The 1,120,378-nt window shown below is 44.0% G+C and overlaps 8 protein-coding genes across 9 annotated transcripts; 5 read left to right on the top strand and 3 right to left on the bottom strand.

Moving 5' to 3' along the window:
* Positions 1 to 12,837: 12,837 nt before the first annotated feature.
* Positions 12,838 to 39,238, top strand: LOC311186168 (leukocyte elastase inhibitor-like; the record flags this gene model as incomplete). The annotated part of the gene is given in 7 exon segments (XM_084257050.1): positions 12,838 to 12,891; positions 12,893 to 13,006; positions 14,820 to 14,957; positions 35,040 to 35,157; positions 36,417 to 36,559; positions 36,656 to 36,823; positions 38,831 to 39,238. Coding segments are annotated over 7 exon segments (1,143 nt in total).
* Positions 39,239 to 58,606: 19,368 nt separating this feature from the next.
* LOC311186190 (leukocyte elastase inhibitor-like) lies at positions 58,607 to 64,997 on the top strand (the record flags this gene model as incomplete). The annotated part of the gene is made up of 6 exons (XM_084257072.1): positions 58,607 to 58,774; positions 60,561 to 60,698; positions 61,069 to 61,186; positions 62,428 to 62,570; positions 62,666 to 62,833; positions 64,596 to 64,997. 6 exons carry the CDS (start codon positions 58,607 to 58,609, stop codon positions 64,995 to 64,997), a joined length of 1,137 nt encoding a protein of 378 aa, XP_084113198.1.
* Positions 64,998 to 75,890: 10,893 nt separating this feature from the next.
* Positions 75,891 to 81,747, top strand: LOC311186243 (leukocyte elastase inhibitor-like; the record flags this gene model as incomplete). Its single annotated transcript, XM_084257129.1, has 6 exons — positions 75,891 to 76,070; positions 77,870 to 78,007; positions 78,492 to 78,609; positions 79,428 to 79,570; positions 79,654 to 79,821; positions 81,343 to 81,747. The coding sequence occupies exons 1-6, from the start codon at positions 75,903 to 75,905 to the stop codon at positions 81,745 to 81,747; spliced, it is 1,140 nt and encodes a 379-aa protein (XP_084113255.1). The 5' UTR covers positions 75,891 to 75,902.
* Positions 81,748 to 105,900: 24,153 nt separating this feature from the next.
* Positions 105,901 to 125,416, bottom strand: WRNIP1 (WRN helicase interacting protein 1; the record flags this gene model as incomplete). Of its 2 annotated transcripts, none has more annotated exons than XM_084259610.1 (7): positions 105,901 to 106,176; positions 106,627 to 106,706; positions 107,226 to 107,381; positions 111,177 to 111,406; positions 120,890 to 121,131; positions 122,292 to 122,483; positions 124,595 to 125,416. In XM_084259610.1, 7 exons carry the CDS (start codon positions 125,414 to 125,416, stop codon positions 105,901 to 105,903), a joined length of 1,998 nt encoding a protein of 665 aa, XP_084115736.1. The 2 variants fall into 2 exon arrangements, with proteins under 2 accessions (XP_084115736.1, XP_084115737.1); XM_084259611.1 differs by having other exon boundaries at positions 120,890 to 121,056.
* Positions 121,138 to 214,346, top strand: MYLK4 (myosin light chain kinase family member 4; the record flags this gene model as incomplete). Its single annotated transcript, XM_084259612.1, has 12 exons — positions 121,138 to 121,193; positions 141,408 to 141,678; positions 190,683 to 190,761; positions 194,515 to 194,620; positions 200,887 to 200,980; positions 201,050 to 201,159; positions 202,172 to 202,313; positions 205,124 to 205,194; positions 205,907 to 206,035; positions 206,606 to 206,758; positions 210,244 to 210,322; positions 214,302 to 214,346. The coding sequence occupies 12 exons, from the start codon at positions 121,138 to 121,140 to the stop codon at positions 214,344 to 214,346; spliced, it is 1,335 nt and encodes a 444-aa protein (XP_084115738.1).
* A 338,081-nt stretch (positions 214,347 to 552,427) lies between these two features.
* Positions 552,428 to 1,106,537, top strand: GMDS (GDP-mannose 4,6-dehydratase; the record flags this gene model as incomplete). The annotated part of the gene is made up of 11 exons (XM_084228918.1): positions 552,428 to 552,700; positions 669,731 to 669,775; positions 677,043 to 677,130; positions 678,576 to 678,685; positions 784,104 to 784,296; positions 785,130 to 785,234; positions 819,276 to 819,403; positions 992,317 to 992,435; positions 1,017,784 to 1,017,880; positions 1,106,168 to 1,106,236; positions 1,106,475 to 1,106,537. Exons 1-11 carry the CDS (start codon positions 552,599 to 552,601, stop codon positions 1,106,535 to 1,106,537), a joined length of 1,119 nt encoding a protein of 372 aa, XP_084085044.1. The 5' UTR covers positions 552,428 to 552,598.
* Positions 554,187 to 554,663, bottom strand: LOC311167551 (large ribosomal subunit protein eL37). The gene has a single exon (XM_084228643.1). It carries the CDS (start codon positions 554,651 to 554,653, stop codon positions 554,360 to 554,362), a length of 294 nt encoding a protein of 97 aa, XP_084084769.1. The 5' UTR covers positions 554,654 to 554,663; the 3' UTR covers positions 554,187 to 554,359.
* Positions 1,106,538 to 1,118,142: 11,605 nt separating the features above from the next.
* FOXC1 (forkhead box C1) lies at positions 1,118,143 to 1,120,037 on the bottom strand (the record flags this gene model as incomplete). Its single annotated transcript, XM_084227761.1, has 1 exon — positions 1,118,143 to 1,120,037. The coding sequence occupies one exon, from the start codon at positions 1,120,035 to 1,120,037 to the stop codon at positions 1,118,370 to 1,118,372; it is 1,668 nt and encodes a 555-aa protein (XP_084083887.1). The 3' UTR covers positions 1,118,143 to 1,118,369.
* Between the last annotated feature and the right edge of the window lie 341 nt (positions 1,120,038 to 1,120,378).

Below are 1,120,378 nucleotides of genomic sequence, written 5' to 3'. Positions count from 1 at the left end.
CGCTACAGAGGCTGCGGGCAGCTTCGCAACCCAGCGCTCAACCACTGCGCCACCGGGGAGACCCTTAATTTCTCTTGTAAGTGCAACCCTGTTGGATCTTCACATCCATTTACCTTGGCGGGGTATTGATTTTATTCCTTTTCTATTGAAAAACTCCAGTGGTTGTTTCTGAAAGCATCAAGTTCTAACAAATACCCTAAATGAGTAGATTCTTGACGAACAGTCATCTGTGTAGGGAAACATGAAGATGCTGTGATTTAGTTAATAGATAGAACTCATGTCTGCAGTCCACACCAGTGAGAGAGTCCCCAATGACCCCCATTTATATTCCAGCTGTCCCCACTTCATTCTGTTATTTGGGGTACAGCTGCCTCTCACCAGTGAGGGTCCTGCCAGCTCCTGCAGCTCCACACCAGCCCCACCCTGGGGACTGGGACTGACCCCCTCGCCTCTCACACAAAGGGAAACTGCAAGTGGATCACTGGTTTACATGGGAGATGCAGAACCCTAAACTCTTAGAGTAACCCAAGGGAACATGGTCAGGACCAGCACTTGGTGAAGAGTTCTCAGGTGTGACCAAAAAGCACATTCCATAGGAAGTAAATTGGATAAATTCACATGCAAAGGACTGATCTGTCTGCCCCACCAGCAGGGGCACCACAGAGGAAGATCTCCAGGTCCCTAAGGCGCTGAAACGTTCATATTCTAACTGTCACGGTGTATTGTGCCAATGAGAGCCCCGCTCAGAACCTATTTTAGACACAATTCCAATAAGATCAAGAACATAATTGCCAGAACCCCTAATCCCTGTTCCTGCGTCCACAGGGACCTCAGGGCTATCCCTGTAACACACGAGACACAGACTTGGCTCCAGCCTTTCCTTTCAAAGAAGCCCCTCACTCTAGGCCAGGACAACCCTAGCTTCACTGTAAAGGGGGCATGAGAGGGTCAGGGAGAACAGGGGTGCAGGAGAGGGCAGGGGTGAGGAGCGACCAAAGAACCTGAAAGAGTGAGAGCTTTTGTAGGGATTTGGGGCTTGGGCACTCATTGCCCACCTGGCACAGCATCTCCCTGTACAAACCGCCCTGAGGAAGGGCCTCCCATGCGTCGGGGGGTCAGGACCAGCCTCCTGTGAGAAGGCAAATCTAGGAGTGAAGCGATGGCAGCTCTGGGCACTCCCAGCTGGGCCAGCCTCTGAGTTGGGGGTGTATGTGACTGTGGAGGCTACGGGTCAGGCAGAGATGCCCATTGGGTTACCACCTCTTCCCAGGGATTTTATTCCAGATTCTCGGAGGGCAGAGACCTGAGATGACCCCTAGAGCAGTAGCCGCTGGCCCAGTTCAGGGCTCCCAGGTGGAGCCTCTGCGTGGGGAAAAATCCCTGTGGGATAAGAGGTGAATCCATGCCAGGGGATGATGCCCTCCCACATCCCCACGAATGTGGGTTTGGTGCTCTCAGACCCAGTCTCTGCTGGGTCGATGGTACAACTAAGAATCAGGCCTGTTCCATCAGATGAGCACCCTGTCCCCCAGCATCTGGAAATCACACGTTACCTGCCAGAGTGGACATCTTCCTAACACTCCCCACTACTCCTGGGGTGGCCCCTGAGACAGGGAGGGGAAGATCCCCACAGTCATCCCCCACCCGCCAGTGCCACCGTGTGGCTGGAACAGGAAGGAGCCCTCGCCAGGGTCTGGGCCCATGGAGGCCTGGCTGGTCAGCCCTTTGCACTGGCACTTGGCTCTTTTATCTGAGGTGTGGACAGAGAGGGGTGGACGGTCACGGATTAGTCCTGGTGGGGACAAGGGTTTCACCTGCAAGAGTCTGAGCTGGTCCCTGTTGTCCTTGGCTCCTGTCCTCTCCCGGCATCGGGAAGCTGGTGTCCTAGTCAGTGGGGAGCCCTGGCTGTGAGCCCCCAGGAGCCACAGCAGGTCAGTGCACATAGAGCGCCCTCTGCCGCCCCCAGGTGGGATGGCGGGTCCCCATGGTGCCTGGTCACCCTTAAAGGACACTGACTTGGGTAATGTGGTATCAGCCTGTCCTGGGTGTTCTGAGCAACCAGTAGCCGGGATAATCGCCAGGGGAATGAGGGTGATTACACTGGCCCCCCTGCCAGAGGGGGAACTCATGGAGATACCCAATGCTAGGAAGGATGAATTTGTGGGACATAGCCATTTCCCCCACTTCCTAGGTTCACTGCATGCGATGAAAGCACCAAACATAGGGTGTCATCTACTCAGTGGGCAATGAGCCCTTAGGGTGGTTGCTTGGCACTGCCGGGTGGGAGGTTTAGTGGGTCTGCTATTTGACTGGCCTGCTTGGCTGCCATTCTGGTTTCATGTGGTCCATCCTGTAATACAAGGCCAGAACAGCCTGCTATATGTTCAGTTATATGAAGAGCAGAATGTAAAATACCAGACCCTACCTGGTTCCTTTCAATTAAACAAGAGCAGGGATGGCCCTGGGACAATGGGTACACATCAGAGGTATGACAGGGATGCCGGGGGCTGTTGACTAAGGTATGACTTTGCATCCCAGAGACTGATCAGTGCAACACCTTGTTGATACGATTGGAACCATGGGTGAGAGTCTGAGGGATAGTTTTGTTATTTTTTAAGACTTATGTTATTTATGTACACAAGAGCTGGGGTACAGGCCAGAGGTGCAGGTAGAGACCAGAGAGAGAGTTGGGAACAGAACAGGCAGATCTACTGAAACACACTGCTGAGGGGAACAGCAGCGAGACAGGAGAGGTCTGCTCTGCCATTGGGTAGCTCCCTGGCTGGGGATTGAACTTGTGCTGCAGTGGCTACAGATTGCTTCATAGTGCTGACACTTAAGCCCTTGTGACACCAGGGAGGCCATGGGGGAAGGTTTTGATTACAACACCTGATTGTCAAGCTGATAAAAAAATACCTGGTCAGCAGACTCACCTCCCCCTGAAGCCCTAGATGATGTAATCACATTTTCCATTTTGACCCACCCTTCCTGCTTGTCCTCCCACCCCACGTAACTGAAACTGTAGGATTATTCGGTCACTAAAAAGACCAGGTTCTTGCTTTATTAGCATCACTTGCATTGTGCCGCCCGCACCATGACACTCGTTTCTCTTTCAGCGCTGTGCAGCTGACACAACAGGGAACCACTCAACCCGTCTCCTGTTGCACGCTGGGTCTGCTGAAGCCACCAGCCTAGCGTGGAGCCAGACCATGAAATAGGGGTCCTGGTCTGGCAGAAACACCCTCCCAACTCTCCCTTCATGCCAGATAGTGTGGCTTCCCCTGTCAACACGGAGGATGTGGAAACCAGGTCAAGGTCATCCAGCAGCGGCCACGTTGACACGCGAGGGCCCCAGACGCAGCCCTCACAGAAGGGGTCCTCCTTACCAAAAGGGATTCGTGGAGAAAGGAGTCCTCTGTCCAGTCCCAAGACGGGCCCCCGGGATGCCTCCAGCTGGCGGTGTGTGGGCAGCGCCTCCCTCGACAGCACCCGACGCTGGACCAGACAGCAATGCAGCAGCCGCACCCAGAGGTGGTCCCGGATGGGCAGGAGGAGTTACCAGCTCCCAGAGGTGGCCCGGACGGAGTGTCGGTCACCACCCGTCACCAGCGCTACAGCTGTTTGTGAGTCGTGGGCTCACCAACACCAAGCAGCTCACTGAGATATTGGGTGTGGGCCGGCTGCAGGCCTGAGGGCAGTGGCCTCCAGACTCCCACCCCAACCTCTGAGAAGCTCTTTGGTGTCTCTACAATCCTTTTTAGCTTCTTTTCTTTCCTCGGAGTCAGCTGTTGTCTTTCCTTCCCCTTTGGAGGTCGAGAGCATAGTAGTGTTCTTTCCCGGGAGGCCAGGAAGAGCATCAGGCCCAGAGAGCGTGTCCCAAGCTGGGGCCTGGCCCGCCTCGTCTCCTGTCAGGGCGCCCACCTACCAGGCTGATTGGACCCTTCTCAACCCACTGACTATTGGACCATTTGCCAGTCAGCCCACGGCCGGCCCCTGACCCATCACCCTGCATCCTCCATGGGCCTCTCTACTGCCTGCAGCTGGAGGAGCCTCAGCGCTGGGGCTGGCCCCGTGGGGCACCATGCTCCTCCCTGCAACCCTGAGCCAGGGCCACTGACCATCACTGCTGGCCTCTGCCTGCAGCCTCAGCGCCAGTGTGGTCTCTAGTGGCGGGCAGTGAAATGCCCCCACCTGCTGCCGCTTGCATTGCTGCAAACAGCTTCTGGCGCCAGACAGAAAATAGTCACTGCCTCTCCAGTTGCTCCCTCTGCTCAGCCAGGGGCAGGAGAGCTGTCTCTGCCTCCCGCTGGGGCCCGCTGTCACCAACACTGAAAAGAGCAAAGCTGTTCTCCAAAGCAGAATGGCCTCGGACCCAGAGTCCCTAGTCACTAGAGCACAAACACTCATGTCAGGTGGAAATAAAAATGCAGAACAGGGCCTCCCTGGTGGCTTAAGGGGACAAAATGCAACCTATGAAGCTCTCCGCAGCCCCTGCAGCACGAGTTTGATCCCCGGGCAGGCAGCTACCCCCATGGAGCAGCAGACCTCTCCTGTCTCCCCGCTGCTCCCCTCAGCAGTGTGTTTCAGTAGATCCGCCTGTTCTGTTCCCCACTCTGTCTCTGGTGAACACCTCCACACCTCTGGACTGCAGCCCAGTTCTTGTATGAATAAATAAATTAATTAAAAATATGCCCCTGGGGGAGGGCTGCCAGCTGCCAGGGCACTCCCTTTGCAGAACTATAAGATCCTCTGCAATCTTCAGCACAGATTTCGCCGTTCCTCAGGATCCAACCAGCACAGCAGCAGGTAGGATCTGGAAACAGAGGCGCTGTATGCAGTCGGGGTGAGCAACAGAGGCCAGCAGGGGCTCCCATGCTGAGATTGCCAGCAGCCCAAGCCCAGATAGCCTTGGCTGGGTGGAGACTCGGTGCTCCCCTGGGAGCTCCCCATGCTGCCTGCACTGTGCACCAAGCTCAGGACCCCGGTGCAGCCTGGGGTCCTCTGCACCCCGGAGTCCTGGGCCAGGCGGGTGGGGAGGGGAGGAAGGCCAGGCTTGGCGACTGCAGGCCTGAGGTCAGGTTGCTTCATTTTCTCCCGGGACCTCCCTCCTTCCCCTTACTACTTGCGAGTTTCCAGGCAGGCTCGGGTCTGTGTTGCAGCCTCGCCATGGAGCAGCTGAGCGCCGCCAACTCCGCCTTCGCCCTGGACCTGTTCCTCACCCTGAGTGAAGACAGCCCCCGTGGGAACCTCTTCTTCTCTCCTCTGAGCATCTCTCGGCGCTGGCCATGGTCTTCCTGGGGACCAGAGGCAACACTGCGGCCCAAGTGTCCAAGGTCAGCAGACACAGAGAGAGACCCCTTCCCTGCCAGTGTCTGTGCTGAGGATGCAGAGATCCAGCCTTGGGGCTCTCCCAGCACATGTAAAATCTGTTTCTGGGCTCAGAGCCCTACTGAGGGGGAGACTTTCAGGGCAAGCCCCAGGCACAGTCCATTTGCCTTGGGCTTTCCCTTTGTCCCCTGTTTAATGAGAACCTACTAGGTGCCAGCTCTGTGGTGTGATTGGCTGAGGATGGGGGAGCAGCAGGCCAGGACCCCTGGGGCAATGCAGGCTTCTGCTGTTCTGGCTGCAGACCTGGCTCTGTGGTCTCAGCCTGTTTTCCGGGAATCAGCATTTCGTGGGTCAGCTTTGCATGTGCAGACCTGCTGGGAACACGGAATGCCTGTCATGGAAATTAATTCTGAGCAGAATGACACCGGAAATGCACTGCTGTGGAAGGTGGTGGCCTGGCTTGCTGAGGGCGACCAGGAGACAGGGGAATTCTGTTCTGAGGCCCCGCCTGTGCCCAGTGCTGGGTGTGGCTCTAAGTTCTGATGTCCTGGGCCCTGTGGGCAGGAGGCCCTCAGAGAACAGAGAGACTGAGGCATGTGGCTTCAGGGGAGGGAGAAGCCCTGGGTGACTCTTCCAGCAGGAAAGGTGGGTGATACTCACCTTCTGCTCCCCTTATAGGTGTGGGGGACACCTGTGCCAGGTATGTCTTATTTCTGAGAGAGGGACTCTGGCTTTCCCTGATTCTGAGGGAAAGGAGTGGCTGCAGAGAAGGGCTTTCTGCCACTCCAGTCACACCTGACACTCACCTGCAGCCAGGATGGCCAGCCCTGGGGTCAGGGTGATGGTCCTTCCAGCTGCAAAGCCTCTATGATCCCACTTAAAGGAAACATCTCTAAGTGAATGAGACCCGCATCTGCAGAACCACAGGGCAACTGAAAGTGGATCGTGGGTTTACATAGGAGATGTAGAACCCTAAACTCTTAGAGTAACCCAAGGGAACATGGTCAAGACCAGCACTAGGTGAAGAGTTCTCAGGTCTGACCCCAAAGCCCATTCATGGGAGGGAAATCGGGTAAATTCACATGGAAAGGACTGATCTGTTTGCCCCACCAGCAGGGGCATCACAGAGGAAGATCTCCAGGCCCCTAAGATGCTGAAACGTCCACATTCTAACTGTCACAGTGAATTTTACCAATAAGAGCCCCGCTCAGAACCTATTTTAGACCTAATTCCAATAAAATCAAGAACACAATTTCCAGAACCCCTAGTCCCTGCCCCTGCATCCACAGGGCCCCCGGGCCTATCCTTGTAACACACGAGACACAGACTTGGCTCCAGCCTTTCCTTGCAAAGAAGCCCCTCACTCTAGGCCAGGGCAGCCCCAGCTTCACTGTGAGGGGGAGGGAGAGGGCCCGGGAGAGGAGGGGGCAGTAGAGGGCCTAAGAACCTGAAAGGGTGAGAGCTTTTGTAGGGATTTGGGGCTTGGGCACTCATTGCCCACCTGGTACAGCATCTTCCTGTACAAACCGCCCTGAGGAAGGGCCCCCATGGGCCCGGGGGTCAGGACCAGCCTCCTGTGAGGGCAAAATGATGGCAGCTCTGGGCACCTCCCAGTGGGCCAGACTCTGAGTTGGGGGTGTCTGTGACTGTGGAGACTACGGGTGAGGCAGTCACCCCTTGGGGAGACTACCTCTTCCCAGGGATTTTGTTGGGGCTCTGGGAGAAGCAGAGACCTGAGATGCTCCATACAGCATCCCTAGGACATACTCACCCCTGTGGAGCCTCTGGGTGGGGACAACTTCCCTGGGGGCCAAGGGGTGGATGCTCTCTCCACTCCTCTCTGTAAGTTCATCATGACACGAAGAATCAGGCCTCCTGGCATAAATGAGCACCCTGCTCCCAAGTTTCTAGATATGAGGTGCTACTGAGCCCTGTCCTGTGTGGGCATCTTCCTAATGCTTCGCCCTATTCCTGGGGTGCGCCTAGAGAGGGGCAGGGGAAGTTACCCCGATGCCTGCCCTGTTGATGGGTCTAGTGGGGACCACAGTCCCTCCCAGCTCGCCAGCGCCACCGTGTGGCTGGAACAGGAAGGAGCCCGCCCCCTTGGGCTGTGCTCACTGTTCCTGAGTGCAGGCTGGTGAACCCTTTGGGAACTGGCTCTTTAGTTTTAGGTGTGGACACAGAGGGGTGGACGGTCATGGATCAGCCCTGGTGTGGAAAATGGATTCACCTCTAGACTCTGAGCTGGTGCTTGCTGTCCCTGGCTCCTTTCCTCTCCTGGCATCGGGAAGTGGTGTCCTAGTCAGGGGGGAGCCCTACTGTGAGCCCCCAGGAGCCACAGCAGGGGAGTGCACAGAAGATGCCCTCTGCCACCCCCAGGTGGGATGGCGGGTCCCCATGGTGCCAGGTCACACTTGAGACACCCTGAGTGGGGTAATGTCGTGTGTTTCCTGAACAACTTGTAGCCAGAACCAGTCCACAGGTGCAATCCTTACAGAAGGGGTTCTAAGGCACAAAAGGGGTTCCTGTTCACAGAAGTGGGCCCTCCTCAGAGAAGGCTCCATGCAGACTTGGCTCATGTGGGTCATACAATATCATGGACTTACCAGCACTTGTGCACCCCAATTTGGGAGTAGACAAAACCACTCCCAACAGGCCCCACCCAGCAGCCCAGGGTCATGGGATGGTGTCACGATCATCACCTGTCAAATAAAGGGCAGTGACTGTGTTGTCATGGCTGGGTGGGCCACTCTGTTACTCACTGGTGGCCCAGAGCGGGACCCAGTGCTCCTGTGACAGAAATCCATGGTCATGGCTCCCACTTGGTGGCTGATTTAAAATCAGCCCAGGTCTGTGGCACCGTTGCTTTCCCTGAGCCCGGGCAGACTCTGCCTCATAGTCAGAAAACTGCACCTGCCTCTCCCTGAGACACGATGGACGAGCTGTGTCCCAAGGTCTGGCATTAACCACTGTCTCTGTCCTCTAGGTGGGGGGGAGCACAGGGGTCCATACAAGCCTCTACCACATTCACCCTGGAGCCTAAACCACAGCCCGCAGGCTGGTCCTCACTGATGGGAGGGTGTGCTGTGGGGGCTACAGCAGGCCCAGAGGACAGGGCCCTTAGGGGGCAGGTCAGTGTCTGTAGGTTTCCCACCCCCTTGAACAATGCATGACCACTCCAGCTCAGGGAAAAACAACAATGGGGTGTATTTAACAAATGGGGGAAACATTCCTTAAGCTCAAGAGCGGAGGCTCTCTTACCCCAGATAGTGACCACAGTGTCCAGAAGTCCCAGGATGGAGCCACCTGGCCAGCGAGGGCCTGGAGCTGGTGGCCCACGAGCAGCTGCAGCCTGGATCCAAGTCCCTGCAGCTGGGGGTGCTCACAGGCGAGGCTCTGAGATGTCGCAGCAATCGCTGTGTGGCCTGGAGGCCGGGACAGCAGCACTGGATACCGGACCAGACAGCAATGGAGCAGCCGTGCTGGGAGGCTGTGCAAGATGGTCAGGAGCATCACCTGCTCTCAGGGGTGACCCCGACACAGATGCTGGTCACCTGTCAGCTGTGCCAGGCCGACTGGGCAGCAGTGGTCACCACAGTCACCAGGAGGGGGCACTGTCAGAAACACCAGCTTCACAGCTGCCTGTGGGTTGTGGGCCACCAGCACCACCAAGCAGCTCCCAGGCCCAGGGCGGCTGCTGCGCCTTCAGGGGATGTCAGAGGCAGGGCCTGAGGGTGGTGGCCCCAGACTCTGTGAAGGTTTTTGGCTTCTCTTCTTTCTTCAGAGGTTGCTGCTTGGGGTTTGTTCTTTGCTCTTCTGATCTCAGGAACAGTTAGTCTTTTCTAGGAAGCATCAGGGCCAGAGCATGGGTCCCAAGCAGCCGCCTGCCCTAACTCATCTCCTGTCAGAGCCCCCTCAACCCCTACCTGTCTGATTGGACCAGTTACCAATCAGCTCACAGCTCACACCTGGTCAGCCCACTCTGCCCTCCAGGCCACCAGGGGCTCTCTACTGCCTGCAGGTGGAGGAGCAACAGCACTGGGGCTGCCCCATGGGGCTTCATGGGCAGCATGCTCCAGGGGCAGGGTAGGGGAACCCCTCTGCCTCCTCGGGCCAGTGTGATCTCTGGTGGCAGTAGTAAGATGCCCACCACTAGTGGCTATTTCCACTGGCCACAGGCAGCTTCTGGGCTGGAGGGAAAACTCACTGCTCTTCCAATGAAAAGAAAAAAGCTGGTCTTGCCCCATAGCTTGTGCTGTGGGGACCCGCCTTCACTGTCACGGAAATGAGAAATCTGTCCCCAAAGTACAATGGCTTTGGATCTGTTACCTCCTCACAGGGAGCCAGCTGGGCAAAACCCGAGCAGAAGGAGGTGGCCCATCCCCAGGATCTGCGCTGTGTCATCTCTAGGAAATCCTACCTGGACACATGAATGCGTCCTGGTTTCAATCCCCAGCCTGCGGGTTGGATAAAACCTGGTGTATGGCACATGATTTTACTTCTGTATACACACCTGGGTGGTTTACAAGCCATCCCTTTACATTCTGTGCTTCTGGGTGTTTTTCTGGTAATGTGTGTAAGCGTCATTTGCTATATTGTTGGTTCTATGAGAGGTAGATGTTCTACTTCACATACTGAGAATGTGCAACAACACATTCAGGCTTTTAACTTAGCTAAGCAACAACAAAATCAGGCTCTTGATTTAACTATTAAGAGTATGAGGGTAAGTATAGGAGGAGGGATTAAAACAAAGGTAGAAAGAGCATAAAAGTCTATGGTGATGGGCCTCCCTGGTTGTGCAAGGGGTTAAGCACGCACTGCGAAGCTATCCACAGCCTCTGCAGCACAAGTCCCACCTGGCTGGCCAGGGAGCTACCCACATGGTGCAGCAGACCTCTCCTGACTCACCTGCTGCTCCCCTCAGCAGTGGATTTCAGTCAGTCTGCCTGTTCTGTTCTCCACTCTGTCTCTGGTGAATCCTCTCACCCTCCCCCACGCACTTCTGGCCTGCACCGCAGTTCTGGTATGCATAAATAAATAAATCTTTAAAAAAAATAGTCTATGGTGATGGTTCATGGGTGACTTAGCAGTTAAATTTTATGGGGATTATACCTGAGAGGAGAAATCACACATTGTTCAAATATGAACATTGTGTGGGATTCAGCTGTGTGGGGCTAGATAATGCTGAGGTCGATACTTTTCTATTGTCACGTGTTATCCTGCTGTATTCATTATGCATCCTTCAGGATTGGCGCTATGAGCTTTCCGGGTCCGGTGTCATTCCAAGAAGGGTGTGCTGAGCATGTCTCACGTTCACACACATGTCTGCTGGTGTCTTCCCAGGGTGACATCCCTGGGGATGGTCAGGAGGAACGTGTTTTGGAGCTGAGTCGATACAGCAAACACTGCCCCAAACTGGCAGCCCCATCCCAGAGCTCCAGAGTCTCCCCCTGACCTTGGGGAGTGGCCCCTCATGTTTTAAAGCCACAAGATGATGCCCAACTATTGGACGGAGCAGTGACTTCCCTTTGACATGACAGTGCAGAATGGGTTGATGAAGGACGTTCAGGGGGCAGTGTCTGAACACTCTACAGTGTATGTGTGGATTGGGGAGTGTTGGTCTCTGTGGTAGACCCAGATGACTAACTCGCGAGGGCACCACACATGGTGTCAGGGGGAAATAAAAATGCAGGGCACTGTGTCTTTGGTTCATACAGTTCAACATTCAACGATTTTTCCAGGCAGCAACTTTTCCTGACTTTCTGACTTTAGCCCCTAGTGGAAGCTGAGAGTGGACCTCCCGTTCCATGGGACATGATGGAGAAGTAACAGATTTACTCAAAGGACTTCAATATAGCTATGACAGGCTTTCCACAAATGATGGTTACTCTGTTCTGACAAGCTGGCAATCAGTCTACAGTCCTAGTTATCAAACTCCTGTTTGTTTATTTTTAAACAGTGGAGAGAATTTCACTCTCATTACTGAGGCCTTATTTGCCCCCGTGCATTATAAAGGGTCTTCCCTCTTCCCCCTTCATGTTGAAAGTTGCATGAGAGCAGGTGGCCAGTTTTGATGGCTGGGGAATTACTTCAAAATTGCTTCAGGGAGAGAGTTTGGAGTGTATCTGTAGGGTAGATTCTCTCTATACTGTGCTGGCTAGCTTGCCTTCTAAGAGGTGATAAGTGTCATTTCTCACCTCTTAGTTAGAAATAGTCCATCAGGTCCTTGTCAGAGATCCCAATTTGCCTAGAACTCAGGAATGTGTTGATCCCCTGCGGAGGGCGCTGTGTGGCGCTGGTCTTGGGCTCCACTAGTCACCACTAGCCCTGGCAGTGCAGACTCAAGGAAAAGCCCTGGGGGAAGAGCCTCCCTGTTGACAGGACACTCATGTCCCCAGTTATAAGGGTGGCAGGAGAGGACCTGCAGCACAGGTCTCACACTTCTGCAGGATCCTGTCCAGCCAAGAAATCAGTAGGACAAGAATCAGGGGGGCTATAGGGGGATGGGGCAAGCGGGAAAGGCCAGCAAGGGGCTCACAGGCTGAGATCAGGAGCAGTCCCTGCCAGCATCTCCTTGGCAGGGAGAAGACAATTCCCTCCAATCAGGACAGCTCCCCGCACTGCTGGTGCCCAGCTCCCAGCTCTGGGCAAGCAGCAGTCCTCCCTGATGCTTCAGGGCAGCCCTACCAGGAGGGCGGGCTGTGGAGGGTGGTTTGGGTGTGGCTGCTCCAAGGCCTGAGAACAGATTGCTTATCCTTTCTCTCTGGAACTCCCTCCACAGCTGTTTGTGAGTTTCCAGGCAGCCAGGCCCTGTAGCCACTTCTCTCTGTGGCTGGGGGAAGAGGGAGGAGGCAGGTGTGGTCTAGAGATTATAGATCAACCAGAGAGGATCTTTGCATTACTTACACACCAAGCAGCCAGCACCCCCTGTAGTCATCCTGACCTATATGTGGGGAAACTGGGGGACAGAGAGGGGACAGGATCCGGTGACCAGGCACTTAACCATCGTCCTGGGCATTGTGCCTTCCGCTGGAGGGACAGAGAGGATCTCGTGTCCCTGGCGGCTGCCCTGACAGACCCTGGGCACTGTAGGGTTTTCAAACTGCAGCTGCTACTGGCTTGGGAGCTACCCTCTCCCCACATTAGGGCTGGAACCTCAAAGGTGCACATTATATACCTGCTTTGACGACTTTTGCTTTAATGCATTGGAGGTGGCTGTGGTTCTAGAGTGGACACCTTCTTACTTTCGGGTGCACGCTGCTCCTGGCTCAGCTGTCTGCACGCTCAGACGTGTCGGAAAGTGGAGATCATCACTTCTCGGGCCGTCACTGGATCCACGTTGGTGTGCTCTGGAAAGTGTTCTTACCCTTCAGGAATAAAAAAGAGGAAGTGACAGGTTTGCAGCAGGGCTTCAGTGGGGTGGCTGGGGCTGAGGATGGGGCTGGGGAAATGTGGTTCCTAAAGGCCCATGTGCACAGGAGGAACCAGGCTTGAGGTTACAGCCTTGCCATGGAGCAGCTGAGCGCCGCCAACTCCGCCTTCACCCTGGACCTGTTCCGCACACTTGAGTGAAGACAGCCCCCGTGGGAACCTCTTCTTCTCCCCCCTGAGCATCTCCTCAGCGATGGCCATGGTCTTCCTGGGGACCAGAGGCAACACTGCGGCCCAGCTGTCCAAGGTCAGCAGACACAGATAAAATGAGAGAGACCCCTTTCCTCCCTGGCAGTGTCTGTGCTGAGGATCGGAACAGTCAGCCTGGGGGCTCTCCCTGCACATGTAAAATCTGTTTCTGGGCTCAGATCCCCACTGTGGGGGAGACTTTCAGGATAAGCCTGAGGCACAGTCCATTGGCTGCAGGCTTTCCCTTTGAGTCCTGTCTTTAATGAGCACCTACTAGGTGCCAGCTCTGTGGTGTGATTAGCCTAGGATGGGGGAACAGCAGACAAGGGTCCCTGGCACAGGGCAGGCCTCTGCTGTTTTGGCTGCCAGACCTGGCTCTGTGGCCTTAGCCTGTCCCCCAGGAGTAGGCCTTTCCTGGGTCAGCTTTGCATGTGCAGACCTGCTGGGAACAGAGAACGCCTGCCATGTAAATTACTTCTGAGCAGAATGACACCTGGAAATGCACTGCTGTGGAAGTTGGTGGACTGGCTTGCCAAGGAGGACAAGGAGACAGGGGACCCTGTATTCTGAGACCCTGCCTGTGCCCAGTGCTGGGTGTGGCTCTAAGTTCTGATGTCCTGGACCCTGTGGGCAGGAGGCCCTATGGCAGGGGACTCTGTGGAGCCTGAATATGGGGGGTTGCAGGCAGGGACAAGGCCTGGGTGACTTACTGCAAGTGACTCTTCAGCAGGAAAGGCGGGTGATACCCACCTTCTGCTCCTCTTATAGGTGTGTGGGGGGGCACCTGTGCCAGGTGTGTCTTATTTCCGAAAGAGGGACACTGGCTCTCCCTGACACCGCAGGAAAGGAGTGGCTGCAGAGAAGGGCTTTCTGCCACTCCAGTCACACCTGACACTCACTTGCAGCCAGGACGGCCAGCCTTTGTGGGTCAGGGTTATGGACCTTCCAGCTGCAAAGCCTCTATGACCCCCACTTCTGGAAACATCTCTAAGTGAATGAGACCCGCATCTGCAGAACCACAGATAGAAAAGCCTTTTCAAGTTTCCAAGAATCCACTGGTACTAATTTGGATTTGCTTCTTAAAAAGTCACCCCAGCCTCGATTCTGTGGCTTTCTGGAATGTGTGACCTCAGGGAGAAGAGTTTAAGAGCCTTCCTCTGTGTTTCCATTAAAACAGATTGATCACAGCACATATTCCATTCTGTGAATACCTTTGTACTCAGTACCCTTTGTACTCAGTTGGGTTTATTCTTCTGTGTCTTAAAAGGCAGGAACAACCTAGTCCTCATAAACCACAAAAGCATTCTTGTTTTAAAACTGATATGTCGGGAATTAAACTTTTACCAAATATTATGTTTAAAGAAGTAGTTTAAATAAGTGAGTTACTGTTGCTCATGGTGTAATTAGAAAAAAGTTCACTATCCATAATATCTTTGTTTCCACAGAGGTGATGATTCTTAGTTTTCAGGTTTATTTCTCAGAACATTCAGGAAAATCATAGTTGATAAAATTTTATGATGATACAAAATTAGATTTCAGTATTCATATTTACACACCGTTTATGATTTTCTTGGGGAAAGGAAAGACTTGCAGAAATATTTAGTTTACCAACTACTCATATTTGCAGAACTAGAATGATAACCCAAAAAACTGATATAATAGCAGTTTCTAATGTTGGGATGATTAGGTCTCACAAAGGTATAAGTTTTGGGTTCTCCATCATCTGTTCTCCAAAGAAAAACTAATAAGGTTATAGGCTGGTGTCATCAATGCTTAGTAGTGACAACACATTCCTTTGTGGAAACAAACTCTTGGGAATCACTTTATAATTTCAAAGTAAATGTTTCTAGAAAATGTTTTCTTCATTGTAGACTCTTCATTTTGACGAGGTAGAGAAGGTTCATTCCAGATTTCAGAGTCTGATCGCTGCTGTCAACAAGCCTGACGCCTCCTATGTGCTGAAACTGGCTAATAGGTTATACGGAGAGAAAACCTATAATTTCCTCCCTGTAAGTTCTTTCTCCTGGAGTTCTACTGCACACTAGACAGTGTGTGCTTTTCCCCAGCAAAATCAAGTCAGTTTAAATTTTTATAAACTTTCTGAAAAATAATACCAAATGAAAATATACGACTCATGGGCCTCCCCGGTGGCGCAGCGGTTGAGCGCTGGGTTGCGAAGCTGCCTGCGGCCTCTGCGGCGCCGGTTCGATCCCCGGCTGCTCCCCAGCCACCGGAGGAGGATCCCACATGGTGCGCAGACCTCTCCTGCCACCCGCTGCTCCCCTCAGCAGTGTACTTCAGTCCCTCTGCCTGCTCTGCTCCCCACTCTGGCTCTGGTGAATTCTCTCACCCTCCCGCGCTTCTGACTGTACCCAGTGCATGTATAAACAAAACAAACAAACAAAATATAATAAATAAATAAAAACATGCCTCTATAAAAAAAAAAAAAAAGAAAGAAAATATACGACTCATGATGTTCCCTTGGTTTTCACAAGTGAAGAGATGGTCCTGGCTGTGTCGCTTTAAAACAAGAGTGACGCCATTACTCCCTTCCAAGTGCAATCAGTATTTGTTATTTGTGCAGAAGTTAGGAAAGAATCTGTATTTTATACAATTCCAAACCTACTGAAATTTACACTTAAAAATGGTTAAGATGAATAATTTCATATAATTTTCCCATGGTAACAATCATATAATTGTTAGAATCTTTAGGTTATAAGAATCAGATGTCTTGAAGTCAATTTCGATTGCTTTTAAATATCTTAGAAAATGACTTCTGTAGATAGTGAGAGTCACTCAAAACATTGATTTTCTTTTTTTAAATTTTAATTTTTTAAAAAGATTTATTTTTATACAAGAACTGAGATATAGGCCAGAAGCATGGGGAGTGAGAAGATTCACCAGAGACAGAGTGGGGAACAGAACAGGCAGACTGAGTGAAATACACTGCTGAGGAGAGCAACAGGTGAGACAGGAGAGGTCTGCCCCCCCATCTGGGTATCTCCCTGGCTGGCCAGGAATTGAACAGGTGCTGCAGAGCCTGCGGACAGCCTCATAGTGCTGTGCTCAGCCCGCTGTGCCTCCAGGGAGGCCCTCTTCTTCTTTTTTTTTTTAATAGGAGTTCTTAGCTTCAACTCAGTAGCTGTATGGCGCTGAGCTGGCCAGTGTGGATTTCCAGGGTGCCTCTGAAGGTGCCAGGAGGTTGATCAACCAGTGGGTCAAAGAGCAAACAGAAGGTAAGAGGGTGGACAGACCGTGGTCCTCATGCAGGGTCCTGCCTCTGCGTCTCCAGCTTCCCACCTGTATGGGATGCCCTCCCCACACCCTCTCCCTACCTCCTCCTCCCAACTTCACCCTGAGGGTGAACCTGTTGTCCAGTGCTGAGCAGCTATCAGACACAGAAATTCTGGGACTCCCTGGTGGACAAGGGGTTGAGTCTCAGCACTATGAAGCTATCCCCAACTACTGCAGCATGAGTTTGATCCCTGGCCGGGAAACTGACACACATGGCGCAACAGACCTCTCCTGTGTTCCTGCTGCTCCCCTCCACAGTGTATTTCAGTAGATACCGTTGTCCTGCTCCCCACACTATCTCTGGGAAATTCATCTGCACCTCTGGCCTGTACCCCAGCTCATGCATGCATGCAAAATAAAACAAATCTTTAAAAATTTAGATTCCATCAAGTGGAATCGTAGACATGATTGAACCAAAGCAGCTAAATATTTTCCCCGATGTTCCCGAAATTTTATTTCAAAGTTAAAGCTAATATTATCTGTAGAATAAAAGGAATAAAATTTAGGGCCATGGAGGGTAATCCAGTCAGTCCAAATTATTTAATCCACCATTGGCAGGAAATACCCTGAAAGTGTGATCGGGGTTCACACACTAATACTCATAAACCTCTTTCCTGCATCCTGGCTCCAGGTGCGGCGTGGCAGGTGGGATGTGCTGTCCAGCTGGGCATCTCTCACTTTCCCCCCATCATAGAATGAAAAGAGGCTACTACAGACAACTTGTGTGTAGGAGGGGTGCTTGGTCGAGCCTGTGATCAGTAGAGGAACCATCCTACCATTGCATAGTTTGAGGGTTGCTGCCACCCAGCAGATTTGAAGGACTGACTTTCTAGTGATTCAAAACCCTGTCATGTAAGACTATCTATATTGTTATCCTGAAAATAATGGCCAATTACATACAAAGCTCCTTGTGATCACACTCCAGAAAAGGGGCATTTTCCTGTTTTCTGCTCTTCAGCACATTAGACTCGTACTGAAGTACAGGCTCTGGTGGGGGCAGGGTTGTCATCATCAGCCTGGTGAGTTGGTGCAGTCAGACACACCACGGGGGTTTTCACTTTGACACAATGTTCAAGGGAAATGAAATGGAAAAGGTGTGTTTGAAATGCATTTCTGTGCTGACCAAATGTCAGTTTAGATTTGGAGTGCTGAAAAGTGGATTAACAACAACAAAAAAATCTTACTTTATCATCTTTTTTTTTTTTTAGATTACATGTGTTTTTTGTTTTTTTTTTTAAATAATAAATTTTATTTTTATATTCCCCCATACAATTGCAACCCCCCATTCTGACTCCAATCCCTCCCCTCCCGCTCCCCACCCCCCCAAAAAGTGTCTCTGGTTCATAGTTTTTTGTTGATTTTCATTTTCACTATCTTATAGTTATTCATTTTCCTGGTCCCTTATTTAAGTTTTCTAGATTCCTGCTATGAGTGAGACCATCCGGTATTTTTCTTTTTCTTTCTGGCTTATTTTGCTGAGCATGATCCCTTCCAGCGCCATCCATGTTGCTGCAAATTGCATGTGTTTATCTTTTTTGAATGCTGAGTAATATTCCATGGTATATATGTACCACATCTTCTTGATCCAGTCATCTATTTTTGGGCATTTGGGCTGTTTCCAAAGCTTAGCTATTGTAAACAGTGCTGCTATAAACATAGGGGTGCAGGTGCTCTTTGGAATTGATGTTTCTGTGTCCTTTGGGTAAATACCTAGGAGTGGAATTGCTGGATCATATGGAAGCTCTATGTTTAGTAGGTCCAGAAATCTCCACACAGCTCTCCATAGTGGTTGGACCAGTTTGCATTCCCACCAACAGTGCAGGAGAGTTCCTTTTTCTCCACACCCTCGCCAACATTTGTTGTTGCTAGTTTTTTTAATATGTGCCATTCTCACTGGTGTGAGATGGTATCTCATGGTAGTTTTGATTTGCATTTCCCTGACTACAAGTGATGTTGAACATTTTTTTCATATGCCTCTTGGCCATTTGCATTTCCTCTTCAGAGAAGTTTCTTTTTAGCTCGGCTGCCCATTTTTTGACTGGATTCTTTTCTTTGTTGTTGTTGAGTCTCATCAGCTATTTGCAGATTTTTGTGATCAGTCCTTTATCATTAGTGTTGTGGGCAAAAATGTTCTCCCAGTTGGTGGGGTTTCTCTTTGTTTTTGTTATTGTCTCTTTGGCTGTGCAGAAGCTCTTTAATTTGATGTAGTCCCAGCTTTTATCTTTGCCTTCACAGTCACTGCTTTGGGTGATGTGTCTGTAAAGATGTCTTTGATGTGCAAATCCCGTAGTGTTTCGCCTAGATTTCCTTCTATGTATTTTATGGTTTCAGGTCTTATGTCTAGTTCTTTAATCCATTTTGAGTTGATTTTTGTGTATGGTGTGAGGTAGTGGTCAAGCTTCATTCTTTTGCATGTAGCGACCCACTTTTCCCAGTACCTTTTATTGAACAAACTTTCTTTGCTCCAATGCATAGTCTTTGCTCCTTTGTCAAAGATTAGTTGACCATAAATCTGTGGGTTTATTTCTGGATTTTCTATTCGATTCCATTGGTCTCTATGTCTGTTCTTGTTCCAATACCATGCAGTTTTGATAATTATGGCTTTGTAGTAGAGTTTGAAGTCTGGGAGTGTGATGCCTCCATTTCCTTCTTTTTTTTTCAGGAGAGCTTTGGCTATTTGGGGTTTTTTGTGATTCCATATGAATTTCATCAATAAGTGTTCTATTTCTTTGAAGAATAACATTGAAATTTTGATTGGAATAGCATTGAATCTGTAGATTGCTTTTGGTAGGATGACCATTTTAATAATGTTTATTCTTCCAATCCATGAGCAAGGGATGTCTTTCCATTTCTTTGTGTCTTCTTCTGTTTCTTTTAACAGTGTTTTATAGTTTTCTTTGTATAGGTCCTTTACCTCTTTTGTTAGATTTATTCTCAAATATTTGATTTTTTTTGTTTCAATAATAAAAGGGATTTTTTTTTTATTTCTTCTTCTTCAGATTTATTGTTAGTGTATAGGAAGGCTACTGACTTTTGTGTGTTGATTTTGTATCCTGCCACTTTACTGAACTGATTGATTAGTTGAATTAGTTTTTCTGTGGAGTTTTTGGGGTTCTCTATGTATAGTAACATATCATCTGCAAATAGTGATAGTTTGACTTCTTCTTTTCCTATTTGGATTCCTTGGATGTCTTTCTCTTGTCTTATTGCTCTGGCTAGGACTTCCAGTATTATATTGAAAAGCAGTGGTGAGAGTGGACATCCTTGTCTTGTTCCAGATCTTAATGGAATTGCTTTCAGCTTTTCACCATTGAGAATGATACTGGTTCTTGGCTTGTCATAGATGGCCTTTATGATGTTGAGGTATGTTCCTTGTATCCCAAGAATTTCAAGGGCTTTTATCATGAATGGGTGTTGCAATTTGTCAAAAGCTTTCTCAGCATCAATTGATATTATCATATGGTTTTTATATTTCTTTTTGTTGATGTGTTGGATAACATTGATTGATTTTCGGATGTTGAATCATCCTTGTGTCCCTGGAATGAATCCTACTTGGTTATGGTGGATTATCAAAGAGATACATTGTTGGATTCTGATAGCTAAAATTCTATTGAGGATTTTTGCATCAGTGTTCATTAGGGAGATTGGCCTGTAGTTTTCCTTTTTTGTGTTGTCCTTATTCGGTTTTGGTATTAGTGTAATGTTGGCTTCATAGAACGTGTTTGGTATTGTCCCTTCCTTCTCAATATTTTGGAAGTGTTTGTGAAGGATAGGCACTAATTCGTCTCTGAATGTTTGGTAGAATTCATTTGTAAATCCATCAGGTCCTGGGATTTTGTTTTTGGGGAGGTTTTTGATTACCATTTCAATTTCGCTAATTGTAATTGGTCTGTTTAGGTGTTCTATTTCTTCTTTATCTAGCTTTGGGTGATTGTAGAGTTGTAGGAATTTGTCCAACTCCTCTAGATTGTTGAACTTGTTTCCATATAACTGTTCATAGTAGTTACTGATTATTCTTTTGCTTTCTGCTGTGTCCGTTGTGATTTCTCCTCTTTCATTTATGATCCTGTTTATTTGTGCTTTCTCCCTCTTTTCCTTTGTGAGCCTGGCTAGGGGTTTGTCTATTTTATTGATTTTTTCAAAGAACCAGCTCTTGGTTTCATTGATCTTTTGGATTGTTTTTTTAGTTTCAATTTCATTTATTTCTGCTTTGGTTTTTATTATTTCTTTTCTTCTACTGGTTTTGGGGTTTTTTTGTTGTTCTTTTTCTAGATCTTTGAGCTTCGAGATTAGGTTGTTTCTTTGAGTTCTTTCTTGTTTCTTGATGTGAGTTTCTATTGCTATATATTTTCCTCTTATTACTGCTTTTGCTGCATCCCATACATTTAGGATATTGGTGTCCTCCTTGTCATTCAATTCAAAGAATTTTTTAATTTCTTCTTTGATCTCCTCGTTAGTCCAGTGGTCTTCCAGTAGTGTGGTTTTTAATCTCCATGAGGTAGGATAGTTCCTTGCCTTCTTTTTAGGGTTTATTTCTAGTTTGATGCCTTCGTGGTCAGAAAAGATGGTTGGTATGATTTCAATCTTGGTGTATCTGTTGATGTTTGTCTTGTGCCCCAGTATGTGATCCATCCTAGAGAATGACCCGTGTGCGCTTGAGAAAAATGTGTACTCCGTTTTTTTTTGGGTTTAGTGTTCTATAGATGTCTGTTAAGCCCAAATGCTCTAGGTCCTTATTTAGAGCTTTAGTTTCTTTACTTATTTTTTGTCTTGTTGATCTATCCATTGTTGATAGCGGTGTGTTGAAGTCTCCCACTACGTATGTGTTTTCTCTGATGTCTGTTTTCAGAGAGGACAACAGTTGTCTGATATATTTTGGTGCTCCTTCATTTGGTGAGTATATGTTAATGAGTGTTATTTCTTCTTGAAGTAATGTCCCCTTGATCATAATGTAGTGACCATTGGGGTCTCTTTTTATTTTTTTGAGTTTGAAGTCTGTTTTATCTGATATAAGTATAGCTGTTCCTGCTTTCTTTTTTGGTCCATTTGCTTGTAGGATTGTTTTCCATCCTTTAACTTTGAGTCTATTTTTATCTTTTGTAGCTAAATATGTTTCCTGGAGACAGCAAAAGGTTGGGTTTTGTTTCTTAATCCAGGCTGCAACTCTGTGTCTTTTTATTGAAGAGTTTAGTCCATTTACATTTAGAGTTAATATTGATATGTTAGCATCTGTATTTGCCATTGTGTTTGTCTTTCCTTTGATTTTATTTATTTATTCTTTTAATAACTTTTTTTTTTGGTCTTCTTTCATTGTTATTCATCCCTCTGAGGTTCTGGCTTTAGGATTCCTTGTAGTATTTTTTGGAGTGGGGTTTTAGTCATAATGAAATTCCAGAGTTTCTGTTTGTCTGGGAAGGTCCTTATTCTTTCTTCATAGAGGAAGGAGAGCCTTGTGGGATAGAATATTCTTGGTTGGCATCTGTTTTCTTGGAGTCTGTTGAGTATGTCCCTCCACTCTCTCCTTGCCCGTAGTGTTTCTTCAGAGAAGTCTGATGTCAGCCTGATTGGTTTTCCTTTGAATGTTATCTGTTTCTTCCCTCTTGTCAGCTTCATTATTTTTTCCTTGTCCTGGATTCTTGGGAGCTTTACTATTATGTGTCTTGCTGTATTTTTCCATTCGTTGTGGAAGTTTGGTGTTCTTCTTGCTTCTTGTATATCAATTTTCAGCTCCTTCTTCGCGTTTGGGAAGTTCTTTTCCATTATCTCCTGGAATATTTTCTCTGTTCCTACATCTCTCTCCTCTCCTTCTGGAATTCCTATAACTCTTATATTTCCTTTCCTCATGGAGGCAGATAGTTCCCGAAGTCTTTCTTCATTCTTTTTCCTTTGTACTTCTCTTTCCCTTTCTGTTTTGGTTCTTTTTATTTCTGTGTCTTCAAGAGTACTTATTCGTTCTTCCATTTCATCTATTCTGCTTTCATTGCTTTTCCCAGAATTCTTTAGTTCCTTCATTAATTCTTTGATCTCCTGTGTTTCTTTTACTTCCCACTTTAGGGAATCAATTTCATTCTTCTGACCATTGTTTTCCCTCTTTAGGAACTCAATTTCCTTCTTCTGATCATTGTTTTCCTTTATGAGTTCTGTCATTTTTTTAATCATGGCAATTTTAAATTCTCTTTCTGGAAGGCTCAGAAGTTCTTCCAAGTTACTGTCGTTGCAATCTGGGGGGTGGTTTTCTTTTTGTGGTGTGCTTCTTTCCTGAGGAGTTGTTAGGTTGCGTGTGGTTCTTCTACTCCCTACTGTCTGTTTTCTAATTTGTCGTTGGCATTGGGACACTGTGTTGCTTGGACTGGCTGGCATCTTGGTGAACTTCTCCGCTCCCCTCTGGCTCCTCCAGGAGACATCTCTGGCTTCTGAGGGAGCTTTCTGCTGGTTTCAGGCAGTCTTTACTGAAGAAATGTCCCTGTTCTAAAATGGGAAGCGGGATGCAGTCCCTGCGCATCCGGTCTCAGGCACACTCTTCTGCGCACCTGGTCTGCCCCGGACGTGGGTGTCTGCTCCCTCTGTGGGCTCAGACTGCTGGTAGAGAGGGGCCTGGCGTGGGCTAACTTCCCAGCTGGCCACTGGGTCCTCCAGAAGCCTTCTGCCCTTTTCAAGAAGTCTTTTCTTAAGAAATTTCCCTGTTCTGTGGGGTGTTAGTGACTTTTTTTTCTGGTCACTAGGTGGCGCCAGAGATCCCTCCTATTGTCCTTGGGGGGCTGTTTTTCGACACCCCCTCCCCCGTGGGACAGGGAACAGAGTGGGAATGGTAGGGTAAACCTCAATGGCTTTGGGGTGCTGTGTCTGCCTTGTGCCCCACCGTCGTGGAGAACCCACGCCCCGAATTTCATTCCCCGGGTCTCAGTTCCAAAGCCCTCAGGTCCAGGACGCAGACTGTAGCCCAGTTCAGTGGCGTGGGAATGGCGCCTTTTGCACCCCGCTCCCGTGTCTGGGCACCTGGTTCCTGCTTACTCAGTGAGGGACTTTCACCTCAGTGAGGGTCCCCGCGTGTCTCCCCGCAAGCCTAGGTCGCAGGCGCGGGGACCTGGGCAGCCGCAATCCAGATCCGCGTTTGCTTTTCAAGCGTGCCAAGCACGCTGCTTTTCGGCGCAAGCTTACTGGCCGGGCCCGGGCTGTGTGCAGGTCTCCTCCGGTGGTCTTTGTTGTTCTCTAATGGCGCCCGGAGCCGTTCGCTCACCACCACGGTGAATCCTGCAGGGTTCTCCACAGCTCCCGTTCACGGGGTGTGGTGGCTGCAATAGTTCCTTTCCACTCACAGTCCCGCTTGATGCGTTGTTTGTTCTTGTTGGTCATTTTAGTTTGTTTTTTAACTCCTCTCTGCTGGTCGGAGAGTGCCGACTCTGTGGGTGGGGGAGGGGAGCAGGGTTCTGCGCTTTCCTCCCTTCTAGTCCTCTTTTATGGCAACTTTCTTCTTCGGGTAGTTTGCTGAGTCACCCGTTTATCTTCTGTGTCCCAGTTCTCACTGGGACCTGCCGCTTTTCCTCCCTATTAACTTTTTTTAATGGGAGATCTTACTCGCAGCGTCTCCTCGCCGCCATGTTGCTCCACCCCTTACTTTATCATCTCAAGGAAGATTCCGGAAATGTTTGCTGCAGGTGTGGTGGGTAGCATGACTGTGCTTGTGCTGGTGAATGCCATCTACTTCAAAGGCTCCTGGCAGGACGAATTCAGAAAAGAGGAAACCAGGGACGCCCCATTCAGGTTGAATAAGGTGAGTCCATGCACTGTCTCTTTTGCTCTACAGGAGAAAACGTCCTCTTTGCTCTACATGAATGCAAATAATAGTGAATTTCCTTTGAAACTTTCAGCGAGAAACAAAAATGGTGAAAACGATGTACCAGAAGAAGAAACTGCCATTCGGCTACATCCATGAGCTCCAGTGCCGCGTGCTTGAACTGCCGTTCATGGGCGGGGAGCTCAGCATGATCATCCTGCTGCCCGATGACATGGAGGACGAGTCCACAGGGCTGGAGAAGGTGATGCTCCTACACTTTGTCCTTCCTGTCTTCTTTCTTGTATGAGTCCTCCTGTGTGTGTTTGTTATGTTTTTGCTGAGGTCACTTCCTTCCCCATTCTTTTGTAATCTAGCACGTCACATTTACTACCTGGGAGTCCTTCATTTAAAATTTCAGGGACTCTCAGTAAACAGTTGTGAGGACCATGTAAAGACCTACACTAGATGTAATGCTGGTCACGGGCAGCTCATGCAAACTCTCTAATTAAACTTTAGAGACTGAGGGTTGTTTTATTGAAATGAATTTGTTCACAATTGAAAGCCCCTAATGTATGGCTTATAGCTTCATCCTATGCTCTTAGGGATCTTTTATGATACTCTCCAATCTCCTTTCAATGCACACAGATTGTGAATTCAATTCCCAGTAACTCTATCATAGAAGAAGACTCATGAGACAAGTGAGCTTGAGGGTTAAGCCCGTTTCCTAGTGTGAACTTTGTCTAAAGTTCTACTATAAGGACTTGAAGGCTATGGAATCTCCTGCCAGGACTGGGACCAGGCAAAACCTGGAGATTATGTTTTTTTCTCAGTGTCACTAGCCTTCTGTGTTTCATTGCCACTCTCTCCTTTCAAATCTTCCTGTCTGGAAGGGATCCTAATGTAGTATATTTGCAGAGGATGGCAAAATCAGCATGCCCATTTTCAATTGTATTTCCACCTTCATCTGTTCTCTGGTTATAAAAAGAGTCTCATGAAAGGGATGACCAACAGCAATAGAACAAGTGTCATGACAGTTCTGTTCTAGTCCCATCATGTAATAAAACAGCAGTGATAACAGAGGACACTTACATAGTCCTCACTGTGTCCCAAGTCCTTTAATTCTAATGACAATGTTAGACTAAAGGTGGGTGCTGTTATTACCCCATTTCAGATGAGGAACTAAGAATTTTTTTTATTTTTCCCCAGAAGCTAAATCTATTAGACATTATTTCAGTTCTGTGTGGTTCACAGATCAACACAGTGATTGTGGGTTCAGAATAAATAGAATAGATAGAAGAAAACTTTAACATTTTCCCTTTCACCACACAACCAATTAGTTAACAAGTATGTATCCTTCATGGTAATAATAACCCTCAGAGCCCATCACAGTGATTCAGTATATAAGGTGGAGTATTACTGAGTCCTGGAAGAGTGGGTAGATAAATGGGTAGGATGAGGCTGTACTCTGGGTGCTGTATGGGTGGTGTGTGGATGGATGCATGGATAGGTGGGTGGATGGAGAGATGGATGGATGGTTGTTTGTTGGAGCTGATGTCAACCTCCCTGGACTGGGGCCCTTGATGGCTTGGAACACACACTCTCTCATTATCACAATTTTTAGACAGAACTGGCACAAAACAGGAAGGAAACAAAGTAGCAACTGACATTAGGGTCTGTTCCTTAAACAGACTGCAGGAGCATCACCTTCTCCAGCCCTGTGGACTCATCCTCTATGTCACTGCTGCTTTAGTACTTACCTGTATAGAATTGTTTTCTCTTTGCACATTCTAATTCCAGATCGAGCAGCAGTTGACTCTGGAAAACCTGCGTGAGTGGACCAAGCCCATGAATATGCGTAGTCATAGGGATGTCCACGTGCACTTGCCCAAATTCAAGCTGGAGGAGACCTACGATCTCAGCTCCCACCTGACTCGGATGGGTGTGGAAGATCTCTTTAGCCACAGCAAGGCTGATCTGTCTGGCATGACAGAAGCCAGAGATATATTTGTATTGAAAATTATCCACAAGTCCTTTGTGGAAGTGAATGAGGAGGGCACAGAGGCAGCGGCCACCACATCTGTCAAATTCATGTATAAATCGGGGATGATAAAGCAAAATTTCATTGCCAACCATCCATTCATCTTCATGATTCGTCACAACCCCTCTGGCAGCATCCTGTTCTTAGGCAGATTGTGCTCCCCTTAGAGGGTGTACAAATATATGGTCAAATTAGAGTTTACTCATCTGACTTTTAATGCAGCTATAACGTCACCAATAAAACTACTGTCCAAAACCAAATGTTTCATTTCCTCTGTAATTGCAGTTCTGCTGGGTCTTGACATTCAAGTAGGTTGCCACAGGTGTCATATTTCCTCTCTTTGCATTGTAAAGCTCCAGGACTGTTTTTGAAAGCATTAAGTTGAAACAGATCTCCCAGATGTGTAGATTCCTGACAAAGCAGTTGTCAGTGCAGGGAAACATGAACACACTGTGGTTCAGTGAATAGAACGTTAGACATTATCATAGACACTCTGGGAGGTGCAGGGAGCCTTAAAAGCAGACAATCAGTTGAAATAGAGGAGAGAATCCCAATGAAGCCTCCATTTGGCAAAGATAACCTACCCTGATCTTTGTCCTAAAGAGTTATGCGTCATAGGACTAGTTTTCAGGCTATTACTTTTTTTTTAATTATGAATATAGTTCTCTTCCATCTTTGTAGCCCCCATTGTTCTCCCACCACCCTATCACCCATGAACTATCATCATATTACCTTGTGTTGATGCACTCTCCCCCCACCTCCTCCTTTGCTGTGTACCTCAGAGTTATGGGCAGCTTGCTAGTTTTGATGTTTTCTTGACCTTTTGTTTGGTTTTTGAATATTCAAATAAAAGTGAGACCATCTATTGTTTTTCTTTTTCCTTCTGACTTAGTTTTGCTGGCAGAATCCTTTCCAGCTCTGTCCATGTTGCCACAATTGGCATGAGTTTGCCTTTTTGATTGCTGAGTAATATTCCACTGTGTAAATATACCACGTTATTTTATTCCATTCATCTATTTTGGGGTATTTTCATAACTGGGATATTATAAACTGAGTTGTAAAGAACATCAGAGTGCAGGTTTCCATTCTATTTAGTTTTCTTTTAATGTCCTTTGGGTAGATCGCTAGGAGTGTAATCCCTAGATCTAGGGTAGATCCAGTTTTAGTGTTTTTAGGGTCCTCTACCTAGATTTCCATAGTGGCTGGAGAGTTTAGCTCCCACCAGCAGTGGAAGAGGGTTCCTTTATCTCTACATACTCCCAGTATTTGTTGTTTCTACTTTTTTTAATGTGGGCAATTTTCACTGGAGTGAGGTAGCATCTCCTTGAGGTTGTGATTTGCATTTCCCTGATAGCCATTTGCGTTTCTTTTTTGGAAAAGGATCTTTACATTTTCGGCCCAATTTTGACTGGAAATTTTGCTATGTGGAGAACACTAAATTTAAGAGCTGCCTGGGGATGCCCTGTTTTCCCTGTTGTGTTCTCCTTTATCTGACCCCATGTGTAGCTCTGGTGAGGTCCCAAGGAGTCAAGAAGTGGGGTCTCACATAAAGATGCCAAGAAACCAGTGAAAGAAAAATGGAGTAGGAGAGACTCTTAAGCAAAGCAGGGGGCAAAGATCTCAGCGTTCCCTGCTACTTGGCTGTTTTCTCATAAAGACTCTCCACGTCCATTAAGACACCAGTTGCTATGGCAGTGGCTGGCTTATGTGGGCTGTGGTGTGAAATGGGCTCTCTCTGTGGCTATCCTGGTGGAACCAAGGGAGAAACTTCCCAAGGAATAGTTCTAGGTCATTTGGGACCATATATGGAGAAAAATTCAAGTTAATTCCTGCCTTAAAAACATTCTACAGAAGGACTGTAGAACTAAGGCAAGCCAGCATTTTTTTTAAAGATTTAATTATTTATACATACAAGAACTTGTGTACAGACCAGAGGTGCTGGCGGTTAGAGGATTCACCAGAGACAGAGTGGGGACCAGAACAGGCAGATTGACTGAAACACAATGCTGAGGGGAGCAGTGGGTGAGAGAGGAGAGGTCTGCTGCACCATGTGGGTAGCTCCCTGGGTGAGAGAGGAGAGGTCTGCTGCACCATGTGGGTAGCTCCCTGGCCTGAGATTAAACTCATGCTGCAGTGGCTGCGGACAGCTTCATAGTGCTGGGCTTAACCCCTTGCACCACACGGAAGCACCAAGCCAGCATTTTTAGAAGATAATGTACAAGTATGTCTTCATGAGCTTGTGGAGGGAGTGATAGCTGAGCAGGAGACTCACATGCACTCAGCCATTGTTCAATATTTCCTGTCTTTTGAACTTTTTGAAGGTAAATTGAACTAAGTTCTCTGAGGTACAAAACACAGTGAGACAGCATCTCACACCTGTGAGAATGGCCCTATTAAAACACCCCCAACAGAAATGTTGGAGGACAGGGAGAGCCAGGAACCCCATTCCCCTAGACAGAAGGTGGTGTGGCCATTATGGAAAGTGGGCGGCATTTATCCTTATGAAATAACAATGGAAATACCATATGACCCACAGTCCCACTCTTGGTCATCTGTCCTTACATCATCAAACTATCAGCCCAAATAGCCATATGTTGTGCAGTGTTTGTTCCAGCCCCATGACAACAGCAGCCCGTGGTCCCTGGAACAGCCTGAATGCCTGTCCATAGGGGACAGGGTCAATGTCCACACTGTGCAATAGTTTCACCGCAAGGAGCCATGACAAGCAGCGATGGAGCAATGGAGCAAGTCCAGGGAAATGCGAGCAGTAAAGCAATGAAAAAGACAAACACTGGGTTTAGCTAGTGGACAATAAGACAAAGTAAAACAGGCACTGGGAGATATTAATAAACAAGGGGAGGTGTAGGGGAGCATTGAGGAACAACACACACCAATGAGAGAGTGAGAAGAGACATGGAGGGAAGTTTGAGGGGGGCAGAGCCCCAAGGAGAGGTGACAGCTAGGAGTGGCCCCGATGACCGGATTTATATTCCAGCTATCACCTCTTCATTCTGTTATTCCTGGTACAGGGTGCATCTCTCCAATGAGGGCCCTGCCAGCTCCTGCAGCTCCACACAAGCCCCACCCTGGGGACTGGGACTGACCCCCTCGCCTCTCACACAAAGGGAAACTGCAAGTGGATCATGGGTTTACATGGGAGATGTAGATCCCTAAACTCTTAGAGTAACCCAAGGGAACATGGTCAGGACCAGCACTTGGTGAAGAGTTCTCAGGTTTGACCCCAAAAGCCTATTCTTGGGAGGGAAATCAGAAAAATTCACATGCAAAGGACTGATCTGTCTGCCCCACCAGGAGGGGCACCACAGAGGAAACTCTCCAGGCCCCTAAGGCACTGAAACGTCCACATTCTAACTGTCACGGTGTATGGTGCCAGTAAGAGCCCCGCTCAGAACCTGTTTCAGACCTAATTCCAAGAAGATCAAGAACACATTGCCGGAACCCCTAATCCCTGTTCCTGTGTCCACAGGGACCCTGGGTTTATCCCTGTAACACACAAGACGCAGACTTGGCTCCAGTCTTTCCTTGCGAAGAAGCCCCTCACTCTAGGCCAGGGCAGCCCCAGCTTCACTGTGAAGGGGGCAGGAGAGGGCCCGGGAGAGGAGGGGCTGGAGATGTCAGGGGTGAGGAGAGACTTAAGAACCTATGGGTGAGAGACTGTGTAAGCTTTTGGGGCTTGGGCACTTCCATTGCCTGTCGCTGGAGGAGCCACCGTGCTGAGGCTGGCCCTATGGGGCCCCATGGTCCTCCCTGCAGCACTGAACCAGGGGCTGTGTGCTTGGGAACCACAGCCATCCGCCATCACTGCTGGCCTCTGCCTGCAGCCTCAGCGCCAGTGTGGTCACTGGTGGCGGGCAGTGAAATGCCCTCCACCTGCTGCTGCTTACATCGCCAGAAACAGCTTCTGGGGGTGGACAGAAAATGGTCACTGCCTTTCCAGTAGCTCCCACCGCCAGCCAGGGGCAGGGGAGCCGTCTTTGCCTCCCAGCTCTGCGGCGGGGCCTGCTTTCACCAACACTGAAATGAGCAAAGCTGTCCTCGAAGTAGAATGGCCTCAGACCCAGATTCCTAAGTCACCGGAGCACAAACACTCATGTCAGGGGGAAATAAAAATGCAGAACAGGGCTCCCTACTGCAAGAGGTTAAGATGCAACCTATGAGGCTGTCTGCAGCCACTACACCATGAGTTCGACCCCGGCCAGTAGGCAACCCACGTGGCACAGAGGACCTCTTCTGATTTGCCCGCTGCTCCCCTCAGCGGTGTATTTCAGTCAGTCTGCCTGTTCTGCTCCTCACTCTGTCTCTGGTGAATCCTCTTGCCCCCCACACCCCTGGCCTGTACCCCAGCTCTTATATGCATAAATAAACAAATCTTTAAAAAAATGCAGAGCACTGTGTCTTTGGTTCAAGCAGCTCAACTTTCAACTTTTGCAGGCAGCTCCTCCTCCTTTCTCATTTTAGCCTCCTGGGGAAGCCTGTACATGGGTCTCCAGTGCTGTGAGACATGCTGGACAAGGAACAGATTTCCTCCAGGGATTTCACTGTAACCATAACAGGCTTCCCATAAATATTGGTTCTTTATTCCCACAAACTCACAAAAGCTACAGTCTCAGTTATAAACTCTTTTTTTTACCTATGGAGACCATTTGTACACCTCATTACTGTGGTTTTCTTTGCCCTTTTGCATTATAAAGGGTCTTCTCCTTCCCTTTTCAAATGGAGACTTGCCTGTCAGCAGGGAGGAAGTTCTGATGGATGCAGAATTACTTCACACTTTCAATTCCTATACAGTTTGGTGAAATACAAACCTACGCAGTTCAGACCAGATGACCCAAGCCAACATCCTCTCCCCAGTAGTTACTTTAATATTCAACCTTAGACATTCTATTTTTACATACAGGGAGTAAAAATTATATAAGGACAATAGTCAAGAAATACTTCATTCACACCATTGTGAATCATCATGGTGACTGGTGAGTCCACCCAGCCTCGTGAGGGGAGTGAGGGGTCTGAACTCCCTTTGGTACCTGAAAGGTATCAAGGACGTCTTCACCAAGTGCCATCAAGGGTGCTGTTTAGCTGATTCTTTTTTTTCCACTTTGAAAGAGGTTGCGAAATTTACTTCAAGGAGAGAGAGTTTGGAGTATATATAGATTGTGGATTCTCTATACAGGTCTGGCTAGCTTGCCTTTTAAGAGGTGACAAATGTCATCTCAGTCACTCACCCCTTAGTAAGAAATAGTCCATCAAGTCCTTGTCAGTGTCCCAGTTTGCCTAGAACTCAGGAAGGTGCTTATCCCCTGTGGAGGGCGCTGTGTGGAGCTGGTGTTGGGCTCCACTAGTCATGATTAACCCTGGTATTGCAGACTCATAGAAGCCTCTGGAGAAGGGTTGCCCTGTGTACAGGACACTCCCCTTCCGCATTTATAAGGGTGGCAGCTACAGGACCTTCAGCTTAGACATCACACTTGGAAGGATCCAGTCCAGCCAAGAAATGAGTAAGACGAGAAGCAGGGGTGCTGCAAGGAGGTGGGTGAGCAGAAAGGCCAACAAGGGGCTCATGGACTGAGATCAGGAGCAGCCCCCCTGGCATTGCCGTGGCAAAGTGGAGACAGGCCCCTCTGACCAGGTCTCTGTGGGGGAGCTGTGGTCCTTAAAAACAGTTTTGGGGCCTGGCTGCACTGCCAGGAGCTTTGGCTGGGGAGGATGATGAGGACTGGCTGCTCAAAAGCCTAAGATCAGATTGCTTTTCCTTTCTCTCTGGAACTCGCTCCCCAACTGTTGGTGAGTTTCCAGGCAGCCAGGCCCTGAAGCCACTTCCCTCTGTGGCTGGGGGAAAAGGGAGGAGGCGGGTGTGATCCAGTGATTATGCATCAGTCACAAAAAGAATTCATTGCATTATATACACACCAAGTAGCCAGAAACTCTTGTGTTCATCTTGACCTATATGTGGGGAACCTGGGTTTCAGAGCAGGGACATTGGGGTGACCGGGTGCTTAACCATCCTAAGCATTCTGCCTTCCACAGGCGGGACAGAGAAGATCTAGTCACCTTAGCCCTTGCAGCTGCCCTGCCAGATGGGTTCTCAAACTCCTACAGCAGCTGCTGGCCTTGGGAACTTACCCTCTCCCAACACTAGGGCCGGTGCCTCAAAGGTGCACATGACTGTACCTGCTTTGCTGAAATTTGCTTTAACGCATAGGAGGTGGCTGTGGTTATGGAGCAGAAACTTCCTTACACTCAGGGACACGTCCCTCCTGATTCAGCTGCTGCAGGGTCAGACCCATAAAAAACCCAGACAGTCACTTCTAGGGCCATCGCTGGGGCCACATTTGTATCCATGGGAATGTGTCTGACCCTCCTGGATAAAAAGAAGAGAGGAAGTACCAGGTCTGGAGGGTTCAGGGTGGGTGGCTGGGGCTGAGGATGGGGCTGGGGAAATGCGGTTCCTAACGGCCCATGTGCACAGGAGGAACCAGGCTCGGGTCTGTGTTGCAGCCTCGCCATGGAGCAGCAGAGCGCCGCCAACTCTGCCTTCGCCCTGGACCTGTTCCTCACCTTGAGTAAAGACAGCCCCTGTGAAAACCTCTTCTTCTCTCCTCTGAGCATTTCCTTGGCGATGGCCATGGTCTTTCTGGGGACCAGAGGCAACACTGCGGCCCAGCTGTCCAAGGTCAGCAGAAACAAAAAAAATGAGAGAGAGAGACTCCTTCCTTCCCTGTCAGTGTCTGTGCCGAGGATGGGGAGAGCTGGCCTTGGGGCTCTCCATGTGCATGTAAAATCTGTTTCTGGGCTCAGATCCCCACTGTGGGGGACACTTTCAGGAAAAACCCCAGGCACAGTTCATTTGCTGCAGGCTTTCCCTCTGAGTACCCTGTTTAATGAGCACTTACTAGGTGCCAGCTCTGTGGTATGATTAGCCTAGAATGGGGAAGTAGCAGGCCAGGACCCCTGGCGCAGGGCAGGACTCTGCTGTTCTGCCAGACCTGGCTCTGTGGCCTCAGCCTGTCCTCCGGGAATCAGCCTTTCCCGGGTCAGCTTTGCATGTGCAGACCTGCTGGGAACAGAGAACGCCTGTCACATAAATTACTTCTGAGCAGACGGACACCAGGAAATGCACTGCTGTGGAAGTTGGTGGACTTGCATGCTGAGGGGGACAAGGAGACAGGGGAATTCTGTTCTGAGGCCCCGCCTATGCCCAGTGCTGGGTGTGGCTCTAAGTTCTGATGTCTTGGGCCTGCGGGCAGGAGGCCCTGCATAGAACAGGGAGCCTGATGTGGGGCTCTGTAGGGCAGGGCCAAGCCCTGGGTGATTCTTCCAGCTGGAAAGGCGGCTTATGCCCACCTTCTTCTCCACTTATAGGTGTGGGGGGCACCTGTGTCAGATGTGCCTCATTTCCGAGAGAGGGACCCTGGCTCTCCCTGACAGTGAGGGAAAGGAGTGGCTGCAGTGAAGGGCTTTCTGCCACCGCAGTCACACCTGAAACTCACCTGTAGCCAGGACGGCCAGCCCTGGGGTCAGGGTTATGGACCTTCCAGCTGCAAAGCCTCTATGACCCCACTTCACGGAAACATCTCTAAGTGAATGAGACCCGCATCTGCAGAACCACAGATAGAAAAGCCTTTTAAAGTTTCCAAGAATCCATTGGTACAAATTTGGATTTGCTTCTTAAAAGGTCACCTCAGCTCTATTCTGTACCATTCTGGGACTCTGTGACCTCAGCGAGAATAGTCTTAAGAGTCTTCGGGACATTTCTATTAAAACGGGTAGATCACAGCACGAGGTAAATGCCCCGTATCCATGATAACCTGAACTTGTGCACTGTGTGGGTTTGCTCATCTGTGTCTTCAAAGCAGGAACAGTTCAGGCCTCATAAAGCCATAAAAGCATTCTTTATTTGCATTGGCATATGGGGAATTAAACTTTTGCTAAAAGTTATGTTTAAAGAAGTATTTTAAATAAGCGAGTTACTGTTGCTCACGGTGTCATTAGAAAAAAAAAAAAATCCTCAACCTGTAATAACTTTGTTCCTGCAGAGGTGATAATTCTTAGTTTTTAGGTTCATTTCTCAGAAGTTTCAGTCAAATAATATTGGATAAAATTTTATGACACAAAATTAGATTTGAGGATTCATGTTTACACACCGTTTATGATTTTCTTGGGGAAAAGACTTGTAGAAATATTTAGTTTACTAACCACTCATCTTTGCAGCACCAGAATTATAACCAAACAAACTGACATAAAAGCAGGCTCTAAGGTGGGATGATTAGCTCTCACAAAGCTGTAAGGTTTGGATTCTCCATCGTTTGTTCTTCAAAGAAAAACTAATAAGGTTGTAGGCTGGGGTCATCAGTGCTTAGTCATGACAACACATTACCCTCATGGAAGCAAATGCCGGGAATCACTTTATAATTTCAAAGTAAATGTTTATAGAAAATGTTTTTTCCGTTTTAGACTCTTCATTTTGACGCGGTTGAGAAGGTTCATTCCAGATTTCAGCATCTAATCGCCGCTGTCACCAAGTTGGACGCATCCTGTGTTCTGAAACTGGTGAATAGGTTATTCGGAGAAAAAACCTTTATTTTCCTCCCAGTAAGTACTTTCTGCTTCAGTCCTACTGCTCACTAGACACTGTGTGCGTTCCCCCCAGGAAAATCAAGTCGGTTCAAATTTTTATAAACAAGGCCTCCCTGGTGGTGCAAGGGGTTGAGCACAGCGCTGAGAAGCTGTCCACAGTCTCTGCAGCACAAATTTGATCCCTGGCCAGGACGGTGACCCACATGGTGCAGCAGACCTCTCCTGTCTCCCTGCTGCTCCCCTCTGCCGTGTATATCAGTCAGTCTGCCTGTTCTGCACCCCACTCTGTCTTGCCCCCATTTTTATTGTTGAAAGATCTTAGAAAATGACTTCTGTAGATACCAAGAATCATTCATAACATTTATTGTCTTCTTTTTTTTTTTTTAATAGGAGTTCTTAGCTTCAACTCAGGAACTGTATGGCGCTGAGCTGGCCAGTGTGGATTTCCAGGGCGAATCTGAAGGTGCCAGGATGGTGATCAACCAGTGGGTCAAAGAGCAAACGGAAGGTAAGAGGGTGGACAGAGTGGTCCTCACAAAGGGTCCTGCCTTTGCGTCTCCACCTGCCCACCTGCATGGTATTCACTCTCCACACCCTCTCCCTACCTCCTCTGCCCTACTTCACCCTGGTGTGTACCCCCCATTTCCAGTTCTGTACAGCTATTAAAAATAACATCAAATTTCCAGGCATCCCTGAAACTCAACAAGGAGTTGAGTCTCAGCACTATGAAGCTATCCCCAGCCACTGCAGTACTAGTTCTATCGTTGACCAGGGAGCTGACCCACATGGCCCAGCAGACCTCTCCTGTCTCCCCACTGCTCCCCTCAGCAGTGTATTTCAGTAGATACAGTTGTCCTGCTCCCTACTCTGTTTCTGGTGAATCCTTTCATCTGTTCAACCTCTGGTCTGCACCCCAGCTCGTGCAAGCATAAACAAAATAAATCTTTAAAAAAATTAGATTCCTTCTAGTGGAATAGCAGACACGATTTAACCAAAGCAACTAAATATTTTCCCCCAAGTTCCCTCAAACTACTTTTTAAATTTAAAGCTAGTATTGACTGTAGAATAAAAGGAATAAAAATTGGGGGGGGGGGTAGGAGGGCAAATTCAACCAGTCCAAATTATTTAATACACCACTGAGAGGAAATACCCTGAGATTTGAAACAGGGCTCACCCACTACTGGTCATGAACCTTTTTACCTGCATCCTGGCTCAGGGTGTGGCGAGTGCGTTGTGCTGTCCAGCTGGGCATCTGTCTCCTCTCCAGGTCATGGAATGAGACGAGGTGTCTACAGATACCTGACGTGTGGGAGGGTTAGATGAGTGGAGCTCATGATTCAGGAACCAACCTGCCTTTGCATATTTTGAGGGTTGCTGAAAGGAATTGAAGAAGGACTGACTTACTAGTGACTCAAAAACCCTGTCATGCAAGACTATATATAGTGTTATCCTGAAAAGAATGGCCATTCACAAACAAGACTCCTTGTGATCACACTCCAGAAAAGGGGCATTTTCCTGTTTTCTGCTCTTCAGCACATTAGACTCAGACTGAAGTATAGGCTCTGGGGATGGGTGGGTGTGTCATTCATCAGCCTGGTGAGTTGGTGCAGTCAGACACACCACGGGGGTTTTTACCTCACACCATGTTCAAGGGAAATGAAATGGAAAAGGTAAATTGAAATGCATTTCTGTGCTGACCAAATGTCCTTTTAGATTTGGAGTGCTGAGAAGTGGATTAACAAAAAGCAACTTACTTTATCATTTTAGGGAAGATTCCAGAAATGTTGGCTGCAGGTGTTGTGGATAGCATGACTAAGCTTGTGCTGGTGAATGCCATCTACTTCAAAGGCTCCTGGCAGGATGAATTTAGAAAAGAGAAAACCAGGGTCGCTCCATTCAGGTTGAATAAGGTGAGTCCATGCATGATCTCTTTGCTCTACAATTGCAAACGTCCTCTTTGCTCTACATGAATGCAGATAATAGTGTTTTTACTTCCATCCTTTCAGCGAGAAACAAAAATGGTGAAAATGATGTACCAGATGAAGAAACTGCCATTCGGCTACATCCAGGCGCTCCAGTGCCGCGTGCTGGAACTGCCGTACAAGGGCGGGGAGCTCAGCATGGTCATCCTGCTGCCAGATGACATGGAGGATGAGTCCACGGGGCTGGAGAAGGTGATGTTCCTGCGTTTCGTCCTTCTCCCTCCTTTCCTGTGTGAGTCCTCCCGTGTGTGCTGAGTGGTCAGTGCTCCTTGTGTGTTTACTGATGTCATGTCACTTCCTTATTCTTTTGTAATCTAATCATGAACATTTAACCCATGAGAACCCTCCATCTAGAATTTCAGGGACTGTCAATGAACAGGTGTGGGGACCGTACAAAGACCTACACTAGATGTCATGCTGGTCACGGGCAGCTCATGCCAACTCTCTTAAACTTTAGAGACTGAGGGTTTGTTTTATTAAAATTAATTTCTTCAAAATTAAAACACCCAAACATGGCCTATTGCTTTATCCTATACTCGAGTTCTTTTATGACACGCTCCATTCTCCTTACAATGCACACGGATTGGGAATTAAATTCCCAGTAACTCTATCATAGAAGAAGTCTCATGAGGGGCTGCCACTGTTGGCGCAGTTGGTTGAGCACAACACTGTGAATGCTCTACAGCATGGGTTCAATCCCTGCTGGCTGGTGAGAAACCCACATGGCGTGGCAGACCTCTCCTGTCTTGCCCGCTGCTCCCCTCAGCAGCGTATTTCTGTCACCCTGCCTGTTCTGCTTCCTGGTGAATCCTCTCACCCTCCCACACGTCTGACCTGTATCCCAGTTCTTGTATGTATGAACAAATAAATCTTTAAAAAAAAAAAAAAAAAGAAGTCTCCTGAGACAAGTGAACTTGAGGGTTAAGCCTGATTCCTAGTGTGAACTTTGTATAAAGTTCTACTATAAGGACTTGAAGGCTATGGAATCTCTTGCCAGGACGGGAACAGGCCCTCCTGGAGATTATGGTTTTTCCTCAGTGTCTCTAGCCTTCTTTGTTTTATAACCTCCTTAACCATTGCTGTCTGGGAGGCATCCTAATGTAGCATCTATTTGCATATAAAGAAGATGTGAAAATCAGCATGTTCCTCTTTCAATTATATTTCCACCTTCATCTGTTTTCTGATTATAAGAAGAGTCTCAGGAAAGGGATGACCAACAGCAATAGAAGAAGGGTAATGATGGTTCTGCTCTAGTCCCATCATGTAATAAAACAGCAGTGATAACAGCGGACACTTACATAGTCCTTACTGCGTCCAAACCCTTTTAATTCTCATGACAATGTAATAAGGTAGGTGCTGTTATTACTCCATTTCAGAGGAGGAACTAGAAACTTTTCTATTTTTCTCTAGGAGTTAAATCTATTAGAGATTATTTCAGCTCTGTGTGGTTCATTATCCCATTTGCTGGAAAGAACTGGCGCAAAACAGGAAGGAAACAGAGGAGCAACTGATATTAGGGTCTGTTCCTTTAAATAACCCTTTAGGAAGCTGCCCGCAGCCTCTGCAGCACCGGTTCGATCCCCGGCTGCTCTCCTGCCACCGGAGGAGGGTCCCGCATGGCGCGCAGACCTCTCCTGCCGCCTGCTGCTCCCCTCAGCAGTGTACTTCAGTCCTTCTGCCTGCTCTGCTCCCCGCTCTGACTCTGGTGAATTCTCTCGCCCTCCCGCGCTTCTGACTGTACCCAGTGCTTGTATAAATAAATAAATCTTAAAAAAAAAAAAAGAATTTAAATAACCCTTTAGTACTTACCTGTATAAAATTGTTTTCTGGGGCCTCCCTGGTGGCGCAGCGGTTGAATGCCCAGTTGCGATGCTGCCCACAGCCTCTGCAGTGCCGGTTCGATCCCCGGCTGCTCCCCGGCCACCGGAGGAGGGTCCCTCATGGCGCGCAGACCTCTCCTGCCACCCGCTGCTCCCCTCAGCAGTGTACTTCGGTCCTTCTGCCTGCTCTGCTCCCCGCTCTGGCTCTGGTGGATTCTCTCACCCTCCCGCACTGCTGACTGTACCCAGTGCTTGTATAAATAAATAAATAAATAAATAGATAAATAAATAAATAGATAAATAAATAAATAAATAAATAAATAAAATAAAATAAATCTTTTAAAAAAAATTGTTTTCTCTTTGCACATTCTAATTCCAGATCGAGCAGCAGTTGACTCTGGAAAACCTGCGTGAGTGGACCAAGCCTGAGAATATGTGTAGTTATAGTTATATCCATGTGCACTTGCCCAAATTCAAGCTGGAAGAGACCTATGATCTCAGCTTCCACCTGGCTCGCATGGGTGTGGAAGATGTCTTTAGCAGCAGCAAAGCTGATCTGTCTGGCATGACAGAAGCCAGAGATATATTTGTATCAAAGATTATCCACAAGTCCTTTGTGGAGGTGACTGAGGAGGGCACAGAGGCAGTGGCTGCCACAGCTGTCAAACTTATACGTCAGTCGGGGATGCTACATGACTATTTCACTGCCGACCACCCATTCATCTTCATGATTCGTCACAACCCCTCTGGCAGCATCCTGTTCTTAGGCAGATTGTGTTCCCCTTAGAGGCTGTAGAAATATATGGTCAAATTAGAGTTTACTCATCTGGCATTTAATGCAGATATAATGTCACCAATAAAACTACTGTCCAAAACCAAATGTTTAATTCCTTTGTAAGTGCAGCTCTGCTGGGTCTTCACATCCAAGTCTGCTGCCACAGGGGTCATATTTCCTCTCTTTACAGTATGAAGCTCCAGGACTGTTTTTGAAAGTGTCAAGTTGAAACAGATCTCCCAGATGTGTAGATTCCTGACAAAGCAGTTGTCTGTGCAGGGAAACATGAACACACTGTGGTTCAGTGAATAGAACTTTAGACATCATCATAGACACTCTGGGAGTTGCAGGGAGCCTTAAAAGCAGACAATCAGTTGAAATAGAGGAGAGAATCCCGATGAAACCTCCATTTAGCAAAGATAAACTTACCTTGATCTTTGTCCTAAAGAGTTATGCATCATAGAACTAGTCTTCAGGACATTACATTTTTTTTATTAATATAGTTCTCTTCCATCTTTGTAGCCCCCATTTTTCTCCCACCACCATTATCACCCATGAACTATCATCATATTACCTTGTGTTCATACACTCTCCCCCCACCTCCTCCTTTGCTGTATGCCTCAGAGCTATGGTCAGCTTGCTAGTTTTGATGTTTTCTTGACCTTTTATTTATTTCTCAATATTCCACATATAAGTGAATATACGTTTATCTTTTTCCTTTTGACTTACTTTGGCTGGCATAATCCTTTCCAGCTCTGTCCATGTGGTCTTTTTGGAGTGTTGTATAATATTCCATTGTGGAAATATACCATGTCTTCTTATTCCATGCATCTATTTTGGGGTATTTCCATAACTGGGTTATTGTAAACAGAGTTGTAAAAAAACATCAGAGTGCAAGTTTCCATTCGATACAGTTTTTTTTTATTTTTTTTATTAGATTTATTTATTTATACAAGCACTGGGTACAGTCAGAAGCACGGGAGGGTGAGAGAATTCACCAGAGCCAGAGCGGGGAACAGAACAGGCAGAGTGACGAAGTACACTGCTGAGGGTAGCAGCGGGCGGCAGGAGAGGTCTGCATGCCATGTGAGACCCTCCCCCGGTGGCCAGGGAGCAGCCAGGGATCGAACCAGCGCTGCAGAGGCTGCGGGCAACTTCGCAACCCAGCACTCAACCGCTGCACCACCGGGGAGGCCCTCGATACAGTTTTTTTAATGTCCTTTGGTTAATCTCTACGAGTGTAATCACTAGATCTAGGGTAGATACAGTTTTAGTGTTTTTAGGGTCCTCTACCCAGTTTTCCATAGTGGCTGGAGCACTGGCAACAGCAGTGTAAGAGGGTTCCCTTATCTCCACATCCTCCTAGTATTTGTTGTTTCATTATGCATAAAAGAACAGGGGTAGAGGCCAGAGGTGCGGGGTGGGGGGGGGGCAGTGAGAGGACTCACCAGAGACAGAGCAGGGAACAGAACAGGCAGACTGAATGAAATACACTGCTGAGGGGAGCACTGGACGAGTCAGGAGAGGTCTGCTGCGCCATGTGGGTAGCTCCCTGGCTGGGGATGGAACTCGTGCTGCAGTGGCTGCGGACAGCTTCCCAGTGCTGACACATAACCCCTTGTGCCACAGGGAGGCCTCAACCCAGCATTTTTAGAAGAATATATGAGTACAGCTTCATGACCTTGTGGAGGGAGTGATAGCTAAGTAGGAAACTCATTTGCACTCAGCCATTGTTTGAGATTTCTAGTCTTTTGGACATTGTTGATGGTAAATTGGACTAAGTCTCTTAGGGTCAAAACACAGTAACACACCAGCTCACACTTGTGAGAATGGCCCCCAATGAGAAGTGACCCCCAATGAGAAGTGTTGGGGGACAGGGAGAGCCAGGAATCTTATGCCCTTGGATGAAAGCGGGTATGGACACTACAAAAAGTAGGCTGCACTGACCTTTACAAAATAACAATGGAAATACCATATGACCCAACCTCTCACTCTTGGTCATCTGTCCTTACATCATCAAACTATCAGCACAATTAGCCATATGCTCTGTAGTGTTTATTCCAGCCCCATGACAACAGCATCCCATGGTCCCTGGGAACAGCCCGAATGCCTGTCCATAGGGGACAGGGTCAATGTCTACACTGTGCAGTACGTTCACCGCAAGGAGCCTTGACAGGCAGCGATGGAGCAATGGAGCGAGTCCAGGGAAATGTGAGCAGTAAAGCAATGAAATAAAAAATACTGGATTTAGCTAGTGGACAATAAGACGACCAAGTAAAACAAACACTGGGAGACATTAATAAACAAGGGGGGGTGTAGGGGATCATTGGGGAAGGGGGTGTTCAGGACAGTGGCAGAGAATACAACTGAACTTCATGTCCACAACACACACCAACGAGAGTGTAAGAAGAGACACGGAGGGAAGGTTGAGGGGACAGAGCCCCAAGGAGACGTGACAGCTAAGGATTGGCCCCAATGACCGGATTTATAGTCCAGGTCACCCCACTCCATTCTGTTATTTCCGAGTACAGCTGTTTCTCCCCAGTGAGGGCCCTGCCAGCTCCTGCAGCTGCACCCCAGCCCCACCCTGTGGACTGGAATTAATCCCCTCGCCTCTCACACAAAGGGAAACTGCAGGTGGATCGTGGGTTTACATGGGAGATGTAGAACCCTAAACTCTTAGAGTAACCCAAAGGGAACATAGTCAGGACCAGCACTAGGTGAAGAGTTCTTAGGTCTGACCCCAAAAGCCCATTCATGGGAGGGAAATTGGATAAATTCACATGCAAAGGACTGATCTGTCTGCCCCACCAGCAGGGGCATCACAGAGGAAGGTCTCCAGGCCCCTAAGGCGCTGAAACACCCCAATAAGAGCCCTGATCAGTGCTATTTTAGATGTAATTCCAGTAAGTTCAATAACAAAATTTCCAGAACCCCTAATCCCTGTTCCTGCATCCACAGGGACCCCAAGCTCATCCCTAAATCACACAAGACACAGACTTGGCTCCAGCCTTTCCTTTCAAAGAAGCCCCTCATTCTAGGCCAGGGCAGCCCCAGGGGACGGGAGAGGGTCAGGGAGAGGAGGGGACAGGAGAGGGCAGGGGTAAGGAGAGACCTAAGAACCTGAAAGGGTGAGAGACCTGTAGGGATTTGGGGCTTGGGCACTCCTTGCCCACCTGGTACAGCATCTCCCTGTACAAACCACCCTGAGGAAAGTCCTCCTGGGGGTCAGGACCAGCCTCCTGTGAGAAGGAAAAACCAGGAGCAAAGCAATGGCAGCTCTGGGCACCTCCCAGCTGGGCCAGCCTCTGAGTTGGGGGTGTCTGTGACACTGGAGGCTATGACACCCCATAGGCGGTGAACCCCCACCCAGGGATTTTGGTCCTGCCTCAGAGGGCCAGTAAGGACATCCCCAGAGGGCAGCAGCCCCTGGCCTGACACGCTCACCCCCCAGGTGGAGCCTCTCATGGGGAAAACTTCCTTTGGGTCAAAGTCTGCCTGTTCTCTCCACCGTCTTGCCAGGTCGAAGTGACACTAATGGTCACACCTGTTGGCTTAAATGAGCACCCTGCCCCCTAGGGTCTAGAGATCAGGCGCTCCTGAGCCCTGTCCAGTGTGGGCAGCTTCCTGATGCTTCACCCTATTCCTGCTGTGCCCCCAGAGAGCAGAAGTTTCCCCTTTGCCTGGCCTGATGATGGGTCTAGCAGGGACCACAGTCATGCCCAGCCCGCCAGCGCCACCGTGTGGCTGGAACAGGAAGGAGCCCTCGCCAGAGGCCACTGCTCCATGGAGGCCTGGCTGGTCAGCCTTTTGCACTGGGACTTGGCTCTTTTGTCTTAGGAGAAGGGGTGGGGGGCAGACGCTACCAAACAGGACCCCCATTTAATGGCCAAGGTTCCATCGGGCATAGAACCTTCAGCCGACCGAGCCTGGAGCAGGACTACAGGATCCCAGTGCAGGTTGAATTATTTCCCCCCCCTCCTCATGCCTGACATGCCACCCCCACCGAGGGTGCAGAAACCAGGTCAATCCTAGATTGTGGCCACATTAACATGCGAGGAGCAGCCACTTCTCACAGAAGGAGTTGCTCCCCACAGAAGGGTCCTCCTCACAGAAAGGGTTGCAACCCACTGAAGGGTCCTCCACACAGAAGGCTCGGGGAAGATTTGGGCTGTGCCCTTGTGGCTCACATGATGTCATAGATATATAAGCACTGTGCACCCCAATTTGGGAGCAGACAAAACCACTCCCAACAGGCCCCACCCAGCAGCCCAGGGCTATGGGAGGGTGTCACCATCATCACCTGTCAAATAAAGGACAGTGACTCTGTTGTCATGGCTGGGCGGGCCACTCTGGTACTCACTGGGTGGCCCAGAGCAGGACCCAGTGCTTCTGTGGCAGAAATCTATGGTCATGGCCCCTACTCAGTGGCTGATTTAAAATCAGAGCAGACTGTGGCACCATTCCTTTCCCTGAGCCCGGGGAGACTAGCCTCATAGTCAGAAAACTGCACCTGCCTCTCCCTGAGACACAACGGACAAGCTGTGTCCCACAGCCCGGCATTAACCACTGTCTCTGTCTTCTAGGTGGGTGGAGGACAGGGGCCCACTCAAGCCTCTACTACATTCACCCCCGAGCCTAAACCACAGGCCAGAGGCCGGTCCTCACTGATGGGAGGAGGGTGTGCTGTGGGGGCTACAGCAGGCCCAGAGGACAGGACCCTTAGTGGGCAGGTCAGTGTCTGTGGGTTCTTCATCCCCATGAACAATGCCTGACCACTCAGCTCAGGGAACTACAGCAATGGGGTGTATCTAACAGATGGGGGAAACAAAGACACCTTTAAGCTCATGAGTGGAGACTCACCCCAGATGGTGTCCACAGCATCCAGAAGTCCCAAACGAAGGCTGCTCAGCTAGGATGGAGCCGCCTGGCCAGTGAGGGCCTGGAGCTCATGGCCCATGGGCAGCAGCGGCCTGGATCCAACTCCCCGCAGCTGGGGGTGCTCACAGGCGAGGCCCTGAGATGACGCAGCAGCAGCCGCCACAGCGCGGCCTGGAGGCTGGGAAGGCAGCACCAGACGCCAGACCAGACAGCAATGGGGCAGCCGCACTGGGAGGCTGTGTGAGATGGTCAGGAGTGTCAACTGCTCCTAGTGGTGACCCAGTCAAGGATGCCAGTCACCTGTCAGCTGTCCTGGGTCGACTGGGCAGCAGCAGTCACCAGAGTCACCAGGAGGGGGCACTGTCAGAAACACCAGCATCACAGCTGCCTGTGGGTTGGTGGCTACACCAACACCAAGCAGCTGCTTGAGACCCAGGCCGGGGCAGCTGCTGCCCCTTCAGGCGATGTCACAGGCAGGGTCAGAGGGCAATGGCCCTGGGCTCTGCGAAGCTCTTGGCTTCTCTTATTTCTTCAGAGGTCACTGCTCAGGTTTGTTCTTTGCTCTTCTGATCTCGGGAAGTTAATCTTTTCTTGGAAGTGTAACAGGGTGGTCCCCAGGAAAGGGGGAGGTTCCCTGCCCCACCCGAGGGTGGGTGGGAATGGCCCAGAGCAAGGCCCCAAAGCCTGCCACAAGTCTAAAGCATCCTCCAGTGGGGACCCACAGAAAAGGGTCAGAAACAACCAGACAAGCCCGGAAGGAAAAGAGCAAAATCAACATCAAGATAAAAGCTGCCATTGTCACCTCCCCATGGGTCTCACCCACATCTGTGTCACCCAGTCCACGACCAAAAGACAAGCGCAGTTTCTTCACGTGTCTCTAGGCTCCATGCGCCTCCTCCAGGTCTCCTGGCTCCATCCTGCTTCCTTCCTCAGTCTCCTCTGCAGCTTCTCCTCTTCCTGCTCAGCTCCACCCTCCCTTGGGTGGGGCAGGGAATCTCCCCCTTTCCTGGGGACCACCCTGTTACAGAAGCATCAGGGCCAGAGCGCGCATCCCAAGCTGGCGCATGCCCTGCCTCATCTCCTGTCAGAGCCACCCCCAACCCCTACCAGTCTGATTGGACCAGTTGCCAATCAGCTCACAGCTCACACCTGGTCAGCCATTTCACCATCCAGGCCACACGGGGCTCTCTACTGCCTAGAGCTGGAGGAGCCACAGCCCTGGGGCTGGCCCCGTGGGGCCTCAGGGGAAGCACGTTGGGGGGGGCAGTGTAGGGGAACCCCTCTGCCTCCTCAAGCCAGTGTGACCTCTGGTGGCAGCAGTAAGATTCCCACCACTTGCACCTGTTTGCACTGGCCACAGGCAGCTTCTGGGCTGGAGGGAAAACTCACTGCTCTTCCAATGGCTCCCGCCACTCAGCGGGCACAGAAAGGGCTGGTCTTGCCCAATAGCTTGTGCTATTGGGGACCCGCTTTCACTGTCACTGAAATGAGAAATCTGTCCCCAAAGTACAATGGCTTTGGACCTGTTACCTCCTCACAGGGAGCCAGCTGGGCAAAACCCGAGCAGAAGGCGGTGGCCCATCCCCAGGATCTGGGCTGTGTCATCTCTAGGAAATCCTACCTGTGAAAGGTCCTTGCAGCAGGCCGGAATGCAAAAGCCTACCCAGAAGCCCACCTGGGGGGCAGGAATGTGGATACCTGCCTGGAGGACTCAGACAATGAGCCTCTCCCTCCCCCTACCAGTCTCTTCTCAAAGAACCTCTACCTGCCATATGAACCTTTTTGCGCCCTACAAACTTTTCCCGCCGTAGGAGCCCAACTTCCCTCCTGACCTCTCCTCACCCTATAAAACCCTGCTTCCCCCTGACAACGTGCGCGACTCCACTGACCCCCGCCTTGGGTCTGTGAGGTCCGCCCGGGGCGCAATAAACTTTCCCTCCCTTTGAGAAATGTAGCCTGGCTCTCCTTGTCTTTACCGCGCCGAACCTTTCATCTTGGTGCCGAAACCCGGGAAGGCCGTGTCCCCTGGCGCCGGGGCCGCCTTCCCGTCCCTGGGACCTCTCCTCTCCATTGCAGACATCTCACACCCACCACTGCCCTTAATCCTTGGGGTAAGTCACTGCCTGACCTTCCTTCCTGGGAGGCCCTCGCCTCTGGCAATTCGGCTCCTCTCCTGACCCCGTACCGTGGTTGGCTGTTCCGTAAACCGTGGGCCCACGTCAGCCAACTCCCGTACACCTAGACCCTGGATCTGGGGACGCCCTTCCAGACTAGGTGCCCGAATCCTAGGCGCAACCGAGCGGTGGAGACGTCCCCCTCGCTTGTCTGCCTCCGTTCCGAAGGCCAGGACCGAATCGGGGGACGCCGCAATTCCGGGCCTGCACCCCCAACGGCCAGTTCAGGTTCGTGGGACGCTGCGTCCTGACTCTGTGCTCCCATTAGTTGGGAAAGGAGCTGACTTGGTCATGGGGTCTGCAAATTCCAAGCCAAATTCCAAGCCAAGTTCCGGCCACTCCCCTGGGATGCCTTCTCTCAAACCTCGGTCCGTTGGGACTAAGGCCACATAACGCCCTAAGCGTCTCATTTTTTACTGCAACAGATAATGCCCTAACAGTCTTGCCTTTCACTGCAACACTACGTGGCCTCAGTATCAGTTGGACAATGGCTCCCACTGGCCCAAACATGGCACTTTTGACTTCTCCGTCCTTACAGACTTAAACAATTCTGTCACCGCAATGGAAAATGGTCAGAGATCCTTAGGGCCAGGCTGTCTTTCTCTTGCGCTCTGCCCCTTCCCTCCCTCCTGAAAACCTGCCGTACTTTCTAAGTCTCAAGACTCCTCTCACTCTTCGCCCTCTGCAGACCCCTCTTCAAAATTCTCTAATTCTCTAAATTCTCAGTCTTCACCTCCTCCAGCTCCCCAATCCAGCCCCTCCCCCCTTTCTTTTTTACCTCCTAGCCGCCACACCTTCTCCCTGCTGATCCTCTTCTCCCTCCCCGCAGGGAAGTGGGGGGGACTGAAGGAGGAGTTAGAGTCCATGTTCCTTTCTCTGTCTGATCTCTCCCAACTTGAAAAGCGTCTTGGCTCTTTCACAAACTATCCCACTACCTACACCTAAATTTCATTATCTTATCCAAGCCTATGACCATACATGCCATAATTACATGTTATCCTCTCTTCCACCCTGACCCCTGACCTGTCCCCTAGCTGGTCTCCAACCGGCAGCGCCTAAACCTATAAACTTTCATAAGCTCAAAAACATTACCCAGTCTTCCTCAAAAAATCCTCCTGACTTCCAAAGGCTGAGAATGGTCCTCAAACCCCTATCCGGGATCTGCTGAACATGGCCTTTACAGTATTTAACAACTGGGAGGAATGGGACAGGGCAGAGAGGGAACTCCGCAGTCACCAGAAGGCTGAGCTTCAAGCTCAGGCCCCAGTAGCTGCCTTGAGACTGCCAGGCCCTGCTCCTCCAACGACCGCAGCGCCTGCTGCCCGACAGAGGACGACAATGGGCCCCATGGGCCGCAACCAACCGACCGCCACCGAAGCCTGCTTCAAGTGTGGCCAAGAAGGCCACTGGTCCAGACAATGCCCCAACCCCCGCCCTCCGCCAGGACCGTGCCCCATCTGCAACGGCCAGGGTCACTGGAAAAGTGACTGTCCCTCCATGCCTGGCTGTGGTGGGCCAGTCCTTCCAGCCCCTGCAACTCTTGCCACCGGCGGTCTTGGGTTTGGTGGCTGAGGACTGAAGAGGCCCAGACTCAGACTCTGATAACCTTTGAGGAGCCAGGGTAACAGTCAAGGTAGCAGGTAAGTCCATCTCCTTTCTGGTTGACACGGGGGCTACCTTCTCTGTCCTCCCCTCCTAATCCGGTCAAGTTTATCCTTCTCAGGTCTTGGTTACGGGAGTTGACGGCCTTCCTTCTCAGCCCAGGACCACTGGTCCGCTCTTTCCTAGTCATGCCTTCTTGCCCTACACCACTCCTGGGTCGCGATCTTCTGACCAAACTCAGGGCTACTCACTCATGGTTCCACCACCCTAGCACTGCTCTCATCCTCCCACGACTCCAAACATCTCCTCATCCTTCTCAGGACTCCCCGCTGTCTCCTTCCACTGTCAACCCCATGTTCTGGAATATCTCTATCCTGATTGTTGCCACCCATCGTACCCCAGTCCTCATTCGCCTTAAGGATCCCTCTTCTTTTCCCTCTCACCCCCAGTTTCCAATCTCCCTCACTCACCGTCCGGGTCTCAAACCCATCAGCCAACGACTCCTGGAAAAGTAACTCCTTACTAGTATCAACTCTGTAATACTCCCATTCTCTCCATTAAAAAGCCTGATGGTTCTTATCGCCTAGTTCCAGACCTTCGCCTCATTAACGAAGTGGTGGTGCCTATCCATCCTGTAGTGCCAAACCCCTACACCCTTCTATTTCATATACCGTCTCCTACCACACACTTCTCTGTACTTTACCTCAAAGGTATTTTTTCATCCTTCTAAATTCTCAATGTTACTTCCTATTCGCTTTTACTTGGGAAAATCCGGACACACACCTCCCAGCAACTGGCCTGGACAGTCCTGCCTTAGGGTTCCCCAGACAGCTCTCATCTGTTTGGTCAGGCATTAGCCAGTAATCTCTCGGCATGTCATACTCCACCCAGCACTCTCCTGCCTGTCTCTGGTCCCCTTTCTGCCGCCCATTTCTGTCCTGAAATCCTGAAAAAAATATAAACCTCCAAACTGACTCTCCTTTGTCAGATGCCTCCTGTGTTTGTAGACTGGCAGCTCTTGCGAAGATGCGCGCGGTCAGCGGAGGGCCACCTAGGCCACTGTTACCATCGATCAGGTAATCGACACAGGAAAACTGCCTGTAAGAACCACCTCCCAAAAGACAAAACTCATAGCACTTAACTAGGGACCTAACCCTCAGCAAACATAATAAAGTCAACATCTATATAAATTCAAAATATGCCTTCCTTATTACTCACAGTCATGCTGCGATTTGGCAGGAAAGGGGGTTCCTTTCCACCAAGGGGTCCCCCATCATGAACGCTAAACTTATCCTTAAACTTTTAATAGCCTTGCAGCGTCCAACTGAAGTCGCCATGACCCACTGAAAGGACACCAGCTGACAACTCTTATGTGACCACAGGGAATAACAAGGCGGATGCAAGGGCTTTTGCTCTCACAACTGACTCTGCTGCAGACCCTTCCCCTATTCTCTATCAGTCCCCTCCATCACTCCGACTTAGGAGCCTAATGAGCGCCAATTCCGGAGTCTGCTCTTCTTCCACCCCTCCTTGAGTGCAAAAGTCTAACAAATATGTTCCCGTCGTCAAACCTGTGCTCGCATGTCACCTCAAAGGGGAGTTCGCCTACCTTCTTTTGCAGCTCACCAACTGCGTGGACACCTACCCGGACAGGATTGACCTCTCCCTACCCAGGCAACTGCTCCGGGAACACACAGACCGGTACTTACCCAGTCCTGCCTCGGATCTCGACCTCCTCAACCAACCTTCCCTACCACTGCATCCAGGAGACCAAGTCCTGCTCAAATCGCTTCAGCCAAAGCCACTGCAGCCTCGGTGGACCGGCCCACACACGGTTATTCTCACCACGCCTACAGCGGTAACACTTCTGGGACACCCCTCCTGGCACCATCTATCACGGGTCAAACGTGCCCCTGAAGACAAACAGTATGTATGTTATAACCTGGCTCCTACTAGGATGTGCCTTTCTTGTCAAAATCTCCCCTAGCTCAGTGTCATGTGTATGGAAATTCAAAGTTAGGGAGACCTTTGTCTCAGGATCCACTGAGACCATCCACTAGGTGGGTACTGCGGAGTGCCCACAGGCCGGATGCAAAGCACCCATCACTCTCACCCTAACTCTTTCATCGATTAATAACCCTATAAACTTTTGTTTCTTTACCATCAAACCTTAGATCACTACAAAAACACCTATAGAGAATATGGGGGTGCCCTTACCAGTCATGCACAGTGCACCTTCCAGACAAAGGCCAAATGTTCTCTCTGGTCCGTCATAATACGGGCTTCAATACGAATCAAGTTAGCTATGCTATTTCAGATCCTTGGGACCACCGTTGGGTACAGGGAGTCCAAGCCGCAGTGTGCACTGGCTGGCATTCCTATCCAGTGGCAACACTGTCCATCTCAAGGGAATATGTCCCGACACAAAGTCCAAGTCTCCCAGGACATCCTCCATTCAGAACAAATCCTATAAAATCAGCTAACATCATCAGAAAAGACCGAGACACCCTCAACCTAAATTCATATAATCCAAAACGCTATAACCTTCCTAAATGACTCTTTTGGGACTAACACCTCCTCTTGCTTCCTCTGTGCTTCCCTTCGGAGGCCTCTACTGGCAGCAGTCCAATTAATCTCAATACCACTACGACCAAGATAACGGACGCTGCTTGCCAGACTCCCCAACTCTCAGTCCCCCTATGGGACTCCAATCACAGCTACCCCTGCTAGCAAACTGATGCCCTTGTCAGCTTTCATTCCTGTGCTTCTAACATTTCGGTTACTTCCGTGCTCCGAACAACACAAAGAGAAACTTTTTCTGGTGCAATGACTCTCTCTCTCAGTGTATTAATTCTGCTACTTCAGGCCCACGTATCCAAGTCCTCGTCATCCCACAGTTAACTCTGTACTGACGGTCTGAGCTAGGTTGGTTATTCTCACCACATCGGACTAAGTGGGCAGCCTTTCTTCCAATCATGGTTGGAATCAGCCTGGCATCATCGATAGCAGCTGCAAGTATGGCAGGTGGGGCCCTGGGACACAGCCTGATTTCTGCCCAGAAATTTCATGAAAGAATAGATACCTCCTTAGAGAAAACCTATGTGTCTTTAGCATCATCACAAAGACAGCTCACCTCCCTGGCACAGGTCATTCTCCAAAACCGGCGGCTCTGGACTTGTTAACAGCTAATAAAGGGGGTACCTGCCTGTTCCTCAGGGAAAAATGTTATTACTAGTAAAACCCGGGACTCCAACTCTCTGCTGACATGGTTTCAAAATCCTTTAGTCACATGGCTCCTCCCACTCTTGGGGCCAATACTAATGATAACCTTATTTTTTCTTTTCGCTCCTTGCCTCCTAAAATTCATACAGGCTCGCATTCGGGAAATGTCTCCTACCACCTTTAACCGACTCCTTCTCCACCCATATTCTCGCATCCCTACAGAAGACCCTCATAACCAGGCCTGAGCCACCCCCTTGATCTTTTGCCCCTTTTCAGCAGGACATAGCCAAGGAAAGAACCATCGCCCCTTTTCCTATCAACAAAAGGCTGGTATGAAAGGTCCATGCAGCAGGCCGGCCTACCCTGAAGCCCACCTGGGGGGCAGGAATGTGGATACCTGCCTGGAGGACTCAGAGGATGAGCCTCCCCCCTCCCCCTATGAGTCTCTTTCAGACAAAGAACCTTTACCTGCCCCAGGAAACTCCCCCCCCCCAACAAACTTTTTCCTGCCATAGGAGCCCAACTTCCCACCTGACCTCTCCTCACCCTATAAAACCCTGCTTCCCCCTAACAACGTGCATGGCTTCACTGACCCCCACCTTGGGTGCACGAGGTCCGCCCGGGGCGCAATAAACTTTCCCTCCCTTTGAGAAATGAGCAGCAGACTCATCTATGCAAGGAGGAAATAAGAAGGGGTTAGTATTAAGACTGGTGGGCGGCAGCCTGTTTTATTCATAGCTGATGTTTAGTGACCAGATGAATAACTCTGTGACTGGCTAACTGGAGAGAGATCCCTTGTTTGAGCAGAGTAATTCTCATTTGTAACTGAAGGTAATACCTCTTGCTGACTAGATAGATGGTTTAGTGTCTGATTTTCAGAGGTCATGGTCTTGTTATAGGACAGGGAGAGGGGCAGCCCAAACCCCGCAAACCTGCCTATTCTAAATGGGTTCTGCCATCCGCCGCATCAACACAAAACATAGGAGACTTTAATGGGAAGGAACTTTAATAAAACTAGGAAACAATCCAGGTAAGGCAAAGAGTCTAGTTTCTAAATGAAGCACCCAAAGTTACCCGTCCCCTCGTGGGTAAAACTCCATCCAAATGGGATCGGCCCAGAACAAGGCCCCAAAGCCTGCCACAAGTCTAAAGCATCTTCCAGTGGGGACCCACAGAAAAGGGTCACAAACAACCAGACAAGCCCGGAAGGAAAAGAGCAAAATCAACATCCAGATAAAAGCTGCCATGGTCACCTCCCCACGGGTCTCACCCACATCTGTGTCACCCAGTCCACGACCAAAAGGCAAGTGCAGTTTCTTCACGTGTCTCTAGGCTCCATGCGCCTCCTCCAGGTCTCCTTCTGGCTCCATCCTGCTTCCTTCCTCAGTCTCTTCTGCAGCTTCTCCTCTTCCTGCTCAGCTCCACCCTCCCTTGGGTGGGGCAGGGAACCTCCCCCTTTCCTGGGGACCACCCTGTTACAGTCTGAGATGACCCAGAAAAAGTCAATTTTTTTTTTTTTAAAGATTTATTTATTTATTTATGCAAGCATTGGGTACAGTCAGAAGTATGGGAGGGTGAGAGAATTCGCCAGAGCCAGAGCGGGGAGCAGAGCAGGCAGAAAGACCAAAGTACACTGCTGAGGGGAGCAGCAGGCGCCAGCAGGAGAGGTCTGCGTGCCATGTGGGACCCTCCTCCGGTGGCCGGGGAGCAGCTGGGAATCGAACCTGCGCTGCAGAAGCTGTGGGCAGCTTCGCAACCCAGCGCTCAACCGCTGCGCCACCGGGGAGGCCCAAAAAGTCAATGTTTTGTATAAGGATGGCAATTTCAAATTTTCCTGTACCTATAAACCTGTGAACACATTATGTGGTTGAACTTAATCATAATTCTGAGACTGACTAACGGATAAAAGGCTTGGTAGCTGTTGTTTTCTTAGCTGACTAGCCGTTTTCAGGAAAAAAAAAATGGGGGAATGTGGAACCAAGCTTAGCCAAGGTTTCGCCATTTTGTATATCTTCCACTTTGATATGTTAGTCCTTGTCCAGCCGCATTCTGGAGATAGTTTCAGCAGTCACAACCCTCACTCCACTTGGTGACGAAAAAGCAGACCACCCCAGCTGCCAATGAGGGCAGTCCTGTCCATAAATGGGACAGCATCTCTAACCGTCCAATCAGTTTGAAACTGTAACCGCGCGCGCCAAAATGCCTTTGTAGTAGCCAGTGAGTAATTGCCAGCTTCTTTCAAAATTCGCGCCACTTGTGACCCTATAAGATACCCCAGCTTCCTCTGTTCGGGGCTCTCGACCTCTGCCGTTGCATCGGTGCGTGTCGAGGGCCCGGACTCGAGCCTGTAATAAACTCCCTTTTGCATTTACATCAGCTGTCTTTGGATTCTTGGAGGCTATGCTCGCCGAGTCTGCTGAGCTTGGGCACAACAGGCTCTCTTTTTCTTTACCACGCCGAACCTTTCAGCTTACAAATAATATAAACAGAGACTAAAAGTGAAACTAAAAAACTATTAAGGTGCCTGCGAGCGTGGTTAATCGGCTTCAGTCGGAGGCTGGCTCTCAGAGAGAATTTTATTCCTATACTGGTCACACACACTTAAGTTCATACAGGCAGGTCAACCCAATCCAAGTTCCCAAGTTCCCCTTTGACTGAAGACAGTAGCCACGACGTGTCTTGGCCTAGCTGTTCCACGGGTGGGAGTCCTCCGGCCGTGGAAGGTTCTAGGCTCAAGGGTTTGCAGTCCAGATGGTCACGCAGGGTGTTGAGCTGATCCCCAGCATGTGCCCCTGTCAGGGAGAGAGCCAGCTGTTGGAGCGTGGCAGAACCTGGGAGTGAGTATGGTTCGCTTTTGTATGCTGAGCCTAGGAGAGGTTCTGGCTGGGGAGCAGTCTGAGTCCAAAGGTGGCCAGCGAGCTGGACTCCGGAATAGCAGCCTCCGGCAAGTCCTTCACTCAGAGCCAGTTTGGGACTCTGCTGAGTCTGCTTCATAAATCCGCTCCTTTTATACATTCTTGTCGGGTGCTGACTCAGGCACAATCTGCTTTATCCGTCTTTAACACTCAGTGTGTGGCTGCAGCCACTTTCACTCATGGCACTTGCAGGCACCTTAATATCACTTTCAGTTTACATGGTTTTATTATTTGTAAGTCTTTATGTTCATTGCACTTTTAAAATGCTGGTGGGAATGCAAACAGGTCCAACCACTATGGGAAGCTGTGTGGTGCGGCATCCTCTGCCGCTGAATGCCAGTGAACTTACTGGAAAGAGGGAGGCTTTCACTCAGACACATCAGAGTGAATAAGACCCCCATCCCCTGTGCGCTGGACTGGACAGTCAATGACGGGTAAGATCAGGGGCAGACTAAAGAAGGCACTGGCCAGCCTCATGTCTGTGACTCCTGACGACCCAAGACAGGCGCAGTCCCCGAGGGGCTTCATCATGATAAACTTTGGCGTTCAGATCAAACAAGGTCTACATGCCTATAAGCCTAATTTAGGCAACAAGCCCGCAGTAAATAACCCCTCCTTTGATGGAAAAAAGGCTGCTAAGAACGTCACCTGCAAACAAGCCTGATGGAATTACCTACAAAGCAGTTAAACCATCAATCAGATAGTCATTGTTTCAGAATAAGTAGCAACCTAGCAGCCTGTCTATAATCATACTACTTTTTCGCTTACTTTGCTTTTTCTTTATATGTGTACAATCAGTTTCAGGAAATGCATGATAAAGAAAATAGTGTGTGGCAATAGTAGTTTTATAATAATCACAATACTTCTCACATGAGACAACACCATTAAAAATCAAAATGCTTACGTAGAGAATATATTGCTCGTGATCACTAAAAGTAGAAGGTGCCAGTAGGTAAATATCAATATTTTTGATCATTGTGGTTTTGGGATACGAATCAAGAAAAGCTAGCTTAAAGAATGCTGTTCTGTGTAAACAAAACTGATTGTGTAGATTCAGTACTTTGAGATTGTTTGCTGTGCCATGCCATGGAACATCGATCACATGAACATGAATAACAAAGTAGATGTCTTATGCTGAGAAAGAATTAAATTGTATGTAATCATCTATTGTTAGAAAAGGTATAAAAGTCTATGATGATTTTGAGCACTTTACATTCAGATCTTCACTCTTGAAGTATGTCTGTCTGTCATTTATGTGTCTGTCTGTCATTTATGCGCCGATTCCTTGAGCATCCTCACAGTTTCTCAATCCTGAGACAGTCCTGCAAGTCTACCACTGCGCTGGTCCACAGCAGTGTGGGGGACCCTCGAATTCCTAAAAATGGAGCTCCCATTTTGACCAGCAATTCCCATATGACCAGCAATGCCACTCTGAGGGATCTACCCAAAGGACACAAAAACATTAATTCAAAAGGAAACCTGCTCGCCTGTGTTCATTGCTGAACTATTTCGACAGCTAAGATATGGAAACAACCTAAATGTCCAAAAACAGATGACTGGATCAAGGAGATGTGATCTATATATATAAAGGAACAATACTCAGCAATCAAAAAAGACAAACTCATGCCATTTGCAGCAACGTGGATGGAACAGGAAGGGATGATACTCAGTGATATAGGTCAGAAGGAAAAAGACAAATACGGAATGGTTTCCCTTTTAGGAGGAATATAGTGGACTCAAAGAAGGGTTCAGGAATAAAAAGACAAAACTAGCTGACAAACTAGTTCGAAGACAATCAGCAGAGTATGGGTAGGAGGAGGGATTAAAACAAGGGTGGGAAGAGTATAAGAGTCTATGGTGATGGGCCTCCCTGGTTGTGCAAGGGGTTAAGCACGCACTGTGAAGCTATCCACAGCCTCTGCAGTACAAGTTCCACCTGGCTGGCCAGAGGGAGCTACCCACATGGCACAGCAGACCTCTCCTGACTTCCCTGCTGCTCCCCTCAGCAGTGTATTTCATTCTGCCTGTTTTGTTCCCCGCTCTGTCTCTGGTGAATCCTCTCACTCACCTCTGTGCACCTCTGGCCTACAACCAGTTCTGGTACGCATAAATAAATAAATCTTAAAAAAAAAAAGTCTATGGTGATAAGTTCATGGGTGACTTAGCAGTGCAATTTTATGGGGATTATACTTGTAAGAAGAAATCACACATTGTTCAAAAATGAACATTGTGTGGGATTCAGCTGTGTGGGGCTAGATAATGCTTAGGTCGATACTTTTCTATTGTCACGTGTTATCCTGCTGTATTCATTATGCATCCTTCATGATTGGCGCTATGAGCTTTCCGGGTCCGGTGTCATTCCAAGAAGGGTGTGCTGAGCATGTCCACATTCACACACATGTCTGCTGGTGTCTTCCCAGGGTGACATCACTGGGGATGGTCAGGAGGAGCGTGTTTTGGAGCTAAGTCAATACAGCAAACACTGCCCCAAACTGGCAGCCCCATCCCAGAGCTCCAGAGTCTCCCCCTGACCTTGGGGAGTGGCCCCTCATGTTTTAAAGCCACAAGATGATGCCCAACTATTGGACGGAGCAGTGACTTCCCTTTGACATGACAGTGCAGAATGGGTTGATGAAGGACGTTCAGGGGGCAGTGTCTGAACACTCTACAGTGTATGTGTGGATTGGGGAGTGTTGGTCTCTGTGGTAGACCCAGATGACTAACTCGCGAGGGCACCACACATGGTGTCAGGGGGAAATAAAAATGCAGGGCACTGTGTCTTTGGTTCATACAGTTCAACATTCAACGATTTTTCCAGGCAGCAACTTTTCCTGACTTTCTGACTTTAGCCCCTAGTGGAAGCTGAGAGTGGACCTCCCGTTCCATGGGACATGATGGAGAAATAACAGATTTACTCAAAAGACTTCAATATAGCTATGACAGGCTTTCCATAAATGATGGTTACTTTGTTCTGACAAGCTGGAAATCAGTCTACCCTCCTAGTTATCAAACTCCTGTTTGTTTATTTTTAAACAGTGGAGAGAATTTCACTCTCATTACTGTGGCCTTATTTGCCCTGGTGCATTATAAAGGGTCTTCCCTCTTCCCCCTTCATGTTGAAACTTGCATGAGAGCAGGTGGCCAGTTTTGATGGCTGGGGAATTACTTCAAAATTGCTTCAGGGAGAGAGAGTTTGGAGTGTATCTGTAGGGTGGATTCTCTCTATACAGTGCTGGCTAGTTTGCCTTTTAAGAGGTGACAAGTATCTTTTCTCATTCATCTCTTAGTTAGAAATAGTCCATCAGGTCCTTGTCAGAGATCCCAATTTGCCTAGAACTCAGGAAGTTGCTGATCCCCTGCGGAGGGCGCTGTGTGGCGCTGGTGTTGGGCTCCACTAGTCACCACTGGCCCTGGCCTTGCAGACTCAAGGAAATCCCCTGGGGAAGGGCCGCCCTGTGTACAGGACACTCCCCTTCTGCATTTATAAGGGTGGCAGCTAGAGGACCTTCAGCACAGGCCTCACACATCCGCAGGATCCAGTCCAGTCAAGAAATCGGTAGGACAAGAAGCAGGGGGGCTGCAGGGAGATGGGGTGATCAAGAAAGTCCAGCAGGGGCTCACGGGCTGAGATCAGGAGCAGTCCCTGCCAGCATCTCCTTGGCAGGGGGGAGACAGACCCCTCCAATCCGGACAGCTCCCCGCACTGCTGGTGCCCAGCTCCCAGCTCTGGGCAAGCAGCAGTCCTCCCTGATGCTTCAGGGCAGCTCTGCCAGGAGGGTGGGCTGTGGAGGTGTGGCTGCTCCAAGGCCTGAGAACAGATTGCTTATCATTTCTCTCTGGAACTCCCTCCACAGCTGTTTGTGAGTTTCCAGGCAGCCAGGCCCTGAAGCCACTTCTCTCCATGGCTGGGGGAAGAGGGAGGAGGCAGGTGTGGTCTAGAGATTACAGATCAACCAGAGAGGATCTTTGCATTACTTACACACCAAGCAGCCAGCGCCCCCTGTAGTCATCCTGACCTATATGTGGGGAAACTGGGGGACAGAGTGGGGACAGGATCCGGTGACCAGGTGCTTAGCCATCCTCCTGGGCATTGTGCCTTCCACTGGAGGGACAGAGAGGATCTCGTCTCCCTAGCGACTGCCCTGACAGACCCTGGGCACTGCAGGGTTTTCAAACTGCAGCTGCTACTGGCTTGGGAGCTACCCTCTCCCCACATTAGGGCTGGAACCTCAAAGGTGCACATTATATACCTGCTTTGATGACTTTTGCTTTAATGCATTGGAGGTGGCTGTGGTTCTAGAGTAGACACCTTCTTACTTTCGGGTGCACGCTGCTCCTGGCTCAGCTGTCTGCACGCTCAGACGTGTCGGAAAGTGGAGATCATCACTTCTCGGGGCGTCACTGGATCCACGTTGGTGTGCTCTGGAAAGTGTTCTTACCCTGCAGGAATAAAAAAGAGGAAGTGACAGATTGGGGGGAGGTTCAGGGTGGGTGGCTGGGGCTGAGGATGGGGCTGGGGAAATGCAGTTCCTAACAGCCCATGTACACAAGAGGACACAGGCTCGGGTCTGTGTTGCAGCCTCGCCATGGAGCAGCTGAGCGCCGCCAACTCCGCCTTTGCCCTGGCCCTGTTCCGCACCTTGAGTGAAGACAGCCCCCGTGGGAACCTCTTCTTCTCTCCTCTGAGCATCTCCTCATCACTGGCCATGGTCTTTCTGGGGACCAGAGGCAACACTGCGGCCCAAGTGTCCAAGGTCAGCAGAAAGAAAAAGAGAGAGAGACCCATTCCCTGCCAAAGTCTGTGCCAAAGATGCGGAGAGCCGGCTTTGGGGCTCTCCCTGTGCATGTGAAATCTGTTTCTGTGCTCAGATCCCCACTGTGGGGGAGACTTTCAGGAAAGCCCCAGGAACAGTCCATTTGCTGCAAGTTTTCCCTTTGAGTGACCTGTTTTAGTGAGCACCTACTAGGTGCCAGGCACTGTGGTGTGATTGGCTGAGGATGGGGGAGCAGCAGGCCAGGACCCCTGGCACAGGGCAGGCCTCTGCTGTTCAGGCTGCAGACCTGGCTCTGTGGTCTCAGTCTGTCCTCCAGGACTAGGCATTTCCTGGGTCAGCTTTGCATGTGCAGACCTGCTGGGAACAGAGAACGCCCGTCATGTAAATTACTTCTGAGCAGAATGACACCCGGAAATGCACTGCTGTGGAAACTGGTGGACTTGCTTGCTGAGGGGGACAAGGAGACAGGGGACTCTGTATTCTGAGGCCCCGCCTGTGCCCAGTGCTGGGTGTGGCTCTAAGTTCTGATGTCCTGGGCCCTGGGCAGGAGACCCTGTGGAGCCTGATCCTGGGGGCCTGAAGAGCAGGGCCAAACCCTGGGTGACTTACTGCAGGTCACTCTTCAGCCAGAAAGGCGGGCGATGCCACCTTCTGCTCTCCTTATAGGTATGGGGGGCAACTCTGCCAGGTGTGCCTTGTTTCTGAGAGAGGGACACTGGCTCTCCCTGACAGTGAGTGAAAGGAATGGCCGCAGAGAAGGGCTTTCTGCCACCCAGTCACACCTGACACTCACCTGCAGCCAGGACGGCCAGCCCTGGGGTCAGGGTTATGGACCTTTCCAGGTGCAAAGCCTCTATGACCCCACTTAATGGAACATCTGTAAGTGAACAAGACCCGCATCTGCAGAACCACAGAAGAAAAGCCTTTTAAAGTTTTCAAGAATCCACTGGTACTAATTTGGATTTGCTTCTTAAAAGGTCACCTCAGCCTCTATTCTGTAGCTTTCTGGGATTGGGTGACCTCAGAGAGAATAGTTTTAGAGCCTTCCGCTCCATTTCCATTAAAACAGATCGATCACAGCACTTGGCAAACATCCCATTCTGTGAATACCTGGACTTTGTACACAGTTTGGGTTTGTTCTTCTGTGTCTTAAAAGCCAGGAACAGCCCAGGCCTCATAAAGCCATAAAAGCATTCTTGTTTTGCAATTGATATGTGGGAAATTAAACCTTTGCCAAATGTTATGCTTAAAGAAGTATTTTAAATAATTGAGTTACTGTTGCTCATGGTGTAATTAGAAAAAAAAATTCTCAATCTATAATCTCTTTGTTCCCACAGAGGTGATGATTCTTAGTTTTCAGGTTTATTTCTCAGAACGTTCAGTAAAATAATAATTGATAAAATTTTATGATGATAGAAAATTAGACTTGAGTATTCATGTAAACACACCATTTATGATTTTCTTGGGGAAAAGGAAAGACTTGTAGAAATATTTAGTTTACTAACCACTCATATTTGCAGAACTAGAATGATAACCAAAAAAAAACTGACATAAAAGCTGCCTCTAAGGTGGGATGAGTAAGTTTCACAAAGCTGTAAGTTTTGGATTCTCCATCATTTGTTCTTCAAAGAAAAACTAGTAAGATTATAGGTTGGGTCATCAGTGCTTAGTAATGACAACACATTCCTTTGATGGAAACAAACTCTTGGGATTCACTTTATAATTTCAAAGTAAATGTTTCTAGAAAATGTTTTCCTCATTGTAGACTCTTCATTTTGACGAGGTTGAGAAGGTTCATTCCAGATTTCAGAGTCTGATCGCTGCTGTCAACAAGCCTGACGCCTCCTATGTGCTGAAACTGGCTAACAGGTTATACGGAGAGAAAACCTATCATTTCCTCCCTGTAAGTACTTTCTCCTGGAGTTCTACTCACTAGACAACGTGTGCTTTTCCCAGCAAAATTAAGTCAGTTTAAATTTTTATAAACATTCAGAAAATAATACTGAATGAAAATATACGACTCATGATGTTCCCTTGGTTTTCACAATTGAAGAGATGGTCCTGGCTGTGTCGATTTAAAACAAGAGTGACGCCATTACTCCCTTCCAAGGGCAATCAGTATTTGTTATTTGTGCAGAAGTTAGGAAACTTTAGGTTATAAGAATCAGATGCCTTGAACTCAATTTTGATTGCTTTCAAAGATCTTAGAAGATGACTTCTGTAGATAGTAAGATTCACTCATAACATTGATTTTCTTCTTCTTTTTTTAATAGGAGTTCTTAGCTTCAACTCAGGAACTGTATGGCGCTGAGCTGGCCAGTATGGATTTCCAGGGCGACTCTGAAGGTGCCAGGAAGGTGATCAACCAGTGGGTCAAAGAGCAAACGGAAGGTAAGAGGGTGGACAGAGTGTGGTCCTTGTACAGGGTCCTGCCTCTGCGTCTCCAGTTTCCCACCCGTATAGGATGCCCTCCCCACACTCTCTCCCTACCTCCTCCTTCCGACTTCACTCTGGGGGTGAACCTGTTGTCCAGTGCTGAGCAGCTATCAGACACAGACATTCTGGGCCTCCCTGATGGCCAAGGGGTTGAGTCTCAGCACTGTGAAGCTATCCCCAACTACTGCAGCATGAGTTTGATCCCTGGTCGGGGAACTGACACACATGGCGCAACAGACCTCTCCTGTCTCCCTGCTGCTCCCCTCCGCAGTGTATTTCAGTAGATACAGTTGTCCTGCTCCCCACACTATCTCTGGGAAATCCTTTCTGCACCTCTGGCCTGTACCCCAGCTCATGCATGCATGCAAAATAAAACAAATCTTTAAAAATTTAGATTCCGTCAGGCGGAATCGTAGACATGATTGAATCAAAGCAGCTAAATATTTTCTCTGATGTTCCCTTAAACTACATTTTAAAGTTAAAGCTAATATTATCTGTAGAATAAAAGGAATAAAATTTAGGGGCATGGGAGGGTAATCCAGTCAGTCCAAATTATTTAATCCACCATTGGCAGGAAATACTCTGAGAGTGTTAATCGGGGCTCACACACTAATACACATGAACCTCTTTCCTGCATCCTGGTTCCAGGTGTGGCGTGGCGGGTGGGATGTGCTGTCCAGCTGGGCACGTCTTTTCCCTGGTCATGGAATGAAAAGAGGCTACTACAGACACCCTGTGTGTAGGAGGGGTGCTTAGTGGAGCCTGTGATCAGTAGAGGAACCTTCCTACCTTTGCATAGTTTGAGGGTTGCTGCCACCTAGCGGATTTGAAGGACTGACTTCCTTGTGATTCAAAACCCTGTCATGCAAGACTATATATATTGTTATCCTGAAAAGAATGGCCAATCACAAACAAGACTCCTTGCAGAAAAGGGGCATTTTCCTGTTTTCTGCTTTTCAGCACCTTAGACTCGTACTGAAGTACAGGCTCTGGGGGACTGGGTGTGTCATTCATCAGCCTGGTGAGTTGGTGCAGTCAGACACGCCAAGGGGATTTTCACCTCGACATTATGTTCAAGGGAAATGAAATGGAAACGATGTGTTTGAAATGCATTTCTGTGCTGACCAAATGTCAGTTTAGATTTGGAGTGCTGAGAAGTGGATTAACAAAAAAAAAATCTTACTTTATCATCTTAGGGAAGATTCTGGAAATGTTGGCTGCAGGTGTGGTGGGTAGCATGACTAAGCTTGTGCTGGTGAATGCCATCTACTTCAAAGGCTCCTGGCAGGACGAATTCAGAAAAGAGGAAACCAGGGACGCCCCATTCAGGTTGAATAAGGTGAGCCCATGCACGGTCTCTTTGCTCTACAAGAGCAAATGTCCTCTTGCTCTACATGAATGCAGATAATAGAGATTTTTCTTCCAACCTTTCAGCGAGAAACAAAAATAGTGAAAATGATGTACCAGAAGAAGAAACTGCTATTTGGCTTCATCCGGCCACTCAAGTGCCGCGTGCTGGAACTGCCGTACAAGGGCGGGGAGCTCAGCATGGTCATCCTGCTGCCCGATGACATAGAGGACCAGTCCACAGGGCTGGAGAAGGTGATGCTCCTGCGTTTCGTCCTTCTCCCTCCTTTCCTGTGTGAGTCCTCCCGTGTGTGCTGAGTGGTCAGTGCTTGTTATGTGCTTATTGAATCACTTCACTTCCCCATTCTTTTGTAACCTAGTCCATCACATTTACTACCTGGGAGTCCTTCATTTAAAATTTCAGGGACTCTAAGAGAACAGTTGTGGGGACCATGTAAAGACCTACACTAGATGTAATGCTGGTCATGGGCAGCTCATGCAAACTCTCTTAATAGAACTTTAGACTGAGGGTTGTTTCAGTAAAATGAATTTGTTCAAAATTGAAACCCAGTAATGTATGACTTACAGCGTCATCCTATGCTCTTAGAGTTCTTTTATGACACTCTCCGATCTCCTTACTATGCACACAGACTGTGAATTCAATTCCCAGTAACTCTATCATAGAAGTCTCCTGAGACAAGTGAGTTTGAAGGTTAAGCCTGTTTCCTAGTGTTAACTTGGTATAAAGTTCTACTATAAGGACTTAAAGGCTATGGAATCTCTTGCCAGGACTGGGACCAGGCAAAACCTGGAGATTTCGTTTTTTCTCAGTGTCTCTAGCCTCTGTGTTATATCGCCACTTTCTCCTCACCAAAGTTGCTGTCTGGAAGGGATCCTAATGTAGTATCTATTTGCATATATAGAGGATGGCAAAATCAGCATGTCCTTCTATCAGTTGTTTTCCACCTTCATCTGTTCTCTGATTATAAAAAGAGTCTCATGAAAGGGGTGACCAACAGCAACAGAACTAGTGTAATGATGGTTCTGCTCTAGTCCTATCATGGTAATAAAACAGCAGTGAGGGCCTCCCCGGTGGTGCAGTGGTTGAGCGCTGGGTTGCGAAGCTGCCCACAGCCTCTGCAGCGCCGGTTCGATCCCCGGCTGCTCCCCGGCCACCAGAGGAGGGTCCCACATGGCGCGCAGACCTCTCCTGCCGCCCACTGCTCCCCTCAGCAGTGTACTTCGGTCCTTCTGCCTGCTCTGCTCCCCGCTCTGGCTCTGGTGAATTCTGTCACCCTCCCGCGCTTCTGACTGTACCCAGTGCTTGTATAAATAAATAAATAAATCTTTAAAAAAAAAAAAATAAAACAGCAGTGATAACAGCGGACACTTCCATAGTCCTTACTGTGTCCAAATCATTTAATTCTAATGACAATGTTAGAATAAAGGGAGGATCTGTTATTAGCCCCATTTCAAATGAGGATGTAGGATCTTTTCTATTTTTCCTTAGGAGCTAAATCTATTAGACGTTATTGTAGCTCTGTGTGGTTCACGGATCACCACGGTGTTTAGTGGGTTCAGAATAAATAGAATAGAAGAAAACTTTTACATTTACCCTTTCACCACACAACCAATTAGTCAACATGTAATATAGCCTTCATGGTCATAACCCATCACAGTGATTCCGTATATATGGTGGAGTAATATTGAGTCCTGGGAGAGTGGGTAGATAGATGGGTAGGAGTGAGGCTGTGCTACGGGGTGTGTGGATGCATGGACAGGTGGGTGGATGGAGAGATGGATGGATGGTTGTTTGTTGGAGCTGATGTCCAGCCTCCCTGACTGGGGCCCTGGATGACTTAGAACACACACTCTCTCATTATCCCAATTGCTGGAAAGAACTGGCACAAAACAGGAAGGAAACAAAGGAGCAACTGATATTAGGGTCTATTCCTATAATAACCCTTTAGTACTTACCTATATAAAATTGTTTTCTCTTTGCACATTCTAATTCCAGATCGAACAGCAGTTGACATTGGAAAAACTGCATGAGTGGACCAAGCCCAAGAATATGGTTCATAGGGATGTCCACGTGCACTTGCCCAAATTCAAGCTGGAGGAGACCTATGATCTCAGCTCCCACCTGGCTCGCATGGGTGTGGAAGATCTCTTTAGCAGCAGCAAGGCAGATCTGTCTGGCATGACAGATACCACAGATATTTTCATATCAAAAATGATTCACAAGTCCTTTGTGGAGGTGAATGAGGAGGGCACAGAGGCAGTGGCCATCACAGTTGGCATATTCATGCGTAAATCTGGGATAGAGCAAAATTTCGTTGCCGACCATCCATTTATCTTCATGATTCGTCACAACTCCTCTGGCAGCATCCTGTTCTTAGGCAGATTGTGCTCCCCTTAGAGGCTGTAGAAATATACGGTCAAATTAGAGTTTAATCATCTGACTTTTAATGCAGATATAACGTCACCAATAAAACTACTATCTAAATCCAAATGCTTCATTTCCTTTGTAAGTGCAACTCTGCTGGGTCTTGACATCCAAGTCCGCTGCACAGGTGTCATATTTCCTCTCGTTACAGTGCACAGCTCCAGGACTAATTTTGAAAGTGTCAAGTTAAAACAGATCTCCCAGATGTGTAGATTCTTGACAAAGCCGTTGTCTGTGCAGGGAAACATGAACACACTGTGGTTCAGTTAATAGAACTTTATACAATTTTAAAAAATATTTATGTATACAAGAACTGGGTATAGGTCAGAGGCACGGGAGGGTAAGAGAATTCACCAGAGACAGAGTGGGGAACAGGCACATGGACCGAAGACACTGCTGAGGGGAGCAGCGTGGGAAGAAGACGAGGTCTACTGCGCCATGTGGGTTTCTCCCTGGTTTGATGGGAATAGAATCCGCACTGCATAGACTGTGGACAGCTTCATATCACTGTGCTCAATCCACTGCACGACAGGGGAGGTCCTTTAAAAAAAAAAAAAGGATATATTTTATCCATACAAGAGCTGGTGTACAGGTCAGAGGTGTGGGGGGCCGGCCTCAAAGGACAGAGTGGGGAGCAGAACAGGCAGATTGAAATACACTGCTGAGAGGAGTAGTGGGTGAGTCAGGAGAGTCAGGAGAGGTCTGCTGTGCTATGTGGGTTGCTCCCTGGCCAGGGATCGAACTCATGCTGCAAAGGCTGCAAACAGCTTCATAGGTTGTATCTTAACCCCTTGCGCCACCAGGGAAGCCCCAGTTAATAGACCTTTAGACGTCATCATAGACACTCTGGGAGTTGCAGGGAGCCTTAAAAGCAGACAATCAGTTGAAATGGAGGAGAGAATCCCGACTAAGCCTCCATTTAGCAAAGATAACCTTACCTTGATCTTTGTCTTAAAGAGTTACGTGCCATAGGACTGGTTTTCAGGCCACTAAATTTTTTTTATTAATATATTTCTCTTCCATCTTTGTAGTCCCATGTTCTCCCACCACCATATCTCCCATGAACTCTCTTCCTATGACCTTTGTTCAAGGCCCCTCCTCCCCACCCCTTCCTTTGCTCTGCACCTCAGAGCTATGGTCAGCTTGATAGTTCTGACATTTTCTTGACCTTTTGTTTGGTTTCTCTATATTCCACATATAAGTGTTTATCTTTTTTCTTCTGACTTACTTTGGCTGGCGTAATGCTCTCCAGCTCCGTCCATGTTGCCACAAGAGGCACAAGTTTGCCTTTTTGACTGCCGAGTCATAGTCCATTGTGTAAATATATCACGTCTTCTTGTTCCATTTGTCTATTTTGGGGCATTTCCATAACTGGGTTATTATAAATAATGTTGTAAAAAGCATGGGTGTGCAGGTTCCATTCGATTTAGTTTTTTAATGTCCTTTGGGTAGATCCCTAGGAGTGTAATTGCTGGATCAAAGGGTAGATCCAGTTTTAGTGTTTTTAGGGTTCCTCTACCCAGCTTTCCAGAGTGACTGGAGAGTTTAGTTCCCACCAGCAGTGTAAGAAGCTTCCTTTATCTCCACATACTTCCATATTTTTCTTTCTAGATTTTTTTAATGTAGGCAATTTTCACTGGAGTGAGGTAGTATCTCGAGGTTTTGATTTGCATTTTCCTGATAATTAGTGATGTTGAACATTTTTTCACATGTCTATGGCCATTTCCGTTTCTTCTTTGGAGAAGTCTCTTTTTCTTTTTTTGCCCAACGTTGACTGGGAATTTTGCTTTGTTCAGAACATTAAAGAGCTGCCTGCCAATCCCCTGTGCTCCCTGGTATGTTCTCCTTTATCTGACCCACATGTCACTCTCATGAGGTCCATGGAGTCAAGAAGTAGGGGTTCCCATAAAGATGCCAAGAAACTGCCAAAAGAAAACTGGAGTAGGAGAGACTGTTAAGCAAAGATCTTAGCTTCCCCCCCCACTACTCGGGTGTTTTCTCATAAAGACTCTCCACATCCATTATGACACTGGTTGCTATGGCAGTGGCTGGCTTATGTGGGCTGTGGTGGAAGATGGGGCTCTCTGCGTGGCAATTCATGGTGGAATGAAAGGAGAAACTTGCCAAGGAATAGTTCTGTGTCCTTTGGGATCATATGTGGATAAAAATTCAAGTTGATTCCTGCCTTAAAACCCAAGCAAACATGAATAACAGAAGGACTATAAAACTAAGGCAAGCCAGCATTTTTTAAAGATTGATTTATTTATGCATACAAGAGCTGGGGAACTGGCCAGAGGTGCAGGGTGTGTGTGTGTGGGGGGGGAGGTGAGAAGATTCACCAGAGACAGAGCAGGGAACAGAACAGGCAGACTGACTGAAATACACTGCTGAGGGGAGCAGTGGCTGAGTCAGGAGAGGTCTGCTGCACTATGTGGGTAGCTCCCTAGCTGGGGATGGAACTCAGCTGCAGAGGCTGCGGACAGCTTCCCAGTGCTGACACTTAACCCCTTGAGCCACAGGGAGGCCTCAACACAGCATTTTTAGAAGATAATATAGGAATATACCTTCATGACCTTGTGAAGGGAGTGATAGCTGGGCAGGAGGCACACATGCACAGTCATTGTTTGATATTTCTAGTCTTTTGGACATCGTTGAAGGTAAATTGGACTAAGTTCAAAACACAGTGAGACACCATCTCACACCTGTGAGAAAGGCCCTATTAAAAAGACCCCCAACAAGAACTGTTGGAGGACATGGAGAACCAGGACCCAATTCCCCTGGACGTAAGCTGGTGTGGCCACTGTGGAAAGTGGGCTGCATTGATCTTTATAAAATTAAAATGGTGATACCCTATGACCCAAAGTCCCACTCTTGGTTGTCTGTCCATAATTCATCACACTATCAACCCCAAAAGCCACATGTTGTGCAGGGTTTATTCCAGCCCATGACAACAGCTGCCCGTGATCCCTGGAACAGCCCGAATGCCTGTCCATAGGAGGCCGGGTCAAGGGTCCACACTGTGGAATACTGTTCACCACAAGGAGCCATGACAGGCAGTGATGGAGCAATGGAGCGAGTCCAGGGAAACGCATGCAAGAGCTGGGGTAAAGCAATGAAAAAGACAAACTGCCGTGGACCAGCACAGCGATGGACGATGAGGCCGTCTCAGGGTTGAGAGATTGCGCAGGGTGGTCAGGGATTCGATGAATAAATGACACACAGACACACTTCAAGAGAGTGAAAATCTGAGTGTGTCTTTATTAAGCTAGTGGTCAGTATATATGTTTTTCTAAAAGCATAGGAACAGTGAACATCAAAGAGATCAGTTTGCTCATAGACTTAGCTTAATTGACAGGGCAGTGATTTATGTCCGAAGTTACATCTGGACCTAGCCTCATTCCTAATTGGACAGGCTATAAATTCTTTCTACTGTTTTATATAATTATTTTCTAGTTGCACTAACTATCATTTTTACTCATAATTAATTGTCATGGGTGAATTTATTTTATAATGCAGTTAATATCAAAGGTACTAAAGTTAAGCACATAATAGAAAGATTATTAAACTAACAATTCTATTATAACACAGTGTTTAGTAATGTTTCATTTGCATTAGCCTAATTATTAAATTATGTATGTTTTTTAATTAGCAATCAATGACCAGGAAAAGGAAAGATTTTAGAAAGACAGTTGTAGCAGAATAAAGTTTGTGGGCCTTGAGAAAGCGAGATAAGGTTCCAGGTGGTCAGCATTTCTTTTAATCATCTTTGTGGCCGCTTTTGATGGTCATTATTTCTTGGCAGGCATTCAGTTTCTCTGCAGCTTAGGGAGTTTGCTGTTCTCCCCCTGCGCGCATGGTTCCTTGCCCACGCCAGACCTCAGGGACCATGGCAACAGCCATTAGCCCTGAGGGTCACTGCAGGGGGGGGTGCAGCAACAAACACTGGGTTTAGCTAGTAGACAATAAGACAAAGTAAAACAAGCACTGGGAGACATTAATAAGCAAAGAGGGGGTGTAGGAGAGTATTGGGGAAGGGGGTGTTCAGGACAGTGGCAGAGAATACAACTGAACTTCATGTCCACAACACACACCAACGAGAGTGTGAGAAGAGACACAGAGGGAAGGTTGAGGGTTTACTTGGGAGATGTAGAGCCCTAAACTCTTAGAGTAACCCAAAGGGAAATCGTCAGGACTCAGCACTAGGTGAAGATTTCTTAGGTCTGAACCCAAAGCACATTCATGGGAGGGAAATTGGATGAATTCACATGCAAAGGACTGATCTGTCTGCCCCACCAGCAGGGGCATCATAGAAGATGATCTCCCGTACCATTAAGGTGCTGATAATTCCAATAAGAGCCCTGCTTAGAAGCTATTTTAGACCTAATTCCAATAAGTTCAAGAACATAGTTGCTGGAACCCCTAATCCCTGCCCCTGCGTCCACAGAGCCCCCGGGGCCTATCTCTGTAACACACGAGACGCAGACTTGGCTCCAGCTTTTCCTTTCAAAGAAGCCCCTCACTCTAGGTCAGGGCAGGCCCAGCTTCACTCTGAAGGGGATGGGAGAGGGTCAGGGAGAGGAGGGGCAGGAGAGGCCAGGGGTGAGGAGAGGACCTAAGAACTGAAAGGTGAGAGCTTTTGTAGGGATTTGGGGCTTGGGCACTCATTGCCCACCTGGTACAGCATCTCCCTGTACAAACTGCCCTGAGGAGGGGCCTCACCTGGACCCAGGGATCAGGACCAGCCCCCAGTGAGAAGGCAAAACCAGGAGTGAAGCGATGGCAGCTCTGTGCACCTCCCAGCTGGGCCAGCATCTGAGTGGGGTGTCTGTCACTGTGGAGGCTATGATACCCCATAGGGGGTGAACCCCCACCCAGGGATTTTGGTCCTGCCTCAGAGGGCCAGTAAGGACATCCCCAGAGGGCAGCAGCCCCTGGCCTGACACTCACTCCCTCCCCCAGCTGGAGTCTCCTCGTGGGGAGAACTTCCTTTGGGTCAATGTCTGCCTGTTCTCTCCACCATCTTGCCAGGTCGAAGTGACACTAATGGTCACACCTGTTGGCTTAAATGAGCACCCTTCCCCTGAGGGTCTAGAGATCAGGCGCTCCTGAGCCCTGTCTAGTGTGGGCAGCTTCCTGATGCTTCGCCCTATTCCTGCTGTGCCCCCAGAGAGCAGAAGTTTCCCCTTTGCCTGGCCTGATGATGGGTCTAGCAGGGACCACAGTCATGCCCAGCCCGCCAGCACCACCGTGTGGCTGGAACAGGAAGGAGCCCTCGCCAGAAGCCGCTGCTCCGTGGAGGCCTGGCTGGTCAGCCTTTTGCACTGGAACTTGGCTCTTTTGTCTTAGGAGAGGGGTGGGGGGCAGACGCTACCAAACAGGACCCCCATTTAATGGCCAAGGTTCCATTGGGCATAGAACCTTCAGCCGACCGAGCCTGGAGCAGGACTACAGGATCCCAGTGCAGGTTGAATCATTTCCCCCCCTCCTCATGCCTGACATGCCACCCCCACCGAGGGTGCAGAAACCAGGTCAATCCTAGATGTGGCCACATTAACATGCGAGAAGCAGCCATAGTCCACTTCTCACAGAAGGGGTTGCTCCCCACAGAAGGGGTTGCTCCCCACAGAAGGGATAGCTTCCCACAGAAGGGTCCTCCACACAGAAGTCTCAGGGAAGATTTGGGCTGTGCCCTTCTGGCTCACACATCATAGACTTACAAGCACTGTGCACCCCAATTTGGGAGCAGACAAAACCACTCCCAACAAGCCCCACCCAACAGCCCAGGGCTATGGGATGGTGTCACTGGAGCCATCATCACCTGCAAATAAAGGACAGTGACTGTGTTGTCACGGCTGGGTGGGCCACTCTGGTACTCACTGGGTGGCCCAGAGTGGGACCCAGTGTTCCTGTGGCAGAAATCTATGGCCATGGCCCCAACTTGGCGGCCGATTTGAAATCAGCACAGGACTGTGGCACCGTTGCTTTCCTTGAGCCCGGGGAAAATCGGCTTCATAGCAGAAAACTGCACCTGCCTCTCCTGGAGACACAACGGACGAGCTGTGTCCCAAGGTCTGGCATTAACTGCTGTCTCTGTCCTCTAGGTGGGTGGAGGACAGGGGCCCACTCAAGCCTCTAGCACATTCACCCCCGAGCCTAAACCACAGCCCACAGGCCGGTCCTCACTGATGGGAGGGTGTGCTGTGGGGGCTACAGCAGGCCCAGAGGACAGGGCCCTTAGGGGTCAGGTTAGTGTCTGTGGGTTCCTCATCCCCTTGAACAATGCATGACCACTCAGGCTCAGGGAAAAACAACAATGGGGTGTATCTAACAGATGGGGGAAACAAAGACACCTTAAGCTTATGAGCGGAGGCTCTCTTACCCCAGATGGTGTCCGCAGCGTCCAGAAGTCCCAAACGAAGCCTGCTCAGCCAGGATGAAGCCGCCCGGCCAGCGAGGGCCTGGAGCTCATGGCCCATGGGCAGCAGCGGCCTGGATCCAACTCCCCACAGCTGGGGGTGCTCACAGGCGAGGCCCTGAGATGACGCAGCAGCAGCCACAGCAAGGCCTGAAGGCTGGGATGACAGCAACGCACACCGGACCAGACAGCAATGGGGCAGCCGCACCAGGAGGCTGTGCAAGATGGTCAGGAGCATCACTTTCTCTCAGTGGTGACCCAATCAAGGATGCCAGTCACCTGTCAGCTGTCCTGGGCAGACTGGGCAGCAGCGGTCACCACAGTCACCAGGAAGGGGCACTGTCAGAAACACCAGCGTCACAGCGCCTGTGGGTTATGGGCCAACAGCACCACCAAACATCTCCCTGAGACCCAGACCAGGGCGGCTGCTGCCCCTTTCAGGGGATGTCAGAGGCAGGGCCTGAGGGCGGTGGGCCCGGACTCTGCGAAGCTCTTTGGCTTCTCTTCTTTCTTCAGAGGTCGCTGCTCATGTTCTTTTTCCTTCAGTCCTCAGGAACAGTCTTTTCTAGGAAGCCAGGAAGAGCCTTAGGGCCAGAGCGCATGTCCCAAGCTGCCGCCTGCCCTGCTTCATCTCCTGTCAGGGCTGTCCTCCCCCACCCCCCACCAGTTTGATTGGACCAGTTACCAATCAGCTCACAGCTAGCACCTGGTCTGCCCATTCTGCCCTCCAGACCACCCTGGGGCTCTCTACTGCCTCCAGCTGGGGCTGGTCCCGTGGGGTCATCTTTTATCCTGTGCTGTTAGTTTTGAGTCTCTCAGCCACTGGGTGATTATGAGCTTTCTAGGTCCCCTCAAATACAAATACATGCTCTGGGGGCAGAATAGGGGAACCCCTGCTGTCGCCATCACTGCCTGCCTCTGCCTGCAATCTCATGCCTGTGACGCCTCTGTGGTGGCAGTAAAATAAAAATGCCCACCACTCGCAGCTGTTTGCACTGACCACAGGCAGCTTCTGGACTGGAGAGAAAACTGCCACTGTTTTTTTAATGGCTCCGCTACTCAGCCAGAGGAAAAAGGTGTGACTCACACCTTGCGGAGTGGGGCCCTACATTCACAAACGCTGAAATCAGCAATCTGTGCCAAAGTACCATGGCGTTGGACCTGTCACTGCCTCTAGGGAGCCAGCTGGGCCTTACCTAAACAGGAGAACTTTGCCCATCCAGAGGCGTCTACCACTGTGTCATCTCTAGGAAATCCCACCAAGACATGCATGAACGCCCTGTGCTACCAATCCCCAGCCTGGGGTCTTCATTAAGCCATGGTCTGATCTCTTCTGACTTAAACCCGTGGAGAGTCTGCCAGCCCTCGAACGTGTTATAACCAGATCGTTCAGTTCTGTGGGCTTCTCTGTGTCTGCATTTTTTCATTAAACAGTGTGGGATTCAGGTGCGTGGGGCTGGGTATTGCTGTCATTGATTCAATTTTATTGTCATCTATTATCCTGCTGTATTAGTTTTGTGTCTTTCAGCCAACGGGTGATTATGAGCTTTAACAGATGTAGTCAAATACAAAGAAGGGTGTTCTGAACATATCATATTCACACACGTCTGCTGGTGTCTTCCCGGGCTGGTATCACTGGGGATGGTCAGGAGGAGCGTGTTTTGGAGCTTAGTCGATACAGCAAACACAGCATCAAACTGGCTGCTCCATTCCATGGCTCCAGTGTTTGCCCGTGACCTTGAGGAGTGACCCCTCACATTTTAAAGACACAAGAAGATGCACAACTATTCAATGGAGCAGTGACTTTCCTTTGACCTTGACAGTGCAGTATGGATTGATGAAGGATGGTGTTCATGGGGACTTTGTCAAACCCTAAAAAGTGTGTGGATTTGGATTTGGGAAATGGTTTTCTCTGTGGCTGACACAGCTGACTAACTCACTGGAGGACAGTGAGTCCCATGTCAGGGGAAAATAAAAATGCAGAACACTGTCTTTGGTTCATGCAGCTCAACATTCAACAAGTTTTCCAGGCAGCTCCTCCTCCAGACTTTCTCACCTTGGCCACCTAGTGGAAGCTGCTGAGTGGACCTCTGTTCTATGAGAAATGATGAAGTAAAAGATTTACTCAGGTGAATTCAACATAACCATGGCCAGCTTTCATTGACCCTTTTCCCCCTTTCATGTTGAGACTTGCATGAAAGAGCAGGGGAAAGTTCTCATGGATGGAGAATGTGGAACCAAGCTTAGCCGAGGTTTCGCCATTATGTATATCCTCCACCTTGATATGTTAGTCCTTGTCCAGCCGCATTCCGGAGATAGTTTCAGCAGTCACAACCCTCACTCCACTTGGTGACGAAAAAGCAGACCACCCCAGCCGCCAATGAGGGCAGTCCTGTCCATAAATGGGACAGCATCTCTAACCGTCCAATCAGTTTGAAACTGTAACCGCGCGCGCCAAAATGCCTTTGTAGTAGCCAGTGAGTAATTGCCAGCTTCTTTCAAAATTCGCGCCACTCGTGACCCTATAAGATACCCCAGCTTCCTCTGTTCGGGGCTCTCGACCTCTGCCGTTGCATCGGTGCGTGTCGAGGGCCCGGACTCGAGCCCGCAATAAACTCCCTTTTGCATTTACATCAGCTGTCTTTGGATTCTTGGAGGCTATGCTCCCCGAGTCTGCTGATCTTGGGCACAACAGAGAATTACTTCAAAATTGCTTCAGGGAGAGAGAGTTTGGAGCATATGTATAGAGCGGATTCTCTCTATAAAGTGCTGGCTAGCTTGCCTTTTAAGAGGTGACAAGAGGTTAAGTCATAGCACTATGAAGCAGCCACTGCAGCACGAGTTCGATCCCTGGCCATGGACCTGAGCCACATGGTGCAGCAGACCTCTCTTGACTTGCCTGCTGCTCCCCTCAGCAGTATATTTCAGTGCATCTGCCTGTTCTGTTCCCCACTCTGTCTCTGTTCCCCCCTCTTACCCGCCCCCCGCACCTCTGGCCTGTCTGTACCCAGTTCTTGTATGTATAAATAAATACTTAAAAAAAAAAAGTGATAAATGTCATCTCAGTGATTCACCCCTTAGTAAGAAACAGTCCATCAGGTCCTAGTCCGAGATCCCAGTTTGCCTAGAATGCAGAATGGTGCTGATCCCCTGTAGAGGGAGCTGTGTGGAGCTGGTGTTGGGCTCCATTAGTCATGACTAAGCCTGGCTTTGCAGACTCAAAGAAATCCCCTGGGGGAAGGGCCGCCCTACGTACAGGACACACCCCTTCTGCATTTATAAGAGTGGCAGCTAGAGGACCTTCAGCACAAGCCTCACACTGCCGCAGGATCCAGGCCAACCAAGAAATCGGTAGGACAAGAAGCAGGGGGGCTGCAAGAAGGTGGGGCGAGAGGAAAGGCCAGCAGGGGGCTCAGGGGCTGAGATCAGGAGCAGTGCCCGTCTGGCATTGCCTTGGCGGGGTGGAAAAAGCCCCCCCACCCCCACACCAGGTCGCTCCTGGCGAAGTGGGGTCGTCGGAAACAACTTCCGGGCTGCTCGACCTGGAGGGTTGGCTGTAGAGGATGGTTGGGGCGTGGCTGCTCAAAGGCCTGAGATCAGATTGCTTTCCTTTCTCTCTGGAACTCTCTAACTCCCCAGCGGTTTGTGAGTTTCCCGGCAGCCAGGCCCTGAAGCCACTTCTCTCTGTGGCTGGAGGAAGAGGTAGGGGCCGGGTGTGATCTAGTGATTATGCATCAATCACAAAAAGGATTCATTGCATTACTTGGACGCCAAGCAGCCAGCACCCCTTGTATCATCCTGACCTAAACTTGGGGAAACTGGGGTTCAGAGTAGGGACACCATGGGGCGATCTGGTGCTTAACCATCCTGGGTGTTCTGCCTTCCCCTGGAGGGACAGAGAGCATCCCCTCACCTTGTTGTAGAGCAATCCCGATACAAAACAGGGTGCCTGACTGTGGGTCCTCACCCGCGCGCTTAAAAGGACTTATCAATGCTTTACTGTGGGCACATGCAAAAGGTTACTGCCCTCCCAGATGGGTTCTCAAACTCCTACAGCAGCTGCTGGCCTTGGGAGCTTACCCTCTCCCAACACTAGGGCCGGTGCCTCAAAGGTGCACATGACTGTACCTGCTTTGCTGAAATTTGCTTTAATGCATAAGAGGTGGCTGTGGTTATGGAGCAGAAACTTCCTTACACTCAGGGACACGTCCCTCCTGATTCAGCTGCTGCAGGGTCAGACTCATAAAAAACTGGGACCACTGCTTCTTGGGCCATTGATGGTGCCACCTTTGTACGCTTGGGAAAGTGTCCTGACCCTGCTGGAAAAAAAGAAAAGAGGAAGTGACAGGTCTGGGTGGTTCAGGGTGGGTGGTTGGAGCTTAGGATGGGGCTGGGGAAATGTGGTTCCTAACGGCCCATGTGCACAGGAGGACGCAGGCTCGGGTCTGTGTTGCAGCCTCGCCATGGAGCAGCTGAGCGCCGCCAACTCTGCCTTCGCCCTGGACCTGTTCCGCACCTTGAGTGAAGACAGCCCCAGTGGGAACCTCTTCTTCTCTCCTCTGAGCATTTCCTCGGCGCTGGCCATGATCTTCCTGGGGACCAGAGGCAACACTGCGACCCAAGTGTCCAAGGTCAGCAGAAACAGACAAAATGAGAGAGAGAGAGAGACCCCTTCCTTCCCTGGCAGTGTCTGTGCTGAGGATGGGGAGAGCCAGCCTTGGGGCTTTCCCTGCACATGAAAATCTGTTTCTGGGCTCAGATCCCCACTGTGGGGGAGACTTTCAGCAAAAGCCCCAGGCACAGTCCATTTGCTGTGGGCTTTCCCTTTGAGTGACCTGTTTAATGAGCACCTACTAGGTGCCAGGCACTGTGGTGTGATTGGTTGAGGATGAGGGAGCAGCAGGATAGGCAGGGCAGGCCTCTGCTGTTCTGGCTGCCAGACCTGGCTCTGAGGCATCAGCCTGTCCTCCGGGAATCGTCCTTTCCCAATTCAGCTTTGCATGTGCAGACCTGCCAGGAATAGAGAATGCCTGCCATGTAAATTACTTCTGAATGAATGACATCCTGGAAATGCACTGCTGTGGAAGTTGGTGGGCTGACTTGCTGAGGAAGACAAGGAGATAGGGGAATTCTGTATTCTGATGCCTCGCCTCTGCCCAGTGCTGGGTGTTGCTGTAGGTTCTGATGTTGTGGGCCCTGTGGCAGGAGGCCCTGCCTCGTGGAGCCTGATGCTGAGGGGCTACTGGGCAGGGCCAAGCCCTGGGTGATTTATTGCAGGTGAGTCTTCCAGCTGGAAAGGCGGATGATGCCCACCTTCTGCTCCCCTTATAGGTGTCATCTGTGCCAGATGTGCCTTATTGCTCAGAGAGGGACTCTGTCTCTCCCTGACAGTGAGGGAAAGGAGTGGTCACAGTGAAGGGCTTTCTGCCACCCCAGTCACACCTGACACTCACCTGCAGCCAGGACTGTAAGCCCTGGGGTCAGGGTTATGGACCTTTCCAGCTGCAAAGCCTCTATGACCCCACTTAACGGAAACATCTCTAAGTGAATGAGACCCGCATCTGCAGAACCACAGATGGAAAAGCCTTTTCAAGTTTTCAAGAATCCTCTGGTACTAACTGGTACTAATTTGGATTTGCTTCTTAAAAGGTTACCCCAGCCTCTATTTGGTGGCTTTCCAGAAACTGTGTGACCTCAGTGAGAAAAGTCTTAAGAGCCTTCCACGGTATTTCCATTAAAACACATCGATCACAACACTAGGCAAACATTCCATATCTGGTGAATAACTGGACTTTGTACTTGGTTTGGGTTTGTTCTTCTGTGTCTTAAAAGCGGGAACAGCCCAGGCCTCAGAAAACCATAAAAGCATTCTTGATTTGCAATTGATGTGGGGGGAATTAAACTTTTGCCAAGTTTTGTGTTTAAGGAAGTTTTCTTTTTAATAAGTGAGTTACCGATGCTCATGTGATAATTATAAATAAACACTCAACCTGTAATAACTTTGTTCCTGAATGGTGAGAATTCTTAGTTTTTTTTTTTCTTAGAACTTTCAGTAAAATTATATTTGATAAAATTATATAAGGATAGAAAATTGGATTTGAATATACAAGAAAACACACCATTTAAAATTTTCTTTTGCAAATATCTGGCTTGTAGAAATACTTGATTTAATATCTACTCGAATTTGCAGAACTAGAATTACAATGAACTTCTAATATTGGCAACTTCTAATATTGGGATTATGTCTCATGAAGCTATAAATTTTGGATTCTCCATCATTTGTTCTCCAGTGAAAAACTTATAAGGTACTAGGCTGGGGTCATCAGTGCTTAGTAATTAAAACACATTCCTTTGATGGGGAGGCAAACACCTGGGAATCACTTTATAATTTCAAAGCAGATGTTTATAGAAAATGTTTTCTTTGTTTTAGACTCTTCATTTCGATGCAGTTGAGGAGGTTCATTCCAGATTTCAGAGTCTGAACGCCGATATTAACAAACGTGATGCCGCCTATGTGCTGAAACTGGCTAATAGATTATATGGAGAGAAAACCTATAATTTCCTCCCTGTAAGTACTTTCTGTCTCATGTTCTAAAACTCATTAAAGAATGTAGGTTTTTCCCAACAAAATCAAGCCATAGAAATCAGTTTAAATATTTGTAAAGATTCAGAAAAATAATACAGAATGAAAATATAGGGCCCATGAAGTTCCTTGTGACAAGACTTCACCTTAGTGGCTGCTTAACTGGCAAGAGTGACACCATCTTTCACTTCCAAATGCAATCAGTATTACTATTTATGAAGATGTTAGGAAAGATTTGGTAAATTTTATAGAATACCAAACCTACTGAACTTTACATTTAAAAATGGTTAAGAGGAATAATTTTTGTTACGTATTTTTTTTACATATTAAAAAATTATAATAGAATCTTTTGGTTATAAGGAAATGGATGCCTTTGAGGTCAACATCTATTGCATTTTAAGATCTTAGAACAGACTTCTGTATATATGGATGGTAGGAGTCATTCATAACATTTTTGTTTTTTTAATAGGAGTTCTTAACTTCAACTCAGAAAATGTATGGCGCTGGGCTGGACAGTGTGGATTTCCGGGGCGCCTCTGAAGATGCCAGGATGGTGATCAATGAGTGGGTCAAAGGGCAAACTGAAGGTAAGGAGGTGGACAAACTGTGGTCTTTGCACAAGGTCTCTTTTACCTGTGCATCTCCACCTTCCACACCTGCATGAGATGCCCTCTCCACACTCTCTCCCTACCTCCTGCTCCTCACTTCACCCTGGGGTGTACCCCCATTTCAAGTGTTGAACAACTATCAAACATAGAAATTTCTTGAAGTGGAATCTTAGAGATGATTTAACCAAAGCTGCTAAATAGTTACACTGTAAGTTCCCTCAAACTACATTTTAAATTTAAAGCTAACATTGACTATAGAATAAAGGAATAAAAATTGGAGGCATGAGAGGGGAATCCAGCCAGTCCAAAATATATAATATACCTATAGCAGGAAATACCCTGAGAGTATGAATCTGGGCTCTCACACTACTGGTCATGAACCTCTTTATTTTAAAAGTTGCTGCCACTGAGGGGTTTTAAAGAAGGACTGACTTACTAGTTACTCAAAAATACTGTCATGCAAGACTATATATATTGTTATCCTAAAAAGAATGACCACTCACAAACAAGACTCCATGTGATCACACTCCAGAAAAGGGGCATTTTCTTGTACACCACCTGTTAACACATTAGACTCGTATTGAATTGTGGACCCTGGCGGGTGGTTGTGTGTCCTTTGATCAGCCTTGAGAGTTGGTGCAGTCAAATACACAAGGGTGTTTTTACCTCATCATCATGTTCAAGGGAAATAAAATGGAAAAGTTGTTTTTGAATTGCATTTCAGTGCTGAACAAAATCAGTTCAGAGTTGGAGTTTGGAGATGGGAAGTTACAAAAAAAATCACTTTATCTTTTCAGGGAAGATTCCAGAAGTGCTGGCTGCAGGTGTGGTGGATAGCATGACTAAGCTTGTGCTGGTGAATGCCATCTACTTCAAAGGCTCCTGGCAGGATGAATTCAGAAAAGTGGAAACCAAGGATACCCCATTCAAGATGAATAAGGTGAGTCCATGCACTATCTAAACATACTCTTTGCTCTACAAGAATGCAGATAATAATGAGTGATTTGTCTGCCAACCTTTCAGAAAGAAACAAAAACAGTGAAAATGATGTACCAGATGCAGAAACTGCCATTCGGCTACATCCAGGACCTCAAGTGCCGTGTGTTGGAACTGCCGTACAAGGGTGGGGAGCTCAGCATGGTCATCCTGCTGCCGGATGACATAGAGGATGAGTCTACAGGGCTGAAGAAGGTGATGCTCCTGCATTTTGTCCTTCCCATCCCCTTTCCTGTATGAGTCCTCCTGTGTGTGCTGAGTGGTCAGTGCTCGTTATATGTTTACTAATGTCACTTCACTTCCTAATTCTTCTGTAAATTAGTCCATCAACATCTACTACTTGGCAGTCCTACGAGTGGGGACCATCCAAAGACTGACACTAGATGTAATCTGGTCATTGGCAGCTCATGGAAATTCTTAAGTGAGCTTTAGAGATGGAGAGATCTATTATTAAAACAAATTTTTTTTTTTAAAATTAAAGCGCCCAAGACCTGTAGCATATAGCATTATCATGAATTCTAAAGTCCTTTTATTACACTGTTCCTTCTCCCTACAAGTCATACAGATTGTGAATTAAATTCCCAGTAACTATATAATAGAAGAAGTCTCATGAAGCTTGAGGGTTAAGACCATTTCCTATTGTGAAGCTTGAGGGTTAAGACCATTTCCTGTTGTGACCTGTGCAAGAAGTTCCTACTGTAAGTACCTTGAAAGTTATGGAATTTCTTGCCAGGGCTGGGACCAGGCAAAACTGTGAAGATTATATAATTTCCTCAGTGTCTCAGATGTGCTGTGTGTTTTTTCTCTATCTCCTCCTTAACCAAACTTGCTGTCAGAAGGGAGTCCAATCTGTCATCCACTTGCATGTATAGAGAATGTCTTAAAATCACTGTGTTTCTTCTTTCAACTGTATTTCCACCTCTATCTGTTCTTTATTGAAAGAGAGTCTCATGAAAAAGATGATCAACATCAATAGAATAAATGAAACGATGATTTTGGTCTAGTCCAATCATGTTATTAAAACAGCAGTGATAACAGCAGATATTTACAAATCACTTACTATGTGCCAATTCATTTAATGCTCATGACAATGTTATAAGTTAGGTGCTGTTATTACCCCCATTTTAGATGAGGAACTAGGAATTTTTCTATTTTTACTTAGGAGTTGAATATCTTTGAGATTATTTCAGCTCTGTGTGGTTCACAGATCACCACAGTGATTAGTGGGTTCAGAATAAATATAATAGAATAAATAGAAGAAAACTTTTACAACACTCAACCAATTAGTTAACATGTAATTACATGTTACACCACTCAACCAATTAGCTAACATTATAACTCTCAGGGCCTATCACAGTGATCCAGTATGGCAGGGCATTATTGAGTCCTGGATGAGTAAGTAGATAGATTGGTAGGAGTGAGGCTGTATGTATGGGTGGGTGGGTGGGTGTATGGATGGTGTGCCAGCAGATTAATGGATAGATGGGTGAATGGAGAAGTGGATGGATGGTTGTTTGATAGATATGATGAAACTCTTACTTGGGCCCTTGATGACTTGGAACACACATTCTCATTATCCCAAATGCCAGAAAGAACTGGCACAAAATAGGAAGGAAACAAAGTAGCAACTGACATTAGGGTCCGTTTTAGGTATTTAAATAACGCTTTAGTACTTACCTATATAAAATTGTTTTTCTTTGCACATTCTAATTCCAGATCGAGCAGCAGTTGACTCTGGAAAAACTACGTGAGTGGACCAAGCCTCAGAATATGAATCATATGGATGTCCACGTGAACTTGCCCAAATTCAAGCTGGAAGAGAGCTACAATCTCAACTCCCACCTGGCTCGCATGGGTGTGGAAGATCTCTTTAGCAGCAGCAAGGCTGATCTGTCTGGCATGACAGAAACCAGAGATATTTTCATATCAAAAATTATCCACAAGTCCTTTGTTGAGGTGAATGAGGAGGGCACAGAGGCAGCGGCTGCCACAGCAGGTATTGCCATGTTCTGCATGCAGCTGCCGGAGGAAAATTTCGTTGCCGACCATCCATTCATCTTCATGATTCGTCACAATTCCTCTGGCAACATTCTGTTCTTAGGCAGATTCTGTTCCCCTTAGAGGCTGTACAAATACAAGTTCAAACTTAGAGTTTTATCAATAAAACGACTATCTAAAACCAAATCTTTAATTTTGTTTCTAAGTGCAACTCTGTTGGGTCTTCACATCCATTTACTTTGGCAGGGGTATTGATTTTCCTTTTTTTACAATGAAAAACTCTAGAACTGTTTTTGAAAGCATCAAGTTCAAATTTACATAACAAATACCCAGATGTATAAATTCTTGACAAAACAGTAAACATAAAAATACTGTGATTTATTTAATAGATTGAACTTTAGAAGTCATCATAGACACTCTAGTTATTGAAGGGAGACTTAAAAACAATCAGTTGAAATAGAGAAGTGTACCCCAATTAAGGATCCATTTTGTAAAGACAAACTTACCTTGACCTTTGTCCTATAGCTGATGTTCTACAGGATTTGTTTTCAGACCATTAAATTAAAGAGCTGCCTGGGGATCCCCTGCATTCTCTGTGTTGTTCTCCTTTATTTGACCTCATGTGTAGCTCTCAAGAGGTTCCATGTATTCAAGAAGTGGGGGGTCTCAAATATGGATGTCAGGAAATGATCAAAAGAAAAATGGAATAGGAGAGACTGTTAAGCAAAGAGGGGGTGAAAAAATCTCAGTTTCTCCCCACTACTTGGGTGTTTTCTCATAAAGGCTCTGCACGTCCATTATGATACCGGTTGCTATGGCAGTGGCTGGCTTATGTGGGCTGTGGTTGAAGATGGGGCTGTCTGTGTGGCAATTCAAGGGTGGGAATGAAAGAAGAAATTTCCAAAGGAATAGTTCTGGGTCCTTTGGGATCATACATAGACAAAAATTCAAATTGATTCCTGCCTTAAAACCTAACCAAATTTAATATTCAATGCACTGTATACCTAAGACAAGCCAACAATTTTTAGAAGATAATATATGAATATATCTTTATGAGCTTGTAGAGGGAGTGATAATTTAACTGGAGGGGACACACACACACTCAGCTTTTGTTAGATTCATTTCTAGACTTTAGGACCCACAGGTTAATAACAGAAGAGAGGGCCTCCCCGGTGGCGCAGCGGTTGAGCGCTGGGTTACGAAGCTGCGCTCAGCCTCTGCAGCGCCGGTTCGATCCCCGGCTGCTCCCCGGCCACCGGAGGAGGGTCCCACATGGCGCGCAGACCTCTCCTGCCGCCCGCTGCTCCCCTCAGCAGTGTACTTCGGTCCTTCTGCCTGCTCTGCTCCCCGCTCTGGCTCTGGTGAATTCTCTCACCCTCCCGCGCTTCTGACTGTACCCAGTGCATGTATAAACAAAACAAACAAACAAATAAAATAAATAAATAAATAAAGCATGCCTCTAAAAAAAAATAAATAAAAATAACAGAAGAGATCATTTCACACGGGTGTAAATGGCCTCTATTTAAAAGACCCCCAACAAGTTTTCTACATGCTGGAAAGCATGTAGAATCCTATTCCACTGTTGGTGGGGATGTAGGCTGGTGTGGCCATTCTGGAAAGTGGCTGGATTTAGCTTTACAAAATAAAAATGGAAATACCATATGACCCAGCAATCCCACTTACAGTCCTCTATCCAAAGAACATCAAATTATCAACCCCCAAAGCCATATGCCATGCAATGTTTATTATAGCACAATTACATTAGCAGCCCGTTGTGAATGGGGGCAACCTGTCAACAGGTGACTGGATTAATAGTCCATATTGTGGAATACTGTTTAATCACAAGGAAAGATGAAACGCAGCCATTTACAGCAAATGGAGTGAGTTCCGGGGAAATATGTGTAGTAAAGGGAGTTAGAAAGAAAAAGGCAAATACTGCACATTTACCTAGTGGAGAATCAGACAAGTAAATTACAAACAATGACACACATTAATAAACACAGCGAGAGGGGAAAGTGGGTGGGAATGAGGCAAAGGGTGTAAGGGATAATGGTGGAGGAAAAAAAAAGGAATTTCATGTCTGCAACATACACCAATAAGAGAGTGAAAAGAAGGTTCTGGAAGGTTGAAGGGGGCCAAAGCCCCAAGTATAGGTGACATCTAAGAGTGGTCCCAATGACGGGATTCCAACTCTAGAGCTTTTCCCACTTCATTCTGTTATTTTCTGGGCTACAATGAAAATCCAACCCGCGGGGCGGGGGCGGGGTGGGGGAGCCTGCAAGGGGTTAAGCACAGCGCTGTGAAACTATCCGCAGCCTCTGCGGCATGGGTTCCATCCCTGGTCAGGAAGCTACCCACATGGCGCAGCAGACCTCTTCCGCCTTGCCCGCTGCTCCCCTCAGCAATGCATTTCAGTCAGTCTGCCTGTTCTGCTCCCCACTCTGTCTCTGGGGAATCCTCTCACCCCCACACCTCTGGCCTATACCCCAGCTCTTGTATGCATAAATAAATATTAAAAAAAAAAAGGAAAATCCATTCTGTGAAGGCCCCTGTCAGATCCTGTTGCTGCCACTCCAGTTGGCACCTTGGTGGGTAACTGGAACTTCTTTGTCTCCCCTCTTCCCTTTCCTCATTCTCTTTTTTGCAGCACCAAAGGCCCTTTCGTTTGCATTGCAGTAGCAGGTGTCCCAACTCAGAATGGGTGAGAGCAGTTCTTTCTGACTCGGGGTTAGTTTCCAGACTCTGCCCACAGACTATAATTTTGGAGAACAGGCTTCCAAATGTCTTTAGAATCTCTCTCTCTCTCTCTCTCTCTCTCTCTATATATATATATATATATATATATATATATATATATATACATACATACATACATATATATATGACTTTATATTTATATATATATATAAAAGCGTGAGGACAGTAACACCTACTTCATGAGGTCGGTGTTAACGCAAATGTCACATCTAGGCCACCTCGTTCATTCATTACTAAGTTTACCCATACCCCACACACCTGCCCCCAAAGTGGTAGCCCCTCTTGAAGACAGAAAGAAGGGGACTCTAGTTGAGTTTACACAGTTAATTATGCTTTTCTAATCATTACAATAAAGTCAAATGTGTCACGTGATTTCTGCACTGGTTCGTTTCTTAAAACAGATTACTACCTGTTTATTTACCATTGTTGTGATGTTTTATTGTACTTTGCACAAGAGTAGCTTCCTGACCAGGGATGGAACTCGTGCTGCAGAGGCTGCAGATAGTTTCACACAATTAATAATCATCCTGCTCTTAATTTAAAAATAATAAAATGGTTAATATAGCTTCATGAACTTGTGGTGGGAGTGATTTCATAACAGGACATGCACACACACGGAGGGTCAGTAAAACCCAGTAATGAATGAACGGGGTGGTCTAGACATGACATTTGTGTTAACACCAACCTCAAGTAGGTGTTACTGTCCTCATACTGTGAGAATAAATGATCTGCCTGGGATCTCATGGCAGAATGGGGACCCCTACTCACAGCTGGGCAGTGCAGAAGCCTCCAGAGTCCATCTCCAACTGAGGTCCTTAGCTTCACCATAAAGTCCCATCAGCAATTCACTCTAAGCCATTCTAGGGGATTCTCGCCCATCAGTATTTACACTGTGCTTTCATTCTTGGCTGGGAATCTTGGCCAATTAAAACAAAATGTTCCATACTTTTATAATCCAGAGTCTACTTGCCTGGGAAAGGCAGAAGTTACCCAGGCAGGAAAGGCTTGGAAGCAGAAAGTGGTGGGCACTTCAATAAGGCTGGGGGGTCACCATGTTTCCCTGGCACAAATTCCACACCTGCTCCCCTCCAATGTCACTGCCAAGAGCTGAGCCTCAGAGACCTGTAATCAGAGTAGGAATAAGAAGTATTCTAGAGGGTGAATACGTCATTTTGAAAAACAATTCAAGGCAAAGGAAGGATCTACTGTACTCAACCGTGGACAGGTCAGTAGTTGTTAGGCCTGTGCAGATTCTAGAATGTAATAGCATTTCTTCAACACAGAGTTCAGGGGTCTGATGACACACATAGAGTTGCCACACCAGAGACCTACTAATCTGAAAACCCAGTCAGTGGCACAGAACACAGGGTGTGGTCAGAGTGACGTGGAGCAAATGAATCAGTGCAGGATTCCTGTTCCATAGCAAGGGGATGTAGACAGAGTGGTTACATCAAAAGTCACATGGAAGTGACTCAGAGACTAGAAAACACAGTCTTGGACTCTGAGATTGTGGCATTATAGCTGATTAGCTTTCTTTTTTGTTTTTTAAGATTTATTTATTTATGCATTTATGAATACAAGAACTGGGGTACAGGCCAGAGGTCTGGGGGTGAGAGGATTCACCAGAGACAGTGGGGAACAGAACAGGCAGATGGACTGAAAAACACTGCTTGAGGAGAGCAGTGGGTGAGAAAGGAGAGGTCTGCTGTACCATGTGGGTCAGCTACCTGGCCGAGGATTGAACTCATGCTGTAGTGGCTGCTGATAGCTGGTCTTTCCTTATCAATCCGCCTTATGGGGCATAGTTTACATAGAATCACTCATTTTAAGCATCACAGTGACAAAAGTTGATACCCATGAAACCTCCATTCTGATCAATACATAGAACACTCTGTCTCCCTATATCACTGATTTTTATGTCCCTGTGCATTGTTTCTGACTGCTGGAGAATTTTGTATAAATTCACAGAATCCATGCCTTTGGTGTTTGCCATTTTTTGCTCATGTGTTTGGGATTTATCCATGTTGTTACAGTGCCACATAACCTCATTGTACGGACATCCAATAATGCACATATTCATCTTTGAAGGATATAATTAAGTTGAATCTATGCCATGAGGCCAAGAGTAATTCAGCATAGGTATCCCAAGAGGAAAACAATATGAAGAATACAAACAATATAGGAAGAAATATGCTAAATAAAAAAAGGACTGAATGAGAGAAAACCTAAAAGAATACCAAGAAGGAAAAACATACAACCATTTTGATAAAGAGCGCAAAAGCATTTAGCAATATTTAACATCCTAACCTGATAAGGAGTTTCTGTTAGAAATCTACTACATCTTGGATAGTGGAAAAATATAAGTATTTCCATGAAAGCCAACACCAAAACAAACCAACCTGCCATCACCAACACTATTATACATTTTCTAGACATTCTAGAAAGTGAAAAAGTATGAGAAACAATAAGTCAAAAAAAGAGAACTCAAATATGAATATTAAGGGAAAAAAAGAAAGAAAGCAGCTGAAAGATTAGAGACTCAATAACCAAAACCATTTAAACTATTTTGTTAGGGCCTCCCTGGTGGCACAAGGGGTTAAGCACAGCACTCTGAAGCTATCCACAGCCACTGCAGCAGGAGTTTGATCCCCAGCCAGAGAGGTGACCCACATGGCACAGCAGACCTCTTCTGTCTCATCTGCTGCTCTCCTCAGCAGTGTATTTCAGTCAATCTGCCTGTTCTGCTCCCCATTCTGTCTCTAGTGAATACTCTCACCCCCCACACCTCTGGTCTGCACCCCAGTTCTTGTATGCATAAATAAATAAATGTTTAAAAAAATTAAAACTATTTTGTTATAAGATCAGTAGGATAGCAAGATTCCAGGTAAATTCCAGGTAAAGAAAGAACAGCTTTCTTATATGGCTACAATAGTAAATTAGAAATTATAATAAAAATCCCATTTACTCTATCAACAAAGCAGAAAATATCTAGAAATTAATGGAGGTACCAGAGTGGAAGAAAATGATGAAACGTTGGGTGCCATTTAATAAGGTTAACAACAAAGCGCCCACTCCTGGCCCAGCAGGCAGGTTTGGAAGCCTGGAATAGATAAGGGACTGGATAAGGCTGCCCCAGGAACCAGGCCATAAAACTGACCACTATAACTAGAAAAACCAGCCCAGCTCCAGGAATGTAGCTCCAGGAATGCAGTAACAGAGGCCAAAACATGTTTCTGTGTCAAAGGACAGTGCCTGAGATCAGACATCCCAGCAGATACTGGTGCAGAGTGGTGCCCCAAGTTAGCAAGCCTGTGAACACAGTATAACAGAGCCTCAAATCCTCCTTTGGGCACAGACTTCTCCCGTCTTGCACTGCTTCCCTCAGCAGTGTATTTTTTTTTTAATTTATTTATATATGCATATGGGAGCTGGGGTACAGGCCAGAGGTGCAGGGGATGAGAGGATTCACCAGAGGCAGAGTGGGAAGCAGAACAGGTGGATCTACTGAAATACACTGCTGAGGGGAGCAGCAGGTGAGACAGGAGAGGTCAGCTATGCCGTGTGGGTCACCTCCCTGGCTGGGGATCGAACTCAGGCCACAGTGGCTGCCGATAGCTTCATAGTGCTGAGATTTAACCCCTTGCACCACCAGGGAGGCTCTTAGCAGTGTATTTCAATAAATCCACCTATTCTGTTCTCCACACTATTTCTGGTGAATTCTTTTACCCCAATGACTCTGGCCTCACCCTGATATTTCTCCCCACTAAATGGAGCACGACATTAGAAGAGACAAATTCAATACAATGAAGATGCAAATCTCCCTTAAATTCATCCTTAATTCTAAAATAATCCCAATCAAATCCCATTTTGATCAACTGACTTTAAGGCCTTTCTGGAGGAGGAAATGAGTAAAACAGGAATACACTTTTGAAAAGAGCAGGGACATGGGAGAGTAGTCCCCTGAGGGTGATGAAGGCCTGTGGCTCTGACTCAGAAGTAGACACACAAGTCGACAGAATTAGATGAAACAGGTAGGGGTTACTTGTATAACTGCTGTGGTATCCCCAGCAGGGAAAGGGTGAACTAAATGATGTGGGGCCATTGTCTGTCTTTCTGGAACAGATACCTCTCTCGTTCAGACCCTGACCAAATTTCAGGGAGATTAAAGGTCTGAACTTAAAAAAACAAAGCTATACGTTAATAACAGAAAGCCACAAAAGTAATAGAATATAATATTAGAGGATACATTTAAAATCCTTGAGAAAGGACTTCTTAAACAAGACAAACAATCCCAAACCATAATGCAGAAATTTACAGATTTGATTCTAATTTTTTTCATTTTAAGGATTTATTTTTGCATGAAAGAACTGGGGTGCAGGCCAGAGGTGTAGGGGGTGATTCACCAGAGACAGAGTGGGGAGCAGAACAGGCAGATCAACTGAAATACACTGCTGATGTTGCAGAAATAAATTCTAACATTTTACCCAGGCAGGGGAAGAACAAGCGGTACTTCAGGAATGGTGAGGTCAGAAAAGCTTTATTACTCATGCATGAGGTCTCAGACCTGGGTATCCCATAGGGTCTGAGCACTGGTCTAGAAACAAAGAGTTTCTTTTATACACAACTACTTTACATTGATAAAGCTGGCTAGATAGCATACAAATTCTTGACACAGAAAAAAGGGAAGGATACAGATCTTCCAGGATGGCCTGGGAGATCAATCAGCCTAGCAAGGCTGCCAGACCTTGCTTAGATATGCTTATTAAGGAAGCAAACTTATTATTTACTTTACATTTCCAGGTCTATGACTCTTTAACGGGGAAAGATTTCTTTTTCTTAACAGTTCCCTTTCACTGAGAGGAGCAGAAGGGGATACAAGAGAGGTCTGCTGTGCCATATGGTTCAGCTCCCTGGCCGGGGATCGAACTTGTGCTGCAGTGGCTGTGGATAGTTTCATAGTGCTGCCACCAGCACCTTGTGCCACCAGGGAGGCCCCTGTATAGTTTTTTTTTTTTTTTCTACCAGTAGAAAATATTGTCAAGGCAGGTAAGGAAGGCGCAGTGTCCCTGCGACTTGTACCCTGAAGGCAGTCACTCTGCACAGGCACTAGGCATCAGGACAGGGGCTGCCTGGACAACCTTTCAGATGCCCCGGGGTCCTTGTCTCTACAGGGATTAGGAAGCTCCCAGCCCGGGACCCAAAAGGTACGTCCTCTGTCCACCGTCCATTCAACAGGTGGAAAGGAGCACAGAGAAGCTTCCACTTAATGTCCTCGATGCTAAAAATCAAAAGATAAATAAGACAGGCCTCCCTGGTGGTGCCGGCGATAAAGACAACACTGGCAAGCTATTGCCAGCCACTGCAGCATGAGTTCCATCCCCAACCAGCCAGGGAGCTGACCCACATGGTGCAGCAGACCTCTCCTGTCTCACCTGCTGCTCCCCTCAGCAGCGGATTTCAGTCAGTCGGCCTGTTCTGCTCCCCACTCTGTCTCTGGTGAATCTTCTCACCACCCGCATCTCTGGCCTACACCCCAGTTCTTGTATGCATAAATAAATAAATCTTTAAAAAAATAAAAAAGATAAATGAGTCAAAGGGATTCTTTGGAAGGCGTCTATTTAGAAAGACAATCAACACAAGCAACTTAGAACAGTAAAGCACAGGGGTGCAGGTCAGAGGCAGGGGCCAAGCATTTGGCAACTCAAAGGGCAAAGTGATTCATTTTACCTTGGGGCAAGGGTGGGTAGGCTGTGGTCAGTTAATCCACACACGGGTGACTTATCTCCCCCCCTCCCAGCATTGCCATTCACTGCTCTCTATTGCTTTTGAGTAACATTTGCTTTGTTTCCTGGTTGCAACCATTAACTTTCCCAACAGGGATTGCCTCTATTTGACTTTACCAAGGGTATTAAGCTCCTTAAGAGCATTGTCTACATTTCCATACATGACATTTGCTAAAAATTAACTCATGTTTTATCCAGTGACTTCCATAACTTGAAGCAGAACAGCTCAAAAATATTTCACTCTGTGAACACACCCTGCATGCAACAGCCAGGTGAAGCAACAGAATTCTCCCAGCACTTACAAGGCACCAGCCCCTGCAGATATCCTGTGAATTCTACTATGGCCGAGTCATCCTCGAATCCGGAAATGACAGGATCAGCAGAGGCAGAGGACCCTGAACGGGAAGACTAGGTTCTATTTGAAATGACTGGTTCAAAGTGCAAAGGAGGAGGGTGTTAGTATATCAGGTGCAGAAGCCTCATTTCCTGTCTGGGAAAATTAAGAATGTGGGTCCTTCAGCTGTAACATCTGGCTGTCCTTGTGAGTGGCCTGTCTGTGAACAGGACTCACCGGGTGACCAGTTAGTGATGATGTCGGCCAAAACTTGCCAGGTTCAAAAACAAGATATGGGGTGCAATTTGGGTGTATCCTGTGACCACAGCCCATTGTGTGAGTAAAATTATAGAGCTGGGAGTACAACCATAAAACACACACACACAAACACACAGTGCTCCAGTTAGCACGGAGGTCATACTCCAACAGAGAGATCTTACATCAACAGTAAACATGAAGCATGTTGATGGCATGAAATGGGAGAGTTGGCTCTTTCATTCTCTGGGAAAGTATTTGCCTTAACCTAGTCATGACACAGGCATTTTCAGTTTGGAGACTTACGGGTTCAGATCGGAGATGGCTCATGTGTCATTATTGATGAGTATTCTGTCTCTGACGACCAAGTACGTTGCCTGGCAACTATTTCCTTGTTGATTTCCTATCTCCTCTTATCATGGTTCCTGTAACTTCAGCAAATCTAGCCCTGTTCCCTGCTATATATAATAAAGTCCCCGTGTTCCTGAATTACCAGGTAGGATAGAGTGATGGATTCATCCGGCTTAATGATACAGAAAAGAGACTGGGTGTTTCGCTGCTCTTATTGGAATTGTTAGAGAAAGAATAAGGAGCAAACTGGAGGCAGTGAATGAAAGAAGCTTCACTCTAAGAGTCTGCATCCTTTGCCTTTCTGCAAGAGCTTGCATCTCTTTATAGTTTGGGGACTCTAGATGCCTCTCAGTCACCTGCTAACAATTGCAGTCTCAACTATGGCTAGAGTTTAAAGTATTATGAGACAAAATTCTTGTTGATTTTTTTCAAACATCGCCTGCAAGACCTGCGGTGACTTTTGCTTTACTGGAAGACAGCAAAGGAGAAATTTCTTTTTCAGGTTCAGATTCAGGTTCTATCAAGAGTTTGGTAAGAACAGGGTTTTCCCGGGTCTGGTTACCTAGAAATCTTCCACACCAAGCAATATGTGACGCTTCCTTTTTCTAGTGGTAAAAATGTTGGAAGAGTCTTAAATAGTTGTGATTCAAACATGGAGGACATGAGAACTTACCGTACCTGAAACCAGGTTGGTGGAAGGTGAACAGAAATGCTGATCACCTGCAGTTATTCTATACAGTTTAGGATGCCAGCTCTCCAGCCAAAGGGGTCTGCTTCCTCGATGCCTGAAATTTCAAGACTAAAAGACATCCTATTAAATTTTTAAGTGCTTTTTTTAAAAAAAAGAGGTGCAGGGACGGGGAGAGGATTCACCAGAGACAGAGTGGGGAGCAGAACAGGCAGATCCGCTGAACTACACTGCTGAGGGGAGCAGCAGGGGATCACGAGAGGTCTGCTGGGCCATGTGGTAGCTCCCTCGCCAGGGATCGAACTGCAGTGGCTGCGGATATCTTCATAGTATTGAGACTTAACCCCTTGCACCGCCAGGGAGGCCCTTAGGTGCTCTTTTAAAACATAAATGTTTGCCACAGAAATAATAGCCTCAGCTACCATTTACATGGTAGAAAATATCTGTCATATATATATTTTTTTAATTTAAATTTTATTTTTATATTCCCCATACAATTACAACCCCTTTATTTTGTCCCCAATCCCTCCTTTCCCCGCCCCACCCCCCCAAAGAGTGTCTCTGGTACATAGTTGTTTGTTGATTTTGATTGTCATATATATCTTCACAGGACTGAGGATCTGAGAACAGAGTTGGAGGGAGGGCGAGGCCACGAGGACACTGGGCTCTGGGGAAATGACAAAATCGTGGACCCTGAACACAGACTTTGAAACATCATTGGCTGGAGGCTGATTCTGACCGGGGCACCCCTGCCCGGTGACTCACGTAAATACCTGATGACGGACTTCACATCAAAGCCTATTTTGATGCCTCCTTCTTCCTCACCAGCCCCAGACCTATCAAGAATTACAGTTTTGTCCCCACACCCATTCCTGTTTATGCACATAACAGAGGATCAAAATGCATTGAGCAGAAAACTGGTAAACTGAGAGGAGAAATAGCTTAACTCACCATTCTAGCTGGAGGCTGTAACATATCTCACACGTGAGTGGTGGAGCTTGGCACATTGCGCTCGCCGGTGGAAGGAGGCACCACATCTGGATGGGCCCCAACAACGTTGGTCACTGTAGTGATAGGAAAGGCACAGAGCAGGGTTTCTATGAATGGAGCAGACGGGTAAGGGAGGAGTCCTGGAGCCCTCAGTGACTTTTTCAGGCTTTTTTTGAGTTTACCAGGTACATGGCAAGCCGGGGTGCTGGGGGGGGCCAGGAGGCTGGCAGGCCTGCTAGCCCTCGGCGAATCTTCACTCTTTACTGGGCTCTCTCGCATGTTCTCTTGGTAAAGACCTATAAACAGGAACCAACCTACAAACCAAAATACTCTGTCTTTCTCTGTCTGGCCTATTTCACTCAGTGAGACATCCTCAAGTCCAGCTCACGGTGTCTCCAATGGCAGGGGGTCCTGAGCCCTAATATATAAACCACAGTTCCTTGATCTATTGAAGCAACTTAGGTTGCATCATATCTTGGCTACTCTGGAGCAGGCTGCAGTGGACATGGGGTGCATGCAGCGCCTCAAAGACCCTGTTTTCATGTCCTTTGGACCGATGCCCAGACTCGAGATGATGCATCAGATGAAATGTTTATGTTGAAGTTTTCCTTTCCTTTTTGACAGGAGCCCTTCTGACAGGTGTGCCGTGATGTCTTGTGCAGCTTTGACTTGTATTTCCCTGGTGCTGAGTGGCATTGAGACCTTGTCAGTTCTTCTTGACCTCTTGTATGTCTTAGGGAAAATGTCTTTTCAGTTTCTCTGACCGTTTTCAAATCAGACTCTTTGGGATTGTGTTTACTGACTATATTAATGGAGAAAGTTGTGATTGAACTAGCGATCCCCCACATTGTTGCTGCGAGGCTGATCTTTGCCTTTCTTGGTGCTAGAGCTGAGTCTCTGTCACAGAGTGGGGATGAAGCACATTTGCTGTAGGAATTGGATGAAATGACTCAGAAGTTCCTTTCCAGTCCTATGACACCACATGAGATAGTGTTGATTATCTTTAAGTCACCTGATCTTGGGGCTCAAACAGTTTGCCCCCCCCCCCAGCTCTGTGTATATATGTGTGTTGCAGCCACACAAGGGCAGATGCAGTGAACCCAGATGCAATGAACCCCGAAGGGGAGCTTGGCACACTTGGGTTCACCAGAGGAAGGAGGCACATCTGGACAGGCCCCAACAACGTTGGCCACCTCTGAGGATGCCAAGGATCAGAGAAACAATAAACTTGACTTCCAGCAGAAATGGGGTATTATTTAGGTGACTTTCAAGACCCAGACCATTTGCCAAGCATCTTTTGATGCCTCCTTCTTCCTCACAAACCCCAGACCCGTCAAGAATTACAGTTTCTCCCTCACACCTATTCCTGTTTATGCACACAACGGAGGATCAAAATGCATTGAGCAAAAACTCCATTTGAGAAGCATCTTTTCGGCTTTATTTTGACTCCTCTCTGGCCCAACAGGTAAGTGCCATTTGCTCAGTTTGACCAAGGCAGAGACTAAGGTAGAGAGTGGCAATCATGTGGGCCAGGGAGGACTCGAGTCAGGCTCAACTTCCGACCGCTCCGTGTCCTCACCACCCCTCTGCGCCGCTGGGTGAGCAAAGTGGTAGCAGGGTGCGGTGTGGAGACAGACGACTCCAGAGGGAGGAGGGACAGAGGGAGGCCCTAGCCTTAGTGAATCAGCATTTCTAAAGGGCTTGGACTCAGGATCACTGGAACAAGTTCTCCAGTGATCTCTATGCTGCTAAATTGAAATGTGAACGTTCTACCATTCCAGGCCCCTTTGGGGTTATAACACAAGGGAGTGGCTCGTGGCTTGGTGAGTAGGAGTATCAAATAACTTTCAGGTGTTTTTTTTTATTTATTTATTTTTAATAGAGGCATGTTTTATTTATTTATTTCTTTATTTGTTTGTTTTGTTTATACAAGCACTGGGTACAGTCAGAAGCGCGGGAGGGTGAGAGAATTCACCAGAGCCAGAGCGGGGAGCAGAGCAGGCAGAAGGACCGAAGTACACTGCTGAGGGGAGCAGCGGGCAGCAGGAGAGGTCTGCGCGCCATGTGGGACCCTCCTCCGGTGGCCAGGGAGCAGCCGGGGATCGAACCGGCGCTGCAGAGGCTGCGGGCAGCTTCGCAACCCAGCGCTCAACCGGTGCGCCACCAGGGAGACCCACTTTCAGGTGTTTTAGATTCTTCTCTGCTCCCTGGGGAAGCCAGAGACCCTGCTTATCTCTTCACTGTTCTGGAATATTTGCAGGGCAAGGAGCGGCCACCTGCAAGCCCCAGCCAGACCCTGGTCTCCAAGAGCACCCACTGGCCTTTCCCCCAAGTCCAAACCTCTTTCTAGAAGGACATCCAGGACTCCCCAAGCCTGGCTACCCCTCAACGGAAAAGAGCCCCACTCAACTCCACCCCCTGAGTCTTTGTTCATAACGTTTGAAGATGTGAAAATGTGTTTCCTGCTTCATGAAGAAAGCGGGGATGAGGAAACCACTGACCCTGGGGAGACCCACGGCCTGGACGCCCTCCCTGCCTTAGCGAGGTTGTTCTGAGCCCAGCCGCACCCTACCATTTCTACGGTGTCTTCAAGCTGCCAGTAATCCCCCTTTCTTTGCTGCTAATCCCGTCTAAATTGGGTTTCCATAGTTTGCAACCTAGGATTATGACAAATGAGCCGCTGGCCGGAGCAGGCCAGAGTGGGCACGGCGAGGCGTGGGGTCAGGTCAGCCTGACTCCCCTCAGGTGCTGGGGAGGGGGCAGGCGAGGGCACCCTCATGCCCACTGGCTGCTTATTGACAATTTGGGACTTCAGCCTTGCTATTTAAAAAAAGAACATAAATAAAATAAATATAAATAAAATGCCCCCAATCTATTTTGTAAAGGGGGAGGGGGCAAAGGAGAGGGTCTTTGTCCCCCAGTCCTATGAAATTCCAATGGGAAGGACCTTCTTTTCTGTAATTTTTTTAAAGATTTATTTATTTATGCATACAAGAACTGGGGTACAGACCCAAGGTGCAGGGGGTGAGAGGATTCACCAGAGACAGAGTGGGGAGCAGAACAGGCAGATCCAATGAAATATACTGCTGAGGGGAGCAGCGGAGAGACAGGAGAGGTCTGCTGTGCCCTCTGGGTCACCTCCCTGGCTGGGGATGGAACTCGTGCTGCAATGGCTGTGGACAGCTATAGGTTGTGTCTTAACCCCTTGCGCCACCAGGGAGGCCCTCTTCTATAATTTTTTGACATCTCATTACAAAGCAGCCAGGGGTGGCTGCTGCTCCCCTCTCTGTCCCCACCCCATGTTGCCCACCTAGTGGTAAAGAGGGGTTGTGAGGAGACCAAGGGGTTTGAAGTTGAGCCTCACTTGAGTCCTACCTCAAGTCCTCCCTGGCCCATACCATTGCTGCTCTGAACCTCAGTCTCTGCCTTGGTCAAACTGAGCGAATGGCACTTACTTGTCGGGCCGGAAAGGAGTAAAAATAATGCCTGGAAGATGCCTGACACATGCAGTGTTTGGTCTAGGTCTTGAAAGTCTCCTAAGCAATACCCTTTTCTCCTGGGAGTCAAGGTTATTGTTTCTCTGATCCTGGGTATCCTTGGGGATGGCCAATGTTGTTGGGACCCGTCCAGATGTGACGTCTCCTTCCACCAGCGAAGCCAAGTGTGCCAAGTGCCCCTTCTGGGATTTACTGCTTTTGGGGCCCTTTTCTTTGTGCTGTTAAAGCATGAATGAATGAATGAATAAATGAATGAATGAGTGGAGCAGGATGACAGTCTGAGTTTTTCATGAGCTTTAGCGAAACCCACTGGAATATCCCACACTTAGCGTTCATGGCCCGGCTTCCTCCAGAGTCTTGGGCAGTTTGTCACCCACCCTGGAGTCAGCCATGCTCCAAGGTATTGTCTCACCTTCCCCAGTCTCTTCCCAGGTCTGCCCTGAGGTCTTGGTGACACTCACCTGGCTGAAGAGGGAGTTTCCTGGCAGGAAGTGGGCTGAGGCCTCCTCTCCCTGATGGCTCCTTCAACACCCTCGGGGCATTGCAACACCATCACCAGCTGCTTGTTAGGAGAACAGCGAGGTGGAGGAGACAAAACCCTTTCTCTCCCTCAGAGGAAGCAGGCAGGATGGCGGGAGGAGATGACCAGGAGTGTAGGGTTAAGGCCCTGGCTCTCCCTGGCGTCCCTTCCCTTCCTGCTTGAAGGTCGAGCAAGCTGATGAAAGTAACCTGGTTCCACGAGCACCAGGCCTCCAAAACGCGTTAATATACAGGTGGGGGAGCCACGGGAGCCCCTCACTGGCACCCAGGAGGCCTGGGTCTCGTCACTTTTGAATCATCTGTCAAGCAGGGGGCAGGGGGTGCGGGAGGTTTAGTCAAGGCCTGTGTGCAGCTGGTGTTAATGGTGAGAGGGTGCTTAAAGGTTAGGGTAGTGGCTAAGTACACACACCCATACCCAGGGAGGGGTTATATTTATGTGCATGAGTCAGGGAGGGACCAGGACAACGACAGGGCAGGACTCAAGGAAGAACTTTGCAGCTCTTCCGCCTTTCCATTTTCCCGTTCCCACGGGCAGGTAACCAAGCTGTAACAGACCTGGTGACCCTGGACCCCAACACCAGCTGCCGTAGCTCCGTTGGCCCATAATCTCTCTTCATGAATTTTCCCCAGCGTGTGAGTCCCTGAATTGTTTCCATGGCTTATCAAGCTGGCGGCTGTGGGGAGAGAAAGGGAGTTGCAGGCCTGGAAGGAAAGAGACACAGACCCTGAGACCAGGCAGGTCCACACTGGAGCTGCAGGCCCGGCCTCCCTGAGCTGCTCGCCTGGAAACCGTCTGGAGCCTACGAGACCCCAAGTCGCAGCCCCTCGGAGCTCACAGCCAGCAGCCCAGTGCGCTTCAGCAGAGTCCACGCTCCTTGCTTCCTCAGCCAATCTGTTAGGGGGGAAAAGGATGTCCCAAAGCAAATTCCATACAGGCTTTGTGGACTCCACCCCCACCCCAGGCCAAAGCCAAAGACACTGGGAACTCCAAATCCCATCACCACCAAAGGGAAGGTGGCTGGGACCCGAGGGTGGGGTTAAGCAGCCAGGTGGATACAAAAGGTAGACACGTGGGCTTTGGGGGCTCTCCATTTTTGGCTCTCCGCCAGCTCGCAGCGTCAGGCCAGCTCTGAGGGTGACTTTGGGTTTCCAGGTCGTGGGATCGGGTAGGACGCATTAAAGACTTTATTTCCCTATTTTCTCCCTGAGTTGTACATTTTCCTTATTTCTTTTTCTCTTGTAAATAAACCTTTTATTAACCCTTTTGCGTGTGTCTGTAGTAGAGTATTCATAAGTCCCTTTAAAGCGCGCGGGTAAGGACCCACAGCCAGGAACCCGTTTAATATCGGGGTTGCTCTATAACAAATCGAGTAGCTCCTCTGGTCTCAGCCCCGGCCCTAAAGCCTCTCCAGGCCCCGCACTTGCCGTGTCTCTCATGCCTGAGGCCTCCCCAGGTTCTCTGTCCTGCTCTTTCCTAATCAACCAACACCGACTCATTGCCTGCGCCCACCAAGTCAGTGGAGTCCCCTTTTCAGGCCTGACCTGGGGTCTCAAGAGCCCTTTCCTGCTTCCTAGCTGGAGCAGGGACAGCGGCCAGCTGGCTCCCAGCTTACCCACCTGTGCTGTTGGAGGGAGGGGTGGGGCTGGGGGCCTCCCCTGTCTGGTGACATGTATCTTCTAGATCTTTGCCATCTGTTTCACATCTGTATATTAGAGCCGTATCTATATATAAGTTTGCACTTCCAAATATATTCCAAATATACATATTCACTTTCACATGTATGAAGATCTCACCATTTTGATGAATTGTGGGGTAGGATTTCAAAAAATTCATAATAGAAGAAACATGGGGTCCAATCAGGTCCCCCGTGCTGCCGAGGGAAGCGAGGTGGTCCTGGGCTGCAAGGGGTGAGCCCCACCTGCAGGCAGGATGGGCGAGGACCTGGCTGCTCGCTCGGGCACGTGGCTCGTAAGCGGAGTGTGGCCAGCGGGAGGGACGGCAGCCCATGTCCAGGGCTAGCAGGGCCCTCTGGTGCTCGGGACGGAAGCAGGGACATCTTGCTTTCACTGTGACTGTTCCCACTCACCAGGATAGCAGGCAGAGGCGAGGCCGCTGAGGCTTGCGGGTGCCAGGGGAGGGCCGCGCAGCCGTTCCTCTGCAAGAACAGGTGAGTCAAGTGTGTTTTCAATGAAAGTTAATCAGAATAGGTGAGAAGTACAGAAATTGGCTTGCTCAAAATTGACTTGCTCCCCACCCCATCAGCCTCCCTTGTCCGTGGGGTGCTCTGTGAGGCCTCCTCTTTCCTCTGGGTTTCAGCCTGGCTCACACTTGTGGCTGGCTGCCTCGCTGTTCACTGCAGGTGTGGGTGACCCAAGCCAGCCGCAGACAATGCCAGCAGCTGCTGCTTCAAGGACTGAGGGATAACAGTGGTGAGCAGGGTCTCCCTGGTAGCACAAGGGATTAAGATACAACCTATGAAGCTATCCGCAGCCACTGCAGCACAAGTTCGATCCCCGCCAGGGAGCTACCCAGATGGTGCAGCAGACCTCTCCTGTCTCACCTGCTGCTCCCCTCAGCAGTGTTATTTTGGTCAATCTGTATTGTATGTTGTTTCCCATGCTGTGTCTGGTGAATCTTCTCACACTCTGCCCCCCACACCTCTGGCCTGTACCCCAGCTCTTGTATGCATATAAATAAATCTTTAAAAAGTGGGGAGCAAAAGGGGAGAGGCCCAGGTGACACAGAGACTTCGGGCCCCTCACAGATTTAGGGGTATAGCGCCAGCAACACACAGAGCGGGATCTCTATGATCCGGGCAGATGGATAAAGGAGAGTCCTGGAGCCCTCGGTGGCTTTTTCAGGCTATATTGAGCTTTTTACATCATTTGTAGTGCGGCAACCAGGTACACGGCAGACAGGGGTGCCGGGGCCAGGAGGCTGGCTAGTCCTCACTTTTTCTGGGCTCTCCGGCTCTCTGGCATTCTCTCGAGGGCTCTTCTCTGCTGCTGCTTTTGCTGCCGTTGCTATTGCTGGCATCCCCATGACACCGCCCTTATATGCCCAGTCCCTCAGCCCGGTGTGCCCACACCCTACTGCAGGTGCCCGCCACCAGGCACACCTATAGAACCACAGGAGTCTATCATTAATGCTAATGGCGGGAGGGCCGAAAATCCTGACAATTTTCACTTACCCTTTAAGGGGCCACTGAATGTGCTGGAGCAAGCAAGAAAGAGAAGTGCACTTGGTGGGGAGGCAGATGAGGAAGCACTGCCATTTTATTCTGGGTCTGAAATGAGTCAGTTTGCCATTGAGAATGCCTTCCAGAACATCGATGACAGGTGTGCAGCGCCGTACAGAGGGTCCCAGAGTGAGGACTGCAGGGACCAGGAGCTTAAGTATCACCTGAGAACTTACTAGAAGCCCAGATCCTTAGGTCCTGTGGCTGTGTGACTGACCAGAAATCTGGTGTTTCCACAAGGCCTCCGGGTGTTTCTGAAGCATGCAGTCTGAGAAGTCCGGTCAGGGGCCCACCAGGTCAGGTGGCACAGCTTCACCTGCCCCGGGGGCCTGGGAAGTCACTGCACGTCAGTAAGTCCCACAAGCCAGTTCTGAACTCCACTTGGCCCAGGGGCCAGAGAAGGCTTCCCTAAGGAGCTGGAGCTGAGGTCAGAAGAATGAGTAAGGGGGACAACTGGCCCTTCCTAAGCACGTACTACATGCCATTGTTGTAAGCCACTACCTGTTTCAAATCAGGTGATCCCTGTTGTGATGAGGTCATACTTTGATCCCTGTTTTACAGAAGAAGAAAGTGAAGAACCATAATCTAGGGCCTCCCTGGTGGCGAAGGGGTTAAAGACAGCACTTGATATCAAGTTATCGCCAGCCTCTGCAGCACGAGTTCGATCCCCGGCCAGGGAGCTACCCACAGGGTGCAGCAGACCTCTCCTGTCTTGCCCACTGCTCCCCTCAGCAGTGTATCTCAGTCAGTCTGCCTGTTCTGTTCCCCACTCTGTCTCTGGCGACTCCTCTCACCCCCCACACCTCTGGCCTGTATGCATAAATAAATAAGTCTTTAAAAAAAAAAAAAAACATGATAAACTTGACAGGAGCCCGTGTTGGGCACAGAGCACAGACAGGATTCGAACCAGAGCATTCTCCACGCTATTCCTGTGGTGTCACTGGCATGAGGGTTGAAAGACTTGGGGAAGGGGCTGTGGGCAGAGAGGCAGGGCCGAGAGGTGCATGGGGCAAGGAGATGGTCTGGCCACGCCATGCAGTCCCGAGGGCTGGCAGTGAACTTGATTCTGCGCTGAAAGCAGAGAAAGACCACACGTGGGTTTTAAGCAAGGGAGAGGGTGTCCAGGAAAGAGTGGAGGGCAGTGCAGCCCAGGGGGCTGGTAAATAGGACAAGAAAGCAGATGGAGGCCCTGAGGTGCCCCCCCCACCCTGCTTCTGAGACTGTGTGGATGGGCCAGCTGGTGTCCCGCAGCTCAGGAATGGGAGGCCCCCGGTGCTCCGTATGCAGCCAAGTCACACCCTAGAAGACTAACCCAGGATGTGAAAAGCAAGCTGTAAGGTGGATAATGTGTGCTGTCATTTCTTAGACGCACACACACACACACACGCAAGCATGCAGAATCTCAAAAAACACCCATGTACACCGTTAACAGTGGTTATCGCTGAAAACAAAAGTCAAAGTTGCTTTTTCCTCTTTATTTTTTGGTACACCTTCTGGCACAAAGATCTCATATACTTTTAGTTCTTCAAAAATAAGTTCTTTTAAAAAACTGTTCAGTATCGGAGTTTCATCACCAACACTGAAACTCCCTGTGGCTGAGGGCGGGTCAGCGGGACCTCAGGTGGAAGCTCAGGTGCTGGTTCTGCAGGGCGGAGCCTGTCCCCTAGTGGACAGAAGCGCAAGGGCGCCTATTTCAAGGCATCTACATACATTCTGTCATTCACTCAACAAGTATGCACCGATCATATCCTAAGTGTCAACCAGGATGGGACTCTAAAAACATTTAAATGACGTTTATAATCAGATCATGTTTAGGAGTATGGTCTGTCTCTACTTTTGTACAAGTTTTCTTTGCTGTCAATTGTACGGTAGGTTCTTCACATCAGTCCTGCCTATAAAATACTAGTTTATTTGTGGGAGGTTATTAAGAACAGAAAATCTTTTTCTTGGTATATTTCCTGAGTCCTCTGGAAGCAGTTGGGTCTATATTGTTTACACGTGATCTTGACTGGTTTTTCAGACGGTTCTCTTTGGCCCTCAGGGTATACACGATCGTGTAGAATTTTTTTTCTTCTAGAACAGGGTCGTTATGTCACAGATCTGGGGTTCCCTCAGTTCCCTCTGCCCCAGCCTTGTCAGGACTTGAGGCATAACTGCTTCTGCCTCAAGGTTGTGGGCTGAAAATATCTCAATTCTCTTAAATATCTTACATGTTAGTAAAGACGATCTAGTTAGGAAAGATGGACCCCACCCTGATTTCATTTCCTTCCAAGCCCCCAAACTACAGTAATGAGCCTTTGGAAACCATCAACCCTTAAGGTGGGGAGAACAGATGAGGTGATCACAAGGTGACGTTGGAGGCTGGAAGGATGAGGGCCAGTGGTTACTGGGCAGATTCCAGAGGGGAAGAGTCGAGAATCTCCCATCTACAGGACACCTGTCTCACGGGCCGGGACAGCGGCAGGTACCCTCACCTCCTTGTAGGGTAAGTAAATGATATCAGGCTTTTCTGCTCTCCTGCCATTAGGATTGATGATGGATTCTTGTGGTCCTGAATGCATGCCTGATGGCAGCACCTGGAGTCGGTTGTGGGCATGCGTAAGTGGGTACACCTGGGCTAAGAGACTGGGCTTATAAGGGCAGCGTCACGTGGATGCCGGAAGAACGAGAGGAGCAGAGAACAGGGCCACCAGAGAACACCGGAAAGCCCAGAAAGAATGAAGACTTGCTGGGGACGGGTAGACAGACCTGCCAGCCTCCAGCCCCCCTGGCACCCCTGCCTGCCGTGTACCTGGTAAATCCCAAATAAAACCTGAAAAGCCACTGAGGACTCCAGGACTTCTCCTTTACCCCGTCTGCTCGGGTCATAAGAAAACCTGCACTGTCCCTTCCTGCCCAGTACGTTCCTCAAAGCCCCTGGAGGATCTCTGAAGTGGCCCTGGGGGAGCCGAGGGCCTGGGAGCCACCTCAGAAATCAGATGGGATAGGCCTCCCCGGTGGTGCAGCGGTTGCGCACTGGGCTGCGAAGCTGCCCGCACCCTCTGCAGCGCTGGTTCCATCCCCAGCTGCTCCCCGGCCACCAGAGGAGGGTCCCACATGGCGAGCAGACCTCTCCTGCCGCCCGCTCCCCTCAGCAGTGTACTTCGGTTCTTCTGCCTGTTCTGCTCCCTGCTCTGGCTCTGGTGTATTCTCTCACCCTCCCACGCTTCTGACTGTACCCAGTGCTTATGTAAATAAATAAATAAATCTTAAAAAAGAAAAAAAAAAAAAGAAATCAGATGGGATACTGCACGTGGACTGCTGTGGCAGCTGCTTCCTCCCCACCCCGTGGAACCAGAGTGCAGGGAGCCAGGCTTCACCCTGGGCAGGACAGACGTGTCCCGACTAGTCCTGGAGGGAGGCCCTGAACACATGAATGGGCTTCTGGGATTCGGACAAATGCCTCTGAGAGGGTCAAGGTCAAAGGGTGGCACCCCCTACCCTACCCCCACTCTTGTGCTCCCAGCTTCCCGTCCGCTCTTCCTGTCTACATGTCTACACACGAGCACAGGACCCAGTTACCGGACAGACTGAGAAAACAAAAGAGCACAGGAGGAAAGACAGTAGTATGTAGGGAGACATTTCAAAATAAATTTAATACCCCTAGGAGATAAGCAGAAGCCATAAAGCAGCCAATAAACACAAACCTTTGCAAGAAAACGAACATGAAGAGAGGAAAGCGAGCTCTTAGAAATTTAAAGGTGATGACAGCAAACATGAAGCTGACGCATCTGCCAGAAAAGAGAGGACGGGAGACGGGAAAGGAGCAGTAACAAGGGCTGTTCAAGAGGGCAGACCAGGAGTCCCCGCAGGCGCGCGGGAGCCGGGAGGCCACCAGGTGAGTGAGGACGCGACTCTGTGGCAGGGGTCTAAGCCCCGTCCTCGCAATGTGCATGTCAAAACTTGTTGGGCTTGATGAGGATTGCACAAATGAGCCCATGAAATCTAAGAGCCAAGGTGGTATCTATTCCATCCTCGGTAGTGAGACAGCCGCGGTCCCATCCTCTGATGCAGAGGCCCTGCGATCTCCCCCCAGGGTGGTGCTCCCCGTGCATATGTTCATGACCAAACCCCAGGTCACCGCCTCCCCTGGAAGGCGGCAAAGTCTCACCCCTCTCCCACCTGTAGCCTCTTGACTGGTCTCAGCACCACAGCAAGTGATCCTTCTAAAATTAAGTCCCACGTGACAGCCTTCCCCGGAAGCCTTGAGTAAAAGCCAAGGTCTCTGCCATGACCAAGGTCTGGTCATACCCACTCAACTTGGGCCACCTCCTCCCCTCAGTACAGTTAGAGGAGTCTCCTTCCTGGACAGATCGGACACCTCCTCCTCCAGCCTGTGTGCTCCCTGCGCCCTCTGCTGGCAACACTCCTCTCCCTCCTCCCCAATTCCCCATGGCACACTTGCTCCTCTCACCAAATCCTTGGGTCTGCCTGGACCATTTCCTCTCCATCCCATTATTTTCTCCTTAGCACTTAGTAACTGACATTAAAGTCCTATTTCCCACACCGCCTCATGAGCACTTAATTTTTGGCACCGCCTGCTCACCAACGAGCTGCCCACATGGTGCACTCAGCATGAGGCCAGCCTTGGCACTGACTGCATGGCTGTAAACACCAACTTCACTGGAATGCGAAGAAATACACTTCCAGATTGAAAGGGCCCAGAAAAGCCACTGAGGACGTTCTGAACACCAGGAACAGAGAGAAGACCCCAGAAGCTCGCAGAGGCCACCAGTCAGAATGTCTGAGAGTTTCCTGACAGCATCTTAAGATAATGGACATTTCATTTCTGAACTAAGTCTGCAGGCAGGATGAATGCATTTCCCAACTCTCCAGTCTAAGGACATCTTGCTCCTGTCCTGTAAAGCTGCTCAAGGACGAGTGTCACCTGAGCAGAGAAAGCTCAGAATCCTGCAGTCAGGTGAGGTGCTGGTGGAGGGAAGCTCTGGGATGACCAAAGTGGGGAGTCTCAGGATGAAAAACTTTACTGTTGCAGGAGGGTTTCCTGCCAGGCTGGTGAGCACCATCACACTGTCCCTGCAAATGGGTAACACAGGAGGCACGGGTGGCACAGAACCCTGGAGTAAGCCAAGCAGGCGGGACAGACTAGTCAGGCACAGGAGTTCTCATTCAGAAGAAAGGCAGAGGCCCCAGGATGCCGCTAAGAAGGGGCAGCGCCCCCAGGCCGAAACAGAGCCCACAGGTGAGTGGCTGGCACCTCCAGGAAGGTGCTGCAAGGGAGCTGGAGGGGGCCCACCTAAGGCTGATTTCCAAAGCTACGAGCACTTGTAACTCAGAGCCCCTATCTTCTAATTCTTCTTTCACAGTATTTTTCCACCAAAATACGCTGGTGACAGCAGCCCTGGTGGGAAGGACATGAAAGATGTGAAGATACTTTGAAATAGTTTTATTGGCTTGTAAGACCTTTGCATATAAAAAAAATACCCAAAACACTATGCAGTATTAAATCACAATTACATTTTTTTACCAATTGAAACTACCCAGAATATACATTTTTTTAAAGAAAAAAAATCCTACAGAACTTAATTCTGAAATGACATATGACTTAAATACTATGACAAAATAGATAATTCCTTATAACATTGATTCATTGCACGAAGCTGCCGGGGGTTCCGTGAGCGGGACCACCGCGGGCGCGCGCGGCACGACCGGCGGGGCGACCGGGCCTCCGCCGGGACCCTCACGTTTCCGGCACAAAGTGTCTGAGCTCCCACCGGGCAGCCGCCCCGCGTCCTCCCTGGCCCTCTTCGCGAGGACAGCGACGCTCTCGGCCCGCCCGGGGTCAGCAGCGCCTCTGCTTGAAGAAGTCCGCGCCGCGCAGCTCGCCGGGCAGGTACTCCTGCTCCACCGGCTCGCTGTAGGCGGGGTTGTACTTGTAGCCCTTGCCGTAGCCCAGGTCCTTCATGAGCCGCGTGGGCGCGTTGCGCAGGTGCAGCGGCACGGGGGGCAGTGGCCCCTGGTGGCTCCGCAGGCAGGCCTTGGCGTTGTTGTAGGCGCTGTACACCTCGATGGACTTGGGGGCCCTGGCGAAGTAGACCACGCACTGGGCCAGGAGCACCTGCAGGCACAGGGAGACGCCGGGTTAGGAGGGCCGGGCGGCCACTCTGCAGAGCTGCGAGGGCGTCCCCCGCGGGGCCCTTAGAGCGCCCTTCACCTACATAACCCGTGGGGTGGAGAGAACGGCTCCCTGCGCAGACGAGTGGTTTGCTCCTTTTCTCTTTGGAGCTAACAATTTTTAATGAAATTTGTCTTAAAACCCCAACATATAAAACATAAATAGGAGGCTGTTCTGTGCAGGGCTGACTTGCAGACTCCCTGTGGGGCACCTTCCACACTGTGCCCCAAAAGCCCTGAGCTCAGGACATCTACCGACGACAGCGCCTCCTTGAGACCTCGGGCCCGCCCCCTCAAGAGCGCAAGCTTCCAAATGGGGGCCGCGGGCCGAGCGGCTGCGTCGGTGGCCCAGCCCGCCCCGCGGAGGCAGGCCTGCGGCCGCGAGCCGGCGTACCTCGCACTCGGGCATGCCGATGAAGTGACAGCCTTGGTAGGCCGCGACCGCCTGTGTCAGCGCGGAGGGGTCGGCCAGTCCTGCCGGAGACAGAGGAGGGGTCAGAACGTGCCCTCCCCACCCGCCCACGTGCGCGTTCTGGAATGCTCTGCGCCCTTGCCCGTGGGTCCAGAACCGCTTCCCTGCGGTGACACGATCTCCAGCAGGAGAAACGTGTGCACCACCAAGGAGCAAGGACACGAAGCCAGCCACGAAAGAAGACATTTACTAACACCAAAGCTTTTCTGATCTTTCAAATTACATCCAGAATCGTCTATATCCACCTCAGGCGTAGCCGACGAAAAGCTATGCAACCGACTGCGAAGCAAATTTAAAATATTTCTTGTTTTCATACTCAGGTGGGTAAAATCGTGAACAGAAAAAACCGAAAATGGTGATTTTAGCCACAGGAACGCTCCGAAGCCACACACACAGCGAGAAGGGAAGCGCCGAGCTGCCCGCGCGGGTCTTCGCGCCAGCATCGGAGCGCAGCCCTTTCCCGCCCCTCCCTGAGGTGCTCCCCGCCCGCCCCCTCCCTGAGGTGCTCCCCGCACACTCACCGATGTCCTCGCTGGCGAAGCGCACGAGCCGCCGCGCCACGTACAGCGGGTCCTCCCCGCCTTCGAGCATGCGCGCCAGCCAGTAGAGCGAGGCGCTCTGGTCCGAGCCGCGCATGGACTTGTGCAGCGCCGAGATGCAGTTGTAGTGCTCCTCCCCTGGAAGCGCAGAGCGCCCGCTCAGCCCGCAGGCAGGAGGGGCCTTCGCGGCTCACGGAGGTCCCCTCAGCCCTACCTCTACTTCACTTGGTGGCAAGCGTCCCGCGTGGGGTCTACGTGGGGTGAGCAGACCCACTGCAGCAGGAGCCAAGGGAACGCGCTGTCCATGCGGGCGTGAGCAGAGCTCGGGAGAGGCAGACATCCACTCCCCAAGGTGGCCCTTCTAGACCCAGTGGATCCGCCAGGTACCCCACTATCAATGCGAGGAATATCAACCCTGGGCCTGGCCGGAGCCCTTGGCACAGAATCAAGTGGCAGGGACAGCTGCGGCGGCCCACTTGCTCCCCACTGTCACTGCCAGCTGCCTCTGTGGTATGTGAAGCCCGCCGCCCCTTAAACCCGGGTGGGGACACCTGTGTGGCTGGTCCCAGAAGGACTGACATGGAGTCACAGCTCGCCCCCTCCAGTTCTGTAGCCCCTCTCCACCCTCAGGCCTGCCCCATGTTTACCCTGGATGCCCAGTGAACAGCAGTTTCTCAGAAATGCATTTAAGGAGAGAAAATTACAGTTAAACATCTGCATCTGCTCAAATCTCACTATCTTATCTTCCACTTCCAGAGGCCCAAAGTCAGGGTACCCTCCCCATGAGAAGCTGGGGGCGGTATTGTATTAGCATCAGACTTTACAGAGAAACTCCTGCCTGTGCTCCTCAGCTAGCCGCAGGCATTAGCAAGACCGTGACCTGCTCTGCACAGCTCCTGGGCCCCGGGAAGGAGGCCTGCCAGGGACCACACCACTCAGTGGCAGTCCGCCTTCAGAGGGAGAGGGTGGCCAATGGGGAGACCCGAGAGGCTGCCCATGGGGCCCTGAGCACCTCTCCACGTCAGAGGAGGGCCGATCCAGGGTCCCAGCCACCTAGGTGGACAGACTGAGATGCCACCTGCTCCAGGGCTGCCTCAGTAAGTCACAACACCAGAGACGGGCTGACTGGTTCACATGCCCCCTCCACAGGCCCAGGCCTCTCCGGGCTGAGGCTGGATGTGGATGAGGACTGGGCAGTACAGACTCCACCAGCACAGAGATGCAAAGGGGACAGAGAAGCCGTGCGTACTTCACCTTCTGCCACATGTAAAAGAGGAGATGGCAGCGAACCTCCCCGCATCAAGGCTGCTCGCTGGCGCCCACCTCAGCTGGGCATCGATGCTGAAAGGCAGTGTGGCGAGGACACCGTTCCAGGCCTGGTGGTCTGGTCTGAACGCCACAGGCAGATCATGGATGCGCTCGCGCCTCAGTTTCTCATCTGAGAAATGGACTGTGAGCCGACTCAGCTCAGTGCTACTCACGCCGGCCTGCTTGGCAGGGCCCCTAGGAACACCATTGTCAGCAAGCTCCCTGCTCGCTTCCAGCTGTGCTTTTCCCAGAGTAGAACCCTAACCTCAGTGCACGGCAGGCAACTGCTCTCATTCGGAAACTTCTTCCCTTTGATGCAGAAAAAATCTGAGCTATTGGATCCCACCAAGTGGGCAACTCCATATGAGATGACATGAAGACATCACTAAGATTCTGGGGGTGGAGGGCTCTTGGCCTCATCATTACAAAGGCCCAAGGTTAAGCTGGCAGGTTTCTAGGGCAACACTTCTCTCACCCGTTTATGGAACAAGGCCAGTAAGAGCACGACTCTCTAGGACCCAAACTGTGTGAGGGCTGATGGAGCCACCCTGGAGGGGACAGTGTGGCAGTGGGCCACCCAGACATGGAACTTACACAGTGCGGGGTCCGCCACAGCCCCACACCCCATGGACAGCACAGAGGGTGGACCCAGTGACCCCACAGTACATGGCCCATGATGAAACTCAGCCTCTAGAAGGAGGGGCCTTCGGCTGGCCATGTCTGACACACAGTGGGGGTAGCATGCACTGCGGTGAGGCTGGGCACACACACGGTGCGGGCAGCATGCACCATTGGTGAGGTGGGGGGCTGGTGCAGAGGCAGCGGGGGCTGGGACTCTGGGGTTGGCACAGAGGTGCCAGGGGCTGGGGAGGGACCCGTCCCAATCCAGTCAGACTAGATCTGAGGACAAGTTTCCCACCTTGCTCTGTGAACTCAGGCAAGTTCTGTCATCCCGGCAATGGAGCTAATAGAAGAGCAATGACATTCTCTCCTGTCCCCTAATTATTTTGAGAATTAGAAAAAGATGTTTATATCTATATGAACTGACATTACATGGTGGTTCTAAACTGACAGTCTGACAGGACATGGAATAACAGTCCTGGTGGGTCCCTGCAGAGTGTCTGTGAGGACACAGAAGGTGGAGAACTACAGTGCAGGCTCCAGCCTTTGGGCTATTTTTAATCCCTTTAAATTTTAAATTTTGTTCCTATCTCCAGCACTCGTATTTAACTAAGAGTAAAGCAAAGCGCTGTCCTGAAAGCTTGTTTTCCAGACTCCTGAGCTTTCCCATGACTTGGGGTGACAGACAGCGCCAGCACCTCAGGTGCTGGGAGGTGCCACGGGGACCCTGCTGGGAGTATTAGGCCAGGAGAGAGGCAGGACTGCTGGATCCCGGTGCTCCTTGGCCCCACTGCAGCCGAGACACACCAAGATCATAGCTTCAGTCGCCCTCTGCCCAAGGCTGCGCAGGTGTTCTGCTCACTCATCAGATGGCAGAGCCAGAACCACCGGGGTTCTTAAGATCCTCCACCCCTTCTCTACTCAGGAAGTGCTCCCCATCAAAAAGCCTCTGGAAATAGTGTGGAAGTGGCATGGCGGGCGTGGTAACTGGAATGTTCAATTATCAACTTCCTTTTCTGGCAGAGCTTTGCAATGGGTGGAAATTCTGTTCCAGTTACAACATGGCCCCATCCAGAATCACACAATCGTCAAGCCCAGAAGTCCTGTAGATCTACTGGGTTCTCTCATCATCACCCACCTCTTTTATAAAAAGAGAAAAATGTGGGCACCGTGGACATTTCATGTTGCCAGGGCATGGATTTAATAAGAGCTGATATCAAGTCTGATATCTGTAAATCAGCTTTAGGAAAACAGATAAGTGCACACAGCAAAATTAGTATTTTTGGAATGTAGGGGAACCAAATAAGGGATAAGAGAAAAATAATTACAATAAATTAAAAAACAAAATCAACAAGCAACTATAAATCAGAGACATTCTGCGGGGGGGGGGGGGGGGGAAGGGATCAAAACCGGGGAGGGAAGAGCACAGGGGACTGCACCTGAGAAGAGAAAGCATACACTGTACAAAAATGAAGAATGATGTAAAATACATATAAAATTAAAAAAAATGAAAAGCTATTATTACAAAAGCATCAAGATCGATGTGAATTTAATTTTTAGTAGAGAACCTAGAAGTTAAGGATTTTTATTCTCATTAAGTAAAAACAAGTCACTATTGCCAAGCCTGTTACCCACATTCACCACCGCAGAAGCGCACTGGTAATTGAAAGCATGGGCGCTGAAAAACGCCTGTGTTCTGGAAGTGCTACCAGAGAGGAATGGGAAAATATCTACCTTCCAAGTAAGTGGGAAGCTGCCACTTCAACCTGAAAACTCCTGTCCGTTCTAGGAGGGAAGCTTCTGTTCTGTGACCCCTGAGATAAGAAAGGCTGGGAAGCGGGTCCCGGAATCAGGCTCTCCTGGAGGCCAACTCTGCCGCTCACCAGGAGCTTCCGCTGAGAGCCACATGCACCTCTGGCCCACACGGCGGAGTCCGGGCAACGAGACTGGCGGACCCAGCCCACCTCCATCAGGTCTCACTCTCTCCCCCTCTCAGCTGCTTACCTGCTCGGTCATACAGGATGTGAGAGCGCTGGAGGCCTTCCTTCACATCATTTTCTGTGATCAGAACTCTACTGGAAGAATAGGGCTGTCCGCTCTTCTTACAAAATATCTTCCGAGAGCTTAGCCTGGCCAGCACCGCCAGCTGCAGTCCATTCAGTCCAGTCCGGGCGTCCCCGTCGCTGAGGTAAGCCAGGGTGTCCACCGCTTTGTCCTCGATAAACACGGAGGGCCTGCAACACAGCCCGTGTTAGTGATGGCTGCACCTGTCATTCCGCAGCACTCATCAGTGCGCCTGTGCATCTCAGCAAGGTCACCAAAACCGGTGTTAGGTAAAGGCTTCTACCTTTATGCTTCACCCACATCATTAAGTGTCATCAAGCCCAAGAACTGACCTGACGCTGAATCATAAGGGCATTTTGCTAAGCGCACCCGTGGGCGTGTATGGAGGCTGCATGGAAAGTTTAGAAAGTCCCTGTTAACAACTGGCCTCTCTGGTTCTTGCCTATGGAATAGTAAAAGCCACAGAGCTGTTGGCTTCTGGCTGGAACACACAAAACAGAGATTTCCCACAGGCCACGTCCTGATGAGACTGGGAGGCCAGACCAGTTTCCACATAGGGAAGAGACAGCCCCACCCCAGGGCCATCCGAGTCCCTCCATCACAGCAGCCTGAGGCCCGAGTTACTCCAGCACAGCAGGACCTAAAGGCAGGAGTCTGGGATGCAGAGGCCGTGAGTGGGCCCGAGTGGGAGGTGGGAGGAGGGAAGGAGGGAGGGAGGGGGAGTGAAAGGAAAGGAGGCCCCCGAAGGCCCCAGAATTCCTTACGGTGCCCCACTACTTTTGTTAAACAGCTTGAATAAAAGCAAGTCGCATTTCATTCACTAAAAGATTTGTTCCTAGCATCTGAAGACTGCCTTACCTCCGCCCCTTCTGTAGCAAAGCCAGGCCTTCCAGTGTTCTCTGTGGGTGTCCGCCTACACAGAAGAGGCCTGTTTTTCCCTCAGGCTGACAATATCAGAGTCCCCACTGTGCGGAGCCCCAGAGGCGTCCCCCTCCTGACCAGACTCACAATACACAGGGAGGCCTCATTCTGGCACTCTGTAAAGCCAACAGGCCATTTCTCAAGCAGATCTCAGATGATCTGGAAGGAACGGCGGACGACACGCAGTGAAGGAAAGGTGAAGGAGGGACCAGCATCAGACCCGTGTGCCTGCAAGGGAAGGGTTCGCCCGGCTCATCACTGCACATCATCTGTGCGTGTGTGTGTGTGTGTGTGTGTGTGTGTGTGTGTGTGGTGGTGGGGGCAGGGGCGGGGGGGGGGTGGTGGTGGGTGGTGATGCTGCCCGAACATCTCACTTTGGCCTGGGAAGGAACACCAGCAGCCGAGAGCAGCAGGGTCACGCGCAGGAAGAAAAGGGAGGCAAGCAAGCAGGAGCCTGGTCAATCTCCAGGGCCTGTGCCATCACCAGGTCAGGTAGGTCCACCACCCCCAAGCCACTCAGCGCCGAGCTCCTCGAGGACAGGAATGGGGTTTTAGTCTTTGTCTCCCCTGTCCTGGCAGAGAACAGGCATTCAGTACGTGCACAATGACTGAACGTACTTCAATTTTCCCACAATCTCAGTGAACACGTTTTTTTAAAGTGATAACATGTGGAGAATGTCAAAAAAAAAAAAAAAAAAACCAACCCTTAGCTCCACCACCAGGACAAAACAGCTGCTACAATGCATCTGTCCAGTTTCTTGATGGCCCACCCATCCACCCAGAGCCAGCAACCCCACATCAAGTTTTTTCAGCAAAATGTTACCATGTAGAGTTCACATCCTTAACAAGTAAACAGTTTTTTTTTAAAAAACAAGTACTCAGAACTCTGAATATTACTTTTTAAGAAAATGTGCACTATATTAAATTCAGAGCGAGACAAGGGGGTAGAGGTCCCCGATGACCGTACTGCATTGTCTTAGTGCTGCGGGGCACTTCTCCTTCCTCTGCCTGAAGCCTTTGTACATATTTAGAGACCTGAAGTGCTCTGGGACAGAGAAAAGACAGGCAGCCTCCCATTCCCTGCACATTGTACCCGGCCCTCTTTCCAACAGTTCTCAGACACGGTCAGCAAGCAGGCCTCGTTAACATGAGATGCCCACCAGCAGGTGCTTCCGCAGATGTACAAACGGCACACTGCGAGTCTTTACAAGCGGGTATATATTTTATGTGGCTCCCTTCCTTCGAGTTTTAAACTCTGAACTCCAGTCCCTGTTATCCTGCTGCTGCCCTTTACAAGCAGGCTGGGGTCTCGGGTGGGTGGGGGTGCTGTTGCTGTCCATGAAACGAGAGCTGACGCTGCCACCAGAGCCCCCCTGCTCCCTTCTTCCTCGTCTGCCACATGATCCACATTCCAAATTTCACCCTGTCCACACCACGGCAGTATTTTTAAACACAAATGAATCTGTCAGCAACTCCGTTCAAGTAACAAAAGGGGACTTGCTGATGGCACCGCAACAGCCACACAAGTCAGTCATCAAGGGCAGGGCTGGCCCCAGAACACAACGCCCTCCCACACCCCACGCAAGTGCTGTGCCTCCAGCTCACCCCAATGCGCACACAACAGCATCATTTTCTTATGATGAGTAGGAAGCAGTACACCAGGACGCCGGTTCCCGAGTGCCTACACCTGAGACCTAGATAATGTTATAAAGCGACGTCACGTCAATAAAGAAGTCGCTTCTTAAAAACCACCCCACGTAGCCATGCACAAGACCCTCCCCGCCCCCCCACAGGCTGTGAAGTCCAGCTAGCCCTGGGAAGAGCCACATCAGCTGTGCTCAGGAACCGCGACCTCAGGAGAGGAAGTTGAGAGCTCAGGCCAGGGGCCAGGAGAAAGGGGTGTTTGCATGGATGTTTGTAGCGTCCCGCTACACAAAGTACCCCAGGGGGCCTCCCGGGCCAGAGCAATGAACATTATTTTTAAATTTGAGTATAAACTTATAAATGCTTTCTTGCAAAGTTAGACATAAATGAGGGCACATCTACTTTGCGGATGGAGTGACTGGAATGTCACAGCATCCTATAAAGAAGAAAGCAATAATAGGTAAGTTGTATCAGTACAATGGGATTTTTTCCCCTGTTCCACAAGGGAAAAAAAAAGGTTAAAATTGATGCATCGGAAAAGACATTCTAGTTAACAAGACCCAGTGGTAAAGGCCTTTGAGGGGCTCGTTTCCCCAAGTGCAGAGACAGCCTCAGTCCTGAGGAAGACGGGGAGCCTTCTGCAAAGACAGCGCCCACCTTCCTCTCTTCCAAGGGCCTGACCGCCCTGCACACTGTGGGGTTTGGAGGGTTCTATTTAGATGACGGGATCAAGACCATAAGGAGGTGCAAGGGGAGGGAAAGGTACCTGTTATTTTGTGGTTCCATTAAGCTCTCCCTAAATTATGAAACAATCCTCCGTGGAGCTCGTCACTAAGGACAAGGCACATTCCACGGTCAGGCAGTAGGTGCTACACACTGTTCCTAAGCTGAGGCGGGAGTCAAGGCCCAGAGAGCTTCTCCACACGCAGATGTGCACACCCGGCCGCCACTCCAGGTTCTGCAGGCCCAGACCCCACGCCTGTTTACAGCACACGCCTGTCCGTGTGACGGCAGAGGATGGAATCTTTTGTCCTGGTTCCTTTAGCAATCAGCACAGAGCTGCCTCTCACACACATCCACAGAGAAAGGTCACACTGTGAGTCCTCTCCCCACTGTTCTTAGTACCAAGTATAAGCAGCACTTCCCACCTGCTAACTCTTCCCCTAACACCTGAGGGGTTTAATGGAAACCCCATCTGACCTGCTCCCTCCCATTCCTGCTGTGTGATCTTGGGCACATCACTTCATCTCTCTAAGCTTGTTTAGTCATGTCTTTTTTTCTTTTCTTTTTGCATAGAAGAACTGGGGTATAGGTCAGAGGTGTGGGGGGTGAGAGGACTCACCAGAGACAGAATGTGGAGCAGAGCAGGCGGACTGACTGAAATACACTGTTGCTGAGGGGAGCAGCGGGTGAGATAGGAGACGTCTGCTGCACTGTATGTGGGTCAGCTCCCTGGCCAGGGACTGAACTTAGTGGTGACGGCGCTGAGACTTCCAAAGCTCAGATGCTGGACTCAAGTCCTAGGTCACCAGGAATGCCTGTCAGTTTGGTCATTAATAAAAAGGAGCTAGTGAGACTTCACAGAGAAGTAAAACATGTGAAATGCTCAGAGCAGGGCCCGGCACACACACGCACACAATCAAGGCCGCTGTTGCCACCAGCGGCGAGAACCCTTCAGGAGCATCTCAGAACCCCCAGTCTCCAGGCAGGGTCCTAAGCCTGGTTGCCTCCAGGATAAGCAATCAGCGAAGGTAAATCAAACAAAACCAGATTTACTCTTCCCCAAAAAAGCAAACACAAACTTCACAGATGCGCCCTTCTGTTTACTCCCACGAGGACGCACTCCTCCCAGGTGATGCCACACCACACGACGTCTAAAGCCTAGTGCCGGAACCTGTGAACGGAACCATGTTATGGATCTCAAGATGAGCTCACAGTGGGGTTGGGGGGGGGGGTGCCTACATCCAAGAACAGACGTCCTCACAAGAGACAGTGAATGAGAAGATGGAGGGATACGGGCTATGGCCTCGTGAAGATGGACAGAGCTTGGAGTGACCCTGCCACCAGCCGAGGATGACGGGAGCCCGGGCAGCCAGAAGGAAGGCCTCTCTGGAGCCTGGGTGAGAGCATGGTCAGACTTCAGGCCTCCATGATTGTGAGAGAAGACATTTCCATTGTTTTAAGACACAGCTTGTGGTCATTTGTTACAGCAGAAACAGGAAATAAACATGAGGTTCGTGAGATCTGTTTCTGGTTGCCAGTGTTTATTTTTAATGCCACCACTTTAATAGCCTATGTTAATATACATTTTTCTTTATAGCAAAACATTTTAAAGGAAAATTATTAAAATTTACTCTAAAACTATATCTCATTCAGTCATTCTGGCCAGTAACTTCTATTCTGGTGCCTCATTACCGTTCTATTCCATGTTAGATAAGATTGTTCTCAGTAGGCAGGCAAAACAGTTGATTAAGAAACAAAACAAAGACCAAAAAAACAAAGAGAGAGAGAGAAAGAAAATGATAGCCCCTTTGTTTCAGCTGATCTTATTCTGGGACACCTGTCTGAGCCCCTCCCCAGGACAGAAGCCGCTGCCACCACCAAGGGTCCAAGCAGCTCTGCACTGCAGGCCAGTGGGGCTGAGCCGTTCCCGCTTCTCCTTTCATCCTCCATGTCCTCAAATATGTGCCTTGTTATCTGCTCCACAAACAGTTGATCCTTGAGGGGTGCTTTCGACTCTGTGTCCTGTGATGTGGAACCTATAACCCTCCAGAGCACCCACTGCTGCAGGGTGATTAAACACTAGTTTATTTTCTCAATTCCAGCAGCACAAATTCAGACCATGCATTTTTTGCTCTGGCCTCCAAAACTAACCCTGTGCACAGATAACACGCCTCACTGCTGTGCCACACGTGACCAAAATGCTTAGAGTAAAATACATGGGAACCGGTGATTACGCCTATCAACTGAAGGAGCTGCTATAGAGAATTCACCATAAATCACCAGCTTACCCCTAGCTTACTCTTCACAACCAAATCACAACTGAGCATGGAATGCTCTTCTGCAGCTGTCTCACTAAGGCTGGGTGGCGAAGAGGAGCAAAGAGATGCTCTTCTTTGGCTTTTTTCCTGTTGCCTGGAATGCAGACCTAAGGGCCAGAGCCCCAGTGGCCACCTTGGGCCACGAGGTAGACACCATGTGCTGAAGGTGGCAGAGCAAAATGACAAGGGCTCAGGTCCTCGATGACAACACGAAGCTGACCAGGAGCTGCATGTTTATGCCCCTCTAGTTTCAGCTGCTTTGGCGGCAGAGTTCTACCTGGTTTAGAGCAGCTAACTTGATTTTCCTGTTATACAGAATAAAAACAGCCGGCCAAACCCACCCTGAGTGGGGAAGTAGCCTGAGTGTGCACCTCTCGCTAAGCGCTTCTCGGTGGGCACCCCTGGAGCTGTCCTCTTACCTTATCTGGACTTGTCTCCTTGGGCTCTTCCTTCCCTACCCAACAAGAAGCTTCTGGCTTTCCTGGGTTCCCCTGGTGGGGAGGGGGGATTATTCCAATGAATGGGCTACAGGATCTCTAAGATGCTGGTGGCTCCCAAATCTCCACCTCTTATCCACTCTCCTGTTCTCCTGACCTCTCTATGTAACTGCTGGGGCCTCTCCATATGAACACCCAGAGGACCCACTAACTGAACATACCTGGACTGGGCCGTACCTCTTCCTCTGCTCTGTTCCTGTACCTTTCTTGCTCAAAAGTACATCCATGTGCCCAACCACCAGTGAGAGTCATAGTAGACCGACCGTCTTTCCTCCCTCCTCACACACAGGCTTTCAGACCTAACTCTGCAATGTCACAGGGCAGCTCTGCATGCTCAGGCTTCAGCTTCACCCACCCTGCCGCCCAGGTGGGGGCTTGATTCCCTCCACCCACCCGCTCCAATTCTGCACTCATCTTCCGAAAATGTGCATCTGAGTATGTCATTCTGCTCAAGACCTGTGGCTTCTTATAATCTCCACAGGTCATTCAAACCCAGCCCTGCCTCCCTTCCTGACTATACTGGCCGTCAGCTCCTGTGCCCATGGTCCTGCCTGCTCACGGTGAACAGGCCAGGCTGTTCACCATCATTGTCCTGTCACGGGCTCTCTCTCCCTGCTGAATCGAGCCTTCTAGTTCTTCTAAATTCTGCTTATCCTTTAAAATTCAACACAGTAGCCCCTTATCGAGGAAATATTTTGATTTCACGTGTTTCACATGCTGCTGTGCCCACTGCTCCTTGGGCAGCCAGGGAAGCAGATTTATTCACCCTGCGCTTTACCACCTGGAGCTCTCTAAGAGCTCTGGGACGAGGTGCCTAATACATGCAGTGCCTTCAATTATAATGAATATAGGGGGGAAATCTGAAAAAGAACATGTTTATCTCACCATGCCTGGAATTTATCATGCACATGTGTACACTCTATGAAAATCTGCAAATTCTTCAGGTAAGATCAAGAATGCCACAGGCAACATTAGTTTCTAGACCCAGTCCCAGCTCAGCCCCTCTTTGCACAACCTTAAATAATCTAGGATTTCTCTGTGAATGCTCTAGGTGCTGAGGCATCAAAACATGACCAAAGAATAAAAATGCATACTCACTGTTTCCCAGAAAAAGTAATTATCTGTGGTTCAAAGTCTTTCCTTCCAGCTAGATTAGTATAACCAAATCTAATTTGTGTCCACAAGAACCCACATGGGGACTTTGAAGTTCAATAAGGACTCTGACAGACAATAAAATATACCCCTAATTATCCACGGCAACTGGGCGCCTAGGTGTTTCCATAAGGAAGTCACTTACAATGCCAGAGTCCTACCACGGCCATCTTCCAACTTAACTTCTTGTCAGAAAAGCTACCAAGCAGCCAGTCAATTAAGCTCAATAATCTTTAGTTTCACTCTGCTTGCTGCTAGTTTGCTTAAGCAAAGGTACTAAGAAAAAAGGGTCTTGATAGCCTGCAATGGGGCAATCACTGGAGCAGTGCTTTAAATTGGACTCTCCTTCCCTTTACAAGCCCCAAAACTTAAGACTTTTCCTCACAGTGAAAGCTAGGATTATCATTCACAAATCACTTGCTGGGCACAAGGTTTATGTGAGGTACTGTAGGTGCCGGGGATAGCAACGGAAGGACAAGTTCCTACCCTCCTAGCCCTGTGTGGAAGGTGGGGCTATCGAGAATCAAAGGAAGGCCTGATTAGGATCGATTCTCAATGACGGTGGAAAACACAAACCATCTTTTAGATACAGGCTTTTCTCTGATAGTAATGCAATTTTAGGTTAAGAATCACCAGCTCATTTTTTAAAAAAGTCAGGTACTCAGTTGCAATAAGAGAAACCTTAATTCCTTCACTTGATCCTCTCAAATATGAATGTGCATGCAAGTGACCTGGGGAGCCTGTACAAAATGTAGACATCCTTTGAGAGCACCACAGTTCAGCATCATTTCACTTCCACTGTGGCTTGTCACTGATTATGGGGGCAAAGTCAGAGGGGATCTGAATTACAGTTCTGAGAAATGGTGATATGAATGAAATCAATAAAAATTCTCTGGGTAAAAAAAGCACAGGATATAAAGCTGTAGGTATGTCAGGACAGCAACATGCAGTGTTAGGCTGCCCCTCGTTTTTCTTCTCCTTCAGCTCTAGGAGTTCTGCAGTGAAATGCTAGTGAAAGAGAAAGTTGCACTAAAGGCAGAGCGGGCAGTGGCCCCGACCCTGGCGATGACAGGACATGGGGCAGCAGGAGGGCCCCCAATGACGAGAAGCAGGATCTTACTTCTCCACAGCCACAGTTCTGACGGCCATCCCGCCACCACCAGCCACCACTCACAACTCGTCCCACCAGGGGTCCTTGGCCAAATGTTTCTAGGCTTTCACGGGGTACATCTGAGACAGGAGCAAATGGGAGAGGCCAGACACATGGGGAGAGACAGTTGAAACCTAAACCCTGAGCCTAAAACTATGCCTCGCTTAATCCTCGTAGCAGAGTGACTCCAGAGTTTGGCCTTGGGGCAGGCACCAGCAGCTGTGGAGGCCACAGTGCCAGGGGCGGCCATCAGCCTCTCCTCTCACCAGATTAGGTTCCACCGCGTTATTCCAGCTGACACACAGGAATACATGACATCTGAAGAGTATTTTCTAATTTGAAGAAAACTTATGACCCACTTAGCCTAATCGATTACCCCACCTACGGCCACGCGGTGCTCCTGGAGGGAGAGACCACCTCCTCCAATGTGGTCACCACTGAATGTCCTTTACTTGCAGGAACTGATTTTGATTTTGGGGGGGGGGGGCAGGGGGTGGGGGAAGAGGTGCAAAAATCGCTCTAAAAAGATGTTATGGTAACACTGACATTGACTTTTTTTTTTTTTTTGCTCTACCACATCTCCAATTTTCAGAAAACACTAATGTATACAAACAGAAAAATGCCTTGACTGTTTATCTGCATTTTGCCTTAACTATGCTATTTCATAGTTACAGGAAAGGCTGAGGGTGAAGCTCTTGCCTGGTTTTGAATCGCCAAGTCCTTCTATGCTATGAAGCTTCAGGGCAAGTTTTAATTTTCTCAGCTCACAGAGACACTGACATTGATTTTTAATGATTTTTAGAGTATACACTGCAGATAAAGCACTTGGAATTTGAATATAAACTTCGAAAGATTTATAAAAGTATATCGCAAGCAGGAAAATCATTAATAAGACTTCCCAAAATCATGCAAGCCTTAAAAAAAGAAAGCGTGCTAGGAAAAGAACCAAATCCTTCAGCACTAACACAGACACTCAAGAACTGAAATAACAGGGCACTCAACGTGAAAGCCCCGAGAATTACAGGTCACCCACAATAGGCCGTACAATGTATCCACAGGAATGGTCTGTAGAGAGGTACTGTGTTGACTGATAGAACCAAGCATTTCCCTCCTCCCATTTTCACTCCGGAGACCATCATTTCTCCTCTGGCCCCACCCTCTCCTGATTGCAGCCAGCCCTTGCTGGCCCCCTGCCAGGAGATTCTCAGGGAGGTGTGCGCCTCCTAGTACTGCCCACTGTTAACTTACTCGGAACTGCTGTTGCTGCTGTGGCTCAGAGGGTCAGTGGCACGGCTGGAGTCTAGGACGTGGATTCCCAGTGAGTTGACTGCTCGCATTAAAATAGTCACCATAGCCTCTACTGGAAGCTTCTCAAGAACAATAACCCGACAGCGGCTCAGAAGAGCAGCATTGACCTGGAAGGACGGGTTTTCCGTGGTTGCCCCAATCAGAGTGATCGTCCCACATTCCACGTGAGGAAGGAAGGTGTCCTAACCATGGGAGGAAAGCAGAAGAAATTGATTCCGGTCAACGGCAACCTGCAGAATCCCACGTAAGTTGGCTACCCGGCACCCCTCCTTGCTACTTTTGAGTCCCGGAACAGCAGCTTTACATTCACTGAGCACGGCTGAGTGTTGGCAGAGCCCAGCTCTCTAAGCCAAAAACACATCTTCTATGCAATGTCAGTGTGTAAGCCTGGTCCCCTAGGCTGGTGGACGAAAAGTGCTAAGTAGAATTTAGTTTCAACATAAATGGTTTCTTTACTTAGAAAGATATTGTCTAGCCCAGCTACACTTGAACATAGCTGCTTTTTATTACAGAAGTCTAGGAAAACACAAAAACAGTGATACTCCTAACATTCTCTTGTACTGTGAGCACTCAGTCATATTGTTTGTTATTCTTCCTAACAAACCTGGTGACCAGGTAACCACCAGATTCAGTCTAACATGGAAGAAATGCCAAGCCAATGGACTAGTATGAAATTTGAGGGGCTAACGTTCAGTCAGGGATCGAAAGAGTCTACATAGTCAGAAGTCAAGAGAGATTCAAATGGGGGAAAAGCTTAGTAGGTTTTATAAATTGATTGTTTCTTGATTAAAAAGCTGTAGCAGATAGCTCAAAGACATAAGAATTACTAAATATGAAAGTGGCTCTGTTTATAAATTGTTCTGTTACTTTTATTTCAGAACGACAACTAAATATGTAAATTCAATTAAGTATTAGATCTTCAACATTCACTTTTGGAAGTCATAGAAAATACACTCTTTAATTGTGAAAATAAAAAGTAACATTTATAGTGAAGTTAAAGAATATTAAAATAACAATCTTATAACCAAATTAAACCGTTTACTCTGACTCTTAATACTTAGATTAAAAATTGGGAAGGAGTCAAAGCTGATTTTCTGATCTCTGCGGTTTAAAGATAAACTAAGAATTCCATTAGCCTCAAAAGAATTTTTCATCATCAAAAAACACCCCCAAAAAGGGGGTAAATGGGCTCAAAAGCGATGAGGTGACAGTCCTTTGCTTCTATGTAGAAAGGGGTGAAAACAGTAGCGTTTGTATAGGGCTTTATGCTTTTCAAAGTGACTTCACATCTGTATTCTATTGGCCACATTCAAGGACGAAAGGTAGAACAATATTAATATACCTGCTGAGATTTATTGAACCGATGAATCTCATCAATAAACAGGATGGTTTTCCTTTTGAAAAAGCTCTTTTCATTCTGAGCTTGTTTTATGACATCTCGCACGTCGTTTGTCTTGGCATTTGTTGCAGACAGTGTCACAAATCTTATGCTGTGTTTCTTGCTGTTGTTGGCTATAATATGAGCCAGGGTGGTCTAGAAAAGATGACACAGAGTTTGGGGGGCTCATCAGACACAGAGTAAAGCACCCATGGGTTCCAACACGAGGAGCACCAGTTACTACTGACCAGCAGTCTGAACGCTGTAGCATGCTCAGCAGCACAGACACAATCTGAAATACCACAGCAGTTTCAAAAATTTAAAAAAAAAAAAAAAGTTATAAATAAAACAGGAAAGTAGCTAAACCTTAGGCTAATCCTGACCTCTTCTCCTTTGTATCTAAACCCCATTTGATTCCTTTTTTGGGGACTCTAAGATCTGTGGAATCCCATCAGAAAGCGGTTGTCTTGATTTAGAAGAGCGTGGTTGACAGCTGTGAACCCCTCCAGCCAAGAAAGCCTTGCTGCTGAGGGACCAGGCATGCAGCTGGAGAGCAGAGCTGCACACCAACCCTTTCCCACTGGAAGCTCACCAGCACAGCTTAGAGGAGAGTGAGCATCTGAGTTGAAAAACCAAGGACAACTTCTCAAATTTGAGAGGCCTGCATGCCACTTCTAAATGTCTTCCCGGGAAGCGGATGGAACAAGAGCATGTTGACTGCGTTACTATGTACCAGACAACAATGACAAGATCCAAGAAAAGCACGTAATTTAACATTATTAGTAGTAGTGGAAAAGTACAGGATGGGAATAAAGACAAAGGGAAGACTTTAACAAGAGAGGTATAAGACTGCTCGTGAGTGATTGGAAAGGTGCCACTTTATTCTGAAAAGCTGCACAGAACCACTGTTATTTAGGCTGCTGCTTTAGCAAATTCCCATTTTGGGCTTGCGAGCCGCACACAAGCAGGCTAGCAACCACCACCAACCAAATCACCCAGCAGTCCAGACCATAAATGTCTTGCCTGGCCCCTCCCTGAGTTCATCCTATTCATTTGTGTAGGGATGTTCTTCTTGCCACCTGGGACCAGCAACAGTTAGCTGATCAGCCACGCACAGGATCTCATGTAAAGAATTCATGGACAACAATTAAAAACGCTACTGTTCAATCCCCTAAAGGGGTAACGACTAAATCTACCACGGTGGGAACATGTCACGTGGGACAGAGCGGGCTTCTTCCTCACCAAAGGGAAAGGAGAGCATGCAAACGAGGCGCACAATCAGGGAGCTGCACGCCAGGAACTGGAGTAAATGGGAGCTGTAGTCAAATGGTGGGAGGTGAAGCCTGAAAGAAAAACTGGAGGAAAAAAAAAAAATCCCAAGAGCCCTGTGTGCTAAGGAGTGTGAATCTCAAAGCTGCGACAGTGCCTTTACATTCTACACTGATTTTTTTCTTTCACACACTGGTGTTATTCTCCTCCCTGTTCTATAGATAAAAACTAAACAAACCGTTTATCAAAGACCTCTGGGCCTTTTATTTTTGCAGTCAGAACTCCTCCACTGTTTCAAATGTTCTCCCAATGCCATGTTTTCTAGACCCTCAGTGTCCTAAGTCCCCTCCTCTGGACTTTTGTGACTCCAACAAGTTAGACTGGACACCAAAATACACAGATGGTGCATCTCTAAAGCACAAGGCATTCTGAGAACAGTTATGGGCACTCTAGGCGAAGATGAATTGCAGAAGAAGAGTTAAATATCTTCTCAAGGAAAAATAAAAATCGGTGTGTGAAACCAAAGGCATAGAAGGAGAGGAAGGAAGCACGACGGAAACGTTTGGATTATAATTTTTGGATTATAGATTATGGTTTGGGTTATGGATCTCATACACCTACAAACATACAAATGTTGCCCTGCAAATTAAGGCATACTGTTTCCTTGAGAATGTGTCCTAGGCGGGTCAGTGGAACACAAAGGTAGATGGCTTCTTAACAGCCCGCACATTCGTATCAGCCTAAGGATTCAACCATCTTCACGCTGAAAACAAGGAGAAAAGCTGTCCTGTAAATCTGGGGGGTGTGTACCTGTTCCACACCCACCCCAGACTCCACCTGCGCACCAGGCAGTGCCCGCTCGATGGCACCCGAGGCCCTGCACTCTTAGGCCTCGATCGACATATCCAGGGGGCCAGGGGCGGTTTCCTCCGGGGCGGCCTCAGCCACAGCTCTGGGGCTGCGCGCGGACTGCGGGAACCCGCCGGCGCGGCACTCACCTTGCCGCAGCCCGGCGGCCCCCACAGGATGAGCGAGGGGATCTCGTTGGCCTCCAGCAGCGACCGGAGCAGGGTCTCCTGCCCCACGGCGCGGTTCTGCCCGATGTAATCCTGCAGCGTGTCGGGCCGCATCTTGTCGGCCAGCGGCTTGCCCTCCAGCATCTGCCGGATCTCGTCGGCCGCCAGCGCCCGGGCGTGCGGGCGGCCGGCCCCGAAGGCGGCGGCGGCCGCGTCGGCCGCGTCGGCGTCCCAGTGGCCGGGGTCGTCCTCGCCGTCCGCGTCGGCGTCCCCGTCGCCATCGCCGTCGCCGCCCGCCTCCTCCTCCTCGGGCGCCTCCGCCTCGTCCCAGCTCCGCGGGGACGCGCTGCCCGCGGCGGCGGCGGCGGCGGCCGCCGGCCTCTTGCCCGAGCCCTTCCTCGCGGGGCTGGGGGCGCGCGCCACGGGGAAGTCGGGGATGAGGCGGGCGCCGCTGGGCGTGGGCGGCGCGTCGTAGCTCTCGCGGCTCTCGGTCTCGCCGCCGTCGTCGGGCTCCTCGCCCTCGCCCTCGCTGCTCTCGGCCGCCGTCGGGGTGGCCGGCTGCTTGAGCGCCGAGCTCTCCGACAGCCGCCGCCGCTTGGCGCCGGGCGGCGAGAGCCCCTTGGGCCGCTCCCCCGCGCGGTGCGGCCCGGCCGCGGGCTCCGCGTGCCCCGCGGGGTGGAGCAGCAGGCAGCGGTCCAGGTGCGAGTTGATGTGCGCGGCGGGCATCATCTGCTGGCACACGGGGCACTGCACCTGGTGCAGCTGCGACAGGAACGGGTCGTCTTCCGGCCCGCTCACCTCCATGATGGCCGCCGGCGCCCGGCGCGGCCGCCGCAGCCCCTGCTCGCGCCGCGGGTCGCGATGCCCGCCGCTAGGCCCCGCGCCGCGCGACCCGGGCTCGGGCAGGCGGCAGGACGCGCGCGGGCCGGGGGAGGGCGCCGCTCAGGCCTCACGTCCGGAGCTGCCTTCCCGCGTCGGCCCGCCCTCGGCCGCCCGCCCGCGGCGCCTCGCGCGGCGCGTCGGGAAGGGTAGTCCGCGCGGGAGCCTGGTCGTCGCGAGCGGCGTCTCGTGCGGCCTGCTGGGAAATGGAGTCCGCGCGGGAGCCCGGCCGCCGCGGGCGGCGTCTCGCGCGGCCTGTCGGGAAGTGGAGTCCGCGGGCGGCCTCCCGGGCCCCGGCGCGTCCACTTCCGGTCGGCCGAGCGAGCCACCTTTGTGTGGGGCCGAGGAGGCCTGCGGGTCGCGCATGCGCAGGTCTCGCGCGAATGGACGCTCCTGCCGCGCCCTTCAAGGCTGGGGTCTCCCGGGCGCAGAGGATGAAAGGGCGCTGGGGGGCAGCCGTTTACCCCCCCCCCCGGAACCGGCGGGCATAGGGGGAGGCGGAAGGACGGGAGGACCTCAGCGGCGGGATTTTTGTAATTAAAGGGAATTATAAAAGGGGAAAAGCTAACCCCGAATGCTCCCCTAGGACACTGGACAAAGGACCTGAACAAAAGAAATAACAGAAATGACTGGCGGGTGGGGATGAAGTTCTCTCTGGAGGGGTCAGAGAAATGCAAATAAAGAGGAGCACCCATCCTCTGCCCCCCCACACATACCACTTTTAAATGTTTGGCCCTTTGCGGTGTCTTAGCTGCTCGTCTCACATCTGCTATTTAGTGGTTAAAAATGGGAGACATTTAATTCTAATAAGGGTTAGGCAAGTACTACAGCTGTATCTGTTTACCCTCATCTCTAAAATTTTGTGAGACTTGACAAAATCGTATAGTGACAGGAAATGTCCCCCTTCAAATAAAAAAAATCAGATTAAAACATAAGTGATATTCTACACCTTTGAATGATAGGATTAATCGTGTCTGCTTTTCTCTAAACCTCGCCTTCAAAAGTGGATCCTAAACACACCGTTTGGATACCCAGAGGAAGAAAAGAGTGGGAATGAATGAAAGGCTTGTCTGAAAATGGACGAGAATGAGATGTTTATGGACTGCACGAGAACATGTTGAGGGTTATCCTAAAGCCTCATGAGCCTCTTCATAGGTGATGATTCTACAGAGAGGAATTGTTGGGCATCATTTAATAAGGTTAAAATCTAAACCGCCCCTCCCCCCCGCCCCACTCCTTGACCAGCCTTTGGAAGGCTTGTATAAAGGGAATTGATAAGGTCACCAGGCCATAGGACTGGACACTCTGTACGTGAGGAAGCAGGGCCAGGACACATTCCCAGTCTAAGGTCAACACCCAAGACCTGACATCCCAGCACTAACTGGCCCAAATCGACTCCCCTATCATGAAAAGTCCATGAAGCCAGATTATAAAAGGAAGCACCAAATTCTTTTTGAGGCACAGACTGCCCTATCTCCTGCTGCTTCTCTTAGCAGTGCATTTCAGCAAATCGCCATTTCTGTTCTCCACTCTGTCTCTGGTGAATTCTTACACCCCAATTCTTCTCTAGAAGAGGAACGACTCACAAAAATTAGAATTAAGTAGGGGATAGTAAAAAAAAAAAAAAGAGAAAAGAAGCAGTTTTTCCTTGACATTGAATGGTAGGTTTGCCAACCTCCTGGAAATGGTTAAGAGGAATGAGATTCAGATTTTTTATGTTTTTTTTTCTAACTAGAAATACTAGGTTTGAAAATAAAATCATTAAGAAATTTAAACAAAAATTTAAAAAAGCAAACAAGCATGGTTGTTCTTGGCCATCTTATAATTTGAAATTGGGCAAAAACGGAGGATTATGATATTTTGTATTCTTTTACTTCTCTCCCAGAGCAACTATCTCAGGAACTACAGGGAAGCAAGTAGTTTTGTAACACCCTAAGGAAGGGAGGAGCTGGCCAGGGAGGTGAAGCTAGAAAAGACTGAGACAAGGACTGGAAAAGGGAAGACCTGGCTGAGGAGAAGTGAAGCGAGATGGAGATCAAAAAAGGAGACCTGCCTGGAGGAGGCACATGGAGCAGAGAGACATGTGAATAAGCTGCACTTGCTTTCTGGTCCTGGACTGGGCGAAACAGATGTGGGTGAGAGACCCGTGGGGAGGATAACAATGGCAGCTTTTATCTTGGTTTTGATTTTGCTCTTTTCCTCCCAGACTTGTCTGGCTAGTTCTGACCCTTTTCTATTGGTCCCCCTCAGAAGATGCTTTAGACCTGTGGCAGCTTTTGGGCCTTGCTCTGGGCCAACCCTGTTTGGCTGGACATTTATCCACAAGGGAATGGGTAACTTTGGTTGCTTGATTTAGAAACTTTAATTCTCCATTCTTCCCCGTTCTATACTGCATACTAATTGATGCCCTTTTTGGGTCAGTGGGTTTGGAGTGGGGGGTCCTTGGGTTCACTCTGGGAAAGGTTTCACCAGAGCTTCCCTTTCACCAGCACACAGCGAGTTTCCCAGGCGAGTTTCTCCAGGAGGCAAACATGTTAGTTATATTTAAAGAGCAGGTTTATTAGAGAAAGGGACAGCAGAGTAAAATACACTTGCATAGGCACAAGCGGGCTGAAAGAGCTGCCCCGAAAGGAACAGGTTTGCTGAGAGAGGCCTGCATGGTTGCAGGCAGGCGGCCTTGAGGAGAGCTGCCTCCACTGAGGGAGGTCAGTGAAGAGAAGCCCCGGCTGGTACAGGACACAGGCAGGGAGGCTGCTGCCCTGTGGAGGGAGAGAGTTGGTGAAAGGAAGCACCTACATAGTCACAGGTGGGAAGAAAGACTGCAATCCCGTTGTGGGGGCAGTATTAATTTTTATCTTCACGGAGGGGCTCATCTTTGTGGGAGGATGGTTTGTGCCCCGGCATTCCCTATAGCAGTCTGATAGTTTCTGGGTATTGCGCCTCCTGATCTGGACATTGATACCTAAGGGTCTTGGTTTCTGTAACTGGGTTGATGGCTGAAGCTAATCCCCTCTACCCCTACCTCCTTGTGTGAGTTAGGTTCTTGACCTTGTGTTTCCTTTAAAGTTTTTCTATTCTTATCCTCCATCTCTAATTGTATTAACTTTCCTTTCCATTGAAGGTCTTACGCACTAGAGTATGTTTTGTCTTGATGTGGTGGATGGCAGAACTTATTCCGAGCGGTCAGGTTTGAGGGTTCTGGGGCACTCCTCTCCTTGCCCTCTAACAGAGGGAGAAATTTGAAAGAGACAGAGGGGGCCTCCCTGGTGGTGCAAGGGGTTAAGCGCAGCACTGTGAAGCTATCCTCAACCTCTACAGCCTGAGTTTGTTTGATCCCTGGCTGGCCAGGGAGCTACTTACATGGCGCAGCAGACCTCTCCTGTCTCTCCTGCTGCTCCTCTCAGCAGTCTATTTCAGTCAATCTGCCTGTTTTGTCCCCACTCTGTCTCTGGTGAATCCTCTCACCCCCTGCAGAACTGGCCTATACCCCAGCTCTTGTATGCATAAATAAATAAATAAATCTTAAAAAAAAAAAAAAGGAAGAAACAGAGATGTGGATGAGAGACCCTTAGGGAGGCTAGCAATGGCAACCTTTATCTTGATTTTGATTTTGCTCTTTTCTTCCAGACTTGCCTGGTCCTTTCTACCCCTCTCCTGTGGGTCCTCTCCAGAAGGTGCTTTAGACTTGTGGCAGGCTTTTGGGGCTCAGTGGTCCTGATCTGGGCCAACCCTGTTTGTCTGGGCATTTACCCATGAGGGGATGGGTAACCTAGGGTAATTGATTTGGAAAATATATTCTTTCTCTTCTCTTTATTGCACATTAATTGTGTTTAAGTTCTTGTTTATTGAAGGTCTTACGTACGTTTTGTCTTGATGTGGCAGATGGAAGAGCTCATTTAAAGCTGAATTTTTGGGGGTCCCGGGATGTCCCTCACCCTGTCTTGTAACAGTTTTTTGAGAGAGGTTTGCAAGGGAGGGAAAACATCTCTTTCTTCTCTTCATCTTAGAGTTATTAGTGGGGGCCTTGTAAATTAAACTGTTTAAAAAGAAAAATTCATTAGCTCCTGCAGGGAATAGCCACAAGGTAGGGCTTAGCGATGAATAACTCAAAGGGTTAGAACTTGTGCCTATTATAATGACTTAACAAAACAATAAATATGTAGAGAAGCAACATGATGAAAAGGAGTTTTGAGTTTCTAATGTGGCAAATTGTGGGAAGATGAATATGTGAGAGAACTGGGTTGATAACGGTCCCTTATCAGTGTTTCCAGTGATTAACTTTCTTGGTAGAGAGGGGAGTAGAGGCACCTTTTCAAATTTATGTCCTGATTTTGGGTAAAAAGTTGGTAAGCAGAGAGCTTGTCTTGTACCTAATGCTTCTCAATTGTTGAGCTCAAAATAATGCTTATACCACTGGAGCATATTTGGGTGAGGCACATTCTGCTCCCCTGTGTGTTCTAGCGCTGCCTTCCAAGCAGGTGTTAAAGGAAAATGTTACTGTCCTGCAGGGGAGGAAGAGGGAGAGGGATTGGGGAGGCAGGGAGGAGCACAGGGGACTGAGGTGATGGTGCACGGGTGTATGGGTGAAGGAAACTCTATGGGGACTACACCTGAGGGAGTGGGGGGAAGCAAATATTGTTTAAAAATGAACAATGATGTAAAAAATAAGTAAAAAGAATTTAAAAAAAGAAATGTTTTTTAAAATTTTGTAAAATGTTTTTTACAAAAATGTAAAATGTAAAAAAATGTAAAAGAAATGTTAAAAAATGTTACTAAATATGGGAATATAACATGCCACATCAACGTCAATATTAATAGAAAAACATGGCCATGTGGTCACCCTTAACACAAGCAAACTATTTTAAAATATGATGCAAATTAAACAACAACAGTGAAGTGTCTTGAGTCTCTTGATAAATGTAAAGCTTACGTTTTTTACAAAAAAGAAATACACACTTATTATGGGAAGTGGACTCAGGTCATCACTGTATGTATTCCAGCAACCTTCCCCAGCTTTCAAGATGAATATCAAGATGACACTGTGATTTCACATATAGATGTATTCTATTTCTGTCTTTATTGGTACCCAATAATGTATTTTCAGAAGGAGTAATTGTAATGGGAAAATAGTCATTAGATAATATGGAGTAAAAATCGAAAAAATGCAAAAAACTGAATTTTACGGTATAGTTCTGTTTCCATTTTATACATGTCCTTTTCTCAGATATACGAGAAAAAATAAGCAAAAGGAAAAAAATAAAGGAAAAACTTCTCCACATGATTCTTTCCATATATACATTTATGCAAATTATACATGTATACATATTTGTGCACACATCTATCTTTTTTATTCACATGGTCACACACATGGATAAAATTGAGTTATTTTACCATGAGGTGAGAATAGCACTCGACTTGGATTTCAACAATCTGGATTTGATCCCTCTCCCTCCTCCTCCCCATAAATAAATAAATAAATCATAAAAACATAAATCAGAATGTCTCTGATTTATAGTTGCCTGTTAATTTTGATTTTTAATTTATTATAATTACTTTTTTCCCTGATTGCTTATTTATTCCTCTACATTCCTCCTATAAGTGAAACCATCCGATATTTTTTTTTCTTTCTGGCTTATTTCACTGAGCATAATCCCTTCCAGCTCCAGGGACTGCACCTGAAAGGAGAAAGCATACATTGTACAAAAATGAAGAATGATGAAAAATATATATAAAATAAAAAAATCTGGATTTGAGTTGGCCACAGCATGACCTTAATTGAGCCATTTAACTTCCCAGACTCTATTTCCAAATCTGAAAGGAGAACAGCCATGTCTCCCTCACAGTCTGTGAGAATCAATGGCTCTTATAAATTCAAGAGTGTTTAGCATAGTGTCCGGACCTCTATTTTTTTGTCCTGAACCCTAACTCATTCTGTCTGAAGTTCAGAGTCTCCTCCACTAGAGAGTGATGGTAGAAAAATAAAACGATTAAGCTGTACCAGCTTTTCTAACTAAATTTAAATTTTCTCTTTGAAGCAGGATGAGTATAAATACATTTAAGCTTTATTAGAACATCACAGGAATTGAGACTGACAGAAAGCAACAAAACCGAGGCTTAGTTTTTCTCCTTTAATGCCTAACTGCCTGGTTGTTTTCAACTGGGCTTTGGCCGTTTATGTTAGGTGGATACTTCTGGAGAGGCTGTGTTCACTGGGTGACTCAAATAAGCCTGGTGTCTGGCGGACAGAAGTCAAGTGTTAGCCCACTGCAATGCCTAGGTGCAGGCATGTAACATGCCTCCTCCTATTATCACCCCTCCCCCCAGGCATCATCTTGGCTCTCCTAGTTCTACCCAAGGTACAATGGACTTTTCAAGTCCAGCTAATCCCACTGTGACGCATATCCCTTTAGTCACCACCCTCAGAGTTAGCCCCACGGCCATCTGTTCTGCCTCCTGCTCTGTCACCCGTCTCTCCTAACCCAACATCACATTCCTTTCTTTTCCTGATGTTCTCCCTGTATGCTCTGGAATCTCTGCCATCTCTGCCATCGTCCTTATTAAGTTTGTTCTACTAAATTATATGTCCCTGCTATTGTAAGACATTTCCACGGCTGTATTTTCTTACTGGTCTTCATTGACATAAAAGAGATACACTGATTTTTATTAATTTATTTCGTATACGCCCTCATGGTAAACTCTTGTTTTAGTTTCACAAGCTTTTCAATGGATACTTGGTGTCTAAAGGGAATAAACTGACCTTTGTCCCTGGTTCCTGGCACAGAGCTTCAAAAAGCTTTGGCATTTCCTGAGTGTAGGAGGAGAGCCTTCATGATGCCAATGAAGCTAGTCCCCATGCACCCCCGAGATGGCTTCTGGCTGGTCACCAGAAAGTCCAACTACATAATCTGAGGGTGGAAACTTCAGGCCACCATCTTTGGAGAGGGGAGGTCCCATGACCAGTGATTTAATTGACCCTGCCTGCACAATGAAACCCCAGTAAAATCTCTGGACACCAAGGTCTGGTGGATCTCTTGGTGGGTGAACACAGGGATGGACAGGGAGGGTGATCAATCCTGTGTCCCTGGGGAGAGGGCATGGGAGCTCAGCAAACTATAATCGTAAGTAGATATTTCAGAAAGTTCTGTGATTTGTTCTAGTGAGTTATGAGACCGGAGGGGGTCTTGGAAACCCACAACTTGGTAGCTGGTTGGATAGGAATGTGACTGACTCAGGACTTGAGGTCTGAAGTGAGGGTGGTCTGCCTTCACCCCTGGAGTCAGATCCTAATTAGGTAGTTGGCATCAGAACTGAATTGAATTCCAGACTGCCTGTGGGTGTCAGAAAATCGATGCCCGAACATTAACTTTGCCTCTTCCTTTCCAGTATGTTTATCTATTTTCTTTTCTTTTCCTTGTGCATTACACTGGCCAGTCCCAGGCATTTTTAAGTTATTGGAGAAAAGCAAGTCTCTGTGGCTGATAAAATCAAATGGAAATAACAGAAACAAAACTCTACTTCAATCCCTGATTTTAAAACACTTCTAGGAATATAAAGACATGTTAACAAGGTTATTTTATTTTTTGGACCCTGCAGCCATTATTATGCTTAATGGTTAAAACACTGACCATATTAATTCATCGTATTCTTTACCTCTCACGCCTGAACATCTTATATCTTCACCCTGCAGTGATTTCCTAGCTTTTCGCTAAGTCCTGGTGAGTATTTACTTTTCAGCTTACATAAGTCCTGTGAGCTTTTGACCTTCAGGCTGGCTTGGTGTCTTTTCCCATGTGCTTATTTGTTACCTTGTCTAACTCCTAAAACAGATGTCCAAGAGTGCTATAGTTTCTCATTTACAAGTCTGCTTTCACTCTTTCCTCCAACCTTCATCAGAGCGGGGAGTCTTCGCTGTGTGCCCTCATGTGTAGACCATGGGAATAGCTTGAATGGAATCGGGCCATGAGAACAATCAGACAGACTTAATAAAGTGCAGGCTGACCTCCTTCCTTCAAGTTCACCTGGAACATTCTGCTTCTTATGGAAAAACCATGAGGCTTTCACTTATGGAAAGTTTAGATTAAGATTTCTGCTAACATGGAGATCTTTAGAGAACTCTTTCAAGAAGAAAAAAGATGTTTTTATTGGGGAGGTGAGGATAAAACAGTTCTCTAGGGTGAATGGGGAGCAAGACAGAGCTGCTTTGGGGGAGGATGGATTTTTTGCATTGAAGAAAAAGGAGAAGGTGGAGCAGCTAATAAGATGTGTTTTTTTCTTGTTCGTCAAACTAAACTTGAAACCCATGGTTGAGAGTGCTGAAAACCCCAAGATGAAGGAGCTGTTTCAGAGAAACCCTGACTTTTGTGCTTAAATGAGCAGCTGGTTTCTTCTTTCTTGGTTAGATGACGAGGATAAAAGTGGCTAGGTCACATGGGAAAAAACTTTTTAAGAAACTTCCAAATAGTTTGTAAAATACCTGCACTATTTTACATACCCACAGACATGCATCACGAAGATTCCAGTTATTTCACGTCCTCACCAATATCCGTTCTCCTTGTCTGTCTGCTGTATTATGGCTCTTCTGGGTGTGAAATGTGATTTTGTTGTGATTTTAATCTGCATCTCCCTAACAACTGACTTTCAACATTTTTTCTCCTGTACTTATTACCCATTTGTTTATCTTCTTTGATAAGAGGTCTATTCAAATTTTTGCCCATTTAAAATGGGGTTGTCAACATATTGTGGGGTTGTAAGAGCTTGCTGTGTATTCAGGTACAAGTCCTTTATCAAACATGGGATTTGACAGTGGTTTATCCAAGTCTGTAGCTTGTCTTTTCATTTACTTAGGGCAAGTGCTCCGAATTTTGATGACATGCAAATTAACAGTTTTCCCTTCTATGGATCTCACTTGACGGTGCTTTTTGAGAGGGAGAAAATCCAACGTGATGCCAATAACAAGGTGTCCTTTCTTTGCACTTGGGTATTTGTGAACGTTGCTCTACTTTTATGTGTCAACACTCAAGAGAACTTGCCCTTCTGCAAACATCCAGAATGCTGTGTACAAATAGAACCATTAGCAATTTCTGACTCGCTTTTAATGCCAACTTGTACATGCTGTTGGCAGATCCTCTGAGTGGCTCCTTTGATAACATAATCTCTTGCTAGTTATTGGAATCCCTCAAAAAAAGTCACAATTCCATGACTCTGCAGAATGGTATTTTTCCTGAGGTTAGTTTATTTTTTTTAAAGATTTATTTATTTATGCATGCAAGAACTGGGGTAAGGCCAGAGATGTGGGGGGTGAGAGGATTCACCAGAGACAGAGTGGGGAACAGAACAGGAAGACTGACTGAAATACACTGTTGAGAGGAGCAGCAGGCGAGTCAGGAGAGGCCTGCTGTGCTATGTGGGTAGCTCCTTGGCCGGGAATCTAACTTGTGCTGCAGTGGCTGCGGATATCTTCATACGTTGTGTCTTAACCCCTTGAGCCACCAGGGAGGCCCTGAGGTTAGTTTTTGTATTTTAAGAATTATAGCTTCAAGTTTTGGTAATTCTTTTCATAAAGATGGATGCTGAAAGCAAACAAGGAACTCCCTGCCTCCCCTCCCCAAGCCAAAGCCAAAGCTAAAACTTTAAAGGTCAAATAAGCCATGCTGAAAGGCATTCACAGCTGAAGAAGGAGAAAGAGAAGGTCCCTAAGCCACCCACCTTCTGATGGCCCAAGACACTGCAGCTCTGAGGGCACCCAAATATCCTAGGGAGAGCACCCCCAGGGGACAGCAGTATGACCCTGTGTTCATTCTCCCGACCATGGAGTCAGCTGTGAAGAAGAGAGGAGGCAGCACACTCAAGGCCAAGGAGCACCAGAACAAACAGCTGTGGAGAAGTTCCATGACATTGACTTGGCCAAGGTCAACAGCTGCTAAGACATGATAGAGAGAAGATGACATGTGATTGACTGGCTCCTAACAAGGGAGCCAACAAAATCGTTGCCAAAAAATTGGGATCCTCTAGACTGAGTCCAGCTGGCTAATTCTAAAGATAATTTTTTTCATCATTAAAAAATATTTATAGGGCCTCCCTGGTGGCACAAATGGCACAGCACTGTGAAGCTATCCACAGCCTCTGCAGCACGAGTTCGATCCGCAACCAGCCAGGGAGCTACCCACATGGCTCAGCAGACCTCTCCTGTCTCACCCGCTGCTCCCCTCAGCAGTGTATTTCAGTAGATCCACGTGTTCTGCTCCCCACTCTGTCTCTGGTGAATCCTCTCATCCCCTGCACTTCTGGCCTGTACCCCAGTTCTTGTATGCATAAATAAATAAATCTTTAAAAAATATTTATAATGCCAAAGTATTAAAGGAATCTAGGAATAGTATCACTGTTTACCTTTGTCTCATTGTGAAGGTTTCCAAACATAAGATCTTCTTTAAGACATTCTGACTATTTTATGGGTGTGGATTTGGGTGCCCATGCTAGACAGACAGACTGTAACAAGTATGTACCAACTACCTGGGATTTTAATGGCTTGTCCTCTTTGTCATCAGAAGTTGGAAACAGTATGACATAGCAGAAATGGACGGCAGTGAAATTATTTTAGAAGACAAATTACATGGATTCTTTTCTTTTTTATCAAAGATTTATTTATTTATGCATACAAGAACTGGGGTACAGGCCAGAGGTGCTGAGGTGAGAGGATTCACCAGAGACAGAGTGGGGAGCAGAACAGGCAGACTGACTGAAATACACTGCCGAGGGGAACAGTGAGTGAGACAGGAGAGATTTGCTGTGCCATGTGGGTAGCTCCCAGGCTGGGGATTGAACTGGTGCTATGGAGACTATAGATAGCTTTATAGTGCCATGCTTACCCCTTTATATCACCAGGGAGCATGGATTGTTATTTTCATTGGTTTTTCTTTTCTAGGACAAATAGATACAATTGAAAACCTTCTCTCTCACTAGTAATGACAAATAATTATTGAGTACATATTGTGCATGGAACTCTCTATATGGGAAGACTTCCAAATTTTTATCTCCAACGTGGACTGCTGTCCTAAATCCAGATTTCTGTCTCCATGTCCCATTCAACTTGAATGTCTAATGGATTTGTCACAAACTGACCCTTTGACCTTTCCTCCCAGATTTGTTCCTCCACGGCCTTCTCCATCTCACTTAGAGTCAAATTTCCCCTGTAAGTGTTCAGGAAAAGAAATCAGGAGAGCCATTCTTGGCAGCTCTCTTTCTTTCACCCCCAGATTTCATCTGTCACAGTCCTATTGGCTCAAAGTAGAACAGGAAACCCTGGATGCGATTCTGGAATAGAAAAGGGAATTCAGGGGGGCACTCATAAAATCTGAATAAAGTATGGAGTTTAGTTAATAATAACATATTAGAATCTGTTCATTCATTGTGGGAAGTGGACCGACCCCATGAAGAGGTGAAAAAAGGGGAAATTGGGCCCGGAGCCTGGAGGAAGGCTTATGCCACCGTCACATGGGCTACTCGGGCTCTTTTTTGCCTCTTGCCTCCAGCTTCCACAGCCACTGCTTGTGGCCTTGCTTTCCCCCCGGTTGCAATACCCACACATGTACCATGTTAATGCAAAAAGTGCTTGGGAGCTCAAGCATGGGGCCTGTGTATGGATACCTGGGCTGAGGAGCGGGGAGTAAAGGGAAGACTAGGACATTTGGGTGCCCGTGGGGATAGGGCCTTGGTTGCTACCTGCCTGCCTCCCTGCCTGCTGGTCTGCCTGTGAGTCTGTTCCCCTGATTTTTTTTTTAAAAAAATTTATTTATTTATGTATACAAGAACTGGGGTACAGGCCAGAGATGCCAGGGGTGAGAGGATTCACCAGAGACAGAGCGGGGAGCAGAACAGGCAGATGGACTGAAATACACTGCTGAGGGGAGCAGTGGGGAGACAGGAGAGGTCTGCTGCGCCATGTAGGTCACCTCCCTGGCAGGGGATCATACTTGTACTGTATTGGCTGTGGATTGCTTCATAGTGTTGAGACTTGTGCCACCAGGAAGGACCTGGTGCCCTGGTTTGATAGGGTTAAAGGCCTGTCAAATATACTGAAAACTCCAAAATTCTCTTTTCATCTGCCTGAGTCAACAGTGTCCCTGCCCAATTTGCTATGGTTGCACAACAGCTACTTTTTCAATGTTCACCTTTTCGGTGGTGCTAAAACTATTCTAAAATAATGTATTTATTATTAAAAAGAAAAAAAGCAGCAGCAGCAGCAGCAGCAGCAAAGGAGCAGAGTCCACTGGCTTCTGGCTCATTGGAGCTTGTGGTGAGTTCGCTGGAGCTGAGAGGATGAAAAGTTCGATTCTGTGGTTTGGACAGTCTGGGTAGATAGAGGCTGTGGTTCAGTCAGTAGAAGGTCACACCGTTGTTTCCAAAGTGGAAGCTGGGTAAAACAAGGGGACTGGGAATTGACATTTCAATTATTCTGAGCCTGGGGGCATTTGTCAGCTTATCAGTATTTTTCCAACACTTAGTTCTGCTAAGAAAAACTGGTGACCTCGTCAGTTCAGTCTTTCCCTAACAATTTTGTTGAATCATTGATTTTTAAAAACACATAGTTTTGGGGCCGCCCTGGTGGCACGTGGGTTAAGTTGCAGCACTATGAAGCTATCCGCAGCCACTGCAGCACGAGTTCTATCCCCAGCTAGGGAGGAACCCACATGGCCTGGCAGACCTCTCCTGTCTCCGCTGCTCCCCTCAGCAGTGTGTTTCAGTCAGTCTGCCTGTTCTTTTCCCCACTCTGTCTCTGGTGAATCCTCTCACCCTCCACACCTCTGGCCTGTACCCCAGCTCTTGTATGCATAAATAAATAAATCTTTAAAAAACGAAACAAAACAAAAAACACATACATAGTTTTGTTTACTCTTTCTGAAGAACAAAAGTCTCTAATCCTAGAAAAAAATCCCAAATTCTACTTTTTAAAGATATTGCTATAATTCCCTATATGCTATTTAAAATATAAATATGTGTTTTTATTTTACACGGAATGCATTGAAATGCATTGAAATGCATTAAAAATAAAAACTTTAATTTTTTTTTTTTTTATTTTGGGAAAATCAGAGGGTGATAGAGGCTGGTGTGGGAGCGGGGGCGGAGGGATCAACAACTGCTCTAAAGAGCTGAAGGTTTTGTTTGGACCTTAAAGATATATGGCTTGTCTATACTACCAGTTCTATTTTCTAAGCAATGAAGATTTTATGCTGCTTGAGTAAATTAGAATTGTAACAGGGTGGTCCCCAGAAATGGGGAGTTTCCGGGTCCCCTGCCCCACCAAAAGAGGGTGTTGCTGAGCAGGGAGAGAAGAAGCTGGAGAGGAGACTGAGGAAGGAAGGAAGCAGGATGGAGCCAGAAGGAGACCTGGAGGAGGCACATGGAGTTGAGATACATGTGAAGAAACTGCACTTGCTTCTCGGTCTTGGACTGGTTGGAAAAGATGTGGGTGAGAGATGTGGGTGAGAGATGTGGGTGAGAGATGTGGGTGAGGAGGTTAACAATGGCAGCTTTTATCTTGGTTTTGATTTTGCTCTTTTCCTTCCAGACTTGTCAGTTTCTAGCCCTTTTCTGTGGATCCCCACCCATAGGTACCTTAGACATGAGGCAGGCCTTTGGCCTCAGTGGCCCTGCTTTGGGCCAACCCTGTTTGGCTGGGCATTTACCCACGAGGGGATGGGTAACTTTGGGTGCTTGATTTGGAAACTGTATTTGTCCTCTTTTCTCCATTGCACACTAATTGTATTAAAGTTCCTTCCCATTGACGATCTCATGTGCTAGAATATGTTTTGTCTTGACACGGCAGATGGTAGAACCTATTTAGACTGGGCAGTTTTGGGGTTATAGGGTGCACCTCTCCCTGCTCTGTAACAGATTCAGGCAGGATTTTTGCTTGTGGGACTTTCTTTTCTTGGCCTGGGAGAGGGACAGAATCACCTGTAAGGAGAGTTTATGAAAATCCATTCCTATCTTTTGTTCCTCCTTGATACTGTGCCTTTGACCTTCTCTAGAACTACAAACAGTTGGAGATATTACAAGTAATTTTAAAGATCAAGACCATTAAACTGCCTGAAAGTTTTCAGAAGGTCTTTCATTCTAGTTGGAAATGTTCAAAGTCAAGGTAACATGAGGTTCCTCCTCCACCACCCCAATGAACACTTGGTTCAGCTTGACACAGGAGAGGGCAGGAGGGCTGAGCATATGATCACCCCAGTCAAAGGCAGCTTTGTAATTCAAAGATCTTGCTGCAGGCATGAGAGGAAAAGGTCGAGGTGATATTTTATCCACTGGTCCCAGCCGGTCCTCTCCTTACCTGACCTCTGAAATGGATCCACTGGCTTAAAAAGCCCGGTGTCTAAAATTAAAAGTCTTCCCCATCTGGCTGAGAAGGCGACAGCTGAGCAACATGAGACAAGGACCATATTAGTTTAAATAGGGGCTCAGAGAGCCATTTGAGAGAGAGGCTGCTTCCTTTCTTAGGGGACACTTGTCTTTCCAGAAGTCTGATACTGACCAGGAGGCAAGACTTTCACCAGACAACTGAGGCTGGATTCTGTAATACTTCCCTTTATCTGCTGGAATTTATACCCGCCACCGGGAGGGTCCAAATGAGGATGTCCTCTTATAACTGGTAATTACTCTTTCAAAAAAAATTGTGAGCTCTCAAAATCTCCTTCTCTCTCTCTCTAGATTGCCTTATGACAGGTTACAGCAAACTCCAGGTAGAGCTTAGCATTTAATATTTCCTTAAAAAATTATTGCATCTTGACTTGAGCTTTTGTTTGAATTTGTTCATTGTTATGTTTCTCCCCGATCCTTCTGAGTACCATCTATGGTATCGGCATCATAGTATATTTCAGTTGTCCTTTGCCTTAAAAGTAGACAACCGTCAGCCTCCTTTCTGGTATTAATGATCCCCCCCTCCACCCCGGGCAATTGGAAATAACCCTCTAGTAATATCCCAGAATCTGTCCTACAGAGCTGAGGTTCAAAAATGTTTGCATTTCCATGTTTGTGGATGTCAGCACTTTAAGGGGTGAAGCAGAATGTTGACCAGCATTGGATTTTAAATAATTGGGAACTCAAGGGTATCCCTTTACTGAGTGAGCTCAGAAAATGAAAGATAAAGCTTGGTGGAAATGATTGCAGACAATTTTCAGTTGAGAAACAGCTGAAAGAAGCCATTTTCAGAAAATCCCTGGCAGGAGGCCTGAAGCATTGGCCATGAGAAGCTGCCCCAGGTTCCATTACTTTCTCTCTCTGCCAACCCCCAGCCCCCAGCCCATCACTAAGTGATATCTAGATATGAATGTGGGGGGGCTTTCTAGTATGATCCAGGAGGGTTATGTGTCTTAATTTGTCAGGAAAGTATTTCAAGGAAAGCACAAAGATTTGAACACCTTGGTACTTAGCCACGGCAAAGATGCAAACAAGGGTATCTTCTCCACAGGACTTTGTAAGATGTAAACAGCTCTCCTTGGTGGAGACCACCACCCCCGCAGAAGGGGGAAAAGTTGCCAGATCAGAGAATTCCAAATACAGGTAGCCCTTCCCACACAGGGAGCACAGAAGCAGGAATTCCCCCTGAACCCAAAGGAGCTCCATACTCTATATTTAACCCAGCCACTTGATATGCATCTTACTTATGTAAAGAGGGAGATATTTCGTCACCCAGTGAAACTTCAGGTTGCTTCTCAGAGTTTTCTTTGGTAGAAAGAAGTGGGGAATAAAAACTCTTTTTATTCAGAGCCCTTTCCACAACCCACTGTGTGAAACTTGCCCATCACGCCAGCATTTCTCTCCCATTGAAAAAGAGACTTCAGGGGTCTCCCCATCAATTTCCCGAATGTCAAGTACAGGAGGAGGTACTGAGAACTTTCTGTGTCTCCTTTCCTTACAGTCAAGAGGCGGGGGCCATTAAAAGTCACGGCTGTGTCTTGATTTACCAGTCGGAGACGCAGGGCGATGCCAAGCACCCAGCCGGCAGTGGCTTCATGGGACTCAGCACCAAGATGTTCCAGGTGAAGAGACTGGAAGAGATCAGCGCGTGTTTCCACGGTGACCGGCTGGAGAAAATGGCCTTTGTGCAGTGCATGGGAAAGGTGGAGGGCGTGAAATGCTTTCTGGAGGAGGGTCCTAGTGACCAAGACTCCAGATCTGGAAAGAACGAGGTAAGCGTGTGCTGATTCACTCTCCCTAAACAGATCAGCGTGGTCTTCTGTTTCTCCATTGAAATCAGTCCAGATCCTTTGCAAATCCCAGTTTGTCTCTTGTGTTTGGAATGAAGGGCCGTTTAGGAACGGGCTTGCTGCAGACCCCGCCGTAAACTGTCTAGCCGGGTCTGGTAAGTGCACTGTGCTCACTTGTCCTCCATGCAGGTGCTTGGAAACAGTGGCTTTAAGTCTAACAAATCGGTGCTGCAAAACGTTTTTCGTGCAGGGTTGACTGTTTTCTCATGGACGTTTTAACGAAATGACATTGTATCTGCTGTAACGAGGAGGCCTTGGAATAGCATGTCCACTGCAGGTGGTACCACAGAGTAGTTAGGGCAGAAACATTCATTTCTTTTAAAAAAATTAATTTATTTTCTTACATCGTTGTTCATTTTTGTATAGTATTTGATGCCACGTCTCACGTGTGATCCCTGTGATTCTCTCACCACCATAGCAAACGTGATCCATCACCATTGGCCCATGCACTCATCCCCTGTTTTGAAACCCCCGCATTGCCCTCCCCTGTTGATGCCTCAGATCTATCTATGGTCAGCTTGCAAGTTTTGTCTTTTTCCTGATCCTTTGTACGGTTTCTCTATATTCCATCTAGAAATGAGACCATTGGATATGTATCTTTTCCCTTCTGACTTATTTTGCTTACCATCTTCCCCTCCAGTTCCAACCATGTTGTGGCAAAAGGCACAGTGTATCCTCTTTGACTGCTGAGTAGTATTCCATTGTGTATACATACCACATCCTCTTGATCCACTCATCAGTTTGGGGCATGTAGGTTGTTTCCATATCTTGGCTATTGTAAACAGTGCTGCTATGAATGCCGGGTGCAGGTTTCCTTTCAGATTAGTGTATCCATGTCTTCTGGGTAGATTCCTAGGAGTGGGATCACTGGGTCATATGACAGATCCATTTCTAGTCTTTTTTTTTTTTTTAAGATTTATTTATTTATACAAGAACCAGGGTACAGGCCAGATGTGCGGGAGGGTGAGAGGATTCACCAGAGACAGAGCAGGGAACAGAACAGGCAGACTGACAAAATACACTGCTGAGGGGAGCATCAAGTGAGACAGGAGAGGTCTGCTGCGCCATGTGGGACCCTCGTTGGCCGGCCGGGATCGAACTGGCGCTGCAAAGGCTGCGGGCAGCTTCACAGTGCTGTGCTCAACTGCCTGTGCCACTGGGGGAGGCCGCATTTTAATTCTTTTGAGGACCCCCCACACAGCTTTCCATAGTGTGGGACTACATCAAACATCTTAAGCAGATGGTATAGAAGGACGGGTTTGCAATCTGGAGAAACCCAAGAGGGCACGATTGCTTGGAAGCAGAAGCTGCTGACCCTGAACTCCCTCTGGGGTGGGTGGCTGAGCTGTTTAAGGTGTGGGTCAGGGACGTGGACAAGCAAACCTTATCTGATAGCCCCCCGGTGTCCTCACATCTGCAAGATGGGGGCCTAAGCCCAATGTGGGGGCTTGATCTTTGACAAGTCACTAAAGTTAACCAAGAGATTGCCTCATGTGAGAGGTGGGATGATAGCCACTGTGAAAATTTAGAGTGGTAACCACAGGAAAGTACCTGCCACCACAGGGGGCACCCATTAGATGTCAGCCCCCTTACCCCTGTGCCCAGCATGAACCCCTGTGGGGCTCTGTGGGGGTCTCACAACATTACCAATGCCTTCATTCTAGCACGTACGACTGTTTTAAACATGCTGGTCATCTTGCTCTCGACAGTGCCCCATGAGGTCAGGACATGGTGCTACCCATCCTTGTTGTCTCAGTGTCTTTCCCAGTAATGGAGACATAACAGACACCCAGAACCATTGAGAGACAATTCTCCATTCTGGTTCAGGGCTGGGATCTTTATTTTTAACCATCAGACCCAGTGGATCTTATCAGGTTGTTTGGGAAACACCCTTCCTGTCCAGCTACTGGTCTGCTCAGGTAGGAAGGGCATTTTCAGGGATGCAACAGACGGTGGGGAGAGGAGGAACGGAATAAACTGCAGCAGAGGCTTTTCATTGCACGTGGCTAAGAAGTGATAGAATGTCCTGGAGGGGAGACATGCAGCTGAGGCTTGTTGGAGACCCGCATTTTCCTTATGGGTCCCATCTTGTCCGGTATAGACCAAGAAGAAATTTCCACAGGCCAACTGAAGTCAGACAGGCAGGACTGCCAAATTAGGCTGTTTATCAGACCCACAAACACACATAAGGGCTTCTTTTTCTGTTCATTAACCTTTATGGGACAGAGTAGACACAGCGGTCTTCTTGGGTAACATGGAAACGGCCAACTGTCTGTAATAACTTACATGGATTTGATTGTTTTCCACGACTGTTTTCCCTCCAGTAGGATATGACTTTTATAAGTAGACAATCTCTTTAAAGAGGGGGATGGTGCTAAGCCGAATGTAAGTCTTTTATTTTGTTTTTAAAGATTTATTTATTTATGCATACAAAAACTCGGGTGCAGGCCAGAGGTGCGGGGGGTGAGAAGAGTCACTAGAGACAGAGTGGGGAACAGAACAGGCAGACTGACTGAAATACACTGCTGAGGGGAGCAGCGGGCGAGACAGGAGAGGTCTGCTGCGCCATGTGGGTAGCTCCCTGGCTGGGGATAGAACTCGTGCTGCAGAGGCTGCAGATAGTTTCACAGTGCTGTGCTTAACCCCTTGCACCACCAGGGAGGCCCCAGAACATAAGTCTTTTAAGGAAGCATCGCTCTTGTGATAGCTGGTGGTCGGCAACGTCAGTGATTGAATGATTTGGAGGGTGAATATCTGGGGATGTCTGGGAGGGGAGACTGAGAATACCGCTCCTCAGTAACCCTAAAGGAACAGCCTTGGTGACTAGTCCGCCCTCCCCCGTGATGTGGGTCTCTGCAGCTGCTGTGTGTGTGGGCAGAGAGGAGGCCAGCAGCCTTGTGCTCCATTCACATTCTTTGCAAATGGCCAAGGGCCCAGGGATGTCAGTGATACACATCCCTGTCCCTCTGTTGCCTGGTGGGGAAAGGATGGCCACGCACGAATCTGAGATACAGATACGGGCCTGCCTGTCACTGCCAAGACCATGGGGCTGGACGCCCTTGCTCGCCCCTTCAGCAGATTCCAGGGCCGCCAGCGGCTTGGCAGTGGGCACGTGCCAGGGGCCTTCCAGAAGCTCAGCTCTCTCAGGTGTGCAGAGAACTGGAAGACACCGCTCCTTTCCCCTGGGCACACCGGGAACCTCTAGGGGACCACTCCCTACACTTCAGGGATTATTTTTTTTTAAAAAAAAGCTTGCCATAAATTTCTCTGTATACTCTTCTCTATATCCCTTCTCTCTTCGAGAGGATTAGCACAGCCGATCATATGCCCGGAAAGGAACTTACCCTGAATTTCAGATACTCTGATGATATTGAAGCTCTGTTTTGAAGACTTGATGTGCAATTTATTTCTCTTAGATTCATGACTCTCCGGTTCCGACAGGGAACCTTACCTATGCGTTTAACAAGTTGGACGTATTAGATTCGGTAAGGCTCAGATTCTTTTTCTTTCCATGTCCATAACTGGGTGTTTCATTTCACGTATTTTCTCCTCCACTAGATTTATTCTTAACTGTCTTCTATTTAAAAAAAATATTGAATTTATTTAACTGTCACATAGTCTACTTTTTTCCTTTGAACTTAATGTCATTTTTGGTTTTACTTATTTTGCCGCCCCCACCCTCTTATCCTCAGTGCCCTCAGGATGTGTATTTATATCACTTTTTTTAAAGTATTTTATATTATTGAATAATCTGCTCTGTGCATGCCCAGTATTTGTTATCATTCTGACTTGCTTTACTACCTGTAATTCTTTCAAACTCCTGTGATTTTGTTGAAAATGACTCCATTTCACCCTTTTTTTATGACTGAATGGTATTGCACAGTGTGGCCAGACCACATCTTCTTGATCCAATTTTCAGTTGATGGACATTTAGACTGTTTCCATGTCCAAGTTATTGCAAATAATGCTGCTACGAGCATTGGAGAACATGGATTTTGTGCGGTTGGTTCAGATTCTTTGGCTAGATGCCCATGAGGGGGATTGCCAGGTCATATGGTATTTCCATTTTTAGTTTTTTAAGATAAATCCAGATTGCTTTTCGTATGGTTCCACCTGTACACACTGTCTCGTTCATTCAGTTCTACTTTTCCTTTTATTCTGTTTCCAAAGGTCTTTTCTCATTCTATTATATCCAGAGGATGTTTAAACCACCAAAAGAGTATAGAATTTCAAAAGCTTTTAGCAAATGCTCCATAATAAGCTAGGTCTAAACCCACAGAGCATGGTGTTGACATCAAGTAAAGCTAAGAAATCAATCTGATATGTGAATGATGTAGCTTGAGAGCCACTGTGTACGCACCATTAAGCCACGAATGACAAATAACTCTCAAAACTAGGATCACAATTACTTCTATACAATCAAATCCAGGTTTTCTCCCTTTGCTCATTCTTTATTACTTACTTCAATTGCTCCTGTGCTGCATTTCCTTCAGCTCTAACACATACACACACACACACACACAAAGACAAACACACACAGACACACACACACTATGCTTAATGAAGACAAAGGATCCAGATGATGCTTCCAGACAACCAGAGGTGTCCCAGTATCTCATTTGGCTCTTTCTGCCCCCTCCATACTCTGTGTGTATAATTTGTATTACATATATCCTTGATTTTTTACCTAAGATTACCTGTGCTCACCTAAGGATACCTGCCTTATACCTAAGATTACCTGTCCTTGGCTCTGCCTCACTTTCCTGTGCACCCCTGGTCACCTAGTCTCCACCCTCAGGCATGGTTCAGCCAGGGGGCATCAGGCAAAGCTGAGGGGGTCATGATGATAAGAACCACCGCACAGGGTTGGGGTTCACAGCTCCTGCAGTGTTTTAACTCCTGGCATAGAGGCGTCAAAGCCCAAATGAAATAACATCTCTATTAACAGAATGAGCAGCGGATAGAGTGGGCAGGAGCAATGCCTGCCTCTTCCAATTTTAATGCAGTTGGTGCATTTAACAGCAGGTGGCATTTCTTCCCTAACCACTGAAATTGTACTACCAGTGCCGTTCATAACTACAACTTAGGTCTCAAAATAACTTCGCTGAGGGCGGAGGTTTTGAGATTTTTCAAGTTGTTCTTCTCCACCCCCGTCCCTTGGCTCCTCACCCGGCGGGGCAGGAGAGAGAGCTCCCTGGCAGTGACCCAGCGGTGGCAGCAGATGCCAGGTTGTTGCTGCCAATTGTCCTTGAACTGGGGACAAGAGCCTTGGCATTGGTGTCAATTGTCACCAGCAGGTCGCTCTCGCACCTGTTTCAGATCTGTCACACAGGCCATCATATTTTTCCTTTTAAAGAAGCAGGTTATGTGTAGATCATGTAACTGGAAACATTTATGGCAGGACCCTACAAGCGCCTTCTGCAATTCGGCAGCAGCTACGGCCCAGGCCACAGCGTAGAATAGGCTTATGGTTGGAAACGAGCTTACCCTGGAACAGGGGTGGGAAGGAGCTTTCCAGCCAAGCGGCTTCTCCAACTGCTCCCTTAGAATGGACGTCTCCCCTAGAAGAAAAGACGTCTGGCTCATAGGTAGCGTGTGCCTCCTCTCGTCCTCCTTCCTCTGGCTGGTTTTCCGGACGCTGATGACCCGGGGAGGGCCTGGACAGGCTCCCGCTCTCCAGGATGCACAGGTAGTAACTTTGCTTTGCACACATGTAGATTCACTTGACAGTGCTCCCCCAACACCTGCAGCCAGGCAGCGGGCTGTGCCAAGAGAAGGCACACCCAGCCCTTCTTACTCCCAGCTCAGGGTGCCAGCCCCAGGAGAGGGGGGGACAGTAACTATGGCATGCAGTACTGGGCAGCCTTTCAGACACTTGCACTAACTTTTGGGGAACCTCCCAGCTGCCTTCCTGGTGCAGGTTCAAGTGGGCAATCTAGTTTTGTTTGTAGAGCAACAGATAATGTCCATGTTTCTTCATTCTCTTGCTCTTTGTGTGACTTAATGATGCAAATAAGAGCACAAAAGCAAAACTTCTCTTCCCTTACTAAGAGGACGGTGGCAAAAATAGATAGTCTGAAAAGTGACCTCGTCTTCTGAGAAAGCTCTCCAGCCCAGCTTCTGTGCTTTTCTCCTGCACTGCTGCCTGGTACGCCTTTCAGGTGATAAGGTAGTTATTCCAGGATTGGAATTCAGTCAGGAAAATAGGATTCTGGAAGGAGAGAAAATCATTCAGAGTAAGGATTTTAGTGCTTTTTTCCAAGTCCATAAAAGTATCTGGGAAAACAGCCCTTTTCACACATTTAATTCTTTTATCAATTAGTACATGATTAAAAAAATGATCCAAGACATCTAGAACATACTAGAATATGGTATGAATCACTGCTCCTCTAGGAAGTGGATTGGCAGTGATAATCCCCAGACTATTTTCATTATCATCTACCCCCTAACTTTTTTCCTGCCAGTTAAACCTCTCCCATGGAATTTTATTACTGTAGACACTCTGCATTTCTCTTATATATTATAGATATATATCTGCTTAATACATAAAAAGAGAGAGATATTTTCCTTCCTCCAGCACAGTCCATCGTGCTCTATGTAGAATTCATACATATCAGCAAAAAGAAAACAAATAACCCAATTAAAAAGTGGAATACTACTCAGCAATCAAAAAGGACAGACAATATCTTTTTTTATTCATTTGTCCTTTGAAGATTTAGGACATGCTTCCATGTCCTAGATGACATTTAAAAGATTTTAGCAAAAGCAGTAATAGAACAAAATGATGACCTTGATGTGTCTACTCCAGATTTTCAAATACACAACAAATGCACACACATATGCAAACTTTTTAAAGGGCTTATTAGTTTTCAACCTACAATCACCCTAAATCCCTATCAATGAGGTGAGCCCACATCAGCCTCAGGACAGCCAGATTTAGGAAGCTATTTTCAGATCTTTGCTCTGTGCTGTTTCTCATTTTCTGTCACTTTGTGGTGATAATAACGAAGACCTGGGTGAAGAGCAGATAGTACAGGAGAGGAGAGAGATCTCTTGTTTGCACTGTGATAGCAGAGACATAGAACACTGATAACAGAATTTAAGCCATGCTTCTTATGTGCCTGGTGCTGTTTTCTCCAAATGGTCACGCATGAGGACTCATCAGAAAGCAGAGCTGAGCTGAGGCCACGCAAGGCGACATACACGGGACAGGAGCTTGCAGGTGGTTTGTGTTGGAAATTGACTTCCAGGAAACAGAATCTGGAGGAGGAATGTGAACTAGGGGAGGAGCGAAGTCCCAACAAAGGTGTACTGCTTAGGTGACCCCTGCCTAGGGCAGGAGGCCCTCAGAGCTCTCCACTGCAGTTCTGAAGGGGACACTGACCCACTGGTGCTATCCCTTCTGGTGAAGGGCCACCTGGTGGGTTGATGACCCCTGGCATTTTTTGATGCATTTGTGGCTGGTACTCAGAGATGGGGACCTCAGAGGAGCATACTTCGGGAAGGACCAGGGAGGCTGCCAGCTCCTCCAAACCCTTCTTGGAGGAAGAATTCAAAGTCCTTGCAGAAATGCCTTCTTCCCTCATCTTCCATGTTGCCCTGCACACATTTTGTGTGGCCAGATCCTGTCCTCACCAGTGTGGGTGGAGGAAGGATGGTGCTCTGTGTGGCTTCTGTCCAGGTTCCCCGTTGTTCTCATGGGGACAAGTGTAGTGGCGGCCATTCAGGGTCAGGGTTAGCGGCTCAACAGAGAGAAGTCCTACTAGTCCCGCGGATGAGGCTGACTGTTCCTGGGGTGCCCGGCCCATGCCTTTGCTCCCACTCTTTGCAGCTGGGCAGGCACATCCACTCCCTCACTTCCTGCTTCTTCATGTTGTTTCATGTCCACTTCCACACACCCGGGCTCTTCCTCCGAGAACCAGTCCCCCAAGCCCCCTCTTTGGGAGACCAAGAAGAAGACTCAGATTGAGACAGGGACAGGGCTGAGGATCCTATTGGTGGCTGCTGCCAGACAATTCTGCAAAAGGCAGGGACCCGGTAGAAAGGAGGAGTGTGTGGGCCCAAACTTTGGGGTTTCTAGTTTACCTTTTCCTTTGCTTTGCAAACATGAGTGGTGAACAAGATGCAAACTACTCCTCGTCCTACACATTATATATGATTTAGGGCTCAGCTGAGCTAAATTAGGAGAAGGATCCAATAGAAAAATGAATTAGAGGGCCTCCCCGGTGGCGCAGCGGTTGAGGGCTGGGTTGCGAAGCTGCCTGCAGCCTCTGCAGCGCCGGTTCGATCCCCGGCTGCTCCCCGGCCACCGGAGGAGGGTCCCACATGGCGCGCAGACCTCTCCTGCCGCCCGCTGCTCCCCTCAGCAGTGTACTTCGGTCCTTCTGCCTGCTCTGCTCCCTGCTCTGGCTCTGGTGGATTCTCTCGCCCTCCCACGCTTCTGACTGTACCCAGTGCTTGTGTAAATAAATCTTAAAAAAAAATTAAAAAAAAAAAGAATTAGAAAGACAGGACTTTAATTCCTAAATTCCTTTCATCAGCCTCTAGCAAAGTCCCAGTATTCACCGAGATCTTTCTGAGTAGATTTTATATTAATCGACTCAATAAGGAATCGTTGAGTTCCAGGGCATGAGGGATGCTGTGTGGGTCCTGTGGGGAGCTAATAATTGTGACCCTATACTACTTTGCTTTGGAGGGCAGATATTTGAAACCCGAAGACACAGGCAGTTTTACTCCTTGATGGGTACTGGTAACCTTAAAAGAGGCCAAATTTGATGAAACAAGAGCATTTATTTAAAAGGCAAAAGGGTGACATAGTTAGATTGCCAAATATGCCAAATATCGCTATATTTAGATGGCTCTTTTCCTTGACTCTGCAGCCCAACATATTAACTCAGAAACATTTTATGTTAGTGTTGTGTTAAACCACATGGCAACCTCAGTCATTTAGAAATCCAAACATTGATAATGATAACTGTTAGGTTTCCTTTCTTCCCAATCCTCTGCAATGAGCATGTTGTGTTGCTATGCTAATACAGATAAATTTCAGCCTTCTTAAAGGAGTGTTTGCTTTTCATTTATAGAGGACTTAATGCTTGATCCTTGGGTCTGTGTATTTACTTGTTTCTTCTGACAACCATGTCAGTGGTCCGCCCTTGGGTGCAGTGTATGAATAACAGCTCCTTTAAGTCGTGTGGCCACGGCTTGTAACAGGAATCGCGGACATTCACATGCTGCTTTGCGTGTTCCTGACCCTGTCCTGAGGCTTTCACACAGCGTCCCAGCTAATCCTCACAACGACCTCATGAAGTTGGTATAGTCATCACCTCTGTTTTATAGGTGAATAATCGGAGGCTTAATGAGGCCAGGAACTTGCCCCCAAAGATGGAACTATTTATCACGCTATCACTTGTTGAGTGAATTAGCTTGTCTGACTTGAAGGCGGTAACTATGCTTATTTGTAGAAAATGTTCCTGGAATCTACTTAAAAAAATCAAACATTAAGTATTTGATCAGCAAGTTATGGCTGATGAATGTGTTAAGGAAAGTCAGTGTTATTTTCTCCTTATCTGAAATATAGCCCAAACTTGGGTTTTGGTGGTTGCTTGTTCTATTTGTTTATGCAAACACAGAGCTGGTCTGGAGAGAGGAAAACTGTTCAGGTTCTTTGTCAGAGGAAAGCAGGTGCATCCATAGATCAGCGAGGCAACAGTGCCCTCTAATGGGGACAGGTTGCAAGTGAACTCCCGTCTCTCCGGAAGAATTCTACAGCCAACCCTCCGCCCTCTGCTCCAGGCAGGGGAGAGGCCAGGAAAGAATTCACTGAAACTGAATGAGTCTCTCAAACATACAATAACCATAGTTATACATTATAATTATAAATTATATATTTATTTATATATATTCTATAATTATAATTATAAACAATGCTCTTTGTCAGCCTGCTGTAAAATAATAATAATAGTTATTATTATTTTTGCTTCGGATGGATGTGCAGCCACACTTCTTACACCGAATGGAACTGGCTTCCCTCAAGACAGGGCGGGAGGCCGGCCATCCAAAGGCCATCTTGTCCACCTTCCTGTGGTGTTTGTGCAGGTTTGCACGCTCACCTGTTTTACCTAACACCGAGACGTGACAGTGTGAGAGGTGTTTTCTGTGTGAAAGAGGTCATGTGAAACCACATGACGCCCTCTGTGATGCCAAGTGTGGTCGGTAGTTTCTGTCTTCCAGCCATTTCCTCATGGGGGGCTAGTAACCCCATCCCCACAGTGTTGTTGAATGAAGCAGCCGCCATGGTGCTCGCACCAAAAAGCAAAATATCCTTTGCCTTTGGGTGGCAACTAAACCTTCACAAAGCTCTGGGCATCTTTTCAGTGACCTGACCCCCCTCCTCCCATGATCCCCCAACCCAGATCTTGTTTCCTGAAGGACTTTTCTCTTTCAGGTCTTTGCACCCAACAATTTCCTTCCACATTTCCCCAGCACCTGGCTGGGGAACCTCCTTTGATCTTGAACCTACAATCTTGGCCCTTCCTTCCGCATCGGGTTCTGTCAGATGCCACATTCTGTGCGTAGCTTCTGGGCCCAGTGGGGTGATGGGTCTGCTCAAGGGTAACTTCGGAGACTCTTAAGAGGGAGAAAAGCACCCCATCCAGTGGGAACATCAGAAATCACAAGACGAACTTGAAAGCATGCAGTAACACGAGCTTGATAGAACATGAGCGATGGAGAGACACTACTTATTTTACTGGACATGAGCGACCTGATATGTGATCACCCTAGCAACTCAGGCTCAAGAGAACATGAGAAGAAACACTATGTTATGGGATATAAGAGCCCTGATGTGCCTCATAACTGCCAGTGCAGCTAGTTCAAGCCTATCACAGAATCAAGGAAGCTCCATAAACTCTCCAATGATAAAAACGGTTCCAAGATGACAAAGGGGCAGGAGCATGTCTTTTATCTCCTGCTCAGAACCATTGTCTCTTATATTTCAAGTGGGGGTGACCAGGCTTGACTGAGGGATGAGCAGTTTCAAGTCACTGGGGCGGGTGCATTTCCCAATTCCCCACCCTGTCCTTGCTCCCTGAGGGTGCTCCCTGCTCAGAAGCTAGAGGATCGCACACAGTTGATTCCTGCACTGTGTGTTCTAGTGAAATTGGTGAGGGATTAAGGGAGGAACAGAAAGTCACAGGCGTCAGGTGTAAGGCAAAAGGTCTTGCTTAGCCTGCCAGATATGATACTGTGGAAGCCCCCCAGGGCTTTCTTCCAATTATTCTATTCTATTGTTTTTCTTTTATTATTTTTTTTTACATTGTTGTTCATTTTGCATAATACTTGATTTCTCCTCTCAGATGTAGTTCCCATAAATATCTCACCACCGCATCACCTGTGACCCATCACCATGGTCCCTCATGCTCTTCTCATCCCTCGTTTGATCCCTTTTCCTCCCCCTCCCCTGCTTGAAGCCTCAGATCTACAGTTAGTTGTCTGCAAGTTTAACAAGAAAACGTTTTTAACCAGGCACATGGCAAGTGTCCAGTAAGTGGGCACTCATATCTGAAACATCATGAGCATTATCATTTACTTAGCATTATCATTTACTTATCATTTATAAATAAACTTTCAAAATGTATTTGCCCATGGATTTTTTTCTGTTTCCTCACTTCTATGAGCATCTCAGAGGGTCAGGAGCTGTGTTTTGGGGATGCTGGTTTAATGGAGGCCGGGGATGGACCCACTGTGTGACCTTATCATTTAATTAGTCTTGGTGCTTGGTTTACAAAATGGTGTGATAATGCCAGCCTTGCAGGCAACTGGGAGGATTAAATTAGCTAATGTAGCTGTGGCCAGGAGTCTACCACACAGAGGTCAACCCCCCCCCCAATTTAATTTCTGTTCCCATTTCTTTATTTTCACCACACTTTTCCTCACTCTTCACCCCTTCTGAAATTCTTCCCGTCTGACTGCAACTGCTCCTAATCTCACCTCCCCAGGTTGCTGCCACCACATCAGACACTGTTTAGATTCCCTGTGCCATTTGTGCACAGAGTATTGACATCCTTTCTGTAATCATTATTATAGAACTGGAGGCCCTTCCCTCGGGGTCCATGCCCCATATCCCTTGCGTGTTCACTTCACGTGTGTTCTAGTTGTTGCCAACACATTTTAGGACCAATGTCATATTTTAAGTCTTCAGAAATGAAGATAATTATTAGTATGTGGATTTCAAGTATTTGAATAAAGTAACAAGTAGGGTCATCCTCCAAGGAAAAATGGTATTGAGCTTTTCCGTGAGTCTCTAAGAGCATGCACCTGCACGACATTTTAATCATTTCTTAGGCGGTTGAGTCAGTTCTGAGAGGTCGCTGTGATCTGGCGAATCCCAGCTTTCATTTCCCTGCAGATAAGAGAGCATGCAGTGAGAGGGACACCTGTACTCTGGGTACACTCTGCCCCTCTGCAGAATCAAACCAGCTTCCTTTTTCTCCCATGTCAAAATAGGTCTATGTGGCCTCCCTGGTGGTGCAGCGGTTGAGCGCTGGGCTGCGAAGCTGCCTGTAGCCTCTGCAGCGCCGGTTTGATCCCCCGCCACCGGCCAGGGTCCCACATGGCGCGCAGACCTCTCTTGCTGTGCCCTCTGCTCCCCTCAGCATTGTATTTCGTCAGTCTGCCTATTCTGTTTCCCTCTCTGGCTCTGGTGAATTCTCTCACCCTCCCGTGCTTCGGACTATACCCAGTGCTTGTATAAATAAATAAATAAATCTTTAAAAAAATTAAAAAAAAATAGGTCTATGGACTTGTTCTCTGTGATAACTGTAATCACGCAGAGCGAACGCTGTGCATTATCATAGCCTGAGACACTAGGTTCTCAAGTCGCTTCTGGAATTAATTATCCAAGGAAGAGGAACTTACTTCAAAGATGGTTTATATTTGCTTATTTGTTTCTTTCACCCACATCCTTATCCTTGACAGGGGGTAATTTTCTGTGTGAGAGGAGGCTAGTTGGCAGAGCATCTTCTCACCCAGATGGTTTATGATGGATCAGCCTCACCTGGGGGCCCTTGAGCTCTACTATGCAGGGAGCTGCAATTTCATGGTGTCCACTCGAGTTTGAGAAGCTCTAGCATATTCCTTGGGACATGAAGGGTTGTGTTGATAACATTTCCTTTCATTTATAATAGTTTATAAATTTGTCAGGGTTTTCTAAGTTGGCAATGATATTGCTTGCAGGGTACCATGGATTTTGTTTATTCCTTTGCTATCCTCTGCTTTAAAAAAACTTTTTAGGTTGACATGTAGTATGCATACGGGAAAAGAAAGAAAAATGAAGGGTTAACTAAGATTGACTGTAAAAAGTCATTAAAAGAAAAATAAGCATTCATTGGTAGACTTGTGAATATGTTTATCTAAGTAATATATGTGTATATTATATATATGCACACATATATTAGAATATATATAATTTTATACATATCCTATATATATTTATACATCACATATAATTTTATATCTATTCTGTATATATATTTCTGTATATATATTCTGTATATATATTTCTTCTGTGTTATACGCTCTCATTTTTTCTGTATATATATTCTGTGTGTGTATATATATATATATATATATGTTCTGTATATATGTTCTGTATATACATAGGATATCCATATACTCCCAGAGTCTCTCAGGCTGTTCCTTGGGAACCAAGCAGTATCCTTTTAAGAGCATATTTTCCTTGACAAAATAAATATGTCTAATAATAGTTCTTTCCATTAGATTTCTCAGGCAGACAAAATACAAAACTTGAACTCTGGCCAGCTAGATAAGCTGGGCGAGAGCAGATGTGAAGTGGCCAGCGAGGCCTGCTCTCCCTCCCCGTGATGTCCACGCTGTTCCAGATGGGTCTGGACATTGAGTTCCTCACCCGATTGGAAGGCGGTGGCCCTGGAATGAGATGCTGCATCATGGAAATTCTTTGGTTGTCCTTGTTGGTCAAGCAGCCAGGGTTTAGCTGAAAGCCAGGAGTCGCCTGTGAGATTCTCTTAATAACTGAGTTACTCCTGCAGCTTTTAAACTTGTGTTTAAATCCAAGTGGCTGAACCTACCATGTCTACTGTTGTGGGTGTTGGGGCTGCTTTTGGTTCAAAGCACCCACGGTCAAGTGATAGGGTTGCTGGTAGCTGGATTTTGTGGGTCCCTTGGGGTTTTGCCAATCCTATATCATCAGTGCCCTGGATTGAGACTTGGGGAGGAGAACCACAGTCCCAGACAGCATTTCTCAAACTCCACTGCAGATGAGAATCACCTAGGGTACTCCAGGAAAATGCAGGGGGTTCTTTTTTTTCCTACTTGAACAGCTTTAAAAATGTTTATATTGAGGGCACATTGGTTTATGACACTGCATGTGATCCAGGAGGATAGGATCATGCTCTTCAGAGGCCTGTCACCTCACCCAACACCCAGGCACCCGCAGTCCATACCCTGCTTTCCACCCTCCCCCTCCCCCTATGGTAACCTCAGGTCTAGAGTCAGATTTATAGGGTTTGTTATTGGTTTGCATTTGTCTGATCTTTTGTTTTATTTTTCTTTATATTACCATCTTGTATTTGTCATTCTCCTTCTGACTTATTTCACTGATTTTATCATCCTTTTATAGCGGTCACCACAAATGGCAAGAGGTCATTCTTTTTCTTTTAATCACAGAGCATTCCTCCATTGTGTATGGAGACGGTATCTCTTTAATCCACTCTGTCCTTGGGCACTTAGGTTGTTTCCATAACTTGGCTGCTGTAAATCACACTGCAATGAACATAGGTGTGCAGATATCCCTTGGAACGAGTGTTTTTGCATTCTTGGAGTAGACAGGAGTGGAATTGCTGGAGCTCATGGTAGATCTATTTTTTAGCATTTTGAGGAAACTCCATACTGTTTTTCACTGGGACTGGACCAGGTTGTGAGAACCGTGGTTAGTTAGCATCCTAGGGAAACTGTTTGATTCCTTTCTTTTTCTGCCCCTGAACTTGCTTAGATCAGGAGATGGCAATTGACAGCTCTCAAGATGACATTGTGTCATCCCCCGAGGCTAGTTAGACAATAAAAATGGTATTCACCTTTGAAATATTTGACCTCTCTATAGGATGAGTACTTCTCACCCCTGCCTTTTACATGAAATGAGTCTTGTGACCACTTGAGTTTCCTTAGGCTAAGACAGGTAACAAGACACACATTCTAGTCTTGGTTCTGAATCAGCACTACATGGATGTCAGCTCCCATCGCTGAGTTTCCAGCCTGTCCTAATGTTTATTTCATCTCTGGGAATTGTGGATGCATGGAAAATTGTGGGACATGGATTTTCCTGTATGTATTTCCATTTCCCCCAAAACTTTCCTATCTTTGCATAGGAAAGTTAGTCTTAGTAGCACTAAGACTAAAACCAGAAATGGTTCCTGGGATTACATGTGCGGTTCTTTCATATCCTGTGGATTCAGAGATCTTTCTCTGAGAGCAGGCTGGTCTCTTTCATGGTTTGGTAAATGAGGTTGCAAAAGAGGATGCAGGCGGGCTGAAACCAGCAAATTAAAAGTACTTTTAAAAGAATTTAGAGAGAGTGGAGCTGAGAATCATTTTGCATTCCGTAAAGCAGGCGGAAGGACCTGTGTCTGTCAGAACCATTACAATAAAGCGAACCTTCCTTGAATCTATTTGAGACTCTGAATGAAACCTAACCCCAGAGTCACTGGCCCACAAATAGACGAGAGCAGACGGGGATAGAGGGTGAGGGCAGGTTGTACGTGGGGCCGTGCTGGGTGGAGCAGCAAAGCGAGGTGGAGGGAAACCCACATTTCCTGCAGTCTCAGCAGAAATGAAGCACTCCTGCTGTCCCTCTGGGCATTTCTGGGAAACCTTCTCGGTTTTCAGTTTTATGGCACCAGCGGAAGACACGGCTAACCTCCCTGAGCCGCCCTCTGGCTGGATTCCATGCTTGCAGCCTCCCTGCAGTTCCTCACGACCCCTGGAGCTGCCTGGTCAGTTGTGTCAAGACCTGGAACCTACTCGGTGGGTCTGGCTGCCCGTGTGGGCCCAGGCAGGAACCAGGATGGCCAGAAATGCCAGGGCCGGTGCCGTTTTGCCCAGGCCAAGTGGGAAGGATTGATCAATGCCCCGAGTGCCCAGACATCCAAGAAGATTGTAGAGTGGACCAGAGACCTGGCATTTCAGTGCCCACATGATGACCTGCCGGACCCTACCCACCACTATGCCGGTCCCGGCAGCTTGCCTTGCGAGTGTCTAATACGCCATTGTGACGAGTAGGACCTATATTATTTATGTGGAGTCTGAGCAGCTTATCATTCAGCTGAAGTGGAAATGTCTGATTACATGAATCAAGCAGAACCAGACAAATTCATGTATGGTCCTGGGAACGTGATTGTCCAGGGGCAGCGGCAGGGGGTCTAGTCTGGCCTCTTGGGACAGACCTGCTGCAGCTCAGAGCGTGGTCTTCTCTCTCTGAGGTGTATGCAGAAGCAGGGTCACCCCCAGGCTGTCGGTTGCATTGCTTGGGGAGCACCTCTCTGTCCTGTGGGAGACCCAATGCCACTTGGCCGCCGACGGTCATGGCTGCCGCTTGCTACCACTTCCCCTTCACCCCCCAGCCCCTTCCTCAAACTTGCACTTCAGAGCTGTCTCCAAAATGCTCTTGGGATAAAAAGTAGAGTAGGGGCTGGCATTGTGGCTGGCATTTATCCCACCCCCTTATATTCATGGAGCAGTCACTGAGGGGGTCCCATATAGTGATGAGTATAGAAAATAGTGCCCCCCCAATATGATAGAGAAGTGGGTCTCGGATAGGATGCTGTGGGCTAAGAGAAAGGAGGTGCAGGGGTCTTGCCTAACCTTCAGGGCTTCAGGATTTCAGTTAATACCTGAAGGGTGAATAGGGTTGGGCCGGGGAGGCACTGCGTGCAGCCTTGCCCAGGAAGTGGGTGAAGGAGGACCTGGCAGCAAGACTTGGGGAGAAGCAGCTGGGCTCAGTGGTGATGGTGGGGGACCCTTTCACACCCACCGGCTGGAGTTGAGGGAGAGTGGCCCCTCCTAGCAGCCCCGGAGTGCAGATCCCAAACGGTGACCGATTTCCATGCCTTTGGCTGGTCTGATTTCCTGTAAATACCCCCTATTATTTTTGTCACCCCTCCACGTTAATTCTGGCGGTTCCAGGGCTCAACCTGAGACTTCTTAGAAATGAAATTATTCTTGGTGCCATTTCCCTCCCTTCTGAAATTACTATGGCTATATTTTTAGTATGTTTTAGGGGAGCAGAAAGCACGACTTACCTTTCATTTTCCATAGAAGCTCAACTAATGACTGCCCCTTTTACATACCGTGTTTTTTTTTTTTTTTCCAGGCTACCCAGCCTGAATTAACTTTTCTGTAAGAAAAGGCCTTTCGTGGTTTATAAATTTTAATGCAGGATGCTAGCTGCCAGGCTATTTTTGGACCACAACCAGGGGCTCAACCCGCCTCCCTTCACATGAAACGAGGGACCCAGCCCGCAGCTGGACACAGAGCCTCTTTCATCGGTCACTTTCAAAGTCGTGACACCTCTTGGCTTTAACCTCAGGACATCAAGAATTCTCTTTTAAAACCTGTTTCCTGGAAATGGGTCTTTGCTGTGCTAATGGATAATTTTTCACTTCATATTTTTTTAAGGTGCATAAATTTTATTTTTTTTTCCTCTTGCAAAAAAAAATCCAACACCCCAGGGTATGTGTTTGGGGGGGGCATGGTAAGCAGTCTCCTTGGTATTCAGTAGTACAGGCCATCCCTGTCCTGGATTTTTAAATATTTCATTAGCGTCAGGGGGTTGGTACACTACTCTATTCATTCCCTGTTCCTCCACAGACACTGGGCTGATTATTTGGATTAAAAGTGCTGAGTAAGAGAATGTGGCCTGAAAATTAGCCTCTTCAGTCAATGTCTTTAATCATGTGGGGACCTGCTCCTGGCTGGTTTAGGGTCTCCTGTGCAAGGTTGCCCTGAGGAACACTGGGTTTGGGGTTGGCTTCTATCTGTTCTCTCAGCCTTTCTACCCCTACTCTGGGTAATTATCTGGGCACAGGGGAGCCACGCCATGTTGGCAAAGTATTGATGCAAAATTTAAAAACGTCTTCCCGGGCATCGGATTCGAGGGGGACACTTTGCTATGCACCCTGTGTGCTGGCATCTTGGTCAGCTGACAATGCTGAGACAGTGGATGGCTTCAACTGTAGAAATGTGTAATGCTCCATCACAAGCATTGCACTCCCTTTTGTGAATTGATTTACAAACATTTAAAATTGTGTTGCAATTATGATATGTCTTACTGTGTGATGAAAAGCTGACTCAGAGATATCCACTCTGCTCTACAACTTGACAAGTCACATTGGGGTTGTCTTTCTGTACCTTGGTTTACTTGTGGAGGAAAAAATGAGCACTTATAAGGTTGAGGTGGAGTAAATAAGGTCAGTGCTAGATTTTAATAACAATAACAGGATGTAAGCCGACCCTGTTATTCTAGTTTTTAAATTTCTGAGCCTCCCCTCTTAGGAAACTTTCTGCTCCTTGTGTTTTGGTGCAACCCCCAGTGACTCTTGGGCATTCTAAAATTTTGGAAACTCTGACTTCTGTTTTTGTGACTCCCGGCCTCTTCCTGCCCACTTTTGGGAAGGTTTTGCACCTGAATTAGTGGGGTCTCTTGTTCTCCCTGCCCTGTGCAGGGGAAGCCCCTTCTCCTGGCTTGCCTCTCCCCTCCTCCTTAATTTCCTTGTTTACCCCAAAAGCTTCCCCAGGGTCTTGTCCCTTCCTTGAGGTCAGAGCCTTAACAGTGTAGGAGCCTCTCTGGTGGCCTAGTCTCAGCACTATCATTGCTATCAGCTATCACAGCTAAGGCCTGCATTGGATCCCCAGCCAGGGAGATGATCCACATGGTGCTGCAGACCTCTCCTGACTCGCCCGCTACTCCCCTCAGCAGTGTGTTTCAGTCAGTCTGCCTGTTCTGCTCCCCAATCTGTTTCTGGTGAATCCTCTCACACATCCCTCCCCGACCCCGCACCTCTGGCCTACACCCCAGTTCTTCTACGCCAAAAAATAAAAAATGTTTACAGTGTAGAATCCATTGTAGTCCTGTATTAGGGAGAACAGGGGATCTGTTTTGTTAAAGGGCAGCAGCCTCTGACTTGGGTTAACTCTTTAATGTCCATGAGGATCAAGGGAGTTACAGTTGACCAGAGTGCACCAGGACCACTGTTAAGAGGGCATCGAATCCGACAAGTATTTACAGTCCCAAAGTACCATGTATCACGACCTTGGTCTTTTCTGCTACAAGGCAGTCATCCAGTTTGAAGACAGAAATTTGTCTTAGCCCAAGTTATCCTTTGATGAATTACATAGGAAGCAAATCCGAGGATGTGGGGGTCACTTTGGTCTTGGCTTCCTGTGAGTCATGCCTAAATTTCCCCATCTCCAGCAGTGTCTTCAGGACAATGGGTATGACCTCAGCATCCCCTGATTTGGAGGAGTGGTTTTCTCTATGGCCTGAAAGGAGAGTGCATCAGAGATAACATGAGACCTGCTGCTGAGACCTGGTTTCACACAGGCTGTCACCTTCAGTCTCCAAACACTCCAAGCCATGTCCTAGCCCATTGCATTGGTTTCATGTGCCCAGAGCTCCTTCTTCCACTATCACCTCCTACATCTTCCCAGCTCTTTATTACAGCTGTAACTTGAAACCTTTTCCTTTTTTTTTTTTTTTTTGGTCTTTGCAATTCTGCAGCTATCCAGTCTCAGCGCCATTTAAGAACTTTATCAAGCAGAAGGCATTTCCTGAATACAGTGGGTGTGCTGATGATTCCTCAGCCTTTTAGAAATCTTTGAGTGCTTCTTCACTGCATGAGACAGTCAGGACTGTGTGCAACTGCTGATGATGAGAAAAATCAGCCAAGAGTAAGGGGTGAGCACAAAGTCGTGTCTGGAAGGTTGGAGACCTGCAATGTCAACCTTGGTGTATAAGGCTAGACCTTGCCAACATGGAGGTGGCCCTGTCCTGGAATGGGCTCATGAAGCTGTGCACTTGGATAATAATTTTCCTGGTGGTATAATTTGGGTTGCAAATAATTTCTTTGCAAATTTGGACTGTCTGATACCATTGGCTTCTGACTTCCATGTGGCTGTTGAGAAGTCCCCATAAGTTCAGAATCCTGATCCTGTGTAGCTGGTATATGTATTTTTTTCTCTAGCAGCTTGGGACTTTCTATTTGTCCCTGATATTCTGAATTTCACAGTGATAGACCTTGTGCATGTTTTATTCCTGCACAGGACATTTGCTGGGCTTGTATTTCCTTTCTCTTGGGAGATTTTCTTGGACAATTGCATGTCCTCTGTCTTCCTTCTAGAACCTCTATTACAGCTTCCCTGATGGCACAAAGGGTTGAGTACAGCACTGTGAAGCTATCTGCAGCCTCTACAGCACAAGTTCGATCCCTGGCCAGGGAGCTACCCACATGGCGCAGAAGACCTCTCCTGTCTCGCCCGCTGCTCCCCTCAGCAGTGTACTTAAGTCAGTCTGCCTGTTCTGTTCCCCACTCTATCTCTGGTGAGTCCTCTCATCCCCCGGCCCCACACCTCTGGCCTACAACCCAGTTCTTGTATGCATAAATAAATAAATCTTAAAAAAAAAAACCTCTATTATTTGAATGTTGGCTCTCCTAAATGTCTTATCTTTTTGCTTCTCTTCTTCCCTCTATGTGGTTGCTCTGTTTTCAGGGAGACTTCTTTGTTATGGAAGATTCTTAAATTTTCTTGTCTATGATCATATTCTTAATTTTCAAGAACTCTTTATTTTTATTTTTAATGTGAAACCCATTTTTGTTATATACATTTGGTAAGCTTTCTTATTTCTTTTTTTCTTTAAAAATTATTTATTTATGCATACAAGAACTGGAGTACATGCCAGAGGTACTGGGGGTGAGAGGATTCACCAGAGACAGAGTGGGAAGCAGAACAGGCAGACTGACTGAAATACACTGCTGACAGGAGCAGCAGGCGAGATAGGAGAGGTCTGCTGCATCATGTGGATAAGCTCCCTGGCCAGGGATCGAACTCAGGCTGTAGCGGTGATAGTGCTGAGTCTTAACCCCTAGGCCACCAGGGAGGCCCCCTTTCACTGTATTTTAAATGAGTATAAAGGAGCAGAGCATAGAATAAGATTAGGTAGGAAAGGATACTTGGAGGAGGTAAGTTTTGAACTGAAAGTTTCCTATGGACATATATACAAATAACAGCCATGGTAATTTCAGCTTCATTTCCTTTTTTCAAAACTGAGCTACAAGCTTAAAAAGAACCCAAATATAAAAATCATGAGTACTGTGTAACTGGCATCCTAGTCACATATCTAAACCTCATGACACTGACTTTACTAATTTATAATTAGTGATAGTGGACTTGGTTCAAGTTTACCTTTGTTCTATTTGGCAGGGAGAAGATTCCACTAAAAAAATTAGCGTAAACAAGATTGCAGATTGGTAATGTAGGCCAGAGAGAAAATATCCAAGGGTATTATTAGAACTCATAGGTGAGAATATAAACTAGTTTTTCCAATTATAAATACTACTTGTCAATATGCCTCTGTCAAGACACCCATTTGACCCCCATATTACTAGCTGTTAATTTGTATACTGAATTAAAAGCTGGAATAAAATGTCTGTTTCTTTTTAAACAAATTTAATTTTTAAAAAAAGATTTATTTATTTATGTATGCAAGGACTGGGGTATAGGCCAGAGGTGCGGGAGCGGGTTTGTGTGTGAGAGGGTTTACCAGAGACAGAGTGGGGAGCAGAACAGGCAAATTGACTGAAATACACTGCTGAGGGGGAGCAGTGGGGAGACAGGAGAGGTCTGCAGCGCCATGTGGGTCAGCTCCCTGGCCGGGGATCGAACTCATGCTGCAGTGGCTGCTGATAGCTTCATAGTGCTGAGACTTAACCCCTTGTGCCACCAGGGAAGCCCCCAAATTTCTTAATTTTTTTTTTTTGTGTGTGTGCAGACCTCTCATCTACCTGAACTTGGAAATGTTGAGGGCTTACTGTTATGCAAATAATAGAAAGACAAAGTGTGAACCATAATCTCCCATTTATAATTAGTAAATCACTAAACACAGGGCCTCCCAGGTGGCGCAGCAGATTTAGTGCAGTGCTGTGAAGCTGTCCACAGCCTCTGCAGCGTGGGTTCGATTTCTAGCCGGCCAGGGAGAAACCCACATGGCACGGCAGACCTCTCCTGCCTCGCTCGCTGCTCCTCTTAGCAGCGTACTTTGTCAGTCTGCCTGTTCTACTCCCCACTCTGTCTCTGGTGAATCCTCTCACCCTCCTGTGCCTCTGGCCTGTACCCCCCTTCTTGTATAATAATAAATAAATCTTAAAAAAAAAAGAAACCCAAGTGTTTAAAAAAAATAAATCACTAAACACAGGCAGGAAATTCAATACTGTGGTTTTATTTCCCTCCCCCCTGCACTTTTAACTCTGTAGCTCAGTGAGAAATGACTATTTTAGTTGCTTTCTAATTCACAATTTTACCTGTGAAACAGGGATCGCTCTTTGGATGCTCTCAGGACCGTGACAAAAGAGGGGAAATTGTGTTCCAGCCTCCCAGTGCAGGGAAGTCTTGGTTATTTCTTCTCCCTCCTTCCTGCCCTCCCTCCCTCCTCTCTGATAAATATCCAGTGTGTTGGTCACTGAGTCTGAAGGTGCCTGGGGTGTTTTCTCCTAAGTGTGACTCAAGGATGAAACCCAACCTTCAGCAGCATGTCCTGCCCTTTGAAGGGCCATTTTCGGGAGAAGAGTGCTGGTTTTCTTCAAGAAATCCTAGGACTTATTTTTGTCTTATTCAGTTCATCTGTTTGTTTTCTTTATATGACTCCTATGAGTGAAATCATGTGGCATTTGTCTTTGGTTTATTTCACTGAACATAATTTCCTTGAGGTCCATCCATGCTGTTGGAAGTGACAGGATTTCATCTTTTTTTTAATAGCTGAGTACTGCTCCCATGTGTGCACATACACATCTTCCAATCAGAAGGGAAGGGAGGAGGAGGAGGGGAAATCAGGGCAAAGGTGGTAGGTGAAGGGCAGATTTAGACACTTGGTGAGTTGAATGAAGTACATCCCCATGTGAATGCTCAATGATGCACACCTGAAACAAGCGTTATCATTATAAAAAGTGTTATCTCAATTAAAAAATTTAAAAATGCTTCAATTTGGTTAAAAAAAAAGAAATCCTAGGACTTTTCTCAAAATGAGCCTCCCATTTGTGCTCACTCTTTGCTTGTAGGTCCTGGTCCTGTCTCTGACAGCAGGGCAAGGTGATGTCAGGAGGATGATGGAAACAGAACCACATCATGAGTACCGAGAACTAACTGGCCTCAGAAAGTCCCTGTAAGGGTCCAATGAGACAAGTCATTTCCAGTCAACGAACATAACAGAAAACATTTCACAGACTCCCCTGTAATAATTGCTGCTATACTGCTATTATTTCCTGTTAAGCTATTTTTATTCAGTAATTCTTTTTTTTTTTTAATAAAGATTTATTTATTTATTTATACAAGCACTGGGTACAGTCAGAAGTGCGGGAGGGTGAGAGAATTCACCAGAGCCAGAGCAGGGAACAGAACAGGCAGACTGATGAAGTACACTGCTGAGGGGAGCAGTGGGCATGGCAGGAGAGGTGTGTCACGCCATGTGGGACCCTCGCTGGCAGCCGGGGATAGAACCGGCACTTCAGGGGCTGCGGGCAGCTTTGCAGTCCAGCGCTCAACCACTGTGCCACCAGGGGAGGCCCTTCAGTAATTTTTTCAAATAAATTTGACCATATCAGTCCAAACAATCATTTGAACAATACTCGAACATTTAGCATGTGCTAATATTTTGCCAGCGTATGGCTTAGGAATTGTACGTGGCTTCTAGAAAAAGCACTCGAACCCTGGTGGATTAAATATGTAAAGATGTACAGCCTCACAATAAAGAAGGCCAGAGGGATTGGCTTAGAGCAGGGCTCTGACATTCACTGGCCTTTACTTCCTGAGCCCAAAGTGGCTGCTGGAGCTCCAGCCAGGACATTTGCTTTCCTGGCCTCCTGTATTTAAAGCTCCCAGAATTGACGATTCTTTCTGTGGGCTGCAAGTTCCTGATTCCAGCTTCGTGCAGAGGAACACCTACAAAAGGGACATCCACTTCACAGGAGCCCAACTCAAATACATGACCAGACACAGGCCAGACAAGAGCCTTCCTGCTTCCCCTGATGTAGGCGTCTTTGTTTCACAGGTCCCAGTTATTTACAGATAACTTGTCAGTGGGGACTGACTTGTCTTTTTCTTTTTTCCCTTATTTTGTCTTTCTTCCCATACTTTAAATTCCTGCTCTTATGATTTGAGTCCACCAAAGCCCTACAGCCCCCTACCCTCAGCCCCAGTAAAAGCAGGGCCCCAGGACCATTCTCTCTCTGACCTCATGTGGCCCAGATGTACTGTGTAATTTTCAGGTCTTATGGGGGATAAACCTCTCTCTATTCAAAGTTTCCTGATGGTGATCGTTGAAGGGCATCTTATCACTGTAAGAACCCCAATGGCTTAAAAAGTTTCGGAAATGTCTATGGGAAATTTACATGAGCCAGGTGAGTATGCCCTAAGCATTGGGGTGCCCACTAAGCATAATCATGAGGAGAATGAAATGTACACAAAACACCACTTCATCTGCAAAGGAGGCTGAAGAAGGTGGTTTTTCAGCAGAGCACACTAGCCAGGCATCTGTTAGAAGAGAAGGTGGGAGAAGGATATTGGGTAGGCTGCTGGCAATTTCTAACAAGATCAGCCTGTGGGCAATGCTGAGTGTGTCTGGCTTGCGGGCAACAGGGGGCTCCCAGTGTGTGGGTTGGGGACACAGGGCTGGATATCTGGGACTTTTTACATCACTAACACTCTAATTCTATGAGGCCAACAACTTCTAGAGCTGAGTTAAAGCATCTATCAGAGGAGGCAGCTCGTAGCAATGAAAAGAACACTGAAGGTGGCGTTGGAAGACAGAGATACAGGGGCCTTCCTGGTGGCGCAGGGGGATAGGATGCAGCCCTATGAAGCTATTGGCAGCCACTGCATCATGAGTTTGATCCCCAGCCAGGGAGGTGGCACATGGTGCTGCAGACCTCTCCTGACTCGCCTGCTCCTTCCCTTGGCAGTGTGTTTCGGTGGATCTGCCTGTTCTCCCCACTCTGTCTCTGGTGAGTCCTCTCAATCCCCCACGTCTCTGGCCTGTGCCCCAGCTCTTGTATGCATAGATGGTCTTTTAAAAAAAAATAGAAGTCAGAGCTACAAAAACTGGTCCACTGTCCAGGGACTTGGGGAACCTGCTTAACTTCTCAGAAGCTCAGTTTTTCGTCTAAAAAAGGAAACAGTAATATCTGCTCATGGCTCTTGGTGAGGGCGGGATGAGGTGAGGTTTGCAAAGGCCTCTGAGTACAGAATCTCAACAATGACTTTCATTTGAAAAGTCCAAGGTCACACATTCTGATCCTAAATGTGGGGATAGCCACAGAAATGTGAAATGTTGTAACTTCACCCCGAACCCCATGGCGATGGCCCCATCATCAGGTCTTTCCCCAGTGCAAGCCGTGTACTGTCAGCGACGGCGCCACAGAAGCAGGTGTGAATGGCACCAGGAGAGGTGTGAGGCCTGCTCTGCACGCGTGTCTGTGATCTGGAGTTCTGCACAGGTATCTGCTTTAGAGTTCAGGATTTTCATTTTTTATACTAGCTCATTTACAGATGTTTGATCAGGTGTGAACTTCTACCAAGAAGACCATAAAAAAGGAATTTAACAAGTGAGTCTGAAGGGTCAGACTTTACACAAATTACATACTGGACTTTAAAAACGAACAGAGTTGCTCTTTCTTTTTTCATTTCCTTGAGACACTCCTGGAAGGAAAGTTCAGGAGTTCACCTGGCCTGCTTTGGGCTGCTTTTCAGGTCACTGTATCTCTTGGAGTGTCTGTTCCTTCCTATTCATCTGGCAAATACCTGTTTATCTTTTAAATCCTGGTTCAAACATCATCTCTAGGAACCAGGCAGAAGAAATCCCTCATCTTGGTGTGGCTGCAATGCCTCTCCTGTATTTTGATGATAGCAGCAGGTATTTACTGAGAACCTACTATGTGCCAGGTACTGGTCTAAATGCATTACATATGTCCATGCATTTAATAATCACTAAAAACCATAGAAGGTAGGGCTATTATTGTCTCCTTTTACAATGAAAATCGAGGGACAGAAAGGTTAAGTAACTTGCCAAGATCACACAGCTAGAAAATGGCCAAGTCAGGACTGGGAGTCAGATTTTTAAGTAATTATAGCACAGACATGATAATAATTTTAGTAATGTCCTTATCAGTTTCCCCTCCTAAGTTAGAAGGAATTTTCTCCCAGGGACTCTATCTTATTCTTCTGAGTATTACACAGCACTCTGTCTTGAATGAATGTGTGAATGAATAAATGACTGAATGAATATGTGTATGCACATACTAGTGTGCCTGGAATGTCCACACTGTGCAGAAAACTCTAAAATGAAGAGAGATTATGTGGCCCCAAATGCATTGTCGGTAGCTCCTTGTGATTTCTTCTGGAAGTTTTGATGTAAGGGCAGGCACATATGTATACACTTTACAGGATTTATCTCTACAGGGACACACGTAAGCACATTCTGGTCTTTACTGCTGCATACTAGTCAATTTTCAGCTTAGATAAAATTGAAAACCAGTAAAAGGGAAGATTCATGATATTTTTAATAAACTATGATCCCTTGATAATGCTACTGATTTTATGTCCTTAAAAACAGTTGGTGATTTAAAATGGTGATCATCGCCCCAAATCCAGTTTTTACAGCGTTCTAGCCACATGGTAGTAACTTCAGATCCTTTAAGGAGGAGGGAGAGAAAAAAAGAAAGAGATAATTATCAATCATCACCCATGGCTTGTCCACAGTGCTTCCTCAGCCTCTTTCTATTTCTGTTACTCTTCTGCATTGAAAGGCGGCATTCGCTGGCGTTCTTTTGAAAAAGTTGGTGAGTGGAGAGCTTGGAGCAAGAGCGAAGCCTTTAAAATCCGTGGCGGCAGCTGTCCTGGAAACCTGGGTGTCGGGGTGCCTGCAGACCAAGGATTCCTGGCTATCACGGAAAAGTTTCCATGCATCTTGCATTTTCCAAGGAACTTTCATTTCACACATATTCTGAGTTCTACTGTGCAAACAATTCATCTCCTTTGGCAAGAGAAAACACCTCCATTTTCCATATAGTTCATATGTGCACCCTTCTCAGAAGTGGAGAGAGCAAGAGTTTCTGCACAAATAAGTTCCTGCAGAGAACTTATTTGTTGGTGATTATCGATTCTTACCTCCTTGCTGGACAACTGGAGCAGGACTAGCTCATCCTTAGAAGTAGCAGAAAGGTTTGGACTCAGACGCCCTATAGGAACATGTGCCTTTCTCCTGAGTCCGGAGAATCTTTTGTACTTGGGTCTTAATACAGCAGGGAAATTTTTTTTTAAAAAGATTTATTTATTTATGCATACAAGAATTGGGATGCAGGCCAGAGGTGCAGGGGGTGAGAGGATTCACCAGAGACAGAGTGGGGAGCAGAAGAGGCTCTGAAATACACTGCTGAGGGGAGCAGCGGGGAGACAGGAGTGGTCTGTTGTGCCATGTGGGTAGCTCCCTGGCTGGGGATCGAACTTGTGCTGCAGCAGCTGCTGATAGCCTCATAGTGCTGCATCTTAATCCCCTCTTGTGCCACCAGAGAGGCCCAAGCAGGGAAATCTTAACACAGCAGTTTTCTGTGCTGCAATTATTTGGCTTATCCTATTTTCTCTTCAGAAAGTGCCCAGGACATTCAAAGTAAATGAACTTAGTTTTTAATACCTAAAAAAAAAAAAATTGGGGTAAATTACATACAGCAGAAACATTGCCTTCGGGACCATGCTTGAAGTGTCCAGTTCAGGGGTGTTAGGGCCATCCCCATGTTTCCCGCTCCAGAACCCTCTGCATATTGCAAATGTGACACTCTGTTTCCATGGGACACTGGCTTCCCATTTTCCTGCCCTGATAATTATCATCCTACCTTCTGTCTCTATGAATTTGGTGTTTCTAGGCGTCTAAGTGGAATGATACAGTATTTGTCTTTTCGTGATTGTTTTATTTCACAGTGTCATATCCTCAAGGTCCATTTTTGTTGTAGACTGTATCAGAATTTCCTTCCTTTTGAAGGCTGAACACTATTCTGCCATATGCATGCACCAAATTTTGTTTATCCATTCATCTGTTGATGGACACTTGGGTTGCTGCCATCTTTTGGTTGTGAGTAATGCTGCTGTGAACATGGGTATGGAAATATCAGAGTCCCTGATTTTAACTCTTTAGAGTGTACACCCTGAAGAGAAATTGCTGGAACAAAAACAAATTGTAATTCGATGTTTATTTTTTGAGGCACCACCATAGTGTTCTCTACAGTGGTAGAATTTATGCTGCCATCAACTGTGCCAAAAATTCGTTTCTCCTCATCCGCACAGCACTTGTTCGTTATAATTTTTGATAGTTGTCATCTTAATGGGTATGTTTTGGTCTTTTGTTGTGTCTTTTTTATTTTTCATTCAAGAAAAATCATTCTTCATCCTGGCCTGGGGTGAGAGTGGCTGGGAGTTATTTGTGTTTGGAAGAGGGATGTACTAGAAGCAAAGCTCTGTACTGGGTGGTAGCTCAGGAATCCTTTGCAGTCTCTGCTTGGGTCTAAATATGGGATCCGACCTTTCAAAGTTGCTGGCTGGGAAACCCTGCACTGCCTGGCCTACTGGTCCCCAGTGCTCTCTCCAGGGGATTCCTAATGGTTAAATCCTGTCTGACTCTTGGGTGGGGCATGCCATTCTCTAACATAACACCAGTGGCACCTCTGTCCTGAGTCTTATGTAAAAGGGAGAGTGTTCCTCCAAGAGTTAGGGTCACGCATGGACTCTCCTTCTGTTTCAGCTGTGGTGATAGACTCAAAGGCACCTGTGAAGGAGCTTCTCATTTGGCCACAGAAGGAGGATCTCGAGTGGATCCCGTTTGTACAGACATTTGAAAACACATGTTGGAGGACAAAGAAGTTGAGTTTGTGTTTCTGTTGCATTTCTCTTCCCAACACCATGTCCACATTTGTCATGGTGTCCGGGCCTCACGTTAATCTCTGGACAGAGTAGAGAGTAAAGCCATGTGATAGAAAGCAACAGAGTTGCTTAAACATTAATTTTAGATGTCAAATGCCTTCCACAGGGGCACATGGTTAGTACAAATGCGAGCAGAACCGACATCTTGGTTGCACACCAACAATGCACCTTGCTGGACTCTGTCTCTCAGAATAACTGTCCCATGGATTTGAATCACCTGTGCCCATCAGGATGTTTTATGACTTGGCGTGAGGGCTCTGTTGAGCAGTGGCAAAGGGTAACTTGTGTCTGGCCCCATAAATTCATGGTCAAAGTCCAATTCAGGAGCCTACTCTGTACAACAGGTGTCACAGTGGGTGCCATTCAGTACCCCTCAGATCCTTAGAGATTCATGTAGCTTAAGTTTAGACACCATTGTTTATGCTTTTCATGGTCATAATCAACTACGCAAACATGAGTGTCACAGATGAAGGAATTTGGTGGATTTTTGTTGGTGTTGCTCTCTTAGATTTCATTTGGAATTTTGCATTGCAGATGATTTCCTTGGAGTGATGGGTGGCTTCTTACTGGATTTTAAATGTCTGAAAGTAGACACTCGGGTGTGGACAGAACTCATCAAGCTATCTGCAAATACCCATGTGTGTTTTATTTTCTGGAATTTGCTTGCTAGGACTGTGGTGTCAGAGGTAGCACATATAGGGTGTCAGAGGTAGCACATATAGGGTGCGAGAGGTAGCCCATATAGGGTGCTCAAGCATTCAGCAGGTGAGGACAACTGATGGACAAAGAGCCAGCTGAGATGTGTGGCTTAACTCCACTGAGGTCATCCATCAGCTCAAGAGGCCTCTGCTGTATATGAGCCTCAGGACATGGTGAAACCATGGTAACAGAGAGAGAGGGTGCGGGTTTTAGATTACCAGAGTTTAGTGAGAGCTTGTTGATGGTTTCTTTAAATAAACCAGTTAACTAGTCTCTCTTCTGCCTTAAAACTAAAGATGAGAGAAGCCTGTAACAGGTGGCCCACTCTGATATGGATTCTGATGTAGATTTGTTTGATTTTTGTGTTTATTATTTAAATCATTACCTAACAAAAGACCTTTTGTCAAGGATATCAGGATTGGAGGAAAGACCTTTAGTCATGGACAGCAACTATCATTCATATGCTGCTCCTTGGAATGAAATCTCAGAACTTACTTTAAAATCATGTACCTTAAAATCTGCCTTAATTCTTTTTTAAACCAAAGCTACTCAACTTTAGCATCACTTAAAATTATTTTAATCAGTGGATAATGCTACATATTAAATGTCAGTCTCAGATATCCTTTCAAAGCATCTTTGTAGCTCATAATTTCTCAGAAAATACCTTTCTGTTAAAGCTTCTTCATTCACAATTAGATTGTTCCATGGAGCTGAATCTCACAGCAAAGTTTGTGCAGGATAACCAGAAAAGTATTTCCCAGAAAAAAACTTCTTCCCAAAGCAAAATCTGAAGATAAAGAAGGGACTCTTCTTATTTTATTTCATCTGGAGTCTTCTCATCTTATTTCATCTCTGCCGAGTCATAGGCAAGATAATATAATGAGAAAATTTGGAAGGAAATAGTTGCTGAGAATCTTTAGGCTGTGTGGCAGGAAGATAGGGGGCGCTCACACAGCACACACTAATGAGTTTGTAACTTGCATTCATCAAGAAAATGTCATGCTTGACTCATATTATGCCTTTATCTGCTGGGTGGCTAAGCTAGTTGATGTGGTAACGCCATAACTAGATTTCCACACTCGATGTTTGTTGTTGTTTTTTTTACCATGTTGTGGTAGGAAATTTGGAGACATGTAAAGTGATAACAGAAGAGCTTGGTAAAGTTGTGGTTAATTAAAGATACATGTCAATTAATGGGCTGATGCAAACCGGGAGTGATGGTTCTCAGCAAGTCTTTTCTTGTGCACACTCTTCTGTCCTGGACTCATGTTCAGGACTGTATTCAGAGTCAGGCAGAGCTCAACAGAATGAGCACACACCCAGCCTGTCTCCCACTCGAAGCACTGGAAACCCTTGGCAGGATTGTAAATTGATGTAGTCTCTGTGGAAAACAGTATGGAGGTTCCTCTGGTAGTTAAAAACAGAACTATTACATGATTCAGTAATCCCAATTCTGGGTATTTACACAAGGAATATGAAGCTATTAATTCAAAAAGATATTTATACTCCTCTGTTCATTGCAACACTATGCACAATACTCAGGAATGAAAGCAACAATAGTCACAGTGAAAGCAACCTAAGTACCTGACACCAGATGGATGGGTAAAGATGTACAGATATCAACAATGGAATACTACACGGTCAGAAGAAAGGTGAAATCTTGCCTTTTTTTTTAAACCTTGCCACAACATGGGTGAATCTTGAAGGGATTATGATAAGTGAAAAAAAATTAGGAGAAAGACAAATACCATATGATTTTACTCATTTGTGGAATATAAAGAAAATCCAAAAGAACAAACAATTCAAAAATCAAGGCAAACCCTTAGACTTTGATAATAGAATGGGGGTTACCAGAGGAGAAGAAGGGGTGGGGTGTAGGTAACAGATTAATGGGGCCAATTTCATGTTCATTTCTCTGTTGTCAAATCCTAGCCTGTCTTCGGCACATACTATTAAAGCTTGGTGAGATAAACCCTAGTTAACCCAACCTGAGGAGAAGTCTTAACTGGGAAGCAGGAGTCACTTTCCACTTAAGACAAACTTCACAAACGAGAGAGCTAGAACCTTACAAACTAATCCAAAGGCAATTGTTCCCTTCCTGGAGTGCACATTGGAGTCACATAAATTGCCAGTGAAAAAATATAGGACACCAGTTAAAATGGAATTTCAGATAAACAATGAATGGATTTTTTTTTTTAGTAAAAGTATATCCCAAATAGCACGTGGGATATACTTATACTAGAAAAATTACTGGTTGTTTATCTGAAATTAGAATTTGATTAGGCAGCCTATGTTTTCCTTTGCTGCATCTGATGACTCGAAACCTTTAGAAAACACCAAAGTGCAGATTCACTCCAGAGAGTGGCATACAGTCTGTTTGGGATGAGATACCAGAAATTGGTATGTTTCAAAGTTCCTGCAGGCACAGCTAGGGTTGAGAGCCCCTGCCTTGTATAGTTGTGTGTCATGTGACAGTGAGAAATGTGTTGTTAGGTGACTTTGTGGTTGTGTGAATGACATGGAGGGTGATCACACAGACCTGGGGGATCTACCGCATGCTAGTCTCTAGGGCATAGCCTCCTGGGGCTCCTTGTATGCTGTCCATCAAGTCTAATGGTGTCTTGATTTAGAAACTTGTTTCCATAACTTCCAAATGTTCCGCTTCCCCTTCTTTCTTAGGTATCTTGTTCCTTAACTTCCCATAGGTTCCCCTCAGAGCTGTGGACTCATAGCCTTGCTGTGAAGCCTTAACCACTCTATCCTTTCTTAGACAGGGGAGCTTTTGTTTTAAGAATTATTCCCTGTGTAATTTGCAAATGTGTAGCTCACTCCCAAGGGCATCCTGAATCCCCCACACCAGATCACACTGTCTTCCAGGATGCCCTAGATAGCAGGACCAGGCTCTGTTGGTCCTTATTTCAAGCTTTGGTTTTGTGTGTGAGAACTGAATCTAGATCTTGAACTTGTAAAATTTGTTGAACTTGTCCCCTAGAGACCACAAATCCAAATCCATCCTTGGTATCTGGAACCTTTTTTTTTTTTTTTAAGATTTATTTATTTATGCATACAAGAACTGGGGTGCCAGCCAGAGATGTGGGGTGTGAGAGGATTCAGCAGAGATAGAATGGGGAGCAGAACAGGCAGATCTACTAAAATAAACTGCTGAGGGGAGCAGATGGTAAGACAGGAGAGGTCTGCTGCTCCATGTGGGTAGCTCCCTGTCTGGGGATTAAACACATGCTGCAGTGGCTGTGGGTAGCTTCATAGTGCTGTGTCTTAACCCTTTGCACCACCAGGGAGGCCCCTAGAATGAGCTGGTTAGCCTTGTTAACCAAGGTTCACAGTGAGTGGTTAACCTTGTTAACCAGGTGCCAACCATTCAAAACTTAGTCTTTCTGGTTGCAACTCAGAACAATAGCTCTCTGAATTCCCATTTGTTACCCTTTGCTCACTTGCTGAAGGCCTGTGCCATTCAGTTTAAACCCTGGAACTGCATGACCTTGGATTCTATGGTGGGGGAAACTCCTTCGTGAACTAGGCCCAATGGAAGCATGAGGGACTCTAGTGCCAGGCACAGGTCTGGCCCTGCCTTGCTCTGAATGGGACCCAAGCCTCACTGGCAGATCTACAAGTAAGAGACAAATGTCATAGCACTATTGATAGAAAGTGGAACACAGGAAGGCAAGCCAATCTGGGGTGTAAGATGTTGAGTCTCATTTCAGATGGGTGTGAGAGTTGCCCATTTAGAAAGAAATCAGAGAGTGTTTTCAAAGATATGAACTGGGAAGGACAATATATTGAGGTGTAGAAGGCAACCCAGGTCTTCCTATCATATGAACACATCTATACTGAGGGAACCATGCAGAGAGGAGACCAGATTGTGCAGTTATAACTTGGAGTGCAAGTAGGAAGCCAAAAGATGAAGTGATCCAACAACCCCTGTGAGAAGCTGAGGGCTTCCGGAATTCCTAACCATATTAGGAAGCCAATTCCCTCCTAGGTCACCAAAATCTAATGAGACTAAAAGCACACATTGTCAAAGCAAACATACATTTTTAAAAAATTTTTGCATAGAAGAACTGGGGTGTAGGCCAGAGGTATGTGGGAGAAGGGTAAGATGATTCACCAGAGACAGAATGGGGAGCAGAGCAGGCGGATCTACTGAAATACACTGCTGAGGGGAGCAGCGGGCAAGACAGGAGAGGTCTGCTGTGCCATGTGGGTAGCTCCCTGGCATGGGATCAACTCAAGCCATCACGGTGATAGTGCTGAGACTTAACCCCTGGGCTACGAGGGAGGCCAAACAAACAGACATTTTTGATATTGGATAATTCCTTCTGCTTTGCTAACAGAGAGAATGAAAAGGTGAACTATTGTTTTTTTGTGCAGACAAAACTCATGGCAAAGAAGACTTCATTATATGACAAATCTATGAAATTCAACTCTGATGAGTTAAGATCAACTCTTTGGTATCCTCTGAGGAATAATTCACAAAATTGCTCGAGAAGGATGTAACAAAATAGAATGCTTAAAGGCAAATTTTAAAAAATGGAGTCTATCAAAGGATATCATTGATAAGCACACATTTCTGTTATTTTCTAAGCACAAGTGTTTATTGACTCACTGTCAACTTTCCCCACTTTCTGTTTTGGAGCTGGTGTTTTGGGCTAGTGCTTGAATTTAGTAATGAAACTTATTTTAACATTATTAGCTATTAAAATAAAATGTAGCTTACATCAAATATATTTAGATATTAAGTTGGGATTAATTCTATCAAAATTCCTGTTTTTAAATTTTAATAAAGATATTAGATCATTTAGGGGAAAGAAGGGCTAGGTATACTCTGCAGACATGGATTTGGTTCAATCAGTATTGATGGGGACAATATTTAATAAAATATATGGGTGATTATGAAATATATTAAATGGTATGCTATTTTATTAAGACTATATTAACCATATTATGTAATAAATCAGTCTTTTTAATTGCATGAAAAATAGAGATTTTAGGATTTTGAGTCGAGGACTGTGCTTTGCAGCTATCATCCCTACTTTATAGAACATCGATTATCATAGAAGCTGTAATCCTCATCTGGTTAATTTTCTTTAAACTTCAAAAGAAAAACTAATTACATAAACTTTCACATTTATTGTCACAAGTTTTAGTAGAGAAAAATTTTGAGGGGATACTAATTACAAGTAGAATTCGTAAAATATACATAACACTTTTCATAACATCTACCTGGAAACCAAACCGATTTGTTTTTGAATAACACTTCTTCTCTATTACATAGGAAAAAATGGAGCCAACCTGAATAATTGTGTGAGAGTGATTAGAAAATGAGCAGCAGCAAAGTAAGAGCACGTGAGGAACATTTTATGTTCTGATCTGACCGATGTTGCTATAGTAAGCTACATATTTGCGTAAATTTACTCCACCAGTAATGAGGTCAGTTTAAAAAATATATTGCTTATAACTGAATTAAATCAAAATGAAAAATTTTATAGAGATTGTTAAATGCCAAATTGAACTGATCTCATTAAATGTGAAATTCAAGTATATTTAGACTATCACCTACATTTTAATACATGAAAATAATGAGATAGGACCAGAATAGTTGGAAAAAGTTACTTCTAGCTTTCTTTTTTCTTTTAGCAGTTTCTCATTTCACAGGTTAGCTTTATTTTCTGGAATTTGATGAAACAGCTTAGCACCTGAGTGTGAAGTACGGTCCTACTACTCATTTAACAGAGGAGGAGCCGGGGAATGTCGACCTTGTTGCTTTATTCCAGCGTTTGACTGGTATTTACTGAAGGTGGTTACCTCTGCCTGTACGTCAGTGTTTGCAAAGAAGAAAAAGTTCATTAAGCATTTTGAGAAAGGCACAGCTGCATGTAGTAAACATAGAGGGAGCGTGGTTTTATAGGAGGTCCCTAACTGAAAACAGACTTTAATTCTGTTCTTGGAATACCCGCGGTTGAACTCGCTCCATCTGTGATTGTGAGTTCCTGCTGCCAAGCCAGCTGTCACCGTGGGCAGACATTTATTTAGTTATTGCTGTTCTGAGGTTAGGCTAGCAACAGCCCCAGAAAAGCAGAAGAGCAAGTCTGCATCATCATCATCACCATCATCATCATCATTATTGTTTTTGTTTCCTGTGGCGATGCGGATGTGGGTTCTCCTTTCTCTTCCACAGAGAACTGCAAGTGGTGCCCTCCATAAGCCAAGGAGAATGAGCCAGCACCTTCTAGTTCTCAGATGCCATGAGCCTCAGGCTAAAGATCCTCTAGGTACTTACTGAAGGTGCTAACAGAGTTTTCTTTTCTCCCCCATTTTATTAATGAACTAATTAATTAATTCTCACACCATCATTCATTTTTGTGCAATATTTGATTTCTTTTTTAAAAAAAGATTTTATTTATTTATTTATATAATCACTGGGTACAGTCAGAAGCGTGGGAGGGTGAGAGAATTCACCAGAGTCAGAGCGGGGAACAGAACAGGCAGACTGACCGAAATACACTGCTGAGGGGAGCAGTGGGCGCGGCAGGAGAGGTCTGCGCGCCATGTGGGACCCTTGACGGTGGCCGGGGATCGAACCAGCACTGCAGAGGCTGTGGGCAGCTTCGCAGCCCAGCACTCAACTGCTGCGCCACTAGGGAGGCCCACAATATTTGATTTCTCCCCTAAGATGTAGTCCCCATAATTCTCCCACCACCACAGCACTCGTGACCATCACTATATTCCCTTGTGCTAGTCCCTTCCTGTTTTGACCACTTTCTCTCCCACTCTTCTGCTATGAGCCACAGATCTATGGTTTGTCTGTAAGTTTTGACTTTTTCTTGATCCTTTGTTCATTTTCCCTGTATTCCTCCTGTAATTGGACCTTCTGATATCTTTAATTTTCCTTCTGACTTATTTCACTGAGCGTAATCCCTTCCAGCTCCATCCTTGTTGCTGCAAATGACATGAGTTTATCTTTTTGATTGCTGAGTAGTATTCCACCGTATAGCTAGACCATATTTTCTTGATCATCAGTTGTGGCATGTAGGTTGTTCCCATATCTTAGCTATTGTAAACAGTGCTGCAATAAACATACGAGTGCAGGTTTCCTTTTGGATTGGTGTTTTGTGTCCTTTGGGTAGAGTCACAGGAGTGGAATCATTGGGTCATATGGTAGCTCCATTTTTATTGTTTTGAGGGTCCTCCACACAGCTTTCCATAGTGACTGGACCAACTTGCGTTCCCACCAGCAGTGTAAGATGGTTCCTTTTTCATCCTCGCCAGCATTTGTTGCTACCAGTTTTTAAAATATGGGTCATTCTCACTGCTTTGAGGTGGTATCTCATTGCAGTTTTGATTTGAATTTCCCTGATTATAAGTGATATTGAACAAGAAACTAACAGAGTTTTTTTAAATTTTGTCCATTATTATTCTTATTTGAAAAGGATTTTCCCCCTCCAAACAAAAACAGTCATTTTAAAGGTTTTTTTTTTGACTTGTGTACTTCTCATTATAGCAATCCGAAACCAAACATAGATTCAACTCCAATTAAGCCAAAATCTGACATAAAGGAATCAATAGTTGCCTGCTTCTTCCAAACATTATAGGAATCTGTCACACAAAGGGAATATTGAGAAGTATGTGTACATTTCAAAAATATATTGTGGTGGATGGATGGCTAATGAGAGAATATAACACTAGCAAATGCATGCCCAATGTCCTGTCTATGTCTGTCTATATATGTGTATGTATATGAAAATTAAAATATTTTTGTTTACATAGTCCACTTCATATGTTTATTTATTTAATTGAGGCAACATTGCTTTACAACATTGTATGAGATTTAGAGATATAGGATCACACCTCTTTAGATTTACCTTACCACCCCCCACACACCACCAGGCACCCATAATCCTCTACTATAGACCATCACCCCACCACCCTCCATTATATTTTTAAGGAAAAACTGTTATGGGAAAGAGTCCACCAGGATTATCAACACCCTTTAGCATAAACCTTTCCAACATTATTAAAATCTCCTATAATTAGGCGAATTAGTGGGGTTGAACCTCATTTTCTCATCTCATCCGTTGAGCTGCTTGGGTGACCTACCCTTTCATGGCGCTTCAAATTCAAGAGGGTTTTTATGGTTTAGTAGGTTTTCTAGTTCTTTGTATGATTTTGAATCTTTAAAATATTGTGTTCTTTTGTGGTAAATGGTATAGTTGGGGATCCAAAACCAAGTATGTATCTGACTAACTGGGTGTTGAGGCAAATTTCTTCCTTTATCATCTTTTCTTCCTAAAACTTAATTTCAATCTGTGGTGTTAAGTCTCAGATGATTTTTCAAATGTTTTTCTTTTTCTGTGTCCAGTCAGCATGGAAAGTAAATAGCTGATTTCCATCATTAAAATGCTACCCTTTTTGTTGTGTTTTGCTTTAGAATGAGAGCCTATTTTTATTTGAATTAGCAAGTAAAGCTCCCTGTTTAAAGAGAGAAGACACACTGATGGTAGGAACTGATGGAGACCATGAATTTGAAAAGGAACAGGAGAGCCAGGTCTTCTAACCCCATCCCCATGTCACTGTCACTCCCTCTGGGCATGGTCTGAGAAGAAATACCAGAAGAACCCCACCACTGTGCCCATAACACCCTCTTCCCTTTGAAGTAAGTGCAAATATGAAACAGTTGATGGGGTCCCTAAGAGAACTCCCTCCATGTCATCAGCACCCAACACTGTAGGGGGACCCCCAAAACTCTGCAGAGGCAAAGTCCTCACCTGCTGAGGCAGGACACCACAATGAACAACAAACAACAAACAATTTTCTTGGAGGTTGAGTTTGGGCAACTGGTAAACCCTAGAGAGAAGTGGAAAGTACTGGTAGATGACATTGAGGTGACTCAGTCACCTTCTCTCTGTGTCCTCACATGGGTGAGGGAGAGAGTAAGAGGAACACCCTGGTTTCTCTTCTTCCTCTTTATAAAGTCCCTAATTTCATCATAGGAACTCCAGCCTCATGACTTCATCAAAACCTAATTACCTCCTAAAGACCCCACCTTCTAATAGCATTCTATTGGGACTTAGGGCTTTGATATGTGAATTTGCAGGGGATACAACTCTTCAGTCCATATCCTAATTATCACAATACAGCTTTTCTTGGAGGCTGAGTTTGGGTAACTGATAGACCCCAGTTCTGGTCTGGTACATGATATTGAATCTTGCATTCTCTTTTGAGCCCCTATAGGCCTCCTGGGTCTGTGTCAAGATCCTGGACATTCTGTGAAGCTCACTGGCAGTCTACACAGTGGCACTGCCCTGGCTATGCCCCTCAAGGGCACATCCAAACCAGCTTAGGTTGCCTTGGTTCCTTCCTCCTTCCTGCCCTGTCCTTCCCTTAACAAACCTAAAGCAGATGGAGGCAAGATTTCATTAAACACAGGAGGCCCTGGCAAATAATATCCCTTCTTCCAAGTTGTTGCATATGTTAATCTAGGTCAATGCTTCTGGAGTGCTCCTGTGCACAGGACCAGCTGGGCATTGGTTCTGACTGGATAGGTGTAGGGGAGGGGCTGATATGTCTCACAAGCTCTCAGCTGCTACTGTTGCAGCTGGTCCATGGACCCTACTTTGAGAAGAGACTAGCTAGTTAAATATTTGGGGATAGGAACACCAGATTAGTTCCTATCTGCAGAGTTTGTATCAGATCTTCCAAATTTAGAGACTTCTGAAGAGCTTGGGAACTTCACATTTTTCAGCTTTCAGAGAAAGCTTCTAAAAACCAGTCTGCCAGTGCTGTGCAGTGTGCATATAGAATTTGCTGTACTGGGGAAGATGTGGGGAGGTCAATAATTAGGAGGTTAAATATTTTGCTCAGTGAATCAAAGTTCAAATCTCTGCACTCACTTTACAACCCAAGGGGCCTGCCGTCACCTCACCTTAGGAAACAGTGAATTCCCCTGGAGCCTTCTCACCACCTCCACAAGCCAGCCTGTGGGGAGAGACTGAACTAAACCCTGGCGACTTTCCTGGAGCAGGAGACAGGAGATGGAGTGATAAAAGCGAACTTAAAATAAAAATTAAAAAGCATACTGAGAACACCATGCGAAATGAATGCTTATAAAACTGTCTGCGGCGGGAAGAAATCAAAGCGTTTTATTAGGTGATGAGAAAACACTGTAAATTTCATGTGCAAACATTCCAAGGTTTGGTCTTGTATGGTGTAAAAGAGGAATTTTACCAAGTCAGACTCACTGGAATCAAAAGAGTATCAAGGAGCTGTAACCCCATTTCGCCACACTTTTGAGATTGGGTCCTCTCACCCTGTCTCTCTCTGCCTCTTTGTCTCTCTGTCTCTGTCTCTCTCTCACATACACACACACAGAGTTGTCATTTCTTAGCAACCTGGCTGCCTGCATTTTAAAGTGCTCAGGGACTATTCTGGAGACAGAATTCCAAGAAAGCCAAGTGGCCTGGAATGACCAATGGTTTCAACATAAGTTTTTGTGTAAAGTGTTGTAAATAATCTTATGCACTGGAAGGTGGTGTTTCTCCACCTTAAGGCTAAGGTTCACCTCCATTTTGATGGAGGAATTAAATCACTTTCAATCACTAAATTTTGACCAGGATGAAGGCAGGGAATTTCAGGCTAAGGACGGGGGCAAGGTTGGCAGATTGTATTTTTACTGGTTTGTCTGGAGTCATTTTGGGAGATATTGTGGTCTTGGGGGCAAATGGTGTGAGACTCACTTCTGCATACATGTCCCTGGGGGGAAAAGAGGGGAGGTGGCTGGATAACCCACCCCAGACACTTGCTGGTGGGTGGGAGGAGCCAAGGACTAAGAGAAAAACTGAGGTGTCTCTAGTGTTATTACTATCATTCCAAATGGTTGTCAAGCGTAATAATAATTTATAATAATAATAATAATAATGCCACCAAAATGATGGGTGCCAGAGCTCCAGTTCTTTCAGTTGATAGAACCACTTGGGTGTGGAGCCTTAAAAAAAGAGTGTCTAACCTGAGTGGGGGAGACCCTATGCTTGAAAACACAAATAATGGTGTAAACCAATGTTACTACAATTTAAAGTGTCCAGGCTCAACCCCTTCCTTAGGGGTAGACCCCAGGCACCAATAACTCTCTGGCAGCCCTCCCCAAGGCAGCGAGGACCCACCATGTCAGAGCAAAGGAGAGTTTAAGCTGAAAGGTGGGGGTGGCAAGCCGGACCCGAGGCCAAGCCAAGCCATGCATGAAAAAAAATGTGGGAAATTTAAAAAAAGCAGTTGCAAACCAGGGGGTTCAGCATTTTCTGTTTGGGGAGGACAGGAAAGGTGGCAACAAGCAGGAATGAAAATAATATGAATCTGGTATAAGACATCATGGGTAAGTCCATCCATCTGATAGAAGATGAAGGAAAAATCATATCTTATGCCCAAAGTAATCTCATGTGACTAGTGCAGAGGCTTAATTTTCCCCAGGTGAAGTCTAACTAGTTAGTTTAAAATTGAGAAAGGCAGGCTGGAGAGCAGAATGGAGGAGAGGGAAGAGTTTCCATAATCTGGAGCTCTGATGCGCAGCCAGCCCTGATGGAGGCTAAGCGGATGGAGGGGTCAGCGGCTTGGGTCACAGCTCTGTCCTTCACCCTGCCCCTCGACCTTGGCCTTTCCACACCTCCTCAGGAACCCAACACGTGGCCCATATGATCTTGGCCATCACGGGGGGTGGGGGGGCGGGGGTTATTGGGGTGAGACAACCTGCAAGTATATGGGGACAACATGGTGAACCTTGTGCCCAGTGAAATAAGTCAGAGAGGGAGACAGCTCCCTGCTTGGGTCTCTCATTTGCAGGATGTAAATAACTAAAGAGAACAAACTGGAAAAACAAGAATAATTCTAAGACTCTGAAAAATTGGCTACTGGAGAGGAGAGAGAGAAGGAAGGGGTGGGAAGGGGCGGGCAGGGGGCGGACATGGGCTCTGGGGCCTTGGTGGAGGCTGAAGTTGTATTTCCCCAAATTATTGAGCTATGTAGACTAGTGGCAAATCAATAAAATATGAGAGGGAAAAAGTCCACGGTCACTAAAGGAACCATCTGCTTGAGTAGCTCTGACAGGCATGTTCTTCGTCTTGTCTCACAAGAGGAGGCTGTTGAATGTGGTAGCAGTTTTTTTTTTTTTAATGGCATTGCTCATCCATTTTATAATAGAAGTAGCATTAGCCACGTGTCTTCACCTGCCAGATGGCCCACTTAGACTTTCTAGAATCAAGGCTTTCATTTCCAGCTTTGTTGATCTGTATTCTTGGGGAGTCCGCGTCCTTGGTTTCTGAATGAAGCACTGTCTATGTGATTGTGGGTGCCTCGAAAGCCTTCCATTTTCCTGGCGGGATTATTTTCTCAGGTGACTGGTCCTTTTTGATGTTTCAGCTGCCCAGGAGGGCTGCTCACTATGGCCCAAGGTCAAGGCTAACACTCTCTGTTCCTGGATTCGGTCCATCAGATCCTATCCTGCCTATTTCATGCCAGACCCCACAGACCATGACACAGGTGATGATTTATGAGAATTCCTCTCATCAGCCAGGGATCTGAGGGTGCTTTCTTGCTTAATGCACAGAGAATTTGAGTGTGCGCTGAGAATGAAGAGAAATAGATTTACGGTACCAGGGATGTCTAGAATGGTCTTCTGTGCTCAGGCAAGGAAATGCAGCTTGAATATTTCTTCTGAGAATTCTCCTTTTTGTGTTCTTTTATGATTTAATTTTCCTCTGCCCATGAGGAGCTGGATCAAAGCTTAACCAAGTCATTATCCATTGCTATCATTTTGTTCTCCTATATCTAGGCATTAGATTAAAATCACTAGAGTGTTCGTCTTGGCATCTCCATAAACAATAATATGAACAGTCCTTAGCTTGGGGTTTGTAATTTGTCCAGTCATGTCCCATATGTCGTGATAAATGAACAATTTTCTATAATCCCCAAATGCCTGACTGTGAGCTCATTTAACACCAGTTAAGTGATGCAAAGAATAACAGTGTCAGCAACAGACACGCATTTCAGAGGATGCTGGGGCTTGTCTGTCTTTCTTCCAGTCTTATCAAAAAATAATTGACATTCATCACCGTTTAAGCTCCAGATGTGCAGCTCAAGATAGTTTGATTGACATCGATGGTGAAGGGAGGACCACAGAAGTTTCACCTAACATCCATTTCCTCCTATAATTACAATTTAAAAAAAAGAAAGAAAAAGGGGAAAGATCCTAGTGGTTAAACAACTTTTCTGTAAGTCATGCAGCAGGGTCAGCTAGAGTCATCATTTGCTCTCTCATCTCACAACTGGAAGTTCGTTCCTGTTGGCCACCTGCCTCCACGTCCCTCTCACTTAACCCCCTGCCCCTGGGACCCACAAGTCTGATCTCTTTTCCCAGTGAGTTTGTTATTATTTTTTGATTCCACATATAAGTGAGACCTTCCAGTATTGTCTTTCCTTGTCTGACTGACCTCAATCAGCATAATACTTTCCAGGTCCCTCCATGTTGGTTGTACTTACATCCTAACTTCTTTTTTTATTATATTTTTTATTTTTTGTATATTTTTACATTGTTCTTCATTTTTGTACAATGTATGCTTTCTCATCTTGGTTATAGTCCCTGTGAAATTCCCACCACCATTCACCCATGAACCATCACCATAGTCCCTTGTGCTCTTCCCACCTCTGTTTTATCCTACTCTCTTCTCCCCTGCTGCAGAATGTCTCTGGTTTATAGTTGCTTGTTGATTTTGATTTTCACTTTATTATAATTACTTTTTCCCCCTCTGATCTCTTATTTGGATCCTCTACATTCCTCTTATAAGTGAGACCATCCGATATTTCTGTTTTTCTTTCTGGCTCATTTCATTGAGCATGATCCCTTCCAGCTCCATCCAGGTTGCTCCAAATGGCATGAGTTTATCTTTTTAGATTGCTGAGTAATATTCCATTGTGTATATGGACCACATCTTCTTGATCCAGTCATCTATTTTTGGGCATTTGGGTTGTTTCCATAGCTTAGCTATTGTAAATAGTGCTGCAACAAACATAGGGGTGCAGGTGTCCTTTTGAATTAATGTTTTTGTGTCCTTTGAGTAGATACCTAGGATACACCCCAACTTCTCTCATTCACCCATAATGGGCATGGAGGATGTTTGTTCTCAGTCTGATTTTCCAGTGATGAATGTTCACACAGTGAAAGCCAGTCCTGGAAGCACATCTTCCCTTGCTCATGGGCTTATCAAGCATTTTTGGAATCCTGACCACCCTGTGCGGTGTCCCCAGGGCAGCAAAAGTCAAGATCTGGGCCCACATTGCAGGGGAGGGGCAGGCATGTCAGTGGATGGTGGAACAACCTAGAAAATGGTGACAGCACTATGGGGGCTTCAGGGAGCAGCCAGTATCTTGGCCTTTTGGTTCTTTTATGGTGAAATCTAGTTTAGGATTTTTTCAGAATTGATTTTTATTGAATGGGAATGAAAGAAGGACAAGGAAAAGTTGTCCAGTTGAATTCCTTTCCCTTTTGGTTATTTCCTCACTTTTAGGAAGAACAGAGTTTTGGAATAGCTCTGGGATGGGCTAGTGGTACAGGGGTGAGTCACCTGAGAAACCTACCCAGCACACACCTGAGGACTGATGTTGTCTTACTAATCCAGTCTTGATTCTATGACAGTAAGTAAAATTGAAACACATGTATACAATGCATGCAGTTGTCAAAACAGTCATTGGAGCTATGAATCCTGAACCCTCATAAAAACTGTTGGTGGGAATATAGACTTGTCCAGCCCCTTGGAAAACAGTATGGGGGAGGGCGCCTTCCTGGTGGTCTAGGGGTTAAGTCTCAGTGCTACCACCGAGAAGGACCACTGCAATGGCCTGAGTTCCATCCCCAGCAAGGGAGATGACCCATATGGCACAGCAGACCTCTCCTGTCTTGCCCACTGCTCCCCTCAGCAGTGTATTTCAGTAGATCTGCCTGTTCTATTCCCTACTCCGTCTCTGGTGAATCCTTTTACCCTCCACACCTCTGGCCTACAGCCCAGTTTTTCTATGCAAAAATAAATAAAATAAATCTTAAAGAACACAGAATGGCAGATTCTCAAATTATTAAGAATAGATCTACCATATGATCCAGCAATTCCTCTCCTAGGTATGCACCTAAAGAATGTAAAAACACTAATTTGAAGGAATAGATGACTCCTATATTCATTGCAGCACACTTTATAATAGACAAGTTATGGAAACAACCTAAGTGCCCAATGACAGAAGTGTGGATTAGGAAGATATGCACAGTGGAATACTACTCAGCTATAAAAAAGATGAACTCTTGCTACTTGCGATTAGGATGGAACCAGAGGCAATTATGCTAAAAAAGAAAGCTAAATACCAGATGGTTTCATTCATATGTGGAATATGAAGAAACAAAACAAAGGAACTGAAAAAACAAACCCTAGAAATCTGACTGTAGCATTGAAGCTACTAGAGGGTGAATATGTGGGTATGTGGAGCACAAACGCCGGCCTCTGGGGTCCCCCTGACTTCCTTTATATTGTTCTTGTGTCCCTTTACTATTTTCTTGAGGTCTTTCTCTTCCTACAGACCGTGCCTCTGTCTGGGTTCATTCTTCTTTGCATCAGCCAAAGGATTGTAAATCTTGCCAAAGCCAGCTGTGTTGCCACCTCCAAAATGGGTTCCAAATCCAAAAACAAAGGTGACAGCAGGGTTGTGCTTGCACATTTTAGCTAGTTTTCCCCGAACTTCTATTGTAGGTGCTGTTGCCTTCAATGACCATTTATTGCTGCTGAATCAGTGGTTGCTCCACCGGTCACGAATATCTTGGTCCTGATAGTTACTGTGTCCTTCACGGTGGTGGCGGGACTCCAGGTGGCCAGGGAGGAGAGAGCGATCAATGTTTTTAAAGTGGATGAATTAATGAATGCGTTTGATGAAATGAGACCCCTTGCTCATCTCAGTCATCGGTGTGAATCTTGCTGAGGAGCACAACCTGATACACTTTATCCATCAACATAGGATGAGCACAATCTTTCAGGCTCTTCACACTACACAGTACGGTCCTGTGCCCTCCGATCACTAGGAAATATTTTCATTTTTGGACAACAAACAGGATGGCCCCACAGACTGAGGCTTCCTGTTTTAGCAGCTGCTACGCATCACTTAGAAACACAAAGTGAAAATTCTTCAACTGGAAATTGCTGTCCAGAAACAGCAAAGGAGAAAGACAACTTCTGTTTTTGGGAAACTCTTTGCTCAAGTTCCTCTAGATGTCAGTGTTTCACAGGGAAATGAGAAAATAACAGTCCATGGCCATGAAGAAAGACCTCACCTAATTTTACTGGCCAGACAGATGTGAAATACAGTCAACAAAGGAAAAAACAAAAACAACAAAACACCCTCGTTTGGAAACTGGTTTCTTTTATTTCTTGGGAGGGATACTTCTCCTGTGGGTCAAGGTAGACTGCTGTCCCCAAAGCTGGCACTTAGCTTGTGGACACGTAGCTTAGACACTCAGATGACTGTGTAAGCAAATGCCATCAGCACACCACGGAGACTTACCGCTAAGTTCTCTATTCTACATATTTTGACAGACTGAAATTGATGGATGCACACAAGTTTTTCTTATTAAGCCCACATGTGTTTACTGTTGTGGTCCTACCATCCAGAAGTACAACTCCTATCCACCACGAGTTTTCATTTCAAATGAGATGCATTGAGTGGCAGGGCTATAAAATAAACACAGTTTGTTCAACTATCTTAACTGATTTGGATATATGCTTTCAAAATTAGACTTCAGTTTAGCCTCTCTCTGCCTCCTGTCTTTCATTAATTCTAGTCTTTTGACCAATAAATGTTTATTTCTTTACTAATTGGTTTTCACCTTCTATCCTTCCTTCTTAATCTTTCTTATCTACTGTGATGTTGACTACATGGTAGAGAGTCAATAAATGTTAACAATATAACTTGGCTTCACTTCTCCCAAACCGGCTTTATTTTTTCCATATCTTTTATTTATTTATTTATTTATTTATTTATTTATTTATTTATTCATTCATTCATTCATTCATTCATTTATTTTTATAGTGACATATATAGTTAAGAGCACAGACTGGAATAGGAAACAGAATCCTGGTTCTACCTTTTCTGAACTATATAACTGGGTAATCACTCAACTTCATTTTATTTTATTTTATTTTTTTAAAGATTTATTTATTTATTTATACAAGACCTGGGTATAGTCAGAAGCTCGGGAGGGTGAGAGAATTCACCAGAGCCAGAGCGGGGAGCAGGACAGGCAGACTGACGAAGCACACTGCTGAGGGGAGCAGCTGGCGGCAGAAGAGGTCTGCGCGCCATGTGGGACCCTCCTCCGGTGGCCGGGAAGCAGCCGGGGATTGAACCGGCTCTGCAGAGGCTGCGGGCAGCTTCGCAACCCAGCGCTCAACCACTGCACCACCGGGGAGGCCCTCAACTTCATTTTAAAATGAAAATGAAGAATTTAAAATTTAAAATGAAAATTTAAAATAAAACCATCTATCCTAGAAAGTTGTTATAAGAAGAAACTAAGTCAATTGCATAGTATACTTAGAATATATTACCCACCACCACTATCATCATCACCATCATCACCTCCACCATTACCATGATCTCCATCATTGTCACCATTAACACCACCATCCACTTCTTCACTATATCCCACCTCTGGGTTCAGTGCCAGGAATTCAAAGATAAACCAGCCTTTTTGCCAACTTGGGATACACAATCGAGTGGGAAATTGACAGGGGAAAAGGTGTAATAAAGTGCTGTGAGGGCTGCAGCGAGGGCTTGTGTTGAGCACTGTGCAATCATAGATCAGGGAGCAACTGGCTTAGCCTGAGGATGCTGAGGAACATCCCCCTCCACCCTCACTTTCACTTAAAAGAGAAAGTTACAAATGCATAGGCTCTAATCTTGGTTTTCCACAGATTTACTAAACATGCCTCTGTGTTTCAAGGTCCCTATCTGAAAAATGGAAATACTTTGAATCCTATGGACTTCCCTTAGGATTGTTTAAAAGCACATTTGCAATTTGTCTTGATATCTTTGCACCGCTTTCCTTCTTGCAAGTCACCTTAGGGCAAATTGAAGGCAATTCTTTTGGCCACCTATTCACTTGCATTAATTGGCAATGCACAACCACAGAATTTGTGATAAGGTAGGAGGATTGGGCTAATGCATACCTTTTATGTGGTATTTTAAAAGGTTCTGCTCAGCTAATTCAGAGAAACCAAGGCTTTGAGAAGAATGTTTATCTGCTTAGGAAAAGGACCATCTGTGCTAAGAAAAGTGAAAGCTCCATTTATAAAAGCTAACTTTGGTCTCCACTTTCTGTTTTACAAAACCCATTCCCATATACCCTCTCATTTTTCATTTGATTCATACGTGAACCATATCAAGAATATAAATAGAGGTCCAGGGTGACAATCACATTATCAACATCCTTTAATCTATTCATGAAGATGGGTTTTCTTCCATAAACAATACCAGAGTTTTAACAAAATTTCATTTAAAATGGTGTGTTTGTCTGTTTGCAAATACTGTAGTCCATTCAAGATGTCATTAATTTGGACTGCTCTCAATTACTATTACTTCTTGTGTGTGTGTGTTTTCTGTTTGAATCATGTAATATAGTAGTTCTTAATCAGGGGTGATTTTTCCCTGACGGAACATTTAGTAATTTTTGGAGATGTTTCTGGATGTCACAACTGGGCTGGAGGGCATTACTGGCATCTGGTGGAGAGAGACCAGAGCTGCTGGTAATCATTCTGCAATACTGATGAAATCCCCTACACCCAGGGATTATCCAGCCCCAAGTGTCGTCAGTGCTGAGGTGGAGAAACCCTGTTGTAAGAGGTAACCTCAGTGACTCAATTGTGTATCCATAGGCTAAGGAGAAGCTTTGGTCCCATCCCGACCTGGAGGAAACAACGTGTGTCAAAGGCAAAAGGACCTCATCTCTCACAGGTAATGTCTTTAGAAGACTGGATATTTAGTGAAGGTGCTGTTGTTGCTGTTCTTTAGAGGGAGTCATGTGTTTGTAATATCCTGTGTTGTGAGCAGTGCAGTTCACATACCTTGATATGATTGGTTTTGGGTCCTACTTGTTGCAAACTAGAAAATCTTTGGGAATCCAACTGTCAGTCAATTGGCCGTGTCTACTTTGCTTTTTAAAAGCTAATATCTGCAGATAACGAGAAACATTGAATAGTGATCTCAAAATTAGACCGGTCATATGATTCCTCCATTAAAACATTTTGTATCCCACGGTGGCTTTTAGAGAGATCTTCCCAGAAGCAGCAGCCCTCCTCTGAGGAAGAAAAGGTTCACAAGCTCAACAAGAAGAATGCGGAGAAGACCAGCTTCCCTCTCGTTGAGAGAGGTTTTGCTGCATTTCCAACAGAAAGACCCCAAGACATGGTAGAAGATTCTGGTCCAAGAAACACCATAGAGCTAAGAGAAAACACAGAGAGAAGAGACACTTTGTGCACCGAGAGACCAAACAGAGGAGAAAAGAACAGCGCTGGAGGTGACAAGCCAGGCACTGTGGATGAGAGTGAAGGCTCAGTGTTCAAAAAGGAGAAAAATGGGCTGGTTTCCAAGGAGAAAAGTGGAAGAGAAACTGGGAAAAAAGGATCCTCAGCGAGTGCTAGTGAGACAGTGCAGGGCACGTGTTCCGATAAAAAGCAGCACTCTGAGGGCACCGACAGTGACAGCGCCTACAGAAGGTAGGGCCCCTGCATCCCATGGGCACCTCGTGTTGGCTGCAGAACCTCGTGCCTCTGTGCCCAAGGCCGTGTTCAAAACCTTGCAGAAGTGAGATTTTAAAGAATGATTTACAATCCAGCTTCCCAGCTAGTGTGGATTTTTCTTGGCCACTTTTTTTTTCTTGCCTGTGCTGTTCAGGCATCTTACTGTTTTCTAAGCCTACTTCCTGCTCACATCACTCAGTATCCTCGCAAAATTACAAAGTCCTTATTTTTAGCAACCTAGAGCAATCTTTTCTGAGATCAAGAATGAAATAATGATCAGATTTATCTGAGTGCTAAAAAACGACTCCTGAAAATGTTCACCTGCCCTATTATACTTGAAAAATATAAATTTTTGGCTTCAAAATGTTGTGGGGGGGTGGTAGGAAGTATAGTATAGAAGCATTTCCTCAAACCATAAAGTTTCACATGTACATTCAGATAATGATGCAGCTAATTAAAATTAATCACTCTACAATTAGGATAAGCTACCACAAGCTGTTGTAACAAGTTGTAATAAGCTACAACAAATAGTTGTGATATCCAAATATCTTTGGGTTTTTTTTTTAAAGGGAATTAATTTTTTAAAGGTTTTTTTTTTAAGGGAATTAATTTTTTTAAAGGGAATTTTTTTTAAGGGAATTAAGATGTAATTCTTCTTTTCCTTCCCTCTCTCTGTCTTTTTTTTTTTTTTTTAAATAATTTGCAACCTGCTTGGGGAGAAGTCTATTTTCCCACTGTTAAACATAAATACTAAAGTTTACTAAAAAGCCCATCACAGCAGAGCTGTTCCTAGTCAGGGCTGGAGCTGCTGCAAATCTGTAATGAGGTCTATTTTACCACCCAGTGAAGGTTTATTCTTTTAACAGTCAGAGAGATTATTTCTTCTATTATTATTATTATTATTATTATTGCTTTAATAATTTTGTATGGGGAAAGGGAGTGAAAAAAAGAAGAGCAAATTAGGTAGGTATTCATAAAATGTCTACTTTTGAAAAGCATCCCTGGAATAACTCGGGGTCCCATGAAGTCATGAGGGAGACTGGCTGGGTCTTCCTTCCCTTTGCCCCTTATCGCCCAGCCTGGAGTGGATGGGCAGGCATAGCACTCCGTGTCACCCCCAAACGCTGAACTGTCCAGCCTGTTCCAGAATTTAGGTCCCTTCACCCAAATGCCAGAAACTGGACCACGGGAAAGCTCTCCCCTGAGACCCAGGGAGCTGCAGCTGGTTTTATTTCCAGGGGCACCGGCAGCGGGCAGGCCATTTCTCCATCGCCAATTCCGGGGAACTCCGCGGCGGGACCCGAGTTCCAGAACACGGACCCAGCGGAGCACTCTGGCCTCAGCAAGCGGAGAGTGACCGAGGAGTGCGCCACCAAGGAGGACCACAAGAAGAGCAGAACCGAGGCCGCAGGGGCTGGTGGAGAAAGCGCCTGCAGGAGGACGCAGGAGACCGCGTGCGCCCAGGGCGCGAGTTCCCAGGGCCAAGATCAGGAGTCCCCTGCGATGGAGTCCCCCAGACATCAAGTTCTGGTGACCCCACTGGGTAGGAAATGGCTTTTGCTTCAGCCCTTTAAAGCTTCCTACCCTCTTCTAACAAGCATTTCCAACTAAATTTCACTTAGCCTGCCAGTCTGAAGGAGACACCCCACATCGATGCTGTCTGCCTATGTAATTCCAACACTTTTTATTTTATTTATTTTTTTAAAAGATTTATTATTATTTATACAAGAATTGGGGTACAGGCCAGAGATGTGGGAGGTGAGAGGATTCACCAGAGACAGAATGGGGAACAGAACAAGCAGATTGACTGAAATACACTGCTGAGGGGAGCAGCAGGGAGACAGGAGAGGTCTGAGGCGCTGTGCTCAACCCACTATACCACTGGGGAGGCCCCACTTTTTACTTTTTAAGAGATGAGGGCCCCCAGGGAATTCTCTCCCGCCTTCTCTCTTTTTCAGCATATTTGTGATGTGAGACATGAAGGACTTTATCAAATCAGATTTCTGGAGATTTATAACATCTGAATTTTTAAAAATATTAGCTCTCAGCAGAGTGCTCTACACAAGATAAATGCCCAGAAATATATGTTGCAGGACTGGGGATTTTTTTTTTAAAGCTAAAATTGTTATCTATGCACCTCTGTTGGGAGCTCTGAGTACATGTGAGAAGCTGTGTGCTCTAGATGCTTGAATAATGAATAAATGGAGGGAATAAATATGTCCACGTAAACAAATTTTAGCAGCAGTAATCATGGGAAAGTAAAAAGAATACCAAAAGAATATTGTTGAATAATTATGCATTTTAGAACAGACCTTGAGGTAGATAAAGAGTTTAAACACTCAGGCTGGAAGGAGCAACAGGGGAGGAATTTGAGAACTGTCGAATATACACTTTTACTGGGTGTGTTAATTCCAGCCAGCTAGGAAAAATTCATCTTTGTGTCTGAGCTGTCTTAAATAAAGCCTAAAATATTTTGAAAGGTAAAAATAAATACATAGAGCAAACATTTTAATGACATGAAGAAACTTCTCATTTTCTGTTTTCTCTCCACTTTAATAAAACTAATGAATTTTTTAAGTGATGCCTTTAGAGAAAAGGATCAAATCCTAGCTCACGTTTGAGCTGAAATTGTTGCAGGCTTTGGCAGTGTGATCTGTTTTGATAGTATTGGGGTTGGAGATTTTTGATTTGACAATTCTAAAAATAAACTTTGCCCTGAAGATGGAAGAAACCATTTTTGTGGCCCTGAATTTCTTCCTCAAAGATGTCAGATTGTCACTTTCAGGCATGACGGATGCTAACCTAAAATGCAAGTGTATATTTCTGAATCATTAGCAATAATGAAAAAGAAAAAGGCCCACTGTATTTTATTAAATTTAGAGCAGATTTTTACTCCAAGGCCCAGTGTTGAGTGCTCCCGAGAGGACTGACTACGTACAGGCTGACCTTTCTTTCCCTCACTTTCCAGATGACGCCCCGGCGCCTCCTGCCCCTTTTAGTCACCGGATCGTAACAGCAAAACCAGCATCCGTCAATAGCTTTTATACTGTGAACAGGACAGAAATGTTAGGAGGGTAAGTAATACTCAGCTTGAGCGATCTTTCAACAGAGATGGGAGAGAGCTTTCAAAGAGACGTATCCTGAGGATTTCATCAATGTTTGCGAGTCTTGGCCTGAGAACCAGAAAAGCCTTAGACACTGTAAGGGATCTGAGCCATTTCTGAAAACTGTCAGTGATGCAGAGAGGTGGATGTGGTGGTGGTGACTAAGCGCCCCATTTTTGACCTGCTTTGCTTCCTAAGTGGTGATGTCTGCAAGTGAGGGAGACCCAAGGTGAGTCACCAGGAGGTTCCAAAGCTTAAACCCTGCAGAAGGAATGTAGAAAGGAGCCAACACTGCGTGTGTTTGCTGCTCATGTTCCATCATTTCTTTTTTTCAAGTATTGTCAGTTTCCATGTCTGTGGTTTCTGTCCTCATCATTGCTATCCTTTACAATCAATGACCTTCTCGCTCAAGAACAGATTTGGGGGCCTCCCTGGTGGTACAAGGGGTTAAGTTGCAGCACTATGAAGCTCTCCACAGCCAATGCAGCACGAGTTCAATCCCGGACCAGGGAGCTAACCACACATGGTGCAGCAGACCTCTCCTGTCTCCCCGCTACTCCCCTCAGCAGTGTATTTCAGTCAGTCTGCCTGTTCTACTCCCCGCTCTGTCTCTGATGCATCCTCTCACCCCTGCACCTCTGGCTTATACCCCAGCTCTTGTATGCATAAATAAATAAACCTTAAAAAAAAAGGAATGGACTTGAAGGGCATCTAAGTGCACACTATTTCTGCAAAAGGTAAAAAAGAGTCCATCAGAGAGCAGGTTCATTGCTGGGGGTGGGCCTTACTCTTTATTTCCGTCACAACCCCGCACCATATCCCTTCATTTGAAACCCAAATCAGAGACTCCACTACCACCAGCGTGTCCACGCCAAGTAGGAAGAGAGCAGAAAACATACCCAGCATCTACAGAATTTACTGTCCTGCTGGTTTTGTACGTGGTGCTCCGTGGGCATGGGGCAGAGTTGGTAACTGCGCGGTCCTCCTGCTCCCATTCCACAGCTCTTTGGACCTGTGCTTTGTGGAAACTCTTTCATTTTTTCCTCCTCAGCTGGCTGACCTCGAGAACTCTCGAGACCATGAGTGTTGCCTCCCAGAGGGGCAGCGTTGGGAGAAGCACGAGGCGAGGAAAGATTACTCAGAGTCCAAGTTGGTCTGGAGCAATGAGAAGCTGAGAGAGGCTACACCGAGAAGTGATGTGCAGCCCCCAATCCAAAGGCATCTCTTATTTATTAGAATCAAGTACAAAGGTGTGGCGAGTATGTAGGCAGTGTACATGCGCGGGGGATGCCTTTTCCTCTGCTGCAAGCTAAGGTGGAGTGACCAGGGGCTATTGCCTGGGGGGCTCCATTGTTCCTGCTGTTCAAAACATATTCTAATGTCTGCCTGCTGTTTTCAGCAGGTACTTCTTTCCCAGTATGTTCTGATGTCGTTTTTTTGGAGTCTGTGGGTTTGGAGAGCGGGGTCCTTGGGTTCAATCTGGGAGAGGTTTCACCAGAGCTCCTGTTTCACCAGCATGCAGCAAGTTTCCCAGGCGAGTTTTTCCATGAAACAGAGATGTTAGTTATATTTAAAGAGCAGGTTTACTAAAGAAAGGGACAGAAGAGTAAAAGACACTTGCATAGGCATAAGCGCCCTGAAAGAGCTGCCCAGACAGGAACAGGTTTGCTGAGAGAGACCTGCCTGGTTGCAGGCGGGCAGCCTTGAGAGCGGCCTCTGCTGAGGGAGGCCAGTGAAGAGAAGTCCCGGCTGGGACAGGTCACCAGCAGGCAGGGAGGCTGCTGCCCTGCAGAGGGAGAGAGTTGGTGAAAGGAAACACTTGCATAGCCACAGGTGGGCAGAGGGAGTGCTGCCCCGTTGTGGGGGCAGCATTATGTTTCATTATCTTCAGGGAGGGGCTCATCTTTGTGGGTGGATGGTTTGTGCCCCTGACACTCTCTATAGCAGTCTGATCGTTTCTGGGTGTTGCGCCTCCTGATGTGGGCGTTGATGTCTGAGGGTCTTGGTTTCTATAACTGGGTTAATGGCTTACGCTAATCCCCTCTACCCCTACCTCCTTATGTGAGTTAGGTTCTTGACCTTGTATCTCCTTTCCTCCATCATTTTCCTCATACCAGGACTCTTGTCCTTGGGGAGAGGCTTCCTGCTTCACTGTATGCCTAGCTGACTAGCAAGACACTGGGTACCAAGACAAAGCCCTAAGAATAAGGAGGGCTAGGGATCCCACATGTGAGGATGGGCTGAGGAAGAAATGGGAGTTCTGAAACATGATAGATTTCATAGGTGTCTGCAGAATTACGGCACCAGCAGCTCACTCAGGTCTGCATGGACTTGAGGGCCAGCCAGTGCTGATTCTCTAATGGAGGAGACTTTCCAGCAACCCCCAGGGTCTGTGCTGCTTCTGCTCATGGTTAGTCAGTGGCTCCTGAAGAACTTCCTTTCTGCCTCTTTGGGCAGAATTGGATCTTCTTGGTTGTCTTCTGTCTGGGCCAGCTGCTGTCTATCTCCAGTCCTGGGCTCTACTCAAAATCAGCAGCCAGTCGGGGAGCACACTGAATTTGTATTGTGGCCTAAAATGCTCACTGATCATCTCTGCAGTTGTAGGAGATTTGAGATTGTTACAGAGCAACTCCAAGATGAAATGTGTTGCCTAACTGTGGGTCCTCACCCGCACGCTTAAAGAGACTTATAACAAGGATCAACTGCAGGCCTATGTGTTGGGACACTGTGTCGCTGGTACTGGCTGGCATAAAAAAAAAGAAAAAGTAAAAAAAAAGTAAATAATCCAGTCAAAAAATGGGCAGAAGAGCTAAAAAGAAACCTCTCCAAAGAGAAATGCAAATGGCCAACAGGCATATGAAAAAATGTTCAACATCACTTGTAATCAGGGAAATGCAAATCAAAACTACCATGAGAATGGCATATATTAAAAAAACTAGCAACAACAAATGTTGGCGAGGATGTGGAGAAAAAGGAACTCTCCTGCACTGCTGGTGAGAGTGCAAAATGGTCCAACCACTATGAGAAGCTGTGTGGAGATTCCTCAACCTACTAAAGATAGAGCTTCCATATGATCCAGCAATTCTACTTATAGGTATTTACCCAAAGGACACAAAACATTAATTCAAAAGGGCACCTGCACCCCTATGTTTATAGCAGCACTATTTACAATTGGTAAGCTATGGAAACAACCCAAATGCCCCCCCCCCAAAAAAATAGATGACTGGATCAAGAAGATGTGGTACATATACACCATGGAATATTACTCAGCAATCAAAAAAGATAAACTCATGCTATTCGCAACAACTAGGATGGAGCTGGAGGGGATCATGCTCAGTGAAATAAGCCAGAAAGAAAAAGAAAAATACCAGATGGTCACACTCATAGCAGGATTTTAGAAAACCTAAATAAGGGACCAGGAAAAAGACTAATTATAATAAAGAAAAAATCAAAATCAACAAGCAACTATAAACCAGAGACACACGGAGGGAAGGGGGAGGAGAGGGGGGATTAGAGTCAAAATAAGGGGGGGTGGGAATTGTATGGGGAATATAACCAAATTGAAAATACACTGTGCAAAAATGAAAAATGATGTAAGAATTATATAAAATAAAATATAAAAATATATATAAAAATAAGACTCAACTGCAGGCACACAAAAAAGGTTAATAAAGGGTTCATTTACAAAATAAGGGGAAATGAAGAAATGAATAACTTGGGGAGAAAGAGAGGGAGATAAATCGGCGAATGCATCCTTCCAGTTCCACTGACCTGGAATCCCAGTTGCATGCTGAGAGCTGGTGAAAAGCCAAGAGTCAAGCCAAGAGCCAAGAGGCAAGAGGACCCCCAAGGCCCACACGTCTGGTTTTATACCAAACCTGGCTACTTAACTCCACCCTCAGGTCCTGGCCCCCTCCCTTTGGTGATGATGGGATTTGTAGTTCTGAGTGTCTTGATGGCTTTGGTCTGGAGTGGGGGTGGAGTCCTCAAAACCTGTGTGAAGTTTGCTGAGGACATGCTTTCCCCCTAACAAGATGAGGCAAATTATCCTTCACTATTGGCAGAGATGTTACAAATGCCGAAGGTCATTGATTCCTGAAACCATGCCCCTGGTGGCAGGCCCCTGAATTTTTCTAGACTTCAGCAACCACGCTGGCTCCCAGGTAGAGTATCCCTGCTTCCAGGTCTAGTCAGCTTGAGGCATTCAAGAGGGTGGAGTAGTGGGAATCCTGTGAGTGAGTGGCCTGCACACTCAGCTCCTCGCAGAATAAACCACGCCAGGAGACAGCAAGGATGGCCTGAGGTCAAAAAGGGACATAGCACCAGTGCTGGACAGGCAGTTCTTGAGCCATTGGTAATTAAGAAAAAAAGGCATTTTCTTAATCAGTGGCCTCCTGTGAGGGTCTTGGCTGAGGCTCATATGCTTCAGTAGAGACAAGATCTGGAGCACTGGCTGGAACTGAAGTCTCCACTGGCTCTGTGGACAGCAATGTCATTCTCCAAGACCCATCTACTTCTGCATAGGGATGTGGCTGAAATCATAACAGGGTCATCCCCAGGGAAAGGGGAGGTTCCAGAGTCCCTGCCCCACCCAAGGGAGGGTGGAGCTGAGCAGAGGGAGAAGCAGCTGCAGAGGAGACTGAGGAAGGAAGGAAGCAGGATGGAGAGCCAGAAGGAGACCTGGAGGAGGCACATGGAGCGGAGACATGTGAAGAGGAAGCTGTGCTTATTTCTCAGCCTACTAGTATTAAAGTTATTTTCTACTGACGGTCTTATGCACTAGAACATGTTTTGTCTTGATGCGGCAGATAGTAGAACCCATTTAGAACGGGCAGGTTTGGGGGCCCTGGGGTGACCCCTTCCCCTACCCTATAAAAATCTAGGCGTGATGTGGTGGCGGCACCATTTTATGCCTCTTAGTGGATGTGGATTTTGCAGCCCCCCTTGTTCTTGGGATATTGTCTTGGTGCCCCAAGTTCCTGCTGGTCAAGCTAAAATGTAGAGTCAGCCAGGGGGGCCTCTCACCAGGACAGAAGTCTTGTCCTGAGGAACAAACTGGAAAAAACAGTTATCTGTTGAAAACAGCAGACAGACATTATGGCCAGATTAGCCTAACCAGCTAAACACCTTGACAGAAAGTTAAGTGAGAACAGGAACTAGAGATAGGATGTTTTGATCAACAGCAACAATGGAGCCCCCCCCCCCCCAGGCAACAGCCCCTATTCACTACCCCCTAGCTTGTGCCAGGTAGTTATGCATCCTCAATCCGCATCCCCACCATGCACGTTCCTCCCCTACTTGGCCACCTTCCCTAAATCTGATTCCCAGTGAATGCGAGACTGGCCCAGGACATAGGCACTGCATCTCCAGAGGGGCAGGCCCCTCTAGGTCTCTCTCTGCTTGGATTTTGAGTTGTCTTTCCTCCACCCCACATCACTCCCAACACTGCCACCTGCAAGGCGACAGGTGGACACCATGGACCTCACCTCTGCGGGCTTCCAGGATGCAGAGGGTCTTCAACTTCCAGTGCTGCTGTGTTATCATGGCATCTATATTCCATCTATTCGACTAAATTACGAATCAAAGCCAGAAAGTCAAACTTGAAAATTGCTCATACATGAAATTACACATATAAGAAGCTGCCCAGCAACATCTATCGAAGTGTCTTTCTATGCAAGCCAAACTGTCAAATATCTATCTCATCAGTGACGGTATAATTTGGATTTTTGATTATGGGCTTCTCTATGCAATATTTCTATTTATTTATTTACATGAGTTTCCAAAATTAATTTGATGGGCCTCACCCACCCACAGTCTGTATTGTTCACCTGTCTATAAAGCCTAACTTACATATTTTCAGAAAGGTTCTATTTTTTTCTGTATAACAGAGGGGCTCAAATATTAGGATACGTATGAATCACCCAAAGAATGTTGTTAAAAAGCAGATTCTGGGGCCTCACACTGGATTCCTGCCTCCCTAAATGTAGGAAACATGTATTCCCAAGAACAACACCCCCACCCCTCCCCCGCCGTGAAGCTGACACCTGTAACCCACACAGCACACCTTGACAAACACTGTGCTAGAAGTTCAGTGCAGATGCACGAATAGATTTGCTTATTCAAGTTCAAAAAGAGACGTGCCCTGGGTCTGGCATGTCCGCATGGCGGTGGCTGAAGCCCAGCCCCGGTTGGGGAGGGACAGAGCCTCAGCTGCACTGCCTCCTCTTCCTCGGCAGGGGGCGCTTTGGCCAGGTTCACAAATGTGAAGAGAAAGCAACCGGGCTGAAGCTGGCGGCCAAGATCATCAAGACCAGAAACAAGAAGGAAAAGGTAACAGTTGGGATGTGGAGCTCCCCTGGCAGCCAGCGTTCCCTACACTAACGCATCTTTACCTCTCAGGAGGAGGTGAAGAACGAGATCAACATCATGAATCAGCTGGACCACGTGAACCTCATTCAACTCTACGATGCCTTCGAGTCTAGGAACGACGTCGTCCTGGTGATGGAGTAGTAAGTGTCCCCCTGCCCCCTCCCTCCCTGCCAAGCCATGCGCACAGGTCCAGAGCACCCAAGCACCCATAACCCAGGTCCTGTCTCAGAAGTGGTAGATCCACGCATGGTGCTCAACTGATTTTGCATTGAGTTGATTCGATGATCACATCAGTTTCAGAAAGGAACTTACCTAGGAATAGACATCTCTATTTGTGATGTTATTAGTAAGAACTAGAATGGCAAGTTACAAACTAGAATAGAAAGCTATAAGCTAGAACGGTAAGGTATGAGAACTAGAATGGCAAGAAAGATCTAGCGTTCACATGGAAATTACACCGTTGGAAACGGTGTTACTGTGGTTAACCTGAAGGAAAATCATTACAAACTTGTTTCTAACTGGGGAAGTGATTTTTCAGCTACATTTCACTTTCAGCCTGATTGCTAATACAAAGTTCATGTTAAACTGCATGATTAGGGCTAAGAAACTTCTATTTAAAATCACCTTTACTAAATAAGTGTTTGGTAAGAACGAGTAATAACACCGAATTGGCATGTTATTATTAACTACACTGAATTGGCATGGTGATTCAGTTCATTTTTTTCCACTACACATTGGGTTTTGTTTATCATTGCGCAATAAGGAATTTAAGATAGTAAAATATCTAGCACACAGAAGCACTTTATCACTGCAATTAGCATGAGGAGACCCTACCTAATCTTCACTCGGTGTTTGGAATTCCCCTCCCTGTGTTCTCTTGCTCTCCCCATACGTTAGAAGATGGCAGATGTGACTCCCTCTAGGGTGGGAACTTTGAGAGAGAGACTTTGAGTCTTTCCATTTGTATGTGGACATATGACATTGAGGTAGCGAAAATAGGGCCTCAGCTAGCTGATTCAGCAAAGAAGGCAGAGAAACACAGGGGACACACAGATTGTGGAAGAGTTACTGGAGTCTCAGTACCAAGCTGGATGGCAAACACATGTCCATATCGAACCATGACTCAGGACTTCACCCCTCTTCCCTCTGCAGTGTGGACGGAGGGGAGCTGTTCGACCGCATCATTGATGACAACTACAATCTGACCGAGTTAGATACTATTCTGTTCATTAAACAGATTTGTGAGGGCATAAGACACATGCATCAGATGTACATCCTCCATTTGGACCTGAAGGTAGAGTGTGTTTGTATCATGTGAAATGTAAGCCCTCCCCAAGTCCCTGCCTCATGTGGATCAGTGGGTCCTGTTGGATACTATACACCAGCTCAAGAAATTTATACTGTCACTAGTTACAAGTTCAGAATTTAATAAAAACCATCTTGCCATTCCCAACTTCCCCTAATATTTGCATCTTTAGAAAGACTGTGATTCAGATAGTAACTTGTGTGTGTTGAAAGAATTCACATGGGAGATGGTCTCCCTAAAAGTTTAGAATTAAAACCCATCACTATCACCACCATCACCACCCATCACTGTCACCACCACCATCACTACCAATATCACCACTGCCACCATCAACCACTATCACCACCATCACCACCACTACCACCACCACCACCACCACCACAGCATCCACCATGGTATCCTTGCTGTTTCCCTTATATTAATATAAGCAGATGTGAGGATTTTAGGTAACCCAGTTCCTTTACAGCAGCCCAGCTTTCCAGCTCTCTATGAATCCCCAGCACTCTCCTCCCCTGAAATCTTGCAGAAAGCTCTAGACTTTAGGGATTTGTTTCTCTGTGGATATACTAGCATACCGAGGAGAACCCTATTGCAGAGTGGGATAGAGGGCACTCAGAAGGAAGTTGCCAAGATGCTCAGGAGCAGAGAAGGGTACCACACAGGAGATGGCAGATGCCTCTGTGAGCAGGGGAGAGCCAAACTTGCCTGCTCTTCTTCTATTTAACGGCCCTTTGATTTTGATCTCTCTCCGATTATGAGTCTCTAGATTTGGACTGTATGTACTTAGAACCAATGAAAGACCCAGGTCCAATAGCTGACCTGCTCTAATATTGAAGCTCAGCATCCTAAAATGTATCATCTTGTGTGCCTCTCCCACCTTCTCATGTTCCTGTTTGTGTAGCTTACCAGAGTGATGAAATATATATCTGACATCATATACCATAGATGGCAAGTCACCAGGGATTGCACAGCGAAATAAATTTAACTTCCTTAAATAGTTTTCCATGGGCCTCTTTTCCAATAACTTGGCTTCTCTGAGTGCCTTGATTCATGCACATTGGCTGGCCCATTCACGGGGCCGGGGGTGTGGCATGTAGAATGGCACATGAAAGGTTAGTCGTCATTAGCAAAGCCCTTGGTTATGAGCCGAATTTGAAGATGCCTATTTTTGTGGAGCATTTTCACGGAGTGTGGATTCTCTGCAGATATCCCTAGAGGGACTCGATTGGCAACTGAACCTGGCTGGTCGTAAGTCAAATAGCTCCACCTGTGGCTTCTTGACATTGATGGAGGACTTGCAATAGCCGTTTTAGTTATGACTGTTACGTAGAGATAATAATAATAGCAGCAGCTGGATGGGCCATTAAGGCCAAGTCATCCCCTTCAGAAAGCTCCTTGGGAGGAGAAGAGTCAGCAATATTAGGGGTGCTTGTCACTTTTGGAGGAGATTATGCGTGACTTAAAAATGGCCTCCTTTCTATTTTCTGGTTTGCACGTCTTATGCAAAGAATATACTTCAATTTCACAATCAGAAGGAAAATTCACTTTTGAAGGGTCCTCCAAACTGTTTTTTCACTTTCTGCAAACAAATTTTCACGTCCTAGTCATCTTTGACAATCGAGCAGCTTTATACGTGATTGATCAGTTATTTAAGTATGAAACCAAATGTTTTTATATATCACCCTCTTCTCTATAAATAGCCTTTAGTTATAGACATCTGTTTTAGAAATATTTCAGAAAAGGGCTTTCAGAGTCATTATATGCAACCGAACGGACTATTAAATATTGATTGGGAGACACTATGTCATTTCATAAGTGTTTCTGAGTTCTGGTCTCATCTGAACTTCCTCTTCTCCCAGACAGGTAGGAGAGGGGCCCTCAGAATCCCACCTAGAGATGAGAAACGGGGGTTCGGTGACTGAGCTAACATCCCCAGCATTTAGGGCAGAGCTGGGAATAGAGTTTGAGAGTCCCGGGCAATTTTTGGACAACTTTATTTCTTTTTTATGGATGACCTTGACTTTAAATAAAATCCCTTATTGTTCCCAGACCTCAGTTTTTCTGTCTTAATAAGTGGAGGCACTCTTGTAAGACGTTCTGTAAAAACTGGGTCACAGGGCTACTGTCTGCGTCTCTCCCCTTCCTGCCAAGGCTGTCAGATGGGCTGGGTGAAGCCAACTCCAGGGGAACACCTCGTCAAGGAGTTTAGGCGTTGAGACCGAACTCAGCAAAACTTGGGTATGGCCGAGAATGAAGAATGAACTGGGGGAACCTCCCTTCGAGTGTGACTATCCCAGAGGGGCAGGGCAGAGGGACAATCTGGGGGTTAGAAGTAGTCACATTATATTGCATAGTCAGTGAGACTGTTTAAGAGAATCAGGCCATTTCTCTTGGAACTCATAAATCCTTGGGAAAATACTCCTGCAAGAGGGGGAAATTCATACTTAATAATTTTAGGGGGGCAGATGTCAAGTGTGAGCCGGCTTCCACCAGTTCATCTGGAAGAGGAGGAAAGCAGCCTCCTTTTACTTCTTTCCTCCAGGAGGCCTCTGCCTGAACTCATATATAAACTGCAGAGGCAGGAGACGGACAGGCAGGGTAATGCCGGCTTGGCGGGCACCCACAACCTCATCCACCACATAATTAAAGGAGAAAATACCCCCACAGACAAGCCAGTCCTAGAGTAAAAGGTCTGATATGTTTTTCCTGAGCATCGCTGTATTTTTAGTTGTGGCTCAAGGACAATTTGAGTGAATGATGGTTGTTTTCATTGCTAATGTGTCTCTTTCTCCTGGCAGCCTGAGAATATCCTGTGTGTGAATCGGGATGCTAAGCAAATAAAAATTATTGATTTTGGATTGGCCAGGAGGTATGTCTACTTGGAACTAGCGTGTGAATGAAGTTAAGGAGCATGATGGTGGGCTTTGCTTTGCAAAGATAAATCTGATATACCCCTTGGTTCCATACTCTCATTTAGAATTCACTTTGTAAGAATTATGTCCAGCCTTACCTTGCTGACTTGGGGATTAGAACATTTAGAAGTTTCTACAGTGCACATGTGAAAAAATACAAGAAATTGAAAGTGTAATAGAGTGGTTATTAAATTCAGAGCCATAATTTAGACTTTGCAGAGTTTATCTGAGTCATTTATATTGGTTCTACCTACAAAGAGTAGATTTATTTTTCAAAAAGGAATAACGTAAACAAAATCACGAAGGGTTCTGAAACATTTGTGAACATAGAATTTATGAACATAGAATTTGCATGAGCTTCTGCATAGTGACAGTAATTACAAAATGGATGTTGTAAATTACTGCATTTGGTTCATTCATTCATTCAGTCTCATTCAAGCCATCTAATAATGTCAAGTACTGTACCAGTTTTCCTTTTGTCTTATTCTGTAAGTGTTCTAATTAGCCTGAAAAAGCACCTGGAACTTCTATATGAGTGTTTGTCACTATCTCTTAAAGTCTATATATTTTAAAATTGCTGTATGCTGAAGTTATCTTGTCTGATAGGCTGTAGCTGCTCAATTTCCATTTTTAATTGGCACTTTCTCTCCTTTGTCTCTTAAATTTCAGATACAAACCCAGAGACAAGCTGAAGGTGAACTTTGGCACCCCAGAATTTCTTGCCCCTGAAGTTGTGAACTACGATTTTGTTTCCTTTCCCACTGACATGTGGAGTGTGGGGGTCATCACCTACATGCTGTAAGCAGATATCCAGCCTCTGAATTTGTTTCCAAGTCTCATGCACATCAAATGAGTTTTTGCTATTTTGAATAAAAACCCTGATTTAGGTCTGCTAAAAATAAAGAACCCCACATCATCTCCAGTTACGTACTAGGCGCTATTGTATTCTGTGGGGGAAAAGGGCACACTCCTTCCCAGCCCATCACCTGAGAAAGCAAATATATGCCTACTTCATGAATCAACAACCAGGACACCACCTAGTGCCCTTAAAATAATGTAAAAAACCTTTGTGTCCTGATCTCCTAAAGACTCCTGGTAGCCTTCCCCCTCAAGGTGACACTCCTGGTGTCTGTCATCTGAGTACATGACGGCACTTGGCAAGGATTGGAGTATAGCTGCTGCCGTCATTGCTGCCATTGTTTTATGAGGAGTTGGGGTGGGAGAGGTGAGCATTTTCATGATTGCAAAAACATATCATAAAATCATGCTGTATGATCAAGTTACTTGCTTATTTCAGTTTTAAATGACAGAATCAAAAGAGCAGCCCATGTATTGCAAAGTACTCACTCTGGATCCCATGTGCTGTAGGCTTAGCGGTCTGTCTCCCTTCCTGGGTGACACTGATGTCGAGACCCTGAACAACATCCTCGCCTGCAGGTGGGACTTGGAGGAGGAGGAGTTTCAGGACCTCTCAGATGAGGGCAGGGAGTTCATCTCCAAGCTTCTGATTAAGGAGAAGAGGTAACCCAAGTTCATTTCATGCTCTGGATGTGGTAGGGGTGATCAGGAAGCAGTACCCACTGCCCCAGTTTATCAGGATGCATGCCAAATAACTACTGAATTCCCTGTGACAGCTACCACACCCAGGCAGAGTTGCAGATAAAATGAGCTTGCCACTCTTGACCCCGTTTACTGAGATCTAGGACTGCTTTGCTCATGAAGCTTACAAGGGTTGTGAAAACTTCCTTCCTTCTGCCTTTTACAATAAGGCTCCAGCAACTGGGGGCTCCTCCTGGGTCACGGTGGAATCACCCTCAAAATGAAGGGTTTTAGATAAGTTTCCATGATCCCTTTTGCATCTACAAGCACACATGGCTATGTGTAGCTGCACACTTAATCATCACTTCATTTGAGAATCTGTAAGGACCAGGCAATGCCATGTGTGATGAAGGCATGATATTTTAACCCTCTGCCTAACTCCACGTGGTGGAAGCCACCATTACTAGTTTATGGATGAGACTAAGCAGTTTGTCCACTATCATCTGGCTGGGATGTGGTAGAACTGATTATCAAACTCAACTTGTCCTTCCACTAGACCCATGCTCTTTTCTGTTCTATATCACACGACCTTCTCTTTTCTGTCATGCTAAAACCCTATACACTGAAAATTCAGTGGATGAAGTGGTTTTGAACTACAGGGGTTTACAGCTTGGAATTATGGGGTGGGGAGGAGAAGACATTGTGATTAACTAGCCAAATGCATTGCTTCAGATGGTTTTATATCTAAAACTTATAATAATGTATTTCAGGGCCAAAAGGGCCAGTAATACTTGCCTTATTGTTTTTATTATCTTTGTGGTGTTGAATTATTAATTAATAAACATGGCCACAGACCAGCAGATAGGAGGGTGCAATGTGAGGGGGGGAGGAGGGTATGACAAGGGCAAAGAGTCTGGCTTACAGGAAGTCTTCTCACTGTAGCACTTAACTGATTACCTACAGTCCTCCAGGAGATGTTTCTGGGCTATTGAAAACAGATACAGAAAGGCTAGTACCTGCCTCTAGGTAACTCAGGATCTCATGGAAGACTTGATTATTTTTTTAAAAGACATAATACAATGTGGATAATGCAAAGATGGAGTGATAGACATGGCCTAGCGGGTAGAAGAGGACTGAAGCCAGGCTGCAGGTGTTAGGATCAGAAGAGGCATTAGGAGAGCTGACATTGGTTTTAGCTTTATTGGAAAGGCTCAGCAGCTGATGATGCTATTATTATTACTATTAATAATAGCTGATGACATTATTATTGCATGTGACTGTGGGTCAGGCAGTCACAGGTAGAAAAAGCCATCAGTAGTGGACTCCCTTCCTGTGGCTGGCTTCCCACAGGGATTCTTCCCTATATACCTACAGTTTTACTCCCTTGATGTGATTGGCTATATCGTGTTCAACCTAATGGGCTTGCCCTACACAGAACTAATAACTAGATGTTCATTCTGCTCTTCTCCACCCATGTGGCCATAGATTTACACTGATGCAAATTTAGACAATCCCCGTAAAAGAAGAAGGAAATATCAACTCTATCAAAATCCTTGATGAATGAGAAATCCATGCTTAGTGAGAACTTTTTTACAGTGGACTGTTTTTTAAGATTTATTTATTTATGCATACAAGAACTGGTGTGTAAGCCAGAGGTGCGGGGGGTGAAAGGATTCACCAGAGACAGTGCAGGGAGCAGAACAGGCTGATCTACTTAAATACACTGCTGAGGGGAGGCAGGAGAGATCTGCTGTGCCATGTGTGTTGCTTTCTGTCTGGCTGAGGATCGAACTTGTGTTGCAGTGGCTGGCAATAGCTTGATAGTACTGTCTTTAACCCCTGCACCACCAGGGAGGCCCCTACAGATGTACTTTTAAGTATTAACTGATTTAATCTTTCTGCAAGTCCTGCGGGGTATGGATGTTATCAAGTAGCATTTTGCTGATGAGAAAATCGAGGCTGAGAGCAGGGAAATGGTGATATAGCAGCTCTGGGCAGATTCAGGGCCAGAGAGTGGGACTGCCCACCCACTCCCTCACCTTAGCAGCAACCAGTACACACTGGGCAGGAGGTAGACAAATTGACTCTTGGATGAACAAAGACCAGAGTCAAATACCACTACCACAGAATAAATTTCTGGGGTCCAAAAATAAACTTGAAATTGTATTAAAAATTTAATTAGTAGTACGATGTTGTCAACTTTTGATAGATCTGAAAAGTTTGACATTGGCACATAGGAATACTTTTTCAGCTCTGTCAGCTATTGGGATACTTCTAGGGAGGTCTAATACTGAAAAGTCATGATATTCAGAACAACCAAGAAAAAAATAACACTCCCAACTGAGGTTGGTGGAAGTCAAGAGTTTTCTTGTTTTTATTTAATTATATCTGCCTATATAGGGTCCTTATAATTGTGATTTTTTAAGCAGTTGTGTCTTTTATTATTGACTAAGGTAAAGGCTTGTCTCCCCTTCAAGTCTAACTCATGAATATTAGGTGAAGCAGTTTTATCAAAGCATTCCTACAAACTGAACCTTCCTGATGTAGTTTCATTAGCTTATAGTTTTTAGTTTGAAAGGTCATTTGGTTTGATATGATGAAACTTAATACACAAAATAAGTTTACAGATCATAGTATTGGAATATAATATGACCTTTTTTCTTTTTCTTCATTTAAAAAAATTGCATAGAGCTTTGTTGGGTGAAAAGGAGATAGTTTCTTTATAAAGGTATCATATATTCTCTCTCAATAGTCATATTAAGGGCCTCCCTGGTGACGCAGGCAGTTGAGCGCTGCACTGTGAAGCTGTCTGCGGCCTCTGCAGTGTGGGTTCAATCCTGGCTGGATGCGGAGAAACCCACATGGTGCAGCAGACCTCTCCTGTCTTGCCTGCTGCTCCCCTCAGCAGTGTATTTCATCAGTCTGCCTGTTCTGTTCCCCGCTCTGTCTCTGTGAATCCTCTCACCCTCCCGTGCATCTGGCCTATACCCCAGTTCTTGTATAAATGAGTAAATCTTAAAAAAATAGTTATATTAAGTCTCCACCTATTTCCTGATTTATTTAACTCTTCAAAACTGAATTCAAAAGTTAGGAATACATATTTTTCTTAAGTCTTAATACCTTAATTGCTTTTGCCACTATAAAAATATTGTAACATTGTGTTCTTACAATTATAAATATACATTTATTATTTAACAGTCTGACAGAAATTTAATTAATGAAGATTTGACATATTAAGAATAGTTACTTATTAAGAATAGTTAACAATTTTGCTTGGCTCACCCGTGTGGTTATCCTGATTTCTACACAATCATTGGTGACACAATCCAAGGGGAGGTAAAATTGTCTGTGTTCTTGACATTCAGTCATCTGGTATACCAAAGACAGTGGTCAGAGTTGAGGTTGGATGAAGGACGAAGGCCTCATTTGTTGTGTCCTTACTAATAACTTTCTGACTTTCCTGTTAGTTGGAGAGTAAGTGCAAGTGAAGCTCTCAAGCACCCTTGGTTGTCAGACCACAAGCTCCACTCTAGGCTCAAAGCACAGGTAAACAAAGCTTGATGTTTGTCCTCTTCATTTCTAGATGGTCTCAGTCTTTTGATAATCAGATTGCTATGCCTAATTATGTGGTGGTGTTAAACTGCTTAAAATGTGTTTGTTGAGCAGTTTGTGTTTCTTAAAATAAATGTTTGCCCTCTTTACAATAGCCAAGACATGGAAACAAACTACATTCCCTTAAACAGATGACTGGATCAAGAAGTGTGGTCGGTCACAATGGAATACTACTCAGTCATCAAAGAAGATAAACTCATGCCAGTTGCAGCACCATGAATAGAGCTGGAAGGGATTATGCTAGAAGGAGGAGGATAAACACCAGATGGTGTCACTTATATGTGGACTGTAGAGAAACCAAACAAAGGGTCAGACAAAGATAGGCTTTAAAACCAACCTTTGAAAGCTGATAGATCTGAGGTATTCCAAGGGTGAGGGTACAGGGTGAGAAGAGGGTAGGGAGAGCACGCAGTGGGCCATGGTGGAGAACTATGGGTGCTTTGGTGTAGGTGAGCTACAGTGACTACACCTGAGTGGGGAAATTCTATGCTACCAAATACTAACATGATGTAATGTAAACCAATGGCAGTTCAATTAAAATTATGCTAATTATCAATATATTGTTTAGTAGAGTATTAGTTTTGGCACAACTATTTATTATGCCTATTATTAAATCATCATGTTCTAAAATGAATTACCTCACTGTTCCATGTGCATGTGTGTGAGTGCACATACACATACATTCCAGGGTACATAAACATATCAAGTTTTGGAGAATATAGGCTAATGTATATTCAGGATAAATATGTTTGCATTAAAACAGAATTCAGAACTCTAATAACTGTGCTAACCTGCTTTCGTCTCTTTGGGCACCAAAAATCTTTAATACTCAGCTTGGTTCCCACTCTAAATGATTGAAAAATTTGTTGAGTATAATTGAGTCCACACTCTGCAATTACTTCTTCAATAAAATCCTTGCCTGCTCTCTTCACCTTAATTACCATTTATATGCCAACCCTTTCATCTGTCCCTTCAGCACAGATTTCTTTCCTCAGCTTCAGAGCTATATACTCACCATGCATTGGATCTTCTCAGTGCTCGACTGAAATCTTCCCACTCTTTCCCTCATCCTCAACTATCCTCCCAGAACAGAATCCACCAACAGCCTAAACCGGCCACAGAGAACCCTCTTTGTCTCTTCCTCTCTCTCCTCCATCTCTTATCTAACTTACCTCCAAGTTCTAGACATGACTTTCCCTAATAGCTCCTGAGTTCTGGCCAATCCTCTTCATCCCTATCATTATCCAGGCTTGTGACACCTCTCACATGAATTACTACCATCGCCCCCACCTCAAGACCATCTGCATCCAAATCACTGTTTCTTGTGCAAATAACACAGATGCAGAAGTGTAGCTCTGAAGCAACTTCACTAAGCATTTAGGCTGTCCAACTGGGCAAACACACAGAAAGGCCTCACTGAGGAGAGGTCTGACGTGAGCATCGTGGCTGTGATGTGCTGGACATGGTGTGCAAGGCGCACTTTCATTTCCTGCAATTGCTCCTCATCCTCACCACACCCTGGGGTTTGGGGACAGAGCTGTTCCATGGACCAACAAGCCTTGGAATGCCTGTGCTTCAGGTACTCATTTTTTCCACATCCAGTTTTTATTGAAATTAACTTGACTTCTAAATTCAGCATCAGCACTAAGTTTTATTTGTGCTTGAATATACCTTTCCTTGATAATTGGTACTGATGTCAAGTAAAAATAGACTTATTACCTAGTATGTACCTCACCCAGACTACATAAACTGCTTATTAGGGTTACCAACCTATTTTGGGCCAATTTTCCACCAATGTATTTTTACCCAAGCTTATTGGTATCCAAATACATTGGACACCTAATTGACATGTTAGGACACTATAGAAACCACAGCAGATAATTAATGACATTTTGCAGCTTCAAAAGTGTTTAAAAATAGTTTTAAAACCATATAACAACAATAACACAAGTCACCTTTTTGTTATTCTATCCAACTGCTGTTGGTTCCGAAGGTGAATAGATATTTCAAGAATGGTGAGGATTTAAAAAATAAAACAACACAGTCCATTGTGTGAATCTAGTTAGTGATCACAAAAGTCGTCATTACATGGCATACTGCTTTACAAAAAAAAAAAATTCACTTACTCCTCATACCAGCCCTCAGACACAAGACCTTGTTATTGTCCTCGTTATGTAGATGAGGACACTATGGATGAGGGTTATACACTTGCCCAGAATCCCACCAGGAGTAAGCAACAAAGCTGCACCCACTGCAGACACAGGAGGGCCCTGGGATCTGGGTGGGGCTTTCTTCCTTCGCTATCTTAATGAGTGATGGGCTGCTGGGTAGATTCTGGAACTTTCCATTTGGGTACCGTTCGTGATAAAGTTTCTGGAAACATTCACGTACCGTTCATGGTGAAGTTTCCAGAACCTTTCAAATACTGAACATTTCTGGTGTTACACAAAGTCAGTATTCAAACTTAGTATATTTTATTTCTTAATGAAACATCAAGACTAAGTTTTTTCTCCAGAAGACTCATTTAGAGAATAATCATGGTTCAGGTAATTATTATAAAATCAGAATTGGACTTTTACATTGAGACTTTAACTCATCCCAAACTATTTACTGTTGAAATCTAAATTCTACTTTAAAAAAGTCTTTTATAAACTTTTGTTTACCTCTTTTAATCATGTCATAATTAAAAAGTACTTAGACTTTCTTAGCCACTGAGCAGGCCTAAAACCAGTCACTACATTTAAAAAGGATTTTTTTTTTTGTCTTAGAAGTTAAGGTTCTGAAGTTCTCTGCCCTCTGGATTATACTGAAACTGATATATTATTTATACCAGTATATTGTGTATTTATAGTATGTTGTATATACTGAAACTGGTATATTGTGATTCTGTTGTTCCTACATCCCCAGACCCAGACAAAACCCACCATTTATCAGAAATGACTCTCAACTGTTAGAACTCAGCACATGCCATTGTGGACTTAGCAAATGCTTTGGGTCTAGAGGAAGGAAAACTGAACAAATTGACATGGTTTCTTTTCTCCAAGAACTAATATGCCCTCTACCTCCCCTTCCTGTCCCCAGGGTGACGTCCTTAGCTCAGGTCCTTCTTGCAATTTACGGAACAAATAGACACCTGATGAGCTGATATTGAACCTCCATGCACGCTATTCTCTAAGTGATCAAGTCATTACTTGATTCATTACAGTTTTGGTCATATTTCTCCTCCTTGATATAAAACAAAAATCTGCAGGTGTTCCCCATCATCCACTCCAAGCAAACCCCCACTGAGGTCCAGCTCTGCTCCTCACCATCTGCCTCGCAGTCTTTTCTCCGTGACTCCGTCCAGATCAGCCTGAATGCTAGCGATTGTCTAAGGCCTATTTTAAATGCTCTGACTTAACTTCAGATTAACTTTAAAATTAGCTTGAATTTAAAACTGTGCTCTGAACCCCAAAACTGGAGGAGCATTCCCTGTCTTGAGCCTCTCAGTGGCACATCAATCATGCTTGTCTTCTAGATTTAGAAGCAGCAGCTTTTGTGTCTAACTCAGCTTTGCAGCTGTGCCCCAATTTCTGTCTTGACTCTTGTGCTTGTCAAAGTGGATGTTGGTCTGAGTGAGTTTTGACAAAACACAGGGGTGTAACAGTTGCTATTAGATGCTGAGCTCTTGGTCCCTGACTCTGAGAGGAAGGTTGGGGGCCATGGGAGCATTAGGGGGCACACTGGAGCTGGACTCTGAAGGTGGGTCAGTGTATCTGCTGGGACCATCAACTGTTTAGGTTTCAGGGACTTCTCTTGAAGAGTATTTTCCTTTCAGTAGCAAGTACTTACTTTTCAAGTGTTCTTGCATGCTAAGTCAGGAACTAATGCCAGATGTTCTAATCCATCACCAAATGTACTCTGGTTTTTCTAGAAGAAGAACTGCCGCTCCGATGCTCAGGACCCTGTGACCAAATAGTCTGTGGAAAGCACCCGTTTGAAGGTTGGTCTTGGGTCTTTTCTTGCAGGGGTGTTTCTCAAGTCCTAAGAGAGGAAAAAGCAAGAGATGAAACGTGTTCCATTTTGTGGGAAGCAGAGGAGTGTTTCTGCCAAAGGCGAGGTTCCTGAAATCAGACTCATTCTGCCATTTTCTAGCACAGAAACCTTGGTTTTCTGACTTGTGGGTTGGGGAAGGTTCTTACCCCCAAGCTTGTTGAGTGACTCCAAGGAGATAATCCCAGCAAAATCTTGAGCTCAGTGATTGGCACATAGTAGGTACTCAATAATTACAATTGTGCATCACATAACAAAAATAATCTGTTCTGAGAAACATGTCATTCCATCACCATGCAAACATCATAGGGTGCAATTACACAAACCCAGGACATGTGACTCACCTTTTTGGACCACCCTCGTCTCTACGGTCCACCGCTGACCAAAATGTCATTAAGTGACAAATGACTGTAGCTCACTAGGCGCCAGTGATTGAACAGAAAGTATGTCTGCTAGTCTTTACAACTGTGTGAAAGCTGAGGAAGTGAGACCTTTTCGGTATAGATGGGGAAACTGAGTCTCAGATTCAACTGATTAACTCACCTGGAGCATACTACTAGAAATGGTGGCGCAAGGCCCTCTCAGGTGTCACTGGGCCTAAAGTCCAGCTCTCTCTCCCCCTCCCTTCAGTTGTCTCCTGATCTTGGTCCCCCAAGGAACTACCACTTCATACAAAGCCTAGACTCATGCTCTCCTTCACCCTGCTTAGAAGTCTGTCCGAAATTTTAAGAGGCCACTTAACACACAAATGCTATCAAGAAGCTAGCTCGATGCATGCCCCGGGGAAGTGAACTCAGTACAGAGGACTTTAGGAAGTCCCAACCTTTATGTCCTTATTGGGGGACCAGTCACCCTCCAACAAGTTAGCTCCCTAATCTTGGGCAGTAATCCCAGGGCCATTTTTTTTTTTTTAAGATTTATTTATTTATTTATACAAGCACCTGGTATAGTCAGAAGCGCGGGAGGGTGAGAATTCACCAGAGCCAGAGCAGGGAACAGAACAGGCAGACGGACAAAGTACACTGCTGAGGGGAGCAGTAGGCGGCAGGAGAGGTCTGCGCGCCATGTAGGACCCTCGCCAGTGGCCAGGCAATGAACTGGAGCTGCAGAGGCTTCGGGCATCTTCGCAGCCTAGCACTCAACTGCTGCACCACCAGGGGAGGCCCCCAGGGCCATTTTTGAAGCTCAGTTTTAAGTCTGCATCCTTGCTGCCCGCTGGTCTTAGTCTTTCATTTCAACTTATATTTAGCCTGGTCCTGAGATTTTTTTGTTTTGTTTTGTTCTGCTTTTTGACTCATCTTGTTTCTTGTAAACAAAAAAACAAAACTTGCAAAAGGAAAAAAAAAAAACAAAACACCCTTGAATCTACCGTAGAAATCAATCAGTAGATCATAACAAAAGTCAGAAACCTGAGTCAGGTAAGCAATCAGCCCTTGGTGGAAAGATCCCTTAATTTGGAGTCTATCACTTATTACAAAATCTGTGGAAAGCAACAGGAAGTCTTGTGCTTTCTATTTATGAAGACCATTCCCGTTGGTCTAAAAGAACAAGGACACTTAGAGGCAGCTTTGTGTCTTGTGACAATGACAATAAAGAAATGACTGTGTGCCTGGGCACTGGCCCTGGGCTCAGCCTCTGCTGAGCGAGTGTCTACGGGCAGCCCGTCTGTGTCCCCTGTCCTTCCGTCTCTGTCTCTCCCCTTACCCTCTTGCCCAGAAGCAGCTTTGTCCTTGGCTACCACAAGCCTCCAGGGTTTGCCACAAACCACCTTCCCACCATAAGCACTGGCGTCACTTGGAGGCCTGCTGGGAATGAATGTTTTGGATGACAGGAGGTTGCGATGGGAGGCCAGCCTGTCGCCTGTGTCTGGCGGGAGGAAATGGCGGTGGGAGGTGGTAGAGACCTACCAAGACAAGTTGGCACTGACCCTGGCATGCTGGCAGACAGTGGTGGCCCAGGCAGAGGACAAAGGCAAAGCCTCGGAGCTGGTCACAGCAGGGTGATGAGCTACTTGCTGGAGGAGACTTGCTCAGGGGCGCCCCCTGATGGCCACTAGGGCGTCTTGCCTGCCTTTCCTGAGTACCTCTGGCATGTGGGCCTCAGAAATTCACCTGGGTGGCATCACAGTAAGGGGAAACATCCCCTCCAGATCCAGGCCACATGGATGCGTCTTACTTTCCCTTTGCTTTTCCAAAATAAGATATAAGTAAGGTATTAACTCTAGGAGCAGCCTCATTTGCAAAGAATGCTTAAAAGAAAAAAATTATTCCTCACAATACTATTTCCTGCCAGGATAAGATGGGTTCTTGGCAAGATATATTATGAGTAAAACCAACTTTGAGATAATATTGATTTTTAAAATCCGGTGGTTGAAAATTATTCCTGTGGAAAAAGAACAACTTCCAGGTCCGAAGAACAGGGCATAATCCACCATGTAAATTGAGGCCTATAAATCGCCTGCAATTTGTTAGAGGCTTTTTTGATGCGTTGGGGAAATGCTCAGAGATCAGTCTGGTGGGATTCCATTTCCCGTTTCCATGGCATCTTTTGCCAACCTGCGAGATAGACGTTTGTGGTCCCTCCCAGATCTGAAGGAGTGATGTGCATTTGAAGTACGGGCCCCAGGTCAGATGTGGTCACAAAGCAAATGGAAATATCCCCACGTGCTCTGCCGTCCGACTTTGATGCCAGATCAGACTGACGGAACGGATGGGTGGCAGCTCGGGAGCTGGCCGTGCTTCAGATGAAACAAAGAGACCTTGTCCTTCTTTGGTGCACAGAGCACTAACCTCTCTTGCATAAACTGAAAAAAGCAAAAAGCCAACTCGGGTAGGCGGTGGGGTCCTTCAAGGGGTTTCTCTTTTTCCCCTCTTGCATACACACATACATTATAAAAACTCATTTGTGGTTTCCCTATGGGGCACAACCAACTAATTACAATTTTAAAAGCCCTGCTGAATTAACCAGAGTCATATTTTGTTTGCTTTGCAGGAAAACTGCTGCGGTTGCTGCTGCTTTGAGAAGATTTTTGGGAAAATCAGCAATTCTGATGCCTTGACCCCTATGAGGACTGTGGCCATGGGTGGGGAAGGTGGTGGTGGGGGGGTGTCAGTGTGCTTGAACTCAGAATGCCCCCTGCCACGCTTGCAGGAGATGCCCCCTTGCTATGGTCCTGGGTGCAGGCGAGCCCTGTGTCCCTTCCCCCATATCCCTACACCCCCCTAGTCCACACCTGGGAGATGCTTCCCTTCCACATTGCATTTTTTTCCTCTTCTACTTTTATTTTTTGATCTTAGTTTCTGGGGCCAGGGGTGAATTGTTTCTGCTATTTCTGAGATCACTAGAGCTTTCATACTTGCAAAAGGAAAAAAAAAAAAAAAAAACACCCTGCTTCTAGTCCTTCAACTGTGTCTTTCAAAGGGATCACTAGAAGAATTTCTTGATGTGGTAGCCCTTTGAGCACTTCATTTCTCAGACTTTATTGCTTTGATTGGGGCTGAAATCAGGTGACTCAAATCCATAGATGATTTGCTTTCTGGAACATAAGCTTCCCTTGGATTCTGAGGCAACAGAATCGGGCATTGTAGCTTCTGTTTATTTTGAATTCTCCTCCAAGTGCATCTGTTTCTTCCAAGTTGCTGACCCACTTTCAAGTGCGCGAGGTGTGTGCTCACCATACAGTTCCTGCTCCCTTCGGATGGGACACTCGTGGCTCGAAACACACTGGTTTTGAGGGGCAGTCTGAAAGGTATCTGCTTCTGGTTGGTCTTTGAAATGACAGCCTTTGAGACAATGTCAGGAGTGAAGTACCCGAGTTGCACTCATCAAGGACAAGAGATGGCTTTTGTGCATTTGGGGGAAGGCGGCGCTTTGCCTTCAAGTTCGAAGTGACCCGAGAAAGAATGCTCAGTTTTCTGGGCAAATGCATACATTCATTATGACCAGTGATCTCCCTGCACAGTCTCCTTTGGCTCAGTGGATGGGAATAGAGAAGGTTCAGAACCCAAAGATGAGCCATCTGGACATGAGACTGGTGTGACTTTCCTGTCTTTTTGGAGACAGGAGTGATTTTCAGTTGGAAGCTTCATCTTGTTCCTGAGCTCTTGTGCCTTTTCGTCATGCATATTTGATAAGGGAAGGAGCCTCCAGGACATGGCACAGAAAGATACAGGACTTCTAAGGAGTGGCTGGGCACCATTTCTTTAGGAAGACGAGTGGATGCAAAGCCCCAGTTAACTCCTTCATCTATCTCCACGCTCCTCATCACCTTCTTCAGCCTTTCTCCAATTTTCCATTTGCAAATAAAAGTGGTGTGGAGATCAGCTACAGTCATGCCTCTGTTTTGAAGCATCAATCCTTTGAGGCTCCTCTTGTCACAATAGCAATGAAAGGAAATAAGAACAACTCGGCAGTATTAGCGAGGGTGGATTTCACTGCTTTGGTTTTTCTCCATTCCTTCTCTTATCCGCCTAGTGAGTCCTGCTGCATGCCCCTGAATAACTATCTGCGCAAAGTCCTTATTCTCATGTGTAGGGAGACGGGGAAGGAGAGACAGAAGATGTGTAATTTAGCTATAGCCACATGCCAATTTCGTGGTCATGCTAGCTATAAAACTGACTCCTTCCTAGCCTCTGCTCTTACATTATGATGCATTTCTTTTTTCCTTAGGCCCATGCATTTATCCAACATTGGTTTCCCCTGTTCCTGTTATGTGACTGTACTTAAAATGTTTAATTTAGTTTCTTAAAAAAACAAAACAAAACAACAAAACCCCGTGACTGAAGTGTTACATTACCTTGCTATCTTTAGCTGATGGTATTCATTGAGTCTGGAAAAATACAAGCCAGTGCATGCATCAATTCTCAGCCCGCAGAGAGCTGGCATTCATTCAAATGCTAAATAAGACACAGGGGTCTGATTTGAAACCCCTCGTGAAGGGCGTTTTCTGTCCTGTGGTGTGGATTCTCTACCAGACTGAACAGCAGGTTTTTTTGCACTATTTGCAATTTGCCTCCATCTTCCATTCTGACTCACGTTGGCAGATAAACTTCCCCCAGGGTCTGCCACGCATGGAAGAGACAGCTGAGGCCAACGGAGGGAGTGATTTCTTTGCCAAATGAATCCACTGATGAAACCCACCCCCACCTACCCCCACCCATTGTGGGTGTGATTTTTTTTTTTTTTTTGAAAGGAAGGTTTAGAAATGAGGCTCTGCTTTGCAAATAGGTCTCCTTTGATTGCAGTTAAATTTCTACATTTGGATGGGGAGGCACCCCCTATGCCAGCAGGGTGCCTTTTATAAGAGAGCTGAGGGTAGTTTGCGTTGTAGAGCTGATTATTACAGTCTAGAGTTACAGTGAAATGGGAGTGTTTCCGTCTTCTGTTCATCCTGCTGCTCCCTCCACGCCCATGCGTGGCTGCTCCAGCAGGAACCCATAACTTGGTGGATGGCTCCTCCAATGGAAAAGGGGAATTTGCAAAGGAGGAATCAAACCAGATACAAGCATGGGCCTGGAGAAGCAGAGTCTGGCTCAACTGGGGCTATTGTCATCAATTTTTCCAAGAAGTCATTAGGATTTGAGAATCTGTATTTCTCCTCCACCCTCTTAATGGACGTTATGGCTTTGCTCACTCCCATTAGGCGGTTGCCATTTCTTTAGCAAATGGAGAAAATTAAGCACTGAAGTGACCCTTCCCACTGCCTGGAGAGAAATAAACCTCACAAACTGTTAAGGGAAAAAGTAATCTTAATCTGGGAATTCAACTTCTGTCATTCGAAAGATACCGACATGCCCACACATGTCATCTGTGAGATACTGACACTTACCCAGAATCTGTTGCTACTGAAAAATCAGTTTGTGTGCCCCAGTTTGTGTGACATACAAATCTCCAGAATGGATCCTCACCTGGACTCTGTAGAAAGATTTCTAGGTTGAGATGCGGTGACTGATATCTGTGGGATAGATCTGTTTGTTGTCGCTCCTTGTCTGACTTGATATTATTTGCTTTCTTTCTTCTGAAATGTCAATAGGCATGCTGCCATCGTCATGGCAGACTTGGCTGTGAATGTGTTTTGATATATGTGTGAGTGCCTATTTTCACCATTTTGATGGAAACCAATATAGCACATTTGTTTCTTAGTTTGGTATCACAATAGAGATTTTTATAAGAGTCTTGCTCTTTATTTCATTCCCTCCTTGGGCCTTTTGCTACCAGTCCCTACACAAGGGATGCTGGTGTGGTATGTGGTTGGATTTCAGGCCAGCGGAGAGGGAAACTAATTTGGAAAATTCACTTGTGAAAGTGTAACAAGAGGAAGAGGCGGGACACTCACGGGTGTGATTATCAAACTCAGTCCCTCCCCTGCTCCCTGGCACTCCCAGGGGACACTTGCACTGAAGCCCATGTCTCCACAGACATGACCTTAAAATTTCTTTTTTTCTTTTTCTTTAGTTAAAATCAAAGTCTCTCTTCTTATCTACCGCAGTGCCCTCCTACAGCTTTTTGAGATGAAAATGAAATTTCCAAAAGGCAGTTGGCTTTCTGTCCTAAAGGAAACTTGATCTTGGGCTTATTAGATGTTGAATTCCTGGATTAAGAGGACTTCCTTGCATAGCATGAAGCCTGCAGTTTTTCATATTAGAAGTTCTATATATTTCTTCTAGTTCCATTTTCGTCAGGTGGGTTTTCCATAAGTGGTTTTTATTTGGGCAGTTTCACCTTCCATGAAGGCTTATTAACTCAACTATTTGTGCCCAGTCAAATAAACAGAAAACACTGATACCCCAGAGGGCACATGCTGACTTAAATGTATTCTGTAGTTGTCTCATATCACAGCAGTGAGTATCTGTGGAATTTTATCAGTGCAGATAATAAAAATGGATCCAGTGTGGTGATTACATTTATTGTGTGTATTTTTTACTTCCAAAACCAATTCTGTTCCTCAAAAAGATGTAACAGCCATGTATGTGTATTATGCTTAAAAATGAACATGAACCTATTTATTCTTTGGCTAGTGAGCTAAATTATTCAATGAAGTGGACTTGGAAAATGCAATACAAACTCTTTTACAACATATTCTGATATGTTAAATCCTAAGATATTAAGAAACCAAGCTACCTTAAAAGAGAATGTCATTGATGGGCATTCTAGAACCACCTGCAGGAATACTGGCTAGCCCTTTGGGGGAAAAACAATCCCCTCCCCCACCTCTATTTGAAAACACAGTGGGTACCATGTACCAACACAAAGTTTAGTGTTTTTTCCCTATTGATATAAAAATATGGATAGAGATGTATGTAAGGAGTTTAGTGCTAAAACAATGTTTAATAAATTATTTGGCAACTAGCAGCAGTTCACCCCTATAATGTAATGTACCTTCCTGGATTTTCCTCAGACCCTGGGATGTGTCTGCTTCAGGTAATCTATCACTGAACAGCTTCAGGAAAAATAGCCACCATGTCTTAGGCAGCCATATTGCTTTCTGGGGCCAGCCTCTTGGCCGGAAACGCTGCTGAGATGTTCGGCTTTGAGACCTGCATGTGTAGTCGAAGATGGGATCTTGCTCCACACAGACATTTCCATTTTAGTTCATCTGGGTCAGCTCTCCCATGGGCAATGAAATCCTCCATCCCAATTTGTCTTTAGAAAACTCTCTGACTTTTTTTAGTGTCTCAAGAGCAAGCAAAATGGTGGTGGCTCTTTTTGTTCTCACACACTGCGATCCTGTTCTCTTTTCAACCTCACAGTCCTTTCCCACTTAAACTTCCAGGTGAGGCAACCTACAGTGAGATCCTCATGGACCATGGACCTTCTGTGATATGGTGATAGCATGAGAATTATGTGTTTGGTGTTGGTCTCCTGCTCCTGGTACAGAATTCCTTGGAATTTCCTGAGTGGTGAGGTGAGAGGAGCATTTATTGTTAATCATAATAAGCTCCTTCCAACCACACCTGAATTTACATTATGGAGGTGAACCTTGGGGGATGCAGTTGCCTATTAAAAAAGGGTTCACACCACTTGTGCTATTATTTCTCATTATCAAGGACAATCAGTGTGAGGAAGGACCATAACCAGGGTGGGAGGATTCATTCTCCAGATGGTTGACTTGCATAGTTAGCACATTGAGGGGTGGCTAGCCAGCTGGCCATCTAGGTTCCTAACCAACTGGACCTTTTTCTATTACTGTTTAGTGACAGCTGTCTTCTCAGAGTGAGTAACTCAAGGAGAGCAAGACAACATCTCAGCATCTTTTATGATCGCAGTCACTCCCTAATTTCTACTATGACCTATTCAGTGTGGGAAGGAGTCCCATAAGGCAAAAATGATATGAGGTGAGACTCATTGGGGACTATTTGGGAAGCTAGTGACCATAGTTTATGCTGCGGTTCCTCCTGATACATGTCCCTTTTGCATGCAAAATACAATCACCCATTCCAAATATCCATCCTATCACCCATTCCTTCAAAAACTCATCCTAGGACATCAGCTCAAAGTCAAGAATCTAATTTCTGAATGAAGTCTAGTTATAGACACCTCATTTTCAGTGAAATTAAGTAGAGTTCCACCTAGTGGAGGACAGGCATGGGGCAGTCACTAAAATGTTCCTATTCAACAGGAGGGAAAAGGGACGGTGTTCAGGAATCACTTCTGTGTGGAAAAGCCCCAACAAAGGGTCAAAGACAAACTTTAAAACCAACCCTTGAAAAGCGACCATTGATCTAAAGCTTTGAGGGGAGGGGTGAAAACAGGGGACTAGAGGGGGGTTATCACAATGGATTATGGTGTAGAACTTTGGTGGAAGGAGGCCTGGTGACTATACCTGGGCGGGGGGTGCGAGGGGAGTCCCATGCTGTCAAAACACTTGCAAGGATGTAAAATAATGGTCCTTCAATATCAATAACAATAGTAATAAAGAATCACTAGTCCATCACAATTATGAACTTCAACAGGGCAAAAGTTGGGATGTTTTCATTTAGCACTCAGTCTAACTCTTTCACCTTGACTCTTGGCTCCACCCTTTGCATCTTAGATTCACCCTTGGAATCATTCTTCGTTGCCCGTGAAAGCTGGTCTGTGTATGCAGCTGTGCATGCTTCTCAGTCTACTTCCTGCCAGTAGAAGTTTGAGAATACAAAGGCTTCTTTCCTCTTTGTGTTTTCTCTCCCCATTTCAGTCCAAGCTGGTGGTGCACCTGGCAGTACAAATCTTTTAAAAACTTTATAGGGCTACTGTGAATTATATTGGGGTTGACTCCACTAGACAAAGACCACACACCCACCATCTCTTAGCAACATGCTCTTCTCTTCCTTGGAATTCTGCTGAGCCTTTGTGGGAATATCTTCTTAGAAGAATGAGTCTCTGATGCATTGTTTTGGGCCTTGGTAAAAATTTTGAAACCCTTGGTTTCAAGATTAGACCATGTTTTCTTAAGCATGTCCTGGAAAGCCTGGAATTGTTTAATTCCCTTTTTAAAAGTCCTTCCTTTAGTTAACTCTCTCTTCTCATACCATTTTTTCCCAGTGAGGAAAAAATAAACAACAAGGAAGGACTTTCAATAGCCTGTGGAAGTCTCCTTGGGTAGCTCACATGGTTCATTGTGTCAGTTTTTTACTTGTCTCTTTATTGCAGGTGACAGTAACTTTCTGTCACACTACAATAAAGGTTATTTTCCTCCAGTTTTACATGGCATTTTATTCACTGTCTTCATCCCTCACTAACAACTTCCTCAAAAGTTATTAGGATTTTACAAAATGCTCTTCAAGTTTTCATGAATACTCTTCCCAAAGTCTTTCCAGCTTCTTCCTTAGACTGTTTCCTAAACCTTTCCCTTCTTTTGGGTTTTTGCTGTAGTAGTGCTCTACAACTTCTGACATTACCAGTATCTCAGTCTTGTTTATAATTCTGAAGCTTACACCTCCTTTCTCTCTGTTGGGAGTGTTTTCTGTTAACGTTGTCTACCTGATAAACACCAAATCCCACCATCTTACCCAAACCAGGGCAAAGTCCTTGTGTCCATATGAGGAACATTCTTGGGATGTTTCTCTTCTAGGTGGTGTCATATTAGTTTGCAATCTTTTGCTTTTTGGGTCTGTTTTCCTACCATACTGCAAATTTCTTGGACTTGAAGTCTTATTTTGGAATAATTTGCCATTTCCCTCCCATGTTTCAACAGTGATAGTCTTTGGGTACGTGGCTCATTTTGTAAGAATTGGAATGAGAACATTTCAACACTATTAGCTAGACTTACTGAGTGAACTTCCAAAAATATTTAGAATCATAACTTTTTTTCATTTAGACCCTTTTTTTGTTTTCCTTCCATGTCTCATCAAATGACTGATGGCAAAAATACAGAATATTATGAATAAGTAAGATTATATTTTCCATGTGTATTCATAGTCAAAAATGATTTTCTCTATACATATGCTTAGAAATATGTCAACTTGAGAGAAAACAATCCAACAAGGACATTAATAATTCTTGCTAATTAATGTCTGAACTTTTTTTCCCCTCAATTATTTCACACACCTGTTCACAGTAAATTTCCTTAGCAATTTTTATAACATATGAACATTGCCTAGAACTTGGACACAGATCTCGGGTTTTTCTGAATTTTAATTATTTTCAAATTAATTTTAATATTTTGAATAATTTCAAGCTTACCCATATGTTTAATAAAATTGGGTTTTATATTTAAAAACATTATGAAGTTTTCCTACGGTTTCAAAAGACAATGTATGGTCTGCTTTTATAAATGCTTATAATGTAGTTTAAAAATTCTTTCACTGAAAATCTATTTGTCCCAAATCTTATCATTCCATAGTTCACTCAGCAGCCTTTCTCATATACAGTAGCTCACAGCTTTCCAAGGTAAAAACATGGTTTTTGCTATCCTGCCAAGTCTTCCTTCTGCTGACTTCTCTTAAGTCAGAGGGCACAGTCTTGATTGTGCTTTTTAGATGGTGATTTTAAATTCCCTTCTGTCTCACTCAACAGTCCTTTATGCTCTAGGTTGTGTGAACTGAGTTGCGTTTCCAAAAACATCAGCTATGTGGTTAAGTTTTTCCATGACATGAGGACATCACTAATAACACAAAGAGGAACAAATCAGGTAATGATTGCTCCTGTTGGGATGATCTACTGGGACTTGTAAATTTTAAAATAGTGCTCTTTAAAGTATAGAATGAGAAGAGATCTTGTTCATTTTGGCAAAATAAGGTTTCCATTTTCTCACAGTAAGCAGTAAATACTTCTTATATTGCAAAGTAACTTAGTAGTCATTTTTGTTAGTTATTGGTAGTTAAAATATTGATAGTTATAATATCTATTGCATATGTTACATATAATATATATATAAATTGGTAGTTATAATACTAGAGAGGAGTCTGGGGAGAACAAAGAATTAGATGGAAATAGATGGAAAGTTCATATATTGCACATGAACTTTCTGACTTTAAAATTGTCTATTATGTTTAGTATGTATATGTGTGTACACACACACTCAACGTCAAGCTTTTATGAATGGATTGTCTATTGTCAAAACAATGGAAGAATCTGAATCAAATATAAACTACTTCAAGAAATAAACTTCTAGGCCAATTCTTGCCTACTTACCATTTCTAGTTTTCTTTTATTGCAACAAAGAAAGATATCATGACCACCACCTGGAAACAATAGGATATATAAAGTAATTAATGAGGTAAAGCCATTAATGAGGTAATTATTGAGAAAACTTACTCTAGATATACTCCTAAAACATACATTTGAATGACTGCGTATTTGGAATAATCATCTTCTATATGTGTATTCCAATCAAGTTTACTTAACTTCCAACATGTTTGGAATTTTCTCATAAAATACCCTTTATAAATACACCATCCTGTTTTGCAGATGCCTCTATGGAAATCAGTATTATTTCTTTAACTACCATTTAGTAGTTAAGCCAACAGTAGGATCACTTAACCTGACCGATTACTTTATTCACTAATGTGGTCCCAAGTGACTTCTGATTTCAAAAATTAAATAAAACTTTTAAATTTAAAAGAATGCTGGCATCAAAGTATTTTTTAAAACTACCCTAAAAATTATTCCAGAAAAATTCTAAAATGGTTTTGAGATATATGAGTACTATTGAATGAATGCCCAAGTTATTTCCATGACAGTAACCACACTTATATCCAATATATGTGTTAACAGATAAAAATTTGGCTATAAACATTGCTTTCACTGCTTCCCGTAAATTTCAATATTTTGTTTTTAGTTTTGACTTACTGGTTATTAAGGAGTGTGTTGCTTAATTTCCATATGTTTGTGAGTTTCCCAAATTTCCTTCTGTTTTTGATTTCTAATTAAATACCATTGTGATTAGGGAACACAGCTTGTATGTTTTCACTCTTCATGTTACAAAGATATGCAAAGGATTATAAGAGACTGCCAACAACTAGATTTGAATAAACTTGATAATTCTGAAGAAATGGATATTTTTTAGAACAACACAGTTTTTTTTTCCCAAGATTTATTTATTTATGCATACAAGAGCAGGGGTGCAGGCCAGAGGTGTAGGGGGTGAGAAGATTCACCAGAGACAGAGCAGGGAACAGAGCAGGCAGATTGACCGAAGTACACTGCTGAGGGGAGCAGTGGGTGAGACAGGAGAGGTCTGCTGTGCCACGTGGGTTGCTCCCTTGCTGGCTGGGAATCAAACTTGTGCTGCAGTGGCTATGGATTGCTTCGTAGGTTGCGTCTTAACCCTTGCACCACCAGCGAGGCCCCTATGAACAACACAGTTTACCAAATAGAACTAGGAAGAAGTAGAAAATTTGAATATAATGATGCAATTATGAAAATTGAAACAGTAATCAAAAATATCCCATAGGTCAAAAATTCAGAGGTAGATGGCTTTACAAGTAAATTATATCAACGCTCAAAGCAGAAGTTATGCCTATTTTGATCAAATTTTCAAAAAATTGAAGAAAAGGGAATATTTCTTAACGCATTCTATGAAGTCAATGTTAGCCTTAAACCGAAGCTAGATAAGGACATCACTAAAAAAGAAAACTACAGTAATATCTCTGCTGAACGTAAACACAAAAATTCTCAACAAAATACTAACAAACCAAGATCAACAGCATATTAAAAAGGTTATACACCTGACCCAGTGGGATTTATTCCAGGGAGACAAATCTGTTTTAACAAATGCAAATAAATTATGTAATATACTTCATTAACGACAGGAAGGACAAAAATCATATGACTAGATGCAAAGGAAGTATTTGATAAGATACAATACCCATTTATGATAAAAGCTTTTAACAAAATGGATACAAAAGAAACCTACAGTCATTATTATACTCAATAGAGAAAAACTAAAAGCTTTCTTTTAAGATCAGGAAGAATACAAGGATGTACATTTCAACACTTTAATTTAGTATTATAAGTCTTAGCAAGAGCAATTAGACAAAAACCAGAACAAAAGAAATGCAGACTGGAAAAGAAGCAAAATTATCTTAATTTGCAGATGATAGGATAATATTTATAGAAAACCTTAAAGATGCCACCAAAAAAAAAAAAAAAACCTATTAGAAACAGTGAATAAATATATAAATATGCTAAACTGGCAGATTACAAAATTAATATGCAAAAATCTATTGCATCGTTATATGCAAATAAAGAGTGAGGAGAAAAATAATTGAAGAAAGCAATCCCATTTACAATCATATCAAACCAAATGAAAAAATTAGGAATAAATTTAACAATGGAAGTGAAAGATCTATGAGGGGAAAAAAAAACTTCCCTTAATTCTGAAGACGTGGTTTTCTTAATAAATTTGTAATTGTTACTTAAAAGATTTTTCTTATGTTAGCAGTAGGTTTTACATAAATCCCCTTTATCAGATTAAGGAAGTTTCCTCCATTACTAGTGTTATAAGTATTCATCAGGAATAGATAGTGAATTTTATCAATATTTTTGCATGTACTTATATGATTGTAAAGCTTTCTTTTGAAACTTATTATTATGTGAATTAAAGTGATTGATTTTCAAATATTAAATCAACCATGCATTATTAATATAAACTCAACTTGGTCAAGATTTATTACCCTTCTATGTGTTTTTGGAATCGATTTAGTAAAAATTTATCTAAAATGTTTGCATCTATGTTTTTGCAAGATATTATGTAGGTTTATTATATTGTTTCTTGGTTTCAGGACAATGCTGGTCTTATGGAATGGACAGGACCATAGTTCCTTCTTTCAATTTTCTCCAAGAATTTGTATGGAATTGACATTATTGGTTTCTGCAATTCTTCTTGAAGAATTCGTACAATATACCAGTGATCATATGGGCTGGAGTTTCCTTTGTGGGAAGACTTTTGACTATGCATTCAGTTCAATTTCTGTAATAGACATAGAAATATTTAGAGTCTCTATTTTCCTATTAAGTTAATGTTTCCAGTTAGTGTCTTTGAAAGAGTTTGTCTAAACAGAAACTCTGGAATTTCATTACGACTAAATCCCCACTCCAAAAAATACTACAACGAATCCTAAAGTCAGAACCTCAGAGGGACAAACAACAATGAAAGAAGGCCCAAAAAAATTTATTAAAAGAATAAATAAATAAAATCAAAGGAAAGACAAACACAATGGCAAATACAGATGCTAACATATCAATATTAACTCTAAATGTAAATGGACTAAACTCTTCAATAAAAAGACACAGAGTTGCAGGCTGGATTAAGAAACAAAACCCAAATTTTGCTGTCTCCAGGAAACGCATTTAGCTACAAAAGATAAAAATAGACTCAAAGTTAAAGGATGGAAAACAATCCTACAAGCAAATGGACCAAAAAAGAAAGCAGGAACAGCTATACTTATTATATCGGATAAAACAGATTTCAAACTCAAAAAGGTAAAGAAACCCCAACAGTCACTACATTATGATCAAGGGGACAATACTTCAAGAAGAAATAACACTCATTAACATATATTCACCAAACGAAGGAGCACCAAAATATATCAGACAACTACTATCATCTTTGAAAATGGACATCAGAGAAAACACATACATAGTGGGAGACTTCAACACACCACTATCAACAATGGATAGATCAATGAGACAAAAAATAAGTAAAGACGCTAAAGCTCTAAATAAGGATCTAGAGCGCTTGGGTTCAACAGACATCTATAGAACACTAAACACAAAAAACTCTGAGCACACATTTTTCTCAAGTGCACATGGATCATTCTCCAGGATCGATCACATACTGGGACCCAAGACAAACATCAACAGATACACCAAGATTGAAATCATACCAACCATCTTTTCTGACCATGAAGGCATCAAACTAGAAATAACCCATAAAAGAAGGCAAGGAACTCTCCTACCTCATGGAGATTGAAACCCACACTACTGGAAGACCAGTGGACAAATGAGGAGATCAAAGAAGAAATTAAAATATTCTTTGAATTGAATGACAAGGAGGACACCAATTTCCTAAATGTATGGAATGCAGCAAAGGCAGTAATAAGAGGAAAATATATAGCAATAGAGGCTCACATCAAGAAACAAGAAAGAACTCAAAGAAACAACCTAATCTCAAAGCTCAAAGATCTAGAAAAAGAACAACAAAAAAAACCCAAAACCAGTAGAAGAAAAGAAATAATAAAATCCAAAAGCAGAAATAAATGAAATAGAAACTAAAAAAACAATCCAAAAGATCAATGAAACCAAGAGCTGGTTCTTCGAAAAAATAAATAAAATAAACAAACCCCTAGCCAGGCTCACAAAGGAAAAAAGGGAGAAAGCACAAATAAACAGGATCACAAATGAAAGAGGAGAAATCACAACGGACACAGCAGAAATCAAAAGAATAATCAGTGACTACTATGAACAGTTATATAGAAACAAGTTCAACAATCTAGAGGAGATGGACAAATTCCTACAACTCTACAATGACACAAAGCTAGATAAAGAAGAAATAGAACACCTAAACAGACCAATTACAAGCAGCAAAATTGAAATGGTAATCAAAAACCTTCCCAAAAACAAAAGCCCAGGACCTGATGGATTTACAAATGAATTCTACCAAACGTTCAGAAACGAATTAGTGCCTATCCTTCATAAACACTTCCAAAAAATTGAGAAGGAAGGGATAATACCAAACACATTCTATGAAGCCAACATTACACTAATACCAAAATTGAACAAGGACAACACAAAAAAAGAAAACTACAGGCCAATCTCCCTAATGAACATGGATGCAAAAATCCTCAATAAAATTTTAGCTATCAGAATCCAACAATGTATCCATAAGATAATTCACCACAACCAAGTAGGATTCATGCCAGGGACACAAGGATGGTTCAACATCCGAAAATCAATCAACGTTATCCAACACATCAACAAAAAGAAATATAAAAACCATATGATAATATCAATAGATGCCGAGAAAGCTTTTGACAAAGTGCAACACCCATTCATGATAAAAGTCCTTGAAATTCTTGGGATACAAAGAACATACATCAATATCATAAAGGCCATATATGACAAGCCAACAGCCAGTATCATTCTCAATGGTGAAAAGTGGAAAGTATTTCCATTAAGATCTGGAACAAGACAAGGATGTCCACTCTCACCACTGCTTTTCAATATAATACTGGAAGTCCTAGCCAGAGCAATAAGACAAGAGAAAGACATCCAAGGAATCCAAATAGGAAAAGAAGAAGTCAAACTATCACTATTTGCAGATGATATGATAATATACATAGAGAACCCCAAAAACTCCGCAGAAAACCTAATTCAACCCATCAATCAGTTCAGTAAAGTGGCAGGATACAAAATCAACATGCAAAAGTCAGTAGCCTTCCTATACACAAACAATAAATCTGAAGAAGAAGAAATAAAAAAAAACCATCCCTTTTATTATCGAAACAAAAAAAAAACAAATACTTGGAATAAATCTAACAAAAGAGGTAAAGGATCTATACAAAGAAAACTATAAAACACTGTTAAAAGAAATAGAAGACACAAAGAAATGGAAAGGCATCCCCTGCTCATGGGTTGGAAGAATTAACATTATTAAAATGGCCATCCTACCATAAACAATCTACAGATTCAATGCTATTCCAATCAAAATTTCAATGTCATTCTTCAAAGAAATAGAACAATTATTGATGAAATTCATATGGAATCACCAAAAACCCCGAATAGCCAAAGCTCTCCTGAAAAAAAAAAGAGAAGGGAATGGAGGCCTCACACTCTCAGGCTTCAAAGTATACTACAAAGCCATAATCATCAAAACTGCATGGTATTGGAACAAGAACAGACACACAGACCAATGGAATTGAATAGAAAATCCAGAAATAAACCCACAGATTTATGGTCAACTAATCTTTGACAAAGGAGCAAAGAATATGCATTGGAGCAAAGAAAGTTTGTTCAATAAATGGTGCTGGGAATACTGGGTTGCTACATGCAAAAGAATGAAGCTTGACTACTACCTAACACCATGCACAAAAACCAACTCAAAATGGATTAAAGAACTAGACATAAAACCTGAAACCATAAAATACATAGAATGAAATATAGGCAAAACACTGCATGATATGCACATCAAAGATCTTTACAGACACATCACCCAAAGCAGTGATAGTGAAGGCAAAGATAAACAGCTGGGACTACATCAAATTAAAGAGCTTCTGCACAGCCAAAGAGACAATAACAAAACAAAGAGAAACCCCACCAACTGGGAGAACATTTTTGCACACAATACTAATGATAAAGGACTGATCACAAAAATCTACAAAGAGCTGATGAGATTCAACAACAACAACAATGAAAATAATCCAGTCAAAAAATGGGCAGAAGAGCTAAAAAGAAACTTCTCTGAAAAGGAAATGCAAATGGCCAACAGGCATATGAAAAAATGTTCAACATCACTTGTAATCAGGGAAATGCAAATCAAAATTACCATGAGATACCATCTTACACCAGTGAGAATGGCACATATTAAAAAAAACTAGCAACAACAAATATTGGCGAGGGTGTGGAGAAAAAGGAACTCTCCTGCACTGTTGGTGGGAGTGCAAACTGGTCCAACCACTATGGAGAGCTGTGTGGAGATTTCTTGACCTACTAAACATAGATCTTCCATATGATCCAGCAATTCCACTCCTAGGTATTTACCCAAAAGACACAGAAACATCAATTCCAAAGAGTACCTGCACGCCTATGTTTATAGCAGCACTATTTACAATAGCTAAGCTTTGGAAACAGCCCAAATGCCCAAAAATAGATGACTGGATCAAGAAGATGTGGTACATATACACCATGGAATATTACTCAGCATTCAAAAAAGATAAATACATGCAATTTGCAGCAACATGGATGGCGCTGGAAGGGATCATGCTCAGTGAAACAAGCCAGAAAGAAAAAGAAAAATACCGGATGGTCTCACTCATAGCAGGAATCTAGAAAACTTAAATAAGAGACCAGGAAAAAGAATAACTATAAGAAAGAAAATATCAAAATCAACAAACAACTATGAACCAGAGACACTCTATGGGGGGGGGTAGGGGGCAGGGAACGGAGGGATTGGGGTCAAAATAAGGGGGTTGTAATTGTATGGGGAATATAAAAATAAAATTTAAATTAAAAAATGAAAGAGTTTGTCTGTTTCATTTAAGTTTATTGTCATAAAATTGTTCATAACATTCTCCATGATCCTTTTAATATCTGTAGTATATGTGATTATGTCGGCTCTCTTGTTCCTAATTTGAGTCTTGTCTTTGTCTGGTTAATCTCACTTGAAGTTTATTGATTTTTATTGATTTTTGTCAAAGGGCTATGATTTCTTTCATTGCTTTCCTCTGTGAATTTTCTGTTTTGTATTTCATTGATTTCTGTTCTTATCTTTATTACCTCCTTTCTTTACTTTGGTGTCAGTTTGCTCCTCCTTCTTCTAATTTCTTGAGGGGGAAGCTTAGTCTATTGATTTGAACTATTTCTTCCTTTCTAATATAGGCATTTAGTGTAAATCATTTCCCTAAGGAGCATTTTGGCCATAACCCCAGGGAATCCCGTGACACAAGTGGGAGTTTTAAAGCACCCATCAGTCTGCCAATAGCACTGCATATGAGATCCAGTCCTTTGGATATCCTTGTAGGCAAACTGCATTAACTCCTTCATGGCTCTATCCCCTTGGATACAACCCATGGAAAATGTTACTGAATATTATCTTATTATTTATCATCTTAAAGTGAGATTCCAAAGTCAAAGAAACAGACTGGACCCAAGACAGAAACAAATAGAGGAAGTATTCAAATTTTGGCATTTATGTGAAAAAATGTGGCATACCATGTCCATTGTTAGTGGTCATTTATTGAACACATGGTCATTTATTGAGCTCATTTAACCTTCACAGGATTCTGAGTGAAGTGGGATGTTCTGATGTAATAATAGTTTTCCATATAAGGAAATGGAGTCTTCTACAGCTAGAGGACTTAATGAAGGTCATTCAGTTAGAGTGACCAAGTTGGGGTTTACTCTGAGGTCTTTCTAACCCAAAGCTACAATGAAATACTACTACACTGCCCCCAAAGCTTGTTCACAGGCATGTCTTGATGATGTGGGAGCTGATCTGGTAAGGATGGCACTAAGCCATTGGGATGGGGGAAAACAATGCCAAAGAGCCTATTTGAGAAATTGTGAAATTCTTTCCATTGTAGAATACTACTCAGCAATCAAAAAAGATAAACTCATGCCATTTGCAGCAACATGGATGGAGCTGGAAGGGATGATGCTCAGTAAAATAGCTCAGAAGGAAAAAGGAAAATATCAGATGGTTTCACTTATAGGAGGAATATAGTGAAACCAAACACAGAGACATACAACAGAGGAGCAGGGAGGGAGAGGGGTCAAAACAGGGAAGGGAAGAGCACAAGGGACCATGGTGACAGTTCACAGGTGGTGTGGTGATAGGAGATTTATGGGGATTACACCTTAGAGGAGAAATCAAATATTGTACCAAAAAATGAACAGTGATGTAAGAAAATTAAAAGAAATAATTTTTTATTATTGTGAAAACTGCATCATCTCCTTAGGGGATGCCGAGGAGCTGACATGGGATTGCAGCAATAGCAGCTGTGGTCATGGACATGGCCAGCCCTAAGCAGCACTTACGGCTTCCTGAAGAAACTTGCTTATGGCTATCTTCACTAGGATTATTATCCATTCTTTATGATCTCACATACACATGTGTGCACACATATACATGCATGAACACACAGAGCTTTTCACCTTCAGGGGACCCTAAAAGGATAAGATAAATAATCAAGAATTCATATGTAAAACATCAGTGTAGTCAAGTTGACTTAGGATGAAAATTGTTTTAAAATATGTGTCCACACGAAAACACTCACAAGCAGTGTTTACTATGTACCATCTTGCAGCTCTGGCTGTGAAAGCGCACACATCTAAACAGAAGACCAGGAAGAGTATTGGGATAATTGGATATCCCAGTCTGCTTTCCTAAATGAAGTTAGTATTTACTATATATTGTAAACATGTTTGTGAACTTGACTTATTAGATACTCTAATATATCAGCGCTGTTTTAAAATCAACCTGTTCATTCAAAGAGAAAGTGGCTCCATTTATTACTGTTATTATATTTTTTAATTTTGCTTTTGCTTCTAGTCTGAAGCTTTGTTCATATTTGTCAGCCATTCTGGAAATGTTTAAATTAGCGCAGACTTTTTATGGAGTGCCAAATAAACTCTGGGGATAAGCTGGCCTTGCATTTACCCAAAGTGTTTGACCAGGTCCTAGAAATTTGTGATACAGGGAAACACCACTGTTATAAATAGGCTTTTGTTATTAAGAGCTTATCTGCAATCCCTCCTCTTGCCTTCTGATTTTCTCTTTGTGAACTGCTTAAGGTTTGTCTTCCCTCCTGTGGGAGACAAGAGTTTCAGTCCAGGATGTGAGTTTCTCAGAGAATTCGTGACATTGACTCAAACCTGCAGGATGGCGTGACCTCCACAGAGTGGCTGGGCACACTCAGCTGATATTTCACAACAGGCAGACACCTGCTGATCATCCCTTGTCTCCAAAGAAAGGCTCAAAAAGCACAGATAATCCCACAGGTCACTTGGCCAGTCACTGGTCACCCCCAGAGCTTTTATTACACAAGTGCCTATTATGTCCTACTGCCTCAGGAAGAAGCCAGGGTATCAGATTATCCCCACTGCACCTCGCCTTCCATCCAGACCTGGCCATCTGTCGCAGGTGCGAGGCACAGGGCAGGAAGCGTGCCCTCATCTTGCTGTGGAGGAATCGGATACCATTAAAGGTAAACCTTTAACCCTTTTCCACATGCCCATGTGTGCTGTGCTTAGTCTAAGTTTAGGATGAGCAGCACGTCGGTACAATCTCGCACCTCTGGTTCTTCCAGAGTCGGGGACCCACAGATCAGATCAGAAGGTCAGTGGTAACCTGAGAGTGGTTCCAAATTCAGCTTCCTGTATTGGAGCAGCATGGAGGGGGCATCACTGAGAGGGAACTGTCAGCCTCGCCACTTCAGCATCTCAAGGGATGATGGTTTGTGTTTGCTGGACCAGGAAGATGGTCACTGCCTGCCAGAGGTGGGTTTGGAGCTGGCCATGGCACCTGCGGCCAGTGCCGCACACCTTCAACTCACTGCATGCTATGGGTTGAGCTTGGGCAGTGCCAATGTGCCCAAATATGTGTCCCGCTGGCTCACAGCTCTCAGCCACAGGGCTGCTTCCTAAGTCACAGAAAGCAGCTTTGCCAGGACTGCCCAGCCTGGAGCAGGCACCCCCAGGGTGGTGGGGGGTGGTGAGGTGGGCCCAGCTTGCTGACCTCGGGGAGAGGATGCTGAGTATGATCCCACAGCTGCCTGCTACAGTGCCAGCCCAGTGTCACCATCCCGTGCACTCTTCGCCATTCTCACTGCTTTGGGGGGTAACTCTCCCCATCCAAATTCATGTTGCATCCAAACTCGTGACTCAGGCTCTGCTTTCAAAATAACTCAAACCAAAATGGGTACAATCCCAGTGCTCCTGAGGTTGGGTCTATGCATGAACAAAACCAACACTGGGCTGGGTCCTTCAGCTATTTCTCTACCACTTGCGAAGGGGGGAGAGGGCAGCTGATTTGAGTGAACAACCCCCAAGCTATTTGAATGACTCGATGGCCTTGTGGTTATTTGGAAGCCATGGGAGGATGATTGCTGCTTCCTGCAAAGGGGTTTCCCCAGGGCACGTCCCCCACTGGATTTGAGTCCTCCTGTGGGACTCTCTCTTCCTCAGGCCAGAGCCTTCTGTTCAGCCTGCACCATCTCTCCTGTGAGGATCCACCATTTCTGCAGTGGACGGGGCTCCCTGAGAACAGCCTGGGACACCAGGCAGCCTGTCTGGTCCCCAAGCTCTGTCCCCAAGGGCAAGCAGCTAGCCTCTGCAGCTGTTTGCTTCTCCTACTGGAAACAGGTTCTCATGTTTCTGTTGCCCCTCTGACCAGTGAAAGCAGCAGCCATCCCCTTAGAAAGCATGGAGGTGATGGAGCCTGGCTCCCCAGTTCAGCCAGGTGTCCCGTTAGGTGGTGACTCTGGCCATGAGTGGGGAATATGCCTGTCCAAGGACAGTGCTATGGTGATAGTCTTCAACTGGGGGTGCATGGGGGATTTAAGGTTTTTCTAGTCCACACTGTGGAATCCTATGAGTCATAAGAAAGGATGAAGTGCAGCCATTTTCAGCAAAATGGAGGGAGTTGGAGAGGATTATGGGTAGTAAAGTAAGTGAGAATGCTAAAAACAGACACTGGACATTACACAGCAATGTCCATTACACACCAATGGACATATAATTAATTCATAAACCCCATGAGGAGAGGACTCTGAGGTTTAAGGGGGAGATTTAAGAGGGACAGGGACAAAGGAAACAAGGTTGGTGGGGGGGGGGAAATAAGTGGAAAAAAGAGAACTCGTGTAACTCAATAAGAAGAACCCAAGTTAAAAACAGACAAACTACTTGAGTGAGTAGACATTTCATCAAAGATGGCACATAAATGACTAATAAGCTCATAAAAAGTTGCTCCACATCGTTAACCTTTCAGGAAATCGCAACAAAAACCGCTACACAGCCATTCAAGTGGCTTTAATAAAGACTCGTGCTGGTGAAGAGGTGGAGCAACTGAAAGGCTGTGCATGGCTGCAGGGAACAGAGTGGCCACTTTGGAAAGCAATTTGCCAGTTTTTTTAAAAGTTAAACATAACTTACCATAGGACCCAGCAATTTTATTTCTGGGAACCTACCCAAGACACATGAAAAAATATGTCTACAAAAAAAGGAGCGCTTTTTTCTAGTTTTATGGAAACATTGTTTACATACACTAAAGTCATGCACTTGAAAGACCCACTGCACACTTGACATCCATGGGAGAGTATGGAGGGTTGGATCACGGGGCTTTTATACAGCAGCCATCACCACCATCAAGCTATGGGAAATTACTATCACCTTGAAGACATCCTTGTCTCTCTACAGCTGAGCCCCTGTCTGATCTCCACCCACCTCATAACTACTAATTACCTTTATGTCCCTGTAGTTTTGCCTTTTCTGCTCTTTCCTATAAATGGAATTAAGCCAATGACTGTTCGGTGAAGGAGGTCAACCTCCTTCACTCAGAATGCTTTGAGTTCCATCCGTTTTGCTGCCTGGGCCAATCTATTTATTTTTTGCTTGAGTTAATAGTCTGTTCCTTTCTATGGCTCAGGCATTTTCAGTGGAAGGATATTCCAGACTGGTGTAGTCATCCAGCAGCTGAAGGGCATCTGAGTTGTTTCCAGTTCTTGGTTATCTGAATAGCGCTGACGCCAATGTTGAGTCTTTCCATGGTCCTGTGATTCACCCCCCTTGGGGAAATATCTTTGCATGGTGTTTGCATTTTCAAATACAAGTACAAATGCTGCGATGTGGTTTCCATTTTGCAATCCCACTAGTATCTGAGAGTTCCGGTTGCTCCCTGTTCTCGCTACCCCGCGCTGTTGTCAAAGTGCTATCCCAGGTGGCTTACATTTGCATTTTTCTCATGAATAAGGATGCCGGGCACCTTTTCAGGTGCTTATTGTCCAGGTAACATTGCTGCTAAGCCACAAGCTATGGGGAAGTACATAGATTTTTTTAACTGTTAAGTACAAAGATTTGAGACCTTCGTTGGCTGAATGACCGACCAGAGTTACTTCTGGCAGAACTGGGGTTGAGGTTTTCTAGAACAGTGTAATCTCCACTGAGGCACATGCTCCCAAGTGCTTAAAACAAGTGTTCTTAAAGGGTCTTGTGGATATATTGGTGACTTGAGATTTTGACAGACTGGTGGCACAGTTCCTCACTAATATTTTGTCATATTTTGACACACATAGTCAGCTACTCAACACTGCCTAGTATTTTGTTCTTTTAGGCCGTTGAGCCTCTAGCCATTTTGACCAGATTTATAAATGGCCTTGTCACTGAGGGTTGCTTTTCTGTGAAGGCTCCCCTCTACCAGCTTGACCCATTTGGGGGCCATGTGGGGAGCAGGTGGAAAAGAGCCTATGTCCCTTGATTCTCTATCCCCTGTTCCTTGAGTCCCCAATTTCTGTCCTGGTAGAGCTGGCCTTTGAACTTAAGACTTACAGGTCCATGGGAGTTCATGTATAATGCACACCTGTGAACAGAGATGCTAAGAAGTGATCTGGTGACACAGAAACCTGCAGGACATAGGGGCGAGTGCTGGGGGAGGGAGGTATGAGATTTGCCCTCAGGAATGAAAGCCAAGACCTGAGGCGCACAGGCTTCACAGGCCAGTCATGGGGAAACACAAGATAGAAGCTGGGGGTAGAAAAATATTCCAAATCCCTTAGAAAAGGCGATTTGGTTCCAGACTTTTCTATATATTTTTGCTCTGTTTCCTCTTGTCCTTGTTATTTCTATGACCTCATGTACTCTGTATTTTTTAAAATGAATTCTCTAAAATCAAAAGGACTGGTAGATTTATTTTTAGAAAATAGAAGGGCCCTGGGAAGTGGCTAATGGGAGGGATAGAGAAGGTTTGAAAAAGCAAAAAGAAAATGAATCTTCTGTGACTTGAAGGAACATGGAGATTCACAATAGAGATGAGTGTGTGTATACTCCTGAGTGTGTATGGGTGTGCACAGACCTTCCTGTGTGTGCATGTACATGTGGGTGCCTGCCTGTTAGGGTCCCCTGGATGCCAATGCTCTCTGAGTCATGGGCGTGTGCCCCCGCCACCTTCCAAGGTACTTTTAGATGGGGAGGCTGAAGAGGTGGGGAGACGATGGAGCAGGAGAAATGGAGACTCCTCAGGGAGGCTGAGCCCCGCATACTGGGTCGACAATTAACTAACTACATCCAGCAAATTGCTGTCATGTCTGAGACACAGGAAAAGAAGCCACCTGTAAAACTCCCAGGTGGACCCACAGGGTCACATTCATCAAAAGGTGACAGCGCTACCTCCTCCCACCTACCAGCATGAGTCCTGTCAATGAAACAGAAGACCACGGATGTGGGAGGACATGGTGGGCACGTGAAATGGTGCAGCTGCTGTGGAAAACAGCACAGAGGCACCTCTGAAAGCATGACACGTGGCACTACTAAATGATAAGGCAGGTCTCCTGGGTCCACCCCAATGAACAGAGAGATGTTTGCTCACTGCCAACAGGCAACAGAATGTGATCCAACCTCTAAAAGGAAGGAAATTCTTTTTTTTAATTATTTTATATTTTTTTACATCATTTTTCATTTTTGTACAATGTATGCATTTTCATCTCAGTTATAGTCTCCGTGAAATTCCCACCACCCGTTCATCTGTGCACCGTCACCATTGCCCCTTGTGCTCTTCCTGCTCCTGTTTTGATCCAACTTTCCTCTCCTCCCTGCAGAATGTCTCTGTTTATAGTTGCTTGCTGATTTTGATTTTTACTTTATTATAATTACTTTTTCCTCCTGATCCCTTATTTGGATCCTCCTATAAGTGAGACCATCTCATATTTTTGTTTTTCTTTCTGGCTTATTTCATCCCTTCCATCTTCATCCATGTTGCTGCAAATGGCATGGGTTTATCTTTTTGATGGCTGAGTAATATTCCATTATATATCTGTACCACATCTTCTTGACGCAGTCATCTATTTTTTGGTATTTGGGTTGTTTCCATAGCTTACAAATTGTATATAGTGTTGCAATAAATATAGGGGTGTCTAAAAGGAAGGAAATTCTGGCCCACAGTCTAACACCAATGAGCTGTGACAACAAAATACTCAGTGAAATAAGACCGGCACAGGACAGGTAGCATGATGCCATTTCCATGAGTTACCCTGAGTGGTCAGAGTTGGAGACAGAAAGCAGAAAGGAGGTTCCTGGGGGCTGGGGGCTGGGGGAAGGGAGTCAGTGTCTCTTGGACACAGGGTGTCATTTTGCAAGATACAGAGGGACTTGGAGGTGGATGGTGGATGGTGGCCCAGTGATGTGAATGGACTGAGGCCCCAGAGCTGCACACTGAACTATGGTAAGATGGTAAATTTCACGTTGGTGTATTTTATCACAATTATAAAAAGAAAGAGGCAGTTTTAAAACCTGTGAAAGATCAGCTCTCAAAGTGAAAAAGAGCATTTTTCACTTCATGGGGGCAGGCGCCGATCTCCAGTGCACACACTTCATGGGGTCACTCCATCACCAATCACCCTACTGACCTTCTCTCCAGCAGGGTGGATCCACTGGGAACATTTTCCAGGGTCTAAGGTGTGTTTGTACCAAGTCTGCGCTGCACAATTGCCTGTTTCTCTTTCTGTGTTTTTTGTTTTTTTTTTGTCGTGTGTGTGTGCAGTGACTTTTCTAAGTGTGATCCTCTTAACTTCATTGGAAAAATGGTACTTTCTTCAGACTAGCAGGGCTTTCATCAGGTCCTTAAACACTATAACTTAAAAGCACGAAGTCACTTTCATGGATTTCCCTGAACTTGTATCCATTCATTTGGGGGGTAGATTTGATCTATTAAAATTTAGAGCCTCTGCCTACTCTGGAATAGCATATCTGTATATACATTTCTGCTTTACTGAAGTTACTTTCTTAACAGTGTCCCCTTGAAAGAAACACAACACTTTCTATAAAAAACAATCCTATTCGTCTTCCCCAAGCAAAACTAGGGTGAGTTCTTGCAGTTACCAGAGCCGAGGTTCAAGATGACATGCAGAGCCGGGAAGTGGAAAATACCAGGAGGAATATGCCTTCTTGGACGACAATTCTCCACCCCAGTTTCCAAGTCCACTCCGACTTTTTCCTCAGTCTAGACTGGAGATATTTACAGCGGGTGAGTGAAACTTTAATGAAATGCCCTGTTAAACACAGACCTCATCAAGCTTGGATTATAGGTTCAGCTTGGAGCCCGCCGTTCTCACGGGCGGTGTGGATGAGCGCAGAAGCCAGCTTCCTGGCTCACGGACAACCGAAATTCTGAGTTTATATAAAGTTCCCAGTCAGAATAAACAGAAAATGGCATTTTTACTTAATGCAAAGGAGGCACAAACTTGCATTCCTGCTAGAGCGTTTCACAAGCGGGTCTGGTTCACAATAACCCTCAGGAATGGGGGTAATCACGGCTCAACGATTTTGTTTACCAAAAGCAACACTATAAAATGCCCTAAAAAGTCTTTCTCAGCGAACTCTGAAATTGCAGAAATTCGATTCCCTATCTGAGGACGACTCTACCCCGCATCACCAAAATCCAGACTATGCTTCTTCCTAGATCTCAGGCTTCCTGGGAAATTCTTCTCATGCTCCACGATGGTTTTGATGGGATTAGTGGGCAAACGCTCCTGCTTTGTGCACAGAAGCCCAGAGGCTGCTGGGGACAGGCTTCCGCCGGCCCTGGCCAGCAGAGGGCAGTGTTGCCATTCACTAGCCTCGAGCCGCGCTGCTCCCCGGCGCGCCTTGGGGATGCCAAAGGCTTTCCAGCCTGCAGAGCTCGCAGTACACGCCATTATTGTTTTTTGATTTATAAAGCGCCATTCCTCTGCAGATCTCCCTTTCCCGCCCCCCCCGTGCCCCTCCCATCCCAGCTGCTTCAGGAGAGCTCTCAGAAGCTTGCTCCAGCGAGGAGAGCCGCCCCTGCAAAGCTAAGGTGGGCTGCTGGACGCGCACAGGTGGACAGCTGGACGGAAACCTGCTGACCCAGCGCCCGGGCAGCAGAGGCACCGGCCAGGGTGGGGAGGGGTCAGCAGCAGGGCGACACGTGTCCGCAGCAAGCAGGGAAAGCAGCCCCACCGAGTGGGGCGCAGGAGTGAGTGTGTTCCCGTAAAAGACAGAGGGAAGACCAGCTTTGGACGTGCGCCATGCAAACATTCCCAGCTACGACCTGCTGGGCCCCAGATCGGCCTTGTTCTCAGTCCAGCGCTGTGACTGGCTCCGGAAAGGCCGGGCTCGGTCTGCAGGGAGCAGAACGTGCTCCTCATTGTTTGGGGAACAGATGCAAATGCACCCCCTGAGCCGGGACTGGGGGCGCTGGGGAGGCTGGGGCCAGCTGAGCGGGGCGGAGGTTACAGATGGAGCCTTTTTAACCACAGCTGAAAGAAATTATAAATACAGAGTACTGGGTAAAGGGGGTAAGTCAGTAATGGGGGTGAATCAAAGGGAGTATGTTGATGGGATAATAACAAAAATAAAGAAGCCGGATAAAAAGGACAGGAGATCCCAGGGAAAGCCCCAGACGGTGCGAGGCGGCAGGTTCCTGTGAGGGAGTCCTCCGCCATTTCCAGCACATTCTGTGATCGGGCGGTTTTGTTCTAAGTCTCCTCGTAAATCCAACATACTACCAAACACCACTTTTAAGCCATTCTCCTTAGAGTCTAGCCAAGGAGGCTGTGTCTGTACCATTTTACAGGTGAAGAAACTGAAGGTCATGTTCAAGGTTAAGTGGCTGATGAGCTACACCGAGAGGAGAGTTAGGATGAAGCCCCTGTGCGCCCAGGTTCAGCGTCCCTTGGCCACGGATTGTGAGTTTCCCGAGAAAACCCAGATGAAGATGCGCGCAGAAGCTCGCAGGGACCTGATCCCAGAAGCGTCCCTGCCTGGGAGGAGAGAGAGGCGTCCGGGGCTGGAGCGTCGTCTGTGCTTCCCCTGGGGCTTCCAGAACCGGGCGGAGTGGCCTCCTCTGAAGCGAAGACCCTGGGCCCGGAGGTTCTCCCCTCCCCCGTTTATCCTTGACCCTGTTATTGCCTGTCCTCATTTTGTATTGCTCCTCTTCTGCAGGAGCGCGGGAGTCTTGAGAACTCCAGACCCCATCGACCAACAGGGTGAGACCTAGCCAGAGCCCACATTCTGTTGGAACAGGGCTCGGAGGCCGGTCAAAGCCACCGTCCCTGGGGTAGTGACAGGCTGCACATGTGGTGAAAGGGGCCAGTTACAGACAGGAAAACGCTGCTCTCAGGACTGTATGGGCCTCAATGTTTAGAGCACCTTATTCTTTTTTTCTTTAAGATTTATTTATTTATACAAGAACAGGGTACAGGCCAGATGTGCGGGAGGGTGAGAGGATTCACCAGAGACAGAGCAGGGAACAGAATAGGCAGACTGTCCAAGTACACTGCTGAGGGGAGCAGTGGGCGAGACAGGAGAGGTCTGCCGAGCCATGCGGGATTCTCGCGGGCAGGCCGTGATCCAACCCAGCTGCAAAGGCTGCAGACAGCCTCACAGTGTGGGCCTCTACTGCCTGCGCCACCAGGGAGGCCCAGAACACCTTATTCTTTTTAAATCAAATCTCTCCACATCCTCCTGGATTATAACACCCTAAAACGTTCCGAAATACAGTTTTCCACCTCTATATTTGCATACACCTCAGTCACCCGCCAGCAAAGTTTCAGTGACGTCACATTATTATCTTGACCTTCTCCATCCTCTCTGCCTTCTTCACCACGTTTTTCAGTCTTAGTTATTTTTATTGTGTTTTGTGAGTTTGTCTTCGTTGGTTATTTATATTCAACAAGTGAGTGGAATATCCCGTAATTGTCTTTTACCTCCTGACATAGTTCACTCAGGATCATCCCTCCAGGCCCACCCAGATTGCCCCAGATGACATGCTTTCATCTTTTTAATCACTGAGTAGTATTCCATTGACTATAAAGACCACAACATTTTCGTTGTGTCATCTGTCCATGGACATTTAGATTACTTCCGTATCTTCGCTGTGATGAATGGGCTGCCATGAGCACAGGGGTGCATAGACCTTTTCAGGTTACTGTTTTCATATTCTTTGGCTAAATACCTAGACATGGAGAATAACTTATTCTTTTAGTTTATTGACATTTTTGGAAAATAATGCCATCCTGCTTTAGATAGAAACTCCTTCTTTGCCACACAATTGTTAACCCTCAGAAGGTCTCCAGGAATGACTTGTCATGATAAACTAATGTCTTCATGGCTGTGGCTGACAGGAGAGAAAGACTGAGCCCTGGGAGAATGTGGATGGCAAGGTGGAGAAGCTGGAACCCCTCAAGCAGCCAGGTACTAGTCTCGGCTAGCCCTGCTGATGCAGGGGGTGAAGAGGGTCCGGAAGAATTTGCTGATGAAGTTATTGATAAGCCAGAGGGGATTACCAGCCCTCGCACGAAATCTGGTTGAAGGATGGCAAAGACAGAAAAGCTGGCTGGGGGAATGTGTCTACAGCAAACCTGCCAACATTTGGACAAAGATCAATGCAATGAATGGAAAGTGTGGGTGAAGAAAGAGGAAGTGGAGTGACACCTGTTGGTAGACTGTCCTGCAACTGAGCCAGGCCAGTGTCCATAATATCTTCTCTCAACAGTGGGACCCTGGCAGAGAAGTACAGGTGGCCAATTCGGCCTTTCCTATTCATGGGATCTATTCAAAGGCTCCGGCATAACAAGTTCAAAAGGCGGTGATGAGTCTGAGCATGGCCGCCTCTGGCTTGGGGCCCCAGTGGGTGGGACGCCGAGGTCCAGGGTTGGGGTGGTGTCACCTGGGTGGGGTCTGCACAGCTGCTGTGGCTTCGATACCTTCTGTGGGGGCTGAGTCTCAGTTTGGCTGGGACCACTGAGACCTGAGAGGGTGGATCCTGCCATTGTCCTTGGGTTTCAACAGCTGCCTCTCCCCACTCTCTCCCCATTCTCCCCAGGCCAGAGTGGGAGGCTTTAGGGCCTGAGCAAAGCATGCCCCTTCTCCAATTTCCCTGGGCTCAACCATGACAGAGGGGGTGGCCAATCTCCACAGTCAACACCTTCCCTGAAAAATGGCTTTGCCAGACAGATTGTTTGAGGTGTTCCAAAAAAATTCAAAAAATCATCGCCACTTCCTGAGTCCTACTCTAGATGTGTTGCAGACCACAGGCTATCCTCTCTAAGCTTCAAATAATCCTAGGAGTAGATAATGCAGATGTGGAGACTGAGCCCTCAGTGATCACCTGACTCGCTCAAGGTCACACTGGGCTGTGAATTTGACTTAGAACCTCAGGTGTTTCTTTCCAGTTCCCATTGGTTTTGAAATACCAACATCCAGGAATAACCAGGGGTTATTACCTACTTCACGACATCCCCCTGCTGAATTCATTATAAGATCAGTCTGTCAGTGGGTCCAGGTTGCTCCTACTTGATAATTAATCACAGCACATTTAATTGAACCCAAGAGGTGGTTCTTTGGTCTGGAGATTTGCCTGACTGTGTGAGCTTCAGGTTTCTGTGAGCAGAAGCACCTTCCTGGGTGCAGGATTTTCTTTCTCAGGCCTCTGAGGTGGACCTGGCCACCTCGGTAAAGGTGTGGTTCTAACTTCTGTACCTCCAAAAGAGCCTCATTGGCTCATGCAACTTGGTCCCTGGACACCCTGGATGCCAACTTGATAAGCTTCCACTAATATAGTTTCTGCCTCTAGGGGGCAGGATTTCGCTGAACAGTGGCAGCCATCTTCATCTTCATCTTTATTCACCCTTGTTCAGTGGGTTAGGGCACTGCTGGGAAGTTCTTTCTTGTTGGTTGGACTCTAGTAAGAGCTACTTATGACAAATTCCTCAAGGTGATACGATTAGGCCATTTTCAACATGAGGAAATCGAGAAGTTGTGTAAGTTCCAAAGCACATATGACTGGTAAGTGTAGAGATTTACACCTGGGTCTCTCAGGCTTCAAAGCCTGTGTCTGCATCACCACACCTCACTGGTTCTTTAAGTCACATCTGCCTCACATATGAGAGGCTTTGTGTGAGAGCCTTTGTGTGAGAGGGGTTTGCAGAAAAATGCCGATTTGCACCCGGGAGAATTAAGGCTGAGGAAAACTTAATTGGTAACAAAGAAGCCAAACATGCACAACAGCACACACAAGTACTTGCAAACAAGCACACACACATATACATAACACACACAAGTACACACACACATACACACTAACATACAAGTTCTTATAAACAAGCCTACATACCCATATACCAACATGTGGCATACGGCCTATCCCCTTCTTTTTGAAGTGTGTGTCCATAAACAGACATGTGCTGGACAGAGGGCTCAGCTGCTTAACCACACTTGGCATCCAGCACAATTGGCAAAAACAACTTTGTTTTCATAGTTGTGTAAAAAGCTTCCTAATTTTAATTTGCTTTTCTGAGTCAGATGAGAGAGGTAAACTATTTGGCTATGAAATAGTATTTGTGAAATTCCAGAGAAGAGGCTATAATTTTACTTTCATGCATATTTACTAATGGTTTAATAATCCTGAGGAGAATTGACTGAGCAATAATAATTAAGGGAGCATGTGGATGGCAGGACCCGGATATGCTGATGTTCAAGGAGATAAAAAGATTAAATGAGGGCCTCCCTGGTGGTGCAAGAGGTTAAGACACAGCCTATGAGGCTACCCATAGCCACTGCATGATCTCGATCCCTGGCCAGGGAGCTACCCATGTGGCTCAGTAGACCTCTCCTGCCCGCCTGCTGTTCCCCTCAGCAGTGTATTTTGGTCAGTCAGCCTGTTCTGTTCCCCGTTCTATCTCTGGTGAATCCTCTGACCCCCGATACCCCTGGCCTGTACCCCAGTTCTTGTGTGTATAAATAAATAAATCTTAAAAAATAAAGATTAAATAAGGCAGCTGCAAATAATACAAGTCTCAGGCTTATATTAGTCAGGCCACGCAGCTCATGCTGCAGAAACAAAGAAACCCCCAGGTCTCAGAAACTCAATAAAAGTTTACTTTTTGCTTTTCAGTGTCCAGTTCTACCAACCCTCAGCACTGCTCTCTTCCAAAGGTGGGCAGGGATCTTGGCTTCCATCCTGTAGGGAGTGGGTTGTCTTCTGGAGCACATGGCTTCCAGAATCCTTAAGGTGTGAAAGAGAAGTCTTGAGGGGAGGTCGGAAGCTTTGAAGATCATATTCTAGTGTACAAGGCCATGTTCTAATGCCGAGTTAGACGTTAGTTAGGTGCCATGGTGCACATCAGGTCTTACCTTCACACTTAAAAATTTGTATTGAAATAATATTGTTGATAACATTACACACATTTCAGATGCACAAAATTACAATTCAACATCTGTATAAACTACATTATGACTCTCACCAAAAGTCTAGACTCCATCCATCACCATACAGTTGATCCCTTTTACTTGATTTCTCTACCTTCCATGCCCCTTGCCCTTTGATACCCATCATTCTGTTGTCAGAGTCTAAGACTTTGTTTCTGTTTTGTCTTGTTTGTCCATTTTGTTTGTTGTTTGTTTGTTTGTTAGCTTCCACATTTGAGTGAAATCATATGGCATTTATTTTTCTCCTTCTGACATTTAACCTTATGTGATACCCTCAAGATCCATCTCTATTGTGGCAAGTAGCAGGAGTTCATCTTTTTTCATTGCTGAGTAGTATTCTACTATGTATCTATGCTTGCTCTTCTTTATCACATTCATCCTTTAATGGGCACTTAGATTGTTTCCAAATCTTGGCTATTGAAAATAGTGCTGCATTGAACATAGGAGTACATAAAACTCTTTGAATTAGTGTTTGCATATTCTTTGGATAAATACGCATGAGTGGAGTAGCTGATCATATGATATTTCTATTCTTAATTTTCTGAGGGAAATACCAGGTGATCTAGTTATTTCACACTTTTAAATGCATTTATTCTCTCTCAATGGAGCAACATATTTTTAGACTAATCCAGAATTTTGAAAGTAGGATTGACTTCTGACATGGTCAGGACTTGTCACTGGATTTTTAAAGCCACACATATATGGATAACTAATCTTTGACAAAGAGGCAAAAAAATATGCAATGAAACAAGGGTAGGATGTTCAACAAATGGTGTTAAAATAGTCTGTTCAAATCCTAATGCAGGATGGTTTAAGATCAAGATCCTTAACTCAATTGCATCTTCAAAGACTGTCTTCCCAAATAATGTTACATTTAGAGGTTCTGGGTGGGTGTATTTTGGGTCACCATAATTAGAAAGAACAAATATTATCATCGTGTTATATATATCTCAGATATTTTTATGAAAAAACTAAACATTAATAATAAAATTGAAATCTTGTTTCACTCTATGGGGACTAAACCTGAGGGGGGTAGGGGGAAGCAAATATTGTTTAAAAATGAATAATAATAATGATGTAAAAAAATTAAAAAATTAATACTAAAAAAAGAAATCTTGTTTCATTTTTTCCCCATACTCTCTTTATTCCCTGCATCTGCTTTCCTCCACAGAGTCTTCAAATCTGATTAATTTGATATGTAGTCTTCCAGTCTGAGTTATTATATTTTCATTACACTTACATTTTCTATAATAAAAAGCATAGTATTCTTTGATATTTTTAAGATTTACTTAAGTGGCATTCAATTGCCTGTTGATGTATATTCAACATTTTGTTTTCAAGAGCTGTGGAAAGACAAACTTAATTGTTTACTTAATGAATGTTTTGTATTCCATTATATGAATATGGTATTTTTTATTGCTTGGCTCCAGTGATGTTGGGAATTTAAATTGTCTTCATATTTTTCAAGCCACACATATATGGATAACTAATCTTTGACAAAGAAACAAAGAATATGCAATGGAACAAGAGTAGTCTGTTTAATAAATGGTGCTGGGAAAGCTGGACCACCACATGCAAAAGAATGAAACTAGACTACTACCTCACACCATGCACAGAAAACAACTCAAAATGGATAAAAGACAAGAACATAACACCTGAAACCATAAAATATATAGAAGAAAATATAGGTAAGATATACATGTACTCCATGACATACATCTCTAAAACAGCTTTTAAAACTCATCCCCCAAAGCAAAGAAAGTGAAGGAAAAGATAAACAGCTGGGATTACATCCAACTGAAAAGCTTATGTAGAGCAAGAGTCAATAACCAAAACAAAGAGACACCCTACTGATTGGGAGAAAATGTTTGCACTCCATACAACTGATAAGGGACTTATTTCAAAGATCTAAAAGATTTCACATTACTCAACAAAAACAAAGCAAACAATCCAGTCAAAAGATGGGCAGAGAAGCTAAAACAACACTTCTCCAAAGAGGAAATGCAAATGGCCAACAGATATATGAAAAAAAAGTTCAACATCTCTTATAATCAGGGAAATGCAAATCAAAGCCACAATGAGATACCACCTCACACCAGCGAGAATGGCACATATTAAAATGGCAACAACAGGGTCTCCCCTGGTGGCACAGCGATTGAGTGCTGGGCTGCAAAGCTGCCCGCAGGCTCTGCAGCGCTGATTTGATCCCCGGCCACCTGGTAAGGGTCCCACATGGCACGACAGACCTCTCCTGCTGCGCCCGCTACTCCCCTCAACAGTGTATTTCGTCAGTCTGCCTGTTCTGTTCCATGCTCTGGCTCTGGTGAATCCTCTCACTCTCCCATGCTTCTGACTGTACCCAGTGCTTGTATAAATAAATAAATAAATCTTTCAAAAACAAATTAAATAAATAAATAAATAAATAAATAAATGGCAACAACAAATGCTGGTGTGGATGTATAAGTACTCTTATACTGCTGGTGGGAATACAAACTGGTCCAACCACTATGGAAAGCTGTGTGGAGGTTCATCAAATTACTAAAAGTGGAGCTTCCATATGATCCAACAATGCCACTCCTCTGAATCTAGCCAAAGGACACAAAACAATTCGAAAGGAAACCTGCACTCCTATGTTTATTGCAGCATTATTTACAATAGGTAAGATATGGAAACAATCTAAATGCCCCAAAACAGATGACTGGATCAAGAAGATGCAGTATATATGCACAATGGAATACTATTCAGCAATCACAAAAGATAAACTCACGCTATTTTCAGCAACATGGATGAAGCTGGAAGGGATCATGCTCAGAGAAATAAGTCAGAGGGTAAAAGAAAAGTACCAGCTGGTATCACTTAAAGGAGGAATATAGGGGAACCCAATAAGGGATCAGGAAAAATAAAAGAGAAAAAACTATCAGGAAACTATAAATCAGAGACATTCAGCAGGGGCCGGGGTGGGAGAGGGATTAAAACAGGGGCAGGAAGAACACAAGAGATTATGGTGATGGTTCATGGGTGATTTGGTGGTGGGAATTCTATGGGGACTGCACCTGAGAGGAGAAATCAAACATTGTACAAAAATGAACAATGATGTAATATATATATATGCATTAAAAATAAATTGTCTTCATTTTTTTTCTGACAAACTAGTGTTAGTTAGGGTTCTTCAGAGAAATAGGACTAATGGGGAGTGTATGTATATATGTAAAGTTGATTTCTCATAATAAATATATCACCATAGATATATATAGAGAGAAAAATTTTAAAGAATGAATGCACATAATATGGAATTTGTCAAGTCTAAAATTTGCAGGGTAGACCAGTAGGCTGGAGTCCCAGGGGAGAGTTGAGGTTCAAGTGCAAAGCTTGACAGAATTCCCTCTTGCTCAAGGTAGGTCAGTCTTTTTCTTACAGCCTTCAACTGATTAGATGAGACCCACCCACATTATGGAGGCTAATCTGCTTTACTCAAAATATACTGATTTCAGTGCTAATCCTATGTAAAAAGTACTTCCACAGAAACATTTAGAATAGTATTTGACCAAATCTTTGGGTATCATGGCCTCACCAAATTGACATCTAATATTAAACCACACATAGACCACCCTTTCACATCCTCACACATTTCCTTGTGCAACTTCCTCAAGGGGAGTGTTTTTTTCAGACCAAGGGTAATGGACATGAATGGATTACAACATAAGTGCAGTTGGTCATGGCCAGCATTTCATATTTGTGAAACTAATTCTCAAATGAAATGATGATTGCTTTGTTACATAAATGGAATAGATGAGCATACACTTTGTGAAAAAAAGTTGATGTTGTCATATTTTTAAAATGTGGTTACTTGAAGGGTGAAAGTGGGCACTCCATTATTTTAACCTGTATTTTCCTAAGAGGAGCTTGAGCAATTTTTAAATTTTATTGACTAAGGGGGTTTCCTCTGAGATCACACGATGAAGCTGGAGTCAGTTCCTTTCTCTAGAACACACCACTTCTGCCCCTCCCCTTAGGTGCAGATACAATGGCAGCCATCCTCAGAGGGCTCAAGGTCAACTCATCCTTGAAGCCTCATCTTCTGAACAGGATCATTCACATTGTGTAGGATAAAACCCAAATACACAATAGTCCTCTAGTTTCAAAACTCCCTTTTCTGGAAGTCTTTCTGCTTATCCACATTTCATGAAACACTAAGCACTATTCTTTTTTCCCTTAGCTCTATTTACAGTGGAGCTGACTAATTCTTTGCAATGGGTCCTTCTGTGCACTGCAGACTATTCCACATACTCAGTAGCACCCCTCCCCAGTAGTGACCATCAAAAAAACCTTTGAGCCTTCCCAAATGTCCCCTGGGGGCAAAGTCACACAATTGAGAACCACTGACTTAATAAAAACACCAGAATAAAGACCTGTAACAGATACTTTCAGAGAGAATACCTACTTGCTCACTCCTCCAGTAGGCAAATGGGCAGAAAGGAGAGCCTTGGAGATTGCCGCCTCCCCACTGGTGTTTACTGCATTGCCTGATTTCTGACCACTCTGCATTTTCAGGTACTGACCAGGGTTCAATTCTCTGCCTGCTATCTTTAGGAGGAATAATTTTTATGGTCAACACCAGTTGAGAGCCGATCTAGAAGGACTCTGTCTTGCATTTCCATGGCAAGAAATGATAGTGACCTAAATGGAAGTTGTGCTTAAATTTTGCCCTTCCTGAGGTCCACTCACCAGATTTCGACTCTTAACTTGAATTCAGTAAATTTAAACAGGTGGAATTATCGGCTCTCCCTGTAGTAGATTAGCAAAAGAAAGACACCAAAAACAAGAGCCATAAAAATGCCATCTCAGTTCCTCGAAGTCTGAGGTTCCATCCTATGTGGGTAAATAGCCATCGATAGCTCAGCCTACAAGGAGTTCTATCACAAGGTCATCTGGGGCTGGATGCTTCCAGTAAGGACACTGGGCCATCAAAGCCAGGTTTACTTAGGTTAAAAAGAGCAGTTCTTATGGGTGGTCATGATAGGCGGGATCGTGCAGCCATGTATATATGTCCTTCATGCCACTGAGCTGTATACCTACAAGAGATTAGAATGGTAAGATTTTATGTTATGTATGTTTTATCACCATAAAAAAATAGAGTTATTAAGAGGACTGGGAGTTTATCACCTATGTCAGGGGAAAAAAGAACAAAATGGTTAAGATTAAAAATTAAAGAGTGCTGCTTGCAAGGATAAGTGAGAGCTATCTTGATTCACTCACGGAGTCGGTCTTTATCAAAAAAGCTCAATATGGGTGATGTCAGTGGAATTCGTTCAGAAACAGCCAGCCATCGTGTTCTAATAGAAAGAATTGAATGTTATGGTTTTTATTTTTAACTCTGACAATGAAATATGACTACAAATCTTGTGGTTTGATAATGGAATTTAAAAAAAGAAAACCACCCTGCCTGGGAAGGCTGGACTCTGTGGCCCAAGCCCAACCTGGCTCTTCCGATGAGTGTTGGCTTAGGGTTTCCACATGGGCAGCTGGGTTGATGGATGAAAACATTCACTGTCTGCATGATAACAGCGACCAGATTCCTGGGCAGGCACTGAACACAGGCTGCCCTCCTGGTCCTGCGGGAAGAACTGCTTTTATTCAGAGACATGGCTGTTTAGAGTGAATTGTGGCCTTCGAGGCAGTGGATGAAGAGCTGGCACACAAGCCCAAACCATATGTCATGTTCCCAAGAGCACGCCAGGTACATTCTAAGGCACTTTGTCATGTCAAGCGAGAAGGCTGGACGTCGCCTGTTCCTGCTGCCTGGTGTAGTCAGATATTTTACTTGACATTTCTGCTTTTCCACTTGAAAATGGAAGGAATTCTGAAAGGAGTGGGTACACGTGGTTGGCAAAGAGGGTGCTGTGTTTGGAAACTACATGGATTGGTCCTGACCCCTAGCCCAGCCCCCTGAATGTTTTCTAAGTAGGAAGTTCTAACCTTCTTTTGGGAAAATGAAATGAAGCGGTTTGCATTGGAATTCCTTATTGCTTTTTCTTTCTTTTTGCACAGTGAGAACCCTAAGGTTCTGTAAATGAGTCTTAAATAGATATCATTATTGATGTGGGCAAGGAGATTCACTGGAAACCAACTTCCATCAATTGTAAATCTCAAAGCTCATTTCTCAGCAAGGATAAAATGTGCCAGGCACTGGCCACTCAATGGGTAAATAGAACTAGGACCAGAGTGACAATGCCAGGCCCGGACCACTTAGGAACTTGGGGGAGAATTCAGCTGACATAGACCTTTAAAGAAAGAAAGGGCCTTACTGAATCATTTCCTTAGCAGGGAAATAACCAGACCAATTTTAGCCTCAGAACTTTCTAAGTTATTTCTCATAGTCTTTGGAGGCTTTTCAAATCAGTCCCAAAAGTTTGCACAAAGTCAAAAACTGAAATCTCCTATCCAAGTGCAGAGACCCTGGCTGAATGGATAGGGTGTGAGTCAGTTTTCTGAGCGCTTGTTTGGATTTCAGGAAGTGAACAAGATAAGTTGAATGGCCTCTTCCTGCTCTGAGTCTTACAAAAAAAAAAAAAAAGTCTCACCCAAACATGCTTGAAAGAAACCACTGACATTTTCTAGCTTCAAAAGAACAGAAACCTAGTGGGGGAGACAAGGAAATCACAATCAGAGACCCGGGATGGGGCAAAGACACCCCAAACAATAATGGAAGTCCCCACAATTTAGCATTGAACCCATTCTTCTGGAGGCTGATGTTTACTTGCCATTTGCTCCAAGTGATGCAGTTAAAACACACCTGCACCTTCTGGACTGTCTCCCTTTCCTTCTCCTGCTTCTTTTCTTTGCAATTCAGCATCATGACTAGAAGCCTTGGAGTGGTGAGGAGCACGGTTTCAGCGACGTTCTATGGTTTCATACGATGGCTTGGCGCTGACATGCACCTTGCTGTTGTCATTTTAAATGAAGAGGCAGAGCACATTCTTCTCCAGGTGGAAGGACCTCAAGGCTGCCTGCTGGTGGCACCAGGTGAGGGTCCACTGAGAAGATGCGAGTCCCTCATGTTCACCTTCTTGGAGGTGTCTTCTCTTTGGACAAGCCCCCCAGCTGTTTTCAAGCTCAGGGATATAGCACCAGTCTTGCCTTTTGGGCATAGAAATGAAGAGTCTCTTTCTGCCCAAACTCAGGCAGAGAATCTGGGGCCCCAGTTCCCTCATTTAGTAAGCCCCTTGTGGCTCCATGAGATGACAGGTGACCTGTTTTCACCACACAATCCTGGCCATGGAAACCTGTGCTCAGGTCTCGGACTGATGCCCCAACAGGTCTGAATGCCACGTCAGCCATCACCCCATGGTATAGGACTCTCACCTCCTGTGGTCAAGAGCATAGATGGAGCGGGGGGGGGGGTGGGTGGGAGGTTGGGGGTCTACAGCTCATGTGGAGCCGCTGGGTGGGTGAAGGAGGAGGGGTGCTGTCTCATTGCCACAGGCCCCTAAGGTGTCCCTCCTCTCCAAGGAAGGAACAGGGGAACTTGAATCCTGAGCGTCCCAGGGTGACCACTCCTGGGAAGATAACACTGGAGCCCAGCTTCCATTTTTAACTTTACCCTACACAGGCTGGCAATATGCACCCCGTAGAACATTCCATTTCTCTAAGAAGACTTAGACCAGTGGGGACGGACCATGTCTGACTCCACTTCACACACAAAGTACTCCACCTCCCACCCCACACATGATCTTTGGTCTGTGAAATCCAGTACAGTGAGAAGGTGGGGGCTGCCTGACTTTGCTGGAGTCTTACATCCTTTAGGGGTCTGTTCCCTCATCACTGAAATCCAGAGACAAGTCTCTCTCTAAAGCAGGTGAACACAACTGAAGTGAGTGATTTACTGGCCCTGAAACTCATATGATCTTATCAACTGATGTCAGTTCAATTGAAAAAAAGAAGGGGGTCTCCCCTGGTGGCACAGGCTGTCCACAGCCTTGGCAGCGCTGGTTCAATCCTGGCCTTGGCTGGCGAGGGTCCCACATGTGCTGCAGACCTCTCCTGTCTCACCCACTGCTCCCCTCAGCAGTGTATTTTGTCAGTCTCCCTGTTCTGAATCGTCTCACCCCCCCCCCGTGCCTCTGGCCTGCACCCCAGTTCTTGTGTAAATAAATCAATCTTTTAAAAATAATTTTTAAAAAAGAAGGGAGGGAAAGAAGGAATGACGGAGAAGGAGAGGGGGGAGCAAGGAGGAAGAGAGAGAGAGAGAGAGAGAGAGAATATACATGAATGCCCCAAAAGATCTGACCCTAATGGACACCAGCCTCCTCCTTCCCAGAGATGCTGCCTCTGAGGGCCCTGCCGACTTGCTGATGGATGTGAGTGTTGCTCTCCCAGCGCTAAGAGTTCAACCACTATGGAAAGCTGTCTGGAGGTTCCTCAGTCTACTAAAAATGGAGCTACTATATGACCCAGCGGCGTCGTAGGGATCCACTCCTAGGGATCTACCCAAAGGACACAAAAACATTGATTCAAAGAACACCTGCACCCCTATGTTTATAGCAGCACTGTTTACAATAGCTAAGCTATGGAAACCACCCAAATGCCCAAAAATAGATGACTGGACCAAGAAGATGTGGTACATATACACCATGGAATATTACTCAGCAATCAAAAAAGATAAACTCATGCCATTCACAGCAACGTGGATGGAGCAAGAAGGAATGATGCTCAGTGAAATAAGCCAGAAGGAAAAAGAAATTTATCAAGATGGTTTCACTTATAGCAGGAATATAGGGGAACCCAATAAGACATAAGTGTAAAAAAAAATAATAACAGTACAAAACACAACAAAGCAAAAACAGACAATTATAAACCAGAGACATCCTGCAGGGGAGGAGGCGGGAGAGGGATGAGAGGGAGGGAGGGAGGAGCCCAGGGGACTGAGGTGATGGTGCACGGGTGCACTGGGGAAGGAAACTGTATGGGGACTACACCTGGGTGGGGGGAAACAAATATTGTTTAAAAATGAACAATGGTGTAAAAAATTTAAAAAATTAATTAATTTAATTAATTAATTTTCCCAATCAAGGGGCAAAAATAAAAAGAACAGTGAGAGGCGAGGTTTTCAGCCATTCCCTTCACAGAGCTTTACAATTGCAGCAGCCTCTGCTCTGGAAGCTGAGAGCTGTTTCAGGCTGACAATTCTCTGTTTTCCTGTTAAGCCGGCATATTCCTAGCAGACACAGGGGGATAAGTGGAGGAAAGCACAAGTGCTGCTTTTCCACCAGCTGAGGTTTTCCTCGATCTGGTCTGGAATGTTCCCTGTCTCCCTGAGGCAGGATGGGCGCCTTTTAATCACTTGAGGAAACAGCATCTAACCCACCTGAGGGAGCAGGTGGTGCTGGGTTGGGGGCCGGGCCGTGAACCAACAGGTGCACCCCTTCCCTGGCCCGGCCTCACCCTTACATTTCTCCTCCATCTCCCCAAACCTGGGGCAGTTCCTCCTTCTCCCCTGGGTCCTAAGCCCGCAAACACCAACAGTGGACAAGTCACGCCTGGGTATGGGCGCGGAGAGGGATGTCGGGCGCGTCCATTCTGGCCTCCTCGCTGGACCGGGAGCAAAGGGAAGTCCATCTTCCCTGCCTGCCTGCGGCGAGAGCTCGGGGGCTCCGGTATGAGGCTCAGTCCCGGGAATCACACATCACTCAGGGTGCCAGGCTCCTGGCTGCCTCCCCAGAGGGTTACCTGAACCCCTCGTTAAAGTGGGGGGCGAATAGGCGAGGCGAGCTGCAGATGCACGGTTGCAACCCCTTTTCACCCTTGGGTGGGGAGCTGGCTGGAATGACACCGAGCTTGTGAAGGGACAGGGCGGCGCCCCCCCCCCCCCATCACAATTCTCTCATTCCTGAAAACCCTTTCTGTTGAAATTCAGAAAGCAGCTATTTTGAAGCCAGGCCAGTAAAAGCTCTGGAAACAGCTACGGGAGGTTGTGCTGGAAGCCGAGGACAGACGCTCCATGCTGGTTCTCCATCCCTCTTATTTATTTGCATGATCTGAACTAATTTCGCAGCTGTAATCTACACCACCCACCACCTAGGAACTTCCCAGAAAAGTCCTGCGGGGAACAGGGCGGGACTCTCGGCAGGGTCTGCGCAGCCGCCAGATGGTCACGGCCAACTTAATTCACTTAGCTTGTCTCCCCGAAATAAGCAAAAAATATTGGCAGCAAGCAGCCAATGGAAAGTGACCCAAGTTGAGCAGAGGACAGAATTCGTGACTCGGTCAGATTGCAGAGGGGGTTAAAGTGGAGATGGTGGGGCTGTCACTAATAGTATGAACTAGTCTTTACAGTTTGATATTTTGTGCATCTGGATTTTTATTTTTTGCATGGATTCTGGTCTTTAAAAAAATATATTGTATTATAAAACTTTTTTAAAAAAAGATTTATTTATTTATGCCTACAAGAACTGGGGTACATGTCAGAGGTGTGAGTGTGTGTTTGTGTGTGTGTGCTCGAGAGAGAGGATTCACCAGAGACAGAGTGGGGAGCAGAACAGAGGACTGACTGAAATACACTGCTGCAGGGAGCAGTGCTTGACACAGGAGAGGCCTGCTGCGCCATGTCACCTCCCTGGCCTACTGGGGATTGAACTCCTGCTGCAGAGGTTGTGGATAGCATCACAGTGCTGCGCTTAACCCCTTGCACCACCAGGAAGGCCCCGTATTAGAAAACTAATTACTAAGTAAAAGATGTGCATCTGAATCGGACGTTCTAGAAGAGGCAAAACCATGGAGGTAGTAAAAGGATCCCTGGGAGCCGGCGGGTGGGAAGAGAGATAAATAAGGGGGATCCTGGAGCATTTTTAGGGAGTGACACTACTTTTCATGATATTTTCATGGGGCATATTTGCCACGAAACCTTTGCCCAAACCCATGGAGTATATAGCAGCAAGAGTGAACCCCAGCGTCAGATGTGGCCTTGGGGTGATGATGTGTCAGTGCAGGTCCATCCTTCTAACTGCTCTTCTGGGTGTTCCCATCACGTAGGAGACTGTGATATGTGGGTGTGCGGGTTTAGGGGAACTTTCTCTACCTTCCTGCTCTGCTCTGAAAAATAAAGCCTAATAAAAGAAGTGCATCAAAATGTTATCGATTTGGGAAGTGGCTGTTGAATGGGTGGAATTTCTTTTTTTCAAAATGAAAATGTTCTGGAGCTGCATGGTGGGGGGCAGCAGTACCACCAAATTGTATATGTAAAGATGGTGCAGGGTAAATTTTAGGCTCTGGGTGTTTCAGCACAATGAAAAACAGTTATTTATCTTGATAACCAGGTTCTGGGATTTCCTCTTAAACTTTGCCTTCACCCTTGTCGCAAATATCTACATCACTGGGAATGACCTGTCTACATTAAGTCATTGAATGTTTTTGATAATAAGTTCTTAATTACTTTTTTCAAATTACGTTTATTAAGTTAAAGTGTTTTACATTTTATAGGTTTATATCTCTAAAATGTATGTTTTCATCATGCCCACCACCAGCACTCCAATAATCCTTCACAACTCTATTGGGTGCCCTCCCACACTCACCCCCACCCTGACTCCCTCCTTTTCTGGGTACCCAGTTCTGCAGTCAGATGGCAAGAGTTTATTAATGATTTGGTTATGACTGACCCTTTGTTATGTTTCTCTCCTCCCCTCTCCTCCATTCATCCTCTCCCCGAGAGCCCCTAAGCACATTTGTCATTTCATAGCAAGCCCTATCTTGACAACTACATTCTGGTTCTCCCCCAACCCTGTGGTTTCATTATTTGGGATCTTCTCAGCTCCATTTTCATCCTGGCTTCTCTGCCTTTTCACCACACTGAATTTTACTAAATGTTCTCAGTCCCTCTAAAATTCTAAGTCTTTACCATTGGGCAAGGTTAGTACATGACTAGTCAGTGTATCCATCCCTTACGGTCTGTTCACTCCATCAAGCCTCCCTACTAGAATAATCTGTTAGGAAAGAGGAGCTCTTGCCTGGCCACAGTAGTGTCCTGGCTCACTGTGGCTTCCTCCTGCAGAGTTGAGCTTGGAGACGTCACTGCCTTGCAGGCAGCGACGCCGGACCAAAAAGAAAAAACAATCTAGGAATGCCCTGGCTTCTGAGCACCAAACATGTAAGCTGCCGGGGAAGAGAAGATTTAGGATACTGGTTAGTGTGCTGGCCGAGGGCAGAGGCTAAGACCGGAGGAGAGATTCCCTGTGGCTGTGGACATAGCCAGCAGGGCGGTAGGCAGGTTCCCTGGGGAGAGAGGCTGAGGAGCCAAGTGGAATGGTGCTCTTGGTCCTCCCAGTTAGTGACACCTCACCAGACTCTGGGGCCCCTTTATGCAGGAAGAACTGGAGCTGCACACTAATCCTGAGGCCCCAGAGGGAACTGCCAACCCCTTCCCAGAAACTTTTATGGGGCAGAGGTTGGCTGCAGTATTTAAGGCCTTAAGACAAATGCCGTTCGGCTGTGTCTAATGGCTGCTTAGCTTAAAAGCAGTACATTGCTTCTTTGTGGAGTATAATTCAGAACTTTCATTAATTTAAACCACCCTTCCTGTTAATTGTTTGAAAACAACATCTTTTTCCTGTAGTTTTCTAGCAACAGAGATTTCAGAGCACATTGACCAACATCCCTTATACCTTGGGTGTCTGGGTTATGAGGGGCCCACCTTGTGAGGTCAGACTTTTTACCAAGCATCCTAGAAAATCCAGCCTGTTCATGCTGGAGAAGCATGAACTCAAGTTGGATCATCTTAGATACTGAGGACATAGGCCAACTCACTGTAGTCAGTTAAGAATGTCCACAAAGTTTTGAGCTGAGAAGGGAAACTGCATGTCCTCTCTTAGGATATGGGTTCCCACTAAGTCTGGGAATCTTTTTTGCGTAGAAGAACTGAGGTGCAGGCCAGAGGTGCAGGGGGTGAGAGACTGAGTGGAGAGCAGAACAGGCAGATCTACTGAATTATACTGCTGAGGGGAGCAGCGGGCGAGCCAGGAGAGGTTCTGCTGTGCCATGTGGGTCAGCTCCCTGGCCAGGGATTGAAGTTAGGCTGTAGCACTGAGACTTAACCCCTAGGCCACTAGGGAGGCCCAGTTTGGGAAATTTTTAAATAAAAATTAATGAACTAATTTTTTCAGAGCAGTTTTAGCTTTAAGGAAAATTGACTGGAAAGTGCCTAGTTCTCACATCCCCCTCCCCTGCATACAGTTCCTGCCCTTATTTACATCTTACATGAGTGTGCTGACAATTATCACAACTCATGGATGAATAGGGATACATTTTATTTATTAACCTCTGTAGCTGACATTTCCTGTTGTCTTCTATTGGGTTTGACAAATATGTCACGTGTCCACCATCATGTGTTGTACAGAAAAGCTTCACTACCATAAAAATCCCCTGTGCTCCAGTTATTCATCCCCTGTGATATTTTTATGTAGTTGTTGGTATCATACCATATGTAGTCTCTGACTTTTGCATTCTGACTTATGCATTTAAGGTCTGGGAATATTACTTCTATGCAGCAAAAGATAAGCAAGACACTCGCTCTATCAGGAACACTAGCATGTCGGCCACTTAGGTGGCCCAGAGGGTTCTATGCACACAATTCTATTAGCAAGGCACATGAACTGCAACCTATAAGAAGAGGATTCTTTTCTTGACATTTCAGTTGTATTGATTATGCACAAGGTGTGTTTATCTGGAGACATGTTTCAAGTCAGTAACTTGTCTGGAGGTACAGAAATTCTACTCAATGTCCAGCAACGTCAACTATTGTGAGCACTTCCTGTGGACCAGGCCCTGGGAGGACAAGGAAGGTTTAGATCTGGTGTATCAATGGACACCTACCTGGCAGGTGGAAAAGTTGGGGTGTGACCCCAGATTGTTTCAATTCCAGCCTCTATGTGCTTGACAGCCTCTTACTGAATGTGTGTAGAAAACATGATTTTGCACATCTGTGAATAGAGAGGAGGGCTTCTCAAGCCCAGATAGATCTTCCAGATATAAAGTCACTGAGAGAATTCTACCTTATGTGTTCTGTCCTGAGGCTCTGACCTACACCTCCACCCCTTGGTAGGTTGGGGTGTCACAGCGCCTGTCCTCCATGAATACACAGTGACATGTAAGTGCTGCAAAGAAGAAAGCCTCGAGAGCCCAGACAGGCTTGCTTCCTCTGGATGTTGTTTCCATTTGGAACTGCTGGTGGCATGAATTCAGGCTCCCCACATCAGAGAGTTCCCAGAGTTAAGGTAGCAGGATGCTCTGAGATGTCCTACTGCCCTCAGAGCACCCTCATCCTTTGCAAGGACTGCTGGTTTAACTGAGTTGATTCCTCATTCCAACCAAGCTGTATGCCTCAAACTAAATTCAGAGGCTGCTCTAAATTCATTTTTACATCAAATATGGCTTGAGCTCCTCTAGGCATTAGACCCTGAGGGGTGTACAAATAAATAAAATAACTGCGATGAAAGGGCATCTGTACCAGAGGGGATAAATTTGGGTCAATGGTCATGCAAAGGCAGGCTTAGTTTATGATTTTGGGGGCAATTATGAATACTGTCTGCACAGCCAGGAAGGTGATGCCTAGGAAGTGAAACTTGAGCTGATTCTTTCATGCAGAGGAATGGGTATTGGCAGTGGCACAGGACTGAGTCTGGGAACCCTTGGTCTGGGGGGAGAACAGGGTTATGGCTTGAGAGGTAGTGGCTAAGGAGCAGGGTCTTAGTTTGAAGGCCCTAGTGTTGAAGACTATCTTACAACATTGCAGGGGCATGGAGACTTTTAAGGGGCGAAATGAGGGACCACCTAGAGACAGGGTAAGCAATTAGGTCACTGGGGGGTGATGATAAGGCCTGGGTGCAGGTGGTGGCAGTAAGGGGGAGTAGAGGAGTGAATGGAGTTTCTACAAATTTAAAATGTGAACTTGAGAAAGCATGGTATTTGTATGTTGAAACCTTTACTTACATGCAGAATCTTTCAAACCTAATAATATCTTTTCCTGGACCATTACTCTTGCCCTTGATAACATCATTGAACTCTCAAATGGCACTTTGTTTATAAGAACACTTTTTCTTGGCTCCACTTCCCCACAAATGTGTTAGTCCCCTTCCACAGGAAGTTCAGTAGCTTTGAAGCAGAAAGATTTAACTTTTCAAACCAAGAGTGTCCTCCAGCGAGCCCTGGAAGTGTTGATGTGAGTCACCGACGACAGGCATGTTCTGGAGCTGCCAATAATTGGAGCGGACGGCCCCCTTCATCACCTGAGTCCTCTGACTCATCTAGAAGATGATAAAGCTAGAGCAGAAGATCACTGAGCTCTCTTCCAGTTGTTGAACTGAATGGTATGCCAACAATTTACTAATTTACATACTAAATGCCCTTGAGAACTAGTCACTTGATGGAATTTTCTACATGTTACAGCCTGTTCCTAACTCAGCCAGGGTCTATGCAAGGAAGAAAGTCAACTCCCATCTTCCCAGAATCATCCCAGTTAACCAGTGGGAAACAGCAGTGTGATTATAGCACCACCGAGCAAGATGGCAGATGTGGTTCATGAAAAATCTGTCTACTCTTACTTAGTGTTTGGAGAGAAGATCAAGTGATTCTGGTGTTTCTTTAGCAAGAATGCCCTTTTAATAGTAGTGGACGAAGAGGGAATTATGGGAAGTGTAAGAAGTATACTGAATGACATGGCTTTTCAGAGATTTTAAACCACAGCAGGAGGGCTATTACAGAAATGGACATTGACTTTGTAAACTTTATTTTTATAAGTCCTGTTTGATGACATTAACCATTAGCCGAGGAGATACTGTTTTTCGCAGACACTCTGAAGTTTCAATATTCTGGTGTCCAAGCTCAATAACACCACAAACAAAAGAATATGATGTGTTCCAACAGAGAACCTTCTACAGGTACCAGGTAATACAAAAAAACCACTGCGATTTATGATGGGGACCAGGGGTGGCTCGTGTGTGCATTTAAGACAATTGTAGGACAAAGGGCTTGAGGTTGGTTTTAGGCTTTTCCAAGTAGGAACTTTGTAATGTGAGAGCTAATTCACCTAAATTAATAATTTCAGTTGTCTTTTCAAAATATTCCTGAAATAGTATCTCCAGAATTAATGAGTCAACAACATATTAATATTGCATCATAAGTTTAGACAGATAAAAATAAAGATGAGTAACTAAAATATCATAATAGACATTGTTAGCAACAATGATTTCCTTTTTCTTTTCTTTCTTTTTTAATCTGAGCTATGATTACATTTTTAGAGAGGAACCTTAGGTGTTTCGTAACAAACTCACTTTCCCAAAATCTTAGTCGGACACCCTTGGCACACCAACCATTCCAGAGGCCTCTGTAAACAATTTCATCTCTTATTTCTAATGTTTCTCAGCTGGAAACAGGATCAGAAGTAAACCTCATTGAGTCAGGGAATGTCTGGTTTATCATTCAGTATAGATAAAAGACTGGCCCCAAAGACATCTATGTCCCAACTCCTGATGCCCATGAAGATTTTACCTTCCTTGGCAAAAGGAACTTTGCAAGTGTACTTAGTTAAGGTTCTTTGGGAGTTGGAACTAGATTGCCTGGGTGGGGCCAGTGTAATCATGAGGGTCTTCTAAGGGAATAGAGAGGAAGCTGAGTCAGAGAATATTATAATGGAAGCCAAGGTCAGAATGATGACTCAACCTGTTATTGCTGGCATTGAAGATGGACGAGCCAAAGAAGGCAGGTGTCCTTTAGATACAGAAAAGACAATGAAACTCATTTTCCCCAAAGTCTCCAGCAGGATCACCTAGATTTTAGCCCAGCTAAATTCATTTTGAACATCTGATCTATGAAGTTGTAAATAACACAGCTCATTGTCTTGGCAACAAAGGAACACTTATACATCATTGTACCTTCAGTGTCAGTCCAGCACCTGCATATAATACAAGCTCTGTGTTTATCAAAAGAGTAGTGACCCAAAATAAAAGTCGTAGCTGACATCTATTTAGCACATGGCAGGAACTGTGCACAAATGATGTCATTGGTTCCCGACAAATCCCTGTGTGATGGGTATTATCCTCATTGGAAGATAAGGGGTGAGGAAAAAGTTAGATAGCAAGCTGAAGTTCACCCAGCAAGGGAGAGGCCAAGTAGGGATGTGGACCCAGGCAGGGCAGCAGAGCAGATGTGAGTACAAGTGTATATGCTTGATCTCCTCTGTAAATGGGAGATATGAACAGTTTCTACCACGGGTTATCAGGAGGTCAAGCAAAATGGTGAAAATCAAAGCCAGAGAACAGAACTTGCCACCAGTGAAGTCTCTGTAAATGTTAGCTCAGTCAATACATACAGTTTGAGGCCAAAGACAAAGGTTGTACAGGTGTTATGAACACAAGATGAGATGATTTGTGAACACTGCACATTCTCAAGTGCGACAGGAATGCAAGCCAGTGGTATTCTGAAGTCAATCATTATTGCCCTCGCATGTGAGCAAGAGGCATAGGGACTTGTCCCTTCAATCAAGAAGATATTAATCTATACTATAGTTATGGGATTTATAATCTTTAATGCAAAAACTGAAAATGTACTTTTGTTTTTCAGGGAAGAGGAGAAAACATATCCTGAGCTCACTGATGAGCTTTTTTGGGTCTATTTTGAGTAGACTCCTTTATCACCAGCACCTGAGAAACACAGTGGCATCCAACATCCACTGTCTGCTGAGGCCCCTTGGCAATTCCACGTGAGGTCCATCAATGAGAACGAGGACCATTTACATAATATCAGCAGAACATCTGGGTCTCACCCCAGCAGGAAGCTAAGACACTCAAACAGTGTCTGTGATTAGTGATTTAGTGACTGAGGCAGCAACAGGGAGGGCCTGGCTTCATTACAACTTGTTGCCACATAAAACTCCATGAGAGAAAGTGGCTGTTGTTTTGGAAGTTGAGTGAGGGTAACTTATAGATGTTTGCAAAGTTCTCAGTGAAAAGATTATAGTTTAGCAATCTTATAACCAGCCTCTGTTTGGTGGACTCTGTGGGAAGCAAAGCACCAGTGAGATTGTCTCAGAGAATGCAGAATGTGGAAGGAACACAACTGTGGCTTAGGCGAAGAGAGATGGATTCCATACTTTAGGAAATAATAAAGCAGTCAAGTGCTAAATTTATATTTAGCTCTCAGATTTAAAACTAAAACATCCATCTCTCCAAGCTTTTCTTTTTCTAAGGCATATCCCAGGAAATGTATTTGTTTTGTGCAAAGCACCGTGCAAGATTTGACCAGCGAGAAACTGTGGTTGGTAGTGACTGTGCCTGGAGAACATTTAAACCACAACACAATTATTCTGATGTTGTTAATATCTATGTTTTTCTTCTGATTTGGGGAGACATGTTTTAATTGCACTAAGAATTAAACATGCCACAGCTTCTGGTTTGGTTGATGCGTGAAGGCTTCGGGGAGGATGGCAAATCTGGAGAGGGTGTGGAAGCCCCATGTTTCCCCCCCCCACATCTCCCTATGCCTCTCTTCCATCTGGCTATTGATTTCTGTCCTTTATCCTCTATGATAAATTGGTGTGGTGAGTGGCACACACCTGTTGATTGCATGTATTAGTAATACGGCTCCTGTGCAAGTGCAGAAAAAGAGACTGTGATTTTGTCCCTAAAGGCACTATTTCATCTTTTTAATAGCTGAGTAATACTCCCTTGAGTATATACTTCACGATTTCTTTAATCAGTCATCCGTCGAAGGGCACTTAGGTTGGTTCCATGACTTGATACTTGTGGACGGTGATGCTATCAATATGAACAGAGGTGAATGCAAGTCTTTTCCTATTCATACTTTTTAGGTAAATATCTAGCAGTAGCTGGATCATGTGGGATTTCCATTTTTATTTTATTAAGAAAATGCTATACCATTTTCCATAGAAGCTGTACCAACTTGCATTCCCACCAACAATAGATGAGCGTTCTTCTCTTTCCATAACTTTGCCAACATTTGTTGTTTCTGTTTTATATATATATCTATATCTATATTGATCTATATCTATAGATATATATAGATACCTATATATATGTATCTACCTATTTCTCTATGTCTGTATATATGTATCTATATCTATATGGCTGTTGTCACGGGAATGAGTGCTAGCTCATGGTTTCTTTGATTTGCATTACTTTATAATTAGTAATTTTGAACAATTTGAAAATGAAAGGCAGAGATTAGATGGTTTCACTCATCTGTGGAATATAAATAACCAAAAAACATACTCTGGCAAAATACAGCAAAAAAAAAAAAATCTTGGACTTAGTGAAAAAAAATTACTGGTTACAAAGGAAAATCAGGGATGGGGGAGTGGGTGGGAGAAGGAAGTAAAAGAAGTGGCACAGGTGTTTGGTGGGGGGGAGTGGAGTGTGCGCACCAATGGAGGAGAAGAAATGTCACCCCAAAATTAAAGTTAGAGAAATTTTCTATCAAAATGAAAGACAAGGAGAGGGAGAGAGAGAGAGAAGAACAAAGGCACATAGTTGTGTGATGAGCTTTGGATCTGCACAGAATGCCAAAATGACTATCCCAATCAATCAAAAATTCAGCTAAGTCAATAGAGTAGCATTGACATATGTATAAAGTATAAAGTATAAAATAAATATCCATGAATCCACATGGATATCCACAAATGATTGAATAAATAAATGGGAGAAAAGAGACATATGTTCTATGCAGGAAGTTCCAAATAATTTATATGGATATTTGTGTTCCTCCTTGATGTGTATCCTGTGTGCCAGCCTTCCTTCCAAAGAGGACAGAAGGGAAAGAGGAACGAGTTACCTTGCAGTGGCAAAACCTGACAGATACTGCATAAGCCAGGTGACCAGGTCATGTTGATAGAAGCACCTTTGAGATGATGTAACGAGAATGCACTTCACCTATATGGTCTTGCTACCCCCACCACAATTGCAGTCTCATCATGAGAAAAGAAGACAAATTCTGGAGGACGGACATTCTATGAAATGTCTGCCCATCTTCCTTAAAGCTATTGAGGTCATCGAAACAAAGAAACTCTGAGAAACTGTCATAGCCATGAGAAACCAAAGGACACTTGAGGATCACATGCAATTTGGGGTCCTGGATAAGATCAAGGAACAGAAAAGGGACACTAAGCAAAAAATGAAGAAACCTGAATAAAGCATTGAGTGGGGTGAATAATAGCATATCAGTATCGGTTCATTAAACTGTAACAAACATTCCTGAGTAACAAAAGGTCCGCAATAACTGGATGTGGGACATGGAATATTCAGAGCTAGTTTTGTAACTTTTCCATATATCTAAAAAATATCCAAAAATTTAACTGAGCATCTAATGTCCAAGTCTGGTTTTGTGTGATTTGATTGAACTCATCAGACATTTTGGCATCTTGGTTACATGGTGATCGTGACAACTTTTCCTATTTCAGAGTGAGTGTAGAATATGAATGTCACCCGATTTGTGAGAGGTCAGAGTTTCGTACCATGAGCAGAAAAACAGACTATAAGTCCATGAAGTCAATTCAGCTTCAGCTCTTGCAGGGCTGATCTGTTCATCGACACAGACCAGAATCTTCTTAGAGCCTTGATCTTCTCAGCATTTTCCTGCTTATTACATAAACTTACCTTTCTTCTTTAAAAAGAAAAATGTGTGGTAAGAAGGCAAAATGGAAAAAGAGCAATTCCATCTATGAATGACCTTCCCCTTCACATCACCAGGGTGGGTGTGAAGACAGAGTCAGGGTCTAGCACCCCCTATGGTTTTTTTAGTTTCTTTCTATAGGGTAAGGTAGAAGTATCAGGTTTTTCTGCCCTCCCGCCATTAGGATAGATGACAGAAACCTGTGGTTCCGAATGCATGCCTGATGGCGGGCACCTGGAGTAGGGTGTGGGCATATATAGATGGGATTCACCTGGGCTGAGAGAATGGGCTTATAAGGGCGGCATCACGGGAATGCCAGCAGAAGCCGAGAAGGAGAAGCAGAACCACGAGCGAAGCAGAGAGAACACGAGAGAAGGCCGGAGAGCCTAGAAAGAGTGAAGACTTGCTGGGGGCTGGGAGGCCTGCCAGCCTCCCGAACCCCCAGTACCCCTGCCTGCTGTGTACCTGGTAAATCCCAATAAAAGCCTGTAAAAGCCACTGAGGGCTCCAGGCCTCTCCTCCTTCACCCATTTGCTCCGGTCATGGAAAACCTGCACTGTGTCCATTCCTGCCCCTTATACTTTCATTTTCAAGAGATGAGCCTAACTGTGGCTGCCTTGTTGATAGAAGTCCCCTATCTCCTGAAATTCTGTGTGGTTTTAGAAAGTTTATCTGAGCCATGGTCTAATAAGACCTACTTCATTTCCTCTTGCTTTTGGTCAAAAAGTTTTCAGTCTAGTTATTTCCTTAATAGACACCACGTTTATATGGTTCAGATTTGAATAACAAAGGGTATGCACTGGTCTTCTGAGCTGTTGTAATAAGTACCTCCAATGTGGTGGCATCCAACAACAGCAATGCAGCCACATTTCTGGAGGTCGGAAGTCAGAATCGTGGTATAGGCAGGTTGCTCCCTTCTGCATCTGTGAGGAGGGGAGTGTCTTCCAGGTCTTGCATAGAGTCTGGGAGTTGCCTGAGATTCTCAGTGACTTGGCTTGTTGTCGCGTCACTCCCATCTCCACCTTTATCTTCACTTGACCATCTCCAGTGGGTGCCCCAGTGTATTTTTTTTCTCTTCTGCACAGGACAACATTCATGTGGGATTAGGGTCACCCTAAGGCAGTAGGACCTCATTTTAACTTGATTACACCTCAAAGGATCCTATTTCGAAATAAGATCACATTTGCAGGTTCCAGGGGTTTGCTGTCAATGCGTCTTTTGGGGGGGCACAATTCAACTTCTACCAGGGTATTTTTTAATATCTGTGCTCTTGTCTATAAAATTTCTCCTTCTAACCTAGTTCTCCAGCACACCTACTCCTTAGCCAGCTACCTACATATCTTATATAGGATCCCAGAGCTATTTTATATTGTTACAAGCAAAAACCCAGTGGGTGCCAACTAGCTCTGCCTATACTTCTCACCACTATCACTATCTACGTCTATCTCCAATTATTAACAGACACTAGCTTTTTTGCCATTTAATAATTTGTAATGGTGGCTGCTGAATCTTAATGTAGAGATTCCTGGTTTTTAATGACTATGTAGGATTACATTGTAGGGTTATAACAAATTATTTCACCAGTTCCCTAATGATGGAATTTAGGTCGTTTCTAATCTTTTGCTATTGCAGCCAATGTCGCAATGAATAATCTGGGGTGTATTTTATTTCTCCCCTAGGTGAATACAGTTATAGAATACATTCTTAGACAAATAACTTAGGGTCAAAGAGCATATACATTTATAATTTTAATAGATATTGCCAAATTCCCCATAGAAGTTGAAAACAATATATATTCTCAGCAGCTTTTTACAAATGGCTTTGTCCCTACTTCCTCCAAACCACAGCCTTTTATCCTTTTCATTCTGTTTAAACAACCCAGGAGCTAGAAATGGATTCTTGGTGTGGTTTGTTTTGTGTTTTAGATGTCACGAGTGGGATTGAGCCTTTCTCATATATTTTAATATCTGTGCTCTTAATCTATAAAGTGTTCTTTTCCTCATTTTCTGATGGGTAGCTGATCTATTTCTTTTCAACTTGCAGGATCTATTTAGGTAGTAGGTGTATCAGGTCTGACTAAATTACACATATTGTTTCCCTTTGGATGTCTTATGAAGTTATTTTATCATGTAATTTGGGTTTATTGTCAATCCACTCTGTTTTGCATACCCCCAGGTACCTTATTTTTGAATTAGAAGTAGCTGGTGATTTGTACTGTTTTGTCTTCTGGAGGACTTGTGGGGACAGATGTGAATGTGAGCTGACTTGTTGGGTAATGACTAAGTAGGCCCCCCATTTTGTAGAGGCTTTATGGGTGTTTGTAAACATCTCTATCAGTTATAAAAATAGAATATTTGTCCTACATAAACCGATACTTATTTCTCCAGCAATAGCTATAAATGTTTACTAATAACCTTGCTAAAAATAACATGTTACACATACCTAAGAAATAGAGTTTTCACAGAATCTTTTGGTCCAAAGAGATGTTGTGTTAGGGCTTAATAAAATTTTACTGAAAAAGATACACTGTCCTTCCTGGGAGTAAGGAAGCATCTGGCTGACTTTGCATTTCAAGGGACATCATTGCCAGCCCTGGTCTCTGATGTTAAGAGGTGCCTGATGACATCCTTCTCCCCAGAGCTTTGCAAACATTTCATTCAGTGGTGACCTTCCCAGGCTCTGTGTCAGCTCGCTGAAGAGTTTGGGCTGGCCATTGGGGAGGGAGGCTCTGGGGGGCAATTGTGGCTCATCACCACATCCCACCTGTCCTTCGACCCCCACCACCGCCTACCTGGCCCTCAGGTCACAGGGAAGCCCTCCTGCCTTTACCCTCCCAGCCTCCACGGGCAAGCACTCCATGCCCTGGGGGTAGAGGTTGCCGAGAGTGAACATTTGGAAAGCGATTTTCTGTTGCTCCAAGAGTGTGTGGTTTATCACAACCCTAAGAAATGTCAACCGATTGGAATTATCCCTTCTCCCTTCCTGTGTGCCTTCAATTAGCTGCATGAAAGCAAACCCCGGGCTTTCGACCCAAAAATAGCTGGAGAAAAGTGACGCAGATTTCACCGAGATGAAAGCGTGGAACCCAGAAGCCTAATTAAAAGCAACTGAGAAACCAGTATTCGATACAGAGTTTACTCACCTGAAAAAATAAACCAAGAGCTACAGCCAGGCTTTGCTGGAGGGTTGTGGGAAAGGGGCTGAGAGGTCTCGGGCGGGTCAGAGGAAGGCCCGGGCGGCGAGGACACAGAGCTCACTATTTCTTCCCTCTTGGAGTCAGGGGAAGGTCAGCCAGCGAGGGGAGGCCACCACCACTCGGGGTGTCCCCAGGGAGAAGCTCTGGTACCAGCATAGTGGGGGGTGATGTGGGGGGTTTAATATTTCTGTACCCCAACCCTGTACTTTCTGTTCTGCCTTGAAATGTGCGTGATTCCGCAATATCATCCCCACCCCCAGATTTTTCCAGGCTTCTTTTCCTTCTTGCACCTCCTTGCTGCCTCCCGCACCACCTTCTTAAATTCAGAGTCTTTCTGTGCATTCAGCATATGCTGTTGAGGGCAGGACTTTCAAGGACTTACTGAAAGAATCAGACCTCCTTCACCATGAGGAAAGTTCTCTTGGTTTGGAGATAAATCAAGGCCCAAGGTCAGGGGAGAAATAAATGAGCTTCTCATTCATACACTGCATATTTTTCACCTACAAATCAGTCCCCGAACAGAATGCTGGCAAATAAAACCAGCTTCGCCTATCCTTCTCATGCCATTACCATCTTGCCCTAGGTTTTATTTGGAGGCAAAGAGAAAGGACTTGATCTAATTTTTCTTGGCCCTTCACTGCAGGAGGAGACGTCCTTCATGCTTTTCCTGTCCAAGTGTGATATTCATGGACTGGGCTAGGGTGGGAGGTGGGGAGTGGAGGAAGATGTATGTGCTGTCTCTACATAAGCAGTGATTTAGCTACTGCAAATAATTACAAGGACAGCGGTGCTTTTGGAGCTGAGGGAGAGCTGGTTGTTTTCACCTCCCTGGGTTCACGACCAGCTCTTGTCTACTTCATGCTTTGTCAAATAAAACCCATCACCCAGTGAGACTCTCAACACTGGTTCTCCGCTACCATTTCCTTAAACCAGAATGGACTCCACCAAAGGTATTCCAGAAGAGGATTTTATGTGGATGTTACTTCTGTCATCTCTTACTTTGGCAACAGCAAGTAGCTATTGCCAAGAAGCTTTATATTTGCATTCAAGATATGGCCCTTCTCTGTCAAGGTTAGACCTCCCCTGGGGACTGGTTTATATAAATACCACAACATTCGCTTCTGTCTCCAAGAGCTGTTCTGTTTTGTTTTCTGTCTCCCTTTCACCTTTGATAGAGAGGATACTCCTCTCTGCCACTATCTCACCTGCCATTTTTCCACCATGAAACCTAGCTGGCTGAGATGAAGGGTCAACATTTAAAGACTGTTACCCTTTGTCCAGTACATTGAGGCTACTTCTCCGTCAAATGATTTCTTACTTGTGGTGTCTATTCTGGGACCTCACCTCACTGAATCAATCCTCTTTCTCTGCCTGTGCAAGCCTACTCTCTTACTTTATCCCCCTGCCCCCCACCTTTTCCCTGATTTCTCAGCTGTTTCCCTACTTCTACCCCAAGCCCACGATGTTTTATAGATGTTCCTCAATAATCATGTATTCTTTTGATACCATTTAGTGGCTTTTTTTTTGTAAGTATATGTGCTTTTACTTATGCCACAAATATTGTGGTGTAAATGACATTCCTTTTCTTACTTTCTCCATACAACACTAAGATTTTCAGGTCTGTCTGTGTTGCTGGATGCTCATCTCTTTGCTCCTGGAAGCTTCCCAGGGCACCAGAGAGGAGGCCCCCTTGGTCTCCGCCATTACGCATCTGAACATACTAGGGAAGGTGATGGAAAAATAGAAACCATTTGTCTCATGAGGGACAGTTTTGTAAGTAGCAGATAATAAGGGGCAACTGCTGTCCTTGAATAAAGTGTCATCTTGTGGGAGGGAGGTTAGTGCATCCAGAGCACCCTCCCCTCCCCTTTGTAGTCACAGCACACCTGTGACGATGCAGTTAGGGGTGGTTGTGGGTAAGTATCTCAGATCTCCAGTGCCCATGACTGTGTCTGTGGCATCACCAGTGCCTGGAAAATCTTGCATTTAGTGGATGAATGTAGTAGTAGTGGTAATAATAATAATAATAATAATAATAATGAATAAGTAGTATTATTAAATAATAGTAAGTAGTATTAAATAAGTATAATTAAATAATAATGAATAAGTTGATGAATTAGTAACAATAATAATGTATAAATAGTATTTTCAAATTATAAGTATTATTATTAAATAAGTATTATTATATATAATAATAATGAATACATTGATGAATTAGTAATAATAATAAATAATGACTGTCTATGTTTAAAGGCATGGGTGGGTCATACCACTGGGCCACAGAGCAAACCTCTCTGAACCTGTTATCTCTTCTGGCAGGTGGGATTCCAGTGCTGTCAGGATGATTATGTGATATGGTAAGGACAGTGTAGCTTGAAAGTTATTCCACACTTAGTGCTCTGTAAAAGAAGCCATTATTTAAGCCAGTACTGTAAGGGTTAAGGGTTAGACTGGGGCTATGGCAGAATTTATGAGCAGCAAGGGGTATAGCCATTCAGGAGGTGGTGGGATTAGACCACTTCCTCCTTGCACTTGAACTTGTGTGTGAGTGTATTTCGTGCAAATCATAGCTAGAAGGTGTGGATGCACAAATGCTCCTAATAACCGGCCACAAAGACAATTCAACTCAGGATGCTATGGCTGGCAAATTGAGTAGCACGGGTTGTTAGGCCCCCTCACTGCGGCCAGTATGACATACAGACTGAGAAACACAAAACAGACATTTATGCAAATACCCAGCTTGGGGACAGGAAACCAGAGGAAGGGACACACTCAGAGTCATCAGGTTCAAAGTCATTCAAAGCCCCAACTTTGTGTGTTATAAATGTTGGGTGAAATTTAGACGATGCAAGATAAAGAGATTGGCAAAGTGGAAAATCAGAATTTTAAGATCAGGAGTTTTGACTAGAATAGGGATCAGCAAACTCTGGCCTGAGGGCCAGAGTTGATTTTTGTCAATAAAGTTTTATTGCCATGAGGGCCAGAGTTGATTTTGTCAATGAAGTTTTATTGGAACCCAGCCATGGCCATTGGTTTGAGGATTGTCTGTGGCTACTTTCAAACAGATAGTGAAGAGCTGAATAGCTGGGACAGATATTGTCTTTCCCCACAGAGCCTAAAATATTTATTACTTGGACTTTTATAGAAAAATTTTGCCTGAGCTTGGGCTAGGAGGAAGGGCCTAGAATATCCAGTCCATGTCCACTTTGATTTAATATCAAATCAGGTGCCTCCTTGTAGGGTGGGATAGAGAGGAAATAAAGGCTAGAGAAGCAGAATCTAACCTCCACTTTGGTGATCTTTATAAGTCAATATGAGTGCTCTCTCTCTCATTCTCTCTCTCTTTCTCTCGCTCTCCCCCTCTCTTAATCTTTCAAGAACCCAGTACACAGTTCACATCAAGTAACTCAATCCTGACAAATTTTCATTCACAAAGGTCTCTGCTGAGGACTCAAGGTCCTCAAAACCCAACTTTCCATCTCTCAGTAAGGGAAAAAAACCAACAGAAAAACAGAAAGAAACATATTTTTAAAGAATGTGGGAGGCCTCTGTGCACCCCTAAATCACCTATTACTGGTCTCTACTTGCAACTTAGTGGCAGGACCTGTGATTTATTAAGGGGAACCCAGAATGCACACGAAGCTGGCAGGACTGCCAGGTGAAATCTGACCTTGAGCACACAGAGCTCCCCTTTCACTCTCCAGACCTCGGGGATATTTCTGGAAACAGTTAATGGACACAGTCCAGAGGCCCATGAAAGTAAGAAATGCCTCCATAAGAAAGTCTACCCTTACTAGGCTTGATTTACAGGTTTTCCCACCTATGATTCTACAAAAGTCCTTTCCCACTGTCCCAGGAGAAAGCAAGAAGCAGAAACACTTCTTACAGCTCCAGGACAGAAGATGGACTAAAACAGCAAAAAAGATGAACATGGAGTATCTGGGTTTGATCTGTTTCCTCTTTTTCAAGAATGAAAGCTTGGGGAGCTGATTCTTTCACAGCTTTATTCTCCTGAATGTCACACTGGGGAGATGCCAATACTAACCAGGGGCCATGGGGATGTGTAGAGGATTATTTTTCACTATAGTGTTTTGAAATTGAAATTGCTACTTTCAATTTTTGATCGGATCCCCAAAATGGGGGATATTTGTTTTATATTTGGACACCCACATGGCCTGGCATCCCTCCCCGCTTTATTCGATGCCCTCTTTCATTCCCTAGAACCCCATTCTCCAGGAATTGGTCACTGGTCATTTCACAGTGTTATATCCATGATACCCACCAGGTGCTAGACTTGTATCTAAAATTCCTTCTTTCCTAAGTAAGGTGGAGCCCCCTGGGATGTGAGGTTAATTTCCAAGCTAATTTCTCTGGGATAAATTTCAGGAAGTAGAAATGGTAATCAAAGAAGTTGTCTTTTACATACTGGTTTGCAAGAGCTCTTTATATATAAAAGGTACTGGTCCTTTATTCTGGAATTTATATGGTAACATTTTTTTCCTTCTTTGTGAAGTGACAAAGCAGAAATTCACTTTTGCTTATGGAATTTATAAAATTCATTGTATAGAATCAGGTCCATGGATGACTTATTTTACAAAGCTTGCCTTGGGTGTTTTTTTTTTTTTATTTTTGAGAAAAGGCATTTCAAACACCAAAATCATACAAACATCGATTTGATTTTTTTCTACTACTCCTGTTTTCCATTTTAAACATTTTATCTCTTTCACCCACCTAGAATTTATGTAGAGTAAGGTAAAAAGCTCATTTATTTCCAGCTATATATTTCGTGTTCCCAATACATTTGATAATCTAATTTTGATTAATCATATACAATACTATATTTATCATATGCTGAATAATTATACACACGTGTGTCTGTTTTCAAAATATCAAAACTGACATCTGCATCGGGCTGCTAAGAAGCGGGAACAGGGATGGTAAGGCACCCTACGGGGCCTGCTCTCCATTGTTGGGGGGCTCCACACACAAAACTTTTTTACGTCACAACGGGCTTGTGCAGAGTCTCAACTCCCCACGGTTGGGTATGGCTGGGTGGTGTACACTGACTTTGGTTGCCTTGCCTTTTAGTAAGTATAGTGCCTGTCATTCTAGAAGAGCTAGCTGATCCTGATAATACTCACAAAATCCAAAATGACAGACCGATATTTTTTCCCCCATAATTGAGAAAAAGAACAGAGAACCGAAACAGGTTTCTCAGCATGAGCGGAAGCTGGGGCTAGAACCCAGGTCTCCCTGAGGTTCGTGTAGAAGTAAACCAGTTTCCCAGCCTGACAGCCTGGCTCTGGTATGGACTTTGTAATCCCCTCTAATTCCTGAATGTGCTTTGCAGAATATTTTGGAGTTTGGTTTATTTTCTTAAACCCGTCAAGGACCCACTAATGTTTTCATTCACTGTAACAGTTCTTTTTTTTTTTTTCTCTTAATGATTTCTTTTTTTTCTGGGACCGTTTCTATGTGGAGGAAGGTAGAGGGGTTTGTGGGAAAGGCCCTGGATCTGGGGTTCATTTTCTGGGACTGGAGCAGTTAGTGGTGCAGCGAGGAGTCAGGTCTGGGTGCTCCCCACAGGCACCTAATCTCTGTCCCAGACATGGGACCTTACTATAAGGTTGCGTGGAAACCTGCATTTCTTCAACATAACACTTCTCTCAACTCAGCGAAATAACTTATTATGGAATGAACAGCTTAATACAGTAAGTCCTCACTTAACATCCTCCATAAATTCTTGGAAACTTCCAATTTGAGCAAAACGACAAGAGATCAATTGCACCAAAGACCAATTGGTATAAAGAAGACTTAAGGGGCCTCCCCGGTGGCACAGCGGGTTGGGAGCAGCACTGTGAAACTGTCTGCAGCCTCTGCAGCGTGGGTTCGATTCCTGGCCGGCCAGGGAGATTCCCACATGGCACGGCAGACCTCTCCTGTCGCCCAGCTGCTCTTCTCAGCAACGCTTTCTGTCCGTCTGCCTGTTCTGCTCCCTGCTCTGTCTCTGGTGTATCCTCTCACTCTCCTGCACCTCTGGCCTGTACCCCAGCTATTGTATTAAAAAAAATGATAATACTCACAAAATCCAAAATGACAGAACTGGGCCTCCCTGGTGGCGCAGACGGTTGAGCGCCACACTGGGAAGCTGTCCGCAGCCTCTGCAGCGTGGGTTCCATCCCTGCTGGCTGGCGAGGGTCCCACATGGTGGGGCAGACCTGTCCTGTCCCGCCCGCTGCTCCCCTCAGCAGTGTATTTCGTCAGTCTGCCTGTTATGTTCCCCACTCTGTCTCTGGTGAATCCTCTCACCTTCAGCGCATCTGGCCTGTACCCCGGTTCTTGTATAAAAATAAATAAATCTTTTAAAAAAAAAGCCAAACAAAATGACAGACCAATATTTTTCCCCATAATTGAGAAAAAGAACAGAAAACCGAAAAAACAAATAAAATTTAAAAAATTTAGAAAATAATAAAATAATAAAAATAAAAATTAAATAAAAATTTAAAAGATTTTTAAATAAAAATAAATAAATAAATATAAATAAAAAATCTGTTCCTTAAAAAAAGAAAAAGAAGACTTAAGTTCCTACAGCATATTTTTGGACACAAAACCATCCCCAAACTTCTAAATAAAGACCCAGAACATATCTAAAGTGAAATCATTTCCATTCATTCATTCATTTTTCAATCTGCTTGTTCTAGATCAGAAATGGCCATAGAGGGGCCTGGAGTCTCTCCCAGCTGCAGCCCAGGGTCAAGACTGGAATCCACCCTGGTGAGAAAACCCTTTTGGCACAGGACACGTTCACACCTGCACCCACACTTACTTCTGACAGGGACACCGAGACATGCCGATGACCCTGCCCTCTACTTCCTTGGGATGTGGGAGGAAACCAGCTTCCTCAGCATCCAGCTCCGAAGGTCCTCTTGCAATTTCTTGTAGCTGTCTTTAGGTGTGATCCCTTACCTGTTCTCACAGCCCAGGTACACCTGCATGCAGGTGATGTGACTCTACTCCTAGTGGTCTGGGGTGGCCAGAGGAGAGGCGAGCTCCAGAGAGAGGTGCTATTGTCTTACTAGTGAAACCTCTACCTAGTTCTCAAGGGGTAAGAGCAGTAGCCTCTAAGTTATCTAGTGGTTACCTGGACAAGTGGGTCACTCCTGGAAGTCTGCATGGTTCAGAGGGATTTAGTTCATAATCTTGAAATCTCCAAATGCCAGAATCATGAAGGCCAATATCCTCAAAGCCTGAAATTCTCAAGATCATACTCCCAAAAGACTGAAATCCCCAAAACAGAATGTTGGAGGAGACCCTGAAACTATTTCAAAGTCATTTCTTGACCTGGTGAAAAGGGGATGTCCTCTGAAGTGCATCTGAGAACACACATCCTCACTGGGGGCCCAGAAATCTTGTACGTCTGCAGGTGCCACACCCTCAAAAGCACCCTGAGCCTCTCTGCAAAGGAATTATGTCAGACTGCTCAAAAACACTCTCAGTACAGCATCAGGCCAACAATGATCTCTATGAGCAAGGAGAAGACCCACCAATGACCAGTTCAGCCTCTTCTCTTAAATCACCTTTTCCTTCATACAAATAGTGATTTTTAGGATTCCAGCTTTTGGGATTTCCACCTTCAGGGTTTTGAATTTTCAGGGTTGTGTCTTTGGGCTTTCAGTTTTGATCTTTCAGGATTTCAACCTTTGGGGCAATGGTCATCCCTGGGTTAAAGGAATCTGGAGACTCAAACTTTCCAAGTGCACCCCCGGGTGTCTCAACCCATGACTCAGTGTTCATCCTTTCCCTAGCAGGTCACAGATCCTGGCTTAGAGGACCTGCCTCCATTGGGAATTCAACATTCTCCTGTCATTCTTTTGCTTAATCCTGAGCCTGGTGTTCACCTCTTCTGCCGTCCAGCTGCAGGACATGGGGGTCCCTTTATATTTAGCCAAGAAATCCTTTGGTTCTCATACTCAGCCTTGCATTGCTGGGTAATCCCTGCCAGGTTTCCCAAAGAAAGACTCTACTGTTTTTGTCTTCCAAAGAATCTAACAATAACCTTCCTATCTCACTGCCATATGCATCTATTTCCTCCATTATTAATCATGTACAATACCATGGCCCCTCTAAGTGCATTTCTCTTTATCACTATGACACCCCAGTGAACTTGAGTGTAAGTTTCACTGCTGCCATGACTATGAGATGGGGGGTTCACAATGCTGGGTGTGGGGGACCAATTTTGAGGCATCTTCCTGCTCTGGCCTGGTTCCAATAGCTGATACTGGCTTCATCTGAGATGCACATGAGCATGAGGGAGCTTAGGGAGTGCCCTCAGGAGCAACAGGCATGAAAGGAGAGAAGGAAGCAGGACTGGGGAGAAGAAGGTCTCAGCTGCCTCACAGGAAGCTCTTTGTACTGCAGAGTCATCCCGTGTTTTGGGGTCAGGGGCTCAAGTTTTAATACCACCACATTCACCAGTCATTTGGATGCAGGCTGTCCTCAGAAAGAGGGCAGGGACCTTGGGTGAGGTGAGTGACTTGGATCAAGAGCAATTCCTGGAGATGGGTGACCAGCAGCACCAACAGCACCTGGATAACCCAACACAGCCCCTCTCCTGCTGTCTGTCCTTTCACAAATGCAGACTAACAGAGTAGAATAGAGTAGAATATCCTCATATTAATACATAATTCTTATGCTAACCTATAACTAACACATTTTATTAATTACTAATATATTCTATAACTATAATAATGTAATACTCATCATACTATATGATATCCTGAAATTATTGTGATTGTTGAGGCAAAAGACAGGATCCCCAGGATGTGACAAAATGGCAGATGATTATTTTTAATCAGAAGTTAAGAGCCAGAAGATCTGGAAATGATGCTTTTTGCCTGATTACCTGCCTCACTAACATCAGAAAACAGATCTCTGTTTCCAGAGGTGAGCGATGGCCTTGCTATCCCAGACAGGTCTGCAGCGTCTGTTTTCTGTGTCTATGTAATTAAGCTGGCAAAATTCTTTTTTCTTTCAAGTACAAAGTTATTTAGTTCTCCTTTCCCTCCTAAATGTATTTCCCCCATCTAGAGACTGTGCACCCTCACTGCAGTGACCAGATGGGAGGCTCATTACTCTATGTATGGGCCTCTGTGTGCACGGATTTAAAGTGTTTCTTTTCCTCTTGCTAATGTCTCATGTCAATTTAATTCCTTTCCAGTGGTATGGCTCTAAAGAGTAGAGGGAGACTAGCCTCTGCCCCACCACACACACACACACACACACACACACACACACACACACACACACGACAATGACATGTTATATCACATTGGCTTTTCTTTTCATTTTTTAAAAGTATTATTTATTTATGCATACAAGAGCTGGGGTACAGGCCAGAGATGCGGGGAAGGGGGTGAGAGGATTCACCAGAGATAGAGTGGGGAGCAGAACAGGCAGACTGACTGAAATACACTGCTGAGGGGAGCAGCGGGTGAGACAGGAGAGGTCTGCTTCGCCATATGGGTAGCTCCCTGGCCGGCCGGGATCAAACTCGTGCTGCAGAGGCTGCAGATAGCTTCATAGGGCGGTGCTTGCACCATCAAGGAGGCCCACATTGGCTTTTCTTAACACATATTTAATTATTAAGAACCAGACCCTCCAAGATCTTTGGATCAAGGATGAACTGGGGTTGGAGCCAGAGTGACCACAACAGCATAGAACCTTGGCAGAGTCAAAAGGAGTATCAGAATTATTCCCCATTTTCCATAAACTCAGGGACTGGATACTCGCAGGAAAACTTTGGGCAAAGCTTGTGCCAGGCAGGCCACGGGAAGGCAATTTTGCACATTTCCAGACACTCCTGTTGGCTCCAACATTGGCAGCTCATGGCTGGATCATGGCAGTAAACGCCTGGAGAGCTACCAAGCACATGTTTCCCTGTGACCCGTGAAAGGCAGACCTCCACGGTCACTGGCAATGACCCTGAAATGGCAATTTTGACACAGTCACTTCTGAACATGCCTGGGAGTCTAGCAGTTGTTCTAATAGGCAGCACTGTTTGCTCTCCAAGGCATTGTGTGTGGGGCAGGCAGATTCGTGGTTTTGATAATTTTATTTATTTATTTTTTATAGATTTGTCATCTCAACAAAGTTTTCCTTAAATGAATTGTAAAGCTGGGCTTTGTTCCCAGGCATTCCCTGACTGAATGATGGAGCCAGTGGCCTGAAGCTAGCTCCAGACTAGTGTTAGATAAAGAGCAGATCACAGACCTTCTAATAACCAAAACTTTGCTATTTAATTTCTGGGATTAGCTCTCCAGGACAGGGAAAGATTATTTTAGGATCTAGAGAAGATCTGCCTGTCTCAAGCCTATGTAACACAGGGGGGTGAGAGGATTCACCAAAGACAGAGTGGGGAACAGAACAGGCAGATTGACGGAAGTACACTGCTGAGGGGAGCAGCGGGCGAGTCAGGAGAGGTCTGCTGCATCATAAGTGTTGCTCTCTGGCTGGCTGGAGATTGAACATGTGCAGCAGAGGTTGAGGATAACTTCATAGGTTCTGTCTCAACCCTTTGTGCCACCAGGGAGGCCCATAGGCTAAGATTATTTAGAGTCAGTAGTGGCACCACCCCTCGTCCCTCCTTGCCCTCCAGGTAGGCCACAGCCAATTTCTCCACAGTTCTTATTTTTGCGCAGGGGGACAAGGCAGTGGGTGCCAGAGACTCAGTTCTCATTATCATGGCAGCAAACTTGATCCTGCAAACTGACACCTTTTTTTTTTAATAAAGATTTATTTATTGATTGATGGATTGATTTATACATACATACATACAAGCACTGGGTACAGTCAGAAGTGCGGAAGGGTGAGAGAATTCACCAGAGCCAGAGCGGGGAGCAGAGCAGGCAGAAGGACCGAAGTACACTGCTGAGGGGAGCAGCGGGCGGCAGGAGAGGTCTGCGCGCCATGTGGGACCCTCCTCCGGTGGCCGGGGAGCAGCTGGGGATCGAACCAATGCTGCAGAGGATGCGGGCAGCTTCGCAACCCAGCGCTCAACCGCTGCGCCACCGGGGAGGCCCTGCAAACTAACATCTTTAAAGGCAGACATGACCCAGGGAAAATGGTTTATATTTCTTTCACTGTGGATGGCTTCAGACTGACCGGAAATTTGCACACATAGGCCAGGGTGCAAATGCTCCCGCTTCTATCTTCTACCAACCCAAACTGCTGTTTTAGTCCTGAAACCAAAACACTGCACCTAGATCCCACAGAATCTTGGACATTACAGAGTGACCAGTTAGCCAACCACTCTTTGCTCTGTCTTGTTTGCATCTTAGTGGAGAGGCATCTCCTTTGAAGGTGCCTTTTCCTCTGCCTTTCTGGTCAAAGCTGACACCATAGATCTTTATACCCTAAATGTGCCTTTGTGGTTGGTTTTCACCTCCCTGCGGTGTTGCTGCAGTGGAAGGAAATGGAGGAGATGTCACTGATGACACGATGGGATTTGTGAAGCGTCCTGAGCTTAGAGAGTAGGAGAGAGGGCAGTGTGATTAGTGATTAATGTGGGCACTGTTGAGAGAATGGTGCAGTCACCTTTGTAACCAGGCCCAGATTCTATACAATGGTGCAATTTAGAGATAGGAAAACAAGTAAGGAAGAAATGAATAAATCAGAAGAGATAAAATCAATGCCCTGGGGCTTGATTCAAACAATTATGGGACAGGCAGCAACACTCACTGCAAAAGTCCCAGACTGGAAAACCTGAGAGGGATTTGAGGGCTGTTGCTGCTTGTCTTCTCATTTCATTTTTTTAAGGCATAACTTGATAAAAGAATTTTTCAATATCTGAGCTCATCTTTCCTGTCCTTAATTCCCTGTTATTGGTTTCCTATTTCAACTTTGCCTTTGGTCCTGTTTTGTCTGATGAAAAATGGTTTTGGAATTATGAGAGGAAAGAGTTGCTGAAGCGTCTTACTCCTGCATTAAATCAAATCATCCAGTGGGCATCTTTTTGCCATTCTCCTTTCTTCTAATTCCTCTGACATGACTGAAATCCAGACTCTAGAACTGGTCGTTACTCTACCATTGTTCTTTACAAATTCCCCATGTGTCAAACCTAAATGCTACAAGCCTGGGGAATGTCACAGTTTGTGGGTCCTCATCCATGTGCTTAAATGATTCAAACTCAGGGTATAACAACAATGGGGTTTATTTACAAGGGGGAAACTGGGAGAGATAGAGAAAAAGAAAAGAGTTTTTAAGGACACAAATGGCCAGCTGTCCTACCCCAGATAGCGTCTACAGTGTCCAGTTGTCCAATTCCAAACCTGCTCGTTAAGGTTGGTGTTGTCTCTCTAATCAGAGCTTGGAGTTGGTGGCACATGGATAAGCAGTAGACCAGGACCCAACTCACGGGGCAGCTGGAAGTAATTACAGGTGCTGTTCCCAAGGCAGCAACAGAGCAGCCAGCAGGAGCAGCCTGGAGGCTGGGCCAGCAGTGTAAGAGGCAACAGCAATAAGAGACAGCTCTAGGGATGGCGCTGGCACAAGTTAGCAGTGCCAGTCAGCAGGTAGTACAGAGGATCAGGCAGTGGTGGACAGCTCTTAGAATCCATCTGCTCCCTGGCTTTTATGGCTTTTGGGGTCTGTGGGTTTCAAACCTGAATGGTACACTTTCAAAATTGGTGCAGACTTCAAAATCTGAACTCCATCGGTGCATGAAACCTGACCTGCACCAAGGCTGGCATTCCTGCTCCACTTCTGAACAAGAAGCTGTAGAGCTCCTTGTACAAAATCACATTATTCTATTTTTTCCTAGAGGTGATATTTGGTTAAATAACTGTCTCCTAAGAGATCATTTCCTCACTACCCTCTTTGGAGTTCCTTCCTTGTTAACTGAGGGTTCATGTTTCATTGTTACAGAGAATGAAGGTCCCAGTTCGCCTCCCTCCTCATACAGATAGGACAGATCAGTAGTCTATCAACCCACTATTTACTCAGACCCAGTATTTGTCCCTCAATGTCCAGTATGTCAGTGTGTGTGTGTGTGTGTGTGTGTGTGTTGTGGGGGGAGAAGGGTTATGGAGAGGGGCCAGCCAAGGAAGAACAATTTAGCTGGAATAGACAAAATGACCCCACAAAAATCAACAAACAGTAGAAAGGTGAAATGGGAGAATAAGAAAAGGCACAACCGTGATAAGAATTTATAGAGTGATTATTAGTTAACTGCCAGACTTCTTGTAAGCTCATTGTGTACAATCTCCTATTTAATTATCTCTACAACCTTATAATATAGTACTACATTTAGTTTTACCAGGGCAAAGTGGAAAATTCCTCCAACGCATCTTGGTTCTTCTAAGACTAATGGATGAACAGATTAACATTTGGCAGATTAGCAGGAGAAAAAAAAATTCAAAATTTAATAACATCAATATGCAGAATTTACATAGTTGTAAATTCTAAAGAAGAATGGGGCAGACTGGGGATATTTATCCTGTGGGGGAGGATCTGGGCATAAAGGAGAGGGGATTCACATGACACACAAAAGGGTGTGGACTCAATCTCATTCTGAGTAAAGATGAGATTCTCAGAGAGGACATTTCCATGATAAACCAACACCTGGGTGATATCCTTATAAACTATATTCTTCTAGTTCAAAAAGGGGACAGGGGCCTCCCTGGTGGCACAAGAGGTTAAGACGCAGCACTGTGAAGCTACCCACAGCCACTGCAGCATGAGTTCGATCCCCAACCAGGGAGGTGACCCACGTGGCACAGCAGACCTCTCCTGTCTCACCCACTGCTCCTGTCAGCAGTGGATTTCAGTCATTCTGGCTGTTCTGTTCCCCACTCTGTCTCTGGTGAATCCTCTCACCCCCCTACACCTCTGGCCTATACTCCAGTTCTTGTATGCATAAATAAATATTTTTTTAAAGGGGGTGAAGCTTCTTTATTTAGGAAAAAGGATAAAGGACAAAACGTTTCTAAAGCTATCAAGGTTCTTAATTTAAAACTATCTGTACTATTTAAGTAATGGTAACAGATTTCTTCAGGCTTATGGTGTCTTTTTTTTTTCTTTTAAAGATTTATTTATGTATTTATACAAGAACCGGGGTAAGGCCAGATGCACAGGAGGGTGAGAGGGTTCAGCAGAGACAGAGTGGGGAACAGAACAGACAGACTGACAAAATACACTGCTGAGGGGAGCAGAAGATGAGATAGGAGAGGTCTGCTGTGCCATGTGGGAACCTTGCTGGCCGGCTGGTATCGAACTGACACTGCAGAGGCTGTGGACGGCTTCACAGCATGGTGCTCAACCGCCTGCGCCACCAGGGGAGTCCCTTATGGTGTCTTGATTGACCTCTAGTTCATACCAAGGTGATAGAGGAAGAGGCTGCTCTGGGAGCATATTAGAATAGCTTACCTGTCCCTTTTGGGGCGACTGACCCTAAAGTACCATTTTACAGATAAGACAGCAAAGGCAACATTAAGTAACTCTGCCCAATTTGCAATGCCACCAACTCAATAGGTAACAAGTAGTTCTGGGTGTCTCAGGTCCTTGCTGTGGTTGCAATAGGAACTTGGGGCAGGTATGAGTGAAGAGAACCCACTCAAGGCACAGGATGAAAAGCTGAGCTAGGTTTTGAAAGATAAGCATGTTCAGGGGCCAAAGGGCAGGAGTTTCAGGGGGCAGCCAGTAGAATGAGTGAGCAGGTCTTGAACAGGACTAGCAAATGCCAGGAAGGGTCAGGTCAGGGGCCAGTGCTCCAAGCTGGAGAGATGTGGCTCTGGAGGCCCAGGAGCCGTGGAAGTGCTTTCCCTGGGCTGGGCTGCTGCCTGCAGGATGAAGCAATGGGAAATCCCCTGGTGGATTCCAATTTGGGGTTTAGTTCTCCGTTTTGACATTCCTTTTCTTAGGTGGTCACTTTAATTTCGCTCACTTTTGTGAGTAATGCCTTAGAAATCATGACTCAGGAAGGTTAGAGAAGGTGAAGGAGACATCCGGAGTCAGATGGGCGCCAGCAGGGCCTGGGACAGATTTGACGTGAAGAAGGGAAAGCAAAGGTTTTCCCAAAGGCCCTGGGCTGGGAGTCTGGAAGTGTGGTTTTGCTGACAGAACTAGGAAAAGGAGCCAGTTTGGGGGAGGATGATCTCAGTTTTGGATCATTTGACTCTGAGGTGACATCAGAAAGGCCAAGTGGAGCTAGCCAGTCGGCAGCCCCAGTCCAGGGAAAGGTCAAAGCTGAGGTTGCCAGCTTGTTATTTTCTTTCTCTTCATTTCCAAGAAGTTCCATACTGCCACCCCCACACCTTGATGTTTTCTTTTCTCTATCTTTTTTTTTTTTTTTCCTGTTAAATATGGCCGCCAGATTTTTCCGGAACCACCCAGCACTTCTCAGTCCCCACACAGTCCTGTGATACAGCCCTGTCTCCATCGCAAGGTTGGGAAAGCTGACCTCCCTGCCAGTCCCTCCAGCACATCTCTCTCTGGCAGCTGCTCACAAGGGACACCGCCCCGCGTGGGTGCAGAGGGACCTCTCTTCAGTTTGGTCTGACAGATGCACTGTCCTGCCAGAGGCAGCTGCCAAAACCCAAGCAGGAATAGACGGTGACAGTTTCCACTCACAGATAATCTCGTGTGTGGCTGACAGCTGACTGGAAATGTGGGTCCTGTCAGGGCCACTGAAGTCACTCCGAAAACATGGCTGCAATGCACAGCCGCCCAGGCCCGGCACTGGCCAGAGGCCGGGGCCTTCCCTGAGGAGATGGAAGCTGCGAGCTCGCTGACGGGAACGTGGGCCCTGTCACAAACACTTCATCCACTCCGTGAGGCCCGCTGGGGTCTGTGGACTCTGTGAAAGGCTAGGCCCTGCCCTGCACTCTATCCGGTGCTCACAGCCTGAGGCACCAGAAACCAGCGCGCCCTGTGTTCCAGGGCCACCGTGTCCTCTGCAGCTGGGCAAAGGCTGGGATTCCTCCTCTGAAGTGAGAGAGGGATGGCAGGTTTTATGGGGTGACCTGAAGTGGAACGAGAGGATAAGAGTGGCTCTACAAACCCTGATGGGCTGGACTGTTTGGAGCACCTTGGTGCTGCCCCCTGCTGGGCCCTGCTGGGTTCTAGGTTCTCCATGGGACCATGGCCCCAGAGGGTGCCTCACCTAGTCTTCTCATTTTGTTTTTTATTTTCAATTTTATTTTAAAATTGTACCTTTTTTTAGTGATTTAGGGGTTTCAGATTCACACCTCTTCAGGTGTACCTTAGCACACCACACTCACCATCCTATACCACAGTTCAGTGGGCTTCCCCCCACTTCTCTCTACCTCCCCCTCTGGGGCCTCAATTCTACAGTCAGATTTCCAGAATTTGTTTTAGTTTAGTTTTGTCTCTTGCTTAGTTTTATTTCTTTATATTCCGCCTATGAGCGAAGTCATTTTGCATTTGTCTTTATCATTCAGTCTTCTCATTTTAAAGGAAAACTCCCAAGACCAGAATGGTTGTGTAACTGGTACAAGTCAGAATAGAAGTAAGGACTTTGTCCCAAGTCTCTGGAATTACTTCCCAACCCCAACCACCTTTTCATTTTTTTCCCAGAAGAATCCAGAAGGGAGGTTGATGATTTGTGAGATGGTATAGTTGCTGTGTGAAAATGGAACTTCAGATGTCTTGTGACTCAGGGACAATTTCACACCCCCCTTCTCTGCCAGGTTATTTACAAACAGTAGATGCCCTTTGTTTTTTGGGTTTTTTTTTTTCCTTAAACTGGTATGAAGCAACATTTTAGGCAGGGTTCCCACGTAGGGTGTCAACTTCTGTTGAAGGCAGCAGCTGTGGCTCCAGGTGGAAGAAAAGCTTACTTCACACATACTTTTCTGACTACTTTTCTTCTATATAAAATGAAAGAATTATATTCAATGAGTTCTAATGCTCTCCTAGCCCTCACTAAGAGTTACTTACTCCCTATAAGCAAAATGGGCCTACAGTTTCCTTGGGAAGGTGTTATTCATGGCAGATTTGCATGTGACAACATTCAAAGCCAACACTGAAAACAGTTTCTCCTGCTCTGGTGGACAGCACATGCATTTAATCTTTCTAGAAATGAACATGGAAATGTGGATAAAGAAATTTAAAATGGTACATATCTTTCTTGTGAGAATCTATCTCAGGAAAATATCTAAAGTGCAAAACAAGGTATAAATATATTTATTTCAACATTATTTAGTGATAAATGTTAGTAGTAACATTTACTAATATTTGTTATATTTATTATAACATTATATTGAGAAGCAGAGAATTAGACATAATTTGTGTCTAAAATAGGGTAGTGTTTGAATCCACTCATACTATAATGTTATGCAGTTATTAATAACTGGTTCTGGACAATATTTATAATAAAATACAATATTTTATTTAATATTTTTATATTAAATATTATATAGTAAATATAAATATTGTATATTAAGTATAAATATACAGTTAGATGTTTTATATTAAATATAAGATATAAAAATAAATTCACAGTAATCCTTTATTTAGAAAAAAAGGTGTGAACTTGAAAAAAAGAAATGAAAGAAAGTGCTAATATAGTGGACATACCATTAAGCACAATTTTTTATAAGTTCCCCATAATTTTCTGAATTTTCCTCTGAACATGTATATCTTTTATACTAAGAAAATAAACCATAAGACAAAACACGACTCAGTAGGACTTCTGCTTCTAGAGAGATATAGTATTTCCCCCATTCTACTTTTTAAATACAAGTAATCTTGGACTTATAAATAAAACAAACAAAAGAGAACTCTGAGAGATGGAGAGAATAGATTAGAACAGTTGGTGGCATAGAGACCTAAGAAATAGCATAGCAGAGTCCCTTGGATTTTATTTTTGCCTCATATATTCCAGACTTAGAAATGAATAAGGCAGCAACCAACATTAATCAGCATGGGGGAGGGAGCCCCAATAAAAGTCTGCTTTCCCTAGCTAAAGAACCAAGAAAGGAGTGTCTAACAAGGCAGAAAAGTTTTAGACATTAACCATTCTACTCTAGTCAAATACCACAGAAAAATCTTTGGCCCCGTTCACACTAGCAAAGGCCAAATGCAGAGTTCAATTTTCCACCCTTAGTGAGCTGTAATGAGCCCCTAACCTCCCACCATGGTGGCGTCAGAGATGGCTGAGAGGGGAGCTAGGACTTTCATTCATGCTGGAGGGTGATGAGGTTTTTCCTCCTTTCTCCTGACATCCCGTGTGGGGTACTGGATTTCTATCTTCACCAATCAGTAATGCGATAGTGTCCCTTGCTTTTTTTCCCTGCCTGAACAGTGTCACAGGAAGTTAGATAAGAGAGAGCATTTAAATAATGTATTATAATGTAATACCCAAAATGTCCAAGCTTCAATCAGAAATCACTCAGGCAGGGAAAATACAATTTGAATGAAAAAAATAAGCAATAGATGCCATCACTGAGATAACAGAGATTATAGAAAGATATGAAAATATTTTGAAGTGACCATGATAAAAATATGTCAACAGCAATTACAAACTCACATAACAAATGAAAAAATGTTTCAGAAAAGAAAGAAAAAAATTAAGGGGGGAGAGAACTAAATGAAAAATCTTGGAATGGAATTTACTAAGTCAAAAACTTAAAACTCAGTGAATGGGTTTGATTACAGAATAGAGGGGACAAAAAAAATCAGTGAAGTTGAAGACAGGACAGTAGAAATTTCCTATCTGAAAAGAAAGACTGAAAGAATTAACAGGAGCCCATAGACTTGTGGGACTATAATAAAGCTTTGTATTACCAGGGTGTCAGAATGAGAAGTCAAAGAAAGCAGGGATGAAAAAGTACTTGAAGAAGTAATGGTTAAAATTTCCCCAAATTTGGCAAAAGACTGAAACCTACAGATTTAAGATGCTGAGCAGATCCTAAACTGGATAAACCCAAGGAAATCTATACCAAGATGTATCAGGTCAAATTCTGAAAATTAAAGACAGAGAAAAAATCTTGAAGACAACTAGAAATGACACTTTGTTTTTAGGGAAAAAAATAAAAATGTCATTATATTTTCATCAGAAATCATGGAGGCCAGAAAGAAGTGGAACAACATTTTTAAAATACTGAAATAAAAGAATAGTCAGATCAGAATCATATATCAAGTGAAAATATTCTTGAAGTTTGAAGGGAAATGATGATATTCTCAGATGAGGGAAAGGAAGATAATTTGCCATCATCAGACCTACTCTAAAAGAATAGCTAAGGGGAGTTCTCTAAATAGTAAGGAAACAAAGCAGAAATCTGGATATATCAGGAAGGAAGGAAAAACACAGAGAGTAAAATATGGATAAATACTATATATATAAAAGATTTATTTATTTATACGTACAAGAACTGGGGTATAGGCCAGTGGTGTGGGGGGTGAGAGGATTCACCAGAGACAGAGTTGGGAACAGAACAGGCAGACTGAGTGAAATACACTGCTGATAGGAGCAGCAGGCAAGTCAGGAGAGGTCTGCTGCACCATGTGGTTAGCTCCCTGCCCGGGATCGAACTCATGCTGCAGTAGCTGGAGATAGCTTTATAGGTTGTGTCTTAACCTCTTGTGCCACCAGGGAGGCCCAAATACAATATATTTTTGATCTCCTCTTGAGTCTTCCAAATTATATGTGATGAATTGATGTTGTACTTAGAAGAAATGTTTGAAATAAACTTATTGTAAAACCCATAAAAGTACTTGGGGAAAAGTAAAGAAGCAAATAGAAATGCAACTCCATATTTAAGCTGGGAAAATGTTTGTGCCAGCAGGCTGTGATGTTAGTCACCAAAACAGGTATAAAAAGAGTTATACTCAGGGCCTCCCCTGGTGGCGCAGCGGTTGAGCACTGGGCTGTGAGGCTGCCCACAGCCTCTGCAGTGCCAGTTCGTTCCCCGGCCACCAGCAAGGGTCCCACAAAAAAAAAAAGAGTTACACTCAAAATCATAAATATATCAGTTCTAAAGAATATTCAGGAGAAAGAAAACAGAAATAAAAAGGGAGAACAAAGAGAAAACAAGAAATGTAATGTTAAGCCTTTTACATGTTAAGCCCTAACATATAAAAAACTACACTAAATATAAATGGTTTTACACATTGATTAAAAGATACATAGTGGCAGGCTAAATTTTTTAAATTTCCCTGAAAATAAAATGCAAACATTAATCAAAGTAAATCAGGAGTGGTTATATTAATATCAGATGAAGTAAATCAAGAAAATAAAATCACCAAAGATAAAGATAAGCATACAAAGATCAACCTACCAAGAAGACATAGCTGTAATAATGTGTGTATCAAACAACATAGCTACTAAACACATGAAGGAAAAAACTAATTGAATGGAAATATAAATAGAAAAATCCATAATTACAGTTTGAAACTTCAACAATGCTTATTTTAATAACTGATGCAACTTGATAATCATTAATGATACAGAAAAAACTCAATAACAACATCAACAAGATCTAAGTGACATTAATAAGCCACTGCCCAACAGTGGCAGAAAGCACCTTCTTTTCGAGCATCCCCAGAAATGTACCAAGACAGACTATATCCTGGACCATAAACAAACCTCAAAAAGTTTCAAATAATTTAAATTTTTTAGAATTTGTTTCTGACCATAATGGAATCAAATAAAAAATAAATAATTTTGGAAACTAAATAATGCACTTCTAAATAATCCACGGGTAAAAATGGAAGTTTCAGGGGAAATTTAAAAAAATATATTGAAATGAATAAAATGGAAAATATAACATAACTGAATTTGTGGGACACAGTTAACAGTGCTGACAGGGATATTTATATCACTAAGTGCCTAAATTAGAAAAAAGAAAATGTATCAAATCAATAATTTAAACCCCCACCTCAAGAATATAAAAAAAGGAAAGCAAAATGAACACAAAGCACTCAGATGGAAGAAATAAAGATTAGTGTATCAACCAATAAAAAGACAAGGGAAAAAAATGAGAAATTCAATGAAGCAAAGAACTAACTAACTACTAAGAAGACACAAATTCAACAGATTATCACTAGAATTATTAGATGTACCAAAAGGATAATGAGGTGACACAAAAAAGGAGGGAAGAAGAGAGAGTGGGGTGGAGACAGAGAAAGAGAGAGAGAGAGAGAGAGAGAGAGAGAGAGAGAGAGAGAGAGAGAGAGAGAGAGAGAGAGAGAGAGAGGTGTCATGTAGGGCCAGGAACAAGAGAAACTACATTGAAATGATATTTTCAGGAGCCAAATCAGAATGTAGAGATCACCCAGCCTGCACTAAACCATTGACTCCTGCCCTACTCCCCATCTTAGACACTCTGGAAAGTCAGAGAGGCAAGAGAACGCCTGCCTGCAGCTCATTTAGAATCCATTCCGTGTTCTTGCCTGGCCAACAAGCAGGCACTACATTAGGTGCCTTACTGTTGGCCTCTCTGTCTTTCAGGAATCTGAAATCCCCCTTAGATTGATCCCTTGCCTCTATCCAGCCAAAAGGAGGAGAAAGAAGGCATGGAGAATCATAGGGAAGGTTTGAGAGGCCAAACCTGGAATGGGGCCTGTATCACTTCTGCCACATTCTACTGGAGAACCCAGTCATGTGATCCTACCAAAGTGTGAAAGAGGAGGAAAAGAGCTTAGCTGAATGCTCAGGAGAAGATACGTTAAATGTATGAGCATGTATAAGCATGGGGGAGTGTGTTTACCCCAGAGGGCCTATTAGTATGTTTTACCCAACTAAAAGCATTTAAAAATATATTTTTTAACTTTTTAATTTTCTTACATCATTGTTCATTGTTTTTTGTTTATTTTTAAAATATTTGATTTCTCCCCTCATATGTAGTCTTCATAAATTTCCCTCCACCACATCACCTGTAACTATCACCATGGTCCCTTGTGCTTGTCCCTCCCCTGTTTAACCCCTGCCCCTTCCCCTCCCCTACTGTATGCCTCAAATCTATAGTTTGCCTGCAAGTTTTGTCTTTTTTTTTTTTTTTGGTCCAGTTTCCCTGTATTCCTCCTATAAGTGAACCCACCCAATATTTATTTTTTTTCCTTCTGACTTATTTCACTGAGCATAATTCCTTCTAGCTCCATCCATGTTGCTTCAAATAGAATGAGCTTATCTTTTTGATTGCTGAGTAGTATTCCATTGTATATATAGACCACATCTTGAGCCATTCCTCTGTTTTTGGGCAGTTAGGTTGTTTCCATATCTTGGCTATTGTAAATAGTGTTGTGATGTAACATGGGAGTGCAGGTTTCCTTTCGAATTAATGTTTTTGTGTCCTTTGGGCAAATTCCTAGGAGTGGAATTGCTGGGTAGATGGTAGATCCTTTATCCAACTCAAAGCATTTTATACAATAGTGACATTAATGTTTCCTAAAGCTCATATTTGGTGGGTGTCTGAGTGTGGGATTTTCTGCAGTTTTCTTGGCCGCCTGCTCATGTTTGAAAGAAGGTTGCCCTAGCTCCAAGCATTACAACTTCCAACATTCAAATACAGGAAGGAAGACCTTAGAGTTTCTCAAGGGGAGTTTCTCCCTTTTTAGCAAAAAGGGAAATCTCTGCCAGAAGTTCCCAGTAAACTTGCCCTATTGCTTATTTGGTGAAATTAGGTCACATGATCACTCCAAAATTAAAAGAGGAAATGGGACTATATGGTTGGTTTTTATAAGTCAAAATTCATCTCCTGAGGCTGTGTCCAATAAGGTTCAATACCTGAACAAAAGCAGGTTTCTGTCACAAGAAGTAGGGAGCAATATTGGGAAAGGTACATGTGGGAACCACCATGTCTGCCAGGAGTACAAGCAGAAAAGAAACTGAGAGGTAGAAATAATTCCAAATCTGTGTAACTTCAAAATAACGGAACAGGCCAAACTCACTTATTAAAAGAGTGGTGACAGTTTTTTTTCAAATAAAGCAAAGCAATGCTTAAGAAAGACAAACAAAAATGCACTGAAAAATCCCATTAATAGTCATGAAACTGGGACCTCCCTGGTGGTGCAAAGGGTTAAGTGTCAGCACTATGAAGCAATCTGCAGATACTGCAGCACAAGTTCGATCCCTGGCCAGGGAGTTGTCCCACATGACACAGCAGACTTCTCCTGTTTTCCCTGATGCTCCCCTCAGCAGTGTATTTCAGTTAATCTGCCAGTTCTGTTCCCCTTTCTGTCTCTGGTGAGTCCTCTTACCCCAGCATCTCTGGCCTTACCCCAGTTCTTATATGCATAAATAAATAAATCTTTTTAAAAAATCATCAAACCAATTAGAATTTTTTTATATTTTATTATAATTAGTATTTCTCCTGGTCCCTTATTTAGGCTTTCTAAATTCCTACTATGAGTGAGACCATCCGGTATTTTTCTTTTTCTTTTTGGCTTATTTCGCTGAGCATGATCCCTTCCAGCTCCATCCACCCAAATGCGCAAAAATAGATGATTGAATCAAGAAGATGTGGTATATATACACAATGGAATACTACTCAGCAATAAAAAAAACAATTAGAATTTAAAGTAGGAAAGGCTTAGCATTTATTTTCAGAGAGCATTTAACCATAAAAACCATCTACCAAAAGGTGCACAAATCATTAATTTTCATGCAATTAGTAACACAATTTAAAATACATGAGCTAGTCCTACACAAAGAGAAACTGACAAGTTCATCATGATGTAGCATATTTTGTTTTTTAGCAGAAGCTAACGGATTAATTGGACTTAAAAACAGGATAAACATATTGGAACAAAATAGGCAAGTATGATTAGCAGATTAGTTTATGTGTATGAATAAGCTTGAACCCAACAGAATAACATTCTTTCCAAATACAAGTAAAACATCATTTAAATTGACTATGATCTAGGCCACAATGAAATCTTAGCAAATTTAAAGTTCTTTCCTAAGTGATTCACAGTAATCAAGACCATGTGGTTTCATGGGATGATAAGTACATAAATCAATGGGACAGAATAGAGAAGACAGAAATTGATGCCCAACTGATTTTTGACAAAGGTGCAAAAGTAATTCAATGGAAGGTAGTCTTCAATAAATAGCACTGAAACAAGTGGGTATCAATAGATAACAACAAAAAAAAGAGTCTTGACTAAACCCTTACATCTTACACAAAAAGTAACTCAAAATAATAATGGACTTTAATGAAAAATTACAAAACTTGTACAAAAAAACAGGAGAAAATCTCTAGGAACGAAGACTAGGCAAAGAGTTATTAGACTTGACATCGAAAGTATGATCCATATAAGAAAAAAATGGTAAATGCAGCTCATCAAACTAAAAAAAAAAAGCTTTTGTTATGTGAAGGTCCTCTTAAGAGAATAAAAATACAAGCTATCAACTGGGAAAAAAATTTGAAAACCACATATCTGACAAAGGATGAGTATCTATGAACTCTAAAACTCAATGGCAAAAAATATATATAAACAATTCAATGAGAAAGTGGACAAAACTCATGAACAGACATTTCACAGAAGAAGATATAGATGGCCAATAAGCACATGAAAATATTTAATATCATTAGACTCTAGGGAAATGCAAATCAAAATCATACATCTGTCAAAATGACTGAAATAGAAAATAGTGATAACACCAAATTCTGGTGAGTGTTGAAGAAGTGAATCACATCTATTGCTGGTGGTAATACAAAATGACACAGATATTCAGGAAAACAATTTGGCAATGTCTTTAAAAAAAAAAAAAGCATGAAACTACTGTATAACTCAGCTATTGCATTCCTGGGCATTTATCCCAGGGAAATGAAAATTTATGTTAACAGAAAAACCAGTAAGTAAATGTTCATACAGCTTAATTTATAATAACCCTAAACTGGAAATAAACCAGATGTTCTTAAATGGGTGAATAGTTTAACAAACTATGGTATACCCATACAATGGAATCCTGCTCGACAATTAAAAAAACAACTATTGATACATGCAATAGCTTAGGTAGCTCTCCAAGGAATGTAGTGAATAAAAGAAATTCATTCTCAAAATGTTACATACTATATGATTTCATTATATAAAACTCTTGCAGTGACAAAGATACAGAAATAGAGAACAGATTACTGGTTCTCATGGTCCAATGGGAGTGGGAGGAGAGAAGTGTGTGGCTATAATAGGGCAATATAAAAGATCCTTGTGAAGAGGAAAATGTTCTGTGTCTAACACTATCAATATTAATAGCCCAGTTGCAATATTGCCCTATCTAGTTTTGCAAGATCTTACCATTTGGAGAAAACTCAGCAAAAGGTACACAGAATCAGTATTATTTCTTAAAACTGCATGTGAATCTATAATTATCCCCAAATAAAAAGTTTGATTAAAGAAAAACAAGTCAGGATTTCCAGTTTCTGACATGTCAAGAGTTTGGAAGTCATAACTTCCACCGCTACATTAAGAAAAAGCTGAGCAAACTGAAAATCACTTTTTGTGGATCCATCAGGGAACTGAGGTTTGGATTAACACTGCCCCGAAATCTGGACAGACAGGCACATCCAGAGAGACACAGCCAGAGAGATTTTCTCAGTAGACCAAAAGCTGCCAAAGTAACAAACTAATAGAAATTGTTAAACAGTAATTTTGATGAATTACTGGAGAATGAGGGTTAACTGGTATAACAGAAGTTCCTTAGTTTCACCTAATCTTAGGGTAGCCACTGTATTTTCATGGATTTTTTCTCTAAGACTCATACCAGTTTTTCAAGGTGAAGATCCAAAAAAGACATAATCATGGCTTTGGTATGGAAAGGGGGAGGGCAATCAATTTGAAATAAATGCATAGGCTTCTCTATAATAAAGGCCTAATCTCCAGGAATAAAGAATTTCCCAGAGTCTTATTTCTCAGGGAAAGGAAATTCTCCCATGCAATGCATCTGCAACTTTCCTGTCTGATCTATGGGGACAAAACATAGTGAACCAGGTTACAGAATGTAAATGCAATAAATAGAAAGAGTTAAAAGCATGACAGATATTGACCCAACTACATAGTAATAAGTTTAAAATTTTTAATTTAAATATACCAAGTACAAGACAGAGATTGTCAGGATGGATAAAAGCAAGCACAAATATATGTTGTCCACAAAAAACCCACTTAAATATTGACTCAGGTTAAAATACAGGGGTGGCAAGAAAATGCCATGTTAACTCTAATTAAAAGAAAACTCAAGTAGACTTCAGAACATGGAAGATTACCAGGAGTTAAAGGGAACATTACAAAATGATTAAAAGGGTCAATCACACAGTACAACACAATCCTAAAAGTTCATACACCTAACAAAAATACATCAAAATAAATAAAAAATACATCAAAATAAATGAGGCAAAGGGAAAAACTTAAAGAAAAAAAGACAAAAACACTATCATAGTTGAAGACTTTAACAGTCTACCAGTAATTAATAGGCAGAAAATCATAGGACATAGATGAATGAATAGAATTATCAATCAACTTGATTTAATTGGCATTTATAGAAGACTCCATCCAAAATTAGCAGAATAGACATTCTTCTCAAAGTCACCAAGATTCTAGGTCATGACACACCCTTTCACAAACTCAAGAGAATAGAAATAATGCCAAGTATGCTCTTACTAGAAGTCAATAACAGAAAAATAACTGGAAAAATCCCCCAAGTACTTGGAAATTGAACAATGCACTTATAAGTCAGGGCCAAAGAAATCTCAAGGGAAATTTTTAAGTATTTTGAATGAAGTAAAAATACAACTTATCAAAATTTGTGGGATGCAATGAAAGTTGAGAAAAGAAGAGAATGCTAAACTCAGTAACTTAATATTCAACCTGTGGACATTAAAGAAAGAAGAGATAAATTAAGCCCGCTGTCAGAATAAGAAACACTTTCCAGCTCTTTCTGAGGTAAGTAGTACACTTATTCCAAAATAGACAAAGGCAATATGACAAATACTACAATATAACAATCACTATCTCATGATAACAAAACACAAAAACACCCAACAAAATATTAACACAGATGATCGTGGAACATCTTGTAGTGCAAGAAAATTAATATGTGCTCAGAAATAAAACCTCTAATGCTGGGAATATGTCAAAAGTGCACAGGAACTTTTGAAAGATTACTCAGAGTCCCTTCTGTGTCCCAGGATCCCATATAAGACACCCAGTAGCTAAAGTTGGAACAATTAGAAAAAGATATATGTAGTACTAAATTAGAACTCTGTTCACACTGATAGAGATACTTGATTTAATGAATAGATAATTAAGGGAGAAGTGACCAATCTTGCAGGCAAAAGAATTTCAAATAATTTATGTAGATACTCTGTCCTTAAGGAGGGGAACAAAGCCCCTTGATTTCCTTCCAGAGAGTACAGAATGCAAATAGGGAAAAACAGAGCAACTTTGCAGTAAGGCAACCTGACAAATACTGCACTAACCAGATGATCAAGATTGATATCACAGTGGTAAGTCCTGTTGATATCATATACCCTGGATATGGCAATTTATTTCTGTGGGTTTCCTCCTCAAAACACTGGAGTTACCCAGTCTAAAGAAGAGAAACATAACAGACAGATCCCAATCAAAGGACTGTATTAAAAGTAGCAAATAAACACATGCTCATTATCCCTCAAGATAGTCAAGGTCAGTCAAAACAAGGAAAACTGAGAAGCTTCTGCTGTCAAAATGCACCTAAGGAGACTTCATACAACATGCACTGTGGTGTCGTATATGGGATCCTGGAACAGACAAGGGACAAGGAGTAAACCATGAACTTCAATGAAAAATAATATATCCATTTTGGTTCATTAATTGAACCAATATAGATTAAATTTATATATACATATATTTATATATATAATTTACATATACATATATAATTGCATATAAATGATACAATTATTTGTATAAATGAATATATAATACTATTATATATTGTTAACATAGAGGAAACTGGAGGTAGGTGTATGTGGACTCTGTACTAGCTTGAGAAATTTTCTGTACATCTGCATCTGTTTTACTGGAAAAAAATAATTCCAAATTTGAAATAAAAAAGAAATTAAATGATCCTTTTCTGAGAAGACTTGTTATATTCCAGATCAGCAAATAAGATGACTTTTAATGAACAGATGATTACAGTCAATCATGAAACATCTTTATATGCACATTAACAGATTTTCTACATATCATGCTTTTCTTAACATATACATTGAACCTGATCCTGAACTCAGGCACTATAAATAAAAAAAAAAAAAATGAGTAAGAAATGATCCCTGCCCTCAGATTTCCTTGCCCTCATGTCCAAGTTTCCAAAACTCTATTTGGTCAGGGTTTAAATGATACATGTCCCTCTTCTCTGAAAGGTCATAGGCACACAGCATTCCAACCCTGGATTTAAAACAGTATGAAAACTGGGGCCTCCCTGGTGGCACAAGGGGTTAAACACCATACTACAAAGCTGTCTGCAGCCTCTGCAGCGCGAGTTCAATCCCCAGCCGGCCAGGGAGCAACCCACAAGGCGAGGCAGACCTCTTCTGTCTCACCCGCTGCTCCCCTTGGCGGTGTATTTTGGTCAGTCTGCCTGTTCTGTTCCCCACTCTGTCTCTGGTGGATCCTCTCACCCACCTCATCTCTGGCCTGTACCCCAGCTCTTGTATGCATAAATAAATAAATCTTTTAAGAAAATAAAAATAAAACAGTATGAAAACGGTACCAAAGGACAGTGCCAAGGGGGAGGGGCAGATCACTCTATGTGGGTTCTCACCCATGTGCTGACAATTGCAAGACCACCCAGGCATCAGGGTACAAGTACAATAGGGTGTATTATTTAACAAAGAAGAGATTGAGGAAACAAAGAGTTTCCAAAACCACAGTAGCAAGCTCTCTCACCCCCAGATAGTGTGACGCGCCCAGTAATATCAAACAAAAGGCCACTCCTGTGAGACAGTGATGTCCCGTCAACGAGGGCCTGGAGCTGGTGGCACACTGGTGCACCAGGTTCCAACTCATGGTAGCAGCCGGAGGTGGTAGCAGCCAACAACAGTCTCAAGATCAGGCTGGACAGCACCAAATGTCAAACCCGACAGCAACAGAGCTAAGAGCACTGGGAGGTGGTGCCAGACAATCAGTAGTAAACAGCTTTCCAAGGTGAGTGGACACAGAGTGCTGGTCATCTGTCAACAGTTCTGGTAAGCACTTGTCAGTGGTGCTGGTCACCACCTGTCACCAGGAGGCAGTCAGAGACACCAGTGTTACATCTGTCTGTGAGTTGGGGGCCTACACCAACAGAAAACAGCTTATGTCAGCTCTTTTTGAGACACCGGCCAGGCCACCAGTGCTCTTTGCAGGCAGTGTCAGAGGCAGGGCCAGAGGCTGGTGCAGCAGCTGGGTCTCTGAGGCCTGGAGATCTACAAAGTTCTGCGTGTCTGCTGAATCCCACAGAGGATGTCTGTGGGGTTCTTCTTTGGAGGTTGTCTGCTGAATCCTCCTCTCTTCAAGGCATGGAACAGAATGAATCAAGCTGGTTCTTGCTCTGCTTTATATCCTCTTTCAGGGATCTCCAACACCACAAGCCTGATTGGACCATTTTCAATCCAAAGCACCTGATTAGTGCCATTTTCCAACCTGAATAATTAGCTCACCACCACCATGAATGAAACTGAGCTTGAACTTGATTGGTCTACTTACAATCCAGGAACCAAATCTAAAAGGGAAAAGCCCAGTGCCTGACAGACTCAACCTGTCCTGAGATCTGGGCAGCTTCATGGGCCAGTGGATTCCGAGGGGCTACAGCTGGAGCTGGCCTCAACTAGACGGGAAGCACACTGAACCAGGGTGAGGGCGAGGGGGAGCCCGAAGCAGCACTGGGACACAGGCCCAGCCACTGCAGGGTAGGCTCTGCAGGGGCCTACTGCAGGGGCCCAGTGCTCCTCCAGTGGTCCCAGGCCAGGACCATGGGGTTTGGGGTTCGTCTCCACTGCGGGAGCCTGCTCTGGCATGGGGTGACCATGTTGCAGCCCAGGGGGCGCTGCAAGCCCTGAGGTGGTATGACTGGGAACCTCTGCTGCCTGCTGCTGCTGCAGCCTGAGCCCCAGGGGGACTGCTCACACAGGAAGCTGTGTGGCCACAGACTGAATATGCTGGGACCTTGGGGGAGGGAGGCTGGTGCTGCCACTCAGCCTTCAGGCGCCTCTGCTCAGGCAGCAGGCCTTGGTGAAGCCTCTCATGCCCCTTGGCCTCTAGGCGCCCTGGGGTCCCTGCTACATAGTGAACACAGGATGGCTTAAAGGTGGGGAGAGGAGAAGGGAAAAGATGGCCCAGGCAAGGTAGAAAAACCCAGGAACACAGCTTTCAAAAATGTTCTAAAGACATGCAAATCTGTGTCAAGACCACACGTCAGCTTTCTTTAGAGCGTGTGCCTGTGGCAAGTCTGAGACGTGGCAGGAACGGCCTGAGCAGGTCAAGGTGTCAGTATGTGAGCTTTCTATCTGGACACGCAAACATGTGCTTCCACTTATGGTGAGGCTACCCTCCTATTTGAGGCTTATTCTGTAATGTTTGATCCACCACAATATAATTGAAGGAGAAAAGCATCTCATTTTAGAACCACAAGCTGATACCGAAGCACAGCATCCTTCATACGGAGGAGTGTGTGAGCAAGAAGTCCCGCTGCTGCCATCGGGAGCCTGGGGTTACATGTCCCACACTCCCTGTAGGTCCGGGCAAAGGCTCTGGAAAATGTAATTCCAGGCACACTTTCCGTTTATCGGCAACAATAATTAATTAGTGTTAAAATGGGAGCAACACACAGGGTTTGTTTGAGGTTTGTTTCTTCATCCATTTTCCATGTCCCTCAATTAGGCAAGACATGTGGGTGGGAAGTACTACGCTTTAAGGAATTAGCTTGCTTATATTTTTTAAAGGATCATTTTGCATACTGCAAGGAAAAGCAGTCTCCACCTCCCCCCAACCCCCAAAAAAACAATCACCTCATACATTCCCGTTGCCGACTGCTGGAATCACAAGAGATCACGCCAACTGCAGCCGTGGGTGTGCATTTTTAACTCACTGGGGAGTGAAGCAAGGAAAACATTTTTATAAGGCTGTTTAAAAATTATTTGCAAGGGAAACAATTAAAACAATGTGTGGCCATTTTCTTGATGTTGAAGAAATGCTCTAACCAACATCCAAATCCATTGGGCCAATTTTCTCCTACAAGATTTATGAAACAAGCATCGCCAAGCATACAGAAATCCAAATAGTAACATGTTTCACTTTAATAGAACTTTAATTTAATAAGAATAATACCCAAAATACCCAGACAGCTTTAAAGCTCTCCAGTCATGGTAACCCGCTCGCCACAGCACCACCAGGAGCTGCCTGCTAACCAGCTGTCAGGATGGCCTCGGCTGGGCCTTCAATCTTCCCCATGAGTGTGGAATTCCATTTCTCAGCATGCACACACCCCCTAGCACAACCCTAGGTGGATACCCCAGCTTCTACTCTGAAGTCCCCTCTTCTTGTTGGGTCAAATCTGAAGTTCTCAAATAATCCCTTGTCTACACCTACTGAAAGGCCACAGCTCACTTTCAAAGTCTTATGGTAATGCTGTGGGAAGGTTTTCTTTTTCTTTTTCTTTTACTTTGGGCTAGGGTATCTAAACAGAGCTGAGAGCCGTAGGAAAACCACAGAGTGGGAGGTCTAGATGGGCAGCGATATTCTGATGTGGGGTTCTGATATTTCCTTCTTTGTTTTTTTTAAATTTCAGGAATTAGCTTTTGACTCACAAATAAGTATCAGAAGGATTCTTGCCACAAAGGGATTTTGGGGGCAGAGAAAGTCTACATGTTGCCGTTTCTTTCCACTCTGCGTGGATTCCTACCTGGGCTGTACCTACTTGGGGGCTGGTATACCTGTGGCCTGCCTGCTCTTCCTCCCTCCAGACCAGATACCAATGAAAACCAGCCGGCCACAGCACCATCCTCACCAAGACTAAATGCAGCCTCAGAATCTTTTTCGACAGTGTCCCAGGGAACAACCCCCATCTGTTAAGTGTGCTCAGCATGGAAAATAACTTGCCACTCCCTGATCTGTGCAAAACAAACTATTCTCTAAGACAACTGGCATGCTGGGGGCAGCACTCTGTAAGATCCATTATTTTATTTTATTAAAAGATTTATTTATTTATGCATTCAAGAACTGGGGTACAGGCCAATGGTAGAGGGGGGTGAGAGGATTCACCAGAGACAGAGCAGGGAGCAGAACAGGCAGAAGGGCTGAAATACACTGCTGAGGGGAGCCGCGGGAGAGACAGGAGAGGTCTGCTGCACGATGTGGGTCAGCAACATGGCCTGGGATTGAACTCGTGCTGCAGTGGCTGTGGATAGCTTCACGGTGCTGACATTTAACCCCTTGTGCCACCAGGGAGGCCCAGTTGCATTATTTTAAATATAAGCTGTAATCTTTACTTTCATTGCAGTGACCTTGGTTTAGAACTTTCTATAGGTTTCAGGTGTACAGATCTAAGTAACAGCATCTACATATATTTCATTATGCTCATTACCAAAAATCAGTTCCCATCCAGCACCACTCATTGACCCCTTCTGATAATCACTTTGTTCTTATGGTCTAAGAGTTTGTTATGGTCTAAGAGCTATTAACTTCTGATGCATCCCCAACATGTCCATTTGTTCCCACTGGACTCAAAGAGCTGTTAGTGCTACTTATATGACCCAATGAAAGTGCGTCTGCATTTTTTTCTGCAAGGTTGAGTCCCTTGTATTCACAGTTATCAGACAGCACCCCGAGCTCAGTGCAGATGCCAAAGAGATACCCACGGTTTTGGACCTTGGAATGAATTGAAATGATCTACCCAACCACACTCCAATATTCCTGGAAGGGTTAGTGGAACACGTTTGGAGTCCAGAAGGCAGTAACACTCCCCCAGACAGGAGGGGGGTGGCTACAGAATGCAAGAGGAGGGGGTCTAGCTTCCAGGCACTTTCATTGCAAATAGAACCAAGAACCAGTGTCTCCCAGCGCAATTGCTAATTCAAAGTTTATCCAAACCAGGGGAATGCTTTGGTCAGCAAAACTGGATGGGGAAAAATCTCCCGGGAACAAGCTGTCTCACAAGATTTCCGTTACCTGCTGCTTCCAGTCGGACTGAAAATACCTCCGGGGCAGCCTTTCCAGTGGTGGTTTTGGCACCTCTTCCCCCAGATGGGCTGGAGTGCACAGAAATCCAATGTCCTGGGAGGGGAGTTGATTCAATGTTTTCAAACCTCAAAAAAGAAAAAAAAAAAAAAAAGGAAAAAATCAGTTCAGGTAGAGTTCAAGTTTTGGGGTCAAGCTTCAGGGACCCCTGGGACTCTTTTGTAGTGAGGCCATTAACTTAACTCCTTGAAATCGTACCCCGGAGAGCTTATCAATAGCAACAGTCTTAGTTGTGCACTGCCCCCTTCTTTGTTTCGTGTGGTCCGTTTGTCACAGAGTCAACCCAGCATCACGCTGGACTCTGTCTGCTGGAGAAAAATGTGAGCCAAGTCACATAAGACTTTTGCATTCACCCAGGGTCGGTGCCTTCTTTATTTTCCACACTTCCTTCTACTTTCCTCTTGAAATCAGAACTTCAAATGGCTGACCTCTGCGCAGAACTATTTTTCCTGCAGAGATAGTATCATTTCAAGCTGCTTTTTCACATGAAAAACCTTTAAAGGTCCTTGATGACACCACCCTCACCCTCCCTAGATGCTGACAGATGAGGCTGGAGAAAACAATCCACTGTGTGTTTGAAAACGAAGAAAATCCAAGACTTTTACCTACTTCTGAGTACTTTCCAGATGTTATCCAGCTTGGTGGTTGACTTTGGGGATGGATTGCTATTTTTTTTTGAAAAGGAAATCAAGCTTCATTTTCACTTGCGTGCAAGAATAATTCATGAAATGACGGTAGGGGACATTTTAACTGCCCTGTCACCACGGGGTTCCCCCTTTGGTCCCCCACTCCTGGCCTCTTTGCAGGACTGTCTGATTTTTGTTCTCTAAGAAGGAGCTAAGTGTTTTGATTATTCCTGATAAAATAAGGCTAACAACTTTGCTTTCTAAGATAATGACAAAGGCAAAGAACAGGAAGGGCCAGAAGTTGCCAGAACCTTCACCTGACAGAGAGACTGTCACTAGTCAGAGCTGGGAGAGAGACCCCATTAGGTGATGGGGAGGGACCCTATCAGGGCTCCCTCAAATGCTGCTACATGCTCACTCACCCAGCGTTCACCAGATGCTTAGGGAGAGCTGAATAAATGCACTTTGTGAAAATTACAGAGAGGAGTGTACACACCTCTGCCCTGATCAAGTCATCAAAAAGGAAAATAATCATGGTTGGGTCAATGTCAGAAAACGATTCTTCATCTTGTTCTATAGGAACGAACTTAACCAAACTGGAAAGCAGATAGCAGAGTTTGTCCAGTTCTTAGAGCTCTGCTTGATCACAAAGGGGGAGAGAGGGAGGTTGCTGACCTGATGTTGGTTCAAATAGACTGAGAGATTAGGAGGACATTTTTACAATTATATGTAACAAAGTGTGTGTCTACATTTATACCAATATCTGTATATCCTTTGATATCTCTGAGCATCAGTTCCAGTACTCCCTGCAGATATCCAAATCTGGGGATGTCAACTCTCTCATATAAAATGGTATAGTATTTGCATATAACCTATGCTCATCCTCCCATATACTCTAAGTCACCTCCAGATTATTTATAACAGATAATACAAGAGACATGCTAATATAAATAGTTGTACTATACTGCTTAGGGGAGAGTGAGCAAAAAAAAAAAAAAATAAAAGAAGACTGTACATATTAAGGAGAGAGGAAACCATCATAGCCCTAACTTTATAGTAGGTATTTTTGACCCCTGGTTGGTTGAATTCTCAGATGGGGAACCTGCAGAGACAGAGGGCTGATTGTATATAGAACATTTACCAAATACATGGCGATATGCATGTGTATGTGTGCATGTATTTTTGTACCTAAAGACCATAAAATGTGATTCTAGCAAGAAGGGAAAAGGAATATATAACAGAATGATTTTTTTTTGACATAGCATTGCATTATTATCTGAGTTTCAGGTGTTCATCGCTGGGAATCAGCACTTGTCTACACTGCCTCAGGTCCAATTCTATCATTCACTACACCATTGTCCCCTTCGCCCCAGTTTACCCATGCCCTTCCCCCCTCCCCTGCTGGCAACCACTAATCCATCTTATATTGCAAAAGTTTTACTTTGGTTTATTTAGTTTATTCACTTGTTTAATTTCTGTATAGTCACAGAGTGAAATTATATAGTCTTTGTCTTTCTGTCTGGCTTGTCTCACTAAACTAAACCTCTTGGTCCATTCATGTTGTTGCAAAGGGCAAAATTTTATCCTTTTTTAACAGCTGAGTAATCTTCCATTGTATAGATGTGCCACAACGTTTTTATTCATCATCAGCTGATGGGCACTTAGGCTGTTTCCAGCTCTTGGCTGTTGTAAGTAACGCTGCAATAAACATGGGGGTGCATGTATCTTTTCAAATTAGTGTTTTTGCAAAGAGAAACCCCACCGACTGGGAGAACATTTTTGCACACAACACTAATGATAAAGGACTGATCACAAAAATCTACAAAGAGCTGATGAGACTCAACAAAAACAAAGAAAATAATCCTGTCAAAAAATGGGCAGAAGAGCTAAAAAGAAACTTCTCTGAAGAGGAAATGCAAATGGCCAACAGGCATATGAAAAAATGTTCAACATCACCTGTAATCGGGGAAATGCAAATCAAAACTACCATGAGATACCATCTTACACCAGTGAGAATGGCACATATTAAAAAAACTAGCAACAACAAATGTTGGCGAGGGTGTGGAGAAAAAGGAACTCTCCTGCACTGTTGGTGGGAGTGCAAACTGGTCCAACCACTGTGGAGAGCTGTGTGGAGATTTCTGGACCTACTAAACATAGAGCTTCCATGTGATCCAGCAATTCCACTGCTAGGTATTTACCCAAAGGACACAGAAACATCAATTCCAAAGAGCACCTGCACCCCTATGTTTATAGCAGCACTGTTTACAATAGCTAAGCTTTGGAAACAACCCAAATGCCCAAAAACAGATGACTGAATCAAGAAGATGTGGTACATATATACCATGGAATATTACTCAGCATTCAAAAAAAGATAAACACATGCAATTTGCAGCAACATGGATGGCGCTTATTTCGCTTAGCGAAATAAGCCAGAAAGAAAAAGAAAAATACCGGATGGTCTCATTCATAGCAGGAATCTAGAAAACTTAAATAAGGGACCAGGAAAATGAATAACTATAAGAAAGTGAAAATCAAAATCAACAAAAAACTATGAACCAGAGACACTCTATGGGGAGTGGGGGGCGGGGAGGGGAGGGATTGGGGTCAAAATAAGGGGGTTGCAATTGTATGGGGAATATAAAAATAAAATTTATTTAAAAAAAAACCTAATTAGTGTTTTTGTATTTTCAGCGTAAATCCCCAGAAGTGGGATACCTGGATTATATGAAATATCTATTTTTTGAGTAATCTCCATACTACTTTCCATGATGCCTGCACCAATTTACATTCCTACCATCAGTGTACAAGGGTTCACACAGGATGGCTTTTAAAATGTTCTATTTGATCCAACTCACAAACGAGGGAACAGAGCTCAGATCTTCTTAAAGTCCTCTCTTACATTCCAAGCACAGTAAAGCTTTGCCTTCCATGTTAGGTACATTTAGAGAGTGTGCCTGCAATCTATACCTTCATCTTGGAAAGAGACACAGGGGATTTGGTGGAGAGAATAAATTGGAATTTTATAAACAGTGGCTAACTTGCCATAGATTGTTACCATACCAGACACATGAAGGAGAAAACTGAGCCTGTTGTTTCATTTTTGGCTGGTCTTTGCACTGTTGCTCTTGGGTACCATGGAGGACCCATGGTATAATACATGAAGGGAGATGGGATTGAGCTCAGAGCCTCCTGGGAGTGTGGAATAAGGAGACCTGCAATGTGAGGTTGGGGAAATGAAGCTCAAGCACTGCCAAGAAGTTGTGGACAAGACTTCCCATGTGATGAGGTCTCAAATTGTGAATATCCTCACGCACATGGAAACTTCTGAGGTTTGAAAGGAGGGCATTTTTTACAGAGAGAAAACAAGTAGAAATGGAAGAACAGTCCTCAAACTGCCCACCAAGTTCATTAAGGTCTCTGCCTGATCATTTTCTCAGGTGCTTCAGACTTGTGGGACCTGAAAACCTCTGGATCAGTCTGGATAACATCACTCACACTGGGGGAAAAGTTCAACAGAAGGAAAACAACAGAACCATAAGATTTTAAAACAGGATGGACACAGAACAGATGGTAAATATTTTCAGCTTTGTAGTCTCTGTCATAACTCTTGACTCTGTCCTTGATAAAGCAGCCATGGGCACTCTGGAAACATGGTGTCTCTGTGTGTGTGTGCCAATAAAACTTTATAGATATAAACAGGCTGTGGGCCAGATTGGCCCACCCACCATAGTTTGCCAATCCCTGTTGCAGAAGTTTCAACTTCTGTTAGTTCATTTGATTTGTGGTTTTAATAAAGAAAAGTAACTGATGACAAATTGAAATTCCCAAGTATGTCCAGGTAGCACCTCATATAGGAATAGCCCCATCTCTAGAGTGTTTTGGCAGGTGTGAAAACTTGATCCTGTCTCCTGTGGAGACCCTGACTCATGGTTTCCTCACCCAGCTTGATGACATGAGTGATGTTTTCAAGACCTGACCTCTGAAACGGGGTGGCCAAAGTCTAAATGATGGTCATTGGAAGCCTTGCTCCCTGATCCAGCAGCCTCAGGGAAGTTTTAATTTTAAGACTCAGACTCATAAGTGTCCTCCCCTGGTAAATACACCACTTCCTTGTCCCCCAATCCTATCCAGTTGGGATGTAACTCTCTTATCATATGCAGGATGACCCTGTGTAGGTTGGTCTGAGGACACACCAGGAAGGGAAGGGACAGGCCCCAACCCCCATCCTCCTCACATTGAACCCATGCAGAAGTTGTGATGGTTCCAGCCATTCTTTGTGCTTATTTAGCCCAACAGGTGAAACTGATTTCTACCAGGCTGGCAGGGCCAGGGGCTGCGGGAGCAGAAGGGGCTTTGTGGGAGAAGATGGGATTCTTCTGGATTGACATTTGTGAGAAATTCAATTTGAGTGCGCACCCTTTTCACCTCAGAGGCAAGCCTGAGGCTACCTGAATCAAAACCAGATGGGATCTCAGGCCTCAAGACAACCCACAGCGGCTCCAGCCGAGGATGATCTCCGGAGCTCTGGGAGAGAGGCAGTCCGCGCAGGGCCGCTTTCTAGAACTCCACAGGATGCACGTTACTGCTCCCCAGATCTGGAGCGGAGCCCCCTCTGCTCCCCTGCACCCCCGGACCCCACACCCCAGGACATGGCATCCTCGCAAAGTGGTTATTCGAGCTGATTTCAGTGCAACCCAGAGCTCCGGCCCCTCCTCTCCACGCCCTCACAATAATCCATCGAGCCGGGCCCGGGCGTTTGTTTTGGCAAGGCGGGCAGGTGCCCTCCCAGCGCGGAGATCTGAGCGCTGTCGGGAGTGTCAGCAGTGACCTGGAGACTTGGGTGGCCGCCTTCACGCTCTCGCTTCCCCCTGTCAGCTGATACATCTACCACCCACACACCGGACGGTTCCGGCAGGCCGGGAGATGCTCGGAGGGGGGAGTGCTGACCTCCAGTGCTCCCCGCCCCCACCGGCCAGCCCTGGGAAGAGCCACGAGGGCTTGGAAAGCTGCGGCTTGGCTTTTTCATAAACAGTGAGGGAGGTGAGCATTTAAACATGTGGCCTGTGAAACATTAGCTTCCAACTGTTCGCTGAGAGGGCCTTGTAGACACACGATGACTTAGATGTCTCCAAGTTTCTTCTAAGTTCCCTTTGAAGAGAAAAAGGATCTGTGGGTTATTTTTTGGAGACAGGGCTTGAGTGGGGACCCCAATCCCCGGGGCATCCCCAGAGAGGACGTTTTCTCCAAAGCACATTGTTCAATTCCCAAGCATCACAGTGGAGGCCAGAAATGCCCCCGCCAGTCACTGCCACAGTCAAGCAGAGAGGCCTCAGGGACAGCTATTCAGGTTATGGACCCAACGGCCCCGTCTTGACTCACACCTGTCTCCACACGTTGCCCAGGCTCTGACCTGAGTCACGCCTCTGGACCTCATCCCGAAATTCCTGCAGCCCCGGCCTGACGCTTGTGTGGGTGCCTCACTGACGACCTTGCAGCCTGTGTGGCCTGCGCTGCGCTTCCCCTGGAGCGGGGTCTCGACCTAGGAGAGAGTGAGCTCTGGGGTCTGTCTCTGTCCAGTTCACCAATTTGTGAGCAATGAGAAAAGGATAACAGAAGAAAGTGTGGGGGCTGGGGGCGCCCAGCAGGTGTCCACAGGAGGCCTTGCTGCAACCCCCTCTCCTCGCTTCCCCCAGGCAAGGTTTCAGGGAGGCAGTGGCTCTGGGGGTGTTGAAATAGTCCTTCTCCTGGGGGTTTCACTCAGTCTTCCCTTGGGTGGGGCATTAAAAATCATTCCAGGAATTAGGGGTAAATGGACTCCCTGACCCACAAATGAGGACTAGGAAGGGAGAGGTGGGCAGAAGTGGGAGAGAGCCCACAGGGGTGGAGAATTCCTATTCACATGTTGATGAGTCTCAGGGCATTCATTTATTTATTTTTAAAGATTTATTTATTTATGCATGCAAGAGCTGGGCTGTTAAGCCAGAGGTGTGGTGGGTGAGAGAATTCACAGAGATAGAATGGTGAACAGAACAGGTGGATCTACTGAAATTCACTGCTGAGGGGAGCAGCAGGCGAGACAGGAGAGGCCTGCTGTGCCATGAGGGTCACCTCCCTGGCCTGGGATGGAACTCTTGCTGCTGTGGCTGGCAATGGCTTGATATTGATAGGCTGTCTTTAACCCCTGCGCCACCAGGGGGGCCCCTCAGGGCATTCATTTGTGCTCAATTCCTGCAAGGTACCTTACTAACACTTGCAAACAAGTCGTCCATCCTCACAGCACTGTTATCAGGTTATCAGACCCACTCACACAGGAATGACTGGCCCCTCAGATGGGGCACTGAACCACAGGCCAGGGGGTGCTCATCCCACAGCCCCGGCTCTCCTCCACTTCCCTGTCATTAGCTGTTCACCTGAAGCAGCCAGTGTGGCATGGGCTCCCACATTTCTGACATAGTTTTCTTGTCTCTAAGGTACTGATCCAGTAGAGAGAACCGGAGAGGCCGCCAAAGGGCTTATCCCAGGGAGTTAGAGGTACAGTTGATATCGAATCTCCCAGAACAGAGAGCATGAGGGCCAGGAAGCAAGCAGACAGACAGACAAACACACACACTCAGAGAGGGACAGACACACAGACATACAGACATATGCAGGCACACACACAAACACATACCTACAGAGACACACAGACACTCATGCGTGCGCACACACGCTAACCACTTGATCAGCCCGAGGGGTCAGTCCTGAAGAAGAGGACACCTGCTGAAATGATGACTCTGCCCCTTTTTGCTCCTTTCTTCTCCACATCATCCCTTGAACTGGGCCTTGGGGGTGCAGCGGAGAGGAAAGTTTGGGTGGTGTGGCTGGTGGAGTGTGGCAGCTTGGGCAAGGCTGGCAGGTCAGGGAGGGTGGGTATGGGGTGTTTGCAGCTCCCAGGGCCCCCAGTCCTAGTTTCACAGGCCTGTACCTTCCATCCTCTGAGTTCTGCAGGGGAGAAACAGATGAGGGGCCACAGTGTTGAGACACCGCACCCACCCTGGAGCCCTCAGGCCAGGGAGGCCCAGCCCAGTGGCAGGCTCTCAGCCTGAAGGACTGTGTTCTTAGTTTCAAACCTCCCTGCAACTTGTCCCCTTAAGTCTTGGGGTACATAATAAACTAAAGTATGGGCTGAGGAGAGAAACAGAAGAATGGTAGCTGTGAGCCCCAGTCCCCCTCACCACCCACAGGGGAAAGATCCCTTGTACCATCCAGAGCCAGTCCTGGGACAGACTTCTACCCCACACCACCTCATGCCACTGGAGACTGGGGGTGCTAAAGATCGGTGCTGCAGGCAGCAAGGAACGGGGACAACATGGGCTTTGGGGTAAGGAAAATTTCGATTTGCAGCAAATCTTAGAACTTAATTCAGAAAATCTGACTGCAGAATGAGAAATGAGAGAGAGGTTGTATATTCAACATATACACGTGTGTACATATAAATAATATATATATATATTTTATTTCTGTTTCTTTGAGGCTATTTCTTTCTTGACTAAAATTAGAGCAAGCTTCCCAGTTTCTAAGTGGGAGACTCCAGGAAAATCAGGTCATCACCCCACTTAAGCTACAGAGGGCACCAGTGAGCCTATAGCCAGCAGCAGGACAAAAAGGATCACTCAGGAGATCTGTTATTTTTCACTTTTGAAAGAAAGAAAAAGGGCACAAGGGAGGGATGAGAACGATTCCTTTTTAGAAATCTTCCAGCCCAGCAGGAGTCGGGACTGTGGGGCTGTGTCTGTCCCCTGAGCCTTCAGGGATCCCAAGGGAGGCCCATCTGGCCCCGACTTGAAGGCTAAAGAAGCCAAATTTGACAACTTTTGAGACTTCCCTATCAGGTGTTGTTTAGAGAGGTAACATCTGTCAGAAAGGATTCTGTTATACTATGCGGTCCGCCGCCAGGCTCAGCGCCGTGGGGTTGAGTCCCAGGCAGAGCTGGCAATTTGTCGACATCGCCTGTGTTTTCATCACCCATCACGAAGCATTTCTAGCGCACTTTAGATTTGCTCTGTATTCCACATTGTATTAATTTTCTCCGGGTTCATGGTTTTGAATGACGCCGCTGGGTAAAATACAGAAGGAATTTAACAAAACGGTTTCATCTACACTGCCCACATTTTAAATAACAGTTTGTAAAATATGTTTGCTTCCTTGTTGCCAATAATGAAATTGGGTCCAGGAGAAGGAAATCTTCCCATGGTATCTACACAGGTTCTTTTCTGAGCTGGACTTTGGGGACATTGGTCCCTGTGTTCGTACTTTATATTTTCACCCTCTTTCTACTGGAAAGCCAGTGTCCTTTCTCTTCTGTTCCTATTATTTTACAATTCTCAAAATCAATTAATGTACAGCATCCTTTATCTTTTGATGCTGTTTGGATCTTTGAAATGTCATTGAGGAAAAGGAAAATTCTCTTCCCAGACATTGAACATGCATTATATAATAAAGAAATCATAGACACTCTGTGATTTTAGTTTTTAAATCTTCTTCCGCTGTTGTCTTTTGAGTGCCCCTAATATGAGTGTCAACCACCTCAAATCTCTTTTATAAATAAGAGGTGCGTATGCATGTACTATTTTCAGGCTAATTTCTTTATCTGCATATCTCTACAAACTCATTGAGAGAAGGAAAGAGTCATCTTAGTCTTCTGCAAGATGAAACAGAAACCAAGGCTGAATAATCATTCACCAAATTCACAAAGGGTGTTCAGGAAGCCTGTAGCAGCGGGGAGTGAGGTTGGGGAGGGCTTTGGAAGGTGTCAGGGCCAGTGAGCCAGGCAGACCAGCTTGGACAACTTATTTAACCTTAAGTTTCTTATTTTTATCAGCAGAACTGGTTAAAAAAACCTGCTGTGTTATTATGACTATCAAAAGAGATTATAGTTGGCAAATATTTTGTAAACCAAAAATTACTATCTACTTGTGTGTATAATTATATAATGGCATATTTGTACACACATGTATTTTATAAAAAACATACATACATTAGTAATGCATTGGAATCTGGATTGAAGTCACATCATTTCAGAAAGGGCAAATGAAATATATTTTCTACATTTGGTAAAAGCAAACTTTGCTCTAGACCTCTTGCACAACATAACTGATTTTTTAAATAATTTTGTAACAGGATTCTCATTTAAGTCAGAACGACTTATGAAAACAGACCTCTAATACCTCCAACAAAAGATCGTTATAAGGAAAAAAATCCATTTTATGAACGTGAACAGACTTAGATTACCATCAACCCTTCAGCAATGTGTGGGGTGAGGTTGCATTGATGGGAATGCATTGCTTTCTCTTTCAAGGAATAATGTATTTTTTGCCCTTCTTCCCTGAGTTAACAGAGTAAAGATTAGAGATGTTCTCTTTCTTTTAGGAACCTGGAAACCAGGAATTCGATGATGAGAGCTTGTGTCCAAGCATAGTGGAATTTTGCCCTGCAAAGGTGGGCTGGAATGATGCTCACCTACCTCTTTTCTCCAACCTCACCTGAAGATATAAGTGTGACGCTGCTCTTTTGAAAGTCTTTTCTACTGTCTTGGAAACTACCCCCACAAAAATAAACTGAAATGTGGACAAGATTTACATACAACAATAGCTATCTGAGTATTGTTTAGAAGAGCTAGAAATACTAGAAGGATATTTCTTCTAGAATATTTTTGTGTAGGCATATGTATAGTTATTGATATGACATTTTCAAGGGATGTTCATTAACACAGGAAAATACTTCATGCTACAATGTGAGGTAAAAAGGGTAAAAATCTAAAAACAGAAATGCAATAATTCTGATTTTACAAATGTCTATGTGCATAAAGGAAAAGATTAAAAGAAGGCACAGCCTTCTTTAACCATGGTCATCTTTCAGTGATGAGTATGAGGAAAACCAGTTCCTCTTATGCTTTGCTTTAATTTACACAAATTTACACATTTTCTGCATAAGCATATGCTATAATCAGAAAATATTTATTTTTATCAAGAATATCTTTTCCAGGGATAGGAGTTCCATTTGGGCTCTGCAATAAATCTGTGTAGAATAAGAACTTATCTTTTCAACTCTTGTCACCTTTCTATAGTTCTTTTTTAGAAAAAACACCCAGTTCTTGGTTGTAATTTCTGCTGGACTTGGTGTTATATCTGTACCTAGCCCAGCAACATGATGCCTTGCCACATGGATAGGATTCAACTTCACAAGGGAAAGTAAAGGGATTTGAAATGATAACTCTACTTGTTCATCTGGTGCTCTTCCAGGCATATCTTCAGGCACTTTAGGCCATATTGTTGCAAATGATGAAATTTCTTTTTAATGGCTGAGTAGTATTCTACTGCATATATGGTGTACTTCATACTGTCGTCCATCACTGGAAACTCAAAGTTATCTTTCAGAGAATTTTTGTTAATCTATCCAAAGAAGAACTGACACATTTGAGAAATATTTAGCTGGACACATCTTCCAAGAGGAAGGAAGCCTCAACCCAAGACCCTAGATCTCTTCTTCCAGGCCCATAATACTGAATTCCTGATGAATTCAGGATGAGTCTCTGAATTCAGGATGAATAGAATCAGCCAGGCAAAGTGTGGAACGAGTGAAATCATACCACTCAGAGGAAAAGATGTATCCAAGGCCCATGCTGAGACTAGCTTGACATGGACATATCTTTGCACCTGAGCCAGGAGAACCAGTAAGAGTCAGGTGGGGAAGGTAAACAGAGACCAGATGATACTTCCCATGTCCAAGGTCAGATAGAAACTCCACACCACATTCCCACCACTCTCTTTCCTCTGGAACAATAATCCCTGGAATAGTCTTCTGTGTTTTTTTCCCCAGTAAAATCTGAAAATCCTCAGGCCCTTTATCTCCCACCCTATTATCTTCCTGCTCTTGTAATCACTGTGCAATATACAAAATATCCTAATTGGGGAGGTGTGAAGAGAAGGAGAAGAGCTTGGCTCTCTCTCTCCTCTGAAGCCATAAACCTTTTGTGAACAAGAAGTGCTTGGCTTCCTACTTATAAAACATTCACACACATGAGGTATCTCCACCAACACTTAGTAAATACTGCGCTCTCCTGCCCCAGGTAAATGCAAGAACACCATGGTCTCTTTTCTGCAGTCAAAGGTTTGGATTCCAATTTAGGAGGAGCTGACATGAAAGGTCTGAGGGGACAGTCCAGAGAGTGGTTTCTTCTGAATGTAGAAGTTGGTAACAGCAAGCCCCTTGACATGGTGAAAGAACCCCAAGATAACATCAGAAATGACCTGATAAAGGAGCAACTGTGGCAGCAACGGGGCTCAGCACCCCATCCTTCACAAAATTTAACATGACTGTCCAAGCAAGAGAAGTTATTACTGAGAAAATATGGAAGTCCAGCCAAGAGTTTGGGTGATGGAAAATTAACTGTAGTTGAGACATAAAATTTTACAATGTAGTGATTGTAAAATGATTGACTATCTTTCATAGTTTTAGAATGCAGTTCAATGGACCATCTCTTAGCATTATCCTGAAAACTTATACTTTTGATTAAAACCATAAAATCTATCTTAGAGATCCAGGAAAAAGTGTGCACGCCTTCGACCTGAATGTTCTACCACCTGGATAATGAGTATTCTCATTTTCCTTCTTTCTTTAAATTTCTTTAAAAGAAGTCATGGTCAAACCAGAATACTTCTAGGTGAACAATGTGTAGAAAAATCAGACAAATTAGAAATTTTGAAAGATAATTTAAGAGTTGACACCTAGGATTGTTTTCAAGGGGATACAAGACTAGACACAAACTCAGTCACAGTTCTTGGTTTATAAAGGACCCATGTTTTGGTGTTGCTACTTGGAGGGCTGGAGGTTGGCAAGGGACATAGTCTGCATGGCTCACATGACATCGCACGTGGATTTCGAGGACAGCAGTGATGGAGAGGGACGTGGTCAGTGGGTGACAGGCTCGATTGGAATCCTGGCTGTGGTCCTCTCCAGATGTCACTCTGTTCATTTCTACCTTGTCTACTTCACTTACACCAACTTGCCTGACTCAGCCAGAGCCTCAAGTACTCACATAATTGCTCTGGGCTAGAGAGCACTGAGGTTTGGAATTACCAATGCCAAGACTTGTCACACTAGAGAGCATTGTGTGCGTGAACAAGAAGCCCAAAGGAATCAAGAAGTAATAAAATAATAACTAGTTATGAGGTGTTTAACAAACCCAAATTTCCATGATATGCTAAATAATAAAAATGCTTCTCAAAAAACATCTACCTTAATAGAAAGGAATCATGTGGTCTTAAATCAGCCGAGTTCAGTTCAGTGAGAATTTATTGAGTTCTCATATTTGAGGCACTCTGAAAAACAATGGGAATAGAGAGATGAATCACATGTGATCACCTTGGTGACAGTTCTGTCCCTCTGTATCACCAACATAAACATTGGAAAGAGAACATGTCAATTGATTACCAGCTCTGGGCCTCTGAGCCATAAGGTTAATGATTAAGACAAAGTTCTTATCCCTAGGAATAACTCGTACGCCATGCAGCTATTGCATTTTTTTTTCCTGTTGATTTACCAGATACTCTCAATGAAAAGTATAGACATAAAACTCTGAAAGATACTAAAACCTGGTCTAACTATTTGGAAAGAATTCAAGAGGAAAAGATGGTGTTTCCAGCAAGGCAAATGGAGAAAAAAGAACTCTAAGTTACCACATATATATTCTGAGTAAGGACATTTTTCATCTTTTGTGGCTGTTTTATTCCCAGGTATTTCAAATAGGGTTGTATGATTTAGCAAATAAAAATACAGGAAATGCAGTTGATTTTCAGAGAAGATGGAATTTCAGATAAGTTATTCCCTCTGCATCTGAAATTCAAATTTAAATGAGTGTCCTGAATGTTACCTGGTATTAAATAAATCTGTATTTATTGAGATTATATAGCCAGTTCCCTGGGGGGAGTACCCATTTTTAAGTCTGAGCAAGCTCTGGCCTTGAAGTTGGCTCTGGAATCCTGAATTGACTTAAACTTGCTGTTCAAGACCTTTGTTTTTATCAAACTTTAAGCCAAAAATTCTTTGCCTGTTTCTTTGAAGAATTTTATTAGATTTAATTTTTTTTTCTAAACTTAGCTAGCTATTTCTCAGCCCCTTTCAATTTTCGTTTGACCTCCACCAGAATCATAATTCCATTTTTGGTCTATTTTCTGAAAACTATTGTTACATATCCTGGTGTCACAGGGAAATCAGTGAACTTTATTTAGGTGATGTGTTGCACAGTACATCCTGGAAAGTCACTAACTGTTGACCAAAATTGGAAAAGGCAATGTTAGAGATGGTTGGGTTTGGTGATCTCAGCTAGTGAGTGATGCACTGGCCTCCATTCCCCACCATTGGGCCTCCCACATCTGACTACAATGCCCAGAATGCCATGAAACAGACTTCCTGAATGGGGAAGTAGGGTCTGCTGGGAACTAGGGGCAGATTTAAGCAGCTGTGTTGGACTTAAGACACTGAATACATACGTGTCCCTCGCCCTTCTAGCTTGTGCACTTTGTCAAGGGGTATGACCTGGCTCTCTTTGGAGACTCTGGACTCTGTCATCTTGGCTTTGTGGTGGATTATCCAACTGGGATAGTACATTGTATATTTTGGGTCTCTCCTCCTCTCTGCACCTACTGGCCTTCCTGCTGGTATATGTCTGGGATTCATTCTGGGAAATTTGTTTTCCGGCCTTAACCATAGTGAGTCTAGTTAATAGCCATCCTTAACCATAGTGAGTCTAGTTAATAGCCATCACTGTACACAGCTATAGAGACACCTTGTCTCACTGTTCTGGACACTGGGAGGTTAAAGATGGGGATGTTGGAAGGGTTGGTTCTTTCTGAGGGCAGTGGTGGTAGGGGGGAGATCAGTACCTCAAAATCAGTACCCCTTGCGCCACCAGGGAGGCCCCAGGAAGTTTCCAACAAGGGTCAGAGTTGCCATTAATTTGAAAGTCAACAAGCTAACTCATGTCATTGGCCCAAACTCTGACCCAACCAGGAACCAGAGAGACACATACAACTGGAGAAAGACATACATTAGAAGAACACTCCCTACCCTGCAAGTCTTCTGGCCACAAACTCTTTAAAAGGAGTTCAGTGACAAGAAATGGGGGGGGGGGCGTTTCAGTGAAAGTGAATGCTCTACCAGAGGCACAGGCTGATGCTATCAATTTCAGTGACCCACCAAGTCCTTCGGGCAGAAGATTTTTTGATATCAGATCCATAGGGTCTTGACTTCAAGCCTTAGTAGGACTTTCTCTTTGGGAATGGCCTTGTCAGAACACTCTACTTTGCTGGTTGCTGCCAAGTTAGATACCTGGAGGTAGTGAAGTTTTGCAGGAGGGCTCAGTTTCCCTCCTCTGTGGTCCCATTACACCCTCTACCTTTTCACATGTCTGATGCCCAGAGAAGGCATTCTGCAAACATCTGGATAGTGGGGCTCATTATGTCTTTAAAGGCATGAAAGTCAACTTGCACCTAAAAAAGTCATCCCCCCTGCAAGCTCTTCCAGGATGAATGAGGTCCAATGTAGTAGAAGCCACCAAGACTTTGACTGGTCTCCTTGAAAAAGAGTGTCCACTGAGAGTTCAGCTTAGGTCTCTGGTGCTGGCAGGTTGGATGCTCAGAGGCAGCAACCTGGCTTTGCTAAGTAAGAATTTAAACACTTGGGCCCATTGTGGCCACTGTGCCAGCTTGGAGGGGGTCAGGGACGAAGTCTGGTCAGGCTAAACTGGCTGAGCTGTCTGTCTGCTTCTGCATGTGTGATTGATAGCAGGCATTAACATGGATACAAAACACCCCGGAGGGAGAGAGCTTCTCCTCTGTCCATGTAAATGTCTATCACAAGAGCTTGGCTTCCATCCAGCCTTCAGAGCCTCTCCCATGAAATAAACCTTTTAACCAAAAAGGCATATTTTGCATCCTCCACTTTTTGAAGCTTATGTGTCTTCCCAAGACCTTCAGCGTATTAGCTGCCACTTGCTTGTTCTGTCCAATCAGTATGGTGCCATCAATTTAATGAGTTAAGATGATATTTTGCAGGATGTCCAATAGTCCCTAATTCCTCCGACTGCTGCAGAGAGAGGAAAGGGGAGCTATCACAGTGCTGGGGCCAAACTGTCAACACACATTGTTGTCTACTCCTTATCAATGCAACCTGTTTCTGATCTTTTTTTTTTTTTTTATGGTGGAGTTAGAAAAGAATACAACCACCAAAAATCACTAGCGTCTGCTCTAGCAACCATGCCACAGTCAGTCTCCAGTGTGGCATTTGCAAATGGAGCTAGTACTTGGGTAGTCTACACCAATGCAGAAAAACTTGTAGGAAACCTACAAGTTCGTATTCATATGAAAAATAGCTGGGCCTGAAATGGTTACAGGATTCCTCCTCAAGCAATCGTTTAGTAAGGCAAGTCTGTGTGCTTACTTGGAGATAATGTCTGAGTCTCATTCTGTTTCCCATCCTTTCTCTGTAGTCTATGGAAGGGACATGGTCATTAGGACTTCCTAAGCTGACAATTCCTTTCTAACAGGAACACCTGCCAGGCGTAAGTTAGCACAAGTTACCTTGGTAAAAAGCGTAAGAAAATACCATGCAGCCAAAGGGCAGTAGGGTGACACACAACATGATTTGTTGGAAAATGTGTTGTTAGTGCTTTAAAAAATACCGATCCCTAACATTTACTCTCTCAGTGCCGGCTACTTGATCCAATGTCATTCTCTGGTGTGGTTTCAATCCAATAGAATCAGGACACTGAGTGGTCATTTGATCTCCATCACTTGGATCAGGTGGCATCAGGGAGCAGGTCAGCGCCAACCCTGAGGCGGTTTGGAGTCAGGGGGCCTCCACATTTGCAGAAAGGGTCCATCCCCTTGTCTCCGGGAAGCCTTGAGTAAACAGAAGCTCCCAGAGAGGCTGAGCTGTCTATGTTCCTATCCTCCATTTTTCTATCATGTTACATAGGCTACTGCCTAGCACCCTGATACTGACTTCTTTCCCTCTGCCAGGGAGAAAATTATTAGGTGCCAGCATTGTCAATAAATGGTCACTCGAAAATGTTCATTTACTGTAATAGGCTCATTATTCTAGGAATGTAATTGGAACCCAAACTGTTATGACTTCAGGAAATAGAATGTAGCATAGCTATGCAGAAATATTAACTCTGCCTCCAAGCAGGGCAGGCCTTTCCTTGGGGAGAACAGAGGAATCCATTCCCTCCTTCCCTCTCTCTCTCCAACTCACAGATGGTTGGGTCTTTGGGAACTTTAGAAGACTTCCACTCAACAATCCTTAATTGACCCCTGGAGCAACTGAAGCTTATCAAGTAAAAAAAGAAATGAACTTGTCCTATCCCAGAGATTGTTTTTTTTCTAGTGACCACTGAAATTTGAATAGTCGAGAATGAGGCAAGGAAGACAGGAGATATGTTGACTTATACAGCTTCACGCAACGTGGAAGCTGGGAGGACTTGTCTTACAATCAGTGATTATAATGAGCATTGAAAACATTTAAAAAGATGAAGAAAAATAAAGAGGGGGTGGCAAGAAAGCCAATTTTATTGCAAATAGAGGATTAATGCAAACGACAACTTTGGCATGGTTCTTGATGTCTATTGTGCTTTTAAAAATTATTAATAAATGGAATTTAATGGAAACATAAGGCACAGCACACCATCCAAATCACCGTGCAGGAAATTTATCTTGATATTAATTATTTAGACTGGAAACTGTTCAACAAATAGGCTTCAGATGATTAGAAATAGTATCCCCTACAGTGTGAGCAATGCTTTGTCTAATCTAGGACCTTACTTTTAAGCCTCTGAATAGCACTAGTCCAGAGACCTCATTTGAGTTTGGTTTCCATTTTTGGAGCAAAATTCTATGACTTCATGTGACTTTCTAAGAAAGACATCATTATGTACACACACACACACACACACACACACACACACAGGAGCCATGTTTGAAACTTCTTATTTCAAGCTCTGAACAAAGAAACTATTTTTTGGTATAAAAAGACATATTTACTAGTATTAAAATGGTGGGCTTACTGTAAATTTTACATTAAAAATGCAATTGGATTTTTCAGACCCCAAATAATTTATAGTGCTTAGCATTTCTCACATTAAGAACACAGAGCCAAGAACAACAGTCCAATAGAAAAAAGGGCAAAAGAGAGGAGCAGACAATTCACAGAAAAGGAAAAATAATTATCTCTTGAACATATGTGAAGATGCTCACTATACTTAGCATAAGAGAAATTCAGATTAAAACTACATTTTTCATTGATCATGTTGGCCAGAGTTCAAAAGTTGTTAATGGTTTTCCATTGGTGAGGCTGTGGGGAAACAAGTCCTCTCTTACTTACTGGTGGGAGTGTAAATTGCCACAGTCCCAGGGATGGCCTATTTGGCCAGAGCCAGCAGAATGACAAATGTATATCCTTTTTAACCCATTAATTCTGCAGCTTTACCCTACAGCTACACTTGCACAAGTGCAAAATGAAGTATTAATGAGGTTATCTACTGCAACATTGTTAATAATAAAAAAAAAACACTGGAAACACCCATATTATCTTTAGGAGGGACTATTTAAAGTATGGAACGTAACAGTTATTTGAGGGAAAACGAGGAGGCTGTTCAGATGACATGAAAAATTCTCCAGATAAATAATTTTGAGAAAAAAGTCTAGAACAAAAGCTGGATGTCTTTTTTGTTGTTTTTTGTGTTACAATGAAAGGAGAGATAAGGTGTTCGTGTTTGCTGGTGTTTGTATTTAAAAACTCCAGAAAGATGCACGAGAAACTAACAACAGTTTTATGGGAATGAACTGTTCATTCAGAGAGTTCCTAAAGATGGGAGGATGAGTTTTATACATATCTTTTTATTTCATTTTGAAAATCATTTGAATTTGTTACTATTCAAAAAGATTAAATGATTTAAAAAATAGGGACATTAAGGAATTATTCTGCCAAAAAAAATCAAAACTTTGAATATGTGTTTGGTTTGGTTCAGTTTGAGTTTATATTGCAATATAATTATGATCACCTACTAGAAAAATCAACATGTATTTCATGGTGATTGATTTTTTTGACTGTTCTTTAAAAATACGCTTTATTCCTAATTTAGACCTAGACTTAGCAATGATAGAGTTAGCCAAGATAACATAATAGCCCCAAGAAAAATACTTTTATTACAGAAGAAATGTTTCAATAACCTGTTAAATTCTTATTGTAATAATCTCCTAATGGGTTTCTACCTTGTCTCCTTCAACCCAGTAACCAGGACCATCCTATTAAAAGTATGAATAAACCCTCTAATGACTTCCATCTTGCTATTAGTGAAAGTCCTTTAATGGTCTATGAGGTCTGATGAAAGCAGCCTCCTAGAGCCTCCTACACAGATATCACTGTGGCTTCTCCATGTGTAACATGTGATCCTTTTTTGCCAGCCTTGAGATATTGGAGCAGGTCCCTGTCTAGACAGTCTCCTGGCACAGTGTCTGGCTTTGTCAGTAGAGGGTGTTGCAGCATGAAGGGTCCTCCTTCCAATTGTAACTTGTGACCATGCTCTTAGCTCAACCTCCAGTGTTGCACAGGTATCCAAAGATGTCTGCCTCTGAAGGATTTGCTGGTATCCCTATGTGTGGCATCTGCCCTACGTACAATTCAACAGTGACTTTCTCTGTTACCCAACGGCCCATGCTATGCCCTCTCCAGTGATGTCTGAATCTGCACCTTCATTGCGAGTGAAAGACAACTGACCAAATTTAGCCCTTCCTTGGGTGCTTCATCTCAGCCCTAAATCTGCTCTTCCCATATTCTTTAGACTTTTCTCTACCCCTTGGTAGATTTTTATTAGTTATTGTTTAGATTAAATTTCCCTATTCAAAAAGTCAGTATGGCAATAATCAGTTGCATTTTTATACATTAACAGTGAACATTCCAAAAAGGATCTCAAGAAAAGAATCCTACTTAAGTTAGAAAGAAACAGTAACAAACTTAACTAAGGAGTTAAAAATGCAAAAATTACAGAAAGAGGGCCTCCCCGGTGGCACAGCAGATTGAGCACAGTGCTTTGAAGCTGTCTGCAGCCTCTACAATGTGGGCTGGATTCCCAGCCAGCCAGAGAGCAACCCACACGGCACAGCAGACCTCTCCTGTTCCTCCCGCTGCTCCCCTCAGCAGTGTATTTTGGTCTGTCTGCCTGCTCTGTTCCCCACTCTGTCTCTGTGAATCCTCTCACCCTCCCGTGCCTCTGGCCTGTACCCCAGCTCTTATATAAAAATAAATAAATCTTTTAAAAAATTACAGAAAGAATTGGAAAAACACACACATAGAAAGATAGTCCATGTGATTACATCAAACTGAAAAGATTCTGTACAGCAAAAGAGACATTAACCAAAACAGAGAGACACCCCACTGATTGGGAAGAAATCTTTGCACTCCATTCAACTGATAAGGGATTGATCATAATGATATACAAAGAACTCACACGGCTCAACAAAAACAAAATAAACAATCCAGTCAAGAAATGGGCAGAAGAACTCAAAGGACATTTCTCCAAAGAGGAAATGCAAATGGCCAACAGGCATATGAAAAAATGTTCAACATCCCTTATAATCAGGGAAATGCAAATCAAAACCACACTGAGATACCACCTTACACCAGTAAGAATGGCACATATCAAAAAAACAAGCAACAACAAATGTTTCTGAGGAGGTGGTGAAAAAGGAACTCTCCTACATTGCTGGTGGGAGTGCAAACTGATCCAACCTGTGTGGAAAGCTGTCTGGGGTTTCCTCAGTCTACTAAAAATGGAGCTGCCATATGACCAGCAACTCCACTACTAGGGATCTACCCAAAGGACACAAAAACATTGATATAAAAGAACACCTGTTCCCTTATGTTTATTGCAGCACTATTTATAATAGGTAAAACCTGGAAACAACCCAAATGCCCAAAAATAGATGACTGGATCAAGAAGATGTGGTACAACGGACACAGCAGAAATCAAAAGAATAATCAGTAACTACTATGAACAGTTATATGGAAACAAGTTTAACAATCTAGAGGAGATGGACAAATTTCTACAACTCTACAATCACCCAAAGCTAGATAAAGAAGAAATAGAACACCTAAACAGACCAATTACAATTAGCGAAATTGAAATGGTAATCAAAAACCTCCCCAAAAACAAAAGCCCAGGACCTGATGGATTTACAAATGAATTCTACCAAACATTCAGAGACGAATTAGTGCCTATCCTTCACAAACTCTTCCAAAAAATTGATAAGGAAGGGACAATACCAAACACGTTCTATGAAGCCAACATTACACTAATACCAAAACCGAACAAGGACAACACAAAAAAGGAAAACTACAGGCCAATCTCCCTAATGAACACTGATGCAAAAATCCTCAATAAAATTTTAGCCATCAGAATCCAACAATGGATCCATAAGATAATTCACCACGACCAAGTAGGATTCATTCCAGGGGCACAAGGATGGTTTAACATCCGAAAATCAATCAACGTTATCCAACACATCAACAAAAAGAAATATAAAAACCATATGATAATATCAATAGATGCTGAGAAAGCTTTCGACAAAGTGCAACACCCATTCATGATAAAAGCCCTTGAAATTCTTGGGATACAAGGAACATACCTCAACATCATAAAGGCCATCTATGACAAGCCAACAGCCAGTATCATTCTCAATGGTGAAAAGCTGAAAGCAATTCCATTAAGATCTGGAACAAGACAAGGATGTCCACTCTCACCACTGCTTTTCAATATAATACTGGAAGTCCTAGCCAGGGCAATAAGACAAGAGAAAGACATCCAAGGAATCCAAATAGGAAAAGAAGAAGTCAAACTATCACTATTTGCAGACGATATGATATTATACATAGAGAACCCCAAAAACTCCACAGAAAAGCTAATTCAACTCATCAATCAGTTCAGTAAAGTGGCAGGATACAAAATCAACACGCAAAAGTCAGTAGCCTTCCTATACACAAACAATAAATCTGAAGAAGAAGAAATCAAAAAGACCATCCCTTTTGTTATTGAAACAAAAAAAATCAAATATTTGGGAATAAATCTAACAAAAGAGGTAAAGGACCTATACAAAGAAAACTATAAAACACTGTTAAAAGAAATAGAAGAAGACACAAAGAAATGGAGAGACATCCCCTGCTCGTGGATTGGAAGAATAAACATTATTAAAATGGCCATCCTTCCAAAAGCAATATACAGATTCAATGCTATTCCAATCAAAATTTCAATGTCATTCTTCAAAGAAATAGAACAATTATTGATGAAATTCATATGGAATCACCAAAAACCCCGAATAGCCAAAGCTCTCCTGAAAAAAAAAGAAGGGAATGGAGGCATTACACGTCCAGACTTCAAACTATACTACAAAGCCATAATCATCAAAACTGCATGGTATTGGAACAAGAACAGACATACAGACCAATGGAATTGAATAGAAAATCCAGAAATAAACCCACAGATTTATGGTCAACTAATCTTTGACAAAGGAGCAAAGACTATGCATTGGAGCAAAGAAAGTTTGTTCAATAAATGGTGCTGGGAAAACTGGGTTGCTACATGCAAAAGAATGAAGCTTGACCACTACCTCACACCATACACAAAAATCAACTCAAAATGGATTAAAGAACTAGACATAAGACCTGAAACCATAAAATATATAGAAGGAAATATAGGCGAAACACTACGTGATTTGCACATCAAAGACATCTTTACAAACACATCACCCAAAGCAGTGATAGTGAAGGCAAAGATAAACAGCTGGGACTACATCAAATTAAAGAGCTTCTGCACAGCAAAAGAGACAATAACAAAAACAAAGAGAAACCCCACCAACTGGGAGAACATTTTTGCACCCAACACTAATGATAAAGGACTGATCACAAAAATCTGCAAAGAGCTGATGAGACTCAACAACAACAAAGAAAATAATCCAGTCAAAAAATGGGCACAAGAGCTAAAAAGAAACTTCTCTGAAGAGGAAATGCAAATGGCCAACAGGCATATGAAAAAATGTTCAACATCACTTGCCATCAGGGAAATGCAAATCAAAACTACCATGAGATACCATCTTACACCAGTGAGAATGGCACATATTAAAAAAACTAGCAACAACAAATGCTGGCGAGGGTGTGGAGAAAAAGGAACTCTTCTACACTGTTGGTGGGAGTGCAAACTGGTCCAACCACTGTGGAAAGCTGTGTGGAGATTTCTGGACCTACTAAACATAGAGCTTCCATATGATCCAGCAATTCCACTCCTAGGTATTTACCCAAAGGACACAGAAACATCAATTCCAAAGAACACCTGCACCCCTATGTTTATAGCAGCACTGTTTACAATAGCTAAGCTTTGGAAACAACCCAAATGCCCAAAAATAGATGACTGGATCAAGAAGATGTGGTCCATATATACCATGGAATATTACTCAGCATTCAAAAAAGATAAACACATGCAATTTGCAGCAACATGGATGGTGCTGGAAGGGATCATGCTCAGCGAAATAAGCCAAAAAGAAAAAGAAAAATACCGGATGGTCTCACTCATAGCAGGAATCTAGAAAACTTAAATAAGGGACCAGGAAAATGAATAACTGTAAGAAAGTGAAAATCAAAATCAACAAAAAACTATGAACCAGAGACACTTTTAGGGGGGCGGGAGGGGAGGGATTGGGGTCAGAATGGGGGGGGCTGCAATTGTATGGGGAATATAACAATAAAATTTATTATTAAAAAAAAAAGAAGATGTGGTACATATACACAAATGGAATATTATTCAGCAATCAAAAAAGATAAATTCATGCCATTCACAGCAATGTGGATGGAGCTAGAAGGAATTATGCTCAGTGAAATAAGCCAGAAGGAAAAAGAAAAATATCAGATGGTTTCACTGATAACAGGAATATAGGGGAACCAAATAAGACATCAGTGTAAAAAATAATAATAACGGTACAAAACACAACAAAGCAAAAACAGACAATTATAAATCAGAGACATCCTGCAGGAGAGGAGGAGAGAGAGGGATCAGAGGGAGGGAGGGAGGAGCTGTGGTGATGGTGCATGGGTACCTTGGGGAAGGAAATTCTATGGGGATGCAACTTGAGGGGGTGGGGGGAAGCAAATATTGTTTAAAAATTTAAAAAATATATGTATTGTAAAAGGTTAATGTAAAATTAAAAAAAAAATTAAAAAGATAGCCCATGCTCATTTATTGAAAGATGTAATTAAAATGTTAATGTCAAAGGTTTAAATTGTTAAAATGTTCATATTACCTAAAGCAATCTAAAAATTCAGTGCAATCCCTTATAAAATGCCTTAACATTATTTTTCCAGAAATAGAAAAAAACTCTTAAAATTCATATGCACTCTGGGGCCTCCCTGGTGGCACAAGGGGTTAAGTCGCAGCACTATGAAGTTATCTGCAGCTACTGCAGCACAAGTCCAATCCCTGTCCAGGGAGCTACCCACATAGCACAGCGGACCTCTCCTGACTTGCCTGCTGCTCCCCTCAGCAGTGTATTTCAGTCAATCTGCCTGTTCTGCTCCCCATTCTGTCTCTGGTGAATCCTCTCACCACCCCCACACCTCTGGCCTGTACCCCAGTTCTTGTATGCATAAATAAATAAATCTTAAAAAAAAACTCATATGCAATCTTAAGGAGCCCCAAAGAGCCGAAGCAATCTTAAAAAAGGTCAAAGTTGGAGGCATTGTACTTTCTGATTTCAAAACATATTACAAAGCTGCATACTATAACAGTTGGTACTGGCATAAAGACAGGTATTAGAACAATGAAACAGAAGATAAAACCTAGAAATAACTCTCCCATATATGGTCATCTGATCTTTAATAAGGATGTCAAGACAACATGATGAGAGTAGGACAATCTCATCAATAAATGGTGTTAGCAAAATGCACTACCCACTACCCAAGAATGAACTTGGACCCTTATCTTACACTATATAACAAAACAAACTCAAAGTGGATAAAAATCTAATCATAAGACCTAAAACTGTAAAACTTCTAAAGAAACAGGGGGATGCTTCAAAACATTGTATTTGGAATGATTTCTTATATGTGACACCAATAGCACAGGAAACAAAAGCAAAATAGACTAACAGGACTACATCAAACTTTAAAACTTCTACACATCAAAGGAAACAATGAGCAGAGAAAAGGCCAACTACAGAGTGGGAGGAAGTATTTGCCAGTCAAACATCTGTTAAAGGGCTAATATCTAGACAATATATCAAACTCTTACAACTCAACAAAAGCAATAACAGACATAGAAACCATAACAAAAAATGGGTAAAATACTTGAATAGACATTTCTCCAAAGAAGATATACAAATAACCAAAATGTATATGAAGAAATGTTAAGAATCAGTAATTCTTAGAGAAATGCATATCAAAACCATGATATTATACCTCAGATGCATTTAGGATGGTCACTATATTTTTAAAAAACATGAAATAACAAATACTGTGAGGATGTGTAGAAATTGGAACCCTTACTCACTTTTGGTGGGAATGTAAAATAGTATAGATGCTGTAGAAAACAGCATGGTGGTTCCTCAAAAATTAAAAACAGAGTTACCATATGATCCAGAAATTCCACTTCTGACTATCTATACAAAAGAATGGAAAGTAGGATTTCAAAGGGATATTTGCACATCCATGTTCATAAAAACATTATGCCAAGCTTCACAGAGCAATATCCAAGATGTGGACGCAACCTAAATGTCCATCAACAGGTAATGGATAAACAAAATTGATATATACAGAAAGGGAATATTACTCAGGCTTGATAATGGAAATCCTGTCATGCTACAACAAGGACAAGCCTTGAGGACATTATACTAAGTAAAACAAGTCAGTCACAAAAGGACTAATAATGTATGATTCTACTCACATGATTTACCTAAACTAGTCAAACTCATGAAAACAATGTAAAATGTTCATTACCAGGGGCTGGTGGGAAGGGAAAATGGGGAGTTGTTCAGTGGGCATAGAGACTGTATTCTTCAAGACGAAAAAATTCTAGAGCTGTTGCACAACAATGAGAACATAATTAACACTACTCAAAAATATACTTAAGAATGGATAAGATGGTAAATAACAAAGAATGTGATTAAACTTTGATGTAAATGTGTGATTACGAAATTTTATTTTGGAGACAAGGGAATGAGATTCAAAACTGAAAACATTACAAAATTTCTCAATCATAAATGTCTTGTAATATTTTAAAAAAATATGATTTTCATTCTCAATCAGATCCTGACTAAACCTCATCTCACCTAGTACTTTCCCCATTACTTATTCTACTGACCTGCTTTCTGCTCTTAGCAGACATGGTCCCACCTCAGGTTGCTGGCATGTGAGTTCCCTTTGCCTGAAATGCTCTTGCCTCAGATAACTCCTTCAAGTCTTGCTAAAATATCACCTTCCCAGTGACACCTTCCCTTGATAGTATATCTAATATAAAAACCTTATGCCTCCAAATTATCCCTCTTTCCAACTTCATTCCTACTCCAGTGTCAATTATCAGTGTCAACAAGATATATATCTTGTTGTATTTGTTTATTGACCATGATATATATGTTTCATTCATTCATTCATTTGTAGTAATCTGTTTATTGCTGAGTCCCTCAAATTTAGAATAGTACTTAGCCCATATTAGGAGCTCAATAAATATTTCCTGAAATGTTGAATTAATTCATGAGTGAAATAATAACATTTCAGGTTGACAACAGAGTGTGAGTGATTAAGAACCCAAGTCATTTGATTCCAGAAACTGCACTTTTATTTTCTTCACTTTGCCACTTCCCAACTGCAATAGGCAGTTGACAAGAGCCACTTGACAAGAGCTATTACCAAAACTGTTTAGGCAAAAAATATTTATTACATTTTGGAATCCTCTATCTATATCCCCATTCAGGTTGGGCTTTGACAGCTATGCGGGAAGAGAGAGTTGTGTTTTGCAGCAATTCTGATGTGAGGTCCTCAACCTTTGTCCTTCTCCATGACTTCTTCATTGCAACCCCAGTAGATAGAGGAGCAATGGGGAATTCTCGAATTCTCTATTCAGGGGTGATCTCTACTGACAAATATTAACTTACTGATCTGTTCTAGAATGTCACAGGGTTTGATTTCAGGCTTATAGGTTTATATTTCCAAAATTCAGCCATTATATTTAAACAAATAAACAGGCAAGTAGGACCTGTGCCTGCTCTATTCCCCTGGTACTACTGCTGGCTCTCCATGAGTTAACATAAAGAAAAGATCCTGAAATTATATTTCCAAAATTGTTTTTTGGCAACCTGGATATTTAGTCATTCTTCATTTAACAGCTTTCTGAAGAGGGGAAAGGAATGAGATTCTATACAAAATGGAAACATTACTACATTCTGAAGTAAAAATTACAATATGAAATATGCCATAGTCAAATAGTAAAACATCTATAGTTTTCTATTACTCGGAGTTTTTTTTTTAAATTAGGCTATTTTCCATATAGAATACATTTGTAAGTAGTAATCATAAACTCTAAGACACTGATTTTGCAGAAAATCCATGGGTCCCTGAGCTGATATGAGGAAACTTTGAACTATTCTGGATCTTGTTCTAATATCTATATGTCTTGGTGGGGCCTCACATCTTGCAGCAACAGAGAGGTAAAAATAAGATTAACCCCAACCAGTGGCCTTGGCCCTTCTTGTATGCACTTCAGTGTTCTGAAGGACCTGTCTTGATACATGTGTACCATTTCAGAACATTCAACCACTGGGTCCCAGGCCAAACATGTGTTAATCTAAGGGATATTAACAGTTATGACACATCACTCTTTCTTCATTTCCAGATTTCTCCTTTTTGCTTTCACAGGTTGGCCCTGTGCCTTTGCATGTCAGGTCCAAGTCGTCGCTCTGAGCTCATCTGATCTGGATGGAGGATGACCTGTCAGACTTAGAGTTTGTTGCATTTGCAAAATGCATGTATGAAAAATGAGCAACACACAGTAAAAGCAAAAAAAAAAAAAAAAAAAGAAGGGAGAGGCTGAAGGGTGAGAAGTAGAATTGTGAAGTGGTAGTGCTTCAAGATGGCAACATATCGGGCCCATATCGGGCTTCTTCCCACTTTTGGGAGCTCATGCCTAATAATCAGTGAATCCAGTGTTCCAGGGTTCAAAGGGTCATCAGCTGCAAGAGAGCAGGAGCCAAGGGGCGGTTTCTTTAGAAGGAACACATTTCTTCAAGGGTGCCATGTCAAGAGGCAGAGGGAGGGAGGGAGAAGTTGTGAGGGGTGAGAATGGAGAGGAAAAAGAGAGATGTTGGAAAAGGGGAGGAAGGAAATGAAGTTTCAACTGTAGTTTCATCATCAATTGTGAATAGTAAACTCTTTATATCATTTTGTTCTGTTTTGAGGAAGGTTCCTCCACACATGGAGGATTTTTTCTAAATGACACAGCTACAGAAACTGAAGTCATCTCCTGTGACCTACGAAGCACACTATTTTATAGTAGGAATTTAAGTTGTATCATCATAAATTCAAAAGAATCAAGGTCTTGTCTTTACTTGGCCTTGGTTGGCCTGTAATTGCAGAACAGCTGTGAAATAAAAATAAATCCTCAAGCACATGTGCTTTAAGTGGTAGGATCATAGAGTTCACAAAAAACACATTTTATACTGATTGAGCTTGCCATCCTCAACATTTATGAATATGCACTGTATTGCACAACACTAGCATTCATGCAGTAAAATCCACAAGAAATGCAAGAAGAAATCTGCCAAAATTTACTGATGGTAGATGACACAGTTCATGTTACATCAAGCGCACACACACACACACGCACACACACACACGCACACACACACAGAGACATAAATTATAATGAGGTAATTCCTATATACCAAACTCTATACCCTAAAATCAGAGAATGTCTTTTTTTCAAAATGACCTAGTAGTAGTCACAAAATGATGAGGAGAGAAATACAAATAGGAATATGAAAATTGAATGATAATACAAGCAGTGAATTTTTTAAATTTTAAGAGGCTACTTTTAAAACTCCATATAAATAAATATGTATTAATTAGTAAAAATTGATGCAGCACAGAAAAATCTACTCAGATCAATTAACATAGTGCATATCCCCCAAAATGCACCGTCTGAATGGTTTCAAAGATTTCCACCAAATCTTAATAGTGCTATTTAATGTTTCAGAGCATTCCTATGCTTTTAATGCTAGTATCATAAGATTGATTAAAAAAAACTTCTGATGTATTATCACATAAAAGAAAACTACGGAAGGATATATTTCACTTACGAATTTCTATGGAGAAAACATACAAGGTGATGCAAGCAAGCACATGGCCTGTAGGGGGCAGTGTGTGCTTGGGGACACTGAGAGAGAGAGTGTCCCTGCTGAATAGGTGGTCCAGTGATGTCCATCACACTCTGAAGTACTGCTGAGGACTACAGCAGACCAAAACATTATTCCTGGGTTGAGGAGCATCTAAGCTCGTTACTATCTTTTGCCTGGTGTGATCAGGGACAAAGATGCAGTACCAATATGGGACAATGTAACCTTAGCTTCAACTTCATCCCACCTATCCAAGTTTCATGGCTGGGGAAGGGAGAATTCAATCCTTTCTCTGCTAAGAGAGGTATTAAAGTTCAAACCTTGCAGCCATTGGTATATGAGAGAACAAGGCCATAGCAGGATTGTGGCTTTCAGGTTTGGGGAAACACCAGCCCCTATTAGTGTGATCGGGAGCAGGGAATCACTCTTTGCTATTGACTAAATTAATGCCCTAAACACTGGACTGTAGCCAGTTGGAAGAGTAGTTCCTTTTTCAGAAGGTCAACTTTCCAGTGATGAGTCCCTGACAGATTAACCCTTACTTGTCAATTAGTAAATAAAATCCAGAAAAATACTGAAAGAAAATGCCACAGTCATACAGACTTATCCCAATAATTCAAGGACGGTTCAATAATCAGATTATTCACCATGTTAAAATATCAAAAGAAAAAAAATTATCTGATTTATGAATACAAAATGTTAAAATGTAATACAAAATGTTAAAATCTAGCATCCAAAATTAATTCTTGAGCAACAATAATTTAGGAGGCAATGAATTCTTTGGTAAAAATATTCCTTTCAAATTCATAAACAAACACTGTCCTTTATTATTACTTATTATTTAGGATTGTTCAACAGGTACTGGAAATTATAACAGACAAGAAAAAGTCATGCAGGCGTAAAAAGCTGGAAAACAAAAAGCAAAACTATTATCATTTGCAGATGATTTCTAATATGGTTGAGTAGAAAATTTCTATATAAAGCACATTTTAAAAATATGAGGAAAGGACCCCATTTGTGAAAGTAAAAATAAATGCCAATATAAGAAATTTGCAAGATCTAAATGCTACTAAAGGGCAAAGATAAAGATTGAACAAACAAAAAGTCATTTTCCCTAAGCTAATATATAAATTTAATAAGATAAAAATACCAATAGAATAGTTGTACTAAATAAGCTAATTTCTAAATTAATATGAAAAACAAACCAGCCAAGAATTTTATAAACAAGAACTAGCACTACTTGACACTGAAACATATGAGCTATAATGTATAGATTAGTGAAACAGAATAGAGTATCCCTAAATAGAATGAAATAAATACAAAAATATAGAGTTTGAAAAATGTATCATTTTTCAAATGGACAATGTGCACAATTTTTTTTTTAAATAATTAAGTTGGATTTTCACCTTACATGTAGGTCAGCATAACTTTCAGGAAATTGAAAATTTAAACAAGAAAAATTTAAAATAAAAAATACTAGAAATAAATACATGATATATTTTTTTAAATAATTTCAAGGACAAGGAGTTCTAACTACTAATTACAAAATTTAAAACTGTGTCCCCAGGGGTGAGGGGGAACTTTCCATAAACAAAATAAAAATGCTGAACAATCTGGGAGGAAACATTTGTAACTCATGACACAAAGGACTAGTCTCCCTAATATCCAAGAGTTCCCCCAAAACAATAATAATTTAAAAAATATCAATAGACCAATGGAAAAATTAGCAAAGACTATTAATACAGAATTTAATGATAAAGGTTAGAATTTAAGTGACTCTCAAATAGATAAAAGATGTCTAACTTCACTCAAAGTCAGGTTAAAAGGTGAATTAATACTATAGTGAGGTCCAATGTTTCACTTAAGTAGTTGGGAAGGATAAGAATAGCGTTCACTTGACGTGTTGCTGAGAAGGTGGAGGATGAGGGATTCTGCTGTATTGCTGCTGTTAGTGTTTGCTGATACAAACAGACCTTCTGCAGGAGAATTTGGCTACAGCTAGGAAAATTTTAAATGGGTGGCCTTTTTCTACATTAGATATTAATTCATAATATAGAATCATGCATGAAAATTATGTATTGCAAAGATATTAATGGCCTATTGTTTGTAAAGCAAAGTATCATAACCAACTCAATAGAAGGCTGGTTAAATGAATTATAATTCCTGGTTGTACCATTTTAAAAAGGCACTTCTCTGATTGGACAAAGATGTGATACACACACACACACACACACACACACAGAAACAATGGAATACTACTCAGCTATTAAAAAGATAAAGATGAAATCCTGCCGTTTGCTACAACAGGAAAGGACCATGAGGCTATTGTGCTGAGTGAAGTAAGTCAGGGAATGACAGAGATCATGTGATTTCACTTAGGTGTGGAAGTAAAGAATCAAAGCTAATGAACAAGCAAAGCAGTACAAACTCTTACGTCTACAAGAACAAAACTGGTTATTGGAAGAGAAGGAGACCAGAGGTAAGTTAGGTGAAAGGGATCAATTGTACAGTGAAGATGGAAACTGTTAATCACGACACAGATGATGTAAGCGTAGATACCTGAAACCTGCATAATGTCATAAACTAATGTAACTGCAATAAAGAATTCTTTTAATTATAAAAATTAAAAGGCATCTCTGTATCCAGATAGAAACCATTCTTAGGATAAAATTTAAAAGCCAGGTAAAGACCAATGTCTGATGTGCTAACAATTTAGCCAAAGGGAAAATTACACCCATGTGGGCTTCTATGGAAAACAAATCTTGAGAAGTCTTTGATGGGATGGGAGAGACTCACTTTTAACTGCAAGTGGCATTGTAGATGTTGACTGTTAACAAACAGATACAAGACATTCCTTCAGAGAGAAAAAGCCTCCCCTCTCCCCAAATCCCCATATTGGCCTCTGTGCTCTGATGTGTCAGAGCAAAAGCTTTAGCAGGGCCACATGTTGGGAGAGGGCTATGGGAGGGGCCAGCAGCACAGGCACAGGGGATGGGGGAACATGGGGAGGGAAAGCACATTCATTCATCTATCCAAATATTACCAGACTCCTCATGTATTTATTCAGGGCTTTAGAGCTTGCCGATATTTCATCTACATCACCTCCTCCAGTGGCCACACAGCTCTGAGAGTCTGTTATTCATGGCCCTTCCCTTTGGAACTCAGCAGGGTACGTGGAGTCCTAGCAGAAACCTGGCAGGCACCCCCTGCCACTGCCCAGCATTTTTCACAAGTTCCATGCACACAAGGAGTCAGGAGGAGACACGGAAGGGAGATGCATGTACTGAGACACAGGGTCTGGGGCCCACTCCTGTCTGCTAGTTCACCCTGGTGGAGTGGACATGGCGTGACCATGCTCAGGCAGCAGGGGCTGAGGTCCCAGGGGACAAACAAGCACAGCTGGGTGTGGACTTCCTCCAGAGACTGACACCCTGATCAACCTTGGCACCCAAGGGCTCAGGCTGCATAGTCAGAGCACCCACAGCCCAAGCAGGGCAGGCTTCTAACACAGAGCACCTAGCACTTGGAGCTAGGATCTCAAAGGGCAGCACAGGACACCCAGTGTTATGGACTGAAGATTTGCATTCCTCCCCACAAAATCGTGTGCTAAAGCCCTAACCCCCAATGTGGTTGTATTTGGAGATGGGGTTCCTAAGGAAGTAATAATGGTTAAATGAAGTCATAACGATGGGGTCCCAATCCTATAGGATTAGTGCCCTTGTAGGAAGACCTCGCGCTCTCTCTGTCCACATAGGAAAAGCCATGTGAGGACATGGAGAAAAGGCTGCCAGCTGCAGACACAGAGACAGAGTTCACCAGAAACTGAATCAGCTGTCACTTTGATATTGGAGTTTTGCCTCCAGAGCTGTGAGCAAATAAATCTGTTGTTTTGGCCGCCCTGTCTAGGGTATTTTGTTATGGCAGCCTGCGCAGATGAACACAGACGCCATCCTGGAGCTCCCATTCATCTACCTGCGGACAACCCTAAGAGCAGAGTTGGGGTCCTGTAGTTATGCAGGCAGAAACTTCACACCAGAGAAATTTGAGAATTAATGCTGATATATCATTGGAAACTGCAGGCTGGTCAAACACAAGGAAATATAATATGCTTAATATCAGACTTATCAAAAGCAAAGGAAGACTTGAGTCCAATTTTTTGCATTCAAAATTCTGTGCTCTCCTTAATATGCATATCCATAAATGGTGTGTGTGGGGGGAATGTAAAAGAACACACAAAAATAACCTGCACTATTGCTAGCCTCCAGTTCCTCAGCTTTTTCTACCCATGAACACCAGGCCCTCATCCCGTCCCTCAGAGACCCAACTAGCTCTAACCCCTGTGAGTGGTGTGTCAGCTTCTTTCTTACAGCTCTGCTCCCATCATTCAGACAAGGCAGCCAGGTCACCAAGGAGAGTGACAGGGCAAGACTTGTACCAACACCCATGATGTGGGATACATGATTGACATCTCTGTGACACGCAGTGCGGGTAAGGGCTGTTGGCAGTATAAGAGAAAATGCCTAGACTTGTAGGCCAAAGAGAAGGTTTTTAGCAGGCAAATTTCAGAAGTCATGACTGTAAGTCGGGGCCCCCCAACTAACTAGTTCCCAGCGTCCCCCAGTCACACCTCATAGAGTGCTCGTTCAGCCAGGGTCCACATAGGTAGCAAATGCTGATGATTTACCTGGAGAGCTTCTGATAAAGAGATTGTTTACAGAGGTTTTGGCAGGTTAAGGGGACAACCAGGCATTCTAGGAGCACCACTAAATAAAAGGTAAGGCTGGGAATGCTCCCCATGGAGGACACAGTCACTGCAGAGTCAGGGCAGGTGGGTAAACTCCCAACCTCTTTCTGCACCATCCTCTGATAACCCACTGTTGTTGTCCACTGGTAAAACGCCACTGGATGTCAGCTTGCCTGGCCACAGAGCTGGCTTAGAAAAGTGGACAATAAATATGGGTTTGAGGCCAATTGAGAATAAACATCAATTATAACAGAAGGAAATACAGCACTTTTAATATCCTCATTCAGTCTCACACAACTACCATGATCTTGTGTGTTATGTTTTCAGGGACACAGTTCAAGTCTAGTAACTCACATGGACCTTTCAGTTAGTTTCACCTCCCATCTGCACCCAAGGCTCATCTGACCCCACAGATAGTATCTATTCCCTTCAGAGGTGACACCACTGACAATATTTCCAGAGTTCATGCTCACTTCATGTTTACAAGGACTGATAGAATTTAGTCTCCTGCCGGATATGAGCTAAAGTCACCGAGAAACTAAAACGTCTTATGGATACATTAGTAAGTGACCAACATCACCTAAAACACTTCCAAAAGTAAGTCAAAATTTAAAATAAAGCAAAAATCCAGGAGGTCATTTTCTATCGGGTAGTTAATTGGACACTACAGGAAATCAGTGCTCATATGATGTGTTCACAAAAGCCAAAACGTCTCCCAGGCTAAATTTCATCATCCATAAATCAGTCGTGTTCCCTGCAGATGTCACCAGCAGGGAGACAAAACTAAGTGGTGTTTGTGAAAGTACTTTTCTGCTATAAATAAGTAGGCAGATAAAAATTATTATATTTATATAATACAATGTCATTATATTAGGCTATGCTATTAATAAACATGCATTATTATATTTTTATGATAGATTTAGAAGAAATTCTTTAATTTTCTCTTTTATTAAAAAAGTATTTATTAAGTACCTGCCATAGTTCAAGAATACATAAACAAGAAAAGTCCCAATCCTCAAAGAATTTATACTCTGCTAAGTACAGGGCTCAGGAAGCTGTGGTCAGTGGGTCCAATCCAACTCCCTGCCTGTTTATTTACAGCCTGTGAGCTGAGTCATTTTTACAGCTTTAAATGGTTTTTGAAAGTAAAAAGAATAATATTTCGTGTGAAAATTATATGGAATGCAAATGTTAATGTCCATAAATAAAGTTTTATTGGAGCACGGCCACACCATTTATTTAGCTATTGACTATGGTTGCTTTGCGCTAAAACCGCAGAGCTGAGTAGCTGAGGCAGACTCTGTAGCCTGCAAAATCTAAAGCAGTTATTATCTGGCCCTTTACAGAGAAATGTTGCTGGGCCCTGGTTTAGCAGAAGACAGATCTATAAACGAGGGACTGCAGCAGGTAAGAATCAAGTATCTGTGGGTGGAGTCAGGGGGTGGGGCGGAACTAGCAACAGACCACATCCGCCTGTAGGGGGCTCAGAGCCAGGGGAGCCAGGGCAGACTTTATGGAGGAGGTGGTGTTAGATATTCAGGGCAGGGAGGGCGATGCCTAAAGAAAATTAAATGACCAACTCTACCCAGGACCCCAGGAAATGCATGTCAGAAGGTGACAAAGCAGCCCCCACCCCAACCTACAGGTCTATAAAAACTGAGGGGATAAAAAAGCACCCAGTGGGGGAGAATTCCTTGATTTGCAGGTGTCTGGACTACAGGGCAATTCCCCTAAACAGGATAAGCATTTAACTGCCAACCCAAGCCCCTAGATGCTCTTCCCCTTCTAAGGGAAGGTTAGAGCTGGTTGATGCCATGGCAACTCAGGCCAGATGCTCTCCCTGTCCAACATGCTGCTGGAGCACAGTACATGGGGGAGTGACTTAGCAATTATTGGCTGATCAATAAACCACAGCCCAGTAGCACCTGCACAGTATACCCCTGGAAGGGATGGAGTGAGCAGTTCCTGCATGCCATTTAAGACAAGAGGCCCCTGTCTCTCTCCCCAGTTCATATTCAGGATTCTGCTTGCCTTGACCTCTCTCTGGCCATAATTTCATTCTATCTCTAAATAAACTTTGTGTTTGCTCCTGATAAAGAGGTGGCTATGAATTCTTTTCACATCATAGTCAAGGACTGAGGAACCCCTAAATTCAGAAGCTCCAAAACCCACTAACAGTGGGACTGTCCATTTACAAGTAAATTGGATCTTCTCTATTACCCAGTAATTCACTCCTAGTTATCTCCCAAAGAATACAAAAATACTAGTTAGAAGGGAAACATGCATTCCCACATTCACTGCAGCACCATTTACAATAGCCAAGCAATGGAAACAACCTGGTTGCCCAAATACAGATGAGTGGATCAGGAAGATGTGGTATAGGGACACAGTGGAATACTACTCAGTAATCAAAAATGATAAACTTTTGCCATTTGCAGCAACATGGATAGTACTGGGGGCGGGGATTACGCTAAGGGAAATAAATCAGAAGGAGAGTGGCGAATAAAGATGGTGCCATTTATTTGTGGAATATAGTGAAATCAAACAAAGGGACAGATAACACCAAACTAACAAGTCCTAGGAAACCCACTATGGAACTGAGGCTACCAGAGGGAGAGGGGGAGGTGGTGGGGGTGACAACAAAGTGGGGAGCGAGCACAATGGACTATGGTGGTGACTATGCGTGGGCTGGTAGGTATGGTATGGAATGGTATGGCATCAGCCCCTGAAAGAGGGACATCCTATACTTCTAAAGCATAAACAACATTGTCAACCAATGTTACCCCAATAGAGTAAAATAAAAAGAAATAGAGCTTTAAAAGTGAAAAAATAAAAAGAGCAAGTTGGTATTGTCTGAGCAACACTGATGGATATATTCAGAGCAGGACTTCCTCCAGAAATGTTTTCCCGATGCTGGTGGTTAATCCATTACAGAGATCACCAATGGTCTTTTTCCAAGTGCTTGTCACACTTGGGTTAATAAATGTCTGGGCATTTTAGAGATACCCTATCTGGCCATAGTAGGACTGCCTCGCTCAGAAATTGAAGCTGGTCCAACCTATGGTCTTATTGTCCCTGGTTTCCATCAACTACACTAACCAGCCACACAGAGGAAGGGGGAATTTGTGGTTGGAAATGATTCAAAGATGAAAAATGATAGAAACAATCGGTTGAAAGCCAGGACCCATAAATGGAGGGGTAATTGTGAAAAACCACAGCACCGACTGCAGGGCGGAGACAAGACACTAAGAGCAAGGACCAAGGCTGAGGTGAACAATGGGTCCCGATAAACAGCAAGTCCCAGAGGACGGGCTTCCGGGCAGCAACCAGGGAAAACGACACCGCAGAACACCAGGCCTCGAACGGCCAGAGGGTTGGAGAAATTCACTTCCTCTCCCCCATTCCAACAACGCAATGCAGTGTGGCTCCCGGCAGGAGCGAGAGGCCGTGCCTCTGCTCACTTGAAAGGGACTCAGCGTTCTGACCAACCAGGTCTTTTACAAGCATGCTTGTCACGATGGAGCGGAGCATCCCTGGTCCTTCCTCTTACTCCCACCTGTCCGTCATGGTCTTGGCACTGGGTGCACCTGGTGGTGGAAGTTGGTTAAAGGGCACACCACCAGCTGGGGTCTGGGAAGGCCTGAGAAGAAGGGCGGGAAAGCAGGGGGATTTGCAAGACTCGGGTGCCCTGGTGGGGTGGACGTGGCTGCTGCCTCCTCTCTTTCAGGTTCAATCAGAAGGGACCCCAGGCATTTGGAAATGGCCCTGGAGCAGGCCAACCTCTGTCACCACCCCTTCCACAATCTGGTTACCCCGCAGGGAGGGAGCTGAGTCCTGGCCTTGCAGTGGCTCATGTTTCAGAGGCAGTGGCATTTTGTAGGCCATTTTTCCAACTCCCACCCCGGCAAAGAACTAAGAGCATGTTTGCACAGTTCTCAGCATCATTCCTGTTTTTCTGGAAGATACGTTTGCCCTCATCCTCATGCTGTGTCAGGCCCTTTGCCAGGGATTGTAAAAAAGCTGTGATCACACGTGGTTCTTGCCTAAAGGGGACTGATGTCTCCTTTATAGAATTTTTGCTCATTTAAAATGCTTTAGACAGCCTCATAGCAATGCTGGGGCGGGGGGAGTGAGAGGTAGGGAGGGTCATTTTGTTTCCACTTTACAGACCAGACAGTGGAGTCCTGGAGAGACACAGTATCTTGTCCTAAAGGCCAAACTCTGGAGCCAGTTAGAGGCCAAGGTCTCAGCGTGCCACTGGCCCAGGCTGCCTGGATATACACTATTTAAAATCACTGACTGAAGCCAGCTTCTCCCCAAATGAGTTAAGATTGCTTAAGCCCATCCCAGGACAGCAATGGTCTCCTTTAAGGAGTAAGGGCCAGAGAGAAAGTGAAGAGATTAAATATAATATAATGTTGCTCATTTTGAGCTAAGATATAGAAACAACCTAAGTGCCCTACAACAGAAAGTGGATCAAGAAGATGCGGTCTAGGGGCCTCCCTGGTGGTGCAGGCAGTTGAACACAGCTCTGTGAAGCTGTCCACAGCCTCTGCAGCACAGATTCAATTTCTGACCAGCCAGGGAGATATCCACATGGCACGGCAGACCTCTCCTGTCACCCGCTGCTCTCCTCAGCAGTGTTTTCGGTCAGTTTGCCTGTTCTGTTCCCGCTCTGATGAGTCCTCTCACCCTCCCGCACATCTGCCTGTACCCTGGTTCTTGTATACATGAATAAATAAAAACACTCTTAAAAAAAATAAGATGTGGGCCTCCCCAGTGGCGCAACAGTTGAGCGCTGGGCTGCGAAGCTGCCAGTAGCCTCTGCAGCGCTGGTTCAATCCCTGGCTGACGGGCGAGGGTCCCACATGGTGCGTAGACCCCTCCTGCCGCCTGCTGCTCCCCTCAGCAGTGTACTTAGTTGGTCTGCCTGTTCCGTCCCCGCTCTGGCTCTAGTGAGTTCTCTCACCCTCCCGCGCTTCTGACTGTACCCAGTGCTTGTATAAATAAATAAATAAATCTTTTAAAAAAAAGATTCTTTAAAAAAAAATGATGTGGTCTGTATGCACAGTGAAATACTACTCGGTGATGAAAAAGGTAAACTCATGCAATTCACAGCAACATAGGTGGAGCTGGAAGGGGTGATGCTCAGTGAAATAAATCAGAAGGGAAAAGAAAAATATCAGGTGGGTTCATTTATAAAAGGAATATAGGGAAAACAAATAAAGGGTCAGAGGGGGAAAAAAGGCAAAGCTTGCAAGGAGAACATAAATCTGAGGTATCCAGCAGGGGAGGTGGAGGCAGAGGGGTCAACACAGGGGTGGAAAGAGCACAAGGGACAATGGTGACAGTTCACAGGTGCTGTGGTGGCGGGGACTACACCTGAGGGAAGAAATCAAATACTGCAGAACAATGAATAGCAATGTAAGAAAATGAAAAAGTTAATACACATACGGACACCCCAATGAAATGGCACCATAAAAACCTGGGTCTCACATGTTCTAAAGGGCTGGGGGAGGTGAGAAATAAATTGATGTAAGCAATAAATTAAATCATTAGGTGTTTCCTAACAATTTTCCCACTGGAAAATAAACAAAAAAACAAACAAAAAAAATGTTGCTCATTTTGAAAGTGCTTGTGTGCATGTGTGTAGGATTTGGATGTGGGAGAATATGGACTTCTCTATAGGAAAAAATATGTGCATTCTGAGTGCCTTTGTGTATGTGTGATAGAGAGAGAGGCCAATGCCTCGACTCGTCCATTTTGCACACATGTGCGTGTGTACACAGATCTCCACCATGAGCGATATTTGAGAAGAAGCTGAAGAAGCAGGTGTTTGGAAAGATAGTTCTACAGTGAGGGCCATGCAGGTGACATGCGGGTTTTATTCACCATTTCCTGGTGACAGTTTCAACCCCACCGGCATTCCCTGCCTTGCTCTTCAGAGAAATATTCTTCGTGAAAAACAGCAAATTGCTCATCCCTGAAACCCTAGATAGTTTTGAGACTCGGAGCGTATTATGAAAATTATAAATGATAAGGAAACTCTGGGCCAAATTTTTTTATAGGGCTCTCCAAGAATTATAGAGGCTGGGAATCTGACCCTTTGAGAGTTAAAAATGTTTCTGAAGATGGAGAAGACTTGATGCAGCGGCGCCAAAGTGCATTAAATCATGTTGGTAGGGCAATTATCTCCCAGCCCAGATCCTTGGAGCTGAAGTTCAAGCTGGGGGTCAGGAGGATGGTTGGGGGAAATAGGGTGTCCCTTGTTAAAATAAAGCAATTAGTTTAATATATACTGTAGGGAAAGGGGAGAAGGAAGGGAAATTCCCCTTGTCAAATGTTGAACATTCAGAGCAGTGCTCACAGCAAAAGTAATAAGGCCCTCTTCTGGAAAAAAATTGGCCAACTACCATGTCTAAATGCAAACATGTGTGTTCTTTATTTCTTTAATTCATTTAAATTTCTGTTAACTGGGAATATTTTTGTGCATTCTTAGCCATTCCCTTTCTCACTCACACAAAAATATGTGAGGGGACAGCAACGGCGGTGCCCTTGGTGGCAAGTGTGTTTAGACAGCATAACATATTTAACAGCTCGTTCTAATTTGGTTAAACAGCTAAACAAACTTAATTTACACTTTGTGGGCTGGAGCATTCAAAGGGCCGTAATATTGTGTGGCTGATAATTTATCTCTCTTAGAGAGACATTAAATTTAAAATGGGTCAGATAGAAATTCCAAAACCCACATAGGTTCCTTTTTGTGAGATGAAGACATGTCTTTACTCTTTGCCACAGGAGGAACAGCATGGCTTTGATGGTGTTTGAGGTCTTTTCTCCCTGTAGACAATTTTAAAAATCAGCCTTCAAAATAGGTGATTCTCACATAACTGGGAAACAGAGTTTATTCGGTTCTGAAAGGAGTAGTGAAGTAAAGAAGCTTCTGTAACGATGTATAGAATGACAGGGGTGACTCTCAAAAATAGTTTCCTGCGTTTTCACTCACCCAAAAGCCCTACCCAAAAGAATACCTACTGTATGACTCCATTCATCTGAAGTCCTAGAAGAGGTAAAATAGTCTATACTGAAAAAATCAGAGCAGTGGTTGTCTGAGTGAAGGGAAGGGGAACTGACTGGGAAGGGGGATCAGGGAGCTTTCTGGGGTGATGGTAATGGTTTATATCTTGATAGGGGCTTGGGTGACCTATTTGTCAAAATTCCACAAACACACAATTAGTACATTTAGCTTTTTGTTCATTTGATCTCAAAGGCAAATACACTGTAAAAAAAAAAATTTAGAACTCTGGTTAATGGTGTAGTTAAGGAGAAGTGGACTAGGTCTGCCATTAACTCTGAAATGCATCCCTCACAAAGATGGATGGATGGATGGATGGATGGATGGATGGATGGATGGATGGATGGAGAGATGAGTGGAGAGACAAGCCTAGGAAATTGTTAATGGCAGGGCTGAGGGAGCAGACATATAGGTATTCCCATAAAGTTGTTGGGATTTTTGCACAATAACATGACATCTTCTTGTCATGACTAGTTGGGGAAAAGGTGACTGCAGGGACTAGGAACCAATAGGCAGGAACACAGTTGGAACCCCCTGAGACAAGCTCAGCCATATGGTCACCCCACGCAGAGGTAATCCTGGCTCTTAATTTAAATCCTTCTTGAGTTCACTTCCATGGAGCCAAGATATGTATTTCCTCTGGATTATTTTACACAGTGTTAAAGTCTTGACAAAGCTACTCAAAAGTCATAAATTCCCCCTTCCCCTAATATAGAAGCTACAGAATTTGTGCAGCAGAGTAGAGACAAGGGCCAGCTCTGGACTATGAGGAATGAGAGAGATTTTGCAGCAGAGGGTCTCAGGAAGCTTTTATTTATTTTATAAAAAAAAAGCATTTATGTTTTCATATACATAAAATCATTCAAATTATAAGGATAAGATTTCATAATATCCCCCAAACACAAAAATAAAGAAATAATGTTACTTCAGAATAGACCAGAGACATTCTGAAGGGTCGAGGAGGAAGAAGAGAGATCAGGACAGGGGAGGAAAGAGCACAAGGGACTATGGTGTTGGTGCACGGGTGAATTGGTGGTGGGAATTTCCCAGGGAATCATACACTGTACAAAAGTGAAGGATGAAGTAATAAATATATTAAAAAAGAAATATGTAAGACCTACATGACACTGAACATATAGTATAAACATATAAACAGAGAAACCTGCTATAAATCTGGATGGGAAGACTTAACTAAAGATTTGAAGACTTTTACCAGAATCCAACTTCTAAAACCCAAGGATTTTCTTTGCAATTTATCAAAATGAATAGGTAGAAAATATGTAGGAAGAAACAGTAAAGAAAAATAGCGAAAAAGGAAATTAGTGATGGTGGATTATCATTTCTCCTGTAGTATAAATTGAATAACAAAGTCCGCATGAAAAAATATATAGACCCACCCATGAAACAGATAGTATTTTAAAAAGAGAAGGCTCCAGAGGCCTGCCATTCCAAACCTTTGCTCTTTTTCTTCCATTCATCTCCTCTCTCCCTGCCTGGAACACAGTGCCTGAAGGCACAGCAGCCATTTTGCAGCCATGGGGATAAAAACCCCATACAGGAAGGGTGGTAGAACAGGAAGATCTATGGAGCCCATGTGCCACATGGAGCTTTCTTGTTAACTGACACAAATGAATTCCTTATTTTTAAAACATCTTCAGGTTTTCTGCTATTGTCACCCAAACACAGGCCTAACTAAAGTTCAGGGCTCAGCTCTGGAAGATAGTTTACTTTAATTCACATTAACTTGAGTAATGGATATGCTGTGTTAAGAATATCGATTGAAAAGAGGCCAGGTGGAATGGCATGCAGGTAAAACTAACAGGGAGGGTCATGAAGACCCAGTGCAGGGGCTTGGGGAGAGTTTCAAAGCCAATCAGTCTTCTTGCTCCTCTTCTTTTGTCCTGAATCTGGTTTCTAAAACACACAGGGAGGCTGGAAATGAAGAGAAGCTCTCCCAGAAAGCAGGATATGGCAGCCTAGAAGGGGTTATGGAAAGAACAGGGCCCCATGGCCAGTGTAGACTTATATCCATGCTGTGTCCATGTGGACCCCTGGCGATTCTCCAGCCCAGCTTGTAACTACCTCTCCCCATTCCCAGCAGGTGGCTCAGCCCACTAGCCCACACCATGTGTGCCTCCAAACGTCAGGGTTCTGGGGTCACTACCATGAAATGCTAAGCCCAGGGACATCTTGGTGATTCTTGGTGACAGCGGTGGAGGGGCGTCCCTTCTACATTGAGGGTTCCTGCATTGAGGGACAGGGTTAGCTACCCAGGTGATGGGACCCCTGAGCTATTCTACGGGCCTTGCTGCTACTTGCCAACCCCATGTGGCCAGACTGGTTTAAATATAATAATTTGAGCAGAATAAATTCATGCTACGTGGACATATAAACAGAAACAGGACTGGGCCTTTCTGGTGTTTGCAGAGATGGCTGGCTTCCTGCCCTGGGCTCAAGTCACACTTTAATCAGTTCAGCATCAAGATAGGATGAGCTCCCTTCACACTGGTATGTAGGGCACTTTAGATAAATGTCACTCCATGCCTCACGGAACTACATCCCCATGTCCTATTGATATTTTCTGAACCTCCCCTCCCAGGAAGGCGGCAACACAGTGCTGATCGCTCAGGCAGGGCGCTAACAACAGAACGCGGCCAGGCGGCCCCCTTCCTGCTGTCCACATGGGGAATTTCATGAGACACTCGCTCATTACAAAACTTAAAAAATATTGTAAACAGCGTTCAAAGCCAAACCTCGCCCCACTTCAGCAACTGAGGCGAAGTGAGTGGCCTGTGAGTTTATAAATCTGGAAGTCACATCCAATCACAGCTGGGAAAGAGCGTTTACTTTCATGGCCAAACCTGCCTTCTGCTTCGTGACAGGCATTTTTCCACCGCTGGTGGGCCTTGTGGTGGCACAGATGGGGGGCCCCAGATGAAGGCTGGCTGTTTCACTTCGTGCCCACGATTTTGTTCTCTTTTGTTTTTTGAAAATTGCAGCATTTTTAAAAATAGAAAATCCTATTTTCCAGTGATCTGTATTTTTTTTCTGCCTTGGCTACACATAAACTTTAAAACAAGCTATTTCGAGTACTACTCAGTTATAAATATTTAAAAAATGACACCTTTTCATTTGCGACAACATGGATGAAATTGAAGGGAATGACACTAAGTGAAAGAAGTCAGAAGGAGAGCAACAAATACTGGATGGTTTCACTCATACGTGGAATACAGAGAAATGAAACAGAGGAGCTAATAAAACCCAAATCAAAACAAAGCTTAGAAAGGTGACTGCAGAGTTGACGCCACAGGTTGGGGGGACAGTGTTGAAGGGGCCCAATGGACGAGGGTAGAGAATGAAGGGGGTTTTGGTGGTGGGCATGGTAAGGTAACACACACCTCAAGAGGTACAAACCTGTCTTCCGGAACCAATGTTTCTGCAATGCATACAAGATGTGGTATATATACACAATGGAATACTATTCAGCAATCAAAAAGATAAACTCATGCCATTCTCAGCTACATGGATGGAGCTAGAAGGAATGATGCTCAGTGAAATAAGTCAGAAGAAAAACGAAAAATATCGATGGTTTCACTTATAGGAAGAATATAGGAGAACGAAATAAGACATCAAGGGAAAAATAATAACAATACAAAACACAGCAAAACAGAACAAAAACAGACAATTATAAATCAGAGACATCCTGCAGAGGAGGAGGAGGGCGAAACAACAGAGGGAGGGAGGGAGGAGCACAGGGGACTGAGGTGATGGTGCACGGGTGCATTGGTGAAGGAAATTCCATGGGGACAACACCTGGGGTGGGGGGGGGGGGCGGGGAGGAAACATTGCTTAAAAATGAACAATGATGTAAAAAATATATAAATTAAAAAACTGAAATAAAACAAGCCATTGTGTTCCAGGGAACGTGCCTATTTGAAACAGGTGTAAGTGAATGTGAAAACAGTTGCCTCCCTGGTTGGCTCGCTCCAGTTCTCACTGGTTTTAGTGGGCGTTACACAGACCTCTGGGCATCTGGTCTTTGGGCAATTTCCCCTCTTAGTGAGCAAGCCCCTCCTCCCATGGATAGACTTCAGCTCCATGTCGTTCACACCAGCCCGGACCCCTTGCCACCATTTTTGACAAGGTGTTGAAGGCAAAGGAACACTACCTGGCAACCACAGTTTAATTAGAAAAACAATTAAAATATGTGTGGCTGGAGTCTCTTTAAAATGCAAGAGGGGGTTCTGTTCATCAACAAACAAACATAAAACATCTCTGGAAAGTCTGTCGTTCCAAATGGCTTTCTTTGAATGTGTCAGTCACACCTCAGCTTCCCCATAAACCTCTCCCCTGCTTCTCCCCATGCTCTTGAGAAACACTTCTGGTCAGTCTCCCCTTCACCCCTGCTTATCTGTCCCCTTCTCCTCTCCTGTAAATTTCTGGTAATCAAGCTTTCCTACACCCTCTCAGCCTTGGCACTTTCTCATTGCCCTAACTCTGCCCTTCAGGGGCTCAGAAGTAGAGCAGGTAAAGACAGAATCCCCCTCAAGGGCAGTTCGAATGCATATACATTAATATCTTTCCCCATATAGTCCCATATTTTCCATATTAAAAGTCTACATTTAAGACAAACACTCAAAATGCTTCTTGAGCCAAATTCCAACCTCTTCTGTAGTCCTTGATGGTAAATCCCAAGATCAGTCAATATGAATCCAGTTCCTTCATCCAGTTTCTTTTTCTACTTGTACTGCAGAAGGGGTGACCATGCAAAGGAAGTAGAAACATGCCCCCCACTCCTACATCTGAAGTCAGCTCCACACAACCAATCAATAAGCCACAGCCACTGTCACCAAGACCTGGGCAGAAGTGTCTGCAGGTCTGTTCAGATGCCTCAACTCTGCCTTTTTGTTAAAGCTTCCATTTGTTGAACTGGAAGAGCTGACTTCCTAGCCTGATGTGTAACTCAGAACAAGGATTTTCTTAGACATAATCCACAGTCTGCAGAACATCCACAATGGGTTGTACAGACTCTGCGTGTGTGCATGTATTTGCCACTGGAATATACAGGATCTACTCAATAAGAAGGACACAGCAAAGAACTCGGAGAGTCAATTATATCTTTTACTCCTTGATTTTCTCCTGTGTCTGGTTCGCAGAAGATGCATAATGAAGAAAGAGACATCGAGTTGGAAATGCAATTGGAGTATCATGTTTTCATCCTCTTAGGATACAGACAACTCACTGCCATGTGGGTAAGTAATGCCAGTGAGAAGTGGGGGGGCACGTGAGACCGACCCCCTGCTCTAAGGGCTGGGCAGTCACCTGCCAATCGTTGGCCCCTGGCTCCACCTCCCTGGGATTGGTGAGCAGCCAGTGGCTCTCTGCTCTCCTGAGCTTTCTGTCATCAATGATCAGCCTTCCTTCTGGCAGCTTTCTGGCTTGAAACTGAACATTTTCTACTTGTTCTACAAAGGCTTGAGTACTTAGCCAAGGGGCCCGACTGTCAGTTGAAACATTTCATCCCACAACTACCGCTGGGGTTCTTCCCAGGGCCACGAGGTTCTTGTTGCTGTCTGGATCTCAAGGAAGAAGAGGAAAAATGTTCGACATCTGAAGTTATTCCGTCCATCACAGGAAAGGCAAATTCTTACCATCTCCACTTGCTCAGAAAGGAGTCAGACACACACCAGGGCATTTCTCTACTGTCTCACGGAATTATCTAGACAGCCAAGGCAAATAAATCAGACTTAAGATACCACTTTGGGGTCCAAATTGCCCAAATTGGCTGTCTAACCAAGCTACTAATTCAGAATGATTCTAAGTCACAGGAAAATTGTTGAGACTTCTGCTTCAGCTGTTGAAAGCTGGCCTTGAGTTTCTTAATATTGTCAACATTGTATCATAACTGCACAGACCTGTTCCCCAGGTTCAGATACTTCTTATCACATATGTGACTGAAATTCAGTGGCAGAAGTATGAAATGGTTCTCTGTGGCTTTTTGCTGCCTCCTTCACCACTGACCATTTAGTAGAAGACACCAGGCTTTGTTCTAATGGTCTTTTTTTTTGTTAAAAATATTATTTTACACTGCTCATATTTCCTTTTTTGAGATGATTTTAAAACTTTAATAAACTGTAATCCAAAAACTCTCAGGGAAGGGTTCTTTCTGCTCTTCTGGGAAGAAGACAAGTAGATGAACCGGGGCTGAGACAGAATTATGTTCCGAAAATCCACAGGCCAAGAGGTCTGGGGTGTCCTTGGAGCCAGAGTGGCTGATTTACAATCCCACCCAAATCCCCAAGATATGTAATCACTGCTGGTTCCCACTGCCTTTGTAAATGGTGTGTAATTTAAGAATGTTCATGCAGATAGGGGAGGAGGCGCCAGCTGATACTCACAAATTTGCTTTACCCCAAACTCGAACTTCTGCTTGCTAAATGCCTCTGGATGGAGGTTAAAGTCTCTCTGGCAAATTAGGGGGATGGTGAGCTTTGCTGACCAATTGATGGGTTTAATTTACAAAATGCCTTCACAATATTTTAGGTGCGTGATGTGAAACACTTGAGTGAAAACCGACAGGAATCATGAAGAACAAGTGGAGCTGAATGACCTTGGACTTGCAGGTGTCATAAAGTGTTCCTCAGGCCTGGCGCTCTCCAAATCAGGGAGAATTCTTCATTGCACAGAGACCCCAAGAATGATCTGATGTGCAGTGACAGCTACCAACAAAAACCCAAAATGATAACAGAAAAAGCAAAAGAGGATAAAAATCACCCCAAAATGAGGAAATGATAGATGTAGAATATGCTTCTGTCTGTCCTCGTAAAATGATGGAAAGGGAGGATGGGAGAGGTATGGTTAAATGTTTTCAAAGCTAGTTTCTACAGAACTGAATTATATTAATAACATCACAGTTCATTGGCCAGAGTGACTTTTTACATCACCTTTCAGGTGTGCACCTCAAGGATATTCTTAGCACAGCCTTGCCTGCTTCTTAGCTTGTCTGCTAAGAGCGAATAGCACAGAGAGCGACAGCAGCCAGGCTTTCCTTAGGTACCATGGTCCCTGAAAGCCATTAGCCATTTCCTGCTCAGTTTGGATTTCACTTATTATTTATTCTTTCCATCCAGAATTCTAAAGGGCAAAGCTAGAGACTTCCCAGCCTGTGTGGGAGGCAAAGATGGTCACTCAATGAGCACATGGATATAAGTTAAATTACAACTATAAATGAAACTTTGTTTTTATTTGTTTAAAAAATTTTTTAAGAGGACTAGGTTAACTTTTTTTAAAAAAAGATTTATTTATTCATGCATACAAGAACCAGGGTGGGCCTCCCCGGGGGCGCAGCAGTTGAGCGCTGGGTTGCGAAGCTGCCCGCAGCCTCTGCAGCCCCGGTTCAATCCCCGGCCACTAGGCGAGGGTCCCACATGGCGTGCAGACCTCTCCTGCCACCGCTGCTCCCCTCAGCAGTGAACTTCATTAGTCTGCCTGCTCTGCTCCCCGCTCTGGCTCTGGTGAATACTCTCACCCTCCCGCGCTTCTGACTGTACCCAGTGCTTGTATAAATAAATAAATCTTAAAAAAAAAAAAGAACAGGGGTACGGGCCAGATGTGCAGGAGGGTGAGAGGATTCACCAGAGACAGAGCCAGGAACAGAACAGGCAGACTGACGAAATACACTGCTGAGGGGAGCAGCAGGTGAGACAGGAGAGGTCTGTCGTGCCATGTGGGTATCTGCCCAGCTGCTGGGATTGAACCCTCACTGCAGAGGCTGCGGATAGCTTCCCAGCGCTGCACTCAATCACCTACGCCATGAGGGAGGCCTGTTTGTTTAATTTTTTTTTTTGGTGTAGAAGAACTGGGGTGTAGGCTAGAGATGCAGGGGGTAAGAGGATTCACCAGAGACAGAGTGGATAGCAGAATAGGTAGATTCATTGAAATACACTGGTAAGGGGAGCAGCAGTTGAGACAGGAGAGGTCTGCTGTACCACATATGGGTTAGCTCCCTGGCTGGGATTGAACTCAGGTCATAACCTTAACCCCTAGGCCACCAGGGAGGCCCCATAAATGGAACTTTAAAAGAGAGTTCCAGGGAGCTCTGCAATCTCACAAAGAGGGGTTTGACCCCCTGAGGATGTGACCAGGGCCTTAGAGGGGAAGCAGGGCCCTGGTGAGGTCTGGAGAAGGAGGAACTGGAGTTGATTAGACAAAGCTGGATGGAAATAACTGTCCAGATAGAGACAGCACCACAGGTTTCCCCTGTTCTCTGAAAGGAGAGCATCTGTTCCTATGCAACCTTGTGTGAACCAAAATGGCATAAAGTGAAGAAGCAATGACTGTTCATTTATATGGAAAAACTTTTTGAGAATTTCATTGGCCCCCAGAAATAACCTACCAAATCATACCAAACAACACATAAAACCTAAAATAACACTAATGTATAGTAAAAGCAGGAACAGTGGGATAAATGCATCAAGAAAACAGGTAGTCATATTGGCCTTTCATAAAAGCAAAGGGGCATAACTCAAACTTTTGAAAAGCGGGAGATACCTGTATATAAAGGGAAACCATAACAAAAGGTGAGGGCTGGAGCCCAAAATGCAAGGGAGAGAAACCCAGTAGGAGGCGACTCCAGAGTCAGGGCAACGTGCACTCAGAGGGCAGGGAAAGTCATTGCTACAGTTTAGGATTCCCTTTTAACAAGATCATCCTGGGATGATCTTGGACAACAATGGAAGATGAGGACAGAACATATTTTTCTTGTGGACTGGAATGGATGGGAGGGGATAATGATGGGGATTCAGTGGGTGGGGAGTGAGGAGAGAGACTAGAGATGACCCCCATTTGCTCCCTGCCATGCCAGGTAGCTGGTGGTGCCATTCCATGGGATAATGAGCTGGGAAATCACTAAGCTTTCAAGGGAAAATAGGCCTTCAGTTCTGCACACATCCAAATTGAGCTATTCTGCAGTATCTCAGAGGAAATGCCCTGTGGGCAGTAGAATACACAGGACTAGATCTCAAGGGAGGTCCAGATAGAGTTGGACGGGCGAGTTACAAAACACAGGAATGGTTGAGCATAAGAGTCCCTGGCATTGCTAATCTATTTGCAGACACAATGCTGGGAGCAAATTTAAAGCCATTGACACATCTGGATTCCTCCAACCATTATCAATCATCGCTCACACTTCCCCCTTCCTTCCCTTTCCTCCAGGCTTGACACTTCATTATCGCTCCCCAGCCTTCATCTTGCACATGGAGTTCTTCTGGGAAATTTAGCATACTCTGGGTTTTGCACATCAGAATTGTGTTCTTGAGTCCTGAGTGGGATGATTCGGGGTCTTCAGTTCAGCAGAAGTTGCCATATGTTGTTCTCCCTCACAGCCTGTTGCTAAAACCTCCCCCTGCCTCAAGAACTTGGGCTGCATGCCATTCAGAGAATTTCCCTTACTATTAAGCATTGCAGGCACAGCTTGAACAAGAGAAAATGGTTAAGAGGAATACGGCTTTTGTTGGATAGAAAAAAAAAAAAAACCCTAGACCTTTTCTTTTTCTGCTAAAATGGGAATTTTCTAGGCTCTTGCCTAACTCTTCCAACTTGCTTACTTGTCCTTCCTCCCCTCAGTGTCAATGACCAAAACCCAGGAGATACACTAGTATTTTGCATTGCAAAAATTATCCAGAGCACCTGAGATGCACACAGACTGTACCACCAGGGAGGCCCTGCTTATTATGTGTGTGTGTGTGTGTGTGTGTGTGTGTAGATGATAGGTGACAGATAGATGATAGACCAATAGACAGACAGATGATACATATATAGATAGATGATAGACAGATAGATAGATAGATAGATAGATAGATAGATAGATAGATAGATAGATAGATAGTTAGATGATAGGTAGACAGATGACAGAGCTAACGTGGGTTTACCATGTCTGATTTAGAGGCACAGAATCCTATCTTCTCATTGCCTGTCACAATGTCACACCCACCACCACACACCCACAGTCCCCAGTCACAGTGTATTGTGCTCCCTCCATTGTGGTTTCCCCTGGCCCCTCTTGTAGCCTCAATTCCACAGTCACATTTTCGGGTTTTTTACTATTTGCTTTTGTTTGATCCTTTGTTTGATCCTTTTGTCTCGCTGTTTTTCACATATGAGTGAAACCACAAGGGATGATTTTTTAAAAAGCTACATCTGTATATAAATTGTTAGGTTTATGTATAAAATCTATCATTTTATTATTATATGAATGTAAAGTATCAGGACTGCTAAAACTTGCAAAAAAAAACCCTTTTTAAAGAATAAATTATTTATAATGACAAGATATGACCAAGCATAGGAAAATATAAGTTCCATGATGTTGCCAAGAACAGGTACCATACAATTGAAGTTCCTGTGATAGAACACATTTTTTATTAAGTAACAATAAAATAGTTTTAAGTTATGAATTTTTTTCAAAAACTTTTAATGTATAATAACTTTTAAGTGCCTTTTTTTTTTTCTTGAAAGGATCTTGTATAAGATCCTAGGTACCTAGGTACTTGGTTAAACATCATTCTGGGGGTAGCTGCCAAGCGGCTTCTGATGAGGTTAACATTTGAATGGGTAAATTGAGAAAACCAGGGGGCCTTCCAAATGCACATGGGTCCCTTTCAATCCAATGAAGAACCAAATAGAAGAGGCGATGTAAGACACATTTGACTCCCCACCTTCTTCAATTTGCGACCTTTGTCTATTCCTATGGTCAGAATTGCATCCAGACTAGAAATCACTCTGCTGGCTTTTCTGGGTCTCCAGCTTGAGAAACACCCATCTTAGGGTCTTGTCAGTCTCCATAATCATGTGGGCCAATTCCTCATGGTAAATCTCTTTCTAGAATGGGTAGATACATGTGTTTTAAGTAAGTGGATGGACAGACAGATCTATCTATATTGAGCAGATAGATAAATAGATGGTAGAACATACCTTAGATAGATGGGTAGAGAGATGAGACACACAGATAAAGTTACACCTGCAGAGGTAGCTCTCTCTCCAGCTAGATATAATTACAGGTGTTTATCTATAGCGGTCAGGTAGGTATGGTGTTGCTGGTGTTTCTGGGGAGCCCTGAGAACACACACCCCTGGATGGAAGTCCTCAGAGAATCTGAGCCACCTTGGAACACCATGTGACTTAAGAGGGTTGTGTGTGGAGTCACACATGGGCAGCAGACCCACCCCAGCAAGGTATCTAACCATGCCCCTCCCTGCTCCCTGGACGTTCTGGCAGTAACCTCATCTCTCAAGACAAGGTGGCTGGCACAGGACAGGCTTTCCACGAAGCTTGGTTTTTGTCCCTTTCTCCTCTGCTTCCCCAAGGCTCTCTAGCCCTGGCCAGCACTCATGGCTTAGCGAGAGCTGTTTCCCAAGGCTGGCGGCCAAGGAGGCTGGCAGCCGCCAGAGGTGGGTACCGCGATGTGAAGGCATTCCCACTGCGACCACAATTTCTTCACATCGTGCTGCTGGACCCTTGGGAAGCCCAAGAGCCCCGCAGGCTCCCAGGGCAATTCTAGATCATAAAAACAGGAAACATGAGAGTTTGTTTTCAGAGAATTCCTAAATGTTTCGCACTCTGGAGAAAGAGCCCACCCTTGCGCACGCCCTCTCCCCCCAGCATGGCCCACAGCGGTGGGGGCCGGTTATAAACCACCAACAGGCAGCAATGGAGGGGACACTGCGCCCCTGGCCCCGCAGGGGCATCACCTGCGCCAGAGTCCCGCGCCTCCTGCCTCCCTCCAGGGGGCAGAACAAGCATCCTTATCTGTGATGTGCCCTCTCCTCTGCCTTGCTGGCTCAACCCGGCTCGGTTAGTCAGGACTCTGGCAGCACGCAAATAGGTGTGAGCCATCGTGGATTGGTTATTTTTGGGAGGGTACTGTTATTTACTTTGGAGGAAACTTCCCGCGCTGGGAATAACAAAAACGTTTTCCTTTGGCTCAAAGATCATTTCATTGGGGGTCATTTGGCAAAATTTGAGATGATTTTTTAAAATACCAAAGGGGAGCAGTGCAGAAGTGTGGGATGCTCCCCACACCACTCCCAAGAGGGATAGAGAAGCTGGGGCACAGAGTGCCACAGAAAATGCAGAGGCCACAGAGCAGGCCCTCCCTGTGGGGAACACTCATCTGAGCTCCCGTGATTTCCCGCCTGAACCCCCAAATAGCCTTGCTCTCCCATCAAGGTGAATCAGATAGCCTCCCTACCAGGATTGCGACAAGTTTCAAGATGTCCCATAATTAGTCACCTCAACCTAATACCTACTTTTTAATAACAATCAAAGCTGCTTAATGGGAGCAGAGTTCAGCTGGGGAAGATGAGAAAGTTCTGGAGATAGTCAGAGCCTGTCTTATGTTACTCAGTGTAATGAACTGTACCGCTAAAAATGGTTAAAAGCATAAATGTTGTGTTGTGCTTATTTCAGCATGCTCAAAAAGGAGACAAGAGCTGCATTTGCAGAGTTGTCAGGGGATGGTTTGTCCTTATGTCTTGGTGTAAAACTCAAAATATTTTAGTCTCAGGAAAAAATTTAAATAATCACCTTGCAGGTCACCCACTCAAGTATCTCTGCCCACATCACCGTCTGACGCTGTGATTTGACAGTGTCTTCTCTACCAATATCCCATCCATCCAAGCCAGTCTCCCTGTGGATTTCACTCTTTTTTGTTCCCACACACAGATAACACCCCAAGAACTATGGTGGACACAAGAATTATCCACAGAGATGAAACAGAAGCTAAGTACCTATGCCGAGGACCACAGCTGGTGTTTTTCAACAGATGTGCATCAATAAGCTAGATAATAAATGCTTTCCTCTGGAGACGGCGGACATACTAAGGTGCTTTAATGCTTGCAGGTCTTTCAAACATCTCAAGAGGCTGCTTAAACTTATTATTTGCTGTCCAAGTCCTCCAGGAACCGTTAGCGGATATTAAATGTAAGGCCACTAAATTCTTTCCTAATGACAGAGTCATTCAAAGTGACTAGTTTGAAAGACGTGCAGCTTACTTTACACCAGGGACCTTTTATAGAGAAACCGGAGCTGGGTGAAGCCTTCTTTGGGTTCCCTCCTCAGTCACCCCATCAAGAGCTGTCTTGGGGCCTTTGGGAATGAAATGTACACCAGTGAAAGGCAATGCTTCTCATTTTCCCTCCAGAACTCTTGCTGGCACACCCAGGATGAGCTGTCTTGCTTTTGAATTGCGGCAGCTAAGACTCATTCACCAGAGACAGCGAGGGTGGCATCTGACATTCCCCAAATGCTTGGCAGTTTCAGAGAAATCATTACTGACCACTTTTCCTTCGTGCAGTTTGAGAAATTCTCCAAGAAGTAATTGTTCCTAGCGGAGCAGCATCAGAGGAGAAGTGAATGTGGGTATCATTCCTACCTATGTGCTGGACCGCGCTTTTATACCTTCCCATCTGAATGGCACCAAGAATAAGAGCAGCACAAATCATACCTATTTGAGAGATTCAAAAAAACACAACGGAGGCCCTGGAGAATGAGGACGACAACCCACATCTCTGTCTTAACTGAGTCCATGCTCAGATACACGCCTTGAATCTGCAACATCTCCCCAGAATCTGTCATTTCTCAGGGACATTCAGGGTTTTCATGGGCAACCCCCTTACCCCAGAAATCACCCAAAATTTAGGTGTTGCGAGAGGAAAATACAGCAGGGAGAGGGCTCTGCTCTTCCACCCAGAAGCAGGTGCTCAAGGTCAGCAGCTCCTCTGAGAAGTGGAAGGAGGCATCTGACCCACCACTTCCTTGGCGAGGGTGGCTACCGCGGCTGACCTTGAGCAAGCACTTAGCATGCACCATGACATCCCGTGGGGTGGGTAGAATCAGGTGGATGCTACTGGAAATGGGAAACAGGTGTCACAGAGAGGCAAGGGTCCGGTTTGCCCCACAGATTATGTGTCTTCGCAGCATGTGACACCTCTGCTGTTTCATTGGCTCTAAATGCCAATCATGCGCAGTTGTCAGAGCTCTTTTCATCTTCCCCCCTCTGTCTTCATTCTTTGGAGCTCAAGAAGGGAGAGTAAGGTCACACACACACAAACAGGCACAAACACACACACACCAGAGTTTCCTAACCCCTGGAAGAGGCAGAGAAGATGCTTGTGCATTTCCAGGTGAGCACACTGCTGTGCACACGGGTGTCCAGAGGAAGCGAGTGGTGTACCTGGTATCCAGGTTACTTTGTGCATTAGTCTACTTTATGGACACCTCAACTCTGTCTAAGCATCTGGCATAGAAGTAGAGACAGAGCTGGGGGCATTTGTGGGGGGGGGGGCTTGGTACTCTTCAAATCAGTGTCCATTCCTTTGTTTACCTAACGCCAATACCTCCTTGTTTGTTTGGCTTTTTTTTTTTTTTCCATTTGGATGTATTGAGGTCAAAATGGTTTATATCATTGGATTTGTTTTAGGAGTTATAAGTTCAGGCCTGTTCAGATGTTTGCTCCCAGACCATGACTCCATGTCTTCAACTCAAATGTCCCTTCCTCTAAATAAGATTTCAGATTCCTGAGGCCAGGTCAGGACTTCCAGGCACAAGGCGACAGAGGAACAGGTTGTTTATACAAAGGTAGTGGCAGCAATGCCAGGCGTTAGCAATGTGTGGGTCAGTGGGCCTAGTGTGAGAGGCCCCTCAGGGGCGGTTCTCCATCACTAGAGGACTAGGGCAGGATGAACACCTGGGCAACAGTGGCCAGGGCTGCTGGCACCCATCATGCACCTCAGAGTCTGTTCAATGGTAACATTACTCCTGGTGCATCGAGATCCTGAGTTTCTTGGTCCCTGTGTTAGCCTTTGGCTAGGGAGTGCGGCATGGAGATTGTGTAATATAAGAATCAGTTCCTCAAGGAGTCAAACAGAATTGGCTAAGCCTCCTCCCCACATCCTGTGGTAAGCCAGAGCCCTCCCCAAGATTTCAGCAACCCCATGGGGTGACATTCCCACACTCACATTCCAACCTCCTGTCCCGCTCACCTCCTGGGACGTCTCTCTCTCCACCCTACTCAACCCCAACCTGGCTAGTGCCCTTTGATTTCATCAACTCCACTCATTCTGTCAGTGTGTCCTTAGGAGAGCTTTGCACAAAACGAAAGATGTGATCCTCCCTGGTGGTGCAGGGGTTAAAGACACAGTGCTATCAAGCTACTGCCAGCCACCGCAGCACAAGTTTCAGGGAGCTACCCACATGGCTCAGCAGACCTCTCCTGTCTCGCCCGCTGCTCCCCTCAGCAGTGTATTTCAGTACATCCACCTGTTCTGCTTCCCACTCTGTCTCTGGTGAATCATCTCACCCCCCACCTCTGGCCTACACACCAGTTCTTATATGCATAAATAAATCTTTAAAAAAATTGAAAGATGCACAGGTGTGTCCCCAGCACAGCAGAGAGGTGATTTCACATGAAAGTGAGGGTCCCCCCTTCCATCCAGCCCCAGGACCTTTTTGTCGTCTCTGGTCTCCAGCACGCTGGAAATACTCTCACCATTTACTCATCTCTCCCTTGTTGCTCCTCTCTTCCCTGTCCTTCTTAACAGCCCCCTCACATCCTTCTCCCCCACATCCTTCCTAACTGGTATTGTCTAATACCATGACATCTTTTCCATCTTTGTCATCCCTAGAACCTTACTGGCCGGGCCCTCATCTCCAGAAACAAACACGCCCACTTGCATATATTCCTAAGGAAAATCAGCTCTCTCCACGAGAGGTATTCTGCTCTCAGTTCTTAAAGGAGCAATTTTGCTTTTTCATATTCTCTATGAGTTTCTTCGCAGGGAACAGCACACCACTGCCCGGAGGGAGCAGCGGACTCACTCCTGACTCTGCAGTATTGAGCCAGGGTGGGGAGTGCAGTCTCATTCTTAGAACGACTCTCCATAGGCGACGGTTTTGTTTTGATGGTTAGGATCTGCTTCTCTGTTATCAGAAGACTGAGAATCCACACTGTTACAGCAATTCTCAGAGAAATCCGATGGCATTCAGAGAGGTGGAGAGAGAGATTTGATTGTCACACCAGCAGGCTCAGGGGGATAGCTCCCAAAAGGCCGAGCACCCAAGAGTAAAAATGGCAGGGTTTTATACAGTTTTATACTTGCTACCCCATCCATCATAGCATAAACATTCTTTATTTCTTTATTGTTCAGGAAGGAGGTCAAGGCAGCCATGACTACCACTGTGAACAAGCAGTGCAGTACACCCAGCAACTTCTCCACTCCAGCAAGCAGCAGAATCTTAAGGAGTAGAATCTAAATAGGAGACTTAGGAAAATTCCTGCTTCAATATGAGCAATCTCCCTTTTTCAGGAGTTGGGAAGAGAATTCTAGATGGTTGCTAGAATGTGGGCTCATGAAGAGGTAGGTCACAGAAAAGGAAAGATGATGCCAAACGCATGCATGTGCACACGTGTGTGTGTGTGTGTGTGTGTGTGTGTGTGTGCGCGCGCATGAAAACTGGCTAGGAATCAGAGTTAACAAGCTTTGGCTCCAACAAACAGATCTGACATAAATGCTGTGATGGCTGGAAGTTCATTAGTGCTCTCCTGTTGAACAGGGTTTGGCAATGGGTTTGTTTTCCATTGGCATGAGGCAGAGAAGGAAGAAACTGCCAACAAGTGTTTTAGCCAACCAGATTATAATCAGCCTGCTCCACCTGAATTTGGTGCCTACACAGCCTTTTCAATTAACACCTGGAAGTCTCCAGCACTCAGTGGGAAGCAGATGAAAAGATTCAGAGTTGGGAAAAGTGTGTTAAGGCCCTGGGCCTTGAGCCCACAAAGAGAGACTCAGGTTGCAGCCCCGGGAGATTGAGGCAAACCCACGTGCAATGAGATTAGAGGCATGTGCTATAAATCAGAGTATCTCTCCTATGGATCCCCCCATCCTCCCACCCCCATTCAGAGGGAGGACATGGGAGCTTTCCAGACATCTGGGCTGTGGCCTGGCTTGCAGGGAGTTTTGCCCTTGTGGGGCTGAAGAGAAGTTAGTCTGTGGAAAATTCCTCCAATCATCTCTATGTAAAATTGCTCAGGATCAATACCTGTCAAAACAAAAGTTGGGTATGTTTTCCTTTTTGATGGGAGTGGAATATTTGATAAAGTATGCATACATTTTTAATTCATTTAGAAAGATGAAACATTTTAGTAAAACAACTGAGGAATTATAGGGGCTCGATTTGGATATATATAAAGGGCATCTTTTAACAAACTTACAATTATTAAAGAATTCAGAAAATTGCACTTTAAATACAACAGAATATGAAAAATGGTTAAAAAAAAAGATGAGATATGTAATGGAGTGGGTAAGAATTTTTTCTACATCAAGAACTGATTTTTAATTTCAAAAAATCAGATCGTTACCCCAAATAGTAATTCATCAAAGGGAAGAAATAAATTCTCAGTAAAAAACCATGAATAGGATTGGACTATGGGAAAATCAAATCAACAAAGATGCAAAAATCTTATGGAGATTTAAAGGTCTTATTGATTTGAGACAAAAGTTACATCAATGAAGACAGCATAGAACTCACAACATTGCTCTTGCTAGCCATCAATAAAACTAATTTGATGCAAATCGCCAACTCAAAGAGAATTTATGATTAGTCACTCTGAAATGAAATTTGAAATGCCCTGAAATCTGTATGATTCTTATATGATAAAAGTTTTACCAAAAAAAAATTTTTTTTAAAGATTTATTTCTTTATTTATACAAGCACTGGGTACAGTCAGAAGCGCAGGAGGGTGAGAGAATTCACCAGAGCCAGAGCGGGGAACAGAACAGGTTGACTGACAAAACACACTGCTGAGGGGAGCAGCAGGCGTGGCAGGAGAGGTCTGTCATGCCATGTGGGACCCTCGCCGGCTGCCGGGGATGGAACCGGTGCTGCAGAGGCTGTGGGCAGCTTCGCAGCCCAGTGCTCAGCCGCTGCGCCACCAGGGGAGGCCCGTTTTACCAGAATTTGACAAAAATACTAAACCTTACTTAATATGACCAATAGTGCTTTGAAAAGTAAAAGGAAATTTTCTAAATCTTCAATAATAAAAATTAAAATTTAATGAATCATGCTAGAAGAAAATGTGAATTATCTTTCTATCTTTATAGAAAACAGTACTACCAAATGACCATTTTAAAGAAAAGTGTTTAAAGGCTACAGCCAAAACACGTAGGAGAAAAGTGTTTCAGGGGTATTTGGGATGTTTGTAAATAATAAGTATTATTTTCCTATATTTTGAGGTTTAAGGTGTGGTTCATAGTTTTATACTTGTAATCTGTATAGAAAGATCTCCTCAGTCAATTTCCTTCCAAAATGTCTTTGGCATATTTTCTCTCCTCTTCTCTGATATTAAACTATTACTGTAACCTTTGATGTTAAACTATTACTGTAAGCTCCGTCTTTTACCAGCTCTTTTGCATTTTCCAATCTTATCTTAACATGTTTTTTTTAAAAAAAAATTTTCTTCTAACCTAACTTCTAGTTTATTAAATTTCTCTTCAGTTCTGACTAATCTGCTATCAAATCCATCCATAAGTTCTTAATGTTGATTACTGAATTTTTCACTTTGGGAATTTTCTTTTGTGTGTGTGTGTGTTGTAGGTACTTTTCTGCCAAAATTTTTGTATTGTCTTTTTTTTCTTTGAACACAGTAAGAATAGTTATGTTAGCAATTAAATCTTCTACTTGATTTTTTTTTCTGTGTCTGTAAACCTTTGTCTTTCTTTTCCATTAGTGTTTGTAATTCTACCATCTGGAGTTGTGTGGCCCACTGCTCTTATTAGTTGTTCTAGCTGATGCTTGTACGTGTTGTCTCATCTACTAAGAAGTCTAATTATTTTTTATTGAATACTAGACATTGTAACCCCAATTTATTTGTGGAAATCATTTGAGATTCAGGTACTGACAAGATTGTGAAGAATTCCTAGGCCAGGATCCAGAAGAGACCTGAGCCCAGCATCTGGGGTCCCTTCTTCCTGCAAACACTTGCCTATTTATGAGGGAAGAGCTGAGAAGCTGAATAACTCTGGGGCCAGGGGATATTTGGAGTCCAGGGCCTGCAAGGTGTGAGTGTGTGTGTGTGTATCTTGTATATAGTCCTTTGGGGCCCCCAATCAAAATGGCAAATAGGGGTACAATTAGTTTGGGCTTAATGGATTTTATTTATGTAGTTCACCACCACTTCCAGAAACAGTTCATTGCATGAATGCATGGATTCCGGGAGTGCTCCTGTTGCCCACTCTGCTCATGCACCCAGCATAGTCACCAGAAGGGACAAGGTCAGAGGTCATTTCACAGTCCAAGGTGTCCTATAGCTCCTGGCACTAGAACGACCATAGGCAGGTGAAGAGAAGCAAGTATGACAAACATGGAGTTGGAAGCCATGAGTTTTTCCCAACCTTATGTCTTACATAAGTTAATTGAAGTTATCCAAAATCCAAGTTACATGATGTCATCATCAGTGAGTTGCAGAACTGAAAGAAATTTTCTAAACTTTTCATGAGAAATAACTTGTGATCAATTGTGATAGAGGAAAGACTGAATCATCTCCTTGTTCTTTCACAAAATGGTTGTAATAGGAAAAGGCAACCAAGCCATTGCAGTCAAAAAATATAAAGAAATAAGAATTACAGAGTTGGGCCAGACAGATATTATTTTCCATGCATTTTATGCTGTAGGTGGTATTTCATAAGTTTTGGAAATTTATAAATCATTGTGATTTCTTTCATCTTTCTAAATGTTAAAAATTTCACATTTAATTTTGTATTTATTCTTTTTGAAAGAAGTCCGGGGGCCTCCCCTGGTGGCACAGCAGTTGAGCACTGGGCTGCGAAGCTGCCCGTAGCCTCTGCAGCGTCGGTTCCATCCCCGGCCACAGGCGAGGGTCCCACAGGGCATGCAGACCTCTCCTGCTGCGCCTGTTGCTCCCCTCAGCAGTGTATTTCGTCAGTCTGCCTGTTCTGTTCCCCGCTCTGGCTCTGGTGAATTCTCTTACCCTCCCGTGCAGTACCCACTGCTTGCATAAATAAATAAATAAATAAATCTTTAAAAAAAAAAAAAAAGAAGAAGAAAGAAAGAATCTCTTCTTTAAAAAAAAAAAAAGAAGTCCATTGTGTAAACTTCAGGCCCTCCTCAATCTGAATGTGTGCCAATATAAGTGTTATAAAGCTTCTCTCTAGTTATTTGAGAAGAGATTCTCTGGTTCTTATGCCCTTGACACACCGTAGATTTCTTTTTAGTCATGTGTAAAATGAAGAAATTGGCCTAAGTCTTTCAGCGCCTATTGCAGTCCTAAATGTAGTAATCCTGTGATGCTAGAGTTGTAGAGGCAAGAAATTTAATGACACATGTGCTCACTCACTTAAGAGTTGAGGAGATAAGGGGGGACTATCCAGAATGAAAAAAAGCACACACACAACCACAGAACTACTGAAAAGAGCAGTGAAGACAAGTGGGAGGGATGAAGACCAGTGGCCAGAGTGTCCACTCTAGCAAGGTCCAGGGTCACCTGGGCAGGACCTGCAGGTAAGATAACCAAACCTTGGCAACTCTCAACCCAACACCATCTCAAGTTTGTGCAATGGTTAATGATGAAGAAAATGGAAAAGGGAATTTATGTGGACAGGGCTTCTAGAATTCTATGGAATTTTGTTTCCCTAGATCCAGAAGTTTGGAGTTACTATTTTTTGTATTGAGATGGATCTTTTAATTATTAAATGAAAGTGCTTGATCACAAGAAGTGACCAGAAAAGATTTTTGAATGAAACATGACTAGAAAATATCACAAGGTGTATCCCACATTTTATCCAGAGTGAAGAAAAAGATAACAAAGTGCTATGCAGGGACAGCTATGGAAAAGTAGAATTATATGGTTGTTGCTAAGTTTCCCTTATTAACTTAATGCTTTAAAGACACTAGTTACAGATAATGTATGCAAACTATACAGTCCTTTAAAAATTTTAATTTAGAGAGGGATCAGAGGGAGGGAGGGAGGAGCACAGGGGACTGAGGTTATGGTCCACAGGTGCATTAGGGAAGGAAATTCTATGGGGACTCAACCTGAGGGGGTGGGGGGAAGCACATGTTGTTTAAAAATGATTGATGATGTAAAAAGAAAATAGTATTTAAATAAATAAATAAATAAAATTTTAATTTGGATCACATTTGGTGATACAAAGGTTATCCTTGGATGTCATAGATAAATAAAATTATAAACTTTTTGAGAGGTTGGTATTAGATTGCTGAATCTTCATTTGCCATGTAAAAACATTTTAAAAATATCACCATCTAAAATCACTAACATTTCATAAGAGCAAGAAAAATGTAATACCAAAAAAGTATGAAATGGGGGCCTCCCTGGTGGCGCAAGGGGTTAAGCACAGCACTATGAAGCTGTCCGCAGTCTCTGCAGCACAAATTCGATCCCCGGCCAGAGAGCTACAAACATGGTGCAGCAGACCTCTCCTGTCTCCCTGCTGTCCCCCTCAGCAGTGGATTTCAGTAGATCCTCCTGGTCTGCTCCCCACTCTCTCTCTGGTGAATCCTCTTACCCCCTGCATCTCTGTCCTGTAGCCCAGTTCTTATATGCATGAGTAAATAAATCTTTTTTTAAAAAGCATGAAATGATCTAATGCTATATTATCAGAAAAAAGTAATTGAAATTTAGTAAATTTAAATTTATGAAGTCACCTCCTAATTGTTTTCCCTCATAGATAAGTAAATATCTTTTAACACACCTGGGTTTAGGAGCCATGGGTCCAATGCTTGCTGAGGCATTTCTTTGTAGCATTTCATAACCCAGAAAGAAGAAGCGATAGTCCTGCCCATGTCAAATCAACTTAAATTGACACCAACTACAAGTGGCAGCACAGATTCAATCCAATCTCTTTGATTTATTCACATAATAAATCTAAACATGAAATTCTAACACCTATCTTTTAAGACCCCCTTCCTAGAAATGCCCATGAACCCCCAAGATTTACTGTGGTCCAAGGAGGAGGTGGGCCAGGCAATGGCAGCTGGAGAAAAAATGGTCAATCAACACCGCAGTTACTTCCACTGCCACATGGTGGTGCTGTTGGAGCTTGGTCCTGCACTGCCTGAGCCTGGCAGGGCCTGCCCAGGCCCCTGGGGGTCTCCAAGGAAGAACAGCCCCTTCCTAAGTATTGTTGGCCCCCAAATGAGTTCTGTATTTGAGCCCCCAATTTGCAGTTCTTACAGATGCACTCTCCTTTCACAGGCAGGTAGTTTGCACACTATCAGTGGCTCAGTCCCTGTTCTGGCATTGAGCAGCAGCTCACAGGTGCAGATATGACCCCCCTTTCCTCCCAGGCATCACCTCAGAAGGGTGGGTTGGATTTTCTTTCAGTTTTTTAGTTTCATCAAATGTTTTTTGTGCAATTAGTGAAATTTTATAAGTCTTTCCATCATATGATGGATGACAGTGATTGTCTTCAAGTTTTAAAATAACTGAATTTTTCAAATAAATCCCCTTGATCATGGTGCATTACCCTGTGACTAGTTGCTTGATTTAATTTACTCTTATTTTGTTACAGATCTTGATATATGCGGTCAGGAGAGAGCTGTAGTTTTCTTTCCTTGTATCTCCTTGGTTTTGGGATCAGGGTAATGTTGCCTTCATAAAATGGTCAAAAGGTCAGAATTTCCTTTAAAACTCTCCAAGCACAGAGATACTCACTGCATTTCCTCCCTGACATTCTAATCTCATGCTGAAGGGGGTCCCAGTGCCCCCTGACCTCACTTCCACTATCATTGGTGCCATAGACCCATAGCAGAAACTGTAAGAACAGTGAGCAAGCCTGTCAGGGGAATGGCCATGAAGACACAGCCTCACCTCTGCAGGTGACCACATGGGAGAGTCATCTCAGCTTCACAGTCACCAGTGGGCAGGCTGAAGCCCTACTCCCCACCCTTCTACAAAGAGTTACCCTTGAAAGGATGCCCCAATAACACCCCCACAGGCCCATCTCAAGGTCAGCTTCCAGGGATGTCAAACTACAATCCTGGGCCATTCTCCAGTTCTGGTCCTTCCTGTGGATTCCTCTGGACCACAACAAGGATATGAGTCACTGACTTGGAGAGGTGAGCGACTATGGCAAAGAAACGTGCAAATATGCAGCAGGCAGTAAAGGCCTGGCAGCCGTGTGCTGATCCAGTGCCCATCCAAGCTCCTTGAACTGGAAAGGAAGCAGTGTGGCATGATGCAGACAGCAAAAGCGGCTTCCCCACCGGGCTGGCATTGACACTTAGTAGGGTGAGGGATCTGGTTGCGCCCTTAGGTGTCATGGGAATGGTGTGTGCCCACCCACATACCTTGAATGTGGCCCCTTCATAGCAAGAGCAGTTGTTCCTGCAAAGCCAGGTCCGGTTTTGCCTCTCTGATAAGCCTGTTGCCCAAGTAACAAGTAGTAAATGGGGAAAAGACCAGTGGGGAGTGACTTTCTCAAAAGGTGGCTGTATTCTGGAGTTACTACGGACCTCCAGAATTCTCTTCCTTCCCAGCCAGTCACATGAGCAGCAGGTGGCCCAGAGCGGTGGCTCTCTAGGCAGTCCCTGCACCAGCCTGCCCTGGGAAGTTGCCAGAAGACAGGCAGCCCTTCTAGCCTGCTCCAGACCCACTGACTCGCCACTCAGGGGCTGCATTTTTGCAGCCCCCCAGGAGCCCTGGTGTCAAGTAGGACTTGGTCAACTTGTTCTAGAAAGGGCTGAAGAGTAAATATTTAGGCTTTGTGGCAGTGGCTCTGCCATTGCAGTGTGAAGGCAGCCCCCCCAGGAGCTGGAACAGGCAAGTGTGGCCACAGGGCCTGAATTACACTTCATTTTCCATGGGTCACTAATGTGACGCTTCTTCTCCTCATTTCATCAACCACTTAAAAATATAAAATGCACTCCTGGCCTCTGGTGTGGATTCTGAACTGGAATTGGAAACCTCTGTCTCTCTGAACTAGGTGTACTGGGAGGCAACCTTGGACAGGTACTTCCTCTGTGGGTCTTGGGGTCCTCAGAATTGGAGAGGGCAGGCAGTGGAGACTGTCCCTTGAGTGAGCTGAGCAACTCAAGGCTTATGGGGGCAGCAGGGACACAGCTCTGGTTGTGTATTGTGTATCTGTGCCTAACTCGGTTCCTTCTCACCAGCAAATTCCATCTTTGTCCAAAATAACCCAATTTGGGGTCCCCAGGGGGTCTTATTTCCTGGCTTCCCCAAAAGTGCCACCCCCCCCAAAAGGGGTGGTCCTGCCTGCTAGTGTTGCTGCTTTCTTTTTTCCTTTTTCTTTTGTTATTTTTATTTTACATTTTGTTCAGGATGTCTATGAAATTGAAGCACTAAGAGGGTCTGGGGAAGCTCTGCTGCCTGTTTGCTGGAGGGCCGTGATGCTTCTGGGAGAAAATGTTCCAGGAAGAGCTTGGCATCAAATTCCATCTGAATTGTGAGACATAAGGACACTGTCTATGGAAACGGCTTTCTCTGACTGGAGAAAGAACACCAACTTTTCATCTCTAAATCCTGTCAGTGCTATTACATTATCTTACTGCTTATTTTTCATTGCTTTGAAATAAACTCAATTTTTGTCTTTACCTTTGGATCTCAAGATTTCTCAATGTCGGCAAGTGCTTCACTAGATGATGCTTCTTCCAAGTCCTCTTCCTCTTCCTTTTCCTTGTTCTCAAAATGTCCTGAGGCTCTTGCTCAAAGGAGAAGAGTCTGGGACTCCCAAAGAAGGCATTGGGGGTGGGTGAAAAGACTTCTTCCTGCCCCCCCCACCAGTCTATGTCCAGGCTGCTAATCTTGGGGTGCACAGTGATGCAAGAGCTCCAAGTTAAGAGGTCACTGTATCATCCAGCCCTCAATTGATAGCGTGGTCTGAGGTGTGCCTAAAACCACTTTGAAACAATATGAGGGTGAGTTGCCTGTGTGTGTACTGGGGTGGGAGGTGGCAGTTTGCAACTTGAAAAGTGACAAACACAGGAAATTGGCATTCCTGTCACTAAATGACCCTGCTGAGGGGAAGACAAGGAACACCACACAGCGTGACGGTGGCCTTGGCTGGATGTCTGGGATAGTTGAGACTCGGAGCCAGGGCTAAGTCCCAGGCAAGGGGAAGCCGGTGTCTCTCCTGGGTTGGGACTGCACCAGTGACCCTTGTGTTGACCCCAGGAGTTGTCCTTCCATTGCAGCCTCTTTCCAGGGTTTGTGCTGCTGAGTGTGCCTGTGCTCTCATGTCAAAATGTAAGTTTTTCTTTTGCTCCAAATCTACAGACTTACTGCTGGTGGCAGCAATAGCTGCCCTCAGTCATGTCCACTAAGGAGGTTGTAGGACACAAAGAATCCCACGGCTCTCTGGGTTCTTCTAGGCTGACAAATAACCAAGCCAGTATCAGGTTGATAATAGAAAAAGCCAAAAGGAAGTTTAGTAATAACATGTCTTTCTCCTATATACATGGGAGGTACACAGCATGACTTAGTAACTTGGTTTTAAATGGCTTCTTAAAAAAAAAACTTAGCTAAGACAGGAGTGTTTGGGGATAGGGGGGTAAGAAGGGACACTCAGTTAGGGGGTTTATGGGCAAAGGCACAGTAGTCAAAGACTTGCAGATTTAAGTTCCACCATCTCCACCGAAAAGAGATAAGGAAATCATATCTTCCTGGGAGAGAGAAGTTTACATATAAATAACAAAAGCAACCTCCACTCAGCCTTCAAAGCTCCTCCCACGAAATCAAACTTTTGCCAAAAAGACATATTTCAGTCAGCAGACTTTTGCTCTGCTACACAGTTAGTGGCCCTGACATAAGATACCAAAACATGCTACTGGGTTAAATGTGAAGTAGTTGCCTCTGGCAATGAAGAGCTTTTGATGCAAGAGGCAGAGAAAAATGAATGGTTTCTCTGGTTTAGCACTGTCCTGTTTCCCTGACAAGAGAATCAGAGCCAGTCGCAAATTGCAAATAACCACATTGTATCAAGATATCAACTTTATCTATCACAGACACTCCAAAGACACTCATCACTTCCCGCTCACAAGCGAATCCACAGATGCTCACGGAGAGGAAAGGAGACCCACAGACCAGCAATGGGCAAAGCTAATCTTCTGCAATATATATTGCAGGTGACCCCATGCCAGTGAGCAACAGGTCCACAATGCTCTGATGAGGGAGAAAAGGATGAACGATGACCCCTCCAGAGGGCAACCCTGAGATAAGGGCAGCCCCAAAACACCACAGCAAGAGTACATAAGGCCAGGGCCTCCCCGGTGGCGCAGCAGTTGAGCGCCTGGCTGAGAAGCTGCCCGCAGCTTCTGCAGCACCGGTTCGATCCCCGGCCACCGGCCAGGAGCCCACATGGCTCACAGACCTCTCCTGCCGCGCACACTGCTCCCCTCAGCAGTGTACTTTGTCAGTCTGCCTGTTCTGTTCCCCCCTCTGGCTCTGGTGAATTCTTTCACCCTCCCGCACCTCTGACTGTACCCAGTGCTTGTATAAATAAATAAAAAAATCTTAAAAAAAAAAAAAAAAAAACCAAGCATTAAGAGTACATGAGGCCAGGGCCTCCCCGGTGGTGCAGCGGTTGAGCACCGGGTTGCGAAGCTGCCTGCAGCCTCTGCAGTGCCGGTTCAATCCCCGGCTGCTCCCCGGCCACTGGAGGAGGGTCCCACATGGCGCGCAGACCTCTCCTGCCGCCTGCTGCTCCCCTCAGCAGTGTGCTTCGTCACTCTGCCTGCTCTGCTCCCCTCTCTGGCTCTGGTGCATTCTCTCACCCTCCTGCACTTCTGACTGTACCCAGTGCTTGTATAAATCATAAATAAATAAATCTTTAAAAAAAAAAAAAGAGTACATGAGGCCAGGTGTCAACTGTCATTTCTGTGTGAATTTTCCCCCAAATTAATTTTTCCTTATTAAGATAAGTTTTTCAGAGCAATGCTTTTCTTATCTTTTGGTTATCACTTAAGATCCAGGTGGCATTTTCTTCCATGGAGATCACAATTTGGGCTGAAATCTCTGTTTCATCATATGAGAGCTTACGAGCCCTCCCCCTGGCCTAGTTAGGTTAAGAGTTAGGTTAAGAGACCAACCCTTAACCTAACACCTTGATTTTCTCCTCTCTTCTACATCCACTCCAGCCCTATCTCCTTGTCACTCTAAGTTGATTTCGACACCTGCTTGGGCCAAGGTCAAACTGAGTCATGCAGACATAACAGAGCTGAGACATAACAGATCTTCCAGAGATCATCTTATTAGAGTCTTGAAGTTTCCCCAAACCTCTTTCTTATCCTGGAGGATTTTTTTTTCAAGATTTATTTATGCATACAAAAACTGGGGTACAGGCCAGAGGTGTGGAGGGGTGTGTGGGGGGGGGGGGGTTGAGAGGATTCACCAGAGACAGAATGGGGAGCAGAACAGGTGAATCTACTGAAATATACTGCTGAGGGGAGCAGCAGGTGAGACAGGAGAGGTCTGCTGCACCATGTGGGTAGCTCCCTTGCCAGGGATCGAACATGTGCTGCAGTGGCTGCGGATAGCTTCATAATGCTACATCTTAATCCCTTGTGGCACCAGGGAGACCCCCGCCCTGGAGGATTTTTAAATGAATATGTGTTCCAATATGGTGACCTCCAGTAACAGCTGGTGAAGAAATCAAACCAGGCAAACATTTCTTGGTGAACAGAGCGGGGCACTGACCAATATGGCAGCCAGTCCTGGGTGAGGTAAGTGTGTCATCCCTGCTTCCCTTGGTAGAAGCCAGTGTGTCCGGTATTTGACTAGAACTCATACAAATTCTTAACCGTCTTTCTATGCTCTACACTTTATCTTTCAAGCTCTCTACTGTGATGCTCCAATTTATCCCTAATTCAGAAAGAATCTATGATGAGCTGGACTCCAGTCCTCTGTCAGTTGACCCATCAGGATCTGTCTGAAGATGTGCAATCATAAATAGGCTTCCCCAGCCAATGCTCTTGAACCCCCGGCCTCCTACCCTGGCGCCTTTCATGCCCCGAATAGTGTGAAAAAGATTTTCTCCTCAAAGGCCTTCACCCTGAGGCGGCCATCAGCCCGTGTTCCTCTCCTCCACCGCCCCATTATTCACGCTGACTCGAACCCACCAACTCTCCTCATCTATTTTGCTTCAAAGCCTGTCCTACAGGCTGTGAGTAAAATCTTGGCTTCAGCATTTTCCTCACAGCTCAGGCGGGGAGAGGGAGACAGCTGGAGGACAGTGTCCCGCTGCCCCTGCCCGGAGCCTGAGGGGGCGCCCCGCTGGCGGGCAGGGGTGATAGATGGAGGCCCTGCCCGCGTGTGCAGGGGAGGCCGCCTTGGCCTGATTCCGTCCGGTTAGCAAAACAGGGGGAGCTGCCAAGACAAACAGCCGAGGTATGAACGTCAACAGCTCGCGACCACTGCGGTGTGAAACGGACCCAGACATCAAGGATGCTGCTCGGAATAGCTGGGATGTCGAACATTCTTTCCCAGCGAAAGGACAGACGGCGGTGTGGGAGGCGCGGGCCTGGCCTGCTCGCTCGCATCCCAGGGCATGAGGAGAGGAACCCCCCTCAGAGGCCTGGTGCTGGGGTGGGGGTGTCAGGACCAGCACCCACTTCTCAGTCACCCCCTGCCAACACTCCTCGCCCATCATAAAAACGCGTGGCTCTTAGGAGGCCATATCCAAACCGCGTTGTAGCTTATAATCATTTTCATCTGACTTCAGCAGAAAATCCACAAAATGTCTGTGGGGTGAGTGCTGGGGGGAGGCAGGATTCCAGTGAGCTGGTTCTCAGAGCCAGGTAGCAACTGACAGACCGGGTGAGAATGGTTTATGGTCCTTAATGCCTGTGCTGACATGGAGGATTGGGACAAGATTTACTCCAGCCTGGGGCCTCGCAGAGCATGGAAGCCAGTCATTACCAGCCGGAGGACAACTGGAATGCAGGCATCGCTTGAAGGGCTATTTATTTGGTTTTTAAGTTTGGGGATGGATGGTTTTCAGAAAGAAAGGGCCCGATGCCATTATTCCATCCAGCCATTACTCATTCACTCGCCAATTGTGTAACCCTATATGCAAAAGCATACCCAGAAAGTGGGATCAGCCCAAGACATGAAAGCTCCTTACCACAGGCCTCCCCACCATCACTTCATCTGCGTCTCCTGTACACCCTCAACATTATTAATGGATCCAGAGCATCTACTACTTGTGAAGTCTGGTCAGTATCATTCAGTCCCCGGCCCAGCGTGACAGGGAATTTGATGGAGTGGCAACACAGGTCAGGGTCCACCTGCCAAACAGCAGGCGATACACAGTGGGCATTTTTATGAAATCCATTGTCAGCCTAAAGCCTTAATTAAGTTTCTATAAACAAGTCTTCTTCCCACTTGACCATCAGCCCCAATGTCAACATGCCTTACTTCCCAGCGAGTTGAATTTACAGCGTTCGCGTCTGCCATTTTTAATGGTTCTCGCTTCATCCAGATAAGGGAAGGAAGCTGGACACAGATGACGGATAGGCCCCTATTTCTATAAAATATGGCATAACCCTTCCTGTATAATCTTCCATTCATCCCGTCCCACTTAACTATCTTGTTTTTCTTTCCTCTCTAGAACTCTGAGCAAGCATTTTTCTCTAATAATTTTTCTCCTCAGGAAAATCCATCATTTGCCGAGTACACCAGAAAGAAGCCGCGTCTAATTTATGGCTGGCTCACCCTCCTGGTAGCTGTCACCTGCCACCTCACACGTCCCTGCTGTCTGTGCCGCCGTGTCCGTGGTGTAAAAATTCACCAGCAATTTGCTTGTGTGGGCACATTTCTAAATATGTCCCCCCCAAAAAAAAATAGATACATGGTTTTATTGTATATAAACCATGTCCACAGAAGTGCCCTCACTGTCTTCTACATTATGAAGTCAGATCAGTGCAAAGCAAACCCTCCAGTGTATACTGAGAGTGTATACTGCAGTGTGGGGGTAGATCACCTTATGGTTGAGAGAAAACAGCATGTCCTTCTCAAAGGCAGGCAGATCCTGGAAACCCAGTCACTTAATTTGCTCTGTCCAGGGTCTGTGCTGGATTCCAGGACACCTCTCTTCATCCACCCCCCAGATCACTCAACACCTTCTGCCTTGCAGGTTTGAGATTTTGTTACACTTGTGTTCAACAAAACTGAAGACAAGAAGTTTCAAAAAAGAAAAAGAAAATCCTATTACAGTGTTTTTCTTTCAGGCTAATCCTGAGCAAGGGATTCACTCCATTTCTGATTTAAGCCTCCCTTTTTTGACCACATCGGTAAGCAAAACAACCATAAGATGGTGTTTAAAGCAAATGATGCAGCTAAATGCAAACCTATTTTGTTCTCCAGTCAAAACCAGGGGCTGCCCAGATTGCAGACAAGGGCCTGGCCCACAGCTGCAGCTGTCTCCACTGCCCTTCAGAGCTCCACAGCCTGCCACAGGCCTACTCTGGGGGTCCCTCTGGATCTACATGGTAGCCTGTATAGACCTCACCAACAAAGTCCCCTAACCTCCACTCTCCATTTGAGTTTAGCAAGGGAGAATTGCCTTCCACTTGAAACCACCCTTGAACTAGGCTTACAGCTCTTTTCAAGGTGGCCCATTCCACAGTCCTCTCTTGCCTCTAACTACCCTCTCCCTTTTTCCCTTGGAAGTGGTCATAATCCTCACTGTTGCTGGTTGCCTCCATACACTCCAATGTCAAGATTTTAAATAGCCATCTCATTAAATCCGCCTAAAGCCATTATAATTGGAATATGCCATGTATTTCCTGGGAGACTCTGACTTAATTTGGGGCTTACTAGGGAGCTGTGGGCAAATGAGGAATGGAGTCACCCCCTTATGTTGGACTGTAGGGTATCTGTCTGCCAAGCCCAGTGTTGCCTTTGAGTGCAGCTACAGGTCTGTACACTCAAGAGGTTTTCCTAGGTAGCTCTTGTCAAAGTCTCTGGAAGTCCATTTCATCACTCTGGTTGTCTTGTCTCTATTCCATGGCTGAACACTACTAGCCTCCTGTCTGGAGGGTTGATAGAAGGAAGCTTACACATGATGAGTCCTGAATGAATACATTTAGCCCTTGAACAATCCTGGGATTATGGGTACCAATCATCCACTCAGGCAAAGATCTGAGTGTAACTCACAGTAACCCCTCTGTTTACCCACTTCCAACATCTTCAGCTGGTTCAGTCCATTTATGCCAACCTATGGATAGGAATTTTTTCCCTGGCATCCCAAACCCGTGTTGTTCAAGAGTCAACTGTACTGTTGATTGTGCAACACTCATAACTGAATAGTTTGACAAATTATCAAAAAGAAAACTCCTGTATCTCAACAGCACCCATATCAAGAAACAGAAGCCAGGAACACCCTCTAAGCTCCCTGAGGATCCCAGTTACTTCACCTCTACAGTGGCCTTTCACTTACTTTTTTATTTTTATTTTTATTTTTTTTTTATAAATTTTATTGTTATATTCCCCATACAATTGCAGCCCCCCATTCTGACCCCAATCCCTCCCCTCCCGCCCCCACCCCCCTAAAAGTGTCTCTGGTTCATAGTTTTTTGTTGATTTTGATTTTCACTTTCTTATAGTTATTCATTTTCCTGGTCCCTTATTTATGTTTTCTAGATTCCTGCTATGAGTGAGACCATCCGGTATTTTTCTTATTCTTTTTGGCTTATTTCGCTGAGCATGATCCCTTCCAGCGCCATCCATGTTGCAGCAAATTGCATGTGTTTATCTTTTTTGAATGCTGAGTAATATTCCATGGTATATATGTACCACATCTTCTTGATCCAGTCATCTATTTTTGGGCATTTGGGTTGTTTCCAAAGCTTAGCTATTGTAAACAGTGCTGCTATAAACATAGGGGTGCAGGTGTTCTTTGGAATTGATGTTTCTGTGTCCTTTGGGTAAATACCTAGGAGTGGAATTGCTGGATCATATGGAAGCTCTATGTTTAGTAGGTCCAGAAATCTCCACACAGCTTTCCACAGTGGTTGGACCAGTTTGCACTCCCACCAACAGTGCAGAAGAGTTCCTTTTTCTCCACACCCTCGCCAACATTTGATGCCATAGTTCTCTCTTCTGACTTGAATTGCTAGAATTGTACAGAGTGTGCTTTTTGTATTTAGCTTTTCTTTTTGTCACCCATGATGTTCATGAGATCCATCTATGTTGTTACATGTTTTTCATTTACCTTGCTGTATAGTTTTCCATTTTACAAAGACATGACCAATAATTTATCCATACTATGCTAGAGGAACATTTAGGTTGTTTCCACTTTGGGGGGCCATTATGCTAGGGTCATACTCACATGTGTCTTTTTGAACATGTGGTGGTATCTGGAATTGCCAAAATATAACATTGTTGATTTTCTATGTTCAGCTTTATCCAACCAAAGAGTTTTCTGGAATGGTTGTGCCAACATTCACTCTAGACAAATTGATATTTTTAGTCATTTTATAAGTATATGTATATGTTGGACCTCTTCTATTAGGATTATGAGCCAACCCTGGTGACTTAAGGTCTTGATGAAAAGATTTTTTTCCAGAACCCCAGGCAGACTGGAGAAAACCTTTAACAGCAAAGCCTGTGCAATCAGAATCCATTGGTGATCTCAAAGATGCAGGGACAGAATTCATCTAGACTGTAAAACTGTCCTATTCCACTTACATACAACTTTATTCTCACAATCCAGTAGAACCTGGTGGGGGGAATGTCAGGGGAAATACTTCTTATGAGACTTTATCTGCCTAGACCAGCCTGCACTCAGGTCAGGGAAGACTCATGGGCTCTGGTGTCAGATCCATTCATCTGTTTTTGGGCACTTAGGATATTTCTTTGTTTGGCTAAATAGTTCTACAATAAACAGGAGTACAGGTTCCCATTCAAATTAGTGTTTTTGTGGGTTTTTGGGGGGGTAGAGTTCTAGGAGTGGAATTTCTGGATCATATGGATGGTGGTTCCTCAAAAGACACAGTTCTCCTTTTGATAAGGACACCATTCATTTTGGATTTAGGGCCACCCTACTCCAGTGTGGCCTCATCTTAATTTGATGACATCAGTAAAGAATGTATTTCCCAAGACACATGAAGTTCACATTCACACATCCCAGGGGATATGAATTTGTGAGGCCACTCCAGTACAGTGCACCCTCTGCATGGCTGTCCCCCATAACACAAAAGCTTTTCCTCCTACATAGAAGTCAGGGGACTTACTTCTTATGTGGTGAGAATCCACATGTCTACAATGTAGATTAAGTCTTGTGTGGGAAGAAGAATGTTAGCTGGGAGGAGAGGAGAAGCTCTCCACCTTCCCTTGATGCTTGCAGCTCTCTTGTCATAACTGAGGAGATAGGACATCTGGGGGAGGCTCAGAGGACAGCTTCTGGGACTCTGGGCCAAGGTTTTCCAGCACACTGAACTGTCCTACCAACCTGGAGCATCTAGCAAAGGGGTAAATCCACTATTCCTCACCAGAAAGAAACAGAGACTCCCTATCTTTAGGAACTAACTCTGCCTGCCAGGGGCTGACTTCCAGGCAGCCCAGAATATGCACCTTCCTGGAGAGCAGGGCTTCTATGACACACACACTGGCACATGTAGTTAGAAACTATGTAAGATTCTTAGCTTTGCTCTGCAATGCAAGTTTTATGCATGTCCTGCATTTCTTTTATAAATTTCTCCCTTTTTGTCAGATTTTGTATAGCAGGGTTTCCCATGACACAACTGCGGGGCATGTTGCTGGGAAGTGGGGAAGCTGTGTGACTCCACAAAATGGGGTTCCCAGTGGTGCTGAGCAGGTCCAGCCAGGCCAAGGCCACAAGCTGGGAAGCCCCTGAGAGATGGGGAAGGGGCTGCGAGCCAGTGCTCGGCTTCCAAGCTGGTGTCAGCAGATCCTTCACCAGAACTGGCCAGGCCCTCATGCCATGCCTGGGTCACCCGTGAACTTCAGATTTCAGGTGACTGTTGAATAATCACCCAAAAGGAGAAAACTGGTGGGTCTCAATTTGTCAGGTCATTTTTCTTTTTCATAAATAGGCATGCCAGGTCATTTTGCCCTCAAAGAAATGCATGTTTGGAAATGCCTAGATTCACTCTATAATCTTGAATGGTGTGTTTTTAACTGAAAGACTGAAAAAAATCTGAAGAGCTGCTAAAGGCAATTAACTCTAAGGCCTAACAGCTGTCATCAAGGATGAAACTCACAGGCTAGCTCAGTTCAGGGTGGGTAGATTTTCTCTAGAAGCTGAAACTGAAAAGAAGTGGTTGGGGGATGGAGAATGTTGGGAAGAAGCTGCCTGCTCCTTCCAAACCGTGAAAAGGAGGCCTGGGAGATAGAGATTTCTTTGAGAACCATTTTTGCTGAATGTGGGTGCTGCCCGAGCCACAGAAAGGCTGACAAGCTTTGTCTTGAACACATAAAATCCTCCCCTTAGAATTTCTCAGCTGGTGATAGGCACACACTGCCTGCAGGTGGAAGTTCAGAGAAGGGTCACAGGACAACAGCGGACACAGACGTGAGAAAGAAACAACCAACCAGGAAATTCATACTTTGGGGAAAATAGCCTCATCTGTCATTAATTTTGTGGTGGGGTTCATCTCCTCTGCAGTTGTGTTTTACAGTCAATACATCCGAGGGAAGTAGGGTGTCACCTCAAGTAATCCTTTAAAGGCCTCACATTGGACATTCCTTTGGGTTTTCCCTTCATTGTTGCCAAGTGCTGACTGTTTCTGTGGTTGGACGTCAAACAAAGCTGTTAACACAGGTTTAGACACCGTTATCCTGTGAGAGACACGTGTGGGCTCATAATATGGAGGGCCCAGTGCATTTGGAAGCACACTTAGTTCACTTTGGGGTACACATTTGTGAATGGGTGTGGCTGGCTAGTATTGAGCACTTTTTTCTTTTTGCTGAACTGGTCAAGTTGAATTCATAAAGTGGAATGTCACTTTGACACAACCCCACTCTATTTCAAACACTTCTGAGTGGTGCTGTAGAAAGGCAGGTAGGTGACCTGCCCTCACCTGTGGTTTCATTGAAAACCAACAAACAACACCAAAAGCAAATATAACCAAGTGGGACACCATCTAACTAAAAAGCTTCTGCACTGCAAAAGGAAATCATCAACAAAATAAAAAGGAAACTTACAGAATAGAAGAAAACATTTCCAAATCATAATCAGGGGTTAATATCCAACATATATAAAGAATGCATGTGCCTCCATAGCAAAAAACAACCAGGTTGATTCAGAGGATCTCAGTAGACATTTTCCAAAGAAGAAATAAAGATGGCCAGAAAGTCCATGAAAAAAAGTGCCCAACATCACTGATCACCAGGGAAATGCAGAACAGAACTGCAATAAGATATCAACTCACACCCATCAGAATGGCTATTATCAAAAAGGTAAACAATAGCAAGTGTTGGAGAGGATTCGAGGAAAAGGAAACCCTTGAGTACTGTTGATGGGGATGTAGATTGATGCAGTAATTAAATTAAAAATATAATTACTATATAATCTAGACTTCTGAAATTTATCAGAAAAAAATGAAAACACTAACTGGAAGGTATCTCCATGCCTATGTTCATTGCAGCAGTATTTACAATAGCCACGGCATGGAAACAGCCTAAGTGTCCATAGAGGACGAACAGACAAAGAAAATAAGATAGATGTATAGATACAGATAAAGATATGGAGATATAGACAGACATAGTCAGTCATAAGAAGAAAGAAATTTTGCCATTTGTGACATCATGGATGGGATTGACAGCATCATGCTAAATGAAATAAATCTGACAAAGGCAAATACAGTATGATGTCACTTATATGTAGACTTTGAAAACAAACCAGCTAATAAATACAGAGAACAAATTGGTAGTTGCCTGAGGTAGGAGGCAGGGAAGGCAGAATGGGATAAAGAGATCAAAGGCATAATCACCCAGGTATAAAATAAATAACTCAAAGGGTTGTAACATACAACATGATGACTATAGTTAATCATACGGTATTGCATATTTGAAAGTTTTTGAGAGTAGATCTCAAAAGTTCTCGTGATAAGAAAAAAAATGGTGATTGTGAACGCTCACTGGACATATTCTGGGAATCACTTCCCAAAATATACAAACACCTCGTCATTATGGTGTACACATGAAACTAATGTAAAATTCTATGTCAATTGTACCTCATTTTATAAAGAAAGAAAATGAATGAACAGATTAACTCATGGTTTAATATGCTTCTTAGTGATAGAAACACCTAGAATTAGAACTAATAATTTTAAATAATTCATGGTTTTATGAAGATGTAAATTACCAGCTATAAAACATAAACTTTTAAAGGTAGATTTCAGGAAAGAATATGTTACCTCAAGTTGGAAACAAGCAAGAACTAAATAAATATTATCACCCTAAGATGATGGAAATAATCAAGTGTTGGAGATATAGATAGATAAGATAGATAGATAGATAGATAGATAGATAGATAGATAGATAGATAGATCTATGTATACATTGATTTTGTTTTGGGATACTGGGCTATAAAATAAACTCCAATATAATTTATTTTTAACAACAATTATTTTCAGACACCAAACAATAAATTATGATAAATGGAAGAAGTCCAGTGAAGAGTGCCAACAAATAAAAGTAAATAAAATAATATTAGTAGAGATAATACTTATACTAATAATTAATAACAATATAAAAATAAAAATGAATAGAAGGTATATTGACAATTACATTGGATTCTTTTCTTTAAAATATTGCCATCTTAAAGCAATAGATAATTAAATATTAAATTTAAATGTTAAATGTATATGACTTTAAACAAATCCCTCACTTAACAGATGCAAAGTCTGGCAAGCCCCATGATCTTTATAGTATGCTGCACCCCCAAACAGACATAGGAGAATCAAAGGCTTGAGTAGACATTGTCTTTTTTTCTTTTTTTTTTCCAACTAGATTCCTTTCCCGGAATTCTCCCTCACCTTTTTCTGCCTATCTAAAACTGGCTCCTCTTTCTTGGTTGGCAGGCTCCATGGCTTCTCCAATTTCCCTTGCTCTCTGCATCCTCATGTATCCACTTAGCAGCCTTATCAACTCTTCTATTTCTTATCTCCCCTTGTCCCTCTGCTCTCCCCCTTCAGAAACCGCACTTCATTTATTGTCAGCATGTTGCTTTGTCGAATCATCCACTGTTCTGTCATTCTGTCTTGCTTTATAACATGTAGTTCCCTCATCTGCCTTTCAGTTTGTTGAAAACGATGGCAGTGTTATCTTTTCTCAGGACTGTATAGTATTCCACAGTGTGGGATCATCCACGTCTTCATAATGCAATCTTCCATGAGGAGCAGAGAGACATTTTCTTATCCTGTCTTATCAATTCTTATTTCCTTCCTCCCAGCTGAACTCTCCCTCTCCCTTCTTTTTATCCAGAGTAGATGATAGAAATCTCACTAGAATCAACAAACTTTGTCTCAAAAGCCAGCAAGAAAAGCCTGTGATAAAGCTGACTTATATGAAAGGAAACAATTAAAACCTCCTCCTTGAATCTGTAATATTGGACTTTTATTCTGGAGAGAGGGAAAATAATGACTACCTTCCAAAACTTTTCCTCACTTGCCTCCTCCAACCAGGGCTTCTATCCTAGGGAAGAGACTCTCTCCACACCCCTCACCTCACTTGCCTGAGGGCAGCACCCTGCAGGAAGACAGACCCCCCTCATATGAGAGTCAGAAAAGGAGCCAGCTTCAGGCACTTGGGCTAGGGCCTGTCTTAAGCTGGATGCTCAAAGGACTATTTTACTGTGACACTTGTCTGCAGACAAGGAAATGAAATGCATTTCCCCTGGAATTGTTCATTTGGGAACAAATCTGATTTATCATGGAAAAACACTAATGCAAGGATTCTTAGCTTCTCAGAGAGACCAACCAGTTATTGCTGATCTATTATGAATTAAATGGTCCCCCTAAAATCACCACAATCTCATCACAGATGCATGCACATGTGCACACACACACTCATACATGCATTCATTCATGCAGACCCGCACACACATGCACACATGCCCACACACAGCACTAACTCATGCACAACTCAATAGTAACTCATGCACACTCAGGTACATGCACATACATGCACATGCTCAACACTCATTCATGCACATGCACACTCAACACAACTCAATGGTGCACATGCTCATGCACACACATGCACACACTCATGAATATACTCACATTCAGGCATGCACAACTTCATAGCACACACTCATACACACTCACTCTTAGCACACACCAGTTATTCCCCCTCCTCTCTGTTGTACTGATTGTAGCACTGTGCATGCAACTTGCACACCCATGGTATTTATTCCTGCCACTGTACTGGTGTGTATGGCTGAGCACAGGGCAGAGGAAGCAGAAAGTAAGGGCTCATCAAACACAATAGATTCATTTCCAGCTCAAGACAAAGGTGATGAAAGCTAGGCTACTGCTTGCTTCTCCCACACAGCACTTCTTTCAGTGCTGTCCAGGCACTTTTGTAGGGACGTCGACCAACTCAACAGAGTGCAATGCATGTGTGACACTTGTCCACCCAGAAGTGTCTGTGTCAAGAGCACCCAGCCAGGATTTGAATTCAGGTCTCCAGAGGGAAGAGCTTGCCCAGGCAATCACTGTAATAATCTCGTCACACACACTGTAGGCGGGGGTTCTGGGAACAGAAGAGAACTCTTGAAGAAAAGTACTGGCCTTCATGTTCCTCACAATCCCAACCACCATGGCCCCAAATGGCTCCCTTGAGGGGTAGGGTACTTGTTTATTCATTTGTTTGTATCCCTTAGTATCCTCTTTCACCCCAAGCCAGAGAAAGGGCCCAAAGATACTAAAAGGAATGGAACATTCTTGCCATGTTTCTCATCCATTCGGAAGTAGGAAGTGTCAAAAATTTGGTGGGAAAGCCATTTCTCAGGAGATTTCTAACCTGATTTCTCAATGATAGTGATCTGGAGTTTTGGCTTTTAGATAAGGTCCTCATCCCTGGTTGCCTGGCTACTCAAATTTCAAATTCTTCTCAGTTTCACATCAATCATTCTAAGAGGCAGGCTAAACGTTTCACATAACAAAATTTTTTTTTAACATATCTTTGGTCTGAGTTTACAAGACTTTTGTGACTTTGAGGAAAAACACAAATCTCCTGACAAAGACCCAATGCCCGCCCGCCCTCCCCGATCTCTCTCTCTTTCCTTGTAATCTGAAGCCTGCTCTCACTACTACCGCAGACTCCAATACCAAGCTACTAAACCAAGTGTACTCTAAACAAAATATATGAGGAAACCACAGAAATGAAGACAATTAGGGTAAATAAGATCCAGTGATCAAATATAGCTAATTTGTATCCATAATATTTGGGAGTTAAACAGTCGGCTTCAATTTGAAAGATATCTTCCAGACCACAGTGGTTTTTTTTTTTGTTTTTTTTTTTTTATTTTCCAAGGGAACTGCCTTTTGCTTTTAATTATTGGACCTTAAGAATTCTTGCTATAATTTGGGGTTAGCTTGTAATTCTTGAAAAAGAAAAAAAAATCCAGCCCATAAATCCTTCTGTATTCCATCATTTCCAATAACAGGCTTCTGTGGCCCAATTCACCATCAATTAACTGCATTTTTCAGAGGGAGTGGGTGAAGGCAGAGAGGAGTTAAAGAAATGGAGCTCTCAACAACTATGGCCTCAAATAGCAGTAGGGCAAGTGGACACTCCTTGGCAAAGAGCCGTGGCTAAATAGTGTGTAAGAAATGTCTCAAAAATAGACTATGTAGTGAGGGAAAAAATGAACTCTAAATAACAAGACTTTGCCCTGCCTATTTTCAGAGATACTACAGTAAATAGTAGTTAGGAGTTTCACCACATCATCCACATTTCAAGAAAGGTATCCTGAGGTTTCATCTTATTATCACTAACGATCCTTGTGCTAAGAGGTGGGATGTACCCTTGGCTCCACGGGGTGCACAGGGGATTCCTACAAGGAGTAGCCATTCATTCTCCAACCTGGACCTGCAGAGGTGATAACAGCAGATCTTGTTCTCACTGTACAGTGAAGGAGGGGTCATTCCACGCAACTCCCAGTTATTGCTCATGCACTCTCTCAACACACCATCTATATGTCAATGCTGGCTGTATTCTCCACGCTTTGTATTTGTATTCGAATACTGTGCCATCTAGGGGCTTGTCAACTTGAGGGAGAGACCCTCCTCATGTCAGCCAATTCCTAGATATAATAAAGGACATAAGTACAAGCAAGTTTTTCATATGCAAACCAACCCATCCAGAATCCACAGCCCCACCACATCCTATATGGGGGTCTCACACTCTGGGACACTGTACACCTGCCTAATTACCTAGGGCCAGGTATCAGACAGCCACTTCTGTGCCAGAGCCCACTGAGACTTTTCAACATAACCTAACCTGGCCCATACTGAGCCTGCTTACACTGCCTTTCCTATTCCTTTCCCCTGCCTCCTGACCAGCTCCCCCTGCCTCCTGACCAGCCCTAGTGGTGTGGCCCTGTGTGATGGGGTGTGGCCCTCTGCTTGAGAGTTGTGAGTTACAAACTCTCTTCAGTGGCAGTGGCCTCCTGACCTGTTGGCCTCCCAGTACATGAAACCTATCATACTTATATTTCAAAAAGGGCATTTCTAAAAGAAAAATATCAGATACTTTCACATATAGGAGGAATATAGGGGAACCAAATAAGACATCAGGGGAAAAAATTACAACAATACAAGACAAAACAAAAACAAACAGAAAATTATAAACCAGAGTCATCCTGCAGTGGAAGGGGAAGAAGAGGGAGGGAGGGAAGGAGGGAGGGAGGAGCACAGGGCACTGTGGTGATGGTGCACAGTTGAATTGGTGGAGGAAATTCTATGGGGACTGCACCTGCAAGAGGGGGGGAAGCAATCATTGTTTAAAAATGAACAATGTTGCAAAATATTTATAAATAAATGAATTTTAAAAAACAGGCATTTCTAGTCAGAGACGTCAAGGATTCAGGAATTCCTTCTTTAAAAAGAACAGGTTCAATTTTTAGCAAACCAACTGAGCAAAAAAAGGAACAAGTGCATTCCCAGAATTTTTAAAATAAAATATTTTCTATCAAAATGGGGAGATATATATATATATATATATATATATATATATATATTTGCAAGGGCAAAGTGTAGGAAAATAGGCACTCTCACAGAACAACTTTCTTGGTAAAAGAATAAAAAGCCTCAGAAATGTGCATATACCTTTGACCCAGAGATTCTATTTTAAGGAATATAAACTGGAAGGACCCAGACTAAAGATCTGGTAAAATGATTTTCCTAGAAGTATTAATTGTAATTGTAAAAAGTGGGAATTGACAGACCTAAGTGTCCTATAGCAGATGACTAATCAAATATTGGCACCCACAGAAAATGGGATACCTGTTTGCTATTTAAAATGGCATTTGTGATTATATATTAACATAGAGATATGCTCACAACATGACTGTAGGGTAAAAAAAAAAAATACAGAGTGGTAGGTACAAACCAATAGAAAATTTGTAATAATTCTAAGTGCAGATGTACCAAGACAAAATTTAACCATATGTTCTGATAGGTGGAACAGATATTAACCGAAATATGCTCCAAATGCCTTAAAAATCACAAATCACCCACCCGGAACACCAATGTGTTTGCAGAGAAGTGTCTGCTATGGTGTCTGCTGGAAGGTGCATCAGGGACAGGTGTGAAAGGACTTACTTAAGGTATAAACAAATAGTGGCAACCTTTGGAAGATGAAAACAGGGTTCTTTTGTTTATACATTTATTTTTAACTCTTGCTTAGTTGTGTATCTAATGTGTCTATAATTAACATAAGACTTTTGTAATTAAAAAAATGTTTACTTTGCAAGCAGTATTTTAAAAGCAATCTTTCCTAAGGTAGGGTCAGAAGGGCTAACTCAAAAGAAACATAGATGGTCCTCACCTTACATCTATTATTTACACCTTACATCTATTATTTACATCTATTATTACATCTATTATTAATTCATCTTTAGAACTATTGGGATTCTTGGGGTTGGTGGGGATAATTCAAATCACAAGCACTAAAGGTCTATTTGCTGAGTGACTGCATTTTCTATGCCAAAGAACAAGACCTGCTTTTTGGAAGTAACCACCCCAAGGCAGGCAATCCTGTAGCTGTGAACTAGTCTAGCCTTTGAAAATAATTGTCTGTTTTTGTTTTGTTGTGTTTTGTATTGTTATTACTTCTTTACACTGATGTCTCATTGGTTCTCTTCTATTCCTCCTATAAGTTGAAACCATCCAATATTTTTCTTTTTTCCTTCTGACTTATTTCACTGAGGATAATTCCTTCTAGATCCATCCACATTGCTTCGAACTATTATAAATCAGAGACATCCTGCAGGGGAGGAGGAGGGAGAGGGATCAGATTGAGGGAGGGAAGAGTACAGGGGACTGTGGTTATGGTGCACGGGTACATGGGTGAAGGAAATTCTATTGGGACTATACCTGAGGCAGGAGGGAGCAAATGGTGTTTAAAAATGAATAACGATGTAAAAAATAAATTAAAAAAAGAAAACTGAAAAAGAAAACAGCAGACACTCAAGGCTTAAAGGAAAACCACCCTGAAGAAAAAATAAATAAATAAACATCATGTGTAAACACTGTAGAGATTGTAATCAACTGGTACTCAGTTCACTCAGTTCACTTCAATCCAGCAACATCTAGAAGGCCAAGATCATCTGTTGAGAGCAAAGAGGTGAACAGCACACAGACCCCGCTCCATCTGTCTGATGCTGGGCAGTGCTGCATCTCCTCACTCAGTGAGCTGCTCTTCCAGACCACCCAGTAAACCTCCAGACATGGGGTCAGGGAAGCAATTACTGAGCCCCTAGAGATGTGAAACCAGGGTGGTCTGGGCAAAACAGTCAGGATGTCAAATCCTAACACCTGACTGTGCAAATTAACTACTCTGGGCCTCAGTTTCCATAACTGATAACTGCAAATCATAATCCCTGCTTCACTGTGAGAATGTGAAAGGCCAGGATGATTGGCAGGTGTGCGTTTCCATGAACTGTTCCACACCCCAGTGAACAGATGGCCGCACCATTGGAGCCGCCTCATCCTGCCACTCAGCAAACTCAGTGTCCTCACCAGAGAGCTCAGAGTCATTATCTCAGCAACACTTCCCAGGGCACCTGGATCTCATGAATTCCCTAAGAGCTACCCACAACGCTTTTACAAGGTAGAATTGCTTGAGCTATTTGACATGCTTTTTATATGTCTTGACCTACTAGATGGGTCTTCACGGCTTAAAAACAAATCCAGTATTTGGATAATTAGCCAAATAACCTATGTCAAGCCTTTTCTTATCAACCCTTGCTTCGCATTTTTCTATCACATTTTTCTTGCTCACATTTCATGGCAGTCATCTTGCCAACCCGATTCATCTCGTAGTTCCACAGATATTGCTTGGGGACAGATCTTGTAGTTCCACAGATATTGTTAAGGGACTACCCAGGAGCAGGAAACCATAGATATTATTTACTTGTCAAACATGAGTTCAAATTTTCAAACTTTTGGGACTGGCATGTGAGGCTTCACTGTTGTGTGGAAACCTACCCAAAATGCAAGGCCAGGTATTGAAACAGGTCCCAGAGATGCAGATACCAAGATAAAAAGAAAAGGAATTTATGGGGGGAACACCTCGAAGAGTGTAGAGATTGGTGGGCACATTCTCTATAATTTCCTTTTTGAATAGAAGTAATTACATCATCATGTTATATAAGTTTCAGGGGAGCATCGTGGAGAATCAATGGTGCAGCTATTGACAACAGCCAAGTTAGAAACAACCTGAATTGTGGCCCACTGATAAAGTGGATAAAGAAGCTGTGGCACATATACATGATGGAATTCTACTCAGCTATCAAAAAAGATGAACTCTTGCCCTTTACAACAACATGGATGGAGTTGGAGGGGTGATGCTAAGTGAAATAAGTCAAAAGGAGAAAGACAAATACCAGATGACTTCATTCATATGTGGAACATAGAGAAACAAAACAAAGGAACTGACAAAATGAAACCAAAAGGAAGCCTAGAAATATGACTGCAGAATTGAGGCTACTAGAAGGATAGGTGGGATGGGGGTACAACACCAGGGGGAGGGGGCCAGTGGCTTAGGGTAAAGGACTATGGATGCTTTGGTGGTGGGGGTGTGGGGACACATATCCGAGAAGGTCTGAACCTACTTCCAAGATTATATAGTGCTGTAAACCAATGTTACCTTATAGAAAAGATTTTTTTTATCATCTACTTTTTTTATTTTTTATATATTTTTACATCATTTTTCATTTTTACACAATTGTTATAGTCTCCATACAATTCCCACCCTCCTTGTTTTGATCCTACTACCTCCTTCCCCCCTGTAGTGTGTCTCTGGATTAGAGTTGCCTGCTGATTTTGATTTTAATTAAAACAATTATTATGTAGGGGCCTCCCTGGTGGTGCAAGGGGTTAAGCATCAGCACTATGAAGCTATCGGCAGCTACTGCAGTATGAGTTTGATCCCCGGCCAGCCAGGGAGCTATCCACATGGTGCAGCAGACCTCTCCTGTCTTGCCTTCTGCTCTCCTCAGCAGTGTATTTCAGTAGATCTTCCTGGTCTGTTCCCCACTCTGTCTCTGGTGTATCCTCTTACCCCCACACTCTGGCCTGTACCCCAGTTCTTGTATGCATAAATAAATCAATCTTAAAGAAAACCATTTTAATGTATTAAAAATAGGTGCAGGACAAGTGTGATGGCTCTTTAAAGAGTGGAGAGAGTGTGAACAAGTGTGATAATGAGGCAAGTCTTCATAAAAGGGACAGAATTTGAAGGGCCTGAAGGAGGAGGTAAATTTAGGGTATGCAGGGTGGTAGAAAAGGACAACAAAGAAGCCAAAAACTAAGTCACAGGGCATAGAAAGGAGGGGGGTTGTCTGCATCTTATCAGAACCCCTAAAATGCCCCACACTTAGATCAGAGTTAATTGAAATACCAGAAACCATTTCCACTCAAAATTTCAGAATGGAATTCAGCAGTATCATTTGATCAGATGGATTATAATACCAGCAATTAGATTCAGTGAGCACTTGTTGGTATTTGCTTCACTTTTCATATAGTTTAGTCATTTGTTCAATTAGAATCCTACATAGTTTGTTGGCTTTTTTATTATGCCAGACCTCAAATTTTTATAAATCAAAACAACAATGAGAAGTCACCTCACACTTACAAAAATGGTTATTATCCAAAAGACCAGAAACAAGTGTTGGAGAGGAAGTGGAGAGAAGGGAATACTTGTACATTGTTGGTGGGAATGTAAATTGGTGCAACCATTATAGAAAGCAGTATGAAGTTTCATCAAAAGTTAAAAATAGGGCCTCCCCTGGTGGCGCAGCGGTTGAGCACTGGGCTGCGAAGCTGCCCGCAGCCTCTGCAGCGCCAGTTCAATCCCTGGCTGCCGGCAAGGGTCCCACATGGTGCGCAGAACTCTCCTGCCGCCCGCTGCTCCCCTCAGCAGTGTATTTTGTCAGTCTGCCTGTTCTGTTCCCTGCTCTGGCTCTGGTGAATCCTCTCACCCTCCTGCGCTTCTGATGGTACCCAGTGTTTGTATAAATAAATAAATCTTTAAAGAAAATTAAAAATAGAAATTCCATACAATCCAGTTACCCCTCTTCTGGGTGTTTACCTGAAGAATACAAAAACATGAACTTGAAGCCATCTATGCACCCCATGCTTATTGTAGCTTTATTTACCATAGTCAAGAGCTGTAAAAAACCTAAATGCCCATTGACATATGCTTGGATAAAGATGTGGTGTATATATCTATATATAAAATGGAATTTTACTCAACTATAAAGACAAATGTAATCCTGCCATTTTCAATAACATGGAATTGGAGGGGACTGTGCTAAGTGAAATAGGTCAGATGACAAAGACAAACCCTCTATTATTTCACTCGTGATAAAGAAATAAAACAAATGAACTAAATGGACCTCAAATTCTGCCACTTAGCATAGAAATACACACAATGAAATTCTTTCTTCTCCCAAATACATTATTCTTTTCAATTTAGATGTTGTAATTCCAAATGTTTCTTGATATTTTGGGATAGCCTATCTATTTGGAGATATTGGAGGACAAAGAACTTCTGGAGCAAAATATGGGCTTCTAAATCCTGACACGGAGTGTCTAACAAAAGTACATTTTGTACCAGGGAGATAGTGCTGGAGTCCAAGTTGAGGAGCCTGGAGCCTCACGCCCTCTCCTTGCTTCATTGCTCTATTGCTGCCTTTGTCATTTAAGCTGTGACATAAGTATCTCCAAATGGCCCCAACATGTTTTTCTCCCTTTTATATTGTTTTTCTTAGGGGAGACTGGGTGTTAAAGATAAGCCAGGAGTTGGAACTGTGTGTGACTAATCACCAGCCACTCGTGCAAGGAAGACCTGGCCAGAATGCATCTCTCTCCCCCCACCCCCCTACCTCCATTCTTTACACCTTGGGTCAGCTCCTACTCCCTATTACCCCATCCGCCTCCAAGAATATGTCTCCAGTGGATAGTACATGCAAGTACAGCCACAAGACCTCAGTTCAAACCCACAATGAGCCACCACACGGCCAGGACTGATAGATGTGTATACCCACGCTGACTGCTGGGTCCTCTGTCTGGCTCTTGTTTCCAGATGGAAATATGTGCTCTACTCCAAGATCTGCCATCAGCTGATGCTGAAACTTTTTTGCAAATTGATGGATTCTAGGCATATTCTTTCTTATCACACAACTAAAGGAAGGGAGCAAATATGAGGCACTGCCACTCTCCCCAGCTCATGTCCACGGCAGACATCATTAATCAATCATGACACTGAGATCCAATATGAACTCAGAATCCTGCTCAGCCCAGGGCTGCACATAGCCATGGCCAACCAACTAGTTTTAGCTTTTGAAATAAAAGGTATTTCCATTCTGGGACTAAGCTTTCTTTCACATTTAATCATCTACTACCTAGACGATTACCACTTAAGAGAGTGAGATAGACAAACTGATTCTGATAGAAACCCACCTTAGCTAACACTTAGTGAAGCCAATCTAATTTTGCAAAACTAGCATATACCTTCATTTGAAGTAAAATATCTAAATTCAGTGATGCAACTTGATGTTCTTTGGGTTGGACAATATAATTGCTTTAATATACTTTAAACCTGTTCCAAAATAAGAATTTTAAAAAATCATTCATTGCTCAAATTACTGATATCCATTTCTAATACCTAAAGTCATTTTCCTTCTTCCCAACTGAACATTTTACAAAATTTAGAGCAATCTGGTCAGGACAAATAACTAATGACAAAGCTTTCTTCCATGAAATAGAGTAGATCTAGTAGCCCACGCAAAGATAGAATGAAGAGCAGAATCCTACAGAAACAACCCTAAAGAGAGATTTAGGTTCTCAGACTCTCAGGAATTCAATGGTCCTAGTTGTATTTCTGACTTGTCATAGTCTGTGCCAACTCAGACCTACTTCACTCTGCACTCCTATGTGCTCCTCAAGGACAGAAACCCTGCTATATTCATTGCTAAATCCCCAAAGCCTGGGACATCAACCAGCCAATCGTGGATAAATGATTTTCGAGCAAATGCTCCACTGCTTATGCTTTAGGGATCAGATGGAAAATGCACGAGGGTTTGGAAGGCAGCCTGCTCTGTCTGCTCACATACCCATCCCTGGTCAACAATGAAAGGATCCCAAGAATCCTTTCTCGGAACATGGATCCTGGAAAAGTGAGCAGGAGTATATCACTTTCAGGCTCCACTATGGTTTCTAGCAGGCTGATCCAATTTGCAGTCTCTCTAGCGGGCACTTCATGTCCAGAGGTGAGGAGGGGGTTTCCCAGAATCAATAGCAGATGTTGGGAAGGTCTCAATCTTTGGCCCTTGGGCAAAACACATAAACTTGAAATGACAAAACCCCCAAGAAAGTTCATTAGAACATCTGGGCACCTTATCAGGGATTTATCAAGCTTTTCAGAGTTGATCCAAGCCCTGTTTTAATAAAAATTGCCTGCTCTTGAAGAATTTATGCCAAGGATTTTTTTTCCCTTTTCTTCTCCTCTTTCTTCTTCTGCTTTTCTTTCTTCTTCTTTCCCTCCTTTTATGGCTTTTATTGTTGCAAAAGTTAATTCTGAGATAGTGAACAAGCCTCTTTTGTCCAGGCCTGCCACATACACTGTTATTATCAAATGCTTGTGCATATGCTAACCACTCTATGTCAAAATAAAATAAGTGTAGTGGACATCCATCATCAGAGTTTATTCTGGGGAATTACATGAGGTTGAATTACCCTCTACTCTTGCAACTGGGTCCTTGGCCAAGACAACATAACCTTTCAGTCCTAATTTGTATAAATAAGAAATATCTTCATATGTTTTACTGATTTTTAAACTGGTAATTTTATACCAGCCACGTATTTCAATTAACTAATTATTATTCCTCTGTACTTTTGCCTTGAGATGACTTAACCTAAGGAATTGCAATCATACAATAAAAATAAATAACTATATCCCAACAGAGTCCTGCCCATCTATACAAATCAACAGCTTTTATTCACAGCCTTGGGGGAAAATAATGTTCTTTGAACAATCAAAATGTTATTACCATAACATTACCATAAACTCCTCCTTTATTTCTCTGCTCTGCCCTGATTTAGTATGGTATGTTTTCTTTTATGATTCCTTCATTTATACAAATAAGTTAGCTGACAATGGAGGTCAATGAGACAAAAAAGGGGTTGAGTTGCAAGCTTAGTAAGGAATAACAGCAGGACCTCTGGACTGGAAATCCTCAAGGGTCTAATGACAGAAAATCAAGAGTCCCAGTAGAAGGAAGACATAAAAGATTCCAGGGACCTGAAGAGCCAACTGATTGAGTAAATACTGTTCACTAACCTGAAAAGATGAGAATTGGGGTTAAATAGAGAACTAGATTTTTGAAGGCTTTCAGGATGATAAAACAATATATATATATATATATATATATATATATGTCAACTGAAAGAAAATGGTGACATTCAGTAGACTCTACATTTAAGCTGTAATGGATTCAGAGCTCAAAGACACAGGTTTCAGTTGTGTTGTGTTTGAGATATTATAAAGTGTGACCTTAGTACTTTGGGGGGGAAACGTTGCAAATCATAGAAAATGGGATTTTCTCCATTTCTAACTTTTGACTGAGCACCACTCACACTTCACTTATGGAGAGACTTGGTATGCACCTCAGCTACAGCCATGTGACCAGACCAGATTTCCCTCATGTAAAAATCGAGCACTTAGCATCCTGATGAGGTGATATAATACACCAGCAGAACCTCTAAGTTCTCAGGTTTGGCAGACCTCGTCTACATCACCCTTGGATGGTTACTGACCAGATCTGGGTTTACACTGCCGTGGATTTCCTCTGTGGGATGGTCCACATCCCACAGAACAGCACCGACTCTCCCATTGGAAGAGGACTTGCCTTCAAAATGTGGCATTTGCATTCAATTAAAACTTCTATGTTTGGGACTCTCTATTAGTTTCCTGTTTACTTTTTCAGGTATCGCTAATGATGATGCACACTCAAGCTGACTAACACATTTAGTCATTCACCTTTGAGGTCTTTGCTTTCTCCCCACCAGACCCCAGGACTCTAAGGCCAGGGTCTGAACTTGACACAGGTCATGCACTTCTTAGCTCTAAACAGCTGTGGGATGTGGTAAATGGAGTGAGGCATTTAAAAGACCTTGTTTCTCCTTGGAGTCTGAGAAGAGGGTAAGGCATGTTCAGTTAGTAGAATGACTGTAGCAGCTACATTAAAGCAGGACACTTATTACTGACTCCTTAGGTTTTCCTAGAGGGAAGGAATTTCCACTGTACTTCTCTGGTGGGAGAAATAAGAGAGGAAACTCTCAGTTTTTCTTCATCCCTCACTCTCTTCTTACCCAAGAATGGGGATATTTGTATTATTGGTTCATTCAGGAGGAGGAAATATGGGCAATCAAACCTCTTCCACCTTTGGTTCATGTTGGTGGTATCCTGTTGTCTTCTGCACATCCAGAGGGAGGACGAAAGCTGTGCTAAGGCTGTTGGGGGAAGCCATTTTAAGTATTATTCAGTTTAAAAGTCCTGTGATTACTGACTCAAGTAGGGCTTTCCAACAGAGCTGATGGTATTTCATCCCCATCATACTCCTGTATCTTATCTCATAAGTGCATCCAGTTTCTTCAATGGAGAGAGACTTGGTATGCACCTCAGCTACAGCTATGTGATCAGACCAGATTTCCCTCATGTAAAATTTGAATAAGAGATGGGGGAACAGAATGCCAATGAGAAACACAAGAGGGTGAGACGAGGATTGAATACATGCTCCAGGAAAGGTATACCTACTTGTGTACAAAGAGGATGACTCTACTCAAAGATCAAAGAATGCTGTGTTCCTCCTCCTGCTGTCCTGCTACCCAAGAGAGACTTGGAGGCTAACAGCACTTCTGGTTCCTTTCTTCCGCTTAGGGCCCCTTAATTTTGCATATGTTGTCTCACATCCCTGACACATTCTTGTTGCCAGCACATGCATGAATCATATGCCAAACTGTCTTCATTTTTCCCTTCTTTATTTTTAAGCTCATTCTTCTAAATTTCACAAATAATGCATAAATATACTCTCATTATACAAGTTTCAAAAACTACCAAGTGAATGTCTACAAGGAAAATGGGTTAACTCAGGCTCTTTTTTGCCTCCCAAACAATAGACAACCCATAACCTTGAAATGTATCAGTTATATCCAGCAAACAAGAGATGCCTGGTAACTTCGAGAGTACCTTGCATGCACAGCAACGTATCAGCTATGTGACTATGCACACATAACAGGATAAAGGGGGCTAGGAGGCTCAGTGGCCATTCAGTCTTTCTAGCCCTATCTCTCTCTCTACCTGACTGCTGCTTGTCTTCCTATGTATCTGGTCCCCTGTTTCAGCATTAAAGGCATGTCAGATGTATGTAAGGCTCCAAGATTATTTCCCAGTTTACCCAAATAAACAGTGAACGTGCCTGGCCTGGGACAGCTGCACAACAATGTCCCATGTGAACTTACCCCAATATTCTTTTCTGAGAACACCACCCTTAAAAAGTTCCCAAAGACCAACTTCAGGGGCCTCTGCTGCCTTGAGGGCCACATCTCCAGAACATGCTACCAGACTTGGGTTATTTAGAACCCAATGTTGCCATACTTCTGGGGTTGAACTTCCCCATATCTTCAGACACATAACCAAAAGCACTGGTTGATATGACCACCAATTAAACAGTGTTAACAGATTCAGCTAACAAAATTGATGTCATGTAACAAACAACCCACTTTCTTCAACAAAAACAATTTTAGAGGGAAAAGAGAGAGGGAGAGATGGGGTTGGATGAGTATCTAGATTAAAGGAAGCATATTGACCTAATGCAATGTCTGAAAGCATCTTTGGATCCAGGATTCAAACAAACCAACAGTAGACTAATTAAATGTCACTAATGAGCAAATTAGAAATGTGAGCAGGAGTGGATATTAGATGATCATAAAGAGTCACTGTTAGTTAATATTGTTGACATGTGATAATGGTCATATCTTTTTGACTTCTTATTTTTTAAAGATATAACAGGAAATCCCTATGATTATACCAGGGATTTGCTTCAAAATGGCACAGGGCAGGGGATGAGCGTGGATGGGGATAAAATTGAAATGAGATTGGCCATGTTGTGATAATTATTTGGTTTTCTTTTGCATATATTTAGATTTTTCCTTGATAAGAGATTTTTTAGCATAAAAATTTGGCTGAGTTTCACTGGCACACTCCTTGGGAGCACATTTTCTCTTGCCTAGGACCCACTGAGTTGGTTGAAGCTGATGGAGAGGGTTGGCAGCAGGTGTGGGCAGGAACCAGGCTAAGAAAGGGCTCAGGGAGTTGGAGTGGCCCTAACCCTGTTAATGAGACTTGACTACTCACTGTGGAACGCCAAGTTCAGTCTTGGCATCAGATGGAAAACATGACCGGCCTCCTTTGCAATGACCCCGGCTTTGAGATGCCTGTCATTTTATTACAGGACTGGGTTCCCACACCCTGACTTAATTCAAAACATTCATGTGTGCATGAATCTCATCCCCGAGATGAAGAAGCAGAGAGATGGAGCCTTTAAAAACAGCATTTCTCTGTGATTGCCTGGGCGGTGTTTGTGCCCTGGAATGTGGGCGACCGGACACACGGGATGCTGGAAGCAGATGTGGCTAAGCAGGGCTCAGGACTTTGCCCAGGAGTGAGGAGATGATTGGAATATTTACTTTGAAAAGGAGCCTCCGTAAATGGGAAATGATTAATTCACCATGAGGAATGTTTTAGGTCTACAGGGTGATACCCTCAGGAAAGAATGACCGCCGAGAGGCTGGGAAGGGTCTCCACTAGGTCCAGGCACATTCAAGTCCCTTCCCTTCCTCTTACTTGACTGTGGAGCAAAGAGGCAGCACAGACATGGGCAGGGAAGAGGAAAGTAAACCCCGTCTACTTGTTTTGAAAAAGTTGTAAATCATACGTTAAAAAGCTAAAAATGGAAATATCCTACAACGCAGCAATTCCATTCTGGGGCATCTATTCATACAAAATGAAACCATCAACACAAAAAGCTATATGTTGTACAATGTTCCTAGCAGCACTATTTACAATAGCAGGACATGGATGCACCTAAATCTCCCTTAACAGAGGGCTGGATCAAGAAGACATGGTCTGTCCACACTGTGGGTTCTATTGAGCCATGAAAAAGGATTCAACGCAGCCATTTTCAACAAAATGGAGGAAGTTTGGGAAAATGATGTGTACCAAAGCAGGTCACAACGACAAAGATAAGTACTGGATATTTACATGGCAGATGATTTCACAAAGTAAAATACAAAAGCTGTTGGACACTAATAAACACCATAAAGAATCTGAGGTTAAGAGGGAGAGGCGAAGGAGAAAGGATGTTGGTTTGGGGCAGGGAGAAGTTATAAACCATCAAAGAACATTTTCCAGAAATGTTCACTTTTCTAGGTGAAAAGGCCACCTACAGAGAGGGAGAAACAGACCAAGTGTCCACCAGCACATGAATGGATAAACAAAATGTGGTCTCCACATACCCAGGGATATCATTCAGCCATAAACAAGACAGGCTCCAACATGAACGAGCCTTAAAAATATAAGCCAGGCACAAATGGACAAATACTGTATGGTTCTACTTACATGAAATATATAAAATAGACAAATTCATAGACACAGAAAGCAGATTACAGGGTGCCAGGGGCTGGGGGGAGGGGAATGCAAAAGTATTGCTTAATAACTTCAGCAGAAGTTTCTGTTTTGAAGCAGAGTTTTAGAACTAGATGTGGTGATGGTTCCACAACATTGTGAATGTAGTAAATGCTACTGGGTGGTACAGTTAAACACTTAAAATGGCAAATTTTATGTTACATCTATTTTACTGCAATTTAAAAAAAAATAATAAAGTAATATTCCAAAAGCCACTGTACATTTTAAATGGATGAATTATATGGTATGTGGATTCTATCTCCATAAAACTAAAAAAATAAGACACACCCCCCTAAAAAGCTGGAACTCCTCACTCATACTGATGGCCCCCAAATGTGACTGTTAGAGGAGAAAAAGCCACAGAACCCAGGGTTAAGTGAGGTGACCTCAGCCTCAAGGATGCTGTCTCTGGTGACCCCCAGAGTTAAAGGGGCATCTCCCTACCATCTAGGTTGTCCAGTGTCCTTCATGCTGACAGAGCCAAGGTCTAGCCCGGGTTGCCACATCTGCCAGTGTTTGCAGGTTCATCCGTGCTGAGGACAGAAGCCAGCAGCCAGAAGGCCATGTGTGACCTGCTTGGCCAACTTGCACAACCAAGTCATTCACTTGTCCTCAGAAAATATTCAGGCACTGGGGGCAGCAGACACCTCCACCAAAAGTGATTTGGGATGATGGGGAGGCTCTGGTCCTCCTTAAGCAGTCAGGGCTGAGCCAGGGACAAGCCAGAAGCTCCCTCCCCCCCCTGAAAGGGGTTCCCCACCCTACCCTGATCAGGTTGGCTGTGCCCTTGTCTCCACTGACTTTTCTCCAATCATGCCCTCCTCTGCCAACAATCCTGCCACACCATCCCAAATCTAAGGACGGATCAGGGATTATCAGATGGGAATCCACTCCTCTCCCTACCCCCTGGCTAACTCCCACTTTGCATACAGGTCTCAGTGTGTCTTTCCCTTGAACCCTCTCAAGGCTCTCCAGATCAGTCAGCCGGCCTACTTCCATGAGCCACCTGGAATGCAGACTTGAAGACCTGTCTATCTCTTTACTTTGAACTATCAAAACTTGAAGAGCAGGGTTGCATGCTTATCTCTGTACCCTCATGGCTTGGCACGGTGGCAGGCACATGAAAAGCTCTCATGTGTCTGTTGAATGAATGCATGAATGAATGAATGAATGCAGGGCACAGCATTGAACAGCATAGGGAACAGCACATTCCTGCGGATGCTGGAGCACTGGGGGCACTGATGACCACCATCCAGTATTCCTGGAGATGCAATATTTCTCCAGGTGGGCTCACAACCCACATGGAGTTGTACAAGAGTTTGTTTCCCCCTACTTTTCAGACTAAGAAAGTCACTTGTCCAAAAGTCCCAAATATGAGTGTTCACAACCAGTCACTGGCCAGTGTTGGTTGTGGCCATTCCCACATCCACCTTCAGAGTCTACACCCTGGATTCTGCATCCAAGAGTCAGGGAGAGGCTCCCCTCCCTCTCTCTGTATGTGTTGAGGAGTGGAGTTGGGGGGACAGTGTTTAGGAAGGGAGCATTTGCATCCTCTTTCCCTACTATCACCCCAGCTTACCAAATTATTTACTCTGTGATTTCAGTGATAAACCATAAAAATAAACGGTATTTTCTAATTTTCTATTCTCTGAACATGACATTTTTTTTTCTTGGTAGAAAACAGAACAAGGCGTTGTGCCCCCATTCCCCCAGAAATGTCCAGAGGTCTTTTGAGTAGTATGTGAAGTACCTATCAAAGAGTCCCCAAATCAAAGCAGCTTGATAAAGGATTGTCAACACTCGTCTGCCTTCCTGTTTTTATTGAAACCCAAATTCTGCTGTAAGATTTCCAAACACATATCAGTGTCTTTGGCTAACCCCAATTTTTGCCCCTTCATGCTAATATGGTGACTACAACCCACTGGACACTTATTGTTTTCTTCTTAGTAAATGAGTACGTGTTGGAGATTTTTTTTTACTGCATAATAAAACCAACATAAAATGAATTTGCTCCAGTGCTTCCTCACTCTTTAAAACTACCAGGCCTCCTCCTGGGAGTCTTTTGTTGGCGTTCTGCCCAGGCCCTAACTAGGTAACAGCAGGGGGTGGCAGGCAGCCTCCAGCCTCTGAGCTTTGGGGGAGCCTGGGTGTCCTGCTGCCTGCCCATTCGGTGGTCCCCACGGTGCTGGGGGAGACAGTGATTGGTGTGCACCCCCCAGGGGGCTTGGCCTCTGCGGATAGTGCTTTTATAGACTCCGTTGATTCTGACCCGATGTTTTTTATTACATTCCTTTGCAATTCTAGCAGCTGTTTTTGTCAAGAGTCTTAATAAAGTTTGAACTGCTGAATGAACTTTATGGAAATTGGTCACAGAAGTCTACGTGGCACCTTTTCGAACCCAGAGACGAACAGTCTCAGAGAAACAACAGTGACCAAGGAAACCCATAGTGTGAGGAGAGAGGATGATCCTGCAACTAATTTCTAGATTTCCAGCTGGAGAGATCACCCTCCACGCGCCATGTTTCTGTTGCTCTTTTGACCATTATTTATTTAAAATTCGGAATTTGTCTGTGTGGCCTATATTACTAAGATGCTGGATGTGTTAACAGTGTCCACTCGAGTCGGATTTGGGGGGTTTTAAATATTTTTTGCATGTTCTTCCATTTCCAATTTTCTTCCATTTGGTAGATGTCTTTAGTGTAGAGAAGAAAATAACGTCTGAGTTTCCATTCTTTTATCTCCTTAGAGTTCCGTTCTATTGAAACACCCTTCCATTTTGTTCAGAGTATCCACTGGGCCTTGGAGTTGATTCACAGCACCTACAGGAGGCCACAAAGAACTCGAATTTGTCCTAAACATGCCTTGAGTGTAATGTCTCACTCTTCACATCACAGACTGGTGTTATGGAAGAATAATTTGCCAACAGAGCAAAGCGAACCACTCGTCTGTTCAGGGTGTGACTTCATACATGTCCATGAATAAAACACGCACTAAGAGCAATAAAACCAAGAGTCTCACCAGTGGTGGCCAGACCCCTGGCCCTGCCCTAGCTCCCCTCCATGACAGGGCCCTGTGTCACAATTAATCTCTTTGCAAATTAATTTTGCCACCCAAACTGAGGAACTTAAAAACAAAAGCAATTCTTATCAAACAAGGTATTTATATAGAAACCAGTCACCTTGGACTTATAAAGTAGGTAAATTTATGTGTATTTTTTTCAATGAGGGTGAAAGAGACGATCTTAAAAGGTCCTCTCAGCTCTAACACTGGGAGTCGTTAGACGGCATGGAGATGCTGGGAAGCCAGGAAGGGGGGCCCAGCGGTGGGCACCCTGAGAGAAGGCACTGTGCACAGTGCAGGAGCAAGACACTTGTTCTCTTCCAGGTGGGCACAAGCAGAAGCACTGGGCTGTAAGGGACTGGATCTCCCCTTAATTCCAAATCAAACCGAAATCCACAAAGTCTGTGGTGACCAGGATGCGAATCCTGCTTCTGCTGTCATCTTCTGAGAAATACATCTGATTTTATTTTCTTTTGTCTGTCCGAATTGATTCCAATGCTAAGGAGGGCAAACGATTCACAGCAAAGAGCCCTCCACCCTGGCAGTGATGTCAGAGAGAAATACTTTGGATGACTTACAGCTCCGTTATTTGCCGTCTTGAGTCAACGGATGCTTCTTTATATTGTTCTTGTTAACTTTCCAAATAAAAATAATGGCTAGATTCCAATCACATCCTGAGGCTCCCAGCGTCTGGCTGCCTTTTTAAACAGGCCGGGACTTCCAGCCCCCTTTACAGAGGCCGCACTTCCTCGTCACGGCCAGTGGAGGGTGCTGTTGGATTTGATGTGTTTCCACATCTTCGGGCTCAGGATCTTTCATTTCTAAGGGAAAAGTTTCCTTTGCCATAGCACTAGGAACATAGCAATATGGACGATCATGAGAACAAAAACTGTATCAACATAAATTTCCCTGGAAGTTATTTCTTTCTCAGAGTGTGAGTTTAGGACTTTAGAAAACGGTGGATGATATTGTAAACACACTTTCAAGATGAATGTGGACTTGCCAGGCAGACCTTAAATTGGATGATTTTGACTACTGTCTATGAGGAGTTTCACTACCTGGCACTTCTCGGCTCTAGAAAGATAATGCACCAGCGGTAAAAAGAGTGACTGGCCAGGTTAACATCTGGGGATAATCAGCCGGCTGTGAATGAATATTCTCCCTGAGTTTCACAGGGCACCAGCCTGGCTAGGATGATGGAAGGACTCACTTTTAAAGCGAGTTGTGACAGCTGAATATCATTTTCAACCATGACACTTAAGATGTGTGATAGATGCTTCTCTGGAGCCTGAACTGCAAAGACCCAATTTCACGCTTGCCTTTTTCTTTCCCACAATAAACTTCTACTTGCCACGTAGTTTCTCACTAACCAGATACTTCTCCGTGGCACATATTAACTCAGTGCAGTTTCAGACACCAGCATGCCTGTGGCCCCACAAGCAAGGAAACCCGGCTTTTATTTTAATCCAGGCAGCTTCTCAGGAAGCCCTAGGAGGGCTGCCTGATAAAATGCAGGGCATGGAATTGAACTTGAATTTCAGATACACAACAAATACCTTTTAAAAGAATTGATACCAAGTAAACAAGAGACCCCCAAACTGTTAAAGAGAAAAACTCATGTTGCCTGTTCTAAGGTCTCTAAGACCCCCGCTCACCCAAGTGCAGGAAAGCAAAGTAATCCAACTGTGGTATGCCCAAAGATTTTTAATCCATGAACAGTTCAAAGGGAATGGACAGCGGGAGAGAGGGGTAGGGGAGAGAATGACTTCAAAATACCAATCCGGAAATAAAGAGCAGAAGGTGGGAGCAGAAGGGAAAAACCCCCAAGAAGTAAGATGCCCCGCAGAAACGCGAGCCCCACACCTTCACCCCTGGACACCAGCTCTGCCTTTCAGGTCTACCAGCTGGCCCTCCTCCATCCCTTGGTCCCAGCAAAGGACTCAGGAAGTCAGGGTGGAGCAGGGAGACTCAAAACTCTCTTTCTGTGAAAGTATACCCATGCAATACGTGGGGTTATACTTATACTTATCTGCCACGTACCTGAACTTTAAATTTAACTTTGCTTCCTGCAATTTCATTTGCTAAATCTGGCAACCCTTCCACTTAGACACCAGGGGCACTGAAATTGAGAATGATTGTGTTATGGGGTCTCTATGGAATTTCAAACTTAAAATCCTATTTGTCTACGTGGCATGAAAATATAAAGAAAAGTCTATGAATCTATAAACATTTAAAAACTTGCCAGCACTACAGCTTGCAGAGAAGATAGGAGACAGGCCCTCCTTCCTCTCCTAACCATGTCTGCTGCCAAAAGCCAGATGGAGGTAATTTGGCTGATTTAATATTCTGTTTGATGGAAAACTCAGCATAGGGAATAATGTTTTTGTGAAGGCAGGCTGACAGCTAACAACAGGATTCTGCCCAAGACGCAGTGAACACGAATCAAACACTTAACTGCTCTTCTGTCAAACCCGCTATGAACCCAAGGGTCAGAGCCGCTAGCCCACCCCAGTGTAATCCTTGACTTGGCATCTGTTACTCATTAACTTTGCTTCCATCTTGGTCATCTAAGCAGAATATCAGCATTAGCTGCTTCCTGGGTTTTTTCCAGGAGCAAAACTAAGCAGGTGTGGTGGATGGGTTCGCGAATGGGCATGCCCCCACTGCAGAGGAACAAAAGGCAGGCAGCCAAGTGAGTCAGGCATTTCCGGGATGCCTCCCAAGGCTTTCAGATGAGGAAGAGCCGACACAAGGTCCTTGAAAATGCATTACACTCCCTAAGCTGCTGGTTATCACCACTCCCTTGGAAACCCAAGTTAATACCAGAGAAGAAGTAGGTCAGGGACTGAGCAAAGCCAAGCCTATGATGGCTGCAATTACTCAGCAGCCCAAGTGAAGCAGAAATGGAAGAGATCACGAACCACTAGGTAATGATGGTTGTTGAATGTGCTGGAATCTCGGCAGTTGATGAACTGTTCATTAAATAAAATTAAGTTTGATTTATTTGGTTCATTAATTTGAGCTCACTGCAGTGTGAGAGAATTATAGCAGCAACTCGGAAGGCGACATCAGAAAAGGAGCAGAGACGGGTGTCAAAGGTGGGTCCGAGTCCCGCAAGGCAGGTGGGTCTTCAAGGAACCGAAACTGACTGGGACTGGACACGTTGGTGACACTCTGTTTAGATTCAGTGAAGTAAGTGTCTTGGGGTCCAGAGAAGTCAACTTTAATAAGCCAGCTGTTTGCCCAAGTGAGCAAACTATTTCCACGATCAATTGATTGTAGTAATTCCCTGAAATAAACAGTGAAGTTCATTTTTGACTGACTGATTGATTTCTGGTTAAGTGTCCTGGAGCAAACAACAAGATCATCTTGACATGGGGCATCTTAATTGTATATTCCCATGTCAACCTTTGGTTTCAGTTGATATCTAACTACGACTTAATAAGCACCTATAATAGCCCACACACTCTCCATGCTTGTTTATATAAGAAGGTATGTATGGGTATCCCTATTTAGGGGAAGAAAACAAGGCTAAAAAGACCTTAATTTTTGCTAAATCCCTCTGGCTCAATCATCTGAAAGATAAAGCCAAGCCCTTCCTATTTGACATGAATAGAAACCAAGGCAAGTTTAAAGGTTTGGGTCGGGCCTCCCCGGGTGGCACAGCGATTGAGCACTGGGCTGCGAAGCTGCCTGTGGCCTCTGCAGCACCAGTTCGATCCCCGGCCTCCAGGGAGGATCCCACATGGCCTGCAGACCTCTCCTGACGCCCGCTGCTCCCCTCAGCAGTGTATCATCAGTCTACCTGTTCTGTTCCCCGTTCTGGCTTTGGTGAATTCTCTCACCCTCCCACACTTCTGACTATACCCAGTGCTTGTATAAAGAAATAAAATAAATCTTTAAAATAAATAAATAAATAAAAGGTTTGGGTCAACGTCTTCAGCCTTCTAGAATGATTCTTGGATACTGTTGAAAAATGTGGAGTTTGTTACCCCGACCTCTTTTTAGACTCTTTTCTCCTTGGCTGATGACCCTTCAGAATAAGAAAATCATAGTCCCTGTCCAGGAGTAGTTCACAGTCTGTTTTATTGTTTTAACAAGTGAACTCTATGTCTACTCTGCCTACCTGTCAGATGAATGCCACAGACTCCCAGACCTCCAGTCTAGCCTTCTGCACAGAATGTGCCCTTTTCCTTGGTGTGGACTTCATGTGAGGCCTCAGAAATGCTCAGGTTACTTTTTTTAAGGAATTAGACGGGCTGAGCATTGTAGCAACTATTTCCCCCCAGTATAATCCATCAAAACGTGGCCCAAGTCACGATAGCACCAAGCCCCAACTTTTCAAAGTAGGACATGAAATTATATCTCAGTGACTTCCTTTGACCCAAAAGAAAAATGCAAAGCTGGCCTTACTCAGTTTATCTTCATGTTAATCATGACAAAGGAGTGAGTTTAAAACACCCAACAAAGTAATGCCATTTTTCAGCCTTTTTCTCATAATGTTAGATGTCTCTTGAACTACAGTATTTGTTTAAATCATCAACTCCAGTGACCTCGTTCTCTGTATTTATTATGCTTTGGATGAAATAATATTGTAGGAGTTCCTATTTTTTGAATTCCATGCTACCATAAAATATACACTGGATCTATCACTATTTTGCCATCCGTTCACAATGTTGAAATCATAAATGGGTCAGCTTTCAAATGTTCCCTTTCTGAAAAAAAAAAAAGAAAAAGACAAACTCCTTTTCATTTACCTTGGAAAGCGTTAGTTTCTTTGTTTTAAATACACAGCTCAGACCCGTGTTTTCTTTTTAATCAAATTTGCTGTTTTTCTTATGCCTCTCCTGGACAATGATCTCTCCAAAACAGAACTGCGTTTGGACAAATGCTGTTACTACAGATGAAAAAGGATAGTGTTCTCTCAACACAAAAAGAAAGATTCCCCTCAGCGCTTAACAGTAACAGCGGAATAAAACTCAGAAGATTTAATAATATATTTCAGCATGATGGCTTCATAACAGAGATGAAAACTCCATTTGGAAAAATCAAAATTATTTATCTGTTTTTCTGTTAGAGCAAAGACTGCCTAAAACAACTGTTCTAGGAATTGCCATTCTTTTAAAAAAGAATTATATCGATTTTATTCATTTTAGTGAGGGTAAACTTTATTCTACAGAGTCCCTATAGCAACGTGAACATTGATGTGATATATATTTGTGAACACCAGAACTATTTGAAATAAAAATAATTATATTCTGCCCATTGAGACTGGCATATGGTTACAATAGCTGATAAGTTCCTATAGCAATGTGAACATACATTTGATATATATTTGTGAACACCGGAACTAGGTGAAATAAAAATAGGTTATATTCTGCACATTGAGATCAGCATATGGTGACAATAGCTGATATCACCTACTATTGCCACCCTGTCCAGTTGTCATTTTTGAAATTTTGATGAGTGTTAAAAATACCAAGTATCAAAACCATGACCACTTAAAACAGTGATTCGCAATTATTTTTTTCATTATCACCCTGTTATCATTCTAAGTTGCCCTGTAAGACTTTTCCTAATCAATCCCCCAGACACTTAATATCACAGGTAGAGTGTTATGGACTACCTGGTGATATGTTTGACTTTTTTTGTCATGCACACTCCCTTCATCCAAGAATCATTTTGTACTTTTTTGTGGGTAATACCACCTCTCTTGATATTGAATACTTTTAAATGTTGAGAAAGATAGCAGCCCTCCGAAGCCCCATTCCCACTTGGAAAAAGGTTGTTCTATTTTTCTTGAATCAAATTAGGCCTGAAGAATGGGCTTAAATTAGAATAAATCCAAAGTGACTTTCTGGACTTAGAGAAGGAAAGAAAAGTCTTCTTGTAAGCTGACTTTTTCCCCTGGAAATGTTAGTTTGCATATAACAGTATATTACAGACTGCAAGAAAATATTGATCTTGAACTCATCCTGACCTATGAACACCAACCCTGCTTACCCATGTTTTCATTGTCGTTCACCCGCTCTCTCCCTGCCTTGTTTGCCCAAAAATCTCTGTTTAGGAGTTAAAGAGGCAAGGATAAACAACACTGAATTTGAAGCATTCGCTGTACTACCGAGACCACAGTGTTAGAAGTAGTAACAAATAATCTACGTACATACTCAGAAGGACCCAGCACGTCTAAAGTTAGAAAGTGTGTTACTATTTACAGAAAAGAGGCATAATAGTAAGTGACAATAGCAACAAGTCACAGTCTGATCACACTGCATGTGAAGACAATTCCATCCTTTCAGACAGGAAACGGATCAGTGGCCTCATTTTGACCATGCCCAGGTGTGCTCACACATCTGCCTTAAAACCAGTTTGCCAACGTTGTAATGACAACTGGAAAGTGACCTTAACGGAATGGAGAGGTAGTAGCTGGTAGCGTCGGCTTCTGTTTTGGATTTCATTAGTTCAACCGTTGTAAGTTTAAATATTGGTTTTCGAAGAGGGAGAAGAGCTTTTTTTTTTTTTTTTTTTTAAGTTTTTCAAGCCAGTCTCCTCCTCCATTCATTTTTCTCTCCAGCCTTAAACCTCAGACACTGGTTGCTTCAAGAGTTCACTTTCACATTCATGATGTAGTGGGAGTTTTCGCCGCTTTGGCAAGCGTCCGCCCCACTGAAAAGCAACTTTGCACTAACACACCATTTATTTCTAAACTGCTGGCAAAATTGAAAGAGGCTCTAACTCCAGAGGGGGCAACATTTTTCTCCAGGAAAATTGTCAACACGGGTAAAAGCAGCTGTGCAAATTAAGAGAAATTAGCTATTGAGTCAAATTCCTGTCGTTTAGGGATGATAGCGATTGACATAAACATTGTCTAAAGTAATAAAAAGTAGTGTTTCCCAAATGAGACCCAAGGTCGCTGCTGGTCGTGTCTCTGTGATGTACGGCCCATCTGAGAATGAAGGGGGAAATCACATCATCTCTAACCATTTGGCGCTTCCCAGTCTTATTAGTGAGGGTCTGGCTTGGAGCAATTAAACGGTGGGAGGAGGGTCAACCCAAATGCAGATTTGAGGACAAATCTTCTGGCCACCAAAAGGGAACTGATGTCTCACGTTATCCCAGAGGTTTGCCTTGCCAAGCTCACGAGATAGTCTCTGTCTCTTGTGTGATTTAAGAGCTGCAAACAGTATGGATGGGACAATTTTGAGAGCGTAAGTCTGGGAAAAAGCAATGGAGAGGCCTCTTTCAGCTAACAACGAAAAGATGGCTTTTCCAAGATTTTTACTTGTAAATCCAGATTCTAAACTTGGCTACTGTCTATGAAAAAAAAAAGATAAAGACCAGGGCCCGCTTTGTGCCAAGGATGAGTTAGAGAGGAGGGGTTCAGGAAGAACACAAAGATGACCTGATAGAGGCCCAGAATGTGAGTGAAGGCAATAGTATATGTGTCTGTACAGCAAAAGAGAGATTAAAATGTGGTCAGAGGAACTGACACATCTTGGGGGGAAATTATTTCGATCAGCATTTTCCATAGTGTCTCCCCTGAAACACAAATGAGCTGCATTTAGAAATGCACATTTATCTCTCACTTAGTGTTCTGCAAATACTGTTCTGTATTAAATTCTCCAAGAAGGGCCGGATATTTTTCTATTCATGGAAACAAACACGAATTGCCCGTAGCAATTGTATTGTCAGCTGCCTTGTGCCAGCTCCCTGACAACTAACTTAAATTTTCAGGAATTTGAAGTTTGTTTTAAAAAGATATCATTGAAATAGTAAAATATGTATACTTGCAATTCAATAAATTATAGTGTTTGAAAAGTCCCCAAGCCTGTTTGGTGAGTTTGTTTTTATTTCAGTTGTCCTGCTTTTCAGTTCTATCTTCTCATTGGTTTCAAGTGTATTGACGATTACTTTGGGAGAAGATTTTATAATAGCTTCTCTGACAGTTTCATCATATCTAACATCTGTGCCATCTCACTAGTGTCTGGTGATTGTATTCACTCTGGAAGTTAAGATTTTTCTAATACTTCCCAGGTCCAGTAATTTTAGGTTGTATCCTAGACATTTGGACTAGTATGTTCTGAGATTCCGGGTCTTAAGTAAACCCTCTGGAAAATAGTGATGTTTTGCTTTAGCAGACAATCAGCCTGGGTTCAGGTTGCAAGTTTCAATGCACCATCTTCGGTATATGATTTTAAGGTCTCAAGATTTTCAAAGCCTTTGCAGTCAATGTTAGCTTGATCTGCCCTGGATCTGTCCTTGTGCCACATAAGGACTAATGTGGGAGCAGATAGCGGTCTATTAATTCAGTTCTCAAGGTCCTTCATTGTGCTCATTAGAATCTGATTCATCCCTGTGCAGCTTAGGGGGGAGTCCAGGATTTCACAAACAACTTTATGGGGTTGCTGTCCCAAACTCCTTCCTCTTTGTGGTTTTGGCAGTACTTCCCAGCTCCTTCAGCTCCCTCCTCTTTGTACATCATCTAAAAAGCTGGTACTTTAGTTACCCCACTGTGTTGGGTCCTTCTACAGCTGCTCCCACATCCTGGACCAAGTGGTGAGAGAACTAGAGAGAAAAAGTGATCATCTCCCTGCCAAAATACTTTAAGTTCTAGTCTTCTCCAGCCAACCTTCCACCAACCACCCCTCCAGGTCCCAGAGAAGCATTCTACCCAGTGTGGCTATATTATAAGCAATAGCTACATTGGAGGGGGATCAGAGAGAGGGGTAGTTGCAGCTTCCACCAACCTACCTACATTCTGCCCTCTGAATGACCAGTTCTCTTCAGGAGAACTATCCCTGTTTTCCTTCCTTATAATTCATCAGTTACACATTCCTTTTCATTTCACTTACGTACTTGTAGATTTTTTCAAGTTTGTTAATATCTTTCTTAAAATATGGTACCCACGACGTAGAAGTCCACCCTCCACTGGATACTCTGATTCTCTTCATTGAGATAAAAGGATCTTTAGTCTTTCCAGTATCTGCATTTCATTATCAGCCTAGATAAGTTTTTTTCTTCTTTTAAATCCTAGACCTTTCGCAGATGTGTAATGGCTACACTATTGCCGTTCATCCTTCATACCCAAGTGAAGGAATTTGGACATGTTAATATTAAGTTACCTTATTGACTCTGGTTTGTCATTCTTGTCTATTGAACCAATTTGGAATTCTGATACTATTCTCTGGTTTGTTATTTATCCATCTTGGCCTTACATAAGTAGAGGGATCAGGAGTAGGTTTCTGAGGCGCCTGGTAAAGTGGGGAAACTTTCACCATGAAGGTTTACCTCTGCATTTTGACTTCAATTGACAATGGCCTCCCCACAACACATTCTATTAGCTTTTACTGAACACATCTAACCCCAGTTGTGGGTGGAGTTCAATTTCTTCCCCCCTTGGTTTGCTTTGTTCTGTGTCAAAATGGGTTAATTGTTTCAGTAGATTCTTGAGACTGGAGTGCATGGGTACCCCTGATGGCTGACAGCACTAGCCTCCCACTCCAGAGGAACAGGAACGTAAGAAGCAGGTATAGGACAGCTTTTCCACATATCATATTGGAAGGACATTTGCATTAGTAGTGAGAGAAAAATAGAAAAGAAAAGAGAGGAGAAGAAGAAATAGAGATAAATAGAAAGAGATAAGGGGGAAGTGGGGCGAGAGAAGAAAAACTGGACCCAGAGGGAGGAAGCTTTTGGCCCAGCCATGCTCATCTTGTTCACTATTGCCTGTGCTCTCAATGGGACCTTCAGCTGTCACACTGGCCCTGACAGAGACTAGAATGAGAACACACAGAGTACATCAAGGTAAGCATCTTACACTGAGGTAGTTGCAAAGAAAGTTCCCAAAATCCAGGTGTTAGAGAGTGAACTGGGCAAAATGGTGTCCTCTCCAGAGGAAGCAAACTTAGGGTCTGGAGGAGAGAGAGATGGATCAGCAAAACCAGGGCCCCATTTAGGATTTCACCAAAGGGCAGACCTTTCCCAGTAAGATCTCAACCAGGTGACACTGAGCAGATAGTTCTGCACACCTGGTCACATTTATCCACTGTCCTACACCTTCATGGAGCAGGGGGAAAGTTGGGAAAATCACCTTTAAAAAAAAAAAGATTTATTGATTTATGCATACAAGATCTGGGGTACAGGCCAGAGGTTTGGGGGAGTGAGAAGATTCACCAGAGACAGATGGGGAGCAGAACAATGGGATCTACTGAAATACACTGCTGAGGGGGACAGCAGGGAGACAGGAGAGGTCTGCTGCACCATGTGGGTAGCTCCCTGGCCAGGGATTGAACTTATGCTGCAGTGGCTGCGGACAGCTTCATAGTGCTGTGTCTTAAGCCCTTGCGCCACCAAGGAGGTCCAGAGAAAATCACCTTTTATGGAAAATTTCCAACATATCCCCAAACAAAATAATGAAAGAAGCTCCCATATGCCTAACAGGCATCTTTAATGACAGTTAGCTCACCACCAAGATGGTTGCCCTCCCTGCTCAGCATAGTTTTGAAGTAAATTTCCCGACCTCATCTCATTTCCTTGTACTCCTTCAATAAGCAGGGGGAAGACATTTAAACCAGAATAAATTCTTCACAGAGAAGCTGCCTATAAACCCCAAGGGAAAGTAGAATTTGAAGTCCGACAAAAACGACACCACCAAAGAAACATTTGGAAAACTAAGTGCAGAAGGGGGAATAGGATTCTTTTCTTAGGAATTATTCTCGGATTTTGATAAAACTTTACTTTTTCAGTCAAATGTAAGATTTCTTTCTTTCTTTCTTTCTTTTTTTTTTTTTTTTTGAATCAAACACACAGCAGGAATCTGACAGTTTCCAGAGAAACAAGACCGATATTGAGGGGAAATCTACTCACCCCATCCAGTTAAACATGAAAGACACATATTTGAGTTGTGCTGGTTCATGGTGACAAAACTTTTTAAACTATATGGGCCGTGACCATAGTTTTAAAGTTTATATTTATTTTGCTTCATTGCACGAGATGTAAACTGGAATATTCAGTAATAAAACAGCATTTTATTGCTTCTGGGTAATGCCCCAAGAGAGGAAAATAAAGTTTCTTTCCTTCTCCAAAAAAAAAGTGATAAATGTTTAATGAAACATCTAGACCTTTCCTCTTAAAAGCTAGGCATGACATTTTAGAATATTTTTATAAGCATCTGATTTCTTCCACCTGAATTGAGCTGGTGAATCAGAGTGCAGGTACATGGATGGGAAACAAGGGATGAAATTCTTCTAAGAGTACCAGGAATTGTCTATCCAGCTGAGAACTCTGTCATCAGGAAGCACTGGGGATTGTCAAGAAAAAACACCCTCTTGGAAACTGGATAAAGTTTTTGGAATATCAAGTTTAGCGCGGAGTGCTTGCTCCCTGAAAGGAAAGACACAATAGTCTACACTCACCCAGACTGAGATAGTCAAATGCATGTTCCCTAAAGGGTTTTGGGGGTATCAAGTAGTTTTTAACCCAACCAAGTCTAGAAAAGCAAGGACAAACCAGAAACAAATGCCCTTGTGCACCCAAGACCTTCTGTGTATACCTCAAGATCACCCGCGATCAGAGCACCTCCATGGGGTGTGCTGATGAGCACTGTCACTGTCACCTGCATCACCAAGGTGTAGTCTATTCAAAATACAGCCCCTTTCCCTCCTACCTCTTCCCCGTCTCCCTACCCTTCCCCCCTCTTATTTCCTGTTATGGTGTTATTTGCCACCTCATTTTTATACCTCTGGTTTCCATTAAAGCCATCAGCAGAACACTGTAAATGCCTTCATGCCCCACGAGGCTCCAGGCCCGCGGCCCTCATCCCCCTACCTGTGGACCTCTCCTGCCAAAGTCCACCATTCCGGCCCCAGGGGAAAGGCCCAGCAAAAGGGGAGGGAAAGAAGACTTTCTTGCCCAGGGCCTGTTAACCCGAGTCTACTTTCTCTTTCTCAGATTTGTTTTCTCAGCTGGTGCCACACGCTCTGCTCCAGCACTTGGTCTAGTGGAAAACAGTTTCCTCCAAGATCTAACGGTCCATTTTAAAGCAGTGGTTTGGAGCAAGGAAGAAGGGAGCTCAGTCATAGCTCCGTGCCCAGCTTTCCCTGTTTTTCTTAGTGGATGGAAATAGGAGCTGTGTCAACAGATCCCCTTACACACTCCACCTGTAGCGCAGCCACCAGGGCAGACAAGGGGGCTCTGTAGGCCGTTCTCCACCTGAATTATCAGTGTCTTCCCACGTGCGTTATTTCCCCATCACCCGGTCTTTCAGCGGAACACCCACACATGCTCACCACTGTCCATATCCCAAGGGAAAATATGACTTTTCCCAAACTACTTCATCCTCACGATGTCCGATGAGTCACTGGTTTCTCCACCCGATGGCCCCCAGCTCTACATAGCAACTGGCAGGCCAGTTACGCATGAGCACCCCAGCGAGGGTTTTATTCATCCTTTTTCTAACCAAACAGCAGTAAAGTTGGCCTTCAATAACCTAGCTAACAGCTTCATCCGGGAGCTGAAGAGGCTAGCATCTGAGCAGTAGCCGGGCCTCTCCATGGGGATCCTGGCACGTGGTCCTAGAGCGCTGGTTGGTGGAGCGGCCCCTGCTGGTCACACAGCAGACACTCCCCCAGGTCTATCCATTGACCGGATTGAGACCAGCACCAAGGGGATTCAGTGAAAGATTAGAGATGGCACAGACCAGCATTTACAAAGCCTCTAGTGACGGCAGGGATGGGGGAGTCAGTTCATCCCGCCTTCAAGGTCTCCTGGCTGTAACTTACACCTACTCAGAGGTAAGAGCTCAGTGGCCTTCAGGGATGTCTAGAGATAGGGTCAAGCCAGCCCCATTAATCAGCACCCCTGTCCTCAGGTTAAACCCAGAGGGAGGCAATATAGGGGTGGGGGGAGGGATAAGAAAGGAAGGGCCAGGAAGACAGTGGCCAGCAATGCTAACTCCTGGTGCCAGGTGGCTTTTTATTCTGTGTGGGAAACGGGAGCGGAGGAGGGGAGACTTCCTCGGGCCTTACATTCTCAAGGCTCCGTGAAGCATCACAAGGGAGAAACACAGAAGAGAGAGCGTGACTAAATAGGGAATGAGTGAGAGGAGAGACCATAAAAAAAGGACAGAAGACTTCCCTGGTGACAGTCCGCCTGGCCACATTTGTGCCCATAACGCCAGCTTTTAATTTCGACTTGTCAAGCTTCATCTCCCAGAAAAGGAAGAGCCGAAAAGAACGTGTCATCTTCTTGAAAGGGACCCCACAGCATCTCCAGATGTTTTGGTTTATTCTGTGGGGAGGGGAAGGGCCGAGGCTGAGAGAAGCAAATATGTTCGTTCCCTGCAAGGAGGAAGGTCACCAAGTGGAACAGTTTATTCGCCTTTGGAAGTATTACATTTCAGCAGAAGGGGCCAGGAATAAGATATCATTTGTTAACTTTGCTAATCCATTAAGTATCCATTGGACAACTGAGCTATTATTTGGAACTCCGGGCTGTGTGTCCTCTAACAAGGAAACTATGTCCTGCTAAGTTTAGGTGTGGTGTGTGCTAAGACCACATAAAACTTTCAGCAGCTTTATATGAAGCTGATTTTTATTTTAGGGAACAGTACATATTGAGTCAGTGGAAGAGAGAGAAACCACAGCCTTCTGTCCCCCCTCAGGAAATGCATTACGGGTAAATTACTGGCTAGTTTAAATGGTTTAGGGTGATTTTTATCAAATCAACTCCAGAATATAGGCTCTGTGTTCGGGGGTGCATGGTGGAGGGTTTTCTCCCGAAATGAATGTCCCAGAATCGCAGAAACTTTTGGAGTTAAAAGGAGGGTTTGTGTCCTGGCTTCTGAATCAAAGGATAACCCAGACCCAGGGAGGGGTCAGCGAACGCTCTAATGCACAAGTTACTTTGGTGACAGCGCCAACACTAGAAACGGGGTTGACATGCAACAAGACGGGGCGCCAACCAGCTCGAACTTGTGTGAACATGGAGTGGGGCACCATCCAGAGGCCTGCAGGCCCAGCACCTCCCTCCCCCCACAACCCCCCCCAAACCCCCACCACCACCGCTTCAGAGCTCTGTCCATTGTCTGCCACTGGTCTTGGCTTTGGGTGTCGGCCACCAGCTCTGTCTTTTCTCCAAACCTCACCTCAAAGTTCAGTCTGAGCAGTGCTGAGGGTAAGTGGCAGAGGAGCGCCCATGCCAGGTACTGCGTGGAATAAGAGGCAGGAGATGCGGTTCCTGGAAATCTGACCCCTCCATAGCCTCGTTCTGCATGACTTGCCGATGATTCACGCAGACTGGCTACAACTGCCGGGTTGCATCATCCTTCCTCATTCCCATGACACAGGACAGGGCATGGCAGGTAAAGACAGAGGGGGAATTGAAAATGCAGCTTAAAGGCTTCCTTTCTTTGAGTCCCGTTCCCCTGACCGTGACCCATCCTAGGAAGTGCGTGGCTGACAGACAGAGTGAGCCAGAGGCTAAACCACAAGCAGGAAAGGAGGGCTGGCCTGGAGGGCTACGGCGTGGTTACCAAATGAGCCCCAACCCTGTGGTGTTACCGACTCCCCCTCACAGAGGACTGATAATGGACAGTATTATTGTAGTCTGCTCAACATCCATCCCCTCTCCTGGTAATGGCACCTTCATTTTCCTATGGGAGCAATCAACCCAGACCTCTGCCCTTTGGATGCTCAGCTGGATGCCCTGCCCCTGAGGTGGGCACAGGCCAGGGCTGCAGGAGCCTTCCCCCCACGCCCTGGCCTCAGTGATGGGCTCAGGGGCGAGTCCATGACCCATGTCAGACCAAAGAGACTCTGTCTGGGGGGGTTGTTGGAGAGCCATGGAGAGAAGCCTGCTCGCTCGGCTTAAATCACCAACCATGCAGGTAACATAACACCGTAGCTTTCAGAGCCACCTGACAGCAAAATCAACAGGTATGAGAGCAGCGCTGACAGCCAGAGTGCTGGGGGATTGGGGACCGAGTCTAAATGACGCCATCAAAGCCCCTGGATTCAGTAGTGCCTGAGGTCAAATCCAATGCTTTTCCGTACATTCATTTTGCTTGAGCCAGTGCTGCCATTCTGTCACTTGGTGAAACTAATACAGGATTCACAACAGTAACTTAGGAAAGCTTTAGGAAAGGATAGGAATACCGTGAAGCAACTGCCAGCTAGGTGAGCTTCTTGGAGGTAAAAATACATGACAGTGGTGCCTGGCTTCCTGTTCACTCCTTGAACTGAGAGTGAACTACGCTGTGGTGGAGGTGTGTGTAGGTACACAGGTAGAGGTGTGCACAGGTATACAGGTGGAGCTGTGCACAAGTATATGGGTGGAGGTGTGTACAGGTACATGAGTGGAGGTGTGCGCAAGTACACATGTGGAGCTGTGTGTAGGTACACAGGTAGAGGTGTACACAGATATACAGGTGGAGGTGTGTGCAGGTACACAGGTGGAGGTGTGCACAGGTACACAGGTAGAGGTGTGTGCACTTATAACAGGTATGCAGGTAAAATGAGATCACACAAAGGTCATCTATTGGGTCTGGGAGGAGAGACAAGAATGAATTCAAATGCCATTTGCTGGATGAGGGAAATAAAAAGAAAAGCAGGTTGGGAAGGAGAGAGAGATGAATAGCTGGCCTTCAGGAATGTTAAATTTTGAGCTGTGTGCAGGACATCTGGATGGTGGTGTCCAGTTGGCACATGCATGTGTGATTCTTCCGATGAAGACGGAAAAGTAGGTTGGAGGTGTCAGAGTGACAGGAAGGTAAGGGCACGGATGGAGGAAAGGCCAGGATCAATGGAGAAAGATGGTCATGGACATCAGTCCATGCAGGGCAGCGGCCTCCCTAGGGCAAGACCAGGGAGAGAAAAGCTTTTCTTTTTTTCATGAGGAAGGAAATCAAGAAACATTGTCTCTGCAGATATCAAGAAAGAGTTTCTAAACATGAAAGTAACTGGCAAACCCAAATGTTGCAGGGACATCAAAAAATAGAAAAGCTGGGACTTATTCCCTGGATTTGATCTCTGGAGCAACTCTGGCAGTTTGACAATGATATCAGCCACGCCAGACACACTGGTGCTGTCCCTCTCCTGCAATGCCCTCCTGCCTCTTTCCAGGAGAGCCAGTAGGGGCACCTCTCTCCTCCCTCCTCCTCCAGCCTCAATATGTGTCTTTTTCTCACAAACCCCATGGCAGCACTTAGAACAGTTCAGTGATTCTTTTATACATTTTTCTCTCTCACTACATTATTAGCTCTTTGAGGCCAGAGACTCTCATATGATTCACCTTTTTCTTTTAAACAATGATACCTCTAAAGGAGGTATAATTGATATAACACACAATGCACACATCTTCCACATAAAGCTTAACCAATTTCTGCATATGCAATTAATTCACGTAACCCTCACCCAGATCAAGATATGGCATACACACATTTTTAGGACCCTTCTAGATTCTTACTCTTTGCCAGTTCCCAATCAATACAGCAAAGGTAAGTTCTGTCCTGACCTCTATCACCAGGCTGGTTTTGCCAGCTTCAAACTTAATATGAATAGAATTGTAAAGTATGGACATATGTAGGCTGTTACCTGTGGCCAAAATTTGTCCCTTTATACTGACATATATTGAGAGAATACACCACCATTTTTATATCCATTCTTCTGTCTTTGTTTCCAGATAATGGTTCCTGACAGCAATACTGCCAAGGATATTTTCGCACAAATCCTTTGGTGGATGCAGTACTCATTTTTGGAAGTATAGGCCCAAGAGCAGAAGTCCTGGGTGGGTCCTTTGCTCTTTTATCCTCGGCACTTATAATTTCATCATATGTATCAGGCCAATAGAGTAAATACCTAATAAGTAGAAAATGCCCTCAACATCATCAACAATTTTGCAACAAATCTCTTGCAAGAGTTGAAATTTAATGTCACCTAATTAGGTTTTTTGTGGTATTATCAGCAAATATTTTTGAGTAGATTTCCAAGTGTATTAAAATCTAAAGAGCTGGCTAAAAGAAGAATTGGCAGAAGACATAAGCCACTCTCCTTGAAGAGGTCATAACACAAAGTCAAATTGGTGCTGTTAAAGTTGACATCTGTGAAGCCATTTTTATAAATGGAACCTGGGAGGGAAATTGAATTTATTGTCTGTCTCTTTGAACTGGGCCAAAACCCCTTGGATTGGGACCAAAACAATTTTCATAATAAATCATCCAGCAAACAATTTTTTGAGAAGTCATCCAAATAGAACTAATAATTAAGGACTTTAAGCTGAAGGATAGAATCAGTCAAGTTTCTTTGCATTCTTTCTAGAAAATCAGTAACCAATTGTGTGTAGCCAAGAATAGTTTAAACTTGTTAACAATAATCAACTTTTTTTTAATCACATCTTCCTCTTTTCTTCCCATAAAAATGCCTGGCTTTGTCCCTCAGGGAGCCACATTTTAGGTTTGTCACCTGAATCTGTAAACCCTGAATTGCAATTCTTTGATCCCCCAAAAAACACACTTTGCCTTTTAACTACCCTCCTGAATTTTTAGGGTGATGGCTTTTTTAAAATATGTAATTTCAATAAATAAATAATTTTTGAGATGATTATGAAAAATTAGTTTCAAGGACTCAGACAGATCTGCAGTTTTGTCGAGGGAAAGAAGGAGGCACATCTACTCTAGTTTGGGAGGAGATCTGGATCAATGCAACTATTTTTGCACAAGAAATATGTTCAGGCAGGAACAGGGCCTCAGCAGGTACCACTTCAAATGTCCCAGGAATAATGTGAAAAGAAAGGAAATTCAATCAAGGAAGCAAATGTGTGTTTTTCTTTGTACCTGCTTCGGTTTTTACTGGCTAGAAGAAGTTAGCACTAGGAGAGAGCCAAGGATGTATGAGAAATGAGTTTTCATCACATGCAGAACCATGCGTGATGGACACCTGTGTTAGAGACTGCCAGTCACCTCTTCCTCTTCCCAGTCCCCTTGATGGACAGAATCTAACCACAAGCTTGGCCTGAGTCTGCACGAAAAGAAGTGAAGTCTTACCTCAAGGAAAGGATAAAAGGAACTGAAAGATAATGTGACTTCGGGTTTGGACCCAAGTTTCTGTCTTCATGCGTCTCATCCACTCTCCCGGCCCCCTGTCCAACCCATCGCCCTGGGCACAACGCAAGTAGGAACACCAAGTCAACAGAGTTTATTGGCATTTTTCCAGGTCTCCTCCCATCCCCTTAGAGATCTTTCCAAGGAGGTGGGGTGTGTGGGAGGGAGAATGGGGGATGAACCCCTGCCTATCTAGCTTAAAAATTATTAATAAATATTTGTTAGATAAATAACTTAGGCAGAAGGTGGTGATGAGGGTGAATTTAGGGTCATCAATCCTCTGGGCTGGCAGACACTGATAAGAAATACAGGACAAGTTGAAAAGGAATGAACACAAAGAGGAAAAAGGGCCTTTTCCGGCTGTCTGCCCCAGAGGGAGCAAATGAATGTGTCTCTTCTCCACATCAGGTTAAACACAATGATAAATATGCTCATTTACTCCATGGCTTCACACATCAATAATAGATGAAGGTTTGAATACCAGTCTAAAAAAAAAAAAACAACTTTATGAAAAACAATGACTTTTTTTTTTTGCCTGTGGCCCAGGGATTTATGGAACTGGAGATATTGGGATAGATAAGGGGATTGAGGGGTCTGTTGACCTATGTTGGGGGGAGCAGTATCCTATGATGTCCCACCTCCAGACAGTCCAGACACTCTAGTGGGCATTTCTAAGAAGGCATTGGATCACTGTGATTTTCAGTTTTATATTGAACATTGGCCACATGTTGTGAAATATCCAGGACTCTTGGTTTTAAATTGCATATTTCATTGTCTTGGTAAATTTACTTAGAAGTGTCACAGTCACAACTCCTGTTTGGGAATTTAAACACACACACACACACACATACCAGAGAGAGGGTAGCTGCAAAAAGTTGTAAGAACCAACCCCAGGATCAAAAAGCACACACCCTTAGAAGAATGCTACCTAGCATATCATTTTTGCCAATGTATCTTCCCTGCTCTATACACTGGGGGTGCTAATGGCAAACACACTCATTTTTATCTACTTTAATCTGACTAGAAATTCATAGAAAACTTTATTGATCTAACTAAATTAGAAGTTCCCCCAAAAGTCTAGCACACAACAGGGTATAAATTAGATGACCAATAAATATTTTTTTTGACTTGACAGGGCCCATCCCTTCCTTTTATTATTGTCTGTTAGATGTGCTAAAGGTCCATTTCCTGAAGCATTCATCTAGTCTTAAGAAAAATACAGTTTCTAATAACATCAAAAGTTTTCTCTCTGTCCACCGTCATTTTTTTTTTTCTGCTCAGCCTTCCTATTGCCTGGCTACTACAATCCTTCTGTCTCACTGCTGCAGCCACTCTTCTGACTCAACCTCTTCCTGACCCTCTCTTAAGTGAGACCCTTTAACATCCCATTAAAATTCAGTGGTGAATCACTTTTTTGGCATATTCCTTTGCTTCTTGCTGGCTCAGTCACACTTCTTTAATAAAAGCACAATATCAATTATATTTAACTCTCAACAAATTTAATTCTCCTCCATTTATTTCTTACCCTTATCATATCATCCAGCAATCATGCTCCTGGGTATTTATGCAAACTTGTTGAAGACTTATGTTCACCGCCAAACCCTACACATGCTGTTTATGACAATCTTATTCATAATTGCCAAAATTTGGAAACAACTCAGAAGTCCTTCAGGAGGTGAGTAGCTAAATAAACTGTGGAACATTCAGATAAGGGAGTATTACTCAGCACTGAAAAGAAATGAAGTATCAAATCATGAAAAGAAATAGAGGAATCTTAAGTGCATCTTACTGAATGAAAGATGCCAACCTGAAAAGGCTACATATTGTATTTCCCATTTATATGGCATTCTAGAAAAGGAGAAACAATGGAGATTGTAAAGAGATCAGTGGCTGCCTGAGCAGGCTTGGAGAATGATAAGTAGGTGGAGCAGAGGGGATTTTTAGGACAGTGAAGTCTGTATGGTAATGTGAAGGCATTACTAAACAGACTGGAACTATAGTACTTAAAAATGATGATCATGGTAAATGTGATGTTAGGAGCATTTCACCACATTTAAAAATAAATAGAAATCATTCATGGTTAGAAGATCTGTTCTAAGTACAGTCTACATGAATGGATTTTAATGTATCAGAGTAACATTGACAGAGTTTCAGATTCCATGTACCAACTAACCTTTAACAATTACCTATTTTTTATGAAGACCCAAAAATATCTATTTCCCAAAAGTCTATTAAAATCTTCCTCCCTGGCCTCCCCGGTGGTGCAGTGGTTGAGCGCTGGGTTGCAAAGTTGCCCACAGCCTCTGCAGCACCGGTTCAATCCCCGGCTGCTCCCCGGCCACCGGAGGAGGGTCCCACATGGTGCGCAGACCTCTCCTGCCGCCCGCTGCTCCCCTCAGCAGTGTACTTCGGTCCTTCTGCCTGCTCTGCTCCCCGCTCTGGCTCTGGTGAATTCTCTCACCCTCCCGCGCTTCTGACTGTACCCAGTGCTTGTATAAATAAATAAATAAATAAATAAATAGAATAAATAAATAAATAAATAAATCTTTAAAAAAAAAATCTTACTCCCTTTGCAATGGCACTTCTATATGAGTCCAGATTTTCTTTGTACATTTCAATCAAACAACATATTATCAGTATTTAAATTTAAAGCAAGTAAGTAATTTTAAAGCAAGTAATTTTTAAAGTAAGTAAATTTAAAGCAAGTAGGTCTTTTATTAAGGCAAATAGCAAAGAGATTCACAAACCTAAAAAATAATGATGCTCCACTCACGAACTTTGTTTTGGAAAATATAACCATCACATTGCCATTTATCATTAAATGTTATTTATGTCAGCTTGGAATAAGTTAACAATTTTATTTTCTATGAATTAAGACATATTTTAAATGTTGCTCGGACTTAATATTTAATGTAGATACACTACACTGTACTCTCAGTCACTTTTTAGACTAAAAAGGGGTATCAAGACACACAGTTTGAGAATTTCTGATTTAGACTACTGTAAAACAGAATTACATCCTCTTTTGCTCACTTCTCTGCTTTGGAAAGATACAGTTTTGATTAAGAGAATGAATTTTGACAATCACATTCTGGGGGCCAGAAGTCTGAAATAAGCATCCTTGGGTTGAACCAAGAGGTTGGCGGGACTGCATCCCCTCCAGAGCCTTATGGGAGATTCTGTTTCCCCTCCTGTCACTGGTGGCTGTCAGCATGACTTGGCTTGTGGTCCCATCATGCCACTCCCTGCCTCTGTCGTCACGAGGCATCATCCTTGTCTGTCCCCATTTCCCTCTTCCTTCTGTATGAAATCTCCATGCCTCTCTGTTATGAGGACACATGTGATTGGATACCATTTCTTCTTTTACTTTATAGGTCCAACAATCCCATCATAATTACATTATCCAATCATTCATAAAGTCCAAATAATATCAACTAAAAAATTTCATTTTTTCACAATTTTGGTTGTTTTTCTAATCATTAATCCACGGTAAAGGGATATTAGTAAGATGAAGCCCATCTACCTAGGTTGGAAGCTCAGCTTTAGGTGATTTAGTTAGTTAGTTAGTTAGTCAGCTAGTTAGTTATGTATGTGATGTGCCCTCAGGAAAATTAGCAGTTCCTTTGTGTTTCAGTGTCCTCTGCTACGAAATGGGGGGGATTGACAATCCTCTGAGGATTACACAAGTCAGTATTTGCAAATCAAGTGCCTAGGCATATTAAGTATTATAAAAATGTTAGTTACTATCATTGCATGAAGAAAGTTAACAGGAAAAAATTGGGGATGGCTTTGGAATCAGACTGTTGATCCTGGGATAGCAACCATGGTTATGAATGAAACCCACATTCAGTAAGTTACAGGGCACTGGACCTGGGCACTCCAACCAGGCATCTCTGAATTTCCACACTGGAAACTATCCCGATTTTCAGAGAGGCCCATAATCTCGAAGCCATGTCCCACACACCCAGAGGGGACATCTCACAGTCTCCACAGCCTTCCCAGGCACTGTGAGTTTTTTCTTAAGCTTTAGGCTCTGCCTCTTTCAGAAATTAATAGGATGCATTTGCAGAAGAAAAAGGATGGCATGTTTTTGCTGAACAACTCCGTCATTTTTATTCCATTTCCTGTTTCCACCATTTGGGGTATTTATAAAGTTTTCCATTTGATCCCTTTTTGGGGACAGACTGCTTGTTTGGAAAAAAAAATAGAGGGACAACAACTACATAAAACGGAATGCTGGGGAACTGAAGCTATAAACAGCAGCAGCACCGCCTCTTCGGCCAGAGGGTGGAGTGGGCAGGGCCCGGGAGCCGGGCTCTGCAGGGGCACCGGACGGCCAAGCAGGGCAGAAGCCACATGTGACCCGCGGGGCAGTGGACACAGGGCCTGTGGATTCTGCTCTTGCCTGGAACTCATTTGGGGTCATTATGCGTGTGTGTGCGAGGAGCAAAGGCATCTGCCCAGAAAACAGGATGGAAAATGAGGGTTATCGCAGACCGTATTGAATAGCTTCGTGGTTTCTCGCCCACAGGAATCCGGAAAGAGAAGACTCTTTAAAGCTGTCTGCACATAGTATCTAAAGGTTCTCCTCTCAGTAGAAATCAAACCCTAAATAGCATGAGTGGTGAAGTGACAGCCCTGAAGAATGCAAGCCGAGAGGGAAGGAGAACCGGCACTGTTGGACAGCAGATATGGGGGTGCTTGTCCAGAGACTCTGACTCCCTGTGTCTCAAGGCACAGAGGCTTTCTACGACTGGAACACATGATTCAGTGCATTTCCCGGAATGATTTTTCAAGCTGGCTTCTTTGCTGGGTCGGAGACCCAACCAGTCCGTTTATAACTTGCTAATTTCAGGGCAGAGGGAAAGGGCTGATCTGAACTAGCCCTGAACCAAAATAGAACACAGAACAGGACTTTGGGGGGGCTTTCCTCCCCAAAGCCCCCTCTTGCTACAGGCGTTCTCTGCCATTTGATCCCACAGAAGAAAATGCCTGATTTTACTGAAGGCCCCGTGTTACATCCTGGTTCCTTCCTTTGTTGCTCAAATTTAATCTGTCTGACCTTTAAGAGAAAAAAAAAATACCTCTAGACTTGGCTCTCGACCCTGTCACCACAGAACAAGTGCTGGGAGTGCCCAAGTCAGGCCGCGCCCAGGCACTTGCAAAGCGAGATGTTTTCTCCTTTTAAAAATTACCTCCTTGCTCATGAGTCACGCTGAGACAGATTGCCGTCTGACCTTTCCAGGCAGCTCTGCACATGCAGGGCGTGAAAGGCAGACTTTTGGGGGGCTGGAGCCAGAATGGGGAGAAGGGATATGGGCGTGTTTGTCCTGACCAGCTCCCCAGGAGGATCAGGGAATGTTGCAAAAATCCCCATGGGGACGCTTGATGAGCAAGGATGGCACCAAACAGGTGCTCCAAGGCTGACAATGAACAGCTCAACACCTGTTCATTGTCAGCGTGTGCTTTGGCATGCGCTCAGGCAGAAGTTTCTACCGGAAAGTCCATTAAAAACACACAAATGCTCTTCTTTTTAGGATTGTATTCAAATGAGTACTGTAAAAGTCATAGCAAAGTATTTAGCCCTATTAAGTATCTGGACCATTTATCATAGTAAAGGGAAGGGAATTGGGGGTTAGCATTCTTCTAAGCATTTCATTCAAGGGAGAAAGATGAGGGAAAACACGTCATATATCTTCGGAACAGTAATGTCCTGTTATTGTTAAAAACTGCTGGGACCTCATTAGGACCTATGAAAACATCATCTGTAAGTACTGAAAGGCAATAAATCTTCGACAGCCAGAAAAGAAAGTAAGTAGAGGGAGGGAAGGGCAGGGGAAAGAAGAAAAAAGAAGGGGAGAAAGAGGGAGAGAAAAAGTCATGAAATGACCATCGATTGGCTGATTTTCTCACCAATCTTTGAACAAGCAAGTTCCATACCTGCCTGCCATTGTGCCCCAGAACGACAGGGTGAAGTCAGAGACTTGATTCAGGTGGATCAGGTAGGAAGCTAGAAATATTATGTATTTTAAAATAATTATTTACATTTTTTTTAGATTTATTTATGCATACAAGAACTGGGGTGTAGGCCAGAGGTGTGAGGGGTGAGAGGATTCACCAGAGACAGTGGGGAGCTGAACAGGCAGCTCTACTGAAATACACTGCTGAGGGGAGCAGCAGTCAAGAACAGGAGAGCTCTGCTGCACCATGTGAGTTGCTCCCTGGCTGGCCAGGGATCGAACTTGTGTTGCAGTGGCTGGTGATAGCTTGATAGCGCTGCCTTTAATGCCTGAGCCACCAGGGATGGCCTATTTATATTTTAAATAAAATATATTTTTAATAATTCTTAATTATTAGGGTAGGTCTCTTCTCCCCTGCCAGTGCTCATCCTGCAGCCTTTCCGTGATCTCAGGTGCTTCCTCGGACATGGACATCCCTGTCCTTAAACTTCATCCTGTGACTAAGGTGGAGCCAATTTTGATAACTGAGCAGAAATGAAACAACAAAGTTGCAAGTTGCTCATTAACCAAACGCTGTGTGAATAGGCATTGCTCCAGATGCACAGTCAAGGAGCATCTCCCAAGGCTTCGCAAGAACACAGGGACTGTGCAGTCCATCTATTCTCCTATGGAATTAAAAAATGGTCACAGGAAAAAGAAAAGAATCCAAGCTTCAGCCATGAGCTATATGGGAAATATAGGTGAGAGGCACCAGCAGAACAATCCCATCAACAGAAAATCATCCATAGAGAAAGGAATCTCCTGACAAAAGAGAAAACATGCTATAGTCTGTATTTGATCAATAACATCCTTTTCTCTATAGAAGCATTAGTTGGGTCCTCAACTGGCCAACCTCTTCGAAGCTGCAAATTCATCAATATCTGAGCCACAGGTCAAGAGGAAATAGGTTCATGACTGTTTGCACATTATTCAATTAATTATTTTTAATATATTTTACATCATTTTTCATTTTTGTACAATGTATGCATTTTCATCTTGGTTATAGTCCCTGTAAAATTCCCTCCACCCATTCACCTGTGAACTATCACCATGGACCCTTGTGCTCTTCCCATGCTTGTTTTGATCCTACTCCCTTCTCCCCTCCTGTAGTATGTCTCCAGTTTATAGTTGCCTCTTGATTTTAACTTTCTTTTATAATTATCTTTTTTTCCCTGGTCCCTTATTTAGATCCTAAGTGTTTGTACCTTTTATAGCCCACTGATTGTTTTCTAAACACTTAACACTTCTCTAATAGTTAAACACTACTTTCATAAGCTTTACTATTAAATAAAAAGTTAAATTATTAACTGTTAAATGTAAATTTATAAATTTAACAAATGGGGCCTCCCTGGTGGCGCAGCGGTTAGGTGCTGGGCTGCCAGGCTGCCCGCAGCCTCTGCAGCGCTGGTTTGATCCCCGGACACTGGCAAGGGTCCCACATGGCATGCAGACCTCTCCTGCCACGCCTGCTGCTCCCCTCAGCAGTGTATTTCGTCGGTCTGCCTGCTCTGCTCCCCACTCTGGCTCTGGTGAATTCTCTCACCCTCCCAGGCTTCTGACTGTACCCAGTGCTTGTATAAATAAATAAATTAATTAAAAAAAATAGATAAATAAATTTAACAAATGTTCTTCCATTAAACAAATTAATGGTATCAAACATTAATCAGATTCTTCTGATAATTTAATGGGTATAAGTCTTTTTAATGCTTAACCACAGAAATAGTGACACATTATTACAAGGAATACAAAATGGTTCAGTACACTGACAATTGGACTAGTGTACTAAATATTTATAAATCCATGAGTTTAAATGTGCTTTTCACTTTTTATTCTCATTTGTATTCTAATTTCTCTCTAGAGTGTTAATTTCACCCATTTATCCAAGAAAGGCAAGGTGATTGCAGACATGAGTTTTGAGTTCAAAGACATGATGTAGGTTAAGTTCCAAGAAATATAGCCAAGTCACTTACCTGGGACTCTTGTTCGAAGTGTGTTTGGTCCATTATTTCATTGGCTTTGGAAATGGTGTGTTTTGATTTTTTGTGACCTAACTATCTTATCAGTATTTATCGACATGGCACTTGCTTGGCATGTCTTATCTTTTTTTTTTTTTCTTTTTTTGTGAGACCTTCGCCGGTGGCCAGGGATCAAACTGGTGCTGCAGAGGCTGCGGGCAGCCTTGCAACCCAGCACTCAACTGCTGCGCTACCAGGGAAGGCCCTTGGCATGTCTCATCTTTAATGGGCCTCAGGTACAAGTTCATATTTTAGCTCTTGTGCTAAGTAACTTGGTCTGTTCTACCCGTCTAAAAACTTTGGATAATTAGAATCACTGAAATGTTGTAATCTTTCTTTCCCATCAACTATTAAAACCCATAATATTGACATAGAGACACAAGTGAAAACCTGCTATCCATTCTTCATCTACCTTTGTATACAGGAAGTTGATTGGCATAATTCTGATGGCATCCTTCACACGGTCGCCGTTTACTGCCATCTTCCTTTACATGCACACTTGGTTAATAAGAACAAACTGGAAATGACTGACTGGAACATTTCTCAGATAAACTGAGACTTGTCTAAGACTCATCACCCCATTACTTAACCCCCTTCTCCTTCAAAAGGCAGCCCTTGCCCCCCACTCGGAGAGAAAAATAAAGCATCAGATGAGAAATCACTCCAATTTTTGCCATGAGACATACAAATATAACCTGAAAGTATGCTCACCCTTTCTTCCTCCTTCTGTTAAAATTTCAAAGATAATCCTCATCTTCATCTACTGTTAATACCTTCACCAGGGTTCTAGATCAAAGCTCTTCCTGTGCTCAGGAGTTTCCCTCCTATTATCACCCTCTCTCTCCCTTTTTTTCAACACCCTCTTCTATGCAGATTTATTTCACAACATATAAATGAACTTAAATCATTTTTATTTTAAAAAAAGTGTTCAGCCTCATATTTCCCCAGCTGCTTATATCCCTCCAACTTTCTGGTATCCTAGTGTGAGTTCTAGGTAGTCTCAGGTTAAAAAGGCAGATAGAACAGGTTCTACCAGAAAATATCTTTATTCTCTGTCCCCTCCTCTCATTCCAGTGTGTTCTGTGGAGTTATTCTGTCCTCTCCTGGCTGGATTCATGGACAAACACCAAAACTTATCTGCTCATACTGAATTGTAGGAATAAGCAAGAATAGTCTTTGTGTAGTAATTGAAGTTTCCCCCCATAATAATTAAAAATTTGTATTTTATTTAAATCTTCTCCTCTCCCAGCTTTGTCCCGGTGGCCTTGGGTGATGGGTTCTTTTCTCTGTTTCTCTTCCCTCCTATGTGTTTATCTCTTAGACTTGCCAAAACTCATCACCCCATTACTTGACTCCTTCACTCTCAAAGAGCCACCCTGCCCCGACTCAAAGAGAAAAAGAAGCCATCAGAATTGTTCTTTGGCTCCTCCAGGGATGAAGTAAAAGAAAGAGAGGGAGGGTGAGGAAGGAAGGGAAGGGAGAGGACAGGAAACTCTTATTTGACAGGTCTCTTACGTCATCTTCTGGAAATACCTCTGTCTTGGGGGACATTCAAAATTATTTTTCTTGGAGCGCACTTGTGGGTTCTTCAGAGACATTCCTCATAACTGGGGACTTCTCACAAACAGCTCCCTGCTTCTCCCGTTTAGCCACTTACAACTCCCCATTGTTTCTGACAATCCAGCAATACAGACGCTCTCTGTTGGGGTCCCTTTGGCCCTACCAGCAGCAATCTCTTGTAAATCCCACTTAAACATGACTCCAGGCATTTATCCCCATCAGTGGGGTGGACTAGAAATCCAAATGACCCAGCCCTCCCTTCAGAAAAGGAAAAATAAAGTTGAATAAAAAATTGTTAAAAAAGAAACAACGGACCCAAGATGGAGCATATCACGCCAAGCACCACCTAGATGTCCCACCTCGCCAAGCTGTAGCTGCAGGCTCTCCCAAAGTGGAACTTCAAACCCATCGGTCTGGAATTTCCTGATCAGCATTTGTGAGGTCATGTGTATGATGAGCCCCTTCTCCTTCCCCTGAAAAAAAGGTGACTCTTCTTGAAATAAGTCTTTTTTGCTGAGAACCTGGTTCTACCCTCTTTATGGTTATGAAAGCCTTCCATTGTGTGCAACCCTCATACGGTCATTCTACTTGCTACATGGGATGCCACCAAGAATCTCTGCATAATGACAATTAGATCTCTGAATTTATTCATGTGAATTTGGGTGTCTTAATAATTTGAAACAAAAGAAAAGGACAATTTAATGAGACAGCAAGCAGGCAAATTAGGACTTTAACACTTGCAGCCATGAGTTTCCAGTTTCAAAGTAAAACACTGAACCTGGGGACCATGGAAAGTAAGTTAGTACCCGACCACCTTTTATCCTGAAACTATGTCCTGAACTCTGCTGACCTGCACTGCTGTTGGAGAGCTACATGGTAGCCTGAGAAACAGGAAATTAAGCCTCCAGCCCACCCAAGGTGGGAAGCTGTTACATAAAGGTGGGGCCTAGAATGTCTATAGCCTAGTTCAAGGGGAAATGGGAAAGTAAGATCATGCCCATCTTGAGAATTCATAACTAAATCCCCACTCACAGGGGTTTGCAGCCAATACATACTACATTTGTGGTTTGAGAAAACACAGACAATTTAACCCAAACTAGTAATGCCCCCCAGGCAACTGATAGAAGAAATCTCACATATGGTCAAAAGGAACCCAACCTCAGTACAAGTCTCAAAGAATTCCATTGGATAAAATTTCAAGAAATATAAACATAGATGGGAACAAGGTACCAAAAGAAATAGCATAATACACCACATACAACACACATACATGCATGCACACACATGTATGGTGTGGCCATAAGCAAGGACAATCTCTGTAGACTGAGGCTCCCTGTCCACTTCGTAACTGCCCACAGCAGGGCACCAACTCGTTCCTTAAGAGGAACATAGGTGACACATCTCTGTGTCAGATGGATGATGATGATGATGAAGATAGACAGACAGAGATAGACTTCATAATACAGCAAGTAAAGATTTTTTTCTTTTTTTATTTAAATTTTATTTTTATGTTCCCCATACAATTACAACCCCTTTATTTTGACCCCAATCCCTCCTTTCCCCACCCCCATCCCCCATAGAGAGTCTGGTTCATAGTTGTTTGTTGATTTTGATATTTTCTTTCTTATAGTTATTCTTTTTCCTGGTCCCTTATTTAAGTTTTCTAGATTCCTGCTATAAGTGAGACCATCCGGTATTTTAAATTATCGAACAGAATGTAAGATATGTATTTTAATATTTTCATAAATATTTTATTCTTTTGGAGTTTTTTAAATGATCATGCACATTGGTAAGTAGAATCAAATTCATAAAGTTTTCTTTCTTGAATTTAAAATAATAACAAGAGTGCTTAAAAATTCCATTGTCGGGTTGAACAGCAAATGAAGCACAATGAGACAAAGAATTACTAACTGGAAGACAGAGTTGAAGAAATTATTCAAGATGCAATCTAGAGAAGCAAAGACATGCAAGAGAGAATGAAAAGATATAATTTATGTTTAATTAGAGTTTAGCAGGAGATAAGAGAGAGAATGAAGAAGAGGCAAGAGTCAAAAGATAATGCGTGAGAAAATACCTGACTTGCTGAATGATGGTTACAGCCCAAGCAGTCACTTGTGGGATAAATAAAAAGATCGAAATTTTGATACACTATAATAAAACCACAGAACATCAAAGACAAAGAAACAATTTTAAATGCAAGTAAGAGGAAAAACAGACATCGTCAAAGGAAAGGAATTATTGAATGTTGACTTCTAATCAGAAATAAGGAAAGACAAAACAGAATGGAGTCTTTTTGTAAGAATGCTGAAAGGAACTTACGTTCAACCTAAAATTCTATGCCTAGTCAAATTATTTTTCCAAGAATTAAGAAAAAATAATAAGCTTTTCAGAAAAAAACAAAATCTGAGAGTTTAATTCAACAGACGCTTATAGCAGGATTTCTAAAAAATAGGAAAAAAGTATCAGTAAGTAAAAGGAAAGATAAAATATTTGATAACTTTAAATTTAAAATTCTATTTTCATCCAAAGACATCTTGAAAAGAATGAGAAAGGCAAATAATGGAAGAAGATACTTGCAATGCATATAACCCACAGGGTATAGGATATGTAAAGTGCTTCTATAATAATGAATAAGACAACCCAATAGAAAAATAAGCACCCAATTTGAACAGGCATTACACACAACAGAAAATCTAAATGGGCAGTAAACAGTTTTAAATGGGCAGTAAACAGTTTTAATGAATTTGGAGCAAATTCTTCAGTAACTCAGGAAATGCCAACTAAGATTATAATGAGATACCACTATACCAGGTTGACTTTTTTTTTAACTTGGTAATATCAAGTGTTGGCTTAATGTAGAGCAACTGGAATTTTCGTATACTGCTGTTGGGAGTGAAGCCAAGAATATAATGTTTTAGAAGACAAAAATAAAAGGACGTTTTCAACTGGAAGTCTTGAGATGGACTTTCTAAAAAACTTTAGCTAAAATTGAAGAATAAGGAGTCATCAGACCAAGTAATTCCAGGAAAAGAGAACACTGTGTACAGTGCCTGACTTGGTAAAGGGATTGCATGTTTGGGGAACTGAAAGACAACCAGTATGGCTGGAGCAGAAGAAGCAAAGGGCATAGGGCCAGAGCAGCATAAGAGTAGGTTCAAGAAGTGGGCAGGGGTTATTCATGTTTTTTCAGATCTTACTCTAAGGACTATCCTGAGCCATGGGATGCCATGAAAGGGTTTAAGCAAAGGAATGATGAGCTCAGATTTGCATTTTTCAAAGATCACTCTGGTCAAGAGTAGGAAAAAAGAGTGCATGTATGTGTAAGAGTGGACACAGTGAATCCACTTAGAAGTCTTTGGCAATCCAAGAGATTAATAGTAATTACATAGTCTAGAGGAAAGTGGACAGACTGTGAGTAAAACCAACAGAATTTGGTGAGGGCTTGGATATGGTGGTGGGGAAGAAGGCAAGTATAAAAAGATTATTGCTGGTATTTGGGGTTTTACTTACAAAACCAAAACTTTCCAACAAAAGTTGTACTGTGTTATGCACACAGACAGAAAACCCTGAAAGACTTCATCTCATTTTCTAAAGCTGAGCGGTATTATATTACATCTGTATAGATCACATCTTGTTTATCTACTCATCTGTCATTGGACACTTAGGATTTTTACATAGCTTGCCTTTCGTGGCACCATGGATGGAACTGGAGGGCATGATGCTAAGCAAGATTAACCAGAGGAGAGAGACAAATGCTGGGTGAGTTCACTCATATGGGGAATATGAAGAAACACAGCAAAGGTACACACAAAACCAAACCAAAACAATCCATTGAGATCTGACTGCAGAATTGAGGCTACCAGAGGGAACGGTGGAAAAGACAGCAAAGAGGGGAGGAGTCCCGAATGACTGGTGGAGAAAAATGGGTGCTTTGCTGGTGGAGTAGAGTGATAACATACATATGAAGAGGTGTGAACCTGTACCCCTAAGTCTTAAAGTGTGGTAAACCATTAACTCAATAAACATAATAGGAAGGAAGAAAGGAAGGCAGGCAGGCAGGCCTTGGAAAAGGGCAAGGTTGAATGTGGGGCCAAGAGAGGCAATTAATTCAATTTTGTATATGTTGATCTTGAGATACTCATCTTACCCAAATGTAACCCTGAAAAGGATGCACCTGATAGACACATTTGGATCCAGTGATTCCCTGGGGCTGGCTGACGTGAGCTCTCAATCTCATCCCAGTGATATGGTGTCTGTGGTTTGATATCATCAGCCATGGTGAGAATATTTACACCATGGAAATTGGCAACCACACAATTCAGGGCGTTCCCCCTACCCTCTGGAGAATTGGTTACTAAACATTTTCCAGCATACCCCTCTTTGGATCATGGAGAAGTCTGGTATAGAAATATAAAATTCGGGAATCCTCAGCAGGCAGCTGGAGGTTCTCAGCTGTGCTTCATTAAGCAGCAACTCTTTTTTTTCCTCCAGAGCCGTAATTCTTAGCAGGAATTTGCTCATGCCATCCCCATAAAACTGCCTGTTGCTGACACTTGAGTGGCTGCCAGACTCCTCGGACAGGTTGGGAATCGTTTTAGAAGAAAAGGAGTGAAAAAGAAAGGTTTCAATTCTCCTCGTGTTTCGGGACCTGGCAGCATGGCCAGGAATGTGAAAACAGCCTTACAGGTTTCTATGTGAGTTCCATTTCCCACCTTTGGGACCATCCGTCCTGGCTTCCTTAGGCGTCTTTCACGGCCTGATGCCAGCTCCGTGTACGCAGCAGCACCAGGTGGCAGGCCTCGAGCACACCTAGTCCCACCGGACCTTACAGGCAGGCGCGAGCCAGCCCACACCAGAGCCGAGCCCTGCCAGCAGCCTTGCCCCCAACCCCAGAAACACGCGCTTCCAGGCAGCACATGGAAGCAAAGCTTAAGAAAACACAACAGCTAAGGTGTCTGACAACTGCAGCAAGACTGTGGCCAACGCCTCTCCAAGAAGGGCTCCCAGGGCTGCAAGCGCCCCACGTGCATGGCCTGGGACCATCAGCCTGCCCCGTCGGAGGTCTTGGTCCCCATCCAGAGATAACAGATATAACGATGGTGATGGTAGCACCTTCTTCTGGTCTGGGCTTTCCACGCATTTCCACACACAGTTTCTCATTTTGCTTTTTTGCAACAGCTCCATGGAGTTGAAAGCACACGAGTCACTATCCTCTTCTGTTTTACAAATGAAGTAACTGAGGTTCAGAAATACAGTTGTAGCTGGGCCCTTCCAGCCCCTTCATGTTACCACGGACCACCCAGTCACAGCAGGCTAGGCTGGGTAAAACTTGCTCTGACTATGGCCCACTTACCTGCCAGCCAACATCTTGGCAATCCTCAACCTCTCCACCTCCCCAGCCTGCCCTTGATTTGAATTCCAGGTTCAGTGTGTGTATTTGTACATAGAAGGGAACATATGGGTTTATATATAATTATAGCTATTAGTCACAATATATATTTTCCCTCCTGAAATATATAAATAGACACTGATCGATCTCCTATGAGATCCAAGCAGCTTCTGTAATAGGGGTGAACATGTCCACATCAAAAAATACTGTAAACGTAACTAACTCACTTCTTCGTATATAAGAACACACATGTTCATATTATAAAATTTGGATAGCAGGAGTACATAATTAACCATAATTAATATTCAAAACAAAAATAAGGCCTCCCTGGTGGCGCAGCAGGTTGAGCACAGTGTTGTGTAGCTGTCCGCAATTTCTGCAGTACAAGTTCGATCCCTGGCCGGCCAGGGAGATACCCAAATGGTGCAGCAAACCTCTCCTGTCTCAGCAGCTGCTCCCCTCAGCAGTGTTTTCAGGGCATCTGCCTGTTCTGCTCTCCACTCTGTCTCTGGTGAATCCTCTCACCTTCCTGCGCCTCTGGCCTGTACCCCAGCTCTTGTATAAATAAATAAATCTTTTTAAAAAATATCAGTTGTAATGAAAACATGATTAGGATAAATGTACAGTCTACCAAGTGGGTGATTAGCTTGAAAGGACACTCATTTGCATATATAATATCATTCATATATGTCATGAATATTCATGTGTGTGTTCATATGTATACATTGTCCATGGCTTGTCCTACAGACTCTTCTCAAATACCCACCTTGCATGCAGTCCTAAAGGTAGCTGTGGAATCAGGAACACACACTGACTCCAGGCAGCTTCCAGGACACCACCAGGGCCCCTGGCCTCCTGGCATTCACCCTTTGTACAATCCCTGCCATACCGAGAAGGGCTGACCCATCTAATGGGACATTCCAGAAATGAATGGACATGATTCCAACTCTGGATAATGAAAGGGATTGTTTTCTTCCTTTCTATCTTTTAGACCATTCATTCAGGGAAACCAGTCACCTGGATGTGAGGACACTCAGGCGGCTCTACAGAGAGGCTACGTGGGAAGGAGCCCAGGCCGCTGGCCAATAGCTGTGTGAGTTCCTCATCTTGGAAGCACACCCTTTGACCCCAGTCACGTCTCCAGGAACCGCTGACGCCAGGCCTGCCACCTCACTGAGAGGCCTGGAGCCGGAACCACCCAGCTATGATGCTCCTAAATTCCTGACTAGCAGAAACTATGAATGAATAACCCTCTACTGTTGGTTTAAGCCAGCAAGTTTGGGGGTGATTTATTATGCAGTCACAGATAACTAATACACTAGCTTTAAAGATGGTGAGTTAACTTATATCCAGGCTTTTAAATCACTTACTAGATCAGTGCCCTTGGGGAATTCACTTCATCTCTTATTTACAAATTCTTTGAAATAGAGATAGTAATGTCCACCTCAAAACATTGCTTTAAGGAGTAAGTGTGACATATTACTTGTGCTTGGTTCAAGGTCAGCATTCTTTGGGCAACTGAATTGTTCCAGTTTACCCCCAAGCTTTCCTGATGTTTGCACTGACAGTCCAGTGTCCAAGAATTCCTCACCCCCAGGCAAACTGAGATAGCTGTCCATCCTAGCAGTCACTTAAAATTGAAGGTGAAAGGTGTCGGTTAAGCCAGAAAGTCAAGATGCTTCCAGTGAACTAGCCCACTGCCTCCTTACTAACCACACAGAGAGATGCTTGTTATAGGAATGCCTGCCCATATCGGTGGGACAGGATTCCCAGGCTGCGGTAACATGGTCAGGCTGCATTTCCTAGAATTTCTGCAGTGACCATGGTCTGTAGGGGCTGCTGTCCCAGTCACTCTGTCCTTTGGGGGGACACCGACTCTGCCCTTGACCACTCTTCTGAAGGATGGGTCAGGGCCTGGTCAACACCCTCCTCAAGACTAGGGCATTGCTCCAGACACTGTAGGAGATTTGGGGGCGATAGAAGGGAAATGCACACCCTTGAACGCTAGAGACACCGAAGCCGAGTGCAGGACCTGGCCTCAGGGGCTCTGGCCTTAGGGCCAGAATACACCAGCCTGTGGTGCATGTTGTGCAACTATCCCAGCCTTGGCAGGTTCTCGATTCCAGCAAACAGAAAAAGAAACTTGGAGCCTTAGGTACATCTGATACGCCTTTAATGCTAAAGCAGGGGACAGGATACACTGGCAGGAGAGGGACAAACAGACAGACGGAATGGCAACTGAGCCTTCTAGCCCCCTTACACTGTTCTGTGCCCATGGCCATATAACTGATACACTGTTGTGCACACAAGGCACTATCAAAGTTATGAACCATCTGTTGTTTGTTGGATGTCCAAAAGGTGGAAAACATAACAGATACATTTCAAGGTCAGGGGCTGTCTATTGCTTGGAAGGCAAAAAAGAGCCCGAGGTAACCCATTTTCCTTATGGCTCGCCTGCCTCTTCTGCCTGGAGTTCTCATCTGTAGACCGCCCTGCACCAACACATTTGTACCCATCAACATCATAATGGACCAGCTCCCTCTCATCCTTCAGGTTCACACCAAGGTGCTGCCCACTTGGAAAGTCCCTCCAACCCATAGGGCTCACTCTGACACCCCACATTACAAGCTACATCATAGTTGCCTTGTTCATCTGCCCCCTAAAGCCCCCAGCCCCCAGTGGGCAGTCTGCTTAAGCCCAAGGCCAGTCTTGTTTACCCTTTTCTCCCCAATGCCCACCACCATCCCAGAACATTCTACCAGTAAATATTTATCAACAAATAATCATTGATTGAATGAATGCACACAAGAATAAATGCCTTTCCTTTCCACTTGGCTTGATTTTCCAGACTGACATTTGGGAGCAGAGTGAAATGCTCCTTTTGCTCCCTTCGGATTCAGAGTTTGCTGGAGCTAATGAGCCAGAGAGAAGGGAGGAAGCAAAGATGGAGCAGTGAGCTTGCACGGAGGCCGGGACGCCCTGAGGTGGACAGCAGCTGACAACACTTCCCCATCGGGGTAGTCAGTCCTGAGCAAAGCCAGGTTTCGGAATAACTCTCGAATGACCCGCTTTCTGTCCACACTGATCAGGTAAGAAGTCAAGATTAAAAGTAAAGAGTCTTGAATGAGCTCTCTTTTCAAAAACAAAATGACACAGCCCTGGATGGGACCATTTGACAAACTCCAGGGCTTTGTGGACTCCCTGGAGCCAGGAGCATCTGCCCTCAGCTACTGGATTACCCACCTACAGACACAAGCAGGGGAAGCTGGGAGTTGGGTAACATAGCAAAGAGTGATAAGCAGGCAGATCCTGTAGTAGCTGGCCCTCTGGACAGAGGCCTGAGGTCAGGGATGTAAGAGAGCACGTGGACTGCAAGGGAGGCCTGTGGCTCTCTGCCAGGCACTCCGACTTCATGCATCAAGTGTCTCGTCCGAGAAGAGAAGAATGTCTTCCAGAAATCCCAGTCACCTCCACATCTGGTTTAGTACTCTTTCCAGCAGCTGACTAAAGTGACTTGCAGCTTGCAAAATCAGGTCAAAGTGAACAGAGGGGAAGGATGTTTTGACAAACAGACTTCTTCCCATGTAGTAAACAAGAGAAAAAGAAAAAATTGCAAGGCAGAGCCTCGTAAAGAGGGGCAGGAATGAGCTTGCAGCCAGCAGAGCATTCAGAGGAGTAAAATTATATTGAAATTCAGGCTCCAAGACAGTTTGTCTGCTGGGGTGGTGAGCAGGCAGGGGAGCGACAGCATCTCATAAGCTTGTTTTACTAGAAACTTGCTATTCTGTGGCTGCTGATTGGAAGCCAAGAATTATACTGTATGTGGTTCTCCAAGACAGCAAAGAGTAACAAGGAACATAAAGTGTCAGACTGAGCTGCCACAGCCGCCCCTGGCATAATGGAAGGGAGCTAACACTCACATATATTCTTGAATGTACTCCTTGCAACCAAGAGAAAAGGACCATATTATCATCCTGTTTTATGAATCCGAGCAAACAACTTAATCCAGTGCACAGGATTAAGTGGATGTTAAGGTAATGGTGTTCCTCCAAGCCCGGTGCTGCTGGGCTCCCAGCTAGGACTATCTTGGATCTCTTTCAACACAAGGGAGTGGAGTGACTTTGCTTTCTAGTTCATGGGCATTTCAGTGGACTTCTAGCCAATCACAGTGGGGCCACTGATCATCCTCCAAGTATTCACTTCGAGGCTAGGTGCCTGTTATGCCTTTGTCATCCTTCCTTCTGCTATATTGGAACTTAGTACATTTTCCACAAGATGGAGCGTCAAGGTAACTGCATAAAACTCACACTCACTTAGGGCTTTGCTTTTTTTTTTTCAAGTTAGCAAATCCAAATTCCCCATCTGCTCACAGAGCCTTGTCTGGAATTAGCCAGACGGAGTGATAGCCTTCCATTATAGAGTGGGTGCAGAGTTAAGGAAGTGAATTGAATTTACAGTGGTAAATTTTTTTGCCAAGAAACTCATCCAACTGGGGTTGGAAAACCAATCCTCAAGTCTTGGGTATTAATTGGACCCTTGGCCAAAGCAATCACTCTATCAGCCAATTAAGGCCCAGGGAGCAAGAGCGTGCTGTCATCCAGAGCCAGAACAGGCGGCTTAAAACCTGGTCACACACCATTGCTTTCCCGCTGCCGCCAAACCCGTGACTTTGCCCCTCGGTCTCCAGTGAGTTGAGTTCCCCTTCTTCAGTCTGCTGGCAAAATGAGGAGGCTTTTAAAGCTCTCCAGGACCCGGCTACCCAAGAGCATTAAAAAAAAAGAAGCCACAGCCAGTTATTGAAATTTGTGGGAAGCTTGTGAATTTTCAAGGAGGGCTCTAGAGGTGTTTGTGTTTTTCAGGAAAGAGACAAAGTGGGGAATGACGAGGGTCAGGGATTCTGGAGGGCAGGGATGGGTTGATAGAGGGTAGAAGATATGCCTGTTTCTCTCTGTCTTCCTTTCCAACATGAAAAGGAATAAGTACCTGGTCAGGAGCTGCAGTCCTGTTGTTATTTTTTTTCAGAATCGTATTTACGAGTCATGAACGTTTCACTCACTGGCAAGACACATAAACTAGAAGCCCTAGCAGCCTCTGGACAGGCTGGAGTTCAGACTTGGTCACTTTCTGGTTGAGATGTCCTGGACAGGGCATCTACATTCTAGAAACTTCCATCCTGTCAACATTAGGTTACCAAAGTGTTTAAGTGAAAACTATTTCACATACTTAAAGCAGAGTACATAATCAATAAACATTAGTAACTTGTTATTATTCTCTACTGACCATTTTTCCAAATCCTCCCTAATTCAGTTGATAACTCCTCTCCATAAAAAAAAAAAAAAAAAAAAAAAAAAAAACAGGTATATGACTGGTTGTTGATTTCAGCTCCCAATATTGATAGTTGTTTTCTAACTCTCTGAGAGATTTTCTGTTGAATTGCATGGTGTGGACACTCAACCCCATGTGTAAGAAATAGCAAGTCTCTTCTTACCATGTGACCAGAGAAATGGAGGCAAGTGTGATACAATTTTGGCCAAAGAGCATGCTTACTTGAAATATTCTGATCACTGAAGAACAAAGGAGTGTTCTTTGTGTATGGCATTATCTGGGAAATTGCTTCATGTTCCAGGAGCATCTGGAGCCAGGGAAGTGACCTCCCTACAGCCCACAGCCTGTGTGGCAACCCACAGATGCAACCTTAACAAGTTTACGAGCAACTGAGCTGGTAAGAAGCTACGGGAATATCCCCCAGCTGAGTTTCAGCTCACAGGGTTTGATTGATTGACAGAACCACAGGGCAATGACCCACGTGGTCTGACTGGCTGGAACAAAGAAGACTCTCATGTCCAAATACACAGAGAGGTTTCATTTGGACCATCCTGACATTATTGCCGACACGATCTGGGATAGTTGGCTTTGTCGAAGGATGACTAAGCAGTTGCTACCATGACAGTTCATGGGGTAGACTCAGAATTCTTGACTTCCAAGTCAAACTTGAGGAGTGTCATAGAAAAAAAGAGAAACCCCTGTCCATTCACCCAGACTCCTTGACTCAGTGTCCTTGTCATAATCACCTTCCTTGACATTATTCCCCTCCCACATCTGCCCTGTTAGGCTAACGATGATCATCCTCTTGTCCCTCCAACTTATTTTTTTTATGGAGTTCTCTCAATGTAAATGAAATGAATGGGCACCAGGGGACTGGTTAGAACTGCACCTTGGAAAAACGCATCTGGCCTGATAAGCTTCAAGGGCTTAGTGACAAAGCAATTAGTTTACCATTAGGTAGAAGCCATGTGCCAGAGACTGGGAAGATCTTAGCAGAAAAGATGGAAAATTCTTTTCCAGGCAAAGAGATCCATTAAAAACAGACTGCAGACTTTCAGATGAAACACAGGGGATTTGTCGATGAGCAAAGCATGTGCTCGCCTCCTCCTGCCTTGTGCCGTCCCACCCCATGGGTGCCCAGTTCTATTCCAGACCTGGAAACTTCCACACCTGTTCTGCCCCAGCGGACACTGGCAGGTAGACCTGAGACCCTGCCAGGCTTAGTCTGCCCTGCCATCAAATATAGCTTGATGGCACCGTGACCTAGTTCCCAGGCACCTAGGGCAAGATGGCCAGACTTTTGTTCCAGAGGACGCTAATTCAGACGACCTAAACCTTACAACCATGACTTTCAAAGGTTGCCCTTTTACATTTTACAAGCTTAAAAGACATTGCATTTACAGGCTGAAAACTCATTAGTTCTTTCAATCGCATAGAAATAATCATGTTGGTCAAACCCCTAATGAAATAACCAAAGCAGGATGTGGATCAGTTGCACCCACCGCTATCACCAAGCACAAGAGCGAGGCGCTCGACACACAAAAGCCGCAGGAGGCCTGCACCACAAGGTCAGCCTAGAGTTGTTACATCCCGCCTGCTGACAGCACAGGTGCCCGGACAGAGAAGGAGAGCAAAGGCCAAGGAGGATCATCTCCATAGCGATCATCCCCAAACAGTGAGTGCTAAGAACGTTCTCTATCCTTTTGCTCATCTTGTCCCAGCAACAGCTCTATAAAATAGGTATTTCTGTGTATGTTTTAAAAGTGAGGATTCCAAGGCTCAGAGTGACTTGCCCAATTCCACCGTCACTAAGTCGCGGGGATTAGGGATGACAATCAGAGCCGCAACTGTTTGGCATATGGTGTCTGGCATCTCACAACCACTCTCCCACCCCCTGCCCCAATTTAACCACTGCATCGATGTGTCACAAATGTGAATGTGCTTTTGAGTCTCCTGGGTGTTTGGGAAAATGCAGATTCTCATTCTGGAGATCTGGCTGAGGCCTGGGATTCTGCATTTCCCGCACATTCCCAGAAGGGTTGGCTGCAGCTGGTCTTGGGGACCACATTGAGGAGGGAGGTGTTACGAGCTCCTCCCTCTTCTGTGTCCAAAGAGGGTGCCCACACGTGAGGGAGGGTGGCAGAGAGGCAAGAAGCAGGGAGGGAGCCCTGTACCCTCGCGCAAAATGTCCTGTCCCCTGATACACCTGTGACAAAAACCCCACTGAGTCAATAACCTTCTTCCAGGGTCCCTTCTTAGCCAGAAACTAAGTCAAGTGTCCATTTCCTGTGTCTTTTCTAGAACACACACGGGCCTCAAATTTTGCATTGTAAGAAATCAGCTTCCAGGAAAAAGAACCAGTGAGACTCCTTCCCTGGGCCTCAACTTCAGGACACGTTAGGAGTCGCAGAGAGTAAACCTGAGAGTGGAAACTCTGTCCAAGTAGGAACACCCCAAAGCCAGCCAAGGTCATCCAGGGAAGGCCAGAAGTGGGGCCCACTTCTCAGTGACGCTTCCTGCTTGTGGAGCTCTGCCTGGACACTGATGGAAGATGAGTTTTGTCTTCACTAACAGCATCAGGGGTGAATCTTGGAGTGAGGCTTAATCTGGAGGGACACTTCAGAGATGTCAGGGAGCATCTGAAACTCCAGGTGCTAGCGCCACTCCAGCCCCACTCTCTCTGCCATGTCGGGATCCCTCTTCCACTTGCGGGCCTCATCTGGAGAGCAGAATCAGGAAGTGCCCAACTCAGCCAATACCCTTGTTCTTGGCATGAGCTTGTCCTTCCTGAGGCAAACCACCCCTCAGTGTGTGGTAAGGGTTGGGCAGGAGACATGATGTGCTTCACCCCGACACTCAGGAGTGTGTGGCCGGAAATGTGAGCCTTCCTCCCTAGAGTGGCTGTTGGGGACTCATGTTTAATGGGTATTTAGCGAGCAGGGACTGGTTGCTAGTCTCTGAGGCACTGTGCTAGGTTCTGAGGCTCCAGAGATGCATAGAAGGCAGGCCCTGGGTTTGCAGGACTTAGAATGTGGTGGGCAAGACAGACATGCAGATGAGGACATTTCATGTCCTAAATTACTGCTGGGCTGTCACAGGTTGTAACCAAGGCTTGCTCAGAAGTGGCAGGAAAGAGAGGGCCCACCTACATTTACTGAGCCCTTGCTTTGTGCCAGGTGCTTTGCAACACTCCTTCAGTGCTTCCCGATCTCTGTCCTGTCACTGCTCACCCGGAGAAGGACCCTGTGACATACTCAGGTAAATAATGTTGAGCAGGAGGCCAGGTGCCCAGCTCTGGCTGCCAGAGGCTTCAGGGAGCTGCCTCTAAGCTTACCTGACCCTGCTCAGGTGCTGCCTATGCAGAACGGGCTCCAGGGCACCATGCAACTGCCCACCTCTACAGGTGGGGAAGGGCGGCTGTGTGAGGCTAAGTGACACATTCAAGGTGCCGCAGCTCAGACAAGGTGACCTTGAGATTCAGAAGACTTTGTTCCAAATTTGCAGGAGACACAAATTTGGGGTGATGCTGCCTCAGGCTCTGCCCAGGGGAAACACTTCAGTGAGGAGTGAGCTGGGGAAAGGGACTAGGAGGGATGTGCAGCTACCTGGGAGATAAGAGAAGGAAGAGATTTCCAAACACAGGAACCTGCAGGAGTGAACACACAGGCATGTGACCTAGGCTTCCCAAATCCCAGATTAAGAACCACACAACTGTATTCACTCCAGGGTGATGAGAATAAAAGAAAATGAATGATCATGGCACAGTGAATAGCAACCATTTCCCTCCTTTTCTTTTATTTTTTTAAGATTTTTTTTTTTTTTTTTTTTTTTTGCATAGAAGAAAAGGCCAGAGGTGTAGGGCGGGAGGATGAGGGGAGAAGAGGGTGAGAGAGTGGGGAGCAGAACAGGCAGGCAGATCAACTGGAATACACTGCTGAGGGGAACAGCGGGGAGACAGGAGAGATCTGTTGTGCCATGTGGGTCAGCTCCCTGGCTGGGGATTGAACTCAGGCCATAGCGGTGATAGTGCTGAGACTTAACCCCTAGGCCACCAAGGAGGAGCTCCCTCCTCATCTTTTCAATCAAAAGGACCTTCTCACTCAGGCAGGCGATCACAGCAATGGGGTGAACTGACTGGAGAGCCATGTCAGGCGCCTAGGAAAGAAGAGACGGGGTAATGGCAGGGAGGGGCAGGGCCAGGGGTCAAAATAGGGAAGGGGGCCTCCCCAGTGGCACAGCGCTGGGTCACGAAGTTGCCTGCAGCCTCTACAGCACCAGTTCGATCCCCGGCCGCCAAGCGAGGGTCCCACGTGGTGCGCAGACCTCTCCTGCTGCCCGCTGCTCCCCTCAGCAGTGTACTTCGGTCCTTCTGCCTGCTCTGCTCCCCGCTCTGGCTCTGGTGAATTCTCTCACCCTCCCGCGCTTCTGACTGTACCCAGTGCTTGCATAAATAAATAAATAAATAAACTTTAAAAAAAAAATAGGAAAGGGAAGAGCACAAGGGACAGTGGTGATGGATCACGGGTATTGTGGTGGTGGGAGAACTACTACAGGGATTACACCTGAGGGGAGAAATCAAATACTGTCCAAAAATGAACAAAGATACAAGAAGGAAAATAAATCAATCAATAGAGAACCTAGTGAGTCACAAGATTTGAAGTCCAAGGTGAGACCCTGTGCAAAACAGTGAGAGGATTAGCCTTCCTCTCCCTGAGTCCTCCTCCCCTTGTCCTTTGCTTTGTTTTACTGAATCAGCTTTATTTTCAGCGAGTTCTCTCCTTTCAGTAATAAAATGGCAATGGAGGTGCAGATCTTTATCATCCCTTTGTTCTGAGGATAAAGCCCACGCTCCCGGGCAAGTCCCACCTGGTCCTTCACACCTGTCTCAGTGTCCACCCTCCAGTCTCTTGGCACCAGAGAAAAGAGCTCACAACTGTTTCCCTACCTCCATTGGCATCTCCCCAAAATGTCTCCAACACAGAAAACACTAAAAATATCAAGATGAGGGCCTCCCCGGTGGTGCAGTGGGTTGAACGCTGCTCTGTGAAGCTGTCCGCAGCCTCTGCAGCACGGGTTCGATTCCCAGCCGGCCAGGGAGATACCCACATGGCACAGCAGACCTCTCCTGCCTTGCCCACCGCTCCCCTCAGCAGTATTTTTGGTCCATCTGCCTGTTCTGCTCCCTGCTCTGTCTCTGGTTAATTCTCACACCCTCCCGCACCTCTGGCCTGTATCCCAGTTCGTGTATAAATAAATAAATCTTTTAAAAAATCAAGATGACATAGACACCAAATGAAGTTACTTTTAATATACATGCATTATGTAATAGAGTACAGAAATCAAATATTTAATATCCTCAAACACTGAGCATGGTTAGAAGCTATCTTTTTTTTCAAGTTGGTAGATAAACTCTTTTAAGAGTTCATGGAGGGCCTCCCCTGGCGGCGCAGGCGCCACAGCCTCTGCAGCGTTGGTTCGATCCCAGCCGGCCGGCAAGAGTCCCGCATGGCTCGACAGACCTCTCCTGTCTCACCCGCTGCTCCCCTCAGCAGTGTATTTTGTCAGTCTGCCTGTTCTGTCCCCTGCTCTGTCTCTGATGAATCCTCACCCTCCCGCACATCTGTTCTTGTATGAATGAATAAATAAATATTTTTAAAAAAAGAGTTCATGGAATAATTAAATATTTATAATTAAAGAAATAAGGAGTTGGCAAAGACAGGAGTATAGTGGATAGATAAATATTCTCTTTCCTATTCTCTTCTCTTCCTTGCCTAATTATTGCAAGAGTGAGTCACCAACCATTTGTTTTAGCATATCATTTTGGGTCATAAACTCACATAAGACTATACTTTTACAAAGATGATTGCCAAACCAGAGGCCAGAACTTCTCCTGAGACAATCTGTGATTCAAACCAGAGGTTCTTCTGACCATATTTGGAGAAGGACAATCCAACAACAAAGACCTTGTGCTTCCCCTGGGCTTTCCACTGGCTGAGAGGCCACAAATACCATTGAAACTGATGGGTGAATATACTTGCTTGATAACTTTTGACCAAGAGCATGGGGCTCCAGGGACACCCCTGCCATGTAAGGCATGCCTACTGAAAATAGATTTTTTTAAAGAGTGCCCCATTTCTTTACTCTTCCATTCTCCATGCTGAAAAAACCTTAAAAAGAAAAAGCAATACACTTCTCCAAAGAAAAAGGGCAAATGGCCAAGGCATAAGAAAATATGTCCAGGCCTCGCAGGTGGCACAACAGGTTGAACACAGCTCTGTGAAGCGGTCCGCAGTTGATTCCTGGCCGGCCAGGGAGATACCCACATAGCGAAGCAGACCTCTCCTGTCTCGCCCGCTGCTCCCCTTAGCAGTGTATTTTGGTTCATCTGCCTGCTCTGCTCCCCACTCTGTGTCTGGTGAGTCCTCTCACCCTCCTGCACCTCTGGTCTGTACCCCAGTTCTTGTATAAAAATAAATACATCTTTAAAAAAAAGAAAATACGTTCAACATCACTAGTTATCAGGGAAATGCAAATCAAAACCACAATGAGATACCACCTCACTCCAGTAAGAATGGTCCACATGAAAAAAACCAGAACAACAAATGCTGGTGAGGATGTAGAGATAAAGAAATCCTCTTACACTGCTGGTGGGAAGGCAAACTGGTCCAGCCACTATGGAAGTTGTATGGAGGTTCCTCAGAACATTAAAAATGGATCTACCATATGATCCAGTGATTCCATTTCTAGGCATCAACCCAAAGGATATAAAAACACTAATTTAGAAAGGAAACCTCACTCTGATGTTTACTGAAGCAATATTTACAAATAGCAAGATATGGAACAACACAAATGCGCCAAAATAGATGAATGGATCGAACAGTTGTGGTATACTTATACAATGGCATATTACTCCACAATCAAAAAAGACAAACCCTTATCATTTTTGGCAACATGGATGGAGCTAGAAGGGATTACGCTAGCTGAAATTAGTCAGAAGGAAAAAGAAAAATACTGGATGGTCTCACCTCTATGTGGAATATAGAGAAACCAAACAAAAAGTCAAGAAAAGTCAAAACTAGCAAGCTGACCATAGATGAGGCATACAGCAAAGGAGGGTGTGGAAGGGGGAGCAAAACAGGGGAGGGAAGAACACAAGGGAATATGGTGATGGTTCACAGGTGATAAAGTGGTGGGACTACAATGATGTAAAAAAAATTTAATTAATAAAAAATTAAATAAACAAATAAATAAATAATATACCCGGGCAAAAGAAAAAGCAATTTGTTTATGGCCAGTGAGAGAGGGTAATTGGGAAATTTTTTCTATTTAATTTCCAAAACACAAACGATCAAAGAAAACTTTTGATTTTCTCTGCATCCCAGATTGGCTGGACTTTGTTGCTTGGCTGTCAATGAAAGCACAGTAAGGAGAGACCCACCTTGAGTAAGAGAGCATGCCCAGAGAATGGGGGACATCTGAAAAGGAAAAGGAAAAGTTAAGAAGTCTTTAGTAGGAAAATAAATATATATTTTTCCATTTTAATCTGATCCATCAATTGCTCAAAGACTGCTCTCCTTTGGTCACATTAATTTTCTTCCTTTCAGTGGAACTTCGGTGACTCAACTTGTAAAATTGTTACTAATGTTCTGTACTGCCATAAGCTAACAACATTTCCATCAATATGCCAAAATAAAACAGAGAAATACCCATTATTTTTGAAAAGCATTATTTGTAGAACATCTCTTTTTTTTTAAAAAAGATTTATTTATTTATAAAAGAACTGGGGTACAGGCAGATGTGCGGGAAGGTGAAAGGATTCACCAGAGACAGATCAGGGAACAAACAGGCAGACTGACGAAATATACTGCTGAGGGGAGCAGCAGGCGAGACAGGAGAGGTCTGCGGGGCCATGTGGGACCCTCGCCAGCCGGCAGGGATGGAACTGTCACTGCAGAGGCTGCAGACAGCTTCATAGCGCTATGCTCAACCACCTGCGCCACCAGGGGAGGCCCTGTAGAACATCTCTTTAGCAACACTGGAGTAACACTTAGCAAGGTCACTAACACAAGCCCTCCTGGCCATCTCCTCACAGGACATTTAAGCATCAAAGCTTACTTCTGTATAGCAGGAAGAACTTTGTCTCATTTTACTTCACTCAGTGCAAAAACTTTCTGGTTTTTCAAATGTATTCTTGACAATATATACATATAGCTAATATAAATGTATATACAAAGGCAGACACATATGTTTGTGTGTGTGTGTGGCCTATATATGGTCCAGTAGTTCCATATTTATTCATGCACTCACATAACCAAATTACATGAAGAATCAAGGAATTATTCCATCTGCAAACCACCTTTACTTCTTTGATTTTCTTTCAGAAATTTTTAAGTTAAAAGAATTTGCTCTACACAGAACTCCCATGTTCATATCTCAACAGTTATCTTTTTTTAATTTTGTATTGCTGTTAAAAATTTTCTTACTAAAAAAAATTGCAATACATCATTCCTTTGAATAAAAATTCCATTAATAGGCCAGAATTATATAGGAAATAAAGTGAACTAGGACTAGTATTATTCACTTATACTTACAGTTTAATACCATATGATTAAATTCTCAATTCCTATTATTAACATGACATTTATATCCTGTTTAACTGCCTGAATTAAAAAAAAATACAGTTCCTTAGAAGCACAATGCCCAAATGCAGAATAAACTACAGTGCTTAGAATTAATTGCTTTTATTACTCAACACAAATACAAAGTATAATGTAAATGGTAAAGGTTGCAGAGAACAGCTGGAAAATATTGCCCTCCTGATGGAAGTTACCTTAATTGTGAAATAATTCCCAAGCCAGGATATCATCATTTAAATTTACTTTTCTGTCCCCTGGCAATATTTTACTATTCCGCATCGAACTAATAAAGTTTACCTCAGCTGTTTATTTACAGTTATTGATGTCAGTTGCCAAGCCCATAAAATACATAAACTCTATTATTTATCACAAGAAATATGTGTGGTTTTATAGAGAGTTATGGTCAATTTTCTGTGCATTTTATAGGTTCTGTAACCAACACCAAGTCTCCCTAAGACAGCTTCTGCCCTGAGGGCACTGTTTCCCAGCTGTTACATTAAACATTACTCACTACTTATTTTGTAAGAATTTTAATTTAATGCATGTTATGACTCTATATTTAATTAGTGCTCCATTCACCCAATCAGGTACCTACTGGGTGCCAGGTGCTATGTGGAGTCAGGACGATAAATAAGCTCTACAGTGAAGGGTCTTGTATGGATCCAGCATACAAGACACTCAAGCCTTGAGCAAGGGGCAATGAGGGGATAAATGCAGACCCCTTTACCCAAGAGGCCAAAAGAAAACAGTCATAATGATAACAATAAAAGTACATCGTGGCCAACAGCACAATCTAGGGAATAGCAGGGGGTAGGATATCAGAAGCCTAACTTGTGTGATCTGTGAAATTGCCAAACACCTTAGACTAGAGTGGCTTCCATGCAGAACATCATCAGCTTGTGTGCCTCAGGGCTGGCAAGAGGCACATAAGATATATATATATATATATATATATATATATATATATATATATATGTAAACACTATTAATTCTCCATAGGTACAGTACACTGAATTAGCAAAGGCTGGGTTGGGTCCTTGTATTCTCTGGTCACAGCATTTTCTGTCAATTAACATCTTAACTTTGCTTTAAAAAAAAAAAAAAGATTTATTTATTTTTATACACGAGCTGGGGTACAGGCCAGAGGCGCAGGAGGGTGAGAGGATTCACCAAAGACAGAGTGGGGAACAGAACAGGCAGATGACAGAAATACACTGCTGAAGGAAGCAGCGGGCGAGACAGGAGAGGTCTGCTTCACCATGTGGGATTCTCGCTGGCCGGCCGGGATCGAACCCAGCTGCAGAGGCTGCGGACAGCTTCACAGCATGGCGCTCAACCCACTGTGCCACCGAGGAGGCCCCTTAACTTTGCTTTATATGTGTTTTTATTAAATACACCTTCTTTAATAGTGTGGATTCACTAGCATTGAATTCACCAATATTACTATAATTCATGTCTTTAAAAAGTTTATCTAACACTTGAGCCTCAGCCCAGGTATCTTGCCCTTAGGGAGAACCTAAAGGCATTCTGCTTGGGGGCCATTTTAAATAGCAAAACTACTGACCAAAAAAAAAAAAAAAAAAAAAAAAGGCACACAACTGCAAAAGCTGGCACACCAACTAATCATTTATCTACACAGTGAGAGTTGGTCCAAGAAAGCAATGTCCTCTCATTCAACTTCACCTGGGGACCATGTGCATCAGGAAACTCAGATTTTTGCTGCTCTGTGCATGACCATGAGTAAGCACAAAAGGGCTATTAAGTGGTGACTTGGGGGTTGCAAATAAATATTGAGTTGGAAAGTCACCATTACAGAACGGCAAATAATAAATTGCATATGAGACTGTTGATACATTTTTAACTTTTCATCATGAAAATGTTCAAACGTGCACAAAATATTAGCACTTTATCTGAACCTCATTTGTCAAAATTGCCTCTATCACTTACATGTATTCAGAAGATGAAATTTGTACTTGCGCTTTTTAAATAAGAGAAAGATTAGCACATGGTGTAGGGGAGAAAAAGTCCATCACCCCAAAATATGTCTTTTTGGCCATAGGCTGATTTCATGGGAGGGCCTCTGAAGGCTGGGTGGAGGTGACCTTTGAAAAAGATAATTATATGTAAACGTCCCTCTGTAAAGACAGTGAGGAAAGACCTAATTTCTTTTTCCATGGAGAAGGCAGAACTTAATCTGCATAGTTTTTCTTACTGTATCTTCCTCAGTAAACTCCCTAACAGAATTTCCCTTTCTTTCTCCCCTCCAAAGTCTGCTGTCTTAGCTGAGCCTGTCAACATGGTGTCTGAAGCTACATGAGAGCATACCTCAGTCCTGCAGGGTCTTTCCCACGCATGCAGGAGTTACACATGTTACTATTAAACTTCCTTTTGGATTTTTCTCATATCAATCTGTCTAATGGTTGTCTGCTTATTCGCCAGCCTAGAAAAACCCAGAAGGATGTGGGATGATTTTTGTTGTGACCCTGCAATGGCCAGTCTGAATGATGAGTCTATGACCTGCTATTTGCACAGATGAGCTTTTTGGGAAACAGTCCTGAACAGAAACCATACTGAACACATGACAATGAACAAACAAGGGTGATGACAGAGAACTGGTGGTGAATATGTGTCAAAACATTTTCTTTCATTAGAAAAAAAGGGGTGGGGTTCATGGATAAAAAGAAAACTTATTCGTCATGAGCATGTAAATTACACTTCACGTCTATTACAGTCCTGCATGAATCTAAAGCTGACGGCATCCAGCAACTGGGCATGAAAGAGCAGCTTTCCATATGTGAAGATCATTTTGGTAGAGTCTAGACAATCTGATTTATTATAGAAAATGGACCCAAAAAGGTTGGCCCAAGTGAATGTCCTGGTTGGAAATATAAGATGTGAACCCAAGTGTGGGCTGGATAGGTGTGAAATTAGCACTCTGAGGAATTTTAAAAATTTAAACAGAAATCTCTTTACCCAGAAGCTCACAATGCTAACTGCCAAAACTAAAGGAAAATGGAGAGAGAGGAGGAGGAGGAGAGACTAAATTGGTACGAAAGAAAGAAAAATTCTTTTTGAGTAAAGAATAATTTTTCTCTGTTCCATTTCATAGTCATCTATTTCCTTAAAATCTCTTCCCATAAAATGTCACAGCAGAGTAAAAACTTCTACCATAAAATCTCAAAGATAATTTCTAAGCAGTTTTGTTTTCAATCTCACATTCCTGAAATTAATACAGAAATCGAAACATCTGCCGCATGCTGTGGATTTCAAGCCCTGAACGCATACCTTAGCAGACTTTCAGAGACTAACACATTCTTAAGCAAAGCCCATTTGGATTACCTCTCCCTCTTCTGTTCATGCCATTCTCCAGAGCAGGAAAATGGATCATATATCATATCATTTGCCCCAAACCAATTTTTCCAAGTTTCATGGTCATCATCTCCCTATTCCTGGAACAGAACAGTTTTACAAAGTTTGCCAACAGTAATTCAGACGTGGGCTGCTAGTCACTTCCTAGACAAGTCTGTCTTGACAACCAATATCTGATCTCTGGCTGCCGACATTTCAGTCTATATAATGAGATGTTGCTCCCTGTCATGTGGACGGATAGATGTTTGGGTACGGGACAGGAAAAGAAAGGTTTATGAGCAACTTCAATTATCTATCCCTGATGACTCAAGAAAGACAGAAGTAATTGGAATAATGGTTTTTGTTTGGGGGAAAGAAAGAAATTGAGGAAGCCAGTAACTGAAGAGACCAACCACATTCATCTCCCTCTTAAGGCACGGGGATGGGGGAAGGGTAAGGGGGATGGATGTTAGGGGGAAACAGGCCAGGATCAAATTAGAGTGGCTGGTTTTGTCCTTCATCAGCCCCAGGCTGGCGCACTTCCTGGACCATTAAATCTACCTTCATTTTTCTGGCAGTTGACAGTTGCCTGCAACCAGGCATTCCTAAAACGATACAACCCGAGAATGTCTTTTATTTACATTATGATATTCAACACAGCCCTTATTTCTTAAATCACATAAGTAAAGACATCTTAAACTTCACGTTTCAGCATGAAGCGATATTCAGAGCACTGATCAAAGACAATCACAGTTGGGGACTTCTGGCCTGGTTAATTTCAATACAATACGCCCCATCAGAGAATGGGAAGCTTTATTTCCAAAAGAAAAAATAATAGACAAGAGTGGCCACAAGTCTATGGCTTCGGCCAAGAATTGGCAGCCCACTTTAGAATAATCACATAAAGAGTAAATGTCCCATCTGAAAGTATTGGTAATAAATAGGCAGTGACCACTGTACTCAGCCAACTGGGTCACTTTCCTTGGTCATATTTTGATCTTGCCTTTGGAGACTTCAGAATGTCCAAAGAATGACTTCCTTCTTGGGAAAGCATTACTATCAACTTCCATCTCAATTGGGGAAATTCTTCTACCAAAATTGCATCAACCTATCCATGTAAATATAATTACCTGGTGTCGATGTTGAAAAAAAATAGTGGAATTAGGGAGTTTTATTTAACCCAAAGGGAGATACCATCGCACAATGATATTCCTAACCCCAACTCATCTCCTTCACCACCCATACGTGTTATTTCCCAAATTGACAGCGATGAGTACATCAGCCATCATCACACATCTAGGAGATGCAGTGACCACTCGTTTGTATGTGTGTGAACCCTGTTTACTCTCATCAGCTTATTGATTCCTTAACAAGCCAATCTTCCATGCATGTAGACAACTATACATGTGTGATATATGTATATCCCCATTTATTTTCACCACATAGACAAAATATGGGTTTTATGTGACTTGCTCGTCCTGAAGTTTCACTGGCCACAAGCTGGGGTAGGTGGCTCACTCTTTCCACTGACTTAAGCTATTGGGAAAGCCATTCGTACTGGCTCTGTGTTTGGAGAGGGGAACAAGATACTATAATTTGAGTTCAACAGAGCATGGCCAGAACATATGTACATTACCCAGAGTGCAGGAAGGGCATCTGGCCAGGAGAAGCATATGCATTGAGACAGGGAGCTCTTTCTGCTCGCCTGGGCATTTTTCTGGAGTGACCCCTCCCTCCCTTTTACCATACAGAGCTTTTTCCCTGATGGAGCCTGCCTGCCTGACTCCAGCACAGCTAAATATTCAGAAGTAAGAGAAGGTGATTCATTCAGTCACTCCTACATTTATTCCTTTATTCATATAGTATTCTTGAGGGTCTATATGTTGGTTATGGTCTGCTCCAGGGACCACAGTCCCGGACCCTGCCTCCTTGACCATGTGACTCTCTTAGGTGGACAGGACAGTCATTGCGTTAATAAACTCTCATTGCCGCAAGTAGAGCACCAGGAGAGTGACATCTCGCATGCCCTGTGATTCTTCCCCAGGCTAAGTCCTAAAGCTCACTTGGCACCTGGGATGCAGAATATTCTAGAGCAAGATACTAGAGCAGCAGAACAGCAGTTGAGAAACTCGGCAAGCCTGGGGACCCCCCTCGCTGTCTTGGTCAGTATCTGTCTATCTTACATTCTGGTCTTGTGAGGACTTTTGGTCTTCACTGACGCCATCACTTTACTTGTCTACAGTGAGTTCAGTTTAAAGTCATTTCATAGACTAAGTTGTTTTACTTCCTTTGTATTTTGGGAAACACAGTGAAGTAGTAACCACCTGATTACTGACCCATGTGTTCTTGATGCCCACCCTATTTTTACAGATTACTGATATTCACTTTATGTTATTTACTACTTATATAATTATTTCTAGATTGTTTTATAAATAAGGAGACAGAAATTTCCAGGCTAGGTGCAAAGCTCAAGTCCTTCCAGCTGGGAAGCTGGGGCAAGGGGACCCCCATACACACTCCCACTGAGTGGGTCACTTCTCTACATGGGCTGTGTGTTACATTTCATGAGAGGGACTCATATTCAAGTAACTTGACCACCCCACTGGGTGACAGTCTATCAATCTTCTTCCCTTGTTTTTAACGAGGTGAAGCAAGAAAAGACTGCAGAGTCCACAAGTTAAACTGTACACATTTAAATACAAATTACTTTTTGTATTACTGTGGTGGGGGAGAGGGAAGGGGAGAGAATAGACACCTGTCACCTTGTTCCCATCAAGAACAAACACTATCTTTATAGCTGACCCTATAAGATTTCACATCATTCCAGCTCTCTCATGCCCCATAATAATTCTGTTAAGAGTTCACTGTAGAAAGCATTTGTTTTGCTGCAGGGAGTGCTGTGGGACATTGAGTCTTCCTGCTTTAATTCAAAAATCCCACCCGCAAGTACTGAGTCAAAGAGGCAGAGACAGAATGCAGTCAACTCAAATCACCCAGTCAAAATGTAGGGATGTGGGGATGTAAATTCACCCAGAGGGGGAGAGTCTTATCCCCACTGGGCTGTGCCACCCATGTACAAGGTGCATCAAACACAGCACTTGACCTAAAGAGAATGTACTAAGAAAAGCTCTAAGTCTCCTACACACACAAGTTGCACAAGCTGATGTTCTGTGGCTTCATTAACAGTTTCTCTCCTAAATGGTCCTTATTATAAATAACTTAATGACAGGTTCCTTGTTAAATGAATTCCCAGGACATAAAAACATTAATTCAGGGCCTCCCCTGGTGGTGCAGTGGTTGAACACTGGGCTGCGAAGCTGCCCGCAGCCTCTGCAGCGCCAGTTTGATCCCCGGCCACCAACCAGCGAGGGTCCCACATGCCACGACACACCTCTCCTGTCTCGCATGCTGCTCCCCTCAGCAGTTCATTTTGTCAATATGTCTGTTCTCTTCCCCGCTCTGGCTCTGGTGAATTCTCTCACCCTCCCGCACTTCTGACTGTACCCAGTGCTTGTATAAATAAATAAATCTTTTTTTAAAATGCATACATTGTACAAAAATGAAAAATGATGTAAAAAATATATAAAATAAAATAATTTAAAGAAATAAATAATTTCCCCAAAAGTTTAAAAAAAATGAATTCCCACCACCACCTCCAAGAGTGACTGGGAAAGTAAAATAAAAGTGTATATTTGTATTTCCTGTTTATTGGTTTTAAAGTTATCATCAATTTCGTAGCACTGTCAATGATACTTTAAGCACTAACCACTGGAAGGGTTGTATGTAGAATTTTGTATTTCTTGGTGATGTGAACTCTTTTTAGGTGGACAAGGACTCATAGCTCATCAAATTGCTGCTTGGTGTGCACATGTTCACAAAAATCCCCTAAGATCCAGGAGCGCCCTTCTACTGCTTCAACATGACTTTGCCTGCTTCTCAGCACCTCCACACACCCAATGACTTTATTAAAGGATATTTCCCCCAGATCTCCTAGTATACAGCCAATGCTTAAGAAATAGCACAAGAAACAAGCAACAAGCCCATACAACTCTCTAGTGGACCTAGTGCATGGGGGGAAATATTGCTTCAAAGGTGTTAAGAATCCCTAGGATTAAATACCTTTGAAATAGACTGTCCTCCTGATGACTGGAATTCAGGATGAACAAGAACAGCTCTGGAAATCAAGATTCTGAGAGCAAGTTTAGGAAACACCACACGTGCTCACCTCCTCTGAGGAACCGCCAAGGCTCTGAGAAGTCCTGCAGTAACAGGCCTGTTTAATAGCCCTCAGACCTAGACTTGACTGGGACTTTCCCTTGCTTCTTGCTTCTTTCTCCCCCTGTTTTTCCTCTCTTCTTTCTTTCCTTCCTTTCTATTTGGAGGGCACTTCACAAGAGCAGTTCAGGTACACTCTCTTTTTTTTTAGGGGTTCTTTTTTTTAGATTTTTTTTTTATATTCCCCATACAATTGCACCCCCCTTATTTAGACCCCAATCCCTCTTCTCCCCACCCCCCTCATAGTGTGTCTCTGGTTTACAGTGGCTTGTTGATTTTGATTTTTTCTTTATTATAGTTATTCTTTTTCCTGGTCCCTTATTTAGGTTTTCTAGATTTCCTGCTGTGAGTAAGACCATCTGATATTTTCCTTTTTCTTTCTGGCTTATTTTGCTGAGCATGATCCCTTCCAGCTCCATCCATGTTGTGCAAATGGCATGAGTTTATCTTTTTTGATGGCTGAGTAATATTCCATTTTGTATATTTACCACATCTTCTTGATCCAGTCACCTATTTTTGGGCATTCGTGTTGTTTCCAAAGCTTAGCTATTGTAAATAGTGCTGCTATACATATAGGGGTGCAGGTGCCCTTTTGAATTAATGTTTCTGTGTCATTTAGGTAAATACCTAGGAGTGGAATTGCTGGATCATATGGAATTTCTATCTTTAGTAGGTTGAAGAATCTCCATAGAGCTTTCCATAGTGGCTGGACCAGTTTTCACTCCCACCAGCAGTGCAGGAGAGTTCCTTTTTCTCCACAACCTCACCAACATTTGTTGTTGTTAGTTTTTTTAATATGTGCCTTTCTCACTGTTGTAAGATGGTATCCCATTGTAGTTTTGATTTGCATTCCCCTGATTACAAGTGATGTTGAACATTTTTTCATATGCCTGCTGGCCAAACTTTGGAGAAGTTTCACACGCCCAGATTTCAAACTATACTACAAAGCTATAATAATCAAAACTGCATGGTATTGGAACAAGAAGAGACACACGGACCAATGGAACCAAATAGAAAACCCAGAAATAAGCCCACAGATTTATGGTCAACTAATATTTGACAAAGGAGTAAAGACTATGCACTGGGGCAAAGAAAGTTTGTTCAATAAATGGAGCTGGGAAAACTGGGTCACAACATGCAAAAGAATGAAACTTGACTAGTGCCTCATACCATGCACAAAAACCAACTCAAAATGGATTAAAGAGGGCCTCCCCTGGTGGCGCAGGCAGTTGAGCACCATGCTGTGAAGGTGTCCACAGCTTCTACAGCACCAGTTTGATCACGGCCGGCCGGCGAGGGTCCCACACTGCTGAGGGGAGCAGCGGGCACAACCATCCGCTGCTCCTCTTATCAGTGTATTTCCTCAGTCTGCCTGTTCTGTTTCCCACTCTGTCTCTGGTGAATCCTCTCACCCTCCTGCACATCTGGCCTGTACCCCAGTTCTTGTATAAATAAATAAATAAATAAATAAATTTAAAAAATGGATTAAAGAACTAGACATAAGACATGAAACCATAAAATACATAGAAGAAAATATAGGCGAAACACTACATGACATGCACCTCAAAGACATCTTTATAGACACATCACCCAAAGCAGTGATAGTGAAGGCAAAGATAAACAGCTGGGACTACATCAAATTAAAGAGCTTCTGGACAGCAAAAGAGACAATAACAAAAACAAAGAGAAACCCCACAGACTAGGAGAAAATTTTTGCACACAACACTAATGATAAAGAACTGATCAGAAAAATCTACAAAGAGCTGCTGAGACTCAACAAAAATAAAGAAAATAATCCAGTCAAAAAATGGGCAGAAGAGCCCATTTTTTTTTAATAAGTTTTCTTTCTTTTTTTTTTTTTAAAGATTTATTTATTTATTTATACAAGCACTGGGTAGAGTCAGAAGCGCGGGAGGGTGAGCAAATTCACCAGAGCCAGAGCGGGGAGCAGAGCAGGCAGAAGGACCCAAGTATACTGCTGAGGGGAGCAGTGGGCGGCAGGAGAGGTCTGTGCGCCATGTGGGACCCTCCTCCAGTGGCCGGGGAGCAGCCAGGGATTGAACCGGTGCTGCAGAGGCTGCGGGCAGCTTCGCAACCCAGCACTCAACCGCTGTGCCACCAGGGAGGCCCTAATCAGGTACAGTCTTAATGGAAGCATTCTTGTCCCTCAGAATGACTTGTTACATTAAAAGAATAGGAGCTATCTGTCCTTCCCTGGAATCTCTCAAAAAGATCATCACACAGGTGCTGCTTTCTCCTGTGAGAAATGGAAAGGACCTACCTCCTAGGGGTAGAGGAGGCACTAAATTAGCACCTGTGCATGAGTCCTGGACCTGGTAAATACTAAATAAATGTGAGCCACAGTGATTGTATTATTATTGTTATTGTTGTTATTACAGTTGTTACTATTAACTCCTGAGGTTAACCATACAGTTAGCCCCCAGTGAACCTTCTTTGACATCAGCTGGGCTGTGCACTCAGGATACTCTTCCCGGTGGCAAACATTACTGAGTCAACACATGAACTGGCTGTGCCCAGGCCTTCTATTTATAACAATTTTTTAAATGACCTCTCTTACTGTTAGGGCCGTGGTGGGTGGGCAGCTGTTTGCAATTACTGTGGCTCTGCGGTCCACAGGTAAGCCAGGGTTGGGGAGCTGGCTCTTTGTGCGCGTTTTCAAATAACTTGCTGCCACATTGCACTTGGCAGCAAAACCACACCCAATGGAAATGTGTTAAAAGAAGTGGGCAGAGAGAGAGAGCTCCCTGGAAAACAGAGAAGCGACCCAGGCAGGCCCACCATGGTTATTCTCCCAAAAGCTTATGGGGTGGGGTGGGGTGGGGCGGGGCGAGGTGGCGTGGATGCGCCCTGCAAGGGTTCCCTCCACCTGCTCGGGATGTGACCCAGAGAAGGCTGGTTTCCCACTGGGCCTCTTCCTTCTGTCTCCATGTGGCCAGAAGACAAGTGGGTACAAAAGGATTCTCCCAGAAAGTATTCCCAGCTGGCCAGGAAGAGACCCCCTTCCTAGGTGGCCACAAACCCTGAAACTGAAGCCCATGTCCAGCTGTCCAAGAGAGTGGTGTGGATAGGGCATGGGGGTGCTTACTTTCAGAATCATCCGATTGAAACCCAGCAAATAGGCCAGTGAGGTTCTGGAAGATGTGCCCTTCTTCATTGTTTTAGATGTTACCAAGCTGTAAGCAGAGAAAAGGCAGTTTGGGGAGACCCTAGGTCTGTCCCTCTTTGCCCCTGCCTTGCTATTCAGCAGTATGGTATTATTCTGTTCCTGACCATGTTCCCCTATGACACTTAATTTTTCAAGTTGTGGGGCTCCTCACAAATGTGTGTTTCTGTGATGTGTATGTGTGGACTGCACGTATGTGTGTGCTGTGTGTTGGATGCAAGGCTGTATGCACATGTGCGAGGTGTGTGTGTTGGGTGTGGAGATGATTACATGCTATGAGCAGATGTAAATGTTTATGCATCTGTTAGGTGTGTGTTGTGTATTAAGTATGTGTGTTAGGCCTATACATGTTGTGTGTGATGTGTGTGAGTTGTATGTTAGGTGTATATGTGTTGGGTGGGTGGTGTGTATTAAGAGTGTATTGTGGGCCTCCCTTGGGGCTTAAGGGTTAAGTCTCAGCACTATCATGCTATCACTGGGATGGCTTAAGTTCGATCCCCAGCCAGTGAGCTACCCATATGGCTCAGCAAACCTCTCCTGTATCGCCCACTGTTCCCCTTGGCAGTGCATTTCAGTAGAGCTGCCTGTTCTGCTCCCCACTCTGTCTCTGGCGAATCCTCTTACCCCCTGCAACTCTGACCTACACTGCAGTTCTTTTTTTTTTAAGATTGATTTATTTATTTTATACAAGAACTGGGGTACAGGCCAGATTTGTGGGCGAGTGAAGGGATTCACCAGAGACAGAGTGGGGAACAGAATAGGTAGACTGACAAAATACACTGCTGAGGGGAGTAGGGGGCAAGACAGGAGAGGTCTGCCACACCATGTGGGACCCTCCCCAGCTGGCCAGAGTTGAACCAGCACTGCAGAGGCTGCAGACAACTTTCACAGCGTGGCACTCAACCACCTGCACCACCAGGGGAGGCCCCTACACCCCAGTTCTTATACACATAAATAAAAATCCTTTTTAAAAAAGTGTATTGTGGGTTAAGTGCATACATGTTTTGTGTGGGGTGTATATATTGGGGGGTGATGTGTGTTAGATGAGCGTACATGCTGTGTGTTGTTGTGCAGATGGTGTGAGGTGGGTGTTATGCATGTGGTGTGTGTTAGGTATGTGTTGTGCATTGAGCGGGTATGTCCCCATGTGCACGTGTGTCTATTGTATGCTGTACATGTGTGTGTGGTACATGTGTGTAATGAGGGACAAATGTTCCTCACACAACAGGAAGGATTTCTGCCCCATACAAAGGACCGGCACTCCTTTTGGTGCCTCCCCTGTGCCACTGCCATGGCCAAGCCCCACAAGACAGGGAGAAGCTCCCCACATACCCTGTGGGCACCCACTTGGGAAGGGAACAAAGTACACAGTTGAACTAAAGGTTGCCAACTGGCTTCTCTGTCTTTTGTATGCTGGTTAACTCAGTGACAGTCAATATTAAAATAATACATCCACTTTTTATGACTTCTTTCCAGTTTGCCTGTGTTTATTACCTTGGAACAAAAGAGGACGAAGTTGAGAAAAAAGGGAAAGGGAAATAAGCTGGAAAAGGGAAAAAGGAATATTTGGGGCAGAAGACCGGGAGCAGGCCAAGGAGAGCCAGTTCTTCCCCACTGCCCACATGCCTGCCCCCAGCCCCTGGGAGCATGGCCTGAGTGTATCTGAGGACAGATGAATGCCTGACTTGCCACACCACATCCCTGCCAGCTCCACCTCCCCCGTGGCATGTGGGCTGGCCAGGGTTTGCAGATTCAGAGCTGCCTTTGGGCATCATCCCCTGTGAAACATGTTGTTCTCCCCCCGTGCACACTTTTTTTAAAAAAAAGATTTTTTTTTTTTTATGCATACAAGAACTGGGGAATAGGCCAGAGGTGCAGGGGGTGAGAGGAGGATTCACCAGAGACAGAGTGGGGAGCAGAACAGGCAGCTTGACTGAAATACACTGCTGAGGGGAGCAGAAGGCGAGACAGGGGAGGTCTGCTGCGCCATGTGGGTAGCTCCCTGGTCAGGGATCCAACTCATGCTGCAGAGGCTGCTAACAGCTTCATAGAGCTGTGCTTAACCCCTTGCGCCACTAGGGAGGCCCCCATGCACACTTTTACATCATTGTGTGTTCCTGTGCTTAATGAGACTTGTGTAAAATCCATATAAAAACACTCCAGGCATTTGGGAATGGTGGTCTTCAAGCAGGAGCTCTGGGGTGAGCTCCAGGTGGTATTGGGGGAATCCAGTCATGGATGTTCTGTTGGTCACTGCACCCAAATTCACACAAATTCACAACCTTAGCCTCCACCCCAATTTTCCTTGAAGTAAAAGCTAATCTAATTATTATTACCAACCAGCTGACTGGCATAAATGCCAGCAGCCAGCGGTGCAAGGGCTGTTGTGGTCATGCCAGTTTCACCGCCAAACGCTATACTTGATCAACCCCCAGCCTCCATTTCCATCCATCTAAGGGTATTAAGCCTGATCAATAAATTCATTTATAGAAGGTTGTCCTCCGAAGGCACTTTAGTGATCATCTGGGACAAATACCTCATTTTCAGAAGAGAAATTGAGGTCCAAATGTATCCGATCCCTTGTCAGAAGGGCCTTAGCAGGTTTGCAGAGAACCAGATTGGGAACTGAAGCTTGCTCTCTGCCCCCAGACTCAGAGGCAGCCACAGAGGGTATGAGTGTGTTCATGCTGGGGAGCGAGCTGGCTTGGGACTGCTGGAGCCAGGGCAGCTGCAGGCCTTTAATACAGAGGAGCCTTAAGTGAGTCCATTGCAAATGCCCACCCTCTTGAGCTAACTCCAGGAAAGAGATGGTGTGTGGCTTGTCATGCGTGAGGATGCACCCAGCCACTAGGTGGGGTCTTCCTGAATAGCTCACTCATAATATATCTCCTCTAAGAAATGTTTTGCAGAGTAAGACACCCATTCCACACTCCTCTGTGGGCATCTGAATCTCATTAACCTGAGTGAGGAAAAGGGAAAAAGTATCATCAATGAGCATTCTTGAGCTTGAAATTATGCATTTTTAAACTCCTATGAAATATGTGTGTGTGGGTATGTCTTGCTCATAAAGAAATATGAGAGCAAAGTTTCCTTCTTTGGGGCAAGGATAAATAGGCCAATATATTACAAGCTCAGAGTGTAAGAGGGTTTGGCAAATACAGACTGGTCTGCCTGCTTTATTACTTTTGAGATGATGTGGAAACTAGGTGGGTGGGAAAGTGTAACTTCCTCCGGCACTGGCTGAAAAAATAGTGTAGAATTGAATGTCAATCTACCTCAAGCAATGAATAGAAACAATATCTAATATTTGAACATGGGCCCCAAACCAAAATAATAATAATAATAATAATAATAATAATAATAAGAAGAAGAAGAAGAAGAAGAAGAAGAAGAAGAAAGAAAAGAAAAGAAAAGAAAAGAAAAGAAAAGAAAAGAAAAGAAAAGAAAAGAAAAGAAAAGAAAAGAAAAGAAAAGAAAAGAAAAGAAAAATCTGAAAGGCAGAGCTTGTAAATGTCTCAGTGACATATTTCCATGGACATCCTCACATTTTTATTCCTCAGAAGTTTCCAATAGCATACCTAAACCCATACTCTACATATTGCCTAGAATTGGCCTCCAATGTTCTTAGCTTATCTAATGCCTTCTCATACTGAAGGTCTCAGCTCAAATTCAATTCCTTCTAAGATGCTTTTCCTGCTTTCTGGTTTAATGTAGGTTCCCTCTACGTGGTACCCCAATGCTCAGGTGTATCTCCCACACCTGCATTACACTACCTGCCCGGCTAGGCAGGAAGTTAACTGAGGGCAGGAAACTTGTCTATCCTACCCACTGTAGCAGAATTCTTGGCACACAGAAAACTCTCAGTAAATATTTATTCATTTCAGAGGCTGTATTCAAAATGGTTCTTCTCAAACTCCAGAAACCTTGTTTTCTTGGCCACTCTCCTCTGCTGGCACAGCTTTCATCAGAAACTCAGGAGAGTGGAAGGTCAGGCAAACTGCCTGCCATTTGCATTGGCCAAGAATTTATCCTAAGATTTCCATGTTATCACTCAAACATGATACAAGTCTTGAATTCCAGGTCTTGAAATAAAGTGGACCCCCCAATTTTAGCTCCACAAAACTTTGAGTTAATAACTGTATCTGGTCTACTTCGGGGTCTCTAGTAGGTTTTCAATAAAATTTTTTTGGATAATATTCATTTTCCTCATAGAACAAGAAAACACCTTTATGTAACATTAACATGCAAATTAGGTAAATCATAAATAATTTAGGTAAATCATAAATAATCCACAAAAAAGAGCATCTACCTTTTGATGGCCCAAGACAAAGCCAGCCCAAGTACCCTGGGAAGAGCACACCCAGGAGACACGAGCTTGACCCTGTGCCATCACCGAGTGCCCCAGCCCCAAGTCAGCCATGAAGAAGAGAGCAGACAGCAAACCCCTGTGTTCACAGTGGACGTCAAGGCCAAGCAGCACCAGAGCAAACAGTCATGGAGAAGCTCCATGACATTGACTTGGCCAAGGTCAACAGCTGATCAGAGTCAATGGAGAGATGTTACGGGTTAGACGAGTTCTTCACCATGATGTTTTGCATGTTGCTAACAGAACTGGGATCTTCTGAGTCCAGCTGACTGATTCTAAAAATAAATTTTTCACCCAAAAAAATTCTCACCAAACCCTCTCTCTGTCAGATAGGCTGCAGGATGTGAGATGAGCAGCTGGCAGTGTGGGTATGGCTGATCTTTATAGATGGTGCTTTGAACCAAGAAAAGGCTTGGCAACACAACAGAGTGATACAGGAAAACCTCTGGTGATATGAATGGAGAGAAATGATGGGAGAAGAGACTCATTTTCTAGAAGATAGCCTAGTCATACTAAATTAAAACCAGGGGAAATGTAAATCTGAATTGTCAACACTGTATTCACATTGAAAATGGTGATCTGGTATAGAATTATGTATATGATTGATATATAAATCATTATAAATTTATATTTATAGAATTCTGTAATATAATTATAGCATGGATTAGTAAAGGGTGTTTATATATAACTTTATGATGTGACATATTTAAGTAGTACAACAAAGGGAATTTGTTTAAACTGAGGGATTCTGTGAAAATTTTTTTCTATTTTTTAAAAAATTTTTATTGGGGTTAACATTGGTTTATAGCGCAATGTAGGTTTCAGGTGCAGGACATGAGTGTTCAACATCTGTATGTGTCACAGTATGAGCCCAACATAAAGCCTAGTTTCCATCACCCCCCATACAACTGATCCCCTTCACTGGATTTTCCCACCCTACTCCCGCCCCCTCTGGATACCACCATTTTGTTCTCATAATCTAAGAATTTTTTTTTGGTTTGTTTCCTTTTATTGGCTTAGTTTCAGGCATACAACTTGATATTCTGACATCAGTATAGGCTACATTACAATCGCCACCAAATGTCCAGTTTCCTTCCACCACCAAACAACTGACTGCTTCACTAGGTTTTCTCCCCTTCCCTGGAATTTTTTCCTTCAAAAAAAAAACTGTCTGGCTATCTCTCCAGGTTGAGAACCAGTGGTCCAGAAGAAATGTACCTTCATCTTCAACATTCAAGGGAGCCCAAGAGCAAGCATCGAGGAGTCTCAAAGACCAGACTCCTAGTACAGAGCTCCTTGAACGCTTCTTGAGCCACTACCGCAGACGCGCGGATATGAAGGAGGCTGAGCAGATCTCTGATTTTTTTGGCCCATCTGGTTTTGTTTCCTCAGGTTTCAACATTTCAGTGTTTCAATCGCCACTGAGGTGAGAAAACACTCAGCCTTTGGGGTCCTTGTGTAGAGAAAGTGTCAGGAGATGTACGAAGCTGACCTATACGTGTGTCTGACATCAGCTTTCCCCTTGCTTCTCAGACTGGCACTGTTGGGCCAGATATTAGCTGCTGTGGGATTTTTAAATATTCAATTAGGGGAGCTCCTTGCTATCCCTTGTTTGCTGGGAGTATTTGTCAGGAAGGAGAGGTGAATTTGGCCCAGGATTTCTTTTCTTCATCTATCAAGATGATCCTACAAGTCTCCCTTTTTTCTGGTAACCTGATGAATTACATTGATTGAGTCTCAAAACACCAAGCTCTGAGTTCCTGGAATCAGCCACACTCCAACATGATGTGCTGTCCTGGGTAGGCACTGCTGGATTTTGTTGGCTAATATTTGGTTAGGGAATTAAGCATCCTGGAATTATCCTGTCTTGTCACGATCTTTTCAGATTTTGATATAGGGATAGAGTAGCCTCATAAAAAGGGAAAGTGTTCTCTTTTTCTTATGTTCTAGAAAAGTTTGTACAGCACTGTTGTTTCATCTTTAAGTGCTTGGAAGAAATGGCCAGTGAAACCCTCTGAACCTAATTTTACGCCATTGAAGTCATTCCAGAAATGTGTACCTCCTTGTTGCACAGTAGGACAAGAGTCTGCCCACCTGTGAATACCTCCCCATACCCACTGCCACCCCTCACCTCAGCTTGCCCCTGGCTGTATGGGGATGTGGGCGCCCTCGCTATAAATCCCCCCTCACATCTTGACAACAAGTAACTGTACGCCAAGGGAATAATTACCAGCTGGAGCTGTTTGACATGCTTCCCTCTAAGCCTCCAATTCAAAGGTCCAAATATTCTAAGGCTAAAAGTCCCAATGGTCCCTGAATTGGTCAGAAGCAACTACATTTCTGTTGGGGTTACAAACAACCCCCACATCTCAGAGGCTCACCCATTGGCAATATCTCACTTGCTCACATCCATGTCAGGGCCATTGGCAATATCTCACTTGCTCACATCCATGTCAGGGCCGCCAGTACTGGCCTGTGGGACCTGGTGATATGTCCCTGTCACTGTCACAGACGGAGAGGATGCACAGGGCACCTGGACTGGTTGCTAAAGCCTCTACCCCAAAGGGCAGCTGACCCTCTGCTTCCACCCAGAGCACCTATAACCTGGAGCAGGACCTACGTATCTGATCAGAATTACAGCAACGATTCCCAATCACCCCTGCCTGGAACCCTCCCCTGAGCCAATTACCAGTCTGGGACTAGTCACCTGCCTTCTCAGGGCTGCCCTGCCTCACATTCTAGGGAACAAACAAAGCATAGTCAGTAAGGATAGGGGAGCAGGTTTCCTTTTGATTTAATGTTTTTGTGTCTTTTGGGTAGATTCCTAGGAGGAGAATCACTGGGTCATATGGTAGATGCATGTTTATAGTTTTGAGGAAACTTCACACAGCTTTCCACAGCGGGGGGACTATTTCCAATAGCCAAGATACAAAAACAATCTAAATGCCCCAAAACAGATGAGTGGACCAAGAAGATGTGGTCTATCTACTCAATGGAATACTACTCGGTGAGCAAACAAGATAAACTGATGACATTTGCAGCAACATGGATGGAGCGGGAAGGGATTATGCCATGTGAAATAAGTCTGAAGAAAAAAGATAACTTTGGATGGTTTCATTTATATGGGTAATATAGAGAAATGAAACAAAGGGTCAGGAAAACTTGTAGGGAGACCATAGGTCTGAGGCATCCAGCAGGGGACAGGGCAGGAGACGGGTCCAAACAGGGGAAGGAAGAGCACGAGGGACCACGGTGATGGGTCACGGTGCTGTGGCAGTGGGAGAACAATGGGACAACTCCTAAAGGGTGAAATCAAATGCTATCCAAAAATTAACATTGATATAGGAAAATAAGTAAATTAACTAATTAAAATCTAAAAAGCACAGCCAGGTTGATCACTCTGGATGATTCTGCAGTGTTCTACAGTGACAGTGGTACCAACAGGTCATGCCCTGCCCCAAGGCGTGCAGTGGGCGTCCCCCTGCCCTGCCCAGCCCCGTCATGCACGGCGACTGCCTAAGGGTGCACTTCTCAGCATGTGTCCCCGTCACCGACATCATTAAGGAGCCCTAACTGTAACGTGCTCCCCAGACAGGACTTGGGATCATGCACCTCTGTGGGTCTCTACACCAGGCACATGTGAGCCCTGAACAGTGTTAGTTACTCTCCCACTCTGCAGTGACTGGTGATGGGGGTTGGGAGGCTAGAAGAATGAACCCCCACCTTTATTCTAAAAGTTTTGGGGGCTTTGGAGAGCCAAGAGACATGCACACCATCACCACCCCAACACGCACATGCACACACATACACACATGTGCACACATAAATACAGAACTTGGCACTTAGCAGGATCCTGCAGGCAGGTTGCCCTCCTGACTCCATCCAGGTTCCAGTCCCGATCACTGTAGGGGCCCAGCTCCTGTTAGGCCTCAGGTCCCCCCCCTCAACCCTCACCATTAATCTCTACCAACACCCCAAGGGGGCTCAGCTGAGGGTTGTCAGCTGCCAACACTAAGGACCCTGAAAGGAGGACGCGGGGCAGGGGCATGGGAAGCAGCCACTCTAAGGCTGGATGGAACATTTAACATGAAATATAAATCTTGCACAGCAGCTTACTGACTTCAGAACAACTGGACCCTACTGTTTTTATCTGTTGTTGCAATCCCCGCCTTCCCAGCACCCAGGTCCATGGAAAGGGGTCTGTGAAAAACGTGTTGATGAATTAGCGCTGAAACCAGCAGGTGTCCTTTCGCCTCACTGATGCCTGCATCACAGTAAGTGGGTCCCTGTGTCATGGAGAGGAACCAGCTGTGTTTGCTGCATGAAAGTTTCCACCACTAAAGTGTGTCAATTCATATAGTGTAAGGAAAAGGTACAAATGTAGGTTTGAAGTCCATATTCAACGGCATAAAGCCAACCACCCACTTGCAGAGAGGCAGCTCAAGGCTGGTGCCCGGCCAGCGCCAGGAGGGAAGTGGTCAGCAATCCCCCGGTGGAGGGAGGCAGACACCTCCAGCATCTCCCCAAGGAGTCCCCCCCGTTGGCACCCAGCACATGCCTTTCAGACGGGAAACGCATGCTGAGATGGCTGGGTTCCTCTGTGGAAAGGGGGTGGGGAGCGTTTTGGACAACTCTTTGGAAAGCTGTAAAATAAAATGTAGCTCAGAACACATGGTGTTTGATCAAACAGAGCCTTCTCTCAAGTGCCAAGCCTCAGCTGCGGGGCTGAACTGCAAGGCTGAGCCAGGTTGGCCTGCACAGGACTCGTGTGTTATTTCATTCTACTTGGGAAGGGAACCAAGTGGCTGAGATAGGAGCGTGGATGCATGTGAATGCGTGTATGTGCATGTGTGGATGAGTGTGTGTGCAAATGCATATGTGTGTGAATATGCGTGTGTGTGAATGTGTGGGGTGTGAACGTGAACATGTGCTTTGTGCATGAATGCAGACATGAGAGTGTGTGACTGTGCGTGACAGTGTGAACACCTGTGTGAATGTGTGTGCATGGCTATGCACTGTCAAGGCAGTGTGTATGAGTACACAGTGAATGCATGTGGCTGGAGTATGCAAATGCCTATGTGGATGGGGTGTGTACATTCATGTGCAATTGTGCATGTGTGTGCAAATGTGCGAAGGCTGGCATATGGTACATTCCATATCATAGTTACTTCTCAGGACATGTGTCAATATTTTCTCATTTTTATTGGTTTTCTTAGTACAAGGAGATTTTCCCCACAGAATATTTATCCTTTACAACGACAAACCCAGCTCTGGGGTGGTCACGGACTAGTTTCTTTTTAATTTGAAAGATGATGAGTTTTTAAATGAGTCACTTTTCCTAAATTTCCAAGGAGAAGTCATTCTCCAGCTATTTGTTGGCTGACAGGAGACAAGAGAGAGCTTTGCTTAGTTAGGTGGACAAGGCGGTGGAGGCCGGGCCTTGTTTGTTAATTTTTAACTTAATTTTGTGTTTGAATAGTTATGCTCGGAAATGACACACAGTTCAAAAGCACATGTGGAGGAAAATAGGCTCTCTCTCCTTCCACCCTTACCCACTAGTACCCAGTTTCCTTCTGGAGAGGCCCCCAGCCACACACTGAGAACACCTTTCAGTTTTCCCCTCATTTTGTACAAATGAGCCCTCACTCGCCACACCTTCCGTTTTCACTCCATATAGGCATTGATTTCTCCTTTCTTCCATCACTACAAAGTCTGAACATTTATTTCCTATCATTGGCCATAACAATGAATCACTCTGTAGACATGTCATGGTGCATATTCAAGGAGAGATGCATAAAAAGTCCTGGGTTAAAGTGTTCATAGATTTGGGAGATGAGAAAAAAAATCTCTCTGTAGCAATGGTAACTGATTCTTTCCTGTTTTAATGCTTTCCCCCACAAAATATGTCAATATTTTACAATCTGTCCATCTAATAGGTGGAAAATGGCATTTCCAGGGAAAGTAGACCAATGAGACTGGGTATGAGTTGATAAGGGTTGGAGCTGGGGAACTAAAGGGCAGGAAAGTTAACCCCCCCTTCTATGTTAGGATAGGTCTGAAATCTTCCATAGTGAAAAGAAAAATTCTGGAGTCATTTATTTGTATTTACTTTTCCAAGTCCTGCCTATTTCGATCCGTCTCCCATTTTTCTATTACACTGTTAAAACTTAGCACTATTTTCAGGAAAATTGGCCTTTTGCTGGTGAGTCTCTAAATATTTTCCTACTTTCTCCTTTAACTTTTGAACTCTCAGAATTGTGTTTTATCTATTCGATTTTCATCATCTTGGTTTAGGACCTCTGAGTGTGGGGAAATAATTAGAAGGACCTGTCCTGCTCCAGGATTATTTCTTAAAGCCTGCCACGCTGTCTTATAACACTGTCACTGCTTCTTCTGTGTCCCATTGAAAGCTTTCTAAGATCTCAAATTTATGCAGAGCTAATATTCGAGGCAGGCTTCCTAGCTTCACTCAGACATTTACCCTGGTGTCCTAATGCCATCGATGATATCATCCATTTATTCTTCATGGATTTCGGGTCCCTTGAATGAAACCCTAAATGTCTGAAAGTGTTAGTGCCTCACATGGTTTATCTGCTTTGGCTAAAACCCATGGCTTCTCTCTCCTGTCTAGAGGCAAGGCCAGCACCCCCAGAACAGCACTCAACAGCCACATGACCATGCATCCCAGTCACAACCCCCACTTTAGGAGACTGTTTCTCTTTCCTGGTGACACATGACATTACAGCCACAGGTGTCTTTTACTTCTGGAAGTACCCAAGTGTTGTTCATTTCAGACTGAACTCGCCGACTATTACTGATGTTCAATTTCAGTATCTCAATGGCTTAAACAAATAAAGGTCTTTCCTTTTTAATTAATTGATTAATCTTTAATCAAGGTAATATTAGGCTACCCCCCATCAGCCTCTACGTCCCCCTTCTAAATCACAGCCCATCCTGCCCAAGATGGTGTCAAGCCACAAGGAAGGTTCTAAAGCCTGTGTCAACCCACCCCACATGCATTTCCAGACACAGAGGTGTCTGAATATAGTTGAAAACCTCTGGAATGCACCTCCCTCCAGGGACAGGATAAAGCATAAAGAAACATAAACTCTTGGGCGGGTAGCAATGGCATCACTGCTGAACAGAGCCTTCGACAAAGACCACATAAGCACTGTTTTATTGTGAAATGGATAAATCCAACCTCAACAGATCTGCCTGAACTCTCTCATAAGCCCCCATTCCAGGCACTAACATTTACTGTGGCTTGAGATTTTAGTTCAGTTGGAATCTGTGAAAATCCACAGAGAGGCCCAAACTAAACTCTCTGCTGGCAAAGGTCAAGATTGGTGGAAATTAAAAAACCTCTTCAGCGGAGACATTGTCAATAGTTTTCTCCTTCAAACTTTATAGACACACCATGCCCTTATTGACTTTCTGGTACAAAGTATTACAAAAAGATGTAGTCCTACTGTGTGCCACAGCTCCTGGGAGATGGGTGATTTGTTTTCCCTTTCCAATCACTATTCAAGTTTCAACTCAGAACTTCATGGGCTGCTGAATGGACCGGAAGAGGTCCACAAGAAACTTGAGCTGAAAGAGCAGTTTGTGATGGATGATCTCCCCAAGTCTGCCAGAAAGTAAGCAAAAGGGGTAAAATTATCACCTGTCAATCAATATCTCTCACCCAGGCTGTTTTTCAGGGATATCAAAAGGAGTGCCTGATGTTTCTTCAGAGACTCCTCTTGCTCATCCCTGCTTTTCTGACCCCCACATGGTCAAACTGTGTCCCCAGTCTGTCTTGGCCCCTTATTTACTTCTTCAGCTGACATTTACTGAGAACTGCTGGACCCCAGCTTCTGTGTCAAGTCATGGAGACACAAAGCAGAATAGAAGAGGGGTCGTGCTTTGAGAAAATAACCCAGTAAGAGAATGGATGTCTGAGTGAGGGCGGCAGTAGGAACAGCGCCACAAACACAGTGTATTTGGGGGACTGCCTCAGTTCCCACACTTTTAGTTCCCATGGCAACTAACTGAGGCCTCCACCAGCAGATTGGCAGCAATTCTAGGCTTAAACATGATTATTCCTATCCTCTCTTGGATCCTCTGGGGCTCCTGGAAAGCTCGAGCCATCTTCTTCCAAGTAGGGAAAACTCTGTCATCCCCCAGCCTGCTTCTTGCTGAAACCACACACACACATACCACTCAAGTGCCAGCCCCTGTTACAGCGTTGTGGACCTATGATGTAGAAAGTAGGTGCTTCAAGGGACAGATGCTCCTATTTCAATAGCCAATTTATGGAAACAACCTAAATGCCCCAAAACAGCTGGCTGGATCAAGGAGATGTGGTCAATATACACAGTGGAATACTATGCAGCAATAAAAAAGATGAGCTCATGTCATTTGTGGCAACATGGATGGAGCTGGAAGGGATTATGCTGAGTGAAATAAGTCAGAAAGAGGAAAATAATACCAGATGGTGTCACTTATATGTGGAATATAGAGAAAGCAAACAAAGAGTCAAACAAAGAAACTTTAAAACCAACAGTTGAAAAAAAAATTAAAAATAAAATCAACACTTGAAAGCTGACCACAGAACTGAGAGTATCCAGCATGGAGGAGGGGGGAGGAGGGAGCGGAGAGGTGGGCAGAGGGGTTGGGGAGAGCATAGTGGACTATGGTAGAGGACTATGGGTGCTCTAGTAGTAAGGAGCTAAGGTGTCAAAAAATGAACAATATATAAAACAATAACATTTCAGTAAAAAATAAACAAAAAAAAAAAAAGAGATGGTTGCTGGGCAGCTTCCTACAAGCTCTGTGCTAAATCCACACAGGTCCTCCTCACCCAGTTCGAAGGATAGCTGTTCTAAGCCCACAATACTTCCAAACTCACATTCTCCTACAAGGGCTCACTTCCCAGAAACTCTCAGCTGGGGCTTCAGACCCTTCATGGGTGGGCCAGGGCTGAGGATGTCCCGTGCACTCCCTTCTAGCACCGTTGCCATAATGGACCTAGACCTGGTGAGCAGGAGGGACCACCCCCCAGGACTGAACAGGGTCAAGGCTCAGCACACCTCCCAGAGGGGGGTCGCCATGGGTCAGAGCTCAGATGTGCCCTCAATTTCACAGACACCAGGGACTTTCCAGATGATGGGCTCCACTGCATCCCAATAGGCTTTCCCTGCCTCCCCACATCCTTGTCAGGAAGGAGCCCTCGATGGTCGCCGTGCTGGCGCAGAAGTGGTTCCCTCCACCACTACTTCTAGAGATGGATCCAGAGATGAAAGAAGCCACTGCCTTTTGTCTGCTTCTCATTTTTCTCCTTGGGAGTATTTTTAATCCCCTTTTCATGCAGATCACATGCTAAAGTTTCCTTGCCTTTTTCTTCTTTTCAGCACCAATTCCCCAGAGCGCCTTTTTGCTCAGAAGTCACATTCTGTGATATTAATAAGGACTCCTGAGACAACTTGCATAGATGCAAATTTTGAAAAAGTCAACTCGTATTTTCCTGTTAAACAAATATGGGTTCGCTCATGTTGAGCTGACTGCATTTTACCTTCAGCCTTTCAATACTGACAGCAAAACCCACTTCCTTCTCAAATATGTGCTTCCATAATAAAAACTAATGCTCCAAGCAGTGATCCTAACTTGGTAGGTTTTCAATAGGCAACTGTTTTTCTCCTTATATATCTGGGATCTTTGCTGCCAGTCCCCTGAGTTTTTAGTCTGGTTCTTTGGGGTTGACAAGCATACATTTAACATGAGAAGCATCCATGAGAGGAAATTATATCCCAGAAGATGTTGCTACTGTCAGTTGGACAACCAGAAAGTAAACTGATAGCAATGTTTTTTGTCTTAAACAATTTGGAACTGTATTATTTCATATAGGAAGAAACCTGGAGCTAAGAGATTGCAAGTTCAGCAGCTGAGTACTGTCTCAAAGAACACAGGTTCGTTCTCCCTCTCCTCCCAGCTGGCATCTTCAGCATTGTGGTAGACAGAATGAGCCCCCAAGACATCTATACCCCCCAAAATGTCTATGCCCCAGAACTTGTAAATATGGTGAATAACAGTTCATTTCAGGAAATGGCCTTATTTTTCTTTAATGTTTTAATTAGTATTTTTATCATTATAAAAGCAAAGGCATGGGGGAGGGAGATTAAAACATTCAAATTATACTTAAAACTATAAAATGCAAAGGGGACATTCTTCCTATTCTGAGTATACACACTTTACAGTCTCCCCCCCACCCCGGATATTTTACATGTGATAGAAACAAGTTATGTGTATCTTTTCCCAAGAGTGGGTAATTTTTTTTTAAATCACCCTAGGACATATATTTATACATTAGTACTTACTTGAGCTATCTCTCATTTTATTTCAGAAAATGGTCTTTTTTTAATTGTAAATTGTGTCTGCATTTTCATAAGTAGATAAATTCATTGTTGTGTATTATTTGCCACAGGCACTAAAGATTGTATTAAAAAGACTGGAAATAAAGTGGGCCAATTAATGTGTGAACAGTCAAAAAAAAAAAAAGAAGAACACTTTAGTTAGTGCTATCTATGTAAGCTCACTCATGCAGTTAGCAAGTAGAGTCCAAAAGACCCACTACTTATTTGTACCTGCATTCTAGTATTGAGTCCGTTCAAGGCACAGTCTGATGGTGTAGACGACTTAATTCACCTCTCAAGACCTCCGTTTGCCAAAAAAAAAAGAGAACTAGGTCAGCTGGTTGTCATGGCCTCTCCCTGCTCAACACTTCAATACCGTCACCTTAGCGACTAGTCATTTGAACTAATGTGTAAAGAAGTATAAACGCCAAGCACACCAACTAGACTTTAACCACCGAGCGAGAAATCCTGGGCCATTCTCCAAGAATCTAAGAAGTGACTTTGAGTCCAAGTAGACAGAAATGCCGAAAACAAGTTGTGTTGCCTTGTGGATACTAACCAAGACATGTTTTTAACTAAAATATTTGATTTGTGTGCTCACACATACATGCTTTTAGTGATCTACTCCCAATTTCCAATATTAAAAATGTTAAAGTCTAAATCTATCATAGTTTTTTTTTGGGGGGGACGGGATTTTTTTTTTTTTTTTTAGCTTGTAATTCTAAAATCCTGAATAGGAATTGAGCCTTCCCTGGCTTCAGGAGTTTATGCTACTCTTCAAGTTATATGCAAATTGGAAAACATAAGCATGATATCATTTTGTACAAAATTCAGTATTTTTAGGTGATCTACAATCATAAAATATACAAAATGGCTGTTTTCATGGAGATTTATCTAAATCTAAGTCTCTAAGACAATTTACAAATGATTGTAAGACATCTGACCCATTATTAACAGCACCCAAGTTTCTTATGTAAGTATTTTCTGTGCCTGTCCTGTCATTTGCAAGCACTCTGTGGAAAACTAAGACAAAAAATGTCCCAGCAAGCCATCTCTCAGAGACAGAAGCAAAATCGTTCAATTACATTTATTTCCAAGATCAAATGTGTGGTTCTTGGCACATTTATTGGGAAGGAGGTTTGCAGTAAAAGGGGATAAACACGGGAGCCACTGTGATGAAATCAGTATAACTCTACTAAAACGATACTGTCCTGTATCAATGAAGAACAGATTCAGAGCACAATGCATCTGCAACCACAGGAATTCTAAGCCTTTCTTGCCTCCACACAACCCATGGAAGCTGCCGGGTGAGATACAGACCGCTGGTAAGTTTCACCGACATTTGCTTCATTTGTCTCTTCTGTGTGTATATTTTTTTTAATGAAAAGACAAATTAAGTTGGGACCAGGGGTATTTACAAACGGCATTATTAACACCATAAAGATGCATAACTCCCATAACTTTCAGAAATAAATTAGAAATAGTTTGTAGTTATCTGCTATTCCAATATATAGGTGGTCATATTAACAAAAAAAATCACCAATAAAGGCACATTTCCATGACAGCCTGGCCAATAAGAAGGAAAGATTCTGAATTTTTAAACAATTGTGCTTTGCATCTGGTGAAGTGCTATAAATTAACGTAGAGTCTATAAAGGAAATGCTGGCACAGATCGCTTTCCTCAACTCCGCCAGCAGGTGGCGGTATTGCCTGTACACCGGAACAGCCTAAACCTGCCTGGACCGGCTCATTGTTTCAAAAGAATAATTCCCAAGAAATACAAATGAGTTCATCTTATCTGTGTTTTGAAACTTTCAAAGATATTATTCCATCCTATCAGAGGCCACCGTGAACTCCCTTTGTAAAGCCTGCTGCTGTATCTATTTCTCTTGGCCCCAGTTGGAGCATTTAAAAGGTGGGGTTCTCTTTCATGTCCGTGTCTCAGGGCACCGATGGGCATACACCTTATCTATTCCATAGTTAGACAGGCACCACTGTTTACCTTGCCCAGGACAGAGCTTTGGAACTACAGGGGAATTTTCCTATAAACATACAGGCCAACATATGCGTGAGAACAAAACACGTTGATACCAGGAGTGAGAAATATCAAGCTGGCCCACGCTGTAGTTGGATTCATGGATGAGCCAGCAATAGGCACTGCAGTCAGGGTCTTCTGACACACTTCTGTTTATTGGAATTTTTATTGCAGTTTTATTTGATATCTCAGTATCTGCCGGTTTTTAATATGCTTTATAAAATGAACAATCACTGGCATTAGGACTTAGAATCACCCCAACAAGATAACATGAAATCAGTCCTGTCATCGTGAGGCCCTTCTGAACAGCAGCCCTGGGCATCATCTGAGTCAAGTGTTCTGACTTCTTTGTACTACCGGAGCTTCAGGTTTGCGCTATGCTGTCCCCTCCGTGGGCATTGCAGAAATGCTACAGGAGTCACCTCTCCCTTTCAGAGAGCAGAGTTAAGCCGTTTTTTTGGTAAAGTTCCAGAGAGCAAATACTTTAGGCTTTGAGGGCCAAGAGACACAACTGAGGATGCTGGGTGGGTACTTACACAACCACTTACAATGTGAAATCCATACCGAGCTCAAGAACAGCACAGTGCTGAGTACAGGCCAGATCAGCCTGCAGACCACAGTCTGCTGACTTGTGTCTACAGAATAAGCCCCATTCAAGGGGCGTTTGTACGATTTTCAAGCAAAGTCTACTAGACTCGGAGAAAGCTAGGCCCTCACCCTGTATATTATGTTAATTTTTTTTAGTTTTTAAAAAAGTTTCTGCTTACAATTATATTGTAGAATTTGATACTAATCTTAAATAGAGTTAAATATATACCATTAGCATGAGAAAATAAAAGGCATGGACTAGAGATCAAAAAATTTGGTCCCCAAAGTACATGATGTTCATTGTTAATTAGCTCATAGCTGAAAGTTTTTAATCTTTTCACTTAAATTTAATATTCATAATTTTAAAAATCATTAGCACTCCAGAAGCCAGCACGAAGGTGCTTAGTAGGTGGCTGGGCTGCTGCTGACTAACGAACGAATCTACAGAACTAACTTAGAATCAAAGGCAAGTTTGGGGCTCACAGTTTTCTTCCTTTCACCAGACTCAGGATGTTTTGCAAAGTAGATTAGCTACTAGGAAAGGAATGACATAAAATAACAGACTTGCTCCAAAATGATTTTATCTTGGACTTTGCAACATAGAGATCTTGCAAAGCTGACTTTTTAGAAGTGAAAGAAAGGAACTTGAATGAGTATTCCTGCTTGCTGGGCCCTGAGGTGGAGCTACCAGGGACATTCAATAGCATCGGACATGACCCTCTTTCTTTCTTCTTGTAGAGGGGTGAAGTATGGTGCAGCTAACCCTAAGCCATGCAGCAAGGAGCTGGCAGGCTTATGGACAGCCTGTTGAAGACAAACTTTATAGGTCCGAGCATAGAACGAGAAGCCAGTTATTTTTCTTTCATTAAGTGGGTTTTATTTAGAGTCACAAGAGGAGGGTGAAATACAAGCTGGCTGGAATGCCCGCTAGCAATGTCCAGAGACCCAGTAAAAATGGGAATTAAGGAGGACAACTCTCCCCTCCAGGCCTCTTCTGGTGCAAACTGTAGAGCGGCGGGAGCATTGAGCTTGCTCAGCCAGGGCCCTGAAACCCGCAGTGTCCAGGCGGGGACCAGCCACTCTGGGCCAGAGGTTCTCTGGCCATAGCCCAGACCAGTGACCCATGTCACTGCCTCAGACCATTCATTCCAGAGTCCCCGGGCTCAACCCTTTGCGGAATCCAAAGGAAGCAGGCACGGAGACCAGCATCTCAAGCTGGGCTCTCCAAACTCAAACAACAGACCAACCCCCTTCAACGTGTAAAATAAACAAAAGTCTCTGACACCTTTACATATAAACACATCAAACTGCTTCATTATAATCAAGTCCCATCAGCGAATGTTGTTTTTAGATTTAGGGCTTCTCCTTTATGGGACACTCTGTGACCTGTAAAACAAATTTTATCACAAAGCGGTATTTACTCAGGGGGCCTCCAGGCTGCTGAGGTGCTTTCCCTTGGGCCCCTATCAATGAGGCCTGAAGTCTGCATTCCAGGCCACAGAGAGCTGCTTTCTCAGTCCTGGCGCCTCCTACCCCAGTCTCCTTTCCACTCACATGCTCCATGCACCTACTATTCTAGACCAGAAAGAAATAGAGAGAGGGTTTTTTTTTTTTTTCACTCTTAGCCTTTAAATTTTTTTTCCAGTATGAAAGTAAACACACACCAAGGCTATTTCAATGGCAACGTGCACACTGGTTTGTGGGCAGCAAATAAGGGAATGTCTCTCGGCCCCTCTCCAGTTGGTGCTCCCCTTCTCTTCTCCGAGGGACAGAACCTACTGCAGGTGCCCTAAGAATAGCCTCAGCTGCCAGTGAGCACATGCCCCATTACCCTACATGCCCACACAGCACCCCCCATCTGGAAATTACTCCTTTGAAGCATGTGGCCTAAAGGGAGCTACTCCCAATGTGCCCCTATACGTTGGCTAAGCCAGTACCACCCCACCCCTCTTTAGCTTGTAGTTCACTTGGAAGAGATTTTACTTCCTTCTCCCCTGTGGTTGCCAGGTCTTCAAGTGGGTCTCCTGGGACCCCAACCCGGGCTCCTGCTAAAGCCTGGCAAGCAAGAGAGACATGCAGAGTCAGGGATGAGAGGCCAAGATTAGAAAGAGAAAGAGAAACAGAGGCTGGACAGCTCAAAGGCCCTGATTCCAATGTCTGGCGTGGCCCCTGCCGTGTCCATTTCTGTATAGTCATGAACTAACCACATGTCAATATTTCCATCAACAATGAACTGAATTACCATGGTGGTCCTGACAGGCCACACCCCATCACCTGGGTGTGAGTAGGCTGCACCCTCTGGGTGTGTGTGAGAACATCCTGCCATCCTCACACCTTCTGAGGACATCATTAAGAGGACGTCTCAGAACCTGTCTTCAGGAATGTATGACTGAAAACTGATGAACCTCTGATTTTGCTCAAGCCACTGTGCATTAGAACTCAGTCACTTACAGCCAAAAAATCCTGACTAAAACAGAAGCCGCTGCAGGGACCAGTCCATGGCCTGGGGTGCAGGTGGGTACTAATAAGTGGTTTCAAAGGACAGTTGTTTGACTCCAGCCAGATGAGAGCATATAGCTCATCTCTTTATACTGTCTGTCTCAAGAAGTTGTCTTAGCTCCTGACAACTGGAAGAGAAAGAGCTCTGCCACAGGTAGCTCTTCCCATGCAGACCCCATACTATTCAGTTGTGGCTGATACAACAAAATACCATAGACTGAGTGGCTCCCACAGAGATTTACTTCTCATAGTTCTGAAGGCTGGGAAGTCCAAGATCAAAGTTCCAGAGGATCCAGTGCCTATGGTGAGGGTGGTGTTTCTGGCTTGCAGATGCTACCTGCTTGTTGTGTCCTTGTGGGGCATAGAGACAGAAAGACAAGGAGCATTCTTCTTATAAGGACACTAATTGCACTGGATCAGGGCCCCACCCTTAGGACATCATTTAACCTCAATTACCTCCATAAGTAACCTACTTCCAAATGCAGCCACATTGGAGGTGGGGCCTTCCATACATGCATTTTGGAAGAGCATTCAGCCCAGATGTCCCCCATGTTGCTGGGGTAGGAGGCACCAAGATTGGAGCAACCACTGTTGGACAGCCTGTTCAACAGTCATCAGTTTTTGGCTATACACCAGGACCTATATAAACTGAAATAAGGGATTAAAAAAAATGGATAAGCTACATACCCTGCTCTCAAGGACCTTTCTGACAAAGGAGAAATGACCAGCAAATAGATAAAGTCAATGTATCAGACTGATGAGTGTTTGAGGAAGCCCAGGGGAGGTCTGCATGGGAATTAGATGTTAATTCTATCAGCACAGTAGCTGATGGACGATAGATCAGTTTTGGGGATGGTTGCAATTATGTAGACCAACTATAAAGGGCTCCATTTGAACAATAAAAGTTGTTTTAGGGCTAAAGGGAGAGATTTTAAAAATACATAGGCTATTCACCGAAGAAGATATCCAAAGGACCAATAGACATTAAAAAATGTTCATTGTTGCATCTAATAAAACAGATGCATGTTAAAATCAGTGACATACCATTAAAACCTATGAGAGTGGCACATATTAAAAACACCCTCAATGACAAGTGTTGGATACAGAAAAAAAGGAACCCCCATTACACTGTTGGTGGAGTTGTAAACTGGTACAGCCATTATGGAAAACACCTGGATTTACCTTAAAAAACTAAAAAATGGAAATACCAAGCATTTCCACTCTTAGGCATGTATCCAAAGACTATGAAACCTTCAACATGAAAACCCCACATTCATAGCAGCATTATTTACAATAAGTAGGACGTGGAAGCAGCCTAAATGTCCATCAATGGCTAATTGAAGCAAGATGATATTCTATATCCACACCATGGAGTATTATATAGCATAAGAAAGAAAGAAGGCAACCATTTTCAACAAAATGGAAGGAAATTGAGAAAATTTTGTGGAGCAAAATAATTTGGGACAACAATAACAAATACTGGACCTGTACAGTGTTAGAAGATTCAATAACATTAAAAACACTTCCAAAAGCCAGTTGGACATCAATAAACACGCTAAAGCCTCTAAGGCTGGGGGAAGGATGGGCAGGTAAAGGGACAAGGAAATACAAGGGATGGTGGTGGGGAACTTATAAATAAACAAAAATGAAACAAACTAAAATAATGATGAAATAGAATTAAAAACAGGTAGTCTATGAAGCAGATGTGACTGTGTGACTGGTGGCATGAGGAGGAACACAGAGGAGACGAGAGAGAGAGAGGCACCGGGTACCTGCTCAGGTAGAGGATGGTGATGTGAATTAGGAGCTGAGGACAAAGGCATCAAGGTGGCCACACACAATAAATACGGTTCATCTACAGTGCAACAACTTCCAGGATTTGAATCTGACAGTAACATCAAAAGGAAAGCCAAAACACACCCACCCTGGTCTGAGCATGAACCATGCGGCCAGGAGGCTGTCGAGGGTGTTGGGGGCGAATCCCGACTCTTCCACAGCCTCCCAACGTGGAGCATGCGCATTGAGAACATGAAACCACAAGTAAAACGCGTGCAGAACTGAAATTGGACCAATCAAAAGCACACTGATGGAAACCCTCATTTGCATAAAGCGGACCTGAGTGTGGACTAGCCTTGCCTTTTGCCACATATAAGCAGCCAAGCCCGCCCCCTCCCACACACAACTGAGGAGCATTTCTTGTGTGTGCCAGGTGGGTGCTTTCTGTTTTGCAATGGCCATTTCCCCTGAAACTGGATTTACGTTTTGCATATGGGAGGAAAAGATGCCCGAACTGCTGGTGCAAGGAGAAAATGCACCTGGAGAGGGCCTTGTGGTCTCCAGAAACATCCAGGGAAGCCTAGAAAGCACCATGGCCCAAGTATGGTGAGTTTGTTTCGCAGTTACTATCTCAAGAAAATTCAAATATCTGAAAATGCTTAGTTTTTCCGCTGCCTGCTTGGTCTCTGTATTTTGTTTTAAACAAAATATAATAGTGTTAAATACTTAAAATTTTTCGGGGGGAATGCTTTATATATGTAAATGTGTTGATATACATTCGTCTCTTTTCTTAAAAAATTGAAAGTGTTGTAAGTTGCAAAGTAAATTTCCCCCAAGTCTACCTACATGTCATCTTCATCTGGAATCTGCATCTTTTATAATGGGATAAAGGATAGTAAGATACAAATTCATTATAATACAGAAGTTCTCTGGGATCTCAAGAAATATTCTGTGTGTATGCTGTGCATTTAACATAACTCCATTTGCAGGGGGGCTATCACATGGCAGAAAGGACTGTTTCAGTGGAGGACCCAAAGGGTAGTTACAGGCTAGAAGATAAGGGGAACTTGGGGGTTATTTGAAAATTTCAGCCACCTGTGTGGTATGTTTATTCCCAGGAACAGGTTGACATAAAGTGGCAGAGTTTAAAGTAAACAGAGAACCTACCAGCAGTTGATGAGGATGGTCCTCAATATTTGTGGGTAATTCATTTTGTGTGTTTAACGATGGGACAGAATTTGGGGCCCTTTTTCTTTCTTTGGAGGATCCTCCTTTATCTGAACTGAGGGATTTTCTGTGTGGGTGTGTGTAGATGGGGCACACACATTCCTCCAGGTAGAACATCTGCATGCTTCCCTGCTTGGGGAATAGTGACCACTTAGCTGTTGGATGTGACAGGCTGCAAGCTTGTTTTGGATTTTGTGTCCTTTCTCATTTTTGCTGTAAATCTATTTTCAAAATGTTCTGCCAGCTGTTACAGTCCAGCTAGTGACTAGTTCCCATTCTAATGTCTGTTTCCAAATTTGGTCCCCACTTTCAGATTCAGTTCCATTGACTATAAGATGAAACTATTCATGTTACATCAGCATCATCTTAAACTCCTGAATGTCTGCCAAAGGTATTTTCTAGTCTTCCCTGAAAATCTCCCATCGTTTGACCTTTTTTTGACTTGTTTGCATGATTAAAGTATGGTGTAATAGATTTTTACTGGAATTGTTTTGGGGATAAAATTCAGGAAAATCTTAGCTAAAATGTGTAGGCATTTCTTTTTTTTAATTAATTTTTTATTTAAATATTTTATTTTATATAATTCTTACATCTTTTTTCATCTTTGCAAAATGTATGCATTTTCATTTTGGTTATATTCCCCATACAATTGCCCCCCCCCCGTTTTGACACTAGTCCTTCCTTTGCCGTCCCCGTCCCCCCCCCCCACCGATTTATAGTTGCTTGTTGATTTTGATTTTTACTTTGTATTGGTTAGTCTTTTTCCTGGTCTCTTATTTAGGTTTTTTAAATTCTTGCTGAGTGATACCATCTGGTATTTTTCTTTTTCTTTCTGACTTATTTAGTTGAGCATGATCCCTTCTAGCTCCATCCATGTTGCTGCAAACTGCATGTGTTTATCTTTTTTGATTGCTGAGTAATATTCCATGGTGTATATGTACCACATCTTCTTGATCTAGTCATCTGTTTTGGGGCATTTGGGTTGCTTCCATAGCTTAGCTATTGTAAATAGTGCTGCTATAAACATAGGGATGCAGGTGCCCTTTGGAATAACTGTTTCTGTGTCATTTGGGTAAATACCTAGGAGTGGGATTGCTGGATCATATGGAAGGTCTATGTTTAGTAAGTCAAGAAATCTCCACACAGCTCTCCATAGTGGTTGGACTAGTTTGCACTCCCACCAGCAGTGCAGAGTTCCTTTTTCTCCACAACCTCACCAACATTTGTTGTTGCTAGTTTTTTTAATATGTGCCATTCTCACTGGTGTGAGATGGTATCTCATGGTAGTTTTGATTTGCATATCCCTGATTACAAGTGATGTTGAACATTTTTTCATATGCCTGTTGGCCATTTGCATTTCCTCTTCAGGGAAGTTTCTTTTTAGCTCTTCTGCCCAGTTTTTGACTGGATTATTTTCTTTGTTTTTGTTGAGTCTCAGCAGCTCTTTGTAGATTTTTGTGATCAGTCCTTTATCGTTAGTGTTTTGTGCAAAAATGTTCTCCCAGTTGGTGGGGTTTCTCTTTGTTTTGGTTATTGTCTCTTTTGCTGTGCAGAAGCTTATTAATTTGATGTAGTCCCAGCTGTTTATCTTTGCCTTCACTGTCACTGCTTTGGGTGATGTGTTTGTAAAGATGTCTTTGAGGTGCATGTCATGTAGTGTTTTGCCTATATTTTTTTCTATGTATTTTATGGTTTCAGGTCTTATGTCTAGATATTCAATCCATTTTGAGTTGGTTTTTGTGCATGGTGTGAGGTAGTGGTCAAGCTTCATTCTTTTGCATGTAGCGACCCAGTTTTCCCAGTAACATTTATTGAACAAAATTTCTTTGCTCCAGTGCATATTCTTTGCTCCTTTGTCAAATATTAGTTGACCATAAATTTGTGGGTTTATTTCTGGATTTTCTATTCTATTCCATTGGTCTGTGTGTCTGTTCTTGTTCCAGTACCATGAAGTTTTGATGATTATGGCTTTGTAGTATAGTTTGAAGTCTGGGAGTGTGATGCCTCTATTCCCTTCTTTTTTTTTTCAGAAGAGCTTTCTTTTTTTTTCAGAAGAGCTTTGGCTATTCAGAGTTTTTGGTGATTCCATATGAATTTCATCAATAATTGTTCTATTTCTTTGAAGAATGTCATTGAAATTTTTATTGAAATAGTATTGAATCTGTATATTGCTTTTGGTAGGATGGCCATTTTGATGATGTTAATTCTTACCATCTTTGAAAACAGATACAGAGAAAACACTTATGTAGTAGGAGAGTTCAACATACCACCATCAACAATGGATAGATCAGTGAGACAAAAAATAAAGACACTAAAGCTTTAAATAAGGATATAGAGTGCTTGGGCTTAACAGACATCTACAGAACACTAAACCCAAAAAAATCTGAGTACACATTTTTTTCAAGTGCAGACGGATCATTCTCCAGGATCGATCACATACTGGGACACAAGACAAACATCAACAGATACACCAAGATCGAAATCATACCAACCATCTTCTCTGACCATGAAGGCATCAAACTAGAAATAAACCATATAAAGAAGGCAAAGAACTCTCCTACTTCATGGAGATTGAAACCCACACTACTGGAAGACCACTGGACTAATGAGGAGATCAAAGAGGAAATTAAAAAATTCTTTTGAGTTGAATGACAAGGAGGATACCAATTTCCTAAATGTATGGGATGCAGCAAAAGCAGTAGTAAGAGGAAAATGTTAGGCATTTCTTGACCCTCGGGTTTATTGAGGAAAGAGGGCTCCTGTAGATCCATTTCCTGGTCAGTCCAATCGGCTTGTATCACTTGGGAATCAGAACCTTAGGACTAATCAACATGTGCACAAATTAATATAGATTAGCAATTATAGGTCATATGTCCCAAAAGAATTCTAAGTTCTTTTGTGACTATTTGCTCGTCATTTTTAGGTTGAAGAAAACTTTTCCTTATTCTTAATTCAACTGAGGTTCTAGATATAAATTCTACAGCTGCCTACATACCTGACTCATGGGAGGAATGGCTCTTTAGAAGCAGTTAGTGCTTGGGGGTTTTTGGAGAGTTGTTTGGAGAAGGCAGGGAATCCAACAAGGGGAGATTGGAAGGAGTGGCTGGGAGGCTCAGAAGGAGAGGGGTCCAGAAGTGTGAGGGGGTTGAGGGAGACCTGGATATCAAAACGAGTCTAGTTTGTTCTTGCCTAAGTTTGCCAAATCACTCATTAGCCTTGGTCAAAAAACCTTTTAGTGAAGCCAGTTTTAATTCAGAATTTTGTATGATGGCCTCTGCATACCAGTTAAAAAAAGCTGCCTTTTGAGCCTGAGAAACGCTTTTTTTTCCCCCTTAAATAAATATGTTCCCCAGATTGGACCCTGAAAGTCCAAGTCATCCTTGGCATGATGATGTGAAAGTTTGGCATAAGGATGAGGGTATAAATAAAGGGCACAGAGAAGCAGTTGTTTTTGTAGGTAGAGGAGAGGATTTGGACTAAGACAACCCCATGAGAACTGGCGACGGTCGGGGGGTGGGTAGGAGGCAGCCAGCATGTCTGGTCCCCAGCCTGACAGTTAGCAATGCAGACTCCAGTCTGCGCCCACACAAGACAGAAATACAGAACTGTTTCTCTGGATCAAGAGAGGAGAATCTCATCCAGTATTACTGAAGACCCATAAATGAATTTATGCAAGTGAAAGCTGCAAACGCACCAATTTTTTGAGGTCAGCTCAACAACAGGCTTCTCGAACCTGTGAAACTCCTAAGGACAACATAACGTGAAACAGTAACATGTGAGGCAGCAAAAGGGAATGAAAAAGGATAATCTTCTTCTCTAAGGATGCCAAGTACATGGGAACCAATAGCAAAACCTGGGCGCCAAACTGAGAATAAATGTCCAAGAAATTCAACACAGTGTGTGAAGTTTAGGTCCAGAGCTCACTTACCACGTCAGTACTGTAATTGCAAGGTGCAAGGGGCTCTGGGAGCTCCACAGCTGGCTGGTGTCTTGGGTCCATGGCAGCAGGCAGGGCAGATCTTATCTCAGGATCTCCAGCATGGCTATGAAAATAAACATGGACCAGCCAAATGAGAAAAGCAAACCCTCTTTAGAGCTTCTTACTATAGCAAGAGAATCCGCACCATCACTTTTATTGAGCAGAGGCTCAAAGGCAGGCAGGGGAGTGGGAATACTCTGTATGGGAATAAAGGGGAGGCTATAGGTGCACGGAAGGAAGCTGTCAGCTTTGGGAAGCTGTTGGTAGGCAAACTAGAAGTGGGCTTTCCCACATGATTGGATAGGGGTATACATTTGGATTTCTGTGGTCTTGATTGGAAGCAACAGAAAAATTTAAGAAAGTTGTCGGTTATCAAGCAATTCCAGGCTGTTTGAGGTGAATTGTTAAGAGGTTATTTGGTTTCTTTGGTTTTTGCAGATAGTGGTTTCAGTTCCTGTGACTATACTTCCCATTATTGGAAATAAGTTGATTTCCTGAACTGGTTCCTGTGCTTTGGGTTCAGAGCTCTATTTTCATATAGAGAATGGCCTGGTCATTGTCCATTGGTATGTCCAGTCTCTTGGCATAGATCCTTCAACTAGCAATTCTGCTCCTGGGAATTACTGCATGAAATGAACTGTACAGGATTACATATGGCAACGTTATTTTGATTTAAAAAAAATGGAGAGGAGAGATGGAAAACAACCAAATTGCTCATCAGGGCACAGGGATAAATGAGTAGGGGTATAATGGGATACTAAACAATTGCTTCCTTAATTTCTGTTTGATTAGAGCACTAACATGCTACATCTTTTATATGTAAAAACACTTTTTAACACCTTCTTGAGGACTCTAAGAAAAATTTAACATACTCATCTTTTTATCTTCTGAAAAAATACTTGTCAGTTAAAACTTTTTGTCTCCAGAGAGTGGGCAATCACTAAAGCAGTGCAGAATTAAATTTTCATTAATAGTACCTCAAGGCATTGTTTTTTAAAAGAACAAGTTCATTCTGCCATGAAGTGGGATGTTAGAACGCTTTCACAGGAGCAGTGTGGTTGTTTCATTCAAATTATAGTAAGGCTCTTGAGCCATAATCTGAAAGAAGGCATGAGCAGACTGTCAGCATAAAGAGCCAGAAAGAGTAAATATTTTAAGCTTAGGAAGCCACACTGATGCTGGTCATGTATTCTTGTGTTTTTGTTTATTTTTAGCAAGCTCTTAAAAATGTAAAAACCTTTATTCTAGGTTCACATAAAAACAAGTCAAAGCTATATTTGAAGTTCACAGGCCCCTTCAAAAAAAAAAAAAAAACAGAAGTTCACTGATTTCGTTCTATTCTTGAGTCATGAAGACGCATGCAAGTTTGAATATCTGAAAGTCACTGGAAGGGTCCAAAATGAACTTTTGCAGGCAAAGAAACAATTGTAGGGGCAAAGAAACCAACTTGAGGTTATCAAACTATCAAAATAACATCAGACAAGTTATAAGAAATTTAGGGCCTCCTAGGTGGCCCTGAGCTTAAGTCTTATTGTTACCACTGCAAAGGCATGAATTTGATCCTCAGTGCAGGAGCTGACACACATATGGCACCAAAGACCTCTCCTGTCTCACCTGCTGCTCCCCTGAGCAGTGTATTTCAGTCATCTGCCTGTTCTGCTTCCCACTCTGTCTCTGGTGAATTCTCTCATCCCCTGCACATCCGGCCTGCACCCCAGTTCTTCTACAAAATCAATAAAATCTTTCAAAAAAATTTAATTACATACTGAGAATATATATGAACACGCATTCTGCAGTGTATGAGGCAAAACAATGGTTTTTACCCTGAGCTAGAGAATGAAAAAGGGACCTTGTGGGTTCAAGGAGAGAAGAGGGCAACTTAGATGGCAAAAGAAACACACGCTGTATAATAAGGTGGTTGCCCTGCTGTGTAACTAGGTTTCCCCAATATCAAAGTTGTTTCTGGAGATCACCCAAACTGGGTAATTTTCATTCTTCTATGTAGTTAAGGGAGTGGTAAAAGCCTGAAGGGCCTCTGTTGACCTCAGCTTGTAACCATCCACATGCCAAAGTGACATCTTGGTAGATCTTTCAAAATACGGGAAAAGAAATGAAAGTGACTACTGAAACTTTTGAACCAGAATCACCTGTTGATTCAGTGGGGCCCAAATTCCCAAGTGATAATAATAAAACTTGTCCAGAACCACATTATGAGAACCTTTGCTTTAAAGCTAGAATTATCAGATGAAAGTCTCCATATTTTGCACAGGTTTTCCTTGTTGCATCACGATGAATTTTCTGTGAATTATGTTTCCAGGTATTGTTCACACTGAAGCTTCACAGTCTCACCCAGCCCTGAAGACAAAAGGAATAGAATGTTGTACAACTGGTAGATGCAGCCCTGAACCTAGGTGATCCCCTTTGAAACTGAGACTCTTCTCACCCTGGAGTTGAAGGTTATTGATCTGTATAACCTGTGACTGGTCAGCCAATCATCAAGGGCCTTGGCTTCCAAGATGACTTGAGGTTCCATTTTTTTTTTCTTTTCTTTTATATGTACTTACTCTATTCACTTGTGTAATTGTTAAACTAAATATAAAAACCTAATCCATCTTCCAGTGTCAGGTCAGAGCTAAGTTGAAAAAAGGAAAACAGTGCAGTGAATCACAAGACAAACATGCCTATCTTGCAAATGTTGCTATGGGAGAATAACTTGATGAAGCTTTCTTGGACTGTTGTGTATCTGTCGGTCCGTCCTACAGGCCGAAGGGGTTCAGGAACATGGCGGAGGGGCTGGGGATGAAAGACGCGTATGCTCACTTGGCTGGAAGCAGGAACTCTCTTTATTATCGAGGGGCAGGGATATATATAGGAAAGTCTGCACATGTGCTTTACGTGGCCTGCACATGCGCTTTACGTGGCCTGCACATGCGCTTTACATGGCCTGCACATACGCTTTACGTGGATCTTATAACATCCGGTTATTATTGCATCAGCTTTTGCCGAATCATGCTTGAGCGGAAGCAACCACTACCCCAGGTCCCTCTGCTGGTGAGCCTTGTACTAACAGCTCCCCCGTTTTTACGTTATAAAGAAAAAAGGGGGGGACGCACTGGGGCCTGTCTTAGGTTGTGGCGGTCGTATTCATGTGCTTACCTGTCATGGCCACCCACCACCAGATTCCTAGGTAAGGTAGTGGAGCTGTCTTAGGTTGCAATGGATTACACAGCCATTTTACCTGTCATTGGCCTACAGGTGGTCAAGGGCAATATTGACCCACACGCCAGTCTGCAGTGCGTTGTAACGGAGAGTACTGTACCTGTCGCAGAGCCAGTCGTAGGGCCCTGGGTCTTTGGCACTGGTGCCACAGGATGTAGAAGATGACACCCAGACAGAAGAGGACCACACCAAGGAGTGATATGGCTCCCCCCAAGGATTTGGCCAGCCCCCAGGCTTTAGAGAGCCAGGAAAGGGCTTGATCAGGGTTAAATACCACGGCTCGGGTATTATTGATGGTGAGAATTTGATTAGCCAATTGAACTGTAATATTGAGAAAGGTTTGGTTCCATGGGCCGCGCAGGTATTCATTAAGGGTATGAACCTGGGAAGAAGAATTGGAAACAAGAGCAGAGGTAACACATGTGAACGCACATGTAGGAACACAGGGATATGGGCAGTTAGAGTCAATAAGTCTATTTCTTCTTGTAGCAAGGAGACTTGTTGATTTATTTATTTATTTTTTTAGATTCTTTTTTTTTTTTTTAAGATTTATTTATTTATTTATACAAGCACTGGGTACAGTCAGAAGTGCGGGAGGGTGAGAGAATTCACCAGAGCCAGAGCGGGGAGCAGAGCAGGCAGAAGGACTGAAGTACACTGCTGAGGGGAGCAGCGGGCGGCAGGAGAGGTCTGCGTGCCATGTGGGATCCTCCTCCGGTGGCCGGGGAGCAGCCGGGGATCGAACCAGCGCTGCAGAGGCCGCAGGCAGCTTCACTAACCCAGCGCTCAACCGCTGCGCCACGGGGGAGGCCCGAGACTTGTTGATTTAGTTGGAGTATTCCGACCACAAGGTGATTGTTGATAGAGTTTTGAGTGAGAAAGGCAGTGGAGATTCATTCCGAGAGAAGGTTGATGGTGTCCGCGTTAGCCACAGAGTTGGACAGAGCTAGGCTGCCGACCACCGCGGCCGCCAGCATCGAGAAGACGGAGATCAAGGTGCCAACAACCAATGCCGGACCTGCTCGTCAATTTCGGATGATTACCTGAGAAGTAGACTCAGACACATTGACAGGCATAATAACGATCTTAGGGAAATGCATGACAACAAAGGAATTGCTGAGGGTTCTGGACCAACAAGAGGAAAGGTGACAGCTACAATTGAGGGAGGATTGATTGTTGAAAGATAGATTGAAAGACACTATATAAAAAGGAGACAGGACGCAAACACCTGCTTGAACAGTAAAATTAACTTTGGAACTGAGAGTGGCATTGTCAGAGAGAGTGCTGGGATGGTTACCATAGGTAGCATTATAGGAAGGGAATTGCAGAGAAACCAGCCAGAGTGAATGGGATGTTGTCCCTCAGTGGTGTGGGGGTCTCTATGGATCACCGTAGGCATGGAGGGGGGACGGGGACCAAAGAAGGAGAGACCACCTTTTGTCCAGTTTATGTCAGCGGTCGCCATTATAGTAAGGGGAATGCAAGGGGAAAAGGTGATATTCTGCGGGGTTGCGGTAAGATGTAGGAAGGTAAAACAGAACACTGATGACAAATCAATAGTAGAGGGGCTAGTAAAGTTACTAGCGGAGGTCAAGGGTGTAGAAGGGAGTCCAGTGGTGGAATTGGTAGACAAGAATGATGGGAGAATACCCCCCTTTCTGGAAACCGGCAGAAGGAAAGGGGGATTATTAACTATTGTCTAATGAATTGTGTTGCAAAGGAGTGGGGGTGCTTGCAGTTGGAGGTGGAAGAGTAGTAGCAGGTGGAGGATCATTTTTAGAAGGTTTGGAGAGCGCCTCTTCATTCGGCGGATCGGAGGGCGGACTATGAAGTAAGCGAGTCAGCCGAAGAGAGATCCAACGAGGCTGAGGTTGACCTGGAGGAAAGATACAAAGGGATCCGGGTGCCTCGGCGAGGACTGGAGCTGGTGGTTGCCATTGAAGGGAGTGGGGCTCTTTCCAAACAACTGAGCGGATAGAATGGTTGGCCTGTGTTTGCCAATGAGCCTCTGCTCTTGTTAATTTAGTTTGGGTGTCCAAGGAGGCAAAATTAATAATAAACAGAGCCTTGGACAGGCGAATGCGAGGGTCTAGTGGGGTGGAATTAGACTGTTTTTGTATTTGATTTTTTAAGTGCTGATGGGCACGTTCTACGAGAGCTTGTCCCTGAGGATTATAAGGAATACCTGTAGTGTGAGTGATATGATGGTCAGAGCAAAAGGAGGCAAAGGATCGGCCAGCATAAGCCGGGCCATTGTCCTTTTTGATAACATGAGGCCATCCCATGTATGCAAAGGCCTGCCACAAATGTGAGATAACATCCTTGGTCGCCTCCCCCGAATGAGGGGATGCAAAGAGGATGTGTGAGTGAGTATCAATGGAGACATGGACAAAGGATTGCTGTCCAAAGTAAGGAATGTGAGTAACATCCATTTGCCAGACGTGATTAGGAATAAGACTTCGTGGGTTAACACCCTGATAAGATGGCGGTGTAGGACGGAAAGGTGCGCATTCCGGGCAAGACAGGACAATTTCTTGAGCCTGAAGCCAGGAGAGTCCAAATTTAATAGCCAGGGAGGAGGCATTGGTATGAAGATTGGCATGTTCTTGTTGAGCTCCATGAATAGCTGGAAGGCAGAGAGTGGGCTCGGTGGGAGTTCCAGTAAGAAGGTCTGCCATTGTGTTACCAAGAGATAATGGTCCAGGGAGAGGTAAGTAGCCTCGAATATGTGCAATAAAGAATGGGTGGGAACGGGATTGAGTAACAGTTTGTAGATTTTTTAAAATGGTCACCACCGAGCTGGAGGCCGAGACATAGGGGGCCGTTTCCAGTAGTGGGACGGTCCGGGCCAGGTATTGACTATCCATATACAAATTAATGGGAGTATAGTGGAAAATTTGAAAAGCCACCATAATGGCCGTAGCCTCAACGATTTGAGCAGAGGTACTTGGGACCGCAAAGGAGTGTTGGCCCCTAGAAGAAACCACTGCGGCCGTGCCGTTGGAAGACCCATCGGTGAAGACGGTGAGTGCCTTTGGGATTGGATTGGTGCGGGTGACCTTAGGGAAGCAAAAGGGATGACGTTGGAGAAAGGTGACCAAGGGGGATCGTGGGTAGTGTGAGATGAATTCCCCCAGGAATTGAGTAGCACAGAGAATCCAATCCGTATCAGAAGAACAAAGGTCTTGTATTTGTGGCTTTGTGTATGGCACAGAAATGGTTGAAGGCAAACGACCGTAAATGGTCAATGATTCAAAAAGAGAGACCCTGATCAGTTGACCCTTTGCACTCCGAACCATTCTGGACATTGGCTACCAGGTACTTGACGCTACTTTGCGGCGGAAACGTGCATTTACAGACCCTCGTATTATTTAGTATAATTTTGGAATCAAGTAACGTATTGTAATGATATTGGACTTACATGAATTGGGTGACATCGAGGAATGTATATTTGGAAAAAAACAATATTTTAGTGTATATAATTTTGTACAGTATGATAAGTTTTGTAACACTCCCCAATATGCATTGTAGGCTGATTAGTGCATGTTTGACATGTCTGTATAGAGGTCTATCTGGAGCTCATCTTCACTACTACTTGTGTCATGAGACTCATTCGTGGTTGGATGCTTTGCCATTGTTCTAATAAAAAATGAATAAATGCATGGGTTGAAAATTTCTAATTGTTATTACTAACTGACAAGATGATATTTAACAAAATAGCTTTCACCAAACAATTTATTCACTAAGAAAATAATCACTTTTCCGATTTTCTCCTCATTAGATCTATGTGCACTGCTCAAAGCTTCAAACCAAAATGAGCTCAGCTTTGAAAATCTTTTCCTCCAGATGTAGACTTGTTTATTTGTAATTATATATCTCACTATACAGTGTGCGCTATGTTCAAAAACCGACCTTTCTTCTACAAACTCCCCTTATCGCTCTTTTCAAGTGGCGTCGCGAAGTGCTCGGACCATCGTGAGCACGCATCTCACGTTCTCATCCGACACAAAACCCGCTGACATTTCTTGTATATATCTTAGTAATTTTACGATATTTTGATTTAATTTCTTGTGCCATTTCAAGATAAAACTTCAGGGAAACATGCATGTCTCAAAAAGTTGCGTTGAAATAACTCAGTTCCCCATAATCACTAATAAATTGCAATGTCCCCTGAGAGGGGACATCCGAGTGATATGCTAGAATTCCGATGTCCCCTGAGAGGGGACAGCAGAGTGCAAAGGGTCTTGAATTACCAAAGTGTGGTAGGGGGACACAACCCGTTTAGGAGAGACTGATCAATGGGACCATCGGAGTGGACCCTCCTGCCAAAACAGTCCAGTGGGAGTGAGGGCGCTTGTGAAGACGAGAAAGGTAAAGGTTTTGGAGGGGTCAGTACGGCAAAGAATGGTGGACTGTAAACAAGAGTTAACCTGTTGAATGGCTGATCGGGCCTCGGGTAAGTTGAAGAGGCGCCGTGGGAGAGGGGTCACCCTGTAAGCAATCAAACAATGGTTTGAGCGTGCCCGTGGGAATTCCCAAAGTTGGCCGAAGCCAGGCTAAGTTTCCACAGAACTGTTGGAGCTGATGGAGTGTATGAATGTCCTGAGTGATCAACTGTCCTTTAAGGGGCCGGAAGGTCTCTGGAGTGAGAGAGAAACCCAGGAATTTGAAGGGAGGCTGTAATTGAATTTTTTCTGGGGCTATTATGAGATTAGCCTGTCGGAGGAGGTGGAAGATTTTATGAAGGGCCTCTTGGAGTAATGCCTCTGTGGGGGCGGCCAACAGAATGTCGTCCATATAGTGGACAAGATAAAGTTGTGGAAATGTTTGTCGCAGTGGTGTCAAGACCGTAGCAACAAAGACCTGGCACATAACTGGGCTGTTAGTCATTCCTTGAGGCAGACACACCCACTGGAACCTATTTGTTGGTCCAATGTTATTAATGGTTGGCAAAGTAAAAGCAAATCGGGGGGGATCCTTTGGATGAAGGGGAATAGAAAAGAAGCAATCTTTGATGTCAGTGATAGCAACTGGGAAATTTTTAGGGATTCCGGAAGGATCCGGAAGACCCTGCTGTACCGGTCCAAAAGGTACCATGATTTTATTAACGGCACGAAGATCATGTAAGAGGCGCCAACCTCCCGACGGTTTCTTAATTACGAATATAGGAAAATTCCATGGGGAAGTGGAAGGGACAAGATGTCCAGCTGTGAGTTGGATTTTAACAAGGGAATGAGCCGCCTGTAGTTTTTCTCTAGATAGGGGCCACTGAGGTATCCACACTGGGTCATTTTGTGTCCAGGTGATTTTAAGGGGAGCCGGAGTGGAAGGCGGAAGTTCAGTGGCCCCTCCTAAAAAGGGGGGGTAAACCCCAGCCCAGACTTGTCTTTTCCCTAACGGATTTGGGAGGATGGTATAGAAACGGGCAAGGGATCACCTTGAAGGTTTTTTCCCAGCCCTTTGCCAGGTGAATAACCACTTTTGACCATGGAACGAGTCGCTGGGGAGTTTGTGGTAGTGATTATATCCATAGCGGACATAACATCCCTTCCCCATAGATTCATGGGAATATGAGGGAGGACATAGGGCTTAAAATATCCATTGTGACCTTCCTCTGAAGTCCAGTGTAAATGACGAGAACTGCGGGATGGATGGGAGGCTGATCCCACCCCCTGAATGGAAGTGTTGGATTGAGTGGGTTTCCATGCGGATGGCCAATGATTCTGAGCAATGACAGAAACACCAGCCCCAGTATCCAAAAGACCCATGAAGTGTTTGCCCTCTACAAGAAGGGAGATCATAGGCCGACTGTCTAATTGGAGAGAAAGGTTGACACAAACCGGAGGAGAGTTTTTAGCTAGGCCTTTCAAAGGTTGAGACTGACGGGTTTGGATGTGAGAATGAAAAGGAAAAGGGATTAATTGAGCCACGGATTGTCCAGGGGAGATGGAGACCACTCCCTGTGTGGCCATGGCTAGAATTTGAATTTCTCCTGAGAAGGAAGGCCTGGAATGATGGACAATCCCCTTATAGCGGAGTGTCTGCGTCCTAAAACGAGGGCAAAATGGTCAGGAGGCATGAAGCCATGAATTCCCGTGGAAATAGGTTGGACTCCCATAGCGGGTGTCAAAAGGGAGGGGGATTTTACTGGGAGGTCGAACCCGGGGCTGGAGGGCCCAGTTCGTTGGAGCTGGCTGAAGAGGGGAAGAGGCTGTGAGGAAGGTGGGTTTGGCTCGCCATGTAAGTCTGAGGAGGGTGATAAGAGGCTGGAGGTGGAACTTGATTGTATGGCCCCTGAGAGAGGAGGGTCTGGGGCCTTGGAGTCCCCCCCGAGTTTGACTGACGAAAAGGAGTTATGGGCAAGCCAGTTACATCAAATTTGGAGCGGCATTCATTAGCCCAATGGAGACCCTTTTTGCAACTAGGACAGGGCCCGGTTGGTGGCGAGCGTTGAAAAGGACTTCCCAGTCTTTTAGAAGGAGAAGCAGTCGTGCGGGAGGGGCGCTCATTATGAAAATGGCCCGTTTGACCGCACCCAAAACAGGAACCGCCTCTTGAGGGGTGTTGAGCAGACGGCTGCAGAGCCGCCGCCATAACGGTGCCGGTAACAGTGGTGCCATTGATATCCTTACACAGGCGTATATACCCCGAGATGTCATGTTTGTCTTTCCAGGGGCGGATGGCTTCCTGGCACCATTTGTTGGCGTTTTCGAAAGCCAATTGTTTAACCAGTATGGAGGTAGGTTCACCCTCCCCCATAATTCGGGAAGCCGCTGTTAAGAGGCGGGCCACAAAGTCCGCGAACGGCTCTGAGGGTCCTTGGAGAATTTTAGTAAGGGATTGGTGAGGTTGCCCTCTTGATCCCAGGGCCTTCCAAGCCGATTTGGCTGCCAAGGCCACTTGCACAAAATCGGCAGGATTATACAGACATTGTTGCTGGTTAGTACTATAATTGGGACCCTCCCCAGTTAACATTTCTTTAGTTTGTTGGGGAAAACCTCTTTGAAGATTGGTTTGAGCATACTGGTCACAGAGTTCCGTAAACTGACCCTTCCACAGAAGATAATCCCCCGGGCTCAAAACCGCGCGGAAAGTGTCCTTCCAGTCATTGGGTGTCATAATAAAGGTTTCAAAGGTTTCTAACATTTGGTGAACAAAAGGGCTCTGAAGTCCGTAGTCTTTGATAGATTCTTTTAAGAGCTTGAGGTCTCGGAGAGGCAGTGCCGAATGTTGCCGGACCGCCTGTCCTTGAGCATTTTGAATAACCAAGACCGGGCAGGCCAGAAGGGATTCCCGAGAATTTTCAGAGTTGGAGGGTACAAATCTCGAAAGAACAGAAGTTAGGTGTATAAGCCCAGGAAAGTCTGGGTCAGAGCCATGGGAGTTGAGTGGAGGGGAGTTGAGTGGGGAGGGAGGGATACCGCTGATTTTTGGTTGATGGGGGTGGTCTATCATAGGGAGGTGGATGGTCTGTATTGTCCTCCACATCCCCCCCTTGTCTGAAGAGGAATCTCCCCCCCCCCCCGGTTTTGAGGATTGAGAAGGGGGGGTTTCCGTGACCGAGTTATGTGGTGGGTGTTTCGCTTTCGGACTGAGCCAAGGAGTGCAATACCTCAGCCACTAGTTCACAAGCAGCTGCTCCTCCATCACTAAGGGCATCATGGACTAGCTGCCACACACAAAAAATACGGGGGGGATCAGTTTGGGGTCCGTAAAGGTCCCTGTGAAGAAGGAGGTCCGCTTTGACCTTTTCCCAGTTTTGTACTGAGACGGTGTCTTGCTGAAGGAACCATTTGCTGGTATTTGCGAGGACTGAGACTAGATTATGAAGGGACTGAACCTTAACGGGAGTTCCATAATTTTTAAGGAGAAGTTGTAGGGCTCTAACAAGTTGGCCCTTGGACATGGTATTGCCCATGATGCCGATCACTTAACAATGACCTTACCTTATTGATCGGTCCCTCAGAAGATCCCTCGTACTAGGGTCCCTGTTCAGGCGCCACTTGTCGGTCCGTCCCGCAGGCCGACGGGGTTCAGGAACACAGCGGAGGGGCTGGGGATGAAAGATGCGTACACTTACTTGGCTGGAAGCAGGAACTCTCTTTACTACCGAGGGGCAGGGATATATATAGGAAAGTCTGCACATGCGCTTTACGTGGATCTTATAACATCCGGTTATTATTGCATCAGCTTTTGCCAAATCATGCTTGAGCGGAAGCAACCACTACCCCAGGTCCCTCTGCTGGTGAGCCCTGTACTAACAGGAAGCAGCAAAGGGAGGTCTGTGGGGTCTCTCCCATAGGCTGACAATTGCAAGACATCATTCAGGCTCAGAAGTGACCAGATACTGAGTGCTGTTTACCTGTCCACTGTGCTGGATAGCACTGGCCAGTAGTGCTAGTCGCCACCAATCACCAGGAGGAGGTGTCAGAGATACCAGTGTTAACAGCTCTTTGTGACTTGTTGGCCTACACCAACAACAAACAGCTCCTTGGGACACCTGGTCCAGGGCCTTTGATGGTCCTTTCAGTTAGTGTCAGAGGCAGAGCCGGAGGCAGGTGCAGCGGCCAGGTCTCTGCAAAGGTCTTCGGCTTCTCTTCTTTCTCTGGAGGTTGGCTGCTGATCCTTCTTTATTCAGAGGCCAGGAACAGGATGGTCTAGGGTGGCTCCTGCCCTGTTTTGTATCCTCTTTCAGGGTCTCCCAGCCTTCAAGTTTGATGAGCCATTTTCAATCCTAAGTGGCTAACTGCACCACTTAGTACCAGTCCACACTTTGTTTTTTTTTTTCTTATGTCATTGTTCATCTTTGTGCAGTAATTGGTTCCTCCCCTCATGTGTGGTCCACATCAGTTCCTCTAAAAGTGTTTTCTTTCATGGCTCTGACCAGGCTCTGTGTGGTTCTACCCCAGACAATGGCAGTTTCCAGGGCTCTAATTTTTCTCTCTTAGCTCCTGAAGGTGAGATCTCCGAGTCCTGCATTGGGAGGGTCTGAATTTCATTATGATTATTTTCTTTCAGTGTGAGACAGCGGCCTTGTGTGGAACTGAGTGAGGTGGGAGCAGCCCCAGGGTAGGCCCCAGGGCGCAGAGGCAGCTCTACCATCTAGTCAGCCCATTCTTGACTTTTGATTTGAATAATTAACTGATTGGTTCGTTTGGCTCACACCTGATTTGTCCATTCGGTGGTCCAGGTGTGAAATATAAAAAGGAAAACTTGGTCCTTGCACAGACCTAGCCTGCCCTGACTTCAGGGTAGGTTCATGGGCTGGTGGAGTCTGAAGAACCACAGCTAGAGCTGGCCACAGTGGGGCTGAAGGCTCTGCACACAGATACTATGTCATGGTTGGGTGTAACAATGTAGAAAAGGGAGCTGCATCAGTACTGCAGGGTGGGCTGCCATTTTGGCCCAGAACTTCACAGATCCCTCTTTTGCCTGCATCTCCAGGGAACCGCAACGTTGGAGCTGGCCCATTAGGGCCCAATGCTTCTCCTTGCAGCCCTGAAGTAAGGGCTGCTGTCAGGCCTGCTGTCACATCCTATGCCAGAGCTTGCTGCAGCACAGGGCAACATAGTTGCTGTAGCCCCATTGGGGCTGCATGCCCTTGGGTGGCATGGAACCACTGCCTGCCATCACTGCTGGTATTCTGCTAGTAGCCTGAGCCCCAGTGGGACCACTGGTGGTAGGCAGTAAAATGCTCACCACCCACTCCTGCTTGAACTGCCCACAAGCAGCTTCTGGGGCCAGGCACGGGAATTCCAAGGAGTGGTGCTCTGGTATGCAAATCCAGCTAGTGGCAGGCCAGCCATTAAGTCCAGCCCACCGAGGTGGGCCTTCACCTAACAGTCATTCTGTCATGGAAGCTTTTGGGCTCTGGGCTCAAACCCAGTTGGTGCCTGGGAGAATCGCTGCCCACAGGCTGCAGCTCTGGTGGTGAGTGGGAAACCCGACCGCTGCTCCAGCAGCTCCCACCACTTAAGTGGCAGCAGGAAAGACCTGGTCTTGTCTGCAGCATATGTGCTGTGGGCTCTGGTTTCAGTGCTGAAGGATCAGAAGTGGTACACTGCTCTCAGAGGTGGTGGATACAGGTCCACAGTGCCAGTCACAGGCCAACAGTGCTGGTTAGCACTGGTCAGCAGCGGACAGTGCCAGAGAACAGGCACAGTGTTACAGCTCTTGGAGATGCTTTTGTGCTAATGGCCAGCAGTTCTTAGAGTGGCTGGGCATATGCCAACAGTAAAAATCTCTTTTTAAGAGAAAGTGGGCCCAGGCTGTTGGTGCTCCTTATAGGTGATGTCAGAGGCTGGGCCAGAGGCAGGTGCAGTGGCCAGGTCTCTGGAAGGGTTTATGGAGATCTGGAAGTTTGCAGAGGTTTAAAGTCTGCATAGTCTGCAAAGGTCATATGCAGAATCTTGGTTTGAAACCATCTGATGAATCCTCTTTGGACACTATCTGCTGAATGAATTCAAGATAAGTGTTATCCTGCTTATATTCTCACCAGGGTCCCCACCTTACCATTTTAATTAGATTGTATTTTCAATCCTGTTTGATTAACCCCAGTTTAACATCAGTCAGCTTGTTCCATTTTCTGTTTGCATAGTGAATTCAAAGGCTTGAGTGCAACTGAAAAGCTCAAACCGTATTGGTCCATTGCAACAGATTCAAAAGGGATAACCCCAGGGTCAAGTCCAGACTGGATCTGCACTAAGTCAGAGCAGGCTTGTGGGCCAGTGGCTTCTGGGGAGCCACAGCTGCAGCTGGCCTCAGTGGACCTGGAGGCTTGCTGCACTCAGCTCCCCTGAAAGGGGCTGGTATAGAAATGCGGGGGACCTTGCAGCAGCGCTGGCCTGTGGGTCCCAGCAGCTGCAGGGCAGTCTGCTGCTCAGAGCCTGCCATGATGCCCAGCACAGGGTGAGTTTCCAGCCTGTGGCTTTAGGGAGCTGCACTGTGAACCAGTAGCACAACATTTCCTTGATATACCAGGCTGAGGCCAGCGGTGCCACTCACAATGTCAGAGGCAGGTGCAGCAGACAGGTCTTTGAGAAGGTCTACAGAGGTCAATTGCTTGATGCTTCTCTTCCTTGGAGACTGGATGTTGGATGCTTTTCTTCTTCAGAGGTCAGCTGCTGATCCTCCTTCTTTCTTAAGAGTCCAGGAACAATGCTCTAAGTTGGCTTCTGCTCTGCCTTATATTCTCTTTCAGGGTTCCCATCCTACAAGCCTAATTGGGCCATTTTCAACCCTAAGCTTTTGATTGAAATATTTAGTACCAGTCAGTTCATTTTCATTTTACATCCGAGTAATGAACTAGTGAAATGAGTTTGAGCCTGACTGGTTCATTTTATCAATACAACCCAGGCGCCAAATATTAAAAGGGAAACCTGATGGCTGCACAGACCTGACATGCCTTGAGGTCAGGAAAGCCTCAGGGGCTGGAACCAGCCTCTGCACCTGTGCCTCTTCAGCAATGCCAGGTGCAATAATGCACCAAAGAGGGGTATCCCGCAGCAGCACTGGGACACGGATCCTAGCTGCCACAGGGTGGATTCTACTCCGAGCCTGCCCTGTTGGCCCAGGATGCCAAGGGAGTCAACTACCTACAGATCCAGGGAGCTGCAGTGCTGGAGCTGGCCTGGTAGGGCCCTGTGCTCCTACCTGTATCTCTGAACCAGGGGCCATATGACTTGTTGTTGCTTCCTCTCCCAGAGATTGGCCCAACATGGGGTGACCTTGCCACTGCAGCCCCAGAAGGGCAAGTGGCCTAGGGCAGTATGGCAGGGAAGGGGAACCACTGCCACCTGCCACTGCTGCCTGGACCCTGGGCACTGTCTAAGCAGTATGCTACTGGAGCCAGCCATCAGAGTCCTGGGACGGGAGGTCTTCAGCACATAAACCTGGCTAGTGCTGGGGCTGGTCATCAAGCCGAGTCCATTGAGATGGCCCTCTGTGAAGCTGCCATGCAGCCTCCTGCTGCAGTGTGGCCTGGTGCTTCCCAGAGGCAGCACTTCTGGGCAGCTGATGGGAAACTTCCTGCAGCTCCTGGAGACTTTGGGGCTCCACCATTCAAATCCCGCTTGCTCCAAGGGAGGGACTTCCCACAGGCAGCATGCTCCAGGGCTGGGGGGGGCTCCCCACCACCACTGCTGCTTTTACAGAAGTGCTTGTGCCAGCCACTACCTGTACATGTTGGAGCAGCCGTGGCAGGAAACCATAATTGCTGCCGCCAGCCACTTTCAGATGCCTGTGAGGCCAGTCCTCCAGCTGTGCTCGCTGGGGACCTCAACACCAACAAAGCCAGCACCTCCCACCAAGCCTTGGGGATCCAGTTTCAATTTCCCACTTTCAATTTTTGTCAACATTTCTATGGTGATCAGTAGGACAAGCCCCTATTGTCATTATCTATAAACAACAATATTTTACAATATAAATATATATTATCTAGAAGCAACATAAGCAATATAATATACAATCTATAAGCAACAATATTTTACAATATAAAAGGTAAAACATAGTCTCACAGTATCATTCACAATCAGTTTACAGGCAGTCAAATGCCCATCAGTTATTACAAGTCAGTCCACATTTACCTAAAAGAGAGAAAGATTAGGCCTTTGTCTTTCTCTTAAATAGTTGAAGAACTCAACAGGTTCTTAAGTTTTGGTCTCCAGGGCATTGCCTTTCAGGGCCCTCTTGACTCTAGAACAGTGTAGCCAATTTTTATACCTTTAAACTTCAAGGAAGTGTGTGTGGATCACAACACATTGTGAGGGCCGACATTTCTCCAGCAGTTGGGTCTGGGCGTCTCCACTCTGCCAGGTCTTGATTAAGACCTGAACGGATGCAATGGCTCATTAGGAGGCAAAGAAATTCTAGAAAATACAAAATTATGTGTAATTGCCAAAATCTCCTGATGTGTTTGATCCTGATTGCTTGATCCTGTGATGATGTTGTTTCTGGTGTGGCATTCAAAACTTGAGGCCTGGAATGGCCTTTTAAAGACCCTCTCAAAAAGCTGAGGCAAGATTTGCTCCCACTTCTACATGCCACCCTAATCTGAAGGAGGGCAGTGGACAATTGTTGGGGACTACTGGACAATGCATACACTATCCGGGGCGAGACAGCTAGCCACTTTGGCCTCAAAAACCCTTTGTTCTCCCTGTTTCCTGCTTGTTAAATAAACCCCATTGTGGTGGTTCCTTGAGAGTGACTGATCTTGAAAGTGAGTGTCTAAATGAAAACCCGCAGACAGTGACCTGTTCTACACCTTGGCATTGTCCTTTGAACCGCTGTAGCACTATATAGCATAGTTACAGTTTCACTGTGACTGTAACAGAGCACAGGGGACCATTCAGCTGTACCCTTTCTCCCCAACCTGGAGCTGCAGGGGGCCTCCTCTGACAAAGGACATTCTTTTAGGGTGTGCTAAAGGCAGGGGCAGGGGAAACCAGCGGAGCACTGTGTTTGTGTTCTGACTTCCCTAGATTGTGAGTGGGTAGCTCCAGTTTAAACAGCCTGCAAGGGTGGAGGGTGGGAGTCTGGGAGGAGGAAGCAAGTCATTTTTTCAAAAGCATATTGAGGGCCTCCCCAGTGGCGCAGCGGTTGAGTGCTGGGTTGCGAAGCTCCCCGCAGCTTCTGCAGCGCCGGTTCGATCCCCGGCTGCTCCCCGGCCACCAGAGGAGGGTCCCACATGGCCCACAGACCTTTCCTGCCTCCCGCTGCTCCCCTCAGCAGTGTGCTTTGGTCCTTCTGCCTGCTCTGCTCCCCGCTCTGACTCTGGTGAATTCTCTCCCTCTCCTGTGCTTCTGACTGTACCCAGTGCTTGTATAAATAAAATAAATCTTTAAAAAAACAAACAAACAAACAAAGCATATTGAGCAGCAAATGGAGAGTTGCAAGTTCAGTTATTTCAGAAAGTGAAATGCAATGGGACTGGCAGGAGGACAGTATCTGCTTGCTCAGCAAGAAAGTTCTGCTAAATATGGGAGGAGCCATTATCACTTAGAGGGAGAAGGAAAGAGTAGGAACTGTAGGGTTTAGCAGCACAGAGAATGCAGGTTATCAATCATAACATACATCCTGACATGAATACGTGAAAGTATACCTGGTTTCCCAAAACCTACACCCAGTCTGAAGGGAAGGGGAGCTTGCCAGCATAAGGAAAAACTTTCAAAAAAGGCGTGTGTCCAAGAACATTGTTGCTCTCGCCTTCCCCGTTTCTGTCGGATCACCAACCCTGTCCAGAACATCTGGGTCCTGCCAGAAACTTGTTGCAATTTCTCCCTTAACGGTTGGTTTTTTACGGGAGAATTGAATCTGAGCATCCCTTCGCCCCCATGTTGGTGACATCCTGTCAAGTCTCTACATTTCTTGAATGGATTGCTGCTGTCATCCAACCCAAAGCCCATCAGAAGGCTGTTGCTGTTCATCCCTTAACCGTTTTCGATAAAGGACAGAATTGAGTTTACAATTGGCTGAACTCCATGCAACAAGTCATCTTAGCGCTGGAAGCTTTGGTCCACAGAGAACCTTCTGGACCAATTCCAGAGGTTTGGTACTCTCCCCTGGACAGTGTCACCATGGATTCCTTAGTCAAGGATGCCCTTTTTGGGATAAAGAACTCTAGAAATATCATGCACAGGACCCTAAAATATAAATCAAGGGTCACAGCTATCTCTGCACATACATAGTAAAGCAACACCTGAGGCCTCATCAGGACACCCCTCATCCCATATGGAGAATCAGATGACACGGATAGTAAACAAAGTCACCCATTTCACATCTCAAAATTATGCATTGCTGGGATTTTGAACAAGGCAGTCATCAGAATGTTCACCTCGCCCCTGATCGCAGGCTGCTTGCCTCCCAGAGCACCATAATAAACAATTTGAACCAAAGGATCATGGTGTTGGGTGAGGAGTTGCCCCAGTCTCCCTGGAGAGAGATGGTTGTGTGACCTAATGAAATAACAAGCAGAAGTCTCTCTCTCTGCTAGGACTTCAGAAAAAGCTGTTGCTTCTCTGATTTAAAAATAAAAAAAGGACAAACAACTATCATGGCCCTGCGATGGCTTGATTTTTCTTTACACTTTTCCCTATTCTGTCTGAAACTCAAGGGACTCCAAATAGCCAAAACAATTTAGAGAAAGAAAAAACATGCTTGGAGAACTCACATATGTCGTTTTCAAAACATATTTAAAAATTCACAGTAATCAATGTTGATTTAATAGTTGGAGGACGAGCAATCATCCTAAGTCTCTGAAGAAAAGTTGCTCACTAAGAATGACGGAGGACTAAGACGTAACCTGGCTCTTTGCTCCTGTTCTCCAGCTCAGGACTTGGGGGCTGCCTGGATTACCCATCTCAGGATTTATTGTTAACACATGAATCATTCTTTGGTCAGGCTTTCCTGGCTGGGTTTTGTTACGTGCAGCTGAATATGATCTTATAGGCTATGAGGCCTCATACTCTTTCTTAACTTCCTGAAAATATGAGAATATTTTCATTATTTTTTTCCCTAGAAAAACATGATATCTCCAACTTTTTTTTTTTTTAAGATTGATTTATTTATGCATACAAGAGCTGGGGTATAGGCCAGAGATGCAGGGGGTGAGAGGATCCACCAGGGACAGAGTGGGGAACAGAACAGGCAGACTAACTGAAATGCACTGTTGAGGGGAGCAGCGGGCGAGACGGGAGAGGTCTGCTTCACCATGTGGGTTTCTCCCCAGCCAGCCGGAGATCGAACTTGTGCTGCAGAGGCTGTGGATTGCTTCATAGTGAGGTGCTTAATTCCCTGCACCACTAGGGAGTCTCAATATATCTCCAAGTTTTAAGACAGATACTTGGATCATTTTTCTTGCATTGTGTATGTTTTCTCTTTTCTAAAAAATTATTATATTCTAAGTTGTCTTTGATTTATCAAGTCTACTTCTCAGTTTTCTAATTTGTTAATACTTTGATTTTTTTGTTTCCTGGGTTTTTTTTGGTTTGTTTTTTAAAAAAGATTATTTATGCATACAAGAACTGGAGTACAGGCCAGAGGTGGTGGGGGGGAGTGGGTGGTGAGAAGATTCATCAGAGAAAGAGCGGGGAACAGAACAGGCAGATCTACTGAAATACACTGTTGAGGGGAGCAGCAGTGGAGACAGGAGAGGTCAGCTGTGCCATGTGTAACTCCCTTGCCAAGGATCGAATTCATGCTGCAGTGGCCGCGGACAGCTTCATAGGCTGTGTCTTAACGCCTTACGCCACTAGGGAGGCCCTTGCTTTGATTTTTAGTAATTTTTTTTTCTACAAGATTTTTCATATTGTCCTGCACTGACTGCTTTGTTTCTAGCTTGAAATCTAGTGCATACTGTTTTTTTTTAGCACATACTATCCCCATCTGATTTTTTATAATGTGTGTAAATTTCTTTTCAAACAAATTATTTTTAACTACAATTTGATCATTTCTGTATAATTCCAAATTTTATTTAACTGAGCAATTTGTGTGTAACTCTGTTTCTTCTTGCTGTCACTAATTTCTGACATTGCATTGGTGTCAGGGACTGTAGCTTGTATAATTTCTAATTTAAAACTTTACTGCAGCTTTGTAGCCTGTTACACAATTCATCTTCACAAATGTTATATGAGCATTTTATTTTTTTTTAAAGATTTATTTATTTATTTATTTATTTATTTATTTATTTATTTATTTGTACAAGCACTGGGTACAGTCAGAAGTGCGGGAGGGTGAGAGAATTCACCAGAGCCAGAGCGGGGAGCAGAGCAGGCAGAAGGACCGAAGCACACTGCTGAGGGGAGCAGCGGGCGGCAGGAGAGGTCTGCGCGCCATGTGGGACCCTCCTCCGGTAGCCGGGGAGCAGCCGGGGATCGAACCAGCGCTGAAGAGGCTGCGGGCAGCTTCGCAACCCAGCGCTCAACCGCTGCGCCACCAGGGAAGCCCATATATGAGCATTTTAAAAGAAGTTTATAAGAGCCTAAACATTCCACAAAATACCTGTAAGTACTAAGGAATTCAGCCTATTTGTAAAATATAAAATCAGCATGCAAAAACCGTTTGCATTTCTATACACTAACAATGTACAATCTGAAAGGATTTTCAGAAAACAATTCTAATTAATGAAGCAACAATCTTGTACACTGGAAACTGCAAAATACTGCTGAAAGAAACTGAAGGCAACACAATAGATAATACAGTACTGCTTAAAGCGAAGTACAGTTTCAGTTCAAAGCCTACCAAAATATCAGTTTTGTTTTTTTTTTTTTTTGGTAGAAATAGAAAAACACCACCTAAAATTCATATAGAATCTCAAGGGACTCCAAAAAGCCAAAACAATTTTGAGAAAGAAAAAACAAAGTTGGAGAACTCACACATGATTTCAAAACTGGTTTAAAAGTTCACAATATAATATTAGCATAAGAAAAGCTTAAACAAATAGAACAGAAAACCCCAAATAAACCTTTACATTTATAATTAATTGATTTTTGATAATGGTGCCAAGATCATTCAGTGGGGGGAAAAAGACAATCTTTTCAACAAAAGATTTGGGGAAAACTAGATATCCAGTTGCAAAATAATGAAGTTGAGCCCTTAACCATAAATGCTTAACTCAAATGCACACACCTTCAACATAACCACAAAGGAAAATCTAGAGTGGAGACACAGAAAGTTTTCAAAAGAGGCAAGAGAAAAAGGAAAAGAACTACAAAAAGCAGCCAGGAAACTTTAAACAAAATGACAATATGTATATACCTATCAATATTTAAGTATAAATGTATTAATTTTCCAATTGAAAGACACAGTGGCTGGATTTTAGAAAAGTTAGACATACTATACTGCCTCCAAGAATCACATACAGACTGCAAGTGAAGTTAAATCTATCATTGCACACATTTTTTCCTCTGGTGAGAACTTAATAGATTTACTCTCAGCAACGTTCAAACATATGACACAGTTAATATCTGTAGTCACCATGCTGTGTATTATGTTCCCATAAGTTATTTCTAGAAGTTTGTACTTTTTGGCTCCCTGCACCCATTTCACCCACCTCCACTTTCTGGATCTTCAAGCACTAATCAGTCTGTCCTCTACCAGTTTTATTGTCATTTTCTGTTTTTTTCTTTTTAGAGTCCACACAGAAATGAGATCATGTGGTATTTGTTTTTCTCTAACATTTCAGTTAGCATGATGCCTCATGTGTCATTGCACATGACAAGATATTTATTCATTTGTCCATTGGTAAACACTTAGGTCTTGACTGTTACAAATAATGCTGCAACATGTGTTGTGCCCAGCGTTGACAAGTGCAGCCCCCAAGGACAATGGACAGCTGATGCAGGAACACAGAGGAGTTTATTATGAGCTCGAGTCTGGGCTCACAACATGCACCGATGCAGCGGCAGAGATCGAGAGCCCCGAACAAGGGAAGTGGGTGTTTTTTATAAGGTTACAAACGGGTTCAAAAATCAAATCATGCTGGTTGTCACCCATTGGCTACTAGAGTGCATTTTTGCATGTGTGGTTATAGTCTTAAGCTGATTGGATAGGTAGAGATGCAGCCCCATTTATGGATAAGACTGCCCTCATTGGCGGCTGGGGATGGTTTGACTTTATGTCAACAAGTGGGGTGAGGGCTGTGACTGTTGAAACCATCTCTGGAATACAGTTTTGCAAGAACTAAAATATCAAGATGGCGGATATACAAAATGGCGAAGCCTTGGCTAAGCTTGGTTCCACACATGGGGTACAGATATCTTTCTGATTCAGTGCTTGCTTTAGGTAGATACTCAGAAATGAAACTGCTAGATTGTATAGTTCTAATTTGCTAAATCACACAGTTCCATATCATATACTTTTAATTTTTTGAAGACTTGACATACACTTTTCCATAGTGGATGCAATGGTTTACATTCCTACAACCAGGGTACAGTGTTTCCCTTTTGTCCACAAGTCATTCTGACAGGTGTGTAGTGTTATGTCCTTGTGGTTTTGACTTGCATTTCCCTGGTAATTAGTGATGTTTAGCATCTTAATGCACTGATTGACCTTCTGTATGCCTTTAGAAATAGACTAGTTGGATTCTGTGCCCCCCCCTTTTTTTTTGCCATTGAGCTACATGTGCTCTTTCTATATTTTGGATGTTAACCCCCTTCTCAGATACATCATTTGCAAATTGTGTTTTGATTTTGTTACTGGTTTCCTGTTACCTTTGCTATGCAGAAGTTTTCTAGTTTGACAAAGTACCATTTATATTTTGTCGTCTTCGTTTTTAGTGTCAGATTGGATCTCCCTCCAGTAGTGAGTGGATAGGCGAGAGGTGGGGATTAGGGGAGACTTAGGTTTCAGCCCCTCTTCCCCACTTTGAGATACAAGAGTCACTCAGCTGGTTTTTGAGTTTTCTTAGGAAGAAATTGTTCCAGATAGAGCTGTAGATTTAGTGTGTCCAAGAAGGTGAGTTCAGGATTTTCCCACATCACCATCTGGAACCAGAACCTGTTTTACTCATTTTAAAGCAATACTATTAAGTGCTAAAAGAGACATGAAAGTTGTCCCATACCCTTAAAGTGACAGTTCTTCACATTTAGATTCAAATCAATTCATTTCCACACTTAGTGGTATTTGCCTTGAATTCTGCTATGACCTATTTTCACATTACAAAAGTAAGTTTAATGCAGGTTGTTTACTTAGTAAAAAATTTAACAGTCACTGAAGACACCAAGCAGCTTAGTGTTCAGAGTGTCAGTTCCTCACACTGCTGTGGGTACAGCTGAATTGACGCCACCAGACCCTTCCTGCTATCCCAGTCCTTGGGAGATGCTCCCACTTCAGTGAGGGGGCCTTCTGAAAGACCAAGCAAATTGAATAAAGGAAACCAAAGCTTTTAGGAAACATGATAATTTAGTGCAACAGAGTCTCTGCAGCACCAAGAAGTGGGCCTGGGTGGGTCAGCTCCTCACCTACCATCAAGCTAAATGCATATAAAGGTGCAAGTTGCATTTCTGGCAACCTTAAATCCATGATTATCAGACAGAAGCTGACTATAATTAAACTGTTTATAGCCAAGTAGTTTTTTGCTTTTTCTATCTCATTTGAGATTCTCCTCCAGCAGCACACAGCTGTCCCCGCAGGCCCCTATTCCCCTTTGTCTTGCTGGCAGGACAGGGTGTAAGAGGCCCATGCCTTCCCCCGGGATGTGAATCAGCTCAGAGTAAGTGGCTTCCGCTTACCTGCCACTGCAGGGAGGGGTCCATGGCCTGACCCCAGGTGACCTTGGCCTTTGCTCGTCCCTGGGGGTGCCCAGGCAGAAGAGGGTGGGTGCACGCCCACAGCTAGCATGTTGAAGTAGAGCCGGATTAGCTGAGGTGGCGCCCAGGTGCAGTGATGCAGGAGGTCCAGAAGTCTGGGAAGCGGGTGGGGAGATCTCGAAAGGTGCGCACCTGCCCAGGAACACAGCACCGGCTTGGCGTGACAGGTGTTTGGGCTGGCGGCAGCCGGGCCTGCTTGTGGCAGCAGCATCAGCGCTGGTCTCCCAGGCTGGGGACAGAGGCCAAGTCCTCTGGGTAGTGTGGCCAGCACCCGCCCTGGGAGCCCTCGGTGGGGGTGCCGCTGGTGGTGCCGGGAGAGTCTCCAGGATCCTACGTGGGCTCAGGGTGCCCCCAGCCTCATGTTCTTCTCGATTCCCGGCTGGGGGCCAGCCAGAAGACCAGGCCTCCAGGTGCCGGGTTGTTGCCAGGGCATGGGCCCCCAGGCTGCTGTGGTGCTGCCCTCCCCGCCGCCATAGACCTGTTCTCACTGTCCTCGCCCTACGGATCCTCGCTTGGGCCTCCTCACCTCATGTTCCGTGGATTCTCTGCTTTGATTTTTTTTTTTTTAGTATATATATTTTTATATTATTTTTCATTTCTGTACAATGTGTGCTTTCTCATCTCAGTTATAGACCTGGTGAAATTCCCGCCAGCAAGTCACCTGTGTTCCATCACCATAGTCCCTGGTGGTCCTCCCATCCCAGTTAGAGCATGTAGAGGATCCAAATAAGGGATCAGGAAAAAAAAGTAATTATAATAAAGTAAATATCAAAATCAACAGGCAGCTCTGCTTTGACACTTAACTGGACTCTGCTTTCCTTTTTAAAAGGCATGTGTAGAGGGATGGAAGGAGGCAGGGAGGAGCACAGGGGACTGTGGTGATGGTGCACAGGTGAATTGTGGGCGAAATTTTATGGGGCCTGTACCTGCGGTCAGGGATGGGGAGGGAAGCAACCATTCTTCAAAAATGAACAATGATGTAAAATGTATATTAAAAAATAAAAGGCATGTGTGATGGATGTTTTCTGTCATTTTGAAGTGTGTCACCTATGAGGAATGTGCAATGAAATTATTTTTAATCCAATGTGACTCTTTTAGCATTTATGTCAGTAGCTGAGGTACTTTGGGTCTGACATGCTTTTTTAAAATTAGTCTTTTGCTGTAGGTCGTTTTCTTCGGTTTTAAGAATCTTTTATTACGATATATACAAAGACAAGGAAAATACACGTGTGCAATCTAATGAAGCAACTTCTGACACCATTATAGTCGCCCAAGATACATCACTGCTAATTATAATCCTCTCCTGACGAGTTACTGCACTAAAAACTGCCATGGCTGCCGCCCGCTGCTCCCCTAAGCAGCGTACTTCGGTCCTTCTGCCTGCTCTGCTCCCCGCTCTGGCTCTGGTGAATTCTCTCACCCTCCCGCGCTTCTGACTGTACCCAGTGCTTGTATAAATAAATAAATAAATAAATAAATCTTAAAAAAAAAAAAAAAAAACCTGCCATGGTCAGAATTTTTCTCACCAGTGCTGGGTCCATTCACCTGCCACACATAGAAACAAAAGGTCTTTGGGACCAAAAATAAAACCCTATTTTTACTAACAGGACTGGAGAGAACTGGCAGAGGAGAGGAAGGTCCAGGTGCAGTTGGTTTAAAGAGGAGCTTCAGGGCAGGGCTACTAGGGTGAAGCAGGGTCCACCATGTCTAGCCCCTGGCCCCTCAGCTGTGAGTGCAGTTAGTTTGGGGATTTGATTTTGACTTGTCATTTTTTAATTTTTACAATTCCAGTCTTTGCATGGGGGCTGATGTCTGATTTTTCCTGTTCATCTACTTTGCAGAGTGTGTTTGTAAATGAGTAAAACTGCAGCTGCATAAGATTGTCCTTGTGAGTAAAGTGAAAACTCAGGGAGCCGTCTGTGTTTACAGGTGTTCGTTTGTCTGTCTTTCTTCATCGTGTAATTGTTCTGACCTCAGCAGGATGTCACACATTTGACAGAGATGGTGCCTGTAGAAATTTTGAACTTGATTCTAGCAAGCAAGATCTGGCCTTACTTTTGCTTAATGAAAGTTATTTTGGAATTTCGTGGTTTGCAGTGGCACATGTATGTCTTGGGGTTGTGCTATCAAGGGTAATTTTTTTCTCATTTGTGCCATTTGTGTTGTGTTAGGTACGTGTTACACAGAAGAGGCATCCTGAGGTGAACTTAGTTTCTGTGTCTTTACACCTTGGGTAAACCAAGAGTTGGGAAATTAGATGTTTTGAAGGTTAAGTATTCCAGTTAAAATTTGGCTGTCAGTGTCAGACTGGATGAGTTCGGCCAGAGCTTGGTCACTGTTGGGTAATTGAAAGATGTTTTTTTCCCTAATACTTACAAAAAAGTTCACATAAATCTAAATTAGGGAACATTGGCAGTCTTACTTTTGATTGATCAGAAGAAATTTTTTTTAAATGATTTCATTTTTGCATAGAAGAGCCTGGAGTACAGGCCAGGGGTGTGGACGGTGAGAGGATTCACCAGAGACAGAGTGGGGAGTACAGCAGGCGAATCCATAGCTGGCAAGACAGGAGAGGTCTGCTGCACCATACATGGGTTAGCTCCCTGGCTGGGGATTGAACTCAGGCTGTCATGGTGATAGTGCTGAGACTTAACCCCTAGGCCACCAGGGAGGCCCCGGTTGAGGAAATTTTATGGAACCTCAGTAGAACAGCTGAAACACATTTCTCCTTATTTAATGGGAAAGACGTGCAGTGAATTTGACCTATTGGTGTTATTTCCTAAATTGGAATAGAACAGCAGTTTAGGAGAGGAAAAAAGACGAAATGTTTAACTTTGGCGTGCATAGGAATATTAATATTAGTAGTCTAAGATTTTTAGGTGACACTAATTTGATGTATGTGATGTAACACTTGCACAAGCAGAGCTCTTTGTCAATTATATTATTAGATCTTTAATTTTGGTTATTTCAAAGTTTTGGCATTTACCAAAATTCAGAAAAAGAAGGAAAGAGATCTTACTGTACCCTGTGACCCCAAGCAGATGGTGTGAAGGGCCAGAACAGAGGGGCTGAGCAGAAAAATGAACCGATGGGTGTTGGGACATGGGAGGCTGCAGGGCTCAGACATGGGGGTCTGTCATGTTTGTCTTGACTGGAGGGGCAAAGAGCAAGCTTGGGCCCAGGCCTCAGATGACTGATGTGATCCAGAGACTATAGATAGATACATTAGATGGATGGATGGATGAATGGACGGACGGACAGACACACACACACACACACACACACACACACACACACACAGAGAGATGCTGGATGGTGACTTCTGTAGAGACAGGAAGGCACAGTTCAGAATCTCTATGATTGGAGCAGATGGTGTAATGGCAGGAGGGGACACGGAGCAGGATCTTTATGACCCAAGCAGACAGGTGAAGTAGGAGAGCGTCCTGGAGACCTCGGTGGGTTTTGCAGGCTTTTATTGGGATTTACCAGGCACATGGCAGGCAGGGGTGCTGAGGGGCCGGGAGGCTGGCAGGCCTCCCAGCCCCCAGCAAGTCTTCATTCTGGGCTCTCCGGCATTCTCTGGTGGTCTCTGCTGCTCTGCTCTCTAGTTTCTTCGGTTCTGCTGGCGTCCCCATGACGCCACCCATAAAGGCCCAGTCTTAGTCCAGGTAAATCCCATCTACATGTGCCCACACCCTACTCCAGGTGCCCGCCATCAGGCATGCATTTGGGACCGCAGGGTTCCGTCATCTATCCTATTGGAGGGAGGGCAGAAAAGCTTGACACTTTTACTTTACCCTACAAACCACCCCCTCAGGGTTTTCTGCCAGACAGTCTATACATGTCATATACGTTTCTCTTGGCAATAGAACACTGCAGTCACGGCCCACAAAAGTGAAACAGTGTATACATCACAATAAAACAATATGACAAAATAGAACACAAATAAGTCCAGGCAGGGCACCAACCTAGTGGCAAAAGACAATTATTGGCACCAGCAGATGATCCACCACTTCTGCTGCCAAAGGCACTGCTCATGCGAGGGAGGGGAACCACTCACGGCATCTACTGTTACACACCAGGAACCATCAGGCTTCCTGGCCTCCTCTGGCTGTGGTCGGCCACAAGCCACACAGCATCCACCCCCAGGATGCGCTCACTCCTGGATTGATGATTCTGTACTGTTGAGAGTAATCGCCAACCCTAAGGGTTTCTGTCTGCAGTCGCTCCAGCACTCGGCTTTCATAGCCACCAATGCGACACGCAGACCCCTGCACTCAGGCCAACCCATTGCACAAGCACATGGGTCAGGGATCTGTGGATACAAGCTCCACATGCGGCCTGTCTTGAGTCCCCTCTTCGGCTGTGGGCTCCACCACAAACCACGTTCCCCACCCGTCCCCCAAGGACGGGCTCCTCAGCTTCTCACCCTCACTCAACCGTGAGCAGGGCATCACCCACAGGTGATTTTAAGAGACTGACTGGCCTTCTTGAGCTTACTTAGTGCATAACATCTTCCCAATCTCAGCACTAGCTTTTGCTTTCTCAGTTGGCTTTTCTCCTTTGCCTGGTTGCCGGGCAGTACACAGGCTGCTTTTGGCCACTGAGGCCCACTGACCACCCCCAGATTCCCATCTCCTGGGGTGTACAGACCATACCATCCACCCTCAGGTCCCCAAAATGTAACAACTTGCATAGGTCCTCTGCCTTCTGGCGGGACTGTCAGTCCAAGTCCATTAGTTCAAGTCTGTTGGTTTCTCCCTGCATCAGCACCAGCGAGCTCCGAATCATGGTCCTTTCTTCCCAGAGGATTCTGCTGCCTCAGGTGTCTTGGGCTGGACCTCTCGGGCCATCTCCTTCACGCGAGGTCTCTTCCGATAGCTCCCAGACCTTGTCCACCTCCTGTGCCGCCATGAAGCCTCCAGCGTTGTCACAGGCTCCCAGTCTGCTGCTACTCAGTCTTTGGAGGGCTGCTACTCCAGAGGTCTTTGGAGGCCTCCATACCTGTCTGCATGGATAATCCTGCCAACTACACCAAATGTAATGGCAGGAGGGGACACAGAGCAGAATCTTTATGACCCAAGCAGACGGGTGAAGGAGGAGAGAGTCCTGGAGACCTCAGTGGGTTTTGCAGGCTTTTATTGGGATTTACCAGGCACACAGCAGGCAGGGGTACTGGGGGGCCGGGAGGCTGGCAGGCCTCCCAGCCCCCAGCAAGTCTTCACTCTGTCTGGGCTCTCTGGTGGTCTCTGCTGCTCTGCTCTCTCGCTTCTCTGCTTCTGCTGGCGTCCCCATGATGCTGCCCTTAAAAACCCAGTCTTAGCCCAGGTGAATCCCATCTACATATGCCCACATCTTACTCCAGGTGCCCGCCATCAGGCATGCATTTGGGACCACAGGGTTCCGTCATCTATCCTAATGGAGGGAGGGCAGAAAAGTCTGACACTTTTACCTTACTCTACAATGGTTAAAGGAGGGTCCTGGTGCCCTCGGTAGCTTTTCAGGCTTTTATTGCCATTTATCAGGTACACGGCGGGCAGGGGTGCCAGGAAGGCCAGGAGGCTTGCAGGCCTCCCAGCACCCAGCAAATCTTCACTCTTTCTGGGCTCTCTGGTGTTTTCTCGGGGTCTCATTCTCTCTTTCCTGCTTGTTCTCCTTCTCATGGTTCTGCTGCTCTGAGCCATCTCTCAGCCCAAGTGAACCACCTACGCATGCCCATACCCCACTCCAGGTACCCGCCATCAAGCATGCATTCAGGACCGCTGTGATCAGTCTAATGGCGGGAGGGCTGAAAAGCCTGACAATTATTTACCCTCCCCTCCCCATGCTACCTGCCACTGTTAGGGAGTTCCTGCAATCATGCCTATGGGTTCATGCCCTGGCAAAAGGCTGTTCTCGTCCCATTACTGCCTGCTTGTGATTATGCAGGTATCTCTTTTAATAAATGTTTCCCTTTGAACAGCAGCGGCAGCTCTTGTCCTGAGACTGCCAACTTGTGACTGAAACAGAGCTAGGACAGGAATACAGTGGGGCCATAGCGTCCAAGGACAGTGCCCAGTAGAGGACAGGTCACTGTCTGTGGGTTCTCACCCATGTGCATAATTGCAAGACCATGCAGGCTCAGGGAATAACCACAATGGGGTTTATTTAACAAACAGGGAAAACAGAGTTACTCAGGCCATAAGTGGCCAGCTACCTTACCCCCCACCCCGATAGTGTCCAGAAGTCCCAAACAAAAGGCTTCTCATCCAAGAGAGACTGCCCTATCCACGAGGGCCTGGAGCATGTGATACGCCAGCAAGCAGCAGGCCTGGATCCCAATCACAGAGGTAGCTGGAGTTGCTCACAGGTGGGGTCACTGAGATGACAGCAGCCCACAGCAACAATGTGAAGGCCAAACTGGACAGCACCAGATACTGGACCAAACAACAGAGGCGACAGCGCTTAGAAGTGGTGCCAGACAATCGGGAGCAGTTAACAGCTCTCAGAGGTGACCCAGACACTGAATGCTGGTTACCTGTCCACTGTGCTGGCTAGCCCTGGCCACCAGAGATGGTGTCAGAGACACCAGTGTTAACAGCTCTTAGAGACACCAGGCCTTGGGTGCTCCTTTCAGGCAGTGTCAGAGGCAGGGCTGGAGGCAGATGCAGTGGCCTGTTCTTTGCAAAGCCCTTCAGCTTGTCTTCTTTGGAGGTTGCCTGCTGGATCCTTCTTTCTTCCTTGTCCTTTTCTCTTTCTTTGTAGACCAGGATCAGAGTCCTTCAGCTGGCTTCTGCCCTGCCTTATATCCTCTTTCATGGTCCCCCACCCTACCTGCCTGATTGGTCCATTTTCAATTCTAAGTGACTAATGGGACCATTTTAGAGCCAGTCAGCCAGTTCTTGATTTTGAAGCTGAATAATTAATAAGCTGGGCTTGAACTAGACTGGTTCATTTAATTCATACTAACCTTGGGGCAGGCTCAGTGGCTGGTGGGCTCAGTGGAGCCACAACCAACCTCAGTGATCCTGGAGGCGCTCTGCCTTCAGTGGTGTATAACCATGTAGAAGGGAGGATCCAGCAGCAGCACTGGGATGTGGATCCAGCGACTGCAGGGTGGGCTCAGGACTCCATGGACCTCTCTTATGCTTTCAGCTGCAGGGACATACAGCCCTGGAGCTGGCCCCTGGCCCCTGAACCAGGGGCCACAGCACTAGCTGGTCCCTCCCATGCCAGAGCTTGGTCCAGCATAGGGCAAAATTGTTTCTGTAGTCCCAATGGGGGTCACATGCCCTGGGGCTGCAGAGTAAGGGAACCACTGCTGCCAGCCATCACTGCCAGCCTCTGCTTGCAGCCTGGGCCCCAGTGAGGCCAATGGTGACAGGCAGTAAAGTGTGTTCCACTCTGTACTGTTAGCACTGCCTACAAGCTGCTTCTGGGGCCAGGCCTCAGAGTGCCAAGCAGGGGTGCTGGGCTCCAGCAGGCACTCAAACCCAGATAGCACTAGTGGCCATCTAGCCTGGCCCCAGCTATTCTACAGTCGCTGTCTCCAGGCAACTTAGGGAACTTCCAACTCCCTCCACTGCTGCACTTTTGTAGCAGAGTGCCAAATGGCCCCTGGAGCAATAATGGAAAACATCCACTGCTGCCCAGCCTCCAAGCTTGTCCCACAGGACTACACTGGCCTGGAGAAAAGGGGCTGTCTATTCCATAGAAAGTTCCAGAATCAAGGAATCTGGAGACCCACTCCACACATTTGCCCTAAAAGAGGTTCCTGAATTGTTTTGCCTCGATACCTGCCTGCCACTTGTCCCTGGGGACCTGACTAGGCTGCTGCAGGAGCTCAGGTCCCCGCCCAGGAAAAGGACAAGGCTTGAGGGCCGACCCTAGATCTGGGGCATGCAGTGTGGGAGGAACTGAAGTGATCATAGCAGGGGAGGGAGCCACTGGCAAGCAGAGTGGAAAGGTGGTGGGAGGGACCGCCTCTAGGGGGAACAATAAATGTAAAAGGTGAACAATTACTGTAAAAAAAGAAGAAAAGAAGATAATGTTGGGGGATACTTAAGGGCACAACCAGAGAAGGAGGTTCTCTGAGACCCTGATGCTGTCATTGAAGCAGCTCAGGTTGAAGCCCAGATCAAAACTCAGAGGGCCCTTCCCACTGGGTCCTGTGGAGACCAGGTTCCAGCAGACTCTACCCCAAGTCCCTAGAAGTACTGGCAGGTATTGATAGTTGTCACTCCGTTTTTCAATAGCTGGTTAATAATCTCTTGGGGGGACAGATTTGGGACTTGACTAAAAAGTTCATTGTATTATGCTTCAGCCTTAAAATAGGAATTTCCCTGTTACTTAATTTATTGATTCTATAATGGCTACACAGTATGTCATTTCTAAAGCCTCTGTGTAACTCTCTGGTCTTGCTACCTGAAATACCTCTTCAAAAGAAGACAAAAGAGGATTCTTGACCACAGCCCAGAAAATGAGTGAAGGGCAATTTAGACCCTAAACCAAATTGCCACACTGAGTATTTTATCTTTACTCTTTACTTACTCTTGTTCTCTCCTCTGCCAATAAATACCTTGAAAAATTCTACAATAAAGCTGTTCCTGTCATCTACTTGTTACCACTTAAGGGAAACAATCTCTCCCAGGGGACTGGAGATATCTTCATGGTGGGCACCCACGTATACTCCTGAGGCCGTTCTGTAACAGGGATGTCCACAGGAAAAAGAGAAGTTTCAGGTTTCCTGCCCCACCCAAAGGAGGGTGGAGCTGAGCAAAGAGAAGAGAAGCTGCTGCAAAGGAGACTGAGGAAGGAAGGCAGCAGGATGGAGCCAGAAGGAGACCTGGAGGAGGTACATGGAGCCAAGAGACATGTGAAGAAACTGCACTTGCCTCTTGGTCATGGACTGGGTGACACAGATGTGGGTGAGAGACCTGTGGGGAGGTGACAACAGGGTTTTTGTGTGGAGTTGATTTTGTTCTTTTCCTTCCAGACTGGTGGTTTCTGATCCTTTTCTGTGGGTCCGCACTGGAAGGTGCTTTAGACTTGTAGCAGGCTTTCGGGTTTTGCTCTGGGCCAATCTCATTTGGGTGGACTTTTACCCATGAGGGGATGGGTAACTTCGGGTTCTTGATTTGAAAACTACATTCTTTACCTTTCCTGTATTGTTCACTAATTGTATTAAAGTCCCTTTTCATTAAAGACTCATGTGTTGTGTTGATGCGGCCGATGGCAGAACCTATTTAGAGCAGGCAGGTTTGCGGGCTCTGGGGTGGCCCCTCCCTGCCCTGTAACACTTCGACACTGTTCCATTCCTCATTCTCCTCTGTGGACCTTGCATGCCTTGTCTCCTTGTCAAAGTTGTTTCCTCTTGCATAGGGGCCTGCAAGTTCCAACTCTCCGTCCAAGAGGAACAGCAGGCCCAGACACCACCCCCTTTAGGCTCCCTTTCTGCCTCCTTCCAGAGCCAGCAGCTCTAGCTAGCTCAGTGCTTGCACGAGGGAGACCATATCCCAGGCCCATAGCTCTACATCCTGCCCCAGCCTGAAGCAGCTACAGGAGATAGACCACCTCCCTTTGGCTCGCCTCAAGATTTTGGGCTGGATGTGGTCGGGGGAGGGGGAATGATGGAGGCTAAGAGTAGAAAATCTGGGAAGGAGGCATCACAAGACCAGAAACTGGAGGTGGGGGTAGAAATGATTGACATAGTCATTAAAGCAGCTACAGAAATGACAATTCCTTCGACCCTGACTGCAGAACAGATCTGGGTATATGGAAATTGAGGACCACTAGAGAATGACCTGCCTTACAAATTAACCCGATCTTGCCCTAGAAGTGATCAGTTTGACAATTGATAACAGTTCCAAAAAGGATTGAGCCCCTCCCCAAAAGAAGAAAACACTATCAGAGAATTTCTGCACTGCATGAGGCAACTCTCATCCCAAGACTGCCTACCTGTGGTTATGTTAGCGGTTAGACTAAGGGACTCCCAAGACCCCCACACTTGCACACTATGAATGGGTTCTGCTCTCAGGTTTTAGCAGATGTTTGTCAATTATTGAGCCAATCAAAGGAACAAATAGTTGCCTCTCGAGTTCTTACAAGAACAACTCAATTCACTGGAAAAGTGGTTTTACAAGACCTCCCAGCCCTTGATGTTATCACTACTGCTCAAGGAAGCACCTGCACTATGTTAAAAGAAAAATGTTTTGGGGTTAATAGTCGTGTCAGGTTCAAAAACATGTTCAACAATTCCTAGACCAAGCTGGCCGGCTGCAGGACCACGCCCATGCCAGCTGGGGCGCCTGGATGAACACTTGGTCCTGGTTATCCTGGCTTCTCTGCTTTCTAGGAACCTTAGCTTCCATTCTTACACTCCTTTCTGTGGGTCCTTCCCTCATCAATATTTTGGTCAAATTTGGCACTTCATGAATCCAATCCCTGCGCCTAATGGCTGGCACTCGTAATTCTCAAGCACATAATGTCCAGCTTACTCCCCTTGACCAGGCCTGAAAATACTTCCAACTTGGCAGATTACTCCAACAACTTCAGATCTCAACAAAAGGTACCTTCATACACACTGCTCCCCTCTTGAACCCTCCTTCAATTTACTCCCTTATTATATTCAAATCCTGCCATTTAACCTGTTTAGTTTCCTCTCTTTTGCAGTCCATTAAACTGTGGTTCTCGATCACAGAGTGTGGAGACCTTGTCAGCCGCTGGACGCCCAGGTGTGGACCCTGGGACTGAGCTCCACCCGTGACAGTCATCCTCACCTGAACCTCCTGTCCTTATGTGAGGCTTAGCTACTTTGCTGCCTTTCACGCACCCTCCTTCCCTATTTTCCCAGAATACAGTCCTTTAGATAGGGGCATCTCTAAGGCCCAGATTTAGCAGAAAGCAGCCACAGAAGTTTTTGATCATCCCATGTCCAAAAATTTGTCATTGTCCTCTCATACGGGGGAAATGCTGGGTTACAGAGTCGAAAAAGCTCAGTCTCAAGCAAAATGGTTTGTCCAAATTATAAGGCTTTTTTTCCACCTATTCTGGATTTCTTTTAATTTCAAGGTTTAAACTTTTGGATCAGAGTATATAAATCAATAGAAAATCCTGATTGATTAAATTTATTTAAGGATATTATGACCTTATGACCTTTATCTTAAAACTATAGAATTCAACCATTTTTATCTGATAAATTTCCATTTAATGTTTTAATTAAGGTAACATTGGTGTAAAACACTATATATGATTCATAAATAGATGGCTCTACCTCTTCAGGTATATATTACCACAACACATCCACCACCAAGGTATCCATAGTTTTTTAATGTACTTGTCATTAACTGAAAAGTTGGCAAAGAGCATGTTGATTGATTACATAAAAGAATCCTGTACTTTGATTAAGCCACAGACTTTGATTTGAGATGGTCTGACAACTTTATTGTGTTACACGTATGTATGATTCACATGTTGTAGAACAATGCCTACTTGCTTGCTTTTTTTCTCATTTGTCCTTCTATGAATACAATATTTACTCACTCAGCAATAATTTCATCCATAAATTAGACTTGCATTATTGTATTTTGAAAGCTATATTAATAATAAATGATCCACAACAATTAAAAAAAAAAAGAAAAAGCTTAGTCTTTTCTGTGCCTAGCAGACAAGGATGGGAAGTTTTATTTTATTTACCTTTTTTTTAAATAATAAATTTTATTTTTATATTCCCCATACAATTGCAACCCCCCCCATTCTGGCCCCAATCCCTCCCCTCCTGCCCTCCACCCCTCAAAAAGTGTCTCTGGTTCATAGTTTTTTGTTGATTTTGATTTTCACTTTCTTATAGTTATTCATTTTCCTGGTCCCTTATTTAAGTTTTCTAGATTCCTGCTATGAGTGAGACCATCCGGTATTTTTCTTTTTCTTTCTGGCTTATTTCGCTGAGCATGATCCCTTCCAGCGCCAAGGATGGGAAGTTTTAAACAGACCCAGGGAAGTGAGTCGTTACCTTGGTAACCAGACCCTGCAACCTTGGACAGATAAGGGAACCAACTGATTGTTAACTGAAACGGGGCTAAACACTTACCTGTGGCCATTAAAGGCTGAGGTAAATTTTAAAGGAATTCAGGAAGGGGTCACGGCCTGCCACCTCAGTAGATAGCAGCTAGCACAGACCTGTATCTTCAGTCTTAGTGACAGCCACACACTTAGCATAAGAAAGAGCCAGACTTTTCTTTCAGTGGTCAGATGAACTCTTTCTCATCTGCCCACTGTCTCTGCACAGGAATTCAGTAAATCTTCCCTTCACACTTTGCATACTGCCTCAGGTGAAGTCTTTCACCCCCACAACCCTGGAGTCCTTCATGGTCATTGACTGCCCGTCACATGTCACTTACTGTATTTTTTTTTAAAGATTTTATTTATTTATTTATTTGTTTGTTTATTTATTTATTTATTTATAAAAGCACTGGGTAGAGTCAGAAGCGTGGGAGGTGAGAGAATTCACCAGAGCCAGAGCGGGGAGCAGAACAGGCAGAAGGACCGAAGTACACTGCTGAGGGGAGCAGCGGGCGGCAGGAGAGGTCTGCACGCCATGTGGGACCCTCCCGTGGTGGTCGGGGAGCAGCCGGGAATCGAACCAGTGCTGCAGAGGCTGCGGGCAGCTTTGCAACCCAGCGCTCAACCGCTGCGCCACCGGGGAGGCCCCACTTACTATATTGTTAACCGACCCAAATCACGTTGTCATATTTGGAGTGTTTTCACCAAACAGGAGAGTCTTCTGGAGACACTACTAAAATATTTATGGGTACAATGATGGAATCCCTTGGATTGTGTTAAAAATACATAGAGGGAATGAGAGCACAAACAAAATGAGTGATGGATGACAATTGCTGCTGGTAGGCGTGGAGCTCTTTGTGCTGTGTTTACTAGATTAGGTAGCACAGTCTTCCAAAGAGCAAATTCACGTGTTTTGGTTCATCTGATGTTGTAGGGGAAGAAAAATTTGCTTTACTTCATATTCAATAGGAGGGGTCTGTGAATTCAACTGACAAAAAATTGTAGGAGGAGAGAAGGATTTACTCCATAGTGGGAGCAGAAGTCAGGAGCTCATAAAAATGAAGTGACAATCCCAAAGAGATGGTCAGACCCAGAGCGTATTTTAACCAAAAGTGATACATTTGTACAGAAGTTACAAACAAAAAGGGTTTGGTGCTTTGCGTGTAGGCAGTACTGGGGAAGATTAATATACGGGGGAAGTAATGAGATATAAGGGTGGTCTAGGAAGGTTGATTCATGCAGACATGCCGATGCCACTTGCATCTCCTGGGAGGAAGATTGTTTTTTCCTTCTTGAGCTGAGAAGAGAAGAGAGATGTAAATCCTACTTTTGGGCACATGGGGAGAGCAGAGACTTTCGCTTGTGTCTGCTTTTCCTCAAATGTCTTCAGTTCAAAATAATCGTGATGCCAATGTGGTATATGTTAAATGGCATAGCTTAATCCCCTCCCATGTTTTCCTCAAGATAAGAGCAACTAAACATTGCTTTCCCTGTCACGTGGTGGGCTGGATTGATGGCTCCGTCACCGTCAGCAAATGAGAGTCCTCCCACCTCCTTGCTCACGCTCACTGCTGGTGTGCTGCTGTGGTGCCCACATTCTCGTCCAGCAGGGAGAAGGAAAGGATGAAGCAGAGCACGCCTCGTTACAAGGGTCACTAGCTACCTGACCTCTGCATCAGCCACAAAGCTCTAAGACTTCATCACCTACTTCAGTGGAACGTCAAGGTCTGGGACACTGGATTCCTCTTACAAAGTGGGAGGTTTCTCACATTTCCACCTTATGGCTAATATTTTCTGGTAGCAATAAAATAAAATTTCACACTTTTTTTTTTCCGATTCTCTTTGCCAGTAATGCAATAGAAACACACCCTGGTATTCAAATAAAGTAACTTCTGGTGTGGAAAAATGGCAAGCTATATCCTATAAAACTTCAAAACCAATCTAAAATTGGTATAAGAACTCCTAAAGAGCCTTTGCAACATGAGAAAAGAGTAAATGTTAAAATTGTAGTTTCAAAGGCATAAAACAGGATTTTTTTAATACACGTCTGTCCAATGTTTCAGGGGTACCATCCCGAGACAGACAAAACAGGGCTGATGTTTGCATGTATTTTCCTGTGTGCCTTTTCCTGGATTCTCATTAATTTTCTTATTCCTGGAAAAGGCTTACTCAACCCTGAAGTTTTTTTGGTATGAAGACCTTTCCAAAGGTCTCTGGTTCAATGGCACTCAATAAATCTTTTAAAATAGTAAAATTGAAAACAAATTTTAAATGCCCTGGGACAGTATCCTGTATCACAAGCATTAGGATTAGTACTTGAAGAGAGAACATTTCACCAAGCATTGGCATCGGTCCGTGTGGTGTTCTTCACAATAGTCTGGAGATCTCCAAGACCTTCTGTCCTCAGGAATCAACCCAAAACTGTGTAAACAGACTGGTGATTACATTATTTTGGATAATCTGGTCCCTGATCCAGTGCTGAGACTCTGCCACAAGCCAATTGATGATAGGTAGGTTACAAGGAGTCGGAAAGGAAGGACATTCTGATTCTTTCTGGCAAAGCATGCCTCATCATTCCAGCAGAGATGAGATTCCCAGCTGTTCAACACTTTTATCGGGATTTCAGTAGAGCCATGTATGCTTGTAAGGAGCGGAGTATTCTACCCACTTGTGGGACCATATTCTGTTTTACTTTTTACATAGAAAATAAGTAAAATTGTCTTATAAAAACTTGAATGTATGTATCAAAACTTGAATTTCTAAAATGTGGTTAAGCCATCTTCCTTACCAGTGTAAAGTGATAGCCTCTCCTCACCTAGTATCTGCTGCTTCAAAAGACAAAGGCTCTGAAGAGTCCCAGCACCTTGCTGGGCTCTCTGCTCTCAGGGTTCAGCTTTTGGGGTACAGAATAGTTGATGAGGAAATTGAAAAATCACGCTCTCCCCATTTTCAAGAAGCCCATAGTTGGTGTAAGAGCAGCCCCCCAGATCCGGGTTCTCCAAAGGTGCCAGGGACTCCCAGCTGAGGGGCATCTCTCTGGGCTTCTCCACCCAGCTCAGCTCACCTCAGCCCAGTTTAGATTTACAGGGTGGGGAAAGGGTAGTTTTGGACACCCACTGGTCAATCAAGACCTGGCCAACTCCGTTCGGATAGTCAGAGCTTGCCTGCCTAGAGCCAGCATGAGCTGGTTTTGAAAACAGTCCAGGTCTGCTTCACTGGCACCAATTGGGTTCAGTCTTGCACTGGAACCAATCAACCTTTGGAAACAGCTGGTTTGGAAAATTGACCAGTCAGATTTGAAAAGCAGGTCCATGAGGGGATCTAAGCAGAGCATTCACTCAGGCTAGGTCACACAGGGACAGGTTAGGGTTTCAGCATAGGACCAGGGCTATGACTGAGACTGGGTTAGGGCTTCAGTATAGAGCTAGGAATAGGACTTCAGAGTAGGCTTGGCTAAGGTCAGGGTTAAGGCTAGAGCTTCAGAGCAGGGCCAGGGCTAGGGCTTCACAGTATGTTTCTATATATGAAATAATATTTCATATATAGCAATGTCTCATGTATAGATTTGTTTAAAATATAGATGTGTTGGGCTCCCTGGTGGCCTAAGGGGTTAAGTCTCAGCACTATGAAGCTATTGGCAGCATAGTAGCACGAGTTTGATCCCCAGCCAGGGAGCTGACCCACATGGAGCAGCAGATCTCTCCTGTCTCACCCGCTGCTCCTCTCAGCAGTATTTTTTTTTGTAGATCTGCCTGTTCTGCTTCCTGCTTTGTCTCTGGTGAATCCTCTTAACCTCACACCTCTGACCTACACCCAGCTCTTGTATGCATAAATAAATAAATCTCTAAAAAAATATATACAGATGTGTTTATTTCTCAGAGTTAGGTTCCATACAGCTGTTACATAGATTTGTGCCTCATATGTACATATGAGAGCTGCTAATAAAGTCAGTAAAGTTGCTCAGGAGTAGTAGGGTGTGGCTATTCTTAGAAGAGCCACTGGCGATTGGGTTGGGGAGACTTCCCCACCAAAGGGTGCATTTGGGCAGAGGTATGAACGAGTTGAGGGAACAGATTCTACAGCCAGAGCCTTTCTTGGGGAAAAGCTCTTCAGATATGGAGGTGAGCAAGTGCAAAGGCCCTCTGGTAGAGCAGGCTTGGCATGTTACACAGACAGCAAGGTGGTTGCCACAACTGATGCAGATGAGTGGATGAAGTGTAGAAAGATAAGATACCTCAGGAACAGCAAGTAGGCTTTAGTTAGGTTTATTATTTCAAAGCCAGATTTTTTTTAAGTATATCTAAGCCATAAAACTGTATTGCTCAGATCAAAGGAGAGAATTGGTGAACCATGAATAGCTTTGATTGGTGATTTGTGCAACAATTGTAGCTAGGCAGCCAGGCCAGGCCAGGCCAGTGTAGGCTAATAGGATGGGGCCGGGCCAGTAAAGATGACTGGAGGTCATAGCCCTCAGAGCTCCTGCTTCACTGGATGCATGGAGGAGCAGAAAGCCGATGAGACAGTCGGTGCTCGATATGACTGATGGCAACAGTAACCTGGCAGCTACTGAAAGACTAGGAGACACTCCTCCAGCCAAGAACTCAGATGCGACCAGGGCTGACCCTGGATTCCAGCCTTCTCTTGACCCTCCCTGATCCTCCACTATTCTCTTGAGGAGCCTTCCTCCTCTGACCCCTATGGCCCTTCACACCAGATCTGGGGGTTGCCTGGGACTCTGAGCAAGACCTGTGTGAGAGGGCTTCCGGGGCTGTCGACCTTGCTATTTTCCGTTTGAGCATCTGCCCCCAACCACTTTGACCTCCATGTGTGGACATTTTTGTACAGAAACAATAAAGATTTCCCTTTTGGGGAAAAAAAAGCATCCTTGGAAGAATTGAAATTCAAATAGCTGTGAGTGGTGGTTTGTTGAACCACCTATTACGTGGCTGGCATTTAACAGTGAATAGAAACTTATGCTCTCATGAAATTTTCATATGTGTTTCATATTTGTTTCACATGTGTGTGTTTTACGTCACCCCAGGGACCCTTCCCTGCTTAGCTGTTACCTCCTCTGTTCTCTATTCTAAGAGGCCTTTTGCTTTCAAAGCCAGTTTGGTCCCAGGCTTTCATTTGGACATTTTATTGTGTTGTCTGTTTTTCCTTTGTTGATTTTATGGGTCTTTATGCCCTTTATAGGTTACAAGTTCTTGGGCAGGTATTTACTCTACAAATCCCTATCTCAAGTTTGTGGTTTGCCTTTCACTTTTGGGGAACAACAGCTCTAACTATTAATGTAGGCCAATTTATCACTTTATTACTCTTTTCCTTTATGGTTAGTGCTTTTTTTATGACATCCTTGTCAACCTCGGGGTCATTGTTACAGGAAGTGTCAACCACCATAGGGGGAGGAGCCTTGCCATGGCTGCAGGAATGAACAGGCCCTATCCTCCCTGTCCCCCCGTCCATGCCACCAGCATCTCAGATGCCTTAGGTTTCTACTTCCAGCACACCATGAATAGATGTCCCGAATGGGGCCTCCTGGCGAAGAAAAAGGAGCAAGGTGGGTAGGTATTGGTGTTGAGCCAGGAGGAAGGAGAGACACGCGGGGAGGCTGCCCCTGGTCCTTGGTCATGGCGGCGTTGGTGCTTCTGCCATGCAGTCTCGTGGGAGACGATGGCATCCATTACCTTGGCCTTCTGGTGGATTCAGCTATGTGATACATTTTGACGCTCCTCTCCCAGCTCCCTAGGAACTGCCTAGCCCCTTGCCTATGGTTCCCTGATGGGATGTGCCTTGAACCTCTTAGGGACTTTGCAGCTCTGCCCTGCCTGATTGGCTGGACTTTTGCCCATAAAGAGATGAATGATTTCAGAGATTCATCTGGGATCTGTGATTTGAATCCCTCTTTTCTCACCTATTAAAAAATCTTTGAGCACACCGAAAGTCTGTTTTCTGTGTCTTTATGTGTATGCGTGGCCAAACCCTTACAAAGGGCAACATGGGCTTTTCCCCTTAACATTTTGGGGTCCTTGTGTACCCCTTGGTTTCACCTCTCAGCACCACAAAAACATTTTTCTATGCTTTCCTCTAAAAATTTTGTTATTGTTTACATCTTGACCTACATTCTTTCCTGAACTCATTTTTGTGTACGATACGAAGATTTCAGATACTTTCGTTTTACTTATGGACAGGTGATTGACACAGCACCATTTATTCAAAATAGATACACATCCTTACCCCATTATGAGACAGTATCATCTTCAGAAAAAATCAAGGATAGTCTGTTTCTAGATTTTTATTCATCTATTTATCTCTCCTTGTACAAATACCACAGTATCTTCATTCTCTCTTCAAGTCTTAATACCTACTAGTAATACCAGCCAACTTTGTTCTTCTTGTTAAAGAATATCCTTATATCCCTGGCTTCTTTGTTTTCATATATATTTTAGAATAAGCTTGACTATTACATAAACTTGGTAAAAGTTTTACTTGGAGTAAGTTAAATCCATCAATTTGGGGGAACTTAAATCATTACCGTGTTGAGTCTTACACCCCATGTGCATGCTGTAACCCCCGCAGTACTTCAGTTTCTTTCAATTTCTGGTCCTCTTCAGTATGCAGATAGGACTAGCACTTTGATGATCTATTATATAAAACCCTTACCTCAATTTCTGGCACATAGTTGGGACCCAATAAATAATCTGTTCCCTGACATCTGATCATTGAAACTCATGGCAATGGCACTTCTCTGTGTCCCTCATCACTTATATCCAATTGTGCTAAGTTCTAACATGTCAAATTCTAAAATACACTGGCCTCATTCTATGCTTCAGACCCCTTTTCTCCTAATTTTACTATAAAACACATGTAACAGGGCTTCCCTGGTGGCGTAAGGGGTTAAGACGCAACCTATGAAGCTGTCCTCAGCCTTTGCAACATGAGTTTGATCCCCTGGCCAGCCAGGGAGCAACCCACATGGTGAGTCAGACCTCTCCTGTCTCATCTGCTGCTCCCCTCAGCACTGTTTCAGTCAGTCTGCCTGTTCTGTTCCCCACTCTGTCTCTGGTGAATCCTCTCACCCCCCCCCCCATTTCTGGCCTAAACCTCAGCTCTTGTATGCATAAATAAATCTGTAAAAAAAAAAAAAAAAGAACTCATGTAACAAAGTAGAAAGAATCTTCTAGCAAACAGGTAGGTATTGTCATGGACAGGTCACTGCTCTGGCTTTATCACATACTCTTCTGTCCATCCATCAATCCACCTCTTTTTTATATATTTTGATGTAAACCAGATACATCAGTATACTTCTTTCTTAATATTTTAATGACAGTGCATGTCATTAACTAGAGTTCTACATCTGTTGACAATTTCTCTTCTGCAAGCTTTCATATGATAAAATGAACCAATCTCTCTGTATCTTCACTGATTTTTACAAATGAATAAACCCCTTTCGCCCAAATCCCTATCAAGACATACGATGTTCCATCCTTGCAAAGATTTCTTCACTTTTTGGTCATTCCTTGCTTTTCCTCCCCCAAAGCAAAGGCTGTTTTGATGTTTTTGTACCCCAGCTTTGTCATGCCATTATCCATTCATGCCATCCTGGATGACAAAGCAGTGTTTTGATGGGCTTACTTGCCCCAATTGTAATATTCCTTTTTTTTTTTAAGATTGATTTATTTATGCATACAAGAACTGGGGTACATGCCAGAGGTGTGGGGGCTGAGATGATTCACCAGAGACAGAGTGGGGAACGGGAACAGGCAGACTGACAGAAATACACTGCTCAGGGGAGCAGTGGGCGAGACAGGAGAGGTCTGCTGCACCATGTGGGTCACCTCCCTGGCCTGTGATCAAACTTGTGTTGCAGTAGCTGCAGATTGCTTCATAGTGCTGACACTTAACACTACCTGGGAGCGCCCCGACTAGAATATTCTTTACCCTCATATTTCCCACTCACAGAGATGCTAACAGTCTTGTAAGGCGCCCTTCTGTCCTGCTGCCACACCACCATTTCCCTGAACTCCCCAAGACTGCAAAGAGCAAGGCATTTTATACTGCCATGGGTTTCAGTTAGCTGTAGAAAGCAGAACCAAAACCACCTTGAAGGCCACAGCACTGCCCTGAGTATTTTTGCATCCCACAATTTGCGAGACGACTTCCTTGCACATAATTGGCAGTCAGTAGATACTCATGATAAACTAGTGGCAACCTGAAAAAGGGAATGAATGAGTCTTTAGCTGACACTACCTTCCACGACCTGTATTACTTACATTTACTGTGTTAGCCGGTAAACATACAGTGAGGTAAGCCTGCAAAGATTTGCAGAGGATGCTCAAGGGACTTAGGGATGGTGGGCAAGAAGGGGAATCTAGGGGCAAAATTTTTACTTACATTTTTAAATTTGTTTTTTTACATCTTCATTTTTGGGTAGCATTTGATTTCTCCTCTTATTGTAGAGCAACTCCAATAAAAAACGGGGTACCCAGGACATCATTTCCCCCTAACACTCTCGGGTATAGTCCCCATAGTTCTCCCACCACCACAGCACCCATTACCATCTCCATGGTCCCTTGTGCTCTTCCCTCCCCTGATTTGGCCCCTCTCACCACCACGCCGCCTCTGCTGGATGCCTAAGATCTGTGGTCAGCTTGCAATTTTTTATTTTCCCTGATCCTTTGTTTGGTTTCTCTGTATTCCACATATAGGTGCAACCATCTGATGGAATCTGGAATTTTTTTTTTTTTAAGATTTATTTATTTATTTACACAAGCACTGGGTACATTCAGAAGTGCGGGAGGGTGAGAGAATTCACCAGAGCCAGAGCAGGGAGCAGAACAGACAGACTGATGAAATATACTGCTGAGGGGAGCAGCAGGCGGCAGGAGAGGTCTGCGGTGGCCGGGGATTGAACCAGCTCAGCAGAGGCTGCGGGCAGCTTAGCAACCCAGCGCTCAACCACTGTGCCACCGGGGAGGCCCGAAATCTGGAAATTTTTGATCATGATTCTAATGTGTGTAATCATGCCATTGACATGGAGGTTGAAATTTTGATTTCTCTTAGTTCATGTATTGTCAACGAAAGGCTAATTTTCCAGTCTCCATGTAGAGTCCAGAGCAGTGGATTTCAAAGTCTGCTGCATATGGAAGCACCAGGGAGCCTTTGAATCTCAGAGGCCTGGACTCGGCCCTCTGCCTCTGTGGTGCTGATTCCATCTGCCTGGAGCTGAGCCCAGGTCTGGTGTTTTCACAGCTCCCCAGGTGATGCTAACCTGCAGTCGCCACTGCTCCATGAATGGGCCTTTATCAAGAGACTCAGCCTCACAGCCCATCATAAATATACAAGCAAATTTACTGCCGCCAACTTCCACAGACCCAGTGAGAAAGCAGAAAAAATTCCTAACCAAAGAGAGGAATTGGGGGTACTTGTTTTTACCACTGCTGGTAGAACCCAAGGCCCGTGTACACTGCAGAGAATAGGAGCAGACTTTTCCACCAACTAGAGGTTCTGGAAAACCAGAGGACTAGTGGGTCAGCAGGTGCCAGGCAGGAATCACATCAACAGTCAGTTCATGCAAACCCCATAGGTTAGTTGCAGGGAGAGGCCGAGACTGGGTGGCTCAGTCACATGGAAAGTGACTAGCAGAGCAGGTTCCCTGGCAAAAATAACTAGCAAACCTTGAATTATTACCAGAAGATGACCATTATTGTCAGCGCAATGTAGAGCTGGGACCGGCCTAGTGGAAGGCTGGAACAGAGGTGTGACTCAAGTGTCTTAAGAACAGAAGCAAATCAGCACTCCTCAGCCCTGAACTTGACAGCAGTGGTGAGAAAGAGGTCAAGCTGTCCCAGCACTGGACAAGGTGTGTGTGGGTGGTGAGAAGCTGTTAAGACTCTGGAAAGATACAGTGTATTTGCTTCATATGATTAAATTATTGATTGCAGGCCTCCCTGGTGGCACAAGAGGTTAAATCTCAGCACTATGAGGCAATCAGCAGCCACTGTAGCACAAGTTCGATCCCCCGCCAGGCAGGTGACACACATGGAGCGGCAGACCTCTCCTGTCTCACCTGCTGCTTCCCTCAGGAGTGTTTTTCAGTCGATCACCTGTTCTGCCTCACAATCTTGTCTCTGGTGAATCCTGTCAACCCCCCACACCTCTGGCCTACACCCCAGCTCTTGTATGCACACATGAATAAAACAAATCTTTTAAAAAAGATTGTGATTGTGATTTTAATATGATTAAAAGAAAAATAGAATGCTTATCTGTTCAGAAACATATTCAGTATTAATCATAAATATCAGTATTATGTCCAGGAACATTATTCAATGTTAAATATTGAATTTAAAACTTGCAAGTCTGTTAAAGTTTTTAATGAGAACCTTGAACTTGAATTCTTTAGCATGAGCCATTCTCTTGAACCCCAGTGGGGTTGCCCTTCAGTTATGTCTCTGGACCCTGCAGGACTTGCCCCTCCCTGTCCTACTCTGCTCGGCCCCTTCCCCGCAGACACTCTCTCCTGTTTAGTGGATACTTGTGTGTGTGCTCTTATAAAATATGCATTGTTGCGTTGCATGATGTACTAATGGCACTGTGTTCTAGATCACATTCTGTTCCTTCACTTGGCTTTTTAGTAAGCACTTTTGAAATCCCTATCCATATTCTCGTTCATTTTTAAGCCATTGCTTGTAATATCTATGCAGAGTTCCATGGACCCATACACACTTTTCACCTGCACCCTTCCCTGGTGATGGATGCACGGGTCACTTCTAGTGTCCTGTCACCATGGACGAGTGTTATTTTTTTGCAATTGTGGGACATTCCTTTGCAGCCATCAGATACATTTCACGTAATTCAGTCTCTTTACATCACACTTCCTTAAGCTTAATGTCTCTTCCATTAAATTCATCATCAAAACTACTGTTAAAAGTACAAATGTGAGAGGCTTCCCTAGTGGCACAACGGAAGTCTCAACACTATGAAGCTCTCTGCAGAGTTAGCTTCACTGCAGCACGAGTTCAATCCCAGGCCAGGGAGCTACCCACATGCACAAGTTCAATCCCTGGCCAGGTAGTTACCCACATGGCGCAGCAGACTTCTCCTGACTTGCCCGCTGCTCCCCTCAGCAGTGTATTTCAGTCAATCTGCCTGTTTCATTCCCCACTCTGTCTCTGGTGAATCCTCTCACCCCCTGCACCTCTGGCCTGTACCCCTGTTCTTGTATGCATAAACAAATAAATCTTTTTTAAAAATAAATTAACAAATCCAATTGCTGTGGTCTGGGGAAAATGTCACACGTGCTAAGAGCCAGATGCCATGACAGCAGTGTCTGCAAGCTGGACTGGTGAGGGCCTATGACAGCTCGGGGGTCCCAAAGGGTCTGGAATGTATGAGGACACGGAGGGTATGGGTATGGTCAGGCTGGGCCTGTGATAGTAACCGCCCTTACTCTCCAAACACCAGCACAAAGGCTTGTCTGGAAGTGTACGGAATACCCTGATGAAAGGCAGTCATCCTCGCTGGCCAACAAGAATGTGCTTGGAATACTGCAGGGGTCTTGCAGGCCCCAAAATAGGGGCTTTAGGGGCTGCAGAACCCTCTACTCCTGAAATGTGTACTGCCTCAGAGCTCCCACCCCTGGGTATTTTCAGAAGTGGACCTTGGAAGGTGACATCTCCACTTACCTGGATCCACTCAACTAATCCCTCAGTGCCAGGTGAGCCACAGACAGTGGTGCCACCTCCAGTGTGCAGAGTGAGGGCTGGACTCTCTCCACCAGAGACCAGAAGGTGGGTATGGCTTTCAACCAACAGATCCACGAAGTATCCAGCCAACATGGATATCTATGCAGGTTGTTCCTGGGGCCCAGAGTTCAGAATTAGAGGCTGCTGGCACCCCAGGACTCTGTACCCCACACTTGGAATTAATTGCCTGGGTTATCAGACTATTTCTATTCTTCCTGTTTCCTCCTCTTCCATCCTTTTGCCTGGTCTCAACCCAACAGGAAAGTAGCCCATTAAATACACAAGGCAGAAAAATTTTTCTTCTGCTCAAACGTTTCAATGACTTCTCCTGTCGAGCAAAAGGTAAAATCGCAGAATGGGGTCAGTGCTCCACCTGACTGTGTAAGTTATGTGGCAACCTCATAAAGCACCCCAAAATTTGGCACTATCAAAGAACAAGCATTTATCATCTCATGACTTGGTGGGTGAGGACATCGGGAGCATGTGAGTTGCTTACTGCAGCCTCAAGGGCTCTCACGAGGTGCGGTCACCTCAAGCCTCTTCTAGGGCTGACGGAACCACTTTCAAGTTTACTTGGGTAACACTGGCTAGTTGCTGTTCCTCAGAAGATGCCCGGGTGAGGGCATCAGCCCCTCACCATGCCATATCCTCTTCACAAAACCAGTTAACTGCTGGGATGTCTGGCCTCTGGTACTGGCCTTTGACACAGAAACACATCCTGGCCTCTGCTTCTGCACTCCCAGAGCTGGGCTGGTTCTTCTGGTTATGATGGTCGGTTTTCTGGCCTTGTACACAAGGCAGCTTTATCCAGTCCCTTATTCCAGCCCTCCAACCCTACCTGCTGGGTCAGGAGTGGGGCTTTGTTTTTAACCTTAGTAAACTGTACCCAAACAGTTCATATCATACTATTTTCTTTAATATCTCACTCCAGCAGCTAGCCCATCCTTATAAACTAGTTGTCAGAGTGCCAGGTATGTAGGGGGCACTTATAAATGTTATTTTTTGTTTTAATGTTCAAATACTTTTATTTCTTAAATCAGAAGAAAAAAGATAAATATTAGATGGTTTTAATTATATGCAGAGTTTAGAGAAACCAAAGAAAGGGTCAAGAAAAAGACAAAACTTGCAGGCTGACCATAGATTTGAGGCATCGACCAGGGGATGAAGAGGAAGAGGGGTTAAACAAGGGAGGGAAGAGCACAAGGGACTGTGGTGATGGGTCACAAGTACTGTGGTGGTGGGAGAAATACGAGACAACACCTGAGGGGAGGAATCAAATACTATCCCAAAATTAAAAAAGATTTAAGAAAAATTAAAAAAAAAAGACAACTTTTATTTCTCCATTCTTTTGCACATTAAAAAAATTATGTCTAAATAAAATAAGATTCAATTTGAATTTAATCTATTCCACAATTTTTCTTTTATTTCCTCCTTACAGCCTGAGTTGTTAGAGCATTTAGCATGCTTTACAAAACTGAGACTTTAACTTATAAATCTTTTCTAAGTGAAAGCTGAAAAAAGTTTAAAGTTTGAAAAATATTCAAAATTTAAATTGATGCCTCTTTTGTCTTTCTTGGATCTCAGGATAAACAAAACTACTTAGTTCTCTTCACAAAGCCCTTTATTGGACTTGCAGAGGATGCTAAAGAAATCTCTTCACAAAATGGAAGCATGACAAAATTACTTCTAGCAACTTTTCAAAGGAATATGTGTTTTTAAGTTTTTCCTCTTTTTTGGAATTCTGGTCACTAGTTTGTATTTTATGCAGTGAGGAATACTGAGTGGAATCTGTAGGAAAGACTTCCACAGAGAGATGAGGAAGGGGAACATCCCTGACCTTGAATGCCATAATCTAAATGGATTAATCTTTAAGCTCTCCTCATAAAATAGAACTAATAGAACAGCAGGTTTACCTGCAAGGTGAGCTCAATAAGCCTTTATTGAATAAGCTTTCAGTGTGATCTGGGTGGGTTCAAGGAAGTGAATGCTCAGCCCTGCTTCCAAGAAACTGGTCATTTCAGAGGTGCTGTGCTTTCTTCATAGTTAGGGTTAGCACAACCTTAGAAGGGCTTTTGCCAGAAACACAAATTTCTGGTGTTTACATGCCCTGGAGCTTCGAATCCAGAGGCAGAGAAAGACAAGGAGGTGTGACATATTTTAATTGACCAAGAGTTTCCATTCACTTTGATTTCTCTCTTTCCATTTTGCTATTTCATGATTTTCTTCTTCTTTTTTCTAAATACTGTCAAAGGTTTATGCTGGGTTCCAAAGAAGTTCATATAAATATTGAGTGTGTAAATGGAATTCCCAGCATAACAGCATGGAATGTATACTATTGTGAGTAAACGCTTCATAACTTTTTCCTTTGACTTTTTCTCATTCCTCTTACACTCCATGAATTAGCCCTTTGTGTGATTTTTTTTTTCCCAGAGGTTAAAAAAAGGCAACAGCCTTTTACAACTTGCACTAACCCTTCTTGGGCCACTCATTAAATGGTTCTGGACCCCATTCCAATGTGGGTGTATTGGGAAGGGACTTCTTCACACCACCAAGGAATAATTCTTTGACACCAGCTGTGTGCCCTGTTGATGGAGGACAAGAATAGAAAACTGAAAAGGAGACCACAAGACCAGAAACCTGGCTCACAAGAACATGGGGGTAGAAGAGATTAGCATAACCATCGACATAGTTGCAGAAATCAGTATCCAGAGACCCTGGGTAGGTAGATGCCTATATTACAAAGCATAACATCCAAGCAGATATCAGACTGCTGTGTAGAGCACAGGCCCAAGGGTAAAGATACGGAGATTGAGCCCATTGTAGAATCTTCAGTCCCTTTCAAATTCTACATAGTTATCCAAAATTAGCAACCTACTGAAGACTCACTAGGAGCGGCCCCTCCCAAACAGAAGAAGACTGTATCAGTGCAGTCTTTGCACTGGCTCAGGGCAGCAATCCCACTGCCCACCAGTGACTATTCAGGTGTCTGTTTTCACCAACTATCTCCCTCGCAGGGCAGCAGCCTTCCTGCCTGCCTGTGACCTGTCAAGGTTGCCCTCCTGCAACCATTCAGGCCTCTCTTAGCAAATCTTTCCCTTCTGGGACAGCTCTTCCTTCCTGCCCGCTTGTGTCCATGCAAGTGTACTTTACTCTTCTGTCCTTTTTCCCCTAATAAACCTGAACTTTAAATATAGCTAGTATCTCTTTCTCTTGTAGAAATTCACCTGGAAAACTCACCATATGCTGCTGAAATGGGAGCTGTGGTGAAACCTTTCCCGGAATGAACCCAAGTACCCCGCTCTCCAAACTCACAGACTCCAAAAACAACACTCATTTAAGTCAATTCAGACACTAGAGACACAGAGAGAGCATCAGATTCCACCAGCCAAGAGCTTAGTCCCCCAAGACCACCTTCAAATCCAGACACCAACCGCAAATCCAGGTTATTACTTGTGCTTCTCACCAACCAGCTACAGGTAATCAGAATCCCTTTTTGGGTTCAATAAATATGCCAGAGGGACTCACAGAACTCAGAGAAAACTTTTATTTACTAGACTACTGGCTTGTTTAAAAAAAAAAAAAAAGGTTTAACTCAGGAACAGCTGGGTGGAAGCGAAATTAAGGAAAGTTATGGGGAAAGGTACAGAGTGCCCCCATGGCCTCTCAAGCGTGCCCCTCTGCCTGCCACCCCACATGTCCACCAACCTGGAAGTTCTCCCCATCCTTCTCCGTTCTTAATGAGGCTTCATTTTGGAAGCATGGTTGATGAATTCATTGGCCATTGTGATTCTTTTAGCCTCCAGCTCCTCTCCCCTCCCCAGAAATCAGGAGTCAGGCCTGAAAGTCCCCCCCTCCTTTCTGGATTTGGATCTATTGGCAGCCCCCATCCTCAGGTGCTTTCCAAAAGTTGCCTCATTAACATAAACCCAATTGTGGTGGAAAGAAGTTTGCTATGAATAACAAGACACCCATTTCACTTCCACAGTTCAGAGGAGGAACTGAAGACAAAAGACCAAACAGAATGATAAAAGTTGCTCCCCTTGCTCTTATCTTTAGGAAATTCCAAGGTTTGGGGAGCTGTGAGAGAAGTATCTCCTGTCTCTTCTTCCTCTGACCTCCAACTTCTCTCACCTCCATCCTCCTCTCTGCCTTGCTGAGATTCTTTTCCCCCTGGTTACTGAGTCAAGCAAAAATTACCTCTGACAACATGAGTGTTACTGAAGGAGAGAAAGGACTGGAATTCAGCTGTCATCCTAGAGACTGTGTTCCTGGATTACCTTGGGGGAAAAGAAGTTTACTTACAGAGTGATAGCTAGGCAAACGGGGAGCACCATCAAAGCAAGTGCTCGATAATACCTTGACTGACTGATGGACTTCCTAAGATAGTCTTATTTAGCTTCCAGCTATGTTCATACAGACCTGAGACCTAGGCCCTCATAGTGGATAGGGTTCTAGGCTTTGCACTATACACAGATGTGGGGATCATTTGGAATCCATTCATCTACATAAGGATTTCTATAGTACCATGTTCAGATAGTTGAAGGGCCTCTTGCACTTCCATTGCCTTCATGCCTCCCCAAGCATACTGGTTCCTTAATCACCAGCAGGGAATCTGCTTGCCCCTTTGTCCTGTCTACACATAGCTAGCTTCTTATTAAAGATTCATTGAAAGGTTGATGCAGGGGACAAGAATGAGGAAGCCCACAAAGAAAAAGACAAGATAACCCTGACACCAGGACCACTGATACCATCAAGCCTAAACTAAAGCCAAAACAGTTGTTTTTGGCTCCACCCAAAACAACTTAGTTCTGCCTAAAACTGTTTCCCCCCTATCAACCCAGTTTTCCTGCCTGACCTCTCCTCACCCTATAAAAGAGACATCTCTCCTCACAACAGGCGCAGCCTCACGGACCCCCACCTTGGGTCTATGAGGTCCGCCTGGGGTGCAATAAATTTTCCCTTCCTTTTGTTGTAGAGCATACCTCTCACAGAAACAAGAATGTAGTAAATTGCGCTTACACATATTACCAAAAAACCACCCAGAAGCACAGTCTGTAAAGGGATGGCTTGTAAACCACCCATGTATGTATACAATAGTAAAATCACGTGCCATACACCAGGCTTCATCAAATTATTTATATTAATGAAACTGGTGGTGATATTTAATGGAAGAAGACTACTCAAATTCAAGGCCGGAAGGAAACTGAAAGAACTCAGGCTAGGGATGAAACTGTATAGGCTCATGGTTGAGGCCATATTTGAGTCAAAACGCACCCACAAGGGCTGTACGCACAGGGAAAAAAACAGACTTTTCAGGACTAGAGACAAATATGATACTGCTAGTCCTGCAGAACTAGTGCGCTTATGGTGACCAACGCAAGGAATGTTACTTTTGGGCTGGTCAACCGCGGGTGTAACTTGGAAACCACGCTGGGCGCCAAACTGTTGTAGAGCAACCCCGATACAAAATGGGGTGCCTGACTGTGGGTCCTCACCCGTGCGCTTAAAAGGACTTATCAATGCTCTACTGCAGGCACACGTGAAAGGTTAATAAGAGGTTTATTTACAAAGGGAAGGGGAAATGAGGAAATGTACAGCTCTGGGGGAAAGATGGGAGACAAAGTTTTAAATGAGTCCTACCCGATCCACCGATTAGGAATCCAAAATGGCGCTCTGAGAGCTGGCCGCCAGCCAGGAGCGGTGAAGCCAGGAGGCGAGTGATCGCGAGCCAGAGAGCCCAAGGCCCACGTGTTTGGTTTTTTATATTCAACCTGGCTGCCCAACTCCACCCTCAGTCCCAGCCACCCTCCCTTGGTGGTGATGGGATTTGTCTTTCCCAGAGTCTTGATGGCTTTAGTCTGGAGTGGGGGTGGAGTCCACAAAGCCTGTATGGGATTAACTCAGGACATCACTTCCCCCTAATACTTTGAAAAATTTAGCCTGGCTTTCCTTTTCTTTACCCCGCCAAACCTTTCATTCATAAAATGATGAATGAATGTACCCTGTGGGCTTCTTTACATGGTTAGTAAGCTCCCTTAGCCAATGTTCTCAGTCAAAATATTACTGAGCAGCCCCTACTTTGGTTTGGTCAACCATGGGTGTAGCTTGGAAACCATGTTGGGCGCCAAACTGTTACCGAGCAGCCCCGATATAAAACGGATTGCCTAGCTGTGGGTCCTCACTGAGCTTGAAAGGGACTCATTAATACTCCACTGCAGGCACACACAAAAGGTTAATGAAAGGTTTATTTATAAGGAAAAGGGAAATGAGGACATGTACAACTCAGGGAGAAAATAGGGAAATAAAGTCTTAAATGCATCCTCCCCGATCCGCCGACCTGGAAACCCAATGGCTCTCTGAGAGCTGGCCGGGCTTCTCATGCTGGCAGAAAGTCAAAAGGGGACCCCCCCCAAAGCCCATGTGTCTAGTTTTACACCAAACCTGGCTGCTTAACCCCAGCCTCAGGTTCCAGCAACCTTCCCTTTGATGGTGATGGGATTTGTCTTTCCCAATGTCCTGAGGCTTTGGTCTGGAGTGGGGGTGGAGTCCACAAAGACTGTATGGAATTAGCTTTAAGAAATCCTTTTCCCCCTAACAATAACACTCTCTTAATATGGTAGGTCTTGGTCTCTGTTGCAGTCAGGAGCTAATGGGACTGTTAGGGCAGAAAATGTGAACTTTCCTTCTTTCCAGATCCCTGGGCATTCAAGCACTTCCATCTGCATAAGAATATGTGAAAAAGAATGGACTGGTGAATCCTATAGAGTGAAGAAAAAAGATCATTGATATAGGAATTGATGGTGTATTATTTTTTTTCTAGTGATAGTCAATATTAGGAAAAATAAACTCATAATAATAACAAATTGCAAAATCTTGACAAGAATCTAGTACGAAAAGTTTTTGAGCTATGCAACAAAAATGAATAAGCAGGGCCTCCCTTTTGGCACAAGGGATTAAGACACAACCTATCAAGCTGTATGCAGCCACTGCAGCACGAGTTCCATCCCCACCAGCCAGGGAGATACCCACATGGCACAGCAGACCTCTACTGTCTCACCCACTGCTCCCCTCAGCAGTGTATTTCTGTCAGTCTGCCTGTTCTGTTTCCCACTCTTCTCTGGGGAATCCTATTACTCCCCCCCCACACACACACACACATCTCTGGCCTGTATCCCAGTTCTTGTATGCATAAATAAAATAAATCTTTAAAAAAATGAATAAGCTTCTGTTTAAGTGGTGGGAAACAATCCTATAAACATATAAATATTCTGTATTAATCTATACATTTAATGTTACTGCCACCAAAAAATTCAGTGGAAAGAATTTGACAAGATAATTTTGATATTTTTCAAAATTATAAGGTATATAGGAGTAGAAAAACAAATTTGAAAATAGAGTTGTGTAAAGTTAAATGTAATAACGAATAGTATTTGATAAAGAAATTGATTGAAAGAGTTTGGCATGGAAAAAGAATAATTATAACAATAAAAAAATGAATGGCTGATAAAAGATTTACATACAAATTATAATTTAATATACAATACAGGGAAAAACTGACTACACAACAGGTCACTTTGAGATCATTGATTATTTGAGAAAAAAGGTGTTTTATTACATTTTTACATAAAGATGCAAATACAAAAGAAAATCGCGGAGATGATGTTGTAATTTTGCTTTGGGGAATAACTTTCCAAGGAAGTTACTAAAAACAAAAAGAAATGACGAGGAACATATAAAATAATAGTTTTAATATCCATCATAGTTAAAAACTTTCAAAAAACCTGTAGAAGATAAACAGTCCAACACAAAATGGATAAAATCCGTGAAAAGACCATTTAGGGAAAAATTAATAAAGGGTAATGTAACTCTTTGGAAACATGCTTAACTTCATTAATAACCTAAAATATGCAAATTCAAAGAAGAGATAACCAGATTTTGAAAAACCCTGATAGAATATTCAGCATGGGTGATGGCCTGGAGTATCAGGTATTTTGATGCATTGTAAATGGAAAAGGGAATTGTGATTACCTGTGTAACAGGAAGCAGGTACATTTTGTTCCACATCCGGCAAGTGGTCTGCATGTGACAATCATTTATTGACTTAATACAGGATTACTTTTGTGAATAGAGAGAATAGACTTTGCTATTGGAGTTGAATTTTACTCCTGTCCCTGCCAATTTATTTGCTAAGTAAACGTTGAGCAATTTACTTAATTTCCTTATGCTCCAACTTCCTTTTCTAGAAAATACTGCCTACCTGTTAGGTTTCTGATAGATCATAAAACAATACATACAGTGTATAACTGCCAAGTTTTAAGGGTTGGGTAAATCACACATTTTATTCTCTCCCATATGATGTCCCTGGTCACCCAGATAATTCCATTTCCCCAGAACAGGTTATCCAGTTTCTTTGGAAATTCTTCTTCCTCCTCATCCAATTCAACCTCCCCAAATCTACCCTTAGCTCTTCTTTTTCATGTTGCCATCACACTTTTCCAGTTAAGGATAATATCCACTATCACATCAGTCCTTTAATAAAGTTTTCAACACTGTCTTTTATGGGTTAAATTGTGTCTCCCCAGAAGCTATGTTTAAATCCTAACCCCAGATTCTGGTGAATCTGACCTTATTTGGAAATAGGGTCTTTGCAGATATCATCAAGTTAAGTCACTCTGGAGTAGGACAGGCCTTAAATCCAGTAAGACCACTGACATGAAAATGAGGCAATTTGGACACAGAAATACAGCAAGTTTGCCACAGGATGAAGCAGTCACTCATGTCCAAGCGAAGGAGCCCCCTACTCCTGAAAACTATCAGAAATTAGAAGAGGCAAGGAAGATCCTCCCCTAAAGTCTTCAGATAAAGTCAAGCCAATGTCTTGACTTCAGACTTATAGCCTCAGGAATTGCAAGAGAATACATTTACTTTAAGCCACCAAGTGTGTGGGCCTTTGTTAAGGTTTCCTAGAGCATGAATGCACTGCCTCACAAAGGTCATTTGATTCTAATTCTGGGTCTAGTAATAATCTGTCCAGCAGATGGAGGCAACACTAGTTTTTGATAATTTTAGATCATTTCCTAAAATATAGCATTGTAGTGAATAATGAAGCCAAGCTTGGAAAAGAGAGAATATTTTGGGTTGGATAGGTTAAAAAGACTCTGAAGAACAAAATCACAAATGTATTCCTGGACCATCTGGCCTCAGGAAGGATAGTTAAAGGGATGGATCCCCAACTAATAAGCACCAGAGACCCAGCTTCCTTTGGAAGTGTCAAGTGATTGATTGCTCTTAGTGTCCATTCATATTCTGTGGCTTCCAGGTTCCTTTCTTCTCCGCTGCTTGGTAGCCTGAGATGTGTATCAAGAAAAATACACTGTGTTGCAAATAACAGGATATTCAGTTAAAGAATTTTCAGTTAACTGAATAAAAATTTACTGTCTCACATCTCAAGAAGTCTGGAAATAAGTTCTAAGATTGATTACTATAGCTGCTCATTATGTCAGGGTTCTGAGTTGCTTTTCTATAAGTCCTCATTTCCCCCTCATAGTACTAGGGTGTTGGCAACAACTCCACTGTCAAGCCTCCAGATGAGAACACAGCCCAGCTGACACCTTGACTGCAGACATGTGTACATCATCAAAGGTACCTGTGCCCCACGCCCATGCCTCTTGGCCTTGGGCATCCACACCAGTGCTGGGGGGGTGTATAAAGCCCTGATACTTCATTTACCCTACAATATCTAAGGTCTATTTAAAAAAACCTCACGTCATTCAACAATTAAAAAACAACAGAAGCTAATAAATGGGCAGCAGATCTGAACAGAGAAGTCACCAAAGAGGAAGTCCCGAAAGGCAGTAGACATAAGAAAAAATCTTCATCTTTGTTTCCAATAAGAGAGATGAATTCTCTTACCCCCCTGTACCTCTGGCTTACATCTCAGTTATTGTCTGCATAAATAAATAAAAATAAATCTTAAAAAAAAAGAAGAGAGAGATGTAGATAAAACCACAATGTGATACCATCTCACATCTGTGACAATGGCACATTAATTAAAAAGGATCCCAACAACAAGTGCTGGAGAGGATGTGGAGGAAGAAGAACTATAGTATATGGCTGGTGGGAATGAAAACTGGTGCATCCATTATGGAAAGTGATCTGGATTTACCTTAGAAAACTATCAAAATGGAAACACTGTATAACCCAGCCCTTCTACTCTTGGGCATCTCTCCAAAGAATATGAAATCATCAATGCAAAAACTCATGTGTTCTGTGGTGTTTGTAGCTGCATTATTTACAATATCTAGGACATGGAAGTAGCCTAAACAATTGGATCAAAAGAAGACGTGATCTATCCATGCTACGGACTACTATGTGCCTATAAGAAAAAGCAAAATGCACTATTTTCAACAAAATGGAGGAAGTTTGAGAGACTCGTGTAGTAAAGCAAGTTAGAATGATAAAACAAATATGAGGTATTTACAGAACAGATGATTTTTCATCACTTAAAGTAATTCCAAAAACCAGTGGACCGATGAGGGCTCTGAGATTAAGAGGGAGTGAGGAGGGAAAGGGACAAGGATATAGAAATAAGGGATGGTGGTGGGGAAAAATAAGTAAAAATGAAGATGCTGAACAGAAAAAAAAAAAAAAAGAATCCCTACTGCCAAACAAACAAACAAAAAATGACAAACTTCAATTCCAGGTAGATTTAGGGGAAAAAAAAATTGTTAGGATCAAAATTCTCTTTACTGTTTTTGCCCAGGAGGTCTAGCAAATCCTCTAATGCATAGGAATTGTGGTACTTGCCTCACACACTTAAAGATATTCTTTTTCTATTGTCTATACAGACTAGGCCTTTAGCCAAGACCCTTTCTGGGCAGGCAGGGACTAGCAGGAAGACTAGATGCCATCACTACTGAAGTGGACTCAGTCTGGAGGTGCTTGAAGTTATGATCACATCTTGAAAATGTTTAACATGTTCATACGAAGGGTAATGTTTCTTTCATATTGGAATGCCTAGGAGTTAAAATGAGACCGATATCTTAATCTTGAGTCAATTTTGACATATTATAAGGATCAGACTAGTAGCCAGAACTGGAAAGTTTCCATGGGCAGCCAAGAGTGTTTTGTTACCTCATATAATATGGAGAATAATGTATGACTTCATCTCTCATGTTTTGTGTTATTGGACATTCAATTTTTATTGAGCAAGGACTTAGGAAAGATCACAAAGAGAGGAGTGAGCATGCAAGTGTTCTGAAATCTGGAGAGAAGATTGCTGCAAATAGGAGCCAAGGAAGACTTAAATCTTCATCTACTCCTATGCCCCTGGGTTTCATGCCATTAATGGAAAAATGATGTTGCGAGCCTCAAGTGAGATTGTAAGTAGACAGTAGAGCAGAGACCCTGAGGCTCAGTTGCCTGGGACTCATGAATTCAGAAAGTAAGTTTACCAGAGTGGAAAACTTTTCCATTGAATAGCTTTCCTAGCTTAAAAATTATTGGTCCAAATAAAAAACTAGAAAGTTAAAAAATAAAGGAGGTACAGGCAAAGTGACTTTAAACATATGCTCTGCTACAGATATTCAGGGTCCAGAATCCAGGCTTCTAATACTTATTTGCCTGAAGACAGAAAATGATGTGATGGAAAGTTATATGAGTGAGGATATGGAAAATAAATTTCTTTAATTCTTTTTAATAATTTTCCCTTCTCTAAAACATGATCTAAAAAAAAAAAAACTGTTATAGTGTAATTCCATTAGTAGAATGGGATAGCCCAAAGTGGAGGTGACAGATTTTAGGAAATTCTACTAACTTCATAGCTATCCCTCACCTTCCAAATGTGTTTCAAAAACCCTTTTACTTCTAGCGTGAATTCTAAGGAGATTCACACCATTTAACTTTATACCAAACAGAAACAATGGAAAAGCAGAGGTCTACGTGGTTTCATCTCTGGTACAGTAATTTTATAAGCTCTTATAATTTGCAAGAGTAATTTTCTAAGATTTTACTTAATAACCCATTACTTATTTATTTATTTATTTATGCATACAAGATTTATTTATTTATGCATACAAGAACTGGGGTACAGGCTAGAGGTGTGGGGGCTGAGATGATTCACCAGAGACAGAGTGGGGAACAGAACAGGCAGACTGACTGAAATAAACTGCTGAGGGGAGCAGTGGGCGAGACAGGAGAGGTCTGCTGCACCATGTGGGTAGGTCCCTGGCCGGGGATCGAACTCATGCTGCAGTGGCTGGGGACAGCTTCATAGGTTGCATCTTAACCCCTGCGCTGCCAGGGAGGCCCCAATGACTCATTACTTCTATCTTGCTGGTATCCATCCTGAAATGGAGGGAAAGGAGAAGCTAAATGATCTTTGCATCTCCTCTGTGTTTTCTCCTGCTCCAAGTTTCTCTATCAAACACACACACACACAAACACACACTGGTCTTTCTGTCTTGAGTAGCAGCCCAAGGTTTGGATTTTGTGTTTTTCTATCCTGCCGTGTTCTTCAGAGTGTAGACCAGAATACAGAAACTACTGTAGGCGTATCAAGTAGAAAGGAATGCAGTATAAAAAATTCTGTTTACAAACTCTTTTCAAGAAAACACTTTGTCAGTTTAAAGACGACAACAACTAAACAGGCAATTACCATGTGGCTCTGCAATTGCATGCGGGGGCAAAATGGAAAAGATATTCACACAAAAACCTGCACATGAATATTTACAGCAACTTCAATGCAGCAACTGCAAACTAGAAACAGACCAGATATCCTCAATGGGTTGAATAATCAAATGATGGTCCCTAGGAAGCATGGACTACTCCTCCCCCATAATAGATACGTACAACTGGGATGAATCTCCAGGAAACTTAGGTGGAGTGAGAAAAATTCAATTCTAAAAGGTTTCAAACTGTATGATTCTATATATCATACTCTTGAATAAACAAAATTTTAGAAGGAAGGACCAATGAGTGGTTCCCGTGAACTAGGAATAGGGATGGGAAGGAGGTGATATGGCTGTCCAAGAGCAATATGAGGCATCTTTGGCTGTCAGAACTTTGGGGGTGGAGGCATGAAACTATAAATACACTTGAATCTGCAATGATCTCAATAGAAACTTCAGTCAAAAAATATCTTTGTAAAGGGGCAGAGGACAGAGCCAGAGGGCCTTCAATGGGCTGTTGTTTTCTGGGTCAGAGCATAGCTGTAAATCAGACTTGGGGAGACTGCTGCTACCACCACCCCAGTTGACTCATATACCTGAATATGGTGTCTCAAGTAAGGGGTCACCCTGGTGGAGCAAGGGGTTAAGACACAACCTATGAAGCTATCTGCAGCCATTGCAGCATGAGTTCGATCCCTGGCCAGGGAGTTACCCACATGGCCCAGCAGAGAGATCCTGTGTTGCCCACTGCTCCCTTCAGCAGTGTGTTTCAGTCAATCCACCTGTTCTGCTCCCCACTCTGTCTCTGGTGAAGCCTCTCATCCCCCCCCCCCCACACCTCTGGCCTATACCCCCATTCTTGTATGCATAAATAAATAAATGCTTAAAAATAAAAACAAAACTAACAAAACGAAAGGGCCTCCCTGGTGCCGCAGTGGTTTGAGTGCTGTCCTGTGAAGCTGTCTGCAGCCTCTGCAGCAGAGGTTCAATTCCCAGCTGGCCAGGGAGATATCCACATGGTACAACAGATCTCTCCTGTCTTGCCCACTGCTCCACTCAGCAGTGTATTTCAGTAGATCTGCCTGTTCTGTTCCCCACTCTGTCTCCGGTGAGTCCTCTCACTCTCCTGCGCCTCTGGCCTGTACCCCACTTCTTATATAAATAAATAAACTTTATAAAAAATAAACCTGTCAAGTCAGTCTGATTGGATGCGGGAAGGTGGCCTGTGGTTTCCTTCCATTGCCCAATTGAGGAGGAACAAGTCTGACTGGTAGACTCCAAAACACTAGATGCAAAATGATCTGGGAAATGTATTATGATTTTTCCAGGTAGCTCATTGAATGGGGATTGAAAGAGCAAGTCATGATATCTACAATGACCAGTCAATAGTTAAGACATTGTTTGACCTTGGGCAAGTTTCTGAACCCTTTTAATCCTTGGTTTCCCCATTGATAAAATAGGAATCAATATCACACATCATAGAGATATATGAGCTAGAACACATGCCTGGCATGTGTCACAGACTCACTTAATCCAGGCTGCCTATTATCTATCATTGATTTTTCAACCTGATGATGAACGATCTGATGGCAGAAGGTTAACAAATATTCTATAAGTGAGAAGCAAAGGAAAGTACAGTTATAAAAGGAGACCATGTGGATGGGAATGCAGAGATGTTACTCTTGAATAGTTGGCATCTGCTCTATGTCAGGAAATGAAGACAGACATAGAAGTATTGTAGGAAAGGGTTGATGTTGTGGACTTAATCATATCTTCCCAAATTGTGAATGTTGAAGCCCCATCCTGAAATGTGATGGCATTGGGAGACAGAAGCCTTTACTATGTAATGAGATCATGAGGCGCAGGAGAACTCAAGGAAATTTCTGCTTTTGTAAGAAGAGACACGAGACATGGCACTCCACATGTGAGGACACAGCAAGATGACCCTTTGGTGCCAGAAAGAATTCTCACCAGGAGCCAGAGTGGCTGCCACCAGTACTTTGGACTTCTCAGCTTGAAGAACTGTGTGGGGTAGATGTCTGCTGTTTAAGTCACCCACTCTATAGTATTTTGTTTTAGCAACCTGAGCAGATGAATGCAGTTGAGGTTAATCTAATTAGAGAATATTGGTGTTGAAACAATTAATTGATATTCTTATGCTTGGTGGTGGCCTTTACCTTGACTTCATGTGAAATCATGAAATGATGCACTTTCCTATCTTAGGCTGTAAGTACCTTGAAGGTTATTTCTTTACTACTGGTCTACCTTCAACAGCTGACATGGTTTGGGGAGCTTGGTGTTGACCGGTATAGATATGAGCATCATCAGCTGGCTGTTGGCGTCCTTTATAGCACACTGTAAAGTTACTGCGGTTTATAGCCACAGTGTGTGTCAGGTCAGCAATGGGCTTGTTATCCCTTATTAGCTCACTGCCAGCTATTGAAACAGGGCTTCTCAAACCCAGCACCATTGATATTTTATTTATTTTTAATTATTATTTTATTTTTTTACACCATTTTTCATTTTTATACAATGCATGCATTTTCACTGCATTTTGGGGAAGATTTATTTATTTATGCATACAAGAACTGGGGTACAGGCCAGAGGTGTGAGGGAGCGGTGAAAGGATTCACCAGAGACAGAATGGGGAACAGAACAGGCAGACTGACTGAAATACACTGCTGAGGGAAGCAGCGGGTGCGACAGGAGAGGTCTGCTGTGCCATGTGGGTTGCTCCCTGGCCAGGGATAGAACTCATGATGCAGTGGCTGCAGAAAGCTTCATAGGTTGTGTCTTAACCCCTTGTGCCACCAGGGAGACCCCATTGTTCATTTTTAAACAGTGTTTGCTTCCCCCCTCCCTCATGTGTAGTCCCTATAAAATTTCCTTCACCACTGCACCCGTGCACAGTCACCACAGTCCCCTGTGCTCCTCCCTCCCTCCCTCCCTCTGACCCCTTTCCCTCCTCCTCCCCTGTAGGATGTCTCTGATTTATAATTGCCTGTTTTTGTTTTGTTGTGTTTTATATTGTTATTATTTTTTGTCTTATGTCTTATTTGGTTTCCCTATATTCCTGCTATTAGTGAAACCATCTGATATTTTTGTTTTTCTTTCTGTCTTATTTCACTGAGCATAATTCCTTCTAGCTCCATCCACGTTGCTGCAAATGGCATGAGTTTATCTTTTTCAAGAGGAAATTTAGATACAAACATACAGAGAGAGAATGTGACTGTGACATCAGCCACCTGCAAGCCAAGGAGAGAAACTGTGGAAGAAACAGCCCTGCAGACACCTAGATCTTGAATTTGTGGTCTCCAGAACTGTGAGAAAACACGTGTCTGTTGTTGAAGCTGCAGGACCTGAAGTGCTTTCTGTGGCAGCCCCAGCAACCGCCCAGCCACCCTTCTTGAGAAGTTGTCTGTAGAACTACCCTTCTCTTTTCAACCTTTCGCTCTGAACTACCAATTTCCTCAATGTGTTATAATTATTTTATTTATAGTCCCTACAAAATTATCAGTGTTCTCTCCATGGCTCTGCTGGCATACTTTTTGCTGGAACAGGCAAATGTTGAGTGTTCAGTTGCTGGATTGGTCTACAGCTGCAGGACAAACTTTACACATCCTCCCTGAGTCTTCATTTTTTTCAGCGATTTTGGGGACAATGCTAATAATTTATTTGCAAATTAATTCAAAGCATATTTGAATTAAAAACCTTAAGTGTTAAAGGTAATTTAGTAAATTTCAAAGACATTTCTCGCTTATAGTGATTTTCCTCAAATGAAGTGTAAATGTCCTCTGCTTTAGGCCTCTAAAGGGGCTGCTTTCTGTGAACATGTAACAGATACTTATTCAGTCCATCTTTGTACCGAATGGCCAGGGGAGAGGCAAGGTTTGAAACCAAAGAGAAGTTTACCTATAAATCTAGGGAATATTTCTGGGTGACTTAGGGATCAGGGGGTTTGAATTATAATCCTTGAGCTTTTCTGATTTGGGGATCTGAGGTCTGTAACATGCCTTGCACAGTAGGTTGGGCTGTCTCCTAGTGATTCAATTTGTGACCTGAAGCAATAATGTGAGGAGAGTTGGGGAAAGAAATATGTACAGATAAGCAGAGCAGTGGGAATAAAGGTTTTTATCATCCCCCTGTTTTCCAGACAATTGCTGAGATACACACACCTGCCTTCCTCCTGGGATCTGAGTCACTTTGCTCTTCTTTGCCCAATGTGCAGCTGTCACAGGAAGCCAAATTCAACAGACATTAAGCTAGGCTCCCACCTTTGGATTGCTTCCTTTGAAATCCACCATGTCTGGGTTTATTGACCAGCGAGGTCTTTCCACATTTCCTTGCCCCGCACATTGGAGGTGCAGACTTTCTCATGTCCTGCCAGTCCTCTGAACTAGCATACTTTGAACAGAGTTACTTGGAACTTCATGCCTTGGAACCAAGCCTCGGGGTTGGTTCTTGGAACCAAGAGCCAGAAAGCCTGGCCAGAGGTAAAACTAGTCATTCCTCACACCTGTGACCCCACTGGGGCGCCTTGTAAAGTCATTGTCCCTCAAGTGACACCAAGCCAGACTCCCCAGAAGTCACTGCCGCAGCTTTCCAGGAATCATTTACCAAAGCCAAGGGCCCAGGCTCTGAGACACCTAGATTCGGAATTCATGACAAAGAGAAACACAATGGAAAAACAGGGAAGGTCAGTCCAACTCTTCCTCCCAGCATCCTCGGGTACCACTAGGATTCCTGGGGGATCCCTGGCGAGGGCAGAGGGGAGGGCAAAGAGGGGGTTCCAGGAGGGTAGGAACGTCTTGGCCATGCCCGCCAGGGGCCCGCTCCTCCCCCCTCGGCGATGCCATGTGCCAGCCAGAGCTGCAGATGCAGGATCAGGCGCTTCCTTGCAGCCGAGCATCCTTCCCCGCTGCGCCAGCTGAGCCCCGGCGGCGGAGCCCGGCGGCAGGGCCCGCCTCGCCCGCAGCCCCGCCCCGCCTCACCCCTCCCCGCCCGCGCGGCCCAACGCGGAGGGGGCGTGGCGCGGCGCGGCGCGGCGAGGCGGGCGTCGCAGGGGGCGGGGCCTGCCGCCGGGGCCGCGGGCGCGGCGCGGCGAGGCGGGCGTCGCAGGGGGCGGGGCCTGCCGCCGGGGCCGCGGGCGCGTCGCGGGCTGACGCGAATGACGCGGCGCCCGCCAGGCCGCAGCCCCGCCGCCCGCGCGCCGGGCCCGCCCCCGGCCCTCCCGGCCCGGCCTCCCGAGCGCCCCTGTCAGATCGTGGCGGCCGGCCGCGCGCAGCGCTCGTTCCCTGCAGCCGGGCGAGGCGGCTGGCGCGCGGGCACACCCCCACGTTCCTCCAGTTCCTCCGGCGTCGCTGCCTCCGCGCCGCCAGTCTCCGCTCCGCCCTGCCCGCCGCCGCGCGCCCGCCCGCGGGAACATGGCACACGCGCCGGCACGCTGCCCCAGCGCCCGGGGCTCCGGGGACGGCGAGATGGGCAAGCCCAGAAAGGTGGCGCTCATCACTGGCATCACGGGCCAGGTGAGTGCGGAGGCGGGGGCCCGAGGCGGCGGCTGCTGCCCAGGCACGTGCGGCCTCACCCTGCGATCGGGCTGCGCGCGTTTCCAGGAACACCCGCGGAGCGGCCGGAAGGTGGCCGTGCCCGGAGGTCGGGACAAGATGCGGTCTGTGGGGCGGGCGCCGTGGGCTGGCAGGCGCCCGCGCGGCCCCTCGGGCTTGGGGGCGTGAGGGCTGCTCACTCCGGTCTGCACCTGAGCGGGACCGCCCTCTCTCACCTGGCCGACAGGTGACCCGGGCTCCGATTTCTCCCTGCCGGGTCGGGTGCACTTGCAGCCTCGTTCCTTGCAGATCCCAGTGCCCGGGAAGGAGGTGGACCTGTTGTCTGTGGAGAGCTGTGTTCAGTCATCTTGCTTACCTGCTAGCGCTGGGTGCACAGGGAGGGGAGTCTTGGTTTTCTCCTCACCGGATTTCCAGATAGAAGGGAGGAAATAAAGTGTTGTGCAGTCACAGATCAGGAAATGTTTTAAAAGCACAGCTCACAAACTTTTTTTTTTTTTTTAATAAATATCACACGTACTTCTGAGATCCCTGTTCACACATTTTTGAGTATCTCTGGCAGACTGGTCCAAAGATAGGCTTGACTTCCATTTCCAAAGGAATAGGTTCCTGGAGCTGTTCCCCATGTGGTGAACCCCATGTGGCAGGCTCAGCATGGCTAGTTTGTGATAGTCATGTCTCAGAGGTGTTGCAGGAGGCAGAGCTGGGATCACTGTTTCTTACCAATCTGCTGTTTTAGATTCCGTGGCCAAAATTATGCTGAAATAAAGATGATAATAATAGTCAATACATATATATTGTGCATATTAAATATGTGACAGTCAGTTGGCTCATCTAATTTTTGCAACTGTGCTTTGAGGGGGTGCTTTCCTTATTGCCACTTTACAGATAAGGAAAGTGAGGCATGGGTGTTTTGCCTGAGATCAGACAACTAGGAAGTGTCCAATAGGGATCCCACCTCTGCTCTCAGAACTCTCCAGTATTAGAAAAGAAGTTGAAGTTGACCATAGTGTCAAGGAACACTAGGCAGACAATTTTAACTGTGGAGAACTGATTCATTATTCATACATCTCACTTTGTATATGGTAATTACACTAAACAAGAATTTAAAAACTGGTAGGAGAATTGGGGAGGATGGGAAGTTGATGATCCTTAAATTCAGGCAGTAAGATAGATCAGGACTTCCATCCTGTCTATTCTGTGCTGATGCTGGGGACCCTTCTGCATATGTTCTCTTTATGTAATTTCTTAGACTGTTTCTGAGGCTCAGATGTTTACAAGGCTTATAGGAGCTCTTGAAAGTAGAGCTTGTCAAGAAATTAGTGAAGTTGTTACTATAACTCTATTGGTATGACTTAGGCCAGTTTGCATAACCAGCGGGTTAGAAGTGGAACCTGACAGATTCTTGAGCAGTCGTGGGGCTGGTACTGAGTGGAGCAGGAGGTGCAGATGGAGTTACTCTCATCTGTCCTACTGTGTCAGGTGAGGCTTCCTTAAGCTCAGGTGCAGTAGGCCACTCACTGATATTTTGGGGCCCCCATCCCCTTTCCAACTTTATTTTTTTTTTTTTTTTTTTTTTTTTTTTTTTTAAACCAGAAATTTATTGCGTGACTGCTGAAATCCTTAAGATGAACTGGATGCTGCAGCAGTGGCCCTCTTGGGTTTAGGTGTTGTTCCTTCACGGAATCCATGCCTGAATCTGCGGTATACAATTTTTAGGTGCCTCATTCGACCAGTCCCGGTGGTATTTCGCCTTTTAGCCTTGGCACTCCAATTATACTTTCTCTTCCGCTTGGCAGGGTAGCCACACTTGCCGCAGGTCGACTTCTGAAGGTGGTAGGCCTTAGAGCCACAGCGGCGGCACAAGGTGTGCGTCTTATTGCGACGCTTTCCGAAAGATGACGTTCCTTTCGTCATCTTGCTTCTGCGGCCGGGACCAAAGAGCCCCTTTCCAACTTTAAACTCCTACTTGAGTTTCAGGCTCCTTCTACCCTCTGTACCTATATTTCCCTCTCCCTCTCAGCCTCCACCCTCTGCATTGGCCCCATCCTTGTTGAGTGTTGTGTTAGATTCTGTAGCCCCTGAACTCTCTGCCACATAAATCCTTGCTGATGGAATTTACTGCTCTGCTTTGCATTTATCCTTGACAGCAACTCCCAGCGTGTGTATTGAGGACTTCTAAAGGACTCTGTAGTGAATGGATCCGAAAATCTGCACCTTATTGGCCATTTTCTTAATAACGCTGGGTGGGAGTTATGGAGCTAACTACTCCACGAAATGTTTTCTATGTCCTTAACTAAGTGGCAGGAACAATTTTTATCCCCATTTTACACCCGACAGAGATTAAGTAGGTTCCCTGAGATCACATACCTAGTGAGTGTCAGAGCTGGGATTGGAACCAGGAGTTGTTCTAAGCCATTTTGTTATATTGCTTCTTTGGTAAATCACACACATGAAGCTAGTGGCACTTAGGGCTTTTATGGCAATTGTGCCAGAATGGGCTCTTAAATGAGTTGCCCCAGATTCCTACTTGGGATGGAGTATGGATAGTGTGGTACCCAGTTTGCTGCTCAAATCCCATGTTTACTGTCAGGCTTTTAGTTCTAGGGTTTTGTCTCCAATTCATTCATTCTTCTTCTTTTTTTTTTTTTTTTTAAAGATTTATTTATTTATTTATACAAGCACTGGTTACAGTCAGAAGCACAGGAGGGTGAGAGAATCCACCAGAGCCAGAGCGGGGAGCAGAACAGGCAGACTGATGAAGTACACTGCTGAGGGGAGCAGCGGGTGAGGCAGGAGTGGTCTGCGTGCCATGTGGGACCCTCACCTGGCAGCCGGGGATCAAACCTGCGCTGCAGAGGCTGCGGGCAGCTTCTCAGCCCATCGCTCAACCGCTGTGCCACTGGGGAGGCCCTCCAATTCATTCTTGACACAGTGGTTGTGAACCATTTTCCAAAACTTTTACCTAATTAAAGCACCTGAAAGAAAACCAGCCTCTGACTTTGCATTGCTGCCTTCAGGCCACCTGCTCCCTGTCCCCCAGATTTACCTTCTTTTTCTAAAATGCTTAGTGTTGTTTCTTACATCCCTGGGGATGTTCCTGCTGTTTTTTGAAAACAAGGCATCATTGAGGTCATCACTTTGTGGCTGAATGTCCTTACAAACCTTACTTCTTTTAACTTATCTGAAAACCAGCTTGTACTCTGACTAATCCTGCCAGAAGCCTATCTCCAGGGTCTTTCATGGTATTTACATATATGTAGTCTGCTGGCTGATTTACATATCTTAGTGCTTTGAATTGTAAACTGTTTCAAGATAGAAACTTCCTTTTCAGCCTGTTACCTCCCACATGGTTTCTCCTAAATGGGCTTTTGAAAGAAAAAAATCAATAGGGACTCTCTCTTCCCATTAACAGGACACGTGTTTATTCAACTTGCAGTGAGCTGGATGTACTATTCTTTCCATAGATTTCCTTCGCTCTTATAAATAACACTTCAGTTAAATTACCATTTCAGTTGAATGAGTCCATCATCATTATTGAGTAGATCACAGGGCCGTCCCTTCTATCTATTTTGCTTTCTAAGCCATGTTCAGTTCCTCACAAATTTCTACCTTTCAATATGGGCATCACAATCATCACTTGTATAGATGGAGCTGTGAAATGTGATGAGGACTGTTTAAACAAGCCCATTTGGTTGGTCATGGAGCCAAGGCTGTATCTAGTTCAAGGGAAAGGCCTGTGATTGATTTGTGATGTCTTCCTGGGAGAGGGATGGGAGTAATGGTATGTGAGAACAGGAAGAAAGCATATTAATCACTTACCCTTTTAGTGTAATTGGCCCAGGATAGGTTATCAAAATATTTGAGAATTTATCTTTAATTAATGATATCTGTTGTCTTGTAGGAAACTTACCTGGAAATTATAGAATTCTGTAAAATGGGAATAAATTTTCCTTAGGTGTTGGGTAGAAGCACAACATTGTCAGGGTACTGGGGAGAAAGGGGTAGTATATACCTGACAGCTACAATTACACCATGAAATGACTTACTCTTTGTAATTTTAGATTAAAAGACTTGAAGTATACTCATTTAAGGGGGAGAAATGTTTTTAGTTCTGTGTGATAGGATTTCCTACTGTTTTGTACTCACATTAGCCACTAAATTTAAAAAATGTTCCTTTTAGAACTGGGGTTGAATTGTCATCATTATGTAGAGAAGGAAAGGGACAGAAAAGAAACATGGTTTCCCCATTTCACACAGCAAAGCAGTGCTAGAGTTGGGGTTAGATTCCCAGACTCTTGTCCTTCCATCATGCTAGACCAGAAAAATCAGAGTAAAAGGGGATTTATAGGGGTTGTATGAAGTTGAATAATAATAAAAAATGTACATGTTGATAAAATTGAATCTATTTCGATATTTAAGAAAAAGTGAACTTTATTCCGTTTAATGGCTTAATAAAATATTTGCAGGTTGTAAAGACTGAGAAACTTAGAGAGTAATTAAACAGGGATCTTTAGTTTCTGATGTACAAAGGAAAATTAACAAGATGACAGCAACTAAAGCACGGGGCTGACGTTAGACAGCACCTTTAGGACGAGACCTTAGACCTTCACTGATCACTCAGCATCCTGTGCTGTTCAAGCTGGTGATTTTCCTCAAGCACCTCCAACTTGAGGGCTGCCCTGTGTATCACTATGAGGGGAAACCAGTCTGCATTTCTCCATATTTGACTTTAGGCCTGAGCTGGAGGGTGAGTTTTATTATTTCCCAACTTGATTTCTCAGGAGAACTGGAATTACCCTTTAATCATCCTTACCATCATGAATGGCCTTTGAAAGGAAAACTTCAACTTACCTGTTCTTTGAAGCTGCCTTTCCTAGACTTTTGCTAGAGTTGTCTCTAAACCAGAGTCAGGCTAAGTGTGTGAAGCAACATCCTTTAACCAGGATTTTTTTTTTTAAAGATTCATTTATTTGTGCATACAAGAGCTGGGGTACAGGCCAGAGCTGGGGGGGGGGGCGGTGGTGGTGGTGGTGAGAGGATTCACCAGAGACAGAGTGGGGAACAGAACAGGCAGATCGACTGAAATGCACTGCTGAGGGTGAGCAGCAGGCGAACCAGGAGAGGTCTGCTGGGCCATGTGGGTGGCTCCCTGGCCAGGGATTGAGCTCATGCTGCAGTGCCTGTGGATAGCTTCATAGGTTGCATCTTAACACCTTGTGCCACCAGGGGGCCCCTAATCAGGATTTTGGATACTCGGTAATTTTGTGGGGTCTAGGGACAGAAAAGAGTTCACTCACATGGACTGAATAATTGCTGGGTGCCAGGCAGTGCACCTAGCACTTTACATTACTGCTCTCCTCTGACCCCAGGTGGTATGTATTTTTACTACCCACCTTATATTAAACCAGGAAACCGAGGGCCTCCCCTGTGGCGCAGTCGGTTGAGCGCCATGCTGTGAAGCTGTCCGCAGCCTCTGTAGCACCGGTTTGATCCCGGCCCGCTGGTGAGGGTCCCATATGGCGTGGCAGACCTCTCCTGTCTCACCCGCTGCTCCCCTCAGCAGTGCATTTTGTCAGTCTGCCTGTTCTTTCCCCCACTCTGTCTCTGGTGAATCCTCTCACCCTCCTGTGCATCTGGCCTGTACCTCAGTTCTTGTATAAATAAATAAATAAATCTTTTTAAAAAAACAAAAAAAAAAAACAGGAAACCGAGATTTGGAGAAGTTCACACTTGCTGAAGGACCTGCTGAAGGACCTTTGGGACATCTCTTCTGTGTCATGTCAGACCATCTCGATGAGCCAGTTTGTCTATAAACTGGGGAACTTCACTGCTCTAGAGAAATAAGTTTTTCTCAAAAGGCTGCTGTAAATTTTGACTAGTGCTTTCCCAGAAGGTGTTAGCATTACTAGCTATATGTCTTAGTCTGAAACAGGGTGGGATGTGGTGATGGGCGCCATGTTCCCTGAGGCCTATTGGAGACGTGGCTCCTTGCTCCAGTGTCCTTTGCAGCCCTCTGAGGGTCTTCACAGTAAAAGATGAAGAGATGAGAACAAGGTGCCTTTCCCTGCTCATAATCCCCCCCCCCCACACACACACCCCTGGACAGTCAAGAGCCAGCAGCCAGTTCGTGGGATCCTGAGAAGCAGGTAGGTCCCTGGGGCTGCAGCATGGGTGGTGGGGAGTCTCGATGAAAATCGTGACTGGAGAGCTTGCCCTGGAGCCCTGGTGCGCATGGACAGGCCAGGTTTGCACTTGGTGGAGAGATGTGGGTGAGAGATAGATGTTTGATGGGGTGGCCACTGAATTGTTCTCCAGGCACTTTCTCCTACCTGCACGTGGATCCTAGAATGCAGCTCCCAGTTTTTGTGCTGTTTGCTCTTAACTGTGTTGCCACCTATTTCTAATGCCACTGTCCTCTCTGCAGTACGCTGTCCTGCTGTCAAGCTGTCCTGCTGTCAAGCCCCAGATTTGATTTTCCTAAGGAGATTCAGAAGTCTAGATCCTTATATCCCACATGGACAAGGAAGCTGGGCTAACCCTGAAAACCTTTTGGCCTGCCAAGTGCTCTCAACAAGTACTTTGGACTTGGCTTTTCTTTTGGTGGGTTACTGAAATCTGAAGAGATGCTTCCTTGACCTGAAAGCAGCCTCTCCTCTTACCTCTTCTGGTGATCTTTGCACTTGCCCCACTAGTGGTTCTTTCATAACCTCTCCTAAATTTCCAGGTGACTGTCACACTCTGATTCTTCATGCTTAATCAATCCTGTCTTAGAGCAGCAATTGCATTTGGTTTCCTTCAACCTCTTCTTAGCAATAAAAATACTGGAATCCTTTGATTCAATTGCCAGCTTTGTCTTGGGTCCTGGGGATACAAAAGTGAACAAAACAGGCAAAAATGACCCTCCTTGTAGCGCTGATGTTCCAGCGTCATCCTGTTCTGGTGACATCATAACATTGCTGTGCTAGATGATGTTGATGATGATTAGTGTAGAGTTCAATTATTAACCTATATTGAGCATTTACTTTGTGCCAGGCTCTGTTTAAAGTGCTTTGCACTTGTTAATTTTTTATTAAAACAACAAAGGACTCTTATTAGGCTGTTTTCTTCTTATCCCCAAGGAACACAGAAGTTATGTTTCCCAAAGGACCCTGGAGTCCTTGTTTGCAAAGTTGATTTGAAATGTAAATTCCAGTAATTGTATTTTCTATTAAGTTTGTAGTTATCAACCAATAAGTTCTAAGAAGAGGGGAATGAATTGTCTATCAAGTTTGAAAAACAAAGCATATTCAAGAGTTTATTGCAGTTGTGGAAAGGTGGATTCAAATAGTAAAAAAGCCCCTATTAGTTATTGATCCATTACCCCATTTTATTTTACTTACTATGTCATTTGGGTCATCTTTTTTTTTTTTTTTTAAAGATTTATTTATTTATTTATCCAAGCACTGGGTACAGTCAGAAGCGCGGGAGGGTGAGAGAATTCACCAGAGCCAGAGCGGGGAACAGAATAGGCAGAGTGACGAAACACACTGCTGAGGGGAGCAGTGGGCACAGCAGGAGAGGTCTGTCACGCCATGTGGGACCCTCGCTGGTGGCTGGGGATCGAACCAGCGCTGCAGAGGCTGCGGGCAGCTTCGCAGCCCAGCTCTCAACCACTGCGCCACCAGGGGAGGCCCTGGGTCATATCTTTCATTTGTTCCTTGGAGGGTTCATGTTGACATCTTATCTTGCAGAATCCTTGAAGACTGGGACTCTTGGAGAAAGTGGTGGAGAGTGAGTTGGATCTGCAAGTTGGGTTTGAATTTCTTAGCTAATTATGAACTGCATGACTTCGGGCAGTTTCTATGCATGAGGTTGGAAGAGTAATTCCTAATAAATAGAAAATCTGGCATGTCATAGGAGCCTTTGCCCTGCAACGAGTCTGGACCTCCCCTTCACAGTGCTCACTGTGTGCAATCTAAGAAGAAATTCTTCTTTGTTTGGCATACTTGGAAAGAATTCATGAGCTATATTTTGCCAGAATTTGTAAGGTTACAGTGATAAATCTGACCTGTCTCCCCTTGTAGGTTAAACCGATAATAAATGATTTCTTGACTTTTCTAGGAAAGGAGCTTGAATGGGCTGGGTGTTAATGTTTAGACTTGCTTTGCGTGGGGGAAATCTGTGATCTGAGGCAATAGAATTTGGAATTTCACAGTATATGGAATCAACCACAAGGCTGGAAAGTACTCGCGGCCAACAGATTTGACATCCAGTGAGCCTTACAGGCTGAAAGCAGATCCAAATGCCCGCTTATCTTCCTGTATAACAGGATTGTGGACAGTGGACCTCACTTTAAATCTTCTTACTGTGATTTGTGCTCCTGGAATGAAAAGCTTGGCATGTTTGGAAGTGAGAATGATGTCTTGAGTACTGTCCTACTTTGATCAAAGACTTACGAGGTGGGAAGGTATTTTATGTCTTTACATAAATGTAATTAATTGACGGACTGAGGAAAGAACATAGAACTGAGAGTCTCCTGGGTTTTAACACCAATTAATTGTGTAGCCTTAATTTTTAATGAGTGTGTTTCTCAATCCATAATGGGAAGGGATTACCTGGTGATCGCTAAGGTCTGTTCAGAGTGTAAAGTGCTATAATTTGAAGACTGGACATTAAATTAAATTGACTATGTGCAAAATTGACCCCCCTTATTTTTATATTAAAGCAGCGCAGTAATTATGTCAGTTTTAAAGAAAACATTAATAGAATTAAAAAATTGAAGCCAACGAGCTGTAGTGAATTTATAATTTAACATGTAACCTAAGAAGAAATTCATGAGTTGTATTTTGCCAGAATTTGTAAGGTTCCAGTGACAAATCTGCCTTTGTAGGTTAAACCAAATGAAGTGATTTTTTTTTTTGGTGGTGGTGGTTCACTGTGTTGTGCCCTGCACTTAGAATACTGATGTAGTGCTGGCACCTGGGCTTGGTCAGCTATAGTTAGATAGGGAAGGAGGCTGAACGTGCAGGGAGCTAGAGAGAAGGACATGCCCATTTAATGGAAGAGTTTGGTGAAAGAGAAATGGCAGTGTGGATTATAATGGGAAAAACAGGGCCAGCGGAGACTAAAGAGTTGGGAAAGCTTCTTGGGCTTGGCCCTGAAGGATATTCAGACTTAAGGAGAAAAAGCGAGCAGTGCATTTGGGGTGTTGACCTGCCTGGAGGGGCTGGGGGTATGGTGGAATAAGGAAATGATAGGCTGAAGTTCCAGGTCATGGCAGGCCCGGACAAGCAGGTAGAGGCGCCTGGACCTATGAAATAGCAGTAGGGGGACAGAGACACGGCGGGACAAATAGAGATTGGTCTGTGTCAGCCTGAAACATGGCTTCAAACCCAACTTTAAAGAAAGTGCATTAAACATGTCTGCCACTTAACAACAGAGTGTCCTTAGGTGAGTGAATAACTTGGAGCCTGTATTTCCTCTTCTTGAAAGTTCAGTTAATTGTGCCCACATCACAGATTGACGTGTGGAGTAAAGGGTTGGCTATAATAGTGCCTGCATTATGCATGGCATATGCTGCTCATGAGATGATACTTATTGTTAGGTATGCCTGCATCATTTATTGTGCATAGTAAGTTCTCAGGTTGGAGAAGAGTGAGAGAAGGGAAAAGAAGTGTTTTGACAATGCTGTTTTGTGTAGTTCTTATACAGCATGAACAATTGGAGTAGTGAAATAGAGCAGGAAGAACCAGCTAGGAGCCTGCTGTAGCCATAAAGAGATAGAGCATGCAAGTAGCATTGGTTGCGGAGAAGAAAAGGGAGTTGAAGAGATGGTTGGACCTTGTGATTATGTAAGTATAGGGGAATACAAGAAAGGGAGGAGCTGGAAATGTCAAGATTATATTAATTTTGGAAATGGCTAGACAGTATAACCATGGCCAGAAATGCAGTCACTGGGAAGAAAAATCTGTTTTTTGGAAAAAGACAGCAAATTCTGTTTTATTTCTCTTGAGTTCCAGGTGAGAACATGACATTCAGAATCAAATAACCTGTAAGCTATTTACACTGTAAGCCTGGAAAGCCTCAGAGTCTCTTGAAGTGAAGGGGCAACGCCATCTGCCTCAGGTGAAAGGATCTGTGGAATGCAAAAGATCTGTACGGACCCCTGTTGCTGCGCCAGAACCTTCGCCCATCCCCTAGGCTGCTTGGTGGCTCCCACTTAGCTGGCATCAAAACTCGCATTTTTACCCTTTAGTTTCAAGATGGAAGTTAACCAGGTTATCTAGAAGTTGCAATTTTCCTCACCCTTCCTCCTCGCTCATTCCTTCATTTATTTAAATATTTCTGTTACCATAACCTTGTCTCAGAACCCGCCAGCTTTCATCTTGTTACCCCGGTTTTCCTTCCTTGAGGAACTTTGGGAGTCCCACATTTTCACACTGAACTGGAAGCAGCGTCCTTACTTCCGCTCCCCCCAGCGATTGAGGGAAGCATGAAGGACGATACTCCGGTGGGCTGGAAAGCCACTTATGGGTAATGTGCTTGGCACTGAGCCCCACTGTGCCAAAACTAGCCTTTGGCAAGTCAGTGAGTGGTTTTCCTGCCAAATCCTGTGACTTACCATAAGTAGTAGCTCTGTTGTTTCTATAAGTCCAGTCTCTGAAAGACTCTGCTTTTCAGGATGTTGTTTTGGTGTTCAGTTACGTGGGACTGAGTTACACAGAACTGACCGGCGCAGAACTGAGGCGGGAGGATTTTACATCCAGGAACTTTGCCGGAGGGGGTTTGCTTTCTCTTTCTCGGACTGTCGATACTATGTACTTTCACTGCATGTGAATTTTAGAGGGTCCTTTCTCTCACTATTGTAGTATTATTTTTTTTATTCAGGGTTAAAAATAAACATGCTTCCTAAGTATTTATACTCAGTAATTAGGCTCAGAAATTGTACCACCAGACCTTGGTCGCATGTGTGTGTTTGTGAATAAGATGCTTGAACACTGGATTTGATTACAATGCTGAAATGAACTGCTTAGTTTCATAAAACAGAAACTTGTTCCTTTCTAAGGATAGTCTCTTTATATTCAAACATATTTCCTATGTTTCTTCTTTTTTTTTTTTTTAAAGATTTATTCATGCATACAAGAACTGGGGTACAGGCCAAGGGGTATGGGGGGTGAGAGGCTTCACCAGAGACAGAGTGGGGAACAGAATAGGCAGATTGACTGAAATACATTGCTGAGGGGAGCAGTGGGCAAGTCAGAAGCCTGCTGTGCCATGAGGGAAGCTCTGTGGCCGGGGATCGAACTTGTGCTACAGTGGCTGCAGACAGCTTCATAGGTTGCGTCTTAACCCCTTGCGTCACCACGGAGGCCCGATTTCCTATGTTTCTTAGAGGAGCACTCTTTTTATAACTTTTCACAAAAGTAGCTAGCTTTTTAGTATTCATTTTTACCAACTATTTCCACATCTGTTCTTTAAAAATGACAAATTGGACTCTTTTGTGTCTGTGTAGGCTCTGGTGATATTATAGTAATATTTTTGATGACCATGTTTATTTTTTTTAGCTTAAAGTGGAATCTCTCAAAAGGTAGTCTTGATGGCAGGAGACCTGCGTGGGTGGAGTCCGGAGTCTGACCTGTTGAAGTGAGTCAGGAGAAGGGGATGGGCTTTCTGTCAGGAACTGTGGGAGGCCTAAGCGCTCACCTGCTTGCAGGTGGGCAGGTCAGTCCCATCTGTTCCCTGGATGGTGGCTTGGGACACAGCTCCTGTTTCAGAGACAGAGGACTTTATTACAGCTCAGCAGGAGACATGAGCTTTGTGTTCTCTGCAGCTGTTTATATCTCATCTTCTTGTCCCTCAAGGGGCCAACAGTGCCATGGTTGGGTGAATGTGGCAGCTGCAGAGGCTGTGCATCCCTTGAGAAACCCTAAGGTTAGGGAACCCTCTCTTTTTATAAGGGAGCTGTTGACAGGCCTGCCTAGTCTTTGGCTGGAGAGAGACATTATCTCTGTTACTCAGGATAGGGAACCTGTCTATCCCTTTCCACCATGAAATGCTGTTGCCTTACAGATAGCTCAGGAAAGATTGCTCTACTTGGACCAAAGCTGTAACGAGTCTGCCCACCAGATATGGGACATGGGAGGAGTCGGGAAGAAGCACTGCCCAGCACGCTGGCTCCGCTGGCTGAACCTCCCTGCTCAGCCTCACAGCTTTCGCCTAACACCCTGGACATCTCTGCAGGGAGCTGGAACTTTGTTTTGCACCCGTTTCCTTTTTCCATTTTCACTTGAAGAACAACTTGTTCAGACCTGGATTTGGGTGCTTGGGAGAGTAAATGAAGGTGCATTGCCTCTGGGGAGGCATTTTGTATCTTGCTGTGTGGCTGGAGTGGGCAGTAGAGCAGGGTTGCTTTGGTGAGCACCTTTATCTGACAGATCAGTTTCAGCTGGCCTGATGAAACCCTTCTCAGTAGGATTTTTCAGTGTATGAGAAGTACCCACATCCATCCTTCTCCTGACTGTGACCCCAGTCCGCTGTTCGAGTACAGATGACTTAGAACCTTCTCGTCCTCATCCACCCTTTGTGACACATGCCACTCATTTTTAACTTCCTTACCCAGTGAACATGAACTTCTTTCATCTTAATGCCTTTCTCTTCCTTTACTTTAAAATAATATTTACTTTCAAGTGTCAGTTTCACATTGAGGTAGCACCATTTAAGACAATATTTATTTAGCACCTACTGTGTGACCATAGGCCCTGCCCCCAGGTAAGAAATCTTGTCTTTTCAGGTTTTCTGAATGGATCCCTAAAATCTTCTGACTTTTTGTGACTTTCAATGTTAACATTAGCACCTCTATTAGCGAGGAGTGCATATTTGTTAAGCAAAGTCAGAGTTTTGCACTCAAGGACTGCTTTTAAGTAAGGCAGGCCTCATACAACTCTTTTCAACAAGGTCAAAGGGGTTCTGGAATGGAGCAGTGTGGTTTATGGTTCCAGACTGCTGGGGTGGGGGGAAATCCACTCCTCTCTTATATTAGCTATAAGGAATTATATTTGTATATTAATAGGTAGGTTTCAGAACATTTAAAAAATTGTTTCCCTTGTTCTTAGCAGTATTCTGTGTGACCGTCTGGGTAGATTGTACCTTTATTTTACAGACATGATCACCACAAGGCAGAGCCATCAGTGACCTGCCTGCCCACCATAGTAACTCTACCCTGCTCTATGCAGTCCATTAGACTGATTTTGATGTTCTGCCAGAGATCAGCTCTGCCAGAGATCAGCTCTGGTGAACAGGGTTGAGGAGAGGAATCCAAAAGAACTGAGGAATAAAGAAATGACAGACACAAAAGAGAGTTTAAGAGAAGCAGGCCCCAGGGGACTCGAGGCTTCTCATCCTGAGCTCAAGCATCCTGAGTGCCCAGTGCATCTCATTTTTATTGATACAAACTGCCCTCCTCCCCTCCTTGGGAGTTACTAGACAATGAATCACTCTCTTAGTATTTAGCCTGGTGTGGGCGCACACGTTCACCGCCAAGGTTCTGCATTATCAGGTATATTCTACTCCCTTTCTAATCTTGCCTGTTTCTTAGGCCTAGCTTTGCTGACACAAGAAAGAACATCATGGTCTGGACATGGGCCAGTCTTCCAGCCCATGTTGACCAGTCTTCCAGTCACATCCCTGACGTTCTCCTTATCTCAGCACCTCATGTCTTAGGGGTCCCCAACAATGTTCCTTTGCTTTCTATCAACTGTGTTTTACTCTAGGCTGGTATTTTTCTTTCCTGTTCCACAGACAATGACAGGCAGAATGATGCCCTCTACCCCCACCCAAGATGTCTATGTCCTAGTTCCTGGATCCTTTGAATATGTTACCTCTGATGACAAAGGGACTTGGCAGATCTGGTTGACTTAAGGATCTTGAGATGGAAAGATTAACCTGGATTATCTGTGTGGGTGTAATGTGATTATGGGGATCCTAAGATGGGAGCCCTTTAAGTAATGCCCCTTAAAAGTGGCAGAACCAGAAAAATGGCATCTTGAGACCATTGCTGACCTTGAAGATGGAGGAAGAGTCCACAAGCCACAGAGTATGGGTGGCCTCTGGAAGCTGGGAGAGGCAAGGGGGTGGATCCCCCCCAGCACCTGCAGACAGCATCTGAGCCTGTTGACACCTGCATTTTGACTCCATGAGGCTCAGGTCAGATTTTTGACGTACTGAATCATAATATAATAAATGTGCGTTTTTAAGCTGCCATATTTATGGTAATTTGTTACAACAGTAATAAGAAAATACATAGCTCATATTTTTTTGTTTGTTCGTATATTTCACTTACTTGGAATTCTCTTTTCTCTCTTGCTGTTGCTTATTCATTTTTATCCTCAAATCCTACCCTTCTTTCAGCTTCCTGCTCTTATTTATTTCCACCATCTTAGAATTCTTTCCAATTTAAATTTTATCCAACATAAGCTTTTGAATGCTTCAGACAGTATGAAAGATATTCCTACCTTTGGTCATCTGTTCCAGGAATGTCAATCAGACCCTCTACCTGAAAAGTAGAAGATACATGAAAATAATAGGGATAGGCTGCCAAGATTGGATAAGCCAGGTTATGGTGAATCTTGTAGCTTGTACCCTGAGACTTGAACCTAGTTTGTTAAATAGGAAGGTGCTGTGAAAGATTTTGAATAGAGAAGTGGTGACAGAAGTTACCAAATCATTTAGGCCTACTAATTGGGGGAAAAGGTGGTAGATCAAATAGTTTGAGGAGAGGCCACTTAATTCCTTAGTAGAGGTGTGGGGTAGTAAGAATCTGAACTGAAGTTATCCATTCGCTCACGAAATACTACTGAAAAAGGATCTAGCTACTGATTGGGTTGTTGGAGGGGATGAAGATGGGGTAGCGTTTGTTTCCATGCTTGGTACCAGTGACATCTGGTGAGTCTGTGTCCATGAGGACACGGACTGTGTGTCTCGGCCGTATTCCTGGCCCAGGGTCTAGAGCATGATGTGCTCTCAGTCAGTATTTATTAAGTGCAACCTGGAGTTAATATCTCCTTTACAAAAATCCCAGGCAAAATATTTACTACAGAAAAATAGCACTGGGAATGTAGTGCAATATATCCTATGAGAGGGAAGAGCGGACAAACTGTGCAGCCCGCCGGCCAAGTCCAGCTGCTGTCTGTTTTTGCAAATCAAGTTTCATTGGAACACTGCCATACCTGTTTCTTTACTTATCATCTCAGCCTGCTTCCACGTTGACTTGAATAGCTGCCGGAGAGACCATGCTTTGCAAAGCCTGAAATGTTTGCTCTTTACTGGAAAAGTTTGCCAACCCTTGCTGTGGTTATCACCTTAAATTGGACAGCTGACCTGCTGTGGATGTAGATGGTCTCTCCAAATGGGAGAAAGTGGGGACAGATGAAATGAAGGTGAGATGGAGAAAATGTTTATATTCTGGGATTCCTTCTGTTGAGAAGGAAGAGCTAGTGAGGAAGAGAGAGCAGAGTACAGAGTAATATGGGATCTGAGGAAGGACAGGTGTGTGTTGGTGATGTACATATAAAATGTACCATTAGTTGTCCAACCATTACCACTGTCTAGTTCCAGAACATTCTTTTCACCCCAGAAAGAAACGCTGTTGCCACTAAGACGTCATCCTACTCCCCCTAGCCCTGCTTTCTCTCTGTGTGAATTTTCATACTCTGGATATTGAATATAAATGGAACATACAGTGTGTGAACCTTTGTACACGGCATCTTTGCCTTAGCATAGTGTTTCCTGGTTCACCTGTGCTGTAGCATGTGCAAAAACTCCATTCCTTTTTATGATCGGATAGTACTCCAAGGTGTGGCTAGACCCCAGCCTGTGTATCCACGCATCCATTCTAGGACATTTGGGTTGTTATGAGAGTAATGCCCTGGGGACGTGTAGGGTCAGGAATGACCACTGAGCAGGTTTTCTAGGATCCAGCAGACCGGGTAAAGGAGGAGTCAGAGGCCTCAGTGGTTTTGCAGGTTTTTAATTGGGATTACCAGGTACACGGCAGGCAGGGGTACTGGGGGGCTGGCAGGCTGGCAGGCCTCCCAGCCCTCCCAGCCCCCAGCAGGTCTTCACTCTATGGGCTTTCCAGCCTTTACTCGGCTTCTGCTTCTCTTGCTTCTCTCTCAGCTTCTGCTTGGCTTCTACTGGCGTCCCTGTGATGCCGCCCTTAAAAGCACAGTCTTAGCCCAGGTGAATCCCACCTACCTATGCCCACACCAGGTGCCCGCCATCAGGCATGCATTTAGGACCACAAGGATCCATCATCTGTCCTGATGGCGGGAGGGCAGAAAAGCCTGACATTTTTTCCTTACCCTACAGGACGTTTGTGCATGCGTATCCATGCACACACCTGTTTCCAGTTCTCTAGGATGTGTGTCCTGGTAGGGCAGAATTTTGGTGGGGGGGCTTAGTGTTACAAATGCACTGTGCACAAGGGAGGGCAGGAAGAACTAGGGCTGAGGATGGGCTGTTTGATTTTGGCATCAAGAAGTCTCTTGGCAACCTTTAGTAGAGCCAGGCAGGGAATGGAACCAGGCTCCAGAGCAAGACAGGATGGTGGGGACTGCGGGAGTGGTGAGGTTTGACTCCATACTTGGTTTCCTACCTATCAGGGCTTTGTAGGGCAAGCGATTATCAGACTTTTCTGCCCTCCCGCCATTAGGATTAATGATGGATCCCTGAGATCCTAGATGCATGCCTGATGGCGGATCCTGGAGCAGGGTGTGGGCATGCATAGGTGGGCACACCTGAGCCAAGAGAATGGGCATATAAGGCCAGGGTGGCAGAGAACGGGGTGGTGTGGAGTGTCATAGTGTCCAGTATGTTGGAGAACATGAAAACAGCTAAAACACTGACACAGCTGCTTGAACCGGTGATGAACCTACCTGGTTTGGCATGGGTGCATTACCGGCATCCAGTCAGTGGAGATTTTTGTTTTTCCTGAATGAGGAAACAGCGGAGCCTGTAGAGGAAAGGCTGGTGTGGTTATGGAGGGGCCAGGGGGGAGGCTCAGAAACCTGAGAGGAGTGGGAGCACCCAGTCCTGCACGAGGTGCTGGGGGTGCAGAGACTGCCCTCTTCTTGTGGAAGCAGATCTGCTTTGTGATTTTGAGGGGTGTTCTTGGTGGTGAAGCCTCTCAGCTTCTTCAGTCTGTGCAGTGGCTTTGACAAATCTCTGATTCCATTGGCAGCAGCTTGGTTTGTGGAGCTTGTCAGTAAGATCTTTAACTGGTTCCAGGTGGAAAGTGATAGTATAAGATGGTAGGGGAGGCTGTGGACAGGGGGATCAGAAACCAGATTTTGAGATCCCCCAGGAAAGTGTCTGTGAGCCGATCACACAGGGAGCCACAGGCATTGATTAGGTGGTGTGAGTGCCTTCCTGGTGAGCTTGTTGAGAAGCAGAGAGTGTTGATTGATGTTGTAGAAGTGGCTTTGTGGATTGAGGATAAGGCCTTGCTGTACCCCTTTTTGGAAACTGGGGAATGTATGAGTAGGAATCCTGAAGATCAGTAACTCCATAGTTTTTAGATAAAAACTTTTGATTGATAGAGAATGACCAAGTTTTTATTGTAAAAGAACCTTAAGAATAACAAATTACTACTTGCTATGAGTCATTTAATTAAAAAAAGACATTTCACTCACTAAAATGTGAGAAAAATAGGCTGTCGAAATAAAGAACCATCTTGAGTATAAATTATGTACTTTTGTACATGTCTTCTCATTTTGTCACAGCATGATAAAATACTCTGTCCTGGGTTGGCTTCAGTCCGCTGACTACATCGGGAATCCACCGTTGAATTTTATTGTTTTTTTTTTTTTTTTAAATTACCTTGTTTGATTCTCAGAACTGAGGTACCAATTTCCTGGCCTCCAGGCACCATTTTGTCTGGACCCCAAGTTGGAACAGTGATCGCACGACTACTTGGCTTAGAGTAGGGCTGAAGATGGGAAGTGGAGGCTCTCTGGAAGAATCCGGAGGTGCTTGCAGTTGAGAATTCCCCTTTCTTTCACTTGCTCTTAAGTACCAGAGATGCTGGCAAGCATTAGCTGGTCCCTGAGATTTCATCTTAGGTGGTATCACTCCTGTTAACTAGGGGGCAGCCTCCTTAGAAGCTGGTAGTGCCAGGTCCCCTGTTTGTCCTTGCAGCTCGATTCTGTTACCCCGAGTGAGTGGGACGGAACCGGAACCTGGCTGTCCTGTTGTGTTTGAGCTTTCACTCAGGACCTGAAACAGAAATCAAGTTTGGGGAGGTTCTGAGTGGTTCTGGCCTGCCACTTCTGGCCTACCTGTGTGAGGTTCGTCACCCCGGGTATATGGGGGCAGGGGAAGTGAGTGGATTTCTCAAGGATGGATGGGAAGATTTTGTGTTGTTGTTGAGGGGAAGTGTTACTACTTACTAGATATTGCAGAATTTTTCTTTTCTACATTTAAATACAAATCTTAAGAAGGAGAAATAGAAGTTGGAACAGTGAATCACCCCCATTATTATTACTTTTTTCTTTTTTCTTTTTTTTTTTTTTTTGTGGCCTGCTATAGGTTTTTCATTTTACCCCCTCATCCATTTTGCTATTTGGACTGATTTAGGAAGTTTTGAATAATTTTAATTTTCTTGCCATTGAGTTGTCTTTTAATCTTTCCTGATCTTTGAACATACAGACTTGAAACTAAGCATAATCAAAAGTTTATGCTGTTGCATGATAGTTATGATAGGAATTTTTTATTTTAGTTGCTAAAACAAGGGAGTATTTTAGAAGAATTCTTTTATCTAGACCAGGCACTTGATTGAGTCCAGTCGGAAATCTTAGAAGGTTGTCTATAGAGGGCACAGTGGTTAGTGGAGAGCTTAGAGCTGGGTCCAGGAAACCCGAAATTACCACTTAGCTCTCTGAACCCTGCAGATCACTTAACCGTTCTGGGTTTTGGGTTTTCTTCTCTTTAAATACACACTTCAGGGAAGAGATGAAAATAACCATATAGAATGAAGACATCTAAATTTTCCCTTAGCTTTCTGAAGTTAAAATTTATAGTGTGTAGTGGATCTGGGTTTTAGTCGGCTGTTGACTGAGGTAGATAATGGTGGTTTGGTGTGGGGAAGGATTTCGGGAATTAGGGGCCTCTGAAGAGGAGTCAGCTCTGCTCCTTGGAGAGTCTTTGCGTCTCACTAGGGTGCTCTGAAAGGGGCAGCGGTGTTGCTCTGACCCGTGTTGGGTGACTGCACTGAATGTGGGGCTGCTCCTCGGGGCTCTGGGAAGGATGGGCCTTGCTTGGGGTCATAGAGGCGGAGGAACCTGTAGAACCTAATGGCCACGGTGTTGTCTTCCTCAGTAGACCAACCCAGTGTGCTTGGAATGGTTAGTTTTCCTTTATTATCCGACAGTTTTTGTTTTCCATTCAGTTGCAGTAAGATTATGTTATTATGCAAAAATTTTTGTCAGGGATGATTTGGGCAGAGAACCCTTCTGGTATCCTCTTCTGGCCTTGGGATTGAGAGAAATTTGTTGCTTAAGGAAGAGGAGAGTCAGGTGAACGTGGGTTGGCATCCTGACCTTGGCGCTCTACTGGGTGAAATGCTTTCTGCGCCGCTCCTGCCTGTGCCGGAATGCAGTGCACCGGCTGGGGAGCACCGGGAGGGCTGGGAGGACCACTTGTGGGACAGAGCCCGTTCTCCGCTCCAGTGTAGATGGTCGTCCTCCACGCCACTTTGGTTTACCCACTTAGCAGTCAGGGAGCAGGCAGTCCTTCCTTACTTCCTGACCCCGATAGGCTTAGGACACGTCTCTCCTCCACCCTCTTCAGCAGCAGAGCCACAGGCTCCCATCCCACCCTTGACCACCAGCAGTCAGCTTCAGGGGCTCCCCCACCCCATACACAGCCAATTTCCTCTGGAGGCTCCTGGTGATTGTTGCTGCAGAGCCCAACTGCCCCCTTCCATCCCCTTGTCGGCCTCAGTCCCCCTTTTACCCCACTCTGTAGATCATACCTGGACTCACTGACAGCACAGCGTGGGGCTATTTCTGGAGAGCAGAGAGGGCGGGGCTCGGTAGACTGCCTGTTTGAAACCCAGAAAACCAACCGTGTACAGAAAGCTGCATTCGCTTTTAACGCTTTATATTCAGCTTTCAATTTGTGTTCAGCTGTGCGTGCTGGTCCCATGGGGACACGGTGTCACCTAGCGCTGTGTATGTGCATGTTGGGCAGATGTCACCGTATTCCCTCTTGACCAGTGAGTGGGCCAGTCCCAAAGCCAGGGGGAACCCCAGGCTGAGGGCTGGGGTGCCTCAAGGAGCTCCTTTTTCCCAGACAGAATTTTTCCCCAGTCCAAATGGGCTCAGCTCAAGACAGCTCATTTGAGGAGGGGGCGGAGGGACAGCGTAACAGTGAAGAATGAGGGGAGTTCATATAGGAAGAGGCAGCACAGATTGTGTCAGAAGGCCCTGGAAGCACCTAGAAGAGAAGCATAGAGAGTGGTGCCGGCTTTTTTGTGCTGAACCCCTGGACTTTCAAATCATTTTCCACCATGAATACATCCTTTTCAATTCATGCTGAGCTGTCATAAGCACGAGTGACGCTCACGTTGACACAGTTTTAATGCTTATGTTCAGAAACAGCCACGCATGCCCAGACAGGTAGCTGCCCAGCCTGTTTCTGTAGGAAAAGTAGCTGAAGGGGAGGTGAGTCTGTGCTGCTAGGGGCGCTCTCCAGCGCGCTTCCCAGCTGATGCCTTTGTGTTCTGGGTCCAGCCCTGGCCACTAAAGGGCTGCCAAGGCTGTGCTTGGCTCTCCAAAGTTCGAGCCCACAGATTTACTAAGATGCTCTGAAAGGCTGCCTGGGGCCTAGAACATGGCAGCAGGTGTGAGAGATGTCCTGGGGGAGCTCCAGGTGCAGCCCTGCCCCTCCCCTGTGAGATCCTGCACCCCAGGCACCAGTGGAGGCTCCTGTCAGTAGGGTGAGCCCCTGGGCCCATGGAGGCTCATGCCCCATGGCAACTGCGTGTCTCTGCTGGTGGCTGTGGTGGAGAGGCCTCACCTGGCCTAAGGTGCGGTTCTATCTAAATTTCTGTTGATTTCCTGCTCTTGAAAATTTTTCCTGTGTTATGTAGATGTGGCAAAATGTTGGGCAGCCTTAGTAAGAGAAACAGGGTACATACCTCGGCTGCTAGTAGGCTGGGTTCCATCTTTTAGGAGCTGCCCCTTGCATAATATTTGTCTTCTTCCTCCCCTGTTTCTTCCTTTTTTTCCTTTTATCTCCCTCGAGTCTCCCCACCCCTTCAGGTTAGGCCCGTAGGACTTGCAGGGGAAACAGCTTATCTTCTGGGGACTGAGTGAGAGTGCCTGGGGAATTGTCAGGGCTTTCCCATTGATTGCTTTGTGGGCGGGAGATTGTGCCCTACAGGAGTTTAGAGAGCAAACCATGGAATCTTATTTAAATAGCCCTGGAAGGTACACTAATGTGTTTGTAGGTCACATCCAGAAGGAAACTGGCACTTTCGGAATCCACACCCCTCATTTCCCCCTGCAGGCCTTTCCTCATTCTACTCTGTGCTGGGGTTTTGCAACCCTTTTCTTCTGATCCTGGCTTCAGGTGTGGTGACAGGTGCTTTTCTACTTCCTCCTCACTGTGCTGTTGATCTTCTGGGAGGGAGCTGGGAAGGTTAAAGCTTAGCAAATGGTTCCTCATCCACATGAGCACACAAGCCCCACCAGGATGAAGCCCAGCGTCGCAGCCACAGAACGGCCAAGCTCCAGGCGCTCTGCCTCCACTGTGGTACAGTCTACAGGACGAAGGCTGGTATTGCCCTCAGCCTGCACCTGAAATGTGCAGACACACCTGTGTTTAGGTGGCCCATCTGCCAGCTCGTAGTCCTGTGACAGAGGCCGTTGGGGAAGCTGTGCTTGTGTTGTCTTCGGTGAAGTGGGGACAGTGCTGCTCCTGCCTCGCAGTTGGGGGGGCGGGGGGGTTGAGCTGATGCATGTTAGGGACACAGCACCTGATGTACTGTAGGGGTGCCTGATTCATTACTGACAGCTCTGAATACTTGTCTGCTTGCCCTGAAATTCTTTTCCTGAAGGGATTGCTGTAATGGTGACAGGAATATGCCAACCTGTGTTTTTATGGGAGTATTTGATGTTAGTCAACAAGTGCTGTATGTAGGATTTTTTTTCCTCCTCAGTTTCATTCTGAAAGACAATACCAAACATTTGATTTGTGTCTGACCACAAATGCCTTTGCTGTAATTACTATGCACTTATATGTAAAATATTAGAATAATTACTATGAACTTACATGTAAAATTACTGTGAACTTGTATGTAAAATATTAGAATAAATCTATTTAGAATGTGTAACTGTCTTGTAAGGAGCGTCACTGAGGTTTTTTAATGGAGAAGCGTTGGCTGCCGTGAGGGGCACACAATGGAGGGACAGACCAGCTTTTTTGCATATTGCCAGGTATTCTGGCATCATACCCCAAATGAAAATCCCCGGAGGTGGGTGCTGCCCTGTGGCCAGCCGTCTGCCTTAGAGGCTCCTGAATGAAGAGGAAATCCAGCCTCCGTTTCAGCTGGGCCAGGGCCAGACGGTTCCCGGGGCTGCACGCTTGGAAGAGCTGTGCCTGAGGCGCCGCCCCGCCTTGTCTCACAGCCCAGCCTCTGCTGTTACCGTGTCCACTTGCTTCTCACTCAGCGATTGTTCCACTCACTTTCCCATTACACCCTAAAACCTTATTATCTGAGATTATCAAAGGCTTTTCGTTGCTAAAGCAGTGTAACTTTGGACCTTGTCTGTCTTGTTTTCTTGGCATTTACCATCAGTATGAGGCAATTTTTCTTGACCTTCTACCTTCTGCTTTTTCCTCTCAGAGCTGCTACCTCCTCCCCTCCTCCGTATCCTGCTCCTCCTCCTCCTGCTTCTCCCCTTTCTCCTGCTCTTCCTCCTCCTCCAGCTATACTCCTCCTTGTCTTCCCACCTTGGAAGGCTTCTGCATCTGAAGATCCTGTCCCCCCGTGCACATGAGAGGATCAAGAAGATGTGGTCTGTAGACACAGTGGAATACTACTTGGTGATCAGAAAACATGAACGTATGCCATTTGTGGCAACAAGCGTGGAGCTGGGAAGGATTATGCTGGGCGAACTAAGTCAGAGGGAGAAAGATAAATACTGGGTGGTTTCACTTATGTGTGGAATATAGAGAAACCAAACAAAAGGTCAGATAAAGACAAGCCTTGAAAACTTACCATGGATCTGATTCATGCAGGAAGGGAGGGGAGAGGTAGGAAGGGGAGGAAGAATGAAGAGATGAGGACATGAGGGGACTATGACCGAGGCTACCAGAAGGGGCTGGGGTGAGGGGGGAGCAAAGGGGAGAGGGTGTCCAGCAGAGGATTACCGGTCAGTGTGCTGACGTGACATTTGGGTAAACCTGGAGCTGTAAACCTATACCCCTAAGACATATACTCTGCTTGAATCAACATTATCTCAATAAATATAACTTTACAAAAAAAAAAAAAAAAAGAACACACACCCAGCTTCCCTGTTCCTGCTTTTTGCTCGTCTACCTTCCATGCCTGTGGCAGCGGCTACCCTCCTCTGTGAGTCCCAAACCACTGCTCCTCTCAGATTTGTTTCCAGAGTTCCAGCCCCTGAATTCCATAGGCCTCCACATCCCACTGTAGCTGTTTCATCGGCATCTCCTCCTCCACGTGTCCAGAGGACTTCGCGCTCCCACTTCCTCCTCCTCACCCTGCTTATTCCTATCCCAATTCCGAGCGAAAACATAGCTCACTCAGGAGCAAGGGTCGTAAGTCCTACTTTATCCCATTCTCCCTGCTCACTTCACCCCATTCTCCCTGCTCACTTCACCCCTCCTGTCTTTTTTTTATTTTAAAGATTTATTTATTTATGCATACAAGAGCTGGAGTAGAGGGGCCTCCCCGGTGGCGCAGCGGTTGAGCGCTGGGTTGCAAAGCTGCCCACAGCCTCTGCAGCGCCGGTTCAATCCCTGGCCACAGGCGAGGGTCCCACATGGCGCGCAGACCTCTCCTGCCGCCCGCTGCTCCCCTCAGCAGTGTGCTTCGGTCCTTCTGCCTGCTCTGCTCCCCGCTCTGGCTCTGGTGGATTCTCTCACCCTCCCGCACTGCTGACTGTACCCAGTGCTTGTATAAATAAATAAATAAATCTTTAAAAAAAAAAAAAAGAGCTGGAGTAGAGGCCAGAGGTGTGAGAAGATTCACCAGAGACAGAGTGGGGAGCAGAACAGGTGGATCTACTGAAATACACTGCTGAGGGGAGTAATGGGCGAGTCAGGAGAGGTCTGCTGCGCCATGTGGGTAGCTCCCTGGCCAGCCAGGGGATCGAATTCATGCTGCAGAGGCTGCGGACAGCTTCATAGGTTGTGTCTTAACCCCTTGTGCCAGGGAGGCCCACCCCTCCTGTCTTAACCAGCAGGTCCTGTGGATTCCACAACCCCCCACCTGCCACCTCCCTAGTTGTCCTTGCTCTTCCTCTGCTCCTCGAGATGCCCAAATCAGCTTCCATGTCCTGTCTGGCCCATCACAGTCACCTCCTCTTTGGACACTGAGCCTCTTCTCTCCTTTTTCTGGTCACTTGCAGCCAGTGAGTTCTAGCTGAAATAACCATCTGGTCATGTCACTCCTCTGCTTGAAGCCCTGGGTTGACTCTTTTGTCCCAAGGAGCCTCCAGTGTCCAGACCTGTCCTAGCCTTGGTGACGTGCACTTGCCCATCCCCAGTGTGTTCCCCTTACCATCCAGCCATTGCTGGTTGCTATGCTGACGTGAGGCTCCCTATGGCTGTATTAGCCAGGGCCCCCACAGAGACTGAACTAGTGACTGTATAGAGAGATTTACTGTGAGGAATGGGCAGCCGTGCCATCCTGAAGTCGTAAATCTAAAAACTGCCTGATAGGCTGGCCACCCAGGTGAAGAGTCCATGTGGCATCTGAGTCTAAAGGCCTTCTGGAGGCAGATGCCCCTCTTTCTGGGGGGTGGGGGGAGTTGTGTGAGGCCTTTAATGACTAGATGGAGCCCATCCACCTTATTGAGGGTAATCTGCTAGACTAAAGTTCATTGATTGAATGTGAATCATGTTAAAAACAAAATCAACAGGCAATCATTAATCAGAGACATTCTGTAGGGGGAGAGGGATCAAAACGGGGGAGGGAACTTGTTCTTACACAAAAGGACTATGTTGATGGTGCACGAGTGAATTGGTGATGGGAATTTTGCTGGGACTACACCTGAAAAAAAAAGCATGCATTGCACAAAAAGCATGCATTGCACAAAAAGGAAAAACGATGTAAAATATATATATATAATTAAAAACAAAAAACCCACCACCACTACGAACAACAAAAAAGACCTTCACAGCCCATGTAAACTGGCATTTAACCAAATACTTAGGTGTCATTGTCTAAGTAGCCACCTAAAATGAACCATCACAGCATCATTCTCAGCTGTTCACTTATTCTTACCTCTGTCCCAACCCCCCTGCCACCGCCCCATAGTGCCGCTGATCACCTAGAAACATGCTATTATTACCCCTCTACTCTCTTCCCTGACCTTCCCAACTTTTTGTTCCTAATTGCCAGGTAATGCAATTACAAAAATCAATTACAATTATTCCCTGCTGTGTGTCTTCTTTACTTGCTTGTCTTCCTAACAAGTAAAAATACCTCAGGGACGAAGTCTCTGTCGTGGTTCTTAGTCCCTGAGGTGTCTGTTCATGCCTGCCTTGTCTTTGTGAGATTGATTAGTGAGCGAGTAGAAAAGTTTGGGCCAAAGGGCCTGAGGCTGGCAGTGAGACTGGTAGCAGTGGCAGACAGCAGGGCTTTGAACCCAACTTGAAACTGAGGCATCCCCTTCCAGCAAGGGGGTGTGCTCTGTTATCCCCAAGGGAGCACTTCTTTTAGATGCTGAAGGAAATTAGGTCTGCAGTTAATTTAGAAAGAGGAGCACAGCCAACCTCTGAAGGCTCCAAAACTCCATCAGGCGCTTACTCCCAGTGAGTGTGGGTCTGAGGATTTCCCAGAATTGGCAGCCCAATCCCTGACTCTGTGACAACCTGCAAAAGTTGTCACTGTTCAAGTTTGAGCTTGTCCTATGCTTCTGGCTAATCAATTCTGGGCAGATAAGCCCTGCCAAGAACACATCTTTCTTTTGTTTTCCCTTATCTTGGAGAATAATTTTGGTAGAATTACTGTATACTTTTTGAATTTCTTCTTTAAGAAGGCTGGTCCCCTTCAAGTTTCATTTTCAGTTTTTTTCTCCTTCCTAATTGACGCCATTGCTTCTTAAAGGGACAGCGCCGAGTTTCCTGCTGCCTTGTGGGCAGTGCTGACTGGTCCTTTTTTTATCTCTCACACTACATGACACATTCTGAAATTCTGTTTTTGTCTGGTGCTACTATAGTGTTGAGTAATAGTTTCTAATTCTTTTCCTTATAGTAAAATTCACTAGGGTCATATTCAAATAGTATTTTAGATGACACTTTTAAATAATATTATATTTTTTGGAACCTGGTGGATATAACAAGATAAAGTGCAGTTGAAGTTAAGTGGCTGGTTGGTTGTGAGTACTGGAATTCCAAAGTGAAGCCAGGCATAAAGCTGGTGTGAGCTGCCTGCCATGACTGTCCGCCCTTCCTACCCGAAAGCCTTGGTTTTTCTCTTTAAGCTTGATTGCATCCAAGTACAGAGGGAAATAAAATCACATGCATGATTTATGGTGTTAGAAAGAGAAAAAAAAAAAAAGGTCGCTAGACTGCTTAGAAGCGGTATTTCTTGTACTGAAATCAGAGGAACTCTTTTTTTTTTTTTTGTAGTTCCTATTTAAGTGGGTAGCCAGAAGGTGGGGTCTGTCCACCCATGTGCTCCTGGAGCGATTTATACTGGTCTGTGACAAGGTACGTGCTGAGGATGATAGTCACGTTAGAAGCTTCTGTAGGAAGTTGATATTCCTGTCACATTCACAGATCTGGTAATTTTCCCAGTAATTCACTTTTGTAATTGTATTTATGAAAGAACCAGCGCAGAATGGATTAGAAATTTGAAACAAGGAGGCGGGTGACAGCAGTCTTCAGCACTTTGCCTGATTGGTGGAGGGGAGCCTGTGTGGGCGGGGCCATTGTCCTTCTCGTGGGTGAACTCAGTGTCTCCTGCTCTGCAGTTGCAGCCCTGCTGTGGTGACTTACTTTGCCTTCTGAGATTTTGCTTTATTTAAAACATTTTATTCACTTTTTTGGAGCACCATTCTAAGATTCACCTACTCTAAGACACAAAGAATGCAAGTGTGTGCTCAGGTGACCTCCTGCCCCTGCCCTATGTCCCCACTCCTTAGCGAGCCACCCATGTCCTTGTCCTGTATTTCCGTGTCACAGTGGGTGTGCTCCTTCAGGTGATCCTGCAGTAACTGTGAGCTTTGGATAAATACCGGGCGGCTGTGTAGACCCAGGACCAGCTTTTCTGTGTTGCTGATTACAGCAAAGTGCTTTATTACAACAGTCCTTGTAAGGAAGAATGAGAAGAAGTGCAGACTCCTGTGCTTAAGGACTGAGCGTGGTGGGCTCTGAGGAGACAGGCAGCAGGGTCAGGCCACAGCAGAGGGACGTCTCCCCCTGCATGGAGTTGGGTTCAAGGGCAGTCTCACGTTCTCACTCCTCAGTGGCCAGTAAAAGAATTGACCTTTAGGGCTCCAGCTTTGCCTCATAAAATATAGCAGTAGTAGTTCTAGTTTCGAAGATTGTGAAAATGAACTTCACACAACCATGGCTATGAAATAATCTCAGCAACACCTATAGAGCATTTAATTCTGAGCAACTTAAGTTCATGTTCATTTTCTGAGAGGTGTTCCCAAGTGTAGCCTGACTACATATAAAACAAGTGGACTTGTTTTATTGTGGGGTGGGGTGGGAGGTTTAGACATTGTCTTAAAACAGGTTGCTGTTCTGCAGCTCTGATGACAGAGTCACAGGAAGTGCATGCAAATGGAGAAGGTGCAGCACATAGACCTGGGACTGAAGCAACCATGGCGTTAAGAGCACATGCTATCTCTTTGATTTTGGAACCTTGTAATCTTGAATAAACTATACTTTGTGAACCCAATTTCTTTTTTGAATAGGATGAGTAACACTTAAAACAGGGTTGTTTGTCACATAGCATAGCTTGGAGTATATGGTATGACATAATCTGAAACTTTCAGTTATACACAAGTTGAAATATTTAAAAGATTCAAAATTACAAATGTCCATATTTAAATACATTGAAGAATTATCACATGAGAAGGATAAGTAAGATAGTGCTAAAGCCCTCGTGGCTCTGAAATGGATAAAAGAAAGCACCTGCTTTCTGTCCTCAGGATATGAAAGTATATTTGCAAAAGTAAGTCAGTAATTCCTGGTAAAGGTGAGCTCTTTATCCAAGAAATAGTGTATAAACTCAAACCTCTTGTAATTCCAGAATACTGGCTCCGATGTGGCTGTTTTGTACTCCTCTTGCACTTTGGTGTATGAAGATGTTTCCCAACCTTGCTTTCCTACACTGGAGGGAACCTACAGTAATTGCTGGGATTCAGATACCACAGGCAGATGGGATTCATTTTTGTTTATCACCTTCTTTTCCTTTATCTTCTGAATTTCCAGAGGATGGGTTCTGGCTATCTTGATATTCAGGTGAATTCATTATTGCCCTTCAACTTTCTCTTTCTTTTTCCTTTTGCACATTTTTCCTTGAAGTTTTCATTCCAACACTGCAAATGTTGTAAAAAAGAGTGGTGAGTGAGAATGTGATTTATCCAGTGCGGAGTGGGTGGTTGCATGCATTGAAGAGGCCGCTCCAGGACAGTGGCCAGGACACTTCGGGCTACAGGTGAGCTGGGTCTTACAAAGCACTGCTCAATTCCTTTGGAATCTGATAGCATTTGTTTTTAGTCCATTTGTCTTCCAGACACAGCTAGAATAATTTCAGATTTATGAATGAACTTGATTAAAATATTGCTAGGCTTTTTACTGTCTGGAGTAGCAGCAACTTTGTTTTTTCCTCCTTTAAAGAAGGACATGCAGGACTCTCATTTTTTGGTGGGTGTTAGTTCCAGTGAATGCCATTGACCCTATGCTTACGCCTCCAGGTGGGCCTGGGATGGCAGCGCTAATTCACATCCCCAAAGAGCCAGGGCATTGTCAGGATTGGGAAGTTAGAAGAGTAAGAGCACCTTAGCTCAGGAGCTCCCTTATCTGTATTCAAATACCCAGACATTCACTTTTCAACATCAAACATCATTTTGCTTATAGTACCACTACGGTTACTAACAGCAACTAACACATCCCGAGTGTTTACATGAATCAGTCTCTGGATGCTAAGATCTTTACATATCTAATTCTCATGAGGTACCATCACTTGTTAGCCATTTGCCAAATTATTATAAGCATAGTTTGATGTTTACTTTTTAAAGCAGGGTTGGGAGACCTGTCTTATGCTTTACCCCGGTAAAAGGCGTAGTTCAAAAGCAAGTTGGTGAAATTTTGTATCTCTCCTTTAAAATTAAACCACACATGTAAACTTCTAACTAACATCAAAATACTATGTTATATGCAATATGCTATTATGTTTTATTATATAAACATTATATTGTGCTATAAAAACATTACAGTATACTACAAATACCCTGCAGGCTTATATTATGGGACAACACATGTCATAGTACTCTGCAGCCCTTGTGGTGAGACTCAGGCGAGAGGAATAAAACATCCCCAGAGAAGAGAAAAAAAAAAAACCAGGCTGTTTTTCTAGTGAGCTTGTTCTGTTCAGAAGGAAGAGAAGTAGGATGGCAGCTGGAGGAGAGTCAGGTGGGGATAGGCGGAGCTGAAGCCAGCGTCTTCCAGCTTGAGTGGAGATTAGGAAGTGGCAGGGCTTGGGGGAGCTGACTTCCTAACACCACTCTCCCTCTGCTATGCTTACACGGCCTAGAGGGACTGGATGACAGCACTAATCCACATCCCCTAACCTATGGATGCAGGTGGACTCAGCCTGACCCTAAGGGCCCAGCCAACACTAAAGACAGGTATGTGCTTTGGAGGAGATAGGCATGCGTAGGCCCCCAAGCACAGTAAAGCAGTGTTCAGTACAGTTTGGGCCCTGGGGCCTGGTGGTAGGGGGAAGGCATCCTGGAGCAGGTGTTAGCTGAGTTTAGTTTCTTTTAAGAGAAGCAGTCCTTGGTGGCGCAAGGGGTTAAGTCTCAGCACTATGAAGCTATCACCACAGCACCAGTTCAATCCCTGGCCATGGAGGTGACCCACATGGTGTAGCAGACCTCTCCTTTCTCCCCACTGCTCCCCTCAGCTGTGTGTTTCAGTAGATCTGCCTGTTCTGTTCCCTACTCTGTCTCACCCCCAGCACCTCTGGCCTACACCCCAGCTCTTCGATGCATAAATAAATAAATCTTTAAAAAAAAAAAAAAGAGTGACACAGTCCTTTCTGTCAAGGAATAGGGTAGAGGGGGATGGGGGACCATGCCAGGCAGAGCCACCTGCAGGGGGAAAGGCCAGATGGCAGTCAGAATTCTCAAGGCATTAACTATATTCGATGTATTTCAGCCCATTATATCTCATGCTCACATCATGTCATCTGTGGCATTCTTTTGCTACAGCTGTGGTAGTAGTCTTTGAATCCATGTCTTTTTCCTGCTCCAAATCTGGGATCAGTTATTTTTTCCAGGAACTCAAGGGCACGTTTATTTTAATTTTGAAAATCTTTCAATAAAACATTGACTATGTACTTGGTGTATGATACTGCTGATGATGATAAAGCACTGATTTTGGGTTGATGCTTTGCGCTGTGGGGAGCATCTGTTCACCTCTTTGTTGTAACATTTAGTGCAGTGTCTTGCATAGAATGGTTTAATAAATATTTGTGGGATTGTTGCATAGAATGTTTTTTTTTGACCAGAAAGTTCGGTGAATAGTGGTGGTTCAGTCTTTCTCTCCCTTTAAGCTTGAGTTTGGTGTGTCCCTCCACCACCCTCGTCTTCATTCTCAGTAGTGACCAGGGCTCTTATCTGAGAGTCCTGAGCCTGCAGTTCTTCTGCATCTGGTTTCTCCTTCATCTCCAAGCCTACAAGACCTTAATTGATGAGGGTGTACAACCTTTAAGATTGTCACCAATCTGAATGTTTATTGATGCAGCCATTTTGGATAACAGTATGGAGGCATCTCAAAAAAAGATAATTACCATATAATAGAGGAATCCTTCTTTTGGACATTTTTCTGAAGAAAAGGACAACACTAGAAAATATCTGTGCTGCCCCCACCCCACCATGTTTATTGCAGCATTGCTTAACGTTTGTGACAACATGGATGGATCTTAAGGGGATTATGCTAAGTGAGAGACAAATGAAACCTCTGGTTTCACTCATTCCTGAAATATAAGGGGAAAAAAACAAGCAAAGCAAAACCCAAACCCAGACCCTTAGGCCCTGACCACAGAGTGGTGATTACTAGAGGAAGGGGAGTTGGGAATGGATAGGTAGGTGCTGGGTGGTGGATGTGGGATGATTAATACAGTTGCTGAGGTGAGAAACTACCTTTGAAATCTATATAGTGTTGTAAACTAGATAAACTCATGCCATTGGCAGCAACGTGGATGGAGCTAGAAGGACTTATGCTCAGTGAAATAAGCCAGAAGGAAAAAGAAAAATATCGGATGGTTTCACTTATAGCAGGAATATAGGGGAACCAAATAAGACATCAGTGTAAAAAATAATAACAGTACAAAGCACAACAAAGCAAAAACAAACAATTATAAATCAGAGACATCCTGCAGGGGAGGAGGAGGGAGAGGGATTGGGGAGGCAGGGAGGAGCACCGGGGACTGAGGTGATGGTGCATGGCTACATTGGTGAGGGAAACTCTATGGGGACTACACTTGAGGGGGTGGGGGAAACAAATATTGTTTAAAAATGAACAACGATGTAAACAATACAAAATATAATTAAAAAAATAAAAAAATAAAATGCAATTAAAAAAATGAGAAAGTAAACCAGTGTCCCCAGTTTCAGCCTGTTGTTCCCACCTCCCTCCTCATCTGAGTCGGGGGTCCATGCCACAGCCTCTCACTGATGGACCTTCCAGGCACAGACATGATGGGCGAGGGGGGGAAGATGGGGGGGGTTGCCGATGCTTGCACTTGGCCCACCTGTGGCCCTCAGCCTGCCTAGTCCTCCCTCCTCCAGACTCCTGAGGTGCCACCTATTTCCCATGCACTGTCCCAACGGGATGTGGCCCAGCCCCCTGTTGTGGGCTTGCTCTTCTTTTGCCCTGCTCTTTACTCCACTTGTGTTCCCCTGCCCCCCAGAACTATTTGTATACCTTTATGACAGTTTTATTAGGTAATTTTTTTTCAACTTGAGTCCACATCTCATTTAATTCCTACACCTACCCTGGCAATACCATTAGGTTTGTATTGGTATTTTCATTTTATGAATGCAGAAAATTGAAGCCTTAAAGACTTAACTGGCCCAAGGTGCCACCATTGGTAAATGACAGGTTAGTGAGCAGCGGGGTTGAGAATTTAGAGCTGCAGATTTTTTTCACTAACTACACCGAAGACTGTAATTCAAGAGACTCCTCCATGTGCAGTGTTTTGAGGTGTTCTTGAGCCAAGATGGTCTAAAAATGCCTCTCTTGAGTGATGCTTTCTCCCTTATGATGAGCTATTGCTTTGCATTACTATTTTATGGTTTCGAATTCTTCACATGAAGAGTTGCACTGAGAGCCTGTCTCTGTCTCTTGAGTCTCACAGTATTAGGAGACAATGAACACTGGGGACTGTTGTTGGCTTCCTTGTCCTGAGGTTCTTGAGTCAGCTGGATAGAGAAGGATCTTAGGGAGGAGAAACATGACTTGTATGTACAGAATAAATAAGGAATAAATAAGAAAAGGTGATTGTAGGGGCAGGAAGGCACAGAGCATCTTCTCTCTGGATCCGAGCCGATGGGTAAAGGAGAGTCCTGGAGCCCTCAGTGGCTTTTTTGGGCTTTTAATGATCTTTGTATCCCATTTGTAGTGAGGCAACCAGGTGTAGGGCAGCCAGGGGACAGGTCTCCCAGCCCCTGGCAAATCTTCACTCTCTTTGGGCTTGCTTACTTCTCTTGTGGTCTCTCCACCACTCTCTAACACTCCGATCCCCATCTACTGCCACCCGCCCCTGCCCCTGTCCCCTGTGACGCAGCCTTTATATGCCCAGCCTCCAGGCTCAGGTGCACCCACTCACTCATGCCAAACCATACTCCGGTGTCCATCATCAGGCATGCACACCCCGAGCCCACGCTTCCAAGCGCCGTCTGCGTTCAAGGCTGCAGGTGATGGCCACAGAGGCCAACAGCACAAAAACCTGAGCATCTTCATTTACCCCAAAGTGATTTTTTTTCCTTTGAAAATTAAAAACAATTTTTTTAACCCTCTTGTGGGCTTGCTCTCCTTTTGCCCTGCTCTTTACTCTGCTTGTGTTCCTCTGCCCTCCCCAAACAACTTCTCTGTAATGGAAGATGACACGGAGCAGGTTCTCTATGACCTGAGCAGATGGGGTAAAGGAGGAGAGAGTCCTGGAGCCCTCAGTGGCTTTTGCAGGCTTTTATTGGGATTTACCAGGCACACGGCAGGCAGGCCTCCCAGCCCCCAGCAAGTCTTCACTCTGAGCTCTTCTCTGGTGGTCTCTACTTCTCTGCTCTCTGTTCTGTTTGTCCTCTGCTCTCTGCTCTTCTTGTGGTTCTGCTTCTGTTCTCTCTTGGCGTCCCCATGATACTGCCCTTATAAGCCCAGCCTTACCCACTTACACATGCCCACACCCTACTCCAGGTGCCCGCCATCAGGCAGGCATTCAGGACCATAGGGTTCTGTCATCAATCCAAATGGCGGGAGGGCAGAAAGCCTGATGCTTTTTCACTTACCCTACATTCTATTTTTAGTCTTCAGGAGGATGACAGTGTGCTGTCAAGGTCTGAGGTCAGAGTTCATGTCAGGAGTACAAGATTATCTTAAGGTCATTCTCAAGTAGGAAGCTCAGTGTTTCTAATTTAGTGTTTAGAGAGTTACTGTGACGTTGGGATCCTGAAAAAGATGATCACAAAAAGAAAAAGTTAAAGGTCCTATTTCTAATACAGAGGTTGTAAAAGATGTTTTCTCAAGTAATTTCAATCTTTTTTTTTTTTTTTTTTTTTTTTTTTTTTTTTTTTTTTTTATAAATTTTATTGTTATATTCCCCATACAATTGCAGCCCCCCATTCTGACCCCAATCCCTCCCCTTCCGCCCCCGCCCCCCTAAAAGTGTCTCTGGTTCATAGTTTTTGTTGATTTTGATTTTCACTTTCTTATAGTTATTCATTTTCCTGGTCCCTTATTTAAGTTTTCTAGATTCCTGCTATGAGTGAGACCATCCGGTATTTTTCTTTTTCTTTTTGGCTTATTTCGCTGAGCATGATCCCTTCCAGCGCCATCCATGTTGCAGCAAATTGCATGTGTTTATCTTTTTTGAATGCTGAGTAATATTCCATGGTATATATGTACCACATCTTCTTGATCCAGTCATCTATTTTTGGGCATTTGGGTTGTTTCCAAAGCTTAGCTATTGTAAACAGTGCTGCTATAAACATAGGGGTGCAGGTGTTCTTTGGAATTGATGTTTCTGTGTCCTTTTGGTAAATACCTAGGAGTGGAATTGCTGGGTCATATGGAAGCTCTATGTTTAGTAGGTCCAGAAATCTCCACACAGCTTTCCACAGTGGTTGGACCAGTTTGCACTCCCACCAACAGTGCAGAAGAGTTCCTTTTTCTCCACACCCTCGCCAACATTTGTTGTTGCTAGTTTTTTTAATATGTGCCATTCTCACTGGTGTAAGATGGTATCTCATGGTAGTTTTGATTTGCATTTCCCTGATGACAAGTGATGTTGAACATTTTTTCATATGCCTGTTGGCCATTTGCATTTCCTCTTCAGAGAAGTTTCTTTTAAGCTCTTCTGCCCATTTTTTGACTGGATTATTTTCTTTGTTGTTGTTGAGACTCATCAGCTCTTTGCAGATTTTTGTGATCAGTCCTTTATCATTAGTGTTGGGTGCAAAAATGTTCTCCCAGTTGGTGGGGTTTCTCTTTGTTTTTGTTATTGTCTCTTTTGCTGTGCAAAAGCTCTTTAATTTGATATAGTCCCAGCTGTTTATCTTTGCCTTCACTATCACAGCTTTGGGTGATGTGTCTGTAAAGATGTCTTTGATGTGCAAATCACGTAGTGTTTCGCCTATATTTCCTTCTATATATTTTATGGTTTCAGGTCTTATGTCTAGTTCTTTAATCCATTTTGAGTTGATTTTTGTGTATGGTGTGAGGTGGTGGTCAAGCTTCATTCTTTTGCATGTAGCGACCCAGTTTTCCCAGCACCATTTATTGAACAAACTTTCTTTGCTCCAATGCATAGTCTTTGCTCCTTTGTCAAAGATTAGTTGACCATAAACCTGTGGGTTTATTTCTGGATTTTCTATTCGATTCCATTGGTCTGTATGTCTGTTCTTGTTCCAATACCATGCGGTTTTGATGATTATGGCTTTGTAGTATAGTTTGAAGTCTGGGAGTCTGATGCCTCCATTCCCTTCTTTTTTTTTCAGGAGAGCTTTGGCTATTCGGGGTTTTTTGTGATTCCATATGAATTTCATCAATAATTGTTCTATTTCTTTGAAGAATGACATTGAAATTTTGATTGGAATAGCATTGAATCTGTATATTGCTTTTGGAAGGATGGCCATTTTAATAATGTTTATTCTTCCAATCCATGAGCAGGGGATGTCTCTCCATTTCTTTGTGTCTTCTTCTATTTCTTTTAACAGTGTTTTATAGTTTTCTTTGTATAGGTCCTTTACCTCTTTTGTTAGATTTATTCCCAAATATTTGATTTTTTTTGTTTCAATAACAAAAGGGATGGTCTTTTTGATTTCTTCTTCTTCAGATTTATTGTTTGTGTATAGGAAGGCTACTGACTTTTGCGTGTTGATTTTGTATCCTGCCACTTTACTGAACTGATTGATGAGTTGAATTAGCTTTTCTGTGGAGTTTTTGGGGTTCTCTATGTATAATATCATATCGTCTGCAAATAGTGATAGTTTGACTTCTTCTTTTCCTATTTGGATTCCTTGGATATCTTTCTCTTGTCTTATTGCCCTGGCTAGGACTTCCAGTATTATATTGAAAAGCAATGGTGAGAGTGGACATCCTTGTCTTGTTCCAGATCTTAATGGAATTGCTTTCAGCTTTTCACCATTGAGAATGATACTGGCTGTTGGCTTGTCATAGATGGCCTTTATGATGTTGAGGTATGTTCCTTGTATCCCAAGAATTTCAAGGGCTTTTATCATGAATGGGTGTTGCACTTTGTCGAAAGCTTTCTCAGCATCTATTGATATTATCATATGGTTTTTATATTTCTTTTTGTTGATGTGTTGGATAACGTTGATTGATTTTCGGATGTTAAACCATCCTTGTGCCCCTGGAATGAATCCAACTTGGTCGTGGTGAATTATCTTATGGATACATTGTTGGATTCTGATAGCTAAAATTTTATTGAGGATTTTTGCATCAGTGTTCATTAGGGAGATTGGCCTGTAGTTTTCCTTTTTTGTGTTGTCCTTGTTCGGTTTTGGTATTAGTGTAATGTTGGCTTCATAGAACGTGTTTGGTATTGTCCCTTCCTTCTCAATTTTTTGGAAGAGTTTGTGAAGGATAGGCACTAATTCGTCTCTGAATGTTTGGTAGAATTCATTTGTAAATCCATCAGGTCCTGGGCTTTTGTTTTTGGGGAGGTTTTTGATTACCATTTCAATTTCGCTAATTGTAATTGGTCTGTTTAGGTGTTCTATTTCTTCTTTATCTAGCTTTGGGTGATTGTAGAGTTGTAGGAATTTGTCCATCTCCTCTAGATTGTTAAACTTGTTTCCATATAACTGTTCATAGTAGTTACTGATTATTCTTTTGATTTCTGCTGTGTCCGTTGTGATTTCTCCTCTTTCATTGATGATCCTGTTTATTTGTGCTTTCTCCCTTTTTTCCTTTGTGAGCCTGGCTAGGGGTTTGTCTATTTTATTGATTTTTTCAAAGAACCAGCTCTTGGTTTCATTGATCTTTTGGATTGTTTTTTTAGTTTCAATTTCATTTATTTCTGCTTTGGTTTTTATTATTTCTTTTCTTCTACTGGTTTTGGGGTTTTTTTGTTGTTCTTTTTCTAGATCTTTGAGCTTCGAGATTAGGTTGTTTCTTTGCGTTCTTTCTTGTTTCTTGATGTGAGCTTCTATTGCTATATATTTTCCTCTTATTACTGCTTTTGCTGCATCCCATACATTTAGGATATTGGTGTCCTCCTTGTCGTTCAATTCAAAAAATTTTTTAATTTCTTCTTTGATCTCCTCATTAGTCCAATGGTCTTCCAGTAGTGTGGTTTTTAATCTCCATGAGGTAGGAAAGTTCCTTGCCTTCTTTTTATGGTTTATTTCTAGTTTGATGCCTTCATGGTCAGAAAAGATGGTTGATATGATTTCAATCTTGGTGTATCTGTTGATGTTTGTCTTGTGCCCCAGTATGTGATCGATCCTGGAGAATGATCCGTGTGCGCTTGAGAAAAATGTGTACTCCATTTTTTTGGGGTTTAGTGTTCTATAGATGTCTGTTAAGCCCAATTGCTCTAGGTCTTTATTTAGAGCTTTGGTTTCTTTACTTATTTTTTGTCTTGTTGATCTATCCATTGTTGATAGTGGTGTGTTGAAGTCTCCCACTACGTATGTGTTTTCTCTGATGTCTGTTTTCAGAGAGGACAACAGTTGTCTGATATATTTTGGTGCTCCTTCGTTTGGTGAGTATATGTTAATGAGTGTTATTTCTTCTTGAAGTATTGTCCCCTTGATCATAATGTAGTGACCATTGGGGTCTCTTTTTATCTTTTTGAGTTTGAAATCTGTTTTATCTGATATAAGTATAGCTGTTCCTGCTTTCTTTTTTGGTCCATTTGCTTGTAGGATTGTTTTCCATCCTTTAACTTTGAGCCTATTTTTATCTTTTGTAGCTAAATGTGTTTCCTGTAGACAGCAAAAGGTTGGGTTTTGTTTCTTAATCCAGGCTGCAACTCTGTGTCTTTTTATTGAAGAGTTTAGTCCATTTACATTTAGAGTTAATATTGATATGTTAACATCTGTATTTGCCATTGTGTTTGTCTTTCCTTTGATTTTATTTATTTATTCTTTTAATAACTTTTTTTTTTTTTTTTGGCCTTCTTTCATTGTTATTCGTCGCTCTGAGGTTCTGGCTTTAGGACTCCTTGTAGTATTTTTTGGAGTGGGGGTTTAGTTGCAATGAAATTCCGGAGTTTCTGTTTGTCTGGGAAGGTCCATATTCTTTCTTCAAAGAGGAAGGAGAGCTTTGCGGGATAGAGTATTCTTGGTTGGCATCTGTTTTCTTGGAGTCTGTTGACTATGTCCCTCCACTCTCTCCTTGCCCGTAGTGTTTCTTCGGAGAAGTCTGATGTCAGCCTGATTGGTTTTCCTTTGAATGTTATCTGTTTCTTCCCTCTTGCCAGCTTCATTATTTTTTCCTTGTCCTGGATTCTTGGGAGCTTTACTATTATGTGTCTTGCTGTATTTTTCCTTTCGTCGTGGAAGTTTGGTGTTCTTCTTGCTTCTTGTATATCAATTTTCAGCTCCTTCTTCACATTTGGGAAGTTCTCTTCAATTATCTCTTTGAATATTTTCTCTGTTCCTACATCTCTCTCCTCTCCTTCTGGTATTCCTATAACTCTTATATTTCCTTTCCTCATGGAGTCAGATAGTTCCCGAAGTCTTTCTTCGTTCTTTTTCCTTCGTACTTCTCTTTCCTTTTCTGTTTTGGTTCTTTTTATTTCTGTGTCTTCAAGATTACTTATTCGTTCTTCCATTTCATCTATTCTGCTTTCATTGCTTTTCCCAGAATTCTTTAGTTCTTCCATTAATTCTTTGATCTCCTGCATTTCTTTTACTTCCCTCTTTAGGGACTCAATTTCTTTCTTCTGACCATTGTTTTCCCTCTCTAGGGACTCAATTGCATTCTTCTGATCGTTGATTATTTTTCCCTTATCATTGTTTTCCTTTATGACTTCTGTCAGTTTTTTAATCACGGCAATTTTAAATTCTCTTTCTGGAAGGCTCAGAAATTCTTCCAAGTTATTGTCGTTGCAATCTGGGGGCTGGCTTTCTTTTTGTGGTGTGCTTTTTCTCTGGAGAGTTGCTAGGTTGCGTGTGGTTCTTCTCCTCCCTACTGTCTGTTTTCTAATTTGCCGTATGCGTTGGGACACTGTGTTGTTGGGACTTGCCGGCATCTTGGGTGGGCTTCTCTGTTCCCCTCTGGTTCTTCCAGGAGTCATCTGTCAGTTTCAAGCAGCCTTTACTGGAGAAAGGTCCCTGTTCTAAAATGCCGATGTGGGGACACACTCCCCTGTGCGCCTGGTCTGCCCCGGCGGTGGGTTCCTGCTTCCCTCTGGGCTTGGACTGCAGGCCAGAGGGGGTCTGGCGTGGGCGAACTTCCCCCGCTCACCTCTGGCTCCTGAGGAAGCCTTCTGCAGGTAGTCTTTACTGAAGAAATGTCCCTGTTCTAAAATGGTGATGTGGGACACACTCCCTGCGCTTCTGGTCTCAGGCACACTCTTCTGCGCGCCTGGTCTGCCCCGGCTGTGGGTGCTCGCTCTCCCTGTGGGCTCAGACTACTTGTTCAGAAGGGGCCCGGTGTGGGCTAACTCCCCAGCTGGCCACTAGCTCCTTCAGTAGCCTGTGCTGGGGTCAAGTCGCTAGGTGGCACCAGAGATCTCTCCTAGAGCCCTTGGGGAGCTGATTTTCCACCCCGTGGGACAGGGAGCAGAGCGGGGATGGTAGGGTACACCTCAACAGCTTTGGGGTGCTGTGTCTGCCTTGTGCCCCACCGTCGTGGGGAACCCACGCCCCTAATTTCGTGCCCCGGGTCTCAGTTCCAAAGCCCTCAGTTCCAGGACGCGGGCTGTAGCCTAGATCAGTGGCGCGGGAATGGCGCCTTTTGAATCCCGCTCCCCTGCCTGGGCGCCTTGTTCCTGCTCACTCAGGGAGGGCCTCGCCCGGGTCTCAGTTCCAAAGCCCTCAGTTCCAGGACGCGGGCTGTAGCCCAGATCAGTGGCGCGGGAATGGCGCCTTTTGAATCCCGCTCCCCTGCCTGGGCGCCTTGTTCCTGCTCACTCAGGGAGGGCCTCGCCCGGGTCTCAGTTCCAAAGCCCTCAGTTCCAGGAAGCGGGCTGTAGCCCAGATCAGTGGCGCGGGAATGGCGCCTTTTGAATCCAGCTCCCCTGCCTGGGCGCCTTGTTCCTGCTCACTCAGGGAGGGCCTCGCCCGGGTCTCAGTTCCAAAGCCCTCAGTTCCAGGACGCGGGCTGTAGCCCAGATCAGTGGCGCGGGAATGGCGCCTTTTGAATCCCGCTCCCCTGCCTGGGCACCTTGTTCCTGCTCACTCAGGGAGGGCCTCCGCCCGGGTCTCAGTTCCAAAGCCCTCAGTTCCAGGACGCGGGCTGTAGCCCAGATCAGTGGCGCGGGAATGGCGCCTTTTGAATCCCGCTCCCCTGCCTGGGCGCCTTGTTCCTGCTCACTCAGGGAGGGCCTCCGCCGTCTCCCCGCAAGCCTAGGTCCCAGGCACAGGGGCCTGGGCAGCTGCAATCCGAGCGCAGCTTTCGCGCAAGCTTACCGGGCGGCCGGGGCTGTGTGCTGGTGCTGGTCTCCTCCTGGTGGGCGGGGCTCTCTTTTTAATGGCGCGTGGAGCTCACCTCCGCGGCGGATCCTGCAGGGTTCGCCTCAGCTCCCGTTCACGGGGTGTGGTGGCTGAAATAGTTCCTTTCCACTCACAGTCCCGCTTGCTGCATCCGTTTTTCTTGTTGGGCGTTTTGGTTTGTTGTTTCCCTGGTCTCTGCCGGTCGGAGGGTGCCGCCTCTGTGGGCGGGGGAGGGGAGCAGGGTTCTGCGCTTCCCTCCCTTCTCGTCCTCTTTTATGGCAACTTTCTTCTTCGGGCAGTTTGCTGGAGTCGTCCGTTTATCTTCCGTGTCCCAGTTCTCACTGGGACCTGCCGCTTTTCCTCCCTATTAACTTTTTTTAATGGGAGATCTTACTCGCAGCGTCTCCTCGCCGCCATGTTGCTCCGCCCCCCCCCAAGTAATTTCAATCTTAATGGCAATTTTCCATTTTTATCCCCTTGGCCAATGTGAGTTTGGGGCTGTACAATTTTCACAGAATGTGCATGTTTAAGTGTAAATTTTAAATGTTAAACGGTGTTCTGCAACTTGAATTATTATCCAGAAATTGCTCTAACCTTCTTGTCCTCTTGATTTTCATCTGTTTTTCTTGCATGCAAAATTTTTTCCAATAGTCTGGCCTCTCATTGCTGAAACCATGTTTGGTCAAAGTTTGAGAGAATTCTAATCATTAATGTGTTTATATGGTTACCTACTTAAGTCATCAAGATGACCTTCCTGAACTCGAAATTTCCCAAGTAGAAAACAACATTCAGATCACTTAAGGAGTTCGTTAGTTGAGGTATTACTATTTTATAATTGAATCCAGATGTTAGAAAAAGTTCATGTCAGAGGTAGTATAACTTTTCCTTATCACATCACAAAATAGCACATCTAGTTGGCTTTTTAATCAATTGAATTACAGAGAAATGTAATGCAGGTTCTAAAAGAAAAACAAATAGGTTCTATAACATTAAATCCCCCCACAATTCTGTATTTAATTGAATGAACTATAATTTTAAAAGGATGGGTTAAATTATCAATTGTTGAAAGTTTAATTAAATTTTAGGTGATTAATCTGGGAAAAGTGATAGGAAAGTTTTATTTTTGAAATGCTTGTGTATTATGTATTAAGTACTTACAAGAGTACTTAACTTTAGTTCCTGTTTTGGCTTACCTAAAAGATTAGAAGTTGTTAACATGGTAGTTTTGTTTTCAAATGGAATAAATATTTCATGGGAATTTAGAATTCTGTAGCAGTTTTCTGGACCCATTTTTACTAATGCCTGTTTTCTAATTATATAGTACAGATGATTTTAATAATACTAAAATTAAAAATTGTGGGTTTTTTTTGGCTTTATATGTCCTTTGGGAGTTTAAAAAAAAAGCTTACTGCTTTTTCGAGGGAGGAGCCTCTTTGGACATAAGCCTTATTGAAAAACCATGTAGGATACATATTTAAATGGTCTTGTCTTAAGTTTAAAATGCAAATTAGAGATTATAGGAGAAAGGATAATTGGAAAGATTATCAGAACACTTTGAACAGAATCAGATGTTATTAAAATGCAGACACTTTGTCCAGTACTCTTGCCATGGAATACAATTTTTTTTTTAAATATTTAGTTATGCTTACAAATGCTGGGGTACAGGCCAGAGATGAGGGGGGTGAGAGGATTCACCAGAGACAGAGTGGGGAACAACAGGCAGATTGACCTAAGTACACTGCTGAGGGGAGCAGCGGGTCAGGAAAGATCCGCTGTGCCATGTGGGTTGCTCCCTGGTGGCCGGGGATTGAACTTGTGCTGCAGAGGCTGTGGATTCCTTCATAGTGTGGTGCTTAACCCCTTGCGCCACCAGGGAGGCCTGGAATACGATTATTTTAATTATATCTTCAGTGAGTATTGGTTGAGGCTCACCGTATCAGTCCTGGATGCAGGGACTGTATGCAGGAGCCAGCTGGAGACGCAGCCCTCCTACAAGGGATATTATATAGGTGCTCCCAGACAACTTTCCTTTCCCTTCAGGAGGGATTGGGTGGGAGGGCAGACAGAATAAACATGGTCACGAACACAGCTATTTACAGCTATTTTAGGTAGTCATCTGGAGCTTGCAAGAGATGACCATATGCAGTATGAGAGGGTGCCAGGTGCTACAGCATTTCCAGGGGCTGTGTCCAGAGGAAGTTTTAAGGGTTCCAGTCTGTCTCTTTCTTAGGAGTAAAAGAACCCTTCCCTGGAGCCCCACAGACTTCCTTTCAAGCCTTTTAGTCTGTATTTGCATCTCAGGAGCTTCCCTAACCCAACCATCAGCTCCCTCCCAGGGCTCAGTTGCAGCTGCCCTGGGGAGGATGGATAAACACCTTGGGCTTTCAGTGGAAAACTTGGTAGTTAGCAACACCGACCACTACAGTTTTGTTGAATCATAGCTGAAAAGTGTATTTACTGTGTGTATTTGAGTATTTACTGTGTGTCAGGCTATGTGTTCCCAGTACTTGTGTGCATTATTTCAGTGAATCACTTTACCAGTGTCCCCAAGTGGGTGCAGACACTGGGGTTGCATAGAGATGAACTTGGCCATCATGGCACCAGGGGTCTGGGATACTGATCCAGCACGCTGGCTCCAGACCTTGCATTTGCAAAACATTATCTGTGGAAAATAGTAAATATTTTTGAAATATTCTGCATGTCTCTGTTAATTATAAATAGAAAGGAATTGAGGACGGAATTTGTCAACATTTAGAGCTAGAAACCTCATTTACATGAGGCTTTTAGCTTCTCTAGTGTCAAATGAACAGTCACTGGCTTTTTCCTCTTTTCACTAATTATTTACATAACAAGATAGGTCACCTTAATATATAATCAGGCTGTCTTGTCTAGAAATCCTTACGCATCTTATCAACTGGGCTTTTGGATCTTGGTGGGTGGGAGCATTTGTCCGCCTTTATGGAGCTTCATGTGCTGATCTTGGTACTTAGCTTGGGGACCCCTTGTTTTAATGAGACAGGGTAAAAATCTGTCTTGAACCTTGTGATGAATTATGGATTTAAACCCCAAGAGGTAGATTTTCTCCTTAATTTTAAAATTATTTTGCTCTTTTTCAGGACTACCTACCCTCTTACAGAGATTTCAATTAATGCACGTTTGATAAAGCTAAATATAAGTAACAGAGATGGTAGAAGTTTCTCTCAAATTCAGTTCTTTAATTGTGTGGGGAAGACACACGATACTTCAGGATTTGAACCTGGCTTTTATCTTGTACCTGTTGCTTGTAAATCCTGACTGCAGATGTGTTGGTGCCTCTCATCGCTGCCAGGGCTCTGCTCTGGGCGCGCCGCCTGTGGGGCGCTGCTCCCCCTAGAGGGCAAGCGGCTCAGCAAGTCCTCACAGAGCCCAGGGCGCGGGAGCCTCAGGGTAACTGCATTACCCTTCCAAGGGCTGTTCACTTGGGGCTACCCATTCACTTCTTTTGTCACCTAGGGGTATTTAAAATAGAAAAAAAGTAGATAAAACCCCTGCCACCACTAAATATTGCCATCACTCAGAGAATATTTTAACACCACAATAGTTAGGAAGTGATCTCAAGAGTTGCAGATTTTTAAGAAGTCTTAGTGTTCAGTTGTGGGATTATCTGACATGATCTGAATTTCTTGTTTTGCTTTGTAAGGGCCTGATGAATTCTCAGTCAGGAACCTGCATGGTTAAGGGGTGGGTCCCTCTTTTAATGGTTAAGGAGACGGGGATCCCAAAGTGATAGTGACTTTGAAGTGTCTGAAGGTGTTTCTAAAACAGCCTGAGATTTAGTTCAGTGAACGATCCCTGATCTGGTCCTCCGGACAGGGCTGCAGGGTCAGGCTGGTGTCTGTGCCGGGCTGCCACATTCTTCTACCTGTGCTGCTGAGAAAATTGGACGTCCTTAATTTCCCCTAAATTATGATGGTGATGGTGCTCCCATGGACGTTTTGCTACTTTCCCTACACTCTTTGCTACAAACCTTACAATTCAATTACTGACATTTAACAAAGATGTGCAGGTGTTACCAGACAGAAATAGTGAAAAGTGGCCTTTCTAAAATTCTGCATTCTCAAATGACCACATCTTGAGAGAGTCCCTTTCTAAGGTACAGCTGTGGCATTTTAGCTGTACTGAGCTTTTCCCCAGTCTGGGCTGCCATTAGCCTGTGGACACGTTCTGAATGATGATGTAAACATTCTGTGAGCATTGCGGCCCACTCTCAGTGCCACCTCTATTTGGCCCAGTTACATCTGAGGGAAATTGTGCTTCCTATGTCCAACCCAGTCCGCAGCTCTGCTGTGGGTTGTCTTGGGGGTTTCATCTTCATCCCCAAGTGAAGCTCTCAGTTTTTCTTCATGACAGTATTGTCATCCATAGAACTGGGATTGGTGAATACTGATCAGCTAGCCTCCCTCTTCACCTATGGGGAAGCGACTACAGAAGAGGCCACGCTTTAAAGATGATGGACCGATTCTTTCTAATCTGGGGGAGGGGATGTACTTGTTCACCTTTCTAGTTCACTTCCCTCTGCCCAGATCGTTTACAGAAAAAGGTCATTAAATTGACACATACATCTCTATCTCTATCTGTTGGGTATGTGTGTATATGTGTGTATAATGTCTGCTGAACTTTTTGGTTCCTGAGGTCCTATTATAAAGAACTGTTCTCAGTTTTTTCCTATCTAGAGGATTTCACTCATGTAACACCCTTTCGTCCTTGAGATGATTGTTTCTGGCAGTGTTAGTTTTGCAGTCTTTCCAAAAGACCCTTCCTACAGGAAGGTCTTTCCTCCCGAAGAGAACCATTTTTGGTTTTGTTTAATGCTGGTATGTAAATTGTTCTCATGGATAGTATTTATTCCTTTAAAAAATACTCACTGAGTGTGAATGTTCAAAATATTTATAGGAACAGTACAGACAAGTTAATAGGCAATTGGAATTGGACACAAATCCTTTATGTCTGATTGCCGTTCTAAACCCTGTTATAAGCTCGGTAGTTTTCTCTCACTGAGGCTAGCCCACCAGTTTGCTCTTTATCAGTCTCCTCTTCTACCTTGTAAGCACAATGCCTGTGTTATTCAGAGCCAGCTCTGTGTTTAGTTTAAAGGTTGCATTTTCCATCTTCCTTCGTAGCCCCTGTGACTTGGTGACTGAATTCTGGTCAGTGAAGGGAAGTGGCTTTGTGGGCTTTCTGGAAAAGGCACGAAAGGGAGTTGGAGAGGAGCCCCCTTGGCCTTTACTTTCACCTTTCCTGTTTCCTGTTACCTGGCAGGTGGACATGCCATCTGGAGATTCTCCAGTAATTTTGGATAATGAGATATACTTGAGACTAGAAGCCAGGAAGATAGAAGGAGGCTTGCTCCCCAGTTTTGGTGACTTAGTAACAAACAACCATTCTCATGACCACTGGGTTGTTTTTCCATGACACGTGTAAGGTTTCAGCTTCTCCAGCTGCACCTAATCCTGAGTCATTCATGTTTTCTTGGTCATCTCTGACCTTAGTCGTGGTTATGAACAGCATGGAGCAGACTCCTGGGGGTCACCAGTGTGCTTATCCTCCCTTCCTGGCCCCCAGCAGCACTCTTTCCAGGTTATAGGTAAGCATGACCTCAAATTAAGGAATTATTCCCTGTTCACTGTTCCCTAACAAATATGCCAGGGAAAACATTGAATAAAGGTTCTTGAAGTCTGCTGCCCAGATTGGCATCAACCTGGGAATTTGCTTGGAATCCCAGGGTCACACCCTGATCTTCTCGCTAGAACTGTTAAGATGCAGGCTTAAGTTGGAGAATTGCAGCTTTATGATCTGCACCTTGTCACCTGGACAGAGGTGGTGTATGCATGTGAGGTTGCCTGGGCCATAGCTGGCTGGCTGGCTTCGAAATTGGTGAAAATGACCATTTAGAGGCTGCTCAAGTTTTCCCCTTAGTTAATATGGCACCAACAAAGGAACTCTTAAAAAGTTGCTCATATTCCTTCAAGAAGTGAGTAGAGCAAGAGCATCCTCATTCAGTGTCCTGGGCAAGTGCCAAGCCCTGGGTCACACCTCCTTGGTGAGGTCTCTGATGGGCCCAGGAACCATGTCATTCAGGGCCTGTAAGAATTTAGGAGAGTGTTTCCATCTACTCTCATTGAAACTGGGAACATGGGAGCTGCTGACTGAAAGAGTGTGGCCTGTGTGAAACTTGACAAGCCTCTCTAGACACCTCTCAGAAGGTCGGCCATGTGAGCAGCAAGTGAGCTTGCTGCTGTAGTGGCCTGAACACAAGTATATTATGACTTGGATGACAGGACCTGGGCAGAAGAGGCTAGATTTGGTTTGCATTATGGAGGCAGAATGTATGGGATTTGCTGCCAGATTAGATTTGAGTAAGTGGCCTTTTCAGGGAGGGAGAGAGTTTTATATGCAACTAATGGTGATTTAAGCAGAGGCGGAATCAGAGTTAAATTGAGTTAAGTTAAAGACCACAGAGCATACAACCCTGTGCAGGTTGCTTCAACACTGCCACTTATTTTCAGTGTGACCTTGGCCAAGTTAGGCCTGTCTTCAGTATCCTCATTTGCCAAGTGGAGATCCTTCCACCTTGGAGATTGCTGGGAGAATCAAGTGAAAAAGTATGTTAAAGTGTTTAGAATAGTACCTCTCAGGTAGTAAATGGCCGATACATGTTAGTCATTACTGTTTTCCTCTGTAAAATTTTACACATAAAAATGTCACTGTTAACCAAAGCACTTTGTCAGGACACACATATGGTACATTGATTTTTGTTCTGGAAACAGTCAGTCATGGTAGCTATAAGCCTTGTAGTAACTATGTAGGAGATAATGGCCCTGACCTGCGCAGACTGAAAAGAGGTGCTTCCCTCAGCTGTCAGAGCTGCTTGCTACTTGGGGTTTGTCACGCTGGTCAGTACAATGTGAGACAGTGTGTGATGACCCTTGGCTTTGTGGCCAGATCCAAAGCCATCATACAAACATTACCTCAGGTGAAATTACCGGCCCCCCGCCACCCCTCTCTCCCCCACCTTTAAGAAAAATGTCAAATGCTGATACATTTTTCTCCATGATTTATCTTCATGATACTTTTTATTTTCACAAACTGCATTTTTCCCTGAGAAACTATGGGACCATTTAAAGTTTTTCTTTTCTTTTACTACTGTGAAGCTATGTCCCCCACGCCTCTCCCTCCTTCTCCCCCTACCACTCGCTACCTTAAAGAAGGTTTCCTATCTGAATGCACCACCTTGGAAAGAGACATGGTGGCATCATTGGAATCAAGCTGAAATATTTAGATTTCTCTGGTGTACTAGTTAGATACTTTTTCAAAAACACAAAAATTTCATTTTAGAGTCTTCCACTTTCTCCAAATCATTACAGAAAAATATCATAGCAACATTTTAGGACCTATTTAAAAAATCTTGACATGTAGAACAAAAATTGCAGCCTAAATGTCACAGCAGCATTCACACAGGGCTTCCACAGTGGGCCTACTGTACTATGTCTAAAGAAACTTGGCATTTTGTCTAAGAATAAGTCAATAACAGGAACTCAATCATAAATGCCCTGGTTTCCTGCTAATATAGGACTCTCCTCTGCTGACTCGTACTGGGCAGGAGCACACAAGTTTAAATAACAGCTGGCAGCAAAGCCTGACAGGGAAAGCAGTATTATTTTTAAATTGGGGAATTGTTTTTCATAAATTTCTTCTCTTACATATTCTTTTCCAATTTTACCATCATTTTTCATTTCAAAATTGAATAAATGTCCTCAATGTGACAGGAAAGACTACATTGAATCAATACATGTAACTCTCTCCAGCCCCCCAGTGGCCTGAAATACCTTCAGTATATATGCATCAGCCTTTTATTAATTGGACAAGCCTTCAAATATGAGGAAAAGTAATTTATGTTGGCAATTTGATTAACAGACTTCCTATGAACACACATTCCTATAAAGTTAACAAGTATGAACCATTCAAGACACACCAAGAAAAATTCTTAGAAACCTTTCAAATGAAAATACAGCAGAATACTCATAGCAAAAGGGGGTGTACAGCCCCCATCCAGGTGCTTTTGCTACTCAACTCAGGCTGACTTTCTGCAGAACCTGTCAAGTGTAAAGGGCTGGGATTGCTTCTCCAGGACTGTGGGGGTGATTTGGGGGCTCACTCCTTTGCTCCCTTTCTGTTCCAGCCATTACCCACTAGGGTCTAGAATGAAGAACACAGCTCATCTTTATTAGAGTAAGAGGATTTTCAGGTTGGAAGTGGTGCTTTCTTTTGCAATAAACCACAACAAATGTGGCTCCATGTTAAATTCCATAGCTCCTTCTGGGCTTCAAGTCTAGTTAGTCTGTGAGCCTGTGGGCTGCCCTGAACACTCCCATCTTACTGTTTTCGTCTGTTAACTCTGTTTCTAAACCTATAACCAGGTCCCTCCATCTAGTCAAAGGGCACAGAATTATGAGGTGGTCAAGCAAACATTTGAGTTGAAAACAGACATTCAGAGAAATGTCAAAAATTTCAGAGAAAACTGTATCCATGAAAGAGACAGGGGGCATGGTAGGGAGGATGGACCAGGAGAATCTGCAGTAGTCTTTCCTGATTAGCTGTGCAGCAACTCATAGCTCAGTGTCTCTAAGCCAGTTAGGTGCAATTTGCATTATGCCTTGTGTAATCATTTTAAGGTTATATTAATTAATGACAATAATAACAGAACAAATAGCTTTGGAAAGTATCCCAGAATAGATACTGAGTTGGTACAAACAAATACTACTATTTTAAAAACTTTTTTTTTCCTGAAACTATGCTGTAAGACTTATTCTTACAGACTTTGAAATTATATCTTTTTCATATTCAGAATATCTTTGTCTTTTCTGTGCTGGGCCCATATTTTCTTTTCTTTCTTTCTTTCTTTTTTTTTTTTTTAAGATTTATTTATTTATTTATTTATTTATTTATTTATTTATTTATTTATTTATTTGTTTGTGCATATAAGCACTGGGTACAGTCAAAAGTGCAGGAGGGTGAGAGAATTCACCAGAGCCAGAGCAAGGAGCAGAACAAGCAGACTAACGAAGCACACTGCGGAGGGGAGCATCGGGCGTGGCAGGAGAGGTCTGTGCGCCATGTAGGACCCTCACCAGTGGCCGGGGATCGAACCGGCACTGCAGAGGTTGCAGGCAACTTCGCAGCCCAGTGCTAAAACACTGTGCCACCGGGGAGGCCCTGGGCCCATATTTTCTTGCTACCACATTGAATATATGCATGGCAGGTTGAGCTGAATGTTAACATATGAAAGGAGTTTGGATCTAATGCACAGACCACATCTGTGGACATCTCCTGAGGCCTAGTTGTGTAAGATCAGTACTGCTGAAGTGTCACACCAAAAGTCAGGTTGAGTATTGTGAGTGCATGGAGTGGGGAAAGTCTCTTCAATAAGTGCTTTCGGCAAAACTGCTACAGCTAGACATTCACATGCAAAAGAATGTAACTAGACCACTATCTCACGCCACCCGTGAACATTAATTCAAAACAAATTAAAGACTTGAATGTAAGATCTAAATCATAAATTACGTAGAAGAAAACATAGGTGATATGCTTCTTGACATCAGCCTGAGAGATGTGTTTGGGGATTCTACTCCAAAGGTATGGGAAACAAAAGCAGAAGTAAATAAATGGGACTACATTAGACTAAAAAGCTTCTGCAAAAGAAGCTTTCATCAGAACGAAAAGACATTCTGTTGAGTTGGAGAAAATATTTGTCCATCTTATGTCTAACAGGGAGTTAATATCCAAAATATACAAAGAACTCAGAGAACACAACAACCACAAAAAACAACCCAATTGAAAAATGGGCAGAGGATCTGAGAAGACAAACAGATGGCCAGTAGGCACATGGAAAGATGTTTATCATCATCCGTTACTATTAGGGAAGCAAGTGAGAATGACAGTGAGCTCTCAACCCACACCTGTGAGAATGGCTCTTCTCCAAAAGACAAGAATCAACAAGTGCTAGAGAGGATGTGGAGAGAAGAGAACCTTATACAGTCTATTGGTGGGAAAGTAAATTAGTGCAGCCATTATGGAAAAATAATATGGAGGTTCTTCCAAAAATTAAAAATATAAGTTCCATATGATCCAGTTATCCTACTTCTAGGTTGTTACTCCCGAAATACAAAAATTCTAATTTGAAGAGCTATATGTGCCCCCATGTTTATTGCCGCTTTATTTATAATAGCTAAGAGACAGAAACAATCTAAGTTGTTTATATATGGGTGTACACACACGCAGACTCACACACACAATGGAATACCACTCGACTCTAAGATGAACTCTTGCCATTTGCAACAATGTGGATGCACTTAGAGAGTTTTGTGCTAAATGAAATAAGTCAGGTGGTGAAAGTCATACTGTATAGTTTCGTTTGTACATGTATAGAGAGAAAACAAGCAAACAGATGAACTAAAAAAAATAAAGAAATTTTGAGACTATAAAACCAATGAGCAGTTACCAGAAGGAAGGGAACCATGGGTAAGATCAAGTCAAAGGGGTTAATTATAGTGAAAGACAGATTTGGACTATAGCCGTGAGTTTAAGGTAGTTTATTCACATGTTGATTTTTAATGAAGCACATCTGAAACTAATATAATGCAATGTTACTTTAACTAAAAAAAATGGAAACAAATAAAAAAATGAAATCACCACCAGTTGAGATGATTGATGTTGTTCTTTTCAACATATTAGGTTAAACCATATGAAATTACCAATATTCAACCATTTTAACCCATAAAAATGACAACATCGTTTGGCTCACGGTAAAATTTAGTTTCAGGATTTCAGGTGGTCGCTATGATGTTCACTCATTTAAGAGCTTGCCTGACTTTAACTCAGTGGTGGGCCTTGGCCAGGCGTCCATTGGCCTGGGGGCAGGCTAAAAACAACACAAGTTCACAACTGGAGCCTTTTGGAACTCTTATACCTCAGCAGACCCTGCAGCTATGGATTGGCGCCTGTCTTAAAATCTAACAAGGAATAGCCAGTAGCTCTGGGCTCCTCTAAATCTGGTGTTCTCACCCCAACTTGGCTACACAGATAACCTCCAAGGTGCATTTGGGAGGCACTGGGAAACCTTGAGAAGCTGTTTCTGGTCTCTCTGGAATATACTTAGCTCTTGCATGAATTCATGCATTTTGTTTTCTTAGCATATTCGAAGCCCAGTAATCAGGTTCATGCTCCTTTAAGAAAGATTACTGCATCTTTTTGATGAAGTCACTTGCTTATCATTTCAAAATGTCCCTCTTTATCCCTGAAACATTCCTGTTTTGAAATCTATTTTGTCTGACATTAGTTAAGCCACTCAGTTTTCTTGTGGTTTATGTTTGTATTATATATCTGTAAATGTTTGTTATTGAGTTTAATAGCACACTAATAGCTTAATCTGTTTAGAGGCTAGACTCCTGGCGGTAGGTCTTTGTTACTTGAGAAATAGCTTGTTTTTGGAAAATAACAAAGATTTCTCAGTCATGAAAAGAAGTGTACTTAGTTCAGAGCAAGGACCCTCACTTCTGCTTCGGTGGCTCACCACCCTAGAAGTCACCCTGCTCTCTATAATCTGTAGTTTTTCTCTACAGCATTCATTGTAGTGATCAGATAGGAATCAGATCATGCCACCTCTTCCCAAGCCCAAGTGGCTTCTCCTCCAAAAATTACAGAGTCCTTTCTGTGGCCTGCTGGAGTCCCTCAGGAAACAGTTCCTGCTTTGCCTTTGATATAATTTTTATCATACCCACTACATCAAGCACACTCCCACATAGGGGCCTTTGCGTGTGCTGTTCCCATTGCCTAGATCTTTCTACTTCAGATAGCTCTATAGTTTGTTTGCTTGCTCTCTCCCTTCATGTCTTGGCAAAAATGTCATCTTCTCAAGAACTCATTACCGAATTCTATTTTAAATAGCATTCCCTTTCCTCCCCACTCTCTTACTCTCCTTTATTTTTCTCTATATTTTGCACCCCCGGGCACATGTATTTAAGTTTTGTCCAGCTCTTCCATCTAGATAGAGTGTAACCTTTCTAAGTTTAGGGACATTGACATATTTCCTGCTGGAATCCCTAATCCCTGATGCCTGGGATTCTGTCTGGCACATTGTAGGGGTGCAGTGAATTTTCATTGGTTTGTGGGTGACTATGCCCCAGGTCTGTGTGCACCAGTGAGGTTTCCAGATGACAGCATACATACTCATGATGTGCAAATGTGTAATGCTTCTGACCCGAAGTGACCAGAATAGAATTTGCTGTATAGTTTGTGGATTTCTGTCCTTTATCTTTTGGAAAGCCTTCATTCGCAGACTTTCCACTTTTTTCCTTAAACAAATATTTCCTGTGTCTGCTTGGTACTTGGTACTTATTTTAGGTATTGCTGAAAAGTAGTTAACAAGTAGATAGGAACCCTGCTGTTAAGGAGTTTATACTTGGATGAGGGAGACAGAGTAAATGAAGATAACTTCAACAAGTGATAAATACCATGGGAAAAACTCTGAGTAGCCAGTCAGTGGAGTTTGGATTGGGGTGCTATATTAGATTGTTGATAAGGCCCTTTGAGGAGCTGACAATGGAGAGAAGGGGCCAGCAGCCTGGAGGAGGTGTTAGGGAGGGGGCTGTGAGTGCTGAGGGCAGGAAGGAAGGAGGGAGAGCAGGGAACCCTCTGGGGGCAGAAAGTAAGTAGAAGGAGCGTGTTGATGATGTCGGCCATAGAATCTAGCTTACGTAATATTCCAGGAGAAATGGGGAGCCAGTGGGTGGCACCAACACTGTATAAAGATTTCTAGCTGCGTGCCAGGTTTTGCTTCAGGAAGTCAATTTATTTGTATTCCTAGTAAGGTCTAATAATGAGATTTTAGTAGAGTAAGTTTTCTTGCCATCCATAGAAGTAGAATTTTTTCATTAGTTGGATTTTAGGAAACCCTCAATTGTTAAATAAACACCACGATATATGGTAGACATGGAAGTTAAAAACAAATCAGACTGTTGATATCATCATAGCCACGAAGAGCCCTTTATGCGAAATAGGAAATTGCATTTTCAATTGCATTTTTTAACATTTCCAGCATTGGAATTAACATTTCAAGCGAGTAGACTGTTGGAGGTTCCACTCAATGTGTAAGGATGCCGTGTTCCCTTTTGAGGATGGCAGTAGCAAGTCTTTGCTGGGCCTGAGTTCTCAGCTCCAGGAGTGGCTATTTTCTGTCTCTTGCTATTTACAGGAGTGGTCGCGGAAGTAGGCTGCAGGCACCTCAAGACAAACGAATGTAATTCTACCTGGTTAAGACACTTACTTATACCATTTGTATTCCAGACAGTAAGAAGTGCACGATGCTTTCCTTTTCTTTAATATAATGAGAAGTATGATGTGGTAGAGAAGTTGCAATAGTCCTAGTAATTTCTAGCATCTCTGGGCCTATCACAATTTCCTTCTTCTACAAAATAGCCTATGTCAGTTACATAAGATTTTCCTTCCTCAGTTCTTATCTGCACCCTACTTCTCATTGTTGCTCAGTTCCTTCATTCTTATGTTTCTCCTGCAGGGATCTCTGAAAACGATTAAAAATTGTTACCTTGGACCATCTAGTCACTCATGAATCCTAGCGTTTTTTCAACTTGTATAAAAGGAAAATAAACAGAAAGCTGTGCCATTGAAGGGAAACAAAACACATCAGTTTATAGCAGGATCCTCAAAGCCTCTCTGAATATTTTGGACAGGTTTCATTTCCTAACAAGTATCTTATTCTCCTATTATGAGGCAGGCAGTATGAAGCCTGTTTGACAAGACAGTTGCTTCTGCACGAGCTATGTAACCTCTACGGAGCTCATGAATTTGTACGTGCATGCGCGTGTAGCTGTAGACACATGTCCACATTTCTCACCCTGGGCAAGAAAATTTAGTTCTCACACCTCTAGTTCTGGTGCAAGTTCTGCGTTCTTTATGTCTTCCTTCATCTGCCAGTCCTGGGCTCAGCTTCCCGTGGCTGCTTAATTCCATAAGTTGCGCATCTTCCTCATCTGCTGAGGAGGGATGGGCAGGCAGGGTGATGTGCATTAGTTCCTTACTGTAAATGGGGACCAGGACAGGGTCTCCCCAACAACAAATGACAGTTGGGACTGAAACACCAGCCTGTCCTCCCACTGAGACCAATCTGGAGCCTCCGAGCTCCTCTATGAAGGCAAATGGTACAGGACCAGGCAGGCATTTTTAGGGAAACTTGGTCCTTTTTATAGACCTGGCCAGTGCCCTGGTCAGGGCTAGCGGCGCACTCAAGGCCACACAAGGAGCTGGAGAAACAGCTGGCAAAAGAGCCTCCACCTTTCAGCCAAATGGTCTTTTCCTAAAACTATCTACCTTCCTCAGGAAACCAATCTTTTAATAGCAGCCTCGGCTCCACCGAGGACCTGGGCTGAAGAGGAATAGAGCACCCTTTGAGAGCCTCCTCTCTGCTCAGTGTTTCCACTGGGCCAGTTGGGTGGCCTTGAGTCACAGGGGCTGAGTCAGGAGCCAGGAGCATTTGGACAGGAGGGTGGAGAACCGCCTCTGCAGCAGCGCCCAGGACACCTCCCAGTGAAATCAGCGCCGGGGAGGATGGTGCGGATGTACGTGTGCGTTTGCTAGTAGGATTTCTTGGATGCTGCGTTTTATTGGTTGAAACTTCGAGGGAGGAAGTTGCCTCTCCTAGGAAGGGTGTGGGTTGACCACTGGACACTCCCACCTGTTTACTGGTTGAAAGACTTAAATCGTCTGGTTTGGGGCCAGGGTCCATCAAGAGCCCAGTTGCATGCAGTCCTCCGCACCCTCACCACACCATCAGGAGGGCTGTTCTTACGTATAGGGCACTCTAGCCACCGGGCTATTGTATTTTCAGATAAAGGTACACTTTGGAAATTCTCTTTCTGAACATTTGCTGTCCAGAGATTCTCATTGGCAGATGGTGGACATAATTTGATGTCAAATAGAGAATCCCAAAGGTGGGAATCCTCTTGTTGACAGAGCATATACCTCTTGTTTTTCTCTTTCTTTTGTGTTTTTTAATGGGCGTCTCTTGTTTTTCTCTTTCTTTTGTGTTTTTTAATGGGCGTCTCTGAGCACCTCCAGCCACGTTGCTGCCTCATTGACAGTTAAGACAGGGTCTTGTTAGAGGTTCAGTTTGCTCTGTCCCGATCTGCCCAAACCTAGGCAAGAGGTAAAAAAACCACAGGCAAGCCTGCTGTCCCATCCACAGTTACTCTGAATTTGTTTTGGATTCAGCACTCTGTGCAGGCGACAAACACTTGAAAAGACATCAAAAGGGTGATGGAGACCAGCTTGGGTGGATGTGCAGGAGCGCTTCCAGGCTCGGCAGCGGCGGATTGTTTGTAAGTGCTTCTGAGTGGAGCTGTGCCTTGTGACTAACTCCATTACTAAATTTTGGTCAGTGTCAATTCCCTTGGGTCTTGGCACCAAAAGTAAAACGTAAGGTGGACACCAGTTCCAGGTTGTGTGCCCAGCCAAGGTGTTTCAGTGCAGTGAGGGCACCCGGCCACCAGGTGGCTCACGTATATAGCTCAGCCTCCTCCAGCCCTGAGACTCTTACTGCAGCTGGGCTGTTGCTCTGCACTTCAGAGACCATTTAGTAAAAACCGTTGTGAGAATTAAGTTTTTTTTCTACACAACCTTAAGATATGAAATCAGGAGAATCCCCTTTGGTATTCTCTCCTTGTTTAGTGTTTATAAATTTTTGGACCCATATATAGTTTTGCAGAGATTTCTCTACAAGTTTAGACATTGCTTCTCTTTTTGGCTGACGTGCGTGCCCCCAAGTTGTCATCATGGAATGATGGACTGATTGATTTGTCTGTTTACTTTGACACATAGTTTCCACAGTTACAAAACAAATTAATAAATAATTTCCCTTATGAAATTTAAGTGGTCAGTGAGTGGGGTTTATATTATTTTATATTTCCATTCTTTAAAAAATGAAGAGACAAAATATCTATGAAATCAATGTGTAGTTTTATGGATGCATTACTTCATAAGAAGAACTTAAAAATCTATTTTATTCCACAAGGAGGAAGTTCTGTTGTTTTCTATTAACATTAGAAAAAAGATTAAAACACCAAAATATTTGCTTCATTTTAGAATACATGTGCAGGAAGTCCAAGTAAAATTAACCCTTTGGATACAGCTTTTTTTTTTTTTTCTACCATGACGAGACACAGGATCTTAATTATGGTTCCTAAACTTCTTATTTTTTCTCAGATTTCCTGGATTAAAATTTTTTTTTCTGATGATCTTAAGGCATATTGGAAAAGAAAACACTTTTTCAGAAATTTAATTTTCAGGTCCCCATTTATCTAGGTCTTTTTCTTTTTTAACCTTAAAAGTTTTGGACAAAGTCATTAGGTACTATCACTTCTGTTATAGTATAGGAAAAGCAACGAGAAGGTGACATTCCAGTCAGGTTTTTACCTTTGTACCAATTCTACTTGAAGCTTTTGCTTTAGAAAAGATTGAAATAACTCTGTAAGGACATGTTTTAAAATGACTGTGATTTTATTTTGGTAGCTCCTCATAAGTATCACAACCTCTCAATGGATACCAAGGTCTTTGTTGAGGAACCATTATATTTTCTTGTCCTTTTAGTGAAGTACTGACCGTGGGGACAGGTCCCTTGAACGTTGCCCCCCTGCACGTGGCTATAAGTGAGGCCCCTGTGTGAAAGTCTTGATATATGTCCAGTTGACTGTCTAATTTTCCCCTTCCCTGCACAGTTAGCCATGTGGTAACCAAAAGCCTTAAACAATGGATCTTTGTTGAGGTATTAATTTTTGTCGAGGAAATTGATGTGATTTAAAAAAAAAAAACAACCCTTACTGTGTGTGAACACTGTAGAGGAAGCTGTGTGCACATGTTTCTCCCTCCCTTGTGATTAGGAAAATAGAACAGCCAAGGCTCTGCAGCACTTTGTAATCTCAATTATCTCATATCAGTGCCTTGGTCTATAAGTGGAGTCTTTTTTGTCATCCTGGTAATGGGAGCAGTCAGATAAGAAAGTCAAATTGGTAGACAAATGCTTGGAGATATACCTTATTGCGATAACATTTCTAGGCCTAGTATTTATTTATTGGGTTTAAACAACTATATATGTGTTTGTGTATATGAAGAGAATATGCCTCATGATCCTTCTAGGTTGATTCCTCATGGGGTATTTTTTTTAAAAAAGATTTATTTATGCATACAAGAGCTGGGATACAGGCCAGAGATGCAGGGGAGGATGAGAGGATTCACCAGAGACAGTGGGGAACAGAACAGGCAGATTGACCAAAGTACACTGCTGAGGGGAGCAGCAGGTGAGTCAGAAGAGGCCTGTTGCGCCATGTGGGTTGCTTCCTGGCAGGCTGGGGATCGAACTCATGCTTCAGTGGCTGCGGATTGCTTCATAGTGCGGTGCTTAACCCCTTGCGCCACCAAGAAGGCCCCTAAAATTTTTTTTTTATACAATAGCTGGGGTACAGGCCAGAGGTGTGGGAGGGTGAGAGGATTCACCAGGAACAGAATGGGGAGCAGAACAGGCAGACAGAATGAAAGCACTGCTGAGGGGAGCAGCGGGCACTACAGGAGAGGTCTGCCACACCATGTGGGAATCTCCCTGGCCGGCTGGAATCAAACCCGCACTGCTGAGGCTGCGGACAGCTTCACAGCGCTGTGCTCAACCCGATACACCACCGGGGAGGCCCTCGTGGGGTATTTTTTAAACACAGCCACATAGATCCCATAAAGAACTGACCTAGAAGCATCGTGACACATATTCTCTCCAACTTTATTTTTCATATTTCTTTTTGCATTGCCATTATTTTAATATCATTGCCTCTTTGAAATTCCTTTTATTTGGTATGTTGCCTCAGAAATGACAGTGAACTTAAATATTAGGCTTTCACAGGAGAAGGACTTAAGTATAAAATGTGAAGACCTCCCCCTACCCCCAGGCACATACCATCCAAACTACCGACCCCCGCCCCTCCCACCAGGGAGACTCAGCAGGAGTTCTGAGGCGCTGAAGCTGCTGGCTTGACTTGCATCATGCTGAATTGGGAAAGATTATTCCCAAGTGCTCCCAGCAGCACTTTCGCCTGGCTTCCGCTGTGTCGGGCCCACCCATCCATGTCATGCGTACTGGACACCTTGACAGTCTTAAAATAAAATTCTCCGGTGATGTGTCCAGCTGCACATGTCGCTTTAAAAAAATTCATATAATGTCTTTATGCAACTGAAAAACAAAAAAGGAAAGAGAAACCAAAGGGAAGGAGCTTGTCAGGAGCATGTGTATTTCCGAGGTGGATGTGCAGATGCTGCTGCTTTAGGACACTTGGTGGGACATTCAGGTGCTTGCAGCCATGCAGATCCCGGATGTGATGCCAATGGCACACACTGCCACCTCCGATGGCACTACCACCCAGCCAGCTCCCGTGCCAGGCTGTTGGTGTCATCTTTCTTGGAAACTGTCCGACTTGGTTAATTTGGAAGAAAATAGTCATTTTCCTTTACACGTATTTCATGACGCCTGCTTTGTGCCTATGATAAAGACCAAGCTAGGAGGTTCTCGCTTTGCTCAGAGAACATGGACAGTGTTTTCACACACACAGACACCAGCAGGGCTTCTGTGGTGGTGAGGTACCCGGGCAGTCTGGGCTGTGTGGGCTCTCCTGGGCACCAGGACCTATAGCATTCCCAGTCTCCAACTGATGAGGGGCCAGCACCCTCCCCGGCGGTGGGGTCACCTACAGCATCACCATCATTTTCCAGTTCTCCTCAAGGCCATGGGAAACTGGGCTCTGAGAGGCATTCATTGCTGAAGCTTTGGCAGTGTCTGAAGATTTGGTCAGCAGCACTGTTAAGAACCTTCTTCTGGGCAGGCCATCTTTGATGCTGGACAATACTGTTTCCTTCCTGAGAGCTCACTTTTGAGTGTGAGAAGATACGTCCACATGCCCTGTAAGGGAGCGCCAACTGTGGTGGGAGCCACAGACATCTCCAAGACAAGCCACTTCTCTCCTACCCATCTTTGCCCCTCTGCTGTGGCTGGCCCTCAGGGTGTGGTCAGGTGGTCGCTGCCACCGGGAGCCACTGCCTGTTATAAGAAGTGACACCTTGAGCAAAAACGTAACTTGTCCAAGCCTTGGCTGTCTCCTCTGCAGAGTCGAGGATCATGAGATTATCTACAGACCAAGAATTAAAGGAGAATTAAAACAAAGAACCAGAAAGAGACAAACTTTAAAACTGACCCTTGAAAGCTGACCATAGGTCTTAGGTCTCCAGGAGGGGGGAGGGGAGAGAGGGAGAGGTGCAGGGGGGAAATGGGGGTGTCAGCAGCGCACAGTGGACTATGACGGAGACCCTGGGTGCTTCGGTGGTGGGGAAACTATGCCAGCCACCCCTGAGGGAGAAACCCCATATTGTGAAAAGACAAATAAGGATGTAAAATAATGGTACATCATTAATAAGAAAAAGAAAGTGTTACTTCAAAAAAAAGAGAGAGAATTAAAGAATTAAATGAGAAATGTATAAAGATAGCACAATACCTTGTAGATAGCCAATGTGGAAAAGATTGTCTTTCATTCTTTTTTTTAATGTAAGCGAGAAAACAGGCAATAAATGAGGCCGGGGTTACTCTGACACTAAGCTGTGTTTGCTTGTTTCTTATAGATACTTAAAACATACGATTCCAATGGTCTGTGAAGTCAGGTTTTTCTCCCACTCTTTTCTCCATTTTCTCCCCATTTCTGCTTATTTTTTTAAAGAAATTAAATGTAAAATAAAAAATCTTTTTGTGCTTTCAGTGGAAGTTGGAGGTTGAATGCTTTCAGTTGCCTTCCTAAGTGTCATCACCTCACCTCCGTCTTGAACCCAAGGAGACAAGGAGAGGGACGTAGTGGGAGGAATTGGGGAGAGAAAGAAATCTGTCAAAACACATGTTAAAGTTGTAGAAGCCTGTGAAGGGTTTACATTTGACCCCTTGAGCTGCCTGAGCCCTGTCCTTTCAGCTAAAAGCTGCTGCTGTGGGGTATTATCCAGGCTGAGTGGCCTTGGTCACAGAGTCTGAGGGAGCTGATCTTTGTGTGGCACTTACTGCTTGCAGACCCGAGTTCTCACTCGTCTGGCCAACAGCAAAGCCAGCCCCCAGAACCAGCGGCTCACAGGCTGAGAAATAGTTATTTCCAGATGGCAAAGTTTGTTTCCAATCCTTCAGGGAGGTGTACTAGTTTCATGTTTTGCAAATGCTAGCAAAGTGGGCATGTGCTGGGAGTAGATGGAGAGCTATAAAGATGGGATTAGGCACTGCACAGTGAGTGGGTGCCATGGACGAGGCTCTGCCCCGGCTTCTGACAATACAGACTCTAAAGCCTGTTCGACATCCGCTGAGTCAGGGCTTCCTAAGATGGGTCTTTGCTTTGAGTTGATTGTAAAAATCAGATGGGTTTGGGAATCAACGTTATGAGTTGGAAAATTAACCCTCTAAAAGTATTGGCCTGAGATTCTCGTCCATTTGCTGTCTCTACCTGGATGTTCTCTCCAGGTTTCTAAAAAGAAACACCTGCCCTCCTGACCTCTGCCCTCCAGCCCCACTAACTCCCACTTCTGTGATTAAGTTGAATTGTTTCCTTGTTACCCAGGCTGCTCTCTGCCCTGGCTCTGGCCAGCCAGTCACCCTATGTTCCATCGCTTTCGTTTTTCTGATCTGTTCTTGTCCCTTCTCAGCACCACTTTTCCTGTTTGCATCTTCATCACGCTTCCCTAGGACTCTGAGCCTCCATTGAGGTTGTCTTCTGCCCAGCTCATATCAACATTGTGCTTGGAGGTCAGTTAATAAAATGAGTCAGCCCAGCATCCTGGCCCTCTCACAGGATCACTCTGGTTCTGTCCCTCCTGGAGTTTGGCCATCACAGATGCAAGACTGGTTTTTTACCCTACCTCACCTGCACATACCACCCACCATTGCCATTCCTTCTGAGACTCGCCCTGCTGCTTTCCACCGCCAGCTTAAGTGTTAGGTGCTCCAGAGGCTTCCTTCTTCCTCCTACCCTCTGAATCCTCTGCTGTGTGTTCAGCTAATTGGTGATTGGCTTATCCTTATTATTGAACATTAATCTCCTGGAGGATTGAGACTTGCTCGTCTTAATAGCTTTGCAGCACTTAGTATAAGAACCATCGTGGATGTGGCCATGACTGCTTGTTGAATTCTCTTTTAAAATAACTTTTTATTGAAATAACATTGGATAATAACATTACATAACTTTTGGGTGTATAGCATTACAATTTGACATTTGCTTCATGACCCCTCCCCATATTTGGTTTCCTTCCATCACCATACGATTGATCCCCTTTATCCATTTTTTTTGAATATTTTATTTATTTATTTATACAAGCACTGGGTACAGTCAGAAGCGCGGGAGGGTGAGAGAATTCACCAGAGCCAGAGCAGGAAGCAGAACAGGCAGAAGGACGGAAGCACACTGCTGAGGGGAGCAGCGGGCGCAGCAGGAGAGGTCTGTGCGCCTTGTGGGACCCTCGCCGGGCAGCCGGGTATCGAACCAGTGCTGCAGAGGCTGCGGGCAGCTTCGCAACCCAGTGCTCAACTGCTGCGCCACTGGGGAGGCCCCCCTCTATCCATTTCACTTACCCTCCAATCCCTTCCCCCCGGCAACCACCTGTCAATTCTCTGTACTTAAAAATGTGTTTTTGTTTTCTTTGTTGATTTTTTTGGAATTGACATTACCTGGAAAATACTCCATTGCTGTAAACACCAAAAAGTGAAACCTCTTAACGACCTTCTTCTCCTTCAGCAAATCCAGTCCACATTAAAATCGAACCTCTTCTTTGAACTCGAGGGGCAGCTTGGTACTGGGACCATTATAAGCAACAGTATTAGGACATTTCAGTGAGGTAGCTAGAAAGATTAAAAAAAGGTTGTTTTCACAGGCAGCTTTAAATGACCTTTGGTTTTGGAAGCAGAGTATTAAATATGGAAATTACTTCTGCTTGACCACCGATGAGTCTCAGCTACATTGGACATGGTATTTGAGGTGAGAATTCTGAGCACTTAAGCGAAACAAGTGAATCCTGTTTCCAGTTGAGTGCAGTGCCGGAGCCTCTGTGTTCTCACTGGCTCTAGTTCCTCCTTCCTGGGCAGGCTGGGTGTCCCACCTTGCAGGGCGGGGAATGCTGATTGCTCCTCAGGCTTTAACACAGTGGGGCTGGGTGCTGAGCAGGTGATGCCAAACCAAAAGTTCTATCATACTCGTGGGGTGATTTCCTAGCGTTCTAGAGGCTCTAAGGATTGTATTCTGTGATTCTGAAATGAGAGTGCTGGTCTAAATCGGTAACTTCCTGCTGTCCAGTCATTGGCTGTGTTGAAATAATCCCTTTGAATAGAACAATTGCAGGTTGAAAGATCATTGCTTATTTTCAGAGATGAGGCTATATATACCATTTTGCAATGGTGGATGACATTATCAATTTTAATGAAAGGAAGGTAGATAAAAGTCACAGCCCAAGTTTTATTTATTTGTTTATTTATTTGTAAATTTTTTTTTTTTTAAATTCAGGTAATATTGGTTTATATTGTTCCTTGTTTTTGGGGAGTGTAGGGTAAGGAAAAATGTCAGGCTTTTCTGCCCTCCCGCCATCAGGATAGATGATGGATCCTTGCAGTCCTGAATGCATGCCTGATGGCGGGCACCTGGAATGGGGTATGGGCATAGGTAGATGGGATTCACCTGGGCTGAGACTGTGCTTTTAAGGGCGGCGTCACGGGGACGCCAGGAGAAGCCAAAAGAGAAGCTGAGAGAGAAGCAAGAGAAGCAGAGGCTGAGAGAAGGCCGGAGAGCCCAGATAGAATGAAGACTTGCTGGGGCTGGGAGGCCTGCCAGCCTCCCGGCCCCCCAGCACCCTTACCTGCGGTGTGCCAGGTAAATCTCAATAAAAAGACCTGCAAAAAGCCACTAAGGACTCTGATTCCGCCTTTACCCAGTCTGCTGGATCAGAAAACCTGCACTGTGGTCCATTCTTGACTTTACAGGGAGTATAACACTTCCCCTTCAGGTGTTAATTACCCCACCACGAAAGCACCTGTAATCTACCAACATTGTCCATTGTGTTCCTTCTGCATGTTGTTCTCATCCTGGTCCCATTCCTCAGCTCTCTTTTTTAATGTATTTTTAAATATTTATTTATTTTTTACATCATTGTTCATTTTTAAACAATATTTGCTCCCACCCCCACCAATGCCCGTGCACCATCACCACAGTCCTCTGTGCTCCTCCCTCCCTCTGAGAAGGAATTATGCTCAGTGAAATAAGTCAGAAGGAATAAGAAAAATATTGGATGGTTTCACTTGGAGGAGGAATATAGGGGAACCAAATAAGACATCAGTATAAAAAATAATAACAATACAAAACACAACAAAACAAAACCAGAAATTATAAATCGGAGATTTCCTATAGCCCAGGTTTTAAATCTGTTTTACTTGCTTGACATGTCGCCTTAGGCAAAGGCTTCTTCCTTTAAGACCTGGTGTTCTCTGAAAACTGGGAATCATGCTGGCGCCACCCTCAGAGCCTTGTGGGTGGAGGAGAGGAGATGATGGCCAGTGAGCACCTATCTCTCGCGATAGAGGTGTTCAGTCCTTGCAGCTCTGCCAGGCGTTTTTGCACCTCTTCCATTTTGTCTTTGTCTAAGAGCTTGGTACCTGTCCAAGGAGCAGATAAGGTCTCCCCGGCTGAGAGCCAAGTTTGGGACCGTGACTAATGGGGCCACAGGTAAGTCATCCAGAGACCCAGGAATGCTTGACAGGGGGTGAATAGAAGAATGGACTTGTCTCCCAAGCAAGCTCGAGGGCCTGTTAGTCATGGAGACTTTGTCCCAGACCGGTGGGGTGAAGCTGAAGCAGAATCTGAAGCCAGCGAAGGTCCCACCTGGGCCTGAGTCATGAGTGCTTTACCCACTCACCAACCTTCTGCCCCCCAACCCCCAGAGAGGACCAGCTAAAATCACCTTATTCACCCATTTCTTCTGTGAATCTCACCTGTGACTCAAAACAGCTCAGGTCCTGAATGATACCATTGCAAAATCAATAAATCAGACACGATGCATATTAAGATATCAAGTGTGATCACCCAGAGAGCAGAAATTGTTTAGCACATTTTAATCATCTGGCAAAGCTTTTCCATATTTTTTTAAAAACAGAGTATGACTAATGTTTAATAATAGGCTTCATTTTTAGCTGATAGTATCTAACTTATTACATAACATTATATATACATAAATATGTAAATAAACTTATTTGTAAAATGTGGCATATACCCAAATAAAGACTTCTTTTAGATGCCTTTTTGGTTTAGATGTCAACAGCTGGAGTATTAGAATACCTGGAGCATTAGTTCTATTCCCCTGTAATCTCAGTCCTACACCTTGATCAGACACCTCTTTTTTTTTTTTTTTTTTTTTTTAAAGCCACCTGGGTAAGAGAATCTGTGTAGATAATTGTATGGTTTTCTTAGTCCTTGCTTGATGGAATTAATTGTTTTCCTTTCTAAATTAGCAAACAGACAATGGTCTTCACTGTTAGAGCAAATGGTTGAAGGCAGCTTCCTTTTAAACAATTATTTGCTCCCCCCCCAACCAATGCCTGTGCATCATCACCACAGTCCTCTGTGCTCCTCCCTCCTAAGAAGGAATTATGCTCAGTGAAATAAGTCAGAAGGAATAAGAAAAATAGTGGATGGTTTCACTTATAGGAGGAATATAGGGGAACCAAATAAGACATCAGTGTAAAAAAATAATAGCAATACAAAACACATTTGGGGGCGGGAGACCTAAATATAGAACAGACCATCTCCTCGAATGTTTCATTTCTTAGGGGAAGGCCAGCTCACACTTAGTTTCTGTAGAAGTCACTATAGCAGCTTGTTACAGATTTCCTCTCCATCCAGGTGGTTTCAGATATTTACCTAGTTTCATGGAAATCTTTAAACAGTGCCCTAAGCCTTATTTATGCTGGGGATCAGCTAATCTGAATTGGTAGACGTGTGTCAATTTCCTTGAATTGACACTTTTGCTGTTTGTAAAGGATAGGTCCAGTCCTCCTTTGCGGTAACACAAACAAGTGATGGTTGAATTGCTGCATGAACAATATTCTAATGGCCTTGTACATGGTTGTCTGCAGGGAAGTGGCATGATTATATTCATATTTAAGAAGATCATTTTTGCAACACAGATTGTAGGGGTCAAGCATGGAGGAGAATGTTCCAGTGAGGGGGTTGGCATCGTTGTGTGGGCAGAGAGTGGTGGGTGAGGCCAGGCGTATTGTCAGTGGAGATGGAGAAAAGTCGACTGATCTGTGTGTTATTTTGATACTGATTTGATGAATGAAATGAAGAGCAGGATGAATCCTAAGTGTTTCTCTTGGTCATCGGAATGAATAGCAATGCCATTTGTTAAGTGGAAAGCCACTTTTTAAAGAGAGGAGTGTGTGGGAATTATGGATTGAGAACTGTAATCTTCCTTGTGCCTGTGGACTTTTTAAAATGAATTATTTTGAAAGCAGGCTCTTGGCCCTCTGTCATGTCACATTGTTTCTCCAGTGACTTGGAGAGGAAATACATAATGAAGTAGACTTCTTGGATTCTCCAGCTAGTTCTAATGGTTTAAAAACATCAGAGAAAGGAATTTTTTTTTTTTTTTTTTTTTTTTTTTTGCTTATCAAATGACTTTGGAAACTCTCAGAATAAATTCTTTGGAATTCATGGGAGGATGTGTTCACATTAGCTATTATTTGTTCCAAAGTAGCATCCTGCTCTGTATATCTAATTGGCAAGTGTGTATGTCTCAATTCATTCCACAAAGGGACAAGTACCCCAAATAGTGAAGGAGAGATATTGTGGGCAGTCACACCTATTTCACTCACAGATGCCCTTTCCTTAAGGCAATGAACTTTATTTTCAAACCATTTTTGCGTTTTCTAGAACTGTCTTTTCATTAGTAAAGTCAAATGATGGAAAGATCAAGATTTATTATCAGAGTTATGCACCATACTGGACCTCACCCCTGGTTGGGAGGACAACTGACAAAACAGTTTAGTTCTGCAGCATCCCGTTCTCTGCAGCATTAGAGTCATGCCCTAAAGAGCCAGGTGTTTTTTTATTTGGCCTGGGCTCTGTAAGGCAAGATCCTAACATTCTTCTTTTATTTTCCTGAGAGAGCTCCTTTGATATTTGGAAATAGGCCTTGACTTTGCCCAACCTCTGCTGTGTCTGCCTGTGCTGGTAGCCAGCTTTGCCAGCTCCCTTTCATGGATTCCCTCGGTCCTTGCCACTGAGCAGTCCTTAAGGGCCCATTTGTTGTCATTCAGACCTCAGGCCACGGAAAATGGCCTGGTTAATCCATCTACAGTTGACCTGTACTTCACAATGGCCCTTGTGGAGACATTCTGCCACTGTTGTGACCTCATCCTTAAGTATGATCAGATGGTGTGAGGAACATGGGGTACTCAGGATCTTTTTTCCCTCCTGTCACCAGCTTCTGTAGCTCCCACCGGTGGCCTTGCTTTTCTCCCAAGTCGCTTTACCCACATGTGCTATCATGTGATTGTTCTTTGACTTCCTGAAAAAATTTTGAGGTGAAAACCAAAATAAATTAGGACAGTCGTACCCTTAAAAATGGAAGAATCTTTATCCTGAAATATGTGAAATGATCCTCAGGCATGGTTCAGAAATCTGAAGTGAGTGAGGTCTAGATGGAATTGTAAAATTTTCTAGGTAATACTGAAAGTACCTCAATAGGAAAGAGTAGAATGGAGGAAGACATGATAATCTTTTTAAAAAGGACATTTGCAAGTGTTCATTCATTTGCTATGCAACACTTTTTGAGGTAGATAATGTATTTCTTCATATTTTTTGAGATTTGAGAACATCGAAGCGCAGGACCTTGCACACAGAAGATGCTTAATATTGACAGAATGAGTGAGAGTGACTAAGGCCCCCTGATGGCTGTTACACATCTGTGACCTGAGGGGAAGCTTCATTGTTCCACTTGATAATGATAATAGGCTGAAATGTGGGATTGGAGTCCTGGCCTGCACCTTTGCTAGTTATGTGGCCTTGCCCTGTGGAACTCACCTTGCTCCTAGGTAAATTGGTGACACTAATGGGTTTCTTGTGGTCCTTGTGACTGTCTCAGGTTCCCAAGGAATGGGAGCAATTCCTAAAATGAATCCGGTAAAATACTATCGTAATACTCAGTAGATGCAGACACCATCCACTTTATGAAGCCCAGAGCTATTTCCCTTGTGAAAATGGTTACTGCGGTTGTCCACAAAGCTGGGTATTGCCTTTACTCTTGATTATTCAAGAGTGATTATTCATGACTCCCTGGTGGCGCAGCGGTTGAGCGCTGGGTTGCAAAGCTGCCCGCAGCCTCTGCAGCGCCGGTTTGATCCCCGGCCGCCGGGCGAGGGTCCCACATGGCGCGCAGACCTCTCCTGCTGCGCCCACTGCTCCCCTCAACAGTGTATTTAGGTCCATCTGCCTGTTCTGCTCCCTGCTTTGGCTCTGGTGAATTCTCTCACCCTCCCTTACTTCCGACTGTACCCAGTGCTTGTATAAATAAATAAATAAATCTTAAAAAAAAAAAAAAGAGTGATTAGCAGCCACAGCCTTGATAGACAATCAAGTGGAATCATTTTCCTTCCATAACTGATGTGAAACAGAACTTCCTGTAGGTGCCATTTGTCTAGTTTCAATGTGTGTCTATTATGAATTAGCTGATACTGAGACAAGTGGATCCACACTCAACTCCCTCTGTTCCTCAATCTACATGTTGATTCCTTCGGAACTCATGACTCTCCTTTCTTTACCTCCATGCTCTGTGCAAACATGGAAGCATCTGGTATTAGTTCATCTTTTCAGCTCATCAGCTGGGTGCAGGCGGGCTGAAACGGGTTCATTCTGAATGTGTTATGATAAACTGTGGGCTTGTGCTCCAACTCCTTTAATTTTTACCGTGAATGGAAAATGAGTGCCTCTCTCTCCACTCCATCGTCCTTTTTTGAGGAAGCTGTAGCTATTGATAAGTGGGTAGGAAGATTTTAGTTTGTTTAATAATGAAAGGTTTTAATGCTATACCTTCTTTTGGTAGTATATCTGATTATATTCCCTAAGTGTTGGTAAGTGGTCATCTTATTATTTTTAAAATAACCTGTAACTGCTGATTTGGTTTCCTTTTTGTTCTGTGAATTACTTAATTCTCCAGCATCGAGGCCGTATTTTAAAATTCCTAATATATTTTATTTTTTTAAATCAGTCATTGATTTTATGGCTTTGAAAACAGAGATGATGGCTTTGTGCTGTTGCTGTTTATTAGCAACTTTCTGAGGTTTTCTTTGTGACCTGATATTATAAATTTTTGTGACTGTTCCATGGACGCTTAAAAAGAAGGTATCTTTTTAATATTCAGTTCCTGGTATACAAATCTCTTACGTTTATCAATTACATAATTCTAGTACTTTCTGTTTCATGCTTTTCCCCAATGAAACATCAGACTGAGAGGTATGTAGTCTTCTGTTCAACTCAGACCAACTTCCATGTACTGCTAGTGGCTTTTGCTATTTATTCTTTCTTTTATTTTCATGCTTTCAATGCAATTATATTGGACACATAGAAATTCATGTCTGTTCCACTTAATACTTTTGACTCGCAATCCACTTTGTATTTATTAATATTGCCACTTCTCCAATCTTTAGGTATCTGTTTTGAAAGATGCATTATTTTATTTTTTTCCCTTTATTTAAGAGACTGTCTTTAATAGAGGGAGGCTAAATTAATTTATAGTAACTGTCATAACTGATAAGTTTGGACACATTTCTGCTTTTACACATTTTTTAATTTGTCTCCAGTGGGGATTGGAATGTGTGTTTTTGTGATATCCACTGTCTTTTCTGTGGTGTCTTCTACAGTGTTTGGAAGATAAGTATTTTTAATCTTATAACCTGAGAAAGCACCTCAGATTTGTCCTTTGAATTGCTTTTCTGTCCTTTATTGTGTCATTTTGTTTCTTTCTGCTTTTTTTAAATTTTTTTATTTTGTATTTTATTTATACAAGCACTGGGTACAGTCAGAAGCGCGGGAGGGTGAGAGAATTCACCAGAGCCAGAGCGGGGAGCAGAGCAAGCAGAAGGACCGAAGTACACTGCTGAGGGGAGCAGCGGGCAGCAGGAGAGATCTGCGCATCATGTGGGACCCTCCTCCGGTGGCCGGGGAGCGGCCGGGGATCGAACAGGCGCCGCAAAGGCTGCGGGCAGCTTTGCAACCCAGTGCTCAACCACTGCGCCACCAGGGAGGCCCTCTTTCTGCTTTTAATGGGGTTTTAATCTCCTCTGGCAAACCCTTGTATTCCTGTATTTTAGTCACCTTTTTATTTATCCTATTGTCTTTCCTTAATATTCTTTTTTGTATCTTTCTTATAAAAGTCTTTTTGCATTGTAATGAGGATATTAAAGGGTTTCCTAGACTTCTCTGCTGGATTGTTTTGTAGATTGTTTTAGGTGATGTTTCAGATGATGTATTTTTAACTCTATAGGAAGAGGGTCACATTTTGTGTTCCTGCACCAATTATCCCCTAGCCTACTTGCCCTCTATGTTTGTTAGTTTTATTTTCTCTTCATTAACCCACTGCATATTTTGGGTGCCTGCTGGAGCTACAGAGGTATGCCAGACAGTCTGGGTCCTGGATTTTGATTTTTTCATCAGTTAATTCCATCTATTTGCTTGTCTGTCAGGGTTGCTGTGAGTTCTTGTCATTTTCTGTTGGTTTCAGATTTGGCTAGGAAGCTGGGAGAGTGTGTCTCAAGGGCTCCCTTTTTATATTTGAAGTCTGATGGGGAGACAGCTTCAAGGGAAGGGAGAACCCTGAAAGATATTAGATATGTGTGGTCTATTATGAAGGGAAACTGGATTAATCCTTGCAGGCTAATTTGAGGGGTTGCTGGCAGATCCATTCCTTGGTTCTCCCCCTGGAGAGGCCAGACTGGATCAGTGTTGGTTGTTGTTGATCCCCTGGTTGCTGCTGGGGGCACAGTGGCCTATGTGTGCCTTTTTTTTTTTTAATAGAGGCATGTTTTTATTTGTTTGTTTTGTTTATACATGCACTGGGTACAGTCAGAAGCGTGGGAGGGTGAGAGAATTCACCAGAGCCAGAGCAGATAGCAGAACAGGCAGAAGGACTGAGGTACACTGCTGAGGGGAGCAGCGGGCGGCAGGAGAGGTCTGCACGCCATGTGGGACCCTCCTCTGGTGGCCGGGGAGCAGCCGGGGATTGAACCGGCACCACAGAGGCTGCAGGCAGCTTCGCAACCCAGTGCTCAACCGCTGCGCCACCGGGGAGGCCCCGGCCTATGTGTGCTTTTGATAAGAACCTTCCCTAGAGATAGAGCCTGCTGACCCTCTGGTCTGTGCCCTTTGAGCAGGTCTTCCACACCCAGGTTAAAATGAGCAGAGGATGGTTGAAATCCTGATAACTAAGCCAATCCCACAATAAGAATATTCAAAGGGGTGGAGGAAAGGCCTACACTGTGTATTTTTAACGGGCACCATGGATGATCTTTGTAATGTTTCGCAATGGAAATTTTAAAGCAGAGAGAATAGCGTTAGGGATTCCTTATAGCCATCATTACCTAGCTTTGGCAATCAGCCACCCCTTTTCTCTCTCCACCAGGTTATTTTGAAGCTAATCCCAGATACCATATTTATTTCATTTGCAAATATTACAGTATTAAAATTAAAAACTAAAAGTGAAAACACGTAATAATTCCTTAATATTATTAAATATTCAATCAGTGATTACATTTCTATTTCCAGCTCAGTGTTTGTTTGAATTAAAACAACAAAGTTTGTACATTGATAGTGCTTTTCCTTTCTCTTTGTTGTCTTGTTTGGGGGGGATATTTTTTCGTCAAAGAAATCAGATCAGTTGCCTTCTAGGGTTTCTACATCTGGATTTCACTGATGATAACCCTGTGGTATCACCTAACCTGTTTTTATATTTTCTGTTCATTTGTAGTTAAATTTAGGGGTTAGATCAGATTAGGGTTCTCCCCCCACCACTCCCTCAAGAAAATTAAAGGTAGCGTTTTATACTTCCATCAGGAGGCACATATGTCTGGTCTTCTCTCTTTTTTTGCAACATTTTCAGCCACTGATGTTTATTTTCCAGGTCTACTAATCTATTAAGTGCTGCAAATGATGATGCCATCCATCCATCATTCCTTCTTGATTGATTAGCTAGAATTCTATCAAAACAAAAGAGCAGGGGGTAGAGCTCAGGGGTAGAGCATTTGACTGCAGAACAGCTTCCCCTGTCAACTATTCATCCACCCTCAATCACAGATCATATAAGAAAAATGGAATAATTGCTTGATATTTGCCAGCTTTCAAATTAAGGAGGAGGTTTCCCAGTGCGTGTGTTTGCTAGAACTGCCATAACCAATAACATAGATTGGGTGGCTTAAGCAACAGAAATGTATTTCCTCACAGTTCTGGAGACTCTAAGTCTGAGATCAAGATATTGGCAAGGTTGAATTTTAAGCCCTGCTCTACTTGGCTTGTAGGTGTCTGCTTTCTCCCTTTGTCTTCATATGGCAGACCCTTGATCTATGTATATTGTCTCCATTCTAATATCTTATAAGGACCAGTAATACTGGATTAAGGACCACCCACATGATCTCATTTTCTCTCAATTACCTCATTTTCCAAATACAGTCATGTTCTGAGATACCAGGGGTTAGAACTGCAGCATGTGAAAGTTGGGGTGGACACAACTCATTCTCGAGCACCTAGCCTTCTGTAAAGATGGAATTTTTTAAAAAAGATTTATTTATTTATGCATACAAGAACTGGGGTGTAGGCCAGAGGTGGGGGAGATGAAAGGATTCACCAGAGACAGAGTGGGGAGCAGAACAGGCAGATCTACTGAAATACAGTATGGAGGGGGGCAGCGGGGAGAAAGGAGAGGTCTGCTGTGCCATGTGGGTCAGCTCTCTGGCAGGGGATTGCACTCATGCTGCAGTGACTGGCGATAGCTTGATAGCGCTGAGGCTTTTAACCCCTGTGCCACCAGGGAGACCCAAGATAGAATTTTTTTTTTTTAAAGATTTATGTATTCATGCGTACAAGAACTGGAGTACAGGCCAGATGCACGGGAGGGTGAGAGGATTCACCAGAGACAGAGCGGAGAACAGAACAGGCAGACTGACGACATACACTGCTGAGGGGAGCAGCAGGCGCGACAGGAGAGACCTGCTGCGCCATGTGGGATTCTCGCCGGCCAGCTGGGATGGAACCGGTGCTGCAGAGGCTGCGGACAGCTTCAAAGTGCTGAGCTCAACCGCCTGCGCCACCGGGGGAGGCCCCCCAAGATGGAATTTTTTTAAATAATGTCTAAACAATGTTTTAGTTATCAAAAACTGGGAAAGGCCTAAGATTTACCTTACTTACAAGCTATCAGGTTAGCCTCTTAGTTTTACAACACATTAATCCATTGCAGTTATCTTCACTGATGTTCAAATTTGGCCTCCTGTGGGTCTATTTAGGTTGCTCCTGAGTCGTTCAGATACAATCCCAGTGTTCTTAGATGACTTTGTTGCCTTTCTCGTTGCTTCAAATTTGCAATCAGGTATTTCCTCCTGGAGTCTTGGCTTTATTTTTAGGACTGTGGTGCCATATGACTGTGAGTACTTTGAACTTTGGAAACCAGCATGTGAAGCACTGTAGAATAGTAGCTAAGTGTGTGGGTTCTGGAAACTCATATTGCCTATATGCAACCTGGTTCCATTATTAAAGTGCACTTGACCCTAGGCAAAAAAAAAAAAAAAAAAAAAAAAAAGCCTAATTTCTCTGTGTCTCCATTTTGATCCTCTACTGACTAGAGGCAAGAATGTCCTGCATTTTTCATGGCTCTGTTTTCAGCACCTAGAACAGGGCCTGATACATAACTGGCGCTTGGTAAATGTTTGCTCAAGGAATATTGCTTTGAAAAGTAAATAAAAGGAGTACTCTGTCTAGAAGATAACAGGATTCTTGTGGAATAATGTTTACAAACTGCTTTTGCTATCAAGAACTGGGAAAGGTCTAAGATTTCACCTTACTTACAAACTACTAAGTTAGTTTCCTAGTTTTCTAAGAATTGGCAGAAGACAAAGACTCTCTTGGGTCAAAGACAGGGGTTTTATTACTCAGAGCTGTAGCAGTAAGCAAGGGTTTGATGAAGAGGACAAGGCATGTGCAGGTGGATATAGGTTATAGGAGAGAAGCCCTGAATTCAGGGAACCTGAATCTTTTATGATGGACAGAAGCAAACCTATTCTGGAGGGAGACACTTTATCTCTAATGGTGTTCACTACACCAGGATCCTTGAAAAGGTAGTTTTCAAGAAGTGCAGAAACACGAGCGGCCTATGGAAAACTGTTTTCCAACAAATAGCATTGTGAGATGTGATCATTAAACAATGGTCATGAAGATCTCGATGATGGTGGCCTCATGCTCACTCCCAGGCAGAGCATAAGTGTTCTTCTTGCCACCTTAATCTAATTCTTATCTAGCTCCTGTCTTCCCATCTTTGTTCAAAACTTCTGGATGTTTATTTTGTGATTTCTGGGACATTCACCTCAATTTTATTTGTTAATTTTGACTATTAATTTTCAGATTTTTTATATTAATATAATTTAAATATAATCCTGATATATTTTTAATATTTAGTCTTTGTAGGCTGTGACTGAGCATACGTTCTTTTTCTTCCCTTCTCTCTCTCCCTCTTTCCCCCCCACCCTCTTTCTCACTTTTATTAAGTTGTAGTAAAATTTATCTAATAGATTGATAGATTGTGTTAGAAATGTCTTCTATCATGCCAGAGGGACCCTTTGTTGAACAGAATATGTAGATTCTTTCTCTCATTCCTCTTCCTTTTCTTTTGTTATTCTTGTTATCTTCTGAACATGTGTGAGAGTTCATCACTCCCATTTTATTAAGCTCATGAGACCCTTGTTAGAACTCCAGATGGGAGAACACAGACCAAAGTAGCACTTGAGTCTGTTGTGCACCCAAGTTGCCCAGGTGGGGAGCTTTTATATTTACACAAAAAAGGCAGGATAGCCCCTTGATTATGAAAGTGAGGTTTTCAGTCAGTGCAGTTCCGACTGGTAGAAAATTCCCCCAGTGGTGATTGGTTGAGCTTCCATCCTGGATAGTCTTTGGGGCTGACCTTTATTTTGTTCCTCCCTGGTGGTGCCTGTGTCCGCAGGTCCCTGGACACACCTGGAGTACAACTCTCAACAACCCCCAACTCTGTTTTAGCTGCCCACTTTCAAATGATTTTAAAGTGCTTCCTGGGCCTCCCCTGGTGGCGCAGTGGTTGAGCGCTGGGTTGTGAAGCTGCCTGCAGCTCTGCAGCGCCAGTTCGATCCCCTGCCGCCTGCGAGGGTCCCACATGGTGTGCAAGCCTCTCCTGCTGTGCCCACTGCTCCCCTCAGCAGTGTATTTCGTCAGTCTGCCTGTTCTGTTCCCCACTCTGGCTCTGGTGAATTCTCTTAGCCTCCCGCGCTTCTGACTGTAACCAGTGCTTGTATAAATGAATAAATACATCTTAAAAAAAAAATAAAGTGCTTCCTATTTCAATAAAGATAAAGGATTTAAAGCAATCAGAAAGTAACAAGATTTTCTTAAAATTACATTAAGAAACTGGGGTCCTCTTTTCTATGACACCACTAGAGAGTACATTCTACCCTAGCCCAGGGGCCTCTAGGCAGAGCCCAGAATCAACATCACCACTGAAGGTGAGATTGAGCTGTCTGGGTGTGAATTTGAGGGTGGGTTCTGCTGGAGGAGGGGTGTGAGTTAAAAATCACAGGTCTTGGCTACCGTTTCATGAAAGTAAAGGGAAAAATAAATGACTCTCAATGGCCTCATCGAGTTTCACTTGTGATCGTTAATACTCCGTTGCCTTTATTTTCCCAGAAGATTTAAAATGATCTTGCCCTTTCCCCTATTGGGAGAGGTGACTGTTTTTTTCTTTTTTTTAAGATTTATTTATTTATTTATCTATTTATTTATTTATTATACAATAACCAGGGTACAGGCCAGATGCGCAAGAGGGTGCGAGGATTCACCAGAGACAGAGTGGGGAGCAGCACAGGCAGACTGACTGAAATACACTGCTGAGGGGAGCAGCGGGCAAGACGGGAGAGGTCTGCTCGCCATATAGGACCCTCGCCGGCTGGCCGGGATCGAACCAGTGCTGCAGAGGCTGCCTACAGCTTCACAGTGCTGTGCTCAACTGCCTGTGCCATCAGGGGAGGCCCTGTTTTTAGCTATTATGTATACTGTTATGTATTATGTGAGCTGTTTCTTGTGAGGGTTTTAAAGCTGCTTTTTACATCAACAGGACTGTTCAAAGTGCCTTCAAGTTCTTAAGTTGTCCCTGATTTATGTTGGGTGAGTGACTAACACTGCCTAAGAAGGTGAATACTCTTAAGTCCCCCCCCCCCCCCGCCAGAACATTGATTGTGGAGTCTAAAATGAATTCTACAGATTCTCTCTGAATCTCAGTATCTTTTCAAATACTTTATCTCTGACTTGAGAGATTCAGTCTTCATCTAATATATTCACTACTGTCTATATTGTGCCTTGTTAATACAATATACTCAGATAGAATTAAAATTTTTGGTTATTTTTGTTTGCGGACTCTAAAGAATTAGATATCCAATAGAAGTTGAGACTGAAGTTTTTCCACTAAATATTCAGAATTTTGCTGTTGCCTAATGTGGTTGTATTAAATTTATATATAGAAGCAGAGTCCTTATTTGGCATCTACTTTGTCTCATTTTGAGGGTTTATTTTAAAATAAGCAGTTGATGTGTTCTGGCTAGTATTTGAAGAATGTTACTGATTCATTCAACTTCAAAAAAGCAGTGAAAAGAAAGAGTACAGTAGAGATCTCAACTTGTGGTATATGAAGTGAAATAATTAGGATTTTTTTTTCCTATAGTATATCTTCTCTTTGAATAATGTACAGCATACTAGTTATTTAATATCTATTTGACAAGACATTCAACTTATATAGAATTTTTTGGCTCCACATCTTAAGGCTCACATTTTGTTAGTAGTGACCCTTTGCTTCTCACTGCATTTCTTTTTCTCATGAGCCTCAGACTTTGATGGTAGAGGAGATGGGTCCTGAAGGGAAACAGCAGCTCTGCAGCTCCTTATAGGGAACACAAGAGAGGTAATGGAAAGAAATGGAATATCCCTACTGCTAGTACATCTGTCCCTCTGATGCAGGGAAGAAAAGAGGATGAGAATATAGGAAAAACAGAAAAGGAAGAGGCACTCTAGAGAAGTTTGTATCTGCTCACAGCAGAGCCTGAAATGACCCAGGGTGTAGAGACTTAGGTCTGCTTCACCACTGGCCACCACTTACCTACCTCACAGAAATCCCTGGCTGGTGGGACTTACAAATGCTCTAGACTGGGCTAGTTCATCATCCAGTGGTGTGTTTGCTTATTTGAGTTCTACCTGTTGACTGCGGCAGTGTGAATCCAGCCATTTCACCAGGCCTTGGATGTACAAAGAGAAACAGACAAAAATCCTATCCCCAGGGAGTTGATAGGTTGAAGCACTTTAGTAGAGTCGGAGACTGCTGTTTTGGGTGTGTACGTGATTTTGATGGGAGCATGAAGAAAGAGCACCCAGGAGAGTTCTCAGAGGAGTCTGGGCTGACCTGCTGGGGGTGGGCATTCAGGGGAGATGAGAGAGGAGGCTCATAAAGACATGAAGAGTGTATTACATGTGAGGGTAGTGGGGGGAATGGCAAGAGGTGAGATGCAATAGTAACGGCCTCCTGTGGAGTTGTGGGTTTCCTTTGGTATGTGGGGCTGTGAATTTTGAGAGGGGTTGGCTCTGATCAGCTTTTTCAAAGATCTTTCTAGTACATCATCTTCTGCTAGGCACAGAAGGGAATGAGACTTCAGCTATTACTGGTAGCATGAAAGTGTTCTAGAATTTAGGGTCAAATCTGTATTTGAATTTCAGATGAGTACTTCAAGCCTGTTTCTTCATCTATAAAATGAGACTATTTGTTATCTCACAGGCTGTCTTGAAGGTTAAAACTAAGACATAATTATGTTTTCTTCATAAAGGCCAAAGAGTATCGGCACAGAAACCAGCAGCCAACAACAATAGTAAAATGTTTAAATTGTTACTGTTAGTCACTGGGAACAGTTGGGACTTTCTTTCTCTAAGAATTTGAGTGATACTTACAGAGTTTCAGTGAGATATGTATAGGAATGGACTTGCTTTTGTTTATTCTGCTTGATGCTAAATAGAATCTTTCAATCTGAGGCTTGTCTTCAGTTGTGGATAATATTATGCCAGTGTTTTTTTGAATAAACCTCCCCATTTTCTTACTTCCATCTCAGTTTTCATATTGCATGTTTGTTGGAGTTGCCTGATTTGTCACTGGTTTGCCTGGTTTGTCACTCATATTTCTTTTTTTTCCTTTTAATTATTATTATTATTATTATTTGTACATCATTGTTCATTTTTGAACAATATTTGCTTCCCCCCACCCCCTCAGGTGTAGTCCCCATAAAGTTTCCTTCACCAGTGCACCCGTGTGCCATCACCTCAGTCCCCTGTGCTCCTCCCTCCCTCCCTCCCTCTGATCCCTCTCCCTCCTCCTCCCCTGCAGGATGTCTCTGATTTATAGTTGTCTGTTTTTGCTTTGTTATATTTTGTAGAGTTATTATTTTTTTACACTGATGTATTATTTGGTTTCCCTGCTATAAATGAAACCATCCGATAGTTTTATTTTTCCTTTTGGCATATTTCACTGAGCATAATTCCTTCTAGCTCCGTCCACGTTGCTGCGAATGGCATGAGTTTATCTTTTTTGATTGCTGAATAATATTCCATTGTGTATATACACCACATCTTCTTGATCCATTCATCTATTTTTGGGCATTTGGGTTGGTTCCAGGTTTTACCTATTGTAAATAGTGCTGCAATAAACATAGGGGTACAGGTGTTCTTTTGAATCAATGTTTTTATGTCCTTTGGGTAGATCCCTAGGAGTGGAATTGCTGGGTCATATGATAGCTCCATTTTCAGTAGACTGAGGAATCTCCAGACAGCTTTCCACAGTGGTTGGACCAATTTGCCTCCCACCAGCAACGTAGGAGAGTTCCTTTTTCACCACATTCTTGCCAACATTTGTTGTTGCTTTTTTTTTTTTTTTTATATGTGCCATTCTTACTGGTGTAAGGTAGTATTTGGTGGTGGTATTTGCATTTGGTGGTTTTGATTTGCATTTCCCTGATTATAAGGAATGTTGAACATTTTTTCATATGCCTGTTGGCCATTTGCATTTCCTCTTTGGAGAAATGTCTTTTAAATTCTCCTGCCCATTTCTTGACTGGATTGTTTATTTTGTTTCTGTTGAATCAGTGAGTTCTTTGTATGTCTTTGTGATCAGTTCCTTATCAGTTGAATGGAGTGCAAAGATTTTTTTTCCCAATCAGTGAGGTGTCTCTCTGTTTTGGTTAATGTCTCTTTTGCTGCACAGAAACTTTTCAGTTTGATATAGTACCAGGTGTTTATCTTTTCCTTGACTATCTTTGCTTTGGGTATCACTCTTATTTCTTAACATGTCTTATGTATTTTCTGTTTTTCTGTCTCTTCATGGTCATTGTGGATGACGTCAACAAATTTGTTAGTTACTATTTTCTTTCACCATTGTCAAATCTGCTGTTCATTCACCCCATCTTTGGGGTGTCTATTTTAATTTCTTGAATTTTTGTGTTTCTTTTCCAAAAATGCCTATTTTTATTTCATAATGTCCTGTTCTTGTGTGGTGAATTTGACTCCTTTACCTCTGAAGCACATTTCTTTTAGAGTCTGCATGAAACCTTGCATTGAGCTCGGAGTGCTAGGAAGGGGTCTAACAGTATGGCGGGTTTGCTGAAACATGGACCAGAAAGTGGCCCAGTGTGAGTTAAGCACAAATGCTGGACTTATCTCTATTTAATTTAGAGCAAGGATTCAGAAACTTGGGGAGATTGGAAAGTTAGAATGACTTTGTCATTTAAGACCTAGTTGCACATGTTGTGAGGATCTAGAAGATTTGATTTACCTTTCATCACTCCTCTGAGAAATAAATATGAAAGGGGAAACCTAGAAGCCTTGAAGAGCTTTGTGATGCTCTTCTCCATAGGCCAGACCTTGGAGAGGGAGTTGTGGTCATTGACTAGGGGATCTGGTATACTGGGAGAGTTTGGCCCAGGCTGGCTGGCAGCTCTGAGTCGTCGGAGGTGAGGGGGTAAAGTTGCCCTAATGGAAAAGAAAATAATCAAAATTTTCAGGGACTACTGGACACTGGCTCTGAATTGATATGAATTTCACTGTGGCCCACTAGTCAGAGTAGGGGCATGTGGAAGTCAGGTCATTGATGGAATTTGACCCTAGGTCCTCCCTGCAAGTGCCCAGCGGACCCCAAGACACATCCTGTGCTCATTTCTCCAGTTCCAAAATACAGTGGTTGGTTTAGAAGAGACATGCTCACCTGCTAGTTGATCTCCTCTATTGGTCCCTTGGCCTGTGAAGCAAGAACTGTTATTGTGGGTAAGGCCAAATGGAAGCCACCAAAACTATTGCTGCCTTAGAGGATAATAAGCAAAAGCCAGACTGCATTCCTGGAGGTACTGGAGAGATTAGTGTCTCTGGAAAGGACTAGAGGGTGTCGAGGTGGTGATTCGAGCCCTGGCTCCATTCAGCTTCCCTGTTTGGCCACGTGCAGAGGCAGAGACTGACAGTGGATACTGCAGGCTTGACCGAGTTGTGTGGTTTCACTGAGCAAATTGTCATGTCCCTATTAATCTGGCAGATTCTTACTCCCCTCCACTCTTGTCAGTGAGGACAATCACGAGCAGTTTGCTGGGCTGGCAAGGAGAGCAATTCACCATCACTGTCCTACCCAAGAAGCCGATCAGCTTTCCAGCCCCGAATCAGCCTCGGCTTTCAGGAACCTTGATTTCTTGCCCCTTCCATGGCAATTGTGCAGGTCTGTTATGCAGACACCATCATGCTGATTGGACCTAGTGGGCAAGAAGGGCAAATGCTCTGGCCAGACCTTTGTGTGCCAGAGGGTGGGAAGTACATCCCCACTAAAATCGGGAAACTTTCTACCTTATGACATTGTTAGGGGTCCAATGGTGTGGTCTTGTCAAAATACCCCTTGTAACGTGGGATACATTCTTGCATCTGACTGTGTGGCGGTGTCTTGACTGGGTCCCAAGATCCTGATACACTCTCCGCATGGGGGTCTCCTGTCAGCATGGCGGAGTGGGGATCATGGACAACATCAGAGACTACTCTAAATCATTGGGCTCTTGCTCCTTTATTTTTTTTATTCTGAGATGTAGTCATAGGGCATATGGAATGATAGGGAAGGATTTCCCGCCAGAGTGGCAGGAAAGTAGTGAAGTGGCAATCTCCCCAGGACCTGAAGATGAGGAGGAGACTCTGCCCCTGGCATCAGTGCAGGGAAGAGGGTGTGCCTCATCTCCCCATTGCTGACTCCTCTCAATCCAGGGTCAAGTCTGAGAGTTACTAATAATCTGGAGAGTCTCAAATCCGGTCATGTAGCAAAGCACCAGGAAGGGTGTGTGTGTGTGTGTGTGTGTGTGTGTGTGTGTTTTGACATTAAAACCTGGCATTTTGATTCTATCATTTGAACCCAAAATATATTTACTAACAATAAGTAGAACTATTTTAAGTATGAAGTTTAAAATTCCACCCTGAACACATGAGACTGGAAAACAAAAACAAAATCGCCTTTTCCTGGTAGCAATCAATTCCTGCTTGCTCATAGCAGACAAATAGTTTCTAGCCCCAGAAGAAAACGGAAAAAAAATATATGGGAAAGAACTTTGAGAACAGATGCCTATTATTTGATTTCGGCTCCAGAAAACCACAGTCTTAATTTGTGGGACACTGGTGTTCCATGGGAGGAGAACTTGAGAACCACTGAACTTGTCTAATCGGTCCCCTTCACCCGCCTCTGTGCCTGTCACTTACTCAAGATGTCAAGGTCACAGAGCTGCAGGCAGAACCCAGGTGCCCGTGCTGGTAGCCAGGTGTATTTTCCATCCTTGCAAAATGGACTGATTTTATTTTTTTAAAAAATTGACACTAGAATTTATATCCTGGTGCAGCTCTGGGGCCAACTTATTCTCAAGATTCTGCCTATGAAAGCAGTGACCTTATCAGGCATAGACAATTTCCTGTGTCATTAAGATGTTCCTTGGCAGAATGTTATTTTTCTTGGTGACTATATTGTGGTGTAAAACACACACACAGAGCCAGCTCTCTGTTTTTCCTGAGTGAATTAGCTGTATTGTAGCTTATCTGTGGCAAATCTTGCTTTTAAGTTTATTCAATAGACAGCGACTCCTGTCATTAGTGACTTGCTTGGTTGAAGTCTTGGCTTTCTTTTGCTTCTGACTTTTTCAGCAGCCTGAGTCACAGCCAGGAAGTCCTTTGAAACCAAACCCTCTGCCCTTATTTGTGTATCAGAGAGAGTTTGGAAAATGGTAACTTTGCTTAAAAGGGTGCTTTGGTTTCTCTGCTGAGGTCCTTCGTCTTTTCACCAGCCTGACGTGAGTCCTTGCTGTGCCCTAGAGAAGCTGGTGGGAGGACCATCGCGGGAATTCAGTCTTCCAACCGAGTTGGGGTCAATGGTCCCCAGAACAGCTGTGTTAGGAGGTTGAAAAAGAATCTCCAGGTTGCAAAGTCCACCCAAATGCAACAGAAATCCTCAGAGAAACTTGAAGATCCTGGAGGGATCTATTCTCTCCTCTGCCTTGTTCGTAAATCTTACGCCATGCTCATAATGTGGGGGATAGTGGCCAGAGAAGGTGCCCATTGCCACCCACGTCACTCATTACTATTCATTACTATCATAGGACTATTTGCTATTTACCTATTGCAGCCAGTATGAAAGGTTAACTAACAGTATTAAAGGTTAATTATACTCTAAAATTATTTTAGCATAATACTTTTGAGAAAATTAATTAAAACTGTTTCCGAGAGCTTCAAGGTATAGTCTTTTGTTTATTCAAGTTGCAGGAGTATCTAACCGTATGGACTTAGGGAAGTGAGATTTATTAGACTAGTCATAATGTGGGTTGCTTTAGTAAGTTGAGTTGTCGTTAAGGAATGAAAAAAAATATATATAAGAGTTAAAATATTTGGAGTTTTGTGTTTGACCTGGATTGAGACCTTTCCAACTAGACAGTTTCCACCTATTAAATAGGACAGTAACAGTGAGTATTCACCAGGCGTTGGGGAAGATTAAATGAGTAATCCTTGTTTTTTGTAGGTAAAGAAATATTACACTTGTCTTTTAAAATTTATTTAAAATATGTTCCTGTCTAGGTTGAACTAGATCATACTCCTATTAACTCTGACTTGTAGTCAAAGAATTTTTGTTGGTTCCTTTTTTCATTTACAATCACATGCATTGTGCATTAGCTGTGGAACTGCATTTTCGTGTATATACCTACAAGGAATTTTTTAGATAACTTTTTTATTTCCATTCAATATGTATTCCCCAAATTGGGCTTGGATTAACTTGACAGTTTGCAGAGAGACTCTGGATGTATTTGGTAAAGTCAAAGTTCCAAGAAATTGAGGGAAAATGCAATCAGCTTTTTAAATATGACCACATGCCTATGTGTGTGGGTGCTCACCCAGAGCACATAATTCTTTGTTTTCACTTTAGTGAGGTGACACTGCTTTACAACACTCTGCATGACTTAGGGGAATAGGTTCCTACCTTCTCAGAGGTCTGTCACCACACCCCGCCTACCACCGAAGCATCCAGAGTAAGCACATGACTCTTGATCTTCCTCCACATCCTTCTCTTATTTTTGATGTTTTTCCTGTAGAGTTAACCTTCAAGATTTTTGATAAAAGCAGCCATATTTGTCACTGACCACTAAAGACTTGGGAAGGAACACCTCACTCATTCAGGCAGTACAGGGAATTAAATGAGAGGAAAAGCAACATTCACATCAAATGGAGAAGACTCAGGGCTCTTTCTGGGTGTGCTGGCTTGAGAGAAGTTTGGGGGGTGTTGCTAAGTCCCTTGCCTGCTTTTTGGAAAGAAAGGGTCTGATAATGCCCTGGCCAGCAACCACGTGGCCTGCTGTTGTCCAGTGGGACTTTCATTAAGAAATGATCACTTGTGACGTCAGCTTCTCACCCAGGTTAGCCCTCTGGTTCAGGGCCTCTGAAACTCTGTCACAAGGAAGCAACATTTTGCTTTGGCTTCTAGATAGTCTGGATTTAAGGTTGATTAGAAATTTTGCTTGGGCCTCCCCTGGTGGTGCAGGCAGTTGAGCGCAGTGCTGTGAAGCTGTCTGTAGCCTCTGCAGCGCCAGTTCGATCCCTCCTGGCAAGGGTCCCCCATGGTGCAGCAGACCTCTCCTGTCTCCCCCGCTGCTCCCCTCAGCAGTGTATTTCAGTCAGTCTGCCTGTTCTGTTTCCCGATCTGTCTCTGGTGAATCCTCTCACCCTCCCGCGCATCTGACCTGTACCATGGTTCTTGTATAAATAAATAATCTTTTAAAAAAAATTAAAAAAAGAAATTTTGCTTTACATGTCTTCATTCTTCAGTAAAGAAAAACCGAGCAGTTAGCACAGGACCTATTTATGCTTAACTTCTGTGCTTTCTTCTCCTTGTCCTCAAGAAAGGGTCATATCACCGTAGATTGAGGACTCCCTCACAGAGGGGCTATTGGTGCATGAACTGGGGCAACCTGCTGGTTTCTGTTTCTAGTAGGCATATATATATCTCCTTGTGTATGTGTTTTGTTTCTTTTTCAGTAATGCTGAGGGGAAAATAAAGGTTGGCCCCAGCAGGACAGTGGGAAGGCTGCCGTGGGAGTTGAGCATGAAGCAGGGTGCTTTCAGGAGGAGAGAGGGGTTGATGTTGTTGGGGCTGAGGTTTGTTTTTGTTTCAGCTACCACCTTAGAGACAATAGTGAATCAGAACTTTATCAGGCAGGCAGGTTCTAATGCCCATTTCCAAACAGAGATGTCTCTCTTAGATACACAGGGAAAGGCTAACTTAGACAATCTATTTGTTCTGCTTCTCATTTTACCCTTGCGGAATGAAGGAATCCTGCTGAACAGTGCCAGCGTGAGCTTGGACTGAAATGCATAATTGTATTGGGTAATAAAGGAATTTAAAAATTCCTGTCTTTTTTCCCCCTGTGGCTCTCTTTCACAAAACAGGCTAATGGTGAAATACTTTTGCAAATGTTCCCATTCATCTCTGCCTGATGCAAGATGCCTGGTGGCTTGCGGTTTCCTAATTACCGAAGCCCTAATTTCTTTGGCAAGTCTGTCTTCTGTCTGTAGATTTCCTCTTGGCAGCAAAAGTATTTACTCACACGACAAGATGAACACTGGCATCGGTGGTGGAGGCAACATCTGTGTGCTGAGATTCACCATAGGGTGGGTGATCTTTTGTATGAGGGCGCCCCATTAGCATCCTTGGCCAGTAGGCTGAAACATACTTCGGCTTCTTACTATTAGCTTGTTTCCTGACTCACTTAAAACCAATCTGAGACGAATAGCTCCTATTCCACCACGGAAATTACCATATTATAATGCCCACATTCAGAAGAGAGACAGAATTTGAAAGCACCGGAACACTTGAGCAATTGTCTCCTGGGAGGTCTCTCTAGAACCTGGCTGCCCACAGTGGGGTTCACTGGTGAGTATGTCCCTGAGAGCCTGCCAGATGTGCAGAATGTCTGACCGCGCCCCAGGCCCTCAGATCAGAACTGGCCTTTAACACAGTGGACAGATACACAGAAAGGCAGGCAGCTCTGCTCTGTCGAATCTCCAGGTTGTACTGCTGGTCACAAATGGGGGCGCTAGTGAGTTTATCAGTCTTTTCTGACACAATCTAAATTCCTGTGGAATACACAAAGACTAAAAATGTATTGTTTGTATAGGTAGAGGGAGCAATCTGTATTGGTTCTATGTGTTTCTTTAATAATAAGTGGGTGATTGTTTATATAGTCTTTTAGCAATGTGCACGGAATTGGGCGTTGAGCTTACTTACTTAAAACACTCAATTTTGTAGTCTGCTTGTTGTGATAGGGCATTGAAGAAAGTATGGGGGGAGTATTTGGTGTATGAAAATAGAAAGCACATTCAGAGTGAAAATTAGAAAGCTCTCCTTTACAGAGACAAAAATAGTATTTACCCCTAAACATGTTTTATCATTTTTAAATAGTGTTGTCTTGAATCATATGCCCTCCTTACCAGACTTTCGAGAAAAAAGTAATTTATTCACTAGTGCCATTTTGAAATTTTAACTTTTTTGATTGAAAAAAGTAAACCATGTGTCAATACAATCTTATTTTAATAGTTCTCAAAGACATGTTCTAAGACTGTATTTAAAGAGACCAAAAACTTTTTGGCTTATTGTGAAAGTCAGTATTTGGTTGTATGCTTAATTCTCATTTGTTCATTTACTTATTTCATCATTTGTTACAACGTGTATGCTATGGAATGACTGTGCAGAGGGCAGCTCTTTCCCGCCGGGCTTCAAAGTCTTCATTTTTCTTAATCTAAAAAAGGCCCACGTATACTTTTTTAGGTAATAAAAAACGAGTCTCTTATTTGAAGTATTAGGAACATAAGGATAATTGAATTATTTCAGAAAGATGTATTTGGAGTCATTGCACATTTCTCTGCCCCTAGCACGTATCTTTTACACTTTGGCCTTGCAATTGTGACATACAACTTACAAATGTGGTGGGAGCCAGTTTTGGTTTTTTTTTTTAAGATATTGAATAATACATTTAATTTCCCAAGCACTAGGGCACAAAGTGGTATCAGGTGAGACAATTGAAGAAAAAAGACACTATATCCTTTATTTAGATTTTTCTTAGCATTGAACGATTAGTTCTAAGTATTTGATTTTCCATAAATCTTAAAAAAAAAATCTTAATACATCTAATAAGTGCCAAAAATCATTTTAGTTTTCATTTGTCACAGTTTATTTCTTCATAATGTAGTTTGATTTTGTAAGTTGGTTGGTTTAAAATAGCCTTTTAAATTAGACCTATTGAATTTGGTTTCATAGACATAATTTTCAGTTCACAGTTGTAAAATCTTCATGACCTGATTAAAGAATACTTTTCAGTGGAAACGCTGATTCTTATCTTCTGTTACCAGGAAGGCGAAAACAGCTTGAGGGAGCTATTGCCTAAAAAGGAATTGATACTATGACTCTGCACCTCATTTTTCTTAAGGCTATAGTATTCCCAAGTACTCCATTAACAGAGAACTCCTATGGACTTAGAGCCTGAATTTGAAAAGTTTCCAGCAATTACGTTCTTCTTATCTGCTGTGTGGGATCTACTCATGTTCTCTGAATAGTCAGATATAATTAGGTTGAAATGCTGAACCGTCTATACACCTTCTCTTGGTGGCAAGGAAATCACATGCTTTCATTTGGAATCAGTGAACCATTTATGAGAAAGGTCCACAATAAATTTTGGATATTTGGTCACAAAGCCTGATTGGTCAAAAAAGACAGCCACTCAAATGGTGATGACCTGTCAAGGCAGTCCACGGATCTACTTCACTTTTGAAAACTCCAATGTTCTGATTTCTTTATTAATTGTAAAATTAGGAGAAATAAAATCATTGTCCTTATTGTAATTTCTCATCTTTTTTTTTTTCCTGTTAAATATAATTACTGGGAAATAATAAGGATGAACTTAGTTATAACTTTTTGATTGATAATAACAAATACCCTTATGATCTAAATCAATTGTATTATATCCTAGTAGAATGCAAAGCCTTGTTTGAAGAAGTTAGTTTCTTTTTTTTTAAGTTGTTACAATTCATTGAGATTTAGGACAGTATTATGCAAGGGCTTGGGACTGAGCATTCTGTGGGGAAAGCCTCACCTCTTGTTTGGGAAATGTATTTCAAAATGAAAGTATGATTACGTTAAAAAAATATACTATTATGAAAGAATTGACTAAATTAACCAGCCTTGAAGTCCCAGTATTACGTGGAGCCAAATGACACAGGTAAAAAGCTGACGGTGAACTATTGGATACATTTCATGTGTTCCAACCCACTACAGTGCTCTTGGCATTGACTGGTTTGGTTTAAGCTAAGACTTCTTCTTCTTCTTTTTTTAATCTCCTTAATGAGAGCATTTTATTGGACTTGCCTTTATCCAGTCAGATTTCAACACAGGGGTGAGTCTGGTTAGAAGTTTATGTCCTTTCAATGAAACTCTAGGTGCTGAATTAACAGCTTGAAAAATTCAGATTTTACTCGGATCATTTATATATAATTGTGTTTCAGTGCGTACCTTTATTGCTATGTTAAAATTATTAGTCTAATACTATACACTTAGAATTAGCCAAGAGGACAAGTTTTGGGTGGCACCAGACAACAAATGTCTGCAAGTTGAATGGCCTAAGTGTAGGTGGAAAATATCTTTTACTGAGTTCGAGTTGGAAAAAGAATTTGGTGCATACTTGTGGTCACTGACTTTCTTTCCTATTTTATGTGCCAAAATCAGAATTATAGATCCTAACCACTTCCTAGTATCTTAATTTATTTTTTAGGGTAAGAGTGCTTTTTGAGCATTATTTTTGTACATTATCAGCACATAGAATAATTAACTGCAATCTGAACAGAAAAGAGAATTTATTTTATATGTCATTTTTATATAGTATAGAACTTTTGAAATAAAGGTGAGATTTCCCAAATAGGATCATTGTAGGTATTCAGAAGACATTTTTCTTGAAGTCCAGAAAAATGTGAACTGGACAAATAGTTCGAGAAGAAAGATTAAATAACCATCATGACTTTTTCCACTATTCTAAAACCTACAATGAACTATTGAACTCAATTTAAATTTTCAGTACATGTGATTCCGACTTGGAGTTGTGTGCGTCATTGGAAAGAATGAAAAATACCGATGTGAAAATATGAAATCAGTCTTAATAAATACTCTTACTTTTTATACAAAAGTTGTAGGTGGTGGAGGCAGAAATGAAGACAGCCTGTCTCATCCTCTTTCCTCCTCTCAGATAGGATTTTTGGTTTTCGATGCATCTTCTTAGAAATATTGTTATGCACATACCAGTTCATATCCTTTTAAAATTTGCATAACTGTAGTATTCCACTCACAATCCTGCTGGAACAAACATTCTTATTGGCACATACCTTTGTAACTACACATGCATGTTTGAGGCTACATCCTTAGTGTAAAACTTGTAGCCATGAATAAAGTTGAGGATCAAAGAATGTATGAGCCTCCAAATTCGCTTTGTAAAAGTATCTGTGCCAGTGGCATTTATATAACAGTTTAGCTTTTGTCAGTTCAGTAGGTTAAAAGTATGATATTGAGACCTCATTCTGATATGCTTTCATTTTGAATGAGGTATCTTTGAATGCATTTATATTGTCCATACGTACATTCTCTGTTAATTGCCTGCTTATATCTATATCATTTTTCCTATTGGAGTATTTATTTTTCTCTTTTTTTTAACCGATTTTAAAAAGTTCTTTTATATTTGAATTTTGTGTGAAAACAAATAAAATACATATTAATTGCATAGAATTATAAAAATAGAAGTAATAGAAGTAATAATATCGAATTCACTCATAGTTGCATAAAAAATAAATAGCCAAAGTTTGCGTTAGTAAGCATCACTCCTAATGGCATTTACTTTTTATCTATTTACAAAATTGAGGACACATTGTATGTGTGTATATAAATCACACTGAGAACTTTCATATATGACTATACAATTTTCTAAATTGTTTTCCTTTGAAAACAATAGCCAATTGTCAAATAGTACTATATATTATGATACATACATTACACTAACATTGATCAAGTTTCCCAGAGTTAGAAAGTTTGCCAGAGTTACCCTTTTCTTTTTCTTAGGCACATTCTTTGTATATGTGGACATTAACTCTTTTGTCATATTGAAGATAATTTTTCCCCTGTATTTTCTCATTTGCTTTTTAATTATTTGCGCTTTTTTTTTTTTTGCCCTTTAGATAGAGATTTTATATTTTCCCGAGGTCACTTAAATTACCAGTCATTTTTTCTTTATAATCTGAATTTTGTGTCCTACTTACTACGTTTCCTGCCTTACATTATAAATATATTTATCTATTTTTTTTAGTATTTTTAAGATTTCCTTTTCAGTCTTTCTTGTGCCTAACTTTTAATTGGTATAAGAATTAAAGTTGGGCTGAGCTTGATTTTTTCCCTAGCATTCTCTTTCCCAGCATCATTTATTGGATCATTCATCTTTTCTCCACTGCCTGAAGGGTGGCGTTTTTGTCTTATACTATGTTCTTGTGTCTGTTTTTAGATACCAGGTTTTTATTACAGCATTGATTCTTCTCTCCTTTATCATGTTTTCATGATACATAATTTTCATGACTAATAGGATTCTATCCCTGCTGTTAACCTTTTTTCAGGATTTCCAGAGTATTCTTGCATATTTATTTATCTCTAGCTTATAATTTTGACAACCTCTGTCCAAACCCCTGTAAGCTGGCATTGAGTAAAATGTTAGGTCAGCTAGGATTCATTGACTATCTTCATAATGTTGAATCATCTTATTCAAGAGCAAGGGTTGTCGTTTAGTTTTTAAAAATATCTTCCATTTATACATCTTAGAAGAACTTCAAGTTTTCTTTACATGATTTCTGTTAATATCCTAGTAGCTGTTTGAAGGTAGTCTAATTTCATTGTTAGCATAAATAGTATATTTCTCCCCAATATAATTTTTTTCATCTAATTATAAATTGGAACACTTTTGATATTGAAGAATAATTTTTTGATTTATTATTTTTCATTAATTAAATTTTTTTCATCATTGTTTATTTTTAAACAATATTTGCTTCCCCCCACCCCCTCAGTTGTAGTCCCCATAGAATTTCCTTCACCCATGCACCCGTGCACCATCACCTCAGTCCCCTGTGCTCCTCCCTGCCTCCCCCTTATCCCTCTCCCTCCTCCTCCCCTGTAGTATGTCTCTGATTTATAATTGTCTGTTTTTGCTTTGCTATTATTTTTGTGCATTGATGTCTTATTTGGTTCCTCTACATTCCTGCTATAAGTGAAACCATCCAATATTTTTCTTTTTCCTTGAAGAATAATTTTTTAATTAGATAATAGATTCTTGGTTCTTACATACTCAGTTACATTATCTCTAAATGATTATTTTTATCTTTCTCATCTAATTGTACTGACTAGCAGTAGGAAGTGATTCTTAGTCTTTTAAATAATTTTAAAATTGGCCAATAAAATACTTTGAGTACATTTAATTTGATTACAACTAAGATAATTTTGACACTTTAATATTTTGTTTAATAAAGGCATTAATTAAAATTTTTTGCCTTTCAAATTTGTTTATTTTCTTACATTGTACATTTTTGTTATTTTTTTTAAGATTTATTTATTTATTTATACAAGCACTGGGTATAGTCAGAAGCGTGGGAGGGTGAGAGAATTCACCAGAGCCAGAGCAGGGAACAGAACAGGCAGAATGATGAAGTACACTGCTGAGGGGAGCAGCGGGCGGCAGGAGAGGTCTGCGCACCATGTGGGACCCTCGCCCGATGGCCGGGGATCGAACCAGCGCTGCAGAGGCTGTGGGCAGCTTCGCAGCCCAGCGCTCAACCGCTGCGCCACCCGGGAGGCCCACATTTTTGTTATTTTAATTTATATATATATTTTGCACAATTGTTCATTTTTAAAAAAATGTTTGTTTTTTTTTCCCCTTAGGTGTAGTTCCCACAGAATTTCCTTCTCCAGTTCCCCTGTGCACCATCCCCACATTGTTCATTTTTGGACAAAGTTTGGTTTCTCTCCTTAGGGTTCATCCCTGTAGTCCTCCCACCACCATAGCACCCATGAATAATCACCATAGTCCTTTGTGCTCGTCTCTCCCCTGCTCTGACCTCTCTCTCCCCCTCCCTTGCTGTATGCCTCAGATCTATGGTCAGCTTTTAAGTTTTGTCTTTCTTGACTTTTTTTTTGGTTTCTCTATATTCCACATATAAGTGAAAGCATTCTGTATTTATTTTTGTCCTTCTGATTTATCTCACTTAGCATAATCCTTTCCAGCTCCATCCATGTTGCTGCTAATGGGATGAGTTTAGCTTTTGTGATTGCTGAGTAGTATTCCATTGTATAAATAGACCACATCTTTTTTAATCACTCATCTGTTTGGGGCATTTATGTTCTTTCCATATCTTCGCTATTATAAATGGTTTTGCAATAAACATAGGAGTAAAGGTTTCCTTTTAAATTAGTGTTTTTGTGCTCTTTCGGTAGATTCCTACAAATGGAATTGATGGATCTTATGGTAAGCCCATTTTTAGTTTTTTGAGGAACATCCACACTGTTTTTACTTTCCCACCAACAGTTGTATAATAAAGGCATTTTTGGGCCTCCCTGGTGGCACAAGGGTTTAAGATGCAACCTATGAAGCTATTCACAGACACCGCAGCACAAGTTTGATCTCTGACCAGGGAGCTACCCACATGGCGCAGCAGACCTCTCCTGTCTTCCCTGCTGCTCCCTTCAACAGTGTATTTCAGTACATTTGTCTGTTCTGTTCCCCACTCTGTTTCTGGTGAATCCTTTCACACCCCATACCTCTGGCCCGTACCCCAGTTCTTGTATGCATAAATAAATAAATCTTTAAAAATTAATAAAGGCATTTTAAATACCTTTTTTTAACAGTAATTTCTTTTTTTTAATATTTATTTTTTTATACAAGCACTGGGGATCGAACCGGTGCTGCAGAGGCTGCGGGCAGCTTCGCAACCCAGTGCTTAACCGCTGCGCCACCGGGGAGGCCCTTAAATACCTTTCTTAAAGAAATTACAAGAAGATAAAATTACAAAAAAATAAAATACCATCCTTTAGGTATAGATAGGTTTGCATCGTTAGTGTTCTCATGTTATACACTGGTCTATGTTTATCACCTGGTCCTGTCATCTTGTATGTGGCCCTTCAAGTGGGATGGGCTCATGGAAAAAAATCCTCTACTTCAGTTTGGAAATCTAGCATAGATTAGCCAGTGCCAGCTTAGATGAGTGTTTCTTAAAACTGTAGAAAAAATAACAGGAAATATTTCAATTAGTACATCTCAAGTTAATAGTCATATATTTATTGCAGTTTATCTTAGGAACAATTTTTTTAGCCACTTTGACAGTTTTTCGGATATTTTCTTAGAATGAATGAAAACAAAAAAACTTAGAGGCATTTTCATCTTGGTTATAGTCCCCATACAATTCCCACCCCCTCTTGTTTTGATCCTACTCCCTCCCTCCCCTCCTCCCCTCGTAATGTCTCTCTGGTTTATAGTTGCTTGTTGATTTTGATTTTTACTTTATTATAATTAGTCTTTTTCCTGGTTATTAAAAAAATGAACAATGATGTAAAATATATATAAATAAAAAATTGGAAAAAAACCTTAGGGGCAGAAAACAGTATAGAAGGAGTATGAGAGAGAGAGCGATTAAAATCTAGAAAGCTAAGATTTGGATGGGTAATATATGTACATATTCTGGTATCAAGAGCAGTTTTCTATGTATTTTGTTAACAGCAATGTTTAGTAATACAGGTAATAATAATAATACGGAAGATTATTGTGAGCAAGAGATTACACTAAGAGCTTTTATACTGATACAAGAAATCATCTTCATACTTTTACTTTCAAAGAAATGATGCAACTTAGTGCTGCAGGCCTCCCCTGTCTCACCTGCTACTTCTCTTAGCAGGGCATTTCAATAAATCTGCCTTGTCAGGTCTCCAAAAAAAAGATACTGCTTACTTGCCTAAGATTATCTAGCTACTGAGTAGTGATCCTACACATTTATTGTGAACTTTATTCATTCTTGCACGTATTTACACGGCATAATTATTTTTGAAATTTATAATTTTCTGCTGGGGACCATTGAGTTTAATAATTTTAAGCTCATTTTATATTAGAGAAAATATAGCAGAATACACTATCTCGGTACATCCTTAAATAGCACTAATAATTCAGGTGTCTCCAAGGGATTTAGCCCATGTAAAGGCAGTCCAACCATATTCTAATCAAAATTGCTAAGTGTTCAAACTAGTGGAAGCTGTGAACTTTATCTGTGGTCTGTGTAACCTTTATTGTGGGATGGAACGTGATAACTTATATTAAGTTTCATGTAATTAAAGAAAGAAGTGTTGGTACACTTAGAAGTATGAACCAAATTTAGATATTATTTTTAAATTTCCTGAGGGATTAGAATTTAGTATATGGCCAGTATCTATAAAATTTGCAGAAACATCCATTCCACTGAATTTTATTTGACTACCCTTTTTGTGAATTCTTCATCTGAAATAACTGCTTCTTTTATGTGGAAAGAATTTCAGAGTTCAACTTTTAATTTTATAGATGAGAAAACTTGAAGCACAAAGCAGTGATTTTCCCCACAGCACAACATATTATACGGTAAAGCCAGTTGGCTACTGGAATCCATATGCCTAGAATTCCATGGAGATTTTTTTTGTATTGGTAGGAAAAATAGGTTGTTGAGCCAGAAGGATCCCACGCAGAGAAATCATTTATTTTTTTTCATCTCCGTAGCAAGTTTTGATTTTGTTGTCATCCTAAGCAGTTCTAATACTGTTAATCTTTATATACCTGTTCCTAAAAGAAAATCATTTGTCAGGTATCTATTCTTCCCCCTTTATAATGTGTTAGGTGGATTGAGTCTTTTGGGGCAGAAATAATAAAATGCCATCTTTAAGAATACTGTGTCATGACAGTGTTTGCCTTGAGCTCCTTGCTGTTATTTAAAATAAATAAATAAATTTCAAGTTCGACCTACACAGCAAACTGAGATCATACAGGGTCTTCTAAGTATTTCTTCTTGTCTCGGGGATATAAGATAATTTTAAGACACTTTTAAGAAAAATAAAATTCCCAAACCAGGAAACCTGGGACTTGGTGAATGCACACAGCTCCAACTGGGACCTGCCGTGTGTACTCAATCGTCCCACAGCTTGTAAAGTCAGTTAAATATAGTCGCAGTTGGGTTCTGTGGAACAGCAAATAGGAAAAGAAGGGAAAGCTGGAGGCGTGTTGGTAAAAAGCACTTCAAAGTAATTTCTTTTGACGCTTTTTAAAGGCTTCTTTGTAAATGCACTTTTAAATAGTAGTTCTGTTTCCTTGAATCCACGCAAGAGCAGAAAATAGACTGGATTCAGGAGATGTGGCGTGGGATATTTTCAGCGCTGTAGCTGCCTGGGTTGGGACAGCCACTCTATTCGCACTGCACATTTTTTTTTTTTTTTTTTAAATATACTGAAATTCAGGTAACAGCAGCAGCCTTCTGTGATACACGCCCTTCATCATCCCCAGGGAATGTTCTCTGGCGGGCTGTCCATCAGGGGCTCATGGTGGGCACACTGTCCACCCACCTAGTTTCCAACCAGGAGAAACACATATAAATGGCCCAATATTAGGTAACGCTTTGGCCAATAAATAAAAACCTAACACACCTCGTTGTCTCTGCCTGAGTGTAATGAAGTCAGCTAACTGCTCGTCTCTTCCAAGAACTGTGTCCTCCAGGGACTTTTCCCCATTAATAAAACCACTATGCACCTCTTCGCTCTTAGTTATTCAAAGAAATTTTGCATGACCTCCTTTCACTATCTGAGGCAAACTTGGCAGGCCAAAGATTTTTATTATAATTTCTTTAATCTTTTTGGATTTTACGTTGACAAGGTCTTGGTCTTCTCACCGGTGATATGATTTGATCTCAGTGCTCTAGGGGCCCTGTCCAGTTCTGCTTTTATGACCCATAGCCGTGCGGGAGGTGCTGTGGAAGCTCAGCATACCACCAGCACTACCTCAGGGGCTGCATCTGAGAGCATCCGGGATAAGCCCCACAGTCTCCTTCACTGTGTTTCTACACCTCCGTGAACGTGCTCCCATGGACCTCCTGAGCCCTGGGCTTTCACGAAGCACAACTGTCCCCCTCCAAACCCTGTCTTCAGAAAACTGATGCAACCCAGCTGAGAGTGTCAACAGGTCTTTGAGAAACTCCACTCTCGACAACCAGCTTCTCAGGTGTGAACACAAACCCTGAGACTGGAGGATGCTTTTAAGTCTTGTATTTATACTCTGCTGCCCTGCTTATGACTCCGAAGTGCCTGCGGAGCTCCTGAATAGACCTATTAACTGGAGGTTTTCACACTACAAATCAGAATTTACCACACTGGGCTTAGTCACACCAACATTTCATTTATTTTGGATCAGCCCCTTCAGCAAGGAACTTAAGGTTTTACTGCTCGAAAAATGCTTTTGAAATGTTATTTACCCGGTTGCTCACTCAACATCTGACAAAAAATGTGCAGGCGCTTCCAGGAATAGTAAAAATGTGTTTCGAAACAGTGGCCTGAAACAGGGAGCTTAATTCTAAGGTCCGGGGCCCCCCTTTGAGCAGGTCCACTCTTTGGAGGCTTTCACAGTGTTCCTTTCAATGGGGACCGCTCCTGACATAGCTCAAATGTGAGTCAATGTATAAATATTTTGTTAAGAAGTCTTGTCAGCAACACATTTATTTCATTATGCATAAAATGTAACTACTTTTAGTTTCTAAGTTCCTGAATTATCTAGTATGCTCAGGGGGATTTCTCTGAATTCTCTACATCCAAAGCATTTTGTGCGCTGGAATGTGTCTTTATATTTTTTGAGATCCTCAGAGAAAAGTTCTGGGTTTTGTGGCATGATCTGCTTTGTAAGCAGCACGTGAAGGGTTGAATCTCTATAAAAAGGAAAAGATGGTTGCTCTTTTCACTTGCTGGATGCTGATGGCATGCGTCAATGTAGGGAGCAGAGGGGTGCATTGGTAAATGAAGAGGGGGTCGGAGCACTGACCCGGGATTGGAGCAGAGGTGTCCCTTGTCTTCATGCCAGGCTGGAGACTACTAACTCTAGGGTTTCAAAGTTACAGCAATCTGATGTCTTGGCCATTTCCTTTTCCCCTTTTGGAATATTATCAGAATACCCTAATGCTTTTGGACTAAGTCACTGGAAACTTTAGGTTCAGAATCTCATGCATCTCTTCTGGGCTAGCGACCAGTGTCATGTACCATTAAAATTATCACTTGTGTGTGTGTGTGTGTGTGTGTGTCTACTGTAGACAGAATCTGCAGGATCAGAGGGTTAACAGTCACCATTTTGATTATCTTGATGATTTCGGAGCTTCCCTTTTGGCCATTTGGCTGACTAGTAACTTGTTCTAGGTTTTGTCAGGATTGAAGAGTTATCTGAGTATCTTCTTCTCTCTGTTCCAAGTGCTGTCTCTGACATAGTGAAAGAATATAGACACTAAATTTAAGAAACAACTGAATCAGCACACAATGGGGCTCTCCTTTCTCCTGCCCTCTGCTCCTTCTGTACAGAAGGCCCCTAGTGACTTCCTCTCTATATCTTCAGACCCTCTGCCGAGAATAGCACCAGCATCTTCTGCTAATTAGCTTCCTGTCCGTCTTCACCAGGTTGGCCCCGAGTTCATCTTTGGGAAGGCGTTCTTGGCAGATTCTACCTGACGGTTAACTCTGTCCTTGGGTTTAGAGTACACTTGGGAAAAGAGTGGCAGCCAACCACAGCCTGCACCAGGGCACTCTGAGGACAGAAGGTGCACACCTTGTCACACCCTTGCAGGGACCTACCATTCAGTTGAAGCAAGAAAAAGCCTAGACTTCCATATTATAAGGAAAGTTTCTTTCTTCCTGGTTAAAACACATTTGAGTATGTGCAAGTGTAAAGCAGGGGAGAAGATAATTCCAGCAGAATACTAAAGGATATCCATGGCCTCTTTTTTTAATATTATAGCATCCTGGTCTTAGCTACAAGGGCCACTGGAGATTGTGCAGCTCAACTAGACACCAGTTGTATACACCCACAGGTCGTTCGAGGGTGTTCATTTAAGTATTTCGCTACCATGTGAAACTCATGATGCCTGAGTGTTGTCCCACCAAACCGGCCCACCCAAGAGGTCCATTATTCTAGTCAGGTTGGCTCTTCCTTTTCTCTGCTCTGTTAAGTGTTAACTTTGTTGTCTGTTATGTGCTCATTATCACCACCCTTCCTAGAACCTAACCGCCTCTCTCTGAACTCTCCAAGTGGCTCTCTGATTTGTCTCCCACTCTGCTGCTCTTTGACTTTCAGGCTGCCTGCTGTGCTCTGCCAGGTCTAACTCTGCCTTTACGTGCCTGCACAACTGGCTGACTTCACCACCACATGCAGGGCACAGACCATAGTTGGATATTGAATTAAAAATAAGTTACAAAGACATTTTGAGGGCATTTGTGAAACTTGACTATGGACTGGACTAAGAGTACTGCACTAACAGGAGAGTGTCCGCATGCTAAGGAACCACATACCACGGAGCTACCATAAAGGGTGAGATGTGGTCTGTGGCTGCAACTTACAGTTGTTCTTCACCCAACAAGTAAAAGGGAGTGTATGTGTGAAATAGGGTGGAAGATAAGGCTACTAATTGGTGAGCCAAAGTGAAGGATTAATGGGTGTTATGTACTATTTCATCAACTGTTGTGGAGGTGTGAACATTTACAAGGTTAAAGGCTATGGGGAACATCTAACACTGCAAGGAGTAAGGCAGGTTTTAGGTCCAGGACTGGCAATGCCCTCTTGGAGCTCTGGGGCAGGACTTGGGTGCGCAGAGGACCCCGGCACCACACTGGCCTGGTAGCGGGAAGGCAGCAGGGGATGGGCATGTAGTTTGCTTCTCTTACCTGATGATTATTTATTCTTGATTAGGAAATATTTGATACATGAAAACAAACTTGTAATATCTATGTAATTCAGGAGGTATAATAATAAAATGAAAACCTGGGCTAATCTACCACCCATGTTTTAGAAAAATTGTAGAATCCTGGTGAATTTTCACTGCATTCTTTCTTGTCACAGCCTAGAGATTACCAGTATCTTGATATTTGCCTGTTCTTCTGCTTTTCTTTACAGTTTTATCATCTATGAATGTTTGATGATTAATGAACACTATGATTAATGCTTTGTGTATTTTTTAGTTTGTAAAAATTATATCAAACTGCACTGGATATCTTTTTCATTCCGTGTTGTTCATGAGGTTTGTCGATTTTGAATGAGTAAATATACTTGAATCATTTCTACTTCTGTGTAAGAGCCACTCTTCGGAATATACCACAATCTGTCAGTTTTCCTATTGTTGGCCATTTGGATGTCCAAGAAATGTTTCTATTTCTTTTACAACAAATGCTTCTGTGGAAATTTTTTGTGTCATCCACAGGAGTCTCTAGGGGATAGCCTGCCTCTTAGGCCATGAGCAGCTTCAGCAGTGGAATAGAAGCAACCACTATCATTTCAAGTGGCTTGACCAATCTGTTGGCTAGCCCTATCCACTGTGTTCATGAATGTGTCTTGGCTAATAATTGATTTCAGTAGATTTTTAGATCTTGGCTAACCTAGTGGGTGTAAATGCTTATCTCACTGTGGCTTTGGTCTGCATTTCCCTGATTACTAGTGAAGACTGATCATCTTCACTAGGATTACTGGCAATTTGGGTTCTGTATTTGTTCATGCGTTTGCTGGTATTCCGATTGGGTTGTCTTTTCTAATTTAATATTTAAGACTTTTGTTACTGTTCTTTTACATATGGACTGAAATTTGAGAAACTGAACTAAAATGCAGATCCATTCACACCTCTTGTTATTTCCCTCAATGAAAGCTGGGGATTCTTGCCTTGGTGATAGTGACTCTAGTCCTTATCCCCACCTCATTCTGCCGTGTTCTCCCCAAACCTGGGCAACTTGGGGGCACTTGGAGCTGCTTGGGCTGGCCAGTCTCTTTTTTTGTGGGTCAGCCCTTTTCCTAGAAAGTCATCTTCTGTCCTTACCCTCTCTGGAGCTCCTCTTCTTCCCACTGCTCAATGGGGGATGCAGCAAGGTTAGAAGGCTTGAAGGTTAGAAGGTTAGAAGGCTCCCAAGGTTAGAAGGCTTGAAGATACTCCTGGGGCCAGCCAGTCCTTACAGAGAGAGCAATGGTTCCAGCTGGGAGCTTGCCCTTGATATCAAATTAATCAATCTGGAGCCACATTTCCTCTCTCTGACCCCTTGACCCCCAGGGGGCAATGTCTCCACCTCAGTCATCCTAAGAGCCAGGTCTCAGGTATCTAGGGACCTCACTGCAACTTGAAACTTTTTGAAATTATTCTAACTAGCAAATTCAACTTCCTTGCCCTTCCCTGCCTTTCCCAGAAACCCCAGTCACAGACTCAGCATTCTTCGCTTCTGCTTTCTGCCCCTCACACCCGAGGCATGCCTGTGGCTCTGCATGGCCTGCTTGCCTCCTGTTTCCAGGGCCTGTGAGTGGAATGAAGTAGTGTTTTTTCCCCATGTCCTCACCTGACTGACTGTAACATGAAAGACTAGGAAACATCTGATTTCCCCCCAGATTTATTGAGATAAAATTGACATCTAGCGCTATAGAAGTTCAAGGTGCACAGCATAGTGCTTAGACTTACATGTAATGTGAAATTACCACAATAAGTTAACATTGTTACATCATCTCATATAGATGAAAACAGAAGTGTTTTATTTCCCTAGATGAGAACTCAAAAGGTCTTCTTGCTTAGTAAGTTTCATATATGAATATATGTATGTGTATATGTGTGTGTATATATATATGCGTGTGTGTAAATTATATATCCTATTTTATATATATATATATATATATATATATATATATATATATAAATATCACACAACAGTGTTACCTGTAGCTGCTGTGCCTCACATCCCTGGTGCTTGTTCATCTTAAAAACTGGAATTTTGTACCTTTTGACCACCTTCTCCAACTTCCATCCACGTCCACCCTACCTTTGCTGCTGTGGTAACCACAAATTTTATCTCTTTTGCTGTTCCTTTTTTTAAAATTTGATTCTACCTGGAGTGGAATCATTCAGTATTCAACCTTTCCCTGCTTGACTTACTTCACTCTGGCCATGTTGTTCAAGATGGCAGGATTTCCTCTTATGATTGAATAATACTCCATTTGTGTGTGTCTGCCTATATATATCCATTCACTTGTCTATCTCCCTGCCTACCTACCTATTTATCATCCATCCATCCATCCATCCATCCATCCATCCATCCATCCATCCATCCAGGCATCCATCTTTCTGTCTGTCTGTCTTATCTGTCATTCTCCCCTCTATGTGCTGGTGTCCAAATTCCCCACCTTTAGAGGCAGCAGACTGGAATGCGTGCCCACCCTCCACCCATGTGACCTCATCTTCACTCATTACATCCACAGAGACCCTGTTGCCACAGGGCCACATCCCCAGGTAAGGGTCAGGACCTCAGCGCACGAGGTCGCAGTTCCACCCACAGCAGGGCCTATGTGTAGTCTCATGTTGTTAGGTTAGAAAATGGCCCCTTCATACATGAACATGAACCTTCTCTCCCCTTTGTCTTAAGGACTAGAGACGAAAACATAAAATGGAAACGGGCTGGTGGTGAGCGTGCAGTGAGAGGTAGATAATAAGGCCTTTGTTCAAGTGCTGTAATTCCCTCCACCTTGTAAGAAAACACAGCGCCTATTGTCGGGCACTTGCCTATTAGACAGTTGCTGCCAAATGGATATTATTAGCCCGAAACCAGTGGGACCCAAATTTACGCCTATTACAGGAGGGTGGTGGGGCGAGGAGCAGGGAGAGGCGGGGGAGGCAGAGGCAGAATGCAACCTGAGCTAAACCCAGACTTCCTGGCGTGTAATTAGCATTCACAGAAGGTGCCAAGCGGACACTTGGGCACTGTGGGGCCTCAGCATGTGGCCGCCGCACCGGGAGAGCAGCCACTGGCAGTGTGTGGTCACACGTCCGGTTTCTGGACAGTGGCTGCCCGCCTACCTGGTCATCGTCCTTTCCATCCTGTGGTTCTCTGAGCCTGGGGACTGATCATCAGTTCAAATAAACACTTGTTAAGTACTGTTAGTCTACCCTTCCCGCCCTGCCTGCTCAGAACCCACCTCCAGGGATAGGTTCCTGTTCCGAGTTTTGTGTCATGAGACTGAAATTCATCAGTGGGCACCCACCCGTGGACACATGAGGAGGCTACTGTTTTGGGCGGGGGTCTAGAGCCTGTGCTGCACCATTTTGGAAATATTTTTGTGTTTCAACCCTAGTTTAACACAGCGTTTTTTCCTTCAGTTATTATTCCAGCCACGCATGTGACCATGACAGACAGGTTACGCCAGCCCAGGCCACGGGCTCCTGAGTTGGAGGAAACTAGTTGGTTTTCTATGCCAACTTCCTCCCCAGTATGGGCATTTTATGTGTCATCCAGTTGGCTGCCCAGTCTTTGCAGGACCATCCAAATGGGCCAGGGGCTCCTGCAAATGTCCAGCAAGAGCCGAATATCAGCCCAAGCCCCCTCTCCTTGTGTGCTTAGCTTTGGCCTTTTCTCAGACCTTTGCAGTGCATTTGCTCTGCTTTATTTGAATTTCAGTTGAACTTCAGCTACTTGAAGCTACCATTGTGTGTTTCCCCTTTAAATATTCTTCTCTGGGAACAACGCTTCTTTCATTCCTTTATGTCATTTTGTATTTGTCACTCTCTGAAGCCACTTTCACTTGTCAGTGTCCCTCCTGAGACTTGAAGCACCTCATCAAGGTGGTGACTTCCTTAGTGCAGAGTGCCAGCAAACACACTGCGGTGGTAACTCAGTGGTTATACCTCTGGCCTCCTGAGCAGTGTGTTCTGTCATCAGAGTCACTGGGGATGAGGTTCACAGTGTCCAGGATCTGCTCACCCCAAGCGGTGGACCTCCTGCAGCGTGTCTCAAAAGCGTCAGTGGTTCTGTTTTGCTGTGTGGACATAGTTCCCATCTGATTGCCTGAATCACAAGTCTCCTGTTTGGGTCTTGGGTCCGGATTTCCCATGCTTTGTTGGGGGAATGCTAGGTGTTACTAAGTGTTCTCTTTCACTACCAGCCTTCTCCCTTGCGGGGAGTGGGGTGTCTGTCAGCAGATAAACCTGGTAGTGGTGCTTTCCTGTCACCCTGGCTGAGTCCCAGTGCCATGCACCAGCCGCTGCCCATAGCTTCTGGGCAGCGTGGCCTATGATGGGGAGTATGTGGGAGCAGCCTATGTGTTTGCTGATAGATGTCTGGGTCAAGGAGACATGTTATGTCCCCACAATGGAATACCGTTCAGTGGTGAGTACAGATGGCGTGTGTTTACAGCAAATGGAGGGAGCTGGAGGGAATGATGTCGCATAGAGCAAGGCAGAATAACAAGAACAAATACTGGACATTTACGTCACAGATGATTTGATAAAGGCAAACGCAAAAACTGCTGGACATGAATGCACAGAGAGGGTGGGGGAGGGACAGGGACAGGCCAAGGGATGGAGTGGGGGAAAGAAAGTGACCTAGTGACAGCTGGTATTACAACATCAGGGCTGGATGTGAGGAGTTGGAATAAATATATAGAAGCAGATTCTGAAGGCCAGCAATCTGAAATGAAGGGTGGGTAGGGAGTTGCTCCTTCCAGAAGTTCTAGGCGAAAATCATTCCTTGCCCCTTTCGTTTTAGGTAACTTCTGGCCACTTCACGGCAATCTCTATTTCTGAGGTCACATGGCCTGCTGTCTGTGAAATCTCTCTGTGCCCCCCCCCCCACCCAAGGACACTTTTACTGGGACCCACCCCCAAGGAAACCAAAACAGCCTCCTCATTTCAACATCCTTAGCTGAACCACATCTGCTGAGACATTTCTCATCTGAGATCACATGTGGGTTCCAGTGACGAGGATGTGGCTGTGTCTTCAGGGTTCATTCTTTGGTCCACCACTCACAGTAACTCAACGGCTGGGCATCTCCCATGCCCACATGACCAGCTGGCACCTGCTCACATCACGCCCACTCCTCCCACTCCAGTCGCTTTCCCTTTTCATCTGCAACGCGGGTCTTTCAGTTGTAGTCTCTCTCTCTGCACCTTCCTATGGGCCGGGGCCTCCTTCTCTTCCTTGTCGAGTAGCTTGGTTTCCATTTTCCACAGACCTTGCAGCCTTGTGTCATCTCTCATCAAACTCCTGCCCTGTTGAACTCTGGGCTATGTGGCACAGTGGGCAGGAGCCCGTGGAGTCAGACTGTCTGGGCCTAAATCCCAAGCTTGCTGGTTAATAACTGTGTGACTTTGGGTAAGTCACTTAATTGCTTCTGCCTAAGTTTCCTTGTCTGTAATAGGGGATAATTAGAGTCCATACTTTAAAGAGTCGTTGGGAGGATTGCCCAAGTTAATAATTATAAACTGCTGAGAACACAGTCTGTCACTGCACTGTCCAGAATTGTAGCCAGGAGCCATATGTGGCTGTTGGACAATTAAGATGTGACTAATAGGACCAAGGAGCTGAATGTTTAAAACAGAAGCAACATAAAACCTGTTTCTGTTGAACATAAGCTCGTTGTTTCACTAGGACTACATTTCACTTTAACTGATACATTTCACACATAAACACACCGCCGGTTTTGTTGGTGTGAACTCATATATTCACCTTGAATGTTTTTTTTTCTGTGTTCTATCTAACTCTGGAATGTGTTTTTCTGAAGATTCTCTGCAGACAGCATAGTTTACATGACACATGAAGTCATCACTGTTAATTAAATAGAAATGCTTATCATTTTAATTAAAATATAATTGAATTGTTTTTCTAGATAAAAGAAGTATAGAACAATTTTGGTATCTAAAACACGCACACGCAGCTGCTGCAGAATTGAGCACAGATGCACGAACTGGCTGTATAGTCAGAAAAACAAAACAGAAAAGATGTTTGTTGTGTTCAAGACTTTAAAGAGAATAAGGGGAATGAATCTAAGAGATATTTTCAACATATCCATAGTGGGCTTGATTAGCTGTTTCCTCTCAAAAATTGAAAATGAATGAATGCATTTTGTTGCTCGAAATCTGAAATAAATAGCTAAGAGATTTTAAATTTTTAACAAGATGTGAACTTGTAACTTTGGCCACTTATAAAATGGCTTGAATTAACACACAGAAGAGGAAATCATTTTTTAGTTGTAGAGTCGGTGAAGGAAATTACTTCCGTTACTGGTTTAATTAGAAAATTATGAGGAAAAGAAAAATATAGTTTATTAAATCTTAATTGACTGTGGAATGCAAGATCTTTCTAAGAGTATTAAACATTAATCGATGTGAAATTTGAAAAATTTCAACTGTTTGTCTTAATATTTAGGTAAGTCATACACTACTTGAGTCTGTTGGTTAATATTGTAGGTGTCCTTTAGCTCAAAGGATTAAAGATTTTCAAAGAAGTGAAGTGTATTTGTGTGCAGAAATACCAAATTTGTAGCATTGATGTTTTTTGATGTTTTATGGATATCAAAGAAGAATTTCAGATGCACACGACAGTTTGTGTCATGACAGATTAGGTCAAATATCCTCACTTAATAGAATTTTGGAAAGTAACTTTTTTTTTTTTAATTGCTTCATTCTACTCTGTTCTGAAGCAAACTCTGAAAAATTGTCCTAAGTCTCCTGACATTGTTCTATCCAGACATCAGCAGTTAATAGACCTCTTGAAGCAGACAGAAGAGAGTGAGGCTGTGGTCCGTGCTCTTTACCACCTCAGTGTTGCTGGACCTGGGGACATGCTTTACACTGATTTTTATAACATTTGCTTCAATATAAGATTCCCTTTCTTGGCACAAAGGCATGTTTGCCACTTACTCGTTAGTGTGGAAAACAGGACATGTGATTTATGTTTTCTCCCTCATATTGTCACTCTTTTTGAATGAAACACATTTGAAGCTTAAGGAAAAGTGAAAGTTTATTTGTGATCTAGCGGGAGGATTGAGAACTTATGTTGAAATCAAAATGATTTTCTACATTTTTACATTTTTATACATTTTTGTATGCAGAAGACTTTAATTATTAATAGTATTACATTAAATGGCTGTGAAAACAGAATTTGAGGAGCATTGTTAGAGTTGGTTTTCAGTTTATGATGATACTCCTTTGGATACAATGTGGATAACGAACAGTTCTTGAGTTAACCTGAAAAGATATGTTTTATTTTTTTTTTTTAAGTCGTGTCTGGTAATGCCCTTTATTTTTTATTTATTTATTTATTTATTTATTTATTTTTAATAATAAATTTTATTTTTATATTCCCCATACAAAAGATATGTTTTAAACTGATATTCCTTTGCTCCAGAGTCAAATCAGTTTTTCTATAAAAAAAAAGTACTCCATTTTTGCCAATTATGTATGAATAGGAAAGGAAAATGATTTTATAGTATTTCAGCTTTTGGAATTCTTTGACACAGCCTCGAGGTGTGACCTACTTTTTAGCAGTCACTGTTATGGGTATATTTTGGGGGCGATGCTGGAACCTACCACTACAGCTAACAGAGGGCAGCTTACACCCTCACACCACTCCCTTTTGTCCTGATTGCTTTGAAATCTAAACATAGATCAGGTATCCCTGAAGGAAATTTGGATCTGAATGGAGATGTTCTATTTGTGTAAGGTAATAGATTTTGGAAGAAGTTAATATAAAGAAAAATCAACATCATTAATTTTTTTTTAGATTTATCTATTTATTTATTTATGTTTGTTTGATTGTTTATTTATTTATTTATTTATTTATGCAAGCACTGGGTACAGTGAGAAGTGCGGGAGGGTGAGAGAATTCACCAGAGCCAGAGTGGGGAGCAGAGCAGGCAGAAGGTCCGAAGTACACTGCTGAGGGGAGCAGTGGGCAGCAGGAGAGGTCTGTGCGCCATGTGGGACCCTCCTCCGGTGGCAGGGGAGCAGTTGGGGATCAAACCGGCGCTGCAGAGGCTGCAGGCAGCTTCACAACCCAGCGCTCAACTGCTGCACCACCCAACATCATTAAGTTTTCATTATCATTGATAGGATATTTCAGATATAGTTAGTTAAATAAATGTATTATTAAAATGAACTTTTATGGCCTCCCCTGGTGGCGCAGCGGTTGAGCACTGGGCTGCGAAGCTGCTTGCAGCCTCTGCATCATTGGTTTGATCCCCGGCCACTGGCGAGGGTCCCACATGGCTCACAACCCTCTCCTGTCGTGCCTGCTGCTCCCCTCAGCAGTGTATTTCATCAATCTGCCTGTTCTGTTCTCTGTTTTGGCTCTGGTGAATTCTCTTACCTCCCGAGCTTCTGACTGTACCCAGTGCTTGTATAAATAAATAAATCTTTAAAAAAATTAAAAAATAAAATGAACTTTTACTTATATTTACCTTTTAATAATTTTACTACTAGAAAATTTAAAATCAAACATGTGACTTACAATGTATTTCTATTGGTTATTACTGGTGAACCCCCCAGGAATATCCAGTTAGTGAACATTGGCATTAATATGGTTGCTGATGTGACAGCGATGATGATAATGTATTGATCCCTGTCTTCTCACTAGATAGGAAGGGTAAGCAATACGTCTTACTCTGTGATTGTCATATCTCATTGCGTAGCCTTTTAGATATTAGTAGACATTTATCCACCGATTCCCCAGGATCTGCTCTTGACAATTAAAGTACAAACCTACATTTTTTTCTTTATCTTCAGAATAATGGCATGCCATCCCTTTGAGCACTCTAGTGCTTGCACACACACAGAGACACATAAGATACACACACACACACACACACACGAGCGTTTAGTTTAGTCTACTTGAAGTAGGGGTTAATGAACAGTCATTCTTAATGGACTGTTGCAGAAGTAATTGAGGATACTTATGTGAAAGATTATTTTGCCCTGTACCTTACGTGCATTTTTATACACCTTTAGTAGTTGAAAAGCTTTAAAAACTGTAATGGCATCTTGTTTCTGTTGAAACATTTTTATTTTGATTGAAGGAGAAGTATTGTGCAAATAACACTGCAGTTTGGATTAGAGAAATTGGTTTCATATTCTGCCAAGTTTTCTAACTAGCTCTGTGACCTTGAGCAAGGGATTTAAGCTTTCTGAACTTCAATTTTCTAATCCGGAAAAATGGGGATAATATCCTGTACCTCACCAGGATGTTGTAAGCTATAAATGGGAGAAATATCTTAGCATACTTAGCAACCAAAAGAAGTTATAGAAATGTAAGATATTATTATTTTAATAGAAATAGTCATAAATATTTTGAAGAACATATACACTATAAGATGAGGTTGAACTACCATATCTATTAAGAGTTGAAAGCTTATCTGAATGTAAGTCTGTTTTGGTAGAAAAAAGTGCTCTCAATTTTTTTACAATGTAGATCCAGATCTATAAAACTATAGTCAAATACCCCAAATAAATCATAAGCATTAAGAGAGAGAATAGCCGGGAAACAAGGCAGCAGAGATTTAAGTATTATAAGATTAGTTAGACCTGAAGGTGCTTGTGATCAGATTAGAGTGAATTAGAGACACCTGGTTTTCAGCCTAAGCCCCTGCCAAGGCTGGGGATTTGGAGCCTGGTGCTACTATGGCTGTGATGGGAGGTCATGTCCAACCCCTACTAGGGTGGATGCTATTTTTTAACGTAGAGAACCCACCCCTCCTTCCCCCCATCCCTGCCTCCTAACCACGCCCCCCCATACCCTTGCAGAACTTTGCTCTTACATGGGATGCTCTTAATGCTTTCTATCACACCTGTTGTCCAGATTTACAAAGGCTACAGCCTAATCCGATTTCAACCCCATCATGACTGGGGAAAGAAAGCAAGTGGCAAAATAAAAACAAAGCATCAGCCCCAGTTTGAACCATTCTCTGAGCATCTCAGTGCTTGTGCCCCTCTGTTCCCCAGTCTCTTCATGTAATGAGAGCTGCGAGTTCAAGGAGGCATGTGCTTCTACTTGTAAATAAGCGATTTCTCCCCCAAATGGCTTTTGGTACCTTCTCTGACTGACAGAATCCTAATGTACCTTGGAACCCAACCTAACAAGTATAGAGATTGCCTAGTTCACAGAATTGAGGTTTACCAGCGGATTCTACCCCCAGGTGCCATGCCCCAGCGAAATCGACATATTACTAGGTCTCCAAGAGAGGGGTTCTCAGACCTGCTCGCTGCTCCCCACAGCCCTCCAACTGCTGTTTGTAGGAGCTCTCCCATTCACTACAGTGATGTGTAGTCTTCTGGGGAGGTGCTTCCCAGTTTCTCCATTCACCCTCTGTAAACATGCTTAAATTGTATCCTCTGTCAATGATTTTAAGTTACTATAATCACATTCTTAATGTGTGTCTTTCTTCAGTGACTTACAGTGTTTCCAGTGAGGGGGCTCCAAGGTTGCAGATCAAATCTGAAATCAACCAGGGAGTCCTTAAGTGACACTTCAGTGATCATTCGCACTTATTTTAAGCACAATCTTAACTGGATGGTGCCCCTTATTTACAATCATGAAAACAATTGGTTAAAAACAGCAAGAGTATTTGTAAATAGTTAAACTGTGCTTGTCACCAGCAGTGAGTGACATTTTAGTACCAACCTATTCAGACTGTGCAGTATCATGGGGAAGGATATAGCCACCAGTATTTGGGGATCCTTTTGTTATTGTTATGACCTTTTTAAAGTCACAAAACAAAAGGACATTTGTTTTTCTTCCTTCCTTAGCCAGGGCACAAATTATAAAAAGAAATGTACAAGGAAATGTTAATAAATCAGGTAAATACTAAAATTTCATAATTCTTCCCTTTTCAGTACAGGTTTTTTTTTTCTTCCAAATTTAAAGTTTTTCATTAAGCATGGCCTTGAACACTGGACAAAGTGCAGCTCTGTTTAAGAGTACCTGCAAAAAGTCATTTCCTCTATAAATCACTTGCATGATTAGAACTACGCAAGCATGTGCTTTGCAAAGAAACAGCCTGTAATTGTATGGACTGTCACTTCAAGAGATAATAGAAAGGGAAAAGGAAAGTGAGAGGAACACTTACTTTCAAAATTTGTATAATTTATATGTCTGTGTACTACAGAATTTGTTAGTATATACATATTACAAGCTATATGAAGTCGCTACAAAGAGGTTATTATTTAAGTATGAAGTTTGCCCGTCATTTGTTATTAACTTGCCTGCCGATCTATACAAATCTTTCTCAATATGTTTGGAGCCCTGAGTTATAAAAACTTTCAGTTAGTATATTGTTCTAAACTTGAAAGGAGTCATTCACACCCGCACTGAACTGGCCAGTTAGGCAGATCTTTAAAAGGATTGTGACCGGGATATGTTTCTTGTATTCCCTCTGTTTTTCCCACCTTGATTTCATGCTCAAGTGCAGTGATTTATTTCTCCAGGGCACCGAGCCATCCACCATGGTAGTATTTCATAGCTTGCCTTTCATCTACACAGCCCTGCCACCCTGTGCCCATGACTCATGCATCTACTGGTGTTTCCCTGATAGCACAACTTCTGATTAGCTGTGTGGGCTACCTGCTTACTGTTCTCATCCTGTCCACGTGTGGGTTTGCTGAGGCATGTGAAATGTGGCGGTCTGCGCCAGTGTCGGAGCATAATCCTATCTAGGCCAGGAAATGCCTGGCCGCCCAGATACTTCTCAGAGCAATAGGGCAGGGGCTAAATCTCTTATTTCCTTCCTGTCCTCTGTTCCATAACACCTATGGCCCAAGTGGCTGTGTGATAGCCACTAATCTGGGCGCTTTGCATTGTTAATACCTCTGAGAGAAAGCACATTTTGTGTTAAAATACCTGTGGGTTTGTCGTTTGGAGCGATAGATCTTGTCAGTGAAGCAGATCGCCATGTAAACAATTCATTACAAATCTAGATAGTCGTTCAGATCCTCGCTGAGACCTGGGACAGTTACTTGGTCTCACTTACCTCAGTTTGCTCTTTGTGTGATGGAGATAAAAGTGCCAAGACAGGGTTGTTGTGAGCAGTGATCTGTCAGTGCCCACTATTGCCGACCTCCTTCTCCTCCTCACCATCATTTGAGGCAATAGTACAGATCGTTTTACCTCTGAAGGATAAAAGCTCTAGCTTGAACGTTAGGAATAGGAGAGGGGGACAGTGAAATATAGAGGTTCAAATGGAAAGCGCTTACACTTAAAAAAGGAAAGAAAACCAGTGATATGCCGTATGCTTTGGGCTCTTACTTCTGGAGATGAGCAGGTCCAGGCCCCCTTCATGTGTTCGCATAATAGGTACACGCGCAGCCACGTCGGTGTTAATAGCTGCATTGGGATTTACTGTCAAGGCTTTTAAAACATCTCCTGGACTCTGTTGGAGTATTTCTGTGTTGTCTTCCTCTAATTACATAATTAAAAATTATCTTTTGATATCCATAACTGTTTCCTTTCTACCCACCCCCCGTTTTAACCCATCAATCCCATTTTCTTTATAATGTTGCCTAAATTATAGAAATTAATTTTACTATGTGACATTAAGATTATTACAACTGCTGGGTTGTGCAGATATACCTAGAGTTCAGATTTTGGTGTTTGCATTCTTCCTTGCTCATTAAACTAGGAGTTTACACCAGTCATTTGCAATTTGAAAGGAACATGTTTTTGAGCTCAGTTTCCTGGGAGTTCTATCAGTGAAAATTTGCTAACCTGTATCAAACTAGCATTTTTGAGTAGTTTTTAGGAGATAAAGTTAGTCCATTTCAGACATGTTCTAGAGACATGAGAATAAGCCATTGGCAAAACTCAGTATACCAGAAAAATGGATAAACCGTATAAAAGATAACAATCCTAGAAAAATAGCAAACAAGGCCATAAACAAAAATCACTTGAGTCTTGAAAATAAAAACAAAAGCATCTTGTTTAACCTTTCAAATTGGAAAGAATATTTAAAAAAATTAAGCTTTTAGGTCATTTCTTCCCACGGATATTTTATCATATGTAAACTTAATTTACCATGGACTCAAGACTTCACGTCACAACCTCCTGCCCTTGAGCGTGTTTGGGGACAAAGAATTCAGGGTCATGGAACAGCAGATGTGGGGTGACAGGCAGCACCTGGCTGCTTTCTACAATGGTGGTGGTCACCTCCCAGCCCATCACGGTTTCCTGAAAGGTGTGTGCTTGCAGCACAGCCCACTGGGACTCCTCTGTGTGTGCCTGGGGTCTGCCTCCAGCCAGGGAGCACCAGCCTCAAGGACTCTTCTCCACCCAATGGACCGGTGGAGGGGGTGTTAGTGGATTGTCCTCCATGAAGGGCACCATCCACTCCTCATTGTTTGCTGGTTACGCGTATAGATGACTGTGTTCCTCTCCAGCAGAAGGTGAATCAAAGGAAGTGAAAGTTCTTTGGCAATAGTAGCTTGCATGGGGAAATCGTTTTCATCTTCCAAGACTGCAAGACATGGAAGTTACTTGTTTGGAATATTGGAGGGCTCCTTGTTTCCTATTTTTCAGTCACTCACCCTCTGCAGATCATCATTGGTTGTGCTCTTGTTTTTCACCCTGGCCTTGCCCCACTTGATTCTCTGCTATACACAATAAGTCAGTCTCTTCATTGTGGATCCTGTCACACTATTTTTTAGTGGCAAATTCTGAAGTCTGGGAGTCCAAAGGCAATTTCTTGGTGCAGTTTCTGCTGCTTCCTTGCTGTGTGACTGTACACTGAACATTTAACTGCTTTGAACCTCAATTTTCTGGCCTGTAAAATGAGGGAGTTGGATGAATGAATCCCTATGATATCTTGAATTCTGTGTGTTTGAAGGAGCTTTTAGCCAATGATTTGTGTCACAAATATGAACCAGTAACAATACTTCTCCAACTTAGCCTGTGGGTTCCTTCCATGGCAGTGGCTAGTCTTCCTGGTGGAAGTTTTCATTTAACTCAAAACAGCATCCCCAGCTCACCACTGAGGTGCTTTCATGTTTATCTCTCTCTCTTTTTTAAAGATTTATTTATTTATGCATGCAAGAACTGAGGTAAATGCCAGAGGTGTAGGGGTGAGAGGATTCACTAGCGACAGAGTGGGAAACAGAACAGTTGGATTGACTGAAATCCAGTGCCGAGGGGAGCAGAGGGGAGACAGGAGAGGTCTGCTGTGCCATGTGGGTATCTCCCTGGCCAGGTATTAAACTCATGCTGTAGTGGCTGTGGATAGCTTCATAGGCTGTGTCTTAACCCCCTGTGCCACCAGGGAGGTCCCACTTTCCTGTTTCTCTTACTGGGTGGGGCTCCAGGTGATTTGACATTGTAACTGTGATCAGGTGAAAGGATGCTTATATTAGAGTAGTAGAATACAGAGAGTTAAAGAGCATAAAAGGCTTTGTAAAGGGGCCTTACTGAAAGGCCATTCTATTTCCTGATGCTTGAGATCATCTTAACAAAGACCTGCATTTTATGAGCACGCCATGCCTTTAGCCCAAGACTCCTTGTCCTGTTCTGTTCAAGGAAACTGCCAGGAGCTTCTGAAGCTAAACCATACAGCACAACATAGCCCCACGGGAACAGGTTCTCAGATTGTGCAGGAAAGAGTCCTTTTCACTTGTCCCTCTGGGCTGTAGTTTGGGCATCCACGTTTGGCAAAGAGAGAACTTCGAGTTCCCTCTGCCGGGGGAGGCGTGCCCACATGGCCACGGTTGTTTGGGTGTGGGGTGGACTTGAGGGTCAGCCAGTGCTTATTTCAGCCATCTACGGCCACTGAGAGAAGGGGAAACTTTCTGTACTCCCTTCAGCTTTTGATAGCTGTGAAATTTAGGTAATTTTCATACTCTAGTCAAGGTATGGTTCAATTGATTTCTGGAATTCCTTTTTATTTTCACGGGTGTTTATCTGGAACATTTCTGAGGACTCCATGAAAGGGGGAGAACAGAGACACCCACATACAGGGAACTTAGGAATCGGGCACACCTAAATCTGGCCTTTTTGGACCCTGCGCCATGGCCCTGACCCCACAAATACACCCCAAAATACACTCCCAAATACACCCCCAAATACACCCATAGTCTGGTTAAATCTACCTCTGAACAACACCAGACCCTTCCCCAGAAGTGCCAGTGCTAAAACAGGACCTGGGAAAGCTCAGCCACAGCCCTGCCTCCCTCCTCCAAGCTCTGGAGTGCTCTGAAATTAAGGACAACTTGGGTTGGGGTCACTTGATGAAAGCACTATTTAATTCATAAAACACCCTTAATGGAAAATGCCTAAACCAATTTGGTTTCCAAATGTCTTCATTTTGGTTTTTTATTATTTTATTGGGTTTTGACATGTCTAGCCAGGTCCTGGGTAGAGGGAGAGAAGGGGATTATTACCTAGGTCAGTGTTAGGGTGGTGGGGTGGGGAGAGGGGCTTGCATTCTAGTCCTGGCTTCAGCTTTAATAGTGGGACACCAGGCTCATGGGCTGGCCTCCCAGTGCCCCAGGCACCTCAGATGCTATGTGCCTATCTGCCTTCCAGACTGGATTCCTGCAAGAATGAGAGGGAAAATATTTCTGCATCTTGAAGATGTTAAAATTGGGTGATTACTTAAAGCTGTATCCAACATTTAATAGGAAAGGGATCCCCTTATTCACCACATGTAGAATTAAGTGTGAAAGAATCACAATTGGACTTTATCTCTCCAATTAAAAAGTTTTTATAACTAGGACCAAACCCTGATGTTTGTTACCAGAGTAACTAGGGTCACAGTGAATGAGTTGGAAAGCTAGTCTGTTTCAGCTCCTCGGTTTCCAAGGAGCATCATGTCAGAACTTAATGGTTGTAGTTTCTCACTTGCCAGGACATTTCAGTCATGGGTCTGATTCTAGAAGCCGTGTTCTTCTAGAGAGACAGAAAGGATGAACCCACCGACGAGGCTGACGCCAGCCAGCCGAGATACTGTGTCTCCCTGCAGGGGCCCCTGGGGACCTGGGGAAAGGATGAGGGGAGGCCAGCTGGGTTCCCTGGGCCAGAGACCAGGAGCCCTTGCTCTGCTGCTTTTCCCACTCATTGTGCAGTCTGGGCCCTATCACTTGAGAGACCTGGCAAGGAAGTGAGGAGGAAGTGAGTGCCACTGCTGGTTCAGAATGTTCCAGTGTGGTTGGAAAGTTTGAGAAGCGGCCTGGGTGAGAAGAACAAGACCTTATTGACAGGGTTCAGTCCTGGTCAGGTCTGTTTCACATCAGCTTTCTACATAATCACCACTCTCCCTGCCCCCAAGGATCTCCAGCACTTTCTCTGCCTACCCCCATTCCTTTTTAAAACATTCTATGCTGCTATGGTAGAACACAAAGCGTTTAAACTTTTTATCCCAAGGTGAATTATAAAATGTGAACAGAATAGCATTGCCTGTTTCAAGATGATGCCAGTCCTACCGAAACCAAGATGGAACTTCATACTTTATACGGTTTTCCAACTCGCTGTAAAAGTATGCTAGGTGTCGATCCTTTTTCTATGAAGTTGTTTCCTCGCTGATTGATTTCTCATGATTCTCGCACTTCTGATGGTCGATGCAGGCTGCCTCGGCCTGGTCTGGATTGTCCAGTTCTCTTTTCTGACAGACCGTATGGTGTGTGTATAAAAACCACACGATTGTGTGTCTATCATAAGATTGAGAAGAAAAGGGATATGCCAGGCCTTTCTCTTTTCCATGTCAGCCGTTGGAAGTCAGGAAGTCAGAGGAAGCGGCTGGAGCCTTATGGAGCCACAGACTGGGTCCCTGGCTTGCTCGCTGCCGTCCTCCTGGAGTACCGCGTCACCTCTGCCTCAGTGAGGGAAACATGAGCAGCCCCGTCCCTCTCAGGACTCTTAGGTCCAGCTTTAAGTCAGGTCCTGATAACCAGTTGCTTCAGTTTTCTTTTACCTGGTAGGTAAAAGAAGCTTTTGGAGCTCAAAGTGGTCTTTGCAGCTTTTTGAAACTGAGAAACCGACAGAGCCCAAATATTCCCTACTTTTAAACACACACATGTCTAGTCCATTTTTTATGTTTAATCCTGGGTGGATGGAGGGACCCTTCCTAGACTTGAAGCAGATGGACAGCTATGAGATTGATGACAAAATGTCTTCCCAACTCATGTTCTGAGTGAGGCTGGTGATTTTTTTTTTTTAATATTAAAAAAAAAGTTTTACTAGAATGAAATTTTTTCATCCTTTGGCTTCTGAATCGTCTAACTAGAAGGCCCTCTTACTTATTTTCCCTAAAAGTGGCACATGAAATGATTTAGTTGAATGAACATCTCTTATCAGACATTTTTAAAGGAATTATCAAAAACCAGTTGAAAATCTGTTTAGTCAGACACTTTCATCATCATGTAGAGATCGGCTGTGTGATGAGAATGCGCACAAATGAAGTACTTAATACAAAAAGCAAGCACCCGCCTTTTAGTTAAAGTCCATGTGTTGTGCACACATCATATTCAGCAATAAGAATATCAGACTGATTGCCCCCACCTCCCGACACTGTTTCTGTGGTGACCTTCTGGGATCCTTGGGGCGGAAGGCAGCTCCCACGGCCTTCCCTCTCTCCACTCGCATCTTCTTTCCAAGCTCCAGAGCTCTCGTGCCAGCCCTTCACCTGTAATTTCTTTCACAACCCCTCGAAGTAGCCAGATTCCCATTTTAGGTCCCTGTAACTGAGGCCCTTTGCTTTGCCACACGGATTTTGCAGGATTCACACAGCTGGTAAGTGGCCAGACCACCCCAGCTCTTCTGATTCCCCGAAGCTGCATGCTCCTTCTGCCACTTCTCACCCCTGGGGTTCAGACTCTTTCCCTGTGCCTGTGACGCCGTCACACCGACGCAGGAGATGTGGAAATGCCGGGCGAGCCGTGCGCCACGCTGTGACCCCATCCCCTGCGCTCTTGTTATTTCGGTTGTCATGGCCTTTTGTTGAAACTTCTATAGCCTTCCAATGCCTTTCCCCAAACCCCCAGCCTTGGCTGCCTTCCATGCTGGTCGTGATGGGTCTGACACTTGTCCCTTTTCCTTCTCTTCCCAGGATGGCTCGTACTTGGCCGAATTCCTGCTGGAGAAAGGCTACGAGGTGAGTGACTCAGTGAGTGAGCACAGCCCGCGGAATCGCTGGGACACAGAGGCCTGCTGCTTCCTCTGCGGCCGTCCCCCTGTGTGTGTTTTCCACGGAAACTCTGATAACAAATCGAAATCAGGGGAGGAATGTGCCGCTCGACTTGTCAGCGTGCCAGCTCATTGTGCTATTTATCTGCTGGGGAGCACTGGTGGCTTCCCCCTGTTCCCCAGCGCTGAACAGCTCTGCACGCTTCCCACATTCTCAGATAAAGCCGCAATCCGTGTCCACTAAGAGCTGGAACGTTATTAGGCTTAATTTATGATGTAATGTGTTGCATAAAAAAAGTCCCACTCACAGTGAAGTCACTTAATTCGGAAATTGCACAGAATAGTAAAAAGCAAGCTGATCTTTGGCAAGCTTGAATGAAAAATTTACATGCAGAGAATTTTGCGTTGTGACAGGCAGTTGTACATTTTATGGATGCTGGAACTTGTGGGTTTGATGCTGTCACTGTCACCATCATCCTGAGCATTGTTGGCTTCTCCTCCTCCTCTTTCTCCTTCAACACTCTGCTTTTTTAGAAGAAATGAGGGTTTTTATATATGTTAAGTTGGGTGTAGCTCACTGTGTGCACCTGACATTTTTGAAGCTTTTCCAGATAGAAACATCTATATAACTTGATGCTTTAGAGAGAACAAAAACCTAGCCAGTGACCCACGTGTTTTGTCCAATTTGGGAGCGCTCACACGAATAATTTTGGATTTGCCTGTCTATCCCATCTTCAGGCACATGGTGTAAAAATCATCAGCACCAGGGCCTGTAGGGCAGCAACAGAAGGCAGCCGGTGCACAGGCGCCAATAGCATCAGGAGGAAAGGAAGCTCTTTTCTTTCTGTAACCCACCATTTTTTCTGAGAGTCTTGACTTTTGGACTTTAAGAAGTAGGAGGAGGTGTGCCTCACACCTTCTGCACCCTTAAAATAGCTGGCTCTCCATCGCTCTTGGGTCAGGACAGGACAACACAATCATGAAGCACACACTTCACAGGCCCCTGAATAATCAAGTGATAAACACTGATAGTTACTCAGGCAGGATGAACTCAGGGCTTTAGTCGATGGAAGGACAGGTTTGGCAAGAGACTTTCAGATGTTGGGGCCGGCTGAAAGATGCAAGGTGGCTAGAGAGAAGTGAGTGCTGTGGCTGTGCATTGAGTGCATAGGAGAAGCAGCTAGCTGAGTAATGGTTGGCTGGGTTTAGGACCTGCTACCCCCAAATATGGCGCCTAGGTATAGTAAATATTTTAGTCTGGAAGAGAGTGAGAAAACAGAAGAATCAGGACTTTTTACATAAAACTTGCATTGAAGAAAGGTGTGTGCTTTTTCTCCTGTTAATCTTTGTGGGTTTGATGCAGCAGAGGGGAAAATTCTCCTCTGCACTCTCTGGGACCCTGGCGGGTCTGGAAACTAAACGGAAAAACATACTTAAGTTTTATGTGATGCAAGAGCCTTCATAAGGAAATGAAGATCCGAAGGAATGGTTAGCCTGATTCCTTTTATTTTGGGATTGATGCAGAGGAGACAGTCGTGAGGTACGTGTAGTGAGCGGGGGAGACTAGCGAGGATGTGCTTGTAGGTTTCTCCTGGCATCCCCTTGACTTCCGAGATGAGGGTGCTTCCTCCCTAGGTTTAGGGAGGGCACCTGTCACATGAAACTTTCTTGCCAGTTTCAGGAGAGAAGTTTGGGGGAGGTCACAGTGGACTCCCCGCTGCTGTTTTCTCACACCTTCAGCCTCAAATGCTCCCTCTGCCAAGGTCCTACGCTTTGGGGTAGCATATTCTGACCCTGCCATGATGTTGGCAGTTTTGAAGAGAGAGGTGGCATATTAGCGGGGTGGCCAGGGCTGCACAGGCCTGAGATATGCTTGCAGGCTGGGCCCTGGGACTGAGATCTGAGATGAGGGTGCAGCAGCACACAGTTTGAGGGCTAGTCCTGGGGAGAGGCTTGCTGGGTGGTATGAGGAGGTGGCCTTTTGATAATGTGGAGAACTCATGATATGTCCTGGGGCTGGTCTGGATATAGTGGATGGCCTACCTGCTCTGTCAGTACCATGGTGCTATGTTAGCCTTGCTGGAAAGATGGGGAAAAAGATGCACATGGAGAGCAAAGTCCCCCCGCCCCGCAGCCACCCGCCACTCAGACCACTTTGGAAAGAGCTGGCTGACTTCATGACTTCAGCAGGCAGGTGGCAACATTCCTCAGTGAGTGAGAGACTTAGAAATAAATGCAAGGAGAAGCTTGGCCTGCCAGGTGATGTCTTCATCCTGCTGGGATTTATAAGAGCAGACTTGGTTCTGATAAAGACAATAGCTTGCCCACTTGGCAGATCAGTGTTAATGGGACGAATGAGTCATTGAAACAGTGATTGGCAAGCGAGGAGAGGCTCAGGAGCGAGGTCCTTAAATGGATAGAAGGAGGCGCCTGGAAAACAGAGAGGGAAGACACAAGGCTATGAGGCACAAGCAGAAGAGAGTCCTCCTCACAAGGGAGATGTGAGCTTATTGGCCTGGGGCCATGAAGGGATGAGTATGGACAATGTGCTCAATATTAATAGGCTGTTGTCTTCATAAGCTGTCAAGAGGAATTCCACAGTGGTCCAGGTTCTATCTTTTTGTGCTGAGTTCAAAGTAAAGGTGAGGGTGATTTTTTTTGAGGAGGCAGCACTGGCAAATTTCTAGAATGATTAGCCAGCAGTCCTTGGTTACTCAAGACCATGAGCCAAATGGGCAGGGTAGTAAATTGCATGCAGTAGAATAAAAGGGGGGCAGACCTGTCCTCACCTGAATCCAGGGGGTCAACGTCAGCCATTTCTAACTTAGTAGGTTCTTGGCGTTTGGGGTGAATCCTCCCAGAGGCCACCTTTAGACAAAGATGGCAGATGACATGGGGACCTGAGCATTGGCCTTTCTAACAAGCCCCAGTTGTTGCTGATGCTGCTCTCTTGGGTACCATTGCTTGAGAACCATTGTCCACATGAGGTCATCTCATCACGAGATGAAGAGGAACTGCATTCTTAAACATCTTCATGTGGCCGGCCTCCCTTCTCTGAGCTCTTATTCTGATTTTAGCCTTTGTATAAGGAACATCCACTTGGTTCAGAAGTGAACTGGAAACTACATCCTTTGTGGTAACGAAGTATCAGCCAGAAACAAATCAATGCTGTGAAAAAGAGCCACACATCTATGAACAGGCCTGAAACCAAGGCTGAGTCTCTCCTACAGGGAAGGGATCAGCTTGAATCGGCTAGAGGTGGTGAGGTCAGCCCTCCATTAGAAAGATGGGACATGGGGAGGCAGTGGTCAGCCGGGAAAGCAGTCGGAGGGCAGCACCAGCTGGGTGGGGCAGCAATGATAGGTTTGTGAGGGTAGAAACAGACCCCACAGGCAGAGTTGGCACAGTACCACAGCACCGGGGGTACACTCCTTCCCCTTGCCACTAGCCAGAAAAGCAAAGCAAAGGTATAGAAAGCAAAGGCTGACTTTGAAGCAAAAATAGGCATTTTGTATAACTTGAAATGGAGTATCATCTATTAGTAAACAGGTTAGTTATGGCTTATATCACCTCGTTTGACCTCACACACGAGAATCCCAAAACCGTGGACCTGGCCACTTCACATGGCCACAGAAATCCAGGCCTCTGATCACGGTCTGAACAAACTGTTTAATGTGACAGAGTGAAGGATTGCTTTTCCTCAGCCCAGTTCTCATAGGGAGGAGGCCCTATTTCGGGGTGTAAAGTCATAGTTTTTAATGTTGCTTATTTCTTGAACTTTGCTCAAGATTATACACTCAGGAGGCTTAGAAAGAATGGTTCTAACACTCACTCGCTTATTGTTTATAGAGCATCTGTAGACATGGTCTCAGGAAGAAGAAAACAAAAATTGTGGGGTTTTGAGAAAGTCATCTTTTAAATACCTCATGTACCTAGTTCTGCACATCGTTGAACTGTCAAGGATCATTCCTTTTCATACCCTTTGGCCAGCTCAGAACAAGGAGGGGAAGGGTGACCTGCGTCCTCATCCTCCTCAGCCACTTGCTGGCCCCGAGGCTTGGGCGACTTTCACATAAGTGTCCTGAATTCCAAGGCTGTCATGAAGATTCAGCGAGGCAACCCACAGAAACCAGACCAGAGAGCACTGTGGGACCTGAGGGTGTGGTGACATGGAGTGACAGGGTGACAGCGGTGGATGGATCCTTACAGGCTGAGGGGCCCAGGCTTGGTAGACGGCTCCTTAGTCCAATTCACTGATTTAGTGTTTAGTGATAGGCAGGCAGGTTACATCACCCTGAGCCTTGCCCCTGCTCATCTCTTCTCATCTTAAGGGAAAAAGGAAAATCGGTAGAAGGGAAGCTTCTTGTGGAAAAACCCAGACCTTTTTATGGGTTTCATATCGAAACCATTCTGAGTGCTGACGCAGTAGGTGAAGCTCACGCCCTTGACACTCCCCAGCTGAGTGGTCTCAGGCAGCACCACCTTTAGAATGGGGGTGATCATTGGGAAGTTGCTGGGAAAACTGTCTGAGGGGCATCCTGTCTGTAAAGAACAGTGTCTGCTGCACGGCCACTGCTATGTCATTAGCTTCTGGGATTGCCTGTGTTAACTATTCTTTTCAAAAGACAAGTGGAAATCTTGGCACTCAAGTGCTACTGGATTTGAAATCCAGTGCTAATAATTTCCATTTTGTTGATTATAATAAATAAATGGACATTTCTCTGGTTATATTACCTAACTGGAGTGTAGGTTTTCAAGTCCAACCAACTTTGCTCACGACATGGAGAGAACTTGAAATTTTCCTTTTCATCACTTAGTTAAGTGGGATATGAAATTTGCTTGTTAAAAGGCTCACTCCCGTTTATTTTTAGACCTCAGTTTTTCAGAATTACGTTTTGTTTTAGAACTCCCATAATATATCTATAGCTTCTGTAATATAATAATAATTTTGATTAACTTTTTATGAAGTCAGACTCAGCTCGTTTCTCTTTTCACTTTGGTTTCCTAACTCCTCATCTCCTTTTCCCCCCAAATCCCTATGAAAACAAACAAAAAACCCTACATACAACCCTTCTGTAAAAAGCAAGTCACTAATCTCAAATTCTTAACTTGAGTATCCAGTTTGCACACATTTTGGCTTGTCTAAAAGTTTGTATTTCACCTGTCTCAGAAGCAGACAGACTCAGCTTTCATTCGTTCTTAGAATAATACTTGCTGTCATGGATTAAGCATTTGGCAGCTCTTTCTTTTCCTGTATACACATACCAAAAGTTGGGAGTGAGGGGAAATTAAAACACATTCTTTTTGTATTAAAAAAAAAAGCTCCAAAAGCTAATGTTTAACGCTTTTGGTTATAAGTGTGCCAATAGTCCTATTTTATTTATTTGCCGTGACTTTATATAGTTGTCTGATTTTCACCCCAAATCCATCAATATCCTTTATCATTTTTATCAGGGCATTTTGTGTGTGTGTGTGTGTGTGTGTGTGTGTGTGTGTGTATGGGAGGGAGAGAGAGAGAGAGAGCGAGAGAGAGAGAGAGAGAGAGAGAGAGAGAGAGAGAGAGAGAGAGAGAGAGAGAATGAATGTGTGTGGCATTTCTCCTTTGTTTGAGGCTGTTGGAGTATGTGACGTACCCAGAATCTAGCATTCAAGAGAAAAAAATACACTATATCTTATTAACCTTCTCATTGTCAGTATTAAATTGTATGTTTTTAGAAAATAGAACATTTTGAAACATTCTATTCAATGAAATAAAGCTCTACTTTCATCTGAGATGTCTCTACTTCTGTAATAACTTTTGTAGTAAACACCAGTTTTTCACTATATATAGGTAAATTTTTATTGAACATATATATGTATTTTAACTTGTAGAGCAGTTCAACTTTACAATCAAGTAAAGTCTTGAGCAGAGACAGTGAAATAGAATAAATTCTAAGTTTAATGTAAATTTTAATTTCTCCACTTCTCAATTAAGAAATGGATATGTATAGTCAAATCTCAATGTTCCTTAGGTCTTACTGTTTTCCTCCTAAAATGTCGACCAAGTTTGTGATGTTCCCTTCTTAAAATATTTTCATGTTTACCAAATTTTCTTGGATGTAGTTCTTTTGGAAAATACTGTGGACAAGTGCTTTTCTTTTTGACTAAAGCAACTAGCCAACAGAATTATTAATTGTGGGTGTTGTATCCTTTGCATAAGTCAATTTCTCATGTATGCCCTATAAAGTGACGGCGACATTTCTTTCTATTTGAAAGAAAGTCTTATGTGCTTATAACGTCCCCCCTGCATTCGGAATATTTGAGTCATGCCAAGGATTAATTTTGGTTTGAAATAGACAGAAAACGATTGAGTTTAAAATATAGAAGTGTATTCAGCTGCGAATGAAACTACCCAACATTAGAAGGAACACTTCTAAAATAAGTGAAGGATTAAAACTGCCAGCAGTAGAACTGGAAGGTGGGCAGCTGGTGACATGAGCTGGTATTAGCATTGGCAACACAAAGGGAGCAATCCCGACCCAAGAAGGAAGCGAGACTGGGCCTTGAACAATTTCTCTTATGTGTCAGACACAAACAGTCTTTTTTTCCAATATCAGACAGGTATGCATTCTTATTGCGGTGACTTTTCTTCCCTCACATCGTCATGGTTAAGTCAGAGATAAAAACTTAAAATTCTCTTTCCGCTTGAATTTTCTTATATGTTAAATCTAGCAGAGCATAAATAGTTTATACCTTAAGCTATACTGCTTAGCTTCTGACTTTTCCACAAAGTCCTATCATGGTAATTGCTCTCTGATGCTTGGTGGGCTCAAACAAGAATATGTTGGGCATCCTGTTGGCCCATCGGGGATCCTTGGCCTCAGGCCTTGGGTCAAAGAGACTGCAAAGCCATTTGACTGAGGTGGCCTCATATGTCCGTCTTTGATTTCAAACCGAGAGACCTTTTTGTTAGCAGAAGGGCCCTGAGTGTATGTGTGTTTGGAAAAGGAGACATTTGAGTATCTACACTAAGCACTTGTGAAGTCCCATCATGATCTAATTACTTTTGTTGAGACTGGCAGTGAAGACACTGGAGAAGTGTCTTTAAATATTGCATATTTAAAAATGTTTATAAATAGCAGTTTTTCATGCTCACAAGGCTAAGCACTAGCAAAAGTACTTCTGAGTTGTTTATGAAGTAAACCTCACTGCACGTTTCTCATTTGCTTTTATCTTTCCACACTATAAAAACGCAGGTCCATGGCATTGTTCGGCGATCCAGTTCGTTCAACACGGGTCGGATTGAACATCTGTATAAGAACCCCCAGGCTCACGTTGAAGGAAGTAAGTAATTTGCTTCTTCTAAAATCTCCTTCCTTAACTTCCTATATTGTGATAAGGTATTTTAAATGTCATTTTTCTCAAAGCATATCAAGTCCCAATTATTTACCCATGAATTACCTGCTCTGAATACTATCTGAAAGCTTGCTGCTCAGTGCTTGCTTCTCCGGGCAGTGTCTTTATTCTGTTGTTGATGGGAGCTGGGTCAGGTGATGCTGCTGGGGAGGGGGCGGTTGGAGAGAGGGGGCTCTTTGATCACCCTCTGCAGGTATCTCTCTCTCCTCAAGAAAGAATAGCTCCAGCTTCACAGATTCTCCTCCATGTCTACGTTTGGTCTAATTTAGTCAAATGAAGCAAGCTTTGCATATTCAATTAATTTTAAAGATAATTCTTGAAGACAGGACCCAAAAGAGTTGGCAATCGAAACTTGAATTCACTTTAAAGATCATTGTCAATATCTGCTGTGGTTTGTTATTTTTCTTAATAGTATGACCTGTACAGAGGCGTCTGGTTTTCACAGCACAGACTCAGTGTGCTCACTCAGCGCTCATTGCCGCCCCTGGGAGAGGAAGTGAATCCATTTCACAGATGGTGAGGGTGTGAGACAGGCAAAGGTGTGGCTTTGTTGAGACCACACTAAGTAAAAGCCAGAGCTGGGACAAGGATTCGGGTTTTTTAAGTCCCCAGCTTCAGCCTGCAGCACTATCAGGGGTGATTCAGTCAGCTTCTCTGCTATGAGTGATTTCAAATTCACTTCACCTTGTTGTCCCCAGTAAGGCCTTTCTGCCTTTAGTATTTTGGTTACTCAATGCATCCTCGTTGAAAACCACTATTGCCTTTTTCTTTTGCCAAGGGCAGGAAGGTACTGACATTGGATCAGTTGTAGATCAATATTATATAGAAATAATGGAAACATCAACCCAGCTCCACATGTCAAATCTCTTATCCTCATGAAGTCAGTGTCACAGCCTGCTGTGATCTAGGCTGTGGCTCTGCAGGCTGTGCCCTGTTCTCAATCACATCACCACTTCAGGCATTTCATGGGTGACTTAAGGGCTGATGTTTATGAAGTACTTAAAAATTGTTAGATGAAAGGCTCTTGACAGAGCCATCTCCCCTTTGCCAGTGTGTTAAATTTCTTTAGTGAGTAAACACATTAATGTAGAATTTCTTTGACTCTCACTCTGATGTGACACATCTCCGTCCACCAGTAGCTGTTGGGCATGCAGACTGTATCACATCTGGCCCAATTAATTAATTTAAAAAAATTCATGGCGTTGTTACAATTCCTTTTCAGGGACAACACATCAGCGTCTCATTTCAGGTCCTTTAGAGGGGACACAAGCACTCAGCTATTCCCGACCAGTTTGGATTTCAGAACTTCAGAGCTTGAGCTCCGTTTCCAGTCTAGTTTCCTTCTGTCTAATGGTGTTTTTCTGGCTCCGCAGACATGAAGTTGCACTACGGTGATCTCACAGACAGCACCTGCCTGGTGAAGATCATCAACGAGGTCAAGCCCACGGAGATCTACAACCTTGGGGCCCAGAGCCACGTCAAAGTAAGTCGCTCCCTTGAGCTCGTGCTCCACCGCGGCTCGGGTTCCATGTTTCACTCTGGTGGTTTGTATCTTCCAGATAATTCTGCCGCTGGCCCTATTTCCCCCCCTTGGTCATTGAGATTCATTTGAATATGAACAAATCCCAAGGAAATTAGTGTTTAATAGGCTTAAAAAAAAAAAAGCCTATTCTCTGTTGCTGCACAGATGAGTATCATCATCTCTTACTGCTGACATTAGAATGGACCCTTGGCAGTCCCCAGCACCACACGGTGCCTTTCCCGATGTTTCAGTCACATCTTGGATGAAGTGTGTATTAAAATGTTGGAAAACGTTAATTAAATTATAATTGAAAAAGTAAGATGCTAAAAGTAATAAATAAAATGCCAGAAAAGGTAACTTGATAAAACATCTATTTTAATATCAATATTGGTAGTGATTGATTATATTCAACAAGCAATATTTTTGACTTCCAATGATATGTCCAAGTTAACTGACTTAACTTTATATTGATAAAAAGCATTGAGAAAAAAACTTTTAGTTCCCTTTCCTACTTAGTGTGATATAGCTTGCATTGATTTCTTCCCATTTATTCAGATTCTCTGATAGTCTATCTATCTTTCTTAAATTTTTCTTCTGGAAAAAATCACAGTGAGCCTGAGAAGCCCATCCCTGGCTTCTAGCAGTCGGCTTAATTCAAGTTCTTGTTGATTTGTCCTAGTATTCACTTGAGTGATGAAATCTGAAGCTGGGGTGGTAGGTGTTGTCTTTAGATATTTCTTCAATTGGAATAATGAGTAGAGGTTGAAAAGGAAATCAAATAACTGAGTTCAAATAGCCAAAAAAAATTTCAGTTCTATTGACATCTTTTGTTTGATGAATGAATTCAGCAGTTTTATTTCAGAAAGTATTGAAGGTGATTTGCTGTTTGTTTTTATTCCCAACTTACATAGAATGGCAATTATATGCCTGTTTTATATACCTTTACCAGTTTCTACCGTCAGGCAGAAATTATAAACTAGCTCAAAAGAAACTAGCTCTAGAACATAATGTGAGAACATATTACAAGATGCAATCCACCAGGAGTTGACATCAAACTTAAAAACTGAGTACAAATCCATAATATAGTTTAACTTTGTTAAAGAATGTTAACTTTGAAGGATGTTACATATCATTGAATAAAGATAATTCTTATCTGCCTGTATTGTTGGGGAAAATTTTTTTTCCTTTAATCTCTGATGATTTTCTCTTCTGCATTTAAACTTAAGCCTTAGGGTGTGAAAGGTCCTTGGGTTAGCACTGTTTTTTTTTGTTTTTTTGGTTTTTTTTTTTGAAAGAGAAAACAACTTTGGAGTCTGTCTTTATTTTTTTCCCCACCACCTTCCCTTGTGTCCCCTGTCGCTTTCCCTCATATCCTTTGTGCCCTCAAGATGTTTACTGTCTGCTGGTTTTTTGAAGTGTTTTATATTCTTGAATTTCCTGCTCTGTAAATGTCCAGTGTTTGTTATTATGGCTCTGGCCTGGTTGCACATAACTCTCAAAGTCCCTCTGTGTTCTTGAAAATTACTGCCTTTGCCCTTTCTTATGGCTGTGTGGCACTCCATGGTGTGTCTGTACCATGTCTTCATGATCCAGGTGTCCATGGGTGGACACTCAGGCTGTTTCCATGTCTGAGCTTTTGTAAATAGTGCAGCTGTGAGCATTGTGGAACACAGGGGCTTTTGCAGCAATGGTTTGACATCATGTGGCAAGATGTCCAAGAGTGGGATTCCTAGGTCATGCAGTATTTCCATTTTCAGATTTTTAAAGTAAATTCAGATTGCTGTCTTTAATGGTTGTGCCAGTTTATAGTCCCACCAACAATGTGATAGGGCTCCTTTTGCTCCACATCCTCTCCTGTACTTGTTGGGGGTCTTTTAAGTATGTACCATTTCCTTGGGGGTGGTCGTGGTTTCTTAGTTATAGTTTTAATCTGCATCTCTCTTATTAGGCGTGACAATGGGCTTTTTTTTTTTTTATGTCTCTTGTCCTATTGGGTATTGTCTTTGGTGAATTGTCTGTTCATATCTGCTATTTTTCTAAGTGATTCGAATGTATTTTCTCATGTTGAAAGAGTGCCTTATGAATAGTCAGCCTTGAGAGATGATTGCCTCTCCTCCCTATAGAGCAGTGACTGTCACCCCAGAAATGAAAACTATAAATTGCAAAGTGAATCCACCATTCTCCACAATGTAATTTATCAAGTTGTTTCTTGGATTCCCTCACCAACTGTGAGAGTATCTTCCAGACAAAATGGAATGTTTTTGGAGTGAGTGCTTTGTTATTCAATTTCCTTTAGATTAAGATGTTTCCTTTGTACTTGTTGATAGTTTATCGCCTCTAGAAGCTATAAACTGCTATGGAGGAAAGATACAGGAAATTTTAATGAGATTTATTTAGGGACAGCTTTCTCTCATCGTTTCAGTATTAATGGAGCAACTTTTCTCATTTTTCCAAAATGTATTTGTAGTTCAAAAAAGCCCATGGTGTTTTCCTTACTTGGTGTGAGCCTCACAGTGTCTGGTGGCATTCCAGAATGGTGGTTGTGTAAATACATCGGGCAATGGGGTGATTCCTTCTAAGTACTATGGATGTGAAGTTGATCAGTTTTTATTGTGCTTTGCCTGTTTCTTCTAAAAGCTAGTGAGCTGGCAGGAAAAGTGCTTTGCTCAATGTGAATGTTGAGACTTTGCACATGTGGTGTTGTGGGGGGACACCGAGATGTGTAGACCCATTTCTGTTGAGGAGGGGCTCAATGTTAATAGGGGTGCTCTGAGATGTGACAGGCTGGCACAAATGTCTCTGAATCTGTAGGGGCGTCTGAAAGAACCTATCTGAGGGGGTTATGCCTGGTGTCAAGGAGGAGACGGAGAGAGGAATGTGAGCAACATAGTGGGGACTGGTAGTTGAAATGGAGATAACCAGAGAAGGTCAAGTGTTGGAAGTGAGAAAACTTGGAGCATGAAGAGCACCCTAGATCATCTGAGCAAAAAGTTTGCTAAGAAGTGAGAGGTAAGGCTAGATAGGAAGCTGGGTGATGTTTGGCAACCCTGCTTGGTAATATTATCTATTTAGAGATGGGTCTTCCAGGCAAGAGCCTAGAGGTAGGGCTTCACAGCAGAAGAAGCTGCCGGTGAAGATGATGGTTTCACAAGTGGGAATGGGGAGCAGCAAACAGGATGCCTGGAGGGCTGATCACTGCTGACAAATCCGCCAGATGCGCCAGTGCTCCAGACCAGACCCCCATGAGGCCAGCACTATGGCATGCCCTTCAGGGGGCACTGCTGGCAAGGAACGAGCAGTGCCCTCCTGGACACTTTCTACTGGCAGAACTTGAAGGCCAGTGGGTGAACCAGGAATGGATTGGTTTAAAATATGTTGTGAGGTGGGAGAGTGATTTGGGGTACAGAGATATAAATTTAGTCATGGGAATTCTGGAGCTGACAAGGCAGCAGTGGAATAGGAAGAATGGAGATGGCAAAGTCAATGCTAGGACCTTGTGCATATTTAGGTGAGGGAAGAGGAAGCATGGCCACTACTGACAGGAAGGTAGGAAAGGGAGAGACAGTGAGCTGGAATGGTGCACCAGAGACAGAGTGGGGAGCAGAACAGGCGGATCTTCTGAAATACACTGCTGTGGGGAGCAGTGGGTGAGACAGGAGAGGTCTGCTGCACCATGTGGGTAGCTCCCTGGCTGGGGATTGAATTCATGCTGCATTGGCTGGCAATAGCTTGACAGCACTGAGACTTTAACCCCTGCACCACCAGGGAGGGCCTGGAATGGATTCTTTTCTCGAAATTTCTTGGCATAAGGAAGGGAGAGACTATGATAGAGAAAGCTCCCGTCAGTATCAGCTGCAGCTTGCTGGACCCTTCTCCAGAATGTCTGGTTCATTAGGTCTGCAATGGGGTCTGAAAACTTCCCTATCGAGGACATGTTGGGGTGAAGTTGGGCCTGGTCTGACTTCACTTTGAGAACCACTGCCTGATAGTTCAGTTTCTTGCCTTATCCACACATCCTCTGGCGTGTCCATTATCCTGTATGGCATGCCTCCTTCCTCTAGGATATCAGCTTTTAAATTTGATATAAAACAATCCTGTTTCTTGCCAAGTAGTGATTCTGTGACCTTTCGAAGCCTAAAACCACACTGACAGTTAGAAATGATAAGATTGGAGAGGGTCTTAGGAGAATCTGACGCACATTCCTACCAAAATTCTCCCCAATCAGAAAATTCCTTAGAAGTAGTGTGTAAAAAAAAAAGAGGTAGTGTGTAGCCGGTGAGAATAAATACTGCTCAGGACCTGCAGGTGTGCTGAACTCTCCTGTGAGTGCTGGCCACTGTCAGAATGAACCTGCAAGGCTATGTTCCAGGGCTACTACATCTGCAGTGAGCTCATGTTTGGTTGATGCTTAGTTGTCAGAGGAGCAGGGAGGGACGGGGCACTGGCTCCAGGGCAGCTGGTGGTAACAGAGATGACAGACAGCCAGGCTGCTGGGGTCTTCGCTCTGTCCTGTCCACTTCCAGGCTCTGCATTCGACTTCAGCTGTCTCTGCCTGTTCCCCTGGTGGTGTTTTAGGGAGTTAGGGCAGAACATTTATATTCTGTGCCCTATAATTTCTTTCTCTATGTCAATCAGACTTGTAGGATTTATTGTGCTTGTAAATAATAGTTGCTAAGTGAAAAGTCCTTCTGATAATATTGTAGAATGCTTACAAGAAGATAGTAGAACACTTAAAACATACTTCTTAATATCTGGTTTGGAGCCCTTTGGCCAGAAGTTTCTAATATTAGCACATTTTCTATTTCATTTTGACCTGGGGACTTCTACACTGGGCATTGTTTGTGTTGGCTGCTGTTTGTGAGGAACGAAGTCTTCTATCACCCTCACTTCCAGTTAATTTGATGTGGGCTATGGTATGCTAAAAGTAAGGAAAATAAAATAATAGGAAGTTGGTCTGGTTTCCTGTAGGAAACCCATGAAGATGGAATTGGTTCTTGGAATAAACCCACAGCAGTCTGGGAAATACTGACTGAAGACATTTTTCTGAATCATAAACAGAAAAATTATGACTCATGAAGTAGGTCATTGAGAGGCTGATTTGATCTTCTGCAGGAGAAAGTGAGCGATGACTGCAGTGTACTCGTTATTAAAAGTAGTTAAACCCAGCATGATGACATCACTCAAGTAGGGACAAATTATCCAATCTATAAAGACCTGCCTGTTTTGGTGAGAGAAAATGCTTCAGGAGTCTGCTTTATTATGCTTTTTTTCCCTTCTTCTTGTAACTGTGTAATTAATAGTCTTTAAGTAGTTTCTGTCTTATATTTTGTTTCTGTTCAACATTCATTACTAGTATCATGGTGAATATTTTTCACCATCCCCCATAGCTTCTTTGCTATTCATATGTCATTCTTGATGTCATGGTGATGGACCAGATCTTTCTGGTTAATCTGATGCAGCCCTCTTACCTTTCATCTCAAAATCTCATGTTGGAATTCCCTCTATTGTCCTCAAAGATATGAAAATTATGCCATCATGGAAGTTAGAGCTAGAAGGACCTTTAGAGATTATTTGCTATACTGTTCACTTTATAAATCAACTTACTTTCTCAAAGTTGTACATCTGGTTACAGGCCAACCTGGCATTGGGACTCAGATCTTCATATTCTTTAATTTATTTTAAAGACCTTCTATGGTACACTAGTTCTCTGAAGTACTTTCCTTCCCCATATAGCTAAGTTTCTTCCCAAGCTCATTTTCTCCCTGAGTCTTTAGTGGAGACAGAAAGTCACTTCCTATTTTCAGTTTTGAGAAGGATTTTCAAATATATCTTCTCAGTGTTAAATAAAGTGTTTCTTAACTCTCTCTTACTCAGATGGAATAACTCCATACTTTTTATCCATTTTCTAATCCTTTGATTGTGTCCACTGCTTAACTTTTTGATTCTCCATTAAGTTATTTGTTTAATTCTATTTCCTGACAGCTTTGAGGTCTAAGTGCCCAGCAGGTAAACCAGGGCTCTGCCAAGTGGTGGATGAGGGTGGGGAGCAGGGTCTACCTGTCCAGTTGTGTGGGGCCATGTTGCAGCTTCTGAACCTGGACACACAGGACCCAAGTTTAAATTGTCCTGATGGTGGGGCTTCTGGCCTAGGAAGCTGGGCAAGAAGCAGAGGAGATCTGGACCCAAGTAGTAGTGTTATGGCCAGGCATCAGGTTAGATTTGGGGAGAGATAGCTAGAAAGGCTAATCCTGAGAATGAAGCTGGAAATAAAAACAGGTCTGGGAATTACCCAGTGGCCCCTGGGTAGGGCCAAAGCAATTTAATTCCCTGAATTAAAGGATTGTCATCTCCAGTGCCTTTTTCCTGACTGGCCCTGAGGAGTGAGAGTTTTAGTTCAAGAGCTAACTCCTAAATTTATCTCCAGGAAGCTCAAACCTCTGGGGCTGCTATAATTGAGGGGGGCTAGGGGGTGACTAAACACATTGGGACAATTGCATGATGGTGTCGGGAAGGGCAGGTGCCTACGTTGAACATCTGGTTAGTGCTGACTAACAAAGCTGTAGAACAAAACAAACTAACAACGTGGCCCTTCACTGTGTAATTACAGCAAGGGTAGGGGGTGGTCTATTAAAACCCAGAGCAAACAGCAGAAAGCACTGTTCTTCTGGGTCCTTGCTCACTCACTTATTTTCTTTGGATCCCGGGGAGCTGACAGTGAGGTGTGAGTGGAGCAGGAAAGTGAAGACCAGCCCAGCTCTGGCTGCTGGAATGGCACAGCAGAGCATCCTTAGTACTGACGAGGGGCTGTCTGGCCGCCCACACAATCACATCTTAGAGTTTGTGGGATCAAGTGGAGGGCAGTATCCACTCACTTCTCTGCCTGCTGCCTTTCCCAGACCTTGTGCCCATGGCATCCACAGATGCAACATGGGATGCATGTCAGGACAGTATGGGAGAACCATGCTGAGGGGCAGAGGGAAGGAAGGATTCTCAGAGCAGGGGCACATGTCAGAATTACTGGGATACCTCCTGAAACGGGCCCACTTAGCCCAGCCCTTGGAGTTTGGCTTTGGCCTGCCTTACTGGCATGTCACATGCCAGCAGTGTGACTTGACATGGCACCCAGCCTCCATCAGCCACCACCTTCTCATCTATAATATGATCACCCATTTGGGGTTGTTGGACCTAATGGGTGCTGCCCCAGGGTTTTTGCACTTGCTTTGGTTGTGTGCTCTCCCTCTATACCCACCTCGCCTCCTTCTCTACACCCTGCCTTTACTCAGCTCTCAGCAAGGCCCTCCTTGTCATCCTGTTTGCAGTGGTAACTCCTAAGAGCCTGTTCCTGGTCCCTCCAGGGGAGTGCACACCCACAGATAAACGTAGCAGGGGAGAAGGGCATGGCAGGTGTAAGCTGGCTATCTGTCCCACTGTCCTCCATCCAGCTCTAATCCCAGAATGCTCTCTGCTCCTGATTTAAGCCAAAACACAGCCAATTAGCAGAGAAATACATGCACTAAGCTAGCCCACTGGGCCAGCGAACCTGTGGTGGCCATGGCCAGAGCTGCTGTTTGATGTTATAGGTAAGAGTGTTTTCCTCTTTCAAATGTTGCTGTCCTGAGAGGTTTGCTTGTTATGACACATTATAATGGGGGAAATGACGTTTTCGTCCTGTTGTTTTTTATTAAATGGGTCACAGCATTCTGAGGTGGGAGAGAGCTTGGCAATGGGCCCACTCAGCCTTTCTTTCATGAAACGCTGCCTGAAACTCCTGCTCCAGCGCCTGTGGGGACTCTCGAGGCTGCAGCCCACATGTGACATGTCCGGGTTCTTGTTGCACTGAGCAGCCAGGTCATAGACATGGAGGTGTTCCTGAAGCATGGGGGTGGGGGAGACTCCACACGATGCTTTTGCCAGTCCCACCATTTGCTACACTGAAATCAAGTTTTGATGCAGTGGGTTGAGTTAAAAACATTGTTTTTCCTTGCTGGAGGCGACGGGTTATGATGAATACCATATGAGTGGTGTCTGTGAGCTAGGAAGTTCCCCGAATACAGTAATGCAAGGTGTCATGTTAGCACGTCTCTGCTCCTAAAATAAAATGTGTCGAGGAAAATAGAAACCCACAGCACCAGGTACAGTCATGAACATTTTTGTTAGGAGAGTTCAATATACAGTTCTCATGCTGAGTCCTTATTCTCTGTAAGTAAGTTTCCCTAAAAGTAATAATATTTGCTCTTTATAATAGCTTGAGAACCAGAATGAGCACTTTATCCTATTTCTATACCTTTAAAATAGAAATTGCCAAGACAGTTATAGGATTATACTGTTAATTTATTTTCTAAGTGTCAAAAATAAATATTTCTGCTTTAATGCTGCAAATACCTTTTTGCCCACATATTAGCAAATACAAATTACAACTCGGTATTGGGTCTCTGAAGGTCACTTATTTTGCTTCGTAACTTATAGGCTTATATATTTTACAAAATTGAAAATGAATGTATTTTCAGATGTAATTCTTATATATGATCAGAGCAATATACAATCACTCAGGTTTGCTAGCAAATGGTTAACAACAAAATATTAAAGGTACCTTTTGAGCAAGAGGATTTACTTTTAGGGAACAGTGAGTGCAACTCTGAGCAGCTCAGGGTTAATAAGGTTTCGACCTAATGTTGTACATACTACAGTGTGTCTGTTTCTGGAAAAATAAGCTCTCCTATAGGTGAAGCGAGTAAAGTAACAGGACTAATATTGGATGTTTCACTCTCCCTGGATGGATGACTGGAGATACCAACTTCTGCATCAAATAAAGCATATTTGCTTGGTTTTGCTCACCAAGCTCCCATTTTATTCTGCTTGACCCTTTTGTCTTTCACGGGAGGACAGAGTCCCCACGATATTTAATAAGCGTGGTGCCCACTTTAGTTTGTTACAAGGCAAAATTGCAATATAGAATCATTTCGTTTCATCACTTTATGTTTGCAGTGTGTAAGGTCCACTCACATAAATAGGGCTAATCATTTCCTGCACTTCTTAGCAAGAAATTCGGCACTTTTCACATCTCCCTTCATGAGGGTAGGGCCGGTGTAGGCCGCTGGTGGGTCCCCATGTGTCATCTGGCTCAAATTCTTCCTGGAAGCCTGTTACGGATTTGAGCAATTGAATTCAAATCTAAAACCACTTAAAGAGTCCTTTATAGTCCATTAAGAATTTATACGAGAGAGAACACTCCATGAAAGTTCTCCCCCTGTTCAAGCAGATTGTTCTCTTTTATTATATCAAGGTGGTATAGTAATTTTGATAACAGCTAATAATGTTTGGAATTTTGTTTATAATTAGTGGACCACACAAAGGTCTGCTTGTTGGGTTTAGCACTCTTAATCTGCTTACAATAGTTACTTGTTTGGTAAATAAGATCCAAAAATATAATTTTAGCTTTGTAACATTTAAATTAAAATTAATGCACTTAGCTAAATCTATGTGTTTCTCTTACATCAATTTCTAGATGTATTTGTAAGTATAGATAATAAATATTAAGTCAACGAAGGTACGGTGAGTGAAACTTTTGTTTTGGACTTCTAATGACAGAGAGCAGACTCTTTTTTAGGATTCCCAATTAGATTTAATTTTTATGAAATAAGATGCAGCCATACATCATATCTTACTTGATACCATAGTTAGATTCTGTCCCCCCCTCAAAAAAATAACTTATATGTGAATATAAAAACTTAAACTTAAAACTACTCTTTTAAAACTCCTAGCAGAGCTTCATAGCAAATATGATTCCTACTTGATCCTTTTATAAGTGGAGCTTATAAAACGCTGCTTGTAAAAGTTGGATCCTTCAAGTTGGTAAAGTAGGATAAAATGAAGGCTTTCTATTTCAAAGAAATTTAATGCATGAAATCTTTTTTGCTAATTTATACTGCAAATCTTTAATTGGCAGATACATTTCCAGTGCCAGCAAGAAATAAATTATGAAAAAAAAATAGCTTTCCTGTAGTAGATTTCCATGTTTTGGAATGTGTGTGACATCTGAGGTTAGTAGGTTTTATTATGTTACTGTTTTTAGTAACAACTTTACAATGTGTACATTGTTTAGGAATGTTAATAAAAAATATCCAGGATGAATTTAAATTTGTTTCCTTTACGAATAAATATGCATAAAGGCATGGTTTGACTTGTTAAACCATGTTAAGTTTGTCATTAGAATAACAAACTGAGGATTTCTTAGAAAATGTGAAATTTTAAATGATGGGCGCGCTTGTATGTGGTTATGGTGTTGCTGATTAAAATGAATTGTTCATCAGAGACGAGAAGTGTGTTGATCATGATTATGTAATTACTGTAAATGGCAAAGCCAATGGGGAGACTGCCGCTGGGGGCTTTGTAATTTGGTTGATGTATCAGGGTCAAACCCTTTCCCTAGTCTCTTCTCTAGTCCCACCTCCATACATTTTATTGACACCAGTATTTTTTTCTCTAACAGTAAAATGTCATTTAGAAATTAGTAGTATTGGCTGAATAAACCTTCAAGGAGCATTCATTAGGACTCTTAGCACACATCAGACATTCTAAATATCAATCCTACCTTTACTGTATGGACTGATTGTGAAGTGGTTTAGAAAAAGACAATTTTATTCTGTTTGTTTGTCCACCCAGCTCTGCCAGCCCTAAGGTGGCGAGACCCCGTCCGGTTGGCATGTGTTTCTCTATCTTCCCTGGAAAAGAAGCATTTGAGTGACCAAGATTAGTTTCTTTTTAAATCACAGTATTTGAGATACTAGTAGTTAAAATAAATACTTTTTATCTGTTTATTTTACATTACTTTTATTATTATGAAAGCGTTTTGACTTGGTGATTATTTCATCATCTCTTGATAAGATATTTAGATTGTAACCGTAAAAATTAAATTCATTTTATTATAATTCTTTACTTAGCTTGAACTTTAACTTCTCTTGTTGCCTTTTCTTTCTCAATCATAACTCTGTAGATGTTGCCATCTTAGCAAAACTTTTATCAGCGGCCGTAATGGAAGAACCCTGGGTTCTGGTTGATGTAAAGTTAGGCATCTTCAGAGCTCTTTCAGTTTAGAAAGTTCCTTCATAGAGAAAGAAATAGAAATTCCTGATAATTTTCTGGATTCTCGTGGGGAAGCGAATTATCCCTGAAGCTGCCCTTGTCAGTCCATCTAGGTTAGAGACTTGATTCTTTTTGAAGCGGGAAGTTTCAGGGGCTTGAGAGTGCTGTGCTCCTTTGCACACATAGATGGCAGCAGAGTGCTGTAGACAGCGGAAGTCAACCTTGTCCTTATAATGAAAGATGAGTGACAGGATAAACTGCCTTCTATCAGCATAGCCGCCTGTGTCTTGTAGTTAAACATAAAATAAGAAAGAAAGCCACTATTGATAACACGAGAGTGTAGAGGAACGAAGAAGGCTATAAGAAGCTATAATACACTGAATTTCTGGACAAATCCCAGGTGGGAAAGCTTATCTTTGAAGGTATGTCATCCACTCCTGTAAAATGATAGAAATCAGCTAAGATAATATGCATGTCCAAATAAAGAGACAGCAAAGACCGGGGGGAATAGAGGGAAGTAAAAGAGAAACCGGGCGAGTTGGAGCTCAAGTAATGGCCTGCTGCCTGCGGGAGCTGCAGCCTTTGGCCTGCCTGTCTCCTCCTCAGTTGAGCAAGTTACAAAGAGGAAATGTCAGTCCACGAATCAGGCAAACATTCCATGGGAACATTTGCTCAAATGTCAGCATTTTAGAAAATAGCACTGCCGTCTATTCTTGTCTGGTCCCTATGCTGAATTTGCTATGGAACACAAAAGTACAAATCTCTTTCTTCAGAACTTGTCTGAATGAACAAGATGGTTTATGTCTTCATTAGCGTTCTGAAACAGTGACATAATCACCCGTAAAAGATGACCTTCGTTATTATAATTAATATTTAATATGTGTTTGCTTCTGGGGACCTTTCTGTGGCTTCCCACAAATTTCCAGGGTCATTGTCAACTTTTGGGGTTGAAGTTGCCGAGATCATACACACGAGGAGCAGGGGAGGGAAAACTCCTTGATAGAAGCCTGAGCTCTGAGAGAGGGCTATAAAGGAGCAATTGGTGACTTGTCCTGCACTATCCCATCAGCATCTTGCTGCTTATAAATCTCCTAAGGGCCCTTAATATTCCTAAAGGATCGGGAACGTCACTCGGGAAACATTTCCCGGACCCTCTCCTGGGTTTCTGTACTCCCTGCCTGCGATTTAGTACCACAGACTAATCTCTGTGTCACAAAATTGATTCCAAAGGTGCTCCTAGCAGCATGCTCAAACGCAATGTCTGGCAAATCTCTCTTGTGACAGCAACTTATTTCTCACATAATTATTTTTTTAGTAAATTTGATATCTTAACAACCCCTTCCCTCATTTCTGGGTTCAAAAAATAACACTTAATATAATTTATTTCTCATACTTAATAAAGGCTTACTTGAGAGGGCCGCGCCGTTCCCCCTCGAGCTGCTTCTAGCAGACAGAGCGAGGAGGGAGTGTGGTTTGCCAGGGAGGCGGTGGTTTCCAGCCCCATTTGCTGTGCACCGTCATGGGCCTCAATGTTGTTTTAATGAAGCATAAACCATATTCTGGTTGCTGCTTGTGACTTATTAATGAATAAATGGTTCTATTCTGCCACCTCACCTTGGAGAAAGAAGACCCCCGCGTGCCTCTGCTTATTCTGTTTTAAACAATCTATTGTGTTAACTTCTGTTGGTATTTGTGGATCTGTCTGCATTGCTCTTTTTTAGAAGCGTGCCAACCCCAGAACTAAAAAGGATTTTGACCTAATCAAAGTCTGAAAGTGATTTAGATTAAAAAACATAATTATTTTATAATTTTGTGGGCTTTTGGAGTTAGTTAATTAAATGGGACTTTATAATACAAACTTGCACCATCTTATAGTTCTTAAAACCAAAATAGTGTAAGATGTCTGAGTTAGTGACAACGATGTTAAATTTCCTTATAAATCATTATCAAAATATCGAACATCCTTGAAAGGATTTTTACAATTAACCTGTGCTGTTTGAAAACAACTTTTAAACAAAATATAATATGTTTTGCAGGTCACAGAATACTTTTTCCTTTATGCTATTATAGTCTCTTTTTGGCAGTCATTAGATTTGAACGAATTGCCTTTCTTAATGGGATAGTATCATGCAGATTATTTATGTGACCTTTTCACTGCCTCAGCTTTCATGAAAAGGACAGTATTGTAACACCATTTCCTCTAACTGCCTGGTTTCAAAGAATCACATTTAAAGTAGACAAATATGAAAGAAGAACAATGTTTAAATTTCTTTAAGCCAATAGGATGAGTTTATTATTATTACACTGGCACATCAGCTTTCTTTGATAAAATAGTGTATTTTACATAAATAATTAAATATTGAATGACAAAACATTTTTTAATGTGCTTGTAAACTTTTAAATGGATTTTAGAAAGGATGCACTGTCTGAATAATTTTTGATGTCCTTTTTAAACTAGGAAAACAGATTTTATGTGAGTTGTAAAGGTCTTTCAAATTTTTATTGGCATCTTATAACCAGTTTTAATCTGCGATGGCTTTACGTTTGTAAAATGACTAAACATTGTAAAAGCTTAGCTGAAAATTTCCACTATAATATAGTTTAATATTTGTTTTGAATATTTCTTTTTCTTAATTTTGTTAACTTTAGTTAATTTAGTAGCATTTCAGTTGATCATTAAAATGGAGTATACCATAGTGTTTGGAATTCTATTAAAATATTTGTGCTTATAATTCATAGCTTTTCTTTCTTATGTTCAAATTGTACTTTAAGAAAAATCTGATACAAAATATTTAAAAATATATAAATTTTAAAATTAGTTAAATCGATAGATGAGAGATTATAACCCCAAGGAATATTTTTTTTATGTAACCATTGTTTTTCATGAAACACTAATAATCAGGGGGAAAGTAATTTAATATAAATGCCCAGTTTGGGCCTCAAATCTGCCCCATTAAAAATTCCTGTTTCTTTTTTATAGATTACAGCTTTATTTTTGGATTGAACACTTAAGTTCATAAATGTATTCCCCATAGTCTGTGTTCTTAGAATGTCATGTCTTGTAGATTTGATGCTCCCTCTCATTTTGTGGATCTATATATATTTTTTTTAATGTGGCTTAATTCTCCCCACCCCCACATGCTTCTTACCCTTAAATTTTTCTTCAGGATTTTACTTATCAAATTCAGCATCTTTTATAATGATGACTCTTGGTGGTGCAGCTTTATTGGCACAGGATACAGAGACTAATCCATAAAACACGGTTACAAAAGTCTCCAAAGTGTGAAAAACTAGCATGTCAGTCTTTCTTGAATTTTCTCTTGACAAGCTTCATTGAATTTCTTTTTCTCCTTTTGTGTGTTGTCTACCTTGTTAATTCTGAAAGAATTTATAAATATATCACTTGGGAAAAGATATATTTTAACTGATAACAGAAATAACTTACAAGTTAAGAGATTTTAAAGTATAAAAATTTGCTCCTTAGAACATAGTATAAATGTCATGCTAAAATATAGTACTTTCAGTAAAAACTTTTTTGGTAAAATTTTGACACTTAAATGCACATTTTTAAAAAAAGATATCTTAATTTCAGTTCATGCTCATGAAATGTTTCATAGAAACATTGCAGGTTAATTTTATCTTTTTTTGTAATAAAAATAAGTTTCCAAATAGTTTTGACATTTAATCATTTTCTTGCATTTTTAAAGAAAATGCCTATAACTTGGAAATCATGCTTTATCAGTTCTCTGGATAAGAATTACATTTCTGTGTCAAAAACAACAACAAAGTTCAAAGATTCAATGCTTGCTTTTACTTTTTAGGGGCATACGTATTTTCTCCACTGTAGTAATTTTTAGTGCCAGATGGTAGCACATGACATTTGTGTCATGTTCCGATTACATGTTCATTTGTTTTGTTTTGTTTTTTTTTTAAATATTAGTTGTGTAACCTGAGGTCACATGCAGTATCTTGATTCTCAGTTGTGTTGATTATGTGGCTGTCATTTGCTTTTTATTCACTGTCTTCCATCTGCATTAGTTAAACTAAAGACATATGTTTGTTGCCACACAACAAACCTCTAGCTGAATAAGCTGTAGCTTATTAAAATTGTATTGTGGCTTTAGCCCTTTATAAATAGAGCTTCATAAAATTAAATGGCTTGTTGCATATAGGAATATCTTACAGAAACATAACAGCAATGATGGAAATATTGGTTGCTGGAACATTGAAGACATTAAGGAAACACATTAAGTGTGGAACATCTGAAAATTCATGTTATTATATATCCTGTAGAAATGTGTCATAAATCTAAAAGATAGCTGCATGGTTAACATAGGAACTAAGGATTTAACTGTATATTAACAAATTTAGATACTTAACCTAATTTTAATTATAAAATTATTCCATGATTTGAACCTCATGAACCTTATATCTGAGGTTGATAGATTAAAATATAAAACATTCTAAATACGAACACTGGGCATTTTTTCTTTGTGATAAGAAATGAAAGGAATTAGACTTGGTAGAATCTCCTCAGTCCTAGAAGCAGAACTGTGAACAAAACCTGTAACTTCTCTGTGCCTCAATGTATTCATCTGTCAAATGGGTGTGAGTTGTGAAGACTTAGGTAATACGTTCTCTCAGATTTCTTTGCACCCTAAAATTCTATGACTTGCATTGGTATTATGCTTATCAATATAAATTGTGTGCTTTGTCTAATGCTAACAGGTATTTAAACCTAAGGAAGAAAAGTTCAAACTTTTGTATGAGCTTTTTAAAAAGTATGTTCTTTTAAAAAACTATACTTTCTGGGAAGAATTAATTGACAAATTTTAGTCTATGATAGTTTTCTGCAGAAATATTTGCAATCCTCATTGAAAGTAGGCTTATTTATACCTTTTAAAAAAATTTAATACTGAACAGTGGAAACTCCGAGATGGAAAAAGTATTATACTCCATTTTGTCAGAAAGTTGAGTACTTCTTTTGTCAGACTGAGGTTGAGTGCTTTGTAAGCTGTAGATTTCACTCTTACCATGGAAATATCAAGAAAAATCTAGTGTATGACTATTTTCTATAAAATAGAAACTTGGATGAATAAAATAAGTTGGCTTTCTGAATAATCCAAGCTAATTTTTCTGACATGTAACTAGATATGTGTATTTTACACATATATGTATGTATACATTTCCATAAATTGATTTTGAGGCATGTAAATCTTGAGGTACCAGTGTTAGTTTCTACATTTTGCTCTAGCAGTTGTGTTTTTATTTCTTCAAACTTACAGACAATTGCAGTAGACTCTTTTGTGCCCTCATATTTGCTCATCAGGGAAAACCAAACCAACAAACCTATTTTCATGCACTGGACATACTGAATATGCAATTTATGATTACAGAAATTAAGATTCTAAATACTAATAATTGTGCTTTCATTAAAGTACAATTTCCCATGAATTTCTAGTTAATGAATTGCTGTTTGTTTTTTTTTTTCCCGGGGGACGGGTTTGTTTGGAATAGTGAGATTTCAAGTATATGGTTGATTTGTAGGATTAGAGAGGTGGTCACTAAGCAGTGTTGGCAGTCTGCTAAATGCATGCTAAGTGGGAATTTATAGCTCAAAAATGTAGTGGCTAAATGTAAACAATGATTTTAAAAAGCAAAAAGTGAAAAATTTTAAAATGCATCTTTAAAAGATAACAAAATTTCACTAGTATAGCTCAAATTCACAATCTAGTTAAAAAATTATAACTAAAAGTTTTAGTTTCCAAAGTGTTTAGTTTTTTTTTTTTTAAGTTTTTATTTGAATAAGGAATTGCCATTTATTTTTAGGGCTTATAAAACTCAGGATAATACTACATACTAATAAAAACATGTCTTTTCCTCTTGTATTTAGGCATTGTATTCCCAACTGAAAGATTCTAACATTATAGCTTGTCTATATTTGATTGTTTTTAAGTCCTCCAAATTCCTGTTGCAATTAGCGGCATGTCATACATTCAAAGTGGCAAATTTGTTTTGAATATTTATTATCAGTCTCATTTTAACCCCAATTAGGACATTCCTAAAATATTTGCTCTGAGCTTTTTATAAGTTTCCTTATATAACTTTTGGAAATCTTAAAAGTTTTGTGCAGGGATTGCTATTACTGTAACTCAACTAATCATGCAAAACTTAGATTTTCCACCGTCTTTATCCTATGCAATTACCATAAAGATCTGAGAATTTGTATCTAAATGAAGCTATAAATTACATACACATTCTTTGATTGGCCTTTGTCCTTAGCTATGTACAGTAAAAGTACAGTAAATATCCAAATAGATTATTTTGACTAAATTTTCAGTATTTAAAAAACAATTATAAAAATAACATGTACTTTAAAAAATTGTCCTAGCTTATTGTTTTTACTACTATAAGGAAATAATTAATCATCTGTGCTTTTTAATGGTTTTGATAACTTCTTGAAGTTGTTCTATTTTTACTTCAGCTGTGTCTATTAAATTTAGAAAATACTTGAAAGTTGACTATCGACCTAATTAATGGCAATAGTTTATTTACTTGACTTATTTCTTCTGTTATCACAATCCTCACCTCCTAGACTGGTGACTACCTTCTTATAACTGGAAGATCCTCATCTATCCCCTTCATTTTACCTTGTAGTGACTGAATGATAAAGAAATTAGACTCCTTGCATTGGGTTGTCCTGGGTCAAGCAGCCAGGTTATGTGGACAGATCTAGGATTAGAGTTAAAGCTTTCTTATTCTTTATTTGGGGCTAAGTCTTCCCTACCCTTGCCTCTCACTTTCTTTGTCAAAGTATGACATGGATGGATTGCTTGGAATTCTTTCAAAGCCTTTCCTGTGTAATAATGATTGCAAAGATTTCAAGCATTTGTCAGGGGCCACTAATACATGTTTTGACAGCAGTTTAAGGGTGGGGGGAGGAGAGGTGGATTTATTACTACTAAAACATTAAAACTCTTATATTTAAAGCCAAATGTAATTTACATTCAGTTTCACCCCTCACTGCTCTACCTGTCTATTTTGATTTAAACTCCCACCTCTTTCTCTTCCCTGTAGTATTCATCCTCCTCCTCACCATCTCCCACACCACCACCCCCCTCAGCAGATAGGTGGTAAATGCAGGGAGTTGTTAAGGGCTTTGACTAGAACCATCTGTTTTGCTCTCTTTCAAAAACAATAGACCAGGCATCATTCCATGGGGGGGGGGGGGGGCTATGTGTACACTTATCTGCAATAATAAAATAAAAAATATGAAGTTTTTGGATTCCAAAAATCCAGTGATCCGTAACAGCCTCTTTTGGACTTCTGGGTAGTCTTTTGTTCATTTATTACCTGGAATTTACCAACATATATGGTTTATTTTTCCTTTTCCTTTCAAATAGGATTATTTTCTTTCTATTTTGAGCATGCTGATAGTATTCAGATGGAACCTATTAAAGACTCACATTGTCTATCAATATGGACACATTATGTATCTCTTTTCAAATAAAGACAAAAATTTCTCCTTAAATAGACAGACATTTTAAAATGTAGAACTTGTAATCCCTAACTTAAATGGTCTCTAGCTGTATGCACAGACAATTAAAATATAAAATTGATGTTGACCTTTTATGCATGTGTCCTTTGGGATTTGAATGAGATAACTGTGCTTTAGAGCTGTTACCCATCTGTTTGAATTGGGAACCTCCCGGGCTGACACAGGTCAAATAGGTTTTGCTGTTCCCAGGCTAGCGAGAATTACTTTTTCCCCTTGTTTTTGACTAGTCCTAGAATTATCGAGCAGTGTGTGAAGTTCACAGCTAGAGAAATGACTGAAATATTTTTTAGAACTAACCCTATATTGCTCTTAATGATTTGAATTGTACTTGACCTAGTAACAGCAGTCACCCACCTTCTCATTTCCCCTAAAATGGCAAAGCATTGATGTCGTGGAAACCAGGACATCTCTTAACATTTTATTTTTGAAACAGACACAGCGATATTTCCCTACTGGATTGTGCTTTCACTGTGCTCAAATTTAAAAGTGTTTTGTGTTTTCATAAAACAAACAAATTCTAGCAATAAAGTAAAAGTGAGTTCAGTGCCTGGATTTTACTTGGAAATCAGAAAATTCTTTCTTTGTATAGCTGTGCCACTTCAAGGAAACGGGATATGTAAAAACTTTAATTGAGAAAATAAATTATGAATTTTTTTATGAAATAATGAATTTCAGCATCATTGTAAAATAAATTTTGTGTCACTTTACTAAATATTAAGACCTACCCTTTCATTCTATAAATTTGCAGTTATATAATGTCACAGCTATATTTCTCTATCTCTAATTATATAGTTGAGTTTTCTTTACTTTTTTTTTTGTTGATATTTTGATGTTCCTTTCTGTCAAATGCCTTTTCATATCCTTTGTCCATTCAGTTTTTCTCCTACCTTTTTAATTCTAGATTTATAGGAATTCCTATAGTTTGTCAACATATGTGTTGCAAATACATTCTACCAGCTTGTCACTTCTACGTTAATTTTGCTGGCAGTGTCTTTCACTGAATATAAATCTTAACTTATATTTGTTTGTTCCCGGGGTGCTTTATGTGATCTGTTGGGGACGTCTTCTTTGGATGGTGTGTTTGCTTTGTTTCCACAATTGCTGGGAATCTTTCAGCTTCTTCAGAAGTTGTCCCCTCATATGTTAGGTATGTTGTTGACAGAACTTACAAACCAGATGACTTCCAAGCTTCTTTACAATTCTGCAATTCTAAGATTCTGCTTCAGATTAACAAGAAGATGCTGTACAGTAAAAAAAAAAATATGCACCACATTTGCAAGAAACACATTGGATTTTATTGATTCCATGATGCCACTGATTTTTAGATGCATCATGTTTTAATTTACATATAATCAGAAAAGGGTAGCTTTTCTAATTAAACTATGACATTATTCTTATCACTTAAAATCTTTTATGTCTATTGAAACAAGCATAATCAGTTACATTTAGTGAGGCACAGATTTGTATTGTCTTTCCCTCTCACGCACATGTCAAAGGCAAAACTTCAGTGGGAGAAATTAGTTACTTTACAAGAAAGTAGGGATTGTTGCAGGGACAAATATCTGCTTCAGTTAGTACCAAATGTGTGCCACACTGGGTATTTTAGTTTCTCTGTGCAAGAACTTTTTTGTCTCTCTGCTGAATGACAGTGTAATTAAAGGCACTCACTACTGAGCAAGGTAGCATCAGAGGGAACAGCGAGCACCTCATCATGTGTCGTGGTCTCGACTTGTGGAACACTTTGATTGTGAGATGCAGTCTGACTTTAGAAATATTAAAATGGGAGAGCATATCCCCTGTAGAATGTATAACCTTCAGGGTCATGTGGTAAGGCTAGGTGCATGTGTTTGGTGCTTTGGTGATTGACATCTGCTCCCCAGTTTCCAGGTGACCAGAGGAAGTCACCATTTGTTATCCTCTCAGTGACACAATGCCATGTACGGGCTCTGTATGCTTGTTAGTGTTGTGGTTGTGCTTCCCGTACCACACCTCAGTTGGCTTAACCAGCCATGGACTCTGGCAGCTGGGAGAGATGGCACATGTCATCTGTTCTTGTCTTTGATGTAGTCAGGAATCTTATAGAGCCCCCCGCTATGTTTGACCTCACTGGACGCTCCTCTGTGGTCCTGGAGCTACCACCGTTACCAGCAGCCCCCTCTGCTTTCTGGTCAGACAGCTGTCTCTACCATATCTGCTTCTTCTCTGTTTCTGTACCATCGACTCTAGGTCTCCCGGCCTCCGAGATACTGACACCAAGGTGGCTGACCTTTGTATATAACTTGCCCTTAAAATTTTGAAGGTAGTCTGAAACTATTGCTTTTGTTCTAAGTGTCTCGTTTATTCTGTCCCTTGAAGAATGTGGAGATTGGCAGGGTGTGTGGCCTCCAGGGTCACCCTCTTCTCTTTTTGTGTACTGTGAAATCATTTGGGGTAGTGACAGTTGTGCCAGGCTGTGGAGTGACAATTAGAATGTCTTGTTGTTCCCCGATATTTCACCCCACGTATTTCAGCTGCCCTCCTTTCTTAGTTTAAAATTTGGATGTGGTTGAGGTTTCAGGTTTATCTTTAAGTTGCCACCTTGTACATCTGAGTTGAAATTTCTGACCTGTAGAAATACAAATTAAAAGCCTCGTAGTGTCACCTAGGATCCATGTGGTCATCATCCTTCCCAGCATTTTTGTTTCTGACCTGCTCAGTGTGGTTTCTAGGTGTGTCTCCACTTTGGTAACATGCATATTGAGCTGACAGTCGTGGTGGGTCCAGCAGTCTTTCTGCAGATGTGTGCGACATAGGTCTTCGGCTCCCTGGGGAGTGGGCCTTCCCAGGGGAGACGCTCCCCATTTTCTCACAGACACAGCACTTCATCATCCTGTCCACAGGAATACCATGAGGGACTTTATGAAGCCTGAGAGATGGTGGGGAATTATTACAGGGTTGTTTCTTGAGAACTCTGTCTTCTACCTTAAACTCTCTTTTCCCTTGATACCAAGACTGTTAAAAATATTTTTGATGAAATTTTGTTTTTAGTAAAAAAGTAACCACATTAGAGTGAATTTGGTAACTCCCAGCCCAAAAAGAGATACCTAAAATCTAAACATTGGAAGCTGCATTTTGCTGAATTTTTTTTTTTTTCTTTCTAGGGTGTTGATTTACATGGAATCATAATAGCTGTTCAATTTTGTATCTATTTTAGATTTAAAGTTTTAGAAAGCAGTCCTTTTATAGTGAACAGGCTTTCAATAACTACATAATCTTTTTTTAATTTTTTTAAATTTTTATATTCCCCATACAATTGCACCCCCCTTAATTTCACCCCATCCCTCCTTTCCCCGCGCACCCCCCTCCATAGTGTGTCTCTGGTTCATAGTTGTTTATTGATTTTGATTTTTCTTTCTTACAGTTATTCTTTTTCCTGGTCCCTTATTTAGGTTTTCTAGATTCCTGGTACGAGTGAGACCATCCGGTATTTTTCTTTTTCTTTCTGGCTTGTTTCATGGAGCATGATCCCTTCCAGCTCCATCCATGTTGCTGCAAATTGCATGTGTTTATCTTTTTTGAATGCTGAGTAATATTCCTGGTATATATGTACCACATTTTCTTGATCCAGTCATCTATTTTTGGGCATTTGGGTTGTTTCCAAAGCTTAGCTATTGTAAATAGTGCTGTTATAAACATAGGGGTGCAGGTGCTCTTTGGAATTAATGTAACTACATAATCTTACATGAGTTTGAATTTGAAGAATCACACAGAATGAGTTTTTAACTTCTAACTTACATGGAGCTTTGTAATTAAAATGCTTTCTCTTGCATTTTTGTATGCATCCTCTAACTTTTTACAACAGGTATTATTACCAACATGAACTACCACCTCTACTGAGGGGTTGAATCTATGCTGACCACATGAAAAGCTTCAGACATTAGTTTAAAGACAAACCAAGTTTTCTCTCATCATTTGTATTTTTTTTTAAGTTACAAAAAATAGAATATGTAATGAAAACAATGTTTTTGGTGTGTTGTATTTTTTTAAAGTGTTTTATTGTCTTTTAAATGGGAAATAATATTTCATGATTCTGTAGCCTATTTTTCTTTTACAATAAAGATTTCTAAAAGCCCAGCAAGAAGAACAAGACTAAATCGATTAGAATTACTTTTAAGTCTATTTAGCTGCATCTGGAAAACCAGGCACTTCAGAAATATTTGAATTGCTGGTGAGACTAGTTTTCCTTACTTTCATAGACTTGGAATATTTCAATGACCAGAATCAAAATATAGCCTCAAAAATAGGGTGAGGAACAATTTCTGTTCCATAGTATGATAAATAGTGTTTAATGCACGTACTTCTCCGGTATTTCCCGACAACTTTCAGTGTCCTTCCTTAGCCAGCATTCTGCTGCATTCAGAATATCACTCATAACTGCCTTTGAATTAAGTTGTTCTTCTTCCTATAATGTCTAAAATGCCTGCTTTTACCTGTGAGTTCTGGGTGAGCTTTTCATTTTTCCCGTGGGGAGAAATGCACTGGAGTCTGAGTCTATTTCATTTTAAAAGGCATATTTGTAGTTTTTTTCTTCTGTGTTCACTGATAAGAAGTATCAGTGATAGAACATCTATGTTCTCTGGTCAGAGGCCTTGAACATGTCTCTACATTTTCTAGAATGATAGAATTTTCGTGCCTTAAAAGGCCATCCAACCTGACTGCCTCTGGCCTTTGACTATAATCTACATTTCAAAGCACATCCATTGCTTATGCCCTGGTTACTGGCACTAAAGTTATAGTAGGCTCCACATTTGTGCCAGGGAAATAAAGACAATCTTTTCTCACTGAACAGCAGCATAGGTAAGTGCTGCAATAGAAGGACACAGAAGCGCCCTGTGGTCCAAGGTGAGGGGATGATTAATTCTCAGTTTGTGAGGAGCTGGCAGGAAAGAGCAGTGACAGGGACAACTTCAGAAAGGGGAATGCATGCAAGCCAGCATGTCTGAGCTGTGTTTTGCCAGGTGGCCAAAGGGGACTGGTCCAGAGAGACCAACAGTTGTGTAGGTACGGTTGTATGACGAGGTTGGGTGCTAAGTAGGGATGTGCAGGTTAGCCCTGCCAGAGCAGTTTCACCACCCACTGCCACTGCTTGCTTGCATGGCAATGCATTTCATCCTCTGACAGTTCTTTGTGGAATCTCTCCCTTTGCTTGTCTTACAGCCATTATTTCTAGTTTTTCCTCTTAGGAATCCATGTCAAACAAAATCCAATTACTTTAGATTTTGGGCATCCCCATGCAGACGCTCCCCCTTCTCTTTTCAGGGGCTCAGATTCACATGTGGTTCTTCCCATTATGTGGACTAACGTTTCTATCACCATCCTGATTCCTCTTGGCCCACCACATCCCATTTGTATTTGTCCTCCTTGAGGTATGGCTCTTGAAATGAAATACTTTATATTAGAAGTAAGACTATCATTTTTGTTGTTGTTCTAGTGACCAAACTTGTGTTTTTCAGACCAAGATTATGAAAACCTGTATCCTATTGTAGGGTTGTCCAGGTATATTAACTTAAGCTCTGCCTGTAGTTCAATATTACTTGACATTTATAGTGATCCTGATAATAAAAAACCAAAACAAACAAACAAACAAACAAACAAAAAAACCCAAACAAAAACTAGACAGATTTTGATTGCCTAGCAATGGCAAATGCAAGAACTCAGTTCAATTCTCCTGAAAATGTTTTTGCCTGTTTTGATCGGTTGAACATGTGAAATGTACGGCGCTATGCATTATACAGCTAATGGTCTTTTGGATCTCCTTTTGATATGTGTTGGTTTCACATCCCTCCAAACATCTGGTGAGGATATTTCAAACCACATTGGGTTTTCTATCAGCATACTTTAAAAGTAAGCAATTCCAGCTAAACATTATGAAGTCTTCTATACTATAAACCAAGAAGCAATTTAGTTGGCAACTCAAATGTGGAATGTAGAATGAAAATGAAATGAGATAAATTCCCCCCAGAGGCAGTCCACATTGTACACCCTGAAGGGCTGAATGCTGATATTGTACATGAAGTGTGCTTTTATAAAAGTTTGGAATTTCCAAATATTTATCATGGCAGTGTTTTATACTTAAATCACATAATGAATATAGTGTCATTTTTCCTTTTACTTCTGTTAGGCTGATAGTTTGCACTAGTAAGTGATGAGACCTTGAAATTCCAGCTAAACCCTTCTCTGATACTCTGAAGCATAGATTCTGTGCTGGTTGTGGAGGAGTTGTTCAAATTATTGTATGCCACTATAAACACCGTAAAAGTTCAAATATTTTAAAATATTTGTTTTCATTTGAACTAGTATCAGTATAAATCAATGTACCATTCACCAAACTTTTGGTTTTTGTACCACTGTAATTAAGATTGAGAAACAAGGTTTTTTTGGTTGTGTTATCCTAGCTTGTGATTGAAATCCTAGAAAGCAGTGAAAAACAGGTCATTTTATAATCTTAAGAGTTCTTAAAATCAATTTCGTTTATTCAGGTTGAGTGTTGTTTTGAAATTTTAAGAGATTTGTTGATATTTGGGATGTACCTCCTTAGGCGTCTTTTCTATGTATTTATTGGTTGCTGGCCTAAGAAAATAATTTAGTTTTTAGTGATAAATAACTTTGTTTATAACTGTCAAATGAATGTGTTAATCTCAGCTTTGTAAATATTTTTTTTTCCTAAGTGTAGGAATTTCTTATACTTGTTTCCTTCTCACTGTCTGCAGGTTTTGGACCAGATATTTCCTTAGTTGATCACAATACTCTTTCTGTATAGAGACTTAAATTTATCATTTTGTTCTGTATCCAGAGATTTTGAAGACTGGATTACTTGGGTCAAGTCTTCTGTTGCAAACATCTAAAAATATAGGATGAAAAAATGTCTTAGATCTTCTTGAACTAATGGGAGAACAGATCATAAGCAATTATCAGACTAATATGGGGAAGCAAGGGAGGTAAACCATACATCCAAGCTCTGTTAATCCTGACTGCATTTGCCCAGATGGCAAACTAGAACCTCATTTTGACAGTTATGTGATAAGAGAGACAGCATTCAAAGAGCTACATCGTTAGGTTTAGGGTGAATTAGTATAAACTCAGTCTCTATTCCCAGGGGATTCCTTTGGTGCTAAGCAGAACAGTGTGGAAGGAAATTCCTGAGACGATATAAACAGAAGCAGAGCTCAAACATATCAAAATCCAAAATCACACCAACTGGGTAGTATGAAAAATGCTAAGCCAGGGTTTAGTTCTAGGAATTCACAAAGTTATAGAACTCTTACCTTCCTGAGAAGACAACAGAATTCCTGTTTGAAGGAAGTCACCACAAACAAAACTCATAAATAGTTTTCCAAAGGCAATGAGTAGCACCTAGTAAAAAATAACCAAGCGCTCAAGGGAAAAAGTAATTTCTAACAAGACCTTACTTCTTTCTTCTGCATCATATACTGCTCTTTTTTTAAAAAAAAAATTTGCTTCCCCTTTTCTCTTTCTTGCAATCTATTCTCTCTAGGATTATAGCAGCTTAGAGTATTTTCATTGAAAATCATCCTCTGCTTTGTAAATTTGAAAACATATGTCCATTTTTCATTCCTAGGCTGTTGCTTTGACCAAGTCCTTCCTCACCATTTCCCAGAAGCCTGTTTTCAGAGGCTTGCAGTTGGCTCCTATTTCACTTTTTAAGTCCCCTACAATCTTTCGGTAGGTTCTCTGTTAAGGTTCCATTTGATTTCTTTCTGATGGCCACAACTAAACCTGCCTTCATTACATGAAGGTAGGGCTAAGGTATGAAGAACCGGGGAAAATGACTAATAATCATTGATTCATAGGATTCATTCCTGTTCTAAATTATAATATTGTAAACTAACCTGTGAGCTTTTTGAAGAATGAAACCTCTTTCATTTTGTTTTAGTATTGGCATTGGCTCTTCATGTAGCAGTGCACACATAATAGTTGTGCATTAAGTGTCCTCTGAAGCATCAGTGACTAATAACGATATTGCTGAAAGAAACCATTGGACAGGTTGATGTTGTAGGAGGAATAGTACATTCACTGCAGCTTGATGGTTTGGAGAACATTTCCCACATGTATTTTTTTATCCTTTTGCCTTGATGCCTGTCTTAGCACACAGGCAAAGCAGATTCTTATTGTTGCCATTTTACAGGTAAATTAACTTCTAACCAGCCTTACTTTTTGCAAGTGAGTTGCTTCTTTTTTCCTCCTGTGATTTCTGCTAATATCACTAATTTAGCCTTGTACCATGACAAGACACTTGCCATTTTTCTTGCATAGCATTCAGATTTGTAAAGTTAAAGCTTCCTATCACAGCCATTGACTCTCATTTTGGTCTTTTGAAAGACTTCTCTTTCCTCCACTGCAGTGTACTAGATTATAGGAACTTGCAGATAATTAAAAACAAGCCCTGAATTAATTGTTAAGTCCAATGCTTCTTTTTTTCAGCTCTTATTGGGAACAGAAAAACAAAGACCTTACTATGTAAACAAAATATGTCAACAGTACATATGCAATAATGCCAGTAAGGATCTTAGGATACAAAACTCCAGAGATATTTTTCTTTTTCTTTCTGGCTTATTTCGCTGAGCATGATCCCTTCCAGCTCCATCCATGTTGCTGCAAATTGCATGAGTTTATCTTTTTTGATTGCTGAATAATATTCCATTTTGTATATGAACCACATCTTCTTGATTCAGTTATCTATTTTTGGGCATACCAGATGGTCTCACTCATAGCAGGAATCTTGAAAACCTAAATAAGGGACCAGGAAAAAGAATAACTATAAGAAAGAAAAAATCAAAATCAACAAACAACTATAAACCAGAGACACAATGGGGGAAGGCGGGGAAAGGAGGGATTGGGGTCAAAATAAGGGGGGTGCCATTATATGGGGAATATAAAAATAAAAAAAAAACAACTCAGGAGATGTGGTTTTTCTACCTGGATTGTAGAAACTTCACTAAATCTAAAATTTTAACAAAAACAAAAACTTCTTTAATATTGATAATACGTAAGAACCAAGAGTAAAAACTGGGTTCAGTCTTGGAAGCATTGTAATTTCAAGACATGGAATATATTTTTGGTTTTATAGAAGAGGCAGTAGAGCTCTGGGACTTCCTAAAGCCCCACGTGGTCAGATGCTTCTGCATCAAGTCCAGTCCTCATGGGGTATCTGCACTCTCCAGGTATGGGAGCAGCTATTTTTCTTAAGTTTGAAAAGCAGCCACTTTTCTTAAGTTTGAAAAGTGAAGATAAACTTGTGATTCCATATATAAATTCAGTCTCTCCTGTAGGAGGTTGTTTTAGTGAGGTGATTTCTGCAAAGATGAAGTTTAGAGAGAATTCTTGGATACCAAAAGATTATTTTATCAATGTTGAGCTAACCTCCACTCCTCTAAGCCGCTTACTGCTATTGGTAACTTGGTACTGTTGCAAGACCGAGTCCTCAGCCAGCATGGTAGAAGAAGAAAAAAGTGCCTCCGTACAAAAGGGAAATCATTTTAATTTCTTTAAATGAAACTGTAAGGGACTGATGATGGGATTATTAAATAACTCACTCAGGATTGAATCACAGAGTGTACTTCTTGTCTTTCTAAATTGTTCTCTGGGAACTTCGAGGATCCTGCAAACCCAGTCACGCTGGTGGGTGGTACCCCATTGTCCGAAGAACAGTATTAGGCGTGTGCTTGCACTGGGAATGGGAAAGCCTTTATGGGGCCGAGGCACTCAGATCCTCATAAATTACATCTGCGGTCATAATTCTTTAGCGTTTTAGCTCAACATTTCAACAAGTTTTTTATGCTAATATTTTATTTGGAGCAGTAGTGTGATTTTCCAAGTGATTTCTCTTATGGAAACTCTGGAGTCCATGAAGGACACAGACAAATATTTCAGAACGTTTTTATTGCTCCAGACAGCAGCAAACACATGGCAACAATAACGCACTAAAAGGAAAATGATTCTCGTTGGCCTGAGCACTCTTGATCGAAGCCCTCCTTTCATGATCTTGATAGAGAGGGGCTGGAAATGCACACAGCCCCGAGGGGAATAAAACACACTTAACTGATGCGCACAGGCAGAATAAAGTCTATCAGCAACTTCCTGTGAAATGTCTTTTATATGAATTGCAAAGGAGGTAAATGCTGGGAAGCAGCCACCTCACTACTGGAAGAAGCTTGAGAGTCCCCAAGGTGGCTGTAGAATGGCTGCCTCAGGATGGAACACTGTTTTCCATGGGTCATTCTGTCATAACTTACATGGAGACCCTGCTTTGTCATTTGCCTCTAAGGTCTTCTGGATCTGTTGTTTTGGAAAGATGGGAGCCCGTGATGGGCACAGCATGATTTTTTTTTTTTAAGATTTATTTATTCATTTACACAAGAACTGTGGTGCAGGCCAGATGTGAGGGAGGGTGAGAGGATTCACCAGAGCCAGAGCAGGGAGCAGAACAGGCAGACTGATGAAATACACTGCTGAGGGGAGCAGTGGGCACGACAGGAGAGGTCTGCTGCGCCATGTGGGACCCTCGCTGGCCAGCCAGGATCTAACCGGCCCTGCAGAGGCTGCAGACAGCTTCACAGCGTGGCGCTCAACCACCTACGCCACCAGGGAGGCCCACGGCATGATTTTTGAGTTGTGTCTCAGGACAAGAGAAGTGTGGCCTGTGGCTTGTACTACAAGGCTGAAAAGAGGAAAGGGACCTCAGATAGGGTTTTCCAAGCTCCTGCCAGAAGGCAGGAAGTCATTACTCAGACAGTTATCACCTCAAGATACTTCCATGGCTTGTTCTTCTAGTTGCCATCTCTGGAAGGAAAGAAAGATTGTCCGTGGGACAATGTCTGTTTGCACATGTGTGGATCAACCAAAACCTATGAAGTAGGGCAGTCCTGGGTTTGGACACAGGACTGTTTGACTTCAGAAATATCTATGGTAAATTGTTCGCCTCTTCTGATAAGAGTGACATGTTAAAGAGGAGAAGGGAGAAATGAGAACTTGTGGCTGCTGAAGTAGGCAGTCAGTTCAAGGATGATGTTCTTAATTTTTTCATAACATTTCATTTTGAATTAAGAACATCTTTCAGTTGACTTGATTTAGTGAGAAAAACAAGCTTGATAGATTTGCTAGGCTAAACACCTATAGGAGAAAGGAAAAAAAAAGTGAGAGAATTGAAAGTAGTGTCACCCATGTTTCAGACACCTGAAGAGAGGGATAGAAGGGAAAGAGAAAAAAAGTTAAGGGCGTGGGAGTGGGCCTGTGTTATCCTAAAGAATTCTAAGGTAAAAAGAACAATCCCTTGCTTCTTTCAAGGATGAGTGAACAGTGAATTTAAGGACCCCGTGGCATTGATTAAGCATCATTGCAGAAGAGGCAAATTTTTCTAAATGTGAACGTGTTCAATTGGTATTTTTTCCTAGACTTCATTTTCTTTGTCTAGTAAAAACTGGAATAACCTTGAAAAATGATAGGGCTGGTCCTGACGGCTGCTGACCTTGGTTATGGTTTTATATGACTAATTGCAAGACTGGTTCATTCACTTGATAGTGTTAGAAAGTCTCTGAAGAAGGTGATGCCCTCTCTGGTTTGCTCAAACTATGTGTAAACTAGCCCTCATGCTTCTGAAAAGTTGCACTTAAGGGTTTTATTTGAATTATTTTATTATAGTTATGTGCTGTGAAATGAAGGGTAATTGACTAATCTGAGATCTGGTAGCAATTTTAGAGATTGGAAAATTGGTTCTCCATCTGCCACTTGAACAAATAAGCAGCTTCTCAAATGTACATCCAACTAGTTTATTCAAAATCGTGTATTTCCAGGGCGTCTTCTTGTTCATTGGTTTATTATGGTCTAAATCTATGTGATTTAGAAAATCTTAACTCTCTCTGAAGCCTTCTAAACTAAGACATACAGGTACCTCTATATTATAGGTGGGGATACATAGAAAATACATAGTCTTATATGAAAAGTATTTATGAGAATGAAGGGAAAGGTGAAGGTTACATGACCAAAAGTAACTTATCATCTGACCTGAGAATTAGTCAGGAAAAGTAAATTTTCTGAACTTTCCTAAAATATAGGGAATCTAGCAAAGTATTTTACATGTAGAAGACATTGAGAAATATTTTGTTAATTTGGTTTTCTCTACCCAGAGCTATCCTTGAGACATACAATTTTGACTTACTTACTTATGATTCATTATATCCTGAAAATTGTTTATTTAGCATTGACTATTTTTTTTCTACTCAAGTTGAAATAATTTCCGTTATTGTGGGACATTGGCTTGCCTACCCTCCAATTAACTGGAACATTTTGGTAAAAATAGATCGTTACTTGTGTGTATCTGTCAGTAATCACTAGCAAATGATAAATATACCATAATTTAAAAATTACTTGATGATGGACTTGTGCAATAAACCGTAGTCCTATTAAAGAATACTCCAAATGGCATGATGACTTATGAGAAAATCTGACACCTTATTGTAAAACCAAGGCAAAATTAGCCCTCCTAGGGTCTGGATATCACCTTCAGCTCCTAACTTGAGGAGGCCTTGAGATCAATCTTTCAAAATCAGTTAGAGTGAAACAAAGTGTCAGAGTGAAATATATGGGAGATACTCTGAAGTGACATTTTAGTTTGAATATATCTGATTTGATTGTTATGCCTAAGAGTTTGTTATCACTCTTGTTTTTCCTGTATATTTCACTTACTTTTATAAACCTTTAAAATAACTCAGGACATATATGTCCCTGTGTGTGTGTGTGTGTATGTATGTGTGTGTGTTTTGTTCAGAATGTCTAGATACTTGCAGACTTATAGATTATCTCAGAGTGCTAGTTATGACTTTGGGCGGTTAATTCAGATTTTCTCTTGTCTTGTGTGATATGAGCAGAAGCTAGCTAGGCTCAAGCTACATGATGGAAAAGTTAAGCAGCAATGACTCTGGAAAAGATTAACATTCATTAAATATCTGGCTTTGTGTTGAAGTCTTAATGTGCTAAGTGTATCTAATTTTGTGTTGATTAAAAACCACACCATGTAGTTTCTAAACTCTGTCTTGTTTCCCCCTAGAGCCCAGATTTACCAAGTAGGTTTGGAGAAATTGCTTAAACTCAATCTGAAAAAATTGTGACTACCCACATTTATGTTTTAGACAAATGCTGATGTTTAACAGTTACTGAAAATGGAATTATATGTGTTAAAAAAGACAACTTAGGAAGAATGAGTAGACTTGAGGGCTCACCAGTAACAGGTTGCATAATTGTGGATAAGTTGTTTAACCACATAGGGACTCAATTTTCTTATCTGCCAAATAAACATTGGTCAAGATCAATGTTTCCCAGCTTATTTTCTCTGTACCTCACACTAAGAACTGTATTTCATAAAGCATCCAGTGCAGACGAGTGCATCAAAGACAAAAGCACTGCAAAGCACCAAGGTGGCCTCCCGCAGCAATAGCTGCTTTCTAGCCTTTGCTGCTGGACGTACCTGGCTTCTCAGTCCGTGGAGCTTAAGGAATCAGAATTCAGGAACTGACTCTCAGGAAATTAAAAATAGAAATTCCATACAACCCAATTATCCCACTTCTGGTTATTTATGCCACCCCACAAACACAAAAACACTATTTTGAAGATACCTTTCCACTCCTATATTCACTGCAGCACTATTGACAATAGCTAAAAACTAGAAACAACCTAAGTGACCATCAACCAAGGACTGGATAGAGATGTGGAACATAGAGGCAATAGAATACTATTCAGCTATAAAAAGATGAAATTCTGCCATTTGCAACAATATAAATAGGCCTAGAGTATTATGCTTAGTGCAATAAGCCAGGCAGAAGAGAGAAACTGTATTACTTATATGGTATATAGAAGCAGCAAGCAAACAGATGAACTAAATAAAACAGAAATTAGCTTTTGGACTATAAGACCAATTAGTGGTTTCCAGAAGGAAATAGGGAAGGGGGTGGGTAAATTGAGTAATGAGAACAGTGGTGTGGTAAAGCCTAGGTTTGGACTTTTGACTGCAAACTTAATAGAGTGTGGGCACATGCTGATTAATCATGAAGTCCACCTGAAACTTATATAATGTTAATGCAGTGTTACATCAAAAAATAAATAAGAACTCAGGAATTGAGATTGGAATAACAGATTGATCAGGTGAAAGCAGACGTAGGTAGCATTTCCATTTCCATTTCCATTTGTCCTTCTTTACTTTCCCCGACTATGAAAATATCTGAAAAGCATCAGGGAAAATCAATGAAAGCTGTGATAAATGTATTCAGGCAAGTGTGCCTTGGAAAACACCTATATTCTCTCTCTCTCTCTCTCTCTGTGTGTGTGTGTGTATGAGAGAGAGAGAGAGAGAGAGGCTTATTGCATTAAGCATAATACTCTAGGTCTATTCATATTGTTGCAAATGGCAGAATTTTATCTTTTTATAGCTGAATAGTATTCTATTGCCTCTATGTTCCACATCTCTATCCAGTCCTTGGTTGATGGTCACTTAGGTTGTTTCTAGTTTTTAGCTATTGTCAGTAGTGCTCCTATTGTCAGTATGGTGCTTCTTTTTATATCGTTTTCTTCATCTTGAATGTTACTACTTGCCTATAATATTCCTATAAAGAAATATTATATTCCTATGAATGAACAATAGAAATAGTTTCAAGCTGCTAAAAGATGCTGAGCTGGTTTTCCCCATGGCTGTCTCCTGAAGTGTGTGGCTGTGGTGAGCTGGAGCTGGTGTTGGGTCAACGTCATGCCCCCTTCATCTCCTCCTGGGAGTCAGATCCTTCTCTTGATATGTCGAATTGTGGATATGAAATCTCAGGAATGAACACATCAGTTCTGGACTTCCAAAGACCTCATGAGAACATGAGGGAACCGGGCGGGGGGTGTGGTCACAAACCAACCCTGAAATTCATGAAAAACATGAAAAGAAGAGGGCTCACTTCAAACCCATCCACTCCAGAGATGTGAGTGGGCATATCCTAGCAGTGTGCGGGCTTTTGAGATTCCTCTTGGTCTTTGTGTTAAAAGGCAAACCACTAGCATTTCTGGCCATCGGGCTGCCAAAGTCAGACACAGGTGGGAGCTGCAGAACTGGGTGATGAAGACAAAGGATGAGGTGAGGGGAGAGTTGAAGGATGGGAAAAGCCCAGGAGGGAGGCCCTGTCAGGCTGTGCAGGCACTGAGGGAGGAGGGCAGACCCTTCTGTAGCCAGGGAGAGTACCCTCCTGCACCTCCTCGGGTACCTGTCTCTGTCCTGCGGTGCATTTCTTCTCCTCGCACAAGCTCCTGACTTTACTGTGCTCTTTTTCCTTCCTTCTAAGGTTTAAAAAACAGAATGTGGCATTTTCACTACGTAGTATTCAATATTTGCTACTATATTCTTTGAAATAAAGCTTTAGTAAAAATACTGATTTTTTTTTTTTTTTGTGAGACGATGGCATTGCTCCCCCATGTTTGCCCTATTTTTTTAAGATTTATTTATTTATTTATTTGTTTGTTTGTTTGTTTGTTTTTAAAAGATATATTTATTTATTTATACAAGCACTGGGTACAGTCAGAAGCGCGGGAGGGTGAGAGTATTCACCAGATCCAGAACGGGAGCAGAGCAGGAAGAAGGACTGAAGTACACTGTTGAGGGGAGCAGCGGGCGGCAGGAGAGGTCTGCGCGCCATGTGAGACCCTCGCCGGCGGTCGGGGATCGAACCGGCGCAATAGAGGCTGCAAGCAGCTTCGCAGCCCAGCGCTCAACCGCTGCACCACTGGGGAGGTCCAAGGTTGATTTATTTTTATACAAGAACTGGGGTACAGTCCAGATGCGCAGGAGGATTAGAGGACTCACCAGAGACAGAACAGGGAACAGAACAGGCAGACTGACGAAATACACTGCTGAGGGGAGCAGCGGGTGAGACGGGAGAGGTCTGCTTCACTGTGTGGGATTCTCACCGGCCAGCTGGGATCGAACCCGCACTGCAGAGGCTGCGGACAGCTTCACAGTGCGGTGCTCAACTGCCTGCGCCACCAGAGAGGCCCTATATTTGCCTTGTTAAGTGGGGAATATTGTGTCAGTTTTACATAAAATCGAGGCTCCCACCGAAGATTCAGCTGAGCCCTGCACCATCACCATTTTCCCAAGAACTGATACCAATAGTGTCCATTGCCCAACCCAGTAACTTACCAAAAGTCAAATGCCCAAAAAGTGGCATTCTAAGTCAGCCCTGATGCCCACAAATCCACTTTCATTTTCCCCAGTATTCTTTCCTGATTTTGGGGTGGAATTTACTACATCGAGAAAACTTACTCAATGAACCATGTGATAAGTCAAGATTGCCATCATGATGCAAAAGCCACCTGAGAGCACAGTCTAGGTTGGCATCTGGAAAGGGCAGAGGGCATCTCAACAGGAACCTTCTGTCCGTGATCGTTTTGAGTAACTGTTAAGACTTTGGAGGGGAGTGTAATTTCATGGCTTCTCTCAGCTTGTTCACATGCCGAATGAAGGGGAGCGTGTTCATGGGGTTGTAGGCCAAAGCTGACCATGCCATTTCTTAAACACTAAATAGTTCCTTTCCCATGTGAGTGCCCAGTGACTTCTTTGCATCCTGAAGCTTGGTGCTGTGCCCCCGGGCTGCCTCAGTGACGAAGAGGAACTCAATATGTTTAGAAAAGACGCCTCCCCTGCAGCCCAGAGCTGTTCCGGAGAGGCTCTGTGCCCTCGGCACACAAGTGCATATGCAGGAGTTAGCGTGAGCTGTGGCAGGTGGGAGCGGTATTAATTTTCCCTGCGCACTGACTGTCTAATCTAAACATTCCAATGCTGAAAACAAAACCGATAGTTGATATTTCTAGGGAAGGGTCATTGAGCCCAAGACGGATAAAAAGAATATATGCAAAAAGAAAACAGTATGTTAATGCAGAATATCTGAACCCAAGATAGAGAAAGGTCACACACTCATCTAATTTAAGGGGATAGAAATTCACAGATGTCTTTGTGATTTTACCAGCTATAGAGATTTCAAATATTGAAATGGCCTTCGGAACAGGAAGATGGAGTTCAGATTAGAGCCCAGTGAATAACAAAGTGAAAATGTTGTTATTCTAGCAGCTTACAGATACTTCATTGTATTTGCCTCTGCGAAATCCTGATGAAACCCTCTTGAAGGAGTGGTGCCTGTTGTTCTTGGCTTTTCTCAGTTTTGTTCCATGCGGTGTGAAGGATCTGCTGCTTGTCCGAAAATAATGAAATCGAAAGAAGATTGATTTTGGATGCCTTCCAGTGTCTTTCCTTAAACTTCACTTTGCAGAAATGGGTCACTCCAAAACAAAACCACAACTCCTACCATTGACTTCCCGCTGCCTTGAAACTGGCATCCACAGTTCACAGTTCACGAGCCCAGGAGCTTGGTGAGAAGTGGAGATTCCAACCTGCTTTGGAGTTATAATACTTCCATGTTGGGGCAGTTCTATTTAAAAAAAAAAAAAAAAGGGAGGGGGTTGGGATTTCAGACATCTCCAGACTCTGGATATCTTGCTTTTCTTCAAATGTGTCATGAACCTTGGGCAATGATGGTGTGGAGGGTTGGGAGTAGAGGAGCTTCTCCCCGTCCTTGGAGATATTAGACATTTCATCGCTAGTCAGTAAGCTTTTAAAATGAGTTAATATCAGCTTTATTCTTATTTCCCAATGTTTAAAGATAAAGTTGAATGTGCAAAAGGTATCCATATCCAAACACACATATGTACCATACCTCTCCCTTTCTCACACACACACACACCATACACTCCACACACATACCACACAAGCACACATATCACACATATAATGTATATCACATACTATATGGATGCATGTCACACACATCACACATACACCAACCACACATATACCACACAAATACACCCACACCATGCACACAAACCATATATATACATCACCCAGACTACACATACCATATACACACATCACATGCATGCCATATAGACATTACACACTACATACACAACATACATGTGCCATAACATACAATACAAACACACTTACCACACATGCACACACCACATATACCTCTCCTGCCTGGTGTGAACCCTCTGACTCAACTCTACAAATTGACAGACGCTTTACTGTCATTTTAATCTTTGTGACCTTTGGGCCATTCATGGTTGTGTCTGCTTTCCGATGAAGAATGTGAGGTGTGGGTGGGAGGTGTGAACTGCCTGAGATCGCACTAAAAGTGAGAAACACAGGCACAGACGTCTGCTCTCACCTAGCCCTCCTGGGCGGCTGGTCCAGTCTTCACTGTATCCCATCCGGGAAACCATACAGAGCAGTGCAGGTGCCCAAAAGTGAGCTTGGGGTATGAGAGTTTCAAATTTTAGTGCCTCCTCCTTTTTTTTTTTAAGTATCCCATATGTCTTTGCTTTTCATGTTTCTTTTTTAGTCTTCAGTCCAATTGTTAAGATATAGGGAAGGCTTCTTTGTGAGAGAGCCAGCCTCTGGCACATCTTTGCTCTCCTGTATTTACTTTGTTGTTCTTTCACTCATTCAACATTTATTGAGTTCCTATTATGTATGAGGCAGCTGTGTGGGGTATATAAATCTATAGGAGTTGTCTTTGTTCTCCTGAAGTTCATTATTTGTCTGGAGCAGATGGGTTCAGGGAAGGGAATCACAGAGGGCCTTCTTCAGGCCTGACTTCAGTTATTCTGATGTTAAAGGAGTAAGAGGGGTCCTGACAATTTAAATTCAGATCAATTCACCCAGATAAGAAAGATAAGTAGGGGGGAACCCTGCTGCTGGCATTTCCTGAGCAGAGTGCCTCAGAAATTTCCAATTCAGCCATATAGACATTGAGCGGGGAGCTGGGATTTGAGGTTTATAATTCTCAGTTCGATCCAGTTGATATCTAGGTTATGCAGTCAGGGGGCACACTTACTGGAGAATTGGGTTCTTAGGAATAGTCCTTATTTTGGTAGAGGGAGGCACAGGAAAAAGGAGTGAATGACCTTTGCTTCTGTTTGGTGGGAATCTGTTATTCTGAGGCCTGGGAAATCCTTTCTGAAGCCAAGACATGGCTTCTGCAGATAGGCACAAGTAGGAAGCGAGATTTAAGTGTACCTGGTTTGTGCTAGTGGGAGGTGACTGCAGGGAGAGTAGTTGAAGGATTTATCTGAGGTTCTGCACATGCTGATAAGTCTTTGCACTCATCGGTATTAAATCAGAAAAACTAGTGGCAGGAGCAAGAGAGGTGTCCTAGGAAGAGCAGGAGGAGACACAGAGGTCTGGGGAATTCCTAGGGGAACAAGAGTGTGCTTCAGAGAGTTTGGATTGACTAAAAGCCTTGAGACAGAGCTTCAGTGGGTGTGTGGAGGCAGCTTTCTAGATTGTCTGACTTTTAGTTCATGGTGTTTTTCTTTCCCTTTGTTAAGCTATTTGAAAAGATCATTAGTATTTGTAATTATGCACACACACACACCACACACACAAACCCATATATTATGCACATGTAAATGTACTTTTGGTTAGTACAATTTATTACTTTTGTAGCCTAAGCTCTTATTTCTCTCTTCATCAAAATGCTAGGTCTTCAATCAATCTTAAGTTACTAAATCATAAGTTTGCCTTTCAAAATATTTTGATAATTGATCATGTTTCCTTTGTAATTGTCTATATTTTATTTATCTTGTAACTGTGAAATCGTTATTCTGAGCAAGCATCCATCAGCTTTGTAGGTCACCAGAGAGCACAAAAATGGTGTAGGACTCTGCCTGGAGCCGTCTGCATATCCCACACTCCTGTGTCCCCAGCCCAGTGACTCCGTGTAAATAGGCGTCCCAAGGCTGAGTCAGGAGTGGCGACTGAACAAACACCGGCTTGCCCTCCCATAGAAAGATGGGATGTACCTGATCATGTTTCAAGTATTTTAGTTACAGTCCATTCCAGTAGTGACTGCACAGTTTGGGCCTCTCCCCAGATCCTCCCTGCTCTGCTCTTTCCCCGTGCAGAGGAGGTGTAGGGTCAGGAGGGAGCACAGCCCTCACTCCAGGCTGCCCACTTTCAAGAAGCACTGTTACTCCTTCCTAAAAGAATGTACTTGGATGGGATATTTAGAATTTTGAACTCAGTTTTCTGTAAAACAGAATAATCAAAAAGGATATAAAACTTGTACACACATTATGATTATAAAATGTGTTTGTGCAAAAATAATGAAGTTAATTTAAGATGCTTGGAGTGGTAAGAATATGTATCCATACCTCTATTATCCATCTTCTCTGTAACATCTGTTAGTTTTATATCATTTAAAATATCAGATAGATTGCCCCTTGTTGAATTCTTGGTCGTGGATTGAAAACTGTAACATTCCTGGGTACACTTATTAAGACGTGCGCGAGGCATGAGATGGTGACCTGGGACAGTGCTCTGCCACCTGTTGAAAGACAGATATATGTCCTATACAGTGTCCAGCTTAGTTCAAACTATATCCTATCTGGCGAGTGCCTGTCTAGAAGTCTTGCTTTGAGTATCTCTAACACTCCATTTATGATGTGGGTGTAGCATTTAAAATGTCTTATTGTGTTTGTGTACATGTTATATATTTTTCTTGTTGGAACTGCTATTGTATGCATTTTTTTAAAAAAAAGATTTATTTATTTATACAAGCACTGGGTACAGTCAGAAGCGCAGGAAGGTGAGAGAATTCACCAGAGCCAGAGCGGGGATCAGAGCAGGCAGACGGACGAAGTACACTGCTGAGGGGAGCAGCGGGCGGCAGGAGAAGTCTGCATGCCATGTGGGACCCTTGCCTGGCTGTGGGGGATCGAACCGGTGCTGCAGAGGCTGCAGGCAGCTTTGCAGCCCAGCGCTCAACCGCTGCGCCACCGGGGAGGCCCATTTTATGCATTTTTTTATTGATGTAAGATTGCGTTGTGACATTATGTAACTTTCAAGTGTGCGTCATAAAAAAGGTGCGTCTATGCTACAGTGAATTCACTGCTGCATGTCCAGTTCCCTCCTTCCCTGTAGCCCTGGTGCCTGGATCCCTGTTCCACACTTTCCCCGCCCTTTCTGGTAACCACTGATTTCGCTCATTGTGATATACAGAGAGAACAAACAGAAACCAAATAAAACAAAATTAAAATTTTAAACTGTAAGACCAATAAGGATATTAAAAAAAATAAGATGTACACTTCTTATTATGCATAAATTGGGGAAGTGAATTTTTATCCTCCCAAAACTCCTTCAGTGCCTGATACATGATGGGCATTTGGTAAGTTTTGAGTGAATTATTTTTATCTGCAATGTGATAGACTGTCCCCAGTTACTGGCTTTCTACCTTGCACACAGCCTTTGATACTGCTAGATAGTTTTTATATTTGGAAAATTTTTATATGTGTTACATTTCCATGTAAATTTAGGTGTGCCTGGGACATGTATTCAGCATCTTTTTCTGGAGTGACACCCAATAAATTTTCCCTTTTTGTCTTCCTCCCATGTGTGGACATCCTTCCTCCCATCACCTGTTTCTGCCGCAGACTCCCCCACGCTGCACTCCCCCTCCCAGCATGCACCTCTGCTCCTTACCTGGCTCAGGACTTCTGCTCAAGCAGGAGGGGTTCCGAGGACCCACCAGGGAGACACCTCCCCATCCAGCAAGCGTTCTTCTCCCGCTGTGGCCTCACACCTTGAGATTTTTGGCTGGTTGTACCTCCTTGAAAAGACTGAGATTCTCTGGTCATTGGCACATTTGCTGCCTCACTGCTCCATCGAATCATAGTTCCCTTTCCCTAGGTATGGGGATTTATGTAGTTGTGATAGTGAGGTGCTCTGTTCTCTCTTCCTCGATATGATCCAGAAGTGATTCAAAATTATTTGTTTGATTCGATTGTGTTCCTTGCCTCCTCAGAGACCCAGAGTCATTCTCAGCCATGTCCTTCCGAGCTTAGAGTTTCATTGTATTTTCATTTGTTTTGCTTTTCTGTCATCGATTTTCTATGAGATGTATATTGTAGGGAAGACAAAGCTTTGCCTTGGTCCTCACAGGGTTTCCTCTGGGACTGAGAATGACAAGGAATAAGACAGAAAAATGGGGGGAACATGTACAGGTTCTCACATGGAACATAGAACCACCACATGGGGAGACCCCAAGAAGTGGTTCAGCAGGAGGGACGAAGAGGTATACTTGTGAAGAAGTGACTGAAGCATATGGGGAGACTCAGAGGAATATAAAGGTGATTTAACAAGGTCTCTGCAGAGATGTTCTTAGCCTTTGTGCTCTGTCTCTGGTGAGATTCTAACCCTCCCCAACCCATTTATCTTCTGATCTGTAACAGAGATAATAGCCATAGTGATCTCATGAGGTGGTTGTAAGGTTCTCAGGACTGAGGCGAAGAGCTTAGAATGAGCTGAGAAGAGGGTTGTCATGGACTTCCTAAAGAATGCCTCTTGTGGAGGCAGCCCAGCCTTTCTGAGGAGATGAGCCTGTAGGCCCCAGGCGGGAGGGACCCAGAGACATGACCAGAATCAGACAGAAGAGGAGGGGATGATAGCCCTGGAAGAGACCACGGAATCAGGGCAGGGTGTTAGGAGGCTCCCGTATGAGAGAAAACAGACCTCCCTGAAAAAGTGTCTCTGTCAGCCAGCCCTGGAGGAAAACAATAGGAACATATTTAGCAAAGAGCTCATTTGCTTGAGATGGGTCAAAATATGTTTTATTTCTTATGTCCTCCCTCCTTCCCTCACTGCCTGCCTCTCTGCCTCCTCACCCAACTCATAGGGTTAGAGTCTCAGAGCCATCAAGCTATTGACAGCCAGTGTGGCCAGAGTTCAATTCCTGGCCAGGGAGGTGACCCACATGGCGCAGCAGACCTCTCCTGACTTGCCCACTGTTCCTCTCAGCAGGGTATTTCAGCAAATCTGCCTGTTCTGCTCCCCACTCTGTCTCTGGTGAATCCTCTCACCTCCTGCACCTCTGGCTGCCACCCCAGTTCTCGTATGCATAAATAAATAAAATAAATCTTTAAAAAAAAATAAACCTGCCCTTAGCCATGGTATTCCTTCTCCTCAATTCAAAACTACTTTACCAAACTGAAAAAAAAAAATACAGTAATTACATGTATACAATTGTGATTTTTATCTAGTAACAGTTTAATTTTTTTTTTTTTTTTTTTTGGTGTTGAATACTGAGCCCAGATTCCCTCAGCCAGAATCGCCTTTGAATATCAGTTTGAGATATAAATAGAATCTCCAACAGGACCTGCTTTTCAGGTGATGGGAACTAGATCTGCTCACTCTTTGTATCTGGGAAACCATCTCATTAGGAGTCGTTTATCCATGTTTCAAATTTGTGAACTGTCTTTTCCACATGGTAGGTAATTAATTATTCATTCTTGGTATCTATATTTGTAGGTCACCTGTGTCTGTAACTCAGTTTGTCTGTACCTGGGCATAGTAACACCTGTTCCTTCATGACTCTTTTGGTGGGTAAGGTTAGGGGCATTCGCAAGTTGCATTTACTGTTTTTTTGTTTTTTTTTTTTAAATGGCTTGGCGTATCCCTCACCTTCAAACAGTGTTTCCTGCCTTGTTCTCGCAGTACATTTATTTGACAAACAACAAAAGTGACTTTTGTCTTGCTGGGGAAGCAGGCCAAATCGTTTGACTTGGCGACAGGTGGGGTGTTGTTTCGGGCGGCTGCAGGGTGCTTTGTTCCCTGGGGACTGCGTGTTGCTGGCAGCCGATGTGCCTGAGTGTGGGTAGCCCGCCGGAGCTGGCAGGAGGGCTCTGACCATGGCGCGGGGGCTCCTTGGCCTTTTTTTCATAATATCTACATTTGGTTTTATTAGTTGTACTGGAATGATGGCTTCATTTTGCTTGTTTCTATGTCATTTCCCACGATGGGCAATGCAGCCTCTGTGCCTGTGGTTGTGAATAATTATGCTTTTGGATTCTGAGGCCTTTGAGTGAAGGTCTCAAATATGGAATGTCTCCATGTGTATTTATGGGCAAGCTGCAAAAAATACAAGAAATCTACCAATTTAGACAAGTGAATTCTTTAACAAAAATCTATGTCTTCCTGAAACTTTGGTCCCAGGCATGCATGTCATAGTTGTGTCCATGGCTTCTTGGTACAAATGCTGTGTTCATAGGATCTGACCAAACAAATTCTAAAGCAAAGTGGTGGTGATGGTACCTGAAATTTCCTGAGAGTGAGATGCTTGGTGTGCAACATCTCTGTGGAGCAATTCATACCTTCAATTTATAGGTAAATGAGCTAGGCTCAGAAAAATTATTGATCTGCCCCACATCCCATATCACAGAGCTCATGTCAGGAATTTTAAACTCCAGTCTATTGTGGTCATTGGATTCCTCCCATTATTACCATTATCTTCAGTAGAGGGTTTAGGCTAATGGTATTAACTCAGCATGCATTGTTTTTGTTTTTGTTTTTAAAAGATTTATTTATTTATTTATACAAGCACTGGGTATAGCCAGAGGTGGGGGAGGGTGAGAGAATTCACCAGAGCCAGAGCAGAGAGTAGAACAGGCAGAGTAATGAAGTACACTGCTGAGGGGAGCAGTGGGCAGCAGGAGAGGTCTACGCGCCATTGTGGGACCCTCTCCCGGTGGCTGGGGATCGAACCGGTGCTGCAGAGGCTGCAGGCAGCTCAACAACCCAGCGCTCAATCGCTGCGCCACCCGGGAGGCCCCAGCATGCATTGTTAAGATGAAATCACTGTAGTGTGATTAAAAAGTTGGCAACTTTGATCAGGAGCAGAAAATTATTTTTGTACTTCGATTTTTAGTTTTTAGATATATGAGGGATGAATGACTGGCTTTAAAACTTATCAGCTGCTTACTTTTGAATGCAGCTTGTGTGTATGTTTATTAGAGCAAGAGCATGCTTGTTTTCATCTTGGTGCTGACTGGTAATGTGACTGTCACAGCTCCTCAGGCATCAGCCCTGGAGACTGTACAGTTTGGAACCCTCCTTCATTGCTGCCCAAGCCAAACAGCATAATATAGTCATAATTTTTTTCGACTCTAGGATTATGAGATTACTTAATATCTAGATGACATTTATTGATGGCAGAAAGTGACCCTGTGAGCAGCTATTCATAGCTGTTGAGGCCTTGCAGGTGACCCGCAGGCCTGGCCCCTCAGTGCTGGAGGCAGACCCTCCTTGTAGGCTCTTTGGGCTCATCACAGCACCCCAAGTGCAAGGTGCCCAAGTGATGGGAAGCCTGGGACCAGCCAGGAACATGGCAAAGTGCTCTGTCTGGCTTCTTGTGCTGATTTAGGCATAATTGTGGTCTCAAAAATATTGAGTGAGTCTGTTTTATTTGGCTGCCAAACTCTTAGCACCAGAAGCAACCCAAGCTTATGACCCTGCACCTGCTTAGGGTTCTAGGTGTGCAGTTCAAGATCCATAGCCATGGAGATGGAAAGCCTTTAATGTGCTGTAAAGATAAAGAACAGCTCATGAAATAGACTTTAAATCAACATGTATTCCTCCCTCTGTCCTCTTGGCTCCTGTTTATTTGGCACTGGAGCAAGCATCCTGCAGAGATAGTTTCAACTAATGGGGCTTGGGTATCACTCAACACTATTAATATTCATCACTATGGAACATCATTTCACTCTCTAGACTAACAACATGTTATCCTTGAAGATATATTTTGGGAAGGCACCAAATCCACAGAAAAAATGTTTCTCCCTGAAGAGGTCTCAATCATTTCTCATGGGTTGACCACTGGACTTGGGCATGACGGTCAGGATAAGGGATGTGGATGAGTCCAAGTCCATGGGGAAGGTGGGGCTGGTTGGTGGTGGGTTCTAGGGGCTCTCCATGGCCCAGCCCCACCCGCACTGCTTACTGCCCCTTCCTCCATCCCAGCCTGGCCTTCTTGCATATGCTGGCCAAGGTGGCCAAGCTTTCCCTGCTTCTGGACTTCTTCCTAACCTACTTCCTTCTAGATGTTTCTCAGATGTCATCTCAATGCGGTGTTCCCTTTCCCTCATTAATGTGAAATCTGCCCATACCAGCTCCCTTCTCTGCTTTTATTTCTCTCCATAGTGCTTATAATTATCAAACATTTGTTCTCTATTTTATATGTGTGTGAATATATATACATATATATACACACACACGCACATATACATGGACAGAAATAGTTCATTGTCCTTCCCTCATTAAAATATAAGATCCATGAAAACAGGGCTTTTTGTGTCTCTAGCACCTTCTGGAGTGGATCTACTAGAATGGAGTCTAGAATGTACTGACCCATTCTAGGTGCACAGTCACTTATTTTGAGTGAATGGATGAAGATTTTTTTTTTTTACATAATCACAAAATTTGGACTCTAGCTTCATTTTGTTTTGCTGTCTATTTTTCACCTATATCTTTCAAGAAACCTGAAGATAGCAAGGAAATATTTAAGATGGGCTTCCTATGGGTATTTAAGTGGAAAATTATCATTATGGAGTTCCCCCCACCCCACCTAGCTTTCATGAATAAGAGAAAATTAAATCTCTTTCTACCCAACTTTCATTCAGACACTGCAGAGTCAGTCCAACACGCCAATGCTGTGGTCTGTCATCAGTCCACGTTACTAGCTCCTGGTCTTTCTACCTCTCTCCCCAGGCACCGCTTTCAGCCTATTGATGCCAGCTTGGTCCCTCTCCCTGAAACCTGCTCTGGTTGAAGTAGACCTTGTTTTTGTTGTGTCCCCCTGACTTAGTCCATAAAGCAGGGCAACTCCGCCGCCTGGAGGGTGGTGTGTCTGTCCTCCCTCATTCTGGAAACTGCTTCTATCTCTTTGTAGCTGCGATGAGGCTTGATTCTTCAGGGAATCCATGTTATGCTGTTGACAGGGTGAGCCTTAGTTCATTAAGTCTGTTTTATATGTCTGTAGCTTGTATGCCAGTGAATCCACATGCTGTGTCTTATCCACACCAGACACTGTTTTTTTGTTTGTTTGCTTGTTTGTTTCTGTATTTTTGGTTCGGTGTTTTAGTGTCATAATATTCATTCTTATTGAATGTGCTAGTAACAGGCCCTGGAAGCAGTGACTTGGTATCTTTTCTAAGGATGTTATTTCTTCTAGCTTATTAACTTCTCCTTCCAAATTTTTGTCATTGACTTACTCAATCTGAAGACTTAATATAAAGATTTACTAGTCTGAGGCTGAAGATAGCATCAATACTGGGGTACTGAAGAACCTCCCACTGTGCCTCTAGACCTGTGCTACCCAGTACAGTTGATGTGGTGACTATTTACATTTAAATTTTAGTTAAAACTAAGTGAAATTAAAAAAATTCAGTTCTCCTGCTGTTCTAGCCACAGTTAAAAGATTATTTATTTTTACAGAGCATAATTGACTGATAATATTATTAGTTGCAGCCTTGTGCCATGATTTGATATTTGACATAAGGATTTGATATTTGACACATTATAAAATGATCACCATAGTAAGCCAAGTTAACACTGCCCACTCTACCTACTTATAAAAATGTTTTTTCCCTTGTGATAAGAACTATGAAGATTTATTCTCTCAGCAACTTTCAAATATGCAATATAGTGTTTTTAACTGAAATCACCAAGCAGTACATTACATCCCTAGACTTGTTTTATAACTACAATTTGTACCTTTTCACCCCCTTTTCCCTACCCTGCTTCTGGCAACTACCATTCTGTTTTCTAGCTGTGAGCTTAATGTTTTCTTTTTCTTTTTGGATTCCACTTTTAAGTGAGATCAAATAGTATTTTTCTTTCTCTGACTTATTTCACTTGGGATAATCCCTTCAAGATTTATCTGTGTTGTAGCAAAGATTCTTTTTATGGCTGAATAATATTCCATTATGTTTAGTGTGTGATTGTCCCCTTATCTGTTAATAGACACTTAGGTTGTTTCCTTATCTTGGATATTGTAAATAATAGTGAATGATGAACACTGGTATGCTTGTCTTTTCAAGTTAGTATTTATATTTTCTTTGGCTGAATACCCAAAAGTGGAAACGTATGGTAATTCAATTTTTAGTTTTTTGAGGAAATACTACACTCTTTTCCATAGTGACTACACTAATTACATTCCCACCAACCGTGTACAAGGGTTCCCTTTTTCTCCACATTCTTGTCAATATGTGTTCTTTCTCTCTTTCTTTCTCTTTTTTAATATAATAGCCATTCTAACAGTTGTGAGGTGATACCTCATTGTGGTTTTGATTTACATTTCCCTGATGATCAGTGATGATCATTTTTCATGTACTTGATGGCCATCTGTATAACTTCTTTGTAAAAAAAAAAATGTGTATTTAGATCCTCTGTACACTTTTTTATTTGGGTTGCTCTCTACTGAATTTTATGGGTTCTAGCTCAAGGATATCAACCCTTGGATATTAACCCTTTATCAGAGATATATGTGATTTGTAAATTTCTTCTACTTTGCTCTGAGTTGCCTTTTTATTTTGTTGATGATTTCTCTTATTGTGCAGAAACTTTTTAATTTAATGTCGTCCCCACTGTTTAGTTTTGCTTTTGCCTATGATTGCTTTAGACTGTCATGACTAACACCAATGTCATGGAACTTACCCCTGTGTTTTTTTCCTAGGAGTTCTATGGCTTTAGGTTTTATATTGAAGTGCTTAATCCATTTTGAGTTACTTTTTTATGTATGGCATAAGATAGTGGTCCAGTTACAGGTGTTTGTCCAGTTTTACTACCTATTTATTGAAGAGACTGTCCTCCTGACTGTATATTCTTGACCTCTTTGTTACTAATTGACCATTTGTGCTTAGCTTTATTTGTTTCATTGATCTCTGTGTCCATATTTATTTTAAACCATATCATTTTTATTATTATGTCTTTGTAATGTAGTTTTAAACCAGAGATTATGGTGCTGCCAGATCTGTTCCAGTTTCTCAGAATAACTTGACTCTGTGGTCTTTTGGTTCCAAACACAGTTTAGGATTGTTTGCTCTATTTTTGCACAAGATGTCATTTGAATGCATAGGTATTGTGTTGATTCTTTAGATTGCTTTGCGTAGTATGGCTATTTTAACAATATTAGTTTTTCCAACCTATGACCGAAGAATATCTTTCAATTTATCAGTTTCCTTCATCAGTGTCTTGTAATTTTCAGTTTTTGTTTTGCTTTTTTCTCCCCCAATCACTCTTGATTAAATTTATTAATGCATATTTAATTATTTATAAGACAATTATAAATTGAATTGTTTTCTTATCTTTCTGATAGTCTTTTTCTAAAGGAATAAAAATACGACAGTTTTTATAATATTCATTTTTGTATCCTGCAAATTTATTGAATTTGTTAATTCAAATTGTTTTTTGATGGAGGATTTTAGGTTTTCTGTAAATATAATATTATCATGTCATCTGCAAATAGTCAGGGTTTTACTTCTTCCTTTCCAACATGGATGCCTTTATTTCTTGCCTTATTATACTAGTTAGCACATCTTATAGGATGTGCTATTTGATAAAAATGACGAGAATGGGTTTCCTTGTTGATGAGAAAAACAGTCCTGCCCAATGTAGAATGAACCAATGTCATTTGAGCACCTGGTTTCACTTTGCTTAAAGTTACAGTTTCTAAGAGCCATTAAGTGAGGACTTACTCTGTATAAAGCACTGACATTAGTATGAACTGGAGGAATAGAGCATTCTTTTGTGCACTCATTTATTCTGCACTTACTTAGTTCCTACTCAGTTCTGGCACTGACCTTTGTATGGAAGATGTTGACATGGGATCTCTTCCTTGGAGGGGCTCAGAGACCAGAAGCAGGTCATTGCAGTTCACCCCCTGTTGTGGTTGACACAGGGACGATGTCCTTAGGAAGCAAGGTCCCTAGCTTGGGAAGGCTTTTCCCAGTAGGCAGTTCCAGCATATGCCACTTGAGGTGGATGTTTGACAAAGACACTGATGTCATTTCCTTTAAAACGCACTTTTGTTTCATTTCTCCGGTCTGCTAGGCATTGCTGCATTTCCATCATCTCAACACGTAGTAAATGTTCTGTGGTAATGCTGTCCTTATGCAGAAACAAAGATTCCCATTCTGAGCAGTAGAAAATGCATGTGGAATAAATTTTTAATTTTAAAAATATAATGAGGTTAAATGAAGGTCATATTAACATTAGAATAATTTTGCTTGGCATACAGTCGACATTTTGTGACCTGGTGCAGACCACTCATGGTCAGAGTAATGGAGAGCTTATTGGTGGAAAATCTATCAACAGCAGAGTGGGCTTGTCTTATGTGTTGACTGTGGGGTAGAGTTCCTTTTGGAACACAAGTGTAGATCCCTATACTGAAATTGCGGAGACTCTGAATCAGTCTGGGATTATTTTTTGGCACCTCTGGCTTTTTAAGCATCTGAAGTGACTCTGCCTGGCAGCTGGACTTGAAAACCACTGATGTTTCTTTTGTGTGGAACTTGGTAATCATAGATGCCATGTTGTGTCTTCTTGTGGTATGAAATAGTCCTCTTTTGTCATCTGACATTTTGCCTCTCATATTCAAGCCCCATTGTACTGTTAAATATTCAAAGTGAGTAGTATACAGAACCCAGAAAAAGCAGAGGCATTGACCTATATGGGTAACTCCAGACCTCTGAAGCCAGGCAGCCAGTCTTGGAATCTTGCCTTCCTGTTCACTAATTCTGCCTTTGGGCAAGTGACCTAACTTTGTGGGCCTTAGTATCTTCATCTGAAAAATGTTAATAATAGTGTTTATCTTTGTGAGGATTTAAATGAACCAATTTGTATGCCTTATTGCACTGATTCTAAGATGTATGTGTTAATAAGCAATGGAATGCTACTTGAGAATGCTACTTCTTTTTGTATGCAGCATGAAATAGGAATGTATCCTATGATTGATGTCTTTGGCCATTTATTTTATGAAATGCAAATGATTTGATACACTATTTTTTGTTTTGTTTTAATAAAACAGTACACCTTGATTTTTCCTTTCATAATTCTCATATGATTATAATTTCAAACATAATTTCAGCAATTACTGTGCATTTCTTATATGCTGGGGATGGTGCTAGCATTCACTCTCTAGAACAGAGTAATAATATTATAGTAGGCATTATTGATCTTTTAGATAATGATACTGAGACAGCTAAAAAGTGGCAAAACTAAGAATCAAATATACATATACATATTCTTCTGTAATGTCTTGCTATTTGGTACTTGTGATTTAAAAAAAACCAAGAAGTGGTATAACAGGATGCATCAGCTGCAAGGAGCAGAAAACCCAACTGAAAGTCCCCTAAACAATGAAAAGTTTATAAACTTACATAACAGGAAGTCTGGGCATAGGGCCAGGTCAGTGGTGTTAATGTGGACAGAGGCTCCTTCCATCTTTTAGGACTGACAGCCTTATCATATTTCGCTTTGGTCTAAGACTAGTCCCCTCATTGTCACAAAATGGTTGCTATAGCTCCAGACATCCAGGTTTTCTTCCATGAATGTATTATTAGAAGGGAAAATTGTTTCTTAATGTTTCCTCCTGTCTTTTTGGCCAGAAAAAAAGTAGAGTTCTCATAATTGGCTGCAGCAATCATGATATACCTTCTAGGGCTAGACCGTATGTTTCCTGAGCACAGGGTAGAGTGAATATCACACAAAATTAGGGCTCTGCTGGCAAGGAAGGGTGTAGGGTGGAGACTATTGTTGCTACAGATTTTAGATTCCAATTTTTTTTTTTTTTTCAGTTCCTTGAAAGAGCCATTTTCTCTCTTACTACTAGGACTTTCTCCCCATCAATGGCTAGAATTTCTGCCCCTCTACTTGACAAACTCCTTCTGCCCCATGATTTCACAGTCACTCCAGATACTTAAAAAGCCACAGATGCAAGTTTCCATATTATTTCTTTGGGGAAATCTTTCCAGATATCAGAATAAAAGGAGTTTTTAAGGCAGATGACACCACTACAGATAACGCGCTTTTAGTGATGAAGTTCCCAAGAGGAGACGGCAAGTCTAAATTTGTCTACATTTAGCTGCCTTACAGAAGTTGACCTAAACTAAAAGGAAAAGTAGACAAATCTCGACAACCATAGGTTTTAGCACACTTTCCTTGGTGGCTCCTGGAAGCAAACAAGAATATTAATATGGAAGAATTCAAAAGCAAGATTACTGGGGCTAAGTAATGTACTGTGGGGTTTGATATATACTTAAGTTATGTAGCATCAGTTGTACATATACTTTTGCTGGGGATATAGAAAGAGGAACTACTCCCCAACTCATTTTATATCTCCAATAGTATAGGTTAACAGGAATTATTTAAGCAAAGGAGAGGTTACAGAATATTCTCACTTGGGAACTTTCATACAAAAATTCGTAAACAAGGTAACTGCACACCAGTCAGCATATATAATAAGAATAATACAGCGTTGGCCAATGGAGTTTATTTCAGGAATGCGAGGGTTTAACATTTGAAAATGATTGTATTTCACTGAAAATTTTCAATAAAAGAGAAAAATTATAGATTTTTCTTGCCAGAAGAGAAAATCATTTATAATAATGGAACTTTAAAGATCTGCTATGGTGTTTATTTAATTTCCTATGCTTCTCTTGCAAATGGCCATGAACATAGTGACTTATTGAACAATGCACATTTATTCTCTTATAGTTTTGGAGGCCAGATGTACCCTGTAAGGTGGCTCTGCCCCCAAGACTTTGGGAGGATGCCATCTGGCTTCTGGAAACCAAGGTGGTGGCCCCAATGATCTAGGAATCTTCTGTGTTGTTTTTCCCACTTTTTGAAGAACAGCAGATGTTCACAGCTGATTTGCTCTATTGTTCCATCCTGTCAAGTCCAAGAAGGTACAGCCTTCCCTTATTTTCTTTACCCCAGTCCCTTTCCCTGTAAACTGGCAGTATTTCTGCTCCTGTAATCCCACAAGCCCTTTATGGAGTGATAATCCAATTCTTTAGCGCATACTCTGTCATTATTGCAATATGGATAGGCTGACAATTTTCTAACTCTTCAAGATCTGTTCCCTTTTTGCTTAATAATTCCCTCTTCAGTTTGTTTGTCTTTCTCTTCTCACATTTTATTATGAGCAGTCAGAATGAACCGCGTTGCTTGTTCAACACTCTGCTTGGAAATCCTCTTAGCTAAATATTCAGTTTCATTCATAGCAAACCCTGTTTTCCATAAAAACACCAAACACAACTCAACCAAGTTCTCTGTCACTTTATGCCCATCCCTTTTCCAGGTTCTCTTAACATTGCCCTCATTGCCATTGTAGACCTTACTAGAATCAGGTTAATATCTGTATTTCTAGCATGCACCTCAAAACTCTTCCAGCCCCTACCAATCATCCAGTTAAAAAGTGACTTCTACATTTTAGGTATTTGTTAGAGAATGACTCTATTCTCAGTACCAAAGTCTGTCTTGGCCTGCCTGTCTTAGTGAAATAGCTTAGGCTGGCAGACTTAAATAACAGAAATGAATTTTCTCATTGTTCTGGGGTGTCCAACATCAGGATCGTTTCAGTTCCTGGTCGAGGGCTCTTTCCCTTGTTTTCTGATAGGTTCTTGCTCTTTCCTCACATGAGAGGGAGGGAGAGAAAGCAAGCTCTATGAGTTTCGTATTCCTGTAGGGGGACACAAATTCTACCATGGGACCCCTCCTGATGTTTTCTAACCCTGATCCCTGCAGCCCCCAAGACACAATCTCCAAATGCCATCAGATAGGGAAGGGTTAGGGCTTCAACCTATGAATTTGTTTCTGTGTGTGTGTGGAGGACAAGTGTTCAGTCTATAGCAGGATGTTACTAAGTACAAAATCAATAGACGGAATAAAATCAGTTGTATTCCATACAAAAACAATAAGCAGAAACAAAACATTAAGGTCTTAATTTACAAAATATTTTATTTGCAGAAAATTATCAAATGCAGAAAAATAATCAAACAATATTTACAGAAAACTATCAGATAAATGCAGTAAAAATTAAACAGGGTCACAACAGGAAATTTATTATTGAAAGGAAATTACAAAAGACTTAAACAAAAGGGGGTAAGGTCATGCTTCCTATAATAGGAAGGAAGATGCAGTATCATTAAATATGTAGATTCTGCTCTAATTCATCTATAGATTTAATAGAAATGCCAGAAGGTATATCTATTTTTAAAGTTACAAGATGTTTCTAAAATTTGTATGAAAACATAAAGGGGAAAAAAAATAGCCAAAATGTGCCCATGAAAGAAAAGATAGCATGGCAGGAAGAATTGCTCAGTGGTTCCTAAGATTTATTTTAAGTTTTATTAGTGAAAACACTGAGGCACTGGCCTGAGATTAACAAACACCCCAAACAAAATAGTTAGGAATGTGCGCAGGGTGTGAGAGACTCGTCTTTTTACTAAGTGGTGTTGGGTCAGTTGTCTGGACACATGGGAAAAAAATCTCTGACACCATATCCCATAATTGAAGGTGATTTCTAGACTGAACATGAAAGGCAAATAAGCAATCTTCTAGAACTTCACATAGTCAAATGTTTTTATACCCTAAATATAAGGAAAGGATTTCTTCCACAGATCTGAATAACTCACCCTATTCGATGATTGGTCGTGGTGGTCTGCATTCATTCCAGACTGTTGACCATCAGAAAATATTAGCAAGTTAGAATGTGTAAACTGAAGAATGATTACTTCTTAGATGCTAGCTATGAGTTTTTGTATCCTTCTTACAATTTCAGTGCTGTTGTTCAATATAAACATAATAGCATAAGAACTCAGGAAACAGTATCTGGAATGGAAATCCAGTTATCAAACATTAGACCCAATTTTCAAAGAAGGAGTTTACCAGATGGAACATTCTTTATAGGGTAACAATGAATTTTTAAAATATTCAGTATGTGTAATCTTTATTCATGAAAAAATATGTGAATGATTTGGATATAATTCAGTTTTTGAAAAATCATGCCAGGCAAGGAAAATGGCATAAAATGCTTTATAAAACCAAAAATCTCTGTAGGACCCCAATATGTACTTTCTCCCTCCCTCCAGTTCATTGTTTTGTGAAGTTAGATTAGTTGCTTGAGTTTACAAGGGTACCGCAAGAAGTTTGTGCTCAAATTTTAATACAACTCAAACCATGCAAAATCACCTAAAGAGAATTGCCAGAAGGTTTGTGTTCTAGTGGATTAGATCAAATGTCTATTACAATAAGACTATAATCTAGGGTGTGAATTGGGTATTGGTTTTAGTATATATTCAGACTGCTTCTGATTTTTAGTGTCTGGAATTTATCCAAACATAACTAAACAGTGAAATTTGTACTCAATATAGTAAGAGTTTCTATTAATTCCTATATGTGTGTGAGCATGCTTATGTGCTATGCACATTCATGTGTGGGCACAAAGAGAAAAGGTTTTTGCTTGAATGTAAAAACAAATTCTCAAACCACCATTTAATGTAAGGGATATGATGGATTTGGGGAATACTTAGTATTATAATTGCTGCCCATATTTCTTAACACCCCACCCTAACAAGTATGAAAAATGTGTCAGACAATGAATGGTCTAGTGTTAATTTATTCAACTACTTTATTACATGTAATGTGATAGAAGATATGAACAAATAGTGAAATGAATTGCACAGAACTCAAAATGTTATAAATTACTGTTTTTTTAAAATGTTATAAATTGTTAAAAGTAATTGTTGAAAATTTTAATAGGTGGTTAACAGAAATCTACTAACAATGATATATATGGGGGAAAGCCTCAGGTAGCCATTTTCTAGAGGGTTTTCAGTAAATAGTCTTCAGTAAATAGGTAATTCTTATATCATTTGACTTTTGGGGCAAACTAAAGAAGTCAAGGGCCTCCCTGGTGACCTAGGGGTTAAGTCTCAGCACAACCACAGTGAAGGCCCACTACAGCAGTCTGAGTTCAATCATAGCCAGGCAGCTAACCCACATGGTGTGGCAGACCTCTCCTCTCTTGCCCCCTGCTCCCCTTAGCAGTGTATTTCAGTAGATCTGCCTGTTCTGCTCCCCACTCTGTCTCTGGGGAATCCTCCTACCCCCCGCAACTCTGACTTGCACCCCAGTTCTTCAATGCATAAATAATAAAGAAACCTTTAAAAAAAAAGTCAAGATAGTTTCTAATGCAACTATAAAGATACCAAAAGCTTGAAAAGAAGAACACATACACATATGATACTCTAAAAAAATTAGTAATTTAAATGAAAAAAAAAATCGATCTGAACTCTTCTGCAGGTATCTTTAACCATGAAACATTTGAAGTGTTCAATTTAAAATGATCTTCCCTATGGGCCTCCCCAGTGGCGCAGCGGTTGAGCGCTAGGTTGCAAAGCTGCCCGAGGCCTCTGCGGCACCGGTTCTATCCCCAGCTGCTCCCCGGCCACTGGAGGAGTGTCCCACATGGCGCGCAGACCTCTCCTGCTGCCTGCTGCTCCCCTCAGTAGTGTACTTCGGTCCTTCTGCCTGCTCTGCTCCCCGCTCTGGCTCTGGTGAATTCTCTCACCCTCCCGCGCTTCTGACTGTACTCAGTGCATGCACAAATAAACAAACAAATAAATAAATAAATAAATAAAAATACATGCCTCTTTAAAAAAAAAAAATTAAAAAAAAAAGATCTTCCCTGCATTTGCTTTGACAATTTGCTGCCATAAAAGCAGGTTTATTTTTTTATCTCATAGCTAAGAGCCTAAGTTAGCCGTGCCTTTAGGAATATGAGTCGCATATGGAATTTAAAATTTTCTAGTATCCATATAAGCAAAACCAAAAAAAAAAAAAAACCAGGAAAATTCATTTTAACTAGTATATTTTATTTAATCCAGGATATCCAAAATATTGTCAAACATATGACAGTAGGCTCATTCCAAGTATCCATTTGCCTGCTGGATGTTTTGGACAGTGCCTAATGTTTTGGACAGCTCAGTGTTAGCTGTGTGGCACAGTGCTGGGCAACTGGCTCACTGCCTATAGTGTGGCTCTCAGTGCTCTGACTTTGGTTTGCTCCAGCTCTAACCAACTTATCAAAGAACTGGGATTGCTAAGATAAAATGGGGAAAGAACTCCCAGATTTTATGACATACATAGTTAGGCACTTTTTCCTGTAAGATTTCTGGAATTAGTAAAAATTTGTAGAAGCCTTGATAAGACATAGAAACAAAGGAGTTTTGGACATCAGGCAGTAAGAAAGTTTGACTTGTGACACCAGGAAAGTGAAATACAGGTAAGGACAACTGTCCTGTGGACCAAGATCTCTCAGCCCCAAGTGTATTGAAGGAGGACACTAAATTTGTGTTTGCTCCAATAACCTGTTAGTCTCCATGTTCCAGATTAGCCCCAGAGGAAAAAGGGTGACTTGGGTGTGAATCCTCGCCTGTGTACTTAAGACTTTGAGACAAAACCCAAAAACAGACATGCAGAGGGAAATGAAGGGGATAAAAGTTTATAAAGGCAGCTAGAGAAGGGACAAGGAGGGAGGGAGGGGAGGGCGAGAGAGAAAGAAAGAGAGATAAATGGCCAACTTGAAGTCAAATACCACGTGTCCTGTTAACAAATGGTACTCATGTGCAAGTTGAAGTCACAGAAATAAAAAGACCTGAGCCTCTCTGTGTTCAGTTATAAACCAAGCATAGTCTCTTTACTCCACCTCTGGTTCCCAGCAGCTCCTGCTCAGGAAGTCTGCTCGCAGAACAGTGGGACTTGTAGTCCAAGGAGAATACATGTAATTAGGGCAGAGAGAACAGCACCTCCTCTTTGTAAGGCGTGTCTGTAACACTCAGATCATTCTTTCTGATCCATGAGACTTAATCAAACCCCAGAGAACTCCAGAAACTATCCTAGCAATAATCCTGTCTTTTTATTAGTACTTCAGTGAGGTAAGGGAATTTATAGAAAGTGCTTATGGGTGATTGATTTAGCAAAATTTTTTTATAGTGTGTGTGTGTGTGTGTGAGAGAGAGAGAGAGAGAGAGAGAGAGAGAGAGAATATCACTATCATGTATAATGTCTTCATGTAAAGAAAAAACAAGTGATTAGATTTTTTAAAATACTAAATTTTCTATATTTATTTTGAAAATGATGAAGGATTTGACTGTCACAGGCCAGTACTTCTCAAAATAGGTTCTGAAGACCCCCTACTTCTGAATCATCTGGGGTCCATATTCAAAGTTCAAGTTTCTGTATCCCGAGCCAGACTTTTTGCATTAGAAACTCAGTTGGGGAACCTCATAAATCAGTTTTGGAGTACATTTCTCATGTAGTTGCCATGTCGACTGTAGAGAAGAGGTGGACAGCCCATAATGGTAACTGTGAATGGGTGGGTTTAGGGTATGGGGTGTTGAGATCCAGTCAGGATGGGTAGAGGGAGAGACTAGGGAGGGAGGATGGTAGGTCACCCGGCGTTAAGAGAAAGGAAGGGGTCCTGTCCATCAAGGGTCATTTCTTTTTTTCTTTTTTGTGGGACCCTCACCGGTGGCCGGGGAACGAACCGGCGCTGCAGAGGCTGTGGGCAGCCTCGCTGCAGCCCAGCGCTCAAACGCTGCGCCACCAGGGGAGGCCCCATCAAGGGTCATTTCTAATAGGTTTTCCTCATTGTTGAATACTTCAGAATTTTTACAAAACAAGGCCATGATTAAGTTATATAGACTAGATGGGAATACTCATACTCATAAGTATTCACTTTTTAAATTTTCCTTTTACTACCTCTTCTAAAATTCTGAGTCATTCTGTCAGGATTTCCCACTGCTCTCTTTTTTTACCTCCTTCAGAAAAAAAATCTCAGTAATTGATCAGGGTGATAAATTTTAGTGATATCCCTTTCATGGTTGGGCGGACAGACATTATACCTGCATGTGTGTGGATGTGTAATGTGAACATGTGACTGCTTCATCATCAACAGATAGCTTTTGCTTGTGACACATCTTATTTTTCAAAGGTGTTCTTTCTTTGTCTTTGCTCTCTTTATGCTATTAGCTATATCGTGCTTTCTACCCCTCTCACCTGAAACTTTTTTAAACTTTTTTAACTTTTAACAGGTATAAACAATTTTGCAGAGTCCTATTAAGATATCAGATCAGGGGACCTCCCTGGTGGCTCAAGGGGTTAAGATGCAACCTATGGTCTATCCAAGGCCACTGCAGCATGAGTTCGATCCCCAGCTGGCCAGGGAGCTACCCACATGGCGCAGCAGACCTCTCCTGACTCTCCTGCTGCTCCCCTCAGCAGTGTATTTCAGTAGGTCTGCCTGTTCTGGTCCCCACTCTGTCTCTGGTGAATCCTCTCACTCCACCCCACCCCCTGCCTCTGGCCTGTACCCCAGTTCTTATATGCATAAAAAAGTCTTAAAAAAAGATATCAGATCGATGTTTTAAAAAATGTATCAGACAATGTATTCAGCAAGCACCCCTGAACCCTACTTGATTCCTCACTTCCCCTTTTCCTGCTCCACTCTTCTCCTTCAGGCCAAGACTGCGGAAGGGAGATCAATTGTCTATAGTGCATGTTCCTTTTATTTATTTATTTTCAAATATTTATTTATTTATTTTATTTATACGAGCACTGGGTACAGTCAGAAGTGTGGGAGGGTGAGAGAATTTACCAGAGCCAGAGCGGAGAGCAGAACAGGCAGACTGATGAAGTACACTGCTGAGAGGAGCAGCGGGCAGCAGGGGAGATCTGCGCACCATGTGGAACCCTCACCCAGCGGCTGGGGATCGAACCGGCGCTTCAGAGGCTACGGGTAGCTTTGCAATCCAGCGCTCAGCTGCTGCGTCACCGGGGAGGCCCTGCATGTTCCTTTTAAAAGTTGGAAGTTTTGGTGATTTGTTTTCTCTTAGAATAATCAAAATGGCCTTGGTGTCAAAGTGGCTCTATGAAAATGTCCCAGGCAGAATAGTTTCATGAAATGGTCTGAGAGAAGCTCCATAGAGGCTGTTATTTTTTACTTGTCATCCTTTGCCCAGCATATCAGGCATCTGAGATCATCACATTCTCTTTTGTTTCTTCTTCTTTTCCACTCATCACATTATTCATGTATTTTTTTTTTTTTTTTGCTTACACGTTTTAGTGATCTTTTGGTCATTTATTTCTCTAACATTTCTCACCTTTTATAGCAGCCTTGGGAGTTACCAGGTATTCTGTTTATATATACAGACACGTGTATGTATCCATTTTTGTATCTGGGGTGCCTGCCTCTGCACACAATGCACTGTTCCCCGAGCCCTCCAGCTGCTCACCACGGACCCAGGCATCTGTGCGTGGAGCTAACTGCCATCCATCACCTTTGACTCCACCTCTTGGCATCCAAAATCCGTTACAGCTCTTATTAGCAGATGTATTTTCCTTTAAAATCAATGTCCAACTCCAGCAGTAAAGAGCATATGAATAACTGATACCAAGATGAAATCATTACCATGTTTGCAATCAAAAGCCTTCCTTTATGATAGCAGGTAAGTGAAGTAGTTCCTATTAACTCTTTCCTAACATATATTCTGAACGGAAACTGGTCTCTGTTTTCACAACCCCATGCTTTCTGTCTTTAAATGGCATGCTTATGGAGTCATATTTATTTAAGTAGGATCTCAGCCCAGTGGATGTTCCACACATAACTAGACGCTAGTGTCGATAAGGGTTTGCATTGGGCCAACTTCGCTGTGGAGTCTGGACTTAATCCTTCTTGTGGACATGGACCAGGCCCTGCTATCATGCATGTTTTCCTCCTTTTCAGAGGGCAGAGATGGACATGGCCAAGTGTGTCTTTTCACTCAGCTGGTAAGGGTCCATCTGACTCGGAGGAAGCATGTGGATGGGATTCAGACCTTCTGGTGTCCAAATTTAAGTGAGGGATGCATTCTGGAAGGGAAACACTTCATTAAGGTTGGTGTGGGGCCGACTCTCTCCCAGCCTCTGCATTTAATTAGCAGCGTTATGTCCAAAAGTTCTTAGAAGCTGAACCTTTAAATTAATCACGTCTTTTACTTCAAATTTCACTTTGTTAATAAAAGTCGGAGAAAAATTTATGTCCCCGTGTCCCCGAGCAGTCATTGATCCCATGTGCATATTTCTGTGGGATTGTTTTCTTTATGGCTATGCTTCTAGTAGGCGTCTGAATTAGGAGTAATATTTTGGAGCAAAAGCTGGTAGTGGAGGTGTTTCCTGGCAGGCATATATATATATATATATATATATATATATATATATATATATATATTTGTTTTCCCCACATGAACAGGATATTGCTCTGACATATCAAAGACTTGGTCTTGCCGTGGCCGAAAGCTCCCTGAAGCACACGGGCCCACTGGAGGTCGGGACCATGAGTCAGTGCGAAGCATCATGGGCCACGAGACAAGCCCGCATTCATTCCCAGGAGCGGCTGTTCTGGCAATCTCTCCAGCTCATGCCAGCGCAGCTCGCTTATCAAAGCACTTTATCGGAGGGGAAGGGATGTGGGTTAACCACTTCACTTAGCTCCAGCTTCCCAGCTCACAGTCTGTCAGCAAACAGCTGCTTTTCAACATGTACGCCCTGTGCTCGCAGCTGATGTGGGAAGGGGGACAAAACCAGCATTGTATCAGGAGCTGGGGGGCGGGAAGGGCGCCGATCCTCAATGAAAAGGGGCTGAGGCCAGCTTCAGGCTTTAATTTATAAGGGGTTCTTTGGTGAGCCAGGTTTTCCCTCCGTCTTTACTTCAGGGTTCAAGGTTAACCCTAGCAGGATGGCTTCCTGAGGCAGGTACACTCTAGCTCCTGCTGGCCGGGAGTGGCCCGAACCGGTCTTCTGTGGATGCTCCTGTACTGCTGGGGGCCTTAGTTCCTGCCACTCCCCCTCTTCTTCTTTCCCCTGCTCTCCTGTGTCTTTGTTTACTCCTTATCTTTCTGTCTTCACTTCAGGCTAACTTTAGACAAAAATGTGCAAGTCAGCAGGGTTTTCGATCTTCGTGCTCAGGGAAGACCAACTTTATGTTTGTAAACACTAGGGAGCAGCAGAACCAAGTCCCGAGACAGGCTGATTCGCCCACAGGAAATCCAGGCACTGCTTTTCACATCACTGCTGGACTTGCAGAAATGTCTTACAAATGTTTTTGGACAGTGATGCCATCACAGATGCTCGCGTTTCTGGGCATGGGGATGGTGCAGTCTCTCTGCCCTTTAAGTTCTCTTGCTTTCCTGAAGCCAGTTTTCTTTGTTCTCCCCCCACCCCCATTGTTACAGAGGGAGGCGGGTCAGGAGGCAGCCTCTGCCCAGGGGTTGAATGAGCAGAGCCCTGGCCACTGACCCCTGAGGGCTGTACCCGTGAGGGAGCCTGTTTCAGTGGGGAGGTTCTGTTTGAGGGCTCATGTAACCGCATGCTTTTTTTGGCTGATTCTACAGACTCTGAAAGTGATCTGGTTTGCCTACCTTTTGGACCCTTTGTAAACTCTGTTAGATTTTTATCTCCCTCTTGCCTTCTTTTCTCAAAAACCAGCACTCAGTGTGTCCTGGAAGAGACTGAGAGTGCACGTCAGCATGAGAGTGCCCAGCTTAGCAAGTGTTGGGAAACCAGAAGTTTTGATCCCCCATTTCCCCTGCCCAGTGACAGAGATGCCTTTCATCGGAGAAATATGTCACTCATCTTGATACTCCCGAGGGCTCTTCCCTTCCAACTCTCCAGTTCATGTTTTTGCCTCAGTATCTTTCTGCCTCCAGAAAGTGTGCCCAGGCAGGACAGAGGGAGAACCTGAGGCATCTGGAGTATGCTTATTTTAAACCTCATTTCTGATAAGATCTTTTATAGCTCAGGATGCCACAAAGTGACCTGCAGCCCCATGAATTTGGGGGAGCACTGCTTCTCTTGGAGCTTTGTAGGGTGTTTTTAACATATAAAGGCTCCAAAGTCTTTCCCCAAAACAATTTTTTACAGTTTATTTTTCCTATAGAATACTCATATCATGAAGATAACGGCTTACTCTCAATATAGCCTATATTTACTTCCTGACATTTATAGGAAGGGAATTATCATTAATCAGCATATATGATTCTATTGTTTCAAACTCTCTTGGCATTTTGCCTGGAGCCCGGCTTATTTGGAATCCACAAACAGTATAAATGGGTAACACCAGGAATTTCTCTCTGGTTGGTGTGAGCCACTGAAGCTACAACAGTGGAAGAAGTAAGGGGTCCCATGTTGGCAGGGCCTGCGTTCCTCAATACCTGTAGCTAACCAGCCTCACTCTCCGTGTTGGGCACTGAAAGACGCCAACTTCACTTTCACTTAACAACACATTAAAGAATCAATAAGCAAGTTTATTCCCAGCTTGTGCTTGTGGAAAAGACAACTTCACAATCTACTCCATTGATATGTTTAGATCTTTATCCAGCCCAAACCTAATTTATCAACACCTTGTTATCTTAACTATGTTACACAGAAGGGTCATAAATCCTCCCTAAAAGGGCTTTATTTCACCATTTAATTAAGTCTCCCTGATTTCCTTCATTGACTTTAAAAGGGAGTTAAGGGTTGAGTTGATTTTCATTAGGCACACAAATACTTATATTAAATTAAAACTAGGCAAAAGAACGCTGCTGCCCTTTTAACTCTTAGCAGTCCGAGCAATTGAGGCTCCTTTCGGCCAGATGGGCTGAAGACAGAGGATTACTCATGGAGAGGGGATTTGGGGATACTGTTTTGCTCTATCTTATGGGGTTTTCTGTTTCCCAAAGAATTTGATTATGGGTAGTAGTGTTGACATAATTGAAAAAACATGAGCTTTCATGTAGGGCCACATCCTGTGGTCATTATGGTGGGTACAAAAGTAAGAAGAGGAACTAGGAGACAGAGAAAAGGGTAAGAGGTAAAACAGAAAGGAAGTGCCATTTGAGGCACTAAGAGTCCTGGTGATTCCTGGGAAATAAAGGAAAACATTTTCAGGAGGTGACTAGTCAGTTGGATTAACCTTGAACTTGGGAAGATGCTGATAAGAAGGACATCTACCTGGCAGAACAAAGCATTCAGAAGCCCAAAGGAAAGAAACCTTGGCACACAGTTGGGGGGGGGGGTTGTTCGGGGGAACACAGCAGCTGATTTGACCCCTTTTCTGCTTCACAGGGAGGCCTGACCTCCACCTGAGTGACCTGCTGGGACTAAACAGGGTTCCATGACTTTTGTAGAGATAGGATTCTATAGATGAATAAAGAATTTCATTCACCTGCAAGTTACAGAATTCTGGAAAACATCTTAAATAAATTTACTTTCCTCATAGTAGGAAGTCGAAGGCAGGTGTAGCATCCTGAGTGTGATCAGGGCTGGCAGGCTCCTCTGCTTTCCATGAAACCATCCTTGGTGTCAGCTGGCTTCCTCATGGTCTCATGGTGATTGTCTTCACCTTGGGCATTATGCCCACTTACCAAGCAGAAGGATTGCTTAGATTCTCATATGCACCTCTTTCTATCAGATGTCATCTAATTTCTGAATAAACTTCAGTGTACATGTGAGAGTACAAGAATGGAAAAGACAAATAATGTCTTAGAATTTTATGGTAGTTATTTTGACATTGCGACACCTTTTCCTTCCCAGAAGTGTTCTGGTAACACCCTCAGGGGTTCCCAGAACATACTTTGAGAACTGTTGCTGTCAATCAATACAGTTCAAAAACTGTGGCCTGAGGGTTGAAAGCATCCTTGAGTTAAGGATTGTTAAATGTTTTGATAACAGCTTTATTGAGATATAATCCACATACCATACAATTCACCCATTTAAAGTGTAAAATCAGTGGCTTTTAACATAGTCACAGATTTGTACAACTCTCATCACAATTAATTTTAATATATTGCCATCACCCCAGAAAGAAACCCCAGACCTATTAGCTGTCATTCTCTAGCTCTCTCCAAAGCCTGCAACTCATGAGAACTACTAACGTACGTCGTGTTCCCTTATATTTGCCTGTTCTACACATTTCACATAAATGGGATCATACTATGTACAACCGTTCATAACTGGTAGTTATTTCATTTTTCAAAGGTTGCAAATGAAAAACACAAAGAATATGTTACAGAGGTTGAATATGACCTGAAAATCTTAATATATTTACTGTCTGACTCTTAACAGAAAACCCTGCTGATCCCTCTATAGAAGATGAACATTTTTTGAAAAGATTTATTTATTTATTTACTTATTTATTTATACAAGAACCGGGGTACAGACCAGATGTGCAGGTGGGTGAGAGGATTCACCAGAGACAGAGTGGGGAACAGAACAGGCAGACTGACGAAATATACTGCTGAGGGGAGCAGCGGGTGAGTCAGGAGAGGTCTGCTGCACCATGTGGGACCCTTGCTGGCCGGCTGGGATTGAACTGGTCCTGCAGAAGCTGTGGACAGCTTCACAGCACGGTGCTCAACTGCCTGGGCCATCAGGGGAGGCCCAGAAGATGCACATTTTCGATCAAGAGTCATGATGAGTTTGGGGGAACGATGGACCAAGCTTATCCATTTAAGAGCTATATGATGTGATATTCTGAGAACTTCTTACTGATTTCTTTGCAATTGACCATATGGTTAAGTTTATGGTTTCTTTCAGTAATTATTATTCATTGATTAATGAATCATTGAATCACTAATGATTATGCAATTATACCACTGGTCATATTGTTTGGGAGAAAATGCAAATGAAGAGAATGTCAATTTTATACTAACTCCGAATGGAAATAAACTGTGAAAGATCTCATTCTTTTCCTGCTGTTAAATCAACTGATTGCAAGATTTATTATATTCTTTCCCTTGAATAAGTGCCAACAATTTATTCCAAGTACATCTACATGGGTTAAATTTTATTTTCTATTGATTTTTCATGACTTTTAATTCAGAATTTTTAAGAATGAAATTTGAAAAGTTCCAGAATACTGTTACATATTGTCTGTGTACTCTCCTCTTTGAGGAATCATAAATTAGATAGCAAATAGAGAAACTATTTCTTGTCTGCCCGCATGGCTTATATTCCACGTGCTGACACTGTTTTTTATGTGATCTGATGGAAAAGCTTTCAGCTAGCAGTGAATGAGTAGTTTCACAAAAATACTAATGATAGTGCCTCCCTGATGCCTCAGGGGTTAAAGATACAGCGCTATCAAGCTATCGCCAGGCACTGCAGCACGAGTTCTATCCCTGAGTTCAACCCCTGGCAGGCCATCGAGCTACCCACATGTTGCAGCAGGCCTCTCCTCTCTTGCCAAGTGCTCCCCTCAGCAGTGTATTTAAGTCAGTCTGCCTGTTCTGCTCCCCACTCTATCTCTGGTGAATCCTCTCACTCCCGCACCTCTGGCCTACACCCCAGTTCTCATATGCATAAATTATATCAATCTTAAAAAAAAGTAATGATATTGTTAGTGAAATCAGACTGCTTGTGAGGACATTACCTTTTTCTTGTTTACCCCTCTCTATATATTATTTTTACAGTCTCCCTGGAGTTAGGGAGTCTTTGTTTTGTTCTTTGATTATGCCTGAGCACCTAAAATAATATCTACTACATAGTCAATACATATTTGAATGGATTCCAAACCTCCCTTTGAAAAGGTTTTCAGAAGACTTTAGGAGCATGATTTATATATTAACTGTCAAGAGCAAATAAATTTAATATTGGAATGGAAGAAATTGAGACAATGGAAGAAGATAGGTAGCAGGGTATTGAGAATGTAGAATTAATCTACAGATGTCATAAATGAAATTCTATAGACATCCCAGAGAAGACGTATAGATTTGGCCCTGAGATTCTCAGCTGTATGGGATTCTGTATCAGGAAGATAAAAGGCTTGTCAGATTTACTGTTTCTTAAGGCACCCTTGACCTGGGCCACTCTTCTTTCAAGTGCTTGACATTGATCACAGACTGAGGGATAGATGTATGTCTCCATACAGACCTATCACCACCACCAGAAAAGCGGCTTACAGCATATATCTTCCAGATGATGAACTAGAGGCAGCCAATTCATAGATGAAGGACAAGTGAATGTTATCTTTTGCTGGGATTCTATTCCACCCTTTGATCACTGAGAGAGCCTAACATCTGCTTGGTTCTTGTGGCTCTTACTATGCTCACATTTGCAGCAATAAGTTCTCCTTATAAAATTATGTTTTCATGATAGTCAACATATTTAGGAGATGTTAGTCAAGTCTGAAATTGGTAATGATTTTTATAAAGCATTTTACAAAAATGTTAATTATCTTTTTCAAAGTCTTGAAGCTAGAGACCAGAGTCTCTAGCTTGGGTCTAATATTAGACCTTGGGTCTAATATTCTATGGGTATATGACTCTTTGTTTAGCATTTAGAATTCAGAAGGTGTGGGCCTCCCTGGTGGTGCAAGGGGTTAAGACACAACCTATGAAGCTATCTGCAGCCAATGTAGCATGAGTTCGATCCCTAGCCAGGGACCTACCCACATGGCGCAGCAGACCTCTCCTGACTCGCCCGCTGCTCCCCTCAGCAGTGTATTTCAGGTCAATCTGCCTGTTCCGCTCCCCACTCTGTGTCTGGTGAATCCTCTCACCCCTCACACCTCTGGCCTGTACCCCAGGGCTTGTATGCACAAATAAATAAATCTTTTTAAAAAATAGAAAACAGAAGGGAAGCACTGAGGTGTTACGATGAACTCCCAGCCTTTCCCATGCTCATTCTGCTTCCCAGCCCCCTGACCTCCAGATTGGTCCACTTTAATACAGGAGGCCTCTACCACCACCACGGTCCTCATAATTTGACTTGATTGTTTCTTCTGCTTCTCCTTCAAATCATGTTCTCAGTGTGACCATCTTGATCACCCTCCGTTCATGTATATTCTTTTGCTTCATCTTATTGGGTGTCTTTATTATCCAGTTAACAGCTTTGTGTGCCTGTTTCACTACCCTCTCATCAGTCCTTTGAATATCTGGAGCATAAGTGAGGTTGGCATATTTGTTGAATGAATGCATTTATGGTTTCTTTTGAAAAAATCGGTTAGTACTGAGCCGGGTACACTCCTGTGGAGGAGACTGACCTCTCACACAAAGGAGTAGAAAAGCCAGACAAACTCTTTGGCTCATTACTGCTCAAGAAATTTGTTAAAAGTACAGAATTGTGGGCGTTAGCCTAGAAACACTGCATCACTATACACTTTAACAAGGTGAATCCTTCATGTATGTCACAGTTTGAGAAATGCAGGTTTTCCGGCTCTTGGAAAGTAGAGCACTGCTTTGGGACCTTTCATAAGTTGAAGTGGCATAAAGGGAAGGAACCATTACCATTAGTTTAAATGGAAAAATTTTCAAGTGTTGCCAGATCCCCAAATAACCTGTCAAATCATACAAAATAACGCAGAAGACCTAAAATCACACTAACGTCTAATAGAAGCAGAAGCCATAGATAAATACACAGCCCTAATACAGAGGTTCCCTGGGGATGGAACTTGGGGGGGGGTCCCTTTTGCTGCTCCCTGGGGTGCTGCCCATAGAATGGCTGCTGCAAAACCAGCACCACTGTCACTTTCCACCTTTGTCATAAAATGGAGATCCTCTTTGGATTTGTTATTGTTAGCGAAACCAGTTCTAACCTCAGTCTTTCATAAAAGCAAAGTGGCGTGACGCAAAAACGGGAGCTACCTGGGCTGTAGTAGTTTTGCACAGCCTGCACCTGGCCTGCTTGGCTTATTTACATTCCATGCTTGCCCCTGTAGGCATCTGAATTTGTGACCCTGGTCTAGAAAGTAATATGATCGTTTTTACATGTGAGAGAGTTGACGCGGTAATAATTGATTTTGTTTATAATGAAGGAATTGGAGTAAAACCTTGTCATTGTATTGCTATTGACTCATGGTGTAAGCTTTCCACATTTTAGTGAAATGTGGGTTGTGTACCACTATTTCCAGGCAATATGTTTTGACCTGCAGTCTATCCACATTTTAGTGAAGCACTTTACAACAGTTTTACTATGTTTGTCTAATGCGCACGGCCTTGTTTGGAGCCAAAACGTATTTTGGCAAGTGTGCTCCTTTTAAAAAATATCTATTACTTTCCCCATCAGAAAGTAATAGTTCCAGGGGAGCCATTATGGTGAGTCTTATAAATTCTTCTCTGCACACATGTCATTGATCCCCAGAGAGTATTGGAACTTGTTGTGGTCTAATCTGTTGTACAAACTCTGCTTGCTGCAAGTCCTCGGGGAAGTTTTATATAAGGAAGCATTTTATATATGCATTTTATAGATGAGCTCGGTCCATGGGAAACAGAAATTGGGACGATAGACATTTGAAGTGGTGTGTTCGCTCTTCTTCCCACAACTCTGATAATAAAATAAGAAGCAAACTGTCCTTCAGGTGTTTCATAAGCACCAAATTCAACTTTGCCTTTTCATCTTTTTCTCCGCTTTCCCATTGAACACACTTGACGTAGGCACTCCCATGCACGTTTCCCACAAATGCTTTAAGAAAATGTGGGTCTGAATTTATCATTTTTTTAAAAAGTCCAGAATAGGACATACACTCTTGTGGAGGAGACAGGCGGTAACCAGCGATAACCAACAGGGAAAGGTTGCTCTGGCCTGCTGTGCAGAATTACCTGGGGCATGACCTGGAGCTGGCCATGGTCTCCAGGTGGCAACCCCCTGTCCCTCCTCCTTGGATTTGTTGGCCTGCCTGAACTGTCCTTACAGTTCTTGTTATCTCCTGGGAGAAAACCCAGCTCAATGATTCCATAAAACACATGCGATTTGTTGTGTAATGGAGGTTTGACTAGGACCAGATTCAAATCCTGAAGGGGCCTGGAGCATGGAAAATTATGCCTCATGTTCCTTCCTCCTCCACTCTCCAAGTTGACATTTCTAATGACACAACATTTAAGAGTCTCCCGCTCAGCCTTCTGAGCTAGCTGGGTGCTTGTCAAAAAGCCACAACATTGAAATCCATGCTTGAAGACACTTCTTTGAAATATTTTGTTATCAAAATTCCAGATAAATTTATTAAAGATAAATTCTTTCTCTTTGGGGATCACACATCTTCTCTTCAGAAGATCTTGTGATACAGCAGGGGTTCTGCCCCAGACCACCCGCTCCCCACTCCCCTAGAGAGCAGTTCAAGAATATTTCATCACTGAAGTGACACTCAATACAAGTCTTGTCGGATGAGCCGGGTTTTCTGGACATGACATTCACTGCTTACATTGGGTGGAGAGGTGAGGCTGGTGTGTAGACTCAATGGGTGTCTGCTTTTCTCTTCACTGAGGCAGTTCTTGGAAATCCCCCAAATCCTGGACCACTTGTAATGAGTTGTTGCCAGGTAGCTAATTTACCTACTTTTGCCTACCTCTTACTTGAGGCACTAATAAACAGCAGAATGCCCCAGGGATTATCAGTATTCAGTGACAAGTGTGAGGGGACCAGAGGCATGACAGCTGAAAAATTAGACAGTCATCTGCTGAGTAATTAAGTAAGGTGGTAATTTATTTTAGTGTATTGAAAAATATCTGATTAGGGTGTGTGTGAGAGAAGAAGGGGAGGGGTGAGAAAGAGAGCAATTGAGAGAGAGAGAGCGCAAAAAGTATGGGGGAAAATTCAGCATAAATGACTATTTTAGGATATTGATTGACTTTATTTTCTGTCTTTAACAAAATGCTTTACAATCCCTAAACAGGTGCAACAATGTGTGTGTGTGTGCATTTAAGTTACAGCAAAGGTCTTAGAAATCTCCCTCTTCTTATTCCCTCTGGTTAAAAAAAAAAAAAAAATCACACAGCAAAGCCATCTATCTTGTATAATTATCCTCATAAACCTCTAAAGTCTGCCTCTCTCCCAAGACATTATTGGCGTTGATTCTGGCATACAATCATCACACCAGTAATTACAGTTCTTAACTTGGAATATAGTCGTCAGTATTTACTAGCCTCTATTATGAACACATAAATCATTTAATAAAATGGTGAGTGGACACATTAGTTGTCGTTGTGTTTATGTTAGGCATTCTCTGCAGGTATTCGACATGAAAGTTAGTGCACTGTGAGGCCCTTTTTGTGGACTGTGCTTATCATTAATAGAAAGCAGCATGTGTGCATCCTGCAGGCCCATTTCCTTATTTAAAGTGGGCATCCTTCCTTTACTGAGATGTGCTTCCTCTTTATTATAGGACTGAAGACCCAGCCTTTGTAAACCCTTAAAGGCACATCCCTTCCAAATGACCTTTTGTCCTGAACCACTAAGATGTATTGTTTAGTCCACTCAGAATTACATGGGGTGTCCTAGGAATTTTTGTTTTGGTTAATTAAATTTGGAAATGTGTCATTTTTTCCTATTATAAAGCATAAATGAAAGTCCAGTTCAATTGATTTTGGAGTTCTGGTAGATGAGATAATTGCAGAGGGTAAGTGATTGAGGATTTAAAAATATGTGCCCCTTTTCTCCACTCAGAGAAGCTTGAAACGCATTTAACTTCAATTAACTTTTCTTCTGGTCTGTGCTTCTTTCTTCTTGTGAGGGTGTTTTATACCAATGTCCTCTTGAGAAAACTTGACCTTACCAACTGTACTAAAAGAGTGAACTGCTGCTTGAATGAAAGTGTTCTTTTAACCCTTAAAGTTATTTGTGGAAGCTAAAATAGAAACAGCAGAACTTACTAAAATAGCTAAGGAATTATTTGACAAGTCAGAACTCTTTAACACTACCCCCCCCTTTTTTTTTTAAGATTTATTTATTTATTTATACAAGCACTGGGTACAGTCAGAAGCACAGGAGGGTGAGAGAATTCACCAGAGCCAGAGGGGAGAGCAGAGCAGGCAGACTGACGAAGTACACTGCTGAGGGGAGCAGCGGGCGGCAGGAGAGGTCTTTGCGCCATGTGGGACCCTCACCTGGTGGCTGGGGATCGAACTGGTACTGCAGAGGCTACGGGCAGCTTCGCAACCCAGCATTCAACCGCTACGCCACCCTTTTATATTAGTATTTTAAGTGTTGTTTTTTTTTTTTTTCAAAGAGTTTTTTTTTTTTTGTCTGTCTTTAAATAGTAAAAGTTTTTTTTCTTAACTTTTGTTCAGGGAACTATAGAATATTAGGCTGAACAAACTGGAATATGTTTCAGTCTAAAAGTGTAGAAGAAAAGAACTGTAGTAGCTGTCAGTTTATTGATTGTATCATGATAGAGAGCCAGTTCGATTAAGCAGATAACTTGTAGCACTTTCCATTTATAAATCTATTTTTCAAAAACTTTGTTAAACATAAATTAATCCTATTTTCCAATAATTATCACATACTCTGCTGTTCTCTGATTTCTTTACATTTGTTTCTGGAAGAATCTTTTGTCTTTTATTTGCTCTTCACTCATTGATAAATACTGTTGGTGTTTCTCACTGAGATGCCAAATATACTTACTGTGATGTCCTCGTTCTTATTCCAGACTGTAACACATTTTTTCCTGGACTTTGTTTTTCTTATAAGAATTTGCCCCTCTATTTCTGTGTATCTTTTATATCCAAGTCGTCTTTCTCAGTCTCCCACTTTAAGAAAAATCACCTAAACAAACCACCTTCTGAACAAACTAGAAACCAAAAGAAAACGGAAAAAAATAAGCACAGGGCTTTGGAACTTTCTGCCTGTTGATCCTTTTGTCTCTTCAGTCTTCACCCCACACAACCTTCAACACGGTGAACAAATAACTTGCTTAGTGTGTACCTGCTCAGGCTTTAGCCTTGCTGGGCTCACCTGCCCCCGTGAACTCTGTCCTTCTCTTCATTACCTGAATCAGAGCACCTCAACTTCAGAAGAACCAGGGACACCACTTCATGAGATCCTCTTAGACTAATTATCTCCCTTTATCCTGCATTATCTGCTTTCCCTCCTCCTTTACCATGCTATTTTTGCTGATTATTATTATGTGCATATTAGTAAGGGATTCATAGTTTGTAAAAGCTTTGTTTTTCAGTCTGCTTTCTTTGATCTTTTATTGTTTTGCTTCTTACATGACCCATTTGCTTCACGGAATAATGTATTTACTCTCTTGCTATGTCATTGTGATATCTCAGAACCCTTCCACAGGCAATACTCAGGAAACCAGTGAAGAGGTCACCTTCTTGTCATAAAGTCACTAATTCAGACTTGATTCGCATGCACTAATGTCCCCCTTAATCTGGAGGTCAGGCAGCTGACCACCTTGTCCCCAACACTGGGTGCCATGAAGCTCTTCTTGCAGCGGAGCCACCGATACGATCAAAACCAGCCTTGTGAACAATCCTTGGGAAATATGGCCCGGGCAGGTCAGGAAATGTTCATGCCCAAATCAAACATTGTTGATAACCTGTACAAATCACACAAAAGACAACATGACTTTCCCGAGACAAGCTTGTAACAGGAACCAGTGATGTAGACAATGAAAATGGCGGCTCCATTTCTGAAGAGCATGTCCTCCTGCCATTTTTATGTTCCATGAATAAACTCGAAGGCCTTCCCTGTGACTTATTCTTATTATCCTTATTTTCCACCCCATTAAGCCCATAATGTATACTGAAGATGTTTGTGCTGGGGCCAGACCAAGGGTGCCTGTGATCAGCAAAGGACAAACGGGGCCTGCTGAGAGGGGGAGGGGGGAAGGTATGTGTTTGGAAACCAGGACCGGGGCCTTCTGAGCATGAGTGGAGAGAAGCTGGGAGGCTTTCCACACCCTGAGATAAAGAGAACCACATGGCCCAAGAGCCCAGGGGTTCTATGGCCTGGGACCAGGTGGTGGCCCTTTGACCCCCCTCAGCTGGGAGCCCTGTTGGGGGTTGGCAGCAAAGTGGTGCTAATTGAACTGAAGTGATTGTTTGGAGGGTCCGACCTTTGACATTAAAAAAATAATAGTAAAATGTAGGCATTTTAGCAAAATATGCAAAGCAATCTTCAGATTAATTTGAAAAGTTATTTCGTCACAGCACAGTTTGTGAGGGCCACAAGCAGTTTAAAGACGTTTTATGAAAAAGATAACATCATAGAGTAAGAGCAACTTTACAGAACTGGTAATTCATTCAAGCAAGTGTGATTTTCTATGTAGGTTTGTTTGGACAAAGTATCTGCCCATTTCTTTATTTTACATTTTCCAAGCACTGATTTCAGCTGGAGACCTGTGCCCAGATGGCCAGAGAACACCTTGCCCTGGCCCTGGCTCCCTGGAGTCCATCTTTGTTCATTCTCCATGAGCCTTCTCTTGTTCATTTATAGATGCAAACATTAAAGTCCAAGTAGAAAGCCCTTTCTTCTGAGCCAGTATAGTAGTTATTCCTGTAGCTTGTTAGCTGAATTTACCTTGCTAATAACTGCAAATGTAAAATTCAGTAAATGTTTCATTTGAAAATTTTTCAGGTGCAAAATGAAATTCTTCTGTGTATGTGTTTGTGTGTATATGTGTGTGCGTTAAAAATTCTCAGTATTTATTTTCAATAGGCTCTAAGATCCTTAAGTGACCATTTTATACTGGCCATTGAATAGGTAGGTATTCATTAAATATTTGTCTCTCACACATACACAATCACACACACCCATACCACACCCACACCCACCTTCAGGTTTAAAAGAGCTAATAGTTTAAGTTTTTTCATTCTTCCTGGTCTCTCTTTTATTTCAGACCTTTGTCAATGAGTTTAGCAACATGGGAATACAAATGAAAACATTACAAAATTAACTCAGAAAATTAATTTTAATATCTTCTGTTTTCTTTGACTACTTTTTCCTGTTCCTTCCATTGAATGTTAAGCCCATTTTAGTTTCATTTTTCTAGGGATTGTTTTGAGGATAATAAAACTCCTACAAAGCACTCAAGTTTCTCACAAGCATATCTTTTTAGTGGATGGTGTTAGCAGTACTCATTATTCTTGTTAATTTGGAATTTTTTTTTATTTTTTAAAAGATATTATTTATTATGCACGTAAGAGCCAGGGTACAGGCCAGAGATGCGGCGGGTCAGAGGATTCATCAGAGACAGAGCAGGGAACAGAACAGGCAGACTGACCGAAATACACCAAAATACACAATACAAATACAATCAAATTTTGTTTCCTCTCCCTTTTATTTTCAACTATTTAAATTTTTTTGCTTTCAGTATATATTTGTTAGCATTAATATAATTGTAAGCTTTTATTTGTAAGCATTCAGCATAATTTGTAAGCATTTGTTTGTAAATATATCTTTGTAAGCACTAATTAGGCAATTTTCTAAACTTCAAGTTCATTCTTTATCACTTTTATAGGAAATGTAATGTATTTATCACATTTATTCTTATGGGTAAAGGGTGCTTATTTCTATGTTGTGTACTTTCTACTTTTTCTTTCTTGCCTTTGGTTAGTTTGACTGAATTTTGTATCTCTCCTCAGCTGTCAGTTGAAAGATTGTACGTTTTGCTCTTATGCTTAATTGGAACACACATTCTCTATCAACTCTAAATCTAATTACTAGTGCTCACTCCCACACAAAGCACTTTAACTCAGATCTGCTGCCTCCCCTGCTCCAAGTTATTGCTGCTTAGTAATTGAATTCTAGTCTGCTTGTAGGTCCTTCAAAGTAAGCCCTGATAGTCCTTTTGCTGTTTTTACATAAAGCTTCCCATTGTTTAGAATAATCCATTTGTTTACCAGTTTATTTACTCACCACAGCTTCTTCCTTTTTGCTTCTGCTATTTTGAGTTTAATTTTCTTCTTGTTTAAATAGGTCCTTCTTGGTAGTTTCAGTGAAGGTTCTGTGAGTTTAAACTCTGCCTTTGTGTGCTCATATTTTAATTTGACACTGCTCTGAATACTAGTTGGGCTAGTTTTGAACATTGTTATCTATGGATTCACCTGTCCATAGAAGCCTTTTGTTATTTTACTAACTCTATGGAATTTCTTTCAGTGCTTTCTTTAAATCTACTTTTTCTTTAGATCTCTTCGAATGTTTCAAATATGCTCATTTTAGACACTCTTTCACGTCTTATTTTCTTCCTTGGAGTTAAAATACTGTATTTTAGAGATGTGTTGCATCTCTGCTTTTTGTGTGTGTGACCCCGGTCGGGGAAGGATTCCCTAAGGGGGGAACTTCACTTTGGCTTCTGCCAGTGCTCCCTGGGTTTCACCACTTTCAACTCACCACCCAACTTCTGAGTTTTGAATTCTGAAATTGTAGCACAGAATAGTATGTTTAACCCCCGCCACACACACCCCCCCCCACAACAGTTATTATGAGCAAGAGACAGGAGTTTTGTGCTTTGGCAGCTTGTAACCATCCTAATTAATGACACAGTAAAGAGGTGACTTTATTCTAAAGCCTATATAAAAATGAGTTTAATTTGACAGCATAAGTACATATTTAGGTGACAGTCACTACTATTTTAAATGTTAAGGTAACTTACATGTGGGTTGGAGTATAGTTTTCAATCACCTGAGAAATGACTGAATCACCTCTGGGCACACACTGTAACATCCAGGGCCTACACTTGAAATCATCTAGATTCCAGGGCCTGTAATCCACACTGTCTGCCGTGGCTTATAAGAAGGCCCAAATCTGTGTGTTTAAGGAAATAAATGATAGAAATCAATTATAAATAACTGTTAAAACACCCTTTTAATTGTGTGTTAAGAATAGATAGTTCTTCAAAGACAAGTGTGCAGTCTGAATATCTTTCAGATGTTAGACTTTGGGGGGTTCTCTTTGTGTGTTCTAAAACTTAAGTATTACTTGGCTAGGATGCTTTGTCATGGGCTGATTTCCAAATTATTTACCTGGAAAGCAAAGTTTTGTCTTTATTTATTTATTTTGGAATGCTGTTTTTGTGAATAGTCAGATATAGAGAAATTTTAAAAAGCACGTATTTCGGTTTAAAGTCTATTTGTGCACCAGCACCTATACATAAGATCATAACATCCTGTAGCTAAGGAGCTCAGCTTATGTTGTGTCCAAGCAGTGGTGACTTTGCAAATTGCAAAATTGCTAGCAGACTTCACAAGGTATCTCATTTGCAGTCCCCCGCTCCTTTTGAAATTCAAATTTTAAAAAATGATTGATACTGATTATTTTAACTAACATGTAGCATAGCTCTACCTAGACTTTTATCTTACAAATGGAAAGGAATGCCAGGAAAAGGCCACAGTTATCACTGGCCCTTCAGATCAGGAGTTGCTGCCCATTCAGGCCTGGGAGCTTCTCTTTCTATCCACAATTTACATTTTTGTCCCGTGAAGGTTTGCCCTTCACACTCTCTCTGATCTATTTGCTTTATATTTTTCTTCAGAATGCTCTGAAATTAAAAGAAAATTGGCCCTCTGTAGGGGGCAGGAGGACACAGCGCAGGTTTTTCTGATCCCGCAGACTGGGTAAAGGAGGAAGAGAGTCCTGGAGACCTCGGTGGCTTTTGCAGGCTTTTATTGGGATTTACCAGGTACACAGCAGGCAGGGGTGCTGGTTGGCTGGGGGGCCGGGAGGCTGGCAGGCCTCCCAGCCCCCAGCAAGTCTTCACTCTATCTGGGCTCTCTGGTGGCCTCTGCTTCTCTCCTGGTTCTGCTTCTCTCTCAGCTGCTGCTTCTGATTCTCTGCTTCTGCTGGCATCCCCGTGACACCGCCCTTAAAAGCCCAGTCTTAGCCCAGGTGAATCCCATCTACATGTGCCCACACCCTATTCCAGGCAACCACCATCAGGCATGCATTCAGGACTGCAGGTTCCATCATCTATCCTATAGCGGGAGGGCAGAAAAGCCTGATACTTTCACCTTACCCTACACCCTTTTATGCGTTTTCAGCCCTGTCCACTGCCCTTGGGCATTGCACCTGCCTGGGTCTGGCATTGCCAGTGTGCACTGTCTATACCCTCCTTCCATATTCTCTTGCTTGCCAGGCTTTGAGCCTGCCAGGCCATACTGTAGGGATGGAACTCAGGTTTCAATGAAATGCGTTCCCTCATCCCCAAGTCCAGCTTTTCTTGTCCTTTGCTTAATAGGATTACACAAAGGCCATTTGATGTCAGGCCTGCTGTGTTAGCAATTTAATGATGTTGAGAAGGAGATAGTGGCGAAGTCTTAATGAGACTCTGCCATTTCACAGACTCTAAATAAAGAGGATACAGCTGAGGAAGCCTGGCTCCCTGCCAGCCTACCAGCTGGGTGGCATATGTACAACATGAATGGGGCTGGGAAGGGGGTGGGCTGTGTGCTGTGGGAGGGAGTGGACTGTGTGCTGTGGGAGGGAGTGGGCACTGTTTTCATGGAAGGGTGGGCATGGGGACTTCCAAGGAACCTCATCATTAGTATTAGATACCAGCACCTCTAATAGCTAGAGCTAGAGCTAGAGTTAGAGTTTTAGGAACTGAAGTTAAGACACATCCTCATGACTAAGAGAGTCATAGGTCTTTGCCTCCTGATTCTCCTTTTTAGCTCTCTTTCTGTCTTTAATTCTACGTTTACTGTTTCTTGTGACTGAATCCATACCATTTCATATCTCCTCGTTAGGAAGCAGGCACTGTGGTCTCTTGGTCTGCTAATTTTGTAATGATCTTAAGACCACTGTTCTTAGCCTCTAAGCTGTTGATCCCTACTGTTTTTATTTTAGATATTAGGTAGCTATCTTTATTTTCTGTTGTATTCCTAAATTCTAGGTTGAATAGATAAGGAGGACCAGCATTTGGCTGCTTACCGGTGCTGGTTATAAATAGACCGGAAATAGCAACAGGCTGAGCTGCAGCTTCACTAATGGCCCTTTTCAAATACTTAAAAGCAAATGATTCATCAAATAGAATCAGTAAAAGCAGAAACCTGCCAATTTGTAGAATTTGACTCCTCCTAATCAGAGTAAGGCAACAGGATGTTGAGTTCCTGCTCCGCACCTGATTAAAGGCAGAGGCACAAGGAACAGCTGGCGAAGGAGGAAGCACAGGACCAACTCAGCTGGGGGGACAGGAGCTGAAGAAATCGAAATTTTTCAAAAACTTCCCACATTTGTTTAATTTTTCCAGATCAGCCCAGTAGATAAGCGCAGATCCAGTCTTGTACTCTCGAACTCTAAGCCTTTAAAGTTAAACATCCCACCTATAATTTAAGACAAATTCAATTTAAGGCTAATTGTCTTCCTGGTGTGTTATTTTTAGATAACTCTGTATTCTGTGTTTTGCAGATTTTTCTCCATAGGCAGTTATTTTACTATTAAAATACTTCTTTTCTTATATGAAATATCAATGATATCCCCCTGAATTTCTGTGTTACTAAATTATTTTCCCCAATACGGATTCTCTGATCATTTTGATATTTTAAAGAGTAGGTACATCAGGACTCATGGTAGCATTTTTCATTATTATTAAGGTCTTGAAAAATGTATTCTATATAGTTGTTTTAATAATTTCACAAAGTTAGGATAAAACTCTGGTTCTCTATATATAAATTTAAATTAAATTTGGAAGTATTCTGCCTTCTCTAACTTAAATGTGGAATTTAGCAAGTATTTAAAAAATGACTAGATTTCTGTTATCTTGCTGATTAATAGTCTATGTTTTATCTCTGATAATTTATATGTAGCATTTACCCCTAAATTATAACCTTTAGGTATACATATTGAGTGTTGACATCTATAAACAGTCTATAAATAGTCTGTTAAGTATAAATAATGTCTATAAAACCCAACAAATAAGTTTTGTGTACTTATATCATTACCAATTATAATTTCTTAAAATGTCATTTTCTTAGGATAAATATTATGAACATGAACAGCATCAGTCAGACAAACTCCTAAGAATCAAAGTAGTTTTCTGGACTTTTGTCAGTTTACTAAGTTAGGTGAAACATGTAATTTAAAATATCGAGAGCCAAGGAAAGACATCCCAAGAAAAGTAAACCCATACCAACATTTCTTTTGAATAGATGCAAAAATCCTGAACAAAACTGATTCCAGCAACATAATAAAATGGATTATATACCATGACCACCTGGGATTCACTGCAAAAACAAAGTTGGGTTAGCATACTAATTTTGATCAGTATTCTAGAACTGTCAGTAAAATAAAAGACAAAAAACATGTCTTCATCTCAAAAGACAAGAGAAAGCTTGGCATTTGATAAAACCCAATATTCTCTCGTGATAATAACACTCAACAAAGTAGGAGTAGGGGAGAATTTAACCTGGAAAAGGGCATCTACCTAATAGTGAAAGATCCGCCACTAACATCATACCTGATGGTGACAGACTGGATTAATTACTTCTCAAATGCGGAAGAAGGGAAGATTGTGATCTCTCTGCACTTCTTTTCAGTATGGCACTGGAGGTTCTAGCCAGAGCATTGAGGCAAGAGCAAGAAATGAAAGGTATCCACATTGGAAAGGAAAAACTATCTCTATGAGCAGACTATATGACACAATTCAAAATTACCAGAGCTATGAATTCTCTCACCCTCCTGTGCTTCTGACTGTACCCAGTGCTTGTATAAATAAATAAATAAATCTTAAAAAAAAAAAAATTACGAGAGCTAATAAATGAGTTGAAAGGATATTCAGGAAACAAGACTAATAATAGACAGAAATCATTTGTATTTCTACACATTGTCTTTGGTCACTAAGCATGTGATACATCACTAACCACTAGGGAAGTGCAGATCAAAACCACAATGAAATACCACTGTGTACCCAGTAGGAAGTCACTATCAAAAAGACGTGTAATAGGAATGCTAGGATAGGAAGAAATGAACCCTTGATTTATACACAACGGGCAGTAATGTACAATGAAGCAATTCTATTTTTGTGTCTTCAATTTTTTTGCTGAGAACATTAAGTTGTCAATGTAATACAGAGTCACCAACTACAGGTAGCAAGTTACCCTTTAAATACTCAGCGTTACTTATCTCACAGCGAAATGTCGCACCCTTGAACCACCCTCTCCCTATTTCTGCAGTCCTGGCAACCACTTTCTACTCTGCTTCTATAACTTTGCCTTTTTATTTGGATTCCACATACAGGAAGATGCCACATAGGATTTTCTTTTACTTTTTTGCTGTTTTTTTCCACTTTTCTTCTTTCTTGCTTTACATCCTGTATTTGTATTAGGGGTTATAGGTTCAAACCTCTACAAATACATGTTTTCACACCATACCTACCACAAGAGCCCAATAATCTTCTACCTGCTCCATCGGGCCCTTCCCTCCCCCATTCTTAACCTACCACCCAGTCCCTCTGGTGGCCTCAGTTTTGTAGTCAGTTGTTAAGGGTTTGTTATTGGTTTGCTTTTGTTTGACCCTTTGTTTTGTGTTTGTACAGTATATTCTACAAATAAGTGACACCATCTGATATTTGTCTTTGTCCTGCTGACTTATTTCTCTTAGCATTATCCTTTCCAGTTCTATCTATAAAAATAGATCTACCATATGAACCAGCAATTCTGCTCCTAGGTATTGACCTGAAAAATACAAAAATTCTAATTCGGAGAGATGTCTGCACTGCTGCGTTCACTGAAGCTCTATTTGCAGTAGCCATTGTAGAAGCAACCTAAAGGCCCAAGGACAAAGGATCAGAAAAATGTGTCTTCTTCCCCATTCCCCTCCCCATCCCTCTCTACATACACACACACACACACACACACACACAGAGAGAGAGAAATACTCCTCAGCTTTCTCTTTCTGATTTTACTCACTGGTAATACCCTTAAGGTTCATCCTTGCTGCAAATGGCACAGCTTCCTCCTCTCTCATGGCTGGGTGACATCCCACTGTGTGTGTGTGTTTGCATGGACACCATGTGTTTTCTGTCCCTTACTGCTGAGGACACTTAGGTTGTTTCCATATCTTGAATGTGATGAACAGTGCAGCAGTGGACCTGAGAATGCAATGTTAGTTTTGAGGCCCTGCTTTGATTTTCCTTGATATATATATTCCAAAAGTGGGGGTGCTAGAACATTTGGAGCTTCCATTTTACAGTGCCACCAACACAACCACAAGGGATGTCTTATTTCCTGTAATTTTTTTTTTTTTTGTGATAGTCATTTGACCAGGTGGGGAGTAATATCTCACTGTGGCTTTGATTTGCATTTCCCTGATGATTGATGATATCAAGCACCTTTTCTATGTCTTCTTTGGAAAAATGTCCATTTACCTCCTCTGTGCTCAGAAAAATCTAAATGTTCGCTTTTGATGAGTATCATATGTTTTGGATACTTTATAAAATTCTACTGATTGCTGTCTTCATTTTCCAGTCCTATATGAGATGAGCAAAACTGAAATAGTTTTCTACTGAAATATCCAGTGCCAGGAAAATGTTTCCTTCTGCCTATGAAGAACAGATCCACATCTTCTTAATCAGATGATGAGGGAGGATGATAAGGTTTCTATCCAGTTATATTTTATTACATTTTATTTCTAAAGCATTTGGATGGAGATAAAATGTGAATTACAAATTTGCATTTTGGGAAAATATTTCATAAGTGAATAGAATAACATTATATTTTAAAATATTCTGAAATTAAGCAAAATAGTAAAATAGCTGTTTTTGTGCTTCCTAGGACTAAACACTTGACCATTGCTATTTAATGCTCAGATGAACCTGAAAAGATATAAGTAGCTACCTAGGAAATGAGAGCAGAGCCATCAGCACAGCTGACTTAAGTGTTTGGTAGAATCCTGCCATTATTTGATTTTTACTTGAACATGTAGCATTTTGTAATATTGTCCAGGAATAGCTAGGAGATGTTTTAAACAGCAAGATGACCTTAAACTTCAAGTGTCAGCAAATTAAAAACTCTCATAAGAGAGTTATGAGAAAACCCAGTAAATTTGAGGACCAAGCTTTCTCATCACACACTCAAGAGAATGTGAATAAATGATCTTGAGGTAGCAAGGGGAATTAATTAGCTTAAATTAAGGTCCATTTTTCATAGGCTGGTTCACTGTAAGTCGCTGGGGAGGTATTATTCTCCAGGGGTGCATGTGTGCAGCTTGTGAAGACTGTCAACTTTTTAATAAGGGAGGGCACTCCTGAAGTATCAGCACGGGTCTAGGTCTGGTGTTACTTTGATGGGCAGCACACTTTGTAATCCCCACCAAAAAAAAAAAAGTATAATAAATTTCTTGAAGGTGTGGTTTTATGAGATAATTGCACCCCCACTGGAATCTGAGCTGCTGCATGTCATCCTGCATTGTGTGCCTTGAAGCTATCGATGGATGAGACTTCTCTACAACTGTTCCACACCTTCCCAGCTCACTCAGCTCAGTCTAGGTGTTTTTAAAGTAATTTGCTATTTTCCATATATTTTTAAGGGTACAAAGAGTACTTTATATGCAGTTTTCTTTTATCTGCTGTCACTTTTTCTCTACTCCTTGGAAAAATTATAAGACAGGAAATTATATAACAGCAGGTTGGTATTTTTCTTCTTACATAAAACTTACACCAAGCCTGTTGCTTAAAACATTTCCACATTTGAGGGCAAAGTATTTTCAGTATGCCCTGGAAGTAGCTCTTCTAACTGCTTTGAACACTTTGGATTTATCTCAAGTAATTTAAAGGTCAAAGTGATGTAAAGTCATTTTGTGATGATTGATTGATTGGGGGGCCAAGTCAAATACCTTGCTAGCTCTTTGATTACAGAATGGAAAAGGTGATAGAAAATTATTAGTGGATAGAGACAGTTAGAATGTCATTTGAAAGGTGAGATTTCAGTTATATAGAGAATATAATAAATACAATAAGAAAAAAGCTACATATAATATTCATTTTTAGACTTGCCTATTAAAACAACATTCTACTTGGTTGCAGTTGCTAAAGAAGGTTGTGCTGTGAGCAAAGATTGAGAACTCACCTGGAAGCCAATGGGCTGGATGATGTCTGCATTTCTGTCATTGCGGCTGGGTGAACGGTGGTGAGGAGTGTGGCCAGATCCACAGCACTGACAGCTGGACGTGCTTGTCTGGCACTTGGACATGGCTGAATTAGAAATGAGGCTGCAAAGGCTGTTAGTATAGTAAGTGGTGATTAAATATGAGGAAATCACTCTAATGGAGTGAGTTCTATGGAAACAAAGATCGTATTTAGGGCTAGCAAGAGTTAGGGGTGTCCTAGGGGCTGGGAGCCTGGGTAGGACTGATGAGAGGAGGAGGAGGAGAATTAGGAGTGGGGTTGTTGAGAACAAGGAAGGGGTGTATTTCAGGAAGTAAGTGCAGGCTTGTGGAGTGAACTGCATTATAGGGATCAGGTAGTGCTGATGAGTGTCCAGATAACTCTGGGATTCACACATTAAAAGAGGGTGCCGTTGGCAGCCCCCTGCATTTTGTCTCCACCATGATCAAAAATGTGAGGTATCAGCATAGCGGGTTGAGCACAGCGCTGTGAAGCTGTCCACAGCCTCTGCAGCATGGGTTTGATTCCCAGCCAGCCAAGGATATAACCACATGGCGCGGGAGACCTTTCCTGTCTCTCCTTCTGCTCCCCTCAGCAGTGCCTTCGGTCTGTCTGCCTGTTCTGTTCCCCACTTTGTCTGGTGAATTCTCTCACCCTCCCGTACCTCTGGCCTGTACCCCAGCTCTTGTATAAATAAATAAAATCTTTAAAAAAAAAAGTGAATTATCAGTCTTAATAGAATGATGAGCTGGGGGATTTAGGTTTTCCTTGGACTTTCCAACATTTCTGATAGAAATAAGCTTCCAAAGCATAAACTGTTAACTGGACTTCACATGTCAGAACCCCAGTTGATTTAGGATATTAACTCTCGTCCACTCCAAGCCGCATACATTTTTCTATTACTGAGTTGAAATCACTGAGGGTAGTTTTTTCCTGCAGGGTGAAGCCCAGATAGGCTGACCTGAATAGAATTTTCTTGCTTCTAGCTGGGCCCATACAGTCGAGCTCCCTGAGTCCTAGAGATAGTTAACATCTCGAACAAGGCCTTGTGTTTTGAGGTAATTTAAAACCTTATTAATCCAGGCCCCATTGAGTCAGGCTTTGAGCTGTTCCAGACACAAGGCTTATTAAAACTCACCATAACAGTCTCTGAAAAATGTTCCACTAAGCAAACTAATAGTGCAAACAAGACTTTAGCAAGAAGGTTCAAACTACTTAAAACAGGACTTTGTTTATAAGCGCCCATAAGTACTTCTTAAGTACTTTAGAAGCTCTCACTTACTTATATGTTATCTACACACTCAGTGGAAATCACCCTAATCTAGTTATTAAATCTACAGATTGATACCGTGTAAGATCTTACTAGTTTAATTCCAGTTGCTGTATTTTATAGACAGTTTTTAGCAGCTAATGTCAAACATTAGCTCAAATAATTTTCTAAAGAGCAGTGTTAAATTCAAATGCCAGAATCCCATTTAAAATTTGCTTCTCTTTGTATTCCATGCTGTTTTAGTCTGTAGTCCTTATTTCTATCACTGCTGCTCTCCTCCACCCACCACCCCTACATGGTTTTGAGAAATATCTGTGGATGAAGTGTCCAAGATTTGTTTCCTGATGGATGGTACCATAAGGCTAGATCTTTGGTATCAGCCATAAGGCCAAGGGGTATTTCACAAAGCTTCAACCAGTAGCAGTATTGGATTGACCCCAAGGTCGGGGTATTTATGTCATCAAGCCACTAGGTCTAGTGGCTCATAAGCATAATATCTGCTATAATTTGGAAGAATTTACAGAGAGGAAAATCTTCTACTTTTTAATTAGTTAGTAGGACTGTCAAAGACTAAGTATGGAATTCAAGAAATGACAAGATTCTGTCATTTGAGCTAGTTGACACCATCACAGGTGGCTATTTTATGTGAAGGATAATGAATAGTGGTTTCCTGATGGCTTCCTTTGCTTCTGATTTCCACTGAATTCTATACCCAGAAAAAGTTCTTTGGAAACTTGATGGCTTTAGATCTGCCTCAAGGAGTAAATGTGGTGTGCCTAGTAATTCTTTATTGAGTTATTAGCATCCTAGAAGGGACTTGCCCTATAGTTTTCTGATAGTGGACATTCTTGGGAAAGATGCTTTACATTGATGAGCATCAATAATTTCTACATATTAACTAATAAATTCAAGTAAAAATAAAGCAAGTAATTTGAAATATAGAGATATATACCTAGATTAAGTTTTATTTTAGCTACCTCTGAATGCATTGTGCTCTTTTGAAGCAAAGGGTCTTCGTGTCACAAGCTGAATTGTAACAATTGAAAATTTAGTGACTTGGTATATACAGTGCAGGAATGTATGTGAGCACATCACGGGCCTTAATTTAACATATGGTTGATATATCTTCATGTCAAAATATAAAGACCTACAAAATAGTCTCCTTGGGCAAACATAACATTGGAAAGGAGGCTCTTAATAAACACATCTTTAGCACAATAGCAGCTTAAAAATGATTGGCTCTGAAGCAGGTGGAGAAGACTCAGTATAGAATGCACAAAATGAAAACCTACAACCTACCTTCTTTGGTTCCCAATTTCTTCTCTCCCTCCTCCCCCTGGCCTTCCTTCTTTTAAGATCTACACAGAAATCCTCCATGTAAAATTGTGTTGTCCAATTCTGCTTGAATTTCTAATGAGCTTCATTTTATACCTTTGGAAGCTGCTTTGTATGTTGCTTTGTATATTGCTTTATATGTTTTATCTTTTATTATGACCTTCTTTTAAAAAGCATATACAATATATTTTCCCTAATGAATGCTATTATCTGGAATCCATTTTATTTGATGTCAGAATTGCCACTTGTACTTTGTTACCATTTGCCTATCCTTTTATTTGCTTTTTTTTTTTTTCCTGTTTTGTGTTGTTTGGGGTATATATCTTGAAATCATCACACAATCTTTTTTAAACTCAACCTTTATGTCCTAATTGGAGAAGTTGAGGCATTTGCATCCATTCTGGTTTTTGAACTGTTTGTTCTATCTCCTGCCATTGTATTTTATGGTTTTGAAACATGTTATGTTCTCTCTTTATTTCTTCTGTTTCTGATGCCTTTTATTGATCTGATTTTCTGTAACTGTATTCTACCTCCAGTTGTTTTGCAATTCTACATTTCAACTTTATTTTGTTGCTTGTTTCTTAAGGGATAATTTAAACTATGAATTCCAAATATTTAATAGTATCTGCATCTCAAAAGTCAACAATAAAAGACATAGTACACATTCTTTTTGCTTATCTACTTCTACCTAAATCCTAGCTTTATAGAAATAATCTGTATTTTAAGTACTAGATCAGATTTCTTGTTACATTTTAGTTTTTCTCTTTTAATATCTTTCTGAACAATTGTAGTTAAGTCCACAGCTACATTATTAAATATGGTTTGGGCTAGTAACTTATTGTTATCTTCATTATTTGCCACTTATCACTTGACTTATTTATTTAGATATTATTTTGTGAAGAATTTCTATAAATAATATTTGTCTAAAAAGAATGCCTTGGTGGTACAATAATTTCCAGGTCTTTTCATTTTCCATTTCTTTTATCTTCATATTAATATTAAATTTTGTTTCAACTCAGGGGTCATAATCCCTCAGATTTGTACACTTATTGCTCTGTGATTTTTTTTTAAAGATTTGTTTATTTATTTATACAAGCACTGGGTACAGTCAGAAGCACGGGAGGGTGAGAGAATTCACCAGAGCCAGAGCGGGGAGCAGAACAGGCAGAGTGACGAAGTACACTGCTGAGGGGAGCAGCGGGCGGCAGGAGAAGTCTGCAGAGGCTGCGGGCAGCTTCACAACCCAGCTCTCAACCACTGTGCCAACGGGGAGGCTCTTGCTCTGTAATCTTAAACATTCAGAATTGTCTTCCTTCCCTTCCTCAGCCTTCCCTCCCACTCACACTTCTCTCTCCCTGCCTCATCCCTCCATTTTCTCCTTTTCCTTCTCCCTTTTCTCTTCCCTTCTTTCCCTCCCTTCAATTTCACCCCTTCTCCCCCTCCCTCTCTAGTTCTAACTCAGGAGCTCATGGTGATTTTCTCTCTTCATCTAGAAAGTACACCAGGAGTCAGCATATGCAGGATCTGTCCGTGTTCTTGGCCAGCACTTGTATCCTCAGGGAAGTTTTCCATTTAGTTGATGATCTCTTCCCTTGTGTCCTTTCAGTTTCATAGCTGTGGGATCTCCTGGAGAATACCAGGCATGTTCCTCATTTTTTCTCTCATCATTTCCCCTCTGCCTTCTGGAAGATTATTGACTCGGGATTCTAAAACAAGAATTTGGTTTTCTTCAGTGTTTATTGGTTTTCTTCAGTGTTTATTCAGCTCCCTAAATCTCCAATGAGTATTTTATCTAAGCCGCTGTGTTTTTAATTTCCTGAAGTGCTTTCTTGGTCCATAGATGCTCTTTAGTTTTTTTTTTTCATAGTCTTGTTCAGCTTCTCAAAGGGCTGACCTTCAGATCTCCCCGAAGATAGCTATTCAGGGCCTTTTTTCTGCTTAGTCAGCTTCCCCCTTCTCCCTTTACCACCGCCCCCCCAGCCCCCACTGCCCCGCCCTGTGGATTTCAGAGAATGACCTCCTCTCGTGCTCCCTGTTTCTCCATTGCCTGCCCCTGCTGATGAAGGTAGGTGTAAACTCGCCCTCCTGGGTGGTCGAGGGCCCCTCTGCAGTTGTGGGGACTCCACCCACCAAATGGTCAGCCTGGATCAACTCCACAGGGCTCCACAGGCCAAAAGGTAGCCTTCCCAGCCAGCTGTGTCACCGAGAACAGAGAAGGTCACAGCCTTTTCTAGGAGGACACTCACGTTGAGTGAGATATTTTTTGTTTCAGCACAGCTGGTGATTTGTGTCCAAAGTGGGTCCTAGAGCCATGAAGCCATCCAATCCTTAGATGGGACCTCATTCCTTCCTCAGGGTTCAAGCAGCTTCATTAGATCCAGGATTGCTGTTCTGTCCTGTTCACCCATTACCTCCCCTCCTGAGTAGGTAGAGGGGAGGCAAGATTGACACTTGAGTCATGAGCTTGCTGGGGTAGCGCTGTGCTGGGGTAGTGCTGTGCTGGGGTGGACAGCAAAGGAATCTCTTGGGAAAGTTGAAAATCGAACATTTTGACTTTCATTCCTCAGTTAAAAATCTGTGTTAGTACTCTAACAGGCGAACGCTGTTGATTGTCGCCCATTTCTGTTCTCGCCTTTTAGTAATAGAAATCTGAATTTTATCTGCATGCATTTCCTTCTAGGTTAGCCGCATTTCTAGCTTGCTTGCTAGCTAAGTTGTGGATAGGTGAGTACGTTCTAAGAACTTGCTTTCAAGTAGAGATGTACTGTAATCTATAATAGGCATAATTTCGTACATATTATGATATGTAAATATACTACATATATATATATATATATATATATATATATATATAATCCAATCAAGAGGAAAAGGAAGAACCATCTTGAAGGAATGATGAATGTAATAGCAGAAATTCTGACAGTCATTTGGACCAAGCATGGGGAGTCTTATGATTTGGATAGAGGAGCAATAGAACAAAGTGTTATTCCTGATAATTGCAGGGATACTCTCCTAGTGCTTTTTATCTACTGATAGTTATAGAAGAAAAATAAAGAAAAATAAACTTTCATCTTGTATAAACTTCTCTTTTATGATTTTGCTATCACTTTCAGAGCCCAGTCCTAACTCAGAGAGACAGTCTTCTGAGCAGGCTGCAGAACAGAACTGGAGAGAAACGTCAGGGCAGAGATGAAGGACCACAGGAGAATAGTCAGCCTCCTTTTGGAAAACCAGACCCTCGGCATTTGGAGGCTGTGGTGTGTGCTGCTGCTGGAGGCAGTGGTGGGGGCAGAAAGCATATCAGAGAGAATGTCCCAATCAAGATTTTTCCCATAAGGAGCTATGTGGTGACACCTCCCACCCCCCTTCCGCCACCCCTGAAGAATTCACTCTGGCAAATTAGCCCAAGTTAACCTGTGTCTACTTGCTATCCAGTGACCCAGATGGTGGTGGTTGTCTAAGAAACAGAGGTCATCGAAAGGCAGGAAATTGCAATCCCAAGTGGTGAAGCAGGAGGTTTGCCCCATCTTCACCCCTGCAGCAGATACTGCTCCCCACTCCATCAGACACGCTGCGCTGGGAGCAGAGGCATGGAGCAGAGTGTCCTTGCCAAGCCAGTGACTCTGGGCTGTCAACCGGCCTGTGTGGAGGTGCAGATGAGAAGTGGGTGCCTGGTGTCTGATGGTCACTGGCCATCCTGGGACCTGCCCACGTGCAGCTGAGGATCCCCTAGAGGGGGAAAGAATATTGGAAGGTGTTACAGTTGGGGGCAGTGGCAAGAGGGCAATGAAATGTTTCATGTTTGTGTTTCCCCAAGTGCAGAATTGTCAGGAAGCCAGTTACGTGGGTATCTGGAGAAATACCGGGAGGGGTAGGAGGTGCCAGCTTGATTTTATTGTTTTTGTTTTTATAAACTTCCCTGAATCAACAGTAAAATGCTTCAGCCTGCCACTCAGTATTTAGGGTTTAGGGTAGAATCCCTTGGTGTGCTGGTTTGCCACCCCTCTGCCCATCCTTTCTCCCCCTGTTGGTAGGGTCTGTGGAAGGAGTGGGTACAGGGTCACCAGATACCTGGTTGAGGCAAAGCAGTAGCCTGTATGGGAGTCTGTACAGAAGCATGAGAACGGGGTACAGCGGGGACTTCTGCACTCTCTATATCCTTGTGGTACCATGTGCCCATGGTGAGCCGCTGTGGCATTGCCCCCCTCCCCGAGACCCCACCCCCTCATTCTATGGTGAGTCATCCTCTCCATGAAGGAGGCTGGGTCCTCACAGTCATGACCCTTTGGTCCTGTGGCCCCATTTTCCCCTGGCTGCGTGAGGATAGCCATGTCCATGCTTTCATAGACTTGCAGGATTCTATGGGTTAGTGGGTGACTTAGAAAGCCTCTGTGTCAGTGTCCTGTTGCCAGTAACTCAGCACTGATTATCTTGCCCCAGAAGTCTGGTCACAAAGCCCTTATGATTTCACAAATTCTTGAGTTTGCCTTTTTCTGTGTTCTAGAATTGCTGTCGATATTTCTTAATTTTATGTTGCATTGGCGATTTGGGTATGATTTTATTGTTTTTGTTTTTGATGCTGTCTTCAAGGTAGAATCCTGCTATGCTAGGAAACACCCTGCTGCTTCTCTGTGTCCTTCCCCCAGGAGACTGTCATCCTCTCTCTTACCACAGTTCCAGACCTCTGAGCCATGCTGCCTCATCCATCCCTCCCCAGTGTTCTTCACACTGCCCATAGTTCTAATCATGCACTAAATAGGTTTTAATCCTTTTCTTTGTAGCTATGTGTCCCTAGATATCATGGTTCTGTAATGTCAAAGTTCCTGCTTCATTCACTTTCCTAACGCAAACGCTATGTGACGTATTTTTCCATACTGTGCCTTGGAGTTATTTTATGGTCTGCCTTCTCGAGGCTTTGTGACGATTATAACCTTGCAAGCTCTACAATATAGGATATCATTTCCCTCATGGGAAAACTGAAAAACAGAATCACTTTCAGTTGTCGTATCCACCTGGGTTTGATCTTTTACTTTATATCAGGATTGTGTCTGTGTTTGTTTTGGTTGAGGAGAGATCATGGGAAAGGGCCTGTTTATGTATAAGTAAGTCTGTGTGTGTGTGAGTGAAAGAGAGAGAGAAAGAGAGCAAGAGAGAGAAAGTGCACTAAGGCAGAATAATTTAAATGGCTTGTAGTGTTAAAATGACAAGAAAATAGACAGTGTGACTTTACATGTCTTGGAAGCCAAAGAATCAGAGTAAAAATTGAATGAACAAGAAAATGATTCATTCTGGCTTATTTCACTGAGCATGATCCCTTCCAGCTCCATCCATGTTGCTGCAAATTGCATGAGTTTGTCTTTTTTTGATTGCTGAGTAATATTCCATTGCATGTATGTACTCATATCTTCTTGATCAAGTCATCTATTTTTGGGCATTTGGTTGTTACCATAGCAGATTCTAACTATAATCTGTACTTACTTAGCCAGGTCCTTAATTTCTTTTTTTATGCAGTTTCCCTTTCATCACTTATAGCATTTGCTATAATGGAATACATTGTGAGGTTGCTATCTTTATTTTCTTCAATCACTAATACATTTTTCAAGCCAGAAACTAAGGGTCTCCATGATATGTCAGTGCAGTGGTGGGAAGTGGGCCAGGGGCGGCCGAGAGGCACAACCTCATGGAAAAGTGGATTCTTCTTGTCGTGGCCCTGTTGTCACTGGGAGAGCACAGGAAATTGAATCCAAACATGATAAACCATAAGTCTTTGTCCGGATTTTTAAAAAGTTTCTTTTGAACTTATACAAACCTCTTTATCCTTTTTGCTCTTGTCTGTTTTAGAAGCAGGAACCATTAAAGATTGTCATCTGGAAAATAGATGAAAAGAAATGCTCTAATGGTAGCTTTGACTTAGGACCATGAAAACAGAAAGTAGTTTCTTGATAACTCTCAAGAATGGAGAATAAAGAAATAATGAAATATGATTCTGAAAATATAGATACAGAAATTCTCCATCAATACATTTGTCCTTTCTTTCTGGATGATAATCCATTACTCTCTGGAGAGATGTTCTTTTTCTTCTAGCATCTGCCTACAACAGAGGTTTATTGAACATCTACTAAGTGCAGGGCTCTCCACAGAGGTGCTGGGAGGCACAAAGCCTCTGGCCCTGCCCTCAGGAAGACTACCTGCTGGGGGAAGGGTCTTATATTAAAATTGATAATAGTGTAAATATATCTACAGTCAGAGGGGAGAACATAGCTCAGCCAGTTCCTGGGATTTGAGATTTAACTACATTAGGATGAGAAGGTGAGGAATTCATCATGTGGATAAAATGGCATTCTCTGCCAGGAAACAAACAAGAAGCCAAGATGACAGGCCTGGGGAGGAGTATATCCATGTCCCATTTAGACTAGGACGTGTGGTTTTGTAGACTTGATGTCTGTGAGTAGAGTGTGGCTCTGGGCCGAGGCGACAGAAGAGGTCTCAGAAGGAAAGGAGACATCCAGCCCTGCAGGACCTTGAGTGTCCTGGGTAAATCTGGACTCTTTAGGAGAACGAGTAATGACCTGTTTGTGTAGGTGGTGCTGAGTTGTTTTTTTTTTTGAAAGATTTATTTATTTATGCATACAAGAGTTGGGGTATAGGTCAAAGATGCGGGGTGGGGGTGAGAGGATTCACCAGAGACACAGTGGGGAGCAGAACAGGCAGACTGACTGAAACACACTGCTGAGGGGAGCAGCGGCCAAGGCAGGAGAGGTCTGCTGCACCATGTGGGTTGCTGCCTGGGTGGGGATGGAACTCATGCTGCAGAGGCTGCGAATTGCTTCTTAGTGTGGTGCTTAACCCCTTGCGCCACCAGGGAGGCCCCTGAGTTTTTGTCTTTTCAACGGTTCTTTTTTTTTTTTATTGAACTATTCAAATAAAGATCTATTGCAATATCTCTATGCATTTTAGGGGCAGTGTGGGGAGGGAAGCAGTAGAATGGCATATCCCTAAGAAGACTCTTCCTTTTGGGTGAATTCACTTAGCAGACAATGACTGAGCACCTTTTTTATGTCAGGTGTTGCTTTGGTATTTGGGACACATCAGAGTAAACATAAGCTCTAGTGAGGTGGTGTTTGTATTGGGAGCTGAACAGTACTGGATCCCTGCAGGGGCAGGCAGGCAAGTGATCACTCTCACAGTCAGAAGGGTCAGGAGGCAGAATGGGGCATGAGTGACCATGCCTCATTTCAAGAGCTTGAATAAAGTAGAGGAGTTGAGGTGTGTAGCTTTCCAGGGAAAAGTACTTCAGGCAGAGAGAATGGGCAGTTCCCTAGACGGGAATCTCCTTGGCAGCTTGGAGACAAGTGGGGTGAATGATTGTGGGTCTCACTGGAAAATGGCAGTGGGCCAGAAAAGAGACAAGATTTGGGATTTCAAAAGGGCAGAGTGGTACCCGTGAAGTGCTTTTCATGTGTGAACGAGACCGGGCTGGGCCCTGGCAGCAGGAGGGGAGGTTTGCCAGTTTTCTGGATGAGATTCCAGGCAGGTAGAGATTGAAGTGCTCGCAGAATATCCCGGAAGGCCCAGTTGATCACTCAGTGTGAATCTGGAGCTCAGGAGCAAGTGCTGGGCTAGGACGCCTCGTGGGGAATGCTCTAGAAGGAGACGAGAGGCCCAGTTACCTGGGGGTGGTGGGCATGGGCTAGCACACTTGTGCACACGAGTTCCCATTGGCTGCTGTGAGAAAACACCACCAACTGGGTAGTTTCAGCCAAAAAATTGTGTTCTCACAGTTCTGGAAGTCCAAGGGGAGGGTGTCAGCAAGGCCCAGCTACTCCACATCCTCTCTGGGGTCTTTCATCACCCCTCCCCGAGGTCGCCAGTAGCCCTGGGTCTTCCGAGTTGGTGCTGGTCAGCCAGTGTGTCCTCCGTGCTCTCGCAGCCCCCTCTCTGGGTGTCTCCGTCTTCATGTGGCCATCTTCTCATTAAGACACCAGTCATGGGAGGAGGGCCCACCGTGTTACAGAATGAACTCCTCTTGACCAGTTGCACTACCATGCCCCTATTTCCTTCCAAATAAGGTCACCCTGTGAGGGACCGGGGGTTAGGACTTCCACATCTCTTTTGGGGGGAAACACAGTTCAACCCAGGACAATGGACAATGCAATAGAAAGACCACAAAGACCTGGAAAAGCCACTGGAGAAAGTAGAGAGAGAACAAGCAGGGAGGTCAGGGAAGAATTTGTTCAAAATAACGTCACAGGAGTGAGGTAGGTCACAGGAGAGCAAGAGTTACTGGTGGTGAAGAAGGGAAACGGCGGTGAGCCTGTCCTGGGCGGGCCTTTGATGATACTGTGAAAGGCAGGCGGGCAGTGGCATGAAGCTGGGGCAGGCAGGAGGGGAAGGGAGGCCTTTGAGCTCCCTTGCTAGAGTTGACGAGGAGGATGAAAGGTGGCGCGGCTGGGATTTGGGCACAGGGCAAAGGTCAGGATCAGAGAGGAACAGGGTCGACTTCCACTCAGATGGGAAGAGAGGAGGGAAGATGAATCGAGTGTCCCTGGAGAGAGTAAAGCATTTGAGAAGACGCATGTCCAGTGGCTTCTGTTCTCTGGGCGAAATAGGGAGTGAGTCTGCTGGGAATGGGGGAAATAGAAAAGGGGGGAATCAGCGGGGAATCCCAAAGGGAGCTCATGAATCATATGTGAAGTGACTTCAAAACTGCATCGCTTGCTTTGCCAACACGGACATTCCTGAGCTTATAATGTTACCCATCTGCCCACTCTGACTATCCTTTGACCGCCGAGGCATCAGAGTGGAAATTAAAAACAAACAGTGAAGAAGCTGGCATCTGCCGGGGTGTGTTCCAGTGTTCGTGAGACTCTAGATTAATTAGTTGACCTGTGGGGAACCAGCTAGATTTGCCAAAAAGAAATAGAGACAGCATGTGAACAAAAGGTTCTGTCAGCAGGGAATTTTCTTCACGCCAGAATGTGGCCTGCAGAGGTCACAGGGGAAGGACTCAGCAGGGGAGGGGGTGGCTGCCAGTTGTTGAGCACTGACTGTGAAGAGTCTCTACTGTGGAAAGGTCAGTAACATTAATACCACTCAGTTGCAGATGAGGAAATTGAGGCAAAGAGATTTAGCGATATGTCCAAAATGTACTGTTGCCGAGAAAGAGAGGAGACCCACACCTCATCAGTCTGCCCAACCGGTACATCCCACATCCTCAGCCTGTTTCTCCTGCTCCTCTCCAAGCCTGGAGGCAGGGCTGGCTTGGCAGGGCTGAGAGCTCAGCTGACAATAAGGTGCCAGGGGAACTGATTCTAAATCTCAGGCACCGAGTGGAGGGAGGAGGGGTGAGGAGGGATACCCCGTCTTTGTTGCTATCAGACCTTGGGTTTAGTGGAAGCCTTGTCATCTGGGCCTGCAGCCTCTGAGGCAGCTTTAAATGGCGACCCACCTGTAGGTAACACTGATTTAAGGGAGAGGAAAACATGCAGAGAAGATATCTCAGAACGTGGAAAATATGTGTAGGAAACACACTTTTCTTCCTGCTGTTTTTTCTAGGAGATGCGTTCTTTAGTTCCTAGATAAGACAAGTCAGGCTTTGTGTGGGTGTCTTCCTTACTGCCACCCCACCCCCATCCCGCTAGTCCTAGAAGGACTCATTTGCCTCTTATCTGTGAAGTGTGGTCCCAACCTTGAGGAATCACACCCTCCCTCCTTCCCAGCGCAGCTTCTTCACCCATCCTCTGACAGCCCTCACCCCCCACCGTGTCCATTTCTCAGCTCTAGGATTCTGATCATTCAGCTCTCTCCACTTCTTTTCTTGCCACATTAGAATTCCTAAAAGCTGTTGCATTGGTTCCTGCCTGGTAACCGGCTAAGGTCCTATGTATCCCCTAGACCTTTCACGATGCCAGATCTGTCCTAATAAATGTTCCTTAACCCCCACTGCTGTTCTCAGGAACATTACTGTGAAATATCCTGCCCCTGTGCCCCTCAATGCACCGAGTCCCTGGAGCCCGCCTCTGTAATCTTGGGGCGCCCTGTCTGACCTTGCTGCCTGCTGTTCCTGGCACAGCCCCCTGCCCTTGAGCTGGTCACAAGCGCAGCTTGCTCAGGTTCCCTGGGGCTTCCCCAAGGGCTTGCATCGTTTCCCGATGGATATTTTTACCCTTTACACACCAGGTCTCTCCATCCATTCCTTCCCTTGAAGCTAGATAAAACTCACGTAAAATGCTAAAAGATACATTTTTTGCTTTGTTCAAAGATTCTGGTATTTACAATTTTGTTCCTAAGCATTTATGATTTCCTGGGCTGCAGCCATCCTCGGATGTGTATGGGAGTGGCAGGAGAGGGCTCTGCTGTAACCCCCTGGACCAGGCCTGGTTGCAGACGGCTCACTTGCTCCTGAAGCCACAGGAGGGGTCAGGTGATGGGGAGCCCACACCAGAGTGCCCTCTGGTCACGGCCTTGGAGGTCCCCTCACCTCCGGGGTAGTGACTAGGAAACTTTCACCCCAAAGATGAGGTGGGGCTGAGGCAGTGGGTGGGGGAAGTGGGGAACAGTTGTGGTGAGGATGGATTACTGCCTTCTCTCCTATAAAACAGAATTGTGGTATTTTTTAGCCGCATTCTGTGTCAGATAGACTGATGTGAAAACTAAGCCATGATTTTTAATAGGACCACCATGGAAACTATATTCTGAAATATGAAAAACCATCCTCAAAATATACTCTAATAGGCAACCTGATTCTAAATCACAGCTACTCTGGTTTTCGAAAAAGTGAAACATCCTAATATCATCCTGATACTAAATCGCACAGAAAAATCCCATCACCATTTCCCTGGGTCCAATTTGTGGTTATAGAAGGTGTTATGTACGATAGAACATATTAGTGTAAAGACAACGTGTGTGTGTGTGTGTGTACGTGCTGTTTGATTGTCTACCTTATATTATTTTTCCCTTATGTTAATTCCAGCTTCACTACTTACTGACTGCGACCTAGACAGGCTCCTTAATTGCTTTAAGCTTCATGTCTTCCAGATGCAAAATAGATATAATAGGAGTCCCTGACTCACAGGCCTGTCATGAGGGTTAGATGGCAACATGCCCATGGCCCAGGGCCTGGCACCTACCAAGTTTCAGGCACTCGGTTGGACTTTGACACTGAGTGCTTCTTCTGTGGCTGCTACATTTCTGCTATCATGTGGAACTCTGGCTGGGGTGAGCCTCCCCTTATTCAAAACTGCAGCCTGACATTCCCCATCTCCCTCCCCTGCTTTGTTTTTTTATAATTCGCTTAGCACCTTCAAACTTCCTATGGACTTGACTTCTTTCTATCTTTTCCTCCTTGTCTCATGCCCTAGCAGAGCAGGGTGTTTTGCTTGTTCTGTTCACAGCTGCTTCCTTGGTGCCGTGACAGTGCCACGCTTCGTGAAGTGTTCCATAAATATTTATTAAAGAATAAGCACACATAAGAATGTTGAAATGATAGTTTTGAAAATATTATGACTCAAAATATTATGAAGCAAAAAATGGAAGGAAGATAAAATGAGAGAAACTTCCTGTCAATCAAAGAGACACTTCAACTTTAGATGGCTTTAAAATTGGGAGTATATTGTGCATGTAAATATATATATATACACACACACACACACACACATATATATGAATAAAAAAACTGGTTGAGAAAGGTTTTACATTTTCTAATGTTTTAAAATTTTCTTTCCCACCTTCAACCTCAGTCTTTTTTTCCCTTGACACAAAAATGAACAGATTGTCTTACATCTTCACTTCTGAGTACACCTGAGCTTCAGGCACAGTGGGATCAAGGAGCACTCACTGCCCATTACTTATGCCCCTGGGCTCAATAGCTTTTCAGCAAAACTTTTTCAGCCACATTGCTGGTTTGCTGTGCCAGTGCCTCTAAAGTAGAGAACGGGGCTTAGTCTCCCTCCTTGGTAGAGACATGCTGTGCTTATATTCACCAGCATACTTACCTTCCCACTACCACTCAATCCTGTGTAGTTTACTTGCCAATCCTGTGTAGTTTAAAGCTAAAACAGTTTGTAAGAGTTGGTTGAAGCCCCATATTAAACACGAAGAAGGGGAGATAAGGGGTGGGCTCTTGGTGGCATGTAAAGTCATGAATCCAATCTGTCCTTACTCCTTATTATTAATGGTTCTCCAGCTTCCAGAATATTCTAGTCCAGGACCAAGTCTGTATTGGTGACTTAGAATTGCCATCAATCTCTCCCATACTGGAAATCTCTCGGTCTGTTCAATGACATTTTACCCAGCATCTTGAAGAATATTTTCATATGAAGCTGTGCTGTTGTATATCTCTTTTATAGCTTTATATTAAACAAAAATCAGTTTCAGGTTGTCTTAAGTAGCTTTTTCCATCCCCCTTTAATGGGCTAGGAAATTCTGACCTGGATCTTCGTTTTAATCAGCAAACCTGCACCAAGTCTCACCTCCTGAGGTGCTTTTAATTCCTTTTCACCTGTGACCAAGAGGAACCGGAGCTGCACCTCTCCCTAATTCTAGCCTTGAACTCCAACAGGGTGCAGCTTGGGCCTCGCTTGCTGCTTCGTGTTCCTGTTGCTTATGTCTTGAGTCAGGACTCCATAGCTATCTATTTTTAATTTTCTTCTTTTAAATTCCATTATTATTTTGCTTAGAGTGGCATGGATGGAGACATAAAATAGGGCCCCTTCTTACCATGTCGCCTTGAATTATTTAAGCTAAGGTTTTGGAACTACATCTGGAAGCTCTGGGGAACTTGTTTGGAGACTGTCACTGGGAGGGTGAAGGTCATGAGAGACCCCAGGTGTTCAGGCTGGTGAGCACACCTATGAAGGATATGGGGTCACCAGGAGCAACTGTGTGTTTCCAGTGGTGCCTGGGAGTCATGCACCCCAGGGCCCGTCTTGGCTTTTGATGGCACCTCCCACTGCCTTCCACACTCACTGTTTGGAGAAAAGTACCAAGTGTGTATCTCCCTTGCTTCTTTCTGCTGATCTTCACATCAGTGAAATTGATGTTTGTTGGAAATTTGTGTGGCTGCTCAGTCACATGGAAGAGTAAGAGCTGGAAAGGACTTTAGGAGAAGAACAAAGACACAGAGGCTGCTTTCTTTGCCTGTTGATTACGAACAAAGTAAGGACTAGAGTTTTAGCATTTTAAGTAATCATTACCAATAATTTACCATCACTTTCTACTTGTTTCTTACTTACCACCTCCCACACACACATCTTTTAATGACTCATAATGAATTAGCACTTTTCTGCCTCTGAACACTCTCAAGTTGTAGTTCTTTGTACTTTTTTCACTAAACTTCAACTTGTTATTTTCAGCCTTTGTTTTGGAATCAGTTTCCTTGACTCTCTTTTCTGTTTGCCTATAGCGTTGTGGGTAAGGCCATCCTATTCCCTCCTCCTTCCTCACTGTCCCTACCTTCCTACATCCATGCACAGGTCTCAGGGAAACAGGCATCGACCTACAGCAGCAGGTGCCATCATGGGCAAAGTACAAAATAAAATGACAGATACCCTGTTTGTGTGATTTTGTTGTCCTATAAAATCTGAATGCTGTACTGCACAGCAAAACACACAGTGCTATTAGCTGTAGCCAACATACTGTACATCACATTCTCAGGATTTACTTATTTTGCAGCTGGAAGTTTGTGTGCTGTTTACCTGCCTTCACCTATTTTGGACACCTACCAGCTCTCTGACACCAGCGACCACCAATCTGCTATCTGTATCCTCGCACTCAATGTTTTGTTTGTTTAGATGTTTGGTTTTCTTGTTGTTTAGAGTCTACATATGACATCACACAGTATTTGTCTTTGTCTCCTTTCACTTACTGTGAAGCAATTTGAATTCTCATAAAGCTGCCTTTGTTTTCTGCCAAGACATGCCTAACTAGTCATCCATTTTGACAAGGACCATACACACTTGACTAGAACTTTCGCACTGGAAATGTCATTCAACTGGTGATTTGAGTTGGGCTCCAAGGTGACTGTCATCTTCTCATAGATTGCTTAGTAAATTACATTCATGCTAGAGTACATCACGATACCTCATAGTCATCTGCAGACATTCTCATTGCAGTGCAGGTAGTCCCTTTCACTCATTGGTTCTTGAGCGGCCATCAATCTGAGTCATCTGTCTGCATTGTAGTTTGTTTCTTAGATCTGGAACAGCTCAGCATTTACCACTGTTCATGCCTTCCTGCGTCAGGTAACAGTTTGAGAACTGCAGCTTCTTTCCTGTGTCTTCCCCCGCACATTGAGGGGAGAGTGTTCCAGACCCCCATCTTCTCCTGCTCCCATCTCCCTGTGGCCTTCTCTATATCTGCTTGCACTTTTTATTGCCTTTGCATCCTTGAACCTCACCTTGTTCTTCCATGAGCATTATTATGATTTTATTTCTGTTTGATGAATTTCTCTTTCCTCCACTTTCCCCTATTTTGCTGGCCAGCCCATCACACAGTCCTTGTTTTTTAAGGTTCTCTTGCCTGGTCTTTCGATAAAATATTTTCACAGATTATCTAGGTTTCTTGTGAGGGGTTACTTATTTAAGTGTGTCTTCTGTACATTTCCCCATGGCATCGGTATTTTTTTCTGTGTTATTCCTCTAAAATTGATTTATAGTGTGCTAGTTTTCTAAGAGGGAGTAAGTCAGGAGAAATGGAGGGAAGCATTGAGGGAAACCAATCTGTCAGTAACCTGATCGTCATTTACAATGTAGGAGGTTCTCTTCCCCGCCACCAATAAGCAATCTTGGACAGCAGCTGTGCACCCTATAGTAAACTCCATTCTGCCACAGGTAAGGGCTCAGTTCCACAAGACCACCCTCTACTTCAGATACTACAGGTTGGAATTTCCCAGGAATCCCTCCTTGCACTTCAGATGCCAATCACAAGTTCAGGTGGTCACCTCTGCTCTGACCAGTTGACTATAGATGAGATATTCCCACGACCTCCTTCTCGGGTTCAAATGATTTGCTAGTGTGGCTCACAGGACTCAGGAAACCCATATACTCACTAGATTACTGATGTGTTAGAAAGATATTAAAGGATATGACTCAACAACCAGATAAAGAGATACAAAGATCCAGGTGTGAGGAAAGTATAAATACTTCATAATAATAATGAAGACTATAGATGTTAGCTGTTTCACAACTGAAGTAACTCTTAATTATTTTGTCTGTATGGAGATCACCCCAAATTACCATAACCTGAGTGTGACTAGCAACAGGCATTAAATCCCTTAGTCATCTCTGGATTATTATCAACAAATATTTTTAATCCCTTGTTTTAATATTTAAAAGCTCTTGGTTAAATACTCCTTATTTAATTAATCCCCCTATTCACATTTGTGCCAGTACTCTGCCAGCAGAAAGTTTGGAGATAATTTTGCATATATGTGGTGAAAATATTCAGAATATTAAAGTTTGTAAGATGTATAAAGTAGATTTCCAAAGTTAATTTAATTATTCACTGTTTGATTAATGTTTACAACTCCAGTATCACATTAATACCTGGTGCTCTTATGTAGTTTTTGTATTTACTCAGTTCACACTAAACATAAAAATTAACTGAAACTGATTAATAGACATCAGGTATAATAAATAAAACATAGGAGTAAGTCTTCATGCTCTGGGTTAAACAAGTCATTCTAAGATATGACACCAAAAGCACGAGCAACAAAAGACAAATTAAGTGAACTAGACTTCTTGGCTTCAAAAGGACACCAGTAAGACATTGAACTATTTGTATACCTTAGACGTAAACAGTCCTAAATGTCTGTTATATCTTAACAAAGCTGAGGGGAAAAGAAAGTGAAAAGACAGCTCTCACAATGGGAGAAAATTACAAGTTATGGTGCCTCCCTGGTGGTGCAAGGGGTTAAGACACAACCTATGAAGCAATCCGCAGCCACTGCAGCTCCATCCCCCGGCCAGCCAGAGAGCAACCCACATGGCACAGGAGACCTCTTCTGACTTGCCCACTGCTCCCCTCAGCAATGTATTTCAGTAAAGAACATTTTTAAGTCAATAATGGGAAGATGAGTGATCCAACCTCAAAAGGGACAAAGGATCTGTTTTTTAATTATTAAAAATAAATTGTATGTATATATATATATGTATATATTATATATATATATATTTACATTGTTGTTCAGTTTTGTACAAGTCTTGATTTCTCCTCTCAGGTATTATCTCCATAAAATTCCCTCTACCAGGTCACCCGTGAACCATCACCATAGTCTCTTGTGCTCTTCTCACCCCTGTTTTTTTTTTTTTTTTAAAGATTTATTTATTTATACAAGCACAGTCAGAAGCGCAGGAGGGTGAGAGAATTTACCAGAGCCAGTGCGGGGAGCAGAACAGGCAGACTGACGAAATACACTGCTGAGGGGAGCAGCGGTCATGGCAGGAGAGGTCTGTGCACCATGTGGGACCCTCGCCAGCAGCCGGGGATGGAACCAGCACTGCAGAGGCTGCAGGCAGCTTCGCAGCCCAGCGAAGAGAGGGAGGCCCTTCTCCCCTGTTTTGATCCCTCTGCCTCCCCCTCCCCTGCAGTATGTCTCCAATTTATAGTTTGCTTGCTAATTTTGTCTTTATATCCCCCTACCCCTTGCATGGTTTCCTTATATACCTCCTATAAGTGAAACCATATGCTATTTTTCTTCTTCGAAAGAGCAAAGGATCTGAATAAACATAACTCTAAATAAGATATACAAATGGCAAATAAGTACATGAAAAGATGCTCAGCATCATTAATCATCATAATAAGAAACCACAATAAGAAATTCATATGGAATTGCAAAGTTATTTGTCGATATCAATTGTCAATGCAAAAGCTCCCCACACTGACAAAGTAATCTTGAGCACTTTGAGAAAGAACAAAGCTAGAGGCATCACATCCCCAAATTTCAAACTATGTTACGAAGCTGTTAAAATCAAAATAATATAGTACTAGCATAAAAACAGACACAGATCAATAGAACATAATAGAGAACCCCAAAAATAAACCCATACATATGTGGTGAATTAATTTATGACAAAGCAGATAAGGACATACAGTGGGAAAAGAAAATTTCTTCAATTAATGGTGCTCAGAAAACTGGTCAGACATCACTCTCTCACACCATACATAACATTAACTCAAAATGGAGCAAACTAAAGCCTAACGCCATGAAACTAGAATAAAACACAGACAATAAACTCCTCAGCATCAGTCTCATCTTTGCACTGATTTTTCATTTTGCCACCAAAAGCAAAGGCAGTGGAAGCCAAAACAAATCATTGGGATTCCATGAAGCTGAAAAGCTTCTGTGCAGCAATGGACACCATTGACAAAGTGGAAAGACACCATACCTATGGAACGGTAGAAATATTTGCAAATCATAAATCTGAGAGGAGATTACTATCCAAATAATATAGAGAACTCTTACAACTCAGTGACAGAAAACCGAATAGCCAATTAAAAAATGGGTAGGGGATCTGAATAGACATTTTCCCAGAGAAGACACAGAAATGGCCAACAGCGGATAAATGAAAATGTGCTCAGAGTCGCAAATCATCAGGGAAATGCAAATAAAAACCACAATGAGATATGATTTCATACCTGTCAGAACAGCTGTCATCAAATAGACAAGAAATACCAAGTGTTGGTGAGGATGTGGAGACAAGGAGACCTCGCAGTTTTGTTTGTGGGAACGTAAATTGGTACAGCTACTGTGAAACAGCATGGTGATTTCTCAAAAGATTAAAAATAGAACAACCATATAAGCCAACAATTCCACTTCTGTGTATTTGGCCAAAGGAAATGAAAACACTGACTCAAAATGATTTATGCTTACCCCATGTTTATTGCCATATTATTTACAATAGCCAAGACATGGAAACTCTCTCTTTCTCTCTCTCTCTCTCTCTCTCTCTCTCTCTCTCTCTCTCTCTCTCTCTCTCTCTCTCTCTGTCTCTCTCTCTCTCTGTCTCTCTCTCTCTCTCTCTCTCTCTCTCTGTGTGTATGCGTAATCTATACATACTCTGGAATATTATCCAGTCACATAAAAAAGGAAACACAACCATATTTGCCAACATGGTTGAACCTAGAGGGCATTATGCTAAGTGTGATAAGTCAGACAGAGAAAGACAAATAGTGTATGTTATCAATTGCTAGAGGCTGGTTGTTGAGTATGGGTGAAGGATATCAAAAGGTACAAACTTAAACTTACAAAAGAAATCATGGGAATATAATGTACTTCATTATAATATTGTCTATTTAGAAACTGCTTAGGGGGATCTTAAAAGTTCTCCTCATAAGAAAAAAGTTCTAACTACGTGCTGGTAGAGGTTAACTAGACTTAATGTGATTAACTAGACTTATTGTGGTGATCGACCACTTTGTATTATAGGCATCTATCCAATTGTCATGTGTACACCTGAAAATAGTGTTTTATGGCAATTACATCTTAATTCTTAAAAAGCCACAGTGAGATAACACATCACACCCACTAGAATGTCTATAATCAGAAAGACAGGTCACAAAAAGTGTAGTATAGTTTGTAAAGAAATTGAAATCCCCAGTCACTGCAGGTGAGAATGTGAAATGGTGTAACCACTTTAGAAAACAGTCTGGCAGTTCTTCAAAATGTTAAACATAGTGTTAGAAAATGGCTCTTCTCCTACATGTATATCCAAGAGAAATGAAAATATGGTGTGTGACTATAAAAGACCACCTGTAATCTGAGTCCATGAAATGCCAGTATAAGTAGGTGCAGAGAAACAGAAAGCAGATTCATGGCTGTCAGGATGGAGATGGGGAGATAGGAAATTATGGCTAATGGGTACAGATATTCTTTTGGGGGTGATGAAATGTTCCAGATATGATGGTGGTGGTGATTGCAAAATGCTGTGACTACTGCAACCACTGAATCATAAACTTTGAAAGAGCAAATTTTACACTATGTAAGTTTTATTACATTATGTGATTTGAAGAGAATAAAATAGCCACCCCTCCCCCATTTTGCTTTCTTGTCTTTGAAAGATTGTGGCTGACACATCCTGTTTTGCTATTTCATCATGTGGCTGATGACCCAAGTGGCATGGGTCTTTGATCCCTACTCAAAGGCCCACATGACCTGAGTTACCTGGTGGTCAGAGGGCCCTAAGGAGCAGTTGCCCAAGTTCCCTGGAGATCTGTGTGCAGACAAGGCCACTCAGGGGAAACTCAGCACTGGATGATCATGAGGGCCAACAATCTCACTCACCCTAAAAAAGATTTTACCAGGTGAAGGTTAAGATCACTCACCAGGCAGCAGGGAACCTTGTTTGATTTGCACTGCTGTGTTTGACCTGTGAGCAAATAAGTGACTAAGACCTTCCGCCATATTCTCTTACAAAATTTGAATATTAGATGATGATGATTATTATTATTACCTCCTGTTCTTACAAATCACTCAGTTCAGTATGCATTACCATCTTGCTGTATTCACCATCTCATAATTAATAGACTTCATATATGTTTACTATACTTAAGAGTCACTCTTTTTTTTTAAGATTTTTTTAATTTATACATACAAGAACTGGGGTGTGGGCCAGAGGTGTGGGGGTGAGAGGATTCATCAGGGACAGAGTGGTGAGCAGAGCAGGTGGATCTACTGAAATACCCTGCTGAGGGGAGCAGCAGGCGAGACTGGAGAGGTATGCTGAGTCATGTGGGTCGGCCCCCTGGCCGGGGATCGAACTCATGCCACAGTGGATGGCAATAGCTTGATAGTGCTGAAACTTTAACCCCTGTGCCACCAAGGAGGCCCAACAGTCATTCTTATATCTTCATTAAAAATATAGCATTACACTATCATTTTTAAAATCAAGTCTGTCCTAAAGCTTATTTCTCAAACTGCATAAAAAGCACCTGGAACTCATTAAAAATGTGGATTTTCTAGGTCCCCCCTACTGAGAGGGGTTTAGACTGAATTGTTAAGGAAAACCCTAGATGATTCCTAGGAGCAGGGGCAGTGAGTTACACTTTGGGAAGCACTCTTCTAGAGGCTTCTAGAATTTGGAGGTAACACGTGTGGTTATAGTAGCCTTCATGCTAGCTTAGATTATAGGTGTTTCTGGAGGAATTTTCCAGCCACTTGATGTTAGAAATAGATGTCATCCACACTCTCATTCTCTACGAGAAAATACTATTTCCTCCCAGACATAACATCTCAAAAAGTGTGAAATTGTAAAAAGTCTTGGTTACTCCTGTCAACCTCTTTGTTGCTGTTCCCCATTAACACAGTGATGTCTTTACCTACTGTTGCAGATTTCATTTGACCTGGCTGAATACACTGCAGATGTGGATGGAGTTGGCACTTTGCGGCTTCTGGATGCAGTCAAGACCTGTGGCCTTATCAACTCTGTGAAGTTCTACCAAGCCTCCACCAGTGAGCTTTATGGGAAAGTGCAAGAAATACCCCAGAAAGAGACTACTCCTTTTTATCCTCGGTCCCCTTATGGTACGTATGCTCTTTGCCTGTGTGCCCCGTGGGCATGGGCTGTGCACGTGGGTTTCTGCTTTGATTCTGTTCGTGTCTCGTGGCTGAAGTCGTTTAGGTTTGAAGTGAACATCAACATAGACTGAAGTGACCAGACTCGTTGAGAAGCATACCTTTCTACATTGCTAGCTGCTAGGATTTGCTGCCATTGCCTCAGGGCGAAGTTGCCACCTCCGTTCACCAATCCCTGGTCATCCAGCCCTTCCTCCAGAGCACTTTAAAAGGAAGAGCATAAATAAATAAATCTTAAAAAAAAAAAAAAAGAAAGAAAAAAAAAGAAAGAGCAGACCCTATACCACTTTTTTTTTTTTAACCTGCTGATGTGAGACTGTGCTGAAGTGGCAAGGTTTTATGTATTTTACTCTCCCAATCAAAGTTTTCCTGAGCTTAAACCCTTAAAAATCAAAACAAAGCAGGTTTATGAAAAGTATCCTTAAAAGGCTTCCGAGATAAATTTCAAAATAACACAATATTAAGATTCCATATTTTTCACTGATTCCTTAAACCTAAGAAAGAGTAACTAAGACCTAAGAAAGGTCAGTTTGATATATTGTACATGCTACTGTTGGGTCCATTAGATTTCAAAGAAAGAACTGTAGATTTACTTTCCAGTAACCTCTGTGCACAAGATTAACTGTCAAAGGAGCCTTTATTTTGTCTTTGACTTTCATTGCATTTTTTTCTATCTCGATATTTAAATTGACTTCTGCAGTTTGTTACTTGTTTATAAGATGCATGAAAAGCACTGTCTTTCATAACAAACTTCATTTGCTTTTAAAAAATTATTTCAACAGGGGCAGCCAAGCTCTATGCCTACTGGATTGTGGTGAACTTCCGTGAGGCATATAATCTCTTTGCAGTGAACGGCATTCTCTTCAATCATGAAAGCCCTAGACGAGGTTAGTAAAACTATTAATGGAAAAGAGACCTTCAGATTTAACAGCAACCAAAAAGCTGGATATGCACTCTGCAAATGTGCCATGTAGACTGGGAACTTTTCCATCTATTTTTAACTGTTGTGAACGTCAAAAACAGTAAATGAAGAAATACAAATCCAGCTTCAGTTAATTACTACATTTGTTAGGTCTTTTAGTCAACAACAACAAAAAAATACCAAGTGTTCCAGTTTGACCATTTTCCTTGCTATATCGTATAAAGCATGTTTTCAAGCTCAGTATCTTTATAGTTTCCATATGAATGTAAGAGCATGAGCAGCAAACCAGTGTTTGTTTCTGAAAGTCACTCTTCACATCGTCTCACTTGACTCACTTGGCCATTCAATATTCTTTCTTTGCATTGCATTTAAGCAGATACCCAGAAATTACTGTGCTTTGAGAATATTTTTTAAAATATTTGAAATATCAATTCTTATATTTAGGATCATCTTATTCCTTTCCCCTCCCGCAGAAAACCATATTGTTTGCATTAACTTGTTGCTTTTTCGTGTTGTAATCAAGACTGCTAAGACATGCACTATCAAATACTAGCTTGTAAGGAAGAAAATGTGTACTGTCATCATTACTTCTGATTTACTGGAGCATGAGAAGTTTTTACTAAACATGCACACTTTTCCAATTCAGAATCACACAATTGAATTCTAGGAACTTGTATTAATTTCACGATCACTTAGCCTTTTAGCTTGAGAATAAACAAGAAGTCCAGCCTTCTGAGTTGTTTTATGCCCAACAACTAGCAATGCTCATAATTTTTTTAAGTGAACTTTTATGTGACTGTATAGCCACATAATTAAACCAACAAGCCATGGGGAAAGATTAAAGTGACAGGTTTACAAAGGTATCTTTAGCCATACATTTTTATTTTATAATTGCGTAAGTTTAAAACTCCCACGATGGGCTGTTAAAGCCTAGGAACTCAGCCTGTCATCTCTGTTGCCCAAAAGGAAAACAAATTAACAAGCAGCCAGAAACATTGCTTTAATTAATTTTGTGGTTCTGGTTTCTTTAGTCAAGGGAAAAGGAAAAGAGCATCTCAGCTGTCCTTGCCCCCTGTGCTGGGTGTGATGGGCGCTTAGGAGCCGGTTCAGGAGGTGATGAACCCTACCACCCCTTTGGCCACTCACGTATGGTTACAACATTGTTTGGTCTCTATGCTCCCCCCTCATCTCTTCCATTTGAAAAAAAAAATTCACTTGTCTTGGGTCAGGTTAGGATAGGAAAAGATTATTTTCTTTGTTTTTTATTAATACAAGAGCAGGAGTACAGGCCAGATGTGCGGGAGGGTGAGAGGATTCACCATAGATAGAGCGGGGAACAGAACAGGCAGACTGACGAAATACAGTGCTGAGGGGAGCAGCGGGCATGACAGGAGAGGTCTGCTCACCAAGTGGGTTGCTCCGAGGCTGGCGGGAATTGAACCAGCACTGCAGAGGCTGTGGACAGCTTCACAGCACTGCGCTCAACCACCTGCACCACCATGGAGGCCCAGGATAGGAAAAAATATTCTTAATAGAATTAAAAGGTAAAATTAAATATAACCACTCCTTACACACACAAAATAGATCCCGGGTTTGCATGCTTTTTTTTTTTTTTTCTTTGTCCATGTTAATCACTTTTTTCCTTAAAAATTTCTAATTTCAAAAGTAACATTTCTTGGGCCTCCCCGGTGGCTCAGTGGTTGAGCGCTAGGTTGCAAAGCTGACCGCAGTCTCTGCCGCACAGGTTCAATCCCCGGCTGCTCCCCAGCCACCGGAGGAGGGTCCCACATGGTGCGCAGACCTCTCCTGCTGTCTGCTGCTCCCCTCAGCAGTGTACTTCGGACCTTCTGCCTGCTCTGCTCCCCGCTCTGGCTCTGGTGAATTCTCTCACCCTTCTGCGCTTTTGACTGTACCCAATGCTTGTATAAATAAATAAATAAATCTTAAAAAAATAAATAAATAAAAGAGTTGTCATTAAAAAAAAAAAAGTAACATTTCTTTAAAAAAATCTTTTTTAGTGAAATAGCAGTGCATTGTAACAGTGTGTAAATTCCAGATGTTCTTCATTGAGAATCAGCATGTGTCTATACTGTGTCAGGTTCACCATAAAAGTCCATATCTGTCCTTCCCCACTCTTGTTCCTTTTTATTTAAAAGAGAAGAGAACCGTGGAGGAGGGTCAAAGGGGAATGTGGAAGGTTCCTCCCTCCCAGCTCTCTCCTTAAACTCTTCCTTCACAACTGCCCCAAGTGTCCCCTCCCTTAGCTCTGCATCTGTGTCTTTGCTTAAGTGTTTGTTACATACCTGACCTTGTAGCAGACACCACTTTGTTTAATTAAACATGTTAAATCAATGATAATTCATTTATATAATCAAAGAAAAATTTATAGAAGTACATGTGAAGGGGCCTCTCTGGTGGCGCAAGAGGGTAAGCACTGCACTATGAAGCAATCTGCAGTCTCTGAGCACAAGTTCGATCCCTGGCCGGCCAGAGAGCAACCCACATGGCGCAGCAGACCTCTCCTGACTCTCCTGCTACTCCCCTCAGCAGTGTACTTCGGTCAATCTGCCTGTTCTGTTCCTCACTCTCTCTCTGGTGAATCCTCTCACCCCCCCCCCATATCTCTGGCCTGTACCCCAGCTCTTGTGTACATAAATAAACATTTTTTTTTAAAAGAGAAGTACATGTGGAAATGAACTAGAGCCATCCAATGTAATACTTGATAAGATATCTGATACTTAATTCTTACAGCATTTCTTGAGACTGGAAAATTAGTTTTCATATTAAATCAGTCAGAGAATTATAATAATGTTTTGTCACAATTAACTGATATTTTCTAAAGAGATTCTTTGCCAGACTGAGAATTTCATTCCCTGATATTAGACTGTGTTGTTCACTTAGCTCAGCAGTACCTACCTGCCAATCCAGTGTTTAGTGGATATTTTTAAATGAGCAAATAAAAGGTCACCTCATGTTTCAGTAAAACTTCACTGACAGGAAAGCCAGGAAGTCTGTTAGATATCAGTAAGAATTTATAAGATACAGTAGTCCCGCCTTCTCCACGGGGCCATGTTCCAAGACCTCCCACTGGCCACCTGGAACCTCGGACAGTGAGGGAACTTCCCACACACACTGTGCGTTTCCTGTGTGTACAGACATACTTGTGATGAAGTTTGACTTATAAATTAGGCACAATAAGAAGTTAACATCAATAACTGAATAATAGAAAAATGGTAACAGCACCCTGTAATGAAAGGCACGTGCTGTGCTGGTGCTGTCAAATCTTACTGTACATAATGTTGTCAGGCCATGTTTACTGCCAGTAACTGAAACCACACAACACAGATTTTGGAGAAGGGGGACAACTGGACAATTGTAGTTTTTACATAAATGTTGTTTTACTGATTGCATGCGTATGGTAATTGAAAATAACAAACTATTCTGAAATTAAGGTTAAGTCTGATTTATTTGCCTAAAGGATCGAATTCATTTTTACATCATAAGTGTGCATTACCTATCAGTCTTCCTTCGCCCACTTAACACAGGGGAACACACATGGTGTGACAGTGGTACATTTTGAGCTGGTCTAAGGTAGGTCATCACCACACCCAATTTGTAGAGTCCAAACTGATACAGCTTTGGGGGCACATGCACTTTTCCTCTAAGGAAAAAAAAAATGACAAAGCCCTTTTGATTGGATGAATCCTATGCACCATGAGCATTTCAGACTAAAAAGTATGGAATCAGTATTTTTCAAAGGAAAGATATTCTACACCACAGGTTGGCTAACTATAGGACTCATGGACCAAAACCAACCCTTCTGCCACTTTTTGTAAACACAGGGTCTCTGGGCAAAGCCACAGCTATTATTTGCAGACTGTCCCTGGTGGCTCCCACAGCCGTGTCCTGCAAATCCCAGTATATTTACTGTCGGGTTCTTTGTGAAGACACGTGCAGGCTATAGCTGCAGGATCTAACTACTGTTAGCTCCTCAACTTCAAGAGCCTTTGAGTGGGGTTTTATATGGGTTTCTCTCAATGGAGCCAGATAAACTTACAGAAAGATTTCCAATATGACAGGGAGTCAACATTTAACCCATCCATAGATAGAATTCCTGAACTATTTTGGTTCAGTGGGGTTTGTGAAGTTTACTGAACTACTTAGACATGGATCCCCATTAACTAAGTCACTGACCAAAGAGCTGAAAGTCGTTCATCCCAGCAACCCCTGCACCTAAGTCTGACCCTTTGCCTTGTGCTTTTGATTGTTTTGTATGTCTTTTCTCCATCCAAGTCCTTTTTAAGAACACTTTCGTTGTGAGAAGTTTGGGAGGCCTCCAAAGACAGGCTTACCTGTGGCTGGCAGGGATCACCACTTGGGATCCTTGTCCAGGGCACAAAGCCCGTCCTCCAGGACATGACCTCTGCTTCCCTCACGCAAACACTAGCCACTCTTTCCGTTATGGCGGGATGACTGCTGAGCTCAAGTTCATTGCTTTTTATAAAATGGAGGCACTGTGGGATGCCACTACACATTCCTAATGAGAGGTGTTTAAAAGTAGAAGTTCATGTTCATGGAGGCTTGAAAATCACATGTATCATCATGTGCTGTGAATCACTATGTATCTTATGTATCCTCCCTTGGCACCCTCAGGGGATGAATCCAGGACTTCTGCAGACAGGAGACTCCCCAGCACTCCAGTCACTCCTGTAAAATAGCACAGTATTGGGTGTGATCTGTACAGGACCCGCCTGTACTTAGATCGTCTCCAGGTTACTTAGAGTACATGGTGAGTGCTGTGTAAACAGTTGTTGTCCTGAGCTCTTTAAGGGATACTCACAAGAAAGAAAGTCTGATCACATCCACACACATGCCCCCGTGATGGACCTCATAGTTCATAGGGAAATATTTTCAATCCAGGGTTGGTTGAATCTGGGCTTGGAGGATCCATAGAGCCAGAGGGCAGATTATAATGATGTTCTCAATATTAACGGTGTACTATTCTTTCTTTTAATGAAAAGAGTAGTTGCTTCAGTTCTTGACTAAGTTGCACCAAGCTGGACATATATGTGAGAAAACTTTCCCTCTCCTGTTGTTTCTCCAAACTTGAAAATTCCTCATCTGTCTGACTGGTGTATTTATACATCTCTATATGGACATAAATGCAGGGTTCTGCTCGCCACACATGCTGATGTGGTACTGTCTTTCTCTTGGACACACAGATCTACATATTCTCTGTTCAGGAAGGAAAGGATATGTTTATTGTGTAGAACTGTTAAATTTCTATGAAGAAAATGTCATGTGTATGAAATCTTTCTGCTTTTGTTGCTGATTCTTTTTTTTTTTTTAAAGATTTATTTCATTTATTTGTGCAACAAGAACTGTGGTATAGACCAGAGGTGCAGGGGGTGAGAGGATTCACCAGAGGCAGAGTGGGGACCAAAACAGGCGAATTTACTGAAATACACTGCTGAGGGGAGCAGCAGGCAAGAAAGGAGAAGTCTGCTGTGCCACGTGGCTCAACTCCCTGGCCGAGAAGCGAACTCTTGCTGCAGTGGCTGGCGATAGCTTGATGGTGCTGACTTTAATCCCTCCACCACCAGGGAGGTCCTCTTTCTTTATCTTTGAAAAACTAATCAGTTAATAAGACCTTGATGTCATAAAGTTGTTAAAGATACAAATTAAACTGGAAAAAGATGCTAAGAAAAATTTTAAGTAAGTTATGAGTGATGATAGCTTTCTCTTCATATGTACTGATTATCATTAATAAAATCTTTTAACTTTAAGATTATTCTACACAGCAGAATATTAGAGCACATCTGTTAGTAAAGCTAATAGTAATATTTCTAGTTCTGATTGCATATTACTTGAGAAGATAAAGTAACAGGGATACTTACTGCTCATCACCTGGATAATTCAACCATTTTGATAATTACATTTTATTCTTATGTCAGCAGATGATTTTGGCATGTCATAAACACAAGTCAAGTCATCTGATCTTCAGAAATTATACTTTAGTGTATTGTAAGTATGTTATGCAAATAAGGAACATTTTGCATGATCATTAAGTGGGAGCAAAAATAGAGAGAGATGATCCCTTCTAGTTTCAAAGGATAGAAAAATTGAATGGTTAGATCAAACCTAACTCAATCCTTAACTTTGGCTGTCACCATGGTGATTAAGGATGAGATGCACATAACGTTGTGGGTCCTTTTTTAAAAAAATATTTTATTTATTTATTTATATAAAAACCAGGGTACAGGCCAGATTTGCGGGAGGGTGAGAAGATTCACCAGAGACAGAGTGGGGAACAGAACAAGCAGACTGATGAAATACACTGCTGAGGGGAGCAGCGGGCATGACAGAAGAGGTCTGCCATGCAAGCGGGTCCTTTTTTGAAGGTGACCTTTCTATTTTCAGTGTGACTGTAGAATTTAAGTCTCAGGTTCCTACAGCTAAGGGATGGTATAGGTTTCTGAGAGCCTCCCCAGCACCTGTCCTTGAGGACAAGGCCCGCACCAGGAGTGCACTTGGGGAAGGTTCTCTGCTGTTTGGTGTCAGCATGTCGGGCTCCAATGTCTACCAGATCCCAGTCGTGTGGCCCATTTACATTTGACTTTCTAGTTTTACAGAAGGAGGTCAACTGTCCAGGCTTTTGAGGGTGTTTTTTCTTCTGCTGACTTCTCTTAGTCTGTAGCTCATTAGTCAGTCTGGACAAGGGAGTGACTACCACTTACAGAATCAAGGAAGAAGTCAAGTTTGGCAGGTGAGCCTACCTCACCACCACTAGTTTACCAGCCATGAGTCACATGTCGTGAATGACTTCATCCTCTGGATACCTTCAGTCTGAGTAAGAAGTCACGGTCCGTGTGCTGTCTTCCATTCTCCTCCCACTCTTTCTCTTCCTTTTTTTTTTTTTTTTAAGTGTTTAAGAATGGAACATTTTCTCAGCAAAGATGAAGTATTGCCTCTTCCCAGTAGGTTGTTCTCCTTTTCCTGCCCCTTCCCCGTTTTTGACCCCCAAGGATGTTCTCCCACGTGCGTGTGCAGCAGGGCGCCCTCTCGGCCACCCTGGAGCCTCCCAGCAGACCCCAGCTACTCCTCCTTCTTCCTTTGGAAGCTCTTCCTTGCTGGTCTCCCTGTTTTCTCCAGAATTCCAGTGCCAGTAAGTGGCTGGTGCATCAGGTGCTTATTTTATTTTGCATTTGTCTGAGAAAAGAAGCATTTTTTTGAGATCAGTGCCCAGCTGAAGGAATCAGAGTAGTTTAGTTATGATTATCACCATCATTGCTAGCATCAAGCATTCTATGGTGAAAATATTGTACCCAGGAGCTGCTCTTGTTGCATTTGAGATAAACATTCAGTACTCTAAAGGTACTTTTAGAGACATTTAAACTAACTTGATTAACTGGCACATTTATTTATATGTACATGGAAATTCATAAAAGCTCTAGTGTAACTTTTAAAATTTTAAAATATATGTTCACCCACTAATTTCACACACTCTTCCCTGGAGATAGCTTTTGAGGAACAGATTTTTAGCATCCACCTGTATGTGTCCTCCCCAAATACCCTCAGAATTTATGAGCAAGAAAGGAATTTAAAGATCTTCCATCCCATTTATTTCATCAATGATGAAATTGCCCAAGATCATGAAACAACAAATGTCAACAGCGAGGCTAGAAATAACCCCGGGAAGGGAGGAGTAAAATAAGCAGCTCATATTTGTGGGGATACCATACGTGTATGAATTTCTTAGTTGAAACTGAAGCAAGCCAGCCCCCATTGAGCAGATTTGGTACTGGGCGAGAGAATGAAACTAATGGAGAAGTTAGAGATTTATCTCTATGGCTCTTTTCTTTTGTACAAGACATTAATCGGTTTGGCTAAAGACAATATTCCTTTGAGATGTTGAGCAGAAATCATAATAAAGTAACTTTATAATTTTAAATTATACATGTGATATGAGGTAAATAACCTGCCATGAGCATCTCCAACGTCGGCAATGTGAGGAAATACAACTAATTCCAAATACATTGAAAGTCCTGTGGCAATAAGAAGTTACAAAATACTTTAAATATATCCATAATTAACACTTTAAGTCTACCACAAATGGATGGTGTAGGACTACTGTTAAGATATTGAGCCATTTTTAGAAGATATAACTCTTTCCTTGAAATAAGGGCTACATAAGAAACCATATGTATCAGTATAAGCATAGTATTCACCTCGACTGAGGGAATCTGACATTTTTAAGGTTCATGATCTTGTCGTTTTGAACTTGAGCTTTTTTTTTTTTTTTTGCTGCCGAATGTTTTGCTTCTTAAAATGCCTATTTATTTTCATAAATTAATTTTCAGATTTTTTTAAAAACTAAGTTCATATAAAAATTAAATAGTTAGGTTACAGTCAAATTTGAATCATTTTCTTTAAACATTGTTCTTTAATCGTTGCTGTCAGGATGGGATTAATGCTCTAGATGGAGGATCTCAGCTGCGGGTGGAGGAATAGGGGCAGGGTGAGTATGAATTTGCCCCCCAGGGGACATGTGACTATATCTGGAGATGTTTTCGGATGTACAGCTGGAGGTGAAAGTGCCACCAGTGTCTGAGAATAGCAGCCAGGGGCAGACCAAACAGGGCCCTGCCCAACCAGCAGTGCTAAGCATGAGGACCACAGCCCTAGAAGTACCCCCAAATATTGCTACCACCAAATCTAGATGTATCACATATGTAAGACTAGGATCTCCTTTTTCTTTACATATCATATGCTTTGCAGTAAATCCTTCATAGACTTTAGCAAACATTTACTGATACACAGGAGGGGAAAAAATGCCGATTTTTAATAGCCCCACTTACAGCCATTTAAACCATAACTATTCTGGTCTCTTCAAGGTAGCCCCAAGTCAGAGAAGGCCCACAGAGCAGATGTGTCCAATAATGAGGGCTCTCTTGACTTATTGGACCTGGACTCTCACGCTAGTGACCTACTGGACCACAGAACCAGGTTAAGACAGGTCCATGACCATTCCCCTACCTCCAGAATAAATGCACATACTTCCCTCTTGCCATAACGTATAACAGGCATAACGCTTTCCTTTGGGAGTAAGCTGGAGAGGCTGTGTTCTGGCTGTGATATAAGGCAGCTATTAAACAGATTTGAGATCCTCTTTTGTTAAAGTGTGGGGCTACGGTAGTATTTATGTCAGAGGATGACTATGGAAATTTTTAATTATTTAGATTTGTATAGATACATTAGTGTTTAGGGGACAATAGATTGCATAACATAAATCAAATAACTGGAACTTGTTTGTATTGAATCCCACAGATAGCACCCCTCATTCTGCGTGTGTGTATATAATAATCTTTTAAAAAATGACTAGGTTAGTATTTGCTTGTCTGATTAGCAAATTCAAGTCATACACAAACACAGAAACCAGTATCTACCATCTCAATATTTTTTTTTGTACTTCTAGATATTAAAGGTGCTTTGTGGTATGTTGAGATGAGCATCATAGGCTTAGTTTATTGAAGCAAATCTTAGCGGCCCATTGTGACATCGGGGTGAAGTAATCTCAGTGTGGTGCCCAGCACAGCATTATAGGTCTGGCACAGCAGCCCTCTGTGTGGAAAGGGTGAGGCCGCCGGCCACTCATCTGAACACTCCGCCTCTAACTGGCCTTAACACTTGCCCGCAATCTGACATCACTAGGCTGCCTATTACATTTGTAGACTGGGATTCTTCCCAGATGACATGTCCTCTGGGAGATCACAAAGCTATCTGCCCATGTGACTCTCAGTGGAGTGATGGGGTGTAACTTCTTGAACATGAAAGGCTATTCAGCCAAAGTCAAGCCCTGCCCACTGACTGAAGCAAGATGTCTGGAATTGCTAAATTTAATTCTAGTTTTATTTTTAAATCTTTTGTCATTTCTATGACAATGACATGTGAAGCCAAACTGACAGCTGTCCGGTCTCACACAGCACAGCTCCCACAGTTAAGCAGGCAGAAAACATGGTGGGTAGGGAGACCTCGCTCAGATCTGTTTACCCCTCTATGTTGATGCCAAAGTCCTTGAGTGGGTGTGTGGTGATTGTGGAAGAGGCACAGTCTTGTGGGATCCTTCCAAGTGGGTTCATCATGAGGGAACTTGGAGTACATGGGACAGGAACATGCAATCTTGTATATTTGATATTGCATCCTGGATTATTCACTTCTTGACTTCTCCCCTGCTAAGGAGACAGACCCTATGTATAGCTCAATCAGCAAGATTATGGTGGCTACTGATACAGGCCACACAGAAATGTGATCTAGCAGGGCTGCTGGTGAGAGATGGTTTGAACAAGAAACTGGGAATGTATTAAGATGTTCTAAGATGAATTTGGGAAATCACTCAGCTGCCTATAAATTGGAAAAAGGGAAAAATTGCAGCAATGGAGAATTGCTGAACTTGGTAAAAGTCACTCAGGATATTCTGGCAGTTTTACTAGTGAAACTGGAACCAGGAAAGTAAAAAAAAGGATGATCCATGTCAAAGACCTTTGGAAAAATAGCTAAGCCATTAATTATTTTAAAAAAGGATTCTGATAGTTTTCTTAATTATTCTGTGAGAATCTTACATGAAAGATGAAATATTGTTTGTCCAAAACAAATTACAAGCCAGATAACAAAGAATTTCATTTTTTAACTCTCTGGAGGAAAAAAAGCACCTAAGTACAATTTAATTTAACTGTTATTTAAGATAAATTGCCAGTTTTTTTTTTAATGGCATTTCCCCCCCCAAATTTAGTTTGAGACAAAGGTTTTTTTTTTCATTATTTATCATGGCATCTTGTTTCCTTTTTTAATTGGTGCAGGTTCAGGTGAGGATGTAGAAGTTTTCTGTGCCTTAGACACTTGCAAATTCCACCACTTACTCAATGAGTTATTTGCCAAGTTTCTCAGTCTTAACTCAGCTTCCTCATCTGTACAAATGGGATAATGATAGTTTTCACTCAGGTTTGTTCTAAGCATTAAAGGAAACAACGTACGGAAAGTTATGAGCACATTATTGTTGTTATTGTTATTATTGTCATTACTTCCACCACTAGCACTAATGTTGCATCTGAGGAAGGTGAGTTGATTTAGGCCAATCCATGACTGAAAATGTAATTACAATAAAAGAGGGCAATAAATGAGGACATTAATAAAAGCACAGACTACTGTCTGCTGAGCACGTTCCAGAGTTAAGCTTTCAGACCTTTATCACTAACAGTTCAGGTAGACAGCGATAAAGTGAATTCACAAAATATGAGCATAGAAGGCAGGAAGAAGGTTCTGCCTTCTGTTGTTTATGAATTGCTAAATCCCCAAAGTTCATTTAAAGCCTTAACTCTGACTAGAAAAGATTTTTTAAGATACAGAAAAAAACTTTTCTTATTAATGTATGCCCACCCTTTGCAGAAGAAGACTTACTCTACCAGAAAATGATGGTTGTAAGGAAAAAATGAGCAAGATCAGTGAAGAGCACCAGCTCTCCACAGTGAGCACCCTGGGAAGCTCCACAGAGGAGCAAACTCTGGCATCAAAACCAGCTGATAATGACTCAGTCCTTCAACACTACTTTTGGCTTGGGCTTCAGCCGATACTAAAACATAATGATAAATTCTGGGAACAGAACCAGCAGGGCGGGCCAAGCCTACAAGGGCCACAGAAAGAGAATCTGCCTGCAGCATAACCAGTTCTTGGGTTATTTCATTGTGTTTTGCGGGAGGAGAGTTGGAGAAATTTGTCAGAACCACCAAATATCCCTTCAAGATTGTTAGGTGCTTACAAATACACGTTGATACGTAGAGACAGTAAAGTCTCAATTTAGCCTGAACCAAGAACAAGAGTGGGATGTCCCCTGCACAAAGTTTAGGTGTGAGAGGGGAGAGAGGCAGAAGGGCTATTTCTTGAAATTATAGGTACCTAGACTCACATATCTTCTTTTTTTTTTTTTATAAATTTTATTGTTATATTCCCCATACAATTGCAGCCCCCCATTCTGACCCCAATCCCTCCCCTCCCGCCCCCGCCCCCCAAAAAGTGTCTCTGGTTCATAGTTTTTTGTTGATTTTGATTTTCACTTTCTTATAGTTATTCATTTTCCTGGTCCCTTATTTAAGTTTTCTAGATTCCTGCTATGAGTGAGACCATCCGGTATTTTTCTTTTTCTTTTTGGCTTATTTCGCTGAGCATGATCCCTTCCAGCGCCATCCATGTTGCAGCAAATTGCATGTGTTTATCTTTTTTGAATGCTGAGTAATATTCCATGGTATATATGTACCACATCTTCTTGATCCAGTCATCTATTTTTGGGCATTTGGGTTGTTTCCAAAGCTTAGCTATTGTAAACAGTGCTGCTATAAACATAGGGGTGCAGGTGTTCTTTGGAATTGATGTTTCTGTGTCCTTTGGGTAAATACCTAGGAGTGGAATTGCTGGATCATATGGAAGCTCTATGTTTAGTAGGTCCAGAAATCTCCACACAGCTTTCCACAGTGGTTGGACCAGTTTGCACTCCCACCAACAGTGCAGAAGAGTTCCTTTTTCTCCACACCCTCGCCAACATTTGTTGTTGCTAGTTTTTTTAATATGTGCCATTCTCACTGGTGTAAGATGGTATCTCATGGTAGTTTTGATTTGCATTTCCCTGATTACAAGTGATGTTGAACATTTTTTCATATGCCTGTTGGCCATTTGCATTTCCTCTTCAGAGAAGTTTCTTTTAAGCTCTTCTGCCCATTTTTTGACTGGATTATTTTCTTTGTTGTTGTTGAGTCTCATCAGCTCTTTGCAGATTTTTGTGATCAGTCCTTTATCATTAGTGTTGGGTGCAAAAATGTTCTCCCAGTTGGTGGGGTTTCTCTTTGTTTTTGTTATTGTCTCTTTTGCTGTGCAAAAGCTCTTTAATTTGATGTAGTCCCAGCTGTTTATCTTTGCCTTCACTATCACTGCTTTGGGTGATGTGTCTGTAAAGATGTCTTTGATGTGCAAATCACGTAGTGTTTCGCCTATATTTCCTTCTATATATTTTATGGTTTCAGGTCTTATGTCTAGTTCTTTAATCCATTTTGAGTTGATTTTTGTGTATGGTGTGAGGTGGTGGTTAAGCTGCATTCTTTTGCATGTAGCGACCCAGTTTTCCCAGCACCATTTATTGAACAAACTTTCTTTGCTCCAATGCATAGTCTTTGCTCCTTTGTCAAAGATTAGTTGACCATAAATCTGTGGGTTTATTTCTGGATTTTCTATTCGATTCCATTGGTCTGTATGTCTGTTCTTGTTCCAATACCATGCAGTTTTGATGATTATGGCTTTGTAGTATAGTTTGAAGTCTGGGAGTCTGATGCCTCCATTCCCTTCTTTTTTTTTCAGGAGAGCTTTGGCTATTTGGGGTTTTTGGTGATTCCATATGAATTTCATCAATAATTGTTCTATTTCTTTGAAGAATGACATTGAAATTTTGATTGGAATAGCATTGAATCTGTATATTGCTTTTGGAAGGATGGCCATTTTAATAATGTTTATTCTTCCAATCCATGAGCAGGGGATGTCTCTCCATTTCTTTGTGTCTTCTTCTATTTCTTTTAACAGTGTTTTATAGTTTTCTTTGTATAGGTCCTTTACCTCTTTTGTTAGATTTATTCCCAAATATTTGATTTTTTTTGTTTCAATAACAAAAGGGATGGTCTTTTTGATTTCTTCTTCTTCAGATTTATTGTTTGTGTATAGGAAGGCTACTGACTTTTGCGTGTTGATTTTGTATCCTGCCACTTTACTGAACTGATTGATGAGTTGAATTAGCTTTTCTGTGGAGTTTTTGGGGTTCTCTATGTATAATATCATATCGTCTGCAAATAGTGATAGTTTGACTTCTTCTTTTCCTATTTGGATTCCTTGGATGTCTTTCTCTTGTCTTATTGCCCTGGCTAGGACTTCCAGTATTATATTGAAAAGCAATGGTGAGAGTGGACATCCTTGTCTTGTTCCAGATCTTAATGGAATTGCTTTCAGCTTTTCACCATTGAGAATGATACTGGCTGTTGGCTTGTCATAGATGGCCTTTATGATGTTGAGGTATGTTCCTTGTATCCCAAGAATTTCAAGGGCTTTTATCATGAATGGGTGTTGCACTTTGTCGAAAGCTTTCTCAGCATCTATTGATATTATCATATGGTTTTTATATTTCTTTTTGTTGATGTGTTGGATAACGTTGATTGATTTTCGGATGTTAAACCATCCTTGTGCCCCTGGAATGAATCCAACTTGGTCGTGGTGAATTATCTTATGGATACATTGTTGGATTCTGATAGCTAAAATTTTATTGAGGATTTTTGCATCAGTGTTCATTAGGGAGATTGGCCTGTAGTTTTCCTTTTTTGTGTTGTCCTTGTTTGGTTTTGGTATTAGTGTAATGTTGGCTTCATAAAACGTGTTTGGTATTGTCCCTTCCTTCTCAATATTTTGGAAGAGTTTGTGAAGGATAGGCACTAATTCGTCTCTGAATGTTTGGTAGAATTCATTTGTAAATCCATCAGGTCCTGGGCTTTTGTTTTTGGGGAGGTTTTTGATTACCATTTCAATTTCGCTAATTGTAATTGGTCTGTTTAGGTGTTCTATTTCTTCTTTATCTAGCTTTGGGTGATTGTAGAGTTGTAGGAATTTGTCCATCTCCTCTAGATTGTTAAACTTGTTTCCATATAACTGTTCATAGTAGTTACTGATTATTCTTTTGATTTCTGCTGTGTCCGTTGTGATTTCTCCTCTTTCATTGATGATCCTGTTTATTTGTGCTTTCTCCCTTTTTTCCTTTGTGAGCCTGGCTAGGGGTTTGTCTATTTTATTGATTTTTTCAAAGAACCAGCTCTTGGTTTCATTGATCTTTTGGATTGTTTTTTTAGTTTCAATTTCATTTATTTCTGCTTTGGTTTTTATTATTTCTTTTCTTCTACTGGTTTTGGGGTTTTTTTGTTGTTCTTTTTCTAGATCTTTGAGCTTCGAGATTAGGTTGTTTCTTTGCGTTCTTTCTTGTTTCTTCATGTGAGCTTCTATTGCTATATATTTTCCTCTTATTACTGCTTTTGCTGCATCCCATACATTTAGGATATTGGTGTCCTCCTTGTCGTTCAATTCAAAAAATTTTTTAATTTCTTCTTTGATCTCCTCATTAGTCCAATGGTCTTCCAGTAGTGTGGTTTTTAATCTCCATGAGGTAGGAAAGTTCCTTGCCTTCTTTTTATGGTTTATTTCTAGTTTGATGCCTTCATGGTCAGAAAAGATGGTTGATATGATTTCAATCTTGGTGTATCTGTTGATGTTTGTCTTGTGCCCCAGTATGTGATCGATCCTGGAGAATGATCCGTGTGCGCTTGAGAAAAATGTATACTCCGTTTTTTTGGGGTTTAGTGTTCTATAGATGTCTGTTAAGCCCAATTGCTCTAGGTCTTTATTTAGAGCTTTGGTTTCTTTACTTATTTTTTGTCTTGTTGATCTATCCATTGTTGATAGTGGTGTGTTGAAGTCTCCCACTACGTATGTGTTTTCTCTGATGTCTGTTTTCAGAGAGGACAACAGTTGTCTGATATATTTTGGTGCTCCTTCGTTTGGTGAGTATATGTTAATGAGTGTTATTTCTTCTTGAAGTATTGTCCCCTTGATCATAATGTAGTGACCATTGGGGTCTCTTTTTATCTTTTTGAGTTTGAAATCTGTTTTATCTGATATAAGTATAGCTGTTCCTGCTTTCTTTTTTGGTCCATTTGCTTGTAGGATTGTTTTCCATCCTTTAACTTTGAGCCTATTTTTATCTTTTGTAGCTAAATGTGTTTCCTGGAGACAGCAAAAGGTTGGGTTTTGTTTCTTAATCCAGGCTGCAACTCTGTGTCTTTTTATTGAAGAGTTTAGTCCATTTACATTTAGAGTTAATATTGATATGTTAACATCTGTATTTGCCATTGTGTTTGTCTTTCCTTTGATTTTATTTATTTATTCTTTTAATAACATTTTTTTTTTGGCCTTCTTTCATTGTTATTCGTCGCTCTGAGGTTCTGGCTTTAGGACTCCTTGTAGTATTTTTTGGAGTGGGGGTTTAGTTGCAATGAAATTCCGGAGTTTCTGTTTGTCTGGGAAGGTCCATATTCTTTCTTCAAAGAGGAAGGAGAGCTTTGCGGGATAGAGTATTCTTGGTTGGCATCTGTTTTCTTGGAGTCTGTTGACTATGTCCCTCCACTCTCTCCTTGCCCGTAGTGTTTCTTCGGAGAAGTCTGATGTCAGCCTGATTGGTTTTCCTTTGAATGTTATCTGTTTCTTCCCTCTTGCCAGCTTCATTATTTTTTCCTTGTCCTGGATTCTTGGGAGCTTTACTATTATGTGTCTTGCTGTATTTTTTCTTTCGTCGTGGAAGTTTGGTGTTCTTCTTGCTTCTTGTATATCAATTTTCAGCTCCTTCTTCACATTTGGGAAGTTCTCTTCAATTATCTCTTTGAATATTTTCTCTGTTCCTACATCTCTCTCCTCTCCTTCTGGTATTCCTATAACTCTTATATTTCCTTTCCTCATGGAGTCAGATAGTTCCCGAAGTCTTTCTTCGTTCTTTTTCCTTCGTACTTCTCTTTCCTTTTCTGTTTTGGTTCTTTTTATTTCTGTGTCTTCAATATTACTTATTCGTTCTTCCATTTCATCTATTCTGCTTTCATTGCTTTTCCCAGAATTCTTTAGTTCTTCCATTAATTCTTTGATCTCCTGCATTTCTTTTACTTCCCTCTTTAGGGACTCAATTTCTTTCTTCTGACCATTGTTTTCCCTCTCTAGGGACTCAATTGCATTCTTCTGATCGTTGATTATTTTTCCCTTATCATTGTTTTCCTTTATGACTTCTGTCAGTTTTTTAATCATGGCAATTTTAAATTCTCTTTCTGGAAGGCTCAGAAATTCTTCCAAGTTATTGTCGTTGCAATCTGGGGGCTGGCTTTCTTTTTGTGGTGTGCTTTTTCTCTGGAGAGTTGCTAGGTTGCGTGTGGTTCTTCTCCTCCCTACTGTCTGTTTTCTAATTTGCCGTATGCGTTGGGACACTGTGTTGTTGGGACTGGCCGGCATCTTGGGTGGGCTTCTCTGTTCCCCTCTGGTTCTTCCAGGAGTCATCTGTCAGTTTCAAGCAGCCTTTACTGGAGAAAGGTCCCTGTTCTAAAATGCCGATGTGGGGACACACTCCCCTGTGTGCCTGGTCTGCCCCGGCGGTGGGTATATCTTCATTTTTTTTTAAAAAAAAAAAAAAAAGGTATATCGGCTCTAGTTTCTGGAAAATTTTCAATTCCTGTCAATACACAACCTTAGAACAGGGAAAACAAAGACTTCTCAGATATTTGTTCTTAGACACTAGTGCCAAGGAGTATTGCACCTCAGATTTTACTCCTCAGAGGCCTGCCTTTACTCAGACACTGGTTCCCAAAGAGTCATTCTCCTTCATATTTGTCTTCTCAGACACTAGAGCCAAAATGATTTCTTCTCAGATTTTTCTCCTTAGAGTCCTATGTTCTCCTCAGACCCTGGTTCCCAAAGAGTCATTTTCCCTCAGATTTCTCTTCTCAAACACTAGAGCCCAAAGAGATTTCTCTTTAGATTTTTCTCCTCCTAGTCCTGTCTTCTCCTCAAGGCTCTGGTTCCCAAAGAGTCATTTTCCCTCAGATTTCTCTTGTCAGACACTAAGTCCTAAGAGATTTCTCCTACATTTTTCTCCTTAGAGCCCTGTCCTCTCCTCAGACACTCATTCCCAAAGAGCCATTTTCCCTCAGATTTCTCTTCTCAGACAGTAAGTTCAAAGAGATTTATCCTAGATTTTTCTCCTCAGAGCCCCGTTTTCTCCTCAGACACTGGTTCCCAAAGCGTCATTTTCTCTCAGATTTCTATCTCAGACACCAGAGCCAAAGTGAATTCTTCTCAGATTTTTCTCTTTAGAGCCCTGTGTTCTCCTCAGACCCTGGTTCCCAGATAGTCATTTTCCCTCAGATTTCTCTTCTCAGACACTAGATTACAAAGAAGTTTCTTCTCAGATTTTTCTCCTGTGAGCCCTCTCTTCTCCTCTGCCTCTGATTCCCAAAGTGTCATTTCCCCTCAGTTTTTCCTCCTCTGACTCGGGTGCCCAAAGAGTAATTCTCTTCAGATATTCTCCCCAGATGTCTATCTTTATTCAGTCTGTTTCCCATAGATTATTTTCCTTTGTGCTTAGCTGATCCATGGATTCCTTCTTTTTGAAGACCATATTGCCCATTCCAATTTGAATATACATTTTACCTCGATCCTCAGAATCTGTGCTGCCCGACATATTTGTTATCGGGTAGGAACTTTATTTTTGTTATGTTGGTCCTGGGTCTCTGAGATTTTGGTGTTAGAGCTTATCTGTCCTTCACCACTCCTCTCCATCTTTTCCAGTCCTGCACACACATGGTCCACAGACCTAATTATTGGAGAATAAAATTTCCAGGAAAGAACAAAGGTTGATATCATATTATGCTGATTTCTGCAGGTATGCACATATCATTCCTATGAAACTTTTAACATATCAAGTAAGCATGAACTTTCTTCAATTGTGATAGTTCAGATCATACATGAAGATTAAGTAGCCCGATGTGGTATGATTAAGGAAGTAAAAAATATAAGCTGATTATAAAGAGTCTCTTCCTGGCTGAATAAAAGGTTTATATGGCCATAATCTTTCCAGTAACATAAGGGTAGTCCCTGGCCCACCTGAGGTCAGAGAAGGCTGGTAACGTGTCATACCTGGACCACATGCCTCTTCAAATCCTGTCAGTGAGTTTATACAGAAGGGAGCAAAACATTTTGTTGAGGCAGAGCTTCTGAAAGTCACACTGATTAATTTGAACAGAGAAGACATGTGTATTGCCAAGAACCTCTGTGCTATCTGTTCCCATGTGGACAGCCACGAGCAGTACCCTCTCAATGATGGGGTAGATATCTAATCTGTGACATGTAGGAATGTTTCCTAAACTTTCCAACGAAGGGAACTATTCCTGATGGGAAGCACATGTACAGAGCTGAACATGAATATAATCTATTCTATAGTCAGTGCTAGAATGAACCGGAGAACTTGGTAGACACAACTAAACACAGTATTGTTATTGAAGGCTGATGGTATGGAATTGAAATCACTTCTCTAGGATGGATTTTGGGTGGGGGTGGAAGGAGTCAAGTGCTCCCCCCAAACCTCCCTATGAGATGGGTCCCAGTCTCTCGAGTGCACCACCACCAGGATATTACCTGCATTTGGGAGCCTTACCTCCTTAGAGACCTCAGCAGCTCCCTACCCCACCTCCAGATACACAAACACCTTCTTTCCTCCCATGGGATGAACATGTCCTGTGGTCATTACCTCCCTAACTGGTGACTCATCATTTTTAACATATTCCCTTTTTCTTGGTTGAATTCTAAGTGCTTCTAAGACTGCAATCTTTATTTTCATTTTATTGTGGTCATGTTGGTTTATATAATTGTTTGTGATTTGTAAGTATAGGATCCCCCCTTTGGGTGCTGTCACCATAGCTCACCCACTGCCAAAGCACCCATAGTCCTCCTCCAAGTCCTCCCCACATTGTCCCTCCCATTCCCTTCCTCCCCTCCCCCCCCTCCCATGCTCTAGCGTCAGCTTGGTAGGTTTGGTCTTTTAATTTGGCTTGGTCTGACCCTTTGTTTTTTTTTTTATTCCACTTTTAAGTGACACCATGAGACTGGACTCTTTAGTCACAAGTCATCCTTGAGAGGTCTGTAGTGGCCTCCTCAGCCAATGACTTGCATATAAAAAAGCGTCAATATATGAGACTGTCATTAATTTGAATAATGACCATGGACATAGCAGCTAGCACTTAACTCTTAGTGTATGTAAGGCACTCTGTTCTTCCCTCATTTCTTTCAATCTAATGTAATAAAGTCAGTAACCAGGCTCAATGCTGTCCATTTCATAGGTGAGGAGACAAGTGTCGGGAAGTTAGGTTATTCCCATTGTGAGCATGGGCTGCATGATCTGGCCCAGGCAGCTCACTCCTAAGTCCCTGTGGTTGTCCCTTGCAAGCCCCGTGCCTATGGTAGCCTCTGTTGTGGCTCACATTGCTTGTCCGCAGATGAACTTTTTTCTAGTCACATCAGTCCCCTTTCCTGACCCTCTGATTTTTTTCCTCCAGACCTTTATTCCCATCTGACATTTTGTTGTTTCTTCTTTACTTTCCTAGTTTTTCTTTTTTAGTTTTGCTAAATCCTCAATTTAAAGAGTGAAAAAAATGAAATGATGAAGCAAAGTATAGGAGCAAATTCTTTCATTTGAAGCTGGTCATATAGTGGACATAAGAAACAGGTACACATCGCTTCTCGGCCTTTTGGCTAAGATTAAGTGTAGTATCTGTTCTTATAAGTTTAATATCTGATATGTCCTCTATCCGAGGACAATATATACAGCCCAAATGCCCAAAAATAGATGACTGGATCAAGAAGATGTGGTATATATACACCATGGAATATTACTCAGCATTCAAAAAAGATAAACACATGCAATTTGCAGCAACATGGATGGCGCTGGAAGGGATCATGCTCAGCGAAATAAGCCAGAAAGAAAAAGAAAAATACCGGATGGTCTCACTCATAGCAGGAATCTAGAAAACTTAAATAAGGGACCAGGAAAATGAATAACTATAAGAAAGTGAAAATCAAAATCAACAAAAAACCATGAACCAGAGACACTTTTTGGGGGGTGGGGGGAGGGAGAGGAGAGATTGGGGTCAGAATGGGGGGGTTGAAATTGTATGGGGAATATAAAAATAAAATTTATAAAAAAAAATAAATACTATCAGTTCAATGCCCCCCCCCCAAAAAAAAAAAAACCAACAAGCAACTATAAACCAGAAACACACTATGGGGGAGGGGAGGAGGAAGTAGGATCAAACAAGGGTGGTGGGAATTTTATGGGGACTGTAACCAAGATAAAAATGCATACACTGTACAAAAATGAAAAATGATGTTAAAAAATATATAAAATAAAATGAAAATGCTCATTAAAAAAAAAAAGGTACAATAAATATGTGGCTAAGTTACCCTGGGAATCTGACCTTGTATAGACTATTTCATAAAATGAAGTGCAACTGTTATTACAGAGCAGGCAATGTTACTTGCTTTCCTCAGGTGAAAAATAGCATTTGGCCTCATTTGTTTTTGGGGTCTGGCCTCTATTTACTTTCCTGTGACAGGAGAGAAGAACAGAATCTGTATCCTGAGAGCCAGGCGAGATTACCGATGGAGGAAGGAGACACAGTCGGCTCATTTTATAGACATTTGTCTTGTCCCTACTTTCTATCATGAAGAATTTGAATCAAAGGCCTTTTGATGATTTTCTTACTTTGCCGTCTTTATACTAGGATGGCAATAAGCCAACCTTGTTTTGTAAAAGGTACTTTGAACATGAAATTTATGTGACATGTCCCTGCTTTACTTCTCAAATATCACCGCAGCTCTGAGTCGAGATGGAGGCTTAAGAAAAAACTTAATCCAAGAGGTTTAAGTAGGAGCATTGTCAGATAGAAGCACAAATGCCACCCTCCTGTGAGGTGGCTCTGCACAGCTCTCCCGGAACACAGCCAAGCATGATATAGAAGAAGACAGTGATCTTAATAGATCATTCTGTTAAAAGGAGTTGATTTTGAAATGTGCATTTCAATGTAAATTGGATTCTCCCAGACAGAGAGTAGGGGACTTTTGATTTTATTGTTTTTTATTGAGATGATGTTGGTTTAAACTGCGTGTGATGCAGGGGTGGAAGTTTCCACCAAGGCCCCACCATCCTCACCAGAGCAGACAGGTTGACCCTTCCGCATCGTGTTCCCCATGTCCTTTCCCCTCCCCACAAAGGTAAAGGTAGTGGCAAAAGAGATAAAAGAGCTAAGTTCATTTTGTACTAAATTTGCCAAGTGAAAGATAATTTACTCTTTAAATTGGAATTCCCTCCTTCCTTTTTTCCCCCCAAAATGCTCGTTGAACCCCTGTTGTGTGACAACCACTCCACCCACACTGGTGAGAGACATGGGGAGTGCAGGCACTGAGGTGACACTGGTTTGCCACACTGTGTGAATCAGTGGAATTGGGTCCCACCTTCTCGGATGGATGTCACCATCCCATCTGCCAACAGAGCACCCAGAGTTCTTACCACTCAACCCTGGGCCCCCTCCCCCTTCACTCCCGCCTCCTTCTCTTCTCTGGTACCCCAATTTCGCATCACTTTTAGGCTTTGTTTGAAAAAAAAGAGGAAATGGTGATGGTATAGAGCAGTCGTGACACAGGGAGGCAGGCAGGAGAGAAAGGACTAATGGCTACAAAAATAACTTCCACTTAGAATCTCATGTCCTGGCACATTGAGCATGATGCCCCAATAAAGATATTTCTAGATGAGAAGATGAGAGAGAAGGGGATAGGGGGGTGCAGGGGAAATAATGCTTCTCTTCAAAAATCTCACAGTTAAGTAAACTGAAACTGACGCTGCATTGTGGTGAGGCCGGTGGACATGTGCTTGAAGTGAGAGCACAGAGGGGAATAGCCCCACCTGGGGTGGGGTGCTCAGGCAGTCCTTTCATAAAGTGGCCCCTCAGTGCGATAGCTGGAGTATCTGTACCCTCATAATGGCATCTGGTTCTCTCTTCCCTCTCCTGCAGGGGGCCTGGTTTGGAGTAAACCTCTCCTCCACTCTCCTGTCCACAATCACCTTCTCTAAGACATGATCCCGACTGTGTTCACCTCTCCCTGGATCAGTTTCTTCCTCATCATTAGACCTTTCTCTTCAGCACGCAGAGGCTTGGCTGTTTCCTCCCGCCCTGAAATAAAATCTCCCAATCAGACCCTTCTCTTCCTTAGGGCAAAAGTCCTCAAAAAGTGTCGTCCACACTCTGTCTCTCCTCTCTCCCCTCCCCTCTCTCACGAGCCCTTCCATTGGACTTTGTCCACATTCGCTGAAGTTCTGTGATCAGGTTGTCTTGATGCTGGCATAGCCAGGGGCCTGTTCCAGCTTCCTCTCCCTCAGCCCCGACTTGTCTTTGTCCCGATGGGCGGCCTCTATGCACAGCTTTCCAGACCTCACGATTCCTCCATTTCTGTTTTCTTGCTCATTCTCCTCTTTGGGTGGTCCCTGCTGGTCTTGGGACTTGAAATACAAGCTACATTGTGGTTCCCAAGTGTGCATTTTCCAGAGAGCCTCCTCGGGAGGCAGATTCAGAGACTTACTCTGACTTTAGACGAAATCTCACCTGGTCACATCACGATTTAAACATTTCACACTGATTCATCCCCTGAGAGTTTTATCTGTGGATGAAATGGCCGGAGAGGTTTAAAATAACACAGTGTATCTGTGGGTGAGGTGAGTATTTATTACAAATGATTTTTGATTTTGTGGGATTTTTGTCTTTGTCGGAGCTGGTTTGTTTGACTAAAGCGGTGGCTCTCAGTGGGGGCCCCTGGCCTCCCCAGGGCACATTTGACAATGTGTGGAGACAATTTTGGTTGTCAAGACAGGGAATGGGTGTGTGCCACTCACATCTAGTGGGTAAAAGTCAGGGGTGCTACTAAAACACTCCAACATGCACAGCACAACCCCCAAGAAGGGGCCCTCCAACCTCTAGTGTCATTCGGTCCAAAGCTGAGGAACCTGGACATGAGAGCTTCTGAATCAGACTTAGACACAGTAGAAGAGGCACAGAGCATTCGGTGCAAAAAGTAAGCAGTTTGAACATTTCTCTTTAAACACATGTTGATGAATAGTTGCCAAAAGGTGGTCGCTGTCCCAACAAATGCTCATTGTAGGCCCTCGGGTCGGCCTGCTCCTCCTGCGAGCGCGCCTGCTGGCCTCTGAGTACCTGCAGTTAAATTGTGTTGCTCTTGGCAGGGCCTCGCAAGCAATGAGGTAGGAGCTCTCTGATCTCCATCGTCCGCTCAGCCAGCCATGACCTTCCCAGTGTCTCTTCTTTCTACACCCTGTCTGCACCGAGCCACGGCCCAGTCAGCTCTCGGCAGGGTGGCCAGAGATTACCACAGGGGGGAAGGCAGGGCCCCAAGGCGGAGGTTCATGCGAGGTTCAGGATAAATTGGAACTATTTCTATTTTCCAGTGAATATCATCCAAACCCTCTTTGTACTTTATCTAACTCCAAAAAAATCTTGAAATCAAAAAGCTTTTGGATGAAGTACTTGGGTAATGGGAAAGAATTTTTATTAGAGAAATTTCAGTTACCTGAAATATTATTTGCATCCCAAGAAGGACAATTTACATTTATTTCTATGAATGCATGCACACGCACTGCTGTGGCTGTGTGTGCACATGCAAACATTAACAAACCACCACATGCTTGGAGCTACTGGAGTTAGTATGATCAGGAATTGTTGTGATTGAAGGGCCATGAGGAAACACACATTCGTAGAAGCAGTCATTTAGTTGGATGTGCTAGGAGAATTGTCCTTAGCGGGACTCACTGTGCCTCCCTTCAGGCTTCTTCCCTCCATTCCCACTGCATAAGATTCCAATGTTGCACCTTGTTTTTAAAAAATTCTCTATTGATGAAATGCATGATAGTCAAGATTGTGATTTAACAAGTTATCTCATTCTTTAATTTTGTGAAGTGTGCATCATGCTTGTCTGGAAGCTAATGCTCATTCAAGTGCATGTTTCGCAAATTCTGTCAGTTCTCCTTTTCCATCATTTTTGTTTTAGAAGACATTTGACCTCAGGATTATTATGTCGGCAGACTTTATATAGTATAAAGTTTACACTAACGAGGAATGTGTCCTTATATGTACACGCACACACATTGGTGTTAGCATTGGACATCAGAGCGAAGTCAGGAAATTGGAAATTTGGCTTTAGCTGAGTACCTGGACCACCTTCTGTGAGCTGGTGCTGGATGGTCTCATAGTAGGGCTTGATCATCTGCCCTCACAGGAAGTGAGGCCCTGTGGAAAGGGAAAGAACCACAAAGATACGATGTGTCTGTGGCTCGGCATTTCATAGAAAAGCATAGACTGCCTGGTATGTGAAAAAAATCATTATTGATAATTATTATTGAGCCAGAGAAATAGTGTGACCACTTTTGGTTTGGAGGAATATTTTTATATGCATATGTTCATTGTACAGACAAGTCCATCTAAACATAAAAATCACATTGTTCTGAATGTCTAATTTGAAAATAAAAATAAATAGGTACGGGGTGGCACAGTTTTTCACATTGCATCCAGATGTGCAGAGCAAATAAGCTTATTTCTCTAAATCTGTCTTCATCTTCCTGTCAGCTCCCTCCCACTGGTAGGTAGGGGCTGTCAGGGATACCGAGGTGCAGCCACCTTTTCACTTGGTGTGATGTGCTGACTTGAATAGCCCTTTAGGGAATGTCTGGCCTCTTTAATTAAAAGTCTCAGTTTGGGGTTTTGTTGGCAAATTGGAAAAGCTGAAGTCATTCATGTGGGAATTGGGCAGGGGGTGATGGGTCATGGGGGTTGATATCTCCTGATTTCCATCAGAAACAAACACCAACCCTCCCAGGAGGAAATCACCCTTCTCAAAGTTGACCTCTAGTGCCCAGTGCATTAAGATTAGTAAATATGAACTCATGGTGTCACCAGACAAACAAGGAAACACACCAGTATCCATCCAAGTGAGCAGAAATGACAGCCATCCCCTGTGAAGTTTCAATATTGGCACTGTCAAATTTAGAATACCAAAATATGAAGATAAGGTTAGATAATGAATGATCAATTAAAAAATAAGTTACAATAGGATATAAAAGTGCCCAGGCAATTTATGTAAGAACCAAAATACTATTAATTTTTAAAGTAAAGCATTACATGGATAACCTAAATATTAAACAGCTGGATGAAAATAAGGTGGACCTAAGGAAGTTACCAGAATATTGTAGAGAACAACAAAGTGATAAAAATCATTTAAAGAAAAGGAAATGAAGAGAATGGAAGGTAAAATGAAATGGTCCAGCATTCTTTCCCAGAAGGAAGGAAATGAAGTGAAGAAGAGGGACTATTTGAAGGGATGGCTGCTGAGAAGTGATAGAAGACTCTCAGATCCAGAAGTGCCACATGCAGTCACATGCAGTCGGCAGTAAACTGTATCAGATACATGGAATGAAAACTCCAGGATGCCAAAGACAAGGATACCCTCTTTAAAGTTGTGAGAGGAGGAAAAGAAACCCTACCAAGGAATTGCCATGTGGGAGCACACTTCTCAGTAGCCAAACATAGAGACCAGAAGGCTTTGGAAGAGGACCTTCAGCATGCTCAGAGAGAATGATTTTCAATCTAGAATTAGATAACTAGCAAAACTATCCTCCAATCACAAGCAAGAGCATTTCATTTCTCTACATGAACAGAACTTCTAAAGAATGTATTTTAAGAGGAAAGGAAATTATGCCAAAAGGAAAGATAAGAAAAGAAATTGTTAAATACAGAAATCTACACAGCATTTCCATTCCTGAATTATAAATAGATGTGTCTTCTCTCTAGAAAGAGAACTGGGAACTGTTCAGATTAACAGAGGCAAGGTTGCAGTTAAAACAGAGGAAACTTTACCTTTAAATTAATCTTTTCCTATCAAAGAGTTTTTGTGACTATTATGCTTATACAAGATACAGAATTACCTTTTTTTTTATTTTTTTTTGTTTATTTATACATGCACTGGGTACAGTCAGAAGCATGGGAGGGTGAGAGAATTCACCAGAGCCAGAGTAGGCAGAAGGACGGAAGTACACTGCTGAGGGGAGCAGCTGGCGGCAGGAGAGGTCTGCGCGCCATGTGGGACCCTCCTCCGGTGGCCAGGGAGCAGCCGGGGATCGAACCGGCGCTACAGAGGCCGTGGGCAGCTTCGCAACCCAGTGCTCAACCGCTGCGCTACCGGGGAGGCCCCAGAATTACCTTTAAATTGATAATAAAATCATGGCATAAAGCTAGCTTCAAGTTTTATCATATTCTCAAGTATTTCTAATCCTTGGTCCTTAGATGAGGATGTCCACATCCTCATCCTGTCTGTATTTGGGGAAATGGTCTTTTATAGATGTAATTAGAATAAGGAGCTTAAGACAAAGAACTCATCCTGGACAACAAGGGTAAACCTGAATCCAGTGTCAGGTGTTCTTACAAGGAGCTGAAGAGACAAACTTGCAGGCACACAGATGTGAAGATGGAGACAGAGGTTGGAGTGACACTGCCCTAGAACCTGGGAAAGCCAGAAGCACTGGATGCAGAAAGAGGCAGAGAAGGTGCTGCTCCCCTAGACCTCCCAGAAGGAACGCAGCCCTGTTGAAGTTCGGAAGTCAGGCCTCCAGGACTGTGAGAGAAACAAGTTCAGTCATTTGCAGCCATGCAGTCACTTGTGATGGCAGCCACAGGAAATTCATCCAGCCCTTAACTGTTTAAATGTCTGCTTTTCTCAGAAAGAACAAATTTGATTAAAAAATGTCAGTGTCTCCTAGAATGTAGTGGGGATGCCAGTTTTTCTATGAGTGCTACCTTGCCTTGTTTCTCTTCAAGGTGGCCCTGGTCATATGGGACACAGATGCAGTTTGACCTCATGTGAACAAGGGGGCAGCTGGCATCCTCAGCCTGCTGGTCTCAGCCACAGAGTTGCTGGTCCGAGCTCTTCCCCTGCCTGATTGCCTAGGAGATGGTGCTAGCCCTAGGCCTAACTCTTTGTGGTGTCTGTCAGCTGCTGATAAAAGTCAGAGGCTTCTCTTTCTATCAGCTCTGGAGTGAGGCATTCTCATTCCTGCCTGGTTCATCGTATGTGCAGTCCTTGACCAAGGTGGTCTTACCTCCAAGCCTCAACTTCAGGGCATCCTCTCCACCACCTCCGGGCCACTTGGAGTCACCTGCCAGCCCACTGGCTCTCATTGCTCTCCACCTTGGGAGAGCCTCATGTCACTGCTTCATGAATCTTGCTGCAGCTGCCCCAGCTCAGTGTGAATGAGCATTCAGGCTCTCTCTGGCATGAAATAGGGCACAGGTGCCACCTCACAATGATTTCTTCTCTCTTCTGGCCTTATCTCATTCCAAAGAGGCTAGATTGAAACATGGAAGTCTCATTTTACCCACCTCTACTCATGCTTTTGTCCAGTCTAGAAAGAGAGAGCTGAGGGCCTCCCCGGTGGTGCAGTGGTTGAGCGCTGGGCTGCGATGCTGCCCGCAGCCTCTGCAGCACCGGTTCAATCCCTGTCTGCCGGCGAGGGTCCCACATGGCACACAGACCTCTCCTACCGTACCTGCTGCTCCCCTCAGCAGTGTACTTCATCAGTCTGTCTGTTCTGCTCCCCGCTCTGGCTCTGGTGAATTCTCTCACCACCACCCCACTTCTGACTGTAGCTAGCGCTTGTATAAATAAACAAACAAACAAACAAATAAAATAAATAAATCTTTAAAAAAAAGAAAGAAAGAAAGAAAGAGCTGGGAAGCTCCCTTCCTTCTCAAAGGTCCTTTTCACAAGAACCACAAGCCATTTAGCTGCCCATCAGGACCTAAGGGGACACCCCTGTATGGGACAGTTTGCATTGTGAATACACAGATTTTGATGCATTTAATTTATTTAGAAAGGTACTTTTCCATGAAGTCTTGCTTGCAAAGCATGCAGACTTATGATTAGGATTCTACAATCCTAGTTTGAATAATAACTAATTTTTTTTTTGACTATCTGATGGAGCCCTTCAAATCTTTTCTCAGCTTTGGGCTAATTCTGAAGGTCATATAAAGAGAAATGCAAAAGAGAAAGGCCTAACTTGAAAAAATATTTATCACAATAAGAATATCTAAGAGAGAAAAGATGTGTAACTAATAGAAATGCCTTACGTTGACACAGTATTCTATGGTCCATCAGTTCTAGTGTCTCATTTGATCCTTATTGTGGATTATTGTCCCATTTAAAAGATATAGCAACTGAGAAACTAGAACACATGTTTATGATAACACTGATAAAGTAACAGAACTCAGAACTAAGAATACTCCCATTATTCTCCCTGGTCTTATCTTGGATATTAAAGCTGATACCTGCTGCCAGGTCTTCCCACACAAAGCCCTCAGCAACCACGCCAGGCTGCCCCAGGAATCCCCCTTAGCTGGGCACTTGTGGGAGAATCAGCTTTGAATTTCAGTAGATAAAAATAATGGTTTATCAAGCATATCGTGGTGTTTTTTGATATGGCATTTTTTCTTGTTTGCTTTATTGCTGAAACAGAAATTGTGCTCTTTTTGCTCTATCAGTGCTAGGCAAACTCCTAATTTCAATCTGAGCGAATATCTGATCAAAAACCCTTTTTGTTGCTTCAAATTGCATGAGTTTATCTTTTTTGATTGTTGATTAATATTCCATTATGTATATGTACCACATCTTTTTGATCCAGTCATCTATTTTTGGGCATTTTGGTTGTTTCCATAGCTTAGCTATTATAAATAGTGCTGCTATAAACAGAGGGGTGCAGGTGCCCTTTGCAGCAACATGGATGGAGCTGGAAGGGATCATGCTCAGAGAAATAAGCCAGAAAGAAAAAGAAAAATACCGGATGGTCTCACTCATAGCAGGAATTTAGAAAACCTAAATAAGGGAGGGGCGGAGGAGGGAGTAGGATCAAAACAAGGAGGGTGGGAATTGTATGGGGACTATACCCAAGATGAAAATGCATACATTGTGCAAAAATGAAAAATGATGTAAAAAATGTATAAAATAAAAAATGAATTTAAAAAATCCTTCTTGTTGATCTCTTCCTTATGATTATACATTTATGTGACTACTGTCTATTTGAAAAAAGTTACCGACAACCATTGAAGAATTTTTTTTTTTTTGATGTTTCCATGTGTTTATCCATGTGTATGACTTTGGCTGGGGCTTTTTATTTAGATCTGTTCTCAAATCTCAGACTTTCAAAATCAGCAATTTCAGAGATGTAGTAACAGATGAAATAAGAAGACTGGAAATCTGGGCTTTTCATTGAGGCTTAATTATAGATACCATTAACATTTTCATAAAATAGTTATAATCATCACTAACATTTATCAACAACTTGCTAAGCAGATTACTAGATTTTCTCACTGAAGCATCTAACCCTGTTTTCTCTCTGTGAGCGTACCCTGTGAATTGGCATGACAAATATTACTATACTGGTAGTTACCAGTGGAGACTGTAACTTCAGAATTGTTAAATGTTTTGTGCAAGATGACATAGCCAATAACTAACAGAGCTGGCCTCAGATCAGCTAATATTTTCAATTCTTGCACTCCTTCCTAGGCAAGGCCTTCCAGTTTAAGGCTCTTAGAAGTCAATCGTGTATTTAAAATATTTGTGGGGGTTCAATTATCCACATGTGTTACAATGTACAGCCACTGAAGGCATCTCTCTGGGCAGGTGGGTGAGAGCAGCCGGAGGGGGAACAGTTGAGACAGGCAGGTTCAGCCTTTCCTCCTGACCACCTCTCCACCTGCACATTTGGGATGGTTGTGCAAAGGGACCTCTAAGGTATAGGTTGTTGTCTATGATGATGATATAGTTTCATCCTAAGAACAGCAGTCTGTGGATAGAACTAAAAATGAAGTGAGCAAATTCTTGAGGAATCATTTTAAACCTCTGCTAAGAATTAACTTGTGCAGCATACATTAGCTCTAATAACATTTAAAATTAATCCGAAAATGAAATTAAGAAATCAGTTCCATTTACAATAATACTTACAGTAAAGTGGATAAAGGGCTTAGGGACAGATTTAACTCAAAAGAGGGCAGAAGGTTCTCTCTGCATGCTATAAAATGTTGCTGAAAGAAATACAAAAATAAAAACAAAAAACTAAATGAATGAAAAGACACCCGGTATTCATGAATTAGAGGATGCCATATTGTAAAGGAGGAGACATTCTTCAGATTGACCCATACAGATTGAGCATAATCCCAATCAAAATCCGTGTTGGCTTTTTTTGCAGAAATTAACAAGCTGATGCTAAAATTCATGGGGCAATTCAAGGTCCTATAAATAGCTAAAACAGTCTTTTAAAAGAACAAAGTCGGAAGACACACACTTCCTAACTTTAAAACTTAGCAGAAAGTTGCTATCATCAAGGGCATGCTGTACGTTGATAAGGATGGATATTAGATGGAGCACATTTATGGTGAATTGATTTTCATTAAAAGATGCCAAGACGATTCACAGCGGGAGAGGTAACCTTTTCAACAAATAGTGTCAGATAACTGTGTATCCACGTGGAAATGAATGAAGCTAAACCCATTCGTCACGACATAAAAATGGATCAAAGATGTAAATGTAAGAGCAAATTGCATAAAATTCATTAAAAAAATAGGACAAAAGCTTCATGACCTTGGGCTTGGCAAAGTCCTCGTGGATATGACACTAAAAGCTCATACTGGGCCTCCCTGGTGGCGCAGGGGTTAAAGTCTCAATGTTACTTTGACCGCTGAGCTCTATGTATCCTGCTCTCACTGTGCTACTGGGAGGAGGGGCTGCTTCTCCTCCAGATGCCCTGCTCAGTGCTTGCTGTTCAATTAACACCGGTTGAAAGAATAAACTGTAATCAGGCTGGGGCCTTCCATTTGGAAGATACAGTGCTCCCAGTGGACTCCTAAAATTTGTTTACTGGCAAAGAGCACAATCTTGGCACCTCCAATATCTAGTGGATGTTGAGATGATACTAGAGTCCTCACACTGAAATAGACATCACCCAACCTTAATTATGAATTTAAATTATCAGATGTCCATAGAATGTAAAAGCCAGCCTGTTGATCATAGATCTAGAAGAATAGCACCTAATAAATATTTCTTCAATTTGAAATCCCCCCACCCCTTTTTTTTTTTTTTTTTAAGAACTCTGTGTGTTTCATAAACTGCTGTGGGAAGTTGGAACTTTGGCTTTCTTAATGTACTCTGTGAATTACTCAGAAAAACAGAATCGATTTCTGCAGAAGTGCTATTGTGATTTTTAATGAGATGGCGTTAGTGTAAATGTATATACTGAATTTGTGTGGTAAGTGAATCTCGTATATGTTTGAACTTGTGCTGGACCATATTCTTGCCAAAATTTAGAAAATCTATTTAGAAAAATTTCCCTTATTCCTGTGCCAGTTTCTCTGGAAGCCAAAGGCTTTTGTCATAACATTGCCTCCCTGTTTCATCTGCAGAAGAACAAAGTTAAAGTCACTGAAATGTGATAAATTAGGATAGCAATCTACCTAAACTGTATGAAACCATTACTGACTAACTCATATGGTGTCCACCTTGAGAACCTGGTATTATATGGCGTTTGGTGATAACCCTACCAGTTCGTAGGGACTTGGGTAGAATAGTTTCCAAAGTGTCTTTTACTTTTGTCCTTTTCTGCAGTCTTTTAAAGTAGATAGAGTGGGGAGGTAAACCAGTGCACCCATTTTGGAAAGCAATCTGGATTTATCTTTAAAAATATGGAAATTATAGTATGACCCAGCAGTCCTGCTCTTGGGCATCTATCTGAAGAATATGAAGCCATCAACTCCAACAAAATCATCTGCCCTGTGGCATTTACCACAACAATATTTGCAATAGCAGGGAGGCAATGAAAGTGCCCACAGATGGAGAAAAGGATCTAGAAGATGTCTGTCCACACTGTGGAGTATTATTCAGCCATAAGGAAAGATGAAGTGTTGTCACCGGAGGAGGGTCCCAAATGGCGCGCAGACCTCTCCTGCCGCCCGCTGCTCCCCTCAGCAGTGTACTTCGGTCCTTCTGCCTGCTCTGCTCCCCGCTCTGGCTCTGGTGAATTCTCTCACCCTCCTGCGCTTCTGACTGTACCCAGTGCATGTATAAACAAACAAAAAAACCAAACAAACAGATAAATAAATAAAACATGCCTTTATAAAAAAAAATTTTAAAAAAATATATAAGGAGCTTGAAGGAATTACATGTATTGTAGTAAAGAAGTGAAAATGACAAAGGCAAAAATATTGGACGTTTTCTTAGCGGAAGTTTGCACAAAGCAAAATATGTAGAAAAGCAAGCTGACACTAATAAGCTAAGTTAGACTTCTGAGGTGAAGAGGGAGGGGGGAGGCAGAAAGGTCAAGGGGGTGTAAAGGAGGGTGAGGGATGGTGGGGGGGGAGAAAAAGAAAAAATGCAAGCAATCACAGCTAAAAGGATACAATGTAAATAAGTAAAGTAAGAAGCTTCCATTCAAGACCAGAGAACATTCAAACAGTTCACCACTTTCTTCAATTTATGGCACCTTTCAGCTAGTCTTTTCAACATACTTCTTCCAAATTCAGGAGGAAATAAGGGAAAACACTTGAATGAAGTTGAAACGTGTCATGCAATGGGTGCAGTGCGAGGAGCTTTTGCCTCAAACTGTGTGATAATTTATAATTGGATGCTTGTGCAGGTTTCTAAATAAGACAATCCTTTATTGGCAACCCTAACGCCTTTCTTGTTTGTTTTCTTTAACTAGTTAAACCCTGTTAGCTAAGTTCCTCTCCCTCCCTCTCCCCAGATATCTTTATTAATAGGAATACATGATGTTTATGTTCTAAAAAAAAAAAAAGGCAGGGTGGTCTTAGATGTCTGTCTTCCATTCTGGCATTTCCCTTCATACAAGCCTTTTGAATTTTCTGCTTAGAAACTGGCATTCCGATAGCTTTTCTTTGGCCTAATGCCTGACTTGCATATTACAGCCGCCAGTTAGGAAGGTTAAGATGTCCACCAAAGAAAAATGTTTGTTATGAAAGTAGAGCTGACGTGACACATAGAATTAGAGCTTCTTAACTTGTCCAAATGACAGTTAATGATCTTTTTCTTTTTTCTTCACTTTTATTATTCTTTTAAAGGGGAAGAGCAAAGGAGAATGAAAAAAATGCCCAGAGGCTGAAAGTGGGATTGGTTCACCAAACTGTTAAATGTCAAATGTACTCCACTGATAATACATCTCTTTGTCTCTTTTTAGGAGCTAATTTTGTTACTCGAAAAATTAGCCGGTCAGTAGCTAAGATTTACCTTGGACAACTGGAATGTTTCAGTTTGGGAAATCTGGATGCCAAACGAGATTGGGGCCATGCCAAGGACTATGTCGAGGTAGGAACTGACTCATTAGATTCTTGAAAATACCTGTATGTTGGTGTTTGAAATGCCGGGCCTCTCGAACAAAAGCGTGACCTGGAGGTGGTAGCGAGGAACATTTGTTAATGCAGGTCGGCCCCAGCCTGGGCTGCTTTCTGTCTGAGACTTGTTGGTTCAGCAATGCACGTGGATCACACTGGATGTTACTCAAGTGAGTTCATCTTTCAGAAATGTTCTTTCGACTTTTAAAAAAAAACAAAGGTGGCCATCAATGATTTTTATGATGGATAAACAAATACTTCACTGGTATTCTTTACTTCTCAGGTTTCCTTCTCCTCCCCACTTTTTTTTTTTTTTTTTTTTTTTTTGGCCTTTTCCCTCCTTCCCACCCAGCACACATAAACTAACCATGAAAGAACATTTTTGGTATAAAGGTACCAGTTCTCATATCATCAAGAAATGTGACTTAATTTTCAATTGGTATACTCAAAGACCTTCAGGTTTATGTTATCCCACTAAATCATCTAAGAGTACCTAATATTACTAATATTACCTAAATTACCTAAGAGTAATATTATGGTGCTTTTGATTTCTGCTGTTTTCGAGTCTGGGGAGTATGGTACTGCACTTTCTATAGCATGACTTCGCTCACCAACAAGCGTTGTCTGTGAGGGAAAGAGAGAAAAGTTAATAACGATGCTACTGCTCAATAACTGGTATAGTTAAAGGAAATTCAGATTCCGCTCTTGGGCTTTATATACATAATGAGTTTTGGTTTTGGCGACATGTGTTAGTTACTTAGATAAATGTGTGCAATTTCTCTAAACAACTTTTCTATCTGACTTTGCCCTGATTTGTCTGCTTTTATCACGCATGGTGGCACGTTGTTGACGTTGTCTTTTGCCCTGGAGCTCAATGCCTTGTTTCGGTGCTGGCAGATTTCCTGTGCTTGTGAGACTATTTCTGTCTTTCATGATTCCTCTCTGGGAAACCGGATCTGCCTTCCTAGTTCATTGATGTGATTCAAAAGAAACTTGAACATTTGCAAAAGAAAGCAAACAAGTAGTTTACTTGCTAACACAGAGCTTAGCTGCAACACACTGTTATTTTTGTTTCTGACAGTGAAAAATGTCGTGTACTTGATTCATATCACACTGATTTACATAATACACGTTTATATTATAAACCAAATGGTTTTAAATTTTGAACAGTACAACTTTCATATCATTTAAATTTGTTTGCTGAGTTTTAATTACAAAGAAGAATTTTTATAGCTTTAGTCCTTGAGTAAGTTGTAAGGATGTTACGTGAAAAAATATTTAAGGGTGCACTCTCAGAAATTTTAAGGAAGTGAGAGAAAGATGTTAGCTGGAGAAGCAGAAACTTTCTTTTGTCTAACCTATGTGAAAAAAAGAAATTAAACTCCCTCCAAAAATGAGGCCAGCTTTGTAAACCTTGTTTTCAGTAATGCTTTGGTGTATAGCCCTCCAGCTCTCTCTGTATACTTAAAGCTAAATAGAAGGCTATAAAGGTATTACTCTTTAGCCAGGTTCTTTTTCTACAAAGTTAGGAACCAAACAGATCAAATTTCGTTCTATTTTATTTTTATATTTTGCACTGGGGTAAAGAAGTTTGCACTGGACTTAGATTTTGATAGTGAGGGAAATAGTATGTCAAGATGTTAATAATACTTATTATGGGTTCTGTTTATTTTCTTTTTTACACATCTACATTTTCCATATATTGAAATGAGTATGCATAAACTTTTGAATCAGGGAAAAAATAAATGACATTTTAAAAATAGACCAAAAATTCCAACAAAAACACAAGAGATCATTAAATAAGTATGTCAGTAAAGAGAAAATCTTTGGGGAGCTCAGTGGGTCTTGACAGAGAACTCTGCCATCAGCTCCCTCCCGGAATGCCACAGCTTGCCCAGTTCCTGGGTGTAGCTGGCTGTGTCTATCTTGGCACTGAAGGAGCCATGTTTGTATTTGTTTAAAATGAAAGTATTTTATAAACTTGTGGCTTGAAGACTTCATAAAGGTCTTCTCAAAGGATGTCAGTTTGAAGATCGCTTGACAAGATGGTGTCAGAACAGGGTACCCAGAAGCCAGAATAACCATGCCAGGCCTTTTAGTAAGAATGTAAAATTTTTCAGATTCCATAGAGAGAGACCACATACAAAGTCGAGTCACCCTAACTTGCATTGCAGACCTGATTTGCTCTACTACGGAGTGGGCTTTGCAGTTCAGGATTCCCCTGGAGTTGGGACAGTAACACAGGTTGATGATGTAAGATGCCATTTATGGCTCTATTTCATGTGTTCTAAAATAAGTCTAAATTTCTGGACTTCTAGAAGCAAGCATGTCATTATTAAGTAAGAATTCATAGTTCGCTATCACCACTTTTAGAAATATTACCACCCCTTGCATTTCAAAATATATTAAAATGAGATTACTTCACAGACTTATGACTAAGAGTAGATGTTGCCAAAATCAAATTTCATAGTCATAAGAATGAGAAAAGAGGCATTGTTTGTTTAAAGCACATCTGCACCCCGGTGCTTATAATCAGCTTTGAGCATAAAGAAGCCTTGACATGCACGGAGCAAGCAGTCAAAACAGCACCTCTTCACACATGTCTTGATGGCATAACCCCTCTCGTTTATATATAGACACATCATGTTGGTAAATCCTCAGATTAAGAGACTTGCACTGTATTACTTTGGATGAATTTTACAGTGAAGAGTAGAGAGCACTGGATGGAGTCAGGTAGGTGCTCTCAGCTGTCAGTGACTTTGCCCCCTACCCTTAGACAGGACCTTATATCTCAGTTTACCCATCTGCAAAAAGGACATAATGACAACCCTGTAAAAAATTAGCATTAATGTGCTGTAAATATATGATTAGAATCTACCTCTGTCTTGTAAACATTTTTGCAGCAATTTATACAAAGCCATTTCCTGTTGCTGATTCAGGCTCATTAACATCCATTTATAGTCTTGTTTCCTAGATCAAAATGACTTAAAAGTTATCTAAGTGAGTAAGAGGCATTTCAGCTTGAAGTGAATGGTAAAACTATTAAGTTATATTGTACTTCAGAATAAACAAGTTATACACAACCCTAACTTTTTAAAATATTTTACTATAAACATTTCTAAACATGCAGAATTATAGAATGAATTTTACCGTGAACTCTCATAGATCCGAGACCCAGATTCTACAATTATTGTTGCATTTTGAGCAAAAGATATTACTGTTTAAAAATTGCTGCAGTGCTAGTAGTGCAGAGCTACAAATACTCAACTCACACAAACACGGGCTATCAAAATTTTACATTTCATTTAGGTTAGATCCGTGGGCAATTCGAAGGTTTAAAATCTTATCATCTTCCTTAATACCACATGACCGGTCCCTTGTTCTCACGCATAGCTCCCTCCATATCCACTAAAGCCACTCCAGTGTTCCTGAGAACACACTGGGGGCTGTGTATCACATTCAAGCTGACTGAGCAGTGTGTGAAAACTCAAAGGAGAGACCCCTACCCTGCCCGGGGGTGGGAGGCCCTGCTCCTTCGGCATATCTTCCTGGACCACTCACCATGGTCTTGGTTCTAGTTGCTGTAAGTGACAGTCCTCCCAACTTTGTCCAAAGCCACAGATGCCTTTAGACTAGAGTGCCCCAAAGTTAAACAGATGTGTCCTTAGCATTGGTCTGACTTCTGAAAACTTAGGATACATAAATGTGCACAGGGCCTGCTAAGAAGAATGGCTGCCCAAACCTACTCATCCTCGCCACTCTTTCATGAAAAGTAAGTATTAACATCTAGCACCATGGAGTGGGCAAGTGTTGCCATGTTTAAATAAGTTAATGGTAAGTGTGGTTGACGGGATCCCACTGTGGGCCTGTCTTTGATAGCGAGGACACAGCTGTAGCTATAAAATATTGAGAGATTGGGTCACTGGTAAGGATGGGGCCAGAGTCAGTGTGGTTTTGTTACATTTTTGCCCCTCGCGCATGAGGGCCCTTGCTCTTGGGATTTGTGAGCAATAGCAAGTGACCTGAGTCTGCACTCTATCCAGGACTTAGCAAAAAAAGAATATTTTTAAAAAAATATCATAATGCTTTACTGGCAATAGCTGACCCTACAGATGTTTCTGAAGAGATCTGGTCCAAAGAGTTCTGGTCCAGGGGGTTTTCCAATTGCTAGGGGAGTCTTACTGAATTTTACTGAGTCTTACTATTACATTCCCATATGCTCCCTCCCTCCTTCCCTGTTTTCTTTCCCTCCCTTCCTTACAGATCATTAACAAAAAGCTGCTTTTGAAAATATGATTGCCAAATCTTGTACACATGTATGCTAGAAATTTGACTGAGGACTTTGTATGCCTCATCTGACATAATATACACAACAATCCTGAGAAGTGGAGTGCATGTCTCATTTGATGGAGCTGAGGGTCAGGGAGTGGAGGAGACATGCTCACTCAGAGCCGCAGCCAGTACAGGTGAAGGATGCCAGAGCTCCAGCCCAGGCTGGGCCCCCACACCAGGCTCATCAGCACTAATCTATGTCTCATTGACGGGACAGAGACATTAGCAGCGCTTTGGGTAACTTTTCATTTCCAGGGAGAGAGAAACCTGAGTTTCTCTCCTTTTCCTGCCATTGAAGGGGAAGAGAAGTATTGGGGAGATGTGCGTGTGACTGGTGCCGCTATGAGATCCGTGAATACATTATATTGTCCACATTGGGCAGAGACGCGAGGGTTGTGTTTGGGCAAAATGGGTGATTAAGTGCCAGTCGTCTCTGTCCACTGGCTTCTGAGTGAGTTAACCTTCATTACAGCTTTCGGTTCTCAGTGGATTAGACCTGGGGCAGCTGGGAGGCTCTGGAGGAGGAGACTGTTGATGGCGCTGGGGAGAATTGACCCCCACTTCCCCAGCCATCCTTCTCCGTACTACCCTGCTGCTACATCCTGTGTCATTTCCTACAAATCTGGAAGGAGAAGAGGCCCCAAAAACTTTCTGGGATTTTATTTGAGAGAATGTTTGCTTGTTGCAACATCACCATCAACTAACTGTTTTTATCTTTTACCTTTCTCTTATTTGGGAGACTTGCTGGGTCTCTTCTTGTGTGTGAGTCCTCTAAAGTGTCTGTCATGGTCTGTCAGCCTCACTTAACACGAGCACAGACAGTCCCTTTTGCCATGTCGCCTCTGACCAGGTCTTGGTTGTTGGGGTGACAGGATAAGTAGTGGCCAGGCCTCCAAGCTCTATTTGCCACTGCTCCATTTCCACTGTCATTGTAGTAAACCAAGCTCACACCATCCAGAATTCACATCCGTCGATTTTTCATCCACAGGCAATTCGGAAACATGAAAGCAGGTCCATTTTTAGATCATCTTCTCAATCAGATTTTAAAACCATAGACGTGAGGGGTGGGAAGATACCTAATTTGATCCTGTGACTGGCACCGAGCCTTTGGTGGTGGCTGGGGTGGTGAGGTGTAGGCACACCTCAAGGCGTGGAATGTATCCTCCAAACTTGTCAATTATCATCAACCAGGGGCAAATGAACCAAATTTCATTTAAAGGGTATTATGTATGTACCATTGAGCATCTGAGATTAAATTGGAAAATAAGGTCTTGGCCAACGAGCATGTTGTGTTGTATGTGGAGAGAGGGTGTAAGTGAACACAGTGCGGAGTTGGATACTCAGTAGGTATTGTGCCTGTGGGAATGGATTATGAAACTGTGAATCCATTTACCTGCTAATGGGTAGTAATTAACCACATTAAGGCAGGCGCGGGGCCTCCACCCTGGACTCACTCCCCAGGTGCTCAGTGTCATCAGACCCTGTGGTTGGTGAAATGACTGCATGTGCCTGAGAAGTCACCATTCTAGTCCTGAGATTAAAAGTCCTGGGAAAAAAACATTTTTCTTGCCCTGAGATTAGGTGCTGATTCACTGCCACTTCAGGTGTGTCAGGAGTTGCCTTTAGCCTCTCCTTCTGCCCCCCTGGGGCTGCCCACTTCCTTCCGAGGCTCCTCCTGGGCCACTCATTCCTCCTCTGGTCTCTTCTCCCTGTCTCTCTGGTCTCCCACTTCATATCTGTCTCCCAAACAAAACCTGCCTGTTTAATTCTAAACCTGCCTGTTTAATTCAAAACCTGCCTGTTTAATTCTAGTAGCAAGACTGTTGATGTCATACAGATGTAATCACCTCGTGAAATATGACATCATCGAAATTGAATGATAATTTCACCTATAAAAGCTTTATATATCTTTAATTAAATGCTTCATTTTTATACTAATGCTCCCTGGAAAAGACAGAAAGTGTCTGCCATTAAGGCAGTCTTGTTTTCCTATGCTCTATGCCCACAGTCACCCGTAAATTCAACCCTTCCTCTGCCTGTCCCTGTACCTCTCCAAGCTAAGAGTTCATCAAAATTCTCATTTTTCAACTCAGTTTAAAGTACTAGCTGGCTTTATCTGACTTCTCGTGTTTTACTGCATGGGAGTCATTTACTACAACGTTGTGTCTTGTCCCCATGGCCCTGCTCCATGGCTTTCCAGCCCCCGAGGGCTCCTTGCTGCTGGCTTTGGGGCCCAGGCTCCAGGTTCCCAGACTTGGCCATAGACCATTTAATATAAGCTTGTGTTAATTTTTCCTCCCTGCCCAAAGCCACAAAGGAAAAACGGTTTTCAAATAGAATGTTCCCTAAGAAAAGGACTCACAGCTCATTTCCCATTCCCGTTTACTCTAGAAAGCACCTCTTCTGTTTATTCTCTCTGCCATGGCACTAGAGCAGCAAAGTCAGAGAGGGCCCTTCTCTTTTGTGCTTGGGTAAAGGAGAAAGTCGAACCCCTCTATGGGTGTCGGGTCATCTACACTTGTCAGATCTGTTCTTCTGTTCTTCTTTTTCCTACCTGTTGACTTTGATGAAGCTGAGAGACCTGAGGCTTTCTCAGACAGTGAGTGCTGGACACAGAGCAGAGGCCGTCTGTGCCCCCCATGTTCCCCATGCACCTCCCTCAGGAGAAGCCATGCTTTGGACTCTTGTTTGCCACTGATGGTGTGCAGGAGCATGATGTTTGACTCTTGGATTTGCTGATTAAATGGCTTTCAGCAGGTTATTGACTTGTGCCAGGTCCTTTAGGCCTATGTAGTTCAAGAATATTCAGAAGAAACCAATATCCTCTTGGGACCAAGTCATTCAGGTACATGTGCTCCACGTGGATGAATTTGGGGTACCATTTTCATGTCAGATAAGAAAAATATAAGCCCAGGTAATCCACAAGTGCACTTTTCCAGAGGCAAAATGATCTCAAGGCACAGGAGGAACCCCTTGTGAAATTGTGTGTGCGTTGTTGATTTGAGCCTCATTTATAAGGTCCTAATGAAAGAGAAGTAATGACTCTTTCATGTCACCCCCCCCAACTCCCTCCCAGAAACATGCAAAATGTTGGAGATCATTTTTGCTATTTTTCGTCCTATTCTCAAGAGAATGGTTGGACTCAAATCATTACTGTTGACTCAATCCTGCAGAAATGAAGTCGGCTGAGCTCTCTGAGAACAAGATCACTCCTTCCCAAACAGACTCCAAAATATCTTGTGTCCATCTCTTGCAAGGAAGCTCCTGGGAGACCTGGCTCTTATTCCTCATTAGTGTGACTCTACCTATAATGCCTAGGACAGAGCAGATGCACAAGAAACATTTGAGCTGAATGGAATCTTCTAGCTGACCATATCTTTATAAAAAATATAAAAATGAACATATATATGAAATGCATTTTATGCCTCCTACTATTAAAAGACCGTTTGCCATACTTAGCATAAGACATTTCCCATGGAGCGGGAAATCTTACCACATTTAGGTTTGAGTTGTGATTGATTTATTTGATTCTAACAAAATATTTTCAAGCAATTCTCTCTCTTGTTGCATGCAGACCATAAAGGAAAGTGGAATAGTGCCCATATGTTCTCACACTGCTAAGGTCCCCAACCCTCTTTAGATTCTATTATTAGACTTGATTCCTATTTTTAAAAAGTGAATATCTGAGCAGATGGAAAGACTAGAAAGAAAGAATGAAATACTGGTTCTGATTGACGAAACGAAATTTAAAAATCACAAAAGCAGTCATGTTCTCTAAGGCCAAACCCCCCCACCCAGACACCTCACTGTGTGGGCCTCAATTTCCTCTCCACACCTAAGAGTTCCATTTGATAGAAAGAGGATAAGTCTGTTGTCTCAGAATTCACTCTTGTGTTCCTTCCTCCATATCTAACCTGCCTCCCAGCCTGAGCTCCCCACCCCCAACAACACAGGGATACACATGCGAACTCCTAAGTGCATGCACACACATGCACACACACAGCAGGTGACTTTCTAATAATAGGACTTTGCTTTCAAAACATGTAAACTGTTTAAAGAGTCTTATTTGGGGCTATTTGAGAGTAGCTGTAGAAAATCTGTGCCAGCGGTGCAGTAAGAAGAAAAGAGAAACACTCCGCAGTGTCTTCCCCCAACTGCACCAGTGCGTAATTTCATTTCCTCCCGCCACACATTACCCACATGGTCACCACCCAGATCCCAGTTCCCAGGCCCGTCCTCCAGGTCTGAGTCACAAAGCATTGGTGTGCTTCAGCCCCGAGGGCAGTGGTGTGTGGGTGCCTGGGCGGAGCCTCGGGCTGGCGGGCTGCATTCCAGGAAGGTGACCGTGGCCTGCCTCTTGGCCATTCTGGAACCTGGGCCACACAATCCAACCACTCATCCTGGTGTGGGTGTGGCAGCTGTCCCTCCCTCCTCCTCAGAGCTGAGGGCTCCGTGCTTTCATGCATTTTTTTTTCTTATAGTGTCTCTTTTAGGTCAAGAATTACTTGATGATTTTTACTGGATCTTAAGTTTCAAGTTCAAACACAAAATACAAAGAGCTTCCACCAGACCTTTTTTTCCCCACTAAACCCCTGGAGGTTATCCTCTTGTATTTGTGGAGTGCTTTATCATTTACATTGTTGGATGTGATTCTCCCAACAAATCTCAGACCCTGGGTAGGAAAGCAGGAATTATTATTTGCATTTTCCATGTGATATAGCTGCTTTGCTTGTTCTGGTTCCAGCCTGTTGAGTCTTCCTTCGGAGACAGAGCTCCTCATTCTGGGTGGATTCTCATCTAATCATTCTTGAGAGATTTCAAAGACACTTTTTCACTAACTTCAAATATTGACCAGCTTCCATATCCTACCTGTCACCAGGAATTACAAATAAACTAGCATTTTTTCCACTGGCTTTCTAGACTCTTTCACCCCGTGAAACAAAGAACCCAAATATGAGAAATCAAGTTAGAAGACTGTGAAATATTTGAAGAGGCCAGGTCATATATTCTAAATAGGAGACTTCCTCTGCTGTAAGTGTTAATTTAATAGTTGTACAATCATATAATTTGAAGAAGATATCAACTCTGTACAGGAAATACAGGTTTAACAGAAATCATTTCATTTGATCCTTATCTTCAAAAAAACTGAAGTAAGTTTTAAAAAGTGGCTTCGGTGGTTTGGATTCCATTACCTTTTGTCAGTGGCAGCTGAAAGCTTCGTTGTAGTTAACTATCTGCCGCAGCCTTTGGAAAGGCACAGCATCACGACTCCTGGGCCAAATGAGTCATCTATTAAAATTATCCCTAATGAATTACCCGTTTGCTTGTTTAATTGCGCATGATATAGGGCTCTGGGACGTTAGAAGTCTACCAAGCTCAAAGAAATTACCTTGGCTTAGTTAAGTATTCCAGTAAGCCCTTCCTAAGTCCCTGTAACTGACATTCTCTCTCCCTCTTCTCTCCCTCTCCCCCTCCCTGCTTCTGCTGCCTTCCTCTTACCTCCCTTTTTCTCTCTCCCTCCTGCCCTCTCTCGTCCTCTCTCTTCTGCCTTCCCTCACCCCTTCCCCTCAGTTTTGCTCCTTCCCCTTTCCTCACACTTTCCTTTCTCCTCCTCTCTCAGCTGTTGGATGCTGGTGGACAATATCAAAAATCTTACTTAAGAATCACCCATGCGCTGAGTACTAACCATGGGCTCTGTCCCATGAAGCCCTCAAGTGTGGTGACCATGAGTGCTCTGTCACCTCTTATTGAGCCACAGACCCCATGAGCCCCACATTCGACTGTGAAGAGGTGGCTCCTGGCTTCCTCTCTTCCTTTACAACTGTGTTCTTCATATAGAATGGAACAGCAAACACATCAGGATAATCCAGGGCAGCGGTAGATTAAAAAACATAATTATCTTGATTGATTTCGTATTAAAAATATTTAATGACAGTTTTTACGCCAGCAGGAATATTAAGATCTTTGGGTACACTGGGTGGGAATGTTGACTGGTTCAGCCCCTATGGAAAGACAGTATGGAGCTTTCTCAAAATACTAAAAATACATCTACCATAGGATCTAGCAATTCCACTCCTATGTATCTACCCCCCAAATGCAAAACCACTTATTTGAAGGGATAGGTACACTCCTGTGTGCATCTCCTCTATCTTGTAGCCCCTGTTCACACCCCCGAGAGCCCCTGCCTTCATTCTGAGTTGGTGGGCCATCTTCTCACATACATACAACTCTGTGTCTGCCTACCCTTTTTAAAAATATATATATATATATATATTTATTTATACAAGAACTGGGAAACAGGCCAGATGCATGGGAGGTGAGAGGATTCACCAGAGACAGAGTAGGGAACAGAACAGGCAGACTGACAAAATACACTGCTGAAGGGAATAGCGAGTGAGACAAGAGAGGTTTGCCGCACCATGTGGGACCCTTGCCGGCTGGCTGAGATTGAACCGGCGCTGCAGAGGCTGCAGACAGCTTCACAGCGCTACACTCAACCACTTGCGCCACCACCCTGCCCACCCTTTTGACCCCCTCTGTAGCCTCCAGAGCCCTTTAGAGTACCTGGAACAGAGCGAGACTCAGTGTAAGGTTATTGAATGAAACAGGGAATATACATGTCATTTCAGATTAGCTTCCTCATTGGTTCATTTAATTTAAAAATGGAACTAACTTATGCAGCATCCTCTCTAGCCCCTTCACCCAGCCGGTGAAGCAGGCCATTATTCTAGATGGTCCCAGCCTAGAGACAAAATGGTGTAGGGGAACTCCAGTGTCCTGTGGCATTTCTGTTGCGGCTTCTTCAGGTCACATGTCCACCAAGACACTAAAAGATGTTTTTGGCCATAGCTGTGAGACTGGTCCTCAGGGCAGGAGGAAGAACACTCAGCAAGTCACTGAGAGCTACTGGGAGTTACTTTTTCCCTCCAGCCATCCAGGGGATATAAAGTCACCCCTCACTGAACCACTGGCCATTCCTTCTCTCACCACCTCAGGGTACCAGCAGCTCCAGTCAGCCTGTGCAGTGCCCCTAAGTCAGGGAAGAGGCACCTGGAATCACCAGGTGACCAGTCCTGGTGAAACTGTGCAAACCTGGTGAATGTCACAGCTCTGGGTCCTCACCCATGTGCTTATAATGGCAAGACACTGCTCAAACAGGGCTTATTTATGTAACTGTAACAACAGGGCTTATTTATGAGTGCAATATTGGGAGAGATAAAAAGGAGTTTCTAAGGCCACAAATGGCAATCTCTCCTACTCCAGAGTGTCCACAGGGTCCAGAAATCCAAACTGAAAGCTGCTCATGAAGGATGGGTTGTCACTCTAATAAGAGCTTGTTGCTGGTGGCACACAGAAAAGCAGTGGACCAGGACCCAACTCTCAGTGGCAGCTGAAGGTCATCAGAGGGGGCGCTGCTGAGGTAGCAACGCAGCAGCAGCCCAGAGGCCTGGCAGGAAGCACAGGAGGCAACGGCAACAGGAGACAGCGGTAGAGGTGGTGCTGGCACAGGCCAGTCAGCAGGCAGTGCCAAGGATCAGGCAGTGGTGGACAGCTCTTAGGAGTGCCAGGCACAGGCCAGCACCACCAGTCAGCAGCTGGTTTAGGAAGTTCAGAAGCGAAGCTCTTCCCATGGGAGAATCACAGGGGAGTGTCGGAGGTCTGATTCTCAAGTGAGCGTGTCTGAATCCATGTGCTCTCCTGCCTATTTTGGTTTTCAGGGAGCATGGTTTTCAAGCCTGATTGATGCATTTCAAAACCCAGACCCCACCAGTGTGTGTCTGAGACCTGACCTGTGCTGAGTCAGCCGTCTCTGCTGCACCACACGACAGGGAGCCACCTAGCATCTCACACCATCATTGGGTTGTGGAGCCATGATCCATGGCCACACTGTTCAGTAGAGACGGTCATGAAGCCAAGACTTTAGTTTCCCAGATTCTCCAGGTGAAGAAGACAAGAGAATGGTGTGTGAAAGATGCATGCCTTGTCCAAATGCATGTTTGCAAGAGGCCAAACTCTACTGGCCCAGGGAGAAGGGACTGAAGGGGCCCCTGCTGAGCTGTCCGCCCAGCCTCACCCTGGGGAGCTTGTGTCCGGTGAACTTCTTGTGACCGTGACAACCACATTCAGTTGGGAGCTTGAGAGGCCAGAGCGCAGACTGTACTAACTCCAGACCCTGCATCTTAGGTTCACATTCTTAAAGTAAAAGTTTTTATGATACTTCATTAGGTGCTTAGCCTCACACAAAGCCTGTGCTGCCAGCCTCCAGATGCTGCAGCAGCTCTTACTGTGGAACTGCGAATGGCCTTCCTCCCCATTTCATCTGTGGTAGAGGTCGGCCATGCCCCTCACAGCCACTGCTGTCCTTCCCCCCACATCCACATGCTGGTGTAGATGGGGAACCCAGTGCAAAACACTGCTGGTCTTATTTACATAAATCGCCCTGTTGGCTTCCCGTTGTACCCTATCTGCATTTTTGAGTTTGACCTATTGGTGCTTTTTTTGGTTTTATAAAGAAAAAAAGTGCTTCCCTCAGCAGAACCATCTGGCTCTGCTTCCTGTTCCTCAGCAGCTCCGTGTGTATCCGTGCCAGGCCGGCCTGTGGTTTGCTGAGCAGAGCTGTTACACTGGTGGTCTCAGAACTCAGAGGGAGTGATGGAAAAGTCACACCAAGGACCTCTTTCAAGTCTAAAATTTCCTAAGGTGGAAAGAAATGCATATCATTGTCATTTTTGACATAGCATCATATTTTTTCTATAACTAGGGTATATAATCTTTTTAAGAGAATGATACCTTTCTATTCTTTAAAGAAACCAGTTTGCTTCAAAAGTGTCTTTTAGATAGTTTGGTGACTGAAAATATAAAGAGACAAGCTTACAAAGTACTGACAGTGACTAGTTTTCCATAAAGGGTAAAATAGCAATTGACAGTGAAGGATCAATTTACCGATAAATAGTTAACAGTAAGCACATTCTGTTCAGTGCCTGTTTTGTGTGACAGAGGTAAGGTGACTGCTTCTGAAAGGCTATTTGTAATACTGCTTTGACCTTCTAGTGTGCCCTTGGAGATCAGCTGGGCACTGGATATGTTTCCACAGAGGTCTGTGTATAAAGATGAGAAATTCTGAATTTTTATGTCATGACATTCCACCAATTTTGAAAATTCTCTGATCAAGTGTGCATTTATTTTCCTTTGTCTGAAACGCTTCTTTTTAATGTGACATTTTTATTTTCAGAAACAAAACACATCAAGGTTTTTAAGAATGAAGGTTTTTGTCTGTCTGTCTGTCTCTCTGTCTGCCTTCTCCCTCACCCCTTCCCTCCCCTTCTCTGCTTTTCTCCTACCTTCCTCCCTCCCATCCTTCCCTCCTCAGATGCAAGGTATGGAGAGAAGAAAAGCCCTCTGGTATTTTTTCTCTTTCTTTTCATAGGTAGCATGTTTATTAATCAGTACATTTGCCAAATTTTACTACATAAGGTAAGATAAATTTAAAGTACTTATTAACCTAATGCTTAGCAGTCAGGAAGAATTAAAAAAAGAGGTATATGAAATAAAGAAATAAAATTATTTCTTTAGTGACGTCTTAGTGATTAGCAGTGATACATACTATTGTAAAATTATGGATCTGATTCTCCCCCCCAAATTGGAAAAAGTTTAAAAAATATAACCTCAGACTTACTATTTTTGATGAAGGGTTTTGAGACCTTGAGAGAGACCTTGAGAGAAATTCCACGCCAGGGGATTCCATGATTTGAGAGGCTTCCCCCACTGACTTTGTCTGTGGTCCCTCGAAGACCTTGCTGAGTTGGATGCGGCTGGAGGGTGTGTGGAGTTGAAGGGAAGGCTCATTTTTAATTTTAAGAGGAAGAGAAAAAGTTAAAAATTGAGGCTAATAAAAGTTAATGAAGAACATTTAAAGCCTTTAATGGTTCAATTTATGTTGCAAGTCAGCCTGGTTAATGCTATTATTACATGTGTGGCTGCATCCTCTCTCTGCTATAATTCTTTCCCCTTGAAAATGAGCCGGAGGCAACACTGAAGACACATCACATGCTCGTGATTTCTGTGTTGGTTTAAAAAAAAAATAAAATAAAAAAACTCCACAATTTTTCAAATAGAGGAAAGAATCAGCACAAGGAAATTAAAATATTAAGGTTGGGGGTTGGATTTTTCCCTGGTATGACAGATTACTGAATAAAACAGTTATCAGTAAAATGACCATTTCTAACTGTCTCTTTGTGCTTAGAAATTTATTTTGGGATGGGAAACATTCCCCAAACCCAGAGGGTACACTTAATATGCCAGTTTTCATTTGAGAAGAATTACTTTTCAGTTGTAGGTGTTTTGGGATGTAGCCTGACTCAACATCCAGTATTAATGGTCCGAGGATAGAACAGCTGAGCTTTCTGACTGGCCTTCTTTGGGAGACATTAGCTTGTCTCTGGAGACAGCTTCCCTGGCTCTGGTTACTCAAATCAGTATGTAGAGAAAGATTATTAATCTTGGATGGCCCTGTCTATTACCCAGATCAAATATATTGTGTGTGTGGCTGTTTTCTGTGTCAGAGATGAACTAGACCCTCGCTATATCCCTGACCGCCGAGATCCGGCTCTGGGGACACATCCCACACCAGACCACCTTGAAAGAGGGCCTGAGTCAGAGGGAGGAAGAAGTCAGTAAGGTCAACTTCACGCAGACACTAGACACAACTACAAATAGTCACAGATGGTGTAGAACAATTCTAGGTAATGGTGGACGCAGTGAGCGTTGCTGTGATAAAATTAATCACGGCCCTTTTCTAGAGCTACCAGTGATTCTTTTTTCCTAAGGCATGATACCATTTTTTTCTTTTTTTTTTTTTTTTAAATTTTTTTTTTTTTTTTTATAGAGGCATGCTTTATTTATTTGTTTTGCTGGTTTGTTTGTTTGTTTTGTTTATACATGCACTGGGTACAGTCAGAAGCGCGGGAGGGTGAGAGAATCCACCAGAGCCAGAGCGGGGAGCAGAGCAGGCAGAAGGACCGAAGTACACTGCTGAGGGGAGCAGCGGGCGGCAGGAGAGGTCTGCACGCCATGTGGGACCCTCCTCCGGTGGCCGGGGAGCAGCCGGGGATCGAACCGGCGCCGCAGAGGCCGCGCGCAGTTTCGCAACCCAGCGCCCAACCGCTGCGCCACCGGGGAGGCCCACCATTTTTTTCTATAGCGAATTTTTGAAGCTAATGCTCAACTCACCCAGAGAAATTCCTCCGTCGTCTGTTTCCATAAGCGGTTTTAATTTAATATACATGTGTGTATATGCTTGGGGGTGCACCTCTAAATGGGGGGTGAAATTATGCATCTACCTTCCTACTCTTTTCTCAGGCTGAAGGCTTTGTGTTGGGAGGACGGTGATTGTCTGGCCTGACACAAGAGCCCGGGCAGAGGAGACACGCCTCCTTCCTGCGCTGTCGGGTCCCCAGCCTTGTGCTGCTTCTTCCCTGCTGAGGAGCTGCAGGCAGATCCCTTGACCACTCTGAATCTCAGTTTTCTCATCTTCAAAGCGAGACACGACAGTCCTAGGTAACCTGGGATCCACTGTCTGAGACTAGGATTCTGATACATTGAACACTTTTTCATGAAGGTCTTATTTATTTATCATTTAGCACCCAATTTACATTGCTTTTACTGGCTCAGAGTATGGCTTCATGTCTTGACATTGTGAAATCTCTCAGTTAGAGGAATCACTTCTACAGCCCAATGTCTTCTTTTCAAAAAATTTCCATCAGTTATCTTGGATTAAATTAAGCTAACATTTATTTCTCATTAATACCAGAATTAAAGATACTGAAGAACATTACTACACATTAGAAATATAATTCAAACCACCCCTGGGAATCATATAATTTTAAGTTTTCTAGGAGCTATATTTAAAAATGTAAAAAATAACAGGATGAAATTAATTTTTATAAGATTTGTATTAACCCAACATATCACCAAAATATCATTTAAACTTGTAAAACATCCAAAGCATTATCGAGGCATCACACCTTCTTTCTTTTCTTGGCATTAAATCTTTACAATGTGGTGTGTCTTTTACACTTACGGCACATCTCCACTCGAATAGCCACATTTCAAGTCACATTTCAACTAAGCCCTAGTGCAGTGAAAAGCACCTTGGAGCTCTGTATACAGTTGCCCTCAGTATCCACAGGGATTGGTTTCAGGACCCAAAGGAGTACTTTAAGTCATCCCTGAGATTACTTGCGGTGCTGAGTATGATGCCAATACTATGCCCAAGTGGGTGGATCCCATGGATACGGAGACTGACGATACTCGTACATTTAATGCTTGCTTTCTTATACACAGAGCTGCATAATCTAAAACCAGCACTCTTACCATGGTAATGGAAGGCTGAAGATGGACGTCCGTGGAGGAAACAAAATTCTGGACGCCTTATGATCAACGTCACTGTTTTTAATAAGTAATTCTAGTTTTTCCCTGTGGTGCTTATGTGACTTCACAGCCAGCAGCCCTCCTCCCTAGTCCCACTGAGTAGCTGACCACAGCCAGGCAGTGTCTGCGTGCTTAGAGGGCAAGTGGAAGGAGGCTCTCTTTCCGGGATTTGCCAGAGTGAGAGCTTTCAGGGGTGCTGGGAGCGACTGCTGCCAGCACTACACACAGGTGGATGATTTGGACCTTCAGAAATACAGCTTGCTCTTGGGTAAAAAGAGCCACAAAGAATCAAGTGATACTGGCTGTCCTCCAGGTAAATGGAAAGTAGCTCAGCTTCAGAGCAAAATCCTTTTACAATCCAGAAAATTTCCAAATGTTTAAGTAAAAAAACCTTAGAACACAGGTAGCTGTTGACAAGAACAGAGAGTCTGTCTTTGAGTCTCTGATTTCACTAGCAATTCACTGCAACTATGTTCTTTCCAACAGAGGTAGGCGGAATCCCAACTATTAGTGAGAATGTTGGACCGACTTCATTTACTTCCCTTACATGCTTTAACTTCAGACTGAGAATCCATGTAATTTTGGAGTACATTTTAACTGCCTGCTGTATGCTTTGTCCCACTTAATTTTGAAGATGGCCAAATTTCACTAGTCACAAAAGTCTTTGTTTGAAAAGAACATCACAGTCTGTGGTGTTGTTTTCTTAGGGGCAGCACTGCAAATAAATAGACACTTAGAACTTCACTAATGTCATCACTGTCCTGAGTTTTCAGATGAATTCATCACATCCTTTTCATTTACATAGCATCTTTTCTCTAAGAATTTCAATCCATTCTTTCACCAAGTCGATTGAATGTTCCTAATTACAGGAACACTGGGGCTAAAAAAAGCTTCAGGGTCAACCCAGAGTTGGGACAAACCTAGTGTTTTAAACCCTGCTTCTTGGATTTCTGCTCTGATCGTTATTTATTTTAAAATGTAAAGAAACAGGGTGTTGTGGATCATTCCAATACATTATCCGACTGTGTGTGAGCAAACAGCCTTATTACCATCTTTCTTTTGGCATCTTTGTGCCGAGGAGTGAACAGTTCACGCTTCTGACTGCTAAGTCTCTTCGAAGGTCAGGGTGATGATCAGAAGAAGTAAATCTAGAAGAGGAAAGAAATGTGGCCAGACAGAATGACTGATGTTCCAGAACCTCCTGCTCCCTCCCAGGTAGTCCTGTTAGCTGAGACAGTGCCATTAAAATGAGACGATCCTCATGGATGTTTAATAACCCGCATTACATGTGTCTCAAAATTGTTAATTCCAATACTGTTTCTTTCCTGAAAAAAAAAATTTAATGCAAATCAATATTCATAAACTGCTTGGCAAAGAGAAACCTTGGGTGAAGTTTTTAAGTGAAAAATAGAGGAAAAGGAGCTTATAAAAATAGCATAGCTCACTTATTGATCAGGTACTATCTCTAATATGTTAGGTATACAGCGTATTTATAACCCCATGTGAGCTAAACATTTCATGTATTTGTATTTTGGTAAAACTTATGACCCCCATCGAGGTCAAATTGGCTTGTAGGGTAGAAGGCAGTGTTTGTTCTAGAACAAGAATGCTTAGTCAGTTCACTGACATGTGTTCTAAGAAGTTAGTGGCCTTTTGGGAAAATAAATATAACGTCCTATAAGAAACTGTTCACCTGTTTTAGTTAAAAAAAAAAAAAACCCTTCAAAGTGAGACATTCCCAAGGAAAATTCACCTTACTTCCCTTATTTTGAAATGTCACTATATTTGGGCCAGAAACCAACTGGCTCAAAGTTGGTTTCTTGTCAGTGCTCTTCAAATAAAACTTTTTCTTTTTAATCTTTTCAGAAAGTCACCTATTTTCATGGGTCAAGAAATATAACTTTGAGCCAGGTTTCTTTGCTCAAGGATTGCTAAAATCCCACTTTAAAAATTGGCCCACAAGACTGTGTCCTTGACTTGTGAAAACTCATGCCCTGGCTTATCATCCTCTCCCTCTCCATCAGGGGGAGCTTTAAATGTCTGAGTCATCAGAGGAGAGTAAAGCGAATGTTGAGGTACACAAGACATACCCGGGTACCCACAGCCATGCTCCCCAGAAGCCCACCATTGGGAGAGTAGCCACAAATGGAGTAATATCAGGGGTGAGCTTGTAGGGGCAAACATAGGGACACAGTCCCCTCGCCCTTCAACTTCCTGCTCATAAACTGACAAAGAAAATGGTGCACCTGGGAGCACAAGGCCAACACTTTTCCAAGCATCCCGACACTCAGGTAGGGATTAGGCACTATCTGACTTGACTCATCTGGCAGAATCTGGAGTTTGCACAGTGAGCACCTAGAGCAGGTCCTCTGTTCCTTCCCGCTGCTCAGTGCCATCAGGGGCAAGTGACTAGTGTGAGGGTCTTGCAGCCTGTGTGTCAGGTGGCCTTGGGCCTACAGGGGACAGAAGACACCTGTGGGCTACCTCAGTGCCCACCAGTTCACAGAGATTAGAGACAGCTGCTGTCCAGCACAGGCCTCTGGGAGCTGCAGGACCCCAAGGTGGGCAGGCCCAGTGTCTGCATTAATAGGCCTTGTGAACATGCCCTATCTCTCACCCTGGTCTACACCCGCCTGTGTCCTCAAAATTTCCTTGAGAAACTAGAGCATCGTAGAGATGGGACAAGAGTTTGATCTCTGAAATCACCTAGTACATGTATTCAGATATCTCTGACTTTTTAGGATTACCAAAAAAATAAGTCATAAAAATGAGGATGTGCTGAGTTCAGTGACAAAACATTTACATTTCATTGTAATTGTGGACTCAGTGGAAGTTCTTTAGTGTTTTGAGTGTGGACTGGGAAGCACTGGAGATTAGAGGATTCTGTGGGTCGCATTGTGCAGGGACTCATCCCAAGCTTGGAACTTGCCTACTTAATCCTGTAACAGTCCCCACAACCCCTGCTGAGGTGCTGCCCCCCTAGGCAAGCAAGGGGGAACCAACCCACACAGAATGGTCCCTCCTAGACAGTGCTGGTCATCTGCTCAGACCCTGCCTCTCCTTACCAAGCGGAGTTCCAGAAGCCCTGTCACAGCCTTGCCTATTGCATGCTTTCCACATCCATGTGACTATGGTGGGTGGGGCTGAGGGCACACTGGCAGCCACTGCCCCAGCATCTTCTTCTGAGTCTCCCCAACACACATGATCAGACACCCCTGGGCCTTTCTCAGCATCAGTGCCTGGAGCTGCCTGGTGCACTGGACAGGCACACTGGTGGCCACCAGTCCTTGTCTCCTGGACCCCATCTCAATACTCCATCTATGTGCCTGGCACCAGGTGTGCCCCAGGATGTGGTTGGAGCTTTACCAACGTTTCCTCTGCTCAGCATCCCAGCAGCCCTGCAGAAGAGTGTTCTGATCCCTTTCCCTAGCAAAGCCAAGGGGGCAGCTTGGTTAACAGCTTGCCCAGAGCGCTGTGGGTGGTGGCATGATGGGGTCTGAGTGTGTGGCCTGAGCCCGTAAGCACATGTGCTCCCCTCTCTTGTGTGTCCTTGTCCCTGCCTTAACTCTGCCTCCATTACATGCTGGCACTTCTCCTTTGTCTCCCCTGTGCTCTCTGTGACATGGTGCCAGGACTTGCACTTCCAGGGAAGGAGGAGGGAGGCCCCTGGCCCGTGGTGTGCCCCCAAGGAGCAATGGAAGCCCTTGCGGGATGTTGGTCCCTGTGCCCTCTTTGGCACTTGAGGTCGCCGTTCTGAGGTGTGCTGTGCTCAAGGAAGCAGGAGAGTACGGTGGGCTGTCAAGGCCTCACCCAGGCCAGGCCGCCAGAAAGGGGTCCTGCCCATTGCCTGGCCACAAAGAAACACAAGTCAAGTAACGGTGCCTTCTACTACTTATTCTGTCTGGCTGAAAAAAAAAAAAAAATCACATTGGGAAATCTGCCCTCAGTTAATCAGCCCAAAGCTGTTTGGTGTTGCTGACTAGAGAGAGACATCCTGGAGGCTTGCCCCCAGCTGGGAAGGACCGGCTGGGCCTCAGCTCCCTGCAAGCAAATGAGTCCTGATTAGCACTGAAGCTCCACCCGGGATTCGTCCTTTCCCAGAGATAAGGCCCTGGCTTCCTATGGTCTGAAGCCAGCCAGCTATTCCAGGCACCATCTCTTCCCTCCATGATAGCCTTTATAGCGTGTCCTACCATTCTAAGCTATTTCAGTCGCAATTTTTTTTAAAAGTGGCTTTTTCTGAGGCCGCTCTCTTCTGAACCGTCTGTCCCGCGGCCCTCGGAAGTCTGGAGGGCCGGTCCTGACGTCACGTGATCTGCATTCAACAGCGCTTTTCTGTTCAGAGCTTGCCCTCCTCCCCAAAGCTGAAATAAATCAAAGTTGGTTGAGACTCAGTCGCCATAAATCAAGACCTGTCCAGAACTGGAGCCTGCCCAGTCAAAATGTCATAGCTTGGCTTCCACTGAGGATTAATTAAAGGCCTGATATAAAGCCCAGATGTGCTTCAGGAGAGTAGCAAGCTGCCTGGTGGCTGCGTCTCCCCAGGTTTCTGCCCACCCAAGAATATGTTGGAGGAGGATGGGGAAAGGCATTGAGGTTGGGAGGGCAGGGGGCCGGGTGGGGGGGGGGGTGGCGTTCATCACCGTCCAGCGGTCTTTATCTGCTCCAGAGAAAGTGAGCGAGCTTTCCAGCAAGGAAACTTGTGTCTGGCTATGTGTGGGTCTTATTAAAGTGGAAGGGAAATATAATAGTTCAGAAACTTATTTTAATCGAGGCGACAAAAAATGAACTAAGTAAAGGAGCTTTCCTGCAGAGAGAAAGCTATAGTGAAATTAATGCCTGGTTTTACTGAAGTTGTCTTTTTTTTTTTTTTTTTTTTTTTTAACCAAAGAAGCTATGCAGATAAAACACTTTTGGGGTGTTTTTGTTTCCAAAAAGTTGAATTAGATGGGTATAGCATTTGGATTAGGATTTCTCCCAGTTCTTCTAGAACCATCCAAAAATGGGCCCTTGATTAATCTCCCATTGAATAAATCTGGATAAAAGTGAATTTGAAAGGTGAACTAATTCTGCATAGGCACAAATACTGCATGTGAAAGACACAGATGGAGCTTTTAATTTTATAACATAGAGAGAGACATCCTGCTGAGAAGTTGGGGGGGAAAAGGCCACTATCAAAAACAAATTACTATATCAACTAACTGCTGAGAAGTTGGGGGGAAAAAGGCCACTATCAAAAACAAATTACTATATCAACTAACTTTTCTTGTGGTGGTGTGGTTACTTTCTGAATATCTAAAAATCACCTTTAGAAATTTTATTTTTAAAAAATTGAAATGCATCTCCTGGTTGCTGTACAGGTTATAAAATATAATTAGTGTTGCTCATTGGAATACTTTGATAGGAAAAATGAGGATCTTTCTAATTAGAAGTATTTGCTGTCTAATACAGCATATCTTTATGTTAATGTTAAACTCTAATAAGCGGAAATCTCATTTTTTCCCAGAATGATGGACTTCCTCACTTGGCTATAGAGAAGACGACATTGTTGACACAAAAAATGTTGTTTTTATGAACTTAATTAATGAGATTGCATATACATTAAAAGATTTCAGAGAAAACATTGTAGTTTCAACTCAAGTAATGTGAATGTTTTTATTATTTGATCCAGGTATTCACACTTACTACCATATCCAGTTGTAAGGATTTTTTTTTATTACTTTATTAAACTTTCAATAGCTGCATCACAAGTGATCATAGATACCTTCTTAGTATTTGCTGTCCTAAGGTCTGATTATCATATGGCTGAAATAGCAATTTAAATGCTTTTCAGCTATTTTTTGGAGGATCAAGTTATGTATTTCTGTTGCGATGGCTCAGGAGGTAGACTGTTTGGATTTTTAAGGATCTAGCATGGTATTTGGTTTCCCGAGACCTCTCCTCATGGCCCTTTTACTTATTTTAGCCTGTGATATGGAAAAGATAATTTAGTCTATTCGTTCAGATAATCAATATTTTCAGGATTGCTATTTCATGCTTTATCACTTAGTCCATATGTAACATGTTTATATTGGCTCTAATTCTACATTTTATTAGGTTAGTGTTTCTCTAGAGTGAAGACTGGATTTGAAGAGTCAGGATATTTAGAGAATAAACCGTCCTTATTGCCTATTTAAAATATCCTGGCAGACTCAGCTCTCTGTACACAGACTTTAATCACAGGCTTCTAGAATTTAATGCAATTGGTATTTTGTATATGACATAGTGTGTGACATTATTAGAGGAACTTCCTTCAGACTTCCCAATCCACTCATTAGGCCGTTCTTTTAGATTTGAATTTGGAATATTTTCACCTCTTAATCAAAATTTCGTCCTTTTATCTTTGAGCCCTAACCTCCCCAGCACCCACCGTAGGTGTTCTCCTGTCTAGCCTCTTAGCCCATGTAACCTCCGTAGCAGTGATTTATGACTGAACTGTTTATGTGTCTGTCTCTCCAGATGGATTACAAATTCCTGGAGGGCAGGAATGTGTGTTTCGTTTGGGCTCTTCTGTGTCTGACTCAGAAACAAGCACCCAGGATGAGCTCAGTATCTGCTGGTGACTGAACAGGCAGGAGACCTGAGAAGATTGTGACTTTTCAGACTGGTGAGGTCCAGTTTAACCCATCATTGCCACAGCCAACCACAGGCCACAGAGATTTCTCTGACAGCCCCTCAAAACTGCTATCCAAACATGTGCCAGTCCTGGGGAATGGTGGGGGGCAGGGGGGCAACACAGTTCTCCTAGTGCATAAAGTAGCGGGGTGGGTGTGCATTGACTTTCTACTGGGAAGACTTGGAGTTTCTGGAAACAGTGATGTGTGATCTCAGCTGATCTGAAAGTGACAGCAATTCCCTAAACTAGGTGGCCTGGCTTCTAGAATAATCTCTTTTGTTGTTATTATGCAATTTTCTTTCTGTGTTTTTAATCACAGTGAGGTGAAAAGCTGACTTAACAGACCTAAATATAGTTTTGATAAGTGTACACTGTTAAAATAACACAAGCCGTGCCAGCAAGAACATCTTATTACCATGTCCAAGCATTAACACACAATTAAAATTCAGAAAAGACTGACTTTAAGAGCTTTCTGGGCTCAAAAATCAGAACTGTGTTGCACAGTTGTGGCAGGAAATGTACCTTAATTAGTGTAGATTGCCTGTGGAGCACTGGTAGCCTGGGTGGGGGCTCCAGGCAGACTTCCCTCCAGAGCTGAGACTGGGGCTAGGGGAGGAGCCCCCAGCTCTGACCCTCAGCCCCTCAGGAAACCTTGTGGGGCTCTGCAGTCAGCCCTCTGATTCTCTCTAATGTTGACTGTTGCTGAGGACACATTTCTTGCAACTTAAATGTGTGGGCCGAGGGCGTAGGTCACAAGCTAGTGCACCCTGACCCGCCTTTTTCCCTTGCCTGGCAGTGTCAGTTCAGCACACTGAACTGAGTCCTTTCTGAGTCCACTAAATGAGTCCTTTCGCCCTCTCCAAGCATCCAGGGTGCTCTTGAGGTTAGGGCAGACTGCATTCTCATTGCAGACCATTTTAGACTAGAAGGCACATTTAGAAGTGAAGTACTCCAATCACGTGTGGAATGAGGGCCAGAAGAAGTTGATGGCTTATCCAGGGTCATGCAGGCGGAATTGGGGAAAAAGCCTCTTTTACTACAGTTGCTTCCCACCCCCACTTCTGTCTCACCCTGTCACATTATTTTAAAAATTGGTACAAGATGTCCATCAAACTTCATGATGAGTCTGGCAACACATCTGCCCCTATGCTTGTAATACGTGTAATTTGTATATCATACTTCAAGATAAGGTATTTTCAAAACATCATGATTTATGAACACTGACATGGTACTTACCAGCGTGGATTCTTTATGAACATATTTTTCATGATAATAAATGCTCAGCGCTTAAAGACGAGGGGGTGGTTATAAAAAGATGGATTTGATCACTGACTCTGCTATGTGCTAAATTATCAGACCGCTTTAGCCTTCATGCGTTGTTGGCAGTGTGCGTTGTAGACATCACGTGACAAAAGTATTCGATTGTTAAATTTTAGTGGTTATCTGCTGCATCTGCTCAGGAAGCACCTCCACTTGGGTGGTCAGCCACCCTTGTCGGGCCCCAAGGTCACCTACAACTACAGTCTCAGTCTCTCCTCCCTCTCCCGGCTACAGACCCTGTCTGTTGGAGAGGCCTCCGGAGCCTCTCCTTTGTCTCCAGAAGGGAGAGTTCATGTGAAAAATAAAATGACTTGCACGTGAACCATTGGCCTCAAATATGTGGGTGGCTACGTGGACTCCTGGGGACCATGGGCAGTGGGTCCCCAAGGTGACTCATCCGCTTTGTCCCTTGCTACAGGTGCCAGCTGGTGCTGTCTCCGCAAAGATTGGGTCATGTTTACTAAAGAGTCTGAGCTGAAGTTCCACAGAGGCCTAAGGAGATTGGTTTTTGACTTTGAAATGTAATATTTTTTAAAGTAAACTTATTAAAACCTCTGCTTTTTTTCCCATCGTTCTTTGGAATGGCCCAGGGGTTCCCCCATCCCCACCCGCTTCCCCAGGTCCTGTGCAACTTGAGTGCTTCCTTAGTGTAGGTCTTTGCTCACTAATGGAGGACAAACCCTAGAAATCTCGCTGTAGAATTGAGGCTATGGGGGGGTGAGCAGTGGGAGGGAGGTGAATGTGGAGAGCAGAGTGTGGAGGGTCCCACTGGGCCATGGTAGAGGACTGGGGGTCCTGGGGGTGGGGACCCCCAGGACACACAGCCATCTGCAGTGTGTGCTCCTGTACCTGTGAATCATAGACAGCATCGTCCGCCAATCTTACTCGAATAAAAATATGTATGTATATGGGATTTCACTGAAGTAAATAATTTTTTTTTTAAATTCAGAAAAGAAAGCTCGTGGATCCTACTTTGCCCCATGGAGAGCTGTCACTGATCCTCATTTTACCCCTCTCCACAGAGCCAGGATGCAGGGGAGCAGAGATTCCAAATTTCCCACTTGTAATAAGGTGGAGGTTTTCTTCATTATTACAGTTGATGATTGGTATGGGGTGAAGTCAGTCAGACAAAGGTAACTTGGTGCACACTCATGTCTTACAGCTCTGTCCACAGGGTGCAGCAGGAGAGAAGGGAAGAAGAGAGAGGATAGGCTGCTCTCCTTCCCATTTCTTTCTCCCGTGGCTGCTGCAGGTCTCCACAGAGGGAAACACTTACTCAGAGGGGAGCCTTCATAAGCAGTTTTATATCCACCATCTCGGGTCTTTTCCTTTATGGCATTTGCCACAGTTGTGACTAATCTGTTCTTTGTGTAACTTATGGTCATCCTTCCCTCCCTGTATACAGCAAGCCCCGCACAGGCCAGGCTGCATCTGTCCTGTTCACTGGCCTGTCACGGGCTGGCCATCAGTATATATCACAAGAGTGGACGCTGATGAGAGTTGAGTTTCCCTTGAAGGTGGACTCCCCTAGATGGTCATTCAGATCTCCCAGCCCCCATTTGTAAGCTGCTTCTTGTCCTGTATTTTGAAACTGGCAGACACATATAGTGAGTAGTTTCCTTCCACGCCAGGCCCCAGGCTCTGGAGGGTGAGGCTGGGGTGTGCCCCTTCGTGAAGTGTCCCTGGGGCCTGACGCTGAGCATATGATGCTGAGTCAGGGTTTATTGGATGAACAAACAAATAAACACCCTCTAGACAAGGCTGCCCACTTTCTAGGAAAGGAGGTTGGACCTGAGAGATGGGTGGGGTTGACTGCGGGCCTGGATGCAGCTGATCGCCTGGCTTCATGTCCTGTCCTTTCCTGTGAGACCCTGCCCGCGACTGCTCCTGCAGAAGTCACTGTCCAGGCTTCTGAGGGCTCGGCCCCTGACAGTCAGTTTCAGCAGTATGGGCTGGTGCCTTCCACAAGTGCTCTCGGCTGGATGAGCTGAGTTCTCCTCAGCGATTCTCAACTGAATGTCCTTCTGGGAGAGCTAGACCAGTGGCTTCTTTTCTCCTGCAGTGGCAGACATAGACCCAGGCACACGAGCAAGCCCACACCAAAAAGTCCCTCCATCAGACTTCCCAAAGGGTTTGTGCTCCCTGCCTGTGACAGATCCCTTGCTGTCTGTCACAGCAGACCCCCTGTCTGCTGGCCAGCAGACCTCCCTGCTGAGAACAGCCGTTGGCCAGTGGCCGAGCTATGTGCACAGCCCCTGCTACTGAGCCTCTGGGCCAGCTATCACGTCCTTACTCACCAGACATCTGCTGTGGTCTCCTGTCAAACATGAGCTTACCCCCTCAAGTGGCTTAGCTTCAAGGGGGATGGGAGCTGATGGCATCCACAACAGAGACTGAGCAGTGACTTTTAGGGTATCCTGCAACCCCTGTTTCCTAATACCCAAGTGATTGTTGTGCAGAGAAGCAAGGGGAAAGGTCTTGAGGGTCTCCTCTGAGGCAGGATCTGCTGGCCTTGTGGGATGAAGCTGGCCTGATCTGGATGAGGCCTGCACAAGGGACCAGGTGGCCCAGGCTTTAGGGAGCTTATTGGTGAAAGGTTGTCAATGAATCCATGTTAGATAGAGGAGACCATTAGTCTCAAACAAGGGTGACCAGGACAGGTCCACTGGCCCTGATGGCTGTGGTCAAGGCTCTCCCTAAACAAGGCAGAGATGGGCTAGGACACCTTTGACTAGTCCTATTTGAGTTCATACTTCAAAACATCTTTCTTTTAGTCTGAATGATTCATATAGACAGAACTGTGTTGGGGGGAAGGGGTTGCAACACCCTCATTTACAAAGATAAAAAACGAGTACTTCTAAACTTAGGGAGTGGAGGCTCATTTGATGAAAGGACACCCCATAGGGCGCTTTGAAATCATGCTGTGTAGATACAAAGTCAAGCCCTTCCGATTGATGCCTGTCCTGGAGCAGGTCCTCGCCTCTCTCTGTGCCTCTCATGGCTGGCTCTCATGCCCCATTCTCCTAAAAGCATCTGGAGCCACAGGGTTTACTTGCCAACCTGTCTTGCCACACACTTGGTGCCAAGGACCAAGTGTGTGCATTGAGTGACGAGGGACTTCCTGCCTGAAAACACTCTATGCCCGAGACCCAGCAACTCCCTGCAATTTCGCCACACTCACCACACATCTGTCTCCCAGGAGAGTCATGGCCCCGCTTCTGAGAACACTAGCCTTTGTTCTTCTTGGCCTGTGTGGGTTGAAAGCTGTAACTGAAACTCAGCTGCTGCCCCATCTCGAACCATTGTGTCCTGGCATTGCTAGTAATCCGCTTTCTCCCCCACACACACCAATACAATGTCATTGATTTACAAATCTGTATGTATTTCTGGGATACATCTTAACCTGTTTGTGTGTCTAGCCCCATCCAGTCCCTGCCTCCAATCCTTTTCCCTCCCGTCTGGTAACCACTATATCAAGTCTAAGAGATATTTTTGTTCTGACTTGTTAAATTGTTTGCTTTGGTCATTTATAGTCCACTTATGAGGAAACCATTTGATAATTGTCTTTCACTTTCTCACTTCTTTCACTTAGCAAACTCCCATTTTTGTTGATCTTTCTGTAACTTCTACCACCTGGCCCCACCACAAAAGTCACCTAAATTCTCACTATGAAAGCAATGTTGTGACTAGAAAGGTGGCCTCATACTGGTAGCCTTAAGATACCGCTCAGTGAATTTCTGGAAATTTCTATTTCTGTAATGCTTCTTAGAAAAGAAGCATAAAAGATGCAAAATTGGGACCATAAAATAAGCTTTTGTTGGTACATATAGTAAATTTTATGCCATGTTTGTATGTACAGATTTAAGTCAGTCTGGATTGGCTATACACATGTTTTAGATGATGCTTCTTTTAAATCTCAATAGCTGGAAGTTAGAATTCCATACGTACACTCTCCCTTTGTAAAAAGCCTTTTTGCTCGCAATGCAGGTCATTGTAGAAATTCAAACAGTTTTCTTTCCCGTTTGAGATTTTAAAGGTTCAGTTTTTTCTAAGATTTTCACTTTTGATATCAGTATTTGTATTTTTTAAACTTTAAACAACTAGAGTGCATTTTCATTGTACCCTGAATACAACACACACAATACAACAAAATACAACAACACAGATACCCTTTGAGTCTATAAGAACTGTGTTTCAGGCACTTTAATTATACCTATAAAGCCTAAAACTTTTTTTCAATGTGGTTGAGTATGTCTGATATCTACCTCTTTAAAGTCATCTTTAAACCAAATCATTTTAAACCAAATATATTATGTCAGTGGCACTCAATGTGTGTGAAAATTCTGAGCATGAAGCAGTCAGCTTCACTTTACTCAATCACCGTTTTTTTTTTTTTTTTAAGATTTATTTATTTATTTATTTATTTATTTATTTATACAAGAACCAGGGTACAGGCCAGATGCACGGTGTGGGGGTGGTGAGAGGATTCACCAGAGAGAGAGCGGGGAGCAGAACAGGCAGAATGACGGAATACGCTGCTGAGGGGAGCAGCGGGCGCAACAGGAAAGGTCTGCTGCGCCATGTGGGACCTTCGCTGGCCGGCGGGGATCGAATGGCACTGCAGAGGCTGTGGACAGCTTCACAACACGGCGCTCAACCACCTGCGCCACCAGGGGAGGCCCACTCAATCACCTTTCTTTAGTACATGGTGTTTTCAGAAATTGTCATCTCTTGGCATCTTTATGTTTATTCCTTAAATTCCCTTTCTAATGTACACTAGGTATGGCATAAATATTTTTGGTAGAACCAAAATAAAATCCAAACTCAACTTAAAAAGTAAGCTATAGAAACGTTTTCTTTTAGTACTTGAATTTGTGCAGGAGAGTTTTCACATTGTAACTGTCTTGGAAGTGTAAGCAGGGAGGCAGGGAGGCTAGCCATCACAGGAGGGGAGAGGAGGCAGGTTTATCTTTTCCTTGCCATGTTCCTTTAAGGCTATAATACAAGAACTTTATTAAAATTGACTTAAACCTTTTATTCCATGTATGGTTACCTCCTGTTTTCTGGTCAAAAGACTTTAGTGACTTTGATGTGATGTTTTCACTCATGCCAGTCTTAGTCCACATTGATTAAAAACGTGTTTTCTGGAGTTTTCTTGAGACCCATCTCTTGCATAATGGCTCACCTCAGGAGAGTTTTTCCCCCTTTTCAGATGTTTGTGTCTTCTGAATTTTCTGATGAGCCAACAGTGGTTTCCAAACACGGGTCTTCTCCACTCAGTCGGCACGAGGTCCTGGCCTGCCTTCCACCTCCTCCACACCCAAGAACTTCCTGCTTTAAGATTTTGGAGGTTTTGGGCCTCCCTGATGGTGCAGCGGGTTGAGTGCCACACTCTGGGGCTGTCCACAGCCTCTGCAGTGCCAATTCAATTCCTAGTGGGCCAAGGAGAATCCTGCATGGCATGGCAGACCTCTCCTGCCTCGCCCGCTGCTCCCCTCAGCAGTGTCTTTGGTCTGTCTGTTCTGCTCCCCGTTCTGTCTCTGGCGGATTCTCTCACCCTCCCGTGCCTCCTTCTGTACCCCAGTTCTTGTATAAATAAATAAATCTTTAAAAAAAAGTTTTAAAAAAAAGATTCCGGGGGCTCACATCCATGGGCTATGTGTTGACATTGACCTTGAATCCCTGACATAGCTATGATTTCTGCCCAGATGACCTGTGACTATCAGTGGCAAACTGTAAACTCTGACCTCTGGGAACACATCCCACTGGCGAGGAGCAGAGGGTCTTGGCCCTCTGGGTGATGGTTCCAAATCTGCACCCCAGTCCCCCTAGCTCAGGGTGCTGGCTCCCTGGTCTCTGAGGAATACTCACCCGTGACCTGAGAGTTGAGGCCTCTACATGATCTGCCCTGACATCACTCTCTAGCCTTTTCATCCAGGTCCTGAGTGTGCCTTGTCCAGGACAACATCCTGACCCCACACACAGGCCCTCCTCCTCTTCCAGAACTGCCAGCACCACTGCAAACTGTCTGGTCTCTGCCTGTATGCTTCCACTGCCCACTGGGCTTCAACAAGAAGCAAGGACCATGGGCCTCTCTTGTGCCTGTTTGATGCTGGGCACAGCTGAATTCTGGTCAGGCTGGGTGAGTGGAAGCTTGCACCCCATCACAGCTTTAGTTAATGGCCTGTGGGTGACACTTGCTCAGCTGCCCTGAGCTGTGTACAAAATGATAAGCATCCCTTCCTTGGCAGGGCTGCAGAGTTTGCAAGTAGAATCGTAGGAACCCAGTTAAGTTTAATTTCAGATAAGCAGCAAATCTTTTTTTTTATTTATTTTATTTTATGCATACAAGAGCTGGGGCACAGGCCAGAGGCATGGGGGTGGGGGGTGAGAGGATTCACCAGAGACAGAGTGGGGAACAGAACAGGCAGATTGACCGAAGTACACTGCTGAGGGGAGCAGCTGGCGAGTCAGGAGAGGTCTGCTGTGCCATGTGGGTTGCTCCCTGGCCGGCCGGGGAATCGAACTCATGCTGCGGAGGCTGCGTACAGCTTCATAAGCTGCATCTTAACCCCTTGAGCCACCGGGGAGGCCCGACAGCAAATAAATCTTGCTGTAGGTGTGTCCCACATACTGCATGAGATAGTTTACACTAAGACATTGTTCATTGTTTGCGTGAAATTTAACTGGGCTCCCAGCACCCCTACTTTGTAGGTTTGGCTAAAGTGGCACCAGGGCTAATTCTGCACTCCAAAAATGTCACTTCTCTGTCTGGTTGTCAACTTCAGATGGGTGATGTTTCCTTCAGGTGCTCGTAATTGTGCCAGAAGTTACCCCCAAACCTTTTTGTTCACATGGAGCAAGCTGGGACAGAGCACCCCATCCATCAGCTGCCCCACACTATGCTCTGCACCAGTGCACGGAGGGTCTAGAGTGGACTAGGCTTCCCAGCAATGGCACATCCAGGGGAGAGCTGGTCACTCAGCAGCGGGGACACTGTTGGAGCACTCTGTGCCAGGTAGCACAAGCCTTTGGGTCCCCACAGAGCATCTGAGTTGAGATCTTTGAGGCACAGCTTTGTGCCATGAGACCTGCTAACTCATTTGAGGAGGTGAAGACAGCCCACTACACACAAGATCATGATGATGACCAGGATAAGAGACCACTGTGCCCAGCAGTGTCAGCTCTGTTCCCAGAGTCTGAAGCAGTGTGATGAGTAAGCCTCACAGCTGATGCACTCTGTGAGCTTCCATCTTAGTGAGCAGAGCCTGGCACTCAATGACTGGGGCAGAGGCTGGGGCAGTGCATCAGTGAAGGCACCAAGACCTCCCTGCGAGCCATTTGAGCAGGCAGTTGGATGAAGAGACAGAACCAGCAAAGCCGAGAGTCAGGGAGAGCACTTTCCAGAGAGATGACAGCAAGTGCAAAAGTGAAGCAAGCACAGGCTTGCCTCATTGGAGAAACAGAAAACAAACCCTAGTTTCTAGTAACTGGAAGCAGCCATGTTTGGAGACAAGGTCTCGAAAGAGATGATTAAGTTAAATAAGACCATTAGGGGGCCATTGCTCCAGCATGACTGATGTCCTCGGGAAAAAAGAGGAGGCACGGGTGCATGTGAATCACAGGGAGAAGACAGCTCTCAGGAAACTAAGGAGAGAGACTTCACCAGAAAGCAGGCCTGCCGGCATCTTAATCTTGGATCCCTGGCCTGCAAATCTGTAAGAAATTCAATGTCTCTTGTCTGCACCACCCAGTTATGGAACAGTGATGGCCAAATTGCATAGTGCTGTCCACTGTCCTTTCCAGAGCCCACGCCTGGCTTAGAGCAGCACTGTGTCCTGAGAGCTTACCTCTCTCACTGGCGCTGACCTCTCTCCACCTACCGCCAGCAACTCCTTCTGATTCCACCGCCTTGTTCATGTGACCCCCAGATATATGACCGTCCTTACCAAGAACTAGAATGTCTTCCTAGAGCTATTCCTTCTTCCTCCCTGACCCCACGGCGAGGTTCCACCCAACTTGTTCCACCTGCAGAGACATCGGTAAGTTCCCTGTTCCCCTGTTCAAATCACCTATACTTTATGATTTGTACCTAGGAGAGACTCCCACACTGTCCCTCTGCAGTTTAGTGTTTGGTTTCACTTGTAGTTGAAGGTCACACTCTGGTAGCACAAAGTCTATATATCACATGCCAAAATAGAATCTGGATTATGTTCTTCCCTTGTTTAAATGCCTCATGGAAAATCCACATCACAATTGTATGCAGCACCATCTGACTCTGCCTGCTCCCCTCTCCATTGTTGCCTCCTGCTGACACCCTTCTCTCCTCTCCCGCTCCTGGCCCCATTCTGGGAAGTCCCCATGTTTTGTCTTCCCCTGTCTATTCCCCCATTTGAAATTCCCTCCATCTTCCCTCCACCTTCCTGCAGTCTCATCTCCACTGGACATTCAGCCACTCCATGAAGGACCTAATCCTTCCATTTTATCTTTATCCTCACTGGTTGGTTTTCAGGAATTGTCCATGAATTTTGTGAGGCAATCAGTGAATATGTTCTAAAGACTTTAGCACCATGACTCTCGAAAAGGGGTGATGTTGTCCCTCATGGGACATTTGGAAATGTCTGAAAACATTTTGATGATCACATGTAGTGGGCGGAGGTCAGGCATGCTGCTAAGCCTCCTACCGTGCATAGGACAACAAAGAGTTATCCAGCCCCAGATGTCAGTGGCTCAGAGTTTGAGAAATTTTGCCTTAGTTTCTGCCCCTCAGGGGGGCTGTCCTTCCCAACGAAGCTCCCTGCTCCCACAGCTTTGCTTGGGATCATAGGAAATTCCTCCCTGACCACAGCTTTCCTTTTCCAAACTCTTCCTGGATTGTGCTCCTGGAGGCCTGGAACCTTTGTGCCTTGAGTGTCTGCTCTGTGGCTCAGGGAATAACAGTTGAGTAGAAAAGTAGCTGAAGAAATAAATAAATGGTAGAAGATGCTAACACCAATTTTGCCTCTGTGTTTGACATGTGGGTCCACTCTGCCTCTCTCTACCTGGTGGTGATGATTGGAAATACCAGATGGGGCATGGACTGAAAACTAGTTTCAAACACAAGATCCTTGGCATGCAAGTTCATTTTGTGACTCACTCCTACTCCATATTAAACTTTATTTATTAAAAAGTTACATATAATATATTTATACATTTATAAAGTTATATGGAATTTATATAGGCGAAGGAGGTGAAGGTGAAAAGAATTATTCATTAAAGCACAGTGCCCAGTAGGAGACTTTGCAGAGTGGGGACGTTCTGTGTTTCTCTGCTCCATACAGTAGCCGCCAACCACACGTGCTCTTGAAGTGTGGCTGGTGCAACCAAGGAGCTCGATTTTTAATTCTCTTCATTTTTATTAAAGTTAACTTAAACAGGCCCATGTGGCCCGTGGTGAGCATGCAGGATCGAGCAACCCCAAGTCTGCTTTGAGGCTGCCCCTCCACTATGGTGGTCTTAGGAATACTGGGTTAACCTTCATCGTGGCTCAACTTGACCGGGGGAAAATGAAAGCAACACAAAGTTCTCACAGTGAAGAATAGTACCGTGGGGGAAATAGCCCATGTTTCCAGAGGCCCCGATGTCCTGAGTCACCCTGTCAGTGTGTGGGACACACAAGTCACAAAGAATGACAGGCAAGCCAGGTACCACCTCAGACACCCCCAGACTCAGAGTACTTGGGATAAAGTCGCTGGGGTGGGGGGGGCTGGGGCCTTTTTGACCCCTGAACATACTCCCAGTGTGCCCGATTCAAGCAGGCAGGAAATTAATTCTAGAAGATATCGAATATATTAATAAATCATAGAGTCTAATGAAGACAAAAAAGCAGGCTTTGGAATTTACTTTGAAGAGATGTGGGTTTTTTTAAATAAGTTTTTTAAATTGTTAATAAATAAGTCAAACCCCATAATCCAACAGAAAATATGTTTTAAATGCCTGGTGCTATGACCCCGATATCCATAGGCAGGGGGTACCTATTTAAGAAGACTGTAAGACATGAGCCCCAAACTATGGAGTTGTAAGTCTTTTGCATGAAAACTTGATTTTTAAAAATAGCATTCTGTTTTCATTCCTGTGCTATTTCTTGATAGTCCTTTTGGCCAAATAGCCTATGGCATTAGTGTGGGGTTTGCACACCCCCTGGTCCTGGCCACCTCCCTGTGGAACAATCATTGTGACATCACTTACATGCAAAACAAGATAAATGTGCTGTCACTTTGAAACCCAAAGAACACACTAAGTACTTAAGACATTTACTGTCATTATTCCCTCCTATGCCATTGCTGCCTTTAATATTATTAAATATTTTAGTATTCAAATTCTATAGTTATGTAAGGAAAGAAAAATTTTCCACAGCCAGCCGGTCTTATAGGACAATGCTGATGTGTGCCTGTGAAGCCCTTGTCAGTGCACCATCTCTGCCCTCATGTCGTCCCCAGGGCCATTCTCAGAGCAGCGGTAAGATCAGATTAGAAGTGTGAGTCAAATATTATTGCAATCAATTAAAGCATTAGGCTCCTAAATCGATCAAAAATTTTTCAAGAACATGATAGGTCACAATTTCTTTTCGTTTCATTGAAGAAAAATGCGATCGCAAAGATGAAAGGCATGTTTATTTTTGTGCCAGGTATTCTGTGATTAGTTAATGAAATATTTTCATCAGATGGGGTGACCTCTTGTTTCTCAGCTCCATATTGGCTTTCACAAGTGCGCCTCCTGTCCTGAGCGCAGCCACGGGAAACCAGATTCTCCTCCTCAGCCACCTCCAGGCCTGGGGAGCGCCTTCCCTCCAGAGGACCCCCTTTGGGAAAGGAATATCCCTGAGCTCCAGGTCTCAAGTTTGTGAAAAGGTTCACGGCAGGTCAAATATTTTTTCAGTGTATTTTTTAGAGGATTGGTTGAGCTAATTTAATTTCTTATATTCATTAATTCCTCTCCTTCCACCTCCACCCCCCTCTGAATAAACGGCCCTTCCATGAATCCAATTTAGCCTCAATGCACCTTATTCACACTGCCTTTTATTGCAAGCCACATTCCAGCCAGCTGTAAGATTGCCCGCTGCCTCAGGTTTCCCGATTTAGCTCTGGAAATGATTTCAACATGGCAAAAACTTTTCACTGGCCAATTTGGAAAACAGGATTCAATTTGTGAAGAAAGCCCAAAATGGCAACTGCAGATGAAAAAGAGGCTGGAGAAGGTGGGGACAGGGGTAGCAGTCGGGGAGAGGAGCTGAGAAACCTCTGTCATTCTGTTCCCCGCACTCCCTCTTTCTCCCCATCCAGCCCCTGATTCCCTTTCCTTAAGTGGAGGTGGGACAGAGCTGGGTGAAGGAGGTGAAGCTGAAAATCGGTTTTTAGCCTTGCACTTTTGTCCCTCTCCTTTGGGCTTCTTTGCCTGGCTTGGGTTTAATTGTCGCGCTGATATAAACAAGGGGCTAGTGTGGAGCTCTCTCCAGGCAGCTGGAGGGGAAGGGCAGCCCGGCCAGGATGAGGGTTAGCTCTGAGACAAAATCCCATGGTCTTATCTGGGAGCATCCGTAGGAAGGGGAAACGGTCTGCAGCTGTGAGTGAGAATGCATGTCTAATCAAAGTAGGCCAAGGCATCAAATGTTCCCCTTTACATGGTGGGGGCAAAAAATAGTAACACTTCCCTTCTCCAAACACCATTCATCTTAAAGCCACCCTGCAAAATTTGTGTCTGGCTATTTAGATACCAAAGTTATTTTTAAGTATTCATCTGGGATGTTAAAAGGTTAATGAAAATGGAATATATTGTGGGCTTTGGTAAAAGATGTTGTGGAAAGGCTCTCATGCAGAAATTCTAGATTCCAAAGACTGATTTCAAACTCTAGGGAGGGCATACTCTAGATAGAAGTTTCTAGATAAAAGGAATGTGCGTGTGTGCATGTGTGCGTGCATGCATGAGTACATATGTGTGCGAGATCTCTGGGTATGTTTATCAGTCTCTCCCAACAGAAAAGAAATTTCCGTTTAAATGAGCTCAGTCTCATAACAGGTGCTACTTGCATCTGTATTGCTTCTGTTATAAGAAATTTGTGGTATCAGAATAAGCAATCCTATTATTCAGTTTTTCCTACAGAGAACACTAAATTCTAAATCATTTCAAAGACCTAACTTCAGAGGTTAACCCTTGGCAGTAACAATTTACATATTTAGGTATCCTGTGTAGAACTGCTGAAGGTGCTAGGCCATTGAGTTTGTGAAGCAATTTGATCTCACTAACCATTTCAGCATCTAGAAGAGATGTTGATGAAGGCATGATCTCAGACCTTGATCTCATTATCCGGGTTCCAGGGCCTTGTCTTTGTCATCCTAACTCTCAGGGTCTCACACTTCTAACGTGCCTAAGAATGACTTGGAAGTTTGAACACAGGTTTCAGGGCCCTACCCCCAGGGTTTCTCATATGTAGATTTTCCTCCACTAACGATGAGGTTACACCCCAATAAACGCATGGTAAGCTAGAAATCATTTAATCCACCTCACCTACTGAGCATCACAGCTCAGCTTGCCCTTCTTTAAAGTGCTTAGGGTATTTGTGTGAGCCTACAGTTGGACCAAATCATCTCACACAAGGTCTGTTTTACAATTATTGGTTGAATATCTCATGTAATTAATTGACTCCTATCTGGAAGTGAAAAGCTGTCTCTGGATTGTGGGTGTGTCCCCCTCGTGACCAGATGACTGACGAGGAGCTGCTCTGCACCCCAGCTTGGGGAAAATCAAAATTCAAAAACTGAAGCACAGTTTCTACTGAATGCATACTGCCGTTTGCATCATTGTAAAGTCAAAAAATCATAAATCTCTCGCTCGTAAGTGGGAGGCCAGCTGGAACAGGTTGGAGTGAGCCCCAGCAATGTACATTTTAGCAGCTTCGCAGGTGATCATACTGCTGCTGCCCTGGGAACCCCACTAGGGGAACTACAGCTCTGGCCTCTCACCCACATCCTCATTCAGCAATAAGGCCGTGGTAACAGGTTTAAACATGGGCAGTTCTGGAGAGCGAATGCACAGCGTGGGGGCCGCAGTTAACGCCGTACTGTGTACTTGAAAGTTGCTAAGAAGGTGGATCTTAACTGTTCTCACCATGAAGAAAAAGAAAAAGAAAAAAAATTGCTAACTAGGTGAGGTGATAGGTTAATTAGGTTGATATTGGTGATTATTTCAGTGTATGCATAGATCAAAATGCTAAGTTGAATACCTCAATATATACTGTTTTGTCCGCTATACCTCAAGACAACTGAAAAAGTATTTAGTCTGTTTGGCTAACTTAGGAGCTCAAATATTTATACTAAATTGATCATTTCTTTAAAAAACGTTGGAAGTTTTCTAATCATCGAGAGCCATCCATAACAGTTTCCTGAATTAATTATCACCTATTCTGAAAGCTCAAGAAATAGGTTAGGAAGATGAGTGCATCCTCGCCCTTACACAGCCTTTGGAAGCACCAGAATATTCCATCTCTCTGCGTATGAGACAGCTCTGCTGAACTTGCAGAGGGATTCTGGCTTGAATTTGAAAGACCTTAGTATCCTAGATTAAAATACGGATTTATTTCTCAATTGTTCTGAAGCCAATAGTAGTTAGCCTGTGATTTAGGACAATGCCATTGAGAACAAGAAGAAAAGGATGAGCTAGAACAACTTGTAGAAGGGAAATCATGTGCATGGAAATGTGTGTTTTCATGGCAAAGGAGAGAACCAAGGATGACTCCATTTTTCAGACCAGAACAGGTGGCAGTGACATTAAAGACAAAATCGGGAATTGACTCTATTGATTTCTAACATATTAGCCCGTACATTTGTATTCAGTTTGTTTCCAGCAAGGGAACCAAGAAATTTTGATGAGGAAATACACCATTCACAAAAATTTACCCAAAATGAATTATGGATATTGATATAAGTACTAAAACTGTAACATTCTCAAGAGAAAACATGGGAGAAAATTGTCCTGACCTTGAGTTAGGTAAATCTTAGATATGATATCTAAAACACAAGCAACAGAATAAAAAAAATAGATAAAGAAGACCTCATAAAAATTAAACACTTATGTTACATAAGACACTATCAAGAGAGTGGGGAGAAAAAAAGCAAAGTACTGAATGGAAAAAAAATAAATGCAAATTGGAGAATATATATATATATATATTTTAAGATTTATTTATTTTTATACAAGTGCTGGGGGACAGGCCAGATGTGCGGGAGGGTGAGAGGATTCACCAGAGATAGAGTGGGGAACAGAACAGGCAGGCTGATGAAACACACTGCTGAGGGGAACAGCAGGTGAGACAGGAGAGGTCTGCTGCACCATGTAGGATTCTCGTCGGCCTCCCGGGATGGAACCCGTGCTGCAGAGGCTGAAGATAGCTTCACAGTGCGGCACTCAACCGCCTGTGCCACCAGGGAGGCCCTGGAAAATATATTAACTTTTACAACACAGGCAATCATAAAGACAGCCGCGTTTCTCGGAAGAAGAGGTATTTACCATGACTAATATGCATCATTTGTCATCAAAGTGACTCAAACCAAAATCATAGCGAGATACCACTTCCCACCCATTAAGTGGATGTGATCAAAAATATCTACTGCAAGTGTTGGGCAAGATGTGGCGAGATAGCATCCTCACCATCGCTGCTAGAAATATCAAAAGGCTCAGCCACTTTGTACAGCCTTGGCATTCCTCAAATGTCCACATAGACCTGTAGTGAATATTTGGGGGTCATTACTCATAACGGCCCCAATGTTGGAAAAACCCCCAAATCCATCAATTGATGAACAGATAAAATGTGGTATATCCATACAGTGGCACATTAGCCAACCATGAAGAGATGACGTTCGGATGCATGCAACAACCTGGGTGAACTTTGAAAAGAGACTAAGAGAAGATGAACCTAAAACACAATATATTTTGTGATCCCTTTTATAGGAAATGCCCAGAGTAGGTAAATCTGTAGAGACTTAAAGTAGATTAGTCATTGCCTAGGACTGGGGACCAAGGGTGGAGAATGACTGGTAATGGCTATGGAGTTTCTTTGGGGGATGGTAAATATTAACACGTAAATTGCGATAGTGGCTATAGAATTCTGTGAAGAACACTAAAATCCATTGAATTATGCAATTTAGACAGGTGAATTGTATGACATGTGAATGATATGAATGATATGAATAAAGGGTTTTTTTTAAATAACCATGTCAAGCTTAAGGAACCATGAGTACATGCAAGAGTGAATTTCATTGGGTGTCTGCAATGTGGGAGAGATTTCTGCACCAAAGGAAAAAGAGTGAGGTTGTTTGAGTGTAGATCTTGAGAACACAGCTATTTTTTTAAGCACCCAGAAGACAGATGAAGAATAGACTTCGAAGGACTCCCCTGGTGGCGCAGTGGTTGAGCGCTGGGCTGCGAAGCTGCCCGCAGCCTCTGCAGCGCTGGTTTGATCCCCGGCCGCTGGCGAGGGTCCCACATGGTGCGCAGACCTCTCCTGCTGTGCCCGCTGCTCCCCTCAGCAGTGTGTTTTGGTCCCTCTGCCTGCTCTGCTCCCCGCTCTGGCTCTGGTGAATTCTCTCACCCTCGCGCGCTTCTGACTGTACCCAGTGCTTGTATAAATAAATAAATAAATCTTAAAGGATAAAAAAAAAATAGACTTCAAGATAAGGAGAGAACCAAGATGGTCCTAGAGTCATGGGAGGGGAGGAGAGAGTGGATTCACAGAGCAGGCAGTTAACAAAGGTAAAGGGCCAGGTGGACAGTTCTGATGATGTTTGGGGGCTTGTGATTTTTCAGCTTAGTGCCATTGAAGCAAAAGCCAGATACAATGTTTGAATGAGAGGCTTCAGTAAGGCGCTATAGACTAGTTTATCAAGGAGTTTGGGCAGAAAAAGAAGTAAGTTACAAAGGGTTGAAGGAAGGTTCTGCTTTTGAGATGATAATGAGTCTATTAAGAGAAGGGAAATCTTAAGATTTAGAGGTAGAGGGAAAGCAGCCAGGAGTGAAGAATGACTGATAATTTGGGCAGGATAGAAGAAAATTCATAGTAAAATAAAACTTTGGATCTAGGCGTTATAAATACTTAGTACCCCCACCCAGCAATTCCCTTCCTCAAATTTGGGAGGTAGGCATGAACTACGATATAAATCTGATTTTTAAACTTAATAAAAAATAAACCTACAACCATTGCTAGCTTGTCATTTTGTAAAATGTTTCCAAAATCTATGCCCCTTCTAGCACTGGAGACTGTAATACTGGAGAACCCCCAGGGTGTGATGACTCCAGGACCCAGCACCCCCTCTTACCAACTTTGCCACCTGCTGTGACCCTCTCCCAGTGTGTGGCCTCGGTTCTAAAATAGTAGTAATATCCACTTGCAAGGACTTTGTTGGGACAGTTGAAAAAGTATTACTGAAAAATACAGCTGTTAAATAATTGCTAAAGGATGAAGCCCTAGATTGTGGAGTAGTAACAAACATCTGAAAAGGTGTGAACCTTTATCCCTAAATCACATATAGTGTTGTCAGCCAATGTTATCTCCATAAAAATAATGCAATTAAAGGAAGAAAGGCCAATAATAGACAGTGAGGGCTCCAATTTGGGGCAATTTGCTTAGCCTCTCTGTGCCTCTGCTGTCTCACCTGTGCAGCTGGTGTGATAAAGGCGCTTATCTCCTGGTGTTATTACGATGAATCAGTGAGAAAATGCTTGTGAAGTATGGAACGTGGCACATAGGAGGTGCTCAGCCATTCACAGTGGATGCAACAACTGCTGCTGGTAATACTAATCAGAGTGGAAAAAAAAAAAAAGCTGAGAACAAACAACGACCAAAAAATCCCTGCCATTTGTTTAGGAGAGCTAACTAGTAACAATGAGCTCTTCTGATCTGATCATTTGGTCTTTCCAAGTCAAGTCTGATAGAGTTGACTTTGATAGAGTTTACCATATGCCAAGAGTCAAGTCTAATCTCTTGTTACAATCACCAACCGGTGCTGCCTCTGACATGCAAACATTCGTTGTTTTCAACCTTCATCATTCAGTATAATGAAATACTGTTTTTGTTCTTGATTGTAAAGAGGTGTAATTCATTGGAATGATGTAGATAAAGCACAATGTGGAGCCCTTGGCCACGGCAAACCTCTTGGTCAGAGTAAGATGGACTGGGCTGTGATTCTAACAGTACATTTGCATTTTTCAGACACTATTCGTGGTAGCAGCTCTCAGACACATTGGCCACTGCAAAACGGGTAGAGTCACAGTATAAAACCCATGTGAATCCGCAACAGCGGGGTCTCTGACTTATGTTTACCTTTCCATCCCTGATACGTGATGAAGTTATTTGATTTATTGCAGAATAAAATCTGTGCCATTTCTGGTCATTATCATTTTTCCATTGATATTTTAGTGCTCGTTACAGTCAAATTCCAACACAATTACACAACTGAGAAAGAATGATTTGATAGGTCCTAAAAGTGTATACCCTAATGGATTTCTGATGGAGATTGAACTTGATGGCAGTATGTTAAGATCTTGAAGTTGGAAATTAATGTTATATTTTTAGGGGACATTCTTGGCATGGCTTTCACCTTTGGGGAGGGGGGGAGGAGGCGTATCGTAACTTTTCTTCTTTTCTCAGACAAATGACCAAGCAGGAAATTTTTTATAAATTGCAGAAACATTCACTTTGACTAGCATGCTGTGCGTCCCAGCTAAGTCACTTGGGCTCGCCCAGTCCTTTGCATGTCTGCAGTAATCAAAGCAGTATGGAGACCACCAGTCAGCTGTCAGTGCAGCCCAGGGAGTACAGAAGTCTCTTGTTTGGGGGTGCAGAGCAAGAGCAAAGAAGGAAGCTGGTTCCCCTGCCCGTGACTAGGTGGCCAGGGCAGTGCCCCAGGCTGGTCTGCCCTCGGCGTGCACTATGCAACATTTGCAAACTTCATTCCCTATACAGAGGGCACATGTCTCCTGTGCAATGACTGGTGCTGATGATGTGGGAGGGAGGAAGGATGGGAAGTTGGAGGGGAAGCAGGCAGGGGCCACAACACAGTTGTGATATCACCTGATCACTCTCCATTGCGATATTTATAAACCCCAAAACACAAGAGAGTTTTTAACTCTCTAAAGAAACTGCTTTGTTCTTTCACCTTTGTAGTCTGTAGCCTGTGTATATAGATGTATTTAGATACATCCCACCATTTCTCTCCTACCCTTCCTTGGTATGAGAAAGTGACACAGAGTTCAGATTAAACACTTGACTTCTTTACTTGGATTTGCAGACACATTAATTTGATATATGATGAAGATAAGCAAGCAGAGCCAGAGAATGAGTGGGAGAATCCACTTATTCGGAGATAGCTTTTCTTTTTCAACTTCAAAATGAGAAATAATTATATTTATCTCTGTAACATGGAGATAAACTAGGCTGTAAATTAATTTCCACGCAGGCTTTTTAAAAATAAATTACAGAGTTTCACTCTTTTCCAGAATCAGAAGTCCAATATGGTGTTTCTGGGTCAAGTGCTAGGGAAGAGGGGGGGGCGGAATCCTGACCCTATTTCATTATAAATAAGGTCCTTATCCCCTTAAACCTATAAATCATTTGAAACAACCCTTCTAATTTCTCAGAAGAGAGGTGCCAGATTGCTTAGATATTTCCTGCTTTATCGGAGTTGTATATGCATGTTAGACAGTTTCAATGTAGCTTCTGCGTAAATTCAATTTTGCACTGAGTAGGGATCTTAAAGATAATAATAGCACTTTGAGGCTGAAATAGATAAATCTTGGGCCATTGCCATTAGGTAAATAACTTTTATGCAAGCAGTTGAGAAGTGATCAGCTGAGGCTGATCACGAGTAAATCATGGCTTGCTGGTGCTCTCATCAATTAACTCCCCTTTTAATATACTGCCCATGAGTTATGCTCCTAAAAAGCAAGTGGCATCCCCAAAGGGCCAGAGGGGACTGGGAACATTTACAAATGAGCGTGACACGAATGTGAACTAGTAGATTATTTGCATTCCACTGCTTCAGTTATCACTCGGTGGCTGCAGGCCCCGACGGCAAAAGCCTGTGCACTGCATTATGTTAGCCTCAAAAATAAATGCTAATATCTGCGATGTTTTCACATTCCCCACCATATTTGGGCAATTGCACTAGCATAGGCCCCCTAAGGGCTGCCAAGAGCCTTGTTGGCAAAAATGCCACTTGGGTGAAGACATAACTGACCACCAGTCCTATTTGTAGGTTTCCCTGGTTGACACTGCATCAGTTCTCCCCCAGGACACAGCTCTTCATCGAATGTGGTGGTTTGTGTAATATATAAATTGCCCTCTTGTGTCATGTTTTCTTTGGTTTGTAGCACTTTGATCTTTGGGTAATTCTCCTCAAGGACATCCTCAACTTAGGTGGTTACCCGTTTAACAAGCGATTGTGTTGACCTATTTTTCACATGGATGTTTGAGTGTGCTCAACTTGAGTGTGCTCAGGCTCAGCTGGGAGAAAGTCATATCAAAGGGGCAGAAGGGTAAGGATTATTAACTCAGAGAAATTTGGAGGGTGGTTTCACCTTCCACTGAACCTCTTGTTTTTCTAATTTTTTATAATTTCATTATATCCAATGTTTGCTGGTTGCAAACTCTTGACTGAAGTAGCCATGTCCCATGGATCAATTCTGAATGAATTGTAATTAGAACTAGTAAAGAATTTTCTCATAATTAAACAATATTTAGTTTTGATTAAGTAAACATTTTTATACATGATATATTTGAGTCTTACAAATTTTATTTGGTTATAAGGAAATATCAAATATGTGAGGTCAAAATTTCTTTTTGGTATATTTTATATTTAAATTATGTTATTAACATCAATATTTAAATTTTTAAAATATTTTAGTGAAACTTTAATTATGTTGCTTAATATATGAAGCAATTTGCACATATTTCAGAAAGAGAGAAAATCTCTGCTTAGGTACCTAGGTGCTGGCTTTTGATTCCCAATTTGCTTTTATTTTCTTTTTTGACTTTTTTCATTTTATATATTTTTACATCATTTTTCATTTTTGCACAATGTATGCATTTCCATCTTGGTTATACTCCCATACTTCTTAATCTCTGTTTCTATGTAAGTTAGTGACTCACCTGAATTCTTCAGTAAGACTGTTTTAGGGTAAAGGGATTGTACAGAAGAGGATCCTTCTAAATTTTCATAACCTATTTTGTAATTTACATAGAATGATCTTTTTAATTTAGTTTGTAAGATATCTAATTTACACTTACCTTTTTCTTTTTTATTATTAATTTTTTAAATCAATTGATAAATATACATATATGTGTGTACATAATAGGTCAATTTTGATTAATTCCATAAAATTGTATTTTTTAAGAAATAGTTTTAATATCTGTATTTATTTTTAAAGTCACAAATTACCTATGTGTAGAAAGAGTGATGCTTTTCTGTAGGTAAAGGCTACCTACCATCTTAGGAACTACCATGAACCAGCCTAAGTGACATATCCTATTTCATCTACTCTTCAGGACACTGTATCACAACTGGTATTATTAACTGCTTATTACTGATGCTGTTTTAAAAACAATTGGAATGCACACTGAAGATATATGTCTACAAAGATGAGAATTCTGACTTGGATAACCTGTGCTTTTTTTTATTGCTTCACACTGCCTTATCCTTATAAATCCATTCTTGGACATCACCAGATAATGAACCCAAGAGCCAACAAATGTGAAGTTCCTCTCAATAGCCATCAGTGCTTATTCAATAATCAGCAACAAAAAAAATGTGTGAGAATTTTTAAATCCCTGACTAGAACTGGAGGTCACTTGCCAGGAACTGCTAATGCAGTGGAGGTTCTCTAGACTGCTTTCTGGAGCGTTTCCCTCTCCCACGCCCATATGCAGTTTCTTCATTCCATTGTTTCTCCAAGTGACTAAGTCATAATCTACCAGTTGTAAAGTATGAATTTTTAGTCGACTTGCCATCCTACCCTTAGAGCGCTGAGTGGACACTTGGGATGACTTCACTGTAGCCTTTTTCTCCTGTTTGAGCGTTTGTGCTCATGTGTATACGTGGGTACACCCTCACACATGCCCTACTCAGTGGAGGATCATTTTGTTTGTAACCAATATTTTTATTTCTAGGTAATATTGTTATCTCTGTTTTTAAACATCAAATGAAGGTGCTCTTCCGTCAGTCTCAGAAGCTCTTCATGGATTTTGTCTCCCTCCAATTCTGAGGGACCAAGCACTGCAAAGGATTCTCAGGCTCTGCTGCCTAGAGAATGTGCTTAATTTAGACAGCACAGACTAATATTCTCTAGTATGGAAATGTCTCCCTGTGTTTTTAAGCCTACGCCTTCCTGGGTACTTTCTACAAATAAAATACTCAGCATAAATAAATCTACTTGTATGTGTATTCAAATATAATCATTTCAGTCTTCTTTTGTGGACAAATGTTCCACAACACAGAATCTTATCTGGGGAAAAGACTTGATTTTCCTAAAGCTGCAAAACTTGGAAGCACACTGTTCGCGCATGCTCTCTCTGGTTGAAAATCATATTGGCCACTTTCTGCTTGTAATTCTCGCCAGATCTTTCTGGCTGCTGGTTAACTTGCCAGCTTTTGAGTGATGTCTCTGCTTCCTCCCGCTGTGCATCTCACAGGCAAGCAGATGCTCTTGATCACTGGCGTAATCTGAGTCCTCTTCTTTCCAGTAAACTCAGTAGGATTTCTGGGATGAGGGTTGGAGCAGTCCTGCTGAAAAACTGGCCGAGAGATGGAAGGTTTACTGCAAAACAGAACAGGCATTTTTTGGTAGATAAATTTGTCTCACTTACGTAGCTCTTCTTTTAATCACACCTTTGCAGTTTAAAGTAGCACGCATTGTCTCTATAAATTCACTGCTTTTAAACTCTTTCACTATTGCTAGGCTATCTGGTAAAGTTTATGATGAGTGACTTGAGGAATTTATCACAACCACTTTAAGTGAGTGGTTTTATGTAAGCTTTTTTCCTCGAAAATAATTTCTGATCTTAGTTGTTTTGTCATTGCTAAATGATTTAAAAATATTTTCAGTCCTATAAGTTTGATTTTTCAGGACAAGGGCTTAATGACAAATAGGTTAAAATGTATAGAATAATACAGCTCCTCTCTGTTTTGTTTTTTTTTTTTTTCACTTCATCTCCTTATTCATTTCCCCATGTTCTGGATAGACACCCGAATATGTTTTCTGTGTCACTGGTTCCATTTCTGCAGGAAAGGGCTGCCTTTCCAGTATGTTTTTGTGTATTTGATTTCTCTCTGCCCCCCCCCTTTCCATCTGTCTGTTTTTTATTTAATAGATGGCTGTCTTCTTCACTGGGAACAGATGAATATCCATTTCTAAAATTTTCTCTTCTCCGTCTAGGAAATACATCAGGAATTATTTTGCTTTTGGTGCAGTCTAAGAAGCTTTTAAGATAACAGGGTGTTCTTTTTTTTTTTTCCTCTTTGCTCTTCATCCTTGATTTCTAAGTACCTATAACTAAGTACCTATCACTATCTAGTAGCTATATATATTTTACTAATTTATTTCAGTATTCCCCAGATATGGGCAGACACCTTATCTTCAGGGCAGTGATTCAGATTTCCAGTGGGATGGGGAGTTTGTTTCCGCTGTTGGAATTTATCTTTGTTTCTGATGGTTGTCTAAGTATATTAATAGAATTTGGTTGGAACTGGGCAAAGGCTATACCAACCCTGCTGCCTTCGACAGTGAAAAGACACCATCTAGGGCACATTTGTGGTTACACTGGCAGAAATAAGCAACTTGAGTGGCTGTTTGGATGGTAACTGAAATGGTAAGAGCCCAAAGCCATGTGCTTGGAGAATTAGGTACAGCAGGAGCACTAAGCAACATTGGGTTAAACAAGGGGAGCATTGACCAATTTGAGCAGTTTAGATTAAATTTTTTCCTGTAGCAGTAAAATACTCTGCAAATTTTCCTTCCTTTTCACTTTTATGTTCTGCCTTCCTACCCCTGTAAGACAAACATACCTCATCACTTACTGTTATTCATCTTCCCACGTAGCATCTCAAATAGTTGCTGAGTAATAAATAAAACCAGTTCATGGTTTCTGTCCTCCTGTTTTATCAAAGTGTTTTCCACATCTCAGATGTGACCCAGGGTCAGATGTTCTTGAAGGCCAATGAACAGTGCCTTCCTTGACCTTGCAAGCAGCGGCAGAGGGTGCACCATCGTGCCCCAGAAAGATTGTGCTGTCCATGCCTGAAGTAACATACATGCTCATAAATCTCTCTCTCCTGTCTCATGTGCCACATCTGGATCCAAACTCTCCATGTGAAGACAGCCTTCAGAGCTGTCTTGTACATTTCCAAACTGACCCACTGAAGCCGCCTGTCCTGTCTTTACTTGGTTCATGAGTGAATCAGCCTGTCAGATGTTTGCCACCAAATTGTAGGTTTTCTGTTGCTTAAACACAGAGTAGTAGACATGAGAAACGTCTATAGGGAAAGGAACTTCTCTAGATTATGGCAATATAAAGAACACTTACATGGCATGCTGAGAAATAAGAATACTTTTCGCTCTTTTAAGAAATAGTTAGTTCCAGTTTTTACCATAAAAAATGCCTCTGTTGGGGGCCTCCCCTGGTGGCACAGGCGATTGAGCGCAGCGCTATGGATCTGTCCACAGCCTCTGTAGCGCGGGTTCAATCCCTGCCGGCCGGTGAGGGTCCCACATGGCGCAGCAGACCTCTCCTGTCTCGCCTGCTGCTTCTCTCTGCAGTGTATTTCATCAGTCTGCCTGTTCTGTTCCCCGCTCTGTCTCTGGGGTTCCTTCATACAATTCCTTCATACAATAATTCTAGGAGCTGACATGCGCACGGGCCATTTTCATCTCATACTTCTGTAATGTCACTTTCTTTTTTCATCCAGAGTTCCATGTGGCCTGAAGAAATATTAGAGATGGCCCCATTGCAGTAGCTGTCTCAGCTCTGCATTCATGGCCCCAGAACACACCTTTAGAGCCAAGAATTCCCCAGTGGTGCTTACCACATCACCCCTTACCACACCCACAGTTGTACAAATGGAAGGATGTCCCTGAGGAAAATACATCATGGGTTGTTTTGCACGACTAACTGAAGAGCTTTTTTAAGAGATGGCACTTCTGCGTACTGTTAAATGCAGAAGTGGCAAGTCTCACGACCAGGTGAGGTGGAGAGGTCGAATATGTGTGGCCATGAAAGTTTGTTTTGAAGAGCAAAAGCATTTTCTTTATAGATCTTTTAGCTTGTAAAATTTTATTCCCCAGAGGGAAAACATGCAGTCCCTCTAAACCCACACCCTGGTATATGATGATGAAGATCTGTCAGGCCAGGTGGCCCACAAAACCACACCTGCAACCACTTGAGCCCTGAAATCTCTCACTATATTACACATGACCCATGTTGGATGTGTCTTAATTGCCTTTTCCCCTCCACTATGTGCTTTTATATCAAGCATCAAGGGCTAAATTGGATAATGGCGACTTGACCAAAAGAAAATGTGCCTTCGATACTGACCTTTCAGGCCCTTTAGTTTTGGCTGCCAGTCGTTCTGCTGAACATCTGGGGTTCCACTACAAGCCAAGCTCCTTCTTGCTGTGTGGGTCTGACTGTGAGACTAGACAAGTGATGTGAATGCAGTTCCCCCCACAGGGGGGCAGCTGACTGTCAGCTCCAGCAGCAGGACTTCTCAGAGGTGAGCCTGAGGGGGAGAAGACCCTCACCCTGCTGTCCATCAGCCTGTCATAGAACAGAGCTGAGGCTACTCCTTTCTGTTATTCTGACAGGATCTTGGTTCCAGCACAAAGTCGTAGCAGAAAGACATACACCTCTGGCATCTTAGCCCAAACTCTTCCCCAAACTCTTTTTCCCTCCATGGTCACTTCCTCCTGGTATCTCCTCCTCAGGAAGAGACAAAGGTGATCAGAAAAACTCGCTTATGAAAATTACCTCTTATTTTTCACTATAAATCAAAAAGTCAGGGAAGAAGAATTGGGTTCCTGGAATATTCCAAGTAGAATGTCTTGAACAACCAACCAAATGGCGGTAATAACATCCAACATCTTACCAATTGTCAGTTTTCAGACAGTTCTCCTACGAGTAACATTGTTTCATCCACCCTCATAGTGACAGGAGTTAGTGAGGGGGCTAAAGAGGACAGAAGATAAGGGAGTTGTCCCAAAGCCAGGTTTGAACCTGGGTCTTCCTTCCCCCACTACCTCCATTTCCCACCTGCCCAGCACCAGAGCCTCCCAATAACTGGGCATGGAGTTGCTTCTCTAACAAATCATCACATGGCTCTTCAGAGTCTGGCTACTGTATCGTTTGTAATACATCCTTAGATTAAAGATTATATAAATCTGCAGATGATTTCTTTTTCACTCTAAAACCCCTTTTTTTCTCATCACCTTCAACTCCTGAGTGTAACAGAACACCCAGTGAGATGGAATCTTTAGCCTTATTAACATCAAATGATCTTTGCTATTTTGAAAAACATTATTTTTTTACCATACAAACAAGGTTGTTTGTGCCTACATATCTTATTAGAACATGAGATCAACAATGTGTTATCACAAATTTTTAGCAAATTTTACTTTGTCAATTTATTTTGGCAAAATATTTGGCAGTAGTACAAGGGGAAAAACCCACTGAGAATATCTTGAAATACAATACAGTGACTTTAAGAATAGTAGCAAGGTTTCTATAATCTGAAAATTGTTTTAAGATTTCTAATCTATCCATGTAATTCTGGTATTTAAAGGTCTTGAAACAGAAAAACTGTCGTGGGCTTTATAGTGTGTGTGTTAATTAAATAACTGAAATCTCCCTATAATATACCTTGTGAAATATACGCTTTAAAATCCCTTTAATCATAACACTTAGAGATCATATCGATACATATCTTTCTAGACTGTGTGTACATATATACATATATGTTTATATGTCAGTAGAAAAAAGACTGGACAGAAAATATACATAATTAAATAAAAGATACTCAATTATTTTCTATAACTAAAATCTGAATCATAGGTATTCACTGATGTTCTTTTAAGTCAGTTCAAATTTATTAATTTTAATGAACTTTTTTTAAAATAGAGACTTTTGGGGCTCTTTCTACATTGTTTTATGGCTTTGACTTCTTTTAGTTTTAGTTCTATATCCCCAAGAATAGGTTACCTCAAATATGAGGCAGGTCTGTAGTTTCTAGAAAACAAACAAATAAATGTCCTAAGCCAACTGAGTAAACATTTGAGAACATGGACAGAATGGTCAAGTAACTATAAATGTTTAATTTGCTAATTAAATACACGTGTATATTTTAGATAACAGCTAGTTAGAAATGTTGGAGGTTTTTTTTTTTCTATTCATATTTTACAAAAAGAAATTTTTCAATATCTTCAAACACATGTTGCTCTTACTTGACACACCTTCTTGAGTCATCCATTTCCCAGAGACACCTTGTCATCCGGGGCTTGGGAATCCATTCCCAGTGCTGCCACCGGACAGCGACCCAAGCCACAGCTCTGACAGGAGACATCTGCTCCATTCATCTCGCGGATATATGGCCGTACTCCCCCTCACCCCGACATACTGCTTTTATGTGACTTCTAAAGCGTTGTTGACATCCAGCTCTTACAGCTAAGAGGTCACACAATAATCACAGCTCCTTTTCCACCTCTTTCTGTAAAACACTTTCTTCCATGCAACCCCTTGAAGCGCGGATCCACGCTAGGGTGGCTTGATGTTGTTTCAAGTGGAGGTGTCCTCCCTGTTGCTCTGCTACGTGGTCACAGCACTTAGTCATTCAACACAACACAATTCAGGCCTTGCCCCATCATTCTTGGGATTTCGTGAGGGCCTGAGAGGGTCTGAGAGGGTGATTGCAAAGTGGAACCCACAGCTGTAAAGAAATGCTCACCTCTCCACAGTTCTCTCCATCACCTTTTGAATTAAGCCATATTTCTTCTGTGAAGATTTTCTATGTCACCAGAAAAATGCACTTGGAATTGCATCTGACCAAACTGGAAAATGAGAGTGGAGCAGAGTGGTTACTAGTGCTGGGGCTGGGTGGCCAGGCTGTCCCTTGGGGTGGCCCGATTCCTGGCCCAGAGGGAACGTGGCCTCCGCCCCTCCTGTGGGGCCGGCCTTGTCCCCAAAGCTGTAATTACAGTGTGGCTCTGCGAAGGCAGTGGCGGGGGGAGATGAAAGCACAATCAATTGATTGTTTCCTATGAATAAAGCGAGTCAGGGATCCCAGGAGTCTGGTGGTGCTGGAACTCTGGGAGAGGTTAACACTTGCCTTTTCTCACTAAGCTGTGCCCCCACCCCCAAACAAGGTAGGGTGTTGTGTTTTCCGCCTATCACCAGCTTCTCTTATCGATGAAGCTTGTCTTTCACCAGGCGGGCCTGACTGAGGTACTTGAAACCCCAGATAACGAGGCAGGACTTTTATCACTTAAAAATAAGTACGCTGCTCTGGGGCCTAGGTCTTGGGTTTTGACACAGTAAACATCAGCCTCCTGCGTCCTTCAGTCCTGAAGGCTTCTTCAGCCTGGAGACTGCGCGTGTCAGTTGGCATTTCATCTCTAAGTGTCTAAACTTGTTGTGTGCCCCGTTTCTAGGGAAAAAGTGGCCCCCATGTAGGCGGCCCTCTGGGAAGTCACCGCTCAAAATTCCACTCCTTTATTGAAACGTTGAGTTGTGGCATTGCACTCCTCCCAGAGGTGGGGCAGGATGGCTGGCAGAGGAATGGAGGATGTGGATGTGGACCCAGCCCAAGGGAAAATTTTCTTAAGAAAAGGGGTGGGAGGAGGTCAGCATGCAAAGCAGCCTGAGACACGCCTGGCAACATTGCAATAAATCACCCTGTCCCAGGACTGAGAAAGGCAGCCCTCCTCATGTGCAGCACATCTGACCCCTGAGCTCATCCTCTCAGCACTCCTGCGAGGCACGTCTATAAAGATGGACACAGAGTTGGAATAAGCCACTTTCCCAAACTCACCAGGGCCACCCTCACCACCTGAGTTTCTCTCTTGCCTCTCCTGGGAAATAACTCCCCAGACCCATAAAAGTGTGGGGATCCTGGACATTCCCAGAAACCTCTGCGATACAAGAATTTAACGCCACCGGTTGCTTTGGAAAATACCGGGATGCCTGATGCCTGAGCTCTGGCTGCTCACAGCAGCGAAGCAGAGGCTGAAAACACATCAACAGCTGTTGGGGGCTGGGGGGCGGCTGGGGGCCGGCAGAGCAGAGTGTAACAGAATAGGCTGCCCAGGGCTTGGCCGCCATGTGTGCTGTGTAATGCTTGTCATCTCAAGTGAGTCATTAAAAGGTTTCTCCTTAATGGGGCTTTGAAGAGCTGGGACAGCTTGAGCGCATCTATAAATTGCCACAAACAGCCCTCTGACTGAGTTAGCTAATTGCTTGCTCTTTGACTTATTAGGATCAACTGAGTTAAATAATTTGTCACATGTGTGGCTCGTAATAAATAATGTGACTCGCCAGTTTGTGAGCTGCCCCAGTGATATATTGTACGCCTTTTGGAGGTTGTCACATGCAGCTAGCAAATGTGGGCTATTTTATCCTCAGGGCCCTCCTCCTTCTTAAAAAAAAAAACCAAAAGTTCTGACAGCGCCATGGGGGGGAAGCATTTAACGAGTCTGGTTACCAGCAAATGTGTTCATTTCTTCTTCGAACTTTCCATTAAACATTAATCATCATTTTTGGGGGGCTTAGGCATCTATATCTCACATCTTGGTGAAAGTCTATAAATAAATATTGAATGGTTATCATGCATATGGATTGAACTTTGACAGTTGAAAATAGTATCTGGTCGCTTTGTAAACTTTATCCTTGCTGGCTGCCTGGAGGTGTCCTCTGTCAACCCCCCACTGCCCCCAAGCTGGCATTTATGTGGTAGGCAAGTGTGGGCTGACCATTGTGGGACTCAGGGGCCTTGGTGTCCACTCTGATAACACAGGGGAGTGAGTGGGAGAAAGAGGACTATGTGCAAGGGAGAGATGGGTTGCATAAGGGGGTCTGGAGAGATAACTCTCCAGTCTTGCGGGAGCACATTTGCCAGCCAGCAGTGTCATTTTCCTGATAGAATAGAATGATCCGGTGCCTCAGGGCTCCAGGCATGATGCAGGCAGACAGAGGCCCTGTGTATGTGTACCTGCTGATTTTGATATCGACATCACATATTTCTTCCCATTCAGAAAAAAGAAAAGAGCAAGTGGCTCGCCTTGCAGTCGATCTTACTCTGGACAGTGTTCTTGTAGGAAATGTTAGGTGACTAATAAGAAAGGAATTGAGTTATTTGGTAACTTTTGAAATCCTTACGAGAGTACATCATAATTGGCTTCCCTTATTATTCGCAACAGCAGCTTAGAACAGCAATTTTATTGTATTTAGCATGGAAGCAATGTATCTGAAACCTGAAAAGCTTTCCTTTTATAAAATGGGTAGATGAAGCCTTTCACAATTGCGTGAAGAAGAAATCCGGTAACAAAGGATAGGAACAATCCAGTTTACCAGAGGTTTCTTTGAGCTTTTCCTTTCATGGAATGTCATCTCTAATTTCTTTATGACTCTGTGTTCCTAAAAGCACTCAGTTGAAATCATAATAGCCTGAACTAACACTTTTTATGGCGATTTTAAAAATTAAAATATTGCATTCTCGGCACTGGCGACTTGAAAATTAATGTTCTTCTGCTATTTTCTCTAATGACCTATTCTTTTTCTCTCTTTGAATATATTTACTTAGGGTTTTAATATATCTCTATGCTTGCACATTATCACTGAGACAACAGGCAATAAAAATGCCAGAAAGTCTCAAACAGTGAGGCCAAGAAGTCACAAACAGGCTCCAGCTGGAAGGTCCCTGCTTGTTCTCTCCACCCCTCCTCCCCTTTCCTGACCAGCCTTTCTTAACCCAGGGTACTTGGTAATTCTCCTTTTGGATGTCCACAGTAATTAGATAATGGTTTAAGTGTGTGGGGGCTGGGGGTCAGGACGTGGATGGCTGTGTTCAGTTTGGAGAGGTTAGGTGTTTACTCTCACCCAATCCTAGATTTGTTTCCTATGCAAAATAGTCCATGTCTGGCTGACCCTGGTGGTTATTATCAGTTCCCTGGCCCTAGTCATGTTTCTTTTTGCTTACATCTATTAATTAGGTAGTAAAATGTATCATGCCTGCTTTCTGTGGGAAGTGATAAAAAGAAAAAAAATATTAATGTGGCCTACTTGAACTACAGAGTGTGTTTTGCATTTGTTTTGTATACTATTCTCAAATGACTTCTTACAGTTCTAGGGGTGCCTTGGGGGTAAGGAAAATAATGGTTTTATTAAAAGGAGTATGAGTAAGGGAGAATGTGTTGAGAGATATTTTATCTCAAGTCACTGACACTGGAGTATATTTTCTCCTCCCCTTAAAAGACAAATGTCCCGAGGTGGTGAGGTGGTCCATACAAGGCCAGTCTGAGATTTCCTGTAGCACAAGCAAAGGCACATGCATACACGTGCGTGTGTGTGTGTGTTTGTGTTGTATTGGCTGTTATATACTCTGCTCCTAAGAGCTGTGTGGCTGTTGGTCACTGAAAGCCCACTGGTTGAGGTTCCCATCCTCAGCTATTCTCAGGCCTGTGCAAGGGAGGGTGCATCCTGGCTTCCTTGAGTCCACTGACACCCCAGCAGTGACTGCACCATGCTCACCTGTGTATGGGGCTGTCAGCCATGTCACAGGGTTGCCACCCAGCTCTGGGGGACAAGGAGAGTTGGACAGAAGTGGCATGGACATCACTGCTGTCTCCTGAAGGAAAAATCACTCCAAAGTGGCCAGGGAATGAAGCCTTTCAATTCAGGTGCCAAAGGTGGCACCATGGCAGAAACACAGTGGGTTGGCCCCTTGTGGTGGCCTGGTTCTGCCCTCGGCCCAGGAAAACAGGCACCCCCTGTGAGCAGGAGGCCCCACTTCCTCTGGGGGCGGCCAGTGGGGGCCCAATTAATCAGAGCCCACCTCGTCCATCGTACCCATGACCTCCTCTAGGGACCATGAGGCTGCCTCCCCCGCGCCATGTTGGGGAGACTTCCCAAGGAGATGCGCCTGTGCTTGTGCAGGATAGATACCAGAGGAGGGCCAGGGCAGCAGTGTGGGTGATGACAGCTGTCCTTACAGTGTCCTCCAGCGTAACCTGGCCCACACTGCAGTGCCATCACAAACTCTGGGTTCTGTGATTTCTTTTTCTGCAGAACTCAGCTTTTTAATTTCTTTAGACAAAAATGCCCATAAGCTTTCCTGCCATCTACTTTCCTTGCCAGCTGACAAGCAGGGATCAGGCAGCCCCAGACTTCTCCATGTTGCTGACCACGCCAGCCACGTTATCGTGTGTGTGCGCGCGCACGCGCGCGCACAAAGCTGGGGCTCACACAAGTCAGCAGTTAGCAAGCCCACAGACTGATGCTGCCAGGAGTCAGCCTCAGCTTCTGCCTCATCCGAAAGCATCACTCAAAGACCCGACATCAGGCGGACCAAACACGGGGCTTTATAAACTCTCGCTGTCCACCATAGGTAGAAACTTGCTCACCATAGAGAAACACACCTGGACCACACCCCCAACTGCCTGCCCGTGTTCAGATTTATGTATGCCTTTGCTTTTACTTAGGTGTGCCATTTAGAAAAAAGAAAAAGACAAACCCAAGGAACACCTTGGCATCTATAAAGACACCTTCGAAAAAGTTTTCCCGCTTAGGTTACTCGGTGTGCACATACAAGAATCCGTGTGTCTCCTTGTGCCAGAGAAAAGCTCCCCCCAAGAAGGTGCGTCTTCCTTCTATTCAAACAGCAAGAATGCCGAGCCCAGTGGCTCCCTTTCCTAAGGCTCCAGTGCTTTCCTCCCACTCACCTCATGCATCAGGCCCATGTTTGAAGACTTCTTTTTCATATTATTTTTTCAGTTGACACTGTCCTGCAGCCTGAAATCATTTCTAGAAGAAACATGTATATAAATTATGAATCCTTAGATGAACATTTTAAATAAAAATTAAAACTAAGGAATCTTCTCCTGACTGCTTCGTTATCTTTCCATTTTATTGAGATAGAATTGGCAGGCGGCCCTGATTTAGGGGTACACCACCGTGACCCCTCACATGTATTGCAAAGTGACCACCACCATCAGCGTGGTTAGCACCCAAGAGTTCACAGAGAAACAAAGAAAAGAAAAATATGTTTTTCCTTGTGATGATCACTCTCAGGATCTATTCTGTCAACAGCTTTCAAATGCGCTGTGCAGCAGTGTTAATTACGCTGTGTCCTACACTCACCGCCAGTGTTTGTCTTCTATCTGGAAGTTTGTACCATTGTAGTCCTGATTTCAAATAACATACGGATATTGCTTCATGAGATTCTGGGCTGTCGAGCCCCTTCACCTGAATATTAAGTATCTGGACAAAATCAGATCTAGTATGTTCTGTGCCTTCATTAGTCACTGGGCATTTACTTGTAGCACAGTGTACTAGAAGGAGCCCTAAATTTACTCAGCGATTTAGGAACGAATACCAACAGCCACTTTGGACACCTCTGAGATCAATTTCATATCTGTAAAATTCTTTAGGGCAAAGAGTCTTAAAATTATAAGGAGTGGGAAATGTCTGCCTTGCTGCCTTGCAAAATAATTTTCTTGATTTCCTCCCATCCTTTCTTGTTCCCTCGGTTCGGTCGCTCTTCTGATAAAGTGTTCTCAGTTAATGAAGCTAGGTGCATTCAGCTCAGATCATTGCTGTCTATCTCCCTTGGGTCCTCTGTTGATCCACCCATAGTCACTTTGTAGAAAAATCACCGGACGACCCATTTAGAATAGACTGGTGATTGGTTTCTGGGTAAACGTCCACTGACCACAGAGCGGCTATGGAGAGAAAAAGTCAACACTTTGGATCTTGCCTCCTCGAACTCTTGCTGTGGAGTGAGCACCTCCCCACTGGCACACAGTGGCACCCACACTGATGGGGGCTGACAGGCCAGCGTCCTTCCTCGCACATTCAGACACTGCCTTCTGTTCTCATATTCCCAAATGTGTGTTTTCCCTGCACCCCCTCTCAGCCAATGCGACTTTTCATTCTGACTTGTCTTCTCAGAATTTTCTGATGACAGTCTCTTATCTTTTTTTAACATCTTAAAATCATAATTAATGGTCAGTCAAAATTGCTTCAGTAATACAGGGAAATTGCCTCTTGTACCTTTGTTCTCCACGATATGTGTCCACTTGTTTGTAGGGGTCTTTGTGGTGGGGACCTTCTCATGCAGTGCTTAGGGGACAAGTTCAGGCTTCCATCTTTAGAGTGTCGATAAGTTGGCAAGGTTTAGGATGAAGACTGCTCTAGTGTTAGGGTGCCTGGTGCTGTAAAATGCAGTTGCGTGAATACTAGATTTATCAACATTACTTCTGTCTATATTTGCCCACTACCTCTATCAAATTTGTCCGAAAGAACCATATTGTTAACCTTTAAAACTCATACCTAATTGCTTGCATTACCCAATAATAGTATAAATAAAATATGCCTTCATTGACATCTCAGAGAGGAAAACATTTCGTTATAGCCACATGTCAAGATTAGTTTATGATCCTGACTTAACCACTTTCTGAAGTCATCCTTATTTTGACCCTATTAGCAGGCTGTCTAAGACAATACAATATGTAAATGTTTTAAGTTTACTAATCATCACACTTTACAACTCTTTTGAGTTCAAAATGTTTTGTCCTGTATGTTAAAGAAGCCACCAGAATGAGTATCACCAGAAAGGAACACATAGACTCTGTAAAATTATTCTAAGTACACTGGGAAATGTGGCTGAATGAGACTGCGGGATTTATCAGAAACAAGTAAAATGTTTTTCAAAAACTTAACTGTCTTCCTTGCTATTGTTGCTTCAGGAAGCAAGTCAGAGTGACCCATTAAACTGACAGCTGACCGGGGGAGGGTGGTAAACTGAGTCCCGCCTTGAAGAAGCAGAGAAGCCATGCTTTGCAGCAGAATTAGCTCTTACTCACCACTAACTCCCTGCTTTCTCCATGGCCCTCAGTAGCTCCAACCACTTAACATTTTTAAGCCTTTTTTCCCCTCTGTAATGTAAACTCTGTGAAGCTCAGGCCTTTTTAAAGCTTACACCCTTCACTCAGTAAGCGCCATACAATAAAATCTTTGTTCTCTGCAGCATTGCGGATTCATATATGTATATACACACACATACTGTCTAATATTTATCTGGTCTGGAATAAGCATTAATCTTTAATTACTGTATAAACATTTTAAACAGGTGTGGAATAACTGCAGTCTCAGAAATGCGGTGTTTATCTCCTCCCTGCCTGATGGCGCTCGCCCTGCTGCCTGATGGTTCTCACCTCCCTGTGCTGAGGTGGAAGCGGGGAGGCGGTGGGTGAAGGGCGGAGAAATGCCCCAAATCCCACATGAATCAGAAATTTCCAGTTATAAATTATGCACCACCATAACATCCTTTACCACAGTTCGTGAGCCAGGAATTGAGTTTGAGGGAGTTCATAGCAGAAAAATGTGTTTTTCTGTCTGGGTGGGGGTGGGGTGAGGGGTGAGGGGTTGTGTATATATCCATGGGTTTTTTTTTTTTTTTCTTCCTGTGGAGTGTACACTCTCAGCCGCCTTTTCCCGGGCTGTGCACGGAGCCTGTGGTGTGAGCAGATATAAAGCAGCATTTTTCTAACTGCCTTTGAAAACAATGAGTGCTCTGTTAACAAGAGCCCAAACCTCTGCAGACGGCCTCGCTGGGTGGAATGACTGGTGTGCCCAGATTCAAAGCCACGGGCCTCCGAGTGCTTTAATTCAGCATTATTTTTGCTTCTCTAACCTCTGGATTTTTTTTTTTTCCCTTTTTCTTTTTCTTTTTTTTTTTTTTTTCTTTTTTTTTTACTTCAACCTTCTGAGGTCTCCTTGTTTGCTAGGGAACTGAGCGGTGACTTTTTATAATTAGATTAAAGTTAATCAAATGAAGATTTGGATATTTTTTAATGTCATTTAATCTCCTCCTACTTCTCTTCCCCCATGGATTTTATCACCCTAGCTTAATTTGTTGTAAAATTTCACCTCATTTTTGCCCAGTTCCAGGTTTTCCAGCTTGGGGAAAAAAAAAAAAAAAAGGAAAGCGAGCACAACAGGTATTTTCAGGGATCTTTGTTTTTCCTTGAAATGAACACAAAGTGGGTTGTGAAGTAGACATCCTCCCAGAGTTGTAAAATCCCTCATGCTCTTTCTACTATTTCAAGTCTACCCGATGAGAGAAATGAATAAAAGGAGCTATAAAAGAAAAGTTTCTGTCATCAAGGGCAAACAGGGAAATAATAGGGGCAAAAGGACCTTTTCCTTGAGGACTGTGTCTGGCAGAAAGCAGCTTATGTCTGGCGAGTGCAGACTGGTGGCCCAGCATGTTTGGGGGCTTGACAGGATAATGCTCTGAGGAGCGGGGCGCGGAGGGTGGGCTGGGGCACAGCTGAGGGAATTTCTGCCCCCAGAGACACACAAGTCCACCTTCTCTTTCATTCCAAACGTGCCACCTCTATGCGATGTTCTGTAAATGAAATTTGAAAACACGCAAAGGATCTGAATTCAGAGTGATTTCTTACATCCCACGTGTTGGTAAACGCTTGGTGTTATATGAAACTCGACTGCGCTTAGGATCTTCCTGTGCTTCTGGCCTGGAGGGAGCCAGAGAGGGGGCCACCAAGAGCCTGCAGCTGAGCTTGGCGTTTGGCTGAGCTTGGGGTTTGGCGAGTGGACTTTCTACTTGATGAGATCAGGTTTCTAATTTGTTAGGCTGGAGATTGGGGTGGTGCGCTGCTGGGTCTGGTTCTGATTTTGAAGTGGTGTTAAAAAGGTGAAGGTTCACATTTTTCCCATTTTCTCCTGAGTTCATCACCAGCGAATCTACCTTTGCCACATTTCATAAACACTGCTTAATGAATGAAGACCAGAAATGGTCGTCATGGTGTCTTGGCACCCCTGAGTAGGTTTTAACATCCACTATACAAAAGGAAAAATTTGTCCTCACGGGACATTGCTTCACAGTTTTGACTCGTATTCTGACAGTTAAAATGTCCAGTTAACATTTCTTATTTGTAATAATAATAAGTAATTTACTCTTTCCAATCTTTAAAATATATGAGTTGAATGTTGTCTCATTGACTCATCATTTTTTCTTTATCACAGTTTTGGAAATTTACAGTTCTCCTTTTAACACTTCTTTTTTTTTTTTTTTTTTTTATAGAGGCATGCTTTATTTATTTGTTTGCTGGTTTGTTTGTTTGTTTTGTTTATACAAGCACTGGGTACAGTCAGAAGCGCGGGAGGGTGAGAGAATTCACCAGAGCCAGAGCGGGGAGCAGAGCAGGCAGAAGGACCGAAGTACACTGCTGAGGGGAGCAGCGGGCGGCAGGAGAGGTCTGCGCGCCATGTGGGACCCTCCTCCGGTGGCCGGGGAGCAGCCGGGGATCGAACCGGCGCCACAGAGGCCGCGCGCAGTTTCGCAACCCAGCGCTCAACCGCTGCGCCACCGGGGAGGCCCTACAGTTCTCCTTTTAAAAGTGCTGTTAGGAATTACATTATATAAAAATATATGGTGTTGAGATTCCCTATCTATTTTTTGTTTGTTTGTTAAAAAAAGAGTTAATAACTTCCTAAATCCCCTTTTGAAGGATTAATAAAGGTATCATTCCAGAGTATCAATGCCGATAAATAACAAGAAAAGGTCATTTAAGTTGCCCTTTGATAGCTACATATTGGTATTTTATCTTTTTGTGATTGCTTTTGAACAGATAATAAACTAGAGAGAGGACCTATTTTCATAAAAGGTGACTTAAAATTTTTCTAAGTACAGTGTTACAACCCATCCCTCTTTGATAATTCACTTTTCACAACTGAAAATGAGCACTTTTTCTCCTGATGCTGTATTAGCTAAGTTGTTTGAAAATGGATCATGTTTTTTAAAGGATACATACTCCAAAATATGTTGTAAAACTTGTGATTGTTTTTCCATTTTGTGATAACTTCAAAGGCTAGTGCTTTGTGATATTAGTAAAATGCAAGGTGTGAAGAAATGCACATGTATTAAAGCTGTTTGCCTTTCTTGATATGTGTCTATATTACCACAGTGACCAAAATACAGCAATTTGTAGACTATCCTCCTTCTGTGCTGTTTAGACACGTGTATCAAGATGTTCTTAGTGAATAAACTGAAGCAAGCATATAACATGCCTGAATCTTTGAGGGAATTTAATTTATAAGATTTAAAAGGAGCTTTTAGGAAGTGTCAGAATCTTTAAATTACTAGTAATAAAATCGTGCATTCTCATGCTGTTAAGAAAAAAAAACTAGCCAGGTACTTCATGTAAATTGAGAGGTGTTGAATAAAATTACCAGGAGGTTTTCCCTGGCTCCCCTATTTATATTGGAAAACACACACACACTCACACATACACACACACAGAATTTCCCTGTGTTTATTTTAGATGTACTATATAAGGAACTAATATGTGGGCACATTACATAATGCCTTAGAGGGTTTCACAGCCATGTATTTGTGGTTGTTTGTTTGCAGTCCACTCTCTCTATATACAAACATGTACTTAAATAGGAAAAAATATACCCTTTAAGGTAAAATTCTGAAACTTTGTTTACTTGCTAGAATTTTACCTCTGGTGAGTTTTCCTCATTATATTAAAAGAAGCTGATGGTCCTGGATCGTTGTGATACCCAGAAGACTCCCAGGATCTAGTCATTGTTGAGGACCCACCACCTCCTCAGTCAGATGGGTAATAAAGGTCAGAGAAACATCTGAGACCAGGCAGAAGCTTTTGAATCCAGCATTTACAATCAGATTCCCTAAAACATTTTCTTCTTCTTCTGCAGAGTAAAAATACCAACATCCTTTTTTGCATGTTAAAAAGGAGAACCATGTAGTTAGTTTAGCTTCTAAGCAGTCACTCTTCACGATAAGTCATCTATAACTTCAACATTTAACTTCTGTCGTTTTAGGGCTGTTCTCTCTTTTCTCTAATTTGGAGAAGTTGTTTTTACAGCTTTTATATTTGGAAGAAAGAATGTCATTGGAATGACTTCTTCTCTACTTTGTTGTATGCATTAAAAGTATAGCTCTTCCCCACTAGGTTTTCTAGGGTGCCATTATTTTAGGCTAGAGAAAAGTATTGCTTGCTGATACAAAAGAGTAAACCCACAATGTTCTACCTGGGAAAATCAAATGTGGATAAAATGTTAGGTGTTTGCAAGTTAATTTGGTGGTGGCATCAATCCAGGATCTTGCTGGGTACAGATGGGAGGGAATCTTTGGCAGAGAGTAACCGGCACAAGTTATGGCAAGTAGTAGAAATCGAGAAATCAGAGACTCCTTTCATTGAAAGCTTGGAGTATTTGTTAGCCTTGTTCCAGCTAATGCAAAGAATAATTTGAGGTACACATTTGGTATATTCAGCAAACTGTTTAATAGCTGGGTGTGTGTACCTAGCACTTATTACCACCTAAAGCTGTATCTCAGACCTCTGTCTTTTTTTTTTTTAATTGTTTCCCATTCAAGTCGTCTTGCAAAGGGAGATCCACTACTTTCGTTTGAAATCTTAAGCAAAATAAATTTTATTTCCAGTTCCGTACAGATGCATAAGCCACAGCCTCCGAAAGAGAGGAATAAGCTTAACTCATCGAGCAAAATTATTTTTCTTGGTCTGGTTTATGAAGAAGAAGTCTGTATGTAGAAATCACTGTTCTTTCATCCTCATCATCACCCCTCCCATTCTAGTTATTTTCTGTAAATCTCAGTTAAAGGCTCAAAGGTTTAAAGTGTAACTAAAATGTAGGCTGTTGGAAAGTGGTAGAAGCAAATATTCTCTCTGAAGCTCTTTCATTATTTTAAGGTTTGTGTGATGTCTATGTCCTCTGTTCCTAAACTCGGCAATAGCTGCTTTTCAGTTTGAATTTTAACAGAAATAATTTTCAGAATAATAGATGAAATGCATTTTGTCTTTGTCACTGGAGACTAACTTCTTCACCAGACAAGTAAAACAGGACCAATCTGTCTATAAGCCCGTGGGATCCCGGACTAAAGTGCATCTGTCCAAATTCTCTCACATCAGCTTCCCAGGGAAGAGACCACTGTGCAGCTGGGCTGCTCAGAACTAATTACGCCTTTCCTGTGACCTGTGGGCACCGCTTATTCTTTTTTCACTTTTGGGGGGAAGAGATTTCAGTGATGATCTTGAGCCACTGACATTTTTGCTGCATGCCCCTACAAAATCAGAGCAATTACATCGGTGTACTCGGTGCTAGGCTGTTTTCAGAACCAGCCTCTCCATACTTCCCTCAAAAAGGCAGGACCCAAGAGGCTTACCCTGCTGGCTGATGATAAAGTTAAAAATCACCACCCCTGCCTGCTGGCCCCCACTCTACAAGGCTGGAGAGGCCCTGCCTGTCCCCTTGAGGTACCCACATCTCTGTGATGTGGGGGAGAACATGGCCTGGGGTGGCACTTTGGGTGATCTTGGGTCAGCCCCCTGACTCCTGGTGTTTCTGGCTGACACAAGGCGACTTGCTGGCCATCAAGGAGTTGGGCCGAGAATGACACTTCTGTGACTGAGGTCAAAAAGGGAGGCCTTCGAGTTGGTAATTTTATGTATCACCTAGAAATGACTTCATTATCAGCTGTGACCTAAAGCGGAAAAGTGCAAGCTGCATTTTCACATTTAAAAGACTGCCATTTAATAAAGGATAAGAAATCAGCTACATTGTTCCAGAGGTCAAAGTAATATTTCATAAGAAAGGTTTTACTTTGCGTGAGACAAACAGTAGCCAGAACTGGTAGTAACAGCCAGGCCAGGGGTAAGTCAGGTGTGGGGAATGCAGTGGTCTCACATTAATCTTCCAGGTCTAGAGCCCTTGGGTTCTCAATCCTGTTTGTTCATGATGCAAATCTTCATATATATTTTTCGTTTTGTTTAAATGTGTTCAGTTGTCTTTGCCTTTTTCTATACTTGCATATCCTAGCAGTAACGTTTGCCTGGCACATGAATGGTGAGGCAGAGCTTCAGAGAGCCATCTGGTTCCATGCACCTTCACTTATTGAGGATGCCATCACCTGCTGGGCATCTGACCCTCCAAGTGATTCATGTAAACGTTTCTCCAGTGATCTACTGCAAAAGTGTTGTCATTAGTCAGACATTACTAACTGGGAGTAAGAAAAGACTGATCTTACTTCTGAAAATTATGTTCCTGAAGTGAAAGACCTGATTTTTCATTGCCCCAGTGGTGGGCTCCCATCCAAATGCAAAAATACAAGTTGGCTGCTAACTGACCAGCAGCTAATACAGGGGGATGGGGAAAGATAACTTCCCAGGTGGCATGATCATAATAAAACAGAAACACTTGGATCCTTACCTACTTCCCATCAGTGTTTGGTTGCTGTGTAGCTCAGCAAATTCCAGAACTTCTTAACTTATTTAGCCTTTTGCCAGAACCATTGTATTTTGCCTTCCTAATTCTGTGCCTACAATCCAAACTCTTGGACTGGACCTTATGCTCTTTCACAGCTGACCTAAAACATAACATTTTCAACTCTTTACATCCCTTTTTTGGATTCTACAAATATAAGTGAAAAACATGTTTATTTTAGTCTTATTTAGGTGTAACTTGCAATTAGGTTCATACTTTTTAATGTATTTATAGTGTTTAAAAAATGCATAGAGCTGTGTAACCACCACCATAATCAACATATGAAACTGTCCATCACCTCTCCAAAATTCTAGTGTTCCTCTTTGGAGTTTCCTCCCCTCCCTCAACTTCTAACACCTTGTCATCTCTGAAATTTTCCCCATGGTATCTCCTTTTACAGTATATTTTATAAATGCAGTGACATAGTAGATAGCGTTTTGGTTTCTTTCTGGTTTCTTTCAAACAATATGTGCATGCATTCATGTTATGTATATCAGTAGCTTCTTCCTTTTTCATTGCCAAGTAGTACTCCATTGTATAAATCAGTTTTTTAAATTTTTAATATTTTTTTAACATTTATCATTTTTTATTTTTTAAACAATATTTGCTCTCCCCCACCCCCTCAGATTGAGTCTCCATAGAATTTCCTTACCCAAGGCACCCATGCACCATCACCACAGTCCCCTGTGCTCCTCCCTCCCTCCCTCTCATCCCTCTCCCTCCTCCTCCCCTGCAGGATGTCTCTGATTTATAATTGCCTGTTTTTGTTTTGTTGTGTTTTGTATTGTATTTTTTTTTACACTGATGTCTTATTTAGTTCCCATATATTCCTGTTATAAGTGAAACCATCTGTTATTTTTCACTTTCCTTCTGGCTTATTTCACTGAGCATAATTCCTCCATCCATGTTGCTGCGAATGGCATGAGTTTATCTTTTTTGATTGCTGAATAATATTCCATTGTGTATATATGCTACATCTTCTTGATCCAATCTTCTATTTTTGGGCATTTGGGTTGTTTCTAGGTTTTACCTATTGTAAATAGTGCTGTAATAAACATAGGTGTACAGGTGCTCATTTGAATCACTGTTTTTGTGTCCTTTGGGTAGATCCCTAGTAGTGGAATTGCCAGATCGTATGGTAGCTCCATTTTTAGTAGACTGAGGAATCTCCAGACAGCTTTCAACAGTGGTTAGACCAGTTTGAACTCCCACCAGCAACGTAGGAGAGTTCCATTTTCACCGCATCCTCGCCAACATTTGTTGTTGCTTGTTTTTTTGATATGTGCCATTCTTACTGGTATAAGGTGGTATCTCGTGTGGTTTTGATTTGCATATCCCTAATTATAAGGGATGTTGAACAGAAAAAACAAAGTTGTGGAACTTAATTATAATCTAATTGCATATTAAATTTCTCTATGTGAATTCTTGACATTTTAAAATGTATATAATTAAATATTTAGATCAATGATTAGTTTTTAATTCATGTACTCCTATCTTAACATATTGAGTTTTGTTACTGTTATTTGCTAAATTAGTCTCTCTTCCTCCCTGGAATAAGAAATCTAGAATCAGTGGGAAATAGTAGTCGTCCAGTGAATATGAACAATCTGTTGTCTGGGCTTCTAGTCCAATCACATTGAACCAAAGTTTCTAATCTCTTAAAATTTACACTTAATCATCACTTTCTTAAAATAAGGAGTGAATATACTAGCGAGCATTTAATAAGTAAATATATGTTGTTCTTTGGATACAATCAAGTGTTGTGATCCACAATTCAAATGTGACCATTGTGATGGTTGTAGAAATCATCTAGGCAGCCCCCCGCGCCCCATAATTTTGCAGTGGAGAGTTTCAGAGAGTCCCGGAGCCACTCAGCTACCTGCTTGGGAGAACCAGGTTGGTGAACTCCAAAGTCTCACAAGGAGTGTGGTCTTCTGACAGAGCATTCAAAAACAATAGCCTTGGGATCAGTTTTCATACTTGAAAAGCAAAAACAAAAAGAAGCAGAAGTTCCAAGTGTTTAGTCTAATAAGTCAAAGACCTTTTAGGGCAGCTCAACTCATTTTAGTGCACTTCCAGTGGACAGCTAAGACTCTGTGATTTTATACTAACTGGAATGATTTTGTTGCTTTCATTTTTTTTCATCCAACACGCTACCACCTAGCCTAATTTGACCTCATGCCTAAGAAAGTTTTGGACTTATTTGTCCTGTGTCTCGAGACACATTTTAGTAAATAGTCTGTAGATGACCTTTCTCCCAGCAGGGACATTTGAAGAAAAGCATTTCCGACAACAGAGCTGGAACAGCCCAAGGCTTCCTAGTGCAGTTCTGTTTGCTGATGAGGTATCGAACTCCTAGGTAAGCACTGTGTCTGGATGTCAAGAAGAATCATGTGACAATGTGCTCGTCGATTAATCACTGCCAGGGAGCTCTAGCCTAGACTGATTTGTTTTACAGGTCTGAGTCCAAAGTTCATAAAGTATAAACTACTGGACAGGCTGCATCTCCTCAGAGCCGAGAATCTGACCACAGTGCTTCTGATTTCATCTTAGTCCTTGCAAAAAAAAAAGCCTCGAAATGTGGTTGACATTTTCCCCTTTAATGCAGCCTGCCAATGCTTGTAAACGATCTAAAACCATTAAAAATCTCTTTTAAAAAGTTGAATAGATTTTAACCTCCCATGTAGACAGCAAGGAAAAAAGAAAAATCATCATCTTTGTTCAATTTTCATTAGATCATTTGATAATCCTTACTATTGGCAATGCCAGACGGTGTATAGAAATGTTAGAAACATCCTTGTAAAGCAGGCCGTGACGATGTTTGTAGGAGTTAAGAAAGCACTGACTTGGGGTGTCGGATAGACATTTGAATCAACTCTTCTCGGTTACATTCCTTTACCTGTTTTTATCTTAATCCAGTAATATATACATACATATGCAGTCCTCAGCAGAAATGACAACCAAAGAAAGTAATTGGAATAAGTAAAATCTAAACCAAATACTAGTGTGAAGTAGTAGGAAAAAACGAAATGGAAATCGAGTGACAAGCAAAGCATTGTTATTGAAAGGTTTTGGAAAAAAGCCTCTTTCACGTTGCTGGCCGGGTTAGGAAGTTTGGTCCCTGGTACAAAGCCATACAGCTGCACACAATATAAAGGAAGGTTAACAGCATATTTGGTGCGTTTATAACTTCCCTGGGGCATTTTAACAGTAAAAATAGTGATTGTTAACCCGGTCCATCTGAACTTAAATATGAGCTTGCTTTGCAAGAAATGAGGGGTAACATCTAAGCCCCTTTACCTCAGTTTCATTATTGTTTGAAGATTTTTACATTATGGGTTCTTTTTGTCTGTTTTTATATGTTTTATTCAACACACTGGGCTCTTTGGAGTCATAAGCTAATTAGATAGGAGACTCTGTACTCTCAGCTCTGTAACTTCCCCCCTTTAAATGGAATGACATTGGTCTTCATAAATACAAACACTTTGCTCTGGCTGGGGCATCTGTTGGTAAGCACAACACTGGATGTGGCAGCCCTCTTTTATTTTAAAATTGGCCTGGTGGTGGTTATGGAGACTGCCTCAGTGTACGCAATTTATAATCCCAGAAATACAGTCCCTAATGTGGCAACCTGTAGACTGTCAAAATGGTTGCAGCTATATTTATGGCTTAATTAATAAACAAAACCAAGAAGTCTGCACATAGACCATAGCTTAGTCCTGCTGTAAAATATAATGAATCATGCAAATGCCTTTTATTATATCCCTAGGAATGCAAAAAAAAGGGGGGGGGAGGGGAATAAAGAGATAGCCATCTTCGCAAATCCTCAGGACATGCATTCTGCTTCATAGTTCTCAAGCTTGCAAGCAGGAGGCCAATATATTTAACCTTAAGAGGCCAACCTGATAAAATGAAGTTGAGGAGCACTTTCTAAATGAGCCCCTACTACGAGCCAAAATCAGCCAGCTAGTAGCCAGAGCCAAACCACAGTTTTCAAAGTGGAAAGAGCCGAAGACTGGAATGGACATCACCCCACAGCCCAGATCCAGTGTCAACACACCAGAGCCTGCTGTCGCGTGGGTGTGCTCCCTTATCTGCTGTTCTTGGTCTTCGGAAGCTGTGGCACAAGGGCACCTGTGCTACCCGAAATGGCAGCTGGATTTCAGCTTAGAGCACTGGCAAGGGATTGCTGTAAGTGTGCAAGCAGCAAGACCCAGCCACCTTCACCATCAAGAACATCAACCGAATGTCCCCTCTGTGCCATTGCGAAGAGCTGGGCCTGTATGTTCTTCACAACTTAGGTCTTATTTTCTAAGACCTAAGATTCAGGCACAGGACACATTCGAATGCCAAGCTCTGGAGTGTGGTCAAGGGTCTTCCTGCCCTCTGGGAAGAACCATGAAGCTGAGAGCGCCAGGAGGCCCTTGGCCCGTGGCACAGCCTCATACAACTAGGCTGAGTCCATTTGTTGGATTTCTTTGCCTCCAAGCATGATGAAAAACTCAGGAATCATTTTTCAGTATTTTTGCAATCTCCCTCCATTGCACATAATTGCCACCCTTTCCCCTCAAACATGGCCCTAAGAGAATGAGTCTGTCCACTTCTTGTCACTCTGTCCAGAGAGCAGTGACTGATTCCCGAGATGAGATCGCGGAAAAGATATCAAAACCACTCAGCCAAAGAGGGAGCTCTTCTAAGTCGAGCTCTTCTCAGCTAGCTGTGGGATGCAGGCTGGAGCCCCCTTGGGTTGAACCCTGTTGAAAAGAAGAGGCTGTTCCTCTATTGCATTTTGTCCAAATGAACTACAGCTGTCATGCTCCGGGCAGCGTGCCAGCGAGGCCGTATTGAGCAAAGCTGGGGCATCCCCATCATAAAGTGAGCAGTGTCAGCTGCAGCTGCAGACTATTAAAATGCAAATTGTGCAAATAGGTTCACTCTCAGTCATTTGAAGAGCTAATGTCTACCTCAGTGGCGGAGTTTGGCACTCCATATGGTAGCTAATAATGTTTTCAGGGCCAAGAGGAGTCCTCTGATTTATGGAAGCGAAGGGAGAGTGTGTAGGTGCTGAGTTGTAAGTAGGAATAGATACGGGCTGCCTCAAGCAGGTAGGGGAGCTTACAGTTTTCTGGGACATGGCAGCTAGCCCGGATGAATTATAAAGAAGGTTTTCATTTTCAGCAACTTTGCTCACCAGAATCAGGAGATGAAAATAGTTAAGGTATTTAAAACACACATACACCACCATTATCACTATCACCACCGACAACTAACATATTTGATCCTTGCTAGCCATACTCCGAAATACAAGACTCACCCCCTGAGGCAGTCTCTGCACTCCCGGGGAGGTTTAGATTTCCCCCAAACGTTCAAGTGTTCATTGTTCAGTCACTGAGAATTCTGAAGGATGTCAAAACTATGGTGGGGGAGATTTGGGAGCCGAGAGACTGGATGCACAGACAGACAGTGGACATGTACATTTTTGCTTGTCAGTTCAATCTCACAGCTCCAAAATCACCCCAGAAGGTACATGAGTGCCTTCATTCACATATGTAGGTGTGTGTGTGTGTGTGTGTGTGTGCGTGTGGTGATGGTAGCAGATAGCATAGATAGAAGAATAGTTGATAGTGCCTAGCATTTTTGGGAAAGGTGCATTTAAATGCCGTTTTTAAATGTTTCTTATTTGTGTCTGTTTTTTCCTGAAAACTCCAGCTGGTTGGCCTCCTGCTTTTGGTTAACAAAAGTAATATTTTCGTGACTTGGTGCTGTTGAATATTTTGCTGAACATATTATTCTAAAGTTCTTTTTCCTCTGAATTTGATGTTATTTGCTACTCCCTTGTGATAACTCTCAAGATGACAGGTCAAGGAAGTCATCTACCATCCCAATAGCAATATTTTTGGAGAGTGGTATCTACCATCTCTGAACTTGAATTCCAGGTTTGGCAATAGCTGTCTCTAGTGTAAAAGGGGACTCTATTCTGTTTTGTGTTGACCACTAAATCTGCCCAAATTCCAGCTTCCTGCTTTTTGACTCTGTGTTTAATAAGTAGACTTCCTCTCAATGGTAGAAATAACAAAGAAAAGGACTTAAGTTTGAATTACCAAAATATGTTATTAGATTGATGGACTTGGCAAATGGCAACGGGAGAAGACAAAAGCGGGACTGGTGGTTTCCTTTGAGTATTTGCTCTGTACTTCCTTATGCATTTCCGTAGTAGGTCATAAAGTCTCAGTGAGCCCCCTAACATCTTTCTTGCCTCCAAGGTGGGGAGGCTGACTGACTGATGGATAGATAGATATGGCAGTTAGCTATGTAGGTGTTGTAGATACACACAGTGAATAACAGATTTTTGAGTTCCGGTTTATGAACTACGCACTTTGGGATTTTTGAGACAGGGACATTCACCCCATAGCCTGCCTTCCTCTCTCAAGTAAGAATGTCAAATGGAAACGTGAATTCCTTGCACACAGTCATTTATTTCTCATCTTCCTTTTCTTTCTTTTTTCTAATTACCTCTAAGCTATAGAAAAGGTCATCCCTTAGCAAGGCAGTATGATAATAAAGGAGATAGTCCTCCATAATTAAGCTGAAATTTTGAAGTGTCTCCTTGCCTACAAGTTTCACACACACACACACACACACACACACACCCCACACACACACACAAAAGGAAACATTTCTGGACATTGTGTTGTTTGTCCATGTGACCATACACTGTCCACCCCTCTCTTCCCTGACTGGATTCCATGTCCCCTGGGAGCACAAGGATGGCTCTGCCTGTGGGATTCAACTCCCAGAACAACTTCCAAAATAGTTTCTCAACCTTGCTGCTTTTGACATTTCCATCCACATACTTCCCTCCATTCTGCTGAGTGGCATACCTAGCTTTTCCCCATGAGGTGTGCACACACAACCCCAGTGTGATGACCACAGGTGTCTGCAGACAGCGCAGGCGTCCCTGAGGAACAGAATGCCCCTAGTCGAGAACCGCTATTCTGCAGGGATAGATGGGGTTGGATGGTGCTGGCGGAGGATGTTAACAGAAGATACTGGAAGTTTGTGGTGAGACCTAATATGTTTGGTCTTCACAACTATGAAACCTGAGGTTTTAAAGGTGAAATCCCACTTTGGCATCTTGGGTTTTCTGGTGTTTTTGCCTCGGGTTTCAGTGAAATGAAAGTGATCCAGGCCAGTACCATTCTCTGCACGAGCAGATGCAGACTTGTTGAAGCTCCCTAATGGGCCTCCGTCCATGGGGAACTGGTATGTGTTACATGACCTCCAGAATACGTTCATGTTCCAGTTTTACAGAATGAAATAGTTTCTGCTACCAAATACGACCTGGGTGTGAATTTTTACAACTGAGATGTTAATCCTTGAAAAGAGATTTTTATCATGGAAATGCTGACACAACCTTAGCTGCCCTGCTTCAAATGGCATCATTATATGATTCCACCCTTGACCGTGTCTATACTCTGAAAACAGTGGCGGCATTGTGTCCCTCTGAATGGTGCCAAAGGGCTGAGGAGGGGAAGGTGCTGGCACCAATATCACAGCGGGGGAAATAATTTAAAGTAAAAAGCACACCTTACGTGCATGACTCATTCATTCAACTCAGGGGATTTTCTAAGATGAATAACTAGATTTGATCCACGTAGGATTTGTATGTTTCATCACCCACAGGTAAATCAGACCAAGAGTAGTGTCTTCTGGTCACATCTGCCGGACTATCTTAACTGAGTTTGCACAACTAAAATGATTGTCCCAGAATGTGTCCTCTCTAGAAAGCTAATCACTTCGCAGTAGTCTCACATAATATTTTAATTTCTAGGTAAGCGCTGTAGCTCTAAACTTAGCAGATAACAACACTTTGAAATAGTGTTTCTTTCTCTTGCCTCTTGTAACTGGTGGTATACACACACACACATACACACACACACAAACACACACACCCTGTAATCTCCTTGTGTGATCTTGAGACAACCTTTTACCAAAAAACACTATGCTTTGTGTTTGGTGTTGACCTTGTCACATGTCTCGGACACTGTCTAGAAGTTTCCCTGTGCACTTGGTGAAGAGGAAAGAGGAGAAATGGCAGGAATCCCAAAACGGCCCACCTGCATTTCCCCTTTCCTCCCAACAAGGGCAGGAATGAGAACATTCTCGAAAGGGTAACCAGACGTCCGCACTGATGCGACGACCTGGCTGCTGTCCTTCCACTATCTCCTGGCACAGAAAACAGCTGAGGTAGTTAGTAAGGAAAGTCAAGAGAAAAAAGTGAGAATGAGAAAGAGAAAATGCAAAATTATCAAAGCGTAATGATGAGGAAAACATCTTTTTTAGGGTAAGGAAGAGCTTAAAATTTGAAAATCATGAAATAACTGCTTTTCAATTGGCTTGATCTACTATGCAGTGCAGAAAATGTATTGTTGAGTCTCTGCATCTCAACTGCCAATTTTGAGTGGACCCTGAAGCAAGAACCTTTTATCCTACTAGACAGATTTTGGAAAGATCGTAACCAAAGGAATCACTGGGAGGTGGCTTTATTGTAGTAGCATTTTCATTTCCCCGCACACATTTGTGTCCATCCCTCATTCAAGGGCATTTGTGCTGACTTCAGGGGGTGCAGGATGCCTAGGGGCTTCCTTGGGAGCTGTTGCCGTGACTTCAGATTCCTCTTGCCTCCAAAATTTGATTGAAGCAACAGTTACGGTGGAAACAGGTGTCAGGCACCCACTGTGGCCACAGAGGCTGCACAGCAGCTTCTAGAAGCTGCCTGGCAGCCCCCTCCCCCATCACCCCAGGAGGATCTGCCTGACCCAGAGTCTATGGAGCCTCACTGCCCTTTCTGGTCACATCCCTGGGTCACCCTGGGTGACAGCAGTGTGACCTGCTAACACACAGCCGGGTGACCTTCAGACATGTGTGATGGGGCCCTGGTGGTGTGCTGAGGAACTCACTGGTTTTCTCAATGGAAAATGTAAATTGCCCTCAAATAAAAGGTGCTTGCTCTAAATAAGAAATATAAGAGGCACTGGGAGGAGAGGGAGCCCAGGGTTTTCGGAAACGACAGAAGACAGCACCACAGAGCATCACACAGCACCTCCCTGTTCCTTGGGCACCATGTTTCTCAGGTTTAATGGTCTCGCTTTAGGATGTGCTGTTTTGGCATGAACACCGGGGTCAGGGAAAATCCACCCACACCCCAGTATTGGTGGTCATGTGCTCATTAGTTGGCCGACATTTACAGCCCTACAAACATCCCCTTATTAAAGCTGGTGTCCTGCCCTCCTGTGGGGTCTGCTGGTTCACTGTGGTGTGTTTCCCACAGCGAGATAGCAGCAAGGCAGGAGTGAATTCCTGCCCCGAAGCTCCTGATCTTAATACAGCACGTTATTTCCAGTAAAGACCTTTAATGGGAACACTGTGTAGAATTCCATTATTGTTCACCAAATGCATTCAAATATTTCAATGTTTCAGTGGCATCCCGCCCACCTAAAACTTATTTCCTGTTCCACTCAAATGATGTCTTCTAAGTCTCATCACTCCACGTGACTAATCATTAAAACTTACAAGACAGCCTTCGTCACAGCATCACTCAGCCTTCTCTTCACTGTTTCGAACAAACACATGTTTTCAAAATTTCTGCACTTGGCTGGCTTGTGTTCCATGCTCCTTTTTTTTTTTTTTAATCCAAAGTGTAAGAAAAAGCCTTTGATTGATGGCCATCCCCCTCCACAGCCCCTCCAGTAAATCTCTCCAAGTCCTTAACCTTGTACAGCCTGCTTGATAGAGCATTTGCTGTTGTTTATAGTCTGTTATCCCTGGGATTGGCTTTCCGTGTAATAAAGCACTAAAAATCTCGTAGAGAAGGATCAACTTGGGTGTTCTGTGGTTTGCATGGTGGTGGTTATGCCTAATTCCCACAGCAGAGAAGGGAATTAGAGGGAGCATCATAAAGAACAAAAGGGAGTGGGTTGCCAGCTGAGTAAAGGCCTCCCTGTGAACAGGTTTGGGGAATAGCGATCGTTCTGAAAGGGGGGCCGTGACACTGAAGTGAGGTCGGTCTTAGGAAGCAGTTGCAGGTCTGGATCCAATAATGTATCATTGGCTGCGTCTGGAACAGATCGCCCGGATAAATTAAGTGAACTCTTACCCTGCTGGGAGCTTTTTTGCTGTGAGCTCTGTGCTTATTAGCCTCCTAGCCCCTAGTTTGACCCTGTTCCCTTTTTAAATTAATGCATCTCCAATTCCCTAATCTAGACATTTTTTTTAATCTCATGTTTCTTTGTTTCCACCCAATTGGAGGAAATAGCTGAAGAGTTTTCCACTGTTTACCCAGAGGCAAAATTAACAGGTGCTTTCAGGGTTATTGTAAGGCTCATCAAACCCACAGTGGACCTGGCCCAACTCCAGTTTTGATAAACAAGCCTGCATTGTAAATTAATTGAAAACTGACCAAGATAGAGAGTGGTCTTACTGCGTGCGCAGAAGAGCCTCTGACAACAGACACCTTGACACGTCTGTCCACAAGTGAATTCCTTCACTGTCAGAAACTGGGCCAGAAAAGCTGAAGCTGAACCCAGAACGGGCACCTCTGAACAGTCTGGGGCGTCTTTCCATTGCCCCATGGTAGCATGGCACCTCAAAGTTTGTCATCTGTTTGCCGCAAGTTGATGTTTTTATTTGGAGGCTCTTTATCTGGAGCAGAAGGGCCGTGGGCCTGCGTGTGTGTGGATGAGGAGAGTTAGGGAACAAATGCAGGGGGAATAGGGTGTCCTTGTGGTCTCCTCTGGACACATGAGGATCATTTACCAGGAAACAAGCAGAGTTTCTCAGGCAGAGAAGTTCTTCAGGTACAAAAGCTCTTTAAGAAACTAGCTTCCTCATTGTGAAAAACGAACTCCACATTTTGCAAAGAACACCCACTTTTTCTGAGCAATTCTGGCTCCATGAAAAGAACTTTTTGAAAAGTTCTTTGTTAGATAGCGAGAAGGGATTGCAAAACCATGTCGTAATAATACCGATGGCGTTGCTGTTTTACATAACATGGCAGAGAGCTTCCATCCCAGCGGCTGATTCTCTGGACATAATAGGGTGATTCTTACAGCTTTCTCTTTCTAGAATGAGGAGGTTATAATAAAGATCGAAGAAAGGCAAATTCAGGGAAAAGCTACAGCAAGAACAATTCTAGGATCTGTTTTTGCAATGCGTTATCCTGCTGTAGCACTGAGGACATTACCAGCGGCAACACATCAAGTCACTATATTCCTGCACCCCTGTATTGATTACTCGTTAGCAGAGGTGGCCTTTGGATGCATGATATGAACCTGTCTGCATGCTTCCAGGGTTGCATTCCATTATAAACACCCGTTAACATATTTGCCCTAAAACATAGCATTTTTCCATTCTTTACCAGTAATGTATGGAGCATCTAGCACAGGCGCCTTCTTGATCATAGCCACTCACTAAGCACTTGTTTAGCCATCATCACTTGTTGAGCGACTACATCAAGGAGGAAACAGGCATGCTTGTAACCTTCACTTACAGGTCCAGACCCATCATTCTCAGGTGGTTGTGTCTACCAGGCGCCTGGGGAGGTGTCTAGAGGCAGCTTGGGTTATTGTAACCAGGGGGCAGTACCTCTAGCATCTGGTGGGCAGGGCCCAGGGATGCCACTGCCCACCCTGCATGCACAGGCTGCTCCACAGGGAAGCACCCGAATGTCAGGAACCCGCCTGGGAGCAGCCTGCACTAGCAGGAGGAACTGTGCACACACCCAGCCCCACCTGCCAGCCTTCGTCCCTACCCCTTACATGCCTTCCCTGGTGAATTCCTTCCCTCCCGGGGTTGCAACAGCACTGTGAGCTCTGGTTCCAAATTTTTGTTTCCAGTCCAGACCTCTCCCTGCACCCGGCCCTGAACAGCCTGCCCTTTCGACATCCCCACCCTGGTATCTCAAAGGCTATCTCCAGCACACCATGTCCAAACCCATCTGCCTCCACACACTTGCTGATGGCACTCTGCCAGGCACAGTTGGTACTCAGAAAAAAATGAAAATGCCCTGTTCAATCAAACTGCATAAGTGACGCAAGAGAGAGCAGTGACTGTCAAGAGACGATGCAGACAGGTGTCCCAGAAAGGACAACATGCCACCCACCCCCCAGCATTAAGGGCAGCCAGGAGTTGGGGTGGTGTGGGAGGGGCAGGGCTCTGTGGGTATTTTAGAGGGGAGGTGCCACTAGAGGTAGGCATCAAAGGATGTGTAGCATTTGGACCTGGATTCTGGGTGGAGGAAATGGGTGAGAATGGATGAGAAGCTGGGAGGCAGGCAGGTGGCCAGGGAGCATGTGCCGGGATGCTTGGCTTGGAGCATCACATACTTTGGGGAATCAGTAGATGATGAGATGTGAACAGAGAGACGAGTGGGTACCTGATCGTGAGGAACTGAAACATAAAGCTAAGAAGTTCACACTTTCCTTCTTCCACTCTGGGGAAGAATTGACACGATGTGAGGTAGATTTGAGGGAGATTAAACTAACAGCAGTGCCTGGACCACCCACCGCCTTTCACCCAGCATCCTTCAAGCCTCAGGTTCAAGGTCATTTCCTCAGAGAGACTTCCCAATTCCCAAGGCTTGGCTTAATGCCCTCGCTGCACACTCCCCTGGTGTCTGAAACTTCTCTTCCGTAAATCTTATCACATTCTTTCCTCCTCCAAGTGCTTCTCCTCCCCTGAGACTGTAAGCTCTCAAGTGCGGGACCAAGTCTCTATGGGTGGGTCTGGACACACAGATCAGCACAAACCACAACTGCATCCCTGGGTTGACAGAGATATTGCCTGGCACGCACTGTAAAATTTACCCACTGATTCACGTCAGGGCCAAGTAGAAGGGGATCCAAGGGTGGCTCCAGGGTCTTAGACCCTCCTAATGGGCAGCATGTGGAGCTCTGCTTGTAATAGGGAACTGATGGGTCACCACGTGCAGCCAAACAGAGGCTGCAGCCATGTTGGATATGTCAGGATTGAGATCTGGTTCCCCAGTGTTTGTGTGTGTGTGCAGGGTCTCAGCAGGCCTGGGAAACTGGATGAGAGCTGGAGATGCAGATTTAGATGTGAAAGTCAATGGCAGTGATATTTTAAACCCTGAGACAGACTGAATAGACTTCTGCTATTTTGATCTTTTGAACACTGCCAAGAATGGAAATTCCATCCCTGCCTCCATCATCTTTCTCATCATCTTTAAGATTTCTTCAGAAACATTCCCCATAAAAAGGACAAGATGATGCTTGGCACATACAGTGAGGGGTTAGGGCTAAAGTTGGCTGCTTTTTTCACAGAGCAGCTCTTCCACTTTTTAATATTGGTCCTTTCTTTGCCAGAATTTTTGCCTCCTTGGATCAGCAGAGTCAGAAGTGATACATTTGCTACCTACCACAAAATAGGGTGGTAAATGTTCACCTTCTCTTCACCCCATGCTCTCCTTGCCTAGTAGTTTCCAGGATATCAGTAACCATTTTAACAATTCAGGGGAGGAGATAGAGGCTTGCCATCTTGGATCGCAAGAGCTGTAGGGAAGGTGTCTCTCTGTGGCCCCCAGTCCTTCCTAACTGTTTCTCCATCCCTGCTCCAAGTTTCCTCATCTTATCTACTCTTTCTTCTATAGGGAGAAACATTTGTTTTTCCTGGTATCTCAAAGGCTCCAGTAATGGAGAGGTTATGTTTCTTTTTATTGGTTTTGAGAACTCTAAAATGTGGACAGTAGAAGTCCTGTACCTTGAGATCCCCTGGAGTTCTCCAATTCCCATCATCAAGGATCCCTGGGGGTAGTGAGTGGCTTTTGGGGGCTCACAGATGCCCCCAGTGTCAGCCTGTGAAATTGTTGCTTGAGGACTTAGAAAAAGGAGACCCTGTAGACAGAGGATAAAAAGCCATGTGAGAAGGTCCCCACTGTGTTAGATATCCACTTAATATTCATAAGCCATGAAGTGATTGGCTAATAAGATCATGGGCCCCCATATTGCTTTACATAATCCACGCACACCTTCTGTGAGAGCTGCTTATATGCATATATGTGCAATGTATGTGTGTGTGCACACGTGTATGTCCGCATTCATCACTGGTAAATGCTGCAAAGAGACTCTAGATGTCCTTTTTTCTTTTTTGTTAAAAGTACAAACACAATCTTGAGTGTGGTATAATGAGCTATGATTATGAAATCCATCATGTCTCCTGCCATTAACTTGGCCTCCTTCTATAAGTCACCGATCCTATTTTTAATGTATAATATAGAAATCATGAGAGTCCAATGATGACATTGACAAATTACCTCAATCTCAGATGTAAAATGCCCTTCGATGTGAAAACAATTTGTCTTGCCATAATTTCAGATGTTTCTACTTTTCCTCGGTCACCAGAGTCACATTTCATAATCACTTCAAACATGAACAAAATATTAAGTATACCTGATTTAAATGCATTGAGCGTTAGCTACATTTACCAAGTAGTACAGTAAAACTTAAAGATTTCTTCTGCGGCCACTTTTCCATTTCATTTAAAGAGGGCCACTTAATTTAGTCTTTATCCATTCACATTAAGAAATGTTACCATAAGACCTTCTGGGGGATATCTAAATATTACCCTAATTAAAAATAAATAAACACATTTTAAAAAGAAATGGTACCTTAAGACTACAATGTAGTTTTCTGTTACTAATTTCTTCTACATACATGAAGTTATCTGAGAGAAAATTTAACCTATTAAAAAAAAAAAATGTAGGTGGACTCAGGCCAGAAGTTATTTTTGGAATGTACTTTCTTGTAGTGATGCTACTAAAAGTTGGTAGATATAGCGCAGGCAGCTTGTACATTCATTATTTTTCCCGTAATTCCCATATTTTAAACAACAACCAAAAAAAACTGCTAAAATAAGATTTTTTCAAATCCCTCTAGGAAAAAAAAGGAGTAGTTGTTACATTCATTGGTACAAAGTTTTGAATTTTTTTCTCTGATTATGAAGACTGTCAGTGATTTTAGGAATGTTCACCCTAAAGAGCAAAAATATGCTCAGCATTTTTAAATTTCAAAATTCAAATTAAATGCAAAGAGTATGGCCTCTCAGGAAGTTTAAATTTAATCCTGAAATAGGTAAAAACCATTTGAGGTAGACTTGCTGTAACATTGACTATTTTTAAAGACCATAGTAGAATGTCCAACATATGACTCAATGCATATAATCTGTTCCACATTCAGCAAGAATCGCCCTAGTCTTTTGGTTTGAGAAAAATTCACTCTACTTGGTGGGTTTTTATTTTTAGATTCTTTTTATTTAGGCAATATACCACACTAGGAAAAATATAAGGTCTAGGGACAAACTTACATCAAATTGGCCTGTGAATAGAGTTATTGAGAGACTTCAATCTGGAGTATATTGAAAGCTAATAACACGGGATCCAGCACGTGGCGGATATTCAGTAAGCGATAATGGTTGCTGTTGCCATTCCCTGTATCCTCACACCGAAAGCTAAACCTGTGACATCAAGGTGAGAAAATAGAGTGAATGTCTGAACAGAAAGTTTGCATCACAGTGGGTGCACGTGGGGGCCTCTGTCCTGCTCTCCATTCTTCTTTTGGGGTGAAGCATGGCAGTGCTGGGCTGTGCAGTGCTCAGCTAGGGTGGGCTTTTGCACAGGACTCTTGCCTTTGAGAGAGCCAAGGTTGGGCCCTGGCCCTGTGGTTTGGCTGCTTTCCCACCTTAGCTGCATGTTGATGTGGGATCTTTTCCAGCATAGGAGCCAAGGGACCCAGAAGGGTGGGTAGATATACCCTTTGACACACATGGTCCTGGCCTCCTTTGTGTCTGCATGAACTGTCTGCTCAAGGCCCTACTTGCTGCCACACAGAGGTCACCCCCTGGGTGGTGCAGGCACCTCGGTGTGAGGCTCACAGTCTCTACTGTCCATTACCCATGGCCCAGCAGAATCCAACCATGCAGGAAAACCACATACTTTCTTGTTCAATATATACAATATGAGCTTCTGTATCTTCTTGTGACCTTTAAAGGCAAAGAATATCCATAAACTTATCTTTTCCCCACCCCCAACAAAATTCAGATTGTTTTTAGCTTCAAATAGCAGAATATTTGAATCAAAGTGGCTTTTGTCTAGGGCAATGCATTGTCACTACTAACCTGACATCCAGAGGTAGCCTGGGCTTTACTGTGGGCTGATCCAGAATCATCTGGAACTCAGACTGCCCTGCTGTAGACAGCATTCCCAAGCTGGTCTCAGAGATGGCTGTGGCCAGCTGAGCAGCCAGGGCCACATTCTTCTCCACCTGGAGGCACAGAAGTGATATGTCCTGGCTTCCCTAGAGGCCCCAGCAGCTCTCGCTCATCGAACTGACTGGAATTGAGCCCGATGCCAGCGTAGGGCCTCTACTAGTCAGAGGAGTGGCCAGGGTTGCTCTGGCAGACTAGGCAGAAGGGTGAGACAAAACCCCAAACTCTCAGGAAGGGACAGTGGAGCATGTCACTCCAGCCACTATAGCAAAGCCACCGAGAAGTCTTGTTGGGAGAAGGGTCTCAGTGCTGACTTATGAATAGAGTAAGGAGAAGGTAAGGAGGAGAGGTTTAGTAGGTGGAATGGTGGTACCAAAGGTTCAAAAGTCTGGAATGGCATGATATTTTGGAGGGAGCCATTAAGTACTAACTATTTACAAATGGGAATAATGAGGGAGGAGCCTGAGGAAGAGGCCTTTTATTTCCTGTCTGAGCTTGAATACAGTTCCGAATTATAAGAATATGCAGACCAGACAGGGGCAAGTCTCTGTGTTAAGACAATAGCAGGGAAAACGGAGGGAAGTGAGCATTAGAGAAACACTTAAGAGCGGGGCATTGCTGCTTCCTGGCCAGGAGAAGATGAAGGAGGTGAGGAGACAGCCCAGCCTCTGTGACCCCCATCAGTCTCATCTCTCTTTGTCTCTCACACACACACCCATGTGCGCGTGCACACACACACACACACACACACAAATTTCTATGGCAGTGACATTGTAGCAAAAATAGGACCATGTATGCAAAATGTTAATTTTTCATTTAGTCTCTCCCCCAGTCAATATTGACAGCTTCACCCTTGTCAATTTTGGGAAATGAACAATGTCACTTGAGGTTACAAAAAAAAGCAGCACTTAAAAAAAAAAGATCTGGTGATTTCTAATTAACCATGGCACTGATCTTTTACTAAGAGTCCATTCTTTCAAGAAACCTCAGTATTGGGTAATCAGCTACTTGTGAAATTTTGTTGGGTTCCACACAAGATTCACTGTCTACTTAAACAGTTAGGAGGAAAACACTATTTTCTAGTATCATGTTGCTTACAAATGACTGAAATATGCTTAGTCAGTCTCCTCCCTTGCATAAGGTTCACCTTTCAACTAAGACTAAACTGAAAACAAGGAACGCCTTGAAATATTTCGGGATGTTCTAAAAGCAAAGGATTAGATGAGAGCGAGTCCATTTTATTTTTAACACTCCCAGGACATTCGCACTCCCTAAAGATGAATGCCCACGACTTATCAGCCTTATTCTTTTATTACTTAGGATCTTTCAACATCACTAAAATGTAAGCTAACAAAAACCTCGGGGCAGGGGAAATTCCAAAGATGTTTAAAATGGGTACGCTTTTCAGGCACTGGTCCCTCAACTCCATATACTATTTGTCGGGGTGTCGCCTTTTGGACTCGCCGTTGGGTCAGCCCTCGCTGTTTATTTTTGATGTGTGTGATGCTGCAGTGTGGCTGGAGATGGCAGCATCCCGTCCACATGGGTCAGGGGCCGCTGGACCTCAAGCGCCCGACTGCCACTGAGCCATTTTCCAGCCCGCACGCCCTTTCTAGAGGAGGCCGGAGACCACACATCATGACTATCCTACAGATTTTTCCTTGTTAAGTCCAGCTGATTCACAGGCTGGTTTTGGCTCCTTCCAGAACACAGGCCTCTGGATCAGCTGGACATCAGAGCCCAGAGACTCCACTCAGTGTCCTACTTGGAAGTACAGCTGACCCAGACTCGGGTTGCTTAAAGTAGCCAAAAACTAGCATCTGGCCCTAATTTAGATTCAGCTTAAGGGCGCCCCACGAGCAGCAAATACTTCTCTCTCTCTTTCCTCTCTCCCTCAGACTAGGTCGGGGTTGGGGGTAGGTGAGCGGTGCAGGCTGCCATTTTTCTGGCCCCTGACTCTGTTTTCAGACACACTCTTCTTTCTACCCTCGCGCACCTATTTGGCATTTGCGGGGAGGGGAGGGGGGCGCTTGTGCCTCTGTAAAGCTGCTGCTAGAACTGTCACCTTGACTGAGCAAGTACTGAGCACAAACCCTGTGCCAGACACCCTGTGCCAGGCCCCCTGCGCCATCTAGAAGCCTGGCTCTGGTAGGGAGAGCGTGGAAAGGTGGCGTCATTCCGCATGTGACCGCCTGGCGCCGCCTTCCAGATGCTACCACTAGAAATGTCGCCCTAGAAGAGCATACGCCTCGTCTTTTAATCTTTGCAGCTGCCCCATGAGGGCAAGTCGTCTGCATTTCTGCAGTCATGCCATACCAAGAGCACTCGGGTTGCATGGAAGAAGCTGTGCGAGTTGACGTGAGGGGCACATGCCCCATGCCCGCCTTCCAGTGCTTGCGTCTCTCCATCTGCTGCGTAGGAAACTCGGCGAAGTTTCAACACTACATTTCCCAAATCCTACCCCAATAAAGGTGATTCCAAACAAACAAGCTAAGAAAAGAGTTCCCTTTGAAGATGATGAGTATGGATGAAAATGGCTCTAACACATCCCCACACCGGACTCAACCACAGACTGGGTGAGCAGCCCACCCTGCCCTTCCCAAGGTTATTGCTGGGACAAGTGCTTTCAGCTCTGCTCCACACAGCTTGTGGAGGGCCACTGTGATTTTATTTCCAGTCTCGGGGTGAAAATTACAGCCCCACATGGAAGAGCACATCTGACTTGGCATTGACTGCAGTGGTCCAAATGATGGATCTGAGATATACTTGAAGGGATAATTGTACACAACCAGTTTAAAAGCTGGTAAATATTTAAGGGTCAGGGGTTAAATGTCAAAGCCACAAAGCTTGGGCTCAGCTCCATAAAGTATCAAGAATGACTGCTAATTAAATCCAGGGTATATTTCACCAAAGGGAAATAAATTTGACAGCTAACAACCAGTACTGGATTACCACCTTGCAGAGGTTAGGGATCACGCTAGCAATTGTAGCTGGTTTACAGTTTTCAGCCCCATAGTGATCAGGAGGGTGATTGCTAACAGTGACAGATCACCACACTAAACAAAGTCAATACTTGGGACTCAAAATCAGAATTACCAAAAGGCATATAGATCTGCCCCCTCTCCCCAATTCACTTTTTGTTTAAAAACAAATGCCTCTATGGCCATCACAGAGTAAATCCTAAAGCAAATAATGCTCTAAAGTCATACTCATTTTCTTTTTTTTTTTTAAAGCGTTATTTATTTATACCAGAACCGGGGTACAGGCTAGCTATGTGGGAGATGAGAGGATTCACCAGAGACAGAGCGGGGAGCAGAACAGGTAGACTGACTAAATACATCGCTGAGAGGAGCAGCGGCCAGACAGGAGAGGTCGGCTGCGCCGTGCGGGATTCTCGCCGGCCGGCGGGGATCGAACTCACGCTGCAGAGGCTGCGGACAGCTTCACAGTGCAGCACTCAATGGCCTACGCCACCAGGGAGGCCCATACTCATTTTCTTTTTCCATGCTGAAAAATTTTTGTTATGAATAATAATGACCAACCAGTGTAATAGCCAATGATAAAATTAGATGAATTTGATTTCCAAAACTAGGCAGCAAATTAGAAGCAGAAAAATGTCAACTGAAAATGTAATGGTCCCCTTCCTAGTCATGCACTTGTTCTGCTCAGATGAGAGGTTTTACTTCAGCTCAGCATTCTTAGATGGGCATGTCATTTGGACGCTTTGTTGAATGCCCCACCTCTGGAAAAGCTGTTTACCTTAAGATGAGATATCCCTTATGAGCACTAAGCAAACAGAGTAATTGTAATATTTTAATAGCTGTGTTTACATGCCGATCTTGAGATTATTTCTGCATTAGGTGATTTATAGGGCTATATTAAGTAAATCACACTTGGAATGTTCTCCAAAGGATGAGTCACAAAATCCTGCCATTTCCCTTTTCTCCTTCAAAAGAGAACTTTTCAAAGGGAAAGGGACAGAAGAGGAATCACTGCACTCCCCAGTCCAGGCTTAAAGTTTATAAGAAAATCCTCCCAGCGAAATTAGCATTTCGGCTGTTTTCGTTATTGATTTCCATTGATATGTCTGTTTAACCTAAAATTGTCTAAGCTGAAATTTCACAGAGACAACTTTATTCAGGAAAAAAAAAAAAATCATCCCAAGCCATTATAGAAAAGAACCTCATCATCCTAATACTCCAACTTCTGCAGGCTAAACTAATTATGGCCTAATCTTTACTTGAGGTATTGGTTAAATCAATTAAGTCGTTACAAGTAATTTCAATAATGCTAGTGTTTGAGAGAACTACATAGCAAACATGATTCGCCTTAATTAGACTTTTAAATTCAGAGCCCTATCTCAGTCTGGAGCCAAGTACTCTAGTTTGAATCTCTCTGTACTCACTTAGTTGTAAGGGGAAATTTTTTAATATGTCTGGCTCGAAGTAATTAGTTTGCAAATTTGTAATGTGAGATGTTGTAGGAGCTGATTTTGGGAAGGAAAGCAAAGCCTCCTCCCTTTTCATTTTATTAGCTTTTCCTGTATCTGGAGACTTCCTGCAAAGATGGAACATTCCTTTAAGTTCAACTTGTGGGAGGTTTGCACCAACAGCATAAAATGCCTCCAGACAGGTACCTGCCGCTGACCTTCATGTACCTTTTGCCCTTTAAAGGCGGGGGTGGGGGAAGCAATGCTTCTCTTTGTCCAGCCTCTTGCAGCTCTAGGTGGGCAGCTGAGCCATGTGGGACCAGCTAGTGATATCCCGCCAGTCCTCCTGTCTCCCCCTCCCTGGGAGGCCCGGGTCTCCGGCGGCTGCCCCGGTGCCTGTCTTCCTCTCTGAGCCGTAGATGCTGAGTTGGAGATCCTGTCCAGACCTGTGGGAAAGTGCAAGAGCACCAGCTATTCATACCATTCCTTTCCCACTCACTGGGAAAGGAACTCCCGACAGGAAGGTTTCATTAGCCTGAAAGAACATCGCCTCTTCGTTTTAACTCTTCAGCTCCTATGGCAGTAAATCCACTGAAGGCAGGATTCACATTTCAGATGTGGAAGTTCTTTCTTTAGAAAGTCCTAATTGCTTTGCTCCCACAGAGCATTTTCCTAGCCCTATGCCAGACAAGGGTTAATCATAATGCATTCCTGCCCATAGGAAGTCCAGGCTCTTGGGGTCCATCAGCACTTAGAGCAATGCCGTCAAGCAGCCTGTGTGGGTAACAGAGTCGGAAGCAACAGGTCACATTGTATTGGAATCAGGATCCCAAATGAAATGTCCTTTGTTTGGGTTTCTCCATTCCTCGGAGATTGCATTTGTCTAATCCCATGGTAACGTCTATATGTGATGAAATGACAGCGTCCCCTCCTCCCCTGGAAAGGGACTCTCCCTCTCCACCCACCACTGCCCCTTTGTCAGCGCAGAAAAATCACCACCATAATGACCTGCAATTATAGTAAACATTTAGCAGTCTGTGCTTTCCCAGGTTTTATCTTATCATCTAAACATGTGGTGAGCCCAAATAGGTTAAGTGTCTTTTTCCCTAAGGTGCAATATTTTTCCTTTTGAACACAATTTAAATTTTATTTTTAAAGTCTTACAGTGACACATTTAAGCATACTGAAAATTAAACCTTGCATGAACATAATTGCAAGTTAGCGGAAATTGAACAAATGAAATATAAAGACTTCCACTTCCTGTATATGAATTTTTAGCCTTTTCCCAAACTTTCTCTATTGTAAACTTAAAACAAAGTCTTATCAGCAAGTAACATAGAATAGCAGCTGGATACCATTAAATGCTTCTGTCTGAGCTATTCTTCTTCATTACCTTTTTCCTGACAAGCTCTTGCTCTGCACAGAAAATGTAACTTTGTGATAAAGATTTATGTAATTCAGGTGTCCTCTATTCTGAATGAGAGCTTAGCTGCCTAAAAAAAGGGATTTGAAAGAGCCCATAGAATGTTACAAGAGAAGGGAGAACTTGACAAAATTCAGTGAAGAAACACACATTAATGTAACAAGTTCATTGACCACTGTTCTCCAATCTCCCTTTTCTAGGTGATTTTCATAATGAGAATATTTTCCAGCAAACTGAAATAGCTAGTGCATTTTATTCTACTAATGCAAGAACATCAGCCACTTCATCGTAAAATGAACAGCTGTGCTCTCCAAATACTTTCAGATTCAGTGAAAGTCTAAAATGTCTTTATGTAACAATGAAATAGAAAATACTGAGAGACAACTTGACCACAAGCACATGTTCAGAAAGGCAGCACAGACACCTTACTGAGTCTAAGTTGGTGGTGATGTGTTAACTTAGCAACTTACACACAACAGTGCAGCATTTCATTGGCCTTGGCTGGCTTTCTCATGTCAGAATCTGAATTGTTTCAGGTTTAGACTTTTCTTCCAGTGATGCAACAGAATCACTGGGAACAGACTTGATCTGTGAGATGTGATAAGACACGAGGGAATCAAAACCACACTTTAAAAAATAAAGCAAATGAAAAAATCCCTAATGACCTTCTGGAACATAAATTGATAGCCTCTTCTTTCCTCACTGTATTTTTTTTTTTTTACCATAGTACAAAACCGATATCTTGTGTTGGCGATCCAAAAGCACCCATTATATGTGACATTTTCATGTTTCCTCACCATCAACTATGTGATTGATATTTATGCACACTTATCTTCACTTTTTTACTGTCTGAATTACACATAGTCCGATTTAGGAAATACTTGATTCATCAAACCTGAAAAGACATACATCTCATTTAGTGATTTTTGTGTGACTCTATCACTCAGACAATGATTCCCTAGTGACCTTTTATTTTACCTCAGTTTCACATTATTTTCTGTAAAGTGAAATGAAAAGTCCCAGAATTTGAGATAACAACTCCCTACAAAAAAATAAAAGCAACTATCATCCCAAATCAGGAATTTCGCTTCCCCAATTACAACAGAGAATACAGAATGTTCCCTGGACTTTAGAACTTCCACCTCATCCCCCTGTCTTTCCCATGTGCTCCTCACATCCTCAGTCAGTTTAGACGGCGTGTCCTCAAGAAAAAGTTCCTGACAATCGCCCCCTGCCTAGCCCTGGGCTCTGAGATGTCCTGCTCACACTCCTGGCTCCTGACATCTCATCTCACTTCCCACTTCCTACTGCTTATTATTCTCCCAACCAGTAAAAAGACATATGCCAAAAGGATGTTTGTCCTTGACACATCAGAGGCCATCCCTCCACTAGAGGTCAGGAAGACCTCCATTGTGGTTTGGGGGCTATCATCAATTGTACTTCATTCACTCCTCCCGGCAATGTACATGTACACAGGGAAACCAAAAAGAACTTGCCAGAGACCAGCTAGGACTTAAATGGCAGTGTCTACATCTGAACTCCAGTGTTTCTGACTAAAATACCAGCTCTCTTCAACAACTGAAAATATCTGTGTTTTGCTCATTTACCTTGGAACATCAAAACTCTTGCCGCTACTCTTTTGATGCCTGATCATACTTGGTTTGGGGGCCTTTTTGAGTTGTGTGTATGATTTGTCACCTTGACTTTCTAGGTCCCTGGTGGATGCTGGTGTTTTTTACATTGTCTCCCACGAATTCATACCCCTACCCCACTTGGCACCTGGTGGGCTGGGCGGGGGGCAGCATTGTGCAAAAAATTATAGACATGTCAGAGTAGACACTCAATAAATACTTGTTGAAAATATTTTTTTTTAATGGATGCAGGATTATTTGTAGAGGGTAGATGACAGATTTCAATTCAGGATTAACTCAAGGACCAAAAACTAAACCCAAGTGATCAGATCAATTTATACATTTTTTAAAAGATTTATTTATTTATTTAAATGTAGAAGAACTGGGGTGTAGGCCATACATGCTGGGGGTAAGAGGATTCATCAGAGACAGATTGGGGAGCAGAACATGTGAATCTACTGAAATACACTGTTAAGGGGAGCAGCAGGCGAGACAGAAGAATTCTGCTGCGCCATATGTGGATCAGCTCCCTGGCTGGGCATTGAACTCAGGCTGCAGCAGTGATATTGCTGAGGCTTAACCCCTAGGCCCTAGATTGCTTTAAAGACACAGAACAGAATCAAGACAAGATTTAAAAGCTCCCAAACTCTTTTCTCAGTTTTTGTTTGTTTCTTTGCTTGCCAGTTCAGGGAGCAGAGGACAGAGAAACCTGTGTCCATCAATAAAGAACTAATCAGCATTTAAATAAAGACATCATTAAATAAATGATGAGAAATCTGTAATATGGTTTGCTTGCAGCTGTAGAAGAGGGCATTCCCCATAAATTTGAAACACCTCCAAGGTCAGATTGTTAATTTCAGGAAGTAAGATCGGACTAGGTGCTGAGTGCAAGATTATAAAGTTGGAGAGGAGAATCCTTGGCTGCCTGGGGCAGCACTTGGGGAATGGTGGAGACATTTCTCTCTACCTTGGTGATATTTGAGAAGCTCAGCTGTAGGAATGCAATATATCTGATTCTTAAAAAAATGAGTCATTATTATATTACTATTATATTACAAATTATAATATATTAATAATTAATATTATATTATTATAGAGCAAATTATTTAATAGGAAATAGCCTTTCAGATCGAGTAATCTTGTACTCAAAAGTTTATTTTAAAACATGGTGGTGCGGGCCTCCCTGGTGGCACAAGGGGTTAAGACGCAACCTATGAATCTGTCCACAGCCACTACAACACGAGTTCGATCCCCAGCCAGGGAGAAACCCACATGGCTCAGCAGACCTCTCCTGTCTCACCCGCTGCTCCCCTCAGCAGTGTATTTTAGTCAGTCTGCCTGTTCTGTTCCCCACTCTGTCTCTGGTGAAACTTCTCACCCCCCATGCCTCTAGCCTGTGCTCCAGTTCTTACATGACTATAAATAAATATAATATAATGTATTATATATTTATATAAATAAATCTTTTTTAAAAATGCTGGTGCTTCAAACAAATCTCACAAAATTATAAATTAAGGGTGAGTTCTGTTTCATTACTGAATGAAAGAGGGAATTGCTGACTCTCCACACAGATATCAAGTTCTAAGAAAAGACAACGCCAACTGAGCCACCACACAGGGGCCATACTGGGCCTGGGCCTGGGCCCGGGCCCGGGGACTGCAGCCCTGTCAGGGAGGTGCAGTGTTGTAGGCCTGTGTCTGTTCTGCCAGATGGAAATCAGTATCTAAAAAGAGCTTGACTTTTTTTCCCCCACCTCTCAGAAAATTTTAAACGGAATCTTTTAGATTTTAACCTCCAGGGGACCCTTCCTGAAACCCTGAAGAATATCTTTCTTTCATGCTCCTTGATGAGACAAATAGCCGCTGATCTCATTTTAAAGCATGCTGAACATTTTATCCTGCAAATCTGTAACCTCTCCCTGTTTAAATTTTAACGGCTAGCTTTTCTTTGAATCTTTTATGAATTTTAGTGAAAACTTAATCTCTGCCTTGATGACTCAGTTATGTTTATATACACACACACACACACACACACACACACACACACACACACACACACACACATATATATATGAGCAAGGATACCGAAATTATTCTGAGGATTTGAAGCACTGTACACATTGTGGTTTTAGGGAGCACTTACTTCCCATTTAGACCTTGTAGAAATAGAGGAAAGCAACATCACCTCCTCCTTACTTAGTTTATTTAATGAGCAACTTGGGCTCACTTTCATTTCTGCCTCCATAAATTACCTGAGACTCTTGAATAATGAAGAGTTTTCAACCTACCACCTTACTATCTGAAAATTGTTTTTTAAACAACCTTGGTTTTACTTTTCTGCTTTCGCTGAGAGTACCAGTTCATCCGAAATACATGTGAGGTATACGTTTTGTTTTCTGCACCAAGATTTGTCATGAGTCTAAATACTTCTCTTTCAAGTAATTTATCCTTTCACTACATCGTGTTAGCTTCCCTTAACCCAGCATGAGGAACATGACACAGTGTGATGTTGAGGTACCATCTGAATCATCAGAAAGATTATGTTTCATGTTTCTATTTTTTGTATTGCTTTGAAAACTCAATCTATTCGTGAGTCATTTGATTGATTTCTTTCATATGTCTCTCACTAAAATACTGGCTATTTTATCTTTCAATTGTGTTGTCTAGTAGGTGGGGTAGAGGTTGCAGACAACAAAAAGCAAGTTTTGAAAAATTGCGAAAATGGTTGATTTTGAATGCAAAACACAAAATACCAAAAATAAAAGTTTCATCTCCATTTTAATAACTATTATGCTATTATTTTATAAATGTGTAATAAAGAGGTCCCTCTTTATAGAACAAAAAAAAAAAAAAAGAAGGGGAGGAGAGGGAAAGGAAGAAAACTCAAAAACAAAACAAAACAGTTTTTCGCTATGTCCTGCATTCAGGATTTAGATTTCACCTTGTAAAGTTTTTATTAGTGTCCTCCTCCTCTTCCTGCTCCTCCTCCTCTGTGCGGAGAAACAGCACATCAGCCATGTTTGTCTCTGAGGACAGATGCTGCTCTCAAGTTTTATCCTAACACCTCTGAGATGAGCTTTCCATATGAAGAGAAGGGAGGACATTTGATGCTTCCAGTGTTATTCTGGGGCCTCCCCTTTGCTGGGAGTTACTGACACATGGAGTTTGGGCGGGGCAGCCCTACAGGAGGTCACACTGAGCCGATGAATGTGCCTGAGGGTCCCTGCCACCCTCTGCCCCCTTCCAGTGTGTGGCTTTGAAAGAAGGAGCCTTTCATATGCTGAGCTGGGCAGCAGGCCAGTGGCGTCAACAATTTTCCGTCCTTTGTATGAGTGATCAGAGGCCAACCCCAAGAAACTGACAGTGCTTTCACTCAGGGCTGCTAATGATCCTCAGTAGCCGAAGACTTCCTTCCTCATGTGGCCCCAACGTTTTGCTGGGTGAATGTGTGACTTGGATGGTGGCCACAGAGACCCAGCCCGATAAAGTTCATTGTGTGCCTCACACGTCCACAGCCACCCTTCCACCTGAGTTTGGCAGATCCACAAGAGTCAAAGCCCAAGGTGAAGGAGAGAAAGGGAAGTTGATTCTCACCCTAAAGCAGTTTTGCAGACATGTTTGTGGAAGCCTCACTATGTCTCTTTCTCACTGGGTGTTTGCAGTCCCACTGACAATCAGATGGCACTATTTTTCCAACCAGGGAATGTGTGGCTCTGTCTGCCCTTGTTTTCTCTTTCCCATTTATCTGTTTTTTCATGCTGAACATCCAGTGAGTCTTGGCAGCCAGGTTGCTCGTGTTCCCTGCATGTCAGGCAGTGGGAGTGTTTGCATGTCCTTCAGGACCAAAACAGTCATCACTTCAACCCTAGGGTCAGAATGCTACAAGTAAAATTTAACCTCTAAGGGGTTTTCTCTTCTACACCTCAGTATTCATTTAGCTCCAGCCAAACCATGTAACATGACGGTTTTCATAGATTTATTAAGTTTCTGGGGTTATTTTTGAAACCACTTTCTGGTTATTTGTTCTAAGACAGATCACCATTGACCATAAAGAAACTCTCACTTAGAATGATCTGTTTACAGAAACGCTCATGCACGGAGACTATTTACATTAGCCAAGCTACGGAAATAACCTGTGTATCCAAAGCCAGATGAGCAGATCAGGATGTGGCCTCTATATATACATAATGGAATACTACTCAGCTTTAAAAAAGATAAACTTTCTTTTGCTACAACATGGATGGAACTGAAGGGGATGATGCTAAGCGAAATAAGTCAAAAGTGAAACCATACTGGATGGCTTCACTTACATGTTGAATATAGAGAAACCAAACAAAGGGTCAGATAGAACCAAACTAATAACACATCCTAGAAATCTGACTGTAAAATTGAGGTTACCAGGAGGAAGGGAAGACAAAGTGGGGCGGGGCCCAGTAGACTATGATGGAGGACTGTGGCTGCCTTGGTGGTGGATGTGATAACATACGCCTGAAGGGTGTGATCCTACACCCTAAATCATATACATTGTAAATTAATGTTACCTCAATAAAAATATATATATATATATATATATTTTTTTTTTAACCACAAGTGAAAAAAAGGGCCATCATAAAAAAATACATGAAAGTAAGTTACCCAAATTCATCATCATCCTTATGCTTCGGTTGCATAGAGATCCATGGGTGGTTAGTGTGGGTTTGAATAGTCTTCCCTGAATCTGCCTCTCGCTTCTCACTGTGCTGTAGTTTCCTCTGGCAAATAGTTCCAGAGGCCAACTCCTCATGTAAATAATCCCTACAGGTGCTTGAAGAGCTTTCAAACTTTCATCAAAAACTGATAAAAGAGTAGGAATGTCTTGTGTTCAGATGAATCCTCACAAATTTGGAATAAAAGATGTCAACTGTCCTACGTGACATGGCATTCCACACCGTTGGCTTTTGATTTATGCAGTGTCAGTTACACCACCTGAAACTGCCTGTGGGTTTCATGGTGCTCACCAGTACATGCTCCTACCCAGCCCTTTTGCCTAAAGCCTTTGTAACCATCTCTGAAATACTTAATATGAACCCAGCATCTGTTTGGTGTTTTGCAGTTTATAAAGACATTCTCTTCCCCCTCCCCACAGAGTAGAAATTATTGTTGTGATTCATCGTTTTACTAAAGAAACTGGTAGTCGACACTAGTTTGTGCCAGGGCCAGAGTCCAAGACCTTCTCACTTGCACTGCCTGTAACAAATGGCAGAAGGGACTCAACTGCTGGGGACCAGCCTCCGGCAAAATGTTGTGTCAGGGGTTCTTGAAAGGATGAGACGGCCTAGGAGACACGTTCGGGGCTGAAAGGAAGGGGATTGAGAAGACACTAACCCACGGTGTGAGGCCCTTTAACTTTGGCCCCACGGGTGTGAGGCCCTTTGACTTAGCTGCTTGCCAGTGTCTTATCTAGCTGGGGCAACAAGGCCCCCTGCAGCACTCAACTGCTGATTTCTCCTTAAGTTCCAGCATGAGGGGGCTTGGACCTAATGTCAGAGAGGCCAGTGGAATAGTTTATAGGGAAGAAATCCATCTGACTTTCTCTAACCTATAATGGTAGTAGTGCCTTTGTAGCCAATCCAGAAATAATTTGCCAAAGACCTTAATGGAATAGCCCTGGTTTGGAGATGTTAAGCTTGTATCTCTATCAGCAGAACAAAGCCAACATAATCATATATTATATATTATAGTAAATGTAATACTTTTGGCAAATAATTTTCTAGCTAGGCATGAAAAGGGGCTAAATTTTTTGAAGCAATTTGGTACTTTTTCATATACCAGTATAAAAACTGGCATCTTCTCAAAGTGGGTTTGGTAGTTATCTCCATTTGTTGTCTTTGAGATGCCTCAAATAGTCCAGGGGGTCAATTTTATCAGTATCAGACAGCATTAATATCTTATTGGTAATAATTATGAAGTGTAGTTTTCAGAACAGTGCTAGGTATAGTATGTCTTTTACTTATAGGGAAAATTAATTTTATCAAAGTGTATTCACTGTTGTTGTTTTTTTTTTTTTAACTAAAGGAGAGTTTTGCCTTTGTTCAATTAGAAAAAAATACTCTTCTTAGGCTCTTTCTGTCTCCTTTTTTTTTCTTCATTCCTGAACACACGTCGTACTCTTGCATGCACTGGGCATTGTGTTTGATTATATGTAGTACCAAGGTGAATAAAACATACTCCTTGTCAAGATGTTTAGATTCTGGAATATTCGTTCTCAATCAGGAGTAATGTCTGGAGACATTTTGGTTGTTACAACTAGGGGCATGCTGTTGACGCCTTATAGGTAGATACTATTAAGTATACTCTATAAACATAGGGCAGGCCTCTTTGCAAAGAACTATGTTATGTAAGGTTGGGTGCCAATGTTTCAAAAAGCCTGATCTAGAACAACTTTAGTAGAACTTTCTCTGGTGTTTATAATGTTCTGTATCTTTGCTATCCCATATGGTAGCCACTAGCCACGCATGGATTTTGAGCACTTGAAATGTGACTAATGTGACCAAGAAGCATATACCTGGCTCAGCAAAGACTGTTATTTGCAGGGCTGTTATAATGTAAAATTGTTTTTTTTTGTTTTGTTTTGTTTTGTTTTCAGTGTTTAGAGTCAACCTATGAACAAAAGTCTAGACTACTCAATCATGAGGATGGAACAAAATATTAATGTTCCAAACTTGGCAATGAGAGTGTGGAAGGTGGAAGTGAGACACGAATAATAGGTCCTTTATTCTTGACTCTTGAACAACAACATGATTAGGAGGTTCAACCCCCCCTCACCCCAACAGAGAAAATCTTCACATACCTTAGAATTAACCCTCCAGATATATGGTTCCCACATCCTGGAAATCAGCCAGCCAACAGCTCTGGTTGGTGGAATCCTTGAATGCAGGACCTACAAGCACAAAAGAATGAGCATATTAGTGGATCCATACAGTTCAAATCCATGTCACTCCAGGGTTGACTATATTCTGAAACCAGTACTCATCTTCCTTGGAGAAAGTTTTGGTCTCCATCTCTCTTACCAGGGACCATATGTGTTTGGTGCTCTGAAAAAAAAAAAAAGAAAGAAAGAAAGAAAGAAAGAAAGAAGGGAGGGAGGGAGGGAGGGAGGGAGGGGAGGGGAGGGGAGGGGAGGGGAGGGGAGGGGAGGGGAGGGGAGGGGAGGGGGGGAGGGGGGGAGGGAGGGAGGGAGGGAGGGAGGGAGGGAGGGAGGGAGGAAGGAAGGAAGGAAGGAAGGAAGGAAGGAAGGAAGGAAGGAAGGAAGGAAGGAAGGAAGGAAGGAAGGAAGGGAAAAACCTCTGTTATCTGTGTCATTACATTGGTTTCACCAGGATATTTATAATTTTACTACAAACCCCTGAGTCATTTACTGCTGTTCGAGCTATGCTTGTAGGCTTACTTGATCATATTTAGCCCTATAGTCACTTGACTGTTTTGAGTAAGCAAGTTCTATGTAGAATATAAATGCACCTTTATGAAGAGCACATCTTTTATAGGGAAAGCAAGATTAAGTGATATATACCTCCTCCTGTAGTCAAGGAAGCATATCCAGGTTTGGGGGTCACTCTGAATATGCTCAGGTTTGGATTTTGTAATTATTTGCAAACTTTAGTGGTATTAATGGTAACAGATTTCTTGAGAGTCATTGAAGAACTAATTGCAAGTAAAGATATGACTCCTTGCCTGAAAACGGTTGTTCTAATGTGTACCTCTTTATTACATAGTAGTGACAAAGGCTGGAACCTGGAGAGAGGTGAATTAACATTTACTTTCTTTTTAGAGATTTGTTTAAAGATATTAATACTGATCACAGAGATGCCTGAGCTACTACCATGAAATTCACATAATTAATAATTTAGAACCCTAGAATATTTCCTGTTCCTGAAGTACTATTTGCAGCATTGAGCAGAAGGAGGTAAAGTTTACATATCTTCTATAAATGTATAAAAACATATGTGGCCCCTGAAATGGGCACCAAAACCTTCCCCAAGAAGAAGAGTAGTTGAGTAGTGGTTTCAGAATATAAATGACCTGAGAGTGACATGGATTTGAACTGTGTGGACCCACTTACATGCAGATATTTTTCTGTCCACAGATCTTGCATTCTTGGATTCATGGATTTACACACACACACAACAGAGGTGTGTGTGCATAGTTATTATAGACGTCAGAAATGTATCTTCAAGTGGAACAGTGTAAACTCAAACTGTATTTTCTCATCAATCACCCAAATTCCTAATGGATTGTTACAATTTACTGATCATTTCACATATCAAGTGATGTTAAATCACTTGGTTCTCTGACTCTCAGAAGTAGCTATAGTAGGTGATATTAACCATAATTATAAATAAGGAAACTGAGATTCCAAAAGGTTGAGTGACCGAGTTAGGGCTACATGGCTAATAAATGCCAAAGTTGGTACCAAATCATTAACTTTCCCCATCTCTTTTCCTTATGTACATATTCCTTGTGGTTACCGTGGGATTGCATTTATCATCCTAAAGCTATAGCAATCTAATCTGAATTTATACAATTTGATTTCAATACATCTCTGTCCTTACCCATTACTGTTATTGGCATTACAGATTCCATCTTTATACCTTGTGCATCTAATAATAGATTAATAATTGTTTTTATACATAATTGCCTTTTAAATAAAGCAGAAAAAAAGAAATAGTTATAAACCAAAATTATAGCAATAGCTTTTATAATAGCTATGTATAAATTTTAACAGAAGATCTTTATGACATAATATCACTTTGAGTTACTATTTAACCTCCTTTCATTTCAACCTGAAAGACTCCCTTTAGATTTTCTTGCTGGACAAGTCTAATGGTGATGGATTGCCTCAGCTTTTGTTTATGTGGTTATGTCTTCATCTCTTGCTTTTTTTTTGGAAACAGTTTGGCTGGATATAGAATTCTCAGTTGACAATGTTCTCTCTCCCCCCCACCCCCAGCACTTTAAATATATCAACCAGTGGCCCTTCTGACCTCTAACAATTCTCATGAGAAATTGGGTGATAATGATTTTGAGGTCTCTCTTCTATGTGACAAGGCTCTTCTCTCTTTCTTCTTTTAAGATTCTCTCTTTGTTCTTTTTTTGATGGATTGATTACATGTCTCAGTGTAGTTCTGTTTGAGTTTATCCCACATGTTATTTGTTGGGCTTCTTGGATTTGTATAATTCTATCTTTATAACATTTGGGGGAATTTTCAACAATATTTCTTCAAATATTCTTTCTGGCCCTTCCTTTTCTATTGCTACTTCCTTTGGGACTCTCCAACATATATGTAGGTTTGCTTGATGGTGTCCCACGGGTCACCTAAGTTCTGCTTACTTTTCTTCATTATGTTTTCCTTTCTTTCCTTAGGCTCAACAGTTTCAATAGCCTTATCTTCAAGTTTGCTGATTTTCTACTTGCTCATATCTGCTTTTGAGTCCCCTTATTGTATGTTTCATTTTAATTATTTACTTTTCAGCTCCAGGATTGCTTTGTAGTTCCTTTTTATAATTCCTATCTTTTTATTAATATTCTCATTTTGTTCATATGTCATTTTCCTGTTTTGTTCATGACTTCCTTTAGCCCTTTGACCATCTGTTTTGTAGTTGTTTAGTCTAGCAAGTCCAAAGTCTGATCTTCCTCAGAATGTTTCCTATTGGTTTATTTTGTTCCTCTGGGTGTACCATATTTTCTGGTTCCTTTATATTCCTTGTGATGTTTTGTTGTTGTTAAAGACAGCAACAACTGGACATATGCTAACTCTGGAAATCAGATTCTCCTTCTTCCTAGGGTTTTGTTTTCTGTATTTTAAAAAATTTATTGTGGGATGTTTCTCTGTCAAGGATCATCCTATAGTAAAAGATGAAAGATTAGATCTTCTAAGATCTTTTCAGAGACCAAATCTTCCCCTGGGTAAGCAACATGGTTTTCTGAATTCCCTCTACATGGTTGTTTTTTTAATATCTAGAAAGACAAGTGCAGTTCCCTTAAATCTCCTGAAAGTAATTTAGTTCTTGGAGGTTGAAAAAATGGTTACAAACCCTTACCTTTTTATTTTTTTAAGTTATGTTTGATTTTCTGTTGCCCCCAGTTAATTTCTATATAAGGTATTTTTAGGATGAGCTAAGGCTCATGTGTGTTTGCACACACATAAATCTATTTACTGTCCTGTAGTTGTGTCACTATCTGTTAAAAAGGAATATTTTTTCTCCACTGAATTAATTACCTTCACACCTTTTCCAAAAATCAATTTTCACAGATGTGTTTTGATTTCCTTCTCTTTAATTCCTCAACTGGTCTATCCTTTTTTTGTTTGTTTTAAATTTCCTCCACCAAGCCACCATGCATATACCTCAGAGGGGAAGGAGACAGATGGAGCAAATCCTTAACTTTCAATAAAACTAGGTTGCAAGATTACTAAAGTCAGGGATTGTGCCTTGGAACACTTACAAATATACAATGCAATGTCTTTAAGTAAGTATTATTCAAGAAGTATTCACTAAATTATAATAAACAATATATCTACAAATTCATTTTATGCATATTAGGTTTCTAAAATGTAATGACTTCAGATAGCAATTGGAAGTTTATATGGAGCCTTAGACCATTCTTGATAAGATCTCAGAATTAAAAGGTAATTGGGTGTGCATAATTAAAATCAGGTGATTTTGACTTCCTACATTAATTTGGAGCTTATAACTGTAGCTTTATCATAGCTACAGAAGGGATTTGCTTAGCACATTAACAGTTTAACAAAGTGAAAATTATATCACATACAACAAACTTTTAAACATTTGACTTAATTCTGGGAGCCTTTATTTGAATGAAAACAATTTGCTAAGATAAATGTTTTATTTCTATGTAAATGTTTTATTTCTATATAAATGTAGACCTCATAGACTCCCTTCTTAGAAACAAATAGCCAACTATTTGTCTGCTGTTTTGCAAATTTGAGGTTTTGTAATACATTTGATCTAGTACATTTTTTTAAGTTAAGAAAATACATGGTTTCTGAAATTTTTAGGTTTTCTGTATCTCCTATGAACATTCTCACAAGAGTCAGATATTTCACTGTACAAGTTAAATTTTGGAATATTAGTAACTGTTGCTTTGCTTTGTGACATGTAAATACCTCAGGCACTGTGTCTTTGGTGACACTTGGGAATGGTAATTGGCTCCCATCAAGGGATTTGTTTATTTGCAAGTAAACAAAACCCACAGTGATTCCTTTTCCTCCCTTCTCATCTGCTTCTGTAACTTCTGGCCCAAGGAAAAGTGAATTCAGAGAAGCAATCAATCAATATTTAGTAAGCATTATGATATGTGAGACAGTGTGCTAGCTGCTTGAAATGATTTCATTGTAAGAATGTGTGCCCCCCCCCCAACATAGAAAATCATGATTAGGAAGTGAGATGACAAGAAATGCACTTTACTTGAATCCAAGACAAAAGATAGAGGAGAGCAGAATCACTTTTTGGGAATGAGGGTGTTAAAATAATAGCTCAAAATACTGAGCACTTGAAATGTGCCAGGCATTTCACCTGCACTATGCCACTTAACCCTGACATCCTGGCTGTTAAATATTATCTGTACTGTAGAACAAGACAGTGAGTGTGGAGAGTTCATAGCACTACCTCTCCATGCAAAGCCTCCATCCTTATTCCTGCAAAACCTATGCCCTACTGAAACCCTCCTGGGAGATACACAGAAAAGCAAGATCCTTAGGTGTTTTCAGAGGAGTTGGTGGTAATTGTCCAAAAAAGAGGGATCAGTAGCCATTGTGGCACAAAAGGTTAAAAAAAAGAGAGACTGTGAATCATTAATTTAGAGGGAAAAGTGGGCAGAGTAGAAACAAGACTAGAAGCGAAGTGAGACTGCTGTCCAGGAAGGCATAGGAGTGTCCGCCTGGACTCCAGGGCTGAGGACCCTTCCAGGGAGGCAGCCTTCATGTTGGGGGTTGGGGCTGATGGCACTTACAGGGAATACAACAGGACTTGTAACCCCTGAAGTTGTGTAATGGGGGTTGCCATCTTGCGTGGGGGACAACTGAGTGACAAAAGTGGCAATGGTGCCAGGATCACCGACTGCAAGTGGTGGGGCCGGGGTGGGGGCTGGGTGGCAGTGGAATCAGGCCAGAGATGGCAGACACTGCTGCACCAGCAGTTGAAGCTGTTGTACAGGACAAAGGAGGAAAGTCTTAGGAGGCAGGATTTGGTAGTACCACAGCCAAATAGAGGATTCAGCAGAAGCAAGTATCACAGGAGGCTGCAGAAGGATTGCGTGATGGTGTGGGAAGGGACGGTGGGGTTAGTATTTGCATTGTCTTTTTTTGAGTCTGGACAACTAAATGAAAATGTTTAATTCTCAACAAAAAAATACTCCTATTTTTTCCTACAACCTTTCAGAAATAACAGAGCCCCTGAACTCCATCCATAGATTTTCTGTACCTCAGTTAAAGATCCTTACAGTAAAACGTTGGTCTTAAAAGCCATATTGGGATGAATGGATGAAGAGTAGTATGTATGTAAAAGGAAGTGGAAAGAAGAGAAGGTCACAGCTTTAGGAATTGCCTAAATTTGGGTGTCAGGAAGGGGGCAGAAATCCTGGGGGAGCAGGGAGGAAAATCACTTGGCCAAATACAAAGTCAGAAATTCCAGAGAAGTTCTTCAGAGGAGGCGGGCTCAGCTGTGTTTCAGAGGATACCATTAGGAGGATTGTATTTGAGAAACTTTAGACTTGAGGAGTAGACAGTTACTGCTATCTCACATAATATTATTATCATTTTTTAAAAGAAGTGTGTGAGCAGAGGACAGACTTTATACTGAAGAGAGGCTATTAAGAAATTGGAGATGATATAAAATTTTATAAATTGGATGTCAAGATTTATCACGGGTATTTTTTTAAGTAATTGCTGACCCAAGATAATTTAATCAATTATTTAGTAGATACAGATGACGTTCTGTGTTAAGTTCTAGATGACACTGAAATATAAATGTTAGGTAATTTTATGTATGTTTTAAAATAAGTAAATTTTATGTAGAGAGATGAATGAGTTTTGCCAAATATTTTACATTTTTAGTCTGCATAGCAAAACTATTTAATGAGCTATAGAGGCATACAGTACCAAAAGACACTGAAATTGTGAGGATGTTTAGAAAAAAGAAAATCCTGTGGCATAAATGACCCCAATGCATAATATTTTCACACTGCAATAACTAGTTTGATTTTTTTTATCATATTTTGTATTGGGGAGGGAAGGTAGGAATTGGTTTGTTTCCACTTTCAGACTTCTCTTTATCAGGAAAATATTTAACTATAGTAAAATGCACAAAAGTATTTGTCCCTCATAGATCATTTCTTCAATGACATTTCATCATGTGACAGATCATCTTAAAAATTATTATTTAAGTGGCTAAGATACTGAAGGCAATTTACTGAAGAGGCAATTTACTGAAGTGAAAATAGATCATTTTAATCTAATTTAGCATCTAACATAAGGAAAAGCAAGTCTCCGAGAGTAAATAAATTTCAAACTTGCTTCTGTTTTTGGTTAATTTGTGCATTCGTCACAAAGTCCTAAACATAGTTATTACATATTACATTTACATATTACTATCACATATACATATAAACATAAATTAAACTTATTCCATTTCTCCGCTCTCCCATCAATCTGAACATTAGGGGCTTTTCTAAGTCATTTTGCTTATCAAAAAATCTATCAGTATTTTTCCTGAATTAGGTCATGACTGCATATTTTGTTTGTTTGCATGATTCCTTTCTGCTCTTTGCATTTGCCCAATGATTATTGGATTGGACTTTTTACATGAATTTTCCCCCTTCTTTTTAGTCTTAAGGAACTCACTTCCTGTGAAAATAATCAGAGCACTGTCGGACTACCAGGAATATGTGACCTGCCGCTTACCCCATCCTTCTCAGAATGATGAGTTCCTTAATGTATGTGGGCTTTGCCAAACCATCGCATACTTTCAAGTACAGCTTTGGGTTTTGAATTTCCAAATGTGTTCACTTTAAATAATTTTATAATCTTAACATTTTTAAAATGGGAATTGGGTCAAAACGCTGGCTGTTTCCATGCATCCTCCAGCTCAGGTAACGTGTTGCCCCGCTTCATTATGCCCAGTGCGATGAACAAGAAGTCACTTGTCACAGCCGTCTGTTTCCTGGTAGTTTACACACCAGAAACTGAAATCTGAGAACAGCACTTGAAGGAAAACAAAGAGCTTTACAGTATTTTTTTTTCTTTTCAGGAAAACACACAGAAGCTAATTTTAGCTTCTTGATCAAATTGACCCAGCCTTTAACCCTGGCAAACGTTACCACAACACACTTCCAATAGACAATAGTTTGCATACCAGCATCACACTGGAAACAGATGTGCATGCAGAATTGGCCTCTTTTTCCCCTCCAAAGACTGAGCCTGCCCCCGTAGTGAAAGCTGAAATGTGGTCTTTCCTAATTGGGGTAAAAACTGGGTCTTCTTTCAAATTTCAGACTACAAGCTTTTCTGACTTCTTAAAAATTTATTATGTCACAGTTATGTTTTGACCAGAGTTTCAAAATATCATTCACTAGAGAAACATCTCTTGGCTTCAGCATGACTTTTATCCTGGGGAAAAAAAAGAAAAGAAATAAATTGTTAGCAGCTGCGCTATTCATGAGCGATGGTTGCACAGTTTATATATTAAAACGTTTGGAATGCGAACAATTACCTCTTTTACTTTCTCACCAAGTCTCCTATAGTTCATATAAATTGCATTTGTATTACCAAAGAAATGTCAGTCTCCTCCCTCCCCATCCCCATCCCCATCCATCCTGACTTGACCAGGTATGCTCCCCAAACCCCTGGCCCATGGCTGCTGTCCACTGTCCCCTGCACCCCGCTACTGAACCACCCCCCTCCAGCACTGGCTCCTGGCAGCACATGTGACTCAGGCTCAGTGGGGCCTCCCGGCTATGAAGGAACCAAAAGGGTTGTCTCAACTCAGGGGTCCCGGGCCTAGGCTCTCCCCCCAGACTCTGGGGAGACTCAGTACCTTCTGCATGCTAAAGAGCATTCCTATATTTGTGGGCAGACAAGAAACAAATGTCTCTGTTTCCTTGAGCAATGAAAAAGAATGTTTCCTGTCTCGTTTGCAATAAATAATTGCCTTTCTCAAGACTTCTTTCACTTTGGGAGAGCTATAATCGGGTATAATATGTGCGTCCATATAGAAAGTCCACACATGTGAGATATGGCGCAATAATATTCACCCAGTACTTTCCAGAATTGTTTTTTTGCAAATTCATATTTGGAATATATTGATCCCGTGACTTCACTAAAACCACAAAGCAAACTAATGTCAATGGGGTCTGAGCTGGACGCCCAGGGCCAGGGATTGCCCCCAAGGTCCATACCCATGAATGCAGGATGACCTAGGGACCAGCCACAGAATGTTCTTAGGGCTTACAAAATTTATATCAGCAAATTATTTTCATGAAAATAGAGGCTCCTCAAATTAAGTACTTGAAAGTTTCTTGTATGTGGCATCATTTTTACTTTGTTATAATATGCTAAGCAAATCCTTTCTATAGCTATTGTAAAGATATAGGTAGAGGAACCCTAAGAAATCTTATCCGTAAAGCTTTTATTTAAGGAAATGTGTGATTTTTTTTTTTTGAGCTGTGGATTTTATATAACAGAGCATGGTGTAATTTACATTGCTTATTGGAATTTTAGAAATCATATGAATTTATTCTTCAATGCATAAAGAAGTTGTCCCCTTCTTTCAAATATTCTTCTCTCTTAAAATAATTGTGAACACAGCTTGTTACTCTAGGTAAATTATTTACTTTAAATGGAATTTTAGGAGATTCTAATACATCTATGTGGAATTACACTGAGGAAATAGACCTTAGAGTGCCGTAGCAATCAATGATTGCATAGTAAATGTATTAAGTGGAAAAGGGATTCTAAGTTCTGTAGGGGCGAAGGCAGTTATTTGTCAGATATCTATACCAAAATGCTTTTTCTTATATTTGCAAGCTAATAGCCAATAGCTACATTTGAACTTTGTGAAGGGAATTTAAACTATTTTCCTAGAATTTTTGTTGGATTGCCAAAGGGGGAAACTTCTCATTAGATTTTGATTGTGAAATCCAATACTTTTTGTGTTTGTTTTTATTACCCAGGGATTCTTTTGCCACATTTTATTTTTTCATAATAAAGTTCATGCTTCTCTTAGTAACACATGACTAGCTCATAACTACTCTAGGTGTTTTTCCCCATTTACAATTTTCTACCAAGCTTGTAAGTTTCATTTCATTAATGCTGAGTCAAACATGTGTGGTTTATGAGCTCGAACAACATATTAGGAAATGCACAATTCCATTAAATAATGGTTATATTATCAGAGGGCTTTTATAGTAATACCAGACAGAAGTTTTTGTGTGATGTGTATTTATTGTTGTGCAGATGGTCAGAATAACACTCAAAATTACAGCCGTGCTTCCGGCTGAGCTCGGGGCTTCCTGAGCTCTGACAGGGAGATCACCCCCAAAGTCCTACGTGCTGTAATCTTGTCCCCATAAGAAACAGCACCCAAAATGCAGATTTTAAAACGGTTGTAAAGAAATATTCACAGAGCAGACCTCACTCTCTCTTCAAAATCTTGTTAAGATTTATGTTGTTTATTAGAATGAGGACACATTAGCTGCAACAGATGACACCAGGGCTTCCCCTGCATTTGCTTTGAATGTTTCTTGTTAGTCCCCTAGGTGGAGTATATTCTCCCTGGTTTGGGGCAAAGAAGGGTGAAGTGACTTACCCAGGACTCAACAGGCAGCAGATCATGGATCTGGATCTAAACTCAGACTCTTAACCTAAGTATAAAACACACTTTTTTTTTAAAGATGATTCATTCATTCATTGATTCATTTGTTTATTTTTGTGTTGAAGAACTGGGTTGTAGGTCAGAGATGTGGGGAGTGAGAGAATTCACCAGAAACAGATTGGGGAGCAGAACAGGCAGAACTACTGAAATACACTGCTGAGGGGAGCAGCGGGCAAGACAGGAGAGGTCAGCTGTGCCATGTGGGTCAGCTCCCTGGCCCGGGATCAAATTCAGGCCACAGAGGTGACAGCACTGAGACTTAACCCCTAGGTCAACAGGGAGGCCCCACACTTGTTTTTCTGATGTAGTATCTATATATTCATGAGTTATATACCTGACAAGTGTTGCATACACGCTATAAATGAGTGTATGCTGTGCCATCTCCCAGCCCATCATCCTAGGGAGCGTTTCTTCTCCCAACTGGGGTGAACTCTTTTCCCAGAACCTGATTTTCAGTCTTTCCATGAAATGACCTGTCCTTGATAGTCTAAAAACATTCACTATGTCTCCGCTTATATGTTTTAATTTACCCAGTTTAAATTTCCCAGAAATTGAACGGAACCAGGAGTTGTGTTTGTGTTTGGTAACATGGATTGTCATATTTACATCATGCCCATGTCATGATGTGCATACAGATGGCGTCATGTTCTCCCATCTTCTCTAGCTTCTCCAGTTTTGTGAGTTGTGTTTCAAGATCAGCTCTGTAGAAAGTTCAAAAGACTAGTACTTCCATGGTGTTCCCAGTCTGTTAGCCTTTTTTTTTTTTTTCCACAACATTAGACTTTGTTTTGCAGTTCTCCTTAAAAAGAGAAATAGGGAAAAAATTACTTGGGTTTTTTCATAATCTCCTTTAGGATCTACTGGGCCCAGGTTGCCTTTTCTCCTGTTAACCAGGCTTTTACCTCCTGCCCGGAGGTGCTGCTGCTTTGAAGTCTGGAGCGAGTAGAGGTGAATGGCATGCAGGTTGTAAGTACCCCAGAAAGTCAGGGGTGCTCCTCACCCAACTTCATCAGTTGCTGTTTGCACTCCCAAGGACAGAAGCAATTAAATGGTTCGTTCTACTACAAAGTGAATCGCCTACTGAGAACTTGTTTGTATTTTTATATGTTTTTATGGTTAACGTTTTCAGTGACCCATGTTATAAAGTAAACCATAACTACTTCTGTAAGCATGTTCCAGTAGTAAAGCAAAACTGTATATGCCTAGATATTTATATCACTTCACTCAAAGCCTTGGAGTGAAACTTTGAAAAAAAAAAAAAATCTTCCCAAACATTTCAGTGAGAAACTCAATTTCGGATACTTGGCAGTCTTATGTATGGGCTTTCTTACATGATTGTTGAATAACATGTTATTATACGTGGGGGAAGAATAGTTCTTTTGTTGGCTGCATTACATTTTGTGGTGAAATTGGAGAAAACAAATCATTAAGGAAGTCTATTTTGGTTCAAGACATTACACACTTATGACGAGTCTGTTTTTTAACCTTGCCAAGTTAAAAGAAAATGCAGACCCATTTATATTGGAACAGGAAGGCATGTTCTAGATTGCAATCTGCCAGTAGCATCGTGTACATAGACACACACACACACACACATGCACAGAGAGCGATGTGTAAATATACGTGTGGACGCTGCTCTATATATAGCCATGCTGTTCCTCCAAAGGGCAGTTACTGCTAATTGACTAAGGATGAATTTTCTAGATGTGACTTTAGAAGAAAAGAAAATATGTTTTCTTGATGAGATGTTCAACTCTGATAACCCCACTCAGGCCTGCTTTCCGCTGGCCTTTCCCTGATCTTCCAAGACCCCTCGCTCACCCTTCCATGGACACTCCCACAAAAGCAGCATCCTGTGGTTGAAACACAGAAAGAAAAACTTTCACAACTTTTTCAAAACCTCTCTGTGTGTGTCTACTTGTTGCAGTTAGCAAGAGCAGAGAGAAACTGAACATAGGCCAATTCATTGAATTCAACTTTGAAAGGGGTGGGGATGGCTTGTGAGCGCCCAGCACTTCTGTGTCTGTGATTTATTACAATAGGAGTGTGTTACTGTAACATTAACATTAGAAAGTAGAACACAGAACAAAATGCTTTAGAATGGACTACAGATTGCAGGCTGGCCTCCTACCTCTCTTGATGATATCTGTGTTTTAGAAGAGGCTGCTGCTTGTGCATGAATAAAGCTAATGGTGATTTTTTTGTGGACTCACCATAAAATAATCATCAAGAGCTCCTGAGGTTTGCAATAAGACAACATTAGGATGCAGGCTTGGCTGGGTCCGGAGTGGATGTGTTGGAAGATAGCGAAGGAAGTTCTCTGAGCCTCAGTTTCCTCATCTATAAGGAAGTTTTAAAAATATCATTTCCATAGGATGGTTCAAAGAGAGATGGAGTTCATTCAGGCTGTTTGCACCCAGCAGATCTTCTGCAGAAACCCCTAGAGCATCGCAGGCACAAGCAGGCTCTCGTAAACACTGAGTAGATAAATGGATGAGTGATTACTCCTTCCCACCCTCTCCTTGCCCAAGCATCCCAGCAGTCAGCATTATCAGACCAAGGCCAGCTCCACTTCTGCTCAGCTTAGGTCACCCCTGGGGTACAGTGAATGAGCTCTCTTACTAAATTTCTATCTCGTGACAAATAATGCAGTTCATTAGTAAGCAGAGTATATTAGAGAGAGGAAATGTATTTGGTGTCAGGGAGAAAGACTTTCTTTTTCCCAAATGAAGTTCTCTCTTTTCCTCTTTAGTTTGCAATATTCAGTCAGCCTGAATTTTCTTTTTTTTTTTTTAAGACTTATTTATTGATTTATGCAAGCACTGGGTACAGTCAGAAGCGAGGGAGGGTGAGAGAATTGACCAGAGCCAGAGCGGAGAGCAGAACAGGCAGACTGACGAAATACACTGCTGAGGGGAGCAGCGGGTGGCAGGAGAGGTCTGTGTGCCATGTGGGACCCTCGCCGGTGCCTGGGGAGCAACCAGGGATCGAACTGGCGCTGCACAGGCTGCGGACAGCTTCGCAACCCAGCGCTCAACCGCTGCAACACCGGGGAGGCCCCAGCCTGAATTTTCTTGCAAAAGAAATCTGCAAGGGTCAAACCAAGACTGGACATCAGTGTAAGGTGTTCAGTGAGGCAGAGGAACTAATTAAATAGTAAGCTATCAATAGAAGTTCTAATTATTCATGTTCTTCATTTAAAGAAAAGGAAGGAAAGAATCAATGAAACTGAAGAGGTAATACTCTGTATATCTGAATCATATACAGTGTTATAAACCAATGCCACTTTAAAAAATTGTATATATATTAAAAAAGAAGGGAGTTGGAAGACTCATTCCTTGCCTTATTTGAATGGGAATGGGTTTATTTTAAAATCTCACTGGAACAAACTTGTGATTCTTTTCAAAACACGTGGGTCATGTCCACAAAAGAGAAAAGCAAACAAAGATAAGGATAAATCCAGACTGTTTTTCTCTTTGCTTTCCAAGAAGTGAATTATTCCATGGCCTTATTCTCCAAGTGTGATGAAGGCTCTGGCCAAGCCCACCGAGGGCTGAGGCCCAGTCCAGGTAATGTGCGGTCTGTGGTGGGTAAGGGCTACAGACCACCTTCACAAGGAAGTCATGGCAACGCCAAAGGCACTGCCGCTGTCTACCACAACTGTTTGTTCCCCAAATAAAGAAGTTATCTAATGCTTACTTTGTGTAACTATTGCTCTGTCTATGTTTGCATATGATGATTTGGGGTAAAAATGTAATTCATGAGACTGACATTCTAAACTTATCTCAAACCTAAGGTGAATAGCTGAGTTTTTTAATCAAATGATTTGCTTCTTTATTGCAGGCAATACTGCATTGGGGGTAGGGGGGGGGATTGTCTTAAATCGTCTAAAGTACTCCAGTATACAGAAAAGCCCAGATTTCTATGTGAAATAAATGTGCTGGATTTATTTGAGGGGATTTGAACCCCCATAGAATTTTTTCATCTTCAGGAGGGGCATTTCATAACATGATCGGGCATGTTGTATCTTAGATTTTATGATGTTTCACAGCATGCCTGCTTATCCCCAAATATGACCTGGTTTCTCACATTTGTTTTAAAATAAACACCTTTCTTTTTCCTAGCACTTGTCAACCAAATACTGAACAGTTCATCTTATTATTTTTAATTAGAAGCGGAAATATCTGAAAATTTTACAAAATCATAAAATGCATGCCCAGTTGTTTAATTGGCTTTGTGTAAAGAAGTTTAGAGGGTGAGTTATATGGCAGAATTGTTTCATCTAAGCAAACTTTGGATACATATATACATACATGCATGTGATTTTCTTAAATAAAAACATAAATGCCTTCAAATTAAATCTGTCTATCTTCTGCTTGAGCGTTCTTGAAAACTATAGGCCATAAGTGGTTCTTTTATATTTTTAAATCTTGCATTATTTAAGTCTTCGTAATATCCCACATATGTTGAAATTGCTCTTTTGCCTCACGTGACACAGGGCAAGCCTACAGAATACTGCCTGGGTGGTCCTGCAGTGTTCCAGAGGCAGCTGCACTGTTTTTTTCCTCTGGGTGCCCTTATCTTGGATATTAATGTTGAAAACATTATAAGACTTTTCATAATGTCCCGATACTCTTTCTGGACCCAAAATGTACAAGAAAGGAAGAAAAAAAAATCAAGCCACAGTCGTCTCAAAGACTTTTGCTTTTTTTCTGGGCTGAAAAAAGTTCCTGTCTCTGCTGCAGACCATCGTATGAGTGGGCAGAACACCTCGCAGGCTCGGTGCTCACTAAATACTTCTAGGCTCGGTGCTGGCTAAACACCTTACGAACATTGCCGCGGGAACTGACGTTCCAATCTGGTTTAAAATAATGCAGTCAGGGCCTCCCCGGTGGCGCAGCGGTTGAGCGCTGGGTTGCGAAGCTGCCCACAGCCTCTGCAGCGCCAGTTCGATCCCGGCCACCGGACGAGGGTCCCACATGGCGCGCAGACCTCTCCTGCCTCCCCCTGCTCCCCTCAGCAGTGTAATTCGTCATTCTGCCTGCTCTGCTCTCTGCTATTACTCTGGTGAATTCTCTCACCCTCCCGTGCTTCTGACTGTACCCAGTGCTTGTATAAATAAATTAATTAATCTTTAAATAAATAAATAAATAAATAAAATTATGCAGTCAATCTGAGTGTTGGCTTATCAACATGTCACCATCTACTGAAACGAAAATGGCAGCTAACAGAACTCATCTGCTCCCACTGGCCTTAGAGCCCCCCAATGAAGCTTGAAGTCTCACCCAGATTTCCAACATTTGCTCGCGGGAAGCAGTGACTGACGCCTTATGATACAGTCTCGTGGTTTCTTTATATGACACTGAATATTACCATTGACACTAAACAGTGCACAGAATTGGTTCTGTGATGTTTCCTCTAGTATCTCAGTCCTGGTTCCCATTAGGGAGAAAAAAAAAATTGAATGAACAATTCTGTATCCAGCTGACTTGTACTAAGAAAAATTTAAAAGGAGTTTTATTATAAATCATACGCGAGAGCCTAAGTTAGCAGAGATTTCATCACCAAAGAGGAAGCCAGTGAATGGTTTCTTCTCCCTTCCTTACAGGTCTTAATGTCTGGGGTGGTTGCAGTCTTTATAAAGATGCTCTTATTAAAATTTCTGGAGCACATTGTTTTCCTGGCCACATAATATTAGCCATCTAGACCTCTTTAGGGAAGTTATGATTCTGTCTGTCTCCTGGGATAGCATGTAAGGCTTTCAAATGAAAACTTTCATTTTCTAAAGTCACATGGAGGTAGGCATGACTCAGGAGTAGTCCATCCTAGGAAAACGTCACCTTAGCTGTTTGAAAGGACCCTTTCTTTATTAGTTATCTAATCACTTGTATTCCTCCTAAAATTCTTGAAAACATATATTGACACCTAATAGCTCCTTTTAGATCAGAGAGTCACAGAGAATTATCAGAGATGAAGGAGAACTCCAGAAAATGCCCTTCTTTAGCCAATGTCATTCTTTTCCTACTGGAGTCTAAAATGTTTACTTCAAACCGGAACTTTTTGCCTTTCAAAAACAGAGTCTGCCTTCCTCCCAGTGGGTCAGAATTCACACCAAGCTCCACACCTGTCTGCCCACCCACATTCAAACTGCAGCCCTGAGTTTCACGGCTTGTAGTCTGGGGCAGCCCACCTGGGTCTGGGGGCTGGAAACTGGCTGTCCTGCCCCTTGCCGGGTTGACTGTCCCTGACCTGCCCTTTCCCCTCTTCCCTGCCTTCCCCTTCCCCTTGCTTCCCCTTCTCCTCCTCTCACTCCTGCCTCTGCCTCTCTTCCTTCCCTTTCTTTGGTCCTTTCGTTTTCTCCCTCATGTCCTCCTCCTGAATTTCCTGGAAGGTTTTAAAGCTGCAAGCACTGGGAACCCTTGCTTTTCTCCACTTTTCTCAATTCACATGAGCTGCAAAAAGTCTAAAGTCTCAGTAGGAATCATGCCAGTTTAGTGACCCCAGATGTTGCCTTTAATGGATGTTCACATAAATCCCCAGGAGGACTGGGGGGTCCTCTTACCTTACTCTGCACCTTCAATCCCATATTGTCCCATTTACTTGTCCAAGGGCACCCAGCCTTTCTCCAACTTGTATCTCCTCTTACTCTACAAAGCCCACAACTAAAATTTTAGGTCCGTAAGCTTTATTCCAACCCACCTGTGAACCTATTCCAAAAAAATTCCTCTACAGTGCTTCCATAGCATTGTGTACAGATCTATAATTTAGCATTTACCATATCTTCATTATAATTCCCCTACTTGACTGTGATTTCCATGACAGGAAGAAAGCATCTTGATTTTTAGCTATCCAACACTGTAGCTGGAATGTGTTCAGGGGCTCAGTAGAATGAATAAGATGAATGAATGTCAGAGCTTCCAGTTCTAAAATTATGGGGAGAAAAAGCACTTTTAAATTAGCTGCTTAATTTCCAATGGGTTTGTGTTAGATATCCTGTGAGGATTCTCTATATATAGTCCTTCCTTTAATGGCCCTCCAAACATAAAGAGCAGAAGATAGCAAAGTAGGAATATAAGCCAGTGTGTCATCAAATATTAAGTGCCTCATGTATACAGCAAAGGTAGAAAATCAGCAGTGCTGGAATCTTCCAAGGAGACACAAAGGTTGTGCATGTGGAGATGTCTGAGCCTGTTGTAACAAGAGACAACACATCTCCTCACACTAAGTCCCCAAAAGCATCATAGAGGTCTTTAGTTGAGAAAAAAAATAAAAAAAGATGGGACAATCAAAATCTTTGTAGTATTTTATATATATATATATATTTATATATTATATATATATGAGTTTATAAGTTGAAGATCTACTAAAATGGAGTCATCTGCTACAATTAAAAGCAGTGCTCATTTTTTCATTTATTCAAGGTGTATTTAATTATCTACCATGTGCAAAACTGTCACCACCATGTGAGTCATGTAAGCATTATTGCCACTTAGCTGGACACTGCCATGACCTACTTGTCAAGCTGTCCATTCAGCGCAGCTCAGACGTCAGCATCACAGCATTAAAGCCCCCAGGGCCATCTTCTCAGGTGGTTTATTTGAAAGTGGACATAGTTCTCTCTGCCAGAGGTGAAGGTTTTTAGACAATTCTTTCATTATTGCCCCTCAGCCAGGCCTCTTTGACTATCTTCGCCATCAGTTTAAATAATCGAGACCAAAGATGTCAAAATCTTTCCTCTCGACATGGCCACACCAACCCAGCTTCAGCTGAATCTTCCTAAGTCTGCTGCACACCATTCTTTATCCAGAATACCAGCAGAGAGACAGAAGCAGGATGGAGGAGCGGGGACAGTGGAGGCAAGAGGAGGAAGCAGCAGTTCCCAGTGTGGAGGGGATACCTTCCCTTCCAGGAAAGAGCTGGATTCCTCAGTGCGCAGTCCACACAGCAGATTATAACCAAGCCTGTTCTGTTCTGGTTTTCATAATTAATTACCACAAAGATAAGTTTTTAGCTTCCAAGATTGTTCTGTTTGAAAGCTAAAAATGCTTGGCTTTAATCACTCAATGGTGTTATAATGAAATTAGCCACAGTGCTGAAAGAACAATCTTTCTGAGCACCAAGCTGACTGGTCACTGCCCTACTGGCCTGCCTACAGGTAGCACCCATGCTCTTCTCCAGCAGAGATGACCCCCTGTATGACCCTCTTCCCCCTGCCTCTTCCCTGTAGAACAGACCCTCCCTCAACAGATTAGTCTCTTCATGCCTCATTTATTCACCCTGTTTCATCTGCCAGGAAATCGTTCATCCATCCTCCCATCTCCCACTTGTCCTACCCAGTACAGCTTCTCCTGTGTCTACTTCCCCCATCCTAGCTGAATCTATGCTCTGAGTCTACACCATCCCGGCCAGGGGCCTGCCCCTTAACAGCTCAGGGTGGGGGGCAAGTTTGACTGCTGATCTGCTCTCATCCCTCTCCTCAGGATCGTGGGCTCTTCTGGGGGGGACAGAGGGTTCACCTGCTCAGTTTCCATTCCCCAGCCCTGGCCTCGGAGCGAGCAGACTGCCTCTCCCCAGTTCTGTGTGAGCTGCATAAATGAAAGATTAACCACAAGAGAAATCGATGTTGGTCAGTAAAGCATAGCCATCCAAGGTGTATCTGCATGACAGCTGTTTGATATCAGTGTCTGTCCCTGAGTGCATTCACGTAAGACAGTGACTATAAAATAAATGTCAGGGTCAGCCTACACCTTGCCCCTTGACGCTTGAGCTATTTTAATACGTGGCTTTGGCATCTCTTTCCTCCCATCCCCCTCTCCTCTCTTAGCGAGGTTGTGCAAGCCGTTCCCTAGCCCTCTTCTTTGTCACTAGTCCTTTAATTTACACGTTTGGTTGGCTGGTTCCTGTTACTCGGCCTACAAGTCTGTCCTATGTCATCTCCTTTGAGTAATTTATAACCTCCATAAAATGCCACGTAGAGGCCCTTTTTTACAATTTTGAGTAATGGTGAGAAAGAATTGCCCTGGGAATCAAAAATCCAATGAGTCATAGATTATTTTGTTATTTATGACCAGAGAGTGGTCATTGACAATATTTGGCAATTTTACAGCTATAAACCTCGGCTATTGTGCTTTAGAATGTAATTTATTAAGCAAATAAAACTCTTACTGGTAATGGGTCCTGTTAAATCTGGGGGACCACGTGAGCCTCAGGCCGGTACAGCTGTGGAAGTTCATAGTAGCCACATACATCTCGGATGTCTGGACACTAATATTTTACACTTACTTCATGGCTTTATTTATTCAGTTGCCTTTATATTCTTGATTGGATTCTGACCAACCATTTTGGTTTAAGAAGTCATTGGCTTTGAGTAGTGAGGGAGGAGATTGGAGAACATAAAAGGAATTTATGTTGCAAAATCATAAATCCTTTCTTCATTAGATATGACAGTTTGTAAATTCTGACTGTAGAGAAACACCAGATGTGTTGGTGAAAAATACTGATGTAAAATCTTCTTTGAAGCAGAAAAAGACAAGGACCTAAAAACTAGATATACCTGAGGGAGAAATAGGAGTACAGAGATAAGTAGGTAAGCGCATGCTTGGGTGCAGTCACGCAAACACTCACATGCACCAAAGCAAAAAAGTATGAGTGAGCAAGCTGGAAATTACTTTTTGAAATTTTTCATCTATATCAGTGTTTTGTCACTTTGGCTTCAGTTTAGTATTTTTATTGGAATTCTAGCCATCGCTACCTTTTCGTATATTTGGACAAAAGGAAAATCTTGAAATTCTCAAGAAAGTAAGTCGATCGTTTTCCTAAAAGTGACATTAGGCAGCACGTGTTTGTTTTTAAGCTGGAAATACCTGCTTTAGTGCCATGGTGATATGCGCGTAGCTGACAAGGTCTAGGATTGGAGACAATCAGTTATATACTTAACTGGACCTTGCTCTGTCAAAATGGATTGCTGGAATTTAATTGTTGATCATTGTTGATCAACGTTAGACCCAACTGCAAATACCGATCAACAATTAAATTCCAGGAATGTTCCTTCCATTTAGAAGTAGTGGATGTCACATCTACTCATTCATCCTGCAAGTAATTAACGTATCCTTACCTGGTCACTGCCTCCCATCTTTGCACAGAATAGAGAGGAGCAAGTAGGATTTCAGTGTGTGTGCTGGAAGTGGCATTACTGAAAATGAGATTAGAAGGAAGGGAAACCAGTTACATGACCTTCAAGGTTGCCCTTGAATTAGCCACACCCCTTCTAGGCTCTCATTGCCATGTCACACTGCTTTAATTTACCATTTATTTTCCTGACTGCCTTATTAAACTGAAAGATTTTGGCCACTTATTTCATCAATGGTGCATGCCAGCTCTGACACAGGGTTCAAGTAGCCAGAACATGTCCTAAGGAATAATCAAGAACTCTCTACTGGTCATTTTGATTCTTCCTCTCAGAACGATGTCAGAAAATGATAGTCGTCAGTCAGAAAATTATTGAATCTTGCCTTTTCCTTATTAATTAGTAACAATTTCTAATATGATCTAAAAATAATGTCTTTCAGTTTTGTATAATATCAATATTTTCTCCCAGTTCATGGGTTGCCTTTTCTTTCACTTTTTTTTAATTGTTCACTTTATTTTTCAATTATTTTGTTATGGTAACATTGGTTTACAGCACTATATAGGGTCACACCTCTTCAAGTGTATGTTACCACATCACGCTCACCACCATCATCTTCTACCCTAGTCCATTGGACCCCCTCCACCTTAGGCTTTCCGCTCTGGTAACCTCAGTTCTACAGCCAGATTTTAAGAATGTGTTTGGTTTGGTTTTGTCTGTCCCTTGGATTTGTCTTTTATTCTACGTATGAATGAATAATTCAATATTTGTCTTTCTCCTTCTGACTTGTTTTGCTTAGCATCATGCCCTCCAGTTCCACCATGTTGCCTTTTCACTCTCTTAATGGTTTCTTTTAGTGAATAATTTTTAATCGTCATCAAGTTTATCATTTCTCTTGTATAGTTAGCATATTTGGGTGTACGCCTGAAGAAATATTGGTATATCTCCATGGTCATGAATATATTCTTATTTCTTCAAGAAGTTTTAGCTTTTGTGTTTAGGTCTATGATCCATCAAAATTTAATACTGTGTATGGCATGAGGTAGGGGTAGAGATTCATTATTTTCCATGTGGATATCCAGTCTCTCTAGAACTGTGTAGAAAATACCTTTCTTTTCTCATTGGAATTACTTTGATGCCTTTGCTAAAAATTTGCACTGGTGTCCCTGTTAAAAATGAAAATAGTAAAAGCTTTCCGAAAATTCCATCTTTCATCCATAAAATCTTCGAATGAATTTTTACTGAGTTCATGGTATGGTCTTTGTCGACACAGGAGTGAAAGAAAGACAGTTCCTGCTCTTGTGGGGATTTCGGTCCATTGTTCTACTCCTTGTTTTAGATTTAAGTGGGGGAGGAGATTGTATTACAGAGTGAAAAAATCTGTCATTGTAAGCATAAGATCCCTGCCAAGAAACATTGAGACTTGCTGGTCTAAAGAAAGACCAAATATTCATATATTTATATCATCACAACTGAATATGTTATTAATTGACAAGACTTGAAGGCCTTGAGATTTCTTCAGAGAGACTGAAGAGGGCTGTTAATTCTAAGGGAAAACCATTAGTTGATTTGTGATTGGAGTAGTATTTGTGGTTCTGTTTTTGAAAGATAGCTATTGCTTAAATAAAACTCTATGCTTTAATTATAGGTATCAGTGTGGGAAAATACCAATAGAATCTCTTTACTATTTTAAAATGTAAGAATCCTAAATTCTCACCTAGGCAAGTTCAAACCCATTATCTCTCACTAACAAACACTAATGACTGTCAATAAAGAAGAGTCTAGCATCCAAAGGTGAATTATCAATAGATAGAGTTGGACATATTATCTCCAAAAGCCTAATTTGTTCACTTCTAAGTGGACCTCCAGACTAAGGCCTCAGTTAAGATCACATGTGGTTGTGGTTACTTTTTACTAAATTCTGAGACTTTTCCTGACTTATATTACGATGACAATATAAGTCAATAACTAACTTTCTCAAACTGTTTTGTCTCAGAACCCCTTCCCCTTTACATAATTAAAAATTACCAAGGACCTCAAAGTTAAATCTATCAACATTTATCATATTAGAAAGTAAAACTGTGATATTGAACAGATATTAATTCTATAAGATAATAAGGTGATGTGGTATGATTTTATGAAAAACAAACTTATTTTCCAAAATTAGAAAAACATTTAGCAAGAAGAGTGGCATTGTTTCATATTTTTTTCAAACCCCGTTAGTGTCTGAATTAATAAAAGAATTACATTCTCTTAGTTGCTTCAACCTTCTCATGCAATACCACACATCAGGTACCCCAGAAATCCCATACCGGGGTGAGCAGAAGCATTAGTTGTTCATATCGTGAGAAAAATAGTTTTGCCCTTGAGACCAAATGAAAGGATATTAGGTATCTTTCAGGAGCCCCGGACCATACATTGAGAACTGTAGCTTGTGTGACCACCTCAGGGCAAGATGGCAGACTCCCAGGTAGCGCTCCAAAATGTTATAAAGAGCTAAAGTAATAGTTACCTTATGGAAATCGAAGAATATGATGACACAACTGTAAGTTCTCTATGACCGGAGAGAGACCCATCGGTTCCAAAAATGCAATAAACAGAGAGAAAAACTGGCCACAACAGACAGTAAGCTGACTCTCTTACATTCACTTTGAAATTGAAAAATCACTCAATTTCTTTAGATGATTGGCTATTGGATACCAAGAGACTAATGTTTTGTTCTGTTTTGTTTTTCCAAACAAAAGCTTTAATTTTATTGAGCCACTTGGGTCATTTTTGCACTGAGATCCTGGAATTCTATGCCCTCCCTAAAATTTGTCAGAGATGACTTTAGTCTAGAAAATATTAAGAGCAACATATTTACTTCAGCAGCCAATAATGTTCAATGTGAACATATAAGTTAGAGTTTTGGGGGAAAACAAAACAGAATAGGATAAATGCATTTTTGCCACGTAAAAATGTTTGTTGAAGGATTACAAGTGAATTTCTAGTAACTTTTTAGAATTTTCTGTTGGCTTCTTTTTCTCTGCAAAGTTTACTATATTTACTATATTATGAATTTCTATAGTTACAGATGACTGCATTTTCTGTGGTAGCAGGGGAAAAGGTCGGCACAGTCATCAGAGAAGGCCTCGAAGTTCTGACTCACTGGCAGTTAGCAAATTGCAGAGGAACAGCAGAGAGAGGTGACAGAGGATGCAGTTACGGGGGTAGGGACCCCAGCCTTAAAGATGGAGGGGTAGTTGGGGTGCAGCAGGCATTAGCCTCCCCTTGGCCCTGTGGGCAGCTGTGGCTACACCAGGCAGTGATTCAAGACAAAAGGAAGGGGGATAAGGGCCTGCAGAACCAAGTTAGTGTGGGCCCAGGCTAGCCCCTCCACAGAGCCAACTTGCCTCAGCAAGACCAATAGGATATTCAGATTGTTCCTGCATCTTTAGAGAAAATGAATTTATGGATCAAACAGACCCCAAAAAGAACCTTGAAAAAATAAAGACAATAAAAGCAACAAATAACAAATCAACCGTCCAACTTCCGGCTCCACCTCGAGTGGCAGCCTGGTTCTTGTCCTCTGTTTCGCTCTCCCAGTCAACAGTCCAGTTATTCGCTGTTTCCTTTTATTGAAACCCTGAGGATTGTAGCAACTCTTTCAAAATAAGTCCTAAAAATCCAAGGCACTAAATTACACCTGTGAGCTTCGAGCAGCAAAAATAATTCACTGACCTTATTCGCCCCTTCTATGGCCACAAACCCTTTACTGTATGTTTCCTGGACCTCAAGGGTGGAGAGTTGGTTTTTTTCTACTTCTACACCTCTCCTCCACTTCTCTCCCACCTCATTTCCCCTCAGTGTAACCGAATACTTTCAGCAACTGGAGGCCCAAACACTCTTGTTAACTCAGAAGTTTTCCTTCAGATTTATTGACCCAGAAGAGTTGAACAGGGTAAGTGTTGATCAACAACCTCTCAGGCATTTCTTTAATTATTGGCCTGGCATCTCTAGGGCCTGGTAAAAATTTGCAATGCGAGTTAGTAATAAAGTGACTATTTGATTTGATTTTATTTATTTATGGGGGAGGGGGAATTTTGGTTTTTCAAAAGGGAGTCTCTACCTTTTGCCATAAATTGTAGCCGAAACCTTGATAATACTGTGGTTGAACAATAAGGTCTCCAGAGCTGCTCACTGAAAGAGATTAAACTGTAATTAAACTACACTGTGAGTAAGGAGGAACCGAAAGAAAAAAGGCAGGTGGGGGGGATTGTGGTTTTCATAAAGCAGAAAAGAAATACATTGGTGTTTACAGCCCAGATACTTTTTTCTACCTTCTCCACTACAAAACAGTCTTATTTTTAGCCAGCCCAGATTTTGCAAAAATGCCCTAACCATCCCACAGTACTGTTCTCTCAAATAATTGCACCAACTTGGTCCCCAATCAGCAGTAACTAACTGAAAAGCAGGAGGGAAACATTTCTCAAACACACAGTGCCGATGAAATTTGCCATAACACTGTGAATTATGCCGGCTGCCCGCATGAAGTTCCACATACTGGGAAAAAGAATTGAACTAGATCTTAATTGAACATACCGCCACATAATATCCTTTTGTTTAGGCTCAAAAATGGATTTTTTTAAACCTCCTTATCAGTGCAGCTATTAAATATTGTGGCTCTCCAGCTATCAGTCTCCGATCTGCACCGTTCGTGCATTTTACCTTCCAAGGAAGTGCCTTTGAGCCAGCTGGAGCACGAGAGACGTAGGAGCTGGAGAAAGTCCTAATTGAAACAGGCGACTGCTTCAGCACAGACAGGAAATAAAAGGAAGACTGGCCCTCCAACGGATTAAATTAGATGTTTCAAATTCAGACAGTATCAGGAAAAAGAAGACTTATGTGAGGGGGGAAAAAGGTAACAGTAAGTTCATTCAGCGGGGGACCCTCCTCCCGCTTCCACATGTTTTTGCAGGAATCTCGCTGTGCAGTCCCGGTGGGTAGATGGCCGGGCTCCCTCGCCCCCCAACAACGGAGGAGCAGGTCCCCGTGTGAAAGCCACGCTAGTCCTTCCCCTGCCCCCCCCTTTCAGAGTCCTTTGGTATTCTGTTTCCATAAATTAGGCGTGAAATTACGTTGGGCTGAGGATACATGATTTCAGCTGTTTTATAGTTGGAGAGGAAAGTCTTTTAGACCCAAAGCGAAAACATTTTTTAAATATACTTCCTGCCTATTAGTTTGAGATACGCCTATCATAGAAAATGCTTGCTTTGTAGAAACGTTCTTTTTCTTCTTTTTCTTCTCACAGCATTCTGTCTTGTCCTTCCGTTCAAGTAACACTTATGGAATACCGACTGTATACAGGCCAGGGCTCACTGGTGTCTCCAATATCTGAGCACTCGTGGAGATGATTCGTGTCATCATATCACTCAAGTGTATTAGAGTAGGTGCGACCTCGATTCTCATTATAAAGTCTTCTACCTCTGGCCATATATTTTAGGAAGCAGATTTTACTTGACATTGGAATAATCCATCGAGGCTGTTTCAGCTCTTCTTTGCTCTCTTACGTTGTTCTACATCTTTGCTTTCCTGTTTAAGCAAATAGGGGCCTTCGCTGAACACAATTTGCTTAAATATCCAAGTCCCAAATGTGTTCCTGGCGATGCCTGAGTGTGCTTTTTAAGGCTGGTGCCTGTGTCAGCGTTCCAACTTCCAGTGGCGTTTATGTATGTGGAGAGGCATAGGATCAGATGGAACATTTCTTCTAAGAAATAGAGAAACACATTGAAAAATTCAGCAAACTAGAAATACTGTCGCTCTTGATGCTGTAGGCCCCCCACAATAGCTCATCAAGTTCCACGTTACTATAACTAAGAAATGGGATTCCAACTCTAAAGACCAAAAATGCCTTTGTTCTCTCGGTGACTCCGTGTTCAGAACCATAGTCTCAAAGAAATGGGGGCTGTGGCCCAGGGCTGACACTGCCCCCCCCCCCCGCCCACCACCCACTCCAGGACCTCTTTGCTCAGGTGTGCTGACTCTTCTAGCTTCTTGAATTTAGTCCTGAGAAAATTCCCGTGCAAACATCTGCTTCACTTCCCTGTCTCTCCAACCCAAGTGAGGCAGGCTGGGGAATGCATCATGTGAGCGGGTTTTGCTTGGAAAATGTCGTGGGTTTCTTCCACTCCAGCTGGACAGCTTTATGCCGCTATAAACCTTTACTGCTGTGCTAAGGTTCTAGTCCAAGGGCATGAATCTCTGATATTCCTGGTCCAAAAAAACTGTTACTAATTACTGATCTACTGAATAGCTACCAGCACTGGCAGCCTGAACAACAACGACAAATCTGTGTGCTTAGTATTCTTCAACAAGGGGCCTTTCTCCTTCATCTTAACAGCTTGGCTTGCATTTTCCAAATTCAAAAGAACAAACTAGTGACATCTACTTGTACACACGTATCCCCACGAATGCCTCCTGTCTTAGCTTCCTCAAAAGAAGTACCTTTCTTCCATCTCGAAAATTAATTTCAATGTGGGTCTCAAAGAAAGGGGGCATTTTGTGAAGAACTCTGGTTTCTAGGTTTAGGGTGGGCTGCGCTGGCCACTGTGCTGCCTGGTCTTGGTTGAATGTTCTAAACTGTGTTCTGGGAAGAGACACTTTGCCAGAGCAGGAAGAGGAGGTGGTGGCCCAAGGCTGAGATTCGGGGCATCCACAGCCTAAATCCAAACATGCCCTTTCAGGAATTGCCAACCTCCAGAGGGTTTCCCTCAGAAAGTCCTCCCAGAAGTTCCTCCTACACCTCAAGAGCACACCCTCCCTTAATTCCATTGCCCAAATCATTCTCCTTTCCCCCAGAAGCTCCAGGCTCCCTGTGGCTTCCCTAGCTCATCTTTGAGCTGGAAGATCTCTTAGGGATGGTTAGGAGGAAAGGCTTTGAAAGTTCAAATTGAAGATGTCATAAGGATTGAAATGCCTCTTTACCAGCTTACAAAGTGTTGACTGGGCCCAGAACCCCATAAATGACACACAAGTAAGATTGGGGGTGTCCATCTTCCTGCCATACTAGACTCATTTGGCCACTTCCCATCGTAAGAAGCCTGCGTAGAAGCAAAATGCAGGTTTGTGTTGCCACCGCTGATGTGTCATAGCCTGCAGTTCACACCCCCAGTGTAGGTGTCGACAAAGCCATGTCTTACTCTCCAGGGCATATGGTGCCAAAACCGGAAAGTGGGGTCTGATTGCAAGGAAGGCTTTGGCACAGCAGAAATTTATAGCACTTGGTTCTGCTTGACATTTGGGGGGCATGCCTTGGATGTCTCCCAAACACACACCATGCCAAAAGGAGGGAACACCTTCTCTTGGAGACTCAGTGGGTGGCTGGCTGTGCAGGGAGAAGTATAAAGCCCTTCTGATCAAAAAGCAACTCCGCTACTCCCTTCCACATGCTCCTCACTCCCATCGCAGCTGCCAGAAAGCCTGGTGCTTGTCCAGAGCCACCCACACAAAGGCTTTGCACAAGACACAGCAGTTCTACAGGTTTTGCTCTCACCTGAGAAGAGCTAAGCACAGGCGGCTTTCTTCATACATCCTTACGAAGCTGATTTCTTTTCAAATTGCCTGTTACCATCACTTATTTGAAAATCATAACACGGTATGGAATTGCACCTTTCAATGCCTTTAAATCCATAAAACTTTTCACTTTAGACATGTGTGTATGTGTGTTTGTGTGTGTTTGCTGTGTAATTAGAAGTAAACCTTTAATTTGGAATTTGTGAAAGGCTGGCCTCCATCTGGAACTAAGGATTGAGTGCGTCTCTGAGACTGGTACAAGCTGAGATTGAAACTAAAAACTGGGAAAATGTGCAAACTCTGTGACTACTTTGCAAAAGAATTGCACGAGGGCGTTTTCCAGGGGCACTTTAGAGCATATAAAACCAGGAAATAACTGTGACATTCCGGGCTTTACTAACCCAAAATGAGTCAGAGATAAAGTTGAAACAGGAAAATCAGAGTGCCCTGCCTGTCATCGAAAGACCTGTCCTTGTCTACACAGCCATGAGGTCCAGGGATGAGAGAGGGGTCCTGGAGACCATGGTGTAAGGCCCTCAGCACACAACCTCCCTTGCATTCTGTGTGAATGTTGTCCTGCGGAACATAATTCCAGAGCATCAACTCTGGACCAAGACTTCCTCGAGTTCAGATTCTGACCATACCAGTTCCTAGTGGTGAAATACTGGGTGAATCTCTGAGGAACTTTGTGTCTCAGTTTCTCCATTTATACATTTATACAATGCTACTTACCTCATAGGACTTCAGCAAGGAATTAAACACAACAGATATGAAAGATGTGAAGCTGTTCATTTTTAAATGTTAAAAAGTATGAGGATAATGGTAATGATGGTGGTGGTGATGAGGATGGTGGTGGTGATGATGGTGATGGTGGTGGTGATGATGATGATGGTGGTGGTAATGGTGGTGATGTTGGTGGTGGTGGTGGTGATGATGATAGTGGTGATGATGATGGTATTAACATGTACTTGACAATGTTTTGTCAAAAAATCAGAATACCACAACATATTTCCCCAAGAGAAACTTTCAATCTTACAGAAAATTGGCATAGATAGAAACAAGTCTATTGTAATACTCATTATTTAAACAAAAGTGGAAGTAAAAAAATACTTTCTACCTATACACCTATGGTTTCATCATGCCAGCTATACAATTAATTTTTTTTAAGATTTATTTATTTATGCACACAAGAACTGGGGTAAAGGCCAGAGGTGTGGGGGGTGGTAAGAGGATTCACCAGAGACAGAGTGGGGAGCAGAACAGGAAGATCGACTGAAATACACTGCTGAGGGGAGCAGTGGGCAAGACAGGAGAGGTCTGCTGTGCCATGTGGGTAGCTCCCTGGCCGGGCATCGAACTCATGCTGCAGTGGCTGCGGATAGCTTCACAGGTTGCGTCTTAACCCCTTGCGCCACCAGGGAGGCCCACCAGCTGTATAATTTAAACAATCCTTCAGCACAGTACAAATACCATCTAGGGATCATTTGATATGGGCTTAATGACATGCTTCCTTACTTTTGAGTCATTTGAATAAACATTTCTCACTCAAAGTGAGATCTCTAACATTACTAGGAAGTGGGTAAAGAATGGTTATGCACATACAAAATGAGTTAACCCCACTGCAGTGTGTGGAGCAAGATCTTTAATAAATGCTAAAAAAGGGAAATCCTTGCTTGAGAACTAAGTCAGCATGTGGATGGGAAACAGCAGATTAATATTTTGTATTATTTTTAATTGGAATAAGAAGGTTAACCAGTGTATTCATATGTTGCTAAATTCATATGTTGCAAACATGTGTACAGTGTTCCAAATTGATATTGATTTGGGAAACATCCCAAGGAAAATTTCCAAAATAGCATCAAATTTTAAATCCCAACATGCTTTGTTAAGGGCATGTGTAGGACTTTATAAAATTATAAGTTCTTGGGCCCTGGGTGAAGTAACCTAATTGCAATCTATAAGAGAGACACCTGAGTGTTTTGTTTTTTGTTTATAAATACACCACGTGATTCAAAATGCCCATGGTAAGAAGAGTTTAGTTTATAACTGGACCAGCTTTGGGTTTTTTTACACTATTTTTGGGAGTACTACCTTAATGAAAAATAACACATTTTATATCTTTTTTTCCCCTATATATCTTTCTGCATTAGATTAAATGTCCAGAGAGGACTGTTCTCTGTAAACCTCAAAGAGGAAATTCGAGACTGGGTGGACATTTGGCACCAGCATTTCTGGGGGAAGGACTTCTGGACCAGCATTCATGGGGGGTGGACTTCTGGAACCAGCATTCCTGGGGTCTCTTCCTTAGAGCCCTATTATGAATCAGGGCTGCAGAGCCCCCTTGGGACCTTGGAAGCATACACACCCCTGTGGTGATTCAGAGGAATACATCTGCCTGGGGTCATCACTCTGATTACCTCTTTCTCAGTAACTACACATGTAAAGCTCATTTGCCCTAGAAAGAGAACTGGTCAGGCCCTGCCCTCCTCCCCCAATTCTTCCACCAGTGATTGGAAGTTGGGTCACTGCAAATGCAGATTATGTACTTAGGATAAATTCCTGATACACATCTGAGTGCTTCTTTAGGGTCCTGTTGCAAACATTTCTTGCATATCTTTCAATCACAGGGTGGTTTAAATTGAGTGTAATAAAATGTGAATGACTGTGAAGGTGAATAAACTACTATCAGAGTCAGAACATCTATTTACATGTTCTTGACATTGCAAAGCTCTTTCCACTACTGAGGCATTTCATGTGGATTTAATGTTCAGATGTAATTTTATTTTAATTTGAGGCACCATTCCTTCCATCGTACTGTAGGGTGTCCATATGTCTCGGCATGATGATTAATTTTAAAACTGAAAGTCTTCTTTCAGCTTTTCATCACTCTTCAGTGAGGAAATGTAGTTAATGACGTGTGCCTGGATCTTATTTCTTATTGCCAATTTAAAAGATATATCTCTGGAAAACAAAAATGGAATATTCGGATGGAAAATCAATAGATTCCACACTGTCATTGAAAGACCAACATTATGTGCATTTGTATTATTTTCTTTTAGTTTTAGTGAAGTGATGCTGGCTTATAACTTTATATAGTCTCAGGTATATTCATTACAGGTATACTCATTATAGTCAACATCTGTCCATACTTCATCATGATCACCACCAAAGGTCTGGTTTCCATCTACCACCTGAGAACAGGCCCTCTTCACCCAGTTCACCTCATCTCGAATCCCTTTCACCTCTGGTGTCCACCACTCTGTTCTCTCTAGAAATTTGTATTATTTTCTTTTTGTGTGCATTTGTATTATTTTCTTTTAGTTTTAGTGAAGTGATGCTGGTTTATAACTTTATATAGTCTCAGGTATATTCATTACAGGTATACTCATTATAGTCAACATCTGTCCATACTTCATCATGATCACCACCAAAGGTCTGGTTTCCATCTACCACCTGAGAACAGGCCCTCTTCACCCAGTTCACCTCATCCCGAATCCCTTTCACCTCTGGTGTCCACCACTCTGTTCTCTCTACCTGAGAGTTTGTTTTGTTTGTCCATTTGCTTTGTTTCTTTGTATTCCACGTAGGGGTGAAATCATACTGTTTGTCTTCCCCTGTCTCACTTATGTTTCACTTAGCATCATCCCCTCAAGGCCCATCCATTGTATTGCAAATGGCAAGATTTCATCTTTTTTTTTTTTTTTCAATAGCTGAGTAATTTGAGGAATCTCCATACTGTTTTCCAGAGTGACTGCACCGGGTGACATTCCCACCAGCTGTACAGAAAAGGCCCCTTTTCTCCACATCCTCACCAAGACTTGTTGTGGCATGTCTTTTTGATATAAGCCATTCTCACAGGTGTGAGGTGATCTCTCCTTTTGGTTTTGATTTGCATTTCCCTCATAATAAGTAATGATGAGTATATTTCATGTGTCTGCTGGCCATCTGCATATCTTGGTGAAATGTCTCATCTGATTCTCTGGCCATTTTTTAATCAGGTTGTTTTTTATTGTTGTTGAGTTTCAGAAGTTGCTCATATATTTTGGACATTAACCCTATGTTGGATGTGAGTTGTGAATGTCTTCTTCCATTCAGTAGGTGTCTTTTCATTTGATGATGGTTTCTTTCACTGTACAAAGCTTTTTAGTCTGATGTAGTCCCATTTGTTTATTTTTACTTTTGTTTTCCTACTGTTGGAATCAAATCCCTGAAGACATCTCCATGGTAAGTGAGTCTCAAGGCACTTATTATCTATGATTTTGCTTGCATTTGTGTGGTTTTGATGCCTCGAGGATTTTAGATATAACTGAGAGTTTCTTAAAAGAATAAGAAATTTCTTTATTGACATAAACTTCTTATGTCAATCTGTGTTGTGTTGGTTTTGTTGTCTTTTTTTTTTTTTTATTTTTCTCCTTATTGTTACATGCTCTATCTCCATCTCCTGTCTATTTGGAACAAAACCACATAAGCATATAAAGCCCTGTTCATCATTTCACTTTCTGTCATCCTTGGGGATTCCTTGCCCTGTGAGAACCAGCCACGCAATACTTTAAAGCTGAGTACACACATCTCTTCATTTTTGACCCTGAACCGTCAAACTTTCTGTTCTTGTAAGTTGTGAGCATTTGGAAGAAGCATTCAGATGAGAGTCAAAGAATGTGTGTGTTCAGGAATATGAAGGGCTCCACCTCATAGCAAAATGAGAGACCCAGAATTCCAGGTGACCATAAAATTGCAGAGCAGGAAGGAAGAAAATAGTAATTATCCCCCAGGGGGCTTTTAACTTCCCTTGACATTTTAAAGTAGGAAGATGAGCTGCATTTACATCATGCTATATCTATCACCTCTGCAGGTCAGGCACCCTCAGCCTCACCTGGCAAGGTTAAGAAGCATTCAGGTTTCCTGCAGTTGACTCCACTTACTTAACTCAAGGACAGACTCATCAAGTCCATGGACATGCATCAGGTTTTCACTTCATGAACTTCAGGAAAGAGGTCATTTATAGTTTCACATGCTGAGTCAGACCCTTTCAAGGAGCATGGGAATTTGTCAATCTGGGAATTTATAATGACCCAGGAAAATGCTCCACAGTGCCCCCAGAGGAACCATCAAGAAGACATTTGTTGAGCCTGGAGAAGATCTCTATTACAGTAGAGAGAGAAAAAATGATCAAGCCCTAAGCCCTGGAGCATTCCCACATAAAATTTAAACATACAAGAACAAAAGATATATTGAAAAGGAAAGCATCTAGTAAGAATTTCATGAGAAAAGATAGGAAATAGAGAAAAAAATTATCAAATGACTATTTAAAGAAAATTCCCCAAAACTGAAAAAATTGCAAAGACTCTGTGAGTGTCCAATTCTGTATTGAACAAAGACACACACCAAAGACAATTATTGTAAAATTTCAACACTGAGGATAAGAAGAATATCCTGAAACTTCTGGAGTATAAGTAAGTTTCATATACATGATCAGGAGTAATATCAGAAGTGTATGTGTTCAAACATTGGAATGAGAAACCAAAGAAGCAAAGCCTTCTAACTTTATGCATATGCTTTTTTAATCTGAAACTCAAAGCCCCGTTAAGATATTGCAGACATTTTAAAACATGTCATTATCCTCCATGTACTTTTCTGAGAAAGTTACTGGAGAATACACTCCAGCAAAATAAAGGAGTAAATCATAAAAGAAGAAAGTGTAGGAATCAGGATTCAGGAGGTAGGGGATCAAACACACAGGAAAGGAAAGTGATTCTCAGGATGATAGCAAAGGAAATCCCAGGAAGATAGCAACATCAGGGGATTGAAGATGTAGGTCTTTGGGAGGTATATCTCCAGAAGAAAAATTAAAAGCAATCAAGACATACTCTGGCAGGTTAGAAGGCATGAATAATTATATTGAATTGTGTTTTATAGAGATTTGAAGGGTGTAAGGAAATTCAAATGTACAAGAGTAACTAATTAAATGAAAGAAGAAAACAGCAGTTATCAAGTATGGGGGGGGGAAGGGAAGTGTTTTTAATAATGGAATCGAAATTATGCTCCATTAGTTGATTTGGGAGTAAATAATATTGATTTAGAATTTAATAATGGCCACAATGAATATATATATTTAACCAAAAATTGAGAAGTAATTGTAAATGGAAAACAAGGTGAAAGTGTGTAACTATACTCAAAGTCTCCTGCTGCTATAATAAGAAGTCCGTCATTAATGCCTACAGTGGATTAATCAGGAGATAACAAAATAGATACACTAGTTAGCAAACTATTATAAATGTTGAAAGGGGCTCTGGGGGAGTGTGACAAGTTGGAAGGAGGAGAGAACAGGGAATTCTGCTTTTTGATAACATTTTGATTTGTTTAAAATTAATTTTAAAACATCTAATTTGACTACATGTAATAGAATAAAAGTTAAAATTACATTCAGTTTTCATCTTTGTTAAATATACCAAAATGCACACTATATTCTAGAAACAAGGAATAAGATATTCATTTCATTTATCTAGAGAACAAAGAGTCAGAGTATTCATTTCTAATTGCTGCTGTTACAAATTACCACAAACTTGGTGACTTGAAACAACACTACTGTGGCCTGGATTGTTTCCTCCAACCCAAATTCATATGTTGAAACCCTAAATCCCAATGTAATTATATTTGGAGATTGCTGTATTCTGATAAGCTCATAAGAGTGGAGCCCTCATAATGGGATCAATGCCCTTATAGGAAAAAGTAGAGACCTCAGAATTCACTCTCCAGCATGAAAAGACACATGTGAGAAACCTGCCAACTACCAGACAAGTAAGAGAGCTCTCCTCACGCTAAACTGAATGTGCTGGCACCCTGACCTCAGACTCCCAGCCTCCAGAACTCCAAGAAAGCAGACATCTATTGTTTCAGCCACCCCTTCTATGGTATTTTGCTGTGGCAGCCCTAGAAACCTAAGATAAACACCAGTGTATTATCGTACAGTTCTGGAGCTCAGAAATCTCAGTGGGGCTTACAGGCTAAAACCAAGGTATCAGCAGAACTGTGTTCCTTTTGGAGGCTTTAGGGGAGAATTGGTCTTTGCCTTTTTCACTGTTTAAAGACTGCCTGTATTCCTTGGCTTTGGCTCCTTCCTCCAACTTCATAGCACATCACTCCAACCTCTGCTTCCTCCTCACATCACCTTCTCTGATCCTCCTGCCTTCCTTTAGGACCTGTTGATTAATATCTGGGCCTTCCCAGGGAATCAGACTAATACCACCACTCCCCATCAAGATTCTTAATCCCAAAAGCAAATCACTTTTTGACACTTAAAATAGCATATTCACAGGTTAGGGGACTGGGGCATAGAGATCTCTGGGAGACTCTTTTTTAACTTACCACAAGAAGTGAAGGGAGCCAGCACGTGGGAGCAAAGAGAACTCTCTGCACTAAATCCCCAAGTGTCAGGGCTATTGCCAGTGAATTCAAATGCATTTAAAACTACATCTTCCTTATTATATCCACTGTGTGTATGTGTGTGTGTGTGTGCATATACCATCAAAAGCCTTTATATGTGGGGAAATTTGAAAATTTCTAGATAATTTGCCTTGTCCAGTCTTCAGATAATTTCCTTCAAAACAGATAAGTTAGTGGTAGTTAAGAGTTTAGAGGTCTGAGGGGCCTCCCCGGTGGCGCAGCAGTTGAGCGCTGGGTTGCAAAGCTGCCTGCAACCTCTGCAGTGCCGGTTTGATCCCTGGCCGCTGGGCGAGGGTCCCACATGGCGCGCAGACCTCTCCTGCCACCCACTGCTCCCCTCAGCAGTGTACTTCATCAGTCTGCCTGCTCTGCTCTCCGCTCTGGCTCTGGTGAATTCTCTAACCCTCCCACGCTTCTGACTGTACCCAGTGCTTGTATAAATAAATAAATAAATCTTAAAAATAAATAAATAAATCTCTTAAAATAAAAAAAAAAGTTTAGAGGTTTGAATCAAACATTGAGTTTAAAACACAACTCCACAACTTTCTTTGTGAGTTTGGACAAGTTACTTAACCTCTATAAATTTCAGTTTCCTCACTTGGAAAACAAAGATGATTGCCTAACACATTGAAGGCATTCAATAAATGTCAGCTCTTGTTTAGTATTATTATTATAATTGTTAGTGTATCTTCTAGACAAAAGGGGCTTGACCGGGAGCCCCTAGGCCCTGAGCTGTTGTGCTGATGTGACTGTTTATTTGTCAGAAACTCTGGATTTGTCAACAAGTGAGTAGGATTGATGAATTGTTGGCAGAAAGAGTAAGGTTTGCAGGAGTGACCTTGAAGATGAGAGTAATATTTCATGAAAAACAATAACTTGAAAAGCAATAAATGCAATGTCATGTACTTGGGAAGAAAAAAATAAATATGAATATGAAATGGGAGACATCACTAGATCACAAATAATTTTAATTATAGACACTAATAAATGCAAGTATAATATTATTTAAGTGGAAACGAGATTATATGCCATCCTTTTAAATACAGCATGATATTTAGCTATCACCAGCATCAGAATGCAATAAGAATATAATTCTTTTGCCTGGTTCTCTCGAATTTATATGATAAAGAATTTGACAGGCCTTTGTCCAACTTTCCTGGAAGTTACACTAAATCCTGAGTGACAGGAACATCTTTGTTATTTGGGACCCTTGGACCACACCTGAGTTTATGTTAATGTGGTGACTCCTGGGAGTCACCAGTGCTGGGTAGAAAGCCTCAGGCTTGGGGCTGGCCATGCTGGGGGCAAAGACCACTGATGTCATTGCCAAATCAGAGCTCTGAGCCACGTGAGGTCTCCTCTGGGCAGGGGAAGCAACTGAAGTTTAAGTTCAGCTACATAGCTGGTGATTCAGTCAACCTGTCTACATGAGTCCCCCCCAAAAGCCACCAGACACCAAGGCTCAATGGAGCCTCCTGGCAGTCTCCACATGAATCCACTGGGAGGATTCCAATCGGAAACCCTGATGGACCACGCCCTGTGAGCCCTTCGTTGTCCTAATGTGAATCTTTAAGTACATGTAGCTGTTCTAGCTGATTATTGAACCTGAAGGGGCTTGGGGGTATCCCTTGAATTTCTAGCCAGTTGATCAGGAGTAGAGAGACCTGGGGACCCTTGAACTTATGGCTGGCATCTAAAGTGAGGGCAGTCTTGTTCCTTCCATCAGTGGATTTAACCCTGGTGGTCAGCATCAGGATCGCCTTGCAGTGGTGCACTAACAAGCTGAGGGAGATGAAAGAATCCAGACATCTGAGGCAGTTCATTCAGGTCTTACATGGTTTGAAGGAATTAAAATGATTTGACCCAAAATACAGAATGCTAAGTTATAGCAACAGCTTTTGCGCCAAATGGAACTGTGATACTTCTTAACTGAACTCACTAGATGGAAGGCCGGCCCTAAATGAGAGGTTTGTAGGATTCTGACAGAAGCTCTTTTCCCCTAAAGCAATGATGTATCACCTGCAACCCTTGTTCCCCAGCGTTGCTGGTGAAGGATCAGAAGCTCAGCTGTTTCCCTCAGATCTCTATGGACATTTCTGCCAAGAGATGCCAGCTCAGTTACCCCATGCCCGTGAATGAACTAAACCAGCCATCATAGGAACCTACCAAAAAAAGAAAAAAACAACCACATGACTCTACTCGTGTGCTCCTACCCCCACCCAGGTTTTTAATTTTGAAGACATCAAAGGACCCGGTAGAGAAGGAGGTGTTCTTCGCCAATGTGGTGGCTGCGTGGCTACCTCAAGCCTGCCCCCTACTCCTTCACTCCTTGCTCTGAACTCTGGATCCCCCTCCTGGCTGTGGCCTTGGGAGTCAGTCGCCTGGTCCTGGCCTCGTGACTCATGGTTTCCTCTCTTTCTGCGTTGGGCTGCCCTGCCAAGCCTTTTCTTATTGCCTGTTCTAACCTCTGGGTATTAATATTCCAATTTGACATCTGAGCCACTGAAACTTCGAGAGGGTAGTAACCCGCCAAGGTTGCTGGGGAGCACATGGCAGGGAGGGTTCCTGTCTGTCCGTCTCAAGGTCGTGCACCCTCACCCTCCTGGGCTGACTTCCACACGCCCAGCCTGTTAGCAGGTTCTCATCTGCTCTGTACTCCTGCAAGCTCTCACTCTGCTTTTTAAATGGTACATCAGCCACCGAAACTTCACAGTAAAGAGGTTCATTTCTGTAACAACTAACACCCCAATAACTAAAGACCAACCAGTAATAACAAATAATCAAGCAAGTGTGTTCCACAAAAAATATCGCAGACAGAATTTCCCCTTTTCCTCTCTTCGCTTGTTATGAAAATTATCTAGGCTTTATTTCTACATTAGAGTCTGAATTCAGGAAAATGTCTTTATACCCCCTCCACTGGGCCACAGTATCTCAAGTATCCAGCACTTGCTTGCCTTCCTCTTACATGTATTCAGCTCTAGAGGCTTTTGTTGCAAAAAATAGGGTCAACCATTGTGTCTTGTTTTTTTTTTTTCTTTTAAGAAAAAATGATGTTTTTTTTTAAGAAAGAAGCATCTCAAGGTCTGTATTTTGCCTCCTTGTAAGTGAAATTCCCATTAGTGGCAGCCAGGACTGTACCCCGATAGAGAATGGGGCCTCTTGTTTGCAGAGATGGACTTATCACATGGTTAGCAGCTGGGATTTACGTGGAGACTCATTAAATAAAACAGCAGTGGCAGCCACCTCCTGCTGGAATCCACTCGGAGGTACAGTACCTGAATTTTCCCAATCCTGGCTAGTCTTTTACACTTTGTTTTATGTCTCTCTCATTTTTCTGACTGTTCTTGACATTTTCTGACCTCACAGTGCTTTTATTATTATTTTTATTGCTACTATAACAATGATAACTTAAGGGCCTGATTTATATGATGGCAGCTCAGCCAAGGGGGAGATTAAGGCATACCCAAAAAACATGCAGTAAATGTTCAAGTCTATTAGCCTTTCGTTTTTATTAAGTGGGAAACTTTAGTTTTGTTTTGACACAAATGAGTTTAGAGAGGTCTGAATAACTGCAGACCTGTGTTGCTGGTGCACAAACAGGCTGAAGTGGACGGCATCCCCCGGTAGCCAAAGCCAAGGCATCGTCAACCCCACTTGGCTCACCCCATATCACCTTTCTTCTCTAAATAATCAGTGGTCACCCTTTCCTTCTTTCCAAAGTAATTATAATTTTCAGAATGATGAAAAGGCCATATGTTACTAACAAGTGTGGTCACTGAAATGACCTTAACATGGTCATCTCAATATGGAGGGGTCTTCACTATGTGTTTTCAATATGGAAGTGGCTCCCTTGGGAGATACCAGGCCCCTGATGCTCATGATAAAAGCCAGGCCAGGGCCTCCCCTGGTGGCGCAGGCGGTTGAGCGCGGCGCTGTGAAGCTATCCGCAGCCTCTGAAGCGCTGGTTTGATCCCGGCCGGGGGCGAGGATCCCACATGGCATGGCAGACCACTCCTGTCTCACCTGCTGCTCCCCTCAGCAGTGTATTTCATCAGTCTGCCTGTTCTGTTCCCGCTCTGTCTCTGGTGAATCCTCTTACCCTCCCGCGAATCTGGCCTGTACACTGGTTCTTGTTTAGATAGATAGATAGATAGATAGATAGATAGATAGATAGATAGATAGATAGATAGATAGATAGATAGATGCCAGCCAGAGGCTGCCACCCCCACATGCTCAGTGTGTGGTGACCCCCCACCCCCGCCCCAGCAGCTATGGCTGGCACTGGGCTCCCTCACCAAAACTGGTGCAAGGACCTGAGCTGAGCCTGGCATGCAGATGTCGTGCCAGCCCTGCTCCAGTCTCTACTATGCTTGCCTGTCTTAGGTTCTGGAATCCCGCCTCCCTGGGTGGGGATACCCACTCACCCCTGCCCCTGCTGGCCTAGGATTCTTCTTGGTCACTGTCCACAGTGGGCTCCACTTCCTTTACCCCTCGCCCTCAGCCTAGCTTCTGTGCCAGCTGGATGTAGCAAGGATGGCTGTGATTTCATGAATTTTGGTGGATTGAGTTGAACTGTACTGTTGCTTCCTTCTTTTGCCATTTCTGTTGAGTTAGTTATTAAAATCCCTCCATTCCATGCAGGATAAAGAATATGACCTTGAACATCACTAGAGAGACTTTCCTCGACCTTCACAGTCTGCACATTCCCAGACGTGCTATAAGTTCTGGCTGGATAGTAGCACGCTTGTTTACGTGGGCTCCAACCCCGCTTCCAACCACTGTCATATGGAACATCTCACTCTATCTCATAGTTAAGCTTTCTGGCTAAGAACCATCTTTGCTGGATCTCCTCACCTCTTTCATCAGCTCTTGAATTTGGCTTTTATTCCCAGGGACAGTTCTCACAAAGGAAGTTTTACCCCTCTTCATGGGAGCATCTGGGTATGGAACAGTGAGCAGAGACCAGTATCCTTCTCAGACACAAGTGGGGTAGATTCTATTTACAGAAACATCCACAGCAGTATTTGTGGTCCCAAATGCTCTCCAAGCCTTTCCAGGCACCAAACAAGAGTTAGAGCCCTCTTCCCTGCCCTGTAGTTGGGGAGGGGGAGACAGTGAGGAGGGTGGTGGCAGTGGACCTGCACAGGGAATAGAATGAAGCAGGAAGTAGTTGCCACCCTCTGAAGAGGCCCACATTAGCCCACCTGGAGAGGCCTGTGAAGGAAGGACAGGGCTCACAGCCACCTTCAACCCTGACCCTACTACAAAGGAGTCCCATCCCCAGCCTGGGCATCATCCAACTCAGGCCATGTAACAGCTGTGTCCACATAGCTGTCCACAGGATTCATGAGTGATGTAAATGGTTGTTTTAAGCCACTAATTTTGGGGATATTTGTTATTCAGCCATATTGAATATAACGGTCATTGGAGGATCGGTTCAGATACCCCAACCCCTCATAGTAGATTCTGGGTTCATACCTCAGCTCTCTTGCACATCACCTGTCATGGCCCTGAGGCAGCCCAGCAATCCTGAAAACACTAGCCTCTGGCCCCAGCATGCTGGACTGCTCACATCCAGTCACCTAAGCACTGAGGAGGGTGCACTTTCACTCCCTTCGCCAATAAAGCCAATCTTAGAACCTTAGAAACATAAAAAAAAAAAAATTGAAAATGAGTGTGCAGCTCTCCCTGCTCGAGAAAATTAAAGAAAAAGGAGTGTTAGAGGCAGTCGGCTTTCTACAGGTCTATGTGCCTCCTTGGAGTTTTCCTGGGAAGTGGCGCTCAGCCTAGAACATCTCCTCATGTTCCCTCACATCCAGTGGGGCCAGTACCTGCTTCAGAGCAGAACAGATGACATTCCAGGCCCTCTTCTCTGGCTCTAAACCCCCAGGGGGTGGAAAGACCCACAAGAGGGAATGGCCTTAGTCCCTGACTCCGTGCATGGAAGACTCTCTTTAAATACTCAACTGAGGGCCTCCCTGGTGGCACAGGCAGTTGAGCGCCACACTGTGAAGCTATCCGCAGCCTCTGCAGCGCAGATTCAATCCTGGCCTTCCGGCGAGAATCCACATGGCCAGGCGGCCCTCTCCTGCCTCATCCACTGCTCCCCTCAGCAATCTCCAATCCGTCTGCCTGTTCTGTTCCCCACTCTGTCTCTGGTGAATCCTCTCACCCTCCCCGCACATCTGATCTGTACCCCAGTTCTTGTATAAAAATAAATAAATCTTTAAAAATAAACAAATACCCAACTGAATCGAGGAGACAAGGATAGAGAGGGAATCTTGTTATGTTAAAACCTTATGTTTAGCCCTGTGTGACTATGGAGCAATCCCGCACTAAGACTACAGCAACCATAAAACAGACTTAGATTTCGGAGAAGACCAGAAGAGGATAGAAAATGTCTTGGTCTTTTTTCTACAGATTACAAATAGAAATGATAACATTTTGGATCTATTTGATTAAATAGCTCTTTAAAATTTTACCCATTTCTTTCTTCATTTCTTTCTTCATTCATTTATTTATTTATTGATTGATTGATTGATTGATTGATTGTGGCTGCTGGAAAATGTACTTCTGGCAGACACACTGTGGGACAACATTGAGATTTGGGGTTTGACTGTTAGAGCAGCATGGCAGGTCCCATCCCCCACATTCATACTGTGCTGTTTTTCTTAGAAATGGATTTCTCCAAAATGAGAGCTTAACCTTGTTATAACTTAAAAGTTAAATTCAGAACTAAGCATGTTTGCATATAGTTTAGATGTGGCTCACGGCTCTGCAGCCTCATTTTCTTTGCATTACATGTAAAACAGACTGATTTCCCTCTTGATCTATCACAGACAGAATAGATAGTTCTGCAAAATCCCACAATGATCATGGTTAAATTACTCTCTTTAGGGAAATTAGACCTAATGATTTAACCTATGAGAGTGGTTTATAACATCGTAATTTTCATCTGAGAAAACTATTTTTCTTGCTACTTGTTAGAATTTTTCTTAACATACCACCTTTATAGCAATTTCATTTTTTGTACTTCATGCTGAGGAGTTAAGAGTACAAATAAAAACATGTTTTTCATCCTGTTTTTCAGTTCTAAACCATCTGGATTTGTTATGGCCAAAGAACTTCATGAATTATACTCTTCACCCTATTTGGCTAATATTAGTCTCTGCTAGAAAATAATGGGTCAGTTCTTAGGAATTAGGGGTAATGCTATAGCTTTATCCGGCACCTTTTCATTTTGATTCTTGCATTATTAGACTAAAGTGACCCTGTAAGCATTTTTAGAGAAAAATTTATACCATAAAACAGATTATATCCAGACAACTTTGAAAAATTTTCTTCTTTCTGCATGCTTTCTAAATAGTAGTGTTTAAAATAGAGTCGTAGAATTGCAATTGATATCGTTATGCAGCAGTAATTCCTTATCAACTCTGTAAAGGTCTGTCTGTGATAGATCAAGAGGGAAATCAGTCTGTTTTACATGTAAGGCAAAGAAAATGAGGCTGCAGTGCAGGCAGTCCAACTAAAAGAAGCAAAAATTCAACCTTCTGGAAACATTGAAAGGTGGCTTTATTTTTTTCTGTGGTTTCTAGAAAAAGTCCAAGTGGCACCCATCAATCCACAGAAGAGGAACCCACAGTTCCTTGTCACCCATTTACCCACATGCCTCCACCTCCATCCCCCTCTGAAGCCCCACCCAGATCTGACTCCCTACTATGTCTCTGGCCCTTTTGCTCTCCTGAGCCAGGGGTCTTGTAAGCACCAGACCTAGCACCTTGGAACAGACAAACCCTCAACATTCTCTAGCTGGGGAAGGGGAAAGTCGGTGAAAAATTAGGAGTGAACTTTTCGGCCTCTGTCACATATCATCATGCTTGTAATTTCTGCTGACAATCATAAATGGCCTATCTGTGACATACCAAATACAACTTTTATGATAGCAGATTTAACTTTCTAATATTTTGTGGGTGTCAGGGCCCTATCTCAAGTTGGGAAGTGTTCATGTATTTGTTTTTTTAAGACAAACTCATCTGGCCTGACCACCTACCCAATGATCATAAATCCAGGGCTGGGGAAGGGACAGACCTTTGTAAGTCACCCAGACATTTTAACTTAGCAACAGCCTTAGTGACCAAAGAGCTTCCTGTCCTTCATGTCAGCATATTTGAAGCTCATTGATATGAAGGAAGAAACAGCAATTGTCTATTAGTACAAACCGTGTAGTTATAACAAATGTGTAGTTATAACAAATGTGTATTTTGAGTCTGATACAATTGCCACCTCTTAACATGGCAAAGTTGTGTTTATTCCATCAGTATTGAGAGGAAAATGTCAAGGTAGATCAAAATAAAATAAAATACCTACAAAATAGTTTTACGAGATGCCTACCACATGACAGGCTATGTACACACCTGCATTTTAACCTCTCTCATCCCAGAACAATACTGAAAAAGGAGCCACAATTATTTCCCTCTCACAAAACCAAGGATCCAAGAGGTTTAGAAGCTGGTTTGCTTGGGAAGGAATTGAGGGGCTCAATCTGAACAATTTATTTAGCCACAACCCCAAAGAGGACTTCTCACTCAGCTTGAGTGCCTTAGCTCCAGCGCCCTGCTGTCCCTCTGGGAAGTTCGTCCCGAGGTTGCTTGCGGTATGGATGTAGCCTCTTTTGGACTCAGGTATTTTAACTGTTTAGTTGATGCAGTAATTCCTGATATCTCTTTGCTGAGAATGCATTAAAGTCAGTAAGCACTGAGATTCAGACATCTAGCCTGCAGGCATTTGTACTCAGTCTTTTGATACGTGGATGATACAAAATGTGTGTTTAGTGATGCTCCCATTTGTTCTAAATTTGGGTTTTCATTGAGGCTTAAAAAATGATTTTATGGCTTAGACTTAAAAAGTGCATAGAGGGGCCTCCCTGGTGGCCCAGGCGGTTGCGCGCCACACTGTGAAGCTGTCCGCAGCTTCTGCTGTGCAGATTCGATCCCAGCCGGACGAGGGCAGACCTCTCCTGTCTCACCCGCTGCTCCTCTCAACAGTGTATTTTGTCAGTCTGCCTGTTCTGCTCCCGCTCTGTATCTGGTGGCTCCTCTCACCCTCCCGCGCATCTGACCTATACCCCGGTTCTTGTATAAATAAATAAATCTTTGAAAAAAAAGTATATAGAAAGAAGATGAAAGTTTTGCAGCATTTTGTAACCTCTGATGAGATAAAGTGTATATGTAGTACAATTGTCCTTGCTCAAGGTAACTGCGAGAAAGTGGATGCTTACAAAACTTGAAGATTATTGTTTCATTACATGTATGTGAAATTCGGTCACGCGACTCTCAGAATGTACCTAGGTGTGGATGTGTTCGTTTGGGTGTTTTGTTTTTCTTCCTTACTTTTTGCTAGAAATTTCCTTGGGGCTAGGTTGGAGAAAGGAAATGAATGAAAGAATTGAACCCAATTCTGGGAGACTGAATTAAGCCAGGAGAATTCTCTGTTCCTACCCCCACCCCAGGGAGTTGCATTAGAAATCCACAGTGTTAATTTTACCCACAATAAAATCAGTTTTGTGTTGAGCCTTCCTCCAGAGCTCCTATCCTTTCGATCCAAGCACAAGCCCCATCTCCATGAGTCTGTTGAACTTGGTGGCGAGGGGCAGGGACAGGGATTGTGTTTGATGTTATCCCCTTCTGCCCCGTTCATCAATATTTCAGGACAACAGGGAGCCTCTGAAAATTGCCTTTTGCCAAAAAAAGAAAAGAAACGTTGGTTTGGGATGCTCATGCCACTCCCAAATCATCTGCCCTGCGATACAGTACCGTGGAGAAAGACCTCACAGCCATCACCATACGGGAACTGGTGACTCATCTCTCAGCACTAAGTTGAAGGAAAGGAAGTCAAGACCCGCAGAGTTCATCTCTGTGGGACATGAATATCCAAAGTGGCAAGGCAGCTCCAGTTTATGTGGGAGAGCCGCCACCGCGTCACATATGAGGGGACCAGCCCTGCGTGAGGGTGGCAGGAGTCACAGGGGACACCCGCCCAAGGGCTTGGCTGCACACATTGCAACTCAACCCCACTGAGGTCAGGTCGAGCAGGGCGTCAAGGAAGCCACTAGGGCAGAGTCAGCTGGAGCAGTGAAAGGTTAGGAGCCACGCCCAGCTGGGCAAAGAAACCCACATCAGGAGAAAGGAGAGGCTGGGACTGGGCCTGGGCTGCGCTGGGCCCAGTTTCTGTGCCTCCCTGGGACTTGGAAGGACCACGAAAGCAGGGACCCCTTACAAGGTCCTGCAAGGCCATGTCTCACAGTCCCAGGTTGTGGGGTGCCTTTTCTGCCTTCTGCCTCTTCCTGGGCCAAGACATCCCCTCAAGGTGGCCCCTGTGGTCTTGGCCTTTGCACAACAGGTGCAGAGAGAAGCTCACTTCTCAGGCATGCCTTCAGACTTGGTCACATCACCAGATAGAAAAACAGATAGAAAAATCTGGTTCATCTTTTAAAATTTCAAGTTGGTTCCTTTGTATGTACATGAAAAAAATTAATGTGCAGAAAAGAAGCCATGCCGTGACATCTGCACCAGGTCAGGTCACCAGGTGTCTCTGTGGGTGCAGCTGAGTGTCTCTGGCCCAAAGAAAAGTCTCCTTTATCTAGAATAGTGTACAACAAGCCAGCAGGGGCCTGCACTGCTCTACCTCCCTTCGGGCACTCAGAGACATGGGTGAACCCTGCACTTCGGGAGGTGACAGGGACTGTCACAGGACAGTGACATTCTGATCCTCATGGATGAGAAAACGGGCATAAGGAGGATGGTGTCCTATATCCTGTGCCACCCACTCCTGCCCAGCAGGCAGTTGAGGGGACTCCTGTCCCCACAGGCAGGGGAGCAGGCTAGAAGAAGGTTCACGCCTGCTGTCTTGAAGGCTATAAAGAGACATCTCTATCCCCGCCTCCAGCCCAGGGAGACAAGCTACAGCACCTGATGCATGGCCAGTGGGTAAGCTGTTCCCATAACAGTAGTGGTTGCCCTTTGGGGCTCTGTCCTGTGTGTCATCCTGCAAGCTGAGCACTGTAGGTAACAGTCTTACCAGAACCTCTGTGCCCTTCACACGCCATTCTCGTTTTACAGAGGAGGAAACCAGACTGGGAGAAATCAGTGATTTGCCCCATGCCACACATTCCAAGAGGTTTGCAGCTACTACTTAGAAAACAAGACTTATTGACATGCCTGCAAATGCACTTACCCAGATGTGTCTTTTCCTCTATGCCCACGGCAGGCTGAAGGGAAGGGATCCCTTGGGGTACAGTCCAGCCCCTGCTCCTCTGCAGGGGCAGTTATGTGTGTGGCCCTTGGCCCTTGTCCAAGGGAGCAGTTTGGGGGAGATGTGTCCTCCAAAGACTCAAGTCAGAACTAGAGTCAGCAGTGGAGGCAGAACCTGGGGAAACAGGTTCTCTCCGGCTGGGTGGATAACTGCCTATTTGTGCTTGCTGTTCCCTAAAATGCGCCTAAAGTAGAATTTAAGGGTTGGCTTGCCTCTTCCATACTGGACATTTAAATATAAACTCTTAGTTTAAATCACTCGAGTCCCTACAGAAGTTAAATAAGACATTGGATTTGACCAGTGGAGTTGTTTTCTTCTCTCTCAATTGGGGATGGGGCTGGGGGGAGCAGCTAAAGAACACTTCGAAGGCGTTTCCTGTCCAAGGATTTTCCTGTTCTCACAGTCATGGACCCATCTAGAAGAAGGGTGCCTCCCCAGGGCTCAGATGCACTGTCTCCCCTGGGACAGTGTGGGCTGGTGCAGAAAGTCCCCTTCTCCAGTCACAATCCAGAAGCATCTTAAGTCACTCTTGGTTCCTGGTGACTTTTGGAGGGAAATTGGAGGAAAAGGGCCTGGGTGGAGCCCCAAGATGGTCACTTACCGGTGTGTGACCTCAGGCATCCCTGAATTCATCCAGAAGCAACTCCTAAAGCATTCATTACTCAGGATACTGAGTCACCGGGTCTGTGTGGGGAGGTATGGAATAGGGCCATGGGGCTCAGAAGGGAGTGCTGAGGGCAGTGAGAGCCCCATATCTGAAGAAGCCCCTCACACGCCCTCTGGCTCTGGGACAGAAATGCTCCCAGTGCTGACTGCCGGACAGACCTGCAGGAGCAGAGCACCCCACCCAGAGGAGGCGTGAGCATGGGGACAACCCACCTCCAGCCTGTCTTGTAAACAGAGTGGAGATTTTTCCTTGAGACCTGGCCAGGCCTGGTCCAGGGAGCAGCCTGGGAGGCCGCGCCAGCCCTTGCAAGGTGACAGGACAGGCTCTTTGAAGGGCCATGCTCAGCTAAGAAACCTGAACCGGGAGGGCAGCAGGGGTGTTGGGGTTGGAAAAACATTTTCAGGCATTTTTCTGCCTTAAAGGAGAGAAAAAAAATGGCAAAATCCAAGGGGCCAAGTTATGGCTGTGTGGCTGGGCCGGGCCTGGCCCACACTGGTCAGGCCGCTGCTGTCGACGGCTTTGAGGTCTGAACTGCAAACGTCAGCAGGCTTTTTCCTGGCTGGCAGGAAGGGAAAGTTCCCTCCAGTGACAGACAAAAATAATGGATTTGGGGCAAGTCTAGGCCTTCGGAGGTTACAGCGAAAATTAATGGAGGGCCACGTTAACTAATGTTACTCTAATCCTGCAGTTTGGGGCATTGGGCGAAATTTCTGTTTTATGGCATGTTTTACAAACTAACCTATTTTAGATGTTGGAACACTCCAGGCTGGAGTAAGTTCCAGGTCAGGAAACCTGCCCCTCCTCTTGAATTCCACCCTCGTTCGGCCACTCCTGGGTGCGGGCCTGCTGTTCCACTTGTCTGCGATCTCCGCTGAACCTTTCACATCAGCTCATTTATCTTTCAGGTGTTATAATCATTGACTTCAATCAGTATTCCATTATCCTAAACAGGCAATTATCTACGTTGTCACTTTTGCCTTTGCTCTTTTGACCCAGGGGTCACAGAGGCCCGAGTGTAACTGAATCCAGCAGAATTATTCCCTTACCTGTCATATAAATAGTCATCCCGGCAAAATGAGACCCAAGGGGGCTTTTCGAGAGGTGTTGAGAAGGCCAGTCTAACTCGATCCTTTATTCGGCTCTTTAAGGAATGCAGCACTGTTTTGGCACTCTATCAAAATAAAACAAAGTTCCATTTTTCAGCGTCTTTTTTTAAAGTGTGCACCCCCGAGCTTACAAATGCTTCTTTGTGGCCTTCTTTATTGAAATTTCCATTCAGCTCTTCCATCTGTTAGCTGTGTTTACCACTATTTCTAGGGAAAGAATTCAGCATTTCACCTTTATTTGGGGTATAAGGTCATAAAACTGTCTGGATTATTTCAGCTATATTTATACCAAACTTAATATTGCTTCTTTAACAGGTTTAAAGCTTTTAATTCCCTGGTTCATTATTCACGGTGAGCAGTCTGCAGAGAACAGTTGGTGTTTTAAAATGAGGAAGGCATTTTATACCTTTTTGCTAAATCTTCGCCATCCCTAAAGAGACCGTGTTGGATAAATGTGAGTTTCATCCAAGGGACAGCTAATTAAACTCCAGTTCTGTCCCCTAACCTGGCTGCTGACTGCACATGATTGCATTTCAGACATGCTCAACATTCTCCTTATTCCTCGAAATATTAATGTCATCATGATCTTAGATCTTATAGAGCCTAGGATGTCACACCCGCAGTTGAAATGAGGGCCCCCGGAATGAGCTGATGTGTATGTGCAGATGGACACATGCATATGTGTGTGCCCACGTGTATATGTGCCAGTGTGTGTATATGGATTTTATTCATTTAAATTTCTGAAAACAAGATGACATCAGCCTTCAGCAATAAATTCGGAACGACGTCAGAAAAGAAACAAAAATAATATAAAATAAAATGCCAACAGCTCCTTTTGCTTTCAAGAATTGCCACATCAAAAAAAAAAAATCTTTTTCTATTTTTTTTTTAAGTTTCACACATTCTCCACAACAGCTTGCGGTGTGGAGTTGTGAAGAGTGTCGCCTTTGAAGTGGGCAGAGTAGACACCTCCCCAGGCTGGTTGGGAGTGGGGTGATGTTAGCACAATATTGTATCTGGCCTCCCTTTCTCCCACGTTACCTACTGGCATGATGTGGCGAGGCTGGGGCACATGGGGAGGACCTGCATGGTGCCTGGCCCCAGCGTGGTCTTCATCCATGTTGGGCCTTATTATCATCACGCCAGATTCTCTGCATAAGAGGTGACTAGAATTTGTGTCTAGACCATTTGTTTTCACACTGGTGATTGTCTGACACCTATCATCTGTGACCCTTTGCCAGCTCACCACCTACAGATGTTCTGTTGTCGCTTCCTCGGTGGATGAGTCCCAGCACCTCCCCAGGCTTTTGCAGACCTTGATGGAAGAGAGTGTCAATCTTCACCCTTCCATTTGATTATTTCCTGTGTGAACAGGCTCTCAGGGAGGCAAGTGAGTGCCCAGGTTGAAAATAGCTGAGCCAGGCTTGGGGACCAGATGACTGCACATTTTGATCCTGTGGATCTGCGGGGAGCCAGGGTCCACATGGCTGACACTCAGGTGGTACTCGGCTGCTGGCCCACAAGCTCTTTTTTGAGGTCGACAGTAGGAGTTCCTCAGCCTGCCTGGGATGCCAGGCTGTTTGACAACAGAGCACCTGAGCTGTCAGTGGAAATCAGTATGTGTTAGGTACTTTGTTGAAAGCAAGGCAGTAGTTGGCCCGTGACTTTCCAGCCCCAAAGGAAATAAAGAAAGGGTTTGGCTCACTGTCCTCCTGTGATGAGAAAAGCCAGTTTCTTCTGATCAGGTTGTGTTGTCAAGTCCAGCTCATACTTAGCTTTCAGGACACAGATGGAAGGAGACCTGAGTTTCTGAGTCTAGTGGGTTGACCCTCTGGTCGCCCACCTGACTCCTGAGTGGAGACCATGCAAAGGCTTATACCCACCTGCCAAGGGACACCTGAGCATGACTCTCCCACTCAGTTCACTGGCTGTGAAACACACACACCTCCTGAAACACTCCTTTTTATTTCTTAAAAACAAGCTCTTCATGATAAAGATGAAAAAGGATAAACCTTCATTTTAGAAAAACAAAAGGAAAAAAGTACCCAGAACTTAAAAACTACCATCTATGCATGGTATTTCTGAAAATTATAGAACAGTTGCCCTGAATTCTGGAGAATAATCATTTGAATTATAAGCAACTCAAGTTTCTAGAGAATAAAACCTGGGCAGGTCACTTTCATCTCATTTCATGGCAGCAGAGAGAATCTTTGACAAGGATCTGTGTCCTGTCCCTGCATTTCTGGAGCAGGGCATCTGGTCAGCTAGCAAGAATCGCTCAGTCATTGCAGGCTTCTAAGAAGAGATGTGTTTTGACCTTGCTAAACAAGTCAAGAAGCTTCCAGGAGAGTGGGTTCTAGTCCATCACACCTGAGTGGGAGCCATTCTTCCTGAGCACTTGGATTCATAGACAATTTCCCATCATTTCCTAGCAGGTACCAGCCAATAGAGCTTCATATTGCAGTGGTCAATATTGTAAAATAATATTTCCACAGAACAAAAGGAAAGCATCTCCTCCAAATGCATAGAGATGACTGTGGAGCTAGCAGCCCTGCTATTAAGCCGTAAAGTTGTCTTAACGAACATGTAATAGTTTCATTCTCCAAATATCTGCAAAGACTCTAGGGTCGGCCCTGCAGCCTGGTGCCCAAAAAGATGGAAACACGAAGATGAGCCCTGAGGTCTTCCTACCATTGCCCAGAAAACTCCCCACCTTCAGCTGGGACACAAACTTCCTAGCAGAGTTCTTTAACCCTTCTCTCCAGGGGGTGATATTTCTGAAAAACCTCACTCCTGGATCCCTGAGTTGTTTATTTATTTTAATAATCATATCAGATACCACAAATCTCCAATAGATTTGTCCTTTAGAAGAGGCAGAGAAGAGGTCATCAAGTGGCCTCAACTTGGAAATCCCCACTTCTCTGCCCCTGCCCTCAAGAAGGTCAAGTGTTTCTCAGGTGCCCAAAAAATCCCACCATCGTCAGTCCTGGCTTTGCCTCCGACTAGCTGCCCTATCTTCAATTCTCTGAAACTCAGTCCCCTTTGCTTAATCTCAGGTCACCACAGGTCTTCTGGTAACTCTAAAATCAGCACCTCTATGATTCCGTCATAGAGAGAACTGCAGTACTTAGGTGTGATGTTGGCTTCTTTATGAACACAAAGGAAAACTTTGGAAGTCCTTCCCCTTGCAGTTTGGGCACGAGTTCCCATGCCTTTCTGAACTATTACTTGCTGCACATATGTTTTCAATGTGAGCCAGAGTTAGAAACATCTTTCCTAGATTTCTGGTGAGACAGAAGGACAGAGTGTGTGTGTCGATGCCTGTGTTTGTCTGTGTCTGCACATTTACACACAGTCATCATTGGGGGATGCTGATGGGTCCTAATCCACTTTAATAGCCTAGTGAGAGATTGCATCATATTTTGTTTTACCAAATATGAAAACTATCTGCAGCTGTGAAGGAATAACCCTCATAACTCATCTGAGAGCCCGCCTCTCTTACTTGTGGGATCTACTCCATATCTCATATCAACTCATTCCTCTGTGTCTCCTCCGTGAATGCAGAAAGCCTGCATGATAGATGCTGTAAAACAAGGATGTTATTTCCACAAGAGGGGGAGGTTAAGCCCTGTGACACAGGAGTGATGAGGCACAAGTGAGTTAGGAAGACAGTATATCTCTCCACACCAGATAATATACTGTCCTTTATTCTGCAGCTCTATTTATATTAACAGTGCAGCAAAGCGAAGAGGTGAGACAAGGAACATTCTTTTGTTTTTGATTCATTTATTTATAAGGCCTTGCCTCCAATATCTTCAGTGCTCCTTGGGAATTTTGCAAGAAGCAACACTAGTCATGACCTTCTCCTTTCAAGATTGCCTTTCATTCATTTTTAACATGTCACTCAAATGATGATTTTGAATCCTTGGAGTCATTTCTGGGCTTTAAGTTGAAGGTACTATTGAAAACCCCAACCTAGTTTCTATTTCTTAAACACATATCATGTATCGTGGTTTGAACCTTTGACCTAATAATAAATATTGGAACTCTAAGACACTCGTAAACTGTTAATGGATTTGATATATCTGAAGCTTCACCCTTTCATGTGAAAATCCCCTTTGTCATTCCAGGGAGACTAAAGTCTTGATGAACACATTCCTTCTTGGATTAAGACATGACCACCTCCTTGATAGTTTCTTCCTCACATTCTGAAAAGAGAGAATGACCACTTAGATTTCGTTCATTAGCCATCGCTCGTTGAGAACTGGGCCAGTCCACCCATTTACAGTCTGACTACTGCCACAAGTTCTGGGGAACGCTGACCTGTGCCAGCATGTTTTTGAGGCACCCCCGACCCTTTCGTGAAATAGTTTAGTGAAATAAACATTTCATATCCAACACTGACACTCTTGAACACTCCAAGCAATGGATGGGGCTCTCTTTTACATCTGGGGAAAAGAATAGAGTTGTATTTCAGGACCTATCACTAAAGCAGGTGCTGATACTTTCCTAGGAATATTGTAGCTATTGAGAAAGACCTTGGTTAACCCAAGTCCCTTAGTTCTCTCCAACAGCTCACTTAGTAGGTCCTCTGAGGCATGTGAAGCCTTCTAATGCTTGTGGGGTTTTCCTCTTGAACTCCTCCAGCATTTCTCCATTCTCTAGCGAGGTAGCTGTTTGCTTTCACCCTGCTGTTTGAGCCCTAATGTTTGCAATTAGGGGTTGGCAGGCACCTCCGTTCGCAGAGAAAGAAGAAAGCGATCTTTCAATATTAGTCCCAGCTAGTGATGATCAAATGCACCCCCGTGTGATCTTTTACCTTATGTTTTGCTCTGACACATCCACCCCAGCTTAAACATAAGGAATATCAAACAGAGCACAGAGGCAATGTTTTCAGCAAAGCCTTCCTCCCAGAAACTAGTTGTTCCCAACCAACCGCCACCTGCAGAGAAGTTGAGAAGAAATAAAGAACTATCTGCCTCTATTTTTGCCTTTTTTTTTAGATTTATTTATTTATTTATATAAGAACCGGGGTACAGGCCAGATGCGTGGGAGGGTGAGAGCATTCACCAGAGACAGAGCGGGGAACAAAACAGAAAGACTGACAAAATACACTGCTGAGGGGAGGAGCAGGCGCGACAGGAGAGGTCTGCTGCGCCATGTGGGTTTCTCCCTGGCCAGCCAGAGATCGAACTCATGCTGCAGAGGCTATGGATTGCTTCATAGTGTGGTGCTTAACCCCTTGCGCCATCAGGGAGGTCCTGATGCATAAAATGTTTAACTGCCTTGAGAATGCCATCTGATTCTCATCCACAGAGGTTCCTTGAAGGCCCCTTCTGTATTTGAAAGGTGCTTTTCCTTTTTACATTTTTAATAGTTACTATTTTACACTTAGAGCTGTGATTCACTTTGAATTAATGTTTTGTTAGAAATCTCTTTTTTCGCCCCATTCCTATCCTTATGTCCTTTTCTCCCTTTCCTTCCCACCCCCTTAACCTCAGAGCCCTCAGGGAGTTTATCCATGTCCACTAGTTTTTGTAAGTACTTCTTTCACTTTATCAAACTGCTCTGGAAATGCTCAGTGTTTGTTTTTATCATTCTAATTTCCCTTACTGCAGGTGACTCTTTCAAACACCCTCCTTCTTGCTGAAAATGGCTACACTTCCTCTTTCCTTATGGCTAAATACTATTCCATGGTGTGGAGACTCACGTCTTGATCCAGTCATCTATGGATGGACTTTGAGGTTGCTTGAAAGGTACTTTTTTTTATTGACACTTTCAAAACAGCAACTCAAAGGACTCAGGGGAAATTATGTATCTGAGAATTTCTCTACATATACAACAAGTCGTTCCCAATTATAAAAAACAGATTTCACTTTTTCCTTAACATATTCCTTCTGTGTCCTACCCATAGGGGGTTTAAAAAAAAGAAGAGCATTGGATTTTGGTTGTGGTCTTCAATTCATTGTCTCCCACTGCATTGTTTTCTTTGTGGCAATAACTGAAAACAGCCTGAGAGTCTGGAGATTACAGGGGCAGTGTGTACTTTGACACATGGATGTACTGTTTTCATAAATCATTCTTCTAGCCAACACGAACCCAGCACTCCATACAGCGACAGGTTTCTGCTTGTTGGGCTCCTTCGATAAGTGTCGGAAATCAGCAAAAACCTCTTTGCCTACACTTTTTCTTTCCTACACTCCTAAGTTTCTCTTCAGACCGATTGCCTCCTTATTACATGTTCACACTTCCCAGCAAGCTCTTCTCCGTTTTCCTTTTCTTGAGTATTTACTGTTTCAATAATTACCAGTTTTTCTAGATCAGTTCAGCACAGGGCTGGAATCTCGAACCTTAACAATAGAGTATGTTGGTACAAAGGATGCCGGCTGAACACATTAGATGTTATAAAACTGTCGGTTTTCAATCAGGCCCCTTCTTATTTCTACCACTCTTTGGCTATGGCAAGGCAATCCAATTGCTCTTCCATTGTCTATGTACATTGCCAGAGTGTTTCACAAAACACAGAGGGCTTTGTAACTTAGATCTTCCTGCCTAATTTACTCTGTGTGAATGGCATCATTAACGCAGATGAAGGGCAGCTACCTTTTATTGCTCCACCAACCCTTGTTACAGATACTTGACACCCATTGTTTCATTTTTTTAAGTCTGTAAGAGATACATTGTTACCCTTTTTGGACAGCGTGGTAGGGGCTTACCCAGCATCCTAGGCATTAAGCAGCAGACCTGGGATTCTACCCTGGCCTGTCCACGACCGAGGATCTCCTTGTGGTTTCTCTCTGCATCCGAATTTGGGGGAAAGAGAAGACAAAGGAAGCCCCATCAAAGCCATCCTCAGTTGGAAGCAGTACAAGCCAAATATGGTTTGCTTGAGTAGCTTGCATCTGACAAGCTCCAGATAAGCTGTATTTTCAAACTTAGCTTTACTCAAAAGAAAAAAACAAACAAAAACACCAGGTTTGAGTACCAGGAGAGGGGCAGGTGGTTCAGCATCTAAGGCAGAGCTTCAAAAGTGATTGTCTTATAAACCCTTTATTATATTTATTTATAGTTATTTTAGCTATGTGTCCTATGAAGCAAATAAAGAATGCGCTAAGTGGTGGTCCCCTGCCATCCACACTGCAAGTCACTTCTTGTCTTATTACCCTGGGAGCTTTATTTTTCAAAGGCTCATCATTTTAAAAAGTCTTTTCAAATGAGTTGACGGTTGCCTTTGGTGAAATGATTTCCTACCTCCATTAAGACCACTTTGGATGTGGATGCATCTGATGAATCCTCCACCTTCCCGCTTTTACTTTCCTGGTATAAATTTTTGCCTTACTACTCAATGGCTGGCTCTCAAAACAGGAAGACAGGTTTGACTGTTTGACTTCATAAAACCAACAACTAACATTTACACAGTGGTCAATCATTCACAAAGAAAGTGCTGTTCCCTCCCACTGTCTCACTGCAGTGCTGGGATCACAGCTATCACACTCCAGATCCCACACGCGGAACTGCACACAAGGAGAGAGACACCCTCAAGAGGCTGTGCTGGCAGAGAGTACAGGTTCACCCCACAGCTGCCGCGTGGTCAGGGCCTCCACAGCAGGAACTGTACCCAGTATTTCTCTGTCTCCCCACAGCTTTATTTCTTTTTTTTAATTTTTTTAATAAATTTTATTTTTATATTCCCCATACAATTGCAACCCCCTTATTTTGACCCCAATCCCTCCCCTCCCTACCCCCCACCTCCCATAGAGTGTCTCTGGTTCATAGTTTTTTGTTGATTTTGATTTTCACTTTCTTATAGTTATTCTTTTTCCTGGTCCCTTATTTAAGTTTTCTAGATTCCTGCTATGAGTGAGACCATCCGGTATTTTTCTTTTTCTTTCTGGCTTATTTCGCTGAGCATGATCCCTTCCAGCGCCATCCATGTTGCTGCAAATTGCATGTGTTTCTCTTTTTTGAATGCTGAGTAATATTCCATGGTGTATATGGACCACATCTTCTTGATCCAGTCATCTATTTTTGGGCATTTGGGTTGTTTCCAAAGCTTAGCTATTGTAAACAGTGCTGCTATAAACATAGGGGTGCAGGTGCTCTTTGGAATTGATGTTTCTGTGTCCTTTGGGTAAATACCTAGGAGTGGAATTGCTGGATCATATGGAAGTTCTATGTTTAGTAGGTCCAGAAATCTCCACACAGCTCTCCATAGTGGTTGGACCAGTTTGCACTCCCACCAGCAGTGCAGGAGAGTTCCTTTTTCTCCACACCCTCGCCAACATTTGTTGTTGCTAGTTTTCTTAATATGTGCCATTCTCACTGGTGTAAGATGGTATCTCATGGTAGTTTTGATTTGCATTTCCCTGATGACAAGTGATGTTGAACATTTTTTCATATGCCTGTTGGCCATTTGCGTTTCCTCTTCGGAGAAGTTTCTTTTTAGCTCTTCTGCCCATTTTTTGACAGGATTATTTTCTTTGTTGTTGCTGAGTCTTATCAGCTCTTTGCAGATTTTTGTGATCAGTCCTGTATCATTAGTGTTGTGTGCAAAAATGTTCTCCCAGTCGGTGGGGTTTCTCTTTGTTTTTGTTATTGTCTCTTTTGCTGTGCAGAAGCTCTTTAATTTGATGTAGTCCCAGCTGTTTATCTTTGCCTTCACTATCACTGTTTTGGGTGATGTGTCTGTAAAGATGTCTTTGATGTGCATATCACGTAGTGTTTCACCTATATTTCCTTCTATGTATTTTATGGTTTCAGGTCTTATGTCTAGTTCTTTAATCCATTTTGAGTTGATTTTTGTGTATGGTGTGAGGTCGTGGTCAAGCTTCATTCTTTTGCATGTAGCAACCCAGTTTTCCCAGCACCATTTATTGGACAAACTTTCTTTGCTCCAATGCATAGTCTTTGCTCCTTTGTCAAAGATTAGTTGACCATAAATGCCCACAGCTTTATTTCTATTCTCTTAAACTTGACCTCCAATCATTGTGTACTGGGAAAGAGCATGAATGAATAAAAAGATCTGTGGGCATTATAGTATTATCACTGTAAGTCAAAGCTCTCTGACATAGGGTCCAAAAATAGCCTGTAGGGGATATCTGTGAATCTCCCAAAATCTTAGACAAATATGTGTACAGGCTCACATAGATTTATATTTTCTAATTTTTTTTAAAGATTTATTTATTTATTTATACATACGAGAACTGGGGTACAGGCCAGAAGTGCAGGAGGGTGAGAGGATTCACCAGAGACAGAGCGGGGAACAGAACAGGCAGACAGACCAAAGACACTGCTGAGGGGAGCAGTGGGTGAGACAGGAGAGGTCTGCCACGCCATGTAGGAATCTCCCCAGCCAGTGGGCAAGTAAACCCATGCTGCAGAGGCTGTGGACAGCTTCATAGCACGGCACTCAACCAGCTGCACCACCGGGAAGGCCCAGATTCATATTTTCTAATGAAAATGGTATCCTTACTTTTCTTCAAATTCTCTCAAAGGTCCATGGCACAAATAAAATGAGTAATTGCTTCTTTAAAAAATCAGCTAGTTTCAGATTTCACTTATTCCTTTTTTTGTTTGCTTTGGTTTTTTGCATAGAAGAACTGGGGTATAGGACAAAGATGTGGGCAGGGTGAGAAGATTCATCAGAGACAGAGTGGGGAGCAGGACAGGTGGATTTACTGAAATACACTGGTGAGGGGAGCAGTGGGTGAGACAGGAGAGTTATGCTGTACCATGTGGGTGAGCTACCTGGCCAGGGATCCGACTCAGACCATCATGGTGATAACACTGAGACTTAACCCCTGGGTCACCATGGGGGCCCTCACTTTGTCCCAAAAGATAGAAATCATCAGAAAGTTTGGTCTAACCTCACTGTCACCTAAAGGATATCAACATTTCCTGCCTGAACTAACAATCGATTTTGTCTTAGAACTTACAACTAGTGAGGTTGGAACTTGGCCTTCAAGCTTCCTATTGGCTACTTAACAACACAGTTAGAGTATTCAAAAGGAAATCAGAATATTCCAAAGAAACAGGAGGATTTTTGTCATGAAAGCAGGATACACGGAGCACTATGGTATAGTCACTGACAGGAAACATGGGTTCATCAAAGAAGTAGTAAACATTACTTCCTGAGATGAAGCAGAAGACAGCCCCAAGACAGGCATCCAAATCGGAATTCCTTAATATTTTATTGGTCATATTTTGTGGACCACATACGACATCGATACCTTTGCTACCCTGCCAATTAAATTATTTAGAAGCAAATGATGAGATGGTCACTCTTGTACTTTTTGAACATATCTCCTTAATTATACGATCATTCTAAATATTTACAATATGTTCTTTCAAATATTTGTAGATGTAATAGAGAGCATGTCTCATGGCAATATAGGCCTTACTGAATTGACATTAGATATTCCCGTGTTTACATACATACATATGGCTAATGACTCATGTTACCTATTAAAGTTTCCTGTTTCCTGATTCAAAAGATATTTAAAGGCTGAAGGACTGAAATGTTTATTTTTGACCTCGGGATGTTACTGCTTCATTTAGTAACACCCAAACAGGCTAAAGACTTATTTTTACACCATCCAACCCACTTTTACCTGCATTGTGAAACTACAGTTTGGTCAGCTGAGGTCAAGTCAGACACGTAGTGTGGCTGGCCCCATGGTCAGTGAACTCTGTCACAGAGAAGAGAGGCAAATGTAAACACCCAGCATTTCTACAGCAGCTTAGGGCTGGGATTAACTTGGATCACCTAGTCTTCTGCTTTTAATGAAATTCTCCCCCTTGTATTTTCATGTTTGGAAGAGAGTCCAAAGTTATCTCATGCTAATTTAGTCAGGCAGTGCCCTCCGGGGATGTCACAGGCTTCCCTGACCTCTCCAGAGAGAGATTCAGTGAAGGGATGAGGAGAATTAAACATTCCTGAGAAATTGGAAAGCAGCAACCCCCAGAGAATTTGCAGAGAAACTCACTCCAGACTCAGCTGCCAGATACTCAAGCCACCTTTTCAGCGCTTGCTTGACATCTCTCTCAGTCCCATCTGGCTTGACTCAGAGGTCAGCCTGGGGACTGGGAGAGGTGGCAAGCGCCGAGAACAATTCCGGGGAGGTCTAGCAACAGCGCTAGCTGACTCTGCGGCGTGTTGTGATCTGAAGTTATTCAAAAAGGTAGACAGGCACAGGGTGGAAATAGTGCTTAATGTTGCAGGACTGTCTCTTTCTTTCTTTTTTTTACCCACAATTGCAATGAACTTTATTTTATTTCCCATAGAATGAGTTCTCTGATTTTTGAATCACCAAATTTAAGAGTGGTGGTTGTTTTTATTACATAGGACCTCTGCGACTAATTATTTTGTAATTATATTAGCTGTTTCACAAAGGATGTTTTCTCTTGTGCATGTAATGAAATTTGGGGCGGGGATGGGGGCTGGAAAATATGTTTCCGCTTTTAAAATTATATTCTCTCTGTGGTTTACATTTCCTATATGAAGAATTTCAGAAAACTAGGAAAACAAGTGTCTTCTTCCATGTGATATCTGTATTGTAAACAAACTCAGAAGCTACACTGGGGATCTTGTCTGTTTCATTTTCCAGCAAATTGAATATAAAGTTCAGAGGTGCCCTGCAGCGATGATGTGAGGCAGTTTGGATATTTACACTCTAGCCAGAATCCTCAAAAAATATTGGGGTACGCCCTGAGGCCAGACTGCTAAACAGACAGATTTCACTGTGCCACATCTGACCCTTTCACATGCTGTTTAGTCCAGGCACCCTTTTAAATTGTTTTTAGCTAACAGTTAAAATTTGAGACTTTTTCCAACATAACCACCAATTTTTAGCCTGTTGGCTGTACAACCTCTCTCTGTAACGAGAAGATCTGGAGAGACTGGTTCACATTCCCAGTCTGGGAATGGTGTGTCGCAGTGACATTCTCGTTAGCCCGTCCAGAAGGGGGTGTACCCTAAGGGCCTCTGGGGGTGAACCCAGCCGGGGGGAATCACGGGTTTGCAAGAGCTATGTCCCCCATCCTAGATTCTTTATCCAGTGCCATGTGAAGAAAGAGAAAAAAAAAAGGGGAATCACTTTTCAAACTGAAATGCTCCGTGCATTGGAAATGAATTCCTGATTTTTGTATAAAAAGACATTATAAATATTACACTCATTTCTTGGTTGGCTTACATTGTGAATCTCAAGATACTTTATGCCCTCCCCGGGTGACTTAAACAGAAGGTTGGCCTGAAGACAAAAGGCATAGGCTCTTAGCTGGGCCTGTGTCAGGCCACCTCGAACATCTCGTGGACCCCAGAGTTCTTTCTAAAACCCGAATGAACCTGCCAACTGGCAGAATGTCTGTGATCCTTGCTATCAATTCCCAATGAGCCGGTACCCATCCACTTCCATTCCTTAAATTTCCTAGTTTCTCTGTCAAAAAACAAAAAAAACTTCCTGTGAATTAGGGTTGTTGGGGTACAAAGAGGAGGCTTGGAAGCTCTGTGAGTGCTAATGTGTGGAATTGGAGTGAACTTTCCAAAAGTATTCTTTGCAAAAAAGGGGTCGGGGGAAGCCTGAAGCTAAATGAGCCTTGAGAACTAACTTCCAGGTAACACAAATTAAAGGACACCCCTGGATTCAGAGTGTGGGACATTCTGCAAGAGAACTTTATCTACAGGTTAACCCCAAAAAGGCAGAGCAGAGAAACTGCTGTATATGAAAGAGACTTACAATACGTGATTGCTAAGAGGACTGTATTTAAACAAGCTGTGCGGAGAAACCCTTTGTGAAGATAAGAATCATCCAAACAATCTTGCTCCCATTTCATATCTGTAGTTTTCATAAAACACAGCCCATCTGTGCAGACAGGCTGACCGGTTAGAGAGAACACTGGCACTTGATCTCCAAAGCACAATCATTTATAGGGGATGTTTCAAAGGACCTGGCCTCGGGGATTCAAAATCCTCAGCCTTCAGAGGACAGGCTGGAAAATAGGGGTGAGAGAAGGTTCCTGAGTTGCACCTTGAAATGCATACACGAGGTTCTCACTGGCTCACTTTCTCCTACGCCCTGCGCCCAAGGAGTTAAAGGGCTCCGAGCCTTCACCCACTGTCGGGGAGTGTCTTGGGCACTGGAGAGCATCTGGCACGGGATGTGTTTTCGTGGAGCTGCTTATCAAAACTAAGCTTCTGCCGTTTCATTTTAGGCGGGTGGACTGGGTGGAAAACTGGCACCGCGATCAGGAAATCTGCCTTCTGTTCCTCATTCTGCCGCCGAGTGACCCTTTCACAGGTCATTCCCCTTAGTGTGTCTCAGTTTCTCCATCTGCACAGTTAAGACGATGAAATGAATGTTCTTTACAGAATCCTTGTGATTATTTTCATCGAAATTCTAACCAATGAGTGTTTTCCTGGGGGGCCTCGGCCTCGGTCCCTTCTTGGAATCACTCTTGTCTGCTGCCTTCATATCGGTTTGGAGGGTTTTTCAGACCACAGCCTCTTGCTGCACACTGGGATGGGGGGTGTTCCCACCTAACCTGCAGGTTAACATTATCTCCCGCTCTAGGGGAGACTGCAGAGGCGGGAACTCTTTCTGCCAAAGTAAACAACAAAGTTTGGAAACACTTAGACCAAGATAATTAGGGAAATGATGTTAAATAAAAGATGGCATTAGACTTCTTATTATGCTTCAGTTCGAATCCAGTTCCAAAAAGCACCATCTCTGGTTAACTGATCTGTTTAAAAGTTTTGGCTTCTTGATATATTTTAATTGCGTTCATTTTAATCTTCTGATCACGCCTCAGCTTGGGCGCTCCTTTATGGGATTTTCTTTTTCATTGAGAAATAATGTTGGAAAGACTCTCAACGACCGTGTGCTATTTAGGAACACTATCAAACATAACTACAACAGCTAATGCTTCAGAAAAAAGACTTAAAGCTCCTCTGAACCGTCAACCTGTATCATGCAAATTTATTTTCCTCCCACAGCGGAAACCCCACATAGATGACAAATATGTATATTTCCAATAATTTCATCCTCTCTCAAAACTTGAATACAACTGACCTATTTGAGGCAAGGAGTCAACAATTCTTAAGCATGGAAATGTTGAAACCCCAGATTCTGTTCTAAAACACATTTTTAAAGAGAAATAGTACTCTGAAAAATGATGTGCTTTTATATTAAGTCTGATAAGAGTCCATGGAATTATCACATCCTATCTGGGTGATCGTTATGGAGCACTGATCTCCTAGGTATTAACTCAGGAATTTTCTCCAATAATATTATCATTTATAATAGCAATAACAGTGGCTCATGAAGTACTTTCAGTAGATTATCTAGTGGGAGACCTAAAATCATTTAACCTGGGTAAGAAAATCAAGGGTGATGTGGGGTCACATGGGTAAGGGGACAAGCCCGGAGTCTTAGGACCTCCATCCGAGTTTTTCTCACCATGTAACATCAAACTGTCCATTGTGACAGCCTATTTTCCCATAAAAACACTCATTTGGGAAGACAAATAAACATAGAAGGCCTTCATCTCTCGCCTCTGATTCTCCGAGCTCTTGCGTCCTGCATCTGGGCTTCTGTCTTGAGTAACTGTTTTCATATTCAGGCTCACACCTCAGGCCCAGCTTTAAGTAATTGTCTCTCACCTTGTATAAAAGTTGCCCCAGTGATCACAGAAAGGGCTCCCAAGTTGGCAAAATAATTTTTACTGCTGGGAACAAGATTTTTTTTTTTTAATCACTTTTTTTCCTATACTCCTTTTCTCTTATCCTCACTTCCAGAAGCACTCAGGGGAGTTGAATCAGAGGAGAAGCAGACAGTGCTGTGATTCCCGACTGTTGTAAGGACCCCAGCCTGGCAGTGGGTGCTGGGAAGAGTGAGGTTTCAGCAGGTGGTGCTGTTTCCTCCAAGTGAGCAGGAGTCCATGCTCCCCACATCCCACCCCAGCTAAGGGGGCACCGTTTGGTCTTAAGAGCAATTATTCTGTCCTTCTCCTTTTGCTGTGTGGTCCTAGCAGAGTTTGGAACTAGCCTGATACAAATTTGGAGGCAAAAGTGAGGCATGCATGCTGAGAAGCTGGTTCCCGTTGCTTCTGAGAACATCCTCCACCATGATGTCTGGGAGGCTCCTGGCTCCCTAGGTCCAGTTCACTGTTAGAACAGTTTTGAACTTTTCATCCCTGTCTGTTCTGGAGTCAGTCACACTCAGGCCATCTACATGAAAGAAAAAAGAAGGACAGAAGCAATTGTGTATCTGTTATCTCAGCCAAGTGCATTCATTTTCTCTGTAATGTCCGCAGACGTGGGATCTGGAGGCTCTGCCTATTAAGGGCAGAGCGCTGGGACTGGAGAACTTAGCACCTGGCAGCAGTGTAGTCATGGGAGACTCTGGAGGTTGGTCTCCATGCCCTTGGAGAGTTGGGTTACCAAATATTTCTCCTGAAGACTTGATTCATGAATTCTTCAGCCCACTTACTAAGGCCACTCACAGAACTCCCTACTGAATTCTTTTTGTCATTTTTGCTTAAGAGATAAATTCTAAGGAGACAGTGGAGCTGGCCTAGTAGGAAGGACTCCTTAGGTCACTGTCATGTCTGTGAATGACCCATCTTGAAATAGGTACAAAAGCCCTGCCAGCATGTCACCCACTTCTATTTCTCTCCCTAAGATTTTAGAATAAATTTAGTAGAAATGGGAAATGAAGATTCATCTAAATTGAGCTGAAAGCATGATTATCACCCCAGTTCATTTTCAAGAGCAGTTACTAAATAACCTGCCTGCATATACATCAGAACTTTAGAATTACCAGCTTCTTAAATTAACTTATGATTATTGGAGCAAATTTCAGTTGCTGTTCTTTAAATCAGTAATGTTGGTTTAAAACAAAATCAAGGGGCCTCCCTGGTGGCACAGGGGCCAAAGTCTCAGCGCTATCAAGCTATCACCAGCCACTGTGGCACGAGTTCAATCCCTAGCCAGGGAGCTGACCCACATGGTGCAGCAGACCTCTCCTGTCTCACCGCTGCTCCCCTCAGCAGTGTTCTCAGTAGATCCACCTGCTCTGCTCCCCATTCTGTCTCTGGTGAATACTCTTACCCCCTACACCTCTGGCCTACACCCCAGTTCTTGTATGCATAAATAAATTAAAAATTAAAAATAAATAAATAAAACAAAATCAAGTCTACGCCTCTAAATCAGATCCAGAGTTGTAAACTAATGTCATCCCAATTGAATAAAAAATAACCCACATTATCTAGTGTCTCATAATGAAAAGGAAATTTGAGGGGAAAGCATTTAAAATTTGGCTGTGAAATGTTACCAATTTGAGGTCTGCTCTTCCTAGGTGCAAGGCAACAAACCCCTCTCTCCCCTTCTTTGAAGGAACAGGGAGGTGATGGTTGAGGAGCACAGTCCCTGGGAGACCCAGAGCCTTCCTCCCTTCCTTGAGGTGCATCCTCCTCGGAAGGCTCACATCACCTACCTTTTGTAAACACCCCTCTCAAAGTGTGCCTCTCTCTCTCTCAATCTCTCTCTCTCTCTCTCTCTCTCTCTTCTCTCTCTCTCTCTCTCTCTCTCTCTGCAAGTTGGAGGCTAAAGGAATGAAGCTCAGAGCCTCTCCGGGCCAAGAGTTGTGTCACCAGGCCTTTGTGATCAATAAGAACATTGTGGTGGTTATTTCATAGCTGATTAACTTATATGTCTACAAGCCAACACTTGACTTGAAAGGCTGGTCTGGTTTCTCGCTGTGTGAGTGTGGCCTTTACTAGCCTACCCTGGCACGGAGCTCTGGGACCGCTCTGTCCTGACCGCAGCCCGGGTCCAGCCCTGCAGTTTCGTCGTGAGTAACCCGTCTGCCGAGGCCGGTGCTCCTGTGAAGAGGCGTCTTGGGGGGCAGTTCCACCCTGGCACCACGATAAATCAGGGAGGGAGAAAACAGAATTGAAAATGACATCAGATACCTGGTGGTGGGCTCTTTAACTTGGAAGAGGCAGAAAATGTGGTGGCTTTGTTTTTCTTAATAACTGGGATAAATGCAAACAATTACAGGCAATTGAGCATTTAATGATGAGATGATGCAGACCGGCCTAACTTAATAAAAGTGCCCATATGTTTCTCAGTTCATTGTTGAAACACACTGTGTTTCTTGGCATTTCTGTAATTGGTTTATATGGGATTGTATTTTAATTCATGTCAGGATCTCAGAGCTTCCTCGAAGAGTTTTCGTGTCCCTCCTTTCCAACTTTCTGTTTCATTTTTAAGGAAATGGAATTCTTGTGTCTTATTGTTGAAAGATAGTTTTTTGTATGTCTAACATTGCTTTTAATTTCACCAAGGATGTGGTGGGGGAAAAAAAAAAAAAACATTGTGTACTTGGGGAAAAAATTGGCTGAAAACACAGTATGTTAAAGACTCTTGGTTTTCATTGCAAGTGAGATTTCCCAACTGGAGCTTCTCTGTTTTATTTTGCCTCCGGCTAACATCTAAAGATCGGTAATAAAGCTCTATGCAAATACTTTCATGTATTAAAAGAACAATATTTTGACACTCATTGACACAAGCAAAAAAATACAACACTAAATTAGTGTTCAGGAAAACAATGAAGACATTGTTCATTCATATGAAGTGAATGTGAAAAATGTTGTGTTATATTAACAGAAAAGGTTGCTCCTCGGTTCCCGACCTTTAGTGCTTGCTAGATGACATTACTTCCGGGATTGTGTAGTAAGAGACAGTTTTTGATTGTTCATAATGAATCTGGAACAGTTATTGATACTTGCCCAGACTACTGAAAATTTTACTGCCTGAAAAATAAATGTTTGTTTTCTAGAATCTGCTCAGTTGAGTTGAGCGTCCCTAAAGATTTTTCCTGTCTTTTTGACATTTCAGGATTTTCAAATACTTGATAAGTGAAATATTTTGAAAATGTTAATTTAATTTTTCAAAGCCTGTTTTCTGGATTTCATCTAGACTTACAAAGATTCAATTAAAATCTGCCATCATCTATGTGTTTTTAAAATAGCTGAACTTTTAGGAGCTCTCTTAATTTTCTTTTTAAATTTGGAGAACATAAAGGGGTTTTTGTTTAATTTTCAATAGGGTGGAGGGGCCCTTGTTGGAGGGAAGTTGTCTCTAAATTATTTTTTTTATATATAGTGAAATTCCTTTCCCTCCTGTGTCACTAGACTGTCAAGTATTACTGTTATAATAGATGTTTTCTTAAATTCAACTGGCTTCCCTTTTCTTCTCTTTCTGTCTAGTATATCAGAGTCAGCTCCTAGAAAATAATTATGGTAACAGAAACTTTATGCTCCTGGGTAAGACTACGAGCAATTTGAGCTCCCAGAAGAATAAAGTTTAAATGCTGTTGATGTGGGGTGTTTTAATATTTAGCAACCAAACATTAAAGGCAGAGTGATCAGCTCTAATCCAAGTCAAGCATATTTCTAAGAATACTGAGTAGCAGAGTGACTTTTACATTGAAATTCTGATTTTGGTCAATGGCAACATTGTGGGAAAACACATTTGAAATGAGTTTAAGTGAACGTTTTCAATGGGACACGAATTCCTAGTTATGAAGATGGTGCATGTGTCTCCCTAAAGAACGAGCCATTGTCAGGGCTCACTGGGGTTAAAAAACGTACTGATATGGGCTCTTCCGCTCCTCGGGCATGTGTAAATGAGCTCCTCCTTTGTGCTCTCACGCCTCCCATCCTGCCAGCATCACCCCCCTGCCCTTGTACAACTTGGGCCACTGACTGGCCCATGGCAGACTTCCGTGTGTATGTATGGGGTCCCAGGTGGGGCCTACTGTGCTGTGGAACTGTCCTCTCCACATTGAGTACACAGCTTGGTCCCACACACTCATAGACTGAGCAAAGTTCTGGAAGTCTTGGTCTCTGACTTTCTTTTTCTAAGCTTGTTGACACAAAGAGAAGAAGACAACTGAAAGAAATTCAAGTAAAGCGGGATTTATAGTAAATAGTGTTGGGTGTTACTTCACAGAAACTGGGACAGCTTCCAGTGAAACCTGCTGTCCTGTGTGTCTGTGCATCTCTCCCACCCCCTCAAGCCTGCAGTCTCTCTTCTTCCGCTCCTTTGCCTAAACAGACCTCGGCGCTCCTCTCTGTAGGGCTGCTTCCTGCAGCCACCCCTGGCGTCTGCAGAGCCAGCTGACCCCATGTGACACTTGCTTAGCTCCGGCACTCAGTGCTGGCCTACTTAGTCTCTGGGTCTCTTACTACAGACTTTTTTGGGACTCTCATTGGCCCAGGATAAGTCAGGTCTCCATCCGCGGGAAGGGAGTAGAGGGAAGAGGAAGCACAGGGCCAGGCCACCTGGCTTAAATATAGCTGCGTCAATTCACCTTCCGCAGTGGCTGTGGGTAAGGATAGTCTTGTTTAGGAGGAAGTTTTAGAAAGCTTCCATGTCTGGTGTCTCCTGGATACCCCCTGGAGTCTGTGCCTCAGAAGTTTCCTTAAATCAAATGTTGCACTTTTAAAACCCTTTTCCTCTATAAATGTTGGAAATCCTTGAGCCGGACGCAGTGTCTGCCTTATTTGTCCCTACCTGGCCTGCTTTCAGACTCCAGCGTGGTGCTTGGCTACTCGCAGGCATTTCATAAATATTTATTGACCGACTCTTCAGGTCCCCCAGCTCCCCACAGAAGTCGATGCAGCTCTTCCCAACAACCATTTATAATAGTCTCTACAGGAAGACACATCTCTACACATGGACACTCGGGAAATTCATGCATTCTCTCTGGTTTCATTTGTTTTGTCCTTAAAATGAACTGAATTGGATGAGAAGATCTCTGAGGCCCTGTCCAGCTATAAAATTCTGTGGGTCTGACTAACAGCATGAGGATTAAATTTGCTCCACCCTTTCAACTTTTGCTCCCTGTGCTGTGTATGGGTCTGCATTTGCTCATAGGGATGAACTGGCTCCTCCCAGTCACCAGCAACCTCTCTCAAGCTCCATTAACATCATTGTCATTGTCCTTGTCGTCGTCATGTTCACTAATAGACCTTGAGTTCCTCCTGTATCCCAGGCACTGATCCAGGCACTTGACATCTATCACCTAATATAATCCTAAAAACAACCCTATGTGCCATGTACCCTTAAAGCTCTGATTTTTCTGAGGCCCTGGAAGATTAAAAAACTTGCCAGAAGTTACCCAGCTAGGATTTAAACCTAGGTGGTCTGATTCCTGCCACAATAAGCAGTGGTTCCCAGGGTGGCCTCCAAACCGACAGCACTAGCTTCACCCTGGAACTTGCTAGAAGTGCAAATGTTCAGGCCCCACCCCGAATCAACCAAATCAGAAACTCTGGGGCTAAAGGAAGTCAGGAATCTATTTTAGCCTTCTAGGTGATTCCTCTGCACACTGAAATTTGAGAGCTGCCTGCCTGCCCTTCTCAGCACTGCATTTCAACGGCTCTCTAGGCATTTACTCCCCAGGTATTGCAATTAGGGAAGGGCAGGCGTAGTGTGACTGCCCATTGGTGCGTGAAGAAGGTAAGCATTTAGATGTCCAATGACCGTAAATTTGGAGTTAGCTGTACTACTTTTCAAGCTCCTGGTGGAATCACTATTGAAACAACAGGATTGTTGTCACATAGTAGGTCAACTCTGTCCTGAAACAGACTGACTCTAACCCTTCATGGTACTGGCTGAGCACTTCAAGTATGACAGGCCCAACTTAAGATGTGCTGTAAGTACAGTGTGTAGGCTTGACTGGGAAAACAGTCCATCGAAACAGAATGTAAAACACCTTGAAGATTGTCCATATTGAAATGCTAATGGACTGAATATATACTGGGTACAATAAAACACATTGACATTAGCATCTCCCCTTTTACTTTTTTAATTAGAAGATTTTAAGTTACATATGTGCCTTGCATCCTATTTCTGTCGGGCAGCCCTGTTTCAGACTAGGCTGGTAAAGTCCTCTCCACGGCTACCTTCATGCACATCTGCAGTGTGGGTATAGTTTTCATTTATGGGTGACGACGATTGTCAACACTGGAATTGAGAGCCTCACTCTATGGTGAGGCTAATACCTCTTATTTTCCAGGGAACCCAGAACCACTGTAGAAGTTGGATTCCAGAGAGCAGAGTCAGATCATGAGGCAGAACCAGGTGGTCAGTCTGGGTTTGAAGGGTAGCAGAAAAGTCATAGCTGGCTTTCCAAGAGCATGTCCAGGCAGCCCGGCCGGGGGCCACCAGCAGGAAGGTGGACGATCAGGTGCTCCTGAGTGTAGGGAACTTCCTGCTGGGTACCTGAGCTTCAACGAGCTTCCTGCTGAGGCAGGAACTCGTTCTTGAATGGCTTCCCTGGGTATGCAAGTAGGAGCAGGTCACTGGAAACACCTGGCCGAGGTAGGTGTCTGGGCGCGCTCCAGGAAACCACCACTTCGGGGAAGTGTGTTGTGACAGTAACTACATTCGGGCCAAGTTAGAGCTTTCATTAAGTTATAGTGACCTGAGAGTGAGGTTCCATATTCCAGGTGTTAGTCTATAGGTTCTGGTTGTACTCATATAAATCTGCTTGGTGTTAGGGGCAGACAGAACTTTATGTAGAAATTACAAGCAGAAGCCATAATGTCTACATGAAAGGACAGCATCATAATTTCATGACTATATGGAAACAGTCACTGATCTTAGATGCAGCTCAGTATAGCCCTTTGGGGTAGACATTTTCTAGAGGTGACTGCAACAATCCCTCCCATCCCGCCTGCTCTTTTCCCAGTGACTTTGCCACATTTTCCATAAAGGGGGAACATGTATTTCCCCATTGTTTGAATGGGGCCAGTCCTGTAACCAGTATGTGGAGGAAACTATACTTAATCACCTCCAGACCAAGGTCCTATAGACTTTGCAGCTTCCGTCTTGCAGAACAGCTTGGACTGGACTAGTGTAGGATGAGAGGCCATGGGTTAGAGCTGGGGCGCCCTGTGGAGAACTGATCCCAGCCTGTGATGGACGCCCTCTGGATCCTGCAGCCCTGCTCAGGTCTCCCCAGCTGACCCCAAAGGGAACAGGGTCCTGCTACCCCCCCCCCCCCGAAGTTCAAACTCACAGAATCCTGAGCAATAAAAAGGTTTCAGCCACTAGGTGTTAGGATAGCTTATTAAGTGACATTAGACAACTGGAGCATCCTTTCTTCAGGGGTGCATTTTTCTTTATGGACTTTTTCTACATTATTTACAAGGTCCTATAACTTTGGGACACATATCATTGCTAAAAACTATTCTTTATGGACTCTTTTAGAATATATTATGCTCAGCATACAGACTATAGATTTACTAAAATTAATTTTCTGTCCAAACAGCTCCACAAAAATGATATAGAAATGGATAATATGTCTATAAATACCCATTCTGTATGTGCAAAGGTAGGAAGATGTTGCTGAAAGAAAAACCAGTTTTACAATCTGTGGCATAGAATCCTAGGTGAGGGACAGCACAGATTGGGGTCTAGGGCAAAGTCAGAGGGAAAGCAGTAATTGCCAGATAGCAGCAGAGCAGATTGATGGACTATCCCATGATCCACACCAACAACTAAGTGCTAAAACATGAGGGCAACCCTTCCCTGGGCAGGGGCCATAATGAGTTTGGTGAGTGTGTCTGGAGAGTTTAAATTGAAGCTGCAGGCTGTTCTCAATGCACCTTCCTACTCCTACACATCCAATTCTTTAGAAAATATCTAGCCTGTCCAAATAATAGAAACATTTGCTACTCCCTCCATACCAGATGTAGGAGTGGGGAGAGGAAGATTGCAGGGCAAAGCAAAGGAGCATAACCAAGAGGGATGAATAGCACGTACCATAGGGAGTATTATTCAAAGAAAAGCCATAGTTGGAGCTGAGGTCATTGTTCTGCATAGATTCCATAGGCTCAAAGAGATTGTAGGCAACATGTCTTTGTTGCTAGGAGCTAAAGGTGGTCAAATTACAGTCCAAGGGCCCACTGCCTCTTTTGGTAAATAATGTTTTATGGGAACTCAGTCCTAGGCACTGGGTTCTGTGTTGTCACAGAACAGCACTACTGTTTGTGCCACAATAGCAAAGTCGAGTGGCTGTGACAGACACCATCTGACTCACAAGCCTGAAATGTATACTGCCTGGCCCTTTAAGGAAAAGGTTGCTGACCCTGGTTTTAAGAAAATAAGAAGGAGTTAAGCTGGGAGTGATGAGGAAAGATGCAGACAAGTTAAGAAGAAGTCTTCCAGGGATGGAAGCCATATTAGCAACAGAAGTTTAAATAAATGTTACTTGAAAATAGGTGAACAGGCAAGAGGAAATCACATAAAATAATAGGAAAAAAGAGCAAACATGAAAGTGATTAGATAGACTCATAGATATTGAAAATAAAAGAGATACAACACATGCATAATTGGTGTGCCTGAAAAAGAAATGGAACAGAGATAAAATATATTCAGAGACCGATGGAAGAAATATGCAGCTTGAATTTACATATTGAGAGAACAGAAAAACTGATTCAGAATGATGACAAGGCCAGGAGCTTTTAGGGTTTATATTGTTTCCAGGGATGAGAAAATCTAACTCCCAACCTTGAATTTGTAGATTGTTCTACTGGCTAAGCATAGAGGGCAAGGCAAATTTTGACATAGCTTCATTCTTTCAGTGCATATGGTATTTACATAGAACCATACATTAACAGCTAAAATCAAGAGCAAGAGTTACATAGTTTTCTAAAGTGTGTTCTGTTCTCATTGGTGTTTTTTATGAATGTATTAACTAATAGTTTTTTCCTCTTGTTCAGTAACTTTATCTCTTTAAAAGACCCTCACTCCCAGCAGTCCTTTCAGCATAGTGCTTTTGCCCAGAAAGAAAATGAATCAATTCAGAAGTTGTAAAGGCCAGCTTCTGGTTTTATGTTAGATGATTTTCTTGATATGGTTTTATTAGTCACTTGGTACTGTTTCCCAATTACATCAGCGTACATGGCTTGCGTCTTGACTGTTTTGTGGAATCCTCTCCCAGGCTGACCCTTGACCTACCTACGTGGGCCCACAAAGCATAATAAGGCCAGGACTAGTACAGGACTTGAAATCCTGACCCCAAGTGTAAACATCAGTCTGTCATCATGAAAACAGCCACCGAACAAAGCTTAAAGACAAAATGGATGTGAGTGGATCCAGACTTGGCAGCCTTTATTGGGAATTTTCATTCCATTCCTTCAGATTCCTCTGAATTTTATTAGAATTGTTTCACAGACTTCCTCCCCTGGGATCTATAAATCAAGACATAGATACAGTTCTATTTTCAGATGGCTTTTCTGATAGTAATGCATAAAGCACAAAAGCACAGGGCTGAAAAGGCAGCTGTCAAATACACAGAGTTAAACATAACCTTGATTAACAAATCTTGTTATTCATGGATGACAGCTCAGTTAATAAATGTTTGCGGCTTGGATGCTGAACTGGAGGTTAATGGCAAGGTAGAAGCCATTGTAGAATCCAGACTTTTAAGACAAACACACATCACACCCCAAAAGGCATGCATGGAGTCAGGTGTAGTTAGTGGGCTGTGGTGATGTGCTTGGGGTGTTCTCCTTCACTGGCCCAGCTGCCAGCAGCCTGAGAGCTTCCGAGTGGGGGGAGGCATGAGCCCCCTCCCGGCTTCCGCATTCATGGCTCAAATGGCTAGAGACCAGCTTATGGGAAAGGAGCATTCATTTTCACATGAAACTTCTTAACTAATGTTTAATTTTGTCTTCTCTACATTAGATTAGTAGAACAGATCGGCTAATTACACAGTTCCAATAGAGCCCGCCTCCAAATCTAAGGAGTGTTTATACCCATCCAGACTTGGCCTTCAAATGTCCACAGCATGGAGTCAGGTTTCCCCTAAACCTTGTCTTGAAAGCAACACGCATGTGAGACACGATGTGAAAACCACCCCATTCACTGGCCATTAAGGGACATTTTTATGTTGAAGAATCTGAAGCCTTGGTACATTCCTTATCGTCTCTCCTCCCTGTGGGATGGATTGAAAAGCAGGAGGTTTTTCCTTCGCACTGGTGGTCAGGTCAGGGCGGAGAGTAAATAAGTGTCCGAGGAAGAGGGTAAGTCAGTTCCAGCCGTCAAGGGCACTGAAAGAATGTGGGAACACACTGTCTTTTTCCTCCTTCATTCCCTGGGAGACAAAGAGAGCAGATTGACGTCTACACCGCGTAACCTCACACTGGTTTGTACAGTCGGAAGCTGAAGCCGGGTGGCGGTGTGATCGCAGACCCTGGCCCGGCCATGTCATGGGTCAGCTGTTCAGCATGTGAACAGGAAGGTAAGGAGGGCTGAACTTTCGCCTCAGCTGCGCCCTCCATCAGAGAATAAATGGACCAAATCAATGGGTGCAGCTGCACAAGGAGGTGACCGGCCGAGGACTTCTCACACAGGGGCCTTTGTGTCCTGGACATGATCTGGCATTAAGATGGGATGCACTGGGCCTCGGCTGGGTGGCAAATTACTCACCCATTATCACACCAGAGCCCGAGATCATTTATCTTCTGCCCCAGAGTGTCACCTGTTCTTCATTTACCAGTCAATAACCATTAATTATGCTCAGTGGAAATTTAAACAAAGCCCTTTCCCTCTGTTAAAACCAGTAAACTATTCAGCAATAACAAATAAATCTGGAGTTGTATATCCTTTCCTTCCCATTCCCAGACTGGAGTCTGGTACAATATGAACTTTAGAGGAAATGCCTAGAAATTGATAGGTCAAAGGTCACAGATAGTCTGATGGAAAGAAAAGAGCAGATTCTTGGCACTCACGCTAGTGAAAGTGAGAGGCTCCTACTGATCCCAGATTCCTGTCGGGGAACAAAACAAGCACCAGGGAACTTGTGGCCAGTGTTTAAAGTAATCTACCAATAACCGGTAATCATATTTTCTCCTTTTATTTTTAGCAAACCCTTGCTTTCTTTCACATGCCTAAAAATACGCAATTTTCAAAACCTTTTAACACAACATAGCGTTTCAAAAGAAAGAAAACTAGCTGAGCGGTCCTGAAAGACCTATTTGAAATGTTATTTTTAGAATGGAAATTTGAGTAAAACTTGTTTAAGTGTATACACTAATCCCTCAGAAAAATGTTCAAATAGAAATTCTGGCCAGAAGCATAATTTAATTTTTCCTAAAATTGTTGAAAGTATTTCGAAGAAAGCCAACCCAAGTTTGCGTGTGCGAGGTGTGCGCCACACGGACTGGGGAGGGCAAGGGGTCAGCTTCACTGGGGAGAAGTGGCCAGGGCGCAGGCTCAGTCAGGGTGACACCAGCCATGCCCCGTGCCACTGATTCCAGGGAAGCCCAGCGGGATAACAGGAATATCTGCCAGGGATTAGACCTGGGGCAATGCTCAGGGTGTGCAGAGAGAGGTCAGAGTTCCCAGGTGAGGGAGAAGTGTGTTCCAAGCCCCCGGAACTGCTGGTGTAAGACACAGCTGGAAAGCCTGCCTCTCTGGCCTCTGTGTGTGCCTGGTCACCTGCTCCTGATCTGAGTAGCTTAAACATAGGGTGCCTGGCTGTAGTTTGCTCCCTGTTCTTCTCCCACCCGGCGGTTCACCAGCCTGGGATTCAGGGACCTGCAAAGCTTTTGTGCTCTGTCTGCCACAGAGACCATGGCGATCAAGGGACCATCTTGTTATTTATGCTTTCTAGAAACAGAGCCAGTTTTCCATTCATGCTATAGAATCAGTGTAAAACTTGAATTCATCAACTATCATGTCTTCGTGCAAAATGAAGCTGCAGCTACTCTGTTAATGTGAATGCAGCCCTCACCTGGCCCAGCCCTTTCAGCACATGGCTCACCTGGATCTATTGCCTTGACCCTCCTGGGTCGCTGCATCTCCCAACCATGTAAAAGCGCCCCAAGTCTCATCTTCCACAGAACAAGCATATGACTTAACACAATCTTGTCATAGACCCAAAATCCAAAATATTCATAAAAAATGTCAAGTCAAAGAAATGACTTCAAAGATAACTTAAAAAACCAATTTGAAGACTGTGCCAAATTCAGATGATCAAAGAGGAATTAACATGTTTGGGTTGCGCTAAGTGAAAATAAGCTGTCTTCTTGAGTTCAAAAACCTATTTGTTAACTTATTGTAGGGTAAAGAAAATGTCAGGCTTTTCTGCCCTCCTGCCATCAGGACAGATGATGGATCCTTGCGGTCCTGAATGCATGCCTGATGGCGGGCACCTGGAATAGGGTGTAGGCATAGGTAGATGGGATTCACCTGGGCTAAGACTGTGCTTTTAAGGGCGGCGTCCCGGGGACGCCAGCAGAAGCCAAGAAGCCAAAGTAGAAGCTGAAAGAGAAGCCAAGAAGCAGCAGAACAAACGGAAGAGCAGAGAAGCAGAGAGAACACCAGAGAGCCCAGATAGAGTGAGGATTTGCTGGGGGCTGGGAGGACCGCCAGCCTCCCGGCCCCCCAGCACCCCTGCCTGCCGTGTACCTGGTAATCCCAATAAAAGCCTGCAAAACCACTGAGGACTCTGACTCCTCCTTTACCCGGTCTGCATGGGATCAGAAAACCTGCACTGTGTCCTGACCTGCCTCTACAGGGTCCTAACTGGGGAGCCAGTCTTTGACGGTGGCCACCAGCTGTCCTGGAAATGCCCTGTTGCCCAATTAGATGTCTCATCCGACTGAAGAAATGTCCTGAATGATAGGACACCTTGAGCATCTGACCTTGAAACGCTGCCTGATGAAATCCTTAACCCTAGGGAAGATGCGTCCATTGCCTCTCAGATAACTTTTTGAAAGTAGTAATGCTATTCCCTACTTGATTGTTTTTGCACTAATGATTCTTAAAAGTTTTGGGTTTTTAGGCCACCAGATTGGTGAATAAACAACTTCATTATTTAGAAATTTGGTTCTACTTTGGAGAACCAATCTGTCTTTAAGTGATTTCTCCTTACATCTGACATGAGGGAAAATGAGACAATGCTTTTTAAATTCTTCTTAAATACACTCTAAGATAGCTATTCCCCACAAGTACTCTTGAGTATCTTGTTTCTCTAAATGGTGACTGCTCCGTGACAACCACCCAGGACGTTATAGATTCCTCAAATGTTCCCTTGCCTATTGAGCCCAAAATTCTGTGACTGTGGCCCAGGCATCTATACTGAGATACTCCTCAAAAGATTCTAATGCAAATTAGAGAACCACGGCTTTTGTAGACTGTTCCATGAAACTAAGGCTCGTTTTCTAACTACACATATGAAAGTATTTAAACTCCTGTAGCTACGTAAGCACGCCAAACCTAAGTCAGAGTCAGAGCACTCGAATCCAAGGAAACAGAACTTAACAACAACCAATCACAGCCAACTGTGTTTTCCCAAATGTGGCAACTGCATTAAGACATGGCCAATCTAATCATTAGATTGCTTTGTTTCAGCAGCTCCTCTATAAACACCTTGCTGCAGCTCCTAACCACCTTTGGTTTGGCACTGCCTGCTTTGAATCTATGTATGATCAAATTAATCCTTGAAAGTTTTCATGTACCTCAGTTTACCTTTTAAGATTGCCCATAACCAATAGTGTGTGTTGGATGACATTGTATTTCCCAAGTGGCAGTGGGTGCAACTTTAACATGGATTTGCCTCTCTCTCTTTCTAGGCCATGTGGCTGATGTTGCAGAACCATGAGCCGGAAGATTTTGTCATAGCAACCGGGGAAGTCCACAGCGTTCGAGAATTCGTAGAGAAGTCATTTCTGCACATTGGGAAAACCATTGTGTAAGTACCACTGCGAGCTGGCTTCTAAGCAGGTGCTCTTTACACGTTTGCTGGCAGTTTTGTGTGTGTGCTTGCCATTCCACCTCCCTGGGTCCATCTCTTTCCTCCTTTACTCTCTTACAAAGCATCACAGAAGGATTCTTCTGTTCTTCCCTGCACCCAGCTCTGGTTATAATCTGTCTGAAGTCTGTCACCATCGAAACTCAGTCTTTTTCAAGATGTGTCTTATCCTTTCCATTTTTTTAATGTTTACGTTTTTATTTTTGTTTTGGTAAAATTTTCATTTTTTTTTTTTAATTTTAGGTTTTCTAGTAGGGCTTCATTACTATGGGTAATTCGAGTCTTACCAGATCAGTGTGATAACTCTGCACAATCTTTTTTAAGTCCTTTATTTTATATTTTAAAAATTTGAAACCATAGAAAACATTTCTTTCCTCAGCATCTCCACCAATAAAGACCTTGCCCCCAGCTCCTCACCACCTTGGATTTAGCACATTTAGTTTCAGATACATTGCCAGTAGCCTTCATCTCTCCAAAATATTGAGAGTAGGTGACCAACCAGATTATCCATCACCCTGGACTTCCGTGTGTATCTCCTGTGAACAGTGACATTCTTCCAAATAAGTCCAAAATTCAAATTTCATCAAAATGAGGAAATTCACACTGATACATTACTATTGTCTACTCCTCCATTCTCACTATAGTTTTTCCACTTGGGCCAGTGCAATGCTTTATATCAAGATGATTTGGTTTATGATCATAGACCACGTTCTTTTTGTACATTGTATGAATTTTAAAGTCAGTGTTTATTGGAATATTTGAAATATTTGTGGGAAATTCCTGATAATAGATGGAAGATTCTTTATTTGACAGTTTTTTTTTAATTGTGGTAAAATATATATGATACTATATAGAACATAAAATTTATCATTTTATTTGCTTGTTGATTTTGATTTTTACTTAATTATAATTAGTCTTTTTCCTGCTCCCTTATTTAGGTTTTCTAAATTTCTGCTATGAGTGAGACCATCTGGTATTTTACTGGGGGTGAGGGGAGGAGAGATTAAGGTCAAAATAAGGGGAGTGGGAGCTGTATGGGGAATATAACCAAAATGAAAATGCATACACTGTGCAAAAATGAAAAATGATGTAAAAAATATATAAAATAAAATTAAAATTAAAAAAATTATCATTTTAATTATTTTAAGTGAATAATTAAGTAGCATTAAGTACTTGCACAATGTTATAGAACCATCACCACCATCTATCTCTAGAAATTTTTAATCTTCCCCAACTGAAATTCCATTAAACAATAACTCCTTATCCCCTTTAACCTCTCAGCCCCAGAATATGCCTGCCCAAGGTATTTCATATAAATGGAATCATCTGATGTTTGCTTATTTCAGAAAGTTTAACATCCCCACAGTTCATGCTTGCTGTAGCACATGTTGGAATTTCATTCCTTTTCAAGACTCAGTAGTATTCCCTCCTCCAGTCCACCGTGGTCCATATAGACCACATCTGATTATCCATTCATCTGTCATTGGACACTTGGGTTGCTTCTAACACTAGGGTATCGTGTGTGTGCATATACAAATACCCCTTTTAAGACCCAGCCTCCGGTTCTGTGGGGTGTATACTTTGGAGTGAAATTCCTGGGCCACACTGTAATTCTGTTTAACTTTTTGAATAACTGCCCAACTGTTTTCCAAAATTCATTTTGGAAACATAAGAAAGATTTCCATGTCTAGCTGTGCTATTGTTAACAGAAATCAGATTAAATTTTCTATGTTAGAAAAAAAATAGGAAACTAGATAAAATAATGTGACAACTGTTATAAACATTGGACAACAAGAAGTGCAGGACTCTGACTTCTGGTAGAAAAAAAAAAATGACATGAACCCCCACAGTCACCTGGACCTTCTTCCTGGAGGCAGAATCGTGACCATGGAGCATAAACAAGAAGCCTCTAGCAGAGAACAACTGTGGTAGAATTGAGGAGTGAGAGATCTAAATCAGAGAATCTCAGACAACTGGGCATTGTAGGGCAGAATTCTAGAATGGTGGGACCTATAAAGAAAAAGAGTTTCAGAAACCTGCATGAGGACCCACTTGAGTATTTATGAACACTTAGGTGTATGTGAAGAAATTACATAAGTTTGAGCAGAGGGCTCCCTGGGAGCTGGGAACTCAATGTTTCTTAGTGTTTACTCCAGTTGGGAGGCAATTCAGTTTCAACCAGCCATAAGGGAGAATCCTTGTTCATCACTCAGAGAATGCAATATGGATTCCAGAAGGGCTCTGCTCTCAGGAATCCCTAGAGGAAAGGCGACTCTAGACTCAGTGTAACACAGTTTAAAAACAAACTTCAAAAGGATCAAACAAGACACAAATAACTTAGCCTCCTACCATAACAAAGCCCAATGTTCTTCAAAGGAAGACGGTAAAATCTAGACTCAACAATATAAAATTTTTAATGTTCAGCTTTCAGTCAAAAATTAGTAGGTGTATCAAGAAACAGGAAAATGTGACTTATGACCAAGAGGAAAAAAAAAAAGACTGAGGAATAATAAAAGATAGTGTGAGCACACAAAGATATTAAAATAGCTATTGTAATTATGTTTAAGTGCTTAAGAAAAACATGAAAATGGGCCGTCCCAGTGACACAGCGGTTGAGCGCTGGGCTGCGAAGCTGCCCACAGCCTCTGCAGTGCCGGTTCGATCCCCAGCCGCCAGCGAGAGTCCCACATGGTGCGCAGACCTCTCCTGCCATGTCCACTGCTCCCCTCAGCAGTGTATTTTGTCGTCTGCCTGTTCCGCTCCCCACTTTGGCTCTGGTGAATTCTCTCGCCCTCCCGTGCTTCTGACTGTACCCAGTGCTTGTATAAGTAAGTAAATAAATAAATCTTTTTAAAAAAAGAAAAAAAAAAGGAAAAAAAAAAGAAAAACATGAAAATAGTGAGGAGAGTGAAAATAGGTTTCAAAAAGAGGCAGATGGGAGATGGAAAAAATTAAGTATCTTAAATGAAAAATTAACAGTTGGTATTGATAACAGATTAGATACTTCAGGAAAAATGATGATTGAGCTCACAGAAATAATAATAGAAATGATCCAAGATGAAGCACCGGGGGAAAAAAAAGAACTGGGGCAGGGAGGGGACAGAACAGCGCTTCAGTGACCTACAGGAAAATATCAAACAACATGTGTGTAGTAGGAGTCCCAGGGGGAGGAGAGGGGAAGGCACTGAAAAGAAGAAATAATGGCCAAGATTTTTCCAAATTTGATGACTACAGTAAAACCAGAGATGCTCAAGAAGCTTTAAAAAATCCCTCAACAGGATAAGCACAAAGAAAACCTCACCAGGATACATCATAACCAAATTATTGAAAACAAATTCCAAAGAGAAAATCATTGAAACAGCCAGAGAAATAAGGTAATTACTTGGAGGAACAAATGGAACATTTTGTTGTCAGAAGCTGTGCAAGGCAGAAGATAATGGAACAGTATTTTTAAATTGCTGAAGGAAACTTGCAACCTAGACTTCTATATCCAGAGAAAGTGTTCCTAAAATGGAGATGAACCAAGACTTTCTTCATAGAAAGGCTGAGATGGTTCTTTCAGCATACATTTAGGCAAGAGGAAGGTGATATTAGTTCAAAACTTGGATCTCTATTTTTTTTAAAGATTTATTTTATTATGCATACAAGGACTGGGGTACAGGCCAGAGGTATAGGGGGTGAGAGGATTCATCAGAGACAGAGTGGGGAACAGAACAGGCAGACTGACTGAAACACACTGCTGAAGGGAGCAGCGGGCAAGTCAGGAAGGTCTGCTGTGCCATATGGGTAGCTCCCCGACCAGGGGAACTGAACTTGTGCTGCAGTGGCTGCGGAGAGCTTCATAGGTTGCATCTTAACCCCTTGTACCACCAGGGAGGCCCAGATCTCTATTGAAGAATGAAAAGCAAGAGAAATAGTAAATATGTGGGAATATATAAAATGTTTTCCCTTCCTCATTTTAAAATCTCATTAAAAGGGCCTCCCTGGTGGCGCAGGCAGTTGAGCGCAGCACTGTGAAGCTGTCTGCAGCCTGTGCAGCGTGGGTTCGATCCCAGCCTGAGGGGGAGATACCCATATGGTGCAGCACACCTTTCCTGTCTCTCCAGCTGCTCCCCTCAGCAGTGTATTTCAGTCAGTCTGCCTATTCTGTTACCCGCTCTGTCTCTGGTGAATCCTCTCACCCTCCCGCATATCTGACCTGTACCCTGGTTCTTGTATGCATGAATGAATAAATCTTTAAAAAAATAAATAAAATCTCATTGAAAGGTGATTATTGAAAGTCAATATAATAACAATAGAGTATGAGGTTTCTAATACACATATAAAAATAAATCTTATGACAACAGTAGCGCAAAGTATAGGAACAGTATGGAAAAATTATTATGTTTTTAAGATCCCTACACTAGATGTGTGTTGGTATAAAATTATTTGAAGAAAGACTGCAATAAATTAATATGCAAACTATAAACTCAGGAGCAACTAGTACAACAAAGCAAAATGAAAAATAGCAATATGTGGAGTTAACATGGAATTCTTTAAAAATATACAATCTAAAAGAAAGCCAGAAAGAGGGGGTAGGAACAAATAACATGGGACTAAAAGAAAATAGTAACTATATTGATAGTCACATCTAGTGTAAATATTCTAGATACTTTAAGAGGGAGATGTTGCTGGATTTGATTAAAAGGCAATATGCTATCTACAGGAGACACATTTTAAACATAAACTATTAGACTAAAAGTAAAAAAAATAAAATAAAATCATATGAACACTAATTGGAATGATGATATTTATATGAGGCATATCAGACTTCATATAATCTAGAAGGAATATAAAAAGTTGTTTCATTATTTTAAAGGGAACAATTATGAAGAAAAAGTTTTGTGTGTATATGTACCCAGTTACAATTACTTCTGGATACTGACAGAATTGAGGGGAAAAAAAGACAAAAAAAAATTGTAATTGGATGCTCCAAAACTCCTCTCTCCATAACTAACAGAGCAAGTGACAAGAAATCTTTGAGGATATGGAGATCTGATCATAATAAACCTCTTGACTTAATTGACATATATAGAATATGTCACTCATCTAACCAAAAATATCAGACTACACACTAAAATTTACTTGAAATAGTCCCCAAGATAGATCTATGCTATGTACCATAGAAGAAGTCTATAAATTTCAAAGAATTAAAAATGCAAGACTGTTTTCTGATAAAAAATGAAATTCAACTACAAATCACTAACAGAAAATATTTAAAGCTCCCCAAATATCTGGAAGCCAAACAACATACTTCTAGATAATTCACAGGTCAAAGAAAAAACAAGGAAAATTAGAATATATTTTGAATTAAATGAAAATGAAAAGAGCATATCAAAATTTGTTGGCTACAGCTAAAGCAGTCTTTAAAGCGACACTAAGGGCTTTCAATGTTAATATTAAAAAGGAAAGAAGATCCCAAATGAGATACCTAATCTTCCAGATTAAGAAGCTAGAAAAAGAAGAGTAAACTCAATACAATCAGAAAGGAATTAATAAAGATAAAAATAGAAATCAATGATATAGGAAACTGAAAAACAGTGGCAAGAAACAATACAACCAAAACCTGGATAAACCTCTATCCAGACTGACCTGGATAAAAAGAGAAGATACATTATATATTATATATAATTATATATATGTATATATATGAAATAAAAGAGGAACCATACCTGCAAGTCCTCCTGTCATTAACAGAATAATAAGAAATAATATGAATGACTTTTTGCCAATGATTTTGTCAAAATAGACGAAAAGGACATATTTCATGAAAGACACATTGCCAAAATGACTCAAGAAAAATGTAAAAATCTTAATAGTTCCATATCTGTTAAAGAAACTGAATTTCACTGGTGATTCTATCAAACATTTAAGAAAGTAAATAATACCCTTCCTATACATAAAAGAGAGAACCCTTCTAACTCACTTATGAGGCCCTGATGCTAACAACAAAGACAACATAAGCAAAGAAATCTATGGACTAATATTCCACATGGACATAGAAACAAACAAACAAAAATCACTTAAAAATATTACTAAGTTAAAAGTTTAGGCACCTTAGCCAGGTGTGGTTTATCCTAGGAGTAGAGGTTGATTTAACATTTGAAAACCCATATAATTCACCATATTTATAAAACAAAAGAGAGAAACCATGTGATTTTTTTTCAATAGATGCAGAAAAAGCATTTGACAATAGTCCGCAATTATTTTTAAAAAAATCTTTCAACACATTAGGAATTGAAGGAAATGTCTTCAATCTGATAAAGTGCCTCTGTGAAAAACCCATAGTTAATATCTTAATCATAACTGCCTGAATGCTAGATCCCTAAAAATCATGATCAAGGAAAGGATGTCAACTTCTGCCCTTTCTTTTTAACAGTGTCCTGGAGATCCTGACCAAAATTAAAACTAGAAAAATAAATGAAAGAAAGGATTACAGCTATCTTCATTCACAGAAAGCATGATGGAGTATATAGAAAACCAAAGTAATCTACCAAATAAAAACTAACAAGTTATTTAGTAAAGTCACAGTACAAGTTGTATACCTCAAAATCAGTTTTATTTCTGTGTACTGCCAATGGAAAATTGACATTTTTTGAAAAGTACAATAAAATCAGAAAAACCTGAAACACTTAAAGATTAATTTAATAATAAAATATAAGAAAGATTTGTTCGCTAAAATCTAAAAAGTATTGATGTAAGAAACAAACAAAAAAACTTAAGTAAATGGAGAGCTACAACGTATTCTCAGATTGGAGGACTAAATGTTGATAAATGTTGATTCTCTTCAAATTCAGTGCAATTCTGATAAAAGATAATGGGATTTCTTGGGTAGAGAATGACGAACTAATTCTAAAATTTATATGGAAATGGAAAGGTTCTCCTATTGTTTTGAATAGAAAGATCAGAACTGGAGTACATTTAGACCCTTACTTTAGACTTCTTTTAAGGCTTAACGGCCTGGTATTGACCTAACAATAGACTTAAAAATCAATGAAGCAGAATAGAAAACCCAGAAATAGACTGACATTTTTATGGCCAATTGAATTTTTACAAAGATGTCAAGGTAACTAATTGGAAAAGGATAGTCTTTCCAACAAATGGTGCTGGAACAATGAACAGCCAAGGTGGGGTGAAGAAAGTGAAACCCAACCCATATCTCATACCATGTGTATACCTCATGTGTACACCATGTGCAAAAATTGAAATGGGTCATAAATCTAAATGTAAGAATGAAAACTTAAAAACTGTGATATGAAAACAAAGCAGAAAAGCTCTGTAACCCTAATATAGGCAAAGCCTTTTTTTGGATTGTTTCCCAATTGTAGAGTTTTGAGCTTTTGTATTTTATAAATATATTTTCCTATAATTCAATTTACCATTCTTTGTGACTATTTGTGTGTGCATTTGCATTAGATTAATGTTTAGATTAATTTGGGGAGGAAGTAAGGGCTTCTTAAGACACACAGATAAGCAAGAACCCTAATAGAAGAAATGATGAAATGAATATAACAGTTGAAAAATCTCAGCTCTTTGAAAGTGACAATTAAGAAGATGGAAAGGCAAGCTTTGGTCTGGGAGAAAATAAACATATTACATATGTCTGACAAAGGACTTGTGTCTAGAACATAGAAAGATCTCCCATAACTCAAATATAAAAAAACAACTCAGTTGGAAATGGGCCAAATATCTGAACAGATACTAAACAGAAGAAAATATGCAAATGGCCCTCTGAACATGAAAAGATGTTCAAGTTGATTAGTCACCTGGGAAACACACATGAAAGCCACTACACTCCCTTTAGAGTGCCAAAATGGAAAAATCAACCATGCTAGGTATTATTGATGACCCTGCTGGAACAACTGGAACTCTCATATGTTACTGATGAAATTTAAAAATGGTATAATGGCTCTGAAAAATAGTCTGCTTTCCTTATACAAATCAAATCTATATTTACCATATGCGTAGCCATTTTCCTAGACACTTACCAAAGGAAAATGAAAATACATGCCCACATGAAGACTAAAACATGAATATGCATAACAGCTTTATTCCTGAAAAAGCAACCCCTCCCCAAGTCCAATCAGTCAGTGAATACATGTATGGTGGGTCTGGTGGGTCCATGCAAAGGAATACTATCCAGTCATGAACAAAAGAAAATTAATGATGTACACAGCATCATGGGTGAATGTTAAAATCATTACACTTTTTGAAGGACATCAACTGCAAAGGAGTACATATCGTGCCATTCCATTTACGTGATATTCTAGAAAAGAGTAGTTTGTTCAGAAAGCCCATCAGTGGCTGCCTGAGCATGACTGAAGCTGAGGGTGGATGAGTGGCTGGGAATGAAGGACATGGAATCTTTTGGGGCTGATGGAAATAGTTTATATCCTGATGTGGTGGTTCTAGGAGTACATGCATTTTTCAAAACTCATAAAACTATGCACCCATTTTATTGCTTGTAAATTATATGTCAATATATAGTTGACCCTTGAACACGGTGGGGGTGAGAGGCAGAGACCCTCAGTTGACGATTTAAGTAGAACTTATTGTTGATTTTTCATATCCATGACTCCACGTCTTGGGATTCATCCACTCTGAGTTGATGCACTATTATACAACTATTAAAAATGCTTATGAGGAATATGGACAACATGCAATCTGATAATGCGAATGGCAAGTGGAGCAACAAAAAACCATGAATCGTGTAGATCTATGGTATGACTAGTGTACTAACAATATGACTGACAAAGATGAAAGAAAGCACAAAATTGAATCATGACAATTTCTACATGAGAGAATTATGAGTGACTTTTTTTTAAATAATAAATTTTATTTTTATATTCCCCCATACAATTGCAAACCTCCCATTCTGACCCCAATCCCTCCCCTTCCAGCCCCCACCCCCCAAAAAGTGTCTCTGGTTCATAGTTTTTTGTTGATTTTGATTTTCACTTTCTTATAGTTATTCTTTTTCCTGGTCCCTTATTTAAGTTTTCTAGATTCCTGCTATGAGTGAGACCATCCGGTATTTTTCTTTTTCTTTTTGGCTTATTTCACTGAGCATGATCCCTTCCAACGCCATCCATGTTGCTGCAAATTGCATGTGTTTCTCTTTTTTGAATGCTGAGTAATATTCCATGGTATATATGTACCACATCTTCTTGATCCAGTCATCTATTTTTGGGCATTTGGGCTGTTTCCAAAGCTTAGCTATTGTAAATAGTGCTGCTATAAACATAGGGGGTGCAGGTGTTCTTTGGAATTGATGTTTCTGTGTCCTTTGGGTAAATACCTAGGAGTGGAATTGCTGGATCATATGGAAGCTCTATGTTTAGTAGGTCCAGAAATCTCCACACAGCTCTCCATAGTGGTTGGACCAGTTTGCACTCCCACCAACAGTGTAGAAGAGTTCCTTTTTCTCCACACCCTCGCCAACATTTGCTGTTGCTAGTTTTTTTAATATGTGCCATTCTCACTGGTGTAAGATGGTATCTTATGGTAGTTTTGATTTGCATTTCCCTGATTACAAGTGACTTTTTGTGCTTTCCTCTTTATCCAGATTTCCTAGTATGACCTTATATGTTTTTCTGGCAAAAAGTTACCTGACCCCAATCTTTTTAATTAGGGGCGAGCTGATAAAGGAATCACCAAAGAAGACTCTTTTGAAAGGTATATGAAAGTTGGCTATGCTCTCCTCTTGGAGATTATATTCAGTTTCAGTCCCCAAGTCATCCTTCCGTCCTCTAGTCCCCTGGGAGAAGAGCCTACTGTTTTGACCTACTACTACAGTCTTTCACAAAGTAAGATGCTATTCCAGGAGATGTCTTAAAAAGTTTCCCACATCTAAATTACTTAGAAAATATAAAATAAAATACATTTTAAAAAGAAAAGAAAATACTGCATATTATAACTCCCTCTTAGAGAATCACCAGCAAAGAAACTGGTCAACTTTATTTAACCCAACATTTCCCAAGCTTAATTTTTAAATTAACAATAAAAGCTGCACAGACAGTGGAATTCTGTGGGTCACCAGCTGGAAAATATTCTCCCGCCCAGCTGAGCTCCAAGGTGGCCAGGACGTCTGCTTCCTTTCCTCTCAGGTTGCACTCACATCAGGAGTCTTCCTCAGTAGACAAGGCCCAGGAAAGCAGTTGAATAGCTTTCACTAATGTCTCTTTCTAGCCATGGCCTCCACTTTGTTTCAAGGCTAACACACAAATCAAGCCTTTGGCAGATAATTCAAAATAGCGACTGAGCAGCATCTAAAATTTTGGTGAAATAAAAATCTTTTTTCAAATTCTTCCAGGAGAGAGGGATGGAGGTGAGTTGCCAAACATCTTAGATGAACTGAGGTCCTTACCCTGTCCCGTGGGTAAGAGTCCTGGATTGTGGAGCCTATCTCTGGGGCCACCACCCCCTGTGTGCCCAGTGCCTGTTCAGGTCTTTCTGAGTCTTATAGTTGGAGTTGTGGGAACAGAATGTTTACAGGGCATATTCTTCATAGTTTGTCTGAAAATATAAAATTCCTTCTCAGGGCCAGATAATAAAATCATGATGGCTTGGTGAAGGCTGTCTGCAAGTTATGTTCTATTGTTTGTTTGGTTTTTTAGGTTTTTTTCCAATTTCCTTCCTCTGAATCTACTTTGGGCCCCCTTCATCAGCATACCGATCTCAGCTGGAAGAAGAGTAAGGAGGCCACAGGCAATTGCATGTGCTGGGGCCTGGCTGCTCCTGGGCTTCACAGTCCTGCTGCAGCTGTGAGCTTTTGACAGGGCAGCAAGGCCTTCTTGGGAACTCTGTCCGCACAGTCAGAAACCAGGCAGAAATGCATAAGGAAAACACACTGCAATATGAACAAAGCTCAGAAGGCCAAAGACAGAATTGTACTTCCGGAACTCCTGGTTTTATTGTGACTTGGAGAAACGTGCTTTTCTGGACTGTCAGGAGTGCATGCCTCTTTCTTCTAAGGGTGTTGTTTTAATTTAATCCACTACTTAGTCTCTTTCATTCCTAAGACTTTCATCCTCATCTGTAAACAGTGGGCATGATATTGTGTACAGGCCAGTGCCACGTTCCCTGGGTTTGGCTCCAGCTTTGCAATTTCCTGTGATTTGAGTATAACTTATAGTCAGCCTTTCCTGTCCATGATTCCACAACCTGGGATTTTCAGTGTCTCCATTTCCCCCCCTATAAAATTGGAGATACTCAGAGTACCTACTTCACAGGGGTGGGGTAAAGATTAAATGAGTTCATATGCACAAAGTACCTAAAACAGTGCCTGCTATATCCTTCTTAGATCTAAATTAAGTATTTGCCATTAATGAGAGAGGTAATTTCATTCAAAATGACATTCGCAATGATGGACCAACTGATTGTATGTTTGGGGATGAGAAGCACTAAAGAAAGGCTCCAGAATGTGTCATGCTTGTGTGACCAGAAGGAACTTAACAGAGATGCTTAGCAAAGGAAGGCAATCACAAGAGAAAGAGCAAACTGTTCTGTAGTCAGAGGTTGTGGACCCAGAGAAGTATCTGATCTTACCAGATTTAGAACACTGATTCTGTATCCTGGAATATGGTTCTCTGTCTTGAACATCCTATAAATCACTTGAAGATCTTGTTAAAAATGCAGATTTGGAATTAGTAGGTCTGGACAGAGCCCGAGATTCTGAATTTCCAGCAAGACACAAAGGTGAGACCAGTGCTGCCCATTCATTTACCCACATTGGGTAGCAAAGCCTGAGAGCATTGTAGAACCCCAGACTGAAATGGACCTTGACCTCACCAAGTCCATTCCATAGCATTACTTACCTTGTTTTCAATCCTCCATGGCTTTACCTATCCTGGTAGACCAGACAGGGGACTCTTTAAAGGCAGACTCTATTTCTGGTCCCTTTCTGTACCTCTCTTTCTGACCAGCATAGGATCAGATGCTTGGTAAACAAATCAATACTTTAATAAGTCAGTAAAGGAAAAAGAATTTTTGAAAATTTGGGGATCTCATTTTACAGATTTTTGGGGAGAGAAAAGCAATAATTGCTTAAAAAATGAAAGGACTGAAAAATTCCCAGGACTTTTCTTGAGAACAGTTCAGTGAGTGCCTGTAACTGGCTTAGTTTCTTCTCCTTTTTCATTCTATTACTGATATGATCATATCGGTGCTAGTTCAGTTTAGTTGCAATTGGGTTGGTAAATTGAGGTTAAAAAGGAGTTCTCTGAACATTCATGTCTGTATAAGTCCAGGAAGGCTCTCCAATGAGATTAGGAGATCTAAACAAGGACCACATCTACCATTTTTCTTTCATCTGGTCTGACAGAGAGAGAAGCAATGATGAACGAATTCTCCAGGGTATAAAAACAAATTTCTGGAAAGTGTCTCTGGGCCTGCTGGGACTACACTGATCTCCAATATGAGATGAGACTGGGCTTGGATGACAAGTGCTGCAGCCCCCGAGGATCACTGAGGTTCAGCCAGTAGTCTTGAGGGACTCAATCCCACCAGCTCTTGATGAGTCACGTTCCTTCAGAGGAAGTAACAATTTAATTTATAAGATCAAAATTTATCCTAACAGTCAGTCCAAAATAACCTTGGAAATTGCAGAATGTCCACGGGCTTATTTGGGGGAGAAATGCTTAACATGCTTCCTCCTATAACATTTTTGTGTTTTAAAACACTTGACATTGCTCAAATCCCAAGAATAGGGAAAAGTCCATGAATCCATGACCAGCGTCCTTATATGTGCAGTAGTCTGCAGGTCATGATGTTTGTGAATCATAATATGTACAGCAAAAAATGTTTGTAATTACCCTTGCAAAATTGCAATCTTCAGTTTTGGCCTTAAGCTCCATCGCTAGAAGCAAATTCCCCCCTATCCTGCAGACCCTGCAGTGCCTCTCCTGAGAGAGCTCCTTGAGCATCTCCTTTCCTCTGGGAGCTGCACTGCAAGAGAATGATCTGGGTTTGGCCTTTGCCTCATTCACCATTGTGTCATCAGTGCCCACAACAGCTAGCCTCCAATGGGTGGTCCGTAATATTTCACAGAGTCCAAGTGGACAGCCCCAAAACCAATTTATCCAGAAAGGCCTGGAGATTGTCTGCTGTCACCCAACTTCTCCAGGTGAGGTTAGCAGGAACCCTTCAATGTGACTCATCCTCACAGTGGTGACAGCTACGGAGAAGCTGCGTTCCCCGGGAAGCTGCAAAAGAAGTGGTAGGACCTGAATTTACCCAGGGCCCTGGAGATGGAGAGGATGGACAGACTGAAAATCAACAGGATTTGGTGAACAATTGGAGCCAAGATTTCTAGTTTGGTTAGTGGCGCCATAGCAATGGAGACAGAAAGCTTTCAGTTAACCCCCTTCAACCCCCCACTAGTTTTTACCTGCTTTGGGCATGAACAGGAAGGTTCTTGATATTTCTCTAAATCTCTGAACTATTCAGTCTCATATTACATGACTTTCAGGTCAGACACACCAATCCGTACCTGGAGCATTTTCACTTGAGCTGTTTAAAGATCTGTCATCACTTTCCATTTCTGCTACAGGTTTGAGACTACCTGTTACAATTTTCACTGAAAAAGGCTTGAGAAAAATGTGTTGCCATTTACATACTTTCAATTGACACAAATATTTGTTGCAAATGATTGATTTTTTGCTTTGAGTTTATTAGAAAATAGCATATTTATTTGCGTTTGGGTGAGGAGGAGGTGTTCAGGGCGGTGGATCAGGGTCACCTGCCTTCCGATCAAGTAGAAGGTGATATCTGGCCACTAGATCTCCCTTGAGAAGGCGCTTATGACAACAGCGTTTTCTCCCAAGAACATTACAGGGTGTTTGTTTGTTTGGAGAAGGTGGTATTGCTGGGGTTACTTTTAGTGTTGTGTTTTGCATTTCACTTTCCGTCAACTTATTGCTAAGTAATGTGAAAAGGAAACATGTTTCTCCGACCATGAAAGTGATAGTAACATAAACCAAACAGGCAAATACTTGTCTTGACTAATTTTCTGTCATTAATCTTGTTGGATTTTGAGAAGAGAGCTGTAAGAATCGCCTGCAACCATGAGAGAGCCGCCATCTGCTGCTGGGTGGGGGAGCTGGGGGAAGAGTTCCCAGCGGTGGAAACACTGCCGTTTGTGGTACTGGACCCACATTTTCAGTAAAAAAAAAAAAAAAAGGCTTGAAAATGATTACATGTTAAAAAAAGAAGCTTGATTCTAAGATCTTCCTGGTGGAGATAACGAGCCATTCAGTGTCCATGACGTCTTCCTCGAAACGGGAATTGTCTCCTGGTGGTATCTCTGGACCCTGGGCTGGAGGATGAACATTAAGAGGATTGTGGAAAGAAAAGCAGTGGATAGTGGTTCTGGTTGTGACTGATGTATCCACCCTAAAGGACTTCTTGAGAATTGGCTGAGGCTAGCACCATGTTAGAATGCATTGCAGGCAAAACACATCCTTTCGATCCATCCTTGATGGGCACGCTTGCCACGTGATGTTCTTCTAAGGGTTCTGCATAGGGGGAGCCAGGGGAAGGAGAATGACCACAGCTCTGCTTTTTCCCTCTGGGCAGGTAACCATACCCTCCACGTGCCCGTGTCCTCCCTAGTGGTGGAAGGTGATATCCAGCCACTAGATCTCCCTTGAGAAGGCACTTATGACAACAGGGTTTTCTCCTAAGAACATTGCAGGGTGTTTGTTTGTTTGGAGAAGGTGGTATTGCCAGGGTTACTTTTAGTGTTGTGTTTTGCATTTCACTTTCCGTCAACTTTTTGCTAAGTAATGTGAAAAGGAAACATCACTGCATCACCTGTGCAGCCTCCGCTGAGCCCCCGCCCCAAGAGCTTTAACTCCCACCTCAGCAGCTTGCCTCATCTTTCTCTGAGACTCAGTCCCACTCATTATCACTCAGGATCTGCCCTTAAAGCTGGAAAAATCAGTCCCTGTGAGAAAGTCTGCATAGAAGGCCTAAAAGTAGGGACATGAGAACTTCCTGGAGACACTAAATGGAACCAGGCCTTGGAAAATATTCACAAAAATTGTAGTCTTCATAAAGGGAGATGGACTGTCAGAAGCTTCCTTCTTGTCTTTCTGGCCTCCCCTCCTCTCTTAGAAAGCTTAGCCCTACTACCACTTTATACATTTATGAGATTTGGCGTTTTGACCCATGAAAAAAACCCATAAAGTGACGTGAACTTTGACGGGAGCAATAGGGTTTTGAACCGCCAGCCTGTGCAGGGCCTGATGTCAGCTTGGTGACACGCTGTGTTCTCATGCCTCGTACTCAGTTGCCCTTCACTGGTCAATTGAAGTTCTTTCACTGAGCATCCAGTAGAGCCTCAAGATGACCACTGTGGTTTTCTTTACCTACTAACAGCCGGCAGAGAACCCAAGACATAGTACCTGCTCAGTAAAGGCGCCCTCTGACCCTCCCTCTTTCTTCTGAAGCCAGACTCCTCTAGAGACCTCTCCCTTCACTTGAGAAGTGTAGGCTTTAATTGGGTGACATGATGGACACAAATGTGTGTGCACAGATGCTGGTGTTGTGCAAATGTATCCTATCAGCACTGAAGTCATGGCCATGATCAAGATTGGCGTGGCAGCTGCCGAAAGGCAGGTGTAAACGGGCCCCTGGCCAAAGGGAGAGATATGGATGGTAGTTAAGAAGAGGGAAAGCATTCCAAGTGGGTGGAATGGCATGAGAAAAGGCATGGAGGCAGGAGTTAGTAAATTACATGTGGGCGAGGGGCAGGCTGATCAACTGGGTTAGACCAGCCCAACCACATTGGGGCATCTCAAGAGATACCCACACCTACAATTCCCTCTGCTTCCCCTGGTGCTTCCCACTCATTCTCCAGGTCTTAGCTTAGACATCCTCCCTCTGGGCAACTCCCTACCCTCAACCAAGTCTGTGCTGGGTGCTCTCTTAGGTCCTCCACCCGCACCTACAGCCATCATTCAGACCCTGGATTGTGGTGGTCGCTGGACCCCAAGCCCCTTGAGGACAGAGGACCCCATCCAGCTTGCTCGTGCCTGTGTCCTCAGCGCCTGGCATCGCTTAGTACTTGGCTCTTCGCAGGTCTCAGTGGAGACAGGTGGCAGGTCAAAGGAAGGGAGAAGGATCAAGTTGGGCAGCTGAAGGATGCTCCCATGAGGAGTACCTGAAATTGGGCTGAGATTCTCATAAGGAATTAGAGCTCTGGTCCTGAAATCACACCTCCCCCACCCAGCCCCCTTAATGAGACCTCCACAGATTCTGCTGACTCCTTTAAAGCGGGAGAAACTTCAACCTCTGTGGGGGTGGGTGGGACACCCCAAGTGAAAATAAAACAGGAGGATAAATCATGGTTACAAGCCCCCAGAAGCTAAGGAAGAAATGCTGAATCTCAGGGAAATGCTAGCCGGGCCTGGGGACATTATCTGCCATTTTTACAGCTGAGGGGAGCAGTAGCTGGCCTTTTTTTTTTTTTCTGAGGGTAAGAGAGCCCCAATAAAGCTGGATGAAAAGAAATGATGTAACTAAAGTGATATGCTTTTACTTTCCAAAGCAATAGAAAAATCTGCTTACAACTAGACGCTCTCAGCAACTAATTTTCCTCTCCTTTTTTGAATCCGCTCCACTTTGAATTAGCACCACTCACCACACTGGACCTTTTCCCTTGTGTTAATCCTACCAATCTGATTCCCTTGAGATAAAGCCTAAGAAAAGGCAGTTGGAAAAATATGAACCTCTCCCATAGTTTCTCAGCAGTCCCAACAGAAAGAAAGCAAGGAAAATGGAGAGCCATTGGCAACTCTTACTGAAAATAATGTTTGGGAGGGGCCTCCCCAGGAAAACGACAGTGTCCATTTCAAAGGGAACCCCACCCATGCTGCTCATTCCAACCTGGTGAGGTGGAGGTGCTGCCAACCCCTGTCCTGGGTGGCCTCCTGGAAATCACTTGGCCCCTCACCACCGTTTCCCCACAGACACGCTGCAGGTTGTCCTACCTGCCCGCCTTGGGGTGCGGCCTCACCCGTCAGCGTTGACAAGGGGTGCTGATCGGGAAACCCCAGAAGGAACAGGCCTTCACCCGAGTGGGTGCAGCGCTGTCCTGGGCTTTGATTTCGTTTTTCAGACACAGATTATAAACCCTTCTGTTTTGGTGTAGAACTCACAGAGCTGGGTCTTGTGTTTTTCCCCACTCTGACAATGTGTTTTAACTGATGCCCTTAGACCAGTCCCGTTTAAAGTGGTGACTGGAAAAAAGAAAAAGAAAAAAGTGAAAACACCAAAAACTGAGCATTCTTGTCCTTGGACCGAGCCGCCCGCTTTGTCATTGCCTGCTCTTGCGTTTGGTCACGATTCCTGTCTTCATCCCTCATGTTCTGCCTTTAATTCTAATTCAACCTTGGTTTTTTCCATTGTACTTTTTTTTGGTGTCATTGATTTCTCTTTTCATTTACCAGTGTGACAACTGGAAGCCCCTTATTGGAAAACAATTATTATGATGCATATAATTAAAATGGAAAAAGAGTCAGCCTGAGGGGAGAGGAGTGCGCCCCATTTCAACAGCAATGTGGAAGAGTCGCCCAAACTCAAGGCTGCCCGTGTCCGTGGTCCAGCCTTTAGATGAGTGTTGGGTTTCAGACACCAGAGTTGGTTCTGTGAGGATCACAGTGGTCCCCGAACTTAAAAGTGAGGTGCTGTCCTCTCATGTTCCTCCAGCAGGCTCCCCCTCCCTCTGTGAACAGCCCCTCCTCTGCCCTCAGTCTCCCACCGACATCTTGACATTCTCAGATCCTCCCGCCTTTACAAATCCACACACACACCCCCCCAACACTAATGCCCTGCCTCTTTCCCTTCTCTGCCCGGATGTTCCATAGAGTCGCCTCTCCTGGCTGCCTCCCTCTCCCCACCTCCTCCCTCCCTCTTCACCTCCCACCAGTTCACCTTCTGCCCCATCCCTCTCTCAGAGCTGCCCTGACATCCCCAGGGACCTGCAGGCTGCCCAAGCCTTGCTCCAGTCCTCTGCCCTGAAGTCTCCCCAGTGTGTGGCATCATCCAACCCCCCTTTCTCCCTCCCCCTTCCCGCCCCTTGTAGACAAACACACCTCTTCCCTCAGTTCCAGAGGTCAGCAAGCACCTCCAGATTCCCAGACACCCTCCTCCTCCTCTTCTCTGGACATGATCTCCCACCCAATGGGTGGTTTCCTCTGTGGGGGAGATGGGAGCCAGACTTTGTTGGCTCCAAAAACATCAGCTCCTCTGGCTCTCCAGAAAGCAGAGTGGGAGGAGATGTAGGGGAAGTGCTGGGGCTTTAGGGGAGAGGGTGGGGCAGAAAGCCTGACGGAGCTCCCACTGTGTCCTGGGGCAGGGCCAGCAGTGGACGGGGCTCCTGGGAGGGGCTGGTGGGCCAGAGCTGCTCTTAGCAAAGTTGGCTTTTGGAATGACTTTCCCTCGTTGTTTTTCTTTTTCTTTTTTTTTTTTTCTTTCCACTTACTCCAGCACACTATTTAAACTCTAATCATCCTACAGGAATTGCCACACACCCCAGGGATCTCCCACCCCCACCCCCCTCCTCCCCATTTTCCCAGCTTGTCCTGTCCCTTGTTTGGGTCACTTCCTGTCTGGAAATGTAAGCGCTTCAGCTCTGCTAATTGTCTCCATTTACCACAAGATAAAGATTTGCTCTGCTCGGTGTTTTTCTGTTCTCTCTCTCTGGAAACCCTATTGTACTCTGTTATATAGTCTTTTGGCTGATTATTTTGGCATTTACCTCCATGTTTCTAAATGTTTTCATTGCTGGCTCTTGATTTTTCCCTTCCAGGCATTATCTAGTGGCCTTCCCCTTATTCAGCAAGAGGGTTCTGTCCTCTTTTCCTCCCTTGGCCTCATCACTCCCTACTCTTAGCTCAGGGTCACATTACAATGGGCTGCCAGCAGTGCCCCTTACCAGGACGAGTCCTTTGTGTTCACCAGGTGACACAGGGTGACATTTGTCTTCCGCGTTGTCTCTCTCCAGTCATTTCATTGTGCTTTTGTCCCTCCCTCCGCCCCACACTTTTCCCCAACCAGGGAAGATGTTCAGGCCAGTGGTTACCCTATCTGTGATGTCTTCCTGAAGCAAGCCCCCTAGACTCTTCTGCCCTGACCCCAGCTGGACCCCTGCATGTTCTTGCCTTCGTGCCCTCTGGAGGGGTCTGTTAGCTGCTCTCCTGAGTGGCTCTCCTCTTTCCTGACATCTTTTTAAAAACTCTTTGCTTTGGTTAAGCAAAATCTTAGTTTCCTGAGAAGGATGCATGTTAGGCAAGAAAGTTTCAACCAAATAGCTCTGAAGGTATCTTTTCTCGGCTGTCAAAATGAGTGAGGTAGCTGACGTACAATTCTAGGGGGTAAATCTTTTTTCTTGCGAATGTTGTAGGCTCTGTCGCTGGCCTTTTGAAGTGCAGTGGCGCTGTGGACAAGGGGAATCCTCTGACTCTCCCCATGTGTCCTGTCTGGAAATTCCCCAAGACTTCCCTTTGTCCCAGACCTTCCCTGGGACATGGGTCTAGTCACTTCACCATCTGGAACTCTTTCTTGGATCCTTTCAGTCTGAGAATGTGTGTTCTGGTCTCACCAATTTTCTTGATTCATTTTAAGATAATTATTTGCTCTGCTCCATTTTGCTGTACTCTCTCTCTCTCTCGAAATCCTCTTATACTGACCTCTTGAGGCCATCCTCTGATTTTCTTACCTTCCTCCTGGTTTTTCTTTTTTTTTACCCCCCTTGATTAAAAAAAAAAAGAAAGAAAGAAAGAAAGATCTTATTTAAAATTAGCCAGCTGGACTCAGTGTAGAGGATCCCTATTTTTTTGGCTACATGCAAAGCACCCTAGTCAGGAGCCAGTCAGTATACCTACTTCTTTCCATCTGCTTGATCAAGCTTGACCTTGGCTAAGTCAATGTCATGGAGATGCTTCACCAAATGTTTTCTCTGGTGCTCCTTGGCCTTGACAGCCACTGTGAACACAAGGATATGCTGTATTCTCTCTTCTTGGTGGTCCGGGGGAGTTGGTGACAGCACAGGGCCAAGCTGGTGTCTTCTGGGGGTGCTCTTCCCAAGACATTTGGGTGCCCTCAGAGCTGCTGTGTCTTGCGCCACCAGAAAGTGGATGATCTTTTTCTTGTGGGTGTGGATCATGCAGCACTGCTTCCTTGGCCTTCAAGCTTTTGCTTTGGCTTCAGCTTTGGGAGGGGCAGGGGCTTCCTTCTTCACTTTCAGCTCCATCTTCTTGAAAAGGATTTTCCTTTCAGGTTTTTCATCTCAACATCTACCACCTGGTAGAGTGCCTCAGCTTGAACTTCAAAATCTTCTTTCAAATTTTACTTTCTGCATTTTTTTTTTCAATCTCTAAAATCTCTTTTTTTCAAATTGTGTCTCTTTATATAGTATCCCATTCTAGTTTCTTTTCTACCTTTTCTTGTCTGACTGAGGAGATCATTAATCCTTTATCTTTCCCCTGTTCTAGTTTCCCCCCTGTGTGGCAGCTTTTCATTTTGTTATGATTTTTTTTTTTAAAGATTTATTTATACAAGCACTGGGTACAGTCAGAAGCATGGGAGGGTGAGAGAATTCACCAGAGCCAGAGCGGGGAACAGAATAGGCAGAGTGACGAAATACACTACTGAGGGGAGCAGCAGGCAGCAGGAGAGGTCTGCGCGCCATGTGGGACCCACCCTGGAGACCGGGGATCGAACCGGCGCTGCAGAGGCTGCAGGCAGCTTTGCAACCCAGTGCTCAATTGTTGCACCACCAGGGGAGGCCCCATTTTGTTATGATTTCTGTCTTTCATGTAGGGGGTCTCCCTCATGTGTGTGTCTGTTAATCCTTTGTTTTCTGCTCATGTTTCAAAGTGGAAGCCTAAGAATCTCATTGGGCATTTGTGAGGACAGAGTTGTCTGTGTCCCTAGAAGGTGACATGACCAGGAGTCAGTTATAAGCTGTGAGCCCAGAGCCAAGTCCTCCTCCTCCTCTCTGGAAGGGGAGGGCTGCATCCCACATACCTGCAACACACACATCATCCTTGTTTTCGACAGGTCATTCCACCTTCGCTAGGTCCCAGACCTTCCATCTGCAACCCTCTGCAGGGAGGGTGAGGCAGTGGCCCCATGATGTGGAATCTGGGGTAGGATTGGGCCCAGACTGCTCACAAGGAAAGTTGTCATGAGCCCTCACTCCTAAGCATCCGTGGCCTTCCCCACTGTTGCTTCAGAGTCCGGCTCTTCTCAGTTCCTTCACATCCACCCATCTACACTCCAACTTCCAGAACATGGTTTCTCCTTCCTTTTTCCTGTTCTTCTAGCCTGTGTGAGATTATTCCTTTCCTAAAAGGGGCCTAGGGAAAGCACAAAAGTGTGTGCAAGCCACCATCTTTATCCAGAACCCCCTCACTCCTGGGACTGCTTTATGTCGTTGGCTCAATTTTCACTGCTGACCACCTCCTATTCCCATACCTGTGTCCTGATAAAATAGTGCTTCTTAAAATAATTGCTGGAGCCATTTGAGATATTCCTGGTGCTGCTCTGAGGTTCTGCCCTCTCACTTCCAGACATTCACTTTAACAGTCTCCTAAACTTGATTTACACAGTTCACTTTGCTTTTGTTGTTCCTTAAAGGGATTCCTAGTTGAGTAGATTTTAATAGCACCTCCTCTTGCCTAAGTGGGCTCAATTCTGTTATTCTTCAATAATTTCTATTGCCCTTTAATGCTTATTAGGTGCCAATAATTTCTTTTAAAGGTTGAATTATACAGGATCTCTGCTCGCTAAGCTGCCAATCTGAAGCAGTGGGCAGCCATGCCTGTTCATTAGCTGAATCCTCTACTCCCTGTCAAGCCACCTTCATTTCATTAACCTTGCAGCTCTGCTTTGAGTCATAACATTGCTTGTTAGGACAAGTTAGCTGTTACCTCTTACTTGTTAATACAAGTGTTTCGTGTATTGTTGTAACTGAATGTTTTTTGGCCCTTGGCCGAAACGTTTCCTTACTGCCCTCCTGCAGACCTAGTGCAAATTAGAAATGGGTTTTACCAACTCAGTTCAGCTGTGAGCCATTTCCTGGTTACAGCCATTCCTGGTTATTTTGCACCGCTGTATTAACCGCCGGGGCAATGCCATGCCCTCAGAGACAGTCTGGGCTGGACGGTGTTTGCAAGATGGCATCCGGGACAAGTTCCGGCCAAGGAACAGAGACCTGTGTGCCGTGTGCTCGTCCTACAGGGACCTGAGTGGCCACAAACTCAGCCCTAACAGATTCCTTTCCTTTTAAAAATTACTATGTTGTTGTTGTTGTTTTAACTACAGTCACAATTCCCAAATGTTAGCATCCGACTACATGGCCATCAGAATGCGCGGTACACAGGAAAACACAAGCAACAGAGCTGGCTGGTGTGAGCAGGAATGAAGTGCTTTGCTTTAGTTGAGGGTGGGGGTGTACCATTAATTCATCTCACAAAGCAGGGTGAGCAACCTGTGCTCAGTGGCTCAAACTCCTCCTGACACCTCCTTTTTACTGTCCTCTAAGAATATAATGGATAGTCAAAAAATAATAGTAATAAAAGCTGATAATGAAGAGGAAAGGAAGGGAGAGAAGGGGAGGAGGAGAGAAAGCAAAAGGAAGAGGTGGACAGGAAGAACACGTGACAGCAACCATAAAGCCTAAAATAGTTTCTGGCTTTTTTTTTTTAAGATTTATTTATTTGTTTGTTTGTTTGTTTGTTTATTTGTTTATTTATACAAGCACTGGGTACAGTCAGAAGCATGGGAGGGTGAGAGAATTCACCAGAAGTTTTGGCTCTTTACAGAAAGTGTGCCGGCCCTTCACCCAAAGACACCTCTGAATTTGCCTCCTTCCTCTGCCTTCCTGCACGTTCCCTCCCCGACTAGGGCAAGCTCTCCAAGTCTTTCCCAAGACTTTATCAGTTTAAATGTGTATGTATGTTCATGTGTCATTTCCAAAAAATGTAATTGTAAGTGGATAGATTTGAATCTCCAGTTCTTGAGTTGTGACCTCGGAGCAGATATATAGAAAAGACAAAATTCTTCCTACCTGTGGACAGACCCCCAAGTTGATGATCTACCTAGCTATGATTGCCAACAACAGCTAGATCGTAAACTATGCTTTGGTTAACTCTTTTGACTAAGTTGGAAATACTTGTTTCTCTCTGTGACTATGAAAGGTGAACAAATATTAAGTTAAAACAAACTTAGGAGAGGGCCTCCCCAGTGGCGCAGCGGTTGAGCACTGGATTGCAAAGCTGCCCGCAACCACTGCAGCGCCGGCTGCCGGGCAAGGGTCCCACCTGGCGGCGCGCAGACCTTTCCTGCGGCCCGCTGCTCCCCTCAGCAGTGTACTTCGTCAGTCTGCCTGCTCTGCTCTCTCCTCTGGCTCTGGTGAATTCTCTCACTCTCCCGCACTTCTGACCGAACCCAGTGCTTGTATAAATAAATAAATAAATCTTTAAAAAAATAAGAAAACCTAGGAGATAAATAGCCTTTCTCTTACTGAAAATCTAACCAAAACAATGTTTCCACTTAAACCTTTAACTTGAGAATTAGGTAATATTTTTAAAATCGCCACATTATTCATTATTCTTCCTTACTGTAAATATTAGCCAAGATTTGGTCTTTATCCATAAGAGATGTCCTGGGCTCATCTTCTCATTTTATCCGGTTTTTAGTTTCCATAATATAACGTGTCCACCTACCATGTCTAGGTGAATTTTCCAAAAGCTTCACTCCTATCCTGCCATTCTCTTGCTTAAAATCATCAGCCTTATCAGTGTGGTCAACAGTAAAACGTTAAGCCAAAGGGGTCCTTTGCCCTGTTTTAGGTCACTTAATTCATATAAACACCACAGGAACATGCCAGTTGTCCAGCTTTGTGTTGTCCCATATACCCTGCTGTGATTCCCTGTGTTGTGAGATGTTTTGTGTATTTTGCCTTGAGGTCATTGGCAAATGCAGCCTCTTTATGAACTGATGGTCCCTCGAATGGTGAATTGTTATCCCTATGTTATGAGAAGTGAATTGAGAAAACACTCCAATAGTCAATCAGAAATAAAGCCTGTGAGGCCAGCTTATGTCTTTCATACCCAACCTATGTCCAACATATCACCATGATCCCCATTCAAGATTTATCTTTGGTGGGACCCACGAAGCACATTTCAAATAACCAGTTTAACACACTAGTCCTTCCTTTGCCCCCCCTCCCTGATGCTGATGGAGGAGTCACAGCATGGTCCCAACCTAGGATTTCTCTCCAGCTGATAAAGCAAACTAGTTCTGAGGATAAGCAATGAATTCAAACATTCCTTTGTTATTCCTTTCCTTTCTTTTGCCAGAAAGCTTCATTTGTAAAAATAATTCAAATTATATAGTAATTTCTGTTGTTTATAAATTAGATAATGGGAAACCAGAGGTCAACATTAAGCCAGTGGCTTTGTTTCTTTGAAAATGAGAACATAAAATGGAATGCCATCAAGATGATGGTCTCAGAGCCCAGGAGCTTATCCTGTGCATTAGGGGTGTGGGCTTGAGGGTGATTGTTGGGTTTCTTACCTGTTGTCACTGGCAGGGGTAAAAGTAAGAAGAACTTGAGTCCCAGCAGGATCAGAGGTGATTCGGGGGAGGCCAAGAGAGGCTGATAGACCCCCTCATAGGAGGAAATGAACCCATTCATGTGCAATTCATGGATCCTTAATTATCTATGACTATTACTGAAGCCCTCTGCTGGCTGGTAGAGCAAAGGACTTAGATATAACAGGAAGGGTGAAATGAATGGTCTGTTGGGGTATGAAACTTATTCCAAAGTGGAAAAAATACAATGAATTTTCCTAAAACTATAAAAAAAAAACTGAAAAGACAGGATATTAATTCATAATAATTGACTTCATCAAGAATCGTTGAAAGTGCAAAATCTTTGAAATCCCTAAAAATCACCCCATTCCTTATTCCTACTGATCTGTTTTTCTGAATTCTCATTTCTGAGCTCCTCATGATATTCTTAAAAGACTGGGATAAGGCAAGCACCCTTTCAGAACAGATCTGGAAAGGCTTTTGGAAGGCTCTGGTGCCTGATCACGGGCTAGACGGCAGCCTGTGCTCCTGCAGTTAATGAGCTTAGATGCTCCCGCAGGGAGCCAAGCATGCCAGCGAGGGACCACAGCTTGGCATAATGCTCCCAAGCAATTAGAGGCTGATTAAGTGTTTATCTTCTTTCCAGGTGGGAAGGAAAGAATGAAAATGAAGTGGGCAGATGTAAAGAGACCGGAAAAGTTCACGTGACTGTGGACCTCAAATACTATCGACCGACTGAAGTGGTAAGGTTTCCCGGGCCACCCGTGCCAGTTGGGAAAATACCCATATTGAATGCCAGGGGGCATCTCCCAGGTCAGAGCACAGCGCCGAATCGAATATGAGACATTATTCTCACCGCAAGTGCATTGTTGTATAAAGGAAAACAAGGACAAAACACATACAAGGAAAAACTGTTTGATTACAGAAATGGTGACCCACACCTAAAGCAAATCCCATCAGGTCAGTCTCCTGTTTTGATGGGTGGTCCCTGATGCCCATAGGCTGTCTGAATGCCACCGTGGCCTACAGGATCTCCAGGTCTGGGCCCACCACCCCAGACCCTGGCACACACTGGCATGCACACAACTTATGTGCACACACGAAAACCTAAGCCATGTGCCACCTCCCAGGACACCAAGCCCCAGCTCAATTACTGACACCGCGTGTACTAGAATTTCTATTCCTTCCTTTGTATCTACATCAAATGCTACACGTAATTCTATTGTGACGCCTACTGTAATTTATTACATATGCATTTGTTTCTGCCTTTCTCCTTTGACCACATTGTACACTCTCGGAAGAAAAGGATTTCTTAAAAATATTTTAGGCTCTTACAAGGTAGGTGCTAACTGAATATTGATTGGTGGTGGATGGAAGAGTGGCTGAATTTCTAAAGACTGAAGTTGCTGTTTTAAGAAAGGATCTGTAGATTGTTAGGACATAACATGCCTTGCTTCTAGATTCGTAAAACTCTTAGCTTGCGATGTTCCTTTCGCGTGGTTGGCCCTCTGAAGGGGAAAGAAAGCAGCCTTCTCAGAGGACCTGCTCAAACATGGTGGTGACCTAATGAGATGCACAATAACTGAAAAATTGAATCCTTTTGAACCTCTTTTACTTGTGTTTTGTACCAAATTCCTATCTGTTGTATAATCTTTTGGAGATTAAGAAAACCCCAGTGGAAAGAGATTGAAAGTTAGTATGTCATCGGTAAACACCCTGTAAAATGTCCTGTTTAAAAAAAAAAAAAAAGCCCTTCATTCCATGCACTCGTAAGCAGAGGAGGAAATAAAAAGGAAAGGAAATCACCAGCTCGGAGATGGCTGTGCAGTGCAGGCATTGTCCGGGAGCAGGGCGTGGCGGGCCTCTGACATGGGAACAATGGCTGCCTGTACTCCTGGTGAGTGGGTGTGTGAAGGAGAGGATGTGCCCCCGCTCTGGGGGAGGAAGATTCCAGCACGCTCCTGCTGACACAGCAAGGAGCCCCCTGGCCGCCCTGGCATTTGTTCCCCCCGTCCTGACGAGGTGCCACCAGGCTGTCAGCTTTCTGAAACATTCCTTGCACCGGTCTCATAAACCAGCAATGTGTGTCTGTGCTCATGCACAGAAAGTGTCATCTCAGAATGAAAAAATCATGGGGCCAACAGAAACCTCCACCCTTGTAAAGGCTTTAGTAATTCCAAAGCTAGATAGGCTTTAAGCATGACTTGTCTGTCCTTCCTACTCAGGCCAGGGGTGGGATTGATAAGGACAGAGAACAAAAGAATTGGCGGAGCAGGAAATGGACCCTGGGACGGCACAGGTCTTGAGGTCGCATCAGCCCCTCTTTCCACCATCCCTTTCTCGCTCAGCATTCTTTTGTTCACTGAGATGTCATCACCAGACCAGTTCTGCAACTCTGTTTCCCCTCCAGAGGCCTGAACATAACAGTGGCTTCTTATTTCAAGGCTCGCCTTCTCTTCTCACTGCTCTCCCTCCCCACCCCCATGCCCTTGACTGCTTGACTTGGGGTTTCTAACTGTATTTCCTCTTTCTAAGTCTCTGGCCGCATTAATCTGGTTCGCTCCACTTGGACTTCATCTTCTATTAGGCAAGCTGTGTGGTGACACTAAACTTCTAACCTCGTTCGTAGGGACAACGTGTCTCCCCAAAGCTTGGATCATCTACACAGCATGAGGCTGAACCGCCTCAGGTTGTGGCAGTCAGTTTTCTTCCTCTGGAAAGAGGACCAGACAGGCAAGCGCCTCGGGAAGGCGCTTTGCTGAGGTGCAGGGTCCCTTATGGGACCACACTCAGCAGGCTCTTCAGTGTCAGGGCTGAGAAGCACCACATTTTCCTTAGTGCACAGGGCAGAGCAGACAGGAATCCTCCTCAGTCTAAATTGTCTCCTCCCTTCTCGGTGTCTAAGTCCATCTTGTAAGTGCCAGAGGCTTCTTTTCATCTTCCTAGGAGTCCACAAAGTTCACGCTCCTCATCAGCTTTGGGCGTGTAGCCCCAAGATCTTCAGCGCTCAGGGACACTCTGGAGCCAAACGCATAAACAGAGCTCCTCAGAACCAGATGGTTACAGGAGAAAAAAAAAAAAAAAAAAAGATGCCATAAAGGACATCAAAAGAAAACAAAAGTGATGAGGACATCTCAGATCTCAAACGCAGTATCCTAAAGTGGAACTAGAGGGGAATCCATCTATGTCATGTTCCGAACCAAATTCAGACTCATCTAGAAAGTCTTCACTTGGCCCAGGCCAGCAGGACCCAGTAGAGGCCACGCAGAACACACTCTTGGCTCCGCACTTTACTCTTTTCCTCACTGATATAGCCGCCACAATACCCTCAATTACTTTGCTACCAATGCGAAAAGTCTTAAATGTTTTGTTCCGACTGAGAACTGGGGCATCTCCTAGAGCTGACTGCAGCCTATTCTCCTGGTTCTCTGCCTCTGGGTTTCCCGCACAGCTCTTGATCCCAGAAACTGAACTTTAAATTCCCTATCGCCACTGACTTCAGTATTTGGTGATGTGAGTTGATACTTGAGTATGCATCTCCGAGAATTCCCACCTGGCATGTAGTTTTCTGGGTGTGTGAACACTGACACATGGGCTGGGGGGCTGTACACCCACTCACAGAGGAGGACTGTGGACTTCGGGTGCCCCAGGGCCAGGCTGCGTTGGTTACCGGCTGTGTGACCTTAAGCCAATTACTTAACCTCTCAGTGCCGCCTCTTTTACCCAGTCCTTGACAGTGGGATTAATGATAGAACTTCTTTCAAAGACATTGTTGGAGAATTAACAGAGCTAATTATACAAGATGCTGGTTAGTACAGTCTCTGGCACTCAGTAAAGTACCCAGTATTGATGCAGTTGTTATTCATTGATTAACCACATATTTACCAGATGTTGTGTGAGACCTTGTATGAACTAGACAGACATGTTCCCAGCCCTCCTGGAGGCTAGCTACAGAGGTATAGACCAGTTACTTACATCTAATACCTTTGGAAAGGTAGAATTAAATCATTGGTGCCTTGTACTCATTAGACATTAAAAAAAAAAAAAGGTAGCAAGGTATAGTGGTATAGTCAAGTCTTCTAGCAAATCTTAATATAAAAATAGTCTTAATATGTTCCCTGATTCCTCTGCTCTTTATCTTTTCTGAGGCTATTTCTAAAGATTCAGTAGCTACTCAGTGGTATGGAATTTCTATATGAGAAAATGGATATTGGCCAATTTCTTGATCAAGAATAACCACAAAGAATATCTTCTTTTTGTTTAAGAATTCTTAACTTGGAAAATTCACAAAGGCCAGATTCATGAAGTCCTCAGCCTACTGCACCAAATTTTTAACCACACCAAATGGTCAAGCCACTTAAAAAAAAAAAAAAAAACCTAAGATTTTTTTTTTCCCAGAGAAAAACAAACAAACAAACAAAAAATCCTTTTGTTCTGCAGAGCATTTTAGCAAATGGCATGGCAACAAACTCAGACCAAAATTGAAATCACATATTTTTCATGAAAAGATCCTAATCAAAACCCTACCAGCTGATGCAAGCTAAGCTAAATGCTTTCTTTACTGTATCGTTTCTCCTTAAATCCATTCTTGCCATTGTGTTTCTACTGTCCTCAGTTATGATTGTTTTTTGTTTTATTTACTCATTTTATATTTATTCCTAGTCTTTATGGAAGTTTTTAAACCATGAGCTAAAATCTAGAACTGAGAAAGCCCTAACTTCAAAGAAGTCTCACAAACTAGTTAAAACCACACCTTCCCTCCGTTAAAACCTGTAGCCTGTTTCTAACCCAATTACTGTATCTTGGGGTTGTTCCCTCCCCAAACTTCTCCTAATATTTTTCTGGAAATGATGTTAAGTTAAGTTAAATGATGTTAAGTTAAACGGCCCATAATTGTTCGCTCTATCTCCTAGCCCTGTTAAGAATCATGCTCTGTAACACGTTCCAGACCTCGGGAATCTGATCTGTCATCAGAAAACTTGGATAAATACCAGTTAGAGCTTCCCTCAGCTCCTTCTCTGTGTGTTACAGGGCTTGAAACTGTCCCTCTCTTTTCCCCTGGCTGTTCTCACCACCTTCTCACACTTTGCCCTCCCAGAGCAGGAAATTAGATCTTCCCTTCTCCATCCCTTCATCTTCTCCTGCTCTGCTAGAAGCCAGGCTCCCTGTCCTGAGCCTCCTGACCTCCAGGCGCTAATCCTACCCCTCCTGCTTTTCTTTGTGCTTGTTTTGGGGGTGAGAGGATGCAGAGAGAGCTGCTTAAGGGCTGGTGGCTTTCTTCCTGCATTCCTGGACCTGTAAAAAGAGAGGCTGGCCTGCTTCTTCTGGAAGGCCCCTTCCAATATCCTAGCATTCTCTGCTTTTGTGACCTCCAGACCACAGAGGGGGAATGCTGTCCATAAGGTCTCACCAGAACCATTCCACTTTTCCCATTATTCTCCAAACTTCTTACTACTTGTATTTTATAAAGTTTGTATCTCTAAATCACTGTTTATATATTTTAAGCCTCCCTCTTAGACTCCTCAGACTAATCTTTATATCCTTCCTTAATCACATTGGCCTTTCCTGCCCTTTTCCTTCCTTGGGCTTAACCAAGAGAGCTTTAAATTTCAGTCTCCTTGGTTGATTATCAAATATTCCACTGTCTTCTACCCTCCTCGGGCTCTCAGGCTAGCCCCCTGGGACATACAGCATTCCTCCTGCACTCTGGGTTCTGGCCCCAGCCACTGCTGCTCTCCAGAGTACTTCATATCTAAGGAAGTCTCAGTTGCATACTAATTATCATGCCTTCACCTCCCTCCTAATTTTTCCTTGAAGTTTCTCATGATTAGATCCAGATTAGAATGATGTCATTAAAGATTCCAAAATCTTTATGAATATGCATAACCATATACCTTCCCTTATTTAAAAATATTCTTTGCTTTTACCCTAAAACCTCTCTGGCACCCTTAATGTAAATGCCTTCATTCCTTGTGCCAATAGGGAATTCCTATAAAATCTCTTTTCCCCAAAAGCTGTCCACGTGATGATTGCCCTCATTTATAATCATAGTGTCGACCCCTCGACATCTACAAATAAATCCCCAAATCTTAGAAATTTGTTTTAGCCCCTGCAGCTACTTTCCTTGGGAGATCAACTAGCCCTTCCTCACAGCGTCTCTCTAAGCAGGTCTGCAGCAGGTCACTAAGTGTAGGGTTACTTGTGGGAGGCCCATCCATCATGAGTGTGATCCCCTATTCCTCTTCATTTTCATCACTAGCCAGTGGGATCTAGGTTCTGGAATTTTAGAAATCCCTTCCTGCCGTTTTTTGTTGTTTGTTTGTTTTAAACAAATCAGCCATCTTCTCTCAAGTCATATTTATCTTCTAAAATAATTATAATTCAAAAGTCTTTACTCAATAGAGATTTCATATATAGTCCTACCTATGGGTTTCCTTCCTCCACCTTGTTCTGCTTTAGGAAGGTTTGTTGTTCCTCCCGAAGCTTGATTTTTTTTTTTTTTTTTTTTTTTTTTACTAGCACATGGTTCACTTGTGGAGACCGAATATTCTGCATCTTCTAAATTGAGTCCAGGTATATCTGCTCAGAGTGCCTATCTTCTTTATCTTACCCTGAAGGCCTCCTCTTGCCTCACTCGCCATGCCTTTGGCTCGTGGCAGGCTGGTTTCTTCACTCCTTGTTACAACCACTAGCAAAGTTGAGACTCATTTGACTCCTTTTCTCAGGCCCTCCGAGGGGATACCCACAGCGGATGGTTTCACTTCCCGAGTCGGTAGCTCCGATCTTCCCCCAGAACAATTACCCTTCATATGTTTGGCCTGCTGAGAAATACCTAGTTCCTTTCAGCTGCTGTTCACAGTATGACCTGGCCTTAATAGCAAAATCCTGTTTGTATATTTGGTAATACTGTGATACACTTACAAGTTTCCTGGATAAGCCAGGCACAAACTGCTTCCTGAAAATGTAATGTAACTAAGAAATAGGTAGGTGTGTAAATTCTAAAAGATTCTGTAACTTAGGATTCATTACAGGAATCCTCACAATAGTACCTTCACCAGATACATTTAAAATATAATAGAGTTTACCAGCTGCTTTTTTTTTAAACTTTATATGTGTCAGTATATATAAAATAAAATATCTTAATGATTGAAATCTTAGAAATTCAGTTCAAAAAGAATATTGATTGACTCCCTTCCATGGAAGTCAATCCTAGGAGCACTGTGAGATATATAAAGATGGATGAGATAAAGTCTTTGTTCAATTGTTATTCTCAGCCAGCTGAGGGGCTGCAGCTGGGAAACTGTTGGGACAGGAGCTCAAGGGTCCAGGGCTGTAGAGGTGAGAACAACAGTGATAGAGGCCAGAACATTGCAGAGATGGTGACCATGGGACTAGGGGTCAGAGTGGTGGTGAGAAGAGGAAGACCGGCAGGAGCTGAAGATGGCTCCCTGGCAGAGGCTGGATGGTGCAGGGCAATGAGCTGGCAACAATGCCATGACCCAGGAAGTGGCTCAGTTAGCAGGAGGAGGTGTTAAGTTGGGTGGTGGTGGTGCCTTGGAGCTATTCAGGCTGTGAGCTGGAGCTGGAGGTTGCTGTAGAGCAAAGAGGTCAGCTCTAGGGCTAGGTGTGCAAGAGGTAAGAGCTCAAAACCCTGAGATGAGCTCCCCAAAGAGAGCATGAGGTTGAGGGAGAGAAGAGCATCAGTAGGGAGCAGGTCAGAAAGCCAGGTTAGTGGGCCTCCCCGGTGGCGCAGCGGTTGAGCGCTGGGTTGTGAAGCCGCCCGCGGCCTCTGCGGCGCCGGTTCGATCCCCGGCTGCGCCGGTTCGATCCCCGGCTGCTCCCCGGCCACCAGAGGAGGGTCCCACATGGTGCGCAGACCTCTCCTGCCACCCGCTGCTCCCCTCAGCAGTGTACTTCGGTCCTTCTGCCTGTTCTGCTCCCCGCTCTGGCTCTGGTGAATTCTCTCACCCTCCCGCGCTTCTGACTGTACCCGGTGCATGTATAAACAAAACAAACAAATAAAAAAAAAATAAAAACATGCCTCTAAAAAAAAAAAAAAAAGAAAGCCAGGTTAGTTTGAATTCTAAGAGATGAGTCTTGGAAACACATTCTGGGAAAAATAAATTAAGAATTCTGTGAATTCTTAATTCGGTTCCATTGGTCTGTATGTCTGTTTTTGTTCCAATACCAAACTGTTTTAATTATTATGGCTTTGTAGTATAGCTTGAAGTATCTGAAGGGGCTGGAGGGATGAAAATATGGTTGAAAAAAATGTAAAAAATGGTAAATGGTAAAATTTTAAAAATGGGGCCTCCCCGGTGGCGCAGCGGTTGAGCACTGGGTTGTGAAGCTGCCCGCAGCCTCTGCAGCGCTGGTTCTATCCCTGGCTGCTCCCCGGCCACCGAAGGAGGGTCCCACATGGCGCGCAGACCTCTCCTGCCGCCCACTGCTCCCCTCATCGGTGTGCTTCGGTCCTTCTGCCTGCTCTGCTCCCGGCTCTGGCTCTGGTGAATTCTCTCACCCTCCCGCGCTTCTGACTGTACCCAGTGCTTGTATAAATAAATAAATTAATTAAATAGATCTTTAAAAAATTTTTTTTAAATGCAAAAAAAAAAAAAAGGAATTAAAGGACTAAGAACAGAGTTTGCATTAACTGGTCGGTGGTTACTTTATTTCAAGCCAGGCAAAGGTCTGAATTTCAGAGGTGAGCAGAGACCTAATTTCAAGCTGATATGTCCTGGAAGTCAGGTTGCAAAGCATTTTCAAATTCTTAAAGATGAAAGGCTAGGTGTAAGTATAAGGTTCTTTGTACCACATATTATCATTTTTATTACTGTCATCAGCATTAATTATTATCATCATCGTCATCATCATACACTCTGATGAAATCATTAGTTATCAAAAGACATGCTCTGAGCTCTTCCACTGCTGAGATTTTCTTTTATTTTAATATTTGGTTTGTACCCATACATCTTAATGTGGCAAAGGCAGTTCATAAGGGAACGCTACCTACTAGCTTCCTGATCCAATGTGCAAAGGACGAGATCCTGGTGGGAGGTGGGGAATTGGGATGGTGACCCTCTCTTCTGATTCCCCCTCAACCGTGTGTTCCTGGAGCCTCTGAGATCCAGCAAGTTCTGTGGCTACCCGCAGAATGTAAGTATCCCTCTAGGGAGCAGCCCCTGGAGGAAGCACTTGGCTGGCCAGCCTGTTTATATTTACCTCGCAGCCACACCCTTCCCTCTGCCTTGGAAATCTTTCTGCAGAAACCCATCTTTGTGATGAGCTGAGAACCGGCTGGATGTCATAGTCTGGTTCTCTCATCGCTGCTGTAACAAACCCTCCCAAACTTAGCAGTGTAAAACAACTTAGTTATAAAGGCCAGAAACCTGAAGTGAGTTTCACTGGGCTAAACTCAAAGGACTGGCAGAGCTGTGTTCCTCCTGGAGGCTAAGCGGGCTTGGGCTGCCAGGGATTCTGTTGGCAGAGAACATGAATGAATCACTTTGTACCATTACTGGATCTTAGGGTCGTTGATTGTCTGCAAAGCATATTATGATCACTTCGAGGAGAAAGCAGAAAGGGAGACTCTAGTTCATTGTCAGCTGAAAGTTTCGTTGGGTTCGTACTCAGATAGCACCTTGAACAGGCACTTGGGCAGCTTTAAATGAGGACAAGCCATAAGCAAACCTGCAGGTACCAGGCAAAGGGACAAGGACAGGCTTCCTGAAGAAAGGAAGTTTTAGAGTAGGGTTTGGACAGATGTGTCGTTTCAAAGAGACAGATGAGTGGAAAAAGAAGAAGTGGTTTATTTGCACTATGGAATACTACTCAGCTATAAAAAATTACAAACACTTGCCATTTGCAACATCGTGGGTGAAATTGGAGGGGATGATGCTAAATGAAAGAAGTGAGAAGGAGAAACACAAAAGACGATTTACTCATATGTGGAATAGAGAGAAGCAAAGCAAGGAAACAGACAAAACCAAAACAACCAAACAAAGCAAATCTGACTGCAGAAAAGGAAGCTAGCAGAAAGGAAGGGTAGAGAGTTAGAAGGGAAACAAGAGGGGGCCTCGTGGACTGTGGTGGAGGATTATGGGCACTTTGGTGGTGGATGTGGTGTGGCAACATACATCTGTAGAGGTGTGAAGCCATAGCCCTAAAACATATACAGTGCTATAAACCAGTTACCTCAATAAACAAAACTAAAAAACGAGAGCAGAGTTGGGCCTTGACTCCAGGAATGAACGAGCAGACCTGCAGAGACCAAGCTCAGGACCCCTGTCGCTCGGGGCAGGTGAGCCCAGCAGGGGACCATGAGAAAAGAGGCTCATCCCCACAGCCATCCCCCCAGTACTGCCTCTTCCCTCTTCCATGCTGCCTCCCTCCACTGCATGTGACCCCACTTCATCTTCATGTTCTTCTTCCTTCCCTCCCGAGTTTTATTCCTTTATCTTTGCCTTCTCTCTTCCTCCTTTGCCATGTCTTCCATCAGCCCCCTGTCACCCGTGCTCATTCTGAGACACCCAGCCAAGCTGTGACACGGGCCATCTGGCCCCCAACCGCTCCAGTTCTGCAGGAGTGCCCCCAGACAAGTCAGTTCCGCGAGGTCTGCATTCGAGACTAATTCTGAAACCGTTCACAGCTGTTTGAGTGATGAAAGGCAGCCAGCGCCTTCCTTTCCTGAGACTTGCTTCTGTCATAAGCATGGGTCCTGACCACCATGCCACGAATGGCTATTTTATTTCTCACCTAGCCTTTGACATTAGGATGAAACACTTCCCATTTCACAGCAACTGTGTTGAGAATGAAATGGATCCCAGGAGTAGGACACTGGGCATTGTAAATCCAGGTGTCTGGGTAGCACGTTCCTGACACTGTCACCTGAGACCACCTGTTGATCCTTGGGGATATGTCAAGAGTTTTCTTAGGCAAGTTAACAAGAGGTCAAAAAGGAATATTTATTTCTAAATTCATGTTGGTTTTTGGAAGATTAGAGAGAACTATATTCTCTTACTGAAATTCTAAAATTTAAGAGAGCATTGTGGTCATTTGCCTAAATCCTACTGGCTTGCATTTTATATACATAAATGTAAAGGTATATGCCTCAACACCTCTTCTTTTATAAATCTTCTACAAACTCTTCACCTCTCTTTACTCTTTTCTGCCCACTGTAATATAACAATGCCAATTTTTCTACCCAGCTCCATGGGCATAGGAAGAAAGGGATGAACTATTTAGTTTCAAGTTGTGGCACAAACACCAGCCCCTCAGCAAAGCCTTCTCCCATTTTTGTCCCCTGTTTTGTGATGTGGCACGTCCACCCCAGAACTTGTGGGCAGGAAAGACATCTGATGGTTGCTAGGTTGGGGGCAGGGGGAGGGCAGATGAACCAATGCATGTGTGCCACTTCAAAAAACTCATATCTACCCAAAATTACCCAAAAAATCGATGTAATAAGCCATACCTTTATTCTAAATGGCAAAAAAAAGGGGTATAAAGGGTATGAAAACATAGTTTCCTTCTTGTTTGAGAGTCTATGACAGGATGAGTGGTGAATTCATGAGCAGCTTGTGTCTCAACATCCAACCTGGAGAATTTCTCTCCCTTGGTCTCTCTCTGTCCCTTTTTCACTAATTCCTTCCTTTTCTGCCCCTTTCTTATGTTTTTGCTGATGCTTTCTTGTTTTTGCTTCATCTTTTTATGGAATTCTTTTTTTGCCCGTAGGTTCTGGTTGTTCCCCCACCCTCTTCACCCCAACTCCCTTTGTGATTTACTCTGACCATTTCAAGGCAACTCAGTGCCCCAGACTGATTTCCTGGAGCCTCTTGATAGGAAGAGCTGGCACTGGCCTCTAACAGCCGAGTCCAGAGCAGGGGTCACCAGCATCTGCACTGTTTCGTGCATGGCCAGGCGCGCCCCTGCAAGAGATGAGACCATGCTGTGGCCCGAAGTAGCACTTTGGAGGCACGTGGTCATTCCTTGGACTTTGTCCATCACACTCGTTCCTCTGCTGTCCCAGCTGAAAAACTTTCTGAATGAAAAAAAAATGAGAAGTACAGAGCAGCAAATAGCTCTGGTGACTCGTGGCTAACTGTGGAACTTGAGGCCACAGACACCTGGTGGCCTGGTATGGCCTCCTTCTCTCACTCTGAAGCTTTATTGTTTTCCCACTGGGTTTTTTTGGGTTTTTTTTAAGTTCAGAATAAAATTTAAATACATGAGTGTGTGAGATAAGTGACAGTCATGTGGAAGAGCATTGTTTTAACCATGGAATAGGCATTGGGCTTAGGGAGAGATCTCCCTGGTCAGGCTTGCCACGCTTCCCCCAGTGCACCTGTTTTGGTGAAAATTTAAGTCGACTGCCTTGGCATAGGCTTTGGAGAAACTTTCCAAAACAACTGTTCAGACATAGTTTTCTCTGCTGTCTGGCTTCCTAGATGAATAGAAGTGGCCTGCTTGAGAGTGGCTGTCTCACTGACAAGAACTTACAGTGAGGATGTGAAGACATAACCTTGAATGGGTCTGCAGGCTGAGGAGTTGCAGGTTTTCCTCAAAGCCCTCGTGCTGCATGCTCCTCAGTGCGCTGAGAGGCTGTTTACACTCAGCACACCCGTGACACATTAGGCACGTGTTCACACTCGCGTGTGTGTATGCGTGGGGTGGGGGGAGGCCTCGGGGAAGTCCACAGATCTGAAGCCTGTTTGTCTTTTTCCATTGGCGATAGGGAATATTCTCCTCATGAATCAGCGCCTCCCACTTGCCCTAAAGGTGGGACGGCTGCTGATACCGGCACATTGTCTCCCTTCAGCTGCCAAGGGAGGCTGGTGGGAGGCAGCTCAGCCAAAGGGAGGAGACGCTGAACAAACAAGGCAGGCACCCAGGCCTCGTGTAGGTGGGTGGTGGGCGCCAGGAGCAGCGAGGGCTCGCCAGTCAGCACACGTGGTGCCCGGCAGCCACTGAGGATCCCAGGAAGGAGGCGCAAAAATGCCTCAGCACACACTAGGGGCTGCCAATGAAACCAGGGCATGTCCCCCAAAGGACAGCAGTGGCTCAGGGGTGCATATCACTGCTTATTAATGAAGAGGCCAGCACCGAACCTCCTGCCATTGGGGTTGGTCTGGCAAAATATGGAGCAAGTTCTCCTCTTGTCCACCAAGAGCATCCATGCTGGTCCCACTTCTTCTGGCTGATCAGCTTCACGTCGGGGACTTGCTTCTCTGTAGTCTGGCTTTGATTCTTTTGGTTTCTGGTTTCTACAGCAGCCTCAACTTGTCGCCTCTGTTCCCTGTCCTCATCCAGGCACATTTGTCAATCTCTTTCATTAAGAGGACCAGTCCTCAGTCCTCCCAAGCGAAATATTTATATTGTTGTGCTATTCACCTCTGTGGGAATCTTAACTGAGCAGCCTGTGGCTTACTAGAAATAGCCTCCTTCTTGCAACTTCATAATGTGACTTAAAAAAAAATAATAATTCAACCTCATTTCTTCTTTGTTTCCTCTACCCTCATCATTTTTCCAGGCAGCTCGACTTTATTTCTGACATCCTTATACTTTGTGGCCTGCATCAGACTTAAAACTAAAATGTGTATTCATTTGTAAACATGACTGATGCTGTCATGATTTCCCCTCTGCCTTTTCTCTGGGAGTGATGTTTAGTACCCCACTATAGGCTAGGAACATGGGTTTTGCAGTCGTTGATTATGTAAATCACAAACCATACTGGATTATTTATCTGAAGGAAACACGGAAAAAACACCTGGGCCAAGTCATTAGGAGTTGGGTAGACTACAGCGTTTGAAAGTTTGACGTTTCTCTATCTACATCTTCGACTTTGTACGTCATCCTGGTTTCCCCGTCTCCTAAGTGAAGGATGATTATGCTGAGCTGTACAAAAGTACTGGGAGATTAAATCAATGTTTGTGAAACGTGTTGAAGCCTTATGATTAAAGATACCGTATTCGTGTAAATTGATGTGATTGTTATCAAAGAAAACTCCTCCGACAAGGAGTCTAGATTAATCTGACCGCATTAATGAATGCCCTCCATAGAGCTGTGCCACCTCAATCCTCTGAGCTCTTAAGGTTTTCGCTCTGCAGCCTAGAGCCTGTTCCTAGGTAATGAAGGGATCAGAGAGTATGTCGCAGTCATGGAATTGTAAACAGAGGAGACAGGTCAGCGTTAGTAAGTGCTCAGGTGCTGGTTGGATCAGGTTTGCAGTCACATTCTCAGGTGACTGTCCAGCCAAGCTGCCCTCCAGAGGCCTGCTGACCAGCATGTCACAGGATGGAATCCTGGCCCTTCCACCCATCTCAGCCCATGTGGCCAACAGGAACTTTGTTGACTGTTGCCAGGATCTCACTGAAAAGACATGGCTTTCCCTGAGTTTCTGTGCCACTTAAGGGGTGGGGGCAGGGGTCGGTGGGTGTCCAGGAGTCTCAGCGGTGGAGACAGACTGACACCACGAAGGTAAGCGAAGTGGATCAATAAGCTATACCTAAATATAGTGTGTGAAAATTGCAGAGGAGTAGCCCCCAAACTGTAGGCTGTGTACACAGCAGGCTCCCCATTTGTTTCCTGTGATGAGTATCATTTCCATTGTAAATGTCAGGGCTGTTATGGTGTGAGTTTTAGCAAAGAGGCTGGAGACCCATTTCTGCATGTCCAGGAAGCAGAATTACGGGCATGTTTTATAAAAGGTGGCCATACCTGTCCATGATTCTCAACCAGAGAGGTGTTAAAAATACACTTTTTCAGGGCTTATCCTCAATCCGGTTGAGTAGAGGTCTCGGGGTTCAGGACTCTGTGGAGGTCCCAGCAGCCAGCCCTGAGCTGGGCTGCAGTGTTGGACAGTGAAGCGGAAAGATCCATTGTCCCCAAGCCTTTTGGTTTCATTAGCCTCTTTGCAAATCAGGTTGAAGCTGATTTCTCCATGTGGGAAAACTACTCAGAATTTAACATTTTTTATGTAATTATAGAGAATCCTAATGCCTTTCCAGTCAGGCAAACTGAAAGCATCAAAGTGAAGTGTGAAGTCCAGCCCTTTTCTTCTCTAGTCCCAGCTGGTAACTTGGCTCATGTACCCTCATAGCTTTGTTTGTTTTCTAAGTGCACGTGTTAAGTGACTGAAACTTTTATTTGCATAATTTTCCTTTTTTATTTTATATATTTTTACATCATTTTTCATTTTTGTACAATGTATGCATTTTCATCTTTGTCATAGTCCCCGTAAAATTCCCACCCCTCCTTGTCTAGATCCTATCCCCTTCTCCCTTCCTGTAGTTTATCTCTGGTTTATAGTAGCTTGTTGATTTTGATTTTTACTTTATCATAATTAGTCTTTTTTCTGATCCCTTATTTGAGTCTTCTAAATTCCTGCTATGAGTGAGACCATCTGGTATTTTTCTTTTTCTTTCTGGCTTATTTCACTGAGCATGATCCCTTCCGACAATGGATAGTCACCTCTTCACAGATCTGCAGGTGAACCCCACACAGACTCACAGGGATACTTTGGAAAAGGATGACACCTCCTCTACCCAGCAGAACACTTCCTTTGAACTAGGCAGCTTCAAAAGTCGTTACAGGTTAAAATTAAACTGATTCTAGAACCTTAGGAGTCAAGTGTCTGTGCTCAGATAGCCTCATCATCACCCACCTCCACTTCTTCAAGATTCTCCAGGTCAAAGTGGGCTACCTTCAATGAGATGTCCCCAAGTTTGCTGTGTCACGTCTATGCAGATGTGTTTGAATGCTTTGTGGTTAAGCCCACTGGTCACTGCCCTTGCATTGTTCTCTGATCAGTTCTGACACCATGACCTGCTTATTCCATGCTGGGTCCCAGCACGTGACCACTGGGTGTTTGATGGGGGGGGTTGGAGGGGGGTGAATGCCGCAGACAGGTTTGGAAAAGAAATGAGCCATGGGCTAGCTGGCCAGGTGTCCACTCCATCAGCCTGGTTGATTTCCCCAGCCAGCTGATGAATGTGTCTGCTGCATCCTCAGCTTGATGTGATCACATTTCTCAGGACTGCACATACACGAGGGTCCTTACACACCAATATGGTGGCAGGTGAGGACATAAAGCAGAGCGTTCAGATACAGTGACAGTTGGGCCTGGTGGAGGTGAACAGCCTCACTCCTGCAGGAATAGGGTTGACAATCAGTGATTCTTGGGACGCCTCCAGCCCCAGCCTGGGCTCAGACTTCAGGGATTTAGGCAATATAAAAACGATTTCTTAAGATCTGAAGTCATTTACATTAAGTGAGCTTGTATGGGTTTGGGTTTTATGTTATCATTTTATACACATAATTTTTTATTGACTGCTTCCAGAAACAATTCTGCAGTTAAGCCAAAAGCTGTTGCTGGAACCACAGACTCTTCATCCCTGGGTTCATTCTCACCCCGGCTGACCTCCACAGGTTTACAAGCGAAAAGCCATTTTCACTGAGAGAAGAGACATTTTCCTTCTTCCCAAACTTCAAAGTCTGTTTGTGAAACATAACTCTCAGTCCCAGCTCTAAATCCTAGTTACGGCATCAACTCCAGTAGATCCCTCCTTCCCCCCTCACTCTGGGATGTAAGCGGTGTCTCAAGACCGAGCAAAGGCTGCTGGGACAATCAAATTCCTGCTGGAGGAAGCAGACAGAAGTCAAGACCGGCTCACATCACTTGTTCATTTCTCTCTGCTCCTGTGGAGACCAGCTGAAAGCAGCCTGGGCCTCTCCCCATCCCGAGTGGCTGGTCGCTGGTCCCCTGGCCGTGGGTGGCCTCTGCTGCCACAGTAAAGGTGTGAGCCTCCCCTGTATCACCTCTCCATGATTTCCCCAACACAGAGCCATGCCGTGACCACTCACAGCTGCCCCAGGAGTGTTATCTACTCATCACTTCAGATGGGGAAACTGGGGCACCCAGAGGCCAGAGGACCTGTCTCAGGTCACGCTGTGTGGTGGTGACCCAGCCGGTTCTCAGGCTATGGTTCCCTTCAGGCCTCCCTCTCTTTCCTCCAGGGCCAGATGTCCCAGTCACCTGCACACTTTGCCCTCTGCCCCTTGGCTTTAAAGGACACCTGCTATTGCTCTGTCCAGCCCAGGCCCCTCACCTGCAACCCTGAAAGGCCTCACTGACTGCTTCTGGGCCTGCCCTCAACCCTTTCTCAGGGAGCTGCTCTTTGCAGTGGGTGTGTTTGTGTGCACATGTGGCCCAGAACTCGAAACCCAGCAGGCAGAAAGGACTGACATCTGCCCTATCTGCCTGCTGAGTGGGACACAGAAACTCTCACAGGCCCTCAGAGTGGTTTGTTCAGAAGGCCTGCCCTCTGCTCTCCCTCAACGGTTCTGAAGAATTACCTAGAAGTGGGAGGGTCAGGCTGGCTGGAGCACAACCCCAGCATCACCCGACAATGGCTCTTTGTCTGCCGTGTGACTGGCTCACATCTTACTTACACGTTAAGAAAGTCTTTGAGCCTGGCTTCCGGTTGATATTTAAAAGAAAGACCAAACCTAGGAGCTGCAGGGCAGTGGATGTGACCGCCACTGGCATTTCGCTTTTTCAGGTAACAGCTCCTCCCCGGGCTTCAGGGAATGTTATCCAGGCCCAGAGCCCACCAGGCAGTCACTGTCCTTTCCTAGATGTGCCGTCAGAGACTATTGGGTTTAATGTAAAAGGAATATTCTACTCCAGGCACAGCCTAAGGAAGAAACCAAACCTGCTTTTCCAAGACCCTAAACCATTTTATCAACTACTTGTCTAATGCGGTGAAACTTTCTCCCTAATACCTCCTTATCCCTAAACTGGATTATTGTTTGTATCACTTGATGGCACCGCAGCTTATTCATCCCTGAGCTGTTCAGAAGTGAGCCCCCCTCCCACCCTGGCATGTCCAGGTTTGTCTTTGTCCATATCCCTCTGCCCAGGCCCCTTATCTGCCTCGCAGCTTGCTGGGAGCACTGTACTCCGTGTGGCCACGTTCCCCTCATGTTGCCTTCTGCCCTGTGGGATGTAGAAAGTTTCACACACTCTCTGTGCTTGGCGAGCAAATGGTTCCTCTTTCTATCACCCCTCCACCCGCCCCAGTCCTGGAGGGTGTGAGAGGGCAGCCTTCCCACCTGGCATTCCTGGGTGTTCCTTCTCTGTGCCACAGCAAATTTACATCCTCGTCTATTCTTGTCTATGCCTTGCTTTAATTCCAGAAAATGTTTAAGAGCATCGAAGTGCCCGTGTGAGCATGTGGGAGGCGCCGTCACCTTTGCAAAGTCCTGAGTGCGGTCGTCGAGTGGGTCCTTGAAAACATGCTTCTCCCAGGAAGCGCGTCTTAAATAATACTAGGGCCTCGGCCCTGCCCAGTGAAAGCCTCTGTTCCTAATAATGTGCCTATGATACTAATAATGATGTTTTAATGAAGCTGGTTACCATGTAGAAAGCTGTTTTTCTGGGGAAGCACAGTGTGACTTCCAGATCTGGGTGCTGCCCTACGCAAACCTGGAGTTCAGTCTGTGGCAGGACTGGGAAAAGGAGGCCACTTCCCTCCAATGCCTTGACCCTGGTCAATGGAAAAAGATTCTGGAACACGGCCTTTGAGAAGGCTTTCCTCTTGTAACTTCTCTCAACTGTTCAGTTGTCCTTTTCTCCCCCTCTGAAACCCAGAGACATTTTTAAGGAATACCTAGGTAGGTGGATGGAAAGATGGCGCTCTTTCCAAATCACAATCTTTTGGGCCCATGTGTTGACCTCGAAACCTTATGACTCGGTTTTGCTTTCCTAAAGTCACAGAAAAAGTCTGGTTAGCAGAAACGTGGTTCTGGTGGGCACAATGGAGATGTAATTTTAATTCCTTCTATTCCCAACCAATAATAATATTGAAATTTTGGGTAAACAACATTTGAGAGGTACTGAAACTTGAGATTCACTTAACTGCTAAAGTACTACTCTGTTACCCACAAACCACCAGTTATAAACGTTTCCATGCCCAGTTCAGTTGACAGCAAGAGATTCTGGAAAGTTATAAGCTTGGAACTAGCAAAAGATGCCAAATGCTTCCTCGCCTTCCCTAAAATATTGGCAGGAGGGTCCGCCTTTAAAATAATTTCCTTCGGGTTTAGAGATCTAAACCCGATGCTGCTGTTGGGCAGCATCGGGCCGAACCCAAGGAGAGGGCGGTGCGATACTGCAGATCTGCACCGTGCGAGGCGGCCGTCAAAAGCCACTTTCATTCAGACCCTGGAATGACTCAAGAAAGTGTTTCAGAGAAAATGTGGAGGTGGTGGGGGGAAGCAGTATTTTTAAACTGTATATCCAGGGTGGATCACAACCCAATCAGAAAGCCCACACACACGGGTGAGAAGCAGCTGGCAGGAAGCCACCACTCGCCACCCTCCTCTGGCGCTCTGCATGCCAGCCTCGTGTGGCCCGGCGTTGCCCGGGTCGGGTTTTGAGGCTGCACCTACTGGGGGTTCTCCCTCTACTGTGTTTTCCGAAGTTCATTGATGAATATGTTACCTTAATGTGAAAAGAAATACGTTATTCACAGACCTCGGTGTTGTTCTCTCCAGTTCAAACGTAGAAAGTATAAAAAGAGGAAAGAGAGGAGTCTTTCCAGCAGGCCTCGGTAAGAACGAGTAGACAGAACAAACTGGCATTTCCCCAAATGTCACTTGTCCCCTCAGAACCTGTCACCTCTGGTCAGCCCCCAGGCCTCTGATCCTGTCTCATGAGCCACCGGGAGGGCATTGCCCCTCACGACACCTTCCCTGGCCTTCAGGACCCCTACCCTGACCCCTCCTCAGAGTCATCGCTGCAAAGGTGCCAGGACACATCTTAAAGCAAAATTCAGGCCCTGTTCCTTTGGCTTCATGCCCTCCAGATGCACCCCCAGTTCACAAGGGCCTCCTGCCGCACCTCACCTCTGTGCACTTAGGCTCTAGCCCTGGATGATGGGTGCCCTGCCACCCCCCAGGACTTGGATGTGACAGTCAACTCCCTCCTGGAGCTGACTATCCTCCCTCGGGTCTCTGCTGGTTCTTCCCTGGGATACTCCCCCGAGACTGGGCACAGGTCCCCCTTCTGTTCTCCTGTAATACCCACACTTCATCTCAGGGGTGCTCACCACTCTACACAGGCTGAAGTCTCTTACCCAGGGTTCGAAAAAGCTCTGGAAAAATCAAACTTTTTCATGGCCTATCTGACAGCAAACTCTGGCCTGATCTGACACAAGACTACTGAGAATCTGTCTCTGAATCACGCAGTACGAATATTGGCTATTTCACACTCTTTTTGGCTGAAAAGATTGTAATTTTGCTGAAGAAACATGAGTGTGACTAATTGTGGGATACTACCCACACAATGCCAGGGCCATTAAGAAAGCTGGGGTTAGGGGAACCACATATTCCCCATCCAACTAAATCTGAGCAGCGGCAACAGCAGGACATGTCTATACATGGTTCAGACGGTCAGGGGTGGGAGAGGGATATGCACAAGTCATTCTTGCACATTCAGAAACAGCAGGGGCTTAGTTTGGGAAAATGAGGAATAGTTGAGTCAGAGGCAGTGCCTCAGCAGAGCAGAGCAAAGTAGAGGTAGCCGTAGCGGCACCCTAGAACTTGATGGAATCAGGAGTAAAGAACACCTGCCGTCCCGTGTGCGTTTCCTGCTACCTGATGCCTCTGTGGGCCCTTGATAAACCAAGCCTTCCCACAGTCCACTCAGCAGGCACTTCTCCTACTTTGGGTTTAGGATCCTGCCCCTACAGAGCTGATGGTCACCTGTGTCTGTGATACCTCTTTCATTGTCCTTCCAGAAGTCAAAAAGAAATCAATTCCAAAATGAACCCCAGACTTTTCGCAGAAGGCCTAGTGCACCTGGGTACTGATTGCTGGTTTCTGTGCCTCCTTTGAGCATGGTATTTTAAGCTCTTTAAGTATAGAGAAGGTATTTTGTTCCATTTGTATCCCTAGTGCCTTGCAGTCACGGGGCAAGCTATCAGTCCTTATCGGCTGAACGCAATTTGAATATTCATCCCTTTGCCTGTCGGTGGTATTTCGTAATATTCTCCAGAGGCAGCATCTCATTATCACAAGTCATTGAGCTATTGATTAGAAAGCTTTTGCAGGGCTTTGACCCGCATTTTCACCACAAATGTTATCATGAAATGCTGTAAGAGCAAAGCCATTTAGCAATGCGGCTTTAAAGATACTTTTTAAGTGGAATAAATGTGTAATCAGCCCTCCTCAAGTGATCGGTGAGTGAGTCTCAGAGCCCGATACCAACCCACAGAGCAAGCTCCACACAGCAGGTGCTGTGTTCAACTTATTTGGTTTCTTTTTTTCAAATCAAATGGTGTTGGTTGACCATTTGTTTACAGAGCTCTTCGTTTTGGAACACAGCTTCACCCATACTTACTTGCCCTCCTCACACTGATGCCCCTGCCTTTTCCTCCCTCCCCTCTGGTCACCACCATATTTTTTTTAAAGATTTATTTATTTATGCATACAAGAGCTAGGGTACAGGCCAGAGGTATGGGGGCGGTGAGAGGATTCACCAGAGACAGAGTGGGGAACAGAACAGGCAGATTGACCAAAGTACACTGCTGACGGGAGCAGCAGGTGAGTCAGGAGAGGTCTGCTGCACCATGTGGATTGCTGCTCCCTGGCCAGCCAGGGATCAAACTCATGTTGCAGAGGCTGAAGGATTGCTTCATAATGCAGTGCTTAACCCCTTGTGCCACAGGGAGGCCCACCACCATATTTTTAACTGAGGTCTAAGACTTGTTTTTGTTGCATTTTGTCAGCTTATTTTCTTTGGTTGGTTATGTCCCACAAGTGAGTGAAGCTATCCAGTAACTGTTTTCTCCCTCTGACTTATTTCATTCGGCATCATTTCTTCCAGTTCCATCCAGGTCATCACAAGTAGCAAGCGTTCATCTTTTTTATAGCTGAGTAGTATTCCATTGAGGACTACTTACAGGTGTGTGAGGACCAACTTATATTGATTTGTGTCTTGGTTACTGGGAATAATGCCGCAGTGAGCATAGGGGTGTGGAGATTTCTTTGTATTTGTGTCTTAGCCTTCCTCCTTTTGGGGTGTCCCTTTGATTTCTTGAGTTTCTTTCGACCTACATTTACCTCCTGGGTCCTCTTCTCTCAGCAAACCACCTTGGTGAGAGCTACACTACCCTTCCTTCCTCACTACAACACTGCCCTTCCTTCCTCACTGCACACCTTTGCCCAGCTACCTGACTCCTAATTGCCAACCCTATGGAAGCTGCCCTGCTCTGCCCAGCCTTCAAAACTCTCCAGAAACCAGCTTACCTGCTAACCCTCTGTCGAGGGCAGGCATCCCTTCACCCCCACAAACGCCCCCTCCTGGAGTCAGCTTCACCTTTGCTCAGGCTGACCTGGCCCCTACAGAGCTCTTTCTCCTTTGGGTGACTCTGCCGTGCTCACAGCCAGCAGCACACAATCTAGTGCTTGTATACAACCTCCCGTGTTGGCTGATTGTATCATCAGTGTTGATCTTGTCCCCTTAGCAAAAATGTTAACATGTTAGAGTCAAGGCCCATGTCTTGTCTTGCTGGTGTATCTCCTCTGGTGCCTGTCACCGTGACAGACAAATGAGAGGTGATTAATACCGTGATGGATGGCGCCCTAGAAAGTCTGGGCGCACAGCGTCAGAAACACACCTCCTGCTTGGGAGGACCCCATTCCTAAACTCATTTGACAACACGCCTAAGTCAAAGGTGAACGAAAAGACAACGAGAAACGTGAGGACTTCAAGTCCTAAACCTGGATCAAAAAAGTCAAGTTATTTAAGAGACGGCACCTGTCAGCACTGCATATTTAAAAAGCCTGATGGTTGGAGCTGCATGAAGCACAGTGTGTGTTCGACCCTCACAGGCCTCTTGGACCACCTCAGAGCTCAGGTGGGCATCCGAGTCCCAAGCCTTTTCCTGCTGGGACAGATTGTGGCCACAGAGGCATCAACAGACAAGCCCAGGTGGAACAGCCGGCACTTTGCCCGTGGGTGTGGATAGGAGGGTTGTATTTCTTTATTCATACAAAACAATTTTCAGGGGTGGCTACCAAGGACAGAAAAAGTCACCTACAAAAGCAACTTTAAAAAAAAAAAACTGAATGAACATTTCTAAATAGCTGAGCTACAGGCTCCCTCTCGTTGTGACAAGACATGTTCAGATGTGTTGGATTATCACTTCAGGGTGGAACTGGAGATAAGAAAGGTGAACCCAGGTAGCAACTCCCTGCCTTAGGAATATCTGAAAACTATCAGTTCAAACACCTGCTTTCCCCAAGGAAGGGAGAGGGAAAGAGGGAGGGGAAAAGGGTCTGTGTGCGTGTGTGTATGTGTGTGTTGCATGTGTGTGTGTAAGGGAGGAGGAAGTGGCAGGTTGCTGTACCTGTCTCCGGTCTGCAGTCCCCTCTCTACCCAGCTCTGCCCAGTGCCTGCTCTGTCCACATGTTATCACAGAAGGAGCTCACCGAGTACCTTCTCACACATAGGAAAAGACTGCAGCTTTCTCCACCAAAACGTACTGCTGCAGCTGTAACCCAGGGCCTGCATTTTATCTAGCACCGCAACTCATTTGGCCCAAGTGGGCTTGGGCCAAGGCACTAGGAGATCCTCCAGGCTTAGTGATCTGGAACACAAAACCCAGCTGTCATTAGTCAACACAATTGATGGGCTCTTTTCTCGGGGAGAACCGGGCAGAGTTGTCACAGAGGCGAAATTATGTTTTATAGGGAAGCAGTTCTCACCAGAGTCACCAGGAGGGTAGGGAGGCTGTGTGGTTACCTGAACTTAGTAATCCTGAGCTCCAAGACCCTAAGTAATTCTGGCTTAGAGGCATAGCCTGGAAACCCACATATACCAGCCTCGCAGCCCAAATGTCCTCCCTCTTCCAAGTTCACCACTGGGGGACATCACCCTGACCAGCAATGTTGTTAGTACCACTGTGGCTAGGCAACGCCGAGAGGGACAGAGAGGACAGAGGAGGGACCCACAGGTGCTCGTCTGCATCATGGCTCCTCTCAGAGCCCTTTTGTCTTTTTCCCTAAGGAGGGAGAACCAGTAACAGCAGGTGCTCCACTTCCTACTGCTCTTGCCTCCTTTACTCTTGTCACCATGCTCCCACCTGCCACCATGAAATTGGCAGCCTAACCAGGAGCAATATGATTAAGAAAGGTGCAACAGGACCTCTGGAGCAGGCAAGGGATATTTTTAATCAATATTTAGGTGAAAGAATGGAAGGCCCTAAATTGCTTTAGACCTGGCTCTGCTGTCAGCTGAGTGTTTTTCTAGCTTGTACTGTCTCAGTCTCCCCATCCGTAAGACCAAGATGCTGGATCAATGCCTTTAATCCTCTTCCAGGTTCTCCAGCAGAATTCGAGTTTAGCTTCAACTCTATGGAAAGTCAAACGTGAGGTATGCCAGGCATTGCCCCGACCATGTAGTCCTGGGGCCCTTCCAGAACCTTCCAGAACCTAATGGGGATGCCAGTTCCCAGTGGGATAACACCCCAGAGGGTGGTGGTCATTTAGCTAGAGTCTTGCACACCCCCCATCTCAAAAATCTGGGTTGGTTGATGTTTTGTGGCATCAGGTCCGCCTGTGAAAGGCAAACTCCTGTGTTGTGAGTCAGTTTGTAGCTACTTTAGAACCTGTTTCACTTTGAATCAAAGCATGTTTCGCTCCAAATAGAATCAGGTCTGTGCTTGGTGCACAAAACAACGTGTTGTTAGAAATTTACTTAAAACTCACAGAAGTGAAAGAAACACAAGTGGAGATCTAGAAAGAAAGAAATTTTATTTATAAGTCAATGCATCTGTTAACTATAATTAATATGTGGATATCTTCTGAAAGAAAGAAGCCCTCTTTCAGATGACCTTAGATTTAATGGCCTATTTTAAGAAAATAGACTGGAGTACATGATTTTATTTTTCATCTTGTCATCACAACAAACACAAGAGAACATTAGATATTAACTTGTCATAAACAGAATAACTCCATATCCTTTAAAGTATACAGATTTGTCTCTAGATGCAAGAAAGTGCTGTAATTGGCTCTGGCTTCATGGAGAAATCTGTCCATGGAAACTCAGGCCTTAGCCCTGCCACCTGACAATCGGCCGGTAGGGAAGGAGAGCTTTACAGAGAAGCAAGCTCTGAAGGGCAGGGCTCATGTTGTTTTTTGTTTGTTTCTCATTTTCCTTTGGAAGGAATTCCTGAAATAGCCACAGGAGAGAAGGACCCCCGAATTTTTTCTGTTCTAAGTACAATGTCTGTGAAGAATTGGGGTCAGTTGGTTTACGATACCAAAGCTTAACAAACATACTTCATCCCTTTGCATAGGAGGATGTGCTCCCCTATCCTCAGTCAAAGATGGAAGGAGGGAGAAAGAAAGGAGGGGATGAGTCAACAAAGAAACAGACTGTGGATTTGGGAGGGGCCTCCTGGCCATTGCACAGTTGATTAGCCAAAGCGTCCTGAGCCCAAATATCACCATGCACCCCACACTCGCTTTGAAAGTCAGTTCCTCAGGCTGTGGTGAGTCCAGGATTTTGAAATTGATTATTCTGATTTACAAATAACATATGTGACGGCTGACCCCGCCCTTTGACTCGGCTTCTTCTGTCAATTATCTTGTGAAATACAGTGATGGCCTCAGGTTTCAAGACCCGGCTGGGATGGATTTTGGCATTGAGGGCACATGAGTGCCTGGTGTCTGGTGAAAGGCAATAACTCCTGCAGCAGGCTGCCCACAGGTATGGGGAGGGGGCTCCTGGAGATTTGCACCCACACTGCTCTCTGGCATACAGAGCATTCATCTGACAAAAGAGTTCAAGGCTGAAGAACTCTCAGAACAGATGCTGTCATCCCTAGTTGCCATCTTCCACCTCAAGTAAATGCTTCTGCTACCTAAGCAGTTTTTATTTTTATTTTTTTAAACACTCATTTTTTAAAAAGATTTATTTATTTATGCATACAAGAACAGGGGTACAGGCCAGAGATGTGGGGGGTGAGACGATTCATCAGCAACAGAGTGGGGGGCAGAACAGGCAGACTGACTGAAATGCACTGCTGAGGGGAGCAGCAGGTGAGTCAGGAGAGGTCTGCTGTGCCATGTGGGTAGCTCTCTGGCCAGCCGGGGATTGAACTCATGCTGTAGAGGCTGCGGATGGCTTCATAGTGCTGTGCTTAACCCCTTGCACCACCAGGGAGGCCTCCAAGCAGTTTTTAATTCACCCTTTTAGAAGCTGGCAAAGGCAAGGAATGAATAGATTCCCATGTGAATCTTAACTGTGATGTCTAGTCCATCTGTGCAACTTCTGGTTCTGTCCTGCATCAGAAGGCAGACCTGCTGCATTTCTCCCCATGCCCAGGAATGAACTACTAATTCGCAGAAACTAAGGTCTTGGAGTTGATGGGACTTCCTTCAGGCTCTCCTGCCTCTCTTGCTTTCCATGGCACAGGGCAACCTGGTTCCATCTGAGATCAGATTTGCAGTTTTCGAATTTTTTCTGAACACTCTTGTGACTATATGAAAACAAAATTAAAGGATTGTTAGGGCTTTCTCCCAGCAAGCACAATAATTTAAAAAAAAGCCTAAAATGAAACTTTCAAAGAGTAGTTGAGAATAACCCTGAGAGGTTTTGCTACATTCTACAACAAAATCTCATCCTCCGCTAAATTAATAGAATCATAAAGATTCCCCCCCGAAAGAACTGCTCCTTTTTCTACCCTACTAGATGCTGATATTTCTGCCATGTTATTAAACACAAGGTATTTCAAATTAAACAGTAGCTTCAACCAAGACAGAGTCTTTGAATAAATGGGCAAGGTAGATAAACCGAGGCAGATCCAGTTTTTGTGTGAGTTTACACATTTGGGTGTCTCCTCTGGAGAAAAGAATGCTAAAATAGCCAACTTTGGGATTGTTTAGCATACAGAAGGTCATGTGAACTGTCTCAAGGCCCCGCCTGGGCCTCAAAAGTGCAGGTGAGGTGGGAACACCTGGCTATGTCCCCGCAGCCTCTCTCTGTGCATGAGGAAGCCCCTCAGCTCTCTAGAGAAGGGAGGCCCCACCATGCACACTGGACCCGGACCCGTGTGGTTGGTGGAATAAAGCCCTCCCCAAATTATCCCTGTCCAAAATCTAGGGCCTGTGACTGTCACTTTACATGACTGAGACACTTACAAATGTGATCCAGTTAAGGGCCTTGGGGGGGGGGGGGAGATGATCCTCGATTGCTTGTTTGGACTTTGTTGAGTCCTGAGGGTCCTGATAAGCTGGGGGATACAGGAGGCAGGTGGATCACAGTCCAAGAAGGAACTATAAGGACAGACGAGGGGGTCAGAGTGATGTGGGGAAGGGGCTGTTAGCCAAGGCATGTGGGTGGCCTCTAGGAGCTGGGAGAGGCCAGAGGATGAATGCTTCCCCCAGAAACCTCCAGAAGGAACCTGCTCACAGCCAGGACAGTCAGAGGCCAAGCCTGTGTTGTGTTAAGCCCTAAATCTGTGGGGATGTTAGCAGCCTGGGCAAACTCTAGTGCCTCCCTGACTCCAGCTTTCCTTCCTGGCCCCACCCACTCATCTCTGGTGGGGGCAGGTTCTGGAACCCCTCGTGGCCCTCTAAGTTCTTCCTCAGTCCCTTACCTCTGGCTTCTCCTTTTCCCTTCTCCCATTTTCTGTATTTTTCTTTCCACTCTCCAAAGATGAACCCACCAGCTCATTTTTCCAACTCGGTACTTGGTCCTCCTTCCTCTCTCTCCCCTGGCCAGTCCCTTCTTTCTTGTTGTACACAAGGCTGTCTCTCTGTGACATGGTTGGGCCTGGGTGTTTTGATAATAACAGAGACCAAGGCTGACCCAAAAGCCCACAGGCATATAGCCTGGCCCTTCTCACAGATCTGAGCTCACAGCCACCCATTCAGCGCTGCTTAAAAGCAGATACAAGGAGCTCCCGACTGGTGACAAGCCATGGTGGACAGAGCCCATGATCCCAGCCGCACTGTCAGTTCAGACTCCTGGAATTTCCATTTGGCCAGGTGACAAGAAGGCTGTCCCAACCCTAAGGAGGGACATATCTGTTCCTTCCTGAGGAAATATGCGCCCCCACCCCGAGAAAGGAAACCTGCCCCCCCCCCCAGTGCCACCTTCACCAGGACACGGCTCTCTGGCCCAGGTCACACACTTGAGAGACAAGCACCCACACTCTCCTTAGCCAGGAAATCAATCGGGGCAGTCCAGGGAAGCCGACCCCGTGCTGACTGCAGAGGTATCTCCTGCCTATCCCAGCCTCATCTCCAGTGACATCGCACATGTAGAAACTGTGGGGTGTGTGTGCGTCTGTGTACACAAAGCTCGAGCGTACATTCACCAAGATAAACTCTGCTCGCCGGGGCTTTCATCTACCCAGAAGGCTGTTATTGCTGGACACAGGCCCCGGGGCCCCAGCTGAGGAGAGGAAGTGGGTTCTGGGCAGGGTCTGGGAGGAGTGTCACTTTGTTCATCCCTTTTCTTTAGAACACTCCTGTAAACAGCACCCATAGGTGACCACCGAAGATGCCATCCACACTTGTCCCTAAATACTTGGGGAAATACTTCACACTTGATCATACTGTATTGCTATGAAACCAGGAAACAAAAGTGCATTTGTAGTTTTTTCCCAATTCAATTTGAGTCACCGAAAATGGAAGTAAACCATAATGGGCAGGAGAGAAAAAGTCTCCTTTCAGGAGCTTTCTTCTTTTTCACTACACGTGGTGCATTTTATCTGACTTCTGTGGTGGTTCTCAAACTTGAGTGGCTCCTGGGCTCATCCCCAGCATTTCTGACTCATGAGGTCTTGTACGGTACCCCAAACTGATTCTTTCTAACATGTTCTTAGGTGATGCCGGTGCTGCTGCTCCAGGGTCCTCACTTTGAGAACCAGTGTTTTGGAACATGGTGATGCAGAAATGTCCATGATTCTTACATCACCTTCTTTTAGGAGTAACTTACAAGGAGTAGGTTTTAGTGTTTTTTCCTCTGCTGTTCCCAGTTCAGTTTCTGTGAGGGTCCAGGCGACCAGTCATCCCACTTCATCCCGGATTGAGGGGGGTCCTTGGCACTCCAGCCTAGTGATGCCAACACCAGGAGAACCCTATGCCAACTGGGAGGAGAACTGGCCACCTTCGTTATGGATGCAGCCCAAATGGCTCTGTGATGGTGCTTCATTCACACAGAAGGACCCATTGCAGATACCCTGCCCCCTGTGGGGTTTCCCAGGTGCCAGGGCCTGTGGCAGAAATAAAGACTCAGAACTTGGACCGTACCTTCCCTGGACACATAGCAACAATCTTAGAGATGTTAAGTAAACTTCCTGGACTCCATAGGAATCAGCCACTTTAAGCATGGCACCGTGCAGCGTTCAGGCTCCCCTGAGCCCAGCATCTGGTGCTGTCGTCCCAGCTGGCCTCACGCACAACGTTCTCCATACCACAGCTGTCCCAAGCAGTCTCTGCTGTCTCCGTCTTCATAAGTGGATGCATACAGGGATCAATCTTTATCCAGGTCACAGAGCTCCAGTGCGACCATGCCACAGCTCAGACACATGATCTCCTGCCACATGACCTGAAAGAGCATTAAATTCCAAGTCTGTGTATCATCATCCCCGTTCTTGAGACCACTCGACTCTCTCGTTCTCCCGCTCAGGGACAGAAGGTGGTGGACTTAGCACCAAGATGACTGGACTGTTGTCTGCCCTTTCCGCTGGCAGCTACCTCGTGAGATCAAATCACCTTTTCAGTCCCTCTGAGCCTCTCTCCTCATTCTACAAAAGAGGACCTCAAAGTGAGGACACCAGACCAGCAGCCCCAGCATTGTTAAGAACAATGCCTGTCCTTCCTTCCCATTCTATTCCTCTTGAAGAGCCAGAGAAATACTATTTGTGAAGCCATTGCAAGTGGTTAAATGCTAAGCATATATACACATGCTGAGGAGACCTTCTGTTATTCCTAAAGAAAGTCTTGTGTCTCAACGAGGAGTATTTACTTAAGTGGAGAAGAAACCAAGCCAATTTAAGTAGCCATTATTTGCAAAGAACAGAGGAAAACTCTCAGCGGGCGAGGTGGAGGAGACAGGTTCTTTAGCTGGTTGTACAAGGATGAGCGACTTCGTGCCCCACTCTCTTTGTGAAATGTCTTTTGCAAGATGCAGATTACAGGGGGAGCAGGCCAGGCCTGAGCTCTCACTACCTCTGTGTTGAAGGGTCTCATTACATTTCATTACAGTTATTTTCTTCTTGCTTAAAACATTAGGAATCCTAGAGTGCTGAGCCAAGACCATGGAATATAATCATCCTTTTCTGAATGTGTTTGTGTCTGCCTCGCCTACTTTTCTGTCCTTCTGTCCAAGTTTTCTCTGGTCAGGGTCATCTGGCTTCTCCACAGCTGTGTGCTCAGGGCTGAGTCTCGGGGCTCCAGGTGCCACATGGGACCCCGGAGAGGAGCTCATGGGCTTCCAAAGAGGAGGGGTGATCAGGCAGGTTCATCACAGGCACCTTCTGCTGCTCACAACCATGCCGCCTCCATCTATCTTGGCCAGAAGTGTCCATATGGGCGTGACGAGGACTGATACCTCAGGCCTTGTCCGCGACCTCACAATCTCAATCATCTACTGTTTAGAAAACCATTCCCTGAATAATCACTGTCACCCCTTAGTCTTCTGAGATAGAAAATATCCTTGAATCATGCATGTTAAAAGGCTGTATGGCGAGGCCAGGAGGAGAGGTGTCTCTGTGAACATGCCTTTGATTGTATTTACTGCGGTGAAGGCAGAGGGAGTTACATGCTGGTCTATCTCCAAGCCATTTGTTGGTTTAGCATTTTTACAGAAGAGTTTAGAAATCCAGTTATGTCTAAGATTAGCTCCTGGTGGACTAACCCCCTGTAGACCTCTACACTGCCTGTTGTACAATTGTAGATGAATTGTTGTCTCAAATGTTTCATGGTAGACTATGCATGTACATCCTCATAAAGACCCACCTCTCACTTTTACCTCCAAGTTTGGCTTATTTTTAATTTGTTCATAGAAAGTATGACTCTGTTCCCTGATGTTTTTTTTAATACAAGAGAAGGGCAGATTTTCAAGAAACAAAAGGAAGTTCTCTCGGGGACAAGCCCTCCATGCCAGAATCTAAAGAGACATTCTTTAATGGAAGTGCTTTAGACGCTTGTGCTCACTAAGCAGAGTTCACCAGGAGTCTTTAACCTACTCAAACTCAGCAGGAATCTATGATAGCTATAGTTTTTTTTTTTTAATTTTTGTATGTTCTAATTTTTAAATGGCTTTATTGCCACAGTAAATAATCTTTTTTTAATAATTAATTTTATTTTTATATTCCCCATACAATTGCAACCCCCTTATTTTAACCCCAATCCCTCCCCTCCCGCCCCCTACCCCCCATAGAGTGTCTCTGGTTCATAGTTTTTTGTTGATTTTGATTTTCACTTTCTTATAGTTATTCATTTGCCTGGTCCCTTATTTAAGTTTTCTAGATTCCTGCTATGAGTGAGACCATCCGGTATTTTTCTTTTTCTTTCTGGCTTATTTCGCTGAGCATGATCCCTTCCAGCACCATCCATGTTGCTGCAAAGTGCATGTGTTTATCTTTTTTGAATGCTGAGTAATATTCCATGGTATATATGTACCACATCTTCTTGATCCAGTCATCTATTTTTGGGCATTTGGGCTGTTTCCAAAGCTTAGCTATTGTAAATAGTGCTGCTATAAACAAAGGGGTGCAGGTGCTCTTTGGAATTGATGTTTCTGTGTCCTTTGGGTAAATACCTAGGAGTGGAATTGCTGGATCCTATGGAAGCTCTATGTTTAGTAGGTCCACAAATCTCCACACAGCTCTCCATAGTGGTTGGACAAGTTTGCACTCCCACCAACAGTGCAGGAGAGTTCCTTTTTCTCCACACCCTCGCCAACATTTGTTGTTGCTAGTTTTTTTTAATATGTGCCATTCTCACTGGTGTAAGATGGTATCTCATGGTAGTTTTGATTTGCATTTCCCTGATGACAAGTGATGTTGAACATTTTTTCATATGCCTGTTGGCCATTTGCATTTCCTCTTCAGAAAAGTTTCTTTTTATCTCTTCTGCCCATTTTTTGACTGGATTATTTTCTTTGTTGTTGTTGAGTTTCATCAGCTCTTTGCAGATTTTTGTGATCAGTCCTTTATCATTAGTGTTGTGTGCAAAAATGTTCTCCCAGTCGGTGGGGTTTCTCTTTGTTTTTGTTATTGTCTCTTTTGCACCACAGTAAATAATCTTGAAGCTGTTGTCTACATTTATGTAACATTCATGGCATAATTGTTCATTCACTAGATTGTGGGTGGATGAGAAAATTTATTCTGCCTACATTCTTTGATTCTTTTTCCACCTCTCAGTGACAGCAGGTCTGGCTCCCTGGGTGCCATGGGGAGCACACACACATGCAGACACACGCATCACACGTACGCAGGATTAACATGCCATTGGCCAAACATGTAAGGCTTCAGTATGCCTTAAAGAAATCGCAAAAACCCAGCCCCATCATTTACTGACCCAACTTCTTTAAGCCTCAGTTTCTACTGCTATAAAATGCAGATCAGAATTCCTGCTCTTAATGTTTTTTGAATCAAATTCAGTAATGGCACACAGTAGGTCCCAGTTAAAGATACTGTAGTATTTTGTTGATTTTAACGTGCATATTTTTCATTTTAAAATTGAGATCCGTGTTATTCTCTCTAAGACCCTAAAGAGCATGAAATGAGTAATCAAATTTTATTAAAATTGAAATTTATGTTAAAAATTAATTTTGGCAACCCTAAAATTGATGGCACATACTGGGCAGGATGTTTGTGTCTTGGGGTTGGAGAACATAAGGGTGCCTCTGATAGTGAGTGGTGTCTTAGACTCAGTGGAACAGATGACTGTCACCACCACGGTTTGTCTAGTCATCAGGGAAGGCACACTTGTTTTAAAGAACATCCTTATTTCAGTGCATGTTGTTAACCTAAGATCTTCTCCTTAGTACATTCAGAAGTACAATGGAAAAGAACATGGGCTTTGGAATCAGATATACTTGGTTTCGAGTCCAGCTCTGGCATGTACCCAGTATATAACCTTGGACAAGTTACTTGACTAAACCAAGTCTCAGTTTCCCCATCTCTCAAGTGGAAATGATAGCATTTGCTTTATAACATAGGTGTAAAGCTTAAAATGAAATAATATATCTAAAATACCACATACTTGATCGGACTGTAGAACATCTTCAATTAATAATGATAAAAAGGGAAATAAGACAGCAACCGTATTCGCTGGCAGCTGAGCTTTATCCTTTGCATTTGACTTGATATTTTTCTGAATTTTTTTTTATTTTATATATATTTTATATCATTCTTCATTTGGTACAATGTATGCTTTCTCCTCTCAGATGTATTCCCCATGAAATTCCCACTACCAATTCACCCGTGACCATCATCACCATAGTCCTTTGTGCTCTTCCTACCCCTGTTTTGATCCTTCTCCCACCTCCTCCCCTGCAGAAAGTCTGGATGGAGCTGGAAGGGATTGTGCTCAGTGAAATAAGTCAGAAGGAAAAGAAAAGTATCGGTTCCCTTATAGGAGGGATGTAGAGGAAACAAATAAGGAATCAGGGGGGGAAGGTAATTATAATAAATTAAAAATCAAAATCAACAGGCAAGTATAAATCAGAGACATTTTTCTGAATATTAATCCTAAGTCAGCCCTTGTCAAGGAGATGCCTATGTCAAATGATAACAAAACCAAGCATGGTGTCTACTTCCAGACTAGCCACATTGGAAAAGTTCAAAATCCACAAGTGTTAGTTGGACTGTTGAAAAGGGTTTTCCCTTTCATTAGCCCTACATTGGATACTGCTCCAAATCTGCCTGACAAATCTTAAAAAGAAGACCAAGAGGATCACACTGTTTATAAGTAAATTTACTGTGTTCCTAGGAAAAAGTTCAAGAGTAGTTATAAAAATACAAATTATTCATCACCACCACCACCCCAAGGCAAATGTCACACTGTGTGGCATCCACTAGCAAATTACCAAGTTTATGGAGAAGCAGGAAAATATGTACCATAATGAAGAAGAAAAAGAACAAAAACCAACCTAGAACTAGATGTTGGAATTAGTGGCAGGAATGTTTAATCAATTTTTGGAACCCTATCCCATATGTCAATGTTAGGAAGGAAAAAGATACAAAGAGGACACCAAGTCAAACTTTAGAGGTGAAATCTGTAGTAGCTAACATGAAAATTATATTAGATGGAAAGAATAGTATAAGTGGACACTGCGGGGGGAGGGGAAAGATGGGTGGCCTTGAAGACATAGCAGTAAAGAACTATCTAAAAATAAGCATACACAAAATAAGAATTTTCAAAAGAATGAACAGAGGATGTGTTCTGTAAGATGGCTTCAAGTGTCCAATGCGCTTGGCATTGGAGTTCCCAAGAGCAAAGAAGGACAAAAAAAAAAGATACCTGAAGAAATGAGGACTAAAATTTTCCCAATTCATGAAATTTTTGCATGTACGCCATAAGCACACAGATCCAAGAAGTTCAACAGACTCGAAAGCACAAGAAACATGAAGAAACTTCCCTGAAGTTCCTCATCATCAAATTGCACAAAATCAGGGAAAGAGAGAAAGTGAGTTAGGACCTGGGGTTCACACAGGAACAGAGATAAGATGGCAGCTCTATACTGCACATTAATTATGAACCTTAATAAAGCTGGTAGAGCAAAACAAATGACAGAGATATTCTAACTGCACCAAAACTGGTTCTCCACTGTGACCTGTAGGTACCCACTACTAGGGCGGATCCCGAAGAGATTCTCCAGAAATACTTTGAATCAAACCTAGCATGAGTAATAGCAGATTTCCAAGAAGAAACAGTACTCAGTTCTTTTGTACGTGTAAAAGTGCACCAGTTTGATTTTATTTTATAAAAGCCAGTCTGACTGCCTGGCTGTGCTTTCCATATTACTCCCATGTATGTCCATTTACTCTTGGGTGCCTTTGAAAGCCAATCTGAAATCATCACTGAAGAACAGGCCAGGGCGGAGCCACTGGACTTAAGGAGATCATGGCTCTTTTCGGACTTCATTACAGTTTTCCAGAAGGCATGTAGAAAGTCCCCGTTTGCATGACACAACAGCACATAAAGGCTGCTTTCCAGCACCTTGCAATCTCAGAGAGCCCTCCAATCAGTCTTGCAGCAATGGAGGGACACATTGGACAAAAACCCTATGAACGGGAAATAATAAGGCAAACAAAAGAAGTGAGGTCTGCAGCCTGTGAGTGATGGGTCCTCCGCTGGAGTTACAAGATTACCCCTGGAGGTTGCCAAGATGGTGTTTACTCATATACCCAGTGTCTGTATATCATAAGATACAAACGTATCTGATTCAAAGATGTGGGTGTAGTTTTTTCAATTATATCTCTATTCAGCTCTCCACTAGCTGTGACTCAGGGGGTGTGGTCCTAGATTGCTACATTGCTAAATGACTTTAGTCATGAGACAATTCATTCAGAGAATAAAAAGTTACTTTATAATAGCCAGTGAAAGCTTTTAAGTACTCCTTGCAAAGTAGTTTGAAAGGCCTGCACTTAAGTAATTTTATGGGCTATCTTGGCTCAGGTTGGCAGTTGTTGGGTGTGGGGCAAAGTTAAATGAAAAGGAAGAGGAAAGTGGTGAGTGAAGCTTGCAGTGATTGTATCCGCCCAGTCTGCAGGAGGGGATCGCGCACAAGCCAGTCCCCTCGTGTCCTTTCAGTGGTTAAAAAAATAGATGCCGATCGCAATTAAGGTTCATTGCAATCAAGGTTCATCTTGAAAGTAAAAACCAAATACTTGACTGTCCTACAGGTGCAGATGATGACAAGAGCACTACGGTTTCAGAGCACCGATTTTTCAATGCTACAATGTCCTAACCAGACCATTTTGTGAGAAACTAAAGCTTGGCGATACACACTCTGTGTCTGGCTTTAGGGCACCTCCAGGACAAGTGACAGTAGGAGGCTGGGATCCGATCATGTCTTTTCCTTCCAAAGTCTGTTTGTATACAGAGGGCTGACACTTTTTTAAGTAAATTCCTATTTCATGAACAGATGCCAGAATTTGGAAGCACTCCCACCTTTCAGAACCTGCATCCACCTCAAAAGCATTAGTTATCTTTATAGAATTGCTGTTTTTATTGGATACAGGTATCCCTAATGAAGATCACAACAATACCTGTAAACTCTATGTAGGAGGGAGAAGTGCCCAGACAGTCCTCCCCTTTGCATTAATTGAAGATAGAGACCTCGCGGTGGATTTGCCACACAGCAACTGAAGAGGTGCTTGAAGCCGGTAGAGAGGGTTTAGAAAATTATTACAGAGGGGAACTGAAAGTGGAAACACACACATCCTCTTTAGAAGATGGAAAGAATTGTTTGATACAGACTGGGGTCCACTCAGCATGTCCCACCTGGGCGACCTTAGCAAGGCACAAATCCCTGGGAGCCTTTTCCCCATTAGCATCACGGGGGTCATACCCCCCTTTCAAAGTTTCTGAGAATAGGAGAAATCATATGACTGACACAGTAAGTGTTCAGCAGATAGTGATTAGTGTTTTTTTTTTAAAGATTTATTTGTATACAAGAACCAGGATACAGGCCAGATGCATGGGAGGGTGAGAGGATTCACCAGAGACAGAGCGGGGAACAGAACAGGCAGACTGACAACATACACTGCTGAGGGGAGCAGCGGGTGAGACAGGAGAGGTCTGCTTCGCCATGTGGGACCCTCGCGGGCCAACGGGGATCGAATCCGCACTGCAGAGGCTGCGGACAGCTTCACAGTGCGGCACTCAACTGCCTGCGCCACCAGGAAGGCCCAGATAGTGATTAGTTTTCCTGAATCCCAAAACCTGAATCAGCTTTGACGCCTTGCTTTCTCTCACACCCCGCATCTTTGCATCAATAAACTCTCCACTCCTCTTTGAAATGGATCTCCAGAATCCAGCCACATCCCTTTCCGCCCCTAGAGTCCTTTCTCAAGACACAACAGGAGCAGCTCTGTGACACTGTTAAAAAGGAAGTGCGGCCGCATCACTTCTCCCTCTAAACAAACCCTCCTTAGGCTGGTGGGGGGGGGTCCATCTCACGTGAGATCTGAAGTCCTCCCCCCTCTGCGAGATTTCCCCTGATCTTCCCTCTTGCCTGCTCACCTCAACCACACTGACCCTTGAGACATCACTCCAGAAAGCTGGGCGCAGGGCCGCCTCCCTCCCTCCTCCAGTCTGTGAATCTTACTCTATCAGAGGAACCTGTACAAAGCCTCACAGAGCCTACCGTCAGCCTTTTCATCTCTGTCCTCCCTCTAGAATGTAAGTTCTGTGGGACTGAGCCTGTTCATCATGTCTCTGCTGTTCTCTCATGTCCAGGACACTGGACAATGGTGCTGGGTGACCATCTATGTGCCAGATGGGATACTGGTGCCACCACACTGTTGAGGAAGAGGCCTGGAATGCGGTGGAAAGGGCTCCAGGCTGAAACTCAGAACACCTGGCCTGAATTCAGGTCCTGACCTTGATACCCATCAGCTGTCTGACCTTTGGGAAGACCTGGACCTAGAGCATGGCCTTGTTCTCCTCCCTGTAAAGTGGGAGCCTGGGCCACTTCCAGCTCTGAGACCCACTGACCCCAGGCAGTGTGGGACAGGTCACGACAATGCCAATGAGTTGGCCCAGCCTTCATCTCCCCTTAAAGAGAAGCCTCAGGAAACGCAGGCCATTGGGTGGGAGAACTACTTATTTGTCTGGAGGGAAGAAACTGGCCACGAGGAGGTCAGTAAACACCGGGGCCGGTAGGTGATGTAGGTGAGAGCCTCATGAGTGCCTCGCTTCCTCTTGTCTTGGTTAAGAGGTAAAAACTGGGAACGGACTCAAACCCCATACAGTTTCAGTTCTGCTGGGGATACCAAATCTTTATCTCCCTTTCCCTCAAGTCGATTTTCTCGGGGACGGAGAAAAGGAAGTTTTGCGATATTTCAACAGATGGCGCTACTGGCCACTATCCATCCATAAAAAGTAAATTTCAGCTTTGCTGATTTAAATAACCTCATTTTTTCAAAAGCAACAAACATATTGTGTCTGGATGGATGATGCGTGACACTGTTTCTCTATCTTAGCGAGCACCTCAGAGAGTGAATTGGTTTGAGCCATTGTTAATGGTTAATGGCTTTCCCCGTTGTCTAGTGAAGCCAGCCCAGAACATTGGGACTGCGGAATCCCCAGTAGCCTCCGTGAATGTATCTTGACTTTCACCCAGGGCTGCCACGGAAAATGTGACAGAGTGTTTCACTTGCAGGAAAGGTGACCACCTGTCCATTTTCTGTTCAGTCCATTCTGGCTTCTGACATATACAAGGCAACCAGAGAGAAGCTGGATGCTTCAGGGAGATATAGATGTTGGCATTAATTGACTTCAGATACAGAGAGACACTTGGGAGAATCAGTGCGTGCAGGGAGAGGCAGGTCTCCCTGAGTCTAAGGAGGACATGTGTTGCAGAAGACGCAGCCGCTGTGTTAGCGGGGCCGTCGAGATTCCTTCATCGTCTCCTTCCACCCCTGACCAGCGTTGCCATCTGGTCTGCAAGCAAGATCATTTTTAATTATGCAGCCATGCACTTGCTTCTGGGTGTGGTTTCCCTGATTGCATACTTCAACGCAGATTACAAATATTTGGCAGGATTCCTCCTTCTGTGGGAACCAGACAAGTCATAACAGCTACTAAATGCTCTCCACTGTCGGCAGGAAAGAACCGCGTCATCTCGGGTTTCAGAGTGCAGAGTATGAGAATCTGGCCTGGGCTCTGCTCTCCCCTTAGAGCCATGTACTGGCCACCAGGCATGGGCTTGTCATTAGAGTCTAGGGCTCCTGTCTCCCTGCCGGACAGACCCAGGGCCATCCAGAGCCAGCCCAGCAGTCCCCAATGTGGGGAGAACTTTGGTTCTAGAGAAACAACTCTGGGTACTCTGCTTTCAGGCCAGATGGTCCAGAATGGGACAGAAATATTAGATTTGGTCATATGCCAAAAGGAGGCTTCGATATTTGATTATACAATAGCACTTACTGATAAGATTAAGGTCGTTGCAAACTTAAAAACACTCTAATTGGTAAATCCAAGAAACGTTGCGTGACAGACATTACCACATTTTTCCCTTCAGTCTTGAGTCTGCACTCTACCTCCTCTGGGTCCTTTCTGCCTTCCTCACCCCCTTCCTCCTGCTAAAGTTCCATGTCCACGCCCCAGACCTGGGGCCAGCCTGGATGTCCCGGGCCATGGTTCCAACACCGCACACCGAGAGAGTGGCACCCCCAGAATCAGGAGCCGGCTCAGTACCTGTCAACATGATGGGGATGAGGGATTGATCTTGGGGGTTTTGATCTCGGGGGTTTGTCATTACCCTTTAAGATTAAACTGGGCCCTTTTTTTTTTTTTCACTTTATGACTAAAGTCACTTGGCAAACAAAGAACTGTACTATTTGCATAGTTGGAGACAAAAGAGGCCTGACAGTAGTTGGCAGTCCTTGATCACTTATTATCCAAATGTCTCTAGGTGCTTTATTCATTTACGTCTCCCTACCTTCTCTCTGTCTCTCTCTCTCTCTCTCTAAAATAGGTAAGATGTAAACACAAAATAAAGCGACAGCTTGGTCTCAGAAGAGTTTGAAGGGGGAAGCGATACTCCAACCTGAGATAAGCTGACCTGGCCACAGGAGCCTTCCCACAGAAACGACAGGGTCATAATTTTGAGGGGCAACTAAACCGGAAGGGACTAGCAGGCGCTTGGCATACTTATGTGGGGCTGGGGATTAGGCTTGGCTCCTCCTCCCCACTCCCGCCCTAGTGAACTAGAATTTATTGAAAATAAAAAAGCACTCCGTTTCGGTGTACAATTTGGCGGCCTTGGCGCTACTTGCAGTTGTGTAACCATCACCACAACCAAGACACCAATCCTTTCTAGCACCCCATAGGGCTCTTTGTGCTGCGGTGTGGTCATTCCTTAACCATACCCCTTTTTCAGTCTAGACACTTACTTTTTAGCGTAGACATTTAGTCTAGAATGGCCTATAAATGAAACAGTCCATTTTGAATCTTTTGTGTTCTACTTCTCTTACCTAACGTGGTGGCCTTGAGGCTCCTGCATGCTGGGTGTAGCTGTGCTTGTGCCTGTGAGCAGCATCTGCTGAACAGGTGCCCATGCAGCTGCAGGAGGCCCCAGTGTCTCCTTTCAGGATGATGTGAATGTCACTGCTGGGAGCGTTCACACAGAAGGTGTGTGTGGACATGGGCACTTATTCCTCTTGGGTAAAATGCTCGTGAATGGGATTGCTGGTCCATATGGGAAGTTTGAAAGAATGTGATTGTCTAGTTCTAGAAGACACTGGACACTTTCCCAAATTGCCTTCCCACTAACAATGTCTTAGCATTCCAGTTGCTCCACACTCTGGTATTTGTGTGTTATTTCAGATAATCCTCACAACAACACTCTTTGGTGAGATACTATTATTACTATTCCTATTGGCAAATGAGGAAACTGATGCCCAGAGATCAAGTGACTTGTCAAGATAAGGAACTAATCAAGGGCAGGTTGAGGGCACAGTAAGCCAGATTCTCATCTCACCCAGTGCCCAAAACTCATTCTCTTGCTACCATAAGTTGCACTGTACAGAAAGTGAGACAAACTTCTGTTGATCCCTAGAGGATTTTAGGGCAGGTAAAGGATGTTAGCTACATCAGCCACCAAGAGCCCACTACTTCATCTCGGTAGCTGTAAATATAGTACTGGGGTGTGCAAAGGAATTTTTTAATGAACTGGAGAACAGGTTCAATGAAAATACCACCCGTGTCTAAAGATTTTATTCCCCCAAATGAGCATGCAGTCATTTCTGTAGGGCATCAGCCCCCTCCCTGGATGTGAACCCTGGGTGTGAATAGTGCTCCCTACCTGCTGAAATTGGGAGGAGGTCCAGCACTGCAGCCAGGATCCCCAGGCCTCTGACGTCAGCCTTTTGGCCAGAGTTTCTTGAGTTAAATACTTTGTCTTTTGTGACAGGGCTTCAAGCAGATATCCCAACTCCTCTTAAAAGGACAGGCACCAGGGGTGTAAATATGTCTCATGGGACCACCCCAAAAAGAAAGGACCCGAGGCTCCCCATTCTCATCTCACCCACACCCCGTGTGGGCCCCTCAGGACCAGCTCAGCCCATAGAGGTGCTTTCTTCCAGAAGGTGTAAAATCAGAGGAATTGGCAGAAAAGTCCAGATTCTCCTGAGAAGTCAGAAGACTTCCAGGGCAGGCCTACATTCCCTGGTGGACATTGTCACCTGCTGGCCTGGCCTAGTGGCCAGGTCGTGACCCAGTCCACACAGTTGGCTGAGTACCAGGTGACCAAGGGGTGAAAACCTGGAGCCTTTGCTGGGGAGTTCTTGGTGAACCTGACTGGAAAGACCAGTGCCCTGGCTGCTGTTGGCTCTCTGGGTACAGGGGCAAGGGGCTTGGCTCCTGAAACACCACTGCTGGCGCCTTGCATCTGTCCTTCACAGGTGCACCAAGGTCTTTTTGGATATGAATTCCCTTCCCTCTATTCTTTGTATTTGTCTTAGAATAAGTTATGGGGGGTAGGGGGGGAAAGGCAGTCACATGTAAATAACTAAAACTCATTAAATTGCACTTGCATCTGCTTGGGAAGGTAAAATGTAGGTGTTAGAAAACATCAAGGCTTTGGAAGAAGAGAATATTTTAGAAATCTAAAACATACCAAGTACCAAAGGTTGGACAATTTGTGAGCAAGGGACCCTAATAAGCTTTCCAGGACCAGGAGAGATGTCCACGGGAATGTGCTAGGTGGTCTTTTCTCAGGGGATCTACAGCCGGCTCTTTACTCAGCTTCTAGCACTTTATCTTGGGGGTTCGAGTGGACCACCAGACCTCAGTGAGCGCCCACTGTTGGAAACCCTCTTTGCCCATCAGGTGGCCTCCACTGTACGCCTAGCTCAGCCACCATGTCCTCCCCACTCGGAGCCACAGTCTGTCCCTGGGGAGCAACTGAAGGTCACCTGTCACAGCTGAGGGTTCTGAACGCCAGGGGCGGCTCCTTCCCTGTGCCTTTCGGAACCCTGCATGCTAGAGCACAGCCGAGTGAGAAGTGAGTGCCGAGTCCAACAATGTGACAGAATTTGCAGTGTGATGTCATGCGTGTCAGTCAAGCAGAAGCTTTTGTCACACTCAGACGAGTACCAGCATGTCCAGGGGGCAGGACACCCCCAGAGGTAGATGAGCAGACACATTCCTCCCCTCAGTGACTCACACCTGTGCCCATCACCTGGGGGGTGAGGGGGGGCCGTGCATGTGTATGTGCCCGTGTGTGTCCATGTGTGTGCCTATGTGTCCGTGTGTGTGCCTGTGTGTCCGTGTGTGTGTCTGCATGCATTGTCAGTGTGGTTTTGCCTCTTTCTTTTGGGTTCCCTCCTCAGGAAGCGGCAGTGAGTGTGAGCTGTCAGAGAATAGCCCAAGACTTAGATTACCTCTTGCCCATTTCTATCACTTCTTTCGGAAGCATCAGCCAGGGTGATTTGTCATGGAAAGCAGCCTTCTAGGTCACTTATATCCATTTCAGAGATAACAAGTACTCGGGTACCCGCCCTGGACAGACCAGCAGACTTATTTCTCCTGGTTTACTTGATAGGGGGCATCGTTCTGGAAACAGGAGGACTGTTCTATGATGCTGACTGATGTCATACCTAGAAAACACACCATCAGTCCCACTTTGCCTTTATAAGTCTCTTGAATATGAGGATCTCAAAGGACCTTATCAGTGTCCCATTCTATGTCCCAGCACATCTTCCGAGGGCGGGGGGCCATTTCCAGTGGAAGATGCCCAGCCGAGGTGGACAGTCAGAGCTACAGCCTGGCCTGGCCTGAGGCTGCACTTTGAAGGCAGGAGGTGTAAGACAGGAAGTAGCCACTTTAGGTAAAGAAATTCTTATATTTCAGACGGGGACCCCAAAACATTTTCATCCTAATATGGGCCAGGCCCCATTTATTGATTGTCGCTTCCCTCTTATCTGTCCTGCTCACTCACTGGCTTGTCACTATGGGGAATACCGGCAGGCAGGTTGGTGAAGGGCCCCCTGTCAGGAATTTGTGTTAGTCCCAGAGAAACACATCTGGAGTGGAGGTCACCTCCAAGGCCTGCGTGCCCATGACGGTTCAGGGAACAGCTGTACGTTAAATAGAACGAATTTGCTTAGGCAGTAGATTCTCCTCTCTTCATCTGGAAATATACTCTACAGTGTGAGTATCATTTCAGTTTACAACACCCGTTCTGCTCTGTAAAATTACAGGCTGCTTGAAATTAATGATCAATCGGGCAGGTATTTGTGCAATCTGAGTATGGTCTGTCCATGCTATGACATCCAAGAACAATATATGCCATTGTCAATCTTTTATTTTGTTTTCTTTCCTTTTTTGCCCCCCCCCTTGTCTCCAGGAGACCAATTAATTGTTCAAAGGTAATATATAGAGGCGATTTCAAGAGCATTTACTTTGGCACCGTCTCTGCCCCTTTGTGGTCTGGCTAACAATAAAACTAAAATTTGTTTTGTAATGATGGTTCCAGTTGGACTGGAATTCCTTTGAAGTTCCTGCAGTTTGCTGTTGTGAGAGCTCAAGATATTATTTGACTGCAATAAAACACTCTCTGTACATTATCAGAATATGATGCACACTGAACTGTAGCAACTTGCAGTGGCCAGACTCCCCCCGGGAGGTGTTCTGCACAAGTGGATCACAGAGCGCATAAAGGCGGCTTTCTCAGTTTCCACGTGGCACTTAGTCATCCTTCCACGGGCCACTCATGGACCTTAAACACCCCCTCTAACACAAGTATGGGGCACAAAGAACAAATCTGAACAAATGACAACTGTAACCAGGGCACACTGACCCAACCTGATAATTAAGATAGCGCACCGTGCCAGTTGTTGTAAAGGTTTGGCTTCTCGGCTCTTGCATCAGCTGACCTAAATTATTTAATGCTGTTGTCACCTCTAAATAAATATAGTCATTGTCCTGGTCTCTATTTATACTTTAAAACTCTTTCCCACCCACCCCCATGCCCTGGAACAATCCATCCACTTCAATGGAAGAGGGTGTCACAGGACTTGGATCCAGTGCCAAAGGTAGACTTCATACAGGTTACTGCTCCTGGAATGGAATTATCTAATAAATCAGGGCAGGAGTATTTGATAACCACTGTCTATCTGCTCTTGATGCAGAATTCACCAGCAAAATGGTGTCTTCCTTTGTTTGCATAGTGGGTATGTGCGTGTGTATGCAGAAAGAGAGTGAGGGTTGTGTGTGTGTTTGTGTGCACATGCATGCACACCCCTGCATGCATACATTTGGGGTTATATATTCTTTTGAAAAGCAGTTCTGTCTTGGTTTATTTTGGAAAACAGCAGTCATTTGGATGATGTGCTACTTTGCTATCAGAATCAGATTTCAGGTATTAGGATGTGCTGTGGCAGGGGGCTTGCTTTAAACAAAGAATGAAATCCGAGCCTCCCTGGGGGCACAAGTGATTAAGCACTGCACGATGAAGCAATCTGCAGCCTCTGCAGTACGAGTTCAATCCCCAGCCCACTCCCCAGTCGGCCAGAGTTCGATCCCCGGCTGTCCAGAGAGAAACCCACACGGCAAAGCAGACCTCTCCTGTCTCTCTGCTCCCCTCAACAGTGTATTTCAGTTAGTCTGCCTGTTCTGTTCCCCACTCTGTCTCTGGTGAAAACTCTCACCCTTCCGCACATCTGGCCTGTACCCCGGTTCTTGTATGCATGAATAAATAAATCTTTAAAAATAATTTTTGAAAAAGAATGAAATCCTTGTAGTGTTTAGTGACACAGCTGGCCAGGCTGTATGCCATTGCATTTGCAAATGAAAATATGTAAAATGATTTTTTGATGCTAAGTTTTGAAAATGTAGTTTGGCATAGGGCAATCCCTCCTTATAGGATAATGTATGAAAATAGCTATAAAATTTTAATTTTTTTTTTAACACTGAGTCTTCAGTTAAAATACCCAACCTTTTGGGTTTTTACTATTGCCTTTGCTTTTTGTGTCACCTTTCCATGTTTGACCTGAGTGACATTCAGTTGAGGAGAAAATTAAATTATAAGTCCATTGAATACACTTCCCATTTCTACTGCAGTATGTAAAGAGTGGGGACCTGACCTCCCAAGAAAAAAGGAAGTCTCTTTCATTGCTGGCAGGATTGCAAAATGGTACTGTCACTTTGGAGGACAATGTTTGCTGTTTCAAACTGAACAGTCTTGCCTTATGATCCAGCAGTCACGCTGCCAACTGTTTATCTGATTATATTGAAAACTTTATGTCCACACAAAAAAACTGCAGCTGAATGTCTATAGCAACTTTATTCTTAATTCTGCAAAATTGGAAGCAAGCGAGGTGTCTTTGAGAGAGGAATAAGTGCACTGTGGTACAGCTCTCCAGGGGACTGTTATTCAGTGGTCAAAAGAAATGAGCTACCACACCTGAGGAGATGAGGAGAAGGCCATAAATACATGTTGTAGATAACAGAAGTCCATCTGAAAAGGCTCCCTGCTCTGTGGTTCCTGCTACACGACTTTCTGGAAAAGGCGACACTACAGAGACAATAAAAAGATCAGTGGTCCTCAGGAATTCAGGAATATAGAGGAATGATTAGGTGGAATACAGGTTTTTCTTTTTTTCTCTCTCTCTCTCTCTCTCTTTCGTCAAATTGAGGTAACATTGGTTTTCTACACTGTGTATGATTTAGGTTCACACCTCAGATGGATGTCACCACACCACCCATCATGCTTCACTCTAGAAGAGTGGGCCCCTCACCCTTTTGTTCCCACCCCATCTCCCCTCCCTCTCTGGCAGCCTCAATTCTGTAGTCAGATTTCTAGGTGTATTTTGGTGGTTTTGTCAGTTCCTTTGTTTCGTTTCTCTGTATTCCACCTGTGGGTGAAATCAGGCAGGATTTGTTTTTCTCCTTCTGACACTTCACTGAGCATCATCCCCTCTGTTTCCATCCATGTTGTCACAAATGACAAGAGTTCATCTTTTTTTGTGCAGCTGAGTTACGGTATTCCATCGTGTATACAGACCACATCTTCATGCGCTGCTTCATCGTGGGGCACTTGGTTGTTCCCATAACTTGGCTGTTGTAAGCAGGAACACAGGGATCTGTTGAGGCAGCTCTGCGATATGTAACAGTGGATTCACGACATTTTCATTGTTCCTAACCCATAGGATCATACCAAAAGTGACCCCTGATGTAAACTCTGGGCTTAGTTTGTAAATGCATCGATATTGGTCTGTCGGTTGTAACGAATCTAGCACTCTGATGCATGATATCGATAATAGGAGAAAATGTGCAGAGGGCTGGGGAGAGAGGTATAGGGGAACTCTGTACCGGCTGTGGAATTTTTTTCTGTAAAGCTAAAACTGCTGTAAAAATCCTCTACTAAAAACAAAGACCCTCTGACATCCTAGCTGAGGAGAGGCCGTATGACAGACTCAGGGGCATATTGTGCCAAACAAAAGCGGTGGGGTAGGCAGGAGGGACGTGGTGATGTCCCAGCTTGGCCCTGGCGCAGCCCATGGGCTTGGGCAGCAACAGTCCACTGTGGGTGAGGAGACTGGATGGGAGGGGAAGGGATTGAGGGAGGAGAATGGCCTGAGTTAGAGAGAAAATGCAGTCACATTAGTGATGACCTGAAACTGGAGAGCTCTCGGAAACCCTAAACCTCATTTGTTTTCACCAAAGTTCACGGTGGGCCTGCTTGATCCTCAGCCAGCTGCTATTGGCTGATCGATGGTTTGTTTCATGCTGTGTTTAAAAATATGGAATTAGGAATTGGGCGGTGGGTTCCGATTCCCCGCTGAAATGTCCAGCTGGGCGTGGTGGGGTGTGCAGAGCCTGCAATAAGCTGTCCAGAAAGGACAGTCGGGACAGCTTCTCCCCAGCCCTGAGCCGACTCCTGTTCTCACCAGCAGGGCTTGAAGGGCCTCCTAAGATCGCATCAGAGGAAACTTGGAGTCCTCCCTCAATCTCTCTTTTCTTGAGCTCCTCTTAACCCGTCTCAGAGTTCTTTCGAGCCTCTGACTCTGTATTAAGGATACCAGGTGTTGTAAAGTGCCTCTTTTCTTACACTCATCATGGATTTAAATAAGGACTGAGGGGCCTCCTCCCCTGGTGACGCAGTGGTTGAGCGTGGGCTGCGAAGCTGCCCACAGCCTCTGCAGCACAGGTTCGATCCCCGGCCGCCGGCGAGGGTCCCACATGGCGCGCAGACCTCGCCTGCAGCGCCCGCTGCTCCCCTCAGCAGTGTATTTCAGCAGTCTGCCTGCTCTGCTCCCCGCTCTGGCTCTGGTGAATCCTCTCACCCTCCTGCGCTTCTGACTGTACCCAGTGCTTGTATAAATAAATAAATAAATCTTAAAAAAAAAAAAAAAAAGACTGAGGATATTAGATGAAACTGGAAATTTCAGCAAGACTATTTCTAAGAATGATCACTCTATTGCAAGAATTACAAAAGGCAAACAAACCTCTAGGTCTCTTTATATTTATGCATGCCCACACACACACTCTCTCTCTCTCTCTCTCTCTCTCTCTCACACACACACACACACACACACACACACCACTGATCAATTCTTGATTTCTCATAGATTTATCGTGACGGGGGCTTTAGGCCACCTAATCATTTGGAATCTCACAGCATCGCAGTGGCTTCAGATTCAGATTCGCAAACACCTCCCAGATCACCCACTCCCCATCCACCCTGAAACCTAACTGCACATGTGATTGAACATGTGGCCCCAGGCATTGTTGAATCCAGGACAAAACACTTTTTGTAGAAATGTGATGAGGAAGTGTATGGGGGTGCTGAATCTCTCACTTTGCCTATTTTTTAATTTATCTTCCACATATTTAGAAATGTACCCAATGTTCGCCTCTGAAATAATAAGAGTGATCTCATCCATTCAGCATTTCTGTTTATTTACTTAGTGGCTTACATTTCTATACATCAGTGACCATAAGCCTGGAAAATAAGAATGCCCTTTGGTGGGTGGGTTTCTGGGTGGTATTGCTTTTGGCCCGATCCCAGCAGCACCCAGCTACCTCCCCCTCACAGGGGTAGGGGTGGGGGGGGGGTCCATAGAAGAAGAAAGCCTGAACAGAGCAGAGTGAGTGGCAGCCTCTGAAGCGCATGCTCCAACATGAATGTGTCTGAAAACTTATAAACGAGAGTGAAAAGCCTGCCACCAGCTCCGACAAGCTGGCATCTCTCTAGGTCACAGGTTGCTTAAGGAGGAGGTTGATTGACACCTTGGAGTGGTTGCAGGTCCTGGGGCCTCTGCGGGTAACTGTGGTTTACAGAGACTCTGCCCTCAGCATTCTGCCCCCCAGACTACAGACTCGAGCTTTCTGAGAGCCCCCAGGTTGCTGGAAGGTGAGCAATACCTTAATGAGCTTCATTGTCTAGAATTTCGCAAAGCCCTGCAGCCATGTGGTGGCAGTGAAACTCCCAGCAAAAGTCCACCCCAGCCAGCAGGGGAAAGGAACACCTTGTAAGAGGCGTGGCTTGCTGAATCCAGGCTCAGAGCAAGAGTTTTCATGTTTTCAGAATGAAGATGCATTTTTTTTAACAAGTGCTAGGTTCTCACCTCAGGCCATGATTTGACCTGCAGATGACTTCAGCTTTGGAACCATGGAATGCAGAATGAAAACTAAAAATATAGCTGAAGACAAAAAGCACTAGAAGATGATTATCTCTGTAGGACTCCCGAACTGTTACCTTAGGAAGCTTGTGTTTAGAGAGTGCAAGTCTTTCATTTTCCTCCTTTTAAATGCCCTTTTTAATTATAATAATTTTTATTTTAGTTAATTAAAAAGGACATTTAATTATTAAATAGCCTTTATAATTTAATTTTTTAAATTAAAAAATATGCTGGCATTTCAAATTAGTGAACTTCATTCTCTATCTTATTGCAGGGTGGATGCACTAATCCATTTAAATACCTGAGCTACTTACTATTCTTTAAGAAAAACAGCGTCAGCTACTAGCCCTCCAAAACTTCAATTCTGTTTTGTGTCACATTAAGTGGAAAAAGTTTATCTAATTACCGAGTTTCCCAAAGTGTTCTCCTCTCCTTTTGGGTTTTTGTGGAAAAAGCAAACAAGCAGACACCCTTCTTGCTGAAATAGCTTTCCCAAATCAAAGCCAAGAAAGCATTGCTTTTGAAACCTGTTGCCCTGGCACCCCTTATGCCAGATCCTCGTGGTGACCTTCGACATGACCCTCCTCACCTCACAATCCTGTGAGGCAGGCCATCAGCACAGAGACACCTCCTCATTCTCCTCCCCTGTCGGGGTTGGAGCAGCACCAGGCATGGGATCCTTCCTGAAGACTGGATGGACTGAAACCCCTGTTCAAGCTTGCCGCATCTTTGTCACACTCAGGGACACTCCCGTGACACCCTCTGGGCCTTTGCTCATAAGGGAGGCTCATGACCTCAGTGTGGAGTCCTGGGATGTGATGACCTCATTTTTCACCACCACCACCACCACCACCACCCCCGACCATTTAAATAGCAAAGTGCACAACCATGTTGTTGTTGTTGTTTTGTTTTTTGTTTTTTTGTTTTGCGTAGGAGAACTAGGGTGCAGGCCAGAGATGCAGTGGGTGAGAGGATTCACCAGAAACAGAGTGGGGAGCAGAACAGGCAGATCCTCTGAAATCCACTGCTGAGGGGGTGAGGGAGAGCTCTGCTGGGTCGCGTGGGTCAGCTCCCTGGCTGGGGATGTAACTCAGGCACAGGGGTGACAACGCTGAGACTTAATCCTCAGCTATCAGGGAGGTCCCGTGTTGTTTCTTACTATAAGTGCTGGTGGAAGGTGTTATCCAAGAGTGGGTTCTCTCTCTGATAGAGATTTCATGCATTTGTTGAATCCCCAAGGCAGGAAGTACCTCATAGACCACAGGTCTGAAGTGTGTCCCAGAGAGAGCACGCCCCTTACAGGTGTGAAATCAGGACCAAGGCATCCAGAGAAGTCCATTCACACTTTTGCTTGAGCAGAGGCCCAAGGCAGCTCACAAAACTGCCAAATCCTGACAGCACCAGCCTGGACCCCAGCCTTCCCAAGGCCTAACAGGGTTCTCTCCCTTTAGCTCATGGAACATCTTTTCTGTCTCCTGAAGACAAGAAAAAATGTATAATAATTTTTTCAATCAGGTCAGCAAGGCATTTGACAAAGTTCTCTATGTTTAAGGCTGCAGAGAACTCTTCCTTCACTAGTTGATTTTGTCACAGTGTAGATTTGAGTTCCACTTATGTTCCCTTTACATCATGACTATCTCTTCACAAATACACAAAATGTGAGATTCAGTATGAAAACCCCTTTCATTAACTCACTGGCTTTGTTGTACTGAGCTGATACCCAGGTATCTATTTGCTTTGGCAAAAATCAGATATATTCCAAAAGAACTTCATTTCTAAATTGGTAGTACTTTTTCCTCCCTCAATGAAGAATGTTCTGTTTCAGTATTTGAGTTTATTTTTCCCCTTTCTCTCTTAAAACTCTTCTATTTTCTGCCTATTTTTTAATTTATAATTTAAAGACTTTTTGATCTTACTCAGATGACACTTTTATTTCCTAGGAGAGTATAAATCTCATAATCATACATTTATTTGCTCACCAAAGCACCATTTTTGCCTTTTAATAAAAAGTGACAGTATCCTAATTTTTTGGACGCTAAGCCACAAGTGACTGCATGCTTTTTATACAAAGTTAAAAAAAAAAAAAAAAACAGCCCCAAGATAGTGGTTCTCATTGAAAATAGCCTTCTATTGAAGTGTACTTACATATTTACAAGTCATAAATATAGTCTTACATTTTGTGACACAGCTAAGTTTCATTCACTTGAAATAGTAACAAATAGACCCCTAGTGTCATAGTCTCCACCTTTATCCATCCTGGCCTCGCCTATGGTCAGGCTGCTAGAGGGTTGGCCACCTGTGGGCACAGGGAAAATTATATAGTGTTATCATGTTTAATTAGGGAGAGGATCCCACACTTCATCAGAAAGAAACTCAACCAGGACAATAAATATGTTCGATTCCTCTTAAAATGTCCACATTACTGATAAGTGGGACACATTTTTCCCCATTTTTTATTGTAATGGCTACGTTAGAGTAAACATTTGAGAGCAAAGGGGGGGATCTAATAAAAATATGTCCCTTAAAAAAACACCCAAATGTTTCAGACCCACTCTCTTTCCCTGCTGCCATTACACCAACCGGTCTTCAGAAAGGACTGTCACCATCAATTTTTCATTTTTAAAGGATTTTAATTCTTTCAGCATGTTCATATGGTTTTATAAAGCCCCAGATACCCAGCAAATCCCCTTGGTGTTGTAAGACAAGATTGCTGTTAAAAAATGTTTAGGCTTAGTCAGCTTCTTCTCACCACTGACTTCATGAGGGGCTCTGGGAAATGGTGTTTATACTAAGCTTAAATTGATAGGGCAAGTTTAATGCAGTCAGGTCAAAGGTACAACTGCTTAGCTGGTCTCATCAACCACTCAAGTTTCAGCATCGGTTTATAAAGAGAGGTCTGTAATGATAACATCTGGCTGCTTGAGCGTGACTGCATTTTGCCTACTATGATTGAATGGAATTTAATGGCGGGGAGGAGAAAACCTAGGGCGATTTCATTCTTGAATTATGGTTCCAGATAGATAAGGCAAAATGGCAGACTTTGATCAACCTGGGTCTGGCCATCTAGCAGCTTGCTGGGCAGGCCGGCTGCTCCAATCCCCACCCACTCCCCCCCCACCCTCTGCTCCCCTGTAAGACCGCCATCCTCCCTGAGTGAGGGGCAGGCCCCAGGGTGGGTACAGCTGCAAGCAGCCTCTTGCTAGTTTGTGTTCAAGGTCTGTTCACATCGCTAGACTCTTGCTTGCTTCTCTGTGAGGACTCCAGGGCACTCGGCAGGAAACACAGTGCCCTGCCCCCCGAGGTACTGAATAAATGGCTGTTGACCAGTTGAGAGAACTGACTACATGGACAGGAGGTGCCCACAGAGTGCGTGTTTTAAAAAAAGAGTTAATGTTAGTGCCTGGTCCCCATCACAGTACCAGGTAGCTTACTTAGGCCGGGTTACGAGGACCCTGGTGAGTTTCAGGACAGAAAATGAACATGTGTCAGAAATCAGCTATAGACCTTACAGGAGGTGCTTCTACTGGGGGCCAGTTCAGACAGTATGCCAAGATTTCAAGGCGGGGAGGCTGTGCATTCTGTGGGTGTTCAATAACTTCCATTAACAATCACACCACCAACAACATAAAAAGCTAGTGGTGTAAGTACAGATTCAAGTTGCTAAAGGTCTTCTCAAGTTTTCTTTTTTTTTATTATAAGTATTTATTTTTATTTATTTATACAAGCACTGGGTACAGTCAGAAGCGTGGGAGGGTGAGAGAATTCACCAGAGCCAGAGCGGGGAGCAGAGCAGGCAGAAGGACCGAATCACACTGCTGAGGGGAGCAGCGGGCGGCAGGAGAGGTCTGCGCGCCATGTGGGACTCTCACCCAGTGGCCAAGGAGCAGCTAGGGATGGAACCGGCGCTGCAGAGGCTGCGGGCAGCTTCGTAACCCAGCGCTCAACCGCTGCGCCACCGGGGAGGCCCTTCTCAAGTTTTCTTGACTTTACTTTTGGGTCACTCAGTGTCCTTATAACTTCTGAAACTTGCGAGAACTTTGTTTAAAGATAAACAAGTAGGTGGACAAAGCTATTAAGTAAACGAAGGCAGAGATTTCCCTCCCTAGAACAATAAGGCTGAGAGAGTGGATGGAGGGGCAGTTCTCTAATGCTTAACACACAGCATATTTGTTCCACGCATGTGAAATAATGGCCTTGGTCTTGATGCATTGTCGGGACCGATAGGAGAAGAGCTTTAGCCCATCAGATCCACAGTGTAAAATAAAGAGGGTGCAGAGGGAGAGGCAGCTGATCAATTCCCAGCTCCGGGGTATCATAACTGTTTGACCTGAGGGGGATTGGGCAGCCTGTGTTTCTTTACCCATAATCCAGGGCTGATGTCGAGTCCTAACTTAACTTAACACATGCTTACCCCTGTGGTTTATAAGAATCATAAGTGATCGCATGTGAAAGCTCCTCTGTAGACACAGACCCTAACCAAATGGAAGTATCATTATCCCTCATCCATTTATGGTCCCTTTGGCTAACTCCTGTTCATCTAACCAGAGGTCAGGTTTAACTCCTCTAGGTCACTAAAATCAGAAACAATGTCCCCACGAGGAAATAGCCCACCTAAAAACTCAGCCCAGATAGAACAAATAGATCAGTAAAGGGTGGTGTTTAGACTGTCGTCCTTACTTTAGCTCAGTAGGAACTTATTCATCATTTTAAAGACATGGTCTTCTCTAGGGACAAGGCCTCTGTGCACAGCAAGGCTCATGTGTTTCCTTCATCCCTTCTCCATCATCCTGGCATTTATTGTCTTCATTTTGCTCCACTCCACTCTGGCTCCATAACCGCTGGCAAAGTAGGAAGGTTTGGTCACCAAAGAGAGGGAGCCCCTCTCCTCTGTCCCAGTTAGAGGAAAACCAGCAAGCGTCCTACCCTGAAGACACCTTGTTAGATACTTAGTGCTGCCCTGGAAGAAAAGTTGGAGAAAGCGTGCAGTCAAGTGAGCCTGCATCAGTCTACCTTCTTTGCATTGACAAGCCTTTCTCTTTAGCATGCATATTTCATTATCACTTTCCACTTTAGGGCTGACCCCTCCTCGCCTGTCTCCCTCCCTGAACTGAACCCCTTAATGTAATCATGCTTATACATTTGTGCTTTTGAAAGCATATGCCACCTTTGAATACAGTGGGAAAAGATTACTACCAACTGCCATTTCGTGAATCATGCCCTGTCCACGTGAGTTATAGAGGTGGAAAGCCAACTGTATATGTAGAAGGATATATATAGCTCTGTATACAGCCTTACGTAACAGGCGATTCTGATGAGCATGACTGGAGTAAAACACATTGGTTCTCCAGTTAGGACGAGTTCATCTTTCCATTTCAAAATGTTTTTCCTGCCCTACCCCTTTGATATCAAAAAGGTAAAGAAATCTCTACCCATTTGCTGCTAGACTAAGATTTTCCAAATCAAATATGCTTCAGAATTAAATACTAGCAGTTTTTTCCTAATTGTCAGGCCAGAAGTGTAGCCAATCAGGGCTTCATTTACATGAGGCTCAAAGCCTTCTACATGGGCAGAGTCCACTAAGATCGCTTCTTATCCACTGGCTTTCACTCAAAAGAGCATCACTTTCAGCTTTATGTTGTATTATTTATATTTCAGCTTTATGTTATTTATGTTGTAGATGCAAAGGTTAGTCCAGATACAGTGGAGTGGAGAGTCTGTTCTAAGGAGAAATGATTCTTTGTGGGGGAGAAAGGGAGGTAGAAAATTCCCCATTTCCTCAGCATCACTCACATCACTCTGACATGAGACAGTGGGGTTTGAGGAGAAGTTGGCAGTTGAGGCAGGGCCTTTGGGATGAAGATGCATGGATGATTCTGAAATCCACAGCCAGCAGATCAACCCAGACTTTGAGTGGTTTTCATGAAAGGCTAATGCAAGGTTCAAGTAGCAAAGAGCAGATTCTTGATCTTAAAAATTAATTAAGATCCAAGATCCAAAGTGACTTTTTTTTTTGGAGTAAGGGTGGATAACATTTCAGAATTAACCTGATAAAAAGAATTTTTTGTCCTTTCTTTAGTTAATGTACAGTGTAGTGATTGACTTGTGTCTGTTGAATCACACTTGCATCCCAGGAGTGAATCCCACTTGGTCATTGTGAATGATCCTTTAAAAAAAACACTACTAGAAGTTTTAGAACAAATTTTAGCCTAATTATTGTAGAGATTATATCAGGTAGTTCATGAAAACGTTAAGCATTTATCCAATAAATTCTTGTAGGGTGCTTACTGTGTGCCCAGCTGTGCTATAGACCCTGGGTGTGCAAAACCCTTCTTTGTGGGATGATCATATTTTAAATGGGAGGGAACAGACCATCAGTAAGTGAATCTGGTAGGGGAGATATGTTTAAGAAGAAAAATAAAGCAGGGTAGACAATGTTCAAGGAAGTCCTGTCTAATCAGATTCATAAAGGAAGTACAGGAACTACACAGAACTCTATTGTAAGGTGTCCCTTACAATGTGCAAAGGCCCTGTGGCAGGTATGTTGAAGGAACAACAATGAGACCTGTGTGCCTGCCATAGAGTAGTCAAGCACTGCAGAAAGAGAGTAAATTCGGGAAATAGCCACAAGTCGGTCACATCAGGCAGGCCACAGTCAGAGTTTGGGGTTCGGTGTTGAGCAGGGATGAGCTGTTGTAAGATTGTTTTGAGAGAAGGAGCGCACGGTGTGCCTGTCACTCATGAAAGCATCATTCTGGCTGCTATAGAGAGGACTCTATAGGAGGCAGGGGTGGAGACAGGGAGAAGGTTACTTGGTTTTCTACTGTTCTAGAAGGGACAATAGTCAAAATACCTTCTAGAAAACTTGAGGTGCGGTGGGCATTAAGTGAAATCGGTCAGAACAGGAGGCAGTTGGGAGTGCGTTGGTGGAGGTCCCACAATTCAGACTGGACTGTCTTCATCTAGAGAAGCAGCAGCTTCTTTTCTGAGCCAACAACTTCAACTCCTCTTCCATGGAGTCCACTTGTACACTTCTCCACACCTGTCCTATCCTAGTGACCAACTTGACTCCCTCTCCCTTACCTTTTCCACTTCCTGGCTCTAGCAAAGCTACGCGATGCTGAGAAAAACTACCGTCTGGTCTTAAATGCCATATTCAAGCACTGAGGTCTATGAAAATAAGAAATTCTACTTTCGGTTGCACATCGCTCCAAAGGAGATCATAGAAGGAAATGGCATATTTGAAAAGAAAGGGTCAGACCTCACTTACAATATCCTGAAAGCGGGGGAAATGGAAGCTTTTAGTAAAATAAATAAATGAAAACCTATAACCCCTTTCTGACAGTCCGTTGTGAGGATTTGTAGATGGTGAAAGTTGGCTTCTGAATCTTCTGTCATTCATTCAACAAACATCTGTTCATCCCCAAAGTACTGTTCTCCCAGCCAACAGCCTTAGTACCCTGGCAGGCGAGAGCACAAAATGTTACTCAGGAATAACGCCCAAATGTGCCTTTCCATCAAATAACTGGGGAAATGCGGGGATGCTTCCTTTCAATTTATCTTTAAAAAAAAAAGAAAATCAAGGCATTGCCCTTGGTGCGCATCACAGAATATATAACACTGACCAACTTCTGTGACACTCACGTCCACTTAGGGTCACTAGATCCTAAGACTGCTAGCCACCCATGCACATGGACCTGGACCATCCCTCCCCACCCCCCTCCTTCTTCTTCCCTAAGACTGTTGTCAAGTCAGCTGAGCTCTCTCATATAGAGCTGTGACCCACAGCATCAGGAATCCAGGATGCCAAGCCCAGCCCCCCAGGGCTGTGTCTGCGTCGTCCTCACAGCCACTCCCAGCTCTTCCTGGAGGCTCTTCCCTTTCCAAGTATGGAGTGCCCAGAGACCTGCCCTGTCTTGGATGAGCCTCGACATCCAGACTTGGGTTTGAATTGTAACTCCATCTGCAAACTGGCCAATGTATCTCAATTTCCCATTCCTAAAATTAGGATTAAAATAAAGCAATATTCACCTCCTGGTGGTGATGGGGGATTAAGTACGCGAGGACTGCAATGCACCCAGGAGGCTCTCAAGACTAGGTAACTTCTGCCCAGTGCCCTAAGTGGCCCCATACTCCTTCCTGCCTCCCAGCTGTCCTCTCACCCAGCACCTTCTGTTGCCAGGGCAACATATCCCGCACAATTCACAGTTCTCCCTGCTGTGTATTTCAGTCGGTTGTGCTCTCTCCTACCGCCCAGTGAGGGTTCCTGTAAAGGTTGCCATTTTCATTTTTGAACCCCCCCCCCACCAATGATAGGCTCCTCCTGCCCACCTTTCCCTTTCCTTATTTCCTTAATTTCCTCCTCCCCCGAAACTCCCACCCTTTAGGTATGACACCTGACTCTTCCAGATACCTAGCCTGCCCAAGGATGTCCTCGAGGTCAGGGAACGTAGCAACAGGGCGGGTCCTCCTGCACCCAGCATGGCTGGACAGAGCAGTGATCAGCCAGACCTCATGCCCCCACCTCCTCCCTCTAAAACTCATACTGTCTGCTCAGGGTTGGAAGGGGATCAAGGAGAGGCATCACCTGGTGTAATAGGCCAGAGTCTGCCGGGCAGCCAAGAGCTCACCTTCTGTGTCAGCCCTGGGATGGAAATATTTCTGCAGCCAGCAGGCAGGGCTCAGGGGGTGCGCCCAACTAGCTGACTACCCCCCCCCAACACCTGGGTGCGAGTTTGTATCAGGTGCTTCTAATTTAGGTTCTCAGCCCCACTCGGGGCTTGTTGTGTGGCCTCCAGCAAGCCACTTAACCTGTCTGTTTCCTTATATGTCAAGTGGAGATAATAATACTTAAGTACATCACAGGGGCGTAGTGTATATTAATTAATTAATGTTTGTAAAGTGCTTTGAAGATGCAAAGCTGGTTAAGTGTTTAAGTATTCTGATGATAGTCCTTGCTTATGATTAGAACCTTCCCAGGTTCCTGGACCATCACTCACTGATTACAACTAGATTCTAATAGCACCTGCTGTGCAATCCACTCTGGGATCTAAGGCACAACCCATGAGAATTTAACCCAAATGGATTTATAATTTGAAAAAGATGTCCAGGAGGCCTGAGCCCAAACATTGGGCCAGTCCCAGGGCTCTCTAGCAATTTTCCAGAAGCCAAGGGGGCTTCATCGTGGTATTTGCTGCAAATGGTGCTCGTTGTAATTGCTTTCATCTTTTATTGCTCAGATATAGATTGAAAGCTGCTTGCTGGGACTTGTGGTCTCCTCAGGCCATATCTCAAGGTCAAGATGGGAGAAAATGGAGGCCAGATGGTGTGACCAGCCCTGATTTATTTTTAAATCCATTGAACTATGCGGGAAGGAAAGAGAGCTCCTAATGCACTTGTCTTCAGGCAGTGCTGAGAGACTCCAGGTGCTGTGCATGAATGTCCTTTGTGATCGTGTCTACTTAAAAAAGACTTCAGAGCAGGCTTGGAGTTTAGATTTGCCACCATCTTCTATAACATCATACTGTCTGTATCTCACACACCCAGCAGGTTGGATTCAGGTGCTTGGCAACTCATAACCATAACAGGAAGAACCCATCCCCGAGTCTTAGAGATGCAGCTCTTACTCAGCCTATGGATGGAGAAAGCGGAGCAGACTATGTGTTCACACCTTATACCTAACACATCACATTCTGTGCTGATGACACTCTATAGAAGGTGTGACCCCTGCACACTTTTCTCATTAACATACACCATCTCTACTAGCAGTCTCACTTATGACCACGTTTCATTCTTCTGCTCCTGGACTATTCCAGAGATAGACATGCTTTGACTGCAATATTTTCAAAGTTTCAGAAAACTGAAATGGCTTTTTGAGTTTTTCTGGGAAGTTTGGGTTGCTTTTGTTTCTTGTCGATATTGGGCACTAGAACTTACACGTCCCTGAGCCCCACTCATCAAGGTTTTGAATGAAGAATTAACTCTCAGTTAATTTGCAGACTCTCAGGATTTGAAAACTCCTATAGCTGAAGTCCCAGGCTTTACCTTAAAAAAAGTTATTCCAGTCCCATAAAGGCCCCTTGAGGTTTAATTGGCACGTGGCTGGCTGGCTTCTCGTGACCCTTCCCTCAGTCGCCCCTGGTAGGATTGGCAGGGGTTTCTCAGGCATGCCAAAGCAAGGAGAGGTGAGCACACATAAAACAGCATGCACATCATTTTCTTCAAGGTGCTACTTAAGTGCCCGCCGTAAGAACGCCAGCAGGTCCTTTGGGATGGGGAGCGATATGACGCATATCTTGGGCATGTGGCCAAGCCAACTGCTCTCACCTGATGTCCTGTGGGGCCCCTGGTACACTGCACCACATGGAGCATGAGTTTACAGAGAACCCCCTTTTTCTGGCTCACATGTATCAACCTATTAGGGAAGTAAAGTGAGTTTAAAATGGATGTTACTGTTTAAAAAAAAAGTTTTTGCTAGCCAATAGCTTTGCTTTCCTCAACAAAAGACTTTTCAAGTGATTGAATATTCCCTTTTTTTCCCTAAAATTTTACTGATTTGTCCATTGTCTATGTCACTATACAGTCTAGGGTGTACAATTTCTCCCCTCCACACGTGCACTTGCTTCACTCATCCTCCACCAAAAGCTGCAATGACCATGCCCAATGCCCGTGCCTCTAGAGACCACATGTTTTCACTGTGCTTTGCCAGTTTGTTTTCTTTGGTTATTTATGTTCTGCAAAGAGTGACACCATCCAAGTCAAGGAACCAACCTAAATGTCCACTGACAAGTGGGTGAATGGAAACTGTGGAATAGATGCTCTGTGGAATATTACTCAGCTATGAAAAAGAACTGGGCATTTGTAAAGGCCCTCTAGCATTTACTGCAGAGTGAAAGTGGCCACCACCTTAAAGAGATTTAATCTCTTTAAACGAGAACCTTCTGTGGGGTCAAGGAAGACCTGTGAAAATGGAATATACTCTCTCTCGCCCCATTGCCTCCTCGGTGACACTTGCCCTCTGTCCTCACTGGGCTCTGTCATCTGCCCATCATCTCTCCCCCTTCTTCCAGCCCCTTCCTTCTGACCTTGGTTCTTTGGTGCAGCATCTGATCTGCCCCCAGTGAGGTGCTCAGGCTACTTTAGGGAGACTGTTGTGACTTTGGGGTGTATGAAACTGACCCTCACTAAATAGCCCCAACCCAAAACATGCTATGGTGTAAAGGGCTTACCCCATGGGGTCTTTCTGGAGTGCAAATGTTCTAGAACTGATGTGCAGTGATGCCACCACTCCTTAGAGCAACTTGAAGATGCTTGAACTGTGCAGGTGAAATGGGTGGATTAATGGAAAAATGTGACAGTGGAGTTGATATATTTTTTTTTAAAAAAGCCTGCCTGCCAAGTCCCTACCAGAATGCGTCTCCTATCTCCGGCCTTGCCCCACAGAGGGATTTTCCAGCCTCCCACCTGAGGCAGAAGTCCTCACCAGTCCTGCAGAGATCAGGCAGGGTCTGTCAGCCTCAGGGAAACGTTTGCCATGAACAAGGCAGCCCGCTGTCAGAAAGCTGTTATGAGAAAGCTTGGTCTTGCTCTCAAACCCAAACCCCTCCTGTGTCACCAACCCCAAACAGTTCTGGTCCTTGCGCGTTTGACTCTTTCAGATGTGGGAGGGCCATCTCCGGTCTCCTTGTCACTAAGCAAACCCTACTTGCCTCTTACCACACTGGCTCCTTGGGCCTTTTTAAGCTTGGCCTTAGCTGGGGTGGCCACACCATGGCTAGATGACTTTAGTGTCAACCTTGACCTCCCCTGGGTCAAGGGCTTCAGTGTCTGGTCTGCGAGAAGAAAGCTGAGCCTAATAATCTCACTGGGACTTAGATATTCAGATTCTGTGGTTTTGAGATGAAGGGTTACGAGCATATACCTTCATCATTTTTTAAAATTTTTATTTCTTTTTAATTATTTTATATATTTTTACATCATTTTTCATTTTTTGTGCATAGGTTATAGTTCCCGTAAAATTCCCACCACCCATGAACTATCACCATGGTCTCTTGTGCTCTTCCCACCCTTGTTTTGATACTTCATCTTTTATTCTTAAAGAAAATTTTTATCGTTCAAGGAAATTGCTTTTCTCTTCATAACCATGATTGAGTTAATCCTAAAGCCAATGAAGCATTGCATGAAAATGGAGAGCAGGTCCTCCCCGACCCCAGGGTGCCAGTTCCCACCAGCACAGGAGGTGGTGGGGTCTCTGGGCTCTGCAGGGATGGGAGCTAGGTGGCCTGCTGTGGAGCCCAGGTTCGAGGCTGTAAATGAAAGGAAGTTTGCAAACTGGGGTTTCAGCTTTGAAACCAGCAAGGCGTTGACATGTGCTCTTCAGAAACGAGACATTCAGTATTTCCCCTCGATCCCCCGAAGAGAGGGCTTTGTGGACACTTTCCAGGGGGAAGACAGCACCATCTCTAAAGCCAGCTCATGACAGCCCACCCACCTGGCAGGGAAATCAACAGACCCTCCAATAATGCCTTTCTATTTAGAATTTAGGGGCACTTTTTTATTTTTATTTTTTTTTTAAGATTTATTTATTTATTTATTTATACAAGCACTGGGTACAGTCAGAAATGCGGGAGGGTGAGAGAATTCACCAGAGTGAGAGCGGGATGCAGAGCAGGCAGACTGACGAAGTACACGGCTGAGGGGAGCAGCGGGCGTGGCAGGAGAGGTCTGTGCGCCATGTGGGACCCTTGCCGGCAGCCGGGGATCGAACCGGCGCTGCAGAGGCTGTGGGCAGCTTCCAAGCCCAGCGCTCAAGTGTCACGCCACCGGGGAGGTCCCTGGGGGCACGTTTTTTAGATCTCCGTTTGGGTATCTGAGCACTTCAGTGACCCACTGTGGACACACTAGACCCCCACACTGTGCAAGGCAGAGCACAGAGGGGGGGATTTGGCTGATCATCATTATATGGGCTTTGTGCTTGGGTTCTTTGTGACAGACCTGTATAAGGAGTCAAGAGTGAAAATAACACAAGAGAACTTTGTTCAACTCTCCAGGTAGGGAGACAGCAAGCAGGATAGGGGGTGCGCACCAAGGGTGCCTGGCCCTGACTGTCACTTTCCATGCAAACATATAGCAGTACCCACATGCTCCCTGCTCCGGCAGGAATACTAAGGACAGGAAATCTGCTCTCGATCCACCAACTCGAGTAGTGAAAGAGCGTGTGAATGCTGGTTAATAAATGCCCGGGTCTGTTTTTAACAATGAAGGGCATCAGTATCCCACTTGAAAGCATTCCTTAGCTCGTTGATGTTGTAAAATAATACAGAAAACTGACATTTTTATGGTGACACCAGTTGGGCGGTGAGCTGCTGGCTCATCTGGTTTCTATGATCTGAGATGGAGCTGTTCTATGGAGGCTCGACCAACATCCCCAAGCTCAGCCCCTCGCGTTTCAGCACCTGCCTAAGTGCATAAGCGCCTCTGGCCGCCTGGCCTGATGGACTCTGTCTGCGCGCCTGTCCAGACCAGCTCCGCCCGCCCTGTCTCCCTCCACACCTCCCTCCTCTCGAGCTCTCTGGAAAGCAGCCACAAAACAGACTCCAGCTTGCCTGAGAACTCAGCTTCCAGAGAGCCATGCCTTCCATGCAAAGCAAACCCTCTTGATGTCCTTTTACCCAAGGAGCACAGTAGGCTGGGCGCAGCCCACCACCAGTGCTAAGCTGCTTCACAAGGGCCCATAGATGGGCCAGGGGGCCCAGTGATGGTGTCCAGCACCAATAAGCACTGCACTCACACCTCTTTCCCTGAGGAAGCCTCCAGAAGACAAGACTCAGTCTTCCCTTGTACCTGTGAACATGATGGGTAGATTGTCTCCTGGGGAGGACCCCAGCCCTCCTCAAGGCAGTGTCCTCCTCAGTAGAGACCTCAGTCCTGGCGATGGTGGTTTGGTTCTCTGGAATGAAATGGCCCCAGGCTGCTGCCCAGAGCATACCCAGATGGCTGGTGGAAGTGTCTGTATTCCAGTGGTCACATCAGCTACCTGACCACGTGAACATATGTCACCATTTGCACAGCTCTGAGGAGCTCATCAGCCTGCACTTGTGATTTGTGATGGTTGATCTCCACTGGGAGCTGGGTACAAGAAAAGAGGAGGGCAAAAACCACTTTTGTAAAATGAATAAATTGCTTCCTCATTGACCAAGAGAAGGATAAATCTGGGCTTCATTTAGCAACTCAAACTGACTTGGAGGTAGTAGTAAAGTCACTTTCTCTCCCAGTTACCCAGCTGTGAAGCCGTGTTGTCACGGGCCTCACTCACCTACCGTCACGTGTGCTTCATACAAAGCTGGAGAAGTGCACCCCATGGGTGTGCCCCAGAGGGCATTTCCACAGCGCCAGGGCCACCAAAGAGCACGCTGACCTGGTACACCTGTGTCTTCTTTTTAAGAAATTTTAATTAAGCTTAATCTGAAAATTAAAATTAATCTTAGATGTTAAGATCATTAATTTGCTTAAATGAATGGAAAAAAGATGAACGTTCCTCAAATGGATTGGACAGATGTTGCAATTGAACTCAAGCAAGGGTGACCTCCATCTACTTCCTGAGCTCCGTTGCCTCGGCCTCCTCACATGTCCACTGCGTGCAGTGTGTACTGACATGAAGACGTGACCCTTGACTGAGACATTAGCGTCTGCCTTAGTCACTTACACCATGGCCACAGAAAAGTCTCTGAACTGCTGGCTGTGGGTGATACATACCGTCAGTCCTTATGTTCTTTATTGTTTTGTGTCCCAAAAAAAATAATAGTTAAAGTCTTTCAACCAAAAAAAAAATGCTAATGTAAATATATAAATAGGAAAATTCTTCACTAAAATAAAACAAAAATCCTTCACTACGATATATACATATATCAGTTGAACATGAATTAGTTACCAACTTTGGAAATTTAAGAAAAGAGTGATCAGCCTCTGTGCTTTCTCCCCCTCCGTGCTTTTTTTATTTAATTTAGCGTATTGCGTTCTCGGGCTGGGTCATGAATGATACAGAAATTGGGGCTCAAATATGCCCAAAGGAATGAGCTCACTCTACTGCAACACTCTTTGAAAAGATAAAGGGAACAAGCAACTCGGCGTAGTCGTGGTTTATTTAAGTTGAGTGCCGACATCGTGTTTTTATTGTGATAAAATATACAGAACATAAAATCCGCTATGTTGACCTATCTCAAGCACAAAGGTCAGTGGCATTAAATACATTCTTACTGTGTGACCGTCTCTGCCCTCCACCTCCACAATTCTTTCATCTTTTCAAACTGAACTCATCCCCAATAAATATCACCCCCCCCCCAAGTTCTTTCTTCCCCCGGCCTCTGACATACACCGTCTCTGTGAGCCTCAGGGCAGCACCACATATAAGTGCAAATCACATAACGCTTGACTTAGTTCAGTGAGCACCCTGTCCTCCAGGTTGATCTATGTGGTAGCCTGTGTCAGAATTTCCTTCCTTTCTGAAGCTGAATAATGTTCATCATATCCATAGTCGATACTTGGTTTATCAATTCGTCTGTCAATGGACACTGGGTTGGTTCTGTGTCTTGGCTCTTGTGAATAATGCAGTTCTGCACACAGGTGCCCAGATAACTGTTTGAGAACTTGCTTTCAATTCTTAAGGATGTGTACCCAGAGATAGTAGTGCTGGATCTATTCTATTTTTAATTTTGTGAGTAACTTCCATTCTATTTTCCACAGTGGCTATACCATTTCCATCCCCACCAACAGTGAGTGTACAGGGCTCCAATTTTTCCACACCTCACCAACACTTATTATTTTCTGTGGTTGTGTTTTGTTTTTTTTTTTTTTAAACAGAAACCATCTCATGGGATATAGGTGTTACCTCATTGTGGTTTTTGTTTCTTTTTGTTTGTTTATTGGCTATTTGTGTGTCTCCTTTAAAGAAATCCCTACTTGTTCTTTGCCATTTTTAGTCTGTTTGTTCTATTGTTATTGGTTGACAAGAGTTCGTGTATATTCTTGATGAGATCTATGGTTTGTAAATATTTCCCCCATTCTGGAAATTGCATTTTCACTGTGTCATTTGTGTCCTTTGAGGCACAAAACTTTTTAATTTTGATGTAACTCAATTTATCTGTATTTACTTTTGTGGCCTGTCATGTGGGTGTCTTTGCCAAGAAATGGATTTCCATTAAATCAGATGGATATCTATTTATGCAATCCAACATCATAAAACTTTCCTCTATGTTTTCTTCTAACAGTTTTGTCATTTTAGCTCTTAAGTTTAGGTCTTTGACCCATTTTGAACTGATTTTTGTAGATACAATGTATGGTCAGGATCCAACTTCATTCTTTTGTATGTGGATATCCAGCTTTATCAGCATCCTTTGTCTAAAAGACTGTTCTTTCCCCACTGAAGGGTCTTGGTGCCCATGTCAAAAATCATTTGACCTTGTATGTTTTGTGATCTCTATTCTAATTTCAGGGGTCTTTTCATCTGTCTCTACCATACTGGTTTGATTACTATAGCTTAGTAACAAGTTTTGAAAATTCCCTTCCAATTTTGTTCTTCTTTGTCAAGATTCTTTGGTCTACTTCTGAGCCCTTGAGATTCCATATTAACTTTAGGATGGATTTCTATTTCTGCAAAAAACAGCATTGAGATTTTAATAAGAATTGCATTGAATGTGTAGTTAGCTGTCTTTGGATAATATTGTCATCTTAGCAATATTAACTCTTCCGGTGCATGAACATGAGTTGTCTTTCCATTTATTTGTGTCTTTTGCACTTGTTTTTGAAAACCCATTATAAAGCACAGCAACCCCTTTGATCTTGGAAAAAAGAAATATTTAATCTTTTTTCTAGCACAGCTTACAGTCCAATCTGAATGATAAGACAAATCACACAATGAGTCAAGAACATAGATAAGAAGTGATGCCAGGTGAATTCATCTGAGTAATGCCATGGGGGTCAGAAAAGTGGAATGTGTCTGACCAGCATTTGGAGTCTGGGGAGATTGACATAAGGGTGCAAGCCAAGGAAAGTGCCAGGAAAGCCAGGAAGCCAATGGGTTGGTGATCTGAATGCAGAAGTAGACTTGCAGGGTAAAACAAGATCAACTGAATCTGAGTTCAAAGGAGAGAGAGTAGTTTACAGAAATAGGTAACTCAGTGAAGTGTGGAAAGAAGGCCAAGACAGTACCATGAGTGTGTGTGTGTGTGTGTCATACCTAACAGGCAGAGGAAGAACAAACTGCCCACTATTATAGGAGAGCTTAAACAGTGCCTGAGCTGACAATAATCATCATTATCACATCCACTTTCTCCAGGCCAGAGCTGGGGAGAGATGCCAACTCTGGCCTTGGCTAAATCCTGACGTCAGGCCACTGGGTAAGTGACCTGGTGTGTCCTGAGCCCCATCAGACACCACTCTGCACTTTGGAGTCAAGAGGCCATGTGCACACAGCACCTTTGGAGCCATGGTGACACAGAAATTGAGGCCTACAGAGCCTCTGAGAGGGGACTTCCAGGAGGGCCTCATCTCTTCTCTGTCCCTGGCCTGGAGAGACCGGAAATGCAAATCAGTGTTGGTAGGAGGGGGCATGAGAAAAACCACACAGGGCCTGGGCGTGCTCTGTGTGTGCCCTTAAATCATCCTGACTTCCTCAACCCGTCACTTAGAGTTCCTCACCTGCACAACAGGTGTGAGCCAGGACTGGTGAGAGAGCGAACAGGGGCTGCCTAGGGGCCATGGCCTACGTGCCACAGCAGGCACATGGCCTCAGCCCCACAGTGGCTCCCTGCCTGATTAGATCTGAGGGGAGTGTGCACTGGTAATGGGGCGAACCCCCGCATAGCCATAATTACTTAGATCAGGTGCGCCAAGGAGGATGTGCACCTGTTGAGTGCATGCTCCTTCTCAGCCCGTGAAGGGGCCAGATAACCAACCGCTCACCCCCTCACTGCTGAGCTGGCTCTGTTGCAAGCCCTGGAGCTGGGCCTGCCCCTGCAGGGGATGGGGGTCTCGGCATGTTCCTGTTTCCTTCATCTGTCCATTCACTTTCAATCTGCCATCATTCTTCAGAATATGCATCAGTGAGCGGGAAGAGGGAAGAGGACTCTCCCCTCTGTTCTGTCTTTTAGTCTCCTTGGGAAGGAAAATGCAAACTGGCGGGACTCCCTAGAGTGTGCCTGGCTCTACCTGCTCCCTCGTGGGCTATGGTACATCTCACACCTTCTGAGCAGGTGTCACTGTCAATGCCACCATGTGAAGGAACACTCCAGAAGGGGTCTTGCTGCATCTAAAGGTACCTCTTGCCATTCTTAAAGAATGAAATTGACCTGTAATTCCCAGCTGGAGAGTTCCTGGCATAGAGTTTGATCCTTAAGATCGCTGTCAGACAAGAGCGGTCACTGTGTGTGAAGTTAACCCTGTCTTTGTGGGGCTCTCGGCAGCTGTGACAATTCAGCCCCTTGGTGTCCATGTGCCACTGCTAACGGTATGGATGGCTGTCTCCTTGGAGCAAGAGAAGCAAAGTAAATGGCTCATCCATGGAGCTAAGAGAGATCTCGGGTCAGGGAGCTTGGTGTTTCCTTAGGACCTTGCTTAAGAAGTGAGGTGCCAATTCCCCAGCCAGAAGACAGGCTGGAAAGTTCCAACCATTCTGTTCTTTGGGCTCTCTGAAAGATGAATTTAGAGAACTATGAAACCAGCAACTGGTCACCCACATAAAAAAACAAAAATTGTCAGAACTGCTTTCTGAAGAGCTGTTAATACCCGGCTATCTCAGGGATGTCTTTGAGGCTCCATAAGAAAAATCTCTTATTAGAGAAGAATGCAATAAACTCTTCTTCGATGATAAAGAAGAGATGGTTTAGAAAGAAGAAGCTGGCATAACTGGCCTCCTGTTTGAGAATGAGCTGGAATGCAGCAAAGGGGACAGTGCCCTTCGGCCCACCCCACACATAACAACTTGGTAATCAGGGCAGGCACTGTCGATCGACTGCATTTATTCCTTGTGCAGCGAGCTGCAGTCTCCCAGGGGCGACAGTAGAGGCCTTTGGTCCCTCTTGGAGTCTTCTTTGCAGGATGTGTGTTCAGAGAGATCAACGTGCATAATTAAGAGCGCCTGGTGGAGAGCATTTTAATGTGACTGCCCTGAGTATGACATGTGGACTTGGAGATGGAGAAACCAGATACTCTGAACTCCCAGGCTTATTTCTGAGACCAGCTTTCCCATCTGTCAGGAAGAATGGATGGCCGTGCTAGAAACGTGGGTGGACCCGACTGGGTGGTGAGGCCAGATGACACCTCCCAGGCAGCAGCCGGCTTCTCCTAGCTCCCGAGTGGAGTCCCTGATGTTGATCTGAAACAGGGCCGAGTGGCCACTGCGGTTCCCTGCACCCCCCTGCACCAGCGAACCCTTACCCAATGGCAGGTGATTTTTAGCATCATCTGAAACCTCACACATGACTGGTGTTTTGCAGACAGTATTGTAAGTTAACGCTTTTTCAAATAGACATTTTAATTACATTTTTGTAGTTCTAAGGCTTGCCTGAAAAATAAGCATTTTCTGTGACTCTGCCTAGTGTGGGCTTTACAGCCATTAGGTCTGGAAGTTCAAGTGATGAATTCAGCGTAGCCACAATGACTGTGGATGTGTTAGGCCCTTTATCAGTAAGCCCTCCCTGACTGCCAGTGGGAAAGTTACACTGGCAGGGAGCAGACCAGCCATGGCCAAAACATTTTAACTTAGACCACTAAAGCGTAGCTGTTTAACAACAACAACAAATATTTAAAATCATAAGAGTTCCGATACTTCATCATTAGCTAGACTGCCTATGCATGGACTTCCTTTTCTGTTAGAAAACTAACAGATCTGACAATTCTCTGTGTGAACGAGCTTTGGTCTATACTGGGTGGAAAGATGTAGGCTCTCAGATGGGCCCTATCACAACAGCCAGGGGTACGGGTGACGCAGAACCGAGCTTGCTCCCACGCCTTGCTCACATAAACTCGGTGACGCTATGTGGCTGGTGGTGAAGTGAAGCCATCCCCAGTGGCCAGCCCTCACTGGTGCTGCTGTGAAAATGACCCTCAGAAGCTCCCAGAGCGTGACATCGGAAATACGGGTTATTTCAGATCCAAGCCCTGGATAAAGATACAAAAATGCTTTCTGCAGGCTCCCCTGCCTCTCTTCCACACAGAGCAGCCACGCTGCCGGTGCTGCCCCCTCTGTGAGTAATCCTGGGATGGGTGAAGAGAGGGGAAGCCCTGCCCAGGTGACAAAGCCCCAGACTCCTCCACAGCCAACCAGGGGAAAGAGCTTCAGAGAGGCATTTGGTGCCGCCTTCCATAAATGCAGCTGGAGCACTCACTGCAGGCACACTTTGTGCCAGGCTAAGGCTGGGTGGGAGGTCGGGGGAGTGAGGCAGAGCCCCTTTCCCATGGGGAAGATGCCAGGTCAGAGCTGCATGCAGAGATGAGCTTAGAGCAGAGAGGCCGGTCAGGGTCCGCGTCCTCTGGGAGGAGGTGGCTCTCAGGCTGTCTCCTCTGCACAGCTGGAAGAGTTACTGTTTGTTCTGCAACCTAAGCCTCAGCCTCAGCCTCATGGATGCTACAAGACCCTTCAACCTGGACAGATTTTTATAAAAAATATTTTTTTTTAGCTCCTGGAATCCTTATGCCCCATTGCCAGCCCCTCTCCTAATAACGGCAGACTATCCGGCTTTGGGCAACTTCCTGCTCCGCTGAGCCCCAGCGCTGCCCATTCCCACGTCACACAGTCAGTCGGATGCTTTGTAACTCTAAGGGTTTGGTCAAGAGATTATGTCTCAGTGAATAAACCTGTCTTAGACAGGCCCAATTCTTCCAAGTCCCTGGTCATCATTCCCCACAGAGCACTCGCCCTCAGGGCAGGAACAGAGTCCCCCAGCACCGGCACCTGCCCCACTCCCCGACCAGGTTTTGTTGCCATTATGCAAGTCCAAGAGCTCAGGGAAGGGGCAGAAGGCTGAGCAGGGAAGGGGCAGGTCGCTGACCTCTCCCAGGCCCCAGGGAGCCTTCGGGTGGTCTGCTTGAGAGACAGACAGACGGAGAGTGACAGACTCTGTCTGACCTGTCTGTTCCATGACGTTTAGCTACAGATGTCGAGCACCCGGCTCCTGGAATGTGTGGGGCATTCAATTACTGTTTTTCCTGGGTTTTGTGGATAGGGGCCCCCAGCATGCGCGTGCGTCCTGATTAATCTGACATGTCCTGAATGCAGGGTGTGGCTGGAAAAGAATGGCACATAAACCTAGAAAAATCGGTTGGAATGAAATTGTCAGAGATACTGCAGGTCAGAGGCGAGTTGGGATTTTGTTTGGCAAATAACAGAGCTTTCTGACGAGGGCTGTGTCCCAAATTGCTCCAGGAGGGATGAGCAATGTCTCGGACAGAGAAGGGACCCTGGAGCTGGGGAGGGACTTCTGTGAAGGAGGAGCGTGTTGTCATCACCCAAGTATGTGAACCGAAGGCCGTGAAAGCTGGAGCACCCAAGATTCCAGGAGAGATGCGAGAATGAAATGTACCCGGGGCTACAGTTGACTGTGATTTGAAAATGGGGGTGGGGTGGGTCTTGGGAACAAGGCAGTAGAAAGCGAACAGGTGTGTTTAGTTGGGAGGGAGTTATAGCAACTTCAATTTGAAATATCCCTTGACCCGTTCAGCTAACCCAGGCCTTACTAAGTACCTGCTATTGCAGGCAGTTTCCAGGTCCTGGATGTGGAGGCCAGTGAGACCACAGGGCAGGACAGCTCTGGCCTTCAGGGAGCGTCTGTCCCTTCTGGGGAGGCAAACAGCTGACATAAATGGACTGCCATGGGTGCAGATCCCCACGCATAAAGAAGGGCCATGATGAAGATGTTGTGAGGGAGGAAAACAGAGCAGACCGTGGAGACTTCTCGTGGGGCCAGGGCCTGACTCGGGAGCCATGGGCACTGGGCCACAGCCACCAAGCCCACAGGGAGAGGCAGACGTGGAGCCTGGGGGACAGGGGAAGGTGCAAGGTGCAGACAGTGGTATCCCCGCCCAGCAGTCATCCAACAGTGGTCGAAAGCGTGGGTGCCAATGGACCCTGCAAGAGAGAACGAGCAGAAAGCAGGGGAAATAAGGCCAAAAGCAGAGCTTTGAGCTTAAAATATGGGAGGAGAGGAGTTAGAGAGGAGGGAGGGGCGGGGCCAGGAGAATAGGGGAAGAGCTGGGGGGTGGGGGTGACGGAGGGCAGCTGCCACTGGAGGAGAGGTCAGAGAACCAGGAGAGGTCAGAGACCCAGGGCAGGGAGGAAGTGGAGTGGTGGAAAGTGCTGTCCGGGAGCAGGAGAGCCCATAGTGAGATTGCAGGAGGGAAGGATGAGAGGGTGTTGGGGGACCCATGGAGCCGAGTGCGAGGGGTGTGCCCACGGGTGCTGGCAGGGTCCCGGGAAGTAGCGCTGCTCCTGGGGACAGAACCAGGTGCCAGTGGTGCCGGCCCAGCTCTGCACCCAGCGGCTCTCCCAACCCCACCGCATCCATCCGAAATGGAGACAGCGGGCCGCCCCAGGTGGCAGCAGGGGTTAGCACAGCAGGACTGACCCACGTCAGAATGTTGACCATCTTTTAAAATGGAGAGCCTGGAAGGGAGGGAGCCCAGAGACAGAGCCTCTAGCTGGCGGGGCGTCCAGGCTGGCTGCTCTGGAGGCCTGTGGGTGCAAAGTGAGAGGAAAGGCAGGGGCGTGTGGGGACTGTGCTGAGGGGCAGTTGGATGTGCCGTGTCCCAATGTAAAAAGGCAGTTCGGGGCCCGGGCCCCAGTCAGCCTGGACAGCATGGCCATGTGCTGTCCGAGTGCCTTGGTGCACATGTTCCTTGATGTAGGATCGCATCCTTCCTGGCCCGTGAGGGGCTCATCCTTGAAGCTGCAGGCTGAGTTATAGGACCGAGGAGGGGGCCTGCCAGGCCTGGGCTAAACAGCTAGAGGGAGGGTGGGGAGACACTCCTGGCCCGGGCTGTCTGCAGGAGATGGAGTGAGGACCAGGGAGCCCGCTGTGGGGCAGAGTCAGACCGTGCTCTGGTTCCGAGTGCCTGCCTTTTTTCTCAGTGCCTCGGTTATACCAAGGAGGGCCAGGGGGAATGGGCCACTTGGGAGCCACTGGGAGATGGGGTAACTGAAGCAAGAGAACCTGGAGGGGTCATCAGAGGTGGCGGTGAGACATGGCTCCTGCCCTCAGATGTGCATGGGCTGAGGAAGCCGAGGACCTGCCTCGGAGATTCAGATGGACCCACCTCAGAGTCCCACCCGCTCCCTTTTAACCATCTCCCCAAAGTTTATTGAGAACCGCCGATTCCTCTGAGGAGGGACTGGGTAAGAAGATGGAAGCAACTCCCGGGGCCTGCTGCCTGCCTCCTCAGCAGATCCCCAGGGTGGGCGGTGTCCACTCTCCAGGGCTGTGGGCAGAACCTTCCAAGCCCCCAGTGCCCCCGTGAGTGGCCATTTCAAGACAGGAACTAAGTGGCAGAAAGCAATGACAAGCCAGTGAGGAGGGTCTGCGTGGAAGGAGGCGGAGGCGGTGTGCGGCCGTGTTCCCGCGGTGCTGGGCTTAGGCGGGAGGCCGTGGCCTGCCCAGCCGCTGCGTCCCTCCAGCTTCCTGTCAGACCTTGCAGGACCCAGACCTCCCCCTCCTGAGGGGCCCCACATGGCTGGGCCCTGTTGTCTTTCACAACTAGATCTCAAAGGCAGGATTTGTAAAATCAAAACACCACGCAGTGCTTCTGTGCACAGGCTGCATACGCACACTCCACTCGCAACCCAAGTGTAGAGTCACCCCAAACCAGTTCTCCAGCCTAGAGGCCAAGGCCAGCTTGGCCTAGACCTTAGCAGAGGGCAGTGTTCTGACGGTGGGAGCAGAGGAATGCATCCTCTGTCCCACAAAACCAGAAACTTCAGGGTGACAAGATCACCAGGCAGAGCACAGATGCCCCTGGGGCAGGGAGGTGCACAGCCTGACGTAGCAGCTCTTCCCCAGAAGGAAGCCCACCATGCCCCCAGCCCCTGAGGAGTGTGGCTGCCCGGCACGGAGGGCACAGGGTACAGGGGAGAGGTGCAGGGTGCCAGAGCCCAGGCGCTTGCTCAGCCACTGCCAGGCGGGAAAGGTCCAGGGCAACCCCACAGGCATCAGTGAAATCAGGACCTTCTTTTAGGTTCGGAGGAACCTTCGAGCAGGTTTCGTACTGGAGTTTATTTTGAGGGGAAGACCTTTAGATGAAGCCTTCAGGAGGAGAAAATGGGTCCCTGAGGCCTCGGGCCTCGGTGGTTCTGGACCCTTCCGCCTCTACCTCTGTGCCTCCTTGGATGCAGCAGCCTCCCGCACTCGCAGGGCCGTGGTGCAAGCAGCGTTGAGTCACCTGATAGGGATCAGAGCGGGCGGCCCTCCAGGTTCTGCCCGGCCGGGTCAGGCAGGCTCTGGCAGGGCTGCGGCTGCCCGGCCTGCGTCTTCAAGCTGTTCCACTCCTGGGACAGGAAGAGGGTAAATCCTGTCTCCTGAGGGCCTCCTCCTCCCGGGTGGCACCTCCCACCGCACCTTCTGGTGCCACCCATGGCACAGCCTGACAGAGGGTCATGGCTTAGATTATGCTGGAGGAGCCCAGTTTATGAGTCCACTTCCCTCCTCCAGGGGCTGGGGAGTAGGAGACCCCAGTGAGCGCCAATGCCTCTGGCCTCTGGGCCTTGGGAGCCCCGATGTGGTGTATGTGCTGCTCTGGCCTCCAGCCCTCTCTTAAGATGTCCCAAAATGGCCTGTATAATCACCCGTCCCTGGTGGCAAACAAGTCTCCCAGGGACACCCCAGACACGGCCCCCCCCCCCAAGGCAGAGGATCTGATGAATACCAGAGGAAGACATGTATCCAGGGGGCATTCTTGACTAAGCTCTGGTTAATTATTTCCTGGATTCACTGCACCTGTGTCAGCTCCCCTCACCCCAGCTCAGGGTCCACTCTGAGGTGTGGGGGCTTCTGACTTACCAGTTCCCACCAGGCTGGGGCCTGACCCCTTGATGCCCCCTGGCCTGGGGAGCTTTCCCTGGTCACCTCAGCATCTCAGATCCCACTGCTCAACTTCATCGTCATCACCGTGGCCATGTAACTTCCCTGGCTTCTTCCCTGCTGGCTTCCCCGACAGCCCCCTGTGTGGGACATGACTGCCCTTGTGTCTCCTTGGCTGCTGCCTCCGCAGCCCTGGCACCGCACTGAGGGGACACAGAGGCAGATGTGGCATCACAGAGGGGTGGGAGGAGATCTGAGCAGAGGGGAATGGACATGAAGGGAGGAGAGTGAGGCGTGTGGAGGGGCATCGTGTGACCAGCACTCAGTCCCACAAGTCCTCATGCAGCTGCCTGCCACAGTGCAAATGTGTGGAAACTGACTCTTGTCTAGCAAATGGTGAATCTAGAACTTCAGCTGACATGTCCTGACCTAAAATCCCATGTGCTCTCATGGGAGGGGGGCGGGGTGGCGTTGAGTCAATGAAGAGGAGGAACAGAACATTCCAGGCTATAGGGAACTCAGTGTGACATCCGGAGCTGCTGATGTACCTCTGTGACTACAGGCTTCTGCAGGGGCTGGTGGGCATGGAGACGACACACAGAGGCCTGGAGTGCCCGTTCCAGGGGTTTTCTTTGGTCCTCAGGACCCTGATCCAGCCAAAACACTAGACACTGGCAGTCATTGCACTTACTGAGTTCCTGATCACCATCAAGGCTGTTTTAGGCTCTTACCTGTAGCTTTTATTGTTGGTCAATGATCAGGCTTCTAAATGATGAAACTAAGACCCAGCCAAGTTCACCCCAAGAGTCATTGCATGCTATGCTAGTGCTGACCCTGTGAGCCTGGGGGTCACCCCCAGCCTGAGGGGAGACTTCCTCTCCCCTCGCCGCCCCCCCCTTCCTTAGCCACTCCCACGTGCAGTCCCTGGAAGATCCCCCCACATCTCCGCGTCCGCCAGCCCCTGCGCGCGGGCTGTCTTCACCTTGCTCTTGGTCTTCTTCCTCCATCCTTCTTCAAGGCCCAGCTCAGGCAGCTTTTGCTCTTGGAAGGATTTCCCAAACCCACAGCCACCGGTGGGCTGCGGTCCCCTCCTCTGCCCCACTGAGAAGGAAGCTCTGTCCTAGCTCTGTCCCGGGAAATGGCACACCCTTCCTCCTGTTACTTACACCCTTGCCTTTCTGACACATTTAGCTCACCCAGCTCAGCCTCCTCCCCTTCAGGTCCCTCTTCAGCGTCAACCCTCTGCCTACTCCTGTGCTCCTCAGCCTCCCTCTCAGTCACCCCTACTGCCTCCTGCCCTCCTCACACAATGCCCATTCCTGTCCCCCAGGGAGCTTCCAGAGGAGCGGATAGTACGGCTTCCTGTGACAGCTCCTTGACAGCCCTTAGTATTTCTGCTGTTCCGGCAAGCAGCAATTTCTAGAATAATCTGCCCCAAAACCTGATTCTGCCAGACTTTTCCACTGTCTCCCGGCCTCGCCGTATCAGGGCGGCAAAGAGAGACGTTCTACGTGGCGAGTGGCCAATGGTCTGTGAGGTGACCAAGGCCGCCATCGTGACCATCTTCCATGGAGGAATCCATGGTCATTTTTTGAGAAAATCACACTCAGCACATGAACCAAGATGAGAGCCTCGATCCTTGGCCAAGGTTCCTTCTATAAAACCTTTTACTCCAGCTGGAGAAAATGAGTGAATTCATTTTGGCTCCAAAATCCAAGGCTGCATCACACGTTCCTACGGAGAACTATTCCGCCTGGAATAGCCTCGGCCTCCCAACCCACCTCGGCCTCTCCCACCTCTTGGGTTCCTCTTCTACAGCTGGGCTCCCCGAGATCTACACATGACAGCTGACTGACATTTTTCTTTTTTCTGGACCCCTGTAGAATTCTCTTTCTGTCGTGTCTTTGACAAGTTTTTAACAGTAAAACCAAGAATCTTTAACGCAGGTGGCCCCTGGGTGGGAGGCCTGTGTGGCTGTTCTCCTGGCTGGTGGTGTCCATTCCTGGAGAGACTGGCCCTGAGGGAGGGAGCTCAGTGGACTAGCACCTCATCTCTGGAGTCAGACCAAGCCGGCTTGGAATCCTGGCTGCACTGGGAGTGGGGGGCGGGTCACACCAGGCCCATGACTTTGCTCACTGGAGCCTCATGTTTGTTATATAGAATGTTAAAGGCTGACTTGTGCAAGGTCTGTGGTTAGCACGTAGCACAAAGAGACCCAGAAAAAGATATGGTGATTACCAGTTTTGTGGGATCACAGATTCCCAGACCCTCACCTGGGCACTGGGGTGGAGGTGTTCCTAACCTCTGCAGCCAGAAGCCCCATCTCATGCCACTGCAGAGGGTACCTCACTTCAGAGACCCCCCGGCAGAAGAAGCTTCCTGATCCAGCAAGCAAACCTCTAGCAGGTCAAGTCATTTGCTTATGGTTTTTATCCATGAGAAATGTCTTTCCCCACTTGACCATTATTGACACTTACACGGGAGCACTGTATGGCGGGCTTACAAGCCCAGCAGTGAGAAGCAGCAGCATGTTCTGTGCAGCCGTGAGCCAGCTGAGGTACTCAGTCCCACCAGTCACATGGAATAGCCCCAGGGTGTCGAGGGTGCCTTCAGTGGGACACGTGTCACCCTGGCTCCCTCAGGGCGAGCCCATTGCTATCAATCACGCCTCTGGCTCTGTGCTCGAGCCACCAGGCAGCACCAGCCCAGCCTCACTGGGCAGAAGGGTAGCGCCCCCACAGCACCCCATCATCTGACTGCTAAGTCACCCAGCTCCCTGGCTTCTCAGCATAACTCGGGGAAAGACTCAAGATCAGGGCCGAGGCTGAGCAGGGCCAGGCCAGGCTGAGATGACCTTGAGGGCAAGAGTTGCTGCGTCCCCTGGCACAGACTGTATGAAATGATGAGGGGGCTTCAGAGGGAGGTGCATACCAGGCCCCCAAACCCTCCCTGGTGCCAGGCCCATAGCACTGTGCAAGTTTCAGCAATCCTAGCACTGAGGTACCCCAAGGGCCTGAAGGGGGGACCAATAGTCCCCAATTTACAAATGAGGAGTTCCTGTGACAACCCTTGCAGGGCAGGGGCCCAGCCTCACCTCTCATCGCCTCTCCCTTCACATCATTCTGTTCCCCACCAGGATCCTGAAACGACCAGGCAGGGCTAGGCCTCATCGATTAAGAAATCAGACATGGAGGGAGTGTGGTGTGCATAGGGCTGCCTGAGATGGCTTGGAGGTCCTGTCCCTAGTTTGTGGTGTCAGGTGGTGTCCCCTCCAGCCGGGTGGGGAGGGGAAGGCTCCTCCCTCCACGAGCCCCTGGCCCCCCCACCTCCAGGAACCTTTGATCCTTTGTGCTCCCCACTTACGGGACAGCAGTAAAACAAAGTGAAAGTCACCTTGAACTGCATCCAAGTGTTCACTTCTGCCAAGCGTCCCACCCAGAACAGCCCTTTGTCAGTCCTGGCTCAGTCCTAACAACACCTCTAGTCCCCAAAACCCAGGGTCCTAGGCCCTTCAGAGCCGGCATCACTTTGCAAAGACGGGCCTGCTGTCTACACCCACAGGCCTTAGTGGAACTGACACAGCCAGAATTCTAGAACCCTCCACGCCTCTAGTCTACCTCTGTCCCTCTTTCCTGTGTTTATTGGCAGAGCACATGGTGAGCATCAAAGAAGGTGATGTTCCTGCTTGGAGGTTTCATCAAATTTCCAAGCAGAGAAACAGTACAGAGATGGGGATGTCCCTGGCACCCGTCCTGTGGCATAAGGAATTCATCACTGATTTCCCAAGGCATTTTGGTGTCTCCCTCCTGTCACCTGTCTTAGCCCCCTTGGTTATTAAGAATGTGGAAAGACTGCAGAGGAGGGGAAGTGTCCAGAGGTCATCCTGGGCAGCAGCAAGGAGCTCCCTGTGGGGAAAGTGCTGGCCAGTTCTCACCAGGAACATGCGGTGGTTTTTATATTTCTGGGATCCATCATTCCTCACCCCTGGATCGAGCTGTCACTTCCAAAGTATCTTCACATACCCTGAGGTGCTGTTTTAGGCAAAGCGTGAGCCAAATTCTCCTTATGTCTGTGGACTTTCCAGCCACTCTCTGCCGTAGGCAGCCATGTGGCTGACTCTTGGCCTGGCCAGTGAAGGCCACTCACAGAGCACCTGCCAAGGGTCGCCAAGCAGAGTGTCACACGTGGAGTCCCCACCAGAGCTTTCATCAAAGTCAACCTGATTATTTTCCACCGCGTTTTCCTGAAAGGATGTTATGATTTTCTAGATGTTTGGTGGCTGGCGATAAATCAGGCTTTTATGATGTCATGTGAAAGGCCACCTCTCGGACTTCCTCCTGCCACAGCAGAGATTAAAAGCGGGGCGTGTCAGGAGTTTGGCTTAACCCTTTCCTGAAGGGTCCTCAGGCACAGCCTGGACGCCACCAGCCAGGGCCTGGGAGGAGGCGCTGCCCCCCCCACCCCCCACCACTGCCTTCCTGTCGCAGGCCGAGGCAGGCTGCTCCGAGCTAAGCAGACTTCCTCAGCTAAGAGGCTTTGGCACCACATCAAGATCCAACACGAGACAGTGCGTTCTGTGGAGTGATGGAAGAGATCGTAGGTAATTTTACAAAAGTAATCTTTTGAAAGAGTCTCTGTTTCGTAAGCATGAAAATGAGAGGTTTCCTTGAAAAGGAGATACCATCTAATGCGGTAAAGTCATGATAAAAGGTTCCTCATACTTGCTGGTGGCATTGTAAATTCATTCAGTGTCTTTGAGAGCCGTAGAACACCTCATTCAAGTCCAAATCCCAGGAGTGCTGTGTGAGTCCTGCCGCCCTGGCCCCCACACCCAGCCCATCAGCTGGGTGCTGAGCCTGCCCCACCTCCAAATGGGTCCCACGTTCACCCACATCCTTCTCTGCACCGTCACCACTGCCACCCTCAGCACATCTGCTCCACTGGCTCAGCTGCTGGCCCTGAGTGCCCAGTGACACGTAAACACTCATGCCCCAGGCGCAGAGCACCCCCAGCTCGACCCTTGCGCCCAGGCCCGTAGAGCAAACATTGATTTGAAAATTAAGCAGATTCTTTCTCTGTATATCAATGGACCTTTACATGAGATGCACACACAAAATCTGGTTTAAAAAAAAAACAACAACTTTTTTTCAAAACTCAAACAGGTTTCAGTGCTGCGCCCCAGTCTCTGGAGAGTCAGTGGGGAAGAGGGAGGCTCCTCAGCCGGCAAGGGGAGGTCACGGTCACAGTTTCACTCCAGCCTGGACTCAGCTCACGTAGGAGGAAGTAAAGGGTGAGGCACCATCTCAGGAACCCTCAGGGGGTTGAACATGTCCTCGTTTGCCAGAGGAGGGACAGCCCTTGCTCTGCACACTGCAGCGGGTGCCAGCACAGCAGGCCAGGTCCCTGCCCTCTGGCCCAGGAGGTCCCCTGGGCCCTGTGTCCTGCAGGGCCGGCTGGGCACAGTCCTGGCTCTCAATGGCAGCAGCTGGCTCTGATCCCTTCCAGAGTGGCCGGATGTCTCTAGGTTGGGTGGCCCGAACACATCAAAAAGTGGCAGATTTTTTTAGGAAGAAAAGAGGTTGTATACTAGAGGTGGTGCCGCTCGGCAGAAATCACCCATCCTCCCTTTTCAAGCCTGGAGCCAGAAATCAGACCCAGAGCGACTTTCAAAAATCACACAGGCGTGCAAAAAGCAGACTTTTGTCCTGCCTCCTGTGGAGTTAGCCAGCTTCGTCACTGTGGCCAGCAGTGAAGGCCCTCTCAAGGACAGTCAGTGCCAAGCATAATGGCTGTGACAGGGAAAGGCTCAGGCCCCTTGATAGGGATGACCCACGTGGCCACCCATCTCACCTCTTCAGCTTTACCTTGGCTCTGACCCACCTCACTCACCCTGTCCAGTCTTGGGGGCCTTCTCTCTGCTCCCCAGACTCAGTGCTTTGTTCCCCAAAGCCTTCGTACCTATGATTTATCCAAGAGACCTTTCCACGCCCAGGTCTCCATGTCACTGACTTTTTCTTGTCGTTCAAGTTCTAATCCAGTGTCACCCCACTGGATGGCCTTCCCAGTCAGCTCTGCCACTCTTTATCATGCTTGCCTCCTGTGCAGTGCTCCCCAGTAAGTGTCTGTTGTGGTCTTCTGTGCCCTTGACTGTCCCTTCCTGATAGACCACAAGACTGTGACCAGACATGTCTTAAACATGGCTGCTTCCCCAGCACCTACAGCAGTAAGTGTTTGACAACAATCAAGAGCCTGTAAAATGCTTACAAAAATCATGGGAAGCATGATACAAAGTTGGATAGACTGTGATTAGAATCATTCAAAAAATGATGACCGAAAATTAGATGTCGGATTAGGGTGCAGGGTAAAGGTGACATGTAACTAAAAAAGAAAAGGTATAAGACAAGCCACTTTAAAAGATTCCATTTTTACCTATACTACTGCAAGAAATTAAAATAGCTTTTTTTTTTTTAAGATTTATTTTTTATTTATACAAAGCTGAGGTACAGGCCAGAGGTGCGGGAGGGTGAGAGGATTCACCAGAGACAGAGTGGGGAGCAGAACAGGCAGACTGACTGTAATACACTGCTGAGGGGAGCAGCGGGCGCAACAGGAGAGGTCTCCCGCACCATGTGGGAATCTCCCTGGCCGGCCAGGAATTGAACCTGCGCTGCAGAGACTGTGGACATCTTCACAGCGCTGCACTCAACCCACTGCACTACTGGGGAGGCCCAAGAATAGCTTTTCTTAAGTGATAAAAGCAATAAATAAATAAAAGCCTCACCAGAGCACCCATGTTCAAGGAACCAGAAGCACACTAGCCACCTCCCAGGCATAATCCTCGGTCTGTCAACCACCCTGCAGATAGATGTTTCCCTGTTTTGCAGATTTTAAACCTGAGGAGTGGAAACATGAGTAAATTTCTGTTCTGAGGTTGAGTTACAACATGAAGCCAGGTCCCTGGTGATAATTCCAGGTAGCAGGTGGTGTCTGAAAATCTTGAGGTCTGATTTAGGATGAAATGCACAGGTCTTTAGTCTGACTCACTTTGACAAACGCATATTCCCTTCAGTCAGCCACCACCCCAAAGCTCCCTCATGCACCAACCTGCGGGTCCTCTTCCCCTGTAACTAACGATCACCCCTTTACCACTCATGTTAACAGCATAGATTGTCGACCGTGCTTTCCACGCGCACTAAGATCCAGAAATCCTGGCTTCTGGTCCAAAACGCGACCACTAGATGGCTTTGTGACATTAATCACGTGATTTGGCTTAAACATTCTGCGTTCACATTCAGGTACAGATCTGTGTCACTCTCATAAAGACGCAAAGGAAAGAATGGCAGGCCAGATGGAGCCAAAAAACCCTATCAACCGAAACAGAAACCAAATGAACACACAAGTAAAATCGTCGAAAACGTCCATGCATCACAATCCTCCTCTTCTCCATGCCCCTGAAAACCCTTGCTACTTAACTTCACCATCTTTGTCTTAATTTTTCCTCAAATATCATAGTCCTGAGAAATGACCCAAAAGCATGAATTTAGATGTGGTCATTGCCTGAGTAGCCCTAGAGTTTCTTGAGAAGTGACTAAGGGAACACATGTTTGCGTGAACACGTGGATATATGTTGGAATGACCCAGTCTTGTCATTTTTATTTCAGCTGGGGAGAAGGATGGATGTCTAGAGGGAAAGACAGATGTATGGGAGGGAGGGAAAGAGGGTAGGAAGATGGGGCGGAAGGATGGATGGATTGTTGGAGAGGCCTCTTGACTTCTTTGGGTGACCTAAGATATACACGTTGAGAAAACCCCGAAATGAAAAACCATCCTGTCCGCCTTACAGAGAGGCTTTGGTGTTTTCCAGTCTTCTTTAATGCTGATGTTCAAAGACGAGCCAGGGTGGGGCGAGGCCTTTCCTGAAGGGTGGAGGAGATGTCCTGACAAGCTGGAAGGAAGCGCTTAAGGAGAATGGCCGTCGCCTGGTGCCATGAGGGGCAACCAGTGGCCTGAGTCAGCCTTGGGATAAAGGATGAGAAGGTGATGGCCCCCCGTGTGCCCGCTCACAGGCTGGAGATGAGCTGAGCCACAGGGTCGGCTTTCACCCCCCCCCCCAGATCTTCCCACTGGGCTCTCATCCCGCCCAACGAGGCCACCTGCAGCAGATACAAGATCTCTGGAGTTGCATTTTGCACGCACCGGTCTGGAGGCTTAATTAGCAGATGTAGGGACCGTGCTGTGAGGTGGAAAGTCCTAAGTGGACGAAGAGCTGCTGCCTGCCCAGCTGCCTCCCGCGCACCAGAGCAGCCACTTGCCAATTACGTCGCCACAATCTTTCATCGCTCCACTTAAAGGTGCTTTATCGCCGCCTCCCTCCAGCTCGGGTAGATCTTCACGCCCGAGATCCAGTTATTACAGTAACCAGTAATTCCCTGCAAAGATGGTGCTGGCTTTGAAGCCGGGAATGCTGAGGTCACTGACAATCTTATCTCCCTTTCATTAGCTGGCCCTGCATTACCGCCATGAGCCAGCCCCGTATCAGCTGGTTCCAGTGAAGATAGGTGAGGAAATCAGAATGGAGAGGGCTCCAGTTACAGTATTTAATCTAGTTTCCTCTATGTGGAGACTCCTGTAAGCAACCAGGGATCGGGAAATAAAGGGAACCCCAGAGAGGAATGCTCCCAAGTAGAGCAGGTACAGAAGACGGCACCTTCTAGATTGGGTGTGATACAAGAACACACCCCCGGACTGTGTTTATTTTATTTTAAGCATCTGTGAGTAGACAGCTTCCCAGGCAGCAAGGCACAGCCTCTAAGAAATACTCTCCTCTTCTTGGCCCACTCAGGCCCGTGTCTGGTTGAACAGGACGGACCCCAAAGGCCACGGGTGAGCAGACTGCCCGACCCTACCCTGCTCCCCCCGACGCAGGCGCAGGAGAGAAGCTGGGCCGGGGTGTGGCATCAATTGCGCAAACCCTGTGTGTCCGTACCACCAAGGGGAGAGTCTCAAGCCTCTGGATCTGAAAGGTCTTTCTCCAGAGTTGTTGTTTTTTTAAACTCTACTTAAAAGGAAATAATGTGTTTAAGTCCTGTGTGTCCCCTCCATTCGTGTGTGGCCTTTTGGCACTTTTTCCTTAATGGCATCTTTATGCTGTGACCATCTTTTTAAAAATACAGATAAGGGGCCTCCCCTGGTGGCGCAGCGGTTGAGTGCTGGGCTGCGAAGCTGCCTGCAGCCTCTGCAGCATGGGTTCAGTCCCCGGCCACCGGCGAGGGTCCCACATGGCGCGCAGACCTCTCCTGCCGCGCCCGCTGCTCCCCTCAGCAGTGTATTTCGTTAGTCTCTGTTCTGTTCCGCTCTGGCTCTGGTGAATCCTCTCACCCTCCCGCGCTTCTGACTGTACCCAGTGCTTGTATAAATAAATAAATAAATCTTAAAAATACAGATGAGAAAGGGTGTCTCTCCTCTGCAGGCTGTGCCATAAATGCCATCCACTGGGTTCTCCCTTTATACAGTGGCCTTTTTTTTTTTTAACTCCCTTAAATTTTATTTGACAAGTGGACACAGAAGGAAGACAAGGTTCCCACTCACTGTCTGAGAACGCTCTCCCACGCCAGGCAGACTTCCTCATCGGGGTCTGGCGTGTGTGCCGGTGGACGTATCTCTTGCCCTCTGTTTGGTGGCCCTTGGTAGCTGCTGATTCCAAAGGACAAATCCTACCAATTGTAACCAAGTGGTCCCCAGATCAGAAGAATGGAATCAGCTGGGGGAAGGGACGCTCAGAGATCTTAGCCATCCTGGCGGGCACCCCCAGGGGTCAGGACCGCACATGCTGAGGCACAGCTAGTGGGACTCACATGCGAGGCCCCCGGTGGAGGTGCCAGCAGGGCGATGAAGGGTTGGGCCGGGGTCCCAGCCAGGTAGTGTGGGTCACCCCGTGCTGGGAGGTTGAGGACAGACGGAATCAGGGCCTGCTCGCTCTGTTTTGCTCCATTTGTCACTTTATCTCCACTGTCAGTACACTCGTCAGAGCCGGTGCTGACTGACTCAATTTCCCTGAGGTTCAGCCCGACCATTGTTCAGGCCACGATGGCGTTCTGTCAGCCTCTGCTGATGGACAGTCCCACCGAGGCCAGCTTCCTGAGCAGACGAGACGGGCGCTGTTTTCTTCTTGTCTCTTATCACCCCTTGTCATGGAAAGAGAGGCCTGGCTTCAACTTCAATTTGTGCTGATACGCAGCCGCGCACAGGCGAGCCAGGGGAAGTGGTCATTGCCCTCATTAAGGCCTCTGCGCTTCTTACGGCCCTGGGACCTGCTTCCTCTCTGGGAAGGATTAATAAACCAAAGCATGAATATGCGAGCATGCAAGAGTTTCAACAGAGACTCGGTACTGCAAACTCTCCTGGGGGAACATTCAGACTTCTTTTTTACTTTTCTTCCCATTCTCCTGGACTCTCAAAGCTGCACCTCTTGAATCTTGCCTGGGATATTCTGTGCAACTTGAAAGCTTTTTCTATATCACCGCACAGTTTGTTGTTTTTTTGTTTGTTTGTTTTTTTGTTTGTTTGTTTGTTTGTTTTGTTTTTTGGATTTTTGTAAGCAGTCCTTTCTAAAATGAAAAATTCCCCCAAGAGCAGAGCCTCCCTGCTCACTCTGCATTAGCATAAAATTAGATCAAGAACCAAATTTGTGGGCATTCTATTATTCTCTAGGAACCTGGGCTATTCCTCTATTTTGCTATTTTAAGGAAAGTGGAAGGAAAGGCAGGAATAGGGAGCTCAAGCTCCAGATCTTAAATTCCTGAAGCTGCTTCATCGGGGTTTCCACCAGCCTTACTTTTCCTCCCTAACATCCCCTCTCTGCATCTCCTCCTTATTTATGGCTCTCTCGAGAGTCCATTTCTTTCCATATGCACATTAGAAATTTAACAACATCCCACCAAAAGCGCTCACAGTCTTAAATGCTTCTCCGCCTGCACAGGGATGCCCTTGGCAGGCCTTATGAGCAGCCCTATCGAGGAAGCCCTCCTTCCCACCCAGAAGTGCAAATCAATATTCCAATTTTTCCCAGGCCACATCCATGAAAGGGAGAGAAAGAGAAATGAGACCGTGACCTATGAGAGTTAGCCTCTGTGATACAATCTCTGTAATGGCACTCCGCGCAGTGATTTTAGGGGGTGTGGGTAGGTATCAAAGGGATTTCCTGTGTCCAATCACGATCAAAATCATAAGATGGGGGAGGGAAGAAAATGAACCGGTGTCATTTCAAGATGGGGGATTATCTTGATGGAGATGAAAATGCCCCCAGGAGACTAGAGGAGGGGGAGGTGTCTTAGGGTGGTCTAGACTTTTCCGGATTTCAGGTTAACCACCATCGGCTCAGGAACTGGCTTCATGATTTCTGCAGGGTTTGGCCTGGCTCTTTATCAGTCCATTAGAACAAGAACATAAACCAGGAAAGCCCGTAGCTTTGCTACAGCAAACCATGCCCTCCCACCAGGCCATGCTGCTATTTATGCCTGGACAGAACATTCAGAGGACATCTCAAGGTCAAATGAGCCAACGGTAGTCGGGGAGTCTGGGAGAAACCAAGGGGGCTCGAGGCATCTGGACGTGCACGGTTTTCCCTCTGCTCATGCTGTTTTGCTGCTGTAAAATGCTCAGCTAACCCTAATTGAAGCTGACAATAATAAATCACATGTTGAAACTGTATAGCTCACCTAAGGACCAGCGCTGGAGACGGTGAGGACACCAGAAGCCAGAGTTCAGGAAATGTCATATTCACATAGAAATGCTTTACATTCTTCTCAGGGCTTTATTGTCTCGGTTTTGGGGAAAAGTCCTAGACCACCCAGCACCCAGAATCCCTTTTGGAAACTGTACATAAAATCATCACTTTCATTCTGCTCTTGCCCTGTCACTACGCTGTGGCTTTAAGCCCATCCAGAAAGAAGGAACTGGACTGTCAAAAAAAAAAAAGAGAGAGAGAGGAGAAAAGAGCAAAACACATGAACTCATTCTCATGCTTCTCATCCTTAAAAACGGGCCTTACCCCAGTGGACAGGAAACTATATGGCGGCCTTATTTTCTCCTCCTGGCTCTCCCCACTGCCCCACACAGTCCTGTGAGAATAAGCAGCCACCCTGTCCTTGGAAATACACCCTGTCCTCGTTTCTCTGCAGCCGAACAGCCTTCCTTAAGCTTTTCTCTGTCCTGTCACTCCTAAGCAGCAGGCCTGCCCACGTCACCCCCCAAAGTACACTCCTGGTGCCCCCAAACCTTGCAAACGAAACCCTTGACTCTATGTGTTCTCTAAAGGACACCACCGAAGCCAGGAGTTGAGTGTGAAAGGTCCGGGCCGTCTTCCTCTTGCCTCACAGGCTGCTGGAGGCCAAGCACATCCGGGCACTCGTCTCTATGTCACTCGTCCCCACGTCGGCGCAGTAGTGGCCGGCCCGGCGGAGAGAGCACTGTTTTGTTTTAATGGAACCTCATCCTTTTCCTTCACTGGGTCTCTCGGTCTAATTAAATTTCAGGGAGACAGAGCCTTGGCAGAAGGTTAAAGTAAGCTGCTAGGCTGGAATGTAGGAGTCGGACTCAAAAGTAAATTGGGAAGTTGAACTGGGTGAGTCTCTGGTTTCAATGAAATACTTTCACAGCATAGGGTAGCAAATGCCTGTCTCTAAGCTTTTGAAAACCATTTTTCTTTCTCCTTAATTGTCGTCCCCTAGTTGTTTTTATATTAAGAGCTACTTGTAGAAAAATACAGGAAACATAATTACAATACAAAGCTCCCTTTCCCAAGCCTACTGAGATCATCTGAAGCCAAACTGGGTTTTAGGGTTTTGCTAACTCTCCTCAGAGCGGGGCCTCGTGCCCCGGGTTGATTTACAGCGAGTGGTACATGATGAAACAATCTCTGCTTCTGCAAGACACGTCACTGCTATAGAATTGGGGCGGCAGGGGGCAGGTGGTTGGCTCTGTTACCTTGTGGCACCACATTTCTTCGCTCCCTCTGGAGAAGAAGAATGAATATCTTTGTGCGACTCTTCTAGGAAAATACAGGTACTGTGGAAGCCTACACATATTTAGGGAAAGGAAAAGATAGATTCCTTATTCCACGTATGTTTCCAGCTCCGCGTGCGTTGTGTCGGATGGCTAATCATTAAATTCTGTTCCCCTGCTTTCCCTGAAGGGCCTGTCGATGAGCATTCTGGGCCAGCAGAAATAGCTTGCTTGACTGTGATTAACCCCCGGGAGAGGAAGCCTGTCCTTCACTGTATTGTGAAATGCAGAGCCTTTGGGAGTTTGATTTATTCACGCTGAAAAAAACCAATGAGGGGGTGAAGAAGGAGAGGTGTTGAATGTTCTCTGAGAGAACAATTGCATGTACCCAGGGAGACTCCAGAAGGAGCACCCAAGGCCGCCTCTGGTGTGGAAGGCTCAGCAAGCCCCTGCTAGACTTTCTGGCACAGAAATGTTGTGACTCTGTGCAGACCCCTCCTCCCCCCACACACATGCCTGCAAGTTTCAGGGGTGCCAAGGAACCTCACCGGGGAGGGCTCTCCGTGGCAGCTGGGTGACCTGTTGCTTTCACTTGATACAGCGGCTTTTAGGGGCGTCTAGTCCTGGGGGGTAGCTGAAGTGTCTAATGAGCATGGCTCTTGTTTAAAGAGCTATTTTCTGGGGCTTTCACACTCTTCTGCTCCTGCCTGTGTGCTGCAGGATGGATACATGTGTATGTAGAAAAGCTCGATGTTCCTCTCACCATGCCCTCTAAAAAGGATCTATTTCAAGGTATTTTTCCTTTTCTGTGCATCTCGTCTTCCTTCTCTTTCCTTCCTTCCTTCCTTCCTATCCTTCAGCAAATCATCTTGAAATTCTCATCTTCATTTTCTTCTAAATCAGTTTTCAGAGCGCCGTGAGAAGTAATGGCCGGGTGGCGGTCCAGATGGAGGATTCATGTAGTCTCTCATTTCTTTTAGCCAGTTTTCCTTCCTAGGAAGTCTCTTAGAGTGGATGAAAACTTCCAAAGCCCTGGTGTTTTTGTGGGTACTAGTGATGCAGCTCTACCTGGGTCCTGGGGCCTTTTGTATAGTGACACAGGGCCCTGCCAGCTGGGCGGGGCCGACCGCTAAGCAGACACTTGGGGACCCAGCCTCAGTACAGGAGCTGGGGTTCCTTTGAGCCACACAAGGGTTCGGGGCCACTGAGATGAGCCATGGGGGCGGGGGGAGGGGGGGTTGCTCTTCAAAGCAGTAGTTTCAAACCTCTGCTTGCAGCTCATTAGTGGGTCCTGTGATGAAGGAAGCTGTGGAGATCAGCATTTTCCAGAAGTGGGATGGAGTAGGGAGTACGTGGTGCCCCTGAACAGCAAGGGGGAGGTTTGCATCAGAACTGCAGTTTCGGTTCCTGTGCCTGCCGTGAGCTGGATGGGCAGGACAAGGCAACTGCCAGCCGGAGTCACCCCCGGTGGGTGCGAAGAGCTCAGATCTGGAGGCCGAGAGTAGGGGCGCGGGCCCTCCTAGCTGAGGATCAGATCCCCGGGGGTTCGCAGCCCTAGGGGGAGAGGAGCTGGCCTGGCGCGGGGAGGGGGTGTCTGGTGATTTACTCCTTTCTCTTCTTGCCCGAGAAGTGCAGTAATTCGAAACAGTTCTCACAGTAGCGTCCCTGACAACTTAATGTATTTAAAAAGCGAGAGAGAAAGAGAGGGAGAGAGAGAGAGAGAGAGAGGGGGAGAGAGAGAGAGAGAGAGAGAGAGAGAGAGAGAGAGAGAGAGAGAGAGAGAGAGAGAGAGAGAGAGAGAGAGAAGTCATTAAGCGGCCGCTGCCGTGGAGGGAGGCGTGGACGCGAGGCGGCAGCTGGACGAGCCGGGACGGGATCGCGGTCACGGTCCTGCCGGCCTGAGCGGCGCTCTCTGCAGCACCTTCGCGGGATTTACGCCTCGGAGACCTGTGCCCCAGGAGCCCGGCGGGATCCTAATCGAGGGTCCCTGGTCTCTGCGCCCTGGAGCTCTCCTGGAGGGCGGGGGTCCCTGTGGCTCAGGACCCTGCCGCCCCCCACCCACGCCCGCCTTCTCTGTCCCTCCACCCCGCAGGACTTCCTGCAAGGAGACTGCACCAAAGCGAAACAGAAGCTGAACTGGAAGCCCCGTGTCGCTTTTGATGTAAGTGTCTTTTGCGCGCGGGGAGCTTGCTGCAGGACTGATGGGGAACCAGGCCGGGAACTGGTGCCCGGCCCTGAGCAGCAACCCGCTGGGGCGGCCTGGCTGGGAGGGTGAAGAGGGGGCAGGGCGGGGGGGGGGGGGCGCCCTGAGGCCTCTCAGCCCCCCACAGGGGCTAGCGAGCTTCTGGGGGAGATAGCAGAAGCCCCTCCCTCACTGCCCACCCCGTGTCTGGCCCCAGGAGCTGGTGAGGGAGATGGTGGACGCAGACGTGGAGCTCATGAGGAACAACCCCAACGCCTGAGCGCCCCGGGAGCCCAGCCGCCCCTGCCGACCTGTGGCCCCGCCTGGAATCAGCTGGTTGGGGGCTGCGGGGAGATCCGGGAGGGACAGGGACGCGCAAATCCAGATTCCCGCGTGCTCCCCACTCGCCTTGGGCGGGCCCCTCGGGATCTGGGGCTCGCTGAGGTTTGTAGCAGCCGGGATGTGGCACTGCAGGGCTCACCCCGCTTTCCTTTTGTCGAGGCCTTCTCTGAAAGGGTTTGTGAAATCAGCAAGATGTTTGAATCACAGGTTCACTTTACTTGAAATTATGTCCTTGGACAGCTGAAATTATGGGGCTTTCAAATTCTTCTTTTCTTATTAAAAATAGCCTTTCTATGAACCAGCATTAAGCAGAGTCTGTTGTCCCTGTTTTCTCCTAGTTACAGAAGTAGTGACAAGTCCCCCCCTCCCCAAAAAAACCCCAAAACACTCAAATCCATGCGTGGGAGTGAAATAGCTTCCTTCTGGCCTCGCTCCCTTTTGCAAGCCCTCTGCCGCTGGACCCTGCTGGGCCCTGCCGGGCTCCTCCGGCTCTGCCTGGGCCATTTCATTCCCCTCTGGTGACAATAAGCCACTCTCTCCAGCCAATCTGCAAACCCAGTTCCTGCAGAAAGGAGCCATTCACCCTGGTGTGCGCCACTATAATTAGAACCCACAGAGCTCTCACCATTTCAAAAGAAGGCTTCAGAAACTCAGGGGGGATAGGAGAAGAGACCTGAGGTAAGTAAATATTGTTGGAACATTCCATGCCAAAGTCCCTGGGTTACCCAGAGGTCTCGCAGCCCATGCCTTGCTTGGGCTGTAGAATCTTTCACACAATGCTGACGTCCAGCTCTTGGTACGAGATCATTTTTAAAATCTAATTCTGATGTAGTCATTCAACCCGTTTACATTAAGTGCCTCCCAGATGCCAGGCACTGTGCCCTCGGACTACCTCAGCATGCATCAGAAGGTGTAATGAAGAGGTTTGAGGCTTAGCCTCAGCCTGACTGGGTGAAGGGGCGCTGGGGCATTGTGTCGCTGGGAGGGCTTCTGCCCCAGGTATGCGCTCCCAAGCCGGCACATGTGTGCACAGCTGAAGGCAGGTGGACCCACACACGTATGGACCCACAGGCAGCAAGTGGGGATCCTGTACAGGTGTCTACCTCGGTGTGAAAGGCAATCTCTCCCCTAGAACAAATTAGGCCAGGACTCTTCTCCCCCTCGCTCCCCCTCCAAGGAAAATAAAATAAAACTTTATAGCAAATGGAATTCCAGCCTTTGCACATGCTGCTGGGAGCGGGGGTGAACTATTTCTGAATGTCTTCGCAGGCAGGTTTATGATCTGGGGGAGGACCCAGACTCCGAGGGCTGGCGGCAGGAGAGAGGGCTCTTTGTGTGGCTGCCTGAGCTGCTGCGAAAGCCTGCTGGCCAGGGGCAGCCTGGGCTCCGATGGAGCAGAACTGGGGCGGCCTGAGCTGGCCCACCCGGTTCTCAGAAGCTGCCCCGATCGGGATGCTGCTAATTGGAAACAGATGGTCCCTGGAAGGCTGGGCCCCCACAGCTAAGCAGGCTGGTGGGTGCACGCTCACACACAGACTCCAGTGCATAGATCCAAACATGCTCACGCATGCAAATACACATCCAGGGACACACGGCGCACACACATTCGCTCGCAAACACTTGCGAGACACAAAGCCTCCAACACAACCATTCACAAATCTCACCGACAAGCTCACATTCCCCTTCCCTGTGACCCTGGCGCATAAGCACCCCCTCTCTTCCTTTGATCCGCCCCCAAATCGCCACCTCCTCTGAACCCGGGTGCAGAGACCACTCAAAGAAACTCGGGACCGTTTATTTCCGCATTTGGTGGCTTGTTAGCCCAAAATCATAAGCTCCTCTATGAGAACACTGAGGTTCTAGCAGGGGCTTCATGGGACTCCAGTGGAGCCATAATGGTGAATTACTCCTCAAGGGGACGAGGAAGGTATTTTGGTTGTACCCTCAATGGGAGCATGGGGGGGTAGGCAGAGGACTCCCCAGCCCTCCACGTATGTGTTCCAAAGAAGGAAAAAGGAGCAGATTTCCTTGAGTACCCTGTGCTTTCTTTTTGTGCTGTGAATACTTATTGGACATCCCTCAAGACAATTCTTATTAAAGGGTTTCATCTATCTTAAGTCTCGACTCATTTCAGTGAATTTACTTCCCTCCTACACACATGCTTTTTTTTTTCCCCCCTGCTCAGCCAGCTCTGGCTATTATTCGTTTTAGATGTGATAAAAGAGCTTCCACCTTCTCTTTCAGTAAAAACTAAGAACGTTAAACTCTCAACACACTGAAACGCAATAGCAAAGCCGTCAGATGCCCTGTTTGTACCTCAGATGAGCAACAAGATGTGTGGCCCCACTTCCTGTGGATCCTGCCTGCCAGACGCTTCCATTGGCTGTTGTCTGCTGCCCTTTGCCTTTATGGAGTTAGGGGAGGTAGGCCCAGCACAGTAACCCTGACACACCTCCACAGCAGCCTGGGGGCCAAGGCCAGAGCGCAGGCTGCCGGTCCTGCAAGGGAAGTGGCCGAGTGCGTTGGAATACAAATCGTGAAACTCAATTTAAGGCTATCCTTGTGCCCCAGTAAGCCAGGAGCACCAGGCTTCTCTTGGCCTCCACGAATCGTCTTCACCAACACCAAGAAAGACACGTCTGCTGTGGAGCAGAACTGCCTGGTGTGACTAAAGCTTCCAGCAGGAGGTGGCACTTTAAATCTTTGTCTCATGATAACCTGAAATGCACTGTTTATAATTGCCCTTTTAAGCCCTAAGAAAAGGCTTCAAAGAAGCCCAGGCACCTTGCTGTGTTTGGGGATTCCAACCAGGTACTCTGAGTTGTAAGATGCATCTCATAAAGTCCGAGTTCAGGGGCATCTTTCAGGGCAGGCACTGCAGCCTGGAGTGGACGGGCTGGAGAGGACTCATGGGGCTCTCCTGCCCGGACTTCAAAAAAAAAATCGTGTCTGTTGGTGGATCTATCTTACAAGCCTCTCTACATATGCCAACGTGCCACCACACCTCTTCAAAAAGTGCAGTTTTCATCCCTGGGGCTACCTAGACTTTTCCCCCCCAGCAGTGACAAACAAAGCCTCTCTGGGAGCTGGTCCACTGCAGTGGGCCAGCAGTCAGGGATCTCCACTACCCACAGTGGTGGCCTCCCAAACACACAGGTGCTGGCCATGATTTCTTTGGGGAGTGGGAGGTGGTGTACTGCCCTTGTCTGAAGAGGGCTGGAGGCAGAGGCCTCCTCACAACTTCCCAACCTGTTCTATCCCCTGGGCACACCCAAACACTGAGCACCTCTGGGCTTACCTCCACTGGAGGTAAGGCTATTTGGCAGCCCTGGGCCACACTCCCTCCCCCAGCAGCAGGAAGCTGTGAAGATTCCTAGGCCTCACCTGGTGCCCTGGTGTGCCCCACCCCCAAGGACCTTTCCGAGGTCCTGTTACCGATAAGCCCACCCCCTCCCTCCCTTTTCTTTCGGTCAGTGTCTCTGCTTAGGGGTCCACGACTGACCACGCTGCCTACTCCCAGGTCAGGGTCACACACAGCAAGCACCCCCTTTTTAACTGGGAATGAGGGGGCCTGAGGTTTGCTTAGCCCAAAGTCTAAGGACACTGGCACTGAGACCCACTGGGGACTGTGTTGAAAAGCATCCCTAAGGCAGAGGCAGAGACCTGGAATGGCCCCTGTGCTGGCTCCCTAGCCCCTGGGGCTCAGGCGAGGCTCTAGATCTCCAAGCTGCCAAGCTCTGGCCTCGACCCAGAGGCCTGTCCCTGGATACCCACGACCCCCACCACCCACCACTGGGGAGACTGAGCGGTGCGCACGCGCCAGCCGGGTCACTCTGCTGGGCCCGCGTCTGCGCTCATGCTCATTGGCGTGATGGGCACCGGCAGTCTCGAGCTCGGCACCCTGGGGCGCCGCAGCGGCCTGAGGGCTGCAGGAGAACTGTGCTTCATCCGGCAAAAAAAAAGAAAAAGAAAAAGAAAAAAGGAAAAAAAAAATCCCCGCATCTCAGCCCGGCCTAGCCGAAGTGCCTGTGCGCCCCGGGCGCACACGGAGACCAGCGCTAAAGCCTGAGGTCCAAAGGCCGTGGGCGGGCGGTGGACCTGGGGAGGCGGCCGAAATCCGGGCCCTGGGACTCGCGCGACTCCGCGGGGAGGCTCTGGGCCCCGGCCAGCCTGTGAGGAAGCGGCACAGCCCGAGGCCTGGGCCGGAATGGCGGCTGAGGGCGAGGGAATGTATATTTGGAAGGGGTCAAGACCTCGGCTGGAGTCTGGCTTTTTATGGCGAGGAAGCCGCCTGGGAAGGGCCTTCTGGCGAGGCTTTCCTGTTGTGCCACTTTCCCCCCAGGCTATGCTGGGGAGGGAGGGAGGCCTGATCCGGGCGGCACCCCGGGCCCCTGACTCCTGCAGCCATTTTCCCGGGAACAGAATCTGCCCGCAGGTCGCCCAGCGCAGGAGCCAGTCCGCAAAGCAAGCGGAGGAATGTCACATCATTTCTCGGTCACCAAACACCCTCGTTAGAAAGCGCCTGTCCTGAGCCCCGACAGTCCGTGCAACCAGTGGGAGAGGGCGCGCGCGGGCAGCCCTGGTCTGGACCAGGACTGGTGACCGAGGAGACCAGCCCCTCGGGTTCCCTCTGGGAATTTCTAGCACCTAGACAGCCCTGGGCCGCCCGCTCCCCTCTCTCAGGGGACATTTTAGGCGGAGGATCTCGAACCTCACTCCCCCACTTCAGGGACGCTCCACATTGCTCCTCTCCTGCACGCCCCAAAGGCCAGCGCCCAGGCCCCGCGTGGTCTGAGTGTGCCCTTCGTGGGTGATCACAGTAAAAATCCTCTTTGCAACCTCCAGGCAACCCGGGGCCCCTGCTCCGCGGGCTCTGCTGGACGGCGTGCAGGGCTCCGGAAAGGCCCAGGTCCGCTCCCACCTGCAAGCCAACTCCGGCTCTGCGGGTCGCGCCCAAGCGCGGGAAGTGGCCGCGGGCTGCGGGGCCGGACTCCGCGGCTTCCAGAGCGCACCTCTGAGCCGTCGGCAACGATTTTGGTCCACTCGGAGGACAGAGATTTCGGTTTTCCTCCAATCGTAGATGCTTAAGAATCTGATTGCCGCCCAGTGACCTGCTTCCCCACCCTGGTACCGGGTCTGTAGCCGCGAACAGGACTCCCCCACAGCCTGGGGCAAAGGAATGAAGATGCCCGAAGAGTTCGTGTTGCTCCTTTTGTTGGGTTTCCTCCTTTTCCCCTGGGGTAGGCGATGGGGGAGAGGGGGTTTCTGACTTCTCTCTGAGTCTCCCCGCATCTCTGCCTAAGTGATCTCAGAGCCGGACAGCAGACCCCTTTATTCCCAACCTCCAATTCCGAGTCCCCTTCGGCGCCTCCTGCTGCGTGTCCCTAGGCCCCGTGTGGGACCCTCCACCCAGGTCCGACTAGAGGGATCCAGCCACAGGGACCCCACCTCCTGGCCCTGACGGCCCACACACTGCTCACTCCCCTGCCCACCCAAGTAGCACCAAGCTGTGTTGACTGAGGGGTCGGAGGAGCAGCCCACCCAACCTCCTTCCTGGGAGCCACCTACAGGGCCAGCTGTGTGTGTGAGGGGTGGGGGGTGAGGCTGAGCTGCCTGGTCCCACTGGCTGCAGGGCTCCCCAGCGGGCTGGGGGGACCCAAGGGAGAAGCAAAGAAAGAAGATGTTCCCAGGGATGAGGGACTAACACCATCTGGAAGAGCAGGAGACCAGGGAAGTGTCCTCACACTGGTGGGAGTCAGCTGGTGAGCCCAGGTGGGGACCCTGAGCCCAGCAGGAGCCACCTCGGGTCCTCCCCCAGGACCTGGCAGACCTACCTCCCTCTGGAGCCCGCCTCTAGGGGAGCTGCACCTCTTGGGGGGCTCCGCCTTTCTCTGGGGTCTGGAAGACAGGCCGGCCTGTACGCAACAAAATTCCAGATCCTACTGCATCTCCTATAATACGCTCAATATGCTGCAAATTTAAAATCAGTGAGGGAAAAAATCAAGTAAACAACAAAAAATATAATATAAAACAGAGGGTTTCTCTGGAGCCAGAGTGCCATGGGGAGGGAGAGCAACAAAGGTCTTCAGTGGGCCCTTCGCTCTCTCTGCCATATTTTGGTTTCCAATAAGGCGGACATGGTACATTTTGCTCAATTTTCCACTCCTAATCACGTTGAGAACGTTGTGGAGAACCGGCTTTCATTCTTCTGAATGGATTTTGGAGCTGGAATTCATTTAATGAAGTAGTACTTCTTTCTCCACTTGGACCTGGAACCTGCCAGTCCTGCTCTGATCTGTCTGTCTGTCTGTCTGTACGAGACCTGGGCTTGAATTGGGCATGACATCATGTGACATCTGCCCAGGCCCCAGTGGGCTCCGTGCTGGGTAGATACAGCAATCACCCAGGGACCCCATCGGCTGGGGTGAGGTCATGGCCAGAAGACCTGTGAGCACCTGAGAGGCAGAGGGACGGGAGGCAAAGAGAGGGGCAGAGACCAGACACATGCCATGGAAAGATAATGTTGGATTCAACTCCAAGCCAGGGAGGTGGAGTCAGGGGTAAGAGGCCAGGAAAGTTCTAGCTTTGAATACAGAGCGCAAATGGCTCGGGAAGGACTTTCTGTTTAGGTGCAAGTGAAAATGCCATTAATAAAAGCTCTTTGCAAGGAAACTTTTGACTCCTTAGCAATTGAAATAGGAGGGTTCAGGAAAGTGGGGTTTCTGAAGCTGCCACTTAGGCCCCAGAGCAAACCTCAGCGGTTCTGTGTGGTGCCCTTTGTGGCCACTGTCTGAATAAACTAGGCTTTGTTTGCGGGGCGCCCTCCTGAGCATTGGGCTTCCTGACCCTCTGCTCCCCCTTCCCCCTACAACTTGAAGGGGTGAGCTTGCTGACTAGATGCTCGGTCCCTTTTCTCCCCACCTCCCCCAAAGCTCCCTCCCGCACAGAGTCCTCCTCTGTCCCGCCTGGCCAGCTTTATTGCAAGGCCGCCATCAATCTTTCCCCTAACGCGACATTTGTTTATGACCCGGTGGGAAGGGCTAATGGCTTCATGAACCGGCTCTGAAATGAGTTGAGAGGAGTCTAAAGAGAAGGATCTGGGCTCAGAAGCAAATGGGGCCCTTCTCCAGGAGCTCTAAGGAGTAGGGGGCAGGGAGAAACTGTCACTCCACACAGTCTTGCTTCAGGTGCGACTCACAGTGGGGACAGCACTGCGCGTCCTAGGGCAGCCTCCCGTCCCCCTCTTCTGGCAAGCCAGCCTCAACTGGCATAGGGTCCAGGGTCTACGAGGTTTTGCACCACTGACAACAAAACATAATGCCCCTCCATCTTACAAACAGAGACCCCCTCCTAAGAGAACAGGGTGGGAGCGAAAGGTCCTATGTCCCTTCTTCACCTATCCCGAGTTTCGGGGGAGCCCATTAGGGCTCTAAGGCGCTCTTGTTTCCTGACCCTTTTTCCTGACCCCACAGGAAACAGCCAAGAGCTACGGGCCACCAGCACAATCAAGCCTTATTTCTCTGCAAACATCGATTATTAATGACACGAACTGTGTGGAATGATAAATTGCAAAATGCATGCTTGTTTGCATGCATTCTGGTGAAAAAAGGCTGCTAACTACATAACGCTGAAAAACAGCCCTCCTTCCTACCACAGGGACAATATGCCAAGCGCAAGCTTTTCTCTGGCATGTACAAGCCAGCATTCACTTGCTAGTGGTATAAATTGCTACATACAATAACAAATGCATCTACTACAGAAAGGACACACACTCATTATCCTAAAGCTTGCTATAGAAAGAGGCTAATTCCACAATCAATCAAGTCCCCACCAGCGGGGCCTGCCTGGTGGTGCTGCAGGCAAATTTCAAAATACTCTGCCTGTTACTTAGAGTGTCAAGGAGTTTCTCTGAGAACATGTTACCAACAAAATATCTTTACTGCTGAAAAAGTACAAATCAAAAGTGTGAACCGCTGAAGAAATAAGTAATCCTCCCAGATTAAACGAAGGTTGGCAGGAGTTGCTTTGACTTAAGTTGGGCATGAGCATCCAAAAGTCAATGCGCTGATGGTAGAAACCATAGGTGTGTGGTTGGTAAGATCAGAACTGCTGATCTGCCTTCAAACAGATGCTGAACCACCGTGTAGCCAGTAAGGCAGACGGAGCTACTTGCTTCCCTGCGCACAGCCCAGGCGCGTCCAGTGCCTAAATCAAACTGTGGATTCGCTAGGGGCAAAAATGGGCTAAGATGCCCTTTCTGGGCCACACATAAAAACCGCTTAGAAGCGCAGAGACTGGGTGCTGGAGCGCAGCCTATCTGCTTCCTCCTGCAGCCCCAGGGCTCAGGCCCAGGAAGGAAAACCTAGGGGCGCCCCAAGTCTGCCCAATGTGTGCATGGTTAAGAGAGGACTAGCCAGCGGTGGGCAGCAAGGGGGGCTCCTATTCCTTTCCTGCTGGCCCAGCTAGTTGCTCCCACTCAGATGGCATTCGCTCCCTCTGGGCGCCAGGGCCCAGGCCCACCTTCGGGTATAGGTCTCAGAGCCTGACAGGGCCTAGGTCCTGGGCAGGCCGTGGCCACCACCTCTGGGCTGCCAAACCCAGGCCGGAGAAGAACCAGAGGGTCGTGGGCACGTGGAAAACGCGGAGCCGGACGTCGCCCGCCGCCTCTGCGTCCATTAGGCCCAGCGACCGCCCGCGCCGGCCGCAGCCAGGTGATTTGCAGCCTCTGTAAAGCGACCTCACACGCCGCGCGGGGACGCAGCTCCGCCGCCGAGGCCGTCTGGGGGCCCCGCGCCGCCCGAGCAGCTCTGGCGCCAGCGGGCGAGGCCGGGCGGGCTGGGGCTCCTCCTGCGACGCGCGGCTGCCCAGAGGCGGGCTGGCCCCGGCGCGGTCACCCGGGAGCGAGGGAGCGCCGGTGACCTTTCCACCCCGGCGGCTCCTAAACACACGTGTGTCCTCAAAACAAAGGCGGCGAGGAGTAGAAACGGGGAGCCCCTGGGCCTGGGCGGCGCGAGGCCGAGTTGGGGTGGGAGAGCAGAGCCGGCTGCGCCCCGCGACGCGGAGACCCCGACCCTCCAGCGCGCGCCTGCCCGTCGCCACCTTCGGGGCGCGCAGTCCCGCTGGCACCCCAGCCCCGGCCTGGGATGACCCCAGCACACCCCGGGCAGGCCTGCTGGCTTCGACTTTCGACCGTCAACCACGGATTTCGGGCAGAGGCAGCAGCCAGGGGAGCGAGAGCCCGACCCGGGCGCGGGGCGGGGGAGCGTGGGGGAGGCAGGAGCTGCAAACACAAACAGAAGCCGGCCGGGCCGCGGCGGGTAATTACAGCTAATTAGCTGAAGAGCCTTCCCGGTCCCGAGCCGCGTCCCGGGGGTCGGCGTCCCGGACAGGCGCGAGTCCGCAGGGCCGGGGCCGCCCAGCGACGCCCCAGCTGGCCGGGACGAGGCGGGCCCCGCATCTGCGCTCGCCACCGCCACCCCACCCTGCCCTGCCCCCGCCCCAATTCCAAAAAGTTGAAGCCGGCAGATCGAGAAAGGTGCGCTCTCCCGCCGCCCGCCCTGCCCCGTCCGTCCAGGGCCGGTCGGAAGGGCCTGGGCCGAGGGTCACCTGCTGCCGCTTCCCCTCCAGGCCGCAGCAGCCCCGCTCCGGCCACCCGACCCTTTGTGCGCACCCCCCAGCGCGCGCTCGGCTCCCGGCCGCGGGAGGACTCGCAAACGCTGGCTAAGTGCGTGACTTCTCACCCCCCTCCCCGCCCCAAAGGGGTGCGCCAGGAAGCTCGAGGCAGCCCCGGGACCCAGGGCCGGGTCAGCCCCGGAGCAGAGCTGGGGAGGCGGCCCTCGGCTCGCCCCGGCCGGCCGGGCTTGGAGAGGCCCCGGAGGCCTGCGCCTAGCCCACCTTTCCTGGCTAAGAGGGTGCGACTCTGAGGGAGGAGACCCAGCAAACAGAGGCCACGTAAAGCAGGTTTTTGACTGAAATTAGAGTGTATTTATTTGCAGCAATCCTTTAACAATGATCAAATTCTGAAAACAACCACCAGCAATTACTGCTAAGTGTTGCTTCTAGATAGGAGCAGCAGATAGCAGGAAACTGTATTATCTCGAAAACAAACAAAGGCCCAGAATGTCTGTAATCAAATCGCCATCTCCCCAAAGTCTGATTGACAGGGCAGATCACCCTAAGATAATGAATTTATTACATTTCCTGGGTTATTTACAAAGGGGGAGGGCCAATCCGGATTGCCCCCTAGGTTTAACTGTAAATTAACAAGAAAAATTGGATTGAAAAGAAACCACCCTGGACTACAATGTTCTGCGTCTCTCCTTCCTTCTTGTTATTGCTTTCATCTTTTTCAAAAAATAATTGCTCTACAAACATATCTCCTAAAATAGTTTCCCAAAGATTAAATATCCCTTTCCAACCCTCAGTATATTTTTTTTTTTAAAAAATCAATCCTTCCAGTTAACACACGAAGGACTGTAAATGTGGGTGAGTTATATACATACATTTTAAAACTGGTTTATTTTCCCTCTTACAGAGTGAAATTAATAGGAAAAAAAATCTACCCAGTATTTGGCTTACCGGATGTATAGTACACATCGCAATTTTTTTATGTGTTATAATAAAAGCCAAATATTCATTTGTCTATGTCTGAAGGCACATCGGACTTTTACACACAGGAATTGCTGCCGATTCGCCGGCTTAAAAAAATTCCAAATCATGTTCTGTCATAACTGAGAAAACGTCTTGGTTTATATGCCAACTCGGATCTGTTTAGGAAAATATCGTTTTACTAGCCACAAAGCAAGCTGACTATATAGTACAAATTGCAGAAGATGCAGCAGGAAAAAAAAAAATCTAAACAAAAAGAGGCTTTTAGATGAAATTTGACAAGGAATAGTCAGAGGGTTTCTCGTTATTCAGAGATTTCGAATAGGTCATTTCTAGCGTTTCAATCTCTGAAATCTTTCCTGATGAGAAGCTTGTATTAAAGTATCCAGACATAAGGTCTCATTCAAAATGAATGGTAATTTATTAATAAACAAACAATGAATATGTCCAACAAAAGAAAGAAAAGATAGAGAAAGATTAATACAGTTTCCCTTTTTATAATGAAAAAAAAGGCACAATTTAAAGTTTCAGGCAATTTAACGTCAGGTTTTGGAAACACTTTCTGGCGTTTGGTCCACGACATCCAACTACAAATTAAAAATAAATTACTATGTTGCAATTTACATTTTAAAACAAGTCCATGAATAAAAAGAAAGCGATTTTCATATAGGGGGGGGGGCTTTCCCCCTTCCTTTCGACATAGGATAAAATAATATCTTACAGGTGAGGGGTGAAGGCAGGCGAGGGCAGGAAAGGGGAGCTGAGAGGAGAGAGGGGGAGCGTGATCTCTGAAAAGCAAGAAGAAACTTACGTGTTATCTGGAGTAACACTGTCCTTTAACAAACCGTGACTTTGCCGTTTCTGTACAAAATAGTTTACAGTTTTGTTTATCTAGAGAAGGCAAAGTAGAGGTGGCTCTGCATGACTCTTTTAAGAAAAATAGTTTTCTTTGTGCTGGTGAGTTGAACTTTTGGAGGGGTCGTGTCCGCTGGTTTAGTGGCTGGTTTTCAAATTTTAAAAACTGGAGATATATATATATATATATATATATATATAATTTTTTTTTTTTTTTTTTGGTTTCGATTTTACACGGACGGTTCTTTGGGCTGTTCCTGCTCTGGGGTTCGAATCAGTTCGGCGTCGAGGGGTGGGGGCGGGGGTGTCAAAACTTGCTACAGTCGTAGACGAAGGCCCCGGAGGTGCGGTACAGGGGCTGGCTGGAGGGGAAGGCCATCTGACAGCTACTGTTCCCGTTCACCGGCGAGTTGTTCAAGCCGATCCTCTGCGACTCGAACATCTCCCGCACCGAGTGGAAGTTCTGCTGCTGGCCGGGGTAGCCCGCGGCGGCGGCCGCCGCCGCGCTGGCCAAGTGGCCCAGGTCTCCGCCCGCCTGGTTCAGGTACCACGAGGTGAGGCGGCCCTGGTGGGCCGCGGGGTGGTGGCCGGCCTCCTGGCCGCCGCCGCCGTGACTCAGGGACGAGGAGCTGCTGCTGGTGACCGGGGGCAGCGAGTAGTCGGGCAGGGGGTCGTCCACGGCCGAGCCGCCGGCGCCCCCGGGCGCGCCCTGCAAGTGGCCGCCGCGCTCCCCGGCGGCGTAGAGGCTCATGGCCTGCAGGTTGCAGTGGTAGGTCCCCGCGCCCCCCGCGCCCCCGCCGGCGCCCGCGCCGCCGCCGGCGCCCGCGGAGCTGCCGGCGCTGGAGCTCTGGCTGCAGGGGGAGCTGTAGAGGGAGCTCTGGCCGGGCGAGTAGGCGCCCAGCGCCAGCGGGGGTGCGATGCCCGCGCGCGACGCCCCGGCGGCGGCCGAGGCCAGGAGGCCGGAGCCCAGCTCGGCGGCCGCGCCCTGGGGCGACCCCCGCAGCGACGTCATGATGTTGTCCACGCTGAAGCCCTGGCTGTGGTGCGGCGGGGGCGCGGGCGGCGCGGGCGGGGGCGCGGGCGGCGCGGAGTCCGCGCCGTCCAGGCTCAGCGGCCGCGCGGACGGCAGGCTGCCCGGGGGGCTGCTCCCGCTCGACAGGCTGCTGCTGCTGCTGTCGGGGCTCTCGATTTTGGGCACCGCGGAGCCCCCGGCGCCGCTGCCCAGGGCGGCGGCGGGGGACAGGGGCTGGGGCGGCGAGGGGCACGTACCGTTCTCGGTCTTGATGTCCTGGATGCGCACGGGCGGCGGCGGCGGGCCGGACGCCGCGCCCTCGGCCGGCTCGGACGGCGCGGACGCGGGCGGGCGGCCGGGCGGCGGCGGCGCGGACGGCGCGGGCTCCTTGAGGTGCAGCCGGTCCTTCTCCTCCTTGTCCTTCACCGCGTCCTTCTTCTTGAAGCGCCGGCGCCGGCGCAGGAAGCTGCCGTTCTCGAACATGTTGTACGAGTCCGGGTCCAGCGTCCAGTAGCTGCCCTTGCCCGGCTTCTTGTCGTCGCGGGGCACCTTGACGAAGCACTCGTTGAGCGAGAGGTTGTGGCGGATGCTGTTCTGCCAGCCCTGCTTATTGTCCCGGTAGAAGGGGAAGCGGTCCATGATGAACTGGTAGATGCCGTTGAGGGTGATCTTCTTGTCGGGCGCGTTCTGGATGGCCATGGTGATGAGCGCGATGTAGCTGTAGGGCGGCTTGACCATGTCCTTGGGCTGCGGCTGCGGCGTGTAGGGCCCGTAGGCGCGCGCCATGCCGCCCGGGTACTGCTCGGCGTGCGCGGGGTGCGAGTACACGCTCATCGGGGCGGGCATGGCGGTGTAGCCGCCCCCGGCCGCCGCGGCCGCCGCGCGGTAGTAGCTCTGCTCGCCGCCGAGGTAGGGCACCACTCCCAGGGAGTTGGGGCTGGACACGGAGTAGCGCGCCTGCATGGCCCCGGCTCGCCGCCGCCGCCGGCCCGCGCCGCCCGCCGCCCCCCACCCTCGCGCGGGCCGCCCAGTCCGAGTCCGGGCCCCGCCGCGCGGGTGCCGGGCCGCCGCCTGCTCCCCGGCCTCTCCCTGCGCTCGCCCCGGCTCCTGGGGCGCCTCCGGGCCACCGCGGCTCCCGCGTCGGTCGCAAAGGCGGGTCGCTGCGCGCTGGGGGCGAGGGCCGGCCCGGGACGCGGCGCCCGGCCTTGGAGCCGCCGGCCGAGCAACTTCCAGGCGAGGACCGGGGAACGAGCCACCAGTGGAAACCAGGCAGGCGCGCTGCTCGCCGCGCCGCCCGCGCCTGG

This window comes from Talpa europaea (genome assembly GCF_964194135.1).
Source record: "Talpa europaea genome assembly, chromosome: 2".
NCBI lineage: Eukaryota > Metazoa > Chordata > Mammalia > Eulipotyphla > Talpidae > Talpa > Talpa europaea.
The sequence above is the reverse complement of the archived record's forward strand: the minus strand, read 5'-3'. Positions and strand labels throughout refer to the sequence as shown.

What these genes read in the sequence shown, in the direction of transcription:
- LOC311167551 (XM_084228643.1), bottom strand. Translation starts at nt 554,653, where the DNA reads ATGACGAAAGGAACGTCATCTTTCGGAAAGCGTCGCAATAAGACGCAC.